Genomic DNA, 1,153,433 nt, shown 5'->3' on the forward strand with positions numbered 1-1,153,433 from the left:
GCTATAAAGTCATAATAGAATAAAAGAACTTTACATTGAGAAAAGGAGAATCTTCTCAATTTTGGCTATTTACTAAAGTGTATGTATGGCACTGTTGGGCACGTGACATGTCCCAGGAATAAGTATGTGTGACACTGGAACATGATAGGTGTCCTAGGAATACCTGATGATTTCTACTGAGTTGGGTCAAGAACATTCCCAACCACAAAGTGGACTAGTCTCACTGGCATACTCATCCTCAATATAGTCCTGAAAGCTGGGACTTGGAAGGCCCCTTTCAACTGGGGATTTCTCATCTGTTACAAGATCACTCTTGAATTTTAAAAGAAGTATGTGGCTGGTGTAGCTCAGTGGATTGAGCGTAGGCCTGCGAACCCAACAACCGTGTTTTTATTCCCTATCAGGACACATTCCTGGCTTGCAGGCCAGTTCCCAGAAGGGGACGCACTAGAGGCAACCATACATTGATATTTCTCTCCCTCTTCCCTTCCCCTCTAACGATAAATAAAATCTTTAAAAAAAATTTTTAAAGAAGTAAACTATAAGCCCATATTTTTATGGCTTAGAAGCCATAAAATATGCTTGATGGAAAGCTATAGATGCTCATAAAAATTTCTTGGTCTTTATTCATTAGTTTCAGCTACTTGGTACTAAGCTGCTGTCAAGTTGGAAAGAGAACTATTTAATTGCACTTGTTTTACTGCTCATCATTTGATTGATGGAGAATGGGGGTAATGGCAAAAAAAATAAGCAAGAAGCAAGAACTGAGGGACTTCAAGTGTGCAACTGGGCCATTGATCCTCGGGAGTGGCTTTGTGTGTCTGTAAATGTAAACACACATAGGGTAGCCTTAAAATCATCACCTTCCCCAGAGGCTTCAGGCTGTTTCTTGGAAGACGAGGGGCCATATGTTTACTGCACAAATAAATAATGAGCCCAGGAAAAGCCCCTTTAAGAAGGACCTTGAGCAGAGGACTGAAAGACAAGACAGAGTCACCGGTGCAAGATTTGAGGGATTGACGATATTCCATTAATCCACCCAGCAGCCAGTGCAACTGCACATGTGAAGCAATCGGGTATGTTTAGTTGCACGTGCTGCAGAGCAACCTAATCTTTCCCAGGTGCCAGTTCACATGAGAAATTCAAGGGCGCACTGTTACACACAGTTCAGCACAGATGGAACTGACCCCCATGGTCAAAAATTAAAGTAGAAACAAATACCAAATAGGTAGAAGTTATAACTACTCCCCTAGAAGAAATAATTAGACGAAATGACATTTTTCATTCCTTTGACCTTAAACCAAGGTTGCAGCTTCATTGCGGTAATGGGAGAATTAAATACATGAAGGCCCGCACAAATCAAAATTATAATTTCACAAAATGTCCACCTACCTGGTAAGTTATATCCTTACTAACTGTTCTCTTGGCTCGGTGACTGGACAATTGTATTAGGAGTCTTTCCCTTCTTTGCCCAGTCCTTATGCTGTGACTGTAAACTCCATATGACAGAAAGAATTTGCCATTGACCAAAAACAAGCCACAAATGTACCAGGGAAGTAAAGAATCTTAACCGAACAAACCAAATTTATTTCTTTGAATGAAATTATGAACATTTTATTCAGTGTAAAGCATTTTATTAACTGTGTTTTCTTCTATGTCCAGACCAACAGAAGCTAAAAGGTAGTACAAAAAATAATAAATACCTGGCTGGTGTAGCTCAATGGATTGAGCACAGACCTGCGAACCAGAGTATCGCGGTTCAATTCCCAGTCAGGGCACATGCCTGGGTTGCAGGCCGATTCCCTGCAGGCCAGTTCCCAGCAGGGGCGCATGAAAGGCAACCATACATTGATGTTTCTCTCCCTCTCTCCTTCTCCTCTAAAGATAAATAAATAAAATCTTAAAAATAATAATAATAAATAAAATCTCCTTCCCAATACCTCCTCCTCTAGGCATTTTAAAATTCATAATCTCTCTGGCATTTATCATAGACTTATCATATGTTAAGTACTACACATTATACTCAATAGAGAAATTTCTTCTATTCCATAATTTTTGTAATAAAATCATATTTATACTCAGTTGAAAAAAGTATTACCTTCAAAACATAAAAAAATCATTCTGAGTAGACATAGAGAAGAAATTTAAAACTAAAAATGAGAACAATCAGAATAAAATCTTGTGTACAATTCTATAATATCCAACCGTACTGCAAAAAATATATATATATGCTACCGTCTACTTGGACTGCTTAAGACTGGCAGAATTAAAGCTCTAGATTGTCTGGGAAGGAAATTTCATTTCTATGGAAATGCCTTACAGATTATGTTGTAACCTAACCTACTAAAGTTTAAAACTTTAGCTTTTTTTAAATTTTTTAATTTATCTTTAGAGGGGAAGGGAAGGAGAGAAGGAGAGAAATATCAACGTATGGTTGCTTCTCATGAGTCCCCTGCTGGGAACTTGTCTGCAACCCAGGCATGTGCCCTGACTGGGAATCAAACTGCGATCATGTGGTTCCCGGGCCCACTCTCAATCCACTGAGCTATGCCAGCCAGGGCTATATTTTATTATATGTTATTATGTTATTATATATAGTATTACACATATAATATATAACAACTATATATGTTATTACAGTTGTCCCATTTCCCTTCATTCCCCTCCACCTTGCACACCCTCTCCCTCCCACATTCCCCCCGTTTAGTTCATGTCCATGTGTCTTAAGTTCTTTAGCTTTTACATTTCCCATACTATCCTTGCCCTCCCCTATTTTCTACCTACCGTCTATGCTACTTATTTCCTGTACCTTCTCCCCCCTTCTCCTCCTCCCACTCCCCTGTTGCTAACCCTACATGTGATCTCCATTTCTACAGTTCCACTCCTGATCTAGCTGTCCTCTTAGTTTGCTTTTGTTTTAGGTGTGGTTGTTAATAACTGTGAGTTTGCTGTCCTTTCACTGTTCATCTTTTTTTATCTTCTTTTTCTTAGATAAGTCCCTTTAACATTTCATATAATAAGGGCTTGGTGATGATGAACTCCTTCAACTTGACCTTATCTGAGAAGCACTTTATCTGTCCTTCCATTCTAAATGAAAGCTTTGCTGGGTAGAGCAATCTTGGATGTAGGTCTTTGGATTTCATGACTTGGAATACTTCTTTCCAGCCCCTTCTTGCCTGTAAGGTCTCTTTTGAGAAATCAGCTGACAGTCTGATGGGAACTCCTTTGTAGCTGACTGTCCCCTTATCTCTTGCTGCTTCTAGGATTCTCTCCTTCATTTTAATCTTGGCTAATGTAATTATGATGTGCCTTGGTGGGTTCCTTTTTGGGTCCAACTTCTTTGGTACTCTCTTAGCTTCCTGGACTTCCTGGAAGTCTATTTCCTTTGCCAGATTGGAGAAGTTATTTTTTATTATTTGTTTAGATAGGTTTTCTGCTTGTTGCTCTTCCTCTTCCCCTTCTGGTATCCCTATAATTCAGATGTTGGAACATTTAAAGATGTCCTGGAGGTTCCTAAGCCTCTCCTCATTTTTTGAATTCTTGTTTCTTCATTCTTTTCTATTTGATCATTTTTTTCTAACTTCTGGTCCACTCCATTGACTTGAGTCCCAGTTTTCTTCCCATCACTATTGGTTTCCTGTGCATTTCCCTTCATTTCACTTAGTGTAGCCTTCATTTTTTCATCTAATTTGTGACTAAAATCAACCAGTTCTGTGAGCATCCCGATCGCCAGTGTTTTGAACTGTGCATCTGATAGGTTGGCTATCTCTTGGTCACTTAGAAGTATTGGCTCTGCGGCTTTGATCTGTTCTTTTGTTTGAGCCATCTTTTTTTTTTTTTTTTTGGTTTGGTCACAACTATTGCGTTTGAGGGGCAGAACCTTAGGTGTTCACCAGGGCGGGGCAACCCAAGTTGCTGGGTTGTGACACTGTATTTGGGGGTGGGGTCAGAGAGGGTCATTGGTGCTTTGCTCCACTCTGTTGCACCTCAGTCCCTTCTGCTGCTTCCCCCAAGCAAACTGGGCCTTTCTGGTGCTGATTCCCATGTGGGTGGGCTCGTATGCATTCTAGGACCCTGTGGGTCTCTCCAAGGAACTCTCCTGTGAAGCTGGAAGTCTGTCCCTGCACCTCAACCCCCACAGGTATGTTCAATCAGTGTTTTGAGGCTTTATTTCCCAGCGCTAGGACCCTTGGTTCCGCCATCTGTCCCGCTCCCCAGTTATCTTCGTGCGAATGTGGGACCACTGCCTAGTCAGCCAGCCACCTTGCGCACGGTGCCCCGCTTCTCAATTGCCACCTCGCTGGATCTGCCCGTTGCCACCCCACGCCTGAGATCTGCCAGCCACCACCTGGGCACCTGGTGTCACCACTTCTTGTGCCACAACAACTCTCCACTCGTCCGCTGGACTCCACCCCGCCTACAGGTCTGGATGAATGTGTCTATTTTAACTCCTTGGTTGTTGGACTTCCATACAGTTCAATTTTCTTTCAGTTTTGGTTGTTACTTTGTTTCTGAATTGTTTTTGTCCTTATTTTGGTTGTTCGAGGAGGTACAGTATGTCTATCTACGCCTCCATCTTGGCTAGAAGTCTAAAACTTTAGCTTTAAAACTGCATGAGAATCCTAGTCTGTGTTTTCAAATGTTTTGACTCAATTTTCATAGAGACTTTAAAAAAACCTTGCTCTTGGTATAGTAAAACTTTATGCTACATTAAAAGGATTGGATCTTTCTATGCACACATACACTGCTAGTTTTTTTTAAATGTGTGAGCTAACACATTTTTTTGGCGTCGTATACAGGGAATTAAAAGTATACATAGAAAGGCTTTCACAATGCAGTAGTGCTTCAAAGGGCTGGTGCTGGACAGACTGAATGAGGAATATCTGGGAACTTTTTTTAAAAAATCCAAATTCTGGGTCCCACTCCCGGAAACTGAGTATAGGTGTGGCCTGCCCAGGAAGCTAACTTTTTTTTTAAAGTTCCTCATGGAACGCAGTCGGGTTTGAAACTATTTCCAGAAAGCACTATTGTTTTTTTTAAGGGCATGGCCATGTGGCAGGGGAGGGGCAGTTTGCGAACTTTAAAACTATAGAGAAGTAAACACACAAAGGTAACACCCATGTACCTATTACCTGGAACTGACATATTTGCTTCAAGTATTATTTTCATTAAAAGAAATCACGTATTCTGCTCTGACTGGTGTGGCTTAGTGGATTGAGCGCCGGCCTGTGAACCAAAGGGTCACTGGTTCAATTCCCAGTCTAAGACACATGCCTGGGCTGCAGGCTAGGTCCCCAGTTGGGGGCACGCAAGAGGCAACCACACATTAATTTTTCCCTCTCTTTCTCCCTTCTATCCCCTCTGTCTAAAGATGAATAAAATATATTTTTTTAAAAATCAGATATTTTGCCCTGGCTGGTATCGCTCAGTGGATTGAGTGCTGGCCTGTGAGCCGAAGGTCACTGGTTCATTTCCTGGTCAGGGCACATGCCTGGGTTGCAGGCCTGTCTCAGCTGGGGACGTGCAAGAGGCAACCAGTTCATGTATCTCTCACACATCAATGTTTCTCTCCCTCTCTTTCTCCCTCCCTTCCCATCTCTCTAAAAATAAATAAATAAATAAATATTTTTAAAAGATCAGGTATTAAAGCCATGATCAGTGTGGCTCAGCTGGTTGGGCATCGTCTCGAAAAGCAAAGGGTGGCTGGTTCGATTCCTAGTCAGGGTACATGCCTAGGTTGTGAGGATAGATCCTTGGTTGGGGCACATACAAGAGGCAACCAACCGATTGATGTTTCTCTCTCACATTGATGTTTCTCTCCCTCTCTTTCTTTCTTCTTTACCCTCTCTCTAAAAAATAAAGTTACAAAATGAAAAATAAAGTTAAAAAAGTCAGATATCACAATAAAGTCCCCATATTCCCTGTCCTCCGTCCCTCTCCCTTCTCTTGCTTCAGAAGCCACCACAGGTGTGATTCAGTGTGTACCCTTCAGGCACAGTTGGTAATTGTGCCAGCCTTACTGACAAATGAGCAATTCAGGCTGCCGCAGCAAGCAGAAACTGGGGGTTTCACAGGGAAAACTGGGAGTCATGTTTCCCCAGAGAAGGACTGGGAGGATCTTACTTAAAGAATTCCAAGAACACAGAAAAAAATTTGGTAAATTCAGGAACATCAATAATGTACTGCCTGTGTGAGCAAAACCACCATAGCATAATATTTTCTAGACAAAGGTGTCAAACAAAGTCTAAAGGAATTGATGGTGTTTCTCCAAAAGTGGTAATGAGGCCCTGGTTTGATTGTTATCCTCCTCCATGGATGTGAAATATAATGTTATGGCCTTCCATCATTTGTGGATCAAGATTTTTAGCCATCCAATTTTTCTCACCTACGGTTCAAGTGCCATATGCAAGAAAAGGATGGTTTCTGTGTCTGTCTAATTTTCTTTTTAGAAAAGGAAAGTAGTGAGCCTCAGCTTTTAACTAAGGAGCTTTGATTCTGCCTGAGGCAATTCCTCTAGCTTTATGCCTGCAATCCCAGCAGCCCAACTTTGCAATGTTCCCTGAACAACAAAAAAAAGACAAATGAAATAGCACGTTAAGCCATCTGTTCGAGTGGTGCATTTTGCCTCTGGTGTTTATAAACCCGCTTCAATAAAAGGCAAAAACAAAGCCCGTAGTTTAGCACAAAGCATGGCTGGGTGAGCAGCCCAAAGCAATTTCTATCTCAGAAAGAAACAACATAATTTATTTTACCCAAGATGTTTTGGTAATGTGTGATTTGCTCTAGAGCAACCAATGCAGTGTGCTTGGTATTACTGAGGTACCTCTCCTTTCTTCTTTTTAAAAAAAAAGATTGGAGAGGGAAGATGGCGTCGGAGTAAGAGGGAGCGGATTCTAGCTCCCGCACTCGTGGGTGAAAATCCTGGCAGATCTATAGAAAAGCAGCGCACTAATCCATCAGTTATCCAGCATTTGTGAAATTTGAAAGAACAGAGACTCTGTTGGACGCTGAAACACCAGAAAGCGGCAGGTCAGTGGGGCTTTGGGGTCCAAAGTAAAGACAAAGAAGCGGCGGGGGCTGGCGCCCCAGGCCAGGTGGCCCGGGTGCTGCATCTACAGCCGGGGTCCAGAACCATCGGTCTGAGACCAACACCAGAGAGGTCTACCACAGGTGCTTGGGCACCCAGCGGCTCCAGTGGCCACCAGCGTGGGCCAGCAGCTCCCCTTCATCCTGTATAAGCAAAACTGGATAACACCAGGCAGAGACCCGTTTGCTTGCCGGCTTGCATTTTTGGGGAGGGGTACAAAGACACAGAGCCCGGTTTAACTGCAGACTCTGGGATTGCAAGCCTGGGAGGAATCCAGAGACGCATTAGCCTCACGGGTTTGGTTGGGGACTGAGCAGGAATGAGAGACAGGATGTCCGGAAAGTTTTGTTTTGTTTTATTGAAAGTGGACTGAGGTGTTCTCCTGCCAAGGCAGATTGGCTTGTTTCCTATCCGACCTTGCAGGGAGCCAAGGGGAAAGTGGAGGCTTTTGGGGACTAGCCACACGAATGGGAAGCGCCCTGCCGGTTACTCCGGGTCCCAGAAGGTCTGTTGGAAGCGGAGGCCTCTGAGCCAACACCAGGGGACCGGGGAAGCCCGCTGCCGGTTGCGCCAGTCCCAGAAGGACGAGTTCGCGGGCACAGAGAGTCTGGAGAGGCGCCGCAGGACAAGGACGCTCCCTGACGGTTTCCTGCTTGCACCCATAGCTGGTCTCTGGCGCGCACTGGCGCAGGGTTCTTTGAGCCGGGGCTACTGGTCCTAGAAGCGCCAGACGGTTTCCCGCGCGAGCGGGGGCGCAGAGAACTCTAGGCTGACGCCACTAGGGTCGGGAAGTGCTAGGGCCGGCGCGGTCCCGGGAAGTGCGCGGACCCGGGAAGTGCCCGGGCCGGCACGGACCGGCGCGGACCCGGGAAGTGCCCGGGACCGGCGCGGACCCGTGCCCGGGCCGGCGCGGACCGGCGCGGACCCAGGAAGTGCCCGGGACCGGCGCGGACCGGCGGGGACCCGGGAAGTGCCCGGGCCCGGCGCGGTCCCGGGAGGCGCTGGTTGCACAGTCCCGGACAGCCCGGGAGTGTGCCCGGCAAGTGCGCAGGCACCCACACCCCAATCCGGAGGCCTGGCCAGTGCGCGCGGCGGGTGCACAGGCGCCCACACCCCAAGCTGGTAGCCCGGCTGATGCACGCACTTGCGCCGGCATCCCAGCACACAGGGAGATCCTGCTACAACCGGTTTGGCTAGTTTGAAGCCAACAAGAGACATTCCTTTTTCTGAGGCTGTGTTTGAGAGATTATTTTGGTGCTTTTTTTTTTACTTTATTTTATTTTTAGTCTTTCTTTTTTTATTTACCTTTCTCCCCTCTCCATTCCTTTTCTTTATCTTTTTGCTTTTTTAAAGTAATCTGTTATTTCTTTTAAACTTTATTACTGTTTCATCTTTCCATACTTTTGTCCTCTTTTCCCGGATTTTCTGTTTTATTTCTTTTTCTTTTCTTTCTAAACTTACTGCTATTTATTCCATTCCTCTACCATTTTTTTCTCTCTTCCTTTTATTTCTTCCCTAATCATTTCTTTTACCCACAAGAGTCACAATCAACTTGAAAATATAAAAAGACCAGAGCTGGACCCATAGAAGAGGCCTCCCAATAGTAGAATCAGAGAGACAAATTGCACATTGTTGTAGGAGAGAAGCCACAAGTTGCTGCATATTTGAGTAGGTGGAAGCAGAGAACAACAGGATAACCAAAAGAGGCTGCACCATTGAAATTCACAGGCATTCCACCACAAGTTCATACCATAAACCCAGGGTGTCAAAACAGATTAATCTAAGAAGCTGAGGCTAACAAGAAGAGTCTCACAAACAATGGGAAGACAAAGAAACAATCCCCAAATGAAAGGAAAGGAGGAAGCCTCAGAAAGAATGTTAGATGAAACAGAGGCAAGTCAACTATCAGATACTGAATTCAAAGCACTGGTGGTCAGGAAGTTCAAAGAACTCACAATCAGCTACCAGAAACTACAGGGAAGTTACAATGATCTCACTGTGAACTATATCAACATGAAAAAGGAAATGGAAATTATTAGCAAGGGCCAAGAGGAAATGAAGAATACAATTTCTGAATTAAAAAACACAGTGGAAAGCATTAAAAATAGGGTGGATGAAACAGAAGATCGGATTAGTGAATTGGAGGACAAAGTAGAAAGCATCTCACAGAAAGAACAGGAAAGGGAAAAGAGGCTCAGAAAGAATGAAGAGAGATTAAGAGAAATGCAAGACAATATGAAACGTAATAATATCCGAATAATAGGAATACCAGAAGGAGAAGAAGAAGAACAAGGGATAGAAAACATATTTGAAAGAGTAAAGAAAGAAAATTTCCCTAATTTGACAAAAGAAAAAGTCACACAAATCCAGGAATCTCACAGAGTCCCATTCAAGAGGAACCCAAAGAGGCCCACTTCAAGACACATCATCATTAAAATGGCAAACTTCCAAGACAAAGAGAGAATCTTAAAGGCAGCAAGGGAGAAAAAAGAAATAACATACAAGGGCATCCCAATAAGGTTAGCCACTGACTTCTCAATGGAAACACTCCAAGCAAGAAGAGATTGGCAAGAAATATTCCAAGTAATGAGAACCAGAGGCCTACAACCAAGGCTACTTTACCCAGCAAGGCTCTCAATCAAGATAGAAGGCCAAATAAAGAGCTTCCAAGACAAAAGAAGTCTAAAAGAATTTGCTGCCACCAAGTCAGTTCTACAAGAAATACTAAAAGGTCTGCTCTAAGGAAAGGAAGGAAAAGAGACAGACAGAGAGGAACACAGATACAAAAATGGCAATGAATAAGTACCTATCAATAATAACCTTAAATGTAAATGGATTAAATGCTCCAATCAAAAGACACAGAATAGCGTCATGGATAAGAAAGTATGATCCACACATATGCTGCCTACAAGAGACCCACCTCAGGACAAAAGACCATCACAGACTAAAAATCAAAGGCTGGAAACAAATTTTCCAAGCAAACGGACAAGAAAAAAAGCCGGGGTAGCAATTCTCATATCAGACAAAATAGACTTCAAAAAAAGAGCCATTAAGAGTGACCCAGAAGGTCACTTCATAATACTCAAGGGAAAAATCCACCAAGAAGACATTAACATCATAAATATATATGCACCCAACATAGGAGCACCAAAATATATAAGGAAAATCTTAGAGGAATTCAAGAAAGATATAGACAGCAACACAATTATAGTGGGGGATTTTAACACCCCACTATCAAAAATGGACAGATCTTCCAAACAAAATATCAACAAAGACATTGTGGCATTAAACAACACCCTTGATGAAATGGACCTAACTGATATATACAGAGCTCTTCACCCCAAAGAAGCTAAATACACATTCTTTTCAAATGCACATGGAACATTCTCAAAGATAGATCACATGATAGGGCACAAAACAAGCCTCAACAAATTCAAGAATATTGAAATCATACCAAGCATTTTCTCTGACCATAAGGGACTGAAACTGGAAACCAACCCCAAAGGAAAAAACCCAAAACACCCAAAATCATGGAGACTGAACAGTATGCTATTAAACAATGAATGGGTCAAGAATGAAATTAGGGAAGAAATCAAAAAGTTTCTGGAAACAAATGAAAATGATCTCACAACAACCCAAAACTTATGGGATACAGCCAAGGCAGTCCTGAGAGGGAAGTTTATAGCAATACAGGCCTACCTTAAGAAAACAGAAACATTTCAAACAAATGAACTTACTCTACGCCTGCAAGAACTCGAGGAACAACAACAAAAACAGCCCAAAGCAAGTAGAAGGAAGGAAATAACTAAGATCAGAGCAGAACTAAATGACATAGAGACTAAAAGTACAATTCTAAAGATCAATGAATCCAGGAGTTGGTTCTTTGAAAAAATAAACAAAATAGACAAGCCTTTAAGTAGGCTCATCAAGAAAAGAAGGGAACGGACACAAATAAACACAATCAGAAATGAAAGAGGAGAGATTACAACTGATACCACAGAAATAGAGAGGATTGTAAGAAATTACTATGAAGAACTGTATGCCAAGAAATTTGAGAACCTAGGGGAAATGGACACATTTCTAGAAAAATATAATCTCCCAAAACTCAATGAAAAAGAAGTAGAACACCTGAATGGACCAATAACAGCAAAAGAAATTGAAGCAGTAATCAAAAAACTCCCATCACACAAAAGCCCTGGACCAGATGGATTCACAGGAGAATTCTACAAAGCATTTAAGGAAGACCTAACCCCCATTCTTCACAGACTATTCCAAAAAATACAAAAGGATGGAAAACTCCCCTAACTCCTTTTATGAAGCCAGCATCATCCTAATTCCAAAACCAGATAGAGATACAACAAAGAAAGAAAACTACAGGCCAATATCGCTGATGAACATAGACGCTAAAATCCTCAACAAAATATTAGCAAATCGCATCCAACAATATATCCAAAAGATTATACACCCTGACCAAGTGGGATTCATCCCAGGGATGCAAGGATGGTTCAACATTCGCAAAACAGTAAATGTAATTCATCACATAAACAAAAGCAAAGACAAAAACCACATGATCATATCAATAGACGCAGAAAAAGCTTTCGATAAGGTACAACACCCATTTATGATAAAAACACTCAGCAAAATGGGAATAGAGGGAACATTCCTCAATATAATAAAGGCCATTTATGAGAAACCTACAGCCAATATCATACTCAATGGACAAAAACTAAAAGCTTTTCCACTAAGATCAGGAACAAGACAAGGATGTCCACTTTCACCACTCCTATTCAATATAGTATTAGAAGTTTTGGCCACAGCGATCAGGCAAGAAAAGGAAATAAAAGGCATCCAAATAGGAAAGGAGGAAACAAAATTGTCACTGTTTGCAGATGACATGATAGTGTACATGGAAAATCCTATAGACTCTACCCAAAAACTGCTCAAACTAATTAATGAGTTTGGCAAAACAGCAGGATACAAAGTCAATATCCAGAAATCAAAGGCATTTTTGTATACAAACAATGAATCAGCAGAAGCGGAAATCAAGGAAAAAATCCCATTCGATATAGCAAAAATAAAAATAAAATATCTGGGAATAAACCTAACCAAAGAGGTAAAAGACCTGTATGCAGAAAACTACACAGCACTGAAGAAAGAAATCAAGGAAGACACAAACAAATGGAAACATATACCTTGTTCATGGATTGGAAGAATTAACATCATCAAAATGTCCATACTACCCAAAGCAATATACAGATTCAATGCAATACCTATTAAAGTACCAATGGCGTATTTCACAGACATAGAACAAACACTTCAAAAATTTATATGGAATCATAAACGAGCCCGAATAGCAGCTGCTCTTTTGAGAAAGAAGAACAAAGTAGGAGGGATCACAATACCTGATATCAAACTGTATTACAAGGCCACTGTAATCAAAACAGCCTGGTACTGGCATAAAAACAGGCACATAGACCAATGGAACAGAACAGAGAGCCCAGAAATCAACCCAACCCGCTACAGTCAATTAATATTCGACAAAGGGGGCAGTAACATAAAATGGAGTAAAGATAGCCTCTTCAGCAAATGGTGTTGGGAGAACTGGACAGCTACGTGCAAAAAAATGAAACTTGAGCACCAACTTACACCATACACCAAAATAAATTCAAGGTGGATAAAAGACTTAAATATAAGCCATGACACCATTAAAGTCCTAGAGGAGAACATTGGCAAGAAAATCTCAGATATTCCACGCAGCAACATTTTTACGGATATGTGCCCTAGAGCAAGGAATATAAAGGAAAGAATAAACAAATGGGATCTCATCAAAATAAAAAGCTTCTGCATGGCTAAAGAAAACAGTATTAAATTAAAAAGACAACCAACTGTATGGGAAAACATATTTGCCAATGATACCTCAGACAAAGGTTTAATCTCCAAAATATACAAAGAACTTACACGACTCCACTCTAAGAAGACACCCAACCCAATTAAAAAATGGGAAAAGGACTTGAACAAACACTTCTCCAAGGAGGACATACAGAACATTCAGAGACACATGAAGAGATGCTCAATATCGTTAGCTATCAGAGAGATGCAAATTAAAACCACAATGAGATACCACTTTACACCAGTCAGGATGGCTATCATAAACAAAGCAACAAACAACAAATGTTGGAGAGGTTGTGGGGAAAAGGGGTCCTTAGTTCACTGTTGGTGGGATTGTAGACTGGTACAACCATTATGGAAAACAGTATGGAATTTTCTCAGAAAAATAAAAATTGACCTGCCTTTTGACCCAGCAATTCCACTGCTAGGATTATACCCCAAGAATCCTAAAACATCAATTTCAAAGAACCTATGCACCACAATGTTCATAGCAGCACAATTTACAATAGCCAAGAGTTGGAAGCAACCTAGGTGCCCATCAGTAAATGAATGGATCCAAAAATTGTGGTACATATACACCATGGAATTTTATGCAGCAGAGAGAAAGAAGGAGCTACTACCTTTTGCAACAACATGGATGGAACTGGAAAGCATTATGCTGAGTGAAATAGGCCAGGCATTGAAGGACAAATACCATATGATCTCACCTTTGACAGGAAGCTAAAGAATAAAACAAACAAGCAAACAGAATAAAAACAAAGATGCTGAAATAGAGAACAAGTGGGCAGCGACCAGAGGGGAGAGGGAAGGGAACTTGAGGGGAAAAAGGGGGAGGGATTTTGAGGAACAAGTATGAAAGACACAGAGTTGAGGACTGGGGGTGGGGGGGAATGGGAGGGAGGGGGGAGACCGGGCGGGGGGGGGAAGGGAAAAAAAAATGTACTTGAAAAGTAACTAAATAAAAAAAATAAAAAATAAAAAATAAAAAATAAAAAAAAAGATTGTATTTATTCAGTTTTTTAAAGATTTTATTTATTTATTTTTAGGGAGAGGGGAAGGGAAGGAGAAAGAGAGAGAAATATCAGTGTGTGACCGCCTCCCGCATGCCCCCCAGCAAGCAACCCAGGCACGTGCCCTGACTGCGAATCAAACCAGCAACCCTTCTGTTCGCAGGCTGTCACTCAACCCACTGAGCCACACCAGCCGGGGCTATTTATTCAGTGTTACAGAGAGGGGAAGGGAGGGAGAAGGACAGGGAGAGGAACAGCGATGGATTGTGTTGCCTCTCGTAGTGGAGCTGACCCCACAGCCCTGACTGGGAATCAAACCTGTGAACTTTCACTCTGCAGGACGATGCCCAGCTAACTGAGCCACACTGGTCAGGGTCTGAAGCACTTCTCCTTTTTGAAGAAAAGCAAAGAAAATGTGGAGGCATCCCAACTTTGGTGTTGGGTTTTTATGTCTAACTTTAGCATTGTTGCTGAAGTTAGCAGAATCTTCTGAAACATTGGCTTCACTAGTTTCCCCAAGTGATTCTTGGTAATGCTTGGAGGATGATTTGCATGGATGCTGGTTAGCTTTATTTTTCTGTTTGCTTTGGAAAATTGCTATGGAAATTTTTTTCTATTTATTCACTAAATGATATCACAAGATAGCATTATATTTTGTCTTTTCTATAAAATAAGACTACATGAAAAGACTGAATTATTTCGTTCTCAGCAAGCAGTAGGACAGGTCTAATCCTCATAACCCTGTGAGGTAGGTGAAATACCCTCATCTTATACATGAAAAAAATTTCAGCTTCAAGAGCTTAAATGGCTTTTCTGAGGTTGCTCAGCAGGGAGAGAGAAAAAGGAGAAATTGTTTTCTTTGTCTTAAAGTATCGGTCAAATAAATAAAGCAAACAGGAGGTAGCATTTAGAATGCACTCCATGACTGATGAACAGCACTGACCTCTGGGGCTCTGTGTCATTTGTGCAATCTGTCAGCATTTACTAACAGAATCTTTCACTTGCAGCATTGGGGACGAAAATATATGGTGTTATTTCTTTGAAGAGATCCTTGGCATTTTACAGTTGTGTGGACACTATTTGTTAATCGAATCTGCCCCCACAAGATAACTGCTACACACCCAGAGGAGAGAATATTGAGGATGTTTTTGTCCAGAAACAGGTTATACTATCCTTCAAAGAAAATAAAGGAAAAACAGCTTTAAATTCATACACGGTTATATGTCACATCTATTTCAATTTAAAAAGCTGAGCTGCAAGGATTAAGGTTATCATGAATAGATTATATTGGTGAATAGAACCAAGTGTTGCATTTAAAAATATGTAAACCATGTTTCTTCTGCTGTCTCAATTTACTACCGAAGCGGAAAATCTAATGAAATTGCATAAAACTGGAAATGCAGAAAATAAGGGCAACTTCGGCAGCTTTCATGGCCTCTAATAAATGTTGAGCTGTGTAATGCTGCAGGTTCCAGAGACAGCTCCACCCTCAGGAGTTTTTAAATCATTTTTTAACAATGAAAACCCATTTGAGAATTAAGGCCTGTCAGACAATTCTATTGTCTTTCTATGAAAAGGAACATTCTCACCTGGAACTGCAACCAAGGAAATTAATTTTGAAGCATCTCCTAGATCGTGTGGTTTCTCCGAGGTTTCTGCACCCTCTGTCTGTTCCTCTGCTGTGTTAATAAATCCCCATATCCACCATTTTGCTAACGCCCTTAGCCTCCTCCCCACCCGCCCCATTCGTAAGCGCCCCCCCTCCCGCCCTAGGAGAGAGAACACAGCGGGACCTAAATTAGTTCACGTGTTTCTGTAGGGATTCAAACCCAGACAGTTTGACTCCAGGGCCTCTCAGCATCACAGATCAAATTCTTTGTATCCCAGCTTTGGTCACTTAGGACCAGCCTGAATTATTTAGTCAGTAGATGTTTCCACCACACAGTAATTCGAGTTATGATCTGAATGTAAAAACCTGCCTGATAACAAAACAAGCACTTATTTTTATATACAGGGTCCGGCAGAAGTAACTCCTGCTTGAGTGTGGTTGGTAGGATAATAATATGGGTTTAATAATTTATAGCTCTAATTGGAACATTTCACCTAAAATGTCATATGGTATGCCTGGGTGCGATATTGCTGTTACAGAATTACATGTTTATGATTTTGTAATGAAAAAAGGGGCACTATTTGTGCCAGACCCTCTCTATATAGATATTAAAGCCTCCAAAAAGAGCAATTCCACTAGGTTTGCTTTGAGCTCCGTTAAGGGCCTCTTAGGAGGACCTTGCTACTTGGGGACAGCAGCTGTTTTGAGCGCTGACCTTTATAGCTACATCTTTAGAAACCAGCTGAGTTCTGACTGAAATGTATAGTTTGCCATGTATTAATGACGAGCAAAATTCTTAATGAGATGGTTTCTTGTATTGCATCAAAACAAGCCTAACTGATAGATCAGAGGAGGAGAAATGAAGCCTAGAGCTGGTAATAAATTACTTTACGCCCTTCTATTTAGCTATACCTTCAACCTGTCAGCTAATTTCTGGGTAAAAAATTAGAAAGCTGCCGTTATGTGACTAACTCTCAACTATGCCCATATTAACATTTTAGTAACTAGAAAGAGACACCGTTTTCTCATTAGCGTAAATCTACTTGATTGCACAGGCATTCTACCCTGCAAGAAAATACATTTCCACCCCATGGGGCTCAAAGCAATTTTCATTTGGAATGCAAATGTATGCAGCTCATAAACATCATTTTCCCCCTAAATTGGCTCTTCTGGGGGAAAATAAAGGCTGCTCACCACTAATATAGAGATTTTTAGAAGCTACAAGAGGTTCTAGTTTGGGCAGTAGTAGTTCTGATTAGCCAGTTAAAAATAAGCTCTGAGGAGCTAATGTATAGCATGGTGATTATAGTTAGTAATATGGTATTGTATACTTGAAAGTTGCTGATAGTAAACCTTAAACAGTCTGTCTCACCACACATACACACACACATCAATCATGTTAACTATGTGAGGTGATGGATGTGTTAACTATCTTGATTTTGCTAATCATTCTACAGTGTATATGCATATCAAATCATCACATTGTACACTTTATTTTTTAAGTTAATTAATTTATTTTTAGAGAGAGGGGAAGGGAAGGAGAAAGAGAGGGAGAAAAACATCAGTGTGTGGCTGCCTCTCATGTGCCCCCAACCAGGCACCTGGCCTGCAACCCAGGCCTGTGCCCTGACCAGGAATCCAACCAACAACCCTTTGGTTTGCAGGCTAACACTCGATCCACTGGTTCACACCAGCCAGGGAAGATTGTACAGTTTAAATATATGCAATTATATTTGCCCATTGTTCCACAATAAAGTTAAAAATGGGAACAATAACTGAAGAAGAGAAAAACAAGATAACTATGAGGGAGCCCCCACAGGCTGTGGGGAAGCCCTGTGGAGAGGATTTCTAAACCCTGGGCTGGCTCTTGAACTTCATATTCTGAGGCTGTGTCTGGTCAAAATGAGCTAGAATGAGAAAAATTGGAACAGCATAGTAAGATTTTAAAAAAACTGAATTCGTTCCATTTAAAAGACTGGCCTATGACATTATGTGCCTTTGGGTCTTTTGAAATTCAAACGTCTATCCCTTACATGGTATGATTCTATCTATGTGAAATGTCCAGAATAGACAAACTCATAGAGTCAGAAAGTAAATTAGTGGTTGCCGGGGAATGGGAACGGGGCAATGGGGAGTGACTGCTAATGGGTACAGTTCCTTTTTGGGGTAATAAAAGTGTTTTGGAACCAGATCATTTTGATGGTTGCAGAACATTGTGCAGGTACAATGCTACAAAACTGTGCACTTTAAAATGGTTAAAATGGCCCTGGCTAGTGTGGCTCAGAGGATTGAGTGCCAGGGTGTGTGAGGTGAAAGATCACCTGTCGATTTCTGCTCAGAGCACAGACCTGGGTTGCAGGCCAGGTCCCCAGTGGGGGGCTCACAAGAGGTAATTGATTGATGTATCTCTCATATACTGATGTTTCTCTTCCCTTCTTTCTCCCTCCTACCCCCTCTGTCTAAAAATAAGTAAAATCTAGGCCCTGGCTGGTGTAGCTCAGTGGATTGAGCACAGGCCTGTGAACTAGAGGATCGCAGTTCAATTCCCAGTCAGGGCACATGTCTGGGTTGCAGGCCAGTTCCCTGCAGGGGATGCATGAAAGGCAACCATACATTGATGTTTCTCTCCCTCTCTCCTTCCCCTCTAAAGATAGATAAATAAATAATTTTAAAAAAACAAATAAAAATAAGTAAAATCTTTTTTAAAAAAATCTGGTATTTTGCCCTGGTTGGTATGGCTTGGTGGATTGACTGCCAGTCTGTGAACCAAAGGGTTCAACCTGGAACTGAACTGGCAACCTTTCACTTTGTGGAAGAACACTCAACCCACTAAGCCACACCAGTCATGGTGGCATCCTTGTCTTGTTCTTGATTTTAGAGGAAAAGCTTTCAGTTTTTCACTATTGAGTATGATATTGGCCGAGGATCTGCCATATATGGACTTTGTTATGTTGAGGTACTTTCCTTCTATTCCTATGTTATTGGTTGGTTTAATCATAAATGAATGTTGTATCTTATCAAATGCTTTTTCTACATCTGTCGATAAGATTATATGATCTTTATCCTTTGTTTTGTTAATGTAGTATAGTACATTGACTGATATGTGTGTGTTGGAGAATCCTCCTGTCCCTGGAATGAACCCCACTTGATCAGGGTGTATTCTTTTTTTAATGCATTGTTGTATTCTATTTGCTAGTATTTTGTTTAGGATTTTTGCATCTGTATTCATCAGAGATATTGGTCTGTAGTTTTACTTTGTAATGTAATCCTTGCCTTGTTTTGATATCAGGGTTATGTTGGCCTCATAAAATGTGTTGGAAGTATTGCCTTTTCTGAGAAGGATAGGTATCAAATCTTCTTTGAATATTTGGTAGAATTCACTGATGAAGTCATCTGGTCCTAGATTTTTATTTTGGGGGACATTTTTGGTGGCCATTTCAATTTCCTCCCTGTTTCTTAGTCTGTTTAGATTGTCCAGTGCTTCATGATTTAGTCTAGGGAGGTTATGTATTTCTAGGAACTATCCATTTCTTTAGATTATTGAATTTGGTGGAATGTAGTCTTTCATAGTATTCTAGTATGATCTTTTGTATCTTTGTGATGTCTGTAGTAACTTCACTTCTTTCATTTCTGATTTTGTTTATATGAATCTTTTCTCTTTTTTCCTTAGTGAGTCTAGCCAGGTGGTTGTCAATTTTATTAATCTTTTCAAAGAACCAGCTCTTTGTCGCATTAATTCTTTTGTATAGTCTTATTGTTCTAGAGAACAATTCATTCAATTCTGCTATAATTTTTATTATTTCTTTTCTTCTGCTGACTTTAGGTCTTCTCTAGTTCCTGAAGATGTGATATTAGGTTGTTTACTTGAGGTTTCTCTTTTTAAAAAAAATATGTGTTTTTTTTTTAGAGAGAGGGGAAGGTAAGGAGAAAGAGAGGGAGAGAAACATCAATGTGAGTTTGCCTCTTGCATGCCCCCCACTGGGGACCTGGCTGGCAACCCAGGCGTGTGCTCTGACTGGGAATCAAACCAGGAACACTTTGGTTCGCAGGCTGTCACTCAGTCCACTGAGCCACACCATCCAGGACTACTTGAGAATTCTCTTGTTTTTTGAGGTAGGCCTGTTAATGATATAAACTTCCCTCTTGTTACTGCTTTTGCTGCATCCCAGAAGTTTTAATATATTGTATTGTCATTCTCATTTGTCTCTGTATATCTTTTGATCTCACCTTTTATTTCTTCTTTGACCCAGTCATTTTTTAGTAGTAGGTTTAATCTCCACATATTTGTGGGTTTCTTAACTTCCTTTTTGCAGTTAATTTCTAATTTCAAAGCATTGTGGTCAGAGAATATGCTTGGTATGACTTCAATCTTCTTGAATTTGCTGAGGCTAGTTTTGTGACCCAACATATGGTCTGTCCTTGCACTGGAAAAGAATGTATAATCTAATGTTCTGGGATGGAAGGCTCTGTAAATGTTAATTATGTCCATTTGGTCTAATGTGTCATTTAAGGCCAATATTTCTTAGTTGATTTTCTGTTTTGATGATCTATCCAAAGCTGTCAATAAAGTATTAAGGACGCCAATTATTACTGTGTTTTTGTCAGTTTCTCCCTTTAGTTCTGTTAGTGCTTGCTTTATATATTTCTGGCTTCCTGACTGGATGGGGAGAAATATATATCTATATATATCTATATCTATCTATATCTATCTATCTATCTATATATATATATATATATATATATAGAGAGAGAGAGAGAGAGAGAGAGAGAGAGAAGTGCTATGTTTTCTTGATGTGTCATCCCCTTTATCATTATAAAATGTCCCTTTTTGTCTCTTGTTACCTTTGCTATCTTGTGATCTATTTCGTTGGATATAAGTATGGCTACACCTTCTTTTCTGTGGATGCTATTTGCTTGGAGAATCATTTTCCACCCTTTCACTTTGGGTCTAACTTTGTCCTTGCAACTGAGGTGGGTCTCCTGAAGGCAGCACATGTTTCTTGATCCAGTAATCTTTTTTCTTGTGAATTCATTTGATCTCCATCCTCCTGTACAAACTCAGACCTTTCCTCCCTCCCCTTTTGGGGAGACCCCCAAAATACTGGCGTTTATGTATAAAAATTGTGTATTTATTCTTACATGTTTCAATTTCAGTTACCTTCAAAGTACTCTCCATTTGATGCAATACACCTATCAAGACATTTTACTGCTCAAAACAGTTTTAGAACTCATCAATTTTGTTACCTTTTAGTGCTTTTGCCATTTTTTGTTTCAGCTCTTCCACATTGGCAGAACATTCCCTTTGAGGACTTTTTTCACCCTGGGAAACAAAATTAAAAAGTCACTCAGGGCAAGATCGGGTAAATAGGGAGGGTAGGGCACAGGTTTCATGCCGGTTTTGGTCAAAAACTGCTGAACACGCAGTGTGTTGTGGGCAGGTGCACTCCTAAGTCACCCATCATGAAATGGGCAACAGCGTTGAAAGTGTCTTCAAAAAAATTCACTGAAGTCAAATGCAGCCTCTCACAACAACCCTAGCTAGACACTGATACAGATGGGTTCCTAGAACACACACCTAGCAGGGGAAGTGTGTATTACAAGGAGCCCACCCTCCAGAAAAGAATTCCATATTTTTGGGCGGTCCTCTCTAATATGTTTTGTTGCCACAAATTATCCCTGTTTATGCCGTAGGATTGTTGGTGATCTTAGTCATAGATTTGTGACATTTTGTTCTTTGTTTCAGGTAGAATAATCCTCTTGAGTATTTCCTACAATGGAGGTCTTCTAGTAACAAATTCCATCAGCTTCTGTGCGTCTGGAAAAGTATTTATTTCTCCTTCATATCTAAAGCATAACTTTGCTGGATATATTATTCTTGGCTGGTAATTTCTCTCTTTTGGTAGTTTTAATATTTGGTTCTGCCCTCTTCTGGCTTTAGAGTTTGTGCTGAAAAGTCCAATGATAACCTAATGGGCTTTCCTTCATAGGTAACTTTCTTCTTTCCCCATGTTGCCTTGAGAATCCTTTGTCTTTTTTTTTTTTTACAGTTTTAATACAACATATTTTGGAGAACACCTCTCTGGATTGAGGTAACTAGTTTTTTTGTTTACTTCTTAGCTCTAAGGATCTAATTCTTTCCATAGGTTTGGGAAGTTCTCATCCACTATTTGAATAGGCTCTTTTTTTCCTTCTCCCATTCTTCTTCTTCTAGTATGTATATTATTCTTATATTGCTGTTTTGATAGAGTCGGATAATTCTGGTAGAGCTCTTTCATTTTTTTTAATACTCAGGTCTCTCTCTTCTTCCCTCTATATCATTTCTAGATTTCTATCTTCTGTATCTCTGGCCCTTTCCTCCATTTTGTTTGTTCTATTTCCTATGCTCACTAGTTTACTCTTGATCTTTCTTGATCTCTCTTATTAAATTCTTCATCTCCAAAATTTCTGTTTGGTCCTTTTTTAAAGTTTCAGTCTCTTTCGTGAGATACTCATTTTTTTTGCTAAGTTGTTTTCTGAGTTTGCTAAATTGTCTGTGTTTTTTTGTATGTCATTATTTTCAGAACTACAGTCTTGAACTCTCTGCCATTTCATATTTCCATGTCTTTAAGTTTATTTTCCGGAGATATTTTACTTTCTTTCCAAGCTGCCTTGTTACCTTGGTTATTCATGTTATTTGATGGGTTTCTTTTCTGTCTAAGCATTAATGTATGGGTGGTACTTCTCTAGCAGATTAATATGAAGTGGTCTTGCCCTGACTGGTGTAGCTCAGTGGATTGAGTGCAGGCCGAGAACCAAAAGGTCGCCAGTTCAATTCCCAGTCAGGGCAAATGTCTGGGTTGCAGGCCAGTTCCCAGTCCGGGGTGCACAGAAGGCTACTACATATTGATATTTCTCTCCTTCTTTTCCTTTCTCTCTAAAAATGAGTAAAATTTTTAAATGGTCCTTCTATTCCTTTCCAGTAGGTGGCGCAGGATCATAAGTACTTGTTTCTGAATTTGGGTTTTTTTCGTTTATTTGTTTGTTTGTTTGTTTTCTGTGAGATCCCAGTGCTAACACACTATCTCTGGCTGCCTTCAGTGTAGCTGTGATGTGCTGGGGTTGGGAGGGGCCGAGGCAAACCGGCTTTTTGTTGTTTTGTTCTCCTGGTAATGGCAACCTTGGTCCTCCACAGGGTACCCCCTACTCCCTGATGCCAGGACCAGTCACAGAGAAAACCCCTCACTCAGGGAGAAATGCGATTCTATAGTGCTAATTCTGGGGCTCCCAGATACTGTGCTCTACAATCTGACACCAAGGGCAAAGGGAGGTACACTCTGGGAGGCTAGGGGTAGGCAACCAGCCTCCATGGCTTTGCTTCTCCATCTGAAATGTCAACCACCTGACAATGTATGGACAGTTGACAACAATGGCCGCACTCCCATGCTGTGTGTCCTTGCCCAGGTTTCTCAGCTCAGCCACAGCTTCTGCAGGACTGCCCACTGAGTCTCTTTGTTCCTCCCTGCTGAAGAGAGTGTCAGCCACAACCAGTTTCCTCCCTTCTCCGACAGAACCCTGCCTGTGGTGAGCTCCCCCAGCTGGGCTGGTGGGCTGTGTCCCTAACTTATATCAGCCCCTCTCCCTTTTCACCCCCCCCCCCCTTTTGCTCTACTTGCCCTCCTTCAGGCATTTTCCATGTATGGACCTCTAAGACGTATTTGTGTGTTGAGCAGGGAATCCTTTGTTGGGTTATAGCTGCTCAAGTTGTTGAAACTTCAAAGGGAGACCAAGGGGATCTCTCGTTGCCATTGTTCTTTCTCAGCTTTTAAAATGTTATATATTGTATTTCCTTTCTGATTTTAAATAACATTGCTTTCTGTCTTCATAACGTTTTGTTCTTTTTGAAGGCCCTCCCCCACAAAACCCACATCCATCTCATATGCACATGTGCACACACCCCCACGCCCACTCATCTCTCATACACAGGAATCAGAACTCAGGCTCACTGAATAAAAAGAAAGGTACAAGATCTCTTCCCTAGCGACCTCTGTGTGCTTTAGGGTGGCTCTTTTTATTTTAATTTTTTTATTGATTATGCTGTTACAGTTGTTCTATTCCCCCCTTCATTCCCCTCCACCCTACCCCCTGTCCCCATCATTACCCCCCTTTAGTTTATGACCATGTGTCTCAAGTCCTTTAGATTCTATATTTCCCATGCTATTCTTGCCCCCCCCATCTATTTTCTATCTACTGTCTATGCTACTTATTTTCTGTACCTTCTCCCCCCATCTCCTCCTCCCACTCCCCTGTTGCTAACCCTCCTTGAGATCTTCATTTCTATGTTTCCACTCCTGATCTAGCTGTCCTTTTAATTTGCTTTCGTTTTAGGTGTGGTTGTTAATAACTGTGAGTTTGCTGTCCTTTCACTGTTCATGTTTCTTTAACTTCTTTTTCTTAGATAAGTCCCTTTAACATTTCATATAATAAGGGCTTGGTGATGATGAACTCCTTGAATTTGATCTTATGTGAGAAGCACTTTATCTGTCCTTCCATTCTAAATGAAAGTTTTGCTGGATAGAGCAATCTTGGTTGTAGGTCTTTGGTTTTCATGACTTGGAATACCTCTTTCCAGCCCCTTCTTGCCTCTAAGGTCTCTTTTGAGAAATCTGCTGACAGTCTGATGGGGACTCCTTTGTAGGGGACTGTTCCCTTAGCTCTTGCTGCTTCTAGGATTCTCTCCTTCATTTTAATTTTGGCTAATGTAATGATGATGTGCCTTGGTGTGTTCCTTCTTGGATCCAACTTCTTTGGGGCTCTCTGAGCTTCCTGGATTTCCTGGAAGTCTATTTCCTTTGCCAGATTGGGGAAATTCTCCTTTATTATTTCTTCAAATAAGTTTTCCACTTGCTCTTTTTCATCCCCTTCTGGTACCCCTATAATTTGGATGTTGGAGCGTTTAAAGATGTCCTGGAGGTTCCTAAGCCTCTCCTCATTTCTTTGAATTCTTGCTTCCTGACTCTTTTCTGTTTGGCCATTATTTGCTTTCTTCTGGTCCACTCCATTGATTTGAGTCCCAGTTTCCTTTTCATTGCTATTGATGTCCTGTGTAATTCCATTCATTTCAATTAGTTTCGCCTTCATATATTTGTCTAATTTGTCGGTATAATCAACCAGTTCTGTGAGGATCCTGATGACCAGTGTTTTAAACTGTGCGTCTGAGAGTTTTGCTATTTCTTCATCGCTTAGATCTATGGGCTGTAGAGCTTTGAGATCTTGCGACATTTTTGGTCTGTTCTGGCCCTTTAAGCGTGAGAAGTGGTGCCTTAGACTCCCAGGTCGCTGGGTTGTGACGCTGTATGTGGGGGTGGGGTCAGAGCGGGGAAATGGTGGCGCCCTCTGCTGCCGCTTGCCGCGGGGACCTGCCGGCCCCGGTCCAACTGCCCACTCCCTCGCCTGTCTGCTCGTGCACAAATGGGCGACCACAGTCAACACGCAGCACTGCTTCCCCGCTGTCTCCTCCGCGGTCACTCACTAGGTCCAACCCTGCGCCTGGATTCCATGCGTCTGGATTCCGTGCCTGAGTCCATCTGACCGAGTCCTCCTGTACAACCCCTCACCAGCCGCTGGTTTCGCCCCTTACCGGTCAAGCTGAAGAATTTGTTGTTAACGGACTTCCGAAAAGTTCAATTTTCCGTGTTCTGGCTGTGTTTTCTGTTGCTAATATTTAGTTGTCTCTAAACTTGGTTGTGTGAGAAGGCACCGCACATCCACCTATGCCTCCATCTTGGCAGAAGTCCCATTTTAGGGTGGCTCTTTATCAGTAAAAAAAAGTGCTGCTGAACCTAAGTCCAATGACAGACTTCTCCAGAAACTTCAGACTCACAAAATTACCACAGATGTATTAAAAGATAGACCCAATGAGCTAATTTTGCTAATCAAGCTAATTTTCCCATTGGTTTTACCAAAGCCTTCAATTCCTTTAGTGTCACCTCCACAGAAGTCACAGAGGACAGCTTTGCGCCATTATTTCATCATTACCTCAAACGGAAGGAGTGGTTTTTAGTCTCTTGGGTGTTTAAAGATTGTCATCATTTGTTATGCAAAATAAAATAAAAATTTCATTTTTTACCTTAACATTTCATGAAGCTAAACTTTAGTTATTTTGTTCTATTGACATTTGTAGAAAGTTTTTTTAAGGATTTTATTTATTTATCTTTAGAGGGGAAGGGAAGGAGAGAGGGAGAGAAATATCAATGTATGGTTGCTTCTTGTGCATTCCCTGCTGGGAACTGGCCTGCAACCTAGGCATGTGCCCTGACTGGGAATTGAACTGCAATCTTTTGGTTCACAGGCCCATGCTCAATCCACTGAGCTACACTAGCCAGGGCAGAGAAAGTTGTTTGTTTGTTTGTTTGTTTGTTTGTTTGTTTGTTTGTTTGTTTTTTAAGTCTGTTGCTCAGAGTTAAGTGGCAGCAACCTGCAGAGAGGTACCCTGTCCATTTGATATATCCAGATTAATAGGGAGCTTCTCAACCCATGATGTTTTTTTTTCTCTGTCAGAAGAAAAAATATAAAAGGCATATGGGTATGCCAGATGGTGAAAAATAGGTTTACAGCACCAAAAATAGTGTTGTTTTTATTTAAACTTAGGCTAGTATTGAATGTCAGAAGACGTGAAACCCAGCTCTGAGTAACATTCTCCACATTTAGCATTAATCATGGCCTGTCTGGAGTTCCTACCAGCAAAGCAGGGTGGGTCCACCAGCGTGCCTGAGTGGGTTGTTGCAGGGCTGCCCACCCAGGATCCTGGAGGCCCAAGGAAGAACTGGTGGGGCTCACCGCCGTCACACTGGAAGTCCTCAGCCACATGCTCTCTGACTCACCCACTTTCCTTACTATTGGTTTCTGATGTCCAAGAATCCATAAGACTAGAACCTTGACCTCCAAGAAGTTCTAGACCTCTTCAGCATCAATGAAGGTAACAGCTATCTCCAAAAGTTTCATCAAAAACACTAGCAGCCAGTGTACCTCAGATTCTCCAACTTAAGGGAAACTAGCATCCAAGAGGGCTGGGCTCCTTACCAAGAATGTCCTTATCTACCTCCATCATCTTACTCTGAGTCTGTTGGCTTTTGCTGCAAAACAATCCAACACAAAGCGTAGCGCCTGTAAGGCAATAACTTTGGATTGAGGTCTCGGTTCTGCAGCCTGGCAATCTGGGTGAACTCTGCTGATGCACTTGGCTCACACCCGCGTCTGCAATATCTACTGCAGGGTTGGCTGGGGACAGCTGGTCTGGGATGGCCTGGGCTGGTCAGATCATGTTTCTTCCGCATTGTTTCACTTTCCCCAACAGGCTAACCTGGGTTTGTTCAGAGGGAGGTGGCTGGTTGCAGGAGAAAGCAAAAATGCCCACAGTTCTGGAGATAGGCCTGAACCAGGCACAGTGTTTGGTAGTTGACTGGTCAGAGCAAGGTCAGATATAAAGGCTATATCTCCTGATGGGAGGAGTTACTATACATTGAAATGGAGTGCCTGACTGCATAGAGATATGGTACAAGTACAGTTGACCCTTCAACAATATAGGAGATGGGGCCACCAACTGCATGCACAGTCAGAAACCAAGATTTTCATATGCAAATTGACCATTGAACAACTGGGGTTTGAACTTTGTGGGTCAGTTAAACTGTGGAAGTCAACTGAAAAAAATCCATGCATAAGTGGACCCGCACAGTTCAAGCCCATATTGTTCAAGGGCTAGTTGTATATGAAACATCTCTATCATGCAAAGCTAGGGCAAAAATAATCTTCAATCAAAAGAAGACTCTTCAGTACTATGACATTTCTGCTAAAAGTAACTACAACTTTGAAAAGCCCTTTATTTGCCTTGTATGAAAACTAATTGGAAACCATCTTGTGAATGGAAACCCTAACTTGGAGCTTGTTTCCATGCTTGCACTTGCCCCACCAGAGGTCATCACAGACCCAGCTTCGGCAGTGAGTTTGGGGGGCTGGGAGAGCAGGGCTCACGGCGTGCTCTGAAACACCACCACCACATATATGGGAGACCTCAATCCTTTTGTGGCTGATTCCCAATTTTATGATATCCAAGCCAACTGCTGGTCGGCTGCTCTCATAACGCATGTACCTCCTGCAAATTAGACCTCATCTTGATTTTCAAGTGCCTGATAGGAAGAATACATTTGGATGCAACATCAATTTCCATTACAATAAGAAATTTCAATGTCATCTGTCCACCAAAAAAAGAGCTACCGGATTCTTTAAGTGTAATTTCAACTGTTACACAATTTTAAACGGATGATTAAAAAAAAATGTCAGTTGTTTACCTGTGCTACCAAAATTTCTCCTTGATGGTGACTATGAAGTATTTGAAGTGCTCATTATTATGAAGTCTAGATCAGGAATTGCATGTGGCCTGTGCCAGCATAAAACCTCCTATAAAAAGCTATGTTGATGAAAGGAAACTGGTAGATTGGTTGAAGGCCACGGATCCCTCCTCATGCTAATTGGTATTCACTTAACAGTGTGTCCCTGCCCTTCATTCCTCCCATGGGGCTGGGGTCCGTTTCTCTAGTCCCCTACCCCCACGCCAGAGTCTGGGTTGGTCTTATGACCTGCTTTGACTGATGGAACAGAGTGGAAGTGACTTGGAACTCTCACAATTTGGTCAAGAAGCTTGAGGTTTTTTTGCCTTGATCCTCTTGGAAGGTTCTGGTTGCCATATAAGAAAGTCCTTCTAGTTTACCAGAACATGAGAAGCCAGGAAGGAGAGGAGGCCTGAGCAGTCCTAGTCCACAGCTAGACATGTGAATGAGGCCATCGTGGACCTTCCAGCCCAGCTGACTCTCTCTCTTCAGTGAGTCCAGTCAAAACCTGCAGAGGACCTGGCTGGTGTAGCTCAGTGGATTGAGCGCGGGCCTGCAAACCAAAAGATTGCGGTTCAATTCCCAGTCAGGGCACAGGCCTGGGTTGCAGGCCGGTTCCCAGCAGGGGACACACGAGAGGCAACCATACGTTGATATTTCTTGCCCTTTCTCCTTCCCTTCCTCTCTAAAGATAATAAATAAAATCTAAAAAAAAAAAAAAAACCCTGCAGAGGAGATGGCCAACCACTGCAATCATGACAAATCATAAGTTGTTGTTGTTTTGGGCCACTACACTTTGAGGTGAGTTGTTACACAGCAAAGGCTAACCAAAATGCAAGCTCACTTTTGTTTTCCCTGCAAAGAAAATTTTATTTTATATATCACTGCCCATGAATTTTTGCCATGAATTATTACATAAACGCTGCCTAGTGCCATTATCCAAGTGGCAGGACCATTTTATGTCTGCAGTTCACTTCTGTGTTTACAGAATTTTTATGATTTACATATATACATCTATCAGTGAAGGTTTAACATTGAGATGATCAGTTCATGTCAAAAATAAATCAATAATTTAGACATTCATAGCCTCTAAAGGAGATTTTCCAATGTGCTCACAGAAATGGTCACAGACAGAAAGATTTTCAGAAACAACTTCCCTATCCACTTCCTGCTGTAATTTCCGGGCCATTTTATTTTCCAGTGGCTTTCCTTTGCATGCAAGAAAGGCCCAGATGAGACAAATATTCTTGTTTGACTTGTTTGATGTCCTGAACTTTCCATAGTTCTTTATTTTTCTTCAACCTGTTCATTATAAATTTAGTTTGGCATTTCTGTTCCATCTCTTTGACTCTCCCATCATAGCATTAATTGTTCCTCAGCTCTCCCTGGTATTTGACAGGTTCATTTCAACCATTTTCAAATTCAAATTAATTATTCACTGTAAGCCTTTACCAGCTGTTTTACAGAATGCTTCCGTTCACCTGTCCATGGGAGAAATGCGCTTTTCAAAGAAATTTTTATGACACTTGGTTTTTTACAATCTGAACACCCTGCAATTGTTACAGACTAACACCACACCATGGCTGGGGCATATGGGCCTTGAACGGAAATAACACCTCTTGATAAACATGTTGAACCTCCTGGAGACCCACCACCCGAACACTGAGCTTGAAAGGAACATATGCTCAATTTCTCATTCAAAACCAAAGAGGGGGGGGAAATGGATGGAGATAGAGATGAAACAAAATTGGCCCGACCTTAGTAATTGTTGAAGCTGGGGATTTACTATCTACTCATCTATTTCTGTATATGTATGGCATTTTCATAGTAAAAAGTAAAAAAAAGAAGGAGGAATGGTAAGAATTCATTAGAAAAATGTATGTTCACACAGTCATGCACAGCTTAAAGATGGAAATATGTTCTGAGAAATTAGTCGTTAGGCAATTTCACCCAGTGAACATTATACGCGTACATGTAGATTTATAGCTTACTACTACTGTAATTGTGTGGTACACTTTTATGTGACTGGCAGCACAGTGGGTTTGTTTACACCAGTATTACCATAAACATGTGAATGTGTTGTTCTACCTTATGACCGCTAGATGTCAGTAGATGATAGCAGTTTTTTAGCTCCACTAAGATCTTAGGAGACACGTGGTGTCTTGGTTGACCGAAATGGCCTTAGGGGGTGCATAACTGTACTTGAAATTTAATACCTTTTCTAATAGTTTATATTTAATTTTCTTTACATGATTGCATAATATACAGAGTGAAATACATTTTTCCCCACCAGGCCCCATTTCCACTCTCCAAATATTCTCCAGTTCATCTTTAAATGTTATATAGATATTATATAAAATTTCTGGGTGTGTCACGGGATGAGTAAGGATGAAAAGCTGGGCCTCACCAAACATCCAAAATCCGCACTAAGGCAGTTTTGATGGACTCTAGGCGGGGCTCCAATAGGGCGGGAATCCCTGCCCCCAGCCCGGGCTGCAGGGGAACGAGAAGTCTCGCCACCCCAGCAGCTTGCTGGGCCCCCCTTTCTTTCCTCCCTTCAGCTACAGGCTTTGGTGACTACCGTGTCCAGACTCGCTTGCAAGGTCTTTTCGGGGCTCCGGTCTCCCCGTGTGGGGGAGGGGACTGGGAGGAGCCGAACTGGGGAAGCAGCTTGAATTAGGGCCGTTCCAAACCATCCAGGGAGAGGCCAGAAACTTCTTTTTTCACTAAAAGGGCTTCCTTAGATTCCTGCCTCCATCCTTGCAAGGGGGACAAGTAGCAAGCCCACCATGGTGGGACACACAGTCTCGGGGGTTTGAACTCCAGGGTTTCGGGAAGTGAAGAACCTCGGCCCCTCTGAGTCACACTCTCCAGCAGCGGACCCCAGCTTTATGGCACCAGGACCGGTTTTCCCACGAACGGGGTGGGGGAAGGTACGGGGAGACAGGAGGTGGAGCTCAGGCCTGGGGGGCCGGAAGCGGAGCACAAGCGTGCTGCACTCGCTCCCCGCCTACCTCCCCGCAGCCGAGACGGGAGGCGGAGCTTTTGCTCGCGGCCTGGTTCCAAAGAGGCCACTGCCCGGTACCGGTCTACGGCCCAGGGGCTGGGACCCCTGTTCTCCAAGACCCCGAAACCTCCGGACTCCCTGCATGGTCGAATTCAAGGCGGGGCACCGCAGAGCTGACCACGTGGTGGTGGTGGTGGCCAGCGAGGACCCCAGGGAGTGCCCCAGTCGGGTGGGGGAAGGGGGGCACGCCTTGGGCCCTGCGGTGATGGCCTCCCTTCTGTCGCCTACAACCGGAGTTTCAATCTTTTGGACCCTGTCCTCTCTCCCCCAAGATGGTGGGAATAACTGATACAGATGTCTCAGGCCTGAATGTACAAAGCCCTCTTCCCTTCCAAGAATGCCAAAAACCTGCGGAGGGATAGAGGAAGGCGGGAGGAAGGCAGGTGGGTGGGGGAGGGGGGAGGAGAGAGAAGAAAGGGAGGGAGGAAGAAGAATGAATTCCATTGGCTCGTTGCCGCCGCAGTGGAAGATGCTGACACCCTAGGTTCAGCCCCCTTCCCGCCCAGGGCTCCGGTTCCGCACGCGGCCTGCGCAGCCGCAAATGAGCACACAGAACACGCGGACTAGAACATAAACAAGGTTCTTTTATTACTTCCTTTTTCTTTTTTGCACAATCATTAATAAGTAAACTGCTGCAACGGGGAGAAAAACGAGCAAGCAAAATCCTATTATGCTCTCGGCGGCCGTTAGTTACATAAGAAGGAGAATCAAGTCTGGTTAGCGGTAAAGAATCTTTCCTATACCGTGCCCCACATCACAGCCCTTGAAAGCCTTGAATCAAAAGGAAAAGCGCAGAGTGGGACTGACTTCTGCCAGCAGCCCACTTACTGCTGCTGGAGCATGACTAGCACATGTCACAGAACTAGGCCTAGCTGAAAGCCACCAGGTCTACGCACTTCCTGGCCCATCCCCCCTCCACCCCCACTTTCCTGTTGGTATGGGCTCTAGGCAGCTTCCTTTGTACCACTCACCAAGGCTAGAGTTGCTGGTTCTGGGAGGAGAAACCCGTCCCAAAGTAAGGGGCCCCCAGCCCCCTTCCCCAGGAATTTAGGATTAGAATAGAGAAAGGAAAACAGTGTCTATGAAGAGCCAGAGACCGTTCTGTGTAACTGGGGGCGCTGTGGGAGTCTGTCAGCCTGAGGAAGCAGAGGAGGGGGGGAGAAGGGGGGGGAGGGAATACAGAGACTGCATAGAGAGGAGCCGGCCACAGGAAATCTGCCTCTGCGTGTGCTCCCTGAGGCCCGGTGCAGCATCCTCCTACTTTCCATAAAATAAAATGGTTTTCTGGTTCACCAGGCACCTATGACCTCTAACCACCTGAGGTTCGGTGAGATTGAAACTTCTGTTACATGTGCTGAGTAGAGTTCTAAATAATATGCCCTCAAATCAAAACTTTCTTATGTTACTTTCAAAAAATAGATTTTATTTTTTAGAGCAGTTTTAGGTTACCAGCAAAATTGGGAGGAAGGTACAAAGATTTCCCATATACCCTTACCCCTACACTTGCTCAGCCTGCCCCATTATCAAGATCCCCCACCAGAAGGGTACAGTACATTTGTTACAATTAATGAACGTACATTGACACATTGTTAATGCTCAGAATCCATAGATTATCTCAGGACCCACTCTTGTTGTAAATTCTCTGGTTTTGGACATGTCTCATACAGAGTAGTTTCACTGCCTTAAAAATCTTCTGTGCCACACATATTCATCCCTTCCTCTCCCTGCCTTCCATCAACCAGTGATCCTTTTACTTTTCCCTTAGTTTTGTCTTTTCCAGAGTGTAGTATAGCTGGAATCATACAGTATGTAGCCCTATCAGATTGATTCTTTCACTTAATTCATTTTACTTTTATGGTAAAAGTTTCCTCCTTGTGTTTTCTCAATCCTCTCTTTTAGTGTACACAGTACATAATACCCATTCAGTTGAAGCAATAAAGCTTATTGCAGGCCTCCAAATAAACAGTAATCAAATGTTTTTTTCTTTGGGAAAAGTGAAGCTAACATTTACTGAGTATTGAAAACTAGAAATCCCAGCATCTTTGTTTTTAGCCACAGTACAACCTGTCTAAATTGTTCTTCCAGAGCAGGGATGTAAAAAACCCGGGGAGGTGTGAATCTGAAAAAAACAAACTAAGCAAACAAGAAGAAAACAGAGCCCTGGCTGCTGTGGCTCAGTGGATTGAGCACCAGTTTGTGAACCAAAAGGTTCAGTCCCCAGTCAGGGCACACATTGATGTTTCCCTCTCTTGCTCTCTCTCTAAAAGTAAATAAATAAAATCTTTAAAACAGAAAGGACAGAGACAGAGCTGTGGATACGGAGAGCACTTTGATGGTTGCCGAGATGAGAAGGGGGTGTGGGGAAATGGGTGAAGAGGTGAGGGGATTAAGAAGCACAAATAGGTAGTTACAGAATAGCCACGGGGATGTAAAATGCAGTACAGGAAATGGAGTAGCCAAAGAACTTACATGCATGACCCATGGACATGAACAATGGTGTGGAGATTGCCTGAGGGAGTGGGGAGCACTGGGTAGAGGTGGGCAAAGGGGGGGAAATCAGGACAACTGTAACAGCATAATCCGTAAGATATATTAAAAAAAAAGAAAACTAGGGAGGTTGCTCAAAAGAGTGGCTGCTTCATCCAAGGATGGGCATGACCCCAAGGTCTGGCATCCATGGAACCATCCTGAAGGCTGCCTTCCCCCAGCTGCAGCCCCTCCACCCCATCCCAACAATGTGGCCCCATCTAAAGTAAGAAGAACCCAGCAATGCTCTGCATTGACCTGAAACCATGGGGGCCTGTTTCCAGAGCACCTGCAAAAACTCATCTCCCCCTTATTCCTCTGGAAGTCATGATCACTGTGCCACTGGCCTGTGTTTCCTTGATATAATTGCCACACTGTCTCTGCAGCATTCTCTTGTCAGCCAGAATAACAACAGTGAACAACAATAGCAGTTGACATGTATCACTAATTATATGTCAGGCACCTTGCTAAGCACTTTATATTTATTTAATCTTCCCAGCCTTGTGAGGTAGGTAATAGTCATATCCCCCCTTTTATTTTTTTTTAATTCTTATTATTTTTAATCCTCACTCAAAGATATGTCCATTGATTTTTAGAGAGAAAGGAAGGGGATGGAGAGAGAGAGACAGAGAGAGAGAAACATCAATCGTACACCTCCAGTACACTCCCTGACCAGAGATCAAACCCACAACTTTTGGGGGTATACTACAGCACTCCAATGAACTGAACGATCTAGCCAGGGCCATATCCCCCATTTTGTAATCGAACAAGCTGAGGCACAGAAATATTGTTAACTGTTCAATATCGCACAGCTTGAAAGTGGCCTAATGAAGATTTGGGGCCAGTCTAATTCTAGAGCTCAGCAATTAACAAGGACACTGTGATGGGGAAGATACCAGTTATATATTGCTGTGTGACAAATTACTCCATAACGAATGGCTTAAAACTGTGAACAGTCATCGCACACGCTTTCTGAGGGTCAGGAATCTGGTTGCCCTGGCTCAGGGGGTCTTGTGGGGACGGCCGCAATCAATCTGTTGGCAAGGGCTGCACTCTCCGGAGTCTTGGCCGGGCTTTCTGGATCTGCTTCTAAGCTCATTCACGCGGCTGTTTGCTGGAGGCCTCAGGTTTTTTTGTCACATGGCCTCTCCATAAGGCTACTCAGGACAAGGCTCCCCATGGTGTGAGTGGTAAGGTGGGGACAGAGAGAGTGAGAGAGATAGATATTAAGAGATAAGCCACTTTTCCTATTATGGCCCGGTCTCAGATTACTAGCATATCATCACTTCTGCCTTATTTTATTCTTTAAGTGCAGCCTGCACTCCAGCGGAGGGGATTACACAAAGGCATGCATACCAGGAAGAAGAGATCATTGAAAGCCATCTTGAAGGCTGGCTAGCATAAGTATAAAGAAAAGCTAAACCCAGAGAAATCTAAAACCTGCTCTTGAGGTGACAGCAAAAAGCTACCCAGCCCCAAGCAAATGTTGGGCATCACTCAACAAGCCCTTGCCTTTTCTCTTACACATTTCACCAGGCACTATGGAGGGATGCAGAGTCATCTAGAACATAACCTTTGTGAGGGACCAGGTCTCCATCTTAGATGCCATATGGCTGTCAGGCTTTCATGGATATTTTTAACTGACTGATGCTAAAGAAGTAAAAGATGCGCTTGCTGCTCTTAGAAAGTTAACCTAGTTTTTAAAAAACGTCTTTTTTTTGGGGGGGGGTGCTGAAACCTCGATGTGAACCATACAAAAATCTTGATTACATTTTATTTGGATACTTTTTGTGATAAAATATCCATAACATAAAACTTACCACTTTAACCATTTCAAGTGTACCATTTAGTGGCATTACGTCCACTCACATCATTGCACAGCCATCACCACTGTCTATCTGCAGAACTTTGTTATCATCCCGAAGTGAAAAACTGTACCCATTAAACACTAACTTCTCATTTCCCACTCCCCCAGCCCCTGGAAACCACCATTATACCTTCTTTACCAATCTGACTACTTTCAGGACCTGATACAAGTAGAAGGTTCACCCATGTTGTAGTCTGTGTCAAAATTTTCTTCTTTTTTTAAGGCTGGATAATATCCCATCGTGTCCGCAGCACATTTTGCTTATCCATCCATCCATCCATCCACGGACACTGGGATTGCTTCCACCCTTTGGCTATTGTGAACAAAGCTGCTATGAGCATAAGTGTGCAAATTTGTGTTTGACCCTTGCTTTCAACACTTTTGGGCATCTACCCAGAAGTGGAATTGCTGGATCATATGGTGATTTTTATGTTTAACTTGTTTTGAGGAACCAGCCTAGTTTTAACCATAATAAATGCTACCAGTTCTTGATTGCCTGTGCTCAGCCCTTTGCACATTTTACTTCCAACCATTTTGCGACGTGTTGGTTGGCTTGCCTAATGTTACACCACTAGTTGGGAGACAAAGTCAATACAGGCGGACCATTTAGCAAGGCAAATGGCTATGAGTCTCATTTAATAAAACACATTCAGTTCAAGAAAATTTAGGTCACAGAGTGCAGTTATCTATGGAAAGGTTCCTAAAATGCTCCGGCCCGCGGAGCAATCAACTGGGGCTCGACCACCTACCTAGAACAAATGAGTTGGGGGGACAAGAGGCGCGAAGAATGGCAGCAAGACAAAAGATTCTGATCAAGCTGCAAACTTTATTTTTCCGAACTGGGTATATATATATAGGGGGGGAGGGAGAGGAAGGAGATTAGGTTGCTTGCTATTGGCTAGCTTGAGACAAAGAAGGGCCCGCTTATTGATTACTTGGGTGCAACTGGTACTCGTGGACACCTCATGTGCCTGTAGCCGATTGGCTCGTGGAGCGCACAGGTTCCTGTAATCAATGCAATGTTTTTAGCTAGAAGCCAGGTGTAAGGTTCCCAACACTAAAAGGATATGGTGAACCAAATTTTGAGGATGTTCCATGATCAGGCATCTGGCAGGAAGCTAGGAGAATATTTGGCTGCAGAAGGGACAACCTTGCCTCAAACCCTGGGCGTCTGTGTGGTTTTCTCATCTGAGCTTGCTAGGAGTGCCATACAGGATTCCAGTTTGCCAGATGCTTTTTGAGTACCATCAACTCAAGAGGCAGAGCAGCCTATATGGAAGCCTCGATCATAGCAGAGCTTGTGCTTTCTCTGGGTCCCCTCGGATCTGGCCAGTTGCAGGTTGCTCAACAATTGGGTTGGAGCGGGCTGCTGGAGCGGGGTGTGTGTTGTCTCTAAAATTCAAAACAACACTAAACATTGTGCCTCTTTCTGGATGGTAGGTGTTACAAGGTGTTTCAACTTGTCTTTCACTTTAGAAGTGACATCCCACTGGCTCCCTAGAAACTTCCTCAGAGTGGTGGGAATTTCTAAAAGTGAACAGTGAATCTCATTTTGAACAAGTGATTAGAAGAAAGGCAAGCGACTGAAGGTGACACTGTATAGTAACAAGATAGGAAACTTCCTCGACAAGGGATATGAAGGAAACTGAAACAAGGTAGTTAAACAAGGCTTTGAGCAATTAACAGCCTGCTAATAAATCACAAGATCTTTTCTTCCCTAACCAAGGACACTTAGCAGCAAATGGTTTACTCCTCTCCTCCCCAACCAGAGAGTGAGTAACTTAAATCACCCTAGTCAGGGAGATAGATAACAGAGACCCAGTTGCTGCCATTAGTGCCAGCCAAACCACAGAACAGACAAAGTCAGGGGAATAAGTAACAAAAACCCAATTAGAGCTAGACAAACCCAAGTGAAAAGTAAAGCAGTGAAGTTGACCAGAGAATGATCCGAAAGTCCCCTACACTCATTCTGATGCATCAGGATATCAAAGTGTACAAATGGAAAGGTGATGAGTATTCTGTTGAGTTCCTCCCCTGAGATCTCCTCTAACACTCTTGCCTTAAAAAAAAAAAAAAAGATAAAATGCCTAACACAAAGGATGTCAGCACGCTCCCTCTTGAGCATGCCCACACCACCCCTTTCTTCAGGCAGGTACTTCTGCTCTCTTTCTCCTAAACTCTCAGGGTCCCCATGAGACTTGCAACCCGGGGAGCAGTAGGCAGCAGCAGCTTGTCTTGGGCTAGCCCCCTGAACCCGTCTGCAGGGCCCTCCTTTTAGCTCTGTAATTTGTTCTGTGAGTCTGTGCAGCCCAGTGTGGCTCACTTCTGTTACCATGACCTCCTTCCTAGGGTCTAAGCAGCCCCATCTAGGCTCACTTGTGCTGTTGTGATCTTGCTTCTTCTATCTTAAGCCTTTCCTTTGTTCCACTGTCCCTATCTTTGTTTTAAAAAGATTTTATTTATTTATGTTTAGAAAGAGGGGCGGGGAGGGAGAAAGAGAGGGAGAGAAACATCAATGTGTGGTTGCCTCTCGTGTGCCCCCAACTGGGGACCTGGCCTGCAACCCAGGCATGTGCCCTGACTGGGAATCGAACGAGCAACCCTTTGGTTCACAGGCTGGCACTCAATCCAGTGCCACACCAGCCAGGACTCACTGTCCCCAGCCTTAATAAATCAACTGGACTTACATTGTGAAATCTTTCCTGCACTAAGTCAAGAACTCACACATTCTAGACTGAACTGGGGCAGACCCACCTTGTTCCTAGTCCCTTTCCTGTGACAAAGGGAAAGAATGACATGCTGGCCAGAGTAAGGGCAGGGACACTGTGACACAAACAAGTAAATGATAAATGATTTACAGGTTGCTGTGTGAAGAGAGCAAAGAAAGTCATAGGTAAGAGGCTGGTAAGACAGAAGGGGAGAAGGAGAGAGAGGGCGGAAGCAGAAGAGGTGGCAGAACAGGACTTGGTGAGCTTTCGTATGTACGTTCTGTGTGACAGCAAATCCCGCCTGAGCATGTATGTCAAGGGTCTCCAAGACCCTTGTTTGAGAATTCACTGGGAGGGCCCACAAGACACAGAAAATAATTGTCCTCGTGGCTGTGATTCATTACAGCCAAAGGACACAAAGCTCAATTAGCAAGAAAAAAGACAGGTGGGGTGAGGTCCAGGGGAGACCAGGGACAAGCTTCCAAGAGTCTTCTCCCTGTATGGGAACATATATGATACACTTAATTCCCACATTAATGAGTTATAACAACACATATGAAATGTCACCAACCAGGGAAGCTTGTCAGAGACTCAGTGCCCAGGGTTTTTACTGAGGGCTGGTCACATACACACCCTCTGCCTGACACGTACCAAGTTCCAGACTCCCAGAAGGAAAGCAAGGTGTTCAGCTCAAACCATATTGTTTGCATAAGCAGTCAAGGCCCAGAGAGCCATCATTATCAGGGAAGGAATGCTGGGGACCCTCCTGAAATGCAGGTTCCCAGATGCCAGTCAAGGGCCAATCTTGGAAGCAGGGCTTTGTAAGGATAAGCAGCCAGGCCTGCTGTGCTAGGCCCTTTCTGCACAACGTGCACCCCACAGGACTGCTCACATAGATCCATGAGGGGCACTCACGAGGTGTCCATCGCAGTGCTGTTTGTGGTGGCAGGGACTCATGGGCAATCTGGGTGTCTGTCCTGGAAACATGGTTCAGTGGGGTGGAGACATACTTGGAATATCACACAGCAATTAGAAGAATAGTAACAGGAGTGGATCTGAAAAACTTAGTCCTTAGTGGGGAAAAAAGTAACAAAGAACACAACCATTAATGTAAATTCAAAATATATGTGTACAAGTGCCATTTATCTAACTATCAAAAGCAGGAAACCTGGCTGGTGTGGCTCAGTGGATTGAGTACCGGCCTGTGAATCAGGGGGTCGCAGGTTGGATTCCCAGTCAGGGCACAGGCCTGGGTTGCAGGCCAGTTCCCAGCAGGGGATGCAAGAGAGGTAACCACACGTTGATGTTCTTCTCCCTCTTTCTCCCTCCCTTCCATTCTCTCTAAATACAAATAAAATCTTAAAAAAAACAAACCAGCCAACCTAATCTGTTTTTAGAAGCCTGCATGCAAATTACCTTTGTAGAGCTGGTGAGTGACTCCAGTGAGGCAAGGGGCGGCACTGGTCATGTTCTCTTTCTTAAGCAGGGAGCTGGTTACACAGGTGTGTTCAGTTTGAGAAATTTTACACAGCTGTGCACTTATGACGTGTGCGTGTTTCTGCATGTGTGTTGGACGGCTATACAATTTACATTAAAACAAAAAATACATTCATGTAAAATAAGAATACCAATTTTGCTAGAGTATCTATAGGAAGGAAAAGACATACATTAAAATGATTGCCTATCAGGAAGAAAAGTGGGAGTGGGGAGCGGAGTTAAAATGAAGTGCACACGTGTGTGCACACACACACGATGGGCCTTTTGTGGATCAATGTTGTTTTTATGCCATAAACAGAGGAATATTAATTTGAAATAATATTTGACCCTCTGCACCTAAGGTTAGAAAGAAGAAAAGGAACGATGCAGAAATCTCTGCTTGTGGTCTCATCACTCAGAGGGACCCACTGTAGAATTTATTTCTTTACAATGTTTACTAGTCTGTATCCATCTACCCAATTTCCGGAGGCATTAGCGACCCCCACCCCCACATCCTCTCTCCAACCCAGGAGCTCTGGGGTTTATCTAGCAGGGCTGAGGTCCCAGAGGGCCCTCCAGCCTAGCTCCGGAACTGCAGAGCTGCTCCGGTCAACACTGCTCCTGCTGAGTGATTTAGTGAGAAGGAAACACACTCTCTAATCAAATCCTCCGGAAAGACTTAAAAGAGCTTTGCAAGTTCTCACACTTGAGCTGCATCCGAATCCCCTGGAGAGCTCATTAAAGCACAAAAGGTCTGGGCCCCACCCCCGGAGTTTCTGATTCAATAGGTCGAGGGTGAGGGGAGATTTTTGTATTTCTGACCATTTCCCAGGTGGTGCTGGTGGTGCTGGTGGTGGTGGTGGTGGTGGTGGTGCTGGTGGTGGTGGTGGTGGTGGTGGTGCTGCTGCTGCTGCTGCTGCACCTGGAAGCTCACCTTGCGAACACTGATGCCACAAAGGAGGAGGCAGAAAAGTATAGCTATTGGCCATTTCTGGTTAGCAAGCTTTCTTTCCCCAGGGCTACCTCAGGTTCCCAGAACAAACCTCAGCCCTGGCTGCTATCTCACCAGGTGGTGTGGCCTGAGAAATGGAGCTAATCCCACAGACAATGGAGATACGTGGGCTTGGAGGCCTGGATACTCAACATCTACAACCACCCCCACCCTCCATCCTGTACAAGGGATGAGGGTCTGCATTTCAGCTGACAACTTGGGCCATAGTCAAGCTCACCAGGGTAGTTCCAGGGAAACGTATGTGCATCCAAAAAGAAGGTTCCCAGCAAGGGAGGTTGAGAATGTCCTTTTCTATCTGGGACATTGCTACCCCCAATAATATTGAGGCACTCTTGGTAAGGGGGAACAGGAGAAGGGGACTAGTTAGGCACCTATACCACTTTTGCTAAGCTTCCCACAAAATAATTTGGTTTTCCAGGTTCCTTTTCTTAAAGCAGGAAGGCACTTAAAATGGGGAACATGGATATTTCTGGTATATGTAAACTTATGTTCGGTATTAAGGACTATGTCCTTTTTAAAATCTGTTTTTATTTATTTTTAGAGAGGGGGGAGGGACAAAGAGGGAGAGAAACATCTGTGGTATGTGAAAGAATCCACCTCTCTCAAGCCCCCGACTGGGAACCTGGCCCGCAACCAAGGCAGTGACAACCTTCTGGTTCACAGGCCAGTACTCAATCCACTGAGTCACAGCAGCCAGGGAAAAGTACATGTCCTATAAGTAAATATAGTGACGTTACTGAACTGAATGAGTGTTCCCCTGCCTGATACACAGCAAAGCCAAACACTGGATATCAATGTTTGCAACGGAGAAATTAAAGCGGTTTTATTTCCAGGGTGCCAAGCAAGGAGAAGCGAAGCGAAAGCTATCACTTAAAGCCCAAACGCCCTGATGGCTTTTGAAAGATTTTATTTATTTATCTTTAGAGGGGAAGGGAAGGAGAGAGGGAGAGAAACATCAATATATGGTTGCCTTTCGTGCATCCCCTGCTAAGAACTGGCCTGCAGGGAACCTGCCTGCAACCCAGGAATGTGCCCTGACTGGGAATCGAACCATGATTGTCTGGTTCGCAGGCCCACACTCAATCCACTGAGCTACACCAGCCAGGGCTCCCTGATGGCTCAAAACTCCTAAGAGTTTTAAAAGGCAAAAATTGAGGGTCAGGGGGAAAAGCACTGGCAGTGCAGGTTTGGATGGGAGAGCTTTGGAACTTAGTCATTTACAGTAAGTGGTTTCAGCACCAGATCTTCCTACACAATGGACCTTTCCGTTTCTGAAAGGGTTCCCGTGATCAAGTTCTGGTCATGACCCGGTCCTTTGGTTCCATAAGAAGGGCAAGACTTTGGTTTTGGGTGCAGCTGAAAGTCAAAGTTCTTTCCTTTGCACGTGCTTCTGCTGCATGACTTGTGGTTTTGGTCTCTAAAAGGCAACTCACTATCTTTTTAGGAACAGGATGGGACCATTTTGAGTTGGTTGAGTGGTTACAGTGGCACCCAGCCTACATATCAGTTAAGGGGACACTGGAAATTCCAAGACAGTGCTCATATTGGTGGTAGTGGTCTAGGAATCTATTCAGGCTGGCAGTCTTGGAGCCTGGAGTCCAGCCCTTCGGCTGTGCCAGACAGCCTGGCCACCTTCCCGGGGTGCTGCCACAGAGCAGGGCACCCCCGCTGCTTGCCAGGTTGCCCACCTGTACTCCTGCCTCTGCTCCCTTCCACTCACTCTAAGGGATGCTCCCCTCCCCTGCTCCTCCCTAGTCACCCGGCAGGACATCTTCAGTCAGCCTAGGCTTTCCCTGAAGCCTGGAATGAGGACTTGCCCAGAGCAGCTCAGTTTGGGTCCTGAAGAGCCCCTGGGGACAGCCTGACCTGTGTAGCTCAGTGGGTTGGGCACGTCCTGCAGACCAGAACATCACCAGTTGGATTCCCTGTCAGGACACAAGCCTGCGTTGCAGACCAGGTTCCCAGTTGCGGGTGTGTGAGAGGCAACCCATCCGTGTTTCTCTCTCTTTCTCTCCCCATTCTCCCCTCTCTCAAAGAAAATAAATATAATCTTTAAAATATAAAGTGTCCAATTTTCAACAAACTTATGAGAATGAAAAAAACCCAGTATTGTTACAGTTGCACATACCTGTGAATATACTAAAAATCATTGAATTGTATACTTTAAATGAATGAATTGCATGGTGTGTAAATTATGTCTTAACAAAGCTCTTTTTAAAAAGCCTGCCCTGGCTGGTATAGCTCAGTGGATTGAGCGCAGGCTGCAAACCAAAGGGTTGCCAGTTCAATTCCCAGTGAGGGCACATGCCTGGGTTGCAGGCCAGGCCCCCAGTGGGGGCCACATGAGAGGCAACCACACATTGACGTTTCTCTAACTCTCTTTCTCCTTCCCTTCCCCTCTCTCTAAAAATAAATAAATAAAATATTTTTAAAAATTCTTCATGACTTTATACTTTACACTGAATCTGATTTTAATAAATGTGCTCATTTAGAAAAATATTAATCAAGATTAAACCATTATTATGTGGTATAGCCACACAATGGAAAATTTAAATATTGATGTTGATAGTCTCTAAAATTTACTGAAATTTAAGTTGTCAATGGTTGGCTTAAAGAAATTATTTCTAAGGTCAAAACTAAATTCTCTCTTCCTGAAAAAACCCCACCTCAAATGGTACTATTCAGAGCCAGCCATTTGTAACATTCTGGTATAATTGTTTACTTTTTAAAAATGTCCTATATACATGTATACTTTACTTCGTAAAATATGTACTACTCTGTGACCTGTTTTTTCCTCCAGATTAAACATTATTTGTTCATCTAAAAAAAAGCCAAAAAGACTAAATTCTTTCCTCAAATATAAGATGATTGCGCAACATGTACAATTCCCAAAGGACTCTCAGCATAAAAAGAAATGAGACGTGAAACAGTTATGGTGAAATGTTAACACCTGACAAAGACCCACATAGCATAAGTCTTTTTTATATTAGTCTCTCTTAATATTTCATGATAAAAATTTAAAACAAAACAGTGCTACTACCTACCAATTAGAATGCCTAAAATTAAAAAGATGGACAATATCAAGTGCTAACAAGGATGTGGAGCAACTGGAAGTCTCATACACTGCTGGTTGGAATGCCAAATATTACAGCAACTTTGGGAACTGGTTTGGCACTTCCTTATCACTTTCAACATAGAATTACCATATGACTCAGCCATTTTACTCTTAGGTATTTACCCAAGAGACATGAAAACAGATGTCCACATGAAGACTTATACACAAATATTCATAAAAGCTTTATTTATAATAGCTCAAAAAATTAGACAGTGCAAATAAGTATATGGATAAACAAATATGGTATATTCACGTAATGGAATGCTACTCATTAATGAAAAGGAATGAATCAATTGACACATGCAACAACATAGATGAATCTCAAAAAAAACATGCTAGGCCCTGACCAGTGTGGCAAAGTTTGTTGGTGGTCATCCTGCAGAGTGAAAGATCGCCAGTTTGATTCCCGGTCAGGGCACGTGTCTGAGTTGCCTGTTTGGTCCTGGTCGAGACGTGCGATAGAGGCAACCAATCAATGTTTTTCTCTCATGTTCATGTTGCTCTCCTTCTCTTCCTTCTCCCTTCCCCTCTCTAAAAAGAAATAAAGTGTTTAAATAAAAAAAATAAAGATGTGATACACACACACAATATACGATGATATATTACTTGGCCATAACAAACAATGAAATCTTGTCATTTGCTATGACACAGATGGACCTAGCCCATATTATGCTATGTGAAACAAGTCAAACAGAGAAAGACAAATACCATATACTTTCACTTACATGTAGAATCTATTCAGTTGGCCAAAAATTTGTTTAGTTTTTTCTGTATGACATCTCTAGTAGTGCTTAGCTGTCTTTAATTTCATGTGAAACAATTTTGCTAGATTGTAGACAGCTGTCATATCAGCATGCATTTAAAAAATCAAAATTGGTGAATTTTGTGCAGCCATTTTAATATTGAAGATGGAAGAAGGTACGCAACATTTCAGTGTATTATGCTTTATTGTTCAAGAAAGGTAAAAATGTAACTGAAATGTAAAAAAACATTTGTCCAGTGTACGGAGAAGGTACTATAACTAATTGAAGTGTCAAAAGTTGTTTGCACCCTGGCTGGCTATATAGCTCAGATTGAGCGCAGGCCTGCGAACCAAAAGATCGTGTTCAATTCCCAGCCAGGGCACATGCCTGAGTTGCAGGCCAGTTCCCAGTGGGGCACGCATGAGAGGCAACCATACATTGATATTTCTCTTTACCTCCTTCCATTCCCCCATAAAGATAAATAAATAAAATATTTTTTTAAAAAGTTGTTTGTGAAGTCTCTTGGTACAATTAACATTTTGGCCAAACCATTCTTTGCTGTGGGGCTGTCTTATGCATTGGAAGATGTTTAGCAGCACCCGTGGCCTCTACCCACTAGAAGCCAAATAGCAGGAGATAGCCAACATACTCAGAGTATCCAAATCAATAACGATATTGCTGAAAATAAAAAGCATGTATTTTATTTTACAGAAAAGACTAAATGGACTTTTGGGCCAATCCAATAGAAAACAAAATAAACACCTGGCTGGTGTAGCTCAGTGGATTGAGCACAGGCCTGAGAACCAAAGGATTGCAGTTCGATTCCTAGTCAGGACACATGCCTGGGTTGCAGGCCAGTTCCCAGCAGGGGACGCACGAGAGGCAACCATACACTGATATTTCTCTCCCTCTCTCCTTCCCTTCCCCTCTAAAGATAAATAAAATCTTTTAAATAAATAAATAAATAAATAAATAAATAAATAAATAAATAAAATACCCAGAAAGCAACTCATAGACACAGAGAACAAACTGATGGTCACCAGATATCTGGAAAGGGAGAGGAAAAATGGGTAAAAAGGTGAAGGGGGTTAAGAAGTAAAAACTGCCAGTTTTACTTAAAATTCGTCATGGAGATGTAAAGTACAGCATAGGGAATATAGTCAGTAATATTGTAATAACTACGTACGGTGCCAGATGGTTACTAGACTTATGATCACTTTGTATGGTATATACATATCTAATTACTGTGTTGTACACCTGAAATTAATATAATATCGTATGTCAACTATAATTAAAAATAAATTTAGCCTTGGCTGATGTGGCTCAGTGGATTGAGCACCGGCCTGCTAACCAAAGGGTCACCAGTTCAATTTCCAGTCAGGGCACATGCCTGGGTTGCGGGCCAGGTCCCCAGTAAGGGGCACATGAGAGGAAACCACACATTGATGTTTCTTTCCCTCTCTTTCTCCCTCCCTTCCCCTTGTCTAAAAATAAATAAAATATTTTTTAAAATCTTAAAAACGTATCATAGTATACACTTAAAGTTGGTTAATTTGATTACATGTAAAGTATACTTTAATCAAATTCGTTTTTAAAAAAGAGTACAGATTTCATGGGAGGGGTCCGGGAAACTTGTATCAGAGCTATGCAATAACTTGCATTGGTTTGGGGGTAGGAAGGAGGGAAGAGACCTATGGCGTGGCTTTGGACAGAGGCTGCACTAAGGCCACAATTTAAATTTTATTTTTTCAAGGACAGCAAAAATACGGATCATGTGTACAGCCTGTGAGGATGAAGTCTGGTGCAAGAGAGGGAAAACATAAGAGAGACTAGGGACATCGTGAAAGGCCTCAGAGATGGCTTCAAGGGCACATCCTGGCAGCTCTGAATCAGGAAGGACCTAATAGGCCAGTGATTTTCAACTAGTGTGCTGTAAGAATTTGTAAAACGTTCAATACCTGACTATTGAATCAGGGACACTGACCTCTTTTCTCTTAGATCATGAAATAAAAAATGACAACAGCCAACACGACAGACATCAGATGTGAATGCCCTGTCTTGAACCATAGATATATAGGTCATATAACAGAGTTGCATCTTATTGATCAGGTTGCATAAGGTTGGGTCTGACTGATTAATACTTGGTACCAAAAATCCTTATATCCTTATAGGCACTTGATATTTTAGAAAGTCACTTTGGCCCTGACTGTCATGGCTCAGTGGGTTGGGTGCCATCCTGCAAATTGAAGGGTCCCTGGTTAGATTCCAGGTCTGGGTTGCAGGCTGGGTCCCCGGTTGGGGCCGTGCCAGAGGTGGCCAATTGATTTTTCTCTCTTGCTTCAATATTTGTCTCTCTCTCTCTCTTTCTCACTCTCTTTTCCTCTCTCTAAGAATAAATAAGTCATATTTTTAAGATGTTTAATTTATTTATCTTTAGAGGGGAAGGAAAGGAGAGAGGGAGAGAAATATCAATGTATGGTTGCCTCTCATGGGTCCCCTGCTGGGAACTGGCCTGCAGGGAAGTAGCCTGCAACCCAGGCATGTGCCCTGACTGGGAATGGAACCATGACCCTTTGGTTCACAGCCCGTGCTCAATCCACTGAGCTCCACCAGCCAGGGCTAAATCAAAAAAATTTTTAAATGATACATAAATAGTCACCTTGGAGCAAAAAAATATAGGTAATTACTATTATTCTTTGTAAATCAATCAAAATTATATCTCTTTTTATCAGATTGGCAAAATTATATTTTTCGGTGTGCTGCAGAATTTTAGTAATTAGTTTTTGTGTGCCATGAGATAGGAAAGGCTGAAAAATCACCACAATAGGCAGATGGAGACACAGGAGCTGAGAGTTTACCAGGCCTCACTGGAGAAGGAGCACCCATCACCTGCCCTGACTGTGCTGTGGGAGCCTAGGGCTGGGGGAGAAACACAAGGCTTTGAACCTGTTGTTAGGGGAAGCAGGGAGCTGTCTGGTTCAAGTCCAAGGATTGTTCAGACATAAAGCTGGAGTTCATTAATCTGTAATGAAGCCAGTCAGTGTGTTTATAGAGTGTACCCTAGCAACCAGGGAGCAAAGTGGAGGAACAATCATTTTTAATGCCAGTTCCTTCCCAGCCCCCTGGATCTCACTGCCTTCTCCCGCAAGGCAGGCAGGCGTTACGAAATCTCTAGATGGGCCTGTCTCCAGGGGGACAAGGCTGGTGTGCAGCTCCTGAGCCCTGGCCTGTGCCCTCTAGCCAGATGCCTGCGACTCGGGGGCCTCTCCTTGTGTGTGTCTCAGCTGCTGCTATGCACTTGGCCACCTCAGATCCCTGGCAAGGTCCTGGGTTAGGGTGAGAATTTGCTCTCTGACTTCTAGCTTCTAAGTCCTCTCTGCTCAAGGAGGAGAGTCGTCAGAAGTTCCTGGGAGTCAGCCTCCTCTGGACCCCTAAACTTTGTCTGCTCCCCACCTTGTCAGTCTGAGAATTGACTGAGAATTGCTCCCCACCTTAAATTCTGAGAATTTAAGCAAAAGCAGACCTCCTCTTTTCCTCTGAAGAAGGACTTCCCCACCCCTCCTTCCCCACCCCAAGCCAGGTGACTTTCAGCCAGACCTCAGGCACTTTCTCTGGTAATCCATCGTGTTACATCCTGCTCTGTTGGAGTTTTTCATTTTTAATTATCTTATGATTACAAAATTACATGCTTCTTGGAAGACAGTCAAACAAAGTGAAAATGTGCAGTACATTTTGTATTACACAATAATCTCTGTGCTTCCACCTTCTAGAAATAACCCCTGCTCATTCCAGTCTATATTCTGTATTTATTATGATAAATATATGAGGTCTGTCCAGAGCATATCCAGCCACATGCTATGAAAAATAGAGACATTTGCTCTGGCTGGTGTGGCTCAGTGGACTGAGTGCCAGCCTGCAAGTGTAAAGGTTGCCAGTGTGATTCCCAGGGCACACGCCTTGGTTGCAGGCCAGGTCCCCAGTTGGGGGCATGTGAGATGCAACCACACACTGATGTTTCTCCTCCCTTCCTTCCCCCCTCTCTTTGTCTCTCCCTTCTCCCTCTCTAAAAAAAACGAATAAATAAAATCTTTAAAAAAAGAAAAATAGAAGCATTTACTGAAAAAGGTACAAGATACAAGAATCATTGTACATAGGACAATGATACCTCAGTTCCCTTCAAAGTAAGCACTTCGGGACCTCACACAGTTCTCACAGTCACCATCAGCTGCCCCATTATATTTTCCTCAATCTCATTGACAGTCTGAAGTCTCTTCCCTTTCAAAGGTGATTTTAGTTTCAGGAAAAGCCAAAAGTCACAGGGCACCATATCTAGGCTGTACGGGGGCTGAGTCACCTGGGTGATTTGACGTTTTGTCACAAAACTTTGCACAAGATATGATTCGTGAGTAGGCACCTTTGCCACGATGAAGCTGCCAATCAGCAGTTGCCCATAACTGCAGCCTTCTAAATCCTTCAAATAGTTTCTGCAGAGGAATGTTCAAGCTCAATGCAAAATCGTATGCAGACTCGTTGCTCTCCTCACTCAGTCATTTTGAATGTGATGGTCACACAGTACACATGCTCATTCAGTGGTGTCTACTGCTCCCACTGACTAGTACAGTGAAGTCATCATTGTTCACACACGAGCATTCCAGTCCACTCTCCTTGGCTGCCAGGTCACATCAATATCATGCAAACGGCTCTTGTTATATTAATAATCACTGGACTTTCTCCGGACAAACTATGTATAGAACATTAAATTTTAAAATAACATTGTATAAAATATAAAAACTAAGAATTTTAAATTTTACAAAATTAAAAGTTAAAATTTACAATTTAAACCACTTTTAACCATATAGTTTAAGTATATCCAAACCGCGCAACCATCACTGCCATCTATTTCTAGAACTTTTTTATCTTCCCAAACTGCAGCTCTACCCCTTAAACACTGTCTCTGCGTTCCTCCCCCTAGCTCCTAGCAACTACTGTTCTGCTTTTGGTCTCTATGACACTGACTACTCTAGGGACCTCATATAAGCAGAATTATACAATATTTGTCCTTTCGTGTCTGGTTTATTTCACTGAATACAATGTCTTCAAGTTTCATCCGTGTTGTAGCATGTGTCAGAATTTTAATCCTTTTTCAGGCTGAGTGATATTCAATGGCATGGCTATACCACATGTCTATTTATTCAGCCAACAATGGAAATTTGGGTTGTTTCTACAAAAATGTATTCTTTTTTTAAAAGATTTTATTTATTTATTTTTAGAAAGAGGAGAAGGGAGGGAGAGAAACATCAGTGTGTGGTTGCCTCTCTTGCATCCCAAACTGGGGACCTGGCCCACAACCCAGGCATATGCCCTGACTGGGAATCGAACTGGTGACCCTTTGGTTCGCAGGCTGGTGCTCAATCCACTGAGCCATACTAGCCAGGGAAAGAATGTATTCTTTTTTTTTTTTTTTTTTTTTTAGGAGCGGTCTTTTTATTTGGATGGGAAAGAAAGATTGGGCTGGGTGAAGGGGTAGGGAAAAAGCTTGAGCCATCCATCCTTCCCTGCCTTGGCCCTTCCTGCTCAGCTTTCGTTGGCCTGGAGGTCATTCTGCAAAAGGAAAACCTTCCAATTCCAGTACCTAGCTATGAGTCCCATGAACCCCATCCTACCTTTCAGCACTTAGATGAACACAGACCCAAACACCTCTCTGTTTGCCTCCCTCAGACACACAGGCCCACAGATAGATGGGCAAAACGCTAGAACCCTGTCCCCCACCACCGCATCCTGTGTGGGGAAGAAGCACAGGTTCCCTGGCCGAGTCCCTCTCCCACTGCATGCATCCCTGTGAAGCATCTCTGTTTTTTTAAATATTTCATTTATTTACTTTTAGATAGAGGAGAAGGGAAGGAGAAAGAGTGGGAGAGAAACATCAATGTGTGGTTGCCTCTCATGTGTCCCCCTTTTTTTTTTCCTGATGTTATAATCTTCTTTTTTTTAACTTTTTTTTATTGATTATGCCATTACATTCGCTCTATTCCCCCTCCATTCCCCTCCACCCTGCATACCCCTCCCCCACCATTTCCCCCTTTAGTTCATGAACACGTGTCTCAAATTCTTTAGATTCTGTATTTCCCATACTATTCTTACCCTCCCCCCTATCTATTTTCTATCTACTGTCTATGCTACTTATTTTCTGTACCTTCTCCCTCCTTCCTCTCCTCCCACTCCCCTGTTGCTAACCCTCCATGAGATCTTCATTTCTATGGTTCTGCTCCTGATCTAGCTGTCCTCTTAGTTTGCTTTTGTTTTAGGTGTGGTTCTTAATAACTGTGAGTTTGCTGTCCTTTCACTGTTCATCTTTTTTATCTTCTTTTTCTTAGGTAAGTCCCTTTAACATTTCATATAATAAGGGCTTGGTGATGATGAACTCCTTGAATTTGGTCTTATCTGAGAAGCACTTTATCTGTCCTTCCATTCTAAATGAAAGTTTTGCTGGGTAGAGCAATCTTGGTTGTAGATCTTTGGTTTTCATGACTTGGAATACCTCTTTCCAGCCCCTTCTTGCCTGTAAGGTCTCTTTTGAGAAATCAGCTGACAGTCTGATGGGAACTCCTTTGTAGGTGACTGTCCCCTTAGCTCTTGCTGCCTCTAGGATTCTCTCCATTTTAATCTTGGCTAATGTAATTATGATGTGCCTTGGAGTGTTCCTTCTTGAGTCCAACTTCTTTGGGACACTCTGAGCTTCCTGGATTTCTTGGAAGTCTATTTCCTTTGCCATCTTGGGGAAATTCTCCTTTATTATTTGTTCAAATAAGTTTTCCACTGGTGGCTGTGCCTTTCCCCCCTTCTGGTACCCCTATAATTCGGATGTTGGAACGTTTAAAGATGTCCTGGAGGTTCCTAAGCTTCTCCTCATTTTTCTGAATTCTTATTTCTTCATTCCTTTCTGTTTGATCATTTTTTTCTTCCTTCTGGTCCACTCCCTTGATTTGAGTCCCAATTTTCTTTCCATTACTATTGGTATCCTTTGTATCACCATTCATTTCAATTAGTTTAGCTTCCATATGTTTCTCTAATTTGTGACTAAAATCAACCAGTTTTGTAAGGATCCTGATAACCAGTGTTTTGAACTGTGCATCTGAAAGACTGGCTATTTCTTCATCACTTAGGTCTATCGGTTCTGGGGCTCTGAGTTGTCCTAGAGCCATTTTTGGTCTATTCATGCTGTTAAGTGAGTGGAGCGAAGCCTTAGTTGTTTACCAGGACGGGGAGACCCAGGTCGCTGGTTTGTGACGCTGTGTGTGGGGGCGTGGTCAGAGAGGGAGCAATGGCGGTCCTCTCCGCTAGCCCAGCGCATCCAGTCACTCCACACACCTGGGGCTTGTTTATCCGATTGGAATTGTGCGAGCCTGCAGCCCCGCGCCGGCTTCCCTTCTCACAGGTTTCTCCGCAGGTAAATGCGCGCGACCGACCGACCCACCGCACCTCTTCCCTGTGCGCTCCGGCAGCCAGCTCGCTCGCGATCAGCGCCCTCGGTTGCCTGCGTGTACCGCCCACCGCCCCGGGAATTTTTTCTTGCTAACCTGCTCCGCTGCTGGCCTCGCTCCTCGTACCGGTCCAGCTGAGTATCTGGTTGTCCTTTGGACTCCGTATTGTCGATTTTCCGTGTGGCTTGGTTGTGACTGCTGTTAAAAATAGTTGTTCTTAGATTTGGTTGTGCACAGAGGCGAGGTGGTTCCTCCACCTACGTCTCCATCTTCATCATGTGTCCCCTTTTTGGGACCTGGCCTGCAACCCAGGCATGTGCCCTGACTGGGAATCGAACCAGCGACCCTTTGCTTCACAGGCCCATGCTCAATCCACTGAGCTACACGAGCCAGGTCTCTGTTTTTTTTTTTTTAAATTTAAAAAAAATTTTAATTTCTTTTTTAAATTTAATTATTTTTCCAGTACAGTTTTCTGTCTTTTACTCCCATCCCAGCCCACCCCTTTTAAAAATATTTTTTTTAAGGTTTTATTTATTTATCTTTAGAGGGGAAGGGAAGGAGAGAGGGAGAGAAATATCAATGTATGGTTGCCTCTCATGGGTCCCCTGCTGGGAACTGGCCTGCAACCCAAGCATGTGCCCTGACTGGGAATCAAACTGTGATCCTTTGGTTCTCAGGCCTGCATTCAATCCACTGAGCTACACCAGCCAGGGCTTTTAAAAATTATTTCATTCATTTTTAGAAAGAGGGGAAGAGAAGGAGGAAGAGAGGGAGAGAAACATCACTATGTGGTTGCATCTCACGTGGCCCCTACTGGGGACCTGGCCCACAACCCAGGCATGTGCCCTGACTGGGAATCAAACTGGAGACCCTTTGCTTCACAGGCCTGTGCTCAATCCACTGAGCTACACCAGCCAGGGCATCTCTGTTCTTTTCAATAATTCAGGATAAAGTCTCGTTTCAGTGCAGTGGGCTGGGTGGCCAGAGGGTGTTGGAATTAAAATCCCCACCCAGGTCCAGGAATGGCCACTGAGTCCTTATGGGTCGACTCTAGGAATCCTGGCCTAGTCACAGTGCAGATTTGGTGGCAGGGTCCCAGTGGCCATGAGGTTTGGGTGAGGCGTCAGCTGTCAGAGGGTCAGCAGCCCAAAGCTGGTGCAACTCAGCAGGTCATGGCCCTCCACAAGCTCTAGGTCCTCCTGCATCATGTGGTGGCTGCTTACCCCTGGTAGGGCCTCAGTTCTAGCAGCTGGTGGGCAAGCTGGGCACATCATACAGCAAACACACTCTCTGCCACACAGAACACAAGTGAGATGCCCCAGAGGCACAGGCTGGAGCTCAGGGGGATATTGGATAGAGTTGTAATGGAGTGCAGAGTGCTATTTTGGATCCCCAAAATAGCAGACCATCTTGCCCACAAACCTTGATTGGGGGAAGGGTCAGTGGATGATAAGGCACTTAAAATACTTTGCATAACAGTGGCAAGTTAATAGCTATGCTGCCATCCACGTAAAAGGTATAAAAGGGGTAAAAGGAGTAAAAGGAGTAAAGGAGTAAAAGGAGTAAAAGATGTACATGACTTTAAGAATGTATAGTGACTTGCCCTGACTGGTGTGACTCAGTGGATTGAGCACCAGCCTGCAAACCGAAGGATTGCTGGTTCAATTCCCAATCAGGGCACATGCCTGGGTTGCAGGCCAGGTCCCCAGTCGGGGGCATGTGACAGGCAACCATACATTAATGATTCTCTCCTTCTCTTTCTCCCTCTTGTCCCTTCTCAAAAAAAAAAAAAGGTAAATAAGTAAACCTTAAAAAAAAAGAAGCTATATTCATTCAGGACAGGTAGGAGGGCCTGGGACTGGGGAGTCTGGGTGGAGAGGACTTGGCGTGGCAGCGGCAAACCAGGGCAGAGTCAGCAAGGCAGCTCTGGCCAGTGGAACTGGCAGCTTCATATTCACGTGTGGTGAATAAAAATCAGGTGGATAAAAACCTTGTGAGTGAGTGAGCCCAGTCCCAGACCAGACCACGCAGCCCCGGGTTCCAGCACTAGGAAGATAAATCCACTTTACTTCTGACTGTAAAAACCAGTGAGGGTTGAGGTAGTGGAAGACACTCCCAGATTTTCACCGCTTAAGGGGCCCGCATGGACTTAGAACATATGCAAACCCACCTATTCTGGGTTTCACCACTAAGGCAACAGCTGGAAGGGTGCCAGTTTCATATGGAAAGTGGGTGAAGTGACTGGAAATGGGGCGAGTGCGGACTAACCTCCAGAAGCCAGGCAGTAGCATTGTCCCCTCTCTGAGTCTACTTCAACTACACATACAGAGCCACAAAGCGGTAAAATGGGTTGCCCTGCCCTGACAATTACTAAGGTTCTACTCCACACAATTTACAGGTATGTTTCCCACATAGGCCATACTGCTATGACAGAGAATCAAAGCAGCTCAGTCTAATACAGGAACAAACACAGGGAGGCTGCCAAATTGAGTAGACAAAGAAATATGGCCCAGCGGTTCGATTCCCAGTCAGGGCACATGCCTGGGTTGCAGGCTGGTTCCCTGCAGGCCAGTTCCCAGCAGGGGATGCGCAAAGGGCAACCATACATTGATGTTTCTCTCCCTCTCTCCTTCCCTTCCCCTCTAAAGATAAAGAAATAAAATCTTAAAAAAAAAAAGAAATATGGCCCAAATGAAAGAACAGAACAAAATCCCAGAGAAAAAACTAAATGATATGGAGATAACCAACTAATCAGATGCAAAGTTCAAAACACTGGTGACCAGGATGCTCAGAGAACTCACTGAATACAGCAAAAACAATGGAAGAGCCCTGGCTGGTGTGGCTCAGTGGATTGACTGCTGCCTGCCAGCCCAAGGGTCTCTGGGTCAATTCCCAGTCAGGACACACACCTGGCTCATGGGCCAGGTCCCCAGTAGCAGGTGTGTGAGAAGCAACCACACATTGATGTTTCTCTTCCTCTCTTTTCCACTCTCTAAAAATAAATAAATAAAATCTTAAAAAAAAAACAAAAGGAAGAAATGAAGGTTACACTAAGTGAAATAAAGGAAAAATGCACAATAAACCAACAGTGAAGGGAAGGAACCCTGGATTCAAATCAACGATTTGGAGCATAAAGAAGAGATAAACATTCAACTAGGAAAGAATGAAGAAACAAGAATTTTAAAAAATGAGGAGAGGCTTAGAAACCTCTGGGACATCTCCAAATGCGCCAATATCCAAATCATAGGGATGCCACAAGGAGAAAAGGAAGAGCAAGAAATTGAAAACTTATCCGAAAAAATAATGAAAGAAAACTTCACTAATTTGGTGAAGGAAATAGACATAGAAGTCCAGGAAGCACAGAGAGTCCCAAACAAGATGAACCCAAAGAGGACCACACCCACACACATCATAATTAAAATGCCAAAGGTTAAAGATAAAGAGAGAATCTTAAAGGCAGCAAGAGAAAAGCAGAGAGTTACCTACAAAGGCATTCCCATACGACTGTCATCTGATTTCTCAAAAGAAACCTTGCAGGTAAGAAGGGAGTAGCAAGAAGTACCTTATTCAAGTGATGAAAAGCAAGGCCCTACATCCCAGATGACTCTATCCAGCAAAGCTATCATTTAGAATGGAAGGGCAGATAAAATGCTTCCTAGATGAGGTCAAGTTAAAGGAGTTCATCATCACCAAGCTATTATTATATGAGTAATATAATAAGGGACTTATCTAAGAAACAGAAGATCAAAACCATGATCATTAAAAAGGCAACAAATTAACAACTATCAGTAACAGAATTTTTAAAAAATCTAAGGGAGCAACCAGGACAGGAAAAAAAATTATAGGCATGGAGATCATTTGGAGGGTTGTCAGCTGGGAGGGGGAAAGGAGAGAATGGGAAAAAAAATGTACATGGAATAAGAAGCATAAATGGTAGGTACAAAATAGACAGGGGGAGGTTAAGAATAGTATGGGAAATGGAGAAGCCAAAGAACTTACATGCACAACTCATGGACACAAACTAAGGGAGAAGGATTGCTGGAGAGAAGGGGGATACCAGGTGGAACGGGACAAAAGAGGGGAAATTGGGACAACTGTAATAGCATAATCAATAAAATATATTTTCAAAAACAAAATCCATTCAGTGGACATTGCCTGGAAGTGATAGTTTACTTTGTGTCAACTTGACTGGGTCACAGGTACCCAGATATGTGGTCAAATATTATTCTGGCTGTCTGTGAATATTTTTGGATGAGATTAATACTTGAACTGGTAGACTGAGTGAAGCAGATTTCCCCAAGGTGGGTGGGCCTCACTTAATCAGGTGAGTGTCCAAGTAGAACAGAAAGGCTGAGTAAGAGGGAGCCCCTCCTACCTGACTGACTTTGAACTGGGACATCGTTTTTTTCTTGTCTTGGGACATTGGCTCTTCCCGAGTCTACAGACTGCAGTCAGGTGGATGGGAACTACACCACTGACTCTCTGAGTCTGCAGCTTGCTGATTGAAGATCTTGGGACTTGTCAGCATTCAGAATTGCATGAAACGATTGCTTATAATTAATCTCTTCCTGTACATACACACATGTCGTCTTTGTTCTGTTTCTCTGCAGAACTCTGACTAGCACACTTGATAAATTAACTCCATTACTGGGTAAATACTGCCATGGGTCCCATGACTTCCAGCTCACTCTTAGGTAATATACAACTTTCTGTTCACAAATACAGCCTCTCTTCCATAATTAGAATATCTAGTCCAAAAACCATCTTCATAAAATGTCCCATCCCCCAGCTCAGGCTTGCTTCTGGTAGGAATCCTCCAGCAGTAAATAGGTATGGCTGGCTTCCGGTATATTTCTCCACTTCCCCTTCCCTCCCCCACCTCTAGGTATGGGTGGAGTGTGCAGTACAGGGAGGGGTGGTGTCTCTCTTGACCTGATTCTATCTCTGCTTCCGGTAGGTGTATAAAAATGATTCTCTCTCCTCTGGGAGTTTGCAAGGTTTCTTCAAAGATTCTCACTGCTGGGGGCATGGGCATGACCTTCCCAAGCCCTGGCCATTGGGAAGTACCCTTCAGCTTTTGTGTGTCTCCTCACCCTATCCCACTCCACACCTTTGAAGTCCTCTTGGGAAGTCTCTAAGAAAACCCCACTGAGGCTGTCTCCTTTGGGGGCTAAGGAAACACCCAGACAACCTTTCTCCCAACTCCAATGCACCAATCTCCCTGTCTTGGCCACTGTGATCATGACTTGGCTATTACTTGCCTTTTAGAAGTCCCAGGAGGGAGCGAACTCCAGACCGTAGTCTGCTTCAGCTTTCTCAGGTGTAGAGCTGACATGTTCCGTGGACCCTGACAGCTGCACGTCTCTCTACCCTGGGCATCTCTGTGGCTTGGTGGGGGCTGGGGAAACCCACGATAGCATTCTGATATGTGGTATGCAGACACCCCGAGGGCAACCCTTAATCACAATTGGGTTTGGCGCCAGTAAAAATGCTGTCCTCTTTCATTCCTCAGGCAAACAATTCTGAAGCACCTTTTATGGAGCTCCTCAGAAAGTCCCCTGTGACATCAGGCCCTAGTTACCTACAATAATAATAAGCTCTTTTTGGCATTCATTCCTTTCCTACTTTACTCTTCTCTGCCCCTCACTCCCGTTCTTTGGGATCATTCCACAAACTAAACTCTACAAGGAAGCCCTATTCTCAGGCTCTGCTTCGGGTGGGGCAGGGGGCAGTAAAAATTACAGGCTCATAGTCTTCTCATTAGGCTTTGGGTTGAATCACCTCCCCACGTACATTCTTCTTTATAGAACCTCTCAATTTTAGGAGGTTGGTGGCGTTTCAGACACCGAAACTGCCACCCTTTCCGTTCCAAAGCTCATCTATTTTTCCCTTCCCACTTTTGAAGCTTTCCTATACTTGAACCCCTCCCCCCTGCCCGAGTCACTGACCAGGTCCAGAAGCCACTGCTTTTATAAATCTGTATACGGTGACGTGCCAATTTGGCACCTCACTCTGAAAGTTCACATTTACTGTCATTTGGTGTCTCTGTAGAAGCTCCCATTTTCATATCCTGTTACACACTAATCAGAAAAAGGAACTCAGAGTTCCTTTTCCTGAAAACAGTGACATCTAGTTTTTTTCTTTTAGAAAAAATAGCATGATTTCCAGTTCGCCCACTGTCCAGGTTTCCAGGTTGCCCCTCCACCCCTCATCCCAGATCCTGTTCTGAGCTGGGCTACTAATGTCAGTCTGAAACTATGCCCACTCCTCACTGCTGGTGACACAGATGAGGTGCATTCCAGCTAAGACCTGACTGGTAGCAGTCGGGGATTGCCTCTGCCTAAACACTCTGCAGCTATAAATGCAGCCTGGTACTGTGTTTGTTTTAGCAGCCATGTCATCTGGCTTAGTCAGTAGCTCCCAATCCCTATTTCCAGCTTTAGCCTACTGGACATTTCCACTTGGATGCCTGTGGGCTCCTCAGCTTAACATGCCTGCAGTGGTTCATTAAGTCCTCCCGTGCAGGTCTGTCTCATGTACAGTACTATCTGTGACCTTCATGGATGGAGTCATCCAGTGTCCTGGGCAAGCCACTTCAGAGACTTTCCTAAGGGCTCTGGTCTCTCCTCCTCCTCTCCCCATCCCACCTCATCTATCCCCAGATCCTCTGTCTTCTACCCCTGAAACATTTCCCTACCCCACTGCCTGCTCTGACCTCTCATCTCTAATTATCTTTCTTCAAGTCAACTCAGAACTCATCTTGTGTTGGGTTCAGAAATATCTGTGGCCTTTTTAAAAAATATATTTTATTTATTTATCTTTAGAGAGGAAGGGAAGGAGAGAAGGAGAGAAATATCTATGTATGGTTGTGTCTCATGAGTCCCCTCCTGGGAACTGGCCTGCAACCTAGGCATGTGCCCTGACTGGGAATCGAACTGCGATCGCGTGGTTCTCAGGCCCGCACTCAATCCACTGATCTGTGGCCTTTTCATTGGCCATAGATAAGCAAGCTTTCGATTCATGAGCAAGTGATACAAGTCTTCACAAACCAGCCTCACAGCTTTCCTCAGTCTTAGCCTGTGCCTGCATTTGACGCCTTTCTGCAAGGTCAACATCTTGGATCCAGTGGGACTGTAGCTGGAAGCTCTAGGTCCCTCCTCACTTCCACCATCAAGTCCCTGAATCCCAGACTCTGGCAGTAGCTGGGTAAAGAGGTTCCCAGTTCTGTCATTACTTTCTGCTCTCATCACCTTATTTCTATACCAAGTCTGCTTTCTCAATGATGACTGCCTGCTATTAATTTTCAAAGCCTCAGGATCATGCTGACTGTATTTGAATAGCAGTCATCTGAGTACATACTGTCTTTTCCCCTGGGAGCATCGAGTGGTCAAAGCTCACTGGGGAGCCACACAAGCGGCTTTACATGCTCTGTTCTCAGCAGTTTAGCTTTGAAGTTTCGGGAACTCTGTGATCTTCCCCACCCATGACTTTGCAAGTACACCCATGGATTAACCTGGGGTACTTTCAAAGTACCTACTTGGGTCCATGGATCCACGGAGGCTGATGGGGAGGCTCAGCCTACTCTTGGAGTGGCCGAGGAGAGCCAGCAGATTCATTAGAGAATCTGCAAAGAACAACCAAATCCATGGGGTGGAAGCCAACCGGGCTGTGGGTAGACCTTCTTACCGTAAGACCTGTGAACCCCTAGGTGGGGAATTCCCAGAAATTATTGGTAAAATCTGATGATGGATATTCCCGTTTCTGGGGAGATGATCCACAACTCAGATTCTCAAAGGGTTCAGAAAAAGAGAGAGAACAGGGGGGCCTTACAGATCCACTATTTTGTTAGAATATATTTCTTCCTGATTATATAAGGAACCCATATTCAGTGTAAAATTGGAAAATAAGAAGAACACAAAGAGGGGTCTAAAACTGTGTTGGATTCCAGGGTCCAGAGATAACAACTGTGGCATTTTGGCGTGCATCCTCCCAACCCTTCCTTTGTGAAAGCAGAAGCACGAATTATCCCTCTAAATGTGGGCAAGATGCTCCCTTGTGACCTGCTTCTTTCTAATTAAGATATCATGGACATTTTCCCAGCTCATTAAATATCCTCCTAGAACTTTTTAATAACTTAAATGACTTCATAATATTCAAGCATTTGGGTGTCATTTATTTTACTTTGTTTTCTGGTTTTCTTTTGTTTTGTTGCTATTATAAATAACGTGATAAACATTTCTTACATTCATTTAAAAATATTTCTTTGTTTCCTTTTAATTCAATCCTTCTAGAAGTGGGATTTTTGAATGAACAGGCATCAATACTTTTGTTTAAGGGTTTTGATATTTTTTAAACATTTTATTTATTCATTTTTTAGAAAGAGGGGAAGAGAGGGACACAGAGAGGGAGAGAAACATCAATGTGTGGTTGCCTCTCACACGCCCCCTACTGGGGACCCGGCCTGCAACCCAGGCATGTGCCCTGACTAGGAATTGAAACAGCGACCCTCCGGGTCGCAGGTTGATGCTCAATCCACTAAGCCACACGGGCCAGGGCAAGGTTTTGATTTTTTTAAGTTTATTTAATTATTGTTCAAGTACAGTTTTCTGTTTTTTACTCCCATCCTAGCCCACCCCCCCCAGATATTTTTAAAATTATTTTATTGTTGTGCAATTACAGTTGTCTGTAGGGTTTTGATACTGACAAATTATTCTCCATAAAGATTTATTGCAATTTATTCTTCCACATCAGTTTGTGAGGTTACTTACTTCTTTGCATTTTCTTGTGGTCAGTAGCCTTTGTGTGCTATCTTTTTAGGGGAGTGGGAGGGGAATATTTGTAATTTGAGAAGGGAAATATTGCATCTCAGGTTTTAGTAGAGTCTCGTGTAGAAGCCAGTTCTGTTCTGTAGCTGTGTGGACTGCACAGTTTGTATTGATGGGAATTTTCTCCAGCATTTTGGCAACTTTCTGACACATGCTATTCAGTAGAAATAACACTGCTTTTATTTGCCTGTTTACGGGACCCATGCCAGCTTAATTTCTAGACAGCGATTAGGTAAGTCAATGACATTGAGTGGCAGTCAATAAATATTTGGTGGCTCTTTGAAAAGACTCCTTCCTCTCACCCTTCTCGTAAGTCAGAATTTCTATGTCCTGTGAAAGTTAAGAATTGTTGCTCATCCCAAAGCCCTCCCGGCATGCCCCAATTTTCTGGATAATTTGAGAGAAACTTAGCATTTCTAAATGAAAACCATTCGTAATTAACAAACATCTGCATGAAGGCATTTCTTATTTTACATAATGGATACGTTGGGGATTCCAGGAAGTTGTGTGTAACTACGATCCTATTTCTAATTTCTCTGGAGTTGTCCAAGGTCATTCTCTTTGTAAAGTGAATAATGACATTTGTTGCAAATCCATAGGTTTGGCTAGCAGGAGTGCTGAAAGTCACTTAGCTGATCAGCCTAATGTGTGAAGGACATTGTGCTAGGAGCTATGGAGGGAGATTGCTTTCAGTGTTTGGGTCTCAGTCCTGTCCCCTGGGGCTTTAGTTAGGAGTGTGGCAGAGTCCCTGCCAGGCTGGGTCTTCTACTGTCCTTCCTTCCTGCTGTTGTCACAACTGTCCCCACTCTCTTCTCGGCCTTTGGGTACCAGCAGCTGAGGAAAAGCAAATAAATGTGGACACTGAATCCAGAGGTCACCAGCCCAGAGAGCAGTGTGTCAAAACAGGCCAGCAATGTGAAAAGGCAGTTTTTGTTTAAATGAAAATGTGTTTGTGAAAGTGAAATCCTGCCCTTATCTGGCTAGAAGTTTCAACAGACGGGGAGCATGGCACAGGGACGAGCCACCCAGTCCTGAACCAGCACGGGACATTCCTTAGCATCCCCTCATCACCTTTGCTTTTCCGTTTCTTAATGCAATGTAGCAAAATCCAAGTTCCTCACATAACTCCATGGAAAGAAGCAAATGAGCAGCCAGGAGTCAGATACAAATGGGTGTGTCCACAAAAATGACATTTTGAAGTTTGTAGTTTGGAGCTTGTTATACTTTTTCCCGGAGAAAAGCAGAGCAACATTTAAAATGGTCGTTAGATTCCTAGGCTAGACCTCAAAGTTTTATGTAGTTCATATTATAACTAAACTACCCACCTTTTAGAATGAAAAATTAGCAGGAAACAAAATGTCACTTTGCAATAATATTTTTTTAAAACAAAGAAAAAGTAATTTAGAACTGAAAATAAAACTGTTTTATTCATCTGAAGAATTACTGCTTACAGAAAGCAGACTTAATAGAAAATAGGGAAGAAGCCATTAACTTTGGGAAAGATTCTAATAATTACTTCTGGGAACTCTCACAGGGTTTAAGACTTGAAGTCACTGGTTCTCTTTCTTGAATTTTACTTCACAATTTATGGCCTTTCTTTTTAAATACAATCACAGCACTAAAATTGCTCTGTTGTAACACCAGCTGTGATTGGGTGAGATTTGGGCTTGTTCATGGAACTAAAAGAGGGAATGATTTTCCCGAAGCTGCTATGCACTAGGTAGAGAGAAGCTGTAGGAGATGAAGGTAAAAAGTGAAAGAGAACATGAACGAAAAAAATTTTCTGAGGTGGAATTACTTTGTCCGGCATGGTGACAGATGGCAGTGAGGAGAACAAATGATGAGGGTAAAGAAAACTTGGGTCTGCCAGTGCTCTTGGCCTGCAGAATGGCCCCATGAATGCCTGAGAGCTTGTGTGCTGTGCCTAGAGTGTGTGGAAAGGGATGGAAGGCACCAAGAGTATCTAGCCATTTCCACATGAGACCTGCTTTAATACCAGTGTTTGAAATGGAGAGCATGCCCACTCTGCAGTGCCAGACTACCAGAGCTAATCTCCACAGATGCCCCCCTCCCTATAGGACTGGTATTCATGCTCTTGGGTCCTAGATGCCCCTGGGACTTGCTTTTGGCTAATAGAGTGCTGTGGCATGACAATGGGTGACTTCTGAGGCTAGGTCCTAAGAAGTCTTGCAGCTACTCCTTGAATCTCCTGGAATATATGCTCTAGGGGAAGCCAGCTGCTATGCTGGGTACAATGAGACTGCTGGGCTCTAAGGAAGCCCACATCTACTTTCCAGCCACTCAGCGCAGGTGCCAGACATGTGAGTGAAGGAGATACAGATAAATGCAGCCTTATCCACTGTCTCAGTGCAACCAAACTCAGAAACTCAAAGAACCGCATAGCTGAGCCTGTCATCATCCCCCAGAACTGCAGGTAATGAGAAATAAGTGATTGTTTTAAGTCACTAAGTTTGGGGGTGTCTCTTCCATACCAGTAGTAGACAACCGGGACCTAGATTAAACCCAGGACTCACTTTCCTGCAAAGCACACCAGCATCCAGTTCCAAACTACGTTGTACTCCCATGAGAATGTGTTGATCCATCCTTCAACCTGCTTAGCGCTAGGGAATGTTAAGAATCTCCCAGCATGCTCAGCTGTTAAACCTCCATTCATTTCTTTTTAAATCTTACTTGTGGGCCCTTAGCTAGGTTAGAAGTCTAGTGATTACAATTAAGGAAAAGAAATGAAGAAATAACGACCATGAACCTCTTTCTTAAATGAATAAAGGTAACATTAGATACTTGTAGCATTCTGGTGGGGCAGCCTTGGTGGAACCTGGGAAGTAACTCTGGGCCAATGATCCATCGCCGACTGGAAAAACAATTTCCTGTCTCTGCAGTGTAACTGCTATTAGTTTAAATCTTTTACACATTTCTCTAGGATCTCTTTCTAAGAACTGGGTCCTTCTGCAGACCTAGAGCAGTGTAGGTGTGCTTCAGAGACTGACTCAAGGAACTGATTTAAGAAAGGCCATCTGGGCACACTGGCTGAATTCCTTGCGCTGTGCAAATGACTTGAACAGAGCAGTCATTTTCTTGGCGAGTTTTCACTGGCTTGTTGTTGTGTGTTATGACGCAGCTGGTAGACTCATCATGGACTAATTACATAAATTAAGCCAGTCAGGACAACACAGTCATCAAGCTGACCGAGATCCTAGTTTCACCAATTCGTTACTGTGGAAAAAAACCCCCACCAAAACCCTCCCCCCAAAACAAAACATGTGATGATGTTAGAGAAGCTGATAACGATTTGTCCTGGGGGTCAGTGCCCTTTGCAAGGTAGAACCAGCAGGCTTTCCTTTCCTCCTTTTACCTGGAATGCGGTCACCAAGCTCAGATGGTGGTCAAAGATGTCTGCCTAATGAATGAATCTATGACTTAGAAGTCTTGAAACTGAGTGGCTCAGAGTCAGGTAACCCAGAGGGATACTAAAAATAGCTGGGCTGAAAACAGCCCCATTCATCCTGTAATTGAGTCACAGCCGAGCTAACTACACAGGGTATTCAATCAGGCTAGAAACGGGCAGAAATATATAGAATGTCATCAAGGACGTCTTGAGAAAGAAAAAGTATCCACATTTCCTGACTTTAGGGACACGATGTATATCAACAGGAAACATTTCTGATCTCGTACAGGTTTGATCCCAGAGGATAGAACAAATCTTTTTTGTTTTGGAGGGTCTTTGTTCAAAACCCTCTGCAGCATAAACCCTACTGTCAGTACTGCCAAGGGGCTTCACACAGAGGGACAAAGGTGCTTCGTGAGCCAGACTGTGGCAGAGGGTTTCTCTTGGGCTCCCAAAGGCCATGGCCGTGGTGAGGACATAAGCAGGCGGCCAGAGGAGCCGGCAGACAGCAGCATACTAGAAAGGGTTCACCTCCCTTCAGCCCTTGCCCAGCAGTGCCAGGCTACAGAACCAATGGCTGGGCCCTCGGGAGCAGTAATGGTGACAGTGATGGCAAGGAAGGCAGGAGCAGGACAAGAAGGGATCTGATGCCACCCCCACAGTCCCTAACTCGCACACAGTTCCCCTAAGGAAACTTGCCTTTCTCCCTGCTTCCCCAACCAACTGGTGCCTAGTTCCCTCAGACTGGAGGGCATAGAAGAAATATTCTTGCTACACACTGCGTATTTGTCACCCATCCCCAATTCAATACTGAACTCCTAACCCCCACTGTGATGGTCTTAGGAGACAGGGCCTTTGAGAGGTGATCAGGTCACAAATGGGGTTGGTGACTTTAAAAAAGGGACCCCAGAAAGTTCCCTAGCACCACCATCTTGTGAGAATGCAGCAAGTGGATGGTTGTCTATGGATCAGGAAGTGGGCTCTCACTGGACACCCAACTGTTGGTACCTTGATCTTGGACTTTGAGCCTCCAGAACTGTGAGAAACAAGTATGTGTTGTTTATAAGCTGCCCAGCCTGTGGTATTTTGTTCCAGCAGGCCCAGAAGGGCTAACACAGTCCTTCTGGTTGTCTTTGGGATGAGGTCAAGAAATAATACATGTAGTTTGTGATGGTTAATTACCAAGTCAGGAGCCCTGCCTGCTATTAAAATTAGGTTAATTGTAGAGCATAATTGTCCAACAAATCTCTGAGGGCAATGACAAAAGGAAAGTTCAGCATGTACATTGTTGACTACTTTGCATTTCTGGACACTATTAATTTTCCAGGATCCTCAGAAAACACTTCACTCAACATTTGTCAGAAAAGTTTACCAAGGAGGAAGGTGAAGATGATTTCAATAACCAGAAAGAAAGGGGAGGGAACCAGTACTGGGCCTTTGAAAGGAGTCTCTTGCCACCACAGAACAATAACAAAAGGATTGTAACTTTAAAGGTACATTTGAAGGCTCTGATATATTTTAATTGCCTCAGGTTCTCACAAATCATGATGTAAGAAACAGTGTTAAAGGAGAGGGTGTGCATAAAGAAAAAACAAAGTTACAAGTCAGAAATGCTGACTGATTTTATTTTTTTAACTTTTAATTTTTGAATAATGATAGATTCACAGGAAGTTGCATAACTACAGTACAAAATGAAGACCAGGAAACATACAATGCGCAGACCTTATTCAGATTTCGCCAGTTTTACATGGGCTCATTTGCATATTTGTGTGTGAGCAGTTCTACTCAATGTTATCACATGCATAGCTTTGTGTAACCACTACGATCAAGATAACGAACTCTGCCACTACCACAAGGCTCCCCCAGGTTATCTCTTTACGGCCATATCCAGTCACTTCACCTCCCCCATCCCTAATCCCTGGCAATACTGTACTGTTCTCCATCTCTAGAACTGTTATTCCACAAATGTTGAATACATGGAATCAAATGGTATGTATCCTTTTGAGATTGGCTTTTTCCCCCATTCAACAAAATCCCCTGAAGCTTCGTCCATGTTGTTATGTGTGTCACTATGTCTTACTCAGCTCAGGCTGCTATAACAAAATACTAAGGGCTGGGTGGTTTAAACAACAGACATTTAGTTCTCACAGTTCTAGAGTCTGGAAGTCCAAGATCAAGGTTCTGCTAGAATTGGTTCTTGGTGACAGCCATTTTACTGCCTTGAGTGGTCAGGGGAAACGAGAAACAAGGAGCTCCGGTGTCTCTTCCTTTTCTTAAGGACACTAATGCCATCATGAGGATCCCACCCTCATAACCACAGCTAAACCTGATCACCTCCCAAAGGCCCCACCTCCAAATACCATTTCATTGGGGATTAGGCTTTAACATAAGAGCTTTGGAGGGGACACAAACATTGAGTCCATAAGTATGATAGTTCATTTCTTTTTATTGTTGAGTCATATTCCATGGTATGGTTGTACCACAATTTAACCATCACCCACTGAAGTATATTTGAGCAGTTCTAAGTCCTTGGCTATTACAAATAAACTGCTATGAACATTTGTATAGAAGTTTCTGTGTGAAAATAAGTTTTCATTTGTCTGGGTTAAATGAGCACAAGAGCTGGGTCATATAATTAACTTTATTTTTATTTTTTTAAGAGTTTATTTATTTTTAGAGAGAGGGGAAGGGAGAGAGACAGAGATGGAGAGAAACACCAATGTGTGGTTGCCTCTCATGTGCCCCAGCCGGGGACTTGGCCTACAACCCAGGCACATGCCCTGACTGGGAATCGAACCAGTGAGTTTTTGGTTCACGGGACAGTGCTAAGCCCACTGAGCTACACCAGCCAGGACACTAAATCCATTTTTAGTTTTAAAGGGACCTGTCAAACTGTTTTCCAGAGTGGCTGCATCATTTTATGTTCCTACCAGCAAGGTATGAATGATCCAGTTTCTGTGCATGTTGTCCAGCATTTGGTATTACTACTATTTTTATTTTAACCATTCTGATAGGGCTGTGGTGATAATATAATTGTGGTTTTAATCTGCATTTCCCTGATGGCTAATCACATTGAACATCTTTTCATGTGCTTATTTGCCACCTGTATATCCTCTTCATTGAAATATCTGTTCATGTCTTTTGCCCATTTTCTAATTGGATTGTTTATTACTGTTGAGTTTTGAGAGTTCTTTATTTATTCTCGATATAAGTCCTTTGTCAAATATGTGGTTTGCAAATATTTCCCCCAGTCTTTAACTTGCCTTGTCATCTTTTTTAACTTTATTTTTTAATTATACTTGACCTGCAGCATTATATTACTTTCAGGTATATAACATGGTGACTTGAGATTTCTATACCTTATAAAGTGATCACCACAATAAATGTAGCACCCATCTGGCACCATACATAATTTTTATAATATTATTGACTAAATTCCCTGTGCTGTACTTTACATCCCTGTAGATGTTTTTATAACTGGCGATTTGAACTCCTTAATCTCTCTTTTCATATTCTGAACAGGGTCTTTGGCAGACTAAAGTTTAAAATTTTGATGTGGTCTCATTTAAAATTAAAAAAAAATAATAGTGATCTCCTGGCCTGCCTTACCCTGCATTGCATGCACATATTTCATCCATCTCTCTGTCCACCCAGCAGATGTTTATCCAGTACCTACTATGTTCCAGGTATAGTAGCTGGTACTAGTCATCTGAAAAGGAATAAAATACGGTTGCCTTCAAGTATTCACTCTAGTGGGGCCAGGGACACGGAGCACATGCCGTCCCTCAGAGTGTGGTACAGGAGGTAAAGCAGGCTGTGGGAGCCCACGGCTGAGCACCTCCTCCAGCCAGGAGAGGTGGGGAAGGCCGCTCCTTGCTTGTCTCTTTCACACAACTTCTGAGGGACTGCCAGTGATGGACCAGTTGACATCCTAGTATTATTCTAGCTACACAGGTCATACTGCATTGTGTAAAAATATATCCATACGTTCTTTTTTATCAAAATTACCACTGGTTCATTTTCTAGAATATTCTTCCCACATTTCGAAATGGCTAATATCAAAATAGTGGTCCTGTGAGATTAACAGACAATTCACCCCCAATGTGATCATTTTCAAAATAAAATGCCACCCGTCAGTTCAACAGGTGGTTTTCACTATGAAGTACAGGTACCAAGGAAAGGTGTAGCTGGGTCTTGTTGTATAACAGTCCTTGGTCCTAATATAGCAACGTTCATCTGAGAAGCTGAAAGGACTTGACTCACATGACAAGCTGCCTCATTTTGCATGACTCTAAGGAAGGCAAGATGAGATTTATTATGCAATGGCCTATATTCCAAGTAGAATATGATGTTCCCTACCTAGGTAACTAGAAAAGTATGTCCAGTGACACATTTGGGAGGAACCTAGAGATTTGTAAGTTAGAAGAGAGGATTGAACCGTTGGTTTAAGCCATAGTTCTCCTCCAAGAAATTTTTTAAAAATATATTTTATTGATTATGCCATTACAGTTGCTCTATTTCCCCCCTTCATTCCCCTCCACCCTGCACACCCCTCCCCAACCATTCCCCCTTTAGTTCATGAACACGTGTCTCAAGCTCTTTAGATACTATATTTCCCCTACTATTCTTGCCCTCCACCTAACTATTTTCTACCTACCATCTATGCAACTTATTTTCTGTACCTTCTCCCCCCTTTTCCTTCTCCCACTCCCCTGTTGCTAACCCTTCATGTGATCTCCATTTCTATGGTTCTGCTCCTGATCTAGCTGTCCTCTCAATTTGCTTTTGTTTTAGGTGTGGTTGTTGATAACTGTGAGTTTGCTGTCCTTTCACTGTTCATCTTTTTTATCTTCTTTTTCTTAGGTAAGTCCCTTTAACATTTCATATAATAAGGGCTTGGTGATGATGAACTTGAATTTGATCTTATCTGAGAAGCACTTTATCTGTCCTTCCATTTCCTCCAAGAATTTTTAAAAGCATAAGGTCTGATCTTGCTTATACAGGACTGACCGAATTATCATCACAACAAGTACTCAAGGCTCAAAGCCTGAGAATACTTTTTGTTATCATGTCTAAGCAGTAGCTCATCCTGTCATTTCCCTCTGGGTGGTGGCCCCCCATCCCTAATAATCTCTCTTCCTCCCTATCCTTACTGCAGTTTGGTCCGGGAACACTTGACATCCAGCTGCCCAGCAACCTCTCTCTGCACCAAATTGCCTTGTACACAGCTGCTATAAACTACATGTTTGTGCCCCACCCCCAAATTCATCTGCTGACGCCTACTCCGTGATGTGATGGCATTAGGAGGTGGGACCTCTGGGAGGCGATTCAGTCTTGAGGGTGATCCCTTATAAAACAGACATCAGAGAGCTCCCTTGCCTCTTCTGCCTTGTGAGGACACAGTGAGAAGGTGTTACCTATGAACCAGGAAGTAAGCCCTTGCTGGACATTGAATCTGCCAGCACCATGATGTTGCACTTTTAAGCTACAGAACTGTGAGAACTAAATGTCTATTGTTTATAAGCCACTCGGCCTATTCTGTTCTAGCAGCCTGAGCTAAGACAGCAAGAAAGTTATATTTATTTACCAAATTCAACATTTCCTCCTGTCATTCTGCTGCTTAGAAATCTTTAGTCGCTCTCCACTGCTGACAAAATAAAGTCCAAATGCTTCATTCTCAACCATCAGCCCTAATCTGCCTTTCCAACCTACTTTTTCATCTCCCACTTGTTTTCTAAACACACACTTAAACACCACAGTTTCAGATGGTCAGCTCCATGATGGGATGTCAGGGACTGGCATCATTCTCATTCACCACTGTATTCCATGCTTTGTGGGTTTTGTTGAATGGCCCATTGTCCCCTCCAGCCATTGTTTCCAAACTCACCATTTCCAAAGACTCCTAGGCTACTCCTATCCCTACATGCTCCCCACCCCTGCAAAGTTTCTACATACTAGGTATCTTCTCCCTCATCCCCACAACCAGAAAGAGCTTTTCTCCTCCTCTCTGATTATCTGAATCCCTTCTAGGTCTCCAGGTTTGATTCAAAGCATCCATAACTTTCAAGTACACCATGGTATCTACCTCCTTAGAAGAGTCCCTGCACTTTTGGTACCCCTCGTTTATTCACTCCACATTTACTAAGATGATCAAGACCCTGCAGTAGAGGAGCTCACAGCCCAGTTGGCATTTACCACCTATTATAGCCTCATGTTGGGTGGGTGATGTCGCAGGCCATGTTTTAAGCTTATTTGTATCCCTACCTGCAGGCCTTAGCATGATGTTCAATAAACATCTTTTTGCCCTGGCTGGTGTGGCTCAGTGGATTGAGCATTGGAGTGTGAACCAAAGGGTCTTGGGTTCGATTCTCAGTCAGGGCACATGCCTAGGTTGCAAGCCAATGATTCTCTTTCCCTGTCTTTTTCTTTCCCTTACCCTCTCTGTAAAAATAAATAAATAAAAATATTTAAAAAAATCTTTTGAATGACTAAAATGATACTTTGATTTGATTTGATATTTTCCCTTCTGTAGTTTTCTTCCTTCACCCAGTCAAAATCATTTTCTATCACCTACACCTGCTACTTACAGGATGGCGCTCATGATCTTAATTTTATCAATGAGGAAACGGAAGCACAAAATGGTAAAAATCACGTGTCTCAGACTGCAAATGAGTCATTATTGCTTCATTCAAAACTGAGGTTGAACAGTTTTGGAACCAAAGACAGTTCTGTTTCCATAGTGCTGGTATTTAGATACATTAGATGCAGAGTACAAATTGTGCCCCATGGCACATACATACAGACTTCATCAACACCACAAAGAGGAACATGTGTATGTTTAAAGTCATAGTTTGGCTTTGCAGAATGATTAATATTTTGGTATTCACCATCGAGTTGTATGAAAGGTAACACACGGTAGATTCAAAGACATTCCAGAGAGAAAAGAGTGGGTGGCAGTCAGTGAGCAGCAACATCTTTCCTTTCATAGAACAATTCTTGTGGAAGAAATGGCAGTGCTGCCTTTTTCTATTTTCAGCATAAAGTAACACTGAACTAATTGTTATTCAAGTGGAGGTGTAAAGCCACAAACCTTCATTTAATCTGCAAGTTTTGCAAAACAGCAAATAACATACAGTAGAGGATACAAATGGGTGGTCCGCTGGCATAATTTGAACTCCCATAAAGGGTTTCCTAATTTTTGAAGTTAATTTGGAACACATATAAAAGAATATTTATAACCTTTCTATGAGGTAAGGAGAATCAGGAAAAACAAGCCCGACATGTACTCATCAACCCAGCTTAACAAATAGAACAATCGCCATAGCCCTGAAGCCTTCATATACAACATGAAATAATCTGAATGAGCAGCCAACAGTTAAAAATCGTGACATTGAATACAGAAACCCGGCCTCTCTTTAAAAACCTGGCACGACTAGTTCTGTATTCCTATAGGGAAATAATGAGTTGGGTTGCCCCTCCAGTTCACCACATCCCATGTGTCTTTGTCTACATAGTTGTCTTTGTTCATCCACATGACCTGTCTGATCCCAAGGCATCTGAGTTCATAATCCCTGGCAAGTGTTTTCTTTTGGGCTTAGCTTTCTCTCCTTTGACACTGTTCAAGCTCTCCATTCCCAGTTCTCCTGCCTCTCCTTTGGGGAGGCTCTTTTCTGGATAGAGCAGGACCTTTAAAGAGGTACTAGGCTCCACGGACACGTGCATATGAGAAGGAAATGCCCTCTGTAGATGTGTACCCGCACATGAAACTGACCTGTGCACGATTGCATAGGATACAAGAGAGTTAGCGATGGTGTCCCTGATCTGGGTAGAGTTGCACCTGGCTTGGTGGTGTTTGTCTCATATCAGCCAGGGACAAAGTAACTCCTTGTTTATCCCAGGTTAGCTTTTGGTCTGTGCCCATGCCTGGTTCATGCCTTGGACACATGGATTTAAAAAAAAAGAGAGAAAGAGAGAGAGTGTTAGCAATGGGAATGGAAAAAGGGTTGCAGGAGCCCAGCAGGGAGAAACCGTGTTAGTTAGGATTCCCTAGAGGAACACAACTAATAGGATGCTTGTCTGTCTGTCTGTCTGTCTATCTATCTATCTATCTATCTATCTATCTATCTATCTATCTATCTGATTAATTTTAAGCTATTGGCTCATGTCATTTTGGGTACTGGTAAGTCTGAAATCTGAAGTATAGACTGACAAGTTAGAGAGACACAGGGAAGAGCTGATGCTACAGCTTGAGTCCAGAGGTCTTCTGCCAGCAGAAATCCTTCTTCCTCAGGGGACTTCAGTCTTTGTCTCTTAGCAGGCGTGTCCAAACTTTCAGCGACTCTGGGCTACACTGGAAGAAGAAGAGTTCTCTCAGGCCACACATTAAATACATTGTGACAGGTAATCAGAAACAAACTTCACAATGTTTTAAGTAGATTTATGCTTTTGTGTTGGGCCACATTCATAGCCATCCTGAGTAGTATGCAGCCCGTGGGCTGCAGGTTGGACACGCCTGTAAGGCCTGCATCTGGTTGGATGTGACCCCCCCCCACTATGGATGCTCTTCTGCTTTATTTAGTTTATTGACTGAAATATTAATCTCATCTGAAAAATACCTTCACACCATCTAATCGAGGTTTGACCAAATATTTGGGTAGCATGGCATAGCCAGGTTGACACTTTAAAATAAAAGATCACAGGCTGCATGAATGTGTGCATGGGTGTGCATGTGAAGGTTGAGGTGAGAATTTGAGAGAAAGACACACAGGGGAAGGACATTTTGTGTAAAGCGAACCTTGTGAACAAAGGAACAGAGGTGGGGCAATCTGAGTGTGTTTAGAGTAGAGCAATGCAGCAGAGGAGCAAAAATTGCCAGGATGTTGCTGGGGGTCCTGGCAGGGGGCAAGAGGGGTCGGGAATGGTGGGAGACAGGAGAAAATGTAATTGGAAAGCTCTATGGGAGCACAATCAGGAATCGCCTTGAATGCAATGGAAGGTTTTTGAACAAGGAAGCGGCACAACAAGATTGTTTTAAGAAGAAAACTCGCCCTTGCTGATGTGCTTCAGTGGGTTGGGCCCTGGACCTCAGAGGAGGTGAAGAAGCACAAGAAGGCAGTGCTCTCCTGCCTAAGTGAAGACAAGAACATCTGCATGAAGGAGGGCAAGCAGATCCTGGTAGGTGATGTGGGCCAGAGGGTGCACGACCCCTCTACCACCTTTGTCAAGACACTGGCAGACAAAGACTGCCATTATGCCCTCTATGACGCAAACTATGAGACCGAGGAGAGCAAGAAGGAGGACCTGGGTGTTTATCTTCTGGGTCTCTGAGTCTGCAATCCTTACAAGCAAATTGATCTATGCCAGCTCTAAGGATGCCATCAAGAAGAAGCTGATAGGGATCAAGCGTGAATTACAAGCAAACTGCTACGGGGTTAAGGACCGCTGCACTCTGGCAGAGAACCTGGAGGGCAAGCCTTTCTGAGACTCCTCCAGCCTCTTGCCTGGAGCATTTGGCAGCTGGAGACCTGCCTGTGGGGGTTGCAGGCTGCCTGCTTCCTGCCAGACAGCAGGGGCTGAGGGAATCCCAGCAGGGGGAGGGCAATCGCCTTACCCAGTTGCCAAACGCCTCCCAACCACTGGACCTTCCTCCTCCCTTCGCCCCTGATGGTTCTGGCCTTCTCCAGCCGCTTTTGATCTTCTGATTCCTCTTGGCTTGAAGCAGACCAAGTCCCCTCCAGGCACCTCAATTTGGGAGGGGCCTGTATTTTTTTAATGACACCCGAACTCCCCACCTGTTCCTCTGCTTTCCCTCTGCTGCCAGCTTCTAACCGCAATACTGACTCTGTGCTTGTCTGCTTAGTTCTGTGTAGAAATGGAATGTTGTGGAGATGACCCCTCCCCATGCCACCTGGTCGTGGTCACTTGTGAAAGCAGGACCAGTAAGGGAACTTCAATTAAAACACACACACACGCACACACACACACACACACACACACACACACAAATCTCACTTAAAAAATGCAGTAATCACCAAGAATAAAAATGTAAGTGTATGTGCCAGTGAAAAATCCTTTTTCTGAAAGTTATAAAATGTTTTCATAAATTTGCCGATCTAAAGAATGCTAATTGCTTACTTTTAGTTGTCACAAAAACCTGAAAATTCTAAGTACGTTGGGGAAAAGATATAGTTTTGTTAATAAAAGGTGTAAATTCTGGAATTGAAACAGGTTTGGTTATTTCTCGGTGAGTTAACAGGGCAAACTAGCCCTGGCTAGTGTGGCTCAATGGCTTGAATGCTGGCCTTGCAGACTCAGAAGTTGCTGGTTGATTCCCAGCTGAAGCACATGCCTGGGTTGAGGGCCAGGCCCCCAATTGGGGGAGTGTGAGAGGCAACCTGTTGATATTTCTCTCTCGCATATCAATGTTTCTCTCCCTTTCTCCCTCCTTTCCCCTTTCTCTAAAAATAAATAAAATATTTTTTTTAAAAAGGGGGCAAACTAAAGGGGACTAGGAAAGTTGCAGAGGGTCTGTGTAACTCAAAGAGGGTTCCCCCAAGTCAAAGAGGGTGTATGCACATTAAAGGATTATGTTAAGAGAAGGAGCAAAAAGAGAAGAAATTGAGGAAGTGGAAAAAAGGTGACAAAGGATACAGGAAAGAGATATACACATTACATACACATTACAGGAAGAAGGGACATTTGGAGTATGAAACTCAAGAAGGGAAAGGGAAATGGGCGAAAAAGAAATAAGAAAGAAAAAGAAAGGCACATAGATAGATGGCAAAGCAAAGTGATAATTTTAATGACAAATGAAAAAGCCAAAGGCTCCCTTTGATTTTCCAAGACCAATGGCTATTTCCCAACAAAAACCCCAGGTACAATAGACAGTGAGGAACAAATTAATTGATTTCTGATATACTTTCATTTGTAATTTTAATTGTTATCTTAAAATGTTGTTACAAATAAGCAAATTTCATTGTTAATTGCCTAGTAATAAGATCTACAATCATATTATTTAAAGTATTTTTTTGTCATTTAGAGACGGTCATTATTTTACTCTGATGCATTTGCAAAAATGTTACATCTCCTGACTTATTCTAAAGAATGAGTTTCTAAGAATTTTCAGGTTATACCTTTCAAATAGATGGGGATTTGTGAGCTCTAGGGAATGACTGAATATATAGAGATACTGGTGGATAATGGGGACAAACAGGAATTGATTATGGGGCTGAATGAACTGAGAATAATTATTGTTCTTGTGACTTCATTAAAAATACTGCTAATTTTTAAAAACTTGTTTGTTTTCTTAGAGCAAATTGTAAAAATATTGAAGCATTTATATTGTTCTCCCTACTTTATCCCTCCAGAATTTGAAGCTCTTAAGGAGTGAATATTATTATTTTCATGGCAATATGTTTATTTGCATGGATTCGATATGGAATCTGATTTCTTCCAGTTTCCAATTGTGGGTTTATTCACCAAGACTTTCACTGGAATATTATGTCTGAAGGAGACATGCTTAAACTCTGGATGTCAGCAAAAAGCTTTAAGGAATGAAGATTGAACTTGGAGCTGGTAACAGCTCCTTGGAGAAATAGCCTGATACCTTGCTTATTCAAATGGTTTACAGCAGTCTTTACAGGTAAGGAGTAAAGGTTGCTTTCCCGGGAGATGGCAAGGAAAGAACTTCAAGACATTTTGGGGACCTCTAGAATTTGAGTTTACCCAAACTTACAGATACTGCAGGTAAAGCATGATGGCAAATATCATGCTTGGCTTTTTTTTTTTTTGCCCTGAGAGGCTAATTAAAGCTCAATCTAAAAATTCCTTGTAACATTCCACCAAAGTATATTTAGGAAAGCCCGTGTGATTAATTGCTATTCTTGTTGTGTTCATGCAAATAATCAGGCCAAATTAAAACTGGACTGAATGCTGTAAATGAATTGGTCTTGATTTGGCTCTTTGATAAGAATGAGGGTGACTTGTAGGAGAAAAATTTTGTCTCAATAAAATATATAATGCACAATTATGGAAATAGACTCTCGGTTAGCTCATTGTAAAATTTTATTTTTCACTTGTGAACTAGACTGGATCTTGAATTTTTCTAATTCTCTAAAATGTTTCGGCTACAACTACCTAACTTCCATAGAAATGTAAGGAAAATTGACAGTGGGGATTTTTAACAGTAGGAAACTGTGGGAAATCGGAGCCCACCCCACCATTCTCTTGACATTGTTTCTCTAAGTGCAGACTCTGACTAATATGTAGCTTGTAGATGAACAGCGTGTTTGTGTAAGAATCCTAGGAAGTAACTTCAAAAGATACAGACATCAGATCTTCAGGCATTCCAGCTCCAGGGGATTTGCTGACATTCCACGGTGGTGCCAGGATGACCTGAAGCTGAGATGAGGTGAATCCGGCACGACTAAACCAGGATGATACACAGGGTACCAGCACCATCCTTATCAGCATGAACTGTTCTGGTCTGCTCGCAGAGAACTTTTCAACTCTTCCCTTAATCTCTTTGTTCTGTTCCCCTCTCTCTTCTTAAAAAACCCCTACGTCCACTGAGAGGGGGAGATGGACTTTGAGACAGGAGTCCCCCATCTTCCAGGAGAGGGGCTTTGAGACATGAGTTCCCCATCTTCCTGGTGGCTGGCACCTGAGAATAAGCCACTTTCCTTCACATCAGCACCGGCCTATCAAGTATTGGCTTTCCTTGCGGCAGGCAGCCAGACCTGCTTTTGGTTACAGTTTTACTTTTATCTTGGGTCTGTTTGGCTTTTAATGTTTTTTTTGTTGTTGTTATTTGTTCCCCCGACTTCATCTGTCCTTGGGTTTGGCTGGCACAAATGGCATTTACTGGGTGTCTGTTTTCTATTTTCCCAGACCAGAGATTTAAGCTATGTATTTATTCTCTGGTTAGGGAGGAGAGGAATAAACCATTTGCTCTTCAGTGTCCTTGGTTGAGGAAGATAAGGTCTTGTGATTCACTAGTTGGCTGTAAGTTGTCCAAATTGTTTGGCCGTGTTTAATTTTCTTGTCTTAGTTTCCTCATTCCACTTGCCCAGGTATTTTCCCAGCTTCTTACTATCCTATCACAATAACATTAGGATGGTCAACACGAAGGGAGAATTTGCAGAAGGTCCAGGGTTCTACTGAAATACACAATTTTGCATTTGTTACTAGACACCCCTGGGTTAGACAGTAGGATTCTGATTCCAATTACAATGTGTATTTTTCCCCACACCACCAAGAAATTCTCTGACACCAGCTAGATGTTCTGCCATTTAACCCAATTCTCACACTACCTGCTGATAGCATTGATTCCACAAGTTAAGGGCTCAGTCCCACAAGAGTACTCCCATCCCCCACTTCAGATACCAGCAGCAAATCCAGATTATCACCTGTGCTTCTGATCAATTAGCTGTAGATTGGAGGTTCCAAAGACCCCTACCTTTGGTTACATTAATTTGTTAGAGCAGCTCACAGAAGTCAGAGAAACATTTACTTACTAGATCACTGGTTTATTATAAAAGGATAAAACTTGTAAATAGCTAGATGGAAGCAATGCGTAGGGCAAGGTGTGGGGAAAGGGCACGAGCTTCCATGCCTTCTCTAGGAGCGCCAGTTTTGGGGTTTTTTATGGAGGCTTCATTACATAGGCTTGATTAACTCATTGCCCATTGATGACTGAAATCAATCTCCAGCCCCTCTTCCCTCCCTCCCCAGAGGCGGGGGTGGAGTGGTACTGAAAGTTGCAACTCTGATCACACAATTGGCTCCACTGGCAACCAGCCCCCATCCTGGAGTACTCTGCAAAAGTCAGTCATTAACATAACAAAAGACCGTTACCATTCTCTACACAGGAAATACCAAGGGTTTTAGGAGTTCTGTGTCGGGAACTCGTGGAAGACCAAATATATATATATATTTTTTAGTATGTATCACAAAATCACAGACAGTTATAGCAGATGTCTTTAAAAAATTAAAATTGAAACTTTGAAAAGCTTTTGCAGCTCAGGCCCAGCATGCAAATGTGGAATGTGGGGTGGGGGTGGGGTGGTGCAGAAAAGAGAAGAAAAGAAATATTGAAAAGGTTTAAAAACTTAAAAAATGATTAAACCTAATAAACCTTTGTAGTACACTGACACCAATAATCACTAAGTAGGTAGGTGTTGGGGAAAGAGCGAATTAGTTTGACAAAGCTTAGAGTATGTAATTCTAACACAGGACTGTACTTAGGTCTATCTGCGAGTTTATAGCCAAGCTTCACGTTCTACATCACTTGAGAGACAAACTGCTAAAAGTGCGCCTATTACCTAAGACGCAGCATGGAATCTTGAGGGCATGTGGACCCCCTTTGCTGTAATTCCAAGACTCCTTTCTTCTGTCCCAAGGCAAGGCAGCCTTCCTGCACACTCCCCCTCCCAACCCCTACCCGGACCTCGACCCAAGGCTTCCCTATTGTTTATTCTTTGTTCTATGCACCCATTTTGCACGAATGAAGGCAGAAATGCACTGGATTTTTCTGTCTGAAAAATATTCTCAAGTACTGTTAGTGGTAGAGAAGATGCTCTCCGATATTATTTTGATTCTAGTCTTGCCATTGTGTGTGGGAGGAAAGTAGATTCCAAGCCAGATCTGCTATTTAGGAGTATAATAATTTCCTGAAACATCCTTGGTTTTGTATATACGAGCTCTCACCCTTGGTTAATAAGGGTGTACAGCAATATCCTAGAGTCTAAGACTCCTTTTTTCTCTTTAGAACTTTTATCAGCCGTCATAACAATATTCTCCTAATTACTCTAAATTACCTGGAATTGGTAGGAAATCTGCTGTATCTGAAGCCCCAAACAAACAAACAAAAAACCCAAAAGGCTATTACACTTTCACACATGAAAGGAGACACAATAGGCAACTGCTTTTACTTCCACACCTATAATTAACCTCTGATTACAGGGAGTTCCGCCCTTCTTGAACTTTATTCCCCATCCACCCTAAAGAAGGGAAGTGTGGGTTAGTTGGACTCAGGAGGCCTTCCCACTGGGCCTTGCAGAGAAACTGGCTGGCTATCAGGAAGTTCACAAAAGGCTCCGAGATTTCTATCTTTTCGAATGCCTTTTACTACTGCTTTTCTTTTAGCTGCAAAATCATCTCGTTATCTTTCTGCATGGTTTTAGGTTACTCAGGCACATTATTTATTTGTACCACAATAATGTGATTTCAATCTATCTCAGTCGCAGACAGTGGTGATTAAATTTGCTTCAAGTCACCTCTGGAAGCAAAATAATAGATCTAGACCCCTTAGTATGCCCACATCACAGCTTGCAAAAGGTGGGCATTTGCATTATTCACCCATCATCAAACATCTATTGGGCATCTTTTGCCACACCTTGCACCATCCTGGGGTATAAATTTCCTCTCCTTTGTGGGCTTATACACAACTGCAGTATAACATGGTGTTATGGTGGCGACTTGAACGGTGGGTGCTGTGGGAGCCCAGTGCCAGAGCAACCTACTCTGCTGGGGGAGTTGGGATGATGGGGAGAAAAGTGGATACGTACATGTATCCACCGTGTACTAAGCTCTCACTCAAAGCACTTTCAAGAATGAGCCCTTAAATCCCAACCACCTTTTGAGGCAAAGACTGTTTTAATTCTCACTGTATAGATGATAAGAAAACAGGCATGGAGATGTCAAGTAAGTTGCTCCCAGTCCCATAGGAATCTGAACCGCCAGATCAAGGATCTGCAGTTTCCAGGCTCTTGTCCGCTCAGTTTGCCTTCAGGGATAGGGAATGGGGTGGGGGTGGGGATGGTGCAAACAGTGCAGTTATTTGCTTCAGTATGGGTGCTCAATTTAACAATGCCTGGAAATGTAAGAAAGGGAGCACGCTAAAAGTTTTCCCCATTTAAACTTTTCCTAACATTTTTTAGGTCACTTCAAATACAATTTGCAAATGACTGCCTGGGGATGATGCAAATGAATGCTTAGTGGAAAAGTAGTTTGGAGTGAAAATTGGTTTATTTGGCTACCTCAAGTGCGCACATTCTTTTTCAGAGTGAATGTGTTTGAAGACAAACCTTCCTGTCTTTCCCTGCTTCCTTTCTAACTTAATATCCCAATTATAACATATTGATTAACAAAACACTCATTTCTATAAGCAGGGGTTAGGTGAAAATAGGAAACTGCTGTGTAATTTAATTTTTTTAGGTACTCCCATGGCAGTACCCTGTACACGGGCTCTGCTAAAAAATAAAATAAAGGCCAGAACCAGGGTAGTCAGTACATCCCATTGTTGCTATGTGCTGTTTGAACTGTCAGAACAGCCTTTGAACCTGTTTACCCTGGTCTATGTGAAAAGGAAACTGAAGCAAAACCAAACAAAAATATCTCACCAACATTCCCTGAGAACCCATGAATCTCAGTTGAAAGGGACCTGAATGATCATTAAGCCTCGTGGTTCTCAAAGAGGTATTGTGGTAATCTGTGTATTACTTTTGGTTGTCACAATAACTGGCAAGGGCTACTGGCATTTAGTAGGCAGGGGCCAGGCATACTAGGTAGTCTACAATGCTGGACACTCACTCAAAAACTAGTTCCTCAGAATGAAGACTGTTTTATATATACACACGAAGTATTTTTGCCCACTTTTGATACACACGGACTTCTCCAGGAATGTAACTGCTGTGTTAACTGAAGGAAGATTGTACTGTTTTGTTTCAAACATTACCAAGAGCTCACCATTTTTGGAAGATAGTCACCAATGGTAACACTGCTTGTTCATGGTACTTGAGTTGTGAAAACATACTTTTTCAGTTTGCATTTATAACTACACTGGACAGGTGTCTATCAACAGTTGTTGCATGGCAACATTGACAAATTAAAATATATATTTTTATTATAACCATTCTGCTTTTATTCTACAGTTAGATCATGTTTTCTAAAATTGTGTGTTGTTAGGTTTAGGTTTTATTATCTGTGATTTGTTATTTCAGTATGGTTATTTAGGGTATTACAAAATATTGTCATAAAAAGGAGTTGGGTTTTAACAGGGTTACTTAGTCCAGCCGATATGAGGAAATTGAGACCCAAACCAGTTAAGCAACTTGCCCCAGTACACAAGTGTTATATTATCTCCCTCTTTTTAAAAACTCTATTTATTGAGTTGACAGAAATATCGCGCTGCTGTTCCACCTATTCATAGGAACAACACACAATTAGAACCCTGTTCATCAGTTGATTCTTCAATGTGTCTGAGGGGATTGAACCCACAACCTTCGAATATCCAGAGGATGCTCTAACCAACTAAGCTACCTTCCCCGGGGCTATCTCCCTATTTCTTTAGAATTATTTAAATTTTAAAAATCGGAAAGGGATAGTGGTATGTGGAAAATTATGTGATGACAACAAGCTATCTTAATTCTGGCAGCAGAAGGCACTTTGGGGGATGCTGGAGAACCCTGCACATTATCTGTCAGAAGAGAGGGGGAAAGCGTTTATAAGAACCACATTTGTGCGGCTGCTCGCTTCAAGTTAACACATTTTCTTCTATATGAAGGCCTGCGCATGAAAGCTGGAACCAGGGGTGGCGTGCTAGGAGGGGGCCACAAGGGGCTCCTCTGACAGCAGAAACGCAGTTCTTCCTATTCCGCACCCACTGCAGTGGCCTAAGTGTTACCCCGACCCCAGGCCGATAAAGCTGTAACACTTCCTTAGTCAAGTCCAGATTGCGCCACACACAAAACACCGCCAGCCCCCTAGGGGAACCGTTCTCGATCCCCAGGGTCCCTCGGCTTTGGGGGGAGGCAACACAGCACAGGTCACAGACCCTAGTCCAATGGGTGCCCCGCGGGAGGAAACCGGGGGCCTAGTGCAGTACTCGCACCCGCGCAGGGCAGGGGTCCCGGTTCAGCGCGTGATGGTGTTATTGTTTCCTAACCGCGGGAGGCGGGCGCGCGCGCAGGAGCGCGCTCGAGTCTGGGGGTGACACACAGGGGTCTGTGGTGTTTCCAGGCAGCGTCCCCGCTGCCTAGGCAACCGCCGTGCAAAGCGTGGGCTAGCAGTGCGCGGTGCCAGCTCCCCTCCACTCCCCCCCCCACTCCTAACCGGGCCACTATCCCGCTCTCCTTCCTCCTTCCCCTCTCTGCCCACTGCTCTCCCCGTTTTCCCCTTCTGCCCCCTGCATTCCGAGCACTCTTTCAGCCAGTTTACTGCTGCACAAAATGGCCACCGCGTCCGGCCAGAGCGGTCACGTGACTCGGCTTCGGGCCTCCTTTTGCCAAACTCGGATTTCGGGGAGCCTGGCCCCGGAACACCTAAGGCTGATTAGTTTTGAGAAATCTCACAGTGTCTCCAAGTTCGGAAACTGAGAGAAAGAAGAGAGAGGGCACGCGGTAGGAAAAAAGGAACAGCAAAAACCAGAAGTGTAGGGAAAAAAAGTGAAAGAAGCCTCAAACGAAATTTTAAGACCTCTGGAAAGGAGCAGAAAGCGGAACGACAAGTTCTCGCGAGATCTCGAGAACTCCCAGACTTTGGGTACTGTAGGGGGGGGCGGGGGGGACGAGTTCTCGCGAGGTCTCGTGAACTCCCAGACTTGTTATGGTAATAGCGGAGAACCGGGTAACAGAGGCCAAGAGAAATAGGGCGGTGTTTGGTGCTTTGAGATCTAGGGGAAGACAACGAACCAGAACGGGACTGACTAAGAGTTACCGCGAGATTAGGACGGAACAAGCGCGCAGTAGCTAGGCAGAAGTGCTGGGGGCTGGGGGAGCGGGGGTGTGAGAGGGAGGGCACACGTCCTACGTGCTGACGTAGCAGTCTTTCGAGTGAGTATATTAAGTCCGTGGCAGCGCCGTTTGCTCCAAAGCCGCAGTTCTCCCGTAAGAGGACCTTCGCGGTGAATCAAATCCTCGCTCAGCAGCGGAAGACTCCGAGTTCTCGGTACTCTTCAGGGATGAGTCATGTGGCGGTTGAAAATGCTCTCGGGCTGGACCAGCAGGTGAGCTGCAAGGAACCTGCTGGGTTCTACGAATCCTTTCCCTGACCTAACTTGGTTTATGGCGCAGCGGTGACTGGCACCCTTTTTCCCCGTTTCCCGGGGACCTCGGACTGGCGAGTGTCAGTGGCCCGGGGTTATGGAGGGGCGGGGAGGTGGCCGGAATGCCGGTTGTGACTTCGCCCGGGCCGAGTCCCCGGCTTGGCCCCGCGGTATTGTCCCCAGGACGAGCACAATGGCGGCTTTTGTGTGTGCGTGCGCAAGCGGGCTGAGGGGGAGGGGTGCGCGCGCTCTCGCGGAGAGGCGCACGCCCGAACCTCGACTGACTAGTGACCCAGGGGTGGCGTGGCGGGGGGGGGGGTTCGCGGTGTGTGAGTGGGGACTTTTTTAGCTTCTAGCATTTTAGTCCTCACACGCGACCCAAATTCTTGTAAGGCGGCGTTGAGGCGGGCGCGAGCGGGGGCGCGCGTCTGAGGTGGAACGCGGCCCTGGAATGTGGGAGGGGGCGGCGCGGGGGGCGGCCGGCTCTTGGGGTAATGGCGGCGGCCTTCTTTGTGTGGTGTTGGGTGTCTGGGCGGAAGTGCGGCGCGCTAGCGGGAGAGGTTGGATCAGCGGGTCCCGTGTCCGGGTGAGAGCCTGGAAAGGAGGATGGAATGGGCATCTTGTTCCTCCCCGGCGTCTTTCCGCGAGCCTTTTCTATCCTGCCGGGTTTCCGCGGGCCCGGCGCTGCGGCCCGGGAGGCCGCGTTTCCGGAGTGGAAAGTTTTGTGACGCAGAAGGTTCGGGGAGGCGGGGGGAGGGAGTAATGGGGCCGCTGCGGGCACCGTGGCGCTGGGAGATGGAGGTTTAGGACCCGGAGCGGCCCTTTCTTCCGTATTTCCTGCAGATAGTTAATGTATGACGATATAGCCGATGGCCACGCGGGATTTTGGGGGGGGGGCGGGGGTATTGAGTGTCCTTAACGGTTAGTGAGTGGCATTTGATCCTGGAATCGGCGAAAGAAAAAAAAAATACCCTGAATGTGCTTTGGAGAAAAATAAAAAGTTTTGTTCACTTGTTGCTGCCCGTGAAGTAATTTTTTAAAATAGGTCAAATTAAGGTGTCTTACTGGAATCCCCTCTTCTAAGGATGTGGGGGGGGGGAGTCCAGGAGCAGAGAATGTGAGTTGAAAGACGAAGAGTTATGGCTTTTGGTGGCAGAAAGTCTGCGTTCCTCAGCGACAGGGACAGTATGCCTCAGCTCTTCAATAGGATGTTTGGAGCCGTTAAGTAAACTACTTTACATGAATTTCAGAATAATCCTGAAATGAAACTTTGTGACACAAAGTACCGTGTGTAATATATTTTGGGGGATTTAGCGACTTTTTGGGAGCATTTTTCCCCATTAACGGAATCAATTACATTACATCTTCCAAATTGCTCATACGTCATATGTTGAATGGAGCAGAGAAAAAATTAACATTTTCATGTTGCCAAGGGTAAAATTAGTACAACTGGTACCAAGTACAAGCAGTTTTTCTTCTGTGCTTTTTTAAAAATATCAGTCTGTTGAGATAAGTATTACAGAAAGAAAGCCTGACAGTGTTTTTGCTAATGGAAGTTACAGAAATAAGGTACTAAAGCCTTATTTCATTTTCTTTAACACTTAACGTATGTTTCCAATTTTTAATGACCCCATTGATGCTTGCAATTTAGCAGTATCATCTTGACTTTTTAAGACCTGAGGTAAAGCCACACATCACTTTTGCAGACAGGTGGCAATAGTGTAACTTGGTTTTCTGTGGCCTTTAAGATATTTTTTTTCCTAGTATAATTTTTTTTAACCCCCTATTGTTTATAAGTAGTTCCTGGTTAGTCATAACAACAGAATGTGATGAAGATAGTAGGTCTTTTTTTTTTTTTTTTTAAGAATGTTACGGCTTTGAACTACTGGGATAAAGGGGTTAGGTAGAAACAGGCAGTAAAGGTAGTAAAATGTTAGTCTTTAAGGGCATTGAATGCCATTTGTGCTATTTATACCTAGTCTTTGAACTTACCTCAATGGGTGGATATATTAATTTTTTCCTAAGCATGTTTACCCTAATTAAAATTTGTGCCATATTTAGGGGAAAAGGAATTAAAAAATTTTGTTCTGGTGTAGGTTTAAAATAATTTCAAGTAGAAAGCATTGGAAACATTTGTCAAATGTGATTGGAGCTAAAATTAATACTTTTGTGCATTTGGCATTTTAAAATATTTCTTGACCTTTTCACTATTGAAAATGTTACAAGGAAAATTCATTTTGGATGTATTTTAGAACTTTAGTCTTAAAAGCACATTCTTGGTCACATTTGCGTTTAGAGTTTCACACCAGCCCCATGAGGTAGGATAGTGCTGATAACATGGTTAGCAAGCAGACTAATTTTAGTAATGTTTTACTCTACTGTCTACTAATTATTTAACACTCTTTTCCTAGTTTGCTGGCCTAGACCTGAACTCTTCAGACAGTCAGAGTGGAGGAAGTACAGCCAGCAGTAAGTAAAAACACTTTATGGACTTATTGAATGTTAGAGCTTTAATATTGTTTTATTGGCTTTATTTAAAATTTAAGAATTTCACCATGTCTGGTATGGCTCAGTGAATGGAGCCCTGGCCTGTGGACTGGAAAGTTACTGGTTCTATTCCCAGTCAGGCAGGACATGTGTCTGAGTTGTGAGCCAGGTCCCTAGTTGGGGGCATGCAAGAGTCCAACTGATCCATGGTTCTCTAAAAATAAGTAAAGCCTTTAAAATTTTTTATAAGAATTTCCCTTCTAATTTACACTGTATAAAGAATTATATAGAATTATGTATTAGTGATCAACCTAAAGCATTATAACCTTTTTGGTAGTAAAAGGACTGGTTCTCTTGAGTAAAAATGATTATTTAAAAAAACCTATACAACACACAAGTTAGAAGGGTTTATCTATTATGAATTGTGAGCCCAGCTTAGAGGTGGTGGGGTTGTGTTAGTGAATCTATCACAATTAAACTACTAAAGGGTACTTTCACTTTTAATCGCTACAGCTACTCCTTTTCTATGAAGAACATGAAACCATGATAGAACAAAGCTATATTGAATCTTGTGGTTAGGATTTTAAATGCTGTGTCACTGTACTGTTCTTTCGAAAAGAAGTTAGATATTCTAAAAGTACCCCCCCGCCCCCCAGGGTTTAAATTAAATTTTTTTTTAATTTTTAGAGAGGGGGGAAGGGAAGGAGAAAGTGAAACATTGATCAGTTGCCTCAGGCACAAGCCCTGACTGGGAATGGAACTGGTGACGACGATGCTCAACCAGATGCTCAACCAACTGAACCACCCTCTGGTCAGGGCCAGAGGGTTTTTTATTTATTTTTAGAGAGGGGAAAGGCGGGGAGAAAAAGAGGGAAACATCGGTTGGTTTTCTCTCATAGGCTAACCACTACTGCCCTACCTCCCTCCAATTTCCGTCACAACTGGGGCTTATACCCTGACCAGAAATCCAACTCTGGTACCTTTTGGTTTGCAGGACAATGCCCGATGCACTGATGCAAACCAATCGGGGCTAGTGTTTGTTTTAAACTTCACTATATTTTACCATACTTGTTAAGAATGTTAGGAATTGGGCCTCCTAATAGAGATCTTTATTCAATTCAACCCAGAAGGGAAAAAGAAGAGTTAAATCACAGACTTACTGATAATACAGTGAGTTAACTTTTCTTTTATGTGGTGGATATACCTTACTTAACTGTTAGGTTCCAGGTCAAATTTTTATTTGCCAAATTTCTCTCCCCCCCCCCCCAATGTTATCCTTGTAAAGCAATAACTTTTTAAAAATAAAAGGTTCATTTCCTCACCCCTGCATTTTAAAGTTACTCAGATTAGAAGGCTACAATTTAAATAAAAACTTGAGCCCTGGCTGGTGTAGGTCAGTGGATTGAGCACGGGCCTGGGAACCAAACTTACCAGGGTTTGATTCCCAGTCAGGGCACATGCCTGGGTTGCAGGCCAGTTCCCAGCAGGGGATGCACGGGAAGCAACCACACATTGATATTTCTCTCCCTTTCTCCCCCTTTCTCCTTCCCTTCCCTCTAAAGATAAATAAATAAAATCTTAAAAATTCTAAAAAACAAAGCAAAACTTGATTTTCCAGGACTGTTTTTTTTAAAAGGTTTTCTTTATCTTTAGAGGAGAAGGGAAGGAGAGAGGGAGAAATATCAGTGTATGGTTTCCTCTGGTGGGTCCCCTGACTGGGAATCGAACTCTGATTGTATGGTTCCCAGACCCGTGCTCAATCCACTGAGCTACACCAGCCAGGGCCAGGACCATTTTTTAATAGCTCAAGTGTTGGTAAGAATCTTTAACCTGACCTTTTGACATTTTATTTTTTAGAAGGACGCTATATTCCTCCTCACTTAAGGAACAGGGAAGCTACTAAAGGTAAGTCCTTTGGGCAATTTGTAGACCTAAATCTTGATGACTTTAGAGGTTAGGGAAAATGAGGCACCTTGGAAAGTTTGTAAACGATGGTGGCTTTCCTCTGCTTCTGTCAGCCAGTTCAAACATTAGGACTTCATCATTGGAAAAATCTCATCTGATGGCACATGGTGGAAAAATCTGCATCTCCTATGTTGTACACTTCTGAGGCCAAGGGAATGGTTTTACACAGTTCCACTAGTCTTTGTTTAATTTGTCTGTACTCATTTACAGCATTTTAATTTGAAAAAAGTGAGTGGATACCCCACTATGTAAACCAAACTGCATGGTGTAACAACCCAGTTATTTTCTGTCTTGCAGAGAAACCAAATGAAAATGGGGTTATTGCAGAAGAGTTAACAGTATATCTAGCATTGGGCACACTCCTAATAATTTGGGAGTGAATTTCTGGTTTCATTTACTTAAGTATATCATTTGAAAGGTTTTAACCAAAAAGTGTCACAACACCTGGTTTTTTTCCTATTTAGTTTGTAAAATGTGATAGGAAAACTAGTAGGTGGTCTGAAATTATGGGACAACTGTTTGGGTACAATATATTTCATAAAATGGGTGATCTTGATTTGAAGGAAAAGGAAAATGGTTTAAAAGGTCAGGAGGGGGAATACACTGGATATACAGAAGTAAGATTGAAAGGGTAGGGGAGAGGTCACAGGAACATGTGGTTTGCTTTCATTCTTTATCCATATGTAGTCTGTATTGGCTTTACCGTCCTTGGCAGTTACATGGATATAAACTCTATTAATAATTTCTATCACATCACTTGGTTATTATATCATTCTTAATAGTTACTACAAAATTTGTCCTTATGTGTGTTGTCAGTGTTCCTTAGAATTTACTAGCTGAAATTGGTAATTTATATTTAGTATATTTAGTGCTTTCCCCCATGTATATTTAGTGCTTTCCTTTTTCCCCTTTGTTGGCAGTGACAGAAGTCAAAGGGAGAGGCACTATCAAAAGGTTGTAGAGCTTGAAAGATCTTAGAACTCTAACTCAAACGTAATAGTAGAGGCAGGAGACTGAATGAAAGTAACTTAGCTTATAAACTGACTATTTAATAAAGTGTCACTGAAGCTAGTTATTAAACTCTATTTGTCTTTAAACCTTCTACCTATTTATACCTTTATCACCCTCTCTTCCTGATGCTTTATAGCTGTACCCTAGGAACCTGACCACATTGAGTAAGGGTGAGGATTTTCCTTTTTTCTAGGTATTGATTCCTGTCCGACAGTATGTATTTCATGTGAACCAAGCACCATTCTTTAATTTTTTACTAGGGAATTTGGCAAGTACTTACTGTATTAAAGTAATCTGATATTCAGTAATGTTTTAAATGGCTATCACCCCTAAGAAACATTAAAACAGTGGTAACTGGTTTCTAGTAAACTCACTCGACCTATAAAATGAATGGAAATGAAATTTTGATGGTCATAAATAGTACCATAGTTGTGTTACAAAGTTATTGACATTTTAGAGGTAGTATTCGTTCAGAACATTTTTAGATTGTCAGGTTTGGTTTAGTGTATAATATTTTCTAGTGGAGAGAATTAAAGATATAAAACATTTAAGTCCAGTTCTAAATACTGGTTTTTTTCTAGTGCCATGATAGGAATTATTTCCATTGTCTCTCCAGTCTACAGAGGTGAGGTAAAGTGGATGGAGGGCTTCCAGTTCAACATAAGGATTACCTTAATGTATTATCAATTTCTAATAATACATTAAAATGGGTTTGTGTTTTTATTTTAATTGAAGGATTCTATGATAAGGACAGTTCAGGTTGGAGTTCCAGTAAAGATAAGGATGCATATAGCAGTTTTGGACCTCGTAGTGATTCAAGAGGAAAGTCTAGTTTCTTCAGTGATCGTGGGTCAAGGGGAAGGTAAGTAATTTCTTATTGTTTTGCCTTATGTGTACAATATAGCAAGTTAGGAATTGATCTTTAATTTGGTAAAAGTCCTCATCTTCGTACTTGGATCATTAAGATTATTTTTTCTCCTTAATAGTCCACCCATTTAGATATTAAGCATTATGTCTTAGCTGTAAAACGTCTTTACTAAATTGAACTTTTTTACATAGAAGTTAGATGAGAGGAAGAACATGCCTTTTTCCATTTTGTACAAATAATAAACATTTTTGTATTAAATATAGTAAAAATCATATTCTAAGTTGAAGACTAAGTGGAAGGATGCAAATTCTGGGACCAGGAAATTTCCTGAGATTTTTAAACATGTTTTAACTTGAAACAGGTTGTTGTTGTTTTAAAAATACATGTTTTACATTTCTATAGTTTTATATACTATTTAGTAGTAAGTTTAGGGAATGGCCTAATTTGGTTGAGATTTTTGTGGATATTCTATATGATAATTTTTAAACACCTTATATTTTTGATTACACAAGTGTGGTGAACTGACCTCATGTGCCTAATAGCTGTGGTTAGTCCTGTGTGTCCTGATTTTTCGCAAACAGGCCTAAAACTCTAAAAACATCTTAATTCAGGTAAGGATTATTTTCTACCTTTCATAAAAAGTCTCACACCAGGTGAATTGTCCTTTAAATGACATCCTAGTATAACCGGGACAATTGATACTTGGTGTGCTATTTTCTCTTCCCTAACCACTAAATATATGTGGATGAAAACTACATATAAAGGTGTAAGTTTTATGTTGATTTCAAGTATACAAGATTTGATTCTTAATTTCAGCATGTATGAGGCCTGTTGTAGGCTTATATAATTTCACAGAAATAAAGGGTAGAGTTTAGGAAATAAAGTTATGTAACTGATACATACAGTCTGGTGAATTAAGAGAGCCTTATTTGTCAAATAAGGGTAAGCCAGAATTGGACTGTAGATATCCTTGAAGTTAGCCATAATGAATAATTGAACTTCTCTCCAGGCACTGTTCTAGGGGAGTGGTAGGAATATGATATTGGTTAAATGATAAGATTCTTAATAAATGCTTACGCTGTTTAGGTTTGATGATCGTGGACGGAGTGACTATGATGGCATTGGCGGCCGTGGTGACAGAAGTGGCTTTGGCAAGTATGAACGTGGTGGAAACAGTCGCTGGTGTGACAAATCAGATGAGGATGATTGGTCAAAACCCCTCCCACCAAGTGAACGCTTGGAACAGTAAGTTTCAGTAATTGTGATGCATTGCGACCTTACTAGCTACTATAACAAATAAACTTGCTAATGTTTTGATTTCAGGGAACTCTTTTCTGGAGGTAACACTGGGATTAATTTTGAGAAATATGATGATATTCCAGTTGAGGCAACAGGCAACAACTGTCCTCCACACATTGAAAGTGTAAGTATTTTTGCTTAATCTTTTAAGGCAGGGAAATGTAAGTTTTTCACAGCACCTTAGAATGAAATGGGGTTCCTGAAGGCATATATAGATAACTATTCCTGTCTTATTTTAACAAGTCTCTTAAATTACTTTAAAAACCAGCTTCATTGTTTGTGAAAGGTTATTTCTAGCAATTTGAAACCCTGTTGAATTTCTTGACAGTTCAGTGATGTTGAGATGGGAGAAATTATTATGGGAAATATTGAGCTTACTCGTTATACTCGCCCAACTCCAGTGCAAAAGCATGCTATTCCTATTATCAAAGAGAAAAGAGACTTGATGGCTTGTGCCCAAACAGGTAAGAGCACTTGATAAAAGTACCAAAGAATAGAGAATATTCTGTGACCCATAGGTACATGGCCAAGGGAAAGACCTCCATGGGTAAAGCAGTACCTACCATCTTCTGGAAATGGGGATAGTTACTGGCCTCTGAATTTAGTACGAGCTTTACTATGTGAGTTTGACCATTTTGAAAGAGGGTGGCCAGGTGTCCCCACTAAAATTATACCTCCCAAATCATTATGCCTTATGGAAGAGAATGAGAATGTCATCCTTTTAAGTGTTAGAAATTGACGTTGACACCACTTTCGAGGCAAAATTCCTGTTTAAAAAAAAACATAAATTTTATTTACTTTAAAAGTGAGGAGAAGGGAGGGAGAAAAACATTGATCAGTTGCCTCTCATACCCCAAGCCCAGGGACCTGGCCCACAATTGAGACTTGTTCCCTGACAGGGAATCCAACCAGCAACCTTTTGGTTTTCAGGCCAGTGCTCAGTCCATTGAGCCATACCAGCCAGGGCCCTGTTTTCTTTATAAACACAAATGCAGAGAAATGAATACTATATTATTGAGCTTGGCATACTTTTTTCTCTGAATTAACAAAAATTTTTATGGGTTACAGGGTCTCTGTTGCATCTACTTAGCCTGGTATAGTGGGAAGGGAAACTATAAATATGCAAATTGTTGAGCATGGCTATATTCCAATGAAGCTAGCTCTATCTACAAAAATAATCTGGGCCTTAGTTTGTTGACTCTTGTTACAAGCAGATCAAATAGCTTTTTTAAGCTTTTATTTATTTTTAGAGGGGAATTTATGGGAGAAAAAGGGAGAGAAACATTGATCTGGCTGCCTCGATGCACTGCAACCAGGGACTGAATGAACCTGCAGCCTTGGGCATGTGCCCTGACTTGGGAATCTGGTGATTCTTTGCTTTGTGGAAATGCCATCCAACGGAGTCACATTGGTCAGGGTTTTACTTGGTATTAACTTAGAAGGGAAAAAAGCAATAAGCAGGTTTTTCTGTGGTTGTATGAATATGTGTTCTCTTTAACAGGATCTGGGAAAACTGCGGCATTTCTTTTGCCCATCTTGAGTCAGATTTATTCGGATGGTCCAGGCGAGGCCTTGAGGGCCATGAAGGTAAATATTTCTTTATGAAATGAGAAGTTATGGTAAACCTTTTTAGGTAGATGTAGAGAGCTTTCTAAATAACACTAAGATGCACTCCACAGTGTATTTAACATAAAAACTATAAATTATTCAAGCATAATTTATAAATTACAGAAGGAAATTGATGTTGTAATGAATCCTTTTTTAAAAATTATTTTTAGAGAGGGGGGAAGGAAGGGAGAAAGAGGGAGAGACTCATCAATGTGGTTGACCCTTGCACGTGCCCCAGCACGGGACCTGGCCTCTGCAGCTTGGGTGTACCCTGACCAGGAATTTGCTCTGTGGGATGATGCCCAATGCACTGAGCCACGTCAGTCAAGGCTGTAAGTAATCTTAAATTTATTTACTTTATGAATTAATTTCTTAGGAAAATGGAAGGTACGGGCGCCGCAAACAATACCCAATTTCTTTGGTATTAGCACCAACTAGAGAATTGGCAGTACAGATCTATGAGGAAGCCAGGAAGGTAAGTATGCATTTCAGCTATTATTGCCTTTCTCATCGATTCTAATAAAGTTTTAGTGACCGTGTAAAAATTTTGGCCTTAAAGTTAATAAAATTTCTTTGCTTATAGTTTTCATACAGATCTAGAGTTCGTCCTTGTGTTGTTTATGGTGGTGCTGATATTGGTCAGCAGATTCGAGACTTAGAACGTGGATGCCACTTGTTAGTAGCTACTCCAGGACGTCTAGTGGATATGATGGAAAGAGGAAAGATTGGATTAGACTTTTGCAAGTATGTTAATTTTTAAAATTACTATTGGCCATTGGTTTTGTGGTGCTTTCCAGCATTGTCTAAAATTTAAAATTAAGTGGTTTGTCTTACAGCTTTCACAAAAAGTTTGTTCATTATGGTTTAATGTTGAAAAATCAGTGGCATTTTAGTAGAGGCTGAGAATGACCACACTTTGACAAGCATCCAAGTAGTAAATTTGGCCATACAACCTTGGATGATTTATTTAGTGGCAAAATCCTGCACTCATCTCATGTACATGTATCGTGTGATGTGAGGAATTATTAAACAACCTGATTAAATATATAATGGTATTTGTCAATACAGCTATATTAAAACTGAATTTTTTTCCTGACAGATACTTGGTGTTGGACGAAGCTGATCGGATGTTGGATATGGGGTTTGAACCTCAGATACGTAGAATAGTTGAACAAGATACAATGCCACCAAAGGGAGTTCGCCACACTATGATGTTTAGTGCTACTTTCCCTAAGGAAATACAGGTATTGTTTGTTTGATGCTGCAAACTAAACTAACTTAGGAATTTGTTTATTTCAGTAGATAGTAAAACTTATTTTTCTTTCAGATGCTTGCTCGTGATTTCTTAGATGAATATATCTTTTTGGCTGTTGGAAGAGTTGGCTCTACCTCTGAGAACATCACACAAAAAGTAGTTTGGGTGGAAGAGTCAGACAAACGATCATTTCTGCTTGACCTTCTAAATGCAACAGGTAAGACTAATTAGCTTTGCCCTGACTGGTGTAGCTCAGTGGATTGAGCGTGGGCCTGTGAAGCAAAGGGTCGCTGGTTCGATTCCCAGTCAGGGCACATGCCTGGGTTGCCGGCTGGGTCCCCAGTGGGGGCCACGTGAAAGGCAACTACACGTTGATGTTTCTCTCCCTCTCTTTCTCCTTCCTGACCCCTCTCTCTAAAAATAAATAAATATATATAAAAAAGACTAATTAGCTTCACTTGGGTGTCTTGGGTAATGAGAATCCATTTGAATCACGTTTTGTTGCTTCATTCTAAACGTTCTATGAAAATGGTCTTAAATATTGCCCTTATCTGCATGTTTACTAAGTGCAGAGAGAAGGTTCCTGCTAATGACACAAACCTTACAATTTTTCAAATTTAGGCAAGGATTCACTGACTTTAGTGTTTGTGGAGACCAAAAAGGGTGCAGATTCTCTGGAGGATTTCTTATACCATGAAGGATATGCTTGTACCAGTATCCATGGAGACCGATCTCAGAGAGATAGAGAAGAGGCCCTTCATCAGTTCCGCTCAGGAAAAAGCCCAATTCTGGTGGCTACAGCAGTATGTATAATATCTTGTTTTCATATTCAACTATTGGTTTTCTTTTAAGTAGTCTGGATGTAACAAAAGCTATTTTCCAGGTAGCAGCAAGAGGACTGGACATTTCAAATGTGAAACATGTTATCAATTTTGACTTGCCAAGCGATATTGAAGAATATGTACATCGCATTGGCCGTACAGGACGTGTAGGAAACCTTGGTAAGTGGTTACTTGATGTTCTGGTGGATTCCCCCCCCCCACACCCCCAGTGTGATGTGTGCATCAAAGAACTTTTCATGGTCCTAAATAATAACTTTGATTTCCAAGGAGTGGATTAGAATACAAACATTTCAGCAACAGAAGTGATAGAAAAGTCAGGTTTTGTTCAAGGGACTTTAAAGTTGGTTACATAGCAAATTGTAAATTTTTAAAAATGCTATTAATATTTTACTAAGGACAGGGCAAATACTATGCTACTTTATGGAAGACCTTAATTTACTTTTTGGAACTGTTTTAGGCCTTGCCACCTCATTCTTTAATGAGAGAAACATAAATATCACAAAGGATTTGTTGGATCTGCTTGTTGAAGCTAAACAAGAAGTACCATCTTGGTTAGAAAACATGGCTTATGAACACCACTACAAGGGTAGCAGTCGTGGACGATCTAAGAGGTGAGGGATACAGATTGTATATAATGAGGGGGGTGGGTGCTATATCCAAGGTTAACTTTTCAAGTATTAGTTTAACAAGCTTTAATAAAGGGTATTAGAAAGGGTGACACTAATAAGTTAGTGGCACATTTTTATGGCTCAGTCCTTTCAAATCAGTAATCAGGGTAGGGAAAATAGGGCTAGATAGGGAATTGATTGAATAGAAAATCAGAAATTGGTCACTGGAAAGTTTTTTTCTCTTTTGGCCATTTTTGTTCAGTGCAAATATTTTAAAGGTTTTCTTTATTTGAGAGGGGAAGGTGGAGAGGGAGAGAAATGTTGTGAGAGAGATCGGTTGTCTTATGCCCGCAACCCAGGCATGTGCTCTGACTGGGTATCGAACCAGCAAGCTTTTGCAGGCCAGCATTAACCACTGAGCCACACCTGCCAGGGCTAATATCAAATTTAAAACTTCAAAATAGATGTATAGCACTCAGGTAGAAATAAGAGATTCATAAACAGTAGCTTGATCTGTTGGGTATGGTGTTCCCACGTTGGGTACTGAAATATCAGTGTTGTGTGGTCAGTGGGAAGTTTTAGCAAGAATTTTGGGTTATTGAGTAGGATTTCATCTTCATGTGAACCATTGCACATTTTGTCCTTGTAGCAGTCGATTCAGCGGAGGATTTGGTGCCAGAGACTACCGTCAAAGTAGTGGTTCCAGCAGTTCCAGCTTCAGCAGCAGCCGTGCAAGCAGCAGCCGCAGCGGTGGCGGTGGCCATGGCGGCAGCAGGGGGTTTGGTGGAGGTAATGTTAATTTTTTAGTTTCATGGCTTTGGGGAAGGTTTTTTCCTTTTTAGTCATCATTTTCAAAGCATAGTTTATTTTTAAAATTTTTTTGGTAAAGATTTTATGTATCTTTAGAGGGGAAGGGAAAGAGAGAGAGGGAGAGAGTATTAATGTATGGTTGCCTCTTGTGGGTCCCCTGCTGGGAACTGGCCTGCAAGCCCAGGCATGTGCCCTGACTGGGAATCGAACCGAAATCCTCTGGTTCACAGGCCGGTCTGAGCTATATACCAGCCAGGGCATCAAAGCATAGTTTAAAACATTGGGGAAGGTAGGCCCTGTAGGTTGCTTTTTATAATTTTATATCAAAATACATGCAGAAAGGAAAGATTAAGTGGTTGACTTATGAGGTTGATTTAACTGATTTCTCTTGTTTAAATCTCTTATTAGGTGGCTACGGAGGCTTTTACAACAGTGATGGATATGGAGGAAATTACAACTCCCAGGGGGTCGACTGGTGGGGTAATTGAACCTACTTTGCCAAAGTAGGTCACCCTGCCAAACAAGCTAATATGGAAACCACATGTAACTTAGCCAGACTATACCTTGTGTAGCTTCAAGAACTCGCAGTACATTACCAGCTGTGATTCTCCACTGAAAATTTTTTTTTTAAAGGGAGCTCAAGGTCACATGAAGAGATGAAAGAAACAATTAGCAGCCCTGTTCAGAAGGTGGTTTGAAGACTTCATTGCTGTAGTTTGGATTAACTCCCCTCCCGCCAACCCCCATCCCAAACTGCATTTATAATTTTGTGACTGAGGATCATTTGTTTGTTAATGTACTGTGCCTTTAACTTTAGACAACTTTTTATTTTGATGTCCTGTTGGCTCAGTAATGCTCAAGATACCAATTGTTTTTGACAAAATAAATTTACTGAACTTGGGCTAAAATCAAACCTTGGCACACAGGTGTGATACAACTTAACAGGAATCATCGATTCATCCATAAATATTATAAGGAAAAAACTTATGCGGTAGCCTGCATTAGGGCTTTTTGGTACTTGCAGATTGGGGGAAAACAACAAACATCTTGAAGCATATTAATGGAATTAGTTTCTAATGTGGCAAACTGTATTAAGTTAAAGTTCTGATTTGCTCACTCTATCCTGGATAGGTATTTAGAACCTGATAGTCTTTAAACAAGCCATTCCAGTCATGATGAGGTGATGTATGAATACATGCATACATTCAAAGCACTGTTTTCAAAGTTAATGCAAGTAAATACAGCAATTCCTCTTTCAATGTTTAGGCAGATCATTAATTATGAGCTAGCCAAATGTGGGCATACTATTACAGGGAAAGTTTAAAGGTCTGATAACACGAAATAGGTTTTTAGGAGAATTCATCTACTTAGACTTTTTAAATGCCTGCCATAAGTGAAATTGAAATGGTAGAATGGCTGACCACAGCAATGACCAGCCCTCATTAGGGCCCTGGATGATTTTTGGTCTAATAACGCATGCTAGTGTTGATGTTTTTTGGTCAAGAAGGTATGAACAGGAAGAATTAATGCAGCAGGCTTTATTTTAAATGCCGATTCACATTACTCTGTTCAAGCTGCGTTGAGATGTTAAACTGGCTTACTATAGACTTTGTAAAAATGGCTCCAGAAGAGTAACAAACTGAAATCTTTGAGATCACACAGGTTGGAAATATGTACATAACTGCACAAGGTGTCAATTCTGCTATACAGTGCAGTTTCAGTCAGTTTTAGTTGCATAGGTTTCCATTGTATTTATAGTCTGTTATGCTAAATCTGGCCAAAGATGAGCATTGTCCACCACTAAAATGCCTCTGCCACTTTGAATTCTGTGCTAATTTTGTGGCCAGAATGCAGTGATCAAAACGCTCAATCTTTTTACAGTGGCATAGGGAGACGGCAAAAATTTCCTAAAGTGCAATAGATTTTCAAGTGTATTGTGCCTTGTTCAAAACTTTTATTAAGTAGGTGCACTTGACAGTATTGAGGTCATTTGTTATGGTGCTATTTCAATTAGTCTAGGTTTAGGCCCTTGTACATTTTGCCCATAACTTTTTACAAAATACTTCTTTTATTGCACATTCAGAGAATTTTATATATATGTCTTGTGTGCGTGTCCTTAAACTTCCAATCTTATTTTGTCTCTTGGAGATTGTTGAACGCAGCTTGTCTAGGAAGGGGGATGGGACTAGATTCTAAAATTTATTTGGGACCATGGGAGTGATAGTTGGGAAGAAAACTTTGCACACGACAGATTTCTAGATACTTTTTGCTGCTAGTTTTATGTAATATTTATTGAACATTTTGACAAATATTTATTTTTGTAAGCCTAAAAGTGATTCTTTGAAAGTTTAAAGAAACTTGACCAAAAGACAGTACAAAAACACTGGCACTTGAATGTTGAATGTCACCGTATGCGTGAAATTATATATTTCGGGGTAGTGTGAGCTTTTAATGTTAAGTCATATTAAACTCTTAAGTCAAATTAAGCAGACCCGGCATTGGCAGTATAGCCATAATTTTCTGATGTTAGTAAAAACAAAATTGGCGACTTGAAATTAAAACATGCCAAGGTTTTGATACACTTGTCTTAAGATATTAATGAAACACTTCAAAACACTGATACGAAGTGTCCAGATTCTCAGATGTTTGTTGCGTGAGTTTTGTTTAGTTGTGTGTTTTTTTTTTTCAGTGAATGTCTGGCACATTGCAATCCTCAAACATGTGGTTATCTTTGTTGTATTGGCATAATCAGTGACTTGTACATTCAGCAATAGCATTTGAGCAAGTTTTATCAGTAAGCAATATTTTCAGTTATAAAGTTTCAAAAATCATAAGAGTGGATTTAAACTTGCTGAATGTAAGGATTGAACCTCAAGTCACTGTAGCTTTAGTAATTGCTTATTGTATTAGTTTAGATGCTAGCACTGCATGTGCTGTGCATATTCTGATTTTATTAAAATAAAAAGTTGAACTGCACAGTCTCCTTTGTTGTTGTCAATTGTGGTTTATTATTAGCAGTGAAAATAAAGTTGTGCTCTTGCCTGAATTGAAAGATGTTATTTTTTTGGCTGCTGTTCAGTGCTAATTTTGACATGCCTCTTGGAGACAGAATTACTCTGGTACCGTAAGTGTTTGCAATATAGTGAAATAGATTTCTGTAATATGGAAATCTAAAACCTCCTTAATGAGGTACAGTGTGTATTACAAATAGGCTTGTGCTTTAAGCATCTTAAAGTAAGAATTGGAATCTTATTTGAAGCACTTGACATGAAGACTTGAAGTGGAAGGAATTGGGTAAAAGTAACCGGTGATGGTAAGGACTTAAAGTTCAAAAATGCATTTGGGTTAAGAGTGAGGTGGCATGGGGGAACCCCAAGTCCACTTTGTTTTTTGCTGACATCACATTGCTTCAGGCTGCCAATGAACTGGAGATGATGTGAGTCGTAACTAATAGAAGTGAACTGTATGAGACAAGGCCCGTTTCAGTTTAGGGGGACAAAAATGGTCATAAGTTGACAGTTTAATACGGTTCAACCTAATGAAAGCTTTCATTTTGCTTTGAGTTAAAGTTTGCAGGATGAGAACATGTACTGAGAATTTTCTGAGACCTGAGTAAAAATGTTTCCATCTTTGGCTAGATATCCTCATTCTAGTGCAGTTGCACACCACACTCAAACTTACAACAGCCCATCTCATTTACCTGCCATCAGTTAATTAGTGGCACGCAGGATGGTCACTGAACCTCCACTCCTGACTTAGTCACCTGTGGGGCCTGGTGGGTTATCTAATAGACTGGTGAACGTAGCAATGAATTCAGGTGTAATCCTTCCCCTCTTGGAACTGGGTGTTGCAACAGAAGTACATAGGAAATGATTCTAGGGCAACTCCTAATAAAATCTGTCTCTGGGGTTCACTCAGGAATCTGTTTTGCTTCTGCTTTTGTTATTCCTAAGTCCCTCCAGGAAATTCTGGTGCAAAGTTAGGTATGGAGTCCACTGTTCTGTACCTTTTATCAACTGTTCCGAAACTTCCAATTGCCATTAACATGTTCCAAGTTATAATAGATACTGCAACCACATTAATGGCATTCTATTAAGTGGCCCTTATGATGTACAAGTCTACCTGTGCTGCCGGGGTCCAGCCTCAGTAGGGTTCAGCGTCCCCGAAGGATGGATGGTGCAGGTGATGAATGGTGAGTCAGACACCCGATTGGACACGGGAGAACAGCCAGCCTCTGTGGGTCTGACCTAACGCATAGTTTGATTTAGGCTTTATTTTTATAGAGATTGTTGTATAACATTAAAGGAACAGGTGCATGGCGTGATCAGTTAAGCAGAAAAAAAACAATACAGAGGTAACCAGGAAAAGTACAAGAATTTCCATAGTTTCAATTACGTTAAAAGTTATTTTGACCAGCAGAGCCATTAATCAGACAATTTGAAATAGCTCTATGTGCAGTTTGAATGTCTTATTGTTTATTAAAGGTCTTAGAATTTGACATGGGGCAAAAGGGTACGCTAGACCGAGCAGAGATTAGGAAATTCATTATAAGGTCTGTGTGACGTGTAACTTAGCTATCTATCTTTCTGTCTAAAATGTTTCTTTATGTAATATGGACTGTAACTCCTTGGTAATTGTTTCTACATGCTTGTACTAGCTAACCAGCTTCTGTTTCTTTGCCTGTATACTTCTAATTAATATATATTCCTGTCCAAGGTAGAGGAGGGGCTGTTATTCCACCAACTTTTAGATATATTCAGGGGCTACTTCATTAGGGGGGACTTTGTTTTCTGGCCAAGAAATTATTTTGTATAACTTCTTTGGAATTACGCGGATCATTGGAACTGAAATGCAGGTGTCTAAAAATTCCACCACCTATTAATCACAAAGACAAACATGCAAGGGAGAGATAGGAAAGCCAGCCACAGTTGCCACTGCTGTGCAGATGCATCTCATTCGTCCGACTGTGTCAAGGGACGGCTGTTGGGCGGCTCCCGACACTGTGCAGCTTTTATTTGACTTACTTCCTATCCCTATTGCCTAGATATATCCTATACTATGTTAACTTTTGTGCATTTCACCGTTTCTCCTAATTAGAATGAGCTAAATTAACATTCAGAATAATTTTATATATTGTACTCAGAATATGCATTTACAGTAACTAGCGATGTGGAGAAAATAATTGCTTTAGTAGGTGAGGAAAGAGTAGGTTACAGTTGGAGTGTTCAGAATGATCTCAACTACTGTGAGAACACAAAAGACTAGGAGCAACTTTGCTAAAATAGTGACAATTCTTGCTTCTGGTTGAAATTTTGAAAAGAACCCTGGCTGGATGCTCAGTTAGAGTGCCATCCCGATATGCCAAGGTTGTGAATTTAATCCCTCTTGAGGGCACATGCAAGCATCAACCGGTGAGTGCATGAATGAGTGGAGCAACAAGTCAATGTTCCTCTCTCTCCCTCTCCCCCTTCCTCTCTCTAAAATCAATAAATGAAATGAAAAGCTAAAAGATATTCTGCTTCATATTTATATTGGACAAGTTTTATATAATTAGAATATATTTTCCAATAAAACTCAGGGTTTTTGATTTTTTAGTTTGAAATGATTATAGATTAACAAGAGGTTGTGACAATAGGACAGAGAGGTCCTGTGTGCTGCTCCCCCATTTCCCCCAGTGGTAACACCTGGCATAACTAGCACAACATCAAACCAGGAACTGGACATGATTGAAGGTCACAGACCTTATTCAGATTTCTCTAGTTTTTGTATGTACTTGTGTGTGTGTAGTTCTATGCAGTTTTATCAGGTGTTGATTTGAGTGGCCACCTCCACAGAACTGTTCCACTACCACCACCATCATCAAGATCTTCCTGATGCTCTCTCTATGGTCACACCTGCCCCTTTCTGCCTCCTGACCCTGTCACTAGTCCCTGGCAACCAACTATTCACCTATTTTCTCTCTCTAAAATGTCATTTCAAAATTGTTAACCAAATGGAATTGTGTAATATGTGACTTTTTGAGATTGGCTTTTTGTCATTCAGCATAATGTCCTTGAGAGCCATTTGAGTCGTTGCAGTTTGTTCCTTTTTAATTGCTGAGCAGTATGGATGTCCCATAGTTTGTTTATCCATTCAGCTTGAATGGACATTTGGCTTGTTTCCATTTTTTAAAAAGATTTTATTTCTTTTTAGAGAGAGGGGAAAGGAAGGAGAAAGAGGGGGAGAGAACTATCAATATGTGGTTGCCCCTCATGCACCCCTCACCAGGGACCTGGCCCGTAAACCAGGCATGTGCCTTGACTGGGAATTGAACTGGTGACCCTTTGGTTTGCAGGCCTGTGCTCAATCCACTGAGCCACACCAGCCAGGGTGAATTACACCAGTCAGGGTGTTTCCAGTTTTTGACTATTACAAATTAAAGCTGCTGTGAACAGTCCTGTATGGGTTTCTGTGTGGACATAAGTTTCCATTTTTCTGGCATAAATGTTCAGGATGCAATTGCTGGATCATATGGTAAGTGTATGTTTAGTTTAAGAACCCGTCAATACTATGATAGTTGCACAGTTCAGCAGATTGACTGCTGAAGAGATATGCCATTTGTCTGATGTGAGTGAAAAAAGAACCTGCCAAACTATTTATTTTCCAGAGTGACTGTACTATTTTACAGTCCCACCAGCAATGCATGAGACATCCAGTTTCTCTGCATCCTCATCAGCATTTGGTGTTGTATTTTATTTTGGCCTTTCTAATTGGCTTGAAATGACATCTCATTCTGCTCTTAATTTACATTTCCGTAATGACTAGTGATGTTAAACACCGTTTCTTGTGCTTATTTGCTATACTTACATTCTTTGGTAAAATATATGTTCTCATTGCTCATTTTAAAATTAATTGATTGCTTTTTACTGCTGAGTTCTTTATATATTCTAGGTACAAGTTTTGTCAGATGTGTGGTTTGCAAATATTTTCTCCCAGTTTATAAGATGCTTTTCATCTTCTTAACAGCCTTTTACAGAGCAAACATTTCATTTTTAAAAGTCTTTTAATTTTGATACAATTTAATTTATCAATATTTTGTTTTTCAGATTGTGCTTTTGATGTCATGCCTAAGAACTCTTCACCTAGCCCTACATCCTAAAATTTTCAATTTTTTCTAATAATTTTACATTTAAATCTACAATCCATTTTGAGTCCAGTTTTAAGGTGTGGTGAGGTTTAGGTTGAGGTTAACTTTGTAATCTATGATGTCCAATTGTTCTACCACCCTTTGTTGAAAAGTCTGTCCTTCCTCCATAGACTTGCTTTTGCAAGTTTGCCAAAAATCAGTGCATGATCCTTGTGTGAGTTTGTTTTGGGGCTCTCTTCTAGTCCATTGATCTGGGTCTATCCCTACACCAATACCACACGGTTTCAGTTATAGTAAGTTTTAAAATTGCATAGAGCAATTCCTCCTAATTTATTGTTTTTCCAAATTGTTTGAGCTATTCTAGTTTCTTTCCTTTTCCATATATATGTTAGAATAAGCTACAGGATATCTTGCAGGGATTTGTCTGATGGCAACTGTGCTGAACCTATAATGAATTTGGGGGAGAATAGACACCTTCACTATGTTGAGTCTAAAATGTATTTTTAAGTTGTGAACTCAGAATATCCAGCAAACGGGGAAGATTACCTGGTACTTCCTACATGGAACAGTCCTATTTACTCACCCTAGGATCCCAGTCCTCATTTGGAGTATGTCCATGGAGCAAGTGTCTCCTTGAAATGCCATATTTAGTGAAGGAAGTTCATTCAGGAATATATTACAGAGTTCAATTGCTAGTCATGGCAGCCTAGGTATTTCAGACCAACTTTCACTGCTGAAGACAACCATAAAAATACATGTAAATGCCATACGGGCATTTCTGTTCTGAGCCAGTAAACACCTTCTTGGAATGATTCCAGAGGTTTCTCAATAAGCCAAATAAATTAATAACTGCCTGTGTAGAAAATGCAATATTCAGCTAATCCCAAACTTGGGAGAAACCTTACACCTTTTTAGTTTCATCTTCTTAAAATTCATCATTTTTAGAGTACTTTGGAGTCTTACTTGAATATTAATTCTCAGCATGCACTGAACTCAATTACCATAATGTCCCAGAATTTCAATAATACTTAAAATTTTAATCTCAGTTTTCATCAAGGAACTGTGTCCTTGGACTGGACTGTGGTGACTTCCTGTACAGGTTTTTTAATTGGCACACACACCGGCAGGGCCTTCTCTTTCACAAGGGGCAGAGAAGCTAGAATGTGTAATCTGCATCGCCACTTCTTTTATGGATGTTGAAGAGGTACACAGCATTAACAGTATTCCTTGTAAGAGGGCCTGTGGGATAAATTTATCTTCAGTATCAGTGATACAAACAGGCTTTGCTTCTAAGGAGCATGCTTTTCTCTTATAAACACTAAAAACTATACATGTTTTTACTTTGACCCCTTCACAGGAATGAGGTCATAAAGACATTTATTAACAATAGCCCTGCTTGAATTTTTGTCTGCTCATTTTCTCTTTTCTAAGTATTTTCATTATCTTGCATGGACACCTGAAAGTTGCCTCCAACTTTTGGAATGAAATAAGGAATAGGTATATAAAATGAAACTTAAAGCTATTGTTTGCAGTATGCTGTTTTGGTTTATTACCAAACAAGTAGGAGTATCTCAAAATGAAATTGGATTTAGCAATGATAATGAAAAAGAAAGAAGGACAACACAGCAACCCAGGCAATCCTATTAATTTTTCTGCTTTGGAGTTGAGTGGAATTCAACTCTCAGGTTTTATCTACTGCTATAGGGGAGGTGCATTCATCTTCATGTCTGGTGGTGTTCCAGAAGCTCATCAAAACAGGATGTGGTTCCTACAATTGTGATCTTTACTAGGGTGAGCTTAAACAACGAATGAGATTTGTTTTGAATGGTAATGTCATAGGGTGGACACAGCTATAGGCTTATTATGTTTTAATGATCAGTCAGCCAAAATAAAGGTGTTTAGTACCAAAAGGTAAGTAAGTATATATTTTGGTAAGAGCTCTGTTTAAAACCCTAAATAAAGAGAGGAATGAACTAGCATCACTCCTGGCCTTATTGATGCTTTTTCTCCTCTTAAATGCCCAGTGAAGGAAGTATGAAGTGCTCCTGTTCAAGGCCCAGTCACTTTGTGCTTTTCTCAAGAGGTTAGCGCTGTGGCAGTCTCTCATCTATTAATGCATTATCTATATTTCCCTCTCCCCTGCATCATTCCCTTAATATCACCCATCTCAAAGCTCTCTATTGCCCCTTCCCAGCTTACTACACTTTCCTATGCCACCGTCCCCCACAAAACCTCAGGTGCGTTGTGTCCACTTTCCTTACCTCTTTTATTTTTATGCTACCCTAATCAACTTTTTTCTCCATCATTCCACTGAAGTGGCTCTTATTAAAAATATCACAGTCACCTGTCCTTTCTCGTCTTACTAGGCCTTTGAGCAGCACTTGATGCTGAACACTTCTTCTTTGACCCTTTTGTCACAAGGTTTCCAAGAGCTCACACTTACCTGCTTTTATTCCTCCTTCAGTCTCTCTTGCTGAGTCCTCTTCCTCCTCCCCAAGTCTTTACCATTTGGAGAGCCCCAGGGTCAGTCATCCACCAGCCTGTCTATCTCTTGTCTCTCCCTAAGTGCTGTCATCCATTTTCATGGCTTTGGGTATCACTTTTTTAAAAATATTTTATTTATTTATCTTTAGAGGGGAAAGGAAGGAGAGAGGGAGAGAAACATCAATGTATGGTTGCCTTTCATGCATCCCCTGCTGGGAACTGCCCTGCAGGGAACCAGCCTGCAACCCCGGTATGTGCCCTGACTGGGAATCGAACTGGGATTGTCTGGTTCGCAGGCCCGCGCTCAATCCACTGAGCTATACCAGCCAGGGCCTGGGTATCACTTTTTAATTAGTTAATCTTTAAGTTAGATAATGCATTCATTTATTTCAACAATCACTCCCTGGCTGGTGTGGCTCAGTGGGCTGAGCACTGGCCTGCGAACCAAAGGGTTGCCAGTTTGATTCCCAGTCAGGGCACATGCCTGGATTGTGGGCCAGGTCTCCGGTGGGGGCCACATAAGAGGCAACCATACATTGATGTTTCTCTCCCTCTCTTTCTCCCTCCCTTCACCTCTCTCAATAAATAAATAAATAAATAAAATATTAAAAAAAATAAAAGAGAACTGGAAAGGCCCTGGTTAGTGTGGCTTAGTTGGTTGGAGCATAGTCTTTAAACTGACACATCATTCACAGTTCAATTCCCAGTCATGGCACATACCTGGGTTGCAGGTTTGGCCCCTGGTTGAGAGGCAGCCATTTGATTTGTGTATTTCTCACACATTGATGTTTCTCACCCTCCCTTCCCTTCTCTCTAAAAAAAAGAGAGAGAACTGGAAATTTTCAATCAAAATACTCCCGTGTCTTAGGGAAGCACATAAAAAAAAAAAGGCTTGTGTTTGAATGATATACATTGCAAATTATATCAATTGCAATGAATAAAATTGTATTAGCAGTTTAAAAAATTGGGACGTAAAAGAACCTACAAGCTAGTGGGAAAGGGCAGATCCAATCATCCGTAATGCCATATAAACATTTTTCCATATATTTCCCATCATAAGATGTATTTGCATGACTGTTTTGCAAATATTACGGAATTTCTTGTTTTAAAACTTTTTTAAAAATTTAATTATTGTTCAAGTACAGTTTTCTGTCTTTTACTCCCATTCCAGCCAACCCCCCAGCTCTCCCCAGTTGTAAAACTCTTAACTATATATTTTTATTTTTACAGTTAAAAAAGACCACACACATACTCTTCCCAGGGATATGGAGAACATCCTTGAGTTCGCTTCACTTTAAGTTAGTTAAGCTTCTTAGATGTTTATAGTCATGCTTTCATCAAATTTTGGAAGTTTTCAGCCATTATTTCAAGTATTTTCTCTGCCTCTTTCTCTGTTTTCCTTCTGGAACTCCTCAGTGCATATGTTGTCTGCTTGATGGTACTCTACAAGGTCCCTCATGCTCTGTTCACTTTTCTTCAATTTGTTTTCTTTCTGTGTGCCAGACAAGATAAGGTCCATTTTTCTATCTTAAAGTTCTCTAATTCTTTTCTCTGCTTGTCCAAATCTGCCTTTGAATCCCTCTAGTAAAATTTTCATTTCTGTTAGTATTCTTTTCAGCTGAAGATTAAAAAAATTTTTTTCTATACCTTGATATTTCCATTTTGCTCATATATCATTTTTATTTTCTCCACATCTTCTTTTAGTTTTTTGAGCATGTTTAAGAGAATTATTTGACTTTTTCCAGCAAGTGTGCCATCTGATCTTTCTCAGGGATAATTTCTGTTTGTTTTTTACCTCCTTTGAATGGGCCATATGTTCATGTTTCTTGGTATGCCTTGTGCTTGTGTTGCTGTTGTTGTTGAAAACTGGACATTTGAATCAATAATGTAATAACTGGAAATCAGATTCTCCACCTCCCCAGGTTTGCTGATTTTTGGTTTGATGATTGCTGTAAGCTTTATCTGTGCCAGAGATCAGCTTGAGATACAAACTTAAGTTCTTCTGAGTACTTTTTAAAGCCTGAGCCTTCCCCTGGGTGTGTATAGTGACTTTATAAATTCAACATGTGTTGCTTTTGAATGTCCTAAATGCCTGGCTCTTAAAAAGGGGGAAAGAGAAAAATGAAGGCGGAAGGGGGCACTGAAAAAGAATGCTGGCCCTTTAAATTCTCTGCATTTAGCTTCAGCTAGAGTAGGAGGGACTTGCAATAGTAGGAGAGGAGTGCCTTAGTTCAAAGATCAAAACCAGGAATTTAACCCTTGTATGCTATTCACTAAACTATAAAACTAATTCAAATGCCATCAATTTTTTCACAAATGTTTTTCTGTTTCAGGATCCAGCTCAGGATTACACATTGCATTTAGTTGTTATGTCTCCTTAGTCTCCCTCAATCTGTGATAGTTATTCAGTTTTCTCTTTATCTTTCCTTGATACTCTTAAAGCGTACAGGTCATGTATTTGTGGGGTGTCTCTTGATTTGATTTTGTCTGATGTTTTCTCATGAGTAGATTGATGTTATGCATTTTTAGCAAGCATACTGCAGAAGTGACATTTTGCCCCTCTCATCATATTGGGGGTTACAGGATGTCCATGTGCTTAATTACTGGTAATGTTAACCCTGAAAATTACTATTTCCCCTCTGTTATTAATAAATATCTTAGAGAACATATTTTGAGACTATGTGCATATCCTGTTTCTCTTCAGTCTTTTGCTCACTGATTTTAGCATCCATTGATAGATGCTGCCTTGGACAGTTATTACGAAATTGTTTGTATTTTTCTCATTCCTTCTGTATTTATTAAAATTCTTCTGCAAGGAAGAGCTGTCCCTTCTCTTTATTTATTTATTTATTCAGTTATTTATTAATATTAGTATAAACTTCTGGCTAATTATTTTATTCCATGGGTTGTAATCCAATACTGTCATTATTTAGTTTGTTGCTCAAACTTTTCTAATTTTGATAATTGGAAGCTCCTTCAAGTTAGCTCTTCTTTCCTTTCAACATGTTCCTATCATTTTGTAAGAACTTCTTTTATTTTCCTTATGTGGATTACTTTGGGGAGACTATTGAAGAGACCATTTACAAAGGTATTGGCAGGATTATGGGAATTAACAGAGGATGTCGAGGTATACAGGAATAGCAACAGCAGGATTTTATTCATACTCATAGGTCCAAAGGTGGAAGAAATGATTATACTGGAGTGTGGGAAGGGCCCTTGCCATAAAAAGGAGCTGCTACTTCCTTGGGTTCAGGATGGCGCTACCCTCATGGCAGAGGGTTGGCTGAGAGGCCTTCAGCTGTCTTCTCAGCACCCTCCATCTTGAACTTGTATCATTAGGCAATGTGGTGGTTTCCTTGTGTTAGTTTCCTGGAAATTGAGCCTCTGTCCACCTTTCCACATAGCTGGGCAGGGAGCTGGTGTGACAAGGTGAGAGGTACTATTTCCTGTTGCATCTTTTTTTTTTAAACTCTGGTTAGTTTCCAGAGCCATCTTCCAATCATCAACATTCTGGACAATGCCCTGGAGTCTGAAGATTGTCAGTGCCAGGTGCGATGACGTTAGTTCCAGTATAGAAACTGCCCCCGGAAAGGGAGCGGCCTGCAACTTGTCAAACTGGGTGGGCAGGGTGTCATGAGGAGCAGGTAGCTCTAAAGATTTGGTGCTGCAAAGGAGGAGCCCTGGAAGTGGCTCAAGCTGAAGCTTCCAGGAGGTCAGTGTGGGTGCACTTGGAGTACAATTCTTACTGCCCCTCAGTCCTGGCCTGGGGCTGGGTGAGGTTTGAGACTTGAGCCTAAGCAAGTTAGAGGAAATAGAAGGTGCACCCTGATCTTTCCTGTGGATTTCTTCCTCCAGTTAAAAACTCTTTCTCAAAGAGACTATTCTCAGGATACGGCTTTAAGGACATAGCTTGGGCACCTACATGGCATGTTTTTCAGGGGTAACCCAGTAGGCTCAACTGGGGTGAGGATACCCTTGCTCCCTCATCCTTAGAGGCCTAGGAAGTTTCTTGGATCTCTTAAGAGTTCTCTTGACTCTTCCAGTGAGAACAGAGCTCCCTCATCCCTTACTGGTCTTGGAACTGTGTTCTGGAAAGCCAGAGGGCTATAGGGCAGGCAGGGGACAGAGGCCTTCCTGGTTTTTCCTTAGGGCAGAGTCCCTTGTAGCCACACTCTCATTAGCTTCTGAGAGTGAGAGGCTGAGGAGCTGGGTGACTCATCCTATTTCTGGGAAAGAAAGGATCAGAGGTTCCAATGGACTTATTTATGACTGAGATTTGGATGGGAAGATGATGCGAGAAACATACAAGTGTCTGACAAAATTTAGCAGTCTCAGACAGCAGCCCATGAGGAATCCATTAATTTTTCTACTTAACAATAAAAAAATCCTTCATTCCAAAGCCACAAATGAATTGACACCATCTGCTCATCTCCTGGCCAAAGACTACAATTCCAGGAAGCAAAAGAGGGGAGGTCTGTGTGGCTGACATGTGATGATAGTGGGTCATGAGCAGCTGTTTATTCTCAGTGACTACATTCACGTCAACTCATTTCAGGGATTTGCTGTTCTTTACATGGCAGAAAGGAAACTAACCCCCAATTCCTGTGTACTGCACTCTCTCTTTTGCATTTTGACTAACACATGGTGACCCTAGCTCAGTCCTCCCTAGGACTGAGGACTCGATGATAAGCCCAGGGACAAAGAAAAGCCAGGTCTCAACAGTGACCTACCTCCCAGAAAGCCTCTGCCTGGCAAGGCAAGAAAATAAACAGAATCAAGGAGCTACAGTTTCACTTGGTTAAACAAACAAACGAACAAACAAACAAATAAACAAACTCCTTTCTGTTCTCCAGAAGTGAGCTTCTCAGTAACAATTGTCTGCCTCTGCTCACATGAATAGCTTGTCACCTGGATTTGCAACAAAATCCTGGAGGTGGGGCTTTGATATGAATTCTAACCCTCTGATTTCAGCACATGCCTCACCATGTTGTAAAAGTGTGTGTGTGTGTGTGTGTGTGTGTGTGTGTGTGTGTGTGGCTGGGTGGGGGGCGACTATAATCACTTCTGGACAGGAAGTTATTTAGGGAGGAAAAAACTCCAATGAATTTGCTGTGAGTGCAACCATAGCCACACCTCAGCCTGAAAGGTCCTTCCGGAGAGATAAGGAACTGGACAACAAAAGTCACAGGTTGCCCAAGCCTCCAGAGGTGAAATTGAAACTTCGTGTTTATTTTAGTCTCTTGAAGCCATGGGGTTGAGGATTTAAATCACGGCTGTCCTACTCAGAATCAGAACTGCTGGATCAGGGTGGAAAATTGTGAAATCCCCTGTCCAATCACCATGCCCTTCTGTTTCCACCGGAGGACAAGACAGAGATAATACCCTAATAATGCATGAGTGTTACCCAGTGGCACCCACCAGATGCTTTTGACTAGATAATCTTAACTTCACAACATCTTTCTGGGGTGGGAAGCAGACACAATCTTTTTGTTTTTTAATTTTTATTTTCACTGATTAGAGTGGTCCTGGGAGGCTAAATATCAAATAGCAACTAAAAGTCAGTTAGGACTTGGCTTGGTATTGGCCCTCCCCCCATACCAGCCACTTCTTCCTAAACATCTTCAAGCACTCAGTTTCTGGGACCTTTCATTTTCACACCCAGGCTTCTGTGGTGAACACCTTGGCACTGCTCACATGTGTTGGCATGCCATTTCCACTATCCCCAACCTGGGGCTCTCTGTGGAAGGTGATCTAATCCAGGGCCACCCAACACCTATGAGTAGTCTCAGGCAATTCTCAACATGGTGAACAAGTAGGGTTTCTAGAACTTAGGGCAGAAATGCTCAGTTTGTCACACCTCTAGAGCATGTTACAAATACATATGTATGTCAAGGATGTGGAGAAGCTGGAACCCTCATATGTTGCTGGTGAGACTGTTAAATGGTGTAGCTGCTATGGAAAACAGTTTGGCTGTTCCTCAAAAAGGTAAACATAGCCGTAACTGGTGTGGCTCAGTTAGGCATTGTGCTGCTAAGCAAAAGGTCGCCAGTTCCATTCCTGGTCTGGGCACACACATACCTGTGTTGCAGGTTTGGCACGCAGTCAGGGCGTGTATGAGAAGCAACAGATCAATGTTTCTTTCCCTTTCCCCCTGCCTTGCCCTCTCTCTGAAATAAATAATAAATAAAAGATTTTTTTAAAAAGGTTAAACATAGAGTTATCATATGACTCAGCAATTCTACTCTTGGGTATTGTGGATGAAAAAGAGGCCATATACTAAACCTGACAAGCTCAGGACAGGTGTTACAAACTCAGAGACCTAAAGCAGTAATCACACAGGGTGGTCTGAAATTAAAACTTCCTAACTAAAAGCACATGTGTTGGGTAGTCACATCCTAGGCCAGTATCTTCCTCGACAAAGATCAGTCTTTACCTTAACTGAGCCTGTCTCTTGTCTTCTTGCATCTACAATAACACACCTTTGGAATGTTAGAGTAATGTCCTTTCTCCAGACCCTTCAGGGCATAATCTTCCACCAGAGGAAAAGACCACAGAACTCATCATTGTTATCTTGTCCAAATACTATCTCTATGTGCTGTAAATGTTAGTCGTTAACTCTCCTGTATCTACCAATGTAAAAGAAGTATGTACCTTTTCATTTTACTCTTTATCCAATCTCAGAGATTTCTCCACTTTGCTTTCTTCCACCTTTCTAATCTACCACCAATAAATTTCATTGATGTAACTCTCTTTACACCTCTTCTTTTCTTTTTTGTTTTTTAAATTTTATTGATTATGCCATGACAGTTATTCTATCTCCCCCTTCATTCCCCTCCACTCTGCGCCCCCCTCCCCCACCATTCCCCCCTTTAGTTTATGACCACGTGTCTCAAGTTCTTTAGATTCTATATTTCCCATACTATTCTTGCCCTCCCCCTATCTATTTTCTACCTACCGTCCATGCTACTTATTTTTTGTACCTTCTCCCTCCTTCTCCTCCTCCCACTCCCCTGTTGCTAACTCTCCATGAGATCTTCATTTCTATGGTTCGCTCCTGATCTAGCTGTCCTCTTAGTTTGCTTTTGTTTTAGGTGTGGTTTTTAATAACTGTGAGTTTGCTGTCATTTTACTATGCATACTTTTAATCTTCTTTTTCTTAGTTAAGTCTCTTTAACATTTCATATAATAAGGGCTTGGTGATGATGAACTCCTTGAATTTGATCTTATCTGAGAAGCACTTTATCTGCCCTTCCATTCTAAATGAAAGCTTTGCTGGATAGAGCAATCTTGGTTGTAGGTCTTTGGATTTCATGACTTGGAATACCTCTTTCCAGCCCCTTCTTGCCTGGAAGGTGTCTTTTGAGAGAAATCAGCTGACAGTCTGATGGGAACTCCTTTGTAGGTGACTGTCCCCTTAGCTCTTGCTGCTTCTAGGATTCTGCCCTTCATTTTAATCTTGGCTAATGTAATGATGATGTGCCTTGGTGGGTTCCTCCTTGGGTCCAACTTCTTTGGGACTCTCTGAGCTTCCTGGATTTCCTGGAAGTCTATTTCCTTTGCCATATTGGGGAAGTTCTTTATTATTTGTTCAGATAAGTCTTCCACTTGCTCTTCCTCTTCCCCTTCTGGTATCCCTATAATTCAGATGTTGGGACATTTAAAGATGTCCTGGAGGTTCCTAAGCCTCTCCTCATTTTTTTTGAATTCTTGTTTCTTCATCCTTTTCTGTTTGGTCATTTTTTTCTTCCTTCTGGTCCACTCCCTTGACTTGAGTCCCGGTTTCCTTTCCATCAGTATTGGTTTCCTGTGCATTTCCCTTCATTTCAATTAGTTTAGCCTTCATATGTTCCTCTAATTTGTGACTAAAATCAAGCAGTTCTGTGAGCATCCTGATCACCAGTGTTTTGAACTGTGCATCTGAAAGTTTGGCTATTTCTTGGTCGCTTAGAGTTATGGGCTCTGGAGCTTTGAGTTGTTCTTGAGACATTTTTGGTCAGTTCACGCATGTTACATATGATGAGTGGAGCCCTAGGTGTTCACCAGGGTGGGACTGCACAGGTTGCTGGGTTGTGACACTGTATGTGGGGGCCGGGGCAGAGCAGGGCAATAGCGGTCCCCTCTGCTGCTTCCCACCGCAGGGGCCTGCGTGGTCTGTCTCACTGCTGGGTCCTTCGCTTGTTTATCTGTGTGGGAACCTGTGACCGCGGTCAGCCTGCCGCCTTGCGCCCTCACTGGGTCCGCCGGTCGCAACCCCATGCCTGGGATTCACCGACCGCCATCTGAGCGCCTGGGTTGGTCTGGCCGAGTTTTCCTGTGCAACCCCGCTCTGCCGGTTGCTGGCTCCGCCCCTCTTATTGGTCTGGCTGAAGGGTTAGTTCTTGTCGGACTTTCTCGTATAGTTCAATTTTCTGTGTTTTGGTTGCATTCTTTGTTACTAAAATTTTGTTGTGTTTAAACTTGGTTGTGCGAGAAGGCACAATGTTTCCCCCTATGCCTCCATCTTGGTGGAAGTCTCTATACCTCTTCTTTTCATTGTAATATATAAACTAAACAGTAAAACTGCCATTCTCTGGAGCATTTTCTCAATCCTTTGATATTTTGCTTCTCGGCAATTGTCATCAACCAGTATGGCTTAAATAAACTCATAAAAATTCTCAACAGGTTTGGATGTTTCTTATGTGTAATCTATATACCCAAAAGAAGTGAGAACATATGTCCACACAAAAACTTGTATATGAATTTTCATACAAGCATTATTCATAACAGCGAAACAATGGAAAGAGCCCAAATATCCACCAATTCATGAATGGATAAACAAAATGTGATTTATCTGTACAATGTACAATGGAATGTTATTCAGCAATATAAAGAAATGAAGCACTGACACATGCTACAGAATGGATGAACCTTGAAAACATTCTGTTGAGTGAAGAAGCCAGACACACAAGACCACATAGTATATGGTTCTACGTGTATGACATGTCCAGAATAGGCAAATCCATAGAGACAGAAAGTGGATTAATGGTTGCCAGGGGCTAGAGATGGGGAGAACGGAGAGCGACTGCTAATGGGCATGGAATTTCCATTTGGGGTCATGAAAATGTTCTAACATTAGCTAGTGGTAGTGGTTGAAAAACTCTATGAATATATTAAAAACTATGGACTTGTAGTTTTAAAGGTGAATTTTATGGCATATGAACTATATCTTAGTTATCAAAAATACAAATGCCTTGGCCCCCTCTCAGAGATATTGGTTTAGCAAGTCTGAGATGGGACCTGGCACCTGCCTTTTTGGTAAAATGCCTTTAAAGTTAGGGATATCAGTTTTGTACCCGAGAAGCTCAGTCACCCTGGGGAAGCACAAGAGTCTCTTAGGGGACAATTCTGGGTCAAACAGTGTGGTCCTAGAAGAGAGTACATACTATACTTGGGAGAGAGGACAACATGAGTCAAGGCAGCCGGGGCAGGTAAACTGAGCTGACTCCTGGAGGATGGATGGGATTACACAGACAGAAGAGACACATTCCAGGCAGGAGAAAGGGCCTGGCCAAGACTCGGAGAGTGGGAATGAGCATGGCATGTGCCGAGAGCGGTTTGGGCTGTGTTCTACTGACTTAAAAGGTGAAATTGGGGGAGTTGGGGAAGACAGGTTTGGAGGAGTGGGCTAGGGTCCTCCCTAAATGCCAGGATGCATTGTGGCAGGAGATGTGGAGCCAAACACAATTACATTCATGTGAAGAGAGCAGAGTTTTTGGAGAAATAGACAGATATTTATGTAAAAGTGTATTGTAAACAAGCACTGGCAGTGAAAGGCTGACAGAGCATCTCAGGCAGAAACTCTGAGAACTGAAATGGTGTAATTGCAGAACCAGCTCAAAATGGTCCCATACTGCTTAACAAGATACTGAGTTGCTTTTCAGAGACAACAGACCAAAAGCACCAGTCACGCAGCACAATCCTGCATGTAGGAGAGAACTTGGACCTCCAGCTGCACCCAGACCAAAACCTCACCCCCCGCCCCACTCACCCACCAAAGGCCTAGGACATAACCAGAAATTGAACACCAGAACTGTTTCAGAAGCAGAGGGTCCATTGTCCAGAAAGATTCTTTCATGATGTTCCTTACCATTATTGACCAAGCTCCAAAGTCCCTCAGTTAAAACCTGCCCACCAGTGCTTCTGTGTTCCCTTATACCCTAGACCACGGAGATCAGGCTCTTGAGCCTTAGCTTGTCATTAGCCAATCTTTATATATTGCAACTCTCGGTGTTTAGTGGTTGGGTCTGTTAGTGCTCTACAAGTGCTGGGTGGATGAACTTTCTGCTCTGTACCAATGGTGAAGGTCTGGACCAGTGACTTGATGAGGGACAGGAGAGGAAAACTCAAACTCCGAGTTTAAAAAGGAAATTGGCATGAAATTAGCTAATGGAAAATGAAAGAAAGAGAAGAATCAGAGAGGAGCCTACATGATCGCAGACTCAAAAGGAGGAAATATGGCTGCTTCCAGAGTAACACCAGGACCTGGTGTAAATCTCAGCTGTACCGCTTTTGGTTGTGTCATTTGAGTTCTCTGTGGCTGGTTTGTTTGTTTGTTTACCTCTCTGTGCTTTAATCTTCCCAACACTGAAATTCAAATAACAGTAGTAGCTCTCCCATAGGTTGTCATGATGGGTAACTCAGAATATTCGTGTGAAACAAAGGGAGCACTAAAGAATTGAAGAGTGGAAAAGAGGTTTGTTTTCTCTCTTGCATTTCTATAGGCCACCTTCTCTCAGGAAAGCCTGAGGTGCCATTTGCTTGGAAATAGGGAGGAGTTTTCCATATTTCTGGAGTGAATTAAAAATCAATCCTGAGTAAAATAAACAAATGAGACTACATCAAACTGAAAAGTTTCTGCGCAGCAAAGAAAAGCACCAACAAAACGAAAAGGCAACCTACTGAATGAGAGAAGATATTTGTAAATGTCAATGCAAGAAATATCAAAATCTGTAAGAATTTTTTAGTTTATTTGAGCCAGATGGATGACAATAACCGGGGAGCAAAATCCCTAGGGATTGACAAAATGCTACAGAAAATTGCAGTTTTACCACTTATTTAATACATCAGAATCAAGGCGGAAGACCAAAGAGGGTTACATGAAATCCATTGGTGATAGATTATGGGAAGGTAGTAGAAAGTAAAGTGAGCAAACCTCTGGGGTTGAATAAAAGATTAAAGGATAGACACATACTTCTTTTACACAGGTGGGTACAGGATAGTTAATGGCCTGTGGTTGAGGGGTCTGGAAAAAAATTACTTTGCTATTCCAGAGGCATATTATCAGGTGTGTTATCTCAGATGCAAAAGGACAATAAATAGGCTCAGTTAAGGTGAAGATCGACCTTCGTTAGGGAAAGAAATACCTCCCCAGGACATGACTACCTGCTTTAAACTAGTTAGGAAGTTTTACTTTCAGACCGTCCTACCTGATTACTTTAGTCTCTGAGTTTGTAATGTCACCACAGAGGCCTCCCCAGAGTTTGTCAGCTTTAGCAGGTGGCCCTTTTTTCATCCACACAAATCATATATCCGATAGGGGCCTAATATCCAAAATATTCAAAGAACTCATACAATTAAATAGCAAAAAACAAAAACAAAAATAAAGGATTTGATTAAAACATACACAAAATATCTGAATAGACATTTTTGGTAAACATACAGATGGTTAACAGGTTCATGAAAAAATGCTTAACATCACTAACCTTTAGGAACATGTAAATCAAAACCACAGTGAGATAACTATCAACTAACACCCGTTAGAGTGGCTATTATCAATAACACATGAAATAACAAGTGTTGGTGAGGATGCAGAAACAAGGGAACTATTGTGCACTGTTGGTGAGAAGGTAAATTGGTGCAGCCACTATGGAAAACAGTATGAAGGTTCCTAAATTTTTTTAAATAAAATTATTTTTTTCAGCAATTCCACTTCTGGTTATTTATCTGAAGACAATGAAAACACTAATTTAAAAAGATATATGCAGTCTTTGCCAAGCAGGAAATCATGGTTTCCTGCTTCAACAATGCTTGAACAGAACCTGGCGCTCTACCCCCATCCCAGTCAGCCAGCCGGACCCATCCTGCCACCTCCTCACAGTGACCTCAGACCATCCCAAGGTCCCTGCTACCACTCCAGCACCTTGAAGCTGCCTGTCCTCAGCCACCCATCTTGACGACCGTGTCCACCTCACAGGTGCACCAGAACTCTGCCACCAGGACTCAAAGGCCACCATCAACTGCCAGATCAACCTGGAGCTCTACACTTCCTATGTCTACTTGTCTATGTCTTGCTACTTTTGAAACCAGAAAACACACTGGCATTCATGCTGCCTGTCACATGCCAAACCCAATAAACAGAGACAGAGATTGAATCTTTATGGATACTTTATTCAGATAGCTGTTGGTCTGAGAAGACAGTGGGTCTGCACTCAAAAAAAAAAAAATCTTACATTTTCTTTTCAGGCCAGACTTTTATAACAGAGAACAAAGTGTGGTGAAGGTTTTTTGAAGTTCAGAGAAAATTAGATTAAAAAAACTGCAGTATTCTTGCCCCAGGCAGTTAGGTGCTCCCAGGGAAGGGAAGTTATCTGTCCCTCCCTGGAACACAACGGCCCACACGTCTCCACTTGTCCCCAGGCAGTGATCTTTAGCAGTGTTCTAGGAGGTTGGCTGTCTCTCCAAGGAGCCTGGATGGGCCTTATCTGTAGTTTCTGAAACAAAAGCTTTAACATATGCATTTTTACCAGGCTTATAACTATTTGCCTTAGACTAAAATTTTCCAACGTTTGAGTCCCCTATCACTTTGACAGCAGAGATGTGGCTTTGAAGAACTGTGCCAAATATTTTCTTCACCAATCTCATGAGGAGAGGGAACATGCTGAGAAACTGATGAAGCTGCAGAATCAATGAGGTCACCAAATCTTCCTTCAGGCTATCAAGATACCTGACGCTGACTGGGAGAATGGGCTGAATGCAATGGAGTGTGCATTACATTTGGAAAAAAAGTGTGGATCAGTCACTACTGGACTTACATAAACTGGCCACTGAAAAAAATGACCCTCATTTTTTTGGGGGGGTCGTCAGTTTGATTCCCAGTTAGGACACATTTCTGGGTTGTGGGCCAGGTCCCCAGTAGGGGGCGCATGAAAAACAACCACACATTGATATTTGTGTGACTTCATTGAGCTCAGTACCTGGATGAGCAGGTGAAATCAATCAAGAGTTGGGTGACCAGGTAACCAGCCTGTGCAGGTTGGGGGCCCCTGAATGTGGCACGGCAGAGGACCTCTTTGACGGCAGAGGATCTCTTTGACAAGCACGCTCTGGGAGACAGTACAGAGAGCTCAACCTTAGGCTGCCTTCCCATGACCATGGGAGCTGGGGTGAGACTTCCCTCATCACCAAAGCAGTGTGTGCTTGTTGGAGTTACCTTTACCTTTCCTATAACTTGTACCAAATCACCCACTTATATCCTTCATTTGTACCATTCCTTCAAATAAAATAATTTGGTACTCTCCAAAATATATGCACCCTTACATTTATTGCAGCATTATTCACAATACCCAAGATATGGAAGCAGCCTAGGTATCCACTGACAGATGACTGGATAAAAAGTGACATCTACATGCACAGATACACAATGGAATATTTTCAGCCATAAAAAGTGAAATTTTGCCATTTTTGCAACAACATGGATGGACCCAGAGGACATTATGCTAAGTGAAATAAGGCAGATGTAGAAAGACAAATGCCATGTGGTCTCACATGTGGAATCTAAAAAAAAAGGGTGTGGGGGAAAAATCAACAAAACTCCCTATAAAACCAAGTTCCCAGTCCTGGCTGCTGTGGCTCGGTAGATTGAGGGCCAGCTTGTGAACCAAAAGGTTGCCGATTTGATTCCCAGTCAGAACATATTTCTGGGTTGTGGGCCAGGTCCCCAGATGGGGACACATGAGAGGCAACCACACACTGATGTTTCTCTCCCTCTCTTTCTCCCTCCCTTACACTATCTAAAAATAAATAAATAAAATCTTAAATTAAAAAAAAACCAAGTTCATAAATACAGAGAATTGGATTGGTGGTTGCCAGAGGCAGAGGGGGCGGGTGAGAGAAATGCTTGAAGGGCATTAGAAGGTACAAACTTTCAGTTATAAAGTAAATAAATCCTTCCGTGTAATGTACAGCATGGAGACTGTAGTTAATAATACTGTATTGTATATTTGAAGGTTGCTAAGAAAGCAACTCTTAAAAGTTCCCACGAGGAGAAAAAAGATTTGCAAATATGTATGGTGATGGATGTTAACTAGACTTATTGAAGCAATTATTTCATAATGTGTACAAATATTGAATATCTGAAACTAATATAATGTTATATGTCAATTATACTTCAATAATAATAATAATAATAATGAATCCTAGAGAATTCAGATCACAATAGTTCATCCATGATGGAGAGATGATACTCCTTCCATCAACATTGGTCAGACTGTGCCCCAGCTGATGTGGCTCAGTGGACTGAGTGCTGACCTGTGAACCAAAGGGTCACTGGTTTGATTACCAGTCAGGGCACATGCCTGGATTACAGGCCAGGTTTCCTGGTGCATGGCACTGGGGCACACAAAAGGTAACCACACATTGATGTTTTTTCCCCTCTCTTTCTCCCTTTCTTCCCCTCTCTCTAAAAATAAATAAATAAAATCTTAAAAAAACAAAAGAAAACGTTGTTCAGACTGCAACTCTTGTTGCCTTAGAATACATATGACCTTCAGGAAGTAAAAATCGCAATGTTTGCCCTTCCACCCTAGATGGAGGCAGAGCCAGAAGGGGCATAGCAGTGGGTCCTAAGGTTACTTTTCTGGCCATAGGGCCAAAGAAAGGGTGGAAAGTTGGAGAGGTTGAAAAGAAAGGCCTTTGGTTCAATTCACATTTGGGACCCTGAGAGGAGTGTGTGTCACACTACCTCCCCTACCCCCCACGTACTGCAGGCCCATATGGGGATGTCTTCAAGGCACAGCATGTTGCCATAGAGGGGATAGGAGTGTGCCATCCAAGATTGTCCTCCAGTGATTCATGGCCTGGACAGAAAGTTCTTTTCTGGCTGGATTTAGGCCAAGAGGAGCGAGTCAGGTTATAGGTAGAAGTTTACAAGTAAACATCTATTGAGCCCCTAGAAAGTTCTGCCTGGGAATTATACTGAGAGTGGTACACAGGTGAACTACAGTTTAAACTCAAAAAATGATCCTTTAAGCCGAGCTTGCTGAGTTCACTGATGAATAGGGTGGTGAGACATGTACATTAAGGAAGACTAGGTAAGAAGCCTGGGAGTGCCACCAGCCAAACAGTAGATATAGGACAGAGTCAAAGAACAGACCAGAAGTGTAGCAGGAAACCAGAAAAGTGCAACGTCAGAGAAGTGGCGGGGGTGGGGAGAGGCCAGAGCTTCAATACTGATGTTCAGTTCCATAAGTGCTTGGTGCATGCCCCCTGCACTGGGGGGCCAAGTTAAGCTATTCGCTGAGGAAAGAGCTGTGTTCTTTGTTTGCCTCTGAGCACTGTGCTCTCCTCACCTTTCAGGGTGGGGGAGCTGAACTCTCCAGGCCTTGAATGTCCTCTTTTCTGAGGGAACTGGAACACTTCTGTCAGATCCCAGGCTGACAGGAAAGCAGGTCCCAATTCTGGAGGCCACCCAGGACCTTACTGGTAGAGTCCCTGTTGAGGTCACATCTGTCTTAGGTGGGACAGGTGAGTCAGGACCTTCAATAGCCCAGGGGAGCACTCCCTGTCAGCAGAGATCTTGAGTCCTGGCTACTGGCCAGAAAGCATGGGAGCAACTCAGCAGCTCAGTTCCCTTCCACTTCTCTGGCAACCTGGGCAGGGTGGCCCAATCCAGGTGTCAGCGTAGCAGAGGCCGTGAGAGTGCCCAAGGGCTGTGGGCAGGTCACTTGCATGGCCAGGCTTGCTTGGTCCAGATCCTTGAACTGGGCCAGGAGGGTGTGCCAGGCAATTAACCGAGGATGGCAGGGTGGCAGTAGCTGTGTACACAACCCCTGATTTCCACATGACTTGCCGCTTCTTGTTCTTCCTGTCTGGGGCAATTTTAGTTTTTTGTTTGGTTGTTACTTGCAGTAACACTGGGACTGAAAAGGAAATTAAAAAGAAATAACCCTCTATTTGGACTCAGCAAGACATTTGGGGATGGATTTTCAAGTCCCCGGTTAAGAAAGGAATAATGGAGACCCCACTTCCTGAGGCTCTTCAATACTATGCGAATTACAGAAATGACAAATGTTTTTCATGTGATATATTCACCTCTGTGACACAATGTAGATATGGAACTGTGTCATTTACCAAGCTTTTAGACTTTTTTAAAAATGATTTGAAATTCCTGTGTTTCCTGTTAGTTTTTGTGTGTTAAAGTTGTTTGCTCAAATTGTCAAAGTAGACAATTCATTCTGGCATTCAAAGCTGCTGTAATGTGCTCCTAGAATGGCAAAAGTCAATCTTCTCCCCCAGTATCCAGTGATGTAAACTCCAAGCTTGTTCATTTTTTGTCCATCCATTCATCCATCCATCCATCCATCCATCCATCCATCCATCCATCCATCTATCCATCCATCCAGTAACCAGTTTTTGAGCATAAAACTTGTATCAATATATTGCTTGAAGTTGGGATGCACAGATGAGGAATATAGGGAAGGAAGGGAAAAATAGAAATAAATTTACCATTCTGTGTCAAAGTGTTATGCTAGATGCTGCAGATACTGTTGGTGGCCCACTGGTATCTCCTGAGCCCCCCCTGAGCCCACGTGCTGCTGTGGTAGCCAGGTTACTCTCAGCCTAAGCACCTTGCTCAGGGGAGGGCGCAGCTGGAATGGGAGTGGTGGTGGTTACTAATAGAGGATGGAGAAATGCCCCATTCCCTTGATCCTCCTGTGGGCCAGTTTTGAGGATGTTCTTCTAGTCTGTCAGGTGATCTCCAGAGAGATTGAACCCCATTGCCCACAGTGGTGATCAGCTCATAACTCATCCTTTATTGGCTTCCCTCTTTTTGGCTCACTTTCCCTAGTCTTTCACTTGTGGTTTCTGGGGTCACCTCTCAAATAATCCACCTGCACCCAAAATCCTTGTCTCAGGTGTTAAAGACAGAATTGCAGGCCCGAAATGATGTCACTTGCGCTAAAAGCCTATGGTACCAAACCTATATAAAGTTTTCTTCTTTTATTTTCATTAATTTTGGAGAGAGAGAGAGAGGGAGAGAGAGAGAGAGGGAGAGAGAGAGAGGGAGAGAGAGAGAGAGGGAGAGAGAGAGAGGGAGAGAGAGAGAGGGAGAGAGAGAGAGAGATTGATTTGTTGTTCTACTTATTTATGCATTCATTGGTTGTTTCTTGTAAGTACCCTGACCAGGGATCAAACCTGCAACCTTGTATCATGGCATCACTCTAACCAACTGAACTACCCAACTAGGGCCTTGAAATGACAACTTTTAAACAAACATTTAGAAAGCTTTCACAAACATAAGAACAAAACCACATTTCCACCCTAATGTTGTGAAGGAAAGAAATGGATAAATCAGCAATCAGTTGATCAATTATTCCCCCAGTAAATATTTATGTGCCACTTATTGGGAGTCAGGTTGCTAGTCAGCACAAGGAATTGGCAGTGTGTCCTTCTGACAGGGAAGAATGTGAGCCCCCTTGCAAGTGGAACTTTGTCTGAAAATGAGACATTAGCACGGATACAAGGCAGAAGTTTGACAGAGGGAAGTGGCAGGAAGTCTGGCCTTGCCCTTTTCTACTTTCTTCCCATCCTGCCTCTCCCTCTCTCCCTCCCTTCTTTCCTTTAAAGAAATGTATTTTATTCTCTTCAAATACTCACAAGGGCAGAGCTAATCTTGTTCTTTTGTTTGTATTCATTTCTCTGAACAAGTAATACACACACCTTCTGTGTTCTTGAAACAGAACAGTCTTCCTTCTTCCTCTGTCCTACAGTCATGCAGTCCCCTCCCCAAAGGCAACCTCTGGGACCAGTTTCTTGTGTGTCTTCTTTGTTAAAAAATATTTTTTTAATTTTATTTATTTATTTTTTTAGAGAGGAGGGAAGGGAGGGAGAAAGAGAGGGACACATGTGCGAAAGATTGGTTGCCTCTTGTATGCCCCAACCTGGGGTCCTGGTCTGCAACCCAAGCATGTACCCTGACTGGAAATTGAACTGGCCACCTTTCATTTCACAAGCTGGCATTCAATCCACTGAGCCACATCAGTCAGGGCTCATGTGCATCTTCCAGAAATATTTTATGCATTTACCAACATATCTGATTATATCTATCTATCTATATAGATATATACATTATTTTACATATATATCACTATATAAGTAGTAGCATTCTATACACAAATGAAACCTAACATTTTTAGCCAAAAAAAAAATTCCTGGAGCTCTTTCTGTATCAGTGTATTGGGAGTGGCCTCATTCTGGGGGCCAAACCATCAGGTATTTGGTTAGCCTACTGTTGATAGATATTTAGGTTGCAGACAGTCTTTTGCTGTTATAAACAATACTGTAGAGTATATTGTTGTTTAGAAATTATCTTGCACACAACTGAGTATACCTGTAAGATAAATCCTTAAAAAGGTGGAGTTGCTGTATCAAACAGATGAGCAACTTTAATTTTGTAGATATTGCCAATTTGCCCTCCATAAAGGTTATATCTATTTACATGACGACTAGCAATAAATTAGTGCACCAGTTTCTCCACACCCTTTTAAATACAGCATATTAGTTTTCTATGACTATGTAGTAGATTACCACAAACTCAGTGGCTTAAAACAACACCCAGTAATTAGCTCACAGTTCTGCAGGTCAGAAGTCTGACATGGTGTGGCTGGATTCTCTGCTCAGGGCAACACAAGGTTAAAAGGAAGGTGGCAGCTGGGCTGAGTTCTAATCTGGAGGCTCTGGTGAAATATCTGCTTTCAAGCTTGTTTCTGTTGTCAGTGGAATTCAGTTCCTTATGGTTGTAAGTCCAAGGTCTGCCTCTCCTAGATGGCTGTTCGCTGGAAGCTGCTGTGAGCTCCTAGAGGCTGCTCATACTCTTCGCCACTGGGCCCTCTCTATCTTCCTGTGAACAGCATTGAATCAAATATTTCTCGTGCTATGCATTTTTGAGTTCCCTATCTGTGGTCTCTAGACCTAGATCTAAAGGGCTTGTGCGATTAGGTCACGACCACCCAGATCATCTTAAGATCACCTGATGTGGGAACTTAAATTACATCTGCAAAATCCCCTCACAGCAAAACCTAGATTATTAAAAAAGAATTATTGATTTTAAAGCAAGACAGAGAGGAAAGGAGAGAGAGAGACACACACACAGAGAGAAATATTGGTTTGTTGTTCCCCTTATTTATGCATATTGGTTGGCTCTTCTATGTACCCTGACCACAGATTGAACTGGCAACCTGAGCATATCAAGATGACACTCCAACCAACTGAGCTACACACCATGGCAGCAACACCTTGATTAGGAGAGGGAGGGAGGGATGGAGGGAGGAAGACAGAGAGACAGAGAGAGACAGAGAGAGAGAGAGATTGATTTGTTCCATTTATTTATGCATTCATTGGTGGACTATCATATGTGCCCTGACCAGGGATTTAATCCACAACCTTGGTGTATCAGGACTATGCTCTAACCAACTGAGCTACCTGGCCAGAGCTCAACTTTTTATCTTTTTAATTCAATAACTGAAAATGGAATTTATTGGATATTTCTCTTACAGTGCAGCAAATTTTTTCATATGAGGTCTGTCCAGAAGGTATCCAGCCATGTAATATGAAAATAGAGACATTTACTGAAGATATGAGATGCAAGAAACATTGTACATAAGAAAATGCCACCAAAGCCCCCTTCAAAGTAGGCACCTTGGGACTTCACACAGTTCTTCCAATCGCTATCAGCTACCCTGTCATGTTTTCCTGAATCTCACTGATGGTCTGAAATCTCTTTGCTTTCAAAGGTGATTTTAATTATGGGAAAAGCCAGAAGTTGCGGGCACCAAATTAGGGGGGCTGAGTCACCTGCGTGATTTGATGTTTCTCCAAAAAACTTTGCATGAGATGTGATGCATGAGCAGGTGGATTATTATAATGAAGCTGTCAATCACCGGCTGCCCATAGCTGCAGCCTTCTGAATCATCTGAATAGTTTCATGCAAAACTTGATGCAGATTCATTGATCTACTGTGTCAAACTCATTTTCATCAGGAACCACATCAACCTCGTGGTTGTCTTCAAAGGGCCAAAGGTAATTTTAGGACTACACAGATGTAATTAATTACTCCTTAACTAGAGGCAAGGAACTTGGCACTGCCCCTGGGTAGAAACAAGGTGCCAGGCTGGATAAAACAAGGTGGAGGGCTGGATTTGGCCCTCCGGCCTTGTATTTACCACTTGTGCTCTACTCCCTCAGTCATTTTGAATGTGGCAACCACACAGTACATGTGCTCACTCAACAGCAACTACTGCTCCCACTGAGTAGTACAGTGAAGTTGTCATTGTCCATGCACGCGTATTCCAGTTCACTCTCGTTGGCTGCCAGGTCACATCAATATCGCAGAAACCGTTCTTGTTATATTAACAATAGCTGGACTTTTTCTGGACAGACCTCTATATATTTAAGATCCATTTGCATTTCTTTGGATTGTGTGTGTGTGTGTGTGTGCGTGTGTGTGTGTGTGAATGATACCTGCTTATATCCTTTGTCCTTTTTTCTACTGGATTCTTGGTCTTTCTCTTTCTTTTTTAAATGCAAAAGGATGCTGGTAAGCTACAAGCAGCCTCCATGGGGCTTCTTCTTTATATTCTTCGTTATAGAACTTTTTTCCAGCTAGTCTTCGAATGGTTCTTCAGGTTGACTGTTATATGATTTAGTTGTAACTTTGATGTGATCATGGGAGGAGGTGAACACAGCATTTATCCAGTCTGCCATCTTTTTTAAAAATATATTTTATTAAGTATGCTATTACAGTTGTCCCATTTCCCTCCTTCATTCCCCTCCACCCTGCATACCCTCCCGCCCACATTCCCCCCTTTAGTTTATGTCCATGTATCACAAGTTCTTTAGATTCTATATTTCCCATACTATTCTTGCCCTCCCCCTATTTTCTCCCTACCGTCAATGCTACTTACTCTCTGTACCTTTCCCCCCTCTCTCCTCCTCCCACTCCCCTGTTGCTAACCCTCCATGTGATCTTCATTTCTGTGACTCTGCTCCTGATCTAGTTGTTTGCTTAGTTTGTTTTTGTTTTTGTTTTAGGTGTGGTTGTTAATAAATGTGAGTTTGCTGTCATTTTACTGTGCATACTTTTAATCTTCTTTTTCTTAGATAAGTCCCTTTAACATTTCATATAATAAGGGCTTGGTGATGATGAACTTCTTTAACTTGACCTTATCTCAGAAGTGCTTTATCTGTCCTTCCATTCTAAATGAAAGCTTTGCTGGATAGAGCAATCTTGGTTGTAGGTCTTTGGATTTCATGACTTGGAATACTTCTTGCCAGTTCATTCTAGTGTGCACTTTCTTTTGGGAAATCAGCTGACAGTCTTATATGAAGTCTCCTGTAGGGAACTAACTTCTTTTCTCTTCCTGCTTTTAAGATTCTCTCTTTATCTTTAACCTTTGGCATTTGAATTATGATGTGTCTTGGAGTGGGCCTTTTGTTTGGGACTCTCTGTGCTTCCTGGACTTGCATGTCTATTTCCTTCACCAAATTAGGAAAGTTTTCTTTCACTATTTTTTTTTTCAAATAGACTTCCTATTTCTTGCTTTTTCTCTTCTCTTTCAGGTACCACTACGATGCAAATGTTGGACCTCTTGAAGTTGTTCCAGAGTCTGCTTTACTATCCTCATTTTCTTAGATTCTTTTTATATATTTTTAATTAATTAATTAATTATTTTAAAGAGAGAGAGGATAAGAAGGAGAAAGAGTGGGAGAGAAACATCAATGTGTGGTTGCATCTCATGTGTTCCCTAGTGGGGACCTGGCCTGCAACCCAGGCATGTGCCCTGACTGGGAATTGAATCAGCGACCCTTTGCTTCACAGGCCTGTGTTCAATTCACTGAACTACACCAGCCAGGGCAGATTCTTTTTTCTTCTTGTTGGTCTGATTGGTTGTTTTCTTCCTTATGTTCCTAATCATTGATTTGATTCTTGCTTCATCCACTCCACTTTTGTTTCCCTGTGAGTTATTCTTTATTTCAATTAGTGTATCCTTTGTTTGTAAGTGGATCTTTTTTATGCTGTTGAGGTCCTCACCAAGTTCCTTGAGCATCGTTATAACTAGTGTTTTGAATTCTGCATTTGATAGATTGCTTATCTCCATTTTGTTTATCTCTTTTTCTGGAGTTTTGGTCCGTCCTTTTATTTGGGTCACATTTGGGTCTTTGTCTCCTTGTTCTGGCAGCCTCCCTGTGTTTGTTTCTATGCATTAGGTACAGCTGCTTTGACTCCATGTCTTAGTAGTGTGGCTTAATATAGTAGGTGTCCTGTAGGGTCCAGTAGCACAGCCTCCCCTATCACCCAAGCTGGGTACTCGAGGTGCCCCCTCTTGTGGACTGAGCACTTCCTCTTCTTGTAGTTGAGCCTTGGTTGCTGTTGGCAGATCAATGGGTTGGATTTACCCAGGTCAGTCAGCTGCAAGGACTGGCTGTAACCACTGACCACCAACCTCCACCCTCCATGGAGGATCACTGTGCAGGGGCAGGGTGGTGGTGCTCCAATGTGGTCTGTAGCTGTCCACTGGGTGCATGGGCCCTGGGGTTTCCTGGGTGGTGCAGGCCAAGGTCAGCCCCACCTGTGTTTTACTCAGGGCCACCCTGCCTCAGCTATAAAGCAATCTGAGATGGCTTCTACTAGTGCTGGGCTTGGAGATTCCCAGGTGAAGCCAAGTTATGAATCTAGGCTGGCTGCTGCTAGTGCCAGGTCTGGGACTCACTGAGACTAGCTGTTGCTTATTTGAGAGGATTTAGGAAGTTGTGAAGCATGAGCCAAGACCAGCCATTCTTATGGAAAAGCGGTTTGGGTGGTCCTGTAAGTTTGGTAGGGTCTCTGACGATCTCCAAGGTGGGTCAAACAGTGGTAGTCAGCTTGATGGAGTCTCAGATATGGCACCAGTTTGCCGGCTCTGTGAGCGTCAGTTTAGAAAAGGGACAATGTCCTCTGTTAGCCTTAATGGCAGGTACTTGAGTTCCTCCCTTTATGCCACTGGTACCTTTCAAGCTGCTACCCTAGTGCAGGAGCTCAGAGGGAGTGAGTCTGAGTAGGTGATACTGTGTGTGGGTTCTTTAAGAGAAACTGTTTGGGGCTCCAGAGGTTTCTTCTAGCAACTCAAACCCGGCTGGTTTTTGCTGCCAGAAGTTGTGGTGACTTATCTTCCTGGCACTGGAACCCTTGGCTGGGAGGCCTGGTGTGGGGCTGGGACTCCTCGCTCCCAAGATGTCCCTCCTGAAATTTTTTTAAAAATATGGACTGCTTCACGAATTTGTGTATCATCATTGCACAGGGGCCATGTTAATCTTCTCTGTATTGTTCCAATTTTAGTATATGTGCTGCCGAAGTGAGCACCCTCCTGAATTTTTATCCACCACACGTGGGTGTGAAACCAGCCTGCTCTGTGTCTGTGGTCCTCCTACCAGTCTGGATGGATGTGGTTGTCAGACATCCATTCAACTCGATTTCTGACACTCGCTTCTGAGTGGTGGTTGTTTTATATTTTAGTTGTAATTTTGATGTGATTGAGCGAAGAGGCAAGCCATGTCTGCCTATGCCATCATCCGAACTGGAAGTCTGTTCTTTCTTGCCTCCTTAATGAGTGTGAAGTGAGTAAGCCAAGGGTAGATTCAGAGGCTTGTCAATGTCATCAGAACCCAGTCCTTTCCTTTTTTTCTACTCTGCTATCCTGTATCCTGTTTTCATATTCGGTTTTGCTCCAAATAGTCACAAAACGGTTTACGTGGCTTCAGGAGTCACATTTTCATACCACATCATTCAAGAAGAAGAATAAATTTTTTCCTTCATGCTCTTCTCATTTGTTTTGATTGGGAAAGAGGGATGGGTAATTCCTTTCCCAAAGCTCCAAGTGGACTTCCCTTTATATTTCTTAAACCAGAAGTAGGTCACATGAGATTCCAGATGCAAGGAAGGTTGGGAAGCAACTGTGTGGCATTTTCACCCTCCATAATAGAGAAGGAAGTTGGAAATGTGTAGCCAACCAGTGGCATATGCCTGTTAGGGTATTTTTTTCTGCCATTGGCAGAAGACTCAACTTGAAATGGCTTAAACAATAATGAAATTTGTCATCTCATATAAAAATAAGTCCAGAGCTAGGGAATTCCAAGGTTGGTTGATTCAGTGATAAAATGATATCAGCAAAGATCCAAGCCCTTTTCATCTTTCTGCTGTGTTGGCCTCAATTGTTGGCCTTGGTTCTCTGGCTTGTGTCCTCATGGTCACAAAAGGGCTGCAGTAGCTGCAAAGATCACAGCACAATGATTGAATTGCAGAGAGAATGTCCTGTCTTCCTGTCCTTTTCTTTTTTTAAAACGTTTTATTTATTTATTTTTAGAGAGAGGGGAAGGGAAAGAGAAAAAGAGAGAGAGAAACATTAATATATGGTTGCCTCCCATGCGCCCCTAACTGGGGACCTGGCCTGCAACCCAGGCCTGTGCTCTGACTGGGAATCAAATCAGTGATATTTTGTTTTGTAGGTCTGTACTCAGTCTACTGAGCCACACCAGCCAGGGCTTTTGCCCTTTTCTTAAAAATGAGAACTTTCTTAGAAACTTCATAGCAGATTATTCTCAGGTCTCATTTTTCAGTATTGTATCACCTTTTTATTTAAAAAATTTTAAAAATATTTTATTTGTGTATATTTAGAGAGAGGGGAAGGGAGGGAGAAAGAGAGGGAGAGAAACACCAATGTGTGGTTGCCTCTCGCACACCCACTACCGGGGACCTGGCCCACAACCCAGGCATGTGCCCTATATTGGGAATTGAACAAGAGACTTTTCAGTTCGCAGACCAGCACTCAATCCACTGAGCCACACCAGCCAGCGGATGCATCACCTGTTTATTTGTAAACCATTCACCACCATAGGGAATAAATTACCATCATTGACTTACCAGGATTCTCCTTCTTGGGGACAGAGAGAAGTCCCAACACTTCCTGATGTAAATAAAAATCATCTATAGTTAAGTGAAATGAAATTGGAGTTGTGTTAACAAGGGAGAAGGGGGAATGGCTACTGAGAAGGCAGCAGATAATGTCTGCCACACTTTTTTTTCCCTGAAGTTGGTAATTGCCTTGATTTTTTAATTCACTTTTTAAATTTCATGAATATTGATTAAGGCTTTACAAAATCTGAGGAACTATTCTAGGTATTGGGTATTTCTCTTAAACAAGAAAAATTTAGTCCTTCACTGTATGGACTTTACAAGAAGATCATGCAGGTTGGGAACATTGATTGGTGGGTAATTACCTAAACTAGCAATTGTCTCCTGCAATTTTCATGTGGGTTTACATGTACTTGTTTGAATAACTCAACTTGCTCAGCAATTATTTATTTTTCTTTAAAACTTCAAGCACTTCTTGACCTTTCTAAGAGTAATTTGTTTGAATTCTTAAGAGAGGTTTTACAGTTTCAATGGTCAATTACCGGATAATCAACAAAACAAACTCACTTTCCTAGAAGTGAAAGGATAAATACTCTTGTTTTTTCATGATGAACACCTTTAGATATATTCCACCATTCCTGATTTGGAGATGTTTCTTTTCACTACTGTTCTAATTGAGAAATAATAGAAAGAGGAGTTCACACTATGATATAGAAAAGATTCCATGCTTTTAAAAAGATTCCACTTTTTTTCAGACTATCCTACTTAAGGCTCTTTATTTCCCCTTGCTGGAATTAGAATAATGAACAGATGCTGTCCAGATTTGCTTATACAGCAATTGTTTCTTGCAATTTCCTCTCCAGGAGCTAAAACATGTCAGAAGTTTTTCTTTCTTCTAAACTCTGCTACAACTTTGTAAGTTTTGTTTCTCCAAAGCCAGTATTTATATAGGGTTGGGCAAAAGTCTATTTATATCTGTGAGAACATAAAACACAGAGTCTACCCTTTTATTTTTCATACAAACAACTGTAAACCTACTTTTTTTGCACCCTGTATTTTGAGTAGATGTGCCAGTAGTCTTACCAGCATGTCCCTTATGGCTCATAATAATAAAAACATTTATTTAATCAGTCAGTTAACTTCCGCACTAGAATGTAAAGTCCAAAAACTCTCATATTAACTATAGTGTTTTCATGAAATATTTTAGTAATGATAGGAACAATCTTTTGTTTGAATTTAGATAAATCTACCAAAGATATAAAGTTTCACCCACTACTATTGGTTAAGTGTTTCAAGGCTTTGGAACAAAACTTTCCCACAATTGTACTTTTTCATGGTGCTGATGAAAAATGTAGGTTTTAACTATATGAAAATTCATGTTGCCCTGACTGGGTAGCTCAGTTGGTTGGAGTGTTGTTCTGATAGGCCAAGGTTGTGGGTTCTGTCTGTGGTCAGGGCACATACAAGAAGCAACCAATGAATCTGTAAATAAGTGGAACAACAAATCAATGTTTCTCTCTTGCTCTCCCTTCCTTTCTTTCTCTGAAATCAATACATAATTTTTTTGAAAAAGAATTTATCTTTAATATACTCTGAAGTCATGGCCATGTTAGATAAAGAGATGATCTATTCTGTCCCAAAGAGAACTGTTTTACTATAAAATTATCTTTCATTTTAATAGAGTAATTTCATGAAAATTTTCTTCACAGACATAATAGAAGCTGCAGAACTGGTAGGGGACTGATGACTCTTTGGTCATGTTTTTGAAGTCAGACTTCCCACTATGAAAACATTTATGCCACTTTTTCATGGAGAACAAATGGTATAAGGTCAACTTTGTAAAAATACTTGTTCTCATTTGTACTCATATTGAGACTAAAAGTAAAAATTTCATTTAAATGTTTAATCAAACTCTTCAAACACTCTGAAACTGTTGACAAAGTTAGCCCAACTGATTCAGGCACACACCATCATGGAGGCCATGGAACATTCCACAAGCATCCAAGCCTTCAGGTGGTAAGGGGTGGCTCAGTGTTTCCCAGACTCCCATTGGACTTTGCCCCTCTGCACTCCTGCTCTTGATGCTGGGTTTTCTCTCTCAGGTCCAGTCCTGCTCTTACCCTTTGAGATCCTCGAATGATCTTGGCTACCTGAGACTTGGTACTCACCGTGCTTGGCCTTGCCTTCAACTCTCTCTGCTCCACCTGTGTGTTATAAATGTCCTTCTCTGGCCTGGCCCCAGGAAGCCCCCCCCCAGCACTGGACTGCCTGGGTACTTCTCTCTAGGGCAGAGACATGTCCCATGTTACAGGAACAGGAATGAGGTAGCTGTCAGGCTCCAAGGCCTGCCCTTGGGAGTGTGCACCATCATCCCCTTGCACTCAAATGCTTTTGTTGAAGAGAAGTTTGACATCCACTCCTGGCCACTGAGCATCGTACAGAGACATCTGTTGGACTTCCTGATGGACCTGCTGCATGCATCCCAGTCACACAACAGGATCTGACACACCTCTCTACTTGCCTCTGACAGACCTCCATGTGTCCTGTTTACCAAAGAGTCTTCCCACCTCTGCAGGCCACCCTGTATGTGATTTGCATTGCAGGCTGTAGGTTTACATAATGATAGCCTTCACTGAGTGCTTTCTGTGTGCCAGGTACTGCACTAAGTATGCTACATGGATTATCACTTTAAGCCTAGTTACAACTTGGAGAGATAGATACTATGTTCAGCCCATTTCACACATGAGACAACAGAAGTTTCCAGAGTTTCTGTCACTAGGCAAAAGTCACCACAGCTTTCCATTTCCTGTTGCACAGCCAGACTGAATGGATGACTTGTGGCCCCACTCTTACTCATAATCCAGGCAGCAGGTAACCTGTAAATTTGCCACCCTCTGTTCAGAATATACTGTTCCTTGGTCACTAGAGTTTTCATCCCTACTGCCTCTGTGCCCCACCATAATGTCAATTGCTGGTTAATATCTAGCAACACTTCTTCTTGTGCCAATAAGACAGTCTCTGTCAGATTTAGGGAAAGAAAATAGGATATCGTACAATGTGGAGGAAAGAGGGATAGATGGCATGGGCCAACAGACACTGGACTCCAAAGGAGACAAGCAGAGAAAACAGCCTAAGATTCCCTCCCCTACATCCCACTGCTTCAGCAATCCCTCATGAAAATGTGGAGTTCACTTTCTTGGCCCTTGCAAGCTCACAGGCTTCCTTAGCCCCATGGAATTGCACCATCACTGATCCCTATCCAGGCACTGAACAGCATCTTTTAGTACTCCCTGCCTTGCGTGGCTCATCAAGAGCCTGCTCCAGCCCTGGCTGGTGTAGCTCAGTGGATTGAGTGTGGGCCTGCGAACCATATGACTGCGGTTCGATTTCCAGTCAGGGCATATGCCTGGGTTGCTGGCCAGTTCCCAGCAGGGGACGCATGAGAGGCAACCAGACATTGATATTTCTCTCCCTTTCTCCTTCCCTTTCCCTCCCCTCTAAAGATAAATAAAATCTTTAGAACAATTTTTTTAAAAAGAGCCTGCCCCAGGCCTTGACCAGGTAGCTTGATTGGTTGGAGTATCGTCCTGGTGCACTGGGTTTGCAGGTTCCACCCCCAGTCAGCAAGAATCAATCAGTGAGTGCATCAATGGCTGGAATAGCAAACTGATGTTCATCTCTCTCTCATCAATGAATTTTTAAAAATTGTTATTAAAAGCCTGCCCCATTCCTTACTGTATTAGTTTCCTATCTCTGCTGTAACAGATTACCACAAGTTAGTGACTTAAAACACCACTGTATCATCTGCAGACATCAGGATATTTGCTGTATTCCTTCAGGAGGCTCTAGGTTAGAATGCATTTCCTTGCCTTTCTAGCTACAAGTTGCCTGCATTCTTTGGCTCCTTGGACCCTCCTTCTATCTTCAAAGCCTTCAACATAGTATCTTCTGATTTCTGTCTCTGTCTCTTTCTATCTCTGTCTCTCTCTCTTTTCCCTGCCTTCCCCTCTCTCTCTCTCTGACCTTGGCTTCCATCACATCACCTTATCTAATTCTCACCCTCCTGGCTTCCTCTTAGGACTGTTATGATCACATGGGGCCAGATGGAAAATCCTCAGATATCCTCACCATGATATACTTAACTTAATCGCATCTGCAAAGTTTCTTTTGCTGCATAAAATGACACATTCACTGGTTCCAGGGATTACCATACCTCCAACCCCAAAGACCCTACCGCTAGAGATGGAAAGCAGGAGAATACAGGCAGGAGATCCTGGGTTGCAGCAGTGACCCTGGCTAGCTCTAGTTAATATGGACTGTGGGAAGAGGAGATGGGCCAAAGGAAACCTGACTTCCTTCTCAGAAAAAGGTAAAGGTCTTTTCTCATACAAATTTGGAATATTCCCAACTCAGCTGTTCCCTGCCTAGCTGCCCAGGTGAGAGACAACAGAGGGATGGGTGCTGCCCTTAAAATCATGTCATCTTACCCCCCCAACACCAAGAATAAATGGCCAGGAAGGAAGGCGATGGCATCACTTCCACGCATATGCACACCTCTGTCCTGTCCATTTCCTGTCCCCTGGCTTTGCCCCGGGGGGGGGATTTTTTATCTCTACTTATAACCTAGAGACTTGCCTGATGATCTTATTTTCCCATTCTTAACACCAATGGTTGGTTGTTCAAGCAGGCCAACCCTTGGCTCATTCTACTTCAATAGAAATCTGTACACCACTCTCGATCTTCTGGATATCAACCACTGTACCTCAAGGAGGTGGATATTGCTCAGGAAAAAGGATCTGGAAATATTTACCTCAGTCCTCTTATTCTCCCCAGCCTCTTGCCCCAGGCCTTCTGATCAGAATGTGCTGCACACACAGTCTTGCCTCAACAGAATATGGGTCACTGTGAACTTGACTTTATGAATAATTGTGAGGTGATGTTTGGTTTTTTTTTTTCAGTTCTGAGATCTCAAAAATGCTTAATGTTTTAGTCCATTTAGATATAATTCGTGAAAATTCTAAAATTTAAGGAAAAATGATGATTTGTAATGGCAAGCAAATAGAATGTTTAAAGTCATGGCTGCCCCCAGAATAGCAGAACATATGATCAACATGTGGAAGACATCTGCATGAATGGTGTGGCCACAATAGATACTAGAGAAGTGAGGGTTTTTTGGTCCTAAGAACACCAAACCAAAGTCCTCATAATTATATAGCAAGTTGATATTCCAAGGGATTTTTTAAAAAAATCCTTTTCACTGTAAAGTGGAACAAACAGCAAAACAAGTGCATGACTTAATGAATTATTCTAAGCCAAACATCCTTGTAATCACCACTCAGGTCAAGAAATAGAGCTTTGCCAGCTAGCCTAGAAACCCCTCATGTTTTCTATCCAAATTACAGCTCCATCCATCCCTGAGAAGTAACCATGATGTAAACTTTGATGCTAACTACAACATATAGTTTTGTCAACCAATTGTACACCCCTATATTCTATGATTTAGCTTGTCCTTTAAAATTTTTTATTTAGTTCTGACTGGTATGGCTCAGTTGGTTGGGCATCATCCCATAAATCCTGGTTTGATTCCTGGTTGGGGCACATGCCTGGGTTGCAGGTTCAATCCCTGGTCAGGGCACAACCAATCAATGTTTCGGTCTTCCGCTGATGTTTCTCTCCCTCTCCTTCTCACTCCTTTCCATTCTCTCTAAAAAGAAATAAAATATCTTTAAAAAATAAAAACTTTTACTTAAATGTCTTCTAAATCACTTTTAATCTATTTCCCCCTTCCACCGCCTTCTTTTTCTTACAATTTATCTGTTGAGGGACCTGACCCATTTTGTACTGTAGGGTTTCCCACAGTTTGGGTGTTCCCCATTCACACTCATGGCGCTGTTTGCCATGCTCCTCTGTCCTCCATCAGAGGAGATTTGTGCTGTGAAAAGGAGGAATGGTGAATGTGACTACCTCATCGGCTCATCCATGGTGTTTTCCAAGAAATCTTGTGAATGGGGGTGGTGATGTGGAGTCCTCCATGGCTGTCTGTGGTGGTGCCTGCTTCCTCAGCCTGGTCAACTGGGCTCCCAGGAAGCCCGGCTTCCCTCATGGAACTCCTTCCATCCCAGGGTCAGGGGACTTTGAACACAGCTGTAGTCTCCTGGCTTCATTTCAAGCTCTGACTGGTTTCAGTGAGGTGGTAGAGGAATAGCCAGTCCCTCCCCAGAAAAAATGCTGTAGAGCCTGCCTGGAATGGGGCCTGTCTTCCTGCTAGAAATAGCATTGCAGCAGATAAAATAATCTCTGCCCGTTGGTAATGCCCCTGGCAAGTTGCTTCAAAAGTAAGCCTGGTCCTGGCTGGGTGACTCAATTGGTTGGAGCAGTGTTGAGTACACTAAAAGGCTGCAGCTGTGATCCCTGCTCAACGCACATACATAAGTTATGGGTTCGATCCCTGGCTGGGGCACATATGAGAGGAGACAACCAATTGATGTTTCTCTGCCATATCGATGTCTATCTCCTTCTGTTTGTCCCTCTACCTCTCTCTCTAAAATCAATAAACATATCCTTGGGTGAGGATTAAAAAAATGAAATAGACTTTTAAAAAAGTGTCCTGTGAAGCACAAGCGATTGCCTAAAAGTATTCTTTGTGAAAGCTTCTTATTGCTCTGTCCTGGCTTGGCCCACAACATGGCCTGAGCTGTTGCAGGTGGCAAAGGAAGCTACTAATCCTTGTGCCATATACCACAAGAACATGCAGAACCTACATGGTAGATATTGCATGGGGACCTCCGTGTGGGGTCCAGTGGTCAGTACCTGCATAGCCCTGAGCCCTGAGCTATGCCCTTCTAGAGACAGCCACCCACATGACTAACACTATTCAGGCCCCAGGGAAATACTTAGGTTTAGTGCTTAGCCTGTGTTGTGAAAACCAAAGGCAACTATTTATGGATGCCATGAAGGTGTGTGGGCTGTGCCTCCTCTGCTCTTGAAGTTGGCCACTGCTTCTGAGGGCGGCAGGATTTGAGCTGCAGGAGGTTTAAGTGAAAGAAAAGACAAATTAACTTGTCAAAACCTTCCTTCCAGATAGCATGAATGTAAGAGATTTACACAGACCCAAGTACACTTCCCACAGATGCTGGGTGTCCGTATTCTTGCTTCTCTGTGTTCCATATTGTGGTTCCAGAGGTATCACATGGTGGCTAAGGAACACTATGAGACAGTAAACAAATCATATTGCTCTGACATTACACATGCATGTATGATATATATACATACACATACTCATAACATACAGAAACAGGGTATTGGTTCTCCATAATGGAACCCAGACGGACATTGACCACTAATAATGTAAAAAGGTATGTATTTATAAAAACATTTAAACAAGATTTAATTAAAATTTCAAATTAATATTATCTCAGCATTACTTAAATCACAAGCACTTTAAATTCTGATGCTACACAGTTAAAATAATTAGACTTGATATGGGACCCTGCAAATGTGGAGGCTTGGCCAGACCTTGTCCTTGAGCTCCATGCTGTAAGGCAGCTCAGAGCAATGTCCCAGCAAGCCCTTGCTAATTGCAAACTGCTTGCTTTAAAGCTCAAAGCCAGAGTCACCCTCCTTTGCGAATGCTGCTGTTTCTGCCTTCTATTTCAATTATAATTATGAATGTGGATTACTTTATTAATTACAATCCTAAAAACCTTCAAATGTTTGTGACAGCCCAGAGTAGTATGACATCAGGATTTCTTCTCCTTTTACTTTTTGGTTGCTTCAAATTTCTCCCCTTTTCTAAACTTTCAAATTTTCCAATTACTTTTTTATAATATGATAAAAAAGATAAAGAGAAAAGCCAACAAACTTCTGTTCTTGAGCAGGATATAACTCTTCTTGATCAGGAATGTGATTCCTGCAAACCTTAATAGACTTCTAAAAAAGATTTTATTTATTTATTTTTTAGACATAGAGGAAGGGAGGGAGAAAGAGAGGGAGAGAAACACCAATGCGTGGTTTCCTCTCACGTGCCCCTCACTGGGGACCCGGCCCATAACCCAGGCATGTGCCCTGACTGGGAATAGAACCAGTGATCCTTTGGTTCACAGGCGGGTGCTCAATCCACTGAGACACACCAGCCATGGCCTTAATAGATTTTTGAAACATTTTATTTATTATTTTTAGAGAGAGGGGAAGTGGGGGAGAATGAGAGGGGGAGAAACATTGACTGATTGCCTCTCATACACAGTCTGGCTGGGGACCAAACCCGGAACCGAGGCATGTGCCCTGCCTGGGGATCAAACTGGCAACTTTTCACTTTGCAGGTAGACACCCTACCAACTGAGCCACACCAGTCAGGGCTAAACTCCCCCAGATTTTAAGAGAATCAGTTTAGCTGTTCGGTGACTATTGACTTAGCACCGACTATATGCCAGGCACCATTCTGGGACCTGGGGATACAGCAGCAAAGTTTTCACTTTGTGAAACAAAACATCTAAAGCTCTTTTCTAAGAAATCCACAGAGAACTGTAGGAAGAAGCCAAGTGGATGATGGTTGGGCAATGAGGAGAGGCAGAAACAGGAGGTCAGCCTAACCCTAAACTGATTTGGGATTCATTTATTTTGTCTCCTAAGACACCTAAGTTTCGACCTATGAAGTGATTTCAGTATTTTTATACACAAACTTATGCAACAAACCCTATTTTATTTTATTTTTAAAAGATTTTATTTATTTGTTTTTAGAGACGAAGGGAAGGAGAGAAATATCAATGTATGGTTGCCTCTCATGAGTCCCCTACTGGGAATTGGCCTGTAACCCAGGCATGTGCCCTGACTGGGAATGAACCACGATCCTCTGGTTCGCAGACCCGCACTCAATCCATTGAGCTATGCCAGCCAGGGCCAACAAACCCTATTTTAAATGGGTATTTAGTAATGCTCGCTTCGGCAGCACATATACTAAATGGGTATTTAGTAATTATTACAATGAAATGGAGTCATTTTACAAGATGACTTTTTGTGACATACAAATACTTATGTTTAAAGATACATTTAAAAATTCTCAGTGAGAATGATGAATAATTGCAATCAGCCTTATTCATGGAGTCATAGACTGGAAGACCAGCAGTCACCTCTTGAGGTGAGAAGCCCTCTGTAGATTTTGCAATGGTCAGTGATTTCAGCTTATTGCTCAAAAGAATAGCAGAGAAGGTTTTATAATCCCCATAGTGGGGGCGGGGTGAGGGTGTTATAAGACACACCCTGATGAAGTTGGAACTTGCCAGCTGCTGAAAGGAGCAGGCAGGGTGGAGACACTCAGCTAACCAGAAGAACAAAGTTCAGTCCAGACCTCCTGCCCCTTCCTGCTCAGCTGCCAAGCCCCTAGCTTGGGTGTTCAAAACTTGAATATTTGACCCTGGCTGGTATGGTTCAGTGGGTTGAGCCCTGGCCTTCGAACTGAAGGGTTCCTGGTTCGATTCCTGGTCAGGACACAAGCCTGGGTGGCAGGCCAGGTCCCCAGTAGGGGATGTGTGACAGGCAACCACACACTGATGTTTCTCTCCCTCTCTTTCTCCTACCCTTCCCTCTGTCTAAAAATAAATAAATAAAATCTTTAAAAAACTTGGATATTTTGTAAATTAGCCCCAAATTGAAGAGAGGGTGGAAAATGGTATCCCCCAATCAGGCTGGGCTTAGGAACTATAGAAGGAGGAACTCCCCTCTCTCCTTACCTGGTGGTTGGAAAGAAACAGGGAAGGCCTCTGTGAAGGGCTTCTTGCTTCCTACCTGTAGGATTTGGGTGGGATGTGGCTGAACCAGCACAATTATTTTCCTCGTTGATACTTCACTTTATCTCTGATGGAAATTTCTACAATAGGACTACTGTTTCCTCACGTTTGTAGAACTGGAGAAAAGCTTGCCAAATTTACCTTTGCCAAAGTTCTGGATGATTACTTGCTTCTTAAATTGGTTTTGATCTGATCAGCTTCTCACAGCTAGTATCATCCTTAGATCTGGGGTGCCTGCCCTGTGCCCCACATTTCAGAGAGCTCCACAGGTCACAAAAACACGTTTATTAACACACAGGCACCGCCTGGCTGAGGATCAGCATTGTCACAGCCTGGATGTGACCTTGAACTTCCACTCCCATTAATGATGAGATGTTTAGACATCCTGTGTCCTTCAAACTAAAGGTAATCATGGCCAAAAGCTGTGGAAATTTGTGGGTTGTGCTGCTGAAGACACCACAGGCGAAGAGCATTTCAGAGTGTGAGGAGGAGGTTTTGCAGGCCTGCAGTGATTGGTAAGAGAAAAGACATCACAGAATTTGTCCAAGTGTTTCTCTCGGAACACATGAATGTAAGTACTGCTTATACAATTCTGAAGGTACTCATGAACTAAAATGATTTTTCACAACATGGCAGGTGAGGAACATCAGGTGAGGTTACCCTTGGTAACCACTGCAATTTAATTTTAATATGGGGGGCAAAAACCAGAATTTATTTATAAAAAATTGTGTATTTATTCTTACATATTTAAACTTCAGTCACTTTCAAAGTACTCTCCATTTGATGTAATACACCTATTGAGACTTTTTTGCACTGCTCAGAACAGTTTTTGAACTTGTTGATTTTGATGCCTGTTAGTTCTGCAATTTTTTTCTTTCACTTCTTCCACATAAGCAAAATGTTTCACTTTGAGGACTTTTTCATCTCCATGGAGGGAAACAACAACAAAAAAAGTTGCTTGGGGTGAGATCAAGTGAATAGGGAGGGTGGGGCATGGGGGTCATGCTTTTTTTTGGTCAAAAACTGCGGAACACCTAGCACAGTGTGGGCAGGTGTGCTCATGAATCACCCTTCATAATATGGGCAAATTTATTGAAAGAGCTTCAAAAAAATTCACTGAAGCTGAATGCAGCCTCTCACAACAATGTCAGCTGGTACACTGATACGGGTGGGAACCTAGTGGGGAAAGCCTGTACTACAAGGGGCCCACCCTCCAGAAGATAATTCCAGTTTTTCTTTGGTCCCCCTTATACACAATTTTGAATATTTAGGAGAAAACTATTTTTGATCCCTGGCTGGTGTGGCTTGGTCGAGTGAGCGCTGGCCTGAGAACCAAAGGATTGCCAGTTCAATTCCCAGTTGGGTCACATGCCTGGGTTGTAGGCCAGGTCTCCAGTAGGGGTGTGTGAGAGGCAACCACACATTGATGTTTCTCTCCCTCTCTTTCTCACTCCCTTCCTCTCTCTCTAAAAAATGAATAAATAAGTCTTTAAAAAATATTTTTGAAACATATGAAGATGTTCAAATATTTTGATTTTTACCACCTACTTCAATTTAAAAATGTGATGTAAATATATTGAAAATGAGTTCAAGTAACCAAAGGGGAGGTGGGAGGGGCTAATGGTGGGGTGGAGGGAAGGGTCTTCAGGAACATCTATAAAGGACATATGGATAAAACCAAGGTGGGGGGTGGGATCAGGAGTTGGAGGTGGGGATGGCTGGGGTGGGGGGAGTGTTTGGGGGAAATGGAGACAATTGTCCTTGAACAACAATAAAAAAAGTTAGAAAAAAAACAGCATAAAAAAAAGAAACATGTATATAAAGGACACATGGACAAAGCCAAATGGAGTAGGTTCGAGGGTGGGAGGCAGGGATGCATGGGGCGGGCAGCGGGGCATGGTGTGTATGGGGAGGAAATGAAGACAGCTGTACTTGGACAACAATAAAAAAAGAAAGAGCCCTGGCTGGTGTGGCTCAGTGGATTGAGCTCGGGCCTGTGAAGCAGGGGGTTGCCGGTTCAATTCCCGGTCAGAGTACATGCCTGGGTCCCCAGAGGGGGACACATGAGAGGCAACCACACATTGATGTTTCTTTCCCACTCTTTCTCCTTTACTTCTCCTCTCTCTAAAAATAAATAAATAAATGAATATATTTTAAAAAAGAAAGAAAAAAATAAAAATTGTCCAATTGTAATGCAATTACATCTTGTGAGATAATAGGAAAAAAATATATAGATCTCTTTCCCCAGTACCTGGTACAGAGCTTTCAAAATACTTGTTAATTCCTAAGTGATAAGAGCACTGGGATTATCTTTTGTTCTAATATTTCTTTGACTTTGATATTCTTGTCCTGGACAGTTTTGGGTGGCCAGATTTTGCAAATTAAAATACAAAAGCCAAGTTAAATTTAAATTTCAAATAAACAATGAATATAGTTTTTTAGATTGAACACGTTCCTTGAAATATACTTTAAAAACCTATGTAGTGTTTATCTGAAATGTAAAAAAATTTTTTAAATACTCACCTGAGGACATATTTATTGATTTTAGAGAGAGGGAAAGGAGGGGGAGAGAGAGAAAGGGAGAGAAACATCAATTGACTGGCTCTTGTATGTGCCCCAACCTGAAATTAAACCCAAAACTCAGGCATTTGCCCTGACCAGGAATTGAACCCCCAACCCTTTGAGTCACAGGACAATGCTCCAACCAACCGAGCCACACTGGCCAGGGCTGAAATTTAAATTTAACAAGTAGTCATCTTCTACTTTATCTTGCAACTCTACCTGAGTTCTTCAAATTTAAGGAGGAGACTTCCTCACAACCACTTTAATCTGAATTTCTACTGTAATTCGACTTTGTGTAAACTGTAAGCATTTTTTAAGCTTTCCTTATTGTGAAGTAAAAAAAAAAGAAAGAGAAGAAAGAAACATGCCTAAAACTTACACTTGTGATTTAAGAAATGTTTATAAAGTAAACATCCATGTCAACAGCACCTAAATCAACAACTAGGACATCAGCCCCACCTTCAAAGTTTCCAGGTGTCCTTGCAATGATAGTTCTCACCTGTCCTTAAGAAATAATCCTTAAAATAAAAGAAAAAAGAAAGAAAAGGAAAAGAAATAACTCCTCTATTGACTTTTATTGTAATAATTTCCTTGCTTTTCTTTATATTTTGACCACTCATGTGTGCATTCTAAAACAATATGGTCAGCTTTCCTTGTGTTTGAACTTTAGAGAAATCCATTAGAGTATGCATTGGTGGGGGTGGGTTAGGGACTAAATATTCTATGTTGTGGTATGTAGCTCTAGTTTGTTCCTTCTTGCTGTTGTATGGTATCCCATGGTATGAGTATTACACTATTTATTTATTTATTTATTTATTTATTTATTTATTTATTCAGCTGTTAATGTACAGTTGAGATATTTCCAGTTTGGAGCACTTATACACTTGTTAAAATTTAAGCCAGAAAGTGGTGCCATTTCTATGTACATGAGAGATTATATAGTTCCATCCCTTTTTGCTTATTTTTTAATTTTAATTATTTTTAAATGATTTTACTTATTTATTTTTAGAGAGGGGGAGAAGGAGAAAGACAGAGAGAAACATTGATGTGTGGGACATACATGATCTGTGGCCTCTCACGTGCCCCCAACTGGGCTGGGGATCGGAGTTCAAACCCCCCACATTAGGTATGTGCCCTGGCAGGAAACCGAACCCACAACCCTTCTGTTATGGGATGAAGCTCCAACTGAGCCAGATCACCCAGGGCCACCCTCTCTTGCTTCTTATTCTTAAATTTAGTATCATAGGCTTTTAGTTTGTGGATTTGGGGGGTTCCCATGCCTAGGAAAAGGGAATATGAAGTAGCTACCCTCTATATTCTTGATCTTTTTATCTTGCCAGTTTTGTGGTTGTTCTATCAGCTCAACTGGGTCCACCTATAATTATGGGGTCTGTGTGCAGAAAAGAAGACTTAAAAAGGAGGTAAAAACAAAATTTATCTGACCTAGATAAATTTTTTTCCAAGTGAAATACCTGTTATTAGGTCAGTTGTGACATTTTCCTGGAGAAAGAAGAGACTGAATTTAGGAAAAGAGTTATAAAGCCTAACATGCAAGACAATGTAAGAGTTTGTCTCAATATCTATCTACTCTTTTTGCATAAGAAGCAAACTTTTGGTAATACCAGCCTGTCCTTGAAGGTGCTCTTCCAAAAGTAAAGGAAGATAAAAGTTTTAGAAAGAAACATGGTGATTTAAAAAAATATTTTGGTTGGAAAAGCTTTTAACACAAATTCCCAAACCCAGAATCCACAAAGCAAAAAATGAGTAATTTAATGAGTAACATAAAATGTCTGTGCAAACAAATATACCATAACTAAATACAAAAGATAAGTACTGACCAAAAAGAATATCTTTGAAATACACGTGCAGGCTATAAGCCAATTTCTTGACTATACAAAGAGATCTAATCAATAAGAACTAATACCTGTAATCCAACAGAAGATGGGCAAAGGTCAGGAACAGGTAACTCACAGAAAAAGAAATATAAATGGCCAATTAGCATGTGCTAAGATGCTCAGTGTAATTCCTAATTAAAGAAATGAAGACTTCTGGCTAAGATGGAGGCGTAGGTGGAAACACTGTGACTCCCTGCACAACCAAGTTTAAAGACAACAAAGTTTTAGTAACAAAAATGCAACCAAAACACAGAAAATCAAACTATATGGAAGTCCAACAACAACAAACCATTCAGCCAGACTGATAAGAGGGCCGGAGTCAGCAGCTGGAGGAGAGAGGTTGCGCAGGAAAACTCGGCCAGACCGACCCAAGCGTGCGGGGCGGCAGTTGGCAGATCCCAGGGTGGGGTTGCGACAAGCACACCCGTTGAGGGCGTAAGGTGGCTGGCTGACTGCAGTCACACATTTGCGTGCAGATAAACCAGGCGATGGAGAGAGCAGTGAGATGGACCGCACAGGCCCCTGCAGCAGGAAGCAGCAGAGGGGACTGCTATTGCCCCACCCTGACCCCGCCCCCACATACAGCGTCACAACCCAGCGACTGAGTTGCCCTACCCTGGTGAACACCTAGGGCTCTGCCCCTCCTGCGTAACAGGCGTGAACAGACGAAAACATTATGGCTCAAGGAGAACTCAAAGCCCCAGAGCCCATAACTCTAAGTGACCAAGAAATAGCCAACTTATCAGATGCACAGTTCAAAACACTGGTGATCAGGATGCTCATGGAACTGGTTGATTTTAGTCACAAATTAGAGGAACAAAATGAAGGCTAAACTAAGTGAAATGAAGGGAAGTGCATAGGAAGGGAAGTGCATAGGAAACCAATAGTGATGGAAAGGAAACTGGGACTCAAGTCAAGGGAGTGGACCAAAAGGAAGAAAAAAATGACCAAACAGAAAAGGATGAAGAAACAATAATTCCAAACAATGAGCAGAGGCTTAGGAACCTCCAGGACATCTTTAAATGTTCCAACATTTGAATTATAGGGGTACCTGAAGGGGAAGAGGAACAGTCATGAGTGGAAACCTTATTTGAACAAATAATAAAGAAGAACTTCCCCATTCTGGCAAAGGAAATAGATTTCCAGGAAATCCAGGAAGCTGAGAGAGTCCCAAACAAGTTGGACCCAAGAAGGAACACACCAAGGCACATCATAATTACATTAGCCAAGATTAGAATGAAGAGAGAATCCTAGAAGCAGCAAGAGATAAGGGGACAGTCACCTACAAAGGAGTTCCCATCAGACTGTCAGCGGATTTCTCAGAAGAGACCTTACAGGCAAGAAGGGGCTGGAAAGAACTATTCCAAGTCATGAAATCCAAAGACCTACAACCAAGATTGTTCTATCCAGCAAAACTTTCATTTAGAATGGAAGGGCAGATAAAGTGCTTCTCAGATAAGATCAAATTCAAGGAGTTCATCATCACCAAGCCCTTATTATATGAAATGTTAAAGGGACTTACCTAAGAAAAAGAAGTTAAAGAAACATGAACAGTGAAAGGACAACAAACTCACAGTTATTAACAACCACACCTAAAACACAAGCAAACTAAGAGGACAGCTAGATCAGGAGCAGAACCATAGAAATGAAGATCACATGGAGGGTTAGCAACAGGGGAGTGGGAAGAGGAGAAGGGGGAGAAGGTACAGAGAATAAGTAGCATAGATGGTAGGTAGAAAATAGATAGGGGGAGGGCAAGAACAGTATGGGAAATGTAGAAGTTAAAGAACTTATTACACATGGACATAAACTAAAGGGGGGAAAGGTGGGGGAGGGGATGTGCAGTGTGGAGGGGAATGAAGGTGGGAAATAGGACAACTGTAATGGCATAATCAAAATATATTTTAAGAAAAAAATGAAAATTGAAATAATATTATCCTACCTGATGATCAAAGGTTTAAGTTATGACCAGGATATAGTAGAAATAGAAATTCTCATAGTCTCTTTGTATGTGTGTAAATTGGCAACTCTTTCAGGAGACAATCCTACAAAACCTAGCAATTTGGTAGTATCTAGCACAGTTTGAAAATGCATAAACTTTTGATCCAGCAATTCTAGTTCAAGGAATTTATCCATGGATATACTGAAATAGCAGGTAAAGATAAATGTGAAAGAATGTTTCTTGTCATGTTGCTCATATTGTTCAATGATAAATGTTGGTTAAGTAGTTTGCACTCCATTGTTACCGTGCTACATGCAATAGATCTATGGGTACTGATGAAGAAAGATCTCCGTGGTAGCCATTAAAGATGTTCCCGAATGTTCTGCCTCTCTTCTCTCTCCCCACACAGGGTAGAACTGCACTTTTCCACCCACTTTGAAGATAGGTGGTTATGTGGCTTGTGGCCAATGAGATTTGAGCAGACATGACATATGTCCCTTTTGGGTGAATACATGAAGTGCTAGTGCATGATATTCTCTTCTCTCTGCCCCAGTGATTGGGGACACGAGTGTTGTGATGGGGCCTGGGTGTCCAAGTGACAATGATGAGTGTAACCCTCTTATCTACCTGGGTTGGACATGTAGATGGAGTGGGAAAGAAATGTTAGAACCCCTGAGATTGTGAATGCTTTTCATTACTTCAACTTATTCTAGCTTATCATGACTAATACAATCTCCAAGAAAACTGTTAAATGAAAAAAATCTAAGTGCAAAAAGAGTGATCTCATTTGTGAGCATGTGTGTTTATATGCTCAAGAACTTTCTGGAAGAATTCATGAGACACTTAATATGGCTTACAACAAAGGTGTTGAAAGAAGGAAGAGATGGAGAAGGCAGTTTCTGCTTTTCACATTATATCCTGTGCTCTTGGATTTACAAAACCATAACCATGGTAAATTTAAATTTAAAACTAGCTAACGTTGTCACAAATTTTTTTTCTAAGAATGTTCATGGCATCTTTATTCATAGTAGCCCCAAACTGGAAATAGCCCAGATGTCTATGGGGGAACAAATAAACAAATTCTGGTAGACTCATACAATGGAATACTTACTATGTAACAATGAGAATCAATAAACCACACTAAATGTAACAACATGGATTCTTATACAGATAGGACGTTGAGCAAAAGAGGCACACAAAAGAATATGTACATTTTAACTGGCTTCATGGGGGCTTCTGGAGTAAGGGCCACATGGATATGTTCAGTTTGTGGGAATTCATGGATCTGTGTCTTCTCATATGTGTACTTTTCCATATACAGGTTACAGCTCAATAAAAAGTTCTAAGCTACCCTGGCTGGTGTGACTCAGTGGATAGAATGCTGGCCTGCAAACCAAAAGGTCTCTGGTTCAACTTTCTGTCAGGGCACAAGCCTGATTGTGGACCAGGCCCCCATTTGGGGATGTGTAAGAGGCAACCAATCGATGTCTCTCACACACATCGATGTTTTGCTCCCTCTCTGAAAACAAACAAACAAATAAACGAAATACTAAAAAAAAAGTTCCAAGCCCAATCTAGTTAATATAAAGAATTAACAAATGGAAGGTGGTGGCCTGGTTTGTATGGCTCAGTTGGTTGGGCGTCATCCCACAGACTGAAGGGTCTATGATTCAATTCCCAGTCCGGACACATGCCTGGGTTGTGGGCCAGGTCTTTGGTTGGGGACATGCAAGAGGCAACTGATCAATATTTCATTCCCTCTCTCCCTCCCTTCCCCTTCTTGCTAAAAATAAATAAATAAAATCTAAAACAAACAAACAGCAAAAAAAACCAAAAACCAAATAGAAGCAGCACTTGGCCTGGTGGTGCTGGCAACACAGGGCAGATCTGGGGCAGCCTGTGCTGGCTGGTGGTGCCCTGTTGGCAGTGACTCTGAGTGCAGGCCTGAGCACATACATGCACTTGAAGCTTGAACTCACTCAGTCCAGTGCCCTCACATGAGCCCTGGAATAAAACTGAGCAGGCTACACTCCCTTACCAGGCATGACCTCAGCATCAGCCTCTTCTCGGCGCATTTAAAATCTGTGCATGGACATCCACAAGAACCCTGGGTGGTGACCAGAGCTTCCCATCTGTAACAGGGCATCCTTGGCAACCAGGGCAGGAGCCTGGTTCTGTTGCAGGACAGATGCAGAAACACAAGCTAGAACAGGAGCTGCCACCCTCTTGGTGATACTTAATTAGCTTCCTGTGAGACACTTCATTTTGTTTTTAACACCAAAAACAATCTAATTTCAGCAATTTTACTGAACACAGAGTCAAATGGGAAAAAAAATCAATTCCTATGTAGTGTAGTTTCAGGGATGCCACGAGGTTAAAACTACTTTCATAATAACATCAAGATGTTGTTTGCTGTTTTCACTGTCATTCTCTTGCTAGCACACAGTGGTGTTTTCCAAGGGCTCTGCCTGTTTGCTGACACAAAAATGGAAGGGAGAAGCACTTGGAGGAAGAAGGTCTCATCTAGTAAGTCATACATGAGAGATTTACAAAAACAATGCCAGTCTGGCTACTTGTTTTTTTTTTTGCTTTGGAAAAGAGAGCTATTTTTCATAAAAGTATATGATTTATGTCCATATGTAATGAGTTTCTTATCTTGTTTTAAATGAATTAACAAATACATACTTTAAAATTTTCTCAGTTTTAAATTCTAATGCAATAACTTCTTTTTTATGTATTTACTTATTTATTTATTTATCTTTAGAGGGGAAGGAGAGGGGGAGAGAAACATCAATGTATGGTTGCCTCTAGTGTGTCCCCTGCTGGGAACTGGCCTGCAGGGAACTGGCTTGCAACCCAGGCATGTGCCCTGACTGGGAATTGAACCGTGATCCTCTGGTTCGCAGGCCTGCACTCAATCCACTGAGCTATACCAGCCAGGGCCCTAATGCAATAAATTCTTGATAGCAGTAACCCACTTAAACAAAAGGTCTTTGGGATCCTCAATAATATTTAAGAGTATAAAGAGGCTGTGAGATCAAACATTTGTGAACTGCTGCTAGCTCTATAGTTTTTTTATTTTCATTTTATTTATTATTTATTTATTATTATTATTTTTTTACTTTTTATTTTTAGAGAGAGCGGGAGAGAGATAAAGAGGGAGGGAAACATCAATGTGTGGTCGCCTCTTATGTGCCCCGACCTGGCCTGCAACCTAGGCATGTGCCCTGCCTGGGAATTGAACTGGCGACCCTTTTGGTTGCAGGCTGGCACTCAGTCCACTGAGTCACGCCAGCCAGGGCTCCTTACCATTTATTTGTTGAAAAAACCAAGTCATTTGTCCTGTAGATTTTCTCATTTGAGGATTAAATGAGCTAATATGTGTGTGGTGCTTAGAATATATTAGGTACCTCATATTTATTATTTGCTTTTTATTTATCTACTTATTTATTTTCATTTTATAATGACTTTAGATTTACAGAAAATAGAGTTGCAAAGCTAGTTCATAGCTCCCTTGTACCCCTCTCCAAGCTTCCCCCAATGTTAGCATCTTGCATCATGTACATGGTACATATGTCAAAATGAAGGAACCAATGTTAGTCTGTTACTATTAACTAAACTGCAGATTTCCCCAGTTTCTCTACTAATGTCATTATTAGTTCCAGGATCCAATTTAAGATAACACATTCTGTTGAATACATACCATATTTTAAACTCTTCAGTTTTAAGTAATTGTCCTCTTATGCTTTTAAAATATAGGCACTATGGTGAATGCATGTCATTACCCCAGCCCTGCATTTAGGAATTGTGATATATAAAGCTGACATATGGTAAGTACAGAACTGGGTGAATGTTCACAAATAGCATCCAGAACAAGAAGCAGAACAAGAGCATTTCCCAAAAGCTCCTTCAAACCCTAGTTTAGGTACAACGTCCCCACAGAGAACCACCATCCTGCCTTCTAACAGCATAGAAGAATTTTTATTGTTTTTGTACTTTATGTAAAAACAGTCTGTGAGATTTGATAAAGACTAACTGGAACTTTAAGTCAAGAGGGTCTATGGGAAGAGCTGGGACTTATGGGAGGACTTCTTGTGTTCCGTGTGATCCCGAGAACCCTACAGGAAGAACTCTATGTTTATAATAAAACTCTATGGTTCTGACTTCCCTTTCCCTTATATAAATACCCCTCCATCTTTGTATGCAGGCCAGAGAATGCCGGTGGCTTGTCAAGTCTGCATGCACTGGGTTGCAACCCTTTCTTTTTTCCGAATAAATCCTTTCCTGTGACAAAACACCTAGTAGATATTATTTTTCAGTAGATAGAATCATTCCTTTGTTGCATGCACTTGTAGTTCATTCATTCTCATTGCTATATAGTAGGTGTCAGCAAACCATTTTTGCATAGGGCCAGAGAGTAAATATTTTAGGCTTGTGGGCCATATGGTTTCTGTCATAACTATTCAACTATGCTGTTTCAGCATGAAAGTGGCCATAGACAATACATAAACAAGTGAGCTTTTTTAAAAAGATTTTATTTATTTATTTTTAGAGAGAGGGGAACAGTGAGAGAAAGGGAGGGAGAGAAACATCGGCATGTGGTTGCGTGTCATGTGGCCCCCACTAGGGATCTGGCCTGCAACTCAGACATGTGCCCTGATGGGGAATTGAACTGGCGACCCTTTGGTTTGCAGCCCATGCTCAATTCACTGAGCTACACCAGCCTGGGCCACAAAGTAGCTTTATTTACAGAAAAAAGCAGCAAGTTAGTCTTGCCTATAATCCATAGATTGCAGTTCTCTGCCTGTAGTATTCCATTGTGTGAATACCCACAATTTATTAATTCATTCTCCTGCTGATGTGCATTTGATTAGTTTTCAGTTTGGGGCTGTTATAAATGGTGCTATTCTGAACATTCTAGTACATGAATTTCCCTTAGGTGTATACCCAGGAGTGGAATAGATACTGCAAAACAGTTTCCAACACGATTGTACCAATTTACACTCCCAGCAACAATGTATGAGATTTTCCAGCTATTTCATATCCTCAGCAACACTCGGTATTGTGTTTTCTTTTGAGCCATTCTGATGAGTATAAAATGGTGTCTCATTATGGCTTTTCAATTTGTAATTCCCTGAAAATTAGTGAAACAGCTTGACTTTATGTGGGCTTTTGTGAAGTGTGTATTCAAATCTTTGATCCCCATACACATATGACCAATGGGTGCCTGCTATTTCTCTTACTTTTTCACTTTACATTATTTTATATGAACATTTTCGTGTTTTTACATGATCCATGTAATGTCATTAATGTTTTGCTCAGTCATCACTCATGTTGTTGTATATCATCTTGTTTTCATAATTCACTACTATCAATAGCTTGAATGTTTTTGTACATTGAAGGGGGAGGTCCCCTGGGTTATATTCCCCAGAATAAAATGATTGTGCCAAAGAGTATGTATGCTTTTATAGGTCTTCTTATACAGCAACATGCACTAAAAATAATTGTATATTTTGTACATGTTTTCAATGTCTAAAAAATAAAGTGTTGACTCTTTTGATTAGAAGGTACAAAAATTGAACTCAAAACAGTTTAAGCCTCAAAGAAAATTTCTGGGGGGAAGGAGGAAAGGAGAGTTATTTAATGAGTACTGAGTTTCAGTTTGGGATGATAAAATTCTGGAGAAGAAAAGTGGGGATGGTTGTACAACAATGTGAGCTGACTTAAATGTCACTGAATCGCACTCTTAAAGGGATTAAAATGGAAATTTTTATGTTGTATATATCTTACCACAATTTTTAAAATGGGGGAATTTCTTGGCTCTAGCAGCTGAATCTCTCACTTCAGTCAGTTCTGGCTGTATCCAGGAGTCCATGCAATATCATTAGGACTCTGGCCTTCTCACTCCCATGTCTTACTTCTTTCCTTTGTGTGGGCTTCAGTCTCAGGGAGACTCCCTCCATATGACAAGTGATATAGTCACTAGTGTTACTAGATTTATGTCCTCCTTAATCCTCAAAGTCCTGGAGATTTTACTATGAGTCTCTCCCCAGTGTCCATATCAGTGTTTGGAAAAGGCTCTGATTGGTGGGTTTGGATCACATGCCCACTCTAGGACAATCGCTATCTTCTGGGGGATGAATTTCTCAGGCCATATGAATCCTCTCGTTATCACAGAACCAGGGCAACCACAGTTTTACCAGAATGGAGAAGGGGAAGTTCCCCAAAGAAAGAGATGACTTCTGTTACCCTTCTGGTAACAGAAGAAACGGGGCCAGGGGAAAACAACAGATGTCTCCTACATATGGTCTGAATTTCCTCTGTAACTCAAGCACGACCAAAGAGAGCATTTAAATGTTTCAAAAACATTCTTATGATATTGGTATTTTGTTTTTATTTTTTAAACATTGTAATGCCTTGTGGCTTGACCATTTGGTGGATGGCATTTCTGCCTTTCTGTGAATACCAAACCTAGTAAATTGAATAAACAAATTAATGTGTGTTAAACTCATGAAAGAATGAGTCTTTGTGATGCAATATAGGATCATCATTTTTTGTATGTTGTTTGTGGATGGTATGATCTTTGTGCACTTAAAAAGAGACTGTCTTAACTTGTTCCATATTTATTCCACATGTCTGTTACATTCATTGCTGCTTATGAAATTGTATTCTGGCCCTGGAACCTGGTGATCCTCCCCCACCCCGTCCCTTTTGATTACATGAGTTATTCAATCATATAGTACTCTCTAATTTATTTTTGTCTTTCATTTCCCAAAGTGGAATTTTGAGAATTTCAATTGAAATATTTGTTTCTATTTCTTCTGGCCTTTTTTGTCCATTTTCTGGACTTTGTTGCAATGGTTTTCATAACACCTACATTCACTTTTGAAAATTTTTTTCATAATTTATTATACATTTGGCTATCATGTAATGACCTTATTTCTTTCCTTTTTTAAAAAAATATTTCATTTCTTTATTTTTAGGCAGAGGGGAATGGCTAGAGAAAAAGAGGGAGAGAAACATCAGTGTGTGGTTCCCTCTTGTGCGCTTCCCACTGTGGACCTGGCCTGCAACCCAGGAATGTGCCCTGACTGGGAATTTACCTGAGGTTGTTTGGTTCGCAGACCTGAGCTCAATCCACTGAGCCACACCAGCCAGGGCCTTATTCATTTCCTATACTGCCTTTTGCTATGATATCTGCTCTATCTGCTTCTAAACTAGTAATCCCAACTTCTCTTCTGTTCACATAAGCATATCCTCTAACACTGCTACTCTGTTGATTTTCTTTTGTTTGTGTATCTCTTGTAGCAACAAATCATTAGATTTTGTCCTTTCAACAATAAGGGAGTTGCCTTCTTTTTATAGGATAGTTGAGCCTGTTTATATTTAATACTTTAATTGATGAAATTGTACAATATTCTATTCCCTTTTAAATTTATTTTCATTTTTATTTGTTCTCTGCCTGTCAATTTATGGAGCTTATGTTGGGGTACTTAAACTATTCTTTTCCTTTAGAATTATATAAGAAGATAACCTTACCGTATTTGTTTTTCTAACATTTCCAGTGTATTAGGTTTTTACACAACTGTCTAATTTAATATTTATTCCTATTATTAACCTAGGACACACTGAATTGTCATGTAGCACTGTTAAAAGTATAGCTTTAAAAACTTTATTCTCTCTGCTGTCTGCCCTCCCACCTCCAAATCATTTATCCTTGGTAGATATTCTTATTAAAATTCAACTTGTAGCCCTGACTAGTGTGACTCAGTGGTAGAGTGCTGTCCTGCGAATCAAGGGGTCACTGATTCAATTCCCAGTGTAGGGCAAATAAATGCCTGGGTTGTGGGCCAGGTCCCCAGTGAGGGGTGAGAGAGAGGCAGCCATACATTGATGTTTCTCTCCCTGCCCCTCTCTAAAATGTAAAATAAATTAAATCTTTTTTATTTTTATTTTTATTTTTTAAAATTGATTATGCTGTTACAGTTGTTCTATTCCCCCTTTCATTCCCCTCCACCCTACCCCCCATCCCCACCATTACCCCCCCTTTAGTTTATGACCATGTGTCTCAAGTCCTTTAGATTCTATATTTCCCATGCTATTCTTGCCCCCTCATCTATTTTCTATCTACTGTCTATGCTACTTATTTTCTGTACCTTCTCCCCCCTTCTCCTCCTCTCACTCCCCTGTTGCTAACCCTCCTTGAGATCTTCATTTCTATGTTTCTACTCCTGATCTAGCTGTCCTTTTAGTTTGCTTTCGTTTTAGGTGTGGTTGTTATTAACTGTGAGTTTGTTGTCCTTTCACTGTTCATGTTTCTTTAACTTCTTTTTCTTAGATAAGTCCCTTTAACATTTCATATAATAAGGGCTTGGTGATGATGAACTCCTTGAATTTGATCTTATCTGAGAAGCACTTTATCTGTCCTTCCATTTTAAATGAAAGTTTTGCTGGATAGAGCAATCTTGGTTGTAGGTCTTTGGTTTTCATGACTTGGAATACCTCTTTCCAGCCCCTTCTTGCCTGTAAGGTCTCTTTTGAGAAATCCGCTGACAGTCTGATGGGGACTCCTTTGTAGGTGACTGTCCCCTTAGCTCTTGCTGCTTCTAGGATTCTCTCCTTCATTTTAATTTTGGCTAATGTACTTATGATGTGCCTTGGTGTGTTCCTTCTTGGGTCCAACTTCTTTGGTACTCTCTGAGCTTCCTGGATTTCCTGGAAGTCTATTTCCTTTGCCAGCTTGGGGAAATTCTCCTTTATTATTTGTGCAAATAAGTTTTCCACTGGTGGCTGTACCTTTCCCCCTTCTGGTACCCCTATAATTCAGATGTTGGAGCGTTTAAAGATGTCCTGGAGGTTCCTAAGACTCTCCTCATTTCTTTGAATTCTTGCTTCTTGACTCTTTTCTGTTTGGCCATTATTTGCTTTCTTCTGGTCCACTCCATTGATTTGAGTCCCAGTTTCCTTTTCATCGCTATTGGTTTCCTGTGCAATTCCATTCATTTCAATTAGTTTCGCCTTCATATGTTTCTCTAATTTGTGGCTATAATCAACCAGTTCTGTGAGGATCCTGATGACCAGTGTTTTAAACTGTGCGTCTGAGAGTTTTGCTATTTCTTCATCGCTTAGATCTATGGGCTCAGGGACTTTGAGAACTTGCGACATTTTTGGTCTGTTCTGGCCCTTTAAGTGTGAGAAGCGGGGCCTTGGACTCCCAGGTCGCTGGGTTTTGACGCTGTGTGTGGGGGCGTGGTCAGAGCGGGGAAATGGCGGCGCCCTCTACTGCCGCTAGCCGCGGGGACGCCGGCCCCGGTCCAACCGCCCACTCCCTCGCGTGTCTGCTCGCACACAAATAGGCGACCACAATCAACACGCAGCACCGCTTCCCCGCTGTCTCCTCCGCAGTCGCTCACCTGGTGGCTTGCTCGGTCGCTCACTAGGTCCAACCCTGCGTCTGGATTCGCGCGTCTGGATTCCGCGCCTGAGTCCGGCTGACCGAGTCCTCCTGTGCAACCCCTCACCAGCCGCTGGTTTCACCCCTTACCGGTCAGGCTGAAGAATTTGTTGTTAACGGACTTCTGAAAAGTTCAATTTTCCGTGTTCTGGCTGTGTTTTCTGTTGCTAATATTTAGTTGTCCCTAAACTTGGTTGTGTGAGAAGGCACGGCACATCCACCTATACCTCCATCTTGGCGGAAGTCCCAATAAATTAAATCTTTAAAAAATAAAATAAAATTCAACTTGTAGTGAGACATAATTGTATTTCTCAGCATTTATTGATTAATTTTATGTTTTCTCATCAAACGTGTCATTTAGTGATATTACAATGTATCAGTCTCCCATTCACACCTTGCTGTTTGCAGCTCTCTGTTGTCTCTAAATTTTTCCTTTGGGATCCATGCAGAGCTGTGTGCCTGTGCCCCAACATTGTGGGCATTTGTAGCATGACATTTATGTACATTTGTTTTGACATCATGACCTCCATCTATGTTGAGGACTATATTAAGAAGTAGCTCTATTTAATTGTTTACTGTATTTATTAGAGATTATGTAGAGATGGTTTTGAAAGGCTTTATTTCAAAAATTTTTAGAGCTTATGTTTTTATTTTTATTGCATTTTTGTATTACCATGTATTGTCCTTTATGCCCCCTCCTCTCTGCAATCACTATACTGTTGTCCTTGTCCATGGGTCCTTTTTCCTTTTGGCTCCATCTCTCCACTAAAGCTTTTTAAAAATATATTTCAGTGCCTATATGTATGTATGTGGGCCTAGGGGAGAAAATTTTCCTTGGTAACAGTGGAATTGTGGAATTGACTGCATTTCTATTTTTGATTGGGCTCCTGGCAAAAAGTGTCAAATTTGAAAACAGTATGCAAACTTATGTCATGAATTTTAGGCATTAACCTCAGCTTTGTGTTATTTTTCCTGTCTTGTTTTCCTTCCCATCCAATTTCTTCACTTTTCTTAGAAAAAAATTGATGACAAAAACTCTTGTTGTAGATACCCAATGTATTTGTGTGTGTTGTATGCTACTCGAATGCCTTTTGGAATGAGAAACATTTCAAATAAAAACAAATAATAATGCTCTTATGTATATATTTTCAATCTACTCAATGGATATTTCTGGACAGATTGGCTGAGCATCTTAAAATTTATAGCTCATCACCTGTGGACACTCACTGTACTAGAATTATGTAAGGTGGCAGCTGTGTTTGATAATTTGTGTAGGTGAAATAATACTCTTCAATGTTTATGATAATATTTAGTGTGGTTCTGTTGTTTCCACAAAAACCTTACATCCAAGAAAGCACAGAGAACTAATTTCTGATACGATATCCATAAAATGATCTTACATGGCCTTTAGTATCTATTTGATTAAGGATTTTCAATGGTCAATTTAATGTCCACCCTAGTGTTTGAAAAATAATGCTGCTTTGCTGCACTTTCATCCAAGTTGGTGGCTCAAGTTGATTGGAGCTTCTGGTCCATTTTCACTAAAAATCCAAGCCTCTCGGTTGAGGCTTTGCCAATAGTATTGGGTCAATCACACATTCTACTTCCTTATTGTGGATAAAAGTGTAGAAGGAGAAAAATTTATTACTTTAAGAGCTGTTGCTTACCACACAGCAACCACCCATCTCCATTCTTAACAAAACCCTGATTTTTGTTTGGGCAACCATGTGCCCATCCTCAGGGGTAAGAAGGTTTGGGCTCAGCTTTTAATAGCTGTCTTTTCTCCCCATCTCTAGAGACTTGCTTTCCCATTTCTTTTTACAGTTAAAAGTAGTCACATTGAGACAGGATAGTAAGAGGGTAGGAAAATCCTCTGGCAATGGAGTAGGGAAACTGAGGCACACAGCTGAACACAATGGCCAATCAATTTACAGCCAGGTGCAGATTTTCACTAGGGAGACTGCCCAGCAGGGGGCAAAACTGGGACAACAAGGACCTCAGCCCTAGGGTAACCTTTCCTTCTGCGGCCTTTCTTCCCTGGAGATAACATCCAGGTTTCACTAGTTTTTAGCCCCAGGTCCAGAAAAGCTGCAAAACCAGTAATGTGACATCAGGGTCAGTTTAAATGACTAACATGACCCCCTGCCCTGTCACTGACCAATCAGCGGAGACCACAACCCTGAAAGGGCACACTTGGAGAACTGATGAATATTCTACTGAAACCCTTCCCCTCAGACCTCCTCTATGATTCCTACCTGCAAGAAAGAGAGAAAAGCCTCCAGACAAAGGACTCAGACCACCCTCCCCATTCTTTTCCCTTCTTCACCCCCCACTTTTTCTCCCACAGGAATATATCTCCTAAGTTCTAAGGGAATGAGCAGCTGGCAGGTTGTCCCAGGCTGATCCCCTGAACCTGTCCCCAAATTCCCTTTCTGCCTGACTTGCCACTGAGCTAAGGCAGCCCAGCCTAGTATCTCCTGTTGCTTTTTCTATACTAGGCCCTCCCTTGTTTCACTGTTCCCAGCTTTAATAAATGGATCCTCATAGTCACCTGGATTTGTGGTGTGAAACTTTCTTACACAGTCAAGAACCCACACACTACAGCTGTCCCTAGGCAGACCCAGTCAGGGACAGGCCCCTGTCTGGTAACAATGCGACCCATCAGTACCAGTAAGGTTCAAGGAGAAGTTTGCTGGCAGGCTTCTGAAAACATTTTTCTCTTGCTTGTAAAAAACAGATGAGGAGATGGTGGTGGCTTCCTTGTATGCACCCCCTGCTTCTTTCCTTTTAAATGTGAACAAAGTTAGTGTCTACCTTCTTGCAGAAGCCTGAAGATAAGGAGCCCACATGCAATGCTGGTGGAATGGAATGTGGGAAATCACCAGTGTCTTCAGTGATGTTATCTGCCAAACCAACCCTGAGCCCATCTACCTCAGACCAGTTATTAAGTAAACAGTGAATGTCTTTATGTTTTAAGATTGTGGTTCTTAAAGTATGTTACAGAGATCTCTGGGCATACCTGAGACCCTTTAAGAGGTCCCATGAGGACAGAACAATTTGCATAATACTGAGACAAATGTTATTTGCTCGGTTCATCCTTATCCTCTCATGAGCATACAGTGAAAATTTCCAGAGGCTACATAGTGTTTGATATCACAGCAGACTGAGGGGAGAAGCAGATAGGGAATCCAGCTGTCTTTTATTAAGTCAGACGAGAAAAAGGTTTGGAGAAAATGTTAGAGTGTTATTCTCACCCATTGTTTTCGTTTTGGAAAGCAGAGCTATTTTCATAAAAATGTAGTATTTATGTTAACATGTAATGGGCTTATTATTTTTAAATGAATTGATAAATACAAATGTTTAAGACTTCTCAGCTCTAATTTTTAATACAATAAATATTCATAGATATAGTCCACACAAAGGCTTTAATTTTTAAGAATGTAAAGGAATCCTGAAACCAAAAAAGTTTGAGAACTGCTGATATAAGGCATTATTAGGTGCATTTTTCTATTAAGTTGCTGCAGAAACGGTTAATTTCTGAGAAGCATTCCTGAGTGATAACGGAATTCTTGAGGGAGAACTGGCTTTGTTTAGAAAAGAAACTGATGGGCCATTGTGATTGAACAAAGACAGCTGGGCTGGGACCACCCGGGAATGAATCAGACAAAGGGACTGCCAGTCTTCTCACCAAAAGAACGAGAATTTAGGGTATTTGGGGTGCGTTTGCGAGGGAAAGGAACAAAGGGGAGGCAGAAGTTCCGCAAAATGGCTGGAGATGGAGCTGAGATGGGCAGCGGAAGGATCCCTGGTAGGAAAATGAGGGTGAAATGAGAAGAATGGCAGAGGGGCTAGCTGCTATTTTGTGTTAACACTCCTCTGTGGTCTTCTGGGAGCTAGTATCCCATTGCTGCCTCCAAATCTTCAGAAATATCGGCTGCATATTCACAGCAGTGTGGGTGAGTGGTGTTCGGGGGAAGTCCAGGAAAAGAAGCTTTATTACATGTTTGAGTTGACACAGAGTGGAGAGAAAACAAAAGGTGAAATGTGGGTTACAGAGAATTCCGAGCTAGCCGGAAATCATAACCGGAAGTCATTAGGTAAAACATAAGGTTCTCTTGTCCCACCCCACTCTCCGAGTGCTTTTCCGTAGATACTGGAAAAAAGACACAGGATTTCTCACCGCAAGGAAATTTGAAACCATTGTATCAGAATTTGAAAGAGCTCCATTACTGAAGCTGGCGTCTGCATTAGCGATGCACCGTCAGCTATTTTCCAGAGGGCTTGGCATTTAATGGCTGAAAAGTGTCAGTCTCTCTTTTCTAGGTGCCAGGAGACTGGAATCCTGTAGCTCCTTACCTCCTAGTGAGGACTTAAAAGGCACGTACAGGTTGCGGGGTGGTGGGATCATTTTGGAGGCATTCGCATATTTTCCAAATATGCAATCTCTGCATTTTACACCAGAGATTTATTTCGTTTTCTTTACACTGCTTACCTAAAAGACAGGCACTTTTAATGTTCACTTAGTTTACAAGGAAAAATGTTTCTCTTTCCAGCATGCTTTCACTCAGGTATATGACGAATCTGTACTTATTTAATATGTTTTTAAAAGTCTAATTAGGAGTTAGTAAGCCCTCGGAAACTTTGCAGCGATCTGTGGTTATGACATCATCGTTGTTAATTACTCCTTTGCAAAAATCTGCTTGAATGAAGAAGAGGTGGGTGTGTCTAGTGGGTATTTAAGGTGATGATTAAAATACATTAATGATGGTTTTCACTTCTCAAGCATGGTACATCTTAAGATCTTTAAAAGTGATTTCACAGGCTTTAATTAGCCCTTCATAATTCTACGAATAAGAAGTAAAACAGCCCCAGTTTATGAAAGAGGGAAGTGAAACAGATAAGAAGCCTGTTTGGGGAAAAGATTTTCGTAGACTGAAGCCGCTACCCTACAGCTCAATAATGAACTTAAACCTTCTCCTTTGCTTCAACCAAGAATTGACACTCACATGCTTTAACTGAGGAGCACAAATTTGTTCATACATTGACATGCTAGGCACCCAAATCGGAACAGCACATTTTGGGTACCATAAGAAATTAGTGCTTATTATAAGCCACCTCCTAAGGTTATCTAAACAAACCAAGGAGAGAGGAAAGAGAGAGAGAAGAAAAAAGGAACAGTAAATCAAATGAGTCATAAAACTCAAGACATTCTGATTCTCAGTTTCATCTTCACTTTAACCATTTTGAGTTCTGGATTATGTATAAACCTGTTCTAGACTTAAAAAAGGAATAGAGAATTGCTAATTAGTTCGCCCTTTATAGGTTATTTATTTATTTTTTAAAAGATCTGGTTCTTTTTCCTTTTATTTATTTATATTTTTCTGATTTTATTTACTTATCTTTAGAGGGGAAGGGGAAGCAGAGAGGGAAATATCAATGTATGGTTGCCTCTCATGTGTCCCCCTGCTGGGAACTGGCCTGCAAGCCAGGCATGTGCCCTGACTGGGAATTGAATCACCGTTGTTTGGTTCCCAGGCCCGTGCTCAATCCACTGAGCTACGCCAGCCAGGGCTCTTTATAGGTTATTTTTATTTTCAAATGAAGGAGATGTAGAAAAGTTGATAGGAGTGCATGACAATAAATGCAGAAAAAATTTGATAATTTTCATCCCACTGAATTTACTTACCTATATACCTGGAAGTGGCCAAATGAAGGGTATACTTTAAAAAAGTCATAATAAAACATTCGTAAACACACAGGAAAGTACAGAGACCCCATATATTCATCATCCACTCCAGTTATCAACTTTCTGCTATTTTTGTTTAAATTCTCTTCTGCCACTTGTTTTGTGAAAGTATTTTAAGCAAATCCCAGACATCACATCACTTCACAATAAATATTTCTGTATTTTTCCCTACTGGATAAGAACCTCAAACATAGAACCATAATACCATTATCGCACTCAACTAAAAGCCAATTCTGTATATTATTTCATAATCAATCTGTATGTCATTCCCACTGATTGTTTAAAAACTGTCCAAAAATTGAATCGATTGATATTTCTTAAGTCTTTTACTTAACAGCTGTCCCTTCTTCCCCCTCCTCCTGCATTCCATTCCTGTGTTGGAAAAACTGGATCATTTGCCCTGGAGAACTTTCTGTAGCCTATCTGTTTAACTGATTGTATCTCTGTTTTATTTTTTTAAACTTACCTCTCCACCCTTCATCTTTTCTTAAACAGTAGGTAGATCTGCATGCCTGATTAGCTTCCAGTTCTTTTTCTTTTGGGGCCCAGAATACACCAGTGGTAGGGCTCTGTACTTTCTATAACTTCCATGAGGAGTTGCCTAATGTCTGCTTTTGCCATTTGGAGGACATGTTAGGAACGATCAGTAGGATTTGTGATTTCAGTGCAACACAGTGATTTCCTCATTCTGTCACTTCTGCACTTATTAGCTGTGATTCTTTAATAAAGAAAGCCTTTCTCTCATCACCTAGTATGAGAGATTGGTTATACTGAAATACGGTCTTTTAAGTAAAGGCAAGATAAATGCTTGATTCTTTCCCTTTAGTTATCACCTTTCAGAATAATGCCCCAGTTACCTCCAGAGTCTATTGATAAAGTTTTTTTTATTACTGTTAAGTTTTTGACAATTTTTAAAAATTGTTGTTCAGTTACAGTTGTCCAGCCTCTTCCCTCACTGCATTTCCCTGCTCCATCCCCCCAACTCCCACAGTCAATCCCCCACTCTGCCCCCCAGCCTGTGGTCTTTGTCCTTGGGTCCTTTATACTTGTTCCTTGACTTGATCCTTCCCCTTCTTTCTCCCTTATCCCCCTCCCTACTCCCCTTTGGTTTCTGTCAGCTTTTTCTTTATTTCCATGTCTCTGGTTCTATTTTGCTCATTTGTTTTGTTGATTAGGTTCCACTTAAAGGTGAGATCATATGGTATGTCTTTCACCGCCTGGTTTATTTCACTCAGCATAATGCTCTCCGGTTCCATCCATGCTGTTGAGAAGGGTAAGGGTTCCTTCCTTCTGCTGTGTAGTATTCCACTGTGTAAATGTACCACAATTTTTTGTACATGTAAATGTACCATTCATTTACTGATGAGCACTTAGGTTGCTTCCAGCACTTGGCTGTTGTAAATTGTGCTGCTGTGAACATTGGGCTGCATAGGTTCTTTAGAATCGGTGTTTCAGAATTCTTAGGGTATAATCCCAGCAGTGGAATTGCTGAGTCAAAAGGCAGTTCCATCTTTAGTTTTCTGAGGAAATTCATACTGTTTTTCATAGTGGCTGCACCAGTCTGCATTCCCAGCAACAGTGTACCCTTTTCTCCACAACCTGGCCAGAACTTGTTTGTTGATTTGTTAAGGATGGCCATTCTGACCAGTGTTAACTGGTATCTCATTGTGGTTTTCATTTGCATCTCTCTGATGACTAGTGATGCTGAGCATCCTTTCATATGTCTATGGACCCTCTGTATGTCCTCACTGGAGAAGAGTCTGTTCAGGTCCTTTGCTCATTTTTTAATTGGATTGTTTGTCCTCCTGGAGTGGAGTCATATGAGTTCTTTATATATTTTGGACATCAAACCCTTATCACTGGCAAATTTGTTTTCCCATATGGTTGGTTCCCTTTTCATTTTGTTGTTTTCTTTAGCCATGCAGAAGCTTTTTATTTTGATGAAGTCCCATTTGTTTATTCTTTCCTTTATGTCTGTTGCCCTAGGGGATGTATCGGTGAAAATATTGCTGCATGGAATATCTGAAATTTTCCTATGTTCCCCTCCAGGATGTTCATGGTGTCATACTTTTATGTAAATCTTTTATCCATCTTCAGTTTATTGTGGTGTATGGTGTAAGTTGGTGGTCAAGTTTCATTTTTTCTTTTTGCATGTACTTGTCCAGATCTCCCAATACCATTTATTGAAGAGGCTATTTTTACTCCATTTTATGTTCCTGACCCCTTTGTCAAATATTAACTTTGTCAAATATATTTCTTAAAGATTTTATTTATTTTTAGAGAGAGGGGCAGAGAGGGAGGGAAACATCAATGTGTGGTTGCCATTCATGCACACCCTACTGGGGACCTGGTCCACAACCCAGGTATGTGCCCCGACTGCAATCGAACTAGCAACCTTTTGCTTCAGAGTCAGGTATGCAGTCCACTGAGCCACACCAGCCAGGGCCCCTTTGTCAAATATTAACTGACCATATTGACATGGGTTTATTTCTGGGCTTTCTATTGTGTTCTGTGCTGATGAAGTTTTAAAAAATATCATTATAGACTCATGGCTCAAACAAATAAACATTTATTTTACTTGCTGTTTCAATTCATTAGAGTCTCTTCTTTTAATTTATTTTAATTTCCCCCCATGCTCCCTCCTCCTCGTGCTTTTGCCTCTCATTACAGTCACTATTCTTGTTGATGCTTGTCCCACCTTTGGCCAGTGAAATAACTTAACCTTCCTGCCACCCAACTATCTTTGATGGCTTGACTTCTCAAATAATATGATGTTCCAAGACCTTGAATTTTGCCTGCCCCAGAGCCAGAAGCAGGCTTTTCTTCAAGGAGGTCTGTTTTTTTGTTTTTGTTTTTGTTTTTGTTTTTAAATTGAGAAATGAAAAGGGACCTACTTTGGATGCAATCTAAAAATAATTCAAATGAGGTTCCAAGGAGGTATATCTTCGGGTAGTGGGCAATTTGTAGAGTGAAATTGCAGGAAAAGATCCTGGGCCAGCTCTTCATGTACAAATGAGCAAAAAGGTTATCAGCTACCATCAGAACTACGTGGCTGGGTCAAGAGGGTACTGGGGGACCCTCCCCAGGGTGTGATCTTTGGTAACTCAGGCCCTCGCCCAAGCATCCCTTACAGTCGGACACGCTGCGGCTCCAGGTGCGTGACTAAGGTTTCCGCACGGACTCGCTCTGGGACTTTCCCGCCCCGGACCCGCCCGGCCGAGCTGGTGAGAATGGTGCGCCGGGGCGGGGGGAGCGGGAGGAGGCTGCAAGCTGGGAGCTGGGAGCTGGGAGCTGGGAGCCGGGAGCCGCCCAGCCCCGGCTTCGGGGCCTCAGCGCCCCCTGGCGGCCACGCCTGGTGAGGTGGAGCTCAGCGGCCTCCGCCCTCCGGGGGAGGCTGGGCTTTTTGGATGCAGGCAGAAGCTGCTGAGGTTTCGCAAGGACATAACCTTAAGGGGAAAAAACCACTGTGTCACCCGGGGCTGCCAACCAGGCCGGGCTGGCCTGAAACGTCCAGACTCGTGACTGGCTGCGGACTGCCCCTCCATTACCGCAGTGGCACGCCCTGTGCCCCTGGGGGACTGAATGGGGCCGGAGCCACACTGTAGTTGGGGGACGTCACTTCACCAGTGCAAAACGGAATGTAGGCACTGTTTTCTCTACCCCTCCCCTCTTCCCCTTTCTAGAAAGGAGGTTCCTGAGTCCAAGCTGATCTAACCAGGCCCCATGGAGCTGGGTTTCAGTTGGAAGGTTGGAAGTGAAACAACGGGAAGTAGGATGGTTTGTTAACAGAGAACAAAGGAGTTAGGTGCTTTAGACACAGGATGGGTGCAGTTGAGTTTGTTTAGAAGTGCCTGATGAGAAGAGGAGTGGCAGTCTCTGCCTTCTTTTTCTCACGCAGGCAAGGGGAGTGGCCTCAGGGATGGGATCCTTTGTGTCCCTGTCTTGCCAAGGTCCCAGAAAAACCCAGGGACTGGGTAGGAGGAGGACTGGGCCCTAGCTCCACCTCCATCTGTCATCTTGAGCACTTAACCTTTGTGGGCCTCAGTTTTTCTTTCTTGAAGAATCATGGTCTGCCCTACATGGTGGAATGTATTGCAAATAGAAAGTAGGGGTGCCTGTCCTGAGACCACCCAGTAAATCACAGAAAAAGGTGGGGCCAGGGGCCAAGGGTGTCCCCCATCCCAGTCCTCTTTCTATAGTTCCTGCCACATTCTCACATGGACTTCATTAGCAGACGTCGTGCATCACAGCCTTTTTGCAGAACATATGCTCGCCCCTAATGTTTGTGGGACCTGGAGCAAGAGAACACATGGGCCCACATACCATATGTTCAAGTATTTAAAAGTTATAAATCAAAGTAACAAGCTATTAGATAAAATATGTTCCAGCCTATTACCTTGTCAGAAACACCTCAATAATGATCTGGAAGGCCAAGTTCAAGTTTAAGTTCTTTGTATTGGCACTTCTTTACCAATTCTGAATTACAACATGGTGGCAAAGAGAGTGACCCCAGATCAGTGGGATGCTCTCTCTTCACAGCCTGGGACCATCGCTCACCATGAAGGTCCTCTCCCACACATGTCCTCAGGTGCAAACAGCTGCCCCCTTATGGGGCTACTTCTCCAAGTGTGCACAGTGGTGGCTGACACAGCCTACCCTCAGGAGGATGGACTAAATAAAGTGGGTTCAGAATTTGTCAGGTGGGGAATTCTGAGGTCCCAGGTACCCAGAAAGTGGTTTTGAGTAGGTGTGTCCATCAGCCCCATGACTCCTCCTGTATCTCCCTCTGCCTTGCCCAATGGGAGGATTTGGGTCAAGTACAGAAGCATCCAAACACTATCACTGGAAAGACTGATGCCTGTAAGGGAAGGAGGGTGCTGGGAAGGGGCTCATTTCTTAGAAAAGGTAACATGTGTGCTGAGCCTGCCAGGAAGGGTGGGCTTTCAGCAGGGGGAGAAGTGGGGTAAGAAAGGAGCAAAAGCCCGGGAACCTGCCATTCAGGGTTGGAGTGTCTGTCAGTTGTGACCACAGTACAGAAAGGTGAAAGGTGAATCTGTGTCCTCTGAATAACAGGCAAAGCCTCCATTATTGCTGTCCCACATAGGGTGGAACCAACAGCTAAAGAGCTGGTGAGGGGCAGCCTCACCCATCAAAGCAGGACAAGACTCTTTTTTTAAAAAAAATATTTTATTTATTTATTTTTAGAGAGAGGGGAAGGGAAGGAGAAAGAGTGGGAGAGAAACATCAATGTGTGGTTGCCTCTCCTGAGTCCCCTGCTGGGAACTGGCCTGCAACCCAGGCATGTACCCTGACTGGGAATCGAACCACAATCATGTGGTTCGCAGGCCCGCACTCAATCCACTGAGCTACGCCAGCCAGGGCTTAGGACAAGACTCTTGAGCCTATCCCAGCCAGGGCAGCTGTGCACTGGGTAAAAGTCCCTGTACCCCTCCACACACCATGCAACCTTGGTCATCAGGGCTTATTACCAATTCCAGCCAGGGAAGCTTAGCTACTCTGAGCTTTCAGAAGGAACTCTGGGTGGGCCCTGATTTGCTGAAAGAGATGATCCAGAAAAGAAACTTTCTTTAGGTATCATTGCATCTGCTTTGTTTTGCCTGGTAGCCAGGGTTGCTGCAGAATGAACAGCCCTCATCACCTCTGGGAGTAGCCCTCCACCAAGGGCAGGAGTTGGTGGATAAACACCTTGGCTCCCTACCCTGCAGTTGAGATAGAATCTGAGATATGTGCTCTATACCATTGCCTGTAGTTTGCCACAGATGAAACAGCACTTGCCCACAGCACACACAGGCTTGATAGCACCACTGTTTTCTACTTTCCCCACTCCACTGCCGGTGTTTTCCGTAATCACTTCCCAAATCAAGGGCTTCCATTTGTATCCATGTCTCAGGATCTGCTGCTGGGAGAATCCGAACTAAGCATTAAGGACATTTCATGTTGCAGTTGGGACTAATTCCTCATCTGTAAATAAAGGTATGGAAGGAAATGATCGCGGCATTTGCCTCATTTGTCTCATATCAGATGAACTGGGGCACCTGGCTTTGTTCCACTTGGTGTCAGAGTGAACCTGCCCGTGCCCTCTGCCCCTGCGGAATGGTCTTGTCTCCGTGGGATGTGTGCAAGCAGGAGGAGTAAGGAGCCGAGAAATAGAACTCTGGTTTAATATCCAAGTCTCTTCTGAGAGCCCCCCATAGGAAGCTGCTGAACATCTGAACTCTTGAAGGGAAGGAGGAATGCTGCCTTTTCCTTTCATTAGAGGCTCCTTGCTGAGACCCTGACGACTGCTCCCCCACCCCCAATGCAGCAGCCATTACAAAGAAATGCCAGGGCTTCCTACCACCCTCTCTGTGGAGGGAAGCTTTTCTAGAAGGCCACCTGCATAGGCAAAGTGTTGCATCGTAGGCCCCCTTTATTTCACATGCTCCTTTAGCACAGCCTGATATGGGAAACTTTGAAAAACCTCTGTTCAACCTTTATTTGCCCAGGCCCCAGGCGCCCTAGAGAGAATGATGGGGCCGTCTGGGAGGGCGGGTGGCCGGATAGTGAGGACTGGAACTGGCACCCCCACTGATAGAACAATTATCACATTCTGTTTCTGTATCCCACGTTTGTAACGTAGACAGAAAGACCCCCTAATCTATATATTCTCCAAGAATCCTTTGTTCGGGGCTCAGAATTTGGAAATGACTCCTCTGGGCCCATGCACGTTAAACAATAAACCTCGTACTCCAGAATCCCTCGGTGTCTGGTTGCTTCGTTTTCCTATAACAAGCCCTCTTTCCCTTTTCTGCCCCTTCTTATCAGCAGACAAATGCATTGTGACGGAGAGACAGCAGGGTGCAAACTGCCCTGACAGCCCACGAATGGCTGGGGGCAGGGCTAGCTAGATCTTTGGATAAAAGGGTCTTGTCTGAAGTTTCTCTTGGGGTCATGCCAGTCAACTACATTTTCTGTGAAAACCTCTCCCCCTTGGGGACAAGTTTGATTCCTAGGCTGCCTGTCCTCTGAGTTGGAGTCACCTGGTGGATGAGGTCCTTCCTGTCTCCCCTGAGAGTCTCCGTTCCTTACTTTCCAGTCAGGAGAAATGTCTGATTTCACAAGCCGAGAAGGTCTTCCTCAGAAAGATCCTTGACTCAGAGCAACAGGCCAACTATCCTGGAGAAGACTGAATGCAAGGTGGACACCAAGAGCCACAGACAAGTGTAGGTGTAAACAGGCTGCTCATACAGTCATGTTTCAGCCTCTGGCCTGCTGCTGGGGTAGTGAGGAGAGGTTTTGTTGGGCCAAGGTTCAGGATGAAGACTGCAGAGGATGCCTTTGACACCAAAGCCAGCTTGGCGAGGACAGCCAGGATGGTAGGTTGCCACGGACACCTGGCAGTTTGGTCCTAGCAAAGCATATGGCCAGACCCTACAGCCAGGCCTAGTGGATGTGCTGGGGCCACAAAAATGTGGGGACATCCGAACTGCAGTCACACCTCTCTGAGCAGACGCCCCTCCCCCCAACCACTCCCCTAAACCAGGGCTTCCTGAAAAAAGAAGTCTGGACTCTCAGCACCCACACCCCTACCCCAGACCTCTGGAATCAGCAACTGCATTTGCATAAGATTCCCATGCATAGGAATCTTATGCAAATGCAGTTGCTGATTCCAGAGGTCTGGGGTAGGGGTGTGGGTGCTGAGAGTCCAGACTTCTTTTTTTTTTTTTTTTTTGAGAGAGTCCAGACTTCTAATCCGCCCCCCATGTTACTGCTGCTGCTGTTTGCTGGGCCACACATTTTGCAGCAAGGGCCTCACCGAGTCCTGATGGATTTGAGAAATCCTAGCCAGCTTCTGAAAATGGCCCACGGACCTGCTGCCTTGGGTAGTGGCCAGCACATACTCAACCCTCAAACTGGGTCTCTAGCCTGATTGTTGTGAAGGGCCTTCTCCCTAGTGTGTTTTTGGATCATCCACCATCAGTCACTCCAGAGAAAGGAAAATCAGCAGCACGCATTTTGGGAAAACATGATTATTTTTAAGCTCTCCTGGCTTTTCCCCACCTCTCCAAGTTATATAACATGTTCTTGTTGCAAATGCTGATAATGTTCTTTGGGTGGCAGGAAGCCAATTTCTGGCTGCATATTGCTTGGGGCTGGGGTTGGGGTCAGGACAGGAGGTGGGGTCTGTAGAGGGTTTAAGGAGAGAAAGGGGCCAGGCAGATGGAGAGGCCAAGGCCTAGAGGTAAAGCCGATTGGTGTGTCAGCAAAATCTGCCACAGGCTTTAGTGATTCGAAAGGCAGACACATTCTTTCATCGCTGGTAATCCTCATCTGATACAGGATTTTCCTGCCATTAAATCTGGAGAAAGGAAAAAAGCTCTCAAACCTGCACAAGCAACTATACTTCCTTGATCCCAGTTCACCACCACCCACACCTTTCTTCTCTGTTGGAGGATTTTTAGCATCTGTGGCTGCCTGACTTGGGAGATGGATGGATGGGCTGGAGGAGCCCAAGGGTGCCTCAGAGGAGGAAGAGCAGGACCAGGCAGGACCCCCAGAACGGTAAGGGACATTTGGGGACTATTCACTAAGGCTTTTCTGCAGAGGGTTCCCCTCTGTCCATTTTCTTACTGGATTGTCAGTGAGTCCATCTGAGTGGCTGTTGTCAGGGTATTTTAGCCTGAAGAAGGGTTTCTGAACAGATCCAAGCTCTCAGTTTGCAGGGAGCTTCTGATTGGTTGTTGTTACTGGTTTTCCTTAGCCCAACACCAAGATCATGGAGAGAAATGAGTGTGAAGAAGAGGGAGAAAGCAGGGCAGTCAAGGAAGTGTGGAGGTGTGAAGAGGTGTCTGAGTGTCCTGGTTCTCTAGGGACCACTTCTGGGCACCTGATGACCTGTGCTCTTTCCCCTCAGGTAGGGGTCCCACATCTGGGTGGTTGTAAGCCATCAGGTTCATGAGAAGTCACGGGATGCTGGTCCTGCTGCTGCCTGGTGAGTTTTGAGGCCTGCTCCTTCTGTCCCCCAGCAGTCAGTTGCCAGTAGGTGCAGGGGTTGGGAAGCTCATAGAAGATGCATGCAAACCCAAGGAGCATGGTCTTCAACTGGCTTCCATGATAGCTATGTACCTGGACACCAGTTCACATTAGATTTCATTGAATGTGTGATTGTGGGGGAGGGGATGGAGAATGAGAGACAAACATTAGGTGGTGCGTTTTTTTGTTCATTTAAAAACAAAACTCCCGAGCCAAATATATGAAATAACTTTTTGGTGATTTGCTTATTCTAATTGCAATTATGAATTCATTGATGTAGTCACCAAAAACTACACCGGCTTTCTGATCACATTATTTTGAGCTCATTTAAGTTAAAAAAATCCCTTAAAGAAACCATCTTCCTAAAGGCTTCTTAAAGGCCTTCCTAGAATGAAAACTATCATATTGGGACTGTGTGATTATGGATGTGGAAAATTTTTTCCAAGTTTGTGCCCTGTTGTTTCATGGGTTTTAACAGAATCAGAAGACTCATCACAATTTTTTCTACTCCTCTATAGCTCTAGGTGCTCAAATCTAAGACAGCCCAAAGAAAAAATTCCTTGTTAAATTCTGCAGGAAATAATTCTAAACAAAGACTGTTTTCTGACCCTAATATTTGAGATTATAACTACCCATGTAATAGCAGTGCTGGCAGAGAAAATTTTTAGCAGATAATTCTAAAGTGGTAATAGAATTTTCTTACTCTTTTTTAAAATTTATTTATTTATTTTTAGAGAGGGAAGGGAGAGAGGCAGAGACACATCAATGTGTGGTTACCTCTCAAACACCCCTTATTGGGGACCTATACTACAAGCCAGGCATGTGCCCTGACTAAAAATTGAACCAGGGACCCTTTGGTTCACAGGTTGGTACTCAATCCACTGAGCTACACCAGCCAGGGTAAATTTTCTTACTTTTTATTCTACCTTTTCTAAAAGCAGAACTCACTCAATTCAGTCAACAGGTACACACTGTACTTTCAATACACTCCAGGGAAATTATGAGAGATGATTGCATAGACTTTGTCCTTGAGAAACTTACACTCTTTTATGGGAGACCCAAGAAATAAATAAGGAAAAAATTGGAACAAGGCACAGGGAACATTATGATAAATAGGACATGACTGCCTACCTCGAGGAGCCTGCAAAAGACAGAGGTTGACATTTATATAATTACAAACAGCCAGCTCCTGGCCATTCCCCCTACCTAGAAAGGATGTGAGGTGATTGAATCATTGGTACAGAATGTTTACTTCGAAGAGCCAATTTTATTTTAAATGTGCACCAAAAGCTCTCTGGTTCCTCACAGAACGCGGACAGTATTCACAGCCTGTGTGCTGCAAAACAGGAACTGTCCCTGCTGCAGGAAACCGAAATATATCTAGACTTCTTGTGACAAGTTGGAGAGCTTAGCGGTGACATCATTTGCTAACAATAGATGCACTTAAAATTAATGACCATCTCCACATCCCCTGGCACTTCGTTTAAAACACACTCAGCAGCACAGACAATATTGCTTTGACTACAAGTCACAAGGATTACAGACGCTATGTTCCCAAGCAGCAGGCAGAGATAGAACCCTACCTCCTCAACTAGAGAAAAACAATTAAATGAGCCTGACAAAATGGATCAGAAGTGGCTCACAGCAGGGTAAATCTGGGGCAAAACGGAAACAGCCGTTCTTTGGAAACAAGGATCTCCTAGAAGGGCTGCGACTCTCATCCCTTTCCAATTTTCCATCCTGTTGGGAGGGGGCATCCTGCTTCTCACAGCATAATATCCCAGTTCCTTAACTTGCTTTACAGAGTCCTTCACTATCGGCTTGCTCTAAACCAGGGGTGTCAAACTCATTTTCACCAGGGGCCACATCAGTCTTTTGATTGCCTTCAAAGGGCCAAATGTAATTTTAGGACTAAATGTAAACGTAACTACTCCTTAACTAGGGGCAAGGAGTTCGGTGCTGCTGCCAAGTACAAACAAGGTGCCAGGCAGGATAAAACAAGATGGAGAACCAGATTTGGCCTGCTGGCCTTGTGTTTGCCACCTGTGCTCTAAACCATGAGTCTTTAAAGAGGGCCAGGGTTTGTATTTTATTCATCCTGTAGTTTCTAAATTCTAAGACATAGTAGGTACTTAGTAAGGGTTTGTTTGTGGAATGGGTGAAGCCACCCAAATTAGAACTATTACAATATCAAATAAAGGTCTTGCATATATATCCCAGATGCAAAACCTTTATGTGATATTGTAATAGTATATACATACACACCCATATATTTTAAAATCCTTATAACTCAACAAGTCAAATAACCCAATTTTTAAAACCAGGCAAACAAATATGAATAGCTACTTCATCAAAACAGATATACAAATGGCTAATAAGCATATGAAAAGATGTTCAACATCATTAGGCATCAGATAAATGCAAATGTAAACCACAATAAGATGCCACTTTGCACCCACTAGGATGACTAAAGTAAAAGGACAGACAATAATAAGTGTTGACGAGGATGTGGAGCAATTGGAATTCTTACACACTGCTGGTGGGGATGCAAGATAGTCTGGCTACTTCAGAAAACAATTTGGCAGTTTCTTCTAAAGCAGAGGTATCAAACTCATTTTCACTGGGGGCCACATCAGCCTCATGGTTGCTTTGAAATGGCCAAAAGTTGAATGTAATTTCAACTCCTTAAAAGTTAAGGAGTAGTTACATTTATACAGTCCTAAAATTATTTCAGCCCTTTAAAGGCAACCGCAAGGCTGATGTGGCCCTTGGTGAAAATGAGTTTGACACCCCTGTGAATCTAAAGTTCTACATCTATTTACCATTTGACCTAGAAATCCCACTCCTAGATAAATGAGAAATGAAAACGCATGTCCACAAAAAGACTTGCACACCAGTCCTTATGTCAGCTTTAGTCACGATAGGTAAACATTGAAAGCAACCCAAATGCCCATCAACAGGTGAACTGAATACACAAATTCAGGTACATTCATACAATTGAATGCTACTCAGTAATAAAAAGAAATGATCAACGGATATTTAGAGCAACATAGCTGAACCTCACGAACATAATGTTGACTAAAATAACTACTTGATTTTACTTATGTGAAGCTCTAGAACAGGCAAAACTAATTTATAGCTCAGAAAACAGGTTGTTGGTTGCCTGGAGTCAAGGATTAGGAGGGGACCGCTGTTAAAGGGCCTTGAGGAAACTTTCTGGGTGGTAGAAATGTTATAAATCATGATTACTGTGTTGGTTACATGGGTGAATACATTTGTTGTACTTACTGAACTATACACTTCAAATGGGCAGATTTTACTGTAAGTTAACTATACCTCAATCAACTTGATTTAAGAGGAAAAAGGAAAGCTGTAGGGAGAGCGCAGCTGCCCCTTGGGGAGAAAAAAATCCCTCATTACTGAGAGTCAGACACTGTGGAGTGTCGGGCAGTATGCGTGTGAGATTCATTGATGTTACTGCATAAATCATGGCTCCTTCCTTTTGACTGCTGTGTAGTATTCCCTCATATGGTTATACTCGTTTGTTTATTCCTTCCCCTATTGCTGAACATTTGTTTCCAGTTTGGGGCAATATGAAAATATATTCCCCAAGGCCTTTCTGGGGCCTTGTGCTCTACTCCTTAGATGGGACAGCTCTCTACCTCAAGATCCACAGAGCCTGTGAGGGCCATCAACAGACTACCCTTCTTGAGACAGACTGACTTTTCCATCCCCCATGATTCACGTTAGCCAGCAAAGCTAGAACATGAATCCATGATGCCTTTTTTCCTGTCACAAAATGTGTCAGAAGCAAGTTCTAGGGTCACCATAAGGTTGGAGGCCATGTGATGGTCTCCCCCACTGAATTTCTATATCCTTTCCGCAGCCTGTTCTGTTTTGAAAATCCAGCACTGGGTCTTGGCCTGAGGAGCAATTGGGATAGAGTTTGCTAAAAGTGGGAAGGGAATGACTTCTGGAGCCAAAGTGGCTGAAGAGATTTTGCTGAACCCAGAAAATTGACCATATTTTCTCTTGTTATTTTGGTTTCATGCAGCACAAGTTCTTTGAAAACAATGAGAATGAAGAAACTTCAAACTCAATCTGTGGTTGGAAACTCCATGAGTAACTGTTTTAGCAAACCTCAAGGGGGAAAAAGCACATATTAGAAGAGCTAAGGGCCTCCAAAGGAGAAATTTCTCAGCTGGTCTGCATTGAGACATCAGTCTGTGGAGCATGTGAGCCCAGCTACCATGGCCTCTCTGCAGGTCAAAGGCTGGTCTGTACACCAACCAGACCACAGACACAAGGACCTGTTTCTGCTGTTTGCTCAGATTCAGGAACACCTTGTAGTATTTCTTGTTTTAAGTATATTTTATTGATTATGTCATTATAGCTGTTTTCTTTTTTTCCCTCTCCTTTATTCCCCTCTGACCTGCATCCCCCCTCCTACCAGCATTTCTCCCACCTTAGTTCATGTCCATGGGTCGTACATATAAGTTCTTTGGCTTCTCCATTTCCCATACTATTTTTAACCTTCCCCTGTCTATTTGGTACCTACCTACTATGCTTCTTATTCCCCGTACATTTTCCCCCATTCCCCCCTATTCCCCTCCCCACTGATAACCCTCCATATAATCTCCATTTCTATGATTCTATTCCTGTTCTAGTTGTTTACTTAGTTTGTTTTTATTTTTGTTTTTTTTAGGTTCAGTTGTTGATAGTTAAGAGTTTGATGTCATTTTGCCGTTCATAGTTTTGATCTTCTTCTTCTCAGATAAGTCTATTTAACATTTCATATAATAAGGGATTGATAATGATGAACTCTTTTAACTTGACCTTATCTGGGAAGCACTTTCTCTGCCCTTCCATTCTAAATGATAGCTTTCCTGAATAGAGCAATCTTGGATGTAGGTTCTTGCCATTCATGACTTTGAGTACTTCTTTCCAGCCCCTTCTTGCCTGTAAGGTCTCATTTGAGAAATCAGCTCACAGTCTTATGGGAAATCCTTTGTAGGTAACTGTCTCTTTTTCTCTTGCTGCTTTTAAGAATCTTTTCTTATCTTTAGCCCTGGCTGGTGTCGCTCAGTGGATTGAGCGCCAGCCTGCAAACCGAAGGGTCACTGGTTTGATCCCTAGTCATGGCACATGCCTGGGTTGCAGGCCAGGTCCCTAGTAGGGGGTATGCGAGAAGCAACCACACATTGATGTTTCTGTCCCTCTCTTTCTCCCTCCTTTTTCCTCTCTGTAAAAATAAATACATAAATAAAATCTTTAACCAAAAAAAGATTCTCTCCTTATCTTTAATCTTGGGTAATGTAATTGTGATGTGCCTTGGTGTGTGCTTCCTTGGGTCCAACTTCTTTGGGACTCTCTGAGCTTCCTGGACTTCCTGGAAGTCTATTTCCTTTGCCAGATTGGGGAAGTTCTTCATTAATTTCTCAAATAAGTTTTTGATTTCTTGCTCTTCCTCTTCTCCTTCTGGCACCCCTATAATTCAGATGTTGGAACATTTAAAGATGTCTTGGAGGTTCCTAAACCTCTCCTCATTTTTTTGAGTTCTTGTTTTTTTATTTTGTTCTGGTTGAATGTTTCTTTCTTCCTTCTGCTCCCAATCGTTGATTTGAGTCCTGATTTCCTTCCCTTCACTGTTGGTTCCCCACATATTTTTCTTTATTCCACTTTGCATAGCCTTTACTTCTTCCTCTATTTTGCGACCATACTCAAGCATTTCTGTGAGCATCCTACCAGTGTTTTGAACTGTGCATCTGATAGGTTGGTTATCTTGTCATTGCTTCGTTGTATTTTTGCAGTTTTGATCTGTTCTTTCATTTGGGCCATATTTCTTTGTCTCAGCAGACCTATTTTGTTGGCCCAATGGAGCCTTAGGTATTCACTAGGGCGGGGCAACCCATGTTTCTGTGTTGTGGTGCCGTATGTGCGGAAGGGGTCTGAGAGGGAACAATGCCACTTGCTTGGCTCTCAGCCGGCTTTCAGTCACTTCTCCCACTATCCACAAGCAAATTGGGCCCTTCCAGTGCTAATTCCTGGGTGGATGAGTTTGTGTACATTCTAGGACCATGTGGGTCTCTCCAACGAGCTCTTGTGAGGCTGGAAGTTCGAGGCTCTATTTTCCCATGCTGGAACTCTAGGTTGCACAATCTGTCACAGTCCCCAGTGGTTCTTCCTGGTTTATCCACACACAAATGTTGGACTGCCAGCTGATGCCGCGCCTGCCTAGTCCTCCAGCTGCAGCTTTGCTATGCATCCTCTCCACCCCAGCTGCCAGTCTCTGCCCCTCCTTCCCAGTCTGAATGATGTTTCTTCTTTAACTCCTTGGTTGCTGGACTTCCATACAGTTCAATTTTCTGGCAGTTTTGTTTTTTTTTTTGTTTTCAGATTTGTTGTTGTCCTTCTTTTGGTTGTGCAAGGAGGTAAAGTGTATTTATGTACACCTCCATATTGGCCAGAAGTCTATTTCTTTTTTTAAAAAGCATTTTATTTATTTATTTTTAGAGAGAGGGGAAGGGAAGGGAGAAAGAGAGGGAAAAATACTTTGATGTGTTAGAGAAATATCGATTGGTTGCCTCTTGAACACCCCCAACTGGGGATCTGGCCCACAACCCAGGCCTGTGCCTTGACTGGGAATCAAACCAGTGATCTTTCAGTTTGTAGCTTGACACTCAATCCACTGAACTACATGTGCAAAGGCAACATTTCTTTTATTGAAGTAAAATTCACAAAAGATAAAATTAACCATTTTAAAGTGTGCCATTCAGAAGCATTTAGTACATTCAACAATGTTGTGCAACCATCACCCTTATCTAGTTCCAAGGCACTTTCATCACCCTGAAAGGAAACTCTGTACCTATTAAGCCATCATGCCTCAGTCTTCTCTAATCTATTAATCTATTTTCTGTCTCTATGCATTTGCCTCTTCTGGACATTTCATATAAAATGGAATCATGTGATGTATGGCCTTGTGTGTCTGGCCGCTTTCACATAGAATAATGCTTTTTAGGTTCGTCCACGTAGCATGTGCCAGTACTTTGTTCCTTTTTGTGGCAGAATACTATTCCACTATGTGGATGCACCACCTTTTGTTTATCCATTCATCTGTAAATGGATATTTGTCATTTTCATTTTTTGGCTATTGCAAATAGTGCAGCTATAAACATTTGTATAGAAGTATTTGTTAGAACATCTGCTTTCAATTCCTTTGGGTACATATATCAGAGTGGAACTGCTGGGGCATATACCGATTCCATGTTACACTTTGTAACATTTTATACAACACAGATGAGTCTCATTTTTATGAAGTTGACCCACTAAGACCCCCTTTTTTCATTAGGGCTGTATGTTGGAATCACCTAAATAGCTTAACAGGACCAATACCCAGTTCCACTGCTGAAGATTCTGATGTAATTGGTCAGGTGTATATCTTGGGCGTTGTAGTTGTGAGTTACTCAAGTGGCCCCAGCCAGTGTGGCTCAGTTGGTAGAGTGTCGTCTACTCTACCAACTCACAAATGGTCAAATGGTCACCGGTTCAATTCCCAGTCGAGGCATGTGCAAGAGGCAACTGATTGGTGTTTCCCTCTTACACTGATGTTTGTCTCCCTCTGTTTCTCGCTCCTTTCCCCTCTCTCTAAAATTTTTTGAAAAACTTCCTCAAGTGGTTCTTCCTCATAGTTTGCAACTCTCATAGCAAACTATTCTAGACTCCTCCTTGCAGTCTACTTCTAGTAATAACCAATATTCTTATATTTGGTATCTTGCTTTCTACAATGGGGCAGATTTCCACATGGTCTTTGAGGGACCAGTCCCTTGGTGAGATTTTTTTTAATATTAAATTTTATTTAGTTACTTTTCAAGTACATTTTTTTTTATCTATTTCTCCCATCCCACCCCACCCCCCTCGCCTGGTCTCCCCCCTCCCTCCCATTCCCCACCCCCCCAGTCCTCATCTCTGTGTCTTTCATACTTGTTCCTCAACCTTGGTGAGATTTAATGCTGTGACAACGGTGGCTCATGGAGCCTATTCTTAGCTTTGCTCAATGCTTTCACAGCTGTTTCAAGTATCCCAGCTCATCTGTTCCTCATAATTGCCCACCTGTTATAGATAAGGAAACTGAGATGCAGGAAGGTTGTTTGAGATGAAAAACAAAAATGAAAGCAGTCTGAAAGAGCAGGGATGAAAGGCAGTGTCGTGGGAGTTTGTGAGAGAGCTAGAGTGAGAGGCCACAGCCTCAGGACAAATGTTTCTAGACTGAATGCTCTGGAAAAAGTCCCACGTGTGAATCCTGGAGCTATGACAGAGGCTGGCTGAGCTGTGGCCAGTCCTGCTGAGTTTCTCATCTCCCCTCCATACCTCAGACTGGGAATAAAAGCACTGAATAGCCTTTTCAGATTTTCACATGGATCCTTTCCAAAAATACCCGTATGAGAACAGGAATTGCTAAGAACTGCCAATGTTTGACCTTCTCTTCTCACAAACTGATCTTTATTTTAATTTGGTAAATGTTTTTCTGGCCAAAGTATTCCCATGGAACTCAGCTCTGGACAGCCAAGATTTGTTTTTGGAATGATCACTGCTGCTTCCAGGAGAAGCCACTTTTCATTTGGATTTGGAAAAATTAGGGATGGCTTAAACAATTTGGAATTCACTTTCTTCTATTTCTTGGCAACGAATGGTAAGGAGCTTCCTTTTAGTTGAGGGGCACTGCCTGGTTTCGAATTTTAGTTTTCTCTTTCAAGGTAAAGAGTTCACCAAGTTCCTCAGGGAAAGGGGGAGGGAGGAGGTAATGGATTATCTTACAGTGTTGGTAATGTCTCTCACTCCAGAGATTAAGGGAAATTTCCTTACTCAGGATGTTGTTCAGGAATGTAGTTGCAAACCATAGAACTCACTATATATAGGTCGTTCAGGCTGAGAAGGGGTTTATTTAGGCATGTTAGTTGTTCCCAGTCTTACTGCTTGGAGACCCACTGCCTGGAACAATGCCTAAACCAGGTAGTGGCACGGCTGTAGCAAAGAACATGCGACCACCACCACTGGCGACACACCTGGCAGCTCATGGAAATCATGCTGGGTGCCGGGTGTCAGAAATTCCATCATGGCAGCCTGAAAGCCAGGTGCCTGTGCCATCATACTGGCCAGAAAATGGTTACTGCCTAACACCTACATCTGAATCCAAGTCTCACTGGCTGTATGTGATCCACAAAGCTAGGTTATGTGCTTGGGCCCTAGCTGCAAGGGCAATTGGGAAATTTTATGGTTTCAACTTGGAGGAGGCAGGATTTACAAGGTAGGAAATTCCCTAAGTATAGAAAGAATACTTAAAAGGTTCTGGGGAGCCAGAAACCGTGTCAAATGTCCACTACTATCAGACATGGTTTTGTAACAAGGAACAGAAATCTACTTGTCCACACAGATGGTTTGAGTGGGTTTCTGAAATGAAAACAGGGAAATGTCACAGAAACAGCTATAGCAGGGCATTACAGAACTGGCTAGCAGCTTCCCACACTCCCTGATCTCCAGCTTTGTCTTTCTCACATTGGTTCTAATCTCTCAGCACACCAACTTCCTCACCTTTTCCTTACCTTGTGTAACACAGGAGCCCCAAACCAGGGACCTGCTTAAGTGTTCATGATATTACAGAAAAAAAAACCACTTGGAAGAATAGCATTATGTGGACATGCCGTTTATTACTCACACTACAGGAGAGTTCATTGATGGCAGCAGGCTTGTGTGAGAGAGACCACACCTCTTCCAGTCTGAGGCTTGTTATACAGGGTCCCAGACAAATGAGGCACGTGTCCTACATGTGACTCTAAACTGTATTACCTCTGTGTACATGCAGAAGGAAAAGGTCCAGAAGCAGTCACAGGAGCAGAAACTGCTCCCCAAAGGAGGTAAGGAGGGAGTTACAATCCATTCCCAAAACAATATACATTCCTTCTGGCCAAGGGGAGGGGAAGGGCCATGTCCATTGACCCTACACCTTGATTGCTGCTTCCCTATAGCTTTGACCTGCACATGGCTTTCATACAAATTCCAGCCCTGAAGCCATACAGGTTGGTTCTCACATGATTTCACTGTCCGTTCCGTGTTCATAGGGAAGGAATGAATCTGACCCTGCTTGGGCCAAAAGTTCACCCTTGGCCCAAATAGCTGTGGCTGGGAGGAGGTGGTAGAGACACATGGAGGTCTGGGTGAGGTGTTTTTTTCTTAGAGGTGATGGTTTGGCAACAGCTACTGTTAGACCATGGAAAAATGAGAGCCAGAAGGTCCCGCAAAGGTCAGGAAGTGCAGGCCCTTCAGTTCACAGTCAAAGAAGTGGAACCTCAGAATGGTTAGGTATATGGGATGGGGGGTACTACAGTATACTGGAAAGACAAAAAACAAAGGTTGGTGTTGATTAACCATCCTGAACCTCAGTTTCCTCTTTTGTGAGAAGAGAATGCTACCTTGCAGGATTATCATCTTAAATGAAATAATGTATGTAGCAAGGTTAGCCCTGAGCAAACACTAATTAAAAGTTGGTTGTTATCAGAGCAAATGAAACCCATAAAAAATTTTAAACATTTAAAAAATTTACCTTTAGAGGGGAAGGGAAGGAGAGAGGGAGAGAAACATCAATGTATGGTTGCCTCTTGTGAGTCCCCTGCTGGAAACTGGCCTGCAACCCAGGCATGTACCCTGACTGGGAATCGAACCACGATCCTTTGGTTTGTAGGCCCGTGCTCAATCCACTGAGCTACACCAGCCAGGGCTGAAACCCATAAAATTTAATTTGAGTAGCATTGTACAGATCATATACCCAGATAACATGCCTAAACCATGTCCTGTAGATATTTGCTATCTTTTACACTGGCGTCCATCTGTAGGCCTTGTTCACTGGAACTCCCAGTTCCATTGTCAGCAACCTTGTTCTAGGACTGCATAGAAATGCTTTTGCACAGTATGTATTCTTTTGTGTTAAGTTTCTTTGCTCAACATAACTTTTTTGTTTGTTCCTTTTTGTTGCTGAGTAGTATTCTGATATATAAGTAAATTGTAATTTGCTTCTGTATTATACTGTTGGCTAATTTCCAGTTATAATCTATCATGAATAAGCTACTATGAACATTCTTGTACAGTCTTTATGCAAATTTTTTTCATTTCCCTTGGGTAAATACTTACTAGTAGAATTGTTGAGTCATAGGGAAGGCATATGTTTAGATTTAATAGACACTGCCAAAGTTTTCCAAAGTTATTGAATTATTTTCCACTCCCACCAACAATGTAAGAGAATCCAGTTGTTCTGTATTCTCACCAACATTTGGAGTTGTCAGTCTTTCAAATTTTAGTTATTCTACTAGGTGTGCAGGGAAATCTCACTGTAGCTTTAAGTGTACTTCCCTAATGGCTAGTGATGTTGAACACCTTTCCATGTGCTTAATGGCTACTTAATATGTTCTTTTGCAGTGTTCAAGTCTTTTATCCATTTTTATTTAGTTGTCTTTCATTATTCATTTTAGATGTTTTTCTATTCTGTACACAAGCCACATATAAAGTACTCCTTTCCTTAATGGTGTCTTTTTTTTTCTTAAACAGCTTTATTGAGCCTTGGCTGGCGTGGCTCAGTTGCTTGGGCATTGCCCAGCAAAACAAAGGGTTTCAGGTTTGGTTCCCAGTCAGGGAGCATGAGAGAGGCAACTGATTCATTTTTCTGTTACATCAATGTTTCTCTCCCTCTCTCTCTTCCTCCCTTCACCCCTCTCTCTCTAAAAAGAAAACAGGTTTATTGAGGTATAATTTGACATATAACAAACTGAAAACCGAACACATTTAAAACGAACCCTCATGAAACCATCATTCAACATACACAAAGTCAAGATAATAAACATACTCATCGCTCCCAAAATTCATGCCCGTTTATAATCCCTCCGTCCTGCCCTACCCTGCCTCTCCAACCCTCCCCAGGCAACCACCAATCTGTTACTATAGACTAATTTTCAGCCTCTAGAATTTTATGTAAATGGAATCATATACTATGTACTTTTCTTCATCTGGTTTCTTTCACTCAGCAGAATTGTCTTGAGCTTCACCCATTTTGCACATATCAATAGTTCATTCCTTTTTATCATTGAGTAATAGTCCATTGTATGGATACTCATAATTTGTTTACCCATTCAGCTCTTGATGGGTGTTTGTGTTGTTTCCAATTTTGGCTTATTATGAATAAAGCTGCTGTGAAAATTCGTGCCAAGTGTTTTATATGAACATATGCTTTTATTTCCCTAGGAGTAAATGGATGGATCACAAGGTAGGTATATGTTTAACTTTTAAAGAAACTGCTGCGTTGTTTCCAAGAGGCTGTACCATTTTATATTCCCAACAGCAGCGCAGTAAGAAAGTCCCAGTTGTTCCATATGCTAATACTTGGTATGGTCGATCTTTCTAATTTTAATAGATGGCTATTTTAGTTTGCATTTCCCTAATAACTAATGATGTTGGCCAACTTTTCATGTGTTTATTTAGTTTTTGTATATCTTTTTTTGTAAAGTGTTTCTTCAAACATTTTGCCTATTTATTAATTGGGTTATCTATTATGTTACTATAGAATTGGTTTTAAAATATTTATTAAATTTATTGGAGTAACTATGGTTAATTAGATTATACGAGTTTCAAGTGTACAATTCTGTAATGTCATCTGTATATTGCATTGTGTTGTATTCTCACCACCCAAAGTCAAGTTTCCTTCTGTCACCATCATTATTGTTTGGAGAGTTTTATACACACACACACACACACACACACACACACAATCCTACACATCTGTGTTTTTTAAGTATATTTTATTGATTATGCTACTATAGTTGTCCCATTTTTTCTCCCCTTTATTCCCCTCTGCTCTGCACCCTGCCTTCCACATCATTTCCCCAACTTAGTTCCTATCCATGGGTCATACATATAAGTTCTTTGGCTTCTCATTTCCTATACTATTCCTAACCTCTCCTTGTCTGTTTTGTGCCTACCATTTATGCTTCTTATTTCTTGTACCTTTTCCTCCATTTTTCCCTCTCTCCCTCCCCACTGATAACCCTCCGTGTGATCTCATTTTCTGTGATTCTGTTCCTGTTTACCTGTGTGGTTTACATTGATTTTATTTTATACTGCTTCATGAATAATGTAAGATCCTTATAACAGTACAGTTCAGTTTACCTCCCTTCTCATTCTTTATGTTATTATAATGTTTTTCATTTACATATATTATAAACTCCACAATACATTATTATTTTTGCTTTAAACAGTAACTTGCCTATTAAAGCAATTAAGGTGAGAAGATGAGTCTTTTATTTAGTGACATATTTGCCATTTCCATTACTTTTCATTCCTTCCTATAGATCTGATTTTCATCTAATATCATTTTCTTTCAGGCTAAAGAATGTCTTAATTTCTTGTACAGGAGATCTGCTAGAGATGAATTTTCTTAAATTTTGTTAACCTGAAAGTATTTCTATTTTGTTTCAGTTGTGAAGATATTTTCATTGGCTATAAAATTCTAGGTTTGGCTTTTCTTTCAGCACTTTAAAAGATATACCAGTAATTCTATTTTCTTATGGCCTCCGTTGTTTCTGATAAGAAGTCATCATTTTTATTCTTGTTACTCTATGTAATGTGTCTTTTTTTGGATGTTTAAAAAGTTTTTCTCATTATGTTGTTTTCAGTAGTTTGACTATAATGTGCCTAGGGTGTGTGTGTATGTGATATTAGTTTGGGTTTGCTGAGCTTGTTTTAAATTCCATTTTGGAAATTGTCTTCAATTATTTTTCTGCCATGTTCTCTCTTCTCTCCTATGGGACTCCAAATATATGCATGTAAATCTAATTGCTTGATATTATCCCACAGGTCATTAAAGCCCTGATCATATTTTTTTCCAATCTGTTTTCTCTCTGTGCTTCATTTTGGGTAATTTCTATTGCCCTCTCTTCAAGTTCATTAATCTTTTCCTCTGCTGTATCTAATCTGCTGGGGTTTTTTTTATTCAATGATTTTTTAAAAAAACATTTCAGATATTCTATTATTTCAGTACTAAGAACTGGGTTCATTTTTAGGGTTTCCATAGCTCTTCTAAAATTCAAATTCTCATGTCTTCACCCATTATATGTATTTTCCCCCATAAATTCCTTGATATATTTATAATAAATCCTTTTTTTGATAATTTCAACATCTGGACTGTCTCTGGGTTTGCTCCTGTTAACTATTTTTCCCCTTTTGATAAGTGTCATGTTCTACTGCTTCACATATCTAATATTATTTGACTGTATACTGAATATCATAGGTGGTAGTTATGGAAACTCTAGATTCTCTTCTCTTCTTTTGAAGAGTATTGAATTTTGTTCTGGCATTCAGTTAAATTACTGGCAAATCACTTTGATGTTTAGAGGCTTGGTTTTAGGATTTGTTAGGATAGGCCTAATTTAGTTTTACCCTTTGTCCTGGGAAAAGGTCTTTACTCCAAAGATGTGACTCTCTCAGGTTTCAGTGGAAAGCTCCAGGTATTTGTACAAGCTCTTTTAACTGTGTGGACCTTGAACTCTTAATCTTTCTCCCATTACTAGGAAATTACTGAAATCTCTGTTCAGCTCTTTTAGCCTTCAGTTCTTGGCTCCTTGGAGTCACTGCACACATATGATATGCACTTTAGGACTCCTCTTTTCCATGTTCTCCCTCCTCAATTTCCAGCCATTGCAGCAGCTGAATACTCTGACCTTTAACTTGTCAGTCCAATAGGACTTGCTTTCTCTGTTTGAGCTCTATTCCCTGTGTACAGTGTGGACTTGAAAATGCCAAGAGAAAACACTAGTTAAATGTGCCTCTCACCTAGTTTGCTAAGGGTTGTATCTGCTCTGATTGCCTGTTTAGGTTGCTTTCCAGTGCCTGCAAAATTAAAAAATATATATCCCCCCCAGAGTTTACACTAGCTATGGGCAGGAATATTAGTCCAATACAAACTACTCGGTCATTTATTGCAAGCAGAACTCACCCAAACATGTTATTATTTTAAAAAAATTTGTTTTAGTGCCCTTGTCTCTGGGTTATTAGACAGGTAGTTAGTCTTCATATTAGGTAAGCCAATACTGGAGTTTGGTTGTCTGTTCTGAGAATTTACTTGATTTTACTAAATAGCACTGACAGGCATAGTTCAGTTGGTTGGATGTCGTTCTGTGAAGCAACGTGTTGCCAGTTTGATTCTCCATCAGGGTACATGCCTGGGTTGCAGATTCCATCCTCGGTTGAGGTGTGTGCAAGAGGCAACCAATGATGTTTCTTTCTTGCACTGATGTTTCTCTCCCTCCATTTCTCCCTCCCTCTCCCATCTCTAAAAATAAATAAATAAGTAAATAAAATCTTTAAAAAAATTTCACTAAATAATAAAAAAATTAATTATTCACAATGGCTATCAAAGTTTCAGAGGCTGAAAACAGATCTGTAATACTGACAGCATCTTGAGTGTTTAAAGATTAAAATAAACTTTAATTTACTTTCTGAAATAGGCATTACATTGACATGATTCAAGCTTTAAAATGTAAAAAGGATATACAATAAAAAACTTCACTCTTGCATGTCAAAAAAAATGGCAGCTACATTTTTGATCTCTTACATTATACAAGCAAATTGGTTTTATCCTGTATGTCATAATCCTTCAAATTCTTCAACGAAGAATTGTTTTTTTTAAAAAAATAAATGACATCCTCTGTCAGAAATCATTAGAGAGGAAGGCATCAATTTCATTTAATTCTGTAAACATTTACTGAACCATACAGTGTACCTGGAACAATGTTAGCTATTGTGGAGTAGAAACATGAGTCATATGGTTGAGAGTGTACTTCTGTTAATTAGAAAGGAGAAGAGAGTAGAATTAAGGACTATTTGTAAAGAAACCTGATGCTTTCTACTTGACCCGGTTGGAAGAGCTGATAGAAAAAGTTCCACATATGTCCAACTGACACCCCGACTTAAGGTTATATTCTTGGCTGTGTCTCTCAAACTGGTATTTCTCTAGGTCAGCAGCTGCCCCGCTTATAGCCAAGCTCAGCACAGGGTCAAAGAACCTTGCTGTAAACTTGGTGTCTAGTTCACAGTTCTTAGGGACAGGGAAAAGCTAAGTCAAGCCTCTGCAACAAGAATATGGAACTAACTACAATTTACAACTGACAGGTTGCTCAAAGGGCTTAGTGTTCTCCCTGCCATGTCTGAAAGGGCTGAATCCTCTTCTCAAGCAGCTGAAAAAACATGGAGTGTGCACAACCGATGTACTTAAAAGACACTGGAAGTTCACCAAACATACAGAGATGGCAGCAAACACAGTTTGCACATTCCTGTGTGGCTACACCTTTAGATTTCCAAAGGGCTTGAATAGACAAGGCAGGGTCATGTGTACACCATGAGAGGGGAATGGAATGGTAGGCCAGTAGTGATAGCTGGGAATTTGGGAATACTGCTGAGGAGGTTCAGATCACATGCACTCTACCTGTGACCTGCACCTGCCCAGAAAATAAAAAGTGTGCATCTTTCAGGTTGCTTCTTTCATTGGAACTCAAGATGGGGCTTGGGACCTCTGCCTTCCACAGGGAAGCAGACCATGTTAATTTGCTTTGCTGCAGGTGGCAAGCCTACTTGGAGGGCTTTTGAAGTCTTTATCTGATCCTCTATTCAAATGATCAGAAAGAAATTAATTTATAAGCACCATTCTTTCCCATGATGATGCAGAGAGCAAGGGCTGGTGAATGGAAATTAACTGCACAGTATCTAAAATCATTCTTTTGAGGTGTGAAAGATCATTGATAGTTTATTTAGTATGCTGTCTTTATGGCTTAATTTTAGTGACTGTTAAAGCAAAAAGATTGATAGGCTTTTTCATTTCTAACCTCCTGTTCCCTAATTGCCCCTTTTTCATGAGGCTTAATTTACTCAATGGGGGTTTCCAGGAATTGAATTCTTATGGTGGGAGGGACTATTACAGCACCACCCATAGAAATATATTGCAAGCCACATATATTTATATTTCCAAGTAGCCTCATTAAAAAGATAAAAAGAAACAGTTGGCATTAATTTTAATATTTTAGTTAATCAACTATATCTAAAATATCATTTAAACATGTAATCAGCCCTGGCTGGTGTAGTTCAGTTGATTGAGCATGGGCCTGTGAAGCAAAGGGTTGCCAGTTCAATTCCTAGTCAGGGCATACGCCTGGGTTGTGGGGCCAGGTCCCCAGTAGGGGGTACATGAGAGGCAACCACACATTGATGTTTCTCTCCCACTTTCTCCTTCTCTTCCCCTTCTCTAAAAAAAATAAATAAAATATTAAAATATGTAATCAATATAAAAATGGATGAGATATTTTTTCTTGGTACTAAGTCTTTAAGATATGGTCTATATTTTTTACTTACAGTGCATCTCAATTTGGGTTAGCCACATTTTAAGTACTTGAGGTCTGCACTCAGAGAGCTGCGCTCACTGAGTGTAGACCTAGGGTGTGGGCCACAGTGATGCCTTTGAGGACCCCTACACATGCAGACAACACACCATGTAGGTCAAATTCTAGGGGAGCACAAATGATGATATAGGCAGGGAGGGGAGATTAGAACGGGGTCAGGTGCTGGGATTCCAGCTGCATTTTGCTGATTAAGATAACTGGGACGTATGGGTGTGGGGAATCCTATGTAAGGTCTAGGAAGCCGAAAGAGACCATTTGGAAGATGCTGCTATGCAGAAGGTATGAGAACTTGGTGGAGGGCTGCATCCTGCCATGCGGACAGGTAGAATTTTACCTTCAATGACCCTGTGGTTGATAGTCACTCCTTGTTTTGTTTTTTCTCCCACTTCCTAAACCACGCCCAAGTGGTGATCCTCAGCCTACCCAGCGCCTGGGCGGAGAGGGCCTGCAAGAGCACCTGCCCGGAGGCCTGCTCCTGCAGCAGCCTGGAGCGTGGCTGCTCAGTGCGCTGCGACCGAGCTGGCCTCCTGCGGGTGCCAGCTGAGTTCCCGTGCGAGGCAGCCTCCATTGACCTGGACCGGAACGGCCTGCGCTTCCTGGGCGAACGGGCCTTTGGCACGCTGCCATCGTTATGCCGCCTGTCGCTAAGCCACAACAATCTGTCCTTCATCACTCCCGGCGCCTTCAAGGGCCTGCCTCGTCTGGCAGAGTTGCGCCTGGCACACAACGGCGAACTACGCTACCTGCATGCACGCACCTTCACCTCGCTGGGCCACCTGCGCCGCCTGGACCTGACAGCCTGCCGCCTCTTTAGTGTGCCCGAGCGCCTTCTGGCTGAGCTTCCTGCCCTGCGAGAGCTCACCGCCTTTGACAACCTGTTCCGCAGAGTGCCGGGTGCACTGCGTGGCCTGACCAACCTGACGCACGTGCACCTGGAGCGCAGCCGCATCGAAGCAGTGGCCTCCAGCTCCCTGCAGGGCTTGAGGCACCTGCACTCACTGAGCCTGCAGGCCAACCGAGTTCGCATGGTGCACGCCGGTGCCTTCCGTGACTGTGGTGCCCTGGAGTACCTACTGCTTAACGACAACTTGCTAGCCGAGCTGCCTGCTGATGCCTTCCGTGGCCTGCACCGCCTGCACACTCTCAACTTGGGTGGAAACTTCCTGGGCCATGTGGCACGCACATGGTTTGCCAACCTGGCTGAGCTCGAGCTACTCTACTTGGATCGCAACAGCATTGCCTTTGTGGAGGAGGGTGCCTTCCAGAACCTCTCGGGCCTCCTTGCTCTACACCTAAATGGCAACCACCTCACCATGCTCTCCTGGGCCGCCTTCCAGCCTGGCTTTTTCCTGGGCCGCCTCTTTCTTTTCCGCAACCCGTGGCGCTGTGACTGCAGCCTGGAGTGGCTGCGAGACTGGATGGAGAGCTTTGGGCAGGTCACCGATGTGCCTTGTGCCTCTCCAGGCTCTGTGGCCGGCCTGGATCTCAGCCAGGTGGCCTTTGGACACTCCTCCGATGGCCTCTGTATGGACCCTGAGGATCTGAACCTCACTGCATCCAGCCCAGGCCCATCTTCAGAGCCAGTGGCTACTACTGTGAGCAGGTTCAGCAGTCTTCTTTCTAAGCTGCTGGCTCCAATGATCCCAGTGGAGGAGTTGACCAATACCACCACAGGGCCAGCCAATGCCTCTCTGTCTGATATCCTTCCCTCAGCTGGGGTGGGAAGCTCAGGCCATAACACCTTATTTCTTTTTGGCTCTAGTCTCCTGCTCAGTGTGGCCCAGCACGTGGTGTTTATCCTACAGACATGCTGACCCTGCCACACTGGGGTGGCCCAAACTGCCTTGGCCAGTGGGGGATAATATACTTAACTGGGCTTGAAGGTGTTTATGGTCAGGGAAGGGGGGGACAGGATGGGAACAGGATGTGAAATTCAGCGGAAGGTGGAAGGAACAGTTTGCCTCCAGAGATGGCCCTAGGAAGAGGACAATCCTGGGAAATGTCATGCAGGGGTGGGAGTGGGGTATGGATGTCTGCTTATGTCACATGGGCATCAATTGGAAAAGAGCAGCAAGAATGGACATGGACCCTCCTACCAGAAGGCTAGGAATTAGAAGCTCCTAGGGCCTCAGGGCTCCACCTCCATCCCTCCTCCCACCCCCCACATCTCCCAGGAAACAGGGACTGCAATGTCTGAATTAGAGTCAGTCTATTGGCTAAGGATTAAGAACTGTGCTAATTCTCTTGATGGGGCAACTCATAAGATCCAATCCCTTTATTTTCTACCACAATCCTCTTCCCCCTGGGCTTGAGGACACTAAGGTCCAGGAATTGGACAGGACAGGAGAGAAGGGGGATGGGAGAGGGACTTAGACCTAAGGGTGGTGGCATTTCCTGGAGTCTAAGATATGTCAGGGGATTGTTAAAATAAAGACCCATTTCATTTACTCCACAATTATTCCCAGAGGTGACTTTAGGCAGAAAGGAACTTTAGGGAGGGTAGGGGAAAAAAGAGGGAGAAATATCTAGACAAATTGTAAAATCCTAGTACTAAAAAAAAAGTTAACAGGTTTTTCTACTACAGGACTTTTCAGAGTCTTTCAATATGCAAACATGCACTGTGAATTTCTGAAGAGGCCACAAAATCTTTTCTTAGTGTTTTGTGTGAAGAGTGTCCAGAAGACACAGAAATGCTATATTAGCAGGACAGGGAGTCTCCAGCTTGGATGATCCTATTAGCTGTGGAAATTATTATGGGCTGCACACTTTGGGGGCTGACTCACTGCCAAGAAGAAAGGAGGCAGCAAGTAGCTGAAGAGGGAGGCTGAGATATTTCACAGGGAGGGAGTTGGCCAACTGTCAGAGCGAAGACTGTATGTCTGCTAAACACTTGTTCAAGCTGTTCTCCATACATGGGTAGTGATGACTGCATTAGTCAACATTCTGGAAATCCCTAATTTTTGTGTCCTGAGTTCCTCTCTGTGTATTTGGAGGGGTGGGTTTTCTTGTTCTTTTTCTTTTTTTAACTTTAAAGAAGTTTTTGCTAAGGTATTACCCAGATAAATGAGAAGATACTGATATTTTACAAAGGGAAACACCTATTAAAAATTTATATAATTATACAACAAATGGATGCTCAAAAACACATAAACAAATGTGAATATACCCTACTAAAGTATGTATGTACATATATACATTTATATATTTTTTTGAGTTCTGTAAATATGCTAGTCCAAGGAACAGGAAGTGTCATAAGAACTGCATAAAGAAACTCAAGGTGCATTTCTTTCATCCAACTTTTCCTTAAGAAAACTTTAAAAAATTACTATAGACATGACTTCTGTGTACTCCCTAACTTCATTTTATGCCAGCGGAAAATATATTTCCTACTGTTGTTATAAAAGGTGTTGGGTTTTCAAGGCCCACCCAGATTCAAGGTGCATCGAGTTGTCAGTTCTTCCTGGTGACAATACTTCTTGCGTGTCTCTAGGTAATATTATGTATTAGAAATGTTGCAGAAAGGACCACCGAGAGCAGGTGTGTTCAAATAGGTTGTGACTATTAGTGGTCATTAACTCAATATGCGTATTTACAAAAAGGAGATGGAATGTAAAAGTCATAGAGCATCACTTGTAATATTATAGGATTACACATTGTTTTGTGAAACTTTTTATTTAATTTGTCTGTATTTGTTCATTCAGATTATATATGTATGTGTCTGGATTTCTTAATACAATCTATATTTTATTGTGGGTTAGCATTAAAAAGTTTGAAAGTCACTAATCTGGAACATGCATGATTTTTTAAAAAAACTTTTTATTTTGAAAAATCTCTAACCTACAGAAAAGATTCAAGAAGAGTAGAATAAACAATTTGGCCATTCACCTTGGTTTTCTAGATGTTAACATTTTACTATTATATTTGCTTTTTCTTGCTCTCCATATCATTATTATTTCATACTGACAGTTTGAGGTTGTTGTAAACATCACTACCCTTCACCCCTAAATACCTCAGGATGTATTTCCTAAGAACAAGGCCATTCTCTTATTCACAATATCATTATTTCAAAATCAGGAACTTTCTCATCAATATGATACTATTATTTGAACTATACTTTATATGGAAACTTCAACAGTATTCTAAATGATCTTTTACGCAGTCATTCTTTTTCCTGTGGGTGGAAAAATGAGGTTCCTAGGGCACAGCTTGTGTTCATTTGATCACAGTGCTTCAACATTCTAAATCCCTCAATTGATTTTTATGTTTCAAAATGAATTCATGCTCCGAATGTCTTACTTTTCAAATATGAGACCCAAATGAGGTCAGAAATGTTTGTTCAAACTGTTTGCTGTGGCCATGGTAACTGAGTGAGAATCATGAGAATTGTGGAGACCAGATCTCTTGGTAACCATGGAAGCCCGCAGCAGACATGCAGCCTGAGTTACTGAGGAACAGGATGCCACCTTGGGAGGAATGTTCTTCTTTTCATTTGGAGCCGGTTCCTGAGAGCCAACCTCAAAATGCTGCTCCGGTTCTGCCTGGGTGGTTAGATGGCTAGCTTTTTAAGGGACATTTGTTTGGATGAATGTTTTTGAACAAGTATCAACACTGAAATAGCCTCTGGGGAGACAGATTTTTATAAAGCTACCCACCCTAGTAGAATTCTGGAAACGTGGGAGTTAACTGTTAAACACATCCAGAGTTGCCTGGAATGAGTTCCCAGTGAATTGTGGCCATTATGGGCTCACTCATGAGAGAAGAGTTCCCAGTTTTGAGTTCATTAAGTTTTTTACCCCATCATTGGCTAACTAGCACCTTAGTGAATAATAGTAAGGAAATAGTAAAGCTCTATGGATTCTGCTAAGCAAAACTACCTGTCAGGATGGACCATGTTTTGCTGTGGTAACAAACAACCCTCAATCTTCAGTGACTTACTGAGGGATATTTCTTGCTTATGGGTCATGTCCAACGTGGGCTTATTATGGGGGGCTCTGGTCATTGGGTCCAGACTGATGAAGGAGCTGCCATTTTAGGACATTGTTATTCTACCATGGGCTCTAGGGTTTGCTGCAATGGAGAAGGAAACCTTGGCAGATCCATGCATTACTGTTAAATTCTTCCACCCAGATGTGACACATATTGCTTGTCACATTTGATTGGCCAAAAATATCACATGGCCACACAGCTTCGCCAAGGCAGGGAAGTGCGGTCTTCCCATGTGCTCAGAAGGAGAGGAGAAGTGGGAATACTGATGAACACTAGCAACTCTCCAAAGCACCAGTGGCTACAGGCAGCTCACCTGATGATGGAAAGAAGCCTGGACTTCTCAGAACTGTCAGAAGAAATGGGAGCTTGAGGAGGAAATCTGCTGAGCAGGCCACTAGTCACAGTCTTTCTTTCCTTCCATCACCCTAACTAGGTTTTGAATGCAGCATATACTTGAGCCAATGGGAATGCCACAGCCTCGCTGGATTGGTTCCTTCAAGGAAGGGGAGAGAAAATGTAGAGACAAAAGATTCATATTTTCCCCTTAAAAAATTGTTTTCCACACAAGGCTCAAATCCCCAGAAGCTTGATCTTTGAGAAATTCCCTGTCATAAAGCCCCCTGGCTGTTTCTAAAAGGTCTGTCTGCTTGCTATGATTTCACAAGGATAGTCAACAGCCTTCTTGTCCACCTACCGCTTTGTCAGGCCATCACAATGCTGCCCTCTAGAGGACACTGTCTGCTGGGCACAGCTGTCCTTGGCTGTTGGTCCCCTCTGATGTTTTCACCTCAACTTCCAGAGAGGGGACCCTATTCTCCCTTTTGATCCTCTGGCCCAAGGACAGCTTAGGCCTGCCCTGCCCCTCAGCCCATCACAATACAGAAGAGCACACCAGCTGAGAAGTGAAGGAGAGTTTTCCAAAGGGTAAAGCTGCCCCTCTGACTACTGCTGAATGTGGCTGTTGGCACAACCTCCAGACCCCAACCCTAATAAAGGCCCCTGTGGCTGGGCTGGTTTAACTCCTTCCCCAAGCACAAGCACTGGGAATGCCCAGGCCTCCCTTGTGTTTCTGAGAGCAAACCCCCAGGGAGGACTTTTTCCTGTTCCCCAGTCTCAGGCCTACCTCTCCAGCCCCACAGGGAACAGACCTGGTCTTTCCCTCTGTAGCATCCCCCATATGATATCACATACAAGCCCATACTGGGATCCATTAGAGCCAAAAGGGCCACTCTGCCTGCCTGCTTGCCAGTCCCTTCTTCACCCTGACTCACAGTGCCTGAAAACTGCTGCTCAGAGCTCCAAAAGAACAAACACTGGTTCTGGGGACACCAGGTAGCCAACAGTTACGTAGTCAACTATGTTTCTCCAAAAAGCTCCAACATCTGGGGAATTGGGAGCTGCAGCTCTGATCAAAGATATAGTAATTCCCTCTCCTTTTTAAGTGTTACATGTATGATCAATGTTCTGTTCTGTTTTTACCTGGAAAGTTATTCCCTTTTTCTGTTATCAGACAGGACACTTTACTTCCCCTTCTGAGACTGTGTTCAGGTTTCCCCTCCAAGAGTGAAGAGTGTACACCGTGTTTCTATTTGCACCAGGTCCAGTGACTTCACAGAGCAGAGGACAGTCTTTCCTGGATGTCCACTCAAGTCTCCACCCCAAAGGGCAGGAAGATACAAAATAAGTTTTCAGATTCCAGAAGTTTGAGAGGTTCAGCTCCATCCTATTCTCTCTGTTAGCCAGGGAGTATCTCTGTACCTACAGGCCAAGTGCACCCTGACTGGTGTGGCTCAGTGGATTGAGTGCCAGCCTGTGAACCAAGGGGTTGTTGGTTCAATTCCCAGTCAGGGCACATGTCTGGGTTGTGGGCTAGGTCCCCAGTAGGGGGCATGCAAGAGGCGACCCATGGTTGTATTTCTTGCATATCGATGTTTCTCTCCCTCTCTCCGTCCCTTCTGTCTCTAAAATAAATAAGCTCTTTAAAAAAGTAAAGAAAGGCCATGGGAGACAGGAGTCATACCATCATACTGGGGAAGTAGTATTTTTATGTTTTAAGCAGCAATCAGCTAGATCTCTGCTCCTCACCCTGTACTCACACACAGAGGCTGGACTGATTTGAGGACTCCTGACTAGCCCCTCGTCTCACTTTGACATCCGTCTCCCTGTGGTCTGGGATGCAAGGCTGGACTGGAACATGGCCCCCACCACAGTGTGCCTGGCCAACTTCAGCTGCTGAATGAATGTTACTCATATTCCTTCTATTTGTGTTCCAGGCAGAGAAAATTTAGAAGCACTCAGACAAACATTTGCAATTTTCGGAGGAGTTTCCTTGAAATGTTGCTGACTTTTACAACTGTGATGCTGACAGGAGAAAAAGAGAGCCTTTGTTCATAGCCAGACTGAAGGAAACACCAAGCTGCAGGGAGGCCTGTGGGGGGCTTACCTCTGTGGTTCCCAGCTGCTTAGCAGCAGTTTTCTCTGGGCCTATATGACCCTGTGGTTGAGGCCATATCATGGCTTACTCATGACCCATTAGTGGGTCATGGCATTGGGGGTGGCATCTAATATTGAAAAATAACAGTGATTTCCTGATGGCTGTGACTTGGTTGGCTGGGTGTTGTCCTGCAAAGCAAAAGGTCACTGTTTTCATTTCTCAGGGTACAATGCCTGGGTTGCAGGCCATGTCCCTGGTAGAGGTGCATGCAAGAGGCAACTGATAGATGTTTCTGAAGTTTCTCTCTGGCATTGATGTTCCTCTCCCTTCCCTCTCTCTAAACGTAAATAAATAAAATCTTTAAAAAATATCAGTGACGAAGTAGACAGGAGGAACATCAGCATGCATCACAGTGAGTAAAAAAATTATTAAACTTTTGCTTTAGTTATATATGTGTGTGTGTAGTGAATCACAATATAAAAATATCTCTCACTGTGGTTCACAGTCATGAATGTTTAAAAGCTAGTGTCAGATCATTTTGATGCTTTCTTTTTTTTTTTTTTTCAAAAGAATATAGCCCTGGCTGGTATAGCTCAGTGGATTGAGCGCAGGCCTGTGAACCAAAGGATCGCTGTTCGATTCCCAGTCAGGGCACATGCCTGGGTTGCAGGCCAGGTCCCAGAAAGGGACACATGTGAAGCAACCACACATTGATATTTCTCTCCCTCTCTCCTTCCCTTCCCCTCTAAAGATAAGTAAATAAAATCTTAAAAAAAAAGAATGTGAGGTTGAAAGTCAAGTGCAGGGCTGCATTTCATTTGTTGATTATTCTTCTCCCAGCCAATTAATTTTCTGGCACCATCGCTTGCCTTATTTATACCCTGTTAAGGACCTAGTTAGATCAAAAGAAGCAAGATTGGACATTTTGAAGAGCAGCTGGGCAATTAAGGGTAAGAGGTGTGGTGTTCTTTGAGCTGCCTGAGGAGGCGGGGTGAAATGCTGTGTGCAGCCCAGGTGGCTAATGAGTGCACTGCTCCTGCAGAGGCTCGCAGAGCAGTAATGGCTGTTTCATGTAATAAGTTAATAACTAACAGTGAGAATGTCTTTGAACAATCCTCTTGGTGTCTCACAGTGATATCTATTATTAATTGTATCCAATAACATGAAGAAAAACCCCAGCAAGGGTAAATGATGACAGACATTGTGCCCTGCTCCCAACATTATATGTAACTGTTATTCTAAAATTTTCCTAATTTTATTCCAATATACTTGTTTCTCCATAATCCAGATTGTTACCATTATTGACAAACTATTATGTGCCAGGGAGTCAATGCCTAACCATCTGATTTCCCATTTAGACATTGATATCTCCATTTAACAGATGTAGAACCTGGGACTTAGAGAATTAAGTGACTTCCTAAAGATCTACAGCTATTAACTGGCAAAATTAGCATTTGAATCCAGGTCTCTAAGCTCCAGACTCAGAGTAAACTTCCCTGTGAAGTGAAGCTTCTCACCTCTGTGAACTTTTCTTTTCTGGAGCTAAGAGTTAAATTTCACAGGAAAGGTTGAAAGTTTCTATCATAATCTTAGCAAGTTATTTGTAGCCATAGACAAGCTAATTTTACAATTTCTACAGAAAGGCACGGGCCCTAGAATAGCTAAACTAAACTTGACACATAAGAGTAAAGTGGGAGGAGTCACTCTATATGATATTTAAGTCTAACTATATAGCTATAGTAGAGATAGAAACACGGGAAGAGATCAATGGACAAAATGGAGAACATGGAAACAGATCCACATAGATAGGCTCAGCCAATTTTTGACAAAAGTGCAAAAGCATGTTAGTGAAGGATAGGGTTTTCTTTTTTCTATTTTTATTCATTTAATTAAATTTATTGGAGTGACACTGGTTAATAAAATTGTTAGTTAGGATGGCTAGCAAACCAAAGCAGGAAGGAGGAGGGAGACACATCTCACCCACTAACTCAGCAGTCCCGAACCTAGTCCAATAAAATTGTTGCGTGTTCCAAATATCACAAGAAACACCATGCTAACACAGGATGAGGGGAGCCCTTGATGTTCTGTATGTATTGTTCCCACTATCTGGGAAAGAAAGCCTTTGAGACTGTGTACTCATCCCAAGGCCTGAAAGGGGGCAGAAGAGGAGGTCCTCAGTGCCCGAAGAAGAAGCCCACAAAACAACTTTGGTTAATTGCCTGCCTCTGGTCACTATCTGTTTTATGGGAGAGTCCCTGATGCTTACAGAAAGAGCCCATAAATAACTTTGGGTAACTGCCCCAACTCTAATTAACTGATTCCTGTCCCATGTCTGTTTTACAACAAAATGAATGAATGGGGTCTGGAGCAAGATAAGGGTTCGGGCTAACAGACCGCCACACATATCTACGTTTGGGTAGTCACGTCCTTCCGGGGAAGCTGGTACCACATTTACCCACCAATCAATATGTAAATCCCATCCCATCAACTATATAAATCCTCAGGACAAAGGACCTGGTGCTCTTGCCCCCTTACCTTATCCTGCCCTGAACCTATGCCTTTCAAGCCCCGCTCCCCTCCTTAGCTAGACTCATTCTCTTCCATGAGAACGTATCACTAATAAACACTGCTTTCATGCTTATTAGCCAGAAAGTCTATTAGCAAGTCTATTGACTTTATGATCTGTAATTTTTTATTGTGTTGGCAAGAAGAACCAAGTTTCTCCTATAACAAAACTTTATACGTTTTGACACCGGGAAATACCAGCATTTCTGCTGCCTGTCACATACCAAAGCCAATAAGCAGAGACAGGAATTGAATGTGTGTGGGTGCTTTATTCAGATGGTCAGAGATCTGAGAAGATGGCAGGTTCAGACCCTAATGGATTGTCTTACATTTTCTTCTAAGCCAGCGTCTTTACAACAGAGAGGGAACTTTGGCAATGGGTTTTGAAATTCAGAGAAAAGTAGATTAAAAACTGCAGTATTCTTGCCTTGGGCAGTTACCTGTTCCTACGGACATGAGGTCAGTCATCTGTCTCTCCCAGGAACACAATGGCCCAGATGCCTCCACTTGTTCCCCAGGCGGTAATCTTTAGAGGTGCAGCAGGAGGGTCAGGAGGTCAGCTATCTCTCTTGGGAATGGTGGGCTTTATCTGTAGTTTGTGAAACAATAGCTTTAACATAAGGATTACTTACTAGGCTTATAACTATGTATCTTAAACCAAACTTTTCCAACTCTTAAATCCCCTATTAGTTTCACGTGTAAACTTGTTAACACATTATCTGTATACTGTATTGTGTGTTTGCCACCCCAAGTCAAATCTTTTTCCATCACCCTTTATCTTCCCTTTACCCCCTTCTACTTTTTCTCACCCTGTTTTCTCTCTGGTAATCACCATACTGTTGTATTATTATTATTTTTGCTTAATCCCTTCACCTTTTTTTTACCCAGGCTTCCAACCTCCTCCCCACTGATAGCTGTCGGGCAGTACCTATGAGTCTGTTTCTATTTTTTGTTAGTTTATTTTGTTCATTAGATTCCACATATACGTGAAATCCTAGCCTTTACAACAAATGGTGCTGAAGCAATTGGAGATCCATGGGCAAACAAAAACAAAAACAAAAAGAACACTGTCCATTATGCAAAACATATAGAAAGTTCCCCCTGAGGGTTTGAAACAGTTCTGTCTCAAGCTGAGATGTGGCATTGTGTGTTTCTCTGCCATGTTCTTTGGCCTTGTAAACTAGCGTCCTCTGGTCTCTAGATGGATGAACCCACCACAGTACTTCACTAATTTCAGGTTACAGCCAACCAAGAACGACTTGTGCTTTCTGGTTTCCCTGGCATGGGGTTGACATCACAGGGCTTACTCATTGTGATTAATACAGAGATTGCAGGCACGGCCTTCTGGAAAGACAAAACTGTATTACTTGTCTCACCCTAACACTGAGTGCTGAAGCTTCCATTTCTGCATTGGGAAAATGCTTTTTACCTCAAAGAGCTATTATGAGAAATAAAGAGTAGAAATAGCTGTGCAGCACTTGGTGCCAGCTAAAGAAATGCGAATCACCAGTTGAATCTCAAGTAGGACTGGGCTCAGCTATAACATAAACCCTCAAATACCAGTGGCTTAAATAAAGCAGAAGTTTATTTTTTGCTCATAATAAATTCCCCAGGAAAAAAAAGTTACAGGGATGAAAAATAAGAGTGTTCCCTCAATCCTTCTGAGTTCTTAGCTGAGATCCCTGTAACAAAAGACTGATTAACAAGAGAAAAAAAAAACCAGCGGTGTAATAACATGTATACTTCCTGTATACATGGGAGAGACCTAGGGAAAAGTCACTCCCTGAAGTGGCCTAACTAGTTTAAATACCATCTTCATCTAAAGACAAAGAAGAGGGAGGTGAGGAAGGAAGGCCAGTTCTGGGAGTAAACCAGGAAAAGCACAGTAAATATGGGTAAGGTCCTTGTGCAGATTTAAGTCCACACCTTCTGTATTGATAAGATTCTCTTGTGATTTAGAGCTAGTCTCCTCTTCCTGGTACACAGAGGTTGACACCCTTACAAAAGATTACTTTTACAAATGTAAATATCCCTCACAAAAGGGTAGCTTATGTTTTCAGAGCTTCTCCTTTGACTGCTGTTTCTCAAAATATTTAGCTCAAAATAATTCTTATGGCAAAGAGGTGGATTTTGGGGTGGCATAGTCTGTTACCCTTCACAATCTTGAGCATGTGTGGCAGCTCTGTTCCACAAAATTCTTAAGACTCAGATTCCTCCTGTATTATTGCTCCATTGTGTGTGCTTTTTATTCTCACTGCCATCTCAGGATCCAAGAGGGCTGCCAGAACACCAGTGTTGACATAGGAACATGTAAATCTATAGGAAATTTTCATAATAATTTATTTGATCCAAGTAGGGGAAGTACTTGGAACTGAGATCTTAATAGACTGAGAAAAATGTTTCCAAGAAATGAGAGTTTGTAGCTTTTTAAAATATACTTGGAATTCTTTTTTTTTTTGTACTTGGAATTCTTGCTGGTGGAAATAGTGTTCTTCCATGGAGTCACGAGAAAAGCTTTTCGGGGACACATGGGTAAAAGGATGATGTATACTGCTAAGACTTATTGGAACAAAAACAAGACACTGCCCTCAGGTACCTGGTGTCTCATCCACAACCAGATGGCTTAGCTTCATCTTGCTATCTTGCTACAGTCCAGTCTCTGGGGCCGCAAGCCTGCCTGTGCCTTCACCAAGCTCAGAAGGACCAGAACTTCTCTATGTCTCATTTCCCCATCTGCATGTCCACTGCCAAGGCTGCACTTGAGCCCACACTTGGGCCCTTGCTGCTGCCAGGCCTGCACAGCTGCTACAGAGAAAGGGCCCATGAATGAATGGGCAAACAAATGAATGAAACTTTGTTAAGCTTTGGTTATTTCTCCTTGGGTTTAGGAAGGGGTAAGCTTTCTTTCAAACTAACCCATCTCTTTCCTGGCTCCTTGTGTGCTTGTGCTTGGCTCTCCCCGCTACTGATCCCTCTTCTGGATCTTCTGGGGGTTTCATGTTCCGTATACTATCTGATCCTTGTCTGAGGCTAGATACTTCCCCTTTACGGTCTCCATCTTAGTTTCTACTGCCTCATAGTAGAAGGACATTCCCCTTGTGCCATCTTGGCTTCTACTGGGCATGTACCTAGCAAAGGAATTTCCCCTATACTGGTTCTCCCTCCCCTCCAGTAATCTGTGGGAAGGGGTTGGTTGTCCCCTAGGGAGACTGGAAAGGCAGTTCTTCCTGCTTGCTCCTGCCCAGTTGAAAATTAAGTCCCCTTGCAGAGGATGCGACTGTCCCCTGGAGACCCTGTGAATGCTGCAACTTCCTAGTGAATTCGGTTTATTGTATGATTCAGCTCCTTCGTTTTTTAGGCTTAATGTCTGAGTCCATTTGCTCCCTTCCATTATTTATACTAACCAGCTACCTGCCTAACAGAATTAAGGAGGGAGCATAAGGAAGTTTACATAAAAGTGGGAGAAAGAAAAGCAGGGATTGGATTGCAGGATAGTTAACAAGATTCTGTATACTTTTAAGGGTGGTCATGCTTTAGAAGGAGTCTGAAAAGAGGTATTTCAAAAGAATGTTTACCTAGATACACAGAAACAAAGAACAGGGCTTGCTTAAGGCAAAAATAAACCTTTCAGTAAAGGAGTTATATGCCTGAGGTGAGACTGCATACGATGACTTGCCCAGTTAGGAATTTATGATCAAATCACCCTCAGAGGTTACTTTCCATGGAACTCCCTTTTTTTTTGTCCACACCAGCCAACTCTAAGGAAAAACATACTCCTGCATCTCCTGTACTTAGTCCTTCACTTCTGATCATCAAATGTGTTGTTGTTTTTCATGCACCAGGCAATTCTGTGACACTAGCTGTGTGTTCAACAATTTAACTCTGTTCTGACATTGCATGGAGGTAGGATCTTTACAGGTTAAGGCCTCAGTCCTAGAACACTACTCATGCCCACCCTCTACCCCTCCAGATGCCAGTCACAAGTCCAGGATGTCACTTGTACTTGTGACAGACTGGATATAAATCAGAAGTTTCCAAGATCTCTCCTTGATTACTTTGCTAAAGTGGCTCACAGGACTCAGTAGAACAGTTTACTTAATAGATCACTAGTTTATTACAAGGGATATTAAAGAACACAAATGAACAGCCAGACGAGATACACAGGGAGAGGTCTGGGAGTGTCCTAAGCACATCAATTTCTATCTTCACACAGCTTGGGATGTGTCATCTCCACAATATGTGAATGGGTTCATCAACCAGGAAGCTCTTGGAACCTTCTCCTGTTGGGATTTTATGGAGATGTGATTGGTTAAGTCATTGACCACTGGTGATTAATTCAACTTCCAACTGCTTTTAGAAGGTTGGGGATGGGGCTGAAATTTCCAACCCTCTGATCACGATGTTGGTTCCTCTGGCAACCAGCCCTGTTCTGAGGCTATTAGAGACTTTTCCCCAAATCACCACATTGACACACTCAGGTATACCTAAAAGAGACTTGTTGTGAATAACAAAAGACACCTTCATTGCTCTTGTTAGGATGGGCAGGGCAGGAGAAAATGGTGGCTGAACTACAACCCGGAAAAGATGGCTGACATCAAACCAGAGAGCTAAAAGGGAGGGCTTTATCTGCCTAGCAACCTGAGCCTGAGAAGAACCGCCAATGATATATTACCGCTTTGTTTAAAGGGGACCAGTCCCCAGCGCCCACGAAGAGAGCCAACCAAAATAAAACCCTGCCATATTCCCTGCTTGGGTGTGACTTCCCGGCCCCACTCTGTGGGCTAGAGAACCTTGTCTGGGTGCGCAAACACCAATAAAGCTCAATACTGCCTAACTTTGTGGCTGATTGGCATTTCTTCCTTGGCAGAGCCTAAGAAAACCTTTCACTTATTACTTAGGAAATTCTTACACTTGTAGGAACTCTATACCAGAAACAGGACTAGACCAAGAGAGACACTACAACTTGGCTGGCACCCTAAGACACTATAGGCCTGTTCAGTAAATTCCACCAGTAACCAGTGGGAAGGTTGTGCTATTTGTCAACAGACTTTGATCAAAGCAACAAAAATGTGCACAGGTGTGCTTTCACATCAAGCCAATCTTCTCAAGAGTCACATCTAGCCTAAAAGTGGAGCTCCTCTCTCCCCACCTCCCCTCACTCTCCCCAGAGAAAACTCATCCCATTTCCAAATCTTGTAAATGATTTAGAAAAAGGTTTAATGAGAGATTAAATGAAGACAGCCTTAGAACACTCCAGCTGGGCTCCGGGCTGTGCCAGTCAGGCCCCAGGCCCTGAGGATGCTTGCCAGGCCTTGGCATGATCACTGTGAAGTCAAGGGGCCCATCCTTGCCCACCCTTAGGACTCTGCTCCCTCCTCTGATGTGGCTTCTCTGTGTGCCAGGTGCTGCCAGTCTGTTTTCAGCCTGGCCTCTCCCCACCCTGCCCAGGTGTCTGCAGGGAAGGGCTGCTCCCTCAGCCACCACTTCCCCCTCCTACTGCCCCTCCAGTTCCATTGTTACCATAGGCAGTTAACTAGTTATTACTAAGAAGGGGCACAAAGGGAATTAGACAGTGAGCTTAATAAACTGGGGAGTATAAGCCTGCTTGCTTAGCCAGGAAGCTACAGTATTTACAGACTCATTCACACAGCAGGGGACTGCTGCCGAGGAGACTTAATCTTAGGTATATAGGAAATCTCCCCAGGAGCACTGTTCACCCTCCAGTACCAGACTGTTCAGGGGCTGAGGGGGAGGTGCTTCACCATAGTCAGTCTAACTAGGGAGTGGTGCCCTCATAAGCCCATGAAAGCTTGGGAAGTTGATTGGTTATTTTGAAAAAACTCCTGGACATAATTCCAGGGGGAACAAAGAAGAGCTCTCTCTCTTCCATGGTGACCCACACTCATCCCATGTGTTTGTGAGTTCTCTCTCTCTCTCGCTCTGGAACACAAGTAGCCATGTGGGTCTAACAGCCATGTGAGCCCACAGCAGAGTAGAGTGCATGAGCTCTAAAGCACTAAGCTTTAAAATATGAAACAGAAACTCTGGACATGGGCCTTTGTTTTGGCCTTGCTGAAGACATAGTTGGACTTTTTCCATGGCAGGATGGAGGAAGATAAGAAACTGGAAACCCAAGGGCAGCCTTCCTCCATAAACCTTGCCACACCACAATGTCCTGTGCATGGGTCCGTAAATTGCTTTTCTTGTGATCCTGTGGAAGAGCCTGCTTTCCATCACCAACACCATCTATACTTTCAAAGGGTACTGTCCAGTTATTTTGTAGAATCACCCTCTCAATTTTGTTACCAGACTAAATGGGTATGTTTGCCTGCGCTCATCAAGCTCCAGTAAGACACAAACAGGAACTTGTAGTTATCAATGTAAGAAACTTCCCAACCTGTAAGAATTCTTATGAGTTCATTAGAGCCAAACTGATGATAATTGTTGGGAAGCAAAAGAAAAAAATATTAAAGATTTTATTTATTTATCTTTAGAGGGGAAGGGATGGAGAGAGGGAGAGAAACATCAATGTATGGTTGCCTCTAGTGTGCCCCCTGCTGGGAATTGGCCTGCAACCCAGGCATGTGCCCTGACTGAGAATCAAACCGTGATCTTTTGGTTTGTAGGCCTGCGCTCAATTCACTGAGCTACCCCAGCCAAGGTGGAAGCAAAATCTTGATGGGTTGAAAAAATTCTCCAGAGAATGGCAGTTTTGCACCTTATTTTATATATTACAATCAAAGGAGGAGGTGCAACAGGGTTACATGAAACCCATTGCTGATAGAGAAGGTGGGAGAAAGCAAAGAGGGGAAATCTCTGGGATTGGATAAAAAGTAAAAGGAATAGATACATACTATTTTTACATTTGTGGGTATAAAATAATTAGCATTTAACAATTATCACTATAACAATAGCAATGAAGGGTTTTGTGGTCTTTACTCTGGTGCAGTAAAGGAACCTGAAAAATAGGAAATTACCCTGACATTGCAAAGGAAAGTTATCCTAGACACAAAAAGACAATAGGCGCAGTTAAGGTAAAGACTGACCTTTGTTAGGGAAAAACACTGCCCTAGGACAGGACTACCCTTCATGAACTGCCTTTAGTCAGGAAGTTTTCATTTCAGACCATCCCATATGGTTACTTTAGTTCTCTAAGTTTGTAAGGCCACCATGCAGGCCTCCCCTGATGTTGTTGGGTTTAGTAGGTAGCCCCTTTTTCATCCACACAGCAAAGGAAGTAAGGGTTGCTTAGTTAAGGAAGTGTCCTGTGCCCGAAGTCACAGGTGAGCTAATATTGAGAAACCTGGCTCCCCGATGACTTCTGAGGGGTAGGTTATATAGTGGAAAATCATGAGTCATAGTGACTAAGGGAGTTAGGGTTGTGGCCAGGGTCATAGTCTCTACCTAGTGGCCCTCACTATTCTAGGGGTAGGTGATCAGCGCATCTGGTCCTGATGTCGGCCATGGTGTCATTTTGTCTGCCTTCACCTCTTTTCTGTGCCAGCAGCTGAAACACCACTGAGGCCTAGATGTTATCTCTAGTTTGACTGAATCTCTGTCTTTGTGATCAACAGACCTGAGGCTATGTTCCTGAAATTATTTGATGCTGTTCAGAACTGATTGTCCCAAGGGCTTAGTGACTAAGGAAGGTCACATTCAAGGGAGGAGGAGGCAGGTGAGTCAGAGTGCTGGATGAGGCCAGTTTGAATCAAAAAGAAAGAAAAGAAAAAAGTCAAATTAAAGAAATGAAGTTTATATGAGGTTATAATTTGTTATTTTCTCGTAATTATATTGAACTTATGTATCTTTGGCAAGAATGCCACAGAAATGGTGCTATCCCCTTCTCTTATATCCTATAAGGAAACGCTTGATGACAATATGTCTTATCACTGGTGATGTTAACATTAATTACTTTGTTAAGGTGGTATATGCCATATCTTCCTATTGTAATGATACTACTATTCCCCTCATAATTGATAAGTATCTTTGTAGAGAGATACTTTGACTTTCTGCAAATATCTTATTTCTCACCAAACTTTCACCCATCAGCATTAGCATTATCGATGCTTTGTCTGTAACAATTATTATTATAGTTTTTGTGAAATGGTGATTTTCTATTTCTAGCATTGCTTTTATATTTATTAATTGAAATTCTGCTATAAGGAAGAGCTATCCCTTCTCCTTTACTTATTATTTATTCAGTGATTTATGTTTACCATATTGACTCAAACAGAGAGCATTTAATATATTTATGACCTAAGTATAAATTTGTTGCCCTGGCTGGTGTGGCTCGGTGAATTGAGTGCTGGCCTGTCAAAGGGTCGCTGGTTTGATTCCCAGTCAGGGCACATGCCTGGGTTGCAGGCCAGGTCCCCAGTGGGGGGTATGAAAGAGATAATCAATCAGATATTAACATTTCTCTCTCTCCCCCTTCCCCTCTTCTTAAAACAAACAAACAAACAAACAAACAAACAAACAATCTTTTAGAAGAAAGTTGTTAACTAGGCACTTGAAAAAGTGAATATTTGGTCAACTTCACTAGCTATCAGAAAAATGCAAATTAAAACTACATTGGGATAACACTATACATCCATTAGAATGTCTAAAATAAAAAATAGTGGCAACACATAATGCTGGTGAAGATGCAGAGAAACTGGATCTCTCCCACATTGCTGTTGGGACTGTAAAGTGGTACAGTGACTCTGGAAAAACAGTTTGGCAGTTTCTTATAAACTAATCTTGCAACTTCCATATGATCTAGTAACCAAACCCCTGGACATTTATTCCACATAAAAAAAAAAAACTTGATGTTCACACAAACCTGTGGATGAATGTTCATAGCAGTAAGAGCCAAAAACTGGAAATAGTCCAGATGTCCTTTAATGGGCAACTGGTGAAAAGAAACTGTGGTATATCTACACCACAGAATACTACTCGGCAATAAAAAGGAATGAAGTGATACACACAATGAAGAGACCGAAATTCTGCCATCCTGAAGCTGCTTTTTTGGGGCATTGATTTTAAGGCGTTTATTAAGAAACAAAAGACTCAGAAAGAACCTTTGACCCTCCCCTGCTTTCTTGCCCAAGAGATTCAGACAGAGAAACTTGCTTCAAGAAGGAGATCTTAGGATGTCAACTTAGCTTGATCTGTATTAACTATGGTAAACAACAGGGCTTCAGGCAGATGCCCTAGCTAGATACCCTTGTGTCCCATAGTTTCTGAGTGGCCTAGCAAGAATTTCCCTGACATGTGTGTTCTGCTCTTCCTCAACTATGTGTAAATCACCCATTCTCACTTCTGAAGCCCCAAAACCCCATTCCCCCTTTCTCCTTTGTCCAAAAATGTCACATATACCCAATGTTGCCTCATTGTCTTTGGAGTTTTGGTGCTATGTGAATTCTCCATGTGCATGTATTCAGCTGATTTTCTCCTGTTAACCTGTCTCTATTAATTTGGTTATTATCCCAGCTTGAAGAACTTAGAAGCTGGGAGGAAAAGTACTGATATTTTTTTTTGGCTCCCACAAGAACAACTTGGATGAATCTCTAGGGAATTATGCAGAGTAAAAAAAGCTAACCCCAAAAGTTTATATAGTATATAATTCCATTTATATACAATTTTTGAAATCATACAATTTTGGAAATTCAGACAAATGAATGGTTGCCGGGGGTTGGGGTGGTTGGGGGGTGAGAGAGAAGCAGTGGGTATGGTATACAAGGGCATCCGGAGGGATTGCTGTGGTGATATGACTGTTTTATATTGATTGTGTTGCATATGCAAACCTGTGTTACAGGCTGTTGAAGGGGCTCCAGTTCCTGATGACCCTATAAATGAATGATGTCCACAATGTCCTGTCCTCAGCAGCTTTGCTCTGTTCCTATAGATGTACAACTATGAGTTCTGTTATGTAGTTAATCCGTCTAATATTTAGTCTTCCTCTTTTCCAAAGAATCCTGCCTTCTCATGATATGCCCAAAACAGGACAGTTTTAGTTTTGTCATCTTTGCCTCCAGCAATGTTTCAGGTTTAATTTGCTCTAGGACCCACTTCTTCAACTTTCTAGTGGTCCAGGGTATCTGTAGAGCTCTTCACCAAGAGCATCCAGTCATACCTTGATACTCGTAAGCTTCAGAACTCATCAAACCCTGTAGTCATTCCATTTGGATGAGAAAAAAATATTTCACACTCAGTGCTAGCTTGGGACTCATTGCATTTGCTAAACCTGTATGAGTCATGATGCCAAGCCACAAGAGAAAATGCTTCATCACTGGTCTCTTGCTGGCCACTTGGCGCCCCTCTCTTGCAGTGAAACAGAGGTCAATGTGTCAGTCTCATGGTAGTTCACAAACAGTGCAGAATCGTCACATATACATCATTACCATCTTGTATGCTTGTGCATTTTAAGTGCTAATAATGGGTCACATAAAGGTTCAGAGTGATACCACTAAGCCTAAAAGACAGTTAATAAGAACCATGATCAAAAGGAAAAAAGAGGTCAGAGCTAAGTATGAGAGTAGTGTAGGTGTGACTGATATTGCTTTGATGTTCAAGATACTGAGAACAACAATCTGGACGGTAGTCAGAAATAAGGAAGTGATTAAAGCAGCAAGTATTGCCAAAGGTGTAAAGTCTGTGAGTAAGCAACATTGACAGACATTGGAAGAAGTTGAAAAATTGCTTTACATCTGGATTAATCAAAAACAGTTAGCGGGTGACAGCATTTCTGAGGCAATAATTTGTGAGAAAGCTAGGCAATCCCATGCTGGTCTGTTAAAAGACAAGCCTGGAACAAATGGTGAGAGCACTGAAGCGTTTAAAGCTAGTCAGGGATGGTTCAATGAATTTAGAAAGAGAACTGACATTCCTAGTGTGGTGAGGCATGGAGAGGCAGCCAGTGCCAACAAAAAAGCTGTGGAAAACTACGTCACCGAGTTTAGTGAGTACATAGAGGCTAAGGATTTTGTCCCTTCACGAGTGTTTAACTGTGACAAGACTTCTTTGTTTTAGAAGAAAATGCCTAACAGAACTTATATTAACTCAAGAGGAGAAGACTTTGCCAGGGTACAAACTGATGAAGGGTAGGCTAACTCTGTTGTTGTGTGGGAATGCTAGAGGGAATTTAAAACTTAAGCCTCTACTGGTGCATCACAGTGAAAACCCATGAGTTTTCGAGAGAAGGAATGTGATAGAAAACAAGTTAAGTGTGATGTGGAAGGCCAATACTAAACTTGGGTGACAAGGTAGTTCTTTATAGAGTGGATGAATGAAGTTTTGGCCCCAGTGTGAGACAATATTTGTGGGACAATAAACTGCCTCTGAAGGCTTTGTTAATTTTGGACCATGCTCCTGCTCACCCTCCAGGCCTGGAAGACAAATTACTGGAGTTCAGTTTCATAGGCGTGAAGTCCTTGCCCCCTAACACAACTCTTCTGCTCCAGTCCATTGGCCAGCAGGTCATTTACAACTTCGAAAAACTCAATACAAAGGTCCTTTTCCAGAGGTGTTTTGAAGTAACCTTGGATAGATAGTTGATGCTCAGAGAGTTCTGGAAGGACCATTATGACTAAGTGAGACTTGGTGTGAAGTCTCTTACAAGATCATGAACTCTGCCTGGAAGAAATTGTGGCCAGAAGCTGTAATTCCAAGGGACTTTGAAAGCTTTGTGGATGATCCTGGTAGCTCACTAGTGGAGCATACTGTGTCTCTGAGCAAGTCCATGGGCCTGGAGGTCAATGCTGAAGATGTTGAAGAGTTAGTGGAGGAGCAGAGAGCAGAGCTCAGCCCTGAGGAGCTGCAGGAACTTCAAAAGGAGCAGCAACGGAGAGTGGCTGAGGACATTTCTTCAGGTGAGGAGGAGGGACGGGAGGAAGTGTGTACTGCACTGATAAAAGAAATTTGCAGTAAGTGGGTTGAAGTTCAAAACTTTGCGCAAAAGTATCACCCAAACAAAGCTCCAACAAGCCGAAATGTGGACCTGTGTAATGAACAATGTCATACTTTAGAAACATTTTGAAACATAGACAGAAACAAGTTTCTCTTAATAGGTTTTTAGTGAAACGGTCTAAGTCTGAATCTCCAACAGTGTTCAGTGAAACCAAGAGACAGAAAACAGAAGAAACATCTGAGAAGTCGCTTGAGATTGTCTTGGAAGAGGATTCTTCCTCCAAAAATTAACCTCTCTCTTCCTCCTCCCTACCTCTCCATTATGCCAGGAACTCCTCTCAGTACAGGTAAAGTGAAGTTAAATTTTATTTTATTTTTATGTAATTAATTGCTTTTTATCCATTTGTGTTTAGTTGTAAGGTTCTGTGTACAAAACAACCTCATTACTTAATATTAGCCCAGTAAAATGTAAAAGTTCTAGGGAACTTTCACAAATTATTTCTAATTACATTATTTCTTATGGGAAAAATTTGTTCAATATGTGTTGGTTTTGGCACTTGTCATGAATTAACCAGTAGTACCAAGGTACTACTGCATTTCAAATGAAACATGTTTTCTATTCATCTTCTTCCCAAACCTACACATGTGATAAATTTATAGAACTAAACAAGCACACAAATTAGTACAGGCATGAGTACAATGTAAATGAGAATGGTGGATTGTATCAATGTCAGTATCCTGGCAGTGATATTATACTATAGTTTTGCAAAAGTTCACCATTGAGGGGGAACTGGACAAAGTGTATAAGAAATCTGACTGTATTATCTCTGAAAACTTCATGTGAATTGACAATTACCTCAATAAACTTTCTAATGAAAAGAAAGTGAACATTAAGGCATCAAGGAGGTAACAAGTGCAGGAAGCAGCTACTGCCCTCAGGCCGAGGGAGCAAAGGGAAGATGATGGAATTATTAGCACTTAGAAACTTGGAGGAGTGGTCCTCTAGTTGAACCCAAAGTCCAACACATGACAAGGAGACAGGGAGAAAGCCCAAATCTGCTTCCCAGAACAAGACTCGAAGCACAAGAATAAGGTGAGGAAGGGCTATACATATTCATTAATTCCAATTTAGGGGAATTGGAACTAAACCATCTAAGAACTTGAGAGAGGGCAGCAGGAAGGAACAAAGTAATTTCAATTTAACCACTTGATCAGTCCTATATGTGTCTATATTTGGTCTGGACATTGGCTCTTCCTTGTTGATGAAACTCTCAATTTTTCATGGGTCCTGAATGGCAAACGGAGGCACCTCTATTATTTGAGTTCCATGAATCTTGGTTCCGCTGTGCCCTCAGAGTCAACTTGGGGTCACTTGGCTGCTAACTGTGCCTGCTCAAGCCTCTGAAACCAGTTTGATCCAGTTTGGTCTGTTGGCCTCTCTCTTTTTAAAGATTTTATTATTTTTAGAGAGGGGAAGGGACGGAGAAAGAGAGAGAAACATCAATGTGTGGTTGATTCTCATGTGCCCCCAACTAGAGACCTGCAACCCAGGGGTGTGCTCTGACTGGGAATCGAATCAGTGACCCTTTGGTTTGCAGTCTGGTGCTCAATCCACTGAGTCACACCAGCCAGGGCAAGTCTGGTTGTCTCTTGAGAGCTAAGAGGCCTGTTATTATCTTCTGAAAGACACTGAAAACACTAGAGAGAAAAAAAAACATGGGGGTAAAATGTAGACTTCTAAGGAGGGGCCACCAAACTGCTGACAGAAGGGGGCACAATGAAATTGGTTCTGCAAGTGTTGGAGAAGCTGCAAATTGCACTTAGCTGCTGTTACAAGAAAGCAGTGCTGCCGTCCTGCTGCAGAAGCATTCTAGGGTGCTGCTCACAGGATCAGGAAGCAAACAGGTCTGAGCACCTCCTTCGTTCTCCAGCCTGACTGGCTCCCTATAGCACCCTCTGTTGGCAGAGCCTAACAGGGAGCAGTTGTAAAAACCAAAGTGGTTTGTGGAGCATCAGGCCCCAGGTCACAAAGAGAGGAGGGTGGGTTTGTTGCTAAGAGGCAATAACTTAAGAACTGTCATAGTACCCAAAGGTAATACATCTCCTTCTATTAAAAAATACACAGAAAAGATGTGTAACTTAATTTATTAACAAATCCTCAGGCAACCACCACCCAGATCTAGAAACCTACATCTCCTTAGAGCTCCTCCCAACCTCTTCTCCTTCCTTTCCCCTCGAGAGGTAAGCCCTAGCTAGCATGGCTTTTTATGGTAATGGCTTCCTAGCTTTCTGTGAACTTTGAAAAAAATCTATGATTTTACAGAGATGGAGGAAGGGAGAGAGAGAAAGGTGGGTGGGGGGAATGGGAGAGAGAAACATTGATGTGTTGTTCCACTGATTTATGTGTTCATTGGTTGATTTTTGTATGTGCCCTGACAGGGGATTGAACCTGCAACCTTGGTGTATCAGGAAGATGCTCTAAACAACTGAGCTACCTGGCCAGGGCCTAGCTTTTCTTTATAGCATGCATCTTTGGATACTATGATTGTGCTTGTTTTTGAAGTTTACATAAATGAAATCATACTGAAGGTGTTCCTTTGTGTCTGGCTTCTTGTATTCAACATTTTTTGGAGATTTATCCATGTTGTTTTGTGTAGCTATAGTTTGCTCATTGCCCTTGGTATATAGTATTCCATTGTATGAATATACAGGTATCCCTGCTTTTGGAAAGTTTGTGTTAGCACCACTTAGCTTTTATGAAAGAACTACATTAGTACCCATTTTTACTAGTCAAAATAAATCTGTAGAGGATTTCCACTTTTACAAAAACAGGAAAAGTGACAATAGCATTCACTGTCCTCATAGAGGCAGTACACACCCTGAATATCAAGAGTGGCTCCTTCCCCAGAAACTTGACTCAGTATTTCAGCATTGAGCACTGTAGTTTTGACCTGTGTCTGTGAACATTTGTTCTTTACCTTGATTTATTTTGTGTATTTCTTAGCCAGATGTGTCCTAAAGTAGTTGCTCCTTCATTTGATAATGCTGATCTATTTGTCAATTTATATTTCCTTCCTTGGGGTCTAAAATCCCCATTTGTTCCCCACCCTAACCAGCACTTGCTATCATTACCTGACACCACCAGTATGTTGAGTGTATGGTGGTATCTTAAAATTTTAGTGTACAGTTCCCTGATGACTAATGAGCTTGAGAATATTTTCATGTGTTTACTGGGTAACTGGATACCCAGTTTTGTGAAGTTGCCTGTTCAAGTCTCACACATTTTTCCACTGGGCTGTCCTTCTTCCCGATTTGTCAGAAACTGGTCCTTTGACATATGTCTTTTGAAATGTTTTTCTCCCATTCTGTAGGTTGCTTTTTCGGCTTCTTAATTATATCTTTTGATAGCCTTAGCTCATTCTTAAGATCCTAAATTTAATAGTTTTATCAATCTCTTTCTTGGACTTCTGCCAAGATGGAGGCATAGGTGGATGTGCCGTGCCTTCTCACACAACCAAGTTTAGAGACATTAAATATTAGCAACAGAAAACACAGCCAGAACACGGAAAATTGAACTTTTCGGAAGTCCGTTAACAACAAATTCTTCAGCCTGACCGGTAAGGGGCGAAACCAGCGGCTGGTGAAGTGGGGTTGCACAGGAAAACTCAGTCAGACGGACTCAGGCGCGGAATCCAGACGTGCGGAATCCAGGTGCAGGGTTGGACCTAGTGAGCGACCGAGCGAGCGACCAGGTGAGCTACCGCGGGGGAGACAGTGGGGGAGCGGTGCTGCGTGTTGACTGTGGTCACGCATTTGTGCGCGGGCAGACAGGCAAGGGAGTGGGCGGTTGGACCGGGGCCCAGCGGGTCCCGAGGCAAGCGGCAGTGGAGGGCACTGCCATTTTCCTGCTCTGACCCCACCTCCACATGCAGCGTCATAACCCAGCGACTCTGAGTGGCCCGGCCCAGGTGAACCACCTAAGGCGCTGATCCTCACCCAGCTGTGAGAAACAGCAGAGGGGGTCGCCATTTCCCCAGTCTGACCATGCCCCCACATACAGCGTCACAACCCAGAGACCTGGGAGTCCAAGGCCCCGCTTCTCACACTTAAAGGGCCAAAACAGACCAAAAATGTCTCGAGAAGATCTCAAAGCCCCAGAGCCCATAGACCTAAGCAATGAAGAAATAGCAAAACTCTCAGATGCACAGTTTAAAACACTGGTCATCAGGATCCTCACAGAACTGGTTGATTATAGCCACAAATTAGAGAAACATATGAAGGCGAAACTAATTGAAATGAATAGAATTGCACAGGAAACCAATAGTGATGAAAAGGAAACTGGGACTCAAATCAATGGAGTGGACCAGAAGAAAGCAAATAATGGCCAAACAGAAAAGAGTCAGGAAGCAAGAACTCAAAGAAATGAGGAGAGTCTTAGGAACCTCCAGGACATCTTTAAACGCTCCAATATCCGAATTATAGGGGTACCAGAAGGGGGAAAGGAACAGCCACCAGTGGAAAACTTATTTGCACAAATAATAAAGGAGAATTTCCCCAATCTGGCAAAGGAAATAGACTTCCAGGAAATCCAGGAAGCTCAGAGAGTACCAAAGAAGTTGGACCCAAGAAGGAACACACCGAGGCACATCATAATTACATTAGCCAAAATTAAAATGAAGGAGAGAATCCTAGAAGCAGCAAGAGCTAAGGGGACAGTCACCTACAAAGGAGTCCCCATCAGACTGTCAGAGATTTCTCAAAAGAGACCTTCCAGGCAAGAAGGGGCTGGAAAGAGGTATTCCAAGTCATGAAATCCAAAGACCTCCAACCAAGATTGCTCTATCCAGCAAAACTTTCATTTAGAATGGAAGGACAGATAAGATGCTTCTCAGATAAGACCAAATTCAAGGAGTTCATCATCACCAAGCCCTTATTATATGAAATGTTAAAGGGACTTATCTAAGAAAAAGAAGTTAAAGAAACATGAACAGTGAAAGGACAACAAACTCACAGTTATTAACAACCACACCTAAAACGAAAGCAAACTAAAAGGACAGCTAGATCAGGAGTGGAAACATAGAAATGAAGATCTCAAGGAGGGTTAGCAACAGGGGAGTGGGAGGAGGAGAAGGGGGGAGAAGGTACAGAAAATAAGTAGCATAGACAGTAGGTAGAAAGTAGAAGGGGGGCAAGAATAGCATGGGAAATATAGAATCTAAAGGACTTGAGACACGTGGTCATAAACTAAAGGGGGGGTAATGGTGTGGATGGGGGGTAGGGTGGAGGGGAATGAAGGGGGGAATAGAACAACTGTAACAGCATAATCAATAAAAAAATTTAAAAACAATCTCTTTCTTTATGGTTTGTACTTTATGTGTTCTGTTTAAATCATCTTTTCCTACATTACATCATGAAGATAGTTTCAAATACTATTTTGCAGAAGCTTTTTTGTTTTGTCTTTCAAATTTAGATCTATATTTTGTCTGGAGTTGATTTGTGTATGATGTAAAGTAGAAATTCAGATTTATTTTTTCCTCATGGTGCCAGGTGGGTAGTAGACTAATTGGGGAGATGACTTTGTAAATCATATATAAATGTCTAACCACTATGCTGTACACCTGAAACAAATATAATATATATTTTTGTGTTTTTGTTTTGTTTTGAATATAAAATTATACTGAATGTCAACTGTAATTGACACAAATAGCAGACATAAAAAATGTGGCTCAGTTGGTTGGGCATTGTACTGCAAGGTGAAAGAAAGGTTGCTGGTTTGATTCCTGGTCAGGGCACATACCTGGGTTGCAGGTTTGGTACTCGGTCAGGACATGTGCAAGAGGCAACTGATGTTTCTCCTTTTCTTTCTCCTTCCCTTCCCCCCGTCTCTAAAAAAGATTTATTTTTTCTTATGTGGTTATCCAAAATTCTCACACTATTTATTGAAAATACCATCTCCAGAGGGGAGGGAGGGTTAGGGAACTGGGTGAAAAAGGTGAAGGGATTAGGAAGTGCAAATTCATAGTAATGAAATAGTGACAGGATGTGAAGTACAGTATAGGGAATATAGTCAATAATATTGTAATAACCATGTATGGTGCCAGGTGGGTTCTTGAAATATCAGAGAGACGACTTTGTAAAGCTTATGATTATCTACCCACTATGTTGTACACCTAAAGCTAATACAAAATAATACTGGGTTCGCCAAAAAGTTAGTTTGTTCTTTTTTCCCATAAGATGGTGCTAGTAGTGCTTAGTTGTCTTTAACTTTATTTGGAACAATTTTGTTTGAATGTATTGTGACAACTGTCATATCAGCATGCATTAAAAAAAACTTATCAAAATTGGTGAACTTTTGTGTAGGCATTTTAATGTTTTCTAGGAAAGATTTTATTTGTTTATTTTTAGAGAGAGGGGAAGAGACAGAGAAAGAGAGGGAGAATATCATCAATGTGCGAGAGATACATCATCAGTTGCCTCTTGCATGCAACCAATCGGGGGCCTGGCCTGCAACCCAGGCATGTGTCCTGACTGGGAGTTGAACCAGTGACGTTTTGGTCTGCAGGCTGGCACTCAATCCACTGAGCCATACCAGCCAGGGCCATTTTAATACTTAAGATGGAAGAAAATAAGCGCCATTTTGGCATATTATTCTTTATTATTTCAAGAATGGTAAAATTAAAGTGAAATGCAAAAAGAGAAGGTGCTGTGACTGACTGAATGTGTCAAAAATGGTTTGCGAAGTTTTGTGCTAGAGATTTCTCGCTGGATGATGCTGCGTGGTAAGGTAGAACAGTTGAAGCTGACAGCGATCAAATCAAGACATTAATTGAGAATAATCAACGTTATACCACTGGGAGATAGCGACATACTCAAATATCCAAGTCCATAAAGTTATTGGTGAAAATGGAAAATCTGTCTTTCATTTTATGGAAAAAAACATATGGACTTTTTGACCAACCCAATATTAAATGTAAACTGTAATTGAACAATAGAAAAAGAAAACAAACAAAGAAAAAAAAACTGGGAAAAAAAGAAAGAAAAGACCATTTTTTCCCACTACTGTTCACTGCTCTACCAGTGTCTGAATGTGCTGGGACTTTTATTTCATTGGTTTAAATATCTATCCTTGTGCCAACATTACACTAGTTTATGTACTGTTGCTTCTGTAATGTCTTAAAAGCTGTTAGAGGAACTTCTCACATCTTGCTCTTCTTCCAGATTGCCTTGACGATTCTATGTCCTTGAAATTTCCACGTAGATTTAAAAATTAGTCTGTCAATTTCCACAAAGAAAACAAAACAAACAAAACCTGTTGGAATTTTGAATTAGATTGCATTGAATCTGTAGACCAGTTTGGGGAGAATTGATATCTTTCTAATATTGTACCTTCTATCTGAAACTATTATGTATTTCTTTATTTAGGTCTTCTTTCAAGGTCTTCTTTATTTAGGTCTTTTTCAATAATGTTTTATAAACTATAAACTACATAGGAGTCTTGCATGTCTTTTTTAGATTTATTCCTAGGTGTTTGATATTGTTGAAATCTTGTATATCTGTAGTAATTTTTTTCTGCTTGTCTATCATTATGAGGGAGGTAAGTTAAAATAGCCCACTATTATATGAATTTGTTTGTTACTCCTTGAAGTTCTGTGAATTATTTTCTTTACTTCGAGGCTAGATTATTAGATGACTACTGATATAGAATTGTTATATCTTCCTTTGAAAGTATAACCTTTGAACCTTTTTATCATGCATGAGATGATCTCTAGTAATGCTTCTTGCTTTAAAGTCTATTTTATCTAAAGTGTTTTCATAACATATGAGGGGTGACCACCAAAAAACTAGTATTTGTAAAAAATTGTATATTTATTCTTACATGTGTAAACTTCAGTCACCTTCAAAGTACTCTCCATTGGATGCAGTGCACCTATCAAGACGTTTCTTCCACTGCTCAACACAGTTTTTGAACTCATTGATTTTGATGCCTTTTAGTGCTTCTGCCATTTTTTTGTTTCACTTCCACATCGGCAAAATGTTTCCCTCTGAGGACTTTTTTCGTCAGGGAAACAAAAAAGGCACTCAGGGTGAGATCGGGTGAATAGGGAGAGTGGGGCATAAGGGTCATGTCATTTTTGGTCAAAAACTGCTGAACAGTCAGAGCTGTGTGGGCAGGTACACTCCTAAATCACCCATCACGAAATGGGCAAACGTGTTGAAAGAGTTTTCAAAAACATTCACTGAAGCTGAATGCAGCCTCTCCAACAATGCCAGCTGGTACACTGATACAGATGGGTTCCTAGAACACTCACCTAGTGGAGGAAGTCTGTACCACAGGGGTCACACTTCCAGAAGATAATTGTTTTTTTATGGGTCCCCCCTTGTATCTTTACTGTTCTTTTAGTTTAAACCCTTTTCTATCTTATGCTTACAATGTGTCTCATAACTCTAGAGGCTAAAATTTTATCAAGTACAGCCTGACCTATTTTTCTTTTAATTGGAGCATTTAGTATATTTGCATTTAATAAAATAAAAAATATATACTCATATTTGGGTTTACATTTACTTTTTTACTAAGGGCCTTCAATTTGTACCTCCCGTTCTGTACTATTTATTTTCTTTCTTGCCTTCTTTTGGATTGATTTAGTATATTTTATTATTCCACCTCCTATTAGCTTAGCAGTTATATGCTTTTATATTTTTCTTTTAGTGGTTACTCTAAACTTACATCCTTGACTTACAAAACTCTAACATTAATTAATACTAATGCCCCTTTGACATGTTAGACTGTAGGACATATTAACTTTGTTCACGGTCTTCCCAATTTAGATGTCAGAGTTAAAATCTGTTTTTAAGTCTATGTAGATTTAAACCCTAAAAAGATATTATTGTAATTTTTTTATACAGATGTATCCACCTATTTACCTATTCTTTCTCATGTGCCTAGTGTCCTTCGTGGTTTGTCAGACATCGTGTCTGCTAATGTATTTGTAGAAAACATTTGAGGCCTAGGGTGCTATCTTCCACCAGAGATAAATGACATTTTCTTCTGTGACACATCTGGGCACAAGTAATCTAAGATCACCTCAGTGAAATGTCAGGGCTTCAGAAAGTTTGAGGCAGAGCAGTGGTTTACCCTTACCCATAGGAGGCAAACTTTCAGAGTCCCCACTGAAAGGGAGGGAAGTTCACTAGTCCTTCTTCACCCCACCCTCAGACGTACTCTGACTCCAGTCCCTTCTCCCCACCCCTTAAGAAGCCATCATAAGTGTGGCTCACTCATGATGTGTGCTCCCTCTTGGCCTCCTCCTTTGGAATGGGCAATTGTCTCCAGAACATAAGTGGCCTTAAATGCTCACTCCTTTGGGTATTAGTTTTCTCCCAGATCTTGGTTCTATAATTTTTCACTGTCTTGTTAATTTACTTCCATCTCTAAACTCGTGTTTTTCATATTTCAATCAGCTATTTCAGTAGTCTTAGGTACAAATTTCATAGTCTGCTATTACTGGAATGTTCAGTCCCTTATTACGACTTTCATTTTTAATTTTTCTGATTATTTGTGTTTTAAGAAATGCCTTTCAGCTGTTATCTTCTGTGAATTGCCTGTTCATATCTTTGCTCATATTTTTCCTTGTAAAAGCAATTTTTCTTTCTTTATTTTTTGTTTATAGACTTTATTTATTTATTTTTAGAGACAGGGGAAGGGGAGAAGAAACAGAGGGAGAGAAACATCAGTGTGTGGTTGCCTCTCATGTGCCCCCTACTGGGGAGCTGACCCTCAACCCAGGCATGTGCCCTGACCGGGAATTGAACCAGCGACCTTTCAGTTTACAGGCCGGTGCTCAATGCACTGGGCCACACCAGCCAGGACTAAAAGCGATTTTTAAAAGTTCTTTATGAAGCATGGATTCTGATTCTTCATCAGTTTTATGTACCACTAGCATCTGTTGCTTATCTTTTCAGTTAGTTAATGGTGTCTTCTGTACACAGAATTTTTCAGTTTTTATGTAAATTAATGCAACCTAATCAATTGTTTTCTCTCATAGTTTATACATTTTGGGTTTTGTTTAAGAAATTCTTCCTTACCCTGAGGTCACAAAATATATACATATGTAAATATATTTTAATGTATATTTGAATAAAACATATTTATAAACACACACATATTTATAATATTTTACAGTGTAAAGATTTACCTTTCATAGTTAGATGTTTTAGTCATCAAAATTTTTATTTTTTATGTATGTTGAAGTAGGGAATGTAATTGAAAAATTTTATATGAATAATTTAGTAGGATAGTCCATGATTTCAGCACTGCACTGAAGATTTCCATTGTGTTCCTTGGGTCTATATGTCTCTCCTAGCACACTGCCTTTATTACTTGAACAGAGCTCTCTAATATAATTTATTTCTGGTTTGACAGCTCTCCCCTTAAGATATTTATTGTTTTTGACCCAGTACAACTCTGCCACTGTAGTTGGTTTAGATGAATGAACTGGGTAGCTCAGTGACCTGGAGCTGACAGCTTGAGTTCTCGAGCAGAAATCCAAAGCACTTATTTAGGGGAATAAATTTTTCTGACTGAATTTCATGACTCGTTATGAGGTGTCCTTTGACTCCATGCTGCCTTTTTTCCCCCTCTTTGCCACTATAGGATCCTCCCAGTCCAGGTCTGTCTATCTGAGAAGGCTGTTGTCACAGGGAGGTGGGAGGCTCTCAGGCTGTGGAGGAATCAGGGCTTAATGGCGGCAGCCAGGCCCAGTCACAGGGCCAATCCAGACTTGGAGGGCTGTTGGCTTTGGCTTGGGGTGCTCCCAGCCTTCAGCCACTGCCATGGCATATCTTCTAGTTTGGCCCCATCAGAGAATCATCTGCAGAGAATACTTGGCATTGATTCACTTTAAAAACTCTCTAAGTAGATTCCATCTACCTTAGCTTCACTTCAGCAATGATAGCTGTAATCATTATACATGTAATCATGTATATATTAATGCAAATCGTGTTCCATTAAAATGCTCTGGAATTACTAGGAGTGTCTGTGTTAGGCACATACATATTCATTTTCTATTATTTAATTTTTATATTGACCTCTTTGTCTGAAAGTAATTGTGGTGTATCATGTCTTAACTGTCTTAGCTTTAGAACAGATTCAAATCTGGAAGGACCACACCCCCCATTTATTCTTTTTTTCCCTAGTATTTCCTTTAATTCAAATAAAAATAAAAAACACTGTTTATCCTTCTAGATGAACATTCATTTTGTAAAGTTTCAAAAATTGTCTAGATTTTGACTTGGTATTGTATTAATTAGACAAACACATTGATTTGGAAAAAATGATACTATAAAAATTTTTAAAGATTTTATTTATCTTTAGTGGGGAAGGGAAGGAGAGAGGGACAGAAACATCAATGTATGGTTGCCTCTCATGAATTCCCTGCTGGGAACTGGCCTACAACTCAGGCATGTGCCCTGACTGGGAATTGAACCTCGATCCCTTGGTTCACAGGCCCACGCTCAATCCACTGAGCTACACCAGCCAGGGCTTATGCTATAAAATTTTTTATTTCTTCCATTCAAAAACATTTCTCTCTGCTTATTCAAGTCTTTTATATTCTCAGTGCAGCTTTATCTTATTTTCTTCCATATAAATCCCCTGGATTTTGTTGGCTTCAAAAAACTTGCTGCAATTGAGAATAGCATCTTTTTTACCATTAAAATTGTGCAACTTTATTGCCAATACCTAAAAATGCTATTGAATTTTGAGTTTTTTAATCTGCCCTTTATTAACTTAAATGGATGTTCAGTTGTTCTCTTCGTATTTTAAGGTGTACAATGGTATTATCAACAATATGGGCAATTTTGTCTTTTTCAACATTTGTACTTTGATCTGTTTCTGGGCAGTGCTTTACAGTGAATATGGAATGATAATGGAGGGAGGGCATGTTAAATAAGTCATTGAGCAGTGTGCTCACTATGACCTCCTCACTGCACTGAAAAATACAAATACACACACACACACACACACACACACACACACAGGGGTAGGCCACGTAGTTTACAAATAATACAATAATTAATAAATAAATAATACAAGCATAAACTCTGTGTTTTGTGTACTCACAAGTGTAAACCTACTTTTGCCCAGCCCTGTGTGTGTATTGGCCTGACAGAGACAGAGTATTTATAACAGTTGAGTGGCATAATTTGGTTGAATATCTACTTTTTGTTTGTCCATATTTTCTAATCATTCTTGAAGGTCATGCATTATTTAGGTAATTCAAGTTAATGGCAATTTTAACACATTTTGTGTCCCTATTAGGTGAATTATGTTGGCTGTGGGTTGAAATAGCTATTTTTTATCTGCTAAGGATATCTTCTATCTTTTAAAAAAGAGTTATTATTTGTTTTTAAATTAGAACTCATGTTGAATTTTGTGAAATGTTTCTTTTTGGCTGCTGAAAGATGATCAGATACATGGTTTCTCTTTTTTGTAATGGAAATATTTTTTATTTATGATAAAATGCACAGATCTTAGGTGTTCAGTTTGATGTGTTTTCACATATTATGTACACCTTATAACTACCACCCCAAACAAGAAACAGAACATTTCCACCACCCCAGAAAGTTTGAGGATATTTTGTGGTGAGGTGTTGTGCTTTGTGCACAGTCTGGGTTTACCCATCTTCAGCCTCAGTTTAACATCTCGAGGGCTTGGAGGCCCCAACAGGCTGTCCCTTCTGAAGTTGTCCATCAGACCAGGCTGGTAGCAGAAGGGAGCTGGATTCTCTGCACACAAGTGGCTAGGGCAAGGCAGAGCTAAAGCTGTTTTCTGGGACAGGAAGAGGGCAATGGCAGCAGTAGTGATACTTTTAGTGGTCCAGCCTAAGAATGCATCTGTGGCAAAACTGTTTCTGGGTACCACACTATGAAAGGTTAAGATGGGGAGGATCATGGAAAGCAGATATCGTGGGTGCAGGATTCCCCAACACTGCCAAAACCATGGGATTTTGGGTGCAGGCCCCATGTCTTGTGCTCATTCCTTGATAAAATCAGGTGCCACCTATTGGAACATTTTCTCGTGGAGCACCCTTGCCTTTGGCTGGGTTGCTAGTTTGCACTACTACATTGTTCTTAGGGAGCTTGCTACCTTAGGATACTCAAGGTTACTACCCTCTATGCTGCGCCAATCTTATTGCAGTCTTTTTGCAGATTCCCAGTCTCTGCAGCAGCAGTTCATGGAATGATACCCGGTGTTATTTATTCAGCCTATCAGATGACAGTAAATTGGGAAAATTACAGAAATACATGTTTCTGTTCCTTTCTACCAGCTTAATATTGGCATGCAGGGTGTGTTTTCAATGCCATGAAGTGTGGAAAATAAGCTTCATAGTAGATTATGCTTTTGGTGCTCTCTCCATTGAGGGTAAGAAGTCTGCAGGAAGATGACTTGGGGTTCCATGAATCAAAAGGCCAGGGGCTCAATTTCTTATGTCTGAATATAGACTCTACTATATATTCTTGGTGGCATGAAGTTTACTTGGGTCAAGCAATTAATTACTCCTAGTGTATGTTTCCTTAATATGGGTCTTTTTTGTGTGAGCTGTGAGCACTTTCGGGTTGGGCTATTTTGGGGGGTGTGCGTGTCTGGACACATGCTAGTGTGGGTGTCTAAAACCACCATGGTTCTTTGCTTGGGCAGGGCCTAGGGCAAGGACAGAGAAGGGAGGGTGTAAAGTAGGTCATTAAGGCATGCGAGGGGCTGCATCTCAGACTCCAGGAAACCACCCAAGCAAACCACCCAAGCAAGGCTTCCTCCTGAGGCTTTCTCTGCAGTGTCAAACAAGCAGCATGTTTTCCCTCTTTAAAAAAAAAACAACACCTGAAGCTATTTTAAATCTACATTCAAATGCAAGCAACTGAACTTGAACAGCTCTTGTGCCACAGTCTGCACAAGCCTCCTGGAGGTGGAGACTGCCAGGGTGGACCCTGGGAACTTAAAAGCTGTTCCAGACCTTTATGGGAGGGAAAGGAACTCTCTCTCCCTCTAGTCCTTGTGTGGTTTGTCCCCAACCTGTTTGGCCTGCAATCTGAGGAGACAACTGCCTTTTCATGTTTTATACATTTTATTCGTACATTTCTCCAACTTTGAAATGACAAAAGCCCAATTCTATGGTTTCCCATTACACAGCATCCTACAAGTATGTATATGCTACAAAGAATACTATGAAGATTCTCTTCCTCCCCTGTCACATAAGAGATAACTGATTAGGGTTCCATCGACTTGTACTGTCTGGCAGTGCACCAGTGTTCTGGTAGTTCTGGCGACAGGGCAAAGGGATCAGGGTGGGAGGGCATGTGCTAAGGCATGTAAATAGATACACACAGAGAGAAAGAAAAGTGGGACATTTACAGAGAATCCAAACCTTTCCGATCCCTTCACCTCCTGGGTGTTGGAGGACACCTCCTGCACAAACGCTCTTGCACACTAAGGCTTTGCTGTACCCTGCAAATACTTACAATTGGATACGGTGAAATATACAACAACCATTAACATCGCTCTCTTTTTATCACTGAGACAATACTTCAAAACCTTTTATAAAAAGGCAATTATACATACAGAAAAAAGAACACGTTGGCAAAACTTTATGCAAAACAACCCCAGTACTGAGTTTGAATGGCGACGCACCTGCATTGCTATTAAACGTGATACTCTGAGCACGTGAGGCTCATGTGGCCTTTGCTTCAGTCACCCTGCCTGCTGCCCCTGCAGCCTCCAATCTGCCTGCATGGGTGCCATTCCAGGACACAGGTGAGCTGCAAATCAATTCCTCTAATTCCTGGTCTCTTCAAAATGGGAAAAACAATAGGTGGGATGACTCACTGTGGAGGAATGCCTATTTCTACTCTCAAACAGACCTCCTTCTAAGAGATTGCACATTCTGTGTGTCCTGAGAGGTCTGGTCACACCTCCAGACCTCTCTTGGTGAGAACACTGACACACTCCCTACATCATGTGCCAGAGAGGCTGGAACTAACACATGTGTGGCAGCAAAGTTCTGAGTTTCTGAGCACACACAGATATGGAGTTGTGCTTGGGGCCAGAAACGAGGTCTCTTGTGTGGTGACAAACATCTCTTTCCATTTTCTTTTGCTCGGTCCATTTGCACAGGTTCAAGAGAGTTGATGGAGGGGGTCAGGTGAGAGGTGGTGGGAGCTCTGGTTTTTCAACGCCCCCCCCCCCCCCCCCCCCCCCGCCACGTAGAAGCGAAGACTTGGCAGTGCCTCTCCTAGAGATGGTGAGGCCCTCCTCCTCCTCCTCTTTCTGTGATCTGGGTCTGCCGGCCTTCTGCAGACCAAGAGTGGTGGAGAAAAGACCAGATAAAAGGGATGTGGACTGGTGAGCATACTATTCTCCGTCTGTTCTACTTTCTGTTCATGTTACAGCTAAACTTCTCTCACTAAGCTGGAAGACCTGAGCCTTCCAGTTGCTCCAAGTTTAAAGTGAACTGATTAACTGAGTGTGAGCAAAGCCAATCAAGCATCAAACCTTCTGGGCATAGTCCAGTAACCGAAGACACCACATGGAGAGGAAGATCTTACTTCTAAAGGGGTAACAAGAGGAAAAGTTCTATCAAATAAGATGATTCACAATGAAAGCTTGTAGCCCTTATGTAAGCTGCAGTGAGAAGCAAAATATCTTTCAATGAGGAGAATTAATTAAGAGGCACAGAACAAGAGAAAAGCATTCAGGGACCTTTAACCTATAACATTCTGTAATCAGCCTCAGTATCATAAGCCCTTGTAAAGAGGATGGAATTAGGAGGCTGTGCTCAGTTCTGGAAAAACAAACCCTTCCCCAGCTCCCCAATGCACACACACACATACACAGACCAGCTTAATAGGACACAAGGAGGAGGAGGAATGAGGACATTAGGGGCTTGTTTTGGAATGCCGATTGCAAGGTGCCTTCTCCTCCTGCCAAGGAGACAGAGTGGGAGGCATTATAATTAAGAATTTTTTAATCAAGATTTTTCTTGCTAGCCATAGCAACATGTTTCTCTGCCCCAAGTTAAGAGATGGACCTAAATGAAGAAAAGGACATCACATTAATGGAATACAACAGATTGCTTGGGGCCACCTGTCTGTAAGGGGCAGTGTCCACTCTGAGCATCTCCCCCATTCATTTTCCCCAATGGTGGCTTAACTGGCTCTACTTTTTTAAGGGATAAACTCAAACCCTTAATGAACTACAAGTGATTTAAAAACAAAACCAACCCACTCTTCTCTGTGGTAATGAGATCAAAGGCTTTACAAACACAATTGCTGCACTGAGCCTCAGCCCGGCTGGTTGGCTCCAGCAGTGCGAGATGGAACTGGACCTGGGCAGGGGGAACACTTGCTGCCTCCTTTGTGCAGTGATGCTTTTGCACCATCTTTAGATCCCCTGCCACCAATAGAATGGGTTCAGGAAAGAAGCCTTCTGATGCGAATAGCAAGAAGTAGGTCATCCATTTCTCTTCTTCTCTGAGCAAATATTTTAAACCAACTCACCTGACAGGAGATACAATTAATTGCATTTTAAAGGGTTGCCATACTAACTTGACACCGGGAGACTTCCAGATGAACTGAGTGACATTTTCCTTTTTAGTGTTAAAATTGAATACATTGCATGTGCAAAGTAATTACTGCTTTCTGATTTAAAAATCAGGGTATTTCTTCTTTTTAACAAATAATTCAGTGCATTAAAAAGACCTTCTTTTTGCTGTGGGTACAGGGGCTGGGATAGGACTGAGAACCCCCAGAATGTGGCTGATTTGACCAGTGATAAAATCTAATAACGTTATAATTTCCTCTGGTATTCAAAAGAAAAAAAGATGGTTTAGCTGACGAAGCAATAAAGCAGCTTTTTAGCAATTTTCTCTGATTACTTAGTGGACAACTGTAATGTAGTGGCAGGAGCAATGTACTGAAATTACCCTGAATTCAGATATTTAAGTGTTTCCTGCTAGATCTGCTTTAGAGAAGACGTGTATTAGTGGAATGGATAGGTGATCTCTGAGAAGTCAGATAGAATGAGTTCTGGATGAAAGAATTCTGCCATTTACACAATGGCAGGAACAATGCCTACCTGTATACTTCCCCAAGGATGCATAAAGCGATTAGAAGAGAGGACTAGCACTATCATGCTTTTTCCGTTTTGGGACCACAGATATTTAAATTGGCATTGCTTTTGTCTTTCTTTGCTTGATCCACATTTATCAATGTGGTGGGAGGCTTAAGTCAGGCATTGTCAGCATCTCTGGAGATTTGGCCTAAAAGGGCAAGTGGGAGCATGGAGGTTTCTGCCAGAGGGAGTTTCTCTTCCCCATGTGTTAGTTGTATTCTTCTTTGTGCTTCATTGATAAAGAGGTAGAGTGGGCCCTTTCACACTGAGAAGAGCCTGGATTGTGGTCAGTACCATCATGGGAATGACTTGACATCAGGTAGATTCAAATCAATCCTAACACAGCCCTAAACAACTCTCCGGGTTTCTCTCTCCACCCAGGATGTCTCTGGCATGGTGGTGTGGTCACCCTGCTATGGAGCACCAACAGAAGCAGTTCACTTGACATCTTGTTGCTAAGTTGCAGATTCATCTGGTCACTGACAAAGGACAACATCAGAGAAAAAAAATCAGCATCATTTAATAAGAGTAGGTGGGGAGTGATGACACTGTAAAAGGAATATGCAAATGTCTTTTCTGTGTGGTCCTTTAAGAGGGGCTTTTCAGCTCAGAACATACCCCGCAAATCTTGCCAAGGCACAAAGCAATGAGGCCATCTAACTGACAAGAAGCAAACATGATGGTATTTTTTTCAAGAATCACAGGTTAATAGAACCACTTCACACACCCTGACACTTTAGTGGAAAACCTTCCACTGACCTCCGGCAAGAGTCGGAAAACTCGCAGCCTGAATCCACTATACTGGAAGGATGTGGCCTCATGTAAGGGTGATGAGATGGTTAATGCTTGTAAAGCAACAAGGAAAGATGATTCTCCTGTGCCAAGGGATATAGCAAGAGGAAGGAAAAACCACAGATGGCCTCTCGTACATTGGTGGCCCTTGGGTGCACTGCGTGTGCTCTGGGAGCCAGGCATGGTTTGAGTTGTGCTCTGGCGGAGTATTTTGTTGTCCTGCCAACTGGTAGTCACTCCTGGGCCTTTGATGGTTCAATGAGCATCTAATGAATAATAAAATCTCAAAGATTATCAGCTTGTATATCTGAACAAATCTATAATGAAATGAAGGACCCAAAGGCATTTAATTATTGAACACATAAAAGGAAGTATATTTAAAAAAATTGGTCAAACTGTCCTGTTAGTTATCATTTTAAAGGAATTTACAGGGCTGTTATAGATTATTCTTTTGGAATAATTCAGTTTATAGCAAATGCCTAAACTGGTTTCTTCATTGCACAGTATATTCTCTTAAAATGGGTGCTTTAAAACAATTACATACATATTAAAAATCCTCATTTCTTTGCTTAATTAAAACATTAATACTCTCAGACAACACAGATTTGAAATGGTGAAACCAGCAATTCCCCCTCCCACCTTACAACAAATTAAATTGAGACAAAATTACAAACACATTTCACTATATGATTATTATTAATAAAAATCAGTTTTGTCTTTTTATAAAGTTGCCCAAAATGCAAGGGATGTGCATAGGTTTTACAACTTAGTCATAATAGCATTTTATTCTTATTCCCCTGGGTGTGCCCCGTGAACGGAATGTACTTGGCTGTAGATTACAGATCGTTTTGTCCAACACAGACACACCAACAGCATAAACGCTCGCGACTGTCCACATGCATTAAGAGTCAAGACCCAACTTCAAATCTCTAAAAGGTTTACAGGGTGCTTCAAAGAGACAGTATCACATTATCTGGATGTTACATAAAGGACTTAAAAAAAATACTATTCTAAAAAAAAGAAAGAGAAAAAAGGCCTTTAAAAATTTATGACTGTTTTGTAATCACTAGACTGATTATTTCAAATAAATAAAGGAAAGAAAGATATTCCAATCCATAAAGTCAGACTCTAAAAAGAATGTAGTGTTCCACCCCCAGTCAAGGTAACAGAATCATTGTTTATTATTATTAAAATAGATTATAGAAAGCAGCATCTATTTTGTGCAGTTTTTAGGGGCCTTGGAAATAAAAAGGCTATGATTTCCAAAAATATAACATTCCAAAGGATTGAATAATACATACATTTAAAGATACATTTTATTAAAGTTTAGGAGAACTGATTAAAAAAGATACTGTCTCTTTAAATTAGTGTGTAATTGTTTTTCTCCTCTTACCTATTCGGACATGACAATAATTATAAATGTAGGTCACACTACAACTAGGTAGTCTCTAGGGACCACGACCTGCTGATACAAGGCCGATAACAAAGAGGCGTTTCCATGTATGAGGTGGCTCCCAGTTATGTGTCAGATATCTGGGGACGGGCCTAATAGACCCAGGAGACTGGGACCCACTGAGGGGCTGTGCACACGAGCTCGACAGCTTCCTCCAGATGTCTGATTGTCTCATCAATTTCATTGTTGATAATTGTGAGATCGAAGTAGTGTGCATATGTTCTCTGTAGGATATCAGACTCCTTCTGCAGGCGCTGAAGAGATTCATCCTAAATGGTGATGGGATGGAGGCAGGGGTGGGCATGGGAGAAGGGAAAAGCAAAGAGAAGAGAGAAGTTAGCTGGATTCTTCCCCTTTTCACATTTCTATTCATCTCACTGTCAGAAACAGTCAAGGCCAGATCGTGACACGTCATATCTGGGCACAAGGCCGAGTCTGCTTTGTGACAGAGAAGATGATGGTCCCCAGGATGGCAGGGTTACAGAACTACTGCTTGCAACCCAGACTTCTCACCATGCAACAAGGGTCTCCATGCCAAACCAGACAGACCAGAGAAAATACACACTCTTCAGCAAACACACTGCCCCATGGGGACTAGCTGTCCTGTCCCAGGATCAGTAGGTGATCGACTAGCACAGTTCTGATCTCTTTCGTCTAAGCCAGGCTCAACTCATCCCCAGCCATTCTCCTGGTCAGTGGGAGGGCTTGGGTGATGCAGTCAGAACCCTGCCTCTGCCTTCCCTTGGTCCTCTGACTCACTTTCACAAGGCCCTAGAGCCCTCCTGCATTTGCACCAAGAAGCCCCTGACTCTGGAAAACAAATTAAGTTGTGTTTTTCTCTTTTCTACTTAGAGGCTCAACATGTTCCAGAAATTCAATTACATATAATGGCACTCACTCAATGGCAGTGGGTGCCAGAGGCAAAAGCTTTTTGGATGTTACAAATAATGGATGAAATCAGGCCATTACCCAGATACAACAGCAACTGGCATCTGATGAATCCCCTCAAATTGGTCTGTATTGGAAATGCCCAAATGTCACTGTTCATAAGTATTTAACTCTCTTATGGAAAACATTCTAAAGTAAAAGAAGCCATTGGTGGCTTCTACGGGGTTTTGCAACAGTAAAGAACTTTCCCTCAACTCCCAGGGCTAGCTACAGCTTTTGAGAACTTTCAGCAGGGTGAGCTCATAGAATAAGGAAATTCAGGGTCCCTAGTTTGTCATGCAAGTCTCACTTTAGCCTCAGGATGGCAGTTCTTTCAAGATGACGGTCTCTTAAAAGTCAGCAGAAAGTCTGCCACTGCATCTTCATGGTTCAGATCATGTTATGCTGAATGTTCAATGGGCATGTTCAAAACTGAAACCAGGGAACTTGGTAAGTCAAGTTAATTGTACCCTTCTCTCCCAACACTAGGTAGTGAGCTGTTGGGCTGAGTTTTAAAATATACACAGATACAATTAAATACCTGGTTATTAGATTCGGATCTCTTTCCCCACCTAGATCGTAAACTTGTCTTGTGTGTCCTGTGCTGTGGCCAGCACTTGGCATTGTGCCTTGTACACAGTAAGTGCTAAATAAAGGTTATTGAAAGAACAAGCACTTTGCTGACTAGCACTGGCCATAATAGGATATGATGTGTGTTAGGTCTATAATCAAGACACAGAGCAGTTGTACCAGGAAACAGGGGCCTATGATAACATAGATGGAATTCCAGAAAAATTAAAACATGTGGTGCTTTCAGGAACTTGGGAGCCATGCTAGCTTAGGACTCCTTCTCTTCTCTAAGGCCCATCTTTTATTTGTAAGAGACCCTTCCTGATGTGCCTGTAGGTGCAACTCCCTGGAAAGGGGATCCAAAGCGACACTTGATTGATTCCATCATGGCACCACAGTGGGAATGGACACATGCCAGGGAAGTTGGGGACTCCATCTTTTCTATGGGGACACTCTGAAATGAGAGTGTCCTACCTGTGTTGTTATCTCCTACTGGAATTTCAAAGCAGGACACGGCATGCTTTAGATGTTTGGTGTTAAGCACTACAGTGTTGATAAGACCTCAGTGAATCACCTCCTCAGGTCATATTAACACACTGTCTGCTTGCACTGAAAAAGCATAGTATTTTCACTGTGGCTTTACTTTAACAAAAATATAATGCAGCAGCTGCATTTTAGGAAACATGCATTCACCCAAGTATGACTGCTTCCTACCAGTATGAGAAGGAATATCTCCTACATATTACTCTCTGGGATAGGGGACCCTATTGGAATATAAAGTCCTGGGCTTCAAAAACCACTAGGAGAGTTTATGATTTGCTCAGAAAGCTGGGCTGATAAAAACACTGAACAAAATTTACACCTGAGAGCATCAAATGTTTAAGGTAGTTCTCCTTATAAAAAAAATACAGCTCCCTCTTAAGGATCTTACAGGATGAAGCTATGTTTGTCAGTTTCTTCCTTGACAACAGCTTATCCGCAGGCTTGACTTACATGTGAGTAGGATTTAATTCAGTGAAAACAAAATGCCTTCATTTTAACAGCAAAAGCAAGGATTTGTGGGAACAAAATGTCTACATTCTAAGTCTATGAGAGTAATCAAGGCTATATATCATCACCTCCTAGCTGGTACTTACAGGCAATTTTCTGCACCATTTTGGCAGCTATGGAAAATTAGTAAAAGGGCAGGAAAACAGGCAAAAAACAAAAACAAAAACAAAGCAAAGATGATAATTAAAGAAAAATACATAGCAACCAAAGGATAAGACCTAACCACAATGTGGAGTTTCAAACATGTTTATGTATTAAATGAGATAAAAAAGTAACATTCACAAAGAAATACCCCTTTTGCAAATGAAATGACAAAAAATGAAATGTACATGAAATGAAAATTTACAAGCCTTGATTTGACTGTCATAAGCTTGGCAGTTAGGCCTGGGTTTACTCAACAGAGTTAAGAGCCTTCTGGTGGTTTCTTGACCTTGTAGAAGTAATGGTCTTCGGGATAACTTTGTGTAGAACTCCTCTTAAGAATAACCCCAAAACTACCTTCTTATCTGCCCAGCAACAGGAGGCCTTTTAAGTCGGCCTGGTAGGAGATGGGTGCAGTCAACTCTTGTAGCCACCATCTTTGTGGCAGCTGTGGACTTGAGTTGGCCTGATAGGGGGCGGAGGTCATTTCTAGGTTTGGAAGTCTCCAGGGGCATGGGTTCCACTCCAGAGGCTGTCTTGGGGAACCTGGACAGCCCTGTCAAGGCCATGAATTCCTTATAGCTGTCTTCAGGCAAAGCAATCCTTGGCCCAAAGCTGGGCTTGGGGCTGTAGCTTTGCTTTCTTGGCACAGTCCCTGTCAGGAGGAGTGGGCTGGCAGCCCTGGAGGGAGGGAGCTGCCTGGAAAGCCTCTGCCCTGGAGGGATGAGCAGTTCTAAACTTTTTAAAAGTAGACATTGATTAGGCCACAGGGTGACTGTACTGGGAACTAAGGCTTGAATTTGCCTAATGACTCTGATCTTAGAAGAACCACACTTGTCTATATGGCCTAATTCCTAACACTGAAAGAGGACCTCAAACTCTGGAAATATTAATGGCCAGCATGAAGAACAAAGCAGAGCTTCAGTTAGTCATCTGAATAACATGAGGCTTGGGTCTTGAATGTATAACACAACTGGATCCTTACTATGAGTGGGTATGCTAATTTGGGGAAAACACTGATCAATTCTTACCTCATTCAAACCTGGAGTAATAGTTGGAGCGGCAATAAAAACAACAAAGGGAGCAAATTCGGCAGTTCTCAGGACCTTCAGTGCCTGTGTAAAAAAACAAAAAACAATTGACACTTAGAAAAAATAAGTAATACAACTTTCAAACAAGTCGACAAAAAATTTACACAGCTGAAAAAGCCCTTGACTCAAATTTTTGGCAAGGTATTAAATTTACCAAGTTTATAAATAACACATGACTTCCCATTCTTCCAAAGGATAGACAATAGCCATCAGCAAATAAAAGGTGACAAACTGGACATTTTTCTTATGCATCTCATGAATCAATATGACTTAATTTTTCTTCAGAAAAGTTAACACTGATTATGTTGGTTTAATGTTCACTTAAACCTGGTTATTAATTGTAGCCTAAATTTTAATTTATACGAAGTGCATTTTGGGGTAGATTGGGACCAGCAGGCTGGCTTCACCACCGATCTAGAGCACGCTTCACATTTCAAATTTCAAATCGCTTGACAAGGATTAGCAAATACTGCCACTGTCACTGTGAGGCTGTGTTCATAGCTTATGAGGTGCCCCCATGAAAGGCCCCTGTGGGGCTCAGGGTGGGGGGAGGGAGACCCTCTCTAAAGCTGGAGTCTAGAGCCACTAAAGAAGTTTTGGGGCCATGGGCAATTCATAGGCCCATGAGAGAATACTACATTCAAGGGAGCGGGACTTCTGAAGCCTCTTTCAGCTCCTTTCCCAGGCAAGAAAAACCTCTAAATATGTGAGCAACGAGTTAGCAGGGACATAGTGCAAAGCAGACAGCTGATGGTGTAGCGAGCAGTTGATTCTGGTAAGGGTGACTGCTTCAGCTCCTCATGAGTACACAGCACTCCTAGAAGTTACAAAATCCCCTCTATTGGACAAAAACATGTATGGGCACACAATTCTGATGTAACCGACATGTAATTTATTTGTATGTATCAGGGGTAAATATCTTGCTGTCCTTTATACAATAATTTTTTTTAAATTTTATTTATTTATCTTTAGAAGGGAAGGGAAGGGAAGAAGGAGAGAAATATCAATGTATGGTTGCTTCTGGTGCATCTCCTGCTGGGATCTGGCCTGCAACCCAGGCATGTGCCCTGACGGGGAATCGAACGGCGATCTTTTGGTTTGCAGGCCTGTGCTCAATCCACTGAGCTACACCAGCTAGGCTTTATACAAGAATTTAACATGTCTATTCCACAGTTTGCTTTCTAAATGGCCTTTCAATTGTTTGTTTTGGCATATACCTTTCCTCCTTTTGGGGGGGGTGCTGGTTTACTGTAGTAGCAATTAGACCTGTTTCTCTGCCTCGAGTTTTCCTACGTTCCAATCCATGCTAATCCCTGCCACCAAAATGATCTTTTGGAAACACAAATCCCAATGTATCATTTCTCCACTTCAAACCCTTTGACTGCTCCCTCTTTTCCTTGGGGTAAAAATGTATGGTCCTTAAGGTTAACATCGGGTCCCTCCCTTGATAGCTGATCCATGCTTACCTGTCAGCCTCTCTCTGCCCCTCCATGGACTGGCGTTGCTGAACTACTTTCACTTCAAGAAAGGGCCAAATTTTCTCTGGCTTCCTAGCCTTTTTCTTAGGACTCCTTCTGCCTGGACCTTCCATCCCTTTGTCCCTGTCCCTACACTCCCTTCTGCTTGGCTGAGTGTTTACTGAACAGAGTACTGATTTTCTTTTGTCTACAAAGTCCTTTGTGTGCTCTAAGCTGAGGTCAGGCACCCTTTTCATGTGCTCTTGATGCACCCACACCGATGCACCTGTAGTACCCATCACGCCAAAAATGCAGTGCCTGGATTTTCAGGGGCTGCGTCTTCTTTAGTTATCTCCCTCGTGCCCCAAATGGCACTTGCTGTAAACAGTCTGTATGATAAGATGAAAATGTAACACAGTATATATAATTTTCACAAAATCTATCTTGCCTTTCAAGGCAGGTTCGACTAGAGGGCACTAGACTTTCAGGGCTTAAGGGACTCTCTTGGCCTCCATGAATACACAGGCACATAAGAGGCAAATTGGATAGCAAAGGGTTTGACTTTCTTTTTTAGTGCAAGTTCACTTTCACTAGAATTATGTTTCTGAATTTTAGTTACACAGTGTCTCCTTGTGGGTTAAAGGAACCCGGTACATTGTTTTACCTGTCCACCAAAGTATTTTAATTGTGAGTCACAGGCTCAGACTCCCAATGAGAGAAAGCTCTTCAAGCTTGCATATGTTCATGTTGGAAAGAGGTAATTGGCAAGTTATTTGCCAGTCCTTTCATGAATAAAGACTTTAGCAAGGAACAAACTGTATATGAAAAAGTCCATATATAGCTCAATCAAACAGGGGTCTTCATTTAGAAATGGCCTTTTCCCCTCTGTCCTTCCTATGCTTATAAATCAGGGGAGACTATAAGTCAGTTGAAACATAAGATTTCATTACTGCACACCCACCCATAGCTAGCCTTTGGGCAAATAAGACGGGAAAAAATTCCTAATGCAGAATTCCTACCCTCGCTTCCATCCCTGAAGCTACTCCAAGTGCCAAATGGAAATCCACACAGCCTGGATGCTGAATGGAACTCAGTGATGAAATTGGGAAGGACACCCTAGGTGTGAAATGGTCTTTTCTCTGCTCAGTGACCCCACCTTTGATAGCCACCCAATTCTTTGAATATTTTAACTTCTAGCCTGCTGCCTACCATATTACAACACCAGAAAGCATACTACTCAGAAAACATTAGCTCCCTGCAGATTACCCTTCTCTTCACACTACATGCACCTCCTTTGTGTTTATTCATAAAGACAAAGGTCATTCTGCACTTCCTGCATGAAACTGTCAATGAAGAGTGTACTTGTCATACTGTCAAATGCCTCTTGTGCCTAAGAATCAGGTTATAGCCTTTCAGCAATCAATTCCAAGGAAAGAACTAGCATACTTCTATTAGATGAGAATTATGGGACCAAGGACATCCCCCCTTTTTGTCCTGGTTGCCAGGAAGTTCAGAGTTAAATTTCAAGTTTATCACAGTAATTACCGTAGCTTCTGTGGTTAGCATATCTGCTTCCCCCTCCTTTTAATGGCTTTAATTTTCTATTTCTAGCTTCTATTATCATGTTTTTCCAAAAATTATAAGATTCCTTGAATCCCAACTGAGATTTTCTTGTCTAGTTGCCCTTATATCTTCAGTAGACTACACTTTTCCTCAATTGTTCTTGAAGGCCTCTGTCCCCATTCTTTGCTTAACTTAGGGGTCTCAAGTGGGTGTCATTTTTTGCAGTCTCAGCTTGCCTGAGGTTCAGGAGCACTGCAGGGACAGGAAATGAAATTGCTTCACAAGGGTTTCCTTCCCCCAGGCCTTTAATGAGTGACTTTAAGATGACCTCTAATTCCCTTTCCTTTCTGACTTTAGATGAGACATAAATCTGCTAATTTTTATAGGCAAATATCTCTTTTCTGAATTCCTGAGGGGAGAGTCTAGAAAGATCTTAGAAAATACATTGTATTGAAACAGCCCAAGTAACATAAATTCAACATTTAAAGCTAATTCTTTAGTTTTCTTTTGGGGAGATAAATTGATTATATGGCTCATCTATGGTCAGTAATTAATCTCAGATTACCATGTTCAAGGAATAAAAACCCATTTGACCTACTATCTAAGATGCAGATATCTTTTAAGATTTATGTGGCTTGTAAACTTAAAAAGTACATAAGAGCAGACACCTTAGTCATTTTGTAAAAAATTCTAAGGGTTTAAGGAAGAGCACAGTGAGCCCAGAAAGAATCTTTAGAGCCAGCTGACTTCACAGTCCCTGGTTGAGAATCTGGCTCTTGTTTTGAAGTATAGATTCCTAATAAGACTGCAGCTGCACCTTGATGACAACCTTTTCCTTTCTGGGCAAAGCAAAACCCTGAACATTCGGCTACTCATAGCTTTTTAACATGGCAAATGGATAAATCAGAATAAAATTTAATTTTAAAACCATCACAGTAAGTTTTGATTACAAACTGCAGCTATTACAGTTTCAGCTTTAGGGACATAGATCATTTTCTAAGCCAGGGGTCTATTTCCATAAAAACTAAGTTCCATAGTATTCCTTAGGTTTGACTGTCTTCTAGACTTTTTGAAGTAGAAAAAAACCCCCCAAGATTAAAATTGTACCACTACACACAAGGTGGATCAGCTTAAGGATCCTCAGGGTTAACCCTTTTAGGATAACACAATGGAAGAAGGCTAGAATCAGTTGTAAAAAAAAAAAACAAACAAACAAACCAAATCTAAAACTGTTCAAGTTCAAATCTCATTTTCATTTGGCTGTAAAACCTTGGTCAAGTCATAATTATGTTAAGCCTTGGTTTTCTCATCTACAAAAGTAGATGCTGATATCACTATCTTAGGGGTTATATGGGTAAGGTAAGGAGTACTAATGCTTGGTAAAATATAGAGCACTACTGGAACACAATCTATTATTATTTTAAGAGAAGCCAGGTTACAATTTTTTTTTTGGTTTAATGTCTTTATCACAATCCTCCAGGTTTAAAGTTGGGCCACAGTGTCTTATCACACAGTATTATTAGATATGTGTTAAATTTGGCCTGAACTGTCTAAAATGAGTTAAGATGGCACAGAATATGAGACCTGAACTAAATGAGCTGAACATCAGTGTTAGGTGTCAGCACTGATAGAAGTGAGAAGGTTTTTTAAAAAATGCCACATGGCATTTCTCTTGTTATGGATAGTTTGTGATGTACATGGAGGAAGGAATTTCATCCTTACCAGCTTGCCTTCCGAGTTGTATTTTTAGCTCTTGACACAATGATTGGGGTATAGTAAGTGCTTAACATAAGCTGGTTGAATCAAACTGTCCATGAGATACAGGAGAGGAGGTAACCTAGCAGGCTGGGTGGGGCAGGGAAGGGCATGGAGAAAAATGTCCTAAGGAGAGAGCCTCTCTGGAGCAACAAGGCTCTGCCTGACAGCAAGTTGGTCATGGCTACGGGCATCCTGGTGTTAGGATGCAGACCTTGCCAAGCTTGGGGGAGAGTGGACTGAAGGCAGAGAAGTCCCAGGGCAAAGTCCAGGAGGTGAGACACTGTGGGCATCTGCGGCTGCCATTAGACATGACAGTCAGTGTGAAAGCAGGACTGGGCAGAAGTGTAGACTAGGCACATGTGGCGGACAGCCTGGGACCAGTTTCTTCAACCACACCAATGAGAGGAACAGAACCTGAGCAACCCCTGTCCTCAGGGCCAGAAGCCTGAGAGGCTCAGGCAGGGAACAGGGTGCCTATGTCCTGTCCTCAGGGGTAGGTGGCCCTGACAGATCATGGTTCTCAGAGGTGGAAACACGGGAAGCAGGAAAGAAGAATGCAGTGAGCTCATCCAGCAGTCAGGGGGAGCAGGGAATGTGCCCAGCCCGGGATGATGGGTGCTCTGGTGCCCAGTGCCACATGTAAAAGTGACTGCTGTGGATGTCTTGATAAGGCCGAGAAAAGTGTCTCCAGCTCAGCAGTGCAGAGCAATGCATGACTGTGCAAGGGCAAGGGCACAAGGAGAGCTGGACACTAGGAGTGGAGTGGCGGCAGCAGCAGCAGCAGCAGCAGTGGTGGCGGCAGCAGTGGCAGCAGCAGGTAGGGCAGAAGCCCTGGAAAGTGGACTTAGGTAAATGCAGAGGGGTCTGAGGAGCCCTGCAGCCAGCATACTGCTAGAGACATTACTACCAGCAGAAAACGACGTTCAGGTGAAGACCAGTGTGGAACCCAAGGAGAGGATGTCGAAGACCAGGACCAGGATTGAGACTTTGCCTCTAGCCACCCCTGGCCAGAAGATTTTTCCAATCCCTAGTAAGGAGGGATTAGTAGTTAAACAGAAATCAGTCTGCATTATACATCATATATTTAGTTATATATAGGTCCAAGATAATTGTTAAGTAAACTGTATAGTGTTCACCCTATTGGTGCTTTCCTCCCAGCCCCTTAATCAGATTCCAAGTTCAAGAAGCCCATTAGGTGCTATGAAATGGAAATGGGTGAACCCATCGGCCATGATGTTAGGGTCTTGCCACTGAGTAACTGAGCTGTCAGGCCTCAGGTCACACAGACCCTGACTGCCTGACTGCAGGTTCCATCCTCCATTTGGGGATGGCTAGGGGACTAAGTCTCATATGGTGGCCCTTGAACAAGAATCTCTTCCTTGCCTGGGATAGCCAGGTAGCCCTCCTGATGAAACAGAGCCTGCTGAAGGGCTGCTGGTCTACCAATTCAACAGGTGGCATACTGATTGTATTGATAAGTGATAAGGGATTTTTGGTACAAATGGGTCTTTAGAAATGGCAGCCCAAGAGTCATTGGACACACACAAGCCTCTCCTGCAGCCTGCCCTGATGTTTCCAACACCCAAATCCTTGCTACTGGGCTTTAAGTCCCACTTCCACTTGGTTTGTCCTCAGAGAGGAAAATATACCTTATCTGCATTTTTGAAGTAAGGCCTTTGGCTTTTTCCTTTGCAAGTTTAATAATTTCTATTGCTTCTGGTGTAGGACTTATCTACAAATCATCTAATCACCTCTGCATCTGGCTCCGAGTCCTCTCCCAGTTCTTCATATCGTTCCTAGTTTTAGCTCAGGGTCAGGCACTGTCAGTAAAGAGATGACACAGGCTGACCATCACCATGGGGCTCCATTTGGGCTCCACTGGACACTCCAGGGCTTACTCACACTGCTTTCATAAAGCTAGTGCTATGTTTCAGACTCAGGCCCCAGGGTCAGTGTTTCTTACTGGGGATTAACATTAGATGTTGGCAGAGGCTCTGATGGTTCAGCATGAGCTGTACTGAAATAGAAAGGTGGCTGTTGGGATAAGAAAGTGCCAGAGTCTCACCCTTAGTCATATTATTGTAGGATCTCTGGCAGGCACAGACACAATCCAGTACATTATAATGAATCTCATAAGAGAATAGTCTCTGATTCTTAAACACTTGGTATGTGCCCTGAGTGTAACAATTGGTTTGTAGCCTAGACTGTTAACCATGATGCCTTCATTACTGATACTTTCCTGGAGTTTATTCAGTTATTAAGCAACCCATGAGGTCCTGATGGCATTTTTAATTTCAGAACCTGAGCTTAGCATGCAGGCAGAATGATGGGAAGTTGAGTGTGGCCAGACATTACCTGAGGCTCCACGTCCAGTATTGCAATGAGCCCCTGCTCGTGGATCTTCCGGATGGTCTCCAGTTTTGTCCCATACATTGCATCCTCGTGGCTGCCATACTCCAAGTACTCATTATTAGAGATGTCTTGCATCATTTGGTCATGAGATACAAAGTAATAATTCTTTCCGTTTTCTTCGTCTTTCTTTGGAGGTCTGGTTGTATCTGCAAAGTCACATGTCAAGAGAAGTTTAAAAGGCTGAGCTTATGAGCTTATGTTTCCAATGGACCTACTGAAACCCAATCTCTTCTTAAAAGCTGTGAATTCCATAGTATATGCCTCATGCCCTGTTCTTACTCCTAGTAACTTTGTCGAAGTCACATTTATCTGTGTGGTATCAGACCACAGTAGCTGGTTAGTTGTTTAGTTTGGCAAAACTTTCAGTGTTTAGATAAGATCTATTTCATTCCTATCATGGGTCACCACATAAGAAAGACATAAATGACCCCAAATTAAGTTAACTCACTGTGTGTCTTAATGCACTTAGGCAGAAGGAAAAAAAGAATTAAAAAAATGGAAAAGTACATATGGTTATTTAAATTTAAAATAATTGAAATCACATTGATTAAAATTTCAGTTCCTCAGTCTCACTAGCCATATTTCCAGAGTTCAATAGCTGCATGTAGGTAATGGCTGCTATACTAAACAGTGCAGATACTGAACACTATTACTATCAAAGAAAGTTCTATTGAGTACTGCTCATCTGCAGTATCTTGCAAAAGGAGAATGTTAGAATACAGAAAAAGGTATACCATATTGAAAACACAATGACCTTTGCCAGATGCAGCTATAATAGTCAAGAAAGACCTTAACCAAGAGTTGACAAACTGGCATGCTGTCTGTTTTTGTAAATAAAGTTTCTTTGGAACACAGCCATGCCCATTTGTTTACATATTGTCCATGGCTAATACCATGCTACAAGTTGAGTAGCTGTGACAGAGACTATATGGTTCTCAAACCCTCAAACATTAACTTTCTTTACAAGAAAGGTTTGCTGATCCCTTACCTAACTGAGTATAGACTAAAATATATGCCCACAAGTCCTAGTTCCATGGCATACTAAAAAGACCAGTATACTGAAAAACACAGTTTAGAAAATTTTTCTTAGGCAAGCCAGGAACATTGGTTTTGTTTTCCAATCCCCTACCTCTTTTCTTTTCCCTCTCTCTTTCTTTACTCCCTTCTCTTTCTCCTCTTTCTTTTCTCTCTACTCCCCCCCTTTATTGCAATTTCTATTTTTTCCTTCTTGCTTCTTTCATTTCCTGAGTGGCAAGAACAAATTTATGCTACTCTTTGCTGTGTGGATGGGTCCAAACCCATAGGGAATTACCCCTCTCCTGCCCTGACTAGACTATTAGAACTGCCATGTGCTCATGGACATTAAAATGTGGATTTAAAAAAAAGTACCATTTTTCCAGATACGTGAAAAGCTGAATAAATGGCATATACTATGTGAATGCTGTACTACCTTTAGTCATTTTGGAAGGTAAACATATGGTATGCATACATCTGGCATCAAATATTTTAGAGAGCAGACATGACTGAGTTAGCAACATTACACTTTAAAACTGAGCTAGTTAACTGGCCATTTAACAACATGAAAGTTCAATTGTTCCATGATTGAGAAAAAACTAAATGTTGGCTAAGCTTGCTGTATTCATGATCTAGTCATAAGGAGAAGTAAAAGAATATTTGAAAGTGTTTATATTAGAAATATAATATTAGAAAACCCCAGTGGTCCCAGTTGAAACAATACTTGATGGATTTCTTTTGTGTGTAAATCAGACAGTGTTCTGGGATGAAGGTGGTCTAATGAAGCCTCATGGCTCTCTGGGGTGCAAGGGAAAACAGTAAGTGGTGTTGCCATGGCTTCAGGGAGGCATGAAAGCCCTATGGGATACAGCCACTCTTCGCATTTTTCTCCTGCTGCTTTTAAAACACATTGTCCTTTAGTTCTTGCCATGAACAAAGCTCTAACTGCTAGAAAGCTTTTGGGATTCCAATTTTAAACTTTGGAGTAATAACAGTAAAATTATAGTGGTAAGATGGCTACTATTTATCTAGTATCTACTAATTGCTTCACATGATCTAAAATGTTCTTTATATCTCTAGAATTACTTCATTTTATAATCGAGGAAACAAAGCAGGGGTGTCCAAGCAGCCCAGGAAGGCTGTGAATGGGGCCCAATACAAAATTGTAAATTTACTCAAAACATTATGAGATTTTTTTGTGTGATTATATGTTGCAATGTATTTAATGTGTGGCCCAAGACAACTCTTTTTCTTCCAGTGTGGCACAGAGATGCCAAAAGGTTGGACACCCCTGAAAGAGGGCAAGAGGTTAAAGATAAGACATAGAAAACTAGGGGAATTAAAATATTATGCATTTAAAGTTCTTTATCATAAACAACTGGTAGCACGTTGACTGGGTTTTGAAAGTGATAAGAGTCAACAATTTAGTTACTGAGTAAGAAAAATGTTGTGTTGAACAAAATGATACTATCATTAAAACATATTTTTCTGAAGAATAATTGATCTGAGTCATCAACAACAAATAAATACACACACTACACATACACTAAGAGAAGTCTGGTAGGGTATAAAACAAAGTATCTATAGAACTATTATTAGGGGAATGGGGCTGGGGTTATTAACTCCTTTTCTCTTTGTTCTTTTTTGAATCTTCCAAATTTCTTATAGTAAACAGTTAGTACTAATGTAATCAGAAAAATATACAAATTACAATAGTAAACAAGTACTAGAAAAAATATACTTAAAAGAGAGTCACTGCTTACGTGGAATAGGGTATGCAAACCGATCTGGGTGCTTTGTGATGAGGGTGTTTTTTATGTGTCTTCTCCCAACACCATGTGCACCTATATCATTTTTTAAAAAGGAAGTTAAAAGTGACAGTTAATATTCACAAAATGTTTTGAAGATGACAATAAGAGAGCCATGTGTTTATACAATCAGACTTACCTAATAAGACTAGTGTTTTCCTTTTAAACGCTGGCAGTTTTACTACTTCTTCATATGTAACAAGATCTAATTGATCAAACACTAAAATACAAAGATTTAGAACAAAGGTAAATTTGCAGAAAGAATAGCTCATGTATGTAAATTATATTTTTACTGGCAAAACTAAAGTAATAATAAAACCATGTCTTAAAAATATGAATCCAACTTATAGTATATTTAAGTCATAATCTTTTGGTAGAAAATTTCATTTTTAAGCCCATGAAAATGCACTTTAGAAGCAGGGGCATCTAGAGCTATGCTGAGCACATGCATGGGAGTCCAATTCTAAAAGATACTACATATCTTTTCATGCAGTATCCGACAAATCATATGAATTCATTCAAAACCACATGCTGTTCATATTTTGCAATCCCAAGAAATCAGCAATACTAAAAAGGAAAAAGTCTGCAGACAGTGACTGACATGAATATAGCATGAATGCAACTGAAGTTAACCAAGAAAGAGGTCAGCTAGATTATTTCTAGAAATGGCTGTGGGATGCATGGACAGCTGGTCTTTAACTTCACGATTCTTTCTTTTAACAGAGTTACTGAAAGCAGCATGGTAGATTCTTTCAAAGTCAAGTTTTGTAACTATGATTTCACAAGTTTTTTCAAATGAGCATCTCAGAAGTTTTATTGTAACCCAGCTATCCATTCGATGGAAAGTCTTGGGAATGTAAGTAGAATAACATGCGTCTCTGGGCCCCAGACTTTGTTGGCCTGTGTGTAGTAAATCAGGATGAACAGAATGGAAAGAAGCATGGAGCAGAATGTGAGCTTGAAAACCTTTGCAAAAGGGAGTTCTCTAATAATTACAGACTGAGAAGAAATACTTTAAAATATTTTTGGAAATCTGCCTCTTAACAAAACTATTATAAAAACCTTCCCAAGAGGATAACCATTCCTGTTGAAGTTTAAGGCAGTCCAATTCTCAAACACATTTGAGCTGTCTCACAAGAAGGTTAAAATCATGCATCGATGTTTTTTGTAATATTTTTTATTTTTGCATGGTCATACCCAGATGTTTTCAGGCACACTAAAATTTCTTTTTAAAAAATATGGAATACACTATGGATTTCAGAGGAGTTGAAAGAAATTCAATCAAATCGATTCCCTGGTGTAATAAAGAAATCTGGGATGTTTCAGTCAATCATTAAGAGAAGCTTCTACTCTCTGAAACAACAATATGGCCAAATGCTTTTGACTATCTGCTCAGTCCTTAACATTTGTGATCTTCCCAGTAGCAAAGAACCTTACAATGCAAAATACGATACTCTGGAATGCAACAGATCAGAAACAAAAAAACAAACAAAAGTATCATTCCCAAAATAATAAAAAAATACAATATGTTAAAATAAGGGTTAGTGCATGTTAATGGGTATTTATGCATTTGTTTTCTCTTGATAACTTGATTCCATAAAGGTGGACTAAAAACTCTTTAAAGCATATTCTCTAGGAACAGCTAAAAACCAAGAAATGCTTTCTGTGTTTAGAATGGCACACTTACAAAATCTAACTGAACGTGAAGTTCTCTGCATAGCAGAGCTAGCTAGTCATGCTATAGTGGTAATGGAGTGATGAAGGTTCAAAAAATAAAATCAAGAATGCTTATGACATTGCTTTTTCTACCTATTGCTGAGTGATATTTCCATCAACATGTGCTTATGAAAGCGGTGCATCAACAAGCTGATAGATTTTAATATGTAAAAATAATCAAACATCTCACAAAAGAGCAAGATGATAATGATAGAAGCTTTCTGAATGGTATACACACCCATTTCCCTCTACAGAGCCCTAACTCCAATTCTACTGAGATAAGACTTTTGTCATTAAAAAAAAACACACACACACATTAAGAATGAGTTAGCTATTAACCATCAATACCACAAACAAATGAACAGATATGTTACACATCAATATCTTAAACATAAACAAGTAGCATGAAGAGGTTACTCTGGTCTAAATAAAATCAACACATGGTTATAGGATTGAGAAACAATAAAAAAGAATATTGAAAAATAAGACATACAAGGAATATAAGAACACTTAAAGACTGGACTTTCAAAGGTTTTAAGATGTTCACTGATTAAAAAAAAAGATTTAATGAATGAAAGGAAACCGTCAAAAACAAAGAGGCATAGTCACTCAACAGGTTACTTACATGCACAGAGGCCATTGGGAATAAGACAGCATGAAAAATGTACAGGGGTCATTGAAATATGGCTTTTAATATATTAGTAAAATAAAAGTATAATATGCACAAAAGAAAGTTTACCATGCAGTATTCTAAACATGAGGCAAATAAATCACATTAAGAAACAAATCCATTTAATAAAAATTCAACAATACCCTTATATAAAAGCCAGTAGGTTCTATAAACTAGCATATGCATAGAAATTTTGTCTGGGAATAGTTATAAGAAAACATCTTCAGGGATTGTAGATATGGAAGCCTCTTGGTTTTCACTTTGTACCTTCCTGTACTGTTTATAATTTCTAATCACATGTGCCTATTACTTTTATTGTTTAAAAAGAGAAACGTCCACAGGGCAGTAAGATTATGGGCCAGTTTTTGTTGTTTTTAGAGTAGTCCATATTCAAGAAAAAAGAGTTATAGCTTTTTAAAGACAATAGTACTAATTTGTGACATTAAGCATAATTTAAACACACCTATAAAGTTCCTCTATGCTCATATGGATCTATGTAAATAGAGTATCACAGGATATTTAAATACCTCTGCTCAGGGCTGTACCATTGAAAAAATGAATTAATGAATATATTTTCAAAGTTTACATTAGTAACTTGATCTTAAACTAATTTTGGAAGTCCCAGGGCTGGGGAATCTCAATGCATCAAGAGTATAGTTCTTCTAGGAGCATGACAATACTTTCCCCATCAAATTAATGTGGCTAAAATCTTTTATGCACTGCAGAAAATGTGTTTGCTGTAAACACAATACACACCATAATCAAATCTATTCCCAAGGCTTCAGAAATACTCTCTGGCATAGTTGGCTCATATTATCTTGATTTTCTGGTAAGCTACTCAATATTTATGGCGCTTTGAAATTATTTAGGTAACCACTTTCTTTTTTAGTAATAATGCCATTACAGTTGTCCCATTCCGTCCTTCATTCCCCTCCACCCTGCACACCCCCTCCCACCCCATCCCCCCTTTAGTTCATGTCCATGTGTCACAAGTTCTTTAGCTTCTACATTTCCCATACTATTCTTGCCCTCCCCCTGTCTATTTTCTATGCTACTTATTCTCTGTACCTTCTCCCCCCTTCTCCTCCTCCCACTTCCTATTGCTAACCTTCCATGTGATCTCCATTTCTATGGTTCCACTCCTGATCTAGCTGTCTGCTTAGTTTCCTTTTGTTTTAGGTGTGGTTGTTAATTACTGTGAGTTTGCTGTCCTTTAACTGTTCATCTTTTTTATCTTCTTTCTCTTATATAAGTCCCTTTAACATTTCATATAATAGGGGCTTGGTGATGATGAACTCCTTGAATTTGATCTTATCTGAGAAGCACTTTATCTGCCCTTCCCTTCTAAATGAAAGCTTTGCTGGGTAGATCAATCTTGGCTGTAGGTCTTTGGATTTCATGACTTGGAACACCTCTTTCCAGCCCCTTCTTGCCTGCAAGGTCTCTTCTGAGAACTCAGCTGATAGTCTGATGGGAACTCCTTTGTAGGTGACTGTCCCCTTATCTCTTGCTGCTTCTAGGATTCTCTTCTTCATTTTCATCTTGGCTAATGTAATGATGATGTGCCTTGGTGTGTTCCTTCTTGGGTCCAACTTCTTTGGGACCCTCTGAGCTTCCTGGATTTCCTGGAAGTCTATTTCCTTTGCCAGATTGGGGAAATTCTCCTTTATTATTTGTTCAAATAAGTTTTCCACTGGTGGCTGTTCCTTTCCCCCTTCTGGTACCCCTATTAATTCGGGTGTTGGAATGTTTAAAGATGTCCTGGAGGTTCCTAAGTCTCTCATTTTTTTTGAATTCTTGTTTCTTCATTCTTTTCTGTTTGGTTGTTTCTTTCTTTCTTCTGGTCCACTCCATTGATCTCAGTCCCAGTTTTCTTTTCATCACTATTGGTTCCCTGTGCATTTTGCTTCATTTCAATTAGTTTAGCCTTCATATGTTCCTCTAATTTTGACTAAAATCAACCAGTTCTGTGAGCATTCTGATCACCAGTATTTTGAAGTGTGCATCCCATAGGTTGGCTATCTGTTGTTTAGAAGTATTGGCTCTGGGGCTTTGAGCTGTTGTTCTGCTTGAGCCATTATGTTTTGGTCTGTTCACACCTGTTACATATGAGGGGCAGAGGCTTAGGTGTTCACCAGGGCAGGTCAACCCAGGACTGGGGGCAGGGTCAGAGAGGGAGCAATGGCATTTGTTCTGCTCTCTCTCAGATTTTGGTCCCCTCTGCCGCTTCCCACAAGCAAATTGGGCCCTTCTGGCACTGGTTCCCAGGTGGGTGGGCTTGTGTACGTTCTAGGACCCTGTGGGTCTTTCCAGTGAGGCTGGGAGCCTCTCCTGGCACCTCAACCCCTGAAAGTTTTTCCAATCAGTGCTTTATTTCCCGGTGCTGGGGCTCTGGGTTTGCAGTCTGTCTCTGTCCATTTTTTGCCTGGTGTATCTGCACATGAATGTGTGTCCACAGTCAGCCAGCCGCCTTGTGAGCCTTACTGGGTTTGCTCTTTTCATCCCTGCGCCCACTCAGGTCTGCTAACCACTGCCTTTTCCTGCCAGGACCCCTCTCCACTGGCTGCTGACTCCGCCCCTCTTACCAGTCTGGATGAATGGTTCGTTGTTGTCGGACTTCAGTACAGTTCAATTTTCTGTTTGTTTTGGTTATGTTTTTGTTTCTAAATCTTTGTTGTCCTTAAATTTGGTTGTGCGAGGAGGTACAGTTTTCCACCTATGCTTCCATCTTGCCTGGAAGTCTGGTAACCACTTTCCAGTTGAATCTTTTCATAAATAAGCCTTTAACATTGATTCCTTGTCTCAGTTTTGCAAAGCTAGAAGTATCTTCAAATATAGTACAAATCTTCAATTAGAAAAGACATTGCACACACTGGTAACACTGGGTTGAGTGCACACTCAAATGCCTGCAGTGACCAGGAAGCTAATGTGTTGAAATGAGTGGGCCTGCTGCAGGAATGGAGTAGTGGGGACAGTGCATCCTAGAGTGTCTAGAGAATGAGTGTCTGATTCAAAAGGGGCATCAACAGCCTGAAGTCATTCAAAAAGAAAGTGGTCCTTGTGTTATCATATCCTCTGTTCTTTCAGTGGTAGGCAGACAGCCAGCATTTTATGTAAAATATCTGATTTTCAAATGTGATTAACTATTATTTTAAACACTGTATGTATATGGGGAAAACAAAACTTATCTATGGTTCACATTCAGCTCAGACTACCACTTTATAATGTGAGATGTAGGCCACACAGTTTGAAGAGAAGTCTGATTTAACTAGACACATGCAATTTCCTGGAGAAATGGAAATAATTAATTCTAGTATTATCATTGTCATCAGTTCTATATATTGACAAAGTTCCCATCCTTCATTTTTACTACAACATAAACAACTTCCTTCAGAATGATGGTAAGGTTTGAATCTTGCCATCAATATATGATGAATTCTCAAATATTTGAAGAAGAAAATAAAACATATGGGTCTTATTTTAATTTACTGAGAACTATGAGAAGATCTCCCACTGTATTTTACAAACAACTTCTGAAAAAGGCAAAAAAATCCTTCTGAAATATAATTTGATTTTTGATCCATGAGCCCATTTGGCTACTTTTTGGTATGAAAGAACATGGTATTTCAAAGTTCTCAAAGTATCCACCAGGTGGAGGTCACCTGGTGAGTATTTGTCTCTCTCCTTTAGAGCATTCTTTATATAGGTAGTGCTGCATATTAGGAAGAACTTTCATCATAGCTAAAAGCAGAACAGCTGATAAAATACTTGACTTCCCTTTATGACTTCATCTCTTGTCAAGATAATCACTAAGCAACTGGATCTTCTGGACTTAATGAACAAAATAGAAGAGTTGGCTGCTAAAGTGGAAGAAACCTGAAGAGATGGTGACAGAAAGGCCTTGCCAGGCAGCAAGCACACTTGAGAAAGTTCAGGAAAGTATACATCTTCTCTCCACCAGAAAAACTAATAGGAGAACTCATGATAGATAATTTTGTGGTGAAGGGAACCCTAACAATGACATTCTGACTAGACAATTACAAATATGCCTAAATACAAGTTCTACAAAGAAATTTGAGTGGCTTTGCAAGGACCCTATAAGAAGCTCAGACTGTCTATCAAAGGGCATGGAAGGAGCATCTCATTCCCAGTGACGAATAACGACATATAAGAGGAAACTGCAAGCATGATAAAGAAAGGCTCTGAGATCCAGAAGACCACTACTTAGAAATGCTGAAGATAACAAAAAAGTGGTAGTGGAGGATCCTTCCCAATTTCTTAGTTCTAAGTTTACAAGAGCTTGGATAGGTCCAAGAGCTTGGATGATTTTAGATAAGACATATACTGTCCAAAGAGCAAAGGCAATTTTATTCTATCCCTAGGAGGCTTTTGCCTTCTTTATCAATGATCGTACCCTTCAAACTTGATAGGCAATGTTTACCAGAGCTAAAGCCTGAGATAAGGGACAGCAAATAAGTACCTGGCTTTATTAAATGATATTCATTTGTCAGGCCCACTGATGAAAGAATGTGGCATCCACTGAATTTTAGAATTAGAAAAGACATCCTTGACTGATTAAGATGATTCAAGATTCCCTTGTTTTGAGGCCCACGGGAGCCCAGGGATTTTCGAAAGTAGCAGTTACTCAGGTGTGCTAATTCCTCATCCTATCTCAGGTTGCCTATTAAGCTTGCAGGTGTGTTTTCAGGACCACTGATGAATCAGGAGAACAGATGGAAGATCAGTGATGCCCCAGGGTGTCAAAGCATGGAAAAAGGGGAAAGGGCAAAATTTTTAAGTGAACAATTCAATGGATTCTTTGTCAGAATTTAGAGGTTCTAGTTTTTTCAATCAATTGGCTTTGTACTTTTCCTCAGAGCTTAATTAAAGACTATTGGCAACTGAATACTCATGTCTATGTGCTCTCTATTAGTATAGTACAAAGCTAATGAAGAATTGACAAACTTCACCAGCTATTTCTTTGGTTTTCTAGGTTTAAATTAATTTTAATGCCATTTATCTGTCCATGTCATTTAAAGTTATATATCTATATCTATCTCTATATCTATCTCTATATCTATCTATCTATCTAAATAAAATGTTGACACATCATGTGAGACTGTTAGAAGTTGATGAAAATAAAGGTGACTCTGGACCCTTGGCAAAAACCACTGCCATTTTGTGTTACGTTACATAACATTCTGCTAATACTACAGTGAATTCCTTCAAATAGTAATACTTGAGCATTTAAATTAATAGTTGCTAAATCATATTTAATTAATCTGCTTTACTTCTGGCCAATCATTCCGATTCCCAGTCAGGGCACATGCCTGGGTTGCAGGCTAGTTCCCAGCAGGTAACGCATGAGAGGCAACCATACACTGATATTTCTTTTCCTCTCTCCTTCCCTTCCCCTCTCTCTGAAAATAAATAAATACAATATTAAAAAAAAGAGATAGCCAACCTATCAGATGCACAGTTCAAAATACTGGTGATCAGGATGCTCTCAGACCTGGTTGATTTTAGTCACAAATTAGATGAAAAAATGAAGGCTACACTAAGTGAAATGAAGCAAAATGCACAGAGAACCAATAGTGATGAAAAGAAAACTGGGACTGAGATCAATGGAGTGGACCAGAAGAAAGAAAGAAACAACCAAACAGAAAAGAATGAAGAAACAAGAATTCAAAAAAAGGAGGAGAGGCTTAGGAACCTTCAGGACATCTTTAAACGTTCCAACATCCGAATTATAGGGGTACCAGAAGGGGAAGAGGAAGAGCAACAAGTGAAAAAGTTATCTGAACAAATAATAAAGGAGAACTTCCCCAATCTGGCAAAGGAAATAGACTTCCAGGAAATCCAGGAAGCTCAGAGAGTCCCAAAGAAGGTGGACCCAAGGACGAACACACTGAGCCACATCATAATTACATTAGCCAAGATTAAAATGGAGGAGAGAATTCTAGAAGCAGCAAGAGGTAAGGAGCCAGTCAGCTACAAAGGAGTTCCCATCAGACTGTCAGTGGATTTCTCAAAAGAGACCTTACAGGCAAAAAGGGGCTGGAAAGAAGTATTCCAAGTCATGAAATCCAAAGACCTCCAACCAAGATTGCTCTATCCAGCAAGGCTTTCTTTTGAATGGAAGGGCAGATAAAGTGTTTCTCAGATAAGATCAAGTTCAAGGAGTTTATCATCACCAAGCCCTTATATGAAATGTTGAAGGGACTTGTCTAAGAAAAAGAAGATAGAAAATATGAACAGTTAAAGGACAGCAAACTCACAGTAATTAACAACCACACCTAAAACAAAAGGAAACTAAGCAGACAGCTAGATCAGGAGTGGAACCATAGAAATGGAGATCACATGGAAGGTTAGCAATAGGAAGTGGGAGGAGGAGAAGGGGGGAGAAGGTACAGAGAATAAGTAGCATAGAAAATAGACAGGGGGAGGGCAAGAATAGTATGGGAAATGTAGAAGCTAAAGATCTTGTGACACATGCATGTGAACTAAAGGGGGGAATGGGGTGGGAGGGGGTGTGCAGGGTGGAGGGGAATGAGGGGGGGGAATGGGGCAAGTGTAACAGCATAATCAATAAAATAAATTTTTTAAAAATCTGCTTTAAATATTTCTTCCATTTATAAAACAAACAAAGAAACCACCTTGGCTGGTGTGGCTCAGTGGATTAAATGCCGGCCTGCAAACCATAAGGTTGCTGGTTTGATTCCCAGTCTAGGGCACATGCCTGGGTTGTGGGCCAAGTTCCCAGTAGGGGGTGTGTGAGAGGCAACCACACATTGATGTTTCTTTCCCTCTCTTTCTGTCTCCCTTCCCCTCTCTCTAAAAATAAATAAATGAAATCTTAAAAAAAAGCAATTATCATATTAGTGCTCTATAGTGGTACAAATCAGAAATGATACAATTTATTGGAAGTAAAATGTGGCCACTTAACATTTATTCCACATTACATAGTACTTCCAAATGTTTACTTTTATTCTCTGAATAAGGAATGAACCACTCAGAGTTTCTAAATATTTTTTTCCTAATGAATGCTAATAACATACATTATAACATTCTACAGAGGCAAATGCATTTTTTATTTGTCAGAAACATTATACTGTCAAATTGGGTATGCATAATTGCATTCACTTGATTTTTTGCCACATGTTTGATTTATGGAGTTATTTCTGAAACCTTGGGAACTAATCTAATGCCAGTGTTGGGACTTCACTTCCTCAGGAAAAGTTTCTGAAAAAGGAGTCATATTAAGAAGTTATGGAAAACACATAAATACCACTCTACATATCACCATGCATTTTCTTTAACTTAAATTACATCCCGTAAGTCTTCTGGGAATTCTGCAGTGATAGATCATGCTTTTTTGGTGTTCATTTCAGTTTTTGGCAAACAAGTGAGTGTTTTGTGTTATGTGTATGCAAACTTCCATACAGATAAACATAGCATAAAAGGAAGGTCAAGATAATGCTTTGGTCTTTTAGGAGCCAAGGAAATATCATGAGAGAAGACTAGTCACAGAAACTGACTAAACCAAATTAGTTTCCAATGTCATTTGTGCTTTTTCAGACCAGTCACTGAACCATGTGCAGCACAGCTCTCTGTTAAGAGTGCACCTTTGCCCTTTGAAATGTGTCCTAGGGCCAAGTCCAAGGGCCAGAGAGGAGCCAAGAGCAACGGTGTTTGCTCAAGACAAATCTCAGCAAGGAGGCAAGAATCCTGGTAACTCAGCAAACTCAAGCTCTCATTTCTCCAGGGACAACTTAATGTCCTGGGTTCTTTTTGTCCCAGAGAATACTATTTCCAAATAGCATTTTCTTCCTACAAGTACAGCTCTGTAAAGTATCTGGCAAATGAACAACATAACTGATGGTAGGGGTTTCGTAATGTTTTTGCAAAATGATGAAGATCTCATATGGTGGAATTTTTGGATAGCAAAATCTGAAGACTGAATTGAGGTATGACATATGTTTCGGTCTTTGAGATGTGTCACTGGCCTCAATAACAGTCATACTTTCCCCTACCTGCATTGTGCTTTGCCAAATATTTGTCTTTGTACTGCTTCTTTTTCTTGCCAAACCAAGTACAGCTGGCTTGCTGCTCCTGTTTGGTCTTCTCCATGGCGATGCAAGCTACTCGCCTAGCACACAAAGAAAGAAAGAAAGAGAAAAGAAACTAATGTATAGTTTTATGTTGGTAAAAGGGGAAAATAACCATTTTGAAGAGTTTACATCAACCTGCATGAACATACCCCTCACAAATTTTTCAAGTCATTCAGATAAAGGTTGTTCCTTGGGTTTCACAATAATTTCCTAGAAATGGTTTAAAAACACAGGCTTATAATAAAATGACATTGTGTTCTTTGGGCATATACTAAATGATAACACAGATGAGGAGCCTAAACATATGACCGTGACATATAGTGGAAAGGTCTGGTTTGATTATCATTTAATTAGCTTTTATTGATTTAAGTTAGGTGCTTTTCTGGGAAGTTTACTTGTATTAACTCATTTAGTCTTTTGAAACACATAAAATTGCATCACCACTTTACAGGTGAGGGGATCAAAGGACTGAGAAGTTAAGTAATTTGCCCCAACTCACACAGCTAATAAGTGGGAGAAGGAGGACAGTCTGGCATCAGAGCCCATGCTCTTAGCCAGTACTTTACTGGTAAGTTCTTTAACCTCTTAGAGCCTTTTGGATGGATTAGAACAAAAAGTGCTAACAATGTCCCTAGCACGGTGGCAGGCATAGTAGATGCTTAATAAATGGCACTATTACTACATGGAAATTCTAATCTAAGATATAAAAAATGCTAACATTAAATCCACAGTTAGAATTACAATTAGGAAATTATAATTTTGTTCTACATCATAATATTCACCACCTGTAACATATGCACAAATGTTATTTATAAGTTGCTCTCTAAGCAAGTAATTGTTTGATATTTCCATATCACACAAGTAACAGGCAAGTAATGAAATAACTGTGTTTTGAGTATGCGTTTACTGATTATTAATGAGATTGAACACCTTCTCATGTTTATTGGCATTCCTCTTTCATAAAGTGCCTGTTCAAGTCTTTTAACCATTCTCCTATCCAGTTGTCTGTCTTTTTGATTTATAACAATTCTTTACACCTTTTTGTTAGTTATACATGTTGCAGATGTTTTCTACTTTGTGGCTTCCCTGCTTTATCCTTTTTATAGTATCTTTTTGATTAATATAACATTTGTTTTGATCTAGTCACTTTGGCAATCTTTTCTTTTATGGGAAGTATTTTTCATATCTTGTGTAAGAAATCTTCCTTTGTATCTGAAGATATACTCCAACATTACCTTCTCAAGAGTTTCCAGTTTTTTCTCTCACACTTTAGTTTTTAATACACTAGAACTTGATGATTTTTACACTGATTTCTGTGTATGGTGTGAAGTTAGGGATTGTCTGTCTTGTCCACATCCCCCCCACCAGGGATACCCAATTGTCCCAGCATGAATTATGGAAAAGTCTACCCATTCCTCGCTAGTGACTATTTTAATGTGTGGGAGTGTTTTAGGGTTCTCTTCAATTGATCTTTTGAGCATCTCTATACCTATACCTTATTAACTTAATTACTATGTCTCCTTTTCCCCTCTTTGCCCCCCTCCAGCTTTATAAGTTTTGGTGTCAGGTGGAGTATGATCTCCCTCCATAGTCTTCTAGAAGAGCATCTTGGCTCTTCCTGATCTTGGGAATTTCCATGAAAACTTTAAAATTAGCCTATCAATTTAAAAAATGGTTGGGACTGCACTGAATCATTCTGGGAGGAATAGACATCTTTATAATACTGAGTCTTCTAGTACATGAATACAATATGTCTCTCCACTTATTTAGGTCTTCTTTAATGTCTCAATAAATTTTAAACCTTACCCTGTAAATGTTTTGAACATCTGTGTTATATTTGTTTCTGGGTTGTTCATTTAAAAGAAGAGTTTTATAAATGTATTTAAAAATTTTGTAATATCAAAAAATTCGAACATACATTAAAAGTAGAGAATAGTATAATGAACCTCAAGTACCTAAAGTCCAGCTTCAACACTTACTAATTCATGGATTATTTTGTTTAATTTACAACTTACCCACCCTAGATTGTTTTGAAACAAATCTAAGTTTCTATTATTTCCTCCTTAATTATTTTAAATTCCCTTTAAATCTATAGGGTCCCCCTCTTCGTTTTTCCTTCTTGCAATTTATTTGTTGCAGAAACTGGTTGTTTGTCTTATAGTTTCCAATTCTAGATTTTTCTGATTTAATCTCTGTGGTGTCTTCCGTAAATCCCTCTGTGTTTTTCCCTTTCCTGCAAATAGGTAATTAGATCAAGAGGCCTGATCAAATTTAAGTTCCATATTTTTTACAAGAATACTTTATAGTATTATGGGTTTACAGGTGGTGTTATGTATGGTATGTTAAAAATTTTTGTTTTCTGTTTGTTGTTGGTAAATAGGAATATACTTGATTTTTGTATATTGATTTTCTATCAGTCATCTTGTTAAACTCTCATATTGTCTGTTTATCTATTGATTCCTTGGACTCTCTACACAAAGATCATATCACCTGCAATTTTTTTTCGTTTCCAATAATGTTTGCTGTAGGTTTACTGTGAATGCTCTCAATCAGGTTGAGGAAGTTCACTTTAATTCAGTTTGTGAGAGCTTTAATCATGAGTGGGTGTTGAATCTTATCAAATGCTTTCCCTGCACCTATTGATAAAATCAGGCAGATTTTCTTTTTAGTTCATTAATATGGAGGATTGGGTAATTAATATGACTGGTTTTCAACCAGCCATGCATTTCCAGTTCAAACTCCATTGGGTCAAATGGTATTGTCCTTTTTATATATTTCTGGATTCAATTTGTGAATTAGGAAGTGCTGGCATCATGAGATGAGTTGGAAAATGTTCTCTTTTGTTTTCTTGAGGAGAATGTCCTTCATGTTTCTTACTTTCTCTTATTCACTGAGGGTTTTTTTTGAAATTTATTTCTTTATTTTAGGTTAGGAGAAAGACATTTATTGGGAAATACTGTGAAATCTTAGCAACACATCAAAGTCAACCCCCATATATTGCCAAAGTGGAATACAGAGGAGGCTGATGAAGACTTTGCTTTGAGGATTCTTCCAGTTATAAGCCAATGTGTGCTGGTAGTCATAGCTATAGCTTCTGTGAGGCATAGAATCTCTGGGAACATAAACAGGACTGAGGAATTTTTGACTAGTTAAAACAAAATTCTGACCTTGTGAAGTTTATATTATAGTATACAGAATATCTTATAATACATACGTTTAAGCTTAAAAATGAAAACAAAAAGTTCCCACTAACAGTTTGTGGTGTGGCCATACATGGTGTAGTGATAGGGGAATAAAAGGGGTTTCTACCAGCCACTTGGGATCTGAATGTTATTTCTTTAGCTCAGGGAGCTAAAAGAGCAGGGAAACTGTTTAGGATTTAGGTCAACCAGGAGGGAAATTTGAAACAAGTTTAACATGTTATTGTTGAGGCAAGGGAAGAGATGACAGATTCAGGGACTCAAAACATATCAAAGGCATAGAATGATGAGCCTTGCCAAGCAAGATTAAATTTATTGAGGATAAATAAGGTAAGCATTTGAGTCCAAAAATTGATTTCTCATCTATAGGGTGTGAAAAATGTAAGGTGGTAGAACATATTTGAACAAAGCTTTTGGGTCTGGTTGATAGTATTGTTTCAATTTTTTCTTGTTAGTATTGCATGCCCACTGACATCTTAAGACCAGTTCAATTTTCCAGCAAGAGATTTTGCTGTTTCCCCTCAGCCGGAATGCCTTCTTGTACCACCACAGTCCTACTTAGGTCTTAAGGCACATACTACCCAGTGGGCCTCTTCCTCATCATCACAGTTAGAATCCCTTTCTTCTACAGGTTTTGTAGCTTATAGAGTTCAGGTTTTTTTTTTTGCAATGAACTGAATGTCTTTAACGTGTATAATTTCATCAATTTGGACATATCCTATGAAAACATCATTACAATCAAAAGAACAAACACATTTTCATCACTCCAGGAATTTCCTTATGGCCCTCTGTAATCTCCCTCCCTCCTACAGAGCCCCAGGCAATCTCTCACTATAGATTAGTTCTGCAATTTTTGTATAAATGGAATCATATAGTTTGTTCTCTTTTTTGCCTGAAAATTCAGCGTAGTGATTTTGAGTTTCATCCATATTGTTTTACATACCAAAAATTTCATTCTTTTTAATAGCTCAACAGCATCCCATTGTATGAGTATGTCATCATTTGTTTATCCATTTAGCCATTGATGAAAACTTAAAAAAATTTAAGCCTTTCTAACAGGTATGTGGCCACTGAGTTTTGCTGCTGCATTTTTTTTCTTGGAAGTTCCTTTAAGTTCTTTTTAAAATCTGCTATGTCATTAAAAATTTTCCTGTTCTCTGAAGATAGTTTTCAAACTTATTACTGATCGTTAAAAACCTCCTAAAAACCACAGTTGTTTAAAAACTTTTGTCTCCTCCTGGCTGGTGTAGCTCAGTGGATTGAGCGCGGACCTGCAAACCAGACAATCGCGGTTCGATTCCCAGTCAGGGCACATACCCAGGTTGCAGGCTGGTTCCCTGCAGGCCAATTCCCAGCAGGGGATGCATGAAAGGCAACCATACATTGATGTTTCTCTCCCTCTCTCCTTCCCTTCCCCTCTAAAGATAAATAAATAAAATTAAAAAAAAAACTTTTGTCTCCTAATTCTAATATATGAAGTGAGCTTGGGTTTATTTCTACTGTCATTTCAGTTGGATCTCTGTCAGGTTTCACTTGTTTCCTTATGTGCCTGGTTATTTTGACTTGCTGGTCACTGCCCTTGAAAAAGTTTATATAGGGGATTCGGAGGAGCTCTAAGATGAGGCCTAAGATAAAAGTGTTTTTGTGAGACTATCTTTTTGTTCCTAACAGCCAGTTAAAACTTTTGGGCACCACTCTGCCTGGTTTCAGGATTGTAACTGCCCCCTATGGCTAAGGCAGAGTGAGTGACCTTCAGACCATAAGCCACTAAGGAGACAAAGCTTATCTCCCTGGCAGGAGCGCACCGCTTCTGCTCCTTTTTCCATAACTGGCCCCCAATGCTTGATCAGTTAGCCAATGATGGGTAAGATTCCCCAAGGGGGGAACCACCTAAGACAGGCATGATCACGTGGAGGCCCCAGGGAAGGACTTGTGGGGTTATGGAGAAAGGGGGTGATGGACCCTTGCCCCTGGCTGTGATGAAGCCTGAGTCCTCAGTCTGTCTTCAGAAATCTCTGAGAATTCCTTGGCTATCTGATTCCTCTGCCTGACTTAAGCCTGAAAACAATGACAGAGGGTGGTACAGCCCTGTGCTGAGAATGGTGGGCTCCCCGAGTGATTGGGCCTGAGAAAGGATATGTGAAATCCTGTGAAGCCTGCTTTGCTAAGAATGCTCTTAGTTAAATGATAAAGGTCTAGGCAGCAAATGAGTTTGTTTTCCCAAAGTCTTGTAGCCCTTTAGCTAATAGACCCTGACTCAGAAGAAGCCCTAATAGTTCTTTGTATGCTATCTACTGTTTGATCCTTACTGCCTGAAAATGATTAATAAGTTGTACCTGAACTCCTGTGCAAAAAGCCAAATAAAAGCCTGCCTAGGGAAGGGTCAGTACGCTCTCCCCTTGAGAGGGTGGCCAGGCCGTTCTGAGGCACTCCCCCCTCAAGGGGGTAGCTGTGCAATCCCTTTTCCTCCACAGGAGTTGGTAGTCTGTGTGAATTTGTCTTGATTTTCTATCCATAATGCCGTGGGTACTGCAGGCCAGTGCACATATCATGAAACTATTGGGAAATCTCAAATCAAGTGCGTGGCTATAGTTTCCCTGACTGTCCCAAGATACCTGCCCCTGGGTGGACTGGTGGCCACAATTTTTGTTCTTCTTTTACTCCTGTCTTTTGCTTTGCTCATTAACAAAGCAGGCTTCTCTACAGTCCCCTGCTGTTGAAAGGCAAGTAGAGGCATGCTTACCTGCTTGCTCTGAACCCGGGGCATAGCCTTTTGCAGTCCTAACATTGTGGAAAGGGTCTCCTAACAGATTCTCTTACTTGTATGGGCTTTGGGTCTTAACCTTGGTCCTCTGGCAGAGAAGTTTTACAGTAATTGAAATGCTCTCCTGGCTAAACGGTAATTGGTACTTGAACTTTTATTGCTCTGATTAATGGCTTTCATAGAAAAATTGGTCATTGAGTTCCCCAATACCTTTTCAGCTACTCAGTGCTTTTAAGGTAATTTTCAAAAGTGTATCTTCTCCAGCACTTTTCATTTTATTCAGCAGGAGAATTGATTCAAATAACCTAGTTCTCCACTATAGGAAAGAGGAAACAAACTTGCTTTTTCCGCTGCCATTTCTCAGGATTGCTCCAGAGGATTTGGAGTTCCATAGTATTGAAACATGATTTATACAAATGATCTGACTAGGCAGAAGAGGTGTGGAATCTACATAATTATTTTCAGTAAATGCTCATAATACAGCAACATTCAAAAATACATTTTCTAAAACATAGATATCAGTAATACTATAATAACATTATCAGCATCATCAAAATGACTCTTCCTGCAAATGCTTAGACTGTTTCTTGAAGATCAGATTGAAAGACAATCCCAAGTGGAAGGCTGCTATGTCCTCTAGCTGGGCTTACAAATCCTTGTGAAAAATGATGGCAGCTGAAGTTCTTATCAGCTCTTACATTCTAAATTTAAGACTACTTTTGGGAAACAGGGGATAACTGAAAGAGGCAATCAAACCAAAGTAATTAACTGAGAAATCCCTTTAATTAGTGAGAAAAAACACGTTAAAAAGGAGTTATAAATATCTATGAGCTCGACGCCTCTCAATTCTTTTAGGTAGGTTCAAGTATTTTGGGAGAAACTGGTACAATGCCTAATGGTTATTTTTTGTCACATGAAACAAAACTCAGACATAAAGTCATCTCTTTTGCACTAGATTTATGATAGACTGTCAAAAGACCAACAAAGGTAAAACTATCAACACTGTTCAAAAAAATAGTTCCATCCTGGCTGGTGTAGCTTAGTGGATTGAGCTCGGGCCTGTGAAGCAAGGGTCACCAGTTCGATTCCCAGTCACAGCACATGCTTGGGTTGCAGGCCAGGTCCCCAGTAGGGGACACATGAGAGGCAACCACACACTGATGTTTCCCTCCCACCCTTTCTCCTTCCCTTCCCCTCTCTCTAAAAATAAGTAAATAAAATCTTTAAAAAATAGTTTAATGAAGCAAACCGTAACAATAATAGTAGAAACAGATTTACCAAAATACACAGTAATCTGTGACTCCTCTCAGTTAAAACTAGTGTCTAAAAACTGTCTTTCACCTGCTTTCAAAGGTCAAACTTTCTAACAGACATACATTTAAAGACCTGGTAAGGTAAAGAACAAAGCATCTGATTACCTTTTTCTTCCATCAGTGAAATACATTTTATCTTAAAATAACATGAGTGATGCTTAATCAGGGCATTTGAGTTTTTTGCTGGTGGTGGAGTGGAATAGGGTGGGTGGTAAGAGCATGCAGAGGGGCATGGAGAGAAACATTTAAAAAATTCGATTCTAGCCTTGGCCAACATGGCTCAGTTGCTTGGGTGTCATCCCACAAACCGAAAGGTTGCAGGTTTGATTCCCAGTCAGCATACGTGCATAGGTTGTGGGCTTGGTCCCCAGCTGGGGCATGTATGAGAGGAAATCTATTAATGTTTCCCTCTCACAATGATGTTTCTCTCCTATCCCTCCCCCCCTCAAAAATAAATCAGTAAGCATGTCCTTGGGTAAGGATAAAAAAATGCATTTCTAACAGGATTGAAACAGCATATAGTAGTGGTGGAATCTGCCATGATGTGACAGGGACCTGAGGCTAGTTATTCAAGCTTTCTCTAGACCCTCCTCTGTCCTGCTATGTAAAACAAAGATCTTACTGTATAAGTAGGAACTCACTAGATGCTGAGGATTTAGAATTCCTTGATGACTAACTTGAATTTTGTTTGGCTAGTAAAGCAAGGAATAGATTAAACAGGTTTTATACACCATAAAACAATAATATAAAGTTAGAAAATGGATGGGTGGGGTTTCATTTTTATTATAAAACAAAACAACAAAAACATACCATTCCTGAAGTTCAGGAGAAGGAATGAGACCAGCAGTTCCATTTTTGGAGTTTTCCAGTTTACCCTGCCACCAATTGTGATCATCCTTACTAATAATCTGGATAATGTCACCAACTCTGAATCGAATGCCAGCTTCTTTGCAGGGGATGAGATCGTCCTTGGCTGGATCATATTCAAATTGTGCTCTTACATAGATCTATAAAACAGGAGTTTGTAAGAAAGGATGCCATGGTGATGTGAAAGAAAACAGTGCTAACCTAATAACTACACACCAGCACTTACAATACAAACAGGACATTAGATGGTGAAAACAAAAATGATGCATGGAAATACAACAAACAAAACCACTGGAAACAATGTATTACTTTTGATGTGTACAGGTTTAAATCTTTGTTGTTTTTATTTGTAGGGAACATTTAAGATACTTGTTTTTGGATTTTACTGTAACAGAATAGGCCTATAATTATAGAGATGTATGCTTACCATTGTAAAATCTGCATATGTTTAGTTGATGTTATGGATAAGATGTCATGAATAAGTGGCAGCCTCTAAGCCATAAACACAAGCATTCAGGGTAGAGTTTAACCCTAAAGCACTAAATGGTACAAAATTAGCAAGAACACTGTGTTGGTATCGTGCTGTAACATGCCTACACAACTGGTTGAGTGTCTACACACTGCTGATAAACTTAAATGTGATTCAAACAATTTTTAAAAACATTTAAAAATAGTTTTATTTTTTAAAAAAGAATTAGGCTTTATATTGATATTTTGCTCTTTGTAGAGAAGAAAAATAAATGTGAATCCCAGCTTTGCCAATGTAATGCTTGAAATCAGCACAGAGTTCAAGGCTTTAAGTTTTATGATATATAAATATAATTAGTAAATATTATAAAATAAAACAGATTAGCATATAGGGGGTTATCATATGGTAGCATTTTATGAATTACTATATTTCTAAACGTTTTAAAATAAGGTGGTAGGTATAAAATGCTGTATTACTTATGCAGTCAATACCAAATGGTGGGCAAATCCTATCAGGGCTAATTTATACAAATTTTAACTCTAAATTGGATTATTTTTAATACCACATTTCATGAAAAAGCCCACAAAAATTCTATCTCTGAAAATTAAATTTGAATATTAATGTTTAAGTCACTGTAAAACCAACCTGAAGGCTTTGGGACTGCTGTGTAATTATTCTATTTAAGTTTCTCTTCAGGAATCCAGCCTATAAAATTAACAAGTCTCTGCATTTGAACCTAAAATCCATACTTTGAAGGAGCTGGCACATTGACAGTTACTTGCCAGTGTTAGGCAGCACTTAACTTTTCATGTTTGAGTTAACAGAGGCATACAAGGATGTAAAGCCAGAATATTTACGTTCTTATTTTTCACTGTAAATGCAAATTAAGAAGCCTTCAAATCTCAAAAAATTATTGCTGAAAAACATTCACCAGCATGTACATTTTAGTTATTAGAATTCTAAGAATTTTGTATGCTTTCAAATTTTTTCCACCCCAGAGGCAGGCCCTTAAGACCCCCAAAAGGCTGAATTCTTAAACATTGACATAATTATCAGGTTGAAATTACAATAACCATCACAGCTACAAAGATGTAGGGAAAAATCTTTATAGAGAATTAGTCATGTTTAATGTGTTAAAATGAAATGGTACAAGCTTTCAATGCTCAAATGTTATGGTCCAAAATGCAGACATTATGGGATGGAAAGGGTTAATAAAGGATTGGCTATTAGCAGCTCAGTTTAGAGAAGTTTCTATAGAGGATATCTATTCACCTGTCGTCCTTTTGGTTGGGTAGTTGATGGCAAGTCCTGTAGAATAAAGCCAACCCAGGAGAAAAATTTTCATTTACTTGTCAAGAGTACAAGGTAATTTGTGTGTTCTGTTACAATATGGTTAAAAAATGAGCTAGATTTAAGTTGTAAAGAGATAATATACATCATTCTATTTCTCAGAAATGTTGAGTTATAAAAAAAATCAAACCCAGGCCATTTAGCAGCAAGCTGAAGAAAGCAGGTAAGTTTAAGCAGAGAGAAAATGTGTTCTTGAGAAACAACTCAGCATCTTCAACACAAAAGCCACTGTGAGTGAAACAGCCCTATTAAAAAAAAACCAAACCAAAAAGAGCTGTTGCCCTTTTCAACTTAGTCACTACAACCTTTTAGATTTTGAAAAATTTGATGGCTATATGGATTTTTGCCATCTTAGAAGTATTAAATGTTAACTCTTATAAATGAATTCCTTTATGGCCTATTTTGAAGTTGAAAATAAAAGTCATAGGAAATTTTCTTCCATAATTTCACTTACTGATATCATTCCATTTGAGATGATCACTAAATTATTTAAAATTGTACCTGATAGAAAACGTTGATCTATTTTCAAAGGGCAAATTAATAGTTAGAAAAAAGTGATACTGCTGCATTATTAGAACTCTCAATAATTTTAACAGCAATACCAGCAACTTAGAGAAGATTGTTACCCCCAACTATTACATACTTGCACCTGTAAGTGCTTCCATTTGTTTAAATAAACTAAAAACAATTCTTTTTATATTTCAAAATAGATAGTTCTGAAAAAATACAATTCCAAATTTAAGTAAAAATATAAAGTACTTTGTGTTAAAGATGTGATAATAGCGTGGCTTAAGTGCAGTTTGAAGCCAATTCCTTTTGCTTTTCATATCCAGGCAAGGCTTATAATTCACAAAAATATGTGCACGTACCACAAAAACAGAGGGCACACCAATTCGTAAACTTAGATAGCGGAAACTAATACATGTTGCTGATATCACCCAGAAAAGACAACTACCAAAGCCCAAGACCCAAATCCTGCTCTGTAAACTCTGTACATTTATGTATCTTTCTCAAAATAAAAAAGATATTTAGAAACTTCCAAAATTTTCATTTACATCCTTTGCATAAGTTTGAGCAAAGTCATAAATACTTGTGGGGTGACATAGAAATATTTTGAGAATGACCAAAGCAGTCTTGAACTACATGTCTTTACATGTAACTAATGGACGGGATTTTATTGAGAAGAAAATGCTGAAAACAGATTTTCCAGGAGTAAACTGCATTGTAGCTGTAGTAGCCTTGTATATTGGCAGAAGACAATATTTCCACTGAACACATGTAACTAGAACACTCATGGCAGGTGGCACCAACAAAATTGTCACACTTTGTCGTGTGAAGCTCGAGTTCTTACCGAAACAGAATTGTTAGTGCTGCTATGACCATTAGCTGGGGACTGTCTGGAAGTGGAGGGGGAATCTCTCTGAAATAAGACACAAGGTTCATTAACACAGAACACTAGCACAGAAACAGAGATATTCACATCAACAGTTACAACCACAATCCGACAACCATTTCCTTTGAGGTGTTAGCTGCACAGGTGCCATACTGACTTATTTGCATGTTTTTAGAGAAAGTAAGAAAAAAAAGGTTGCCATTTAAAGATTCACATATTGTAAGTGATGACCGTGTCATTCATTACCAATTTCTTTCCTATCTCCAACATCCTCTAACCTTTGCTTTCTTTAAATGAGACCCAGAAGAGGGACTTGATATTAAAATCTTATCTAATGCTGTAAAGTGACAAGTATTACTATAAAATCATTGTGTTGAAGACCCCAATCGCCTAATTTTTATAAAACAATAGGTTTAAAAAGTATTTAGTAATTTTCAGGTACCTCAATGTAAAAAATTACTGAATGACTTCATTTGAAGTGAAACTAACCTAAAAAAAGAAAAGACTTCTCATACTGTAATCACCTTGGGATCAGTCTAAGACAAATATTACAAATAAGGGTAAAAAACAGATATACACTGGAGAAGAAACATTTATTCTTCAGATCATTTTAGCAGATTGATTAAAACAACAATCTTGAGCCTCTCAGAGCTTTACTCTTCTGGCAAAGATCCCAGGAGCCAAAGCCTTAGTACTTCAACTGCACTCTCCGTAATATTTGACACAATCAAAATCCTTTCCAGGCTCCATTCCCTTACTGTCCAAATCAATTATAATGATAAGACCAAGGAGAAGAAGAAAGTAGGTGTTTTAAAATTTTTGATTTAATAGAGTTCTTTGAAACCTTTGAAATATTTATGCCTGCTTGAAAGACATGTTCCCTTCCCCCCACACCTGAAGATTTAAAGAAAACTTGTGGAACTCATTAGCCTTTTAAATAATGGGATCCCTCAGATGAGCCTTCTCAAATGTTAGTGAGCAGACTGATCTCTGGGTACCACTGCAAGAGACTCCAGTCAGTAGGACCAGGGGGATGCTGATGCAGGTGGCCAGAGAGCATTCCTTTGAGAAGTACTGCCCCAACTGGGAAAAGTACAATCACAGACTTAAATTCTGCCAGAGCACAGGAGGTCAAACAGGTTGGACTGGGGCTGGGAGGGGAGTATCATTTTTCATACTGTTCAGAGGTAAAGAAGGCAAGGGGGGAGCTTTTCTTATTCAACAACATAGAATGTACATGTTTAGTACTGTTTCCACCCTCAAACTAGGTCAACTACTTAAAACTCAAGAGAAACATAATTAATAACTAACAGTATTTTCTGGTTACTTAGTACCCCCACCCTGGCAAAAGACAAAAATCAATCATGTTTACTAAATTTCTTCAATGATGAGAAATGGTATGAGGACCATCTGGGATTTTAGAGTATTAACATGCTTTACATAAAATATATGTGTGATAGTCTCTCTTTCCCAGAAAGGTTTGTGTTCTAGGCAACAAATTTCAAAACTACAAATTCTGGAGAAGAAACAGTTCCCTATTTCCTTTTACAACCAAATATTATTTGAAGTTCCATAAAAAGCCACCAAGAGGAGCTCAAGACCTGATATAAACAGAAACCCCAATTGTCATGGCTCTAAAAATGTACTTAACAAAACTATAAATTCTTATACATCTCTTTAATAAGTTTAGAAAAACACAGAAAGCCTGATTTTTCTTGTGAGATTCATAACATTGCTAGAGAATGAAAGAAGCATTACAATTTCTCCTCCAACTTCTAAGTACAAATTCCATTTCTAGATGAGTTCCAATAAGTTACCTGTCAGTCTTAAAAATTAAGTATAGGAAATGTGTATTTCATAATGATGTACACATATGTGGAAGATGTACATGAAAGAACAGGCTCCAAAAAATAATACTCCAGCTAACTGCAGTGACTGAAGGATGATACCATTTATGCCAGTTTGTATTTCCAAATATAAAAAGAATAGTTCCTTGAATCTCATTTAATAACCAACATAAAGCTGAATAATATAGATTGAAAAAGTGACAGTTTATATAAGATAAGCCTATATTGTAAGAAAGAAACTGATGTTGTATTGCTCTACAGAACTCATTTATAAATCATGTAATGTTCCAAGTTTAAACAACTTCACAAAATATTGCAAAAGCCTATATTCCTCTCATAATGTCAGCTATCAATTCCTCACAGACTTAACATCTATCTAGAGACATGTCACAATTATTTAAATGACTCTATCTTGACAGAAATAGATTGCTTCTCAGATTCTTAGAAAGAAGAACTATGTGATTTCTCAATAAGGGAAGTGAATGTACTTCCTGGAAATGTTATTGCAATTATAACCTTAATTTTTTCCCCTCAGAGACTGTACTTGTTCTTTATTAAGGCTTATGTCATTAACTGTAGCTTCTCTATATTTTGCTTCAATGCCAGCCTGCAGAAAGTTAAAGTGCTAAGGAGGTCCCCACAGAAGTAGGGCTGAGTAGGTGGATAGGACCTACTCTGTTCCGTTATCTTTGTTGTAAAATTGGTGTGCAGTGATCAACAGCACAGGCAGAAACAATTTCCCAGAAAGCCAAAACATTCAGCCATGAGCAGACAGTTAGTTAAGAACCCAGAGGACACAGAATGTTTTGTTAAAGCTATTACCTCACAGGATGATGACTGAGTGCGGTAACTTGGCACGATCTTGAAGGTGATGCTCCCCCGCATTTCTCGCTGGAGATAGAAAAGACAGCTTTCTTAACCAACAAATGTTGCACAAAAACCATGTAAAAAGCCATCAAAAGGTGTGAGGGCAATTAATGTAAACCCAGGTGAGAGCACCTGAGTCTAACAGGAAACCAAGTTATCATGCAGAGACTGCTCACTGTAACAGTTAAATTGTTCCTGGGAGAAGCCCTGCAAAGTCAAGGCTGACTGCCTTGTTCATATAGCAGTGATATAACAGACCTCTGACATGTACCTTTTTATAGACATGAATACAAAAAACTCTAAGTGACACATCTTTCAAAAGTGAATAGAAATTGACCTAGACAATAGAAGTAAGTAATTACATAAAAATATATTTGGTAGGCTACATTATGATGGTATACTACATAAAATTTACTTTTTGTTTCATGATTTGATCCTGTTTTTAACAATAGTAAGTCTTATGTGATCATTTCACACTTAATAGATATTCATAACAGGAGGATGCTATGTTGTGGTGGGAGGATCTGGGACCAGAAGTCCAAAGTATTTCCCTTTGCTTGCCAGAGCCTGTCATTCTGCCCACTGTCCCCCTCCACCCCTAAAATCCAAAGCCTAATATGAACACAGATTTTGGATATGTATGGTCTAATGGCCCAGTCTACTATAACTTTCCTCCCCTCTCTATTGTATAGAAACCCAATACAGCTGGCTATGACTCAGCTAGACAGGAAAGAGGTTTCTGACATTGCTGATGTCAGCAGAGTTGAGGTCAGTGAGAAACTAGTTGAAAGGTATGCATGGCTAGAAAGGTTTTCTTTTCTTTTTTTAAAAAAAGTAGTTGGCTCTGGCTGGTGTAGCTCAGTGGATTGAGCGCGGGCCTGTGAACCAGACAATCGCGGTTTGATTCCCAGTCAGGGCACATGCCTGGGTTGCAGACCAGTTCCCTGTAGGCCAGTTCCCAGCAGGGGACGCATGAAAGGCAACCATACATTGATGTTTCTTTCCCTCTCTCCTTCCCTTCCCCTCTAAAGATAAATAAATATTTTTTTAAAAAGTAGTATATTTTCTACTTAAAGGTTTAAAAAATTTTAAAAATTTTATTTACTTATTTTTAGAGAGAGGGGAAGGGGGAAAGAGAGGGAGAGAAACATCAATGTATGGTTGCCTCTTGCATACCCCCTACTTGGGACCTAGCCTGCAACCCAGGCATGTGTGTGCCCTGACTGGGAATTGAGCTGGTGACCCTTTGGTTCATTCAATCCACTGAGACTTAGCACCTAGGGCAAGGGGGGGGTTTTCTTTAAACATCTGCTTGATTAAAAAAATGGCAGATAAAGCATGAAAGGAGAGTGTTAAAGTCCACACTGCTAAAGATGGTCAAAATGTTTCCAAACTCTGTTGCATGTAAATATTTTCCTTGTCAGTGTTGATGAATGTTGTTTAAGTGCAAGTCCACATACATGGTAGTATCAGAGATAGTCTGATTGCAAAACAATACCCCTTATTAGTGCTTTAAAAAGAAAGCTAACAAACTGAAAGTCAACCTTAGACAAAGAAAAAGAAACTTCCATCTACTCACAAGCATTTTTTGCAGCTGTTCTACTGTTTGGTTAGCCACACTGATGCCATTGATCTCTCGAATTTCATCACCGACATGAAGTGTACCTAAATTACACAAAATTATAAACATGAAATGATAGATACTTTTATAGTAATAAACTCCAAAGCCAGAAATGTAAGTAATTAAAAAAAACTAAGCTAGGACTTCCGCCAAGATGGAGGTTTAGGTGGATGTGCTGTGCCTTCTCACACAACCAAGTTTAGGGACAACTAAATATTAGCATCAGAAAACACAACCAGAACACGGAAAACTGAACTTTTTGGAAGTCCGCTAACAACAAATTCTTCAGCCCGACCGGTAAGGGGCGAAACCGGCGTCGGGTGAGGAGTTACAAAGGAGGGCTTGGTCGGACCCGGCGCGGAATCCAGACAGCGAATCCAGTCGCACGGGTTCCAAACCCAGGATTGGACCTAGTGAGCGACCGAGCAACCCACCGGGTGAACGACTGCAGAGGAGACAGTGGGGAGGCGGTGCAGCATGTTGACTGTGGATGCCTAATTGCGCACGAGTGAGGGAGTGAGCGGTTGGACCAGCGGCGGCCGCGGCGACGACAGACGGTGGCCGCTGCGACAATAGAGGGCACCGCCATTTCCCCGCTCTGACCACGCCCCCACATACAGCGTCACAACCCAGCGACCTGGGACTCCAAGGCACCGCTTCTCCCACTTAAAGGGCCAGAACAGACCAAAAATGTTGCAGGGAGAACTCAAAGCCCCACAGATAAATCTAAGTGACGAAGAAATAGCAAAACTCTCAGATGCACAGTTTAAAACACTGGTCATCAGCTTCCTCACAGATCTGGTGGATTATAGCCACAAATTAGAGAAACATATGAAGGATAAATTAAGGGAAATGAATGGAATTCCACAGGAAACCCATAGAGATGAAAAGGAAACTGGGACTCAAATCAATGGAGTGGACCAGAAGAAACCAAATAATGGACAAACAGAAAAGAGTCAAGGAGCAAGAATTCAAAGAAATGAGGAGAGTCTTAGGAACCTCCAGGACATCTTTAAACGCTCCAATATCCGAATTATAGGGGTACCAGAAGGGGGGAAAGACTCAACCACCAGTGGAAAAACTATTTGAACAAATAATAAAAGAAAATTTCCCCAATCTGGCAAAGGAAATAGACTTCCAAGAAATCCAAGAAGCCCAGAGAGTACCAAAAAAGTTGGACTCAAGAAGAAACACACCAAGGCATATCATAATTACATTAGCCAAAATTAAAATGAAGGAGAGAATTCTGGAAGCAGCAAGAGCTAAGGGGACAATCACCTACAAAGGAGTCCCCATCAGGCTGTCAGCAGATTTCTCAAAAGAGACCTTACAGGCAAGAAGGGGCTGGAAAGAAATATTCCAAGTCATGAAATCTAAAGACCTACAACCAAGATTGCTCTACCCAGCAAAACTTTCATTTAGAACGGAAGGACAGATAAGGTGCTTCTCAGATAAGACCAAATTCAAGGAGTTCATCATCACCAAGCCCTTATTATATGAAATGTTAAAGGGACTTATCTAAGAAAAAGAAGTTAAAGAAACATGAACAGTGAAAGGACAACAAACTCACAGTTATTAACAACCACAACTAAAACGAAAGCAAACTAAAAGGACAGCTAGATCAGGAGTGGAAACATAGAAATGAAGATCTCAAGGAGGGTTAGCAACAGGGGAGTGGGAGGAGGAGATGGGGGGAGAAGGTACAGAAAACAAGTAGCATAGACAGTAGATAGAAAATAGATGGGTGGGGGCAAGAATAGTATGGGAAATATAGAACCTAAAGGACTTGAGACACATGGACATAAACTAAAGGGGGGTAATGGTGGGGTTGGGGGGGCAGGGTGGAGGGGAATGAAGGGGGGAATAGAACAACTGTAACAGCATAATCAATTCAAAAAAATAAATAAATTAAAAAAAAACTAAGCTAAATATTGAAGGCCAATATTTCAGAAACAGGTAGTTTGGCTCATGTAGTAAACTCTAAAACAGATATATCTACTATGGAAGACACAGTTTTGAAAGATGGTTGTGGAAATCTGCTAATCTTTCTAAGAGAGGCAGTGTGTATAGTGGTTTAAAAGTACAGCTTCTATCAGAGGTGTCGAACTCATTTTCACCCAGGGCCACATCAGCCTTGTGGTTGCCTTCAGAGGGCTGAAATAATTTCAGGACTGTATAAATGTAACTACTCCTTAGCTGTTAAGGAGTTGAAGTTATATTTGGCCTTTTGAAGGCAACCATGAGGCTGATGTGGTCCCAGGTGAAAATGAGTTTGACACCCCTGCTCTAGATCCAGTCTGTCTGGGTACAAATCCCAGCTTCATCACTTAGTGGCTTTAAGATCTTGGGTAAGTTACTGAAACTCTCCATGTCTCAGTTTTCACATTTATAAAGTGAAGATGAAAACAGTATCTATCTTATAGGACTGTTGTGAGAATTAAATGAGTTTAATACACTTAGAATGGTTCATAGCACGTAGTAAGTACCATTCAAGTGTTTCCTGCTATTATCTACCAAAAATGATACAAAGGCTCTTGATTTTCAAAGAACTGTGATATAATACCTATGTAACACTAAACTTAGACATACGGCAACCTTTTAAAATAATTTGGGGGGCATTTTAGCATCATGTAATACTTTAAGTAGAAAAAGTGAAAAAGAACCAATGCATAAAAATAATGTTACATAGAATTTTGCCTCCTTATTTATAAACTGTACACATTTACATACTGGCTTATGAAAAGCTCAGTGTCTTTTGTAGGCATATCCTAAAATGCATATAAATAAAATCAGATGCCTGGGATTTGCTTCAAAATAATCTAGGAGAGTGGGCAGTTGGGCAAATAGAGATAAAACCAGTGTGACCATGAATTAACAATAATCCTAGCTGGGTTATGGGAATGTGGGTAATCAATGTACTAATCTTTTCACTGCTTGAACTCATTGCACTGTTCTCTCTACTCATGTTTGGAAAATTAACATAAGACCCCAAAACTATGGGGACTTTTGCTTCCAATATGGCTGATTGGTCATTCAAAGAATTTCTCACAACTATATCCTGCCTAGGACACAACTCTTGAAGTGTTACTGGTCTCACAAAGGGAGTGCAAACCCCTAAGAACACTTTTCCTACTTCCATCCCTATTCTCCCCTTTACACAAAAGAACCCTACGTACTTGATCCAAAGTGGTGGCAAACCAAGGGTAGAATAAAACAGTGGGAAGGGTGAAGGCTATAGTAGCAAAGTCTGCTAGCTGGATTCTGACTGTTGGGCTAAGTTAGAAAAGCTGAGGCTGGGATTCTGTAGAAGGCCAAGACCCAGATCAGTGGCACTCTATGGCAACTGGTACAAGAAGGAACAAACCCTCGCTGGAGGAATACATATCCAGTTTAGGCCCACAGGACTTTCCTCAGTTAGACAAGCAATGAGCTCAACAGCCAAAGATCACCAAACATACAATAAGGAAAAATACTATGGGAGTCATAAGAAACAGGAAAAACAGATTTAGATCTTCAAGGAAGATACATATTGGAATGGTCAGATGCAGAATATAAAAGAGCTATGTGTTAAATATTAGAACAAAATGAAAGGACTGAGTTGCAAGAATGAGCATGCAAAAAGAGATTATCAGGTGTGAACAGACAGATGTGAAAATAAAAATAAGAACAAATGTTTAGTACTTCCAGAAGAGAAAAATATAACTGATGGTATAAGCCAATATGGCCAAAGAGGGAGTTTCAGGGAACTGGAAGATATAACTAGATAAATTTATCTAGACTGCACATCAGAGAAATAACAAAATAAGGAAAATAGGAAGGAAGAAATAAAAAATAGAAAAAAGATATTAAGAAACATGGAGGGGATGTTTAACATACTTCTACCTGGAGTTTCAAAAAAGAGAACAGAGAAAATGAAAATTCTTTTTCTTCTGCAATATTTGAAGAAATAATGGTTGCAAGTTTTTTGTTTTGTAAAAAAGATTTTCTTCATTTATTTTTAGAGAGAAGGGAAGGAGAAAGAAAGGGAGAAAAATATCAGTGTGTGTTTGCTTCTCACACACCCCCTACTAGGGACCTGGACTGCAACCCAGGCAAATGCCCTGACTAGGAATCGAAACGGCAACCCTTTGGTTCACAGCCCGTGCTTAATCCACTGAGCTATGCCAACCAGGGGGTTGCAATTTTTCTTTTTGTTTAAAAGACTTTATTTTTTTAGTTTTAGATTTCTCAATATCATACAGTGGATGCCAGAACATAACAGAATGGTCATCAACCTAAATTTATGCTCTCAGAAAATTTAATCTTCAATACTGAGGCTGAAATAAAATATTTAGAGATAAACACCACTTAAGAGTGTTTGTCAACAAGAGACTAACAGTAAAGCAACTTCTGAGGATGTACTTTAGGAAAAAGGAAAATCCTTCCCAAAGGATGGTTGGAAATAAAAGGATGAAAGAACACATGCTACCAAAAACTAAACTAAAGCTGGAATAACAATATTAATATTACATAAAATAAATTTTAAGTAGAAAGTATTATTAAGGATAATGCTTACCAGTTACTTCTATACACCTAATAAATATGTAAATATACAAAGCTAAAATAAAAAGATCTATAGGTAGAAGTGAAAGAATTCTACTATGATAATGACATACTTAAACAATTATTGATAGGTCAAACAGACAAAAAATTAGTCAAGATATAGAAGATTTGAACAAAAAAATTAACCCCAAGCCTATCGTTATATGAGAATTGTTCATACAATAAAAGAATAAACATTTTCTTAAGTGCACATGGGCCATTTACAAAGTGATTAAAGTGCTATGCTGTATTTTACATTCCCATAACTATTTTGTGGCTACCAATTCGTACCTCTTAATCCCTTCACCTTTTTTACCTAGCCTCTCAACCCTCCTCCCCTCTGGCAACTGTTAGTCTGATCTTACCATTCAATTTTATATTGTCATTTATCAAACTCTAATTTCCTAATTTCTAAATAGTATGTCTCAACAACTCTCCAAGAATGGTGACATAGAAACCACATTTTTGGACCACAGTGTAATAAAGTTAGAAGTAAGTCATAAAAAGATATATAGCAAATCTTAAATGTTTGTAAAAAAAATTCTAAGTGACTTATGGGTCAATGAAAAATATCACAGTAGAAATTTAAAAATACTTAGAATTTAATTACGATAAAAATGCTTAATATCAAAACTGGTGGGATACAGATAAAATAATACTTAGGTAGAGTTTAGTCTTAAATGCATACATTAGAAATGAAGAAAGACTGATAAATGAACTGTCTAATTTGAAAAGGTAGATAAAACCAATAGAAAGAAGAAAGAAGAAAATGTATTTTGCTACATACAATGTGAACCTCTGATTTTCTGCACATTATACATGGGATTATTATACCCATGGTATGTAATCATTATACCCATGTATAATGTGCATCCTTATTTTTCTCTCAGAAATTTGAACAAGAAAGTGTGCATTATACATTGCAAACATTAAGTCATAAAACAATGAAATAGAAATTAAACATACAGAAAAAAAAGGAACTTCTGGCCAAGATGTAGATGTAGGTAGACACACTTCACTTCCTCACACAGACCAAAGAAGGACAACAAATTTAAAAACAAAAAATAAACAGAACTGCCAGAAAATCAAACTGTATAGATGTCTGACAACCAAGGAGTTAAAGAAGAAACATTCATTCAGACTGGTAGGAGGGGTGGAGACAGGCAGCTGGGGCAGAGAGGAGGCATGTCAAGGTAGCAGCTGGAAGACTGGGTGTCCCACATTCACCTGAAGATAAACCAGAGGGAAAACTGGGGAGCAAGACAGACTGCACAACCCAGGGTTCCAGCACATGGAAATAAAGCCTCAAAATCTCTGGCTGCAAAATCCTGAGGGGGTTGCAATGGCAGGAGAAACTCCCAGCCTCACAGGAGAGTCTGCTGGAGGGGCCTACAGGGTCCTAGAATATACACAAGCTCACACACCTGGGAATCAGCACCAGCAGGGCCCAATTGGCTTGTGTGTAGTGGGGGGGAGTGATTGAAAGCAGGGGAAGAGCCAAGGAAGCAGCATTGTTCTTTCTCTGACCCCTCCCCCACATAGAGCGCCATAACTCTATGAAGTGGGTTGCCCCACTTTGGTGAATACCTAAGGCTCCACCCCTTATAGTCTAACAGGTGTGATGAGACAAAGAAATATGGCTCAAATGAAAGAACACATCAAAACTCTAGAAAAAGAACTAAGTGACAAGTAGATAGCCAACCTATCAGATACAGAATTCAAAACATTGGTAATCAGGATGCTCACAGAAATGACTGAGTACAGACAGAAAATAAAGGAAGAAGTGAAGGCTACACAAAATGAAATAAAGAAAAATATACAGGGAACCAACAGTGAAGGGGAGAAAACCAGGATTCAAATCAGTGATTTGTAATAGAAGGAAGAAATAAACATTTGACTGGAACAGAAAGAAGAAACAGGGACTTCCGCCAAGATGGAGGCATAGGTGAAAGTACTGTACCTTCTCGCACAACCAATTTTAAAAACAACAAAGTTTTAGCAACAAAAACGCAGCCAAACCACAGAAAATTGAACTATACGGAAGTCTGACAACAACTAACCCTTCAGCCAAACCGGTAATAGGGGCAGAGCCAGCAGCAGGGTGGGGTCGGCCAGGAAAGATCCAACGGACCGACCCGGGCATTCGACCCAGGCACGCAGGCAGCTGTGGGTGGATCCCAGGTGTGGAGTAGTGGGCAGACCCACTGAGGGCGCAAGGTGGTGGACTCACTGAGGGATGACTGCAGTCACACATTCGTGTGCAGATAAACTGGTGAAGGAGCAAGTGGTGAGACAGACCGTGCAGGCCCAGTGGCAGGAAGTGGCAGAGGGGACCGCCATTGTCCCTCTTTGACACATCCCCACATAAGCGTCACAAACCAGAGACCTGGGTGACCCTGCCCTGGTGAACACTTCAGGCTCTGCTCCTCATACATAACAGGCACGAACAGATCAAAACATGCCTCAAGAACAACTCAGAGCCCCAGAGCCGATAAATCTAAGTGATGAAGAAATAGCCAAACTTTCAGATGCACAGTTCAAAACACTGGTGATCAGGATACTCACAGAACTGGTTAATTTTAGTCACAAATTAGAGGAACATATGAAGGCTAAACTAATTGAAATGAATGGAAATGCACAGGAAACCCATAGTAATGGAAAGGAAACTGGGTCTCAAATCAAAGGAGTGGACCAGAAAGGGGAAAAAAATGACCAAACAAAAGAGGATGAAGAAACAAGAATTCAAAACAATGAGGAGAGGCTTAGAAACCTCTAGAACATCTTTAAACATTCCAACATCCGAATTATAGGGGTACCGGAAGGGGAAGAGGAACAGCCACGAGTGGAAAACTCATTTGAACAAATAATAAAGGAGAATTTCCCCAATCTGGCAAAGGAAATAGACTTCCAGGAAATCCAGGAAGCTCAGAGAGTCCCAAAGAAGTTGGACCAAGAAGGAACACACCAAGGCACATCATAATTATATTAGCCAAGATTAAAATGAAGGAGAGAATCTTAGAAGCAGCAAGAGATAAGGGGACAGTCACCTACAAAGGAGTTCCCATCAGACTGTCAGCTGAGTTCTCAAAAGAGACCTTACAAGCAAGAAGGAGCTGGAAAGAGGTATTCCATGTCATGAAATCCAAAGACCTACATCCAAGATTGCTCTATCCAGCAAAGTTTTCATTTAGAATGAAAGGGCAGATAAAGTGCTTCTCAGATAAGATCAAATTCAAGGAGTTCATCATCACCAAGCCCTTATTACATGAAATGTTAAAGGGACTTACCTAAGAAAAAGAAGTTAAAGAAACATGAACAATTAAAGGACAGGAAACTCACAGTAATTAACAATCACACCTAAAACAAAAGCAAACTAAGCTGACAGGTAGATCAGGAGTGGAACCATAGAAATGGAGATCACATGGAAGGTTAGCAATAGGAAGTGGGAGGAGAAGGGGGGAGAAGGTACAGAGAATAAGTAGCATAGAAAATAGACAGGGGGAGGGCAAGAATAGTATGGGAAATGTAGAAGCTAAAGAACTTGTGACACATGGACATGAACTAAAGGGGGGAATGGGGTGGGAGGGGGTGTGCAGGGTGGAGGGGAATGAAGGGGGAAATGGGGCAAGTGTAATGGCATAATCAATAAAATATATTTAAAGAAAAAGAAGAAACGAGGATTAGAAAAAATGAGGAGAGGCTGAGGAACCTCTGGGACAACTTTAAACATTCCAATATCCAAATCATAAGGGTGCCAGGAGAAGAGGAAGGAAAAGAAATTAAAAACCTATTTGAAAAAATAATAAAGGGGACTTCCGCCAAGATGGAGGCATAGGTGGATAAGCCATGCCTTCTCACACAACCAAGTTTAGAGACAACTTAATATTAGCAACAGAAAACACAGCCAGAACACAGAAAACTGAACTTTTTGGAAGTCTGTTAACAACAAATTCTTCAGCCTGACCGGTAAGGGGCGAAACCAGCAGCTGGTGGAGCAGGGTTGCACAGGAAAACTTGGTCAGACGGACTCAGGCGGGCGGAATCCAGGCGCAGGATTGGACCTAGTGAGCGACCGAGCGAGCGAGTGACCGCGAGGGAAACAGCGAGGGAGCAGGGCTGTGGGTTGACTGTGGTCGTGCATTTGTGCGTGGATAGACAAGCGAGGGAGTGGGCGATTGGACCAGGACCCAGCCGGTCCCCGCGGCAAGCAGCAGGGAGGGCGCCGCCATTTCCCTGCTCAGACCCCACCTCCACATACAGCGTCATAACCCAGAAACTCTGAGTGGCCCGGCCCGGGTGAACCACCTAAGCCTCTGCTCCTCACCCAGCTGCACGTAACAGCAGAGGGTGCGGCCATTTCCCCGCTCTGACCACGCCCCCACATACAGCATCACTACCCAGCAACCTGGGAGTCCAAGGCTCCGCTTCTCATACTTAAAGGGCACAAACAGACCAAAAATGGCTCAAGAGGATCTCAAAGCCCCAGAGCCTATAAATCTAAGTGATGAAATAGCAAAACTCTCAGATGCACAGTTTAAAACACTGGTGATCAGGATCCTCACAGAACTGGTTGATTATAGCCACAAATTAGACAAATATATGAAGGCGAAACTAATTGAAATGAATGGAATTGCACAGGACACCAATAGCAATGAAAAGGAAACTGGGACTCAAATCGATGGAGTGGACCAGAAGAAAGCAAATAATGGCCAAACAGAAAAGAGTCAAGAAGCAAGAATTCAAAGAAATGAGGAGAGTCTTGGGAACCTCCAGGACATCTTTAAACGCTCCAACATCTGAATTATAGGGGTACCAGAAGGGGGAAAGGAAAAGCCACCAGTGGAAAACTTATTTGAACAAATAATAAAGGAGAATTTCCCCAATCTGGCAAAGGAAATAGACTTCCAGGAAATCCAGGGAGCTCAGAGAGTCCCAAAGAAGTTGGACCCAAGAAGGAACACACCAAGGCACATCATAATTATATTAGCCAAGATTAAAATGAAGGAGAGAATCCTAGAAGCAGCAAGAGATAAGGGGACAGTCACCTACAAAAGAGTCCCCATCAGACTGTCAGCAGATTTCTCAAAAGAGACCTTACAGGCAAGAAGGGGCTGGAAAGAGGTATTCTAAGTCATGAAATCCAAAGACCTACATCCAAGATTGCTCTATCCAGCAAAGTTTTCATTTAGAATGGAAGGGCAGATAAAGTGCTTCTCAGATAAGATCAAATTCAAGGAGTTCATCATCACCAAGCCCTTATTATATGAAATGTTAAAGGGACTTATCTAAGAAAAAGAAGTTAAAGAAACATGAACAGTGAAAGGACAACAAACTCACAGTTACTAACAACCACACCTAAAACAAAAGCAAACTAAAAGGACAGCTAGATCAGGTGTGGAAACATAGAAATGAAGATCAAGGAGGGTTAGCAACAGGGGAGTGGGAGGAGGAGAAGGGGGGAGAAGGTACAGAAAATAAGTAGCATAGACAGTAGATAGAAAATAGATGGGGGGGCAAGAATAGCATGGGAAATATAGAATCTAAAGAACTTGAGACACATGGACATAAACTAAAGGGGGGTAATGGTGGGGATGGGGGGTAGGGTGGAGGGGAATGAAGGGGGGAATAGAACAACTGTAACAGCATAATCAATAAAATAATTAAAAATAAATAAAAATAAATAGATTTTCTAGTTCAGAAAAAAAAGAAAAAGAAAAAATAATAAAGGAAAACTTCCCTAATATGATGAAGGAAATAGACATGCCAAGCCCAGGAAGCTCAGAGAATCCCAAAGAGGAACACAAGAAGACACATCATAATTAAATTACCCAAGATTAAAAATGAGAAAATCTTAAAAGCAGCAAGAGAAAAGGGGAGAGTTACCTACATAGGAGCTCCCATAAGACTATCAGCTGATTTCTCAAAAGAAACCTTACAGGCAAGGCCTGGGTTCGTGTGGCTCAGTGGATTGAGTGCCAGCTTGTGAACCAAAGGGTTGCCAGTTGGATTCCCAGTCGGGGCACATGTCCAAGTTGTGGGCCTGGTCCCCAGTGGTGGGTGCATGAGAGGCAACCACACATTGATGTTTCTCTTCCTCTCTTCCTCCCTTCCCTGCTATCTAAATATAAATAAAGAAACCTTTAAAATAAAATAAAATAATTAAAAAATTAAACCTTACAGCTAAGAAGGGGCTGGAAAGAAGCATTTATTTATTTATTTATTTATTTATTTATTTATTTATTTGGAAAGAAGTATTTAAAGTCAGGAAAAGCAAGGACCTACATCCAAGATTACTCTATCCAGCAAAGCTATCATTTAGAATGGAAAGGCAGATAAAGTGCTCCCCAGGTAAGGTCAAGTTAAAAGAGTTCATTATCACCAAACCCTTATTATATGCAATATTAAAGGGACTTATCTAAGAAAAAGAAGAAGTTCAAAACTATGAACTTATATTACTTCCAGTAAAATTACAACAAACTCACATTTATCAACAACTGAACCTAAAAAGCAAAAACAAAAATGAACTAAGCAAACAATTGAAACAGGGAAATAATTACAAAAACAGAGATCGTGTAGAGGGTTATCAGTGGGGAGGGGCTCAGAGAGAGTGGGGGAAATGGTACAGGGAATAAGAAGTATAAATGGTAGGCACAAAATAGACAGGGAGGTGTTAAGAATAGTATAGGAAATGGAGACGCCAAAGAACTTACATGTATGAGCCATGGACATGAACTAAGGGCAGAGAATGTTGGAGGGAGGGGTGGTGCAGGGTGGAGGGAGGTAAAGGGAAGAAAAAAAATAGGACAACTCTAACAGTATAGTCAGTAAAATGTACTTTAAAAAAGAAACAATTAACAGATGTTAAAGTGTGTGTTTGACTAAACCTCTGGAAGAGGTGATTAAGAGAAAAAGGACACAGAACAAGTAAGGCATATTAGGAATGAACAAGGGGACAATCACAGAGATGACAGAAAATAAAAAGTTATGAAGGAACTTATTGAAATAATTTTTAAAATTTTAAGATTTTTAAGGAAAATGTAATTAACCAAAACCCAGAAAGAATACAGAAAGCCTGAATAGCCTTATGGATATTAAAGAAATTGAAGTAGTTGTAAAAAGAAAAAGCTTTCCTAAATACCAAACAAAAACAAAACACTAGGCTCTGATAGTTTTATAGGCAAGGTCTATTAGAGTTTCCAGGTATAAATCACTCCAATGTTATACAAACTCTTTCAGAGAACTTCATGAAGAAAAAGGGCTATCTAAGTCATTCTAGGAAGCTAAAGTAACTTCAACACTAAAATGAGACAGAAAAACACAAGAAAAAAATTAACTACAGGCCAGTCTCAATCATAATTGCAAACATAAAGTCCTAAACAAAATGTTAGCACACAGAGTTTAATAGTACGTATAAAAGATAATCTACAATGACTAAGCTGGGTTTATCTAAGAAATGCAAGGGAATCTAATCATGAGGAAATCTTTAAAAGTCACTCACCACACTAACAGATATAAGGAAAAAAACCAAATGATCATCTCAACAGATGCAGAAACAGCACTTGATAAATTCGATACCCAATCATAAATAAAATGTTCAGCAACTAAGAATAAAAGGGAACTTTTTCAGCCCTAAAAAAATGTTATCTACTAAAAAATGTACAGTAAATGTTAGTCTTCATGGGGAAACCTTGGAAAGCTACCTTTTAAAAACAAGAATAGGACAAGGATGCCACTATGCCACTTCTATAAGACAGGAGATCCTAGCCAGTGCAGTCATAAAAGAAAAAGAGATTAAAGAAATAATGATATTGTGGCTTTTCTGAGGTCACAGCAAATAATTAAAAATAATAAACAAAAAATTCATACTGGGATTGAAAACCAAACGTCCTCCTGTGTGAATGCTGTCTGCTCCCTACCTATAAAGATTCCCCTGAAGGCAGCAGTAGTGACACAGCAGATGACCATGTATCAACGGTCATCTCTAGAGAGGACAGGGAGGCACTTAAATGCTTATGGTGTTACTTCTTGCTCTCTGAGGTGAAGAAAATAAGGTGTTAAGTACAAAAATAGCCTAATATCAAAGAAAGGAAGTCTAATTTTGGACAAGAGAATAATTTTTGGATCACGCTCTAAGTACTAGTACATATAACTCAGCCCTTTCACAGAGAAGCCCACCCGAAGGTTAATGAAAATTCCACTTCTTCAACAAAATCATTTTTGTCTACTTCAGTCCTTAGTGAATTCCCTCCTCAGAATGACTGTACTTTACTGTAGTAGGTATTAAAAACTTAATCAAAGATTTGAGATATCTTATTTTACCACTAAATTAAATATTTTTTCAATTATAGTTGCCATTCAATATTATTTTGCATTAGTTTCAGGTGTATAGCACAATAGTTAGACAATCTCATACTTTACAAAATTGTCCCTCTGATATTTCAAGTGCCCACCTGGCACCATACATGGTTATTACAACATTATTGACTATATTCCCTATGCTGTACTTTATATCCTGTCACTATTTTGTGACTACAAATTTGTAACTCAATCCCTTCACCTTTTTCATGCAGCCCCCCTCGCCAACTCCTCTCCCTTCTGGCAACCATCAGTTTGATCTTACCATTGAATTTTTATGTTGTTATTTATGAAACTCTAATTTCTTAATTTATAAATAGTACATGTCATTTCTGAATGAAGAGAACAATTCTTGAACTGTGATTTAACTTTCAAAATATGTATCTTACATCCCAGAATAGATGTCTTCCATATATCCTACGGCCCAACAGAATACTTTGCTTTATCTTTCATGGTCCTGACTTATCTAATAAGTCAGGACTAAACAGTGGTTCACAGATGCTCCAGCAACAGAACTGTAACACACCCTCCCTCCATTATCTATAGGCCGGAGCATGTGCAGATGAATAAGAAGAAATGGAGGCCAACAAAGATTAAAACCAAAAGAAACTTGAACGGATCACTTATATGGACCATATATTTAACAGATCTTTTATATAGCTTATAAAAACACTTTCTTCACTAGGCTACAGGAAAAAAAGTTAATGAAGGAAAGAAAAGATCATATGTGAAACTTACCTTGCCTGTGAATCATGCCCCCATGCATAATTCTTGCAACAATACAATGATTTAGCTCATTCATTTTTAAAGTGATTCCCTGTAAAAAGTAAAAATAGAATTACTATGAGATGGCACTTCTTTTTAATTTTTTAATCCTTACCCCTAAATAAGTTTATTCATTTTATTTATTTATATATTAAAAAAAGATTTTATTTATTTATCTTTAGAGGGGAAGGGAAGGAGATAGGGAGAGAAGCATCAATGTATGGTTGCCTTTCGTGTGTCCCCTGCTGGGAACTGGTCTGCAATCCAGGCATGTGCCCTGACTGGGAATCGAACCGCGATTGTCTGGCTTGCAGGCCCGCGTTCAATCCACTGAGCTACACCAGCCAGGGCTATTTATTTGTTTATTTTAAAAGATTTTATTTATTTATCTTTAGAGGAGAAGAGAAGGATAGAGGGAGAGAAATATCAATGTATGGTTGCCTCTCGTGAGTCCCCCGCTGGGAACCGGCCTGCAACTGAGGCATGTGCCTTGACTGGGAATAGAACCATGATCCTTTGGTTTGCAGGCCCATGCTCAATCCACTGAGCTACACCAGTCAGGGCAAGTTTATTCATTTTATAGAGAGAGAGGAAGGGACAGGGAAAGAGAGAGACGAACATCAATTGGTTACCTTCCATATGCACCCTGATCGGGGATTAAACCGACAACCCAGGTATGTGCCCTGACCAGGGATTGAACCTCCAACCTTTTGGTGTACAGGACAGTGCTCCAACCAAGCAAGCCATCCACTGAGGACTGGCACTTGTTTTTATATTTTTGGCTTTGCTGCAATTTTAATTATAAAAGGTAGGAAAACATTAAAGAAAATATTGATAATAGGGGAGAAAACCATCCATTATCCCACTGTGCCATGACAAAATTATTTTTGGTATTTTGATTACTATAATAATAGTATACATACATTTTATATAGTGTTTTTTAATCTTGTAATTGCATTTCCCAGGTTGTTTTATTTTTCATGTTTTTAATCATTTAAAAATTTTAATTGATGTATGAGTATAATTGGCATATAGTTATTTAAAGTGTACAAGTATATCTATATGTGTGAAAACATCACCACAATCAGGAGAGTGAATATATCCACTCCCACAAAAAGTTTCCTCATGCCTGCTGGTAATCTTCTCGCATCCCTCTATGTTCTGCCCCCTCATCCCCAAGCAACTAACTGATATAGGCTTTAGCTGGCATATAAATAAACTCATATGGTATGTACTCTTTTAAAAAATATTGAATGGATAAAATGCTCATTTTATTATTTAGTTTAAATTTAATTAATTTATTTTTAATTGATTTATTGGGGTAACATTGGTTAACAAAAACCATACAGATTTTAAATGCACAACTCAACAAAATATCATCTGCATACTGTGCCCATCATCAAAGCAAAGTTTTGTCGCATTTTTTTTCACTCACAATGTCAGATGCAACCCTTGTTGCACGTATCAATAGTCTATTATTTTTGCTGAGTATTCCATTGTATGGATATATCATTTTGTTTATCCATTCACCCACTGAATTGTTTCTAGCATTTGGCTATTATAAACAAAGCTGTATTCCTGTGTTAGTCTCCACTTCGTTATGACGTCATTGTCATTGTCATTGTTTTCTTCTTCATTTTAGATATGGAGTTGTTTAGAATTTTTGTGTCTATATTCAACAGAGTTCCTGGTCTGTAGTTTTTTAGTAATGCCTTTATCTGGTTAGGGGGGTATCAGGGCAATGCCAACCTGATGATGACAATGATGATACTAGTAACAAAAACTAAGTTGGAAGAATTCCTTCCTTTTCAATGGTTTGGGAAGTTTGTGTAGAACTGGTGTTATTTCTTTTCTACTTATTTTTAATTTTTATTTCTTAAATTATATTTTATTGATTATGCTATTGCAGTTGTCTCAATTTTTCCCCCTTTGGCCCCTTCCATCCAGCACCCTCCCTCCCTCAGTCAATCCCTATACCACTGTTCATGTCCATGGGTCATGTGTGTGAGTTCTTTGGCTATTCTATTTCCTGTACTGTACTTTACATCCCCATGTCTATTCTGTAACTACCTATTTGTACTTCTTTATCCCCTCACCTCTTCGCCCATTCCCCTACACCCCCTCCCATCTAGCAACCAACTAAATTCTCTCTGTATCCATGATTCTGTCTCTGTTCTTCTGGCTTGCTTAGTTTGTTTTTTTAGATTCAATTGTTGATCATGTATTTTTTGCTATTTCATTTTTCATATTTTTTATCTTCTTTTTCTTAAATGAGTCCCTTTAACATGTCATACAATAATGGTTTGCTGATGGTGAAGTTCTTTAGTTTTTTCTTGTCTGGGAAGCATTTTACCTGCCCTTTGATTGTAAATGATAGCTTTGCTGGGGAGAGCAATCTTGGCTGTAGGTCCCTGCTTTTCATGACTTTGAATATTTCTTGCCAATCCCTTCTACCTGCAAAATTTCTTTTGAGAAATCAGCTGACAGTCTTATGGGAACTCCTTTGTAGGCAATTATCTGTTTTTCTTTTGCTGCTTTTAAGATTCTCTCTTTAACTTTTGGCATTTTAATTATGATGTGCGTTGGAGTGAGCCTCTTTGCATCCATCTTGTTTGGGACTTTTCTGTGCTTCCTGGACTTGAATGTCTATTTCCTTCACCAAATTAGGGAAGTTTTCTTTCATTATTTTTTCAACTAGACTTCCAATTTCTTGCTCTTTCTCTTCTCCTTCTGGTACTCCTATGATGTGACTATTGGACCTCTTGAAGTTGTCTCAGAGGCTGCTTACACTCTCCTCATTTTTTTGGATTCTTTTTTCTTCTTATTGTTCTGATGGGTTTTTTGCTTCATTATGTTCCAAATCATTGATTTGATTCTCGGCTTCATCCACTCTACTGTTGCTTCCCTGTACATTGTTCTTTATTTCAGTTAGTTTATCATTGTTTTCTGACTGGATCTTTTTTATGCTGCAGAAGTCCTCACCTTGAGCATCCTTATAACCAGTGTTTTGAACTCTGCATCTGATAGATTGCTTATCTCCATTTTGTTTAGTTCTTTTTAGGGAGTTTTAATCTGTTCTTTCATTTGGGCCATGTTTCTTTGTCTCCTTGTTTTGGCAGCCTCCTTGTGTTTGTTTCTATATATTAGGTAGAGCTGCTTTGATTCCCTATCTTTGTAGTGTGGCCTAATATAATAGTAGGTGTTGTGTAGGGTCCAGAGGCACAGCCTCCCCTATCACCCATGCTGGGTACGGAAGGTGCACCTTTCGTGTGGGCTGAGTACACCCTCCTCTTGTAGTTGAGACTTGGGTGCTGTTGTCAGGTCAATGGGAGGGATTTACGCAGGCCAGTCAGCTGCAAGATTTGGCTGTGACCACTGACGTCCACCTTCCATGGAAGATGAACTGTGCAGGGGCAGGGTGGTGGTGCTCCAAAGTGGTCTACATCTGTCTACTGGGTGCACAGGTTCTGGGGTTTCCCAGGTGGTATAGACCAAGGTCGGCTCCCACTTACGTTTTGCCTGGGGCCACTTGCCTGAGCTATGAAGCAGTCTGAGATGGCTGCTACTTGTGCTGGGCTTGGAGATTCCCAGGTCAAGCCAAGCTGTGAATCTAGGCTGGCTGCTGTTAGTCCAGGCCTGGGGCCACTTAGCTGTTGCTTGTTTCAGAGGACTTAGGAAGTTGTGAAGCATGAGCCAAGACCAGCCATTCATTTGGAAAAGTCATGGTTAACAGCTTGGGTGGGCCTGCTAATTGGGTGGGATGGAGTCTCAGGGAATCTCCAGGGCAGGGTAAACAGTGTTAGCCAGGTTGATGAAGTCTCAGATATGGCACCCAACCTGCTGGCTCTGTGGCTCCATGGTAGGAGGGCTCAGAAAAGTGACAATGGCCTCTGCCCATCTTTTTGTCTGGGAGAAAGCTGTCCACCAGCTGCCACCTTGATGCCAGACACTACAATTCCTCACTTTATGCCACTGGTGCCTTTCAAGTAGCTCCCCAGGTGCTAGAGCTCAGAGAGAGTGCATCTGAGTAAGTCCATGTGTGGGTGGGTTCTTTAAGGTAAACTGCTTGGGACTCCAGAAGTTTTTTTCCATCGACTCAATCCCTGCTGGTTTTTGCAACTAGAAGTTATGAGGTCTTATCTTCTTGGCAATGGAACCCAGGGCTGGGGATCCTAGTGTGGTGTTGGGACTACTCGTCCCCAAGATAGCTCTCCCAAATTTTTATCCACCAATTGTGGGTGTGGGACCAGCCTGTTCTGTATCTCCACCCCTCCTACCAGTCTGAATGATGTGGTTTCTTTTTTTTTTCTTTCTTATTTTTTATTAAATTTATTTATTTTTTTTGAATTGATTATGCTGTTACAGTTGTTCTATTCCCCCCTCCATTCCCCTCCACCCTGCCCCCCCAACCCCACCATTACCCCCCTTTAGTTTATGTCCATGTGTCTCAAGTCCTTTAGGTTCTATATTTCCCAAACTATTCTCGCCCCCCCCATCTATTTTCTATCTACTGTCTATGCTACTTGTTTTCTGTACCTTCTCCCCCCATCTCCTCCTCCCACTCCCCTGTTGCTAACCCTCCTTGAGATCTTCATTTCTATGTTTCCACTCCTGCTCTAGCTGTCCTTTTAGTTTGCTTTTGTTTTAGGTGTGGTTGTTAATAACTGTGAGTTTGTTGTCCTTTCACTGTTCATGTTTCTTTAATTTCTTTTTCTTAGATAAGTCCCTTTAACATTTCATATAATAAGGGCTTGGTGATGATGAACTCCTTGAATTTGGTCTTATCTGAGAAGCACCTTATCTGTCCTTCCGTTCTAAATGAAAGTTTTGCTGGGTAGAGCAATCTTGGTTGTAGGTCTTTAGATTTCATGACTTGGAATATTTCTTTCCAGCCCCTTCTTGCCTGTAAGGTCTCTTTTGAGAAATCTGCTGACAGCCTGATGGGGACTCCTTTGTAGGTGATTGTCCCCTTAGCTCTTGCTGCTTCCAGGATTCTTTCCTTCATTTTAATTTTGGCTAATGTAATTATGATATGCCTTGGTGTGTTTCTTCTTGAGTCCAACTTTTTTGGTACTCTCTGGGCTTCTTGGATTTCTTGGAAGTCTATTTCCTTTGCCAGATTGGGGAAATTTTCTTTTATTATTTGTTCAAATAGTTTTTCCACTGGTGGTTGAGTCTTTCCCCCTTCTGGTACCCCTATAATTCGGATATTGGAGCGTTTAAAGATGTCCTGGAGGTTCCTAAGACTCTCCTCATTTCTTTGAATTCTTGCTCCTTGACTCTTTTCTGTTTGTCCATTATTTGCTTTCTTCTGGTCCACTGCATTGATTTGAGTCCCAGTTTCCTTTTCATCTCTATGGGATTCCTGTGGAATTCCATTCATTTCCCTTAATTTAGCCTCCATATGTTTCTCTAATTTGTGGCTGTAATCCACCAGATCTGTGAGAAAGGTGATGACCAGTGTTTTAAACTGTGCGTCTGAGAGTTTTGCTATTTCTTCGTCATTTAGATTTATCTCTGGGGCTTTGAGTTCTGCCTGCGACACTTTTGGTCTGTTCTGGCCCTTTAAGTGGGAGAAGCGGCGCCTTGGAGTCCCAGGTCGCTGGGTTGTGACGCTGTATGTGGGGGCGTGGTCAGAGCGGGAAATGGCGCGCCACCGCCGCCGGGCTGTCCAACCGCTCACTCCCTCACTCGCGTGCAACCAGGCAACCACAGTCAACTCGCTGCCACCGCCTCCCCACTGTGTCCTCTGTAGTCGCTCCCCTGGTGGGCTGCTCGGTGGCTCACTAGGTCCAATCCTGGGTTTGGAACCCGCGCGACTGGATTCGCGCGTCTGGATTCCGCGCCGGGTCCGACCAAGCCCTCCTTTGTAACTCCTCACCCGACGCCGGTTTCGCCCCTTACCGGTCGGGCTGAAGAATTTGTTGTTAGCGGACTTCCGAAAAGTTCAGTTTTCCGTGTTCTGGTTGTGTTTTCTGATGCTAATATTTAGTTGTCCCTAAACTTGGTTGTGTGAGGAGGCAGGCACATCCAGCTAAACCTCCATCTTGGCGGAAGTCCTGATGATGTGGTTTCTTTAATTACTTAGTTGTCAGACTTCCATTCAACTCAATTTGTGACAGTTCTGAGTGATGGCTGTTGTATATTTTAGTTATAATTTTAAGTGGTTATGTGAGGAGGAGAGTCGAGTTTACCTATGCTGCCATCTTGACCAGAAGTCCCTGGTGTTATCTCTTTAAACAATCTTGGCCTGGAGTTTTCTCTGAGGCACTGTTTTAAACTACAAATTTAACTTTTAAATAGTGTAGGGCAACTGTTTACTCCTTCTTAAGTGAGTTTTGGTAGTTTCTGTCTTCCAAGGAATCTATCCATTTTATCTAAGCTGTTGAATTTACTAACATGAAGTTATCATATTTTCTTATTATCCTTTTAATATCTGTAGAATTTGTAATAATGTTGCTTCTCAAATGTATGATATTCTTAATTAGTCTTTTTTCCCACTGATCAGCCTGATCTTCTCAAAGAAAAGGTCATTGATTTTTCTCTATTTAAAAAAATATTTTATTGATTATACTATTACAGTTGTCCCAATTTCCCCCCCTTTGCCCCCCTCTTCCTGGTACCCCCGTTCCCTCCAGCAATCCCTATCCCCTTAGTTCATGTCCATGGCTCATACACATAAGTTCTCTGACATCACATTTCCTATACTGTTCTTAACAACTCCCTGTCTATTTTATACCTACCAATTTATGCTTCTTAATCCCTGCACCTTTCCCCCATACTCTGCCTTCCCCCTCCCAGCTGATAAGCCTCCCAAGTGATCTCTATAGATATGATACTGTTCCTGTTCTGCTTCTTTGCTTTGTTTTTTTAGATTCAGTTGTTGATAGTTGTGAATTTGTTGCCATTTTATTTTTCAAAGTTTTGATCTTCTTTTTCTTATATAAGTCACCTTAACATTTCAAATAATAATGGCTTGGTGATGATGAACTCCTTTAGCTTTACCTTGTCGAGGAAGCACTTTATCTGCCCTTTAATTCTACATGATAGCTTTGCTGGATAGAGTAATCTAGGTTGTAGGTCCTTGCTTTTCACCACTTTGAATAATTCTTGCCAGTCCCTTCTTGCCTGCAAGGTCTCTTTTGAGAAATCAGCTGATAGTCTTATGAGAACTCCTTTGTAGATAACTTCTTTTCTCTTGCAGCTTTTAAGATTCTCTCTTTATCTTTAACATTTGGCATTTTAATTATGATGTGTCTTGGTGTGGTACTCTTTGGGCTCAACGTTATTTTCCCTTTTTTTTTTATTGTTGTTCAAGTGCAGTTGTCTCCATCCCCCCCTGCCACTCCCTCCCGCCCTACCCATCCCCACCTCCCACCTCAATTCTACATGGCTTTGGCCTGTCCATCTGTCCTTTAGACATGTTCCTTGATGACCCTTCTCCGTTTTTCCCATTATACCCCTCCCCCATCTGGATTAATTTATTTTTATTCTACTTTCTCTTCTGTGTTGTCATATTAGCTACAATTCTGTTTTGTTTTATTAGTAATTGCTTTACGGTTTATAGCATACATTTTTAACTTACCACCATCTACCTTCAAGTGACATTATACCATGTCACTAATAGTATAATAGCCTTATAACAATGTACTTCTGGGACTTCTGGCCAAGATGGAGGCATAGGTGGAAACACTGTACCTCATCACACAACCAAATTTAAGAACCACAAAGATTTAGAAACAAAAACACAACCAAAACAGACAGAAAATTGAACTGTACTGAAGTTCATTGATAACAATGAACCATTCATCTAGACTGGTAAGAGGGGTAGAGTTGGTGGCCAGCAAGAGAGGGGTCCTGGCAGGAAAAAGCGGTGGTTCCCAGACCGACCCAGGTGCTCAGGTGGTGGCTGGCAGATCCCAGGTGCAGTGTGGCAATGGGCAGACCCAGTAAGGGCGCGGAGTGGCTGGATGACCACAATCACACATTTACGCGCAGATTAACAAGGTGAAAAAACGGACAGTGAGGCCGCGCAACACAGGGCCCCAGCATTGGGAAATAAAGCCTAAAAGCACCAATTGAAAAAAATTTCAGGGGTTGAGGTGCTGGGAGAGGCTCCCAACCTCACAGAAGAGTTCGTTGGAGAGACCCACAGGGTCCTAGAATGTACACAAGCCCACCCACCTGGGAACTAGCACCAGAAGGGCCCAAGTTGCTTGTGGGAAGCGGCAGAGGGGACAGAAATCTGAGAGTGAGCAGAACAAACACCATTGCCCCTCTCTGACCCTGCCCCCAGTCATAACCCAGTGACTGGGTTGACCTTAGGTGAACACCTAAGCTTTTGCCCCTCACACATAACAGGCGTGAACAGACCAAAACATTATGGCTCAAGTAGAACAACAGCTCAAAGCTCCAGAACCAATACTTCTAAACGGCAAAGAGATAGCCAACCTATCAGACGCACAGTTCAAAACACTAGTGATCAGGATGCTCACAGAACTGGTTGATTTTAGTTGCCAATTAGATGAAAAAATGAAGGCTACACTAAGTGAAATGAAGCAAAATGCAAAGGGAACCAATAGTGATGGAAAGGAAACTGGGACTCAGATCAATGGAGTGGACCAGAAGAAAGAAAGAAACAACCAAACGGAAAAGAATGAAGAAACAAGAATTCAAAAAAATGAGGAGAGGCTTAGGAACCTCCAGGACATCTTTAAACATTCCAACATCCAAATTATAGGGGTGCCAGAAGGGAAAGAGGAAGAGCAACAAGTGGAAAACTTACTCAAAGAAATAATAAAGGAGAACTTCACCAATCTAACAAAGAAAATAGACTTCCAGGAAGTCCAGGAAACCCAGAGAGTCCCAAAGAAGTTGGACCCAAGAAGGAACACTCCAAGGCACATCATAATTACATTAGCCAAAGTTAAAATGAAGGAGAGAATCCTAGAAGCAGCAAGAGATAAGGGGACAGTCAGCTACAAAGGAGTTCCCATCAGACTGTCAGCAGATTTCTCAAAAGAGACCTTACAGGCAAGAAGGGGCTGGAAAGAAGTATTCCAAGTCATGAAATCCAAAGACCTCCAACCAAGATTGCTCTACCCAGCAAAGCTTTCATTTAGAATGGAAGGGCAAATAAAGTGCTTCTCAGATAAGATCAAATTCAAGGAGTTCATCATCACCAAGCCTTTCTTACATGAAATGTTAAAGGGACTTACCTAAGAAAAAGAAGATAAAAAAGATGAACAGTGAAAGGACAGCAAACTCACAGTTATTAACAACCACACCTAAAACAAAAGCAAACGAAGCAGACAGCTAGATCAGGAGTGGAACCATAGGAATGGATATCACATGGAGAGTTAGCAACAGGGGAGTGGGAGGAGGAGAAGGGGGAAAAAGGTACAGAGAATAAGTAGCATAGATGGTAGATAGAAAATAGACAGGGAGAGGGCAAGAATAGTATGGAAACATAGAAGCTAAAGATCTTGTGACACATGGACATGAACTAAAGGGGGGAATGTGGGGAGGGGGTGTGCAGGGTGGAGGGGAATGAAGGGGGGGAATGGGAGAACTGTAATGGCATAATTAGTAAAAAATATTTTCAAACAATGTACTTCCACTTCATTCCTCTTGACCTTTGTGCTACTGTTGTTATACATTTTACTTTTATGTTATAAACCCCCAAACACATTGCTATCATTTTTATCTAACTGCCAATTATCTTGTTTCTAAAAGATTTTATTTATTTTTAGGGCAATGGGAAGGGAGGGAGAAAGTGAGAGAGAGAAACATTGATTGGCTGTGTCTTATACCTACCCCAAATGAAAACTGAACCCACAACCCAGGCATGTTCTCTGACTGGGAATCAAACTGGCAACCTTTTGATTTGACGGATGATGCACAATCAACTGATCTACATTTGCTAGGGCTGCCAATTATCTTTAAAAAAGATTTTGTTTATTTACTTCTAGAGAGACGGGAAGGGATGGAGAACGGGAAACATCAATGTGTAGTTGCCTCTTGCATGCCCTCAACTGGGAACCTGGCCTGCAATCCAGGCATGTGCCCTGATTGGGAATCGAACTGGTGACCCTTTGCTTCATAGGTCAGCACTCAATCCACTGAGCCACACCAGCCAGGGCTGCCAATTACCTCTTAAAGAAACTTAAATGATAAGGATGTCCTTTAACATTCCTTATGCTATAGGTCTAATGAATTCTTTTGGTATGTCTGACAATGTTTTTATTTTACCTTTTGAAAGATACCTTTGCTGGATTTAGAATTGTAAATTGAGAGTTTTGTTTTAAACTTTCAGTACTTTAAAGATATTGCTCTTATTTGTACTGTTTCTGATAAGGAATCTAATTTTATCCTCTTCTTTGTTTCTCTGAATGTAACATGCCTCTCTTTTTTTTAACAACCACTTAGTGTTTTTAAGATCTTTTAATCATGGGTTCTAAGCAATTTGATTATGATGCAACTTGGTATTTTTTTCTTCATCTTCGTGCTTCATTGTGGTTGTTGCAACTGCAGTTTTATAGTTTTCATCAATGAGAATATTCCAATGGCTGGAATATTTTCAGCCATTATTTCTTTAAATATTTTTCCATCAATTAACATGCTTGCAGTTGTCTCACAGCTCAGTGATACTTTTAGTTTTGAAAATCCTTTTTCTAAAAATTTTTATTTTTCAATTAAAGTTTATATTCATTATTTTGTATTAGTTTCAGGTGATTAGACAATCATATACTTTACAAAGTGTTTCCCCCAATATTTCTAGTACCCACCTAATATCATGCAGAGTTATTACATTATTGACTATTAAAATTATTTTTTCTCTTTATTTTATTCAAAGTCATGAAAAGCAAGGACCTACATCCAAGATTACTCTATTCAGCAAAGCTTTCATTTAGAATGGAAGGGCAAATAAAGCACTTCTCAGATAAGATCAAATTCAAGGAGTTCATCATCACCAAGCCCTTATATGAAATGTTAAAGGGACTTATCTAAGAAAAAGAAGATAAAAAAGATGAACAGTGAAAGGACAGCAAACTCACAGTTATTAACAACCACACCTAAAACAAAAGCAAACTAAGAGGACAGCTAGATCAGGAGTGAACCATAGAAATGAAGATCACATGGAGGGTTAGCAACAGGGGAGTGGGAGGAGGAGAAGGTACAGAGAATAAGTAGCATGGATGGTGGGGAGAAAATAGACAGGGGGAGGGCAAGAATAGTATGAGAAATGTAGAAGCTAAAGAACTTATGACACATGGACATGAACTAAAGGGGGGGAATGTGGGTGGGAGGGGGTGTATAGGGTAGAGAGGAATGAAGGGGGGAATAGGACAACTGTAATGGCATAATCAATAAAATATATTATTAAAAATAAAATTAATTTTTTGTCTTTATTTTACATAATTATTTTGCTGTCTTTGAATTCACTAATCTATCCTTTGGAAATGTCTAATCTGCCATTAATGCAATAGTGCATTTTTCTGCAAATTCAAATATCTTTGTGAGTTCTATGTCAGTTTTGACCAATTATTCTCCATATTATAGGTCACATTTTCCTGTCTCTTAACATGCCTTGTAATCCTTGATTAGATGCTAGATATTGTAAATTTTACCTTGTTGCATGCTAGGTATTTTTTTTATTCCTATAAATATTCTTAAGCTTTTCTTCTGGGATATAGTTCAGTTACTTAAAATTAGTTTGATCCTTTGGGTCTTCCTTTCATTCTTTGTTAGGCAGGTCTGGAGTAATTTCCCATCTCTATTCCTCATTACTGAGGATAGACCTTCCTGAGCACTGTACAAAATGCCCCACATATTGGCTTTTCCAGTCTGGTGGTTGGGCATGGCAGTCAGTGTTGGGCAATGTTGTCTCTAATCCTTTTGGAAGGTGTTTCCTTAGCTCTGGGTAGTTTCCTCTCAAAAATGTGCTGATTATTATCCAGAATACTTGAGGATGACTCTATAGATCTCTGGGGTTCTCCCTCTGTGCAGCTCTCTTTCCTTCAGAACTCTCTCCTATGAACTTTAGGTGCCTTGGTCTCCCCAGACTTTCAGTTCTGTCTCCTCAGTTCAGAGAGTCTGCTTGCTTTGCATCAATTATACCTCCTTGTGCTGTGACCTGGAAACTCTCTCAAGTCAGTAAGATTAGGCAATCAAAGGATTCATCTTGTTTGCTTCCTGTCTCTTAGGGATTATTGTTCTTTATTGCCTGATGTTCAATATCTTGAGAACTGTTATTTTAGGTGAGAGGGTAAGTCTGGTCCCTGTTAATCCATTTTGGCTCAGAAGTATAAGCTCCACATATGTGATGCCATAATACTATTCTATGGAATAGATTACTTTTGGTTTTCTAATTAGTCACCATTATAAGACAAGCTTTCATAAATGTATTTTTGCACTACACAGTTGATTCTAAGAATCACACAGGGGCCTTTTAAATAATACTGATTTTTAAACTCACTCTTTGGGTTTAGAGTCAGGAAGTCTGGAATGGAGCCCAGAAATCTACATTTTTAATAAGTGCCCTTGTAAATGCCCTTGAAAACTGACCTTGTATTTGAGATGATTAAGGGTAGGGGGACTCTGTCTTATCTTCCTCACTGCAGAATAACATTCTGTTAGAAAACTTAATAAAATATTTGAGATTTTATAATCTGGACTGTCTTAATTCTACAAAATATAACTTTGCATGGCTCCTATTTAGTAGTTCTTAAAAGTGGCAGGCATATTTCATTTCCCACTTATACTTTCAGTCAGCATGTATCATTATTGAGGGAGGTATTCTTGGAAAATGTTGTAAATTAATATGTAAGGTAAATCTAATTTCATAAGGGAAATGATAATATGATGGGGGTTCCATCCTTGAAATTACTAACTCAATGAATTCATCCAGCTAACATTACTGTGAACTTTCATGTGGCAGATACTCTGCTAGGTACAGTAGTAAATGAGACAGACAGGTCTATCATGGCTAGGGTAAGTTCACCTGAAACCAAATGAAGTTCACATTCATTATTTTGTCTGCCCCAAACATTTCTCTGCAGAGAGGAATTGACTCAATGTTCTCACTGTTCCCAAATTCTAGGGAAAGAACTGGCCTAGCTTAGGCTGGGTACCTATTCCTGAACCTGTCTCAGCTTGGGGTAAATTCCTTGCCTTTCCTTGTTTACGTAAGTCTTTCCCCTATTGTCTAAGCTAGTTCAAGTTTGGTCTTTATCACCTGCAACTAAGGGAGTCCCAATCAATAAAGAAGTAATCACAAGTGCAATGTTACAAATGGGAAAACAAGGGTGTAATGGGAGTATATCATCCTTGGAGAGTAAACCTAGTATAGTTGGACGAATTGCAGAAATTCAAAAAAAGCAAAGAGATCATATGGGTATATGTTGTGTAGTAATATAATGCTTTTAATAAGACAACTAAGCAGGCAAACGAAGCTATATTAAATGTAGAGAAGCAGGCAAATGAAGCTATATTAAATGTAGTTCTCTATATTAATATAGAGAACTATATTATTGAAGATACACATTTTCCATAAAATAATTCCAATTTTTATGGCAAGCAGTCAACAAGAGAAGCAATACACACACCTTTTCTAGGATCATAGAACACAGAAGAGAGAGGGGCTTCTATAAGGAGATTTTTAGGGGAGATTCAAGATGATTTTATTTTTTCTGAAAGAAGTAACTCGGGGATGCACTTTTATACTTTTACTCAGTCTATGTTTCTACATAGTCAACTTTCACATAAAAGACCAAGCAACTGTCACTGGGTTGCTTTAGAGCATAATGATCATAAGACATTTCTGGGCCACCTTCTTGTGGTCAATTTAATCTTCCTGTCTGCTTTGCTTGGCTCATCACCCCTTCATCCTGCCTCTCTGACACAGCCTTTTCTCTTCTATAGCTGAATCCCAACTGTTCTTATTAAACAACCTGTGCTAAACTGCATATCTGCTTGCTCAATGTAGGCAACCCTGTGGAAAGTGACCTCTGGAAAGGGCCCATGTCTTATCTGCCACTATGCCAGTAGCATCTAGTATAATTATTTGCACATAGTAGGCACTTAACAAACATATGCTAAATGAATGAATGAATATGTAAAGTAAATGAATGGAATATTGGACTTTCAAGGCTGGGTGGGATCTTGGGGGTCATTTAGTCAAGTATGCTTTTGGCAATACTGTTAAACAAAATATGAACAAATTAAGGTCAACTGACATAAAATGATTTGTCCAAGTTCCCCTAAAGGTGTTACTGTCCAAGCTCTAAAGCCAATGTGTTGCTTGGAGAGCAACAGAAGGGGTGAGGTTATTTGCATGTCCCCTGCCTGCTGTAAGTGCTGGGACAATACAGTACAACTGGCAAAGAACAGTAAATGAGAATTACAACCCGAAATGTCTACAGTTGAGGGCTGTCTAGAAATTGCAGTCACAGAATCACTCTCTGTAACTCTTCCTTTAATTTGCAGAGCAACGGGGCAACTTTCTTAAGTAGGTAGTTTGTTTTTCTATATACATCCTGATATCCCTTTTCTATGCTCTAAGAAAAAGATATGAATGCAATAAATTTGAACTTTTCCCTGCAGATATGATTCCTCCCCAAAACTTGGAACTTTCCCAATATTCCATCTCAGTAGGTAGCATCATTGTCTATCCAGTTGTGAAAACCTAAGTTTAGGGTCACCCTTAATACTTGCTTCTCCATTGTCAATCCATTATCGACGTCTATCGATTTTACTCTTTCGTTAAATCTTTTTACTTTGTTCCATTTGATATCCATCCTTGTAGTTCACAGTTCCATCATCTCCCTCCATACTCACTCTTATTTCCTTCTAATCCATTCTCCAGACAGATTTCTCAAATAAAAATCTGCTCTTATCTCCTTGCTTAAAACTCTTCAATAGCTTTCTCATGTTTTTTATGGTAAAGAATAAAATACATAACGTCTTTCAACATTTGTGTGGTCCTGTTCCTGCCACTCACCTTGTTTTCTACAGTCCAGTCATGGTTCCTTCTTTCCATTCTGAAACTATGCTAAGAGCCTTTTTACTTTCACATTTCTGTGCATGCTCCTTGGTTGGCCTGGATGGTTTCTGCTCTGCCCTACATACCCTGGGCCTTTTTTGATCTGTCCAATCTGTGTTAATTCTATGCGAATGAGGTAAGAGTTGGCATTGACTCTATTTCAGTGCTATTCCTAAGCACTGAGAAAATTAATTCATATTAAATAAGTATATGTGAATGGAATTCCTTCCATGGATGGAATTCCTTGGAAGCAAGTAACTGCATGGTCCATTTTACTTTAGCAACATCACTGAATTCTTCGAATGTCTTCCTAATTAGTCTTTTAAAAAATTTATTTAAGGTAAAAGACCTGGAAATGTGAGACTTATAAAAGCATAATTTTAACAATGTTATTATACATTTACTTTTCCTTTTTTAAAAGTATGTATATTTATTTATTTTTAAAATATATATTTTATTGATTGTGCTGTAATAGTTGTCCCATTTTTTTCTCCCCTTTATTCCCTTCCATCCTGTACCACCCACTCCCTCCAGCATTCCCTGCCCTTGGTTCATGTCCATGGGTTGTACATATAAGTTCCTTGGCTTCTCCATTTCCCATACTACTCTTAACAACACCCTGTCTATTTTGTACCTAACATTTATGCTTCTTATTCCCTGTACCTTTTCCCTCATTTACCCCCCTTCACGTTCCCCAGTGATAACCCTCCATGTGATCCTGTTCCTGTTCTAGTTGCTTAGTTTTTTTTTTTTAGGTTCAGTTGTTGATGGTCATGATTTTGTTGTCATTTTGCTGTTCATATTTTTGATCATCTTCTTTTTCTTAGATAAGTCCCTTTAACATTTCATATCATAAGGGCTTGGTGATGATGAACTCCTTTAACTTAACATTATACGGGAAGCACTTTATCAGCCCTTCCATTCTAAATGATAGCTTTGCTGGATAGAGTAATCTTGGATGTGGGTCCTTGCCTTTCATGACTTGGAATACTTCCTTCCAGCCCCTTCTTGCCTGTAAGGTTTCTTTTGAGAAATCAGGTGACAGTCTGATGGGAACTCCTTTGTAGGTGACTGTCCCCTTATCTCTTGCTGCTTCTAGAATTCTCTCCTTCATACAAATCTTGGCTAATGTAATTATGATGTGCCTTGGTGTGTTCCTTCTTGGGTCCAACTTCTTTGGGACTCTCTGAACTTCCTGGACTTCATAGAAGTATATTTCCTTTGCCAGATTGGGGAAGTTCTCCATTATTTGTTCAAATAAGTTTTCAATTTCTTGCTCTTCCTCTTCTCCTTCTGGCACCCCTATGATTTGGATATTGGAATATTTAATGTTGTCCTGGGGATTCCTAAGCCTCTAATTTTTTGAGTTCTTGTTTCTTCATTGTGTTCTGTTTGAATCTTTATTTCTTCTTTCTGTTCCAAATCACTGATTTGAGTCCCAGTTTCCTTCTTGTTACTATTGGTTCCCTGTATATTTTCCTTTATCTCACTTTGCATAGCCTTTACTTCTTTCTCTATTTTGCAAACATACTCAACTATTTCTGTGAGCATCCTAATTAGCAGTGTTTTGAACTGTGCATCTGATAGGTTGGCTATCTCTTCATTGCTTAGTTCTATTTTTGAAGCTTTGATCTGTTCTTTCATTTGGGCCATATTTTTTTTTGTCTTGATGCACCTGTTACTATCAAGGGGCAGAGTCTTAGGTATACACCAGGACAGGGCAAGCCATGTTACTGCACTCTGGTAGTGGATGTGGGAGAGGGGTCAGAGAGGGAACAATGTTGCTTGCTTGGCTCTGGGATGGCTTTCAATCACTTTGTTTGCTCCCCAAAAGCAAATTGGGCCTTTCTGGTGCTGATTCCCAGGTGGGTGGTTTTGTGTATGTTCTAGAACCCTGTGGGTCTCTCCAACACACTTTCCTGTGAGGCTTGGAGTTTCTTCTGCTGCCACAACCCCCATAGGTTTTTATAGCCAGAGGTGTTTGAGGCTTTGTTTTCCTATGCTGGAACCCTGGGCTACATTGTCTGTCTCGCTCCCCAGTTGCTCCTCCCAATTTATCTGCACGCAAATGTGGGACTGCCCTGGTCCTCTAGCCACTGCCTTGCTGCATGTCCTCTCTGCCCCTCCTATCAGTCTGGATGAATGTTTCTTTAACTCCTTGGTTGTCAGATTTCCATACAGGTCAATTTTCTGGCAGTTCTGGTTATTTTTTGTTTTAAAATTTGTTGTCCTTCTTTTGGTTGTACAAGCTGGCAATGTATATCTACCTATGCCTCCATTGTGGACAGAAGTCCTTAAAGCATGGATATTAAAAAAAATTTTATTTATTGACTTTAGCGTGAGAAAGGGGGAGAGAGAGAAACATCGATTTGTTGTTTCACTTATTTATGTATTTGTTGGTTGATTCTGATCAGGGACTGAACCTGCAACCTTGGTGTATTGGGATGATACTCCAACCAACTGAATTACCCCACTCACTTTTTCAAAACCAATACCAGTATTTCAAAATGTCTCCCCCAGTTTTTGTTGCCCTAGATGTTTTCACACTCTGGGGTAATGTACCAGTATATATTCTTCCGGGTTTTTTCCTTTTATTTTTGGTAAAGCTGAAGAGCAATTCCTTTTTTAAAAAAGATTTTTATTTTTATTTATTTTTAGAGAGAAGGTACGGGGGGAAGAAAAGAGGAAGAGACCATGGATGTGAGAGAGAAATATCAATTTGTTGCATCTTGTACATGTCCTGACCTGGGACTGAACCCACAACCCAGGCATATGCCCTGACTGGGAGTTGAACCAATAGCCTTTAGCTATGCTGGACAGTGCCCAACCAACTGAGCCACACCAGTCAGGGCTGAAGAGCAATTCTGAAAGAAGAGGTGGGAAGGAGAATCAATATGCCTTAGGCATGATGTCATCACAACAATTCTGGGCAGCAGTGGGGGATGCCTGTGGTATGAGGCATCCGGAAACTGTGGTAATGAGGATCTGGAAACTGATTTCTTTAAAACTATTCATGCCCTCCTTCTGTCCCCACCTACTAGTAGTATAGGTTGAAGTTAGCTGCTCTAACTCATGCTGTCATTTTATGAGAATATAGAAAATTTTGTTTCCCTACTTACCATTGGTTCATCTGTGTTCTTTTGGAACTGAACCAGCCGGACTCTGGTCACATTCTCCATATCCATGTCTCCATTAGCGCTCTCTGGAGAATCACCATTTAAATAGGGAGAAGTGGGAGGAGGTGTGACCCTCAATGCTTCATCACTGTAAACTTCATGTGCCACTACATCGTGAGTCTGAAGTAAGGCCTGGTATTTTATGAAGAAAGTGCAATATTAATAGTAGCACTATTCCAGCAGAAATCTATTCTATAAACATACATAAAATTATTCTTTGACTCTTAAAGGTATATCTCATCTACAGAGGACTCATAGCCCATTATACCTAGATACAACTATACCCTGGTTTCTTTATGACAAATAATCATGATAAATTAAAAAATGAACAAATAAATGAATGAGTAAATCAATGAATGCATGTATTTGTTGATTACCTGGGTTAGAGGTACTGCCTGTTGCTATAAGAAAGCACCAACTAACTTGTTCAAATAAAGGCTGACGTAATGCAATTTCAAATAATTTAGCAGAAAGAATCATCTGTAAATAGAGATGGCAAATTTGTGCTGGGACTTAAAATGGAAACAAATGAAAAAAATAAACAGTGCAATAATTGGTGTGCTGAGCAAGTATCTTTCATTGATGGTATTAACAATAACTGTTATATAACCCAAAGCATACAGATAATTTATAACATATGGCTTAGTAAAATAAATAAAAAACACATGTGTACCTGAAAATTTTTTCCAAAATATCACATGATACAGAGCTCAAAATCTAATCCTACCTGATATTTTTATTCATTTCTACTTTTTGGAGCACCTGACTAAATGAAACATAAGTTAACAATTATCATTATGATTTTCTTTTGCAAAGCCTGTTAACAAAGAAAAAGTGATTTCTTTGTATTGATATCTGCATATGTCATCTTGTTTTCCTAAAAGTGAATATTCTTCTACATACTGTGCTTTTGATGCCATCACAAAAAAGTTTTTAATAAGCATGAATATTTTAACATTTCTACTTCAAAGAGAATTTTACAGCTGACTATCGGTATGTTTGGAGCTTTATACCAATTATATTTTCTTGTGTGCTAACTATAAATACAGTTCTGTTTTAATTTGTGATCTGTATAATAATGTAATATCTCGTGATAACGAAATGCAATTAAAATCACTTTAAAAATATTACTCTTAGCATCTCAAATTAAGTTATTGAGTTAAAAGGCTTATCAAAGTTATGATTTGGCTATTTTAATTTTAAGCCATGTATATGAGGCAAAAATAAGATAACAATGCAGTGAAATTAACAATGCAGTGATTTGTTATTAATAGAGCATGTACTTGAAGCCATATATGCATTTGGGTTTCTAATGGAAATGGCAAATATTTCCAAGATTTCAGAGGGCTGGTTGAAACTGGGGTCTGGGTGAGGGGCTCCACAACGGCCCTGGGGATCTTGGCTTTCTGACCACTGCCTGACTACACCCTGCGCTGGTACCCTGAGCCCAAGTGTGGGTAAATGCCCATTTTTCTAATTATGGCCATTTAAGAGACTAAGGGCAGAAAGCAAAAATCAGTAACAGACAAACTGAAAAACTTCATCTGCTTAAATTAACTGTATCAATTATAGATGTTTTCCATAATTAGTAAGTTTTATTGTATTTTGTTTTATTTTTTTATCCTCACTCAAGGACATGCTTATTGATTTTAGAGGGAGGGGAAGGGTGGGAGAGAAAGAGGAAGAGCAACATTAACTGGTTGCCTCTTGTACGTGTAACTGAAGTTACAACCTAGGCATGTGCCCTGACCAGGAATTGAACCCATGACCTCTTGGTTTATAGGACAATGCTTCAATCAACTGAGCCACACCAGCCAGGGCTACAGTTAGTGAATTTTTAAAAACATGCTTTGTTGACTGGAGGATATGGTCCTCATACAGAGTCAGGTAAACAGAGAACCAAGCTTTTATCAGGTTATGATGCCAGTCACACAGGTTGGAGAAAGTGTTTACACTGCTTTTTGTCAATTATTTCCATTTATCCTTTTAAATATATAAGCAAACACTTGTATTTTAATGTACTACTTGTAAGGAAGGATAAAGTCACAATCACAAAATGTTGCCCAAATTGAAGTTTAAAAGAAAAATGCTTAAATAGGTCATCATATAAAGACATACTTGATATTAACCACAATTTGCCACTGTAAAAGATTGCTACCACAAAATAAAACTTAATGCAAACCTCCAACGTATATGTAAACAGAAAACATGGGGCCTCTTAACAGATTGTTTTTATTTTTTAAAAATTAAAAAAATTATTTTAGAGAGAGGGGAAGGGAGGGAATAAAGAGAGGAACATTGGTTGCCTTCTGCAAGCACCCCAATAGGGGCAAGAGCAAAGAGCTCACAACCCAGGTATGTGCTCTGACTGTGAACTGAACCAGCAACTTTTTTGTTTGCAGTATGATGCTCAACCAATTGAACCATGCTGGCCAGGGCAACAGATTGTTTTTAAAAAGCCATTAAGAGTATGCCAACAAAAACCCCATCGGGGGCTTAAAAAAATCTTACCTGAGAATATGTTTTTATTGATTTTAGAGTGAAAAGAAGAGAGGGAGAGAGAGAAACATCAATGTAAGAGAGAAACATTGATCAGTTGCTTCTCATATGTGCCCTGACTGGGGATCGAATCAGCAACCTGGGTATGTGCCCTGAGTAGGAATCGAACTGGCAACCTTTTGGTATATGAGACAATGCTTGGAATGTAATTACCAACTGAGCCTCCTAGCCAGGGCAGGAAAATCAAAGTTTGAATATTTTTCTTCAAATATGTAATGAGGGATGACTGAGCAATTGTTACTAAGCTGAAATAGCTGTTATTTTTTAAAAATTTTATTTATTTACCTTTAGAGGGGAAGGGAAGGAGAGAGGGAGAGAAACATCAATGTATGGTTGCCTTTCTTGCGCCCCCTGCTGGGAACTGGCCCCTTCTGGGAACTGGCCTGCAATCCAGGCATGTGCCCTGACTGGGATTCGAACCGCGATCTTTTGGTTCACAGGCCCACACTCAATCCACTGAGCCACACCAGCCAGGGTGAAATAGCTGTTATTTTTAATTATGTAAGAATTATGTAATAGGAAAGAAATACTTTCATTTTTTGTACTGTTAAAATACAGACAAAACAACTAGCAACTTCAGATGAGTAAAAAAATCTGACTAGTTTCAAATGAATGGAAAAATACTAATTTCAGGGTCAAAAATTAGTGTCTCTGGCTTCTTTTATTTTTAGTCATCACCCGAGGATATGTTTATTGATTTTAGAGAGGAAGGTAGAGAAAGAGAGAGGGTGAGATACAGAATAGGAGAGAGAAAGAAAGAGACATCAATGTGAGAAACATCAATCAGTTGCTTCTGGCAAGCACCCTGACCAGAGATCAAATCAGCAATCTTGTGGTGTACTAGACAATGTCCCAACTAACTGAGCCATCTGGCCAAGGCTCCTCTGGCTTCTTAATTACAAATCATAAAATTTATCTCTTAATGAAAATTTAATGACAACCTAACGTTATTTTAACCATTTTGTTTTTTTGGAAAGCATGATACAAATTTGCTTTTAAAAACTTCTGTTTTAGATCTGATATCTTAAAGACAAAAAATAAAGTATTAACTTTAATAATATTTGTCTTTATCTTTACTGTTTTATATTTTACAATTGCAAAAAACAAAAGATCTCTTCTTTTTAAAAAAATCAGCCTTTCAAATGGAATAACTGAAAAAGGGACTAGTGTGATAATATTTTTCAAGACCTTTAGAGTACAGATTTTAAATAATCTTTTAAATTTACACTTATTCTTCCTTGAATTACTGTAAATATTTACAAGTGTCTGCATTTGTAAGTGTCAGGTAAGTCAATGTGAAATCTCCATATTTCAATGATCAGAAAACAAAGGAAAAGCCAGATAATTGAACATATAACTGTGAAATTAAATATATAATTTATATTTAGAATAACTAAGAATAACTCCCAAACCTTGGCATAATAACAACATATTATAGGCATTAAAATATTTCCCTTTAGCTTTTAATATTTCTTCAAAATATTAAGATTTTGAAACCATGATTTTACAATGTTTATATGATTAAAATTTTCTGCAATTTTTAAATATCATTTTTTTATTTTTCAATTACAGTGGGCATACATTATTATATCAGTTTCAGGTATACACATTACACAATTTACTAAGTGATCATCCCTATAAATCTAGTACCCATCGGACATCATGCATAGTTAGTAGAATATTTTTGACTATATCCCCTATGTTGTACTTTACATCCCTATGATTATTCTGTAACAATTTACTTATATTTCTTAATCCCTTTACCTTTTTCACCTATCCCCCAAACTCCCTTCCATCTGGCAACCATCAAAATGTCAACCCACTTTTAAGAGCATGGATTTTTGAGCCAGGAAGATCTGTATTTTGAACTACATGAAGGCCGCTTACTATGTGAGTGACCTCAAGCAAGCCCCTTTACCTTTCAAGGACACGATTTCCTCTGTGAAGTGTAAAAGGGATTAATCACACCACCTCACATCCCATCTATCAGCAAGTCCTGTCATAGTCAACCATCTGTGATGCAGAATCTCAAGCTGTCAATTTTCTACCAGCCCCATCTTTCTCCAAGCCTCTACCACTTCTCATAGCAGCCTCTGAATTGGCTTTCTTCTTTTAACTCTTATCCCCCTATAGTCCATTCTCTACACATCAGGTCCAGCAACCTCTAAAGCACAGATCTGATAATATTTTCCTGCTTGCAATCACTCAGTGACATCCTACAGGAATCGAGAAAATCCAGACTCCCTAACATGGCCTGGAAGGACCTATCTTCTAGCTCTTCTTGTACCACTTGCTTTATTTTTCACTATGTCCCAGCCACAATGGCCTTTCTTCTGTCCTTTGACCCTACAAAGCTCCTTCCTGCCTCTGGGCCTTTGCTTTTGTTCTTCCTCAGGCTTGCCCATTCAGAAGGCTGGTTCTTTCACATAACAAGTCTTAGTTCACGTGTTAACTGCTCATAAGGGCTTTCCCCTGACTATCTAAAATAGCTCCCACTTTACTATCATCTCTACCTTATTATCCTTTTTTCATAGTTATTATCATTGTATGAAATTATCTTGGTAGTTTTCCTGCTTACTACTATCTGTCTCGCCCACCTATCTATCCTCACAACCACCCCCAATGGAATGGAAGTTCCATGAGGGCAGGGACCTTATTTGTCCTATGCACCACTATCTTTGGTGCCTAGTGTGGTACCTGGCACACGGTAGGCAATTACATATTTGATAAATGAATGAAATATTTTTTAAGCATCTAGCTATTCAAAAATTATAAGAACTATTTATTACTTCTGAAAATGTGTACTAATAGCAACACACACATTAACTTCTCTCTGACTTCAGAAAATCAAAATAATCAAGGCTTTGAAGGTAGGTAAGTTGTGAGACATGGAGGTATCTGAGTGTTAATGATTTTGAAAAGAACCTTAACTTAGCCTTAAAAAGGCTCTTATTTGGGTATATGTTAATTTCTTTATTTAGCTTACGTCAAATCTGAAAGATTTACAGGTCTCAAATGGCCATATATCATTCTTTGACTTGAGCTGAAGTCATTTAGCAATTTATAGAATGACACATCTATCAGAAATGTTCAGGTTTGTATCTACAGAAAACACACTGAACACAACAGTTGAGGCGAGGCTAATCTATCTGCAAATGGGCAAGTTCCTAACTTATTCAGTTTTTGAAAAAGATTATATTTATTTATCTTTAGAGGGGAAGAGAAGGAAAGAGGGAGAGAAATATCAATGTATGGTTGCCTCTCGTGCATTCCCTGCTGGGAATTGGCCTGCAACCCAGGCATGTGCCCCAACTGGGAATCAAACCATGATCCTTTGGTTCACAGGCCCGCACTCAATCCACTGAGCTATACCAGCCAGGGCCTATTCAGTTTTACTGAGAACATACTATATATTGTACATATGATAAGACACTATGGAGTAACTAATAATGTTCATTAGCTAACATTTATTAGGCATCAAGCATGTATCAGGCATGTGCTAAGCATGGTAGATATACCATCTACTTAATTCTTCTTCTAACTTCATAAAGGTGGCTCAGAGAGTGAGAGTTCAGAGTTGAGGGTGGCAAGGCTGGAGTTCAATCCCAGATCCATCTGAACCCACAGCTTTAACCACTTTTACACTATATAAGGCATGATGGCTAAAGGGGAATTAATTACAATATGGGGAAACATGGCTTATACATATGAAACAATCAGGGAACAAGATAATATTACATAAGGATAATTAACTCCTGACATTGTGATTTATCAAACTTGAGGAGACTAGTAAGGCAAGAAGTTTCTTCATTTTCTTGGTCTGTGCAACAGGTAAAAACAACTATAAAATACCATCATAAATTCTGACTCATGTGGCTCAGTAAATTGAGCACTGGCCTGTGAACTGAAAGGTTGCCGGTTCGATTCCCAGTCAGGGCACAACATGCCTGGGTTGTGGGCCAGGTCCCCAGTTTGGGATGCATGAGGCAACCACACAGTGATGTTTCTCTCCCTCTCTTTCTCATTCCCTTCTCCTCTCTCTAAAAACAAATAAATAAAGTCTTTAAAAAATAAATTCAATGAGAACTATCAAGCTGAGGTGACACATGCCCATTCACTGGGGATGGGACCTGCTTCAGTAGGTCAGCATGTATTAGAATGTTCTGCAGGTGAATACAAACAGGTACAGTCAGAACCTGGTTTCCCGTAATTCACTTGAGAGTGCTGCTACCATATGGAATCAAGTCAAATATTCTCAAGGATTATACTTGATTTCAGCCTTTCATATTTGGGTGGGAGAGTTAGGGTGAATATGGTTATTGTTTCTTCTTAGGTGGTCACTTTGAGGAAAAATTCTACTTTAAGGAAAAATTCTACTTCAATGCCTAGGTAAATGTTTTAACACACTGTATCACACAGTACAATATACGTCAAAATTCACAGTCACTGATATGACACATTTACACTGTTACTGTTATTTTTTAAAATTTCACCTCATAGTAGTAAAGAGAACATACCTTTTAAGTCAGATTTTCTCCCAAAGGGCAGTCACTTGGATTTTCCATTTTCCACACATATTCCATATATACTGATGTGTCTAATGTTTTATTTTATTTTTGTTAATTTAAATTATTTTATTGTTGTTCAATTACAGTTGTCTGTATTTTCTTCCCCCCCCACCTCTCTCCAACCCCGCCTCCCTCCTTTGCTTCCACCCTCCCCCTTGGTTTTGTCCATGGGTCCTTTATAGTGGTTCCTGAAAACCCTTCTCCCCACTGTCCCCTCCCCGCTCCCTTCTGGCTATTGTTAGATTGTTCTTAATTTCAATGTCTCTGTCTATATTTTGTTTGCTTTTTTCTTTTGTTGATTATGTTCCAGTTAAAGGTGACATCATATGGTATTTTTCCCTCACTGCCTGGCTTATTTCACTTAGCATAATGCTCTCCAGTTCCATCCATGCTATTGCAAAGGAGCTCCTTCTTTCTGCTGCGTAGAATTCTACTGTGTAAATATACCATAGTCTTTTGAACCTGATGTGTCAAATGTTTTAAAAATGTTATATTTAATATAAATTCCCATCTGTAATTATGCTTTTGAATTGCAGTTAGGTAGACAACTTATGAACCTTCTTCTACAGAAAAGTATCTCATCTATTTTGTTAGCCATTTAGCTTTGTAATAATTGACTAAATACAGGTGCTATCCATTTAAATAGTAGAAATGAAGAAAAGTATAAGAGTTCTGCATTGTGAAGAGATGTAATTACTGTAATATATCACCTATGTTCAGAGAATTTTTTATTAGTGAGAACTGTCTCCAGTTTGGGCTCTCTGTGGTTTAGGTAACATAAACAGTTCTAATGACTTAAGTACTACCCTGTAGGAAGCAAATCCCTTGTCTGATGGCCACATGGTATTTGAAGAGCCACCTCAAAAACAGCATCTACAACTGTGACACAAGTAAACAAAAGAATCTTAATGCATTTGGTATTAATTTGTAGTATAATTTTAAGTCTGATATATGAATAAAAATGTTTGATGAAGATGGTTATTTTATGAGGATTATAAAATACTTTTTTAAAGGTAAAGGGGAATAAGACATACAAACTTCTAGTTATAAAATAAATAAGCCACAGGGATGTAGTGTACAGCACAGGGAATATGTCAATAATATCGTGATGACTTTGCATGGTGACAGATGGTTACTAGACATTGTGGTGATCACTTTATAAGGTATATAAATGTTGAATCATTATGATGTATATCAGAAACTAATGTAATATTGAATGCTAACTATACTTTAATAAAAATAAAAATATTAAAAACTTCTTTTGAAAGAAAGTTTTTAGTTCTGTGGAAGTTTGTTACTTACCATGAAATGAGGTTGTGTTAAAATACGCTTTAGTTCCTTTGCATCATTATTCTCAGGGTAACATGAAATTTCTTCCAATACCTAAAAAATAAGGAATAAGCAAGATATGGCCCTGGCTGGTGTAGCTCAGTGGATTGAGCACAGGCCTGTGAACCAGAGGATTGTGGTTCGATTCCCAGTCAGGGCATATGCCTGGGTTGCAGGCCAGTTCCCAGCAGGGGACGCATGAGAGGCAACCATACATTGATATTTCTCTCCCTCTCTCCTTCCCTTCCCCTCTAAAGATAAATAAATAAAACCTTAAAAAAATAAAAAAATAAGCAAGATATGTAATAGTACAGAGAGGATGCAAAATTTTAAAAATACAGAAGTCTTTTAAATTAAAAAATTATGGATTTTTGACAGAAAAAATAATTATTTTGGAAAAAACAATATTTTATTCAAAGGTTATTAATATGTAAAAGAACTACATTGATGACAATAACAATAAAAATTGTTATAATAGTCCTTGCCTACATTATCCAATGATAACTCAAAAGGTTATTGAAAAATACAAAATAGTAAGTGTACAACATATTTATTACAAGTGTAACTTAATTAACTTAATGGTAAATTATCTCCGCAAACTTTTTTCCAAACTCACCAAACTCACCAAAAGGAATCTGTAATAAAAGTTAATAACAGTTTTATTTTACATTAACAAAATTGTCAATTCCTTTTAGAATGATTAAAATGACATAGGTTCAAATAAAAACAAATTAAAGAAGAAAAACACGAGTAATTTTCTTTGCAGCCTTTGCAGAATCAATGTTATTCTCCACATTCATCTTCTCACTTACACAGAACCACTGCTCTGCCAATGGTTCCTAGGATTAATTGCCAAGGCATCCAAGAAAATAATAATAAAAAAACACATTTCTCTTTTCACTGAAATTTTCTTCACTAATTAGTTGTTAACATTTTCTCTATACAGGTAAAAACGATTGTTTTCAAATGAAATTGTTCTCCAAAAGCTATCCCTTAACACCAAGATGGAGTTTACACATTTAAAATCTAATCACGTGACATGAGTCTTGGGTAAACTTCTGTTGTCTTTCAGAGTAAACAAACCACTATGATTAACTGTAGATGGCTGGACTTACAGAGTGGTTATACAAATTGCATTCAATTCCAAAAGTTGAACCAGTCAAGGATTACTGCAGCAGGACTAGATGCCAGAGGCACAAAAGCCATCCATTTAGTAGGAACCTCTCATCTCCCATTGAAGAATCTTAATACCATGGCAGGAAGGAATGTTTCAAGGTCACTCAGGCTAAGCCTTAGGTTTCCAGTATACCTAAGTGCTACTCAACCAATTCAGGAAACAGATGGACAAATAGAAACTACAGGGTTTCTTTCTTATCTAAATGCACTCTCTCTGCTTCCCTACCACTCTCACAATGTATAATTTTAAACACAGAGGTGTGGTCTCCTAAGTAAGAGAGGACTTCTCCTGGCTGGGGCCCTGACCAGAGGTGGGCAGGCCTTGAAACCCCCTGTCCTAGGTCTTGTTTCTCAATGAATATACGGTATTTTACAGTATATGTCTTGGGTTTAAAATCTTCCAGGGAAGAAATGATATCTTTCATATTCTTTTTCTAAAAAGATTTTTAAAATTTATTTTTAGAGAGAGGGGAAGAGAGGAAGAAAGAGAGGGAGAGAAACATCGATGTGAGAGAAACATTGATAGGTTGTCTCCAGGGATGGAGCTGCAACCACAGCAGGTGCCCTGACTGGAATTCAGCAACCTTTTGCTTTGTGGAATGACACCCAACCAACTGAGCCACAATGGTCAGGGTTCTTTCATATTCTTTCACTTAGTAATCTCACTTCATAAGAAACAATCTTTTTCAAGGAGAAATGTTTATTTGCATGAAGACTTTTATAACATCAAAAAGTGAAAAAAAAATCCCACTAGGTATCTAACAATGGAGGAATTGCTAATTCACTATAATTTAGTAATAACAGAAAAATTAGGCCATCATTAGAACTTATATTTTGTGTATAAGGACCAAGTGGAAACATGGAAAAATGCTCATTATATAATGTTAGGTTAAAAAAAAGATACATTTTGATTGTAACTATATAAAAATTTATATGAAAATGAATAGTGACTGGAAAGTTTGGAAAAGAAAAATTCGTCCACAATCCCATTACCCTAACATAGTATTTTTCATTTTCATTTTATTTTCCAAGCTTTCTGCAATTTTATATTTCTATATTTAAAAAGTTTTAAAGTCTGTGGCAGATACACATCAACTGACAATTTACAGAAATGAGTTATCTCTGAACTTAGATGCTACAGATATTTAATTAACTTTCAAACATTACCACCTTAAGAAAGCAACTCAAATTTTCAGAGCATGTGTGTTTTCACCAAGTACAATAAAATAATCTTTTTTAAAAAGAAAAGCAAAATTAATATATTAACGTGTTCAAGTTTACATAGCAGAACCAGAACCAGAAATCTAGGCAATGTTGCTCTGTGATTTTTTTTCTTTTCTGTATGTAAATGCTAAGTTATAAACTTAGAAATGCTAAATCTGAGTATAATGGTTCAACTATGACTTCAAGGAAACTGCTTCCTGTGCAGTAGAAATGTTTTCAACAAAGGCAGCAATTATGCACCCAGATGTGTTTATAAAATATGTCACTTACCTCTTTGGCTCTCTGTACTGCATCACTTGGAGGATTCCTGATTTGTGGTGAGGACTTTGTGTTGATTTTGTCATACAGCTAAAAGCAAAGAAGAAAATCCAGTCAACATTTATCATTCTTTGCTAAAAATCAGAGCTTCATATTTATTATTTCACTAAACAATATTTTCCTCTCAAAAAGGCAGGCTGATGATTTCGGTGGGATCTTCTTGTTAATCATTTCTTGATCATTCAAGGAAACTTGATGAAATCTGAGCCATATGCATACCTTTTTAAAAAATCACCTTTAAAGAGATGGCCCAAAATTCTGTCAAAGTGGCAATTGCCTTGTTATTTTAAATTCATCAATATTTCAGTAATCACAGTACTTTTTCCTCTGATAGAAGCAACATTTAGTAAGATGAATACAGAGTAACTTGAAAGAATGCTTTCTGGCCAAGATGCGACTGAAGGAATTTTCACAGAAATCTGCATCTTGGGAAAGGGCAAACCCAACTCCTTCTAGGAAGGAATGTTCTCACAAAAGGTTTGTGCTTATTTTACTAGAGATGTTCATTAACAGTATCAGTGCTGGTGCCCTTACACAGGAAATCAAGGACATAACCTTTTTCCCTTTTGAATTTGAAAGTCACAGAATGTGAGAAGACATTGAAAGAATCTAAATATATTTTTAAAACCCCACAAATTTAAATGATCCAAAATTTTAAGTTTCTTAAGAAAATTACTTCATTAGAGAAAAATCTCTGTAGTGTAGAAATACAGTTAAAATATTAATTTCTACCTCAGTCGAACTGTCTCATTCAATAATCTGGTTTGAAAAATGACAAGTTAAAAATGATCTTGGCTGGTCTGCCACTTCTATTCCCTAACTTTTCTAAAATACGTGGTAGTTTTGAGGCAGTTAATTTTTGTCCTTTTTTAACTCCCCTACTATGCACAACCATGCTAGTGGAGAGGTTCTTCCTGATCCACCCCCCAGTAAGGATCAGTAAGTTAAAAAAACACATTTGAAATATATAAAGCTTACAAAATAGACATAGTCATCACCTGACATGTCATAATATTGATAATCGAACAAAATTAAAAAGTACATGAACAATACAAAGATTTAAAAAACTCTGGAATGCTACTGTTTGGGAAAAAAAACTTAAGAGGCTTTACAGGTTGATGGCACTATCACCTTATAATGCCTAATTCTACCATGAAAAGTTTTGTCTTATTTTTAAATATATTTTATTGATTATGCCATTACAGTTGGCATAATTCCCCTTCATTCCTCTCCACCCTGCATGCCCCCTCCCCCATTCCCCCACTTTATGTCCCTGTGTCACAAGTTCTTTAGATTCTATATTTCTCATACTATTCTTGCCCCCCTGTCTATTTTGTACCTACCATCTATGCTACTTATTCTCTGTCCCTTCTCCCCCTTCTCCCCCTTCCACTCCCCTGTTGCTAACCCTCCATGTGATCTCCATTTCTATGGTTCTACTCCTGATCTAGCTATCCTCTTAGATTGCTTTTGTTTTAGTGTGGTTGTTAATAACTGTGAGTTTGTTGTCCTTTCACTGTTCATATTTCTTTAACTTCTTTTTCTTAGATAAGTCCCTTTAACATTTCATGTAATAAGGGCTTGGTGATGATGAACTCCTTGAATTTGATCTTATCTGAGAAGCACTTTATTTGTCCTTCCATTCTAAATGAAAGTTTTGCTGGATAGAGCAATCTTGGTTGTAGGTCTTTGGATTTCAGGACTTGGAATACCTCTTTCCAGCCCCTTCTTGCCTGTAAGGTCTTTTTTGAGAAATCAGCTGACAGTCTGATGGGAACTCCTTTGTAGCTGACTGTCCCCTTATCTTGCTGCTTCTAGGATTCTTTCCTTCATTCTAATCTTGGCTAATGTAATTATGATGTGCCTTGGTGTGTTCCTTCTTGGGTCCAACTTCTTTGGAACTCTCTGAACTTCCTGGATTTCCTGGAAGTCTATTGCCTTTGCCAGAATGGGAAGTTCTCCTTTATTATTTGTTCAAATAAGTTTTCCACTTGTTGCTCTTCCTCTCCCCCTTCAGGTACCCCTATAACTCGGATGTTGGAGCATTTAAAGATGTCCTGGAGGTTCCTGAGCCTCTCCTCATTTTTTTGTATTCATGTTTCTTCATTCTTTTCTGTTTGGTTGTTTCTTCCTTCTGGTCCACTCTATTGATTTGAGTCCCTGTTTTCTTCCCATCAGTATTGGTTCCCTGTGCATTTCCCTTCATTTCACTTTGTTTAGCCTTCATTTGTTCCTCTAATTTGTGACTAAAATCAACCAGTTCTGGGAGCATCCTGATCACCAGTGTTTTGAACTGTGCATTTGATAGGTTGGCTATCTCTTGGTTGCTTAGAAGTATTGGCTCTGGGGCTTTGAGTTCTTCTTGAGCCATTATGTTTTGGTCTGTTCACACCTGTTATGTATGAGGGGCGGAGCCTTAGGTGTTCACCAGGGCAGGGCCACACAGGTCCCTGGGTTGTGACACTGTATGTGGGGGCGGGGTCAGAGAGGGGCAATGGCTTTCATTCTGCTCTCTCTTGGATTTCGATCCCCTCTGCTGCTTCCCGCAAGCAAACCAACCCCCCTTGTGCCAACTCCTGGGTGTGTGGGCCTGTGTACCCTCCGGGACCCTGTGGGTCTCTCCAACAAACTCTCTGTGAGCCTGGGAGCTTCTCCTGGCACCTCAACCCCCGAAAGTTTTTCCAACTGGTGCTTTTAGGCTTTAATTCCCGTCATTGTGGCCCTGGTTTCACACTCTCACTGCCCCCTCCTTTGCCTGGTTTATCTGCATGCGAATGTGTGACTGTGGTCAGCCTGCCGCCTTGAGCCCTCACTGAGTCTGCCCATTGCCACACTGCGCCTGGGATCTGCCAACCCCCGCCTGTGTGCCTGGGTCAGTCTGGCCACTTTTTCCTGCGCAACCCTGCTCCGCCAGCCGCTGACTCCACCCCTCTTGCTGGTCTGGCTGAATGGTTCATTGTTGTCGGACTTCCACACAGTTCAATTTTCTGTCTGTTTTGGTTGCATTTTTGTTACCAAAACTTTGTTGTCTTTAAACTTGGTTGTGCGAGGAGGCACTATGTTTCCACCTACGCATCCATCTTGGCCAAAAGTAAGTTTTGTCTTCTTGACCAAGGGATATTACCAGTCCTATTCTCAGATTTTTCAGCTATGATTAGTATTAGTTTCTACTTACACATTTAATAAATGCACAGTAGCTTTTACTCACAAAGCAACAAAAATTCCACAAGTCTAAGAATTCCTCTCACTGTCACTGGAGACATTTTATTTTTGGCTTGATCTTACTATGCCAAGTATGGTTCCCTAGGTCTTATGTCAGTGTGATTTCTTGAGGACTCATAGAATAATCAGCTGGAGTGGTTATTGAACATGCAGATTTCTGGGCCACACTCCAGACCTATTGAATAAGAATTTGAAGGAAGGGGGGTCTAGAAGTTTGTGCTTTAATAAACTTCTTAGGTATTTATAACTTATGCCCATTGTTAAATTCTGAGAGTAAGAGTAACAGAATAATAGCAATGACAACTGTTACTTGTTTGAGCACTTTAGATGCTAGTTACTAAAGTTCTTGAGAGTACAGGGCTGGAGCTCTCAAGATAGGCACTGGACAGAGTGGATAGTGTTCATGCGGATAAGAACAGATGATAAATCTCAACTGCCTGCTCATGAACAAAAAAGGCAAGTAAGTACCCAGGCTAGAAGGGGCAGAAAAGGAGCTCATATCACTATCAGTAGGAAGAAGTGACCGCTTGTCTGTCCATCCGTCTGTCCACCCATCCATCCAATATTAAGGTCCTACTATGCACTAGCCAGTGGGGTTCTATTTACTAGGGTTACAAGGATTAAAAAGATGAAAATTCTTGCCCTCAAAGGACTCACAAATTTCAAAGACGATGGCCCAGAAATGTATGACAGTTTGATCCCTTTGAGGACCTAAGAGTAATCTGGTCTCCAGCAATATCATCTGGAAGGAATTTGTGAGCAGCCCCAAGTTGGTGACTATCTGCATGTTAATGCATAACATGCCAACCTTCAATTTTCCCCCACCCTGCTCCATTTCTATTACTATATTTTTGCCTAGGGGACTCAAAATATTTTAGGGATAACCATAACAAATGTAAAGCATTTGAGAAATGTGTCAAAGCAAATAAAAAGTAATCAATGGAGGTACTTTCAATGCAATGTAACATTCAACTGTTTAAAACAGTAGTGAGAAATATGCAGCTTCTTCACTTCTCATTCTTATGGGCCATGTTTACAAAATTCAGAATTCAAAGTTCAAATTCATGTAAAGTTGGGTCAAGGTGTGGAGGCAGGTGAGAGACGGTTGGGTTCTGAGAACAAAGGAAAGCAGTAGCTTCTCTTTCTCAGCACCTTTTATTCCCTCCCTGAGTCCATGAAGTATAAAGAATATACAGAATAATGTGATTTGGGACTTTGCCTGTTTTTGGACTTTCAGCTAAAGCCTTGATTCCTAAGGTTGATAGGAATCAAGTAGCACCAAGTGGGCTAGAAAGCTGCCACATCATCCCTCTAGGGCTTGCTGAAAAGTGCCCAAAATGGTCCTTCCACACTCACCCCAGGACCCCATTCTGCCTACAGAGGCAGAAGCCTGGAATCTGTAGGAGTTACAGGATGAGGAGATGAAGTATTTGATTTTCCCCTTCTTGATGGGGAAGAAAGGAGAGGGAGTTGCCCTCTTCCCCATGAAAGTAAAGGACAGTGGATACTCCAAAAGAACTATGCTCAGAAACTGGAGGTGCTAGCAAGGAGAACTCATTATCTCATTCTCTGAAGGAATGTTTGCTGAGTTGCAGCAACTTATAAGGCCTGTCTTGGTGCATGAGGAGGGAGCCCTGTGTAAGAGAGAATTCTTGGGGCATTTGGTGGTGTTTGGGGTCCCAAGTGAAAAGAGACTGCTGACTGCCTTCTTCCTGGCTGGAGTCTGCCTCAGGGACAGCCTCTGAGGATAAGGTGGCCAACACTTGTATGCTGGGGCAAGAATGTGTGTTTCCCATGAGTCGAATTCCTGTCTCAGAAAGTAATCTGGCTGGAGACATCTTGATGGATCCTTGCCTAAGAGGGCTGTCTACACAGAACAAGTGGACCCAGATGTAGCTGTGGACTAACCCCTGGGGGCAGAAGCAACCAAGGGCAGAGCCAAGATTTGGATGCCTGCCACACCAAGGGCATTAGCAACCAAGAGGGTAAAGACTGTATGAAGGACAAGATTATAGAACAAGCTGTTAAAGTGCTTTTTTCCTCTTTTTTCTGTGACCAGACTCTTGAATCCTTTGACATCCCATAATGGCACCTAGCATGGGGCTGAGTACACAATACATGTTTAATACATGTTTCTTCAAAAACTGAGTATTTGAACTCTGGTGCATAGGAACTGTAAATAGATATTTTTTAAAAATTTCAAGTAACAAAATAAGCAGTGGGAATACTTATTTCTTAGCTTGTTTCTTTAGGAACCACACATTATTTATCATTCCAATAGTTAAAATATTTCCTTCAAAATTAAGAAATTCTATTCGGACCATATTTAATTCTTTTCTTTATTTGTATGTTTCAAGGATGACTTACTGCATAAACTTGTTCAAGGCAGAAAAGATCTTATATATTAAGATATTTTGATTTGACTCTTCAAATATAATAATATTTATATTATGTATTAATATGTTATATTAATATATATATATATATATATAAGATATATTAAGATCTTATGATTTGACTCTTCCATTTTAAGGAGAAAGCTGAGGTCCAGTGAGGTTTAGTGACAAGTTCAGGGTTCTGCAGCCAGAGTAGCAGGGACTAAACCAAGGCCGCCTGATGTGCTGCCCTTTCTTTCATACCAGATTTCCTTAGCTTATATTATAATTCAGTAATACATAAAGTCTCGTGCTTTCAGTGAGACACCTTCACCAAATATCTGGGGAAAGAACTTCAGAAAATATCACTTATAGACTGTAGGAAAAAATACACTAAATATAATTTAAAAGACATTAGCCAATCAACTACAAGTCTTGCCCTATTAAAGAATGTTAGAATCCTAATTCTTTCCTGGCCAGATAGTAAATATTTCAGACACCATTTGAACTCTGTTACAACCACTCAACGCTGCCATGTAGGCAAAGGCAGCCATTGACAATACACAAATGAATAGGCATGGTTGTGTTACAATAAAACTTTACTTATAAGAGAGGTAGCTGGCTAGATTTAGTCTGAGAGCTGTAGTTGACTGCTCTAGAAGCTTAAGTTCAAGGTGGATTGAAATGACAGAACATAATCCTTTTGCTATTTGCTTTCCTGAAATGTGAAGATATCAAATGTATTTGTAAAGCTGAGGTATAGAAGGTGAGGTAGAGGGAGAAAGGGAAGAATGTTAATAAATATCCCTAGAGAGAAAACAAGAATGAATCTATTAGCTTGTTTTCTCTTTCTAATAAAATTAGTTACCTAACCTCAGCACTTTTTATTAAAAAAAAACCCCAGCAAAATGAGGAAATGTAAACAGCTGCAAGGGAAACAGACTGTTTCACAGTGTCTGTGCACAGATAGGCCGGCTTCCTGCCAGTTTCTGTTGCTGGGTCAGATATGACCACACATAAGCTACGTGGACATGCGTTATCTGTCTGCCTTAAGGAGTACAAGAACAGTTCCTTTTGGGATGGGTTATTTTGAACAAAGCAGAATAAAGTTGGTGGTAATATTAAATTCAAATCTTCTGAAACTTGTACTTTCAAACAGAAAGAAGAAGGCATCAGTTAATATGTCACTTTTTATTTACATTCAAAACATTAAATCATTTCATTTTTTAACATACTCAATTACATCTCAGTTTCATCTGATTTCTAGTCCTCAATTAGAAGCTTTTTTTTTTTGCTCATAGTTATATGTAGCATTTAGCAAGGTCGACATATTTAAAATGGAATGGTTGGCAGAGAACCTATAAAATTACTGTCACTGGGTTATGTTCACTAAGTTTTTGGCCTATAGAAAACTAAATCTAAGGACCAGACTGTATATTAGTTGAGAAAGATTATAGCTTTTGCAACCATATTGTGGATATGGACCAAATAATGAATGAATTTGTAGAGTTGCAGGGAACATTGAAGTTCATTAGCAACTGCCATCTGAGCACTTAACTTCAAAGATACTGAAGAACCTTCTTGCTGGGGAAGAAAGAAAGTTTTCAAGAGTCAAATATTTAGCTGTGGAGTATGTAATAGCAGTGTTCACAAGTTTACATTGTACAATAATGGGAATTGAAATGACTTGCTGTGGAAACACAGACTATCTCATTAAGAACTTTCTTTACATTTTCTTTGAAGAATCTGGTGATTAAGAACAAAATTTCAAGGCACATCTTTTCAGTGAACTCAGCAGATCAGCCATCAATATCCAATAGTATTTTTTAAAAAAATTTTTGAAATCTGGCAAAATGTTATGAAAAGGAGATTCAATACTAAAATATAAGGAACTGGTGGTAGAACTGATTTTCAGAAGTTAGAGATCAGAGAAAAATCTTCTGAGATATAAAAATCTATTTTTCTCCTGCTCAAGTTTATATATAAACTTTTTCTCTTGGTTAAAAATATGAAAATGCCCTTTCAAAGATCTTTGGCATCATTAAATGTGACATAGTCCAAACTAGGAAAAGAGCAGTATATTTAACAGTGGTCTAAAGACAGCGTGATGGGAAACTAAGTTTAAAAGAAACACACTACAAAACTTAAAATTGTGTTTTCAAACATTGGAGGATCCACAATAAAATTTTGGGAGGAACTTATATAACCTGTCCATCTTATGAATCTAAACATGATTATGCATCATTGGGATATTATGACTTACAAAAAGAATTTAAAACTACCTAGGGCATTTTTCTTTTATGGGGTAAAAAAATGTCTATGCTATCAGCACTAAAAATTGTTTTTGCTAAAAATATATATTCTCTGAAATATCTTTTTTTGATTCATGAGCAGTGCTTGATTTATTAGGAATAAAAAGCCAGTTCTCATATACAAAAGAAGCTGATTTTTGTTTTTGAGTATCCAAATTAAATAAAATGTAAAGCATAGAATACATGAACTGTTTTTCCTGGAAGCACGTGAGTGAATGAATATTTGATAACAGAGATCTCAAATGCACATCAGGCAGCCATGGGATAGTTGGACTCCCCAGGCCTGCTTGTCATAGCATGGGACCAAGCAGACACTGACTGTGGTGCCAGTGCAGGTCTGCTTTTGGACACAAGAGTGAGTCACTGCTAAAACCCAGGGGTGCGGGATGTTCAGAAAACTCACTTGCACGTCAGAATACAAACTACATTTGGCTGCAAAATAAACCTTGCCCCAGGACCACTGTAGCTAAATTGTGATGGAGAGTTCTAAAACTTGGGGTGACTGATGAACATCTGCAGGACAATTGCATGTAAATGTGGTGACTGGTCAGTGCCCAGACCTAGGTGACACAGCTTTCCCTCCTATGTCTACAGTAGCCATGTGCACCCCTGAACAGAAAAGGTAGAACAAGATGCCACACCTCCTCATCCTGAGCCCAAACACCTAGAGCACTGGGAGAGGACCAGGACTCTGCCCACAGCCAAGCTGCACGGTGCTGGACATGGTCCTCTCATCCTGCCATGGGAGGCAGGCTCGTTGAAAGTCACCCAAAGCATTTCCCTGGAGAGTACTGGGCTCTGTCCTCAGTGATCAAAGTGTCTAGGCTCATTCACTGGCACAGGTCAGGACATGAACATTTAAGATGTATGGGTTGCCAGTTACCTTGTAGGGAGGTGGCTAAAAAACAGTGGCTCCCATGTTCAGAGAGGTTTACTGAGCTATTAGAAGCACGTAGTCATTGAACAGGACTGGATAGGAGACAATTCAGGTCTAGAGAAAATGGGGGTAACCAGCATGAGCTCCCACCTGGGACTTCCACATGCTCTGAAGCATGGCCAGTGTGTTTGCTGGTGCTTGTGCTTTGACATTTCTCTGGTCAAAAGCTCCGGGCATTTCCCTGGGATCACTTATAACAAGTGATGTCCAGGAACCTTTGGATAGAGGCAGGGGGTCTCGGGGAGTGCTTTGGGGCTGTCAATGCTGCCCCCTCAAGCATAACCGGATATTTCCACAGTGGTCACCTCAAAGTACCAGCCTCAGGGTCACTTAAACCTGGCTGTGACAGGCAGAACCAAGTGAGTGTTATGGAGGCCACAGAAACCACACTCAGGGATGCCCTACAAAATCAAATGGCTATATTATAGCACTTTAAATAATTTACAAAAAAGATATAAGAATCATATTTACCAGGACACATGTGTTAAGTAAGGGCATCATTTCTCATCAGTGTACATATGTACAGGGCAGTTACAGTGGCTCCTATTCCCTGCTTTTACCCACATTGTCCATATACGCACACAGGTACATGCCCATATATGTGTTGTCCATATACATGCTGGTGCCAGGATGCATACTCGCAGCTTGAGGACTTTGGCCATGAGGCCATTCTCTTCCATGAAGATGTTGCTCAGTGTAGTGCATCATCATCCCAGGCCTCTTGGTCCTAGTCATCTCTATCCATCCTCCGTAGTTACCACAGGTCTAAAATGCCCTCATCTGGACCCAAGTTTCTACTGTCGTGTAAGCTAAGCACTGCTAGTGCTTACCCTCCTTCTTCATGAAGTAAATTTGAGCTTCTAAACACAGGGCTATGGCTGGCTGGGACCTCCCAGAGACTGAGAGGGACAGGCCCTGCAGAGGCAGGTTCAGGCTGGGGCTGAAGGGGTGGACTGGCTTGGCTCCCAAGGAGACATTACTCCCAAAGTGGAATAATTGAGTGGAGAGCAGCACGGAGAAGCCTGTGAAGGGCAGGCCCTTCTTGGGGTCTATGGTGAGGCTGGGCTCCCTTTCACTCCCCAGGTCCCCTTGCCACACCATGTTTCTGCCTCAGCACTGCTCACACACTCAGCAGACAACTCTGGTGGGCAAACTGCCCCATGGAGGGTAAGGCTGGCCTGTGGCTGCCCCCTCCCTATCGGCTTCTGGGCTCCAAATCAGTGCACTTTGGCTCTGAGAGGTCATGGGCAAAGTCCCACTGGGGCTTAATGCCAGACAGCCTGCTTCCACACAACTGGATAGATGATTTAAAGTAATATCCCTGGTGGCAGGCCTGGCCCCTTGTGGGCTTTGGTCTTTGTGTGGATAAAGGTTTCGCCTACCTGCGGGTGATCGTCTGGCAGACAACAGTTCCACTGGTGCTTCTGGGTGGCACCATCTGGTCTCTGGACAGAGCAGCAGGGAGTCAGGCCTGCTCTGTGTGTGGCAGGCTGTCCCCTGCTCCAGGGGCCAGCTGAGGGGACCCCTGCCCCTTTGCCTTGGTGTGTACATGCTGGGCTGAAGGTCCAGGGCTGGGCCCACTACCTTTGAGCACAGTGGTTGTAGCCTGGGCACACTCCCCAGCCTGGTGTGGTGGGACTCCGTCCTTGAATTTCTGAACTGCTCATGGAGTCCTTAGCCTTTTTGGCCAAAAACCTGCTGATCTCCAGCTTGATGTTGTTGTCACTGTCCACGAAACTGCTGTCATCAAACTGAGAGCCAGGGCTGGTGGGTGAGCAGTGAAGGTGGTGGGTCTCTGCCTCACTGTAGAACATATGCCCTTCACAGGCTGTTTGCCCAGACAGGAAGGCAGAGGCACATCTGCAAGTGCAGTGCTGCCTGACTTTCTTTCCTCTGTCCAACTGCAGAAGATGCTGGAAGGTTTCCTTAGTGAGTCCTCCCTGCTGTCTCTTTTGGATTTTGAGAGGCAGGTTTAAAAAAAAAATTGTTTATGCTATTACAGTACTCACTTTTTCTCCCATTTCCCATGTCCATCCAGCCCCATGGATTGGCAGTTTTTCAAGTGTGGGCTTCTGTCCTCCCACCCTTTCTGGAAGCCACCCTGCTGACCCGGGGTCTATGTCTTGGTGGCTGATGTCAGGTGAACCTGATACTCTTCCTGCATACAGGCTGGTGTCTGTTTTTGAGCTTCTACTTGAACTGCAACAAGTCCTTCATGGCAGTGTCCAGGTCCTTGTCATTGTCCAGCAAGCTGCTTTTGTCCTTGGAACTCTCCCTGTTCACCTCCACCACCTTCCTGTGTTCTGGTGGAACACAGGAAGGTGGTGGACCCTGTACTCAGGGTCATATGCTCATCACCCAGCCTGACTGTCCTGCAGGGGACAGGCTGTCCCCTTGCCTACCCTCTCTCCCAGGGACCTTGCTGGCTTTTTCTTGGTCAGACTGCTTTTCCCTGGCCAAGATCAGGGTCTGGGGCTCCTTCATCACCTCTCTCATTTTCTTGGTCATGGCCCACCACACGGCACTGTTGCCTTTTCTGTTTTCTTTTTGCAGCTCAGTGTTTTAGATACAGAGGCTTTGGGGCCATCAGCCTATCTGTTGAGGCCAGATGATGGCAGTGGCTCTCTACAGACTGCAGACAGGTGTCTGTTCTAGCCAGCAAACTCCGTGACTGTACATTCAGCACCCAAAACATCTGAATCTCCTGCTGTACACTGTTGTCACTGTCCATAGAGCTGCTGTCACTGTTTGAGTGAGAAGGCACATTTAGGGGACAAGGGAGTGGGCTGGCAGACAGGGGTCTGTCACTGCCCTCCCCAGGAGCCGACAGGATCATTTTGGGTATGTCCAGGATCGCTTCAGCACACATCGACTTGGTGATGTGTCTGCCCGATGTAAGCACTGGTCCATAAACTTGCTCTTGGCTGTCGTGTTTCCTGGGGGTGCAAAGGCTTTGGTTTCCTTTGGTAGCTTGGAGGGAGTCAGGGTTAAGGCCACGTGGGCCAAGGTCCACCAACTTTGAGGTCACTGGCTTCTATTTGCCTAGCATTTTCCTATGGGTTTTGGACAAGGCATACTCTGTGGCATGGCTCATGCTGTGGACAGGAGGATCAGTCTGCTCCTTCCCCAGCTGGGTTTTCTGCACTGGTCCCTGCTTGTCTCCTTTCTTTTCTTCAGCTGGTTGGCCTCCTTGATGCCACTGGCACTGCTGGAGTTGGATGCCTTGTGTACCGGGGCCATGTTCTTGATTCCGTGTCTCCTGGGGCCCCGGTTTCTCTTGACCCCACCCTTACTCTAGGTTTTTGCAGTACAGCAGTCAGTGGCTGGCCTGGGGGCTGCCAGCTTCATGCCACCCAAACTGTCTGGCTCAGTGGTGACTTTACACCTGAGGCCTCTGGGCTGTGTAGTCACCTTAGCCAACCTGGGATGTTTCTAGAAGATAAACTCCTCACAAAATTCCACGAAATTCTGTCAGTGTACCTGGATGACCAGCTCTTCACTGGATCAGAGTGCCAGTTCAGCCAATTTGTCATTAGGTCTGGTTTATTATCTGCAGGCATGTCACATTTTGGGGTCTCATATTGTCTTTTTTTCACTCAGAAACTGCTCTACTTCTACCTGGATGCTCTGCTCAAAAGGAGTCCTTGCTGCTTATGCTGACCCAGGAGGCAGAGCCTGGGGCCTTGCTCACTCCCACATGGCTTCTAGGGACACCTCCTGAGCCAGGTGCAAGTTTTGGGGGACACAGAGTAGTCAGGGGCTGCTCCGAGAAGGCTCTGGCTTGCACTGACTGTTCCCATCAATGGCTCTGGCTGGGGGACTCTGCTTTTGGCCTTCAGGTATACTCGTGGATGGCTTCCTCAATGTCTCAGCCCACAGACTTGTCACTGTTTGAATCTAGCACCCAGAGGCCAAAGTCTGCAGCTTCTTTCTCCCTCATGGGTTCAAAATCAGCAGCAAGACCACAGGCAACCAAGGTGGGGCTGGCGGCCAGCTGGGTGTCAACTCCTCTGGCCTCTGTGCAGGGTGCCCTCCTGGCTCCTGCCCCAGGAGGCCCAGTTGCTCACAGGCCTGCTGATGATTATCTGCACCCTGGCCCACACTGCTGCACTCTCTGTGCCCTCTGGCTCTGAGAAGCAGCTGAGAAACCTATAGCATACTGGCAGTTCAAACGCCTTCCATGTAGACTGGAAAGCAACCGGAGGGGCATTCATGAGGAACATTCTAGCAAGAGGGAGGCATGAAGAGGCCAGTATTTGCCAGCCTGCTAGCTTCACATCCTCAAAAAGCTGTCCAGGTACCAATGAGATAAAGGCCGCACATGTTTCCCTATCAGGGGTATCCAACCCGCAGCCCATGGGCCACATGTGACCCAGGATGGCTATGAATGAGGCCTAACGGAACACCGTAAATTTACTTAAAACCTTTTTTTTTTCGATCATCGGTTTTCATTAATGTTTGTGTATTTAACGTGTGGCCTAAAACAACCCTTCATTTTCTAGTGTGGCCCAGAGACACCACAAGGTTGGACACCCCTGTATGTTAAAGAGCAAAAGGACTTGGACCCCAGGTGGGTGACTGCAATGTCATGGGATGGTTCATTCTTAACAGAGCAGTGAGCTCCCAGTTTCTGTGTCTTCCTCAGCAGAACTGGACTAGTCCTGGGAACACTGATGACCAGCTGGCAAACAGCTTCCACCCCAAAGGTCAGGGGTCACCATTCAGTGTGGGTTGTGACAGAGATTGAAACTCTTCAAGTCCAGGTTCAGAGTTTTGATATGTTGGCATGCTGTGTACATGAGGTCTTTACTGCCCCACCTACACTCTGTGATATCCTTTGCCTACTTTTTAAATAGACTTTATACTCTACCGACCCCATGCCTCACCACCACCGCCTCCCGAAGTGCCAGACTAACCACCTTGTGTCCTGGGGTAGGAGCCACATGTGGAGGCAGGGGTCCAGGGGCAGTGGGGTCCTAGCACCCCACCCCTTGGGGGCACATGGAGAAGGCTGGGGTTGCCTTCTCCCCACTGCTGCTCCTCACCCCCTATAAAATTTCTAAAAATCATTTTAACTTAAAAAAACTGAAGAAGCACTCAGATTAGTCATGCAGATGACTCTCCATCTGGATGGAGATAATGTACTCTATTTATTTTAAGAGTGTACTTCCATTTTATTTGCACATTATTTTTCGCAATTTGTACTGTGTGTTAACTTTTCCTTTACAAGTTGAGAAAACAATGCAAATAGCTAAAATTTATAAATCTTAAACTAAGCTTGTTTCTCACATTAAAAAAAAAGGCATCGCATCCACATATCTAATGACCATAATAAATTAGCAGGAGTCTCACTCTGGAATTTGGATTTTCCCTGGAGAAAAGTTTGGGGCTGCTACCAATACTATGGCCTAGTTTATATTGAGCAACTTGAATTAGAAATGGATATCTAATGTACTGTATATTATATTTGGTGGACAATAAGAATGATGCTGGAAGCCCTTGAGTTAGATGTCCTGAGAAAGCTTTAACTGAAGAGTATAGCAATGAAATGCTAGCTTAAATCAAGTTTTAGAAAATCATGATGGAGTATATATCCTTACTTGAAGTCTTTGTAAAAAGGGGCCCAGCTGGCTTAACTAAATCCATTATGAGTTTTCTTCTGAGAGCAAATAGCAAATTTAAAAATCAGTATATCTGGGTCAATTGAAGATTTCCTGAAACACTTTGGATCCTGACACTGAAAGTACGCCTAAGGGGGCTGTTGTTTGGCTTAGCTTTTATTTGTCTATAGAGACTTGCTTTTATTTCAATCCCATTAGAACACTGCACTTACAATGATTTATTTACTTATTTATTTATATTATATAATATTTTAAAAAATTTTTATTTAGTTATTTTTCAAGTACAGTTTTATTTTTGATTCTAAGAAGTCAAGACTTGATTGACTTTCTAGTTCAATCTAAAATGACTACCTTTTTAGTGGACTAACAGTGTAAGCCACTGGGGCAGATTCTGGCCAGTTTGCAGCTCTTTCTGAGAAACTCAAGCACTGGCCACAGATGACCTAACTTGACTGTTCTCTGGGAATTTTTCAGCTGGCAAATAACTCTAAGATCAAGTCCTGTAAGAAACAACTCATAATCCCTATTCTTGAGCAAGCAAAAGAAAGCATGAGGGAAAACAAGCCTATGTAGATATATAAAGACTGTACTTTTCTTTTAATTAAACCTTCTGAAATAGGGCACTTTTAAATACCAGATTTAAAAGTTTGCCCAACTGTGAGACATTTCACTATGACGTAAATTTCTTTTCTATTAAAAACACAAATATATTGTTTAAAAGGGTTAAAACCTCATTTCCTAATGAACTCTACATATTGAAGCATATACAATAATAGTTAAATGGTATTTACACTAAGTGAACATCTTATTAGTAATTTCCTGTTTTAAAAGGAAACATTTATATCAGGTGTTACATAGTACTTTATTTAATTGCTTATGCAATATAGTAATTCTTGACTTAAGATATGCCCTTTATTTTGCATAGGTGAACACCAAGCATTTGTACAAGTAGCTATAGCAAAAATGAATTTCTGTTGTGGAAAAGTTAAAAGAGAACAAAACAAAGACAGTCTGACAGAAGTGGTTTTATAAGATAATGTTTGAAGGGCCACAAAGAGAAGGAGCAACTCTGTTCCTGGATTGTGGACGTTGCAACCCATTGAATGTTCTTCAACTGAGCATATTACATTCCATTCGGCAAGAGGGGGGAACCCTCCTTTCCTTGAGAACAGCATGAAGAAGAATCAGTGCTTGTTGCACTTTCAAGTCTTTCTGAACATTCCTTTGCCTTCTGGTAAAGTTTACTGTGGTGTCATAAAAGGGAATGATACTCAATGGGAAATACTGGTACTGGGGACAAGCTGATTCATTATTCTTGATATTTTAGAGTAAATTCCAATCCTTGTTTTAAGAATTAATTCATCTAAACAAATCAGGGAAGTAGAGCAGGGGTGTTAAATTCATTTTCTCCAGGGGCCACATCAGCCTCGAAGTTGCCTTCAAAGGGCCGAATTTAACTTTAGGACTGTATAAATGTAACTACTCCTTAACTGTTAAGTGAGAGCTCAGCACTGTTGCAAGGCAGAAACAAAGTGCTGGGCAGATAAAACAAGGTGGAGGGCAGATTTGGCCCACAGGCCTTGTGTTTGCCACTCGTGAAGTAGACGGACTCCTGTTATTAATAATACTTTTAGTGAAATTCATACATTCCTTTTACAAAGATGTATAATGTGGGAGCTCACTTGAAGCCCAGAAAGAGCTAAGGCTAAATTCCCTACTATTCCCTACTACCAGATAGCTTTATTTTGAGAATCTTTTTCCTATTATAAATTATCTACCATAAAACATTGATATTGGATAAATGGATAAACAAAATGTGGTATATACATACAATGAAATATTTTTCAGCCTTTAAGAGTAAGGAAATTCTGATACATGTTATAACATGTATGAACCTTTAGCACATTATGCTAGGTGAAATAAGCCAGACACAAAAGTATAAATGTGGTATGATTCCACTTACACTATGAGGTCCCTACAGTAGTCAGATTCATTGAGACAGGAAGTAGAATGGTGGCTTCCAGAGGCTGGGAGATAAGGAAATACTGAGTTGTGGTTTAATGGGTGTAAAGTTTTAGTTGGGGAAGCTGAAAAAAGTTTAGAGATGTGATGGTTGCCCAACAATAGGAATGTACTTAATGCCACTGAATTGCACGGTTAAATGCAATTCAGTATATATCCTTACTTGAAGTCTTTGTAAAAAGGGGCCCAGCTAGCTTAACTAAATCCATTATGAGTTTTCTGGGTAAATGATTTAAAGGGTAAATTTTATGTTATGTGTATTTTACAACAGTAAAAAGATGAAAAATTAGTATCATGGCAAAAATTTGCAAAAACCTGTGATCTTTGGGAAATGACAAATACGTATTTGCAATTAGTTTTTTTTCTTATAACATCAATGTATGGTTGCCTCTAGCACACCCCATACTGGGGATATGGCCCGCAACCCAGGCATGTGCCCTGACTGGAAATCAAACCTGTGATGCTTTGGTTCACAGGCCTGCACTTAATCCACTGAGCTACACCAGCCAGGACACAAATATGTATTTGGATGAAGAATAAATAAACTAAAAAATGAACTAAAACATTTTATTCTGAGAAGATACCACCCAAAGATACTCTCTTATTAAAAAAGTACATAAACTTATGTAATTCATACTTTTTTAAACAAAAAAAGACAATTTGGGCTTCTTTCACAAGGTACAACTACACATTAGTAGTTTATTAAAAACAGTTCTTGGGAAAGGAAAACAAATTTAGCATTTTAATGTCAGTTAACAGTAAAACATTAGCCACAAAGCTAAATACCAAGATGGAGAAATCAATGCAATGATCCTAATACCCCTGTCTGGTTTGGCTCAGTGGATTGAGCATGGGCCTGAGAACAGTTAGAGCATATGCCTGGGTTGCAGTCCAGGTCCCTGGTAGGGGATGCGTGAGACGCAACCACACATTGATGTTTCTCTCCCTCTCTTTCTCCCTCCCTTCCCCTCTCTCTAAAAATAAATAAAGAAAATTTGTAAAAGAATGTACTGGGATGACCTCTTCAGTGAGCTTTGTTGGCATTTCAGGGGGCAAGCAGCTGGGCTATTCTGGATTTGTGTTAGGACACAGGGACAATGCCAGGAGACACTAGAATGATGTTGCAGTGGGAGCATGGATTAATTATAAATGACATGGGGTCCACAGTACACTGTAACCCACAGCACATGGAAGAAACTTCTAACAGTGCTTTACCTTAAAAAAGTACAAAAATGGTAAGGTAGGTGTTTTTAAATAAAAAGAAAATATAATACTTTTCATTTTTCACTTTTAAAAGTTTTACTGTGATATCATTTATATATTGTACAATTTACCCACTGTAAGTCTGTAAGTGTACAGTTTGATGATTTCTGATAAATTCATACAGTTGTACAGCCATCATCTCAATCCAGTTTTAGGACATTTTAGACATTCCCCCAAATTCCCTTGTGTTGTATCTAAGAACTCTTTTCCTACCCCAAGGAAATGAAGATTTACTACGATATTTTAAGTTTCACAGTTTTAAACCTACAATGGATCTTTGACCCATCTTGTTGAAATTTTTATGTATGCTGTGAGGTAAGGCACTAAGTTCATTTCTTTGCATACAGATACTTAATTGCTCCAGCACCATGTTAAAAAAAAAACAACCCATACTATTCCTTCCTCATTGAAATGCCTTGGCACCTTTGTTGAAAATCAGTTGACCACAAATATGACAGTTTATTTCTGAACTCTATTCTGTCCCATTGACCTTTATGTCTATCATTACACCAATACCACACTCTTTTCATTACTGTAGCTTTATAGTAAGCTTTGGAATCAGTGCTCCAACTTTCTTTTTTCAAAACTGTTTTCTTATTTCCATATAAATTTTAGGACCAGCTTGTCAAACTCTACAAAAAGAAAAACTCTTCAGGGATGTCGACGAGAATTGCATTGACTCTGTACATCAATATGGGGAAAACTACCATTTTAATAATACTGTGCCCCCCAATCCAACAATATGATCTAGCTCTCCATTTATTTAGATCTTTACTTTCAACAACATTCATAAAAATTTTTAGTTATATTTTATTGATCATGTTATTACAGTTGTCTCAATTTTCCCTCTTATGTCCCCTTTCCACCTAGTGTCCCCTACTCCCTCAGGAAACCCCCACACCATTGTTCATGTGCATGGGTCACATGTATACGTTCTTTGGCTATTCCATTTGCTATACTGTACTTTACATACCATGGCTATTCTATAACTACCTATTTGTACTTCTTAATCCCCTACCTCTTCGCGCATTCAACAATATCTACCTCCCATCTGGCAACCAACAAAATGCTTTCTGTATCCATGATTCTGTCTCTGTTCTTGTTTGCTTAGTTTATTTTCTACATTTAACTCTTGATATTTATTATTTGCCATTATATTGTTCATAGTTTTGATCTTCTTTTTCTTAAATACATCTCTTTAACATTTCATATGATTTGGATGATGAAGTCCTTTAGCTTTTTCTTGTCTGGGAAGCTTTTTACCTGCCCTTTGATTCTAAATGATAGCTCTGCTGGGGACAGCAATCTTGGCTGTAGGTCCCTGCTTTTCATGACTTTGAATATTTCTTGCCAATCCCTTCTACCTGCAAAATTTCTTTTGAGAAATCAGCTGACAGTCTTATGGGAACTCCTCTGTAGAGGCAATTACCTGTTTTTCTTTTGCTGCTTTTAAAATTCTCTCTTTAACTTTTGGCATTTTAATTATGATGTGCGTTGGAGTGAGCCTCTTTGCATCCATCTTGTTTGGGACTTTTCTGTGCTTCCTGGACTTGAATGTCTATTTCCTTCACCAAATTAGGGAAGTTTTCTTTCATTATTTTTTCAAATAGATTTCCAATTTCTTGTTCTTTCTCTTCTCCTTCTGGTACTCCTATGATGTGACTATTGGACCTCTTGAAGTTGTCTCAGAGGCTGCTTACACTCTCCTCATTTTTTTGGATCCTTTTTTCTTCTTATTGTTCTGATGGGTTGTTTTTTGCTTCATTATGTTCCAAATCATTGATTTGATTCTTGGCTTCATCCACTCTACTGTTGCTTCCCTGTACATTGTTCTTTATTTCAATTAGTTTATCATTTGTTTCTGACTGGATCTTTTTTATGCTGCAGAAGTCCTCACCTTGAGCATCCTTATAACCAGTGTTTTGAACTCTGCATCTGATAGATTGTTTATCTCCATTTTGTTTAGTTCTTTTTAGGGAGTTTTAATCTGTTCTTTCATTTGGGCCATGTTTCTTTGTCTCCTTGTTTTGGCAGCCTCCTTGTGTTTGTTTCTATATATTAGGTAGAGTTGCTTTGATTCCCTGTCTTTGTAGTGTGGCCTAATATAGTAGGTGTTGTGTAGGATCCAGAGGCACAGCCTCCCCTATCACCCATGCTGGGTACGGAAGGTGCACCTTTCGTGTGGGCTGAGTACACCCTCCTCTTGTAGTTGAGACTTGGGTGCTATTGGCAGATCAATGGGAGGGATTTACCCAGGCCAGTCAGCTGCAAGATTTGGCTATGACCACTGACGTCTACCTTCCATGGAAGATGAACTGTGCAGGGGCAGGGTGGTGGTGCTCCATCGTGGCCTACAGCTGTCCATTGGGTGCATGGGCTTTGGGGTTTCCTGGGTAGTACAGGCCAAGATCAGCTCCAACCTGTTTTTTGCCTAGAGCCACCTTGCCCGAGGTATAAAGCAATCTGCAATGGGTACTACTTGTGTTGGGCTTGGAGATTCCCAGGTAAAGTCAAGTTGTGAATGTAGGCTGGCTGCTGCTAATGCTGGGCCTGAGGCTTACTGAGGCTAGCTATTGCTTGTTTGAGAGTATTTAGGAAGTTGTGAAGCATGAGCCAAGACCAGCCATTCATATAGAAAAGCAGCTTGGGTGGGTACATAAGTTGGGTGAGGCAGAGTCTCTGGGTATCTCCAAGGTGGGTCAAAAAGTGTTAGCCAGGTTAATGGAGTCTCAGATATGGCACCAGAGCTTGCTGGTTCTGTGGGAGGGTTTAGAAAAGGGGCAATGTCCTCTGCTCGCCTTAATGGCAGGTACTTTAGTTCCTCCCTTTATGCCGCTGGTGCCTTTCAAGCTGCTATCCCAGTGCTGGAGCTCAGAGGGAATGAGTCTGAGTAGGTGAGTCTACGTGGGTGTTCTTTAAGAGGAACTGCTTGGGGCTCCAGAAGTTTCTTCCACCAACTCAATCTCTGCTGGTTTTTGCAGCTATAAGTTGTGGGAGCTTATCTTCCTGTCACTGGAACCCTGGGCTGGGGGGCTTGGTGTAGGTCTGGGACTCCTGCTCCAGAGATATCCCTCCCAAATTGTTACCCACCACAAGTGGGTGTGGGACCAGCCCATTCCATGTTTGTGCCACTCCTACAAGTCTGGATGGATGTGGTTTCTTTAATTCCACAGTTGTCAGACTTCCATTCAATCAATTTCTGCCAGCACTGATTGATGGTTATTTGCTGAGTGATTTTGTAATTATAAATAATTACAAAATTATTTATAATTTTGATGTCGTTGTGTGAAGAGGTGAGCCATGTCTGCCTATGCCACCATCTTGACTGAATGTCCAACATTCATTGATTTTAGTGTACATGTCCTATACTGTTTTGTGCAATCCACTAAGCATTTTTACTTTTATTTTCACATGATTCATTGCTTATCTATAAAAGTAGTTAATTTTTGTATATTGATCCTGTGTCCTGTAATCTTGCTAAAGCTGCCTATTAGTTCTAGATTATTTTGTAGATTCCTTAGGATTTTTTATATACAAGAATATATCTTTGCAAGAAGATAGTTTTATTTCTTCTTTGTTTTTTTGTTTTTAATATTATTTATTCACTTTTGGGGAGAAGGGAATGAAAGGAGAAAGAGAGGGGAACATCCATGTGAGAGAGAAACATCAATTGGCTGCCTCCCTCACATGCCCTATCCGGGAACCAAACTACAACCCAGGCATGTGACTTGACCAGAATTGCACCAGTGACCTGCTTTGTGGGATGCTGCCCAACCAACTGAGTCACAGTGGACAGGGCTTGAATTTCTTTTTCTTGCTTTACTACACTGGTCAGAACCTAAATGTTGAATAGAAGTATTAGGAGTGGACAGTCCTCGTTTTGTTTCTGCTTGTATTAGTTATACATTATTTCTTCACATGTGACCATTTACGGTAGTAGCTTTTGGGGGGCTAAGTCTATTGATATCTACATTTAAAATGGAGAAATATTACTTTGAAAATCCTCACCACATGACATTTCTAGTTCTTTATTACAGGAATTTTGTTTTATGTGATACTTTTCTACTGACAATACTTTGATACATTGATGGAAACAGATATGGGAATTTTTGCCCATCCATTTAGTAACAGTAGAGTGAGAGACCCCAAGACCCAAAGTGAGCAGCAGTGTACTTCAGTCTCCAGCCCCAGGAGGCAAGTAGCACAAGAGCCCCACCAGTGGCCCACTACCCAGTTGGTTTCATATTTGCCAAAATTAATTCTTAAGACTAAATGGGTCCCCAAGAAAGTACCAGTAGCTCAGCCTTTGAAGGTACTCAGATAGTCCAGACATTTAAGCACGAATTGACAGGAGTATAAATTCATGGGAAGCTTTGTTTTGGAACTTCCTGCCTGGTAATCTATTTAAACTTCCAAACTTAACAGTGTATCAAGTTATTTCTCAGACCCCAAATTGCACAAAAACATGAAATTACTGTAGAATTTTCTTTAGGAAATTTCCAAGTCCTAAAAATATGCTGTTCCCAAACATGACTACTAATTTAAAATCATCTCAAAAAAGCAAAGTAGTAAATCCAGAGTTGTAGTTTTCCAGCGTTAACTCCAGATAGAAAAACTCTCTAATTCTCCCTAAACAGTAAAAAATTATAATAAAAATGTCAGTAATACAAAATATTGATGATACCAGACACCAATTTATTTCTAATGCAATATTTACAAAGATTGATCTATCATAAAAATCTACTTATAAATTAATATAAAACTGCTAAATTAAGTTGCTGCTGCTGTTAGTTTTTGCTTTATTAATCTAATCACAGACTACATTTTTAGAAAACATAATTTTAGAACTTCCCACAGAAATAACCTTACATTGGTAGGGTATCATATTTACTATGAAAACAGCAGTTTGTAATAAATGCTAACAGCTGCTCAGAGGTATGACAGATGGTGGGTGAATGTTTAAAATTCAGTTGTCGGAGCTTGGCAGGGAGATAAATGTCATTTAAGAATGTTTTATAACACTGTTGACTTAGAAAATAAACATTTATTCTGTAATAGGGACATTTCCACAAGAAATTGAGAAGACTGAGAATCAGCACCAAATAACATTTGCAAAATACCTTTCACGTAAAAAAAAAAAAAAACCCTCTGGGTTTTTCAGTCTATCCAAAAAACATCCATCATCTGACAACTCAATGTATCACATACAAGTTCCAACCCAAAACTGATTCGACAAATCATTAAAAGACACAACTAGCGGGCCTGCGAAGCAGACAATCGCGGTTCGATTCCCAGTCAGGGCACATGCCAGGGTTGCAGGCAGGTTCCCTGCAGGCCAGTTCCCAGCAGGGGATGCACGAAAGGCAACCATACATTGATGTTTCTCTCCCTCTCTCCTTCCCTTCCCCTCTAAAGATAAATAAATAAATAAATAAATAAATAAATAAATAAATAAAAGACACAACTATACTTTAACGCCAATTCTCAAGAAAGCCTAATTAATGAATGATAGGGTAACATGTCATTATTTTATATTAGCTTTGTGCAATGTGTACTCACACTCGAAGAATCAATTCCAGGCAAAATCAGTTTTCCTTGCTGTACTGGGCTAAATACTGTCCCCTCAAACTTCGTATCTACCCATAATCTCAGAATGTGATCTTATCTGGCAACATGGTCTTTGTAAATGTAATTAACTAAGATGAAGTCATATTGAATTAAGGTGGGTCCTAAATCCAATGACTGGTATACTTTTAAAAAGGCTATGTGAAGACAAGAGTCTCATGAATACAGAGGAAAACTCCATGAGAAGATGGAGACACAAATTGGAGTGATGCACTTACAAGCCCAGGAATGCTGAGGATTGTAGGCGACTCTAGAAGCTGAAAGTGGCTAGAAAAGATTCTTCCCTGGGGCCTTGGGAGGGAGCATAGCCCTGCTGGCATCTTGACTTGGGACTTCCAGCCTCCAGAATGTGAGGGAATAATTTCTGTTATTTTAAGCCACCCAGTTTATGGTACTTTGTTACGGCAGCTTTAGCAAACTAATACACATGCCAAATTGTACTGTACTAAAATTGATCTGTATATTTCATATACAGACCATCTCTGCACCAGTGCTTTTAATTTCTGAAAGTAGACAAACAAGAACAAGCTGGGCCAAGCTCAGCTTCTCCTCAAGCCTCTTTATTTCTTTCTACAAAATGAGGGGCAGCATGTGTGTGCCAGGAGGAACTGGTTTGGTAGGAAATATTTAGAGTTTCTGAACCTATTTCTAACTACAGATTACATTAGATGTGTTTTACTAGAATTCAAATCAGAAAGTTTCTTCCCTTCAGTGGAACCACAGTATTTCTTCTTTTGTTTTCCTGTAAATTCTTTCAATATGACAGTTGTTTTGTTTCCTGTAAACAAGTGCTAATAATGTTTCTTTGAATTCTGAGCTTGTTACTGTTTTAAACACATGACTAGAAAAAATAAAATACTTGATGATTTTGTCTTCTGTAGAAACTTAATTCTGTTTCTTGCCAGCTTAAAACTTATGGCTTTGCCCTGGCTGCTGGCTCAATTGGTTGGAACATCGATCTGTAAACCAAAAGGTTGAAAGTTGATTCCCAGTCAGGGCACATACCTAGGTTGGGGGTTTGATCTCTGGTCTAGATATGTACGGGAGACCGATCAATGTTTCTCTGTCTCTGTCTCTCTCCTCCCTCCCCTCTCTCTAAAAATCACTAAACACATCCTTGGGTGAGGATTTAAAAAGTTATGGCCTCAAATTTAGCTATTTAGAGTGTTACTGAATCAATAGGAATTATTTAAATATAATAAAGATATTTAATATTAATTTATTAAATATCTTTAGTATATTTAAAGTGGCCATAGTCCACAAAACTATGCCACTAGGTGTCACTACTTAGAATCCTTAAAAAGGAACCAATACTGATTTTACAAAACAAAACAATCCAAGTTCAAGTATGGGATATGGAGCATTAGAAGGAAGAATAATGAATGGTCAAAGTTTGAAAAGCTTCTTCTCAACAGTTGGTCATACCAAGTTCCTTTTTGGGGGGCATACCACAGTATTTAAGTATTAAATAATATCTTAATGGTTAGATTTCTTTATGTGGCAACCATTTGAATACTTCACTGATTATATTATTAAAATGTAGACTCTTAGCTTTGAAATAAGAGCTTAGTGAACTGTATTTAAGGGATAAAGATCATGAGGGCACATTCTCATGATGGTCTATGTCATTCATGATGATTAAGCTTTCACTGAAGGACAGCTCAGTTTGCATCTTCAGAACCAAATGCATGTAAGCACTGCTCAGGGCCAGCCTTAGAGTCAGTCATTTCATGAGGTGACTGGGGTTCACATGTAGTACTTGTCTGCCAAATTCTGCAGATATGGCATGTTTTTGCTGAGCAGAGGTCATTTTCAGCACACCAGCTCCTTTTCAAATCGAGGTGCATTGATAAGGCAGATGCTGATACTACAGACACACCTTTAAGTTTATAATTTATAAGCACCCAAAAGAAGTTGAAGTATGTTTTTTCCTACTAAAATCTGAGTCTCTTCTGAAGTTGTAAGAATGTCTACCCAAGAATGTAGCAGTTACCCAAAATAAATGTTTTTCGTAAGGTCTGAGAAGTTAGCATTGGGCAATAACTGGTGTCCTGGCTAAGCTCCAAAGTTCAGTCTGTTCCTAACTTTCTGCTCCTCCTTGTAAAAACTAGCAATGTTCTTGCATTTCCCCTGAAGTCTCAAGCTTGGGGTGCTAATATACCTTGTTATATTAGTGAGAAAAGTACAACTTTGAAAACTGATTTGAGCTTCTCTGAGCCTTTAATTGACAAAAAGTCCTTGATCTAAAGGTCAGTAAATCTGCCCTGGCTTGTGTGAATCAGTGGATTGAGCACTGGTCTGCAAAACCAAAGGGTCGCTGGTTTGATTCCCAGTTGGGGCACAATCTTTGGTTGTGAGCCAAGTTGTGCCCCCAGTAGGGGGTGCCTGAGAGGCAACTAGACATTGATGTTTCTTTCCTTCTCTTTCTCCTTCCCTTCCCCTCTCTCTAAGAATAAATAAATAAAATATAAAAAAATAAAGGTCAGTAAATCTCAGTAAAGACCTCACCACTGACTACACTGAAATAAACTAAATCTTCACACTCTGTTGCAGCTTCTTTCATATATCTTACATACTAGTTCTAGTAAAGGATAAGACTTCTATGGGAAATTCACAATTGTGAAATCTTTTTGCATAATATGAAGCAATGATGGGGAATAACATATATTTAAAGAGCCAACAAGTAGAGGTCAGACAATAATTTAAATAACACACATAATAATGATGACCGTGATGATGACAGTGGTGGTGATGGTGGTACTGGAGAAAGAGGAAAAGGAAGAGGAGGAGGAGGGGGAGGGGGAGGGGGGAGGAGGAGGATTGGAACTGGGAGTGAGTCACAAAATAGAATGAATTTTAGGGATTTTGGTGCCCAAGGAAAGTAATAGTTATTTGAAATGGACTTAATCTGAAATGTCCCCAAGTCACTGGAGATAAATACACTAAAGAGAAGAACCATTTCCTTATCTTCCTGGGCACGTTTTTCACTTTATTGAGATATAATTGACCAATAATGTTGTAACATATTTAAAGATCACAACATGGTGATTTGATAAATGTTTACATAGTGAAAAGATTACCACAATTAAATTAATTAACACATCCATCACCTCACACATTTATCTTTTCTTGTGAGAACACTTAAGTTCTACTCTCTTAGCAAATTTCAATTACACAATACAATGTTATCAACTACAGTCACCATGTTACACATTAGATCCTCAGACCTTATTTATCTTATAACTGAAAGTCTGTACCCTTTTATTAACCTCTCTCCATTTTCCCCACCCCCAGCCAGGGGCAACCATCATTCTGTTTTGTTTCCATGAGTTCAATTTTTTTTTTTTAAGATTCCACATATAAGTGATACCATGTGATATTGGTCTTTTTCTGTCTGGCTTATTTCACTAACCACATTTTAAAACTATGTTTCTCAGCTTTGTTGAAGCTAGGTAGGCATGCAACTAGTACTTCCCAATGAAATATGGGCAAGAGTGATACAGCCCTTTCCAACCTCGACCCTGAAAATTTTTTCATTTTCTTTTAGCTGGTGGCTGGATGCAAAGGATACAGTGGAAGATTCCAAAGTGCTGGGGGAGGGCAGGACCACACAGTGGAGAAAACCTGGATTCCTAAATGACTATGTGCAAGAAGAGCCCTCCCAATCTACTTGTTTTAGGCTGTGATGTAAGTAAGAAATAAAATATTAAAAAGCCAAACTAATTTTTAAAATTTGGTAATTAATTTGATTTGATCACATTTATGGAAAGAAGTCACTGTTAGACTTCCGCCAAGATGGAGAAGTAGGTGGAGGGTCCACCTCGCCTCTGTGCACAACCAAATCTAAGAACAACTATTTTTAACAGCAGTCACAACCAAGCCACACGGAAAATCAACAATACGGAGTCCAAAGGACAACTAGATACTCGGCTGGACCCGTACGAGGAGCGAGGCCAGAAGCAGAGCAGGTTAGCAAGAAAAAATTCCCGGGGCGGTGCGCGGGGCGCGCAGGCAACCGGGGGCTGATCGCCAGCGAGCTGGCTGCCGGAGCGCACAGGGAATAGGCGCGGTGGGTCGCTCAGTCGCGCGCATTTACGTGCGGAGAAACCAGTGAGAAGGGAAACCCGCGCGGTGCAGCAGGCTCGCAAAATTAGGATCGGATAAGCAAGCCCGAGGCGTTTGAGTGTCTGGATGCGCTGGGCTAGCGGAGAGGAACGCCATTGCTCCCTCTCTGACCCCGCCCCCACACACAGCGTCACAAACCAGCGACCTGGGTCGCCCCGTTCAGGTAAACAACTAAGGCTTCGCTCCGTTCACTAAACAGCACGAATAAACCAAAAATGGCTCTAGAACAACTCAGAGCCCCAGAACCGATAGACCTAAGTGATGAAGAAATAGCCAGTCTTTCAGATGCACAGTTCAAAACACTGGTTATAAAGATCCTTACAGAACTGGTGGATTTTAGTCACAAATGAGAGAAACATATGGAAGCTAAATTAATTGAAATGAATGCTGATACAAAAGATACCAATAGTGATGGAAAGAAAATTGGGACTCAAATCAAGGGAGAACACCAGACAGAAGAAAAAGATGATCAAGCAGAAAGGAATGAAGAAATAAGAATTCAGAAAAATGAGGAGAGGCTTGGGAAACTCCAGGACATCTTTAAACGTTCCAACATCCGAATTATAGGGGTACCAGAAGGGGGAAAGGCACAACCACCAGTTGAAAAATTATTTGAACAAATAATAAAGGAGAATTTCCCCAATCTGGCAAAGGAAATAGACTTCCGAGAGATCCAGGAAGCTCGGAGAGTCCCGAGGAAGTTGGACCTGGGAAGGAACACACCAAGGCACATCATAATTACATTAGCCAAGATTAAAATGAAGGAGAGAATCCTAGAAGCAGCAAGAGCTAAGGGGACAGTCACCTACAAAGGAGTTCCCATCAGACTGTCAGCTGATTTCTCAAAAGAGACCTTACAGGCAAGAAGGGGCTGGACAGAGGTATTCCAAGTCATGAAAACCAAAGATCTACAACCAAGATTGCTCTACCCAGCAAAACTTTCATTTAGAATGGAAGGACAGATAAAGTGCTTCTCAGATAAGGTCAAATTCAAGGAGTTCATCATCACCAAGCCCTTACTATATGAAATGTTAAAGGGACTTACCTAAGAAAAAGAAGATAAAAAAGATGAACAGTGAAAGGACAGCAAACTCACAGTTATTAAGAACCACACCTAAAACAAAAGCAAACTAAGAGGATAGCTAGATCAGGAGCAGAACCATAGAAATGAAGATCACAGGGAGGGTTAGCAACAGGGGAGTGGGAGGAGGGGAAGGGGGGAGAAGGTACAGAAAATAAGTAGTATAGACAGTAGATAGAAAATAGATAGGGGGGGAGGGTAAGAATAGTAGGGGAAATACAGGATCTAAAGAATTTGAGACACATGTTCATGAACTAAAGGGGGAAATGGTGGGGGAGGGGTATGCAGGGTGGAGGGGAAGGGAGGGGGGAATAGAGCAAATGTAATGGCATAATCAATAAAAAAAAAAAGAAGTCACTGTTAGATACCTATGATTACATGTAGTATGAAGTTGAAACATAATGCAACACTCTTAGCTTGGCTTTCCCCAAACTAGTCCTCATCATTTTGACAGGATTGTTAATTAAAGTTCTATGTCTAAATTAATTTTAGAAATAGTCTTTTTTTAGTTTTGTACTATGCTCTTTATTTTTTAATTACTTTTCAGTTACAGTTGTCCTGCCATTCTCCCCATTGCTCTCCCCTGCCCCGGCCCCCACAATCAATCCCCAGACTTTAATCACATTTCTTTGCTATAGGATATCTCAGAGGTGTTAATATACTAACATCCATTGTAAACCTGTACAAAGGGAATAAAGAATGTAGCATTTCCCAAACTTAATTAGCCAATAAGTTTAAGATATGCTCCCTCTCATGGCAACACTCATTACTGTCTCCCAAAGCAATGTTCTATAGAATATATTCTAAAACATTTTGCTTTAGCTGACTTTGCCTCATATGGTGGATCAGAGTTGGCACCAAAAGTTCTAGGCACCCCACAGCAAATGTTGTTCTCTTATTAAGGGAAGGTTTTTCTTATAAAAATGAAACCCTAATACATACTAGTATACTAACATGTACTAAGAACGTTTTCACTGCTAGTGAAGCAAGTTCTCTAAGAAAGGCATTTTACTAAAATGGGACTGACATGAAGACAGATGTGAACTGCCAGCTTCTGATTTTCTTTGTATCTCAATCTGCTGTTAATGGAGCCTGTTGTATTTAATAATGAAGTATATTATTATGTTTTAAGGAGAAGAAATTGAATCTATGAAAATTGGCCATATTAAATATGAAATGTGTGATATAGTCCATTATACAGTATCTCATTTGCTTTTCTCTCTCTTATACTCATGCTTGAGGTGCAATGTTTTAAAACAATGTTTAAAGCAATAAAAACTAATCATAGCTAATATCCATGGATTCTTCTAACAGAAATACACACACACACAATTTTTTTCACTGTGACTTGTTAGGCTATATTGCATTGTGCTTTATATGATACAGAACTTTATTTTACTTACAAATCTGTGATGGGTGATTTCCCACATTTCTCACATACTTAAAGCAACTGAAAAAGGACTGTTATGGTGAACATCAAGAAATTAATGTAAAGCAAAATGATATGCTAAATATTTATCCCCAAAAATAATAAAAAGAGAGACTTACATCTAGTAGTGTGTGAAGATGCTGATCCTGGAAAACACTGTGTAGAAAATCTAAGTCCTTTTCACTGCAGTCTGTAAGTGCGTGAATTTCTTCCAGGCTGTCCAGCACCTGTGAGACTGCTCCTAAGGGGAACACACAGAAAACAAATAGCCAGTAAAGAAGGTCAATGTCAGACCTACCTTTGTAATTTAAATCTTGCATTTCAGAACAATGGGCTAACAAACAGAACTTAAAGGCTAGTGTCTTTAGTGGAGGGCAGACTTAAATGGAATTTCATATCTTTAAAAATGGAATATTCTCAGTTTTAACAATGTCATGTGTGCTCTTAATTTTTTCAAAGCAAATTGGGGCTTGTCTTACTCTAATTAAGTAAATTCATCAACTATAATTGAGCTACTAGATAAGATCCCAGTGTAGCAAGTTATACATCAGATGAATATGGGTCTCACGACCCCATTATGTTTTGCAGTGTTACAGAAATAACACAGGTGAACCTTTCATATAGGTGCATTCCATGAAGAACTGTAGATTTATAGACATTTACAGCTGACCATAAAGCCAGCTATAGAACTGAGGGACAAACACCTTCAACTGGCAGCTCCTGCAGTGTAAAATAGGCCTCTTTGGATTTTTAAGGCTCAAACTTAACAAAAACCCCAATCCATCCTATTTCTTTCCTCCACATACAAAGTCAAGAGAACCAAGTTGTTCTCAGTCTGTTGGGCCCTTTTATTCAGAAGATAACGACAAAGGATAAAGTACACTGATTAACACTTCTGAATACCATATTAAATACTAGGGCAAATCATTTTTGCAGGGCAAAGCGAATAATAGTGTGATCACTCTCTTTAAATTTCCTCTTAGAAGCAAGGAATCCTGACAGCTATCAGCAGGGAAAGATCTGTACTGAGTAGTAACAAAGTCACTTACACAGCCTTAAAGAAATGACTAGCCTATTGTACTCTACAGACAACACCTACATACATACTTCAGAGAAAGAAAAGAACCTTGAGAGGAAAGGCTTCAGAATATTAGTGTCCATAATGTTGGGTAAATTTTAAGAAGTGCCTTGTTGTCTTGGATCAGTAGTTTTCAGACTGTGGCGATTTTGCCACCCAGGTGGACATTTCACAATGGCTGGAGTCATTTTTGTCACAACTGTGGTGGTGGGTGGTAGGGAAACAGGTTGTGCTACCGTGATCTAGTGGGTAGAGGCCTGGGATGCTATGAAATATCCTACAATGTCCAGGACAGTCCCCTTCGACCTGAAAGAATTATGTAGCCCCAAATATCAATAGTGCTGAGGTTGATAAACCTTGCTTTATTTAGATCAGGGGTCCCCAACCCCCAGGCTGTGGACCCATACTGGAACTGGGCTGCATAGCAGGTGAGCTGCAGGGAGCTAGAGATGCTTTGCTTGCACCTGCGCAAGCAAACCCTCCCCCTGGTCTGCAGAAAAATTGTCTTCCAAGAAACTGGTCCCTGGTGCCAAAAAAGGTTGGGGTCTGCTGCTCTGGATAAAGATACAAATCTTGAATCTTTCTGTTCTGGAACTCTATGCTGTTTCTAATTACTTCTTGTCTTGGACTTTATCCATTTGCATGCACTTATTGGTAACAATGTAAATGGTTACCACTTTTCCAGAAAGCAATCTGGTAACACAGAACAAAGATCCTTAAAAATGCTCATGCACTTTGATCCAATAATTACATTTATAAAAATCTACCTTAAGGACAAACAGGAAATACAAAAAAATGTTTATGTATATGGATACTTACCATACAAAATAGAAAAAATCTAATAATTAGAGAATGATTACATAAATTATAGAATACTCATAAATGGACTATGTGGCCAAATGAAAATTACTTTTAAAGAATTTTAAAAACAGAGAAATCCTCATAACACAGAATTCAAGAAAGCAGAATACAAAACCACAGAAACTGTATATTCCCTGATTGAAAAAAAAATACAAACTCAGAAAAAAACAATGAAATACAGCAAAAGGGTAACAGTATTTTTATATTCCTAGTTATACTTCATTCTCTTCCTGTTCATACACTCCAAGTTTTCTATACTAGAAAAAAGTTGCTATATAAGCAACTGCTTTTTTGTAGTACTATTTAATTACATTAAGCATGTAAGGCTTAAGCCATAAATCAAGTGATTATCCAGGTGAAAACCTAATTATTATTTTCACTTAGTTATTTTAGTGAAATATTACCCAATTTTTATTTTTGCCAGCATTGCTTATGCTGATACATAATCTAGGTGGAAGTTTATTAATACTATAGGGTTAAAATAGTATCTAGCCAATACTAAGCCAGCAAGTGTAACTGCTGGGAAGCAATTTTGGCTGTAAAGTGCCAAAGCTCTGTGCAATTCTTGTCCCACCAACACACAGCATGGATTACCCTACGTGTGCACTTGTTCACTCTTCTTTTCTGTGCTGTGAGGTCCTTAAGGCAGGTCTACATTTGACTCATTTTATAACACCTACAAGGTATCCATTGAATTAATGTAGTACTAAAGAAACATCACAATAGCAGCTCCCAATTCTTGAGTATTTATTATGTGCCAGGCACATCTTCAAGAAAATGCAGTAAGGTAGATAGATATATTTACCCAACCTCTCTAAATAGGGAACTCAGGTTCAGAGAGGCCAAGGAAGGTCACAGCTAGAATCGGTGGAGCCAGGACTCAGCTCTGGTTTGTCTTGCTCCTTGTCTAAGTCTGTGCCCTACCTGAGCTACTACACTAATTGGCCCCAGCAGGAAAATCGGGGGAACCTTCAACCCAAAGCTATGTGTGGTTTATGCATAGGGAGGTTAAAAAAAACCTTGAACCCTATTGGGTCAGACAATAACCCAAACCTTTATTGAACTGCTACTGCTTTTTGTCAGATGCTAGGCAGGAGCTTCAGAGAAAACAGGTGTAATTCCTGGCCTCAAGAAAGGACTCTCAGGCTACTGTGTGAAGTAGTCACCCCATATTATACCCTGAAGTAAATGGGCACAGAAATGGGCTGCTTGAGGGGGAAGCCTAAGAGAGGAGTTGGGTGAGCAAGAGGAATTCAAAACCTCCACCTAGAGTCTAATCTGCTTTTAGGGGCCCAGTGGATGCTTTGCTGGAAAGCATAAGGGCATCTGTTAGCCTGTTTCCAGTAGACAAGACCCACTAGGTCAACAAATCTATTTAACAACCTTAAATCTGCTTCCTTTTCTGAACTGATTTTAGTCTTGTCTTGTACCCTAATGTGAAACTTTGTGAATTTTCAATCATGAAAGGAAGCATCTTTATAGCTATATTCAAGTTGCCTATTTCAAACTCTGAAAAGTACCCCTAATTTTAAGTTTTTGTAATTTGGTAGAAAAATTCATTTGCATTCCACTTCTCCACTGTTGTTTCAAATTAAATAGACACTATTTTTAGTCTAACCTCAAAATCTTTCATCACTCTTGGTCATCTTAATACCTTCCATGGATACCTTTTGCAATTCTGTTATTTCTTTCTTTCGATATAACCAGCAGAACCACAGATACATTTTTAGTCTGGCAGATGTATATAACTGATATCTGTAGTTGAATACCAAGCCCATCTAAAACTCCTATAATTTTTAAATTCATTATAAAACATAAATGTACACAAACATTTTGGCGGCTTTTCCACTGTTATTTGTTTAAAACTGAGGCAGTAGTAATAATACAACACAACATACGCAAGCTCTAAAGCTGCTACTAAGTATTTATTTTGTTGATCAATACTGTCAAATCTGAAAAAACTATTCACTTTTCTTAAAAACTGAAAAGGATGTTTTTATATCAGACCTCTGTATAAACTTGTAACTACCCTGAAAAAGTGAATAAATAAACAGAACATGAGTCCACCTCTCTAACTAATGGCAGGACTGTAGGTATCCTATCCACATCTGTATTCCTGGCTGTACTTGCAGACTGTGTTGTACAAAAAGACACAACAAAATGTATTCAATTAAAATTATTTTTTTCTGAGCAAATTCTGAAGACTTGAAAATAGGTATCATAGCAAAATTACAGAAAACAGTTAATTTTAAAAACTCACAGACACAGACAACACTATGGTGATTACCAGAGGCAAAGGGGGTGGGGGAGGTAGAAGAGGGCAAAAGGGGGATAAATGGTGATGGAAGGAGACTTGCCTTGGGGTGGGGAACACACAATACAGGATACAGGTGATGTATTGTAGAATTATACACGTGAAACCTATGTAATTGTGTTAACCAATGTTGCCCCAATACAACCAATAAAAATTAAAAAGAAAAGAAAATTATTTTAATACTTACATTTGTATGATAGTTCATAATTTCCAAAGTGCTTTTATACTCATTAGTTATGTGATTCCACAATAACCCTGTCCTTTAGGCAAATATTTTTACATTTGAAAAATCTGCTTACTAGGGTATAATTAAGTTAATATTCCCCAATTTACATGTATACTTTCATCACTCCAAAAAAAAATTGCCCTCTTGTCCTTTGCAGCCAATTTCTCCCTCCTAACCCTCTGACAATACCTTTTATTCTCACTATACAGAGCAAATTCTGGTTATCAAGTAAGTTATAAGCAACAGTGAATCCCATAATGGAAATTACAGTTTGGATTTCAGCATCTGTGTTATATCCGATTCAAAATATGAAAACTCACACATAGTGACAAATGATTTAGATTCTTTTTTTTCAAAGATTTTATTCATTTATCTTTAGATGGGAAGGGAAGGAGAGAGGGAAAAAAACATCAAAGGACGGTTGCCTCTCCTGTGTCCCCTGCTGGGAACTGGCCCGCAACCCAGGCATGTGCCCTGACTGGGAATTGAACCACAATCCTTTGGTTCTCAGGCCTGCGCTCAATCCACTGAGCTATACCAACCAGGGCTTTTTTTTTTTTAGATTCTTTATGTATACAATTTAGTAGAGATGCCTCAAAATTTATTGGTTAAAAGAAGCAAACTCTGCAAATGTGTTCTGTTGGAGCATAGATACTAAAATTCTAATGGCATTATGCTTCTTAGAATAGTCTATGTTTCTAAATAGCAACATCACTGGGTACAAATTTGTTAAAGTATTTTATGAAAAATTTTTTTTGGTTTTGATATGGCCATATATTTTTTAAATTAAATTTATTGGGGTGACATTGGCTAATAAGATCCTATAGGTTTCAAGTGTAGATTTCTATGATACATGATCTGTATATTGCCTCATGTGCCCACCACCCAAAGTAGGATCATATTCCATCACTACATATTTGACCCCCTTTACCCTTTACTACCTCCACCCCTTCCCTCTGGTAACCACCAAACTGCTGTCTGTGTCTATGAGTTTCACTGTCAAAGTATTTTAAATAGCATTCTCCTGGTTGTTAAGTGTCTATCCATATAAAGCTTTACAACTAAGGAAAAGCCCTACTTGATATCTCCAAGATGCCTTCATTCCCAAATGCCAATAGGTCTGTTGATTTTTTTTAAAGGAGAGGGGTGCTAAATCTGGAGAAACAAAAAGCAGTTACAAATGGCAAGAGTATTACATTTCAATAGCCATTAGCTTGTACGTGGTAGGCAGCCTGTAAAATGGTCCTCAAGATCCTGGCCTCTTGGTATTAATTCTCTTGTATGAGCAATTTCATCCCTGGAGTGTGGGCTGGACTTATTAACTCATTTTTAATGAACAGAATAGGACAGAAGTGATAGGATATAACTTCCAAGAATAGGTTTTAAATACTGTGGCTTCTGTCTTTCTCTCTCTCTTTCTTACTTTTATCCTCCTCTAATCATTCATGCTGAAGGAAGCAAGCTTCCATGTTGTGAGCAGCCCTATGGAGAGAGAGGCCCAACAGCCAGTGAGGAACTGAAGCCCGTCAATAACCTTATGAGTGAGCTTGGAAGAGGATTTCCCCTACAGATGGCTCTTCACATGAGATTGCAGCTCTGGACAAGTTTGACTACAATCTCATGAGAGATCATGAGCCAGAGGCACTCAGCTAAACCATGCCCAGATTCCTGATCCATAGAAACCATAAGATAATAAATGCTGCTTTGCTGTTATTCATTACATAACAACAAATAACAAACACACTCACTGAGATTTTTATACAGTCACGCACCACTTAACAACGTTTAGGTCAATGACGGACCACATATACAATGGTGGCATGTGCTGCTAGTCATATAAAAGTGTACCACATACAATTAACAGTAGTAGGCTATACCACCTAGGTTTGTGTAAGTGTACTCTATGATGTTTGCATAGTGAAGAAACTGCTTTATGACACATTTCTCAGAATGTATCCCAATTGTTAAGTGGTGCATGACTGTGTTAAATCACAGTCATGTGATTAATATAACAAAATGTGACAATGAATTTGATTACAGGATTCCAGATTTTCTAATTTATCTTTGTCTATTATATACCTTCTTTTCAGTAAGCACAACATTAAGGTAAAGGTTTATTCTTTTGTTTTAATTGAAATTATTATTGACATAATAGATTTATATGCAGTTTTAAGAAATAATAGAGATCCCTTGTATATACTCTGCTCAGTTTTCCCACTGGTAACATTTTATAAAACTACAGTATAATAATACCAGAACTGACATTGACATAGTCCACCTATCTTACTTGGTTTACCTGAGCTTTATTTTTATTCATTTTGTGTGTGTGTATGCATGTGTGCAATTTATTTCATGCCTTTTACTTTAATATTCTCCCATACTCAATTATATCCCTTTGTAATTAAAATATAGCCATTATATTATTCATATTCTTTCATGTTCTTTCTGATGGTAAAAGTTGTTAAGAGACATGAATAGATATAAATTCAGTATTTTATTTCATAGTGCCATATTAATAAACTGAAAATAGAGTCAGTAACAAAAAGTAATAAAAAGAACTTACAGATTATGTAACTGTCAAAAGGAAAATTCACTTACCCTGAGTTTTCTCGAAAGCAAACTATAAAGTAAAATGTTACCCTTCTTCCAAAATTAATGTATTTGTGCTTGAAATTCAGATGTGAAATAGTAAGTGCAATTAAAATTTTAACACTGACTCTTTCCTTTCATGAAAGAAGTGAGAAGTTAATATTTGTATAACAATGCCTCCAGAAATCAATATATCCAAGCTTTTATTTTATGATCAGGCAGTGTTAAAATTCACAATTAAATATCTACACACAAACAGCCAAGGAAAAAGTCAAGCTGATTATGAACCATGCAAAGCCAAATACTTTTGCATAAAAGATAAACCTTAGAGGAAAACAAAGGGATACCTACTTTCTGCTGCTAGAAGTCCTAGGAGGAAGGCAGCATATGGACAAACAACAAACAGTATGATTTTAGAGCAAGCAGGTTATCAAGCCACAATCGGGCCCAGTAGATGAGCCACAAGAAGCATGGTCCCCCAGCTGAGTCCAAAGTGAGCCCCTGTGTTCCATAAGCACATTCACTGGGACTGTTTACGCTTTCAATTATCAAAATACTGGGTGCTGATTTTGACTTTTTTGAAGTAAAATATGAGAACAGATCATTCGTACTTTGGATTATTAGTAACAAAGCAACAATATATTGCTTATCATAAGATTAAACTAAACATGTTCTAGTGAATGTATTAACAAATTTTGATAATCAAAATAGAAAAGAATTTCTTGTTTAGAAATTTTTTTACAATGTAAACCGCATACCTAAACATGTAGAATCTGGTTTAGATGACAAATTGGGAAGTTGTTTCCTTTTAAATGTTTTTAAATTGTGATTTTAAATAGAATTTTTTGGGGGGGCAAAATAGAATTATCAAGCTTTTAATTTTGTCAAACAAGTCATTAAAAACCCTAATTATGTATAATTTATTATTACTTCATAGAAAGAACAGAAAAGGCATTGTGTAAAGGTGAAAAACAGTCATCTCAAGGAAGGGCAGTTGGTGACCTTACACTCACTGTTCTTTCTCTCAAACTCCTCCTTTCCTGCCCTTTACCTCTGCTCTACAAACACATGCTCTATGATCATTTTTCTCTTTCTACCATGAGCTTGGAAGAACTTTTAGGTACTCTGTGTTTTGTACTGTAAAACAAACCCCTGAAAATTTAAACAGAAAGACAGTGGAAAGGATAACATTGGGAACTTAAAATAAATGATATAGAATTTAAGGATTATAATTAAACAGAGATGAATTTAGGTTTGAAAATTAATGAAAATGTTAAAAATAAAATAGATGAAAAAATATAAGTGAGTTACTTTATGTAAGTGTACAGCTCTTATGGGAATCCAAGATAGTTTTTGGTTAACCAAGCATACAACCATTGCTTGCAGAAAAGAAAACTTGCTGGTGGATAGTTATTAATAAATAATGCTGATAAAATAGTACAATGCCTCCCTTTAAATGACTTGGTCTTAAAAATTAATTTTAGAAACATGTTTCTGATAGTTATGGTAAAGTTAAGAAGACATTAGAATTTTTTCAAATTTCTTCTTTGTTTCTGACTTTTTTTTTTGGCAAAGCAAATGATCTTTTATTGGAATCAAAGATGAAGTGATGCCAGGGCTACTGTCCTCTTGGCTGGGCTAGAAGCTCCAGGCCTGTGTGCTCAGCCCTTTCTTTGACTTCTAAGAATATAAAAATTTATTCTTCATTTAGGGTAATTGACCAGACAAAAATAGTGCATAGTAATTCTTCTATCTTTTACTTGTAGCATCTGGACAGTGCTATTTAAAAATATTTTAAAGATAGACATTTAGCACATCAAATGAAGATATAGACTGCTTACAAGATCATTAAAATCCAGAAATTAAGGAAAAAAAGACAAAAAAAAAGACATAGGGTGTGACTTCAGGAAAGGGAAGAAGAAATGCAAAATTGTGAACAACTAATTCAAGTGAGGGCTTACAGACTAAGTGCAGGACAGTGTAACAAATTTCTACTTTTGTTTAAAAAGGAAGTTCTGTAATCAGAAACTATTTCAACCACATCACTTAGAGACTATACCAAAAAGCACAAAAATGGGCAATAAAAGGTATTTAATATAAAAATAAGCTTGTCTATAACTAAAGACAATCACTTTCCCTAAAATAAAAACCCAACTTTTCACAGAAAGGAAAGAAGAGCTCATTATACTCTTATTAGGGAGAGGTGCATACTAAGGGGAAACATTAATGGTCACGTCTGTGAGGTCATTACAAGGACCACACTGCTGTGTAGGCCCATTTCTAAAGATGAAAATGGCATTAGAGATTTGGATCTAAAATCTCTGAATATATCTCAAGTGTGTGACTATGTCATATAGTCACAGTATATCATAAAACCATTACTGGATCTACTCCCTGGAGATAGGTTCAATTGTAATCTGAGTGTGAGGAGAAAAGAAAGAGGTTGTGAGCTAGGGAACAACAACAGAAAGCTACAGGCGATAGGAACAAAAAGACTGACAGGAAACAATAGGGAGCACTGGGGAACATATGTATAAATGCAACTAGGGCCTTGCCTTTTGTGCGTAGGGCTCTGGGCAATTACCAAGTTGAACCAGAGGAAAACAGCAAGGCCTTCTCCTCAGAATCTCTTCTCTAAGATTCCCATCTCTGAATGTTTTGGAAATCACCTTCACTCAAAAGAGGAAGGCTCACATCCCAATTGGTAAAAGTCAAAATGAGGAACTACAGGGTGGGGAAAAAGTAGGTTTAGAGTTGTTTGCATGGAAAATAATACAATAATTAATAAATAATAATACAAGAATAAACTCTGTGTTTTGTGTACTCACAACTGTAAACCTACTTTTTCCCTACCTGTGTATAGCTGCTGGAATGGGAAACTTGATCTTGTTATCTTGTATAAGGTATAAACATGTAAGCATATATGTGCACATACATACTGGTATATAAACAGAGGAAGGAAGAAGCACGAATACTGACCAATGCTCTTCGTTTGAATAGGAAAGAAGCATTAGCACATCCATTCTTTCTATATTGCTAATTGTGAAGGACAAACAACTCATGTTTCAGGAAGGGCTGTAGGCCTTCATTCCAGTGATAAAATATGAATATTGAATGAGCCACTTTAAGAGTACAAAAATCAAATCAGCAGTGCAAAGTCAACCACATTGCAAATACTGAGGGACTTTAATGAAAGAAGAAAAGCTGAGGGCAGAGGGCATATGATGCAGGAATTAAATTAATAAAGGAACATATAAATAAAATTAAAAAACTGTAACACACATGCACTTACATATACATATATATGGATCCTCTGGAGTTTTAATAAATGATACTTGAGAATACCTCACTTGTAAGATCAAAATCTGAGCATTTTATAATATAATTTTGTGAACACTGGTGGTTTTTTTTTTTTTTTCCAGAAATACCTATATACGTTTCATTGAAATAGGTAACTCTTCTTCTGTGTTCTTCTCCAAGTTACAGACTTTACAAAAAGAGAAGAAGCTGTAAATTGTTTCAAGAGATAACTCACAAGACAACTTTACATTTAAATATCTAAATAAAAGCAGTGCTGTCCCAGGGTCTGATCTGCTATGGCTGACATGGGGAAAACCTTACATCAGAACTTTTCCCTGAGGTAGAAGGTAATCAGAAAAATCCAAAAATATCGACTACAATGTTTGATTGGATGAAGCGCAATGTTGGGTCTGAAGTGGGGGAAGGGGAAGAATTATTTCTGAGGTAAAAAGAAAAAAGTGGAATGATGCTTTTGGAGCAGTAGGGAAGAGCAACTCTGGTATTAAAATTAAAAGGAATCAGACACATGTGGATGGGATTTGGTTGCTGACAAACTTCCTTAGAATCCCTTGGAGGATCTGACTGCATTCACGGAAAAAAAAGTTTATTTAGAATAGAAGAGAAAAGATGTATACATGAAATGATTCACCCTGGTGAATGGATGAATGATCCAATTACCTGAGGAGGTAGGGTCTTCGGAGAAATCTGGCAACTCTTCAGGAGGATCCCCGTAGAATGAGTTGAATTTGTGACTTGACACAGCTGCTAGTACTGCACCCTAAAGCAAAGAGATAAAAAATCTATTAAAACAAATACATAAATATAAAAGTTAGTTAACAAATGGTTATTTAAGGATTATTCAGAAAGTAAAATACACAAAAGATGACAGCTAGAAAAGGAGTAGCTTTTCTTTTCTAATCTTCCTCATCCAAGGATATATTTATTGATTTTGGAGACAGAGGAAGGGAGGAGAGGAGTGGGGAGGGAGAGAGAGAGAGAGAGAGACAGAAACATCAGTGTGAGAGAGAAACAGATTAGTTGCCTCCTGTATGTGCCCCAATTACGAATGGAACCCACAACCTGGGTATGTGCTCTGACCAGGAATTGAACCCACAAACTTTTGGCACATAGAATGATTCTCCAACCAACTGAGCCACCTGGCCAGGGTGAAAAGGGGTAGCTTTTAAATAATTTTCGATTCCTTCAAATCGATCACATATGCAAATACCAGAATAACACTGTTGGTGATTTCAAAAGTATATACCATTTACATCTTGAACTCAAACATGCACTACAACTGGAATATTCTGCAGTCTCTATAAAATGCTACTTCAGAAGAATATCTAATGAAATGGAGAGATACTTGTGATGAATTAGATAAAAAAAGCTTTTAAAACAATCTATAGTATGATCTCAGTTTTGGAAAAAAACCAGGTTAATATAAATATAGGAGACTGAACATATATCAAAATGTTATTAGTAATAATTATGGGAAGTAGGAATGAGTCATTTTTCTTTTTTCCTCTTTCCTTTCATTGTTAACAATGACTATGTATTATTCTTGTATATTATTTTTCAATCAGGTCACAAAGAAGAATCAACTACCATGTGACTCTTAAATTACACATAGCCTCTCCTGATTCCTAGTTGAGAATCACCGTCATGTTGAGTGTATGACATCCCTTAGGACAGTTGGGTGGAAAATTGGCTGGGAATTACTGTTTCAATAACAAGCAAACCTGTAAAGGATATTTTGTGAAAGTGTTAAATACTGCAGGTATGTTCCTTGGCTCTATAATTTCTGGCCACATAGGCTACTTGAGTCAATCATTTAACTTCTTTGGGTTTTCTCCTTTGTAAAGTGAGGATATTAAAACTGGCATAACTTACCTTATAGGATTTGTTAAAAGTCATAATGTATATGAAAGTGTTTGCAAATTGTAAAGTATTTTGCAAATGTAAATCATTCCTAACCCTACTAATATGTAGCTAGAACATGAGCACAAATTTTTGCTGGTCTAGGCAAGAAAGGCTCATTTAGGTAACCTAAGCATCAATTCACTTAAGTTGTCTTAAGTCTAAATTTTAAATATTAAACTCTTAGATTTTTTTTCTGAAAAGAAAGACAAATCTCTTATGTGTGTAGGCATTTAATACATATATGAAAACACTAATAGTAATACATTTCTGCAAGATTCTTTTCTTGGTGGGGAGGAATCATGTTAGGGTTTCCTTCCACAAACAGAAATTGAAAAAGAGACAGACTGCAGAAAGAGGAGAAGAACAACAAAAACCCACAAAAAAGACGAAAAACCAAAACAGAAAAGTGATCCTGATGATACCATTCCAGGCAACTTTTAGATGTCCCAAACTCTAGGGATAATGCAAGAGAAGTTCTTGTGCAGAATTCTATGGTTGGCTACCATGATGAAAATGCTGAGTTCTTCTTCTACAATAGAAGATTATTTCACTTTACATATTATCTATGTTCCCTAAAAGCTGGGTGGGGATGGAATTTTTATAAATCAAATCATGTTTCCCACACCCTGAAACTAAAATTTTAGAGATGCTTTATTTTTATTTCCTAATGAAGTTCAATTGAGTTTCTTAATATGTTAGTTTTATATTTCAAGGCATGTTTTAGCTACCACTGAAGTCAAAGATCTAGAAGTACTTATACTATTAAGAAAGCACTATTTGAAACCTGGAATTTACCTGTAAGGTAAATTCTTTTGAAACGGTAGCAGCAAGTTCTTAATTTATCTGTCTTATGACGAGTGGTTTTGTTTGTTTACTTGTCTCAACTTAGTGACTGCACTTGTGGTTCAAATTTTCAGCACAAAGCTATTAGTAAAACTGCAAAAATGGTTCTGAAACATTTTATGGATTTATAGAATTTTATTAGAGTTTGAGAGTCAACCTTAGAGATGATTCATTTTAAGAGACTCATTTTACAGATGAGGAGACTGAGGTTCACAGCGGCTTAGCAACTTGTTAAGGTTGATGCCATTTTTATGATAGAATCAAGAATAGACAGAATTGATGCCCTCTAACTACTATTCCCAGTTCAAGGGTTTTTTGCTATATCAGGGGTCAACAATCTTTTTCTGTAAAGAACTAGACAATAAATTTTTTAGGGTTGAAGGCCATATGGTTTTTGTTGCGACTATTCAATTCTGCCATTAGAGTGTGAAAGCAGCCATAGACAATACACACATGAATATACATGCTGTGTTTCAATACAACTTTATACGTAAAAATAGGTGGTAGATCAGACTTGGTCCCCAGTTCAAAGTTTGCTAACCCCTGTACTATATACTATTGCTATTACAGAGCTCAGATCTTATACAAGTAGCTCGTAAAACTGCCTGCATCATTAAATACTTGATAAAAAGTTTTCTATCTAATTTAGTAGGCATAATTTAGTATGTTTTGAGAGTAAAACATATCAACTTTGATTAAAGAAGAATATTCACAATGTGTTAAGATAACTAATATTAAAGATGCAACTTTAATAATGCAACTTTAAAGATGCAACTTTTCTACTAAGCAAATTAACCTAGAAAGGAGAAGATAGATTTTAAACTCAAAGAAAAAGAGAACTACAAATAATTAATTCTGGACATAATCAAAATTATAATTCACATGTCAAATATTAAAATGGAATGCTCCCAGCTAAATGATTCTGTGTCTCATTTAAGGAAGTGGAAAACAAGGAAATAGTTAACTCAGACTTCTGCTAAGTTAAACTACTAAATGTATGGAAGGAGACAACAAAGTTAGAAAGTAAGGAACATGAGAGTTGAATACAGATGTATAGCTGACTTGAAGACAACAGCAAAAACCAATATGTACTATGTTTTTGGTGCCCCATAACTGAGCTCAGAACCATGAAGTCTGATAGGCATAAGGCCAAGAACATTTTAACAAGTTTAAATACACAACACGAATACAAATTGTTGAATAACTAGCTTTATACCCAAGTATCAAGGTAACACCCAGTCACAGTGCAATATACTGAGGGAGGAAACCCATCACAGGGACATACAAATATGTGTGTGACACAGAATTCAAGAGAGGGTCATCTTATTAGGATGCAGAACATTGAACTCAAAGCATTAAACTTGGAGAGGGTGAGGCCGAACAGAGATGACAAAAAGGCTGGAAAATCTTTCCAAGGTAGAAATGTTAAAGGATTTCAGTTGATTAAATTTAAGAGTTAGGTCCTAAATGATGAGGCAAGATCACCGATTATAACAGAACCTCCAATCGCTCTCCTTATAGTCTTAGCCAAAGTTATCATTCAGTATAGTCAGCATAGCCTACATACATATGATACTCAAACATATGCTAAACACATGTCTAAAACCTGGAATTTTATAACATTAAATAGGGATATATGACTAAAGAAGGCTATGCTATCTCTGAAGGAAAAAAATGAGACTCATAAGCGTAGTGAATATGACTATATTGAAGAGCAATTATATGGCATCGATATCTTAGGAACTCTTTTGATCTGTGCAAAGTACTTTATGAAGATTGTCTTTTGATTTACATAACTCTTAAAGTCACATTGCCTAACTTAGGATGTAATAATTCTACATTTCAGAATCACAAATTAATAGAACTGCTTAGTAAAAGCAATATAAAATCAAGATCAAAGATTTAATTATTTATGAAACTCCTCATACTAGAATAGTTTTCAGTTTTTAGAATCAAAGGTGCATTTTAGACACTACATTTACTGCTGAGTAGCTGGCACCCACAAATGCTATGCTGACCTACTGCCTCTACACAAGCCCACACTACAGGGGACTGTATGTAAATGTTGCCTTTCATGAGGGCACAAAGGTCCTTGATAAATCCTTAAGTTAGCTCTTGTTGGATTAATAGAAAGGGGAAGAATGCTAAAAGGCAGCGACTAGAGCTTGCTGGTAGATTTCTCGAAAGGTGCTACATACATGTAAACATTACTCTTAGAGGTGTCAAGACTCCAGATAGCAGTGCTGGGCAATAAGACTTCGTGCAAAGATAGAAATGTTCTATATCTGGGCTGTCCAATACAGTAGCCATCAGTCACATGTGGTTTCGGGCACTTGAAATGTGGCTACTGCAACTGAGAAACCAAATTCAGGATTTTATTTAATATTAATAAATTAAAATTAGAATTTAAGAACCTACATGTGTCTAGTGGCTACTGCATTGGATAGAGCAGCTCTATGAAGTATTGGAAAACAGCATTCCTAAACAAATTGTTTTTAGTCCTGCAAAGTTCACTAGCCTGAGACCAACTGGTAAGTCAGAGATGCATGCAGGCTATACTTCTGCAATTTGCAAAATCAATATGAAAAAATTTGAGACAGTTATCAGAATCATCCTTCATTTTCTGTATATACAAGGAATAAATAATTTTATCCCCTAAATTGAATCACATGGACTCAACTCACCATGTCCTGAACTGACTGTAATAAACTTACCCAAATACAGAATCTTGCTGCTCCTTATACAGAATTTTCTTTCACATACTTCACTGTAGGGAAATTTGCTTTCTAAATATAGAGATGATTCATGAAGCAAAAGGGATAATTTCTAGAATAGATTTCTTCCTGAACCTCTTTCCTAGGTAGACAAATTCAGATACTCAGACACCTGGTAGTCCCCTTTCCCACCTTTCCACCACCCTTTGCCTCTTGCTCAGCAAGTCCTTCAAGTAGGTGACAGCTAGGGTTAGAGTACAGGTGTGCCTCCTTAAGAGTAACACAAAGCACAGATTTTCTACATGGCCTAGATTGCAGTGTGTCCCATGGATCCTAATATACAGTTTGAGAAAATAGGATCCTTATTATATCTAGTCATATGCTCAGGCCTATGTAGTTTATTAAAGGAAGTATGCAGGGGTGTCCAACCTGTGGCCTCTGGGCTACATGTAGACCAGGATGGCTGTGAATGCAGCCCAGGATGGCTATGAATATGGCCCAACACAAAATCATAAATTTACTTAAAACCTTCTTTTTGCTCATCAGTTTTCATTAGTGTTTGTGTATTTTAGGTGTAGCCCAAGACAACCCTTCTTCTAGTGTGTCCCAGAGACACCAAAAGGTTGGACACCCTTGTAGGATTTTAAAAATTGAACTATTAAAATTCTATAAAAGGGCAAAAACCCAAACCCCGAGACCAACATATGAAATGTCTGGTTACCAAAATGGAGAAAAGAAATTTGCCATCATCATTCACAGATGTAAAGTAAAATAGTGAAATAAAAGAGAATAAAAACAAGTGTATGATAATAATTCAAATCACATGCAGGGATCCATAAACTTCTTAAAAATCTAGTTTGAGACATAGTCTGAAAATGATATTATACTTTCTACTTATCCAAATAATTTTCTCATTAGGGATTTGTTGTCTTCAGTAGCCTGTTGTTCATGTTAAAATGAAAGTACAAATATGGAAAGGAACAATTTTTGATTGTAGAGGGAACGTTGATACTATTATAAGCAATAATGAGTAACTGTCTTGAAATTTCAGCAAAGTAAAATGAGTAATGTTTTCTACTCTGGCATGAAAGAGTTTCACAAAACTTTCTTAATGAGAAAAAGGTTCAACAAGGAAAACAATAGACCCATTATCAATAATACCTGTTTGGGTATAAGCCTTTGGAGGGCAGGTTATTTATAGAGATCAAAAATCTTAAATACATGTATATGCTTTAATGCCAACAATTCCAGTAAGAACATTTACCCTAAAAATAAAATCAGAGCTATACAAAGATCTATTTATTTAAAAATTATTTATTTATTTTTAGAGAGATGAGAAGGGAAGGAGAATGACGGAGAGAAACACCAATGTGTGGTTGCCTCTTGTGGGCCCCACACTGGGGACCTGGCTTGCAACCTAGGCATGTGCCCTGACTGGGAATCAAACCGGTGACACTTTGGTTTGAAGGCCCGTGCTGAATCCAGTGAGCTACACCAGCTTGGGCTACACAAAAATGTATTAATGAAAATAGCCAATGCAATAGCATTTATGGCCATGAAAAACTGGAAGCAATCTCCATGTCTGACTGCTGGTTAATTAAATTGTGATATATGTATATGATGGATTTTTGTAGAACCATTACAGCTTGTGCTTTAGAGTAATAACTCTCAATAAGGTGAACATATCAGAATCACCCATAGAGTTTTTCCAATAAACACATACCCCTACAACCTGCATGCCTGGGGCTGAGGGAGGAGGTGGCGGTCTCTCGAATGAGTTGAGTGGTGCAGTGAGCCACTGTTTCTATGGGAATGTAGTAACTCACATCCCTCAATTGTGCCCAAGTGAAAGCTAGTATTTAAGAATATTTTGTTACATGGTATCAAAAGTGGGTTATGTGAAATTCACATGACATAAAAGTAACCATGTTAAAGTGTACAATTCAGTGATATTTAGTAGATTCACACAATGTGCGGCCACCATTTGTGTAGTTCCAAAACATCCTCATCCCCTGCCCCTCCAATCTCTATATCAATTAAGCAGTCACTACCTAGTACCAGGAAACCACCAATTTGCTTTCTCTCTCTATGGATTTACAGATATAAATACTTATTATAGCTACTGTAAATAAATGGAGTTATCCAATATATGGCCTTTTATGTCTTTTATTGCATGTGGCTATACAATTGCCCCAGTACCATTTGTTGAAAAGACTATTCCTTCCCTAATAAACTGCTTTGGCACTTTTATTTAAAATCTACTGACCATAAATATAACAGTTTATCCCTGTACTCTTAATTCTGTCCCATAATGTACATATCTAGTTTTATACTGTAAAAGTGCCACGGTGTCCTGATAACTACAGTAAATGTTGAAATAGGAAAGTATGAGTCTCCTGACTTTGTTCTTTTTTACAGATTGTTTTCACTATTCTGGGTCCTTTGCATTTCCATGTAAATTTTAGGATCTGTTTGTCAATTTCTGCTAAAACTTTGAGAGAGATTTTGTTGACTCTATAGATCAATTTGGGAAGAAGTGTCATCTTAACAATATTGAGTCTCTCAATCCACAAACATTAAGTATTTCTCCATTTATTTAGATCTTCTTTTAATTTAAAAAAATTTTTTTTATTGATTATGCTGTTACAGTTGTTCTATTCCCCCTTTCATTCCCCTCCACCCTACCCCCCCATCCCCACCATTACCCCTCCTTTAGTTTATGGCCATGTGTCTCAAGTCCTTTAGATTCTATATTTCCCATGCTATTCTTGCCCCCCCTTCTATTTTCTATCTACTGTCTATGCTACTTATTTTCTGTACCTTCTCCCCCATTCTCCTCCTCCCACTCCCCTGTTGCTAACCCTCCTTGAGATCTTCATTTCTATGTTTCCACTCCTGATCTAGCTGTCCTTTTAGTTTGCTTTTGTTTTAGGTGTGGTTGTTAATAACTGTGAGTTTGTTGTCCTTTCACTGTTCATGTTTCTTTAACTTCTTTTTCTTAGATAAGTCCCTTTAACATTTCATATAATAAGGGCTTGGTGATGATGAACTCCTTGAATTTGATCTTATCTGAGAAGCACCTTATCTGTCCTTCCATTCTAAATGAAAGTTTTGCTGGAATAGAGCAATCTTGGTTGTAGGTCTTTAGATTTCATGACTTGGAATACCTCTTTCCAGCCCCTTCTTGCCTGTCAGGTCTCTTTTGAGAAATCTGCTGACAGTCTGATGGGGACTCCTTTGTAGGTGACTGTCCCCTTAGCTCTTGCTGCTTCTAGGATTCTCTCCTTCATTTTAATTTTGGCTAATGTAATTATGATGTGCCTTGGTGTGTTCCTTCTTGGGTCCAACTTCTTTGGTACTCTCTGAGCTTCCTGGATTTCCTGGAAGTCTATTTCCTTTGCCAGATTGGGGAAATTCTCCTTTATTATTTGCTCAAATAAGTTTTCCACTGGTGGCTTTTCCTTTTCCCCTTCTGGTACCCCTATAATTCAGATGTTGGAGCGTTTAAAGATGTCCTGGAGGTTCCTAAGACTCTTCTCATTTCTTTGAATTCTTGCTTCTTGACTCTTTTCTGTTTGGCCATTATTTGCTTTCTTCTGGTCCACTCCATTGATTTGAGTCCCAGTTTCCTTTTCATTGCTATTGGTGTCCTGTGCAATTCCATTCATTTCAATTAGTTTCGCCTTCATATATTTGTCTAATTTGTGGCTATAATTTAGATCTTCTTTAATTTCTCTTAGCAATGCTAGTTTACAAGACTTATGCTTCTTTTGTTAAATTTGTTTTTTTTAAATCCACACTCAGGGATATTTTACCTTTTTATCTTTGCTTTTAGAGAGAGAGGAAGGGAGAGAGAAAAACATTGATCCAAGAAACATCATACTGGAGTACGGACCCAGAGTGGGGATTATATGCGCCTAGATCAGGGATCAAACCCACAACCCAGGCATGTGCCCTGACCAGGAATTGAACCTGCAACCTTTTGGTTTATGGGAAGATGCTCCAACCAACTGAGCCTCAACAGCCAGGATGTTATATTTATTCTTAAGAATTTCATTCTTTTTGATGCTATTGTGAATAGAATTGTTTCTTAGTTTCATTTGAAGATTATTCATTGCTCATATACAGAAATACAATTCAAATTTGTATACTGATTTTGTATCCTGTGACCTTGCTAAAACTTGTTATTTCTAATAGTTCTTTAGAGATTCCTTAGGATTGTCTACATACAGAACCATGTTATCTATAAACAAAGACAATTTTACTTTCTTTCCCATCTTGATGCCTTTTATTTTGTTTTCTTACTTAATTGTACTAGAGGATTGAGTATTTGTATTTTTATTAAGCACTTAGGTGACAGTGATGCTGCTGATCAGGGGAATAACACTTGAAGAGCCACTGCTCTAAAGAATATAGTTGGAGAGGTTGTGGGGAAAAGGGGACCTTAGTTCACTGTTGGTGGGATTGCAGACTGGTACAACCATTATGGAAAACAGTATGGAATTTTCTCAGAAAAATAAAAATTGACCTGCCTTTTGACCCAGCAATTCCACTGCTAGGATTATACCCTAAGAACCCTGAAACATCAATCCAAAAGAACCTATGCATCCCAATGTTCATAGCAGCACAATTTACAACAGCCAAGTGTTGGAAGCAACCTAGGTGCCCATCAGTAAATGAATGGATCAAAAAATTGTGGTACATATACACAATGGAATTCTATGCTGCAGAGAGAAAGAAGGAGCTACCACCCTTTGCAACAACATGGATGGAACTGGAAAGCATTATGCTGAGTGAAATAAGCCAGGTGTTGAAAGACAAATACCATATGATCTCACCTTTAACAGGAAGCTAAACAACAAAACAAACAAGCAAGCAAAATAAAAACAAAGACACTGAAATAGAGAACAAGGGGACAGTTACCAGAGGGGAGAGGGGAGGGAACTTAAGGGGAAAAAAGGGGGAGGGATTTAGAGGAACAAGTATAAAGGACACAGGGATAATAACTAAGGGGGGTGGAAGTGGGAGGGAGGTGGGGAGCATGGGGTGGGGTGGGCTGGGATGCGAGAAATAGAAAACTGTACTTGAAAAATAACTAAATACAATTTTAAAAAAGATTAAAAAAAGAATATATATCACAGAAAGGATATGATACTAGAGGAAAGTAATGGAAAAGAAGTGAGTATGATAATATATCACATATATAAGATCCTCTCTTTCTAGATACTGTGAAGGAAAATGATTGAAATGATCAGAAATGTCTAAGTGTAATTACTCTGGAAGAAATACAAAAATGGGATTATCCAATTAAAGTTTTTGTGTTTTATATACATAAAAACCTTTAAAAACCTTAAAATGTTACTGTCAGTGACTGGAAAGAAGTTAAAATGGTATGGACTGTCCATTAAGGGATTACAGTTATATATAAAGTACCACATCAAAGGTATTAACATGAAAATCACAATAAAACAATAACAAAAATAATGTTAAAAGCAAATAATATCTATGGAACACTTATAACTACTTAGTACTATTCTAACTGCTATAATGTATTAATTCATTAAAACCTTACAACAACCATATAAGTTAGTTATTATCATCCCCATTTTACAGATAAGGAAATTGAGGCACAGAGAATTTAAATAACGTGCTCAAGTTTACACAGATTGTTAAGTGTCAGAGCCAGGATTCACTTAAGGCAATGTAGCTCCAGATCCCACTCTTTTACTATAATGCTATATTTCTTCTTTTTCTTCTGGCCGCCAAAAATAAAAATTTCCTACCTCTGACTAAGAACAAAAGTAATTTTCTATTGCTTTCTGTGAACTTCCCTTTTAATCACTTCAAAGGGAGTCATACAAATTCCCTTGTTGCCCACCATTCAAAAAGGTTAAAAACAGTGCCTGGGTGGAAGGATGGTATGTAACTGTTCACGTCTGAAAATAACTTGTGTGGTGGGCTCTGGAAGCCAGGGAAATTGCAATCTCTATTCTAGAAACTTGCAGAAAAGGCAGAATAAGAATTACTTCCTTGAGGAGGTTAGGTGTAGCATGCTATAAGCAGAGTGGCTGAATCACTCAAAAGGATACAGCTGTAGCAGAAGCTGAAAAACTCATAAGTCTGCTGATGTCCCTAATTCCAGGTTGTTTCATGGGTCATGAAACTCTAAATATTACAGCAAAGGGATGTGGTAAATTCACATGACCCCTTTCTGCTGTGACAGCTTGGCCCTGTCCAAGTAAATCTTAGTCACCACTTTGGCTAGGTTAGGCCCAAGTCTGATTTTGTGGCAGAAGAAATACTGCACATATTTCTTGTGATTGGGGCAAATCTGAGCCATATGGTAAAAGGCCTGTACTTAGCAATGAAAAGTTCCACCCCAGAGTAATGTCATACAGGCCAAAGCGGCATTATAATTAAGAAGACTTTAAGGAAGAATTGAGAAAGTAGCATAATTCACCTTTCTTGGAGAGGGGAGGAGAACTAACTTCAAAAACAGCTGACCAAAATTCACTTTGGATAATACGATATTTTTCTTTTGTAGGCTATACTGGTTCAGGTGTATATCAAGGCATACAAATGAAAAGTCTTGGGAAACTTGTTTGGGCACCATCTTAATAATTAGTTTTGCCAAGGACTTGTAAAACAAAGAAATAGGAGCTAGTTCGAACCTCTGCTGCAAAAACAACTGGCAGAAAGCCTTAACTAGGAATAACCATCCTCAGCAATGACATGAGAAAATTTCCCTTGCTCCACAGCAGTGCTATCCAGGAAAATTTTTTGCAATGATGGAAATGCCCTGTATCTACACTGTCCAATACGGTAGCCACTGGTCACTGAGCACTTGAAATGTGCTAGTGTGACTGAGGAACTGACCTTTTCATTTTAAGTATTTGATTATGCTATTACAGTTGTCCCATTTTTCTCCCCTTTAACTGCCTCCACCTGGTACCCCCATTCCCTATAGCATCCCCCCAACCTTAGTTCATGTTCATGGGTCATACATGTAAGTTCTTTGGCTTCTCCATTTCCTATACTATTCTTTTTTATTTTTTAATTAGGAAATATTTTATTGTACAAAATTTACATTTGTTGCACATGATAAAAACCATAGCAACAACTAGCTTTTGCTAATTCATTTTTTTCTGTGAAAAGTAAAGATTATTTTCTGATATGGTAGATAATACTGCTTTTTATACAGTTAACAGTTTTGAGGACACAATTGTCTTAGGACATAAGGTGTAAACTAAAAACAGATAAAAAAAAGTGCAGGGGGAAGACCACTACCGAAGAGTAATCTCCAAAAACTTGGCATTTTCCATGGCAAGGCAGATGCTGTGGGGTCATCACACTGTAGATGTGGTTTGATTATCTGAAGCCATTCATTAAGATACTCAACAAGACCTAATGAATCTGGGATATTGTCTCTTTCTGAAACAAATTTCAGCAGAACCACCATTGGGATTTCTTTAGAACAGCCTTCATCATAGAGTGTTTTTGTGATACCTCCACCAGGAGCATGGATACAAAACTCAGAATCACTTATTTCAGGAATGCATGGGCAATTTTCCATTCCTTCCCAATTAAGGCTCTTTATTTTATTTTGAACACTTTTTTGCATGGAAGGTGTAAGTAGGTATCTGAAAGGTGTACTGCGAAGCTGTAGATCATTATGATGATATGAATGATTGCTTGCGAGAACAATAACTTTGGCACAGTTGCTACTTTTCACCCAGGAAAGCAGTTTTTCACAGAATGCCTTTGACTTATACTTAATAAAAATGGATCTTAACTGAAGAGCCACTAGCTTCTTTGAAGGCAATGAATATTCTTCAGCATTTATACTGAGTTCTATTGAATTTTCTTCTGATGTTGCATATGGATTGTTTCCAACCATCGGCACAAGACAATCGGTATAGAAGTAACCAATCTTAGACATATTCAGTGTAGAAATAATTAGATTTATTGCAAGCTGGCCAGCATTTCCAACGGATACTGCTGGCATCAAGAGGGTGAAACCCGCAAAACTGAAGACTGATTCTTGGGAACAAAGCAGGGAACAAACATGGTCACACTGAAGTGGGGAAAAGGAGGTAAGCCCTGGTCTGGCAGGAACGAGGTGAGAAAAACAAAAATCGCAAGTTCCAGCAGTGTGTGAGACCTCGAATCCCCCTATACTATTCTTAGCCTTCTCTTGTCTACTTTGTACCTACCCATTATACTTCTTATTCCTTGTACCTTTTCCTTCATTCTTCCCCTTCCCCCTCCCAGCTGATAACCTTCCATGAGATCTCAATTTCTCTGATTCTGTTCCTGTTCTGGTTGTCTGTTTAGTTTGTTTTTGTTTTTGTTTTAGGTTCACTTGTTGATAGTTGTGAGTCTGTTGTCATTTTACTATTCATAGCTTTCATCTTCTTTTTCTTAGATAAGTCCTTTTAACATGGTATGTAATAAAAGCTTGGTGATGTTGAACGCCTTTAAACTTCACCTTATCTGGAAAGCACTTTATCGGCCCTTATATTCTAAATGATAGCTTCGCTGGATAGAGTACTCTTGGATGTAAGTCCTTGCTTTTCACAACTTTGAATTCTTCTCACCCGCCCCTTCTTGCCTGCAAGGTTTCTTTTGAGAGATCAGCTGATAGTCTTATGGGAACTACTTTGTAGGTAACTCTCTTCTTTTCTCTTGCTGCTTTTAAGATTCTCTCTTTATCTTTAATCTTTGGCATTTTAATTATAATGTGTCTTGGTGTGGCCTTCTTTGTGTCCAACTTGTTTGGGACTCTGAGCTTCCTAGACTTTTATGTCTATTTCTTTCCCCAGACTGGAGAAGTTTTCTTTCATTATTTTTCCTTTTCTTTTTTTTTTTTAATTTTATTTAGTTATTTTTCAAGTACAGTTTTTTAAAAATTTTATTTAGTTATTTTTCAAGTACAGTTTTTTGTCTATTTTTCCCATCCCAGCTTCCCCCCGCCCCTTGCTCCCCACCTCCCTCCCATTTCCACCCCCCTTAGTTCTCGTCCCTGTGTCCTTCCTATTTGTTCCTCCAAATCCCTCCCCCTTTTTCCCCTTAACTTCCCTTCCTTCTCCCCTCTGGTCACTATCCCCTTATTCTCTATTTCAGTGTCTTTGTTTTTTTTTCTGCTTGCTTGTTTGTTTTGTTGTTTAGCTTCCTGTTAAAGGTGAGATCATATGGTATTTGTCTTTCAGCACCTGGCCTATTTCACTCAGCATAATGCTTTCCAGTTCCATCCATGTTGTTGCAAAAGGTAGTAGCTCCTTCTTTCTCTCTGCAGCATAGAATTCCATTGTGTATATGTACCACCATTTTTGGATCCATTCATTTACTGATGGGCACCTAGGTTGCTTCCAACTCTTGGCTATTGTAAATTGTGCTGCTATGAACATTGTGGTGCATAGGTTCTTTGATATTGATGTTTTAGGATTCTTAGGATATAATCCCAGCAGTGGAATTGCTGGGTCAAAAGGCAGGTCGATTTTTATTTTTCTGAGAAAATTCCATACTGTTTCTTTCATTATTTTTTCAAATAAGTTTTCAATTTCTTGCTCTTGTTCTTCTCCTTCTGGCACCCCTATGATTCAAATGTTGGAATGTTTAAAGTTGTCCCAGAGGTTCCTGAGCCTCTCCTTATTTTTTTGCATTCTTCTTTCTTCATTCTGTTCTGGTTGGATGTTTATTTCATCCTTTTGTTTCAAATAATGGATTTGAGTCCCAGTTTCCTTCCCTTCACTGTTGTTTCTCTGTACAGTTTCCTTTATTTCACTTTGTATAGCCTTCACTTCTTCCTTTATTTTGCAGCCATACTCAATCATTTCTCTGAGCATCCTGATTACCAGTATTTTCAATTCTGCATTTGATAGGTTAGCTATCTCTTCATCGCTTAGTTCTTTTTCTAGAGTTTTGATGTGTTCTTTCACTTGAGCCATATCTCTTGGTCTTGGCACAGACTGTTATATTGTAAGGGGTGCAGCCTTAGGTACTTGCCAGGGTGGGGCAACCCCCTTTGCACTGTTTGGTGCTGTATGTGGGAGAGTGGTTAGAGGGAGAAATGCTGCTTGCTTGACTCTCACCCTGCTTTCAGTCACTTTTCCCACTTCCCACAAGTGAATGGCATCCTTCCAGGTGTTGCCCTGGTGCTGATTCTTCGGTGAGTGGGCTTGTGTACATTCTAGGATGCTGTGGGCCCCTCCAATGGACTCTCCTGAGAGACTAGCAGTTTCGTCCATTGCCTCAACCCATAAAGGGGTTTACAGCCAGAGGTTCTGAGGTTTATTTTCTAGGCACTGAAACCCTGGGTTTTGTAGTCTGTCTCACTCCCCAGTTGTTCCTTCCAGTTTTTATCTGCATGTGAATGTGGGACCTCCATTTCTGCCAACTACCACCTTGCTGAGTGTCCTCTTTGCTCTGGCGTCCCATCTCTGCCCCTCCTAACAGTCTGGATGAATGTTTCTTTTTTAACTCCTTGGTTGTTGGACTTCATAGAGTTTATTTTTTTTTTTGGCAGTTCTGGTCGGTTTTTGCTTTCAAATTGGTTGTTATCCTTCTTTTGGTTGTGCAAGGAGGCAAAGCATATCTACTTACACATCTATCTTGGCTGCAAGTCTGACCTTTTAAGTTTATTTCTTTTTATCTTCACCCAAGGACACCCCTCCATTGCTTTTAGAGAGAAAGAGAGAGAGAGAGATATCAATGTGAGAGACAAACATTGACTGGCTGCCTCCCACATGTGCCTGGACCAGGGATTGAACCTGTAACCCAGCTATGTGTCTTGGTGGGAATCAAACCTACAGTCTTTCAGTGTACAGGATGACACCCAAACCAACTGAGCCACACTGGCCAGGGCTAATTTTATTTAATTTTAATTAATTTAAATTTATATCACTACATGTGGCTTGTAGCTATCATGTTGGACAGTTAGTTCAGCTCCATAGGATAATATTGTGACACACATAGTTTCCCCAAAATTCATATGTTCTCATAAATCTAGAGTGGTATACAATCATTTAGATATTTCACAACTTGATAATATTATTGCAACTTATGACAGATATGAAAATACTTTCAAAGAAAAGTTTTAGAGTTGGCAAGAAGTCACATGACTAAGGACTACTACTAATCAACCATTTAGAAGACACAGTTAATTTTTTTACAGTAGTCAAAAGCAATTCAAACGTAAGTTAGTTTTAAGACCGTAATATAATAGTTTCCCCTGTTGGAGGGAGGGGGAAATGCATTCCATATAATTTTTTCTCAGTGCTGAAAAGACTCCATTATTTTATGTTGGGTCTTTTAAAAAACCTTTTAAAGTTAAGTGGGCTTCCCCATATGGGGCTGCAATTACCAAAATTTGTTTTTTGGTTGGGTAGAGGATAAAGAGAGTGGTAAAAGTGGAAAGGTACCTAAGAAGAATAAAAAAAACGTGGGAAAAGTAATCAAAATATTTTCTAGTAGACCAAGGTAGTGGGGATTTTTACTGCTTTGCGATGGCTATTCAATCCTAGTTCCAATTCTAATTCAGTGTTGTTTCCATTGAACTAAACTCTCTCTCTTTTAAATCCTCACTTATGGATATGTTTATTGATGACAGAGAGAGAGTGGGAGAGAGAGAAGAGAAACAGTGACTGGTTGACTCCTGTATGCACCCCAACTGGGGATTGAGCCTGAGACCTAGGTATGTGTCCTCACTGGAATGGAACCCACAACTTCTTTGATATACAGGATGATGCTCCAATCAAGTGAGCCACCTGGCCAGGACTAAACCCACATGTTTTTGATCAAAATATTTGAGAAAACAATCATAGATAATAATAATAAATTGCTGTTTTTAAAGTAATTTGATGTCTGCTATAAAAATTTTAAATAATACAAATTTAACATATGATGAATCTTCCATTTATTATAACATTGTTTAGATTCATACTTACATATTACCTTACATGATTAAAAAACTAAAATCTAGTCTCAGCTGGTGTAGCTCAGTGGATTGAGCATGGGCCTGTGAACCAAAGGATCGCAGTTCCATTCCCAGACAGGGCACATACCTGGGTTGCAGGCCAGTTCCCAGCAGGGGACGCATGAGAGGCAACCATACACTGCTATTTCTCTCCCTCTCTCCTTTCCTTTCCCTCTAAAGATAAATAAATAAAATCTTTAAAAAAATCTTATTGAAATGGTGGTAATTTTGGGGAGCGAGAATTTAGCTATAAGAAAAACAATAGTTAACACTAGGATATATTCATGGGCCCTGAAACAGAATAAAAACATCATCATCAACTGTATCTGTGTGGCTTTTTGATGATTTCTTTAATTTACCTTTAGTTTCCTCCTTGCATTGAATTTCCTCAGCTGCTCTACTGTTTCTGGAAGATGAATCTTGTAAGCATAACGATCTCTTTCCTATAAAAGAAGAAAGACAATAAATACTCATAACTGTTCTAAAAGTGAAGAAGGTTAGTCTATAACAAATGATAAAGTCAAAATTATTAAATGTGAAACCTAGATTGAATTTTGGCAGGCTGGAGGTTTTATTCCACGATACTAATAAACATTCTTAAATGAGTCATAAGAAGGTCAAAACTATTAGAAAAATAATATTTTATTTTCAGCAATAATAAAGGGCTGAAATAATGGGGCATGTAATTTTCAGACATATGGCTAATTAATTAATCATATGATAATTAAGGTATGAAGTTACCGTTGATATGATCTTGTCAGGTAAAATGAGCATCTGAAAAATTCACAACTGATTCAGCAGTCTGAGTTGCTAAGAATAAATGGATTTAAAAAAAATCACAGCACCTTCAAACTAGAACAAATTTCAAGGCCATCTAATTCAAACATTTCCCCATGTGGGATCCTCTTCAATCCTGGATGGATGATCATCCTCTTTGACCTTGTCCAATAGTGGATCATTACTTTATGGCAGCCCATTACAAGTTTAAGAAAGTGAAAAAGTTCTTACTCATCTTGGACCCAAATTTGGCTTGCTTGGGCTAGCTCTATCTTCTGGGGCATCACAGAACAAACACTACCTATTGCATATAATACCCCTTCAGTAGTTAAGAATGGATTTCCACTAAATCCATTCTTCTCTGTGATAATATCTCCAGTAGTCTCAACTATTCCTTATGTATATTTCAATGTACTTGCCATTCTTTTCATCCCCCCATTTTGGTTCTACTCTAATTTCTCAATGTATCTTAAAGATTTATAGGCTATAAGTACTCATTTTAGAAATATTTCTTGAGAGCCTGCTATGTGCCAGGCATTGTTCTATGTACTTGGGATATACCAGTAAACAAAATCAACAAAGATTCAGGCCTGCATGTAGCTCATATTTTGGTGGGAGAAGATAAGAAAATTCAAAAAATATAAATTATAGAGTATGTTAAAAGTGCTATGGAATAAAGTAAAAAGTAAAGTATAGTAAGAGGCAGTGGGAACACTGCAACTTAAAATAGGGGGGTCAAAGTGGGCCCAATTGAGAAGGTGACATCCAAAAGAGATGAGAGAGTGGTCTAGGTAGAGAGATCAATGCAGAGGCCCAAAGGAGAGAGTATGGCTGGAATTTTCAAGAACTAGTAAGGAGACCCATATGTGGAGTAAATAGTAGATCAGATGCGAGAGGTGACAAGGCTTGGGTAGGACACAAAGGACCTATGGCTTTTATTCTAAGAGGGAGAGGGAGCCACTAGAGGGTTTTGAGCTGGAGTGACATCATCTAACAACTTTAAAGGGACACTCTGTTTGTTCTGTTGAGAATAGATTGGAAGAGCCTGAGGGTTAAAAAAAAAGCAGGAGGGAGGTCAGGTAAGAGGCTATTGCAGTAATCCAGGGGAGAGATGGTGGTGGATGAAATCAGATGGAAAAAATAGAAAGGGTAAAAAGGTCAACTCTGAATATATTGTTTTATTTTCTCCCAGAACTTTTACTACAGTATAATTAGTGTAAATGAAATTATACACTATGTACTCATTATTGTCCAGCTTCTTTCACTCAGCATAAAGATTTTGCACTTCATCCATACTGTTATGTGTATCAATAATTCATTCCTTTTTATTGCTGAGTGGTATTCCATTTTAAGGATACCCCATAATTCGTTTATCCATTCACCTGTTGAAGGACCCTGGGTTTTTTCTAATTTTTGTCTATCACAGATAAAGTTGCTATGAACACTAATGTACAAGTCTTTGTATGGACATACATTTCATTTTTCTTAGGTAAATATTTATGAGCAGAATGGCTGGATTATATTTATTTATAAGAGTATGTTTAACTTTTTGAGAAACTGTCAAACTGTTTTGCAAAGAGGCTATACCATTTTACATCTCCATAGCAGTTTATCAGTTCCAGTTGTTCTACATTGTCACCAACACTTGGTGCTGTTAGTCTTTTTCATTTTAGCTATTCCGATACATGTATGCACAGATGTCTCATTGTGGCATTAATATGTATTTCCCTAATGACTAAGGATGTTCAGCAACTTTACATGTGCATATTTGTCATTCATATATCTTCTTTGTTGAAGTGTCAGTTCAAATCTTGTCCCATGTTGAACTGGGTTTTCTTATTATTGAGTTTTAAGAATTCTTTATATATTCTGGATATAAGTCCTTTATCAAATATATATTTGGAAATATTTACTCTCAGTTTGTGGCTTGTCTCTTCATTCTTTTACAGTGTCTTTCCAAGAAAAGAAGTTCTTAGTTCTGAATATATTTTGAAGCTAGAACAGGATTTTCTAACAGATTGGATGTGGGGTGTGGGAGAGACAGGAGTCATGGACTCCAAGGTTTTCACCAAGGTTTTCAACTAGAAGTAACTGGAAGTCTGCCACCCACTGAGGTGGGAAAGGCTGCAGATAAAATAGATTTTGGGGAGAGGGTGAGATGGAGAAGAGATCAGGACTTCAGTTTTGGATATGTTATGCTTGAGATACATAAAGCTCAAGTGGAGATTCAGGTAGGTGCTTGGACAAATAAGCCTGAAGATCAGAATAGGTCTGGGCTGGAAATAAAATATTTTGGGGGGGGTCATAAACATTTAGAAGGGATTAAGTATTAAATTAGTACTTAACTATATCCCAAGCACTGAATTTGGGACTTTCACAGGCATTATCCCATTTCTTTAAAAGAACTATATAAGATAGTAGAGATAATGCTATACATTAGTTATTTCAAAAGTTGTGGCTCAAACTGGACATAATTGTCTCATCACAGCTAGCATTTACTGAGGATGTACTGTGTGTCAGGCTGTTCTAGAGCTTTACATGTTTATATTATTCATTTCTCACAAATGAGGTATGTATCATTATTAATCTATTACCTACTTAAAAAAATGAGATGCATTATACCAGATGAAGATTAACTAGTATAAAGTGAAGTGAGCCTCTTACTTTCCTTGATCTGTATACTATATAATCCTTGTAAATTAAGTTCAAGATAGTATTATTATTATTACTATTATTTTGTAACTAAAACTCTTGTTTGCATATGAGCCATTTCTAAATTCAAATGTTTTGGTATTACCTACTTACAAAATTTATTTTTGAATTTAAATGTAGAATTTTACAGTTAGCCCTGTCAAAATTTCACCTTATTATCTGAAAATTCCTAAAAAATAAATAAAAGTACTTCAAAATTTATTTATGTATTAATGACTAACTGGAATTCCACAGGAGAGAAAAATTATATTTTTCTTTAGTACACATACAACACTCATTGCTAAAATGATTACAAGTTTCATCTCTGCTAGATTCTATGTGCTAATAAACATCTTGGAAATAATTTTTCATTATCTTCAGGGACTTAACCTTCTTCCCCTGCACTGAGCAAAGCAGGTTCACCAAAACAGAAAACATAAAAATTTATCAAATAATTATCTAGCAGAGAGAAGGATAAAATTACCATTTTAGAACAAGCAATGGAATATTTTAATGGATTGTGGTTACTGATTATGGATGATAAATTTGACTTGTGTAATACATGGTGATGTTTAATTAACACAAAGTGTACCTCTGAATTCTGTGAGCTGTCTAGCAAGTAATCAAGTCCAAAGATAGGGGGTCATGAAAATCTTCAATTTGCAGCTAAGTGGGATAAAAGTTGTGGGTTACCTATTACTTTTGGGGACTTACTACTTGCAAATGGCAACTAAAATGAGAGGCAGCCTCGGTGGGACTGATCTCTTAACCTGTGGAGTCTACAATAACTCCAGGTAGTGTCAGAATTTAATTGAAATGCAGGACACCCTGCTGGTGTCAAGAGAAGTGCTTGGTGTGGGAAAAAACCCACACACATGTGGTGTCAGAAGTGTTGTGAGTGAAGTAGTAGTGTAAGAACAAAGGACAAACACACACAAGCATTTCCTAAACAGTTACATATCATATAATACTGTTCATATACTAATTAGAAAGGACAAAAATTACAGTGATGGACAAGGGATCAGTAGCTACCAGGGATTAGAGCTGGGAGGAGGATGTGATTATTAAGGAATAGTATGAAGGGTGACAGAACAGTTCTATAACTTGATTATGGTGATGGTTTTATAATTCCATACATGTGATAAAATTTCATAGAAACACACGCACACACAGGAATCTATACAAAAACTGGTGAAATTCAAATAAGTTCTGTGGTTTAGTTAATAGTAGTGTTCCAATGTCAATTTCCTACTTTTGATAATTGTGTTATGGTTATACAAGATGGAAATTTCCCCATTGGGGGGAAATAGTGAAGAACACATGGGAGCTCTATACTATGTTTTGCTACTTTTTTTGTGAGTCTAAAATTATTTCAAAATAAAAAGTTTAAAATACATTATTTCCACTCTACATGTTTGATTCTCCTATGGGCTTCCTAATTCTATATAACTCCAATTACTCACTGAGCCTCATCAATTTTCCTTAAAATTTCTGTCTGAGTATCGCTTTCCCACTCCCACTTTTACTCCTTGGTCTAGGCCTCCATCATGTCTTGATTGGACAGCCATAATGTCTATAGGATCTCTTTGCTTCTACTGCTGTCTGATTCTTAACAGGCAACCCATCTTCACACAGTGTCCAGAGGAATTATATGACCATGCTGCTTGTACTGTATCATCACTCAAAAGGTAGCAGCAGCTTTTTACTCTCTACACTCTAATATCCAAAGTACTTAATTTGGTGTTCTAGACTATATAATCTTCCCTCAAAGCAAAATTTCCAGTATACTACTGCTACAATCCTTTAAATAGCTGACATTTGTACAGTAGCGACCCCCCTCATCTGTGGTTTCATTTATCTGTGATCAACTGGAAAAATTAAATGGAAAATTCCAGAAATAAAAAATTAATTCATAAGTGTTAACTTGTGCATTGTTCATTGTAGCATGATGACATCTCATGCTGTCCCACTCTATCCTACCCTGGATATGAATCATCCCTTTGTCTAGTTTATCTATGCTATATATGCTTCCTGCCTATCAGTCACTCAGTAGCCATCTTAGTTATCAGATTGACTGTTCTATTTTATTATTAGTTATTATTGTTAATCTCTTATTGTGCCTAATTTATAAATTAAATTTTATCATAGGTATGTATGTATGTATAGGAAAAAAAACCTTGTATGTCTAGAGTTTGGTACTATCCATGGTTTCAGGCATCCACTGGAGGTATTGGAACACATCCCCCTAGGATAAGGGGGAACTACTGTATTACACCAGATTGCTCCTTGCCCCTATCCCTGCATGCCATGAATACTTTGTAGGGCTTTGCCTGCGCTCCCATGTACTTCCCACCTGCAGCACATGACCCCCTTCAGTACCATGAACACTTGAAGCTCCAGTCTACAGTGATCTCTCACACTCCTCATTAGTCTTCCTGAGCCTATACTTCTGTACTCTTGTATGGTGCTTCCCATGTGTGATTCTTTGAGGTTACCTACCTTTGTTATATTAGTAGCATTTGAAAATTGACTTCAGAGCCTGACTATGCCTCTCTCTAATAGACTGGAAAGTTTAGTACACAACATATGGTAAACTCTGTTTCTAGTGAATACCTACCTACCTTTTCTGCTCATCATTCACGAAAGTGACATGGAGAGAGTGATAAGGACACAGTCAAAAATATGTTTGTTTATACAATTATGCATAGGAACTTCCGGCCAAGATGGAGGTGTAGGTACATACATGTTGCCTCCCTGCTCAACCAAAAGAAGGACAACAAATTGAAAAACAAAAAATAATCAGAACTGTCAGAGAATCAAACTGTTTGGAAGTCTGACAATCAAGAAGTTAAAGAAGAAACATTCATCCCGACCACGAGGAGGGGCAGAGACTAGGAGTGGCAGAGATGGGCAGCTGGAGTGGAGAGGACTCACAGCAAGGCGGTGGCTGGTGGACTGGGCCAGGTGGTAGCTGGCAGATGGGGTGGTTCCACAATTATGTGAGGATAAACTGGGAGGAACAACTGGGGAGTGAGACAGACCGTGGAACCAGGGTTCCAGTGTGGGGAAATAAAGCCTCAAAACCTCTGACTGAAAAAAACTGTGGGGACTATGGCAGTGGAAGAAACTCCCAGCCTCACAGAAGAGTTCACTGGAGAGACCCACAGGGTCCTATAATGTACACAAGCCCACCCACCCAGGAATAAGCACCAGAAGAGCCCAATTTGTTTGTGGGTAGTGGGGCAAGTGACTGAAAGCCAGCCAAGAGCCTAACAAGAGGCACTGTTCCCTCTCAAACTCCTCCCCCACGTTCAGTGCCACAGTGCAGCTACGTGGGTTGCCCTACCCTGGTGAATGCCTGAGGCTATGTCCCTTAATATGGAACAAAGTGCAATAGACAAAAAAATATGGTCCAAATGAAAAAACAGATCAAAGCTCCAAAAATAGAACTAAGCAATGAAGAGATAGCCAACCTATCAGATGCACATTTCAAAACAGTGCTAATCAGGATGCACACAGAAATGTTTGAGTATGGTTGCAAAATAGAGGAAGAAAAGTGAGGCTATGCAAAGTGAAATAAAGGAAGATGTACAGGGAACCAAGAGTGATGGGAAGGAAACCGGGACTCAAATCGATGATTTGAAACAAAAGAAAGAAAGAAATATCCAACTAAAACAGAATGAACAAGCAGCACAGCCCCTTGGGCCCCAATTTACTAAACTCAGCAGGGCAGAGAAAATAAAGACAGGCAAAACAAAATGCTATGTTCTCTCCTGCAAAGATATTTTAACATTCGTTTCTTTTTTTAAAATTTTTCCTTGTTTATTATAAAGAAAAAAGAGAAATGTTTTTCTAAAAGAATTAATGTAATATTTTCTTACATTTTAAGTGAATAGATTTTTTAAATTTTTTATTGATTGTGCTGTTACAGTTGTTCTATTCCCCCCTTCAGTCCCCTCCACCCTACCCCCCCATCCCCACCATTACCCCCCCCTTTAGTTTATGACCATGTGTCTCAAGTCCTTTAGATTCTATATTTCCCATGCTATTCTTGCCCCCCATCTATTTTCTATCTACTGTCTATGCTACTTATTTTCTGTACCTTCTCCCCCCTTCTCCTCCTCCCACTCCCCTGTTGCTAACCCTCCTTGAGATCTTCATTTCTATGTTTCCACTCCTGATCTAGCTGTCCTTTTAGTTTGCTTTTGTTTTAGGTGTGGTTGTTAATAACTGTGAGTTTGTTGTCCTTTCACTGTTCATGTTTCTTTAACTTCTTTTTCTTTGATAAGTCCCTTTAATATTTCCTATAATAAGGGCTTGGTGATGATGAACTCCTTGAATTTGATCTTATCTGAGAAGCACCTTATCTGTCCTTCCATTCTAAATGAAAGTTTTGCTGGAATAGAGCAATCTTGGTTGTAGGTCTTTGGATTTCATGACTTGGAATACCTCTTTCCAGCCCCTTCTTGCCTGGAAGGTCTCTTTTGAGAAATCTGCTGACAGTCTGATGGGGACTCCTTTGTAGGTGACTGTCCCCTTAGCTCTTGCTGCTTCTAGGATTCTCTCCTTCATTTTAATTTTGGCTAATGTAATTATGATGTGCCTTGGTGTGTTCCTTCTTGGGTCCAACTTCTTTGGTACTCTCTGAGCTTCCTGGATTTCCTGGAAGTCTATTTCTTTTGCCAGATTGGGGAAATTCTCCTTTATTATTTGTTCAAATAAGTTTTCCACTGGTGGCTGTGCCTTTCCCCCCTTCTGGTACCCCTATAATTCGGATGTTGAAGCGTTTAAAGATGTCCTGGAGGTTCCTAAGACTCTCCTCATTTCTTTGAATTCTTGCTTCTTGACTCTTTTCTGTTTGGCCATTATTTGCTTTCTTCTGGTCCACTCCATTGATTTGAGTCCCAGTTTCCTTTTTCATTGCTATTGGTGTCCTGTGCAATTCCATTCATTTCAATTAGTTTCGCCTTCATATATTTGTCTAATTTGTCGGTATAATCAACCAGTTCTGTGAGGATCCTGATGACCAGTGTTTTAAACTGTGCGTCTGAGAGTTTTGCTATTTCTTCATCGCTTAGATCTATGGGCTCTGGGGCTTTGAGATCTTGCGACATTTTTGGTCTGTTCTGGCCCTTTAAGTGTGAGAAGCAGGGCCTTGGACTCCCAGGTTGCTGGGTTGTGATGCTGTATGTGGGGGCGTGGTTAGAGCCGGGAAATGGCGACCCCCTCTGCTGTTTCTCACAGGTGGGTGAGGATTAGCGTCTTAGGTGGTTCACCTGGGCCAGGCCACTCAGAGTTGCTGGGTTATGACGCTGTATGTGGAGGTGGGGTCAGAGCAGGGAAATGGTGGTGCCCTCCACTGCCACTTGCCGCGGGGACCCGCAGGGCCCTGGTCCAACCGCTCACTCCCTCCCCTGTCCGCCTGCGCACAAATGCGCGACCACAGTCAACACGCAACACCGCTCCCCCGCTGTCTCCCCCGCGGTCGCTCGCCTGGTGGCTCGCTCAGTCGCTCACTAGGTCCAACCCTGTGCCTGGATTCTGCGCCTGAGTCTGGCTGACCGAGACCTGTGCAATCCCGCTTCACCAGTCGCTGGTTTTGCCCCTTACTGGTCAGGCTTAAGAATTTGTTGTTAATGGACTTCCGAAAAGTTCAATTTTCTGTGTTCTGGCTGTGTTTTCTGTTGCTAATATTTAGTTGTCTATAAACTTGGTTGTGTGAGAAGGCATCACATCCACCTATGCCTCCATCTTGGCGGAAGTCCTCTTTTTTTTTTTAATTTTATTTAGTTATTTTTCAAGTACAGTTTTTTGTCTATTTCTCCCATCCCAGCCTCCCTACCTCCCTCCCATTTCCACCCCCCTTAGTTCTCGTCCCTGTGTCCTTCCTATTTGTTCCTCCAAATCCCTCCCCCCTTTTCCCCTTAAATTCCCTTCCCTCTCACCTCTGGTCACTGTCCCCTTGTTCTCTATTTTAACATTCGTTTCTTATCCTTCAAGTTTGGGCATAACATGGCACTAGGTTTTATAATCCAGTTTATTTCAAATTTCATATATTGCTCTCCCGTTTTCTTACTCCACACTACCTTCTTTCTCCTCCTTCATATATTTGTTTTAAATTCTATTTTCTCTCTTGCTATGACTTGTTTCTATTCTGCACTCTTACTATTGCTCCCCCCTCCAGCTTCTCAAAAGCATTTGTGACTGTCATTAATTATCTCACATTCCTTCTCCTATTCTTAAAATACCCTTATTCTCTCTCCACCTATATCACTCTTTAGTCTTAGGTAGTGGAAAAGGTGGTTGTTGTTATACTTCTTCAATCTTATTTCTAGATAGTGACTATTTTTGTATTTCAAATTTCTAATTTCACTATTCCCCTCTCCTACTCCATTTTGCCTTCTTCTTGCCCTTCCCTTAATTCATTTTAAATGTTATTTCTTCCCTGTTTTATCTAGGTTTTCATCCCACAATCTTAGTATTTCTTCTCCCTCTATTCTTTCAAAATAACTTCTCTTTCCTCTAGACATCTCTCAAGCTCTTCTTTCTTTCCCTCTGTCCTATTATTACCATTCCATCTATGTAAATCTTAGCTCATTGGCTGTTGGTATCTCTGTGGTGATTTTTCTGCAATTAGGGCCATACTATTTTTTTTATCAATATATATTTTTTGTTGTGGTTGTCTATTTTCTCTCACTAGATATATACAAATATATAAATTTTCATTAAATTTTGGTCTTAAGAAGCAGAAAGCCTGAATATACTGATAACAGCTAATGAAATTGAAGCAGTAATTAAAAAAAAACAACCTCCAAGCACACAAAAGCCCTGGACTGGACAGCTTCACAGGATAATTTCACAAAATATTTAGGAAACAGCTAAACCATACTCTGCTAAAACTGGTCAAAAAAATCCAAAAAGAGAGAAGACTTCCAAACTCTTTTTATGAGGCCAGCACCATCTAATCCAAAAAGTAGATAATGACACAACAAAGAAAGAAAACTACAGGCCAATTATCGCTGATGAACATAGATGTAAAAATCCTCAACAAAATATTGGCAAACTGCATCCAGCAATACATTGAAATGATCACACATCATGATCAAGTGGGATTCATCCCAGGGATTCAAAGTTGGTACAATATTCACAAATCAATAAATGTAATACATCACATTAACAAAAGGAAAAAGAAAAATCACATGATCATTATCAACAGATATGGAAAAAGCATTTGATAAAGTACAGCACACACTTATGATAAAAACACTCAGCAAAGTGGGAGTAGAGGGAGCATTCCTCAACATAATAGAGGCAATATATGGGAAATCTATAGCCAACATCATACTCAATGGGAAAATACTAAAAGCTTTCCCCCTTAGATCAGGCACAAGGCAAGTATGTCTGCTTTCACCACTTCTATTCATCATAGCATTGGAAGTTGTAGCACAGACATCAAATAAGAAAAGGAAATAAAAGGCATAGGAATTGGAAACTAGGAAGTAAAACTTTCATTGTTTGCAGATGACATGACAGTGTACATAGAAAACCCTATAGACTCCACCAAAAAACTACTTGACCTAATAAGTGAATTTGGCAAAATGGTGGGATACAAAGTCAATATTCAGAAATTGGAGGCATTTTTGTACACCAAAAAGAAATTCAGAAACACAAATCAGGCTTATTTCCGCCAAGATGGAGGCATAGGTGGATAAACCATACCTTCTCACACAACCAAGTTTAGAGACAACTAAATATTAGCAACAGAAAACACAGTCAGAACACAGAAAACTGAACTTTTTGGAAGTCTGTTAACAACAAATTCTTCAGCCTGACCGTTCATTAAGAGGGGTGAAACCAGCAGCTGGTGGAGCGGGGTTGCACAGGAAAACTCGGTCAGATGGACTCAGGCGGGCGGAATCCAGGCGCAGGGTTGGACCTAGTGAGCGACCGAGCGACTGCGAGGGAAACAGTGAGGGAGCAGGGCTGCGGGTTGACTGTGGTCGTGCATTTGTGCGTGGATAGACAAGCGAGGGAGTGGGTGATAGGACCGGGACCCAGCCGGTCCCCGTGGCAAGCAAGCGGCAGGGAGGGCACTGCCATTTCCCTTCTCTGACCCCACCTCCACATGCAGCGTCATAACCCAGCGACTCTGAGTGGCCCGGTCCAGGTGAACTACCTAAACTTCTGCTCCTCACCCAGCTGTATGAAACAGCAGAGGGGGCCGCCATTTCCCCACTCTGACCATGCCCCCACATACAGCATCACAACCCAGCAACCTGGAAGTCCAAGGCTCCGCTCCTCACACTTAAAAGGTGCGAACAGACCAAAAATGCCTCAAGAAGATCTCAAAGCCCCAGAGCCTATAAATCTAAGCGATGAAGAAATAGCAAAACTCTCAGACGCACAGTTTAAAACACTGGTCATCAGGATCCTCACAGAACTGGTTGATTATACCGACAAATTAGACAAATATATGAAGGCAAAACTAATTGAAATGAATGGAATTGCACAGGACACCAATAGCAATGAAAAGGAAACTGGGACTCAAATCAATGGAGTGGACCAGAAGAAAGCAAATAATGGCCAAACAGAAAAGAGTCAAGAAGCAAGAATTCAAAGAAATGAGGAGAGTCTTAGGAACCTCCAGGACATCTTTAAACGCTTCAACATCCGAATTATAGGGGTACCAGAAGGGGGAAAGGCACAGCCACCAGTGGAAAACTTATTTGAACAAATAATAAAGGAGAATTTCCCCAATCTGGCAAAAGAAATAGACTTCCAGGAAATCCAGGAAGCTCAGAGAGTACCAAAGAAGTTGGACCCAAGAAGGAACACACCAAGGCACATCATAATTACATTAGCCAAAATTAAAATGAAGGAGAGAATCCTAGAAGCAGCAAGAGCTAAGGGGACAGTCACCTACAAAGGAGTCCCCATCAGACTGTCAGCAGATTTCTCAAAAGAGACCTTCCAGGCAAGAAGGGGCTGGAAAGAGGTATTCCAAGTCATGAAATCTAAAGACCTACAACCAAGATTGCTCTATTCCAGCAAAACTTTCATTTAGAATGGAAGGACAGATAAGGTGCTTCTCAGATAAGATCAAATTCAAGGAGTTCATCATCACCAAGCCCTTATTATAGGAAATGTTAAAGGGACTTATTCAAAGAAAAAGAAGTTAAAGAAACATGAACAGTGAAAGGACAACAAACTCACAGTTATTAACAACCACACCTAAAACAAAAGCAAACTAAAAGGACAGCTAGATCAGGAGCAGAACCATAGAAATGAAGATCTCAAGGAGGGTTAGCAACAGGGGAGTGGGAGGAGGAGAAGGGGGGAGAAGGTACAGAAAATAAGTAGCATAGACAGTAGATAAAAAGTAGATGGGGGGGCAAGAATAGCATGGGAAATATAGAATCTAAAGGACTTGAGACACATGGTCATAAACTAAAGGGGGGATAATGGTGGGGATGGGGGGTAGGGTGGAGGGGACTGAAGGGGGGAATAGAACAACTGTAACAGCATAATCAATTAACAAAATTAAAAAAAAAGAAACACAAATCAGTAAAAAAACAATCCCATTTGCTATAGCAACAAGAAAAATAAAGTACGTAGGAATAAACCTACCTAGGAGGTAAAAGACCTGTACTCAGAAAACTTCACAACACTGAAGAAAGAAATTAAGGAAGACACAAACAAATGGAAGTGCATACTATGTTTAGGGATTAGAAGAATTAACATTATTAAAAGGTTTATACTACCCAAAGCAATTGATACATTCAACACAATCCCTATCAAAATACCAATGACATATTTCAAAGATATAGAACAAAGATTTCAAATATCTACACAGAATAATAAATGACCCTGAACAGCCACAGCAATTTTGAGAACAAAGAACAAGGTAGGAGGGATCACAATACCTGATATCAAACTATATTATAAGGCCATGGTAATCAAAACAGTTTGGTATTGGCATAAGAACAGACACATAGATCAATGGAAAAGAATAGAGAGCCCAGAAATAAACCCATGTCTCTATGGTCAATTAATATTCAACAAAGTGGGTAGCAGCATAAAATGGAGTAAAACTTGCCTCTTCAACAAACGATGTTGTTAGATCTGGACAGCTATGTGTAAAAAAATGAAATTTGAGTACCAGTTTATACCACACACACAAAACAATTCAAGATGGATAAAGGATTTAAATATAAGTTGTAACACCATAAAAATCCTAGAGGACCACATATGCAGGACAATGTCTTATTTCATGCAGCAATATTTTCACTGATATGTCCCTCAGAGCAAGAGGCATAAAGAAAAGAATAAACAAACGGGGCTTCAATAAAATAAAAAGCTTCTGTATGGCTAAAGAAAACATCAGCAAAATGAAAACAGAACCAACTGTATGGGAAATATATATTTGCAAATGGTATCTTGGACAAGGATCTGATCTCCAAAAGACATAACAAACTCACATTACTCCACTCTAGGAAGACAAACAACCCAATTAAAAAATGAGCAAAGGCCCTGGCTGGTGTAGCTCAGTGGATTGAGTGCAGGCCTGTGAACCACACGATCGCAGTTCGCGGTTCGATTCCCAGTCAGGGCACATGCCTGGGTTGCAGGCCAGTTCCCAGCAGGGGACTCAAGAGAGGCAACCACACATTGATGTTTCTCTCCTTCTCTCCTTCCCTTCCTCTCTAAAATAAATAAATAAAATCTTTAAAAAAATGAGCAAAGGACCTGAACAGGAACTTCTCCAAGGAGGACATATAGAGTGTCCAGAGACATATGAAAGGATGCTCAGCCTCACTAGCCATCAGAGAGATGCAAATTAAAACCACAATGAGACACCACTTCACACCAGTCAGAATGCCCGTCATAACCAAATCAACAAACAAGTGCTGGAGAGGCTGTGGGAAAAAGGGAACCCTAGTGCACTATTGGTGGGAATGCAGACTGGTGCAGCCACTGGGGAAAACAGAATGGAATTTTCTCAGAAAACTAAAAATGGAACTGCCTTTTGACTTGGCAATTCCACTGCTGGGATTATACCCTAAGAATCCTGAAAAACCAATTCAAAAGAACCCATGCACCTGAATGTTCATAGCAGCCTAATTCACAATAGCCAAGTATTGGAAGCAACTTAAGTGCCTATCAGTATATGAGTGGATCAAAAAATTATGGTATAGAGACTTCCGGCCAAGATGGAGGTGTAGGTAGACACACTGTGCCTCCCTGAACAACGAAAATAAGGCCAACAACAATTTAGAAACAAAATAACAACCAAAACTGAGAGAAAATTGAAGTCTGACTGTATGGAAGTCTGACAACCAAGGAGTTAAAATACACACATTCATCCAGACCGGTAGGTGGGGCGGAGTTGGGTGAAGGAGCTGAGGGGGGTCGTGGCACAGGAAGCAGTGACACTGGGCATGCAAGGCACCTCAGTTATGCAAGACGGCACCGGGCAGACCCTGGGTGCCCAGGCAGAGGCTGGCAGATCCCGGGCATGGGGTGGCAATGGGCAGACCCAGCGAGGCAGCAGTGGAGAAGTGGGGCACCATGCTCAAGGTGGCTGGCTGATGGGGCAGTGGTCCCACATTCACACGCAAAAAACTGGGGAGTGGGACAGATCGTGCAACCCAGGGTACTAGCACCTGGAAATAAAGCCTCAAAACACTGCTTGAACATACCTGTGGGCGTTGAGGTGCAGGGAGAGACTTCCAGCCTCACAAGAGAGTTCGTTGGAGAGACTCACAGGGTTCTAGAATGCACACAAGCCCACCCACACAGGAATCAGCACCAGAAAGGCCCAGTTTGCTTGGGAGAAGCGGCGGAAGGGACTGAGGTGCAACAGAGAGTGGAGCAAAGCACCGCTGACCCTCTCTGACCCCGCCCCCACATACAGCGTCACAACCCAGCAACATGGGTTGCCCTGCCCTGGTGAACAGCTAAGGCTCTGACCCTCATACACAATAGTTGTGACCAGACCAAAAAAAAAAAAAAAAGATGGCTCAAACAAAAGAACAGATCAAAGCCGCAGAGCCATTACTTCTAAGTGACCAAGAGATAGCCAACCTATCAGATGCACAGTTCAAAACACTGGTGATCAGGTTGCTCATAAAACTTGTTGATTTTAGTGACAAATTAGATGAAAAAAAAATGAAGGCTACACTAAGTGAAATGAAGGGAAATGCACAGGGAACCAACAGTGATGGGAAAAAAACTGGGACTCAAATCAATGGAGTGGACCAGAAGTAAGAAAGAAACATTCAACCAGAACAGAATGAAAAAAGAAGAATTCAAAAAAATGAGGAGAGGCTTAGGATCCTCCAGGACATCTTTAAACGTTCCAACATCCGAATTATAGGGGTACCAGAAGAGGAAGAGGAAGAGCAACAAGTGGAAAACTTATTTGAACAAATAATAAAGGAGAACTTCCCCAATCTGGCAAAGGCCATTAATAGACTTCCAGGAAGTCCAGGAAGCTCACAGAGTCCCAAAGAAGGTGGACCCAAACAGGAACACACCAAGGCACATCATAATTACATTAGCCAAGATTAAAGAAAGGAGAGAATCCTAGAAGCAGCAAAAGATAAGGAGACAGTCAGCTACAAAGGAGTTCCCATCAGACTGTCAGCTGATTTCTCAACAGAGACCTTGCAGGCAAAAAGGGGCTGGAAAGAAGTATTCCAAGTCATGAAAGAAAAGGACCTACATCCAAGATTGCTCTACCCAGCAAAGCTTTCATTTAGAATGGAAGGGCAGATAAAGTGCTTCTCAGATAAGATCAAATTCAAGGAGTTCATCATCACCAAGCCCTTATTACATGAAATGTTAAAGGGACTTACCTAAGAAAAAGAAGATAAAAAAGATGAAGAGTGAAAGGACAGCAAACTCACAGTTATTAACAACCACACTTAAAATAAAAACAAACTAAGGAAACAACTAGAATAGGAACAGAACCACAGAAATGAAGATCACATGGAGGGTTAGCAACAGGGCAGTGGGCGGAAGGTACAGAGAATAAGTAGCATAGATGGTAGGCAGAAAACAGATGGGGGGCAGGCAAGAATAGTATGGGAAATGTAAAAGCGAAAGAACTTGTGACACATGGACATGAACTAAAGGGGGGGAGTGTGGGTGGAAGAGGGTGTGCAGGGTGGAGGGGAATGAAGGGGGGATATGGGACACTGTAATAGCATAATCAATAAAATATATTTTAAAATTATGGTGTATTTACACAATGGAATACCATGCTTCAGAAAGAAAGAAGGAGCTTCTACCCTTCAATACAGCGTGGATGGATCTGGAGAGCATTATGGTAAGTGAAATAAGCCAGGCAGCAAAAGACAAATACCATATGATCTCACCTATAAGTGGAACATAATCAACAAGACAAACAAGATGTGACATATAACCAGAGGCATTAAAATAAAGAACAAACTGACAAAAACCGGAATGCATGGGGAGAGGATAACCAGGTGGAAAAGGGGAAGGGTCATCAAGGGACATGTATAAAGGACCCATGGACAAATTCAAAGGGAGGTAGGATTGAGGGAGGGAGGAAGGTGGGGATGTGTGGAGCTGCGGGGAGTAGTGGGGGGAAAATGGAAAGAAGTTAGACCCAAGGAAGCACACACCAAGGTACATCATAATTACATTACATGAGATTAAAGATAAGGGCAGAATCTTAAAAGCAGCGAGAGAAAAGGAGACAGTTACCTACAAAGGAATTCCCATAAGACTGTCAGCTGATCTCAAAAGAAACTTTGCAGGCAAGAAGGGGCTGGAAAGAAGTATTTGAAGTCATGAAAGTCAAGGACCTACAGCCTAGATTACTCTATCTGGCAAAGCTATCATTTGGAATGGAAGGGCAGATAAAGTGCTTCCCAGACAAGGTAAAGTTAAAGGAGTCATCATCACCAAGCCCTTATATGAAATGTTAAAGGGACTTATCTAAGAAATAGAAGAACAAAATTATGAACAGCAAAATGACCACAAACTCACAACTATCAACAATTGAACCTAAACAACAAAAACAAAAACTAAGCAAACATCCAGAACAAGAACAGAGTCAGAGAAATGGACATCATATGGAGGGTTATCAGTGGGGAGGGGGAAGGAGAGAAGGGGGGAAAGTACAGGGAATAAGAAGCAAAATTGGTAGGTACAAAATAGACAGGGGCAGGTTAAGAACAGTATGGGAAATAGAGAAGCCAAAGAACTTATATATATAATCCATGGACATGAACTAAGGGGAAGAATAATGCTGGAGGGTGGGGTGGGGGTACAGGATAGAGAGGGGATAAAGGGGAGAAAAAATTGGGACAACTGTAATAGCATAATGAATAAAATATACTTAAAAAAGCTACAAAACCACTGCACACTGGTCCAAATGGCCATCATTAACAAATCAACAAACAACAAGTGCTGGTGAGGTTGTGGAGAAAATGGTACCCTAATACAATGATGGTGGGAATGTAGACTGGTGCATACACTGTGGAAAACAATGGAATTTCCTCAGAAAACAAAATGGAACTGCTTTTTGACCTGGCAATTCCACTGTTGGGATTATACCCTAAGAATTCTGAAACACCTATTCAAAAGAACCTGTGCACCCATAGTTTCATAGCAGTATTATTTACAATAGCCGAGTGCTGAAAACAGCCTAAGTGCCCATCAGTAAGTGAGTTGATCAAAAAACTGCAGTGCATTTACACAATGGAATACTATGCAGCAGAAAGGAACTCCTACCTTTCATGACAGCATGGATGGAACCGGACAGTATAATGCTAAGTGAAATAAGCCAGGCAGTGAAAGACAGGTACCATATGATCTCACCTATAAGTGGAACCTAATCAACAAAACAAACAAAGGAGCAAAAAGAACCAAAGATGTGGAAATAAAGAACAAACTGACAGTAACTAGAGGGGAGAAGGGGGGGACGATTGGGGGAAGAAGGGTAGAGTCAAATCAAGGAACATGTACAAAGGACCCATGGACAAGGACAATGGGGTGGGGATTGTCTTCGAGAGCAGGGGTTGAATGGGGCAGGTGAGAGCAATGGAGTGAAAAATGGAGACAACTGTAACTGAACAACAATACAAAAAATAAAATGGTTAAAAATGGTAAAACGAACAAACAAACAAACAAACAAACAAAAAACAACCCTAGTTCCACCATTGACAACTGTGATGTGGTGCAAGATTCTTAACTTCTCTGAGCCTTAGTGTTCCCAAGTGTAAAGGAAGAATTACTTGGAATTATTGAACTGTGTCACATCTTCATCAAATACTACTGTTTCAATGAATTCCCAAGTTGTAATTTTCCTTAATACTTATTGGCAAGATGGAAGATAAAAAGAATTTTTGAAATGCCTTTTCCCTAAGACAAGAAATCCACATTTAGTATCTATTCAAATAAAAATAATGCTATAAAGCCCAGTCATACCCAAAATAAATATAATTAATTTATGATATCACAGTATTATTTCAGTTATTCATGCTGCATATCTTTGGAACATGTGTTGGTAGAGTACAAACAGGCCTTCCTCTCTGACATACTCTGTCTCAATCTGCTTTTGTACTCTGATAGCTGAATGTCACTTGAATGGTATACCTTTGACTTGGATGTTTTTACAGAGGATGAGCAGAAACAGCAAACCAGATGAACAAAACTGTAATGAAAAATGCTCAGAAAAATGATAAGGTGGAATGGGTCACCTTAGAGAGCAGTACATGGCTGTCACTGGAAGTATTGAAACAAAGTTTAGGAGGGTACCTATGAGCTTATGTACCTTAAGCCAGGGGTGATTCAGTGCTTCATAGACAGTGATCCTTTCAGCTGGATCCAGCATCAGCATGCGACGCACTAGGTCTTTGGCACTTTCAGAGATATGGCTCCACTGCCTTGGATTCATCTGAAGAGGTAGAAAGGAAAATGACAGTTATTTTCACTGAAAAGTAACATTCACTATTATTTAATATTCCTATACTGCTTCAATGTCATTGAAATTCTCAGAGAAAATAATAGAAATCTAATTCTAAAGGCTTGTTTTCTAAGAAAGAAGACAAATATAATTCTTTTGTTTTAGTTTCTCATTATGAGATTTTGTATCACTTAAGTATTCCTTACATATATTCTTATTGTTATATGTTATAATACTTTTACTAATGGAAAAATAGAATGTTTATGATTACAGTTTCTACCTCAAAAGGACTAGAATACTTTGACCTAAAAAATAAAAATAAACTTTAAAAATAAAAAATTTTAAAGAAGTATTTTTATATTTTGGTTGTAATTGGGATCAGCAGTAATTTTAAATCTATAACAAGTTATTAATAGGATATTTTGGTCACTGTATATCAATTTCAGTCTTTAGGGAAAAATATGCTGTTACCATAGATGTTATGAAATAACCAGTTCACTTGTATACTGCCCTCAGTAAAATTACTTTTGTCCTGTTTTTAGAGACAACTAAGCCACAAAGTAAACTAATTAAAGTCAAACAAAAAAAATTGAGCTGTTCAAAAGACTCAGGATTTATGAGAAGGGCTGTGGGTCTGTGAGGAAAAAAGCTGAAAGCTCCTGGAAAAGGGGCAAATCTGAGACCAGAAACCAGAAAAAAATGCAAAGGAATGTTTTGGGTTTGGGGTTGGGAAGGCAAGTAGGTCAGGGGAATAGAGATGGAGGAGGAGGATCTCATTCTCTATTTAATATCAGGAAGCTGACTGATCAGTAAGCTTCAGTGAGCTGCCTGATCCCAGGAACTTTAAGCAATGCTATGACTTTAACTTTCAAAGGGAGAAAGATGGATAATAAAGCCCATAACAATTTAAAATCAAATGAAATCACAACTTGCATTACAGTATATATGAAGCATTACAATTTGGTCAGCATTAGCCACTCCGCTTTGGCTAATGTGAGGCTTTGTACTTGTAGATGGGGAGTGAAAAATGTCTCCAGGTTAGGGAGGGGCTAGTGCTTAAAATTGGAGGATGTTCCATTTTCTTTTTCTAACAGGCAGAATTCCAAACGATAGTCACTTCTGCTTGTCAGAGCCCATTACAACAAATGCCATGAGGTTGTTAAAATATTGTCATCCTACTGAAATTGTGATCAACTGACCAGTTTGAAATAAGGAGGTGAGTGATTAAAGGGGAGTTAGATAGCCTTGTTCCCTGCTCCCCATACTAGAGCTGTTGTACTCTTGAAATTCTGAATGATTAGTTCTTGGGGAAGGGTTTGAGAAATCCTCTGACAGGGGTGGTAATATTTCTGGAGTATAGGTTGAGAAGTATACTTCCCATCCTTTTTTTTAAATTAAAATTAAAATTTAATTTTATTGTTGTATTGGGGAGCCAGATCTACGGTTTCCTCTTCCTTTGGCTCAAAAGAGTAGCTAAAACTATTTTGGGAGGTTGACTATATAAGGGGGGAACTAAACAAGGCTATAAAACAGTCACTTATTTATTGGGGGGGGTGGACTGGGATGGGAGTAAAAGACAGAAAACTGTTCTTGAACAATAATTAAATTAAAAAATAAAAATACAGTAAAGTAAAAGAAAACAAACAAACAAACAAACAAACAAACAAACAAAACAGTCACTTATTTAAATACAAAAGCCAGGCAGCTTAGACTTCTGCTGTGTAGATACCAACTGGCTACCTGTAGTAATGATAGAAGATGATAGTGTCCTTTATTAAAAAAAAAGTTAATTGAACAGGCTTATAGATACAAACTGAGGGGTGCCAGATGAGAGGGAGGTTAGGGGGCTGGGTGAAGAAGGTGAAGAAATTAAGAAATAAAAATTTGTAGAGCAGAGGGAGGGGAGGGGAGTAATGGGGAAAAGCAGGGGAAGGGACTATGTAGTGAAGCAGGCATCCGAGGGCCCCCTCAAGGGCATCCTGGGCTATACCGAGGACCAGGTTGTCTCCTGCGACTTTAACAGTGACACCCACTCCTCCACCTTCGATGCTGGGGCTGGCATTGTACTCAATGACCACTTTGTCAAGCTCATTTCCTGGTATGACAATGAATTTGGCTACAGCAACAGGGTGGTGGACCTTGTGGTCCACATGGCCTCCAAGGAGTAAGAGCCCCATGGACCACCAGCCCCAGCGACAGGAAGAGACCCTCAGCTACTGGGGAGTCCTTGCCCCAAATTGATCCCCCAACACACTGAGAATCCTGACCTCCAGTTTCCATCCTAGATCCCCTGAAGAGGGGAAAGGCTTAGGGAGCCCTGCCTTGTCATGTACCATCAATAAAGTTCATTGCACCCCCATCCCCCAAGAAAAAAGAGGATGCATGGGTATGGAAAATGGGGGGGATTGACACTGGGGGTGGGGGACGGGGGAGAGATGACTGTAACTGAACAACAATAAAAAAAACTGGTGGTTACAAAGTGGTCACGGGGATGTAAAATACAATGTAGGGAATATAGTTGATAGTATTCTAATAATTACGTATGGTGCCAGGTTGGTACTAGATTTATTGGGGGTGGGGAATCACTCCATAAATTATATAACCACCTAACCACTATGCTACATACTTGAAACTAATGTAAAATAATGCTGAATGTCAACCATAATTGAAAAAAAGTTAACTGAAATTAAATGTTAGAACATATTCCAGTTAAATAGTGTTTTCTCACATCCACTTTAAAAGAACAAGTAAGCTAGCAAATGAGGATAAAAAGTTAAACTAAAATAATTTAAGACCAGTAGTAGTTTATAAACTGTGACAACTGAAATGTACTACATTTAAAAGATACAGAAAATTTCTTCTCAATACCCATTGAGATCTAGGACTTTGTTAACAGTTCTTCTGTTAAGTACCCCCAAGGTGATAAAAGGATATTTTTGAGATCTGCTTAAAAAAACCTGGTAGTACGTGGAATATGGATAAAACAAGATGGGCTGCATGTTGCTAAGTATTGAAGCTAGGGGTTCATTATATTGTTTATCTCTACTGTTTTTATTTGTTTGAAATTTTTAATAAAAAAGTGTAAACATTAAGGACTGACGGAATCACAGCATACTATACTTAAAAAAATAAGATCCACCAGGTTCATCACTGATGATAGAGATGGATCTATACTTCAAACTGAGCTGCTGAAAACCTGGAGCTTTTGTGAGAAAAGCCATGAATAAAAGCAAGAGGTGAGGTTAGCCAAGTAAGAGCATGAACAAATTATTAACCTAAAGCTTTAAACCTTCAGGTACAGAAATTATGATATAGCTGCCACCATCCATCTGACTTACTATAATAAGAACAGGAAATTTTGAAATAATTTGACTTTTGTACATGTGTGAACAGTCCAAGTTTTTTTCCCAGAGAAACAAAAATAACTATTCAATGCCTTAAATATAGACAAAATCAAATACCAGAAGCAGTTGGAATGAAGCACACTGCCTTGGAAACAAGGAAGTTAGCAAATGAACAAACACAAAGGAAGAATTCTATTATTAGCAAATGCTTATAACTCAAAAAGGCAGGTGGGAGATTTTATTATATGGTACCTACGTCATAAGTCACTGTGAGGATAAAGTGAGTTAAATATAAGTATTTAGAACAGTTCATGGCACAAAGTAAGTACTACGTACAAGTTAGCTATCCTTGTTGCTAGTATTATTATTATTATGCTGATGCATTACTAATTGTGCTTATTTTCATGTTAGTATCTGTGATTTCACTTGGCAAAGTTCAACCACAAAGCCACAGTGTGCATTCCTGATAGCCATTCACAATTTCCAGGGATTGAAGGGGGATGATTACTTACAAGCAGTTTCGTGAGACACTGAGTTACCTTGAAAGACTGATTTTATTTCCCAGTGGTCAACTGACTCTAAGAGAAGCAGAAAAACCTATACTTAAAACATCTCTCTCTGTTAACAGAGTTTTGGCATATATCTTAACCCAAATAAAAGACAAACCTGTATGCCTTTATAAGCTGATGGTCTATAGGCAAAAAAAAAAAAAAGTATAAACCAGTCTTAACTACAGAAGCTTCAGTTTTGGCTTAAAAGAATAAGGCTGTTACTCTAAAATTATTTTGCCTTTCTTTTCTTTTTTCCAAGTGCGATATAAAATCCTAACATTACTGAAGAATTGAAAAGAAAATTTTAGGGACCTCATAGTTTTAGAGTCTAGTGTTATATAAATCCATGTGTTTGGTTTTATGTTGCTAGGCATGGCTGAAAATGAAACAGTAGTTCTGTTGAGTAGCAAGTACAGGTTTCAGTAAGAATGGGAGGAAAAAGAACTTCACCAACATCAGCCGCCCTGATCTAATACGCAGATATACTCCCCCATGTTTCCCATACACAGCATCATCCTATTCTGTCAGCCATATGTGGTGGGACGTGGCTAAACAGTTTAAGAGCTGGGGTAGTGAGGTCAACCTTAAGTTTGCTGATTTCCAAGAACTCCTTAGGTCTTTTTGGTATCACTATTCATAAAGTCAGTAATGACTTTTTACTTTTAAATAATGCAAGTAATAATACACTAATAAGAAGTTTGTAAATTGTACATGTGGTTTCCAATCCATATTAGCCAATGAAAAATATGAGTAAGTCACACCAAGATGGCTCCAAATTATATTATGGACTATAGTTGTGATATTGGCATTTAGTTGTTTATTCTGGAATGTAAATGGCAAATTTTTCAGCTGTGCTGGCTGACTACATAAAATACAATAAAGTGTGATAAAGCAAAAACAAATAAAGGTTGATAGACACTGAATATAAAATAATTACTCAAATTACCTGGATGAAATTTCCATTTTAACTTTATAAACTAAACCAAATGTTTAAAAAATTAAGACTGCTTTAAAAAATTACACAAAGAAGTTCACTTTCCAGATTAGCCTAAATAAATGAGTTTGGCCACCAGACAGTTAATAATACTTTTATTTTTTTAATTTAATCTTTATTATATTTTTCCATTACCATTTATCCCCCTTATACCTCCTCCCCCTGCAATCACCACACTATTGTCCATGTCCACGAGCCCTTTTTCCTTTTCCCTCAATCCCTACACCCCCTTATCCTCCCCCCACTATCTGTCATCTGTTCTCCATCTATGAATCTGTCTCTGTTTTGCTTGTTAGTTCAGTTTGTCCATCAGATTCCATATATGAGTGAAATCATATGGTGTTTGTCTTTCTCTGACTGGCTTATTTCACTTAGCATAATGTTCTCCAGGTTCATTCATATGTTGCAAAGGGTAAAATTTTCTTCTTTTTTATGACTGAGTAGAATTCTATTGTGTAAATATGCTAACACATACTTTTATATCTGGGTTCATGTCTGCCAAAAAAGAAACTTACTCAGGGTAAAATAAAAAGTCAAATTCTATCACAATGAATTCTAAGGATCATCCCAGTTTTTTCCCCTGAACTACAATTTTATTTGAAATCAGTAGGGCACTAACCAAACAATTTCTTTAACCTAGCTAAATGAGCAGTGTTTCTAGAATACATATTTGTGGATAAAGAATTCAATTTGTAGTAGATGCGGTTTGTGAATCTGAGGGCCCAGGACTCTTAAAAGAGTTGACTTGCACATGGGGGAAAGAGGGACATCTATTTGGTCTCTGGTTTTTACACTGTATGAAAGAGAACTAGGATCCCTGTTTTCTAGCCTAAACACAGAGATGGGATCTAAACAGGGCAGAGAGACTTTAGCTGTAGCACAGAGAAAAGGAAAAGGGAGGGGCAAGGTAATGGTTTTAAAGCCAGTCCCCTTTCTTCTACTTAGATGGCTGTTTAGCAGATAGTGACTCAGAAATTTACTTGTGGCCTATGTTGCCCACCAAGGCTAGTGGGTAAATGATGTAAGCAAAAAACTTTTCTGTGACTTGGTAAGTATGTGACAATCAATAAGCAATCCAAAGACAGTTACTTGAAAACACATTTTTCAGAATAATTTCATCTCAATGAAAAAAGTAAAACATTCATAATATATTACCTTATATTTTCCTTTAATAATGCCTTCAAACAATCGTTCCTTGGTTCCATAAAAAGGCAAACAACCACTTAGCAGGATAAAAAGGATCACACCACAACCCCAGACATCTACGGGTTTTCCATAAGGCTCTCTTTTGACAACTTCTGGGGCCATAAAATGAGGTGTTCCAACACGTCCTACATTTAGAACAACATCAAGGAAAAAACATTTACATTAAATGAGCTTGTTTCCCCATTTAAAAACTGAAAATAATACAACCATAACAGTCTGAATGAAAAGTTTAACAATATGAATATTCCCTCACTACCTCTGCCCCCTCCATAAAATCAGGTTTGCAGAAGGAAATGAATTATTTATCTAATCACTTCTAATATTAGTACTTCCTATTGAACTCAGTAGTACACAGCAAGTGTTTCTTGTTTCATGAGGCTGTTTAAATTTTCTAATTTTCACAAGTTAAAAAGTAAAAATAATATAGAACAGAGGCAATTGGAAGAGTCAGCAAGCAGAGTGTGGCTGCCTAGCAAAGAGCTGGGAAGGCCTGGCCTGGGCAGGGGCAGGGGCAGGGAGGGGATGGATGGCACAGGAGTGAGGAAACAATTTTTGGAGAAAAAGATTATTTTTAATTGCTGAATGGAAATTCTCAAATTAAAACTAATGCTGAGAACTTTAGAGTATGAACTTGAATCTGAAATCCTGTTTAGATTTTAGGTGTTGATTATAGCAATTAGTAATGATTGGTAATATTTTGTTGCAAGATTTTTAAAGTTTCCCTCTAATGTTAAATTTGAAGAGAACGAACACAAATACATGACATAAACCACAATCAGAAACTCTTCTATTCAATACTTTTTGACCTTCATTTTTTGGTTATGTATTTCTTTTATTGAAAACCCACACAAGTTTAGGTGTGTGAATAATAATTCCATGAATCATAATTGTACAAATGTAAATTTTTTTTCACAATGAACATTTGTAACCTGCACCAAGACCAAGAAACAGATCATTTTTCCTTTTTTTAATTGTTGTTGAATTACAGTTGTCCCCATTATCCCATTACTCTCCTCTGCCCTACCCACTCCCACCTCCCATATTAAATTCTACTCCCACCCCTGTTATCTTTGACCATGAGTCCTTTGCACATGTTCCTTGATGAACCTTCCCCTTCTTCCCCCCATAACCCCCCTCTACCTTCCCCTCTGGTCATTGTCAGTTTGTTTCTATTTCTATGTCTCTGGTTCTATTTTGCTCCCTTGTTTGTTTTGTTGATTTGGCTCCATTTATAGGTGAGATCATATGGTATTTGTCTTTTACCAAACGGCTTATTTCACTTAGCATAATGCTCTCCAGTTGCATCCATGCTGCTGCAAAGGGTAGGAGCTCCTTCTTTCTTTATGCTGCGTAGTATTCCATTGTGTAAATGTACCACAATTTTTTTATCTACTCATTTACTGATGGGCACTTAGGATGCTTCCAACACTTGGCTATTGTAAATTGTGCTATGAACATTGGGGAGCACAGTTTCTTTTGAATAGGTGTTTCAGGATTCTTAGGATATATTCTTAGTATATAATACCAGCAGTGGAATTGTTGGGCCAAAAAGCAGTTCCATTTTTAGTTTTCCGAGGAAATTCCATACTGTTTCCGACAGTGGCTGCACCAGTCTGCATTCCCACTAACACTGAGCTAGGGTTCCCTTTTCTCCACAACCTCACCACAATTTGTTGTTTGTTGATTTGGTTACAATGGCCATTATGACCAGTGTGAAGTGGTAGCTCATGGTGGTTTTAATTTGAATCTCTTTGATGGCTAGTGATGCTGAGCATTCTTTCATATGCCTCTGGGTCCTTCGTATGTCCTCCTTGGAGAAGAGTTTGTTGATTCATTGCCTATTTTTTAACTGGATTGTTTGTCCTCCAGGTGTGAAGTTGTGTGGGTTCTTTATATATTTGGGGGATCAAGTCGTTGTCTGAGGTATCATTTGCAAATATATTTTCCTATACAGTTGGTTTCTTTTCCATTTTGCCGATATTTTCTTTAGCTGTGCAGAAACTTTTTAATTTGATGAAGTCCTATTTGTTATTTTTTCCTTTATGTCACCTGCTCTAGGGGATATATCGGTGAAAATACTGCTGCATGGAATATCTCAGATTTTCATTTCTATGTTCTCCTCTAAAACTTTTATGGTGTTACAACTTACATTTAAGTCCTTTACCCATCTTGAGTTTATTGTTGTGTATGGTGTAAGTTGGTAGTCAAGTTTCACTGTTTTGCTTGTAGCTGTCCAGATCTACCAACACCATTTGTTGAAAAGACTAATTTTAATCCATTTTATGCAGCTGCCCCTTTGTCAAATATTAACTGACCATAGAGACATGGGTTTACTTCTGGGGTCTCTATTCTGTTCCATTAATCTATTCGTCTGTTCTTATCCCAGTACCAGATTATTTTGATTACTGTGGCCTTATAATATAGTTTGATGTCAGGTGTTGTTTTTAAAAATATATTTTACTGATTATGCTATTACATTTGTCCCATTCCCTCCTTCATTCCCCTCCACCCTGCACCCACCTCCCACCCATATTTCCCCCTTTAGTTCATGTCCATGTGTCCTAAGTTCTTTAGCTTCTACATTTCCCATACTATTCTTGCCCCCGTCTATTTTCTATGCTACTTATTCTCTGTACCTTCTCCCCGCTTCTCCTCCTCCCACTCCCCTGTTGCTAACCCTCCATGTGATCTCCATTTCTATGGTTCCATTCCTGATCTAGCTATCCTCTTAGTTTGCTTTTGTTTTAGATGTGGTTGTTAATAACTATGAGTTTGCTGTCCTTTAACTGTTCATATTTTTATCTTCTTTTTCTTAGATAAGTCCCTTTAACATTTCATATAATAAGGGCTTGGTGATGATGAACTCTTTGAATTTGATCTTATCTGAGAAGCACTTTACCTGTTCTTCCATTCTAAATGAAAGCTTTGCTGGATAGAGCAATCTTGGTTGTAGGTCTTTGGTTTCCATGACTTGGAATACCTCTTTCCAGCCCCTTCTTGCCTGTAAGGTCTCTTTTGAGAAATCAGCTGACAGTCTGATGGGAACTCCTTTGTAGGTGACTGTCCCCTTAGCTCTTGCTGCTTCTAGAATTCTCTCCTTCATTTTAATCTTGGCTAATGTAATTATGATGTGTCTTAGTGTGTTCCTCCTTGAGCCCACCTTCTTTGGGACTCTGTGAGCTTCCTGGACTTCCTGGAAGTCTATTTCCTTTGCCAGATGGAGCAAGTTCTCCTTTATTATTTGGTCAAATAAGTTCCACTTGTTGCTCTTCCTCTTCCCCTTCTGGTACCCCTATAATTTGGATGTTGGAATGTTTAAAGATGTCCTGGAGGTTCCTGAGCCTCTCCTCATTTTTTTGTTGAATTCTTGTTTCTTCATTCTTTTCTGTTTGGTTGTTTCTTTCTTCCTTCTGGTCCACTCCATTGATTTGAGTCCCTGTTTCCTTCCCATCACTATTGGTTCCCTGTGCATTTCCCTTCATTTCACTTAGTGTAGCCTTCATTATCTAATTTGTGACCAAAATCAACCAGTTCTGAGAGCATCCTGATCACCAGTGCTTTGAACTGTGCATCTGATAGGTTGACTATCTTTTGGTTGCTTAGATGTATTTGCTGTGGGGCTTTGATCTGTTCTTCCATTTGGGCCATTTTTTTTTATCTTGTCACACCTGTTGTGTAGCAAGGCTTAGGTGTTCATCAGGGCAGGGCAACCCAGTCACTGGGTTGTGACGCTGTATGTGGGGGCGGGGTCAGAGAAGGAACAATGGCACTTGCTCGGCTCTCTTGGATTTCAGTCCCTTCTGGTACCTCCCACAAGCAAATTAGGCCCTTCTGGTGCTGGTTCCTGGGTGGGTGGGCTTGTGTACATTCTAGGACCCTGTGGTTCTCTCCGACAAACTCTCCTGGGAGGCTGGGAGTCTCTCCCTGCACGTCAACCCCCACAAGTGTTTTCAATTGGTGCCTTTAGGCTTTATTTTTCTGGTGCTGGGGCCCTGGGTTGCACAGTCTGTCTCGCTGCCTGTTTTCACCTAGTTTATCTGTGCATGAATGTGTCACTGTGGTCAGCCAGCCACCTTGCGCGCCTCACTTAGTCTGCTTGTTGCCACCCTGCACCCGGAGTCTTCCGGCCGCCACCTGCATCCCTCGGGTATGCCAACCATCACCTGCATGCCCGGGTCTGCTAGCCACCACTTTTCCCTGCCAAGACCCCTCTCTGCTGGCCGCTGACTCCACCTCTCTTACTAGTCTGGATAAATGGCTGATGCACTTCCATACAGTTCAATTTTCTGTCAGTTTCTGGGTGCTTTTTTGTTTCTAAATTTTTGTTGTCCTTAATTTTGGTTGTGCGAGGAGGCACAGTGTGTCTGTCTATGCCTCCATCTTGGGTGGCAGTCCTGATGTCAGGTATTGTAATTCCTCCTACTTTGTTCCTCTTTCTCAAAATTGCTGTGGCTAGTCAGGGTCATTTATGGCTCTATATAGATTTTTTAAATGTTTGCTCTATACCTGTGAAATATGTCATTGATATTTTAATAGGGATTGTGTTGAATCTATAAATTGCTTTGGGTAGTATGGTCATTTTGATGATGTTAATTCTTCCAATCCATGAACGTGGTATATATTCCCATTTATTTGTGTCTTCCCTAATTTCTTTCTTCAGTGTTGTGAAGTTTTCTGAGTATAGTTTTCTTTTACCTCCTTGGTTAGGTTTATTCCTAGGTACTTATATATTTTTTGTTGCTATAGCAAATGGGATTTCCCCCAATTTCTGTTTCTGATATCTTTGTTAGTGTACCAAAATGAGTTCGATTTCTGAATATTGACTTTGTATCCTGTTGTTTTGCCAAATTCACTTATTAGGTTGAGTAGTTTCTTGGTGGAGCCTATAGGGTTTTCTATATGCATTGTCATCTGCAAATAATGACAGTTTTACTTCCCCTTTCCAATGTGGATGCTTTTTATTTCCTTTTCTTGTTTGATCTCTGTGGCTAGAACTTCCAATACTGTGTTGAATAGAAGTGGTGAAAGCAGATATCCTTGTATTGGTCCAGATCTTAGTGGGAAAGCTTTTGTTTTTTGCCCATTGTGTATGATGTTGGCAGTGTGTTTTTCATGTACGGCCTTTATTATGTTGAGATATGCTCCTTCTACTCCCACTTTGCTGAGTCTTTTTATAATGAATGGGTTATGTACCTTATCAAATGCTTTTTCTGTATCTATTGATATGATCATGTGATTTTTGTCTTTCCTTTTGTTAATGTGATGTATTACATTTATTGATTTGTGAATATTGTACCATGTTGGCATCCTGGGGATGAATCCTACTTGATCATGGTGTGTGACCATTTTAATGTATTGCTGGATATGGTTTGCCGATATCTTGTTGAGGATTTTAGTATCTATGTTCGTAAGCAATAGTGGCCTGTAGTTTTCTTTCTTTGCTGTGTTTTTATCTGGTTTTGTGATTAGGATGATGCTGGTCTCATAAAAGGAGTTTGGGAGTCTTCCCTCTTTTTGAATTTTTTGGAATAGTTTGTTTGAGAAGGATAGAGATTAGCTGCTCTTTAAATATTTTGTAAAGTTCTCTTGTGAAACTGTCCAATCCAGGGCTTTTGTGTGTTGGAAGTTTTTTGATTATTCCTTCAATTTCACCAGCTGTTATTGGTTTGTTTAGGCTTTCTGCTTCTTGTTGATTCAGTTTTGGAAGATTACATATTTCTAAAAATTTGTCCATTTCACCCAGGCTTTAAAATTTCTTGGCATAAATTTGTTCATAGTAATTTCTTATAATCCTTTGTATTTCTGTGGTATTAGCTGTAATTTCTCCTCTTTAATTTCTGATTTTATTTGGGTTTTCTCCCTTTTTTTCTTGATAAGTCTGGTGTAAGGCTTGTCAATTTTATCCTTTCAAAGAACCACCTCCTGGATTTATTGATCCTTTGAATTGTTCTTTTAGTCTCTATGTCATTTAATTCTGCTCTGCTCTTCAATATCTCCTTCCTTCTACTTGCTGTGAACTTTGTTTGTTTTTGTTTCTCCAATTCTTGTAGGTGTAGGGTTAGGCTGTTTATTTGAAATGTTTCTATGTTTTTTAGGTAGGCCTGTATGACTATGAATTTTTTCTCAGGATTGTCTTTTTGCTGTGTCCCATATGTTTTGGACTGTTGTATGTCATTTGCACTTGTTTCCAGAAACTTTAGATTTTTTTCTTGATCTCATTATTCACCCATTCATAGTTTAATAGCACATTATTCAGTCTCCATCAGTGTGAATATTTCTGAGGTTTTTCCTTGAGGTTGGTTTCTAGTTTCAAGCCCTTGTCATCCAAGAAAATGGTTGATATGACTTCACTTTTCTTAAATTTATTGAGGCTTGTTTTATGTCCTATTATGTGGTCTACCTTTGAAAATGTTCCATGTGCATTTGAAAAGACTGGTCATTTTGCTTCTTCGGGATAAAAGGTTCTATATATATCAGTTAAGTCCATTAGATGTAATGTATCATTCAGTTCCACAGTATCCCTGTTGATATTGTTTTGAAAGATCTATCCATTGTTGACAGTGAGGTGTTAAAATCCCCTACAATAATTGTGTTTCTTACTATATGTTTCTTGAAGTCCTCCAAGATTATCCTTATATATTTGGGTACTCGTATGTTGGGCAATATTTATATCTTCCTGATAGATTCTTCCCTTGAGTATTATAAAATGTCTTGCTCTGTCTCTTTTTATGGCCTTTGTTTTGAAGTCTATTTTGTCAGACATAAGTATTGCTACCTCGACTGATTTTCAGTTTGCTTTTATTATTTTTCCCAACTCTTCTCTTTCAGTATGTGTAGGTCTTTTGTTCTGAGGTGGGTCTCTTGTAGGCAGCATATGTGTGGGTTATGTTTTCTTATCCATTCAGCTACCCTATATCTTTTGATTGGAGCACTTAATCCATTTACATTTAAGGTTATTTTTGATAGGTACTTATTATTTGCCATCTTACCCCTTTATACCTGTGTTCCTCTTTCATTCACCCTTTTTCTTCATCTCCTTAAAGCAGTCCCTTAAGCATATCTTGCAGTGCTGGTTTGGTGGACGTGTATTATTTTAACTTTTTTTCTGGGAAATTCCTTATTTCACCTTCCATTTTAATTGAGAGCCTTGCTGAATAGAGTAGTCTTGGTTTCAGGTCTTTGTTTTTCATTACTTGGAATATTCTTTGCCATTCTCATCTGGCTTGTAATGTTTCTGTTGAGAAAGTCAGCTGCTAGCTTATTGGGGCTCCCTTGTATGTTTCTCCCTTGCTGCCTTTAAGATTTTATCTTTGTATGTTTCTCCCTTACTGCCTTTAAGATTTTATCTTTGCCTTGGAATTTTGCCATTTTAATTACCATATGTCTTGAAGTGGCCCTCTTTGGGTTCCTCTTGATTGGAACTGTTTGTGCTTCCTGGGCTGTGTGACTTTTTGTCTCAGAAAATTAGGAAAGTTTTCCATCATTCCTTTTTCAAACAAGTTTTCTACTTTTTGTTCCTCTTCTTCTCCTTTTGGTATCCCTATTATAGGGACATTATTCTGTTTCATATTGTCCTGCAATTCCTTTAACCCTTCTTCATCTTTTTTGAGTCTTTTCTATTTTCTTGCTCTTTCTGGGAGTTTTTTCTACTCTGTCCTCCACTTCACTGATTCAATCTTCTACTTCATCTATTCTGCTTTTGATTCCTTCTACTGTGTTCTTCAATTCCAAAATTGTATTCTTCATTTCCTCCTGGCTGTTGTTGATAGTTTCTATGTTCTTTTTCACAGAGATAATTTGCAGTAAGTTCCTCATAGCTTCCCTGTAGTTTTTGGTAATTCTCACTGAGCTCATTGAACTTTGTTATAATGACTGTTTTGAACTCAATATCTAATAGTTTACTTGCCTCTATTTCATTTAGCACTCTTTCTGAGGCTTCCTCCTTTCCTTTCAAATGGGGGTTGTTGTTTTGTTTTTCCATTATTTGTGAGACTCTCCTTGTTAGCCTCTGCTTGTTAAATTGATGTGTTCTGACTCCCTGACTTTGTGGTGTGAACTTCTATGGTAGGAGACCTGGGAGATTCAGAGGTGCAGTCTCCTTGATCTCCTGAACTTGATGCTCTTGGGATTCCATTTATGCCATTTATGTTGGTTCTCTGTATGTAATTGGGTTTTGATTGTTTTTGGGTCATTCTTCAGTGGTTCCTTCATGCTAGTGGTTGACTGAGGGTCACTCCTCCCACCACATCTTATATGCTGTTGTTCAGGTGCCACCAAAAAACCCCCCAAAAAGCCCAGGAAACAAACCCACACCTGCAAATATAACTCCCCCACATCCCACTATCAACAGCAAATGAATCAGTATAAATAAGGATGTAAATAAATTAAGACTATTATAAGAAAGGAGAGTGAATATGAGATGACCTACTTATAGAAGAATGATTTTGAGAGAGTAGAGGGAGGCGTACTAATAAAAGTTCTGAGAGCAATGTGAAGAAAGTAAAATTTACATCATAAATAAAAAGAGGAATGAAGAAAGCAGAATGGAGCAAGAGAAGGGAAGAATTTAGTACTAGGTTTAAAGAGAAATTAAAGTGAGAGAAAGAAAAAGGAAGGAAAAAATAAATAAATAAATAAAAAAGATATAGGAGCTCCAGCCAAGATGGAGGTGTAGGTAGAAACCTTTCGCTTCTTTGCACAACCGAAAGGAAGATAATGACCAGTCTAAAAATCAGTACATAATCAAAAGTGCCAGAAAATCAGACTGCATGGAACTCTGACAATCAAAAATTAAAGAAAAAATCAACCAGAACAACCAGACTGGTAAGGTGGTGGACAACGCATGAGGGGCTGACTTGAGGGGAAAACTGAGACTCAGAGCTGACTGTAGGCTACAGTTGGGCATGCTGAGGTGGGAGTTTCTCCAAGTTTTGCATGAGAGTTGAGAAGTTCACTAGAGACCAGTAGGTGAGGTACACTGTTCCCTCTCTGGTGCCTCCTCCACAGGCAGTGCCTAAGCACAGCAAAGAGGGTTGCTCTGCCTGGGTGAATATCTAAGGCCACACCCCCTTATAACCTATCAGCTTTGCCAGGACAAAGAAATATGGCCAAAATGAAAGAACACAGCAAAACCTCAGAACTAAGTGATAAGGAGATTGTCAAACTATCTGATGGAGAATTTAAAGCCCCTGGTAATCAAAATGCTCACAGAAATGATTCAGCTTGGTTGAAAGATGAAAGAACAAATGAAAGATACCCAAAATTAAATAAAGCAAAATATTCAGGGAACCATCACTGACAGGAAGAAAACCAGGATTCAAAGCAATGATTTGGAACAAAAAAAAGAAATAAACATCCAACTGGATCAGAATGAAGAAATGAGAATCCAAAAAAATGAAGAGAGGCTGAGGATTTTCTGGGACAACCTGAAATGTTCCAATAGCCGCATTATAGGGGTGTCAGAAGGAGAAGTACAACAGCAAGAAATTGAAAACTTATTTGAAAAAATGATGGAGGAAAACTTCCCCAATCTGGCAAAGGAAACAGACTTCCAGGAAGTCCAGGAAACCCAGAGAGTCCCAAAGAAGTTGGACCCAAGAAGGAACACACCAAGGCACATCATCATTACATTAGCCAAGATTAAAATGAAAGAGAGAATTCTAGAAGCAGCAAGAGATAAGGGGACAGTCACCTACAAAGGAGTGCCCATCAGACTGTCAGCGAATTTCTCAAAAGAGGCATTACAGGCAAGAAGGGGCTGGAAAGAATATTCCAAGTCATGAAAACCAAAGACCTACAACCAAGATTGGTCTATCCAGCAAAGTTTTCATTCAGAATACAAGGACAGATAAAGTGCTTCTCAGATAAGATCAAATTCAAGGAGTTCATCATCGCCAAGCCCTTACTATATCAAATGTTAAAGAGACCTACCCAAGAAAAAGATAGAAATATGAACAGTAAAATGACAACAAACTCACAACTACCAAAAATAAACCTAAAAAAAAAAACAATGAAAACAAAAAACTAAGGAAACTACCAGAACAGGAACAGAATCAGAGAAATGGACATCACACAGAGGGAGTTCAGTGGGGAGGGGGAAGGGAGGAATAAGGGGGTAAGGTACAAGGAAGAAGCATAATTAGCAGGCATAACATAGATGGGGAGAAATAAAAATGGTATAGAAAAGAGAGAACTCAAAGAACTTATATGTATAACCCATGGACATCAACTTAGGAGGGGAAAATGCTGGAGGGTTGGGGGGAAGGGTGGACAGGGGATAAAGGAGAAAATTGGGAAAACTCTAATAACATAATCAATAAAAAATACTTTAAAAAAGAAAGATATAGGAGTCAAATTGGAGAGAAAGATCCACCACAGCACTATCAATACTATGAGTGAAAATTAATATAGGAGGGATGGGAATTAGAGTGAAAAAAAGAAAGAAGAGCTTAAGAGATGTCTAGAGGAATGGAAAGTGGTTTTGAAATGTTAAGGGGAGAAGGAATATTAAGAGTGAGGAACAAAAACTGGGCTAAGACAGGAAAAAATTAAAATTTGAAATGAAACAAAAAAGAAAAAAGAAGAATAAAGAAAATAAAAGGGCAGGATGAAAGAAAAAAAGAAGAAAGAAAAACAACAAAAAAAAAGAGGCTAAGACAGGGCAGAATTAAAAGCTTGAGATGAGAAAAAGAATAAGAGAGGGGACCAGTAAAATTTGAGATTTGAAATACAAAATTAGTGGAGATCTAGAGATAAAACTGAAAAATGAAACAACTACTACCCTATCCACAACCAATGAGAAAAGATTGCTAAATGTGGAGAGAGAATTCAGGTAGTTTAAGAGTGGGGAAAAAGGATGTGAGATGACCATTGAGAAGAAAACTGGTTTTGTAAGTTTGGATGGGGAGAAATAGTAAGAGTGCGGAATGAAAACAAGTTGTAGCAAGAGAGAAAACAAAATTTAAAATGAAAATAATGAGAAGGTAAAATGGGATGGGGGGGCAAAATGTGTGAATTGAACTAAACTATAGTATAAAATCTAGTGACTTAATATGCACAAACTTAATCGATAAGAAATGCATGTTAAAAAGCTACTAAAAGAAAATATTGGAAGTCATAGAGAAGACCATGGTTGGTTTTGTCTTGGTAGCCTCCAGTATTTACCACTACTTTTTCTTTCTGTATCTACCTCTGGTGATGTTAGATGTTGACTCCATCTGACCTTAGGCAGCCTGCTCTGAGACTGCCAGGGATCTATAATGCCTGTGGATGACTCCTTTGGTTGTTAATCTGGTCTTTCTGCACTCGGTAGTCAGGCTTAAGCACTACAGAGCTAGGACAGAGTCCCTCTTGGGGTTGGGGTTATTATTTCCCCTCAGACTCCTGTCGCTCAGAAGGGAGTAATCTGCCTGAGCAGGTTGGCTGCTGCCATGTGGGTGATGACTCAGCACCGGGATCCCGGCATCTACTCTCTGTTTTCTCTTTAAAGCTTCTGTCCCCAGCCACTCTTCATGTGCCTCCAGCACACTGTGCCCCTGCCTTTGCCAGAGCCCAGGGTAGGTGGCTGCAAGTGAAAATTTTTGTGTTGGTCCTTTAAATGGCTCTTTGTGTCTCCAGCCGACTTTCTCAGGAAGAGAGCAACCTTGCAGTTTTTTTGATGCTGATCATTATTGTGTACTTTTTGGGCCTCTAAGCTGGAGATCCCAGCTTAGGGTTAAGACTCCACAATCCTCAGGGGGATCCAACATGTTGCTTAATTATCCCTCTTCTGTTGCTGTGGGCGCCCAGTCCACTCCTCTCTAGTCTCTACTGCATTCTTATCAGTCAGGTTGTGCTGAAGCTTGTTCTTCTGTCTGTCCGAAATTATATGGCTTCTCTCTCAGTATTGTTCAGTTGTTTTTTCCAGGTGATTTTCCCACAATTTAGATAATTCCAGATTGGTCCAGGGAGGAATTTAGTGTGATGTCCATTCACTCCTCCACCATCTTGTGCCCACCCTCCAACCTTCATTTTCTTTAGAGTTTTTTTTTCCCTATCAAAATAGGCTTTTAGGAAGAAATCTGATACTAGTTGTTTGCATACTGGTAACCGTCTTCAACTCAGTATTCCAAAGGAAGTCTTCTTCTACTGTAGAAAGGTTTGTACCCTATAGCAAATTATTGTGGGAGGGGGCACTGCCCAGCAGTTTTGGCAGCTCTTCTAGCTGTATACAGGCCCAGCCCCCTCTCTTTCTCTCTCTCCTCTTCTTCTCTCTCTTTCTCCATGGAGAGTCCCAGATTATTTTTACTTTGAACACTGCATAATACTGTGATTAAGACCTTAGAGATATTTAAATCCAGCTAGAGAGAATGTATCACAAAGTTGTATTTAGTAACTGTCAAACTTGGTTTGGATGGAGACTGACAAAGCAAGTCTTTGTGTGCTGGGGATATTCCTGGCTGCAGATCATTATGGTTCCTCTACCTCCCACACAATAGAAGAGATTAAGTTCAGGGTTTAGAGAGTGAAAATATTTTCATTTAAAAGTTACAGAAGATCAGTGAAAACTCCACTGGTTAGAAGAAAATATTTTTATTTCGCATTTTGCTTCCTCAAGTAACATAAAGAAGCTGAAGTGATGAGACCTAAGCCTCCTACTTTGTTAATAACAGCCTGGGACAAGGTGTGGCCATTGGAGATTCACCCTGTTCTGATGGACAGGAGTTGGCATGAGAAAGGTAGGGTAGGACAAGAGATCAGGGAACTTGCTGGTAAGTTTGAATAATGCTTTGAAACTCAACTTACTTCCTACCACTTCCCAAATAAGAAAGGTGCAAGTGACTCAAAATGGGGGCCTCATTTTGGGATTAGTCAGAGCCACTATGGCCAGCCCCAGTCGTCCAGAGGAGCTTCTCTACATTTATCTGGGTGAAGACTACCCTGATGTGGAGAATTAGTGTTCATCCTTAAGGAAGATGCATGTATTTTGGTTCAAGAATTTGCTTAGATGATAGATGACAATGGTAGAAGGAATATATAGGAATGATCTCTTTTATTTTGTGCACATCAGTAGAATGTACAAGTATTGGAATTAACCTTTACTGACCACCCCAAACTGCTTCTTTGTGATCTCTGTGAGCTTTTCCTTTTTTGTGGCCACTTGATTTTTATGACTTTGACCACAAAATTCTAAGAAGAGGAAGCCAGTCATCAAATCAAATTAAATGTCACTGTATTATGACATACATCAGATAAACTTAAATATTTAAATGCTATGTTTTCTGATAATATAATAAGAATTTATTACCCAGAACTTCAGGGAGGGAATTGTTTTGAATAGCTACAGTTTCAATACTGTAGAACTTGAATCTTTATGCACCCAAACCTTTTTACTTTAACAGTTTTGGATGGCTATCTTCTTTCAATTTCCTGACTTCTTTTACACAAGATGTTGCACATAATTTAACCTTTTCTTGATGACTCAGAATTGTCATTGTGGATATCAATTAAAGAGCAATGGTATAGAACAGGAAATCCTCTCAGGAACTTCAGCTGTATGCAAGGGTTGATCAGTATTAAAATGCTGCTGTGCTTTCCAAGTTATGGTATCTGATCAATGTCTTTTTTTTTTGTTTGGCTTTCATTTCTATTCTCTCACTAGGCTCACTCCAGCTTCGGCTTCTAATTTGTTGCATAAAATTTGCTGTTACCTGCAAACTAATGAGCAACCAGAATCTTTCATTTAATAACAACTTAAGTGCCTACTAGGTCCTAGACACCACGGTAGGTGCTATGGACATACAGAGGGATAAGCCATGATCTTGCTGGACCCTCACAAAGCTTAGTCTTTGATATGATTATAAATCTCTGCATCAAATGCTACATGGAGGTATGTACCTCAGATAGTTATAGTAATTTGGAAGAGAAGCAGTAGGTTACCTAACTTGGGATGGTGAAGCTCAGCCTGCTCTTAAGATATTTGTTAGCTTAGGCTTCAAGAAGAGTAAAAGCTATCTAGATCAGGAGTATCAAACTCATTTTTACCAGGGGCCACATTAGCCTTGCGGTTGCTTTCAAAGGGCCAAATGTAATTTTAGGACTGTATAAATGTAACTACTCCTTAACTGGGGGCAAGGAGGTTGGTTGGCACTGTTGGGTAGAAACAAGGTGCCAGGCTGGATAAAACAAGGTGGAGCGCCGGATTTGGCCCACAGGCCTTGTGTTTGCCGCCTGTGATCTAGACAGATAAAATCACAAAGGGTATTCAAACCAGGGGGTAGAGAGGTGTAAGGTATAAAGGAACACAAATCCAGACAACTTTCTGTAAAATGAGAGTATGCCAGCCTCACAGTGTCTTTAAATGCTCACTTGAGAGAATAAATAATCTGCAGGTTTTAAAGGCAGGAAGAGTCTTGCTGCTACTATAATGATTTTCTACGTTCTTAGATATCTTCTGGATAAGTTTTCCAAATAGCTGAGTTTTAGACAGGAGCAATGTAAATACAGGGGTGGACAAAAGTAGGTTTATAGTTGTGAGTATGTGAAACAGAGAGTTTCTTCTTGTATTATTTATTTATTATTGTATTATTTATTTGTGCAACTGTAAGCCTACTTACCTACCCTGTAAATGTAAATGGTTTTTATTGTACAGAACATATAAGGGAGGGAATTTCTTTCCATTTAGAGGACTGACTAATCAAAGATTCAAACTGACAGGAAAATAGCATTTTGTTAAATATCAGCAAATTAGCTGATAAATACTAACAAAATTTTCAATAGTAACTTAAACAACAGGAAAGCTTTTTATAAAAAAATCATTTATCCCTCTCTGCATATATCATGTTTTTAAAGACACTGTAATAATTAAAGTAATTATTTCAAGACTGTAAGGAAAAGTATGTTAAGAAATGACAAAACTTTGTTCATCAGAAAGTGTTTTAATTCTACAAACACTGATAAAAATAAATTTTGCATGACACACACATTTTTGGTTCAAAATCAGCTCTGAAAATATGTAATTAAGGGAAAAGGCTCATGGACTTTTGGAAAATAGATTAACATGTAGAAAATGTCCAGGTAAATTTAATGGATCTGTTTTTTCCACTCAATTGAGATACACACTAAAATATGAAGCCCATGCCATTCTGAATACTAACCGGATGCTGATCCAGATCAATAGAAACAAAATCATTATATGTAACCACTATATAACAGATAAGAGCAATCAGTTTCATTTCATTTTATCCCATCAACCTTAGGGGTGTATTTATCAGAAATTACTTGTTACGTAGTCTTAACACAAGGGTGATCTGTACAAATACTGAATTTGAATGTTAGTTTAACAGCAATTATTTGTTTAAAAACAACAATTAAGACTTGTAGTTGATTGCAAGGTTAATTTGGACCAGCAGCATCATGTGGTTGTCCACAAAGCTAATACAGCTTGGGGAGTCTGAGAGAAATTTAATACCCACAGCAAAAGAAGTGATAGCTCCAAGCTACTGTGTGCCAGACTGTACCTGTAATTGTATTCAGTTCTAGCTCCATACTTTGTGCATAGTGAGGAAATGCTGAAGCAGTTTACATGAGGCATGGCAAGATTAAGCTAGGGAAGTTAACTTGGACAAGACTTCAGGGAAAATGATAGCTATCTTCAAACATCTGAATGGCTATCACATGGAAGGATTAAAACTGTTCAGCCTGGCTCCAAAAGTCAGAATTAGGATCACTGGGTAGAAGTTATAGGAAAACAGACTTTCTATTCAATGTAAGAATGAATGTTTCAATACTTAAAAAAAAGGTTCTAATACTTAAAAAGCTTTCCAAAAATGGAATAAATTGTCCTGGGACATAGTAAATTCTTTGCCATCTGAAGAATTCAGTTGGAGCTCAACGTTTTGCTGGGAATTTTTGAGAGAATTCAATCATTAGTTATAAGACTAGAGAAGTTAAGGCGTCTTCGAATCCCAAGATTCAATGACTTTATGATTAAACTATGCTTTACCGCCTGTTCCTTTGGTAAGTCTTCTGATCATGAATGAAAAGTTCTGAATTAGGAAAAGAAATCAGTTTTTAAAATTATATTCAACTTGCAGTTTCTCATATCATTGGAAATGATTAGCTGGAAGAAAATGTAAAACAGAAAGAAAATTTAAACCTAATTTAATTTAAAGGGCAATGTGGTGAAATAATGATTTAAAGACTATAACTATGACTCATGGCTCATTTTTCAGTTGATGGTCTGTGTTACTACTGCTGTGCTGCTTTAGGACTAGTTAATGAAATGAAATAGCCTGTGTAACATTATTATTTTGATATTTATCATTTATCAGGTATTTGAATTTAATACAAGCAATCTTGAAAGATGACAGGTTTTAAAAAGTCCTTCCACATTTTTCCTCTTTGTGAAGGCTGGCAGAATTTGGAGATAGAAAAGAGAAGGAAATGACTAGAAAACTGTTAGTCTGTAAAATAGAGAACTAAGTAATTTGCAAAACTAAGGAAGATAACTAAAAATAGAGCAGCATTCTGAGCTGGAGTCTATTCAGAGGAATAAACAAAAAAACCCAAATATTTGAATCTGTAACGAGCATCCACCTCTGTACACTAGTGAAGAAAGTCTCTATTTTAACTTTTCTTCATTCTCTGACCTGGAATTTTCCAGTTATGTTTTTTGCTTTGGCTAATAATAAAATCAGTCTGCATTCACATCTGCTTGCTCTTTCGAAATACACAGATTATGGCTTGAGCAGTTCTCTGACAAATGGAATGAGTAAAACAGTACGAAATTAAAAACTAGCTATAGGTATAAGCCTGAAAGTAGATAATCCATACAATTTTGATTTGATGTCATTTGGTCAGTTCAACTTTAAAAGTCACTGCTTCAAATATTTCTGTCTGTAGGGTCTTTTCTCTGTTAAGTGCTGAGGATACAAATAATAAAAGGACAGTCTATTCTTAAGGGACTAAAATTCTAGTTGTGACTATAGAGTTATTAAATTCAAAACTATATGATGGTACTTTTGGGGCAGGGTAGGGTTGGGTGGAATGGTATGAAACAGTGAAGACAGGCTAATATTTACTTTGAAAGTTTTACCAGCCTAAAAGTGACCAGGTTTTGAAGAATATTTTTAAAAAAGTGTTCTTACCTCCAGCTACAAGTCCAGACTCCCCTAATTGAATAGCTACCCCAAAGCCCCCGAGTTTAACAGGTGCCGAGTTTTCCTTTGAGGCGAGGAGAACACAGTGGGGCTGGAAAGAAAGACAAACAAACAAACAAAAAACAAACAAAAAAACAAACAAAAAATAAGGATTAATTTAAGAGGAACAATTCAATTTGCACGAAACCAAATAACAAGACAATAGAGTAATACACTAAAAACTTCTGGAATTATTTTGGATGCTTGCATTATTTTTCCTATTCTCACTTTTGGCTTTCTCCAAAAACTTATCTGTTCTATCTAATATTTTTCAGGAATTATTTGCTTCCAATATTGGGCTATGGTGCTAAGAAGTATACTCAGGATTCTAATCACTATGTTGTAGTCCTGAAACTAATATAATATTGTATGGCATCAATATTTAAACATAAATTTAAAAAAGAATTACTCAGGAAGCATGGGTGCTCAAGAAAATATATTTTCTGCTTTTTTCATGCAATGTTTTCTTCCTTTGAGTGACAGTCTATATTTGTTTAAGGAATAATATATTTTACACCTTGTGCTAAAATGTTTCTTGAAACCTCTGACTTTACCTACATTTTATCTTGGCCCTTAGGGGATGCTGATGCCCCTTTTTGGTCCACCCTCCCAGCCTCTTTGTTTTCTTTATTCATTTTACCTCTAAATAAGAAGGGTCAGATTAAATGACTCTCCTTGAGCCCTGCTCCTAGGGAATTCACTGCCCTCCCTGAGCATGCCTTTTCTCTGAACCTGAGCTTCCTCTGTGAGAATGGGAGGTAAGAACCAGAAAGGGGAAAGGAGATACTTGGCCTGCCGCTAGCCAAGAAATTGGAAAAATATCTATATATTTTTTCAACATAAATTCCTTGAGTTTGATAATGTTACTGTGGTCATTAAAATAATTTCTTATTTTTAGGAAGTATATAAGTCGATAGACAAAGTGCTAGATGAAGAGAGACTGAGAAGAATAAAACAAATGTAGAAAAATGTTGACATATGTGCAATCTGAGCAAAAGGTGTCGGTAGTTATTTGTACTGTCCTTTGAATTTTCTGTAAGTCTAAAATTATGTAGAAGCAACCCCGTTTTATTTTAAAGTCACCTAAATTTTAAATCATTTTTTATTAATGTTCAAATACAGTTGTCTCCATTTTCCCACCACCATTTTCCCCTGCTCCACCTACCTTCACCTCCCACCCTCAATCCTACCCCTATTTGGTTTTTTTTTAAATATATTTTTTAAGATTTTATTTATTTATCTTTAGAGAGGAAGGGAAGGAGAGAGGGAGAGAAACATCAATGTATGGTTGCCTTTCATGCATCCCCTGCTAGGAACTGGCCTTCAGGGAACCGGCCTGCAACCCTGGTATGTGCCCTGACTGGGAATCGAACTGCGATTGTCTGGTTCGCAGGCCCGCGCTCAATCCACTGAGCTACACTAGCCAGGGCTCCCCTATTTGGTTTGTCCATGTCAAAGACTACTTGTGGTTATCCTTTCAATTTGTTACATAGTAAGATCAATTTGTTTCAATTAGATTTTGACCTAATTTGATATTTAAAACATTTTAAAAATATTTTATTTATTTATTTTTAGAGAGAAGGGAAGGGAAGGAGAAAGAGAGGGAGAGAAACATCAATGTGTGGTTGCCTCTCATGTGCCCCCTACTGGGGACCTGGCCTGCAACCTGGGCATGTGCCCTGACTGGGAATCGAACTGGTGACCCTTTGGTTTCCAGCCCACACTCAATCCACTGAGCTACACCAGCCACGGCTGATATTTTAATTATATGAAATATGTATATAGTTCCCAAGTGAAAACTGTAAATAAATGCCATTCAGAGAGTTCTAGCTTTTGGCCCCTCTCCTTATTCCCAACCTCTCTCTTCTCATTGGTAACTATTGGTATTAATTTTTGGCTTATCCTTCTCTTTTTTTGAAAATAGGGAAATACATATAAATATTGAACGTTTTCATATAACAGCATGTCCAATAGATGATTCCATAGCAGTACTTAGGAATTTTCAGGGAGGTTTGTTTGTTTTGTTTTTCATTAAAGAGAGACATTTGTGTGCTGATGGGGAAGATCTGCAGAGACGAAATATATTTCTAGGAAAGAGAGGGGGATGGGATGAGATGCACAAGTGGGGTTGGGGGTTGGTCCTGGTGACAGCGAAGAAGGCAGGGTACAGGAGCACCTGTAGATGCAAACAGATGTACATGTAGGAAGTAGGAAGATGAGGAAGTTCTCTTCTGAGTACTTCTATTTTCCATTTGCTTTGAAATAAAACTGATCATCAGGTGGGAGTTGGGAAGGGACAGGATCATTGGCAATTTGAGAACAGTGAAAGTATGAAAAAGTATTTTCAAAAAATAGGTGCATGAATTGACTAAGGTGGTTGTTTTCAAACCACAGCATCAGAATCACATAGATTTACTGCCCTCTACCCCAGAGTTTCTTATTCATAAGGTCTGGGATGAAGCAAAAAAAAAAATGTGCATTTTTAACAAGTTCCTGAGTGATGTTGATGCTAGTGGTCTGGGAACCATACTTTGAGAACCACCAGACTAAGGAAATAGACAAGACTGCTGGCAGCACATGGACACATTTGAGATTTGTGGTCATGAATTTTAAGTGAGAGCAATCAGCACAATTGTGTGTTTGAAACTAGTTCCTCATTTTACCTGGCAGGTTTCAGGCCTGGAGTAGGCGGTGAGCTGAATTTAACCAGGGTTAGGATTTAGACAAAGAGAGGACAGTGATGTCAGTTAATAGATGGTAGCAAACAAGCATATCCATTTATTTCTTCTTTTTTACTTTCATATTTACACAAATAAAAAACTAAGATAACAACAAAGGAGGAAAGGGCGGGTGAAGGGGAAGAGGATAAATAGGAATGAGCTAAGAACATACAGACAGACAGGATGAAAAGTAGAAAGTTCAGAATGAAAAGGAAAAAGCTCATATAAAGGAAGGACTAGAAAAAGACTATATTCAAATCTGGTCACAGTAGGACAAAGAAACTAAAGATTTAAAAAACAGTATTTTGAAAAAGGGATGGCTTAGGCATGGAAAAATACCTAACATAATATAGAAGAAAATATTTATATTCAATTTTATGAATGCTAATAGATAAGCATCTATTTAGTCATAAAAATTCTATCAGGATGTTTAATATATTTGCACACTCATGTTTATCCCAGCATTATTCACAATAGCCAAGAGGTGGAAGCAACCCAAATATCCACTGACAGGTGAATGGATAATGAAAATGTGGATATACAATGTAACCTCAAAAGAAGGATATTCTGTTATACGCTACAACATAAGTGAACCTTGGCAATACTATGCTAAATGAAATAAGCTAGGCAAAAACAAATATTGTATGATTTTATTCAACTTATACAAAGTAGTCAAAATCAAAGCAAGTAGAAAGGTGGGTGCCAGGGTGGGAGGGGAAATTAGTACTTAGTGGGTATAGAGAGCTTTAGCTTTACAAGATGAAAAAGTTCTAGAAATCTGTTGCACAACAATATAAACATACTTAACACTATTGAACTGTAAATTGAAGAGTCATTAAGATGGTAAAATTAATGCTATGTTTTCTTAAAACATATACACACAAATTTTTTCCTTTATTTTTATTGTTTACACTATTACGGATGTCACTATGTCCCCCATTGCCTACCTTACTCCCCCACCCTTGCCCCACTTCCCTCTGACCATCACCACACTTTTGTCTTGGTGGATTGTGCATATATGTTCTTTTTTTCTCATTTCTTATTGATTTTCAAGTACAGTTGTCTCCATTTCCCCCTCACCCCAGCCATCCCCACTTCCCACCTTGATCCCCCTTTGATTTTGTCCAAGTGTCCTTTATACATATTCCTGAAAACCCTTCCCTCTTTCCCCCCTATTATCCCTTCCCACCTACCCTCTGGTTACTGTCAGTTTGTTAGCATATGTTCTTTAGCCAATTCCTTCACCTTTCATCCAGTCCCAGTCTCCCCCTTCCTCCTGACAGCTGTCAGTCTATTCCATGTATCCATACCTCTGTTTCTACTTTGTCAGTTTATTTTGTTTATTAGATTTCACATATAAGTGAGATCATATGGTATTTGTCTTTTACTGATTGGCTTATTTTACTTTGTTTAATAATCTCCAGGTCCATGCTGTTGCAAAAGTTAAGATTTCTTCCCCTCCTTTTTTTTAACAGCCATCTAGTACACTATTGTGAAAATGTACCAGAGCTATTTTTTATCCACTCAACTACTGATGAGTACTTGGGCTGTTTCCTGGTTTTGGCTATTGTAAATAACTCTGCTATGAACATAGGGGTGCGTGTATTCATTTCAATTCCTGTTCCGGGATTCTTAGGATATATTCCCAGAAGTAGAATCACTAGGTCAAAAGGCAGTTCCATTTTTAAGTTTTTGAGGAAACTTCATATTGTTTTTCACAGTGGTTATATCAGTATGCATTCCCACCAAGAGTGTACTAGGGTTCCCTTTCTCAACATCCTCACCAGCACTTGTTGTTTGGGTGATATCTCAATGAGGTTTTAATTTGCATTTCTATGATGATTACTGATGTTGAACATTTTTTCATATGTCTATTGGCCATTTGTATGTCCTCTTTGAAGAAATGTCTATTCAGGTCCTTTGACTATTTTTTAAATTGGATTGTTTTTTTTTGGTGTTGGGTTTTGTAAGTTCTTTATAAATTTTGGAAATTAACCCCTTATCAAATATATGATTAGCAAATATGTTGATCATTCAGTGGGTTACCCTTTCATTTTGTTGATGGTTTCTTTTGGTGTACAGAAGCTTTCTAATTTGATGTAGTCCCTTATGCTTATTTTTTCCTTTGTTCCCCTTGCCCTAGGAGATATATCAGCAAAATGTACACACAAAATTCTTGCCAGTGTAATATAGTAATCAAACCAGGTCAATGCAGTAGTCATCTTCTTTCTCAGAGATTCTGGGGGTAGAAGGTTTAAAAGCTACAAAATATTTTATTCTAGCAATTTATAAAAATATTCTGTCCCATGTGTCATATTTATAACTAACTAAAAGCTCTGAAGAATATGATGTTCAGAAAAATGTATGTATCCAGAAATGATCAGAATGTTAGGTAAAGCTCAATGAGTTAAATATTATTAAGTTTTAAACAAAGCTGTAGAGAAACTATTATGGGGGGGAAAGTAACTTTCTTCATTTTAAATGACAACAAAAAAAGTGACATTAACATGCTGGGCCAGCAATTACATAAATGGACAGATAGTAGTTAAATATCAGATTTGGACCAATATAAAAACTGTAGAATTCCTTCAACTTACTTGGGTGAGTTTATCATGGTGATGAATCAGGGAGAGTACCATTACAAATCTCATTTTATGTGAATAACTAAATTTCTAAAACAAATCTAGAAAGAAACAAATTCAATGATTGTGTTTTAAAAGTCCATACAGCACACAGACACAGAAGTCTGAGTCAATTCATGCTCTACTTGTTCGCAGTAGTTCATTAACAAATCTGGTCAAATAAGGATCTTTTTACCACACTTTATGGCTTCCTGGTTATCTATAAAATAAAGTCCAAATTCTGGACATTATAAAAAAAAAAAGAAAAATTGTTCCCCAAGAACAAGCAACTCTTGTAAACAACAATTTAAATTTCATAGAATTATCAAAAATTTATCTCAATATTGCCACAGCTTAGAACATGCTCTTATGAGCTGTAATAACAGTTGTATCATAATAAAAATCATAATAAATTTAAAAATTATTTGAAATCTTGAATTAGAAAGTGACTAGTATTTAACTATATAGATTAAACATTACTTTGCTAAAATTATACATTTTTAGGATATAAAATGCATTAACAGAAAATCAATTTCTAAAAATTATGTGATCTAATATAAAATTAATGAAGTGCTATATTTATTGTATCACATAATAGTATGATACCACAGATATTATTTTGTGATGTGTAACTTTATGTTTTTACTTATGTATCTTTATCCCACTGTTATGCTTTATAAATAAAATATTTTAAAGAAAAAATGTATATAGCATGTTCTGTATCATTTCTTAGCAAAAAAGAGAAAATGCATATTTCTGCTTAGAATTTATAAAGCTTCTTTATTTTTAGGCATAAGGGAAAACTTTCCACAATTATCAAGGTAAAAAAGTATTCATATAAAAGATTAGTGTCCTAAAGTTAAGTGTTCACTGAGTTTATAGAGAAAGTTGTTACATAGTGGTAGGGCTTTTTAATATTTCACATGAAGTCTGAGGGTTGTCATACTGAAAAAAGAAAGAAAAGAGGAAAAAAACTATCGCCACATGCAAATGTTAAAAAAGAAAGACCTAACCAACTACACCACAGACCAGATGGAGGAAACTAGCTGACATGCCAAGAAGAGTCTGTGTGTCTAGGGAAGCTTGGGGTTCGGTGCTGTTTACTTCAAGGGAGCCTGAACTGTGAGTATTCCTTGGTTTTAACTACATAAATGATCCTTTATTTTAGTTGAAATTTGATAGAGCTGAATATTAAAAGTGAAACCTGCTTTGTGGTGACACTTTGTTTTTAGAAACTTGAATAAACTGCTTGAATAATGCTTCTGCCTTGACTTGACCTGCCTTCTTAGTTACTTGAAGTACTTTAGGACACTGGAAGTATTTAAGCTCCTACTCCTGTTATTGTCACATTGTGTGTACTATATTTTGTATATTGCCATAAAGACTTGCAGATCTACTTGAACAAGTTAAATGTTATTTTCATATGCAACAGATTTTATTTCCAGTGTATTAAAAATGATATTTAACTTATTACCTTTTTAAAGTTATCCTGTCTCCCTAGTTTTAATGACTGTATTTCCTTTATTATACTATTACTACTTCATGGTAATTACCAGATTTATTAAATTTTATATTTGTACCATAGGTATTTTTAAAAATATTTTATTTCTTTATTATTAGAGAGAGGGGAAGGGAGGGAGATAGAGAGGGAGAGAAACTTCAGTGTGTGGTTGCCTCTCACACACCCCTCACTGGGGACCTGGCCTACAATCCAGGGATGTGCCCTGACTGGAAATCAAACTGGCGACCCTTTACGTCATAGTCCAGCTCTCAATCCACTGAGCCACACCAGCCAGGGCTGTACCATAGTTTTTTGATCCACTCATTTACTGATGGGCACTTCGGTTGCTCCCAGTACTTGGCTATTGTAAATTGTGCTGCTATGAACATTGGGGTACACAGGTTCTTTTGGATTGGTGTTTCAGGGTTCTTAGGATATAAATCCCAGCAGTGAAATTGCCAGGTCAAAAGGCAGTTCCATTTTTAGTTTTCTGAGGGGAAAATGAAGACAACTGTACTTGAACAACAATAAAACAAAGTTTAAAAAATTTTAAGTTTTGTGCTTCAAAAGTAAATAACGTGAATATTAGAGAAAAGCAAAAGCACAATACACTTTAGTTAATTCAACTAACCAAAATTTTAAAAAATGAGGCTTTAGACATAGTTAAGCTTATAATAAAAACCTAATGTACTACTAATGTATTATTAGTAGCATTATTTCCAGAGTAACATGCTTTCAATTTTCATTCTGTATACAGCAATCAATGCAGTTTTTAAAAACTGAATAATATATTTTACTTAACCCAACATATGAAAATATAATCATTTCAACCTGTAATACAAATAAAACTTTTTGACACATGGCCTGAATGATTCAGTCATTATCATGATTCAGTCTAACTATAAGTGGTGATAGGTTGCTACTGTTGCCCAACAAGTATGTCCTTTAAGATAGCAATGTGGTATTTGCACAAACATACCCAAATTGCATTTAAAAAGCTTTTGCTCATTGAGGACCACAGTGGGATCTGTTGGGTTCAAGAAGCTCCTACATGAACCAGTTGAAAAATACTGGCAAAGGTAGGATGGTGGTGGGTAACACTAACACAGCACTAACGCAGGGTTGCAATCTTCAGGATTTGCCAAGTAACAATACTACAAAATCATTTACCATCTCCCACCAGAAAACCATCGTGACTGCTTCAATATAGCATGAGTCATAAGTAATATCCACCAAGAAATTTGTCTAGTATGTGAAGACAGTGGTTCATTTCCTGTCTTCACTGGCAATTGTTAATAAATCAAATAAGTAGTTTTAAAAACATCAATAAATGCCCTTAAGAACACAGATAGTGGTTAAATACCAGATTTAACCCTATCAACACATTGTAAAGGAGGCAAAATGTAGCCATTACATTTAAAACAGAATTTAACTTGTTAATTTGTCAGTAAATGACTGAACACTAGCCATCTAATACATGGTTCTAAATGATGGCTACTATTACTATTTAAACAAATACATTGCTTTTGCCTTATTTACTTTAAGTTTGAAAATAAAGCAAACCCAGAAAGGCTTACTGGTGATCTTGTCTAACTAGTATTTATTATATTTGCAGGTTAGAGCTGAGGCAAGTGGTTTCAGGATATGTATTTTGTGCTAACAACTTTCTAGAAACATCTTGATTAAGGATATCAGGCCTAGAAGGAAGTTGGGAGATATGTTCTGGGGTAAGTGATGAACATTCTGATAAATGATTTATTAAACTTTTTGTAGTGGAACTTCGGTTCTCAAACTTAATTTGTTCTGGAAGGGCGTTTGAGCAGCTATTTGTTGGAAAGCTGAATCACACTCATACTCGTACATTCTCTCCTTTGTTTGTCCCCTAAGAGATGCATGATTGATGATACAGGTATCAGCATGAAAGGGCTGTCAGGTTGAGAGCTGAAGTTCTGTCCAACAACCAAGGCATTTTCTCCATGAACAAGCTGCTGGTCAAGAACTAAGCTGTTTGAGACAGGGCATGTTGGAGAACCAAGGTTTGACTGTACTTATTACTTGCTAAAATGGGTATAGCAACTAAAAAGATTAATATCTTTTCCAAAGAAGTCAAGCTAGATGGCATAATCTTAGAATTGCTGATGTGGATAATGTTAAAGGAATCATCTCAAAATACTGCTGACAGAACTCATCATTAATAAAGAATATGCCAATCATTTGTGATGAGGAGGAAAGAGGCTTGGGGAAAAGGATCGGAGGCTCTAAAAGCTAGATAGCTGAGTCCCAACTTGGTACTATCATTTAAGATCTGTGTGGTCATAGGTAAAGATCATAACCCCTTGATCTTTCATGAACTCTTTTGTAATAGTTACCTCACATGGTTATTATAAGGATTATGTATATGAAATATCACAACTGTGCTTAACACACTGCTTGGTAAACAGCAAATGCTAAATAAAAATTAGTTAATGGTTCAGCTGTGTAGCTAAAGGGTTCATTTCTGCATGTACATTAGAATTCTCTGAGGAGCTTTTAAAGGAAACCACTGCTTGGAGCCCATTCTAGACCAATTAAATCAGATTTGGGGATGAAGCCAAGCATCAGTGTCTTTATAAAGCCCTTAAGGGGACTCTAACATGTATCCAGGATCTTGAACCACTGAGAATCTCTTCCACAAAGTACCTAATTGGTAGCAGTCTGGACAATCTCTGCTGGTAAGACCCTTAGTACCTCCCATGATAGATGGCTTCATTCTTAAAACAAACAAACAAACAAACAAACAAACAGAAAACCATTTCTTTAAAAGAAAGCGACATCTGTTCTGCAATTTCTACTCATTGATTCTTGTTCTACTTTCTGAAGATACATATTTAAGGTGAAAAATCCTTTTCTCCACGTCCTTGTAAGTGTTCACATTTCCAGGGAAAGGTGCCCATTTCCTTCAACTCCCTTCAACTTTGCTCTTTCATGCAGGCAGATGCTGTGCTCCCTGGGCCTGTTATGTTAATTGCATGCTCCTGTAGGCACAACATGGTGTTAGGTTTAAAAGGAAGACAGTTAGGACCCTTTTCTCTACTCTCACCATGCAATGAGAGACTGCCACAGTTTACTAGTCATATACCATGTGGCAATGTGTGTCAGAATGAAAGAACGCCACATATGAGGGAAAGAGTCAAGGCAGAAAGCTAGGCAGAGGCCAGCAGTGAGCCCAGCTCAATCATGGCTATAACTACCATTAGGGAAATTGATGCTTATCTTTGAAAAATATGAGCTGTCATTTCTCTTCACCTCCATCTCTATTCCCATAAACTCCCTGAATTAAGATGATTTCATATTTCAGTTATTTATTTTAATATAATAAATAAAACAAACCTTGAACATATACCACAGACACAGAAAAGATTAGAACAGGATATTCCATAAGATTCTATTATATTTTTTGCTGCTTGATTTTAATACCATGGTGGTGCTACATACATAGTGTAGATATTCAAATGATCCAAAGTAGGATACAAATAAACTTTCTTATAATGTCTGAAAAAATCATTTATTATTTATGCTTAAGAGTGAAAGTAATTTATTAAACTAGCAAATAACTCAATGTTTGGCATTCTACTGTAGGAAAAATCTGAAGACCTTATAAAAGCTACACATGAAGAACATGTCATTTGGTAACTTCACTTTTTGATCACTACAGAAGAAAAGTCACACCATAACAATGACAACTACTTCAGTCAGCAGATGGCCTTGCTCCTCCCAGGGAGCGTGCTTTGTAACTAACCACAGCGACCAAGTGCCACACAACTCAGCAACACCAAATTCTACTGCCTGCCCCATGGATGAAAAATTACTGTCTCGTGTGTTAACTGCATTCTACTCTGTTATTTTCATTATGGGACTGTTTGGAAACATAATTGCCCTCTATGTATTTCTGGGTATCCATCGTAAAAGAAATTCCATTCAGATTTACCTCCTTAATGTAGCCATTGCAGATCTCTTACTTATCTTCTGCCTCCCTTTCCGAATAATGTATCACATTAACGAAAACAAGTGGACACTAGGTGTGATTCTTTGCAAGGTTGTGGGAACACTATTTTATATGAACATGTACATTAGCATTATCTTGCTTGGATTCATCAGTTTGGATCGCTACATAAAAATTAATCGGTCTATACAACAACGAAAGGCAATAACAACCAAACAAAGTATTTATGTTTGCTGTACAGTATGGACAGTAGCTCTTACTGGATTTTTAATTATGATCATTTTAACCCTTAAGAAAGGAGGTCACAATTCCACAATGTGTTTCCATTATAGAGATAAGCTTAATGCAAAAGGAGAAGCAATTTTTAACTTAGTTCTTGTGGTGATGTTCTGGCTAATTTTCCTACTAATAATCCTTTCATATATTAAGATTGGCAAGAATCTAATGAGGATTTCTAAAAGAAGGTCAAAATTTCCTAATTCTGGCAAATATGCCACTACAGCCCGGAATTCCTTTATCGTGCTTATCATTTTTACTATATGTTTTGTTCCCTATCACGCCTTCCGATTTGTCTATATTTCTTTACAGCTAAATGTGCCATCTTGTTATTGGAAGGAAATCATTCACAAAACCAATGAGATTATGCTGGTTTTCTCATCTTTCAATAGCTGCTTAGATCCAGTCATGTATTTCCTGATGTCTAGTAATATCCGAAAAATAATGTGCCAACTTCTTTCTAGAAGATTTCAAGGGGAATCAAGCAGGAGTGAAAGCACTTCAGAATTTAAACCAGGATACCCCCTTCATGATATGTCTACTGTAGCTAAAATTCAAACTAATTCCTAAAGCATTTGAGGTAAACATATTAAAAAGCTTCAATTTCTTGAAGAACTAAATATTATGAAACAAAAACTCAAGCATTTACAAGGGTCGGTTCTTCTCGAAGCTCCTTTCTTATTTGTGATATTGAAAGGCTTACACTGATCACTAGATTTTAAATCTGTATGTAAATCTTAAAAATATACTGTTAAGCTAACACTCAATGTAGATTATAAAATTAAGTTAAATTTATGGCTTTAACAGAATAATTAAATGAAATGTCAGTTTCTCAAGTCACTAAAGTAGTTACTCAAAACTAAGTACCTAATTCTAATTTCAAGTGTGTTTCAAATAAGTTAAATGATGGGAGGGCTGATTTAAAATGTCAGAAAATATATGTTGATTATCACTTCAAAAGCTTGTAAATTTGCCACTGTATTCATTGATGCCTAAACCTGTATAACAGATGAAATGATAATAAACTTATAATAAAAAATGAAATCACTGCTTAGATAAAATGGGAAGAATTTAAATATTGTGCAGTAAAATCAAACAGATAAGCTAAGAATTCCATAGTCTAGCAACAGGACTTAAAACTAAGCCATCTTGAACCACACTTGGACAAAGTAAAATTGAAAATATGCACACCCTATACAACTTATAGAACCTCAAACACATATAGAACAACACATATGTAATGATGCTCAGTGAACATCTGATGTTCATAATGATGTTCATAATAGTAAACAATTGGAAAGAACCTAAGTGAGTATGCATCACCAATGAATGGCAAACTAACCTGTGGCTTATTCACAAAATAGAGTACTGCATAGCACTTAAATGAAATGAATTACACCTGCATGCATGAACGGAATCCTCAAAAACAATGCTGAATTAAAAAACAAACTGCAAAAGAGTATGTAATGTATGAAAGCAGTTAAGTAAAATACAAAAATACATGAAACAGTACCATTTTCTTTATGGTTCTATATTTACACAATAAAAATAAAAAAACATGCATGGTAATATATACAACATGCACACCAACTAAAAATAAACGGTTATATCTGGAGAGATTTGAAGCAAACATAGTAAAATGTTAATGTCTGTTAAAACTGTGTGGTAGTATATGGGTATTTGCTATATTATTTTTGGTATATTCTGAGTGATATAGTTCATAATAATAAAGAACACTGTAGATCAGAATTAAAAAGAGCAAATTCTGAAATTTTTATGAATGTTCAAAAATAACTAAAGAGTAAGATCTAAGAGAAAGAAATGTTATTCATCACTGATTCCCCAGAGTTTAATTAGTGCCTTGCCTGGAATACATATCGATACATATTTGTTGAATAATTGAGTGAATGAGTGAATAAATGAATGAATGGAAGGATGAATGAGACAGGAAGGGGGGAAGAGGTGCTTAACAGAATAGTATAAGAGGGTATATTTTGGGTTTTTTTTTTACCTAGTCCTGGTCATAGCTGCAGAGAACATCATACAGCTGTAATAAGGAGATGTCATTAAGGCAACCATTCTCAAAAGTTTGGCTGACATTTGTTCTTTGGTCAAACACAGAATCAGAATGCCATTGACTGAATATGTAAAAGCCTGTTCTTTTTTTAAAGTATATTTAATTTTTGTTTTTTATATTTTACTTATTTATTTTTTAGAGAGAGGGGAAGGGAAGGAGAAATAGTGGGAGAGAAACATCAATGTGTGGTTGCCTCTCATGTGTCCCTTACTGGGGACCTGGCCCGTAACCCAGGCATGTGCCCTGACTGGGAATCGAACTGGTGACCCTTTGCTTCACAGGCCCATGCTCAATCCACTGAGCTACACTAGCCAGGGCTAAAGTATATTTAATTGATTATGCTATTACAGTTGTCCTAATTGTTTCTTCTCTTTATTCCCCCTCCACACTGTACCACCCTACCCTTCAGCATTTCCCCCCCAGTTCATATCCATGGGTTGTACATATAAGTTCTTTGGCTTCTCTATTTCCTATACTATTCTTAACCTCTCCCTATTTTGTACCTACCAATTATGCTTCTTATTCTTTGTACCTTCTCCCCACATTCTCCCTCCTCCCCCTCCCCACTGAAAACCCTCCATGTGATCTCCATTTCTGATTCTGTTCCTGTTCTAGTTGTTTGCTTACTTTGTTTTTATTTTTTTTTAGGTTTGGTTGTTGATAGCTGTGAGTATGTTGTCATTTTACTGTTCATAGTTTTGATCTTCTATTTCTTAGATAAGTCCCTTTAACATTTCATATTGTAAAGGCTTGATGGTGATGAACTCCTTTAACTTGACCTTATCTGGGAAGCACTTTATCTGCCCTTCCATTCTAAATGATAGCTTTGCTGGATACAATATTCTTGGATGTAGGTCCTTGCCTTTCATGACTTCAAATACTTCTTTCCAGCCCCTTCTTGCCTGCAAGGTTTCTTTTGAGAAATCAGCTAATAGTCTTATAGGCACTTCTTCGTAGATAACTGTCTCCTTTCCTCTTGCTGTTTTTAAGATTCTCTCCTTAAATGTAACCTTGGGTAACTTAATGATGATGTACCTTGGTGTGTTCCTCTTTGGGTCCAATTTCTTTGGGACTCTCTGAGTTTCTGGGACTTCCTGGAAGTTTATTTCCTTCACCAGATTGGGGAAGTTTTCCTTCATTATTTGTTCAATTTCTTTCCTTTCACTGTTGGTCCCCTGTATATTTTGCTTAATTTCACTTTGTGTAGCCTTCATTTGCTCCTTCATTTTGACACTGAGCTCAGTTAGTTCTGTGAGCATCCTGATTACCAGTGTTTTGAACTCTGCATCAGATAGGTTGTCTATCTTCTTGTCGCTTAGCTCTTTTTCTGGAGTTTTGATCTGTTCTTTCATTTGGGCCATATTTCTTTGTCTTGGTGCACCTGTTAAGTTGTTAGGGGGCAGGGCCTTAGGTATTCACTAGGGTGGGGCAATCCTCTTTGCTGTCTGTGGGAGAGGGGTCTGAGAAGGAACAATGCCACGTGCTCTGTTTCTAGTCCCACTTCCCAATGAACTCTCCTGTGAGACTGGGAGTTTCTCCCACTTTTGCAACCCCCACAGTATTTATAGCTAGAAGTTTTGGGTCTTTAGTTTCCCAGTAAGTCAGCCCTTCCTTACTTGCTCTGCCTGCTGCTTTGCTGCAGGTCTTCTCCACCTGCCAGGCTGCCCGTCTCCCTCTGCCCTTCTTCCCAGTCTGGATGAAGGTTTCTTTAACTACTTAGTTGTCAGAGATTGGTATTCTGGAAGTTCTGACTGTCAGTTGTTTTTAAATTGGTTGTTATTCTTCTTTTGGTTGTGCAAGGAACCGGAGCATTTCTACCTATGCCTCCATCTTGGCTGGAAAAGTAAAAGACTGTTCTGACAAACTCCAAGGAACCATTCATAAGTTTGTGTCACAGTATATGAGAATAAGTTATAGTCAGAACACTTCTTGGTAGACCACTAGCTGAGAAATCAATATTGAAGAGTATGAAAAAAAAGTATGAAGAATTTTGTTAGGGCTAAATTTATTTTCATGAGATTTGGCTTGTATATAATTAGTGCTCAGCTCTATTTTAATAAGTGCACAAAATTGGTTGAAAAAAGAATTGGTCGATGCAGAATTATATTTAAAAAACAAAATAAAAATTTGCAGAAAAATTAGAGGCTCAGAAAAAGTAATAAAATTTTTATTAACTGCCTTTCTTTGACAAGGTTAACACCATTTATCTGAAATTCAGCATTTCTTTTAGATAATTTTAAATATTGCTTTTCCCTCATGTTCTCAAAATTAATTTATTTTACATTGCTAGTAAATATTTTATACTTCTACATGTATCTCTTATAAACACAGAATTTGAGTGGTTACATTATACCATTTATTATTATTAGTTTTATGAAATATTAAAAGAAACAAATAGACTTATAGTTCTTGAAGCTGTCCCAAAATTTTATTAAGTGAGATGTCCTCTATAAAGCCCTATACAATGGCACTCATTAAAAAATTAAAAAGTATACTGAGTTAAATCTTGCTATAACATTTGTGGTAAGATAAATTTTGATGAAAGTCAATGTGTCTGTTTACCAATAGAAATTTCACTAATAACATGCCTTACAGTAACTTGAATCCTGAGAATGTTTCTAAATTAAAAAAAAACATACTATTGACTTAGCAAATTTAATTTTTTATTAAGCTTTAGTGTGTGCAAGTAGGAAACATTGTCCCTACTTCCTCTAACCCAAGGTTTAGTTCTAGAAGCATACAGAAAAAGGAAATTCAGAAGTAATGTATCCTCACCTTACAAAAAATCTCCAGAAAAAGTTTCAAGATAACATCTCACATACGCAAAACCAAACACGGAAAAAGTTAATTGCCTGACTGCTAGAGAGAGACCTAAATGCTGAATATTGCTGTTAGTTTTAAAAATTATTCTGGGAAGAGCTGGGTTTGATGATGGTTAAATTTCTAATATCAGGTCACTGGAAAAAGAAAATTCTGTTCTAGTACAGAAGGTATTATTTTCAACTTCTTTTCAGTACTATAAAAATAGAACTAATAATTACAACTCTTTGAAGCAAAGCCTTACTGAAAGTTATCCACAAGAGAAAAACAGCATGAAATTGAGTTCTCAACAGGCAACCTGGATTTTGCAGAAATGTGTTAATGGGCTAATTATTTTTTAGCCTTTTGAAATATAAATGGAAATTCATTTTACCAGATATTAAAATCTATTCTTATCCTTTAATAAGGAGAACGCTGTGGCACAGATGCAAAGATACACCTATCAGTGGAAGAGAATACACCTCTCTAAGCAGACCTTCAATGATACACAAGAAGATTATATGACAAATTAATGGCTCTAAAAGGATAGGAGCAGGAATAAATCTGAGGGAAAGCTAAGATTCTGTTAGTTATGATGTGCTAGAATCTTGCAAAGTGAGGTTAAGTGAATTTTTAAAAGGTTTCCTGAACGACTCTGATATACCCTCCTCCCTTAGAGAGAATCACCACAAATAAAGGAGACACCACAAAAATCATTGGGGAAGGAAGGGATGGAGTAATAAATAGTGCTGTTCTTATTTAAAATTAAAAAAATTATAGCCTCACCTAGTTTTTCACACACACACAAATTATAAGTGGATCAAAGAGTTAAATGTAAATGATGAAATCATTAAAAGATTTAAAAATATGTAAGTGACTAGCTCATTTGTGGATGGGAAAGAAATTTCTATCGATAAGATAATAGAAATGACCATAGGGAAAAATGCATAGATTTGACAAAAAAAAAAGTAGATTTTTCGGGGGTCAAAAATCATAAGAATAAAAGCAAAGTACAAGGTGGGAAAAATATTCACAACAGATATGACATTGATGGAGAGCTTTTAATGTCAGGCACAAACAGATACCATGAACTTGTAAAGAAACTTGTATTTTTGATAAGAAAGCACTGGAAACCCAGAATATAATCTGGATTACATCAACTCAGATGAGACAGAAATAGCCTCACATTGGATGAAGCAGTGTCTTTTTTTCATAGCTACATGGCCCAGTTGAGAACACAGTCCTGTAAGTGGCTGCTGAAGTGCCTCTGTTCAGTCTGGTCTGGTGGTGGTAACAGAAGACTCAGAACTGGAAGGGAAGTGCTGGCTAGGTTTGTCCTAAACTTCTACTTTGCTTCTCACTTCCCCTCTTCAAGTTCACATGTGAGGAAATGGGAAGAGAAGTAAAATATATTTATGTACCCTTTACTGTGCAAGGTGCTTGACATGCATTATTATTAGTGAATCTTCATTGCTTTGTGATGCATATATATCTCAACAGTATTTTACAAGAGGAGATGCAAATTGGTAGACTTTTATTTCATAGAGATTGTCTCTGCTAAGACAGTGCTTTTTCATTTTCATTTCATTCTGCCCAAGCACAATGGTAATTGCTGAGAGGTCTTTTGTTTTTTTAAACATAAATTGGCATTAATATGTATTGGGGGCAAAATATCCTGCTTATCACTCATCAAGACTGTGTGATGTCAAATAACCAAAATCTTAAAGATTAGTTATCTGGTTATTAACATTTGTACAGTCTGTGAAAGCTCTGCCTGAAATATGAATGATAATCCAATACAAACAGATACAGCCCTGGCTGGTGTAGCTCAGTGAACTGAGTGTGGGCCTGCAAACCAAAGGTTTGCCAGTTCGATTCCCAGTCAGGGCACATGCCTGGGTTGTGGGCTAGGTCCTCAGTACGGGGCACATGAGAGGCAATCACACATTGGTGTTTCCCTCTCTTTCTTCTTCCTTTCCCTTTAAAAATAAATAAATATTTTTTAAAAGAATACAGGTTGAACAGAAGAAAAAAAATCAAATCAGAGCATCTCACCCTTACTAATTTTGCTTCTGGCCCAGGAAATGCATAAGGAACTATCGTAAGATGAGCTTTGAAAAAGGTTTCTAATTATGCTTTGGATACAGGTGTTAATGATGCAAGTTATTTCAGGAGGAAAAATAAACTGCTGCAGTTATACTACTATTTGGTAATTCCATATATAATCTTTTTTATGAAACATTTCAATATATAAAAAAAACAGAACTTAACAGGCAGCTAAACACTTATTATGCAAAGTGCACAGTTGTTAATGTTGTGGCTTCTTCGCTTAACTGTTCTCTTGTATCCACAAAATCCAGTAAATTTAGAGATACTAAAGGTGATCTCAAGGTAGCCTCATTCCTGAACTTAGTGTATGTCATTCTGACATATAATTTTACAGTTTTATAATATATGTATGCATAACACTACACACTGGTTTTTGTTTTAAAAATTTACACAAACAGTATCTTATTATTACATTGTTTTGTAAACTTTTTTCACTCAAATTAGTTTATGTTGGCATGTATAGTTCTCATTCATTTTCATTGATGCACAGAGGTATTTTCATGCAAAATGTTTTGTTGTGCAAATAAACAACACTTCAATTCACCATTTCCCTTAACAATGGGTTCTTAGGTGGTTTCCACTTTTTTTCTATTAGAAACCATGCTCAAGTGAAGTCTCTTGTACACCCTGTGCACATGTGTGTAATTTCCCTATGGTTGACATGTAGAAGTAGAAATGCTTGGCTGTACAGGCATGCACATCTTCAGTTTATCTTAGTTGTGACAAACTGCTCTCCAAAATAATTTCATTAGTTTATATACCTATTTCACCACTAGCAAGATATAAGTTCCTCTTTACCCACATCCTCAGTAATACTTGGTTCTCTCAGATTTACTAACTTTTGCCAGTGTGGTAGGTGTGAAATGGCATCTCCCTGTGGTTTTAATTTGTATTTCTATAACTGCAAGTGAAATTGAGCATCATTACGTTTTTTTTTTGTCTATTCAGACTTTTTCTTGGGTGAATGTACCTGTTCATATCTACACCTCTCTCCCCTTGCTTACCTTTTATTCTTTTCTTTCTTTCGAATTGTTCAAGTAATCTCTATATATTCTGGAAACCAATCTTTTGTTGTTTATGTGGGTTGCAAATAACTTTTACCAATATGGGACTTATTATTTACTTTGCTTATGGTATCTTTGGCCAGACATTTTCTGGCAAAGTAAGACATTTTCTAATCAATAAATCTAGATAAACCCTGGCCCTTTGATACAGATATAACCCTTCAAGGATGACGCTAAAGGAACTGCACATGAAATTATCTTATAATTAAGACAGTTTGGCATTTCAGTCATAAATAGTACATAGGAATCCGAATGAAGTATTCCCTAAGAACACAGAAGTAGAAATGTTTTCTCAGTTAAACTACAAAATTAAAACATCTGAGTACAGATATGCAAATGATTTTAAAGCATAGAAAATCTCCTACACCAGGAGTCGACTTGCTAAGTGTATGAACATATTTAAAGGAAGAATTGGCTGTACAGCAGGGGGCAAAATTGAGGAAAGATTAGAAGAAAAAGGGAGGATTAGGAAGATGTTGGCATTGCCCACTCCAACACAGTCCAGGGGAAGAGTCGTGAGCAATAGACTAAGAGTGTTATCATCCCTTTGGTAAGGCCACGGCAAGCATTGTAGTGGGGCTGATCTACTAGGTCTTCTTAGCCCAGTGACATTAAACATTATTTAATAACGAACTGAAAGGCAGCATAACGTAAAGGTTAAGAGGGTGGTTGTTGCAGTTGGACCAGAGTTCAGTCTCTGGTTTTACCACTTGCTATGTAACCTTACTATGCAATCTTTCCTCTAATGAGAAAAATGGCATAATAGGAGTATGTAATTCATATTGTTGTTATGAGGACTAAATGAATTAGTAAATGTACTTGGCCTGTAGAAAACAGTCAATATATGTAATCCAAATACTCAAATGCCAAGGGAAAGGTAGGGGAAATACATAAAATGGGACTGCCAGATGAAGGTAAACAACAGAACTAGGAAAATATGCAGTGCATGCTGACCTGGATCAAATGAGGTGGGGGGAAGAACTGTATTTTTTGGACTGTAAGATTCATTCCCCCCAAATTTGGGAGGAAAGGGGGGTGCATCTTGTAGTCTGAATGTAGCTTACCTGGCTCACTCTGTGTGTGTGTGTGTGTGTGTGTGTGTGTGTGTAGGGGGGTAGTAGTGGGGGGTCACAGGTTATTAAATATTTTACCACATTTTTTGCTTCAAAATTTTCCCCCTATTTTCCTCTTCTAAAACCTAGGTGCATCTTATAGTCCTAAAAATATGGTAATTTACAAAGGGTAATTTAACTTTAGCTTTTGTTAATAACAGTAATGTCCAGGCCAGGAATGGAGCAGACCCCTTTTATTTTGTGTTGGTCAGAACCATATTCTGAAACTTGAGCAAGTAGAAGATGGGAATGAGGGCACCTTAGAGGATGACAGATGAATGACAGTTGAAAGAATGGGATTATTTAGCCTTAAAGCAAAAGACTAAAGGGAAGCTATTAGAGCAAAAATGTGTGTGTGTCTGTGTAGCCTCAGAGAGCAAGCATAAAGAGGATCAGTGAAAGATGGGAGTTGCAGCATGTTTCACCAGATTGTGAGATGGTTTTCTAATTATTACAGATCTTAAATAGAGTAGAAAGCCAGTGAATTATTTGCTAATAGAAGTGTTTCAATATAGTTTGGATCCCCAGCAGGCCTGGAAGGTAGCAGAGCATTTCAAGTATTTAATAAGGTTTGGATGAGATGTTCTTTAGATTCCTTGAACAGAAGTTTTGTATTTTACAGAATATTCAATGCCTTAATAATGAGTGGCTACCAGAAACCACCTGTGATGATGTGACAATGCAGTAGTGCACTCAGGGCTACTCAAGTGTGTGCAGCTTAAGGGAGGAGGTCATATGTTCAGTGGTCCCCAAGCATTTTCCCTGAATCTTCTTTTGCAGCAAATTTGCCAATGTCCCCTGCTGCTCAGCACAGAGTAAGCATTCATAAGTGTTTATTGCTTGAGAGCTTGTTTAAACTATATATAAAATAAGTTGATTGGTTCTGGGAGCTTTATGATTTTTATTTTAGGCATTCAAGTTTCTTTGCTTTCTTACTGACTCCTGGCTTTGTTCTGTGTAATCAGAGTGGTTGAACAGGTTAGCATATTGTATCCTGAAGTGGGGTCAAGACACCTCCCCTGTAGACTTGGCTCAATAGCACGAACTCAGGTGGAAATGGTAATCATCCCGATGTGCTATATTTTGCACTTTTTATGCAATGGCAAACTTCTGGACCAAAAGATCTTAATGCCTTCCATTAGTACTGCTGGCCATGTTAGTACAGGTGTTTTCCTGTTACAATTTCTTCTCCACATTTCTTGTTTCTTTTCCTGTTCCATTACTTGCCAGGACTTTTCTAGTACCCCCTAATACCCTGCACCTCCACTGTTTCCTTTCTGGTACTCAGCAACACCTCTTTCTCTTCCCCAATTTATCTCTATTTTCCTACTTTCTCTTTTAATTGCCTTTCTCACAACTTAGTGCCCTCCTCTTTTGTGTGTCCCCTGATCTGTCAGAAGCAGAAATGCTTCATATCTGTAGAAATTCAGTTTGTACTCAAAACAAAAAACACTGTTTCCTCTATATTGAAGACAACTTTCAGCTGGTTGCAAAGGGAACTGATGAGGTTTGCATGCATGCTCATATTCAGTTCCCCTTTGTGGCCAGTGAGACTTGAAAAACACTGGGACATACAGGGTCAGCTCTTGTGGGGACTGATTAGACAGCTCCAAATATATGTGGCAAGTAGTGAGAAAAGTCAGCTTAGTAAGTAAATGTGAGTTTCATGCTCTGATAGTTTGCATTTTTGATCCTGAAAATAGCAAAACCTTGAAAACTGAGTACATCCTAGCATGGTGGGGAGATAAACTATAAGGGGCAAGCAAGAATGGTCATCTTTCTACATTAAAGTGCCCCCATCTGTGGGGGATATGTGCCAAGACCCCAGTGCATGTTTGAAACCTTGGATAGGACCCTATATATATTATATTTTTTCCTAAACATATGTACCTATGATAAAATTTAATTTATAAGTTAGGCACAGTAAGGGATTAACAATAATAAAATACAATAATTATGAGAACATATCATATTAAAGTCATGTAAATATGGTCTCTCTCCCTCTCTGATTGTCTATACATTGTCTATACATCATCTCTACATTGTCCATATTTCCTGCCTGTTAGCCATGGCAAGAAATATAGACATGGCTAACAGGCAGGAAATACAGACAATGTAGAGACAGTGGACAAAGAGGTGATTCATGGCCTGGAAGATGGTGAGAGATTTCGTTGTGCTACTCAGAAAAGCATGTAAATTGCAAAGAGAGGGAGAGGCTATTTACAGAGCATAAAAAGCACAAAGGAAACAGTATGGATTCATGATACTTTCAGTATACATTTTAATATAAGAAACAATGAAAATAATTTGACAGGTCCAAGACCAAAGTAGGACATGGTGGGTGTCCCTTTGCAAGTACATTTAACTTTTCTTTTTGGAATATTACCCAAGAAATGATGGACTCTGAGGTATACATACTATATTAATCCTCCCCCACAAAGAGCCAAATGCACTGCACTTTAAGAAAAAATAAATAAAAAGCTAGTTAGAATGTTACAATTGCAAAAACATTAAAAAGTGGCAGATTAAAGTGATAGATTAACATTCTATGTAGCTTCTCCCATCCACAGGTGATGTCTTTGCCCACCTCTTGAATCTGGGCAGGTGCTGTGACTTGTTTTGATCAATAAAATGTGGTGGATGTATTATATCAGAACAAGACCTTAACAGGCCTTACAGCTTTCAGTTTTGCCCTCTTGGAACCCCGAGACCATCATGTTGTAAATAAACCCAGGGTGAAAGATGACATGGAGAGAGACGCTTGGTCTGCACAACCACCCCAGCTGAGGCTCCAGACATGTGAGTGAGGGCACCTCAGCTGAGCTGCCAAGTAACTAAGAAGCTACACGAATGACTCCAGGTGAGACTGACAGAGTAAGTGCTCAGCTGAGCGTAGAACGAACTGCAGAACTGACAATGAACAGATGGTTGTTGTCATAAGCCACCAAGTCTGGAGGTGGTTTGGTACGCAATAGATAAATTAGGCATATAAAATATAAATGGAAAGTATGTGTGCCATTGATTTCTAAAAAGGTACAGCAAACTTACTAATTTTGTTAACAAAAAAGACAATGCTTGGAATTATTTTACTTGAAAGCTCCCCCTCCCTTCTCCCTGTGTATGTATCTGAGAGGAAGAGATATCTTTCAAACTACTGCAGGGTGGGGAGTGGCAGGGTTTTGAATTTAGCAATAAACCATGTGTTCTCATAGATAAAAACAAACATATAACTCCTCCTGATGGAGATCAGGAGGCAACTGGTTAGAGACTGAAGTTGAAGCAACCTGTATAGTTTTTCAGGCTGAGAGGAGGAAATGACTATAGTGGAAGATGCAGGTGACTTCTCCTATATTTTCTTCATTAGGTGAAATGTGTTTTTGAATTACACTGATTAATAGTCATGACATTTTTTATTACCAGACTTTTAGTATTATTTGAATTTTAAAATTATGTCTATTAGTTGCTATGATTAAAAAAAGTTAAAGGGAAAGTAAAAATATGACAGAAGCTTGGAGTATCATATACTCCGATGTCAGACTTTCTTTTTACCACTAGAATAATTATAGTTGTGAAGATTTTACAAAGGTGACTCTTGTGATAATCACCAGTACAAAGCAAAACAAAAAATCCTCAAAGGACACATCCTATTAGAGGCAGATGAATGGCACTGGGTTTTCGTTTTAAGGACAGAAGCCCAATGTTCATACAATTACCTTTATTCTATAACATTGAAAGTGTTTTTCAGCTATTAAAATAAAGAAGTTTATAATTTTGTTAAAGCTTTAAAAAACTAAACTTTTTTTATCCCCTTCCCCCAAAACTAAACTTTTAAATTATTTTTTCTTTATTTTATTGATTATGCCATTACATTTGTTCTATTCCGCCCCCCTGTTCCCCTCCACCCTGCACACCCCTCCCCCACCATTCCCCCCTTTAGTTTATGACCATGTGTCTCAAGTTCTTTAGATTCTATATTTCCCATACTATTCTTACCCTCCCCCCTATCTATTTTCTATCTACTGTCTATGCTACTTATTTTCTGTACCTTCTCCCCCCTTCTCCTCCCACTCCCCTGTTGCTAACCCTCCGTGTGGTCTTCATTTCTATTGTTCACTCCTGATCTAGCTGTTCTGTTAATTTGCTTTTGTTTTAGGTGTGGTTGTTAATAACTTTTAAATTGTTTTAAGTTTCTGGTTGGAAAATAGTACAATGCAGGCAACTCAACGCTTCAGCCTTTAATACCAAAAGAGGTGTAACCAGGACTGGTAATACATTGCCCTCTGCTGGACAAAGCACCACCAAAGCAATGAGTCTTCCAGACTTTTTCTTTCTTTTTTTTTAGAGGCAGTGTTTTTATTTTAAAATATTTTATTTATTTATTTTTAGAGAGAGGGGGGAAGGAAAGGAAAAAGAGAGGTAAAGAAATATCAATGTGTGGTTGCCTCTTGCACACTCCCTCCTGTGGACCTGGCCCTCAACCCAGGCAAGTGCTCTGATTGGGAATTGAACCAGTGACCCTTTGGTTTGCAACCTGCACTCAATCCACTGAGCTACAACAGTCAGAGCCAGACTTTTTCTGGGTTAAAATTTAACTGTGGTTTCTTTCTAATTTTCTCTACCAGATATTTCTGGAGATATGGAACTCCAGAGAACTTATATTTCCTTGATTCAAAACTTTATTTGCAGATTTCTTAAAACAATACACTTTAGGATGATTTTTCATGGAGGAAAGGGAAGAAGAGACAACACAGCAATATTACAAACTATGCCATGGATAGTGCAATTTCAGAAATAGCTAAAACACCAAGGTTTGCTTAGATGCCTTAAAATGACTACCTCAAGTCTACTATATCTCCATCCATCAAAAGATCACCAAGATGCAACCACTAACTTGGATGGAGCTGATTTAGGCAAGGATCATCAGTGAGTGCTAAAATCCATTGGGTGAAAGGGAAACAATATATTCGGTCTCAAAATATGGTCCTCAGATTACTTATAAATTACAAAGAGGAAAAAAAGTACATTTACAATGGGGAGTTGAAAAAAATTAATAAATTTGCAGATTTAAAACTACAAACAAATATGTAAGTATGATACATTTTTGGTCACTGGGGATACCTGGTCATATTAATCCAAAACAATAAACCAGATTCTGGTAGCAGTAAGAATATGGGCTCTGAAATCAGACTACTTGGGTTCAAATCTAGGCCCTACAATACACCAGATCTATTACTATAGGCAAGTTATTTATCTTCCATGAACTTAAATCTCCTTATCCAGAAACTAGTAGTAACAATAGTATCTATCTCAAAGATAGTTTAAGTTAAATGAATTTATATAAAAACACTTCAGTGTCTGTCATGTTGTATTATTATCATTCTAAATTTTCTAAAAGTAATCATAAGGAAAGCTTGTTACTTCAATATCTAGGGCTCTTAAGAAGGGAAAATGAATATGGACACTAATAGGTACAGGTAAGACTTTATGCACCAAACTTCCTCATCTTCCTTTTCCATTTTTCTCTCTTTTTTCACCTTCAATAAGGACAGAAAGTGACATGGAACAGGTGACTTAACCTCAAAACAATTTTATTTAGAAATGCAAAAGGAGTGGTTGCTAATATAATAAAATAACCGATATGTATAATACAGGTTGTCTTTTAAATTCTCTAAACCTCATTGCAATTCAAGTAATTGTTTTGCAGCATATAGGTGTATATGGTTGTACCTCTGGTGATATGATGGCCTAAATTGCTTTTAGAATTCTATCATCAAATGCTTCATTTTCAGAACACTTTATTTACTTTTGGCTTTTCAAAGAATGTATATATACATATAAAAAGAATGGTAGGCTCTGAAGCATAATAGGAACCAAACTTGACCGATTCAAAGGTGGTTGAAATTCAAAATTTGTCTGTCCTCAAAAATTTTTTTTGCCTCGCCTAATCCAATGTTAAAGTTTCCCCTCTTCCCTAAGCATGCTAATTTCCCCTGTGCTTTCCAACTGCTACCTCTGAGGTCATTCTAATTCTTAGGACTGCCACCGACACTGGTAGTGTTTCTGTGGTTTGCATTTCTGGAAGACAATGTCTATCCACTAAATTCAAGCCTGTATTGAAAAGACAAAAGACAAAGGTGAAGTAGGGTGGAATATTGATTAGCTGGCCCATTTAAGTTTTGTCATTAAACCTGTCTTACAAAGCTAATAATTTTTCTGTGCTATCATAAATTTCCAAACTCTGGGCTGTAATTTCTGTTGTTTTTAATAGTTCTTTAGGGAAATACTCCCATGCTTTACTGAGAAACAAGCTCTTAGGTAAGCAGAGGTTCTTCTTCACACCCTGAGTGAGGGCAGACAGTCATGATTATAGCTGCTTGTAGTAGGTGGTGAGGGCCCGAGAGCAGTGCAACTGGAGATAGGGCTGTGGCCAGACACCACATCCTGAAGAGAGCAGGGGGCTCAGCAAACCTTGAACAAGCCACGGCTTTGAGTAATGGGTCTGTGCTTCACTCCTAAAGATAACCACTGGCTTGGGTGTGTATTGAACTGGATAAAGGAAGGCTTCTACTGCAATCCCTACTTTCAGAGAAATAATCATCTTTTGAATATGATGCAGTAATGTGGACTACATATGGCATGTCTCCTCTTCCTGCACACCAGCCTCTCAATGTCCTGAGCTCCTGAATGGTCAGAGAGAGTACTGAAAAGCCTACCTGTGGCCAGTCTAGATAGTAGTTTGGATGGCCTAAAATAACTGTCTAGTTGAAGCACAAAGGTTCAGTTATAACTGAGTTGTGCTGTGTCCTCTGGGTTGTGGATCTGAGGGAAATAATTAAGGAACTCTAATCCTAACCCCCATAATACATGTGAGTCAGGAGAGCTCTTATGCACCCCTGCTGTATATAGCTCACCATGGATTGTCAAAAATAAATGATCACAGGACTATCCTTTGAATCTATCTTATTGCGCCACTCCAAATGAGTTCTGGAGTCAGAGTAAAAAACACAGCTGACACACACACACAAATATCTCAAAAGCAGGCAATTTAGCATAAGGCAGGACTTATATTTTGCCTCATCTAATCCAATGTTAAAGTTTCTTTTCTTCCCTAAGCCTGCTAATTTTCCATGCGCTTTCCAACTGCTATCTCTGAGGTCATTCCAATTCTTAGAGCCACTACGGACACTGGTACCACTCTAACACCTCAAGGAATAAATGATAAGGGGCAGAGCAGAACACTTAAGAGGTCAGTATTTGGCAGATAATACACAAAGTAATTAGAAATGTTATGCAAGAGCATTGGGACTTGTGTAACAAAAGCAGAACTTTGAAGAGGATATGGATGGGAAAAATGCATGAGAAACAAAGAAAATTACTGGTGACCTGAATGTAAAAAGTTCAAGGGGCTACTTGTACAGAGAACTTGCAGTTCTTGAAGTTTTTGTCTGATGAGTTATACTTTGTTAATCTAGTATTCTCTGATATTTATGCTTTTCTGCCAATTGCAGTATTTCCAAGTATCTTAGATAAATATACAAATTACCTCATATTTCAATTAGGGAACTCTTAAGTCACCTACATCATAAAGAATTTATACTGATATTGCTGGGATAAAAATTAGCTTAATGAAGCCCAAAATTTTTAAAGACAGAAAAAATTTAGGGGTTTGATTTCTTTCATAGTCAATTCTGCTACTTGAGAACCTAGAACAGGAAACTCTGTCTGAATGAAGTGAAAACAGTTTAAAACTTGGCCCCAGTTCACTTACTCGACGTATCATAAGCGACTCTTATTGACCCTAGAAAAACCAGTAATTTCTGGTTTCTGAGGCAGCAAGTGAGGTTGAAAAAAAAAAAAGACATGTGCTTCAAAGTTAATTTACTAGTGTGTTACCCTGGGTATGCTATTTAACCTCTTCGAGACCCAATTTCCTCATGTGTAAAATGGAACTACCACCACCCATTGCTAGGGTTCTTCCACGCCCTGCGCAGTGCCAGCACAGAATCGTTGCTCATCATTTCTCTTCTTTCTCCTTCCAGCTCCTTTGGCCTTTCAGAACCACTTTGATGCACTTTTATTTTCCATTTTCCAGCTCACAGAGAGCACTTAATGTCTGTGCTACACATCACATATTAATACGAATTCTTGGCTTCAAACTTCCAGAGACCCTAAATTAGCTTGTGGCTAATATACTGGGACCACCACATGCCACTAGAAAGTTAGGAACTTTAATAAATATTTGTTAAATAAATGGCACTGTTTAAGAAAAATAGAAAGCACTAAAAATCATAGAGGAAAAAATGGCAAAAGTACACCTATTGAGATATTCTTGTTTCATAAATTATCAGTTCTCTGACCATTGTCAAGCAGTACTTCTGAGTCTTCCTCAGTTCAATGGTTGACTGACATCTGTGGTAGCCAGCTTCCAAGATGGCTCCCAATAATCATCACCTTCTGAGATTTACCCTTTCCACACTAGTTTTGTGTGACCAACAGAATACTGCAAAAGTGACAGATGGCTATGTGACCTTGGGCAACAGACGTGAACTTTTTGAGGTTCAGTTTTCCTCACCTTTATTTTTTTTATCTTCACTTAAGGATATTTTTTCATTGCTTTGAGAGAAACACTGATGTAAGAGAGAAAAATCATTGGTTGCCTTTTCATGTGCGCTGACAGGGGAATGAACCTGTGACCTTTTGGTCTATGGACCAATGCTCCAATCAACTGAGCCTCACTGGCCAGAGCAGTTTTCCTCACCATTAAAATGAAGATTAAATAAGACATGCATGTAAAAGCACACAGCAGGAGGTCTGACATATAACATGCTCTCATTAAATGTGGCCAATACTGGTGGTGGTGGTCTTGTATGACATTTGGTCCTGTCCAAAATGTTCACAGAAACATTTGGTCTACACCAAACCCATCTACCTAATCCCACATGCCATGACCAGCTAGGCTACTAAGGCTAGAAGGGTTATTATTGGCAGTACAGCCCCGACACAGTTATTGGACCAATAATAGTGTTTTTATAAATTATATTTTATTGATTATGCTATTATGGTTGTCTCATTTTTTTTTCCCCTTTGCACCTCTCTGCCAGACATCTGCCCTTCCCTCCAGCAATTACCCCCTTAGTTCATGTCCATTGGCTGTACATATAAATTCTTTGGCTTCTCCATTTCCTATACTTTTTTAAATAAAAATTTTATTCATTCATTCATTTTTTATACAGAGGGGAAAGGAGGGAAAAAGAGAGGAAGGGAAACATCAACGTGTGGCTGGCTCTCATGCTCCCCGCACTGAGGATCCAGCCTGCAACCCAGATATGTGCCCCAATTGGAAATTGAATCAGCAATGCCCAGGTTCACAGGCCAGCACTCAATCCACTGAGCCACACCAGCCAAGGCTCCTATATTATTCTTAACACACCCCTGTCTATTTTGTACCTACCAATTATGCTTCTTAATCCCTGTGCCTTTTCTACCATTCTCCCCACTCCCTCTCCCCATTAATATCCCTTTATGTGATCTCCATTTCTGTGACTCTGTGTCTGTTTTAGTTGTTTGCTTAGTTTTTTTTAGATTCAGTTGTTGATAGGTGTGAGTTTGTTCCTAGTTTTGATATTCTATTTCTTAGATAAGTCCCTTTAACATTTCATATTGTAAGGGTCGGTGGTGATGAACTCCTTTAACTTGACCTTATCTGGGAAGTACTTTATCTGCCCTTCTATTCTAAATGATAGCTTTGCTGGTTAGAGTCATCTTGGATGTAGGTCTTTGCTTTCCATGAGTTGGAATACTTCTTTCCAGCCCCTTCTTACCTGCAAGGTTTCTTCTGAGAAATCAGCTCATAGTCTTATGGGAACTCCTTTGTAGGTAACTCTCTTCTTTTCTCTTTCTGCCTTTAAGATTCTCTCTTTATCTTAATGTTTGGGATTTTATTTATTTATTTATTTTTGTTTTGTTTTTTTTTAATTTTAATTTTATTTTAACTTTTTTATTGATTATGCCATTACATTTGTTCTATTTCCCCTCCACCCTACACACCTCTCCCCCACCATTCTCCCCCCTTTAGTTCATGAACACATGTCTCAAGTTCTTTAGATTCTATATTTCCCCTACTATTCTTGCCCTCCCCTTATCTATTTTCTATCTACTGTCTATGCTACTTATTTTCTGTACCTTCTCCCCCTTTCCCCTTCTCCCACTCCCCTGTTGCTAACCCTCCATGTGATCTTCATTTTTATGGTTCACTCCTGATCTAGCTGGCCTCTTAATTTGCTTTTGCTTTAGGTGTGGTTGTTAATAACTGTGAGTTTGCTATCCTTTCACTGTTCATCTTTTTTATCTTCTTTTTCTTAGGTAGGTCTCTTTAACATTTGATATAATAAGGGCTTGGCGATGATGAACTCCTTGAATTTGATCTTATCTGAGAAGCACTTTATCTGTCCTTGTATTCTGAATGAAAACTTTGCTGGATAGACCAATCTTGGTTGTAGGTCTTTGGTTTTCATGACTTGGAATACCTCTTTCCAGCCCCTTCTTGCCTATAATGTCTCTTTTGAGAAATTCGCTGACAGTCTGATGGGCACTCCTTTGTAGGTGACTGTCCCCTTATCTCTTGCTGCTTCTAGAATTCTCTCTTTCATTTTAATCTAATGTAATGATGATGTGCCTTGGTGTGTTCCTTCTTGGGTCCAACTTCTTTGGGACCCTCTGAGCTTCCTGGATTTCCTGGAAGTCTATTGCCTTTGCCAGATTGGGGAAATTCTCCTTTATTATTTGTTCAAATAAGTGTTCCACTTGTGGGTGTTCCTCTTCCCCTTCTGGTACCCCTATAATTTGGATGTTGGAACGTTTAGAGATGTCCTGGAGGTTCCTAAGCCTCTCCTCACTTTTTTGAATTCTTGTTTCTACATTCTTTTCTGTTTGGTCATTTTTTTTCCTCTTTCTGGTCCATTCCTTTGATTTGAGTCCCAGTTTCCTTTCCATTACTATTGGCTTCCTGTGTATTTCCATTCATTTCAATTAGTTTAGCCTTCATATATTCCTCTAATTTGTGACTATAATCAACTAGTTCTGTGAGCATCCTGATCACCAGTGTTTAGAACTGTGCATCTGAAAGTTTGGCAATTTCTTGATCACTTAGATTTATCGGCTCTGGGGCTCTGAGTTGTTCTTGAGCCATGTTTTGATCTGTTTGTGCCTGTTACATATGAGGAGAGGTACCTTGGTGTTTACCGGGGCGAGGTCACACAGGTCACAGGTTTGTGACACTGTATGTGGGGGCAGGGTCAGAGAAGGAGCAATGGTGGTCCTCTCCGCTCGCCCAGTCCGCCTCGCTGCTCGCCTCCACCTGCTTATCCGAGCGCAAATGTGCGAGTCTGCCTCCCTGCACCAGTCGCTGGGGCCTGCGAGATCTGTCCCAATGCTCGCCTCTTCACTGGTTTATCTGTGTGCAAATGCGCGACCAACTGCAGACAGCCAGCAGCGCCTCTTCCCTGGGTTCCACCCGTAGCTAGCACGAACCTGGGATCCGCGCCCCAGCTGCCTGTGCACTGCCAGGATCTTTTTTGCCCTATTGGCTCCACTGCTGGTTTCGCCCCTCTCACCGGTTTAGCTGAGTGGTCCATTGTTTCCGGACTCCATATTTGATTTTCTGTGTGGTTTGGTTATGTTTATTGTTGTTAAAACTTTGTTGTTTTTAGATTTGGTTGTGCGAGGACGAAAAGTGTTCCCACCTACGCCTCCATCTTGGCGGAAGTACCGTCTGGAATTTTAATTATGATGTTTCTTGGTGTGGCCCTCTTTGTGTTCAATTGTTTGGGACTGTCTGAACTTCCTGAACTTGTATGTCTATTTCTTTCACCAAATTGGGGAAGTTTTCTTTCATTATTTTTCATACAAGTTTTCAATTTCATCTTCTTCCTTCTGGCACCTCTATGATACAAATGTTGGTATGTTTAAAGTTGTCCCAGGGGTTCATAAGCCTCTCTTCATTTTCTTCGAATTCTTGTTTCTTCTTTCTGTTCCAGGTGACTGTTTTTTCTTCCTTTTGTTCCAAATTGTTGATTTGAATCCCAGCTTCCCTTCACTGTTGGTTCCCTTTATATTTTTCTTTATCTCACTTTGTATAGTCTTCAGTTATTCCTTTATTTTGTGGCCATACCAAATCCTTTCTCTGAGCATCCTGATCACCAGTGTTTTGAAGTCTGCATCTGATAAGTTGGCTATCTCCATGTCACTTAGTTCTTCCTCTGGAGTTTTGTTCTATTTCATTTGGCGCATATTTATTTGTCTCCTCAATTTGGCAGCCTCCCTCTGTTTCTGTGTATTAAGTAGAGCTACTTTGACTCCCTGTGTTGCCATACCTGTTACATTGTAAACATATTTGCCTTACATATTTGCCAAGGCGGGGCAACCTGCTTCAAAGCTTTGAGGTGCTATACATGGGGGAGGGGTCAGAGAGAGAACAATGCTGCTTGCTCAGTTCTTGCCATTTCCAGTCACTTCCCCAACTTCTCATGAGTAACTGGCTCCCTTCTAGTTGCTGCTCTGGTGCTCATTCCCTGAGTGGGTGGGTTTGTGTACATTCTAGGACTCTGTGGACCCTGTAGATGGACTGTCCTGAGAGACAGGCAGTTTATTCTCCTGTCCCAATCCCCACTGGTTTTTACAGCCAGAGGTTATGAGGGTTTATTTTCCTGGCACAAGAACCCTGGACTGTGCAGTCTGGTCTGGGGCTGGGATCACTCACTCCCCAGTTGTTCCTCCTGGTTTTTATCTGCCACATGTGAATGAGAGGCTTCCCATTCCACCAGCTGCCACTGCTACTCCCTGGCTGCCACCACCTTGCTGCACCACACTGTGTCCTCTACATCCTGGCTGCCTGACCCTACCCCTCCTTTCCATCTGTATGAATGTTTCTTCTTTAAATCCTTGTTTGTTGGACTTCCATACAGTTCAATTTTCTGGCAATTATGATTTTTTTTTGCTTTTAGATTGGTTGTTATTCTCCTTATAGTTGTGTAAGGAGGTGAAGGGTGTCTACCTATGCCTCCATCTTGGCCAAAACCTCCTGATGGTATTTTTAATGTGTTAATCCTGTAAACCAAAAGTATAAATAAATGTTATAGGTTGTTTGAACCCAGGGACATTTCTTAAGTGTAGATGTTTCTGACAGGACCAATTTTCTGCTAATTAGTAGTGGTGGTGGTGGTGATCAAAGCTGCAGTAGCAGGAATTGGATGTGAAATGTAAAGGAAAGAATAGAATCAAAGCTAATTCATAGGTTTTTAGTTCAAATAACCAAAGAAGTAGTGGTATTTTTTACTGAGTTTGGGGACAATGGAAGAAAAGTTGTGGAGAATGAGGACATTCTTTTTTGGATCAAAGGAACTTAAGCCTCAAAGAGATGACATTAAGATTGTCTTCCAATCATTTATGAACAGCATTCCATTCTTTCTTCTCTAAATAACTTCAAAATGTTTTTTGTTCTAAGTAATTCCTTTGTGGAACATAAAAAATTGTCGAAGTAATAATGACATGAATTCCAGAGGTCAAATTACTCTGCCATCGATGGCCATGTAATTCTGGATAAGTCACTATTTTTAATTAAATCATATTGCAGAGATGAACAGCAGCAAACAAAATCCAGACACTAAGGTGGTTCCACCTGATTTAGAGAGAAATATTAACAAACATTAGGGAAGATTTATACAATCAACATGAAATAGGGTAAGCATCGGGGGTTGAGAAATGGCAAAGTACTATTAATTTTAAATGGAGACTTACTGATAAAGTACTCAGACTTGATGACATTAGATTTCTGTTCCCATTCCCAGACTCCCAGTGGTTTAACTTCCCAAGAAAGGGGTAGTGTGTGACTCAGGTCTAGCTCCCTAGCTGTACACATTTAGCTTTCATTTAGTTACTGGTTAAACAATTTTATACATAAAATTGGTTTAGAAATTTCTTATATCATAATGTAACTATTTATTTAATCTGAGGCACATTTGGTCTTCATATCTAGCACTTTCCAGAATCCCCAAATCCATTATGAAATGTTCCAAACTAACTTTAAATCTGAATGGAGGCAACACAAGGCAATTCAAACTAGAATGGGCTAGATCTTAGTAATCAAATTGGGACCAAAACTCCTGGGGTGCAACTTTGTGCTTAAAGTGTGCTGCACTGGGCCTCATTTCTTTTTCCTTAAAATAAAGGGTTTTTATTTTAAGGTGATCATGAAGTTCTATTCTAGTTCTATGATATTGGAATCTAGTAAGGTTCTGTAGGTAAGAAAACTTTGAGTTCTGCTTCTTTTTACTCCTGACAAAGACAAATTGTAAATAAGTCATCCACAGGAGACTTCTGCCAAGATGGAGGTATAGGTGGATGTGCTGTGCCTTCTCACACAACCAAGTTTAGGGACAACTAAATGTTAGCATCAGAAAACACAACCAGAACACGGAAAACTGAACTTTTTGGAAGTCCGCTAACAACAAATTCTTCAGCCTGACCGGTAAGGGGCGAAACCGGCGTCTGGTGAGGAGTTGCAAAGGAGGGCTCGATTGGACCCGGGCGTGGAATCCAGACGCGCGAATCCAGACGCACGGGTTCCAAACGCAGGATTGGACCGAGCAACCCACCGGGTGAGCGACTGCAGAGGAGACAGTGGGGAGGCGGTGCAGCGTGTTGACTGCGGTTGCCTAATTGCGCGCGAGCGAGGGAGCGGGCGGTTGGACCGGCCGCGGGCGATAGAGGGCCCTGGTGATAGAGGGCGCCGCCATTTCCCTGCTCTGACCACGCCCCCACATACAGCGTCACAACCCAGCGACCTGGGACTCCAAGGCGCCGCTTCTCACATTTAAAGGGCCAGAACAGACCAAAAATGTCGCAGGAAGACCTCAAAGCCCCAGAGATAAATCTAAGCGACGAAGAAATAGCAAAACTCTCAGATGCACAGTTTAAAACACTGGTCATCAGCTTCCTCACAGATCTGGTGGATTATAGCCACAAATTAGAGAAACATATGAAGGCTAAATTAAGGGGAAATGAATGGAATTCCACAGGAAACCCATAGAGATGAAAAGGAAACTGGGACTCAAATCAATGGAGTGGACCAGAAGAAAGCAAATAATGGCCAAAGAGAAAAGAGTCAAGGAGCAAGAATTCAAAGAAATGAGGAGAGTCTTAGGAACCTCCAGGATATCTTTAAACACTCCAATATCCGAATTATAGGGGTACCAGAAGGGGGAAAGACACAACCACCAGTGGAAAAATTATTTGAACAAATAATAAAAGAAAATTTCCCCAATCTGGCAAAGGAAATAGACTTCCAAGAAATCCAAGAAGCCCAGAGAGTACCAAAAAAGTTGGACTCAAGAAGAAACACACCAAGGCATATCATAATTACATTAGCCAAAATTAAAATGAAGGAGAGAATCCTAGAAGCAGCAAGAGCTAAGGGGACAATCACCTACAAAGGAGTCCCCATCAGACTGTCAGCAGATTTCTCAAAAGAGACCTTACAGGCAAGAAGGGGCTGGAAAGAAATATTCCAAGTCATGAAATCTAAAGACCTACAACCAAGATTGCTCTATCCAGCAAAACTTTCATTTAGAATGGAAGGACAGATAAGGTGCTTCTCAGATAAGACCAAATTCAAGGAGTTCATCATCACCAAGCCCTTATTATATGAAATGTTAAAGGGACTTATCTAAGAAAAAGAAGTTAAAGAAACATGAACAGTGAAAGAACAACAAGCTCACAGTTATTAACAACCACACCTAAAACGAAAGCAAACTAAAAGAACAGCTAGATCAGGAGTGGAAATATAGAAATGAAGATCTCAAGGAGGGTTAGCAACAGGGGAGTGGGAGGAGGAGATGGGGGGAGAAGGTACAGAAAATAAGTAGCATAGACAGTAGATAGAAAATAGATGGGGGGGCAAGAATAGCATGGGAAATATAGAACCTAAAGGACTTGAGACACATGGACATAAACTAAAGGGGGGTAATGGTGGGGATGGGGGGCAGGGTGGAGGGGAATGAAGGGGGGAATAGAACAACTGTAACAGCATAATCAATTTAAATAAATAAATAAAAAAAAGAAAATGGAAAGTTAAAAAAAAAAGTCATCCACAGATAATTTTACAGATGAGTTTGTAACAATATTTTATTCGGTCAGTATGGAGTGGTTCCCTCTACCACTGTGTTGTATAAAACTAACTAGCCATGGGAATTAAACCTACGAACTTCAATCAAACATGCTAATAAAGCTAACTGAAATGTAACTGGGTCATAAAGGTCATAAAATAATCACATGGAAGTCCAGTATATATATGGTCCACCAACTTCCTCCCACTGCAGAAATAGAGAAATAAGGGTTTTGTGTGTGTGTGTGTGTGTGTGTATGTGGGTGTGTGTGGGTGGAGACAGTTGCTACATTTACTACAGATATTGAATTTCTAAAATACTGTTTAATTTCCTTTTTTCTTTTCACCTCTGTCGTTGGTGTCATGTATGAACCTGTTCACAATGATAAAAATGAAGGATACTGAGGGAGTGATGATCAGAGAATTTTAAGTGTGAAGTGTTTTAGCATCACATCACTGTCCTGAAAAACGGAGCCTTGACTGGCATAAACTACTTGTACAGGTAAGACTGATCATTTGCTTTTACCTTAAAAGATAACTGTGTAGAAATTCTAACAGAACTAAATTGTTTAAATGTTGAAAAGAAATCAGGAAAGGCAGTCAGCATATTATGTAGATCATTATTAGTAACTGAAGTTAGAGTTGTAGAGCTTTTTCCAGTTGTCAAATTAGCAGAGACACAGTGTGTGCGTGACCCAAGACAGACATTCTACTGAGGGGAATGCAGACTTGTAGACATTTTCTGGAGAGCAATTCTGCATATATAATAGGATATTTTAATTTTATTTCTTAAGCATTATAGTATTTTCCAAATTTTAGAAAATAATTATCCAACAGTTTTATAATCCAAGTTTATTTTTAAAGGAGAGGTATATAGTAAATACAAGTTTGATATTTGGGAAGCTAAAGATGTGAACTAGTTGTCATTCATTATGTTGAAGTTCTACAGAGTCTCATTGTCATCTGTCTGATAATGCTAGACTCTATGAAGGTCTTCTTCTTCTTCTTTTTTTTTTTTTACCTCCCTTCTGTTCTGAAACATTTGCTAGTGTGAAATGGAGGGGGTTAGTATTGTTCTTTAATATCATCATAAAGGGAAGCTCCATTCCTTATGGAAAGTAAAAACTACTTTTATCAGATAAGTTTTTCTTAAGAAATAAACTGGTTTATTTTACTTTCCAGTTGACTGATTTGTTACAGTTTAGGTTATACTGTATATTTACAACTGGATATACACTAACTTTGAAGCACACTGACTATTTTCTAAATAAAAATAGCAAAGAAAATAAAATGACAAAGATATCAGTAGACATTACTAAAGGTTGCAGTATTTGAACGTATAGACACTGCAAAGCCCTCAAGCTTTTAAGTCTTTAGGTGGGTGTTATTTGGTTTAAAAAATATTTCAAAATTATAATAGGCATTTTTTAAAATATACTTTTTCTGTAATCCAAGAGGTAAAAAGACAGCTATGATTCTGAGAGGGATAGAGAGTAGAGTCCTAAGGGGCTGGGGGCATATAATAACCTCAGAAAGCAGTATATGATAAAGATTTTGTGTTTATCAAAAGAGAGACTATGATAATAGAAATAAGAATGAGAATCCACACTACAGATTATAAAAGAGTAAAGAATGTGGAACCTAGAAAATTATGGTGAAAAACATAGTATGGCACATTCTGAATAGAGCTCGTGATTCTTATTTGACCAGAATCCAGTAACTTTTATTATTCCTACTTGAAAGAAATGAGGACATGAGAAAAATAAGAATGAAAAGCAGTTTGTATATGACTCTTCAACACTTTATACATACCCTTTGGAGAAATATTTAAAAATACGACATAAAAAAGCAAAAAAGCATACCTGCATTTATGCTGTGACTAAAATAGCTTCTAAAAAACAACATACACTCTGAAAAATCAAGATAGTCAATTACACACAAAGACACATGAGGGCACTCTAACCAACAAGCACAGCAACTATAGTTTAAACATAGAATTTTAAACTTTTTATTCAAGCATGATAGTTTAGCATTAAATATTTGAAATAAGAAACTACTGATGACTGTTGGCAAAGACCCTTGGATTTTGGTGTTTATCCTTGGTTACTACACTTTCCTTCTGTTCAATTCAGGATCCTGCCTGAGTATTTGTTTATGTGAAATTAAGTTTACTTCTGAAATATGAAAAGAGACTCTTCTAATTGTGTTAGATTATGGAGAAGTGCTTTGCCCTAGCTATGAAAAAAATTTTTTTTTGAAAAAATATTTATGTACAATTAAGGTGATAGTTAAAAATCAGTATTCTCTCTATTAATGTGGCCACAAAATGCTTTTGCACCACTCTCCTTTGGCCAGTATGTATTGCTTGCATTGTGTTACATTTTTTAAAATTACCTTTCTAGGCAAAAAAAAAAAAACCTAACTATTCTGTACAAATTGCTTTACGATCTAATATAAAAATTATAAATTCCTCTAGTATAAAATGATAAAACTCAGGCATTTAACTATTTGTACCAAATTTTATTTTTTTAGACAAAGGTACTTTAAACAACAATCAACTTTTTGTTTTTATTTCAACTGGACAATTTTGATCATAAAAGGTGAGATGGCATCTGTACTTTGCTTTTCCATCTAATACATTTATGTTACTATTGTATACAATGCTTAAAAATACTCAGCTTAAATACCATGTATAACTTTAATATTAAATATCTGCAATTCTGTTCTAGCTCCTGTGACATAATGCAAGAAAATCTGATATCAATGAGTAACAACTCAACATGTATTCAACCATCCATGATCTCTTCCATGGGTTTACCAGTCCTTTATATCTTCCTTTGTATCATTGGTCTCTTTGGAAATTCTCTTGCTCAATGGGTATTTTTAGCAAAAATAGGTAAGAAAACATCAACTCACATCTACCTAACACATCTTGTGACTGCAAACTTACTTGTGTGCAGTGCTATGCCTTTCATGGGTATCTATTTCCTCAAAGGCTTTCAATGGGAATATCAATCAATACAATGCAGGCTGGTCAATTTTTTTGGAACTCTATCCATGCATGTATGTATGTTTGTCAGCCTCTTAATTTTAAGTTGGATTGCAATAAGCCGCTATGCCACCTTAATGAAAAAGGATTCCATACAAGAGACCACATCATGCTATGAGAAAGTATTTTATGGCAAGTTACTGAAAAGATTCCGCCAGCCCAACTTTGCAAAAAAACTATGCGTTTACATATGGGGAGTTGTACTAGGCTTAATTGTTCCAGTTATCATATACTACTCAGCTGTGGAGGCTACAGAAGGAGAAGAGATCATGTGCTATAACCGGAATGTGGAATTAGGAGCCACGATCTCTCAGATTGCAGGCCTCATTGGAACCACATTTACTGGATTTTCATTTTTAGTTGTACTGACGTCATACTACTCTTTTGTCAGTCATCTGAAAAAAATAAGAACCTGTACATCCATTATGGAGAAAGATTTGACTTACAGTTCTGTGAGGAAGCATCTTTTGGTCATCCAGATTCTACTAATAGTTTGTTTCCTCCCATTTAGCATTTTTAAACCCATTTTTTATGTTGTACACCAAAGAGATAACTGTAGGCAACTGAATTATTTAATTGAGATAAAAAACATCCTCACCTGTCTTGCATCAGCCAGAAGTAGCACAGACCCCATTATATTTCTTTTTTTAGATAAAACATTTAAGAAGACAATATGTAATCTCTTTAAAAAATCTGATTCAACACATATACAATCCTGTGGTTGACCTCTGAATGGAAAAAACCACCAAATATAAAAGTGTCCATATGACTCTACTGGGGACACTAAACTACAAGATCAACAGGTCACAGCTCGGCTGATAATAGGAACCAAGAAATCCTCTTTGGTTTAAAAAATAAATAATCACAAACTCACTTTACAGTTCCACTTATAATGAAGGTTGAGATGGAAGAGACTGAACAGAGGCAAAAGTCAAGCATACTGAAAGGATCCCACTGCACATGAAGCTAAGAGACAATATTCTATTTAAATTCAATTGTGGATGCTTCTATTCAGAATACAGTATTTTGTGACTGTAGGATAAAGAAGCAAATGGTATATGACTTTTCTACTTTCTAGTAGTTAGAATACAAGGGTCAACCTATGAATACTGTTTTGTTGGTAACTTTAAGAGTGAGTAAAACAAAAAAGTGAATATGAAATTTCTTCAATTAAGTCCTGTCTAAATGTATGACTGATACAAAGTAAGAATCCATGGTTTTATAAATGCAGTTATTTATTTGGTATAATCTAGCTAATGTTACTAGGAGAAGAAATAGTCATTGATTCTGGTATTTATTAAGCAGATGTTATTTATAAATATGCTTAAATATTTGGATTAGGCTTTGTCAAATAAAAAGTTAATACAATGTCATTATACACGAATCTCCATTACATTTAGTATATTTTCCTATGCATTTAATATGATGTTATTAATGACAAATAGTTCTTGGCATGTAGGTATGTTTGATTTATTTTTGTGAAATAAATGAATGAATGATAAAACAGTATGATAGCATCACTGCTGAGAGACTGGTCTCTGGAGCTGGAGTCCCTGGGTTCAATCCTAGCTCGACCTCTTATTTAGCTGGACAGTCATAGGCAACTTACCCTCTTTAAGTGTTAATTTCTTCATTTGTGGAACAGAAAAACACTACATAATTCATAGGTACTATTATTAAATCAGATGATGTTATTGTTATGAATAGCTACCATTTACTAAGCAATTGCTATGTGTCAGGCATTCTTTTTCTATGCTTTATATGTATTATTTAAATCATCACAACCTTAAAGTATGTCAATTTAATGATGAAAAACTGAAGCCCAAAATTTCTCCAATATCTAAGTAAATATTTAAATAGTAAGCATTTCTCAATGGTTATTTCTTTCTTCCATATAATCCTGTCAGACAAATGATGATGACTGTATTCTGTATCATATGCATTATAATTATTATTTTTAAAAAATTATGTTTTTTATCTTCCTGAAGAGATCATAAATACCTTTAGAGCTATAGTCTGTTTTTTATTTCTACTCCCATGGTACTTGCATTCTCTGCTCAGATAAGAACCACAAAAAAGAAAGTTGGATAAATACTAACCATAACTTGTTACTTAGAAATTGTTTAAGGATTCCTTTATCCTCTATACGGTCATTTTTTCAGTGCTCAAAAGAAGTTTCAAGTAAGTTCATATAGCACTTCCAAGCCTTTAAACTCAAGCATATTTTGTTTCTGAATAAAAAATGCAGAAACAATTCACTGTACAGATTCCCTAAGGGCCATGTGATCAATATCACTAGAGGTTTTCCCAACATGTCTGCACAACTTTAATTTTAAAAGAATAGAAAATGAACAGTAAGTGTTTTTCCCCTTTTTGATTTCAGTGTTCAATTGAGAGAAGAAAATGTTCAGAGAAAAGTCTGAAAAAAACACATGCTAACTTTAAATATTTACAGTGTACATTTATTTTTTTATAGTAGCAATCTGCTATCTGGCTGATTGACTTGCACAGATGAAGGCAAACCTGGGAACTCCAGGTGACTTCCTGCGTGCTGGCTGTAAACAGAGGTGTCCAAGCTAGTAACCTCACAGACATGAGAAACACAGAACAGCTCAAAGTTGACCAGGGGAGTCCCCTAAGACATGTAGCTTTTCCGCGGGTATACCAGTAGTTTTATTCTTATACAAGTTATAAAATAAAAATCATTATTTTAAAAAGTCATTCTTTACATTGCTACTACTTTAAATAGAATGTAAAAGATATTGCCAAAATAGAGTTTCCTGCATTTAAAAAAGGCAGAAATAGAGTTACACAATTTCTCTGTGAGTTGCTCATTCTGACAGAAAACTCCTGCTTAATTCTCTGCACTGAGTTCATTAAATTCATGTTTATCATTACACCACACAAGCTTTCTTGAACAGGTAATTGAAAATCCTGTTGAATTTTATGTGTGATTGAAGAACTGGCTATTTAATGTCATGGCAAATATTTTATATAGAATATCACTTTCTAAATTTACCTTAAATTTAAAGCATGGGTTTCAGGAAAACAGTACTTTTAATGTGCCTACGAGTTATAGCCAAACACTTTAAAAAACACTGAATTTTGATACAGGGCAACAAGAGTATATCTTAAAACAGGCCATGAGAAATGTTCATTCCCCTATTATCCTTTACATAGACACACCTCTCACCAAGGCAAGCTTTCAAACTATCAATCAGGAGCACAAACCATTAAGATTAGACAAGCAAAATTAAGAATAGACTACTCGACCTGCAAGTCAGTTTCTATTCCCTGGGTAGAAGAGAAGGATGTCCACCCTGCTCTGATTTGGTGAGGACTCCCACAGCCTATTCCTGGCCCTGCCATGTGCAGGGTGGTGATGTTATTGTATGGACAAATGTGGGAAAATAAGCTGAAAGGAAATCTTGCTTGGCAAACCACAAAGGGAGCACAGAGGGACACTGGTCATATGCCAAGCATTTCAATTGTGCAGCATAATGCCATAGACCTTCCTCAGCCTACTCCAAAATTCAAACTGAATTGATATCAGAGGGAAGAGTTACTATATCTAGAAAGGTTATACATATGATAGAAAAATAGGTTTTAGCTACATCATACATGCTTGCTGCTCCTGGTTCAGAAGAGGCAGAGCAGTGAAAGGATTCACATCTCATTAGCAAAAACCAAAACAAAACAAAAACAGTCATTCTTTTCTTTTGAAATCATGGAGTTGATTTTTTTTGAAAGGTGGAGTGTGAGAGGAGAAGCACAACAGTTAGAAATACAATGTAATTTTAAGATGATCTTATAATTCATGAGGTTTTTCAAAGCACATTAAAACCCCATGAGAGCTGAATGAAATGCAGATTATGTTCAACAATGTTCCAAAAGTAATGCAGAAGCTTAAGCAGTATGCTTTCTATAATAAAGAACAAAATAAGTCAGTTTTTATTTTAATGAAAATTACAATTTCTTTATAGAACATGAAGGATTTTTGGGAGCTGTAGTAAGGGATGGAAAAGAAATATCAGCAACCAAGAGCAATAGAGGAAGAAATACTGTAAGAAATCCACAATGCTATGGCAACCAGTATACGATGAACACCCATTTATAATAAAAGTTTGCCCAAAGCAGGTGAAAAGAGAACTGAAACCAGAAGGGGACCAAAGGGCAGCCAGACGTGTTCATGGGTTAGCAAGGAAAACCATTTAAGGGAAGTGCACATAGAAATGCTGGGTGGAGGCTTCTGTCTGCATCTGTGTAACTTTTTTTTTTGCCCGTTCTGAGAACTAAAAACTGACACCTCAAACCTCCTGCACATAGGCCCCACTCAGATAAGAAAGTGATAGTAGTAACAGCAGACTGCAATCAGAGAAGCTGCTGAACTTCAACTTCAGTTATTAAAATTGTGTGTCAGTAGGTCAGAGAACCACAGAAAGGTGTGAAGATTGCTTGCTCCCTATACCCAGGATGCACTGTGAGGCTGTTTCCAGGAGTTTGGAGAGGCTAGAGAACTCCACCAACACTCAGTGCTTAACAGAGCCAATGCAAGCAGGCAAGGAGCCAGGAGTTGCATTTACCTTGACAGCTGTACCATTTCTTTCTAAAGTACTTTCAATTCAGGGGTGAGAGGAAGCAAAGAGAAAAACTGAAACATAATCAAAGTTTTCATATCCTCTATAAGAAGAGGAATAAAAGGAAGAAGGTGACAGAAGAAAAAGGAATTTTCATGTGTCTGTTAATATATGCCTGTAGGGAGGCAAAGCATGAGAAAGATAACATTACATTATGACTGGGTCTTAACCAGGGGTGATTTTTGTGTCCCAGGGTACATTTGACAATGTCTGGAGACTTTTTTTCCCACATCTACCTCATTATTTTCAATGGATACATAATCATTATTTTTCCACATATGAAATTATTGTTTCTTCTCCTTTATTCTTGTTCAAGTACAGCTGTCTTTATTTCTCCCCCTACACTCCCATCTACCATAGCCACCCCCACCTCCTGCCTTTGACCCTAGCTCCCTGTTGTCTTTGTCCATGAGTCCTTTATACATGTTCCTTGATGACCCTTCCCCCCTTTTCCCCATTATCCCTTCCCACTTCCCTTCTGGTTACTGTTGGTTTGTTCTTTATTTCAATGTCTCTGGTTATATTTTGCTTGCTTGTTTGTTTTGTTGATTAAGGAGATTCTACTTATAGGTGAGGTTCCACTTATAGGTGAGATCATATGGTATTTGTCTTTTACCACCTGGCTTATTTCACTTAGCATAATGTCCTCTAGCTCCATCCATGCTGTCATTGGAGGAAAGGCTATCGGCATCTGGTGGGTAGAGAGAGGCTAGGTAGAGGCAAAAATACATAGAACAGACTCACTCCTACAATAAAGTACCCAAGTCCAAGTGTCACTAGGGTGGCTTGTGGGAGACTCTGTACTATGATAACATGCTTCCCTAAATTTCAAAGGCTTATACAATTCATTTCCCCCAATTTTCATGGGGAACTGCTTCTCCAAATCAATCCATTTCCACTACAAGTCATGTGGCATCATAAACTCAATTTTAACCTGATACAACAAAAATTTTTACTCAGTTATGATGATTTCAAAAAGAAATGCCTACCATGTAAAGACAAAAAGCATTATTTTTTAAAGAGATTTTATTTATTTATTTTTAGAGAGGGGAAGGGAGGAAGAAAGAAAGGGAGAGAAACATCAGTGAGTGGTTTCCTCTTGTGCATCCCCCACTAGGGACCTGGCCCACAACCCAGGCATGTACCCTGACCAGGAATTGAACCAGTGATTTTTTGCTTCACAGGCTGGCACTCAATCCACTGAGCCACACCAGCCAGGGCAAGATAAAAAGCATTATTAATCAATATAATGCTGGAGCCTTTGGAAAGCCTAGTGCTTTTGGATCAATGCCAAGAATTATGAGAAAGAGGGGAAGGGGAAAGGGAGAGGGGTACAGGGAAATGGAGAGGGGAGGAAAGGGGGTGGGGGGAAAATGGAGAGAGGGAAAAGAAAAGAGGAAGAAACTGAGAATATTCTTGGCTAGATGCAACAGGTGATTAAATAATCTGAAAATTTTTAAAAGGAATGAAACATTGCTCTTCTATTTTCTTTACTAAGTATAAAGAAAAACTTCATAAAAGTTTATTGATGCACAACTCAAAATCTAATGAAATCTACATACATTCAAGTCATTGGCTATATATATTTTCTTCACATTGATTATGTGAAGAAAAGCTAAAACACTGCTTTATTAGCAAAAATATTAACAACACATCAAGTGAAATTTTAAATTACTAGCCAGATGAAATACAATGTTAGTAAAGTTTTATAATGACTACTATGGGACCTGGTCTGGTAGCTCAGATGGTTAGAGTGCTATCCCAATATGCCAATGTTGGGGGTTTGATCCCAGGTCAGGGCACATACAAAAATCAAACAATGAATGCATAAATAAGTGGAGCAACTAACTGATGTTTCTTTCTCTCTCTCTCTCCCTTCTCCTTCTCTCTAAAATCAGTAAGTATAAAAATATAATAACCAGTATGTTGAAAAACCCCTATAAAAATTTCCTTAATAAAACTACTTTGGGTTCCTGTTGATACAACCTTCAAAATATATCTGGAATCTAGTTTTTTTGCCACCTCTATTGCTTCCACTGTGGTCCAACTCTTGTTTCCTTGCTTCCACCCTTGGGCCCTTTTTCAATGTATTATCAGCAAATCAATGTATACTTCACCCTTGAACAACACAGTTTTGAACTATGCAGGTCCATTTATATGTGGATTTTTTTTTCAGTAAATACAGTCAGCCCTTCTGTATCTACAGGTTTTGCATCTGGGGATCCAACCAACTGTGGATCAAAAATAGTATTTTGTTATTCCCCACTGGGGTTTCCCAATTGTGTCTCGAAAAATCTCTTTTCAGTCCATGTTTGGTTGACTCCGTGGATGCAATGGACTGACTTTGGAGTCAAGTTATACTTGGATTTTTTACTGTGCTGGGGAGTGGGTAGGGTCAGTTATGCTCCTGCTTTAGTGCCTTTGCATTGGGTTTTCCTTTTAGCCAAAACACCCTTCCTTCCTTATCAGTTAGCCCACTCTCTCTGCTTCTTCAAGTCCTTACTCAGATGTCATCTCAATGCAGCTTGATTTAATCACCCTATTTAAAATGGCAACTCCTCATCTTGCAGTCCCTATTCCTTTGACTGATGCTACTTTATTTTTTTTCTGTAGCCCTTTTTGTCTTCTAACCTACTATACAGTACACTTATTTATGTTCATTGATTAGCGTCTGTCTCCCTGAACTAGAAAGTCAGCTCATGTGGGCAATGATTTTTGTCTGTTTTGTTCACTCTGTAGCTCTGGTTTCTAGAATAGTGCCTGACACACAGTAGACACTCAATACATATTTTCTGGATGAATGTCTTAAGAAAAATACACCCAAACTGAAAATTACCAAGGAGCATAATGTGAATATCCCATTTACCCATGCAAAATGTGTAAATTTGGGGAACTAAAATATAAAGAATGCCATTAATATATGTGCTCTATGGTGAGTCTGCTTGCCAACTGAATAATGGTGCCTTTCCTGGTGGTTTCTTCTTACTTGTTTGTAGTTTGAGAATTACTTTACTCTTCCCTTCTTGAGCATGATTTTGGGTTCTTCCTCAAAATTATTTGGCATGTGCCTTAGAGATAAAGTAATTTAATAAAATTTACTGTTAATCTTGAGTCTTTGCACACACTGTTTCTTTTGCTGGAAATGTCCTTTTGTCTCCACATAACTACCCCATGACTCAAGACCAGGTTCAAAAGTGACCTCCTCCATGATATTTCTCTGACTTTGTCTTTTAATGATATTTCCTACCTTCTACCTTGGACAGTAATTATTTGTCTTGCATGTTTGTGAAGATGGCCACAAACAAGTTTTCCTATCTTTGTGCATATATGCAGTTCCAGCAACCAAAACGTGCAGTCTATTTTTCTTCCTCTTGAATCTAGTCTTGTGACCTTTGACTAACAGAATGCAGAGGACATGGCACAGTGTCAATTTTGTGCTGAGGCTTTAAGAGGCCTGGCAACTTCCATTTTTGCTCTTTTGTGAAGGGAGGGAGAAAGTGGGGGGGGGGAGAAAGAGATATATATAGAGAGATAGATGCAATGGATGAGAGACTATGAAGCAGGCCTAGCCAGTTCCTAGCTGTTCTAGTCACTTCAGTTGAGATGCCAGAAAAGTGAGAGAAGCCCTAATGGATACTAGCCATGCCACCTCAGCCAACAGCCTGAGAAACAGAATTGAGCTGCATCAATCTCTGTCCAAAGTGTGAAATTGTGAGCAAATAAATGATAGTTGCTGTTTGAAGTCACTAAGTTTAGCTTTGTGTTGACCCATAGCAATAATATACTGCCTCATATCTCTTTACTGAGACCACAATAGCTTCAGGGCTCCAAGCATGAAGTAGGCATCCAAACATTGGGATGAATCAATCAGAAGGTAAATGAGAAGGTGAAATGAAATATAACTACTTTGGGATTTTATTTGGTTTTGGACTGTCATGATACCAAATACCAGGGTGAATCAAAAGCTGACTATATTATTGAAAGTATTACAATAAAGTATGTTGTCAATCATTATTTATTATATGATGTTGATATAATTAGCTTTGAAGAATAGAACTCAAAACCTAAGAATCTGTTTTTCCCATTTAAATTTTCAAATGGTCATTTCTGTCTTGTATATATTTTATATATAAACAAGGAGATTTTTTAGTTTGTAAATATCTACTTTCTTGTATTGATTAAATGCAAAAGAATAAATAGGGCATGCTACAACCACTTACGAGTTTGACCCCTTTATCTTCCCATGCTTTTTATTCTCTTTGTTTATGTAACTGAAGAATACTGTTTAAATAAAAGTACCATGTATCCAGTAGGTTTCTCAGTATTGACTATGGATAATAACAGTATCATTTCCTAGCACATTTGAAAAGCATGAATAAGCTATTTTGCAACTAATTTTACAGTAATGTGTATTTTGCAAATTTCTCCAATGATTTTTCATTTGCTATTATAACATGCCACTGGATTGTTTTGGAATTGTGCATGCTTTTCCTCAGCTTTTAACCATAAGAATTTCAATTAAAATTTCCCAAACATTGCAAATTTAACTCTACTTGATTTTGTTTTCTTTTTTTAAGAACAGAATTTATTTATTTATTTTTAGGGAGAAGGGAAGGGAGGGATAAAGAGATGGAGGGAAACATCAATGTGAGAAACATCAACTGGCTGCCACTCACATGTGCCCCATACTGGGGACCAAATTTGCAACCCAGGCTTGTGCCCTGAGCAGAAATTGAACTGGTGACCTTTCACTCTGTGGGATGACACCTAACCAAATGAGCCATGCCAGTCAGGGCTTTACTTGATTTTCTTAAAATACATTTAAAAAGCCAAGCCTTTGATAATATGTCTTGAGGGAAGGAGAGCATTGTGTCTGTGGATGGTGTGCATTAGACAGAGAGGCTAGAGACAAAATATCAGAGCACTGAAAATGAACAACAGGGCCAAAGAGACCTCAGAGGCTCTTAGTGATTCAAGGCCTTAGAAGAAGTTGGAAATCAAGAGGAAGACCCACTGGTCTCCTTCCTTTCATGTCTCTATGTTTTGCCTGACACTGTTAGAGCCAGGGACTGACAGTTCTCATGAACTTGTTACTGGCATCAAATAGGCAGAAAGACTGAATAATGGTAATACTCATGTTCCTAAGGGTACATACCATATTACATCTATAATGATTTCAGACTATTTTTAAAAATGTGCAAAGAAAAGAAAATACTGACTATTTAACACTGCAATACTACAAAATTACAGGTGTATGATGTTTTTACTATATAAACCAATTCTCATTCCCCTCCCCCAATTAACTTAGCATAGGATATTGTTTGTTTTCTGTATGTTGGATTTTTTATTCTTCTGTCATACACACATGAAAGACGAATAACAGAGTTTTAGAATGCATGTACATTTTAACAAAAATAAGGAAACTGAAATTGTAAAAAGTGCTGTTTTAAGAATTAGTACAGTGACTCTACAAACATAAAGCAGTTAAATAAGAATATTAAAGAAAAAGCTGATTATTATCATTATTAGTTAGTTACCCTTCACAAATATTAAAGTTAGTGATAAAAGTGACTTACCTTCACATCCCTGTGAATTATGTTATTATCATGACAATAGCGTAGAGCTTCCAGTATCTGTCTCATATAATGACTGTAGAAAAACAAAAGAAATATAAAACTGTAAAAAAAACTTATTTTTCAAACTTATTATACAGTTGCCCCTAGTTTGTAACTCCCCCCCTTCGTATTTGCTTCCCATGGACACTTTCCATTTAAGTAGACAAGACTTATGGAATGTGAGACTTAATAATGAAACCTTGGGGGATCATAAATTTATGAGGTTCATGAAGAAATTATGTGTTCTATATTTTCTAAGATCTCTAAGTCAAAAGAATTTCACATAGTTCATAAGTAAAATAGCTTCCAAACAAAAAATTCAAGCTTAAAGCATTAAAAAAACATGCCAACTATTCTCTGACACTCAGTGAATACTACTTAGTTACATTAGATTGCTATTAAGTGAACAGTGCTTAGAGGTACATTGAGGATCCTGACTAAAGTGTTGGGAGTCTTTTACCTGCCAGCAGACACTGGCTCTCTTGCCTTATTTCAACTTAGCTATAAGGACAAATTTAACAGGAAAGGAGAAAAGTCGTATGGCTACAATTTTTTTGCAACATAATCAAGTTTTAGTTGGGGCATCTGTGAACAAATCAGAGTTTGTATTGGGCCCAAGTCCTAGGAAGTCAGATTCTTCACATTGCCAACTGGGGTCAGCTAAGGCCCCCCATCGGCTGCAGGAGTAGTTAGCATTTTGAAGAACAGTCCTTAAAAAGTGGTAACAGGGTCTACTAGCAACAGGGTGTGAAAAGAGTACTTTATTCAGTATTCCTTTGGAACTTACTTTGACTTCCCTCCATTCTAAAGTTCTTCTGAATTCTTGCTATTCTTTGGCTTTTTCATCTTCCTCTGTATTTTATTTCTTTCATATCTTTCTCATTTTTCCTATTATACCTCTTTCTTTCTTATTTTCCCCTTTTCCTTCCCCAACCAGACATGATATAGAAGTGCAATATACTCAACATTATTTATTGCATAGTATTTACTGAATTTTGTTTTATCTTTTCAGATCTTATATTTCCTACATTTTAAAATAAAAAGAATTCAATAGTACTAAAAAATGACCTGTTGTGTGTGCTTGTGACTCAACACAAAAAATTTCCTCACTCCTGCTTTAAATTAAAACACTTTTCCATCAAGTTCCCTCTTTGGTTGCTATGATCTAAACCAAACTCATATGGATGTCCCTCTAATTAGCACATGCATTATTTCAAGTATTACAGTTGACCAGAGGTTCCATTTTTACAAAGAAAGGAAAAGAAACAAATCCGGACTGTTCCTATACTTATTGCCTCTTCACAATTGGGCTTTCAGCAGAGAGCTAGGAACATGAAGTTAGTCCTTAGATGTTCCATTTTTCTTGCTTTGTAAATGCACAGATAAGGGGTTGTGGACACATATTCTGCCTGGGCCAGTGCAGCCTGTGATTAAGTTTCTATTTGAGTTAAGAATTGTTAGTAGTGTAGTTCTTTCCTAGTTCAAATCAGGTTTTGGAAGACCTGTGACCACGCTGCCCACTGCCCCCCACCCCCTCCGCCCCAGAAAAGGCAGAAGTCACAAATGTGAGAGTGCTCTGTAAACTCTAAACCATGCTGCACAGGTATAAGTTGTTATTATTACAATATCATCATTATTGTTAAATTTAATCAAGGATTTAGGAATAGCCTATTTGTGTACTGAGGTGTGAACAATGGAGTAGTGAGTAAGTTTAAATTAGGTAACATGGATAGACACAGATTATACTATACTATAGACTACTTTGGATAAATGGTACTAAGATAGCCACATATCTTTAGCTTAAAGAAAATTCCTCTCTCAAAGTCTTATTTGAAAAAACTCACTAAATAAGCATTTAAAAAATCTTAGTATCAGCGTATTCAATTATCTGACCCAAATATCATATATATCAGAATCTCTGGGGTGTATATGTGGGGGGTAGAATTGTTTTCTTCCCAGATATTACATGTTTAAAGTGAGCTTTCTCCACACTTCCAGTTATGACCCGGGGAGGCACTGCATGTGAACAGTGTACAGATAAGCAAAATAGAGAACTGAAATCCACCCACATGTTCCAGAGAGTTCCTGAGTAAACTTGAATCAAAGAGCTCCAAATCATGAAGTGTCATGGTGGCCTATACTTTCAGAGAAAAATCAGCAATTTATGTTTTTTTCCATCTTCCTTTAAGGGCCAGGAATGATGAGAACTCTGAAGAAGGAAAGAGCTGGCCAGCAATCTGCTCATGTCCTTTGGAAGGAGGCATTTTCAGGGGTGGTAGGGTGGTGGAAAAAAAAGAAGGGAGGTGACTGAGTCTACCTTCCTTGTGAACTGTGAGTAGAAAGATTAATGTTCTTTACTAGGCAGAAGAGAACTTACCTCTGAAATGCCCTTAAAGATTATCTGGGGTAAAGAGAACCTAGGTTCTTTGAGTCATGAATGGCTTTCCAGAAGATGTCATATAAGCTATATAGATCTCTGGGTATACAATGGAGAGATTTCTTATTGAAATGTTCCCCTCTGTGTGTATAATCCCACAAACCTCATGCAAAGGCCTCATCTATTCTGGGCCAGGCATGCATTTCTGATGTAGGAGGGAAAGATGTGGGAAGGAATGACGCAGGAAGCTGCTCTTGAAGGCTCAGACCTTTTTCTGGTTCAGCTGAGCCTTTTGATTGCTTGTATCTTGCAGTTATTTGTAAAGCTTGGTATTGAGTAAGAAGATCTCTGATTTGTGAGACTATGATTTCATAATTTGATCCTGTACGTTAGCTGACTCTACAACTCATCAACCCTGAAAGAACAGAGGTAATCACTAATTGGGTGGTAAGGACTGAACAGAGTTTTATTTTAGCCATGCTCTGTTGCTCCTCTTCAAGCTCAGTCAGTTGGAGAAAAACAACATTATCAATTTCATTACTTGGTGTCTCAGAGTCTTCCTGCAGTTGGTCTCACTAGAATACTGATGTAAGCTGAATTTCCCAACAATGAATCACAGAATCAGAGAGGAAGGAAGGTTAAAAGTCATCTGGTTTAACACTCTAACCAAAAGGAAGGATTTATGTGCCCTTGTTACATGGTCTTTGATTCTGTGAAATACGGAACATACATAAGCACTTTCTGAAGCTGCCCCACCTCTTCTGTCATTTTTAGGAAGGGATTTTAATAAATTATGTCAAACCTTTCTTTTTGCAGTGTCACATGTTGGTCCCAATGTTACTCTTTTCTGGTCTGTTCTGAGAAATTCCTTTAATAAAATCATCACTTCAACAGCAAATATAGGTAGATTTTAAAACCAACAAGCTTTCATCAGATGTATATAAACACCTACTTTTTCTATAAATCTTGAGATTGGGAGATACCAAAATCATTTCACATATAACATCATCTCTACATGCAACTATTCCCCCCATCTTGACACCCAGCCCAGTGGAAGTGACAAACTTGAACTTAAGGAAAAGGAATATGGGTGAGTCAGAAAAGAGTAAAAGTGGGGCTGGTTTAACATCAAACTTGCCAAGCATATATGCCAGGGACCCCAGTGTTATTGTGCTTCAAAAAGGAAAAGGTGATCTTCTTCCACCAAGCTTCACTATTTTATAAAACCAACATTCAGAATTTTTAGTTTTCCCATTTGATGCTGCTGTTGAAAGTACAAAAGGCAAATTACTTCAACTTCTTGAAGAAATAAATATAAACAATGATATACAAAGGTCTGAGAGTTTCATGTAGTTGGATAAAGTGGTTACCACTATTGCCATAAGAAAAATTAAGATTCCATTGACTATTTTTGGTATTAAAAATGCTTTTTAGGGACTTCTGGCCAAGATGGAGGTGTAGGTAGATACACTGTGCCTCCTTGCACAACCAAAGGATAACAACAATTTAAATACAAAAAACAACCACAACTGATAGAAAACCAAACTGTATGGAAGTCTGACAACCAAGGAATTAAGGAAGACACAATCATCCAGACCAGTAGGAGGGGTGCAGACATGCAGCTGGGCAGAGAAAACTCTCGGTAAGGTGGTGGTTGGAAGACCCAGGGAAGTGGCAGATTGTGGAATGGGGCAGGCAAGGCTGCAGTAGGCAGACCAGTAGGGCAGAGGATTGCTGACTGGGTGGTTCTACACTTATGTGCAGATACAGTGGAGAAATAACTGGGGAGTGGGACAGACTTCAACCCAGGGCCCCAGTGCAGGGAAATAAAGCCTCAAACCACTCATTGAAAACAGCTGTGGGGGTTGAGGTCCTGGGAGAGTCTCTGAGCCTCACAGGAGAATTCATTAAAGAGACATACAGGGTCCTAGAATGTACACAAACTCACCCACATGGGAACCAGCATTAGAATGGACCAATTTGCTTGTGAGAAGTGGGGAAGTGACTAAAATCTGGCAGAGCACAGAGCAAGCACCATCGTTCCCTCTTGGACCTCTCCCCTGCATACGGTGTCACAACACAGCTACGTGGGTTGCCCCACCCTGGTAAACACCTAAGGATCCACACCTCAGTACATAACAGGCGCATCAAAACAAACAAAAAAAAATGGGCCAAACGAAAGCTCCAGAAAAAAAACAACTAAACGACGAAAAGATACCCAACCTATCAGATGCATAGTTCAAAGCACTGGTGATCAAGATGCTCACAGAATTGGTTGAATTTGGTCGCAAATTAGATGAAAAAATGAAGGCTATACTAAGTGAAAATAAAGGAAAATGTACAGGGAACCAATAGTGATGGGATGAGAACTGGGACTCAAATCAACAGTATGGACTAGTAGGAAGAAAGAAAAATCCAACAAGAAATGAATGAAGAAACAAGAATTCAAAAAAAATGAGGAGAGGCTAAGGAACCTCTAGGATATCTTTAAATACTCCAACATCCGAATTATAGGGGTACCAGAAGGGGAAGAGGAACGCCCACGAGTGGAACACTTATTTGAACAAATAATAAAGGAGAACTTCCCCAATCTGGCAAAGGAAATAGACTTCCAGGAAGTCCAGGAAGCTGAGAGAGTCCCAAAGACAGTAGACCCAAGGAGGAACACACTGAACCACATTATTACAATACCCAAGATTAAAATGAAGGAGAGAATTTTAGAAGCAGCAAGAGATAAGGGAACAGTCACCTACAAAGGAGTGCCCATAAGACTATCAGCTGATTTCTCAAAAGAGACCTTGCAGGCCAGAAAGGGCTGGAAAGAAGTATTCCAAGCCATGAAAGGCAAGGACCTACATCCAAGATTGCTCTATCCAGCAAATCTTTCATTTAGAATGGAAGGGCAGACAAAGTGCTTCTCAGATAAGGTCAAGTTAAAGTTGACCTTAAGTTAAGGTCAAGTCGAGTTCATCATCACCAAGCGCTTATTATATGAAATGTTAAAGGGACTTATCTAAGAAAAAGATAAAAAACATGTACAGTAAAATGATGGCAAACTCACAATTAACAACAACCACAACTAAAACAAAAACAAATGAAGCAAACAACTAGAACAGGAACAGAAACACAGAAATGGACATACATGGAGGGTTATCGACAGGGGAGTGGAAGGGGGAGAGAGGGAGAAAAGGTACAGAGAATAAGTAGTATAGATGGTAGGTAGAAAATAGACAGGGGGAGGGTAAGAATAGTATGGGAAATGTAGAAGCCAAAGAACTTATAAGTATGACCCATGGACATGAACTAAAGGGGGAAAATGTGGGTGGGAGGGGGTGTGCAAGGTGGAGGGGAGTGGAGGGGGAAAATGGGACAACTGTAATAGCATAATCAACAAAATATATTTAAAAATAAAAATGCTTTTTAATTCTGAAGCACAATAAATGATACAAATTTAAAATTATGATAAGAACTGCAAACAATAGAAAGATGGGATTAAAAAACCATAGAATGAGCTTGAATGAACATGCCACAAAAGAAAAGAGGATATTTAGCCTCAGGTCTACCGTGAATACATCAGGAGTTTAAAGAAGCAATCATAGTTTATGTGAACTTTCACTTGTTTTTTTTCCTATCTCCAATAGTACAAAATAGCAGCCTCAAATTGAGTATATTCTTTATCTTGTGATACAGTTATGGCTGCTCCAGTTTCTGGGACTGGGGTCTGGGGCCCTTCCTCCTCAGGTAGGAGAAGGCAGGGCAAAGAATTTGAATGAAGTCAAGCCACTCTGAACTCAAAGCTGCATTAGGTAGTCTTCTAAGTTGTTTCCAGGTGTATCTGTCCACGATGCCATACTTATAAAAAGAATAATAGGAGGGAGGAAATTAAAGTCATTTAATGGTAGCCCTTTCTTAAATGGCAGCAAATTTTAATAAATCCTAATGGATTTCAACCCTTCAACATATTATGGTTGGTGAATGAGGAGATATGCTGTATCCTAGTAATTTATGTACAACATGTATTAAGAAGGCAACCAGTTGAAGCAGGTATTTATGATATGATTGTCACCAAAGCATAAAGCTTATTACTCTAAATCTATAAGCAAGTAGCCCAGTACATGGCTCCTGTGATTTTTCATGGGTATTCCTTATTTTGAGCTATACTTCTATACAACAACTCCTCCACTTAGGACAATGGTCACCATTTGACTAGGAGATCACACACTGGCCTGAGGCAAATATATTCAGCAGAAGAACTGATTTCTGTTCCTTCTATTGTTCTGTGTTTTTCCTCAGATTAACTGGTCACATAGCAAGTTGCTATCACTAAAAGGTGAACCAAAGAACTAATGAGGCAATTATCTGCCAAAAGACAAAAATCAAACACACAAAAAGTCCAAGTTAAATTCTATATGGTTCCTAAGCTATCAAATCCCCCCTTGTATAAAAGTCATGAGGTGGACAGGGAACTGGGTGAAAGAGGTGAAGAGACTAAGAAGCACAAATTGGCAGTCACAAAATAGTCATGGGGAAGTACATAAAGCACAGGAAATATAGTCACTAATACTTTAGTAACTGTGTATGGTGCCAGTTGGGGTACTGGAAATATTGAGGGGAACACTATGTAAAGTATGATTGTTTAACCACTAAACTGTATACATGAAACTAATACAAAATAAAATTGAAAGAAAAAAGTCATCAGGAATGGGAAAAATAACAATATTGATGCAAAACTGTAAACTCATATTAATAGATAAATTCATTGTTCAGTATTTTGCCTGTGCAGTTACTATTTGGTTCCACTAATACACATGAAAACAGATATGCTCCTTGTAGGAAAGAGTGGCAGCATACCCATCATCAGTTTAAAGAATAGGCTACTTTGTGTGGGTTTTTTGTTTTGCTTTCTCATTTCTTTATTTTACATTCACCTTGACCTCTTGGGGAGTTGATACAAATTACATACCTGGCTACAGCTTCACTGTATACAAAACCAGCATCAGCTCTTTTTACGATTTCAAAACATAGATCTGCTCCATCCATACTGCAGAGAAATATGAAAAAGAGTATAAGAAAAGAGGAAATTTCAGGGTGAAAACAATGAAAGTGAATACATTGTAACAAAGTTATTAACTGATTTACAACTAATGATTTTAATGAATTAGTTAAACCCTTTTTCCCTTTCAATGAAAATTAGACAGAAATTATAAAGGACATTATAACCACTTTAACACTGAGAATCTACAGGAAAAGAAACAGGAAGAATAAGTACATGGTATCATCAAATAACTTAAGGTATGGAAAATTTACTAAAAATTTTCTTTAGGCTATCATAGCAAGAAGTCTCAGAAACGGACAATGCTGGGATTATGGGCATAATTTTGAATCAAATTCTGAAGTTATCATGATCTAATCGAGTAACATTCTAAGAATACAACAAGAATTCTAAAACATTTAGCCATAGTTTTATCACCACTAAATGAGAATTCCAGCTACATACTGTGGAAGAAAAAAAATAATTCACTAATCTACAATTTATTTATTTATTTATTTTCCAATTTTTAGTATATTTTATTGATTATGGTGTTACAGTTGTGCCAATTTTTCCCTTTCTCCCCCTCAACCTGGTAACCCCCTTCCCTCCAGCAGTCCCCCATCTTAGTTCATGTCTATTGGTCCTGCATTTAAGTTCTTTGTTTTCTTCCTTTCCTGTACAATATTTAACATCCCCCTGTCTATTTTGTTCCTACCAATTATGCTTCTTGATCCCTGCACCATCTTCCCCTTTCTCCCAGTTCCTCCTTTGTAAGTAATTAACTTCTTATCTCTTGCTGCTGGTAAGATTATCTCTATCATTAACCTCTGGCATTTTAATTATGATATGTCTTGGTGTGGTCCTCTTTGGGTCCAACTTGATTAGGATTCTCTGTGCTTCCAGGATTTGTATGTCTATTTCCTTCTCCAACTTAGGGAAGTTTGATTATTTTTTCAAATAGATTTCCAATTTCTTGCTCTTTCTCTTCTTCTGGCACTCTCATGATGCGAACGTTGGATTTCTTGAAGTTGTCCCAAAGGCTACTTATATTAACCTCATTTTTTGGATTCTTTTTCTTTCTTTTTTTAAAAAAAATATATTTTATTTATTATGCCATTACAGTTGCCCCATTTTCCCCCCTTCATTCCCCTCCACCCTGCATACCCCTTCCCCTCACATCCCTCCCCTTTAGTTCATGTCCATGTGTCACAAGTTCTTTAGCTTCTACATTTCCCATACTATTTTTGCCCTCCCCTGTCTATTTTCTACCTACTATCTATGCTACTTACTCTCTGTACCTTTTCACCCTCTCTCCTCCTCCCACTCCCCTGTTGCTAACCCTCCATGTGATCTCCATTTCTATGGTTCCACTCCTGATCTAGCTATCCTCTTAGATTGCTTTTGTTTTAGGTGTGGTTGTTAATAACTACGAGTTTGCTGTCCTTTCACAGTTCATATTTTTTATCTTCTTTTTCTTAGGTAAGTCCCTTTAACGTTTCATATAATAAGGGCTTGGTGATGATGAACTCCTTGAATTTGACCTTATACGAGAAGGGCTTTATCTGCCCTTCCATTCTAAATGAAAGCTTCGCTGATAGAGCAATCTTGGATGTAGGTCCTTGCGTTTCCTGACTCGGAATACTTCTTTCCAGCCCCTTCTTGCCTGCAAGGTCTTTTTTGAGAAATCAGCTGACAGTCTGATGGGAACTCCTTTGTAGCTGACTGTCCCCTTATTTCTTGCTGCTTCTAGGATTCTCTCCTTCATTCTAATCTTGGCTAATGTAATGATGATGTGCCTTGGTGTGTTCCTTCTTGGGTCCAACTTCTTTGGATCTCTTTGAGCTTCCTAGATTTCCTGGAAGTCGATTTCCTTTACCAGATTGAGGAAGTTCTCCTTTATTATTTGTTCAAATAAGGTTTCCAGTCATGACTGTTCCTCTTCCCCTTCTGGTACCCCTATAATTCGGATGTTGGAGCGTTTAAAGATGTCCTAGAGGTTCCTAAGCCTCTCCTCATTTTTTGTATTCTTGTTTCTCCATTCTTTTCTGTTTGGTTGTTTCTTTGTTCCTTCTGGTCCACTCCATTGATTTGAATCCCAGATGTGTTTCCATCACTATTGGTTCCCTGTGTGTTTTGCTTCATTTCACTTAGTGTAGCCTTCATTTTTTCATCTAATTTGGGACTAAAATCAACCAGTTCTGACAGCATCCTGATCACCAGTGCTTTGAACTGTGCATCTGATAGGTTGGCTATCTCTTGGTTGCTTAGAAGTATTGGCTCTGGGGCTTTGATCCGTTCTTCTGCTTGAGCCATAATGTTTTGGTCTGTTTGTGCCTGTTATATGTGAGGGGCAGAGGCTTAAGTGTGCACCAGGGCAGGGCAACCCAGTTGCCGGGTTGTGATGCTGTATGTGGGGGTGTGGTCAGACATGGAGTATGGTGTTTGTTCCACTCTCTCTCAGATTTCGGTCCCATCTGCCACTTCCCACAAACTAATTGGGTCCTTCTGGTGCTGGTTCCCAGGTAGGCGGACTTGTGTACGTTCTAGGATCCCATGGGTCTCTCCAACAAAAGCTCCTGTGAGGCTGGGAGCCTCTCCTGGCACCTCAACCCCCAAAAGTTTTTCCAATCGGTGCTTTTAGGCTTTATTTCCTGTAGCTGGGGTCCTGGGTTGCGTGGTCTGTCTCATTGCCCATTTTTTGCCTGGTTTATCTGCAGGCGAATGTGTGTCCACTGTCAGCCAGCCATCTTGTGAGCTTTACTGGGTTTGCTCGTTTTGTCCCCATGCCCACCTGGGTCGCTAAGCACTGCCTTTTCCCCCCCAGGACCCCTCTCCACTTGACGCTGACTCCCCCCCTCTTACTGGTCTGGATGAATGGTTCATTGTTGTTGGACTTCAATACAGTTCAATTTTCTGTCTGTTTTGGTTATGTTTTTGTTTCTAAATCTTTGTTGTTCTTAAATTTGGTCATGTGAGGAGGTACCATATTTCCACCTACACCTCCATCTTGGCCGGAAGTACAATTTATTTTTGTTTGTAGTTCTATTACCAAAGTTAATCGCTAAAAATATATTCTAACAGTGATGTGTTGGTGACACACTGTCTCTTATCTTGCCCCCAAACTTAAAATGATTCTCTTTCTCTTACCAGATTAGTAAGGCCTCTTGTCTTGGCCACACCTTGTTTCTTCTACTTACCCTAACGACTTTTCAAGAATACCTCACTCTCTAGGCACAGGAGTCTTATCACTACTCCCTGAACATACCATTTTCTTTCTTCTTTTAATTTTTAGTCACATGCTTCTGCATATATTACTTTTCATATTCAAAACCTACCTCAATTCAATCCCACCTTCCTCTAAAAGTCCCCCAAATGATTAACAGACACATTTAGTCCCTCTTTTGCTTAAATTCTCTAACCCCCGCAAGCTCATATCATAACATTTAGCACTTACACACAAACACATTTATGTGTATACATGGATTTTTTGCCAGATCATTACATATATTGATGCAATTATTCAAATATTAATAGTTAGCATTTTCATACTTTAAGGCTTATAAAGTGTTTTGAAATTCAGTATCTCATTCATTCATTTATTCAGTATCTCAGGCTCCAATGTATCTTCTTCAGGTACTACGCTGAGGAAATAGAGACTTCTAGAAGGAAAAGTAAGGGGACTAACTATTCATTACTATAACTAATAATTACTAAATAGGTATTATAATCATTACTAATATTACTATTCATCAATGATCATGGGAAGCACTTCTTTGTTATAGCTCCCTTCATTCTTATAATTATCCCATGAAGTCAGCATCCTTCTCATTATCAAATAATTTGTCTAAGTGAGTAGAAAAATATGTGACAGGGACAGGATTCAAATGCCTGTCTATGTTTAACGCTCTTTCCATTATCTAGATGTACACCTGCTGGGTGTGCGAGGACTAAATGCACATATAAGGGGGACCCCCAAAACAGAATGATCTTCTGGAGTGAGGGCCCTTTATAGTACAGGCTTCCCCTGCTATATAAGTGTTCTAGGAACCCATCTGTATCAGTGTATCAGCTGGCATTATTGTGAGAGGCTGAGTTCAGTTTCAGAAAAAATTTTTGAAGACTCTTAATGAGTTTGTCCATGTCATGATGGGTGATTTTATGAACATACCTGCCCATATGGAGCTGAGTGTTCAGCAGTTTTTGACCAAAAATGGCATGACCCCTAAATCCACCCTCCCTATTCACCCAATCCCATCCTGAGCAACCTTTTAATTATTTTCCCAGGTGGCAAAAGTCCTGAAAGGAAAACATCTGGCCAATATGGAAGAGGTAAAAAAAAAATGGCAGAAGTACTAAAAGTCATCCAGATCAAGGAGTTCAAAAACTGTTTTGAACAGTGGAAAAACGTCTCACTAGGTGTATTGCATCAAATGGACAGTACTTTGAAGGTGACTGAAATTTAAACATGCAGGAATCAATTTATAATTTCTATAAATATATTCTCTTTTTGTGGGACCCCTTCGTATTCAAGCTCAACAGTTCAAACAACAGCATAAAGTCCTAAAAAACTAGTATTTTCTTTTTTTAAAATTCTTTTTATTGTATTTTTCCATTACCATTTAAACCCCTTTTCTCCCCTTCTCCTCTGCAATCACCACACTGTAGCCCATGTCCATGAGTTCTTTTTTCTTTTTGCATTGTCACTCCACCTCCTTACCTCCCTACCCTTTTGCTGTCATTCTGCTCTCTATCTATGAGTCTGTCATTATTTTGCTTGCTAGTTCAATTTGTTCATTAGATTCCACATATAAATAAAATAATATGGTATTTGTCTTTCTCTGACTGGCTTATTTCTCTCAGGATAATGTTCTCCAAGTTCATCTATGCTGTTGCAAATGGTAAAATTTTCTTCTTTTTTACAGCCAAGTAATATTCCATTGTGAAATGTCCCATAGTTGTTTTATCCACTCATATATATATATATATATATATATATATATATATATATATACTTTAATTTTACTTTATTGATTATGCCATTACATTTGTTCTATTTACCTCCTTCATTCCCCTCTACCCTACACACCCCTCCCCCACCATTCCCCTTTAGTTTATGACCACCTGTCTCAAGTTCTTTAGATTCTATATTTCCCATACTATTCTTGTCCTCCCCCTATTTTCTACCTACCGTCTATGCTACTTATTTTCTGTACCTTCTCCCCCCTTCTCCTCCTCCCACTCCTTTGTTGCTAACCCTCCATGAGATCTTCATTTCTATGGTTCTGCTCCTGATCTAGCTGTCTGCTTAGTTTGCTTTTGTTTTAGGTGTGGTTGTTAATAACTGTGAGTTTGCTGTTCATTCACTGTTCATCTTTTTTATCTTCTTTTTCTTAAGTAAGTCCCTTTAACATTTCATATAATAAGGGCTTGGTGATGATGAACTCCTTGAATTTGATCTTATCTGAGAAGCACTTTATCTGTCCTTCCATTCTAAATGAAAGCTTTGCTGGTTAGAGCAATCTTGGTTGTAGGTCTTTGGATTTCATGATTTGGAATACTTTCCACCCCTTCTGCCTGTAAGGTATCTTTTGAGAAATCAGCTAACAGTCTGATGGGAACTCCTTTGTAGGTGACTGTCCCCTTATCTCTTGCTGCTTCTAGGATTCTCTCCTTCATTTTAATTTTGGCTAATGTAATGATGATGTGCCTTGGTGTGTTCCTTCTTGGGTCCAACTTCTTTGGGACTCTCTGAGCTTCCTGGATTTCCTGGAACTCTATTGGCTTTGCCAGATGGGGGAAGTTCTCTTTTATTATTTGTTCAAATAAATTTTCCACTCGTGGGTGTTCCTCTTCCCCTTCTAGTACCCCTATAATTCGGATGTTGGAGCATTTAAAGATGTCCTGAAGGTTCCTAAGCCTCTCATCATTTTTTCGAATTCTTGTTTCTTCATCCTTTTCTATTTGGTCATTTTTTTCTTCCTTCTGGTCCACTCCCTTGATTTGAGTCCTAGTTTCTTTTCCATCAGTATTGGTTTCCTGTGCATTTCCCTTCATTTCAATTAGTTTAGCCTTCATCTGTTCCTCTAATTTGTGACTAAAATCAACCAGTTCTGTGAGCATCCTGATCACCAGTGTTTTGAACTGTGCATCTGAAAGTTTGGCTATTTCTTGGTTGCTTAGAGTTATGGGCTCTGGGGCTTTGCGCTCTTCTTGAGACATAGTTTGGTCTGTTCATGCCCATTAAGTATGAGGAGGGGAGCCTTAGATGTTCACCAGGGCGGGACCGCCCCGGTTGCTAGGTTGTGACACTGTATGTGGGGGTGGGGTCAAAGAGGGACAATAGTGGTCCCCTCTGCTGCTTCCTGCTGCTGGGACCTGTGTGGTTTGTCTCAATGTTGGCTCCTTTGCTGGTTTATCTGCGCAAATGTGTGACTCTAGCAATATATACTGCCACTACCGATCATCAAAGTGTCCTTTCTTCTATCTTGCCTCCATTAGAATGACTATTATTTTTAATTTTTGCCAATTAGGAGGGGAAAAAGTCATTCACAATTGCTTTAATTTGTATTTCCTTGATTACTAGAGAGGCTGAATATTTTTAATTTCTTGTATTGTGGAGAGAAAAGATACTATTTTTAAAGCTGGCTTCATTTTAAGCTGGCTGGTTGATCTATGAGGACTAAGCACACCTTACTCTGAGAAAATTATAGTTTTGTTTAGGTGTTTTCCTTTTTAATTGTGAAATGTGAGAGTAAGCACTATTCAACATAGATGAGCGAGAACTTAGGCAAAGGAGAGAGTTAAACTAATTGCATCTGTCCTGAGAACTAGAGGAAGGCTTATGGAGGGATATAAAAGAGGGAAACAGAGTCTTTAGGGTAGGAGAAGGTAGTAATAAGGTGGTGAGAGGCCATCCTATGGAGGAAACCAGTCACTGAGAAATAACTGGAAATTATTTACTGTACTGTGCTATAATTATTGGCATGGATCAATACAATTTTTGTGGTCATATTTGAAATGTTAGTACTTGAAATGACAATCCCTAAACATGCACATACACACATCAAAAACATAAATGAAAGTAATCTATAGTTACAGTGGAAAGGAATCTTAAACCAAAATAACTGCCAACCTAAAATTCCATTTTCACCAAATAATCGTTAAAAATTAAGGTAAGAAAATTCTTTCAGATAAGAAACAAAAACAAAAACAAAAAAGAACCCCCAAAACAAGAGAATTTGCCACCAGTATACCTATTCCTAAAGGAAATACAAAAGAGTATTCCTCAGAAAGAGAAAAATGAAGCCAAATAAAAATTCAGAGATCATGAAAAACATAAAATGTGGTAAATATGCAGAGTCACACATCATTTGACTATGGGAATACGCATGAGAAATATGTTGTTAGGCAATTTCATCATCGTATGAACATCCTAGAGTGCACATACACAAATCTAGATAGTACAGCCTACTACACACCTAGGCTATAGGTATACTATTGTGACTGTAGATGAGTCTAAATGAACAATGATTGTAGAAAACCATTTTCTCACTCCCTTTCTACTGTGAGAGACTATAAAACAGTAACTATTCTGAGACAGAGAGAAGACTGATTTTAAATAAAAATACTTGACAACAATAACATAAGTCAGGAGGTATACTGAAAGTTCTAGGACAACCACTAAATTCTGCAACTTTTTTTAAATGTCAGGGGCCTTTTGTACTCTGAAAGATTACTGAGAGCCCCAAAGAGATTGTGTTTCTGTGGGGTTTATCTATCTATATTTGCTCACAATGGCAGATACAAGTTTCCCAAAATTCTAATTTTCACTTGAAAATTTGAATTTCATCACTGGCAACAACTACTGTGAGTTGTTTCCCTTGAAGCAGCAGGCTCACTTTGCTCAGTTTTGAATAAATGTCTGTCATGTACCCAAATTAGCATATCTGTTAGTTTGTCTGGTTAGTCACTCTTTCAAGTAAAAATGATGTTACAAACACACACACACACACACACACACACACACACACACACACACACACTTCACCTTATAACTTAAGAAACCGCTTAAGTGCTTTTTGGAGGCCCCAAAACATTTAAAGGACTATAATCACTCAGAGTATGTTTCCTAATCATAATATAGTTATGTTAGAAATAAATTAAAAATAACTAGAAAATCTCTAAATGCTTACAAATGGAGAAATGCATGCTAAATAACCTATGACTCAAGGAAAAATTATATTAAAAATTAGAAAATACTTCTAACAACGATAATGAAAACAATACGTACTAAAACTCATGCAAGACTGAGGCATTACATTTCCCGATTGGGGTGATGCCATTATTAGACCAGCGAATATAGAACTGGCTGAAAGGAGGGATTGGGGCATAAATCCAATCTAAATCTCCCAGTACAAGAAAGTTATTCTCACACACACTCTTCAGGGTTGGAGAAACTTTTCTTGAATTAGGCAATCCACCATTGATAGAAAACCAGATCAATAAAATCTCTCTGGAAGGCAATTTTATAGTGCTTGACAAAACACTAGAACTTAAAAAATGCATGTCTTCTGACCTAATAATTTCATTGCAAGGGAAATAATCAAGGCTATTTGCTAAGTTTTAATGACCAGGATTAATCATAACTATTAATAATATGGAAAAGTCAGAAACAACCTAGATGTCCAACATAGGAGAATAGTTAAACAAATTGTGGTAAACCCAGAGTAGAATATTATGCTGCCATTAAAATGATGCTATAGAAGTATATTTATTGATATAGAAAGATATTCACAATATATCAGGATCTATAAACATATAATCTGCATATACATGTGTATGCAGATACATTAGTTTTTGAATATTATACTAGAGTGTTAAAGAGTGGGTGGGTAGGATTGTATTTGTTTTTTTTTACTTCTACTTTTAAAACATGAATAGGTACTCCCACTTCTGTTGTACTAAAAACAGTTCTAAGTGTTAAACATAATTTAAAAAGTCCCTTTTGAATACAGTTAAACAGTATTTACAAGGCAGTGTACATCCATAAATTTGTTTTAAAACTTTAAATTACTGAAATAACAGAAATATTTCAAGTATTGATGTCAAATATTAAAAAAATAAGAAAAGCTAAAGTTAGTGAGTTTCAATCACGAGAACAAAAAATTAAAAAAACACCAAATTAAATCAGATAAAGATAGAAGGACCTAATAACGAACAAAGATTAATGAAGAAAAAATAACACAGATCAAGAGAAAATTAAAAAATAGGTTCTTTGAAAAGATTAATAAAATAGATCCAGAAAATCCCCATTTGGAAGTTGAACAATATGCTTTTATTATACAGGTCTCAGAATAAATCATTAGAAAATATTTTAAACTGAATAACAAAAATAAAAACATCGAAACTTATAAAATGCAGTTAAAGTACTATCTAAAGGGAAACTTTCTGTTCTACATGTATATATTGGAAAAGAAAGGCCCAAAATTTAGGAACTAGCATCCATTCTCTGTAAGTTATATAAAGATCATCAAATTAAACTCAAACAAATTGGAAGAAAATAATGACAGAAATTAATGAAATGGAAAAAAAAAACAGATATAAGAAAGATAAAGAAAGCTAAAAGTTCCCTGTGAAATGACGGATCTCTGACAAGGTTGATTTAAAAAAAAGAGAGAAGACACATATAGAAGCCATTATCAGGAATGAAAAAGAAAGCATTTCATATCCCGCAGACTTTTGAAAGATGGTACTGAAACTCTATGTCACAAATTTGAAATGGACAAATTCCTCCCAAAATAAAACTCATAAAAAGGAACACAAAAAGAACTAGAAACCTGAATAATTCCTTACTGATTAAAGGAATTGAATCAGTAATTAAAAACCTTCTGGCATAGAAAACTTTAGGCCTAGTTGGAATTTCCGACAAGTGCTATTGAACATTTTGAGAAGAACTAAAATGAAAAAAAAGCAGGAACAGTCTCCTATTCAATTTATGAAGCTAGCTTAATCTAGATACAAAAACACATTAAGGACAGCATGAGAAAATTAAAGAACAATCTCACTAATGAACATAGATGAAAGTAACCCAAACAAAACATTACCAAACCAAAACAGCAATATATAAAATTACATCAGGATAAAGTTGTGTTCACCAGAGAAATGTAAAACTGTTTTCACATTTGGAATTCAATTAATAATATTTTGAACACTGACATACAAAAATGTCCACTCCAACAACTCATATTCAAAATATTATGGAGGTCCCAGACAGTACAATAAGGGCAAGATAAAGAAATAAAATGTGTAAAAACTGAAAACAAATGAACTGTCATTATTTACAGATGGTGTAACTGAATATATATAATGTCTAAAACAATTTAAGGTAAAATTAAAATTAATCAGAATTTAGAAAGTTCATTGTTATAAATCAAATAAAAAATTTAAAGAATATTTTTTAAGGATGCAGAAATAAGTATCATAGAAAGATGTATAGGATCTTTATGGAAAAAAGTATGATATTTACTAAATTAAGATAAGATAAATTAAATAAGGAAAATAAGTGGAGAGAAAATTATCCTGGTCACAGACTAGAAGACTCCATTTTGACAAGAGCCAATCTTTTCCAAATTGAAGCATAAACTCAATGGAATTCTAATAAAAATACCTACAGGTTTTGTGGAAAATGTCAAGGAGAATCTAAAATGCACATGGAATTGCAAAAGGACAAGAATATCCAAGATATTTTGGGAGAATAATAAAGTGGGGAGATTTGCTCCACTTGATTTCAAAATTTCATAACATAAAGCATAGTAATTAAGACTATGCCACTGACACTAGGGCAGACAAACAGGACAGTAGAACATAACAGAGAACCTAGAAACAGAACTATATATATATAGATGCTTGATTGATGACAAATAGATGACCGCAGAGTACTGGGCAAAGATGTTCTCTTCAAATAAACATACAAGGTCTGTGTGAAAAAAGTTCAGCCATTGTTAACATAACAAGAATGGTTTACGTGATGCTGATATACCCTGGCAGCCAAGGAGAGTGGACAGGAATGTGCATGTGTGATCAATGACAATGTCACTGTACTAGTCAGTGGGGACAGAAGACTCCACTGAGTGAGCATGTGTACTGTGTGGCTGTCGCATTCAAAATGACTGAGCCAGTAGAGCAATGAATCTGCATCAATTTTGTGTTAAGCTTGAATATCCATCCGTCTGTGGGAACTATTTGGATGATTCAAAAGACCACAGCTACGGGCAACTAACTGGTGATTGGCAGCTTCATCACAACAACACACCTTCTCATGCATCATGTGTGGTGCAGAATTTTTTGGTAAAACATCAGATCACCCAGGTGACTCGGCCCCACTTACAGCCCAGATTTGGCACCTTATGACTTCTGGTTTTTCCCAAAACTAAAATCACCTTTGAAAGGTAAGAGATTTCAGACTGTCAATGAGGTTGAGGAAAATACAATGGGGCAGTTGATGGTGACTTGGAGAACTGTGTGAGGCCTACTTTGAAGGGGACTGAGGTGTCAGTGTCCTATGTACAATATCTCTTGTATCACATATCTTATTCAATAAATGTCTGAATTTTTCATATTACATGGATGTGTATTTATTTATTTTTATGTATTTACTTATTTCTTTCTGTATGTATGTATTTATTTATCTTCTGGATAGACCTTGTATGTTTATGTGGACCAGGAGATATATATCTGAATGCTCATAGCAGCATTGTTCACCATGGCCACCAAGGGTCAACAATCCAAATGTCTATCAGTAACAGAATAGATTAAAGTATTGGTATAGTCATACAACAGAATAGTACAGAGCCATGAAAAAAATTACAGCTACACAAAAGAATTTGGCTGATACCTAAAGATAAACACTGAGTGCAGGAAGCAACACAGCAAAATACAAATTGTCTTATTTCCTTCATATATAGTTCAAAAACAGTAATAATCTTATTTTGTTGTCATGAATAATTAAAGCTAGCATTTTTGAGTGCTTACTATGTAACAGGTATTTACATGCATTAGTTCACTGAATGGTTACAATCTATGAGGTAGGTATTATTACCAACCCTATTTTACATATGAGAAAACTTAGAAACAGCAAAGGTTAAGTAACTTGCCCAAGAGATCACATAGCTATTTAGTGGCAGAGCCAAGATTCAAACTCAGGCAGTGTGATTTCAGAATCCATGAATTGTTCCCCTCAAAATGCTCAGGTTACAGAGAGGGAAACTTCTAACTTTAGCTCAAGGATCTGAAGAGATTACAGCTAAGTAAACAAAATTATATTATAAGAAGGGCTCTGTATAACAAATCAATTTTCATGCCTGTTTATAGGGGGCTCCATGCTCCAGAACAAAGTAGGGGAATCTTTGGTGCAAAGCTTCCATCTCTATCACCCCAGGTGATACATGAGAATACTGTATTATTGATATGGTTTAAATGAGTTCTCTGTAGTTAATATTTGCCAGTAAATGCTTTAATCCTTGCATATTGCTTGTGGTACTGTCTTGAAGTATTCTCAAATGTCCGATAACCACCACCTTTTCCCAATGTTCTATTTATGCTTCTGCTAGGGATGTCCTCTGTTCACTTTTCTATCTGTCTCTCTCCCACACTGATGTTGATGTCCTTCACCAACTTTGTAAAAGCTTGCCTGCCTGTTCCAGCTCCCGACTGTTTCCCCCACTGACCTCTTAGAGCCCTATTAATCTGTGCCTCTCTATGGTCATTTAGACCTACACTACCAGTTATTATTATTTATGTCATGATTGGCACCTGTCTGGTTTGTACAATTTCACTATAAACAACTTGAGGGCATAAAAAGGTCTTTTATCATCAGCATGATATCCTACATATTGATGAATATTTATGAATATTTACTGGTGGTAAATTCATTTTTGTGAGGAGGAGTGATTAGAATAGCATATGTTGGAGTTTCAATGGAAAGAAAGAGTACATCTTTGAATAATCAGTCTTCATGCAGTAAGCAACTTCTCAGGTGGGGGACAGTGAGAATAGGAGATGATGAGCAAAACAGAGTGAGAGAATGTGGAAGTGGTCGGGCTATAGGTAGTTAAGAGGAAAGCAGCATCTTAGGGCATTTCTTCTGACAAGCAAACAACAGTAAGGTTTGGAGCACTACGAAATATGTCAACATGTTAGGTGGACTTGGAGTAGATTGTAGGAATATTTAAGGGGGTATAATTTGAGCTAAACTCTCCACTCCTACCTATACTATAAACAGGATACAATCAAACCCTTTCAGTATAAACTTGGACAGGTACCGGAGAAGGTACTTGTATAGGATTGTGAACTACGATATGTAAATAGATGGAAATCTTCATCTTTACAATGGGGAAAGGGGGTGTTCACTGTAACAGGAATTGTTTAATAAAGGAATTCTGATATACTGTCAAATATATTAAAATGGCAAGATCTTACGAGCGTAATCAATGTTGTTTGACAATGGTGCCTCCTAGTGGATGAGGAGACTGCAGCTACAAGAGATAGCAAATGATCCTAGGTTAGGAAATCGGATGTTTATGTTAACATGCTCCTCTGTATGGTTTTCTAAAATTCCCCCCAAAGAAAGGAAGATAGTTGACAGTAATAACTACTAGCCTTCAGTGTTCTCATTAAACCTTATAGCTAAACACACTCACCTCCCCAACCTCCAACATTCACACACACACACACACACACACACACACACACACACTCTCTCTCTCTCTCTCTCTCTCTCTCACTCTCTCTCTGTCTGTCTCTCTCTCTTATTATTCCTTTAATTAAGGTTCTGAAGGAAAAAATGAGGGGAAAGGGCTTCCAGATATAAATCACAATGAGTCACATCACAGAATTTTAGAACTGTAAGTTCAATTAAAAGAGTTGCTGTAGCTCAGTAACTAATTAATGGCAGTTGGGACTAGAATCTCAGCTTCTTGAGTCTCAGACCCCTGTTTAACTCCATGCTTTCTGTTCGCTTTTTTTTGAAGAAGAATGGTACACTCTTCCTTTACCATAATATGGACTTAGGTGGGTTGATGAAAGGATAGTGATATTCTACTTTTTCAAAGGGCTTTAAAAAAGTTACTGAAAATTTTCACAAGGGAATTGCACCTGCACTTTCCTTCCCTTTGGACCAGGAGACAGACAGGATTTCACGGGGCTAGGAAGGGAAGCTTCTAAGCTACCAAGTCTCTGTTCTCAGCATGAGATCTAGATGGGCAGGTAGTGGTCATCTAAGACACTGGTTACTAAATGGCCCCAGCTATGTTTGCACAGCGTGAAGTGTCCAAATACCTGAGTCCTTGAACTTTTTTTCTCTTTGCTACACTACTCTCCCAATCTTTTCACTTCATTAATTCTAAAAACAATTGTGCAAATACTTTACATGCAATTCTTTGTCTATGGGATGTACTAGTTCAGCTAGTTGAAGCACATTTATTTGCTAAGTTTTAAGTTTCTTAGACTTCTGGTCTAGTCCCACTTACTTTTCTTTGCAGATGAGAGCCAGGACAGTACCTCTGCCACTCAAAACCAAATCAATTATAATCATTGCATCATTTTTCTTTCTATCCTGCATAAGTTCTCATAACTTTGGTGTGGGTCAGTATCTATGATTCTTCCTAAGTCTCTCTAGCTCTTCTTTTTGCCTCTTTACTCTAGAAATACAGTTCTCCCTCATGCTCCTAAATGCCTTTTTTTTCCCATGCAGAGGCAGGTTCCTCGGTGCACTACCTGCCCCAAATACCAGCAAAGCCTCTGGCCCACAGGAGGGAGCCCACCTTCAAACAATGTAGATATGAAAACCTCAACATACTCCTTCTAGCCATTTGTTTAATTCAAAGTTCAGGGTCATTCTTTGACAATTATACTTTTGGAATGTCCTCTGTTTATCTGTTTCTCACAACACCAAAAAAATTGTACATAATCATGCCAGACCCTGATGTGGTCTTATAGATGAGGAAGATGGGCCAGTTTGGAAAAATGATCTCATCCTAAGCAAACACACCAGTGATTAAAAAATAATCACATAGTTAATTATTGATTTTCTGTTTTCATTTTACTGCCATTTGCACTCTGAAATCAAACTAGTTGGTATAATTCTTACTTCTGGGTAAGTTCCTCCTATCATAAAAAAGTTAGTGTCGGTATTTATAAAATTCTAGATGTATAGGTAGAAACAAAAACAGAGGTATTATAGCACAAAGGTCTGCCCAAGATTTGTCTCAATTTAGCAAGAAAAAAGGAACCATTATTCTGCTCTCGAGAAGATTCCATATGTATAAATTGTTTCCAAGTTTCAAACACAACAAAGAAAAATATAGGAGTTCTTGAATGGCTACATAACATCATAGCTAATGTGCAAAGGGCAAGAAAATTCTGTATGTAGAGAAATGGAAGTCAGCAGTTAACCAGACAAATCTTTTGAGTATTATAGGAAGACACATAACCCTCATAGACTATGATTTTCACATTAGTCTTTCCTCTTGGATAAGATACTGAAGGTTCCTGCTAAATGAAGATATGTTAATAGCTAAAAGCAAAGATTTACTGAGGATTTAACTATATACCAGGTGTTATTTTAAGTGTTTTACACATAATAAATTATTTAATACCTGTAACAACACAAGCAGACAGCTACTATTTTGCAGATGAGAAAATTGAGGCTTAAGACAAATGTTATATAACTTGTCCAAGGCCATAGGGTTAGAAAGTAGTGGAGATGGGATTTGAACCTAAGCAATCTGGCTCCAGCATCCCAAACTCTTAATCCTGAGGCTCTACTGTAGAGCCTCTAATCCTGAGGCTCTACAATAAATAGAATTTATGACAATGATAATTTCCTCTAAGGGAGGAAGTGAATGGGGACAGGGATACAAGCCAGACCTTTCTGAATAAACTCTATTCACAATCCAAAAACAGAATTGAATTGAATCAAGAGGAAAAAAAGAGGCAATTCTTAAAATTAGAAATGATTGCTGCATTCACCCCAGTGAGGGACATTTTTTCAGTAAACTTGTTTTAATTTTGGAAAATATTTATGAATAAATAGTTTTACACTGAAAAACAAATGATGAAGGTATCTAAATAAGATTGGTAGAATCCTGGTTGTGATATTATACTAGTTTTGCAAAGTGTTAATGGTGGGAGAAACTGGGCAAAAGTCTTAAAGGATCTCTCTATATTACTTCATTTAGCTGCATGTGAACTTACAGTTACCTCAATAAGAACTTTAACTGAAAAAAAAAAACAGGTAATAAACAGACCTAATTCTATATCAAGCTTGTGGCATAACCACAAAGAAAAGAATTACTTAAATGAAGAGAGTATGTTAATGTGACAAAGATCCCTGATTTTTAGAGAAAAAATGTACAAACATAAAATTTAAAGAGTTAAGGTCATGAACTTTCATATATGTTATCCTCCTCCAGATATTAACAAATACAACTCACAGGCTGATCTTTTATGTATACATCAACAGAATACCCACTGCTCACGCTTCACCTAATTTTGAAGCAAATCCCAAACATCAATTATCACTTAATGCTTAAATACTTCACTAGTTATCTCCAGAAGGTAAGGACTCTTTCTGTACAATAACTGCAAGAAAATTACATATTAACAACTAATAATTCCTCATTATTTAACAAATGTCTCACAAATAAACATTTGTGATTGTTATTTTAACAGGAAATAATGGTGTGAACTCATGTTTTCATTTTTGTATGTACTTTTTTGATTAAAGACAAATTTTTATTTCAGAATAATTTTAGGCTTACATTAAAAACTACAAAGATAGCATAGAAAGAGTCCTGTATCTCCCTTACCCAACTTTCCCTAATGTTAACATCTTAGGTAACTATAGTGCATTTGTCAAAATTAAAAGAGTAACACTGGCTTGTTACTATTAATTGAACTCTTGACTGTATTTGAATTTCACCAGTTTGTTAACTAATGTGTTTTCTTTGTTCTGGGATCCCATGAAGGATATTGCATTGCATTTTATCAAGTCTCCTTAGTTTTCTCTGGTCTGTGACAATTTCTCAGTCTTTCCTTGTTTTTCATGACCTTGACAGTATTTTGTAGAATATCCATCAATTTAGATCTGTCTGAAGGTTTTTTTTTTTCATTTTTACATGAGGGTTGTGGGTTCTGGGGGAAGGATACATAGAGGTGAAGTGCTTTTCTCAACACATTACCCCAGGGGACACATGATATCCACATGATTTGCCTATCACTGGTGATGTTAAATTGATTCCTTGGTTAAGGGAGAGTCAGCCATGTTTTTTCACTGTAAAGTTACTATGTTCCCCTTTCCACCCCCTGTTCCTTGAAAGCAAGCCACCAAATTCAGCCCACACTTGAGGTGGGAAGAGGATTATCTCTATCTCCTGGAGGGGGGGGATATCTACATACATTATTTGGAATTCTGTAAGAAGATTTATTTCTGTTCTCCCATTTAAAATTTTATTCAATAATTTATTTATATCACTTTGGAGTCATTTATTTTATACTTTGGGTTATAATCCAATACTATGTTATTTATTTTGTTGCCCAAATTGTTCCAGGTTTGGCCATTGGGAGCTCTTTCAGGTTGATTTCTGTGGCCCTTTGATTTTGAGCACTCCCTTACTTTCCAATACTATAAAGTGCTCGAGGCTCATTTTGTATGTTCTCTGCCCCATTCTTAGAATTAACCATTTCTCCAAGGACCCTAACTCCTTCTATCATAGAATAATATTTAGAAATGAAGATCTGGGTATAAGTATGCTGGTTACTACTGAGGTGTCACAGCTTCTAGGCCCTCTCAGTGGACAGAGCCAGGAAATACGTGTGTATACTAACCCATGCACATGTATCTATATTTATTTCTATATCTATATGTATGTATAAATACATATATGCACATATATGTATATACACACAAAGATATATGCACACACGTGTATATACACAAACTAAATGAGATAATATTGCCATTTCCAACTCTAGCACCATAGGGTTCAGTCTAACCTCCACTCTTGCTTATTAGCAACTTCTTTCTCTGACTGGATTTGTTTTTCAGTTTATTGTTTATTATCTTAATTGTTTATTCTATTACAATTGTCCCAATTTTTTCTCTTTTGCCCCAGTCCACCCTTCTTGCTCACAGTCAACCCCCTCTCCATTGTCCATATTCATGTGTTATTCATACATCTTCTTTGACTAGTCTCTTCTCCTTCCTTCCACCATTCCGCCACCTTCTTGCCCTACTACAGGTATCAGTCTGTTCCATGTTTCCATGCTTCTGGTACTACTTTTCTTTCTTTTAAAAAATATTATTCTATTGTTCAATTATAGTTGTCTGCATTTCCCCCCACCACTCCTTTTCTTTTTAAAAAAATTATTTATTTTTAGACAGAGGGGAAGGGGGGAAGAAAGAGGGAGAGAAATATCAATGTGTGGTTGCTTGTTACATGTTCCCACTGGGGGCCTGGCCTGCAACCCAGGCATGTGCCTTGACTGGGAATCAAACTGGTGACCCTTTGGTTTGTAGGCCAGCGCTCGATCCACTGAGCCACACCAGCCACAGAAGTGGTTCTATTTTTCTTGTTAGTTTACTTTTTCCATTGATTCTTCTTATAGGTGAGATCATATGGTATTTGTCTTTCACTGACTGGCTTATTCACTTAGCATAATAGTCTGCAGTTTTATCATGCTGTTGCAAATGGTAGGAGCTCCTTCTTTCTTTCTAATGCATAGTATTCCATTGTGTAAATGCACCACAGTTTTTTTATCCATTTATTTACTGATGGACACTCAGGCAGTTTCCAGCACTTGGCTATTGTAAATAGCACTGCTATGCACATAGGGGTTCATAGGTTCTTCTGGATTGCTGTTTCAGGATTCTTAGGGTACAATCCCAGCAGTGGTACTGCTGGGTCATAAGGCAGTTCCATTTTCATTTTTTTAAACTGGATTTTAAACTTCTGCATATTTAAAAAATAAATACACACAAAGGCCCAAACCATAAACAATGTTAAACAGGCAAATTTGGGGAAAATATTTGCAATACATGAAGAAAGTAAATATCCTTAGTAAATAAAGAATTCTTTAAAAATAGACAAAAAAACTAAAGAAAACAAATAAAAATGAAATGGGTGACTATACCTTAGAAGTATCTAACTGTACTAGTAACAAAAAAATGCAAATAAGACCTAAATATCATTTTGACTTATCTAAATGTAAACATGGATGTTCTTACCTACCATTGGTTTGAATATAAATTGATACAAATATAAATTGGTACAATCTTTATGGAAAGTAACATGACACTATGTAAAGAAATGTTAACTATATTGCTAGATTTCTGCTATGTGACATCTCCCATTGAACAACAACAAAAATAGATAAAACATTTCCTGAAGGCTTCAAAGTACTTAAATTGTCAGTAATGTGGGCTGAACTCTGTGAGAGAATGGAAACTCAAGAGAGGTAAGGCCAAGAATCAGAGTCCCTTTTACCCTGGGGACATTTGCTTATACAGAAGATCTCTAAGGGAAAACAAGTCACAATTCAGGGAATCTGACAAACTACACTCCAAACTTGACCTAGGACCCTAAAGAGCTAGGAATGAACTGGCAGCAATCAGCCCCTTCATATATGTACAATCTGTTTTTATCTCTGAGTGCCCTAAAAATCTAAGTATTGAACCTTAACTAAGAGAGTCTCAAACTGCTAGTGCCTAAAGGTGCCTAGTAGAAGCAAATAAATCCTCTCTGGAGGAAGGAAATATCATTCTAGGCCATTAATTTTTGAAGTAACTTCCAGCACACAGTCAAAATGAATCAGGTACATGAAGGGGTAGGAGGTCTGGAGCAAGAACCAGTAAAAATGACACACACACACATAAAACAATACCACAGGGACTTCATATGCTGATATTATCCAACACAGATTATTAAATATGAAGCCTACTATGTCCCAAAACATAAAATATGAGTATGAATTTTTCAAGAAAATAAAAATAAAAATATAGATTTTAAAATAAAAAAACGTGCATAATACAGAAAAGAAAGTAGAAGATATATAGAATACCAAATGTATACCTATACCTGTACTTAATTGGATCACAAAGGAGATGAAAGGGGTAGAGGCAACATAAGGATTGAGGATTTTCCTAACTATGAATAATATTAATACACTGATTCAAGAAACATAAAGAACCTAAGGCAGGATTAATACAGATATATACACACATGCGACCCATCACAGAGAAAACAAGAGATGAAGAAAATATTGTATTTAATAACCTGAGAAATAAAGGCAGATTACCCTCAGAGAAGAGACAGACTGCTAGATGAATTCTCAGTATCAATGGAAGCTGGAACACAGTAGAATGATATCTATTGGAAAGAAAATCCCAATCTAGAATTCTGTTCTCAGTGAATATCCTTCAAGATTGAATGGGATGTAAGGAAATTCTGAAACTAACAAAAAAGGATGGTTTGCACCCAGCAGACTGACACAAGGAAACCGAATCCAGATAAAACCTTACAGATATTCTCTAGGAGCTAGAGATTTGTTCTCTAACAAAGAAAGGACAAGTGTGAGGGTATATCTAAATGAATAAGAATAATAGTGATGTAAAAACATGTAACTTATCATTTATACACAAAAATGTAATTTAAATATATAAAAACAATAGCTTACAAGTAAAGGGAGGCATTACATGAAATTTATGTCATTCTACATAAATTCTACAGTGCTTGTACTATTCAGGAAGATAATGATATTAATATTAAAATATGATGAATTAGGGAATCATACTGTTATTTCTGGGGTATACATTATGATGACAGAAAAGAGTGCTTAAACCTCCAAAATAATAGAGGAAAATGGAAGGACAAAAATATTCAATTGATACAGGTAAATCAGGAAAGGCAAGAAAAAAATATGCAATAGGTGGTAAAAATAGAAAGCACATATGAAGACCACAGATGTAAATCAAACTATCCCAAGATCTATAATGATTAAATGTAAATGGACTAAATGCTGCAATTAAAAGACAAAGGTTGATAGTCTAGAATAAAAAACAACTTAACTATATGTCTTTAACAAGAGACACATCTAAAAGAGATACAAAAAGATTAAAATTAAAAGGAAGTGGAGGAAACCCAGAAAATTAAACCCAAAATAGAAGAGTGGAAATAACAAGCAGAAATTACTGAAATGGAAAATAAACTCACAATAAAAAAAAGAAGCTAAAAGTCATTGTTTAGAAGGTTGACAAAACTGGCAAATGTCTGGGAAGGCTAAGAAAGAAAAAGTAAATGTATAAATTACCAGTATCAAGAATAAAAAAGATCCTGCAGGAATACTATGAACTACTTTATGCCAAAATTGTTTAATGCACTCATTCCTAGCAAAATATAGTTCACCAGAGTTACACAGTAATAAATGGAAAACCTGAATAACCCTATAAATATTTAAGGAATTGAATCAGAAATTATAACCTTTCTCACAAGAAAGACTGGCCTATATGGATTTATGGGTGAGTTCTCCCAGTCATATAAAGGGAACAAAATAAAACCCAGAGAACACTCCCCAATTCACTTTATAAGACTAGCATAATCTAGCTATGAAAACCTGATAGGGGCAGTATATATGAAAATTATAGTACAACCTTCTCTTAAATATAGGTATAAAAAGTCTAAACAAAATATAAACAAATTAATTATTATCAATATATAAAAAGGATTATTAAGAATTATACAACATTGTCAAGTTTGGTTAACCAAAGAATCAGTTAAACTTATTGCATTAACAAATAAAAGAATATCACATGATCACTCCAACATACACAGAAAAAAAGCATTTGATAACAATTCATCCATTCATGCTTAGCAAGCTCCAAGATTGGAAATAAGCTAAGAAAACTGTTATTGCCATTGTTCTGGATGTTAATCCATTGCAGTAAAGGCTAGAAAAAGAAATAAAACGTAAAAAGAATTGAAAAGCAATAAACAAAATCCTCCTCACACACAGATGATATGATATGATCAGGTATGCAGAAAATCCAAACAATTCTACAGATAAATTATTGGGACTGCCAAAGCTTGATGAATAGAAAAGGAATATAAAGTCAACACAAGAGAGGGAAAGAGCAGAGAAAGAGAGAGAGAAGGATCTATCTTTAAAGCAAATACCTAAGAATAAATCTAATGAAGAATATATATAATCTCTGTGGGAAAAATCATAAAATATTATTGCAGGAAATCAAAGACCTAAATAAATGGGAAGATACACGCCACATTCAATGGAATTGGAAGACTCAATATGGTAAACATGTCAATTATTCTCAGGTTGCTAAGATCTGATACAATACTCAAGGCAAAATCCCAACAGGTTGTTTTTGGTGTGTGTGTATGAAAACTGACAATCTGATTCTAAAATGTATATGGAAAATGCAGAGACGAGTACATCCCTCAAGATATGTCTGCAGAAGAACAAGGTAGAAGGCCCTGCTCTACCGGTTTTCAAGACGTGTTATAAAGCTCTAGTAAAAAAGACAGTGTGCTCTTGGCACAATGCCAGGAAAATAGGCCAATGGACCAGGACAGAGCCTAGAAACAATCACACATATGTAGATGCTTGATTTATGGCAAAAGGGGTACCAGAGAGCAGTCTTTTCAGTAATTTTGGTGAGACTATTGAATATCCACATGGAAAGAAATAAAATTGAACTGTTACCTCACAGTGAACACCAAATCAATTCTAGCTGGATGAGAACCACAGGAGGCTAATCTTTATAATCTCAGAGCAGTAAATTATTTCTGAAGACACAAAAAGACTTACCATAAAATAAAAGACTGATAAGTTAAACTATATTAAAGTTATGAAGTTCTGTTAATCAAGAGATACCATTACAAGAATGAAGAGCTAGGTCATTAAGTGGCAATTAAGAAACAGTAATCAGGAAAATCCACAATGAGATTCTACCACACACCAATTAGCAAAAATAAAAAATTCTGACAATGCCAAGTATTAGCAAGGATGTGCAGCAAAGGAAATATGCAATCATGAGAAGAAAAGGAAGGTGCTGTTAATAACTTATAACAGTCCTTTTAAGCAGGGGCAGTGCCAGGAAAACTAGGACTTGGATCACTTTAGAGAGGCATATATCATAGGTAAGGGGTCAGTTTATATGTCTACTTTAGAAAATAGCTTGGTATTATCTGGGAAAAGTGAAGTTGTACATATTCTAAAATCAGTTCCGCTCCTAGGCCTATACTCTGCATGAATGTGTACTTACATGTACCAGAATATGTGTAAACGATTGCTTACAAAAGCAGTGCTTTAAACAGCCAAATCTGGAAACAACTCAAATACCTATTAATATTAAAATGAATAACCTGTGAATGTTCACTGCAATACTACACATGGATAAAATGAAAGAGCACGAAGCAACCTGAATCAATCTCATAGACCAAAAGAGTATATACTGTATGATTCCATTTAAATAAGATTTAAAAGACAGGCAACACTAAATTATATTGTTCAGGGATACCTACTTGGATGGTATAGATAGATATAAAAGCAAGAAGTGAAGTCTAGATTAAAATTAATTCTAAGAGGACTTCCACCAAGATGGAGGCGTAGGTGGAAGCACTTTGCTTCCTCGCACAACCAAATCTAAAAACAACAAATTTTTAACAACAATAAACGCAACCAAACCACAGAAAATCGAACAATACAGAGTCCGAAAGCAGTGAACCGCTCAGCTAAACTGGTGAGAGGGGCGAAGCCAGCAGCGGAACCAGTCGGGCAAAAAAGATCCCCAGACCCGGGTAGCGCGAAGGCAGCTGAGGGCACAGATCCCAGGCACGGGGTAGCTACGAGCGGACCCAGGGTAGGTGCGGCGTGGCTGGCTGTCTGCTGTTGTGCATTTGCGTGAAGATAAACCAGTGAAAACACCAGCATTGAGACAGACCACGCAGGCCCCGGCACAGGGTGGTGGCCTCACACATTTGCACTCAGATAAACAGGTGGGGGCGAGCAGTAAGGTGGACCAGGCCAGCGGAGAGGACCGCCATTGCTCCCCCTTTGACCCTGCCCCCATGTACAGCATCACAAACCAGCGACCTGAGTGGCCCCGCCCTGAGTGAACACCTAAGGCGCCTCTCCTCATACACAACAGGCACAAACAGATCAAAACATGGCTCAAGAACAACTCAGAGCCCCAGAGCCGATAAATCTAAGTGATGAAGAAATAGCCAAACTTTCAGATGCATAGTTCAAAACACTGGTGATCAGGATGCTCACAGAACTGGCTGATTTTAGTCACAAATTAGAGGAACATATGAAGGCTAAACTAATTGAAGTGAATGGAAATGCACAGGATACCAATAGTGATGGAAAGGAAATTGGGACTCAGATCAAAGGAGTGGACCAGAAGGAAGGAAAAAATGACCAAACAGAAAAATACGAAAAAACAAGAATTCAAAAAAATGAGGAGAGGCTTAGGAACCTCCAGGACATCTTTAAATGCTCCAACATCCAAATTATAGGGGTACCAGAAGGGGAAGAGGAACAGTCATGACTGGAAACCTTATTTGAACAAATAATAAAAGAGAACTTCCCCATTCTGGCAAAGGAAATAGACTTCCAGGAAATCCAGGAAGCTCAGAGAGTTCCAAAGAAGTTGGACCCAAGAAGAAACACACCAAGGCACATCATCATTACATTAGCCAAGATTAAAATGAAGGAGAGAATCCTAGAAGCAGCAAGAGATAAGGGGACAGTCACCTACAAAGGAGTTCCCATCAGATTGTCGCCTGATTTCTCAAAAGAGACCTTACAGGCAAGAAGGGGCTGGAAAGAAGTATTCTAAGTCATGAAAGCCAAGGACCTACAACCAAGATTGATCTATCCAGCAAAACTTTCATTTAGAATGGAAGGGCAGATAAAGTGCTTCTCAGATAAGATCAAATTTGAGCAGTTCATCATCACCAAGCCCTTACTATATGAAATGTTAAAGGGACTTATCTAAGAAAAAGAAGTTTAAAAAACATGAACAGTGAAAGGACAGCAAACTCACAATTATCAACAACCACACCTAAAACAAAAGAAAATTAACAGAACAGCTAGATCAGGAGTGAACCATAGAAATGAAGATCACATGGAGGGTTAGCAACAGGGGAGTGGGAGAAGGAGAAGAGGGGAGAAGATACAGAAAATAAGTAGCATAGACAGTAGATAGAAAATAGATAGGGGGGAGGGTAAGAATGGTAGGGGAAATATAGAATCTAAAGAACTTGAGACAGGTGTTCATGAACTAAAGGGGGGAATGATGGAGGAGGGGTGTGCAGGGTGGAGGGGAATGAAAGGGGGAAATAGAACAAATGTAATGGCATAATCAATAAAATAAAAAAATATTTTAAAAATTAATTCTAAGAGAGATAGGGGGTTGTGATCAGAAAGAGGATTGTGGCCCTGGCTGGCGTGGCTCAAAGGATTGAGCACCAGCCTGCAAAAGGTTCAGTTCCTGGTCAGGGCACATGCCTGGGTTGGAGGCCAGGTCCTCAGTTGGGGACGTGAGAGAGGCAGCCAGCTGATGTATATCTTTTATGCATTCACTGATGTTTCTCTCCCTCTCTTTCTTATTCCCTTTCCCTCTCTCTAAAAGTAAGTAAAATCTTTAAAAAAGTGGGGGGATACAAAGGCTGTTGAGGTTCTGGCAGTTTTTTAATTTCTTGACCTTGGCTGTAGTTACATGCTTGTTCACTTTACAATAATTCCTTAAACTGTATAGTTCTGTGTATGCATTTTTTCTAAATGTAATATAGCCTATAAAAAGATTAATTCTGAGTTGGAAGATGGCAACGGAGTAGGAGGGAGCAGATTTCCCCCCTATGCACAGGAGAAAACCTGGCCAATCTACGGAGGAACTAAGCAAACAGCCAACATATATGTACCCCAGTACCCCAGTACCCCAGCATATATGAAAATAAGAGACCAGAAATTGTAGCTGACAGTGAAAAACCAGAAGGTAAGGAGATGGCTACAGGACAATAAGGTCCCATGGACCAGCACAGAGATGCGGCTGTAGCCTCTGGCCTGGCGCCTGATGCTGAGTCTACCACAGACTCTTTGGGAGCCTTGGGCCTGCCACAGAGCCCTTGGGAGAGAACCAGGTCAACTGCTCCCTCCTTCCCTGGCCAAGCAGGGTTTCAGCAGCACCAGGAGAGACCTGGTTGCTTGAATTTGCAGAGAGGGGAATAAGGACAAAGAGGCAAACACACAAGGGCCGTGATCAACCGTGGAGTCTGTGGTTGCTGGCTTGGGAAAGTTGAGAGCCCCACAGTGACCTGCACTGACCCTGATAGCCATGGGTCTGGCTGGAGAATTGAGATGTACTGAGCAGTGAGCTTGAGTAGGAGGAATTTCTCAAAAAGAAAAACTGTTCGGGGAATTCTCCTGTGACAGCCGCTTGGCCTACTCCCTACCCAGCCAGGCAACAGCAATCCCGAGGTTCCTTGGAAGGCCCTGTGTTCCCCCACAGTACTGGGAAAGGTTCACGCCCAAACCTGTGGACCGAGGCAGCCTGGCCGGGTGTGCGTGCCCACACTCCAGCCCACAGTGATGACCCCCTGGGAAAGAGTGCTCTGAAGAAGACCTGGATCCCGTGCATGGGGCTCTGGGGAAATGCTCCAGACTAGTTCTTGGGAGAGTGCTCGCAAGACTAGCTGAGTATACAATGTGAAGGGAGAAAGACCACAACAATTGCCCCTCAGCCTGCTGCAGCCATCAAGACCAGAAAAACCTGTTTGGCCAGTTTGAAACCAACAAGAGGTGTTTTTCTTTTTGTTTTTTTAAAGTAATCTTTTATTTTTTAATTTTTTATTATTGTTTTATCTTTCAATACCTTTTACCTCTCTTTCTCTCTTTCCTGTTTTATTCTTCCTTCCTTTCTTTCCGATTTTATCTCTTCTTCCTCACTTCTGCCTTTTTTTAAATGCCCACAAGTGAGACAAAAAATTAGGAACTGTGAAAGGACTATAGTTGGAACCAAAGAGGGAGCATCCCAACAGTTGAGACAGTGAGACAAATTTCACTTTGGTATTGCAGAGATACTACAACCTACTGCATATTTGTATTAGTATTATTTTCATCATTCTTACAACTTTTATTTTAATAGTATTTTTGTACACCTCTTCTTTCTGTATAGTCTTCTGAGCTTGGCTTGTTATATTGTATCATTTGACAGACTTCCCCTGTTCTCTCTTCCACAGTGTACTGCTAATTTACTATCCTTCCCGTCATTTGTGTTCCTTTAGCACACTACTCAAAGTTCTACACCCCCCATTCATGTTATCCAGATCACATAGATTCTGTCATATCATTGTTGCTCTAATATTATTGTAAATAATAGCTGTTCCATATAATTGCAAATACTTCACAACACCCCTCCCGGATCTTAGCCCACTTCACAGTTTCCTGAACTCTATTACTGTAGTGGTTAACTCTATTCTCTCACATACTACACCTATTTACTATTCTTTACTCTCACCTTACCTCAGAATCTGACCTCCCTCCACCTCACTTCTTTCTAGATCCAACTCACAAGCCTTCCCTCCCCAATGAGAGTCTTATCTTCGGTCCATACTTTCTAAAAAGTGGCTAGTTGGGTGGAAGATCACCATTAACACTATACATAGCCAAGGGATCTCCTATCTCTTCTCTACCAGCTGCTACTATAAATATAATAGTACTCTATGATATTTAGAATATCATTTTGCCTTCCCCTCCAACTGATCACAAAAAAAAAAAAAAAAACGAGTAGGAGGAAGTGGTGAACACCAGGATACCCACTGGAAGAAGAAACCCAACAACAAAGGAATCATCAACAGATGACAACAGAAGAAGGTGAAGGAGGGAGTGGAAACCACACAAACCTCAACCCAAGACCTATCTGCAAATACAACTAAAGAGTAGAGAAACTACCCAGGGAAAACAACTGAACAAGAGCAAAAGAGAATCCTCAAAACCCTGTACATGCAGAAAAACTAGCTTCAACACAACCTGCCCTCACCAGCACAGCAAACTACAAGAGGTGGTGGACAGAGTAACCATAAGTTAACCAGCTGATGGGAAGGACCCACAAAAGACAGACCCAAACACAACCAAAACTCAAAGACAAAAACAGAGTAAACTTAAAGGACAGACCAAGACCAGTGAGTTGGGAGATTAAGGAGACTACACCACTGAATGTCACAGGTGTTCTACCACAGAAGTTCACACCATAAACTCAGGAAGCCACAGCAAATCAATTTAAGAAGCTGAAGCTAACAAGAGTATCACAAGCGATTGGAAGACAAAGAAACAACCTCCGAATGAAAGGAAAGTAGGAAGACTCAGAAAGAATGCTAGATGAAATAGAGGCAAGTTAGCTATCAGATATTGAATTCAAAGCACTGGTTATCAGGAAGTTCAAAGAGCTCACAATGAGTTACCAGAAACTACAGGGGAGCCACAATGAACTCACTGCAAAATATATCAACATGGAAAAGGAAGTAGAACCATCAGCAAGGGCCAGGAGGAAATGAAGAATACAATATTTGAACTGAAGAACACAGTGGAAGAAATCAAAAGCAGGATTGATGAAGCAGAAGATTGGATCAGTGAGCTAGAGGACAAAGTAGAAAAAAACTACCAGAAAGAGGAAGAAAAGGAAAAGAGGTGCAGAAAGAATGAAGACGGATTAAAAGAAATGCAAGACAATATGAAATGTAATAATATACGAATAATAGGGATACCAAAGGGAGAAGAAAAAGAGCTAGGGATAGAAAACCTATTTGACAAAGTAACGATGGAAGACTTCCCTAATTTTTTTTTATGTTTTATTTTATTTTTTTTACTTTTAATTAATTTTATTTAGTTATTTTTCGAGTACAGTTTTTTGTCTATTTCTCCCATCCCAGCCTCCCTCACCCCTTGCTCCCCACCTCCCTCCCATTTCCACCCCCCTTAGTTCTCGTCCCTGTGTCCTTCCTACTTGTTTCTCCAAATCACTCCCCATTTTTCCCCTTAACTTCCCTTCCTACTCCCCTCTGGTCACTGTCCCCTTGTTCTCTATTTCAGTGGAAGACTTCCCTAATTTGATGAGAGAGAAAGTCATATAAATCCAGGAAACATAGAGAGCCCCAATCAAGAGGAACCCAAAGAGGCCCAATTCAAGACACATCATCATTAAAATGGCAAAATTCCAAGACAAAGAATCTTAAAGGCAGCAAGGGAGAAAAAAGAAGTAACATACAAGGGAGCCCCGATAAGGTTGGCTATTGACTTCTCAATGGAAACGCTCCAAGCAAGAAGAGAATGGCAAGAAATATTTCAAGTAATGAGAACCAGAGGCCTGCAACCAAGGCTACTTTACCCAGCAAGGCTCTCAATCAAGATATAAGGCCAAATAAAGAGCTCTCAAGACAAAAGAAGTCTAAAAGAATACACCTCCACCAAACCAGCTCTGCAAAAGATGCTAAAGGGACTGCTCTAAGGAAAGGAAGGAAAAGAGAGAGAGAGACAGAGAGAGAGAGAGAGAGAGAGAGAGAGAGAGAGGAACACAGGTATGAAAATGACAATGATTAAGTACCTATCAATAATCACCTTAAACGTAAATGGATTAAAGGCTACAATCAAAAGACACAGATAGCAGAATGGATAAGAAAGCATGACCCACACATATGCTGCCTACAAGAGACTCACCTCAGGACAAAAGACCTACACAGACTAAAAGTGAAAAGCTGAAACACATTTTCCAAGCAAACGAACAGGAAAAAAAAAAAAGGCGGGGGTAGCAATACTCATATCAGACAAAATAGTCTTCAAAAAAAGGTCCATAAAGAGAGACCCAGAAGGTCACTTCATAATACTCAAGGGAAGAATCCACCAAGAAGACATAAGCATTGTAAATATATATGCACCCAACACAGGAGCACCAAAATATATAAAGAATATCTTAGAGGACTTCAAGAAAGATATTGACAGGAACACAATTATAGTTGGGGATTTTAATACCCCATTATCAAAAATGGACAGATCTTTCAAACAAAATATCAACAAAGATATTGTGGCATTGAACAACACCCTAGATGAAATGGACTTAACTAATATATATAGAGCCATTCATTCCAAAGAAGCTAAATACATATTCTTTTCAAATGACCATGGAACCTTTTTTCTTTGATAAAATATTTTATTGATTATGCCATGACCGTTGTTCCATTTCCCCTTCATTCCCCTCCACACTGCACAACCCCTCCATCACATCTCCCCCCTTTAGTTTATGTCCATATGTCACAAGTTCCTAAGATTCTATATGTCCCATACTATTCTTGCCCTTCCCCCTGTCTATTTTTTACCAACCATCTATGCTACTTATTCTCTGTACCTTCTCCCCCCTTCTCCTCCTCACACTCCCCTGTTGCTAACCCTCCATGTGATCTTCATTTCTATGGTTCTGCTCCTGATCTAGCTGTCCTCTTAGTTTGCTTGTGTTTTAGGTGTGATTGTTAATAACTGTGAGTTTGTTGTCCTTTCATTGTTCATGTTTTTTAAACTTCTTTTTCTTAGGTAAGTCCCTTTAACATTTCATATAATAAGAGCTTGGTGATGATGAACTCCTTGCATTTGACCTTATCAGAGAAGCACTTTATCTGCCCTTCCATTCTAAATGAAAGCTTTGCTGGTCAGAGCAATCTTGGATGGAGGTCTTTGGATTTCATGCCTTGGAATACTTCTTTCCACCCCTTCTTGCCTGTAAGGTCTCTTTTGAGAAATCCACTGACAGTCTGATGGGAAGTTCTTTGTAGGTGACTGTCCCCTTATCTCTTGCTGCTTTTAGGATTCTGTCCTTCATTTTAATTTTGGCTAATGTAATGATGATGTGGCTCAGTGTGTTTTTCCTTGGGTCCAACTTCTTTGGGACTCTCTGAGCTTCCTGGATTTCCTGGAAGTCTATTTCCTTTGCCAGATTGGAAAAGTTTTCCTTCATGATTTGTTCAAATAAGTTTTCCACTTGTTGCTCTTCCTCCTCCCCTTCTGGTACCTTTATAATTCAGATGTTGGAATGTTTAATGATGTCCTGAAGGTTCCTAAGCTCTTCTCATTTTTTTGCATTCTTTCTTCATCCTTTTTTGTTTGGTCATTTTTTTCTTCCTTCTGGTCCACTCCCTTGATTTGAGTCCCAGTTTCCTTCCCATCACTATTGGTTTCCTGTGCATTTCCCTTCATTTCACTTAGTTTAGTCTTCATTTGTTCATCTAATTTGTGAATAAAATAAACCAGTTCTGTGGGCATCCTGATCACCAGTGTTTTGAACTGTGCATCTGATAGGTTGGCTATCTCTTGGTTGCTTAGAAGTATTGGGTCTGGGGCTTTAACCTGTTCTTCTTCTTTAGCCATAATGTTTTGGTCTGTTAGGGCCTGTTACATATGAGGGGTAGAGGCTTAGGTGATCACCAGGGTGGGGGGACCTAGTCACTGGGTTGTGATGCTGTATGTGGGGGCGGGGTCAGAGAGGGGCAATGGTGCTTGTTCCATGCTTTCTCTCAGATTTCGGTCCTCTATGTTGCTTCCCCGAAGCAAATTGGGCCCTTCTGTTTCTAGTTCCCACATGTGTGGGCTTGTGCACCTTCCAGGACCCTGTGGGTCTTTATAAGGAACTCTCTGACAGACTGGGAGCCTCTACCGGCACCTCTACCCCCGAAAGTTTTTCCAATTGGTTCTTTTAGGCTTTAATTCTCGGTGCTGGGGTCCTGGGTTGTGTGGTCTGTCTCACTGCTTGTTTTTTTGCCTGGTTTATCTGTGTGCGAATGTGTGACTGTGGTCAGCCTGCTGCATTGCACCCTCACTGGGTCTGCCCATTGCCACCCCATACCTAGGATCTGCCAACCGCTGCCTGGGTGCCTGAGTCGGTCCTGCCACAACCCATCTCCACTGGCTGCTGACTCCGCCCCTCTTACCGGTCTGGATGAATGGCTCATTGTTGTCGGACTTCGGTACAGTTCAATTTTCTGTTTGTTTTGGTTGCGTTTTTGTTATTAAAACTTTGTTGTCTTTAAACTTGGTTGTGCGAAGAGGCACAGTGTTTCCATCTACACGTCCATCTTCACAGGAAGTGCACATGGAACATTTTCAAAAATAAACCACATGATAGGACACAAAACAAGCCTCGAAAAATTCAAGAAAATTGAAATCATACCAAACATTTTCTCCGATCACAAGGGACTGAAACTGGAAACCAGCCCCAGTGGAAAATACCCAAAACACTCAAAATCATGGAGATTGAATAGCATGCTATTAAACAACGAATGGGTCAAAAATGAAATTAGGGAAAAAAATCAAAAAGTTTCTTGAAACAAATGAAAATGAACTCACAATAACCCAAATCTTATGGGACACAGCAAAAGCAGTCCTGAGAGGAAAGTTCATAGCAATACAGGCCTACGTAAAAAAGACAGAAACATTTCAAACAAACAACCTAACCCTACACCTGCAAGAACTCGAGGAACAACAACAAAGACAGCCCAGAGCAAGCAGAAGGAAGGAAATAACCAAGATCAAAGAAGAATTAAATTACATAGAGACTAAAAGCACAATTATAAGGACCAATGAATCCAGGAGCTGGGTTTTTTAAAAGATAAACAAAATCGACAAGCCTTTAAGTAGGCTCATCAAGAAAAGAAGAGAGACGACACAAACACAATCAGAAATGAAAGAGGAGAGATTACAATTGACACCACAGAAATAGAAGGGATTGTAAGAAATTACTATGAAGAACTTTATGCCAAGAAATTTGAAAACCTAGGTGACATGGACAAATTTCTAGAAAAATATATTCTTCCAAAACTCATCGAAGAAGAAGCAGAAAGCCTGAACACACCAATAACAGCAGATGAAATTGAAGGAGTAATCAAAAAACTCCTGTCACACAAAAACCCTGGACCAGATGGTTTCACAGGAGAATTCTACATAGCATTTAAGGAAGAGCTAACCCCTATTCTTCACAGACTATTCCAAAAAATCCAAAATGATGGAAGACTCCCAAACTCTTTCTATGAAGCCAGCATCTTGCTAATCCCAAAGCCAGATAAAGACACAACAAAGAAAGAAAACCTCAGGCCAACATCACTGATGAACATAGATGCTAAAATCCTCAACAAAATATTGGCAAACCGCAACCAACAATACATAATAAAGGCCACATATGAGAGACCTACAGCCAACATCATACTCAATGAGTAAAAACTAAAATCTTTTCCACTAAGATCAGGAATAAGACAAGGTTGTCCACTTTCACCATTTCTATTCAATATAGTATTGGAAGTTTTAGCCACAGTGATCAGACAAGAAAGGGAAATAAAAGGCATCCAAATCGGAAAGGAGGAAACAAAACTGTCATTGTTTGCAGATGACATGATAGTGTACATGGAAAATCCCATAGACTGTACCCTAAAGATACTCGGCCTAACGAATGAATTTGGGAGAACAGCAGGACACAAAGTCAATATGCAGAAATAAAAGGCATTTTTGTATACCAACAATGAAACAGCAGAAACAGAAATCAAGAGAAAAATCCCATTTGATACAGCAAAAAGAAAAATAAAATACCTGGGAAGAAACCTAACCAAGGAGGTAAAAAACCTGTTTGCAGAAAACTACACAACACTGAAGAAAGAAATCAAGGAGGACACAAACAAATGGAAACATATACTGTGTTCATGAATTGGAAGAATTAACATCATCAAAATGTCCATACTACCCAAAGTAATTTACAGATTCAATGCAATGTCTATTAAAGTACCAGTGGCATATTTCACAGACATAGAACAAACACTTCAAAAATTTATATGGAACCATAAATGACCCTGAACAGTAGTTGCAATTTTGAGAAAGAGGAACAAAGTAGGAGGGATCACAATACCTGATACCAAACTGTATTACAAGGCCACTGTAATCAAAACAGCCTGGTACTGGCATAAAAACAGGCACATAGACCAATGGAACAGAAGAGAGAGTCCAGAAATAAACCCAAGTCTCTATGGTCTATTAATATTCGACAAAGTGGGCAGCAACATAAAATGGAGTAAAAATCACCTCTTCAACAAATGGTGTTGGGAGAATTGGACAGCTACGTGCAAAAAAGTGAAGTTCGAGCACCAACTTACACCATACACCAAAATAAACTCAAGGTGGATAAAAGACTTAAATATAAGCCATGACACCATAAAAGTCCTAGAGGAGAACACTGGAAGGAAAATCTCAGATATTTCACGCTGCCATATTTCTACTGATGCGTTCCCTAGAGTAAAGGACATAAAGGAAAGAATAAGCAAATGGGATCTCATCAAAATTAAAAGCTTCTGCATGGCTAAAAGAACACTATTACAATAAAGGAGAACCAACTATATGGGAAAACATATTTGCCAATGATACCTCAGACAAAGGTTTAATCTCTAAAATATACGAAGATCTTACATGACACCAGTCTAAGAAGACAAGCAATCGAATTAAAAAGTGGGCAAAGGACTTGAACAGACACTTCTCCAGTGTCAAGGATGTCACACAGAGGACCCAGAGTCACCTGAAAAGATGCCCAATATCAGCTATCAGAGAGATGCAAATTAAAATCACAATCAGATACCACTTTTTACCAGTCAGAATGGCCATCATAAAGAAAGCAACAAACAACAAGTGCTGGAGCGGTTGTGGAGGAAAGGGGACCCTAGTTCACTGCTGGTGGGATTGCAGACTGATACAACTATGGAAAACAGTATGGAATTTTCTCAGAAAACTAAAATGGATCTGCCTTTTGACCCAGCAATTCCCCTGCCAGGATTATATCCTAAGAATCCTGAAACACCAATCCAAAAGAACTTACGCACCCCAATGTTCATAGCAGCACAATTTACAATAGCCAAGTCTTGGAAGCAACCTAGGTGCCCATCAGTAAATGAGTGGATCCAAAAACTATGGTACATTTATACAATAGAATTCTATGCAGCAGAAAGAAAGAAGGAGCTCCTACCATTTGCACAGCATGAATGGAACTGGAAAGCATTATGCTGAATGAAATAAGCCAGGCAGTGAGAGACAAATACCATATGATCTCACCCTCAATAGGAACTTAAACAACAAAACAAACAAGCAAGCAAAATATAAGCAACAACACTGAAATAGAGAACAGGCTGACAGTGTCCAGAGGGGAGAGGGGAGGGAATTTCAGGGGAAAAGAGGAAGAAGGGTTTACAGGACCAACTATAAAGGCCACATGGACAAAAACTAAGAGGGTTGGAAATGTGAGGGAGGTGGGGAGCACTGGGGGGTGAGTTGGGATGGGAGTAAAGGACAGAAAACTGTACTTGAACAATAACTAAACTAAATATATTAGGGACATCTGCCAAGATGGAGACATAGGTGGAGACACCATGCTTTCTTCCACAACCAAGTTGAGAGACAACAAAATATTAGCAACAGAAAGCACAGCCAGAACACAGAAAATGGAACTTTTCGGAAGTCTAATAACAACAAATTCTTCAGCCTGACTGGTAAGAGGGGCGAAGCCCGCAGCGGGCAGAGCAGGATTGCACAGGAAAACTTGGTCAGACAGACTCAGGCGCACGGATCCCAGGCGTGGGGATGCAACGGGATGATCCAGTGAGGGACTCAGTGAGTGACACAGTGAGCGACCGCTGTACCCAGCGAGGGTGCAGGGCGGCAGATTGACTGTGATCCCGCATTTGTGCACAGATAGACCAACGAGATAGTGGGCGGTGAGACGAGGGGACCAAGCGGGCCCCACTTGCGAGAAGCAGCAGAGGGGGCCGCCATTTCCCTGCTCTGACCCGGCCCCCACATACAGCGTCACAACCCAGCGACCTGGGTGACCCTGCCCTGGTAAACACCTAATGCTCCACTCCTCATAATTAACAGGTGGGAACAGAACAAAAATGGCTCAAGAAGATCTTCAAAGCCCCAGAACCCATAAATCTAAGCGACGAAGAAATAGCAAAACTTTCAGATGCACAGTTCAAAACATTGGTGATCAGGATGCTCAGAGAAATGGTTGATTATAGTCACAAATTAGAGGAACACATGAAGGCTAAACTAATTGAAATGAAGGGAATTGCACAGGAAATCAATAGTGATGAAGAGGAAACTGGGACTCAAATCAAGGGAGTGAACCAGAAGGAAGAAAATAATGGCCAAACAGGAAAATATGAAGAAACAAAAATTCAGAAAAATGAGGAGAGACTTAGGAACGTCCAGGACATCTTTAAACGCTCCAACATCCCAATTATAGGGGTACCAGAAGGGGAAGAGGAACAGCCACCAGTGGAAAACTTACTTGAACAAATAATAAAGAAGAATTTCCCTAATCTGGCAAAGGAAATAGATTCCCAGGAAATCCAGGATGCTCAGAGAGTACCAAAGAAGTTAGACCAAAAAAAAAAAAAAACACCAAGGCACATCATCATTACATTAGCCAAGATTAAAATGAAGGAGAGAATCCTAGAAGCAGCAAGAGATAAGGGGACAGTCACCTACAAAGGAGTTCCCATCAGACTGTCAGCTGATTTCTCAAAAGAGACCCTACAGGCAAGAAGGGACTGTAAAGAGGTATTCCAAGTCATGAAATCCAAAGACCTACATCCAAGATTACTCTATCCAGCAAAACTTTCATTTAGAATGGAAGGACAGATAAAGTTCTTCTCAGATAAGATCAAATTCAAGGAGTTCATCATCATCAAGCCCTTATTATATGAAATGTTAAACGGACTTACCTAAGAAAAAGAAGATAAAAAAACACGAACAGTGAAAGGACAGCAAACTCACAGTTATTAAGAACCACACCTAAAACAAAAAGCAAACTAAGAGGACAGCTAGATCAGGAGCCGAAGCATAGAAATGAAGATCACATGGAGAGTTAGCAACAGGGGAGTGGGAGAAGGAGAAGAGGGGAGAAGGTACAGAAAATAAGTAGCATAGATGGTAGGTAGAAAATAGACAGGGGGAGGGCAAGAATAGTATGGGAAATGCAGAATCTAAAGAACTTGAGACAGGTGGTCATAAACTAAAGGGGGTGAATGGTGGGGGAGGGGGTGTTCAGTATGGAGGGGAATGAAGGGGGAATAGAACAACTGTAATGGCATAATTAATAAAACATATTTAAAAAATGAAAAAAATAAAATATCACAAAATAAATAAATAAACATTAATTCTCTGTGTGTGATACAGATATTTATATGTATTCATATATTCTTTTATCTGTTAACTCTACTTCTAAAAGCTTATTTTGAGGACATAAAGCAATCAGGAGTGTGAATAAGTCATTATGTATATGAATATTGTTAATCAGAATATTATTTCTAATAGGGAAAACCAGAAAAGTGTAAATATCCAATTAACATGCCCCAACAGGGAAATTATTAAATTCAATATGACACATGCATATAGTTTAGATATTATAATGTTGACATTACAATATTTGTACCTAAAAGTATTTAATGGCATAGCAAAATGCTTAAAATTATGAAGTGAAAAGAACCAAGAAATAATATTGCACATATAAAATGTTCTCAATTTAGTGTGGTTTTGTGATAACGAGTGTAAGTAGAAGAAAATGCTCTGAAATGTTCACTGTGATTAACTTTAGCAATGCCATTATTTTTGTGACTATAATTTTCCATAATTTGTAAGTTTGTATAAAGTATGTGTAATGTGCATTATAAATGTTGTCGACACTAAAAACTGCTTATATGTTTTATTTTTACATTAACAACTTCTTTTTTTTAAAATTTTAACTTATTTATTTTTTGAATTGATTATGCTGTTACAGTTGTTCTATTCCCCCCTTCATTCCCCTCCACCCTGCCCCCCCAACCCCACCATTACCCCCCTTTAGTTTATGTCCATGTGTCTCAAGTCCTTTAGGTTCTATATTTCCCATACTATTCTTGCCCCCACCCATCTATTTTCTATCTACTGTCTATGCTACTTGTTTTCTGTACCTTCTCCCCCCATCTCCTCCTCCCACTCCCCTGTTGCTAACCCTCCTTGAGATCTTCATTTCTATGTTTCCACTCCTGATCTAGCTGTCCCTTTAGTTTGCTTTCGTTTTAGGTGTGGTTGTTAATAACTGTGAGTTTGTTGTCCTTTCACTGTTCATGTTTCTTTAACTTCTTTTTCTTAGATAAGTCCCTTTAACATTTCATATAATAAGGGCTTGGTGATGATGAACTCCTTGAATTTGGTCTTATCTGAGAAGCACCTTATCTGTCCTTCCGTTCTAAATGAAAGTTTTGCTGGGTAGAGCAATCTTGGTTGTAGGTCTTTAGATTTCATGACTTGGAATATTTCTTTCCAGCCCCTTCTTGCCTGTAAGGTCTCTTTTGAGAAATCTGCTGACAGCCTGATGGGGACTCCTTTGTAGGTGATTGTCCCCTTACCTTTGCTGCTTCCAGGATTCTCTCCTTCATTTTAATTTTGGCTAATGTAATTATGATATGCCTTGGTGTGTTTCTTCTTGAGTCCAACTTTTTTGGTACTCTCTGGGCTTCTTGGATTTCCTGGAAGTCTATTTCCTTTGCCAGATTGGGGAAATTTTCTTTTATTATTTGTTCAAATAGTTTTTCCACTGGTGGTTGTGTCTTTCTCCCTTCTGGTACCCCTATAATTTGGATATTGGAGCATTTAAAGATGTCCTGGAGGTTCCTAAGCTTCTCCTCATTTTTCTGAATTCTTATTTCTTCATTCCTTTCTGCTTGATCATTTTTTTCTTCCTTCTGGTCCACTTCATTGATTTGAGTCCCAGTTTCCTTTTCATCTCTATGGGTTTCCTGTGGAATTCCATTCATTTCCCTTAATTTATCCTTCATATGTTTCTCTAATTTGTGGCTATAATCCACCAGATCTGTGAGGAAGCTGATGACCAGTGTTTTAAACTGTGCGTCTGAGAGTTTTGCTATTTCTTCGTCACTTAGATTTATCACTGGGGCTTTGAGTTCTCCCTGCGACATTTTTGGTCTGTTCTGGCCCTTTAAGTGGGAGAAGGGGTGCCTTGGAGTCCCAGGTCTCTGGGTTGTGACGCTGTATGTGGGGGCGTGGTCAGAGCGGGGAAATGGCGCCGCCGCCGGTCCAACCGCTCACTCCCTCACTCGCGCGCAATTAGGCAACCACAGTCAACTCGCTGCCACCGCCTCCCCACTGTCTCCTCTGTAGTCGCTCACCCGGTGGGTTGTTCGGTCGCTCACTAGGTCCAATCCTGGGTTTGGAACCCGTGCGACTGGATTCGCGCGTCTGGATTCCGCGCCCGGGTCCGACCGAGCCCTCCTTTGTAACTCCTCACCCGACGCCCGTTTCGCCCCTTACCGGTCGGGCTGAAGAATTTGTTGTTAGCGGACTTCCGAAAAGTTCAGTTTTCCGTGTTCTGGTTGTGTTTTCTGATGCTAATATTTAGTTGTCCCTAAACTTGGTTGTGTGAGGAGGCACGGCATATCCACCTAAACCTCCATCTTGGCAGAAGTCCCATTAACAACTTCTTTAAAATCACAGTTAACTGCATTTTCTCCCTATTTTCTGAGTATATGAATTTATTCAAAATTACATTAGTAGTAGATCAGCTTTCATATATAAAAAATGACCAGAGTGACAACTTCAAATATATTCCTAAGATAGGAGGCATCAGAATGTAGTTTGTTCTCAAATGTAGCATTCAAAGCTTAAAATTTTTTCTATACTGTAACACCTCAATCTAGGATTTCTTTTCTTCAAAAATTGAGACAGCTATAAATTTTTAAGTGGATGTCAAAATGATGCAGTAATTATAGTTAAAAGTTAAAAAACTCAAACTCTGCAATTATTTTTATAGCTAATTACATTTTACCTAATGATTTAGGAGTTCATTCAAAATCCTTCTTCTATTTATCTTTATTTTAGTTTGTGGAGAAAAAAGTTAGCATAGCAGGCCTAAACTACTATCTTTTGAAAAGCTTGAAAGCCCTTCTTTCAAGGTTGGCTCTTGATTAGCATCTGGGAATTTGAATAATTTTCTCCCTTCCCAAGTGAAAAGAGTGGCTTGCTGTGTCTAACCCATTTGTACAAACAATATCATTTATCCTCAACATCTGCTTTCTTTCTGGGAGTCTGGAATTTGGTATGCGCCAGGCAGAGAGAGTCCACGTGTCTACATGACAAGGTCCCAATAAAAACCCTGGGTGTTGAGGTTGAGGAAACCTCTAATGAGGTTTCCTAGTTGGCAACATTTCACATGTGTTGTCACACTGGTTGCTGGCCAGAAAACCCTTGGAGCTTGTGCCTGGTTGTCCTTAAAACTTTAATCCATGCAGCTTTTTCCTTTTGCTGATTTTTCTTTACATCCTTTAGGTGTAATAAATTGTAGCTGTGACTATGACTCTCTACTGAGTCCTCTGAGTCCTCTTAGTGAATCATCAAAGCCAGGGGTGATCTTGGGGACTCTGGATACACAGTTCTTAAAACTAAAATGCAACTAACATTTAATATAGTGGTAAAGCTAGTCAAGAGAAATGTTTAGTTTTAAAATGTTTATAATGACACATAAGTTTTTTCTTTCTACTAATATTTATCAAAGGCCTACAGAGGCACCCAGCTAGGTCCCTTCGTATCTCCTATCTTACTGAATTACCTAGAGTATCGAGTTTCTAATGTTTACTAGGATCAAACAGTATTTCCCAACTATTTCTTATTACCCAGCAGTCTAGCATGCATTCAATAAATATGTGCTGAGTGAACAAACAGCAATTTATATCACTACGCATAAAAACAAAAAATCAAAATAGAACACACTAGCTATAAAAATAAGTATATATCAACTGCCAGCCAAGATGGAGGTATACATAGACACACTGTGCCTCATCGTACAACCTAAAGGACAACAACAAATTTAAAAACAAAAAACAACCAGAACTGACAGAAAATTGAACTGTATGGAAGTCTGACAACCAAGGAGTTAAAGACAAAATGCTCATCCAAACTGATAATTGCAGAGTTGAGGGGCGGAGACAGGAAACCAGGTGGTGAGGACTCAGGACAAGGCAGTGGCTGGTAGATCAGGTGAGGCAGTGGTTTGTGTACTGGGCGGTCCCATATTTGCATGCAGATAAACTGGGAGGAACAACTAGGTAGCGGGACAGATCGTATAACCCAGGGTTTCAGTGACAGGAAGTAAAGCCTCAAAGCCTCTGATTGAAAACACCTTATAGGGGTTGAGGTGGCAGGAGAAACTCCCAGCCTTATACAAGAGTTCATTAGAGAAACCCACAGGGTCCTAAGACAAACACAAAACCACCCACCTGAGAATCAGTACCAGAAGGGCCCAATTTGCTTGTGGGTAGCAGGGTAAGTGACTGAAAAGTGGCAGACAGCAAAGCAAGTGGCACTGTTTCCTCTTGGATCCTGCCCCCACATACATTGGCACAATGCAGCCATATGAGTTGCCCCACCCTGGTGAGCACCTAAGGCTCCACTCCTTAGTATGTAATAGGTGTGCTGAGACAAAAAAAATGGCCCAAATGAAAGAACAGGTCAAAGCTACAGAAAAAATACAACTAAGTGATGAAGAGATAGCCAACCTATCAGATGCACAGTTCAAAACACTGGTTATCAAGATGCTCCAGGAACTCACTGGGCACTTCAACAGCATAAAAACCACCCAGGCAGCAATGAAGGTTTCATTACGTGAAATAAAGAGAAATCTACAGGGAACCAGCAGTGACAGGAAGGAAACCAGGACTCAAATCAACAGTGTGAAGCAGAAGGAAGAAAGAAACATTCAATCAGAACAGAATGAAGAAACAATTCAAAGAAATGAGAGGCTTAGGAACCTCCAGGATATCTTTAAACATTCCAACATCCAAATCTAGGGGTGCCAGAAGGAGAAGAGGAAGAGCAAGAAATTGAAAACTTATTTGAGAACATCATGAAGAACTTCCCCAATCTGGCAAAGGATCTAGACATGCAAATCTAGGAAGCCCAGAGAGACCCAAAGAAGTTGGACAAAAGGAGGAACATACCAAGGCACATCATAATTACATTACCCAAGGTTAAAGATAAGGAGAGAATCTTAAAAGCAGCAAGAGAAAAGGAGACAGTTAACCTACAAAGGAGCTCCCATAAGACTATCAGCTGATTTCTCAAAAGAAACCTTACAGGCAAGAAAGGGCTGGAAAGAAGTATTCCAAGTCATGAAAGGCAAGGACCTGCATCCAAGATTGTTCTATCCAGCAAAGCTTTCATTTAGAATGAAAGGGCAGATAAAGTGCTTCTCAAATAAAGTCAAGTTAAAGCAGTTCATCATCATCAAGCCCTTATTTTATGACATGGTAAAGGGACTTTTCTAAGGAACAGAAGAAGATCAAAGCTATGAACAGTAAAATGACAACAAACTCACAACTGTCAACAACTGAACCTAAAAAAAAAGAAAACAAACTAAGCAAATAACTAGAACAGGAACAGAACCACAGAAATGGAGATCACATGGAGGGTTATCAACAAGAGGAGTGGGAGAGAGCAGGAAAAGGTACAGAGAATAAGTAGCATAGATGGTAGGTAGAAAATAGACAGGGGGAGGGTAAGAATAGTATAGGAAATGGAGAAGCCAAAGAACTTATATGTAGGACCCATGGACATGAACTAAAAGTGGGGAATACAGGTGTCAGGGGTTGTGCAGGGCGGAGGGGAATAAAGAGGGGAAAATGGAACAACTGTAATAGCATAATCAATAACATATATTAAAAATAAGTACATATCTTCATATAAATTAAAATGTTACTCTATATTTTTCTTACTTGATATGAAAAAATATTTTCCTCTATGTGGTAGGTTTGTTGGTAAGCAGTAATCAATTCTACTTTATCAGTAAAAATGACTTCCACAAATACTCCCAACCCCAAGCATATACACGAAACAAGATCAAAAAAATAATAAAATAAAAAACGTAAAATAACTTCCGTCTATTTATCTCCATTGTGAGCTAAAAAATACGAACTGTGCTAATACTATTTTGAGAGTTTTCACATCAGATATGTTATAAATGCATATATAATTACTGTAAAATTCTCCCCATGGTATATGTAATCATTCTATAATAAGGTAATTAAAATTCTTTGGCCAGCCAATTTAGGTTTTACATCTTAACTCAAGTATCAGCACTTCTAAAGACAAGTTCACATGTGTTATTTAGAAATAAACATTTAATTGGGTGTGTGTGTGTGACAGCACAGCCCTATCTTCAAAAATTGAACCTACATTTTTAAATGTTTCAGCAACTTGCTATAGACAAGTCCAAATTTAAGTGTAATCCCAAGGCAAGCATATGTAAATTTCCAACAGTGAGTGTTGGGGAAAATGATAACATAATTTCTAAATAGTATTATCCCCACTTTAAAGGTCAATCACCTCTTGACCTCCTGCTATGGGACTCACAATTGTGTAAACTGAATATTTAGGGGTGGGTACTGGTTACATGTTTGTTTAATAGGCACTACTCAGCATTATCCAATGCTAAATTTTGAAATCTGATGCTGTAATCTTTTCTAGCCCTAAAATTCTGGTTCTGTGAGTCTCTGTATTTGGGTATATTTTAAACTGATAAATCATATGGGTATATAATGGGAAATGGGTATCAACTTGTTCTAAGAATTTTCTAACGTAATAAGCAACGAATAATTTCATGACTTCAGTTTAGGAAAAATAAGGGAGAGCTGCTTATAGTCAGTCTAGCAAAGACAGATATGGATACCATATTAAGAAACTTGCTGATAACTGAAATATATTGTTTGGTTTAGCCTTTTTTTCCCATCAAATACATCAGAGCTGTTTCTAAGTAGCCAACAAATTAGCAAAGTCACCTGACCTTATTTCATTTGTTTCCCCTTTCCTTGTCCACTCTGTACTGGTGTCATGTCATAAAACTGTAGAAAGGATCCAGAGTATGCATAACTGGTCAATGAGTTCCTGAATACTGGGGGTAATTCTATCCTACTGCCACAAATACGGAATTAATTATGAAGTAGTTAATCTACATGCAGCTAGGTAAGCAATTTCTTGCCTAGCCAGTAGGTGGAGGTACACACAAACTTACTGATTTGCTCTTTCATCCATATAACCTTAAATCTTACAGTAATCCATAGCTTTAATTTGTCTGTTTATTTTAAACCCAGAAGTTCAAAAAGAATTTTAAAAACTGGGGTGAATTTATTAAAAAATCATGATACAAAAATTTTATATTTGTTTCTGACCCTTTTGAGAAATAACAAAGTAATTTTAACTGCGAATTTATAGTCTATTTCCAGATCCCCAGAGTTAATAACACAATTCTAAATTTAGAAATATAGGCTTTAGGACTTCCGCCAAGATGGAGGCATAGCTGGAGACGCTGTGCTTCCTCACACAACCAAGTTTAGAGACAACTAAATAATAGCAACAGAAAACACAGCCAGAACACAGAAAATTGAACTTTTCAGAAGTCTGATAACAACAAATTCTTCAGCCTGACCGGTAAGAGGGGCGAAACCAGCAGCTGGCAGAGCGGGGTTGCACAGGAAAACTCGGTCAGACGGACTCAGGCGCATGGAATCCAGGCACAGGGTTGGACCTGGTGGGCAACTCAGCAAGCAATTGCGGGGAAACAGCGAGGGAGCAGGGCTGCGGGTTGACTGTGGTCGCGCATTCATGTGTGGATAGACAAGCGAGGGAGTGGGCGATTAGACGAGAGCCAGCAGCCCCAGCAGCAAGCGGAGGTGGAGAGCGCCGCCATTTCCCTGCTCTAACCCCGCCTCCATATACGGCGTCATAATCCAGCGACCTAAGTGGCCCTGCCTCAGTGAACAACCTAAGGCTCTGCTCTTCACCCAGCTGCGAGAAACAGCAGAGGGGGCTGCCATTTCCGGCTCTGACCCCGCCTCCACATACAGAGTCACAACCCAGCTCCGCTCCTCAGACTTAACAGGCGCAAACAGACGAAAAATGGCTCAAGAAGATCTCAAAGCCCCAGAGCCTATAAATCTAAGCGATGAAGAAATAGCAAAACTCTCAGATGCACAGTTTAAAACACTGGTGATCAGGATCCTCACAGAACTGGTTGATTATACCGACAAATTAGACAAACATATGAAGGCGAAACTAATTGAAATGAATGGAATTGCACAGGACACCAATAGCGATGAAAAGGAAACTGGGTCTCAAATCAATGGAGTGGACCAGAAGAAAGCAAATAATGGCCAAACAGAAAAGAGTCAAGAAGCAAGAATTCAAAAAAAATGAGGAGAGGCTTAGGAACCTCCAGGACATCTTTAAACGTTCCAACATCCGAATTATAGGGGTACCAGGAGGGGGAAAGGAACAGCCACCAATGGGAAACTTATTTGAACAAATAATAAAGGAGAATTTCCCCATTCTGGCAAAGGAAATAGACTTCCAAGAAATCCAGGAAGCTCAGAGAGTCCCAAAGAAGTTGGACCCAAGGAAAAACACACTGAGCCACATCATCATTACATTAGCCAAGATTAAAATGAAGGAGAGAATCCTAGAAGCAGCAAGGGCTAAGGGGACAGTCACCTACAAAGGAGTCCCCATCACACTGTCAGTGGATTTCTCAAAAGAGACCTTACAGGCAAGAAGGGGCTGGAAAGAGGTATTCCAAGTCATGAAAACCAAAGACCTACAACCAAAATTGCTCTATCTAGCAAAACTTTCATTTAGAATGGAAGGACAGATAAAGTGCTTCTCAGATAAGATTAAATTCAAGGAGTTCATCATCACCAAGCCCTTATTATATGAAATGTTAAAGGGACTTATCTAAGAAAAAGAAGTTTAAAAAAACATGAACAGTGAAAGGACAGCAAACTCACAGTTATTAACAACCACACCTAAAACAAAAGCAAACTAAAAGGACAGCTAGATCAGGAGTGGAAACATAGAAATGAAGATCTCAAGAAGGGTTAGCAACAGGGGAGAGGGAGGAGGAGAAGGGGGGAGAAGGTACAGAAAATAAGTAGCATAGACAGTAGATAGAAAATAGATGGGGGGGCAAGAATAGTATGGGAAATATAGAATCTAAAGAACTTGAGACACATAGTCATAAACTAAAGGGGGGGTAATGGTGGGGACAGGGGGGTAGGGTGGAGGGGAATGAAGGGGGGAATAGAACAACTGTAACAGCATAATCATAAAAAAGTAAAAAAAAAGAAATATAGGCTTTAAAATTCATGTTCAATCAAGGAAAACTGAACATCAATTGAATATATGAATTAAGACATTATTATTGATTTTGCTTGGTATGATATAAATATTATGGTCATTTTTTAAAGTCCTTAACTGTCAGAAATACAAACAGGGGAATTTATAGTTGAAATGACACTGTTTTAGAAATCTCCATGATAAAAAAGACAACAGTAATGAATAGGTAGGAAAAGAATGAAAAAATGTTGATAATGGTTGAAGCAGAGTGACAGGTACACTGAAGTGGATTATAGTATTCTCTTTTTATTTAAAATTCCCCAAAAACGTTAAAAAATTTCAAATAGAAATGCATGGTCTAGTGATATGGATTAACACTGGAATTAGGTGACTAAGTAAACATGCAATTTTAATGAGGTCTCACCTCAATACATAGCCATTGATAAATTACTTCAATTACAACTGAATCATACAAAATGAGCTATATAAAATCTAATACAGATTCAACACCGAGGAACTAAAACTAACCTGTGCAATCTACTGAAAACAATACTTTCTGCTCTAGAGCACTTTACCATTTTATAAAAAGTAAATTCACATACTTTTCTCATCTAGTTCTCATAATATTATGAAGGTTTTAAAGGTAAAAAAAACTGAAGCTCAAGACTTACAGTCAAGATGGTGACATAGGCAGACATGGCTCGCCTCTTCACACAACCATATGAAAATTACAAATAAAATACAGAACCACCATCAGTCAGGACTGTTGGAAATTGAGGTGAATGAAAGTCTGACAACTACAGAGTTAAAAGAAACCACATCCATCCAGACTGGTAGGAGGGGTGTAGATGCAGAATGGGCTGGTCCCTCACCCATGTGTGGTGGATAAAAATTTAGGAGGGAGGATATCTCAGGAAGGAGGAATCCAAGCCCCACCCCAAGGCCCCGAGCCCAGGGTTCCAGTGCCAGAAAGATAAGTCCTCAAAACTTCTGGGTGCAAAAACCAGCGGGGATTGAGTTGGTGGAAGAAACTTCTGGAGCCCCAAGCAGTTCCTCTTAAAGAACCCCCACACAGACTTACCTACTCAAACTTACTCCCTCTGAGCTCTAGGACGGGAGTAACAGCTTGAAAGGTACCATTGGTATAAAGGGAGGAACTGCAATGTTTGGCCTCATGGGAAGCAGAGGCTATTATCTCTTTTCTAAACCCTCCCCCCACAGAGCCAGCAAGCTCTGGTGCCATATCTGAGATTCCATCAACCTGGCTAACCCTGTTTGACCCGCCTTGGAGATACCCAGAGACTCTGCCCCACCCAACTTCTAGGCCCACACAAGCTGATTTTCCATATAAATGGCAAGTCTTGGCTCTTGCTTCACATACTCTCAAATACTCTCAAATAAGCAACCTAAATACTCTCAAATAAGCAACCACTGGCCTAAGTGAGCCCCAGGCCCAGCACTAGCAGCAGCCAGAATAGATTCACAGCTAGACCTCACCTGCAAATCTCAAAGTCCAGCACAAGTAGCAGCCATCTCAGATTGCTTTATGACTCAGGTATGGTGGCCCTGGGCAAAACACAGTTTGGGGCTGACACTGGCTTGCATTGCCCAGGATACACTAGGGCCAGTGCACCCAGTGGACAGCTACAGACTACGTTGGAGCACCGCCACTCTATCCCTGCACAGCTGATTCTCCATGCATGGGGGAGGTTGGTGGTAAGGAGTCACAGCCAATCTTTGCCTGGCCTGGGTAAATCTCTTCCACTGATCTACCAACAGCAACCAAGGCTCAACTACAAGAGGAAGGTGTACTTAGCCCACACGGGCACACCTCAAGCACCCAGCTTGAGCAATAGGGGAGGCTGTGCTCCCTGGACCCTACAGAACACCTACTACATTAGGCTACACTAGCAACACGGAGTCAAAAAAGCTCTACCTAATACACAGAAATGAACACAAGGAGGCTGCCAAAACAAGGAAACAAAGAAACATGGCTCAAGTGAAAGAACAGATCAAAACTCCAGAAAAACAACTAAACAAAATGGAGATAAGCAATCTATCAGATACAGAGTTCAAAGCATTGGTTATAAGGATGCTTGAGGAACTTAGTGAGGACCTCAACAGCATAAAACAGACCCAGTCAGAAATGAAGGATACACTAATTGAAAAAAAAAAAAAGAACAATTTACAGGGAAACGATAGTAGAGTAGATGAAGCCACGACACAAAGCAATGATTTGGAAGGAAGCAAAAAACAACCAATCAGAACAGGAAGAAAAAAAGAATTAAAAAAATGAAGATAGTGTAAGCACCCTGTGGGACAAATGAAAGCATTCTAACATTTGAACGAAGGGATGCCAGAAGGAGAACAGAAGAATCTGGAATTTGGAATTTGAAAAAATAATGAATGAGGTGGAAATGGGAGGGAGGTAGGGAGCACTGGGGGGGGGTGGTGGGCTGGGATGGGAGTAAAAAACAGAAAACTGTACTTGAACAATAATTAAATAAATTAAAAAAATAATGAACGAAAACTTTCCTAATTTGGTTAAGGAAATAGATATGCAAGTCCAGGAAGCACAGAGTCCTGAACAAGATGGATGCAAAGAAGCCCACTCCAAGACACATCATAATTAAAATGCCAAAGGTTAAAGATGAGAGAATCTTAAAAGCAGCAAGAGAAATTGAGACAGTTACCTACAAGATAGTTCCCATAAGTCTGTCAGCTGAATTCTCAAAAGAAACTTTGCAAGCTACAGGGATTGGCAAGAAATATTTAAAGTCATGAAAAGCCAGCTACAGCCAAGATTGCTCTGTTCAACAAAGCTATCATTTAGAACCAAAGGGCAGATAAAGAGCTTCCCAGAGAAGAAAAAAACAAAACAAAACTAAGAGTTCATTATCACCAAACCATTATATATTAAATGTTAAAGAGACTCATTTAAGAAAAAGATCAAAACTATGAACAATAAAATGGCAAAAATATATATCTATCAACAATTGAATCTAAAAACAAACTAAGGAAACAAGAACAGAGAGAGAGTCGTGGATACTGAGAGTGTTTTGATGGTTACTAGATGGGAGGAGGGTGCGTGGGAATGGGTGAAGAGGTGAGGGGATTAAGAAGTACAAATAGGTTGTTATAGAATAGCCATGGGGATGTAAAGTGCAGTATAGAAAATGGAGCAGCCACAGGACTTATATGCATGACCCATGGACCTGAATAATGAGGGGAGGATTGCCTGAGGGAATGGTGGGGGTACTGGGTAGAGGGGGTAAAGGGGGAAAATCAGAACAACTGTGATAGCATAATCAATAAAATATCATTTTAAAAAAGAACACTGAGGCTCAGGGAAGCTAAAAAGACTTGGCCAAAGTCATAATTAGTACAAGTGACATGACTGGGATACTAAACCAAGCTTTATGAAATCAAAAACCATTTTCTCTCTACTGTACTTAGATCCTTTTGAAACACAGAAACAGGGTACAATTTAAGCAAAATTTAAAATTTTGTTTTCTATGTTCACTACTTTATAGTATGTGATAAATTTTTTTTTTAGTTTTCTCAGTGAATAAAAATTTGGACCAAAACATATTTCTTGAATAAAGAATAATACTTAATCAGAAAAAGTAATTAAAATTATAGTATCTTAAAATTGGAAGGGATGTTAGAGACCCTCTCTAGGTCAAACCAGCTTCAGCTTGAGTATATCTAATGAGAATTTTGTCCTCTGTGAGACAGCCCATTTCATATATGCAGTTAGTCTAACCATTAGAGGCCTTCTTCGCTTAGAGGTAAAATCTACCTGCCATTTGTTGATTGTAGTTACAAACCCTGATCCTACACTGAACAAACATATAATCTTCTTACAGATGACAATCTTTTAAATAACTGAAGACATCCATTTTGTTCTACCATGGGCTTCTGCTGTAAGGACTCTCTTAGCAGAAAAAAAAAACCAATAGATTTTTGGATAACTAAAGCCTCCCAACATTTTCAATAGCTCTTCCATGCCACTGCTCTTCAAACTGGGACTACAGTATCTCTGGGTGTACCCAAGGTCCTTCCAAGGGATTATGATAATTTTAAGGCAATCAATTTCCATATTTTTATTTGCCACAATCTGATCTATCTGAAAACAAGTCTGTGATTTGCTGATTTTCCTTTTTACATCTCCATTCGCAGGAAAGCATTGCAAATGACAAACCACTCGCCTATCCTGAGAAGTTCCTAGCTTCAAAGGGACAACTGGAGAATGTAAATCTCTCAAGGGAAGAAGAGAACCTTAACAATAAAACAGAACACTTGGGAAAGAAAGGAAGAACCATCGTACTTCATCCAGACAATACATTCATGGCAAAGCCTGATCTATTTTAGAATTAGAAGGAGGAATAGAGCAAACAGGGAAAAGCATTCATGGACATAGGCAACAGTATGGTGATTGCAGGGGGGGAAGTGGGTAATAAAGGGTTAAATGGTAATGGAAAAAATACAGTAAGAAAGAAATGAATAGTAACATGAGTGTCACAGGGATGTCTATTAACACTTTAATTTTATTTGAAAATTAAAGTCAAATTTTTTTTTTCTGACCGAAAGTGAGTCTTATTTGGCTCACTGGTTTGACAATGATGACTAGTTTTGCCATTCAGGTAACAGAGTAGACATAAAATGAATGAGATAAAGATGCATCTCTACAGTTTTGAAGAAAATATATTAAAAAATATGAGATACTGAAAATTACAAGCTCACAATAAAAGGGTTTTTAAAAAAGATTTTATTCATTTATTTTTAGAGGGGAAGGGAAGGAGAGAGGGAGAGAAATATCGTTGTATGGTTGCCTCTCATGTGTCCCCCATTAGGGACCTGGCCTGCAACCCAGGCATGTTGTGCCCTGACTAGGAATCGAACCGCGAATCGTCTGCTTCGCAGGCCCACACTCAATCCACTGAGCTACACCAACCAGGGCACAATAAAAGTTTTTACATGTCAACTTAAAAATATGTGAGAAGGTACATTGTTTCAAAATTTTTTTAGTAAGTTTGCCAGCAAAGATTTTGAAGGCTATGACCCTATGACAGAATTTCTAGGCTCTTTCCCACTTTGGTTATACCTTTCTGGATGCATGACAGTGTCCTGCTTACTATGAACATGCCAGGAGGAAGAGTAGTACACAATACAGTGGGAGTGTGGCTTGGTTCTGAATACTATGTACTTATAATTAGTGTAGCCAAAGGTTCCTTCCATTTAGGGCTTTTAAAGCTCTGTTGCAACAACTAACCACAACATTTACATCTTTTTCACCCAAGAAGCTGCAAGTAAATTCACAGTGTACTTGCACTTACATATTTGAATGAGTAAATTCATATCAATTGGTCTTAAACTTCATCTTAATTTCAGCTCCTTTGCTGCAAGCTTGTAAAATATTTAAAAATTTTCATCTGGATATTCTGTGCATTAGTTACCCTTCTGTGGGAGTAGCTTTTGACACAGTTCCCAGTAATCACCACCTCCTGGTATTCACACCCTTGTGTAATTCCTTCCTCTTTTGTGTGGTCTGGATTTAATGACTTATTTCTAACTAATAGAATATGGTAGAAGTGCTGAGATTAGGTTACAAGATTGCCTTCACTCTTGTTCTACTCTTGCCCTCTTTAATTGTTCACACTGATGAAGCCAGCTGCCATGTTGTGAGCTACTCCAAGGAGGGACCTAGGTACAAGGAACCTACAGTAGCCTCAGGCTAATAGCTCATGAGGAACTAAGGTCTTCAGCCCAATAGCCTGCTGCCAACAACAACGTGAGTGAGTTTAGAAGCAGATACATCCCCAGTGGAGCCTTAAAATGACTTCAGCCCTGGACGAATACTTGATTACCTTGTGAGAAACCCTAATCAAAGCCACTGATTAAAATTTGAACAGAATAGGTTGGCATCCCATAAAGGATACAATCTCTGGACACAATCATCTAACCAGCTATAAAATTACCCAGTTGTCCTATCCTTAGCTCACATTTCTCCATTGTACTGACAATAACTCTGTGGGAAATACGTCAAGTAGCATATTGAAATCAAGATACACTATTATCTATTGAATTTCCTTTATAAGCCAATATGGTGATTATATCAAAAGAGGAATTTAAGTCTATTATTACTTGTTTTTAGTTGCTAGAGAGGCTTGCTACATGGTGGCCTCTACTGCCATCCCACCCCTCTTCATATAGACTTCTATGATCAGAATTTTCAATTTTGAGGCCTCCTATCTCTTGGAGCTCTTTCTTTTTACAGCTTCTTCTCTGAAGTATGCTAAAAAAAAGTGAGGGTAACTAAATATGAGTAACTTTTGCTTCCTCAGCCACTGTGAACTTTAAAGATGAGACAACCCTTTTATTCTTATTATTTTAGGTTCTTGTCCTAGATTAGTTCACAACTATTGTTAAAATTTAAAAGAAAGCATTAGTGTTATTCAAAACCAATGTTGCTTATAATTTTAACCCTTAAGAAAATAAAATGTACACTCACAATTCAAAAACCATGTAAAGCATTCCATCTGAGCTATATGTTTCCAATAACTCTACAATGTGGGGATGTTTCAGCATATGACAGATACTGGCTTCCCGCTTTAGATCTGCAAAACAAACACACAACATGCTTTGTTAGGTAGGAACAAAAGACAATCAGAGTGAATGATGAATGAATGGATATGATCTATGGTAACATGAAGATTTCTCTAACTAAAGAGATGAAATCCCCCATTTAAGCTAAGGCTACCTTTTAACCTGTAAAATCTTTGACACTATAACTTTTCCATGTTTTCTGTCACCTTAAATCTATATACATTATAGAGTATATAGAGCACTTATTAATAAAAAATGTAAATAGCACAAATACTTTCCTCAAACTTTTACAATCGAGTTTTGAAATTTATAATTTTCTTAATCTAATAAGTAACTCAACTGCTAATTTATAACTCTGCTGCTTTGTAGTTTATCCCTTTTTCTTAGTTTCCCCTAAACTGAATAATAATATATTCTTAGTCTAAAATCTAGCATTTTTAGACACACAACAGGGAAATTACATGGAACAGGGGGCAAAAAAAGAGTATGGTTTAAATAGAAAAGATACTACTCCCAGCATCAAAGTCAGAAGGTTGTTTTTACATTTATAAAATATGTTGAATAGGGGGTGTTCAAGATGGCGGTGGACTAGGACAGAGCAGATACCAGTTCCTAGTACAAAAGAGAGGGAGACCTGTCCGATTGGAGGAGGTGAGACCAGCAAGTCAGCAGTTGCCAAGCATATATGAAAATAAGAGACCAGAAACCTCATCGGTCATGGAGGAACCATACCGTAGGGAGACAGCAGCGGTACAGTAGTCTCTGGGACGGAGCAGAGGGAAACAGCCGGTGCAGGGTAGGGGAACCAGCGCCCAGTGGCGAGAGCCCAAGGGCACTTTGGACTGCGTGCAGCGCACAGTCGGCTCCCTCCCTGGGATTTTTTCACCAGGCAGGCCAAGTGGCCCAGGCAAAGAGGTGTGGAAGAAATTTCAGCCTGCGCGCAATTTGGGGAACTGGTTGCTCCACACACAGTGTATCTGGGAGAGTGCCTGGGAGCTCCTAGGCCGGCGTTCAGCACCCAGAAAGCTCCCTCCCTAGGATTTTTGGGCCAGGGACCTGCCAAGTGGCCCAAACAGAGGGGAGCAGAAGTGATTTCAGTCTGTGCATAGTTCGGAGGTCCAGCGGCTGGTGGGAACTGTGTCCGGGAGAGTGCCTAATGGAGCCTGGGACAGCGTTCAGCGCCCAGACGGCTCCCTCCCTGGGATTTTTCTGCCAGGCAGGCCGAGTGGCCCAGGCAGAGGTGTGGAAGAAACTTCAGCCTGCGCGCAAGTTGGGGAACTAGTTGCTCCAAGCGCAGTGTGTCTAGGCAAGTGCCTGGGAGCTCCTAGGCCGGCATTCAGCGCTCAGAAAGCTCCCTCCCTAGGATTTTTGGGCCCGGACCTGCCAAGAGACCCAACCAGAGGGGAGCAGAGGAGATTTCAGCCTGCACACAGCTCTGGGTTGAGCGCCCAGCGTGGTGCTGTTCCATCCCTAGGTTTTTTTTTTTTTTTTTGGCAGAGGTTGGCCAGGGGACCCAGACAAACACAGGAGCAGAAGGAATACACACCATGCAGCTTGCTGTGATGTGCGCACAGAGTTTCTGGGTCGGCACCCCGTCCTCAGATTGGCTCCCAGCTTCCAGTCCACCCCCCTCAAACTATCTGGAAGCCCGGGGCGCTGAGGGGTCCTGGGAAAAGAGCTGAGACCCTCAACCCCCTCCCTTTCTGGCCAAGCAAGGTGGGGTGCCAGGAGAGACTTGTTTGATAGAGTTTGCTGAGAGGGTGCGGAGGACAAAGGGCCCCAACCAAGGACTCTGTGGTTGCCAGCCCAGGAGAACTCAGAGGTGCAGCCTGGGGCTCTGAATCCAGTAGACACGGCAGCCTGGTCTGCTTCACACCCAGCTTGGCAGCAAGCCCAGGATTGGGCAGAGGGTCTGGGGCTTCCCAACTGAACGGGGACAGGCCTGTGCTCAATCCCGAGGGAACCAGGCAACTAGGCCAGTGCAGGTGCCTGCAAACACAGCAAACCAGCCTATGGCACTAACCCCTGGGAGGGGAGCGCTGCAAGAAAGTCCTAGTTCCCCATTGTAGGGAGCTGGGGGAGAGGCGCCAAGTGTCTGGATCCTGAGAGGGGCGGGCTGAAAAAAATCACCACAATCGACCCTCAGCCAACTGCAACCAGAAAAACCGGTTTGGCTAGTTTGAAGCCAACAAGTGACATTTCCTTTTCTGAGGTTGTTTATGAGAGATTATTTTTCTTTGTGCATTTTTTGTTTTTTGTTTCTTGGGTTTTTTTTTTACTTTACTTTATTGTATTTTTATTCTTTCTTTTTTTTTTACTTTTCTTTCTTCTCCATTCCTTTTCTTTATCTTTTTGCTTTTTTAAAGTAATCTGTTATTTCTTTTAAATTTTACTACTGTTTCATCTTTCCATACTTTTGTCCTCTTTTCCCGGATTTTCTGTTTTATTTCTTTTTCTTTTCTTTCTAAACTTATTGCTCTTTCTTCCATTCCCCTACCATTTTTTTCTTTCTTCCTTTTATTTCTTTCCTTGTCATTTCTTTCTTTTACCCAAAAGAGTCACAATCAACTTGAAAATATGAAAAGACCAGAGCTAGACACATAGAAGAGGCCTCCAAATAGTAGAGTCAGAGACAAATTGCACATTGCTGTAAGAGAGAAGCCAAAAGTTGCTGCATATTTGAGTAGGTGGAAGCAGAGAACAACAGGATAACCAAAAGACACTGTACCACTGAAATTCACAGGCATTCCACCACAAAAGTTCACACCATAAACCCAGGGTGTCAAAACAGATTAATCTAAGAAGCTGAGGCTAACAAGAAGAATCTCACAAACAATGGGAAGACAAAGAAACAATCCCCAAATGAAAGGAAAGGAGGCATCCTCAGAAAGAATGTTAGATGAAATAGAGGCAAGTCAATTATCAGATTCTGAATTCAAAGCACTGGTTATCAGGAAGTTCAAAGAGCTCACAATCAGCTACCAGAAACTACAGGGGAGCTACAATGATCTCACTTCGAACTATATCAACATGAAAAAGGAAATGGAAATTATTAGCAAGGGCCAAGAGGAAATAAAGAATACAATTTCTGAATTAAAAAAGACAGTGGAAAGCATTAAAAATAGGGTAGATGAAACAGAAGATAGGATTAGTGAATTAGAGGACAAAGTAGAAAGCATCTCCCAGAAAGAACAGGAAAGGGAAAAGAGGCTCAGAAAGAATGAAGAGGCATTAAGAGAAATGCAAGACAATATGAAACGTAATAATATCCGAATAATAGGAATACCAGAAGGAGAAGAAGAAGAACAAGGGATAGAAAACATATTTGAAAGAGTAATGAGAGAAAATTTCCCTAATTTGATAAAAGAAAAAGTCACACAAATCCAGGAATCACAGAGAGTCCCACTCAAGAGGAACCCAAGGAGGCCCACTTCAAGACACATCATCATTAAAATGGCAAAATTCCAAGACGAAGAAAGAATCTTAAAGGCAGCAAGGGAGAAAAAAGAAATAACATACAAGGGAGTCCCAATAAGGTTAGCCACTGACTTCTCAATGGAAACACTACAAGCCAGAAGAGAATGACAAGAAATGTTCCAAGTAATGAGAACCAGAGGCCCGCAAACAAGGTTACTTTATCCAGCAAGGCTCTCAATGAAGATAGAAGGCCAAATAAAGAGCTTCCAAGAAAAAAGAAGTCTAAAAGAATTTGCTGCCACCAAGCCAGCTCTACAGAATACTAAAAGGTCTGCTTTAAGGAAAGGAAGGAAAAGAGACAGACAGAGAGGAACACAGGCACAAAAATGGCAATGAATAAGTAGCTATCAATAATAACCTTAAATGTAAATGGATTAAATGCTCCAATCAAAAGACACAGAATAGCTGCATGGATAAGAAAGCATGATCCACACATATGCTGCCTACAAGAGACCCACCTCAGGACAAAAGACCATCACAGACTAAAAGTGAAAGACTGGAAACAAATTTTCCAAGCAAATGGACAAGAAAAAAATGCTGCGGTAGCAATTCTCATATCAGACAAAATAGACTTCAAAAAAAGAGCCATAAAGAGTGACCAAGAAAGTCACTTCATAATACTCAAGGGAAGAATCCACCAAGAAGACAATAACATCATAAATATATATGCACCCAATCTAGGAGCACCAAAATATATAAAGAAAATCTTAGAGGAATTCAAGAAAGATATAGACAGCAACACAATTTTAGTGGGGGATTTTAACACCCCACTATCAAAAATGGACAGATCTTCCAAACAAAATATCAACAAAGACATTGTGGCATTAAACAACACCCTTGATGAAATGGACCTAACTGATATATACAGAGCTCTTCACCCCAAAGAAGCTAAATACACATTCTTTTCAAATGCACATGGAACATTCTCCAAGATAGACCACATGATAGGACACAAAACAAGCCTCAACAAATTCAAGAACATTGAAATCATACCAAGCATTTTCTCTGACCACAAGGGACTGAAACTGGAAACCAACCCCAAAGGAAAAAACCCAAAGCACTCAAAATTGTGGAGACTGAATGGTATGCTATTAAACAATGAATGGGTCAAGAATGAAATTAGGGAAGAAATCAAAAAGTTTCTGGAAACAAATGAAAATGATCTCACAACAACCCAAAACTTATGGGACACAGCCAAGGCAGTCCTGAGAGGGAAGTTTATAGCAATATAGGCCTACCTAAAGAAGATAGAAACATTTCAAACAAACAACCTTACTCTACGCCTGCAAGAACTCGAGGAACAACAACAAAAACAGCCCAAAGCAAGTAGAAGGAAGGAAATAACTAAGATCAGAGCAGAACTAAATGACATAGAGACTAAAAGCACAATTCTAAGGATCAATGAATCCAGGAGTTGGCTCTTTGAAAACATAAACAAAATAGACAAGCCTTTAAGTAGGCTCATCAAGAAAAGAAGGGAACAGACACAAATAAACACAATCAGAAATGAAAGAGGAAAGATTACAACTGATACCACAGAAATAGAAAGGATTGTAAGAAATTACTATGAAGAACTGTATGCCAAGAAATTTGAGAACCTAGGGGAAATGGACACATTTCTAGAAAAATATAATCTCCCAAAACTCAATGAAAAAGAAGTAGAACACCTGAATAGACCAATAACAGCAAAAGAAATTGAAGCAGTAATCAAAAAACTCCCATCACACAAAAGCCCCAGACCAGATGGGTTCACAGGAGAATTCTACAAAGCATTTAAGGAAGAGCTAACCCCCATTCTTCACAGACTATTCCAAAAAATCCAAAAGGATGGAAAACTCCCAAACTCCTTTTATGAAGCCAGCATCATCTTAATTCCAAAACCAGATAGAGATACAAAAAAGAAAGAAAACTTCAGGCCAATATCACTGATGAACATAGACGCTAAAATCCTCAACAAAATATTTGCAAATCGCATCCAACAATATATCCAAAAGATTATACACCATGACCAAGTGGGATTCATCCCAGAGATGCAAGGATGGTTCAACATTCACAAATCAGTAAATGTAATTTATCACATAAACAAAAGCAAAGACAAAAATCACATGATCATATCAATAGATGCGGAAAAAGCTTTTGATAAGGTACAACACCCATTTATGATAAAAACACTCAGCAAAGTGGGAATAGAGGGAGCATTCCTCAATATAATAAAGGCCATTTATGAGAGACCTACAGCCAATATCATACTCAATGGGAAAAAACTAAAAGCTTTTCCACTAAGATCAGGAACAAGACAAGGATGTCCACTTTCACCACTTCTATTCAATATAGTATTAGAAGTTTTGGCCACAGCGAACAGGCAGGAAAAGGAAATAAAAGGCATCCAAATAGGAAAGGAGGAAGCAAAACTGTCACTGTTTGCAGATGACATGATGGTGTACATGGAAAATCCTATAGACTCTACCCAAAAACTGCTCAAACTAATTAATGAGTTTGGCAAAACAGCTGGTTACAAAGTCAATATCCAGAAATCAGGCATTTTTGTATACCAACAGTGAAGCAGCAGAAGCAGAAATAAAGAAAAAATCCCATTTGATATAGCAAAAAGAAAAATAAAATATCTGGGAATAAACCTAACTAAGGAGGTAAAAAACCTGTATGCAGAAAACTACACAGCACTGAAGAAAGAAATCAGGGAAGACACAAACAAATGGAAACATATACCGTGTTCATGGATTGGAAGAATTAACATCATCAAAATGTCCATACTACCCAAAGCAATATACAGATTCAATGCAATACCCATTAAAGTACCAATGGCATATTTCACAGACATAGAACAAACACTTCAAAAATTTATATGGAATTATAAACGAGCCCGAATAGCAGCTGCTCTTTTGAGAAAGAAGAACAAAGTAGGAGGGATCACAATACCTGATATCAAACTGTATTACAAAGCCACTGTAATCAAAACAGCCTGGTACTGGCATAAAAACAGGCACATAGCCTCATGGAACAGAACAGAGAGCCCAGAAATCAACCCAACTCTCTACAGTCAATTAATATTTGACAAAGGGGGCAGTAACATAAAATGGAGTAAAGATAGCCTCTTCAGCAAATGGTGTTGGGAGAACTGGACAGCTACGTGCAAAAAAGTGAAGTTCGAGCACCAACTTACACCATACAGAAAAATAAATTCAAGGTGGATAAAAGACTTAAATATAAGCCGTGACACCATTAAAGTCCTAGAGGAGAACACTGGCAAGAAAATCTCAGATATTCCAAGCAGCAACATTTTTACTGATGTCCCCTAGAGCAAGGAATATAAAGGAAAGAATAAACAAATGGGATCTCATCAAAATAAAAAGTTTCTGCATGGCTAAAGAAAACAGTATTAAATTAAAAAGACAACCAACTGAATGGGAAAACATATTTGCCAATGATACCTCAGACAAAGGTTTAATCTCCAAAATATACAAAGAACTTACACGACTCTCCTCTAGGAAGACATTTAACCCAATTAAAAAATGGGAAAAGGACTTGAACAGACACTTCTCCAAAGAGGACATACAGAATATCCAGAGACACATGAAGAGAAGCTCAATGTCATTAGCTATCAGAGAGATGCAAATTAAAACCACAATGAGATACCAGTTTACACCAGTTAGGATGGCTATAATAAAGAAAGCAACAAACAACAAATGTTGGAGAGGTTGTGGGGAAAAGGGGACCTTAGTTCACTCTTGGTGGGATTGCAGACTGGTACAACCATTATGGAAAACAGTATGGAATTTTCTCAGAAAAATAAAAATCGACCTGCGTTTTGACCCAGCAATTCCACTGCTAGGATTTTACCCCAAGAATCCTAAAACATCAATGTCAAAGAACCTATGCAAAGAACCTATGCAAAGAACCTATGCAAAGAACCTATGCACAATGTCATAGCACAATTTACAATAGCCAAGAGTTGGAAGCAACCTAGGTGCCCATCAGTAAATGAATGGATCCAAAAATTGTGGTACATATACACAATGGAGTTCTATGCTGCAGAGAGAAAGAAGGAGCTACTACCTTTTGCAACAACATGGATGGAACTGGAAAGCATTATGCTGAGTGAAATAGGCCAGGTGCTGAAAGACAAACACCATATGATCTCACCTTTAACAGGAAGCTAAACAACAAAATAAACAAGCAAGCAGAAAAAAAACCAAAACAAAGACACTGAAATAGAGAACAAGGGGATAGTGACCAGAGGGGAGAAGGAAGGGAAGTTAAGGGGAAAAAGGGGGAGGGATTTGGAGGAACAAATAGGAAGGACACAGGGACGAGAACTAAGGGGGGTGGAAAAGGGAGGGAGGTGGGGAAGGCTGGGATGGGAAAAATAGACAAAAATGTGTACTTGAAAAATAACTAAATAAAACTAAAAAAAAATTGTGGTACATATACACAATGGAATTCTATGCAGCAGAGAAAGAAGGAGCTACTACCCTTTGCAACAACATGGATGGAACTGGAAAGCATTATGCTGAGTGAAATAGGCCAGGCATTGAAGGACAAATACCATATGATCTTATCTTTTACAGGAAGCTAAACAATAAAACAAACAAGCAAGCAGAATAAAAACAAAGACACTGAAATGGAGAACAAGGGGGCAGCGACCAGAGGGGAGAGAGAAGGGAATTTAAGGGGAAAAACGGGGAGGGATTTTGAGGAACAAGTATGAAAGACACAGGGATGAGGACTGGGGGAAGGAAATGGGAGGGAGGGGGGGGAGACAGGGTGGGGGGGGCTGGGATGGGAGAAATAGACAAAAATGTACTTGAAAAATAACTAAATAAAAATTAAAAAAATATATAGGTTGAATAATTCAGAACACTATCTAAAGTGTTATTTTGAAGAACAAATTCCAATAATGTAGGTAAGACCTGTGTGTAAGTTCTAAAATGCTATTTAGAAAATAAAACTGTTAATATCGCCACTGTCATCATCATCATATGCAGACAATTTGCCATGTCTACATGGAACAAGATAATTAGAGCCCTCCTGTGTTAATAGTGCTGGAGTTCTTCCCTGGCTGGTGTGGCTCAGTGGATTGAGTGCCAGCCTGTGACACAAAAGGCTGCTAGTTCAATTCCCAGTCAGGGCACATGCCTGGGTTGCAGGCCAGGTCCCCATTTGGGGGAGTGTGAGAAGAAACCACACTCTGATGTTTCTCTTCCTTTCTTCCTCCCTTCCCCTCTCTCTAAAAACAAATACATATAATATTTTAATAAAGCACTGGGTTTTTACCTGTTTGAATGAATAAAATCCAATACGACACTTTTACATTTGGAAATAGAGGGAGAGAGGTAAGGAGAACAACGGCTAAGTATACATTGCCCAAAGCAAAAGAGAACATTATCTCCCCTCTGATTTAATATTAATTTAACTTAGTCTTGCTAACAGAGCCATGGCTGCTGAGGGAAGGACTTACATAAGGGTAGACAGAATAAAGAAAGCAAATCAGTAAATTAGCCAAAAGAGAAGCCACCAGCAAAGGAATAATCAATAACACAATGTTAAGAAAGGGAATAGAAGGAATTAAGGCATGAGTAGTTGGAGAAGGCAGAGAAAAGGCTGTTAACAGTCAGCCAAGAAAGACCATTAGCATTCTGGGCAAGATGAAGTAATGTGGAGATGTCAGGTTTGAGGTCAGTATGCAGGAGACAATTATGTAATAAGTTAAAATTTATCATGTCCCTCACTGGGCTAAGTACTTAATATAGTCATTGTCATATACTGTCCCAACAACCCTGTGAAGTATGTATTTTTACAGATGAGGAAATGGGCTTAGAAATGTGCTCAAGATCACATAGTATCACAAGTGGTAGGTTTCAGCCCAGGCCTCTCCAACACTCCATGATGCTGGGTTTAGACATGATCAGATCAGAAGAATCTAGCAGTAGGAAAGAATAGAGTCAAAAAAGTTCTGATTGTCTGTTTTTTGCAGTTGTTTTAAAGGGAATACTCAGTGTTTGTAAGTGGCAGTGATGAAAAGCCCACAGGATATAGAGTTGGGAAACTTGGTGCTGGCCCTAACTCTGTCACTGCTACATGACAACCAATGGCTAACCTCTACAAATACCTTTCTTACTGCGAATGAAACGGGGAAGGCGGTCGGTGATGTAGGGCCTGCAGAGTCTATTACATTAACTTCAGAGGGCAGTGGTAAGATTCAAATGAGAAAATGGATGTGAAAGGACTTGTGTGGAGTGTAGCACTATGGGGCTGAGGGGTAAGGTGGCTCAGTGTTCACTGTAAAGGAAGAGATTGGAGGTACTTGAAAGATGGCCTCCATCTCCTAAGTGGTTGGAAAGGTCCTGCAGAGGAGGAGAGGTGTCACTCAGGTGTGGCTTTTGTGCTGGGAAGTCATAATTACAAGGAAGGCTTCTGACGAGTGTCCTGGAGGGCCATGTTGAAGCCAGACAACACAAACCAGATGCCTGCAGTTTTTCTCTCTTCAAAAATGTGCTATCTCTTGATGCAATTAAAAGCTTAGGAGATTTATTGCTTATTTTTATGTTTGTCTCTAGCTTTTCATTTTATTGGAAGCCACCCTTTTAATACCTTCTATTTTCACCCACTTTCTCTTTCCATTTTGGTAGAAAAGCTGATTTTAACTCAGTGCTATGATACTGGAGTCAAGAAGTAACAGAGATTTAGTGTTTGCCACTGAAAACTGGTCTTTCCTCCTGTTAACAGTTTGTCTTTTTATTTTGCCCCATTCATGTAATTACACTGTGTTTCGGCCTCCACACTCACCATTTGTCATATGCCACATTTGTTATACTAAATACTAAAAGGCTGAAAGTAGACATGAGTGCACTAAAGAACCCTCCATTAGAACTTGCACATTACTTCTTGGTATGTGGTTGAACATGCTCCTGGTCTAGTCACTATCACCTACCCACCTTCGAAATGAAGAAAGAATTGCTGGGGACCCTGCCTTCAAAGACTAAAAACATTTAAATGTCATCAAATCTGACATTTCAGCAACTAAAATCAGGACACTAATTAAACAGCATAGAATTAACAATATAAAATATATTTGAAATTATAAGCACAATAATGCAAATATTGGCTTATACCTAGGGTAACTGTGGCACCATTTTCCATAATTTAAATATTATGAAAATACTTAATGGGTATATTAAAATCCAAAATAGAAAAATCATAGGTTAAAAAATACAAATGTATGATATGTGTGTTCTAACTATAGATTCCAAGGATATTAAACTCAAAATGTTTGTTTTAGATTATGACTCACTTTATTGCAATGCTTCTTTTATTGTGGTAGACTGGAACTAAACCCGTAGTATCTCCGAAGTATGCCTGTACTTGCCTACAAATCAGTTCATAAGTCAAAGTAGAAAGAAATCAGAAAGTAGGTGCTGATTTGAAATAGAGATTATGTGACTGCTTAGAGATACTAGCACAGAATGTTCCTGTGAGTGACCTGATCTAGAGTTATCATTGCTGTTTGGAAGTGCTGCTTTGTCTACATTTAACTGGTAACACTTCATTTTTTTTCTTGTACCTTTCTACTTTCTAATTTCTAAGGGAAATTTTAAAAGATTTAAAAATAATCTACTTCTATGTGTAATAACCTTATACAACATTAAGTACATGTCTATATTTTACCAATTTATTTCCCTTTAAAAGGAGCACTAGTAGTATAGAAAGTAATATTTAATTTTCTAACCAAAACTGGAGAAACAAACAAATTAAATCAACTTCCTACCACACTTACTACTTTTCCTATTTCCATTACTACTAGTTTCTTAAGACAGTGGGGCCTAAAATTTTTTTAGAAGAATTTTCCTAGAAAATACTTACTTATTCATTTCATTAACTAGTTGTTCTTGTGACAGAATTCTGAGTGATATCTTTTAAAATTTGGATGTTACTTTTAGAGTGCCACAATTTTGCAACAAGTTAATTTGACCATGGGTCAAAAATAATTTGGGTATTTACAAATATGACAAGGAATAACTTCTGACTTCTGACATTGGCACTGGATTAGCAATCTCTACCTCAGTATATGCATATAAAAGTCCAAAATTTAAGTGAGCTTGCCCAGAACCATTCAATAAGGATTTATTTTGTTTTTATTTTTAAAATAGTTTATTGATTATGCTGTTACACTTGTCCCATTTTTTCCTCCCTTTTATTCCCCTCTGCCCTGTACCCCCCTCACCATCATTCCCCCACCATAGTTCATGTCCACGGGTCATATAAATTCTTCAGCTTCTCCATTTCCCATATGCTTGTTAACCTCTCCCTGTCCATTTTCAACCTAATATATATGTTTCTTATTACCTGTGACTTTTCTCTCATTATCCCCCCTACCACTCCCATTCATAACCCTCCATGTGATCTCTATTTCTGTGAATGTGCTCCTGTTCTAGTTGTTTGCTTAATTCGTTTTGTTTTTGTTTTTAAGTTTGGTTGTTGATAGTTGTGAGTCTGTTGTCATTTTACTGTTCATAGTTTTGATCATCCTCTTTTTCTTAGATAAGTCCCTTTAACATTTCATATAATAAGGGCTTGGTGATGATGAAATCCTTTAACTTGACTTAATTTGAGAAGCATTTTAACTGCCCTTCCATTCCAAATGATAGCTTTGCTAGATAGAGTAATCTTGAATGCAAGTCCTTGCTCCATGTCACTTTTAATACTTTTTTCCAGCCCCTTCTTGCCTGCAAGGTTTCAAGAGATCAGCTGATAGTCTTATGGGCACTCCTTTGTAGGTAACTGTCTTCTTTTCTCTTGCTGCTCTTAAGATTCTCTCCTTATCTTTAATCTTGGATAATGTAATTATGATGTGCCTTAGTATGTTCCTCCTTGGGTCCAACTTCTTTAGAAGTTGAGTTTCCTGGACTTACTGGAAGTCTATTTCCTTTGCCAGATTAGGGAAGTTCTTTTTCATTACGTTTTCAAATAAAGGTTCAATTTCTTGCTCTTCCTCTTCTTCTGGCACCCCTATGATTCAGATGTTGGAACATTTAAAGTTGTCCCGGAGGTTCCTAAGCCTCTCCTTTATTATTATTATTATTTTTTTGAATTCTTGTTTCTTCATTTTGTTCTGATTGAATGTTTCTTTCTTCCTTCTGCTCCAAATTGTTTATTTGAGTCCTGGTTTCCTTCCCTTTACTTTGATTCCCTGTATAATTTCCTTTACTTCACTTTGCATAGCCTCACTTCTTCCTTTATTGTGCGACCATACTCAACCATTTCTGTGATCATCCTGATCACCAGTGTTTTAAACTTTTCATATGATAGGTTGGCTATCTCTTCATTTTAAACTTTTCATTTGATAGGTTGGCTAGTTCTTCTGGGCCTTTGATCTGTTCTTTCATTTGGGCCATATTTCTTTGTGTCGGGGCACATTTTATGTTGTAAGGGGTGGAGCCTTAGGTATGAGTTATGGTGTAGCATGTGGGGGAAGGTTCAGAGAGGAAATAATGCCACTTGCTCAGTGTCACCCTGCTTTCAGTCACTTCCCCTGCTATCCACAAGCAAATTGGGTACTTCTGGTGCTGATTCCCGGGTGGGTGGGTTAGTGTACTTTCTAGGGCCCTGTGGGCCTCTCCAATTGACTCTTCTGTGAGACTGGAGTTTCTCCTGCTGCCAAGACACCCATAAATTTTTACAGCCAGAAGTTTTGAGTTTTTAGTTCCCCCTCTGAAACCCTGGGTTTTATGGTGTGTCTTGTTCCCCAGTTTTTCTTTTCCGCTTATCAGCACGTGAATGGGGACTGACTGGTCCTCTCCACCTCAGCTGCCTGTCTCTGCTCCTCCTACCAGTCTGGATGAATCTTTCTTCAGCTCTTTGGTTGTCAAACTTCCATGAAGTTTGAATTTCTGACAGTTCTGGATTTTTTTTGGTTATTAAATTGGTTGTTATCTTTCTTTTAGTTGAGTGAGGAAGTGAAGCTTTTCTACTTATGCCTCCATCTTGGCCACCATATGATATTTTAAAAAAGGAATCTTAGCAGAGCCTTGCAAGGATTATATAGGGTGAGGCAAAAGTAGGTTTACAGTTGTGAATACACAAAACAGTTTATTCTTGCATTATTATTTATTAATTATTGTGTTATTTCTCCATATGAAGTGTAAAACTACTTTCGCCCTACCCTGTAGTAGCAAAGTCAAATTCTGTTGTTGAGTTCCACCTTTATCTAATAATTAATTTAAAGACTAAAGATCCCAGCTGCCTTCGGCGATCATACAGATCAGGTTGACTTTTAATGAGGCTATCTTCCTATAAATTGGGAAAGTTGACCTTCTCAACAAGTGGATGACGAGAGGCCCAGTCAGGCCCACACACCAATCTGGGTTAACTGCAAACTCTGTTTCTCTGATCTTTTACATATTTCACTACTACCCTATATGTTTTATTATCTTTTTTCACATACAAAGAAATCCAAGCAACTTCTAATTTCTTTTAATTCTTGTCCATTAAAAAAAACCTATGACCGGAAACTCTTATTTTTCAGATTAATAAAGAAGGGAAGCAAATATCATAGGATATCACCTATAAGTGGAACCCAATCAAGAAAACAAAAAAGCAAGCAAAGTAGAACCAGAGACGTTGAAATAAAAAACAAACTCACACTAACCAGAGAGGAGGGGGGAGGGTAATAATAAGGGGGAAAGAAGAGGAAGGGTCATCAAGGAACATATATAAATGACCCACAGACCAGCCAAAGGTGGGAAGGGGTGAGGGTGAAAGGTGGGGGCAGGTGGAGAAAAAACAAATATAAAACAAAAATTTTGACTTTGGAAATAAATAATTCTTTTATTTTTTTAAATATATTTTATTGATTATGCTATTACAGTTGTCCCATTTTCCCCTCTTCACTCCCCTCCACCCTGCACACCCCCTCCCACACACATTCCCCCCTTCAGTTCATGTCTATGTGTCATACCTACAAGTTCTTTAGCTTCTACATTTCCTATACTATTCTTGCCCCCCCCCCCCGTCTATTTTCAACCTACTGTCTATGCTACTTATTCTCTGTACCTTTTCACCCTCTTTCTTCCTCCCATTCCTCTGTTGCTAACCCTCCATGTGATCTCCATTTCTGTGGTTCTGTTCCTGTTCTAGTTGTTGGCTTAGTTTGTTTTTGTTTTCATTTTAGGTGTGGTTGTTAATGATTGTGAGTTTGCTGTCATTTTACTATAACTGTTTTTTGTCTTCTTTTTCTTAGATAAGTCAATTTAACATTTCATATAGTATGGGTTTGGTGATGATGAACTCCTTTAACTTGACCTTATCTGAGAAGCACTTTATCTGCCCTTTCATTCTAAATGAAAGCTTTGCTGGATAGAGCAATCTTGGATGTAGGTCTTTGGATTTCATGATTTGGAATACTTCTTTCCGGCTCCTTCTTGCCTGGAAGGTCTCTTTTGAGAAATCAGCTAACAGTCTGATGGGCACTCCTTTGTAGGTGACCGTCCCCTTATCTCTTGCTGCTTCTAGAATTCTCTCCTTCATTTTAATCTTGGCTAATGTAATTATGATGTGCTCTGTCGGATTTCAGTCCCTTCTACCACTTCCCCCAAGCAAACTGGGCCCTTCTGTTGCTGATTCCCATGTGGGCAGGCTTGTATACGTTATAGGACCCTGTGCGTTTCTTACATGAACTCTGCTGTGAGGCTGGGAGTCTCTCCCAGCTCCTCAACCACCACAGATGTTTTCAATCAGTCTTTGAGGCTTTATTTCTCTATGCTGGAGCCCTGGGTTGTGCGGTCTGTCTTGCTCCCCAGTTTTGCCTGATTTATCTGCACGTGAATGTGGGACCACCTGGTCCACCAGCAGCCTTGTGCACTGTGCTCCTCCACAATCTGCTCCCTTGCTGGGTCCACCCACTGCCACCCTGTGCAACTGGGGTCTGCCAGCCACCACTTTTTTTGCCGCGACCCCTCTTCTGGAAATATAACTCATCGTCAAAATAAAATGAAGGAAGCAGCATATTACTAATTGAGAATGTTTGATGGAAACATTTTTCTTAAATAGGGAAAAGTATTAGTTTGAAATCAATCTTAACTGTCTTAAGCATTTACAGATTAATGGTTTTTTTAAAGATTTTATTTATTTATTTTTATAGAGAGGGGAAGGGAAGGAGAGAGAGAGGGAGAGAAATATCAATGTGTGGTTGCCTCTTGCACACCCCCTACTGGAGACCTGACCCAAAACCCAGGCATGTGCCCTGACTAGGAATCAAGCCAGCAACCCTTTGGTTTGCAGCCCGCACTCAATCCACTGAGCTACACCAGCCAGGGCCTGGGGTTTTAGAAATATATTGCCCCCAAATTTTCAGTTGTGATTAAGTGTAACAATGTATTAAAGCAGCCCATCCAATTGGATACCAAATTCAAACTAAATGCAACATTACATTTATAAACAAGTATTACCTGGAAAATATAATAAAGCCAATTTACTGTGAGAACTACTTGTCTTCCGTTTCTCTCTTCATTAAGATGGATTAGGTAAATAATTATCTAAAGTACTATTTTAAAAACTCCAGGACATTCTTAATTGATACTGAAGTACTATAAATTACAGGTGACCAATACAATAATCTTTAATACTATTTATCTTCTGAGGTATTAAAATGTCCTCAAAGAAGAACATTTGCTTAAAAGGCCCTTGTGGATAAGGCCAATATTAAGTTTAAAAAAAATCAAATCACTTGTCTTTTCGAAGATATATCTCCGAGTCTTCTACTCAAGCTGTTACTGAGCCATGAATTCAGTGAAAACGTATTTTGGACTCAACTAATAACATAGAAAGATGTTGATTATATGGATAAAAGCAAAAGGCAGAGGTGGCTGAAATCCACACCAAGTAAAATTCCAGCATTAGAGTTTTTCTCAAATATATGAATGATCATTAAAGTATTTTGAACATGATAAAAATAGAAATACAATGCTATAAACATCTAGAAGGTATGAATCCTCTGTTGCTTTTCATTTTTGGAAATGCAAACCAAAAAAGCTTTACAATTATTTTTTGAGGTATCTCCATACTGCTTTCCACAGTGGCAGCACCAATCTGCATTCCCACCAACAGTGCAAAAGGGTTCCCCTTTCCCTTCCCTGTCCTAGCCAGAACTTCTTTGTTGATTTATTGATGGCAGCCATTCTGACAGGTGTGAGGTGATAATCTCATTGTGGTTTTAATTTACATTTCTCTGATGATTAGTGGTGTTGAATATCTTTTCTTATGTCTATTGGCCATCCACATGTCTTCTTTGGAGAAGTGTTTATTTGGCTACTTTGCTCATTTTTTAATTGGGTTGTTTGTTTTTGTTTGGCATTGAGTTCTATAAGTTCTTCACAAATTTTGGATATCAGCCCCTTATCAGATATATTGGCAAATATGTTCTCCCATACCATGAGTTGTCTTTCTATTTTATTGATGGTCTCCTTTGCTGTGCAAAAACTTTTTAGTTTGATGTAGTCTCATTTTATTTTTTCTGTTTCCCTTGCCTGGGGAGATATATCTGATCAAATACTGCTATGAACAATAAACTCGTGTGAGATATTGCTTCGTAAGTTTTCTTCTATGATTTTTTTCATTTCAGGTCTAGTTTAAGTCTTTAATCCATTTTGAATGTATTCTTTTGTGCAGTGTAAGAAGGTGGTCTAATTTCATTTTTCTGTACCTATGTGTCCAATTTTCCCAACACCATTTATTGAATAAACTATCTTTAACCCATTGTATGTGTTTGCTTTCTCTGTTGAATATTTATTGAATATAAACATGTGGATTTATTTGTGAGTTTTCTATTCTGTTCCATTAATCTATGTGTCTGTTTTTATGTCAGTACCATGCTATTCTGATTACCATGGACTTATAGTATAGTTTGATATTAGGTAGTATGATTCCTCCAACTTTGTTCTTTTGACCCAGCAATCCCATTTCTGGGATTATATCCAAAGGAACACAAAACACTAATTCAAAGGAACATAAGCATCCCTATGTTCACTGCAGCATTATTTACAATCACCAAGATATGGAAGCAGCCCAAGTGACCATCAGTAGATGAAGGGAGAAAACAACTATGGGACATTTACACAGTGGAATACTACCCAGCCATAAAAAACAAGAAAGTTTTACTCTTTGGGACAGTATAGATGGACCTGGAGAACATTATGCTAAGTGAAATAAGTCAGTCAGAGAAAGGCAAATACCAACAAACCGAACTAATAAGCTACATGGATACAGACTCATAGATAGAGAGTAGGATGAAAAGCTAAGGGTGTGGGGCAGGGTAGGGGGTGGAGGGATTGAGCAAAAGAAAAAAAGAACTCATGGACATGGACAATAATGTGGTGATTGTGGGGGGAGGGGAGTATAAGGAGACTAAATCGGAATGGGAAAATATAATAAAAAATTATTTGAGAAAAAAAGCTTTACAAAAAAAAGAAAAAAGACAAAGATGGGGCATTTTACTATTATTAAAACCAGACATCTATTTCAAAATGGTATCCCTAACTTTGTAAAAGAAAATTAGAGAAATACTAGTTTATACCTCAATTACTTTTCAATATTAAAGTCTTAAAAACATGTTAGAAGCATGAAGAAACTTTGTGGCATGATAGAGAATATATGTGTGTATGTTATTTTACACTTTCCTAATTATCCTACTATAATTATATCATTTTTATTTATTTATTGATAGCCAAGGATACCGGCCAGGATAAGCTTCCTTACTACCCACTTCCCCTCCATACCTCTTTCCTCCAGAATGGGGCCAGCCCAGGAAATACTACCAATAGGACCAAAAGTCTCCCCAGAAATAAATTTGTAGTCTGTTTTAACATGTAAATAAATGAAAGACTAAGGCCAAGATTCTCTATGACATAGTGAAATAATTATCAAAGTTTTAAAAAATAATATGGGTTTCACCATCCAGCAGTTGAACTTTTTGTCAACAAATCTCACAAATATAGTAAGAAACAAATTTATAGTAAAAGGTAAGTGCCAATGTGTGACACATTTTGAAAAGAATCAATAAAAATAAGCTAACTGTTTTGGTAAATTACAACTTGAAATCAGGGATTATGGTTAACTCTGCAGATTCATACATACCTCAACCACCAAATTATCTCTGTATTTTATTTTGGTGGTCTACTCCCCAAATCCCAATTTATATGGAAAGCTGCAAATGGCTAACAGCAATATGAATTTAAATAGCTTGCCTTTTAATCTTAATTAAAAAAAAACTGATCAAGAAGCCTCAAGGAGTTGTAATAGAATTTTTTCTTATTCCAATGTGGAATCACTGATGGGCGTTGAGAGTGGCAGGGAGGATACTTTTTTTTACACAGTGAAACTCTAGAAAAAAGGACAAACATAGGGCATTCTGAAAAGGCCATATTTCTCCTTGTTTCAATATAATTTTAAGTTTAAATATACTGCTTTACCCTTAGAATAAACTGTTTTCCTTTAACCTTTTTTTTATAAAACCAAGAGGCAGTATATTTAAGTATCTGAAAATGTGGCAGTTATCTAGATCAGCAATTTTTAACTTATTTGGTGCCAGAAACCATTTTTATAAATCTGCAAAAGTGACAGATGCTCTGCCTCAAAAGATTTTACAGTAAAATTTAAGGGAAGCACAAAAGCCCCAGACACTGATGTAGATAATTATGTCCAAGGATTAAGCTCATGACAGATAATCATCCAACCCATCTCGAGTCCACAAGAGTACGACTGAGTTGAGACTAGAAAGCCAGAAAAATTAGTGTCTCCTTATATATGCTAATAATGAGCATATTTTGAGGATAACTATTAGACAAACTACTTACCCACTCACAAGTATATCCCCATATCATTTCATCTCTACCCCAAACCTAGCACTTTACTGTATGAAATGAATGCAACCACCATCAAGTGTGTTTTTCTTTTTTTTGTAAAATTACAGAAAGTTCCCTTGGGGTCATTTCATGTGATCAAATATCCTGTTTCCCATTTCCATATCAAAACAATATAAATTGGTTACTTATTAGAGCTTAATATTTATACACATAAAGTAAATATATTTTACATTTATGCCAAGGGTTTTCCCTATTTGTTGTAGGGAGAATGCCAGAAAATCTATTTCCTTACTCTTATACACATAAAGTAAATATATTTTACATTTATGCTAAGGGTTTTCCCTATTTGTTGTAGGGAGAATGCCAGAAAATCTATTTCCTTACTCTTTTTTTTTTTTTTTTTTTTTTTTTTAAATATTTTATTTATTTAATTTATTTATCTTTAGAGGGGAAGGGAAGGAGAGAGGGAGAGAAACATCAATGTATGGTTGCCTTTCATGTGTCCCCTGCTGGGAACTGGCCTGCAGGGAACTGGCCTGCAACCCAGGCATGTGCCCTGACTGGGAATCGAACTGCGATTGTCTGGTTCGCAGGCCTGCTCTCAATCCACTGAGCTACACCAGCCAGGGCTATTTCCTTACTCTTTAAAGACTTCACATTTCTAATCAACTTGCTTTCTTTCTTAATTTTTTTCTCAGTAGCTCTTTTGTCATGTCATCAAACTTAGAGTGGGTAAAACATAAGTTTACATTCGAGATAGAAGCAGATACTTCTAGCATCTGACTCACACAGAGTTGAGTGCAATCCCAGCAAGGCAGGATGTTCAGAGTCAGTGGAAAGAAGCAGAAGGAAGTCAGACAGGGCCTTAACCCCTCTTCACTTAAGAATCCTTTGTTGTTCAGTAGAAACGAAAGGTCTAATTCTTGTCTCATTATTATGGGAAATAAAGACAATCAATAATTTTTTATTGATTATGCTGTTACAGTTGTTCTATTCCCCCTTTATTCCCCTCCACCCTACCCCCATCCCCACCATCACCCCCCCTTTAGTTTATGACCATGTGTCTCAAGTCCTTTAGATTCTATATTTCCCATGCTATTCTTGTCCCCCCCATCTATTTTCTATCTACTGTCTATGCTACTTATTTTCTGTACCTTCTCCCCCCTTCTCCTCCTCCCTCTCCCCTGTTGCTAACCCTCCTTGAGATCTTCATTTCTATGTTTCCACTCCTGATCTAGCTGTCCTTTTAGTTTGCTTTCGTTTTAGGTGTGGTTGTTAATAACTGTGAGTTTGTTGTCCTTTCACTGTTCATGTTTCTTTAACTTCTTTTTCTTTGATAAGTCCCTTTAATATTTCCTATAATAAGGGCTTGGTGATGATGAACTCCTTGAATTTGGTCTTATCTGAGAAGCACCTTATCTGTCCTTCCATTCTAAATGAAAGTTTTGCTGGATAGAGCAATCTTGGTTGTAGGTCTTTAGATTTCATGACTTGGAATACCTCTTTCCAGCCCCTTCTTGCCTGTAAGGTCTCTTTTGAGAAATCCGCTGACAGTCTGATGGGGACTCCTTTGTAGGTGACTGTCCCCTTAGCTCTTGCTGCTTCTAGGATTCTCTCCTTCATTTTAATCTTGGCTAATGTAATTACGATGTGCCTTGGTGTGTTCCTTCTTGGGTCCAACTTCTTTGGGACTCTCTGAGCTTCCTGGATTTCCTGGAAGTCTATTTCCTTTGCCAGATTGGGGAAATTCTCCTTTATTATTTGTTCAAATAAGTTTTCCACTGGTGGCTGTGCCTTTCCCCCTTCTGGTACCCCTATAATTCGGATGTTGGAGCGTTTAAAGATGTCCTGGAGGTTCCTAAGACTCTCCTCATTTCTTTGAATTCTTGCTTCTTCACTCTTTTCTGTTTGGCCATTATTTGCTTTCTTCTGGTCCACTCCATTGATTTGAGACCCAGTTTCCTTTTCATTGCTATTGGTGTCCTGTGCAATTCCATTCATTTCAATTAGTTTCGCCTTCATATATTTGTCTAATTTGTCGGTATAATCAACCAGTTCTGTGAGGATCCTGATCACCAATGTTTTAAACTGTGCGTCTGTGAGTTTTGCTATTTCTTCATCGCTTAGATTTATTGGCTCTGGGGCTCTGAGATCCTCCTGCGCCATTCTTGGTCTGTTCGGGCCCTTTAAGTGTGAGAAGCGGCGCCTTGGATTCCCAGGTCGCTGGGTTGTGATGCTGCATGTGGGGGCGTGGCCAGAGCGGGGAAATGGCGACCCCCTCTGCCGCTTCTCACAGCTGGGTGCGGAGGAGCAGTGCCTTAGGTGGTTCACCTGGGCCGGGCCGCTCAGAGTCGCTGGGTTATGACGCTGTATGTGGAGGTGGGGTCAGAGCAGGGAAATGGCGGTGCCCTCCACTGCCGCTTGCCTTGGGGACCTGCCGGCCCGGTCCAACCGCCCACTCCCTTGCCTGTCCACCCTCGCACAAATGCGCGACCTCAGTCAACACGCAGCCCAGGCCCGGCTGTCTCCCCCGCGGTCGCTCGCCTGGTTGCTCGCTGGGTCGCTCACTAGGTCTGACCCTGCGCCTGGATTCCGCCGGCCTGAGTGTGTCTGGCCGAGTCCTCCTGTGCAACCCTGCTCCGCCAGCCACTGGTTTCGCCCCTTACCGGTCAGGCTGAAGAATTTGTTGTTAACGGACTTCCGAAAAGTTCAATTTTCTGTGTTCTGGCTGTGTTTTCTGTTGCTAATATTTAGTTTTCTCTAATCTTGGTTGTGTGAGAAGGCACGGCACATCCACCTATGCCTCCATCTTGGCGGAAGTCCGACAATCAATAATTTATTTAGCTAATTCCAGATAATGTTTTTTATTTTATATAAGTGACTTTTCTAGAATGGGTACCAACTCAGGGTACCTTCCAGTTGTACCAGTTGGAAGTTACATATCCATGAACCTGTCCTGGGTCCCAGGCACACTATTTCCACAGATTTTGCACTTATCCTTTCAAATGCTAACACTCTTCTTTGGGGATGCACTTAGAGTGTAACATCTAGAGCAACAGACTTGGAGTAAAAAAAAAAACAAACACCTTTAAATCTTGTCTCCTTTACTCAGTAGCTGTATAACCTTAGAACACCAATTCTCTCATCTATAAAATCTAGAGGAAGAGAATAGGTCCCACACCAGGTTGTAGTCTGCCCTAGATGATTAATAAAATAGATGAAAGTGCCTGCCATGGCGCATGACACAGAGCATGAGTACAAGTTTTGCTTCCTTTCCCTCTGACCATTTTTGGTGGACATAAATTTTTCCTACCTTTACCAAATGTCAAGCCAACCAAGATTGATGACAAGAAGCTGTCAATGTGAATATTCAATTATTAAGCCACACTGCTATCTAGTTCTAAAACTACTTTTACCTTGTAGTTTTTCATCTACAATTCTTGGAGAAATCATGCAACATAGTTCAAAAAGAACTGAATCTGAAGTTGACCATGAAATTATTTGGAAAAAAAGTAAAAATCAGGTGCAGCTAAAGTGCCCAATAATAAGGACACTAGTTAAAAAAGGTAAAACAGATTCCACACAGCTGCATGGATGTGGCCTACTGACTACCAGCATCATCATTCTTCTGGACAGCCCTTGCAATCATCCACAGACCAACTACTACTTCTCTTCTACTTCCTATATGCAGCTGCCAAAACCTGTCGAAGTCTATTTCTGCAACACCTGTCAAAACAATCTGCCCCTTACTGCTCTTACTCTAGATTCAGCCCTCATGAATTCTTGTCTGATCACAGAGAAGATCTTTTGATGGGAACCTTTGCTTCCATTTCCTTCTTTTCATTCTACTCATTAAATTGTCATCATAGTTTTTTCTCTAAAATAGATATTACCATATTACTCCAAAAACCTTTGTGCTCTTCATTTCATACACCATGATGTATATATAATCCCTCAGCTTGGTTTTGAAAACTTTCCAAAGCTGTCATTTTAAGTCAAATAACTGGTGCCCACATGGCTATTTGGCAATATTAATGAAAACAGAACCTAGTTTTCCTGCTTCTTACTCAAGTAGTTTAGATTTTATTTTCCTTTTATTTGGGTGTCACACATATTATTCTTTCCTAGCTTCTTCCATCATCCTCCATGACCCTCATCCTGAACTACTTGCAGTTTCTGCACCACCCCCATTCTCTCTTTGCCCCTTTATGCTGCTCCCTCTATTTGATTATGTGTCCTTTCTTCTCTGCTGCTAAATACCAACTCATTCATTAAAATCACGCTCACAGTTTGCTTCAAAGTTGTACTTAACATTTTCCCTGCAGCTGAGGTAGGCCTACCTTGCTGCAATTTAACAACACTGTATACAGGCCTCAATATCTCAGCAATTACCGAACTGTAAGACTGCTGGTGATTTACATTTCTGCCAACTCTGTTGAAGGCATCACCAAACACCCAGAACTCATTTGACCAACATCTATTATATCTTCTTTCTCATATCAAAGTATATATATCACTAATCAGAGAGTACTAGAAATGGCAGGGACACTAATAGAACCATTATCACACACTCCTCTCTATCGTCACATTCTACTCATAAAGGAATTGAGGCTGTAAGAATGCAAGAGACATGTGCAAAGCCATACAGCTAGTCCACAGCACTAGAAAATAAATCCAGGTCTCTGATTCCCATCTAGCAGTCTTTCTGTTAACCCATACCCTATTGAAAGAGGAATCTAAAAATGTCCAATATTTGAGGCAATCTGCATCTATACTGACTGAAAATTTTTCAGAGAATGACAAAAAATGCCACCTACTTGGGGATATTTGAGTGTTAACATTGTACTGTAGTATATTGCTATGACTGAAAATAAAACACTTCAAGGTACTCCCATTACTGAATGTACTACTTTTAAACAAAAGTAATATATGCCTAACATTTCTATGTTACTGCATGGTACATGCACTCTATTATTTAATATCATAAATTACATAATTATGATTTAAAGTTTCATATCCATTTAAACTATTTCTTAAATCCTTTATATATGTGGATCTTGTCTTTGGTTAATTATTCACAAATAATTTTATAAGGTTAAATCATCACAATGCCAACAGAAGCAGGTTTATGAAAAGAGCATATCTAATTTACTCCCACTAGAGGACACTAAAGATCATATAGCTATTTGGACAAATCATATCACCAAGATATCTGATCACAGACAATAATATTATTGGCTTCGATAATATAATACACAGATGAGATGGTTATTTGTCTTTGACATGTCTAGCAATAACCACAAGTTAACATTTTCTGAGTATTTACTATGAGTAAGGCTCAGAAATGAGCCTTACCACACTTAAATGTGTCCACTCATTCAACCCTCATTACAACACTCACAGTTGGATGATACTCATTTTACATATGAGGAAGCTGAGGCAGAGAGCAGTTCCTAACTATAATTACTCAGGCAACACCAGGAATCAATGATAAGCTAGCTTTGTAAGAAGTTCAAAACCAGTCATGGCACTCCTCTTTTTTCAAGAACTATTATTTTAAATATTACAAATTATAAAGCTTCCTACAAGCATAACAAAGCTGATGTGATGTGCTGGGGCTGCAAAAACATATTTAGTTGGTACCGTTACCACCAACAAAAGGAAGTAATTTTGGGCCATTCCATTTATTCCTTAAACTTTATTAGGTAACTTAGTGTCTCTTCTCCCTATAATATTAAAAGAAAAAAACCCTTTTATTAAAATAAGAAAAATTTAAAAAGTATTATCTAACCTGTGGTAAGACATTCTATGATAAGGTCTTGGATACTGTGAACTAAATATGAGGCTTTGTCCCATAGACTGATGGTTATCCTACTTTAACATAAGCACTCATTTTAGACTATCCCAACTTACATATTGTTTGATCCACTGGTAATGGAGTACTAAAAACCACAATTAAAACTGTTTTCTCTTGTTTTATTTCTTGGTAATTACAATGTTCAAACAGACCACTGGAAATAACTCCCTTTTAAAGTTCTCAATTTTGCCCATTTTTATTCTCTTCTCCTTTTTAAAAATATGGCGTGGGTTTCATTAATGTCTTAGTTGTGATGCCTGCTGAGAGAAAATGCTGACTTTGTGAGCATGGAATCAATTTTCTCAACTAAAAAAGGTTTTTGTGAGGCTACTTCTTGCATAGTATTTATTTTCTCAGAAACCTTCACTGCAGGAAGTCTTTTAATCACTGTGGTAGGTGCCAGATTACCAAATCTACATTTACGTAATTAAATCAAATGAAACTACTTGAAACATGTTCCTTCACTGCTTTCAGCCATTTAACCTTACTGTAACCTCCAATGCATGAGGAAGTATAAAAACACACTCTGAAGCGAATGAACATATAGTGAGTGCAAAAAGATTAGGAAACTGAAAGGGCAGGTGGGGGAAGGGGAGGGACAAGGAAAAAAGAGTGTCAAATGCAGAGTTTAGGAGCAAATAGGTTAACAGGTCCATAGCAGAAGAGCTGTGAGAAGCCAAACGATACCATGAATTAGCTTCAGGAACTACTGGAAGATAGGTTAAAAAAAAAGTCAAATGCAGAACCCTGAGATACAGTGATGACAGTGAGGGGAGATAGGAAGACAGAGAAGTCCACTGCTGTTGACCAAAAACAAAGTGCCATAGATGAGCTACTTTCAAAATCTGGGCCCATACTCCCCCATGGCCATGACAAAAGTCTTCAAGGGAAAGTTCGGCACCTTATGAGGTGGGACTGTTAAAGAACTAAAGAAATATGACCCATGGACATGAACTGATGGGGGGCATTGCTGGAGGTAAGGGGTCCCAGGTGGAGGCTGGGAAAGAGGGGAAAATTGGGACAACTGTAATAGCATAATCAATAAAATATGCTTAAAAAAGAAATAAGGAAATAAGGAACATTGAAAAAGAGAATAGAGAGGTGAAGGGCAGAATAGATATCTGGTACAAGAAAAATGGTTAGAGAAATACAAGGAAGAAAGGGAGTACTGAGCTTTCAAAAGGACAGTATAATTACAGTAATCCAGACTATATGGTACATTATAACTTTAGGTACTGAAATTAATAGGGAAAATCTAGAAAGAGCATACATTCATATTGCATACTTCTCTGCCACACATTTTATGATCAGGTACATAAATGTTTTATATGTTGGGATGTGTTCACTAGGATGCTTACAAATACTAAAATGACATTAAATGATAAAATAGTAAGTGCCAAAAACCCTTCTACTCAGTGTTTTCTAAAAGTAGATGGGTACAAACAAAAATAAGTATTACTGGATCAGGTACTATATGTTAGGGAGAGGTATATATTTTAAAACATTTTAAAATTCTCTAAGTTTCTTGAGGGTCAAGACTATATATTACACATCTGTTTACTCCAAAATGCCACACACTACACTTGAGAGATGACACTTATATAGTAGACATAATGTTCACTAGATAAGAATTTTGAGGAATGTGAACCCAGTGGAATATACAGAAACAAGAACAATCTGTGTATTTCATTATGGAGTGTGCTCTAGAATATATATATATTAAAAAAGATGGAGAATAGTGCATTGAATATGCCACTTTTTATGCAAGAAAGAGGGAAGCGTATGCGTGTGTATGTTTATACACACATAAATGTTTTACATAAAGCAAAATTAAATCAAATTAAAAAACGCAATACCAAAAAATAAAAACAAAATGAAACAAGTAACCTAACAATATAGCAAGTTGGTGGCTACACCACAAAGGAAAAAAATTTGAGTAATTTAAAAAAATTTTAAAACCTTTATTTTGAAATAATTTTGGGCTCAGAAAACTACTGACTGTTTTGCTTTTACAAAAACTAGCCACCACTCTTTCAGTCATGTAATTCTGCTCTCATGGTACCTTGTCATTCTTAAAAAAATGTTTCAAAGCAGAGTTGCAATAAAATTGGTGGCCAATGAGAAGGTTTCCAACCACCCAATGTCTTTTTAGATTTCCAGTCAGGTGCAAACAAAGATACTATCAAACCTCCCCATAAGTGTTGCTTAAAAGATGCCTGGCTTGACCTATGAAGTAAATAGCTGTGAAAATGCAACCTAAGAAAGACTGCCATACAACACCTGGAAGTGGGTCCCCAAAGTATTGCATCCTAGACTCCCACTTCTGAAGCTGATGACATAATAGTCACAGCTGCCCATCAACTTCTTTTGAAAGCAGCATAGCATGGTGATGCAGAACAAGAGAGCCTTGGGAGTTTGACAGAACTTGAGTTTGAATCTTGACTCTGCCATTTACTTGACTGATACTTCAGCATAATAAAATTACTTAGCCTCTTGTAAACTTCAAGTCCTTCATCCATAAAATGGGCATAGTATGGTAGCTGAATAATAAGATTGGAATGAGAACCAATATACCTGTTAGCAAGGTATCTCACACCACTAAAATGCTAAATAAATTTTAGCTATTATTGGTATATTACTGTATTATTATTCTTTTTTAAATTTATTTAGTTGTTGTTCAAGTACAGTTTTCTGTCTTTTACCCCCATCCCAGCCCACCCCCCAGTGCTCCTCACCTCCCTCCCATTTCCACCCCCCTTAGTTGTTGTCCATGTGTCCTTTATACTTGTTCCTGTAAGTCCTTCCCCTTTTCCCCTGAAATTTCTCCCCCTCTCCCCTCTGGTCCCTGTCAGCCTGTTCTCTATTTCAGTGTCTTTGGTTATATTTTGCTTGCTTGTTTGTTTTTCTGTTTAGGTTCCTGTTAAAGGTGAGATCATATGGTATTTGTCTTTCACTGCCTGTATTATTAATCCTTAACACTGTAGAACTCTTATTTTTCTATTTCAACCTCACCATCTTCTATTCTTAACCACATTGGAAATGCAGCAATACTCTTCAAACCAGAGCATCAGTAAAAACAAGCTAAGTTCTCCCATTATATTTAACAAAATTTTGTAATATTCTGTCCCTTCCTGAAAATGAAGTCATACAATTCTTTAAAGTCACATAAAAATCAAGATAACGAATTCTGCTCCAAACCATGAAAGTTTAATTGGAACAGAACTTTCTTTTCCCACTAAACTGGAAAACTGAAAAAATATTTTAGTCATTGGGCCAAAACGCAGTGAAGGACTATAATTCCTATAGAAACAGAAATGAATAAAGCAAATGCCTGATGCTAGGCCTGACTTCTTCCTGGAAGGAGTTTCCAATTTCCAGCACAAGGAAGGGAAACAAAGCAGAGCATGGCAGTGTCACTGAGTTGAGGAGATGGATGACAGTATAAGGAGGATGAAAAGATGGAATACTCAGGGCAGAGTACTAGAGAAAAGGGAGCTAGGTATATAAAAACTCCAAAAATCTGCACAAAGAACACTGTTGGTATTTAACTTAACAATAATTTCTTGGAGAGAGATTAGGGGGTAGAGGGATCAAACAAAAAGGAAAAAGGACTGACTCATGGACATGGAAAACAGTGTGGTGATCACAGAGGGGAGAAGGGTATAAGGGAGTTAGATGGTAATGGAAAAAATACAATAAAAAATTAAAAATAAAGAAATAAATATGAGTGAGATCTTTCAAAAATAATAATTTCTTTGTGTATAGACTGAAACTCCATGATGCTGGACAAAGACAGCAGGAAGACAGTAAAGTTCTAACCAGTCAGAGTAGAGATACCTAGTTGAATACTACAGAAAATTAGAAAGATCACATCTAAGTACTGGAGCTAAATAAAGCCCCAGAATAAAGGCTACTCTAGATCAGGGCTAATAAAGGAAGGAGCAAATTGTAAAACATAACCAAAAAGAAAGCTAATCAATACAAACAGACCCATAAATTACAGATGTAAAGCCATTAAAAAGCAGGAACTTCAAAATAGCTTAGGAATATGCTCAAGGATTTAAAAGAAAGCAAGGACACAATGAGAATAGAAGAAATAAAGAACAAAAAGGGGCTTTTAGAGTTGAAAAATACTTTATCTTAAATGAAAAGTTCACTGGATGAACTAAACAGAAGATTGGCCAATGAATGAAAAAAAACTTAATGAATCTGAAGACATAGAAACAGAAATTTCCCAAGTATAAAGCACATTTTTTCAAGAGAGAATAAAGATTAAACTTAGAATACAGAAGCTCCACGACATTTAGGACGATCTTAAGGGGTCTCATGTGTGCAATTGGAACTCCCAAAGAAGAGTAGAGGCAGGTGGAGATAGAAAAATAGCCTGAAGAAATAATGTCCAAAATTTCCCCATATGTTATATAAACTATAAGCCAACAGACACAAGCTCAAAGAATCCTAAGCAGATTAAAATACAAAAAAAAGTAATGAAAGCACATCATCAATAGACTGTATAAAATCGGTGATAAAGTTTTAAAAGGAGGCAGAGAAAGAAAACACTGCATTAAGGAAAAGCAAAGATAAAATGTCAGTGCATAATAATAATGTGGTCCACTCATCAAGATAGCGTAACAGTACTAAATGTATATGCACCTAATAACAAAACATATGAAAGACAGAATGATAGAAGTGCATGAAGAAATGAATAAATTATATAGCCCCAAATTGAAAACAAACCGTATTTCTATTAACAGAAAAGTAGATTTAACAAATCATGGTATGTCCATGCAATGGAAAGTTAGCAATAAAAAAGAACTACTGCTAAACACAATGGACATGGGGATGAATCTTAAAACCTTTATGGTAAATGAAAGGAGCCATACATAAAGGTACAGAATATATAATTTCACTTATATGAAATTCTAGAACCTGACACTAATGAGTAGCAACAGAAAGCAGATCAGTTTGAGTCAGGGAGAGGGCAGAATAACCACAAAGGAGCACAGTGGAATTTTTTTTGATAATGAAAATGTTCTTTATTTGTGGTGCTGATTACATGGATGTATATATTGAATAAAGCTCATTAAACTGTAAACTTAAGATAGGTGCATTATATTCTATGTTAGTAAATTATATCTCAATTTAATTAATTAAAAATGTATGTATCTAATTTTGAAAAAATGTTTCAGACTTTATTTTCCAAAATTAGCCATAGCAATATTTCTGATACCACATGCTCTTCTAGGACCATGGTATTCTCCATCAAGACATGGTGTATTTCCTCTTCTCTTGAGTCCTGATCATTGAGGATGATATGACTTCAACTTGGTTCTCTTTCCCCACCTCTCTAACACTCACGCTTGGAATTCACCTGCCATGCTCTGAGGGTGCCTCTCAACATAGAGAGGCCATGTGAAGTGTGGCCAAGAGTCCCAGGTAAGGTTTCTTAGTCAACGGCCAGCATCAACTGCCAGACATGCAAGTAAGTGAGCTTGAAGATGATTCCAGCCCCTAGCCCTTGAGTATTTCAGCTCGTGCCCCAGACATCATAGAATAGAGAAACTCTATTCCTGCTGTGCCACATCCAAACTGATGAGCTCCAGGAATTTGTGAGCATATTAAATAGTTGTTAAATAGTTGTTTTATGCCACTAAGTTTTGGAGTAATTTGTTATGCACCACAGTACCTAGAACACCATGCAGTAAAGCAAACTGTTCTGATCAAAACGGGCTATTAGCCCAAAATAAAAATGCATTCTTGATTTTGTTTCTTTGTGCTATAATGGCATTTCTTATCATATTGTAACTTTCAACTTCTTGTATTTTACTTTATTTTTAAGCATTTACCATGTATGAAAGTTCAAGTTTGCTTAAAAGTCAAGTATCTTTCACAAGATCAAATTTGAATCCAAGTCTTCCTGAAATAAGTCCCTTGTTCTTACTCATGGCACTATAGTTCCTTTTAGAGTAGTGTCATTACAGCTATTGTGACTGATGTCTAGACTGACCAGTTAGATTATTTTTGTTGTATCTTTGAAATCCTTCTTCCCTGTCCAGCTCCACGGTATTTTTTCTTGCCATTACTTTTAGAGCTCTTGATTCCTTCATCTACCACATGTACTGTGTGTAATACCTACCACTCTGGTACAATCTACCCATACAATTCTCATCTCCTAAAATGTATACTAATTAGTATTATTGAGGGAAATTGTATCAGTATGTTAATTAGTACTACTACAAACTTCTTGCATCCAGACTCAGCTGGGCCTTGACACAGCCTAACACTTTCTCCTCACATCTACTTTTCATTCCTCTAAAGTGCTATTACAAACTCTCATTTCTACTCTGTACCATCACACTATTCTCAGCGGGTGGCTCTGCTTCCTACTTCACAAAGAAAATCAGGCCATCAGCAGAGGGACATTCTTTACTTCCTACTTCTGCCTGTAAGACCCAACACTATCTGTACCCTGGAATACAGTGTGTCAGCGGGAGATACCCACCTCCCATCTGTAAGTTAGACCCATCTCCCACCTGCTGCCTATCAAACACTTCACTTCATCAGTACATTCTTTTCCTTTCTACCAGCTCTTTCCCCCCAGCATAAAAAGATGCTGAAATCCCTCCCATGTTAAACCCTGCTTCTATTCCACAGGCCTCTCCACCTACCACTGTCTCTCCTCTTCCCAGTCTGGCCTTTTGTAAATTATTCCGTTTCCTTTCCTCACTACCCATGCCTTCCTCAGCCTACTACAATCTGGCTTCTATCCCCACTGCAACACCGAGCCTGCTCTGGCCAAGATTCCCACTGATTTCCATGTTGCCAAATCCCATGGATAATAGTTATTTCCTCATGTGGCATCTTTATAGCATTTGAAACGGTCAATAGAAAATCTTCTCTCAGTTTTTTTGACAGCATTATCTAAAGATAATTTTCCTACTTCTCATTCCCTGGCCTAGTTCCTTTTTCTCAGCCCACATTTTCTTTAAAGGAAAGTGTTCCCCAAGATCCCATCATTGCCTATGTTTTATTTTCATTATGGTCTTTTAATATCTTGAAGCAATTGTATGTATTTCTGGGATTTCATCTGTTACCTACATGATGATTCTCAAATCTTTTCTCTTTTGCTCTAACCTTGATCCTAAGTTTTAGACTAAAATATCTAACTGCCTACTGCATCAACATTTACCTTGCAAAGGTTACTCAGACTCAACATGTACAAAACTCATTTATTTTCCCTGACTAACCTATTATCTGATAGTGTCTATTTGAATAAAATAAATAACACTCATGTCCAACTATTCACATGAGTCAAAAATGTGGGCATGTCCTAGAATTTTCCTCTCCTTTAAGCCTTATACCACCAAGTCCTGTTGATTGAAGCTCCTTATTATTTCTTCTATTTAGACCCTCTTTTCCATCCAGCACTACTGCCAAAGTGTTAATTCACACACCTATCTCTTACTGGACCACTGCAACTTCCTAGGAGGTTCTCTCTCCTTATCTAGCCTCCTCCACAATAATCTCCAGATCTCAAGATCTTTAATCACATCTGCAAAGTACCTTTTGAACATAAGGTAACATATATTCACAGGTTCTGGGCTTGGGATAGGAACATCTTTTGGGGGTGGGGGAGCATTATTCAACCTTCCACACACTGTAACAATAATCACTTTTACATGCATACCTTCCTAACTACATTGTGATCTCCTTTAGGGTAGGTTCAGTTGTGTCTTCTTGATATCTGAGACATAGTAAGAAATTAATAAAGGTCTGTTAAATAAATCTAACAAGAGTTCATTTGTGGAGGAAGAAATAATGCTGCTGGTAATCTGGGCCTAGATAACAAACACCAGAAAATCAAACATAAGAATTTCAATTCAATTCTAACGCAACAGGGAGAACCATTTAAAATTATACGTTCCCAAGATTTGTAAAAATGATTAAAGTAATAATTAAGGAAGATAAAGTGACAATAGTAAGCATAATAAATTAGAGGTCAGGAGAGTCTAGAGATTAACCAATAATAAGATTCCTGCAGTACCTGGGGAATAGGAAGATTAGGGCTGATTGAAGCATTGGTAAGTAGCAGTGGGAAAGAGATCCTTAAAAATCTTTTATTATTAAAAATAAGATAAATTAGTAGCACTACTCCACAATGTGTCTATTAGCATTTATAAGACATATATACAAGTGATCCATTTGATCACACCATATTCCTCATATTGTACTTTAAACTCATTTATTACCAGAGAAACATTCCAGCTTTGACTTTGACATACAGAGTAATAATGCTTTCACCAAAACTCATTTGGACATTCAATATTATTCTATAAAATCTATTTAGGAAACATGTGAAATCCAAATATCAGTGGGAACGTATATGTAACATGGACCAATCCAATATTCTAAACCAAATCATTGGCCTATTCTATGTAAGTGGATGATTTTTTTAGGTAGAATTTGCTTTAAAAATTTAATTTTGCTGAAGTGATGAAAATCAATACTAAAAATGTTACTTTGAAATAACCTATAATATTTAGTTACTAATCACTTAAAGGAATGAGGAATAGGTGGGAAAAAAATAAAAGCATTGCCAAGTATTACAGACAGAGTTGCTTGATACAGTGGCTCATCAAAACTATATTCACTGTCACACACACCATCCCCATGCCAGTTATCAATCTATTGTCTCTCAGCTCCAAATCCACCCTTTCCATGCTTTTCCTACTACAATGGATCTGTAAAATAATTGTAAAACCTTTAGCTATAATCCACTTAGTATTTAACAATCTCAAACTCCCCTTGGGTAGAACAAGAATACAATAGGATAGTAGTATTGTTCCTCACTTAGTCTCCTTCAAGAGACCAACCCATTTTCAAATGGAAGGAGGAGAGAAGCTAATCATATTAAAAAGATACAAGGTTAGGTTTCCAAAGCTTGGTAGAAAAGAAATCATTGGATGAACAAATTATTAAGGTGAGGATACAGGAAAAACTTAGTAACATTTTATTCACATATTAGAAGTGTTAAAAATACATATACATTATAGAGACAAACTGGCAAAGCTTCTCAGAAAGCCTGTAAATGAATAATTTGGAACCATTTCTCAAACAGTAGTCTTAAAATTTCCTGGTAGTTGTTTCTTAAGAGTAAACAAAATAGATAAAATCTAACTACTGATGGGGAGGAAATAAAAACAAGCCAACATAGGGGCAAATACCAGAGACAATGTAAGGTCAGTTCAAATAGATTAGGGTATTCTTCCCAAAGCATTTCATAAGTACTTCTTATGTTGTAACTTTAGATGCATTTTGCACCAAGTGACTTTTGTCATTATTCCTCAGTATTCGGTAAACATAACAAAACAAGTTTCATCTATGTTCTGAGTTGCTCTCCCTCTACACTATTTATTATCAAAGATGAGGATCTTCTGCCTGGACTAGTAGATTTAAAGGTATATTGCTTTATTCCTATCTACATCCACTCTAACATTTAGCATTCTACATAGAATAGGTATCTAATAAGCCTTTTCCTGCAAAATAAATATGTAAAGAACTTCTATGAACAAATCAGACCCTACTAGGCAAAATGTAAATATCTAAATAATCTAGATAAATGTTTACTCTGACAACAAGAGCTGATGATATAAAACTGGTCCACTTTCTTTCCCTTGGGACAACATATACCTATTCCTTGTACATAAATCCTAAACATACAGCTTGATAAATTTTCAGTGAATTCACCGACATAACCAGCACTGAGACCAAGAAATAGAACACTGCCAGCATCTCAGAAGCCCCTACAGTGCTTCCTCCCAGTCACTGCTTCCTCTCCTAGAGGTAACCACTACTTTGATTTCAAACATTATTGATTGGTTACATTGTTTTAGTACTTAAAAAAAATGGAATCATAGGTTAAACAGTATTTTATGCCCAGCTTCTTTGACTCATCATGATCAGGTTTGTGAAAACAAATTTCTTCTGTATATGCCACAAACTACATAATGTCTTAAAATTACTTTTAATTATCCATTTGCTACAGGTTGATAAATTCCATTAATTTTGCTGAAAGCAAAGCAAGAATCAACCTGCTTTGAAAAAGTATGTGTTACCTGGTCTTTGAGAATCACTTACTTTCTCAACACAATGCCAATTTTCAAACTGTCCCTCTGTTTGGCATCCTGGAGGGTTTTGCACATATTGCAATACATCTTACAACACATCACAGTAAGATTCTGGATGGGTGAGAGGAAGACCAATTGTGCAGTGAGAGAAGAGAAAATTGTGAAAGGGAATATGAAAAAGGAGGGACTCTGTGTCCACTACAGGCATTTTCTTGACCATATCAACTTTAGAAAGAATGCATATAGAAGTTAGGAATTTGGAAATTGGTTCTCTTAAAACCAGCCATGTCTAATATTGCTTAGAAGTCTTTGTGAACACATAGGAGCACCTGTGCCCAGCACAAAGCATGTCTAGACTGAAAACTCAAATGTTAGTTTTGTTCCCACCCCTTTCCTTTGTTACCATCAACTTGATTTAGACTTCTATTCACTTGTAGGTGATATAATATATCATTTTAAGCCTACAACTTTCATACTATCCCAAAGATATTTTAAATTTCAGGGAGGCAGACTTGCTCTTATGTCTCTTTGAATCCCCTTATTATTACTAAGCATGAACTTTGTTAACAGGTATTCAGTATGCTAAATTTTTGTTAACATTAAGAACTATTCCTTGCCAAAGAAAACCAGGTACAGTAATATTCATGTGTAAATTAGGGATAAAAGAATTAGATACTGAATATAAATGACTCTTCAAAGCCCTCACATAGGAAAATATTGAATTTTAGCAGAGCCCTACAAGTCCAGAAACAATGAAAGTCAAGAAATTCCCACACCTTTTGTGGTCCAGAAAAGAGCTTACAGCAAGGAAACACCTTCCCCAGATAATGGTAAGAGACTCACACATGTCCACCCCCACCCACCAGGTGTGCCTATGAAAAGCCAGGTAGACCCTCTACATTCCTATTCTTTGCCTCTTAAGTGATTAAACTGCTGTTCCCAACTGATGAGTCAGAACAAGATGCTTGTTAACCAGACTTTGGTTAAATTTCTCTACTTCTAGTTCTTCCCACTCCTTAAGCAGGCATACCTCATTTTATTGTGCTTTCCTTTGTTGCATTCTCAGATACTGTGTTTTTTACAAATTGAAGGTTTGTGACAACCTTGCACTGAGCAATTTTTTTTTCAACAGCATTTGCTTACTTCATGTCTCTGTGTTACATTTTGGTAATTCTCACAATATTTCAAACTTTCTCATTATTATATTTATTATGGTGACCTGTGATCTTTGACATTACAATTGTAATTGTTTCAGTGTACCATGAACCACATTCACATAAGACAGTGAACTTAATTCTGACTGCTATATGGACTATCCATTCACTCATCTCTCTCCTTCTCTTTAGGCCTCCTTATTCCCTGAGACACAACAATATTGAAATTAGGCCAATTAAAAACCCTACAATGTCCTATACTTGTTCAAGAGAAAGTCTCAAGTCTCTCACTTTAAACCAAAAGCCAGAAATGCTTAAGCTTAGTGAGAAAGGCATGTCAAAAGCTGATACAGGCAGAATGCTAGGTCTCTGGCACCAGTTAGCCATGTTTGCATGCAAAAGACAAGTTCTTGAGGGAATTCAACATGCTACTCCAGTGAACACATTAATAATAAACAAGAAAGTGAAAGAGCCTTACTACCATAACATTCCCTTAAACCAAAGCCTAATCCAGAGCAATGTCCTAACTTTCCTCAATTCTATGAAGGCTGAGAAAGGTGAGAAAGTGGCAGAAGAAAAGTTGGAAGCTAGCAGAGGTTGGTTCATGAGGTTTAAGGTAAGAAGCTGTCTCTATAACATAAAAGTGGGAGGTGAGGTAGCAAGTGCTGATGGAGAAGCTGAAGCAGGCTGTCCAGAAGATGTAGCTAAGGTAATTAATGAAAGTAGCTGCAATAAACAACAGAATTTCAATGTAGGCAAAATAACCTTATGTTAGAAGATGACATTTAAGATATTCATAGCTAGGAGGAGAAGTCAATGCCTGGCTTCGCAGTTTCAAAGGATAAGCTGTCTCTCTTGGTAAGGGATAATGCAGGTAGTGACTTTAACTTAAAGGCGATGCTCATTTACCATCTGAAAATCCTAAGACCCTTAAGAATGGTAAGAAATCAACTCTGTCTGTTCTCTGTAAATGGAACAACAGCCTAGATGACAGCACATCTCTTTACAACATGGTTTCCTGAATATATTATGCTCACTGTTGAGAACTACTGCTCAGAGAGATTTCCTTTCAAAATATTACTGTTCATTGACAATGCACCAGGTCACCCAAGAGCCCTGATGGAGATGCACTCCAAGGTTAACATTTTTATGCCTGATAATATAACATTCATTTTGAACTCCATGGGTCGAGTAATTTTGACATTCAAGTCATGGTATTTAAGAAATATATTTTGTAAAGCTATAGCTACCATAGATAGTGATTCCTCTGATGGATCTGTGCACAGTAAATTGAAGACCTTCCAGAAAGAATTCACCATTCTAGATGCCACTAAGAAAATTTGTGATTCAAGACTTCTGGCCAAGATAGAGGCATAGGTAGATATGCTTTGCTTCCTCACACAACCAAAAGAAAGATAACAAGCAATTTAAAAATTAAAAACAAAAAAGAACCAGAACTGCAAGAAAATCAAACAGAATGGAAGTCTGACAACCAAGGGGTTAAAGAAGAATCATTCACCCAGACTGGTAGGAGGGGTAGAGATGGGAAGCTGGGGTGGTGAGGACTCACAGCAAGGTGGCAGCTGCAGGGCCAGGATGTACCACATTCTCATGCACATAAACTGGGAAGAACAACTGGGAAGCAAGAGAGACCATGCAACCTAGTATTCCAGCATGGAAAAATAAAGCCTCAAAAACTCTGGTTGTAAAAACCTGTGGGGGTTGCGGGGGCAGGAAAAACTCCCAGTCGCACAGGAGATTCTACTGGAGGGGCCTAGGAGATCCTAGAATGTACACAAGCCCACTCACCTTGGAATCAGCACCTGAAGGAGCATAATCCATTTGTAGTGACTGGATCCAAGTGAGGGAAGTGACTGAAAGTGGGGCAAAAGTTAAGCAAGTAGCATTGTTTCCTCTCTGACTCCTCCCCAACATACAGTGCCAGTGTCATGAAGTGGGTTGCTCCACCCTGGCAAATATCTAAGGCTCTGCCCCTTACAATATAACAGATGCACTGAGACAAAGAAATATGGCCCAAATTAAAGATCAAAACTCCAGACAAACAACTAAGTGTTGAGGAGATAGCCAACCTATCAAATGCAGAGTTCAAAACACTGGTAATCAGGATGCTCACAGAAATGGTTGATTCTGGTCACAAGATAAAGAACTGAAGGCTATACAAAGTGAAATTTAAAAAAATATAGGGAATCAACAGTGAAGGAAAGGAAGCTGGGACTCAAATCAATGATTTGGAACAAAAGAAAGAAATAAACATTCAATCAGAACAGAATGAAGAAATAAAAATTAAAAAAAAATGAGGAGAGGCTGAGGAATCTTTGGGACAACTTTAAATTTTCCAACATCCAAATCATAGGAGTACCAGAAGGAGAAGTGGAAGAGCAAGAAATTGAAGTTATTTGAAAAAATAATAAAGAAAAATGTCCCCAATCTGGCAAAGGATCTAGACATGGAAGTCCAGGAAGCTCAGTGTCTCAAAGAAGTTGGACCCAAGAAGGAACACACCAAGGTGCATCATAATTATATTACCCAAGATTAAAGATAAGGAGAGAATCTTAAAAGCAGCAAGAGAAATGGAGACAGCTACCTACAAAGAAGTGTCCATGAGACTATCAACTGATCTCTCAAAAGAAACCTAGCAGGCAAGAAGGGGCTGCAAAGGAGTGTTCAAAGTCATGAAAGGCAAGGACCTACATCCAAGATTATTTTATCTAGCAAAGCAATCACTGAGAATGGAGGAGCAGATAAAGTGCTTCCCAGATAAGGCCAAGTTAAAGGAGTTGATCATCACCCAGCCCTCATTATATAAAATATTAAAGGGACTTATCCAAGAAAACGATATAAACTATGAACAGTAAAATGACAACAAACTTACAACTATCAACAACTGAACCTAAAAAACAAAAACATACTAAGCAAACAACTAAAACAGGAGCAGAATCACAGAAATGGAGATCACATAGAGGTTATCAGCAGGGAGGGGGAAGGGAGAGTGGTGGGGGAAGGTACAGAGATTAAAAAGCATAACTGGTACAAAATAGACAGGGGGCCCAGGTTAAGAATAATATAGGAAATGGAGAAGCCAAAGAACTTGTATGTATGCCCCATGAACATGAACTAAGGGTGGGGGAATGGTGGAGGGAGGAGCAGTGCAATGCAGAGGGTGATAAAGGGGAGGGAAAAAATGGGACAACTGCAATAGCATAATCAATAAAATATACTTTAAATAAAGAACATTTGTCATTCAGAGTAATATCAACAGTGATTGAAGATTGGAAGAAGTTAATTTCAACCCTCATGAATGACTCTGAGAAGTTCAAAATTTCAGTGGAGGAAGTAATTGCAGATGTGGTGGACATAGAAAGAGAACTTGAATTCGAAGTGGAGGCTGAAGATGTGACTGAATTTCTGTGATCTCATGATGAAACTTGAACAGATAAGGAGTTGCTTCATATGGATGAGCAAAGGAAGTGGTTTCCTGAGATGGAATCTACTCCTGGTGAAGATGCTGTGGAGACTGTTGAAATGACAACAAAGGATTGAGAGCATTACATAAACTTAGTTGATAAAACAGTAGTAGGGTTTGAGAAGATTGACTCCAATTTTGAAAGATGTCCTACTGTGAGTAAAATGCTATCAGACAACATTACATGCTACAGAGGAATTGAAGGGAAGAGTCAATCGATGCAGCAAACTTTGTTGTCATTTTAAGAAATTGCCACAGCTACCCCAACCTTCAGCGACCACCACCCTGATCAGTGAGCAGCCATCAACATCTAGGCCAGAGTCTACCATCAGAAAGATTATGACTCTCTGAAGGCTCAGGTGACAGGTAGCATTTTTCAGCACTAATGTATTAAAAATATTTTTATCTTCACCCGAGGACATTTTTTCATTGTTTTTAGGGAGAGAGAAAGGGACAGAGAAAGGGAGAGAGAGAGAAACATCACTGTGAGAGATAAGCACTGATTGGTATGCGCCCTGACTGGGAATGCAAACACTCCAACCAACTGAGCCATACCAGCCAGGGCACTGACATATTTTTAATTAAAGTATGTACATTGCTTATTTTAGACATAATGCTACTGCACATGTAACAGACTATGGTATAGTGTGAACATAACTTTTTCATGCACCAGGAAACAAAAAAATTTGTGACTCATATTATTGTGATAACTTGCTTTATTGTAGTGGCCTGGAACCAAACCAGCAATATCTCTGAGGTATGCCTGTACTCAGTTCTTTCTAGCCTTGCTTATTCCTCCTGGTTTAAAAAACCCGTCTTGCCTAACCCTTGAGATACTTGTAGATCTTACTGTGAGAGTATTCTCTCCATTAAAATAGACCCTACTCCTACTGCAATATTCTCTTTTGACTCCTTGAAATAATTACTTCAGTCTCTCCTTACAAAGTCAGAATTTGTTTGTTACACATTATATGTGTAATGCAAATTTCTTTCAGAATAACATTACTCACTAAAGATTTATTTCTTAGAATATTTCCAAGACCATTCATATAGATGGTTTAATGGTAACTTCATCCAAGAACTGCCTCTCATGTACTTTTTCAGACTTAATTTTAATTAGTAACTATACTCCAAAATTCTTGTGATCTAGTATACAGATTAAGTTTCCCACCTATTATCACTCATATACCAAGGGCTTATGATTCCACCAAACCACCAAAATCTCTGCCATCATCTATTTTCTATTTTTACACTTCTGGAGGAATTTTCCAAATCACAATTTTAAAGCTAGCAAAATGTGGATTTGAAAGAAAGTATATAGGTTTTTATATAGGAAAAGAGAACAGAAAAAAAGAATGAAAAATGAAGCAAAAATTAGTCCATACAGTGAAGGAGAGGAACACTTCGAAAAAAATCCAAGCTGCTTATTTCAGAGTAAAAAATGAGCAACCTCTCATTTCACATTTTCCAAACTGTTACATTTCCTGAATATGATATTAAGATGAAACTGCATATGTAAGATAAAGAGCTTTGATGATAGCTTTAGTATATAAACATGAGAGCCATATCTAAATGATATCAGATGGGACATCCAGATTAAGAGATGTTTAAGAATAAAATGTTGATATTATAGATTATGACCAATATACTATATGTGATATCAAGCTGCATTTATACCTAGAATTAAATAATTACGAATCATTTTAGCTTAACAAATAGTCATATACTTTCAGGAGTAGGTAATGTGGACTTATGTCTTCTCTGCATTTTTCTAAAGGCAAAAAAAAAAGATAAAAAATTAGGGTTTTCTTTTTCTACACAGTAGCTCTTACAAATAGTTACTATAAATTGCCTCACTCAGCTTTGGAGATTCATTAGCAGATACTCAGAAAGTAACTGTCAACAGGATTTGGTTAGTAATACAATTATAAACTTTACAAAAATAAAACTGGTATCTTATTTTAAATATAGTTGTCCAGAAATGCTTGGCACAACACAGCAAAATGATATAATCATTAGAAACAAATGCATTTGTTTCTCAAGTTTGCTTTTCAGCCTCAAAGCTTCAATATAGTCACAAAAAGAGCCACCAGGGGAAAACAGGCAGATGTACCATCAAGGCAGTTTGCTGAAACAGCACTCTTAATTTATTGCCTAAGATATATCAAAATACATGATTTTCTATATAAAATATTTGCTTTAAAAATAAAAATTAAAAACCTAACGGGAAAACCCCCTGTAGGAACATATATTATCCAGTGAGCCATTTTGTAATTAAATGGCTACTATGGTCAAGAACTATGATTTTTTAGATTAACAAATAGCCCATATACTTTCAGAAGTGGGTAATGTGGATTTAAGTCTTCTCTGGATTTTTTAAAGGCAAAAAAAAAAATTAAGAAGAAAGAAATTATGTTCCCCCTTCCCCCGCACATAGTTGATCATTATGATAGTCTAGTTACTGTAAATTGCCTCAGCTTTAGAGATTTATTAGAGGGTGTTTTGCTGAAAATTATTCTACTACATGAAAGTTTATTTCTAATAGTTTTTTTCAAACTATTCCCTGAAATACAAAATTCTTTCTGTTTTCACCAAAGAACCACTATTAATGAATATAATTTTTAAAATATTAGATAAGTTTAAGGAGTCCATCAGCCATAAACATCCATGAATAATACCTGTAATCAGAATGGTTATCTAATAACTTAAAAACAACAGTAATTAATATTGCATGTGTATATGACATGGCACATAAAGGATAATTCCCTAATGTTTGAAACAGTGGGTCTTATCATTTCAAATATTTAATTTTTAGAATATAATATGATATATTAAATAGATGATCAGAGCTTAACAACACATGATCAACTTGTTCAGGAAAATGAAACAGAGTGTAAGCTTTAACATCTTGTAATTTCTTGGATTATTTCCAGACATTTCAACTGTAAACCATAGTGGAACAAATGGTGACAATAAAAAAATGTAACTCCAAATAATAGGTTTTGGCAATGCTTTCAGCATGCAAAAGGAGGAGATATAGATTTATTAGCTAGACCAGTAATTATTCCACAAAATGAACATAAATTTCCTATATAAATTAAGTCTATTAAATATTCATATTTCCTGAGGAAAACAACTGACAGTTTTTGATTATGCTATCAGTTACATTAATCAGAGTTCTGCCTATACAGAACAATTCGGATTATTTGAAAACCAAAACCTGAAGCTAAAATGTTTTTGCCTATATGCCCCAATTTTTGTGGGTTATATATCCATTCTTTGGATGAGTGTATAGATCATGAGGAATCTAAAAAATAGTTTTATTTAAAAATAATTGTACCTTAACAGGAAGTACAAAAATAGCACAGAGAGGTTCTCTGTACCCTTAATTCAGTTTCCCCCAGTAGTAACATCTTACATAACTAACTGTAGTACATTATTAAAACCAGGAACTTGACATTGGTACAGTTGACAGACCTTATTCAGATTTCACCAATTTTACATCTACTTGTGTATGTGTACAGCTATTCAATTTTATCACCATGTGTAAATTCATGTAGTCACTACCACAGCAGAGATATAGAAATGTATTTTTTAAAAATCACACAGTAGACCTTTAGAAATACTTTTTTAAAACACAGCATAATTCCCTTGAGATTCAACCAAGTAGCTGCATATATCAAGTTTTTTTGTGTGTTTTTTTCCCTGAGTAGCATTCCATGGTATGGATGTGCCACAATTTGTTTAACCAATAACTCTTTATAAGACATTGTAGTTCTTCCTGTATTTTACCTATTTCAAATAGAAACTCTATGTCTTGGCCACCATGAGTAATGCTGCAATGAATGTAGGGGTGCGTATATCTTTGCAAATAAATGTTTTCAAGTAGATACCCAGAAGAGGGATTGCTGGGTCACATGGTAACTCTAGTCTTAATTTTTGAGGAATCACCATACAGTTTTCCAGAGTAGCTGTACCAGTGGAGACAACCAGAGCGTCCTTCCATAGACAAGTCAATAAAGATGTGGTACATATATACTACGCAATACTACTCAGCCATAAGAAAAGATGAAATACTGCCATTTGTGACAATATAGATGGACCTTGAGAATATTACGTTAAGCAAAATACGTCAGTCAGAAAAGCTAAGACCCAAATGACCCATATGATTTCACTCATAGGTGGGATATAAAACTGAGATTCACAGACACAGACAATAGTATGGTAGTTACCAGAGAAAAGGGGGGGAGGAAGAGTAGTAAATGCTAAAGGGGGCCAAATATATGGTGATGGAAGATGATTTGACTTTGGGTGGTGGGCACACATTGCAATATACAGATCATGTATCATAGAAATGTTCACTTGAAACCGATAGGATCTTGTTAAGCAATGTCACCCCCCAATAATTTAGTTAAAAAACACAAAAATAAAATTAGAAAGTAGAAATTCTATGAAAACTTGATTACAAGTCTTAGTGTGAATATAGGTTTTTCTTACTCTGGGATGCACATTTCCCTAAAGTAAAATTGCTAGATTAAATGGCAAGTATATACTTAGTTTTTTAAAGAAACTGCCAAATTATTTTCCAGAGTGACCCTACCAATTTATATTCCCACCAACAGTGTGTGAAAGATCCAGTTTTTCTCATATCCATACTAGAATATATTATCATTTTTAGTTGTAGCCATTCCAAAGTTGTGTAGCAATATCTTGCTGTGGTTTAAATTTCTATTTCCTAATACATAATGATGTTGAACATTTTCATGTGCTTGGTGAGAACTTGTATAACCCTTTTTAAGAAAAATGTACATGTCTTTTACCCACTGTCTAATTGGATGGTTTCTTTTTCTTCTTTTTACTGTTGAAATTTTTTTCATCTACAGATTGTACATTTGGTATCATGTCAAGAATTCTATCTCCGAGACTGTGACCGACGCTGAAACACCAGACGGTGGCAGAGTCAGCTACTGGAGCTGGGTCTCACTCGGCCCCTGTGCTGCCACGAGAGCAACAGGCCTGGGAGCCGGGGAGTCAGGTACGGAAGCCTGGCACTCCAAGCCCCTGTGATGGTCCTGGGAGACAGAGGAGTCAGGAACCGGAGCGGGGACATTCTCGGCCCTTGTGCCGATGCCACAGCTACCGGCCTGGGCAACGGAAGGGTCAGTTACAGGAGCTGGGACACCAAAGGCCCCTGTGACGCCGCCATAGAGACAGGCCTGAGCCCTGAAGAGCCAGCTACAGGAGCCGGGACGTTCACAGATCCTGTGCCGCTGCCATAGCGACGGGACTGGAGGTCGGGGAGTCAGGCACAGAAGCCGGGACTCTCCAAACCCCTGTGACGCAGCAGAGGAGCCAGCTACGGGAGCCAGGAAGTTCTCAGATCCAGTGCCGCTGCCTAGCGTTGGGACTGGATGCCGGGGAGTCAGGTACGGAAGCCGGGACACTCCAAACCCCTGAGACAGCCCTGGGTGGCAGAGGAGCCCTCTACGGGAACTGGGACATTCTCAGCCCCTGAGCTGCTGCCATAGCGACGGGACTGGACACTGGGGAATCAGGTACGGGAGTTGGGACATTCTAAGCCTCTGTGCCACTGCCATAGAGACAGGACTAGATGCTGGGGAGTCAGGTACGGAAACCGGGACACTCCAAACCCCTGTGACGGCCCTGGGCGGCAGAGAGAGCCAGATACGGGAGCTGGGACATTCCCAGTATCTGTGCCGCTTCCGTAGTAACGGGCCTGGGTGCTTGAGGAGGCGGCTACTAGAGCCGGGACATTCAGCAGTGGTAGGCGACCAATGTAGGGACCAGCGCGAGGACCAGCATGAGTGTAGGTGGAGACTAAGAACATCAAGAAACTTCAAGGAGTCTGCACCACTGAACTTCACAAGGATCATACCACAGAAGTTTACACCATAAAACCAGGGTTTCAGAACAGATCAATTTTGGAAGCAGAGACTAACAAGAAGAGTCTCAAACAATGGGAAGACAAAGAAACAATCCCCAAATGAAAGAAAAAGCAGAAACTTCAGAAAGAATGTTAGATGAAATAGAGGCTGATCAACTATCAGACAGTGAATTCAAAGCACTGGTTATTACCAAGTTCAAAGAGCTCACAGTGAACTACCAGAAACTACAGGGGAACTACAATGATCTCTCTACAAACTACAGCAACATCAAAAAGGAAATGGAAACTATCAGCAAGAGACAAGAGGAAATGAAGAACACAATTTCCGAATTGAAGTACACAGTAGAAAGTTTCCAAAGTAGGATAGATGAAGCAGAGGATAGGATTAGTGAGTTGGAGGACAAGGTAGAAAGCATCTCACAGAAAGAGCAAGAAAATGAAAAGAGGCTCAGAAAGAATGAAGAGGGATTAAGAGAAATGCAAGACAATATGAAACGTAATAATATCCGAATAATAGGAATACCAGAAGAAGAAGAAGAAGAACAAGGGATAGAAAACGTATTTCAACAAGTAATGAGAGAAAATTTTCCTAATTTGATAAGAGAAAAAGTCTCACAAATCCAGGAATCACAGAGAGTCCCAACCAAGAGGAACCCAAGGAGGCCCACTTCAAGACACATCATCATCAAAATGGCAAAATTCCAAGACAAAGAGAGAATCTTAAAGGCAGCAAGGGAGAAAAAAGAAATAACATACAAAGGAGCCCCAATAAGGTTATCTACTGACTTCTCAATGGAAACACTTCAAGCAAGAAGAGAATGGCATGAAATATTTCAAGTAATGAGAAACAGAGGCCTACAACCAAGGCTACTTTACCCAGCAAGGCTCTCAATCAAGATAGATGGCCAAATAAAGAGCTTCCAAGACAGAAGAAGCAAAAAAGAATACGCCTCCACCAAATCAGCTCTACAAGAAACACTAAAAGGACTTCTTTAAGGGAAGGAAGAATAAGAGGGAGCCAGAGAGGAACACAGGTAGAAAAATGGCAATGAATAAGTACCTATCAATAATAACCTTAAACGTAAATGGATTAAATTCTCCAATCAAAAGACACAGAATAGCTCAATGGATAAGAAAGCATGACCCACACATATGCTGCCTACAAGAGACTCACCTCAGGACAAAAGACCATCACAGACTAAAAGTGAAAGGCTGGAAACAAGTTTTCCAAGCAAACGGACTAGAAAAAAAAATGGGGCAGCAATTCTCATATCAGACAAAATAGACTTAAAAAAAAAAAAGGCTATAAAGAGAGACCCAGAAGGTCACTTCATTTTACTCAAGGGAAGAATCCACCATGAAGACATTAACATTGTAAACATATATGCACCAAACATAGGGGCACCCAAATATATCAAGAAAATCTTAGAGGACTTCAAGAAAGATATTGATAGCAACACAATTATAGTAGGGGATTTTAACACCCCACTATCAAAAATGGACAGATCTTCCAAACAAATTATCAACAAAGATATTGTGGCATTAAACAACACCCTAGATGAAATGGACTTAACTGATATATATAGAGCCTTTCATCCCAAAGAAGCTAATACACATTCTTTTCAAATGCACATGGAACATTTTCAAAGATAGACCACATGATAGGACACAAAACGAGCCTCAAAAATTCAAGAAAATTGAAATCATACCAAGCATCTTCTCTGACCACAAGGGACTGAAATTAGAAACCGACCCCAAAGAAAAAAACCCAAAGCACCCAAAATCATGGAGACTGAATGGTATGCTATTAAAGAACGAAAGGGTCAAGAATGAAATTAGGGAAGAAATCAAAACATTTCTGGAAACAAATGAAAATGATCTCACAAAAACCCAAAACTTATGGGACACAGGGAAGGCAGTCCTGAGAGGGAAGTTTATAGCAATACAGGCCTACCTAAAAAAAATAGAAACATTTCAAACAAACAACCTAACCCTACGCCTGCAAGAACTCGAGGAACAACAACAAAGACAGCCCAGAGCAAGCAGAAGGAAGGAAATAACCAAGATTAGAGCAGAATTAAATGACATAGAAACTAAAAGCACAATTTTAAGGATCAATGAATCCAGGAGTTGGTTCTTTGAGAAGATAAACAAAATAGACAAGCCTTTAAGTAGGCTCATCAAGAAGAGAGAGGATACAAATAAACACAATCAGAAATGACAAAGGAGAGATTACAACTGACACCACAGAAATAGAAGGGATTGTTAGAAATTACTATGAAGAACTGTATGCCAAGAAATTTGAAAACCTAGGGGAAATGGACACATTTCTAGAAAAATACAATCTTCCAAAACTCAGCGAAAAAGAAGCAGAAAATCTAAATACACCAATAACAGCAAAAGAAATTGAAGCAGTAATAAAAAAACTCCCATCACACAAAAGCCGTGGACCAGATGGTTTCACAGGAGAATTCTACAAAGCATTTAAGGAAGAGCTAACCCCTATTCTCCACAGACTATTTCAAAAAATCCAGAAGGATGGAAAACTCCCAAATTCTTTTTATGAAGCCAGCATCATCTTAATTCCAAAACCAGATAGAGACACAACATAGAAAGAAAACTTCAGGCTGATATCGCTGATGAACATAGATGCTAAAATCCTCAACAAAATATTGGCAAATATTTTGCATCCAACAATATATCAAAAAGATCATACACCATGGTCAAGTGGGATTCATGCCAGGGATGAAAGGATGGTTCAATATTCGCAAATCAGTAAATGTAATACATCACATAAATAAAAGCAAAGACAAAAATCACATGATTATATCAATAGATGCGGAAAAAGCTTTTGATAAGGTACAACACCCATTTATGATAAAAACACTCAGCAAAGTGGGAATACAGGGAGCATTTCTCAAAATACTAAAGGACATATATGAGAGACCTACAGTCAATATCATACTAAATGGGAAAAAACTAAAAGCTTTTCCACTAAAATCAGGAAGAAGACAAGGTTGTCCACTTTCACCACTTCTATTCAATATAGTATTGGAAGTTTTAGCCACAGCGATCAGGCAAGAAAAGGAAATAAAAGGCATCCAAATAGGAAAGGAGGAAGCAAAACTGTCACTGTTTGCAGATGACATGATAGTGTACATGGAAAATCCTATAGATTCTACCCAAAAACTGCTCAAACTAATTAATGAGTTTGGCAAAACAGCTGGTTACAAAGTCAATATCCAGAAATCAAAGGCATTTTTGTATACCAACAGTGAATCAGCAGAAGCAGAAATAAAGAAAAAAATTCCATTTGATATAGCAAAAAGAAAAATAAAATATCTGGGAATAAACCTAACTAAGGAGGTAAAAAACCTGTATGCAGAAAACTACACAGCCCTGAAGAACGAAATCAAGGAAGACACAAACAAATGGAAATATATACCTTGTTCATGGATTGGAAGAATGAACATCATCAAAATGTCCATACTACCCAAAGCAATATACAGATTCAATGCAATACCTATTAAAGTACCAATGGCATATTTCACAGACATAGAACAAACACTTCAAAAATTTATATGGAACCATAAACGAGCCCGAATAGCAGCTTCTTTTTTGAGAAAGAAGAACAAAGTAGGGGGGATCATAATACCTGATATCAAACTGTATTACAAGGCCACTGTAATCAAAACAGCCTGGTACTGGCATAAAAACAGGCACATAGACCAATGGAACAGAACAGAGAGCCCAGAAATCAACCCAACTCTCTACAGTCAATTAATATTTGACAAAGGGGGCAGTAACATAAAATGGAGTAAAGATAGCCTCTTCAGCAAATGGTGTTGGGAGAACTGGACAGCTACGTGCAAAAAAATGAAACTTGAGCACCAACTTACACCATACACAAAAATAAATTCAAGGTGGATAAAAGACTTAAATATAAGCCATGACGTCATTAAAGTCCTAGAGGAGAACATTGGCAAGAAAATCTCAGATATTTCACGCAGCAACTTCTTTACTGATATGTCCCCTAGAGCAAGGAATGTAAAGGAAAGAATAAACAAATGGGATCTCATCAAAATAAAATGCTTCTGCATGGCTAAAGAAAACAGTATGAAATTAGCAAGACAACCAACTGTATGGGAAAACATATTTGCCAATGATAGCTCAGACAAAGGTTTAATCTCCAAAATATACAAAGAACTTACATGACTCCACTCTAAGAAGACAACCAACCCAATTAAAAAATGGGAAAAGGACTTGAGCAAACACTTCTCCAAGGAGGACATACAGAATATTCAGAGACACATGAAGAGATGCTCAATATCGTTAGCTATCTGAGAGATGCAAATTAAAACCACAATGAGATACCACTTTACACTGGTCAGAATGGCTATCATAAACAAAGCAACAAACAACAAATGTTGGAGAGGTTGTGGGGAAAAGGGGTCCTTAGTTCACTGTTGGTGGGATTGCAGACTGGTACAACCATTATGGAAAACAATATGGAATTTTCTCAGAAAAATAAAAATCGACCTGCCTTTTGACCCAGCAATTCCACTGCTTGGATTATATCCTAAGAATCCTAAAACATCAATATCAAAGAACCTATGCACCACAATGTCATAGCAGCACAATTTACAATAGCCAAGAGTTGGAAGCAACCTAGGTGCCCATCAGTAAATGAATGGATCCAAAAATTGTGGTACATATACACAATGGAATTCTATGCTGCAGAGAGAAAGAAGGAGCTACTACCTTTTGCAACAACATGGATGGAACTGGAAAGAATTATGCTGAGTGAAATAGGCCAGGTGCTGAAAGACAAATACCATATGATCTCACCTTTAACAGGAAGCTAAACAACAAAACAAACAAGCAAGCAGAAAAAAAACCAAAGACACTGAAATAGAGAATAAGGGGATAGTGACCAGAGGGGGAGAAGGAAGGGAAGTTAAGGGGGAAAAAGGGGGAGGGATTTGGAGGAACAAATAGGAAGGACACAGGGATGAGAACTAAGGGGGTGGAAAAGGGAGGGAGGTGGGGAGCAAGGGGCGGGGGGAGGCTGGGATGGGAAAAATAGACAAAAAACTTTACTTGAAAAATAACTAAATAAAATTTTTAAAAAAGGGGGAAGGGGAACATAATCAGTAATATTGTGATAAGTTTGCACAGTGACAGATGATTACTAGACTTGCGTGATCACATTATAAGGTATAAAAAAGTCAAATCACTACATTGTACACCTGAAACTAATATATCCAATGTAAGATTGTATACCAACTATAGTTAAATAAAACATTTTAAAATAAAAAAAAAAGAATTCTATCTCCTAGGTCTCGATGACTTTCTGGTATGTTTTCTTTTAAAAGTTATGTAGCTTATTATTTTACATTTAATTCTACACTCCACTTTAAATTAATATGTATCATAAGACATGAGGTTTAAATTGAGGTTCAATTTTCGGCTTATGGATGTCTAATTGCTCTAACACCATTCCTTATAAGAACATGATCATTTCTTCACTTAATTGGGTTTGAAGCTTTGTCGAAAATCAGTTGGCTGTACTTACGTGGGTGGGGTTACTTCTGGGCAATCAAATCTGTTTCATTGATCTACGTGTTTAACCCTCTGCCAGTACCACACTGTATTACTATAAGTAAGTCAGTCTTAAATGGGGTAGAATGATTCCTCCCACTTTATTACAGTTTTTTGAAATTATTTTAGCTATTCTTGTTCTACCATGTTTCCACATACATTTTAGGATAAGACTTCTATATCCACAAATCATCCTAAGATTTAAATGGAAATGACACAAACCTACATAAAAATTTGGGGAGAAATGATATCTTTACTATGTTGAGATTTCCAATTCATGAACAAAGTATATCTCTTTATTTATTTATAACTTTGAGTTTTTTTAATCAGAGTTTTGAACATTTTACCATAACACTTTTACAGGTCTCATGTGATTTAAGCTTAAGAACTGACTTGATTTTGGGCAACTGCAAATCATGTTGTATTTTTTAAAAAATTTTTAAAATTTATTTAATTATTTTTCAAGTACAGTTTTCTTTTGTCAATTTCTCCCATCCCAACCCCCCCCCCGCCCCGTCTCCCCACCTCCCTCCCATACCACCCCCCCCCCCACAAACCTCATCCCTGTGTCTTTCATACTTGTTCTTCAAAATCCCTCCCTGTTTTTCCCCTTAAATTCCCTTCCCTCTCCCCCCTGGTCGCTGCCCACTTGTTCTCTATTTTAGTGTCTTTGTTTAATTGTGGCTTCCAGGTGTTCTTTGCTAGTATATAGAGAAAGAATTAATTTTGTTATGTTCCTCTCGTATCATTGATGAATTTACTTATTAGATCTAGGAGTTTTTAAGATCCTTGGGGTTTTGTACATAGACTTTCATATCATCTGCAAATAGAGTTTCATTCCTTTTTCTTGAGCAATGTGGCTGTGGTTTATTATTTTTTCTTTTCTACAACACATCATCTGTATTGCATTACTGTGTATTCACTATCTCAATTCTCAGTCCATCACCATTTGCCTCCCTACACTCTCCTCCACTTTCCTCCAGGAATCGCCACACTGTCATCTGTGTTCATGAGCTTTTTCTTTTTCTCTCAATACCTCCAACACCCCACCCTTGATGGCTATCAGCTTGCTCTCTATTTGTGAGTCTGTCATTATTTTGCATTTTAGTTCATTTTGTTCCTTACATTCAACATAAGAGTGAAATTACATGGTACTTGTCTTTCTCTGACTGGCTTATTTTACATAGCATAATGTTCTCCAGGTCTATCCCTACTGTTGCAAATGATAAGATTCTCTTCTTTTTATGGCCAGGTAGTATTCCATTGTGTAAATGTACCACTGCTTTTTGAATCCACTCATCTACTGATGGACATTTGCACTGCTTCCAAATCTTGCCTATTGTAAATAATGCTGCAATGAACATAGGGGTGCATATATTCTTTCAAATTAGTGTTTCAGGTTTCTTTGGATAAATTCCCACAAGTGGCATCACTGGGCCATAAGGCAGTTCCATTTTTAATTTTTTGAGAACCCTCCATAATGCTTTACAAAGTGGCCGAACCTATACACATCCCCTCCAACAGTGCATGAGGATTCCCTTTTCTCTACATCCTCACCAACACTTTTTGATGGTTGATTTATTGATGGTAGCCATTCTAATAGGTGTGAGGTGATATTTCATTGTGCTTAATTGACATTTCTCTGATGATTAGTGATGCTGAGCATCTATTCATATGGCTATTGGCGATCTATATGTTCTCTTGAGAAATGTTTATTCAGGTCTTTTGCCAATCTTATGACATTAGATTGTTTGGTTTCTTTTTTCTGGTGTTGAGTTTTAAAAGTTCTTTATAAGTTATGGATATTAACCCCTTATTAGACATATCTACAAATATGTTCATCCATTCAGTGGGTTGTCTTTTCATTTTGTTGATGATTTCCTTTGTTTTTCAAAAACCTTTTAGTTTGATGCAGTCCCATTTATCTCTCCTCTCCCCTCCCCTCCCCTCCCCTCCTTCCCTAGCCTGAGAAAATATGTCAGAAGAAATATTGCTCTGAGAAATATCTAAGATTTTACTGCCTATGTTTTCTTCTAGAATTTATATAGTTTTGAGTCTAATATTTAAGTCTTTAATCCATTTCAAGTTTATTGTTGTACATGGTATAACAAGGTGGTCTAGTTTCCTTTTTTGTACATAAATGTCCATTATTCCCAACACCATTTACTGACTAGACTACCTTTAGCCCATTGTATGTTTTTTCCTTGTTTATCAAATATTAATTGAGTATAAAGACACGGGTTTATTTCTGGGCACTCCATTCAGTTTCATTGATGTGTATGTCTGTTTTCATGCCACTACCATGCTGTTTTGATTACTCTAGCCTTGTAGCACAGTTTAATATCAGGTAGTGTGATTCCTCCAACCTTGTTCTTTCTCAAGATCACTGTTACTCTTTCAAGTCTTTTGTGATTACATATAAATTTTTGGAATATTTGTTGTAGGTCTGTGAGATATGCCATTGGTATCTTGATAGGAATTGTATTGAATCTATATACTGATTTAGGTATTATGGGCATTATAATGATAACTCTCCCTATCCATGAACATGATATATGCTTCCACTTATCTGTATCTTCAGCTGTTTCTTTCTTCAATGTCTTAATTTTCTGAGTACAGGTCATTTACATTCGTGGCTAAATTTATTCCTAGGCATTGTTTTTGAAGCAATTGTGAATGAAATTATTTTCTTAGTTTCCCTTTCTGATAGTTCATTATTGGTGTATAAAATTGCAACTACTTCTGGATATTTATTTTCTTTCATGCTAATTTACTGAATTCATTTATGAGTTCTAGTAGCTTTTTGTTATCATCTTTAGAGTACTCCATATACAGTACCATGGCATCTGCAAATAATGAGTTTTACTGCTCCTTTCCAATTTAGCTGCCTTTTATTTCTATTTCTAGTCTGATTGCTGTGGCTTGGACTTCCAGTACTATGTTGAATGAGACTGGTGAAAGCAGTCATCCTGTCTTGTTCCTGATCTTAAGTAAGATATTTTTACATTGCGTATGATGTTGGTTGTGGGTTTGTTATATATAGCCTTTATTATGTTCCGGTGTGTTCCTTCTATTCTCACTTTGCTGAGTTTTTATCACAAATGGGCGCAGGATTTTATCAAATGCTCTTTCAGCATCTATTGATATATTCATGTAGTTTTTATCCTTCATTTTGCTTATGTGGTGTAGCATGATAATTGATTTGCAGATATTATATATGTTGCATTTCTGGAATAAATCCCACTTGATCATGGTGTATGATCATTTTGATGTATTGGTGGATCCAGTTAGGTAATATTTTATTGAGGATTTTGGCATCCATGTTCATCGTGGATATTGGCCTCCAATTTCTTTCTTTGTAGTGTTTTTATCTGGTTTTTGAATTAAGATAATTCTGGCTCCCAAAATGAGCTTGGAAATCTTCCCACCTCTTTAAGTTTTTGGAATAGTTTGGGAAATAAAGGTGTTAGTTCTTTCAATATTTGGTAAAATTCACTTGTGAAGCCATCCGGTCCAGGACTTTTGTTTGTTGGGAGTTTTTTTTAAACTGTTTCAATTTCACTAGTTGTAATATGTCTATTCAGATTCTTTCTGATTCAGTTTTGGAGGACAGTATGTTTCTAGGAATTTATTCATTTTGTCCAGATTGTCCAATTTATTTGGCATACAGTTGTTTGTAATATTTTCATACAGTCTTTTCTATTTCCTTCATGTCAGTTGTTCTCTTTCATTTCTGATTTTATTCATTTAGGTTCATTTTCTTTTTTTTTCTTGGTGAACCTGGTTAAAAGTTTGTCAATCTTGTTTATTGTTTCAAAGAATCGGCTCTTGTATTCATTGATCATTTGTATTTTTTTTACTCTATTTTGTTTATTTCTGCTCTGATCTTTATTATTTTTTACCTTCCACTCAGTCTAGGCATTTTTTGTTATTCTTTTTCAAGTTCCTTTAAGTATAAAGTTAGATTGTTTATTTGAGCTTTTTCTTGTTTCTTGAGATAGCCCCATTATGCTATGAATTTCCCTCTTAGGACTGCTTTCAATGTGTCCCACAGACTTCAGGTTGTTGTGTTCTCATTTTCATTTGTCTCCAGGTTTCTTTTGGTTTATTCCTTGGTCTCACTGTTAACTCATTCAATGTTTAGTAACATGTTATTTAGCTTCTATGTGTGTTCTTCTGTATTTTTCTTATGATTGATTTCTAGTTTCATACCATTATGGTCAGAAAAGATGCTTGATATGATTTCAATCTTCTTAAATTTGAGACTTATTTTATGTCCTCACATATGGTCTATCCAATAAAAGGTTTTATGTGTACTGGAAAAAATGTATAATGTGCTGCTTTGGTATGAAATACTCTGAAGATATCAAATAATCCATCTGATGTAGTGTGTCATTTAAGGCTGCCACTTCCTTATTGATTTTCTGTCTGAAAGATCTATCCATTGATGCCAATAAAGTGTTAAAATCCCCTACTATGATCCACATTTGCTTTGTATATTTAGCTGCTCCTATGTTGGGTTTGTGTACTATGGTATGTTTATAAGTGTTATGTCCTCTTCTTGTATTGCTCCCTTTATCACTAGGTACTGGCCTTCTTTGTCTCTTATTATAGCCTTTATTTTAAAGTTCATTTTGTCAGATATATGTATTTCTACCCCAGTATTTTTTTCATTATCATTTGTATAAAATTCTTCTACACCTTTTTACATTTTTAGTCTGTGTGCATCTTTCACTCTGAGATTGGTCTCTTGTAAACAGGATATACATGATTCTAGTTTTCTTATCCATTTGGGTATTCTGTCTTTTGATTGGAGTATTTAAGCCATTTACATTAAAAGTGATTATTATTTTAAAAATATTTTTATTTATTTTTATAGACAGAGAGGGAGAGAGAAAGAGAGGGAGTGAAACATCAGTGTGTGGTTGCCTCTTGTGCATCCCCTACTGGGGACCTGGCCTGCAACCCAGGCATGTGCCCTGACTGGGAATTGAACAAGTGACCTTTTGGTTTTCAGGCTTGCACTCAATCTACTGAACTATACCAGCCAGGGCTAAAAGTGATTATTGATAGATACATAATAACTCCATTTTATTCTTCTTTAAAAAGGTTTTATTTACTTATTTTTTAGAGAGAGGGAAAGGAGGGAGAAAGAGAGGGAGAGAAACATAGACATGAAAGATAAACATCAATTGGTTGCCTCTCCTTACCCCCAAATGGGTCATTGGCCCACCATCCAAGCATGTGGCCCAACCAGGAATTGAATCAGCAACCACTTGGTTCACAGGCCAGCATTCAATCCACTGAGCCACATGAACCTGGGTGCCATTTTATTCTTCTGTGTTCTCCTGTATTTTTCCTTTCTTCTTAAAGCAGACCCTTTAAAATTTCTTGTAAGACTGGTTTGGTGGTAAGAAACTTTTTTAGCTTTTTCTTGTCTTGAAGCTTTTTATTTCTCCTTCAATTTTAAATAATAGCCTTGGTGGGTAAAGTAGTTTTGGTTGTAGGCCAATCCCCTATTGTTTGATATGAAATAGTTTCATATCTTTCAAGTCCATATGCTTGTATTATTTGTTCCTGACATATTCAGATGGCTTCCAGCACTAGGCTGCATAAAAACGGTAAGAGTGTACATACTTACGCTGTTGCCATTGTGAGGGGAAAAACATTCTGAATAAGTTTTTTTGTGAAATATCTAAGGTTTATGTCTAAAATCATTGTCTTTATTTTTTGCATGTAGAAGTCCAGTTGTACCAGAACTATGTGTTGAATAGTCTTTTCTTTCTCCACTGGATTGCCTTTGCCAGTTTGTTAAAGATCAGTTGACTTTATTTGTGTGGTTCTATTTCTGGGCTCTCTTTTCTTTTTTAAAAAGTATATTTAATTGATTATGCTATTACAGTTGTCCCAATTTTCTGCCTTTATACCCCTCCAGCCTGCACCACCCCACTCACTCTCCAGCACTCCCCCCACCACAGTTCATGTCCATGGGTTGTACATATAAGTTCTCTGGCTTCTCCACTTTCTATACTATTCTTAACTTCTCTGTGACTATTATATGCCTACCTATTCTGCTTCTTATTCCCTGTACCTTTTCCCCATACTGACCCCCTCTCCCTTCCCACTGATAACCCTCCATGTGCTCTCCATTTCTGTGATTCTGTTCCAGTTCTAGTTGTTTCTTTAGTTTTTGTTTTTTAGGTTCAGTTGTTGGTTTGTGGTCACTTTACTGTTCATAGTTTTTGATCTTCTATTTCTTAGATAAGTCCTTTTAACATTTCATAAAATAAGGGCTTGATGGCGGTGAACTCTTTTAATTTGACCTTATCTGGAAAGAAGTTCATCTGTCTTTCCATTCTAAATGATAGTTTTGCTGAATAGAGCAATCTTGGATGCAGGTCCTTGCCTTTCATGACTTGGAATACTTCTTTCCAGCCCTTTCTTGCTTGCAAGGTTTCTTTTGATAAATCAGCTGATAGCCTTATGGGAATTCCTTTGCAGATAACTTTCTACTTCCTCTCGCTGCTTTTAAGATTCCCACCTTATCTTTAAACTTACGTAAGTTAATTATATGTGTCGTGGTGTGTTCCTCCTTGGGTCCAATTTCTTTGGGACTATCTGCACTTCCTGGAAGTCTATTTCCTTTGCAAGATTGAGGAAGTTTTCCTTCATTATTTGTTGAAATAAGTGTTCAATATCTTGCTGTTCTCCTTCTCCTTCCAGCATTCCCATGATTTGGATGTTGGAACGTTTAAAGTTGTCCCAGAGGCTCCTAAGTGTTTCTTCATTTTTTTTTTTGCATTCTTGTTTCTTAATGCTGTTCCAGTTAGATGCTTACATTTCCCTTTTGTTCCAAATCGTTGATCTGAGTGCCAGTGTCCTTCCCTTCACTGTTGGTTCCCTGTATATTTTGCTTTATTTCACTTTATGTTGCCTTCATTTCTTCCTTCTTTTTGCAACCAAGCTCAATGAATTCTGTGAGCATTTTGAACTCTGCATCAAATAGTTTGGCAATCTCCTCATCATTTAGATCTTTTTCTGCAGTTTTGATCTGTTCTTTCATTTGGGCCATATTTCTTGTCTTGGTGTACCTGTTACATGTAAGGGGCAGAGCCTTAGGTATTGACCAGAGCAGGGCAACCCTCTTGGCTGCTTTGAGGCACTGTCTGTGGGGAGGGGTCAGAGAGGGAACAATTCTGCTTGCTCTGCTCTTGTACCACTTTCCATCACTTCCCTCACTTTCCACAAGTGTTTTGTGCCCTTTAGGTGCTGATTTGCAGGTGGGTGGGTTTATGCTCATCTTAGGACCCTGTGGGTCTCTCCCATGTACTCTCCTATGAGGCTGGGAGTTTCTCCCGCCACCACAATCCCCACAGATCTTTTCCTCAAACTGTGGTTTTAAGTCCTTAGTTGCCTGCACTGAAACCCAGGGTTTCATGGTCTGTCTTGCTCCCCTGCTTTCCCTCAGATTTGTCTGTGTGTGAATGTGGGATTGTCTGTGCAATCTGACAGCCACCACCTTGTCCACTCTGTCCTCTCCACCCCATTGCCCATCTTATTCTCTCCTTTTTTTTTGATTCTTGTTTTTTCATCCTAAATTGTTGACTATTTATTTCTTCCTTATGTTCCAAATAGTTGATTTGAATCCCGGCTTCCTTCCTTTCAATGTAGACTCACTGTAAATTTTTCTTTATTTTACTTAGTGAAGCCTTCATTTCTTACTCCATGTGTTTCCATACTCATCTCTGAGCATCCTTATCACCAGTGTGTTGAACTCTGCATTTGATAAGATGGCTATCTTTGTTTTGCTTAGTTGTTTTTCTGGAGTTTTGATATGTTCTTTCATTTGGGCCATATTTCTCTGTCTATTCAACTTGGCACCCTCCCTGTGTTTGTTTCTGTGTATTGGGGTAGAAGTTTGTTTTGACTCTGTTTTTGGTCCACCTGTTACACTGTAAGGGGCAGAACCTTAGGCATTCACTGGGGTTCACTGCTTTGTGGTACAGTATGTGGTAGAGGGGTCAAGAGCAAACAATGATACTTGCTCAGCCCTGCCCTGTTTTCATCCACGTCCCTCCACTTCTCGTATGTGGCTGGAGTTCTTCTAGCTGCTGCCTTGGTGCTGAATTCCAGAGTGGGTGAGTATGCATATGTTTTAGGTCCATGCAGATCCCTTTAATGGACTCTTCTGAGAGACCAGCAGTTTCTTCCAGTGCCGAATGCCCCTGACCTGGTTTTTGCTGGCAGAAGTTATGAGGCTTTCTTTCCCTGGCACTGGAACCCTGGGATGCATGGTGTGGCTTGGGGCTGGGGTGGCTTGCTCCCCAGGTATCCCTCCCAGTTCTTATCCACCATATGTGAATACTAGGCACTGAAGCCACTGCTTCAGTGCCACCACCACATTGCATCCTCTCAGCACTGGCTCCATGTCTCGGGTCCTCCTACTGATTTGGATGAATATTTCTTCTTTAAATCCTTGGTTGTCCAACTTTCAGACAGTACAATTTTCTGGCTCTTCTGGTTCTATTTTGTTTTGAGGTTAGTTGTGATCTTTCTTATGGCTGTGTGAGAATGTGATGTGTGTCTACCTATGCCTCCATCTTGTCTGGAAGGCTCCTAAACTTTACTTTACATCCCCATGGCTATCCTGTAACTATCTATTTCTACTTCTTCATCCCCTCACCTCTTCAGTCATTCCCCCAAGCCCCCTCCCATGTGGCAACCATCAAAATGCTCTCCATACCCATGATTCTGTCTCTTGTTCTTCTTGTTTGTTTAGTTTGTTTTTCAGATTCAATTATTGACAGTTCTATGTTTATTGCCATTTTATTATTCATATTTTTATCTCTTTCCTTTTCTAAAATAAGACCCCTACACATTTCATACAATAATGGTTTGGAGAAGATGAACTGCTGTAGTATTTTTTTTCTTTCTTGTCTGGGAAGCTCTTTGAATCTAAATGATGACTTTGTTGGGTACAGCAATATTGGATGTAGGTAACTGCCTTTCATGTCTTTGATTGTTTCTTGCCAATCCCTTATGGCTTGCAAAGTTTCTTTTGAGAAATCAGATGACAGCCTTATGGGAACTCTCTTGTAGGTAATTATCTCCTTTCCTTTTGCTGCTTTTAAGATTCTGTCTTCCTCATCGAACCCAATTAAAAAATGGGAAAAGGACTTGAACAGACACTTCTCTAAAGAGGACATACAGAATATCCAGAGACACATGAAGAGATGCTCAATATCGTTAGCTATCTGAGAGATGCAAATTAAAACCACAATGAGATACCACTTTACACCAGTCAGGATGGCTATAATAGACAAAGCAACAAACAACAAATGTTGGAGAGGGTGTGGGGGGAAAAGGGGACCTTAGTTCACTGTTGGTGGGATTGTAGACTGGTACAACCATTATGGAAAACAGTATGGAATTTTCTCAGAAAAATAAAAATTGACCTGCCTTTTGACCCAGCAATTCCACTGCTAGGATTATACCCCAAGAATCCTAAAACATCAATTTCAAAGAACCTATGCACCACAATGTTCATAGCAGCACAATTTACAATAGCCAAGAGTTGGAAGCAACCTAGGTGCCCATCAGTAAATGAATGGATCCAAAAATTGTGGTACATATACACCATGGAATTTTATGCAGCAGAGAGAAAGAAGGAGCTACTACCTTTTGCAACAACATGGATGGAACTGGAAAGCATTATGCTGAGTGAAATAGGCCAGGCATTGAAGGACAAATACCATATGATCTCATCTTTGACAGGAAGCTAAAGAATAAAACAAACAAGCAAACAGAATAAAAACAAAGACGCTGAAATAGAGAACAAGTGGGCAGTGACCAGAGGGGAGAGGGAAAAGAACTTAAGGGGAAAAAGGGGGAGGGATTTTGAGGAACAAGTATGAAAGACACAGAGATGAGGACTGGGGGGGGGATGGGAGGGAGGGGGGAGACCGGGCAGGGGGGGGAAGAGAAAAAAAAATGTACTTGAAAAGTAACTAAATAAAATTTAATATTTAAAAAAAAAAGATTCTGTCTTCCTGGCTGGTGTAGCTCAGTGGATTGAGCATGGGTCTGCGAACCAGACAATCGCAGTTCGAATCCCAGTCAGGGCGCATACCAGGGTTGCAGGCCAGTTCCCTGCAGGCCAGTTCCCAGCAGGGGACGCACAAAAGGCAACCATACATTGATGTTTCTCTCCCTCTCTCCTTCCCTTCCCCTCTAAAGATAAATAAATAAAAATTTAAAAAAAGATTCTGTCTTGATCTATCACCTCTGACATTTTAATTATGATGCATCTTAGTGTGGGCCCTTTTTTACCCATCTTGCTTGGGACTCACTGTGCTTCCTAGACTTGCATTCCTATTTCTATCACCAAATTAGGGAAGTTTCCTTCATTGTTTTTCTTTTTTAAATTTAATTGTTGTTCCAAGTACAGTTTTCTGTCTTTAACCCCCATCCCAGCCCACCCCTTCCAGTGATCCACACCTACCTCCGTTTTCCACCCCCCCCCCCTTAGTTGTTCTCCATGTGTCCTTTATACTATTTCCTGTAAATCCTTCCCTTTTTCCCCTGAAATTCCCTCCCCTCTCATATCTGGTCACTGTCCACCTGATCTCTATTTCAGTGTCTTTGCTTATATTTTGCTTGCTTGTTTGTTTTGTTGTTTACCTTCCTGTTAAAGGTGAGATCATATGGTATTTGTCTTTCACTGCCTGGCTTATTTCACTCAGCATAATGCTTTCCACTTCCATCCATGCTGTTGCAAAGGGTAGGAGCTCCCTCTTTCTTTCTGCTGCACAGAATTCCATTGTGTAAATGTACCATAGTTCTTTGATCCATTCATTTACTCATGGGCACTGAGGTTGCTTCCAGCACTTGGCTGTTGTAAATTGTGCTGCTATGAAAATTGGAGTGCATAGGTTCTTTTAGATTGGTGTTTCAGGGTTCTTAGGATATAATCCTAGGAGTAGAACTGCTGGGTCAAAAGGTAGGTCCATTTTTTGTTTTCTGAGAAAATTCCACACTGTTGTCCCTATTTGTTGTACCAGTCTGCAATCCCACCAAAAGTGAACTAAGGTCGCCTTTTTCTCCACAACTTCTCAAACATTTGTTTGTTGCTTTGTTTATGATGGCCATTCTCACCAGTGTGAAGTGGAATTTAATTGTGGTTTTAATTTCCATCTCTCTAATAGCTAGTGATATTGAGCATATTTTCATGTGTCTTTTGGACCTTCTGTATGTCCTCCTTGGAGAAATGACTGGTCAAGTCCTTTCCCCACTTTTTAATTGGATTGCTCCTCTTCTTAGACTGGAGTCGTGTAAGTTCTTTTTATATTTTGGAGATTAAGCCCTCGTCTGAAAGATCATTGGCAAATATGTTTTCTTATGTAGTTGGTTTTCTTTTTTATTTTAATACTGTTTTCTTTAGCCATTCGAAACCTTCTAATTTTGATGAGATGCCATTTGTTTATTCTTTCTTTTATGTCCCTTGCTCTAGGGCACATATTAATAAAAATGTTGCTGAGTGAAATATCTGCGATTTTCCTGCCAATGTTCTCCTCTAGGACTTTTATGGTGTCATGGCTTATATTTAAGTCTCTTTTTATCCACCTTGAATTTATTTTGGTGTATGGTGTAAGTTGGTGCTCGAACTTCAATTTTTTGCACTTAGCTGTCCAGTTCTCCCAACACCGTTGGTTGAAGAGGCTATTGTTACTCCATTTTATGTTGCTGCCCACTTTGTCGAATATTAATTGACCGTAAAGACTTGGGTTTATTTCTGGGCTCTCTGTTCTGTTCCATTGGTCTATGTGCCTGATTTTATGCCAGGACCAGTCTGTTTTGATTACAGTGGCCTTGTAATACAGTTTGGTATCAGGTATTGTGATCCCTCCTACTTTGTTCTTCTTTCTCAAAATTGCAGCTGCTATTTGGGGTCATTTATGGTTCCATAAAAATTTTTGAAGTGTTTGTTCTGTGTCTGTGAAGTATGTCATTGGTACTTTAATAGGTGTTGCATTGACTCTGTATATTGCTTTGGGTAGTATGGACATTTTGATGATGTAAATTCTTCCAATCCATGAACATGGTATATGTTTCCATTTGTTTGTGTCTTCCTTGATTTCTTTCTTCAGTGTTGTATAGTTTTCTGTAAACAGGTTTTTTACGTCCTTGGTTAGGTTTATTCATAGGTATTTTATTTTTCTTTTTGCTATATTGAATGGGATTTTTCTCTTGATTTCTGCTTCTGTTTCATTGTTGATATACAAAAATGCCTTTGATTTCTGCATATTGATTTTGTATCCCACTGTTTTGCCAAATCCATTTATTAGGTCGAGCACTTTTTGGGTAGAGTCTGTAGGTTTTTCCATGTACACTATCATGTCATCTGCAAACAATGACAGTTTTGTTTTCTCCTTTCCAGTTTGGATGCCTTTTATTTCCCTTTCTTGTTTGATCACTGTGGCTAAAACTTCCAATACTATATTGAACAGAAGTGGTGAAAGTGGACAACCTTGTCTTGTTCCTGATCTTAATGGAAAAGCTTTTAGTTCTTTCCCATTGAGTATGATGTTGGCTGTAGGTCTCTCATATATGGCCTTTATTATATTGAGGAATGCTCCCTCTAGTCCCACTTTGCTGAGTATTTTTTATCATAAATGGGTGCTGTACCTTATAAAATGCTTTTTCCACATCTATTGATATAATCATGTGGTTTTTGTCATTGCTTTTGTTTATGTGATGTATTACATTTACTGATTTGCGAATATTGAACCATCCTTGAATCCCTGGGATGAATCCCACTTGATCATGGTGTATGACCTTTTTAATGTATTGTTGGATGTGGTTTGCCAATATTTTGTTGAGGATTTTAGTGTCTATATTCATCAGCGATATTGGCCTGAATTTTTCTTTCTTTGTTGTATCTTTATCTGGTTTTCAGATTAGGGTGATGCTGCCTTCATAAAAAGAGTTTGGGAGTCTTCCATCATTTCGGATATTTCTGAATATTCTGTGAAGAACAGGGGTTAGCTCTTCCTTAAATGCTTTGTAGAATTCTCCTATGAAACCATTTGATACAGGTCTTTTTTGTGTCGGGAGTTTTTTGATTACTGCTTCAATTTCATCTGCTGCTATTGGTGTGTTCAGGCTTTCTGCTTCTTATTCATTGAGTTTTGGGAGATTATATTTTTCTAGAAAATTTTCCATTTCATCTAAGTTTTCAAGCTTCTTGGCATACAGTTCTTCACAGTAATTTCTTACAATCCTTTGTATTTCTGTGGTGTCAGTTGTAATCTCTCCTCTTTCATTTCTGATTGTGTTTATTTGGGTCCTCCCCCTTTTCTTGATGAGCCTACTTAAAGGCTTGTCTATTTTGTTTATCTTTTCAAAGAACCAACTCCTGGATTCATTGATCCCTTATAATTGTGCTTTTAGTCTCTATGTCATTTAATTCTGCTCTGATCTTGGTTATTTTCTTCCTTCTACTTGCTCTGGGCTGTCTTTATTGTTGTTCCTCAAGTTCTTGTAGGCGTAGGGTTAGGTTGTTTGTTTGAAATGTTTCTACCTTTTTTTAGGTAGGCCTGTATTGCCATGAACTTCCCTCTCAGGACTGCCTTCGCTGTGTCTCATAAGTTTTGGGTTGTCATGAGTTCTTTTTCATTTGTTTCCAGACACGTTTGATTTTTTCCCTAATTTCATTCTTGACCCATTCATTGTTTAATAGCATGCTATTCAATCTCCATGATTTTGAGTGTTTTGTGTGTTTTCCATCGGGGCTGGTTTCCAGTTTCAGTCCCTTGTGATCAAAGAAAATGCTTGGTATGATTTCAATTTTCTTGAATTTGTTGAGGCTTGTTTTGCATCCTATCATGTGATCTATCTTTGAAAATGCTCCATGCGCATTTGAAAAAAAATGTGTATTTAGCTTCTTGGGTATTGAAGGGCTCTCTATATAGCAGTTAAGTCCATTTCATCTAGGGTGTTGTTCAGGTCAACGATATCTTTGTTGATATTTTGTTTGGAAGATCTGTCCATTTTTGACAGTGGGGTCTTAAAATCCCCAATTATAATTGTGTTGCTGTCAATATCTTTTGAAGTCCTCTAAGATTTTCTCTATATATTTGGGTGCTCTTATGTTGGGTGCATATATATTTACAATGTTTATGTCTCCTTGGTGGATTCTTCCCTTGAGTATTATGAAGTGACCTTCTGGGTCTCTTTTTATGGCCCTTTTTTTGAAGACTATTTTGTCTGATACGAGTATTGCTACCCCCACCTTTTTTTCCCTGGCCGTTTGCTTGGAAAATTTGTTTTCATCCCCTCACTTTTAGTCTATCTAGGTCTTTTGTCCTGAGGTGGGTCTCTTGTAGGCAACATATGTGTGGGTCATGCTTTCTTATCCATTGAGCTATTCTGTGTCTTTTGATTGGAGCATTTAATACATTTATGTTTGAGGTTATTATTGGTAGGTAGTTGTTCATTGTCACTTTTATACCTGTGTTTCTCTTTGTCTCTCTCTCTCCTTCCTTCCCTTCCTTAAAGCAGACCTTTTAGTATTTCTTGCAAAGCTGGTTTGGTGGAGGTGTATTCTTTTAGACTTCTTTGTCTTGGAAGGTCTTTATTTGGCTTTCTATCTTGATTGAGAGCCTTGCTGGGTAAAGTAACCTTGGTTGCAGGCCTCTGGTTCTCATTACTTGGAATATTTCTTGCCATTCTCTTCTTGCTTGGAGCGTTTCCATTGAGAAGGCAGCAGCTAACCTTATTGGGGCTCCCTCATATGTTACTTTTTTCTCCCTTGCTGCCTTTCACATTCTCTCTTTGTCTTGGAATTTTGCCATTTTAATGATGATGTGTCTTGAAGTGGGCCTCTTTGTATTCCTATTGATTGGGACACTCCGTGTTTGCTGTATTTGTATGACTTTTTCTTTCATCAAATTAGGGAAGTTTTCCATCATTACTTTTTCAAATGGATTTTTTTATTCCTTGCTCTTCTTTTTCTGATATCCTTAATGTTTGAATATTATTACATTTCATATTGTCCTACATTTTTCTTAGTCCCTCTTCATTCTTTCTGAGCCTCTTTTCCGTTTCTTGCTCTTTCTGGGAGTTTTTTTCCTACTGTGTCCTCGAACTTGCTGATCTGATCTGCTTCATCGATCCTACTTTTGATTCCTTCCACTGTGTTCTTCAGTTTAGAAATTGTATTCATTTCCTCTTGGCCCTTGCTGAATGTTTCTATTTCCTTTTTCATTTTCATATATTTTGCTGTGAGTTCATTGTAATTCCCCTAGTCTCTGGTAGCTTATTGTGAGCTCTTGGAACTTCCTGATAACTAGTGCTTTGAATTCAATATCTGATAGTTGACTGGCCTCTATTTAATCTAGTATTCTTTCTGAGGCTTCCTCCTTTTCCTTCATTTGGGGATTGTTTCTTTGTCTTCCCATTGTTTGTGAGACTCTTCTTGTTAGCTTCAGCTTCTGAAATTGATTAGTTGTGGCTTCCTGGGTTTATGGTGTGAACTTTTGTGGTATAATACCTGTGAAATCCAGTGGTGTAGTCTCCTTGATCTTCCCAGCTCACTGCTCTTGGGCTGTCTTACATCGACTCTGAGTTTGTCTTTGGGTTTTTGTTGTTTTGGGGTTTTTCTTTTGTGGGTCCTTCCCACCTCTTTCATTGTTTTTCAAGTAGATTTCCAATTTCTTGCTCTTCATCTCTCCTTCCAGCACCCCTATGATGCGGGTGGTGGAATGCTTAAATTTGTCTCGCAGGCTGCTTACACTATCCCCGTTCTTCATTCATTTCCAATTGTTCTTTCTTCTTTTTCTTCTGATTAGTTGTTTTTTCCTTCCTTGTATTCCAAATCATTGATTTGATTCTTGGCTTCATCTACTCTACCATTGTTTCCCCGTGAAGTGTTCCTTATTTTTATTAGTGTGTCCTTTGTCTCTGCTTGGGTCTTTTTTTTTATGCTGTTGAGGTCCTATGTTTCTTGAGCATCTTTATAACCATTATTTTGAACTCTGCATCTGATCGATTGCTTATCTACATTTCATTTAACACTTTTTCTGCAGTTTTGATCTATTCTTTCATTTGGGCCATGTTTCTTTGTGTCCTCATTTGGAGTCTCCCCATGTTTGCTTTTATGTATTAGATAGAGTTGCTTTGACTACTTGTCTTGGTAGCGTGGTCTAATGTAGTAGGTGTCCTGTAGGGTCCAGTGACACAGCCTCCTCTATCACCAAAGCTGGTTATTTGAGGTATGCCCTTTTTGCGGGCTGAGTACATCCTCCTTCTCTGGTAGTTGAGCCTTGATTTTTGTTGGCAGGTCAGTGGGAGAGATTTATGCAGGCCTGTGAGCTACAAGGACTGGCTGTGACAACCAACCACTAACCTCTACTGTCCACTGAGGATGAGCTGGGCAGGAGCAGGGTGGTGGTGCTCCAAGATGGTCTATAGCTGTCCACTGGCTGTGCAGGTTCTGGGGTTTCCTGGATGTTGCAGTCCACGTCAGCCAGCATTTGTGTTCCTCCTGGGAACTTCTACCATGAGCTACAAAGCAATCTGCAGATGGATGTTATCTGTGCTGACCTTGGAGGTTCCCAGGCAAAGCCTGTGATCCAAAGGTGGCTACTGCTAGTGCCAAGCCTTGCTTGGGCCACTTAGCCAGAGGTACAGGGACTGAGTGCTAGCTTAGGCTGGTTGTTGCTTGTTTGAGAGGTTTTAGGAAGATGTGAAGCTTGAGCTGAACCAGCCATTCATATGGAAAAGCAGTTTGGGTTGTTTGTAATTTGGGTCTGGCACACTCAGGTATTCCCTAGGGCAGAGAAAAACCAAAGGAGCTAGACTGATTGAGTGCTAGAGATGTCCCCTGCCTGCTGGGTCTGTGGGCTGGGGGCTCAGTAAAGGAGGCCTCTGCTCACCTTTGTGTCTGAGAGAAAGCTGTCCCCCAGCTCTCTGTTTGATGCCAGACACTTCTGTTCCTCTGCATATTCCACTGGTGACTTCCAAGCTACTATCCCGGTGCTGAAGCTCAGAGGTAGTGAATCTGAATAAGTCAATGTGCAGGTACTTTAAGAGGCACTGTTAGACTTCAGTATTTCCTTTCATGAACTCAGTCGGCACAGGTTTTTACAACCAGAAATTATGGGGGCTTATCTTCCTTGCACTGGATTTTTGGGCTGAGGGGCTTGTCGTGGAACTGGAACCTCTCCTCCCACGCTTTTATCCACCACATGTGAGTTTTGTATCAGCCTGTTCCATGTTTCCATGTCTCCTACCAGTCTGGATGGATGCAGCTTCTTTAGTTTTGTAGTTGTTTTCCTTCCATTCAACTCCATTTTTGAGAGTTTTGAGTGATGGTTGTTCTGCAGGTTAGTGTAATTTTGATATGGTTGTGTGAGGAGGGGACCCATGTTTACTTACACCTCTTTGCTGACTGCTGACCAGAAGTAGAAACCAAAGTTTTAAATTTTGATGAAGTCCAATTTATCTATTTTTCTTTCGTTTTTGTGCTTTAGTTTTTATATTTACAAAACCATTGCCTCATCCAAGATCATAATTTATTTACGTTTTCCTCTAAATGTTTTTTAGTTTAACTCTTACACTTAGATCTTTTATCAACTTTCAGTTGAATTTATATATGATACACAGTAGTGGACCACCTTCATGCTTTTGTCTAGTTGTCCTAGTACTGCACAATTGGAGAAAACTGAAGATACTAATTGGACAAAACTGAAGATACTTTTGTCCACAATTGGAAAAAACTGAAGGAGATTCTTTCTCCTTCAAATCATCTCGATACTACTGTTGAAAACCATTCGACTGTGAATGTATGGTTTATTAGTGGACTGTTAATTCAATTCAATTAAGCTATATGTCTTATGCCAGTACCACACTAAATGTATCAATGTAGCTCTACAGGAAATTTTGAAATCAGGAAATGTGGGTCCTCCAACTTTGTTCTCCCCCCCCCCCAAAACTGTTATGGCTATTTGGGGTTTTTTCCTTTTCTATGTGAATTTTATGATCAGTATGTATAGATCAACTTAGGGGGTATTGTCACCTTACTATTAAGTCTTTTGATTGATGAACATGGGAGCTCTTTCCATCTATTTACTATATTCTTCACTTGTTTCAATAGTAGTTTATACTTTTTTTTCAGTTTACAAATATTGTACTTCCATGGTTAAATATACTCTTCAGTATTTTATTCTTTTCAATGGTGTCTGTTAAATGAACTTTCTTCTTAATACCATTTTCAGACTTTTCACTGATAGTATATAGAAATACAACTAGAGATCTGAGGAGGAACACAGCAAATAGCCAACAGTGACCCAGCATATAGGAAAATAGGAGTCCAGAAATTGTAGTGGACACTGAAAGACAAGATGGTAAGGAGACGGCTGCAGGTCAATAAGGTCCAAGGGAACAGTGAAGAAGCCGCAGGCCAAGGCTGCGGCAAACACTTTGGAAGCCGAGGACTGGCAGCGAGGTCCTTGAGAGAGAGCAGGGTAATCAGCTCCCCCCTACCCGGCTGGGCGCAGTTTAAAATATGCCCATGAGACCTGTTTGCTTCAAGTGTCAGAGAGAGGAATGGGCACGAGGAAGCAAACTAGGGGGCCTTGATCACCTATGGAGTCTGTGGTCGCCAGCTTGGGAGAACTGAGAGTGACCCTTGTGTTCCTCTGTAGCACTGGGAAAGGTTCACGCCCAAGCCTGCAGGACCAGGGAAGCCTGGCCCAGCGCGCGCGCCTGCACCCCAGCCCACGACAGTGACTTCTAGAGAAAGACGGCTCTAAAGAGGACTCCCAGAGAAAGATGGCTCTCAGTGGGACGCTGGGGAGAAGCGCCAGTCCAGATCTCGGGAGAGTGCTCGTGAGACCGGCTGAGTACACCAAGAAGAAAGAAAGGCCACACCAATCACCCCTCAGCCTTCTGCAGCCAGTGAGACCAGAAAAAATGATGTCGCCAGCTAGAAACAAACAAGAGGGTTTTTTTAAAAATAATCTTTCCTTTTTTTAACTTTATTATTGTTTTATCTTTCAATACTTTTACCCTCTCTCTGCTTTCTTGTTTTATTTCTTCTTCCTTTCTTTCCAAACTTATTACTTTTTCCTCCCTCCTGCTACCTTTTTTTGTTTTTGTTTTTTCTTTTTTCTTTCTCCCACAAGTGAGACAAAAAACTTGGAACTGGGAAAGGACCAGAGTTGGACCCAAAGAGAGGGCATACCAACAGTAGAGACAGAGAGACAAATTTCACGTTGCTATAGGAGAAAAACTACAAGTTACTGCATATTGGATTGTTTTTTCATTATATTTTCATTATTCTTACATCTTTTATTTTAATAGTATCTTTGTATTCCTCCTCTTTCTGTATAGGCTTCTTTGCCTTGGCTGGATATATTGTATCACTTGATAGGTTTCTCCTGTCTTCTCATTCACACCGTATTGCTAATTTACTGTCCTTTATTTCCCTTTGCCCAGTTAGCACACTATTGAAGGTCCAATACTCCCTAATCTTGGTGTCTCATTGATTCTGTCATGATTGTTGCTCTAATATTATTGCAAATAATAGCTGTTACATACTACTGTAAATACTACACAACACTCCCCACCCCAGATCTTAGCCCACTCCATTGTTGCCTGAACAATAATACTGTAGTGGTTAACTCTATTCTCTCCATACTACACCTATTTACAATCTTTTATTCTCACCTTACCTCAGAATCTGACCTCCCTCAACCTCACTGCTTTCTAGGTCCAACTCACAAACCTTCCCTCTCCAACAAGAGCCTTATCTTCTTTACATCCTTTCTAAAAAGTGGTTAGTTGGGTTGAAGATTACGGTTATCACTATACATAGGGAAAGGATCTCCTATATCTTCTCTACCAGCTGCTACTGTAAATATAATAGAATACTCTCCTGCTGTCATAAACCATTTTGCCTTCCCCTCCAGCTGATCACACACACACACACACACACACACACACACACACACACACAAAGAGTAGGTCAAAGCGGTGAACACCAGGATACCCACTGGAAGAGAGACTCAACAACAAAGGAACCACGAACAGATAACAACAGAAGAAGGTGAAGGAGGGAGTAGAAACCACACAAACCTCAACCTAAGATCTATTTGGAATACAACTAAACAGTGGAGAAACTACCCAGGGCAAACAACTGAAGAAGAGCAAAAGAGAATCCTCAAAACCTTGTACACGCAGAAGAACTAGCTTCAACAAACCTATTCTCACCAGAACAACAAATTAAAATGGGTAGTGGAAAAAGGGACCATCAGTTCACCAGCTCGTGTGGAGGTCCAACAAAAGAAAGACCCCAAAACAACATAAACCCAAAGACAAACTCAGAGCCAACATAATGGACAGCCCAAGACCAGTGAGCTGGGAAGATCAAGGACACTAAACAACTGAATGTCACAGGTATTATACCACAGAAGTTCACACCATAAACATAGGAAGCGACAACAAATCAATTTAAGAGACCCAGAAGGTCACTTCATAATACTCAAGGGAAGAATCCACCAAGAAGACATAAACATTGTAAATATATATGCACCCAACATAGGAGCACCCAAATATATAGAGAAAATCTTAGAGGAGTTCAAAAGATATTGACAGCAACACAATTATAGTTGTGGATTTTAACACCCCACTGTCAAAAATGGACAGATCTTCCAAACAAAATATCAACAAAGATATCGTTGACCTGAACAACACCCTAGATGAAATGGACTTAACTGCTATATATAGAGACCTTAATTCCAAAGAAGCTATACACACATTTTTTTTCAAATGCGCATGGAGCATTCTCAAAGATAGACCACATGATAGAATGCAAAACAAGCCTCAACAAATTCAAGAAAATTAAAATCATACCAAGCATTTTCTTTTTTTAAATTGATTATGCCATTACATTTGCTCTGCCCCCCATTCCCCTCCACCCTGCATACCCCTCCCCCACCATTTCCCCCTTTAGTTCATGAACACATGTCTCAAAAATTCTTTAGATTCTGTATTTCCCCTACTATTCTTACCCTCCCCCCTATCTATTTTCTATCTACTGTCTATACTACTTATTTTCTGTACCTTCTCCCCCCTTCTCCTCCTCCCACGCCCCTGTTGCTAACCCTCCATGAGATCTTCATTTCTATGCTTCTGCTCCTGATCTAGCTGTCCTCTTAGTTTGCTTTTGTTTTAGGTGTGGTTGTTACTAACTGTGAGTTTGCTGTCCTTTCACTGTTCATCTTTTTTATCTTCTTTTTCTTAGGTAAGTCCCTTTAACATTTCATATAATAAGGGCTTGGTGATGATGAACTCCTTGAATTTGGTCTTATCTGAGAAGCACTTTATCTGTCCTGCCATTCTAAATGAAAACTTTGCTGGGTAGAGCAATCTTGGTTGTAGGTCTTTGGTTTTCATGACTTGGAATACCTCTTTCCAGCCCCTTCTTGCCTGTAAGGTCTCTTTTGAGAAATCAGCTGACAGTCTGATGGGAACTCCTTTGTAGGTGACTGTCCCCTTATCTCTTGCTGCTTCTAGGATTCTCTCCTTCATTTTAATCTTGGCTAATGTAATGATGATGTGCCTTGGTGTGTTCCCTTCTTGGGTCCAACTTCTTTGGGACTCTCTGAGCTTCCTGGATTTCCTGGAAGTCTATTTCCTTTGCCAGATTGGGGAAATTTTCCTTTATTATTTGTTCAAATAAGTTTTCCACTGGTGGCTGTGCCTTTTCCCCCTTCTGGTACCCCTATAATTCGGATGTTGGAACATTTAAAGATGTCCTGGAGGTTCCTAAGCTTCTCCTCATTTTTCTGAATTCTTATTTCTTCATTCTTTTCTGTTTGATCATTGTTTTCTTCCTTGTGGTCCACTCCCTTGATTTGAGTCCCAATTTTCTTTCCATTACTATTGGTTTCCTGTGCATTGCCATTCATTTCAATTAGTTTAGCTTCCATATGTTTCTCTAATTTGAGACTGAAATCAACCAGTTCTGTAAGGATCCTGATAACCAGTGTTTTGAACTGTGCATCTGAAAGACTGGCTATTTCTTCATTGCTTAGATCTATCGGTTCTGGGGCTCTGAGTTGTCCTAGAGCCATTTTTGGTCTATTCGTGCTGTTAAGTAAGCGGAGCGAAGCCTTAGTTGTTTACCAGGACCAGGCGACCCAGGTCGCTGGTTTGTGATGCTGTGTGTGGGGGCGTGGTCAGAGAGGGAGCAATGGCGGTCCTCTCCACTAGCCCAGCCCGTCCAGTCATACCACTCGCCACGGGCTTGTGTATCTGATCGGAACTGTGCGAGCCTGCTGCCCCGCGCAGGCTTCCCTTCTCACTGGTTTCTCCGCAGGCAGCTGCGCGCGACCGACCGAGACAGCCTGCTGCACCTCTTCCCTGTGCGCTCCCGTAGCTAGCTCGCAGCGCCTTCGGCTGCTCGCGCACCGTGCACCACCCGGGGATTTTTTCTTGCTAACCTGCTCCGCTGCTGGTTTCGCTTCTCTTACCGGTTTAGCTGAGCATTTAGTTGTCCTCTGGACTCCGTATTGTCGATTTTCCGTGTGGCTTGGTTGTGATTGTTGTTAAAAATAGTTGTTCTTAGATTTGGTTGTGCACAGAGGCAAGGTGGTTCCTCCACCTACGTCTCCATCTTGGCGGAAGTCCCAAGCATTTTCTTTGATCACAAGGGACTGAAACTGGAAACCAGCCCCGATGGAAAACACACAAAACACTCAAAATCATGGAGATTGAATAGCATGCTATTAAACAATGAATGGGTCAAGAATGAAATTAGGGAAAAAATCAAAACGTGTCTGGAAACAAATGAAAAAGAACTCATGACAACCCAAAACTTATGAGACACAGCGAAGGCAGTCCTGAGAGGGAAGTTCATGGCAATACAGGCCTACCTAAAAAAGGTAGAAACATTTCAAACAAACAACCTAACCCTACGCCTACAAGAACTTGAGGAACAACAATAAAGACAGCCCAGAGCAAGTAGAAGGAAGAAAATAACCAAGATCAGAGCAGAATTAAATGACATAGAGACTAAAAGCACAATTATAAGGATCAATGAATCCAGGAGTTGGTTCTTTGAAAAGATAAACAAAATAGACAAGCCTTTAAGTAGGCTCATCAAGAAAAGGGGAGGACCCAAATAAACACAATCAGAAATGAAAGAGGAGAGATTACAACTGACACCACAGAAATACAAAGGATTGTAAGAAATTACTGTGAAGAACTGTATGCCAAGAAGCTTGAAAACTTAGATGAAATGGAAAATTTTCTAGAAAAATATAATCTCCCAAAACTCAATGAATAAGAAGCAGAAAGCCTGAACACACCAATAGCAGCAGATGAAATTGAAGCAGTAATCAAAAAACTCCCGACACAAAAAAGACCTGTATCAAATGGTTTCATAGGAGAATTCTACAAAGCATTTAAGGAAGAGCTAACCCCTGTTCTTCACAGAATATTCAGAAATATCCGAAATGATGGAAGACTCCCAAACTCTTTTTATGAAGCCAGCATCACTCTAATCCGAAAACCAGATAGAGATACAACAAAGAAAGAAAACTTCAGGCCAATATCGCTGATGAATATAGACACTAAAATCCTCAACAAATATTGGCAAACCGCATCCAGCAATATATAAAAAAGGTCATACACCATGATCAAGTGGGATTCATCCCAGGGATTCAAAGATGGTTCAATATTCGCAAATCAGTAAATGTAATACATCACATAAACAAAAGCAATGACAAAAACCACATGATTATATCAATAGATGGGGAAAAAGCTTTTGAGAAGGTACAACACCCATTTATGATAAAAACACTCAGCAAAGTGGGACTAGAGGGAGCATTCCTCAATATAATAAAGGCCATATATGAGAGACCTACAGCCAACATCATAGTCAATGGGCAAAAACTAATATCTTGTCTACGAAGATCAAGAACAAGACAAGGTTGTCCACTTTCACTACTTCTGTTCAATATAGTATTGGAAGTTTTAGCCACAGTGATCAAACAAGAAAGGGAAATAAAAGGCATCCAAACTGGAAAGGAGAAAACAAAACTGTCATTGTTTGCAGATGACATGATAGTGTACATGGAAAAACCTACAGACTGTACCCCAAAAATGCTCGACCCAATAAATAGATTTGGCAAAACAGTGGGATACAAAGTCAATATGCAGAAATCAAAGGCATTTTTGTATACCAACAATGAAACAGCAGAAGCAGAAATCAAGAGAAAAATCCCACTCAATATAGCAAAAAGAAAAATAAAATACCTATGAATAAACCTAACCAAGGACGTAAAAAACCTGTTTACAGAAAACTATACAACACTGAAGAAAGAAATCAAGGAAGACACAAACAAATGGAAACATATACCATGTTCATGGATTGGAAGAATTTACATCATCAAAATGTCCATACTACCCAAAGCAATATACAGAGTCAATGCAATACCTATTAAAGTACCAATGACATACTTCACAGACACAGAACAAACACTTCAAAAATTTTTATGGAACCATAAATGACCCCAAATAGCAGCTGCAATTTTGAGAAAGAAGAACAAAGTAGGAGGGATCACAATACCTGATACCAAAACTGTATTACAAGGCCACTGTAATCAAAACAGACTGGTCCTGGCATAAAATCAGGCACATAGACCAATGGAACAGAACAGAGAGCCCAGAAATAAACCCAAGTCTTTACGGTCAATTAATATTCGACAAAGTGGGCAGCAACATAAAATGGAGTAACAATAGCCTCTTCAACCAACGGTGTTGGGAGAACTGGACAGCTAAGTGCAAAAAATTGAAGTTCGAGCACCAACTTACACCATACACCAAAATAAATTCAAGGTGGATAAAAGACTTAAATATAAGCCATGACACCATAAAAGTCCTAGAGGAGAACATTGGCAGGAAAATCGCAGATATTTCACTCAGCAACATTTTTATTAATATGTGCCCTAGAGCAAGGGACATAAAAGAAAGAATAAACAAATGGCATCTCATCAAAATTAGAAGGTTTCGAATGGCTAAAGAAAACAGTATTAAAATAAAAAGAAAACCAACTACATAAGAAAACATATTTGCCAATGATCTTTCAGACGAGGGCTTAATCTCCAAAATATAAAAAGAACTTACACGACTCCAGTCTAAGAAGAGGAGCAATCCAATTAAAAAGTGGGGAAAGGACTTGACCAGTCATTTCTCCAAGGAGGACATACAGAAGGTCCAAAGACACATGAAAATATGCTCAATATCACTAGCTATTAGAGAGATGGAAATTAAAACCACAATTAAATTCCACTTCACACTGGTGAGAATGGCCATCATAAACAAAGCAACAAACAAATGTTTGAGAAGTTGTGGAGAAAAGGCGACCTTAGTTCACTTTTGGTGGGATTGCAGACTGGTACAACAAATAGGGACAACAGTGTGGAATTTTCTCAGAAAACAAAAAATGGACCTACCTTTTGACCCAGCAGTTCTACTCCTAGGATTATATCCTAAGAACCCTGAAACACCAATCTAAAAGAACCTATGCACTCCAATTTTCATAGCAGCACAATTTACAACAGCCAAGTGCTGGAAGCAACCTCAGTGCCCATGAGTAAATGAATGGATCAAAGAACTATGGTACATTTACACAATGGAATTCTGTGCAGCAGAAAGAAAGAGGGAGCTCCTACCCTTTGCAACAGCATGGATGGAAGTGGAAAGCATTATGCTGAGTGAAATAAGCCAGGCAGTGAAAGACAAATACCATGTGATCTCTCCTTTAACAGAAAGCTAAACAACAAACAAAGAAGCAAGCAAAATATAACCAAAGACACTGAAATAGAGAATAGGTGGACTATGACCAGAGGGGAGAGGTGAAGGAATTTCAGGGGAAAAGGGGAAGGACTTACAGGAACAAGTATAAAGGACACATGGAGAACAACTAAGGGGGGTGTAAATGGTAGGGAGGGGGGAGCACCAGGGGGTTAGAATGGGATGGGAGTGAAAAACAGAAAATGTACTTGAACAACAATCATATAAAAAATTCACACACACAAAAAAGAAATACAATTTATTTCTGTATAATGTCCATGTATCTGCTAAACACATTTGTTAGAACAAATAGTCTGTTGCAGTTGATTCCTTCCTTTCCAGTCTGAATGCTTTTTATTTCTTTTTCTTGAGTAATTTTCAGGACTAAAATTTCTAGTACAATGTTGAATAAATGTGCCAAGAGCACACGTCCAGAAAACATTCATCTTACATTATTAAATATGAAGTTAGCTATTGTTTTTTTTGATTTTTTAAAAAATCAGGTGGAAGAAGTTCCTTTCTCCTCAGACTTTGTGTTTTTATTATGAAAGAGTATTGGGTGTTGTTAAATGCTTTTTTTTTTATCTCTGGAGATGATCATGTGATTTTTGTCCATTATTCTACTAATAAGGTATAGTACATTGCTTGAATATTTTAAATGTTGAACCCAGCATGCATTTCTAGGATAAATCCAACTTACTCATGTCATACAATACTTAAAATACCTTTAACAGATATAATTAACATACCATACAATTTTCTCACAAAAGGCATAATTTAATGAATTTAAGTATATTCAGTCATGCAATCATCACCACATTTAATTGCCTCAAAAAAATCCAATGTCAATTAGAAGACAATCTCCATCCCACCTTTTTCCAGGCCCTGGTAGCCATTCATCTACTTTCTTCTGGTACTATTGATTTCCCTATTCTAGATACTTCAGGTGAACAGAATATATATTATGGGATCTCTTGTGACTACCTTATTTCACATTGCATAATGTATTCCAAGGTTCATCCATTTTGTAGCTTATATCAGTATTCCATTTCGTTTAATGGCTAAGTAAATATTCCAGTGTATAGATATACCACATTTTGTCTAATCATTCAGCAGCTGATAGACATTTTAGGTTCCACCTTTTAGCTATTATGAATAATGCTGCTATTAATATTCATATATAAGGTTTCATGTGGACATATATTTTATTTCTCTTGGGTAGAGGCCAAAGGGTAAAACTGTTGGGTCATATGATAACTGTCTTTTCATTATTGAGGAACTATAAAACATTTTATATGTTGTTGGATTCAGTGTGCTAGCATTTTCTTGAGGACAGGGCTGTTTGTATTAATAGATATTGCTTTGTAGTTTTCTTCTGGTGTCTTTGTCTAGTTTTGGTAAGAGGATAATGCTGGGCTTACAAAGTAAGTTTAGAAGTGTTACGTCTAATTTTTTCAAAAAAATTTGTGAAGGAATGATGTTAATTTTCTAAATGTGTAGTACAAGTCCCCGGTGAAGTGCCTGGGTGTAAACCAGGGGTGTCCAGCATTTTGACATCTCTGGATCACACCAGAAGAATAAGAGTTGTCTTGGGCCACACATTAAATACATTGTGACATACAATCACACAAAAAAAATCTCAATGTTCTTTTAAAAAAGATTCTATTTATTTATTTTTAGAGAGAGGGGAAAAGAGGGAGAAAGAGGAGAGAAACATCAATGTGTAGTTGACTCTTGCACACTTCCTACTGGGGACCTGGCCCGCAATCCAGGCACGTGCCCTGACTGGGAATTTAATGGGTGACCCTTTGGTTAGCAGGCCTGTACTCAATCCACTGAGCTACATACATCAGTCAGGAAAATCACATAATATTTTAAGTAAGTTTATGAATTCGTGTTGGGATGCATTCTTAGCCATCCTGGGATGCATGTAGCCCATGGGCTGCAGGTTGGACATCCCTGGTCTAAAATTTTCTTTATGAAAAGTTTAGATTACATGTTTAGTCTCTTTTCTTGTTTAAGGTCCATACAGATATTCTATTTATTTTTGAGTCAGTTTTGGCAGTTTGCTTGTTACTAGGAATTAGTCTATTTCATCTAGATGGTAATATTCTCTTAGTTTTGTAATATCAGTAGTAATGTCCTGTTTAATTCCTAATTTACTAATAAAAATAATCTCTTTTTATACTAATGAGTCTAGATAAAGGGTACTTAATTTTTTATCTTTTTAAAGAACTGTCTTTTAGCCTCATTGATTTTCTCTATTTTTAAATTCTTTATTTCTTCTCTAATTTTTATTATAGCCTTCTTTCTGCCTGCTTGGGGTTTAGAGTTCTCTTCCAGTTTTTTAAAGTCAAAGGTTAGGTTACTAATTTGAGATCTCCCCCCCCCTTTTTTGTTAGTTCATGTCTTTAAATAACTCATATACAATTTCCTTATCTTCTGGTTTGTTGAAGCAATAGCTCAGACAACATTTGCCACAATAATATCTGTCAAACTGGCCATAAAAATTTCAGTACCACATTCATTGCAGGGCACTGCCAAAGAAGGCAACTGATTCTCCCATTCTTATCCACTTTGTATTATTTCAGGACAGCCAGCACAATCTTCTATCTCATGCTTATTTTTCTTGGGAGTGATGTAAGACTTCTTCCTTAGCACCAACCATGAAGTCTCAGCACAAGACAAAGAGTGGACTCCTTTTCAGTGTTGTAGTCAAACAAAGTACATCCATTTTCCAGTTGCTAATCAGCAAATAACAGTCTTTGCGGATCAGGAAGAGTTCCTTTTATATCCTGGATCTTGGTCTTTACATGTTGTACTGTATCTGAAGGTTCAACCTTGACAGTGCCAATCTTCCTCATAAGGGTTTTCACAAAAATTTACATCTTGATGGGGATTCCACCACAGATGGTAGATCAGAAAGTGAGATCTTTCTTCTTTTTTTGTTAGGCATTTACAATAATATATTTCCCCCAATCACTGCTTTTCCTACATCCCATAAATTTTGGTATATTGTGTTGTTGTTTTCATTCACCTCAAATTATCTGCTAATTTCCCTTGCAATTTCTTGTTTGATTCACTGGCTATTAGTAGGGTGTGGTTTAATGGAGATCACATTTGTGATCTCTCCAAATTTCTTTCTGTCCTTGGTTTCTAATTTACTTCCTTTGTGGTTAGAGATGATACTTTGTAAGATTTTAATTGTTTCTTTTCTATTTTTATTATTTTTATTGATTATGCCATTATATTTGTTCTATTCCCCCCCTCCGTTCCCCTCCAACCTGCACACCCCTCCCCCACCATCCCCCCTCTAGTTCATGAACACATGTCTCAAGTTCTCTAGATTCTATATTTCCCCTACTATTCTTACCCTCCCCCTATCTATTTTCTATCTACTGTCTATGCTACTTATTTTCTGTACCTTCTCCCCCCTTCTCCTTCTCCCACTCCCCTGTTGCTAATCCTCCACGTGATCTTCATTTCTATGGTTCACCCCTGATCTAGCTGTTCTCTTAATTTGCTTTTGTTTTAGGTGTGGTTCTTAATAACTGTGAGTTTGCTGTCCTTTCACTCTTCATGTTTCTTTAACTTCTTTGTCTTAGATAAGTCCCTTTAACATTTCATATAATAAGGGCTTGGTGATGATGAACTCCTTGAATTTGATCTTATCTGAGAAGCACTTTATCTGTCCTGCCATTCTAAATGAAAACTTTGCTGGGTAGAGCAATCTTGGTTGTAGGTCTTTGGTTTTCATGACTTGGAATACCTCTTTCCAGCCCCTTCTTGCCTGTAAGGTCTCTTTTGAGAAATCAGCTGACAGTCTGATGGGAACTCCTTTGTAGGTGACTGTCCCCTTATCTCTTGCTGCTTCTAGGATTCTCTCCTTCATTTTAATCTTGGCTAATGTAATGATGATGTGCCTTGGTGTGTTTCTTCTTGGGTCCAACTTCTTTGGGACTCTCTGGGCTTCCTGGATTTCCTGGAAGTCTATTTCCTCTGCCAGAACGAGGAAGTTCTCTTTTATTATTTGTTCAAATAAGGTTTCCACTCGTGACTGTTCCTCTTCCCCTTCTGTACCCTTATAATTAGAATGTTGGAATGTTTCAAGATGTCCTGGAGGTTCCTAAGCCTCACCTCATTTTTTGAATTCTTGTGTCTTCATTCTTTTTTGTTTGGTCATTTTTTCCTTCCTTCTGGTCTACTCCCTTGATTTGAGTCCCAGTTTCCTTTCCATTACTATTGGTTTCCTGTGCATTGCCATTCATTTCAATTAGTTTAGCCTTCATATGTTCCTCTAATTTGTGACTAAAATCAACCAGTTCTGTGAGCATCCTGATCACTAGTGTTTTGAACTGTGCATCTGAAAGTTTGGCTATTTCTTCATTGCTTAGATTTATTGGCTCTGGGGCTCTGAGTTGTTCTTGAGCCATGTTTTTATCTGTTTGTGCCTGTTACTTGTGAGGAGCGGAGCCTTAGTTGTTTACCTGGGTGGGGCCACCCAGGTCGCTGGTTTGTGATGCTGTATATGGGGGTGGGGTCAGAGAGGGAGCAATGGTGGTCCTCTGCGCTCACCTGGTCCGCCTCACTGCTCACCCCCGCCTGTTTATTTGGGCGCAAATGTGCGAGCCCACCACCCTGCGCCCGGGCCTGCGTGGTCTGTCTCCATGTACGTGTCTTCACTGGTTTATCTTCACGCAAATGAGCGACCGCAGACAGCCAGGCGCGCTGCGCCTTCCCTGTGTCCGCCCATAGCTACCCCGCACCTGGGATCCACACCCTCGGTTGCCTCTGCACCACCCAGCTGGGGGTATCGTTTCTGCCCCACCCGTTCTGCTGCCGGCTTCGCCCCTCTCACCGGTTTAGCTGATCGGTTCGCTATTTTCAGACTCCGTATTGTTCAATTTTCTGTAGTTTGGTTGCATTTATTATTGTTAAAACTGTGTTGTTTTTAGATTTGGTTGTTCGAGGAAGCAAAGTGTTTCCACCTACGCCTCCATCTTGGCACAAGTCCTGTCTTTTATATTTACATATGCAATTACCTTTACTAGTACTCTTTATTCCTTCTTATAGTTTTAATTATATCTAGTGTTTTCTTCTGAGCCCAAAGGACTACTTTTACTGTTTCTTATAGGGCTGGTTTGCTAGTGAGTAATATTCTGTTTTGTTTATCTGGGAATGTCTTAATTTATCCTTCATTTTCAGGTATAGTTTTGCTGGATATAGAATTCTTGGTAGGCAAATTTTGTTTTCTGACCTGTGTGGTTTCTGATGAGAAATCTGGTTAATCTTATTGAGGATCCTTTGTGTATGATGAATTGCTTCTCTCTTGTTCTTTTCAACTCTTCTTGTGTGTTGCTTTTGACAGTTTATTATGTATCTTTGGGTTTATCTTATTTGAACTTTGTTGAGCTTCTTGTATATGTAGATTTATGTTCTTCATCAGATTTGGGAAATTTTGGGCCATCACTTCTTCAAATATTCTTTCTATCCCTCTCTCCCTTTGAGACTCCAATTATATACATTCTTGGTATGCTTGATAGTATCCCTGAGGTCTCTGAGGCCCTGTTAATTTCTTCAATCTCTTTTCTCCCTGTTCTTCAAATAATCTTTTTTTCTTAAATTACAATATACATTTAATATTATTTTGTATTTGTTTCAGGTGTACAGTATAGTGGTTAGACAATCATATACTTTACAATGTGCTTCCCCAATATTTCAAGTACCCACCTGGTACTGTACATATTTATATTTACTACAATATCATTGACTATATTCCCTATGCTGTACTTTCTTTTTAAAGATTTTATTTATTTATCTGTAGAGGGGAAGGGAAGGACACAGGGAGAGAAACATCAATGTATGGCTGCCTCTTGTGTGTCCCCTGCTGGGAACTAGCCTGCAACCCAGGCATGTGCCATGACTGGGAATCAAACTCTGATCCTTTGGTTCACAAGCCCACACTCAATCCACTGAGCTATGCCAGCCAGGGCTCTATGCTGTACTTTTGTGACTCTTTTGTGATTACCAATTTCTATTGCTTAATAAACCAACTTTTTCACTCAGCATCCAAACCCCCTTTGGCAACCATCAGTCTAACCTCTGTATCTATGAGTCTGTTTATATTTTTTTGTTTATGTTGTCCTTTAGATTGCACATATAAGTGAAATCATATGGTATTTGTCTTTCTTTGACTCATTTTACTTAGTATAGTGCTCTCTAGGTCCACCCATACTGTCGCAAATTGTAAAGTTTCATTCTCTTTTGTGTCTGAGTAATATTCCATTGTATATATGTACCCCACCTTTTTTATCTACCAGTCTGTGGATGAGCATTTTGGGTTGCTTCCATTTCTTGGCTATTGCAAATAACACTGCAGTAAATATCTATGGCTGTATACGTTCTTTCAAATTAGTGTTTTGAGTTTCTTTCAATATATATACCTAGAAGTGGAATTTCTGGGTCATAAGGCAGTTACATTTTTAATTTTTTGACAACCCTCTATACTGCTTTCTGCAGTGGCTCTACCAATCTGCATTCCCATGAACAGTGCACGTGGGTTCCCTTTTCTCCACATCCTTGCCAACACTTGTTGTTTGTTGATTTATTGATAATAGCCATTCTGACAGATGGGAGGTCATATTTCATTGTGGTTTTAATTTGCATTTGTCTCTGATGAATGATCATTTCATATGTCTATTGGCTATCTGTATGTCATTTTTGGAGAAGTATTATGTCCTCTGCCCAGTTTTTAATTGGATTGATTTTTTTTGGTGTTGAGTCATGTAAATTCTTTATAAGTTTTGGATATTAACCCCTCATTGAAAGTACCATTGGGCAATATTTCCTCCCATTGAGTAGCATGTCTTTTTATTTTGTTAATGGTTTCCTTTGTTGTGTAAAAACTTTTTAGTTTGATACAGCCCCATATGTTTTTGTTTATTTTCCTTGCCTGCGGAGGTATGTAATAAAAAAATATTGCTAAAAGAAATTTCAGAGACAAACTAAGTAAACTTAATGGACTTATCTTCAAGAATGCTAATGCTTTTTGGTTTCTACTCAAATTTGCTATTGAGCCCCTCCAGTGAATTTAAATTTTGGTATTGCCATTTTTAACTCAAGTCTAGATCTTCTATTTCATTCTCTTCTTAAAAATAAAGTCTATATTGATAGTGTCTATTTGGTGGAATATCATTCTCATACTTTCCCTTTAGTTTTTTTACACATGGTTTCCTTCATTTCTTTTTTAAAAATATTTTATGTATTTTATTATATAGAGGGGAAGGGAGGGAGAAAGAGAGGGAGAGAAACATCAATGTGTGTCCTATGTTGCCTCTCGTGTGTCCTGTACTGGAGATCTGGTCCGTAACCCAGACATGTGCCCTGACCAGGAATCAAACTGGTAACCCTATGGTTCACAGGCTGGAGGGCAATCCACTGAGCCACACCAAGCAGGGCATGGTTTCCTTTATTCCTTTTTTAACACATTTGAAACAGCTGATTTAAACTCTCTGCCCAATAAGTATAACATCTGGGTTTGCACAGGGACAGTTTCTATTGATTGCTTTTTTTTTAAATTAATGAGCCATAGTTTCTTGTTTCTTTGCATGTCTCATAACTTTCTGTGGAAAATTATACATTTTAAATAATATTTCACCTCTGGAAATCAGAACTTCATCTTCTCCATGGTTCACCTTTCCTGTTGTTGTTTATTTGTTTAGTGAGTTTTTGGAACTAATTCTGTAAAGTCTGTATTCTTTGCTGTATGTAGCCACTAACTAAGTCTCAGCTTGGTTAGCTTAGTTTTTGTTCACAGGCTCTGTATATGTGCTGGAACACACCTTCAACAGTCAGGGATGTAGCAACTCTGCCTTAGCACTCAATTTCTGCTTTTACAGTCTGAAAGTCAGCTAGAGTTGAGAGCTTAAGTCCTTTTCAAATCTTTCTTACGCTTGTATAAAACCCTATACATGTGCATGGCCCTATTGGTTCCGGTGAAGATGCTGTAGCTCAGAGCCCCTACAGACATCTCACTAAACAGCTTTTATTTGTGAGCTTTTATGTTAGTTTTCTGTTTGCCCCAACTGTTATCTTCTGCCTCAATCCTTCCAAGTGGGGTCTTCCAGACAGGTGAAATAATGACAATTCCTTAGGCAGGAGGCTTTGAAGAAGTTCCATCTATGTTCTGCCTTCTCTGGTGGCAGTCAGGCTACTGTTTTTTGTTTGTTTGTTTTTTTTTTTTTTTACTCTGATTGTGAACTGTTGTCAAGGGTACTGTGGAACCTGTGAGAGTTGAATGGGGAATTGGGCAGGTGAAAATGCCAGTAGCTGGTTTTTTTTTTTTTAAATCAAGAATCAGATGTTTTCTTTGAATAAATTATTCCTGGATAGGTGCAAGCTTTGTGTGAATTTCCAGAGTTATAAAAAAGTTGATTATGACAGTTTTTGCCAGTTTTACCCTTGCTTTTGTTGAGATGAGAATTGTTGAAGGTCCTTACTCCTCCAATTTTGCTGTGATCAACTACTGTTTGGAACTTTTACAATGAAATATTCCTGGAGACTAAGCAAACTGGAACTCCATTTATATTTTTTCTAGTAGACAACTTAATATTATATTCCAAAATAAAACCCACCATTTTTTAACTTTTAAAACTGAACCGTAAAGAACTGAGTCCCTTCAAGATCTCAGAACTGTGTCAATTCAGGATCCAACTCTATATAGCTTATCTTTCTTATAGAAATTTGCCTGAATTAACTTTGCTACTTATTTTTATTTTTTATTTTTTAAAATATTTTATTTATTTATCTTTAGAGGAGAAGGGAAGGAAAGAGGGAGAGAAATATCAATGTATGGTTGCCTTTCACATGTACCCTATTGAGAACTGGCCTGCAACCCAGGCATGTGCCCTGACTGGGAATCGAACCGTGATCAACTTTGATACTTATTTTTAAAACAAAAGAGTCAAATTACATTAGTAGCTGAGAAGAGTAAGAAATAAAATGCATATTCATTAAAAGTTTAAGATAATAATCAAGAAATTTAATTAATGGAGGCAGTGTATGTAAATATAAAAATATCCTCCAATCAGAAGCAATATCTTAATATGAAAGAAGATGTTCTGAACCATTTAGGAAAAATATGCCTTTGTAAGAATCTAATAAAATTTGTGGAATCTCTTCCTAGGAAAATTAACATATACATAATTCTGCTTACAATTTAAGGGGTTCTTAAATATTCTGCAGCCTGTGCATTAAAAACTCCTACTGAAGGAGAAAAAGTATGATTTTAATGGGGAAATAGAGACCAGATATTCAAATAATTATAATATTACATCTTCAATGGAGTAATGAGTTTAAAATATTAAAAACGTAAACGGCCAACTAATATACATATTTCATTTCATTTCATTTATTTATTTTTAGAGGGGAAGGGAAGGAGAGAGGGAGAGAAATATCAATGTATGGTTGCCTTTTGTGCATCCCCTGCTGGGAACTGGCCTGCACCCCAGGCATGTGCCCTGACTGGGAATTGAATTGCGGTTGTTTGGTTTGCAGGCCCACGCTCAATCCACTGAGCTACACTAGCCAGGGCTACACATTTCATTTTAAAAGCTAATTTGTACATTATATGTAGTATTACATATGCTTTCTCCTTAAAAATGTTAGAAACAATAGCTGGAGACTGTTAAACTGTAAATCTCTTAAGAGTAGACACTCCTTCTATTTGTCTTTGTATTATAAAGACCTATCGAAATAAATAGCACACCGTAGTTCCCAGGTTAACCTTTACAAAACGTAGTTTTCTCAATCATGTATTTGAATACAAATGCATTAAGAAAGCAGGAAGAATAATGTAGAGGCAATGACAAAGATCAAATAAACCACAAAGAAATAAATAAAATAGGAAAGAAAAGAATAAAGAATAACATGTTAAATTATCTGTTGCCTGTGAGACAGGATTAATTAGGAGAGAATGTCATGGTAAATGTAGATACTTTTAGATATTCTTATTTGAACTTATTTAAACTTTTTGTTGTGTTAAATTTCACTTGAAAATGTTTCTTCCTAGTATAGCATCTCCTATCTTTAGGCGGGAATGAGGTCATTTTTGGACTCTAACAATTTGCAAATTGACTGCAAAGGCAAAGGGGATAAACTGTTTTGCTGTAGTGGTGGAAAAAGAGTTTAAAGAAGTAGGGAGTGGGGGGACACTGTTCAAAGAGGGGTAAATAATAAAATAGTTTATTACTTATTATATATAATGTATCTTATAATAAAATGTGTTCAAATTAGAATTAAGTAAACTAATGTGAAAATGAATAATAGATGGTATGGGAACTCCACTGCAAAAAAAAAAAGTGGTCAGGGAATGGAACAGAACGGAGACCCCAGAAATCAACCCAACTCTCTACAGTCAATTAATATTGGACAAAGGGGGAAGTAACATCAAATGGAGTAAAGATAGCCTCTTTAACAAATGGTGTTGGGAGAACTGGACAGCTACGTGCAAAAAAATGAAACTTGAGCACAGACTTACACAATACACCAAAATAAATTCAAGGTGGATAAAAGACTTAAATATAAGCCATGACACTATTAAGGTCCTAGAGGAGAACATTGGCAAGAAAATCTCAGATATTTCACGCAGCAACATTTTTACTGATATGTCCCCTAGAGCAAGGAATATAAAGGAAAGAATAAACAAATGGAATCTCATCAAAACAAAAAGCTCCTGTGTGGCTAAAGAAAACAGTATTAAATTAAAAAGACAACCAACTGTATGGGAAAACATATTTGCCAATGATACCTCAGACAAAAGTTTAATCTCCAAACTATACAAAGAACTTACACCACTCCACTCTAAGAAGACACCCAACCCAATTAAAAAATGGGAAAAAGACTTGAACAAACACTTCTCCAAGGAGGACATACAGAACATTCAGAGACACATGAAGAGATGCTCAATATCGTTAGCTATCAGAGAGATGCAAATTAAAACCACAATGAGATACCACTTTACACCAGTCAGGATGGCTATCATAAACAAAGCAACAAACAACAAATGTTGGAGAGGTTGTGGGGAAAAGGGGGTCCTTAGTCCACTGTTGGTGGGATTGCAGACTGGTACAACCATTATGGAAAACAGTATGGAATTTTCTCAGAAAAATAAAAAATCGACCTGCCTTTTGACCCAGCAATTCCACTGCTGGGATTATATCCTAAGAATCCTAAAACATCAATATCAAAGAACCTATGCACCACAATGTTCATAGCAGCACAATTTACAATAGCCAAGAGTTGGAAGCAACCTAGGTGCCCATCAGTAAATGAATGGATCCAAAAATTGTGGTACATATACACAATGGAATTCTATGCTGCAGAGAGAAAGAAGGAGCTACTACCTTTTGCAACAACATGGATGGAACTGGAAAGCATTATTCTGAGTGAAATAGGTTAGGGGTTGAAAGACAAATACCATATGATCTCATCTTTAACAGGAAGCTAAACAACAAAACAAACAAGCAAGCAGGAAAAAAAAACAAAGACACTGAAATAGAGAACAAGGGGATAGTGACCAGAGGGGAGAAGGAAGGGAAGTTAAGGGGAAAAAGGGGGAGGGATTTGGAGGAACAAATAGGAAGGACACAGGGACGAGAACTAAGGGGGGTGGAAATGGGAGGGAGATGGGGAGCAAGGGGCGGGGGAGGCTGGGATGGGAAAAATAGACAAAAAACTGGACTTGAAAAATAACTAAATAAAATTTTAAAAAATAAAAAAAATTTAGGTAACATAATTTAGTTGTAAAGCCTGATTAGAAGTAAATTTTAAATTATGCTAAATTTATAAAATAATTTGTATTAGAAAGTAATAGCCAATTTTAAAGTATGAAACCATAATAAATAAAACCTCTAAATCTTACCATAAGATTTGAAAGATTAAAGCACTAAAAATTTCAGTTAGTGATTTTTTTATTAGTAACAACCTCCAGGAATCTTTTATAATCAATATATGGATAATAATATTTTGAAGGTTTGCAAAAGCACTGATATTTCAAAATAAGGATCCCCAAAAATATCTGCAGGAACATGTTAACTTGGAGCTTATATTGTGTGGACTTCTACTTTCCAAAGTAGCATAAGTGGATAAAATATAAATAGGCCACTCTGCCTTAGGTTTTCCAATTTAAACTGTCAGCTGCATTGCTTTTGGGATTAGAAAGGAAAGGACTAAAGAAGGATACATCTTCTACTGGACTGTGAAAAAGTCTAAAGTTAGAAGACAGGATAATTAGAAAAATATAATAATTGTGCCATATAAAGTATGAGCATATGTGAATTTCAGCTACATGAAACTATGGCTTAAAACTGTAAAAAATAAATCACTTTAAATGATTACATACTATTTATGAATATACATACATGAATATGATCACCCATATCAATGCCTTAAAATGTTAAGTCCTGCAGTCCTAACAGTATTGATCTTTCCAATTTTAACATATATACCATATGTGACTTAAGCCCAACATTGTATGAGTCTCTTAATTCTATTAATCATATTTCTAAAGGTAGTAAGTTACAAACTTGAAGAAAATTCCTGAGTCTCTTCTGATCTGCAATTATCATGTCTTTGTCATTATTTATGCTCCCTCCCTTCTTATCCCATGTTGTATACCACAGGACTCAAAATTAGACACTAAAAAAATATGTTCTGATTTCACTTTCATCCTAATCAAAACACATAGGACTATAAGCAATCCTAGATGACTTTATAACTCTGTAAATCACTCTAGCTATCTTTCGAATACTATGTTCTAGAATTCTAACTGACTAGACTAGAGTTTAAACTATCTCCACCCACTTCCCACTACATTATAACTTCTGTTTCTCCACCCCCAAATGAAGGTTAGGTTGATAAATGGATTTTGGAGATGAAATAAAGCCAGACATCAAATAACTTACTTGAAATCCATCTCTTACCTTCTGTACTTAACCCTGGACTTGATGTGAACTTGGCTACATCAACAATTTTTACAGCAAATTGTTGCCCAGTTTCTCTGTTGATACATCGTCGTACAACACTGAAGGGACCCCTAGAAAAAAAAGCAAAATTTAATTCATTGATTTTACTAAATTCCTATTTCTCTCCAACATCTCACTGATATTTCATCATTTACTATAGCCATAGTTTTCAAAATCAAATTTATGTATTATAATTTTGAACACATTTTTCTATAATTCATGAGGTAAGTAACTGATCATTTAAAGTTATTAATCCAGAAAAAGAAAAAATTTGCATTTCAAAATTACTTTTTAAAATTCTAAATAGCATTCTTATGTTCAAGGAAAAATAATTATTGTAATTATTCTATATATATTATCAACATCTTAAACAAAATAAGAAATTATCACTGGCAATATACATAAATTACATTTTAAACCAGAAACTTGAGTCACTCTTGACCCCTTCCTTTCATCTTATCTATCACCTTCCTAATCTTCAGTAACCAGTCCTATTGAATTTATCCCAAATATCTCTTAATCCTATCCACTTCTCTCCATGACTCATACCCTAGTCTAAACTAATACCATTTTCTACCAGAACTACCTAAAATATTTCCTATTCATACTTGCAGTGATGTTTTAAAAATGAAAATCTGGTATTATATTTCTGCTTAAAATCCCAGAGAGAGGGGGTATGTGCAATACATATTATTTAGTTAGGAACCCAAATACATAAATAATTAAGTAAAATAAGAAAAGAAAATACACTCTAATAAAACCTGGGCAAAACACGTGAACAGGCACTTCACAAAGTGAAAGCCTCACATGATTGGGTCTCCAATAACATCACCTGAGGTCAAAGAGAAAACCTTCATACTTCTCAAACTTCATTTTGGAACTGTTCTAAGCTGCCATGGGGAAGAAAATAATTTCTACTCTCAGAGTGTCACTGGTCCAGTCATTTGCTCACTTAGTCCTCTCCTCAATCTAAATTGGTGGCTCTCAAAACTGGGATGATTGATGAAATACCAATGCCCAGGCATTAAAACACACACACACACACACACACACACACACACACACACACACACACACACAATTTCCTGTGATTGATAGTTATCAAATAAGTAACTAATCTAAAGATAATCAAAAGATAGATTTCTACATTCTTGAATCAACTATTGAATAATACCAAATCCAATAGCAATATACTATAGTTTATTCAAAGGCTAGAATAGTTTCAGTCAGTAAATACACATACATATATGTATATTTTTCCCCTCCTCAGGAAAAAGAAACAGAAAAACACAAAACATCCTCATTGGCTTTATAGGCAAAAACAATATACCTGGAAGCATATGGTCAATCAGGAGATAGAGAAAGGTTCTTCATTTATCTAGGATATTTGTGATTCTGCTTGCCTTAAAGTATAAGTTTATCTTTTTTTCTTTCAATTAGAACACAAGCAAAAGAATACAGTATAACTCAGACTTAAGCATTTCTTTGAGATCATATGAATTAGTTGAGTTCACCATGACATCATCAGGACATTGATTACACTACAGCAGCAAATCTCTCTCTTGAAACAACCTAACAAAGCTAAACTGGAAAAAAAGTAAAGCAATGGTAATAATATACCTTTCAGAACTCTATAGAAATAGAACTCTATAGAACTCTATAGAAACTAGAAGCCCTCCTTAATAGTTTTGAGTGATTTTCCATAATCACTCAAAACTCTTCAAAGATTTTCCTTTGTGAGAAGACAATATAACAAAGTGAGACAGGACTTCCACAAATGTTTTCATTCTCAATCTGGATGTTTTACTTGTGATCACTTATCCTGACAACACCAAGCAATTTTAGGAAAAGCTTAATGTAATTGGTTTCTGTCCACACATAAACCCCAGGACTCATTCTATATATTTGTGTAGTGTGCTTCAATTTACTACATCTTTTTGGAAATTTACCGAGATTTGTATGTGGGATTATTCATGGTCAATGGGTCAATTTTTTACTTTTTCCCATTTGAACAAAGATGAGGAAGAAAGCCTAGCTTGTCCTCCCATTTTTTTAGCAACAGTAGAATGAAGAAAGCTAGTTCTAGAGAAGGGAGAGGAAACAAAACCCCAAACAAACAGAAATGTATTTATATATGTGGATAAATATCAAATCAAATTAATTCTTTAGGCTAATTTTATAATATGAGGCAAAAAATGATTTTATCTATGAATTACTGATGACCTGCAGAGAGATCACAATTACAGCATTTCCAAGGGTATTCTGTACCTCAAGGACATCCAGGGGATTAGCATAATTACACCAAATTTAATACATTAAAAGACACTGAAATACACTTTAAACTTTTTTGTGATTCAGTCCATCAACCAGAAACTGATAAACATTTAAATGAGTATATAATACCTATAATTTTAGCAGGATTTCATTACACTTATTTGATAGGTTAAAGAGAGGCTGACTGTGAGAAAATCTGGTTTGGTTTACCATGTTAAAAGGGGTGAGGGTACAATAAAGTATATATAAAACATGTACTGTATTAACTTATTAATTATACTTGAATGACGGTTTAAGAAATGGCAAAAATTCAGAAGGCCTAGATTTCACTCTGGCCTAAAATATTTTTTGATGCTTGAAATATCATGCTTAAATTTTTTGACTAACATATAGTTAATTCTTGAGTATTTATGTAAGCTATCATGATAAACTACTATGTTTCTCATATTTCCACTAATTCTGGCCAGGATATTATTCATAATGGAATAAGATAATTTAGGGTTTATTCAACTCTTTAAGAATACTGAATATTGATTGGGATTATGGCCCAAGGTTCTGCCTGAGGCAGGTGACTGCAGAAATCTATATTTTTAAGTAAAGGGTCAATTAAACCAAGATACATTACAAGTCAATATTGCTATAAAGTCCCACATGTTTTGAAAAGAAAGCAGCTGTGACTCTATGCAGACATGGAATAATCTCTAGTTTTCATTTATGTGAAGAAAGGTTAAGTCTAGTAAATGAACAATTCTGATAACAAAAGTAAATACATCAATAAAGCTGACTAGAATTAAAGGAAATTATGCTAAAATATAGTATGTTGGTTTCTAGGATAACAGGATAGATTTGGCACAATGCATCTAACTTACTTTCCTCCCAAACACCACTAAAATGAGACCAAGGGGGTTAAAAATTTTTTTTGAAGGACTGAGGGAACAAGAGAAGACAAGAGTAATAATCAAATCTTGGAAGCAAGAAAGCAGATGCAGTAATGGTAACAGGCTTAGCATATTTGGGAAATCTGAATTGCAAAGAGAAATTAAAGAAAGTTCAGAACCAAACCCATTTATACTGCAGAATACTAAGAAGCATTTAAATTGGTAGTGCCAGATTACTCTGGGACTGGAAGGACAGGGTGATGCTGAAATAACAAGGTTTGCATGAAATCTGTTAGAGAAGCAGTTAGAGTCCTAGAAGCCCTCCTTAACACATGCCACTGGATAAATGCTCCAACCTCATTCTCACAAAAGTCCATTCTCTAGAGAGGGTGAAACTTTAGGTCTTAGAACTGGGGACACAGGCAGCTGAGAAAGTGGGTACTATATAGCAAGCAAGGGGATTATGTGCTCACACACAAACTGAATGCAGACAGCTCCAACTCTTCTTCCCATAATAGGAGAGACATTAGAACCTAGATCTTTACCCTTCGGACAGGAGAGGAAAGATTTTCTACTAAATATCTGACCAGCCCACTAGGAAAGATCTAAAGATAATGACACCAAAATGTTCAAACCAGCCAACCAAATCATCCCCCCTTAAACCCAAAGTCAACAAGTTCTGCCAGTAAGTTCAGAGCTCTCAATCTTCTTTCAGTCCCTCTGCTGCAGCTTCCCAACCCTAGCAATTACTGAATTTGGGCTGGATATTTGTGGAAGGAATCCTGTGCCTTGCAGGATGCATAACAGGATCCCCAGCTTTTACGTAAGATGCCAGTAACATCCTCTCAACCAGTTTTTAAAAATTTATTTAATTATTGCTCAAGTACAGTTTTCTTAATTATTGCTCAAGTACAGTTTTCTGTTTTTTTTATAATTAATTTTATTTAGTTATTTTTCAAGTACAGTTTTTTATTTTTCCCATCCCAGCCTCCCCCGCCCCTTGCTCCCCACCTCCCTCCCATTTCCACCCCCCTTAGATCTCGTCCCTGTGTCCTTCCTATTTGTTCCTCCAAATCCCTCCCCTTTTTTCCCCTTAACTTCCCTTCCTTCTCCCCTCTGGTCACTATCCCCTAGTTCTCTATTTCAGTGTCTTTGTTTTTTTTTTCTGCTTGTTTGTTTGTTTTGTTGTTTAGCTTCCTGTTAAAGGTGAGATCATATGGTATTTGTCTTTCAGCACCTGGCCTATTTCACTCAGCATAATGCTTTCCAGTTCCATCCATGTTGTTGCAAATGGTAGTAGCTCCTTCTTTCTCTCTGCAGCATAGAATTCCATTGTGTATATGTACCACCATTTTTGGATCCATTCATTTACTGATGGGCACCTAGGTTGCTTCCAACTCTTGGCTATTGTAAATTGTGCTGCTATGACATTGTGGTGCATAGGTTCTTTGAAATTGATGTTTTAGGATTCTTAGGATATAATCCCAGCAGTGGAATTGCTGGGTCAATAGGCAGGTCGATTTTTATTTTTCTGAGAAAATTCCATACTGTTTTCCATAATGGTTGTACCAGTCTGCACTCCCACCAACAGTGGACTAAGGACCCCTTCTCCCCACAACCTCTCCAACATTTGTTGTTTGTTGCTTTGTTTATGATAGCCATCCTGACTGGTGTAAAGTGGTATCTCATTGTGGTTTTAATTTGCATCTCTCTGATAGCTAACGATATTGAGCATCTCTTCATGTGTCTCTGAATATTCTGTATGTCCTCCTTGGAGAAGTGTTTGTTCAAGTCCTTTTCCCATTTTCTAATTGGGTTGGGTATCTTCTTAGAGTGGAGTGGTGTAAGTTCTTTGTATATTTTGGAGATTAAACCTTTGTCTGAGGTATCATTGGCAAATATGTTTTCCCATACAGTTGGTTGTCTTTTTAATTTAATACTGTTTTCTTTAGCCACACAGGAGCTTTTTATTTTGATGAGATCCCATTTGTTTATTCTTTCCTTTACATTCCTTGCTCTAGGGGACATATCAGTAAAGAAGTTGCTGCGTGAAAAATCTGAGATTTTCTTGCCAATGTTCTCCTCTAGGACTTTAAATGTGTCATGACTTACATTTAAGTCTTTTATCCACCTTGAATTTATTTTGGTGTATTGTGTAAGTCTGTGCTCAAGTTTCATTTTTTTGCACGTAGCTGTCCAGTTCTCCCAACACTATTTGTTGAAGAGGCTATCTTTACTCCATTTGATGTTACTGCCCCCTTTGTCGAATATTAATTGACTGTAGAGAGTTGGGTTGATTTCTGGGTTCTCTATTCTGTTCCATTGGTGTATGTGCCTGTTTTTATGCCAGTACCAGGCTCTTTTGATTACAGTGGCCTTGTAATACAGTTTGATATCAGGTATTGTGATCCCCCCTACTTTGTTCTTCTTTCTCAAAAGAGCAGCTGCTATTCGGGCTCGTTTATGGTTCCATATAAATTTTTGAAGTGTTTGTTCTATGTCTGTGAAATATGCCATTGGTACTTTAATAGGTATTGCATTGAATCTGTATATTGCTCTGGGTAGTATGGACATTTTGATGATGTTAATTCTTCCAATCCATGAACAAGGTATATGTTTCCATTTGTTTGTGTCTTCCTTGATTTCATTCTTCAGTGCTGTGTAGTTTTCTGCATACAGGTTTTTTACCTCCTTAGTTAGGTTTATTCCCAGGTATTTTATTTTTCTTTTTGCTATATCAAATGGGATTTTTTCTTTACTTCTGCTTCTGCTGATTCACTGTTGGTATACAAAAATGCCTTTGATTTCTGGATATTGACTTTGTCACCAGCTATTTTGCCAAACTCACTAATTAGTTCGAGCAGTTTTTGGGTAGAGTCTATAGGATTTTCCATGTACACTATCATGTCATCTGCAAACAGTGACAGTTTTGTTTCCTCTTTTCTGATTTGGATGCCTTTTATTTCCCTTTCTTGTCTGATCACTGTGGCTAAAACTTCCAATACTATATTGAATAGAAGTGGTGAAGTGGACAACCTTGTCTTGTTCCTGATCTTACTGGACAAGGTTTTAGTTTTTGCCCATTGAGTATGATGTTGGCTGTAGGTCTCTTATATATGGCCTTTATTATATTGAGGAATGCTCCCTCTATTCCCACTTTACTAAGTGTTTTTATCATAAATGGGCGTTGTACCTTCTCAAAAGCTTTTCCACCATCTATTGATATGATCATGTGGTTTTTGTCTTTGCTTTTGTTTATATGATGTATTACATTTACTGATTTGCGAATATTGAACCATCCTTGCATCCCTGGGATGAATCCCACTTGGTCATTGTGAGTGATCTTTTTAATGTATTGCTGGATGCGGTTTGCCAATATTTTGTTGAGGATTTTAGCATCTATGTTCATGAGTGATCTTGGCCTGAAGTTTTCTTTCTTTGTTGTGTCTCTATCTGGTTTTGGAATTAAGATGATGCTGGCTTCATAAAAGGAGTTTGGGAGTCTTCCATCATTTTGGGTTTTTTTTGGAATAGTCTGTGAAAATAGGGGTTAGCTCTTCCTTAAATGCTTCGTAGAATTCTCCTATGAAACCACTGGTACAGGTCTTTTTTGTGTCAGGAGTTTTTTTATTACTGCTTCAATTTCATCTGCTGTTATTGGTGTATTCAAGCTTTCTGCTTTTATTCATTGAGTTTTGGAAGATTATATTTTTCTAGAAAATTTTCCATTTCGTCTAAGTTTTCAAGCTTCTTGGCATACAGTTTTTCATAGTAATTTCTTACAATACTTTGTATTTCTGTGATGTCAGTTGTAATCTCTCCTCTTTCATTTCTGATTGTGTTTATTTGGGCCCTCTCCTTTTCTTGATGAGCCTGCTTAAAGGCTTGTCTGTTTTGTTTATCTTTTAAAAAAACCAGCTCCTGGATTCATTGGTCCTTATAATTGTGCTTTTAGTCTCTATGTCATTCAGTTCTGCTTTGATGTTGGTTATTTCCTTCCTTCTGCTTGCTCTGGGCTATCTTTGTTGTTGTTACTCAAGTTCTTGCAGGCGTAGGGTTAGGTTGTTTGTTTGAAATGTTTCTATCTTCTTTAGGTAGGCCTGTATTGCTATGAACTTCCCTCTCAGGACTGCCTTCGCTGTGTCCCATAAGTTTTGGGTTGTTGTGAGTTCACTTAAATTTGTTTCCAGAAACTTTTTGATTTCTTGCCTAATTTCATTCTTGACCCATTTGTTAATAGCATGCTATTCAAGCTCCATAATTTTGAATGTTTTGAGTCTTTTCTCTTGGGGTTGGTTTCCAGTTTCAGTCCCTTGTGGTCAGAGAAAATGCTCAGGATGATCTCAATTTTCTTGAATTTGTTGAGGCTCCTTTTGTGTCCTATCATGTGGTCTATCTTCGAAAATGTTCCATGCGCATTTGAAAAGAATGTGTATTTAGCTTCTTTGGGATGAAGAGTTCTATATATATCAGTTAAGTCCATTTCATCTAGGGTGTTGTTCAGTTCCATATCTTTGTTGATATTTTGTTTGGAAGATCTGTCCATTTTTGACAGTGGGGTATTAAAATCCCCTAGTATAATTGTGTTGCTGTCAACATCTTTCTTGAAGTCCTCTAAGATTTTCTCTCTATATTTGGATGCTCCTGTGTTGGGTGCATATATATTTACAATGTTTATGTCTTCTTGGTGGATCCTTCCCTTGAGTATTATCAAGTGACCTTCTGGGTCTCTTGTTATGGCACTTTTTTGAAGTCTGTTTTGTCTGATGTGAGTATTGCTACCCTGGCTTTTTTTTTTCCCTGGCAGTTTGCTTGGAAAATTTCTTTCCAGCCCCTCACTTTTACTCTGTATATATTTTTTGTCCTGAGGTGGGTCTTTTGTAGGCAGCAAATGTGTGGATCATGGTTTCTTATCCATTCAGATATTCTATGTCTTTTGATTGGAGCATTTAATCCATTTACTTTTAAGGGTATTATTGATAGGTACTTGTTCATTGTCATTTTTATACCTGTGTTTCTCTTTGTCTCTCTCTTTTCCTTCCTTTCCTTAAAGCAGACCTTTTAGTATTTCTTGCAGAGCTGGTTTGGTGGAGGTGTATTCTTTTAGACTTCTTTTGTCTTGGAAGCTCTTTATTTGGCCTTCTATCTTGATTGAGAGCCTTGCTGGATAAAGTAACCTTGTTTGCGGGCCTCTGGTTTTCATTACTTGGAACATTTCTTGTCATTCTCTTCTTGCTTGAAGTATTTCCGTTGAGAAATTAGTTGCTAACCTTATTGGGGCTCCCTTTTAGGTTACTTCCTGTTTCTCCCTTGCTGCCTTTAAGATTCTCTCTTTATCTTGGAATTTTGCCATTTAATGATGATGTGTCTTGAAGTGGTTCTCTTTGGTTCCTCTTGATTGGGACTCTGTGTTTCTTGGATTTGTGCGACTTTTTCTCTCATCAAATTAGGGAAGTTTTCCATCATTACCTTTTCAAATACATTTTCTATCCCTTGCTCTTCTTCTCCTTCTGGTATCCCTATTATTAGGATATTATTATATTTCATATTGTCTTGCATTTTTCTTAATCCCTCTTCATTCTTTCTGAGCCTCTTTTCCTTTTCTTGCTCTTTCTGGATGTTTTTTTTCTACTTTGCCCTCCAACTAGCTGATCCGATATTCTGCTTCATTGATCCTGCTTTTGATTTTTTCCACTGTGTTCTTCAGCTCTGAGTTTGTATTCTTCATTTTCTCTTGGCCCTTGCTGATAGTTTCTATTTCCTTTTTCATGTTGATATAGTTTGCAGTGAGTTCATTGTGGCTCTCCTGTAGTTTCCGGTAGCTCATTGTGAGCTCTCTGAACTTCCTGATAACCAGTGCTTTGAATTCAGTATCTGATAGCTGACTTGCCTCTATTTCATCTAGCATTCCTTCTGAGGCTTCCTCCTTTCCTTTTGTTGGGGGTTGTTTCTTGGTCTTCCCATTGTTTGTGAGACTCTTCTTGTTAGCTTCAGCTTCTTAAATTGATTTCTTGTGGCTTCTTGGATTTATGGTGTGCACTTCTGTCATATAATACCTGTGAGATTCAGTGGTTTAGTCTCCTTGATCTCTCTAGATCGCTGGTATTGGGCTGTCCTTATTATTGGCTCTGAGTTTGTCTTTGGGTTTTTGTTGTTGCTGAGCCTTTTTTTGTGGGTCCTTCCCACCAGCTGGTGAACTGATGGTCCCCTCTGTCCCCTACCCATTTTAATTTGCTGTGCTGGTGAGGGTAGGTTGCATTGAAGCTAGTTCTTCTGCATATACAGGGTTTTGAAGATTCTTTTTTGCTCTTGTTCAGTTGTTTGTCCTGGGAAGTTTCTCTGCTGTTTAGTTGTATTTCCAGGTAGGTGGTGGGTGGAGGTTTGTGTGGTTTCTACTCCCTCTTTCACTTTCCTCTGTTCTTTTCTGTTGGTGGTTCCTTTGTTGTTGGTTTCCTCTTTCTTTGGGTATCATGTTCTTTTCTGCTTCCACCCATTCTTTTTTTTTTGTGATTGGTTGGAGGGGAAGGCAAAATGGTTTATGACAGCAGGAGAGTATTCTATTGTATTTACAGTAGCAGCCAGTAGAGCAGAGATAGGCATTCCCCCAACTATACAGAGGGACAACCGTAATCTTCAACCAACCTAGGCAGTTTTCAGAAAGGGTGGAAGGATAATAAGGCTCTTGTTGGGGAGGGAAGGTTTGTGAGTTGGATCTAGAAAGCAGTGAGTTTGAGGGAGGTCAGATTCTGAGGTAAGGTGAGAATAAAGGATGATAAATAGGTCTAGTGTGAGAGAGAATAGAGTTAACCAATATAGTATTATAGTTCAGGCAACAATGTAGTGGGCTAAGATCTGGGCGGGGGTGTTTTGTAGTATTTACAACAGCATGCAACGACTAATATTTACAATAATATTAGAGGAACAATCATGACAGAACCTATGATATACTAAGATTAAGGAGCATTGGACTTTCAATAGTTTGCTAACTGGGTAAGGGGAAGTAAAGGACAGTAAATTAGCAATACACTATGATTGAGGGGACAGGGGAAACCTATTAAGTGATACAATATATCTAGCCAAGGCAAAGAACACTATACAGAAAGAGGAGGAATACAAAGATACCATTAAAATAAAATATGTAAGAATAATGAAAAAATACAAATATGCAGTAACTTGTAGTTTTTCTGCTATAGCAAAGTGAATTTTGTCTCTCTGTCTCTACTGTTGGGATGCCCCCTCTCTGAGTCCAACTCTGGTCTTTTCACCGTTCCAAGTCTTTTGTCTCACTTGGGGCAGGGGTTGGGGGGGTGAAAAGAAAGAAAAAAAGGCAGCAGAAGGGAGGAAAAAGTGGTAGGTTTGGAAAGAAAGGAAGAAAGAATAAAACAAGAAAGAAGAAGAGAGAGGGTAAAAGTACTGAAAGATAAAACAATAATAGCGTTAAAAAATAAAAGATTATTTTAAAAAAATCTCTTGTTGGTTTCCAGCTGGTCAAGCCTTTTCTTCTGGTCACTCTAGCTGCAGCAGTCTGAGGGTCGATTAGTGCTGCCTTTCTCCCTTCTCAGTGAACTTAGCCGGTCTCATGATTGCTCTCCCAAGATCCTCTACTCAGCGCCCCACTGAGAGTACACTTTCCCCAGGATTCACCATCCTGGCCTGGGGTGTGGACGTGTGTTCTTGGCCAGGCTTCTCTGGTCCCCACAGCTTGGGTGCGAACCTTTCCCAGTACTATGTGGGAACGCAAGGGTGACTCTCAATTCTCCCAAGGCGGCAACCACAGACTCCATGTGGGATCAGTGCTCTCTGATTTGCTTCTTCCTACTGACTCCTCTCTCTGACACTCCAAGAAACAGATCTCTCTTGGCATTTTTCAAACTACGCCCGGCTGGGTAGGGAGGGAGTTGGTGACTGGCACTCTCCCAATGGCTTTGCAGCCAGCACTCAGCTCCCAGAGTCCGCAGCAGACCCAGCAGACCAGGCCCAGGCCCAGTGCAATGGGGGACGGAAGGGTGACTGTCAATTCTCCCAAGCTGGTGACCTCAGACTCCACATGTGATCAAAGCTCTCTGTTTTGCTTCTTCATACCCACTCCTCTCCCTGATACTCCAAGCAAACAGATCTCTCTTGTAGTTTTTCAAGCTGTGCCCGGCTGGGTAGAGAGGGAGCTGGTGAATGGCTCTCTCCCAAGGTCCTTGCTGCCAGCCCTCAGCTCCCAGAGACTGAGGCGCTCCCAGACACTGAGGTGGACCAGCCTGGGCCCTGGTGTGGCCTGGCCCCGCGGAGGGTCTGCAGCCTCTGCGCCATTACCTTGGACCTTATTGACCTGCAACTGTTTCTCCTCACCATATGGTCATTCAGAGTCTGCTCCAATTTCTGGAGTCCTACCTTCCTATAGGCTGGGTCCCACTGGCTGTCTACTGTGCTCGGCCCTTCTGCAGATCAGCCCGGTCTTTCTCCGGTGCATGGAGGGGAAGCAAAATCCTTTGTCCTACTCCACTGCCATCTTCCTAAGAACTTTCAACCACTTTTAACAACCAAAAAATGTCTACAGACATTGTCAAATGTCTACAGGAAGGGGTGGGGGGAGAACTGCCCTAGATCAAGAACTATAGCTCTATTCCTAATCATAAGCAAACCACCAAACTTCCAAGACATCTGGAGAGGAGTCTCTAATTTGGAAGAAGAGATCAAAACAAATAGAAAGAGCAACTGAGAGGAAACTGACTAAACAAGAAGAAAACTTCAAACTACCATTATTATCTTCAGAAAGATAGCTATGGAAAAACCCCCAGAACTTTCAGAAAACAAAAAAGAGCTCTTGAAAATTAACACATGGACTTCCAGTTAAGATGGCAGCATAGGTAAATAGAGTTTGACTTCTTGCACAATCACATAAAAATTACAACTAAAATATAAAACAACTATCACCCACAACCATCAAAAATTGAGTTGAATGGAAGTCTGACAACTATGGAATTAAAGGAACCACATCCATCCAGACTGGTAGGAGGGGTAGAGATGTGGAACAGTCTGGTCCCACATCCATGTGTGGTGGATAAATATTTGAGAGGAATATTTTGGGAGTGAGGAGTCCCAGCCCCACACTGGGTCCACAAACCCAGGATTCTACTGCCAGGAAGGTAAGTCCCCACACCTTCTGGCTGCAAAAACCAGTGGGGATTGAGTTGGTGGAAAAAACTTCTGGAGTCCCAAGCAGTTCCTCTTTTTTTTTTAAAAAAGATTTTATCTATTTATCTTTAGAGGGGAAGGGAAAGAGATAGGGAGAGAAATATCAATGTATGGTTGCTTCTTGTGTGTTCCCTGCTGGGAACTGGCCTGCAACCCAGGCATGTGCCCTGACTGGGAATCAAACCGTGATACTCTGGTTTGCAGGCCTGTACTCAATCCACTGAGCTACACCAGCCAGGTACCAAGCAGCTCCTCTTAAAGAACCAACACACAAGAGTTACTTAGACTCACTTCCTCTGAACTACAGCATGGGGATAGCAACTTCAAAGGCACCAGTGATGTACAGAGAGAAAATGCATTGTCTTACACGGGCCATTGCCCCTTTCCTGAACCCTCTCCCCACAGAGCCAGCAGGCTGGTGGTATATCAGAGACTCCATCAACCTGGCTAACACTGTTTGGCCCATTCTGGAGATCCCCAAAGACTCTGTCCTACCCAACTTATGGGTCCACACAAGCTGCTTTTCCATGTTAATGGCTGGTCTTGGCTCATGCTTCACAACTTCCCAAATCCTCTCAAACAAGCAACAGCCAGCCTCAGTGAACCCTCAATCCCTGTATTTCTTGCTAAGTGGCCACAGGTCCAGGACTAACAGCAATCAGCCTAGATTCACAGCTTAGCATAGTCTGCAAATCTCCAAGTCAAGCATAAGTAGCAGCCATCTGCAGATTGCTTTATAGTTCAGGCAGGATGGTCCTGGGCAACACACAGGTAGGATATGACCTTGGTCTGCACCACTCAGGAAACCCCAGTGGAGGGCCTCCACACCCACTGGAAAGCTACAGACCATGTTGGAGCACCACTACCATGTCATCTCATAGCTGATATTCCATGCAGGGTGGAGGTTGTTGGTAACTGGTCACAGCTAATCCTCAAAGCTGCCTGGCCCAGGTAAATCCTTCCCATTGACCTAACAATAGCAATCAAATCTCAAATACAAGAGGGGTGTATACTCAGCCCACATGAAGGGTGCAACTCAAGTATTCAGTATTCAGGGTTACAGGGGAGGCTGTGCCACTGACCCTATAGAACACCTACTACATTAGGCCACACTACTAAGACAAGGAGTCAAAGCAGCTATCTAATACATAAAAGCAAACGTGAGGAGGCTCCAAAATGAGGAGACAAAGAAACATGGATCAAATGAAAGAACAAATCAAAACTGTAGAAAAAGAGCTAAATGAAATGTAGATAAGCAATCGATCAGATGCAGAGTTCAAAACACTGGTTATAAAGATGCTCAAGGAACTTAGGACCTCAACAACATAAAAAAGATTCAAGCAGAAACAAAAGATACACTAATTAAAATAAGGAACAATTTACAGGGAGACAACAGTAGAGTACATGAAACCAAAAATCAAATCAATGATTTGGAATATAAGGAAGGAAAAAACAACCAATAGAAACAAAAAGAAGAAAAACAATCCCCCTCCAAAAATGAGGATAGTGTAAGCAGCCTCACCTTCAAGTGTTCTAACATTTGCATCATAGGGGGGCCAGGAGAAGAGAAAGAGCAAGAAATTGGAAATGTATTCCAAAAACAATGAAAAAAAACTTCCCTAATTTGGTGAAGGAAATAGACATGCAAGTCCAGGAAGCACAGAGAGTCCCAAACAAGATGGATGCAAAGAGGCCCACACCAAGATGCACCATAATTAAAATGTTAAAGAAAAGCAGCAAAAGAAAACAAGTTAGTTACCTATAGGGGAGTTTCCATTAGATTGTCAGCTGATGTTTCAAAAGAAACTTTTTAGGCTAGAAGGGAGTGTGGCAGGAAATATTCAGTCATCAGAAACAAGGACCTACAGCCAATATTTCTCTATACAGCAAAACTATCCTTTAAAATTGAAGGGCAGATAAAGAACTTCCCAGACAAGAAAAAACCTAAAGAAGTTCATTATCATCAAACCATTATTATATGAAATGTTAGATGGACTTGCTTAAGAAAAAGAAAAAAATTATGAAGAATAAATGGCAATAAATACATATTTATCAATAACTGAATCTAAAAAAAAAACTAAACAAACAAGAAGAACAGAGACAGAATCATGGATACAGAGAGTGCTTGCCAGAGGGAGAGAGGTATGGGGAAATGGGTGAAGAGGCGAGGGGATTAAGAAGTACAAATAGGTAGTTCAGAACAACCATGTAGATGTAAAGTATGATATAGGAAATGGAGTACTAGGGGTGTCCAATCCTTTGGCATCTCTGGGCCGCACTGGAAGAAGCGGAGTTGTCTTGGGTCACACACTAAATACACAAACACTAATGAAAAGTGATGAGCAAAAAAAGGTTTTAAGTAAATTTATGATTTTGTGTTGGGCCACCTTCATAACCATTCTTGACCACATGAGTGGATAACCTTACAGCTAGGGAACCTAAGCATGACCTATGAACAGTGGAGTGGGGATTACCTCAGGGAGTGGGGGCTGCTGGGTTAAGAGGGCAAATATAGAGAAATTGGGATAACTGTAATAGCATAATCAAGAAAATATAATTAGGCCCTGGCTGGTGTGGTTCAGTGGATTGAGTGGCAACCTGTAAACCAAAGGGCCGCTGGTTGGATTCCCAGTCAGTGGCACATGCCAGGGTGCGGGCCAGGTCCCTAGATGGGGATGCATGAGAGGTAACCACATATTGATATTTCTCTCCCTCTCCTTCTCCCTCCCTTCCCCTTTCTCTAAAAATAAATAAGTAAAATCTTTAAAAAAGAAAGTAAAATGTAATTAAAAATAGATACATAGACAGAAAACGAGTGTCAAAAAAATTAAGCTCATGAAGAAATTTAAAACTCAATAGAGCACTGGCCAGTGTGGCTCAGTTGGTTGGAGTGACATCCCATAGACTGATACGTTTCAGGTTTGATTCCTGGTCAGGGCACATACCTAGGTTGCAGGTTTGATCCCTGGTTGGGACAAGTACGAGAGGCAACCAATCGACGTTTCTCTCTCACATTGATATCTCTGTCTCTCTCTGTCTCCTCCTTCTCCTCTTCCTCCTCTCTCTTCCCCCCCCACTTCTCCCTCTAAAAACAATGAAAAAATATCCCTGGGTGAGGATTTAAAATTAAAAAAAAAAACGTCAATAGAAGTGCTGACAGATAAAGTTGAAGAAATTTCCCAGAAAGCAGAGCAAAAAGAACAAAGCAAATGAAGGGAGCAAATTCAAAGGAATAATCTAACAAAATTTTCAAGAACTTAAATCATGAGTTGCCTGAATTAAAAGGACCCACCAATAACTCAGCAAAATAGGTTACAGACCCATCTCCACACATGCCACTGTGAAATTTAAGAATACTTGGGCCAGTAGTGTTTCAAATTTCCAGAAGTGGAGGTAAAGGTACTCTGGGAGGGGAAGATAATTTAGTTCACACACAGTACATCGGGGACCAGAATGGCATCTGATCTCTCATGGCAATGCTAGAAGTAAGAAGACAACAGAGTAATACCTTCAAAATTGTGAAGGAAAATTATTTCTAACCTTTAATTCTACATCCAGCAGAAAAATCCATAATCATAAAGATCTTTTTAGATATTAAAGGGCTCAAATTATTTGCAGTGCATAGTTTCTGAAGAAATTATTGTAGGACGTGTTTGCCGAGGCAAGAGAGTACACCTGTAAATAGGATGCCAAGGTGTAGTAAAATAGGAAATCCAACACAGAAGACACATAAAGAGAATTCCAGGAGTACAAGGGAAGGAGACCTCTAGCTGACATTTCACAGTTTCCCACCACCATTGTATGCCTTTTTAACTTAAAAATAGAAGGACCAGGTGAACCAGGGCCAGGTTCTTCCGTTTTGCTTTTGCTGACCAGGGGCTGATCAGATTCTGCTCTTCTCTGCAGTCTGGATCAGCAGAGGACTCTCATTTCATTCCATAGAAATGTTATCCTGTTCCTGAGAGCAGGAGGCAAGTGTCAGTGAGTGGAAAAGCAGAAAATGCAAAACAGCCCATGCCCTGACTGCATTCCTGCTGGACATTCAATACCCAGCCCTGCACTACAGCACCAACGTCTTGCCTGTGAAGAACCCAGTGTCCTGGGATTTACTTGGGACCTTGCCAACTGACTTCTCAGCAGGGTCTCCTATATGCTGTCAGGAGATCTGAAGCAAGACTGTTAACAAGAGTTTCTAGTCAGCTTCCCTTCTGAATCTTTATACAATAGTGGTAATATTGCCCTTTCCTTACAACAGCTAAGTTTGTGCTTGCTACTAAGTTTTTAAAGACTAAAACAATGTACTGTTTAGGAGTACATACATAGGTGGTAAAGCTGTAAAAAAAAACAAAACCCTAAACCAAGAACAAAAGAAATGATTAATACAATAGCCAGGGCAGTGGTTGAGGGGGGAATGATTGGGAGGGGGCACACAAAGGGCTTTAAAAGGTACTAGTAATATTCTGTTCTTAATGTGGATGATGGATTCGTGAGTTCTCATTTTATTATTACTTTTCAGAATAAATACAACACACTTTATACACCCATCCAATACATATATTTCCCAGTTAAAAACAATGTTTTTAATGACTGAGTGGTACATCCCTAAGATGATGCTAAGCAAAGGAGGTCCTAATTTTTTACATATCTGTATAAAATATTTTAAATGACTTGATAAATATAAATGAAAAATGTGTGCATCTCTAACATAATAAAGTTAATATGAATTATGCTAATTGTAATTTTACACTTAACTGAACTAAATTTAACATAATACTTTGAGATGCTTTACATAAACTTTGGAGTGACATCTATAATATAAAGTTATCACTCTAGAAGAGGTTTATAAACAAAACACATTATGTCTCAGGAAATCTTTGATAAATGGAGTGAGATTCCTGTCCACATTACAGTCCTAGGAACGTCATTATACTTATAAATTGTGCGATGTACACAAGAGATGTAGAAAAACTGTGAGCAAGAACAAGCAATTAACAAAAGGAAAGAAAAGGGGAGGGTACTGAAGACCAAAACCAAATTCTCTCTCTCTCTTTCTCTCTCTCTCTCTCTCTCTCTCTCTCTCTCACACACACACACACACACACACACACACACACACACAGTTGATAATATAGCCACTCTTCATTATTTGTATTAAGTATTTGTGAATTCACTTACTCTCTAAAATTTATTTGTAACCCAAAATCCATACTCATGGCATTTTCCTGGTCATTGGCAGATATGTGCATAGCAGTGAAAAATTTGAGTCACCCAACATACCATTACCAGCTAAAGTTGAACAAGGTGAAACTGCCTCTTTGTTTCAGCTCTCCAAGTATAAACAAGCGTCCTTTTTTGCCATCTATTTAAGTGCATTTTTCACATTTTGTTCATGATTTCACTGTTTAAAATGGCCCCAAAATGTAGTGCTGAAGTGCTGTCTAGTATTCCTAAATGCAAGAAGGGTGTGATGTGCCTCAGGGAAAATATACATGTTAGATAAGTGTCATTCAGGCAGGAATTAAAGGGTCATTGTCTGTAAGTTCAATGTTAGTGAGTCATCATATGTAAAACAAGATGTCTTTAAACAGAAACACACATAAAACAGGTTATATATTGATCGTTGAAGAAAAGTGAACAGAGGCTCACAGGAACCTAATCCTGTATTTCCCTCAGGAACAATGTTTCAGTATTCACTCATTCAGTGTTTGTAGCAACTTTATAGAACATAATGCACATGAACACTGACTGTGTGTGCTGAGTATAAACACACATATAGGCACATATAGGTGTATTTATATAAAATAATATACATGATACATAACATTACATGTATTTATATTGAATATAGAAAACTCAATGAGTGTTTAGTATGTACTAGGCCCTCAATAAATATGTGGTGAATGATGTATCAAAAACAATAAACTAGCAATGAACAAGGTATTGATAAATTTGTCCTATTCCATCACTCTCTATAGAGTATAAAATTTTGAGAAATTATGGCACTTACAGATAGTTTTCTACCTACTTACTAAATCTGTATCTTCCTACTACTTTCTGTATAGTTCTGATGTTAGGAAACAAGGGAAATAGATGGTGAGTAGGTGAAAATGAAAAATATAATGGTGGTAATGACAATATTAGCTGTGAAAGAATAAAATCTTGAAAACTATACTCTAGACACATAAATATATATCAAAATGATAGTGCTGAAGATACAATGGTCTTTTCCTCTTATTTCATCAACACTTAGATTAGCCATTGCCTCTGAAGGAGAGTTTATGCAAGACAATCAATAAACCCTTTCCTTTTGTTCCTGTTGCTTTGTGGTAATGATAGGAAGACAGAGATGTTCTGACACTTTTTTCTTTTTAATACTTCTGGTACCCACTCTACCTCCAACACACACACACACACACACACACACACACACATACACACACACACGCTGGGTACTTTAGGTACAGTGATGAAACCAAAGAAAAAGTTTAGCTAATCATAGTTACTGCTAAAGAAATAAACATGAAGTAGAAAATTATTAAAATCAAAGTCTTAGACACTGTTGCCTAAATGTTAAGGACTAAAAACCTGACAAAGGAGTGGGCCTACAAACCAAAGGGTTGCTGGTTCGATTTCCAGTCAGGGCACATGCCTGGGTTGTGGGCTAAGTCCCCAGTAGGGGGCACATGAGAGGCAACCACACGTTGATCTTTCCCTTTCTCCTTCCATTCCCCTCTCTCTAAAAATAAATAAATAAAATAAAAACGAGTTTTAAAAAAGGAAAGAAAGCCTAACAAAGAAATTAAGCTCACCCTGGCTGGCGTAGCTCAGTGGATTGAGCGCGGGCCTGCGAACCAGAGTATCACGGTTCAATTCCCAGTCAGGGCACATGCCTGGGTTGCAGGCCAGTTGCCGGCAGGGGATGCATGAGAGGCAACCACACATTGATGTTTCTCTCCCACTCTTTCTCCTTCCCTTCCCATCTCTCGAAAGATAAATAAAGAAAATATTTTTTTAAAAAAGAAATTAAGCTCAATACAATTCAGATAGTTCCTAGAAAATATAAAGGAGAAGTTAATTTGAAAAAGTTGGCATGGGTCTTCGATAAGGTTAACAGAACGAATCTGGCTCAACTTTCAAAGCTGAGAACTTCATAGAGTTTCAAGACTAGCATTTACTAATTCAGTCCTTGTATTAGTATAATTAGTACCTTTGTCAAATCTTGATAGTTCAATGAACAGTTTAGTAGATGCCATTTTAGATTTTATGTAGCACATCATCCTCTTGTTTGAATCTACATGTTCACCATTCACTACTTTTATGAATAATTGCAGAGCATACGTAACAGTCTTTGCTTATCCAAAAGTTCTGGAAAATTTGATTGATTGAATGTATGTGAGTGTGTGTGCATGTGTTTTAAGGGCTGGGGTTAATTACAGTCAAAGTACAGACTCTAGGTCTTTGTTAGTTCATATACGATGAAGTATCTATCAAGTAGCAAAAAGGAGAGAAAGGATTTTTTAACAGATAAGAAAAGGAAGAAGAGTAGACATAGGAGGAAAGAAATGAAAATATGAAGAATTGTAACATAAACACATTCCAAATTAAGAACTCTGAGTTGGTGGTACACATTTAGACTTTTTTTAGCTAAATATATAAAGAACTCCCACAAATACTAGAACACTGACATTAAAAATTCTACTGATATTTACCCTATGCATTTACCTCATTTTCCCCAATGGGAAAAGATAAAAAATACAAAGAACAAAGCAAAAAAGATTAATGAAGCATTAGCACCCTCAGGAAATTCTCAATCTAATAGATTGCTGTTGATATATATATAATTTTAATATAATATTATAGAACAAAGTATTGAAATAGTATAACACTAAGAGTTTATCATCTGTTGATAAGAAGGTGGTTAGAGAACGCCACTATGAAACAGAGGTACCTAGGAGGGCTTAGAAAGATGAATAAGAATTTTTCAGAATAATAAGGGAAAGGGGGATTCCAGAAATAAGTGGTAGTATGTGCAACACAGAGCTAAGTCAAAGCATGGTGTATGCTGGATACTACAAACTGTTTGGTATTACTGGCATGAAACACTGCAAAGTGAGAAATAGGAAAAGTAGCTGGAGGAGAAGGGGACCAGAGATCACTGTGACAGAAGAGTGCAGGATAGGTTGAGAAGTTGGTGGGGGCCAAAGAGAACATTATTACATTAGCCCAAACAAGGGATGATAAAGACCTAAACCAATACAGTTGAGGCAACTAAGAGGTACTTAAATAAAAAAACTGTCAAGACAGCAGAGTAAATGATTAGCTAGGGGGAGGTTAGAAGGTGAGTCAAAAGAAATGACTTACAGATTTACAATATACAGCGAGATTAGATAAAAGTATAAAGTTCAAGGAAAGGGGTCAATATGTAGATGATAAAGACAATATAAACTACCAATTACAAGGCATGTGCCAAGCACTCTTCTAGGAACTTCATATGCATTCTCTCATTATTTGTCATAATTTATTATAATAACTAATATACTATTAGCCCTCATTTTATGGATTAGGAACTCAGGCTAAGCAGGTTGCCTACAGCCGAACAGTATTAAATGGTAGAATCAGGACTGGAGTGTAGACATACTTAACTCTAAAATCTAAGTTCTCAGTTTCTGTACTCCCTAGGAAGCATGAGTGAACAGGAGGTAACTGAAGCTATTTATATGAATGACAGGACAGAAGACAGAGCCCCCCAAAACATGAACAATAACCCCAATGCAGACACAAATCAAGTGCTTAGCAAGGTCTGCCCTAGACATGAACACAGAGGTACCCCCCATTCTTCAAAAGACCTGGATAAGAGAAGCATGATTTTCATTTTTAAATAAAAAGCTTCACAGTCACATTATGTCATTTTCTAAATGTGGGACTATATAACAGAAATTGGCCCAATGAAAATATTCAGTAGTGAAACAGTTTTTTAGAAACTCACTTCTGACCTTTTCTAGTAGTTTTCATGAACTTAATTATTCATAACTAGTACTAACATTATCACAATTGTCAAATTCTGTTGAGCATAATCTAGTCTTTAGAAATTGAAACTAATAATAATGAAGTCTGGCAGAATGCAATTACATTGTAAATCATATTTATAATAAGAATGTGCTATTAATGTCAATAACATAGATTGTTTTCCAAATGCCACAGTATCTTATAATAGCATTGTTGCCTGCCATTAATTACAGCTCTGCATCTAAGAGGAGGAGAGGAAATTAATATTTGAGCTCAGAACTTCCTAGGCTCATTAACAGATTTTTTTCAATAATACTTTTGTAGAGTACTGTTAATCTCTTCCTATTCAGAACCATGTTTTATGGATCTCCCTAACAAGTTAGACCTACTTCTGAATTAAATAAAATTAAATTATCTGGTTTAAATTAAACAAGTTAATGAAAGAACTTTCTAAGCCAGCAATATTCCTTTCTCTATTATTAATTTTAGTTGCATCAGGACTATGCAAAATTTATATTGTAGCACAGAAACAAAAATGTAATTAGCTAACACTAAATCAAGATTTCTCAAATTGACACCTTGTGCAGTCATTAAAGAGTAAAAGTTTCTCTATCAAGTAAATTTGAGAAACAACATATGAAATACCTACCCCCCACCTCTACTCAATATTCACATTGCATATGAGCAGCCAAGTCTTGCATTTTGGAAATGACTATCTCTCTCCTTCACCACACTCCACCCCTATCACCCATGAAGCACATACTAATATGTAGTGTTCCCTGAAAATACTTTGAACATGATAATCTAAATTTTAATGCTTATAATAATAAACAATACAAATAGAAATTATGAGGTTATAATCGCTATGAATCACTCAGATTTCAAACAACTTTTTTTTCTGAAGCAAATATTCTCCCTCAAGACATGGCACATAAATTGTTGTTTAACTTTTTACAGAAAATGGGGGTGGTGGTGATTCAATTGTTTGCTTAGTGAAGGATGGAAAAGATTTATCTATGCAATTTAAATGTCTATTCATTAATACTCCCAAAAGTAATTTACTTTTTTGCAATGGTTAATATAAGTGTATTCAGCAGGCAATAATGCAACCTCTGGTCTTTTAACAATAACAACAACAAAAAACCCTCAGTTAACAAAAAGGCAAAGCATACAAAGGAAATAAATATTTACACCCAATTAGTTCACTGCAGGGCAGCAGAAAATAGGTTTTGAATCATGACTGCAGTAATCAGTTTCTAGGTCTAAAGAAGTAAAGTAGATGATCTGGAAATTAATTGCTTTAGGGGAAAAACCAGAAAACAAGAGTATAAAATAAGTGGGTATAACTGTTTAGGCAAGATAGTAAAACTGGGTATTCAAACATGGGGAATTTTTCACATTTAGGGAAAAAAAAACAAGGTCCCTGTATGTTATAGAATGTATGCAAGTTAGTAATGCTCACTTTTAACCAGTTTCCCAAGGATGGATCAACCTTTTAGTGCTCATGTAAGGACATACAATAGAGATTGGAAAACAAGAAGAGAAAGGGTCATGATATTCCTCAACATGTCTAAAACTGAACTCCTGATCTCCCCTCTTCCTATGTCAGTTGAAGGTCAACTCCATATTTCCTTCAGTTGATTAGTCAGTAACTTTGGCACCATTCTAGATCCCTTTCTTTCACATTCCAATTACAATTCGTTGGGAAATGCTCTTGGCTTTACTTTGTTGAGATCTATTCATTTGTTTCAAGAAAATTTGTAAACCATTGTTTGAACAACCATATGACAGCTGAATTAAAATACTCATGAGATCAATTCCAATATCTGATTCTACACAGTATCGGCCTCAGCTGAGTATCTTCTCACTCAAATTGTGGTTTTCCTGGTGCTTGGTATAATGAGTGATTTTCAGTTGTATTCTGGATATCCTGGTTATTATTGGGAGAAGCCTGATTGTAGGATCTTCTATTTTAGCAGGTAATTGCCTGGTTTAGGTTATAAGTTCTAGACTACTTTAGTGAGCTTTAGTTCCAGTGGCAGTTTAGTCCATTTCATTCTTCTGTTGTGGCTGGGGACTCCCAGTCAATCCTTGCTCATGCCATCTGCAAGGACAAAAGGTACTTCCTAGGGTCACTTGCTATCCCTGGGCAACTGGGAGGGAGAGGGGATCAGAAGCTACTGGTCCTGGGTCTCCTTCTGCCATGGGGTGGTACACATGGAAACACACTGCTGCTGCTGCCACAGATGCCATCACCACCACTGTTTACAGATTAGACCACCCATCAGGGTCTGTTGTGGAGCACAGGCTGGTATAGCCTGACCTTTGTTCTTTTTGCTGCTGCTGGAAGACCAGACAACTGGGTCCTGGGTTGGGGCATGGAAGCTGAAATGGTCAGGGCTTTACTGCTGCTGGCAGATCAGACTATCTGTCATTGCCCCAGCTGTGGAGCTAGGGATAGGATGGCCAGGGGCTTCGCTGCTCCTGTTGGGATTGTAGGCAGTCCAGACTGCACACCAGGCCACAGGTGTAGAGCCCAACTAGATCTCTGTTGGGCTTCCCCTTTCCTGGTCTTTTGGCAAGAGAGAGCAGGTGTTTTTTGTTTTGTATGGCCTTTGGTGGTTCTAGTAGTAGGTGTCTCTGGCACCTAAGGCCAGGAGTAAATGGAAGAGAAAGAAAACCCAGTGAACTCACCATAGTTCCTCAAGTGCTGAGGTTTCTAGCCTTCTTTCCAATTTTCAGAGCCCTTTCACCAATGTCAGTTGAATAATCTCCAGGGCATTTAGTTGTAGTTATAGGGGAGGGACAGGGAAAAAGTGAGTTCTAGAAATGGAAGCCTGTGCATTTTCAACCTTTTTTATTCTGGCCAACGTTAGGAGTTCATTCTATTCAAAATTAGGGGACAAGCTACAGTTCTTTTATGTCTGATATATCCAATTAAACATAGTAGTCATTAAACTCATTAGGCCCATAAATAGTTTTCCGTAATTCCTACCTCAGAATTTTAGAGTCTCAAACAAGTAATGTTTCTCAACGTTTTGGGATTTGAAGAATACCAAACTAGTCAAAGTATACTAGAATAGGGACACCTTTCTGTTGCCCCACACGCATGCACACACACATGCATGTACATACACCTACACACACTCACCAACTTTTACAGGCTTCCTGAATCTAAAAGAAGATCGAAGACACTACAGTCTATTTAGTATATTTCAGTCACGGCACACTGGTTGGTAAATGGTGTTTAAATAACAATCTCACTATTTGGTCTTACATATTACATGAAGTAAAGAAAGTTAGAGGGAACAGTAATCTACATAAATAAGGTTATGCATAACTGAAGGTCAGCTTTTAACAAAGGACCTATTGGTTTACTAATTTTTTTTGAAGGCAGGGATTTTGTCTATCCATCCTCTATCTCTGTTGTGTAGAACTATGCCTGACATTATGCTAGTAAAGCCTCAGTAAATGCTTTCCGGATGGACAATGAACAGATAAATCCACTTTTAGTAAGAGATGAAAGATTTATATGATCTGAAAAGAAACCAGAGTATTTTTTGGATGTCCAAACATGAATTTTGTCTTTGTATATCTCTTTAATCTCTTGGGGGAGATTTTCATGTATCTAACAGAAATAAAAATTTAAATTTTTTTAATCATTTTTTATTGTTGTTGAAGTACAGTTGTCTCCATTTTCCTGCCACTACTTTCCCCCACCCCACCCCCAAAATTTCATTTGTCAATGTCAATTACTGAAAGGTAGACAAAAGTTTAAAAAATTGTAACATGTAATTATTTTTCTGAACACTTCTCCAAAAATAAATTCTTTGTTTGAGAGATGCCAATTAAAAACCTTTCTAATGCTACCATAATTAAAACTCAAAAAGCAAACTTTTAAACTTTTTTTTAAATAGCAGACTTTTCTACTTTTAATATGTACTAACATTTGTTCTGAAATACTTGGTTTTAATGATTTAAAGCAGGCCTCGTAAACTGGAGGCATTTTACAAAAATAGTATTTTGCAATGGCAGAGAACCAAACATAGCTGCTAAAATTCGGAAAGGTTTTCAATCTAAAAGTTCATAAAATCAGATGTAACAATGGTTGGCTCAAAATTAATTCAACCTTTATTTGAATATTTAAACAGTTTCCTAAAACAAATTTCAGTTTGTATAATCTGGCAAGATTGAATATAAGCTTCAATCATTATAACAGTTTTACCACCACAAGCTATAACTACATGGAAATAAACTACTTTATCCATATGATCACTTTTTTCAGTGAAATTACAAGTAAATAAACTCAAGACTCAGAAGACAAATTTCACAGTTCCTAATTAATGCTGGATTGAAAACTAACAATTTTAAGCACAAACTTAAATCAGTAGTAAACAGACATAGGTTGAGATAAAATTAGAAACATTTAGCCAATAACTATTCATCAATTCATAAAAAGTAGATACATGCCCTTTAACCACATCCTTTACTTTTTTATTGTTGTTCAGGTACAGTTGTCTCGATTTTGTCCCAAATTCCTTTACTTTTCAGCATCCAGTAGGAAAAAGAACTGAAGAATGAATGAAGCATGAACAGTATCTAGCATGCATACAAAACAGATGGGTTGAAATCATATACGAGAACAAAGATATTTTAACACATGAATTTTTTAGGCAGCTCTAGTGAGTGGCCACTAAAATTTTTAAAGGAAAAATATTATCCTACTGACCAAAAATACTTGGACATTAATATTTCATATTGAACTTACAACTTCCTTTTGGCATGGCCAAGCAAACTGAAGTACCTACACCCCCAGCTGTAAATATTCCTTACATATGAAAAAGCCCCTTTAGGAGAAGGCACACTAACCCTTGACAGATTTTAACTTTTCCTCTTTGAATCAAAGCCATCATAGCATAAACAGAGCACAGGCTTGAGAGTTCAAAAGACTTGGGGCTGAGTCCTGGATCTGTCCATTACTAATTATGACAACATTTGGGCAGTTATTAGATTTCTCTGGGCCCAGTTCATTTAAACTATGAAACAGAGATGACAGTTACTTCAAAGCTTGGGAGGAGAAAACAGAAGGCACGAAGGGCTGAGGCTGGCACAGATGCACAAGAGGAGACTTCTTCAGAGGGTGATCTGTTTTGGACAAGTACCTCTTTGCTACTCCCCTAAAAATATAAACTGTCTCCCATACTATTAGGGTACTATTTCACTGTAAAAACTAAGAAACAGGAAAGAACCAGGGAGAGTTCTGTTTCCAATAATAGTGAAATAGGTATCCTGGACCAACCTTCCCACTGAAAAACAAAAAATCTGGACACACACATACCTCATCCTCTTGAAAGTATAAAAATCTTATAAAGTAGTCAATTTTTTCCAGCTAAAGACTAGCAGAACAAGGGGAGTCAGAGTAGGAAGCTCAGCCATACACAGCTACTTTTGCCTACAGGGCAATTCTCCACCCCTGGGAAACAGCTGCCTAATAGGATGGAAAGGGTCTCATAGGAAATAGGTGAGTTAAGACAAGGTTTGCAATCTACCTAAAAAACCAATCCCCACTTTGTTCTGTTTTCTTCTGAAATGTTATGTGGTTAGAGTGGAGGTGAACCAAAAGCAAACCTGGCCTTGCATGGACTTGGAGCCTGGCTCCCTTGCATCTGGTCATCCATAGACTCTCAACTAATTCAGTTGAATTAGGTGCTGTCCTGGCTATAAGCTCTGCCCCACAAATCTAGAAGGCAAATCCTGTCTTCAAAAAGATAGTCATTTTAGTATGAGGAAGAACTGAGTAAGACACAAAAGAAAAAGACCAAGGCATGTTTTATTGAAACAAAAAAAATACAATACTCATAATTCAAAGCTCAAAGGATGGATTTCAGAGAAACTGAGAACTGAAGAAATATGTAAAGAGGAATACAGGTCAGAGGAAATTATCTAGAATATAGCATGGAGAAAAACAAAAATAAAACATAAAAGACAAGGTAAGAGGCTTAGATGAAATAATGAAAAGATCTGATGTATGTTAACTGGGGTCCCAGAAGGAGAGGAGAGAGGATGAACTAGAATCAATATTTGAGGAAATGGCTGGGAAGTTTTCATAGAATGCTTTTCTAGAATTTTCATCACACATGGGTCTGCCTACAAATTCAAGATTTCTAGTGAATCTCAGCAGGATAAATAAAAAGAAATTATACTTAGATATATCATAGAAAAGACAAAAAGAAAAATCTTCAAATAACCAGAGCTAAAAAAAAAGGGCAGATTATCTTCAGGGAAGAGAGAGTTTGACAGCTGACAATAGAAACCAGAAGACAATGGAATAATGATGTATTCAATGAGATGAAATAAAGTACCATTGAAACAATTCTACACCCAGGGCCTTTAATAATAAAAGCAAACTAAAGACAAACACAAACTGAGAGAGTGTGTCAAAGGAGATTCACACTAAATGAATTTCCAAGGGATACTATAAGCAGGAGAAAAATAGCTCAGATAGGTCTGAAAGGCAGCAAAAAAATGGAGAGCAAAGTAAGATATAAATATGTAGGTAAATCTATATAAATACTGATCATGTAAAACAACAATAATAAAATCCTCTGGGATTACAAATATAGAGAGTTAAAAATGTATGACAAACATTAACATATAAATAAAGAAGGGATAAAGTTGACATGCCCTAAGATCCTTGCATTGCCTGAGATAAGGGTAATGAAACTTAGTATTACACTTTTAAGTGCATAACATATGTTCCTGTTTTAAGGGTAACCATTAAAAAATTTGAGACACAGTGTCTAAATTCTAAACTAAGTGGGGGAGGAAATGGAGTGATAAAATAATTACATAACAAAGAGAGAAAATTAAAAATTAAATAGAACAGGCAGGACAAGCAAAATACAAAATGAGAGATTTAAATTAAAACATATTACTATTGCATGCCAGGAGCAGTAAAAATATACAAATAACAATCAGTAAGTAAATTACAAAGTGTATTAAAAGAGGATAAGTCTATAGAAAAAAATAATAATTTTAAGGATTTGGAACTACTAAGGTGGGTTTGGGACACGTTTTAATATTAAACAGGGTAGTTAGGGTGGGCCTATTAGGAAGGTTTTCTCTGAGCAGATTCCTTCTCTCTCTATAGCTGACCTAAAAGCATATACCTCTAGCCACAGCTCTGGAGCTACCACTGTGGGGACCATTATTTTCAATGTATTATATTTTTCCCACAATTTCATTTTGGGATTTCTTTGAGGGCTTCTTTTTTTTTAAATATTTTATTTATTTTTCGAGAGAGGGAAAGGGAAGGAGAAAGAGTGGGAGAGAAATATCAATGCATGGCTGCCCCTCATGTGTCCCCCGCTGGGAACTGGCCTGCAACCCAGGCATGTGCCCTGACTGGGAATCGAACCGCGATACTCTGGTTCACAGGCCCGCGCTCAATCCACTGAGCTACGTCAGCCAGGGCTTGAGGGCTTCTTTTGAAAAAAATTTTTTACGTTCTTTTTTAATTGTTGTTCAAGTACTTTTGCCTCCATTTTCCCACCACCACTTTCCCCTGACCCACCCACTCCCACCTCCCACCATGGCTCCTTTATACATGTTCCTTGACGACCATTCCCATTCTTTCCCTTGTTATACCCCTCCCCTAGCCCCTCTGGTTACTGTCAGTTTGTTCTTTATTTCAATGTCTCTGGTTATATTTTGCTTGCTTGTTTGTTTTGTTGATTAGGGTCTACCGATGGAACTGGAAAGCATTATGCGAAGTGAAATAAGCCAGGCAGTGAAAGACAAATACCATGTGAGTGCTTCTGAAAGTTTCTTCATCCTGGACTGGCCCTGATGATCACAAGAGTAGCATTGCTACTATTTACTGGATATCTACTGTTTGTCAAACATTCTACTAGGTGCTTTGCAAAAGGTCTCATGCTATTTTCTCAATAGCTCCAGAAGACACTGTTATTCCCATTTTATAAACAAAAGCATTAACTTTAAAATCTTACCCAGTGGCCCGCACAGTTAACACATTGCTAAGCTGGAATTCTAACAAAAAATCTACCTGCCTGTAAGGTTTATGAGCTTTCTACTCTCTATGCTGTATCTTGTGCCAACCATTATCACTAGGGATAAGAAAAAATGAATTTAGAAGGTAAAGACTTAGCAAATGATCAATAGGTGCAATTAGACACATTAGACAGTCAATGAGCATTTGACTGACTGAAGATCCACAGAGGAAATTTTATGAAAGCTACAAGTAACGCCCAGAGAACTTGGTTTACAGACTAGACTGTGAAGCCAGCCTAGTAACTTTTAACAGGTACACCTGTCACTGTTGTGGTCTTCCTCTCACCTTACTTTAGTTTTTAATGGTTCTTTCCTTTCTTCTTGTTACCCTGAGCATGTCCAAGAAGTATTAGTTTTTCTTAACGTGTAGGCAATACTCTGTTTTCCTATCTCATGCCCTTTCTCTAAATTGAAATGTCTTGATTTTGCTTCTTGTATTGTATGCTGGGTGATTTTCTCCAAACAAAATTTTTACATATAGGAAAGAGAAAAGTTGAACTAACTTCTCCAGGCATGGTGATTTTGAGAAATTCTTATACAATGCCTAGTTCTGTCAAGCCAGCCATACTACATCCAAAGAAAAGAGATCTACCTGTCATTATACATAGATTACCCTGCAGGCCTACAATCAGACTACTACTGAACTGAGTCTTTTTTGTTTTAGGGGGAAAAGTGGTATTAGGGGAAGAAGCATGTTCTCTAATAGAAGAAAATAAGAATAAAGGCAATTGGCTATATTATTTATTGTTGCATAACAAATTATTACACATTTAGCAGCTTAAAATAATACCCACATGTCATATCAGTTTCTGCAGGTCAGGAATCCAAATGGCTCAGCCAAATTCTCTGCCTAGGGTTTCACATGCTGAAATCAAGGTGTCAGTAGGGCTGGGCTCTTATCTAGAGGCTCTGGGGAAGAATCCACTTCCAAGCTCCTTCAGGTTTTTGACAGACTGCAGTTCCTTGTGATTGTAGGACTAAAGGTCCACTACCTTCCTAGTCATTAGCTAGGCTCATAGCTCCCAGAGCCCACTTGAATTCCTTGCCAGGAAGCCCCTTCCATCTTCAAGCCAGCAATGGAGAAAGAGTCTCTCCTGCATCAAATCTCTCTCACAATCAGAATCTCTTTCTTTAGGAAATTGCCTTTAAATCAGACGTCTTTACTTAAATACATTTATTTATTATTACCATTTCCACCAATAGAAAACAGTATCACAGTACACTTGTCATAAATAGATGGTGACCTTAAAAAATAAATATAACTAAAACGAAAACACTATAAAATTCTCGATATGTACTGTTGCCTTCCTTCCAATGTCATGAGCTTAAAGACTACTCTCACTGGGAGGAAAAAGGAGGTTATATTAGTTGTTAATGTTATGATAAAACCAAGCTTTTTTTGTGTATTATGTTGATAATGCTATTATAGTTTTCCTAATTTTTTTCCTCCCCTTTATCTTATCTCTGCTCTGCACTACCCCCCATTCTCCAATATTCCCTCCTCCCTTCTAACTTCATGTCCATGGGTTACACATATAAGTTCTTTGGCTTCTCTGCTTCCTAAATTATTCCTAACCTCCTTGCCCTGTATATTTTATGCCTATCAACTACACTTGTTCCCTGTATCTTCCCCCCTCTCCAATTCTTTGCCTCCCCCTCCCCACTGATAAGCCTCCATGTGATCTCCAATTCTGTGATTTTCTTCCTGTTCTAGTTTGCTTAGTTTTTGCTTTCTTAGGTTCAGTTCTTGATAGTTATGAGTTTGTTGTAATTTTACTGTTCATAGTTTTGATCTATTTCCTAGATAAGTCCCTTTAACATTTCATATAATAAGGGCTTGGTGATGATGAACTCCTTAAATTTGACCTTATCTGGGAAGCACTTTATCTGCCCTTCCATTCTAAATGACAGCTTTGCTGGATAGAGTCATCTTGGATATAGGTCCTTGTCTCTCATGACTTCAAATACTTCTTTCCAGCCCCTTCTTGCCTGCAAGGTTTCTTTTGAGAAATCAGCTGATGGTCTTATAGGAACTCTTTTGTAGGTGACTATCTCCTTTTTCTTGCTGCTTTTAAGATTCTCTCTTTATCTTTAATCTTGGATAACTTAATTATGATGTCTTGATGTGTTCCTCCTTGGGTCCAATTTCTTTGGGACTCTCTGGGCTTCCTGGATTTCCCAGAAGTCTATCTCTTTCGCCAGATTGGAAAAATTTTCCTGAATGATTTTGTCAAATAAGTTTTTAATTTCTTGCTCTTCCTCTTCTCCTTCTGGCACCACTATGATTCATATGTTGGAGTACTTAAAGTTGTCCCATAGGTTCCTAAGACTCTCCTCATTTTTCTGAATTCTTGTTTCTTCATTCTGTTATGGCTGGATGTTTATTGCTTCCTGTTGTTTTAAATGGTTGATTTGAGTCTGGTTTCCTTCCTTTCACTGTTGGTTCCCTATATATTTTGCTTTATTTCACTTTGGGCAGCCTTCATTTTTTCATTTTGTGAGTGAGCTCAATCAATTCTGTGAGCAACTGGATTACCAGTGTTTTGAACTCTGCATCAGATAGGTTGTCTATCTCATTGTCACTTAGCTCTTTTTCTGGAGTTTTGATCTATTCTTTCTTTTGGGCCATATTTCTTTGTCTCAGTGCACATATTTGTTATGTTTTAAGGAGGCAGAGCCTTAAGTATTCACCAAGGTGTGGCAATCCTCTTTGCTGCACTATGCTGCTGTCTGTGGGGGAGGGGTCAGAGAATGCCTCTTACTCGCTCCACTCTAGCCCCACTTTCCAATGAACTCTCCTGTGAGACTGGGAGTTTCTCCAACCATCACAATCTCCAATGTATTTTACAGCTAGAGGTTTTGAGTCTCGTTTCCCATTCAGCCAGCCCCACCTCATCCTCATGGTCTGCTGCTTTGCCATGCATTCTCTCTGCTTGGCTGCCCATCTCTGCCCCTCCTACCAGTCTGGATGAATGTTTTTTGAAGTCCTTGGTTGTCAGAGTTCCATGCAGTTTAATTTTCTTGCAACTCTGGTTGTTTATTGTTTTTAAATTGGTTGTTATCCTTCTTTTGGTTGTGTGAGAAAGCGAAGTGTTTCTTCCTATGCCTCCATCTTGGCTGGAAATCTGAAATTGAGCTTTGACTTTTTCAAAGTTATTAGAATAATCAAAAAGCCTGAAAGAAGACTATAGAGAACTCTTTCTGATCATACTTTTACATAATGACTTGTTGGGGTACCACCTGAAACTATACAGTTTATCAAAACACCTGTCACACACTTTAGGAAATATTACTTTAAGCCATGGTTAGAAATTTGAACTGAAATTGAAGTGGTAAAGGGTTTCCCTGAAGGATTTTGAATACTTTGTCATAGTAAAACTCAGTTAAGAACCAACAAAAAGAAAAAAAGACCATAATCAGACTAAACATAAAAAGAATGTGGTTAATCAATTGTCTTGAATTCAGATCTCTCCCTCTCTCTCCCTCTCTCTCTCTCTCTCTCACACACACACACACACACACCCCTTGGAGCTACCAAAGGCAGAATAACCCACATACATCTATCTCTGTGTTGCTGCCATTTCTATTCTCCGAGAAAGCAATAGTACTCTATCTCGCTCAGACTGCCTTCCTTTATGAATTCTTAAAAGAGAAATTATTGTGTACCTAATAGAACTGGACAAGAAGATCACTTAGATCAGGGTTCAGCAAACTACATGGCACAGAGCAAATCCAGACTGCCACCTATTTCAGTAAATATAGCTTTTTTAGAATACAAGCACATGCATTCATTCCCATATTGTCTATGAGGATTTTTTTTTTTTTTTGCTATAACGGTAGAACTAAGTGGCTGTTATGGACACTGTATGACCTGCAAAGACTAAAAGATTTACTCTCTGGCACTTCACAGAAGAAGGTTGTTCAATCTTCATTTAGATATTCCCAAGTGTTGATCTCAATCACATAACATGTTCAGAGTGGAGGTTTCATTATGCTAAATGACTAGGTTTCTTACCTCTTCAATTTTGTTACAGGTAAATTCAGCATGTTGATTTTACTTAAAATAAGGAATTGTACTTGTCAATGAAATGATACTGCATTGCCAAGATTATCAGAGTCTAGATCTTAAGAAATGCCACTATCTATGCTCCTCTAGCTTTTATGGTACTGGTCTTTAAAAAACTTTATTTTTACCCCTGGGTAGTGTGGCTCTGTGGACTGAATGCCAGCCTGCACGAAGTGAAGGATCACTGATTCAATTCCCAGTCAGGGAACATGCCCGGGTTGTGGCTGGGTTCCCAGTTGGGGGCATGCAAGAGACAACTAATTGGTGTATCTCTTGCACATTGATGTTTCTCTCCTTCTCTTTCTTCTTCCCTTCCCCCTCTTTAAAAATACATAAATAAAATCTAAAAAAAAACACCCCAATCTTTATTTTTTTAAAGTTTTGGATTTTCAGAAAAATTACCAAGATAACACATAGAGTTCCTATATATCTTGCACCCAATTCCACTATCATTAACATCTGCATTACAATGGTACATTTGTTACAGTTAATAGACAAATACTGACATTTCAGCATTAACTAAAATCCATTCTTTATTCACATTTCCTTAGTTTTTAACCTAAATGTCTTTTTTCTGTTCCAGGATACCACATGATGTTTAGTCAGTTTTCCTTAATGCTCTTCTTGGCTGTGACAGTTTCTCAGACTAACCTTGTTTTTGATGACCTCCACAGAGTTTTTTGAAGATCGTGTGTGTGTGTTTGTTTGTTTATTTATTTGTTTAAAGACTTTATTTATTTATCTTTAGAGGGGAAGGGCAGGAGAGAGGGAGAGAAATATCAATGTATGGTTGCCTCTCATGAGTCCCCAGCTGGGAACTGGCCTGCAACCAAGGCATGTGCCCTGACTGGGAATCGAACCACAGTCCTCTAGTTTGCAGGCCTGTACTCAATCCACTGAGCTACACGAGCCAGGGCTATTTATTTATTTTTATAGAGAGGGGGAGGGAAGGAGGAAAGAGAGGGAGAGAAATATTGATTTAAATGAAAAACATCAATCGGTTCCCTTCCACACACTCCCCAAACAGGGACCTGGCCCACAATCTAGGCATATGCCCTAACTGAGAACCGAACCCTCAGCCCTTTGGTTAGCAGGACAATGCCCAACCAACCCATTGAGCCATACCAGTCAGGGCAATGACCTTGACAGTTTTGAAGAGTATTGTTCAGGTGATTTATAGAATTTTCTTGAATGAAATTTATCTGATGTTTTTCCCATGATTGGGCTGGATTTATGTGTTTTGGGGTAGAAATAACACAGAGGTAAAGGACCATTTTCATCACGTCATAACAAAGATATATACTCTCAACATGACTTATCAGTGCGGATGTTGACCTTGGTATAGTGTTTATCAGGTTTCTTCAATGTAAAGGTATTTACTTTCATACTGTAGTCTTTGGAAGTAAGTTGCTATGTTCAGTCCACATGTACTATCCATTTCTTAGTTATTAGATTTTAATAAGTGACTTTTTAGAACAAGTGACTTACTTGAATGAATATTCATGTAAAAATAAAAATAAGTATTTAATAGCTAAAATTTTCTACTTGCCACACAAACTGCATTTACATATGTGGACAAAATTAACACCATGAGTATCTTTAATTTTTCCCATTCCTAGTGCTTTGGCAATTCTTTCAAAGATTCATTGTTTCTGAAGGTATGTCACAGAGTGAAGAAATCTTATAATTTCCAAATCAAATAAGTAAAAATCTCCACAAGTATTTCCTAAGGAAAAAACTAACAAAATGTGAAGATTAGATCTTAATAGAAATTGACTTAATTCTCATAAAAATTGTGACTGACTGTGGACTACTTTTCCTATTTAGCACTTTTACTCTCCTTGGTACAAAGTAGGTGAGCTATCACCATCTCACAACCCAACAGATACTTCCCTTCCCCTGCACAACAAAGTGAATTCGGATACATTTTTGTGAAGAAAACAACTAAAAATTATTGGTTGGGTTAGACCTGGTTGGCACTCTTCTTTAGGGCTATGACAATCAGGCCTGAATAAAAAGCTCAGTAGCTCCCAATCTCCCTAGTAGCCAGGAACTAGCTGCTGAAGCACAATCATTACTAAAGTGAACTCAGTGAGTGGAAGAAATTTTTGCTAATCCTTAAAAGGCCAGAGCTAAAGCTGGTCCTGAGCTAAAGTAAGGGATTGAAGAAAGTTGGCCTTTGTCATTGACTCTCTTCCCATTCCAGATCCCCTCTCCTCACCTGGTACTGGCCAGTGACCCTCTCTTCCTCTGTGTTAGCTACTAGTAATCACAGACATTACAAGCAGCCTACAGAGGAACTCCAGAAGGAACACTCTTAGTGGCAGCTGCTCTGCCACTAAGGAAGAGTTCATAAAAGACTCTGTAGGCCAGTCACCTCCCCAAGAGAAGATGGGTATTTGCAGACCAAACCAGGGCAGAGACCAGAATCCACAGGACTCAAGGCCAGGCAGATTTTCTGATGACAACAAAAGTTGTTACCCAAAAGCGAAGAAAGTTCAAATCCACTTTATGGCACTAATCTAGAACACGCTGGCTGAGGTCATGGGCTCATTCCTTATTTCTTTCCATATGAACATATGAGCAAATACTTCATAGTTGAAGAGTAAAAGAAGTAAAAAGCTTACAGAAAAGTACTTTTGTGAGAAGCAATGACAGACAGAAAGACTGAAAAAACGCCATTTGAATACTACCTAAATGAAGAAATGTTTTTGACCTTGACCCAACTCTGACCTCACTCCAAAAATAGCCTGAGAAGAAACTGCAAAGTTGATGCTGACCTTGTTTTCTTCATTGGGAAAAAATAAGAATCCAATTATGTTGCCTAGAAAGACATTTATACCACTTAACATTAAGTGCACCAAACAAAAGGATAATACTGAAATAAAAGGTGTAAAATGCACAGTAAGAACCAAGACTTTAAAACAGTACATCTGGTATACAATTCATGTAGGGCTGTAGGCAATTAGGGTTTCCTCAAACAACTTTCACAGAGCCAGCTGTAATAGAGAAGTGAGTGCCACTGCTCAGTCGTACTTTTACTTTAGCTGTAAGTTAGTAAATGACACTTAAAGTGCTGAACAACGGAGGTTATTAGCTGACAAAATGATGGACCACAATCCTTTCTACGGAACACATCAAAAAAGACATTACTATTCCATTTGTGAAAAAATTCTGGTATTTCCACAGTACACAAATGCAGAGTTATTGTTCTTAATGAGATTGTAGTTTGTTACTTCCATATCAGAGAATGTATTTTTGAGCTTCATTTATACTTCTGATTTACCACAAATGATTAGTTTATCTGTAATACAAACAATCCAAAGTACTATATAGCTGCTGCTTTCATTTCTTGAACAGATAAAATGGATCTCAATACAAATTAAGGAAATCACATTAGGCTAAAAATGTACTGAAGATAATACATGATTGATCAAAACTAATAATTCTTTTTGAAAGACATCACTCAGCTTAAACCGTAACTCTAACACACAAAATATATGAGTGATCAAAAAATAAAGATGGCTGTGGTGACCAGCGGAATTAGCAAAGGCTACTACTTGAATCACTGCTTGAGACATTCTCAGCTTTGCCATAATGTTGCTTTTCACAAAACAGAGACAGCAGAAATGGTAACAGATGTTTACTGGGTTACATTAGTACTTAATTCAAATATGCAATGCTTACTGTTTTCCAGTCTTAATAAAACATTAAATATCCCTGGCTGGTGTAGCTCAGTTGATTGAGCCTGGGCCTCCGAACCAAAGCATCGCGGTTCAATTCCCATGCCTGGGTTGAGGGCCAGTTCCCAGCAGGGGATGCATGAGAGGCAACCATACATTGATATTTCTCTCCCTCTCTCCTTCCCTTCCCCTCTAAAAGATAAATAAATAAAATATTTAAAAAAACATTAAACAAACTATCAACCACAGTGCACAATGCTGAAGCTATTAGAGTAACTATGTTTTATTTTTTGCTTTATCTAAAATCTCATAGAGATTCTTACCCTAAGTCAGGAAGTCATTGCTAAGCAAGAGAATAGTTTTAATACATGTTCATTAAAAAGTGAAATTCTGTACTTATATCATTGTATAGAATAGAACTGATCAGAAACAATGTACAGTTGAAAACCATCATACTAATTCTTTTTGGTTTTCCAGTGAGTTTTCTTTACTAAAGAAAAGATTTCTTTAGTAAAGAAAAGTAAATTAGTTTAACGTACTAAAACATTATGGCCTTCTTGTCCTGTTCAGAAATTAGTTCCTTCAGAGCACTGATTTTCAACTTTTTTCATCTCATGGCACACCATAAACTAATTATTAAAATTGTGTAGCACACCACAAATATATTCTTTGCCAATGTGAAGAAATAGGTATAGTTTTGACTCATTCACACTCAAAAGCTATTGTTGTGTTGGAAATGAAAATCTAAGGGGAAAAGAGGTCAGTGCCCCTGACTAAATAGTTAGGTATTGCACATTTTAAAAATTCTTGTGGCACTCTAGTTGAAAAGCTCTGCTTTAGAGCATTTGAAAACCATTTTAGCCTTATTCCTCCTCTTCCTCCTCATATACAAACAATCCAACATCTTGGTTTACAAATAGTAAACCAAGAACCTCCTCATATACAAACAGTAAACATCTTGGTTTACTCCAATCCTCAGCCATGCTACTCTCATTATCAGACACATTACTACAGGGGCACCTTCACTCCTAATCACTTAATGAGCTACACTCTACTTCTGCTTACAGTCTTTGATTCTAGAGTTATAGAGATGTTTTAAAGAAAGCAGTGTTAACAGTGATGTGAAGGGGTGGGGGAGAAGTTGGTGGAGAGGAGTGCTAGGGAAACAAGAATGCATGTGAAATGAAGCATAATAATCAGGAAGGCATAATAATGCTTCCTCTCAAAAACTATATTGGTTAATACAGCGCTAAAGACAAAATAAAGTGTTATAATTCCAGTACAAAAGAAAATTTACAATGGTAGAGCTATAATCAATAGAATTTGATATTTAAAACAGCCCCGTTTTAGAATTTACAAAAAGATACAATTAATCCCAATAAAAATACTTTCAGGAAAATAAATTTGGAAACAGAAAAAACTCAAATGTTTTAACTATGGTACAAAAAATTGATCAAGAAATTAAGCTGTAGAGGAACCATTTGGGCTGAGAAATACTCTCTCAACATAAAATTAATTAATACTGGTTTAAGACTTATTAAAATATTTGTATTTACATCCAAGTAGTCAAAAGTTTCCACAGGGCAAAGGTCCTGCAGTTATCAAAGAAACATAAAAGGGTTACCCTTTCACATGTCACATTTACCATAGTCTTTCAACAGGAACAACATCAACAACAATATTATTGGTATTACATGTATGAGCATTCACTATGTGCCACTCATTTTCCTAAGACTTTCTGGTATTATTAACTAATTCTCATAACTACTCTAGAAGAGAGGCAGCATCTTTATTCCCATTTTACAGATGAGGAAACTGAGATATATAGCTCTAGAGCTAGTAACTGGTTCAATCAGAATTCAAATCCAAAAATTCCAGATCTAGAGCCCATGACTTTCTTAATCACTATGTTATTCCTGCCTCACACTAAAATCAGACAAACACCCAATGTTCCCTGTTGAAGTTACCCAATCTTTAACCCCTATATAAAAGCAAAATCTCACTTGTTGTATTTACAGGAAATTTTGCAGACTTCAGTTGCCTTATGTGTTTTATTTACCATCTGTAGTACTTGGATTTTCATCCTAAGTAGTATGTACTTATATGAGAAAAAATCTGTATATTGTAGAAAGCATCTCTCAAAGTTTAGTTTAGAAACAACTTTCAAGCTTACAAAAGTGAAGTTAACATTGTATATTGAAGTAAATGCTGTAAAGTTTCTTTCTGCTGAATGATTACACTATTAGGTGACACTAAAAACATCTAAAATATTTATTCTGGAGTAATCCTATAAATACATGGCAATGACAATTTTACCAAGTATATTGCAGGCAAATAAATTAGTAGAGGCAAACACAGAGTCATACTCTTTTAAAATCTGACACTAGAGGCAAAAGTCAAGATAATATGGGTCTCTAGTTCTGGCTTTGCAACTGAAGAATTATACATTTTTGAGTCACAGTCAGTCTGTGCCTGTTTCCTGATTTTTTTAAATTTTATTTTTGAGTAAATTAGTCTTTATTTAACATAATTAACCATTTTTCATAACATCATTCCACATTTCTAAATTGCATCTGAGATTTTTGTATTGTTGTTCAAGTACAGTTGTCTCCATTTTCCCCTCACCGCTCCTCCCACCCCAGCCATCCCTACCTCCCCCCCTTGATCCTACCCCGCTTTGGTTTTGTCCATGAGTCCTCTACAGATCTTCCTGAAACCCTCCCCCCTTTTCCCTCATTATTCCCTCCCACCTCCTCTCTGGTTACTATTAGTTTGTTCTTAATTTCAGTGCCTCTGGTTATATTGTGCTTGCTTGTTTGTTTTGTTGATTAGGTTCCATTTATAGGTGAGATCATATGGTATCTGTCTTTCATCACCTGGATTACTTCACTTAGCATAATGCTTTCCAGTTCTATCCATGCTGTCACAAAGGCTAGGAGTTCCTTCTTTCTTTCTGCTGCATAGTATTCTGTTGTGTAAATGTACCATAGCTTTTTGACTTCATCAAAATAAAAAGCTTCTGTTTCCTCATTTTTAATAGAGGTTGTTAAAAGTAGATAAATACTTCCATTCTGCCAAGCTCTAAATTCTGACTTTAGGAGAAAAAAAATCCCTCTCTGTTTCATCTACCACGACAGGACAATCATCTTCTTTGACTGAAGATTGGAACATGGGTGTTCTAGTTCTAAATTCATCACTGTTAGTTCTAAATCTCTGGTGCTTTCCTCAGGCAGGGGAATTAGATTGGTCCCAAATCTCTTTTTGTGGGGACAAGTCTCTTCATTTAACCAAAGACTGAAGATTAACAATCAGGAGTGAGGGGGAGAATATTCATAAGACACAGCATTTCCAGAGTGAAGGAAAGGTTTTTTTCCTGAAGGAAGCTACCAGATTCTAGTCCCATTATCAAATAGACATAATGAGCAAGAGAAAAACCTATAGTAGTAACTTGTGATCACCAGAAAGACCAAAGTCCAGAGGGAGAGGGTCTGCTAATAAATATTAGACACATGTCTATGCTTCCTTTGTATGAAATACTCATTACCTTAAAAGGATACTATAGCCCTGGCTAGTGTGGCTCAGTGGATTGAGCATTGGGCTGCGAACTGAAAGGTCATTGATTCAATTCTCAGTCAGGGCACATGCCTGGGTTGAAGACTGAGTTCCCAGTTGGGGTTGTACGAGAGGCAACCCATCTGTGTTTTCTCTCATATATTGATGTTTTTCTCCCTTTCTTTCTCCCTCCCTTTCCCCCTCTGTAAAAGTAAATAAATTTTAAAAAACCTTTATAAATGGATATTATAGGTGTAGAATACTTCTGACTAACAAAGGCTTATTCAGTAGTTACCTAATGATTTCAACTCTGACCAATCGGATCAAAATTTAATATCTATTCAAAAGATTTAGTAATCCAGATCTGAGATACTAGGCTCTTAAGAAATCATTTAATCATTTAGCCATTCCTTACCATGAGTTTCTCTCCCTTCCTACAATATCTGCATTGAGTAATGACTACTGTAATTTAGCACAAAGGTGTCCTGGTATAAAATGCTGTAAAATATAACCAACTTCAGTCACGACAAAAAAATCACTCACCAAAAAGGTTACATCTTAGATATAGCCGGTGATACAACATTGTGAGTATAATTAAAGCTACTTTATCATACACTTAAAATGGTGCACATGACAAATTTAATGTCATACACATTTATCAGAATTTTAAATAATAAGAAATGGGAAGGAACAAAACATACATCTCACAATGTACTTTCATTAGGCATGAGCATATGTTTTTAAAAATTAATGAGTACAGGTTTTAAGTGAAATAAGTACATTATGATGCTTGAGTTGTAAAGGACTGACTTCTTTTTACATCCAATATTATTTCATATTAGTTTCAGCATAGTAGTTAAGACAATTATATAATTTACAAAATGATTCCCAATGGTTCAGAGAAAGATGGCGGCAGAGTAGGATAAAGGATTCCACTTCCCTCCCACGCACAGGAGAAAAACGTGGCTGATCTGCGGAGCACAGCAAATAGCCAACAGGGACTCAGCATATAGGTAAATAGGACTCCAGAAATTAGAGCGGACACTGAATGACCAGACAGTGAGGAGACGGCTGCAGGTCAATAAGGTCTGAGGGAACAGCGCAGAGGCTGCAGGCCGAGGCTGCAGCCTCTGTCAGGCCGCACCAGGGCCCAGGCCAGGCATGCCCTGGACTGTTTGGGAGCCAAGGGCTGGCAGCAAGGTCCTTGGAAGAGAACCGGGTCATCAGCTCCCTCCCTACCCGGCTGGGCGCAGTTTGAAAAACGCAAGGAGAGATCTGCCTGCTTAAAGTGTCGGAGAGAGGAAGGAGCACGAGGAAGCAAATGAGGGGATTTTGAATACCCGTGGAGTCTGTGGTCGCCAGCTTGGGGGAATTGAGAGTTGCCCTTGCATTACCCTATAGCACTGGGAAAGGTTCGTGCCCAAGCCTGCAGGACCAGGGAAGCCTGGCTGGGAGTGCATGCCGGCACCCCAGCCCAGGACTGTGAATCCTAGGGAAAGTCTGCTCTCAGTGGGGCACTGGGGAGAGGTGCCTGCCAGTCTGGATCTTGGGATAGCACTCCTGAGGCCCGCTGAGTTCACTGAGAAGGAAGAAAGGCCACACCAATTGCCCCTCAGATTGCTGCAGCTACTGTGACCAGAAAAAACGGTTTGACCAGCTGGAAACCAACAAGAGATTTTAGTTTCTTTGCTTTGTTTTAAATAATCTTTTTAAACTTTATTATTGTTTTATCTTTCAATACTTTTACCCTCTCTCCTCTTCTTTCTTGTTTTATTCCTTCCTTTCTTTCCAAACCTACCACTTTTTCCTCCCTTCTGCTGCCTTTTTCTTCTTTCTTTTCACCCCTCCAACCCTTGCCCCAAGTGAGACAAAAGATTTGGACTGGTGAAAAGACCAGAGTTGGACTCAAAGAGGAGGCATCCCAACAGTAGAGACAGAGAGACAAAATTCACTTTGCTATAGCAGAAAAACTACAAGTTACTGCATATTTGTAATTTTTCATTATTCTTACATCTTTTATTTTAATGGTATCTTTGTATTCCTCCTCTTTCTGTATAGTCTTCTTTGCCTTGGCTGGATATATTGTATCACTTGATAGGTTTCCCCTGTCCCCTCGATCATAGTGTATTGCTAATTTACTGTCCTTTACTTCCCCTTGACCAGTTAGCACACTATTGAAGGTCCAATACTTCCTACTCTTGGTATATCATAGGTTCTGTCATATTATTGTTGCTCTAATATTATTGTAAATAATAGCTGTTACATACGATTGTAAATACTACACAACACCCCCCCCAGACCTTAGCCCACTACATTATTGCCTGAACTATAATACTGTAGTGGTTAACTCTATTCTCTCTCACACTACACCTATTTACCATCCTTCATTCTCACCTTACCTCAGAATCTGACCTCCCTCAACCTCACTGCTTTCTAGATCCAACTCACAAACCTTCCCTCCCCAACAAGATCCTTATCTTCTTTCCATCCTTTGTAAAAAGTGGCTAGTTGGGTTGAAGATTATGGTTATCACTATACATAGCCAAAGGATCTCCTACCTCTGCTTTACCGGCTGCTACTATAAATATAATAGACTACTCTCCTGCTGTCATAAACCATTTTGCCTTCCCCTCCAACCGATCACAAAAAAAAACACAAACAAACAGTAGGTGGAAGCGGTGAACACCAGGATACCCATTGGAAGAGGAAACCCAACAACAAAGGAACCACCAACAAATAACAACAGAAGAAGGTGAAGGAGGGAATAGAAACCACATAAACCTCCACCCAACACCTACCTGGAAATACAACTAAACAGCAGAGAAACTTCCCAGGACAAACAACTGAACAAGAGCAAAAAAGAATCTTCAAAACCCTGTATATGCAGAAGAACTAGCTTCAATGCAACCTACCCTCACCAGCACAGCAAATTAAAATGGGTAGGGGACAGAGGGACCATCAGTTCACCAGCTGGTGGGAAGGACCCACAAAAAAAAGGCTCAGCAACAACAAAAACCCAAAGACAAACTCAGAGCCAATAATAAGGACAGCCCAATACCAGCGATCTAGAGAGATCAAGGAGACTAAACCACTGAATCTCACAGGTATTATATGACAGAAGTGCACACCATAAATCCAAGAAGCCACAAGAAATCAATTTAAGAAGCTGAAGCTAACAAGAAGAGTCTCACAAACAATGGGAAGACCAAGAAACAACCCCCAACAAAAGGAAAGGAGGAAGCCTCAGAAGGAATGCTAGATGAAATAGAGGCAAGTCAGCTATCAGATACTGAATTCAAAGCACTGGTTATCAGGAAGTTCAGAGAGCTCACAATGAGCTACCGGAAACTACAGGAGAGCCACAATGAACTCACTGCAAACTATATCAACATGAAAAAGGAAATAGAAACTATCAGCAAGGGCCAAGAGAAAATGAAGAATACAAACTCAGAGCTGAAGAACACAGTGGAAAAAATCAAAAGCAGGATCAATGAAGCAGAATATCGGATCAGCTAGTTGGAGGGCAAAGTAGAAAAAAAACATCCAGAAAGAGCAAGAAAAGGAAAAGAGGCTCAGAAAGAATGAAGAGGGATTAAGAAAAATGCAAGACAATATGAAATATAATAATATCCTAATAATAGGGATACCAGAAGGAGAAGAAGAGCAAGGGATAGAAAATGTATTTGAAAAGGTAATGATGGAAAACTTCCCCTAATTTGATGAGAGAAAAAGTCGCACAAATCCAAGAAACACAGAGTCCCAATCAAGAGGAACCAAAGAGAACCACTTCAAGACACATCATCATTAAATGGCAAAATTCCAAGATAAAGAGAGAATCTTAAAGGCAGCAAGGGAGAAACAGGAAGTAACCTAAAAGGGAGCCCCAATAAGGTTAGCAACTAATTTCTCAACGGAAATACTTCAAGCAAGAAGAGAATGACAAGAAATGTTCCAAGTAATGAAAACCAGAGGCCCGCAAACAAGGTTACTTTATCCAGCAAGGCTCTCAATCAAGATAGAAGGCCAAATAAAGAGCTTCCAAGACAAAAGAAGTCTAAAAGAATACACCTCCACCAAACCAGCTCTGCAAGAAATATAGCAATACTTATATCGGACAAAATAGTCTTCAAAAAAAGGACCATAAAAGAGACCCAGAAGGTCACTTGATACTACTCAAGGGAAGAATCCACCAAGAAGACATAAACATTGTAAATATATATGCACCCAACATAGGAGCATCCAAATATACAGAGGAAATCTTAGAGGATTTCAAGAAAGATGTTGACAGCAACACAATTATAGTAGGGGATTTTAACACCCCACTGTTAAAAATGGGCAGATCTTCCAAACGAAATATCAACAAAGACATTGTGATACTGAACAACACCCTAGATGAAGTGGACTTAACCGATATATATAGAACCCTTCAACCCAAAGAAGGTAAATACACAGTTTTTTGAAATACACATGAAACATTTTCGAAGATAGACCACATAAAAGGACACAAAACGAGCCACAACAAATTCAAGAAAATTGAAATCATACAAGCATTTTCTCCAATTACAAGGGACTAAAACTGGAAACCAACCCCAAGAGAAAAGACTCAAAACATTCAAAATCAAGGAGATTGAATGGCATGCCATTAAACAATGAATGGGTCAAGAATGAAATTAGAGAAAAAAATCGAAAGTTCCTGGAAACAAATGAAAATGACCTCACAACAACCCAAAACTTATGGGACACAGTGAAGGCAGTCCTGAGAGGGAAGTTTATAGCAATACAGGTGTACCTAAGAGAGAAACATTTCAAATAAACAACCTAATCCTATGCCAACAAGACTTGAGGAACAACAACAAAGACAGCCCAGAGGAAGTAGAAGAAAGGAAGTAACCAATATCAGAACACAATTAAATGACATAGAGACTAAAAGCACAACTCTAAGGATCAATGAATCCAGGAGCTGGTTCTTTGAAAAGATAAACAAAATAGACAAGCCTTTAAGCAGGCTCCTTAAAAAAAAAGAGACAGAACCCAAAGGATCACAATCAGAAATGAACAAAGAGAGATTACAACTGACACCACAGAAATACAAGAAATTACTATGAAGAACTGTATGCCAAGAAATTAGAAATCCGAGGTGAAATGGACAAATTTGTAGAAAAATATAATCTTCCAAAACTCAATGAAGTAGAAGCAGAAAGCCAGAAAAGACCAATAACACCAAATGAAATTTAAGCAGTAATCAAATATCTCCCAAAGCACAAAAGCCCTGGACCAGATGGTTTCACAGGAGAATTCTACAAAGCATTTAAGGAAGAGCTAACCCCTATACTTCACAGGCTATTCCAAAAAATCCAAAAAGATGGAAGAATCCCAAACTCTCTTTATAAAGGCAGCATCACCCTAAACCCCAAACCAGATATAGATACAACAAAGAAAGAAAACTTCAGGCCAATATTGCTGACGAATATAGACACTAAAATCCTCAAGATATTGCAAACCCCATCCAACAATACATTAAAAAGATCATTCACAATGACCAAGTGGGATTCATCCCAGGGATGCAAGGATGGTTCAATATTTGCAAATCAGTAAATGTAATACATCATATAAACAAAAGCCAAGAAAAAAACCACATGATCATATCAATAAACCATTGATATGTTTTATATCCAATATGGATATAACCCATATATCCAATATGGATCAATAACCATTGATATGGTTATTTCCAATAAATGTGGAAAAAGCTTTTGATAAAGTACAACAACCATTTATGATAAAAACACTCAGCAAAGTGGGAATAGAGGGAGCATTCCTCAATATAATAAAAGCCATATATGAGAGACCTACAGCCAACATCATATTCAACGGGCAAAAACTAAAATCTTTTCCACTAATATCAGGAACAAGACAAGGTTGTTCACTTTCACCACTTATATTCAATATAGTATTGGATGTTTTAGCCACAGTGATCAGACAAGAAAAGGAAATAAAAGGACACCAAATCGGAAAGGAGGAAAGAAAACTATCACTGTTTGCAGATGACATGATAGTGTACATGGAAAATCCTATAGACTGTACCCAAAACTGCTCAGCCTAATAAATGAATTTGGAAAAAACAGTGGAATACAAAGGCAATATGCAGATATCAAAGGCATTTGTGTATACCAACAATGAAATATCAGAAACAGAAATCAAGAAAAAAATCCATTTGATATAGCAAAAAGAAAAATAAAATATCGGAGAATAAACCTAACTAAGGAGGTAAAGGACCTGTATGCAGAAAAATACACAACACTGAAGAAAGAAATCAAGGAAGACACAAACAAATGGAAACATATACCTTGTTCATAGATTGGAAGAATTAACATCATCAAAATATCCATACTACCCAAAGCAATATTCAGATTCAATGCAATACCTATTAAATTACAAATGGCATATTTCACATAGAACAAACAATTCAAACATTTTTATGGAACCATAAATGACCCAGAATAGCAGCTGCACTTTTGAGAAATAAGAACAAAGTAGGAGGGATCACAATACCTGATATCAAATTGTATTACAAGGCCACTGTAATCAAAACAGCCTGGTACTGGCATGAAAACAGGCACAGAGACCAATGGAACAGAACAGAGAGCCCAGAAATCAACCCAACTCTCTACAGTCAATTAATATTTGACAAAAGGGGGCAGTAACATAAAATGGAGTAAAGATAGCCTCTTCAACTAATGGTGTTGGGAGAACTGGACAGCTACGTGAAAAAAAATGAAACTTGAGCACCAACTTACACCACACACCAAAATAAATTCAAGGCGGATAAAAGACTTAAATATAAGTCATGATGCCATTAAAGTCCTAGAGGAGAACATCAGCAAGAAAATCTCAGATATTTCATGCAGCAACATTTTTACTGATATGTCCCCTAGAGCAAGGTATATAAAGGAAAGAATAAACAAAAGGGATCTCATCAAAAGAAAAAGCTTCTGCTTAGCTAAAGAAAACAGTATTCAAATAAAATGATAACCAACTATATGGGAAAACATGTTTGCCAATGATACCTCAGACAAGGGTTTAATCTCCAAATTATAGAAAAAACTTACATGACTCCACTTTCAGAAGACAAGCAACCCAATTAGAAAGTGGGCAAAGGCCCTGGCTGGTGTAGCTCAGTGGACTGAGCGCGGGCCTGCGAACCAGACAATCGCGGTTCATTTTCCAGTCAGGGCACATGCCTGGGTTGCAGACCAGTTCCCAGCAGGGGAAACACAAAAGGCAACCATACATTGATGTTTCTCTCCCTCTCTCCTTCCCTTCCCCTCTAAAGATAAATAAAATATTAAAAAAAAGAAAGTGGGCAAAGGACTTGACCAGTCATTTCTCCAAGGAGGATCCAAGAAGGACATACAGAAGATCCAGAGACACATGAAACAACAGCTCAATATCAGCTATCTGAGAGATGCAAATCCAAACCAGAACGAGATACCACTTTACACCAGCCAGAATGGCCATCATAAACAAAGCAACAAACAACAAGTGTTGGAGAGGTTGTGGAGAAGAGGGGACCCTAATCCATTGTTGGTGGGATTGCAGACTGGCACAACCACTGTGGAAAACAGTATGGAATTTTCTAAAAACACTAAAAATGGACCTGCCTTTTGAGCCACTAATTCCACTGCTGGGAGTATATCCTAAGAACCCTAAAACACCAATCCCCAAAAACTTATGCACCCCAATGTTCATAGCAGCACAATTACAGTAGTCAAGAGCTGGAAACAACCTAGGTGCCCATCAGTAAATGAATGGATCAAAAAATTATGGTATATATACACAATGGAATTCTATGCAGCAGAAAGAAAGGAGGAGCTCCTATCCTTTGCAACAGCATGGATATAAATGGAAAACATTATTCTGAGTGAAATAAGCCAGGAGTTGAAAGACAAATACTATATGATCTCACCTTTAACAGGAAGCTAAACAACAAAACAAACAAGCAAGCAAAATATAACCAAAGACACTGAAATCGAGAACAGGGCAACAGCGACCAGAGGGGAGAGGGGAGGGAATTTCAGGGGAAAAAGGGGAAGGATTTACAGGAACTAGTGAAAAGGACACATGGAGAAAAACTAAGGGGGGTGGAAATGGAAGGGAGGTGGGGAGCACTGGGGGGGGATGGGCTGGGATGGGAGTAAAAGACAAAAAATTGTACTTGAACAATAATTAAATTTAAAAAATGATTCCCTTGATAATTCTAGCACCCCCCACACCATACAATTATTACAATATGACTGACTGTATTTCTATGCTGTAGTTTACATCCCAGTGACTACTCTGCAATTACCAATCAGTACTTCTTAATCTCTTCACCTTTTTCACGCTGTACCCGAAACCCCCTCCTATCTTGCAACCATCAGTTTGTTCTCTATATCTACAAGTCTATCTCTGTTTTATTTGCTCACTTACTTCATTCATTAGATTCCACATGTAAGTGAAATCATATGGTATTTGTTTTCCTTTTTAAAAAGACTTTATTTATTTATTTATATAGAGAGGAGAAGGGTGGGAGAAAGAGAAACATTAATGTGTAGTTGCCTCACATGTGCCCCTTACTGGGAACCTGGTCTGTAACCCAGGCATGTGTTCTAGACTACAGGGAATTGAACTGGCAACCCTTTGGTTCACATACTGGTGCTCAATCCAGTGAGCCATGCCAGCCTGGATGGTAATTTTCTTTTTCTGACTGACTTATTTCACTTAGCATAATATCCTCTAGGGCCATCCATGTTTTTGCAAATGGTCAGATTTTATTCTTTTTTTAAAGGATTTTATTTACTTATCTTTAGAGGGGAAGGGAAGGAGAGAGGGAGAGAAATATCAATGTATGGTTGTCTTTTGTGCATCCCCTGCTGGGAACTGGCCTGCAACCCAGGCATGTACCCTGACTGGGAATTGAACTGAGATCCTTTGGTTCACAGGCCCACACTCAAGGAATATTACATTGTATATATGTACCACTACCTTTTTATCCACTTGTCTTACTGGTGGGCACTTGGGTGCTTCCATATCTTGGCTATTGTAAATAATGCTGCAGTGAACATAGGGGTGCCTATAACTTTTCAAATTGGTGTTTTGGGTTTCTTCAGATATATATATCCAAAAGTGGAATTGCATGTCCTCTTTGGAGAAGTGTCCATCAGGAAGGACCAACGTTTTTATTAATAGCACTAATTACATCAATCACACAAAGGCAAAAGGCTCCTGAGAATCAGGAAGTACCGCATATTTGGAGTATAAGAACCGCCCCCTCCCCCCGCAATTTGGGAGGAATAATGTTTGTTAATGCTGCTGTTGAGTTCTGTTTACATTTACATTGGTGAAATTTTATGTTATTTATGTTATTAAATATTTTACCACTTTTTTTGCTTCAAAAAACTTTCCCCTATTTTCCTCTTCTAAACCCTAGGTGCATCTTATGAGTTGAAAAATACGGGTAAAATGCCTATAGGTACAGGTGGAATTTCTTTTTTTTTTTTTTCAAGGGCGGAAATGACAGATGGCAGAATTTCAGAGTTTTATTAACACAAATACAATGTGCACACAATCTGTCTATTCGTTTTCCTCACTGTGCAGCCTGGCATTGGTATTGGTGACTCTGATGGCCAACTGGTCTGCTCTTTCCACAATGGCTTTGCAGTTCTTTGAGGAGACGTTGTGAGCAATCTCAGCATGGTAAGATTTGTTGCACATTAGAACACTTCAAGCTCTTATGGACCAGGAACTTATGAAAACCACTGGGCAGCATGTGCTTTGTTTTCTTGTTGCTCCCATAACCGATGTTGGGCATCAATATCTGGCCCTTGAATCTTCTGTGCACCCTATTGTCAATGCCTCTGGGTTTCTGCCAGTTCCACTTAATTTTGACATAATGATCCAACTGGTGCTGAATGAACTTCTTGGTCCTCTTTTTGACAATCCTGGGTTTCACGAGGGGTCTGAGGGCTGCCATGGTGCCAAGTAAGAGATGGCTGCCACCTCTGTAGGCAGCGCCAAGGAAGAGAGAGTACAGGTGGAATTATACATGTTACATGCTACATTTCTGAGAACTTAAGTTATATGTGAGTTACATCTAAATGAATTTGAGGGCAAAACTGATAAAACTCAGCTTGAAAAGGTGATTTTTCTACAGTGAAGATCTTTTCTCCCAAAGCAAGCAAGTGCCCAAGAAGTACCTAAAATTCTGGCTTCTGTACATGATTTTATTAAAGGCAGGCTGATCTAGAATAAAAAAATGTCAGATGTAGAGATGACTCCAGAATCTAGTGATAATAACCCACTTGATCCAGTCCTTCATTTCATAGATGAAGACTCTAGGTCTGCAGAAGAGACAATCACCACCTCCCAGATACCTCAAAAGACACACTCAAGGACACACAGACACAGGAGGTGCTGATGACAGCTAAAACCTGAACTCTGGAACTCAAAGTGCAGCACTGTTCATTCACTTCATACTCTTCTCCATTTCTTTTCCTTCCAAACAATCATCATGGATCAAGAATACCAAATACATTTTTAATTAATATGAAACACATGGTTGCTCATATTTTTCATATTCCTATCACATTTCCCAAGGTATGTTCTGAAGCTCACTATTCCTGAATCATACTCTACTACTAAAAGTTTCTATAAGTAAATTTAGGATAATGCTATAATATCCCTATCTTTAAAAATTTAAATGTATATTAGCAAATCTAAGGTTCTAAAAGGTCCTATGGAAAAGAGACTTGTTAGATTTCATTAAGACTAAGCCTCCCCTAAATTTCTTGGCACACAATCTTAAAAAAAAAAAGGAACCAATATTCTTTGAGGCAAATTTTGGGAAAAGCTATCCTATAGCCTCATTAAAGACCTGGAGTATACATGTATATATAGAACTGAATTCAACTCAGGACCCATCAAATAAACTTTCAACAAAAAGCACTGCTAACAAATAACTATACGATGGATTCTTAGGGGAAAATGTATTACAATGTATGAATACAATAGACCCTACATAGAAAAAGAGTAAATTCTGACAAATCATTTTTTCAACATTTGACAGAGTTTAAGGTAATTTAAAGATAAAAAGCAAAACACAGGTTCTGATATAAAATATGTTTATTACAGAAGCTCAAAGAACAAGATTGTGACACACTGTAAGTAGACTACACACATACTACGGCTACTCCAAAGAACAAATATTCTTTTTTTTGCAATTTATTTTTTTATTTAATTATTTTTCAACCACAGTATTCTGTCTTTTACTCCCATTCCAGCCCCCTCATGCTCCCCACCTCCCTCCCATTTCCACCCCCCTCATTATTGTCCATGTATACTTTATACTAGTTCCTGTAAATCCTTCCCCTTTTTCCCCTGAAATTCCCTCCCCTCTCCCCTGTGGACGCTGTCCCCGTTCTCTATTTCAGTGTCGTTGTTTTTATTTTGCTTGCTTGTTTGTTTTGTTGTTTAGCTTCCTGTTAAAGGTGAGATCATATGGTATTTGTCTTTCAACACCTGGCTTATTTCACTCAGCATAATGCTTTCCAGTTCCATCCAAGCTGTTGCAAAGAGTAGGAGCTCCTTCTTTCTTTCTGCTGTATAGAATTCCACTGTGTATATATACCATAATTTTTTGATCCATTCATTTACTGATGGGCACCTAGTTGCTTCCAGCTCTTGGCTATTGTAAATTGTGCTGCTATGAATATTGGGGTGCATAGGTTCTTTGGGATTGGTGTTTTAGGATTCTTAGGATATAGTCCCAGCAATGGAATTGCTGGGTCATAAGGCAGGTCCATTTTTAGTTCCAAAGAACAAATATTCTTAATATGGATGTTCTCCCTATGGTTTTGGGGAACAGTGTTTATGTTAAAGTGATAATATAGATTTGGTGGCAACCTGAAGTGATTATATAGATTTCCTACTAACCTGAAGGCAGCAGGGTTTGATGAGCTATACTAAATAATTGGGATAGCAATTTGTTAACTTTAGTAGTATCAAGCATGGAATTTTGGGAATTTGACATAAAATGTACAATTGGCTGTTGAACAAATGTAGGTTTGAACTGCCTGTGTCCACTGATACACAGACTATTTTCAATGAATACTGTGAATGGACTTCTCTTCTTTATGATTTCACTAATCTTTTTTCTCTAGATTATTTTATTGTATAAAAACAGTATAAATACATAGAACATACAAAATATGTGTTTACTGACTGACTGTGTTATCAGTTTTCCAGTCAACAGCAGGCCATTAGGAGTTAAGTTTTGGGTGAGTCCAAGTTATATGCCAATTTTTTAAAATCCAAAACACTAATTCAAAAGAACATAAGCACCCTTATGTTCACTGCAGTGTTATTTACAATCACCAAGATATGGAAGCAGCCCAAGTGTCCATCAGTAGTTGAGTGGCTAGAACAACTACAGGACATTTACACAATGGAATACTATTCAGCCATAAAATGTAAAATTTTACCCTTTGCAACAGCATGGATGGACCTGGATAATATTATTCTGTGTGGAATAAGCCAGTCAGAGACAGACAAATACCATATGATTTCACTCATATGGGGAATCTAATGAACAAACTGAACTAACAAGCAAAACAGAGATAAACCTGTAGATAGAGAGCAGGTTGACAGCTATGGGTAGGAGTGGTTAGGGAATGGAAGAATTGAGCAAAAAGGAAAAAGGACTCAGGGATATGGACAACAGTATGGTGACTGTGGGGGGAGGGGAATATAAGGGGATAAATGGTAATGGGAAAATTACAGTAAAAATGTTTACTGAAAGAAAAAGGATTTTTTAAAGAATTATTTTTAGAGAGAAGGCGAAAGAGAGGAACATTGATGTGCTAGAGAAACATCGACTGGTTGCCTCTCATGTACACTCAACTGGGACCTGGCCCACAATCCAGGCATGTGCCCTGACCAGGATTTTAACTGGGACCTTTTGGTTTGCGAGATAGTGCTCAACCCACTGAGTCACACCACTCAGGGCTATATGCCAATTTTTCACTCCATGGGAGTTGATGCCCCAATGCCTGCATTATGCAGGGGTCAACTGTAATTATATACATCTTTTTTTTTGTTCAAACAAAAAATTCTTTAATCAGGAAATCTGATTAAGTTCAGTATTAACTCAAGCTCTCAAAACCCTTTTGGGGAAAGCCAAGAGCTGCATCAGAGAAAAGCAGGCAGCTGTTGACAATTCTTTGGTGGAAAAGGAAGTTGCATACTTATACAAACTGCCCCAGTGATTATCAAGTCCAAGTTTTGGTTTTCAAAAATAGGTTTCAAGATTGGCCAAAGAAACCATACACACAACCCCAACAGTACAAAAATTTAATAATGACATTTAAGAATATAGGAAAAACCTTGGTGTGTTCCTTCTTGGGTCCAACTTCTTTGGGACTCTCTGAGCATCATAATTACATTAGCCAAAATTAAAATGGAGAGAATCCTAGAAGCAGCAAGAGCTAAGGGGACAGTCACCTACAAAGGAGTTCCCATCAGACTGTCAGCTGATTTCTCAAAAGAGACCTTACAGGCAAGAAGGGGCTGGAAAGAGGTATTCCAAGTCCTGAAATCCAAAGACCTACAACCAAGATTGCTCTATCCAGCAAAACTTTCATTTAGAATGGAAGGACAGATAAAGTGCTTCTCAGATAAGATCAAATTCAAGGAGTTCATCATCACCAAGCCCTTATTATATGAAATGTTAAAGGGACTTATCTAAGAAAAAGAAGTTAAAGAAACATGAACAGTGAAAGGACAACAAACTCACAGTTATTAACAACCACACCTAAAACAAAAGCAAACTAAAAGGACAGCTAGATCAGGAGTGGAAACATAGAAATGAAGATCTCAAGGAGGGTTAGCAACAGGGGAGTGGGAGGAGGAGAAGGGGGGAGAAGGTATAGAAAATAAGTAGCATAGACAGTAGATAGAAAATAGATGGGGGGGCAAGAATAGTATAGGAAATATAGAATCTAAAGAACTTGAGACACATGGTCATAAACTAAAGGGGGGTAATGGTGGGGACAGGGGTAGGGTAGAGGGGAATGAAGGGGGGAATAGAACAACTGTAACAGCATAATCAATAAAAAAATTTTAAAAAGAGGGGAAAAAAAGAATATAGGAAAAACCAACTATGACAATACATTCAAGTTAAAAGACACCTTTCAATCCTAGAAAACTAAAATGGGGAGAACTCATAAATAGTAACACACATAAAACAAGGGCTACTAGTACATGAAACAACCCTAGACATTTTACCATTGACTACGGTGTAAAATGACAGCTTAGGACACTATTAACATGTAGCTTTTCTTCTGGTTATTAGTCAATGTGTATAAAATTAGGTTAAATTTTTTCTACTCAATTACCATCATTTCTCCCTTTTACCCTTTTCCTGATTTTCTCTAGCAACCTTTTTCCTTTGGTTTGACCAGCTGGACTCAAAAGGTTTAGAACCTAAAGTAAGTATTAACTCTTATTGGAACAACACTTGAGAAATGCAATTCTAGAAAAGCCAAATTGTAACTGAAGTGGTCTGACAAAGTTAGGCAGCCATTCTCAATGTGACAATGTGCCAGAGTAATCACTAGGTAAATAACTTCTCTTATGGCTAGATCACATAACCCAGCATGATACTGGTATGCTCCCTGGTGAGGTACTGCAAAGCCATATGCACAATCACCCACCCATGTAAGTCTTCAATAAATACAAAACATCATTTAAAACCATGTTAATAACTAAAAATATTGCATTTTATTGGCCTGTTTTTCACCTTGAACTGGCTTGGAGTATTGTTCATAATACAGAAGACACCAATAGTTAATTAGTTGCCATTCTAAGCTCCTTAGATTTCAGTACTTCCCACTCTTCAAGCCTCAGAACCTTTTTGGCAGTAATACTGGTATTCTTCATTAGCATTGCTGCTGTCATGAGACCAACACCCCCAGGGACTGAATTAATGTAACCAGCTTTCTTCTAGACTCCTTCAAAATCCACATCTCCAACCATCTTGGGCTTGGCAGTGATGGGACTTTGAAATCTGCTCCTACCTTGACCCTATGTGCTGTAATCAGATTTGAAATGCCTGCAGTAGAAACCACAATATCTGCAAGAACTGTATGTTTGTTTTGTCAGCTGCTTTTTGAGAGTGTATTGATGAGATATTGTAATAGTGGCATCACCTCCAGGATGTTCATGCACCCCCATCTGTGTCTAGTATCACTGTAACATTTTTTGACCTTCCAGCTAGAACCACATTATTCTCTAGGGTTGGAATGCCAGTTTGCTTAATTATTTTTCACTCAACCCATGAGGTAGTGAAATGAAACATTTCATTGGTAGGTGAAATTTCATTTCATGTGGTAGTAATATGGGATACTAGCCCATATAAATTCTCCTCACATTGATTTCATGAAAGCCATCAACATCCTTGTCTGGAGAAACAGCACTGCAGTTCCTTTTCTCATGTACTCTGTACTCTGTACTTCCTGTACTCTGGAAGAGACAGCTGAACAAGGAAGTCATCTTCAGTATCATTATCATTTAGTTTACTAATCAAATTCAATAGTTCTTCCTCTGAAATTGAAGCCAGATTCACAAATGTCACACTTTTGATTCTCATATCTGCAGTGACCCTGGTTTTACTGAGGGCATAGGAATAACTTGCAGGATTCTAACCAACCAGAACCATGCTCAGGTGTGGCCGTTGGCTACTTGCTCCCGCTCACTCTTCCACTTTCTGCTGCACTTCTTACCTTATCTGCTGGTCAAGTTTCCCTCAAAAAATGACAACTTCATTTGAAGTGCTGATAGGTGGGGGGACAATGGAAGAGGTGGCAGTTCTGTGTAAGCCTGAGCAGCCAGGTGGCCAATGTGGACACAAGAGAAGCAGCAGCCATGAGAATGCCGTGGTCTGTGTTGGACTACATATACCTTATATAATTATAAATGTTCCGTCTAGTCAAACTAACTACAATGGCAAAATATAGGGTATTAGTTATAAATATTTCCAGACCTTCATCAGTTGTACACTAGATAGCAGGAGGAATAAAAAAAAAACACTCCCACTCTTAAACATACCCACCTACATACTTCTTCGAGAGCATCTATCAATGCTAATTAAACTTTGCCAGGAGATTTAGAAAATATTCTGGATTTCTGAAGGAACTGAAAGTCACATGACCAGTGAGGGAACCCTGCAATCTTTTTTTTAAATAAAATATTTATTTTATAAATATATTTTATTGATTATGCTATTACAGTTGTCCCATTTCCCACCCCTTTCCTCCCCTCCACCCTGTGCACCCCCTTCCACCCACATTACTCACTTTAGTTCGTGTCCATGGGTCATATATATAAGTCCTTTGGCTTCTACATTTTCTATACTACTCTGAACCTCACTCTGTCTATCTTCTACCTACCATTTATGCTACTTATTCTCTGTAACTTTTCCCCCTCTGTCCCCACCCACTCCCCCTCTGATAACCCTCCATGTGATCTCCATTTGTGTGATTCTGTTCTAGTTGTTTGCTTAGTTTGTTTTTGTTTTAGGTTTGGTTTTTAGTAACTGTGAGTTTGTTGTCATTTTACTGTACATGTTTTTAATTTTTTTCTTAGGTAAGTTCCTTTAAGATTTCATGTAATAAGGGCTTGATGATGGTGAACTTCTTTAACTTGACCTTATCTGAGAAGCACTTTATCTGCCCTTGCATTCTAAATGATAGATTTGTTGGATAGAATATTCTTGGATGTAGGTCCTTGCCTTTCATGACTTCAAATACCTCTTTTCCAGCCCCTTCTTGCCTGAAAGGTTTCTTCTGAAAAAGCAGCTGATAGCTTTATTGGCACTCCTTTGTAGGTAACTATCTCCTTTTCTCTTGCTGCTTTTAAGTTTCTCTCCTTATCTTTAATTTTGGATAACGTAATTATGATGTGTCTTGGTGTGTTCCTCCTTAGGTCCAACTTCTTTGGGACTCTCTGAGCTTCCTGGACTTCCTGGAAGTCTATTTCCTTTGCCAGATTGGGGAAGTTCTCCTTCATGATTTATTCAAATAAGTTTTCAATTTCTTGCTCTTCCTCTTTCCTTTCTGGTACCCCTATGATTCGGATGTTGGAATGTTTAAAGATGTCCTGGAAGTTCCTAAGCCTCTCCTCATTTTTTTGAATTCTTGTTTCTTCATTCTGTTCTGGTTGAATGCTTATTTTTTCCTTCTGGTCCACACTGATTATTTGAGTCCTGGTTTCCTTCTTGTTACTGTTGGTTCCCTGTACATTTTCCTTTAATTCATTTTTCATAGCCTTCATTTTTTCCTCTAATTTGCAACCATAGTCAACCAATTCTGTGAGCATCCTAATTACCAGGTTTTTTTTTAAAATAACTGTACATCTGATAGGTTGGCTATCTCTTTGTCACTTAGTTGTAGTTTTTCTATAGCTTTGATCTGATTTTTCATTTGGGCCATTGTTTTTTGTCTCGGTGCACCAGTTACATAGTAAGGAGTGGAGCCTCAGGTGTTCAACAGGGCAGGGCAACCCACGTTGCTGCGCTGTGATGCTGTATGTGGGGAAGGGTTTTGAGAGGGAACAATGCCATTTGTTCTGCTCTCTGCCAGTTTTCAGTCACTTCCTCAGTTACCCACAATCAAATTGGCCCCTTCTGGTGCTGATTCCTGGGTGGGTGGGATTGTGTACATTCTAGGACCCTGTTGGTCTCACCTGTGAGGCTGGGAGTGTCTCCTGCTGTTTCATCAACCTCTACAGGTGTTCTCAATCATAGGTTGGAGGCTTTATTTCCGTGTGCTGGAATCCTGCGTTGCATGGTCTGTCTCACTCCCCAGTTGTTCCTCCTGGTTTATCTGCACGGGAATGTGGGACTGCCCATATCAAAATCCGCCACCTCACCTGGTCCGCCAGCCACCTCCTTGCCAGCCCCGGTCCTCCAGCAGCTGCCTTGCCCTAAGTCCTCTCCACCCAGCTGCCTGCCTCTGCCCCTCCTATAGGTCTGGATGAATGTTTCTTCTTTAACTCCTTTGTTGTTGGACTTTCATACAGTTAGACTTTCTGTCAGTTCTGGTTGTTTTTTGCTTTTAAATTTGTTTTTGTCCTTCTTGGAACAAGCACAGTGTGTCTACCTACACCTCCATCTTGGATGGAAGTCACAAAATTGGAACCCTGCATCTTGAACCGAGTACTATGGGCAGCATTATCACACATGCTTTGTCTCTTTAGCCCTCCTCTACTCTATGCTCCACACCCAGAGCTGGCAATCCCAAATGGAACAGACTGAAGTCATTGACTACATGGAACCAAGTGGAAATAATTCAAATGCCCAAGCATGTATATAAAAATATCAGTCAAATAATACTTGATTCTAATTTTTCTATTTTACTTTTTTCAAATTCTGTTTTAAAACCTAAAAATCCAAGGCCATGCTCAAATGTTTATCACATATGTAACTGGCTCTATTTATTCTTTAGATCTGTACAGGCATCTGTCAGAGATATTGTGGGTTCAGTTCTAGACCACCACAATAAAGGGACTATAGCAATAGAGTGACAATTTTTTTGGTTTCCCAGTACATATAAAAATCATGTTTACATTATGCTGTAGTCTATTACGAGTGCTACAGCATTATGCCTAAAACAATATACGTATCTTAATTTAAAATACTTACTGCTAAAAAATGTTACCCATCACCTTAGCCTTCAGAGATTCATGATCTTTCTGTTGGTAGTCTTGCCTAGATGTTGATGGCTGCTGACTGATCGGGGTGGTGGTTGCTGAAGGTTGGGGTGGCTGTGGCAATTTCTTAAAATAACAAATTTGCTGCATCAATTGACTCTTCCCTTCAATTTCTCTGCAGCATTAAATGCTATTTGATGGCATTTTACCCACAGTAGAAATTCTTTCAAATTGGAGTCAATGTTCTCAAACCCTACTACTGCCTTATCAGCTGTTTATGTAATACTCTAAATCCTTTTTTTGTCATTTCAATGGTCTCCACAGCATCTTCACCAGGAGTAGATTCCATCTCAGGAAACCACTTCCTTTGCTCATCCATATGAAGCAACTTCTTACCTGTTCAAGTTTCATTGTCAGATCAAAGCAATTCAGTCACTTCTTCATGCTTCCCTTCTAATTCAAATTCTCTTGCTATTTCTACCACCTCTGCAGTTACTTTCTCCATTATTCTTGAATCCCTCAAAGTCATTCATGAGGGTTGAAATCAACTTCTAAATTCCAATAAATGTTGATATTTTGACTCTACCGATAAATCACAAATGTTCTTAGTGGCATCTAGAATGAATATTTTTCAGAAGTTCTTCAATTTCTTTTGCTCAGATATAGCTTTATAAAATGCATTTTTAAAATAATATAAAATTACTCCTTAATCCATGGGCTGGAAAATGGATTTTATGTTAGCAGGCACAAAAACAACATTAATCTCAATGTATGTTTCCATCAAAGCTCTTCTCAATGAACAGTAATATTTTGAAAAGAAATCTCTTTTTCTGAGCAGGTCTTGACAATGGACTTAAAATATTCAGTAAACTGTGTTGTAAACAGATGTGCTGTCATCCAGGCTTTGTTTTTCCATTCACACAGGGATGGGCAAAAGTAGGTTTACAGTTGTGAGTGACATTGAGTTAATAAATCTATTGTAATGATCATAACCTGCATGTCTTTTTCCATATGAACAACTGTAAATCTACTTTTGCCCACCACTGTAGAGCACAGGCAGAGTCAATTTAGCATCATTCTTAAGGGCCTGAGACTTTAAGATAGTAAATGAGCATTACTTTCCAACTTAAAGTCACTGTCTGCATTAGCACCTAACAAGAGAGTCAGCTGGTCCTTTGACATTGCAAAGCCAGGCATTGACTTCTCCTAGCTATGAAAACCCTAGATTGCATCTCTTTCCAATATAAGGCTATTTCACCTACATTGAGATTCTGTTGTTTATTGTATCCTATTAACCTTCATTAATATCTTAGATCTTCTGAATAACCTACTTCAAGTTCTTTTTTTAAAAACTGTTGTTCAAAAACAGTTGTCTCCACTTCTCCCCCATCACTCTACCCCACCCTAGGCATCCCTATCGCCATCCTATCTTTGATCCTACCCGCCTTGGGCTTTGTCCATGTGTCCTTTACACATGTTCCTCAACAACCCTTCTTCCTTTCACCCTTATTATCCCCCCCACCTTGCCTCTGGTTACTGTCACTTTGTTCTTAATTTCAATGTATCTGGTTCTATTTTGCTCGCTTGTTTTGTTGATTAGGTTACACTTATAGATGATATTGTATGGTATTTCTCTTTCATTGCCTGGCTTATTTCACTTAGCATAAGGCTGTCCAGATCCATCCAAGTTGTCACAAAGGGTAGGAACTCCTTCTTTCATTCTGCTGCACAATATTCCACCATGTAAATGTACCAGTTTTTGATCCATTAATTTACTGATGGGCACTTAGGCTGCTTCCAGCACTTGGCTATTGTAAATTGTGCTGCTATGAACATTGGGATGCATAGGTTCTTTTGAATCAGTGTTTCAGGATTCTTAGGGAATAGTCACAGCAGTGGAACTCCGGGTCAAAGGGCAGTTCCACTTTTAGTTTTCTGAGGAAATTCCATACTGTTTTCCACAGTGGCTGTACCAGTCTGCATCCCCACCACAGTGTACTAGGGTTCCCTTTTCTCCATGACCTCACCAGCACTTTTTGTTGATTTGTTTATGACAGCCATTCTGACCAGTGTGAAGTGGTATGTGGTTTTAATTTGCATCTCTCTAATGGCTAGTGATACTGAGCTTCCTTTCATATATCTCTGGGCCCTCTGTATGTCCTCCTTGGAGAAGTGTTTGTTCAGGTCCTTTGCCCATTTTTTAATTGGATTTCTGTCTTCCTGGAGTGGAGCTGTGTGAGTTCTTTATATTTTGGAGATCAAACCTCATCTTGCATTTTTATGTTATAGAAAAAGCTTCTTTCCTTAAACCTAATGAAGCAGCCTCTGCTAGATTCAAACTTTTCTTCTGCCACTTCCTCAGCCTTCATAGAATTGAATAGAGTTAGGACCTGAATTAGGCTTAGGCTTAAAGAAATGTTGTGGTAATAAACTGTTTCACTTTCTTAACATCCAAGTGTCCAGTGGACTAACACTTTGAATTTCATTCAGTAACTTTTTCTTTGTATTCAAACATGGCTAACCATTTGGTGTGGGAGGCCTAGCGTTCTGCCTGTGTTGGCTTTCGACATACCTTACCCACTAAGCATTTCTAGCTTTTGATTTAAAGTGAGAGACTTGTGACTTTTTCTTTCACTTGAAAATGTATAGGCCATTAGAGGGTTATTAATTAACTTAATGTCTACATTGTTGTACCTCACAGAATAAGGCCTGTAGAGAGGGAAATATGGAGAAACAGGTGATCAGTGGAGTAGTTAGAACACACAGGTTTATCGATTAAGTTCACCATCTTGTATGTGTCTGGTTCATGGCACTCTAGAACAATTACACAACAGTAACATTAAAGATCACTGATCACAGATTACAACAAATGTAATTATAATGAAAAGGTCTGAAATAAGGTAACTGTAAGGATCTTCTGAGTAAATCACCAAATAATAAAAAAATGTACTAAACTTTTGAGCTCAGCAAATATAATTTTCTTTTTAAAAAATTATTTTAATTGTCATTCGAGTATAGATTTCTGACTTTTGCTCCCATCCCAGTCCACCCCCCAACCTTCCCTACCTCCCTCCCATTTCCACACCCCCCCCCGTTTCCACCCCCACTTGTTTTTGTCCATATGTCCTTTATACTTGTTCCTGTGAACCCTTCCCCTTTTCCCCTGAAGTTTCCTCCCCTCTCTCCTCTGGTCACTGTCAGCCTGTTCTCTATTTCAGTGTCGTGTCTTTGGTTATATTGTGCTTGCTTCTTTGTTTTGTTGTTTAGGTTCCTGTTAAAGGTGAGATCATATGGTATTTGTCTTTTACCGCCTGGATTATTTCACTTAGCATAATGCTTTCCAGTTCCATCCACACTGTTGCAAAGGATAGGTGTTCTTTCTTTCTTTCTGCTGCATAGAATTCCATTGTGTGAATGTACCCTAGTTTTTTGCGAATATAATTTTAAATATCAAACAGAAAAATATGCACATAAAATGGCCTTACCTTACTGAAATTAAAAATCATAGTTCACTGTCTTTCTTTACAGGCAAATTTCAGAATAGCTCTTATGGGAATTCAATTAGGTGCTCATAGAGGGAGATCATGGAAAATTTGGAAGCAATAGAAAATGCAGAATTATAATTGCAGTGACTAGAGCTAGTGCCATTTGTTGTAAGCACCAGTTGTTAGTTACCACACTAAATAAATTTGACATTTTTTTAAAAAGTGCTACAAAAGGCGTTTACCTTTATTTATTTATCTGTATGTAATTTCATTTATGATTACTCAGGAAGAAATCAATTATTGTGTTAACAGTATTAAGAACATGAAGATGTATTTCCCATCTTAAAAACATTCATTAACATTCAGATTAATATAAAAAATTAACAATCAGACCTCTTGAAACAAACAGAAATATCTGTTGAATTTAAGATTTGTAAGTACTTTCAATAGGAAACTTGCTTTTATTTCATGGAGCTACCACTCTTTAAACATTCTCAAATAATGAGAGTGGTTATACATCTGTTGAATATGTAAAAATATGCAAGCTGCTTTACTGAATCCCAGGAATAACAACTTGTAGGAACTAATATAATAAGGCAAGCACATACAAGGGGGGACCTCCCACAAAAACCAGAATTATCTTCTGGAGGGCAGACCCCTAGTAAAACAGGCTTTACCTGCTAGGTGAGTGTTCTAGGAACCCATCTGTATCTGTGTACTAGATGGCATTATTGTGAGAGGATGTCTTCGGCTGCAGTGAATTTTTTTGAAGATTCTTTCAATATGTTTGCCCATTTCACAATGGGTGGTTTACAAGCACACCTGCCCATACGGAGCTGATGTTCAGCAGTTTTGGACCAAAAAACAGTATGACCTCTCTGCTCCATCCTCCCTATCCACCAGATTTGCCCCAAACAACTTTTTTTGTGTGTGTCCCTGGATGAAAAAAGGCCTCAAAGGGAAACATTTTGCTGATGTGGAAGAGGTGAAACAGAAACAGCAGAAGCACTAAAAAGGCATCAAAATCGAGTTCAAAAACTGTTTTGAGCAATGGAAAAAATGTCTTGCTAGGTGTATTGAATCAAATGGAGAGTACTTTGAAGGTGAGTGAAGTTTAAATACGTGAGAATAAATACCAATTTTTTATTTAAAAATTTTGAGGGTTTCTTTGGTCCCCCTTCATATACTCGGTTTATACATCTTTATAATTAGTTTTGATAGCTAGTTTGTCCTTTGCTTTGTGGTTTTCAGACTTACTCATTCACCCCCAATTTAATAGGTTTATTATTACTATTACTGTAAGTAAGCTCTACACAACTGTGAAAATTGGTTCTTTCTTAGGTCTAACTCGTAATGCTAGAGCCATCTCTTATCGGTTGCACAACCCTATCTGAGAGAGATCAAGGCACTTTTTTTTGTCATTTCTCAACACTATGAAAAAGGGAAGAAGACAGTATTACCTCTACTTTAAAGATAAAAATGGAAGTATAGAGAGTACAAAGACAACTTCTAGTAATGTCCTAGTTTCTTGAATTTGGTGCTGGATATAGGAATATATTCAGTTTGTAAAAGTTCATTAAGCTATATACACTAATAATTTGTATAGTCTTCTGTATGTTATGTTATACTTCACTAAAAAATTAAAAAAAAATAAAAACTAGCCCTGGCTGGTGTAGCTCAGTGGATTGAGCGCGGGCCTGCGAATCACACGATCGTGGTTCGATTCCTAGTCAGGGCACATGCCTGGGTTGCAGGCCAGTTCCCAGCAGGGGACTCACAGGAGGCAACCATACACTGATATTTCTCTCCTTTTCTTCCTCTCTAAAGATAAATAAATAAAATCTTAAAAAAATAAAACCTAGAGATTCAGATTTCAAAACATACAGTAACTTGCCTAAAGTGGCAGAGGCAGGCCCCAAAGCAGGCCATGTCACTCCTGGTAGTATTCAGTGCTCTACATCCAATTGCCCTTGTTCCCTTGTTGCTTTCACTGTTAATCATTTCCTTCCACTCTATCTCTTATTTCTCCTTTGGTCATCGACAAATAAAATATTCTACCTCATGATCAGACTATACCTGAAATATCACACTTAATAAACTTTCTCCTTCATAGAGCTACCACTAGCTATAAAGTCAACTTAATCTTACATACATGCAGTAATATGTATCCCTGCAACCACCAAGGCTCATCCTAGTTAGGAGACCCAAATTCATTTCACTAATCCATAACCATTCTTTGGTAGTCTGACTGCAACCCTTATAAATAATTACTGCATTGTGTACAATTATAGTTGTAACTATATCTCATTATCTGTTTAACTGTTTAAGTCAATCTTTATATTTTCTTTGAATATGCTAACAATTGAAAATTGGGAGTGGGGAAACTCAGGGTATTCCCCACATCTTTTAAATTCTCTGAAATAATGGGAAAACATCAGTAGAACAATTCTGCAGAAACCAGATTTGGTCACATAAATATTTCTTTCCAATCATCTCTCAATACCATCTAGACACATTATAAATCCATCTGTACTAACCACAATCATCTTTAAAAGATTAGGTCCTCATCTTCCCCCAGTGTATTCATACAAACTGTTCCCTCTGACTGGAACACCTTCCCATTTGTCTAGCCCCTCTCTATTAATCAAGACAGCTCAAGTATCCAAGAATTGTTTTTAATTCCCCTCAGATCAAGTTAAGCATTCTCTCCTTAGTGCTCACGAAACACAGGACTGCTATATACCAGTAGAAAGAACAATGAATCAAGAGTCACAAAACTCACTGATAAAACATTAAAGTATCTTGTGGAGTCTTAAAGATATTTTTACTTAGATGCTAGATCATTACCCCAATTCTCACTCTAAGTAGGCTGGGTTCTCTTTCTATTTCTATATTTTGTCATAGAAACCCTTTGGCTTTCCTTCACAGCACTCACAATTATATTTTAAACAATTATTTGTAAAATTATGTAACATCTCTAGAGTTCAGAAGAAGCTGGAACATAGTAACTGCTCAATACATTTTGTTGAATGAGTGTTTCCAAGACGTTCCATACCATTTTGGTTCACTTGATATGCCATTTTGGTTCACTTGATAGCCCATTTTGGTTTACTGCTTCAAAAACAATGTTCTGAATTAGTATGCAAAAGCTGCTTCACATATGCAATTTATGGTTACAGACATTATGGAACAATAACAAGTATGGCAAACTGAGAGTGAAATAATTGAATTATTTATGTTTACTTTCCCAGTTTTTAATTTTGTCCAGTTTTATTGAAAAATAATTGACATGCATCATGGTATAAGTTTCAGGCATACAGCATTATGGTTTGACTGACATATATTGTGAATACTTCCCCTATTAAATGAGTTCCCAAATGGCAGGGACTATGTACAATTATAGCAAGGTGGCTGAACGGTTTAGAGGGTAAGAGTCAAACTTAGGCTCCCAGTTTACCTGTCAAGAGCTTGGTAACAATTAACAGGTCGCTTACACTCTGTTTCTTTACATATCTATAAAATAAAGATAATACCACTTAACTCCTGGGATTGTTGTATATTTTCCCTAGCTTTATTGAGATATAATTGATAAATAAAAATTGTACACGTTAAAGGTATACAATGTGATTTCACACATACAGTGTGAAACAATTATCACAGTAAAATTACCAAACCAATTAAGATTTCCACCCACTCACATTATTAACCATTACCTTCTTTTTGTGGGGAGAGCATTTATGATCTACTCTGTAAGCAAATTTCAAGAATGCAATGCAGCATTGTTAACTATAGCCATCATGCTGTACATTAAATCCACAGACCTTATTCATTCTGCACAACTGAAAATTTGTACCTTTTGAGCAACATCTCATTTATTCCACCCTTGGGAACTACCATTCTAATCTCTGCTTGTATGAGTTTGACTATTTTTAGATTCCACATATATGTGAGATCATGCAGTATTTGTTTTTCTGTGCCTGGATTACTTCACATAGCATCATGTCCTTCAGGTTAATATCTGGGGTCTGTTCATGAAAGTATTTTTCATGTACTATGAAAAATAGAGACATTTATTGAAGAAGATACAAGAAACATTGTACACAGAAGAATGGCACCTTGAGACCTCACCCAATTGTCATCAGCTGCTCCTTCATATTTTTCTGCTTCACATTAATAGTCTGAAATTGCTTCACTTTCAAAGATGACTTTAGTTTTAGGAAAAGCTGGAAGACACAGGGCACCAAATCTGAGTTGTAGGGGGGCTGAGTCACCTGGATGATTTGATGTTTCAACAAAAACCTCTGCATGAAATGTGATGTATGAGTGGGTGTGTTGTCATGATGAAGCTGCCAATCACTGTTGCCCATAGCTGTGGTCCTCTGAATCATCCAAATAGTTTCCATAGAGGAATATTCAAGCTTAATGCAAAATTTGAGGCAGATTTGTTGTTTTCTTGCTCTGTCATTTTGAATGTGACAGCTACACAGCACACATGCTCACTCAAGGGAGTCTACCACCCCCACCGACTAGTACAGTGAAGTCATCACTGCTCACATGTGGGCATTCCAGTCCACACTCCCTGGCTTCCAGGTTACATCGATGCCATGCAAACTATTCTCATCATATTAATTATGGTTGGACTTCTTCAGACAGACCTCATACAAACAGAATTTTCTTTTTTAATGGGTTGAACAAAATTACATTATGTGTGTGTGTGCATGTGCGATCACAGACCACATTTTCTTTATCCGTTCATCCACTAATGGTCATTTCGGTTGTCTACACATGTTGGCTACAATGAATAATGTTGCAATGGACATGGAAATGCAGCTACCTCATTGAGATACTGATTCATTTTCTTTGGATATAAACCAGAAGTGGAATTGCTGGACTATATGGTAGTTCCACTTTTAATTTATTGAGAAACCTCCATACTATTTTCCAAAATGGCTGTACCAATTTGCATTCTTACCAACAGTGTACAAAAGTTCCCCTTTCTTCACATCCTTGCCAACACTTGTATTATTCTTGGTGACAACCATATTACAGGTGTGTTATCTCATTGTGCATTTGATGTGCACTCTCTAATGATTGGTGATGCTGAGTGATGCTATGAACATCTCTCTTACAACTGCTTTTGCTGTTTCCAACAAGTTTTAGTATGCTGTGTTTCCATTTTCATTAGTCTCACAATATTTTTTGATTTCTTCTTTGACCCATCAGTTGTTCAGGAGTGTGCCATTCAATTTCCATGTTTGTGAATTTCCTCCTATTACTGATTTCAAGTTTTATACTATTGTGGTTGGTATGATTTAAATACAATCTTAACTTCTAAAGTTTAAGACTTGCTCTGTGGCTTAACATGATTTATCCTGGAGAATGTTCCATGTCTACTTAAAAGGAATGTGTATTTTACTGCTGTTGGATGGAATATTCTGTATATATCTGTTAGGTCCATCTGGTCTACAATATTATTCAAGTCCTGGATAATCCTCTGTTTGGATATTCCATCCATTATTTGAAGTAGGATACTAAAATACCCTACTATTATTGTGTTGCTATCTATTTCTCCCTTTGGTTCTGTTAATGTTTGCATTATATATTTAGGTGCACTAATGTAAGGTGCATATATGTTTATAATTATATATCACCCTAATGGATTTAAACTTTTATTATTACATAATGTCCAACTTTGCTTTTGTGACAGTTTTTGACTTAAAGTCTATTTTGTCTTATATAAGTATAGCCACTCCTACTCTCTTTTGTTTATAATTTCACGGAATATATGTTTACACCAATACAGTATTAGAATATTCTGAATTTGAGTACCTATATACTTACTTTCACCAGAGAGTTTTCATATGTTATCTTTTTGCTAATTAGTGTCCTTTCATTTCAACTTAAAAATTCTTTTATCATGTCTTGTAAGGCAGGTCTAATGGTGATGAATTCCGTCAGCTTTTGTTTGTCTTGGAAAGTCTGGGAAAGCTTTTATTTCTCCTTTATTTGTGAAGTACAGCTTCACAAATTATTTTTGTTAAATCTATCAAACCTTTTTTGTTGAAGTAACATTAGTGATTAACATAAGTTCCAGGTATACAACAGTATAATTCAGTATCTGTATACACTATAGCTGCTCACCATCAAAAGTGTAGACTGATCGCCTTTAAGATATATCTGACACCCTTTACTCATTTTATCCCCTCCCTACCTCCCTTTCTCTCTGGTAACCACCAACTTGTCCATATCAATGAGTTTGTTTTTGCTTTAATTTTTCATTTCTTTCTTATATTCCACATGAGTGAAATCATATGGTATTTGTCCTTTTCCACATGACATTTCACTTAGCATAATATTCTCATGGTCCATTCATGTCATTGCAAATGGCAATATTTCATCATTTTTATGAGTGAATAGTATTCTATACATATGTGTGTGTGTATCTCAAATATTCTTTATCCATTCATTCACTGATGGACACAGAGGTTTTTTCCATATCTTGGCTATTGTAAATAATGCTATAATGAACATGGAGTACATATATCATTTTGAACTACAGCTTCCATAGTTCTTCAGTTCTAACTTTTAGTCAAAGGTGTACTTCACAAATGAAGGAGAAATAAAAGCTTTCCCAGACTTTCCAAGACAAACAAAAGCTGAGGGAATTCATCACCATTAGACCTGCCTTACAGGCTTTTAGTTTTTGTTGTTGTTGTTCTTTTAGAGAGGGAAAGGGAGGGAGAAAAAGAGAGAGACAAACATCAATGTGTGGCTGCCTCTTGCGTGCCCCTCACTGGGGACTTGGCCTGCAACCCAGGCATGTGTCCTGACTGGGAATCAAACTGGTGACCCTTTGGTTTGCAGGCTGGCACTCAATCCACTGAGCCATACCAGCCAGTGTGGAAAGTTCTTTAAAGATCTTACTCATGTGGCAGGCACCATTTTGTTCCTCCCCCATCTTTCATACTGCCTAGAACACAGATGGAACGACTCAGAAGCTACCTTGTAACCCTAAGCATAAAATAAGTATGGCTGAGAAGAAAGCCAGAAGGCACCTACATCCCTAATGATATCTTGGAGATACCATACCAGCCCTGGAATGCTTAACTTTGGAGTTCTCATTTCATGAGTGAAAAATAAGCTCAAATTTAGGCCACTATTCTTTGGGTTTTCTGTTTCATGTAGCAAAATTCAATTCCTTAACTGATACACATAGAATCCTATAAACCACTGGAGAATTAACTAAATTTATGTTAGTAAAAAGGAGAATCTATAAAAATCTGTATCAGGTACCTTAGGTTTACTTAGCCAGAGTGCCATGTATTTGTCATCCATATCCCCCATGTCCACTTTAGGCATGGCTAATCGATCAGGGCATTTGCTTCCAGTAAGTTGAAAGCATACCTACAAAACTGTTTCAACTCCAAGTTTCACTTGATTTACTGACCTGACACTCAATGTAGAATTATTTTCCTTTTTAACAACCCCAGTTTATCCCAGTTCTAGAGTTCTAGGATTTTAAGACAAAATTATAGATCTTACAGTGGAGAAAAAGTGTCAAAATTTCTACACCTGTCAAGTAACTCAGATCAAATTCTATAATCTAATTCTACAACTCCAGACTAGTCATATTTTCTTTAAAAACTTGTTCCTTCATTTGTGAGATGAAAATCCATAATAAAACACTACTTACCTCATGGTTGATACTAAGATCACATACAAAATGAGTGTGAAAAAAGTGAACTTTAAATACTATGAACATGTAAACTATTAATGTCTTTAACATGTAATTTATTCTTCACAACTATCATAATTTGCTATTAGAAATACTCAATATCTGAATTTAAATTCATTTCTAGAACATGGCTGTATTGTCTTATGTAGTGGCATAGAGAATTATACTAAGAAAGAGTTAATTTTTGTGATTTTATACCAAAAAAATAATGGACTGCGGTGTCCAAAAAAATCAGGGGTATATTCCAAACATTTCCAAAGCTTTAATTTCACTAGGCAGAAATAACACTAGCATTCATGGGAGAATTCAGTTTGTATCCTATTGGGTAAATCTTTCTAAGAGAAAAAAGAAAAAGTAGTTTCATTATGGGGGAGGGGAAGTTTATCACACATATGTAATTTTTTAACTCAAAGGAAAGAAATCTCTTTAGCTCTACAGAATAAAATTTACAGAAAGACTAAAATAACTAGGCAGGCTTAATTAAATCAGCAAATATTTGATAGTCTACTAAATATGATGACCTGTCACTATTAAAATAGTGAATATCATACAACCCCTACCCTCAATGAGAGCTGTGAAGATCTTGAGCTTGAGATCTATGTCTTGGTACCCAGGATAAAAATGTAATTGAAGTTTCAATGTTTAGAGAAGTTTTAGTATTATACAAAATATTAAAATCTCACTATCGGTAGTCTTTAAAACAGGATCCACATACATACTCCCAGCTGAAGTTCATTAAAGTTTTCCAGTTCTTACTTCAATTTCCTTTCCAAGACTTTGAAACCACTTAGAACCTCTTGGAAAACCTAGAAATGGAACTCATAGAAGCTTGGAAACTGAATAGACTTCACAAGGCAAACACTAATAATGTGGAAAAAATTACAAAGACATCTTTAAAGTCAAGCTTGCAAAGATCAGTTTTGGAGTACTTTACACACTGAATATAAAAATATAACACAGTTCCCAACTATAGAAAATAAAAGGTCTATATGTGAATCACACAATTGATTATTATCCAAGTGCTACAAATTAATGTGTCTAAATGTTAAAGGACCTTAGTTTGTAGATTTTAAAAATGTATTCTAGCCCTGACTGGTGTGGCTCAGTGGGTTGGGTGCTGGCCTGTGAACTGAAAGGTGACTGGTTCGATTCCCAATCAGTGCACATCCCTGGGTTGTGGACCATGTGAGAGGCAGCCAATCAATGTTTCTTTGTCTTTCCCCCTTCATTCCCCTCTCTCTAAAAATAGTAAATAAAATATTGAAAAAAGTTATTCTCATTTTTAAAGTATTGTTGGTGTACAATATTATGTTAGTTTCAGGTGTATAACATAGTGATCACAATACATTTATTAACCACCTATCAGCATGTAAGGTTACATTATTAACTATGTTTCCTGTGTTATATATTATATCCTGTGGCTTATTTATTTTCTAACTGGAAGTTTGACCCTTTTATTCCCCTTCATGTTTTTCACCCATCTTCTACGCTCCTCCCCTCTGGCAACCATCAATTTGTTCTCTGATCTATGAGTTTGCTTCTGTTTTGTTTGTTCTTTTTTTTAAGGTTCTGTATATAAGTGAAATCATATGGTATTTGTCTTTCTCTGACTGACATATTTCACTCAGCATAATACCCTATAGGTCCATTCATGTTATTGCAAATGGCAAGACTGCACTCCTTTTTATGGCTGAGTAATATTCCATTGTATGTATATGTGTGTGTATACATAAACATTACATTTTTAGCCATTCATCTATCAATGGACACCTAGGTTGCTTTTATATATTGGGAATTATAAATAATGCTGCAATTAATTAGTGTTTTCACTTTCTTTGGATAAATACCCAGAAGTGGAACTGCTTGGTCATATGATAGTCCTATTTGTTTTTTTCAGGAACCTCCATATTGTTTTCCATAGTGGTTTCACTAATTTACAATCTCACCAACAGTGTAACCTTTTTCTTCATATCCTAAAGTACCTTAGTTTTGAGTGAACAAATAAGGACATGCAAGCAGAGTTAGGAAATTTCAAGTTAAAAACCAAAACATTCTGGCTAGATAAGAAGATGAAAGCATCTTTCAAAAACATAGCTCCCTGTCATAGATAAAATTATATATCCTGTTTTAATAAAATTAGATATATCTTGTTGTATCATCCATCCTCCTACTTGGTTAATGTAGATAAAAGTTCAGAAACTTTCTAAAAGGCACTCTACATAACAAGTATGTTGTACTGTAGCATACCTTTGACACTGGGCATCTACACCCATAATCAGAAGACAGGACCACCTGAGATGATTTAGAGAATCATACAAGCAAAAACTGAAGACTTAGGATACATTGTATGTTATTCTGTACAAGTTATCTGCACACACCTACTTAATGAACTACTAGACTTTGCTAAACAGGAAATAGCACCTTCTGAGAAAAGGTGGTGGAGAAATAAAAGTTGCCCCAAAATACTGTGTGATCCTCAAGATCAGCCACATGGAAGAGAAATCAGAGCACTACTGACTGAATGTTTATGTCCTACTAATTCCCAGTGTGGTATTTAGAGATGAAGCTTTGAGGGATGATTAGGTCTTGAGGGTGGGGCCCTCATGAATAGGATTACTGCCCTTATAAAAGAAAAAGCCCTCTCTCCCCATCTGTCATGTGACAACACAATGAGAAGATGACTACAGGAAGCAGGCCCTCACTAGACAGCAAATCTGTCAGTACCTTGATCTTGGACTTCTTAGTCTTCAGAACTGTGAGAAGTAAATGTTTGTTTTTTAAGTCACCCAGTTTATGGTATTTTTGTTAAGGCAGTCCAAACAGACTATGATAGAGGGCAAATTCTTCACCACAAGCATATCCCAAATCAGGTTTTTATAATTCCCTCCTTTGCCCCTCGATTTCTGACTAGGCAGCATTCACCTTTTTCCAGGCCTGCTGAGTCCATATGTTGTATTTTTTCTTGTACAAATGTTAAATTCCTAACCTAATACTCAAATGTTTTATATTTCTGACGTCTTTATCTGCTAACTAAGCAAATAAAACTCAGTATGACACATCTGTACTTTACTAAGACAAAAATGCACTTCAATATTCTAGACATTAAAAAAAAGAAATATTCTAGACATGTCCTAGATAGACATGCAATGAAATGTCAAAACTTAATGTATCAAGTTGAAGAATCACCTTGGACTCAAATGTGGTAGTAGTTGAGATCAAGGCACTTTACACTTCTCAGTAAATCATAAGACTTTTTATTTTAATATATCAGGCACAGCAGGCTCAGTAGATGTTGAATTAAAAGCTTAACAACACTCTTTTTGAGACTTACACAAAACAGTGATATATTTCTAATTAGTTTAAGCCATGCCTCTGAAGGCATTGCAAACAAAATAAAATCTACCCAAACCATCAATCCATTACAAATGCCACTTTTCCTCAGCTAATTCCAGGTAAAGAAATATAAGTTTAGTCCTGGCTGGTATCGTTCAGTGGATTTGGGTGCTGGCCTGCAAACCAAAGGGTCACTTGTTTGATTCCTAGTCAGGACACATGCCTGGGATGAGGGGCAGGTGGGCACATGAAAGGCAACCAAACGTTGATATTTCTGTACCTCTCTTTCTCCTTTCCTTCCCCTCCCTAAAAAGAAAATAATAATAAATTAAAAAAATTTAAAGATATATAAGTCTAAAGAAAAAAAAAACCCAGGCAGTAACAACATCAATCTATTGTCATAGTTATCAGAGAAATGTCAATACTTCTCAAATTCACAAAAGCATCACAACCTTCAACATATCTCTTTATTTCACTTTTCTATTCTGGAATGAAAAATAAGATAAACTATAGCTCTGACACAAAGATTCCAATTAGCCATCTGCCAATAGATCATAGAGCTATTTGAAGTTTTAGACTACACAGTATCTACAGGTAGCTGCAGATGGCCTGAAAAACTAGAGGTGACTTGTATGTGCTCCACTATGTATGCAAGCAAGAACCCCAACAACCTAAAACTGGGAGAGGGAGAGGACTTACAATTGGTACTTTCCAAAACAAGGGAAGAAAACAGCCTTAAGAGATTAAGACCCTCTAACTGAAACAAATCTCTCATGTTGGTTGGTTGTTGGTTTGCTTGAATGCAGTGCTGATGAATCACTCTGAAGTGAGTAACTTATAATAATACAAATAAATGTTAACACTAAATACAACAACCCTGACCCTGTGGCTCTGTTGGTTAGAGTAATGTCCCAATATACCAAGGTTGCAGGTTCAATCCCCCCCAGTCAGGGCACACAGAAGCAACCAATGGATGCATAAATTAGTGGAACAACAAATTGATATATTTCTCTCTCTCCTCTCTCAAGATCAATTAGAATAGATTAAATAGAACCTATCAACACCAAACAATATTTTTTCAGACTTTATTTATTTTTATGTATTTTTAAACATTTTTTATTGCTTATAGTATTACAGATGTCCCAATTTCCCCGCTTGCCCCTATACTCCCAGCCCACCCCCATTCCCACAGTCAATCCCCACACCTTTATTCATGTCCATGGGTCATGCATGTATATTCTTTGAAAAAGCCCTTCACCTTATTTCAACCAGTTCCCACACAACATTCTGAAAGTAAAATTCATACAGTGGTCATCACCAAACAATATTTTGAAAGTAAAATCCATACATTGATCTGGATTTAAAGAGAAAACATGTTACAATGTAAAACCAGCATAAATATCACTGTGTAATAAAAATTTCCATTAGTAATATTTGCTTCACAGTAGTATCTTAATATTAATCCCATACTTTCCACAGAAGACTTGGAAGCTATTCATAGCCTTATACAGTATCAGACTAAGTATTTCACTAATTGACCTAATGCTGAACTGACCTATGGCCCAGAAAAAAACAATAATTGCAGTGAGAGGTCAATTTCAGAGAAAGGCTTACATGAAATACACCATAAATCAAATGACTGAGATAGTATCATAAGAATTTCCCAGCATAAACTCATAAAATAATTGGGGGTAAATTGTACTTGCAAGTTTGACAGTATCTGTAGAACTTTGCTTAATTCTTCCCTTGGTGGCATATCCTTTATTAATAAACTACTTATTAACTGTTCATGTTTATTAAGCTGCTAAATAAACTACTTTACCTCACTAGTATCCAAACAGAGAGCCTAGCTGCCCCTTCAAAGCAATATTTGGGGCAGGGCCTAGATTCTAAAAAGGGGTTCCTTGAAAAATAGTCACTTCTTGTTAACTCTGTTCTTACCCTATTTTTCTCTTCCAGTTCTCTTTTTTCCTTAGCATGTGTACGTATAAAATCCCACTCTATTTTCTACCTGCCTTGCCCTAACTCCCCAAGGACGATAATGACCTTCCACTCCCAAGACTAGACTAATTGTTAAGAAATAGAAATGACACTTTTGATCAATAGCCTTTAAGAAAGCACTTGCTATACTGGAAGAACATGACACATTATTCAAGGATGGAAAATCTATTTAGATCCTTACTTCATACTGAAAAACAAATTCAAATGAATCAGGGTTAAATTTAAGACATCAAAACAAATAGACAAAAGTAGGTGAATTTCCACATGACTCCCAGGAAGGGAATGACTTTCTAAGCATCAAAATAATTACAGAAATAGTAAAGGGAAGGACTGATAAATTTTGACTACGATAGAAGCTTTCTCCTAATTAACCTCCATTTAACCAGTTTCACATTGTCCCATTCCCCAGCTCCTGTGTAGAAACCTAATGAATGCCCCTAGCATGCTGATTGCTCAGTGATAGCAGTCTACTGTGTAGTACACCTGCCCACGAGCCCTATATATTAAGTTGCCTACTTACCAAGATGTTTATTCCCAAATCTGTTTTTTTATGCCAGTTGTGTACCTGTTACTGTAATTCCTAATTATAGGTTAAATCAGTTGAATGAGAATGCAAACAAAAAGGAAATGGCTAGAAAGACTGGATAAAGATGATGCTGAATTAAATGTGGGTGACTGGGGAGCATGGGGTGGGGGAGGCTGGGATGGGAGAAATAGACAAAAAACTGTACTTGAAAAATAACTAAATAAAAATTTAAAATATAAAATTACAAAAATAAAAAATAAATAAATAAATAAATGTGGGTGACAAACCTGCAAAAGACTGGGAAGGTCTGTAAAATACCTGGAAGGATTCTTCATTGATTACAGCTCACTAAAGTCTCACTCCACTTTAAAGAAAACAAAACTAAAAATCACTGATGATGCATTTTGGATGACATATAAAAATTAGCATATTTATAACCAATTAAGACTCATTCAAAGAAAAGATCAGTCCAATATAAAAGGATTAGTTACTTGATATATATTCTGAAGTTTAATGTTGAAGATACATAGGTAAACTTTTTAAAGATACCCCTTCCTGTTAAACAGACCAGCTATGAGTCTAATCACACCAAATACAGAGGCTTTTCCTGTATGATTTTTAGTTTCCACATATACACTCATCAGGAAAATAAAAAAGTTAACTTGCAAAATATTTGAAAGACAATAGGCTAATATGTTTGATATGTAAAGTTTACATAAATTTGCAAGAAAAAAGACTAGGCAATAACAAAAATAGGAAAACTGCCCAAATGGCCAATTTATAGAAGGAATATAAAAAATTAAACATGAGCAAAATGAATAGTTCCACTGGTTATTAAAAAGACACAAAGTAGTTCAATGAGATGACATTTTTTGCCTATCAAGTCATGTTCAATGTTGCTAAATGCACAGTGCAACAGATGGGAATACCATTTTCTGCTGAAAGAAGACATTAGTAGAACCTTTGGAGAGAGCTATCTGGCAACCTATGTCAAGAGACTTAAACATGTCTATATTCTTTGACCAGGCAATCCTATTTCTAGGACACCATACTTAGAAAATAATCTGAAATCGGGAGAAAACTTTGGCAGTAAGATACTCCTTAAAGTGTTATTTATAATATTTTAAAATTTGTAAGAAAATCTTTATTTGACATAAATTTTGATGTCAGGCACTGAAGATGAAATAGTAATAAGCAAACAGTCCCAACTCTCTTTGAGTTTTTGAGCATGTTGGGAAAAGGAGATAAATGAATCAAGTAATTTCTTATGCCCAACAATTGGGGCACTACCAAATAACTTATGAGACATCCAAATGATATGATACACGGCCATCAAGGACATGAGGAAGTATTTACTTATACTAAATGAAAAGCTGTCAAACTACAAAAGGGTATAAAATAAATAGAAAATCTAAGGGGGGCAGGACTTCTCATGGTAGAGTGAGGTAAGGATCCTACGTGAGGTAAAAATCCTTAAAAAAGGCAGTGAAACTCTCAGATTCTTTCTCCTCAGCCAGAGGATTGGGCAACTGCCTTTTCTCCACACAGAAGACTTAAATTACTCTCTGGAGTGGTTGAAGCAGAGTCCCTCAACTTAAGAACACTAGCCATAACTGAGAAAAGAAATAGGATGGGATGCCTTACTAAAAACAAGGAGCAAGTAAAATTCTGTATAGCCGAAGGTGAAAGACAACTCTTTCCTCTAACATGAAAGATTGGTACCAAGACGAAGAAACAGGAAGAGAAAATTAGAGAAAACAGATAATATAGGAAAAAGAAAATAATTATAACTCCACTTTCCTCTCTTTTTCTTTGAGGACACTAAATAAAGCATCCAAGAAACAAAGTCAATCAGGGGGAAAAAACCAATCTTAGAAATGAATTACAGAACTGGAAAATAAGTTGAGGGGAACTCCTATAAAATAAAACAAGATGAGAAACCGTGAAAAATGAGAGAAAACATAAAACTGGGAGGTGGAAATCCAAGCAATATGAGCTAAAAAAAAGACAGGAACAAATTATCAAAGAATATAAGATAAATTTCAAGAACTAAATATAACAAGTCTTCAAACAGAAAGGCCCACTGAGTGGCCAATAGAGTGAATAAAAAAGGATCTACACCAAAGTATATTATTATGAAATTTGAGAATCTCAGTGATAAAGAACAAGTCTAAAAAAGCTGGCAAGGAGAAAATGGGAAAAAAAGGTCACGAAAGAAAGATTAGCAACTTTAGAAAGAACAATGTAGCAGTGCCTTCAAAACCCTGACAGCAAATTATTTCCAATCTAGAATTCTATATCCTACTACCTATATAAATTGTATTGTGTCTACATAAACTAAACCAAAAGGCATAATAAAGACATTTCCTACATGACATAGTCAGTTTCCTATTGTTGTTGTACAAAAAAAAAATAGCACAAACTTAGTAGCTTTTGAGGGCTCATTTTTCTTCTCTCATGGTTCTGGAGGTTGGATGTCTAAAATGAAGGTGTTGCCTATGTTCTTTCTGCAGGCACCAGGGAAGAATCTTTTCCAGGTTCTAGACGCCACCTGCATTCTTTGGCTCATGCCCCTTTCTTCATCTTAAAAGTGTATTATTCGAACCTTGGGTTGGTTCTGTAGTTATGTCTCCTTTTACTGACTGATCCTTCTGTCTTCCTTTTGTTAGGACCTGAGTCATTACACTGGGCCCACCTGGATAATCCAGAATAGCCTCCTTACCTCCAAATCCTTAATTTAATGACATCTGCAAAGACTCATTTACCACGTAAGGTAATGTATTCACAGGTTCTGGGAAATAGGACATGGATATCTTATTCAGCATACTGCACATAGTCTCAAAATTTACTTCCCATTCAATCTTTCTCCAGAAGCTACTGGAGAATATGCTCTACTAAAACCAGAGAGTAAACTAATGTTAGCATAAAGTCAGAACAAGGTGAACTTAGACTCAGGGAAAGCCATGAAAGAGTTCCAGATTCAATTAGGTATCTTTTTTAATATAAAGAGTTTAGTGGACAGAAAACTATGAAAACACGGCAGTATTTTATCAAGTTCATAGAGCTTAAGCAGAAAATTACATCAAGAGGCAAAGTTCTGCCAAGTATTGTAGCAGTGAGGATGGAGGCTGCAGACTATTGTGAGTGGAAAGAAGTTAATGTATAAAATGAATCCAAGGGCCTGGAGAAGTCCATTTCCTTATTAAGAGTCACCAACACAACAGCTATAAATAGGGCTCAATGTGCCATGGTGTCACAAATAAGAATCTCTTCCAAAACCTCAATCAGGTAAGACAGAAGCCCCCAAAGCTGCTTGACATAATTGTTTCCTTAGTAGATAAATATTTTTTAACTTGGGGAATATTTAGAAATTAACTACAGAAATGGAAACAGAAAAAAAAGGCTGCTAAACCTGGAAGGGTAGGATAGCTTCATAAAGGAAGATCTATTTGAGCTGTGCTTTCAGGTAAGTAGGACACATGCACATACTAATGTTGGAGAGGATAGAGGGTAGGCTAACAGACTAGCATCTGCTAAGGCACAAAAAGCACTGTAAATAGCTCTATTGGGCTAGCAACAAAGTGGGAGTGGAGGATGGATTGCAAGAAACCCAAATATCATAAAAAGAGGAAAACAATATAACATAGAAGTGGACTACCTGTGGAGCAATACAACCTATATTAGAAAGGCTCTGCCCTTTCCAGCTATGCAAATCTCTAAAACTCAGTAAATCACCAATTAACTTATTTGTAAAATTTGAGAATAACAGTACGTACCTCATGGGTTTGTTGAGAATTAAATAAAAATAATTTTGCAGTCACCCAGTGGAACATTCAGAAGGCAACAAAGAGTAAAATTACTCAAAAGTAACATTTCTCCGAAGCATAATCCCACAATCTGTCTTCTATTCTCTCTGCAATTTTTACACTGTGGTTCCCTGTCTGCCCTTTTTTGGGTTGCAGATTGAGAAACTCAGTTCCTCTAAATCATTACTGTCCAACAGAAGTTGGTGATGAGAATGTTCTAAGTCTGTACCATCCAGTTTGTAGCCACTAGCCACATGTAACTATTGACTACTTGAAATGTGGCTGATGCAATGATGAAGTGAATTCTTAAAAATAACATCTTCATTGAAATGTAGTTCACATATAATAAAGTTCATTCTTTTAAAGTATACAATTCAGCGTATTTTTAGTACAGTCATAAATATGTCTTGACCAGTAAGCACTATTCAATTTGAGAACATTAAAAAAAATCTCCGAAAGAAACTCCATACCCATTAGCAGTCATTTGCCATCCTCTCCCCCAGCCCCTGACAACCACTAAACTGGTCTGTCTCAACATATATACCCATTCTGAACATTTCATATAAATGGAATCATATGATATGTGCTCTTGTGTCTGGCTTCTTTCACTTAGTCTAATGCTTTTGAGGTTCATCCTCGTGATACAATTCATCAGTACCTCATTTCTTTTACGGCCAAATACTACTCCATTGTATACAATATAACCTCCACGTTTGTTTTGCCATTCATCAGTCAATAGTCATCTGGGTGGTTCCCCTGTCTTGGCTATTGTGAATAAAGATGCTGAGAACAATCATGTACAAGTTTTTGTGTGAACGTATGTTTTTCAATTCTCTTGGGTATATATCTAGGAGTAGAATTGCTGGGTTGTATGGAAAGTATAACTTTTGAGGAACTGGGAGAGTGTTTTTCCACAGTGCCCACACCATTTTACATTCTGACCAGCAATATATGAGAGATCCAATTTCTCCATATCCTTGTCAACACTTGTTATTGTCTATCTTTTTTTTTTATTATATCCATCCTGGTGCATATGAAGTGGCATCTCATTGTAATTTTGATTTGCATTTCCCTAATGACTAACAGTATGAAGCAACTTTAATATGTTTATTGGCCATCTGTAAATCTTATTTGACAAATATACAATGAACTTTACATTTTATTTAATTTTGAAGAATGTTAAGTAGCCACAAGTAGCTAGTGGCTACAGTATTAGGCAGATAGCAGGATTCAGCATATGGTCCCCTAAACTTTGCGCAAGGTCAGGTGGGAATGGCTAGGTAATTGAAGGTCAAGCACAGCTTCATAACTCATCCCAGATGCCCCAGATGGAACCAGGTGTGAGGCAGCAAGGAGAGAGGAAAGGGCAATTGAAACAATACCACGAAGGAGGAGACACTTGGCACAGAGCCTGGCACTATGGAAGCTCTCAGAACTCACTCTTACTTCCGGCCAAGATGGAGGCATAGGTGGAAACACTGTACCTCCTCGGACAACCAAAATTGAGGATAATAAAGATCTAGAAACAAAAACACAACCAGAACAGAAAGAAAATTGAACTGTACGGAAGTCCAACAACCATTCATCCAGACTGTTAAGAGGGGTAGAGTTGGAGGCTGGTGAAGAGGGGTCGCGGCAGAAAAGGTGGTGGCTGGCATACCCCGGGCGCCGGGAGGAAAGGAGGAGACACAGTGAGGCACGCAAGGCTGCTGGCTGACTGAGGTCACACATTTGAGCGCAGATAAACTAGGCAAAAACAGGCAGCGACAAAGACCCCACAACCCAGGGCTCCAGCGACAGGGAGTGAGGCCTAAAAGCACTGATTGAAAACACTTGTGGGGGTTGAGGTGCCCAGAGAAACCACTCAGCCTCACAGGAAGTTTGTTGGAGTGACCCACAGAGTCCTAGAGCATGGGCAGGCCGCCCACCTGGGAGCTGGCACCAGAGGGGCACAGTTGGCTTGTGGGAAGTGGCAGAAGGGACTGAAATATGAGGGGAGCAAGCGCCATTGTTCCCTCTCTGACCCCTGCCCCCACATACAGCATCGCAACCCAGTGACTGGGTTGCCCCACCCTGGTGAACACCTAAGGCTCTGCCCTTCATACTTAATAGGCACGACCAGACCAAAAAATTATGTCTCAAATGGAAGAACAAGTCAAAGCCCCAGAGCCAATACTTTTAAGTGACCAAGAGATAGCCAATCTATCAGATGCACAGTTCGAAACACTGGTGATCAGGATGCTCACAGAACTGGTTGATTTTAGTCACAAATTAGAGGAACAAATGAAGGTTAACTAATTGAAATGAAGGGAAATGCACAGAGAAACAATAGAGATTAAAAGAAAACTGGGACTCAAATCCAGGGAGTGGACCAGAAGGAAGAAACAACTAAACAGAAAAGAATGAAGAAACAAGAATTCAAAAAAATGAGGAGAGGCTGAGGAACCTCCAGGACATCTTTAAACATTCCAACATCCGAATTATAGGGGTACCAGAAGAGAAAGAGGAAGAGGAAGTGGAAAACTTATTTGAACAAATCATGAAGGAGAACTTCCCCAATCTGGCAAAGGCAATAGACTTCCAGGAAGTCCAGGAAGCTCAGAGAGTTCCCAAAGAAGTTGGACCCAAGAAGGAACACACCAAGGCACATCATCATTACATTAGCTAAGATTAAAATGAAGGAGAGAATCCTAGAAGCAGCAAGAGATAAGGGGCAAGTCAGCTACAAAGTAGTTCCCATCAGACTGTCAGCTGATTTCTCAAAAGAGACCTTGTAGGTAAGGGGCTGGAAAGAATTATTCTAAGTCATGAAAGACAAGGACCTACATCCAAGATTGCTCTACCCAGCAAAGCTTTCATTTAGAAGGGAAGGACAGATAAAGTGCTTCTCAGATAAGGTCAAGTTTAAAGAGTTCATCATCACCAAGCCCTTATTATATGAAATGTTACAGAGATTTATCTAAGAAAAAGATAAAAAATATGAACAGTGAAAGGACAGCAAACTCAGTTATTAACAACCACACCTAAAACAAAAGCAACCTAAGTGGACAGCTAGATCAGGAGTGGAACCATAGAAATGGAGATCACATGGAGGGTTAGCAACAGGGGAGTGGAAGGAGGAGAAGGGGGGAGAAGGTACAGAGAATAAGTAGCATAGACAGTGGGGAGAAAACAGAGAGGGGAAGGGCAAGAGTAGTGTGGGAAATGTAGAAGCTAAAGAACTTATGACACATGTACATGAACTAAAGGGGGGCAATGTGGGTGGAAGGGGGTATACAGGGTAGAGGGGAATGAAGGGGGGAATAGGACAACTGTAATGGCATAATCAATAAAATATATTATTAAAAAACTTACTCTTGATGATGAAAGCAACTCATATTTATTAAGCACTTGCAACATGCCAGGAACTGTGCTTCATACCCACTGTCTCATTTAATCCTTATAACAATCCTATTAGGTAGATTCTACTGTCTGCATTTTACAAATGAGGGAGCAGTTTTAGATACATCAGGTAAGCAAGTATTAGTAATTTTACTCATTATAAAATCTCCATTTCATTTTAACCTTAGAAACTTCTCTTCATCTAGTTTAATTATAGCAATGATTTTATAGTCTGGGTTCCACCATTATGTTCAGCATATACTGTATGATTCTGTATCTATTAACCTATCTCAAAGGGACATGAGAATTAGATGGTTTTTGAAGCAGCAAAATATTAGCACTAAATGAAAATATGGACTCATTTGTGCATTATGGGCCAGACTTTATCATTACTAATATGTTTAGCTACTTCCTCTCTGAACTGGTCTGACAACTTTGTAATAAGCAATGCCTATGTGCTAGATGCTGTCCTAGATGTAGAGGTCAGCAATAACTATGACAGCCATGAATTCTGACTTAAGGAAGCTTAAAATATATATTAAATATTATACACACACATGTACACACACATATACATACACACACACAGTTTTAAAAGTACACAAGCTCCAATAAATTTGTGTTATATGGAGGCATTGTTGCAGTGTCTATTTCCTAATGAACCTTATCCCTGCAGCATAAGTACCCTTAAATGACACTCTGTGCTTATAAAGAAATTCTGAGTATGAACACCATAGCCTTTAAAATGGTTCAAAATCCACACATTTGCAGAACTTGTCTACAGCAGTTCCTTTTAGGGAAGCAGTACCCAGCTCCCAAGCATGGCCAGCTGTCAAGGAGCAAGGGGTATTAAAGCCCACCTTTAGCTCTGTGGGGCTGTCCCAGACTCCTGTGCACACAGGGAAGGACAGCATGGCAAGAGTTACCAGAGCATTTCTTTTCTCTTGACTAAAGTATAGCATGATCTCCATTTTTCATCACTACCCACCTCTGACCCTTATTTCAGGTAGATAAAATGGAAGTGATGAGATTGATCAGGTGATTCATATGGGTAGCTATTGTGTTGACTGGGAAAATAGGCTGCAAACATTGCTCTCTTTTATAGAGTTCATATTTTATTCATCACTATAAATAACAATTTAATTTTAACAACACTGAATTTCCACACTATATTGTACAAACATTAAAGCTCAAATTCTCCTATAGATGGGCTACTTTTGGCAACAGACCTAAGTAGCCACACTCTGAGGGCTGGCCTTTGCCTAAAACTCATTGTACCTTGCCTCTGCAATGAGTAAGCAAGGCAAAAGGTATGAATTAAGTTGACTGAAAAAGTTTAAATGAAAGATCTAATGCAATCATTTCCAGCTTCAAGCTCACTATTTCCTGTGTCTTACCCAGAATCCCCTGCCAAAGTATTCAACTAGAATTTACTGAAAGAAATCATGGACCAAACAAACTCACCAGTAATATAGCTCAGTATCATCTGGCCAAGTCATGTTTCTTAAAAACATCAGTAATGTACAACCCTGGAATCACAGCTGCAAAAACAACACTTCTGCCTCATCTTGCTACTAGAACTAATGGGGACTGTGAAAAATCTCCATTAGTTCTAGTAGGAAGAATCCATTTTCCCCCAAAAGCTATTACACTTCCTTCAGTGGTGTGGGTAGAGAGAGATTCCAAGTGCATCAATAAGGACAAGGTCAAAATTCAGTTCTTGTATTTTATATGACACTGATCACCAATCACCTTGACTGAAAGTCAATTACAAAAGAATATCAAGAGTATATTATAATAATCCACTTAAGGGTACAAACAGCCACTCTTGATTATAGGAACGCCAACAAAAACCCATCCAGTAAACATTCTAAGATTACCCACAATATTTGGTATCTATGTACTCACAAACTCTGTTGTGAAGAACAGTGGCTACTGCATTCCAGGCCAAGGATAAAAATTTTCCAGATGAAACAGCACTATTTCAATGGTTTAAAGTACACCAAACAGCTCACATGAATTCCTAAGCTGGCAGTCCCAACGCGGGCTTTCTCTTGAGGAAGTAAAATGGCTGTAATTAAGTTATATTACTCTGGAATACAGAAAAATTAAGGGCATATCAGTGCAGAATTAGTGAGGAAATGTCAAAGAATTGTTAAATAGTCTATCACTACTACTAAACACAGGGAAAGAGTAGTATATTATTTTCATTCACTCCAGTAACTGAGTAATAGTTTGATATCAAGGAGAAAAATGGGTCTGTAGAAAACAGCACCAAGGCTTCAACTCAAGGCAGGGATCAGAAAACTTTTTGCAAAAAATATGAAACAACAAACTTTTTGTGTAAAGGGCCAGAAAGTAAATACTTTAGGCTTTGTGGGCCATATGGTCCTCTGCTGCAACTAATTAACGCTGCCCCTGAGGTGAGGAGCCACAGGCAATATTTAAATGAAGGAGTGGCTGCATTCCCAAAATGCTTTATTTACAAAAACAGACAGTGGAATGATTTGGTGGATGGGCTACACTTCACTAAGCCCTGGTCTACAGTTCTAAGTTCGTTGTTCTCTAACTTTAGTGTGCCCCAGAATCCTTTGGAGAGCTATTAAAATAGAAATACCTTGGCCATACCCTCAAAGCTTTTGATCTGTAGGAGTGGGGTGGCGCCCCAAGAAAGTGTGTTTCTAACAAGTTCCTAGGTGATGTTGCTGGTTAGGACAAAGTCTATACTTTGAGATCCACTGCTGTAGACCTTACTACTAAACAAAAAGGTCAATGTTTTAAGTAGCTGCCAAATTTTGGCAACAAAAATTTGTTACCTGTAGTAAGTTCCAAACTTCAAAGCTCAAAGAAAATGAAATAAGTTAAAGAGAAGCAGAGGGAACCATACTAGTTGGGGTTTTTTCTCTGCTTTGACTTCAGTGTAAACATTGTCCCATCAGTAAAATACACGTAATTCATGCAAATCTCTTTATTCACCTAACATTGTCACTGAATAATGTTCACAGAACATCGTCACCTAACATGTTCTAAGTCCATGTCCTAAGTCCATGTTGAGAAGTATTAAGCTCTAGAAATCAAACAAGAAAATAAAATCAGTTTTAAATGCAGAGGTAAATGATTCTTGCACAATCGAAGAAAATTCAACAAAGCCCATTTTTAATTAGAAGCACCTCATTCTGATAAAAATCAAAATAGTAATATATATAAGGCAGTTTAAGACTTTTGAAGAATTGTGATTTTATGCTAATAAAAATACAATGGGATAGATAATATAGCCTTTACTATCCTTCTTTCATAGGATGAAGAAACTAAGGAAAACAAACTAGATAATGATTAGTCACAATTATTTTAAAAATTTCCTTAAAATACTATTTTTCCTAGTAAGTTTTAAACTATTTATAAACTACAACTTATACATAACTTTTCAGGACTGTGTCTATGAATATATCTTCATGGGGAAAAATATTCTAAGATCTTTAAGTCCATATTCACATTCATGGACCTAATTCTGAAGCCACTCAGGCAAGTCTAACTAAGAAGCCTGAACTGGAATCAGATCATAATTTAAAGCACATTCGACCTCTACTGCAAGTGGGTCACAGATATGGAAGTGTGGTGATCCCTTTCAGCAGTGCAATAGAAACTGAATAATGGGAGAAATACTACTGATGGTGATAACCCAAAAAGTAGAGCACCAAGCCTAGATGCTGCCACTTCCAATTTCCAGGCTCTTTTTGTAAAGATGATAATGAAGGTGTATTCATTTGAATAGATATTTACACAAATCATTTTCACATCAATTATGAGAGAAATGTTTTCAAAAAGAAGGCAAGAAGCATAACTTTCAATAAACATGGTCTAGAGAGGCTTTTCCATTCTTATTACCATGCTTTTAAAAGTACTACATATGTTGATTATAACATGAGATTACTCTAAACTGTGCTCTGAAGAATATTTAAAAATTTATGTGAAATATATGCCCTGGTTGGTGTGGCTCAGTGGATTGAGCACTGGCCTGCAAACCAAAGGTTCACAGGTTTGATTCCAAGTCAGGACACATGCCTGGGTTGTGGGCCAGATCCCCAGTAGGGGGCATGCAAGAGAAAACCAGTTGATGTTTTCTCCTTGTCTTCCGCCCTTCCCCTCGCTCTGAAAATAACTTTTTTTAAAAAGAAGAAATTTATATGAAATATAATTAAAGTCCTCAATGAAAACACCCTTGTTTGTTTTATGTCTCTATTTTACAACTGACTAACTTAAAATTTATTCATTAAAATGATAATTTCAAATTCGATGCCATATATTATTGTTAGAACAACAGCCCAGTTAAGATGATATATTAAGCCTAAGAAGATAAGTAAAACTTTTATATTAATAAAGGCTAACTGTTTTGCTTTGTAACTAATGAATGGCTCAGATATGTCTAACCTAAATAGTACAATATAAACAATACTTTCTGAGGATTATCTTAGAAAAAGCCAACCTAGTTGCACAGGAAAACTCAGTCAGATGGACTCAGGCACGCAGATCCCAGGCATGGGGTTGCAACGGGCAGACCCAATGAGCGACCCAGTGAGTGACCAATGGACCCAGCGAGGGCGCAGGGTGGCGGGGTGACTGTGGTCGTGCATTTGTGCGCCATGTAGACCAGCGAGGGAGTGGGGGGTGAGATGGGACTGAGCAGGCCGCAGCAGTGGGAGGCAGCAGATGCGGCGGCCATTTCCCCACTCTGATCCCGCCCCCACATACAGCATCAAAACCCAGCGACCTGGGCAACCCCGCCCTGGTGAACACCTAAGGCTCCGCTCCTCATACTTAACGGGTGAGAACAGATCAAAAATGGCTCAAGAAGATCTCAAAGCCCCAGAGCCCATAACTCTAAGCAACGAAGAAATAGCAAAACTTTCAGTTGCATAGTTCAAAACACTGGTGATCAGGATGCTCACAGAACTGGTGGATTTTAGTCACAAATTAGAGGAACATATGAAGGCTAAACTAATTGAAATGAAGGGAATTGCACAGGAAACCAATAGTAATGGAAAGGAAACTGGGACTCAAATCAAAGGAGTGGACCACAAGGAGGAAAAAAAAAATGACCAAACAGAAAAGACTGTAGAAACAAGAATTCAAAAAAGCGAGGAGAGGCTTAGGAACCTCCAGGACATCTTTAAACATTCCAACATCCGAATTATAGGGGTACCAGAAGGGGAAGAGGAACACCCACAAGTGGAACACTTATTTGAACAAATAATAAAGGAGAATTTCCCCAATCTGGCAAAGGAAATAGACTTCCAGGAAATCCAGGAAGCTCAGAGGGTCCCAAAGAAGTTGGACCCAAGAAGGAACACACCAAGGCACATCATCATTACATTAGCCAAGATTAAAATGAAGGAGAGAATCCTAGAGGCAGCAAGAGATAAGGGGACAGTCACCTACAAAGGAGTTCCCATCAGACTGTCAGCTGATTTCTCAAAAGAGACCTTACAGGCAAGAAGGGGCTGGAAAGAGGTATTCCAAGTCATGAAATCCAAAGACCTACAACCAAGATTGCTCTACCCAGCAAAGCTTTCATTTAGAAGGGAAGGACAGATAAAGTGCTTCTCAGATAAGATCAAACTCAAGCAGTTCATCATCACCAAGCCCTTATTATATGAAATGTTAAAGGGACTTATCTAAGAAAAAGAAGCTAAAAAAGATGAACAGTGAAAGGACAGCAAACTCACAGTTATGAACAACCACACTTAAAACAAAAGCAAACTAAAAGGACAGCTAGATCAGGAGCGGAAACATAGAAATGAAGATCTCATGGAGGGTTAGCAACAGGGGAGTGGGGGGGAGGAGAAGAGGGGAGAAGGTACAGAAAAGAAGTAGCACAGACGGTAGGTAGAAAATAGACCGGGGGAGGGCAAGAATAGTATGGGAAATACAGAATCTAAAGAACTTGAGACACGTGGTCATAAACTAAAGGGGGGGGGATGGTGGGGGTGGGGGGTGCAGGGTGAAGGGGAATGAAGGGGGCAAATAGAACAAGTGTAATGGCATAATCAATACAATTTAAAAAATAAAAAAAAAAGAGAAAGCCAACCTAGGAAGTGTTTTCATTGAATTAAGTGGTGAAATAGATTTCACCATGATCGCTTTTCCACCACATTGGCAATGTAACATAATCTAGCAGACGAAATGCTGTTCTGTAAATTTATGTAATTTAGATTCAGTGCACAATCCTATCACAGACTACAACTTTAGGAAATTTCCACCTCTTTTTGCTCAGTGTGAAGATATGGACATAATAAAATTTGGGGCAGTTACATAAAACTATTTTAATATTCATAAATCCTGTATATGGCTATTTCCTAAATATATATTGAGATTTCCCTTGTTTCAATTCTGATTCTCACATTATGAAGAACTGATTCATCCATTACATGCCCAAATTCAAAGACAAAAGCTATGATACAAAATCCTTGTTTTAACATTATTAAAATTTAGAACAGTCTTGCAAACAAGTTATGAAATCTATACGCTCAAAGAATACTCTTTTCTTAGAATTCTGGTCAATATGTCGGCATCAGTAAACATGGTACTTGCCTCCTCTAACAACCACATTAAACTTACAACTAAACATCACAACAACCATATTCAGAACCATCTGAAATCTGACTGAACAGAAGTCCTACGACTAGGAAATTAAAGAAAAAACTACATCCAGACTTGTAGGAAGGATGGAGACACAAATCAGGCTGGTCTCACACCCTTATGTGATGGATAAAAATTGGGAGAGATATCTCAGCTACAGAGTGCCCTGCTCCTCAGGAGCAGGGAGAGACCCACACCAGGCCTCCTAGGGTTCCAGTGCCAGGAAGAGAAGTCCCCATACCTTCTGGCAGTAAATACCAGTGAGAACTGAGGCTGAAGGAGTTGGAGAACTTCTGGAGTCCTAGACCTCCTCTTAAAAGGCCCTTGCACGGACTTACTCAAACTTACTCCCTCTGAGCTCCAGCACCAGGGCAGCAGCTTAAAGGGTGCCAGAGATACAAACTGTCCAAACTGTCCAGCATCAGAGCAATAGCTGGAAAGGCAGCTTTCTCCCACACAGAGGTGCTGGCAGAGGCCATCGTTCCTTCATGAGTTCTCTCTGCACAGGGCCAGAAGGTGGGTGCTACATCTGACACTCCAACCTGGCTCACGCTATTTGGCCCTGCCCCACCCAACTTTCAGGCCCACCCAAGCCAGTTTCAGTAGCTTTTCCATATAAATGGCCTTCCTTGGCTCGTGCTTCAAATTTTCATAAAATCTCTCAAATAAGTAACATCTGGTCTCAGTGTACTCAACAGCTCTTGTTCAGAGACCCCAGGCCAGCCTTGGTTTACTGCCTGAATTTGACTGGGCACTTCCAGGTCAGCACAAGTAGCAGCCATCTGCATATCACTTTTTATCTCAGGGTGGGTGGTCCTGGGCAAAATACAGGTGCTAGCTGACCTTGGTCTGCCACCTCCTGGGAGGCCCCAGAACCAGCACACTCAGTGGATAGTTACATTCCAAGTCAAAGCATTACCACCCAACCACCTCCACAAGTGACACATTCAAGAGGCAGACTCAGCAGCCAACAGAGCCCCACTGAAGTAAGTCTTGTTTGGTGGGGTAGGCCCATGTACAGTTGATCCTCCATGGTAGTTTGAGGTGGGAAGTCAATGGCTGTAGCCCATCCTTGCAGCTGATCAGCCTGGGGGTAATTCTCTCCCACTGACATGCCAACAGCAATAAAGGCTTGACTATAAGAGGAGGTTGTACACACACACATAAGGGGTATGCACTGAGTGCCTCGCTTGGGTGACTGGGGAGGTTGTGCTGCTGGACCCCACAGGACACATACCACATTTGGCTATTCTATCAAGCTGGGAGACATAGCAGCTCTACCAAATATATAGTAACAAAGAGAGGTAGCCCAAATGAGGAGACAGAGAAATGTGTCCCAAATGAAAGAACAGAACAAAACTCCAGAAAAAGAACTAAACAAAATGGAGGCAAGGAATCTACTAGATGCAGATTTAAAACACTGGCTGTAAGGATGGTTGATGAACTTTGTGAGAACCTGAACAGCATATAAAAGGACCAGTCACAAATAAAGGATACAGTAACCGAAATGAAGAATAATTTACAGGGAATCAACAGTAAAGTAGATGAAGTCAAGAATCAAATCAGTGATTTGGAATATAAGGAAGCAAAAAATACCCAATCACAACAGCAAGAAGAAAAAAGAATCCCCCCAAATGAGGATTGTGTAAAAAGCTTCTGGGACAACTTCAAGTATACCAACATTCCCATCATGGGGGTACCAGAAGAAGTGAGAACAGAAAACTGGAAACCTATTTGAAAAAATAATAACAAAACATTTCCCTAACTTGGTGAAGGAAATAGACATACAAGTCCAGGAAATGTAGTGAGTCCCAAGCAAGATGAACCCAAAGAGGCCCACACCAAGACAGATAATGAAAATACCAAAGGTTAAAGACAAAGAAAGAATGTTAAAAGCAGTAAGAGAAAAGCAGTTAGTTACTTACAAGGGAACTCCCATAAGACTGTCAACTGATTTCTGAAAAGTAACTTTGCAGGCCTGAAGGGAATGGCAAGAAACATTCAGTGTGATGAAAAGCAAGAACCTACAAACAAGATTACCATATTCAGCAAAGTTATAATTTAGAACCAAAGGACAGATAAAGATCTTGCCACACAAGAAAAAGCTAAAGGAGTTTCAAAACCACCAAATCAGTATTATATGAAGTGATAAAAGGTCTTCTTAAAAAAAAAGATAAAAAAATACAAACAATAAAATGAAAATAAATACCTATTTATCAAACAATTGTATCAAAAATTAAAAACAAACAAACAAGCAGAACAGAAATAGACTCACAGATAAAGAGAACATTATCATGGTTGCCAGATGGGAGAGGGGGTTGGAGGTTTGATGAAAAAGGTGAAGAGATTAAGAAGTACAAATTGATTGTTATAGAATAATCATGAGGATGTAAAGTTAAGCATAGAGAATATAGTCAATAATATTGTATAATTATGTATATTGTCAAATGGGTTTGAGATTTATCAAAGCAATCACAGTAAGATACTAAAATAATGTCTAATCACTGGGGTGTATACCTGAAACTAATATAATAATGTATGTCAACTGTAATTGAAAAATAAAAATAACTTTAAAATGGGGGGGAAAACCCTTGGCTGGTATGGCTCAGTAGATTGAGCATTAACCTGCAAACCGAAATGTCACCAATTCAATTCGCACTCCAGGCAAATTCCTGGGTTGTGGGCCAGGTCCTCAGATTGAGGCGTGCAAGAGACAACAGATCTATGCTTCTCTCCCTCTCTTTCACCTTCCCTTCCCTTTTCTCTAAAAATAAATAAATAAAACCTTAAAAAAAACTTTTTTAAAAATGGGAGGAAAAAAGAAATAGCCCTGATCTGTGTAGCTCAGTTGATTAGGCATCAAAAGCAAAGGATCACCAGTTCAATTCCCATTCAGGGCACATGCCTGGGTTGTAGGTTTGGTCCCAGTCTGTGCATGTAGGAGAGGCAACCAATCAATGTTTCTCTCTCACAGCAATGTTTCTCTACTTCTCTTTCTCCCTCCCTTCTTCTCTCTCTCAAATCAATAAAATCATAATAAATAAGTAGAATTACAGAGCTCTGGCCAAGATGGAGTTATAGGTAGATATGCTTCACCTCCTCATATAACCAAAAGATGTAAACAACCAATTTAAAAACAAAAACAACCAGAACTGCCAGAAAATTGAACTGTATTAAAGCCTGACAACCAAGGAGTTAAAATAGAAACATTCAGACTGGTAGGAGGGGAGGAGATGAGCAGCCAGAGTGCATAGCAAGGTGGCAGCAGGTTGACCAGATGGTCACACATTCGCAAGTGGATAAACCGGGAGGAACAACTGGGAAGTGAGACAGACTGAGCAGCCCAGGTTTCCAGTGTGGGCAAAATAAAGCCTCAGAACCTCTGGCTGCAAAAACTTTTCCTCAGTTTTCTCATCTGTAAAATGCAGAGGGGTGATTGCCTCAAAGGGAAGGGTTGTGGCCAAGGTTAAATTAGGAAAATATAAAAAATTGAATACCCTGTTCAACATACAATGAGCACTTACACCACAGAAATTGAGAACCAAAAAGAAAAAGAAAACAAAGAATTCCTAAAGTTGTCCCTGAAAACTTTAACCTTACACTTATATTATTTGAATTGCTTATATATATTACCTATGTCACTAAAGCTAACAACAGGAGCTGTAAACCTAATTTTTTAAAAAAAAATAAGGTTTATTAATTAAAAATATATAAACATTTTAGCTTTATTTTTTCTAAGAGAAACTACATTGTTTTTATAGACTAAATATGAGAATTAAAATTTCATGTTTTTATATCTAATAATATATAATAAATGTTTCACTTAGTAACATCTTTTGTATTTTTTAATAAAATTGTTTTAATTAAATTTATGTCCATGTAGTTTTTTTTAACTTTTTTAAATTGATGTTTGAATACAGTTGTCTCCATTTTCCCACCACCACTTTCCCTCACCCTACCCATGCCCACTTCCCACCCTCAATCTCAACCCCCTTTTTTAGCTTTTTAAAGATTTTAAAATTTTCTCTACCTGTATTCCTCTACTCCTTTTTCTAAATAAGGAAACAGACCTAAAAGATTAAATGAGTTACCCAATAAGACCAACAAATCATTTAAGCCTCACATCCTCTGCAAAGATTTCCCCAACTTCCTTCTACTAGGTGGCCATAGTCTATGGATTGCTCACTTAACATACTCCTTCCATAACTATGGAATGCTTACCTTATGTCAGTTTAGTTATGTTGAGGATATTAGGTGAGCAAGTCAGATATGGCCCTGGCCTTAATAGGACTTAAGGTCTAGTTAGATTAGATATGAACTATTTGTCAGCTTCTACTTTTGACAGAGATTCTTGAGACTAAATAACTCAAGTATTCAGTGGATACCATTATTAACAATTAAAATAACAACCTTTAGACATTTTATATAGATAATTTTATTCAATCCCCACAACACCCCCTCCCAAGGAATCATCCTGATTTTACAGATAAAGAAACCAAGGCTCAGAGAGGTTAACTAAGTTGCCCAGGGCCACACAGCTAGAAATAAATGCATAAAGGAACAAATAAATGTCAACATCACTAACAATTTCATGCATGGGGTAGAAAAGAGTGTTCATTTCACTGCATCTTTTATGTAATAGAGCCTGTGTTTAAGCACTGAGAAAGTGCACATTTGGAAACTGTTGAAACTTATCTACATAGCTGCCAAAAGCAATTTGAGTATCTCAGAGACATTCTAGAAATGATAAATACTTATGCTGCACTTTACTATCACTAACCCATGCAAACAACTTATGAAGGAACTATCATTCCTTGTAGAAATAATGAGAAAATGGCCACGTTGTGCCCAAAAGTTACCAGATCACATTGTAGGGGGTGGGCTTAAAAGCTACAAAACAATTTTGATCCTTATGTTTGGAGGAAAGTACATACATACCAAGGGCAAGCAGAAAGGCCAAAAATCTATGAAGTTTTCTAAAAACATGATTTAGATGCTATAAAACAGCAGTGGTATAATGGTAATCTGCATATCATAGCAGGGCTAGAGACCTCTGAAACTGAGTAACAAATAAAACATTAAAGCTGCATTTGGTTAAATGGTAATACTTTCATTATATATTAAAACACACAAAAATACTCTAAATTCAGGGTTAAAGTTAAAAGCCTGACACAGACTCAACATGGTATATTTTTATATCATTTAATTATACCAAAAGAGGGGGGACAATCATCATTCCAATCTGTAAATGATTCAGATATTCAAAACAATGCAACAAAGCAAAAAAAAAGTCTATTAAAAATTTAAAAGATTGAAAAAAACAATATGCAACAGACCAGTAAGGGAACACAAGATGCTGAAGTGAAATAACATGCACTTAGATACAAAAATTCTTATTGAGAATGGATGTGGAAAACTAAAAAAAGCCAATGAATAAATTTAGTTGGGGGGAGGGAAGGAGTGTACTACACTTATCCTACTGGGACCAAAAACCTTGAGGCAAAGAAGAATTCTGTTCCCCATAGAGGAAGGATTAAATAAAATAACAAGGTCTGACAAATATCAAGAACTTAAAGAATCTAAAATGTTCTTTTTCACTTCATTTAAGGTTTCCATGTACTTGAAAGTTATGCACCAAGCTCTGAAATCATAAAGACCTAACCTTAGGAAAACCAAATCGTTTTACCTAACAGCCAGGCATCACAATCTGCAAAACACAATTATACTGAAAAAATAATATACTCCTTTTTTACCCTAAATATGTTGGTGTTGAAAAAGATTCAGAGAGATATAGTATATTACCAACATCCACAGAAATGAAACCAGATCTTTGCTTTTCAGTCACACCATGAACGGAATATTAAACATTACATTTATTCTGATAGACATTTTAAAAGTCTCTCTGTTACAGACAAGCCTTTTCTTGGTCCTCAGTCAGAGTGTGCTGGCATTTTACATTATTACTGATCCTTACCTCTTTGAAACTCTGTGATGCCAAGCTATCCTGATTCTTCTAACACTGTGAGTTATACTCCAAACTACAATCCCCAACTCAGTCAATCCCCATTAATTCACTTATAGTTTCACTTCCACACAGATGATTTCCAAATCTTCACTGTCATTCCAGATCTCTCATTCAAACTCCAATGAGGTATTTCCAGGAATGTCCACTTAGAAATAGGCTTTGCTCAATTCAAAGTTAAAGTATCAATCCACACCATGGAATACTGGGCAGCAGTTTAAGAGGAAACAGTTAGGTAGGTACCTGTATGGATAACGAATGGTCATCAAATATACTAGTTTTCAATTGAAAATGAATATTTTAGTATAGTGTACCAATATGATCCCATTCTGTTTTTTTAATGAAAAACATTACAAAGGTATACAAGAACTGGACAGTGGTTACCTCTAGAGAATGGGGTTATAGATGGCTGGAGAATGGAGAGAGACTTGCCATTTACCTTTGTATCATATATATTTTTAAGTAATTGTTATAATGTATTTCATAAAAACTAGTTAATTAATAAAGAGAAAGTAATAGAAAGAGTCAAATAGCTTTAGAAATGAAATTTTCCTGGTATAGGAAGTCAAAGAGAGACTCTTCCTATACTGAGTAGAGCTCTTTGACCAATCATACTACAGTACCATAATGGCCATCAGGGTAATTACATTTTGCTCAGCTGAAAGATGGGATACCAAGAGACTGGGTAGACCCAGGAGAGAAAGAATGGAAAGCAGGTCTCATAGCACCTTGAACCCTGTAGCATAAATCCAGAGCCACAGCTGGCAGTTTTAGAGTCTGTACTGTTAGTGGCAACTAAAAAAAAAAACCCAAATGTGAGAGCTACATACCTCATCAGCTTGTTGGCTGGGGTCAGGTATCTGCTCTGCAGCAATAATTCAGACACTTGATTATTTAGGTGAACAGTGCTGGCCAACAGCTGAGATACTCACAACTCAACAGTTGTGGTTTGGTGCACAGTTTTCAGGACCAGAGGGAACAATTTCAGTGTTTTTATAACAGGATATAGGAATAACTACCCTGTGGGAACCACCCCACCCCACTACCAACCAACACCTATCTCTGATACCTCATTACTTCTGGTTTGGCAATTAGGAGTAATTAAACAACCATTCTATCTCTTGGGGCAGGAGAACTGGAAAGACAAACTTGGATTATAAAAGGGGTAGAAAACATTCCAAAGCAAATTATATTTTGGATGGATGACCAAGATTCTATATTTCCATTGCTAAAGAATGCATAGACTTACTAGTTTTGTGACAAATGTTGATATTTCATTAAAGAGAAAGATCAAAAGAAAAACAAAATTGATGAAACAATGAACAGTAGTATGGAACCTCTGCTGAAGAGGTATAAGAAATTTAACTAGAAAGTTGAATAATTAAAATTTGCAGTAAGTAAACTCTGAAGACATGTCCCTCACTTTAAGGAAACCCAATGCAGCATGAACTAAATGGATTTTAGAACCAGTTAGAATTCCATGTGATCTTGGGTAAGCTACTCACACATCTCTGAATCTCGAGGGTTTTTTTTCTTTCCATAAAATGGGAAGAAGTAGAAGAGATAATACACGTAAAACACCTGACATGTGAAGGCATACATGTCAATTCCTCTTATGAAGTAGGCATTAAGTTATAAAGACTTCTTTTCTTTTTAAATTTTATTCATTTATGTTTTTAGAGAGCGGGGAAGGTAGGGAGAAAGAGAGAGAAACATCAATGACTATCGCACTTCACCAACTGAAGACCTAGCCTGCAACCCAGGCTGTGCCCTGACTGGAAGTTGACCCAGCAACCTTTCAGTTCTCAGGCTGATGTTCAATCCACTAAGCCATACCAGCCAAAACAGATGATTTTCTTTGAAACAATCTTATATCAAAGTCCCTTTGAACAGTGCTTCTGCCACACTTAAAATGTGAAAACATTTACAAAAGTGCACTAACTCAAGAACAAGTTCAAAAAGTAAGGTATACCTGCACCTTTAATCTATTCAGTAGAGCTACAACAAGAGATGGCAAGAGAATGTTTAATTTAAAGAAAATATCCAGGGACACAATTTAAGGAACATCAGAGATAGTTTGCCAGGTGAAACTGTTGCAGATACAAGGGGAAACTGGTGGGGAGTGAACTGCACATGTCAAGAATATCGAAGCATGTCACATTCATGGAAGGTAAGGGAGTCACAGTAAGTATTTATTGAAGAAAACATGCAAACCACACTTCCAGAAAGTCCAAGTCCTAAAGCAGTCTGTAAAATGTGGACATGACGAAACTCAGAGTAAGGTTGTGCCAATGCAGAAAAGCAACTGAGTAGAGATCAGTTCCATCTAAAATAGCCCCAGAATCAAACTCCATCACCATGGTGAATACTGCTTACTGACTCCCAATAAGGCCTGCTGTGTGTAGGAATCCACACCCTATGTTTAACAGTTATTTCCTCTGTGGAACTTCAGTTTAACCTCCACAGCTTGGATCCTTCTGGGCCACTAGCAGGTTAGTTGGAGATTGTGTTTCTTTTACTTTGTCACATGACAGTCACTTGATCAAGCACTTCCTTATGGAATAGCTACTCATTTATAGACAATTCCTAGTTCCTTCAGGCTCACGCGTGACATCTTCCTAATATTAAAAACTAGTTTACGTATAATGTCTAAATAAAATTTCTAGGAGAGATGTTCCAACATAACATAATATTCTCCCCCCCAACACAGTAATACTAGCAAACCAAATCAGTGGGCCAATTGATATATGTGAAAGTCAAAGTAATTAGTAAAAATAGTAAAGCTGATTTTTCCTCTATGTTAAATTACACATTTACACATTATTAATCCAGTATTTAAATAAAGGCTGCATTTAACTCAATTTTCTGGTAAAGAGCATTATTGGAATCACAAATACAGGCTTTAAAGTATATAAGCCACTTAACCACACTCCCAAGTGAGTGCATGTACAAACACAATCTATTTTAAATTGATATATTTCTTATTATTAAATTGAGTCATCCTAGTGGATAGCCATCATCAACTGTTATTGAAGCAATTCTTGTTCTGTGTTGTTCCAAACATCAGACAATCACCATGCTATCATTTGATGAGTGTCATGAAACAGTGTGAATCTTAAAAACACTCAAGAAATCAAAGCCAAAAACAGGCTGAAACAAAATTCTTACTCAACATACTCAGAAATACAGCATAGAGAAAATAAAATCCATGTTTTGCTCTTTCACTTTCAATATCTCCACCAAAAATGTTCATTCTATTTTTAAAAAACTGAAAGTCTCTGAAAAGCCAGTCCCAAAATACTATATACACAAACCAGTGACTCTCAATTGTAGCTGCATATTAGAATCATTTAGAGAGCACTAAAAAATTATCAATGACCAGAACCCATTCCCAGAGATTCTGATTTTACTGTTCTGACACAGGGGCATGACAACTGATCTGTCTAAAAAGCTCCCTGGGCAATTCTAATATGTAGTCAGGTGGAGAACCACTACTTTAAACTAATACAGCCTTTTGGGATGATAATTTCTCTGAAGTTGATAAATAGGCATTTTGCCTTTTAATGAGATTTTTATTAAAACTACTCAATTCATTCTATAGGTAATGAATGACTGTTACATTGCAGAACCTGTGTTCAGTAAGAAAGAGATGTACAAGATATGTCCCCTGCCCTCAAGAAGCTCCCTATTAAATAGGCAGAGAGACTCATAAATAAGTAACTATAATTAAATATGATAAAGTGTTCCTGAAGTAGAAGCAAATATAGAATGCTCACAAATACAGCATGCCTTATATGTCATCCTTGAGCCCAAGTCATGCTACAGCATTCCAATTTCACTATGTGTCCTACCGAAGCAGGAACGCCAGGAGTTACAGGTTACTGAATACCCAGGCAAGTACTCAGCCTACACAAAGTGAAAACAGTGTGCATTTTGCTATTCTCTTTCACAGAAACTGTTCTACTATGAAGGTGGTCATTCCTATGTTTTAATTTGGATGAATCATAAAATTTCCTTCATGTCATATTATTGATTGTACACTTACCTATAACACTAAATTTGCAAAAGATACAGTAAATGATTGTGACAAAAATTAGCCAATAACCTATATTTGTATAATACCTTTCCTTTCCAATAATTGCTATATTTGCTAAAACAAAGTTTGGAGGACTATGGTAAGGTGCCATCAAGGCTTGAAAAATGTTGTGTAGAAAAATGTTATGAAAACAACAGGCATTCAAGGGAGCTTTCTGTAAGAATTCAAAAAATAAGAAACATAGGAAAAGAGTTTAACATTTTTAAAAAAGAGATAGCATTCTTTCTATATTCATAAGGATTCAGGTACATGATTCCTTTGAAGATAATAGATGAGAGTAATGAGGTAGGGGAAGGACTGGTCAGCTGATCTTGAAAAATGAAATCTATATATATGACATACAGACATGGACAACAATATGGTGGTAGCTGGAGGGAAAGGGGGGTTGGTGGGAGGTGAAAGTGGGCAAATGGGGATAAATTCAGATGGAAAGCCACTTGACTTTGGGTGCATGATGCATTATGCAGATGTTGTTTTATTGAGTTGCATACTCGAAACCTGTATGGCTTTATTAACCCCATGGGGTGGCAATGTCACCCCAACAAATTCAATAATAAAATAAAGTACCTTAGCAAAAATTTAAACCTATTAAGACCCAGGGGTTAAAACAAACTTGTGATACTAATTTGGTGTTAAGAGAAAATCACAATTCCAGGGAACCTGGATAAAAACCAACAAAAATCTTTCAGTACAAATGAACATCTTCAAGGCCTTCTGCTTAAATCCAAAGTTGAACAAATTCTAAGTTAAAATGTATGCTGTCAAGGTCCCTGCAAGAAAATCTCAAGTGAATTTCAATTTCCAGATCAATATATGCTGAGACAATTTACCAGAGAAACCTTCAACCTTTATACAGGGCAAGGAACACCATCATTACATTCTTTATCACGAAGGCCATCTTGAACTCATTATTTCATGGAGTGACATAAATGACACTGACCAAGTCATATTTTGTAGAATATAAATGAGAGTTCACATTCACAGCAGTTAAGATGGCCATAGAGTACCTATCACCTCAAAATTAGCTTGCTCTCCCTGGTTATGCAGCTGTGAATCAACAGAAGAGATTAATTTAGTCCTATCAGGTGTTTTCTGACAATATTCTATCAATTATAAATCAGCAGAATGTTTGCTGTGCTAATATGAAGCTGATCACTTCTTTTAGATATCCAAAGAGCAATATCGTAACTCTTCCAGAGTTATGGAATGAACATGAATTCAATGATGGCTATATCCCATCTTCACTATATAATTAACATTTTAATCTCACAGTTCCAAATCATGACATTGCTGGCTCATTTAAATCAAATATAACTAAGACATAACAAACGACTTCACCCACATGCACACACACACAATCATCTGTGGGCTTTGAGGAAACACCTAATCACCTTTACTGGGTGTGAAGAATAAACAAATCAAGGGGATTTAAAAAAGTAAATTTGCCTCTCTAGAATTGTGCTATTCACAAATGGCTATGGAGCACTTTAGATGTGGCTAGTCCAACGGAGGAAGTGAATTTTAAATCTTATTTAGTTTTAATAAATTTAAATTTAAATTTAGAAAGAGATACTTGATTCCATTACTGGAAAACTTTTAGGTATGCTTGCAAAAACTTGGGTATGTGAACCTACTGTTGCAAATGCAAATTTTATGAAACCTAAATACAGATCAGGTATTTCCTATAAAAATTTAGCTTAGTGTCAGAATTTACATGTATTGTTGGTATAAAATACACATTGGATTTCAAAGACTAAGTATGACAGAAAGGCTGTAAAACATCTCATTAATATTTCTACACTGATCACATGTTGAAATGATAACAGTTTGAATTTGTGAGGTTAAATATTTTATTAAAATTAATTGCACCTATCTGTTTTTACTCTTTTAAGTGTGGCTATTAGAAAATTTACATATGTAAAATTACATATATGGCTTGCATTCTTTGTCTTTTAGACAGTGCTGCTCTAGAGCACTTCCACAATCACTTCAACAAGGGCACATTTGGATATCCTTCTTCTACTAGACAGGCTGGTCATGTAACAAACAATAGGGGCAAGGAGTAACATGTCATCTTATTAATTCAGTCTGAGGAAAGTGTGTAGCAAGGTCTACCCACAATCACCAGGTGAGGCAACAGTTATACCTCAACATGGGAGGGGAAAAAATGAGTTATCAGCACTTAAACAAATTGAAATCCAGCACTGCAGACAACTTAAAAGAGAAAGAGCCAACTGCTCTAAGGTCTTGGTTTCATTTCCCAACTTAGGATCTTAAAATAGACAATGAAGCACCACTTCCAAAAAGAGGTAAAATGTTTCAATGGTAGTTCTCTAGCAATCCATAAATAATCTAAAATTGCTCTTAAATCTCATCTCCTAAACTTAAAAAGCCACACTGAACTGAGAAATCAACTTCAGATTGCCAGCATTTCCCTCACAAGCAAATCAGCAGGATTGTGCACTTGGAATACTGTTTGACAAGAATGAAAAGGAAACTATTCAAAACAGATTTAAGGAATGGACAATCAGATGAGGAACTGCAGATTTAATTCTCAATCGGCACTGTGATTAATGTGGTTGTCTGCTTTTCCCTAGTGTAATTGTACAAGACAGATGAAAGGATGAGCATTTGGGCTGTCAGTTCTATATTCTAGACTAGCCCAGTGACTCAAAGCAGACGGTTCTACCATACTAACCACCATCCCAACAACAGTCGAGGGAAGCCTCGAACACTGATTTTAGTCATTGCATAACAAGGTATTAAAAATTCCGATCCCGCAACTCATTGCACGTTTGTCTACACCAGGTGAAGAATTTGCTGAAACTGAACGCACCCCGTCTTAAATGACCCCCTCCAATACGGCAATTGGGTGAACACAAAGGCATCTATCTAATAACCTGCACAATAGACACACACCCCACAATTAAAAAACCCTGGACGTTCTTTCTCTTTCTTTCCACACCAGCAAAGGAAATACAAGCTGCTCTTTTTGTTAATGGTCTACAGTACACACAAGGTAACAATAGCCCCAGCTGTTGGGAAGCAACTATAAAATCGGTTCGGCCACGTCCCTGTACAACCGTCAGATAAAATGCAGACAGCAGATTTCAGCCGGCCCCACGCCTCATGGGATAGCTGTTCTCAGCTCGTTGGCCTCCACCGATCGCCAGGAACCCCTCAGAACCCCACCCGACAGGAGGTCCAGGTATACGTCTATAAATACTCCGGGGTGAGGAAGATGAAGGCGGGGGCGGGGGTGGAGGGCAGGGGTCAGGCCCCGAGCGGGTATGGGTGTGGGAGGACCCGGACAACACTGAAATGCATTTTCCCACACTCCCGCTCCCTCGCGTGGAGACTCACTTGCCGATCACCTCGCACAGCTCGTACACATCCTCGAACAGCACGTCGTCGTCGGCCATGGTCCAGAGGGGACAGCGGCCGCAGCGTGGAGGACTCTGAAAACGGGGGTGGGGGCGCTAAAGAGCTCGGTGCCCGCTCCCTTGCTTGCCTTCTCCCCTCAGGACCTGCGAGCCCTCGGTGCTGAGGACGCTCGAGTGGGGCTGCAAGGCCCAGAAACTGCGGCGCCTTCCTCTGAGGGCGGCCGCCCCGGCGCAGGCGGCGGGGCCGGGGCACAGGAGTGAGGGCGGCCCGGGCCGGCGCCGCCGGCCCGCCCGCTCCTCGAGCTACTCGGGCCGAGCTGCCCGGCGTGCGGTTCCCCTGGGACCGCGCGCGTCGCCGCGCTCTCCGCACGTCAGCCCAAGGGGGCCGCGAGGCCACGACCGCTCCCTCTGCAAGGCTGGCTCTGGCGCGGCGCCGGGCAGCTCGGGCTACAGGGGGGGCCGCTGCAAGACCCTGGAGGGAGGAACGCCGCTGAGGGAGGTGGCGGCGGCAGATCGGCGCTGGGGACGAGGAGGCGGCGGCAGAGACGCTCCCTCCTCCTTCTCCTCCTCCCGCCGCCGCCACCGCCCGCCTGGGAGTGGGAGGAGGCTTCGCAGGACTGGTTCTCTGTGCAGGCGGGAGCCGCGGCCGAGGCCTTCAGCTCCTCCTCCTCTGCCAGAGCCCTGACCAGCTCCCCAGTCTCGCGCACCCGCCTCGCGCACACACGCACCACCTCCTGCCTCAGCCGCGCGGCCTCCTGACTCACAGGCCCCGCCCACTCCAGCCGGCCGAGAGGCCAGCGGCACTGGAATGGCAACGGGGCTGAGCAGCGCATGCGTGCGCCGCGGGACACGTCACGGCGAACGGGAGGGAGAAGGGGATTTTGAAGGGGTGGGGAGTGGCCCGCGGGCAGGACAGCGCGGGCTGCATCTGTGTAGGTGGGGGTTGGTTGGGGTCGTCATATTCTCGACCAAACCGCGGAAGGGGCCGAGACCAAATGTCCACGACCGAACGCACATTTTCGGCTATCTGCATCGAGAGGCGTGGAACCCCGGCCGCTCCCCACCCACTTCTTTTGTAACCGCAGGAAGCCTTTAGCAGTTTTTCGTGGGAGAGTCCTAATGAATGGGAAAGCTAGAAGAAAGGTAGAGAGGTTGTTACTCCAGACGGTGCTAGGCGACAGATGCTTTTAGTGCCACTGCCATTCTTTACTGAAAATGAACACTGGGGAAAGGGGGGTCATCCGCATACAAATGAAGGACCAAACAAAAACTGTCCAGGAAGGTGTGCAACAGCAAATGACAATTTATAAAGACCAGTTCTCCCGCATTCTGCCCAAACTCAAATTATCCAGCCCCTGCCCCTACTACAAACAACCTAGAGAGAGATCAGGAAGGCAGGGACACACAGAGACTTTAAGCCCCTTTGTAAATTCCCCTGCCCGCCAAGGCCACAGGACCTACTCTGCTCTGCTCCCTATAAGTGTTACACAATTCAGCATAAAAATACAGCTAGAAAGAGTATGCACAGGGTCAGCCAAGGAGTGAGGTTCTGGGTGATGTCACTGTACTAGGTTGTATTCAACAGGAAAAATTTTGAGCATGTGCGGAATGAGCCAATGCCATCAGACAGGTATATGCCTCAGTTGAGGACCAATAAAAAAAAGTCTGTTTCTCTCCACAGCAGAAGTGCCCAATTAGTTCATAAGTAAGCTTCTAGAAATCATCTGGTAAAATTCTCAGTGTGGTCATTTAAAAAGAAAGATAATATTTACCAAAGTGTAAGGAGTGGGTGGAGACCCACGGCCTATTTTCTATTCAGAAAAGTTTTGTGCAAACCCTTGGCCACGCCCTCAAGAGGCTGAGAGATTTGCCAGTGTTAAGGATTTGAGTGCTAAACCTTTTAAAAATGCAAATCGGAGGGAAAATATAATTTTATGAGAAGGTTGTCCTCCTTTCCCAAAGAGCTTGTGCATTCACTGGAGAAGGGGGCTCTAGAGCCCATTGCATCCATTGAGGGTCCCACAGTTCTAAGTCACTCACCCCAAGTTAGCATGTCTGCCTGGTGCCTAATGAATAAGGCATCATTCCATTCTGCCCCGAAGTGCACAGTGACCCTCACAATTCACCTTGTTACCTTCACTTCCTCTCCCCTGCTCCAGTCTGAGCTTTGTCAAGGTTTGTCAACTTCATTTTGGAGTTACTTTCCACAGAGGCTATGTTCAGAGGTAGAAATGGACAATTTTAAAAGAAAGTGGAGTTGAATAAAAAGGACAACTGCAAAGATAGGTTTGCACCCCACTCTTGGAATCACCACCTGGAAAGAGCCTTACAGATCAGCTAGTCCAAATCAGTCATTTACAGATGTGGAGAATGTGGTGGTTGCTCTCCCAAGAGCCATTCTACCCCTTCCACCATGAGGTAGCGACTCTGGGTTTAGGGTGTGATTGTAACCATCTCACCTGTAGAGGTGTGCCCTGATTAATTAACTAATAAATGCAGCCCCCTTGCCACAATAGTTGACCTAACAATCACCTTCTTGCATTTCTTGGTCACTGGCCTTGAGTGGTTCAAGGTCTTCCAATCAGCACAAAACTCAGGATTTTCCTCCTTTGAATGGAAAATCTTTCTCCCCATTTCCTCAACCCCCAGCCATAGCACTGACCTTGAATAAAAAGGTGTATACAGCCTCAATTGCTGTCATTAGACATCTTGCAGCCTCAAGGGTAGTCAGACCTAAGATGAAGGTGGAACCGAGGAGCAGCAGGGTGGAGATATCTTCAATGACATTATCAATCCCTTGTTTAGCTGACTTTCTACACTTTCCCATCATATGAGGAAATAAATTTCCTTATTGCTTAAGCCATTTAAAGTTGCATTTTCTGTTATTTTCGAAGAAAGCATCCTAGAAATTGTACCACAGATGAGGAAATAAGTTCAGAAATGACTATATGTTCATGGTCACATATTTAGCTGAATATCTTAATCTGAACCTACATCTCCCAGCTCCCAGTGTGGTATTAAGTCATAAAGAAGTTATCCCAATACCTATCCCTCCGAACTTCTACCATGCATTGTGACTAGAGGTGACCTCTCTCTTCTTCTACAATTAAAATGACCAAAACTTTTAAATGAAGATAATTATTCTCTGGATTTCTTTCAAAAATGTAATACTCTTCTATAAATAAGCACAGGAATAAATGATAAGGTGTCAATAATTCAGTTCTGTTTGAGTTTCCATGAAGAAAATGTTAAAGTAACTGGGTGCATCAGTTAAATTTTTTCAGATGTAAACAAACAAACAAGCAAGCAGGAAAAAAAAAAAAAAACAAAGACACTGAAATAGAGAACAAGGGGATAGTGACCAGAGGGGAGAAGGAAGGGAAGTTAAGGGGAAAAAGGGGGAGGGATTTGGAGGAACAAATAGGAAGGACACAGGGACGAGAACTAAGGGGGGTGGAAATGGGAGGGAGGTGGGGAGAAAGGGTGGGGGAGGCTGGGATGGGAGAAATAGACAAAAAACTGTACTTGAAAAATAACTAAATAAAATTAATTAAAATTTTTTTCAGATGTTAATAACTGAATACTCAATAACAGTGGTTTAAACAAATTAGGAGGTTTATCTTTTGTATAGAGCAAGGAGTCTGGAGGTAGATGGTTACTAACATTGGATCAGCTACTCATCAATGTCTTCTGTGACCTAGGTTCTTTCTTTCCACTCTGCTGTACTTGATATGTTATCTTCTCATTCTCAGGCTTGTTGCTTCTTCACCTTGAGATGGTTGTCACAATTTCCAGCATCAAACTACATTCAAAGGCAAGAATCAGGAAGACAAGACAGGCAAGGCTGTTTTGCTTCCTCCATCATCTCTTATTAGGGAAAGAAAATATCCTTTTCCATCTCGCTGCCAGAACAGAGTCACATGGCAACCCTCACCTGCAAGGGAAGCTGGGAACATGGGTAGCTAACTTTTCCTGCTTCTTCTTTGAAGATGGGCAAGGGAGAAGCAGGTGGAGAATGGGCTTGGACAGCCAAATCAACAGTATTTCCAATACTAGGAAAATTATCAATGAAATAATTCTATATCTTTATCATAATGTAAATGTACCTTGAGTATATAATTGATAGTCCTTTTAAAAATTTAGAACCATCTAAAACACACAAGAATGGGGTTTATGCTAAACAAATTTGATTCTCAGGTGTCAGTGAAAATCTTCAGTGACTTTGAAATATTGGACTGCCTTATAATTGCATTAGAGATTCTCAGGTTGTTGGGCTCTCATTTAGTTTCAAAATGACACAGATATAAAAGAGGAAAATGCACTTTAGAGAAATATTAGCATGAATACAGTACAGAGGTTAGCCTGGAAGGTTAATTTAGGCAATTCAGGTTTGAGCCTCATCCTGTAGCTATGATTGTTTAAGCATGTAAGTTATTGCTGAATCACTAAATAAAATTAAGAATGACACTGTCTTAAAATGGAACAAAGTTATTCCTGTTGGTATAAGCAGGGTGCTCTAAGCTGAAATGAAAGACACCATTAATCACTCCAGAAAAAGTCACAGATACTAGATTTATACTCTAGTATCATGTTGCAAATCATTTATTTTATATTCATTCAGTTAATATCTATGATAGCTACTGAGGCTGCACCTACAAATAAGGCAGGCATGGTCTCTGTCCTTTCCAAGTTTTTAAAAACTTTTATTAAATTTATTGGGGTGACACAGACTAATAAAATTAGACAGATTTCAAGTATACAATTCTATGATGCATCATCTGTATATTGTATTGTGTGTTCACCACCACCCAACGTGGAATCTCCTTCTGTCGCCATATGTTTGACCACTTTTACCCATTTTTACCTCCTCCATCCCCTTTTTCCTCTGGTAAGCACCATACTGTTCTCTGTGTCTAAGAGGGTTTTTTTTATTGTTGTTCAATTACAATTATCCCCATTTTTTCCCATTACTCTCCCCCTGCCCTAACCATGCCCACCTCCCACATTCAATCCTCCCCCCGCATTGTCTCTGCCCAAGGGTTCTTTATACATGTTTCTTGACTACTCTTCCCCTTCTACCCCCCTTCCCTTATCCCCCTCCCCCACCCCTCTGGTCATTGTCAGTTTCTTCTTTATTTCTATGTCTCTGGTTCTTTTTTGCTCGCTTGTCTGTTTTGTTGCTTAGGTTCCAGTTAAAGGTGAGATTATATGGTATTTGTCTTTCACCACCTGGCTTATTTCACTTAGCATAATGCTCTCCAGTTCCATCCATGGTATGCGAAGTGTAGGAGCTCCTTCTTTCTTTCTGTTTTGTAGTACTCCATTGTGTAAATGTACCACAATTTCTTATCCACTCATTTACTGATGGGCACTTAGGTTGCTTCCAGCTCTTGGCTGTTCTAAATTGTGCTGCTATGAACATTGGGGTGCATAGGTTTCTTTGAATTAGTGTTTCAGGATTCTTAGGGTATAATCTCAGCAGTGGAATTGTCAGGTTAAAAGGCAGTTCCATTTTTAGTTTTCTGAGGAAATTCCATACTGTTTTCCAACAGTGTCTGCACCAGTCTGCAACAAATCAACAAACAATAAGTGCTGGTGAGGTTGCGGAGGCAAGGGAACCCTGTGTCTATGAGTTTTTAAAAGCAAAAGTAAATTAATAAGACTATATCAAACTAAATAACTTCTGCACAGCAAAATAAACCATCAACAAGACGAAGAGGCAACCAATCATTTCAAAGAGTTCACCTATTAAAAGACTGTAGATTTCAGTGACACCAGTCTTATTTGTAGATTAAGATCCACAAAGTTCCATCATGGACAGAGTCCTACTTTTAAGTAACTCTCCCCTTTGCACTTGGTGCGCACTCTTCTCTCCCTTAGTTATTTTTAAAGTGCAGACAACTGTACTAAAAATGAACTCTCTTAAAAGGTTTGAGCTGACACTGTAGGTGCTCCACCCAAATTCCCTCCAATCCCTCTTATTTTTTCTGTGGGCCCCTTCCCCAGCTTCAGTATGCTTTTGCTTCCAAAGTCCATGCCTGTGATTTCAGAGGACTTCCCAAAAGCTATTGGAATCATCTGGCTGTTAATTCAGAAATGCAAAAGCCCAGTTCCCTTCCCCAGAGGACTGGTGACAACTCAGAGGTAATCACTTACAGCCTGAGTTTCTCTGTGGGATCAGGCTGCAGCTACCCTCCTCAGGACTTTGCCTAGTTTCCTCCCCTTCCATTTCCTACTTGTCTCATTCCCAACAGGTTTCTCCTGGGTGTACTTCCTTAATAAATCATTTGCTCATGATCAGGACCTGCTTTGGTGACTGTAACCTAAGACGATGGTGACTCTCAAAGTGACAGCCACATCTATATCACCTGGGAGTATATGAAAAAATGTTAAAACTATTGATTCCTGGGCCTTACCCAAGACTTACTGAATCTGAATCTTCTGGAGCATGTTGCAGGGATCTTTATTTTTATAAACTCCTTAAGTGAGTCTTGTACACCTAAAAATTAAGAACCACTTCCTCAACACTAGCCACTGAATAACCTTACTGAAAAAAAAGTAGCCAGGGCTGACTTCATCACTAAAGTGCAGAAACCATAACAAACGCAATAGAACACTTCAAGCAACAGAGGAGGGTCTAAACACAAATATGTTTCCTTCTATAAACCTCTGTCTAAAGATTCGTTTTACCCTTCTTCATTTAATATCAATAAACAAGTCACTAGAACTTATGTCTGACAGAAACAAAATTGCCTTTGGATAGAGCACAGTGCCTGTATACACTGGATGGGTAACTCAAAAGTTAATCAAAAGATATCCATTCATTGAGACACTTAAGATATCAAGTACTCATTGGCATCTTAGAGACTCAACATTGGACTATGTGCTAATGGGAACTTCAATAGTCAGGATTCTTTTGGTAGCAAGTGACAGAAAACTCAAACCAGCTTAAACAATAGAGACTCTTTGGCTCACGTAACTGAAAAGTTGAAGATCCACTTTCTCCCACCTTCATTATTGTGCATTCTGTGGTACTGGCATCATCCTTAGGTTCTTCTGCAAAGTGCCCCTCCCCCGACCTCAGTGCTCTCCCCTTAAAGTAGCAAAACAATTGCCGCGGTTTCAGACTTAACCTTCTTGTATATCAACATCCAGGGAAAGAGGAGTCTTATCCAGTAGGTCTTGCTCAGTTCTAAGATTCACTCACTCTCTCTCTCATTGTCTTTGTATTAAGGCACATGACCATCCATGAACCAATCACTGTACTTAGGTACTGAGAGTTGCTGAATAATGTAACCAATCAGGTCCCACCATCAAGCGGCATGGGAATCAATCTCCTGACTAAGAACAGAGAGGTAGGAAAAGCACTCAAAAGAAAAGCAGGACAATTTTGGCAGGAGAAAGACAAAATGAATGGTGGGAAAGGTCCCTGTTTCCCTAGTCACCCAAATACAGGCACTGGCTTTTTCTCAGCACTCTACTTTCTCCGTGTTTCACTAGTCATCAGATCTTGCCAATTTTCTTTCAAAATTTATTTCAGTTTCTCCCTTTATCTTCCACTTCTTCAGTCTTTGCTTCCAATCCACTGCCCCATTAACCCATACTTAGAAGTTGCCTCACTTTACTCATTGAGCTCCTGCCTTTAATTGCTTTTCCCACACTGCTCACCATGGAGAGGCACGATTCAGGTCCATAAAAGAGAATTCTTCGCATCTATAACAATGTCTGGTGTGTAGTAGGTATTCAAAAGGCATTTATTGAATGATTAATGAATGAATAAATGAATGAATAGCTTCATAACCCTTATCACTTCCTGGAATTCTCTTTTATTTGTTTTACTTATAGACTTTCTCTTCAACCCTTGAACCTAGAAAGTGTCCGGAACATAGTAAGTACACTCTATATGTTTGTTAAATAAACAAATGATTATAGGTTTCTTGAGTTGGATTAGAGAGTCAATCATAATTAGGAAGAGATTGAAGTGCCAACAGAAACAGCTAAAGTGCTTGGATTCTTGGGAAGAAACAGCATAACAGAAGAAATAGAATTTTCACAGCAGAGGGGAAAGTCAACAGTATCAGAGCTGAATAAGTATCAAAAGTACGGACAGAAAAAAAAGCATTAAATTTATTTCTACCAATTGAAAGTAGTTCTACTAGGTATCTTTTGTGTAGAAAAAAACAAATTAAAGTTTCACAGTATTTGGAAATTTTCCTTCTCTCTTAGCTATGAGAGATTTTGAAGGTAGAGTGAGAAATGAAATTGGTACTTCCTCCTTAATGTCCTTTTCTGTATTTCCCGGTGCTTTCTTTTTTTAAAATTTTAATTGTTGTTCAAGTACAGTTCTCTGTCTTTTACTCCCATCCCAGCCCACTTCTGGTGCTTTCTTTATAGGCTGCCACTAAACTATTGCACTTGATGGTAAAAATGCACAGTCAGCTGCAATGTATCTAGTGGTTGACTTATATTGAGCCAAGTTCTGGCTCAGTTGCAAAGAGTCATGTAAGTCACCCAGGCCTCAATAGAAAGAATTATAATTTACTATGTTAAGTGTGCTGTGGGAAAGGTCAAGTAATTAATAAGTCACCAATATGAAATACAAGCCTATCAACACTGGTAGGTTTAATCATTTACCCTCCACAGGGCATGGATGAAGCAGATCCTGAGGGTCTTTTCTGGCAGCATGAACATGAAAATGTTTTTTATTTTTTAAGTATATTTTATTGATTATGGTATTATAGTTGTCCTATGTTTCTCCCCTTTATTCCCCTCTACCCTAAACCACCCCTCCTACCAGCATTCCTCCACCTTAGGTCATATCCATGGACCATACATATAAATTCTTTGGCTTCTCCATTTCCTATACTATTCTTAACCTCCCCCTGTCTATCTTCTACCTACCATTTATGCTTCTTATTCCCTGAACTCTTCCCCCCACTCTTTCCCCTCTCCTCCCTGCTGATAACACTCCATGTGATTTATATTTCTGTGACTCTGTTCCTGTTCTAGTTGTTTGCTTAGTTTGTTTTTTCTAGGTTCTATTATTGATAGTTGTGAGTTTGTTGTCATTTTACTGTTAATAGTTTTGATCTTCTCTTTCTTAGATAAGACTCTTTAACATTTCATATAATAAGGGCTTGGTAAAGATGAACTCCTTTAACTTGACCTTACCTGGGAAGCACTTTATCTGCCCTTCTATTCTAGATGAAAGCTTTGCTGGATAGAGTTATCTTGGATGTAGGTCCTTGCCTTTCATAACTTTGAATACTTCTTTCCAGCCCCTTCTTGCCTATAAAGTTTCTTTTGAGAAATCAGCTGATAGTCTTATGGGAACTCCTTTGTAGGTAACTGTCTCCTTTTCTCTTGCTGCTTCTAGGATTCTTTCCTTAATTTTAATCTTGGGTAATGTAATTATGATGTGCCTTGGAGTGGTCCCCCTTAGGTCCAACTTCTTTGGGACTCTGAGCTTCTTGGACTTCTTGGAAGTCTATTTTCTTTTCCAGATTAGGGAAGTTCTCCTTCATTGTGCTTTCAAATAAGTTTTCAATTTCTCACTATTGTTGTTCTCCTTCTGGCACCCTTATGATTCCAATGTTAGAATGTTTAAAGTTATCTCTGAGGTTCCTAAGCCTCTCCTCATTTCTTTGGATTCTTGTTTCTTCATTCTGTTCTGGCTGAATGTTTCTTTTTTCCTTCTGATCCAAACCATTGATTTGAGTCCTGGCTTCCTTCCCATCACTGTTGGTTCCCTGTACATTTTTGCTTATTTTACTTTGCATAGCCTTCATTTTTTTCCTCTATTTTGTGACCATACTCAGCCATTTCTGTGAGCATCCTGATTACCAGTGTTTTGAACTCTGCATCTGATAGGTTGGCTATCACTTCATCTCTTACTTGTTTTTCTGGAATTTTGATCTGTTCTTTCATTTGGGCCATATTTCTTCATCTGGGTGCACCTGTTATGTTGTAAGGGATGGAGCCTTCAGTATTTGCCAGGGTGTACCAACCCACTTTGGTGCATTGTGGTGCCATATGTTGGGGAGGGGTCAGAGAGAGAACAGTGCTGCTTGTTAGGCTCTTGTCTGGCTTTTAGTCACTTCTTTCACTACCCACAAGCAAACTGGGACCTTTTGGTGCTGATTTCCAGGTGGGTGGGTTTGCATACATTCTAGGGCCCTGTGGATCTCTTTGACAAACACACATGTGAGGCTGGGACTTTTTCCTGCTGTCATAACCCCCACAGGTTTTTATAGCCAGAGGTTTTGAGGCTTTCTTTTCCAATGCAGGAAACTTGGGTTTCACGGTGTGTCTCTATCTCTAGTTGTTTCTCCAAGTTTATCCATATGCAAAAATGGGACCACTAGCTGCCACCTTACCTGCCTGGTTCACCAACTGCCACCTTGCTGCACATCCTCTCTGCCTCAGCTGCCCATCTCTGCCCCTCTTACAAGTCTGGATGAATGTTTGTTCTTTAATTCCTTGGAAGTTCCTTGTTTGTACTTCCGTAAAGTTTGACTTTTCTGGCAGTGCTAGTTGTTGTTTTTCTTTGTTTTTAACTTTGTTGTTCTTCTTTTGATAGTGTGAGGAGGCAAAGTGTATCTACATATACCTCCAAGGTACTAGAATGTACACAAACCCACCCACCTGGCAATTAGCACCAGAATGGCCCAATTTGATTGTAGGTAGCCAGGGAAGTGACTGAAAACTGTCAGAGATTAGAGCAAATGGCACTGTTCCCTCTTCGACCCCTCCCCCACATACATCACCATAACCCAGCCACATGGGTCACCTCACCTTGGTGAACACCTAAGGCTCTGCCTCTTACTACATAACAGGAATGCCAAGACAAAAAATGTCCCAAGTGAAAGAACAGATCAAAGCTCCAGAAAAAATACAACTAAGCAACAAAGAGATAGCCAACCTATCAGATACAGAGTTCAAAACACTGATAATCAGGATGCTCACAGAAATGGCTGAGTATGGTCACAAAATAGAGGAAAAAATGAAGGCTATGCAAAGTAAAATAAGCAAAAATGTACAGGGAACCAACAGTGATGGGAAGGAAGCCAGGACTCAAATCAATGGTTTGGATCAGAAGGAAAAAAGAAACATTCAGCCAGAACAGAATGAAGAAACAAGAATTCAAAGAAATGAGGAGAGGCTTAGGAACCTCAGGGATAACTTTAAACATTCCAACATTGGAATCATAAGGGTGCCAGAAGGAGAACAACAACAGTGAAAAATTGAAAACTTATTTGAAAGCACAATGAAGGAGAACTTCCCCAATCTGGCAAGGAAAATAGACTTCCAAGAAGTCCAGGAAGCTCAGAGTCCCAAAGAAGTTGGACCTAAGGGGGACCACTCCAAGGCACATCATAATTACATTACCCAAGATTAAAGATAAGGAGAAACTTAAAAACAGCATGTTCTCCAGGAGCGGGGGCAGAGGGAGGGAGAAAAGGTGCAGAGAATAAGCAGCATAAGTGGTAGGTAGAAAATAGGTAGGGGGATGTTAAGAATAGTACGGGAAATGTAGAAGCCAAAGAACTTACATGTACGACTCATGGACCTGAACTAGAGGGGGAGAATGCAGATGTGAGTGGGTGTATAGAGCAGAGGGGAATAAAGGGGGGGGGAATGGGACAACTGTACTAGCATAATAAATAACATATATTTTTTAAAAACTCCCAGTTATAAAACAAATAAGCCATGGAGATGCAGTATACAGTGTAAGAAATATAGCAAAATATATTGTAATAACTTTGCATGGTGACAGATGGTTACTAGACTTAGAGTGGTGATCACATCATCATGTTGAGTTGCTGTGTTTTACACTTGAAACTAATATACTATTGTATGCCAACTGTATTTAATAAAAGTGTTTAAAATTGGGCAAAAGGCTTGAATAGACATAGCTCCAGAGAAGATGTACGGGTGGCCAAAAAGCATATGAAAGGGTGCTCAACCTCAATGATCATTAGGGAAATGCAAATCAAAACCACAATAAGATATCATCTCACACTCATTGGGATGGCTACTATGAGAAACAAAAAACAGAATAAGCGTTGGTGAGGATATGGAGAAATTGGACCACTTGTACACTCTTAGTGCAAATGGAAATTGGTGCAGTTGCTGTAGAAAAGAGTAGGGCAGTTCCTAAAAAATAAAAATAAGAACAGAACTACCATAAGATCCAACAATACTGCTTCTGGATATATGAAGTCTGTCTAGAAAAAGTCCAGCCATTGTTAATATAACAACAGTTTGTGCAACATTGACATAACCTGGCAGCCAAGGACAGTGAACCAGAATGCACATGTGTGAACAATGATGACTTCACTGCACTAGTTGGTGGGGGCAGTAGACATTGTTGAGTGAGCGTGTGTACTGTTTGGCCATCACATTCAAAATGACTGAGCAGGTAGAGCAATGAATCTGCATCAAATTTTGAATCTGAATATTCTTCCATGGAAACTATTCGGATGATTCAGGTGGGCAGCTTCATCAAGATAATACACCCACTCATGTATCACATCTAGTGCAGCATTTTTTTCACGAAACATCAAATCACTCAGGTGACTCAGCACCTCTTCAGCCCAGATTTGGTACCCGCTGACTTCTGGCTTTTCCCAAAACTAAAATCACCTTTGAAATGGAAGACATTTCAGAAAATTGATGAGACTCAGGAAAATACAACGGAACAGCTGATGGCAATTAGGAGAACTGTGTGAGGTCCCAAGGTGCCTACTTTGAAGGGGACTAAGGTGTCACTGTCCTATGTACAATGTTTCTTGTATCTTGTATCTGCTTCAGTAAATGTCTCTATTTTTCATATTACATGGCTGCATACCTTCTGGACAGACCTCACATATGTAAAAGAATTGAAATTAGAGTATCAAAGATATTTGTAAACCCATATTTATAACAGTATTATTCACAAAAACAAAAAGTGCAGAAAGCAACCCAAATGTTCATCCACAGATGAATGGATAAACAAAATGTGGTATATATACACACAATAGAATGTTATTTAGCCTTTGAAAAGAAGGGTATTCTGCCACATGTTACAATGTGGACGGACCTTGATGATATCATGCTAAATGAAATAAGCTAGTTACAAAAAGGCAAATGCTGTATGATTTTAGAAATATGAGCTATGAAGAGTAAACTCATAGAAACAATAAACAATGGTGGTTGCCAAAGCCAGGGTGGGGGGGATGGAAATTTAGTGTTTAATGGGTGTAGAGTTTCAGTTTTGTGAGATGAATAAATTCTCAACCGGAGGTTGATTTTACAACAATGTGCATATAGTTAACATTGTATACTTAAAATGGTAAATATTTTATATGTATTTTGCAAAAATTGCAAGTTAAAAATTTAAATGTATAATTAAAACATTTATCTCCTTTAATATTTTAAACAACTGTAAGAGCTTTTTATTGTGGTCATTTTATAGAACAAACTCAGTTTGGAAGGGCAGAATGGAAACTAGCATGTAAGTTACTAGGATAAAGTTTTTGGTTTCATCCATAGATTTCTTTTAGCGTAAATATGGTAACTGGTGGGTGTGAGATAGATAGCACTTTTTTCAAGGGAAAGGAGAAAAAAGGGTTACAGATGCCCTTGCTGGAGGATCCTGGGGGCTGGAGGACCCTGGAAACTGGAGGATCCTAGGGCATTGGGGTGTGGGGGAAAGCTATGACCTATTGAAACATTTGAAGAACTTCTGAGTGAAGCTAGTTTAAGTTTAAAAAGTGCTCTATGCTAAAACCGTCAAGCAGACCAAGGCTGATACCATTATGAGGACTGTACTCTAGGCCAAAAGAGAAATACAGGTAGCATTGGTGAGAATGGCTGGGGGGTGGGCTAAAGTGCTGCCTGCTTAAATGTAAAGAAACAGGGACAAGACTTTGGTCAACTGAAGAAATGTAGCCCTGCCATAAGCACAAAAACAACTAGGCAACACTGAGAGGGTAGACCTAGCTAACAGTTGCACAACTAAATTATTGCTTCATTCCTAGGAGGCCTAAAAGTCTCTAGACATTCTTTATAACCATGAACTTGAGAATATAAAAAGGACTGGAAAAAAAAATCTGGGCATCTTGATAATGTAGCTTCTCTACCCAATGTGATGCTTTGGATTAGAAGAAAAACCTGAGCGAACTCTATCTCCCCTTAGCCTGTGAACTATTTTCCTTACAGTTATTTTTTCTGAAAGCAATGTCACAAATGTTAAAAAGAACTCTAAGAATCCTTGATTCTAGAATAAAAGTTTTAAATTGACAAGGAATATCATTAGAATGGGTTTATCACATACAAGATCACATAGACTACTTGGGATAGTAAGTTGAGGCTCTGATGCCTAACCAAAAGATGCCTATTTCCATATGAATGGTACAATCAAGACAACTAAATTAGTAGTAGGCTTGTGGAAAGACCCTCTAAACTCGAACATTTAGAATTCACCCTCTAAACTTGAATGTTTAGAATTCACAGAATTCTAACACATTAAGGGCTCATTTTTAAAACCTGGGGTTATTTGAAGTTATAAGACCTACCATTAAAAGCCATTACTATTAATATACACACAAATAATTGTACTACTATAATCTTTTCTATAGTAGAATTTTGACTGAGAGGAATAAACAATGCAGTTAGTCTCTAACCTGAAATTTTTTGAATCATGAATCCATATCCTTTGTGATCCTAGAGGTAGGACAAATGCTTAGGAGGGAGGTGGGGAGAGACTTCGGTTAAGTCATCATTTATGTCTGGAACACAGAGGCAGTTTTATTGTACCTCACCAGGCATTTGTGGGAAGTATTGCCTCCTCTGGGAGACAGGCACTGAAACAGTGCTGGAGGAAACAGTTGCAGGAGAATGATGGAAGGCATCATAGTTCTCAGAAATGAAGGGACAGAACACATTTTGGCAAGGAAAAGTGGCCTTCTTTAGCAAGTTCCTATACAACTGGGTTTTAACGTTAATTTTCTTTCCCAATTTCATTTTAACTTCTGCTTGAATTCAAAGAAACAAGCCCAATTGAAAAGTAATTTTACCATTAGTCATTCACCCATTCTTTCTTTCTTTGAGTGCCCGTTAAGTGTCTGGCACAGTGCTCGACTCAGCACAGGAGGCACCAGGGGAACAAAACCAAGGAGGACAACATCAGGAAAGGGTTCCAAGAGATGGATATAGAATTGCAAATGAAGGTGAGTGCCTTCAGGGAAATCACTGATGTGTGTGAAGTGGGAATTTAACATACATTGGGAGTCTAGTGGGGCAGGTCAGTTAAAGCTGCCCCAAAAGGGTTTTTGATTAGGCCAAGGGTTGGGTTGGGGGTAGAAATGTCCAGACAGAAAAATAGCTCCTGCAAAGGCCTTGTGGATTTTAGAGATTGAAAGAAGGCCTGTGTGACAGGAAAAGAGTAAATGAAGGGGAAAGTGACCCCAGATGGGTTTGGGGCCATGGTAAAGATTTAGGTTCCTTTGGGAATAACTGATGGATTTTAAACAGGGATTTGCCATAATCAGGTTTGCATGTTCAAAAGATCACTTCAGCTACAGTTTGGAGAATGTGAAGCAATTCACAGCAATTACAGGATGGAAGCAAGAATGGACTTATGCTGCAGTTTAGTAGAGAGATGATAATAGATTGTATCAGGGCAATGTGCTGGATTTTCTCTATTTGCCCCTCCAAGTTTACTCTCCACCTTCTCTATCTTGTTTTATGCCCTGAGAAGCTGAACTATATGAACTACACAAACAAGATCCCATGCCCTCTGGCTTTTGGTTCACTTTGACCAATGGGGGGCCCCTGTAGGAGACTGGAAATTAGGAGGAGAATGAAATGAAGGTATTTATTTCCCCAATTCCTTCCTTCCTGCAGTGCCCCTGGCTGGCTGTGTCCCTCATCAGAAGTTCATACTACTCTCAAATATACCTTCTGTACCTGACTCTCTTTCCAGGTAAGTTCTCTGGCCCCTCATCTCTTCAGGCTTACAGGTTGTGATAGCTTTGCTCTCACAAGGGTTTCTCCATTTTCTGTTTCATGTAGTTTCTCTATTTTCTACTCCATGTGGGCTCTATGCAATCAACCCTTTGTAAATCATTCCTCTTCCAATTATCCTAACTTGAATGTGTCACATGTTTCTTGTCAGTACCCTCACCAACATAGGTGGTAGCAGGTTATGTAGGAAAATGAACAGATTAGAGATATATTTAGGAGGTTAAGTTAGCAGGATTGGTGATTATAGAAAGCATTATTTACAGACAAAAATATATCAATAGTACTTTTATTTTTCCCATTAACAAAATAGGTGCCAGGGACTTTGCTAAAAAGTATATTTGTGTCCATTGTCATTTATGGGAATTAGGGTTTGCACGAGCAGCAGGATTCCAACAGTGAAAGGGATACAACAGTGATGGAAAAGTAATGTTTAGTAATTCCACTTCTGCCTTGCCTTTTTCTTCTTCTGAATTTATCTGTTTCCTCCATCCATAAGTCTGTTGTTGACTATCTTAATAGGAAAGCTAGTCATATAACTCCAGATCCAAACTCTAGGAAAGGACTGTCCAATTATCCTACCCATTTTTCTAACACATGTTACCTATAGCAAACCCTGGGCTTTGCTTCTAAAGCCTTTCAAATCATAGGGAAATTCAAACAAACCTAGTGAAATGTCATTTGTTATCTGTGCAACTCATAAATGTCCGGTGTTAGTCCTGCTTATAGTGGAATTCCACCTAAACTGTGCTAGAGTGGTAAATAAAACTTCTTCAGTTTTTAAGTTCTTCCTGAAGAAGATGCCACAATCTTCTTTGGGGAGTGAAAATGCCTAATGATGTTACAGTCTATACCCCTTCTTGATATCTGTGAGGTTTAAGACTAGCTCACTATTATACTATGAATAAAAGATTTTCACTTACTTGAAAAGTTGATCTTTCCAGAATTATCTGCCCCATTTCCTTGAATTGACTTTTCACTTCTGTAGTAATTTCCTATTGCTGCTATAATACATTACTATAAACTTAGTTACTGAAAACAATATACTTTTTTTCTTCTTACAGTTCTAGGTTCAGAAGTCTTTAAATGAGTTGTCAAGAGAGTGTTCCTTCTGGAAACTTTAAGGGAGAATCTCTTCCTTTGCATTTCAAAGTTCTAGAAGCCACTTGCCTCCTTTGGCTCATGGTCCATCATTCATTTTTAAAGTTAGCATCTTAGCATCTCCCTTTCTGTCTTCTCTCTTCTCTCTCTCCTCTCTCTCTCTTCCTCCCTCCCTCCATCTTCTCTCTCTTTCTCCCTCCTCTCTCTCTACCTTCTTCCCTCCTCTGTTTCTCTCTCTCCCTCCTCTTTCTCTCTGTCTTCCCTCTCTTCTTCCATCATCACATTGCCTTCTGTGTCTTTGACCCTTTTGCCTTTGTTTTATAAGGATTCTTGTGTTTACATTGGTCCCACCAATGTAGTCTTATCTCAAAATCCTTAATCACATCTGTAAAGTACCTTTTGCTAAGCTAGGCAACCTGTTGGCAAGTTCCTGGGATTAAGATAATGGTCATCTTTGGGAGGCCATCATTCATCCCTTCACAGCTTCATTCTTATTGAGCCATCCAAATACACCTCCTCTTTCCCAGTTTCACCTATTTGTTCCTATTGCCTGAGTGTTCTGTTACTACCTGTCTGCATATCAAAATCTTCCTCCCATTCACTAGTAATCGAATGAATATTTTCTTGGAGATACAGTGATGAACAAAACACTGCTAATATGTCTGCTCCCTCTGGAACCTACCCCCTATGCTTACACTCCGAGGGAGGGAAGCCCCAAGGAGAAGAGTTAATATTTCATTTTTACTAACTGTTTGGAGCTGTGTTAAAAACACACATTCTGGCCCTGGCTAGTGTAGCTCAGTGGGTTGAGCATGGGCCTGTGAACCAAAAGGTCTCTGGTTCGATTTTCAGTCAGGGCACATGTCTGTCTCTCCCTCTCTTTCTCCTTTCCTTCTCCTGTGTTTATAAATAAATAAAATTAAAAAAACACACATTCTATTTTTATGTTCTCATTACCCAGATCATTTCTCACCATTTCACCCCCAAAAAACATTTTCAGTGTTCCTGTGGCTTTGTATCCTCTCCATGTCCTTAATTTTTGAATGCGGTATGAAATATACTTCTCTAGAAATGTTACAAGAAATAATCAAAGAGAGATTAATAACAATATTATTAGTAATATCTTCACATCATAGAGGTGGCACGAGGAAGGAATATTTCTGCCTGATTTTCTTTATACTTCATATGCTTACTAAATGTTGCACAATGAACATGTACTTTTCTAACTAAATAAAAGTACAAGATAAAAAGGCAAAATATTCCCAGTTTCCAGGTCTTAAAAAATTCAAATTCATAATAACAATTTGATTTTTGCATAGACCCAGAAAACAAACCTGCTTCTTAAATTAAGCAATTGCTTATACTTTAGCCTGACTATGCAATTTCTGGGGCCCAGGGTAAAATGAAAAAAATAGGTTCCTTGTTTTAAAATTATTAAGAATCCCAAGACAGCAAAAAGAGCAGAACATTACATGAAGTGTGTGCCCCCTTCTAAGCACAGGGTCATATGCTATTGCATAGGTTGTAGGCCCACAAAGCCAGCAGAGCTCTGGTTGTCATTATTGTCTCACATAGATACAATGGTCTTTTCATCACATTAGGAAAAATATGAGAATTAGCATCTACAAATTTGGGTGATGAGAAACAAGCTTTATGTGTGGTAATAACTACCTTTGCCACTTTTTTTTTGTTTTTTCTTTTTTCAACTGACAAATTTGAGTCTTGCCATTGAATTAGTGGTTCACACAGGGCCCCCCAACCTACTGAAGTTCCTTCCTGATTCTATGTTTAAATTACTTTCAATAATTAATTTAAATCCTTCAGTAAAATGGAAATAATTGAATTCTTCTAACTTCTGATCCAGTGAGGTATCAAATGAACTCCATGCTTAGGGAACCTCAGGAAAAATAGGCTCTGAAAATGCAAATCTTCCCCCAGTTCTTCAGCCCCTAGAAGCCATTCTTTTGATACCCTCACTGTCTCAATCCCTGTCTGTGCTTCCATAGCAACCTGCACAACCATCTATCATAGTTTATCCTATATTGTGATAAATTATACTTTGGTATGTTCTTCCCACCAGGCTATGGATAGACACAGGGATGTCCTGCCCAATCCCAGTTCAAGGAAGGACTTGTGGCCTAGCTGTATGAAGTGTAGTTGGCTCTTTCAGGGTGTGCTTCCACCAGATAGCACCCTGGCCCTTGGTCGTGCCTCTCCCTTGGTAGCTCACAGTCAGTGATTCAACAAAGTGAGGACATTGAGTCCCAGCCAATTCAGCCAGATTCAGGACCACTCTGATGGACAATTCTTGCTCCAGAGCTCCCTGCTGGGTTGGGGAAGACACTATCAGACTTGTACTGCAGTTCAACTTCTCTCTCTGCCCAATCTTGCTGCTCCCTGTCCCCCCCCATTTCCTGCAAAGTATTGATCAATAAAATTTTCATGTATCTCAAACTCCATCTCAATGTATGCTTTTGGAGAAGCCAATCTACCACACAGACTATGCCATTGTATTTATGAATCATAGCACCTTGCCACAGTATATATCCAATGCATTCTGGCTACACTCAACAGTTTACTATGGAGTTAAAAAATACGGTACTATTCTTGGTTTTCTCTCTCTCTTTCACAGAGAACCATAGGATGAAAATCATTGTGAAGCTTTTTAACGTTAAACATACCACCAATAAAAAATATAATAAAGTGGTGCTGCAATATCTTTAAACAGATTATTTAAGCAATGTAATCTTCATGTGTTATCTGTATAATTTTTTAACATGATAGCATCAGCATTTTAGTAAAGTACCAGACTTTGCCAGTTTCTTTATAGACTATAAAAGTGGTACCTTTACTGAAGCCTTGGGAAAATGTTTATTTGTTGACAGAAATAAAGGCAATCCCCAAAGTGCTTTTTAATATGAAGAATGCAGTATAAATTTTTAGTTATAGGGTTTCCTTATAATATACTTTTATTTTTGAACAAAAAGCTTTAAAAGAGAAATTAGTTTGGGGGAACTGAAGGAATCATTGAAGACAAGAAATAAATGGCTAGCAATGTCAACTGGCTACATTTATAGCTGCTAAATCAGTTTCCACTGCAATTAGAATTGGAAATTAAATTGGAAGAAAAATAAAAAGAAAACCAAACAAGTGCCAAATAACATGCCTCCTACTACCACCCCACTGTAGATCCCCACTCCTCTTGCCAATCCAAAGTTACCTATCCAATAATCTAACATCATGCCAAGTACTGCAGCTTTGATTTACAATTCATAGACACTACATTAATTGAAATGCAATGGGTTTAGCAGCTTAAAAGATGCCAGAACTGAGGGAGTGGGGTGTTCAAGTGCAGAATGATGAGAAGAGGCAAATTGGGGTAAGACAGTGTGTGATAACACAAGAGAACATGTTATGGAAGTTGTTTATATAAAAAAACCAAGTTTACTACTTTGTAAAATAGTATCCATGCCATCATGGAAGGTTTCTTAAAACTTAATGTTACATTTTTCAAATTCCCTGCAGGTGTTTATTCAAAACAATGTTTCGGTCAAAAATATAGAGACAACCTGGCTGGTGTAGCTCAGTGGATTGAGCACGGGCCTGCGAATCAGACAATCGCGGTTCGATTCCCAGTCAGGGCACATGCCTGGGTTGCAGACCAGTTCCCTGCAGGCCAATTCCCAGCAGGGGACGCATGAAAGGCAATCATACATTGATGTTTCTCTCCCTCTCTCCTTCCCTTCCCCGCTAAAGATAAATAAATAAAAATCTTTAAAAAATATAGAGACAGTAAAAAGATAAGTGGGTAGGAGGAGGGTAGAAGGAAAGAATGAACAGATGGAGCACAGGAGATGTTCAGGGTGGTGAAATTGTTCTGTGTGATATTACAGTGCTAGATACATGACATTATTCATTTGGCAAAACTTATAGAATGTACAACACCAAGCATAAACCCTAATATAAACCATGAATTTTTGTAAATAATAAGGTATCAATGTTGGTTTGGCAATTGTAACAAATGTGCCACACCAATGCCAGATGTTAATAACAGGGAAAACTCAGATAGGGAGAGGGTGGGAGAGGAAATATATAAGAATTCTTTGTACTTTATGCTCAATTTTCCTTTAAACCTACAAGTTTACTAAACATTAACATTTATTATAATTCCCCCCCATCCTTGAGAGATAAGTTTGAAAATCCCTAGCAGATGCCTGATACTGTACATAGTACTGAATTCTATATATGCTATGTTTTTTCTATATATCCATATCTATGATAAAATTTAATTTATGAATAGACACAGTAAGAAGTTAACAAAAATAACTAATAATAAAATAGACAGTTATAGCAATGTCCTGTAATAAAAGTTATGTGAATGTGGTGTCTCTGGTCCCTGAGACAGTTAGTAAGTGACTACTAGGCAGAGAGCCTCTACACTGTGTAGATGCAGGACAAAGGGAAGATCCACATCTTAGGTAAGACTGAGCAGGGCAGGAGAGAGCAGAGCAGAGCAGAGCAGGAGAGAGTTCACTGTGCTACTTAGAACAGTGCACAACTTAAAATTTACAAATTGTTTATTTCTGTAATTTTCCATTTAGTATTTTTGGACCATGGTTAACCATACATAACTGAAATTGTGGGAATTGAAACCATGGATAAGCAGGAGGGAGACTACTGTAATTTTTTAAAAAGATCCCTGTCTATGATAATGACTGCAAAAATTGAGATAAACAGGTTTTATTTTTGTTTGCCAAGAAGGGTTTACAGGAACAAGTATAAAGGACACATAAGACAAAAATTAAGGGGGGTGGAAATGGGAGGGAGGTGGGAGCACTGGGGGGGCAGTGAGCTGGGATGGCGGAATAGAAGTAAAAGACAGAAAACTGTACTTGAACAACAATTAAAATAAATAAATTAAAAAAAGAAATCCTTTTACATATTTCTGCTGGTAGCAGCCTCCCTCTTCCCATCCCAGTAAGTGGGTAAATGACTCAAGCTGGACCATTTTTCTTTGGCCACAGGAATTAGTGCAGAATGTATGAGTCAAAGCCAGACCCCTCAGAGACATTCCCTGGAAGAGAGCTCTCTTTACATGTTTAGTCAGTTACAGCCACAGGCTGCGACACCTAAAGACTGTCTCAAAGAATGAAACAGAGAAAAGCAGAAGTAATGGACAAGAGGAAAGTGTCCAAAGTCCCTGAATTTAGTTACCTAAGGCCAGTTTACCTGTGTTCTTTGTTTGGTCTCATGACCCAGAACAAGCCCTTTTATACTCGAGCTTGCTTCTGTCCACTATAATCAAAGAAAGCCCAAATCTTTGATTTTCCCATCTTGAGCAAGTACCCACTTGTTGGGGGCTTACTATGTGCCAGGTTCTTGGCTACATAATATCTTATATGATTTTCAAAGGGAATTAATGAGGTAGCTACATTGTATATGTGATGAAATGGGGGGCTCCCAGAAATTAGGAAACTTGCTCGACATTGCATACTAATAAGAGGTAGGATTTGAACCCAAGTCTCACTCGATCCAAAGCCCCAGCTCATAAGCAGTATGCAAAGTGTTTATAACATACCTTTCTTGTCACCGAAGCACAACTTGTTCTACCCTGGGCCATGCCTATTAGGATCATTTTTGAAACCAGAAACTTTGTTTTCAATCTGGACTCAAACTTCTGCCCTAATACTATTAGGTTAAACCACATGAGTTTCCTGATATTTGACTATGACCTTTAGGAATCACATGTTCATACAGTTCAACCTAATAGCCATGTGGCTTTATGGGCATTAACTAACCTTTTAAGAGCCTCAGTTTCCTAGCCTATTAAGTGGTGATGTAGCCTAAGCAGACCCTGAGGTAAACATTTGGTCAACAGGCTGGCAGATGAGGATTTAGGTGCAATTATTTTGTTTGGGAGGATTTTATAGGAAGCCCAATGAAGGAATGGGGAAAGTGGGATAAGGAAAGGAGAAAGTAAGGGTGCATGATGAGCAGGTCACTGCACAAGGCAAGGATTCAATCCTGTTGGGGAGATTCTGAGAGACCATGTAGAACATATCTAGAAAATGTTGAGAGAGCCAAGGAAGTTGGGGTATTTATCTGTTAACTCCTGTCACTCACTGCATGAGGGTCATTTCCTGGCACTTATAGCCCACACTTCAGGCAGGTCTAGTAGGCTCCTGCACCCAGAGGCTATGCAGGAGACCTCTGGGATGGGCCATGGGGTAGGAATAGGGTATGGACAGTGACTCCTGCAGGTAGTGTTACCACCCACTTGGTGGAATTTCTAGTAAGGAGGAAATATATGTAACATATAGTTGTCAAAATAGTCAACCAATTTAGTTAAGGGTAAGGGCCAGATTAAATTAAGTGACTCTATGATGTCTCATAGATTTGGAAAGTCAGGTGTTTGATTTCTAGGTATTTACCTTCCTGAATAAGCATAACTGTGTTGTAAATATCTAGCCTCCCCATAATTTGACACACATAGGATCACAGTGAACATGTTTTGGAATTGGCTACTTTCTTTTTACTATATCTTAGACTTTTTCTCTGTCATCCTATATGGATGTACCTAATTCTTTCTAATGCCTTCATGCTTTGCACAGCACTTCATTGTGTGGATTTACTGTACAACTTATTTAACCTTCAGGATGTTGATGGATAGTTAACTTTTTATCTAGTGTTTCACTATTACAAAGAGAGCTGCAGTGGACATCTTATGTGCATATTTCTATATCCTTACACAAGTATGTTTGTAAGATAAATTCCTGCTAGTGTAGGTGTTGAGTCCCAAAGTATGTACCTTTAAAATGTTGATAAATATTGACAAATTGGTCTCTGGGAAGCCTGCTCTTATTTACACACTCACTAACAGAGTGCAAATTGCTATCTCCTCCCACTCTTGGACATACTGTTTAGTTTTTTAGATGCTGTTTTGGGAGTTGAATACATTTGGAAACAATTTCAAAACTGTGTCATGAGCTTTTGCTTCCTTTAAATTATAATAATAATAATAATGGATGGAATAGATCATTTGTTGATTCATTTGACCAATATGCTTTAGGAGATGCCCATGAGAGCACTGTGCAAAGGGCTGGGGATTAGAGGTCAGCAATGACATGGATAAGGATTTACAAATGCAGTTAAAGTCACTACCTCAGTGGAAAACTCCAGTGACAAAAGGGAGGTTAGCAGTTGCTAATGGTGCCCTGACCAGATTCCCTTTGCTCTTACTACTTCCAAGCATACAGGCCTGAAGGTATTCTCTGGCCTCCAGAGTCCACTTTGCCATTCATGCAGCAGGCCAGAAGTGCTGAGAAATTAATGCTCATTTGGGAGTATTGCTCAGCCAATAAATGACAGGAATTGATGTCTAAGCACTGTAGCTCCCTGGCCTCTTGGGTGAAATAACTATGAGGTGTATGTGCTCAATTGGCTTCCAGTGGACCCAAGTTCAAGTTTCCCACAGTGAAAATAGGCAGCTTTGTTGGCTCTTTTCCCTTTCCTGTCCCAGCTCTCCACCCTGCTTACTGGGTGTCTCAACCATGTTCCAAAGAAACTACTTATATTCCAGTCTCAGGGTTTGCTTTTGGGGGAACCCAAATTAAGGCCTGTACATGACCTACATTTTACTTTGATGAATTGCCCTGTAATAAGAATTACCCCTATACGTACCTTTCATAATCTCTGCAATTTACAGTCTAGGAAACAAGGGTCTGCAGAGTTGAGTCTTAAGACTTGATTTTGAAAATATCTCTCAAATTCACAGAGTTCATAATAAACAGTGGAAAATTTAGTCTCAAATGACTGGAGAAAACTTTTCAAAACACTCACAATGCTATTTATTCTTTCATAGTTCCAAATCTTCCTCTGAGGCATAGAGGTTGTTGTTCTTATTTGAATGCTGTTTTTTCTCTCTCTAACATCCTGGATGTGACAGATGCCTGCACCCTTTGTCCTCTGGGATTTTAAATATGTGACAATTAGCACACATGGCCTCCTGTTTTAAATCCTTACAGCTCTCTATGGCCCTTTTTTTTTCTAATTTTGCCAAAACAATGTGAATGCAAATATTTAGGGTTCATTTGGATTTTCCAAACTTAAACCCATCAAATAAGCAGTCATTGACCAAACTGAAAAGATTTCTTTGTCCTCAGTGGATTGATTAAACATAGAATTCTTTAAAGCTAGTTGTGTCCTATAAACTGTGAGGCTACAATACATTGAGTTAATTTATTTCAACAAAACTTTGCAGGTCCCATTATAGGTCTTGACTCGTAGTGCAGTGGCACCTTCTGCAGCAAAATAATTTCATCTTAAAACTGGAATGCAAGTTAGAGTTTTTCTTTCAGATTTTAATTAATTAAATTTCCACCCCCTGAGGGTTGTGAGGGAGAGGAAGGGACAAAAATAAAGGACACATTTCAGAAATTGAATTCTTCAGAAAGTGTGGGTGGAAAGGGTGTATACAATTTCAGGGGCATGCTGAGACCTTGAACCCCTGTTGTCATAGCACCTACAAGAATATTTTTTATTTTCAAACGAAAAATACGAAGAAATACCTTTTCATGGAAATGCTGGAAGAGCATACTTTGGACTAGATAGTCCACCCAATATGGCTGAAAACTACCAATGGTCCAAGAGGGTCCACTGGGTGGGTATTTTTGGTACGAAATGAGAAGGCAGGGTTATGAGAAAAGCATAGGTATACTAGAACAATTAACTTCTTGCTGGATACTCTCTGGTGTCAGCCTAGGTACGAAGGACAGAATCCATGTAGATATAAATCTTATAGTTTCTTGGTTCTGAAATGAGGCAATTACACCTTAAAGGACAGAGCAAATAGGAGAAAGGAAAGCATCCTGTCTGATCTCTGAGCCTGCTCCTTTTCCTACTGTTACAGATTCTCCCCCATTTGGGCCTCTCTCCTGACACTAAATACCACCAGACAGCCTCAGAAGAGAGGGGCTCAAAGAGACTGCTCTAGAGAAGTTGTGTGTAAATCCTGGATGCCTTTAATGTAGATGCTGTCCAGAAGTCTCAAGCTTTATGTTGAAGGTTTGAAGATAAACTTGGCTTTCTTGGCATTAGACAAACCCCAGGCAGGACACGATGACTGATATTTAAATTTCTTCTCTATCCCATGTTCTGCTAGTGAATCAGTGACAACCTACACACCTGATTCAGCTCCCAAGAATTGTAGTTGCTTTTGGAAAACAAATGAGTATTACTATGTTCTGGTTAAAACCATAAAGATATCAAGGAAATCTTAAGTTTCAAGATAGTAAACTGAATCTACTTTGCCTGCCTGGCATGAAACAAACATAGTAACTTCTTTCATGTCAGTGATTTTCTCATATTTCCAGACTTGGTTCTATCAGACTTCTTACAGTGCTTCATCATTCATTTACATTCTAAATGTCCTTTCTGTGCCTCATACTTCTCTTAGTGGCTTCTATTTACTATTGTTTTTCTTTTTATTCCCCAGGAAGAAGTACTTAATTTCCTAACTGTTAGCTCCTCTAAATAATAATTTCTTTCTGAGTTTTTATGTAACTTTTTAAAATCCAACAACCATAAGTTTTCCCATATTATGTGACATTTCAGGATACCCAAACTCCAAAGCATTGTTCACTCTATGACATATTAACAAAGACTTACAGCAAAAAGAATATATAGTTGTAGTAAGTGCTATCTTAGCTATCATATATATAGGTATATATATTTAAAATAAAAATATGGTTTTGGATCCATATTATTCAGTATTTTCAAGCTCTTTCCCAAATCTCTTACCAAGGAATGAATTAAGCCCATTTGATGTTTTAAATGCCATTTTCTTCACTGTGAATTTATAGGTGGTATTATTTTTCTTTGCTATTATATTTGGATTTCATAAACAGTGATGTAAATTTAAATATTCACTCCTTAAGCAAAAATTATAGAAATAACTCCATGTCCCTTACCTAATAAATATTTCTACATGCAAATATTTTCCATGTCTCTTGATCCTTTTATTCCCTTTCTCTTTGTATCATTTTATTACAGTAGACCACTTAGCTCATATAACATATATTCATATTCATATAGTTCAAAAGTCAAATAGATACATGAGTCTATACAGTGAAAAGTTTGTAATCAATTATTTTTTGTAGTCAATCCTCATTCTCAGTTGCCCTGCCTGAAGTTGGATCATGTTACCAGTTTTCATGTATGTGTATATTTCCAGAGATATTCTATGCATGTACAAGTTACATACACACAAGCATATACATTACATATACATATACCTATATTCCCTCCTCCCTCTTTTATAGAAATGGTGACATACTATGCATACCCTTCTGCATCTTACTTTTTCAATTAACAAAATAGCAAAATAATCTTCATCTTTATTCATAAAGAGCCCCCTTATTCTTTTTATGTCTGCATGGCATTGCATTGCATGAATGTGTTATGGTTTCTTGAACTAGCCCCATATAAATAAGCAATTGGGGCACTTGAACAGTGCAGAAAAACCTAACTTGGTATGTATTTCATTCTTTCCATGAACAAATATATCTGTAGGATACATTCTTAGAAGTGAAACTTCAAAGTTCAAGGTATGTGCTTTTGTAATTTTGGTAGGTGTGTTCACATTGTCCTCCACAAAGTTAGTCCAATGTGCTGGTCTTATATTCTCTTTTGAGCACCACCATTGTATTTGAGTCACACTTGCACATTTGTCTGCTTTCTACTCACCTGCCACACCCAGAGACTCTTTTATATCAGTAAGGCTAGTCTTTTTTGTCAACCACACACCACACAAAGTGTTGTGTTGTTATTCTGAATAAAAATTTGAAAAGGAAAAGGAAATTGGAATCAAAAGACTTGGTTGCAAGTCTTGGCTATACTTCTTACATGCTTTGTGATATTGTACAAGTTGCCTAGTTAGTCTGAGTCTAGTTTTTCTCATCAAAAAATTTGGATCTTAAATGTCTTGTGAAAATGAAAAGAAACACTGCCTAAGAAGCACTGGTATTATCCTGGAACACAGTAGGCATCCTGTATGTAGTTGATGGTTCTTTACTTTCTTTGTCCCATTTGTATTTTGGTTTTTATTTTGTTTAAAGGGACATAAGGTTTCTGAGAGTGAAATTGTAAACTATGTGGAAATGTTTTGTAAATGATATTTGGTAAGCAGAATTCTAAGATGACCCTCAATGGTTCGTACCCTTATATAATCTCCTCCACTTGAATGTGGGAGGGAGCTAGGCATATGATAGGATGCCATTCCTATGGTTATGTTATATGGTACAATTGAATTTAAGAAAGGAGATTATGCTCAGTAAAGCTTATCTAATCTAGTGAGCCCTTTAGAAGCAAAGAGTTTTCCCTGCCTAGAGTCACAGAAGAGCTTCCTCTCACAGGGACTCTCACTTGCTGACCCAGAAGAAGTAAACATTCATGTGAACTGCCTATGGGAGCCATATGGCAAGGAACTAGGAGCACCCTCCAGAAGCTAACAGTCCTCAGCTAACAGCAAGCAGGAAAATGGTATCTAAGTCCTACAGCCCCAAGGAACGGAATTCTGCCAACAACCAGTGAGCCTGGGAGAGCACCTTGGGTCCCAGATAACAAACCTTTGTTGTCACCCTGGTGAGAACCTGAGCAGAAAATCCAGGCACATTGAGCACAGACTCTAACCTACAGAATTGTGAGATAACAAATATGTGTTATTCTATGCCACTAAGTTTGTGGTAATTTGTTATGCATACTACAAAACAGTTACACTATATGAGTACTATGCCCTGTGAAATAAACCAATGATAAGATTGTTTAGACACCATGGAAAAGAAAAACATGTATTTGCTCTCTTTTAGCACTACATTACCATCATTTAATTTGTGTTCCAATTGATTCAATGCTTACCTTCTTTCTAGCAGCCAATTTCCCTAAACAGAATAATGTACATGGCACCCTAATATCCGTTTTACATTTTTAAGGTCTTGCACTCATTAAATGCCCACTGTTTCCTTCTAGAAAAACATTTTTTTCCTTTTTAAAATTTTATTGTTGTTCAAGTACAGTTGTCTGCCTTATCCCCTCACCTCTCCCCCTACCCCAGCCTTTCCCACCTCCCTCCCCTGATTCCACCCCACATTGGTTTTTTCCATGTGTCCTTTATACTTGTTCCTGAAAATCCTTCCCCATTTTCTCTGTATTATTCCCTCCCACCTACCCTCTGGTTACTGTCAGTTTGTTCTTAATTTCAATGTCTCTGGTTCTATTTTTCTTGCTTGTTTGTTTTATCGATTAGTTTCCTATTAAAGGTGAGATCATATGGTATTTGTCTTTCACCGCCTGGCTTATTTCACTTAGCATAATGCTTTCTAGTTACATCCATGCTGTCACAAAGGCTAGGCACTCCTTCTTTCTTTCTGCTGCATAGCATTCCATTGTGTATATGTACCATAGTTTTTGGATCCATTCATTTACTGATGGGCACCTAAGTTGCTTCCAGCACTTGACTATTGTAAATTGTGCTGCTATGAACATTGGGGTGCATAGGTTCTTTGGGATTGGTGTTTTAGGGTTCTTAGGATATAGTCCCAGCAATGGAATTGCTGGGTCATAAGGCAGATCCATTTTTAGTTTTCTTAGAAAATTCCATACTGTTTTTTATAGTGATTGTACCAGTCTGCAATCCATCCCACCAACAGTGCACTAGAGTTCCCTTTTCTCCACATCCTCTCCAACATTTGTTGTTTGTTGCTTTGTTTATGATGGCTATTCTGATTGGTGTGAAGTGGTATCTCAATGTAGTTTTAATTTGCATCTCTCTGTTGGCTAATGATGCTGAGCATCTTTTCACATGTCTCTGGACCCTTTGTATGTCCTCCTTGGAGAAGCATCTGTTCAAGTCCTTTGCCAATTTTTAGTTGTTTTTTTTTGTGTGTGTGTGTGTTCCTGGAGTGGAGTTGTGTAAGTTCTTTATATACTTTGGAGATCAAACTCTTGTCCAAGGTATCATTGGAAAATATGTTTTTCTGTACGGTTGGCTTTCTTTTCATTTTAATGCTGTTTTCTTTACCTGTTCAGAAGCTTTTTATTTTGATGAGATCCATTTGTTTTTTCTTTCCTTTATGTCACTTGCTCTATGGGACGTATCAGCGAAAATATTGCTATGTGGAATATCTGAGATTTTTCTGCCTATGTTCTCCTCTAGGACTTTTATGGTGTCATGACTTATATTTAAGTCTTTTATCCACCTTAAGAAAACATTTGAAAGTTTTTCTTACAAGAAGATTTGATTAGTTTGTGAGTAACTTACCTGTATTATGTTTTGAATGACAAAAATCTGACTTTATAAGCCCTGACATGAGTTTTGGTAAGTTTCATTCTGTTACTCAGAAACAGTAGAGATGATCCTCTCTTAGTCAAAGATTAGACTTAGTATTTCTTGTTCTGATTTCGTTATTGTTTTTTAGTATTCATCCCTTTTGCATGTATTTAGTGCATTTTCTATCTCTTAGAAAGATAATCGTTCCTTCTAAGCAAGATGAGCAGTTAGTAGTGAGTTTCCTAAGGAGAAAGCCATTAGGTAACTTGACTTTAACTGATTCAGTGGTGTCCATGAGAACAAAATTTGAATCAGGGGAGCATGTAGAAGCTTCATTCGAAAGTTTATGAGGGCTATAAGAACAGATATTATGTGGTAACAATTATCTGAGAAATAAACTGATATATCCTATAAGTGTTTAAAGTGTGCTGGCTAAGACTTCTTAAATTTTTGTATTGCCTTAGTCCAGTTTTTTAAAGCCCTGAAAATGAAAACAATTATCATTCATTAAAACATTTAATAATAACAATATAATGATCAGCTATAGCTTGTATAATTCTGAAATTTGATGAGTTTTTAAGGACAAGATTTTCTTGAAATTTTGTATTTACAATTTTGTATTCTGATTCCACATGGTGTAACATGGGATCTTATACACCGAACTATTTGAATGACAAAAATAATTTGGTGTACATGTGTCCATGGATAACATGTCTTTCATATAGAGTTGAATAGGGAGAATCAAATTTGTAGATAATACTTTTACTCTTGGTTGTTAACTTGATGGATATTAACTGATGGGGATCTTTTGATATAGTGTTAATAATGCTTATATTTATTATTTTTTATTCTAAAGCCATTGCTAGTTTAAAATTTTATTTTTGATGACTTAACTTTCCTAAGTAAGGGAGTGAGAGTGTCAGCACACAGGCAACCTGCTAGTAAGGTGGTATATTAGTGTCAAGTTAAAACACTTCAGCTGTTTCCTACACACCTCACTTTCCCCTTGGAGCTCAGGGATTATGCAGTTAATCCTCCTAGCATCATTTACATTTGATTAAGCACAGGTAGAGGAATCTTCATTTCATAAATAAGACTCTCACACATAAAGAAGCTAATGATTTGTTGACAAGCCAGCCACAAAACTGGGTTGGCAGCCCTCCTGGCTGTCCTTCTGGCCCAGAATTCTTTGTTATGCACCATCATACTTCTGTTTTTATAGTCATAGTCTCAGTGAAACTATTTTTCATAGTAAACCATATGCTTGTTTTTGAGATAAAAATGGAGAACTAGACAAAACAGGTCTTTTATCATAGTGGTTTTTTTTACCATGTTCAAGTAGTCATTGATCAATGTTTGTATTTACAAAATCATTTCTGTTTAGTACTTTGGCCCCACTTTTGTCCCTCTATATGAATATATTAGAAATAAATGAAGTGGTCTATCACATTTTTATTTTTTGACAAATGCATTTAGAATGCTGTTATAATATACAATGTTAAGGTGAGGGACTAACATGGGATCATCCTCCTGATGGCATTAACATAGCTATATACCAAGGAGAATATTTGTTATTTCATGGAAGTGAGCTTCCTTTGTAAACATGTAAGTAAGTCTGCTAAGCCACTGAAAGTTTTTGTACAACATGATTATAAAACAAGTACCAGAATTTAGGGTAACATCAAAAAACCTTAGGACTACATCGTACAATCTGAGTAGCCCCACTGTGCCATAAAATTTAAAATGGAGGGAAGTATTTGCAAGCCCCACTTTGAAGATATCAAGCACGAGAATTTCACTCAGGCTGCTTCCCCTCTCTCCAGCAGGCTTCATCACCACTGGATTCGCAAACAACAGCAGGTAATTTTAGCAGAATGTGTCTCATCCAAAAGAAAAAGAACCAACAGATGACAAAATGCAATAATTAAACAATAAACAACAAATAATATGGCACCAATTCTATAAAAATATTTGAAAATTGTAACTGAATTTGGAAAAATGCAAATTAACTTTGCCAGAAAAAAATGATGCAAAATATAGAAAATTCATAGCTGTTTGATGTTGTCAGGAAATAGAATACTCTTATAATTCAACATGTTGATTAATAGAGACAGCATGATATTACATGAAGATTCTTATGCAATTACTGGTCAGAAGATCAACACTGCTTCTAGCATAGCTGTGTGACTTTTGTTCATTCATTTGACCTGTCTGAATTAGGTTTTTTTCCCCTCTAAAATGGGGTGGTGGTGGGAGTAATACATATTCTCTCTATCTTGCAAGGTTATCACAAGGAAAAAATGTGACTGTAAAGTGTAAAATGTTTTGTCAATACCATACATGGGGGTCAAGTTGTAAATTGTTAGGCTAGAATAAACTGCATATGACATGAAAGCAAAGCTATATTTAAATACATCTTTGTTAAAACTAGGGTGTATCTTTAAGGAATCTCATTCCACAAACCTGTGGGTGCAAGAAATTATCTTTACATTTTTCTAAAACGTCACTTCAGTTGTTTTGGAGTTTCCCTTCCCTAAAGGCTGTTATTTGTCTGGGAACTTAATCAGGGTCAAGGTACTCTGTGTGTGTGTTTGTGTGTGTAAGTGTACATTTGATCCTCTGAGATTGGTATATACTCAGAAATACAAGAGCCCTGGCCACGTGGCACCCATTCTTCTCTCAAGTCTTGCCTCCTCTCCAAGAGCATTCCTGAGAAGTAGGACTCAAGTCTCCATGCTCTAGGGACCTATCAACCAACAACTTACTTCTGCTAGCCTGGAGAAATTTTTTCTAGTTTGAAGAAAATTATTTTTCTGACATGTTTCTTCAAGAAACTGTATATAGATCTATGGATCTTCTTCTTCAAAAGACTTAGGCTTTTAGAAAACAAAAACTAGAAAGACATGCATCCTATTTAATATTTTTGCCCCACCACATACCTCCCTGAAGCACAGAGCTGGTGATCTGATTAAAGGTGGATATGAGAGTGGAAGGAAAAATTTCAGATTACTATTGCAAAATATCTATAGTCACTTATTCAATCAACACATGGTTATTGAGCATGTACTATATACTAGGCCCCATGCTATGCCCTTGTGATACAGGGTATATTTTGTTCATCTGCCACAAACAAGATAGGTACAATTCCTATTCAGGTGCTTACATTCTAGAGGAGAAAAACATTAAAATATGAGTTAAATAAGTAATTATATAATTGCACTTGTGTTAAGTGCTATAAAGGATATGCAGAAAATGTTAAGAGCAGGTATAAATGGGAACTGATCTCATCTGGGATCAGGGAAGGTTTTTTTTTGAGGAAACCATTGAAGCTGGCATCTGAAGAATGCATAGCAATCTGTTTGGGGTGCAGAGGAACATTAAGGTAGAGAAAGAGTATTATACATATGGAAGGGTAATGGCTCATTCAGCCAGGTTGATATCACCTACTGTGATGCAGATATGCAGAGAAATATAACATTATTTTCTGTGATAGAACTCAGCTTTATGGTACAGAACTGTCTAGTGAAAACACATAATTCATTCCATCCCTTTTCTAGTATGCTCATTCCAATTAGTTATTTTTCTCCAAATTCAATGATCATTATTTATCATTATCCAGTTCAAAAGTGTATCAGTTATCATTATTTGCCACTATGCAACATCACTCTTAATATTATTGAATTCCTGTACAACTATGTGTGAGTTTCTAACCCTCCCAGTCCCTAGATTTTGGGCTCAATGACTAGTGTGTGTGTGTGTGTGTGTGTGTGTGTGTGTGTGTGTGTGTGTGTGTAATACTGAGCACTCATGTGGAAACTTGTGTGTTAACTTTCCCTTTCTTTATGAAATTCAGAATGGATGGAAAGGAGGCAAGAGAGCATAGGAGACCAGATAGGAGGTAATGCAGCAGTCCAAAGGAAACAATGATGATGGTCGGACCAGAGGGAAGCAATGATGATGAAAAAGTAAATGAACTTCAGATGAATAGTAGAGGGAGAATAAATAAAACTCAGTGGTTGATTGGATATGTATATGGTGGGAGGAGGACATTTAGGGAGAGGACAGTTACTTCTAGGGTTTCAGGATAGTTGGTGTTACTACTTACTGAAGTATGGAACATTTGAGAAAGAAAACTGCAGAGGATTTTCTTGTGGGAGCAGGTATTATAAAAATGGCTTCCTTCTGGCAAGGATTGGCAACCTTTGAATTGAAGCCTAGCAATTACTTGAAGAGACTGCCTGTTGGGTTGGTTTGACTCAAGAACAGATTCTGAGAAATTTTAAAAAATATTTTATTTATTTATTTTTAGAAAGGGGGAAGGGAGGGGGAAAGAGGGAGAGAAACATCAGTATGTGGTTGCCTCCCATATGCCCCCTACTGGGGACTTGGCCTGCAACCCAGGCATGTGCCCTGACTGGGAATTGAACTGGCAACCCTTTGGTTTGTAGGCTGGTACTCAATCCACTGAGCCACACCAACCAGGGCAGGTCCTGAGAATTTTCTGATGATACAGCTGCCTCCTCAACATGTCCACTTGGGGGTAATTGGCATCTCACACTTAACACATCCTAAATGGAGCTTCTGGTCTTCCTTCTAAACTGGCTCCTCCTACAATATTCTTCAGCACAAGAAATGATAACTTTGTCCTTCTAGTTACTCTGGCTAAACCTCTGGAGTCATCCTTAATTCTATTTTATACCTCACATATGTAATCAAACAGCAAATCCTATTGTTTCTACTTTAAATATATCCAGAGTCCAACCATTTCTTTCCAACTCCACTGCTACTCCATTTGTCCCAAGGCATTATCATTTTATCATTTTTCTACTGGATTTTTGCAGTAGCCTGTCACTGACTTCCCTGCTTCCACTCAAGCTCCTCTATGGTCTATAATCCACAGAGCAGTTTATTAAAATAAGCCAGATCATGTCACTATTCTGATCAAAATCCTCCAATGGCTCCTCACTCTTATTAAAATTGAAAAGTCCTCATAGTGGCCTACAAGGTCCTAATGTTCTGACGTTAGCTACCTCTCTGACCTCATGCCCTACCACTCTGAATGTTCCTCAAATATAATAAGCACATTTCCTTCTCAGGGTCTTTGCAAATTCTACTATTTCTGCCTGGCATGCCTTTTTCTTTATGTATGCATGGCTTACTTCCTTACCTACTACTCAAATAACACCTTAGTAGTGAGGCCTTCTTTGATACCCTATTTAAAATTGCAGCCCTGTTCCCACAGTCTATCCCCCTCCTCTGCTTAATTTTCCCTACAGCATTATAACCATTTAATATATAACATACTTTACTATTTTATTATCTATTTTCCTCTCCATACTCCACCCACCAGGAGGCACATTCAGTGAAAACAGAGATTTTTTTCCTCCCTTGCTATGTCACTATGACTTCTGTGCCTCACTTGTTGCTTGACACATAGGAGGGGCTTCAGTGGTCTTTCCTTATAACTAGTGCAGCTGCATCTCAGGTTTGGTTTATATTTGGAGCAATAATCATACTTGTCTATCTGGGAGGTCTCAGGGATTTGGAGGAGTTCCAGGGTTTAAATCCTTTGGCTCCTCTGTAACATTCTCATTCCAGTGACCAAGATTTGAATCTTTTCCAATTAAGGCATTAATTTTAACTCAAGGAATCCAGTGTAGCATAGAAACCAAATAGTGTTGTTCAGCCAGGATCATAGCTGCATTCATCTGGGCTCACAAAAGCCTTCTCATTTGGATTTCACTAGACTCAGAACTCCAGTATGTTGGGTCAGTTATGACTTAAAATCAGTATTGGAAGATTTTATTTATTTCTTTTTATTTTTTTAAATTTATTTCTTTTTAAATATGTAATATTTATTATATTTTTCCCATTACCATTTAGTCCCCTTATACCCCCCTCCCCAGCAATTTCCACCCTGTTGTCCATGTCCATGAGTCCTTTTTCTTATTTGCTCAATCCCTCCATACCCTAACCTCCCCCACTAGCTGTCATCTGCTTCCCATCTATGAGTCTATCTCTATTTTGCCTGTTAATTCAGTTTTCTTCATCAAATTCCACATATGAGTGAAATCATATGGTATTTGTCTTTCTCTGACTGACTTATTTCACTTAGCATAATGTTCTCCAAGTCCAAGTGGAAGATTTTATGAATGTTTTTCATCTAAGTTCTTTTCCTATCTAACAACTGTTCATGAAAATAGTACTTGTTTTTGTTTAGGGATAGCAGCAGCCAAAAGTGAAATTGTATTGTGTCAGTGGGTCCTCTGCAAAGCCAACATGGAGATGGAGTTAGGAATGGAACAGGTTTATTGGGAGTAAAACTTATAAAAGTTAAAAAGAGGTAAAACAGGATTAGGCAGTGAAAGCCTGCAGATTGAGATGCAGATCTAGCAAAGTCTTACCAATTCAACCACGAATTCTAAAGAAAGGTTGCTGTTAGAGAAGCCTCACTTTGGGCAGAAATGGCCAGTCCCTGGATTTCTGCCATGCTCAGTCATCAACTGGGGTTGCCTGAGAAAACCTTGGCCTCAGCTGCATAGCTGAGGTGGATCCTGAGGGTGTTACAAGTGGAGGCCGCCAGCTGGTTGAGCTCCTTGGTCCTGAATGGCAATTTCTCTCTTGAAGGGTGATCTGAGCAGCATACTTCTAGGACTGACACATATGGAAATATTACTTCAACTACCCCCTGGATATCCAGGTTGTCCATGTTGGGTTGGGGAGGGACAAACAAGGAAGGTGGGCATCTGGGGGATGTCAGCCTGACTTCAATTGGCTAAGAAGTGGTTGGTAGCAAGATTTCTTTTCTTCTTTTTCCCCCCTGTGGTTGGAGGAGACAAGAACCAATAACCAGCTGGCCTTTGTGAATTTGCTTGAGATAACTGCCTCAAAATAGAAGCTTTTGAACATTAACCAAAGCCTTATTTTTTAGGACAGATAGGGTAATCCAGGGCTACAGAGTAGCACCAATCCTGTTTATATAGTTTAAAATACCTCTCACAACTAATACAAATCAAATGCTTTAAAATTTAAAATCATTCCCACTAGCTCACACTTCCAACAACAAACTAACACTAGCAGTTATTACATCATCTTAAAAAACCACTCTTGAAATCAATTAAACTCATTACACCTGAATAATCATTACCAATGATGTATAATTTAAATAGTCTCTGCAAGGCAATTTATTTATGACTGTCAGGCCTACTGACAACTTTCCAAAGCATCACTCAGTAGAGTCTAATAAAGCTTAACTATTGAAGCCATTCAGTATTGCCCTGAGACACACTGCTACAGATAGGAAGAATAGCCTATGAAAATTAAGTACCTTGCTTTTCCCTATCTTCCTCTAGGTGGGCAGTCTAGAAGGAATTGTTTCTTTCTTGATATTTTTTTATTTAAGCCACCAGATGAAACCAACTCATTCAGATACACTTACATTTGGCTACCAAGTCCTGCAAATCCTCCTCCTTGATAAGCCCCCATTTGGAGATCCTTGAGACACTTGACTATATCTTAACCAGTTGTTTTGCCACCACTACATGGGCTACCATTTTCCCATCCTGGGACTGGGGGGACCTTATTACCATCCATACTACCATTGCTCTGCATTTTTTTCAAGATCTATTGTATACAACTTTACTCCTGTTTAGTTGTGTTTGATAGCAAGTGATGGAAATCTACTCACTCTAGCTTGAAGTGAAGTAGGTTTGATTATAGCATTAAATGCTATATTCTAATGGGCACTTGAGGATAAGAACTGTATCATGGCCAGGCCATGCAGGAATTGAAACTGGGATGTCGGGCACTGTAAGTCATCCTGCTAACTCTTGTGGAGTCACAGAACAATTTCTTTTCTTGTCAGGGTTGTAGGTTCTTATCTCTTGTTGGCTTTTTCATACTTTCAGAACTTCAACTCATGTATGGTGTTGGCTTGCCATGGCACTGCCTCCTTACCTATCTTCTGATTGATTTTATTTCCCAGATTCAGCCTCTCAGTGTTCCAATTTGTGAATTAAGTTTCATCGTGTTCTAGTTGTGAATTCCAAGGAAAAAGTAAAATGTAAACTCCTGAGAAAAAGTTGACCTCAGCTCCCAAGCTGAAGCAGATCCTGTACTAGGAGAGAGCCACCATAACACTTTGATGGTGGAAAATAAAGCAGGTTTTCTAAGAAGAGACTGTGGGTGGCAAGGTAATGATTGACATGCCAACTGAAAGTTGGGATTCAGTTTCTGGCATCTTGGTAAACAGTTAAGAAGAAGTATAATAATTTGTATAAATATTTAAAGTAGTCTTATTATCAGGAGGTAGTATAGCATGATGATTAAGAACATATTTCCTGGAGTCAGAATTATAATTGATGCGACCTTGAATATATTATTTAACTCTTCTTTATCTCAGTTTGCTCACCAGTAGAATGGAGATGATGGTACCCATCTTACAGTGTTGTTGTTAGTTAATATATGTGAAATACTTAGAATAGTGCCTGGCTTGTATTAAGTGATAAATGATCATTGGTTACAATGTTTTTGACTACATTCTTCTTAGAGTTCCTGAGTAGCAGTATAAACTTTATTCATATTTTATTATTTAAATTTATACAAAATAAACATTATTTGTGTTATTGGTATCAACTGGTTAGCAAATGGTTGGTTTGGTAGACAAGTAGGTTCAGTTTCATGGGTATTTGGGCTACCTGCATTATTGTTTAGCACAGTGAAGTATTTAATATTTTAGTCATATAATTACTGACTTTGTTATATTTGCTAGTTAATATTTTTTAAAATTAACACACTTAAATGAAGAAAAATCTTAAATACATCTTTTAAAAAGAGTAAATACTTTATCATTACAATCAATAAATACCCCATGTCACTTGCCTTAAATAGATAATAACCATAGATATAAATATAATGAAAATAGCACCAGTTTACTAAAATCTTACTAGATAACAATTGCCTGCTCAGAGCTTGACGTTGACTTTCTGGGGCGGGGGGGGGAGATCAACAAATGTTAGAGGGTGTTAAAGACTAGCCCTAAATTGAAATGTTTTAGTGATGTAATCAGAGGATTAAAAAGTATTGTACAGGGAATAATGCTCTCACTATGTGGCTTAATGTTATTTAATAGAGGCTGTGAGAGCTGCCAAAACTATTTCTGAAATTATCTCTACTACCTGCAGTAGTACAAGTTCCATACAATGAGAACTTACTGTTCCGGAAGGACTAAAAACCTCTAAGCAGGGAGAAGGCTAGGAACAATGCTTTACTCTTTTTTTACTTTATTTTCTCTATGAGAAAATTATACCTTGAGGAAAGTAGGGGGTATGAAGTTCAAGTCTTTTTCCAAGCACTTACTAGTCTTATTGTTTTTTGTTTCCTCACCTGCAATGTGTACGTGTGGAGGGGATAATAGTATCTAACTTGCAGAGCTATTATGAAGATTAAATATGACCACACATGAGGAGTGCTTAGCACAGGTCTTGACTATTAGTAAGCCCTAATAATATATATTTTGCATTACGAATTGGATCTTGCATATACTGACTTGATTCTTACTATTAATAGCAATTCTCTCTTCATATGAATTTACCTCATTTTAGCATAGAATCCATAAATATGTATATTCCATATTTTCTTTTACCAGTCTTTTGCTGGGGGACATTCAGGTTGTTTTGTGCCTGTGCATGTGTGTGTGTTTATTTTATAACTGAGGGGATTGAGAATGAAAGAAGTTAAGGCAGCCTGAGCATATAAAAGTCACACCATATTCTGTGCCTCTATGTTCTGAAACATTGTTAACAGCAGCTTCATCTTATCAATGGTGATACCTTACCTACATATACCAGAAATATCACTGTCCCTAGGTGTCATATCCCAGAATTGGAGTTAAGGTGGTTTGATTCACATGCAAAGGGGAAAGGGTATTGCTTAAGGTAATATATAAAAAAGCCCCTGCCTGTGGAAAGGGCATAAGTGTGTGGGGTGGAAATAAAAGAGGGTAGCAGAGGTTTCACAGGGTTGGGATAGACTGGAAGTCTATCTAGGGTGGTAGTGGGGGTTGGGAAGACAACACCAAGACTCACTAGAAGAGAAGGGAAGAGGCAGGAAATCTTTGCAGACTTGCTCTGCCCATATCTCAATTTTGCATTACGTTTTGTCACCTCTTCATGGTATAGAAGAAATAGCAAATCAGTGCCTGTCTAACACAATGTTGCATCTTTCAAATGCTCAATAAATATTTACTGAGTGAATGAAAAAATTTACATTCCTGATTACCTAAGACTTAGGAAATCTTGAGCCAGGCACCTAGGCATGGCAGGAATGCCAACTGGGAGTGAAGGCACAATTTGACTTGGCCCCATACAAACAAACCAAGTTATACTAGTGGGGAAAGGCAACTAGTGAACTTTCTGGTGGCCACATGGAGTCAAACGCAATTCATAGTGTTGTTTCGGGGGCTAGCAGAGAAAAAAATCTTGAAAGAACTATTATAAGACTTTACATATCCTTTGTAAAGGATCATAAAAACAGGATATCTTGCCCAACTTTATGATCCTATTACAAAAAAGCCATTAGCAAATCTAAGAAAAGATACTGACTACACATCTCTTTGTCCAAGTCAGTTTACAGAATATATTGAATTGGATTATATGGCCCTAAGAGTAAAACCTATTAGTTATTTTTAGCAGAGTTAGAGCAAGTCTAAATAAGTATAAGGCTGTCTGCCTTGGGTTTCTCTTTATGGTAGCAATATCATCCCTTTACATCCTTGACATGCTTTGAACATTCAATAACTTTGAGTATAGGTAGCTTGCATTCCATGTCAAATAGTTGTGAGCTCTGTTTATTTATTTATAGTTGGTATATAATGTTATATTAGTTTCAGGTATATAACATAGTGACTCAACATACATATACCTTACAAAATGATTATCACAATGTCTAGTAACCATCTGTCACTGTCATTGTTTTTATATTATTGACTATATCCACTATGCTGTACATTATAAATATGGAATGATTCACAAACTTGCATGTCATTCTTGTTCAGAGGCCATGCTAGTCTCTGTATTGTGCACTGAATACTTTTAGAGCACTAGCTCTGATGATTTGAAGTGGTTCAAATCAAATGTAAGCTATGCAATTTGAATTCTGGTTGTGCCTCATTTTAGCTATATGTATTAGTTAGGATTTTACTGAAATAATGCTGTATAAGAAATGACTATCAAATCTTCCTTACTTTTCTCTCTCGCAAGCCAGTGGATTTAATGGGCCTCTGTAGGGCTCAGCTGGGATCAGTTGGGCTTGGTTGTAGTTTGGGTTTTGGTCTGTTCCACATGCATCTCCTCTTTTTGGAAAAGCTACTCAAGGTTTTCTCCCTCATGGTGGATAGCATAAGCGCAAGGGAGAAAGTCAAACTACACAAATACATTTAAAACCTTTACTTGTGTCATGACAGCTAACATTTCATTGGCCAAAGCATATGCTAAGGGAATGGGGAAGAATACTTCTTTCATGAGGAGAGGACAAGGCAAGAAAGGAAAAACTATGAACAAATAATGCAGTTGAACACACCGTAGAACCTTGTTTAAGATGCTAAGCCTCTTTGTGCCTTAGTTCTCACTATGTGAAAAATGGGCATCATAATGTTATCTACTTCATGGAGTTGTTTGAAGATTTAAATGAGTTAATATGTACAAAATAGTTGGAATACTGCTTGGCTCATAGTAAGCACTTAACAAATATTTATTATTCATACTTCAGCTATTTTCTAAGCAGGTAAAGCCAAAAATTTTTTATTTCTAGGAACCCAAATTCCAACAATTTTGACATAGTTATAATGTTTATCCTTATGGGCACATTAGTACATATTCAGTAAGATGATAAAGCTGAAGTAAAAAAAAAAAACAAACTTTGGTTAACCAGAACTCAACTAGCCTAGTGGTAAGAATATTAGATTGTTAGAATTACAGGGGACTTTGGAGATCTTCTCACTTTTGAAAGAATATGGGATTAGAGTCTAAAGGTAAAAGTTAAAATTAAGTCTCTGCCACTTGGGCATGTCCCTGAACCTAATTTAAAACAGACAAGTATATGAAATTGGGATAATGAAGTCATTCCTATGATCAAGTCAGATAATATAAAAATATTGCATTGAAAAAAGGGCAAGTTTCAGCCAAGATGGAGGTATAGGTAGAAGCCCTTCACTTCCTCACATAACCAAAAAGAGGATAACAATGAATCTAAAAATAATAAACAACCAGAAGTGCCAGAAAAATCAAACTACATGGAACTCTGATACCATGGAGTTAATGAAACATCCACCAGACCAGTAGGAGGGATGAAGATGGGCAGCTGGGCAGGCAGAGATGACTGTTGGCAAGGTGGCAGACAATGCAGGTGAAGCAGGACTGGTTGAATGGGAAACTAAAGACTCAAGATAGCTGTAAACTACCACTGGGGTTGTCACAGTGTGAGAAACTTCCAGTCTCACAGGACAGAGTTTGTTGGAAAGTGTGGCTAGAGCTGAGCAAGTGAGCTGCACTAATCCCTCTCTGACGCCTCCCCCACAGACAGTGCCACAACACAGCAAATAGGGTTGCCTTGCCCAGGTGAACATCTAAGGACCTGCTGTGCTATAACATAACAGGTGTGCCGAGACAAAGAAATATGGCCAAATGAAAGAACAGATCAAAACTTCAGAAAAAGAGCTAAGTGATGAGGAGATAGCCAACTTATCAGATGCAGAGTTCAAAACACTGGTAATCAGGATGCTCACAGAACTGATTGACTGGGCCACAAAATGAAGGAAAAAACGAGGGCTACCCAAAGTGAAATAAAACAAAATATACAGGGAACCAACTGGGAAAAAAATTGGGACTCAAATCAGTGATCTGGAACAAAAGGAAGAAATAAACATCCAACCATAACAGGATGAAGAAACAAGAATTCAGAAAACTGATGAGAGACTTAGGAACCTCTGGGGCAACTTTAAATGTTCTAATATCCAAATCATAGGAGTGCCAGAAGGAGAAGAATAAGAGCAAGAAGTTGAAAACTTATTTGAACAAATAATGAAGGAAAGTTTCCCCAATTTGGTGAAGGAAATAGACTTCCAGGAAGTCCAGGAAGCTTAGAGAGTCCCAAAGAAATTGGACCCAAAATAGAACATACCAAGGCACATCATCATTAAGTTACCCAAGATTAAAGATAAAGAGAGGATCTTAAAAGCAGCAAGAGGAAAGGAGACAGTTACCTACAAAGGAGTGCTCATAAGACTATCAGCTGATTTGTCAAAAGAAACCTTGCAGGTAAGAAGGGGCTGGAAGTAAGTATTTGAAGTCATGAAAAACAAGGACCTACATCTAAGATTACTCTATCCAGCAAAGCTATCATTTAGAATGCAAGGGCAGATAAAGTGCTTCCCAGGTAAGGTCAAGTTAAAGGAGTTCATTGTCATCAAACCCTTATTGTATGAAATGTTATAGGGACTTATCTAAGAAATAAAAGAAGATAAAAAACTATGAACAGGAAAATGACAACAAGCTCACAACTATCAACAATTGAACCTAAAAAAATGAAAACAAAAACTAAACAAACAACTAAAGAACAGAATCAGAGTAATAATATCACATGGAAGGTTATCAGTGGGGAGGGGTGGGGACGAATCGGGAGGGGGAAGGTACAGGAAATAAGAAGCATAATTGGTAGGCAGAAAATAGTCAGGGAGAGGTTACTAGAGGGTTGGGGAGGTACAGGGTGTAGGGGGGATAAAGGGGAGAAATTGGGAAAACTGTAAGAGCATAATCAATAAAATATACTTAAGGGAAATGTAAAGGGCTATACAAACAGGATTACTAATAATCCATTCCTTCATTTTATAGACTTACGTTGCATGAGTTTATCTAACTCAGTGTAGCAGCCAAGACTAGAATACTGTCTATTAACTCAAGGTGTTTTCACTTACACTTGAACAGATTTCTTTTACCATTACTCTTTTGGGGAAAAGATAAAAGACAAAAGACAAAATAGGTTTATATCATAAAACAGTGTAATAAAAATTCAAAAATTACCTTTCAGTTTATGTCTTAAGGTCAGTGAATGTTTAATCCAATTTACTTTATTGTTTTTTTCTCTGTAGAACCACAGTGAGAATGTGTAGTGTTATTTATAATAATAACTCTAAGTTAAAGGAAAACCCAGAATTATCTAAGGCAGTACTATTACTATTCTTATAAAAGCAAGAATGTAAACTAATATATTTTAAATGATGTTAAGAATTACAGATGAAATAAAAATTTCTAGTTAATCACCATATTACATGTATCCTAATATACATCCTGCAGTGTTTATCATTCATCAAGGTTTTAATAGATTTATAAAATGTGAGGGTTTTGGTATTGAGAATCTCTGTTAGAAAAAGTGAGTTATTGCCTGGAGTGTGACCATGAGAGGTAGCTTGATTCAGTAAAATATAACTGTTGGGATCAGAGAATTAGGTTCAAATTCCAGCTTTGCTACTGAGTAGCTGTGTAGTTTGGGGCACATTACTTAACTTCTCTGTACCCTGCTGAATCATGTCAAAGACTGTGAGAGAATATAAGCTCCTTTTGGGCAGGGACTTTGCTTTGTTCATTATTGTATCCTCAGTGTTTGGAACAATGATTGGCAGAGTAAGCATTAGTGATAACCTGTTGAGTGTCCAGCACAGCACCCAACAAATAGTGGGTGTCAATACAAAGTAGCCACTTTTACCATCATTAAGAGAAAATAATGTTTATAGGGAAATTATATGATCTCTCCTTCTAGCCAACCAGTGGGGACAGGGATCAAACCCAGGGTAGACTATCTGGAACTCAAGGAAAGATAGACATAGAGTCAAAGGCACTTAAAACACTACAACCAGGGGCAGAGCTGGAATAGACAACCAAAGAGCTAATGTGAATGGAACACAACTCCAAATGACTGGGCAGAAAATGAAAAATTCCAGCATGAAATTCAGTGCCTGGCCTTTAGTATTTAACAAGTATTTAATGGATGAATGAATGACTGACTGAGTCTTTTAACTTGAGGCCACCATGGAACCTGTTACTTTGGAAGAGGAATAAGACACAGGGCCTAAAAATGTCTTTTGAGCTAGTTCTGACAACTTGTAACAAAAAAGGGGAGGTGGCCTTTTAAAAGACCATTGAAAGAGGAGTAGGAGGTCAATTTATAGACTGTGTTAATAGGACACAGTATATAATATGGTGAAGAATCACATGAAAGTATGATGGGCCTTGGGGAGAGGCCAAATTGATCACTGAGAGAAGTAGCCTTGACCTTAGTTTAGAAGAACCACTGTGATGTTCTGAGGATAGGATTAACATGACTAATGAGAATAAAAGGGGAAAAAACAAGTAGTGATTAACTTATGAAAGTTGCTCAAGAACAAAGAAGTGTTCGATTTATTTTCAACAATACTGCTAATACTGTTCAATGCGTGAAAGAAGTCTCTTCAACAAATTTTGCTGGACAACTGGGTAACCACATGCGAAAGAATGGAGCTGGATCCTAACCTTACATCATATACAAAAATTAAGTCAAAATGAATCAAAAACCTAATGTAATGAGTTGAACAATAAAACTCTTAGACTAAAACATTAGGGAGAAGCTTAATGACATTGGATTTCACAATGGTTTCTTAAATACAACACAAGTGGCAAAAGGAAAAAATAGGTGTTTGATTTCATCAAAGTTAAAAATATTTGCACATCAAAGGACATTATCAAAAGAGTAAAAAGCTAACCTAAAGAATAGGAGAAAATATTTTTAAATCATATATCTGATAGATATTTAATATCTAGTATATATTAAAAACTCCTAGAACTCAACAACAAAAAGATAAACAGTCTAAGTTAAAATGGGCAAAAGACTTGGGTAAACATTTCTTCAGATAAGATATACAAATGACCAATAGGCACATAAAAATGTTCTCAACATCATTAGTCACTAGAGAAATGCAAAACAAAACCACAATGGGATACCATTTTATACCTATTAGGATGGTTATTTGGAAAAAAAAAAAGAAAACTGATGGGTGTTAGTGAGGATGTGGAGAAATTAGAACCCTACTGTACATTGCTGGTGGGAATGTAAAATACTGCGGTTGCTGTGGAAAGCAGTTTTGTCTTTTTTTTTTTTCAGAAAGTTAAACCTAGAATTACCATATGACCCTGCAATTCCACTCCTGGGTATTTACCGAGAAGAACTGCAACTAAGGACTCAAACAGGTACTTGCATGTCAGTATTCATAATTGTATTATTCACAATAGCCAAAGAGTAGAAACAATCCAAGTGTTAATCAACAGATGAATGAAAAAATAAAATGGGTACATTATTCAGCCATAAAAAGGAAGTTCTGATACAGGATACAACATGGATAAATCTTGAAAACTTTATGCTAAGTGAAATAAGCCAGATGCAAAAGCATAAATGTACATTTCCACTTTTATGAAATATCTAAAATAGGCAAATACAGAGACCAGAAGTAAATTAGTAGTAACCTGGAAGGAGGAGGAGGAGGAGGAAGGAGTTGTTAGTGGTTACAGAATTTCTGGTGAAATGATGAAAAGGGTTTTAGAAATAGGTAGTCATGATAGGTGCACAACATTGTGAATATGATTGTCACTAAATTGAACACTTAAAATTGCAAATTTTGTAACAGACATCTATATTTACCACAATAATAAAAATAAAATAGAGAAGTGATGCTCTCACCTGGGGTCACTGTGGTAGACTGAATAATGCCTCCATAAGATGTCCTTTGTACAATATATTATTTGGCAAAAAGGGTCTTTGCAGATGGATTAAGTTTACAGATTTTAGCATAAGGAGATGGACTATTCTGTATTATCTGGGTCAGCCCAATGTAATCACATGGAACCTTAAAGGTGATAGAGGACACCAAGGTTGTTCCCAGCACTTGGCTATTGTAAATTGTGCTGCTATGAACATTGGGCTGAATACGTTCTTTTGAACCGGTGTTTCAGGATTCTTAGGGTATAATTCCAGCAGTGGAATTGCTGGTCAAATGGCAGTTCCATTTTTAGTTTTTTGAGGAAATTCCACACTGTTTTTCACAGTCGCTCCACCAGTCTGCATTCCCATCAACAGTGTACTAGGGTTCCTTTTTCTCCACAACTTCACCAGCATTGTTGTTTGTTGATTTGTTTGTGATGGTTATTTTGACCAGTGTGAGGTGGTATCTCATTGTGGTTTTTATTTGCAGCTTTCTGATGGCTAATGATATTGAGCATCCTTTCATATGCCTGTGGGCCCTCTCTGTATGTCCTCTTTGGAGAAATGTCTGTTCAAGTCCTTTGTCCATTTTTCAATTGGGTTGCTTGTCTTCTTAGAGTGGAGTCATGTGAGTTCTTTACATATTTTGGAGATCAAACCCTTGTCTGAGGTATCATTGGGAAATATATTTTCCTATACAGTTGGTTTCCATTTAATTCTGCTGATATTTTCTTTAGCCATGCAGAAACTATTTATTTTGATGAATTTGTTTATTCTTTCCTTTATTTCCCTTGTGCTAAGGGACATATTGGTGAAAATATTGCTGCCAGGAATATCTGAGATTTTGCTACCTATGTTCTCCTCTAGGACTTTTATGCTTCATGACTTATGTTTAAGTCCTTCATCCATATTCAGTTTATTTTTGTGTATGGTGTAAGTCAGTGGTCAAGTTTCACTTTTTTTGCATGTACTTGTCCAGATCTCCAAACACTATTTGTTGAAGAGGATATTTTTACTCCATTTTATGCTTCTGCATCCTTAGTTAAATATTAATTGACCATAGAGACTTGGGTTTATTTCTGAGCTCTCTATTCTGTTCCACTGATCTATGTGCGCATCAGTAAATGAGTGGATCAAAAAACTGTGGTACATTCACACAATGGAATACTACACAGCAGAAAGAAAGAAGAAGCTCCTACCCTTCATGACAGCATGCATGGAACTGGAGAACATCATGCTAAGTTCAGTAAGTCAGGTGGTAAAAGACAAATACCATATGATCTCACCTATAAGTAGAACCTAATCAACAAAACAAGCAAGCAAAATAGAACCAGAGACAGTGAAATGAAGAACAAACTGACAGTAACCAGAGGGGAGGTGGGAGGGGATAACAGGTGAAAGAAGGGTAAGGATAGTTAAGGAACAACCCATGGACAAGGCAAAGGGGGGAAGGGTTGAGGGTGGGAGGTGGGTGGTGGGTGGGATAGGGGAGAGTGGTGGTCAGAAAATGGAGACAACTCTATTAGAACACCAAAAAATGTTAAAAAATAAAACAACACACTCATTCAATTAAAAAAAAGTGGAAGAGAAATGCAGAAGTGTAGGTTAAAGAGATGCTATGGAAGAAGAGGAGAAGTTCAAGCTGTGCCAGCAACTTGAACCATTGATTGTTGATGGCTTTGAAGATAGTAAAAGGGGGCTGTGAACTAAGGAAATCAGGAAACCTCTGGAAGCTGGAAATAGCCCTCAGCTGACATATAGCAAGGAAATGAGATCTCAGTCCTATAACCATAAGAAACAGAATTCTGCTAGCATTTTGAATAAACAAAGAGAGATTCTCCTTTACAGCCTGCAGAAAAGGACACAGACCTATAGACATTGATTTTATATAGCTTATGTAATCAATAGCCTGTTGAGACCTGTAGTGGACTTACAGAACTGTAAAATAATAAATTTGTTTTTTTCAAACAAGCAAGCAAAATATAACCAGAGACATAGAAACCAAGAACAATCTGACAGTAGCCATAGGGGAGGTGGGAGGGGATAAGGGGGGAAGAGGGGAAGGGTTTTCAGGAACAACTGTAAAGGACAAATGGACAAAACCAAGAGGGGGTGGAAGCAAGGGAGGTAGGTGGGGATGGCTGGGATGGGGGGAGTAGTGGGGAGTAAATGCAGACAACTGTAGTTGAACAACAATAAAATAATTAAAACAATAAAAATAATAAATTTGTTTTTTTTAATAGTCACCTCCACTGTGGAGGTGGCTATTACTCTGTGATTGGAAGATAGCCAAGGTCCAGATGAGGGGTTCTGCTGAGTAGTCAGAAAACAGAGAGCACAAAAACCCATCAAAAATGTCATAGCACACCCTGGCTTATATGGCTCAGTGGGCTGAGCACCAGTCTGTGAACCAAAAAGTCACCAGTTCAATTCCCAGTAAGGTCACATGCCTGGGTTGCAGGCCAGGTTCCCAGTAGGGGACATGGGCGAGGAAACTGGTTGGTGTTTCTCTCACACATCGAAGTTTCTCTCTCTTTTTCATTCTTCTCTTCCCCCGTCTCTAAAAGTAAATAAATATTTTTTAAAGTGTTGTAGCCGATTGTTTTCCCCAAAATGGCTACAACAGCATCTCCCATCCCATGTGCTCTTCTGCAAGGAGAACTTGCCATTCTCTCATCAAGAAGCGCCTACCTTTTACTCTTTGCCAGCCTTTGTAACTTGCTTGTAACCAATGGAATGCAATGAAAGTAATGTTGCATGATGCTGAAGCTACTTCAAAAGAGAGTGTGTAACTTCTCTTTGGTTCCCTTGAAACACTCATTTTCCTTATGCTACTTCTCAGGACATTGCTTCTTGGGACCCACGCTCCGTGCTGGGAGGAAGTCTAAACCATACAAAGAGGCCACACGTAGATGTTACAGTTGATAGTCTCACCTGAACCCAGCCTTGGAGTCATACCCACCTGGGTGCCCAACAGGTGAGTGAAGAAATCTCCAGATAATTCTAACCTACAGTTATTTGAATCACCTCCAGCTGAATCTGAATCTGTGTCTTCCCAAGTTGCAGCACATAGGCCATCCCTCTCAGGCACTTTCCAAATTCTTGACCCACAGAATCTGTGAATGTTAAGTGATTGTTTCTTATACAACTGAATTTGAAGTGTTTTGTTACAGGGCAATGGGTAAACAGAGTAAGTATAAAAAGGAAGAAACAGAATTTAATAACACTAACGGGGAGGCAAGGGAGTGAAGAGGCACAGACCATTCCACTCTCTTGAGCGCTAGGATAATAGTGGTCCTCATTACTCATGAAATGCAGATTGCCAGGGATGGTGAAAAATCAAGGAAAGAGTGAAGTGTGATAATTTCTCTAAGGAGCAGCATCAAAATGAGGGATCCCTTTTGTTTTAAGCTTGGGATGGAGCTCCTGATAGCCACTGAAGACTAAGAGGAACACCGCTGTAATTCTCAAAAGTATTGAATTTTCAATTTATGGAGCCAGGTTGACCCTGAGTAAGGGTTGACCAGCCAACAGGAATTATTGTCAGCTGGCGAAAGTAGAATACAGATCTGTTTATTGAAGTGCCAATGAAGAACGAATTCCAACATACTGAATTTTTATGAAAAACCGTTAAATAATGAAAACTACCACTGGTGCTTTATGTAGCCTTTTCCAAATGACCTGAATTATGACTGCTCAATAAATACAAAGCTGAAAACATTATGAGATTAAAGAATTATGTCCAGAACCAAGCCATCCTCAGAGGACTCAACAAAAATGCTCTCATAGAAAGTAGTGTTAGTGTTCCATAAACATTACTGTACCAAGAAAGCAAGCACTGATGCTGATTAAAATAGCAGAGCCTCTAGATGAAACAGTGATTCATCACAATTAGTGCCTATAATCTTGACTATAAGAAAAATAAAGGGAAAATGGATTATAGGTAACAGTGAGGTTTAACAAAAGACTCCTCAAAAGGAACCTTGTAAAAAGCAGGCTTGTTTTGTTTTTGTTTTTTAGGGTTTTTTTAATTAGTAAAGAACTCAACAGGTGGTCACACCTATTTTCTTTAGAATTCTCCATCATCCACATCAGGATTCATTGGAATTGCATAATTAAAAAGCACCATAAGACCATTTGACCAAAGCAGTGTACTAGGCCAACTTGTATTCTGAACTATGCAGCTGTACTACAATAAATAAATACATTAATTGGCCTCTAAGCCCCACCCTGTGGTTTCTGCTCTTTTTCATTCTGGACTTCAGACCTTTAGGGAGGTTATTCACATATACGATGTTAAGTTACTCCTTTTTCAACAACTACTTAACTGATTGTTACATCTGTATCTCCCAGTTCTTTCTCCTCATCCACTCTTCAGTTCTACCCTTACACTTAGATATTTTCCTCAGGTTTTACAAAGGGGGGGGGAGATGGAGGGGGAGAGGGAGAAGGAGAGGGAGGGAGAAAGGGAGGGGAGGGGAGGGGAAGAGGGAGAGGGACTAGACCCCTTACCTAAAGAGATTAGAATGAATTTTAAGTGGGAATGGTCATCAAAGCTTTTCATTTTAATCTAATTTGCTTTGAAAATCTTTTTTTCAGTAGTAGCATTTGAGTACATACCAGTCAGCTACTCTGGATTAGTGGGATTAGCTTTTAAAAGAAAACTTTAAAAGTCAGTGTTAGACAACATGGATGTTTTCTTGCAGACTGGGGGAGAGAAAGAAAAAGTCTCTCTGTATTAACACAAGAGGTTTGGAGTTGGTCACTACTTTTCAAATTGGACCAAAAGAGCACTAGGGATTCCGTGACCTCCCTGCAGAGCTGCCAGTGGATGAGGGGGTACCCAGCAGGTAAAGCGTCCCTGACTCTTGTCCCTCACAGTGTCAACAAAAGTGACTCCATTTCCGTTTGTTTTTTTGCATAATGTAAGATTTTATTAGTAAAATGGTTTCTGAATTTATTTTTTGGGGTAACCTTCAGACTATCTGATCACTAAGACCTCCTCTGGTTCTTATATTCTGTGGTTCTGTTGAGTCATTGAAAAGAAGCTGCAGGCTCAGGACTATAAGCAAATATTTTAAATATATCTTCATAATGTATCTACATACTTTGGATGACTTAAGACAGCAAGTGCAAAGGAAACTTGATTGTATTGTGTTGTGCAGCTTTGCTGATGCTCTTGATTTGCAAGGGCAATAGTGCTCCTGCTTCACTACAATACTTTAGCAAAATAAAAAGTGTGCACATTTCATAATCTCCTGTGTCTCTTAGGGCATCTTTTGGTTTTGAATAGCTAGACCTCAAAGACTTAACAATAAGTGTGCCAGAAGATGTTGGTGCCTACATTTATTCATACTTCCACCTTTCCACCTGTCTGCAGCTTTTTGGCATAAGCACCTGTAATTTTCTGCCCAAGGGCTTTCTCTGGCCTCAGAGGAGCATGCTTGGTCTATGTACAAGGAAGGGTGGAAGTGCTAGGGAATTGATGTTCCTAGGATTAGCCCTCATATAACAAAGGACAGGAGTTGGTGTAGAAATACTCCAGCTTCATCATACTTTGTTTGAAACAATTATGAGGCATGTTCTATAGTCACCCAGAGGTCCCCAGTAGGGTTACATTCTAATTGCCCCCAGAAGTAACTTCATTAACCTACCCTGCATTGTCTCACTCCCTTCCCTATCTCTACTACTAGTTCTTCTTGGTATCACCTTCAAAAAAAACTATTTTCAAATAAGTTACTTGCATTTGTATCCTTTACAGGGTCTGCTTGTAGGGGAAAATGAAGTGCATCAGTCAGGGTCCAGTCAAGAGACAGGGTAACAGGAGAGAGAATCCCCACCAGTTATTTTTAACAGGAGAATTTAACATAAAAATTGTTAAGTAGATATAAAATTAACTTCATGTCTGTATTAGTTACTTGAGACTGCCATAACAAATACCACAAACTGAGTGGCTTATTTTTTTAAAATATATTTTATTGATTATGCCATTACAGTTCTATTTCCCCCCTTCATTCCCCTCCACCCTGCACACCCTCTCCCTCCACTCCCCCCTTTAGTTTATGACCACGTGTCTCAAGTTCTTTAGATTCTATGTTTCCCACACTATTCTTGCCCCCCATCTATTTTCTACCTACTGTGTATGCTATTTATTTTCTGTACCTCCTCCCCCCTTCTCCTTCTCCCATTCCCCTGTTGCTAACCCTCCATGTGATCTTCATTTCTATGGTTCTGCTCCTGATCTAGCTGTCCTCTTAGTTTGTTTTTGTTTTAGGTGTGGTTCTTAATAACTGAGAGTTTGCTGTCTTGTCACTGTTCATCTTTTTTATCTTCTTTTTCTTAGGTAAGTCCCTTTAACATTTCATATAATAAGGGCTTGATGATGATGAACTCCTTATTGTTTTAACAGTTTTGGAGGTCAGAAGTCTGAAATCAAGGTGTCAGAGGGGTAGACTCTTTTATGAGGCTTGGGAGGGAGAATCCATTGTATGCCTCTACCTAAGCTTCTGGTAATCTCAGGCTTTCCTTGGCCTATAGATGGTGTTCTCCCTGTGTATTCACATTGTCTTCTCTCTGTACATATGTATTCTTGTCTGTGTCATAATTTTCCTTTTTGATAAAGACACCAATCATATTGAATTAAGGCTCATTCTAATGACCTCATCTTAATTTGATCATCTTCAAAGACCTTATTTCCAAGTAAGGCCACATTCACAGGTACTGGGGGTTAGGATGTCAATGTCCTTTTTTGGGGGGCGGGACAATTTAATCTATAACAGTACCTAAAGGGGGGAAAAGAGATGTCTAAGGTATCATGGAGATAACAACTTTAGGACACAGCTACTACCCCTAGCCCTGAGGGAGCAAAGAGAAGAGGTTAGAATGGTTAAAACTTAGAAACCTGAGAGACTGCATGAAGCCAGAACACAGATACTTGTGGAAGAAATACCAGTTGGCTGGCACTGGTTGTCATTGTGCTGAAACTAGAGGCTTCATGGGGCTTGGACTCAAACATCTGAGGAAGAAATGCTGGTAGGCAGGTGCTGGTGCTTCTGGGGCAGGGGCATGATTAGACTGGTTCTGCACATGTTGTAAAAACTACAAATTGGATTCATCTACTGCTACAGAAATGAACTGCCACAGCTGAGATTAGGAAAAGAGGTTGGGGTAAGTCTCGTAAGAGCAGGAAGTAGACAGGAAACCCAAGAAGCAAACAGAAAGTAAATAAAAAGGAGCATGTCCCTTCTTCCTCCTCCAGCCTTGCATCTCTCTCTAGTACTCTGTATGGGCAAAGCCTATAAGCAAATAGCTGACAAGCAGAAATGTTATTTGTGGAATTGCAGTTCCAGCATCATAAAGCAAAGTATAGAAGGTTGGATTTGGAGCTGAGAGAGAATAGCTTAATCACTGGCACACCAAAATTAGACAACCAGGCAACTCAAAAAATATGACTTTTATCCAAGGAAAGGAAAGATTAGGCCTAAGAACATGAACAAGGCTGCTTGATTAATGGCATTTAATAAAGCAAGTATCTGAGTGGGAAAGAAACACCTATGTAGAGGTGGAACTATTAAGTAATGTGATTGAACTTTTAACAACATACTAGAACTTCAGCATACAAATGAGAACAGTTCTCTTCAAAATAGTTTCATGAAAATTTTTCAACCCATTCTTTCAATACAAGCATGGCTCGAAGAATCCTTGGAACTCCTCTTTGAGAGCCTGTGGACTGCACTTTGATTTAATCCATGTTGCTAATACTTTGTCTTTTGAGGATGAATGAACTTTTTGGAAACAACTTAATGTCATCTCAAGCTAACCCTAGTGAATAAAAGTCACATGATCAGGTTCAATTCTACTTTTTTTCTTTTTGACAGGTTGGGGAGATATGTCAAAATCAAGGTATAATTTCTGTCTTAAACAGTACCTGGCAGATGGTCTCTGAGGCTATACTTCTCAACCTGTCAGTAAAATGAGCACAGAAAAGTTGAAGGCTCACAATTAGAAAGAAAATCAAAACCAACAGTTTGTCATTTGCCAACTCTGTTTAGAATTTCACTTAATTATAAGGGTGATTCACATGTTTGAAAAATAAAATTTATGATCTACAGGTGCTTTGCTCTCAGTTACAAAAAAATCTGCCAATGTGATAAAGGAGATCATTTGAAGCTTCCTTCATGAAATGGAGGGCTTGGGTGACTCAAACTGGTCAGGTTTGAGCCTAGCAGAAAACAGCAGCCATCCACTGAGTAGTTGGAAATTTTAATGAGATAGTCAGAACACTTTTTCTTGCTCATCTTCTTTCCTGTTAGTATATATCTTATATTCAGCAGAGACTGGAAATCTTCCAGAAAACTATTTGCAAGAGATTAGAGAGAAAATTGATAACATCTCATTGAAGTCAAAGACACCAGAAGAACCCTGGTCATAGTGCATGCTAGTGATTATAGTTTTCCATGTTCTTCATTGATTTAGGATATCATAAAACCAAGCTATAGAAGTGGGGTAAGATTCCACCTTAGTACATCAGAGCTGCTTAAAATTAGTATCTTTTTGGCATTGGAAATCGGATGGAGAACAATGAACATTAATGCACTTGAATGCTCAGACAAGAAAGCAAACAATTCTCAGGGGAAAGTAAAGACAACCAAAATCTGTTTTTTGGTAAGAATTGGGTCAGACTAGGTCTCTCTTAATTTTGGGGATGAGTAAACAGAAACAACTTACATAGAAATCTCTGAAAATACACAGCAGAGGAAGAAAAAAGTCACCCTGAAGACTAGGAGAATTCCAACTGTGAATTGATTTACTTATGAAACCAATAGAAACTTATACCCTTAAGGGTATAAGATGTAGCTTCTGTGAAACAGGAGCAGAAAGCCTTAGGGAAAGTAGTAGCAGCAATGAGGACACCTGTAGAAGAATAACAGGAAAAGTGTTTGAGATAAAGCAAAAACAAACAAAAGAAACTCTAAGAAAACTAGAAATGCAATAGGGAAATAAAAAATTCTTTCTGAGGACAGAAAAGAGAAGAATTGACACTAAAAAACTGAACTGGTAATGTAGGAAACAAACTCAAAATTTTTACTCAGCATGTAGAAAACAAGTAGAAAATGGTGAATAGACATGGGTAAGGAGAAATTAACAAACTTAAAAATTATTGATACACCAGAGAAAGAGATCCATATGACTATAATACAAACAATAATCAGAGATAATTGAAGAAACTGTTTATGAGTTGGTAAAAGACCTGATTTGTGCAGGCTGAAAGCCCAGAATCCTCCAGGTACAAAAATAAAAAGAAATTCTTATGTAGACATATTTTGAATCATAAGGATATATATATGTATACACACACACACACACACACACACACTATATATATATATATATATATATATATATATATATATATATATAGAGAGAGAGAGAGAGAGAGAGAGAGAGAGAGATATTTAGTCATTAAATTAGTTTATTTCTAAAGGAAAGAAAAATGAGGCTAACTTTAGTGTTTTTAACTAAAGGCTGCATGACTACAGAGCAATATTAAAATATTTGGAGAGAAAAATATTTGGTTTAAATAGTCAATATTTACTTATGAATGAAGGCAACAGGAAGACATGAGCATTATACACTCAGAAAATATGCCATCCATGTTATTTTTTGAAAAAATAATCTGAAGATCTAGTACACCCATGTAAACATTTACTATATGTATTGCAAATTTTTATAATGTTTATATTTTCTAAAACACTGAGATAAGCACAAAAATGCATAGAATATATCTTTAAAGGAACGGGACACCAAAGAATGGCATAAAAAGCAATGAAACATCAGTTATAACAATGAACAAATTGTTTAAACTTCTTATTAAACTAGAAATACCTTCTGATTAGATTAGAAACCTTTATTCAAAGAAACCAGAAACACTAATTTGAAATAATATATACACCCCTATGTTCATTTCAACTTTATTTACAATTGCCAAGATTTGAAAGTAGCCCAAGTGTCCATCAGTAGATGAGTGGATTAAACAGCTATGGTGCATTGGGATACTACTCAGCTGTAAAAAAGGAGAAACTTTTACCCTTCAAAAGTATGGATGGACCTTGGAGAACACTACACTAAGTGAAATAATTCAGTCACAGAAAGACAAATACTGTATGATTTCACTCATTTGTGAAATCTAATGAACAAACTGAACTAACAAGCAAAATAGAGACAGACTCACAGAGCATGCTGACATCTCTGATGGTTGTTGGTGCTAGGGGAGAGTGGAGGGATTGAGCAAAAAAGGAAAAGAAAGAAAGAACTCATGGACACAGATAAGAGTGTGGTGATTGCAGGAGGGAGGGGATGTGGGTGGAAGTGGAAGAGGGTGTAGGGGGCATAAATGGTGTGGGAAAAATAAAATAAAAAATAAATTAATTAAAAAATACCATATGATCTCACCTTTAACAGGATCCTCATCAACAAAACAAACAAACAAGCAAAATATAACCAAAGACACTGAAACTGAGAACAGGCTGAAGAAGGGAGAGGGGAGGGAATTTCAGGGGAAAAGGGTGAAGGGTTTGTAGGAACAAGTATAAAGGACACATGGACAATAATGGGGGGGCGGTAAAAATGGGAGGGAGGTGGGGAGCACTGGAGTGTTGGGCTGGGGTGGGGGGAAAGGCAGAAAACTGTACTTGAACAGCAATAAAAAAAAAGAAAAACATTTAATACATTTAAACTCTTAGAATTTAAAGTTATTCTATTAAATTACTGTTGCTTTAGAGAATAAATAATGTTATAATATATGGATTAAGAACAGCATATTATGGAATATAGCTATAGGTATACTCAGAGGCAAATTTATAACTTTATATGATTTTTTAAAGATTTTATTTATTTATCTTTAGAGGGGAAGGAGAGAGGGAGAGAAACATCAATATATGGTTTCATCTCGTGCATCCCCTGCTGGGAACTGGCCTGCAGGAAACTGGCCTGCAACCCAGGCATGTGCCCTGACTGGGAATCGAACCGTGATCCTCTGGTTCGCAGGCCTGTGCTCAATCCACTGAGCCACACCAGCCAGGTATAACTTTATATGTTTTTTATTATTAAAAAGACACAATGAAAGTAAGTGAACAATCAACTCAATAATTTGGGTGTTTCTGCTAGTGTAAATCTTCTGGCCTCCATACATCTCACTCAAGCCTTCTCAGAGGAGGAATGTTATTACTTGATTGGTGAGTGTGGGAGAAGAAATTGAGCATACTTCCCTAGTCCTTCATAGGTTCTCTCCTGTGGAGACACCCTGATCCAGGATGCATATATTTTGCACTAGTCACTGCCCCTATGATGGAGACCTGCTGGTGTCCATTTAGGGCCTAAGTCTGTCTAATTCAGTCTATTGGGCTGTAGTTCTGAAGAGAGTTTCTTAAGTCAGCTTTATGAGTAATAAAGTAGACATATTCATTTTCATCTATTTCCCATACCTCATTTCTGAGTTTGTCTTGGAAGAGAAAGGTGGGCCCACTAACAGCCTAACAAAATTAAGGGAAAAAGTGGATTTGGAAATTCCAGATCATTTGGGGGGGGCATAATAAATAAATAATGAAATAGTAAAACCTCTGGAAAATCATACCATTCATTCACTGAATATTTGTTGAATACCTGCTTTGTACTAGGCACTGTATCTGAGTTGGGGATAAAATGGTGAACATGATAGACACAGTTCTTGTTCTTATATAGCTTACAGTCTGGTGAAGGAATATGTACAAGTAAATAGTCAATACATACAATATAGTGTAAGTCCTATGCTGTGAGCAAGCCATTTTTGAGGAAATGAAAGAAGCTTAGTATTCCTGGAGCACAGAATTGGAAGGGTTGACTGATTAGAGATGATTTGGGAAGAGTTTAGCAGGGCCTAATCATGCAGAACCTTTTAAGTCCAAGGAACCTGAAATTTATCCCAAGTGCAATGGAGATCCATTAAAAGGTTTCAAGCAGTGGGTGCTTAGAATTATATTTTGATTTGGGGAAATTATTTTGGTTATAATATGGAGGATGGTTTGAAGAGGGCAAAACTGGGGTGGCAGTAATCTATTTGGGAGTATATCTCCCAAATTCATTCACCTTTTCCCATCCCCACTGGCAATTCCCCAAATCAGTTTGTTGTAGGAAATTGACAGGAGGGACTGAAAAATGTGGGTGGATTTGGGAGGTGCAGAAGAGACAGAAATTATAAGTTTTGTCATTGATCAAATGCAGGGAGTAAGGGAGAGAAAAGTCACAGATGATGCCAAGCTTTCTGGGTTAAAAATTGAGTAAATGATGGTCCTTATTACTAAGTCAGGGGACACAGGAGGAGCAAGATTAAAGGAGAGCATCACCAATTTAGTTTTGGTTGTGTAGAGTTTGAGAGAACTGTGTGGCCTCCAAGTAGAAATGTTATCTAGGCAAATGCGGGTTTGAAGCTTAGCAGAGAGGTCTGAGTTGCAGCCCAATATTTGAGAATTGTTAGTACATAGAACTGGCAATCAAAGCTATGGACATACCTTCAGGGGAGAACCCTGAGACTATGTAAACAGTGAAAATAGGACTTGCTATTCTAGCACGATGCATGATTTCAAGGAACGTGCATTGCACTCAGCTGTCCTGTCTTTAGTTTTCTTCCATCTGGAAGTAGAACAATCCCTTTAGCCACATTTGGGGTGAGGTTTATAATAGTGACACTTCTGAGGAGTCCAGACAGGTTGTCTTGTGAAATGTCCTGCAATCTAGATTTGTTCAATTGTTTCCTTATGGTTAAATTCAGGGTATACATTTTTGACATGACTTGTTACTGTGTCTTGCTCAGTGCATCCTATTAGGACACACACTGGGTCACATGTCCCCTTTATTCATTGTGCTACATTTGAGCCCCTGGTTGAGATATATTCACCGGATTTCTCCATTGTACCTGTTCTTTTTTCAATTATCCGTAGAATGTAATCTGTGTTGTAAAAATGGAGACCGTTTCTTTTTTTTTTTTTACATATGTAATTCCAGATTTGGTTAACTTTATTTTTTTTAAAATTTTTTATTGATTATGCTGTTACAGTTGTTCTATTCCCCCCTTCATTCCCCTCCACCCTACCCCCCATCCCCACCATTACCCCCCTTTAGTTTATGACCATGTGTCTCAATTCCTTTAGATTCTATATTTCCCATGCTATTCTTGCCCCCCTATTTTCTATCCACTGTCTATGCTACTTATTTTCTGTACCTTCTCCCCCCTTCTCCTCCTCCCACTCCCCTCTTGCTAACCCTCCTTGAGATCTTCATTTCTATGTTTCCACTCCTGATCTAGCTGTCCTTTTAGTTTGCTTTTGTTTTAGGTGTGGTTGTTAATAACTGTGAGTTTGTTGTCCTTTCACTGTTCATGTTTCTTTAACTTCTTTCTCTTAGATAAGTCCCTTTAACATTTCATATAATAAGGGCTTGGTGATGATGAACTCCTTGAATTTGATCTTAGCTGAGAAGCACCTTATCTGTCCTTCCATTCTAAATGAAAGTTTTGCTGGATAGAGCAATCTTGGTTGTAGGTCTTTGGATTTCATGACTTGGAATACCTCTTTTCAGCCCCTTCTTGCCTGTAAGGTCTCTTTTGAGAAATCCGCTGACAGTCTGATGGGGACTCCTTTGTAGGTGACTGTCCCCTTAGCTCTTGCTGCTTCTAGGATTCTCTCCTTCATTTTAATTTTGGCTAATGTAATTATGATGTGCCTTGGTGTGTTCCTTCTTGGGTCCAACTTCTTTGGGACTCTCTGAGCTTCCTGGATTTCCTGGAAATCTATTTCCTTTGCCAGATTGGGGAAATTCTCCTTTATTATTTGTTCAAATAAGTTTTCCACTGGTGGCTGTGCCTTTCCCCCTTCTGGTACCCCTATCATTCGGATGTTGGAGCGTTTCAAGATGTCCTGGGGGTTCCTAAGACTCTCCTCATTTCTTTGAATTCTTGCTTCTTGACTCTTTTCTGTTTGGCCATTATTTGCTTTCTTCTGGTCCACTCCATTGATTTGAGTCCCAGTTTCCTTTTCATTGCTATTGGTGTCCTGTGCAATTCCATTCATTTCAATTAGTTTTGCCTTCATATATTTGTCTAATTTGTGGCTATAATCAACCAGTTCTGTGAGGATCCTGATGACCAGTGTTTTAAACTGTGCGTTTAAGAGTTTTGCTATTTCTTCATCACTTAGATCTATAGGTTCTGGGGCTTTGAGATCTTGCGACATTTTTGGTCTGTTCTGGCCCTTTAAGTGTGAGGAGTGGAGCCTTGGACTCCCAGGTTGCTGGGTTGTGATGCTGTATGTAGGGGCGTGGTCAGAGCGGGGAAATGGCTGCGCCCTCCACTGCCACTTGCCGCGGGGACCCACCGGGCCCTGGTCCAACCGCCCACTCCCTCGCCTGTCCACTCGCACACAAATGCGCGACCACAGTCAACACGCAGCACCGCTCCCCTGCTGTCTCCCCCGCGGTCGCTCGCCTGGTGGCTCACTCCGTCGCTCACTAGGTCCAACCCTGCGCCTGGATTCCGCGAGTCTGAATTCCGCGCCTGAGTACCGCTGACCGAGACCTCCTGTGCAATCCCGCTTCACCAGCTGCTGGTTTCGCCCCTTACCAGTCAGGCTGAAGAATTTGCTGTTAACAGACTTCCGAAAAGTTCAATTTTCCGTGTTGTGGCTGTGTTTTCTGTTGCTAATATTTAGTTGTCTCTAAACTTGGTTGTGTGAGAAGGCATGGCACATCCACCTATGCCTCCATCTTGGCGGAAGTAAAATGGAGACCGTTTCAATGTCCTGTTCCCCCAAAACTTTTCACTAATGACCGAATAAATTATTACAATTGTGATTATAAATAATCAGATTACAATGATTATTTTTCTGTTTATTAGCTGCCATTCTTCTAAAAAAAAAGGTTTCTCCTTCCTCTCATTATAGACTCATGGGTACTTTTTAAAAAGTTCAATGTTGTTGAGAATTGCTGTCTGGTTTCAGGAGTTGTAACTGCCCTCCATGGCTAAGACTGAGTGAGTGACCTCCGCACTGTGAGCCACTAAGGAGACAAAGCTTGTCTCTGGTAGCAAACACTGCTTCTGCTTCATCCCCCTACCCCTAATGCTTGGTCAGTTAGTCAGAGACAGGTACAACCGCTCAGAGGGGCACAACCTAAGCCAGACAGGATCACTTGGGAGGCCATCATGGAAGGACTCCGGGGGCTGCAACAAAGAGGGAGTGATAGACCTTCACCCCCCTGGCTATTCTGACATAGCCCAAGTCCCCATGTCCTCTGGGAGAAGTGCTTCCTGGCTCTAATCCACTTAAGCCTGAAAACTTGTGATGGGGGACGTGGTGCAGCCTCTTGCCAGCTAGAGCGGGATCCAGGGTGATCGGGCATAAGAAAGAATTCCTAAAGTCCTGTGAAGCCTGCTTTGTTGAGTGCTTTCGTTTATATGATAAGGGTCCAAGCAGGAAATGAGTATGTCTCCCAAAGTTTCTGCAATCTTTTTCCTGACAAGCATTGACTCAGATTAAGCCCTCAGATTTCTATGAAATGTTATCTACTCTTTGATCCTTGCCACCTGTATTCCTGTGTATTACAACCCAGTAAAAGCCATTGAGGAAGGGGCTCTTGGCCTTTCTCCTCTGAGAGATTGGCCACCTCTCCTCCCCAAGCAGATCATGTCTTGGTAGTGTTACTTTCATCTGTGGTGGATGGGGGGATTTGCTGGCAAAGTTGCCCCCACACAATGTGTTATAATTAATTATCATTATCATTCATTTTGATGTTCAGATTGGACTGAATTTGGCCACCCTGGCCATTTTTCCTTGAGAAGAGATACAGGTAGAAGTCAAACAAATACAATGACTTGTACAGTGAGGAAGGGGAACCCTTTAGATGCATTCCAATACCATCATGCCAAGGGGCTTGGGAGCACCCTTTCTTTCTGTCCCTCAAACCAGCGAAGGCTGTAGCTCTCATACATTCCTGCTCACAAAGATTGCCTGCAACTCCCCTTCTCCAAGGTAATTAGGCCTTGCCTCTAGTCCTGGCCTTGGCCCAGTCACCTAAGATAATACCTTGTCTTTTCCTCACATGATACCATTACTGATGATGCTCTAGTCTAATCTCAAATTTCATCGCTTCTGCCTGTTACCAGACAGATTCTGCTTAGAAAACAAAAAGGAAGTATCTATACCATTAAGATATTGGTACATATGCTGTAACAGAGAAATTTAAATGAATAGTGGCTTAAACAAGATGGAAATTTATTTCTTTTTAATATAAAAATCTGGGTAGATGGTTCAAGACTGGTATGTTAGCTCCACAATCATCATGATTCAGGTACCTTGTATCCTGTTTGTTTCTCTTCCACCTTTATTTTTTATCTTAATAGTTCATTTTTATGGTATTTTGCCCATTACCATTTATCCTCCCTTTACCCTCTTCTACCTCCAGCCCTACCTCCATAATCACCTCTCTTCTACTTTTAATTTATTGCTTCCAAATTATGTCTGAGATGTTTCCTCCAGCTCCCACCATTATGCTAATACTGTAGTCAATAGGAATGAAATCAAGTGCAAGGTCTCTGCTCTATAAGGGCACAATCTGGAAGTTGAACATACTACTTCTATTCATATTCCATTAGCTAGAACTGGATCATCTGTCATGCCTAGCTGCATGAAAGGCTGGATAATATATTCTGGACCATCATGTGCCATTGCTGTTACAGTGCAAATCAAGGAGAATGGATTTAGAGTGGCATTAAAGGACTTAGTCACAGCATCTTAACAGAAAATTGGCACAGCAATCATTTTAATCATGTAAAAATCAGTGTCAGTTTTTAGGTGAGTTCCATACATTTCTGTTTAAGTCCATATTAAGGAGATGCAAGAAGAAAAGTGTCAGATGGCATCAGCATGCTTCTGACTTGTTGTATTTCCTACCTTTAGGTACTGGGTGTGCTCCTGATGTCCAATAAAGGATCTGTTTTGGGAGAATTAGAATAAACACACCTGAGGATAGAATATCCACCAATACATAGTATCCCAACTTTAGAGGTGTTTGATCACATTTTTTTTAGGACTTTACAGCAGTTTTGGTTTCACAGACAGAAATTGCTGAGTCCCAGTGCAGACGACCAAAGGCTATCTTGCTGTAAATCTTTTTTTCTTTTTTTTTTTGCTGGAAAAATAGATGGGTGGGAGCCTAATTAGTATACACTGAGAGTGACTCACAATCAGTTAAAAACCTTTTCTTCTCTTTGGGACACACCCGCCTAATATTCAGGCTGATTAGGCATGAGCACATTGCTCTAAGCAAAATGATTGGTCAGCCCACTCCTTCCCTTCCTGATTGCCCATCTTCTTTACAACTATCAAAAAACTCACTTCTTTTCTATTCTCTATTTCTATCTTTTCCACCTTCCATTTCTTGTAGCTCTTTGGTTTACTGGAGAGCATTAGAGTGGGAGTTGGTCACTGAAACAATGAAGATAAGTTCCTACATGAAAAAAAATCAAGTCTCAAGACAGTTCTCGGGATTGATGGTATTACTAGGAATAAATATCACCTGCCCACCCCCTACTGCCAGAGGCTTTGTTCAGCATTACATCATCCCTGCCAGGAAAGGAGCAGTTGTGAACTACTGAAAGGCAATTGGGTGAAGAGAATCTATGTTGTTTTTCAGTAAATATCTGTGAAAGTCAAGGAATTTACAGATTAAAGTTCTTTGCACAAATTAAATTCAATAGAAAATTAACATCAGTAAAGATGTTATTCAGAGCACTATATTCTAGAATAGCAAACTCTTATCATAAACATTAATCATGAAATTACTCAACTCAACTAAAAAAAAAAAGAATCCAGAATGAATATATCAAAATACCCACGTCTAAGAAAAGGAATCCTCCAAATAAAGACAAAGAACTAGTCAGTGAAATAATTGCCCTAAGTTTCAAAAAACACTATAGTGACCTCTTATATCCTTGCACTATTGTGCACTTAAAAAAATGTAACCCTCAAAATCAGATTTTAGGGGCTAAGTGTTGTGCCTAAATAGTAAAGAAATGAACAACAATCTGCGTAAATTTGTAATGGTCTAGTGAGCTAGCAGACAAAAGAAAAGCTGACTCACAGTCTGGTTCCAACAACACAGGGCAAGTATGTGCCAGATCCAACTGTACATTTGTGCTATTTTGATATCTGATTGGGTATGTGGTCAATAGGAGATAACTCTATTTTCTTAGTAGAAAGAAAGGAAGCATGGGCATACATCCTTTTTAGTTATTTTTCAGGTAACCCATATTTGGTTTATGGAACCCACATTTGGAGTTGGACATTGTGTTAGGCTGTGGGGATAGATTAAAGCCCATCAGGACCTTTCAGTCCAGTGAAGGGAGATGAACATATAATCAAATGTAATCACATTATAAATATTGGGCCAGTAGTTCTCAACTTTAGTATGCATAAGAAACACCTGAAGAGGTTGATTAAAATGCATGCCAAGTGAAATAAGTCAGATGGAAAAAGACAAAATTCACATGGTTTCACTTGTATGTGAGATGTGAAGCAAAAAGTAACAAATACATTAACAAAATAAACAAAAATAAACTCATAGATACAGATAACAGAGTTGTGGTTACCACACGGGAAAGAGGGAAAGAGGGTTGGGGGAGGGCAAAGTGGGTAAAGGGGGTCAAATATATGGTAACAGAAGGAAATGAGACTTAAGGTGGGGACCATTTAATAGAGTACACAGATATAAAATTATAATCTGTATACATGATAATTATATAATGTTATTAACCAATGTTATCTCAATAATTTTAATAAAAACACCTGCCAACATGGAAACACGTGCAGAAAATGATTGGTACATGAAAACATTTTCTGTTTTATTTGAAAGTGATTGTTGAACTGAGTTTAAAAAAATAAGTAGATATTTATTTGCCAGGTAAAAAAGGAGAAGTACATAGAATTAAGAAACAGACTTCACTGTGTTTGGGGCTCAATGTGTGACAGATTAGGATGTAGAAAGGAGAGTGGACCACATTATGAAGGGTCCTAAGTGCCACATTGAGGAGTTGAAATTTCATTCTGTAAGCAATGGAGTACTACTGAGAGTTTTAAGTAAGGGAATAAACCATGCAGGTATTTGACAAAGGACATTCCAGTAAGAGGAAATAGCAAAGGTAAATACCTTGAAGTTGGAGTGTTTTTGGCCTGTTCATGAATAAGCAAGGAGGCCATCATGGCTGGAATATGAAGGGGATAGTACTAGGTGATGATGTCAGAAAAGTAAGCAGGGGCTGGATTGTGTGGGGCCTTCGTGACCATAGTAAAGAACAGTGGATTTTATGTTAAACCCATTGAGCATGGATATGGAATGCCATAACTTAGGTTTTAAAGTGTCACTTTGGCTACCATGTATATTGAAAGTGGGCAAGAGTGGCAGCAAAAAGTAGAAGACTACATTAGGGGTCCAGGGGTAACTTTCTCTTCGCTTGGATCAGGGTAATGTTGACAAATTCATATGTTCATGTATCTACTACCACAGTCGTGATATTGGACACTTCCATTTTTCTAAAAATTGTTTCGTGCTGTCAAGCCCAAAGCTTTGGCAACCACTAACCTTTTTTCTGTCCCTGTAGTTTTGTGTTTCCCAGAGTCACATAAATGGAATCATACAATATGTAGCCTTTTGGATACAGCTTCTTTCATTAAGAAAAATGCATTTGACATTCATCCCTGGTATTGTATGAAGGATATTTGTGTTGTTTCCACTTTGGGATGATTACGAATAAAGCTACTATAAACAGTGTGTATGAGTTTTAGTATGAACATAAGTTTTCATTTTGGGGGGCTAAATATCGGAGTGTGATTGGTGCAATTGGTAAGTGTATGATTAACTTTGTAAGAAACTGCCAAACTGCTATCAAGGGTGGACCATTTTGCATTCTTGTCAGCAACACATGAGAATTGCAGTTGCTCTACAACCTTTTTAGCATTTGGTATTGTCAATATATTGTATTTTAGCCATTCTGGTGGGTGTGGAGTGATGGTATCTCATTGTGGCTTTAATTTTTTAACATTATTTTTATTGTTGACACTATTGCTGATGTTCCCCTTTCCCTTCCACTTTGCCCACCTCAACCCAGCCCTCACTCCACTTCCTTTTGGCCATCACCACACTGTTGTCTGTGTCTATGGCTTATGCATGTATAATCTTTAGCTAATCCCTTCACTTTATTTCATTCAGTCCCCCTTCCCCTCCCCTCTGACAGTCATCAGTCTTCTCCATGTATCCATGCCTCTGTTTCTATTTTGTTCATCAGTACATTTTATTAGATTCCACATATAAGTGGGATCATATAGAATTTGTCTTTCTCTGGCTGTTTTATTTCATTTAGCATAATAATCTCCAGGTCTCCAAACACATTATTGTAGTTTTAATCTGCATTTTCCTAATTACTAAGTTTGTTAAGCAAAGTAGAGCCAAAAGGATTTACTAATGGAATAGATGTAGGATGTAAAAGAGTAAGGAGTTAAAGGTAATTTCAAGATCTTTAGCCTGAGCAAAATGACAGTGGAAAGAGGTACAGAAAATTTAGAAACAGTAATGTGACATGATTTCAGTGACTCAGGAAAAGCTTAGAAATAGTTATTAGGAAAGAGAAAGTGGTTATTGTTATTGGACGAAGGAAAAGTGATAGCACACTCTGCTACTCCATATTCCCACCAGGAATTGCAAAATAAAACTTACTCAGAGCAAATAGAACTGAACATGATTAAAGAACTTTTCCGGGTGGTGTGTGGGTGGAAAATGAAAGGTGTCACCCTCAAGGAAAGGCATGTCAGTCTGGGAAAAGCAGGCTCCTGTTAACATCTCAGGGATATGATTCACTGTGAAAGCCTGAAACCTGTTTTATAGCTTGGGTAGGTGGTGGCTGGGGCAGAGCCGTTTTTTTACTGACACAAAGAACAGAGAGAAGTTGATGGATTGAATAATGAAACCTGGTACCTGGGCATAACGGACCATGATGTCATCTTGGATAAGCAAATATAAAAAAAGAATTAAACTGGCCCATACCAAGAAGAATCACAGGAAAGCTGACAAAGTAAGGGGGCCTGCCAGAAACACTATATCCTGGGTTCTCCACCTGGCTTCTCAGCAGGATCCAGGATAATTATCCATGTGTAGATTGTCAATCATCTCTGGCTCAGATAAAGGTGAGGGTGACTTAAGGAACAATAGAGATTACCTGGGATCTTCCTGACTCTGGTGCCATAGTGACAGGATCCCATCAAAGAAGATAGAGATAATCTTTCCACGGTATTTCTGGGGTTCTCAATGGCTCAATTTCTAATTCTACCTCAGCTTCTTTATCAATTACCTTTCTTTGACTTTCTACCTTAATTTTTATTTATTGTGCTTAACATAAAAGTAGCTTTGTTGTTTTGATTTTTATTTTGTGAAAATTTCAAACAACTTAGAAAAATGTACTAAAGAAAGTAAAAATTTTCTGAAGTTTCGCCACCCTGGAACCTCATCATTAATGTTTTGGGACCCTAGCCCTGGCTAGTGTGGCTCAGTGGTTGAGTGTCAGACTGCCAACCAAATGGTCACTGGTTCTATTCCCAGTCAGGGCATATGCCTGGGTTGTGGGACAGGTTCCCCAGTAGGGGACATGTGAGAGGCAACCACACATTAATGTTTCTCTCCTTCTCTTTCTCCCTCCCTTCTTCTCTCTCTAAAAATCAATCAATCAATCAACCAATCTTAAAAAATTTAATGTTTTGGGAAGCTATCCTTTCATGTTTATGTATGCATATTCACAGCTGTATATTTACTTAAATGAGATAATATCATATATCTTGGTTTCTTTAAATGATGGAAAACTTGAAAAAATTATTTTTGCTTATTTTTTTGTGACAGCCTCCCACATCTACCTGACACTCCTGGTATCCAATACAAAAAATTTTGTGTTTATTCTTTCAGACATTTCTCCATTATCATATAATTTTACACACATGTGTGCACATACACAGAATTAAGAACTGTTTAATAAAAACACAATTTTTGGTAATGTACTTCTTTCAATATTTCTTTTCCCACTGTATTTGCATCATTCTTTTCTATGGCTGCCTAATGTCTCTTCTTCAATTGATTAACATAAAATTTGCTTCCCTTTTTTACACTACAACTATTGCAGTAGTAAATATCTCTGTATATATTCCTTACATACTGGATATTTGTTTATCATACTGGTGTTTTTATTTCTATGTGTTAGAGTCCAAGAAATAGGATTTATGAATTGAAAAATATGTATAATTACAGTTTTAATAAATATTACCAAATTGCTTTACAAATTAACTGTTTATGATGTCCTTTTACTGTACTTTTCTCATTTTTATTGAGGTATAATTGACAAATATATAATTATATATATTAAGGCTTATGACTTGATGTTTTGATTTATGTATCTATTATGGAATAATCACTGCAATGAAGCTAATTAATATATCCATCACCTTTTACAGTTAGCTATTTTTTTTTGTGGTGAGAATGCTTAAGATCTATCCTCTTGCCAAATTTCAAGTATACGATACAGCACTGTTAACTATATTCACATTGCTATACTTTAGAACTTATTTATCTTGCATAACGGAAACTTTATACCCTCTGACCAACATCTTCCCTTTTCCCTCCCCTACCCAGCTCCTGGCAACTTTCTTTCTAATCTCTGCATCCATGAGTTTGGCCATTTTGGATTCCATAAGTGAGTTCATGCACTTTTATCTTTTTATGTCTGGCTTATTTCACTTAGCACAGTGTCCTCCATATTCATCTATGTTGTAGCAAATGTCAAGATTTCCTTCTCGGATGCTGGGAAGATGGCGACGGGGATGCTGGGAAGATGGTGACGGAGTAAGATGGAGCAAGATGGACCTGATACTAGCTCCTGTACTCAGGGGTGAAAATCCTGGCAGATCTATAGAGAAACAGCACAATAAACCATCGGTTACCCAGCATTTATGAAATTAAAAGACCAGAGATTGTGACCGACGCTGAAACACCAGACGGCGGCAGAGTCAGCTACTGGAGCTGGGTCTCACTCAGCCCCTGTGCTGCCACCAGAGCAACAGGCCTGGGAGCTGGGGAGTCAGGTACGGAAGCCGGACACTCCAAGCCCCTGTGACGGTCCTGGGAGACAGAGGAGTCAGGAACTGGAGCGGGGACACCCTCGTGCCGATGCCATAGCTACCGGCCTGGGCAACGGAAAGGTCAGTTGATGGAGCTGGGACACCAAAGGCCCCTGTGACGCCGCCATAGAGACAGGCCTGGACCCTGAGGAGCCAGCTACGGGAGCCAGGACGCTCCCAGGTCCTGTGCCACTGCCATAGCAACGGGACCAGACGCCAGGGTGGCAGGTACGGAAGCCGGGACTCTCCAAACCCCTGTGACGCAGCAGAGGAGCCAGCTACGGGAGCCTGGAAGCTCTCAAATCCTGTGCCTCTGCCATAGCCACAGGACTGGACACCAGGGAGTCGGGTACAGAAGCCAGGACTCTCCAAACCCCTGTGACCCAGCAGAGAAGCCAGCTACGGGAGCCGGGAAGCTCTCAAATCCTGTGACGCTGCCATAGCGACGGGACTGGACGCCAGGGAGTCAGGTACAGAAGCCGGGACACTCCAAATCCCTGAGACAGCCCTGGGTGGCAGAGGATCCCTCTACGGGAACTGGGACTGTCTCAGCCCCTGTTCTGCTGCCATAGCGACGGGACTGGACACTGGGGAATCAGGTACGGGAGTTGGGACTTTCTAAGGCTCTGTGCCACTGCCATAGAGACAGGACTAGATGCCGGGGAGTCAGGTATGGAAACCGGGACACTCCAAGCCCCTGTGACGGCCCTGGGCGGCAGAGAGAGCCAGATACGGGAGCCGGGACATTCCCAGCCTCTGTGCCACTGCCGTAGTAACGGGCCTGGGTGCTTGAGGAGGCGGCTACTAGAGCCGGGACATTCAGCAGTGGTAGGCGACCAACGCAGAGACCAGTGCGAGGACCAGCGTGAGTGTAGGTGGAGACTAAGAACATCAAGAAACTTTAAGGAGTCTGCACCACTGAACTTCACAAGGATCATACCACAGAAGTTTACACCATAAAACCAGTGTTTCAGAACAGATCAATTTTGGAAGCAGAGACTAACAAGAAGAGTCTCAAACAATGGGAAGACAAAGAAACAATCCCCAAATGAAAGAAAAAGCAGAAACTTCAGAAAGAATGTTACATGAAATAGATGCTGATCAACTATCAGACAGTGAATTCAAAGCACTGATTATTACGAAGTTCAAAGAGCTCAAAGAGCTCACAGTGAGCTACCAGAAACTACAGGGAAATTATAATGATCTCTCTGCAAACTACAGCAACATCAAAAAGGAAATGGACACTATCAGCAAGAGACAAGAGGAAATGAAGAATACAATTTCTGAATTGAAGTACACAGTAGAAAGTTTCCAAAGTAGGATAGATGAAGCGGAGGATAGGATTAGTGAGTTGGAGGACAAGGTAAAAAGCATCTCACAGAAAGAGCAAGAAAATGAAAAGAGGCTCAGAAAGAATGAAGAGGGATTAAGAGAAATGCAAGACAATATGAAACGTAATAATATCCGAATAATAGGAATACCAGAAGGAGAAGAAGAAGAACAAGGGATAGAAAACGTATTTGAACGAGTAATGAGAGAAAATTTTCCTAATTTGATAAGAGAAAAAGTCTCACAAATCCAGGAATCACAGAGAGTCCCAACCAAGAGGAACCCAAGGAGGCCCACTTCAAGACACATCATCATCAAAATGGCAAAATTCCAAGACAAAGAGAGAATCTTAAAGGCAGCAAGGGAGAAAAAAGAAGTAACATACAAGGGAGCCCCAATAAGGTTAGCTACCGACTTCTCAATGGAAACACTTCAAGCAAGAATAGAATGGCAAGAAATATTCCAAGTAATGAGAACCAGAGGCCTACAACCAAGGCTACTTTACCCAGCAAGGCTCTCAATCAAGATAGATGGCCAAATAAAGAGCTTCCAAGACAAAAGAAGTCTAAAAGAATATGCCTCCACCAAACCAGCTCTACAAGAAATACTAAAAGGACTGCTTTAAGGGAAGGAAGAATAAGAGGGAGACAGAGAGGAACACAGGTAAAAAAATGGCAATGAATAAGTACCTATCAATAATAACCTTAAACGTAAATGGATTAAATTCTCCAATCAAAAGACACAGAATAGCTCAATGGATAAGAAAGCATGATCCACACATATGCTGCCTACAAGAGACTCACCTCAAGACAAAAGACCATCACAGACTAAAAGTGAAAGGCTGGAAACAAGTTTTCCAAGCAAACGGACAAGAAAAAAAAGCTGGGGTAGCAATTCTCATATCAGACAAAATAGACTTAAAAAAAAAGGCTATAAAGAGAGACCCAGAAGGTCACTTCATAATACTCAAGGGAAGAATACCACCAAGAAGACATTAACATTGTAAACATATATGCACCAAACATAGGGGCACCCAAATATATCAAGAAAATCTTAGAGGACTTCAAGAAAGATATTGACAGCAACACAATTATAGTAGGGGATTTGAACACCCCACTATCAAAAATGGACAGATCTTCCAAACAAATTATCAACAAAGATATTGCGGCATTAAACAACACCCTAGATGAAATGGACTTCACTGATATATATAGAGCCCTTCATCCCAAAGAAGCTAAATACACATTCTTTTCAAATGCACATGGAACATTTTCAAAGATAGACCACATGATAGGACACAAAACGAGCCTCAACAAATTCAAGAAAATTGAAATCATACCAAGCATCTTCTCTGACCACAAGGGACTGAAATTAGAAACCGACCCCAAAGAAAAAAACCCAAAGCACCCAAAAACATGGAGACTGAATGGTATGCTATTAAACAACGAATGGGTCAAGAATGAAATTAGGGAAGAAATCAAAACATTTCTGGAAACAAATTAAATGATCTCACAACAACCCAAAACTTATGGGACACAGGGAAGGCAGTCCTGAGAGGGAAGTTTATAGCAATACAGGCCTACCTAAAGAAAATAGAAACATTTCAAACAAACAACCTAACCCCTACGCCTGCAAGAACTCGAGGAACAACAACAAAGACAGCCCAGAGCAAGCAGAAGGAAGGAAATAACCAAGATTAGAGCAGAATTAAATGACATAGAAACTAAAAGCACAATTTTAAGGATCAATGAATCCAGGAGTTGGTTCTTTGAGAAGATAAACAAAATAGACAAGCCTTTAAGTAGGCTCATTAAGAAAAGAAGAGAGAGGACACAAATAAACACAATCAGAAATGAAAAAGGAGAGATTACAACTGATACCACAGAAATAGAAGGGATTATAAGAAATTACTATGAAGAACTGTATGCCAAGAAATCTGAAAACCTAGGGGAAATGGACATATTTCTAGGAAAATACAATCTTCCAAAACTCAGTGAAAAAGAAGCAGAAAATCTAAATACACCAATAACAGCAAAATAAATTGAAGCAGTAATCAAAAAACTCCCATCACACAAAAGCCCTGGACCAGATGGTTTCACAGGAGAATTCTACAAAGCATTTAAAGAAGAGCTAACCCCTATTCTCCACAGACTATTTCAAAAAATCCAGGATGGAAAACTCCCAAGTTCTTTTTATGAAGCCAACATCATCTTAATTCCAAAACCAGATAGACACACAACAGAGAAAGAAAACTTCAGGCCAATATCGCTGATGAACATAGATGCTAAAATCTTCAACAAAATATTGGCAAATCGCATCCAACAATATATCAAAAAGTTCATACACCATGATCAAGTAGGATTCATCCCAGGGATGCAAGGATGGTTCAATATTCGCACATCAGTAAATGTAATACATCACATAAACAAAAACAAAGACAAAAATCACATGATCATATCAATAGATGCGGAAAAAGCTTTCGATAAGGTACAACACCCATTTATGATAAAAACACTCAGCAAAGTGGGAATACAGGGAGCATTTCTCAAAATAATAAAGGCCATTTATGAGAGACCTACAGCCAATATCATACTCAATGGGAAAAAACTAAAACCTTTTCCACTAAGATCAGGAACAAGACAAGGTTGTCCACTTTCACCACTTCTATTCAATATAGTATTGGAAGTTTTAGCCACAGCGATCAGGCAAGAAAAGGAAATAAAAGGCATCCAAATAGGAAAGGAGGAAGCAAAACTGTCACTGTTTGCAGATGACATGTTAGTGTACATGGAAAATCCTATAAACTCTACCCAAAAACTGCTCAAACTAATTAATGAGTTTGGCAAAACAGCTGGTTACAAAGTCAATATCCAGAAATCAAAGGCATTTTTGTATACCAACAGTGAATCAGCAGAAGCAGAAATAAAGAGAAAAATCCCATTTGATATAGCAAAAAGAAAAACAAAATATCTGGGAATAAACCTAACTAAGGAGGTAAAAAACCTGTATGCAGAAAACTACACAGCCCTGAAGAACAAAATTAAGGAAGACACAAACAAATGGAAACATATACCTTGTTCATGGATTGGAAGAATTAACATCATCAAAATGTCCATACTACCCAAAGCAATATACAGATTCAATGCAATACCTATTAAAGTACCAATGGCATATTTCACAGACATAGAACAACCACTTCAAAAATTTATATGGAACCATAAACGAGCCTGGATAGCAGCTGCTCTTTTGAGAAAGAAGAACAAAGTAGGGGGGATCACAATACCTGATATCAAACTGTATTACAAGGCCACTGTAATCAAAAGAGCCTGGTACTGGCATAAAAACAGGCACATAGACCAATGGAACAGAATAGAGAGCCCAGAAATCAACCCAACTCTCTACAGTCAATTAATATTCGACAAAGGGGGCAGTAACATAAAATGGAGTAAAGATAGCCTCTTCAACAAATGGTGTTGGGAGAACTGGACAGCTACATGCAAAAAAATGAAACTTGAGCACAGACTTACACCATACACCAAAATAAATTCAAGGTGGATAAAAGACTTAAATGTAAGTCATAACACCATTAAAGTCCTAGAGGAGAACATTGGCAAGAAAATCTCAGATATTTCACGCAGCAACTTCTTGACTGATTTGTCCCCTAGAGTAAGGAATGTAAAGGAAAGAATAAACAAATGGGATCTCATCAAAATAAAAAGCTTCTGCATGGCTAAAGAAAACAGTATTAAATTAGCAAGACAACTAACTGTATGGGAAAACATATTTGCCAATGATACCTCAGATAAAGGTTTAATCTCTAAAATATACAAAGAACTTACACGACTCCACTCTAAGAAGACACCCAACCCAATTAGGAAAGGGGAAAAGGACTTGAACAAACACTTCTCCAAGGAGGACATACAGAACATTCAGAGACACATGAAGAGATGCTCAATATCATTAGCTATCAGAGAGATGCAAGTTAAAACCACAATGAGATACCACTTTATACCAGTCAGGATGGCTATCATAAACAAAGCAACAAACAACAAATGTTGGAGGGGTTGTGGGGAAAAGGGGTCCTTAGTTCACTGTTGGTGGGATTGCAGACTGGTACAACCATTATGGAAAACAGTATGGAATTTCCTCAGAAAAATAAAAAATCGACCTGCCTTTTGACCCAGCAATTTCACTGCTGGGATTATATCCTAAGAATCCTAAAACATCAATATCAAAGAACCTATGCACCACAATGTTCATAGCAGCACAATTTACAATAGCCAAGAGTTGGAAGCAACCTAGGTGCCCATCAGTAAATGAATGGATCCAAAAATTGTGGTACATATACACAATGGAATTCTATGCTGCAGAGAGAAAGAAGGAGCTACTACCCTTTGCAACAACATGGATGGAACTGGAAAGCCTTATGCTGAGTGAAATAAGCCAGGGGTTGAAAGACAAATACCATATGATCTCACCTTTAACAGGAAGCTAAACAACAAAACAAACAAGCAAGCAAAAAAAAAACCCCAAAAAACAAAAAACAAAGACACTGAAATAGAGAACAAGGGGATAGTGACCAGAGGGGAGAAGGAAGGGAAGTGAAGGGGAAAATGGGGGAGGGATTTGGAGGAACAAATAGGAAGGACACAGGGCCGAGAACTAAGGGGGGTGGAAATGGGAGGGAGGCTGGGATGGGAAAAATAGACAAAAAACTGTACTTGAAAAATAACTAAATAAAATTTAAAAAAAAATATTTCCTTCTCTTTTAAGGCTAAATAATATTTCATTATATATATAATGAAATATATATATATATATATATATACACACACACACACACACACACACTTTATTCATTCATCTATCAGTGGGCATTAGTGTGTTTCTATAACTTAGCTACCGTGAACGCTGCAGTGAACATGGGAGTGCAGTTACCTCTTCAAAAAGCTAACTTCAGAGGGAAGGGAATTTAAGGGGAAAAAGGGGGAGGGATTTTGAGGAACAAGTATGAAAGACACAGGGATGAGGACTGGGGGGGAATGGGAGTGAGGGGGGAGACAGGGCAGGGGGGCTGGGATGGGAGAAATAGATAAAAAATGTACTTGAAAAATAACTAAATAAAATTTATTAAAAATTAAAAAAAAGCTGACTTCATTTCCTCTGGATATATACCTAGAAGTAAGATTGCTGGATCATACAGTAGTTCTATTTTTAACTTTCTGGCGAATGTCCATATAGTTTTTCTTAATGACTATACCAATTTACACTCCTACCAATTACATACAAGCATTCTCTTCTCTCCACAATCTTGCCAAAACTTATCTTTGTTGTTTTGATAATAGCCAGTCTAACAAGTTTGAGGTGATGTTTCACTATGGTTTTGTTTTGTATTTGAGTAATGATTAAAGACCCTGAACACCTTTTCATGCACGTTGATCTTTTGTATGTCTTATTTTGAGAAATGTTTAGCTAGAATCTTTGCCTATATTTTAATTGGATTATTTATTTATTTTGCTATCGAGTTGTATGAGTTCCTTATATGTTTTCAATATTAGGCTTGGAAATATTTTATCATATGCACACTACCTTTCTTTTTCTTTAATTTTTTCCCACATTTTATTTATTGTTATTCAAATGAAGTTGTCTCCATCCCTCCCACAACTCCCCACCACAACCTCCACCCTTGCCAACTCAACTTCCTACCTTTGGTCCTACCCCTTCTTTCATTTTGTCCATGTGTCCTTTACACATATTCCTGAAAACCGTTCTTTCTCTTTCCCCCATTATCCCCTCCCACCTCCACTCTGGTTACTGTCAGTTTGTTCTTAAGTTCAATATCTCTAGTTATATTTTGTTTGCTTGTTTGTTTTGTTGATTAAGTTTCACTAATAGTGAAGATCATATGGTATTTGTCTCTCACTGCCTGGCTTATTGCACTTATTATAATGCTCTCCAGATCCATCCATGCTGTCACAAAGGGTAGGAGCTTCTTTTTTCTTTCTGCTGCATAGTATTCCATTGTGTAAATGTACCATAGTTCTGGATACATTCATTTCCTGAGAGGCACCTAGGTTGCTTTCACCACATGGCTATTGTAAATTGTGCTGCTATGAACATTAGGCTGCATAGGTTCTTTTGAATTGATGTCACAGGGTTTTTAGGGTATAATCCCAGAAGTGGAATTGCTAAGTCAAAAGGCAGCTCCATTTTTAGTCTCTGAGGAAATTCCACACTGTTTTCCACAGTGGCTGCACCAGTCTGCATTCTGACCAACAGTGCACTAGGGTTCCCTTTTTCCCACAGCCTCTCCAGCACTTGTTTGTTGATTTGGTTATGACGGGCATTCTGACTGGTGTAAAGTGGTATCTCATTGTGGTTTTAATGTGCATCTCTCTGATGGCTAGTGATGCTGAGCGTCTTTTCCTATGTATCTGGGACCTCTGTATGTCCTCCTTGGAGAAGCATCTGTTCAAGTCCTTTGACCATTTTTAAAAGATTTTATTTATTTATCTTTATAGGGAAAGGGAAGGGGAGAGGGAGAGAAATATCAATGTATGGTTGCCTCTCATATGTCCCCTTTTGGGAACGGGCTTGCAACCCAGGTATGTGCCCTGACTGGGAATCAAACTGTGATCCTTTGATTTGCAGGCCTGTGCTCAGTCCACTGAGCTACACAAGCCAGGGCCCTTTGCCCATTTTTAAATTGCAAAAAAAAAAAATTCACTTATTAGGCCAAGTAGTTTTTTTTTTGTGGAGTCTATAGAATTTTCTATGACAGTTTTGCTTAATCAAGTGGGGTTAATTCCAAGGGTGCAAGAATGGTAATATTCACAAATCAATAAATGTAAAACATCACAAAAGGAAAAGGAAAGACAACAATCACATAATCATATAAATCGATGCAGAAAAAGCATTTGATAAGGTGTGTAGCACCCATTTATAACAAAAACACTCAGCAAAGTGAAAATAGAGGGAGCATATGTCAACATAATAAAGGCCATATATGGGAAACCTACAGCCAATATCATGCTGAATGGGAAATAACTAAAACCTTTCCTACTAAGATCTGGAACAAGACAAGGATGTCTGCTTTCATCACTTTCATTCGACATAGAATTGGAAGTCCTAGCTACAGCAATCAGAGAAGAAAAATAAATAAAAGACATCCAAATTGGAAAGGAGGAAAAAAATGTACAATGCCTTTCAACTCTGATGATTGTTTTCTTTGCTCTATATAGCTTTTTAGTTCAATTCAATTCTACTTGTATATTTTTGCTTTTGTTAGCTATATTTTTTTCTGTTATATTCAAAAAGTCATAGCCAAGACCAGTGTCAAGAAGCTTTCTCGCATTGGACAGCTACGTGCAAAAAAAAAAAATGAAACTTGAGCACAGACTTACACCATACACCAAAATAAATTCAAGGTGGATAAAAACTTAAATATAAGCCTTGAAACCATTAAAGTCCTAGAGGAGAACATTGGCAGGAAAATCTCAGATATTTCACGCAGCAACATTTTTACTGATATGTCCCCTAGAGCAAGGAATATAAAGGAAAGAATAAACAAATGGGATCTCATCAAAATAAAAAGCATCTGCATTGCTAAAGAAAACAGTATTAAATTAAAAAGACAACCAACTGTATGGGAAAACATATTTGCCAATGATACCTCAGACAAGGGTTTAATTTCCAAAATATACAAAGAACTTACATGACTCCACTCTAAGAAGACAACTAACCCAATTAAAAAGTGGGAAAAGTACTTGAACAGACACTTCTCCAAGGAGGACATATAGAAGATCCAGAGACACATGAAGAAATGCTCAATATCATTAGCTATCAGAGAGATGCAAATTAAAACCATAATGAGATACCACTTTATACCAGTGTCAGGATGGCTATCATAAACAAAGCAACAAACAACAAATGTTGGAGAGGTTGTGGGGGGAAGGGGTCCTTAGTTCACTGTGGGTGGGATTGCAGACTGGTACAACCATTATGGAAAACAGTATGGAATTTTCTCAGAAAAATAAAAATCGACCTGCCTTTTGACCCAGCAATTCCACTGTCAGGATTATATCCTAAGAATCCTAAAACATCAATTTCAAAGAACCTATGCACCAGAATGTTCATAGCAGCACAATTTACAATAGCCAAGAGTTGGAAGCAACCTAGGTGTCCATTAGTAAATGAATGGATCAAAAAATGGTGGTACATATACACAATGGAATTCTATGCAGCAGAAAGAAAGAAGGAGCTCCTACCCATTGCAACAGCTTGAATGGAACTGGAAAGCATTATGCTGAGTGAAATAAGCCAGGCATTGAAGGACAAATACCATATGATCTCACCTTTAACAGGAAGCTAAACAACAAAACAAACAAGCAAATAGAATAAAAACAAAGACACTGAAATAGAGAACAAGGGGACAGTGACCAGAGGGGAGAGGGGAGGGGATTTATGGGGAAAAAAGGGAAGGGATTTAGAGGAACAAGTATAAAGGACACAGGGACAATAACTAAGGGAGGTGGAAATGGGAGGGAGGTGGGGAGCACGGGGCAGGGTGGGCTGGGATGGGAGAAATAGACAGAAAACTGTACTTGAAAAATAACTAAAAAAAATTTTTTTTAAAAAGAAGCTTTCTCCCAAGGTTCTTCCTAATATTTTATGGTTTCAGGTCTTGTGCTTAATTGTTTAAACTATTTTGAGTCCATCTTTGTATATGGTGTGAGATAAGTGTATAATTTTGTTATTCATGTGGACATTAAGTTTTCCCAACACCATTTATTGAAAACATTATGTTTTCTTCATTGTGCATACGTGGCACACTTGTTGAAAATCATTTCATGATAGACATATTGATTGATTTTTGAGGTATTTTCCCAATTGGTCTGTATGTCCTTTTTTATGCCAGTACCATACTGTTTTGATTACTCTAATTTTGAATATATTACAAAACCAGGAGGTATAATGCCTCTAGCTTTGTTCTTTCTCAAGAAGGCTTTGATTAGTGGTCTTTTGTGGTTCCATATTAACTTTAGGTTTTTTTTCCTCATTTCTGTAAAAGATATAATTGAGATTTTAAAAATTTATTTTCTTGATTATGCTATTACAGTTGTCCCATTTTTTCCACCTTTATTCCCCTTCACCCTGTACCTCCCTCCTACTATCAATCCCCCACCTTAGTTTATGTCCATCTGTCATACATATAAGTTCTTTGGCTTTTCCATTTCCTATACTATACTTAACCTCCCCCTGTCTATTTTGTACCTGGAATTTATACTTCTTATTTTCTGTATCTTTTCCCCCATTCTCTCTCCTCTCCCTCCCCACTGATAACCCTCCATGTGATCTCTATTTCTGTGAATCTCCTTCTGTTCTAGATATTTACTTAGCTTGTTTGTGTGCTTTTTTTAAAGTTTGGTTGTTGATAGTTGTGAGTTTGCTGTATTTTACTGTTTGCATTTTTGATCTGCTTTTCTCAGATAAGTCCCTTTAGCCTTTCATATAATAAGGGTTTGGTGATGATGAACTCCTTTAACTTGATCCTATCTGGGAAGCACTTTATCTGCCTTTGCATTCTAAATGATAGCTTTGCAGGATAGAGTAGTCTTGTATGTAGGTCCTTGCCTTTCATCATTTTAAATACTTCTTTTCAGCCCCTTCTTGCCTCTGAGGTTTCTTTTGAGAGATCAGCTGATAGTCTTATGGGAACTCCCTTGTAGGTAACTCTCCTTTCCTCTTGCTGCTTTTTTTTTTTAAAGATTTTATTTATTTATCTTTAGAGGGGAAAGGAAGGAGAGAGGGAGAGAACTGGCCTGCAATCCAGGCATGTGCCCTGACTGGGAATCGAACCGTGGTTGCTTGGTTCCCAGGCCCGCGCTCAATCCACTGAGCCACACCAGCCAGGGCTCCTCTTGCTGCTTTTAAGATTCTCTCCTTCTCTTTAATCTCAGGTAATGTAATTATGATGTGCCTTGGTGTGTACTTCCCTGGGTCCAACTTCTTTAGGACTTTGTGAGCTTTCCAGATTTCCTGGAAGTCTATTTCCTTTGCCAGAGTGGGAAATTTCTCTTTCATTATTTTTTCAAATAGGTTTTCAATTTCTTGCTCTTCCTCTTCTCCTCTGGCACCCCTATGATCCAGATGTTGGAATGTTTGAAGTTATCCCAGAGGTTCTTGAGCCTCTCATAATTTTTTAAAATTCTTGTTTCTTCATTCTGTTCTGGTTGAATGTTTATTTTTTTTCTACTCCAAATCATTGATTTGAGTCCCAGTTTCCTTCTCTTCACTCTTGGTTCCCTTTATTTAACTTTTCATAACTTTCACTTTTTCCTCTATTTTTGACCATACTCAACCATTTCTGTGAACATCCTGATTACCAGTGTTTTGAACTGTGCATCTGATAGGTTGGCTATCTCTTTGTCACTTAGTTGTATTTTTTTCTGGACCTTTGATCTGTTCTTTCATTCAGGTCATATTTCTTTGTCTGAGTGCACCTGTTATATTGTAAGGGGTGGAGTCATAGATATTTGCCAGGGCCGGGCAACTCATATTGCTGTGTTGTGATGCTGTATGTAGGAGATGGGTCAGAGAGGAAATAATGCCTCTTGCTCAGTTCTTAGCTGGCTTTCAGTCACTTCCTCCACTACCCACAAGCAAATTGGGCCCTTCTGATGCTTATTCCCAGGTGGGTGGTTTTGTGTATGTTCTAGGACCCTATGAGTCTCTCCAACAAATTCTTCTGTGAGGCTGGGAGTTTTTCCTGCTGCCTCAACCCCCACAGGATTTTTTAAGTCAGAGGTTTTGAGGCTTTATTTCCCTACTCTGAAACCCTGGGTCGTGTGGTCTTTTTCACTCCCCAATTGTCCCTCTCAGTTCTTACACATGCAAATGTGAGACCACTGGGTCCACCAGCCACCACCTTGGTGTGAATCTTCACGCCAGCTGCCTGTCTCCATCCCTCTTCCCAGTCTGAATGAATGTTTCTTCTCTAATTACTTGGTTGTCAGACTTCCATACAGTTGGATTTTCTGGCAGCTATGGTTATTTTTTTGTTTTTAAATATGTTGTTGTTCATCTTTTGGTTGTGTGAGGAAACAAAATGTATCTATCTATGCTTCCATCTTGGCCAGAAGTCCACAATGATATTTTTAAGGATTGCATTAAATCTGTAAATCATTTTGAGTAGTATGGACATTTTAACAATATTAATTCTTTCAATTCATTAAACATAGAATTCTTTTCCAGTTATCTGGGTCTTTTCAAATGTCCTTCATCAGTTCTTACCATATTCAATGTACAAGTCTTGCACCTTTTTGTCTAAGTTTATACCTAAGTATTTATTCTTTTTATTGCTATTGTGAATTAAATTGTTTATGATAGTTTATTGTTGGCATATAGAAACACAACTGAATTTTGTATATTGATTTGTATTCTATAACTTTACTGATTTTTATTAATTCTAACAATATTTTTGTGGAATATTTAGGGTTTTGTACCTGTGTTCCTCTCTGCCTCTGTCTTTTCCTTCCTTTCTTTAAAGCAGTCCTTTTAGTATTTTTGTAGGGCTGGTTTGGTGGAGGCATATTCTTTTAGACTTCTTTTGTCTTGGAAGCTCTTTACTTGGCCTTCTATTTTGATTGAGAGCCTTGCTGGGTAAAGTAGCCTTGGTTGCAGGCCTCTGGTTCTCATTACTTGGAATATTTCTTGCTATTCTCTTCTTGCTTGGAGCGTTTCCATTGAGAAGTCAGCAACTAACCTTACTGAGGCTTCCTTATATGTTACTTCCTTTTTCTCCCTTGCTGCCTTTAAGATTCTCTCTTTGTCTGGGAATTTTGCCATTTTAATGATGATGTGTCTTTTTCTTTTAATTTATTTAGTTATTTTTCAAGTACAGTTTTTTTTGTCAATTTCTCCCATCCCAGCCCCCCCACCCAGTCTCCCCAACTCCCTCCCATTCCCCCCCCCAGTCCTCATCCCTGTGTCTTTCATACTTGTTCTTCAAAATCCCTCCCCGTTTTTCCCCTTCAATTCCCTTCCCTCTCCTCTCTGGTCACTGCCCACTTGTTCTCTATTTTAGTGTCTTTGTTTTTATTCTATTTGCTTGTTTGTTTTGTTATTTAGCTTCCTGTTAAAGGTGAGATCATATGGTATTTGTCCTTCAATGCCTGGCCTATTTCACTCAGCATAATGCTTTCCAGTTCCATTCCTGTTCTTGCAAAGGGTAGTAGCTCCTTCTTTCTCTCTGCTGCATAGAATTCCATGGTGTATATGTACCACCATTTTTGGATCCATTCATTTACTTTCGAGCACCTAGGTTGCTTCCAACTCTTGGCTATTGTAAATTGTGCTGCTTTGAACATTGTGGTGCATAGGTTCTTTGAAATTGATGTTTTAGGGTTCTTAGGATATAATCCCAGCAGTGGAATTGCTGGGTCAAAAGGCAGGTCGATTTTTATTTTTCTGAGAAAATTCCATACTGTTTTCCATAATGGTTGTACCAGTCTACAATCCCACCCACAGTGAACTAAGGACCCCTTTCCCCCACAACCTCTCCAACATTTGTTGTTTGTTGCTTTGTTTATGATAGCCATCCTGACTGGTGTAAAGTGGTATCTCATTGTGGTTTTAATTTGCATCTCTCTGATAGCTAATGATATTGAGCATTTCTTCATGTGTCTCTGGATATTCTGTATGTCCTCTTTGGAGAAGTGTCTGTTCAAGTCCTTTTCCCATTTTTTAATTGGGTTAGATGTCTTCCTAGAGTGGAGTCATGTAAGTTCTTTGTATATTTTGGAGATTAAACCTTTGTCTGAGGTATCATTGGCAAATATGTTTTCCCATACAGTTGGTTGTCTTTTTAATTTAATACTGTTTTCTTTAGCCATGTAGACGCTTTTTATTTTGATGAGATCCCATTTGTTTATTCTTTCCTTTATATTCCTTGCTCTAGGGGACATATCAGTAAAAATGTTGCTGCGTGAAATATCTGAGATTTTCCTGCCAATGTTCTCCTCTAGGACTTTAATGGTGTCACGGCTTATATTTAAGTCTTTTATCCGCCTTGAATTTATTTTGGTGTATGGTGTAAGTTGGTGCTCAAGTTTCATTTTTTTGCACGTAGCTGTCCAGTTCTCCCAACACCATTTGTTGAAGAGGCTATCTTTACTCCATTTGATGTTACTGCCCCCTTTGTCAAATATTAATTGACTGTAGAGAGTTGGGTTGGTATCTGGGCTCTCTCTTCTGTTCCATTGGTCTATGTGCCTGTTTTTATGCCAGTACCAGGCTGTTTTGATTACAGTGGCTTTGTAATACAGTTTGATATCAGGTATTGTGATCCCTCCTACTTTGTTCTTCTTTCTCAAAAGAGCAGTTGCCATTTGGGCTCGTTTATGATTCCATATAAATTTTTGAAGTGTTTGTTCTATGTCTGTGAAATATGCCACTGGTACTTTAATGGGTATTGCATTGAATCTGTATATTGCTTTGGGTAGTATGGACATTTTGATGATGTTAATTCTTCCAATCCATGAACACGGTATATGTTTCCATTTGTTTGTGTCTTCCCTGATTTCTTTCTTCAGTGCTGTGTAGTTTTCTGTATACAGGTCTTTTACCTCCTTGGTTAGGTTTATTCCCAGATATTTTGTTTTTCTTTTTGCTATATCAAATGGGATTTTTTCCTGATTTCTACTTCTGATGTTTCATTGTTGGCATACAAAAATGCCTTTGAATATTGACTTTATATCACGCTGTATTGCCAAATTCACTTATTAGGTGGAGCAGTTTTTTTGTGGAGTCTATAGGGTTTTCATGTACACTATCATGTCACCTGCAAACAATGACAGTTTTGTTTCCTCTTTACCAATTTGGATGCCTTTTATTTCTTTTTCTTGTCTGATTGTTGTGGCTAAGACTTCCAATGCTATGTTGAATAGAAGTGGGGAAAGGGCACAACCTTGTCTTATTCCTCATCTTAGTGGGAGAGGTTTTAGTTTCTGTCCATTGAGTATGATGTTGGCTGTAGTTTTCTCGTATGTGGCCTTTATTATGTTGAGGAATGCTCTCTCTATTTCCTCTTTGCTAAGTTTTTTTATCATAAATGAGTGCTGTGCCTTATCAAATGCTTTTTCTGCATCTATTAATATGATCATGTGATTTTTGTCTTTGCTTTTGTTTATGTGATGTACTACACTTATCGATTTGCAAATATTGTACTAACCTTGCATCCCTGGATGAATCCCACTCGGTCATGGTGTAGTATCTTTTTAATGTGTTGCTGAATGCAGTTTGCCAATATTTTGTTGAGGATTTTAGTGTCTATGTTCATCAGCAATATTGGCCTGAAGTTTTCTTTCTTGTGTCTTTATCTGGTATACACATTTTTTTGTATTTTGTTTTCTGACTTGAAAATGTCCTAAAATATTTTTCCAAATCACTGCATTGTGTTTATAGTTAACATTTCAATGGCCATGTAATAGTCTCCCAAGTTGATATAACATCATTTATTTACTCATGTTTCCTGTTTTTGAACATTTGGTTGTTTCTAATAAAAAAAAATATATATATTTGTCAACAGAAAATTTTTGATTCAAGCATTTTTCTTCTCTCAGATTATTTCCTTAAAATTAATTCCCTCAAATGGTCATGTTTGTCAAAAGAAAGAAACATAAGATAACTGTAATTGAACAACAATAAAACAATTTAAAAAAGACAAAGAAACATCTTCTGACTCTTAATATGAGGGGCCACATTTCTTTCCAATATCCAGTGGGCACTGCTTTATTCTCACTCCACCATAGAGGAGTAGATGTGTGACAGTTTTACCCCAGTTTTGCTGCACATGTTTTTATTGCCCTTACAAAAATTTTGCTACTATAATAGCAAAAAGTAATAACTCAAGATTATTTTATTTTATTATTTTTATGTGGTTAGGAACTGAAATGACTTTAAATTTCACTTCTATATTTAGGATGATAAGCACTTTCTCATATCTTTATTTCCTAATGTTAATTACCTCTTTATATCTCTTGGTCATTTGGTATATTTGATTTTTGAACAAAAATAACATTGCCCTTACCTCGACCTATTCCAATCAAATTTTCTGTATCTTTCAATGCATAGGAGAAATTTGTATCACAAATATAGATGTAAACCCTGATAAAATTAATGAAAAAGAATGCTTTTTGTTTTTTACCTTCTACATGGGGTGGCTGCTCACAGCAAAAGCAGTTTTTATTTTTAAAAATTTCCTCTTGCAGTTTAGTGCCTGTATATAAATGAGAGTTTTTTTCACTGTTTTCCTTGATGAAAAGACAGATTTCCCCTATCAAAAGTGTCTTTCAAGAATAATGTGAATGTCTCTAGCTTTTGTTTTATTTCTCAAATTAAATGGCTAATTTTAACATCTATGATCATTTAGAAAGTTGTATGCCTTCTAGCAATGCCTTATACAAAAATGTTCCTCTCAAATGTCCTTTGATTTGCCATCAACTCCAACTAATTGATCTTTTTGTATCCTTGCTCTTTGTATCTCCCTACCTGGTGACCCTTCTTCACCCTGATGTTGGAACTGTCAACCTACAGTCTGCATTGTGAGGGATATATTGATGATTAACCACAAGCAATTTACCCAAGTAGTTTCACGTTTCAATAGACTGTGTTAGTGGAGATTATCTGGTATTTCCCCTATAAGAGAAATGAATGTGCACAGAGTCTACTTAGCCCTATATTGTGATTTCACATAAATAGTATTCTACCATTTTTAGGGCTAAGTCAATACATAATTATACCATCAAGCAAAATATTTTTTTCTGTAAAGACAGATAGAAAATATTTTAGGCCCTGCTGGCACATAAGATTTTTGTTGCGTGTTTCCTCTTCTTCTTTCTCTTCCCCCAGTCTCTGCCCTCTTCCTTTTTCTTTCTTCTTTCTCCTCTTCCTCCTCCTCCTTCTTCTTCTTTCATCATAATTTTCTACACTCTTTCTTGGGTCTAGGTTGCAGTTAGAATTTTGATTTGACATGTGATCTGTAGTTGGCCATCCATTACCTAGAAGAATTCAGAAAAAATCCAGATGGTTATTTTCTTATTTGTGAGGGAAATGATGCATGAATAGGATTAGTTAGCTAGCTTTTTTCTTCTTAAATGATGATAAGAAGCATATTCATGATAGTGAGGATGAGCCCATCTGAATGATTACTATCATTTCTTAACACACCTATTTTTGAGTAGTTGGTGGTATTATCTTAAAAAAAGAACTTTTTTTTTGCATTGATTGTGGGAAGATAAAATGTCTTAGTAAAAGTAATAAAATCAGTACAATAACTAGAAAGGAAGAAATTAAAGAAAAAGAAATAGAAAACAAAAGGAAGGAAATAAATAGAGAGAAAGAAAGAAAGAAAGAAAGAAAGAAAGAAAGAAAGAAAGAAAGAAAGAAAGAAAGAAAGAAAGAAAGAAAGAAAAGAAGGAAAACAAAGCTTCCAGATAATATTTGGAGCTTACGTTTTTTTTCTGCACTTCACCAGGAACTTCTTGTGAAGAGAACAAAAATGATTACATTTTCTGATGGTGCATTGGGAAACTGGCAGTGATGATTATGAGAATGTGTTTAGAATTGAATTAAAACAGTACTGAAAGAACTTTATACCAACACATTTTTTTCTACTTTGGTTTCTATTTATAGTAGAAATTCTATTATAGAGTGTTAATAAGTTGTGCTTTCACATTTATCAAAAGGACTTATGCACAACTATGCACATAATGATCTTTTTGGCATTGGAATTTTACCTTATATTTTTCATCTAGTAAGTCTCATAATAGTTTCTCCATTAATTTTTCTTTTCTACTTTATTTCAATTCCTTTTTTAAAATTTTTTATTGATTATGTTGTTACAGTTGTTCTATTCCCCCCTTCATTCCCCTCCACCCTACCCCCTGTCCCCACTATTTCCCTTCTTTAGTTTATGACCATGTGTCTCAAGTTCTTTAGATTCTATATTTCCCATGCTATTCTTGCCCTCCCATCTATTTTCTATCTACTGTCTATGCTACTTATTTTCTGTACCTTCTCCTCCTCCCACTCCCCTCTTGCTAACCCTACATGAGATCTTCATTTCTATGTTTCCACTCCTGATCTAGCTGTCCTTTTAGTTTGCTTTTGTTTTAGGTGTGGTTGTTAATAACTATGAGTTTGTTGTCCTTTCACTGTTCTTGTTTCTTTAACTTCTTTTTCTTAGATAAGTCCCTTTAACATTTCATATAATAAGGGCTTGGTGATGATGAACTCCTTGAATTTGATCTTAGCTGAGAAGCACTTTAGCTGTCCTTCCATTCTAAATGAAAGTTTTGCTGGATAGAGCAATCTTGGTTGTAGGTCTTTAGATTTCATGACTTGGAATACCTCTTTCCAGCCCCTTCTTGCCTGTAAGGTCTCTTTTGAGAAATCTGCTGACAGTCTGATGGGGACTCCTTTGTAGGTGACTGTCCCCTTAGCTCTTGCTGCTTCTAGAATTCTCTCCTTCATTTTAATCTTGGCTAATGTAATGATAATGTGCCTTGGTGTGTTCCTTCTTGGGTCCAACTTCTTTGGGACTCTCTGAGCTTCCTGGATTTCCTGGAAGTCTATTTCCTTTGCCAGATTGGGGAAATTCTCCTTTATTATTTGTTCAAATAATTTTTCCACTGGTGGCTGTGCCTTTCCCCCTTCTGGTACCCCTATAATTCAGATGTTGGACCATTTAAAGATGTCCTGGAGGTTCCTAAGACTCTCCTCATTTCTTTGAATTCTTGCTTCTTGACTCTTTTCTGTTTGGCCACTATTTGCTTTCTTCTGGTCTACTCCATTGATTTGAGTCCCAGTTTCCTTTTCATCGCTATTGGTTTCCTGTGCAATTCCATTCATTTCAATTAGTTTTGCCTTCATATATTTGTCTAATTTGTGGCTATAATCAACCAGTTCTGTGAGGATCCTGATGACCAGTGTTTTAAACTGTGCGTCTGAGAGTTTTGCTATTTCTTCATCACTTAGATTTATAGGCTCTGGGGCTTTGAGATCTTCTTGAGCCATTTTTAGTCTGTTCTGGCCCTTTAAGTGTGAGGAGTGGAGCCTTGGACTCCCAGGTTGCTGGGTTGTGATGCTGTATGTGGGGGCGAGGTCAGAGTGGGGAAATGGCAGCACCCTCTGCTGTTTCCAGCTGCTGGGTAGGAGCAGAGCCTTAGGTGGTTTACCAGGGAGGGGCCACTCAGTGTCGCTGGGTTATGATGCTGTAATGTGGAGATGGGGTCAGAGCGGGGAAATGGCAGCGCCCTCCCTGCCACTTGCTGTGGGGACCCGCTGGGTCCCAGTCCAATCGCCCACTACCTCGCTTATCTATCCGTGCACAAATGCGTGACCACAGTCAACCCGCAGCCCTGCTCACTTGCTTTTTCCCTGCGGTTGTTCGCTTGGTCACTCGCTCGGTTGCTCACTAGGTCCAACCTTGCGCCTTGATTCCGCGCGCCTGAGTCCGTCTGAGTTTTCCTGTGCAACCCGGCTCCACCAGCTGCTGGTTTCGCCCCTTACCGGTCAGACTGAAGAATTTGTTGTTAACAGACTTCCAAAAAGCTCAATTTTCTGTGTTCTGGCTATGTTTTCTGTTGCTAATATTTAGTTGTCTCTAAACTTGGTTGTGTGAGAAGGCATGGATATCCACCTATGCCTCCATCTTGGCGGAAGTCCTATTTCAATTTCTTAAAGTAACTTCTTACACAGTCTGTATTAATCTGCTTAGGCTGCCAAAACAGAATACTATATAGGTTGGGTGATGTAAACAGTGAAATTCATGTTCTCACAGTTCTGGAGACTTTCCGGTTTAAGATTAAGGTGGCTTCTGGTGAGGCATCTCTCTGTGACTTGCAGATGTCCACCTTCTCCCTATGTCCTTACATAGCCTTTTCTCTGTGTGGATGTAGAGAGAGAGAGGGAGCTCTGATGTCTTTTGCTCTTCTTATAAGGTGACAGTCTTTTTGAATTAGAGATCTACACTATTACCTCACTTAAGTTCTATTACCTCCTTATAGGCCCTATCTCCAAATAGTGACATTGGGAGTTAAGGCTTCAACATATGAATCTTTTTGGTGGGGAGAGTACTATTAAAGTCCATGACACAGTCAAAATAGATATTACAAATTTCATTATTAAATCCCTTGGTCCCTCACTCAGAATCTGTTTACCTCATTCTATAATCAGTTCTAAAAAAGTTATTTCATATTTAAGCTCATACGAAGTTTATAAAATAAAATTAGAATAAAGAAGAGGAGGTTATATAGAGAGATATACTGACTGACCACAGGCTCGAGAATACATTGGACATGAGACTACCTGTTATCAGGAGATAACATAAAAATATTCAAACATCAATTAGTACAATAGTTTGGAACTATGGAGTGCAGAGACAATGAACTGTACAGAATTTGGAAGAACCTGAGGGCATCACTCATTAGCAATCCATGGAAATGAATGCCCATAATGACAAAGTCAATAAGAAAAAGTTCTTTGTTTAAGAAGGAGGAAAGAATGTAACATATTTTAGACAGATAGTGTATGATAAACAATTATGATTGCAAATTTCTGGAGCAGTCTTGGTCCATCTTTAGTGTCTTTTCATCCTGGGAAGCAAGGTTCAAGGCCCACACTAGCACAATGTCTTATGTGTCTATTTTCCCCCTCTTCTCTCCTCACACCTTCCCAGAAAAATCTTGCTTCAGTCTAGCTCCTAAAATGTTTCTCTCTTCATTTTTTCACTTAAACTTTTGTTCTGTATAATAGAGGCTCTCTATTCTCCTAGGCCCTAGGGTATTAAGCTTTTGGAAACCAAAACCAGGAAACTTGTATATTATGTAGCTTATAGTCCAGTCCTCCCTACACTATTTGTAGGTAAGGAACTTAAAACTGACTCTGAACTTGAATGAGATGGGTGATAAGGGGGACAAACCCAGGAAAACTAAGAACAAACACATTGGTTCCCAGACTTTTCATAACAACTCTTTGAGGTAGATACTGTTATCATCCTCATCTTCCAGAGCAGGAAACAGACTCAGAGAAGTTAAGTTGCACAAGGTCAAATGTTAGTGAATGATGAGGTGGCAGAGCCAGGATTCAAACTCAGTTTTGTCAGCTCCTATGCCTACTGTCTCCATCCACCCCCACTATGTATCCTCAGTAGCAAAAGAACAGTTTTGTAGCTGATGTGATGAATCTTGATGAAATTAACTTTTCATTAATTTGTTTACCTAACAAGTAATAGGGTCATTTGGAATCCTATTTTGTGAGAGCTCATATTTTCCAGCAGCAAACCTGGGCTGTGAAAGTGACTTTCCTGAGAAATGTGTCTTGGCAACTAGAGCCGATGTCAAAGCTGTCAAAAACTAATGTCAACTTCAGAGAGAAAGAAGGAGCTACTACCTTTTGCAACAACATGGATGGAACTGGAAAGCATTATGCTGAGTGAAACAGGCCAGGTGCTGAAAGACAAATACCATATGATCTCACCTTTAACAGGAAGCTAAACAACAAAACAAACAAGCAAGCAGAAAAAAAAACCAAAGACACTGAAATAGAGAACAAGGGGACAGTGACCAGAGGGGAGAAGGAAGGGAAGTTAAGGGGAAAAAGGGGGAGGGATTTGGAGGAACAAATAAGAAGGACACAGGGGTGAGAACTAAGGGGGGTGGAAATGGGAGGGAGGTGGGGAGCAAGGGGTGGGGGAGGCTTGGATGGGAGAAATAGACAAAAAAATCTGTACTTGAAAAATAACTAAATAAAATTAAAAAAAAACTAATGTCAAGAGTGCTTATAAGATTATCAGATGATTTCTCAAATGAAACCTTGCAGGCAAGAAGGGAATGGAAAGAAGTATTCGCAGTCATGAAAGGCAAGGACCTACATTCAAGATTACGCAATTCAGAAAAGCTATTATTTAGAATGGAAAAGCAGATAAAGTGCTTCCCAGATAAGGTCAAGTTAACAGAGTTCATCATCACCAAGACTTTATTATATGAAATGTTAAAGGGACTTATCTAAGAAATAGAAGATCAAAAACCATGAACAAGTAAAATGATAACAAACTCCTAACTATCAACAACTGAACCTAAAAAAAAAATGAACTAAGCAGACAGTACAACAGGAACAGAATCACAGAAGTGGAGATCATATGGAGGGTTATCATGGGGAGGGAGGGAGAATGGGGGAAGAGGCACAGGGTATAAGAAGCATAAATAGCAGGTACAAAATAGGCAGGGGGAGGTTAAAAATAGTACAGGAAATGGAGAAGCCAAAGAACTTGTATGTCTAACCCATGGACCTGAACTAAGGGCAGGGAAAATGCTGCTAGAAGGTGGTATACAGGGTATAGGGGAATAAAGGGGCAAAAAAATGGGACAACTTAAAAATCATAATCAATAAAACATACCTAAGAAAACAATGTCAAAACCAACATAAAAAAGCTAACGTAAAAACATGCAGACCATCTGGCTCAAATTATTGGGACTGTTTGGGAGTTAAATAACATATAGATACACCAAGGATACCTCCTAATTGTACAGCTTCAGGGGTGGTATTTAATTTAATTTTCTTTTTTTTTTTTACAGATTTTATTTATTTATTTTTAGAGAGATGGAAAGAAAGGGAGAAACAGATGGAAAGAAACATCAACTGGCTGCCTCTCACATGACCCCAACCAGGGACCTGGCCTGCAAACCAGGCATGTACCCTGACTGGGAAAAGAACCATGACCTTACAGATTACTGGCCAGTACTCAGTCCACTGAGCCACTCAAGCCAGGGCATAATTTCATTTTCTAAAGACAACAATAAGCAGCATGTGGAATTAGAAATTAACTGATATACTTGGAATTACACAAACAGCAGTAAAGGCAGAAAACATTAAGCAAACACATAAAAATCTCTCGTCAGCATTATTTTTACTTAACTCAATTTTTATGGTTGAGTTTTGCAGAGTTGTTTTTCTTTCCTTCTAGTGTCAGTGGTATTTTACATGTGATGCTGTTGGTCTGAGTCCAAGATTCAAGAGCTGGAAGTTTCACCCTGCTAAATAGTTTAGGCTGGTTTCATTAAGCAGGCAGAGGCTTCATCAATGGCAACACCTCTCAGTTACATGTCAATAAATAAATGTTATGGTAGGAAACAGATACAGAAAATGAGTCATCAACTTTCTGTCTCCTCCTTAGGAAAGTTGTATTAGTCATACAATGGAACACATTTTACCCCCTTCTTTTTACCTTTATATAAGTCCTTTTATTTTGAGTTTCCAAGGCTATTACAAGCTCAGTTGTAGGTATCAAGTAACTTGGACGGTGAGCTCCAAAAGAACTGGAAGTGACCACCACCTACAAAGACAGTATGAAACAGAAAACAAGCTGCCACATGGCTAGTTGGTGGATTCAGAGACCACTCTTTCTGAGAATTTGGATTTTGGAATGCTTTGTAAGGTGAAGTAATCACACGAACAACCAGCTGTTGCAATTAAAGTCTTTTAATAGTTTCCACTTTTGCAGTTGTGGAAAAACATGCAAGATAAAGGTGAGTTTGGTCTGGGGGCCTAATTAAAGCAGGGCTCTAAAGAATTGAAACTGGGGCTGTGCTTGGTAGGTGTCCATCCCACACCTAAGGCAGGAAGATGGTGGTTGCAAAGAAGATGACAAAGTTGCTGGAGTTGATCAACTCTAGGCTCTAACTTGTTAGGAAAAATGCAAGTATGTGCTGGGGTACAAGCAGACTCAGAAGATGATCAGACAAGGCAAAGTCAAACTAGTCATTCTTTTTTTTTATAAAGATTATATTTATTTATCTTTAGAGGGGAAGGGAAGGAGAGAGGGAGAGAAACATCAGTGTATGGTTGCCTTTCGTGCATCCCCTGCTGGGAACTGGCCTGCAGGGAACCTGCCTGCAACCCTGGCATGTGCCCTGACTGGGAATCGAACCGCGATTAAACTAGTCATTCTTGCTAACAACTTTCCAGCTCTAAAAAAATCTGAAATAGATACTATGCCATGTTGGCCAAGACTGGTGTCCATCACTACTGTGGCAACAATATTGAATTGGGCACAGTGTGTGGAAAATACTACAGAGTGTCCACACTGGCTTTTATTGATCCAAATGATTCTGATATCATTAGAAGCATGCCAGAACAGATTGGTGAAAAGTAAATTGTGCAAAAATTTCTCTAATAAAACTGGCCAGAGCTTGGTTTGAAAACTAAAAAAAATTTAAAAAAAAGCAATTGAAACCCATTATATTTTAGAGAAGAGTTGATTATCCTGACTACTTCTCAATTTAACAGCTTAATTTGGCTTATTCTTAAACCTGGAAATAATGGATGGTACCTCACAGTAGACTATTGCAACCATCATTCCATGGTCCCATTCACTGAGACCTCCATACCAAATATTTTTGAAATTACTTATTGTAGCCAATCAGCAACTGGTAAATACTTTGAAGTCATAGATTTACAACTTCTTTTTTTAAATATTTTATTTATTTATTTATCTTTAGAGGGGAAGGAGAGAAACATCAATGTATGGTTGCCTTTCGTGCATCCCCTGCTGGGAACTGGCCTGCAGGGAACTGGTCTGCAACCCAGGAATATGCCCTGACTGGGAACTGAACTGCGATCCTCTGGTTCACAGGCCTGTACTCAATCCACTGAGCTACACCAGCCAGGGCTTTGACGTCATAGATTTAGATAATATGTTTTGTGTCTATTGTAAAGCCTCTCAATCACAGTCTGCCTTCTCCTCTGAAGGGACTGTATTCACTTTTACCAGGCTATCCATGGCATATCTCAACAATCCAACAGTAGCACAAAATCTTGCCCCCCAAATCTTAACATGTTCCTTTCTCTATGAGCACACATATGACATCAAACTGATGAAATCCTCCTCTGAGGAGTTTATTTTGACACACTTATTTGTGATATACAAACACTTACAGATGAGCTCACACAAAGGGATTGGGCCATTGCTACATCAGTTAAATTCCTGACATTGTCAAGAAACAGCTATCAACTTTCTCAGCACTCAGATCATTTAAACAAACCCAGCATATTTTAGTTTTTTTTTTGTTCTGGTGGCAATATATTCCTCACTTATGAATTTTACTTAAGACCATTTATGCTGTTACATATTAACATACTTTGAATCGGTTACCTACAACAAAAGGCTCCAGAATCTGTACAAATTGCAGGAAAACAGGCATTACTGTTAATGCCCTCCAGATACTCCATCTCTGTAGATGCTTTAGCGATCTCCTCTCATGCCTCCTGGTATCTCTGACCCCCAATGCCTTCATGAATTGCCAATGCCTTCATGTAGGAAACTGCCCTCCTTATCTACAGGCTTTATACCACTAGAGGGAAAAGTACTGGCTGCATACTGGGCCCTTTTGAAGATGAAAGTTCTCAAAGGCTCTTGAGCATGTGGCCCTCCTTACTCAGCTGACCATTATACCCTGGGTCATGAAAGCAGCATCTTGCAAGCTCAGCATGGCCACTGAGGTTTCCTTCATACCAGATGGAGCCAAACCATCTGGGTCTTCTGGTGTATCCCATCTGCAGGAGGTAGTGGCCTTTCCTGTTCTCAGTTCCTTGGCAGAAGCTATGGTACTGGAGTTCACCTATCTCCAACACTCTGTTGGCTACCTGTGAAGCCCTTTGGGATTAACTGAATAAACAATAATCAGAGTTTATACACTTTATGTACGGTATTGTCACCATTACACATAATAAAGCTTGTGGGAAAATTGCTGCTTTTTATTCTTTAGCTAGATCTTACCTGATCAAGGATGGGACTTCAGCAGAATTGGCTGACTTTCAAGCAATCCTATTAGCAATGGATGCCCTGGTCAGCAATTGGTCCCATGTTCACATTTTACACACTCATAGGCTAACACCAATGGTCTCGTTGTCTGGCTCAGACAGTGGCAACAACAATTCATTGTCCAAGGTTCTTTATACACAGCTCTTCACCCCAAAGAGGGCAACAATTTATTGCCTTCTTTGGGGTAAATAACCCTGGGAAGGCCTTGCATCAAACATGTATAAGTGAATTTCATGCTTGACTCTGCACATACTAAAGCCATAATACAAGCCTTCACCAAGACATTCCTTATCCACTGCAGAATTCTAGGTATTGATAATGAACAAGACACTATAATGGCCAACTTACAGAAGTTCATTCAATGAAGTGAAACATGGCATGCTTCAGTCATTGGTCAAACATCAAGGGTAAATATAATAAAGAGTCTGACTCAATTTTTAATATGAGACTGCTGGCAGTTTTCAAGCTCACCATTTCCTCTACCTCTTCTAGTGCACATCTGGGCAAAGTCAATTACAAAACCTGGACATTTGCTCCTTTGGTGCTGGTGGGAAGATCAAAGTATGTAAACCCTGGTGCATTTGGGAACCCTCATGCCGGCTGTGGTCCAGAATGACATATTTTAGTTCTGTTTGTGTTCCAGTAATAACAATTAGTTGTGTAATCACCCTTGAGTAACAGGGAGTGCTGGAAAATGTAGTTTTATGTTTCTTAGTAACAAGTCTATACTATGAGGGAAAACAAAAATTTTAGTGTACAACTAACCATTTTTGCCACAAAGACATAATCTAACCTACAGATGCCTGAGAACCTGAAAGGAATGTGGCCTTACCTTGGCATTGGAGACAGCATGAATATAACAGCCTGGTGTTCAGCTTATAGAAAAACCATTTTTACGGTCCAGTTCTTGGAAACAGGTGTTTCAGGTATTGTAGCTTAATCTTTGCTTTCCCTTGACACCTCTGTTCTTGTTACTTCTTCTTCCCTTTCCACTTCTCTTCTTTCACATTCATAAATAAAGGCCAAAGTGGCAAAGGATGATAAGGTGGGAAGAGAGGGGCATGGATCAATCTTACTTGGCCATATTAACAGGGGTATGGGCAAGGAGAGGAGCCCCAACTCATTTTCCCCTCTCTATATTGCAAACCTTAACCCAAATTCCAGTGAGCTCTGTATGTGATAGTTTTGGTTTTTGTTCATGAGGTCTTAGGCTTCTCAGCTATTTTAATTCCAAGCAATTAATTTTGAACTTAATTTGGGTACAAATATGCATCCTATTGAGAAAAGAACTCAAACAAATATTTATTTTTATTTGGCTCTCCTATATTGACTCATTTAGCTCCCACAATCTCCCTTCTATTTCTCCATTTCCCTAGAGTTAAATATATATATATATATATATATATATATATATATATATATATATATATATATTACAATAGTCTAAGCAACTTGATGATGCCAGATCATCCTTATGTTAGGGCATCTTTTAGATATTATTCAAATAATTATTTCTACTCTGTTCATGCTTATGTACTGAATTTTAACAGTGCTCCATTAATCAAATATCAATAATGGGCTAATAAAATAATAAGCTGGGGTTGAGTGAGGGGAATCAGTGAGTCACAGGTCTTTCATGCTTTCCCTTGGCATATAGATTTAACATCACATCTGATCTAAATGCATACAATAGTTAAGCTTACCATGTGCTGTTTTTATCATTATTTTTTTAAAGTCTGTTCAGACACATCTTTCTGGGACTCTTTCCCTTTAACACACTTTAAATGATTGGAAATCAGATTTTCTCACTGACTGTCTTTTGTCCCAAATGATAAATGATGGCTTCTGTCTACTCTTCTTTCTGGTTCTAAATGGTGTTCAAAATAAGCTGGCTCTTTGTATTGCATTTTTTGCTGCTATCAGGGGATTTAATGTAGGATGTGAGCTGAGCTATGGCAACTACAGTGATTGGATAAATGGCTCCTTCAGAGAGCACAAATCATGGTGGGGCTTTTTTTGGTTCTTCCCCAAATAGCTGCAGTTCTTCTTTGGGGATTTAAAATGTTCATATATTTCCAAGTAAGAAAAGGAATTAAAAAATTCTTGGCAATTTATGATTTGGCAAATGAACCTTACTTCATTACACTGGATGTGTGACTTTGGAAAAACTTTTAACCTTTCTAAGCTTCGATTTATTTGTAAAATGAGGACATTGATGCTGCATAAATTTTAAGGTCTCTTCCACTTATGAAATTCCATATTTGGGGTCTTAATTCTATATTTGTGATCTTAAATTCTATATTTAGAGCTCTAAATTGTTTGAGTCAGATTGTCTTTAATAACATTTTTCTTTATCTTCAAGTAGGAAATCCAAGAGAGGGATGGTATTCTTTTTTATTCTATGTTCACAAGTAAATAATAACATTCCCCCATGTTTAAAGTGCCTAATGCTGAACTCACTATGTCCTCCCCAAACTACCTTCTTCCCCAGCCGTCCCTGCCTTGGGTAACAGCACCACACCCACCCAGTTTCCAAATTTAGGAACATTCAAGTTATTCCCACCTTATTTGTTACCTCCTTCCGTGTTTCTTAACCTTGCCTCTTGCAGCTCTCAGCCTTTTCATTTCTGGAACAGGCTCCTTGGAGGCAAGGCCCAACTTGCTGCCCAGTCTGGTCATGGAATGCAGAAATTCTTCGTGGAAAAATGCTTGAATTTAATCAGTCAGTGTAAGTTCCCATCCCAGTGCTCACCCTTTGCTACTAGCTCTATGATTTGGCTTAGGCTGATGGGAGAGCTTGGCTTCTACAGTGTAGGACAGACTGAGTTCTATATATGAGGTGTGGCACTACAACTTGCTAGCTTATGATTTTTCTAAGTCATAGTATCTTTTCTGAAAAATGCTCATAATACTAGTACCCAGATCTTGGGGACATAATGTATGTGAAGTGCTTAGCCCAGTGCCTTGATGCGCCATAAGTGCTCAATAACTGTTCATGAATGTTAGCAATTATCACTATTTTTACAATAGGAGGCTCATTAGCAGCCTTAGCTTTTGTGTGCAGCATGGCCTATAATAAAACATTGCTGCCCAAAACTGTCTCTTGGTTGGGCCAGGTATTAACTATGAATGCCTTTGTCACCATGATGCCTTAGCTAACCTCTACCACCTTTCACTGCTTCTCATGGTTCTGGTGAATTAATTGGCTTTGATTCTTTTCTTTTAAATCTCCTCTTACTTGGCTGAGTGGTGGTTACTGGAGAATGTATGAATTGTTTTGATGTGGTGCCACCTCCCACTTACTATGAGAATCGTCTGTCATACCCTGTGCATAGGATCTGCACCCCTGAGCTGTTAAGGACTGTTTTCTCTGGCCTACAACAATAGTTATAACTTTGCTAGCTGGGCCTTGCCCATTAAGGGCCCATTTTCCTCAGGCCCTCTTCTGCCTGGCCCTAGCTTCTTTCCTTCCTCCCTCTGGATGTTGCTGAATGGCAGCTGGATTTTTCCTAAGATGGTTGCAACAAAAGAATTCCCATTCCACAGGCTTTTCTACAATGGCATCCATCACTCCCTATTCAGGAGGTGGTCAAATTCCCCTCTTTTTGAATGTGGGCCAGCTTCAGTGCATTGTTTAATAATTAACATTAAGATTCTTATTAATTAATATTATTCATTATTGTTAGAATGTCTCTAATCAGTCAGGAATCTGACTTAGGCTTTTTTGCATGGTGTTAGGAGAGCAAAAATAGGAGCTGCAAGGTCCTTTGAGGTCTAGGCTCTGTAACTCACAGAGTGTCACTTCCACCACATTTTATTGGTTGAATCTATCATCTGTCTATCTATCTATCTATCTATCTATCTATCTATCTATCTATCTATCTATCATCTATCTATGTTAATAATTAATAGAATATGACAGAAATGATGTCATATTGCTTCTGAGGTAAGTCAGAAAGGGCTATGTAGCTTCTGCCTTGGTGTCCTAGAGTTGTAGCTTACTAGTCATTTCCTCTTAGGGCACCCACTCTCAGAACCTAGTCACCATGATGTGAGAAATGCAAGCCATATGGAAAATCCATGTGTAAGTGTTCCAGTCAATAGTCTTTGCTTAGCCTGTCCTTTGGCTGTCAGACCAGGCACTAGCTGTGTAAATGAGGAGAGCACTTGGAAGAGGATTGTGCAGCCTCAGCCATTTGAGTCACTTTCAGATGTTCAAGTAATCATCCTTGATATTGTGGAGCAGACAAAAGATATCCCCTTGTTCCCTGTCTGAATATCCAAGTCATAGTATCCATGTGCATAATAAAGCAATACTTGTTTTATGCCATGTCACCTGCTCTTGTCTGAAGCCATCAAGTTCAGGTGTGTGAACCCTGTGAGCATCAACAGGATCCATTTATTTTCATCTGCACTAACTTTGTCTTTATTCAGGTCTCCACTCTCACGCACTGGAATCTGTACCACAGTTTCACACCCACTCTTTTTGTTACTAGCTTATCACCATCCAATTCACTTCCACCACATTCACTTCCAGTGGTCTCTTTAGACCACTTCCAGGGTAATTTCTCTAGAGAAAAAAAATCCAGTCACATCATTCTGAAAGTGCTGTATGTAACCTTCTCATTCCCCATGTTTCTAAACTCAGCAAACAAGGTCCTTCATAACCTGATTTTGATCAAATGCTCCAACCTCATCTACCTGCCACATTCTTACTGGAATTCTACATTTCTGTCACCCAGGGTTCTCACCATTCCCTAAATACCATTCTTTAAACATGATGTATTCTTGCACACTGCAATATTGCACTTGTTCTTTTTTTGTTTTTAACAGAATTTCCTCAGCTTTTTTCTCTTTCCTTCCCTCCCCCTCTTTTTCTTTCTCTCCCTCCATCTTCCATACTTCCCTCCCTCTTTCCTTTTCTTCTTTCCCAGTTAATGTCTAAGTCTTAGTTTTCTGTTGTTGTGTAACAAACCACTCCAAAAATTACTGGTTGAAAACAACAACAATTTATTATTTTTCACAAACCCATAAGTTAACTGGGTGATCTCACCTGCAATCATTCAAGCAGTCAGCTGGCAGCTCAGCTGGGGCTGGGAAGTCTAAGGTGGCCTTGCTTATATATCTGGGGTTTGGGCATTGCCTCTTGGTGGTCTAGTGTAGTTTTTTTTAACACGGTGGGAGGAGTATTCAGAAAAATCAAAGGTGGGAGTTTTAAGACTGCTTGAGGTCTAAGCTCTAGAACTCACATAATGTCACTTCCACCACATTCCATTGGCGGAAGCAAAGTCCAGATTAAAAGGATGAGCAAACAGACTACATTTTAATGGGAGGACCTGAAAAATCTTGTGGCTATATTTATTATAGCTTACATATCCTTCAAAGTCAAGTTCATGTGCAAGCATTTTCTATTCTGTCATTAATTCATCCTTTAATTCACTCATCCATTCTTCCATTTACTAAGAAAAAGTATCACCTTGTATGAGCCAGAAACTGAGCACTGAGAACACAGGCAAACTCCTCATGGTCCAGCACCTTTTGTCTCTACTTCTTTATAATATATATCTCATTATGTTGTAATTTTTGTTTACACATATAATTTTCCTAGTAGACAGTAAGGTCCTGGAGGGGAGAAATTGTGTCTCATCTCACTTTTGGTATAAATGACAAAGTGTTATTTTAAAGTTAATAATATATATTTTTATTGTTTCCTATTGTTCTTGGAGTGATAGCGTGTTCCTCTGTGAAGGAAGAGACTGCTTTTTTATTTAGGGAAAATGGCTCATTACTTTGATAATTCTTTTGTTTATGTAAAGCCTGAGTTCCCACACAGTTCATAGAAAAGTTAAAGGCAAAGTGAAACCTGAACATGCCTCTCTGCCTATCAGCTCCTCTGTTAGTGCTTACCATGTCAGGAAGGAAAGGAAAACCACTGAGTTTAGCCTTAGGGGAAAACTATGCAGGTTTCTCTACCAGAAAACAGTGATCAAGGCTCTTTATTTTATGGATTTATAATTATATTTCCTTTAGTCATTAACAATACCTTTAACAACATTTAGAAATGTTGTTAATAAGGTGATCCAACAATTGGGTTTCATAGAATTTTTTTCTTTCCTATCCTGGGAAAATGTGGAGGAATACTTATTAGTTTACACAACCATACAATTATTTTACTGGTTGAATGGGTTATTTGTTCCTTTATTGAACAGAAATGAGAAAAAAGAAGGTATCATGTTAAAGGATATAAAATATAAGAGTGTGTTTTGAATTTTGCCTTTTAGGATGCTTTACCTTTTTCACGCCATTTTCTTAAAAGGTTTCATTTATTTATCTTTAGAGGGGAAGGGAAGAAGAGAGGGAGAGAAACATCAATGTATGGTTGCCTTTTGTGTGTCCCCTGCTGGGAACTGGCCTGCAGGGAACCAGCCCGCAACCCAGGCATGTGCCCTGACTGGGAATCGAACCACGCTTGTCTGGTTCGCAGGCCCGCGCTCAATCCACTGAGCTACACCAGCCAGGGTTCATGCCATTTTTTTTTGCTTATAAAAATACATGGCCCATTTTATATAATTTACAAATATATATACACACAAGTATGTCTATATACTCATATACTCATGTGTATGCATACACATATACACATATTATTACCTGGATTAAATAGTTTAAAGATTTATAGGTTTTTTAGATAAAATTGAGATTCTAGTAACTAAAAAGCTGATGTACTTATATTTTCTTTTTTTCCTGCATGTGTGTGTGTGTGTGTATATATATATATTTTTAATCTTTAAAACATATTTTAACCACTTTTTTATTAATGTTCAAATACAGTTGTATTCATTTCCTGCCACCACTTTTCCCCACCACACCCACGCCCACATCCCATCCTCAATCCTACATTCTTTTAGCTTTGTCCATGGGTCCTTTATACATGTTCTTTGATGATCCTTTTGCTTTTTTACCCCATTATTTCATTCCCCTTTCCCCTCTGGTTACTGTCAGTTTGTTCTTAATTTCAATGTCTCTGGTTCTATTTTGCTTGTCTGTTTGTTTAGTTGATTAGGTTCCACTTATAGGTGAGATCATATGGTATTTGTCTTTCACCTCCTGGCTTACTTCACTTAGCATAATTCTCTCCAGATCCATCCATGCTGTTGCAAAGGGTAGGAGTTCCTTCATTCTTTCTGCTGTGTAGTATTCTATTGTGTAAATGTACCATAGTTTTTTCATCCACTCATTTACTCATGGGCACTTAGGTTTCTTCTGGCACTTGGCCATTGTAAATTGTGCTGCTATGAACATTGGGGTGCATAGCTTCTTTCGGATTGGTGTTTCAGGATACACAGGGTATAATTCCAGTGGTGAAATTGCTGAGTCAAAAAGCAGTTCCATATTTAGTTTTTTTGAGGAAACTTTATACTGTTTTCCATAGTGGCTGCACCAGTTTGCATCCCCACCACGGTGTACAAGGTTTCCCTTTTCTCTACAACATTTCCAACATTTGTTGTTTGTTGATTTGTTTAGGATGGCCACTCTGACCAGTGTGATGTGATATCTCACTGTGGTTTCAGTTTGCATCTCTCTGATGGCCAGTGATACTGAGCATTCTTTCATATGACTCTGGGTCCTCTGTATGTCCTCCTCAGAGAAGTGTCTGTTCAAGCCCTTTTCCCATTTTTTTAAAGATTTTATTTATTTATCTTTTAGAGGGGAAGGGAAGGAGAGAGGGAGAGAAACATCGATGTATGGTTGCCTTTCATGCGTCCCCTGCTGGGAACTGGCCTGCAGGGAACCGGCCTGCAACCCCAGTATGTGCCCTGACTGGGAATCGAACCGCGATTGTCTGGTTCGCAGGCCCATGCTCAATCCACTGAGCTACACCAGCCAGAGCTCCCTTTTCCCATTTTTTAATTGGATTGTTTGTCTTCCTGGAATGAAATTGTGTGAGATTTTTATATATTTTGGAGATCAAAGCATTTTCTGAGATATCATTGGCAAATATATTTTCCCATACAATTGGTTCCCTGTTCATTTTGCTACTGTTTTCTTTAGATGTACAGAAGATTTTTATTTTGATGAGGTCCCATTTGTTTATTCTTTCCTTTATGTCCCTTTCTCTAAGGGACATATCAGTGAAAATATTACTGCATGGAATATATGAGATTTTCCTATGTTCTCTTTTAGGACTTTTATGGTGTCAGAACTTATATTGAAGTCTTTTATCCACTTTGAATTTATTTTTATGTATGGTGTAAGTTGGTAGTCAAGTTTCATTTTTTTGTACATAGCTGTCCAGGTCTCCCAACACCATTTGTTGAAGAGGCTATTTTTAATCCATTTTATGCCTATGCCCCCTTTATCAAATATTAATTGACCATAGAGACTTGGGTTTATTTGGGGTCTCTCTATTCTGTTCCACTGATCTATGTGCCTGTTTTTATGCCAGTACCAGGCTGTTTTGATTACAGTGGCTTTGTAATACAGTTTGATATCAGGTATTGTGATCCCTCCTACTTTGTTCTTCTTTCTCAAAATTGCAGCTGCTATTCAGGGTCGTTTATGGTTCCATATAAATTTTTGAAGTGTTTGTTCTAAGTCTGTGAAATATGCCATTGGTACTTTAATAGGTATTGCATTGAATCTGTAAATTGCTTTGGGTAGTATGGACATTTTGATGATGTTAATTCTTCTAATCCACGAACATGGTAAACGCTTCCATTTATTTGTGTCTCCCTTAATTTCTATTTTCAGCTTTGTGTAGTTTTCTGAGTACAGGTTTTTCACATCCTTCATTAGATTTATTCTTAGGTACTTTATATTTGTCTTTGCCATAGCAAATGGGATTTTTTTGCTGATTTGTGTCTCTGATATTTTACAGTTGGCATACAAAAATACCTTGTTGATTGCTCCCATGTCTTTTTTATGCTGATATAGTTTGCAGTAAGTTCCTCATAGTTTCACTGTAGTTTTCGGTAATTCGCACTGAACTCATTGAGCTTCCTTATAACCATTGTTTTGAACTCAATATCTAATAGTTAACTTGCCTCTATTTCATTTATCATTCTTTCTGAGGATTCCTGCTTTCCTTTTGATTGGAGGTTGTTTCTTTGTCTTTGCATTGTTTGTGAGACTCTTCTTACTTGCTTCTGCTTGTTAAATTGATCTGTCTTGATAACCCGACTTTGTGGTGTAAACTGCTATGGTAGGAGGTCTGTGAGATTCGGTGGTGCAGTCTTCCTGATCTCATGAACTTGATGCTCTTGGGATGTCCTATATGCCTTTTATGCTGGTTTTCGGATGTAATTTGGTTTTGTTTTTGTTAGGTCTTTCTCTCCAGCTGTTTGACTGAGGGTCACTCTGCCCACCATGACTTGTATGTGTTGTGCAGGTGCTTCTGGAAGAAAACCACAAAGACTAGGAAACAAACCCACACACACAAAAATACCCCCCCCACAATCTCACTATCAACAGTAAATGAACCAGTATTAATGGTGTAAGGAGATTAAGACTATTATAAGAAAGGAGAGGGGACATAAGATGACCTACTGAATAAAAGTGATTTGGGGAGGGTAGAGTGAGAAGCACTGATAAGAGTTGGGAGTTGGAGCAATGTGAAGAGAGAAGGTAAAATTTACCTCATAAATAAACAAGGGAATGAAGAATGTGGAATGGAGTATGAGAAGAGAAGTGTATAGTATTAGGTTTAAACAGAAATTAAAATAACATAACATAAAAAATAACATAAAATAAAATAAAGTGAGAGAGAAAGAAAAAGGAAGGAAAAAAGTAAATAATTAATAAAAATATAGGAGCCAAATTGCAGAGAAAGATGCACCACAGTACTATCAACCACAAATGAGCTAAAGTTAATATAGGTGGTATGGGATTAAGAGGAAAAAAAGAAACAAAGAAAAGTCCAAAAGATGTTTAAAGGACTGGGAAGTGATTTTGAAATGATAGAGGGAGAGGGAATACTAAGAGTGAGGAACAAATACTAGACTAAGTGAGGGGAAAATTAAAATTTTGGATATAAGTTAAAAAAAAGCAAAGAAGGAGAATAAAGAAAAATAAGAGGTCAGGATGAGAGAGAAATAGAAGAAAGACACAAAAGAAAAAGACAGGATAAGATGACAAAATTAAAATTTGAGACAAAAAAAGTAGGAGAGGAGACTGATAAAATTTAATATTTGAAATACAGAATTAGTGAGGCTCTAGAAGTAAAATTGAAAAAACAATGCAACAACAACTACCCTACCGACAACCAACTAGCAAAGATTGTTAAAGGTGGAGAGAGAATGTGGGTATTTTAACAGCAGGGAAAAAGGGTGTGAGATGACCCTCGACCAGAAAATTGGTTTTGTGTGTCTGGATAGGGGAAAGATAGTAAGAGTGCAGAATGAAAACAAGTTGTAGCTAGACATAAAACAAAAATTGAAATGAAAATAATATGAGGAGGGAGGAAGGTAAAATGGGCTAAGAGGAGGGAGGGGCAAAATATGTGAATTGAAATATAGTATAAATCTAGGACAATATGTACAAACTTGCTGGACAAGAAATGAAGGTTAAAAGTTATGCAGGAAAGAAAATATCACTAATTATGGAGAAGACCTCAGTGGATTTCATCTCTGTAGCCTCTTGTATTTACCACTGTTTTTTTCTTTCTGAATATGTCTCTGGTGATGTCAGATGTTGACCCTGTCTGACCTTAGGCAGCCTGTTTGATACTTCCAGTGATCTCTCCCTGGCTGTCTCCTTCAGTTGTTAATCTGGTCATTCTGCACTCAGAGGTCAAGTTTAAGCACTGTAGGGTGGAGCAGAATTCCTCCTTGGGTGGGGGATGTTGTTTCCCTTGGACTGTTGCTGTTTGGAGGGGAGTGGTCTTCCTGAGCAGGATGGTTTCTGTATGGGTGTTGGCTCAGCACCAGGACCCGGCTTCTCTCTCAGTTTTCTCCAAGACCTCCATCCCCAGTTTCTCCTCAAGTGTCTCTAGTTCACTTTGCCCCACCTTTACCAGTGATCTACTGTTTCTGACTGTCTTCTTTGGTTGTTAATCTGGTCTCTCTGCACTCAGCAGTTATGCTTAAGCACCACGGGGCCAGGACAGATACCCTCCTAGGATTGGGGCTATTGTTTCCCCTCAGGCTGCTGTGCTTGGAGGGGAATGGTCTGCCTGAACACACTGGCTGCTGCTGTCTGGGGGATGACTTAGCATCAGGATCCTGGTGGCTACTCTCTTGAGTTCTCTCCCCCAAACCTCAGTCCTTAGTCTCTCTTCTGGCATCACGAGCCTTTTCCACCCCTGCCTTTGCTAGAGCCCATGGTAAGTGGCTGCAAATGAGAATTTGTTTGTTGGCCCTTTAGATGGCTCTCTGTGTCTCCAGCTGTCCATCTCTGGCAGAGAGCAACCCTACCACTTTTCACTGCTGTTTGCTATCTGTGTACTTTTTGGGCTCTGGTGCTCTAAGCTGGGAATCTCAGCTTTAGGTTTAAACCCCATTCTTCCGAGGGAGATCCAACCAGCCACTCAATTATCCCTCCAGTGCTGCTGCCTACAGGCCCCCATGCAGCTCTCTTGAGTCTCTACTGCACTCCTTACTAGACAGGCTGTGCTAAATCTTGTTTTTCTGTCTGTCTGAAGTTATATGGCTACTCTCTGGTTATTGCTCAGTTGTTTGTCTTGGGTAATTTCCCATAACTGAGTTGTAATTCCAGATTGGCCCTGGGAGGAGGTCAGTGTGACTTCCATTCATACCTCTACCATCTTTTCCTATCTCTAGAATTCCTTTGAAATCCATCTGCTACTAGGAACCAAAAACCAGCCCATAGGAAAATGTCACACTGAGGTCCTCAGCACCCATGATATCAACCACTAGGCTTATGAGCAGATGAACCTTCAGAAGACGGAAGATGCAGCCTTCAAGTCTTCCAGCTGAGGCTCAAGATTACAGAGGAGAGACAAGACATCCCCATCTGAATTTCATGAAACTAGGTTGAAGGCAGCTGCCAGAGAGCCCCAGCCCAACTCTTACTCCATTGCATATATATTTTCACTTACCATTATCACAAGTACTTTTCCATCTCATCAAATGTTCTTTGAGGACAAAAATTCCAGTAATGTATCATAATTTACTGAAATATTTTCCCACTGTTGAGTAGTTACTGTTAATAATGTTTGAATGTATTTTCATGCACATAAATTTGGGGGGTTTAATACTTTTGGGATATATTGCCTAATGGCTAACTAGTGGGTCAGAGAGCATGAACATATACAGGCTTTTTGCCCTATTATCACCATATTGTCTTTTAGAAAAGTTGTAACAACACACAATCTTTCAAATACTACAGGATAGTCAATTTCTGTGCTCCTCCTTTTCCTGTATTTTATTAAAAATCACTTGAATCAACTGAGAGTGAAAATGGCATGCTGTTTTCTTATTGAATTTAATGAAGTGACATTGGTTAATACAATTATATAAGTTTCAGGTGTACAATTCTTTTCTTTCACATTTTTTATTACTGTTCAAGTACAGTTGTCTCCATTCCCCCCCCCCACTACCCTCCACCCCAACCATCCCCACCATCAATCCCCCCCTTTGTTTTGACCTTGTGTCTTTTACAGATATTCCTGAAAAGCCTTCCCCATTTCTCCCATTATCCCCTCCTACCTCCCTTCTGGTTACTGTAAGCTTGTTCTCAATTTCAATGTCTCTGGCTCTGTTTTGCTTGCTTGTTTGTTTAGTTGATTATGTTCCACTTATATGTGAAATTATATGGTTTGTTTTTCAGGTATACAATTCTATAATACATCATATATATTGTATTTGGTATTCACCACCTCAAATCAAGTCCCCTGCTGTCACCATTTAGCCCCCCTATATTCTCTTCTTTTTTAAATTTATTTTTTAAATTGTTGTTCAAGTACAGTTTTCTGTCTTTTACTCCCATCCTCGCCCACCCCCCAGTGCTTCCCACCTCCGTCCCATTTCCACTCCCCCCCCCAGTTTTTGTCCATGTGTCTTTTATACTTGTTCCTGTAAACCCTTCTTCCCCTTTTACCCTGAAATTCCCTCCCCTCTCCCCTCTGGTTTCTGTCAGCCTGTTCTGTATTTCAGTGTCTTTGGTTATATTTTGCTTGTTTGATTGTTTTCTTGTTTAGGTTCCTGTTAAAGGTGAGATCATGTGGTCTTTGTCTTTCACCACCTGGCTTAGCATAATGCTTTCCAGTTTCATCCATTCTGTTGCAAATGGTAGGAGCTCCTTCTTTCTTTCTGCTGTATAGAATTCCTTTGTGTAAATGTACCACAGTTTTTGGATCCATTCATTTACTGATGGGCACCTAGGTTGCTTCCAACTCTTGGCTATTGTAAATTGTGCTGCTATGAACATTGTGGTGCATAGGTTCTTTTGGATTGGTGTTTCAGGGTTCTTAGGGTATTATCCTAGCAGTGGAATTGCCAGGTCAAAAGGCAAATCCATTTTTAGTTTTCTGAGAAAATTCCATAGTGTTTTCCATAGTGGTTGTCCCAGTCTGCAATCCCACCAACAGTGCACTAGACTTCTCTTTTCTCCACAACCTCTCCAACACTTGTTGTTTTTTGCTTTGTTTGTGATGGCCATTCTGACTGGTGTGACGTGGTATCTCACTGTGGTTTTAATTTGCATCTCTCTCATAGCTAGTGATATTGAGCATCTTTCCATGTGTCTCTAGATCCTCTGTATGTCTTCCTTGGAGAAGTATCTGTTCAAGTCCTTTGCCCACTTTTTAGTTGGGTTGCTTGTCTTCTTAGAGTGGAGTCATAGTAATTTCTTTATATATTTTGGAGATCAAACCCTTGTCTGAGGTATCATTGGCAAAAATATTTTCCCATATGGTTGTTTCTCTTTATCTTAATAGTTTTTTTAGCCATGCAGAAGCTTAACAATATGGAAGGCTTTACAAATTTGCATGTCATCCTTGTGCAGGGGCTGTGCTAATCTTCTCTGTACCACTCCAATTTTAGTATATGTGCTGCTGAAGCAAGCACCCTATACTCTCTTTTATGTGTCCCCCACACCCCTCCCCCCTAGTAATTACCACACTCTGGTCTGTGTCTATTGTTTTTTGGTTCAATCTTTTTACCTTTTTCATCTCATCCACAACCCCCCTCTCTATAGCTGTCAGTCTGTTCTCTATCTATGAGTCTGTTTCTTTTTTGTTTGTTAGTTTATTTTGTTCATTATATTTCACATGTTACTGAGATCATATGGAATTTTCTTTCCCTGACTGGCTTATCTCACTTAGTGTAATGTTCTCCAGGCCCACTCATGCTATTGCAAAGAGTAAAATTTTCCTTTTTTTATGGTCTAGTAGTTTTCCATTGTGTAAATGTATCATAGCTTTTAATCCATTCATCTACTGATGGACATTTGGGCTGATTCCATGTCTTGGTTATTGTGAATAATGTTGCAATAAACATCGGAGTGCATATATTGTTTTGAATTAGTGTTTTGAGTTTTTTCAGATACATTCCCAGAGGTGGAATCACTGGGTCATAAGGCTGTTACATTTTCAATTTTTTGAGGTAACTAGATACTACTTTCCACAGTGGTTGCACTAATGTGCATTCCCACCAACAGTGCACAAGGAAATCATCAATAAAGATTTTTCACTGAGACTTCTGGCCAAAATGGAGGCATAGGTAGACACATAGTGCCTCCTTGCATAACCAAAATAAGAACAACAAAAATTTAGAAACAAAATAACAATCAGTACTAACAGAAAATTGAACTGTATGGAAGTCTAACAACCAAGGAGTTAAAGAAAAAACATTCATCTAGACTGTTAGGAGGGGAGGAGTCGGGCAGCTGGGCAGAGAGGGGTCCTGGTAAAAAAAAGCATTGGCTGGTGGACCCGGTGGGGTGGTGGGTTGTGGAGAGGCTTGGTGCCCAAGGTGGCTTGCAGAACTGGGCAGTCCCACATTCATATGCAGATAAACCAGGTGAAACTGGAGAGTGAGACAGACTGCACAACCTGGGGCTCCAGTAAAGCCTCAAAACACCAATTAAAAATCCCTGTGGGGGGTGAGGTGCGGGGAGAGACTCCCAGCCTCACAGGAGAGTTTGTTGGAGAGACCCACAGGGGCTTAAAATGTACACAAGCCCAGCCACCAAAGAATCAGCACCAGATGAACCCAATTTGCTTGGCGGAAGTGGGGGAAGTGACTTAAATCTGGCAGAGTGAAGCTAGCACCATTGTTCCCTCTCGGACACCTCCCCCACATACAGCACCACAATGCAGCAACTGGGTTGCCCCACTCTGGTGAACACCTAAGGCTACACCTGTCACTACGTAACAAGTGTGTCAAGACAAAAAAAAATGGCCCACACTAAAGAACAGATCAAAGCTCCTGAAGAAATATAGCTAAGTGATGAAGAGATAGCTAACCCATCAGATGCACAGTTCAAAGCACTGGTGATCAGGATGCTCACAGAATTGGTTGAATTTGGTCACAAATTAGATAAAAATGGAGGCTATGCTAAGTGAAATAAAGGAAAATGCACAGGGAATCAATAGTGATGGGAAGGAAACTGGGACTCAAATCAAGGGAGTGGACCAGAAGGAAGGAAGAAAGAACCAAACAGAAAAGAATTAAGAAACAAGAATTCAAAAAAATGAGGAGAAACTCCAGGACATCTTTAAATGTTCCAACATCCGAATCATAGGGATACCAGAAGGGGAAGAGGAAGAGCAACAAGTGGAAAACTTATTTGAACAAGTAATAAAGGAGAACTTTCCCAATCTGGCAAAGGAAATAGACTTCCAGGAAGTCCAGGAAGCTCACAGAGTCCCAAAGAAGGTGGACCCAAGAAGGAACACACCAAGGCACATCATTATATTAGCCAAGATAAAAAATGAAGGAGAGAATCCTAGAAGCAGCAAGAGATAAGGAGACAGTTACCTACAAAGTACTTCCCATAAGACTGTCAGCTGACTTCTCAAAAGAAACCTTGCAGTCTAGAAGGGGCTGGAAAGAAGCATTTGAAATCATGAAAGGTAAGGACCTACATCCAACACTGCTCTACCCAGCAAAGCTTTCATTTAGAATAGAAGGGCAGATAAAGTGCTTCTCAGATAAGGTAAAATTCAGGGAGTTCATCATCACCAAGCCCTTATTTTATGAAATGTTAAAGGGACTTATCGAAGAAAAAGAAGATAAAAAAATATGAACAGTGAAAGGACAGCAAACTCACAGTTACTAACAACCACACCTGAAACAAAAGCAAACTAAGTGGACAGCTAGATCAGGAGTGGAACCATAGAAGTGGAGATCACATAAAGGGTTACCAACAGGGGAGTGGGAGGAGAAGAGAGGAGGAAAAAGTACAGGGAATAAGTAACATAGATGGCAGGAAGAAAATAGACAGGGGAAGGGCAAGAATAGTATGGGAAATGTAAGAGCTAAAGAACTTAAGACACATGGACATGAACCAAAGGCAGGGAATGTGGGTGAGAGAGGGTGTGCTGAGTGGAGGGGAATGAAGGGGGAAATGGGACAACTATAACAGCATAATTAATAAAATACATTTAAAAGAAAAAGACAATCCACTGAATGGGAGAAACCATAAAAAAGGACAACCATCAATAAAGACAATGCACTGAATGGGAGAAAATATTTGGCAATGATACATCTGATAAGCAGTTAATATCATAAATTCATAAAGACCTTATAAAACTCAACACCAAACCTTCCTCCAAACGATTGAAAAATGGGCTAAGGGCATGAATAGATACTCCTCCAAAGAAGATATATAGATGGCTAGTAGACATATGAAAAGATGCTCAATATCACTACTCATCAGAAAAATACGAATGAAAATCGCAGTAAGACATCACCTCACACCTGTCAGAATGGCTATCATCAATAAATCCACAAACAAGAAGTGTTGGAATGTTGTTGTTCTTAATATGTTACTTTTTTGTGTTGATATTGCTTTTCTTTCAATAAATTGTGGGCTTCATCTTTAGATCCTTATAACCAGAGAGGTGCAGTACATCTATGTCCTTGGATGCTGAGAGTTCATATTATCATTTCCTGATCTAGAACTTGACACGTTTTCATTGAATGTGAAGTTCACGTATATCTCCACAGCAACCTCTCTGAGCTCCCCAAGAGGAATCTACTCGCACAAAGCAAATGGTGTTCATTCACTGAAGATTTTTCAGGGGAGGCAGAGAAGAGAGTTGACATTACACACCTCACTGCAAATAACTTGAAATATTTTTGGAATGTTTTACTTACCTCCAAGTCCTCTCTTTTTGCTTTCTGTTGCCCCAATATCCAGGATCTTTCTTTAGTTCTTCCTTACATATGTCACTTGCTCTCACTAATTTTTGCCACTCCTTGAATGTCCCTTAAATATCTCAGCCACTTACTGACCCTAATTTGTTAACCAGCCATGCCCTTTGAGGCTGTCACTCCCCTAGCCACCCACAAAAGACTTATCAACATATTTTCCCATTAGCAGGCAGTGATTCTTATGTAGCAGTTGTTAAGAGAACAACACTTTCTTCACATTGTTTAAAAAGCATTATGTAAAAATTTTGGTAAAGGTGGAAGTGATATATTCCTTAGAGTAGGTTTCCAATTTTTTCTTGGGATAGGACATACCTTCAGGATCAGCATTTGTAAGGGAGTAAGGGAAACAATTGGCTAGAGAGAGGAATAGGACTGCAATGTAATCACAGCAGAGGCCTCAGCTGACCCTGTTGTGAGGCAAACTTTGAAACTGACATGATTCTTCAGAGTTGTACCAAATTGAGGCATGGGGATTGGATCGTTGTACCCCACATCCATGAACCAGTCCTTGGACGTGGCTGCCCTTAAGGAAATGGGAACGACTTTGGGCAGTTCCTGTCCACTGAGGGCAAATCCTAGGAAAGGACTCAGCTGGAATGTGTAACAACCAGTACTCTTGGCAATGAATGCCTTGCTCTAAAATCGGATATGGGTGATTTTCTCAGGGAATTTATTATTTTCAAGATATGCTTGCATTGAAAATATTTTGATTATAGAGTATGCTTAAAAAAAGCTGGAGGTGTGTTTGGGGATGTAAAATCCCATTGAAGTCTTCAGAATTGTACAGAGGTTAAGTCAGAACACTGATTCTGGCCATTTTATCTGTGTAGCCTTATGCAAATCAGTTACTCTGTTTTTCCATCTGTAAAATGGTATAAATAACACCTTTCCTCTTAAGGGATACATAAAAGAATTTAAATAGAGGAGTTGGAAGATAGCAGCATCGTAGGTGGAAGCTAAACCTACTTGCTGGTACACCCAACTGGAACTCCTGGCCGATCTTCTGAAGAACAGAGTGAATGGAAAATGGAATCCCAGCTTATATAAAGGTTGGAGGCCAAAATTGTAGAGGACGTTGAAAAACAGACAGCAAGGAGATTGTGTTGGGACAGTAAGATCCCTGGGAGCAGTGCAGGGACCAAGGCTACCGTGGGCCCCTGGACTGATACCTGGCTCCGGGGTCAGCAGCTGTAGCAGGAGCTTTAGAGGAGAGCCAGATCAGCAATTGGAACTCTGCATCTCCCTCCCCTACCAGAGCAGGAAAAGTAGTCCTGCACAAGGAGAGACCTAGATGCTTGAAGTCACTGAGAGGAATAAAGATGCAGTGGGAAATGCATTATGCTAAGTGAAATAAGCCAGGCAGTGAAAGACAAATACCATATAACCTCACCTATAAGTGGAACCTAATCAACAAAACAAACAAGCAAGCAAAATATAACCAGAGACATGGAAATAAAGACCCGAAAGTTATCAGAGAGGATGGGGGGAGAGAGGTAATGAGGGAATGGCCATCAAGGAACATATGTAAGGGACACATGGACAAAGCCAAAGGGGGTAATTTCAAGGATGGGAGGCAGGGATGGCTGGGGTGTTGGGGTGTGGTGTGATAAAAATGGAGACAACTGTACTTGAAAAACAATAAAAGAATTTAAATAAAATAACTAATGTTAGATATTTAGCACTGTATCTCCTGGTGCTTTGTAGATGCTCCATATGTGTTACTTTCCCTTTTTTCTTCTTCCTCATTCTCTGCCATTTCTCTCAAGAAGTTTCCTTTTGACAACATGGAGTCTGAATACACTTAATATTCTTGAGAAAGCTTTGGAAACTTAGAAACCTGGGTTGTAAAATTTGGAGCTTGGAACATTTGATCTTTAAGTTTAGTCCCAGTGTTCTTAATATTTGTTCTTATATGCTGAGATTAAATGCATTTGAGCACACCATTCAAATAATTTTTATCTCATTAGTATTCCCACTATCATAACCTTAGCCTTAATGAAGTATATTGGCTATCTTGGTGCTTTGAGTATTCAGATGTTTCTAGTAATTAGAAGAATTATATGAAGAAAGTGTTTGGGAAGTTTCAGGACCAATGGCACCAAATGATAAATTTTTTTTTGCCAGATTCTTGTGAAGGAAGCACTGATCCTGTATCTTTAAAATTAGAATTCCTATTGCATGATAAAAACAAGCGAGAACAATTTAATATTTTATACACATTAGTTTTTATTTCCCTAACTAGATTGTAGGGTTTAGTTGGCAGAAAGAATGTCTCCTATTTTTCACAGGGCCAAATTCTTATTGATCGATTAATACTAAAACTCGTGTGACTAATCATCACCATTAGATATCACATGCACACATACACACACACTTTGATCACTCACCATTATAGCAGCTGATTCAACTAGATGCTGCTGTGTGTATTGATGGACCCTAAAGATGGTCTAAAAATCTGTTGTATACTGTGGACTACAAATATTTTTTAATTAGCTTGGGCTGATCTAAACAATATCACAGACAGGTGGGTTTAAACAATAGAAATTTATTTGCTCACAGTTCTGGAGGTGAAGTTCGAGATCAAGTTTGCAGCAAGATTAGTTTCTGGTGAGGGCCCCTTTTCCTGCTTTACAGATGAAGTTTCTTCACTGCATTCTCAGGGAGTGGGGAAGAAAAAGAGAGAGTAAGGGAAGGAGGGTGTGAGGAAAAGGAAAAAGAGTGAAGGAGGGAGGAAGGGAAAGAGGGAGAAGAGAGAGAGGAAGGAGAGAAGGGAAGGAGAGAGGAAGAGAGAGAAATAGATATATCTTTGATATCTATTCTCTTCTTATAAGAATACCAGTCCTATTGGATTAGGGTCTCACTTTTATGAGTTCATTTAACCTAATTACCTCCTTAGAGGCCCTATCTTTAAATAGAATCACACTGGGGGTTAGGGCTTCAATATATAAACTTTGGAGGGGGTCATTAATAATCTGATCTCTAAATTTGATTTTGGCTCTTGTGTAATTATCCAAGTACCAGATGATCAGCTGGGCAAATCACTCACTGCTATAATTTATTAGCTATTTAAGAGTTAACTATACATAACTTTATATGAACAAAGTGATGCTGATTTGTTATTGATGCTGTGAGAGACCTACAGACTGAGGGCCTGTTAAATTTGGTTATACTCAGTTGGAGATTTCCTTTCAATAGTTACCTGTGGGGCATTTAAATATTCATCTTTTGGTTTCTATTTTCTGTTCAAATTTATTTTGTTTTAAACTTTTTTCTGAGCACTGATTTACTATGTTATGACTTCTTTTCAGAGATGAAGCATTTCTGTGTCATTTAGGTTGAAAGGTTGCTGTCTGAAGCTGTTTTATATGAATTTCGCCTCCTCTTTCAGAATAAACAAGTTTTATTTATTTATTTTTCAAGGTAACTGTTTCTTAGAAAAACGATTCCCTACAGGTTTTTGATGGCTCTAATACATCTATAAACAAGGCCATTTCCCTAGAACTGCCATTGTTACTTAAGAGAATTGTTTTACTTGTCTCCATCCAAACCTGTATTTGAAAATAATTGGTTTTGTTTTACCTATTCAAATATCACTTTAAGCTGTGTTTACCCATTTCCATGCCCCTTGGAAATTTGATGGTAGGTATTCATAGCTGTGTGAAACTATTCATTCTGAGCTTTATTTCGTATTTTCTATTTGTTTGCATTGGGCTGGGTGGCAGAGCAAAGAAGGAAAATGTCTTTACTTAATTTGCTTTCTGCAAATCTAGGAGCCTTTCACAAGCCTTAGTCTGATTCCACCTGAGCAAATGACTCTTAAGAATCCATGCCCATCATATATTCAGTTATGTTACTGATTGCTTTCTATCTGGAACAGAATGGAACCACAGCTGCTCAAAGCACAGTCCATTCTATGTGGTTGCTGAACTATTCACTACCAGTTAATAATATATTAAAAATTGGGTACTTCCGCCAAGATGGAGGCATAGGTGGATGTGCCGTGCCTTCTCACACAACCAAGATTAGAGAAAACTAAATATTAGCAACAGAAAACATAGCCAGAACACGGAAAATTGAACTTTTCGGAAGTCCGTTAACAACAAATTCTTCAGCCTGACCAGTAAGGGGCGAAACCAGCAACTGGCGGAGCAGGGTTGCACAGGAAAACTCGGTCAGATTCGCGGAATCCAGGCGCAGGGTTGGACCTAGTGAGCGACCGAGCAAGCGATCAGGCGAGCGACTGCGGAGGGAGACAGCAGGGCAGCGGGGCTGCGTGTTGACTGAGGTCGCGCATTTGTGCGAGGGTGGACAGGCGAGGGAGTGGGCAGTTGGACCAGGCCGGCAGGTCCCCACGGCAAGCGGCAGTGGAGGGCCCCGCCATTTCCCTGCTCTGACCCCACCTCCACATACCCCAGCGACTCTGAGTGGCCCGGCCCTGGTGAACCACCTAAGGCACTGCTCCTCCGCACCCAGCTGTGAGAAGCGGCAGAGGGGGTCGCCATTTCCCCACTCTGGCCACGCCCCAACATACAGCGTCACAACCCAGCGACCTGGGAATCCCAGGCGCCCGTTCTCACACTTAAAGGGCCCGAACAGACCAAGAATGGCGCAGGAGGATCTCAGAGCCCCAGAGCCAATAGATCTAAGTGATGAAGAAATAGCAAAACTCACAGACGCACAGTTTAAAACACTGGTGATCAGGATCCTCACAGAACTGGTTGATTATACTGACAAATTAGACAAATATATGAAGGCGAAACTAATTGAAATGAATGGAATTGCACAGGACACCAATAGCAATGAAAAGGAAACTGGGTCTCAAATCAATGGAGTGGACCAGAAGAAAGCAAATAATGGCCAAACAGAAAAGAGTGAAGAAGCAAGAATTCAAAGAAATGAGGAGAGTCTTAGGAACCTCCAGGACATCTTGAAATGCTCCAACATCCGAATGATAGTGGTACCAGAAGGGGGAAAGGCACAGCCACCAGTGGAAAACTTATTTGAAGAAATAATAGAGGAGAATTTCCCCAATCTGGCAAAGGAAATAGACTTCCAGGAAATCCAGGAAGCTCAGAGAGTCCCAAAGAAGTTGGACCCAAGAAGGAACACACCAAGGCACATCATCATTACATTAGCCAAAATTAAAATGAAGGAGAGAATCCTAGAAGCAGCAAGAGCTAAGGGGACAGTCACCTATAAAGGAGTTACCATCAGACTGTCAGCTGATTTCTCAAAAGAGACCTTACAGGCAAGAAGGGGCTGGAAAGAGGTATTCCAAGTCATGAAATCTAAAGACCTACATCCAAGATTGCTCTATCCAGCAAAACTTTCATTTAAAATGGAAGGACAGATAAAGTGCTTCTCAGATAAGATCAAATTCAAGGAGTTCATCATCACCAAGCCCTTATTATATGAAATGTTAAAGGGACTTATCTAAGAAAAAGAAGTTAAAGAAACATGAACAGTGAAAGGACAACAAACTCACAGTTATTAACAACCACACCTAAAACAAAAGCAAACTAAAAGGACAGCTAGATCAGGAGTGGAAACATAGAAATGAAGATCTCAAGGAGGGTTAGCAACAGGGGAGTGGGAGGAGGAGAAGGGGGGAGAAGGTACAGAAAATAAGTAGCATAGACAGTAGATAGAAAATAGATGGGGGGGCAAGAATAGCATGGGAAATATAGAATCTAAAGGACTTGAGACACATGGTCATAAACTAAAGGGGGGGTAATGGTGGGGATGAGGGGTAGGGTGGAGGGGAATGAAGGGGGAATAGAACAACTGTAACAGCATAATCAATAAAAAATTTAAAAAATTGGGAGTAAGCATTTAAAAACTGTCATAACAATTTGACATTGCAAACATCCGAGTGCATATTCACTGAACTCCTCTTCTTGAACAGGCTATAGACTTCTATGGATCAGTACAGTAGCCACTAGCTGCATGTGGCTAATTAACATTTGAAATGTGGCCAGTCTGAATTGAGATACCTGTAAATGTAAATTACACACTGGATTTCAAAGGCTTAGTGCAAGAAAAAGAATATAAAATATCTCTTTAATAATGTTTTTATATGTTACAATCATATTATTTTGCATATATTTGGTTAAACATAATATATTGCAAAATTAAGAAAATTTACTTTCTTTTTAAATAGACTTTATTTTTAGAGCAGTTTTAGGTTCATAGCAAAATCAAGCAGAAAGTACAGAAAGTTCCCACACAATCCCTGCTCCCCCACATGCATAGTTTCCACCATTATCAACATCCCCTCACCAGAATGGCACATTTGTTACAATTGCTGAATGTATATTGATTAATACATCATTGTCACCCCAAGTCCATAGTTTACACTAGGGTTCACTCTTAGCGTTGTATATTATATGGGTCTGGGCAAATATATAATATGTATCTATTATTATAATATCATACAGAAAATTTCACTGCCTTAAAAGTCTTGTGTTTTACCTACTTGCACCTCCCTCCTTCCCTCTTAACCCATGGCAAATGATCTTTTTACCATCTCCATTGTTTTTTCTTTTTAGAAATGTCATATAGTTAGAATTACATAGTACTTAAATTTTTCTGATTGGCTTTTTTAAATTAATAATATGCATTTAAGTTTCTTTCAAGTCTTTTCCTGCTTGATAGCTCATTTCTTTTTAGTGGTGAGTAATATTGCATTGTCTGGTATGCCACAATTTATTTATCCACTCACCCATTGAAGGACATCTTGGTCACTTTTAAGTTTTGGCAATTTTGAATAAGCTGCTATAAACATCCATGTGTAGGTTTTTGTGTGCATGTGAGTTTTCAGCTCTTTTGGGTAAATACCAAGCAGCAAAATTCCTGTATTGTATGGTAACAGTATATTTGGTTTTGTAAAAGTCACCAAGCTGTTTTCCAAAATGGCCATATAATTTTGCATTCCCACGATCAATGAATGAGAGTTCCTATAGCTCATATTCTCACCGGCATTTAGTGTTAGTGTTCTGGAGTTCGTCCATTATAATACGTGTGCGGTAGTATCTCACAGTTGTTTTAATTTGCATTTACCTAATGACATATGATGTGGAATATCTTTTCATATGCTTATTGGCCACCTGTGTATATTCTTTGGTGAACTGTTTACTTTACTATTCAGCCCATTTATTAAATCAGTTTTTTCTTATTGGTAAAAGTTTTTTTGTTTATTTTAGATAGTAGTCCTTTATTAACTATATCTCTTGCCAATATTTTCTCCAAGTCTGTGGCTTGTCTTGTTATTCCCTTCACAGTATCTTTTGCAGAGCAGAAGTTTTTATTTAAATTTTAACAAAACAGCTTATCAATCATTTTCACGGACAGTACATTTGGTGTTGTATCTAAAAATGTCATCGCCATGCCCATGGTCATCCAGATTTGCTCCTAGGTCATCTTCTAGGAGTTTATAGTTTTGCACTTAACAGTTAGGTCTATGAAGTATTTTAAGTTAATTTTTGTGAAGGATGTGAGGTTTCTATCTAAATTCATTTTTTTACATATGGATGTCCAGTTGTTCCAGCACCATTTGTTGAAAAAAAATGTCCTTTATCCATAGTATTGCCTTTGCTCTTTTGCCAAAGATTAGTTGTCTATATTCACTTGGGTCTATTTCTGTGCTTCTCATTTTGTTCCATTGATCTATTTACCTATTCTATTGTCAACACCACACTGCTTTATTACTGTAACTTATAGTAAATCTTATAGTTGGATAGCAGCAGTCCTCAAACTTCGTTTTTATAGTTTAATGTTTTGTTGGCTATTCTGGGTTTTTTGCCTCTCCACATAAACCGTAGAGTCAATTTGTCAATATCCACCAACTAATTTGCTGAGATTTTGATTGGGATTGCATCAAATCTGTAGGTCAATTTGGGAAGAACTGCCATCTTAACAATATTGAGTCTTTTTCTTTTTACTTTTCTAAAATGTGGCTACTAGAAAATTAAATATTACACATGTGGCTTTCATTGTACTTTTATTGAATTGGGTGGTTAGAGACCACTTCAAGTGTTGTTTATATGAGTATGTAGTTTAAGAACCACTGCTTTCTACACTCTTGTGCAACAACCTTGTCTTGTAAAGTAAAGCAAGGACCAGGCACTTCAGGTAGTTTTTCATGTTCCTGAATATTATTTACTTTAAATAACTGCTAGAGTCAATGGCACCTTCTCAGGATTTGTCTAAAAGTCACAGATCACAGCTGGATTAGTACACTCCATTGGTCTCTTTTGCATAAATTGGGTGTTACCCTAAAGGACATCCTTTGTGTGTGTGTGTGTAAACCAAAAGCATCCCTCTCCCCACCTCTCACTAAATCACCACTTACCCCTCATTATAAATACTTCTCTATTTTCTGAATTCATCTTGTGTGACCAGTTCATCATCATAACTGAGTTCATCATACTGATGGGCAAATCCCTCTACTCCCCTCAAAACTGAGCTCCCGTGTTGTTTCCTTTGTGAAATTGCTCCACCCCTGCCCTGAGCTAGAGCTTCTTTTATATGATTTCCCACAATACCTTCTTTTTTTCTACCTCTAAACGTGTACCAGATTGCATTGTAAATGTTGCCCAGTAGGCTTTCCTCACTTGGACTCTAGAGCTCAGGAGGTTTGCTTCATTAATCTTTGTAATGATGGTATATAGTCAATTGAAAGCATAATGTAACTCTTTCAAATATTCCTCAGATTGAAACTGCAATGGGTTTTTAAAAGTCAGCCACATATTCTGAATAACCAGTATCAATTATCCAATCAACAAATATTTTTTGCTATGTCTTTTGCAAAGTGTTGTTCTTGGTACTTTAGTGGGGATATGTTCCCTCCTTTTTAAAGCAGCTTGAGCAGTTATCATTTTATGTCACTCTGCTTTCAAATCCCCTTTTTATGTACAGAAAAATCAGTGAGTCTTGGTCATATGAAATGTCTACTAGGAAAACTTTGAATGTCTGATCTACATTTTTTTAGCCTTCTTTTCAGGTAAGACATGTGCACATGATTGGAACTCAACATCTCAGACACACTCAATTCCACACTGGACTGGGAATAGTGATTCAAAGAAATAGGCACTACGGGAAACCCTTGGCTTCCTAGAGAGCAGTATAGGTGGTAAGTCCACAGTATCTGACACTTGGAGCTGGTAACAGCAGAATCCTTTTTGGTCTGTGGAGGAATTTAGGGTATTGGTTTGAGCCAGATTCTCCAGACCTCCAGGCATTTCTGTGAGTAACTCAATATCCTTTTGATAAATTCCTTTTCTATTGAAATCAGTTAGAATTGGTATTGTTGCTGACAACTAAGTATACTGACTGACTCAGGATAATAAGAAACAAATACAAGAAAAGTGAAGTAACAGTTCAACATCCCAGTATAGAAAATGTCACACTAGCTAGAGATTCACTGCAAAACAAATAACACAGGAAATATGCTATTATTGAAGAGGTAATAGTCTCAGCAGGTTGCAGCAATAACCTGAAAGGCTTCTTCAGAGGAGGTGGCCTTGCCTCAGGCTTGGAAAATGGGCTGGGCACATACATAGACTAACTGCTGTGGGAAATTTGAAAGAAATAAAAGATGTGCTCTCAATCATGAAGCAGATTAGAACCTGAAAGATTTAAGAAAAAATCAAAGAAAAAGCCATAAATCTGGGGACTTTTCAGATTTGGCAAATAAAAATAAGGATGCCCAGTTAAGTTTGAATTTCAGATAAGGCATACATTTTAAGTATATGTCCCAAATATAGATTTTATAATTGTTATAATTTTATATAGTTAGGTATTCATAATTTTGTCATTTTAAAAAGCATAAATGTATACTTACATTTATCTGACAACCCTACCTGAAAGGGTATAGAGAACCTGACCACCCTGGTTGGTTTGGCTCAGTGGATTCAGTGATGGCCTGCAAACCAAAGGGTTGGTGGTTCAATTCCCAGTCAGGGCACATGCCTGGGTTGCAGGCCAGGTCCCCAGTAGGGGTGTGTGAGAGGCAACCATACATTGATGTTTTTCTCCCTCTCTTTCTTCCTCCCTTCCCCTCTTTAAAAATAAAGAAATAAAATCTTTAACAAAAAGAACCTGACCAGAAGAGCTGGAATTACCATGTGAAGTTTTCTAAGAACAATGGGCTTTAAGCTCAGCTTTAAAGAAAGTTGAGATACGGAGGAAAGATGACGAGAAAAAAAAAAGAAACTCATTAATTAAATCTCTACTATTTTCTGGTTGCTCTGCTAGGTACTTTAATATATGTTAACTTATTCCAAACTCAGAACAATACTATGAGAATAGTTAAGATAAGGCAGTAACCCAAGTGTCTGTTGATGAATAAATAGATAAATAGATAAAGTGTAGTATATATGTATAATGGAATGTTTTTCTAAATAATATTTTATTGATTATACTCTTACAGTTGTCCCAGTTTTTTCCCCTTTGCACTCCTCCATGCATCCCCCACCCCCCACTCTCCCAGGCAATTCTCACACCATTGTTCATGTCCATGAGTCATGCATGTGTGTTCTTTGGCTACTCCATTTCCTATACTGTACTTTACATCCCATGGCTATTTTGTAACTACCTGCTTGTACTTCTTAATCCCCCCACCTTATTCGCCCACCCCAATCCCCACACATCTGGCAACCATCAAAATGTTCTCTGTATTTGATTCTCTTTCTGTTCTGCTTGTTAGATTTAATTGTTGATAAATATGTATTTGTTGCCATTTTATTGTCCATATTTTTTATCTTCTTAAAGAAGACCCTTCAGCATTCATATAATGCTGATTTTGTGGTGATGAACTCCTTTAACTTTTTCTTGTATGGGAAGCTCTTTATCTGTCCTTTGATACTAAATGAGAGTTCTGCTGGATAGAGTAGTCTTGGTTATAGGCCATTGCTTTTCATTACTTTGAATATTTCTTGCCAATTCCTTCTAGCCTGCCAACTTTCTTTTGAGAAATCAGATGACAGTCTTATGGGGGCTCCCTTGTAAGTAATAACTGCTTTTCAGCAAGATTATATCTTTGTTTTTAACCTTTTGCATTTTAATTATGATAATAATTAAAATTTTCTCTGTGTCTCTGTGTGGGCCTCTTTGGGTTTATCTTGTTTGGGACGATCTGCACTTCCTAGACTTGTATGTCTATTTTCTTCACCAAATTAAGGAATTTTTTGATATTATTTTTTTCAAACAGTTTCCAATTTCTTGCTCTTTCTCTTCTCCTCCCAGTACCCCCATGATGCAAATATTGGACTGCTTAAAGTTGTCCCAGGGCCTCCTTACACTATTCTCATTTTTTTGGATTCTTTTTTCTCCTTGCTGTTCTGACTGGGTGTTTTGTTTTTTTTGTTTTTTTTTTTTTTTTTTGCTTCCTTATATTCTAAATCACTGAGTTCATTCTTGGCTTCATCCACTCTACTGTTGATTCCCTGTAAACTGTTCTTTATTTCAATTAGTGTATCCTTGATTGTTGGCTGGCTCTCTTTTTATGGATTACATGCACTTTTTTATGCTGTTGAAGTTCTTACTAAGTTCACTGTGAACTTAGTGTTTTAAATTCTGCATCTAGTAGCTTGCTTGTCTCTATTTTGTTTAGTTCTTTTTCTCAAGTTTTGATATGTTCTTTCATTTGGGCCATGTTTCTTTGTCTCCTCATTTTGCCAGTTTCCCTGTGTTTGTTTCTATGTTTTAAGTAGGACTGATACATCTCCCAGGCTTGGTAGAATGACTTGATGTAGTAGTGTCCAGTATGGTCTAGTAGCACAAACTCCTTTATTACGTAAGCTGGGTAGTTGAGGTGTCCCAAATTGTGTGGGCAATGTACACCTTCCTATTGTTTCAGCCATGATTGCTGTTTCCACATTCAAGATCAGTCACAACCTGTGTTCTGTCTGGGGTCACACAGCATAAGCTACAAAGCAATCTGTAGATGGCTGGTACTTGTGCTGGGTTTGGAGGTGCCCAGGCAAGGCCAAGCTGTGAACCAAGGCCAGCATCAGACCTGGAGCAAATTAGCCAAAGGTGTAGGGCTTGCTGAAGCCAGATGCTGCTTGCTTGAGAGAATTTAGGAAAATCTGAACCATGAGCCAAGTCAAGTCATTCATGTGGAAAAGCTACTGGGAACAGCTTAGGTGGGTCCATAAGTTGGTTGGGATGGAGTCTCAGGGGATCTCCAGGGTGGGAGAAACAGTGTGATCCAAGTTGATGGAGTCTTAGCTATGGTGCTGACCTGCTGGTTCTGTGGGAAGAGGGCTCAGAAAAAGAATAGTAGCATCTTCCAGCACTTCTGTCTGGGAGAAAGTTCCCCCCCGGCTCTTGCCCTGATACCACACACTGATGTTTCTCCCCATATGCCACTGGTGCCTTTCAAGCTGCTATACCAGTGCTGCAGCTCAGAGGAAATGAGTCTGAGTAAGTCTGTGCATGGGCCCTTTAACAGGATCTGCCAGGGAGTTCAGAAGTTTCTGTCTGCCACAGCCTCAGTCCCCACTGTGGAAGGGGATTTTCTCACAGCCAGAAGTTATGGGAACATATCTTCCGGCATTGGAACCCTTGTCTGAGGGCTCTGATGTGGGACTGGTACCCTTGGCTACTGAGATAGATCTGATTTTTATCTACCACATGTGGGTGTGGGACCAGCCTATTCCGTGTCTTCGCTCCTTGAACCAGTTTTAATGCAGTTTCTTTTTTTAATTCTGTAGTGGTAGGACTTCCATTTAATTCAATTTCTGATGGTTCTAAGTGATGGCTGTTCTGTAGTTTAGTTGTAATTATGATGTGGTTGTTCAAGGAGGTGAACAATGTTGCCTACACCACCATCTTGACTGGAAGTGTATCATAGAATATTATTCAGTCTTAAAGCAGGAAATCTTGCCTTGGATGAACATGGGTGGACCTGGAGGATATTATCCTAAATTAAATAAATGAGACACAGAAAGACAAATACTGCTTGATCACATTTACATATGGGATCTAAAGTCAAACTCATAGAAGAGAGAGTATAATGGTGGTTGCCAGAGGCTATGGGAAATGGGGATATATTAGTCAAAGAATACAGACTTTCAGTTATAGATAGGTTTGGGGGATCTAATATACAGCATAGTGACTATAGTTAATAACATTGTATTGCATATACAACTTGTTACAAAGGTAATCGTAAGTGCTCTCACCACAAAAAGGCATCTATGAGAGGTGATGGACATGTTAATTAGGTTCATTGTGATAATCATTTCACAATGTACATATATCAAAATACCATGCATATCTTACATATATAAACTTTTATTTGTCACTCATATGTCTGTAAACCTAGGAAAAAAACAATACCGTGAGGTAGGTATAATTAACCTCTCCCTTTTTTTCCTTAATCCATTGACTTCAGAGAGAGAGAGAGGAAGGAGAGAGAGAGGAGAGAGAGAGAAAGAGAGAGAGAGAGAATAAAATATTGATCTGTTGCCTCCTACATGTGCCCTGACTGGGGATAGAACCCACAATGTATGTGCCCTGACTGGGAATCAAACTCACAACCTTTCTGGTATACAGGTTGACATTCTAACTAACTGAGCCACCTGGCCAGGGCTAAACTCTACTTTTTAAATATGCAAGTGAAGAAATTAAAACTTGGAAGTTCTATAACTTTTCTAAAGTTTGACAGCTACTGAAGGGAAGAAGCTCATTTCATACCTGGGCTATAAGGGGGCTTCCCCAAACCATCAGCAGGTGAGAGTACTTGTGTGAAGGACAGCCACCAGCTTTTCTTGTATACAATGAGGGTTAGTCTTACACATTGGGTACATAATGTGTTTGGGTTTGATTTGGTGTGCAAGAATAAATAGGTTAGTTATCCTGGACATAAGGTGTAGAATAGTATCAGATAAATAAGTGGGAAGAATGTAGAGACAGGGGAATAGATTTTTTCAGATTAATTTCCACTTGAATTGATGTGGGCTTGGTTTGGGTGGGAATTTGGAAAGAGTAGGGAAGGGATATGCATAGCTGAAAATTTTTAATCCTGATAAGGGGAAGCCTAACAAGAGAAATCAGGTGCAAGATCAATGAGCTTACTTTTAAATATTTTATTTGTAGAGTGTTGCAGGACAAATGAATTACAATAATGAGCAACATGGCCCAGAGAAAGTCTGGGAGACATCAGTTATTAGGTAGAGATTGAAGGTATATGAGAGGATCATACATTGGAGGAAGAATGAAAAGATGAAAGACAGAAAGACCAAGGTCCAGACCAAGCTCCTCATTGGGGGAGGAGGAGGTGGAAGCAAGTGGATAGAGAGCAAAGAAAAGAGGTTAAAGGGCAGGGCAGGGAAGTTAGGGAAACAAGCCAGTAGCCAGTGGAGTAAAGAGGATCAGGGCCAACTGGCTTATCTGGGGGTTCAACTTATGACTGGGCTTCATTTGTCTTTGTAAGCCAACCAATCACAGGTAGTGTCCATTCTGGTTCTATGGAAATTCAAATTCCTATTCTATGGTGTGGCATTGATTTAATTAAAGGACTAATATTTCAAAGATTTGTAGTATCGGTCTAGAGCTCTACCCCAAAATATAAGCTAAAAACATGAGCTTCAGTGTGTGCTTGTTTTAAAATAAGGTGACATAATAATCCAGTTTCAGAGTTTTTACAATTGTTCTATGCCTTTACAATTACACAGTGTGCTGTGTACTCTGACTTGCATGCTATGCCTTAAATGACTTTTCAGTCATGGTCTTTTTTCATTGCACTGGATTCTAAAGTTACCATCTATTTCAGTCACTGCCTTTATGGTTATCTTTAGAGAAAATTAAACAAGTAACCATTTAGTTGCCATAAGCAGATGGAAATGATATGAAATTGCATTTTTTTCCTGGCAATCTCTACACCAAGTTTTCACATTAATCATCTAAATATTTCAATTTAATGCTTTTTATTAGATCCTGTTGTCTCATGACTTGTATGTTCAAAACTCCAGATGTGGAATTTGTCCCTCAATATACCACTTAACAAGGATGTTGCTCTACATTGCCAAATCTTAAAGGCTGTGGGCAACTATGACTTAGAGATTTAGTGTATTTGAAAACTGCCTTCTTAATAGGAAAATATACTACATTCTTTGGTTGAACATTTGAAATGTACTAAACATTGTGTTTGTGCAGTAAAACCTAATTTAACATCATGGCAGACAGCAAAGCTCAAGGACACATATTAGGTCTATAGCTTTTAAACCAGAATGGTATGGAGCATCCACATGCCTATGTATGTTTTTAGTCATTTAGAAGTGCACTCCATTTCTCTTCTCTGGAATTGCTGCCAGGAGGGGGACCAGATGGATGTTTTAGCACTATCTAGGCTAATGCAATTTAGGAAGTTACTTCCTGAGCTGTAATTAGGTGTTTCCCTTACCTGTTGAGCTTGTACCAATGGAAAGCTTGACCATGATTCCAGGCCAGAGCAAAAGCTTGACTTGAAAATTCTAGCTCACTAGGGAAGTGAGTTCCCTTTTTGAGGTGTTTGTCCTTATACCAAATTTCTGGGTTTTTTCGAAGTTTCTGTTTTAAGAGCAGAGTCATTTTCTGCTCCGCACAGAGGCCCTCCTTGCTTCTCTCTTTTTCAGCCCATGGTAGTGTTTGGGAAGCTTCTGTAAAAGGCCCTTGGGGGAAGCTCTAGATATGTGACTGCAGCAATTTAGATTGGAAGATAACTAGGGGACCTAAATCCTAGTTTCAATATCTTTCTTTGGGTATGTCTATTGAATGTGGCAGCCATGACCATTCATGAAAGATTTGGTAAGTTGATTCAACATAGTTCACTGCCTGGAAGAGAGATACCTTTCTCTCCTCTGGCAGGGTATCCTGGTATGTTGGTTCATGCAGGTCTGATATCCCATACCTTGGGGAGGAGGTTCTCCATGGCAAAGTTAATCCCATGCTGTCCTGAACCCAGTACTATGTGGGTCTTCCTCCTTTAGGTGGTAGACCCTTAACCATCTTGAATAATCCAAGAATCCCTGTGTCTCAGTTTGAGTTTCCCTTGAAACTGACCCTGAGACAAGAATTTAAGGCCAAATAGTTTGTTTGGGAAGTTATCTAGGAAATACCAGTGGAAGAGAGGGCAACTGATAGAGGAAAGAGGAGCCAATTTATAAAGCTGCAGTATCAAGAAAAGCCAGTTTATAAAGGACAGTATCAAGGTTACTACTGTGGGCAACAGGGTTTCAGTTCTACTGGGGGCCTCTGGTACACAGTGTGAAAAATGCCTCAGAGTTGCCTCAGCAAGTAAGCTGGGGTATTTTTCCTTCAACTTCCATCCATAATCTACCGAGGGATGACCCCAGGGTCATTAGCTCCCAGCATATGCTTTACTTTTCTTCATGATAAATACCAAAGCAGAGAGATACCTGCTGTTTGCTTATATTTTAAAAAATGGCCAATGATACCTCAGACAAGGGTTTAATCTCCAAAATATACAAAGAACTTACACAACTCCACTCTAAGAAGACAACTAACCCAATTAAAAAATGGGAAAAGCACTTGAACAGACACTTATCCAAGGAGGACATACAGAGGATCCAGAGACACATAAAAAGATGCTCAATATCGCTAGCTATCAGAGAGATGCAAATTAAAACCACAATGAGATACCACTTTACACCAGTCAGGATGGCTATCATAAACAAAGCAACAAACAACAAATGTTGGAGAGGTTGTAGGGAAAAGGGGTCCCTAGTTCACTGTTAGTGGGAATGCAGACTGGTACAACCATTATGGAAAACAGTATGGAATTTTCTCAGAAAAATAAAAATGAACCTGCCTTATGACCCAGCAATTCCATTTCTGGGACTGTATCCTAAGAACCCTAAAACACCAATCCAAAAGAAACTATGCACCCCAATGTTCATAGCAGCACAATTTACAATAGCCAAGAGCTGGAAGCAGACTAGTTGCCCATCAGTAAATCAATGAATCAAAAAATTATGGTACATATACACTATGGAATTTTATTCAGCAGAAAGAAAGAAGGAGCTCCTACCCTTTACAACAGCTTGGATGTAACTGGAAAGCATTATGCTGAGTGAAATAAGCTAGGCAGTGAAAGACAAATACCATATGATCTCACCTTTAACAGGAAGGTAAACAACAAAACAAACAAGCAAGCAAAATACAAACAATGACACTGAAATTGAGAACAGGCTGACAGCGACCAGAGGGGAGAGGGCAGGGAATTTCAGGGGAAAGAGGGGAAGGATTTGCAGGAACTAGTATAAAGGACATATGGACAACAACTAAGGGGGATGAAATGGGAGGGAAGTGGGGGGCATGGGGGGGCTGGGATGGGAGTAAAAGACAGAATGCTGTAGTTGAAAAATAATTAAATTAAGAAAAATGAACTTAAGAAAAGCAGTGCCTGTCCTGATCTTTGGTTGCTTTTACTCATTTACCTTTGGGGGAAGAAAGTAGTGTAACATTAAGTTATGGTGTCTAAGTTCTCTGGATTGATAGGTGACCCTAAGAGCAGTTTCTTCTGACATGAGCTGTAACTACCTTCTCTATAGGTATTTTTCTAATTTCTCCATAATTCTTAGTTTATCTTTCACATGGTTCCCAAATACGTCCTTCCTAGAATGCTGCTCTTTCTCTAAGCCTATCTCCTTACCCTACTTCTCTTTTTTTTGCTTTTCTCATACTTTAAAAAAATTTTACTTAGTTATTTTTCAATTAGTTTTTTGTCTATATCTCCCATCCCAGCCCCCACACCCCGTGCTCCCCATCTCCCTCCCATTTCCACCCCCCTTAATTCTCATCCCTGTGTCCTTCCTATTTGTCCCTCCAAATCCCTCCCCCTTTTTCCCCTTAACTTCCCTTCCTTCTCCCCTCTGGTCGCTGTCCCCTTGTTCTCTATTTCAGTGTCTTTGTTTTTTTTTCTGCTTGCCGTTGTTTGTTTTTGTTGTTTAGCTTCCTGTTAAAGGTCAGGGAGATCAGGTATGGTATTTGTCTTTCAACACCTGACCTATTTCACTCAGCATAATGCTTTCCGGTTCAATCCATGTTGTTGCAAAGGGTAGTGGCTCCTTCTTTTCTCTCTGCTGCATAGAATTCCATTGTGTATATGTGCCACAATTTTTGGATCCATTCATTTACTGATGGGCACCTAGGTTGCTTCCAACTCTTGGCTGTTGTAAATTGTGCTGCTATGAACATTGTGGTGCATAGGTTCTTTGATATTGATGTTTTAGGATTCTTAGGATATAATCCCGCAGGGGCTGGGTCAAAAGGCAGGTCGATTTTTATTTTTCTAGAGAAAATTCCATATTGTTTTTCATAATGGTTATAACAGTCTCCAATCCTACCACCAGTGAACTAAGGACCCTTTTCCCCACACCTCTCCAACATTTTTGTTTGTTGCTTCGTTTATGTTAGCCATCCCTCTGGTGTAAAGTGGTATCTCATTGTGGTTTTACTTTCATCTCTCTGGCTAGCGTTGAGCATCTTTATGTGTCTCTGGTATTCTGTTGTCCTCCTTGGAGAAGTGTCTGTTCAAGTCCTTTTCCCATTTTTTATTGGGTTGGTTGTCTTCTGTGGGTCGTGTAAGTTCTTTGTGTATTTTGGAGATTAAACCTTTGTCTGAGGTATCATTGGCAAATATGTTTTCCCATACAGTTGGTTGTCTTGATAATTTAATACTGTTTTCTTTAGCCATGCAGAAGCTTTTTATTTTGATGAGACCCCATTTGTTTATTCTTTCCTTTATATTCCTTGCTCTAGGGGACATATCAGAAAAAATGTTTCTGCGTGAAATATCTGAGATTTTCCTGCCAATGTTCTCCTCTAGGACTTTAATGGTTTCAAGGCTTATATTTAAGTCTTTTATCCACCTCAAATTTATTTTGGTGTATGGTGTAAGTCTGTGCTCAAGTTTCATTTTTTTGCATGTTGCTGTCCAGTTCTCCCAACACTATTTGTTGAAGAGGCTATCTTTACTCCATTTTATGTTGCTGCCCCCTTTGTTGAATGTTAATTGACTGTAGAGAGTTGGGTTTATTTCTGGGCTCTCTGTTCTGTTCTATTGGTCTATGTGCCTGTTTTTATGCCAGTACCAGGCTGTTTTGATTAAAGTGGCCTTGTAATACAATTTGATATCAGGTATTGTGATTCCTTCTACTTTGTTCTTCTTTCTCAAAATAGCAGCTGCTATTTGGGTTATTTATTTTTGATTTTTAATAAATTTCATACCCATTCAAATCTTAGATTTAGAATATTGTTGGCTTAGTGATAAGGAGAGAGAGAAATTGACATCATTTGGTGGACCAAAAGGAAGAACTTTAGATAATGTTCTGAATGTAAGGATTGTTTTCCATTGGAGTTCACGAATCATTAGAACTTAAACAATCCTTCTAAAATAAATCTGCCTTCGTTTTATTTTTTGGTCATTTCTATTTATTTTGAGAGCATTCAAGGAAAATGCTGATTGTTATGCCTTGGAGTCTTTTCTCTTTGCTATTTTTCCCAATCAACAGTTATTGAGGACTTACTGAATGCTAAGGCACTGACTAGTGAACAAATAATTAGCAAAACAGACATGGGCATTGCTCCCACGGACTTGTGATGAAAGAGATTGACATAGTTCAAATAATTACTCAGATTTAAAAAATACCAACTCTGAAAATACCTAGAAAGGAAATTACAGGAAACTCTGAGTCCTGTTCTAGTCTAGAGGGTGGCTCATAAAATTTTATGGGGGATGGAGACATTTGAGTTGATTTGGATTTGTGGGGGCAAAGTGCCAATGAGGCAAATGGGATTGGAGTGATCATGGACATATCAGAAAAGAATGGCACACTGGCAGGGCTCGGCTTGACTCTGGAATGGGGAGGAGAGAAGAAAATGGGTTTAAAGAGACTGACAAGAGCCAGATCCTGTGAGTCTGGTTGGCCATGGGAAGGCATTGTATTTTTTTCTTTTTAAGTATATATTTTATAATTTTTAAATTACAGTTGATGTATAATACAGGGGTGGACAAAAGTAGATTTACAGTTGTTTGTGTGGAAAAAGACATGCAGGTTATGATTATTACAATAGCTTTATTAACTCCAAAAATATCACAATGGCGCCGTGCACTTAGGTACTATCTCGAAAGTGCTCAAATTTGTCAGCCTTCATTATGTACACATTCTTGCAGTCTACTTGCTATACTCAAGCACAGTTTGGTACAGAGTTCTTTATTGTTATCAATAAACCTACTTTTGCCCATCCTTAAATTATACTTGTTTCAGGTGTACACCCCAGTGATTAGACATTTATATACCTTATGAAGCAATCATCACCTCAATAAATCTAGCACTCATCTGGCACCAAATATAGTTAGTACAATATTATTAACTATATTCCTTATGCTTTTTTTTAAATGAGAAATATTTGAAAAGTTTTAAGCAGGCAGATATAATTAGATATTAATTTTGAGAAAGTTCTTTTGGCTCTGGAATGGAGAACAGATTGAAGGGGCAAAGAATGGAAGCTAGTAGAGCAGTTACGGTAGACCAGGTGAGAAAGGATGGAAGCTTGGTTTGGGGAATGGCTATATAAGTAAAGAGAAGGGACTATATCTCCAGAAAAATTTAAGAAGTAAAGCTAGCAGCACTGAGTGATGGATTGGCTACAGAGACTGACTTGTGACTTCTGACTTTAAGCAATAAAGCCACACACACATGAGAGCCACACACATGTTGATGAGCATTCTAGACATTGCCTGCAACATGAGAGGTGGTAAAGGGTGATCAGGCAGTTTGTGAGACCACTAGGATGGGTGTGAAGAGAATCCTAGGCATTTGCTCTACAGTCTTTGTAAACCACTAAACTTGTTTAGACCTGAATTTTGTCATCTTCAAAATAAATGAGTTGTATCAGATAATCTCCATCATGAGTTGCATATAGCTGTTTATTGTGCATATAGTTTCTATATTAACAATTAACATTTGTAGACACTTTAACTGTGTGTGTGTATGTCAAGGGGTGCATTCATACTAATGATCACATAGATTTTCATAACAATTTTGTGAACTTTTAAGGTTTTTCTCCCCAATGGCCAGATGAAGAAAATGTGTGTCAGGGAGATTAGGTTTGTGTAAGGTTACTGATTGTTGACAAAATTAGGTCTTAAGTCTCCTAATTCCTTGTCTGACTCCTTTATATTAAGTCTCTCTGCCTTCTAGTGTATATTTATATGCCCTTGTGTTCTTTTTAATTTCGTACTGTTTCATTATCTATTTTTTGATTTATGCTGTTTTATTTTTATTGAATTTGTTGGGGTGACATTAGTTAATAAAATTATATAACTTTCAGGGGTACAATTCTATAATACATCATCTCTATATTGTATTGTGGATTGACTGCCCCAAGCCAAGTCTCCTTCCATCATGTAGGGAGGCAGAGCAAAGCAGTGCAACTTACTTTAGGCAACTCTGATATTTGGTTTGAAACTACACACTTATCTGAAGCTTGAGATTTTTTTGGCAATTATTCTGGCCACTCCTGACCCAATTACCAGAATAATTAATAATTTGGGCAAATTTGAAGTGTTTATATAGGGAAAGTGTAGGCAGACACAGAGAACGTGAAAGACTGGCCTGATTATGAAAAAGTCTATTATTATAGTATTTTTCGACTTTTGCTTCCAACCCAGGTTATTATTTTACAAGTGAATTTGTTTCTCAAACAATCTTACAAATGGTGGTAAGATTTAAAGTTGCTCATTTTTGGAACCCTACTTGATACATTTTTGTATATCAAAAGAGGTTCAGTTCAATAGAAAAACCTAAGCCAGCCCTAGCTGGTATCGCTCAGTGGGTTGAGTGCTGGCATGCAAACCATAAGGTTGCTGGTTTGGTTCCCAATCTAGGGCACATGCCTGGGTTGTGGGCTGGGTCCCTGGTAGGGGGGTGCAAGAGGCAACCACACATGGATGTTTCTCTCCCTCGCTTTCTCCTTCCCATTCTAAAAAATAAATAAAATATTCAAGAAAAAAAGAAAAGCAATATTAAAAAAAGGTTATTCTAATAGATCTCTAATGTTAGTAAATCTCTCTTTGGTGAGTTCTCAGGCTATGTGATAAAAACAAAATAAATTCAGTGTCTTGGGTAAAGCATATTTGGGTGCAAACTTCCATCTATACTGATCTTATTTTAATTTTCCAAATGTGCCAGGTTGTTTCCCAGTTCAGAAAGTTTGCACACACCTTCTCCTTGCCTGGAATAGCTTGTATTCTACTCTGATGGACTAATATCCACTTAAACTAGGGATGATAACTTGAATAGTAATCATGCAGGAAGGCTTTTGCTCAGTCCTTTGTCTAAAGTAGCTTCCTCTTTTTGATCTTCTAACCCTTGTTATTTTTTCTTAGTACACATTACAATTTGTAATTACATTTTTACTTTCATGTTTATTTCTTTGTCATTTGCCTTTTCTGTAATATCCAAGCTTCTTTTCTTAATTGTTGTTCAGTTATAGTTGTCCTCATCCCCCTCCATTGCTTGCAAGCTTCTTGAGGATATAAATCATATGTTTCATGCAAAGTAATGAGTGAATTGGTGTTTTTTTTTTTTTTGTGTGTGTGTGTGTGTGTGTTTGGGAAAGTGCCACAAAGCACCTAAGCAGGCTGTCCTATCTCAAATCATGCTGCTGGGGTTAGGTCCCAGAGCTATTTCTGCTTTTCAGAGCATTTCTCTTGTCTCAATCACTCTATACCCTCAAAGCAATTTTTAGACAGGGTCTCATGGTGGTGACAGTAGACTGGGAATGCTGGAGGAGGAGGTTACTTTCATAGGTCAAGATCATCCTGGAATTGACTTACTATCTGAACTCTTGTCTCAGAGAATTGTTGAAGATGGAATTGGAAGAAAGACAGGAAAGAAGCTGGTGTAATGACAGATAGTCCTGAATTGCTTTTCTTTCTTTCTAGAGTACTAGGGAATTTAGGTGGATATATGTTGTTCAGAATAATGAATACATTTTCCAGCCTCTCTTGTAGCAAGGTACGGCCATGTATCCATATTCTGGCCAATGAGATGTAAATGGAAGCATTATGTACTTTTATTCATGTCTTTATTTAGCTGTTTCCCACAATCCAGTAGCTGCCACCTTGGCTCATGAAGACAAGGAGAGATCCTCAGGATGGCGGAGCAGTGAGTTGGAAGGAATTTGCATTGCTGACAACTTCATGAGCAGAGCTGTCATATTATACTTGGTCTGCATATTTCTAGGCTTTTATAGGAGAACAAAATAAAGTTCTACCTATTTGAAGTTAAGTGTTTTATTTATACATTTTTTGTTCATTTGTGGCAATTTTCTGTTCATCTTAATGGGTACAAAATTATGTCTGGTGTTTGATTATATGAGAGTGGTCCCCCGAAAAATCAGAGAAACAAAGGAAAAGAATACTAATGGTAGGACAGAGAAAGCATCAGTAACCATGGTCTCTATGATATAGTATTCCTTAACATTTTTTAAAGGTTCATTTTTAATAAGGGTAAGTTATAGTAATGAAAATGATATCTTGATGTGAAATTTCTTCAACCCTTAGTTCAGGCTCTGCTTTCTTGACTGTTACAAAGGAGAGGGAGTATTGTTCCACTCCTAGAAGACTTTCTGATTTCACCAACTACTATTGTTATACCTTAAAGCACAGATTGATTCCTTTATTACTGTGAGAAAGTTCACCTGCCAGATTATACTGATTTCCTGAAGTCATTTTGGACACCAGAAAGGTCATATTGTTTTTTGCTCAAGATATGTTTTTCCTCCTATATCACTTTCTTAATTTTCTTTTTCCAGCTTTTGTTTTGTGATAAATGACTTCTCACAAGATATTTGGAGCAATAAAACTTAACCTTTGTACAATCCTTTCATCTCTAGAGTCTTTTACAATTGGTATGGAAGTCAGAAAATTTCCCACAAAGTCCAATGGTGCTACAAGTATGGGGAGAAGTTTTGAGTTCATACATTATTAGATACAATTTTAAGAATAGCCAAAAAGCATTCTTAATATTTTAGTTGTGCAAAATGCTGTGCTTGGTATTAATGTAAAGAATTCTGGGTACTGAAGGGTCTTGTCTAGTAGGATGTCTCATATGGATATGCCTGTGAGCATTGGGCATAGAAGGTGGCATCTCAATTATGAGATCTCTCGTTCTAATCCTTTCCATTCATTCTCCCTCCCTTTATGCATCCTTACCGTTTTTTAACCCCATCTTTACAAATAGCTTTTAAATCTTTGACTTATAGGGATGCTTTTTCTCATGGTCTTAGGTTGGGTTTCCCTAGAAGCAGACCCTGAGAGGACTTGGGGTCAAGTAGTGTATTTCAGAAATAATCAAATTAGAACTATTAGGTAAAGAAAGAAAGAGGGACAAGAAAAGAAAAAATGAGCAGGTTATGGGTGTGGGCCACTGAGATTCAGTCCCACTGAAGACCTCTGGGAGACAGTGAAGAACATGATTCTGAGTTATCCCATCTTAGGGGTAAGGGGGGCTAAATTATTTGTTATGAATAAAGTTAAATGGTTAAATCAGTTTGAGGACAACTGATGCTGTTTATTTGCCTTGTGGAACTATTTGATTTACCAAATTATGTGCATGTACAAATAATAAAAAATAAACTATAGAGATTACTCTTTCTATTTGCCTGTGTCAGATAGATAATCTGATAATTTTATCATTTTAACAGAGGGCCTTTTTCTATTCCATTTTATTAATATTTATTATTATTTTTAATTTGACTATGAAGCTCAAGGGTTACTTTAGTGTACCCATTGAGTATGTAGCATTATGCTAGGTACTGAGAGATGAGAGGTATTTGGAAGTTAAAGAGACTTTAGTTCCAGCCTTCTAGAATTTATAATAGAGCAGGGAGAAAAGTTATATGTTAGAAGTGACAGATTATACAATTTCTACAATTTATTATAAATTAATTTTAAATTTATATACAAGCCAGTGTAAACAGTGTAATGTGGGAATTACACTGTAGCATACATGATTATGCTAAAGGAATGATAAAGAAAGAGAATATCACTGTAGAGCAAGTGCAGGAGAAGGTGAATTTAGTGCTTGACCTGAAGGATTAGGCTTATAGAAAAGAAAGAGGCAGGGGAGTATAGAAAAGTGAAGTGGTATGACCAAAATCATGCTGGTTTTCCACTACAGTGTTAAGTTTCAGGGGAAGACTGGTGAAATTGATTAGTTGGAAAGAAGTGATGAAGGGCTAGCTGGCTAGCCTTAAGTGATGGGGAATCTTGACAATGAGTCAGAGGTCTTGGAACTGGATTCATTTTAGAAGTTAGAGAAGAGACAGGTGCAAAAGATTTTTTATTTACCTAATTAATATGATATTGTTTATTTTTAGTTGAGGTATAATTTACATAAAATAATTTAGTCAGTTTTTAGGTGCACAGTTTGATAACTTTCTACCTAGGTAACCATTACCCAGATAAAGATATGGGACATTTCCATCACCGAAGAAAGGCCCTTTACATGACTTCCCAGTGAAAAATTACCTTGCCCTCACTGCTTAACCACTATTAAGAGGTGTTGTTGAACTATTTTTGAACTTCATATAAATTAAATCATACGATGTGTGTTGTTTTATAACTGGCTTCTTTCATTCAACTTAATATTTTGAGATAAGTAGCTTCTTTCTTTTTATTGCTGACTAATATTCCATTGAATGAACATGCACCAATTTCTTTATCCATTCTCTTGTTAATGGAAATGTGGGTTGTTTCCAGTTGTGGGCTATTATGAACAAAATATCTTGCACATCTATTTTGGTAGATACATGCACTTGCTTGTTTAGGAGGGGGGCCATTGGGCCAAAAAGTCAATATCTATATAGCTTTAGAAGTTACTACCAAATAGTTATGCAAAATGGTTGTTATCAATTTATACTCAAACCAGCAATGAGAGATGCATTTCTCTATAACTTTGTCAATACTTGCTATTGTTAATCTTTTCAATTTTTTGCCATTCTGGTTTGTATACAGTGAAAAAAATTTTAAGACAAATATTAATTATAGACTAAGTAAAGGATTGATTAGGTTGAGGAGGAGACCAGACATGTGACCAGTTACAAAGCTGTTGTCCCAATGCCAATGGGAGGACTCAACAGCCTAGTCTGAGAGAATATAGGAGTTGTGGGGAGGAAGAGTTTAAGCTGAAGGACTCAACAGAGCTTAGTAGAAGCTACAGCTCTGTTCTTAGAATGTCTTCTATCTGGAATGATCTTTCAGCATTTAAGTCACTTGCTATTAACCGTAGCCAGAAGAGTGGGTCGCTTTTAATTAATATTCTTAAGACAGGTTTTATTGTACTGTGGAAACTGTAATTATTTGAAAAAATTTATTAGGAGATCTTGGAAAAGGTTTTAGGAATGAAAGGGTTTCTCATTTGTTAAATGAATTGCCACATGAGGATTTTTAATGGACTTTTCTGTTTGTTCCATACCTTGAGGACCTGGTATTAGGATTTCTTCTTCCATCCCTACCTTTTCCTAACCCTTCTCCTTCCTTCTTTCTTTTCATTAATCCCTTAGTGAGTAAACATTAGCTGAGGGCCTGCTCTGTGCAAGACCCTGGCTGGGTGCCATGGTGGATCCGAAAATGAATTTTGCACGTTCCAGTCTTGCAAGAGTTTCAGTGCATTCAGTAAAAGGATTTGACAAATATACAAAAAATATAATATTAGGCTAGGCCATGTAAATTCCCATTGTTCTATGTCTGTAGACCCTGTCTCCACTCCCTCTTACAACTCTTCAGTGAAAAGAATGGATATTTAGGTTTGAAATAGAGGGTGAAGTGGGTATCAGAGAAAGTTTATTCTTTAGGTGGCACCTAGGTTAAAGAAAGGATGGGTAATATTTCAATAGCAGAGATAAAGGAAGGGTAGAGTGATGATGATGATGATGATGATAATGATAAACAGCCTGAGTAAAGGTGTGGAGAGGCAAAATTTAGTGCATAATGAAGGAATTACAAATAGTAGAATATTGCCAGAACATAGGGTGTGTAGAGAGTAGCAGTAGTAATATATTAGGAAGGAGGGCAGGACATAGCCAGAGCAACAGCCAGATTGCAAATTTTGTTTATTTGTTGGGCAGCAAGAAATCACTGAAGGTTTTTGGTGAGACCAACATATTTAGAGTTGCCTTTTGTAAAGATTACTCTTGTAGTGATTGACTGTAAAACTGAAGGCATGACTGTTTTGGGAGGCTGTTATAATAGTCTAGGAAAGACTACATCTGGCCACAATGGAGGCATAGGTAGATCCGCTTTGCCTCCTGCACAACCAAAAGAAAGACAACAACAAATTAAAAAACAAACAAACAAACAAACAAAAAACAATCACAAGTGCCAGAACACAAAATTGAACTATATGGAAGTCTGACAACCAAGGAGTTAAAGAAGAAATATTCAGTCTGACTGACTAGAAGGGGCAGAGACAGGCAGCTGGGGTGGAGAGGATGTGCAGCAAGGTGGCGGCTGGAGGACTGGGTGGGTGAGGTGGCAGCTGGCAGACCAGGTGGTCCCACATTCACATGTGGATAAACTGGAGAAACAACTGGGGAGCAAGACAGATTCATTGCATGAATCCAGGGTTCCAGCATGGGGAAATAAAATCCCAAAGCCTCTGGCTGTAAAAACTTGTGGGAATTGCAGCAGGAGAAACTACAAGCCTCACAGGAGTGTTTGTTGGAGAGACCCACAGGGTCCTAGAACATACACAAATCCACCTACCTAGGAATCAGCACCAGAAGTGTCCAATTTCCTTGTGGGTAGCAGAGGAAGTGAGTAAAAGCTGGCCAAGAGCCAAGCAAGCAGCAGTGTTACCTTTTGGACTCCTCCCCCATATACAGTGCCACAAAGCAGTGCTGTGGGTTGCCCCACTCTGGTGAATTTCTAAGGCTCCATCCCTTAGAACATAATAGGCACACTGAGACCAAAAATATGGCCCAAATGAAAGAGCAGATCAAATCTCCAAAAATGGAACTGAGCAATGAAGAGATGGCCAACCTATTAGATGCAGAGTTCAAAACACTGGTAATCAGGATGCTCATAGAAATGGTTGAGGATGGACGTAAAATAGAAAAAGAAGTAAAGGCTATGCAAAGTGAAATAAAGAAAAACATGGAATCAACAGTGATGGGAAGGAAACCAGGACTCAAATCAATGACTTGAAGTAGAAGGAAGAAATAAACACTCAACCAGAACAGAATGAAGAAACAAGAATTCCAAAAAATGAGGAGATGTTTAGGAACCCCAGGGACAACTTTAAATGTGCCAATTTCTGAATCATAGGGGTGCCAGGAGAAGAGGAAGAGCAAGAAATTGAAAACTTATTTGAAAAAATAATGGAGAACTTCCCCAATCAGGCAAAGAAAATAGACTTCCAGGAAGTCCAGAAAGCTCAGAGAGTCCCAATAAAGTTGTACCCAAGGAAGCACACACCAAGGCACATCACAATTACATTATCCAAGATTAAAGATAAGGAGAGAACCTTAAAAGCAGCAAGAGGAAAGGAGAGAGCTACCTACAAAGGAGTTCCCATTGGGCTAAGAGGTGATTTCTCAAAAGAAACCTTGTAGGCAAGAAGGGGCTGGAAAGTATTTGAAATCATGAAAGGCAAGGACCTACATCCAATATTACTTGATCCAGCAAAGTTATCATTTAGAATGGAAGGGCAGATAAAGTTCTTCCCAGATAAGGTCAAGTTAAAGGATTTCATCATCACCAAGCCCTTATATGAAATGTTAAAGAAACTTATCTAGGAAAAAGAAGATGATCAAAACTATGAGCAGTAAAATGACAACAAACTTACAACTATCAACAACTGTACCTAAGAACAAAAACAAATTAAGTAAACAACTAGAACAGGAACAGAATCACAGAAATGGAGATCACATGGAGGATTATCAGTGGGGAGGGTGAGGAGGGAGAATGGGGCAAAAGGTATAGGGAATAAGAAGGATAAATGGTAGGTACAAAGTAGACAGGGTGAGGTTAAGAATAGTATGGGAAATGATAAACTCCTTTAACTTGACCTTATCTGGAAGCACTTTATTGGCCCTTCCATTGTAAATGATAGCTTTGCTGGATAGAGTGATCTTGGATGTAGTTTCTTGCCTTTCATGACTTCAAATACTTCTTTCCAGATTCTTCTTGACTGCAAGGTTTCTTTTGAGAGATCAGCTGATAGTCTAATGGGCACCCCTTTATAGGTAATTCTCTCCTTTTCCCTTGTTTTAGGATTGTCTCTTTGTCTTTCATCACCAAACAATTGTTATATGAAACATTAAAGGGACTTATGTAAGAAAAAGAAGATAAAAAATATGAACAGTAAAATGACAACAAACACACAACTATGAACACATGAACCTAAAAGAATAAAAACCAACAAAAACCAAAACTAAGCCAACAACCAGAACAGGAACAGAATCAGAGAAATGGACATTACATGAAGGGATTTCAGTGGGGAGGGGGAAGAGGGGAATGGGGGGAAGGTACAGGGAAGAAAAGCACAATTAGTAGGCATAAAATAGATGGGGAGAGATAAAAATGGTATAAGAAACAGAGGACTCAAAGAGCTTATATGTACAACCCATGGACATGAACTAAGTGGGGGAATACTGCAGGGTTGGGGGGGCAGGGTGGAGGGGAAATAAAGGGGGGGAATTGGAAAAACTGTAATAGCATAATCAATAAAAATACTTAAGAAAATAATAGTATAGGAAATGAAGAAGCCAAAGAACTTATATGTATGACTCATGGATATGAAATAAGGTGGGGGGTGTCAGTGGAAGGGGGGTACAGTGTGTAAGGGAATAAAGGAGAGAAAAATTGGGACAACTGTAATAGCATAATTAATAAAATATATTTTAAAAATAGTCCAGGTAAGAATTTATGAGGGCATGTGTTAGGTTGGCTGAGATAGAAAGGAGATAGGTAATACGAGAAGTAACTAGGGAAAAAAGAAGGTTCAGATAGAAAAAAAGAGGGAAAGGGAAGGCAAACATAAGCAATCACTTTCTTTTTTCATGATGCTGTAGTTTGAAAGTGAGTAAAACTTTGCATGAGGTACATGTGGGTGTTGATCAGGAGTACATTCCTGTTAGTATAAGGTAGCTGGGCTGTGGGTCAGAAACAGAGAGTGTAGTATTTTGCTGTACTCAATATGGAATTGTTTAAGAAACAAGACTACCAAAGCTAAAGACCCCATTCCTTGGCCCCACACTTTCCTGCTGCTGTTTCATTTCATGCTTGCCTTTCACGGTCAGACTTGTAGAAAGAGTTGTGCATTCTAAATGCCATCATTTCTTCACTTCCCAGGCACTTGGCTCCCTCTCATCTGACATTCACCATCTTCATTGGAATGAAATAGTGCTCATTAAGTTACTAGTGCCTTCCATGTTGCTTGAGTTAGTGAATATTTTCCTGACCTTGTTACCTGAAGTCTCAGCTGTATTCAACAACAATGGCTACTCCCCCTACTTGGAAAGGCTCCTCTCTTGGATTCCATGACCATACTTCTTCTAGTTTTCCTTTGATATCTGTGGCGACTCCTGTTCAGTCTTATTTTATAGCTCATTCCCTTCTACTAAGCCCCTACATGTTGGAGATTGTAGGCCTTCTTTGCTTCTATTTTATGCTCATTCCCTAAGTGATTCCATTAGGTACTCATAACTTCTATCTTGATCTATATATAAATGACGTCTAAATGCCTATCTCTAGCCTAAATACCTCTCTGCTGAGCAGCAGACGTATAAATCCAACTGAATACTTGGCACATCCACTTGAATGTCTCAAAAGCAGGCCAGATCTGGCACTGCAAAACAAAAGTTATGATATCTTCTTCCTAAAAGTATTCCTCTTTATCATAAGTAGCACCACCCAGCCATTAATTTATGTATTCCAGAAACTGGAGAAACAGTGTTGACCAGTCCTTCCATCTTAATTCCCCATATCAAATCCATTCATTTCTTGTTGATTTTGCTTTCTAAACTATTTCTCAACCCCATTCATTTCTTCACCCTAGTCCAAGCTACCAAAACTCCCATATTGGCTACTATCATGAACTCAACCAGAATCTAAACCCACTCTGTCCTACACTTCAATACATCTTTTTAGGAACCAGTGTGAAATTTTTATGCTTAAGTAGGATCATGATATTCTCTTCTTAAAGATGCCAATGGTTTTTCATTGCTCATAGAATGAAGATCAAAGTTCATATGGCCTTGAAGGCCCTACAAGGCTGGCCATTACTGTCCTCTTCAGCTTTACCCCTCCCCAACTTTTCTTCCTTTTCCTTATATTCCAGCCAACTTTTCTTGGCCCCCCCGACTCCCTACACCCCCTCCTCCAATGAGACTTTTGCGTCTGAAGATTACCCAGAACAATCCCATCACCCTTCCTCCTCTACCCAGTTGACTTCCACTCATGGTTTGAATCTCAAATTAAATGCCACTTGCTCATGGAAGACTTCCTTAATGCCCTAATTTAGATGCTACCAGAGCTGCCTTGTTACAGGTTCTTATAGCACTGAGTACCTTTCCTTGAGAGCACTTTGCACAGCTTATAATGACTCATCTAGCACTATGATTCTCTGATTAAGGTTCATATACCTCACTAGACTGTAAATTCTATGAGGGCAGGAACAGTGTCAATTTTTGCTCACCCTTATGTTGCCAGAGTACTTAGTAGTGTCTGGAGCTCAATAGATGTCCAATTTATATGTTTTGTACAAATACATTGAACAAATGATTTGAACAAAACTATAATATAATTTGTTTAATGGGGGGTATTGAAGAAGCCTAGGTGCACATAGTGGCTTTCCCGTCAGCATTGCCAGCTAAGCAAGGTAAAGAAATATTCTAGAGGTTGAACATTGGTGATCCTGGGATATATATATATATATATATATATATATATATATATATATATATATCTCCTGTTAGAGATGTTTATTTTGGCTTGCACACATTTTTGAGAAGAACTTGAACTGTGCCGTAACTGGTATGGCTCAGTTGGTTTCATGTCATCCCACAAAGTGAAGGCTTGCTAGTTTGATTCCCATTAAGAGCACATGCCTACATTGTAGGTTTGGTCCCCAGTTGGGATTCATGCGAGAGGCAACCTATCTACGTTTCTCTCTTACATCAATGTTTCTCTCCCTCTATTTCTTCCCCCTTTCCCCTCTGAAGAATAAATAAATGAATATTTATAAAAGCTTGAACTTGAACTATATATAAATATTTCAAAATATATTGTCCTGGCTGGTGTAGCTCAGTGGATTGAGCGTGGGCTGTGAACCAAAGGGTCACAGGTTTGAGTCCCAGTCAGGGCACATGCCTGGGTTGCAGGCCAGGTCTCGAGTGGGGGCCACATAAGAGGCAACCACACATTGATGTTTCTTTCCCTCTCTTCCTCCCTTCCCCTCTTTCTAAAAGTAAATAAATAAAAAAATATATACAGATTTCTTGTAAAAATCTGAATTTTTTGGTTTTTCTTTTTTAAGGAAGCTCTGACCTCACTGGGCTCACATTTGTTTTTGTTTTTGTTTTTGTATCAATAATCAACTGGAATTGGGTAGGGGCTGCTTCATTTCGATGGGGCATTAAGATCTCAATTCACCATTGTTACCACCTAGTCCCTCACTTATTTTATTCCTTGCCTGGCTCATAGAGGCATATACTCATACTTCATTGAGTCTACCATTCTTGGTCTAAGCTTCCTTTGTTAGAAATGGTTGGACCCAACTAATTGGGTAGCCTGATAAAATCCATGAATTATTGCCAGGAAAAGCCACACTATCAATTTCTTTTCCTCATTTTTAGGAGGTTATCTTAAGAATGTATAATTCTCATCTAGCACTTTCATTTTAGAGATGAAAGAGCTGAGGGCCAGAGTTAGTAATAAGTTGCTTAGTCTCTGAAGGATAGTTCTTTGTTTCCTGTCTGGTGTACTTAGAGATATCAACAAAAATATTTAGGGAAATACGTTTTTTTCTTTTTAAAATTGATGTTTGAGTACAGTTGTCTCTATTTTCCAACCACCACTTTCTTCTGCCCTACCCCAAACCCACCTCCCACCCCACTCTTGGGTCCGTCCATGGGAAATATATTTTTAGAATAAATTTGCCACTTAAATTTTAATCTCAAATATAGAAAAAACGAATTTAAACACAGTAACTGATCTTCTCAGTCTCAGGTTAATTTCATTCATTTTTTAATTAAATTGTTTGTGAAACTGTCAGTTGTGTAGATTTGGTAGTATAGTAGTAGTAATAGTAACCACACCCAGTGTGTGAAAAAGTGAATTAAAAATACTGAGCTAATCATTTTCTCTTATAAAAGCTGCTGATTTCTTTTTGTTTGTTGGTTGGTTTTTCAGCCTGTGAATTTTGATTCTGGTTTTATTTTTACCTTTAAAAAATTAAGAACAATCTGATAATAACCAAAGGGGAGGTGGGAGGGGGTGATGGGGGGAGAGAGGGTAAGGATTTCAGGAACATGTATAAAGGACACATGGACAAAACTAAGGGGGGTTGGAATCAAAGGAGGGAGGTAGGGATGGCTGGGGTGGGGGTAGTAGTGGGGGCAAATGCAGACAACTGGACTTGAACAACAATAAAATAAAAAAAGAAAGAAAAAATTGTGGTGAAATACACATACACAGTGATAAAATTTATCACTGTAACTATAACCATTTTAAAGTAAACAATTCAGTGGCATTAAATGCATTCATAATTCTGTGCAAGTATCACTCCTACCTAGTTTCAGAAATTTTATCATTCCAAATAGAAATCTGGTATCTGTGAAGTAGTAACTCCCCATTCCAACCTACCCTCAGTCATTGGCAACTACTAATCTGCCTTCTGTCTATGGATTTGCCTGTTCTAGACATTTCATATAAATATAATCATATAATACATGACATTTTGTGATTGGCTTCTTACATTTAGCATAATGTTTTCAAGGTTTACCCATGCTATAGCATGTATCAGTACTTTATTAAGTTTTATAGGTAAATAATTTTCCATTGTATGGATATACCACATTTTGTTTATCCATTTATCCATTGATAGATATTTGGGTTGTTTCCACCTTTTGGCTGCTGTAAGCAAGATTGTTGTAAATGTTGATGTACAAGTTTATTTATTCCATTTTTTAAGGTTTACATTTCAGGACCCATTTATCATTTCTGAAAGGCTGCTTGCCTATTGTGAATAAAGTTTAAAAAAGGAGTTGGAAGGGCAAATGTTTGTCAATTACAGTTGACTTCTCTTCTGACTCTCTGGATCTGGCTTGGAATTGCAATTATACATAGGTGGGCAAAGTAGGTTCACAATTGTTTGTATGGAAAAAGGTAAATAATACAAATAAAAATTATAACAATTAATAAACAAATAATAATACAACTCACAACTTACAGAAGTGAACCTACTTTTCCCTCCCAGTATTATAAAATTGTACACTTGAAACCTACATAATTTTATTACCTAATATCACCTCAGTAAATTCAATAAATTTTTCTTAAAAAGTGGCTACTAAAAAATTTAAAAAAGAAATTAGCATCAGTTGAGAAACAATGCCCAGTAATGGAACAAAAGGACATAATTATTTCTCAGATTTTCTTTGCTCTAATTCATAGTTATTTTGGGAGGTGCCACACGTAGCTTTGGGGAAGACAAGGAGGAATATAAACAATACAGCAAAGTCTGAATAAGATTGGTGAGTTGTATCAACATGAGTTTTCTTTATTTTTATTTTTATATTTTATTTTATTTTATTTTTTTTAATTTTAATTAGTTATTTTTCAAATACAGTTTTTGGTCTATTTTTCCTATCCCAGCCTCCCCCGCCCCTTGCTCCCCACCTCCTTCCCATTTCCACCCACCTTAGTTCTCGTCCCTGTGTCCTTCCTATTTGTTCCTCCAAATCCCTCCCCATTTTTCCCCTTAATTTCCCTTCCTTCTCCCCTCTGGTCACTATCCCCTTGTTCTCTATTTCAGTGTCTTTGTTTTTTTTTCTGCTTGCTTGTTTGTTTTGTTGTTTAGCTTCCTGTTAAAGGTGAGATCATATGGTATTTGTCTTTCAGCACCTGGCCTATTTCACTCAGCATAATGCTTTCCAGTTAAATCCATGTTGTTGCAAAAGGTAGTAGCTCCTTCTTTCTCTCTGCAGCATAGAATTCCATTGTGTATATGTACCACAATTTTTTGATCCATTCATTTACTGATGGGCACCTAGGTTGCTTCCAACTCTTGGCTATTGTAAATTGTGCTTCTATGAACATTGTGGTGCATAGGTTCTTTGATATTGATGTTTTAGGATTCTTAGGATATAATCCCAGCAGTGGAATTGCTGGGTCAAAAGGCAGGTCGATTTTTATTTTTCTGAGAAAGTTCCATACTGTTTTCCATAATGGTTGTACCAGTTTTCAATCCCACCAACAGTGAACTAAGGACCCCTTTTCCCCACAACCTCTCCAACATTTGTTGTTTGTTGCTTTGTTTATGATAGCCATCCTGACTGGTGTAAAGTGGTATCTCATTGTGGTTTTAATTTGCATCTCTCTGATAGCTAACGATATTGAGCATCTCTTCATGTGTCTCTGGGTATTCTGTATGTCCTCCTTGGAGAAGTGTTTGTTCAAGTCCTTTTCCCATTTTCTAATTGGGTTGGGTGTCTTCTTAGAGTGGAGTCGTGTAAGTTCTTTGTATATTTTGGAGATTAAACCTTTGTCTGAGGTATCATTGGCAAATATGTTTTCCCATACAGTTGGTTGTCTTGCTAATTTAATACTGTTTTCTTTAGCCATGCAGAAGCTTTTTATTTTGATGAGATCCCATTTGTTTATTCTTTCCTTTACATTCCTTGCTCTAGGGGACATATCAGTAAAGAAGTTGCTGCGTGAAATATCTGAGATTTTCTTGCCAGTGTTCTCCTCTAGGATTTTAATGGTGTCACGACTTACATTTAAGTCTTTTATCCACCTTGAATTTATTTTGGTGTATGGTGTAAGTCTGTGCTCAAGTTTCATTTTTTTGCATGTAGCTGTCCAGTTCTCCCAACACCATTTGTTGAAGAGGTTATCTTTACTCCATTTTATGTTACTGCCCCCTTTGTCAAATATTAATTGACTGTAGAGAGTTGGGTTGATTTCTGGGCTCTCTGTTCTGTTCCATTGGTCTATGTGCCTGTTTTTATGCCAGTACCAGGCTGTTTTGATTACAGTGGCCTTGTAATACAGTTTGATATCAGGTATTATGATCCCTCCTACTTTGTTCTTCCTTCTCAAAAGAGCAACTGCTATTTGGGCTCGTTTATGGTACCATATAAATTTTCGAAGTGTTTGTTCTATGTCTGTGAAATATGCCATTGGTACTTTAATAGGTATTGCATTGAATCTGTATATTGCTTTAGGTAGTATGGACATTTTGATGATGTTAATTCTTCCAATCCATGAACAAGGTATATGTTTCCATTTGTTTGTGTCTTCCTTGATTTCGTTCTTCAGGGCTGTGTAGTTTTCTGCATACAGGTTTTTTACCTCCTTGGTTAGGTTTATTCCCAGATATTTTATTTTTCTTTTGCTATATCAAATGGGATTTTTCTCTTTATTTCTGCTTCTGCTGATTCACTGTTGGTATACAAAAATGCCTTTGATTTCTGGATATTGACTTTATAACCAGCTGTTTTGCCAAACTCATCAATTAGTTTGAGGAGTTTTTGGGTAGAGTCTATAGGATTTTCCATGTACACTATCATATCATCTGCAAACAGTGACAGTTTTGTTTCCTCCTTTCCTATTTGGATGCCTTTTATTTCCTTTCCTTGCCTGATCGCTGTGGCTAAAACTTCTAATACTATATTGAATAGAAGTGGTGAAAGTGGACAACCTTGTCTTGTTCCTGATTTTAGTGGAAAAGCTTTTAGTTTTTTTCCCATTGAGTATGATATTGGCTGTAGGTCTCTCATATATGGCCTTTATTATTTTGAGAAATGCTCCCTGTATTCCCACTTTGCTGAGTGTTTTTATCATAAATGGGTGTTGTACCTTATCAAAAGCTTTTTCCACATCTATTGATATGATCATGTGATTTTTATCTTTGCTTTTGTTTATGTGATGTATTACATTTACTGATTTGCGAATATTGAACCATCCTTGCATACCTGGGATGAATCCCACTTGATCATGGTGTATGATCTTTTGCATATATTGTTGGATGCGATTTGCCAATATTTTGTTGAGGATTTTAGCATCTATGTTCATCAGCGATATTGGCCTGCAGTTTTCTTTCTTTGTTGTGTGTCTATCTGGTTTTGGAATTAAGTTGATGCTGGCTTCATAAAAAGAATTTGGGAGTTTTCCATCCTTCTGGATTTTTTGGAATAGTCTGTGGAGAATAGGGGTTAGCCTCTTCCTTAAATGCTTTGTAGAATTCTCCTGTGAAACCATCTTGTCCGGGGCTTTTGTGTGATGGGAGTTTTTTGATTACTGCTTCAATTTCTTTTGCTGTTATTGGTGTATTTAGATTTTCTGCTTCTTTTTCACTGAGTTTTTGAAGATTGTATTTTCCTAGAAATATGTCCATTTCCCCTAGGTTTTCAGATTTCTTGGCATACAGTTCTTCATAGTAATTTCTTATAATCCCTTCTATTTCTGTGGTATCAGTTGTAATCTCTTCCCTTTCATTTCTGATTGTGTTTATTTGTGTCCTCTCTCTTCTTTTCTTGATGAGCCTACTTAAAGGCTTGTCTATTTTGTTTATCTTCTCAAAGAACCAACTCCTGGATTCATTGATCCTTAAAATTGTGCTTTTAGTTTCTATGTCATTTAATTCTGCTCTAATCTTGGTTATTTCCTTCCTTCTGCTTGCTCTGGACTGTCTTTGTCATTGTTCCTCGAGTTCTTGCAGGCGTAGGGTTAGGTTGTTTGTTTGAAATGTTTCTATTTTCTTTAGGTAGGCCTGTATTGCTATAAACTTCCCTCTCAGGACTGCCTTGGTTGTATCCCATAAGTTTTGGGTTGTTGTGAGATCATTTTCATTTGTTTCCAGAAACGTTTTGATTTCTTGCCTAATTTCATTCTTGACCCATTCGTTGTTTAATAGCATACCATTCAGTCTCCATGTTTTTGGGTGCTTTGGGTTTTTTTCTTTGGGGTCAGTTTCTAATTTCAGTCCTTTGTGGTCAGAGAAGATGCTTGGTATGATTTCAATTTTCTTGAATTTGTTGAGGCTCATTTTGTGTCCTATCATGTGGTCTATCTTTGAAAATGTTCCATGTGCATTTGAAAAGAATGTGTATTTAGCTTCTTTGGGATGAAGGGCTCTATATATATCAGTTAAGCCCATTTCATCTAGGGTGTTGTTTAATGCCACAATATCTTTGTTGATAATTTGTTTGGAAGATCTGTCCATTTTTGATAGTGGGGTGTTCAAATCCCCTACTATAATTGTGTTGCTGTCAATATCTTTCTTGAAGTCCTCTAAGATTTTCTTGATATATTTGGGTGCCCCTATGTTTGGTGCATATATGTTTACAATGTTAATGTCTTCTTGGTGGGATTCTTCCCTTGAGTATTATGAAGTGACCTTCTGGGTCTCTCTTTATAGCCTTTTTTTTGAAGTCTATTTTGTCTGATATGAGAATTGCTACCCCAGCTTTTTTTTCTTGTCCGTTTGCTTGAAAACTTGTTTCCAGCCTTTCACTTTTAGTCTGTGATGGTCTTTTGTCCTGAGGTGGGTCTCTTGTAGGCAGCATATGTGTGGGTCATACTTTTTTGTCTTCTTATCACAGAAGACATATTCTGTGTCTTTTGATTGGAGCATTTAATCCATTTACATTTAAGGTTATTATTGATAGGTACTTATTCATTGCCATTTTTGTACCTGTGTTCCTCTCTGTCTCCCTCTTATCCTTCCTTCCCTTAAAGCAGTCCTTTTTAGTATTTCTTGTAGAGCTGGTTTGGTGGAGGCATATTCTTTTAGACTTCTTTTGTCTTGGAAGCTCTTTATTTGGCCATCTGTCTTGATTGAGAGCCTTGCTGGGTAAAGTAGCCTTGGTTGTAGGCCTCTGGTTCTCATTACTTGGAATATTTCTTGCCATTCTATTCTTGCTTGAAGTGTTTCCTTTGAGAAGTCAGTAGCTAACCTTATTGGGGCACCCTTGTATGTTATTTTTTTCTCCCTTGCTGCCTTTAAGATTCTCTCTTTGTCTTGAAATTTTGCCATTTTGATGATGATGTGTCTTGAAGTGGGCCTCCTTGGGTTCCTCTTGGTTGGGACTCCCTGTGATTCCTGGATTTGTGAGACTTTTTCTCTTATCAAATTAGATAAATTTTCTCTCATTACTCGTTCAAATACGTTTTCTATCCCTTGTTCTTCTTCTTCTCCTTCTGGTATTCCTATTATTCGGATATTATTACGTTTCATATTGTCTTTCATTTCTCTTAATCCCTCTTTATTCTTTCTGAGCCTCTTTTCATTTTCTGCTCTTTCTGTGAGATGCTTTCTACCTTGTCCTCCAACTCACTAATGCTATCCTCTGGTTTATCTATCCTACTTTGGAAACTTTCTACTGTGTACTTCAATTCGGAAATTGTGTTCTTCATTTCCTCTTGTCTCTTGCTGTTAGTTTCCATTTCCTTTTTGATGTTGCTGTACTTTGCAGAGAGATCATTATAGTTCCCCTGTAGTTTCTGGTAGTTCACTGTGAGTTCTTTGAACTTCATAATAACCAGTTCTTTGAATTCACTGTCTGATAGTTGATCAGCCTCTATTTCATCTAATATTCTTTCTGAAGTTTCTGCTTTTTCTTTCATTTGGGGATTGTTTCTTTGTCTTCCCATTGTTTGAGACTCTTCTTGTTAGTCTCTGCTTCTAAAATTGATCTGTTATGAAACCCTGGTTTTATGGTGTAAACTTCTGTGGTATGATCCTTGTGAAGTTCAGTGGTGCAGACTCCTTGAAGTTTCTTGATGTTCTTCGTCTCCACCTACACTCACGCTGGTCCCTGCGTTGGTCACCTACCACTGCTGAATGTCCCGGGTCTAGTAGCCGCCTCTTCAAGCACCCAGGCCCGTTACTATGGCAGCAGCACAGAGGCTGGGAATGTCCTGGCTCCCGTATCTGGCTCTCTCTGCCACCCAGGGCCATCACAGGGGTTTGGAGTGTCCCGGTTTCTGTACCTGACTCCCCGGCATCTAGTCCTGTCTCTATGGCAGTGGCACAGAGGCTTAGAATGTCCCAACTCCCGTACCTGATTCCCCAGTGTCCAGTCCCGTCGCTATGGCAGCAGCACAGGGGTTGAGAACGTCCCAGTTCCCGTAGAGGGCTTCTCTGCCACCCAGGGCTGTCTCAGGGGTTTGGAGTGTCCCGGCTTTTGTACCTGCCTCCCTGGCGTCCAGTCCCGTCGCTATGGCAGCGGCACAGGATCTCAACATGAGTTTTCTGATTGTAATATTCTGCCATTGTTTTGCAAGATGTTACCACTGGAGGAATCAGGGACCTCTCTGTATTATTTCTTACAGATGCATTTGAACCTACAATTATCTCAAAATTAAAAAGTTTAATTAAAAAATTTAAAAAGAAAAGATTCTCAACATTACTAATTATCAGAGAAATACAAAGTAAAACCACAATGAGATATTACCTCACATTGGTAAGAATAGCTGCCATCGATAAATCAACAAACATCAAGTGCTGATGAGGATGTGGAGAAGGGGAACCTCCGTGCACTGTTGATGGGGAAGCAGACTGGTGCAGCCATTGTGGAAAACAGTTCAGAGGATCCTCATACTTTAAAAAAGGAACTGCCTCATGACCCATTGATTCCATCTCTGGGTACATATCTGAAGAAACCCAAAACACTAATTTGAAATTATATATGCACCCTTATGTTCATTACAGCATTATTTGCAATCTGTAAAATATGGAAGCAGCCCAAGTGTCCATCAATAGATGAATGTACACAAATGTTGTGGTACATGTATACAATGAAATATTACTCAATCATAGAAAAGAATGAAATCTTACCACTTGTGACAGCGTGGATGGGCTTATAGAGTTCTATGCTAAGTGAAATAAGTCAGAGAAAGAAAGATACCATATGATTTCACTTATATGTGGAATCTAAGGGACAATATAAATGAACAAACAAAACAGAAACAGACTCTTAGATACAGAGAACAGACTAAAGGTTGCCAGAGAGGAGGGGGTTGGGGGTACTGGGTAAAAAAGGTGAAGGCGTTGAGAAGTAAAGATTGGTAGTCACAGAATAGTCATGGGGATGTAATGTACAACATAGGAAATACACTCAGTAGTGTTGTAATGACAATGTGTGGTGTCAGTTGGGTACTGGAAGTGATGAGGCAAACACTTTGTAAAGTAGGTGATTGGCCACTGTACTGTAGACTTGAAACTAATACAAATTAATATTGAATGTAAACTATAATTTAAATACTTTTTAAAATTGTTTTAAAAAGTAAAAAAATATATTATATATACATATGTAAAAGCCTGTATCCTTGGTGTAGCTAATAGGGAAGTTCAAACATATGCGCGCATATAAGGTAACTCTTATGACCATCTTACATTCTCCCAATCCAGGTTTTAACCCATCTATTGCCATGACAACCAGATTCATAAATGTGTAATTTGATAACACCTCAGTTCAGCTCACTGAATACCTGGATTTCTGATCCAGGATCTTTTTGATGCTACAATATGGGCTACCATCAAGACTTTTACATGGGTAGAGCTGGAAAAGAAATTCAACATCCCATGGGGGTGGCCCCTGACCAATGGTAGATGGGATTTGATGAGTTTATTTTTTGTCCTCCATATAGACAATTATGAGGTACAATCATTTAGCCTCTCAGAAGATCTCAGTAAGAGTGAGCTTCAGAAGCCCACAACAGTGGCCAACTTGACAATGCCCCCTGGGGAAGGCCCTGTTTTACTTTTCTCAATCTCCCATTCCTGTTCCCTGAGATCACTTCCCAAAATAAACTACCTGCATTCAAGTCCTGGTTTCATGATCTGCTCTCTGGATTGTGGAACTTATCTCACCAATATGCAACCCACATGGAATGCCGCAACTTCCATCATTCCAAGAAATGCTAGGCCTAGGAGAGCAGGACTTCCTCACATCCACATCTTCTGAGCAGTCATCAAGGAGGCACATTCTTCTGCCATATGGCCTTTGTGATGGTTTTAAAACATTGCCACAAATTACTTGATGCTTTTCCTATCTACAGGTGGGATTTGCCATTCTTCTTTTTAAATCTGGGAATATTCAAAGATTTATGACCATGTAAGCAATAGAATATGGCAGAAGTAATACAATGTAATTTCAAGGCTGGGTCATGAAAGCCCATGCAGTATGATACCTCACTCTTCGACCTTGAACTGCTGTGTAGAAAATCTGACTATCCAGAGGCCACCATGATGAAGAGGTCATGTGTAGGTGCCCTGGTCCCCAGTCCCAGCTGAGTCTATTCTTCCAGAAAGACATGTGAGTAACGCTGTCTCTGATATCCAAACCAACTCATCCAACTGGCTGAATACCAACAACTGGCCTTAGCTGACACTACATGAAATGTAAGAATCACCCAGGCAAGCCATATCCAAATTCTCACAAAGTTAAGCAATATAAAAATATGGTTTCTGTTTTAAGCCACTAAGTTTTGGAGTCATTTTTCAGCAGTAATAAATAGTGGAAATGCCCTGGAAATGCAGGTCAAGTCTGTGTAAGGAATGGCACTGCTACTGTTGAAATTAGGGAACAAAGCAGTTTCCCACAGAAAAGACTTTTCAGCAGTTCAGGACTTACTTAACTTTAATTTGATATTATCTCTTAAGTCTACTCCATGTTTCTTGTCCTGTCCATGTGATTAAATATTGATACCCCTAAACTTGTCTCATTCTTTGTTTAAGCAAAACTCTAAGCATTGGACCCTAATATCAAAGTGGCATCTGTCTTTGTCCCAGCCCTCTTAGATGTTTATGTCTATCCAAAGATGTTTGAAATGATCTATCTGTTGTAGGAAAAAAGCCATTATACTGCCACTTGGATAATGTTTAATGCATTACAATTTCAGTATGCATGCAAGGGGAGGAAAAAAGAAGACCATCATGAGATGAAAATGCAATAATTGAGAACTAGGAGGGATTCTGAGACATAAAATGGTTATTATTGTCTTTTATGCTTCTGTTTGTTGCATTTAGTAATAAAAATATCTGTATAATGCCTTACATTTCAAAGAGTACTTTTATATACATTAGCTCATTCTACAAACCTTCCATGTGTGATCTTACCTACACTCATGTCATCAAGGTATATTTTGTATCTCCATGGAGAAAATTCCAAAATCATGCAAATAAATCTATCTCAGTTTCAATCTCTCTCTCTCCCTCCCACCATCCCTCTCTCTTTGTCCTTAGTAGTTTTACCTGCCTCCTAGACTCTTCCACAAAAGTATTCCAAGGGTACCTCAAATTTATTACTTCAATATCCAGCCTGTTTTCTCCACAATTCCCTCCACCACACACACACACACACACACACACACACACACACACACACACACACCATCTCTTCTATATTTGTTTCCATCTTAGGGGTGCCATTTTTTCCTAGTTTAGAAAGTCTGAAGTTATCTTTTCCTCTTTTCAAAGCCAATTATTTGCTAGGTCTTGTGAGTTCTATCTCCATAATATCTCTCAGATTTCTACTCTCCTTTCTCTTTCCTCAGATGCTACCATAAATTTAGGCCCTTATCTCCCATGTAGATCAGAGCCTGAAAACTATGACAGCTGTGGGCATATCCAGCCCACTACCTGTATTTGTAAATAAAGTCTTATTGGAACATACCTATGGTCATTTATTTAAATATTGTCTGTGGATGATTTTACACTACAGCAGCAGAGTTGATTAGTTGCAACAGAGGCCACATGGCTCACAAAGCCTAAAGTATGGTCCTTTCCTGTGAAAGTTTGCCAGTCCCTGTCATAAATAGCCTTCTACTGAATACATCTGAAAGAGAAGAGACACTCCTCGACTTTTACTGCTCAGAGGTATTTTTTGTCACCAAGCAGAATATGCTAACAATTCTGTCTTCACAGTACATACTGTATGCCTTGTATGCAATCAGATATTATATTATTGATTTATCACAGTTTCTGTTATTTAAACTGACATTTTGTGGATGAGCTTCATCTCCAGATGCTTTGTTAATTGAGCATATACCTATAATCTACACAGTAGATCAGAAGTTCCTCAAGACTAAGTGTAGACTCCCAGCTGAATGTGCACAGCTAGAGTTGGAAGAACTCAACAACTTGTGTTATACCCTATGATTTCCCCATTGTTGTTGGGTTTCCATTATTGACTTTGCATTCCATGACATTCTGAATCTTTTTAGGACATACTCTTATGACAATTAAATTTGGGGTCATGTAGTAAATAAAAATAGCAAATTTTACTTCTGCCCATTTTTACTCTAAAAGGCAACATTGTCAGTTTCTATGTGGTTCCAATACAATGTTGAAAATAGAAATTATTTCTGTATTTGTTTTCCATTGCTATATGAATTATCACAAACTTGGTGGCTTAAAAAGCACATGTTTATTATCTCACAGTCCTGTAGTGTAGAGTCTGGGCACAATGTGACTGGATTCTCTGCTCAGATCTTGCCAGGCTGACATGAAATTGCCTGCCAGATTTGTAGTTCTCTTCTAAGGCTTGCAGTCTGCTCCCAAGTTCACTGGAAGTTGGCAGAATTCCTTTCCTTGCAGTTGTCAGTTAGACTGAGGTTCCTTTTTTCTACTAGCTGTGAGCTAGAAACCATTCATTCTGGGTTCTGAGAGGCTGCCCAAATTTCCTTGCCATGTGGCCCCCAAGGGCAGTTAATGTGGACATTTGCCTTCTTCTAAGCCAATCAATGTGTGCCTACATTCTCTCTTGTGAATATTCAGTGAAAACTCTGCTTCTAAAGGGCTTGTGTGATTAGATCAAGTCCACCCAGATAAATCCTAAGGTCAACTGACTGGATACTTTAATCATATGTACAAAATTCCTTCACAACACCTACATTACTATTTGAGTGAATAACTAGTAGAAGGTGTGTGCACACCATAGATCTAAAATCTTGGGGGACCATCTTTGAATTCTGCCAATGCAATTTCTTTTCAATAATGCTAAACCCTAGTTGAACTAACTGCTGAATGATTTGAACTATGTTTTATACAGCTCATTCACTGTTAGTGATTTGGAGACAGTCAAATTATGAGGAAACTGTAGAAGTTTTCAAAATATTTTCCGAGTCTCTCTTTTAAATGAGTTGAGTTTAAAGAGGTGATCATTGTTTTGTTTTTGTTTTGTCTTGCAGTCACCAGATATCCATAGCACTAACTTTTCAAACATCCTTTTATGAGCTACTTCTAAATAAACCCAAGTCTCTACAGTCAATTAATATTTGATAAAGGGGGCAGAAACATAAAATGGAGTAAAAATAGCCTCTTCAACAAATGGTGTTGGGAGAACTGGATAGCTGCATACAAAAAAATGAAACTCAAGCACCAACTTATACCATACAACAAAATAAATTCAAGGTGGATACATACTTAAGTATAAGCTGTGACATGATTAAATTCCTAAAGGAGAACATTTGCAGGAAAATCTCAGATGTTTCGTGCAGCAACATTTTTACTGATATGTCCCCTAGAGCAAGGGACATAGAGGAAAGAATAAACAAATGGGATCTCATCAAAATTAAAAGCTTCTGCATGCCTAAAGAAAAATAGTATTAAGATAAAAAAGAGAAGCAAGTATATGGGAAAACATATTTGCCAGTGATACCTCAGACAAAGGTTTAATCTCCAAAATATACAAAGAACTTACATGACTCCACTCTAAGAAGACAAGCAACCCAATTAAAAAGTGAGCAAAGGACTTGAACAGACACTTTTCCAAGGAGGACATACAGAAGATCCAGAGACACATGAAAAGATGCTCAATATCATTAGCTATTGCAACCACATGGACATTCTGATATTATTATCAGAGAGATGCAAATTAAAACCACAGTGAGATACCACTTCACACCAGTCAGAATGGCCATCATAAACAAAACAACAAATAACTGTTAGAGAGGTTGTGGGGAAAAGGGGACCCTAGTTCATTGTTGGTGGGATTGGAGACTGGTACAACCATTATGGAAAACAGTATGGAATTTTCTCAGAAAAATAAAAATCGACCTGCCTTTTGACCCAGCAATTCCACTGCAAGGATTATAGCCTAAGAACTCTGAAACACCAATCCAAAAGAATTTATGAACCCGAATGTTCATAGCAGCACAATTTATAATAGTCAAGAGCTAGAAGCAACTTAGGTACCCATCGGTAAATGAGTGGATCCAAAAACTATGGTACATTTACACTATTGAATTCTATGCAGCAGAAAGAAAGAAGGAGCTACTACCCTTTGCAACAGCATGGATGGAACTGGAAAGCATTATGGTGAGTGAAATAGCCCAGGTGTTGAAAGACAAATACCATATGATCTCACCTTTAACAGGAACCTAAACAACAAAACAAACAAGCAAGCAAAATATAACCAAAGGCACTGAAATACAGAACAGGCTGACAGGGACCATAGGGGAGAGGGGAGGGAATTTCAGGGGAAAAGGGGAAGGATTCACAGGAACAAGTATAAAGGACACATGGACAAAACTAACAGGGGTGGAAATGGGAGGGAGGTGGAGAACACTTGGGGGTGGGCTGGGATGGGAGTAAAATACAGGAAACTGTACTCAAACAACAATTTAATTAAAAAAAACAGAACATTGGCAAGAAAATCTCAGATATTTCACGCAGCAACTTCTTTATTGATATGTCCCCTAGAGCAAGGAATGTAAAGGAAAGAATAAACAAATGGGATCTCATCAAAATAAAAAGCTTCTGCATGGCTAAAGAAAACAGTATTAAATTAAAAAGACAACCAACTGTATGGGAAAACATATTTGCCAGTGATACCTCAGACAAAGGTTTAATCTACAAAATATACAAAGAACTTACACAACTCCACTCTAAGAAGACACCCAACCCAATTAGAAAATGGGAAAAGGACTTGAACAAACACTTCTCCAAGGAGGACATACAGAACATTCAGAGACACATGAAGAGATGCTCAATATCGTTAGCTATCAGAGAGATGCAAATTAAAACCACAATGAGATACCACTTTACACCAGTCAGGATGGCTATCATAAACAAAGCAACAAACAACAAATGTTGGAGAGGTTGTGGGGAAAAGGGGTCCTTAGTTCACTGTTGGTGGGATTGAAGACTGATACAACCATTATGGAAAACAGTATGGAATTTTCTCAGAAAAATAAAAATCGACCTGCCTTTTGACCCAGCAATTCCACTGCTGGGATTATATCCTAAGAATCCTAAAACATTAATATCAAAGAGCCTATGCACCAGAATGTTCATAGAAGCACAATTTACAATAGCCAAGAGTTGGAAGCAACCTAGGTGCCCATCAGTAAATGAATGGATCAAAAAATTGTGGTACATATACACAATGGAATTCTATGCTGCAGAGAGAAAGAAGGAGCTAATACCTTTTGCAACAATATGGATAGAACTGAAAAGCATTATGCTGAGTGAAATAGGCCAGGTGCTGAAAGACAAATACCATATGATCTCACCTTTAACAGGAAGCTAAACAACAAAACAAACAAGCAAGCAGAAAAAAAAAAAACAAAGACACTGAAATAGAGAACAAGGAGATAGTGACCAGAGGGGAGAAGGAAGGGAAGTTAAGGGGAAAAAGGGGGAGGGATTTGGAGGAACAAATAGGAAGGACACAGGGACGAGAACTAAGGGGGGGTGGAAATGCGAGGGAGGTGGGGAGCAAGGGGCGGGGAGGCTGGGATGGGAAAAATAGACAAAAAAACTGTACTTGAAAAATAAGTAAATAAAATTTAAAAGTAAATTTGAAAAAAAAAGAGGACCCAGATAAACAAAATCAGATATGCCTATCATTTTATGTGACCTTCACAGACTCATATTTTGTGCACATTTTACATATGAAATTATGTTTCCTTCCTGATCAGTCTAAACCTACACTGTACAATATTGTAGCCAATAGCTCTAAGTACGGATTTCAAATGAACAGAATGTAAAATTTAAAAATAATTAATTAATTAATTAAAAATATTAGAAAATAATAAGAATGAGTGAGATCTTGAAAATTCTGGCTTTAAAACATAGTATGAAAATATAATTGAAATACCTTAATACTCCCACCAAAATAAACAATTTAATCAACTGAAAACACATAATTCAAAACAAAACTAAGTGTAAGAATTTGATACGTTATTGAAGTGAAATGTTAAGTTCTTTGAAATGTTATTAAATAAACACAATATTTTTCAATATATATTTTATAACTAGAATATTATAAGTAATAGTTGGAGTAAACTAACAGGAAAAACTGGTAAATGAATTGGAAAAAATATACCATTTGATTTGTACTTTTCTCATGCTATACAGGACTACCTTGGAAATATTGTGGATTTGGTTCTAGATTACTACAATAAAGTAAAAATTTTGTTTCCCCCCCCCAAAAAAAAACAAAGTGGCAAGGATACAATAGCTTTATGATAGGAAAAAATTTCTCTCAATATTTTCCATGCTATTTAGTTTCATCTTTAGCCCTTTAGTTTGTTTTTTTTTTTTTACTATTTTGAAGATATTTAATGGAATGGAAAAATGAAAAAATAAAAAGTGCCTGGAAAATTAATAAACTTTTTCCTGGCTGTAAATTTTTAATAATTCCTTATACAGGAAACATAGTTTAATTTCATTAGTTTCTTTTTCTGTAGTTTTCTTTAATTGGCTAAATGTAAGGCCAACACTTTTCTTATTTTTTAACTTTGGTTTGAAATATTGAAGTCTCTCATGATTTCTCCCTTGTTATCTCTGTTATAAGGTATTTTATTGTGCAAATCACCATGTAATTACCTAAAATGTGTTTTTCAAATTTGATGTAATGTATAGACTTCTTTTAAAGGAGAAATATGCTTGCAGACTCCAGTTTTGTCTCATTAAATCTATTATAATATTACTTAATATTACACAGACATAAAAGTAAAAATATATTCCTTATGCTGATCACCTTTATTCAACTATAAAACTGAAAGGGGTCAATAAATTTCAAATGATCAATATTAATTTAATATGATAGATTACATTGCTTTGCTATAAACTAAATCACCATGGTTGAGTTTAATAGTAGAAAGATGTGGCATTAGGTAGAATTCTATTTTAATCCTTTTCTGTTTTTTTCACTTCTACATAGAGAATGTCTGTTTACATAATAAAGTCATACAAAAATAATTTAAAAGCTCATGGCTTTACTTGCTACTTCAAGATAATCAGACCATGTGTGTAAATAAAACTGTTTCAGTAAGCCATCATCAAATGCCAATATTAATTGAGCATAATGATACCTATGTCAAACTTTTTCCTAAGTAGAGGGCACTGCAAATACATAGATGCTAAGATGGTAGCCTGCTTAGGGAGGGGCTCAGGAGACAGCAAGAAGGCCGGTGAAGCACAACAGTAATGGAGGTGAAAAGTGGTAGGAAATCAAGCTAGAGAGTAAATTAGGGGTTTGCCATTTAGGACATACAGGTTACAGTGAAAACTCTGAATTTTTTTCTGAGCAATATGAGAAAGGATTAGGAGGTTTTAGGTAAAGGAAAGGCATAATCTGACTTACATTTTTTAAAAGATTTTATTTATCTTTAGAGGGGAAGGGAAGGAGAGAGGAAGAGAAATATCAATGTATGGTTGCCTCTTGTGTGTCCCCTGCTGGGAACTGGCCTGCAACCTAGGCATGTGCCCTGACTGGGAATCAACCATGGTTGCTTGATTCCCAGGCCCGTGCTCAATCCAATAAGCTACACCAGCCAGGGCCTGACTTACGTTTTTAAAGGCTCACTGTGGCTACTGTTTAGAGAGGGTAACAGTGAAAGCAGAGAGGTCATCAGTTTGTCTGGCTGTGGTTACCAGAGAAGAGGAGTGGGGGATGGGTGAAAAGGTGAAGGAAAATAAGAAGTACAAATGTCCAGTTGTAAAATAAGCAAGCCGTGGACATGTAGTGTACAGCACAGGGAACATAGTCAATAATATTATAATAATTTTGCATGGTGACAGATGGTTACTAGACTTAGTGTGGTGATCACATTATAAGGTATATAATTGCTGAAGCACTATGTTGTATAACTGAAACTAATATACAATAGTATTCCAAGTATACTTTAGATTCTTCTTTGAAATAAAAAATAAAAGTTACTTTAAAAAGGCGGAGAGATCAGCAATGAAGCAATATTCCAGGCAAAATATTTTAGAGGCTTGAATCAGGTAGCAGTGATAAAAGTAATTAGAACTGTTTGGTTTTAGGATGTACTCTGGAAATAGAGCTAACATAATTTGGTGATAGATTGGATGTGGTGTATGACAGAGTGGAGTTAGGATTGTGCTGGATGAAACATGCTGTCACTGAGGTGGTAAATATTGAGGGAGGAGCTGCTTTTGGTGGGAATGAGAATCAGAGGTTCAGCTTTAAACATGATATATCTTTGATGTCTATTGGACATTCAATATTTGAACAAATATACATAAGAAGCTTAGAACAGTACCCGGTATTTAGGAAACATTGAGTCCAGTTAGCTATTATTAATTTATCCAAGTAGAGGTATCAAATAGTCAGTTGAATCTGTGACTCTAGAGTTCTAGAGAAAATTCTGGTTAAAAAGCTACTGGATTGGAAGAAACCACTTAGCTCAAGCCCACCAGCAAGGCAGGAGCCATTGTGCCTTACCTAGACAATAATGCAGGGCTTCCCAGTGCCGACTAACGAGGTTTACAGAAGTGTGTAATGATTCTCCGTGTGTGTTCTTGTTTGGTATTCCCTTGAGTTCCTTTTTGCAACTCCCAGCTTTGACCCCAAACAACTGTCTGTTAGGCCCTATTAACTCTCCATATGATATTTTGTTTCAACTTTACCTGAAGATATGCTCAGTTTATTTGATCTTGGATGTAGACCATCTGTTATACATTGGTTCTCAGGGTTCCCATACCTTCCCAAGGTCATGAATTGTAATTTTGTTTAGCAAGGAGCCTAGAGCCAGATGCTTTTTTGCTGGCCTAGCATAGGTGCTAAACTTGTGGTGCTGGCTCCAACACCTGTCTTGGGCTTCTCTGGGAGTGCCAACACTCTCACATCCATTTCACTACTGCTTCAAGAATGTTTGTGATTTCTCAACTCTCACCCTTCCTCTACCCTTTCCAAATATTCACATCTCTGCAGAAGTCATTATCATACTGAAAATAATAATAGTTAACATCATTGAGTACTAAACATGTGTCAAGTACTTTATAAGTTATCTCAGATCTTCACAACTAACCCACAAAATAAGAACTATCATTACTTTTTTTAAGGACATGGATACTTACTCTCAGAGATTAACAAACTTGCCCAGGTTCACACAGATGAAAATGGCAGAGCTAAGATTCAGAGCCAGCTCTGTATGATTGGGAAGGCATTGTGTTACATTGCCTTCCTCAAGGAATTTTGAAGAGAATTTTCTCCAATCTAGACCCAAGGACATTTGTTGGGCCTTGGATAGCCTGTATGCACTGATACAGTGTACAGTTCTATCATCCTGACCATTTAGTGACTTAGTATTCTTTTTTTAGCCAATAACTATTAAGAATCTAAGTAATAATGATTTGCAGAAAGAGTGAGTGATCTAGACACTGTACATATAGTGCCCTCTCTATCATGCCTACCAAAACCAGCCTATAAAGATAAACTTGGTGGACACACAAGGTATTGTGTAGGGCATAAGCAAATAACTAGAAATTCATTAATGAGAAACAATAAAGTTAAATCTTTCATACCACACAGAAGTATAAACTGCAGGTCAATAAAAGACCTATAAATAAATCAACAAACAAATATGTATTTATAAGAAAATATAGAACGATAACTTTCTAATCTGAGTAGAGAAAACTTTGTTAAATAAGACTTAAAAAGCATTAACAAGAGAAAAATTATTTGACTACAAGCAAGTTAGAAACTTTTATGTGGCAAAAGACAGCATAAACAATTTTAAAGGACAATCAAGAAACTAGGGGAACATATTTGAAATAAATATAACAGTCAAATATTAATAACTAGTATGAAGAACTCTTTCAAATTAATCAGAAAAAAACAACCCAATAGGAAAAAATGGGCAAAAGGTGTTTTAATGACCATTTAACAGAAGATGAAATACTAAAAAAAACCAATAAGTGTAAAAATATGTTAATCCTCGCCAATAATCAGAAGAGATTAATTTTTATGAGATATAATTTTTCAACCATAAGATTGCCAAAGTTAAAGTTAGAGAACATCAAATATTGACTAGGCAGTGAGAAAACAGGTATTCTTATCTTCTGGGCAGCACTCCACCAGGATCTGTTGAAATTGACAAGGCACTCTGCATATAGTATGCGTACACTCTGATATAACAGTTCCACTTAGAAAAATAACTGTGGCCCATTTGCTACAGGGTGGGGGAGAGAGACTTCCACCAAGATGGAGGCATAGGTGGAAACACCGAGCTTTCTCACACAACCAAGTATAGAGACAACAAAATATTAGCAATAGAAAACATAACCAGAACACAGAAAATTGAACTTTTCGGAAGTCTGATAACAATGAATGCTTCAGCCTGACCAGTAAGAGGGGCAAAATCAGCAGCTGGCAGAGCGGGGTTGCACAGGAAAACTCGGTCAGACAGACTCAGGTGGATGTATCCCAGGCATGGGGTTGCAACAGGCAGACCCAGTGAGCAACCTAGTGAGCGCGACCCAGTGAGTGACCTACGGATCCTGCGAGGGCGTGGGGCGGCAGGTTGACTGTGGTGGCGCATTCCTGGGCAGATAGACCAGCGAGGGAGTGGGCAGTGAGACGGGACCGAGCGAGCCCCAGCAATGAGAGGCAGCAGAGAGGGCCGCCATTTCCCAACCCTGACCCCGCCCCCACATACAGCGTCACAACACAGTGACCTGAGGGACCCTGCCCAGGTGAACACCTCAGGCTCCGCTCCTAACCCAGCGGGAGGAAGCAGGAGAGGGGGACGCCATTTCCCCACTCTGACCCTGCCACCACATACAGCATCAAAACCCAGCGACCCCACCCTGGTGGCCCCGCCCCACCCCTAAGGCTCCACTCCTCATACTTAACAGGCTCGAACAGACCAAAAACGGCTCAAGAAGATCTCAAAGCCCCAGAGCCCATAACTCTAAGCAACGAAGAAATAGCAAAATTTTCAGATGCACAGTTCAAAACACTGGTGATCAGGATGCTCACAGAATTGATTTTAGTCACAAATTAGAGGAACATATGAAGGCCAAACTAACTGAAATTAAGGGAATTGCACAGGAAACCGATAGTGATGAAAAGAAAACTGGGACTCAAATCAAGGGAGTGAACCAGAAGGAAGGAAAAAATGACCAAACAGAAAAATATGAAGAAACAAGAATTCAAAAAAATGAGGAGAGGCTTAGGAACATCTTTAAATGCTCCAACATCCAAATTATAGGGGTACCAGAAGGGGGAAAGAAACAGCCACCAGTGGAAAACTTATTTGAACAAATAATAAAGGAGAATTTCCCCAATCTGGCAAAGGCAATGGACTTCCAGGAAATCCAGGAAGCTCAGAGAGTCCCAAAAAAGTTGGACCCAAGAAGGAACACACCAAGGCACATCATCATTATATTAGCCAAGATTAAAATGAAGGAGAGAATTCTAGAAGCAGTAAGAGATAAGAGGACAGTCACCTACAAAGGAGTTCCCATCAGACTGTCAGCTGATTTCTCAAAAGAGACCTTACAGGCAAGAAGGGGCTGGAAAGAAGTATTCCAAGTCATGAAATCCAAAGACCTACAACCAAGATTGCTCTACCCAGCAAAACTTTCATTTAGAATGGAAGGACAGATAAGGTGCTTCTCAGATAAAATCAAATTCAAGGAGTTCATCATCACCAAGCCCCTATTATATGAAATGTTAAAGGGACTTAACTAAGAAAAAGAAGATAAAAAATGTGAACAGTGAAAGGACAGGAAACTCACAGTTATTAACAACCACACCTAAAACAAAAGCAAACTAAAAGGACAGCTAGATCAGGAGCAGAACCATAGAAATGAAGATCTCATGTAGGGTGAGCAAGAGGGGAGTGGGAGGAGGAGAAGGGGGGAGAAGGTACAGAAAAGAAGTAGCATAGACGGTAGGTAGAAAATAGATAGGGGGAGGGCAAGAATAGTATGGGAAATATAGAATCCAAAGAACTTGAGACACATGTTCATAAACTAAAGGGGGGAATGGTAGGGGTGGGGGGTGCAGGGAGGAGGAAAATGAAGGGGGGAATAGAACAACTCTAATGGGATAATCAATAAAATAAAAATTTAGAAAAAAGAAAAATAACTGTACATATGCATGAGAATACATGGACTAGGGTGCAACATTGTTTGTAATATCAAAAAAATAACCAAGATTTATCACAATATATTGTATACCTACAACTAACATAACTGATACAGGTTGCATACCAACTATACTTTAATTAAAAATTATTTAAATATTTAAAAACAAAAAGCCCAGGTGCTCATCATTAAATATACCACATCAATAAAAAAATGATATATACACATGATGGAATGCTAGACAACAGTTAAGATATGTTTATATCCAGAGAGAGTGTTAGCAGAGCAATGTTTAATTAAAAAGTTTCACAAAAATTAACTAAAAATGAATTATAGACATGAATGTAAAACATAAAATATATATGTATATGTATATTTTACATTTTATATGTAAATATATATTTACACATATTTTACATATACACATCCACACATATATATCTTTAAATGTTTTAATTGTCTGGAAATTTGTGTACCAAATGTATAACAGCAGCTACATCTCAGTGTATAGATTATGGCAAAGGGAGTGAAGCACAAAATTTAAGGGAGTATTAAAATACTCAAATATTAAGATAAATAATATTTTAGTACAATAGTTTCTTAAAATCAAAATTAATATGCAATGCGCAATGAAGTAAATATTAGTATTTTAAATACAGAGAGGATCAGTATTACTGATTTTTCCTTTTTTAAAAAAGATTTTTATTTATATATGTTTAGAGAGGGGAAGGGAGGGAGAAAGAGAGATAGAGAAACATCAATGTGTGGTTGCCTCTCGTGTGGCCCCCACTAGGGACCTGGCCAGCAACCCAGGCATGTGCCCTGACTGGGACTCAAACCTGTGACCCTTTGGTTCGCAGCCCACACTTAATCCACTGAACTACACCAGCTAGGGCTTGATTTTTCCTTTTGCTGCTGGCTCCACTATGACTTGGTACAGCAGTTTCTGATCCTGTCTGTATTTAAAATTTGGGTATTTTGTTCATCCAAATATTGCTTTCTTGCACTAGTTTTTATTAAAAAATAACTACATTAAGATATTATGCATGTTTATCACTGAGTTCTCTGGTGCCCTTAAATTTTGCACCCAAGACAAATGCTTTATTTGCTTCACTCCAGTTTTGGCCTTTTTAGAAACACAGAAATGGGACTGAAAAAGGAGCAGTAAGTCAAAATAACTTTATTTGTAGTGCCCTAACTCTTAGAAGATTATGCTTGTGTTACTTGAGTAATTTTAAGTATATAAATAGAAGAACAATAAAAATAATCAAATGTGTCAAAATGTTACCAGTGTTCATTTCAGGTTAAGGAGTTGGGGTGATGGTTCTTTACATCACTGTACTTTCTGGTACCACAGTGGACTTAAGTGCATCACCAGATCTCCCCTTTAGGACACAACACTTGTCCTCCCATCTGCTGGGTGTGCTGGCTGCTGATAGCTCATAGCCGATTCCCTCTCTATGACTTGCTTTCTGATGAAGGGACCATACTCATCCAATGCTACTCCCCTTCCCTCAGGACAGCCCTTATCAACCACTAGTGAATATATATGAATACGACTTCCCATAGTTTGTTCCATTTTTCTTCATCTGAGAGATCTCAGAAGGCTAGCCCCACTCCAGAATTGGCTGTGTCTTTAGGTGAAGCCTCTGTTACTACATTGCAGTTCAGCTTCTTCTTCCACCTAACCCTGCTTTCCTAACTCCTTCACAGGTGGTGTTTCTGGGCAGCATCCAATAAACCTCCTGTATACAAATCTCCTTCTCAGAGTCTGGTTTTGGAGAAACCAACCAAAACAGGGATTTTATAAATTTCACCAAATTTAAAAAAAACAAGGAAATTAATGCCCACCAAACATAGTGATTGGAATTTTCTACATTGCAAGTAAAGATCATCAGAAAGATTTTAGATGGTGATAAGACTAAACAAGAGGCCAATGGTAATATATCTCATTTAGCAAGTGTTAGGATGAAAACAGGGTTAAATAAAGACAAGAACTGCTATCCATGGTTGTTACTACAGAAGACAGCTGCAGATCCCATTTAACATGACTTAGAATAAAGGTCCCGGTGAGTTTACTGTTTGCAGGAGGGCAACTGTCATTTCCCCGCAATTATAGGAAAGGAGTTGGAAAGGGGTCAGCATTGCTCCAGTCAATTTGAGAGACCGATTATCTTTTTTGCAGGAACAGCTGCCAATGTTAATTTTCAGTTAAATTAAATAGCTTGACTCAGTTGACCATCTGTCAAAGAGAATCTCACAACTATTAAGAGGATGTAATACAAATCAAACCATGATACGACATATTCTATGTATACTAAAAAGATTTTCAAGTACCAGCCCACATATTTGAAGTGATACTTGATACCAATTCCAATATAACCAAAAGATGTGAAGTTCATTACCATTAGCTTTACTCATAACATTACCATTATGTACTTTGATAAAATACCTTTGATTCAAGGATCTCTAAGAGCTTTACAGGCCTTAACTCAGTAGACTTTATATACCCCTGTGAAATTATCATAATCTTAATTTAAGGGTGTGTAATTATGAGGTGGGGAGGTGAAGTGTCTTGTTGCATGGCTCAGTAACATGTCAAAAGCTCAAGACAGAAATGATCTAAGACTTAGGAAAGAATCACTAGGTCTGAGAGAAAGAAGTGTTTAAACATGAATTCAGAATTTATTCCATCTCACTGATTTTATACCCTTTCTCTCAGAAACATGGAGTTATTTCTCTCTGCTGTGTAGAATGGAATTAGCACTGAGTTCATTAGCACTGAGAATGGAATTCTACACAGCGGAGAGAAAGAAGGAGCTTATATCCTTTGTGATAGCATGGATGGAACAGAAGAGCATTATGCTAAGTGAAATAAGCCAGGTGGTGAGGGACAGATACCATATGATCTCACCTTTAACTGGAACATAATCAACAGAAGAAAAAAGCAAACAAAATATAACCAGAGTCATTGAAATTAAAAACAATCTAACAATAGCCAGAGGAGAAGGGGGAGGGGACAGTGAGAAGAAGAGTATTTTTTCTTTTTCTCATAGTTTCTTTTTTTATCAATAATTTTATTTAGTTATTTTTCAAGTACAGTTTTTTGCCTGTTTCTCCCATCTCAGCCCCCCCACCCCGTGCTCCCCACCTCCCTCCCATTTCCACCCCCCCCCAGTTCTCATCCCTGTGTCCTTCATATTTGCTTCTCCAAATCCCTCCCCTTTTTCCCCCTTAAATTACCTTCCCTCTCCCCTCTGGTCACTGTCCCTTTGTTCTCTATTTCAGTATCTTTGTTCTTATCCTGCTTGCTTCTTTGTTTTCTTCTTTAGCTTCCTGTTCAAGGTGAGATCATATGGTATTTGTCTTTCAACCCCTGGCCTATTTCACTCAGCATAATGCTTTTCAGTTATATCCATGTTGTTGCAAAGGGTAGTAGCTCCTTCTTTCTCTCTGCTGCATAGAATTCCATTGTGCATATGTACCAGAATTTTTTGATCCATTCATTTACTGACGGGCACCTTGGTTGCTTCCAACTCTTGGCTATTGTAAATTGTGCTGCTATGAACATTGTGGTGCATAGGTTCTTTGATATTGATGTTTTAGGATTCTTAGGATATAATCCTAGCAGTGGAATTGCTGGGTCAAAACGCAGGTCGATTTTTATTTTTCTGAGAAAATTCCATACTGTTTTCCGTAATGGTTGTACCAGTCTGCAATCCCACCAACAGTGAACTAAGGTCCCCTTTTCCCCACAACCTCTCCAACATTTGTTGTTTGTTGCTTTCTTTATTATAGCCATCCTAACTGGTGTAAACTGGTATCTCATTGTGGTTTTAATTTGCATCTCTCTGATAGCTAATGATATTGAGCTTCTCTTCATGTGTCTCTGGATATTCTGTATGTCTTCTTTGGAGAAGTGTCTGTTCAAGTCCTTTCCCCATTTTTTAATTTGGTTAAATGTCTTCCTAGAGGAGAGTCGTGTAAGTTCTTTGTATATTTTGGAGATTACACCTTTGTCTGAGGTATCATTGGCAAATATGTTTTCCCATTCAGTTGGTTGTCTTTTTAATTTAATACTGTTTTCTTTAGCCATGCAGAAGCTTTTTATTTTCATGAGATCCCATTTGTTTATTCTTTCCTTTATATTCCTTGCTCTAGGGGACATCGGTAAAAATGTTGCTGCTTGGAATATCTGAGATTTTCTTGCCAATGTTCTCCTCTAGGACTTTAATGGCGTCACGGCTTATATTTAAGTCTTTTATCCACCTTGAATTTATTTTTGTGTATGGTGTAAGTTGGTGCTCAAGTTTCATTTTTTTGCACGTAGCTGTCCAGTTCTCCCAACACCATTTGCTGAAGAGGCTATCTTTACTCCATTTTATGTTACTGCCCCCTTTGTCAAATATTAATTGACTGTAGAGAGTTGGGTTGATTTCTGGGCTCTCTGTTCTGTTCCATGGGGCTATGTGCCTGTTTTTATGCCAGTACCAGGCTGTTTTGATTACAGTGGCTTTGTAATACAGTTTGATATCAGGTATTGTGATCCCTCCTACTTTGTTCTTTCTCAAAAGAGCAGCTGCTATTCGGGCTCGTTTATAATTCCATATAAATTTTTGAAGTGTTTGTTCTATGTCTGTGAAATATGCCATTGGTACTTTAATGGGTATTGCATTGAATCTGTATATTGCTTTGGGTAGTATGGACATTTTTTTTTTATTTTTTTTATTTAGTTACTTTTCAAGTACATTTTTTTTCCCTTCCCCCCCCCCCCGCCCGGTCTCCCCCCTCCCTCCCATTCCCCCCCACCCCCAGTCCTCAACTCTGTGTCTTTCATACTTGTTCCTCAAAATCCCTCCCCCTTTTTCCCCTCAAGTTCCCTTCCCTCTCCCCTCTGGTCGCTGCCCACTTGTTCTCTATTTCAGCATCTTTGTTTTTATTCTGTTTGCTTGTTTGTTTTATTCTTTAGCTTCCTGTCAAAGGTGAGATCATATGGTATTTGTCCTTCAATGCCTGGCCTATTTCACTCAGCATAATGCTTTCCAGTTCCATCCATGTTGTTGCAAAAGGTAGTAGCTCCTTCTTTCTCTCTGCTGCATAAAATTCCATGGTGTATATGTACCACAATTTTTGGATCCATTCATTTACTGATGGGCACCTAGGTTGCTTCCAACTCTTGGCTATTGTAAATTGTGCTGCTATGAACATTGTGGTGCATAGGTTCTTTGAAATTGATGTTTTAGGATTCTTGGGGTATAATCCTAGCAGTGGAATTGCTGGGTCAAAAGGCAGGTCAATTTTTATTTTTCTGAGAAAATTCCATACTGTTTTCCATAATGGTTGTACCAGTCTACAATCCCACCAACAGTGAACTAAGGACCCCTTTTCCCCACAACCTCTCCAACATTTGTTGTTTGTTGCTTTGTTTATGATAGCCATCCTGACTGGTGTAAAGTGGTATCTCATTGTGGTTTTAATTTGCATCTCTCTGATAGCTAACGATATTGAGCATCTCTTCATGTGTCTCTGAATGTTCTGTATGTCCTCCTTGGAGAAGTGTTTGTTCAAGTCCTTTTCCCATTTTTTAATTGGGTTGGGTGTCTTCTTAGAGTGGAGTCGTGTAAGTTCTTTGTATATTTTGGAGATTAAACCTTTGTCTGAGGTATCATTGGCAAATATGTTTTCCCATACAGTTGGTTGTCTTTTTAATTTAATACTGTTTTCTTTAGCCATGCAGAAGCTTTTTATTTTGATGAGATCCCATTTGTTTATTCTTTCCTTTATATTCCTTGCTCTAGGGCACATATCCGTAAAAATGTTGCTGCGTGGAATATCTGAGATTTTCTTGCCAATGTTCTCCTCTAGGACTTTAATGGTGTCATGGCTTATATTTAAGTCTTTTATCCACCTTGAATTTATTTTGGTGTATGGTGTAAGTTGGTGCTCAAGTTTCATTTTTTTGCACGTAGCTGTCCAGTTCTCCCAACACCATTTGCTGAAGAGGCTATCTTTACTCCATTTTATGTTACTGCCCCCTTTGTCGAATATTAATTGACTGTAGAGGGTTGGGTTGATTTCTGGGCTCTCTGTTCTGTTCCATTGGTCTATGTGCCTGTTTTTATGCCAGTACCAGGTTGTTTTGATTACAGTGGCCTTGTAATACAGTTTGATATCAGGTATTGTGATCCCTCCTACTTTGTTCTTCTTTCTCAAAAGAGAAACCTACAGCCAATATCATACTCAATGGACAAAAACTAAAAGCTTTTCCACTAAGATCAGGAACAAGACAAGGATATCCACTTTCACCACTCCTATTCAATATAGTATTAGAAGTTTTGGCCACAGCGATCAGGCAAGAAAAGGAAATAAAAGGCATCCAAATAGGAAAGGAGGAAACAAAATTGTCACTGTTTGCAGATGACATGATAGTGTACATGGAAAATCCTATAGACTCTACCCAAAAAACTGCTCAAACTAATTAATGAGTTTGGCAAAACAGCAGGATACAAAGTCAATATCCAGAAATCAAAGGCATTTTTGTATACCAACAATGAATCAGCAGAAGCAGAAATCAAGGGAAAAAATCCCATTCGATATAGCAAAAAGAAAAATAAAATATCTGGGAATAAACCTAACCAAAGAGGTAAAAGACCTGTATGCAGAAAACTACACAGCACTGAAGAAAGAAATCAAGGAAGACACAAACAAATGGAAACATATACCTTGTTCATGGATTGGAAGAATTAACATCATCAAAATGTCCATACTACCCAAAGCAATATACAGATTCAATGCAATACCTATTAAAGTACCAATGGCGTATTTCACAGACATAGAACAAACACTTCAAAAATTTATATGGAATCATAAACGAGCCCGAATAGTATGGACATTTTGATGATGTTAATTCTTCGAATCCATGAACAAGGTATATGTTTCCATTTGTTTGTGTCTTCCCTGATTTCTTTCTTCAGTGCTGTGTAGTTTTCTGCATACAGGTCTTTTACCTCTTTGGTTAGGTTTATTCCCAGATATTTTATTTTTCTTTTTGCTATATTGAATGGGATTTTTTCCCTTGATTTCTGTTTCTGCTGATTCATTGTTCGTATACAACAATGCCTTTGATTTCTGGATATTGACTTTGTGTCCTGCTGTTTTGCCAAATTCATTAATTAGTTTGAGCAGTTTTTGAGTAGAGTCTATAGGATTTTCCATGTACACTATCATGTCATCTGCAAACAGTGACAGTTTTGTTTCCTCCTTTCCTATTTGGATGCCTTTTATTTCCTTTTCCTGACTGATGGCTGTGGCCAAAACTTCTAATACTATATTGAATAGAAGTGGTGAAAGTGGACATCCTTGTCTTGTTCCTGATCTTAGTGGAAAAGCTTTTAGTTTTTTCCTATTGAGTATGATATTGGCTGTAGGTCTCTCATAAATGGCCTTTATTATATTGAGGAATGCTCCCTCTATTCCCACTTTGCTGAGTGTTTTTATCATAAATGGGTGGTGTACCTTATCAAAAGCTTTTTCCACATCTATTGATATGATCATGTGATTTTTGTCTTTGCTTTTGTTTATGTGATAAATTACATTTATTGATTTGCGAATGTTGAACCATCCTTGCATCTCTGGGATGAATCCCACTTGGTCATGGTGTATAATCTTTTGGATATATTGTTGGATGCAATTTGCAAATATTTTGTTGAGGATTTTAGCGTCTATGTTCATCAGTGATATTGGCCTGATGTTTTCTTTCTTTGTTGTATCTCTATCTGGTTTTGGAATTAGGATGATGCTGGCTTCATAAAAGGAGTTTGGGAGTTTTCCATCCTTTTGGATTTTTTGGAATAGTCTATGAAGAATGGGGGTTAGCTCTTCCTTAAATGCTTTGTAGAATTCTCCTGTGAACCCATCTGCTCTGGGGCTTTTGTGTGATGGGAGTTTTTTGATTACTGCTTCAATTTCTTTTGCTGTTATTGGTCTATTCAGGTGTTCTACTTCTTTTTCATTGAGTTTTGGGAGATTATATTTTTCTAGAAATGTGTCCATTTCCCCTAGGTTCTCAAATTTCTTGGCATACAGTTCTTCATAGTAATTTCTTACAATCCTTTCTATTTCTGTGGTATCAGTTGTAATCTCTCCTCTTTCATTTCTGATTGTGTTTATTTGTGTCTGTTCCCTTCTTTTCTTGATGAGCCTACTTAAAGGCTTGTCTATTTTGTTTATCTTTTAAAAGAACCAACTCCTGGATTCATTGATCCTTGGAATTGTGCTTTTAGTCTATGTCATTTAGTTCTGCTCTGATTTTAGTTATTTCCTTCCGTCTACTTGCTTTGGGCTGTTTTTGTTGTTGTTCCTCGAGTTCTTGCAGGCGTAGAGTAAGGTTGTTTGTTTGAAATGTTTCTATCTTCTTTATGTAGGCCTGTATTGCTATAAACTTCCCTCTCAGGACTGCCTTGGCTGTGTCCCATAAGTTTTGGGATGTTGTGAGGACATTTTCATTTGTTTCCAGAAACTTTTTGATTTCTTCCCTATTTCATTCTTGACCCATTCATTGTTTAATAGCATACCATTCAGTCTCCACAATTTTGAGTGCTTTGGGTTTTTTCCTTTGGGGTTGGTTTCCAGTTTCAGTCCCTTGTGGTCAGAGAAAATGCTTGGTATGATTTCAATATTCGTGAATTTGTTGAGGCTTGTTTTGTGTCCTATCATGTGGTCTATCTTGGAGAATGTTCCATGTGCATTTGAAAAGAATGTGTATTTAGCTTCTTTGGGGTGAAGAGCTCTGTATATATCAGTTAGGTCCATTTCATCAAGGGTGTTGTTTAATGCCACAATGTCTTTGTTGATATTTTGTTTGGAAGATCTGTCCATTTTTGATAGTGGGGTGTTAAAATCCCCCACTAAAATTGTGTTGCTGTCTATATCTTTCTTGAATTCCTCTAAGATTTTCTTTATATATTTTGGTGCTCCTAGGTTGGGTACATATATATTTATGATGTTAATGTCTTCTTGGTGGATTCTTCCCTTGAGTATTATGAAGTGACCTTCTTGGTCACTCTTTATGGCTCTTTTTTTTGAAGTCTATTTTGTCTAATATGAGAATTGCTACTGCAGCATTTTTTTCTTGTCCATTTGCTTGGAAAATTTGTTTCCAGTCTTTCACTTTTAGTCTGTGATGGTCTTTTGTCCTGAGGTGGGTCTCTTGTAGGCAGCATATGTGTGGGTCATGCTTTCTTATCCATGCAGCTATTCTGTGTCTTTTGATTGGAGCATTTAATCCATTTACATTTAAGGTTATTATTCATAGCTACTTATTCATTGCCATTTTTGTGCCTGTGTTCCTCTCTGTCTGTCTCTTTTCCTTCCTTTCCTTAAAGCAGACCTTTTAGTATTTCTTGTAGAGCTGGCTTGGTGGTAGCAAATTCTTTTAGACTTCTTTTGTCTTGGAAGCTCTTTATTTGGCCTTCTATCTTGATTGAGAGCCTTGCTGGGTAAAGTGGCCTTGGTTGTAGGCCTCTGGTTCTCATTACTTGGAATATTTCTTGTCATTCTCTTCTTGCTTGGAGTGTTTCCATTGAGAAGTCAGTGGCTAACCTTATTGGGACTCCCTTGTATGTTATTTTTTTTTCTCCCTTGCTGCCTTTAAGATTCTCTCTTTGTCTTGAAATTTTGCCATTTTAATGATGATGTGTCTTGAAGTGGGCCTCCTTGGGTTCTTCTTGATTGGGACTCCCTGTGATTCCTGGATTTGTGTGATTTTTTTCTCTCATCAAATTAGGGAAGTTTTCTCTCATTACTCTTTCAAATATGTTTTCTATCCCTTGTTCTTCTTCTTCTCCTTCTGGTATTCCAATTATTTGGATATTATTAGGTTTCATACTGTCTTGCCTTTCTCTTAATCCCTCTTCATTCTTTCCGGTTGTCTTTTTTCTTTCCTGCTCTTTTTTGCAAGATGCTTTCTACTTTGTCCTCCAATTCACTAATCCTATCTTCTGTTTCTTTACTTCTATTTTTAATACTTTCAATTGTGTTCTTCAATGCAGAAATTGTATTCTTCATTTCCTCTTGGCCCTTGCTAATAGTTTCCATTTCCTTTTTCATGTTGATATAGTTTGTGGCGAGATCATTGTAGCTCCCGTGTAGTTTCTGGTAGCTCATTGTGAGCTCTTTGAACTTCCTGATTACCAGTGCTTTGAATTCAATATCCGATAGTTGACTTGCCTCTGTTTCATCTAACATTCTTTGTGAGGGTTCCTCCTTTCCTTTCATTTGGGGATTGTTTCTTTGTCTTCCCATTGTTTGTGAGACTCTTCTTGTTAGCCCCAGCTTCTGAGATTGATCTGTTTTGAATTCCTGGGTTTACGGTGTGAACTTTTGTGGTGGAATGCCTGTGAATTTCACTGGTGCAGTCTCTTTTGGTTATCCTGTCATTCTCTGCTTCCACCTACTCAAATATGCAGCAAGTTGTGGCTTCTTTCCTGCTGCAAAGTGCCATTTGTCTCTCTGTCTCTACTGTTGGGAGGACTCTTCTATGGGTCCAGCTCTGGCCTTTTTGTACTTTCAAGTTGTTTGTGTCTCTTGTGGGTAAAAAAAAAGAAAACACAAGGAAAGAAATAAAAGGAACAAAAAAGGAAGGTAGGGGGATGGAGGAAAGAGTGATAAGTTTAGAAAGAAAGGAAGAAGAAATAAAGCAGAAAATTTGAAAAAAAAGGACGAAAGTATCGAAAGATAAAACAGTAATAAAATTTAAAAGAAATAACAGATTACTTTAAAAAAGCAAAAAGATAAAGAAAAGGAAAAGAAAAAGAATAAAAATAAAATAAAGTAAACAAAATTTTAAAAAAAGAAAGAGAAACAAAACAAAACAAAACAAAAAAAAGAAGGAAACGTTGCTTGTTGGTTTCAAACTGGCCAAACCGGTTTTTCTGTTGGTGCCTCTCCAGAACTCCCTACAATGGGGAACTAGGATTTCCTCTCAGAGCTCTTTTCCCAGGGGTTACTGCTGTGGGTTGGGTTGCAGGGTGTGCGCAGGTGCTTGTGTCTGCCAAGTTGCCTGGTTCCCAGTTCATGGAGCGCAGAGCACAGACCTGCCCCCATTCTGTGGGGAAGCTCCAGTCCCTCTGCCCGACCTTGGGTTCTCTGCCAGATTGGATGTGGTGCTGACTTGGCAGTTGTGTCTATTGCATTCAGAACCCCACACTGTACTTATCAGATCTCTGGGGCTGACAAGCACAGAGTCCTCAGCACCCTCTCTGTAAACTCTAGCAAAAAAGTCTCTCCTGGCACCCAACCTTGCTTGGCCAGAAAAAGAGAGATTTGAGGATCTCAGCTCTTTCCCCAGGACCCGTCGGCAGGCCCCTGGCTTCCAGATAGTCTGAGGGAGATGAACTGAAAGCTGGGAGCCTATCTGAGGGCTGGGCGCCGGCAAAACGCTGTGCGCTCCCACCTCAAGGTGTGCTGCAGGTTGTGTACTGATTCCCCCGGACTGTGCGCCTTCTGCTCCTGTGTTTGTTTGGGTCCCCTGGCAGGCCCTGCGGAGAAATCCTAGGGAGGGAGCATCGCGGGGGGAAGTTGGCCCAAGCCCTCCCGGCAATCGCCCAGATACACTGCTAGCGGGTGCTCGCCCCCTAACCATGCACCAGCCGAAAGCTCTTCAGCTCCTTTCTTTGTTCTGTGAGGCCGCAGCCTCCAGACGAATCCAAAATATGGGTTTGCACGGGTCACTGGTCCAGCATGCTCTGGTCCCCGCACTGTGCACCCCCGGATTCCCAGCTGTTCCTCTCTTTGCTCCATCCCTGAGACTCTACTCTATTGCTGCTGACTCCCTACTGTCTGGTTCCTCTGTGACCGTGGAGATTTCTGGTCCCTTATTTTCATATATGTTGGGCAACTGCTGGCTTGCTGGCTTCTCCTCCGCCCACAGGTTTCTCTCCCTTGTGTACAAGGAACTGGAATCTGCTCTTTCCTACTCCGTCACCATCTTGCCTCCTCCTGGAAGAAGAGTTTTCAGGAACTAGTATAAAGGACACATGGACAAAACCAAGGGGGATAGTGTAAGCAAGGGAAAGGGGTGGGTTTTGAGGGGACAGGGAGGAGTGGTGGGGAGAAAATACACACAACTGTAATTGAACAATAAAATAATTTAAATTAAAAAAAGACAAAAAAGAAACATGCAGTTATTTTACTGGAGTTTCTTTAAAATAGATGTGGATATTAGAGGGAAAAGAAGGTAGGCAGAAAAGTCATAGAGGAAGATTCCCTTCCTGGAATCTTTACTCTTCTGGAAACAAAATATAGATAAAACCCATTTTACGTGGCTTCATGCCAATGGGAGGGCATGTGCGTCCAAGCCTGGGCCAGAGGATCTCTTCCACCTGGTCATAGTTCATTCAGGAATGGGCAAATGTAATTGATAAGGTAAATTGACATCCCCTCTGTGACTTTCCTGCCAAAACAATGGGGTGAGGGAGGTGCTCTCCCTACTGGAGCTGCCTAGTTGGTAAGACATGCATTTGGGAGCAGTAGTGGGTCAGTCATTAAGCCTCTAACATGGAAAGAGCCTGTCAAAAGACATGGAAAAGGAGATAGAGTAAACCTGGTGAACCCTTTTTGTCCATGTGCCTTCAGGATGTTCTACTTCTGAACTTATTAGAGATTTTAAAAAGATGATAGATGGATGGGTAGATGAGTGGATAGATAGATAGATAGATACACATATACATACCTATATACATACATAGACAATAAATAGATAAAGGGGTCAACAGCCCACCAAAGTGGCATAAAGATTACTTGACACTGAAAACATCTGAACAAACAGCAGCCATAGAAAGAAATCTTATCTGAACTTAAACAGAAACTTCTGGAAATACAGCTGCCGATAATCCACCCTTCAGGGGTATTTCCTTGAAGACTATACTTTAGCACCTGAAAGGTGTGAATTCGGCTACAATAAATTCCTTTACTGAGGAACTTCCAGCTAGGAAGGAGACTGTTCATTAGCACTGAGATGTAAAAGAGCAATAGAACTTTTCAAAATATTACATATTTTTTGTGAATACCCCCAAAACACTCTCTTTTGTTAAACTGGCATATAAACCCTTACCCATGGTTGTTCAGCAAATCAACTCTTCTTAAGTGTTCCCACATGCATATGCAAAAAACTTTTCTCTTGTGAATATATCTGTTGCCAGCTACTCAAATATAAGTTAGTAGGGGAAATGTTTTCCTCCCAACAGTAGATAAATAGTGAGCAATATTTTTATATATTCCACATATACATAACTTAAGCTACCCTGAATTTTGCTTCAATCTCTCATAACTAATAACAGTGGATAAGCTGCGTTAGTAGCCTATGAAGTGTCCCCTTGGATTAGAGTGAAGGTAAGCACTGAGTTTCTTTCTCCTCACAACTTTCCTTCCTTCCTCTAGCAGCCAGTTCTATCACACCACTTAAATTCCTGGTAACAATTATATTGCTCACTGAGACAGTTCAACATTCGCTCACAGTTTTTAAGAGAAAAAAAATGAAGATTTTTTACATTTATATACATTTTCCCTCATCAAAGTCTCCCTAATGCTTGTTCAGCATAGATATTATAGCAGGAGAGAGAGAGAGAGACAGACAGACAAAGACAGAGGCAAGTAGGTTGGAAGCATTATAAGATACGGGGAACAGGAGAATAGAAATAAAAGCTGGTCATAGTAAAGTGGTCCCTTCAGAAAGCAAGCATGGGAAGAAGCATACCAAAAGTCCCAAGAGGGTGTTCTAGTGCCACATTCCTAACACTAGGATAACAGAAAGTTTAGTTAATTTTTTTAATGTAGTCAGTCATCTTGTTTCAAAAAAAATGGATGCATTCACAAATCAAAGGATTTAGAAACCAAAAGATCACTAAATCAAATAAATGTCATTGTCTTTGGCTATGTAAGTAGCAAAGACAACATTTTGTAACATTTATTTTGCTTCTAAATATGTGGGAAAATCAGATTAGTACTGTAGACTGCTGGCTCACATTTAATTAACAAAGCATAATTAATAATAATTAATTTAACTCATTTAACACATTAATGAGTTAAAACACAACATCACTTTGTATGGAACCACATTTACCCTGAATAAACAAAACAATTTTGAGGAAAAATAAACAAAGCTGAAGCCATCACATTTCTTGATCTCAAACTGTATGACAAAGCTATAGTAATTAATACAGTATGATACTACCATAAAAACAGATACATAGAGCAAAGGAACAAAACAGAAAGCTCAGAAATAAAAGCATGCCTGTGTGGTCCATTAATTTATGATAAAAGAGCCAAGGGTACACATAAATGGGGAAAAGATAGTCTCTTCAATAATGGTGTAGGGAAAACTGGATAGACACATAAAAAAATGAAACTGGACCCCTATCTTAATCCATACACACAAACACACACACACAAAAACACCTCAAAGTGGTTGAAAGACTTGAATGTAAGACCTAAAAACATAAAATTAATAGGAAAAAACATATGGGGTAATCTCCTCATCTCCTCAATATCAATCTTGGCAATGATATTTTGGATTTCACACCAAAAGGAAAAGAAAAAAAGCAAAAATAAACAAGTAGGACTATGTAAAACTAAAAAGCTCTACACAGAAAAAAGAAACCATCAACTAAAATTTAAAAAGTGGCATACAGAATGGGAGAAAATTTTGCAAGCCACATATTCAATAAGGGGTTATTATTCAAAATATAAAAGGAACTCATACAACTCAATGAAAAAAAGAAAAGAAATAACACACCTTAAAAATGAGCGAAGAACGTATAGCTATTTTTTTTTTAAAAACCCAACATTCAAATGGCCATCAGATTCATGAAAATGTGCTCAACAACACTAATCATCAAGGAAGTGCTGATCAAAACCAGAGTAAGATATTACCTCACACCTGTTGCGGTGACTACTATCAAAATGACAAAAAATAACAAATGCTGGGAACAACCCAAGTGTCCATTGATGCATTGATAGATTAATGGACAAAGAAATATTGTCATTTGGCAGGTCAGTGGAAGGGATTTATCCAGGTCAGTCACCTGTAAGGATTAGGTGTAACCACTATCATCAACCTTTGCCCTCCATGGAGAATCAGCTGTTCAGGGACAGGGTGGTAGTGTTCTGACTTGGACTGCAGATCTCCACTGGGTGTGCAGGCCTTGGGGTTTCCCAGGTGGCACAGGCCAAAGTAGTCCCTACCTGTGTTTTGCCTGGGACCACCCTGCCTGAGCTATAAAGCAATCTGAGATGGCTGTCACTTGTTTTGGGCTTCCAGATTCCCAGGCGAATCCAAGCTGTGAATCGAGGCTTCCTGCTGCTACTGCAGTGCCTGGGGCCACTTAGCAAGTGGCATGAGGGCTTCTGGCTCACTGAGGCTGGCTGCTGCTTGTTTGAAAGGATTTAGGAAGTTGTGAAACATGAGCTAAGACCAGCCATTCATATGGAAAAGCCACTGCTAACAGATGTAAGTTGGGTAGGATGGAGCCTCAGCGGATCTCCAGGGCAGGGCAAACAGTGTTAGCCAGGTTTATGGAGTCTTAGATATGACACCTACCTGCTAAGTTTGTGGTTCTATGGGGGGGGAGGGTTCAGAAAAGAGACAATGGCCTCTGCCCACCTTTCTGTCTGGGTGAAAGCTGTCTGCCACCTGCTGTCTTGATGCCAGACACTTTAGTTCCTCCCTGTATGCCACTGGTGACTTTCATACTGTTACCCTGGTGCCAGAGGTCAGAGGGAGGGAGTTTGAGTAAGTCTGTGTGTGGGTTCTTTAAGTAAAGGGACTCTAGAAGTTTCCTCCACTGACTCAATCCTTGCCAGTTTTTGTAGGCAGATGTTACAGGGAGCTATTTTCCTTGCCCTGGAACCCTGGTCTGGGGGGCCTGGTGTAGAACTAGGACTCCTTGCTCCTGAGATATATCTCCCACATTTTTATCTATCACACATGGATGTGGGAACAGCCCTTACTGCATTTCTTCTCCCTCCTACCAGTCTGGATGAATGTGGTTTCTTTATTTCTGTAGTTGTCAGACTTCTATTCACCTTGATTTATGACAGTCCTAAGTGATGGTTGTTCTATAATTTAGCTGTAATTTTGATGTTGTTGTGTGAGGACAAGAGCCATGTTTACCTATGCTACCATCTTGACTGACAGTTTTCTCATCTACCAGAGGTTTGTATATTCAACCCACATGAAGGGTACACCTCAAGTACCTAGTTTGGGTGATAGGGGAGGCTGGGCCACTGGACTCCACAGGACACTTATTACATTAGGCCATGTTACCCACACAGGGTATCACAGCAGTTCTACCTAATACATAGAAACAAACACAGGGAGGCTGCTAAAATGAGGAGACAAAGAAACATAACCCAAAATGAAAGAACAGATCAAAATTCCAAAAAAAGAGCTAAACAAAAGGGAGATAAGCAATCTATCAGGTGCAGAGTTCAAGGAACGTACTGAGGACCTCAACAGCATAAAAAAGATCCACTCAGAAACAAAGGATACACTAATTGAAATAAAGAACATTTTATAGGGAAACAACAGTGGAGTGGATGAAGCTGAGAATCAAATCAATGGTTTGCAACATTAGGAAGCAAAAAACAACCCATCGGAACAATAATAAGAAAGAAGAATCCAAAAGATTGAGGATAGTGTATGCAACCTCTGGGTCAATGGCAAGCATTCCAATATCCACATCATAGGGGTGCCAGAGGAAGAAGAGAAAGAGCAAGAAATTGGAAATGTATTTGAAAAAATAGTGAAGGAAACTTCCCTAATTTGGTAAAAGAAATAGACATGCAAGTCCAGGAAGCACAGAGGGTCCCAAACAAGCTGAATACAAAAAGGTCCACTCCAAGACACATAATTAAAATGTCAAAGATTAAAAATAAAGAAGGGCTCTTAAAAGCAAGAGAAGAAAAGTTAGTTACCTAGAGGGGAGTTCCCATGAAACTGTCAGCTGATTTTTCAAAAGATACTTTGCAAGCTAGTATTGATTGGCAAGAAATATTAAAAAAAAAAACAGAACCTACAGCTAAGATTGCTCTACCCAGCAAAGCTATCATGTAGAATCAAAAGGCAGATAAAGAGCTTCCCAGACAAGAAAAAAACTAAGAGTGCATCGTCACCAAACCATTACTATATGTAATGTTAAAGGGACTTATTTAAGAAAAAGAAAATCCAAACTATGACCAATAAAATGACAATAAATACATATCTTTAATAGGAAGACATCAATTTTATATATATATATATATATATATATATATATATATATATATATATAGACACATATATTCTTTATTACTTGGAGATTTAAAGGGTAAATGCCTATATATATTATATATATATATATATTATGTATATATAATTGATGTCTTCCTATTAAAGAATTGGAACCAATATAAAAATTCAGTAACAGGGGGATGTACAAAATATAATAAATCCATTGAATGGAAAACAGATTACCATTGAAAATTATGATTTTAAAATAGTTGAGACAAATTCATGATACACATACTTTTTTAAAGTGTGATTAAAAAGTCAGTCTCCTTATAAAATATGCATATAAAGAAGGGAAGACTGGTAGGATTATTAATAGTGTGTCTTCCTTCTTCCATATTTTTATGCATTTTCATATACTCTACAATGGGTTTATTACAAATAAAGGCAGAAAAATTATATAAATGCCTTTATATAAAAATTATCATAGCCTCTTTGATAAACTAAACAGAATAAAATGAAGACTGGGCAGCAAAAGTGATTTAGAAGTTAAGTGCATTGGCATTTAGGGAAAGAGTAAAAACCCTAACAGGAAAAAAAAAAAAAAGGAGAGTGAATATGAATCTGGAAAAAGTGACTACATTATAGCTCTGGTCCTTTTGCAATTTTTTTCTGGGTATCCTACTTTGAAATCAGAGGAAAAAGCCCTGACTGGTGTGGCTCAGTGAATTGACGAGGGTCCCACAAAATAAAGGTTCCTGGTTATATTCTCAGTCAGGGCGGGCACATGCCTGAGTTGTGGGCCAGGTCCCTACTTGAGGGAGTTTGAGAGGCAACTGGTTGATGTTTCTTTCCCTCTCTTCTCCCTCTGTCCAAGAATAAATAAAAAAAATCTTTTTAAAAGAAAAACAATAAAAATAAATAAATACATATCTATCCACAATTGAATCTAAAAAAAAAAACAAAACCCAAACTAAGCAAATAAAAGGAACAGAGACAGAATCATGGATATGAAGAGCATTTTGATGGTTGCCAGATGGGAGGTGGGAAGGGGGAATGAGTGAAGAGGTGAGGCAATTAAGAAGTACAAATAGTTACAGAATAACCATGGGGATGTAAAGTATAGTGTAGGAAATGGAGTAGCCCAAGAACTTATACACATGACCCATGGACATGAACAATGATCATGGGTCATGTGTATGGATTTTTTGAGGTGTGAAGGGTATAGTGTAGAGGGGGATGAAGAGGGAAAATTGGGACAACTGTTATAGCATATTAATAAGATATAATTCAAAAAGAAATTCTGTCATTTGCAACAACATAGATAAACTGGAGGGCATTATGCTAAGCAAAATAAGCCAGAAAGAGAAAGATAAATAGTTCATAGTATCATTTATATTTAGAATCTTTCTTTAAAAAGTCAAGCTAAAAAAAAGAAACACTAGAAAACTGGTATCCAAGGGCAGAGGCCAGGAGAAATATGGAGCAACTGGTAAAAAGAGTACAAACTTTCAGTTTAAGTAATCTGAGGAACAAATGTATAAGATGCTGACTATAGCTGATAACACTGTATTATATAATTAAAATTTTCTAAGAAAGTAGAACTTAAATATTCTTACCAAAAAAAGATAAATGGGTGAGGTGATAGATGTGTTAATTAATTCAATAGGGCAATCTTTAATAATGTATACATATATCAAAACATCACTGTAAACTTTAAATATCTTATAATTTTATGTCAATTATACCACAGTAAAGCTGGAAAGAAGAACAACACCACTTAACACCCTCAAACCCTTTCACAGGGTGGCCTGCTTTGTGCCAATAAGGCCCATAGTTTAGTGTTCAACAAGTGAATATCAAGGAATGCTCTAAATTTGGGGTTGTAAAAAATGCATGGATTCATGGAACAGATTGACAGATCTCAGATGGGAGGCAGGTGGGGGAGGACTGAAAGAAATTAGCCAAAGAACATATATGCATATATGAATGGCTCAAGGACACAGACAACAATGTGGTGAAGGCAGAGTGAGGGGAATGGAGGCTGGGTAGAGGCGGGTACAGAGGGAGGGAAATTAGGGACATCTGTAATTGTGTCAATAAGCCATTATTATATGAAATGTTAAAGAGATCTAAGAAAAAGAATATCAAAACTATGAACATTAAAATGAAGGCAAATTCGCAACTATCAACAACTGAATCTAAAAAAACAAACTAAGCAAACAAGTAGAACAAGAACAGAATCATAGATATGGAAATCAACTGGAGGATTATCTGTTGGGAGGGGGAAGGGAAGAATGGGGGAAAGGTGCAGGGATTAAGAAGTACAAATTGATAGGTACAGAATAGACAGGGGCAGGTTAAGAACAGTATAGGAAATGGAGAAACCAAAGAACTTATATGCACAACCCATGGACATGAACTAAAGGGGAGGATTTCTGGAGAGAATGGGGGTACTGGGTGGAGGGGGGGAAGGGGGAAAAATCGGGACAACTGTAATAGCATAATCAATAAAGTATAATTACTTTAAAAAAAGAATAAATAAATAAAATTTCAATAAATGTTGTTTAACCCTACCAGGGTGGCTCAGTTTGTTGGCTCATCATCTCAGTAAACCTCAAAGGTTGTGGTCCAATCCCCAGTCAGGACACATACCTAGGTTGAGCGTTTGATCCCTACTCAAGGATTGTACTGGAGATAGCCCATTGATGTTTTTCTCTCACATCCATGTTTTTCTCCCTCTTTCTCTCTTCCTCACTCTCTCAAATCAATAAACATTTCCTTGGGTGAGAATTAAAACAAATTGTGTGCCACAACCTTGGAAATCCATAAAAGTAAAGACATTTTTATTGTCACTATGTTTCATTGTAATTGAGTTTAACACCTATTGGTTATGTATTATGAGGCAGCTTTTGCTGCATTATACTGCAGTAAGAAATAACCTGAAAATCTGAGTGGCTTACAACAACAAAGGGTATTTCTCACTCCACATTTTATATCTGTAATGGATTGGCTCTAGCTCTCTGTTTTCATCTGAGGAACCAAGATCTAAGACAGTGGACAAAGAGTAAGAGCTGGCAAATGCACTTAAAGCTTTAAATATAGCAAATACTCATATTTTATTGACCAACACAAGTCACACAGTCCAGCCTGACAACAGGATGGGGAAATACAGTCATCCTCAGGGAACCAAGGCCAGTTTACCTGAAATAGGTGAGGCTATATAATTCCTTTATAGGAAAATCAGGATTGAATAACTGGGAACAATGATGTAGTCATCCATGGTAAACAGAAATGGAGTACATTTAGCAGACATTCCTAATATCCCCACTCAACTATATTATGCACAATAATATGGTAAAAGGAATACCATCCCTCTAGAGCAAAAGGAAACTGGAATTGGAGAAAAGGAGGAGGAGGAGGAAGGAGGAGAGGAAGGGGAAGAAAACTAGAGGGAGAGGAAGAGGAGAGGGGATAAGGCGGAGACTATGACTAGAAATAATATGCATTGAGAACTTTCATGGTCCAGTTACACTGTGATAAGTTCTCTGTAAACAGTTTCTCTGTGAAATAGAAAAAAATAAACCTTCCCTGACAAGGCCTGAAGAACTTTGATCACAACTTTTCTCCCAATCTTAAGTACAGTTTATACTGTAGTTATTTTCCCTTCATACATCCTAAAGTAATAAAGCCATTAGAAACTCTAAAAGGTCATCTGTTAAACCTTTAAATCTTTTCTTTGGTTAAGAGAACAATTGAACAATTCAATACATTCTTCCCTATTTTTCCAAAGAAAAAGAATATGCATACTTTTAAATAATTCTAGGGGTAGGATGACAAATGCTTCCATATTTCAACATTGTATCATCAATAAATTATTTCTTACATAAACCCAAATATCTTACACTCACATAAGCCAATCATCAAAAATTCCCACCAGCATTGTTATAAGTACTCAGATTATAGCCACCAAGTATCTAAAGCCACACTTATATCTTTCGAGACCAGCATGATGTTCCTAAAAGAGAAATCTGACCGTGTGATTTTTTTCTCTTTCTTTCTTTTTTAAAAATATATTTTATTAATTATGCCATTACAGTTGTTCTATTTCCCCCTTCATTGCCCTCCACCCTGCACACCCACTCCCCCACCGTTCCCCCCTTTAGTTTATGACCACGTGTCTCAAGTTCTTTGGATTCTATATTTCCCATACTATTCTTGCCCTCCCCCTATCTATTTTCTACCTACCATCTATGCTACTTATGTTCTATACCTTCTCCCCCATTCTCCTTCTCCCACTCCCCTGTTGCTAACACTCCATGTGATCTCCATTTCTATGGTTCTGCTCCTGATCTAGCTGTCCTCTTAGTTTGCTTTTGTTTTAGGTGTGGTTCTTAATAACTGTGAGTTTGCTGTCCTTTCACTGTTCATCTTTTTTATCTTCTTTTTCTTAGGTAATTCCCTTTAACATTTCATATAATAAGGGCTTGGTGATGATGAACTTCTTGAATTTGATCTGAAGGACAGATAAAGTGCTTCTCTGAGTTGTTCTTGAGCCATGATTTTATCTGTTCGCACAGGTTTGTACGAGGAGCAGAGCCTTAGTTGTTCACCAGGGCGGGGCCACCCAGGTCACTGGTTTATGACTGTATGTGGGGGTGGGGTCAGAGAGGGACAATGGCGGTTCCCTCTGCCACTTCCTGCTGCTGGGGCCTGCGAGATCCGTCTCACTGCTAGCTCCTTCACTGGTTTATCTGCATGCGAATGTGTGACCGTGATCAGCCCTCATTGGGTCCACCGCCTTGCACCCTCAGTGGGTCCACTCACTTCTCCACACCTGGGATCCGCCCACAGCTGCTGGTGCACCTGGGTCGCGAATCCAGGTTGGTAGGGTGGATCTTTCCTGCCGGAACCCACTCTGCTGCTGGCTCTGCCTTTCTTACCGGTTTGGCCGAAGGTTTCGTTGTTGTCAGACTTCTGTGTAGTTCAATTTTCTGTGGTTTGGCTGTGTTTTTGTTGCTAAAATTTTGTCGTTTTTAAACTTAGTTGTGTGAGAAGGCACAGTGTTTCCACCTACGCTCCATCTTGGCGGAACTCTCTGATTTTGCTTCTTAAAACCAATCAGCAACTTCTGGTGCTTAAATTGGATAAATACCTGGTTATTTAGTAAACTCTGCAAGACCACCTGCCACCAAAATTCAAGCTCTTTGAGAAGTGACTCTTGAATCTTGTTCACAACTGTAGCAAGAATACCTAGAACACTGCCTGACACATTGCAGATGCTCAGTAAATACTTGCTGAATAAATGAGTGAGTGAATGAATGAATAAATATAAGGCCCTTCCATGACCCAACTTCATCTCATGCCCTTTAGTAAAACTGAAATACCAGGATTTTCCTATGCAAAGTCATGTGTGGTTTTGCTTTATGTTAGATTTCTTGTCCATATCACTGTTACTTCTTTTCTTGACCTGGCTACTCCAGTGCATTCTTCAGGACCTAGTTCAAGCTATCTACTCCTTCAGTAAACCTTTCCTGAAACTTTAGGATAGGTCAAGTTCCCATTTCCTGTCCCTGCAGAGTGCTGTGACTGCTATGCTAAAAATATATTCTTAGACCTGTAAATAGGTAAGAATGTTTGTGCTTTCCAAATAAGAGGCTACCTTCCTTAGATTTTTATATTATTTAATTAGTTTACAATATAGTAATTAAATGGCATAAGTTTGGTTGTCATTCTTTAATCATTCCCTTAAATAATACTGTGTCTCATTCAGGTGTATGAATCCTGTGTCCTGAATCTTGCTCATGATTCCACTGAAACATGTATCATACTCTGGACACAGTAAGTACCCAAGCAGTTCTTGGAATGGTTAGGATTCTGTTAGAAACTAATGTAACAACATGAAGAGAGTCCTTACCTAATGTGAAAACAAAGTTGCAAAAGCATAGCCTACAAATAGTTACTAGCCCTCCTGACCCATTTACCACCATTCTAGGTGTATTATGTCCTCACGTCTGGCATCAGAAGGCTAAAGCAAGACCTAACCAATGCGGCAGACTGTAGTTTAATTTTTGTTGCATTCACTATATATTTAGAGTATACTCATTATGTTCTAAGCACTGACATATTTATTCTTCTTTATTTTTACCTTACTTACTTTTCCTTATATTGTTTTCATGGTTTGTATAACACACATGTTTCTTGACAGCAGAAATGGATTGTTTAAGTATCCATGGGCCCTTTATTCACAGGTTGGGTAGCTGTTTAGAGTTCAGAGGTGACAAGGGATGGCCAGATGGATGAAGTTACAGAAAGGGATTTATAAACAGGAGATAGATCTGTTGAATCAAATTAACTAAAAGAGGCCAGATTCATTTAATCATCTTTATAGATGGCTATTAGATTACTGAAAAAAGAATGAAGCTTATAAAGTTATCTATTTAAAGCCTAGCAAGAGATGTAAGATGATCATTGGAGACTTTTTCTGACCAAATGCAGCATGAAACCTGGCATGAAATTGGAAGTGACATACTTCCATTAATCAGATATGGAAGAAACTGATTGAGCTGAGACAAACAAAAGGACCTAACCCTGTCCAAACAAGCAAAGGGACAACTGTAAGCTTTCTTCTGTGGAGTGGAACTTCCTCTGTCATATCTCACAGGGGAGCTATTTCTATTGTCTTGACATGCCTTTTCAATATATAAGGGCACTTGAAATTCACATGGAACTTTCTGCAAATAGGAAATATAACAATTAGACTCTTAAATTCAGACTGTGAAGTCTGACAATATTTTGGGGTTAGAAAGCTTCTCTTGACTCAGATTATTTTAGACTATTTAAATGATAAGTTCTTTTTGGTATGTTTGATGAGTTATTTACCAATATCCTGAAGGCTCCAATACAGATTGAAGCCAGAAGGGCACATAGACCACACAGGGAAAGGAAGGGTGATTTTCTTCGCAAGACAATACAGGCACCCCAAATTTAGCACCAATGTCCACATGTGCAAAAATGATTATGGCTCTGAGAGTTCTGCAGAGCTTCTCAGAGACCTCCTTCTATTCTTCATATATGATTTGAAAAAATTCTTTTTGACTTTTTCTGGAAAAACCTTATTGGAGAGTAATTTATGGAAAAGAAGTCACAGATGAACCTTGATACTGTTTCCAGTTAATGAGAAAAACTGTATTTAACTTTTTCTCTTGGGTACAGTAGAAATGGGATTTAAAAATGGGATCTTATTCAATAATTATTGGACACAGAGTTCCTTAACTTGACAAAGAAATTTATCTTTCAGCTAAGATCAAAACCAGGCAGTTTCAGTTCAGTTACTTCCCTACTTAATAGTGGATGTCAGAGAAAGTTCATATACAACCTTTTCTACTGAAAATACTATGTCAACATTCAGCTGTAACTAGCATGCTCCATATTATTAATTAACTATGCATGCAGTTTTAGTACTGTCTTTTTATAGTTATGGGATGATTTCATATCAACTAAACTGACTAACTAGGCTCCTTTATTTTCCTATAAACTGAGGCACAGAGAGGCAAAATGATTTCCCAAAGGGAAGTCAGAGTATTGAGCTATTATAATCAACTCACATTCAGTAGCAAGTTGTGAGTGACTTCCATCCAATATCTTCTTATGTAACGATGCAGCTCCATTCATTCCCAGGAAAAATAATATGCAAAAATTCAGTCCCATGACAATAGAAAGTTAATAATACATATTCCCACTGGGATGTTATAAAAGATAAATGAGATAATATATGTGAAATGCCTCAAACTTCTTAGATGAAAAGCACTAGATGAATTCACTTAAAAAATACAGCTTTCTTTTGGTCTATTTGCCTAAAATAAAGTGACTCCTTTTGACTATAAACTCCAGGAATATATTTCTCAGTTGACATTTCTGCCACTTAGTCATTCATTATCAACAATTTTATGTGGGTCTTCTGAATATGCACCATTATGGCTTCATTATTTTCTATGACTAATAAGTTGCTTTTTCCATAACAGTGCCATTTACTGAAAGCAGTTTTTGACCCTGTTCATTTCTAATTGTCTCAAGTTAACAGCTCAGATGCCTAAATAAATACTTGGTGTCAACACTCAAATCATGGAGATAGTCTTCTTTCTTGTTTCCACCATGTATGGGAATTATTTAAACACCTATCTTATGATACCTGTCAGGATTATAAACTACTAAAAGGTAGAGGTTGAGACTTACCATCTTATCTCTTGCAGCACCCCATGATGAATTTGAAAGTGTACTGAGACCTCGCAGAACTATAAGTGTACCAAGAACTTCCCCTGAACTTCAGGCAGCTTTGCCCTTTACCTTGGCAACCACAGAAAGAAAACAAGGTCTATCAGAGTTCCCCATTGAGGATGAAACTGATTTCCTCTAGCAGCACAGAGACCTTCAGTCACACCTGGAACACCAAGATACCCTTTGGGTTTTTATCATTTTAGCTATAAAGGTCCTGTTTTATTCTTGGCTCCCCCAGAAGTCAATCTTGAGGACAGGACTTCAAGTACCAGTCTTTTATTTGGGAGGTGATCCAAGAAGCACCAGTAGGGGAAAAAGAGGTGAGATGAGAAGAGAAGGCAGCCAGTAAGAGAAGTGTTAGTGAGCTGGTTACTGTTGTGGGTGAATGGAGCTCAATCTTGCTACTTGCTAGGGAACTCTGGGAGACAGGATGGAACATACCTCAGAGTTTTTCCTGCCAAGGGGCTAGGAAGATGAGGTATTTGTCCATCAACTCTCATTAGTCATTGTGCAGGGCTGCTGGGGAAATTACCTCACTGGTATTTTTGACGTGCCCCTGGTACAGAGCAGGCAGGTACCAGTGGCCAAAGAATACCCACAGGCAAAACTCTTAGTGCTTACATTTAAACAGACAAGCCAGTATAGTCACCCAGAAATGCATAAAGAGGAACAGCCTGACAAGCCATCTATCTCCTCACTCTGCACAAGGGCTCCATTGGCCATCATTCCTTAGAACCCCAGCAGTCTAAAACAGGAGTATCATAGGGATAGTTTTCCCTCTCTATTCTCTCTCCCACTGTGACCACTTTTTCATCCAGGGACATGTTATTTGGGAAAAACTTCCCATTCTAGTATGTTGAGGGAATACAAAATTCAAAATGCTCAGACAAATCCCAGAGGCTGAGGCCTAGGAATACTTTTACCTCAGATTTCATTGGTGCTCCCAGTAGAGTTATCTTTTCTCTCCCTTCCTCATCCTCACCTCATTCATTCTTTCAGGCATGAAGAAATAAAAGTAGACCTCTCACAAAGTTTACATACCATTATACATTAAGTATGAATTATCATATTTAAAAACTAGAAGTAATACAGCTTTGTTTTTATTTCATAATTTATTCTGAAGAAAGTATCTTAACTGATTTCTGCTCTAGAAGCTTTCAAATAGCCCTTGGCTACCAGCACAAAAATTATAACCTATCTGGGTTAAATGTCAGCAGCTAAAATTAAAATCTTATATAAGTTCAGACTATTTCCACTGAACTAACTCAGCAAATTCTTGTGGTGAGAGATCACTAAACCTGTTTGAAGAAATACCCCAACAGAGCTTGGGGCAGAACAAAAAGGAAGAAAATGTAGTTATGGTCCTCTTTTATCTTCATTCCTGGACATTCTCACCTGTATGCCCCAGCTGTCCCAGAAAATGTTTTGGGGAGTGCCATAGTAGAGAAAAGTTAACTGGGGAAGAGGGATTAATGGTCAGAAACTGAATCAAAGTGGCAAATGGTGTAATTGCTTTTCCTTCACATCAAGCCCTATTACATGGACAAGCAGAAAACAGCCTTTAGAGTCTATCAAGCTATCCATCAACTTAGTGATGGCATCAGCCTGGTATTCTGGAGAGATCAATGAAGGGGAAGCTAAGAGGCCTGAATTCTCCCCTAGCCCTATACAAATTGGGGAGGCATTATGAACTTTTGACTCAGAAATGAGCCTGAAGCTTCGAGGTGCTAGTATATTGTCACTTACTTGCTTTGTGACCTTGAGGAGGGACTAGATTCATGAAGCCTCAGTGTCCTATCAGGAAAATGGTAAAAAGTAACACTTATATCACATCGTTTGTTAAAGTACCTTACACATGTTGGTCAGAGAGTAGGTGCTCAGTAGTTGCCTTCTTCCCTTTTATGAGGACCAGCATAATCAAGTATAAAGAGCTCATCTTCAGAGGCAGAGAGTTGGGCTCAAATCCCAATGGCACCACTCACCTTGGGGCTGCTGATCAACTTCTGTCTATCATCATCCTAAGATAATTTGATAGCTTATGTTTTCCCTTCAGCCCCACCTTGATATCTCAAATTTGTACAAATAAATTCAGTTATATTACATGTTTATTAAACAAATAATAGGCTAACCATTCTGATAAAGTGGGGAAATATATCCATAAATCCAACCTTACTGGTTGTCCCTTATTCATCCCTTATTCTCTCCCTTATTCATCCTGGGTGAGCCTGCAGCTCCTGGGGCCAGAGTTAACATAGCAACTGTCCAAAACAAAAAGATATTTGGTGAGAGAGAAACTTAAAAAAGATTTTTGGAGGATTTTATTTGGTAATATGCTTTGCCATTTTTTCTTTAGTAGTCTCAAGGAAATTTCAGTAAAAACAAAATTGATTTTTACAGATTTTTTGAGTCATGTTTTGTGGGGTTTTTTGCATAAGATATCATGCTGTGATGGCTCCAGGACCTGCTTTATGAACATGCAACTTGTATAGTCCCACAGGGCTTCACTTTTAAAAAGAGCCTCAGGACTTGGTTTAATGTCTGCTATTGCCATCTTCAAATCCTAAATAATTTTATCTTTAAACTTATGTTTTATAAACAAAGTCAAAAAAAGTAATAGCATGTGTGTGAGCTGAGGAGATACATGCAATATGTATGTCCACTGTTTCCTGCCATGTCATTCATGTATAGTTTTTCTGATGCTTCCTGAGCATAAAATTCAATTGGGCCCATGATGCATAGGAGTCCAGTGAGACTGAAAGCAAATATAAAATAAATTTGTGATGTCTATGGCTGAGTAAGTGGGGTTGCTGATAGTACCAAGAGGCCAAGTTTCCCATACAAATCAGAACTTGCTCTGGATACAAAGAAAGCAACATATTCAAAGAAACAGGAATGACCAAAGAGCCCTGTCATATCCTTTTGTATTCACGTCACTTATCTGTATTAGCCAACCACTCTCAGAGAAAATGATAACTTAGAAGGAAAGGAAATGATAGAGCAACACTTTTCCTTTTTTTTAGACCTTCTTTACTCATTGGTAAGCCAGTGGTAGAAAGTATTGGTAGAATGTATGTTCTTTAAGAAATTAAATGACAATAGTTGAGTTGCTATTGTACAGCATTTCTGCCATTTTGATAGAAAATGAAATACATATATATGTACAAAGTACAAAATACAGACTGGGTAATTTGATGATTCTACATATGAGTTAAATGTCCTTATATTTGTATTTAAAACTATCAATTGCATTTAAAATTGTGCAGTATAAAGGTAAATGGTAAAATTTATGCTGGTAATTTAAATGTTTATTTTTTATTTAGAGCCACATTAAATAGCAGATAAAAAACACCATGAAAGTAAAAAGAGAGACAATGGAAGAAAGGGAAAACCTTTGTACTTTAGTACCTTTAGCAGCTCTTTCCTCTTGCTTTTTGAATAAAGGACCCTGTATTTTCTTTCTTTTTTTTGAGTTGTATTTTCTTTTTTATTATTAATTAATTTTATTCAGTTATTTTTCAAGTACAGTTTTTTTGTCTATTTCTCCCATCCCAGCCTTCCCCACCCCTTGCTCCCCACCTCCCTCCCATTTCCACCCCCCTTAGTTCTCGTCCCTGCGTCCTTCCTATTTGTTACTCCAAATCCCTCCCCCTTTTTCCCCTTAACTTCCCTTCCTTCTCCCCTCTGGTCACTATCCCCTTGTTCTCTATCTCAGTGTCTTTGTTTTTTTTTTCTGCTTGCTTATTTGTTTTGTTGTTTAGCTTCCTGTTAAAAGTAAGATCATATGGTATTTGTCTTTCAGCACCTGGCCTATTTCAGTCAGCATAATGCTTTCCAGTTCCATCCATGTTGTTGCAAAAGGTAGTAGCTCCTTCTTTCTCTCTGCAGCATAGAATTCCATTGTGTATATATACCACAATTTTTTTAAAATTTTTATTTCGTTATTTTTCCAGTACAGTTTTTTGTCTATTTTTCCCATCCCAGCCTCCCCCGCCCCTTGCTCCCCACCTCCCTCCCATTTCCACCCCCCTTAGTTCTCATCCCTGTGTCCTTCCTATTTGTTCCTCCAAATCCCTCCCCCCTTTTCCCCCCTTAACTTCCCTTCCCTCTCCCCTCTGGTCACTGTCCCCTTGTTCTCTATTTCAGTGTCTTTGTTTTTCTTTTTTCTGCTTGCTTATTTGTTTTGTTGTTTAGCTTCCTGTTAAAGGTGAGATCATATGGTATTTGTCTTTCAGCACCTGGCCTATTTCACTCAGCATAATGCTTTCCAGTTCCATCCATGTTGTTGCAAAAGGTATTAGCTCCTTCTTTCTCTCTGCTGCATAGAATTCCATTGTGTATATATACCACAATTTTTTGATCCATTCATTTACTGATGGGCACCTAGGTTGCTTCCAACTCTTGGCTATTGTAAATTGTGCTGCTATGAACATTGTGGTGCATAGGTTCTTTGATATTGATGTTTTAGGATTCTTAGGATATAATCCTAGCAGTGGAATTGCTGGAGGACCCTGTATTTTCATTGTGCACTGGGCCTCACAAATTATATAGCTGACTGGACCTTATGATGAGGGCTAGAAAACCCAGATTTATCAGGTTTGTATTTACATAAAATAACATGTGTGTTCATTACACTTTCTTTCATCAAAGAAAAATTGATATTCAGATATCCTAATTTGTTCTGCCATTACCTCTCCTGTCATCATATCCCTGATTAACCAGTGCAAAAATGCTGTCAAAACAGAGAGGAATACTAAACTAAGACATTTCTGAAACAGGTGCTGGTAATTAATCCCCTCTCTCCTTATATTGGTAGGTTTGAAATTCAGTTTCTTTCTTTTTTCCTTTCTTTCTTTCTTTCTTTCTTTCTTTCTTTCTTTCTTTCTTTCTTTCTTTCTTTCTTTCTTTCTTTCTTTCTCTCTCTCTCTCTCTCTCTCTCTCTCTCTCTTTCTTTCTTTCTTTCTTTCTTTCTTTCTTTCTTTCTTTCTTTCTTTCTTTCTTTCTTTCTTTCTTTCTTTCTTTCTTTCTTTCTTCGATGTAAAAGAGAAACATAGATTGGCTGCTTTTTGTGCATGCCCTGGAAGTAGAAATGTGCCCTGACTGGGAATCGAACTGTCAACCTTTCGCCCAACCAAATGAGCTATATTGGTCAGGGCTCACCTGTCAGCAGTTGTTCCTCTGAAATACCCAGCTTAGACTGCACTTTCAAGTTAAAGAGGGTAAAATAAAAAAGTAAAACATGAAAAAAATTATAGAAGTGGCTGAATCCATGGACGAAAGAGAGCCAAGGAAAAGAAAATGTCACCAGCATGAATTTGAGATAGTGAAAGGTAAAAGTGATTTCCAAGAGTACAGTGTCCAACCATTTTCTCTTACATATTGTCAAGTTCTCAAAAAACTCCCAGGGAAACTTGCTATCAAGCAAAGTAGATTATCAAATTCAATGCAGTAAGGAAGAACACCATCTTGAGAGTTTTAGTAGTGTCTCATAAGTAAATTGCAGAGCATAGTTGAAGAGTTTCAGTGCTTCAGATGGGTGATTTTAAGGTGGATTTTGCAAGGTGGGAAACTGGTTGAGATGGGGCCAAGTTTATGGTATAATAGCTTTGGATTGGTGAACACAGCAAAAAATGGTTTTGAACAAATCTTTATGATTAAGCCCTTCATCTTTGTAAGTAAGCTACTTTAGTTAGTTAACAGCTATAGCTTGTAGGAACTATTATTTTCTCGAGCATGTAACTTATTTTTTGCTTGTTCTTGGTATTTTACGACATGGGGACAAGAAAGTATGCTCAGTTCCAGCACTGTTAAACAGAGGAACAGAAACTTATGATATAAACTCAAACTGTTTGTTTCAGCTTTTAACACGAAAAAGCCAAGGCAGGGAGGGGTTGAGTAACTAGTGCTACATTCTATAGGCAGTTGGTAACAGAGCTGAGTTTGATCTCAGAGTCTCTGATTACAAGTTCACACACTCAGATACCCTCAATTTACTGGAATGACCTTACTTTCTCTTAAAATGCAAAACTTACAATATAATCACATGACAGAAAATTTGTAAAAAGAAAATAATATTACAAATTTTATCACCATAATATCAATTGCCTCTGCTATTTCCTTCCAGAAGAAAAATTTTTTGGAATGCAGTGATTTTCCTTCCAAAGAAAAATTCTTTGTATGCAGTGATTTTCAAAAATTCCATTATTCACTTGCTTTTGCTCTACAGATTTTTTTCTCTAATGCCTCCTTGAGCTAGATGAGTGCTCTTTCCTGGTTCCCTTTGTGGTTCTCACTATTTCTCATCAGGCAAGAGCCTTTGTTGAGATAGCTCCATGCATCTCCAAGGAGGTTGGGGCCACAGGGATTCTGCTACAACTATCTAGTCTGAAAGAGCAGCTTTAACAGGCACAGGCCCCAGAAAACAGCTTTTCCCACCAGCCTAGCTTATGCAGCCCCTAAATCTCCAGGCAACTGACCAATGACACCAAAGTAATATCACCTGGCTCTCAAAGTCACCCTTCATACTCCTCTTTATCTTCTCTCTCTGCTTTTGCCCTTCCATTCCCTATCCCTTGCTCTTTGCAAGAGGTTTGCTAAGCCTTTCCATATACAATATTTCACTTCTTTGGTGGCCCTCGTTTAACTAATCATCAAGCCCTTTGTGAGAATCACAATCACAATCACAATCATATTCTACCTGGCATCCTATAACTGGTAATTCATTCTCAATAACCTCATTTTCAGTAAAGGGGCTCTTGAAAAGTTGTAAGACAAATCACTACCAACTTAATCATATTTAATATACACTTGAGGACTTAACAGAGAAATCTTACTGTGAGAAAAGTTATGTATCAAGTAATTGCTTAAATTTCTTTTTCCAAATTGAGATTTTTCCTCATTGAGATCAGGTTATCTGGCACTGCATTTGAGTAAACATTACATAAGACACCCTTCTGAAATCTAAGATGCATCCCTAAAATAAAAATGCATCTCAGTGTCCAAAATAATATACAATAATACAAGTCAGCAATACTCTGTTCCATATAATAACACGTCTATGAAAGTAGCCCTAACATTTCAGTAGCCAGAGCAAGATATGAAATGTAGAGCATATGTTGACAGATGTAAAACTCATACATCTAAAACAGTTTTGGAACTGTTCTCCAAAGAAAGGCACCAGTCCTCATGAATGGTATATTTCACTCCAGATCTATTACAAACAATGCAAACTGGCATCATCTGACACTCTAATTGGCCCCATTTTGTTGCTCAGCAAATGGCCTATGTTTCTCTTCATGCTAGTTATTTCTCATTATTTTATTCAGAGCACTACACAGCACAAGGCTCATTATACAGATAAGGTGCCTTCATTGGCCAGAACTTCTCTGTACCACCAGCTACTTATTCACATGTGCTCTATACCCATTGCCCAATCATTCTTGTCTTGCCTTTGAGAAGCAGATTACTGAATAAGGTTGTGGACTCCAACTGTATGGAGGCTGGGGGTACAATTGTAAAAGATATTAAAATGACAACTGACCCTAAAAATGCTAGAATCAACTATTCATCTCTTTCTTAATTTCACTATTCATCTTGAATTCTGTTTGTCAATGAGGCTATTAGAACTTAGACCTGAATCACAACTGAACAAGTTGAAAACTTTCTTGTCAAAATTACCTCACCTGCACTGAGCCTGTCCCTGAGGGATGCCCCCTCCCCCGCACCCATGATAACAACCTCCAGGAAAATAAATGGGGTCCAGCCAAAGAAGTTAATACTGAATATGTCAGCTGAGGTTTCACTTAACCACTTGCAAGAAATCAGAACTTCTTGTGGACAGAAGCCACTTACTAATCCTTGAAGCTTAAGTATTTAGTTAGGGCTGTAACTATTAGGTACTCAATACTTACACAGCTCTTAAATAGCTCAAATATCACTTCCTTAGCAAGCCTGTCTCATAGCCCCCAGGAGAAAGCAGGTAGTCCTATTATATAATCACATACCCTTTACACATTTCATTCAAAAACTGCTTGCAATTATGCATGTGTATTTACTTAATTAATATCTGCATTTCCATCACTAGACTCTACACTCTGCTCACGCATAGATCAGGCTTAGAAGCACTGAATATATACAGTATATCACCTGTGTATTATATGTGTCTTGACCATCTGTAAATTTTCTTTGCAAAAGTCTGTATTCAGGTTCTTTGTCAATTTTCAAATTGGATTGCTTTTTTTTTTTGCATTGAGTTGTATGAGTTCTTTATACATTTTGGATATTAACCCCTTATCAGATGTATCAGATGTAGATATGTTCTTCCATTCAGTGGGCTGTGTGTTCATTTTGTTGATGGTTTCCTTTGCTCTTCAAAACTTTTGAGGATTCAGGCTTTAAGAGTGTTACACAGCATAAACAGATGCAGTATAGCTTGTTTCATTTTTTTCTTCCCCCTAGATTCCTGACTGAGACTGAGCTTGAAGCTGCCAGGCTAGGGACACACCCCTCAAGGCTCATGTCAGCACTCTGGAAGAGTTTACATTAGTAATCGAGATCAAGGAACTTCTGTTTAAGAAAAGGTTTGCATAGATCAAATTTCCCTGGCTCATAAATAAAGAGCCCTAGCAGGGCCCACATCCTTATCTGGGAGAAATCAGAGTCAGTGAGCAGTCCATGTGTCCTTTAACAATGCCCACACCCCTAGATCTCTAGTGGAGGGGAAATCCTATTCCTTATCATGACAGATAAATAACCATTCTCCACTCTTTAGACCCAAGAGGAGAGTTGGTACTGGTCATGCTTGGTAATGTTTATTATTATATCTGTTTGACAATGTCTGAGGACCAACCAATGGGTGGAAATGGGAAGAGCAAGATCAGTGTAGGCTCAGAAGTCAATTTCAAGGCTCCTAGTGAGAAGATAAATTCATCTTATTCTATGTGAACCCACATGTGAAATTCATATTTCTATACAAAAGAAGGATGGTTTAGTTCCTTAAAAAGGAATCTCTAAGGCAGGGTTATCAAACTCATTTTCACTGGAGGCCACATGAGCCTCATGGTTGCCTCCATAGTGGCCAAATGTAATTTCAACTCCTTAAGTGTTAAGGAGTAGTTCAGTAAGTGAATATGTTGGAAAAGGGCTGCTTGGCTTCATGTTAGGAATGAGGACCTGCAAATGCATATTCTTTTTACCATGTCTCTTCATCCCTCCACTTTCCTTGACCCTTGAGAAACAGCAACACACTTTGTGCAACTCCTAAGATCAAAGTATGGAAGTCTAGATTGGACAACAGTGGCTTAAAGAAGTAAGAAGTTACTTTTCCTCTGTTATCAAGAAGTCTGGAAGTGGCTAAACACTGGTGTTTAAGCAACCTTGGCCCTTTTCCATTTCTGCTATGCTTACTCTATTGACTTGTTGCCTTATGTTTGCAGAGGAACTGCAGCATCTCTTAGTGTCACATTTGACTTCAAGGCAGAAAGAAAGTAGAAAGGGAATTTTTTTTTTATCCTCTGAGGCTTTGTCTATTTGGGGGGAAGAGGGGAAGTGATATATTACCAGAAAACTAGCAAGGGCCGGATATTTACCCTAGAGGAGAAACCAGAGGCCTGGTGTCAGTGACCAGTACAGGCATCCTTTAGATATCATTAGCTAGAAATAGGTCACAGGCCCATCATAGACCAATACTGACCATAGGGCGTGAGAGGACCACTTAGTCCAATAATGATTTATTTACTAGGCTAAGGAAGGAGACTTTTCTGTTTGAAATGACAAAATCTCTGCCTGTTTCTTGAAGAAATCAGGGCTTTATAAGCATGGAAGAAGAAATTGGAGAAGTCAGTAGGATGGACAATTGGATAGACAAAAAACTATGTCTCTCAGAGCCAATGGGCCAGGAAACCTGAATGTGAGTTCTAACTTGGCAACTTAACTTATTCTGAAACATTGGATGAGCCATTTGACATGGCCTGGCTGCAGAGACCTCATGTATAAATTGAGGAAAGTAGACAATTTGAGTGCCAAGTTTTCTCCTAGCTCTTTTGTTCAGAGGTTTTGTGAAATTTTAATAACTTCCTGAATGTTTATGACTAAACCAAGACTGGTTTGTAATAGAAGCATGCATTAATTGTGCTGTTCTAGATCTAAGAACTGGCTGCTTGTATTTTCAAGCAGTAAATTATGTGCCGTGGATTTCAAAAAATTCTACCTTTTTTTAACCTTTGACACAAAATCAGCTTTGCATTCTATCTTCCTTCCACATAGTCACATTTGAGTAGTACAGCTTTCTTCTATGTAACTTTTATTTAGTTTTTGTTAACAGAAAAATCAACCTTCCTATTGGTATAGAGTTCCTTCTAAGAAACAGGATATTATTACCAGCCTTCTGATTGATTATACAATATTAAAATTAAGTAGCTATCTTTTTAAATATATAAGTGTAATTGGTGTTTGGCTGTATCATGCATACAGTTTTCACCAGTTGCTAACAAAAGTAAAGACTGAAGGTTCCAACTGGGTTATGTACCTATAGTTAGCACAGTACCTGGATTTTGTTAATTACTCAGTGAGTGTTTTTTGAATCAATGAATTATGATAAGAAGCATAAATGAGCCAGAGTAGACTAGGGTAGAATTAATTCTTCAGAGTTAGATTTTCTTTTTTTTTAATTATTTATTTATTTATCTTTAGAGAGGAAGGGAAGGAGAGAAGGAGAGAAACATCAATGTGTGGTTGCCTCTCGTGAGTCCCCTGCTGGGAAATTGCCTGCAACCCAGGCATGTGCCCTGATTGGGAATTGAACCACGATCATGTGGTTTGCAGGCCCGTGCTCAATCCACTGAGCTATGCCAGCCAGGGCCAGAGTTAGATTTTAATAGTTTTAATATCCTTGATGTTATTAAGGAATACATTGGAAAAGAGCATGCTTAAAACAATTGATTGCTAGCTTATATTATTTGTACATTAGTCAATGTACAAAAGGAAGTCAGAAATGGTGAGGCATGCCAATTCATTCAGGGACTGTTAATTGAATGCCCTTTAGGTGCCAAGCACTTTTCTCAGCAGTTCAACACAATAATGAAGGAGAGAGATAGCAGTGCCTGCTTTCATGGAGTTTGCATTCCAGTGAAGGGGACAAACAATAAGCAATTCAGCAAAAAATTATTTCAAGTAGTGATGAGTGTTACAAAGAAAATGAAACAGAATAATGTGATAGTGAGTGGGTGGGTGAGTAGCATTAGACAGGGTAGTCATGGAAGGGTTCTCTGAGGAGTTGACATTTGAGCTGAGATCAGAATGGAACTAACTATGTGAACATCTGGGGGAACAGTGTTCCAGGCAGAGGGAACAATAAGAGCAGATGCCTTTAGGTAGTAATGAAGATAGTATATTTGAAAATGAGTAAGAAAGCCAGTGTGGCTCAAGTGTAGTCATGAAATGGGGGACAGTTGGAAACAAATCATTGGGAGATGTAGCCAAGGGTCAACCTGTATAAAACCTTGTGGAACAAAGGTATTATTCTAACAGCAGTGAAACCTATTTAGGATTTTAAGTGGGGAAAAGACATGATCTGTTTCAAACTGTTTTTAAGATCTATCTACTGAGTAGAGAATGGATTAGAGGGGTCTAAACCAAAAACAAAGACATCAGTTTAAGAGCTATTGCAGTAGTTCAGGTGGGAGTAAATAATGCCTTATGAGCAGAGAGATGGGGAAAAGTGAACAGATTTGAGATCTATTTTAGAAGCACAGTGATTGCACTTGCTAATGGATTGTATATCAGGGTTAATGATGGAAGAGAAGGAGTTAAGGATGGCCTCTAGATTTTTGTCTAAAGTGACTAGAAGGAAGGGGTAACTTTTTCTCATAATGGAAAGACAGGAGTGGAGAGAGGGTATCGTAGCTGGCAGTCAGAAGTCCTGATTTTGAAATGTTAGATCTGTGCTGCCTCACAACTACCTACATTTTAAAAGTCTACTTTGAAGCAGGGCCTTTATAAAGGAGTCCTCTTAGGAATGCAATGGTTAAAGATAGAAGAAAAAGGAGTAATTCTTAACAAACCCTTAATAATAGACTGTCCATAATGCTGTGCCTTCTGCTGCCTCACTTCTTAAGTCTTCCAATATAATCTCCCTGATCGAGAAAATAATTGAGGAGACTTCCACCAAGATGGAGGCATAGGTGGGAACACTTTGCATCCTCACACAATGAAATCTAAAAACAATAAAGTTTTAACAATAATAAATGCAACCAAACCATACAGAAAATTGAATACGGAGTCCAAAAATAATGAACCACTCAGCTAAACCAGTGTGAGGGGCGAAGCCAGCAGCGGAGTGGGTTGGGCAAAAAGGATCCCCCAACCCAGGCAGTGCACAGGCAGCTGAGAGCGCAGATCCCAGGTGTGGGCTAGCTATGGCAGAACCCAGGGAAAAGGCGAGGCTGGCTGTCTATGGCTGGTCGCACATTTGCATGCAGATAAACCAGTGAAGAGGCGTGTTGAGACAGAGCACACAGGCCCCAGCAGCCGGCACAGGGCTGCGGGCTCGCACATTTGCACTTGGATAAGCAGGCAGGGGCGAGCAGTGAGGCGGACTGGAAGAGTGAAGAGGACTGCCATTGCTCCCGCTCTAACCCGGCCCCCACATACAGCATCACAACCCAGCGACCTGAGTGGCCCTGCCCTGGTAAACACCTAACACTCCACTCCTCATAATTAACAGGCGGGAACAGAACAAAAATGGCTCAAGAAGATCTCAAAGCCCCAGAACCCATAAATCTAAGTGACGAAGAAATAGCAAAACTTTCAGATGCACAGTTCAAAACACTGGTGGTCAGGATGCTCAGAGAACTGGTTGATTATGGTCACAAATTAGAGGAACATATGAAGGCTAAACTAATTGAAATGAATGGAATTGCACAGGACACCAATAGTAATGGAAAGGAAATTGGGACTCAAATCAAGGGAGCAGACCAGAAGGAAGGAAAAAAATGACCAAACAGAAAAGGGTGAAGAAACACAAATTCAAAAAAATGAGGAGAGGCTTAGGAACCTCCAGGACATCTTTAAACGTTCCAACATCCGAATTATAGGGGTACCAGAAAGGGAAGAGGAACAGCCACGAGTGGAAACCTTATTTGAAAAAATAATAAAAGAGAACTTCTCCATTCTGGCAAAGGAAATAGACTTCCAGGAAATCCAGGAAGCTCAGAGAGTCCCAAAGAAGTTGGCCCAAGAAGAAACACACCAAGGCACATCATCATTACATTAGCCAAGATTAAAATGAAGGAGAGAATCCTAGAAGCAGCAAGAGCTAAGGGGACAGTCACCTAGAAAGGAGTTCCCATCAGACTGTCAGCTGATTTCTCAAAAGAGACCTTACAGGCAAGAAGGGGCTGGAAAAAAGTATTCCAAGTCATGAAAACCAAAGACCTACAACCAAGATTGCTCTATCCAGCAAAGCTTTCATTTAGAATGGAAGGACAGATAAAGTGCTTCTCAGATAAGATCAAATTCAAGGAGTTCATCATCACCAAGCCCTTATTTTATGAAATGTTAAAGGGACTTACCTAAGAAAAAGAAGATAAAAAAGATGAACAGTGAAAGGACAGCAAACTCACAGTTATTAACAACCACACCTAAAATGAAAGCAAATTAAGAGGACCGCTAAACCAGGAGCAAACCATAGAAATGAAGATCACATGGAGGGTTAGCAACAGGGGAGTGGGAGAAGGAGAATGGGGGAGAAGATACAGAAAATAAGTAGCATAGACAGTAGATAGAAAATAGGGGGAAGGGTAAGAATAGTAGGGGAAATATAGAATCTAAAGAACTTGAGACGTGTTCATGAACTAAAGGGGGGAATGGTGGGGAAGGGGTGTGCAGGGTGGAGGGGAATGGAAGGGGGGAAATAGAACAAATGTAATGGCATAATCAATAAAATAAAAAAAGAATAAAAAAAGAAAAGAATTGAGACCACACATGTTTAAGATCTTCAGTATGGGCTTCTCTAATCCCCTCTTCACCTTTCTGATCAGTTCAAGTGCTTACATCTGCCGAAAGTCTAAGCCAATAGAGGCATCCTTGGAGAGTAGTGAATTGTGCGAAAGTCTGTCAGGATTAACGAAAAGAACTGTCCTCAAATAACATGAGATAATACCAGAATGATGCAGGGAAGAAACGAAAATGCCTAGGGTTTATGTCTTCACTTTAATAAAGTAGAAATCTGTTTTAAGAGAGGGAGGAAGATAGTGATGGAGTAGGACGGAACGTACTCCAGCTCCCCGTACACGTGGGTGAAAAACCTGGCCGAGCTACTGAGAAACAGCGTAATTAAGTAATAGATCCACAGCATTTATGAAGTTGGGAGAGCAGCGATTGTGACGGACGTTGAGGTTCCGGTCAGCAGCAGGTTAGTGGCGCATAGGGAAGTTGAGTGGAGACAGGAGCGGTGGCGGGCCGGCGCTTGCAGCCAGGCAGCCCTGGTGCTACAGCCGCTGCAGCGGGGTTGTGACCAGTGCGGGAGGCGTCCCTCTCGGGGGCGGGGATACCAAGCGGCCCGGTAGGCGACCAGCACTGGTCAGCAGTGTTCTCCGCTCCCCGTCTGGGCACCGCCAGGCAGAGGCCTGTATGACTGAGTTTACACGGAGAGCAGAGAGGAACAAAAACTAAGGGCCGTGTTCATCTGCAGACTCTGTGGTTGCCAGCCCAGAAGAATTGAGAGGACTCTGTGGTTGCCAGCCCAGAAGAATTGAGAGGACTCTGTGGTTGCCAGCCCTGGAGAATTAAGAGATGCATTGTTGCCACCCGTCTGGCTGGAGATTGGGCTGGGTGGAGAGGCAGGCTGTGTAGGGAGGCTTTTTTATTATCATTATATCCGTTTTGAAAGTTGACTGAGGTGCCCTCCTGCAATGGCTTGGCTTGCTTATCACCCAGCTTGGCATCGAGGAAGTATTGTGCCAGACAGCAAGGGAATCAGGTAGACTGGCGGGAGAGTGGGCGCCCGCATCCCAGTCTAGTAGCCTGGCTGGCGCACGCTGGCAACACAGCCAACAGAGATGTCCTGCCCCGACCAGAAAAACCGGTCTGGACAGTTTAAAACCAACAAGGGAAGTTTTTTTTGTTTTGTTTTGTTTTGTTTTGTTTTGTTTTGTTTTGTGGGGTTTTTTTTTTGGCAATCTCATTTATTTTGAATTTTATTATTGCTTTATCTTTCAATACTTTGATCCTCTTCTTTCCTTTTTCCTGCTTTAGTCCTTCCCTTCTCAAACATATCACTTTTTCCTTCCTTCTCTTGCCTTTTTTGTGCTGTTTTCTTTTATTTGTTTGTTGCAGCATACTTGTATTATTTTTCTTTCATTATTCTCACTTCTCTTATGTTCTAACAGTATCTTTGTATTCCTCCACTTTCTGTATAGGCTTCTTAGTCTTGGCGGGTTATATTGTATTATCTGACAGGTCTCCTCTGTTCTTTCCTCCACAATGTATTTCTAATTTTTTATACCTTATGCCTCTTGTTTTCCTTTAGCGCACTACCTGAAGCTCTACACTCCCTATTTAGACTGATCTCATAGAGTTGGTCACAGGATTGTTGCTCTAATAATACTGTAAATAATAGCTGATCTATATAACTGTAAACACTTCACAAATAATCTCCCAAATCTTAGCCCGCTTTACAAGTTCCTTAATTCTATTACTGGAGTAATTAACTCTATTTGCTCACACAATACACCTATCTACTATTCCTTACTCTCAACTTACCTCGAAATCTGATCATCTGCAACCTCACTGCTTCTAGCCTCAACTCACAAGCCTTCCATCCCCAACAGGAAGTTCATCTTTTGTCTATTCTTCCCTAAAAGTAGCAAGTTGGGTTGAAGATTATGGCTAACATTATATATAGCCTAAAGATCGTCTATCTCTTCCCTACCGGATGTGATTGCAACTATTATAAAATACTCTTCTGCTGTCATAAACCATTTTGCCTCCCCCTCAAATTGATTACACACATACGAAAAAAGGAGTAGGTGGAAATGAAGAACAGCAGGATACCCGCAGGAGCCTGCACCACTGAAATTCACAGGTATTCTACCACAGAATTTCACACCATAAACCCAGGGAGTCAGAACAGACCAATTTTAGAAGCTGAGGCTAACAAGAAGAGTCTCAAAAACAATGGGAAGACAAAGAAACAATCCTCAAATGAAAGAAAAGGAGGAGACCTCAGAAAGAATGTTAGATGAAATAGAGGCAAGTCAACTATCAGATAGTGAATTCAAAGCACTGGTTATCAGGAAGTTCAAAGAGCTCACAATGAGCTACCAGAACTACAGGGGAGCTACAACGGTCTCACCACAAACTATATCAACATGAAAAAGGAAATAGAAACTATCAGCAAGGGACAAGAGGAAATGAAGAATACAACTTCTGAATTGAAGAACACAATAGAAAGTTTTAAAAATAGAATCAATGAAGCAGAACATAGGATCAGTGAGTTGGTGGACAAAGTAGAAATCATTTCACAGAATAAGCAAGAAAAAGAAAAGAGGCTCAGAAAGAATGAAGAGGGATTAAGAGAAATGCAAGACAATATGAAATGTAATAATATCTGAATAATAGGAATACCAGAAGGAGAAGAAGAAGAACAAGGGATAGAAAATGTATTTGAAAGAGTAATGAGAGAAAATTTCCCTAATTTGATGAGAGAAAAAGTCACACAAATTCAGGAAACACAGAGAGTCCCAATCAAGTGGAACATAAGGAGGCCCATATCAAGACACATTATCATTAAAATGGTAAAATTCCAAGACGAAGAGAGAACCTTAAAGGCAGCAAGGGAGAAAAAAGAAGTAACATACAAGGGAGCCCCAATAAGGTTAGCTACTGACTTCTCAATGGAAACACTTTAAGCAAGAAGAGAATGGCAAGAAATATTCCATGTAATGAGAACTAGAGGCCTACAACCAAGGCTACTTTACCCAGCAAGGCTCTCAATCAAGATAAATGGCCAAATAAAGAGCTTCCAAGAGAAAAGGCATCTAAAACATTATGCCTCCACCAAACCAGCCTTGCAAGAAATACTAAAAGGACTGCTTTAAGGAAAGGAAGGAAAAGAGAGAGACAGAGAAGAACACAGGTACAAAAATGGCAATGAATAAGCACCTATCAATAATAACCTTAAATGTAAATGGATTAAATGCTCCAACCAAAAGACCTGGAATAGCTGAATGGATAAGAGAGCATGACCCACCTCAGGGGAAAAGACCATCACAGAGTAAAAGTCAGGAGCTGGAAACAAATTTTTCAAGCAAACGGACAACAAAAAAAAGCTGGGGTAGCAATTCTCATATCAGACAAAATAGACTTCAAAAAGACGGCCATAAAGAGAGACCCAGAAGGTCACTTCATAATACTCAAGGGAAGAATCCACCAAGAAGACATTAACATCGTAAATATATATGCACCAAACATAGGAGCACCCAAATATATCAAGAAAATCTTAGAGGACTTCAAGAAAGATATTGACAGCAACACAATTATAGTAGGGGATTTTAACACCCCACTATCAAAAATGGACAGATCTTCCAAACAAAATATCAACAAAGATATTGCAGCATTAAACAACACCCTAGATGAAATGGGCTTAACTGATATAAACAGAGCCCTTCACCCCAAGAAGTCAAATACACATTCTTTTCAAATGCACATGGAATATTCTCAAAAATAGACCACATGATAGGACACAAAACGAGCCTCGACAAATTCAAGAAAATTGAAATCATACCAAGCATTTTCTCTGACCACAATAGGACTGAAATTGGAAACCAACCCCAAAGAAAAAAATGCAAAACATTCAAAATCATGGAGACTGAACTGTATCCTATTAAACAATGAATGGGTCAAGAATGAAATTAGGGAAGAAATCAAAAAGTTCCTGGAAATAAATGAAAATGATCTCACAACAACCCAAAATTTATGGGACACAGGGAAGGCAGTCCTGAGAGGGAAGTTTATAGCAATACAGGCCTACCTACACAAGATAGAAACATTTCAAACAAACAACCTAACTCTACACCTGCAAGAACTCAAGGAACAACAACAAAGACAGTCCAGAGCAAGTAGAAGGAAGGAAATAACCAAGATCAGAGCAGAACTAAATGACATAGAAACTAGAAGCACGATTCTAAGGATCAATGAATGCAGGAGTTGGTTCTTTGAAAAGATAAACAAAATAGACAAGCCTTTAAGTAGGCTCATCAAGAAAAGAAGAGAGAGGACACAAATAAACACAATCAGAAATGAAAGGGAAAAGATTACAACTGATACCACAGAAATAGAAGGGAATGTAAGAAATTACTATGAAGAACTGTATGCCAAGAAATTTGAGAACCTAGGGGAAATGGACAAATTTCTAGAAAAATATAATCTTCTAAAACTCAATGAAAAAGAAGCAGAAAACCTGAATAGACCAGTAACAGCAAAAGAAATTAAAACAGTAATCAAAAAACTCCCATCACACAAGAGCCCTGTACCAGATGGTTTCACAGGAGAATTCTAAAAAGCATTTAAGGAAGAGCTAACCCCTATTCTTCACAGACTACTCCAAAATATCCAAAAGGATAGAAAACTGCCAAACTCTTTTTATGAAGCCAGCATCATCCTAATTCTAAAACCAGATACAGACACAACAAAGAAAGAAAACTTCAGGCCAATATCACTGATGAACATAGACACTAAAATCCTCAACAAAATATTGGCAAATCACATCCAACAATATATCAGAAAGTTCATACACCAAGACCAAGTGGGATTCATCCCAGGTATGCAAGGATGGTTCAATATTCGCAAATCAGCAAATGTAATACATCACGTAAACACAAGCAAAGACAAAAACCACACGATCATGTCAATAAATGTGGAAAAAGGTTTTGATAAGGTAAAACACCCATTTATGATAAAAACACTCAGCAAAGTGGGAATACAGGGAGCATTCCTCAGTATAGTAAAGGCCATATATGAAAGACCTACAGCCAACATCATACTCGATGGGCAAAAACTAAAAGCTTTCCACTAAGATCAGGAACAAGACAAGGATGTCCACTTTCACCAATTCTATCCAAAACAGTATTGGAAGATTTAGCCACAGCAATCAGGCAGGAAAAAGAAATAAAAGGCATCCAAATCAGAAAGGGGGAAACAAAACTGTCAGTTTGCAGATGACATGATAGTGTACATGGAAAATCCTATAGACTCTACCCAAAAACTGCTCAAACTAATTAATGAATTTGGCAAAACAGCAGGATACAAAGTCAATATCCAGAAATCAAAGGCATTTTTGTATACAAACAATGAATCAGCAGAAGCAGAAATCAAGGAAAAAATCCCATTTGATATAGCAAAAAGAAAAATAAAATATCTGGGAATAAACCTAACCAAAGAGGTAAAAGACCCTTATGCAGAAAACTACACAGCACTGAAGAAAGAAATCAGGGAAGACACAAACAAATGGAAACATATACCGTGTTCATGGATTGGAAGAATTAACATCATCAAAATGTCCATACTACCCAAAGCAATATACAGATTCAATGCAATACCTGTTAAAGTACCAATGGCGTATTTCACAGACATAGAAAAAACACTTCAAAAATTTATATGGAATCATAAACGAGCCCCAATAGCAGCTGCTGTTTTGAGAAAGAAGAACAAAGTAGGAGGGATCACAACACCTGATATCAAATTGTATTACAAAGCCACTGTAATCAAAAGAGCCTGGTACTGGCATAAAAACAGGCACATAGACCAATGGAACTGAGCAGAGAGCCCAGAAATCAACCCAACCCTCTACAGTCAATTAATATTTGACAAAGGGGGCAGTAACATAAAATGGAGTAAAGATAGCCTGTTCAACAAATGGTGTTGGGAGAACTGGACAGCTATGTGCAAAAAAATGAAACTTGAGCACAAACTTACACCATATACCAAAATAAATTCAAGGTGGATAAAAGACTTAAATATAAGCTGTGAAACCATTCAAGTTCTAGAGGAGAACATTGGCAGGAAAATCTCAGATATTTCACACAGCAGCATATTTACCGATATGTCCCCTAGAGCAAGAAATATAAAGGAAAGAATAAACAAATGGGATCTCATCAAAATAAAAAGCTTCTGCATGGCTAAAGAAAACAGTATTAAATTAGCAAGACAACCAACTGTATGGGAAAACATATTTGCCAATGATACCTCAGGCAAAGGTTTAATCTCCAAAATATACAAAGAACTTACATGACTCCACTCTAAGAAGGCAACCAACCCAATTAAAAAAATGGGAAAAGGACTTGAACAGACACTTCTCCAAGGAGGACATACAGAACATCCAGAGTCACATGAAGAGATGCTCAATATCGTTAGCTATCAGAGAGATGCAAATTAAAACCACAATGAGATACCACTTTACACCAGTCAGGATGGCTATAATAGACAAAGCAACAAACAACAAATGTTGAAGAGGGTGTGGGGAAAAGGGGACCTTAGTTCACTGTTGGTAGGATTGCAGACTGGTACAATCATTATGGAAAACAGTATGGAATTTTCTTAGAAAAATAAAAATCGACCTGCCTTTTGACCCAGCAATTCCACTGCTGGGATTATATCCTAAGAATCCTAAAACATCAATATCAAAGAACCTATGCACCAGAATGTTCATAGAAGCACAATTTACAATAGCCAAGAGTTGGAAGCAACCTAGGTGCCCATCAGTAAATGTATGGATCAAAAAATTGTGGTACATATACACAATGGAATTCTATGCATCAGAGAGAAAGAAGGAGCTACTACCTTTTGCAACAACATGGATGGAACTGGAAAGCATTATGCTGAGTGAAATAGGCCAGGTGCTAAAAGACAAATACCATATGATCTCACCTTTAACAGGAAGCTAAACAACAAAACAAATAAGCAAGCAGAATAAAAACAAAGACACTGAAATAGAGAACAAGGGGACAGTGACCAGAGGGGAGAGGGAAGGGAATTTAAGGGGAAAAAGGGGGAGGGATTTGGAGGAACAAGTATGGAGGAGACAAGGATAAGAACTAAGGGAGGTGGAAATGGGAGGGAGGTGGGGAGCATGGGGTGGGGTGGGCTGGGATGGGAGAAATAGACAGAAAACTATACTTGAAAAATAAGTAAATAAAAATTTTAAAAAAGGAAGAAATATGTTTTAAAATTTTTTACTTCATGAAGCTGTTCAGATAAAATACACAAATTTATAATCATAAATCAAACAGAAAAAACTACATATCTCTAAACTTGGGATCTCAGTTTTATATTATTGATGTGAATCGAAAGTGTGAGTACTATAATCTGCCAGATTTGAGATTTCTCAGCCTCCCCAAAGTGTCTTGAGGTGGTGTTAAGGCAAGATGAATTTGATATTGATTTACCTATGATATTTTACTTCTAGGAAAATATGATGTTTTTCTTAGAATCTTTTCATGTCTGGTTATGTTGCTAAGGATTCTATGATGGCCTACTTCATTCAGGCAAGTGGATTGCTTTTCTCACCCTCCCCAAGACCAAGTTATGGCTTAATATACCCTTGAGTATACCTGTCTTCTGGGTGACTCACTTGGGCACTTAGATCTCGTTTCTTATTTCCCCTGTCACCAGGTGAAGGGTTGTAGAATGGGTGGATAATCAGACTAGCAGGCACTTGACTTTGACAGGCAGGCCTATAGAGATTTTTAAAGTTTCTCTGAAGTTTCATCTTAATGTGACATACAGGTTTTATGTATATTAGTATTTTTTTAAATTGTGCATGGCGATTCAGTAAAATGTCATGAAGTGGATTTAATGTCATTGACCAAGATATTAAATAGTAAAATAAGATAAATAGTATAAAATATCAGTGTGTATTATTCATAGTAAATGTACATATTGTTTCATAGAACTTCATTTGGGTTATGATGTATAATGTATTTTTAAATCCAGGTTGTGGTTAAAAAGAAAGTATGAGTAAACACTGCCCTAGAGACTGGCCTCTGTGGTTGGAAGACTCATAGAAAAGAATCTGAGCTCCATAATGATCAGCTTCCAGACCATAGGAAGTTTCACAGTATTTTGGGGCCTCAGATTACTCTTCTGTAAATTTGGGAATAAAGATAGATCCTGCCTCAAAAAGTTATGTTTGTTGAGAGGATTAAAGCCTTACTATAATGCCTGACACATATACAATAAGTGTGTGATAAATAACAGCTATTATAATTATCTATAAAAATTGGTTATTGATTTGGGGTGTGTGTGTGTGTGTAAGGAAATTAGCAATGAGTCAAATGGGCCTGTTATCAGTGTAGAAAATGGGTATGGTCTCAATGAGTTCTCTTTAGCCTCAATATTCACTAATGGTCTTTTATCTAGAATGACGTCTGATATCTTAGTTTGAAGCACTTGTTTCAAAATCAAGGCTATGTCAATAGGTACACAGTTTTTAAGATTTTCAGAATAGCATAAATTATACTTTGAACTCCAGTTTCCTTTCCTAAAAAAATAGGATTAGGAGTAGTAGAAGCAGTGATTGGATAGAGTTACACCCTCCCCAAAGCCTCCTGATATGGGAAGCACAGGGCTGTGCCTCTCTTACTCCCTGTAGGGTCTCTGAATTTGTCAGCCTTCTGCCTCCAGGAATTAATTTCTTTCCTCCAGGCTGTTGCTTCTATTAAACTCATCCACAATAAGCTGCTCTGGGGTTGCTTAACATTCTTATTAAGAATTTATTAGGGTTAAGTTTTTAAACATATTTTATTTATTTATTTTTAGAGAGAGGGAATGGGAAGGAGAAAGAGTGGGAGAGAAACCTCAATGTGTGGTTGCCTCTCATGTGTGTCCTACTGGAGACCTGGCCTGCAACCCTGGCATGTGCCCTGACTGGGAATTGAACTGGCAAACCTTTGCTTCACAGGCCTGTGCTCAATCCACTGAGATACACCAGCCAGGGCTAGGGTTAATTTTTATTATTATGGTTATGTTTATTTTTTAAGCAGTGAATTTATAGAAATTCACACTTTGTAAGTGTACAATTTAGTGATTTTTGAATGAACAATTCAATGATTCTTGAATTTACAGAGTTAACTATCAACACAACCTAGTTTTAGAACATTTCCATCACTCCCAAAAGACCCTTTATACACATTTATAATATTTTAATTCCCAGCCCCAGGAAATCATTAATCTATTTTTTGTCATTATAGATTTACTTTTCTGGACATTTAGTCTCAATAAAATCATGCCATGTGTGGTATTCTGGGTCTGGCTTCTTTTTTTTTAATATTCAATTTTATTTAGTTACTTTTCAAGTACATTTTTTATCTATTTCTCCCATCCCCCCCCCCCCCCCCCACCCGGTCTCCCCCCTCCCTCCCATTCCCCCCCCAGTCCTCATCTCTGTGTCTTTCATACTTGTTCCTCAAAATCCCTCCCCCTTTTTCCCCTTAAGTTCCCTTCCCTCTCCCCTCTGGTCGCTGCCCACTTGTTCTCTATTTCAGTGTCTTTGTTTTTGTTCTGTTTGCTTGTTTGTTTTATTCTTTAGCTTCCTGTCAAAGTTGAGATCATACGGTATTTGTCCTTCAATGCCTGGCCTATTTCACTCAGCATAATGCTTTCCAGTTCCATCCATGTTGTTGCAAAAGGTAGTAGCTCCTTCTTTCTCTCTGCTGCATAGAATTCCATTGTGTATATGTACCACAAGTTTTTGATCCATTCGTTTACTGATGGGCACCTAGGTTGCTTCCAACTCTTGGCTATTGTCAATTGTGCTGCTATGAACATTGTGGTGCATAGGTTCTTTGAAATTGATGTTTTAGGATTCTTGGGGTATAATCCTAGCAGTGGAATTGCTGGGTCAAAAGGCAGGTCGATTTTTATTTTTCTGAGAAAATTCCATACTGTTTTCCATAATGATTGTACCAGTCTGCAATCCCACCAACAGTGAACTAAGGTCCCCTTTTCCCCCACACCCTCTCCAACATTTGTTGTTTGTTGCTTTGTCTATTATAGCCATCCTGACTGGTGTAAAGTGGTATCTCATTGTGGTTTTAATTTGCATCTCCCTGATAGCTAATGATATTGAGCATCTCTTCATGTGTCTCTGGATATTCTGTATGTCCTCTTTAGAGAAGTGTCTGTTCAAGTCCTTTTCCCATTTTTTTAATTGGGTTGGTTGCCTTCTTAGAGTGGAGTCGTGTAAGTTCTTTGTATATTTTGGAGATTAAACCTTTGCCTGAGGAATCATTGGCAAATATGTTTTCCCATACAGTTGGTTGTCTTGCTAATTTAATACTGTTTTCTTTAGCCATGCAGAAGCTTTTTATTTTGATGAGATCCCATTTGTTTATTCTTTCCTTTATATTTCTTGCTCTAGGGGACATATCGGTAAATATGCTGCTGTGTGAAATATCTGAGATTTTCCTGCCAATGTTCTCCTCTAGGACTTGAATGGTTTCACAGCTTATATTTAAGTCTTTTATCCACCTTGAATTTATTTTGGTATATGGTTTAAGTTTGTGCTCAAGTTTCATTTTTTTGCACATAGCTGTCCAGTTCTACCAACACCATTTGCTGAAGAGGCTATCTTTACTCCATTTTATGTTACTGCCCCCTTTGTCAAATATTAATTGACTGTGGAGAGTTGGGTTGATTTCTGGGCTCTCTGTTCTGTTCCATTGGTCTATGTGCCTGTTTTTATGCCAGTACCAGGCTCTTTTGATTACAGTGGCTTTGTAATACAATTTGATATCAGGTGTTGTGATCCCTCCTACTTTGTTCTTCTTTCTCAAAACAGCAGCTGCTATTGGGGCTCGTTTATGATTCCATATAAATTTTTGAAGTGTTTTTTCTATGTCTGTGAAATACGCCATTGGTACTTTAACAGGTATTGCATTGAATCTGTATATTGCTTTGGGTAGTATGGACATTTTGATGATGTTAATTCTTCCAATCCATGAACACGGTATATGTTTCCATTTGTTTGTGTCTTCCCTGATTTCTTTCTTCAGTGCTGTGTAGTTTTCTGCATAAGGGTCTTTTACCTCTTTGGTTAGGTTTATTCCCAGATATTTTATTTTTCTTTTTGCTATATCAAATGGGATTTTTCCTTGATTTCTGCTTCTGCTGATTCATTGTTTGTATACAAAAATGCCTTTGATTTCTGGATATTGACTTTGTATCCTGCTGTTTTGCCAAATTCATTAATTAGTTCGAGCAGTTTTTGGGTAGAGTCTATAGGATTTTCCATGTACACTCTCATGTCATCTGCAAACAGTGACAGTTTTGTTTCCTCCTTTCCTATTTGGATGCCTTTTATTTCCTTTTCCTGCCTGATCACTGTGGCCTAAACTTCTAATACTATATTGAATAGAAGTGGTGAAAGTGGACATCCTTGTCTTGTTCCTGATCTTAGTGGAAAAGCTTTTAGTTTTTGCCCATTGAGTATGATATTGGCTGTAGGTCTCTCATAAATGGCCTTTATTATATTGAGGAATGTTCCCTCTCCCCATTTTGCTGAGTGTTTTTATCATAAATGGGTATTGTACCTTATCGAAAGCTTTTCCTGCATCTATTGATATGATCATGTGGTTTTTGTCTTTGCTTTTGTTTATGTGATGAATTACATTTACTGTTTTAAGAATGATGAACCATCCTTGCATCCCTGGGATGAATCCCACTTGGTCATGGTGTATAATCTTTTGGATATATTGTTGGATGCAATTTGCCAATATTTTGTTGAGGATTTTAGCATCTATGTTCATCAGTGATATTGGCCTGAAGTTTTCTTTCTTTGTTGTGTGTATATCTGGTTTTGGAATTAAGATGATTCTGGCTTCATTAAAAGAATTTGGGAGTTTTCCATCCTTCTGGATTTTTTGGAATAGTCTGTGAAGGATAAGGGTTAGCTCTTCCTTAAATGCTTTGTAGAATTCTCCTGTGAATCCATCTGGTCCGGGGCTTTTGTGTGATGGGAGTTTTTTGATTACTGCTTCAATTTCTTTTGCTGTTATTGATCTATTCAGGGGTTCTACTTCTTTTTCATTGAGTTTTGGGAGATTATATTTTTCTAGAAATGTGTCCATTTCCCCTAGGTTCTCAAATTTCTTGGCATACAGTTCTTCATAGTAATTTCTTACATTCCCTTCTATTTCTGTGGTATCAGTTGTAATCTCTCCTCTTTCATTTCTGATTATGTTTATTTGTGTCCGTTCCCTTCTTTTCTTGATGAGCCTACTTAAGGGCTTGTCTATTTTGTTTATTTTTTCAAAGAACCAACTCCTGCATTCATTGATCTTTAGAATTGTACTTTTAGTCTCTATGTCATTTAGTTCTGCTCTGATCTTTGTTATTTCCTTCCTTCTACTTGCTTTGGGCTGTTTTTGTTGTTGTTCCTTGAGTTCTTGCAGGCCTAGAGTAAGGTCATTTGTTTGAAATGTTTTTGTTTTTTTTTAGGTAGGCCTGTATTGCTATAAACTTCCCTCTCAGGACTGCCTTGGCTGTATCCCATAAGTTTTTGGTTGTTGTGAGATCATTTTCATTTGTTTCCAGAAACTTTTAGATTTCTCCCCTAATTTCATTCTTGACCCATTCATTGTTTAATAGCATACCATTCAGTCTCCATGATTTTGGGTGTTTAGGGTTTTTTCCTTTGGGGTTGGTTTCCAGTTTCAGTCCCTTATGGTCAGAGAAAATGCTTGGTATGATTTCAATATTCTTGAATTTGTTGAGGCTTGTTTTGTGCCCTATCATGTGGTCTATCTTGGAGAATGTTCCATGTGCATTTGAAAAGAATGTGTATTTAGCTTCTTTGGGGTGACGAGCTCTGTATATATCAGTTAGGTCCATTTCATCAAGGGTGTTGTTTAACGCCGCAATGTCTTTGTTGATATTTTGTTTGGAAGATCTGTGCATTTTTGATAGTGGGGTGTTAAAATCCCCCACTATAATTGTGTTGCTGTCTATATCTTTCTTGAAGTCCTCTAAGATTTTCCTTATATATTTTGGTGCTCCTATGTTGGGTGCATATATATTTATGATGTTAATGTCTTCTCGGTGGATCCTTCCCTTGAGTATTATGAAGTGACCTTCTGGGTCACTCTTTATGGCTCTTTTTTTGAAGTCTATTTTGTCTGATATGAGAATTGCTACCCCAGCTTTTTTTTCTTGTCCATTTGCTTGGAAAATTTGTTTCCATCCTTTCACTTTTAGTCTGTGATGGTCTTTTGTCCTGAGGTGGGTCTCTTGTAGGCAGCATATGTGTGGGTCATACTTTCTTATCCATTGGGCTATTCTGTGTCTTTTGATTGGAGCATTTAATCCATTTACATTTAAGGTTATTATTGATAGGTACTTATTCATTGCCATTTTTGTGCCTGTGTTCCTCTTTGTCTGTCTCTTTTCCTTCCTTTCCTTAAAGCAGACCTTTTAGTATTTCTTGTAGAGCTGGCTTGGTGGCAGCAAATTCTTTTAGACTTCTTTTGTCTTGGAATCTCTTTATTTGGCCTTCTATCTTGATTGAGAGCCTTGCTGGGTAAAGTAGCCTTGGTTGTAGGCCTCTGTTTCTCATTACTTGGAATATTTCTTGCCAATCTCTTCTTGCTTGGAGTGTTTCCATTGAGAAGTCAGTGGCTAACCTTATTGGGACGCCCTTGTATGTTATTTCTTTTTTCTCCCTTGCTGCCTTTAAGATTCTCTCTTTGTCTTGGAATTTTGCCATTTTAATGATGATGTGTCTTGACGTGGGCCTCTTTGGGTTCCTCTTGAATGGGACTCTGTGTGATTCCTGGATTTGTGTGACTTTTCCTTTTGTCAAATTCTCTCATTACTCTTTCAAATATGTTTTCTATCCCTTGTTCTTCTTCTTCTCCTTCTGGTATTCCTATTATTCGGATATTATTCCGTTTCATATTGTCTTGCATTTCTCTTAATCTCTCTTCATTCTTTCTGAGCCTCTTTTCCCTTTCCTGTTCTTTCTGGGAGATTCTTTCTACTTTGTCCTCTAATTCACTAATCTGATCTTCTGTTTCATCTACCCTATTTTTAATGCTTTCCACTGTGTTTTTTAATTCAGAAATTGTATTCTTCATTTCCTCTTGGCCCTTGCTAATAGTTTCCATTTCCTTTTTCATGTTGATATAGTTCACAGTGAGATCATTGTAGCTTCCCTGTAGTTTCTGGTAGCTGATTGTGAGCTCTTTGAACTTCCTGATAACCAGTGCTTTGTATTCACTATCTGATAGTTGACTTGCCTCTATTTCATCTAACATTCTTTCTGAGGATTCCTCCTTTCCTTTCATTTGGGGATTGTTTGTTTGTCTTTCCATTGTTTGTGAGACTCTTCTTGTTAGCCTCAGCTTCTTAGATTAATCTGTTTTGACACCCTGGGTTTATGGTATGAACTTTTGTGGTGGAATGCCTGTGAGTTTCACTGGTGCAGTCTCTTTTGGTTATCCTGTTGTTCTCTGCTGCCACCTACTCAAATATGCAGCAACTTTTGGCTTCTCTCCTACAACAATGTGCAATTTGTCTCTTTGACTCTACTATTGGGAGGCCTCTTCTATGGGTCCAGCTCTGGTCTTTTCATATTTTCAAGTTGATTGTGACTCTCCGTATGTCGGTGGGAGTTTCTCGCCTCCTCCTCTTTCTCGCCGGTGCCTAGCACCTGGAGGGGTAATCACAGAAGGGCTGGAGAGGCGGCGGCGGGGACAAGAGCAGCAGCTGCTGCAGCCGCCTCTGGCCGAGGTGCAGTGCCTCCTGGGTCTGGCTTCTTTAACTTAGCATAATGTTTCTGAAGTTCAGCCATGTTGTAGCATGTATATGTATTTCATTCCATTTTGTTGACTGATAGGTTTCTACTGTATGGATATGCATTTATTTCTCCATTTTTAGTTGGTAGATATTATATTGTTCCTATCTTTTGGCTGTTATAAACAATAGTGATATGAACATTCATGTGCAAGTTTATGTATGAGTGTATGCATTTATTTCTCTTGGATAGATAACTAGGAGTGGGACCAGTGGGTTATATGCTGAAATTATATTCAAATTTTTAAAGAAAGTGTTATACTGTCTTTCAAATTAGTTGCATCATTTTACATTCCCACCAACACACTCTGAAGATGTAGTTTCTGTACATTCTTGCCAATACTTGCTACTGTTATTTTTTTAAAATTATAGCCATTCTAGTGGGTGTATAGTGGTAGTTCACTGTAGTTATAATTTGAATTCTATTAATAAATAATAATAATGAGCATTTGTATGTATTTATTAGTTCTTTATATAGTTTCTTTCCTGAAATGTTTATTCAAATCTTTTATCAAAATTTTAACTAGGTTGTGTTTTTATTGTTGTGTTCTAAGAGTTCTTTATGTATTCTATATACAAATGTCAGATATATAATTTGCAAATACTTTCTCTCACTCTGTGGTTTGCCTTCTAATTTTCTTAAAGGTGACTTTTGAAGAGCAAAGTTTTAATTAATTAATTATTTTTTATGTTGATAGCTAGTCTTTAATAATGCTACTGCAGACTCCAAACAATCATCATCCATGGGGGTACATGACATTTTGATTCAATTCCTTTGCTTGAAAAATAACTCATTAAATATTTTTCAAAAAAGTAAAGTAGCTCTACTACTTTTTCTTATTAATATATGTTTATTATAAAATTTAGATAAAACAACCAAATGATATAAAAAAGAAAGTGAATATCTGGAGAAACTTAACCATCTAAAGTGGATCATTGGAACTTCTGCCAAGATGGAGGCATAGGTGGAAACATTGTGCCTTCTTCCACAACCATGTTTAAAAACAACAAAGTTTTAGCAACAAGGATGCAGCCAAACCACAGAAAATTGAACTATACTGAAGTTCGACAACAACGAACCACTAAGTCAGACCCATAAATCAGGCAAAGGAGCTAGCAGTGAGACAGATCACACAGGCCCCAGCAGTGGGAAGCAGCAGAGGGGACCACTATTGTCCCTCTCTGACCCTGCCCCCACATACAGAGTCGCAACCCAGCGACCTCGGTGGCCCCGCCCTGGTGAACATCTAAGGCTCCTTTCCTCATATGTAACAGGTGCTAACAGATCAAAACATGGCTCAAGAAGAACTCAGAGTCCTAGAGCCAATAAATCTAAGCAAACAAGAAATTACCAACCTATCAGATGCACAGTTCAAAACACTAGTGATGAGGATGCTCACAGAACTGCTTGATTTTAGCCACAAATTAGAGGAACATATGAAGGCTAAACTAATTGAAATGAATGGAAATACACAGGAAACCAATAGTGATGGAAAGAAAACTGGGACTCAAATCAAGGAAGTGGACCAGAAGGAAGAATAAAATGACCAAACAGAAAAGGGTGAAGAAACAAAAATTCAAAAAAATGAGGAGAGGCTTAAGGAACCTCCAGGACATCTTTAAATGTTCCAACATCTGAATTATAGGGGTACCAGAAGGGGAAGAGAAAGAGCAAGTGGAAAACTTATTTGAACAAATAATAAAAGAGAATAGACTTCCAGGAAATCCAGGAAGCTCAGAGAGTCCCAAAGAAGTTGGACCCAAGAAGAAACACACCAAGGAACATCATCATTACATTAGCCAAGATTAAAATGAAAGAGAGAATCCTAGAAGCTGCAAGAGATAAGGGGATAGTCACCTAGAAAGGAGTTCCCATCAGACTGTCAGCAGATTTCTCAAAAGAGACCTTACAGGCAAGAAGGGGCTGGAAAGAGGTATTCCAAGTCATGAAATCCAAAAACCTACAACCGAGATTGCTCTATCCAGCAAAACTTTCATTTAGAATGGAAGGACAGATAAGGTGCTTCTCAGATAAGATCAAATTCAAGGAGTTCATCATCACCAAGCCCTTATTATATGAAATGTTAGAGGGACTTACCTAAGAAAAAGAAGTTAAAGAAACATGAATAGTGAAAGGACAACAAACTCACAGTTATTAACAACCACACCTAAAAGGAAAGCAAACTAAAAGGACAGCTAGATCAGGAGTGGAAACATAGAAATGAAGATCTCAAGGAGGGTTAGCAACAGGGGAGTGGGAGGAGGAGAGGGGGGAGGAGGTACAGAAAATAAGTAGCATAGACAGTAGATAGAAAATAGATGGGGGGGCAAGAATAGCATGGGAAATATAGAATCTAAAGGACTTGAGACACATGGTCATAAACTAAAGGGGGGATAATGGGGAGATGGGGGTAGGGTGGAGGGGAATGAAGGGGGGAATAGAACAACTGTAACAGCATAATCAATAAAAAAATTTAAAATAAAAAAAAACAGGCTTATAAAGTAACTTGCTAGAAGTCACATTGCTGGTTAGTGACTCAGCTGGGGTTTACACACCAGTGATGCTATAACAGACATGGTACTTATTTATCTTTTAACTGGAATAATACTTTATACTTTTAAAATGCCCTTTTTTGTTTGTAGTAATATTTTTGTCTTAAAGTCTATTTTGTCACTATTATAGTGACTTTATCTGTCTTATACTTGCCATTTGCATGGTGTATTTTCTCATACTTTTACTTTAGACTTATTTGTACCTTTGAATCTGTAAGTGTGTCTTTTGTACATAGCATATAGTTGTTGGATCTTGTTCACCTTTTGATTTGAGTATTTATTCCTCTTACTTTTTCAGTGGAATTTTTAATTGAAATAATTGTAAATTCTCATGCAGGTCAAAGAAACAATACAGAGTGGTCCCTGGTACACTTGGTTTAGTTTTTTCCAATGCTAATATTTTGTAAAACCACAGTTACAGCCTGAATATTGACATTGATATAATTCATAGCTCTTATTCAAGTTTCCCTAGCTGTATTTGTACTCATTTGTGTTGTGTGTATGATGGGGTGTGGAGGGCAGTGAGTTTACTAATTTCTATACAATTTTATCACCCACATATGTTAATGTATCCAATACCACTGTACCAAACAGTTCCAGCACCAGAATAATCCCTCTGTTGCACATTTGTAACCACTCTTCCCTGACAAAGCCACCTTTGCTCCTCACTAACTCTTGGCAGCCACTAATCTGACCACTATTTCTAAAATTTTCTTATTTAGAAATGTTATATAAATGGAATAATTCATTATGGAACCCTTTGGTATGATTATTAGCTGAAAAAATGGAACACTTCATAAATTTGCATATCATCTTTGCATATGACCCATGCTAATCTCTGTATCATGCCATTTTTGTGTATGTGCTGCCAAAGTATGAACAATTAATATTTTTAACATAGGTATTGATGTAGTTGTATTATATCTCCTAATTTTTTGTTTGCTATGTCTCATGTCTTTTTATTCCTCTATTCCTTCTTTACTACCTTTTTTGTGGTAAATACTTCTAGTATACTATTTTAATTTTTTTGTATTTGCCTTTTAGTTTTTCAATGAGTTTTATTTGTTCTTCAGAAGGAATTATAGTATATTTTAACTAAAAACACTCTACTTCAGATAATACTAACTTAATTCTAGTAGAATAGAGAAACTTTGCTCTATCCCCTCTGATTCCTTTGTGATATTATTGTCATTTATATTAAATTATATGTTGTAATCCCAAATATAGTTTTAAAATTATTTGCTTATGCAATTTTACTTTAAATAAGAGAAGAAAATAGAAAAAACTATTTTTATACTATCTCCTTTAACTACATAATTACCTTTACTCATATTCTTTATTTCTTTGTGTGTGTGTTTTTAAAGATTTTATTTATTTATCTTTAGAGGGTAAGGGAAGGAGAGAGGAAGAGAAATATCAATGTATGGTTGCCTCTCATGCATCCCCTGCTGGGAACTGGCCTGCAACCCAGGCATGTGCCCTGACTGGGAATCGAACCTTGATCCTTTGGTTCACAGGCCCATGCTCAATCCACTGAGCTACACCAGCCAGGGCTCTTTATGTTTTTTTAAACTACTGTCTAGCACCATTTCTTTTCAGCCTGAAGAACTTCCTTTAGGATTCTTTGTAAGGCAGGTCATGTTTACCTGGTAATGTCTTAATTTTGCTTTCATTTTTAAAGTATTGTTTTCCAGACATGGATCTTTGGTTGGTGTTACTTTTTATGTCCCTATTTTGAAGATGTCATCCTATTGCTTTCTGGACCTCCACCATTTCTGATGATAAATAAGCAGTTTAACTGTCAAGTCCCCTTTTCCATTGTATGTGATGAATTGTTTTTCTTTTGCTACTTTTAAGATTTCATTTGCCTTTCAACAATTTGACTACGATGTACCTCAGTGTAGATATATATTTTTTCTTACTTCAAGTATGTAGAGATTTTTGGATGTGTAGATTGAAGTTTTCGACCAATTTGGGGAAATTTTTTGGTCATTATTTCTTCAAATATTCTTTTCTCCCCTTTCCCTCTCTCTTCTGCCTCTCAAATTCCAAGCATTAATATGTTGGTGGAGGAGTTCTAGCAAAGATAGAGGTGTAGGTAGAAATGCTTCACTTCCTTGCACAACCAAAGGAAGGATAAAAACCAATTTAAAAACAATAAACAACCAGGGTTGCCAGAATATCAAACTGCATGGAACCCCAACAATCAAGAAGTTAAAGAAACATTTATCCAGACCAATAGAAGGTTCAGAGACTGGCAGCCCAGCAGGTGAAGGTTCCACAGCAAGTTTGTGGACCATGTGGGTGAGGTGGGGCTGACTTACATGAAAACCAGACTCAAAACCTATAGCTGTAAAATACTGTGTGGGTCATGAAGGCTGGAGAAACTCCCAGCCTCATAGTCTCACAGGAGAGTTCATTGGGAAGGAGATAGAGTGGAGTGAGCCAGCTTCATTGTTCCCTCTCTAACCCCCCCACCACTGTCAGCACCACAACACAACAAAGAAGGTTGCCCTGCCCTGATAAATATCTAAGCCTCTACTCCCTTGTGACATAACAAGTGTGTGGAGACAAAGAAATATAATCCAGATGAAAGAGCAGATCAAAACTTCAGAAAAAGAGCTAAGCAACGAGGAGATAGATGATCTATGTGATGCAAAGTTCAAAACACTAGTAATTAGGATAGTCATAACATTGATTAAGCTCTATCACAAAATGAAGGAAGAGATGAAGGTTACACAAAGTGAAATAAGCAATATATACAGGGAACCAACAGTGAAGAGAAGAAAATCGGGACTCAAATAAAAAATTTGGAACAAAGCAAGAAATAAAGAAACAGAAAAAAATAGAGAAACAAGAATTCTAGAAAATGAGGAGAGGCTTAGGAATCTCTGGGACAACTGTAAGCACTTCAACATATGAATCATAGGGCTGGGAGAAGTACAAGAGGAAAAGCAAGAAACTGAAAACTTACGTGAACAAATAATGAAGAACATCTCCAATCTGGAGAAGGAAATAGACATACAAGTCCAGGAAGCTCAGATAGTCCCAAAAAAGTTGGACCCAAGGAGAAACACACTAAGACATGACATCATTAAGTTACACAAGATTAAACATAAAAAGAGAATCTTAAAAGCAGCAAGAGGAAAGGGGAGAGTTATCTACAAAGGAGTTCCCTTAAGACTATCAGCTGATTTCTCAAAAGAAACCTTAGGCAAGCAGGGGCTGGAAAAAGTATTCAAAATCATAAAAGGCAAGAACCAATATCCAAGATTACTCTATCCAGCAAAGCTATTATTTATAATGGAAGTGAAAATAAAGTGCTTCCAAGATAAGGTCAAGTTAATGGAGTTCCTCATTACTAAGCCCTTATTATATGAAATGTTAAAGGGACTTATCTAAGAAATAGAAGATGAAGATAAAAAACTATAAAATACAAAATAACCATAAACTCATAGCCACCAACAAGTGAACCTAAAAAACAAAAAGTAAGCAAACAACTACAACAGAAACAGAATACAGAAATGGAGATCACGTGGAGGGTTATCAGTGGGGAAGAGGAGCGGGAGAATGGGAGAATAGGTACAGGGAATAAGAAGCATAATTGGTAGGCATAAAATAGACAAGGGAAGATTGGGAAATAGATAAGTCAAAAAACTTATATGGATGAGCCATGGGCATGAATTAAGGGGGGAATGCTAAAATGTGGGGGTGCAGGGCACAAGAGGGTAAAAGGGAAAAAAATTGGGACATTTGTAATAGTTTATTCAATAAAATATACTTAAAAATATGTCGGTACATTTAATGGTGTCTCATAGAGCTCTCAGGGTCTGCTAATATGTTCATTATGTTTCCTTTCTGTCCTTTGCACAATTTCATTTTTTTAAATGAACAGCATTATTTTTATTTCTTTTACAATATTTTAATTCATGAATTATTATTTTATTTTATTTTTTATAATTTTATTTAGTTATTTTTCAAGTACAGTTTTTTGTCTATTTCTCCCATCCCAGCCTCCCCCGCCCCTTGCTCCCCACCTCCCTCCCATTTCCACCCCCCCCTTAGTTCTCGTCCCTGTGTCCTTCCTATTTGTTCCTCCAAATCCCTCCCCCTTTTTCCCCTTAACTTCCCTTCCCTCTCCCCTCTGGTCACTATCCCCTTGTTCTCTATTTCAGTGTCTTTGTTTTTTTTTTCTGCTTGCTTGTTTGTTTTGTTGTTTAGCTTCCTGTTAAAGGTGAGATCATATGGTATTTGTCTTTTAGCACCTGGCCTATTTCACTCAGCATAATGCTTTCCAGTTCCATCCATGTTGTTGCAAAAGGTAGTAGCTCCTTCTTTCTCTCTGCAGCATAGAATTCCATTGTGTATATGTACCACAATTTTTGGATCCATTCATTTACTGATGGGCACCTAGGTTGCTTCCAACTCTTGGCTATTGTAAATTGTGCTGCTATGAACATTGTGGTGCATAGGTTCTTTGATATTGATGTTTTAGGATACTTAGGATATATTCCCAGCAGTGGAATTGCTGGGTCAAAAGGCAGGTCGATTTTTATTTTTCTGAGAAAATTCCATACTGTTTTCCATAATGGTTGTACCAGTCTGCACTCCCACCAACAGTGAAGTAAGGACCCCTTTTCCCCACAACCTCTCCAATATTTGTTGTTTGTTGCTTTGTTTATGATAGCCATCCTGACTGGTGTAAAGTGGTATCTCACTGTGGTTTTAATTTGCATCTCTCTGATAGCTAATGATATTGAGCATCTCTTCATGTGTCTCTGAATGTTCTGTATGTCCTCCTTGGAGAAGTGTTTGTTCAAGTCCTTTTCCCATTTTTTAATTGGGTTGGGTGTCTTCTTAGAGTGGAGTCATGTAAGTTCTTTGTATATTTTGGAGATTAAACCTTTGTCTGAGGTATCATAGGCAAATATGTTTTCCCATACAGTTGGTTGTCTTGCTAATTTAATACTGTTTTCTTTAGCCATGCAGAAGCTTTTTATTTTGATGAGATCCCATTTGTTTATTCTTTCCTTTATATTCCTTGCTCGAGGGCACATATCGGTAAAAATGTTGCTATTTGAAATATCTGAGATTTTCTTGCCAATGTTCTCCTCTAGGGCTTTAATGGTATCACAGCTTATGTTTAAGTCTTTTAGCCATCTTGAATTTATTTTTGTGTATGGTGTAAGTTTGTGCTCAAGTTTCATTTTTTTGCACATAGCTGCCCAGTTCTCCCAACACCATTTGTTAAAGAGGCTATCTTTACTCCATTTTATGTTACTGCCCACTGTGTGAAATATTAATTGACTGTAGAGAGTTAGGTTGATTTCTGGGCTCTCTGTTCTGTACCAGTGGTCTATGTGCCTGTTTTTACGCCAGTACCAGGCTCTTTTGATTACAGTGGCCTTGTAATACAGTTTGGTACAAGGTGTTGTGATCCCTCCTACTTTGTTCTTTTTTCTCAAAAGAGCAGCTGCTAATTGGGCTCATTTATGGTTCCATATAAATTTTTGAAGTGTTTGTTTATGTCTGTGAAATATACCATTGGTACTTTAATAGGTATTGCATTGAATCTGTATATTGCTTTGGGTAGTATGGACATTTTGATGATGTTAATTCTTCCAATCCATGAACAAGGTATATGTTTCCATTTGTTCGTGCCTTCCCTGATTTCTTTCTTTAGTGCTGTGTGCTTTTCTGCATACAGGTCTTTTGCCTCCTTAGTTAGGTTTATTCCCAGATATTTTATTTTTCTTTTTGCTATATCAAATGGGACTTTTTTCTTGATTTCTGCTTCTGCTGATTCATTGTTAGTATACAAAAATGCCTTTGATATCTGGATATTGACTTTGTATCCTGCTGTTTTGCCAAATTCATTAATTAATTTGACCAGTTTTTTGGTAGAGTGTATAGGATTTTCCATATACACTATTATGTCATCTGCAGACAGTGACAGTTTTGTTTCCTCCTTTCTTATTTGGATGTCTTTTATTTTTTTTTTCCTGCCTGATTTTAGTATTTGAGGATTTTAGCATGTATGTTCATCAGTGATATAGGCCTGAAGTTTTCTTTCTTTGTTGTGTCTCTATTTGGTTATGGAATTAGGATGATGCTGGTTTCATAAAAAGAGTTTGGCAGTTTTCTATCCTTTTGGATATTTTGGAATAGTCGGTGAAGAATAGGGGTTAGCTCTTCCTTAAATGCTTTGTAGAATTCTCCTGTGAACCCATCTGGTCCAGGGCTTTTGTGTGATGGGAGTTTTTTGAAAGCTGCTTCAATTTCTTTTGCTGTTATTGGTGTATTTAGATTTTCTACTTCTTTTTCACTGAGTTTTGGAAGATTGTATTTTTCTAGAAATGTGTCCATTTCCCCTAGGTTTTCAAATTTCTTGGCATACAGTTCTTCATAGTAATTTCTTACAATCCCTTCTATTTCTGTGGTATCAGTTGTAATCTCTCCTCTTTCATTTCTGATTGTGTTTACTTGTGTCCTCTCTCTTCTTTTCTTGATGAGCCTACTAAAGGCTTGTCTATGTTGTTCATCTTTCCAAAGAACCAACTCCTGGATTCATTGATCCTTAGAATTGTGCTTTTAGTTTCTATGTCATTTCATTCTGCTCTAATCTTGGTTAATCTTTCCTTCCTTCTGCTTGCTCTGGGCTGTCTTCGTTGTTTTTCCTTGAGTTCTTCCAGGCGTAGGTTTAGGTTGTTTGTTTCAAATGTTTCTCTCTTCTTTAGGTAAGCCCGTACTGCTATAAACTTCCCTCTCAGGACTGCCTTCACTGTGTCCCATAAGTTTTGGGTTGTTGTGAGATCATTTTTATTTATTTCCAGAAATGTTTTGATTTCTTTCCTAATTTCATTCTTGACCCATTTGTTGTTTAATAGCATACCATTCAGTCTCCATGATTTTGGGTGCTTTGGGTTTTTTTCTTTGGGTTGGTTTCCAGTTTCAGTCCATTGTGGTCAGAGAAGATGCTTGGTATGATTTCAATATTCTTAAATTTGTTGAGGCTCGTTTTGTGTCCTATCATGTGGTCTATCTTTGAAAATTTTCCATGTGCATTTGAAAAGAATGTGTATTTAGCTTCTTTGGGATGGAGGGCTCTGTATATATCAGTTGCGTCCATTTCATCTAGGGTGTTGTTTAATGCCACAATATCTTTGTTGATAATTTATTTGGAAGATCTGTCCATTTTTGATAGTGACGTGTGAAAATCCCCTATTATAATTGTGTTGCTGTCAATATCTTTCTTGACGTCCTCTAAGATTTTCTTGATATATTTGGGTGCCCTATGTTTGGTGCATATATGTTTACAATGTTAATGTCTTCTTGGTGGATTCTTCCCTTGAGTATAATAAAGTGACCTTCTGGATCTCTCTTTATGGCTTTTTTTTTGAAGTCTATTTTATCTCATATGAGAATTGCTACCCCAGTTTTTTTTCTTGTCCATTTGCTTGGAAAATTTGTTTCCATCCTTTCATTTTTAGTCAGTGATGGTCTTTTGTCCTGAGGTGGGTCTCTTGTAGGCAGCATATGTGAGTGTCATGTTTTTTTATCCGTTGAGCTATTCTGTGTCTTTGGATTGGAGAATTTAATCCATTTACGTTTAAGGTTATTATTGATAGGTACTTATTCATTGCCATTTTTGTACCTGTGTTCCTCTTTGTCTCCCTCTTTTTCTTCCTTTCCTTACAGGGGTCCTTTTAGTATTTCTTGTAGAGATGGTTTGGTGGAGGAGTATTCTTTTAGGGGTCTTTTGTCTTGGAAGCTCTTTATTTGGCTTTCTATCTTGATTGAGAGCCTTGCTGGGTAAAGTAGCCTTGGTTGTAGGCCTCTGGTTCTCATTACTTGGAATATTTCTTGCATTTTCTTCTTGCTTAAAGTGTTTCCATTGAGAAGTCAGTAGCTAATCTTGTTGGGGCTCATTTTATGTTATTTCTTTTTTCTCCCTTGCTGCCTTTAAGATTCTCTCTTTCTCTTGGAATTTTGCCATTTTGATGATGCAGTGTCTTGAAGTGGGCCTCCTTGGGTTCCTCTTGATTGGGAGTCTCTGTGATTCCTGGATTTGTGTGACTTTTTCTCTTATCAAATTAGGGAAATTTTCTCTCATTACTCATTCGAATACGTTTTCTATCCCTTGTTCTTCTTCTTCTCCTTCTGGTATTCCTATTATTCGAATATTATTGCATTTCACATTGTCTTGCATTTCTCTTAATCCCTCTTCATTCTTTCTGAGCCTCTTTTCATTTTCTTGCTTTTTCTGTGAGATGCTTCTACCTTGTCCTACAACTCACTAATCCTATCCTGCGCTTCATTCTTTTGTAACTTTCTACTGTGTTCTTTAATTCAGAAATTGTATTCTCACCCCTGGCTGGTGTAGCTCAGTGGATTGAGTGCGGGCCTGCGAACCAGACAATCGCGGATCGATTCCCAGTCAGGGCACATGCCAGGGTTGCAGGCAGGTTCCCTGCAGGCCAGTTCCCAGCAGGGGACGCACGAAAGGCAACCATACATTGATGTTTCTCTCCCTCTCTCCTTCCCTTCCCCTCTAAAGATAAATAAATAAAATCTTTAAAAAAAAAGAAATTGTATTCTACATTTCCTCTGTCCCTTGCTGATATTTTCTATTTCCTTTTTTATGTTGATGTAATTTTCAGAGAGATCATTGTAGTTCCCCTGTAGTTTCTGGTAGTTCACTGTGAGCTCTTTGAACTTCATAATAACCAGTGTTTTGAATTCACTATCTGATAGTTGATTAGCCTCTATTTTATCTAACATTCTTTCTGAAGTTTCTGCTTTTTCTTTCATTTGGCGATTGTTTCTTTGTCTTCCCATTGTTTGTGACTCTTCTTCTTGTCTCAGCTTCTAAAATTGATCTGTTCTGAAACCCTGGGTTTATGGTGTGAACTTCTGTGGTATGATACCTGTGAAGGTCAGTGGTGCAGACTCCTTCAAGTTTCTTAATGTTCTCTGTTTCCACCTACCCTCACGCTGGTCCTGGTGCTGGTCCCTGAGTTTGTCGCCAACTACTGCTGAATGTCCCGACTCTAGTAGCCAACTCCTCTAGCACCCAGGCCCGTTACTATGGCAGTGGCACAGGGGCCAAGAATGTCCTGGCTCTCGTGGCTAACTCCTTTGGCACCCAGGCCCGTCACAGGGGTTTGGAGTGTCTGGCTCTGGTAGCTGACTCCTTGGCACCCAGGTCCATCTCTGTGGCAGTGGCACAGGGGCCTCTAGTGTTCCGACTCCTGCAGCTGACTCCTCGGTGCCCAGACCTGTCGCTATGGCAGCGGCACTGGGGCTGAGAATCTCCCGGCTCCCCTAGCTGACTCTGACACCACCCCTGACTGTCACAGGGGTTTGGGGTGTCCCGGCTTCCGTACCTGACTCCCCTGCTGTACAGGCCCGTCGCTATGGCAGCGGTACAGGGGCTGAGAATGTCCTGGCTCCGTAGCTGACTCCTCTGCCTCCCAGCACCATCACAGGGGTTTGGAGTGTCCCGGCTCCTGTGCCTGACTCTCCGGCTCCCAGGCCTGTTGCTCTGGTGGCAGCACAGGGGCCGCGGGTGTCCCAGCTCCAGTAGCTGACTCTGCCTCTGTCTGGTGTTTCAGCGTTGCTCACAATCTCTGGTCTTTTAATTTCATAAATGCTGGGTAACCGATGGTTTATTGTGCTGTTTCTCTATAGGTCTGCCAGGATTTTCACCCATGAGTACAGGAGCTAGAAGCAGCTCTGTCCTACTCAGTCGCCATCTTCCCAGCATCTCTGGATTTATTGGAATAGTCTGTGAAGAATAGGGGTTAGCTCTTCCTTAAGTGCTTTGTAGAATTCTCCTGTGAACCCATCTGGTCCAGGGCTTTTGTGTGATGGGAGTTTTTTGAAAGCTGCTTCAATTTCTTTTGCTCTTATTGATGTGTTCAGATTTTCTGCTTCTTTTTCACTGAGTTTTGGAAGATTATATTTTTCTAGAAATGTGTCCATTTCCCCTAGGTTTTCACTTTTGTTGGCGTATAGATCTTCATAGTAATTTCTTACATTCCCTTCTATTTCTGTGGTATCAGTTGTAATCTTTCCTCTTTCATTTCTGATTGTGTTTATTTGTGTCCTCTCTCTTCTTTTCTTGATGAGCCTACTTAAAGGCTTGTCTATTTTGTTTATCTTTTCAAAGAACCAACTCCTGGGTTCATTGATCCTTAGAATTGTGCTTTTAGTTTCTATGTCATTTCATTCTGCTCTAATCTTGGTTATTTCCTTCCTTCTGCTTGCTCTGGGCTGTCTTTGTTGTTGTTCTTTGAGTTCTTGCAGGTGTAGGGTTAGTTTGTTTGTTTGAAATGTTTCTATCTTGTTTAGGTAGGCCTGTATTGCTATAAACTTCCCTCTCCGGACTGCCTTCCCTGTGTCCCACAAGTTTTGGGTCATTGTGAGTTTGTTTTCATTTGTTTCCAGAATATTTTTATTTCTTCCCCAATTTTATTTTTGACCTATTCATTGTTTACTAGAATACTATTCAGTCTCCATGATTTTGGGTGCTTTGTGTTTTTTCCTTTGGGGTTGGTTTCCAGTTTCAGTCCCTTGTGCTCAGAGAAGATGCTTGGTATGATTTCAATTTTCTTGAATTTTTTGAGGCTCGTTTTGTGTCCTATTATGTGGTCTACTTTTGAGAATGTTCCATGTGCATTTGAAAAGAATGTGTATTTAGCTTCTTTGGGATGAAGGGTTCTATATATATCAGTTAAGTCCATTTACCGTAGGGTGTTGTTTAATGCCACAATATCTTTGTTGAGATTTTGTTGGGAAGAGCTGCCCTTTTTTGACAGTGGGGTGTTAAAATCCCCTACTATAATTGTGTTGCTGTCAATATCTTTCTTGAAGTCCTCTAAGATTTTCTTGATATATTTGGGTGCTTCTGTGTTTGGTGCATGTATATCTATGATGTCAATGTCTTCTTGGTGAATTCTTCCCTTGAGTATTATGAAGTGACCTTCTGGGTCTCTCTTTATGTCCCTCCTTTTGAAGTCTGTTTTGTCTGATATAAGAATTGCTACCCCAGCTTTTTTTTGTTGTCCATTTGCTCGGTAAATTTGTTTCCATCCTTTCATTTTTAGTCAGTGATGGTCTTTTGTCTTGAGGTGGGTCTCTTGTAGGCAGCATATGTGAGTGTCATGCTTTCTTATCCATGGAGCTATTCTGTGTCTTTTGATTGGAGAATTTAATCCATTTACATTTAAGGCTATTATTGATAGGTACTTATTCATTGCCATTTTTGTACCTGTGTTCTTCTCTGTCTCTCTCTTTTCCTTCCTTTCCTTACAGCAGTTTTTTTTGTATTTCTTGTAGGACTTGTTTGGTGTTGGCATATTTTTTTAGACTTCTTTTGTCTTGGAAGCTCTTTATTTGGCTTTCTATCTTGATTGAGAGCCTTGCTGGGTAAAGTAGCCTTGGTTGTAGGCCTCTGGTTCTCATTACTTGGAATATTTCTTGCCATTCTCTTCTTGCTTAGAGTGCTTCCATTGAGAAGTCAGTAGCTAACCTTATTGGGGCTCCCTTGTATGTTACTTCTTTTTTCTCCCTTGTTGCCTTTAAGATTCTCTCTGTGTCTTGGAGTTTTGCCATTTTGATGATGATGTGTCTCGAAGTGGGCCTCCTTGGGTTCCTCTTGATTTGGATTCTCTGTGATTCCTGGATTTGTGTGACTTTTTCTGTCATCAAATTAGGAAAATTTTCTCTCATTACTCTTTCAAATATGTTTTCTATCCCTTGTTCTTCTTCTTCTCCTTCTGGTATCCCTATTATTCAGATATTATTACATTTCATATTGTCTTGTATTTCTCTTAATCCCTCTTCATTCTTTCTAAGTTTCTTTTCATTTTCCTGCTCTTTCTGTGAGATGCTTTCTACTTTGTCCTCCAGCTCCCTAATCCGATCCCCTGCCTCATCTCTTATGTGTTTGAAACTTTCTACTGTGTTCTTCAATTTGGAAATCGTACTCTTTATTTTCTCTTGTCCCTTGCTGATAGTTTCTATTGCCTGTTTTATGTTGATATCGTTTGCAGAGCGATGATTGTAGTTCCCCTGTAGTTTCTGGTAGCTCATTGTGAGCTCCTTGTACTTCGTAATAACCAGTGCTTTGAATTCACTATCTGATATTTGATTAGCGTCTATTTCATCTAACATTCTTTCTGAAGTTTCTGCTTTTTCTTTCATTTGGGAATTGTTTCTTTGTCTTCCCATTGTTTGTGACATTCTTCTTGTTAGCCTTATCTTCTCAAATTGATCTGTTCCGACTCTTTGGGTTTATGTTGTGAACCTCTGTGGTATAATACCTGTGAATTTCAGTGGTGTAGAATCCTTCAGGTATCTTGATGTTTTCCATTTCCACCTACTCCCTTTATCATGTATGTGTAATCAGTTGTAGGAGGAGGCAAAATGGTTTATGACAGCAGAAGAGGTTTTTATGATATTTACATTCACAGCCGGTAGAGAGGAGATAGGCAATCTTTAAGCTATATATAGTGTTAACCATATTCTTCAGCCCAACTTGCCACTTTTACAAGAGAATGGAGAAAAGATAAGCATCTTGTTGGGGAGGGAAGGCTCCTGAGTTGTAACTAGAAAGTAGTGAGGTTGCAGATGGTCAGATTTTGAGGTAATCTGTGTGTAAGGATTGTAAATAGGTGTAGTGTGTGAGCAAATAGAGTTAATCACTACAGTGATAGAATTCAGGGACCTGTACAATGGGCTAAGATCCGGGAGATGTGTTGTGAAGTATTTACTGTTGAATAGATCAGCTATTATTTACACTAATATTAGAGCAGCACTCATATAACAAATTCTGTGATCTGTCTGAGTAGGGGGTATAGAGCTTTAGGTAGTGTGCTAAAGGAAAGCAAGTGGCGTGGAGTTTAGAGGATTAACAAAGCACTGTGGAGGAAAGGAGAGTGGGAGCCTGTCTAATAATACAATATAACTACTCAAGACTGAGAAGCCTATACAGAAAGAGGAGGAATACAGAGATATTATTAAAATATAAAAGAAGTGAGAATAATGAAGAAAATATGCAACATCTCGTGGCTTTTCTGCTATAGGAAGGTGAAATTTGTCTCTCTGTCTTTACTGTTGAGATGCTCCCTCTTTAGGTCCCATTCTGGTCCTTTCACTGTTCCTAGTTGTTTGTGTCTTTTGTGGGTAAAAGGGAACAAAGCAACAAACAAACAATCAAATAAAAAGGTAGGAGAAGGGAGGCGAAAGCGATGAGTTTAAGAGTAAAGGAAGAAGGACTGAAACACGGAAAAAGAAAAGAGAGGAACAAAGTATAGAAAGATAAAGCAGTGATAAAATTTAAAAAATATATAAGATTACTAAACAAGTGCACAAAAAAGTTACTAAAAAAAGGAAAAAAAAGAAAGAGAAACCAAAAAAAGAAACAAACAGCAGCAACAATAACTAAAATAATAATAATAATAGAGAAACCCTTTCCTTGTTGTATTCAGACTGTCCAGACTGGTTTTTCTGGTTGCAGCAGGATCTCTCTTTGGGCTGGGATGCCGGCACAAGTTCATGCACCAGCCAGGCTACCAGATTGGGGTGTGGGCATCTGCACCCTCGCCAAGCTGCTTGGGTCCCACGGATTCTGGTAGGGTCCTTCCCAGTCCTGTGGTGGGACTCAACTGCTTCTGCGCTTGTGCACACTGGCCAGTTGAAACCGGCAAGGTCCTTCCCAGTCCTGTGTTGGGGGCTCAGAGGCTTCTGTGCCTGTGTGCACCCGCCAAGCTGTCTGGGATCCGAGAAACCAGCAAGGTGCCTCCCAGCCCTGTGTTGGGGGGGACCCAGAACCCTCCGCACCTGCATGTGCCCACCAGACGGTCTGGGACCCACAAAACCGGCAGGGTGCTCGCCAGTCCTGTGGCAGCAACACAGAAGCCTCCATGCATGGTGCTTCCCAGTCCTGTGGCGAGTCCCCAAATGCCTCCGCTTTCCCCCTGGCTCGCTGCAAGGTTGGATGGGAAGCAAGCCAAGCTGTCCTGGCAGGAGAACACCTCAGTCCACTTTCAAAAAAACACAAAAGTTTCCAGTCAGCCTGCCTCTCAGTCCAGCCCATTCCCCAGCGAGACCAGTGAGGCCAATGCGTCTCTCAGTTCTCCCAGGCTTGTGACCACAGAGTCTGCAGTTGAATATGGCCCTCTGTCTTTGTAACCCTCCCTGATAATGCAAGCTGACAAGTAGACAGGTCTCTGCCTGGTGTTGTCCAGTTTTGCTTATATGGGGAGCGGGGGAGCTGCTGGCCTGCACTGGTGGCCACTGGGGCAGCTGGGTGCTCAGTGTCTTGTGGCAGACACCTCTGGTGTTGGTCACAGAACGATGGCTCTGGTCCCTGGCTGTAGAGGCAGCACCGGGGCCACCTGGCCAGGGGCGCCACCCCCCGCTGCCGCTTTACTCCAGTCCCCAAGACCCCACTGACCTGCCGCTTTCTGGTGTTTCAGTGTCAGTCACAATCTCTGTTCTTTTAATTTCACAAATGCTGGATAACTGATGGATTAGTGTGCTGCTTCTCTATAGATCTGCCAGGATTTTCACCCATGAGCCCAGGAGCTAGAATCTGCTCTGTCCTACTCCATCACCATCTTCCCAGCCTCAACCCGGACAATTCCTATTGTTTTAATCTTCAAGGTTGGTAATTCTTTTTTCTGCCAGCTTAAATCTGTTGTTGAGACCCTTTAGTGAAATTTTCATTTCAATTGTCCTTTTTACCTCTAGAATTTCAAAATGATCTTTTAAAAATAATTTCTATATTGTTATTGATAGTCTCTATTTGATGAGTCATTGTTGCCACATTTTTAAAAATTCTTTAAACATGGTTTCTTTGACATCTCTGAACACATTTGTAATACCTGCTTCAAAGTTTTATCTGGTAAATCCATCCCCTGGCATCTGTCAGACACTGTTTCTGTTGCCTGCTTTTTTCCCCTTGTGCATGGGTTTTACTATCTTGTTTTTGTTTTTTTCATGTCTCACAACTTTTTGTTGAAAACTGGACATTTTCGATAATATAATGTAGGAACTCTGGATTTTGATTTTTCTCTTCTTTGAGTTTGTTGCTGCTTTTTTGTTTCTTATTCATTTATTTAGTAACTTGCCTAGACTAACTATATTGTCTGTCTCCTCAGTGCTATACAACTGCTAATGTCTTACTCATTTTTTAAAATAATTTTTTATTATGGTATAATTATAATATAAAATTACAGCCTCTGGAACTTCAGCTGCTATCTGTGAGAGCCCATCGAGCCCTCTCATGGCTCTACACTTCCTTTCGGTCTTGATGTGACTTCTACTGTAAGTCCTTGGTTACAAGGCTTCTCTGCAGCTAGTGTTCAGTTGGTTATTCAGAATGATTTTTCTATAATTTAGTTGTAACTTCTGTTTGGTCCTGGAAGGAAGTAAGTGTATTTTCAACCAAATCCACCACCATCTTGGAGCCTTCTTTATTGAGAACAACTTTAATAACATAAGCAATAAAATAAACTAATAAAATAAAATAAATAAAGACTTAAATATAGGTCTTGATACTCTTAAAATCCTAGAAGAAAGCCCGGATAATAAAATCTCAGGCATTTCTTGTGGCAACATTTTTTATGATATATTTCCTTGGTCAAGGGAAACAACAGAAAAATAAACAAATGGGACTATATCATACTTAAAAGTTTACGTACAGCTAAGGAAATCATCAACAAAATGAAAAGAAAATCCACTTAATTCAATAACATATTTGCCAATACATCTGATAAAGGGTTAATATCCAAAATTTATAAAGAGTTATAAAACTCAACACCAAAAACGAAGAAAAAATTCAATTAAAAAAATGAGCAAAGGACCTGAATAGACACTTCTCCAAAGAGGACATACAGATTGCCAATCAATATATGAAAAGATGCTCAATGTCACTAATTATCAGATAAATGCAAATTAAAACCACTATGAGATATCACCTCACACCATTCAGAATGACTGCCATCAATAAATTGACATGTAACAAGTGTTGGTAAGAATGTGGAGAAAGGGGAACCCTCATGCACTTTTGGTGGGAATGCGAATTGGTGCAGTCACTGTGGAAAGCAGTATGGAGTTACTTAAAAAAATTAAAAATAGTACTGCTTTATGAGCCAGCAATTCCACTCCTGGGAATTTATCTGAAGAAATCTGAAACACTGATTAAAAAGAATATATGTACCCCTATATTAATTGTAGCATTATATGGCATAGCCAAGATATGGAATCAGACTAAGTATCTATCAATAGGCGAGTGGATAAAACAGCTATGGTACATTTACACAATGGAATACTACTTTGCTGTAAAAAAGAAAATAATTTACCCTTTGCGACAGCTTGGATGGACCTAGAGAACATTATGCTATATGAAATAAGCCAGGCAGAGAAGGACAATTACCATTTGATTTCACTCATGTGGAATCTAATGAATGAACTGAGCTAACAAGCAAAATAGAGACAGACTCATAGATAGATGGCAGGCTGACAGTTCTGGAGGTGGGAGTTGGAGGGACTGAGAAAAAAATGAAAGAGCTCATGGACATGGACAACAGTGTGGAAATTGCAGGCAGGAGGGGTGGGTAGAGGTGAAAAAGGATATAAGAGGGAAAAATGGTAATGGAAAAATACAATTTAAATAAACAAACAAAAAACCCAAAGCAACAAAAATAAAAAACTGAAGCTATTAGAAATATAAAATTATCCCTGGCTGCTATGGCTCAGTAGATTGAGTGCTGGCCTGAGGAACAATGGGTCACTGATTCAATTCCCAGTCAGGACACGTGCCTGCTTGCAGGCCAGGTCCTCAATAGGGAGCATGTGAGGGGCAACCATGCACTGATGTTTCTCTCCCTCTTTTTCTCTCTCCCTTCCCCCCCATCTAAAAATAAATAAGTTAAATATTTTAAAATAAAAATGTCATAAAAATTTTTTTTAAATCTTTTTTTAAAAGATTTTATTTATTTATCTTTAGAGGGGAAGGGGGGAAGGAGAGAGGGAGAGAATCATCAATGTATGGTTGCCTAGTGCATCCCCTGCTGGGAACTGGCCTGCAGGGAACCGGCCTGCAACCCAGGCATGTGCCCTGACTGGGAATTGAACCGCGATTGTATGGTTCTCAGGCCCGCACTCAATCCACTGAGCTACACCAGCCCATAAAAATTTTTAATATTAGTTTAGATAACATTAGTGAGCTACTGTTCCTGGATGAATGTGAAACATTGCAAGCACAGAAAGTAAAGCTGTGAAGGGTTTGTAAACATGTAAATATGTAAATATGGTACCATGGCACAGCTATGGTACATTTACATAATGTACCATAAAGGGCTATACCATAAAATAAGATTATATTAGTTTCAGGTGTACAACATGATTCAATATTTGTATGTATTGTGAAGTGATCACCACAATAAATTTAGTGAATATCCATCGAAATATATAATTACAAAAACCTTTTTTTTCCTGTGATGATAGCTTCTAAGATTTATTCTCCTAGATACTTTCAAATATGCAGTACAGTATTATTCACTACAGTCACCATGTTGTACATTACATCCCCATGACTTATTTACTTTTTAACTGGAAGTTTGTACCTTTGACCTCCTTTACCCATTTTGCCCACCACCATCCCTTGCTTCTGGCAACCACCAATCCTTTCTCTATATATATGAGCTCAGGTTTTTTATTTCACATATAAATTAGATCATACAATATTTGTATTTCTGACTTATTTCATTTAATGTAATACTCTCAAGTTCCATCCACAATGTCACAAATAGATTTCTTTCTTTTTATGGCTAAATATTTTATATATATTTATATATACACATATACATATTAAACACCTTTATCTATTCATCCATCAATTGACACTTAGGTTGTTTCCCTATTTTGGCTATTGTAAATAATGCTGAAATGGAAATGGAGGTACATATATCTTTTCAAATTAGTGGGGTCTTTTTTGATAAATAACCTCCTCAAATTAAAAAAAATAATTTTCAATATTATTGTTAAGACTGGCTTTCTGGGCTCATTTCTTAGTATAGCTTAATGATTTACCAAATATTGGTCAGAGGTTGTGTTTAAACACCTTGAGCCAGTAAGGCTTATACCTTTTTTAAATGGATATGTGTGTTTGTGAAGTGATATTTAAAGTTCAGAAAGTTTATAAACCCTTCACAGCTTTACTTTCTGTGCTTGCAATGTTTCACATTCATCCAGGAACAGTAGCTCACTAATGTTGTCTCGTCTCAACTGAGTGTTAAGTACAGCCCTGTGTACACATACAGCATTGCAGACCTCTGGGGATATGTAGAAACTTATCAAGGCTGACTTTGGCTGTCTTGATCTCTGAATCTCACTGATTAATGTGTTATCTTTCTTCTGGTATGCCCAACCAGTATGGTAACCTCAGATTAGCTTCAATTTTGGTCTTCTTTTATTATTTTCCACCAAGATTGTTATTATTTTCAATAGACCCCGGGGCATAGGTTTTTCCATGCTTACTCTAAATCATGTCAGCCCCTTTATCAGTAGAGTTGCTGGTGCTCATGGCCTGCCTTGCTCTGGTAGAACTACCTGTACCTTGAAGCTGGGGTTTGGGTATAGAATAAACTCAGGCAAAAACAGTGAATTCTCCATGTTCTTACCAAGATTCAATAGTTTTTCTTGAAAAAATGCTTATCAGTGTGTTTTTGCTTTTGGTTAATCTTCAGTTGCCAGAAATGGTTGTTGGACAATTTTTCCAGTGTTACTGTAGCATTTTGTGAAGAGGATTTCTGAGCTCCTCATTCTGTTGTCCTGGAAGTCTTGCCCCAGTAATTTCCTGCTGTTCGTGTTCATCATAGGCAATAGTGAAATTGGAACATATCCAGAGTCCAGGCACACCACAAAGATACTGTGGATCCAGTTTCAGACCACTGTAATAGGGCAAATATCACAATAAAGTGAGTCACACAAATGTTTTGGTTTGCCAATGCATATAAAAGTAATGTTTATATTATTCTATACTGTATTCGATTATGTATCACATATCCAATATCATGATGTCTAAACAATCCTACACACTTTAACTTAAAATACTTTGTTGATTAAAATGTGCTAACTCTCATCTGAGTCCTCAGTGTGGCTCTTTTTGCTGGTGGACAGTCTTGCCTAGATGTTGATGGCTGCTGACTGATCAGGGTGGTGGTTGCTGAAGGCTGCCGTGGCTGTGGCAATTTTTTAAAATAAGACAGCATTGAAGTTTGTTGCATTGATTGATTCTTTCTTTCATGAATGGTATTTTGGTAGCACACAATGCTGTTTTATAACATTTTACCCAGAGCTGAACATTTTTCAAGATTGGAGTCAACCCTCTCAAACCCCATCACTGCTTTATCAAGTGAGTTTATGCAATAGTCTAAATCCTTCGTTGTCATTTCAACAATCTTCATAGCATCATCACCAGGAGTAGTTTCTGTATGAAGAAACTACTTTCTTTGATCCTTCATGAGAAGCAACTCCCCATTCATTAAAGTTTTATGATATTGCAGCAATTTAGTCACATTTTCAAGCTCCAGTTCTAATTCTAGTTCTCTTGCTATTTCCACCACATCTGCAATTACTCCCTCTACAACTTGGCTGTTTGGTACAAGAAACCTACCTTTTGGCCTATCTCTGATTTCGACATGCCTTCTTCATTTAGCTTAATTATTTCTAGCTTTTGATTTAAAGTGAAAGACTTATGACTCTTCTTTCATTTTGTAGGGTATTAATTGGCCTAACTTTAATATTGTTGTGTCTCAGGGAATAGGGAGACCCAAGGAAGGAGAGAGATGGGAAAATACCCAGTCAGTAGAGCAGTTAAAAGTACATTAACAATATTGATTAAATTTGTTCTCTTATATGATGACCATCATTCACAGTGCCAAAAACAATTGCAATAGGAACATTGAAGATCACTGATCACACATTAGCAATTATGAGAAGATTTGAAATATCGTGAGAACTACCAAATGTGACATAGATACATAAAGTGAGCAAATGCAGTTGGAAAATGGTGTTGATACACTTGCTTGATGCAGGGTTGCCACAAACCTTCAATTTGTAAAACTAAAACAAAAATAAGAACCCTAATGCAGTATCTGCAAAGTGCAATAAAGTGAAGTGCAATAAAATGACGTACTGGTATGTCTATTGTGTCTGCATGTCTTGGGTGGGTCAAGGGTGGGGTAAGTTCCATTAATATATCTCCTTAATAACTTATTGACTTTCAAAAGGAGGCTTACAGAAAGACTGAGCATCTGTATTCAGAAGATGAGCCCAGAAATTTGCTACTCCATGTGGCAGTGAATAAAAGGCCGGTGTGGATGGGGCCTCCACACATGCATTTGTGGAACAGTCTTCAAGATGGAGACTTGAGGAGAAGGGATTGATGGCTCCTGCAGTATTGCAGGGTTTCAACTGTGTTTGCCATAAAGAACTCCTCTCCACACAAAGCTTCTTGGAGTACCAGAACTGCTACATGTAAATGAAGCTCTTTGACAGGTATTTTCATTTAATCAATGATTCTTACATGGAATAAATGAAGTTATTTTCCCCCTAACAGTCTTAATTCATAGGTTATAATGTTAATGAAAGCTGTTTTTTTCTGATGTTCCTTCTACTTTTATGTACTGCCTTTTGCTTATTTTCCTAGTTATCTGTGCAATAACACTGTGTCTAAATTAGTCTAAAGGCATCTTTGTAAATTTAAAAGGAACATTTAAAAGCCATAATCCCCACAATGTGTGTCTTATGAATGAGGGTGAGTATTTAACCAATTGGTATGCAGGAGCCATATGCAGATTACAGAACAAATGCCTGAAGGAAGCAGCATCTCTCATAACCCCATTTTGAAAAAGCAGATCTGTTTTTATTTCATCTTTCTCAGTTTTAGCTGGTGTTTTAAAGAGAGATGTGATTTTGCAGCTTTGGGAAACGCTTGTCTATTTCGAGCATTTGTCAGAACCATGAACTGGAAGAATTCAAGAAGAGTGCTCCAGTACGCTGTTCTAAAAAATATTGTAGAAGCAGACAGTCTTTAGTTTTAACAGCCAAACTCTGTGCCTTTTGTGAGCAAATGTCATACTAAAACACAGCATATAGCTTAGAGGATGGCTTCAGAAGACAAATGGAAGGGGAGGTCCAGGCAGCAATAACTTAGTGCTTTAGTTATCTTTAATAGAAATGGAGCCTCTAGCAGAGCCTAATATATAATGTATCATAAAACATATGTCTGTCAGTCTCCCAGGTATGATAAATAGGAAAAATACAGACGTCAAAGGGAAGCTATGGCAGGTCTTGCAGAGGGACTCAAATTACTTGGCTTGCTGTGAGTGGGTTGAAGGCTGTGGAGGAGGAATGATGTAATGTATATATTTAGTGTTTCTAAGAAGTGACTGCAGCCCTGTTCTGGTGGGTGTTGGGAGAGGGAATAGGAAAGTGAAGGACTTTATTTACAGATATGCATGTGAAAAATTAAGTTTGGTGCACATTGTACAGATGATTAAGCCATTACTTACTTACTTACTTACTTACTTACTTACTTACTTACTTAATTACTTGAAGGATATGTAGCAGGAAAGAGATGGGACACATCTAGCTGATGGCATTTCACAGAATGCCTACCACCTTTGCATCTTACTGTTACCCTTTCTTCCTGGTGAAAGAGTGGCCCAGGAAACCCTAGTAAAGATGGCTGTCTCTGTCCCCATGCTCAAGAGCCTCAGTTATACTCTTTCACAAGGTGCCCTCACCCACCACCTGACTTTCCTGCTCTCCCAGCATATTCTGCCCTCAGCTAGATCCTGACTGTAGATTTTTGTCATTTCCCATTACTGAGCTTACTTCTTTGACTGCTAGTTCCACCTATGAGCTGAAAGACCTTGGGTGTAACCTCCATGACTCTGTTTTTTAATCTGTGAAATGGGAAGAAAATTTGAGTCTCTTTGGGACTCAAACACAGGTATGTTGACTTCAACATTAAAAAGGGTGCTCTATGGCTATAGGATCCCTACACTCAAAATGTCACCTTGGCTGTGTTTTCCTAAAGTATGCCATGCCTCTCCCTAGAAGCCTACTGAAATAGTTTCCCACATCAAGTTCTTTCAAAATAGATTGACGTGGATCCATTCATTCCATTTATGCCTAGAATTCTCTATGCTTCTGGCTATTTCTATCATTCTGTCTCTCCTGTGTCTTAGCATACAGGTGAGCATGTGCTCAAGCATACACATGTGAACATAAACGTGCATATACCCACTCAAACTCATATGGCACCACAGAGCATTGAAAGAGTGGTTCTTTTTGTGTTATGATTTGAAGTTGTACTGAGACCAGAGTCTTTGCATTAAAATATAAGGAAAACAGCCCTTTATCTGACTTTAACAGTGTCATTCTTCTGATTTATAATGACTCTGCCATACATGCTCTGCTAAGAACTACTAAATTATCTCCTCATACTTGATGTACATGGGCTGTTGTCAAGGAGGGAAATGGGGACTTAAGTCTAACCTGCCTCATGTGCCAATGTTTCTCAGGATCAGCTGAGTATACACAGCTGTGTCTGATTTTATGATGTTGCTATCACTTAATATTTAAGCATATTTACAATTGCCCAGTTTCTCAATGATTTAAAAACCACCTTTGGGACCTAAGCCCTCATTTCCTCCTTTTGCTTTGTCTTCTAATGTTGCCTATAATGATCTTTGGTAGAATAACTTTAACTTTGGATCATGAGCCAGTGTAAGGAATACATTTTATACCTCAATCAAATATATACATGCATATATACAAATACATAAGTGAAACAAGGCTTTTCTAAAAGTATACTAAACCTTCCTATATGCCAGGTAAAATGCATTTTGATCTATTCTATTCTGTTTTATCTCTTTTAAAATGATGCTCTCAACTGACTATGGCAAAATTATTTACCAAACCCATTTCCTTTTCTGTGCACACAGCTAGTCTACATTTTCAAGCATCTCTCATGATTTGATATGACCAAGGCACTGAATATAGCTAATGCGGTCAGGAATGATGTGTGCCTCTTTCAGTTATGATCCCATGTGGGTTCCACTAAGCTTTTTCCTCAATCCACTGGCTTGATGCAGACAAATATGACAATCATGGAAGCTGCAGGTTTAAGATGGCACTGAGTCTGAGTACCACCTCCTGTGTCTCTGGTTAAAACACCTATTTCAATTTTTATATGAGGAATATAAGCCACTATTGTTTTGAATCACTATACATTTTGGGTTAGTTTAGCACAGTAGCCAGCATTATTCTAATTAATATAGCTCCCATAAACTCATCAGTTGCCTCTGTTTTCAGCAACTACATCTATCACTGTTTTTAATTTAAAATTTTCTGAAGATAGATGTTCGACAGCACCCAACAGCTTTTTTTTAAATTTTATTTAGTTATTTTTCAAGTACAGTTTTTTTGTCTATTTCTCCCATCCCAGCCTCTCCCGCCCCTTGCTCCTCACCTCCCTCCCATTTCCACCCCCCTTAGTTCTCATTCCTGTGTCCTTCCTATTTGTTCCTCCAAGTCCCTCCCCCTTTTTCCCCTTAACTTCCCTTCTCTCTGCCCTCTGGTCGCTGTCCCCTTGTTCTCTATTTCGGTGTCTTTGTTTTTTTTTTTCTGCTTGCTTGTTTGTTTTGTTGTTTAGCTTCCTGTTAAAGGTGAGATCATATGGTATTTGTCTTTCAGCACCTGGCCTATTTCACTCAGCACAATGCTTTCCAGTTCCATCCATGTTGTTGCAAAGGGTAGTAGCTCCTTCTTTCTCTCTGCTGCATAGAATTCCATTGTGTATAAATCCCATTTGATATAGCAAAAAGAAAAATAAAATATCTGGGAATAAACCTAACTAAGGAAGTAAAAAACCTGTATGCAGAAAACTACACAGCCCTGAAGAAAAAAAATCAAAGAAGACACAAACAAATGGAAACATATACCTTGTTCATGGATTGGAAGAATTAACATCATCAAAATGTCCATACTACCCAAAGCAATATACACATTCAATGCAATACCTACTAAAGTACCAATGGCATATTGCACAGACATAGAACAAACACTTCAAAACTTTATATGGAACCATAAATGATCCCGAATAGCAGCTGCACTTTTGAGAAAGAAGAACAAAGTAGGAGGGATCACAATACCTGATATCAAACTGTATTACAAGGCCAACAGCTTTTTTTGATTCCCCTGAACCTATCAGACCCACAAGCAGGACTTTGTAATTGAAGAAACCAAAGCACAAGAAACTCCTAAACAGATTGTTGGATGCAGTTTTCATAATATGTTTATGATGAACATTTGGGCCCACATTTGCAGGTCATTGGTACTTAGCCCAATTGTATTGTGCTCAGAGCACTGTGTTTCTAAAGATGGCAATTGTAGGTGGTGATAGTGAGAGATTTAACTGATTATTATGGGGATTTCTTACTATAGAATTTTGAATGAAGAAAAATTTCCTGCCTGGGATGTAGAATGAGCAAAAAGGCTTCATTAAGGATGGCTAAAACATAGCCTGTTCTTTTCCCTACTTACCTTTTATTTATAAGACCATTGAGGTTTTATGGCCCTGGATTATTGTTCTTAAACTTTGGATAAACTCACAGAATAAAATTAGCCCGAACAAGGGACAGGCATCTTGGCCAGCTATAGATTCTTTCATCCCTGGGGAAAATAAGAGAAAAATACACAAGCTTGTAATTCTTCAACTTCCTCCCTGTAGCTCTTCAGCCCTCTCTCTCCCTGTCTCCTTTCCTACAATTGAAACTGAAAAAGCCTCATATTGCAGAAAACTCTTTGCTGAGATTTTTCTTACACAGTCCTAACTTGAGAAGAGTGGCTTATTTCCTTCTGCCATGAAGGATACTAATAATACCTGATCTTTGTAAGGTCTAAAACTTCTAATGTGCAGCCAGTGTTGAGAACCACCCAGGAGTCTGCAGCCAGATCAGTGCCTCTCGAACTCTTTGTACATATCAATCACCAGGGGATTTTGTTAAAATACAGGTTCTGTTTTACTAAGTTGAGGCTTGGCCTGAGATTCTACAATTTTAAAATGCTCCTTGGTGATGTTTTTGCTACCGGTCCTTGGACCACACTTGGGGAGCAAATAACCAGGTGACCTGGTCAGATTACTCTTTACCATTAACACTGCAGGCTTTAATCTGTCAGAATAAGGGGAGTCAGGGATCATTTTCTGCCTCTTATATTCATCAGGTGATCTAACTTTATTTCACAAGGCATGCACTGTGAGGATTAACAACCATTTCCAGACAAGGTAGGCTGCTTTTGCCAGACTCTGACAGACACTGACTTTTAATTGCTGGGTACTACGGTTACATGGTGGTAATTTTGAGATTCTTTGTTTAGCTGGAATTCATTTTTTAACACAATCACCCCTAAACATTTCTAAAATTTTCCCTTTGAAAATTTCTCTCTCTGTCAAATAACATTTTACACTGAATATTTTATACCATACTTTCATTGAAGAAATCATATAATATTGGCAGTGGAAGGGATCTTAAAACACAGCTCACCTACTGCCCCGCATTTGAAAAGACTGAGAAAACTGCAGACTCATTTCTAGTGTTGAAATAAAATCTTCAAAATGTTAAAAGCGTGATTCTCATACAAATATAGAATGAACATGTATCAAAGATTTTATTCATCTAGTGAATTAATGAGGGAACCAGCAAGATGGTGAGGCTGCTTCAAAGGACAGATGTGGAAGAGACTTCCACCAAGATGGAGGCATAGGTGGATGTGCAGTGCCTTCTCACACAACCAAGTTTAGAGAGAACTAAATATTAGCAACAGAAAACATAGCCAGAACACGGAAAATTGAACTTTTCGGAAGTCTGTTAACAACAAATTCTTCAGCCTGACCGGTAAGGGGCGAAACCAGCAGCTGGTGAACTGGGGTTGCACAGGAAAACTTGGTCAGACGGACTCAGGCGCACGGAATCCAGACACGTGGAATCCAGGCGCAGGGTTGGACCTAGTGAGCGACCGAGCGAGCGACCAACCAGGCGAGCGACCGCGGGGGAGAGAGCGGGAGACCGGGGCTACTTGTTGACTATGGTCGTGCATTTGTGCGCGGGTGGACAGGCAAGGGAGTGGGTGGTTGGACCGGGGCCCGGCAGGTCCCCGCAGCAAGCGGCAGGGAGAGCACTGCCATTTCCCTGCTCTGACCCCACCTCCACATAAAGTGTCATAACCCAGCGACTCTGAGTGGCCCGGCCCAGGTGAACCAAGGTGGTGCTGGGTGAGGCGCTGCTCCTCACCCAGCGGTGAGAAACAGCAGAGGGGGGTGCCATTTCCCCGCTCTGACCACGCCCCCACATACAGCCTCACAACCCAGGGACCTGGGAGTCCAAGGCGCCGTTTCTCACATTTAAAGGGCGCAAACAGACCAAAAATGGCTCAAGAAGATCTCAAAGCCCCAGAACCTATAGATCTAAGAGATGAAGAAATAGTAAAACTCTCAGACGCACAGTTTAAAACACTGGTGATCAGGATCCTCACAGAACTGGTTGATTATAGCCACAAATTAGACAAATATATGAAGGCGAAACTAATTGAAATGAATGGAATTGCACAGGACACCAATAGCAATGAAAAGGAAACTGGGACTCAAATCAATGGAGTGGACCAGAAGAAAGCAAATAATGGCCAAACAGAAAAGAGTCAAGAAGCAAGAATTCAAAGAAATGAGGAGAGTCTTAGGAACCTCCAGGACATCTTTAAACACTCCAACATCCGAATTATAGGGGTACCAGAAGGGGGAAAGGCACAGCCACCAGTGGAAAACTTATTTGAACAAATAATAAAGGAGAATTTCCCCAATCTGGCAAAGGAAATAGACTTCCAGGAAATCCAGGAAGCTCAGAGAGTACCAAAGAAGTTGGACCCAAGAAGGAACACACCAAGGCACATCATAATTACATTAGCCAAAATTAAAATGAAGGAGAGAATCCTAGAAGCAGCAAGAGCTAAGGGGACAGTCACCTACAAAGGAGTCCCCATCAGACTGTCAGCGGATTTCTCAAAAGAGACCTTACAGGCAAGAAGGGGCTGGAAAGAGGTATTCCAAGTCATGAAATCTAAAGACCTACAACCAAGATTGCTCTATCCAGCAAAACTTTCATTTAGAATGGAAGGACAGATAAGGTGCTTCTCAGATAAGATCAAATTCAAGGAGTTCATCATCACCAAGCCCCTATTATATGAAATGTTAGAGGGACTTATCTAAGAAAAAAGAAGTTAAAGAAACATGAACAGTGAAAGGACAACAAACTCACAGTTATTAACAACCACACCTAAAACAAAAGCAAACTAAAAGGACAGCTAGATCAGGAGTGGAAACATAGAAATGAAGATCTCAAGGAGGGTTAGCAACAGGGGAGTGGGAGGAGGAGATGGGGGGAGAAGTTACAGAAAATAAGTAGCATAGACAGTAGATAGAAAATAGATGGGGGGGGCAAGAATAGCATGGGAAATATAGAATCTAAAGGACTTGAGACACATGGTCATAAACTAAAGGGGGGATAATGGTGGGGATGGGGGGTAGGGTGGAGGGGAATGAAAGGGGGAATAGAACAACTGTAACAGCATATCAATAAAAAAATTTTAAAACAAGGACAAATGTGTGTACACACACACACACACACACACACATATATATAGTCAGTCAATAATATGTTGAAATTAACTTGCTAATAGAGACAATACTGATAAATGTCTTATGGGACCATAAACAGTAACCTGTGGGGTCACCTTTCCTACTGGAAAAAATATACAAATTAGTATCTAATGTTGCAGTCTTACAACCCCAATCAGACAGAAAATAGCAAAGCCACACCCAAGTGCATTCCCTTGTACAATGAAATAATTTTTGGCGAGCATGGTTAAAATGACATTGAAAGGGTATGCAGTGACTTCCCTGCTTTAGTTCCAAGTTTTAAATAATTTTTTCTTTTTTAAGCATTTTTAATTTAATTATTGTACAAGTACAGTTATCTGTCTTTTACTACCATCCCAGCCCACCCCCCCAGGGCTCCCCACGTTCCTCCCATTTTACCCCACTTAGTTTTTGTTAATGTGTCCTTTATACATGTTCCTGTGAATCCTTCCCCTTTTGCCCCTGAAATTCCCTCCCCTCTCTCCTCTGGTCCCTGTCAGCCTGTTCTGTATTTCAGTGTCTTTGGTTATATTTTGCTTGCTTCTTTGTTTTGTTGTTTAGGTTCCTGTTAAAGGTGAGATCATATGGTATTTGTCTTTCACTACCTGGCTTATTTCACTCAGCATAATGCTTTCCAGTTCCATCTATGCTGTTGCAAAGGGTAGTAGCTTCTTCTTTCTTTCCGTTGCATAGAATTCCATTGTGAATATGTACCATAGTTTTTGGATTCATTCATTTACTGATGGGCACTTAGGTTGCTTCCAACTCTTGGCTATTGTAAATTGTGTTGCTATGAACATTGGGGTGTGTAGGTTCTTTTGGATTGGTGTTTCAGGGTTCTTAGGAATAAGCACAATCAGAAATGAAAGAGGAGAGAGTACAACCGACACCACAGAAATAGAAGGGATTGTAAGAAATTACTGTAAAGAACTGTATGCCAAGACATTTGAAAACCTAGGTGAAATGGACAAATTTCTAGAAAAATGTAATCTTCCAAAACTCAACGAAGAAGAAGCAGAAATCCTGAACAGACCAATAACAGCAGATGAAATTGAAGCAATAATCAAAAAACTCCCATCACACAAATGCCCTGGACTAGATGGTTTCACAGAATTCTACAAAGCATTTAAGGAAGAGCTAACCCTTATTCTTCACAGACTATTCCAAAAAAATCCAAAAGGATGGAATACTTCCAAACTCTTTTTATGGATAATTTTCCTTAATGTTAGACGGAAACTGAATAAACACCAGGATCCCAGCACAATTTTAAACATCCCCGTTCTTGGCAGATCAACAATGACAACACTTTTGTCAGCTGTTTTTCAGTTTTCTCTACCAAGACAATGATGTCAGAAAACAGTTACATGTGTGACACATTCCCTAGGCTTTCCTAGTGTTATAGGGGGTCTTTAACACCACCACTTTCTCTCGATCTAGAGAAAGTATATATATATATGCCCTGGTATTATTATAGGGAATTATACATGTTCACAGATATTCTTTTTCTTTAAGAAACTTCTTAAACTTTGCTGCTTAATCTATTATTAATAAAAATAAGATTCTTTATAGCTCACATGGAAACTGATCTCAACATAATATGGCATGACATTGCTTAAGGAACACTGATTATGAGAGCAAAGCTCCCATATGTCTTACAAAATCCCATACTGCCTTGATTAAATTTGTTTTTGTTTCTCTGTATCTTGCATTACTTTGAGCTGTGGAATCTCAAACACCATGTATTTGGACTAAAAGCAAGAAGTACTGGTACAAAGGGAGTTTGGAACACATTTAATGATCCTTAACCATTTACACATCAAAAATTACAGTCCAGCGGTCACTAGTGACATAGGATGAGCTTCTAGTTCTTTGAATGGTGTCTGTCAAGACTATATCTCCACTACAAAAAAGGGTGAGGATGAATTTTTAAAATCCTCTGGATCACATGTCTCAGTGGATTTCCTCTGCTAAGAGTCAGACTCACAGTAGCTTTAGGGTTATTAAGGTTGAGCAGCCTTTTCCTGGACATGTCCTGAAACTCAGGAAGTCCTTCATTGGCCATGTCTGTACTATGCAACCTTGTCCCCCTGGCCATGGCTGATGGTGAGGTAGAAACCCAACCCCATAGGCGTAGGTGGGTCTCTCTCTGTCGTGGAAATTTGGTTCTTAGAACAGAGAAAGATAGCACTGGAGAGGTGTTGGCACCAAGTCCCTGCTGATCACAGCTCTTTGGGGTGAAACTTGGTGAATGACTTCTTCCCCTGAGGACTCTAGAAGTGTTCTAGGTCTGCCTCATCTGGCCAGCTAACAATTCATTGGATTCTGTAAAATAAGTACTTTTTAAATTAAATTTCACTATACCTTTTCTTGTTGGTTTTGTCAAAGTTGGTTTGGATTGTTTAAAAGTGAGAACATTTTAACTAATGGAAACCTCCTCAAAATAATGAAGTAGATGGAGACTGACTGGCTCTAGTGAAGGGACTTTTAGTGAAGGGACTTAGCTCTGTCACTCATTGGTATGACTGTGAATAAGCTATGTAAATTATTTGAACCTTTATTTCCTCTACCATAAAAAAGGGGTGGACTATAAGAGTCTTAAGGTACTGAGGCAGTTTTAACAAGTGGTTCCAATACTCTTTGACATCCTTTATTGAGAGGTGGGGTCCATGTTCCTTTCCTTGAATTTGGTAGACTTTTGACTGCTTCAACCAATAGAGAAAGCATGGCAAGAGTAATGCTGTGCAACTTCTGATGCTGGGTCCTAAAAAGCAATGCAGCATCTTTCTTATTTTCTAAGATGCTTGTGTTGGAGCTACAAGTCCCTACGTAAGAAGTTTGGCTACACTATGGAGGCCAAAGTCCTTACTCCATCACTTACTGTGATGAAGTGCAAGCTGAATCCAGGGGCCATGTGTAAGTGTTATAGTGGAATCTCAGATGAGCTTTTTTCAGACAGCCAGTATCAATTGTCAACCATACGAATGGCTATCTTGGATGTCTGGCCCAATCTAGTTTTCAGATGACTGCAACTATAGCTGACATCTGCTTGCAACCACATGACAGACCCCAAGTGACACAAATTCTCCTTCTAAATTTCTGTGGGCTTAACATAATTATTGTTTTATGCAATAAATTCTGGAGTTGTTACTCTACAGCCATAGTAATGGAAAGTGTCCCCTCTGGCCATGACATTCGTTCATTCTCTCCCTTTATTCTTCTATCTGTTCATCCAATTCTTTTTATTTTATTTTATTTATTTATTTTTTGAGAGAGGGGAGGGGAAGAAGAAAGAGTGGGAGAGAAATATCAATGTATGGTTGCCTCTTGTGAGTCCCCTGCTGGGAACTGGCCTGCAACCCAGGCATGTGCCCTGACTGGGAATCGAACCACAATACTCTGGTTTGCAGGCCTGCGCTCAATCCACTGAGCTATGCCATCCAGGGCTGTCCATCCAATTCTTTCATCCAGCCAGCATTTTTAAAGATCTGACTCTCAACAGAACTGGGGCCTCAAAGATAAATCGGTCACTGCCCATGGCCTTGCAAAGCTTTTAGAGCATATGGGAAAGGGAGAATCAGCATGCATAAAACTGGGCCAAACCACAGAAACATTTTAAAAGAGTGGCAAGAATGCAGGGCAGCAAGTTTGTAAACTCTGCTTTAGGAACAGTTAAATCTGATTGCTGGTCCTCGCTCTTGTGAGTTGATATCCTAATGGAGGATATAGTCAATAAAGGAATAAACAAACTGAGAAAACACATTGGCAATGAGGAAAATGGGGTGGAGTGGGTGAGCCTGGGGCATGGGAAGCCAATTATAAGGCTGAAGTAAAGTACAAGTGAGAGAGGAAGGGGAAGAGGACTGGGGTAAGAAAGAATGGAGGGAAGGCTGGCAGGACAGCCAAACAGCAGTGGATGTTAGACTGGGTTTGGCAATCAACTGGAGAGGGTGGCCGGGTTGGTTGGTCCACATTATTCCTGTGCTGTTCCACCTCTTGGTAGGAGGGCATTTGCCCATCCAAGGGGCCATTCTTGGAGTCTCCTAACTAACTTCCATATCAGAACTTGTCTTTGGGAAAGATTCTGACAAAGTTATTCACAAGAAGTTGCCAGGTATCAAAATAATATTTATTGTGGTGTTTTTTCCCCATGAGGCATCAGTTGTATAACATTTAAACTAAAGAAATGAAGCCTTAAGGGTTAGAATATCTGGGATTGACAAAAGGGGTGTTGTATATGACTCAAATCAGCCTGAGCCAAAAAGGAGTGAATGCAGCAGAGTTACACGAGAGGCATCCAAAATCCCTTCCTCTTCTTTCTCTGGGTTTCTGTGCTTCGTCTCCCTGCTTCTCCCTGTGACTCTGCAGCATTCTTCTGTGTTTCATGTTAGATGGCCTTTTCTGCATCTCTGAGCACATGGGCCAAACATGGCAGCCCCAAATGGTATCTTTGCCCTTAAGTTTGTATCACCTTATGTCCATCACCCATAGTTAACTACTGAACCAGTTGAGTCCAATTTTCAAGTTTTGGTGAAGAGACTGTAGCCCAGCTTAGAGTTAAGTCTCTGCTAGTACTTTAAGTTGTGGGCACGCTTGGTCAATCAGGAAAAGGTTACCTGGGCAAGTCTTCTCTGAGCAGAGCCCTGAATGGGAAGGGGATATTAGTCACTTCTATTACATTAGAGGTGAGCTTTTAGGTGGAAGGCACCCCAGATGCAGATTCTATCTGATATCTGCTATCTGCTATCTGCTATCTGATATCTCATAAGGTTGAATTTGTGCTCAATAACCTTTCTGGAGACTACTGGCAGCTATTGCTAGAAACATCCTTCCCTTAGCTACACTGTTCTAAAAGGAGATGAAAAAGATCAGTGACATCTGGTGGTTTGCTTTTATTCTTTTAAGTCTCAGATGACTGTAGTTGTCTGTTAATTAGCCTCCAGGAAAGCCCTCCTTTACTTTGATTCTTGTGGTAGACCCATGAGCATTTAAGCCTACACATGGTTGCACCTCCACTACAATTTTGCTTGTCCTGTTTTCTTAGAAGTTAAGGTAGATGCATCCATTGTTAATTCAGTTGCTTCAATAAAGAAGAGAGTGGTGTTTCTGAGAAAAATTATGCCCACTCAAATCTCAGAGAAGGTCAAGGCACTAGCTTGCATTGAGCTTCTATCTTATGCCTGGCATTATGCCAGGAATACTTCTGCCAGCCACTTTATTAATCTCATATCAATGATGTGATGCTCAGCAGAGAGAATCCCATGTAGTGGGTGAGTTTGTAACCTCACAGTTTCTTATCTAGATCTTAACCTTTTTTTTTTTCTGTACATGGAATCAGTAAGTATGAAGTTCAGGCACAGGGTTGTTGGATCCATTTCTAAAAAAGCAAATAGCACAACTGTATTACAAAAAATCCACCGCTAGAATACTTTGGTACTTCTAAAAAGAGATGATTTCCATGTATGAAGGGTTTTGTATGAGAAGTATTTTGTGAAGCGTAAGGGACCAGAAGGGAAACCTCAAATGGAAGGTTTGAACTTAAGTTTTCTTCTGAAGAGCTCTACATTTTAGTATGCTGCCTCTTGGAATGGAAGAATTCCTTTCACTGGCTTCAAACAGCATCTTGCACAGTAGTATGCTCTTTCTCAGGTTGACTAAACATTGTTCAGTTGCTGAAATGGAATTCCTAGTAACATTAGAAACTTCCAGGATTAATCCCTAGTTTCCTACACTGGTGAGCCTGCCAGGAGAAAGGTGAGTAGGAAGTATTGATGTTGGTATTTAATCCAAAGGGTGTAAATGATTGGCATACCTGCAGCCATAAGAATAGATTGCTGAACTTTATTGACCACATCAGCAACACAAGGCATCTTATTTGGTTTTCACAATGATTCTAAAATATAAGTGGCATTATTCCAGCTTTAGAAAGAAGAGAGATCTAGATTCAGAAGTTAAGTAGTGACTTGCTCTGGGGAAGTATGGTAGTGCAGAGTTTAAGGCACATAGATTCAAATCCTGGCTTATGCCTTCTTATGTGTGGGATCTTACCTTTAGGTTTCTCATTACATTTTATAATGCAAAAAATGGTTATGGTGAAATTCACATATTTCATAGTGCTTAGGTGAGGATGAAATAAAATCCTGTATGTTTGGCTCCTGCTCTGACTGCCCCATAAGGCCACCAGTTCACAAGTGGCAGGTCTTGGACTTGAACCCAAAGCTGTTGAAATCACAGGTTGCAACATTCTACACTACTTGCTATAGGTTTATTTTGATTCCAAAATGAAGATAGACTGATGTGAATAAAAAATTTGGGGATTTAGAGTCAGCTCCTAAGTTTGGCTAATGGGTTATAGTTCCTCCCCCCCATACACCCCCACACATATATTTATCTGAGAATATTTCTGTATAGATTTAAGGAAAATTCTGTTAGAATGGGGCAAAAGAAATTATACCATGATGTGGAATGTATACTTATTGATAGATATTAGTTCCGGTAGGCAATCCTTTTGTTCTTATTGTTTTCCTTCATGAATCAATGTTACTGGTATATAATTTACATATAACAAAATGCATTCATTTTACATTTGATAAACTTTGATAAATGTATACATTTGTGAAACCACCAGTATAACTAAGCTACAAAGCATTTTCATCATCCCTGAAAGTTTTTTCACACCTTTTTGTAGTCAATCCCCTCACTCCCATCCCTAGGTAACCGCTGATCTGCTTTCTGTCAATATACAATCTGCCTGTTCTAGAATTTTATATAAATGAAATCATACAATTTTTACCCTTTTGTTTCTGATTTATTTTGTTTGACACGGTGTCTGAGATTCATCTATGTTATTCTGTGTAGGACTAGTTAACCATTCTTCTGGCTGTGTTGTATACCTGTATATATATATGCCCACATATTTACCCGTTCATCCTGACAGACAATCAATCTTTCAACAAAAGTTAGGGCCAGAGACAACCATTTTAGTCATTGGCAACTGGGACCCCCTCCCTGGGTCCTGGGCTTTAGAGGACCTCCCTTTGACCCTACTCCAGACACATCCTTCCCCATCCGCATTTCATGAGATGAAATGGCTGTGGGATCAAGAGGATATGACTATCTAGAACCCTTGCCTACATACATAGAGCCAGACAATCCCCTGCCCAAATGTCTCTGAATCTGCTGCCAGGGCCTGCATCAGCCTATCCCCTGGATCAATCCTCCTATGGTAGACAGTTGATATAGACTAAAAGTTTGTGACCACCCCAAATTCATATGTTGAAACTTAATCCTCAATGTATTTAGAGGTGGAGACTTTGGGAGGTAATTAGGTCGTGAAAGTTCTACCATCATTAATGGGTTTAGTGTCTTATAAAAGGGGCCCCAGATAGCTCCTTTGTCTCTTCTGCTATATGAGGACACAGTAAAAGGATGGTCCTCTATGAACCAGGAAGCAGGCTCTCACCAGGCACCAAAACTGTCAATGCCTTGATTTTGGACTTTTTAGCTTCCTAAACCATGAGAAATAAATTGGTGTTGTTGATAAGCCATCCAGTCTGCAGTATTATTTTAAAGTTACCCAAATGGACAATAGTGCTATAGCTTCAAGCCTGAGAAGTGGCTGTCTTCAGGGGGAGAGGGGTTGTGAGGGGTAGAGGGTATAGGGAAAATGCAGAAATCTTGGATGTGCAGGTTGAGCTGTCCATGTTTATGCATGCAAGTCTCCTCATTAGAAGGGAAGAGGGGGTGTAGTGCAGGCTGGAGGCCTTTATTTGTAGTTATTCCCCAGCCCACAAATGATAGGGGTGGGAATGTGGCCATAGGAGCAGAAACAGAAGGCAGGAAGAAATTCTTAAGAAGAAATAAAAATTGTAAAGACACAGAAAACCAATTTTAAGGGTCACAGAATAGAGAGTTTAGTATTAGAAATGATTTTAGATTTCATGTTCTCACATTCTTTAACTTCATAAATGAGAAGACTAAGGTTAAGTGACTTCTCCAAGGTCACACAGCTAAGTTAATGGAAGATTCAAGATAAGAAGTGATATTTTCTAATTCTGAGCCAGAGCTCTTTTAATAACGTAAATAGAAGAATGGTGGTCTTTAAACTCTTTCATTTGCATATCCTCTAAATTATTTTTGTTAAACTGTGAGCCCCCTTCATATATTTAAAGTTAACTCTTTAAATATTTAAATCTAACTTAAATAATTGCAAAGAATTTGATTTCCAATGTATTACAGTATTACAAATATTGTAATGTACATCACACTTAGAAGTGGAATCTGAGCCCTGGTCCCAGCCTGCCCTGTGTGGGTCAATGAGAGCAAATCCAGTGACTCACCTCTGCCATGCTAACTCCTCGATGGCTCTCCCCTTACACAAGCTCACACCTGGCTTGACAGGGTGGTGGCAGTGGCACTGGCAGGGGACTCTGACTCCTGAGATGTAGATATGTTCTCTGTGAAAGACCCTGTGTGGAAGATGGGGGTGTCAGAACCACAGCCAGGGACCGCTGGGAAGCTGAGGACCAGGATGAGGACATCACAGATAACTGGGATGATGATGATGATGAAAAAGAGGAAGTAGAAGTAAAACCAGAAGTAAAAATTTAGAAAAGAAAAAAATAGGGACTTCCGCCAAGATGGAGGTGTAGGTGGAAACACCTTGCGTCCGCGCACAACCAAATCTAAGAACAACAAATTTTTAACAACAATAAACATAACCAAGCCACACAGAAAATCGACAATACGGAGTCCGAAAACAATGAAATGCTCAGCTAAACTGGTAAGAGGGGCAAAGCCAGCAGCGGAGCGGGATAACCAAAAAGATCCCCGACCGGGTGGTGCACAAGCAGCTGAAGGTGCGAATCACAGGTGCGGGCTAGCTATGGGCACACACAGGGAAGAGGCGTGGCTGTCTGTCTGCAGTCAGTCGAGCATTTGCATACAGATAAACCAGTGAAGAGGCGAGCATTGAGACCGCACGGCGAGGGAGAGAAGGCTCGCACAATTCCGCTCAGATAAACAGGCCGGGGTGAGTGGTGGAACAGACTGGGCTAGTGGAGAGGACCGCCATTGCTCCCTCTCTGACCCTGCCCCCACATACAGTGTCACAAACCAGCCACCTGGGTGGCCCCGCCCTGGGAAACAACTAAGGCTCTGCTCCTCATACTTAATGGTGCGAACAGACCAAAAATGGCTCAAGAACAACTCAGAGCCCCAGAGCCGATAAATCTAAGTGATGAAGAAATAGCCAAACTTTCAGATGCACAGTTCAAAACACTGGTTATCAGGATCCTCACAGAACTGGTTGATTTTAGTCACAAATTAGAGAAACATATGAAAGCTAAACTAATTGAAATGAATGGTAATGCACAGGAAACCAATAGTAATGAAAAGAAAACTGGGACTCAAATCAAGGGAATAGACCAGAAGGAAGGAAAAAATGACCAAACAGAAAAGAATGAAGAAACAAGAATTCAAAAAAAATGAGGAGAGGCTTAGGAACCTCCAGGACATCTTTAAATGCTCCAACATCCGAATTATAGGGGTACCAGAAGGGGAAGAGGAACAGTCACGAGTGGACACCTTATTTGAACAAATAATAAAAGAGAACTTCCCCGTTCTGGCAGAGGAAATAGACTTCCAGGAAATCCAGGAAGCTCAGAGAGTCCCAAAAAAGTTGGACCCAAGAAGGAACACACCAAGGCACATCATCATTATATTAGCCAAGATTAAAATGAAAGAGAGAATCCTAGAAGCAGCAAGAGCTAAGGGGACAGTCACCTACAAAGGAGTTCCCATCATACTGTCAGCAGATTTCTCAAAAGAGACCTAAAGGGGCTGGAAAGAAGTATTCCAAGTCATGAAAACCAAAGACCTATGACCAAGACTGATCTATCCAGCAAAGCTTTCATTTAGAATGGAAGGACAGATAAAGTGCTTCTCAGATAAGATGAAATTCAAGGAGTTCATCATCACCAAGCCCCTATTATATGAAATGTTAAAGGGACTTATCTAAGACAAAGAAGTTAAAGAAACATGAACAGTGAAAGGACAGCAAACTCACAGTTATTAAGAACCACACCTAAAGCAAAAGCAAATTAAGAGAACAGCTAGATCAGGGGTGAACCATAGAAATGAAGATCACATGGAGGATTAGCAACAGGGGAGTGGGAGAAGGAGAAGGGGGGAGAAGGTACAGAAAATAAGTAGCATAGACAGTAGATAGAAAATAGATAGGGGGAGGGTAAGAAGAGTAGGGGAAATACAGAATCTAAAGAACTTGAGACACGTGTTCATGAACTAAAGGGGGGAATGGTGGGGGAGGGGGTGTGCAGGGTGGAGGGGAACAGAAGGGGGAAATAGAACAAATGTAATGGTATAATCAATAAACAATGTTAAAAAAAGAAAAAATAGCAGAGAAGATAAAAGAGAAAGAATGGCAACAGAAGAAAAGTCGAGAAGTAATTAAAAAGCGGTTAGATGAACCTAAAGAAACTAAAGTGCTAATGCCAGAAAAACAATTAGCAGATAACTGAGGGTAAAGAAATTATAGGAAGAATCAGACCTCACATTAGCAAAAGAAACTTTTTATGGAGTAGATGCTATGAACCCATCTTCAAGAGATGACTACACAGAGTTTAGAAAGTTACTAAAAGATAAAATTACACAATATGAAAAGTCACTATATTATGCCAGGTTTTTGGAAGCCTTCATTTGAGATGTATGTATTTCATTGGAAATTGATGACTTGAAAAAGATTACCAATTCATTGACTGTGCTTTGTAGTGAGAAACAGAAGCAAGAAAAGCCAAGCAAAGCCAAAAACAAGAAGAAAGGTGTGGTTCCTGGAGGGGGATTAAAGGCCATTATGAAAGACAATCTGACAGATTATGGTGTTTATGATGGAGGATATGTATAAGACTATGAAGATTTCATGTGACATTTTATCTCCTCTAGTGTCTTCTTTCTGTTGCCCACAATCCCTTCAACTTGTAGCACAACTTCTTTTCCTTTCAGTTCTGCCAAATGCTACAATCAGAAGTGCAGTATCTTTTGTGCTGGTTATTTAACCCGTTGATGCTTAGGTGCTAATGTGCAAATGAGGAAACTTGGATCTTGCTGCCAAGGGGTTAAAATTGGGAACTTCTGAATCATAGTTTAAAAAACAAACAAACAAAAAGCTAATAATGTTGTCATTGTTGCTATCTGATTCTATAGCAGCAGTCACTAAATTGGAAACAAGTGTTGCAACACGACAAAAAATTGTGTACTATTGACCAGCACCATTCAGTAATATAGCCTTAACCATACCTCCTTGACTACTTCATAATTTATCAAGAAAAGCAGTTTGCAACAAGGTTGTGTGGTGTGAACTTAGTATTAAGATTGCTTTGTCTTAAAATTGAGCATGAGGATATTAAACCTACATTGTGAAGAAGATTGCTTATCTCAGAATTAAGATATGGCAGCTGAAAAGCACTAGTTTGGTATTCAAAAGTTAAATGACCAAAAAACCCGAGGCTTTGAAGCCAAAGAAGGTAAACCTCTCCATTTTTGCATTGCAAGTTGTGGAATCTCTTGAATGCAGACTATCTAGTTTATCAGACTATTCTACTGATGAAGTGCTTTGGATGGGAGAGGGAAACCCTGCCTGTTTTATTTGCATGATTTGAATGTCTGAGAAACAAATTTTTGTTCTCCTAGGCTGCAGTGGAACAACTTTAAACAGGGTTTTGGCATTTCCTTGCCTTTATAAAATATGCTTAGCAAGATGCACCAGTTAACTACAGTTTGGTAAATTGTTATGTTAACAATTATGACATCTGCAATGTTTTATAAAGCAAATAATTTAATAAAAACACTATTGTGAGGACTAAAAACAGGTGGAATCTAAATACCATAGCCATTTGATACCCATTAACATGTATTTTAAAAACACACGAACAAGCTATTCCTTAATAAAAAGAAATTTTACACCATTCCCTTTTCTTTTTGAACTTGAATTTTCTTTCTATCCTAGTATACTTTATACTTGAAAGATTTTTTATTACTCTATTATAATTTCCTGCACATATGCTAACACTCACATATTGAAACTATACATTGCCATTTTCTGTGTCCTTTCATTCATTTATTAAATAAGTATTTATTAGATTTCCAGCCAAGATGGAGGTGTAGGTAAACACACTGTGCCTCCTCGCACAACCAGAATAAGGACAACAACAATTTAGAAACAAAATAACAACCAGAACTGACAGAAAATTGAACTGTATGGAAGTCAGACAGCCAATGAGTTGGAATAGACACATTCATCCAGACCAGTAGGCAAGGCAGAGTTGGGCGTCTGAGCAGAGAGGGGTTGCGGCACAAGAAGTGGTGACACTGGGTGCACAAGGCAGCTGCGGTGCACAAGATGGCAGTGGGTGGACCCTGTTTGTGCAGGGGGCCACTGGCAGACTCCAGTGTGAGGTGGCAACCAGCAGACCCAGAGAGGTGGCGACTGTGAAGTGAGATACTGTGCACAAGACTGCTCGCTGACCTGGTGGTGGTCCTACATTCACGCACAGATAAACCAGGCGAAACTGGGGAGCAAGAGAGACTGCACAACCCAGGTTTGAGTGGTGGGAAATAAAGCCTCAAAACACCAACTAAGAACACATGTGGGAATTGAGGTGCAGGGAGAGACTCCCAGCCTCACAGGAGAGTTTGTTGGAGAGACTCACAGGATTCTAGAATATACACAAGCCACCCACATGAGAATCTGCACCAGAAAGTCCCAGTTAGGTTGGGGGAATCAGTGGAAGGGACTGAGGTCTAAGTGAGAGTGGAGTGAGCACCATTGTTTCCTCTTGGACCCTGCCCCCACATACAACATCACAACCCAGCAACTGGGTTGCTCCGCCCTGGTGAACACCTAAGGCTTCGCCCCTCACATGTAACAGGCATGACCAGACCAAAAAATAATGGCTCAAACAGAAGAATAGATCAAAGCCACAGAGCCAATACTTCTAAGTGACCAAGAGATAGCCAACCTATCAGATGCACAGTTCAAAGCACTGGTGATCAGGACACTCACAGAATTGGTTGAATTTGGTCGCAAATTAGATGAAAAAGTGAAGGCTATGCTAAGTGAAATGAAATAAAATGCACAGGGAACCAATAGTGATGGGAAGAAAACTGGGACTCAAATCATTGGAGTGGACAAGAGAGAAGAAAGAAACAACTAAACAGAAAAGAATGAAGAAACAGAAATTCAAAAAAAAATGAGGAGAGGCTTAGGAACCTCCAGGACATTTTTAAACATCCCAACATCTGAATTATAGGGGTCCCAGAAGGGGAAGAGGAAGAGCAACAAGTGGAAAACTTTTTTGAACAAATAATAAAGGAGAACTTCCCCGTTCTGGCAGAGGAAATAGACTTCCAGGAAGTCCAGGAAGCTCACAGAGTCCCAAAGAAGGTGGACCCAAGGAGGAACACACCAAGGCACATCATCATTACATTACCCAAGATAAAAATGAAGGAGAGAATCCTAGAAGCAGCAAGAGATAAGGAGATAGTTTTCTACAGAGGACTTCCCATCAGACTGTCAGCTGATTTCTCAAAAGAGACCTTACGGGCAAAAAGGGGCTGGAAAGAGGTGTTCCAACTCATGAAAGGCAAGGACCTACATCCAAGATTGCTCTACCTAGCAAAACTTTCATTTAGAATGGAAGGGCAGATAAAGTGCTTCTCAGATAAGATCAAATTCAAGGAGTTCATCATCACGAAGCCCTTATTACATAAAATGTTAAATGGACTTATCTAAGAAAAAGAAGATAAAAAACATGTACAGTAAAATGACAGCAAATTCACAATTATTAAAAACGACTCCTAAAACAAAAACAAAAACAAACTAAGCCAACAACTAGAACAGGCACAGAACCACAGAAATGGAGATCACATGGAGTGCTAGCAACAGGGGAGTGGGAGGAGGAGAAGTGGGGAGAAGGTACAGAGAATAAGTAGCATAGACGGTGGGGAGAAAATAGAGGGGGAGGGCATGAATAGTATGGGAAATGTAGAAGCTAAAGACTTGTGATACATGAACATGAACTAAAGTGGGGGAATGTGGGTGGGAGAGGGTGTGCTGGGTGGAGGGGAATGAAGGGGGGAAATGGGACAACTGTAATAGCATAATCAATAAAAGATATTAAAAATAAGTATTTATTGAATGCTTATTATTTGCCAGATATTGTCCTAGGTGCTATTCTAGTAAACAAAACAGACGAAAATTCCTAACCTTATGGAACTTATTTTATGGTGAAAAAGATATGTCATATACAGAAAAAATAAGTAAAATATATTTAATTTTAGGTATTAAACAGTGCTAAGAATGGAAAAGGAAGGAAAAGAAAGTCTTTAGTGTTAGGTGAGAGGTTTATGATTTTGATAGGGTGGCCACCCTGAAAAAGTGACTCCTGTGAATGATTTGAAGTAAGAAAAGGATCCAGTCATTTGAATATGAGGAAAAGAGCATGTTAGACAGAAGGAGTAGTTGGTGCAAATACCCTGAGGCAGAATGAGCCCATCATGTTTGGAGAAGGCCAAGAAGGCCAGCATGGCTGGAGCCAGGAAATGGAGAGAGGAGCCCCCAGAGATGAACTCAGAGGTCTTGACTAGTAAGATTATCTAGGGCCTTGTAGGATATTTTAAGGACTTTTTTTTTTCAAATCCTTTTGTACCCTTTTTTTGAAATTTTATTTATTTATCTTTAGAGGCGAAGGGAAGGAGAGAGCCAGAGAAACATCAGTGTATGGTTGCCTTTCATGCGTCCCCTGCTGGGAATTGGCCTGCAGGGAACTGGCCTGCAACCCAGGAATGTGCCCTGACTGGGAATTGAACCGCGATTGTCTGGTTCGCAGGCCCGCGCTCAATCCACTGAGCTACACCAGCCAGGAGGACTTTTTCATCTTTGATTAATTATGGAGGGTTTTGAGAAAAAAATATGTTGCCTGACTTAAGATTTCACAAAATCTTTCTGGCTGCTTTGTTGAAAATCAACAGCAAAGGAGTAAAGACCAAAGTAGGGAAAGCTGTTAGGCTGGATGCTAGATAGCTTTCATTTGTTCTTCAGATATACTCTCCATCATTCTCCACTGTGCTCTGTACCCTGGAGGCTGACCTTTATGGATTGTATTGGTGGGTTGCTTGCTCTCTGGTTTCCAGTAAATTTAGCTAATGGAAACCAGTTGGAGATGAGAGGGAGGGAGGAGAATGAGATCAAGGCATTTATTTTATTTATTTTTCTGGTTCTCTCCCTGTTGAGTTACTACAGGTCAGCTATGTCCCTCTACCTAGGGCCACAACTCCCATCACATAGTAGTGTTCCCTTATAGCTACTCTTTGGGATCCTGGTAATTGTTCTCTTCTGTTGCTTTTTTAGGCCTAGAAGTGGACATGACATCTCCTTTATGTGAGTCCCTGATTTTTCATCATCCCTTAACCATGGCCACAACTTTGGAAGTATTACAGAAGCAGCCAATGGTATTCTGGAATAGCTGTGGGGTTTAATTGCCTGCCATCAAGAAGTGTGACTACCAAGACAATAGTTTGGTGAGAAAGGAAAGGGGTTGTTTATTTAAAAGTTACACAGATTTAGGGGGTCTTTCAAGATGGCGATGGAGTAGGATGGAGCAGATTCCAGTTCCTTGTACACAAGAGAGAGAATCCTGTCCCATCGGTGGAGGAGAAGCAAGGCAGCCAGCAGTTGCTCAGCGTATATGAAAGTAAGGGACCAGAAATCTTCACGGTCATGGAGGAACCAGACAGCAGTGGTACAGTACAGTCTCGGGGACAGAGCAAAGACAGGAACAGCAGGGAATTCGGGGGGTGCACAGTCTGGGGACTAGTGCTCGGTGTGCGGTACGCCGTATGCCTTGACAGGCATCCATAGCCACTTGGTAGGGGCACAGCATTCTGGACCAGTTCCCAGTGCATCTCCCTATTTTGGATTTGTCGGGAGGCTGGGGCCTGCTGAAAGGACCAAAACAAAGACAGGAGCAGAAGGGTTTTCAGCCGGGGCACAGTTCGGGGACCAGTGTATGCTGCGCAGCATGCCTTGACGTGTGCCCAGCATTTCTAGGTTGGCGCCCAGCCTTCAGATCAGCCACCAGCTTCCGGTTCATCTCCCTCAGACTATTTGGGAGCCTTGGGCCTGCTGAGGGGTCCTTGGGAAAGAGCTGAGATGCTCAACTCCCTCTCTTTCTGGCCAAGCAAGGTTGGGTGCCAGGAGAGACATGTTTGCTAGAGTTTACAGAGAGGGTGCTGAGGACAAAGGGCCCCAACCAAGGACTCTGAGGTCGCCAGCCCCGAGATCTGATAGGCACAGTGTGGGGCTCTGACTCCAATAGACACAACTGCCTGGTCTGCTCCAAACCCAGCCTGGCAGCAAACCTGAGGTTGGGCAGAGAGCCTGGAGTTCCCCCACAGAATGGGGGCAGGTCTGTTCTCAATCCAGTGGGAACCAGGCAGCGTGGCCGGCGCAGGTGCCTGCAGGCCCTGCAACCCAACCCATGGTGGTAACCCCTGGGAAAAAAGCGCTGTGAGGAAGTCCTAGATCCCCATTGTAGGGAGCTGGGGAGAAGGGCCCATGGTCTGGTTCCTGAGAGAGGGCTTGCAGAAAAATCACAATAATCGACCCTCAGCCAACTGCAGCCCGCAAAACTGGTTTGGCTAGTGTGAAACCAACAAGCGATGTCTCTCTCTTTCTTTCTTTCTTTCTTTCTTTCTTTCTTTCTTTCTTTCTTTCTTTCTTTCTTTCTTTCTTTCTTTCCTATAATCTTTTTTCTTTTTATTCTTTTCTTTTTTTCCTTTCCATTCCTTTTTCTTTTTTAAGTAATCTGTTATTTTAAATTTTATTATTGTTTTATCTTTCAATACTTTTGTCCTCTTTTTTGTATTTTCTGTTTTATTCCTTCTTCCTTTCTTTCCTAACTTATCACTATTTCCTCCATTCCCCTGTCTTTTTTTCTTTCTTTCCTTTTCTTTTCTTTCTTTTACCCACGAGAGACACAAACAACTTGAAAATACAAAAAGACCAGAGCTGGACTCATAGAAGAGGCTCCCCAACAGTAGAGTCAGAGGGACAAATTTCACTTTGCTGTAGGAGAGAAGCTACAAGTTGCTGCATATTTGAGTAGGTGGAAGCAGAGAATGACAGGATAACCAAAAGAGACTGCACCACTGAATTTCACAGGCATTCCACCAAAGAAGTTCACACCACAAACCCAGGGAGTTGGAACAAATCAATCTAAGAAGCTGAGGCTAACAAGAAGAGTCTCACAAACAATGGGAAGACAAAGAAACAATCCCCAAATGAAAGGAAAGGAGAAAGCCTCAGAAAGAATGTTAGATTAAACAGAGGCAAGTCAACTATCAGATACTGAATTCAAAGCACTGGTTATCAGAAAGTTCAAAGAGCTCACAATGAGCTACCAGAAACTACAGGGGAGCTACAATGATCTCACTGCAAACTATATCAACATGAAAAAGAAATGGAAACTATTAGCAAGGGCCAAGAGGAAATGAAGAATACAATTTCTGAATTGAAGAACACAGTTGAAAGTATTAAAAATAGAGCTAATGAGACAGAAGATAGGATTAGTGAGTTGGAGGACAAAGTAGAAAGCATCTTGCAGAAAGAGCAGGAAAGGGAAAAGAGGCTCAGAAAGAATGAAGAGAGATTAAGAGAAATGCAAGACAATATGAACATCTACCATGTTCATGGATTGGAAGAATTAACATCATCAAAATGTCCATGCTACTCAAAGCAATTTATAGATTCAATGCAATACCTATTAAAGAACCAATGGCATATTTCACAGACCTAGAACAAACACTTCAAAATTTTATATGGAACCATAAACGAGCCCGAATAGCAGCTGCTATTTTGAGAAAGAAGAACAGAATAGGAGGAATCACAATACCTGATATCAAACTGTATTACAAGGCCACTGTAATCAAAACAGCATGGTACTGGTATAAAAACAGGTGCATAGACCAATGGAACAGAACAGAGAGCCCAGAAATAAACCCAACTCTCTACAGCCAATTAATATTTGACAGAGGGGGCAGTAACATCAAATGGAATAAAGATACCCTCTTCAACAAATGGTGTTGGGAGAACTGGACAGCTACATGCAAAAAAATGAAACTTGAGCACCAACTTACACCATATACCAAAATAAATTTAAGGTGGATAAAAGACTTAAATATGAGCCATGAAACCATTAAAATCCTAGAGGAGAACATTGGCAAGAAAATGTCAGATATTCCATGAGGCAACTTTTCTACTGATACGTCCCCTAGAGCAAGGCACATAAAGGAAGGAATAAAAAAATGGGATCTCATCTAAATAAAACGCTTCTGCATGGCTAAAGAAAATAGTATTAAAATAAAAAGGCAACCAACTGTATGGGAAAACATATTTGCCAATGATACCTCAGACAAGGGTTTAATCTCCAAAATACACAAAGAACTTACACAACTCCACTCTAAGAAGACAAATAACCCAATTAAAAAATGGGAAAAGGACATGAACAGACAATTCTCCAAGTAGGACATACAAGGGTCATCGAGAAACACATGAAAAGATGCTCAATATTGCTAGCTATCAGAGAGATGCAAATTAAAACCACAGTGAGATACCACTTTACACTGTTCAGGATGGCTATCATAAACAAAGCAACAAACAACAAATGTTGGAGAGCTTGTGGGGAAAAGGGGTCCCTAGTTCCCTGTTGGTGGGAATGCAGACTGGTACAACCATTATGGAAAACAGGATGGAATTTTCTAAAAAAACTGAAAATGGACCTGCCCTTTCATCCAGCAATTCCACTGCTGGGATTATATCTTAAGAATCCTAAAAGACCAATCCAAAAGAACCTATGCATCCCAATGTTCATAGCAGCACAATTTACAATAGCCAAGAGTTGGAAGCAACCTAGGTGCCCGTCAATAAAGGAGTGGGTAAAAAATTGTTGTACACTGCTAGGATTATATCCTAAGAATCCTAAAACATCAATTTCAAAGAACCTATGCACCACAATGTTCATAGGAGCACAATTTACAATAGCCAAGAGTTGGAAGCAACCTAAGTGCCCATCAGTAAATGAGTGGATCAAAAAATTGTGGTACATATACAAAATGGAATTCTATGCAGCAGAGAGAAAGAAGGAGCTACTACCATTTGCAACAACGTGGATGGAAATGGAAAGCATTATGCTGAGTGAAATAGGCCAGGTGTTGAAAGAAAAATACCATATGATCTCACCTTTAACAGGAAGCTAAACAACAAAACAAACAAGCAAGCAGAAAAAAACAAGGACACTGAAATAGAGAACAAGGGGACAGTGACCAGAGGGGAGAGGGAAGGGAATTTAAGGGGCAAAAGGGGGAGGGATTTGGAGGAACAAATAGGAAGGACACAGGGACGAGAACTAATGGGGGTGGAAATGGGAGGGAGGTGGGGAGCAAGAGGCAGGGGAGGCTGGGATGGGAGAAATAGACAAAAAACTGTACTTGAAAAATAACTAAATAAAATTAAAAAATAATAAAACACACTTAATAAAAAATTTTGGTACAATACACAGTGGAATTCTATGTAACAGAAAGAAAGAAGGAGCTCCTACCCTTTGCAACAGCTTGGATGGAACTGGAAAGCATTATGCTGAGTGGAATAAGCCAGGTGGTGAAAGACAGATACAATAGGATTTCACCTTTAACAGGAAGCTAAATAACAAAACAAACAAGCAAGCAAAATGAAGACAACGACACTGAAATGGAGAACAGGGGGACAGCGACCGGAGCGGAGAGGGGAGGGAATTTCCAGGGGAAAAGGGAAAGGATTTACAGGAACTAGTATAAAGGACACATGGACAACAACTAAGAGGGGTGGAAAGGTAAGGGTGGTGGGGGGTATGGGGGGGGCAGCCTGGGATGGGAGGTAAAGACAGAGTAGTGTAGTTGAAAAATAATAAAAAAAATAAATTAGGAGATGCTGGGAAGATGGCGACGGAGTAAGATGGAGCGGATGCTAGCTCCTGTACTCATGGGTGAAAATCCTGGCAGATCTATGGAGAAACAGCACAATAAACCATCGGTTACCCAGCAGTTATGAAATTAAAATACCAGAGATTGTGACCGACGCTGAAACACCAGACGGCGGCAGAGTCAGCTACCGGAGCTGGGTCTCACGCGGCCCCTGTACTGCCGCCAGAGCAACAGGCCTGGGAGCCGGGGCCTCAGGTACGGAAGCCGGACACTCAAGCCCCTGTGACGGTCCTGGGAGACAGAGGAGTCAGGAACCAGAGCGGGGACACCCTTGTGCCGATGCCATAGCTACTAGCCTGGGCAACGGAAGGGTCAGTTGCAGGAGCTGGGACACCAAAGGCCCCTGTGACGCCGCCATAGAGACAGGCCTGGACCCTGAGGAGCCAGCTACGGGAGCCGGGAAGCTCTCAAATCCTGTGTCGCTGCCATAGCGACGAGACTGAACGCCAGGGAGCCAGGTACCGGACTCTCCAAACCCCTGTGACGCAGCTGAGGAGCCAGCTACGGGAGCCGGGAAGCTCTCAAATCCTGGGCCGCTGCCATAGCGACGGGACTGGACGTCGGGGAGTCAGGTACGGAAGCTGGGACTCTCCAAGCCCCTGTGACGCAGCTGAGGAGCCAGCTACAGCCCGGAAGCTCTCAAATCCTGTGCTGCTGCCATAGCGACGGGACTGGACGCCGGGGAGTCAGGTACGGAAGCCAGGACTCTCCAAACCCCTGTGACGCAGCTGAGGAGCCAGCTACAGGAGCCGGGAAGCTCTCAAATCCTGTGCCGCTGCCATAGCGACGGGATTGGACGTCGGGGAGTCAGGTACGGAAGCCGGGACACTCCAAACCCCTGAGACAGCCCGGGGGTTTCAGAGGATCCCTCTACTGGAACTGGGAGGGTCACAACCCCTGTGCTGCTGCCATAGCAAGGGGATTGGACACTGGGGAATCAGGTACGGGAGTTGGGACTTTCTAAGCCTCTGTGCCACTGCCATAGAGACAGGACTAGACGCCGGGTAGTCAGGTACGGAAACCGGGACACTCAAGCCCCTGTGACGGCCCTGGGCGGCAGAGAGAGCCAGATACGGGAGCCAGGACATTCCCAGCCTCTGTGCCACTGCCCTAGTAACGGGCCTGGGTAGCTTGAGGAGGCGGCTACTAGAGCCGGGACATTCAGCAGTGGTAGGCGACCAATGCAAAGACCAGTGCGAGGACCAGCGTGAGTGTAGGTGGAGACGAAGAACATCAAGAAACTTCAAGGAGTCTGTACCACTGAACTTCACAAGGATCATACCACAGAAGTTTACACCATAAAACCAGTGTTTCAGAACAGATCAATTTTGGAAGCAGAGACTAACAAGAAGAGTCTCAAACAATGGGAAGACAAAGAAACAATCCCCAAATGAAAGAAAAAGCAGAAACTTCAGAAAGAATGTTAGATGAAATAGACGCTGATCAACTATCAGACAGTGAATTCAAAGCACTGGTTATTACGAAGTTCAAAGAGCTCAAAGAGCTCACAGTGAGCTACCAGAAACTACAGGGAAATTATAATGATCTCTCTGCAAACTACAGCAACATCAAAAAGGAAATGGAAACCATCAGCAAGAGACAAGAGGAAATGAAGAATACAATTTCCGAATTGAAGTACACAGTAGAAAGTTTCCAAAGTAGGATAGATGAAGCGGAGGATAGGATTAGTAAGTTGGAGGACAGGGTAGAAAGCATTTCACAGAAAGAGCAAGAAAATGAAAAGAGGCTCAGAAAGAATGAAGAGGGATTAAGAGAAATGCAAGACAATATGAAATGTAATAATATCCGAATAATAGGAATACCAGAAGGAGAAGAAGAAGAACAAGGGATAGAAAACGTATTTGAACGAGTAATGAGAGAAAATTTTCCTAATTTGATAAGAGAAAAAGTCTCACAAATCCAGGAATCACAGAGAGTCCCAATCAAGAGGAACCCAAGGAGGCCCACTTCAAGATGCATCATCATCAAAATGGCAAAATTCCAAGGCAAAGAGAGAATCTTAAAGGCAGCAAGGGAGAAAAAAGAAATAACATACAAGGGAACCCCAATAAGGTTAGCTACCGACTTCTCAATGGAAACACTTCAAGCAAGAAGAGAATGGCAAGAAATATTTCAAGTAATGAGAACCAGAGGCCTACAACCAAGGCTACTTTACCCAGCAAGGCTCTCAATCAAGATAGAAGGCCAAATAAAGAGCTTCCAAGACAAAAGAAGTCTAAAAGAATATGCCTCCACCAAACCAGCTCTACAAGAAATACTAAAAGGACTGCTTTAAGGGAAGGAAGGATAAGAGGGAGACAGAGAGGAACACAGGTAGAAAAATGGCAATGAATAAGTACCTATCAATAATAACCTTAAACGTAAATGGATTAAATTCTCCAATCAAAAGACACAGAATAGCTCAATGGATAAGAACGCATGACCCACACATATGCTGCCTACAAGAGACTCACCTCAGGACAAAAGACCATCACAGACTAAAAGTGAAAGGCTGGAAACAAGTTTTCCAAGCAAACGGACAAGAAAAAAAGCTGGGGTAGCAATTCTCATATCAGACAAAATAGACTTCAAAAAAAAGGCTGTAAAGAGAGACCCAGAAGGTCATTTCATTATACTCAAGGGAAGAATCCACCAAGAAGACATTAACATTGTAAACATATATGCACCAAACATAGGGGCACCCAAATATATCAGAAAATCTTAGAGGACTTCAAGAAACATATTGACAGCAACACAATCATAGTAGGGGATTTGAACACCCCACTATCAAAAATGGACAGATCTTCCAAACAAATTATCAAAAAAGATATTGTGGCATTAAACAACACCCTAGAAGAAATGGACTTAACTGATATATATAGAGCCCTTCATCCTAAAGAAGCTAAATACACATTCTTTTCAAATGTACATGGAACATTCTCAAAGATAGACCACATGATAGGACACAAAAGGAGCCTCAACAAATTCAAGAAAATTGAAATCATACCAAGCATCTTCTCTGACCACAAGGCACTGAAATTAGAAACCAACCCCAAAGAAAAAAACCCAAAGCACCCAAAAACATGGAGACTGAATGGTATGCTATTAAACAATGAATGGGTCAAGAATGAAATTAGGGAAGAAATCAAAACATTTCTGGAAACAAATGAAAATGATCGCACAACAACCCAAAACTTATGGGACACAGCGAAGGCAGTCCTGAGAGGGAAGTTTATAGCAATACAGGCCTACCTAAAGAATATAGAAACATCTCAAACAAACAATCTAACCCTACGCCTGCAAGAACTTGAGGAACAACAACAAAGACAGCCCAGAGCAAGCAGAAGGAAGGAAATAACCAAGATTAGAGCAGAATTAAATGACATAGAAACTAAAAGTACAATTTTAAGGATCAATGAATCCAGGAGTTGATTCTTTGAGAAGATAAACAAAATAGACAAACCTTTAAGTAGGCTCATCAAGAAAAGAAAGAGAGGACACAAATAAACACAATCAGAAATGAAAAAGGGAGAGATTACAACTGATACCACAGAAATAGAAGAGATTGTAAGAAATTACTATGAAGAACTGTGTGCCAAGAAATTTGAAAAACCTAGGGGAAATGGACACATTTCTAGAAAAAATACAATCTTCCAAAACTCAGTGAAAAAGAAGCAGAAAATCTAAATTCACCAATAACAGCAAAAGAAATTGAAGCAGTAATCAAAAAACTCCCATCACACAAAAGCCTCGGACCAGATGGTTTCACAGGAGAATTCTACAAAGCATTTAAGGAAGAGCTAACCCCTATTCTCCACAGACTATTTCAAAAAATTCAGAAGAATGGAAAACTTCCAAATTCTTTTTATGAAGCCAGCATCATCTTAATTCCAAAACCAGATAGAGACACAACAAAGAAAGAAAACTTCAGGCCAATATCGCTGATGAACATAGATGCTAAAATCCTCAACAAAATATTGGCAAATCGCATCCAACAACATATCAAAAAGATCATACACCATGATCAAGTAGGATTCATCCCAGGAATGCAAGGATGGTTCAATATTCGCAAATCAGTAAATGTAATACATCATATAAACAAAAGCAAAGACAAAAATCACATGATCATATCAATAGATGCAGAAAAAGCTTTCGATAAGGTACAACACCCATTTATGATAAAAACACTCAGCAAAGTGGGAATACAGGGAGCATTTCTCAAAATAATAAAGGCCATATATGAGAGACCTACAGCCAATATCATACTCAACGGGAAAAAACTAAAAGCTTTTCCACTAAGATCAGGAACAAGACAAGGTTGTCCACTTTCACCACTTCTATGCAATATAGTATTGGAAGTTTTAGCCACAGAGATCAGGCAAGAAAAGGAAATAAAAGGCATCCAAATAGGAAAGGAGGAAACAAAACTGTCACTGTTTGCAGATGACATGTTAGTGTACATGGAAAATCCTATAGACTCTACCCAAAAACTCCGCAAACTAATTGATGAGTTTGGCAAAACAGCTGGTTATAAAGTCAATATCCAGAAATCAAAGGCATTTTTGTATACCAACAGTGAATCAGCAGAAGCAGAAATAAAGAGAAAAATCCCATTTGATATAGCAAAAAGAAAAATAAAATATCTGGGAATAAACCTAACCAAGGAGGTAAAAAACCTATATGCAGAAAACTACACAGCCCTGAAGAACGAAATCAAGGAAGACACAAACAAATGGAAACATATACCTTGTTCATGGATTGGAAGAATTAACATTATCAAAATGTCCATACTACCCAAAGCAATATACAGATTCAATGCAATACCTATTAAAGTACCAATGGCATATTTCACAGACATAGAACAATCACTTCGAAAATTTATATGGAACCATAAACGAGCTCGAATAGCAGCTGCTCTTTTGAGAAAGAGGAACAAAGTAGGGGGGATCACAATACCTGATATCAAACTGTATTACAAGGCCACTGTAATCAAAACAGCCTGGTACTGGCATAAAAACAGGCACATAGACCAATGGAACAGAACAGAGAACCCAGAAATCAACCCAACTCTCTACAGTCAATTAATATTCGACAAAGGGGGGCAGTAACATAAAATGGAGTAAAGATAGCCTCTTCAACAAATGGTGTTGGGAGAACTGGACAGCTACATGCAAAAAAATGAAACTTGAGCACAGACTTACACCATACACCAAAATAAATTCAAGGTGGATAAAAGACTTAAATGTAAGTCATAACACCATTAAAGTCCTAGAGGAGAACATTGGCAAGAAAATCTCAGATATTTCACGCAGCAACTTCTTTACTGATATGTCCCCTAGAGCAAGGAATGTAAAGGAAAGAATAAACAAATGGGATCTCATCAAAATAAAAAGCTTCTGCATGGCTAAAGAAAACAGTATTAAATTAGCAAGACAACCAACTGTATGGGAAAACATATTTGCCAATGATACCTCAGAGAAAGGTTTAATCTCTAAAATATACAAAGAACTTACACGACTCCACTCTAAGAAGACACCCAACCCAATTAGAAAATGGGAAAAGGACTTGAACAAACACTTCTCCAAGGAGGACATACAGAACATTCAGAGACACATGAAGAGATGCTCAATATCATTAGCTATCAGAGAGATGCAAATTAAAACCACAATGAGATACCACTTTACACCAGTCAGGATGGCTATCATAAACAAAGCAACAAACAACAAATGTTGGAGGGGGTTGTGGGGAAACGGGGTCCTTAGTTCACTGTTGGTGGGAGTGCAGACTGGTACAACCATTATGGAAAACAGTATGGATTTTTCTCAGAAAAATAAAAATCGACCTGCCTTTTGACCCAGCAATTCCACTGCTAGGATTATATCCTAAGAATCCTAAAACATCAATATCAAAGAACCTATGCACCACAATGTTCATAGCAGCACAATTTACAATAGCCAAGAGTTGGAAGCAACCTAGGTGCCCATCAGTAAATGAATGGATCCAAAAATTGTGGTACATATACACAATGGAATTCTATGCTGCAGAGAGAAAGAAGGAGCTACTACCCTTTGCAACAACATGGATGGAACTGGAAAGCATTATGCTGAGTGAAATAGGCCAGGTGCTGAAAGACAAATACCATATGATCTCACCTTTAACAGGAAGCTAAACAACAAAACAAACAAGTAAGCAGAAAAAAAACCCCCCAAAAAACAAAGACACTGAAATAGAGAACAAGGGGATAGTGACCAGAGGGGAGAAGGAAGGGAAGTTAAGGGGAAAAAGGGGGAGGGATTTGGAGGAACAAATAGGAAGGACACAGGGACGAGAACTAAGGGGGGGAGGAAATGGGGGGGGGGGTGGGGAGCAGGGGGCAGGGGGCTGGGATGGGAGAAATAGACAAAAAAACTGTACTTGAAAAATAACTAAATAAAATTAAAATAAATAAATAAATAAATAAATAAATAATAAAAAAATAAATTAAAAAAAAGAAAAAGTATGTATAGTGCCAGATGGGTACTAAACTTATGGGGGAGGTGAATTCTTAAGTTATGTAAATGTATTCCTGTAACCACTATTCTGTATACCTGAAACTAGTTTTGAAAGTCAACTGTAAGTTAAAAACAAATAAATTTAAAAAATTATGGCACATATACACAATGGAATTCTGTGCAGCACAGAGAAAGAAGGAGCTACTCCCCTTGGCAACAGCATGGATGGAACTGGAAATCATTATGCTGAGTGAAATAAGCCAAGTGTTGAAAGACAAATACCATATGATCTCACCTTTAACAGGAAGCTAAAAAGAAAAACAAACAAGCGAGCAAAACAAAAACAAAGACACTGAAATAGAAAACAGGGGGACAGTGACCAGCGGGGAGAGGGGAGGGAATTTAAGGGGATAAAGGTGAGGAATTTAGAGGAACAAGTATAAAATACACAGGGACAATAACTAAGGGGGGTGGAAATGGGAGGGACGTGGGGAGCACGGGGCGTGGTGGGCTGGGATGGGAGAAATAGACAGAAAACTGTACTTGAAAATTAATTAAATTAAAAAAAAGAGTAAAAAAATAAGTTACACAGATTTAGAATAATGGCAGGTTTCTGCCACTATATCCTGTTCCCTTTAAAAAAACCTGATAATAAATTGTCCTACCTCCTTCTGCCAAGCCAAGCCAGACCAAGTTTCAGAATTTTGCACTCAAAGTATCATCTTTTAGAAATGCAGAATTCTGAGGCTCAGCATTCCTGGTCAAAGCTCCAAGCATTGATACATGCACCAGCCCACGGTGCCCACAGTGTCATGGATGAGACATGAGACAAATTCTCACGGACTATCAAGTCCTGTGGAGGAAAAGGGACTGCACAGCTACTCCTTCAAATGGGGAGTGCCTCAGAGTGGCTTGGCCACTCTCTCAAGGTGAGAGCACACTGACCCTTTTCTAGACAGGCTTTTATTTGTTTTAAATTTGCACAGGAATACAGGTAAAATTTATTAATCATTGTCAGGCAGTAAGGATCAAACAGTAGATAGCATACAAAGAACTCTGAGGGCCTATTCTGAGTCAGGGTCTGTTAGCTAAAGGGCTACAAAAGTTTGGGAAACAAATTCAATTCCTGCTCAGACCTTTATCATTTAACTAAGAGCATTCTTAGCAAAGCAGGTTTCACAGGATTTCGCATATCCTTTCTCAGACCTGATCACTCAGGGAGGCCGCCTTTTCCAGCACTGGGCTGCACCAACCTTTGTCATTGTTTCAGGCTTAAGTCAGGCAGAGGCAGATAGCCAAGGAATTCTTGGAAACTCCTTGCAGACTCAGGGGAGTCAGGCTTCATCAAAGCTGAGGGGCAAGGGTCCATCACTCCCTTTCTCCATAGCCCCCATTCCTTCCCTGGGGCCTCCACATGATCACACATGTCTTAGGTCATTCCCCCCTTAGGGAGTCTTACCCGTCATTGACTAATTGATCAAGTATTGGAGGCCATCTATGAAAAAAGGAGCAGAAGTGGCACTCCTGCCAGGGAGATAAGCTTTGTCTCCTTAGTAGCTTATGGTCGTTCATTCAGCCTTAGCCATGGGAAGGTTACAACTCCTGAAACAAGGCAGGGTGGTTCCCAACAAAGTATTTCTCATGTGTCTGTATGCTTGGTTAGGCAGATCCCTGCAGCCCTACCAGTTCTGTTGCTATCTTCTTTAGGCACACCTCCCAATCTCATGGTGGCCTCCAGTTACTCAGCCCACTCTAGTTTAAATGCTCAGCTCAGAACTTCTTGCATGATCTAACATCAGGCCCTTCTTATGTGCATTCGTGTCCACCATTTTTCCCAGCTCCCCAGTATCTTTGACCCTCTTTTGGTTGCCATCTTTAATCAAGGCAAGAATTCCCAGTGACATACATCAACGGGCATCCAGGGTGGGCATTCAGGGCGGGCATCTGTCACACCCTCCCCTCGAAGCTCAGGCAAGTGTTACATGATATCCTCCCTGGCTTCATGAGTCACTCTACTAGTACATGTTCTCACGGTCCCATACACAGTTTTTCATCTTGCACAGACCTTCCCATTAGGAAGGGACTGGCTGTTAATATGCTTTTGTTATGTAATGTGCCTCAAATGCTGCACTTTTCACTCTGTGGGCACACCTCCCTGCTCCTCTCCTGCCTAAAGGCAGGATTGTGGGGGTTGCTCCGGTACTTTCAGGGGACCCATGCTCTCTACCCTGTTACTCAGTATAGTTCCATATTTAAACTCTCATAAGTTACTTCTTTTGTGTGCCATCAATTTCCTGTTGGGGCCCTGGTTGTTTTAGTTATTTATTGTTGTGTGAAAAACTATGCCAAAGTGAATGGCCTAAAACAATGACAATCGTTTATTTGCCTGTGATTTTATAATTTAGGCAAAGTTTGGCAAGTACAGCTCATCTTCACCCCATGTGGCATTGGCTAGTGTAGCTGGGGCTGGAGAAATCACTTCCAAGATGGCTTACTCATATGGCTAGCAAGTTAGTGCTACCTGTTGTTAAGGAGCTCAGCTGGGGCTGTGGGCCAGGGGCTTTGATTTCTTTCTGAGTGGGTTATTAGGTCTTACACAGAGCATGGAGGCTGGGTTCCAAGAGGTTGGAAGCACAAGCTGCCATTCCTCTTACAGCCTAGATCCAGAACTGGCTCAGAACCACTTCTTTTATATGCAATTAGCTAATGTAGTCAGAGGCCAGTACAAGATTCAAGGGGGTAGAAAGGAGCACAATGAATTTATGGCCATCTTTAGTTCAACATGCCAACTGAGACAGGAGGTTGTTGCCATAATCTGGGTAAGAGATGATGACAGCTTGGTGAACTGAGAAGTGTCAGATCCTGGTTATAGTTTGAAGAGAGCTGACAGGGCTTGCTGATTGGATGTGAGGTATGAGAGAAGGAGGAAGGTTGTGTTAATCTGTGTCTTCTCAAAAGCAGATGACTAGATGGAATTGAACATGTGAGCATTTTATTAGCATTATTTCCTATATGAAATAAAATAGGGAGGGAGCCAATGAAAGCTGGGTGAGCCATCAGACCGTGAGGGATATCTGACCCTGGGCAAAAGACAGAAGGAGAAAAGGTTGTGTGGAAGAGTCCAAGGCCACTGTGTCATTTAAGGAAGTTTTGACAAACCCATTGGAGAGTTCTTGAGCCAAACTTGCCAACAAAGAAATTTTGTGTCTCTCAGGAATGGGTCTTCCTTAGTATCACTGGCCACACTCAATTACTGGTGTGGAGCAGTCTATGGAAAAAGTGGCCTTCATGCAAATGTGTTGATGAATTTCAAACACAACATTTGGAGCTCTCAGTCAATTACACACCCTGTATAAGTGTTCTGTGAAGCACATTGCCATTCATGGCTCTCTCAGGGCTCAAGTACAACTTTAAGGTTTTTGACCTGAGTAGCTAAATATATGAAAGTGCCTAACTGAGCTGTGAAAGCCTGTAGGAAGGGCTGGTTTGAGGAGGACTATCAGAAGTATGATTTTGGGCATGTTAAGTTTGATATACCTATTACACATCCTATTAGAAGAATCAAAGAAGCAAATGGATAAACATGCCTAGATTTAGGGGGAGGTGTTTATGTTGTAGATAATAAATTAGGGATAGTGAGACTCTGTTTAAAAAATCTCTTATCAATGAAGTTATCACTACTCTATTATTGGAACCAAATTGATCAAAATGACATAAATGTATATGAAATTTTGGTAAATAAAATGTAAGTTATTAAACATAAAAGTAAAATTCTGTTGGAAATGTATCTCTTTATAAGATATATCTGTGGATGAATATTACTTATGGTTAGAAAGAGACAGAGTTCAGCATCAACTGTATTCCCATTTCTCATAGTTATTGATTTAAGTGTCAAGAAATCTTGCTCACATAAGTATGCAGATCAGAGTGGAGTTTTATTATAGTAACATTGCTTGGTTCTTTAAACACCTTCTGCATCATATAATTAAGATCCTGCAGTAAGCTATTATTAAAAATTATTTTTAATATCAGCTGACAACTCCAATGGGTCTTCCTATAATTTGGTGAAAACAAAGAGTTGGACATCACCTGACTTGGAACAAGATTTGTTATTCAATGACTAAAGTTATGTGTTTTGTGAGCACCACCCCTAAATTTGAAATCATTCCTTGGTTTGATGCCTAAGAAATTTTTACTGCCTGTGGCAGTGTACCAATGGGAGATTCTGGAAGGATGAGAGATGAAAAATTGCATAAAGGAAGGTGGAAAATGTGGGTCTGCATCATATCCTTAGGCAGATTTGAGGGAAAAGAAGCTCTGAAAATTGAGTCCCTTGAAATCACCTTGCATGCAGTGTGAGAAGTCTTTTCATTTTAATTTGCACAGTGTGAAGCAGAGTGATTTGGAATGTCCTCAAACAAGGTGCTGGGGTTTACTTAGAAAATTATTGGAGCAACACTCCAAGGTATATTGACATAGGGACACTTTGGGGAGCTAATTTGAGAGGGCCTGACATAGGGCAAGCTCTATCCCTCAGCCTGGAGAAGTGATTCTGCTTTTCTGGTGTCTCAGGCCCTCTGAGGCTACAATTTCTGAAATGGAATTTGATCCATCATCTATGATTTGATCTCAAACCTTTTTAATCTTGTTTCTGCCTCAGTGGCAGTATTGTATAGTGGTTAGGGACACAGCTCTAGAGGATACTGCTTAGGATTGAATAAAAGCTGGAAAATAAAAGCTCAGGGTTAGTCTAGAGACAGAATGAGGTTGGGGGATTGGAGAAAACAATCTGATGTTGGTGCTAAAAAAGTGGCCCACTGTGGAAGACAGGAGAGCTTTTAGGAATCCATGGAATGAATTAGGCTACTTCAAGCCAGTTTCAAAAATTGAGGCTGGACATATGGGATGGGGAGGACTTTGAGTTTGGAATCAGCCCTGAAGGGTTCTGAGAGGAGAAAGGATAGTTAGGATGGGTGATGGAGAAATTACTTAATCTCAGGAACTGTGGCTCCTTAGGACAGTCCTTCCCAACCCCTTGGGTGCCATAAAGTCTCCCCATAGTAAATGTGGCTAAGCAGCCTGCTATGGGGCCATGCCAACCCATTACTCCATTTTTGGTGTTGTGCTGAGATCATTGCATATATTCCTCATTGTTTGTATGACCTTTGGAAAACTACATTCTTAGCCTCCATTTCCTTATTTCTAAAATGGGAACAAAGATATTTACTTTTGTTGCTTTTTAAAAATATTTTAATGGCTATTTCATTATTCTGCTGCTTTTTTTAACATTGTAAAAAAATCAAAGGTGAATGTGCTTTCTTTTTTTTTTTCTTTCTTTTTTTTTTTTAATTTAGTTACTTTTCAAGTACATTTTTTTTCCCCTTCCCCCCCCCTCCCGGTCTCCCCCCTCCCTCCCATTCCCCCCCATCCCCAGTCCTCAACTCTGTGTCTTTCATACTTGTTCCTCAAAATCCCTCCCCTTTTTTCCCCTTAAGTTTCCCTTCCCTCTCCCCTCTGGTCGCTGCCCACTTGTTCTCTATTTCAGCGTCTTTGTTTTTATCTCTGTTTGCTTGTTTGTTTTATTCTTTAGCTTCCTGTTCAAAGGGTGAGATCATATGGTATTTGTCCTTCAATGCCTGGCCTATTTCACTCAGCATAATGCTTTCCAGTTCCATCCATGTTGTTGCAAAAGGTAGTAGCTCCTTCTTCTCTCTGCTGCATAAAATTCCATGGTGTATATGTACCACAATTTTTGGATCCATTCATTTACTGATGGGCACCTGAGGTTGCTTCCAACTCTTGGCTATTGTAAATTGTGTTGCTATGAACATTGTGGTGCATAGGTTCTTTTGAAATTGATGTTTTAGGATTCTTGGGGTATAATCCTAGCAGTGGAATTGCTAGGTCAAAAGGCAGGTCAAATTTTATTTTTCTGAGAAAATTCCATACTGTTTTCCATAATGGTTGTACCAGTCTACAATCCCACCAACAGTGAACCAAGGACCCCTTCTCCCACAACCTCTCCAACATTTGTTGTTTGTTGCTTTGTTTATGATAGCCATCCTGACTGGTGTAAAGTGGTATCTCATTGTGGTTTTAATTTGCATCTCTCTGATAGCTAACGATATTGAGCATCTCTTCATGTGTCTCTGAATGTTCTGTATGTCCTCCTTGGAGAAGTGTTTGTTCAAGTCCTTTTCCCATTTTTTAATTGGGTTGGGTGTCTTCTTAGAGTGGAGTCGTGTAAGTTCTTTGTATATTTTGGAGATTAAACCTTTGTCTGAGGTATCATAGGCAAATATGTTTTCCCATACAGTTGGTTGTCTTTTAATTTAATACTGTTTTCTTTTAGTCATGCAGAAGCTTTTTATTTTGATGAGATCCCATTTGTTTATTCTTTCCTTTATATTCCTTGCTCTAGGGGACATATCAGTAAAAATGTTGCTGCGTGGAATATCTGAGATTTTCTTGCCAATGTTCTCCTCTAGGACTTTAATGGTGTCATGGCTTACATTTAAGTCTTTTATCCACCTTGAATTTATTTTGGTGTATGGTGTAAGTTGGTGCTCAAGTTTCATTTTTTTGCACGTAGCTGTCCAGTTCTCCCAACACCATTTGCTGAAGAGGCTATCTTTACTCCATTTTTATGTTACTGCCCCCTTTTGCTTGAATATTAATTGACTGTAGAGGGTTGGGTTGATTTCTGGGCTCTCTGTTCTGGTTCCATTGGTCTATGTGCCTGTTTTTATGCCACTACCAGGCTGTTTTGATTACAGTGGCCTTGTAAGGCAGTTTGATATCAGGTATTGTGATCCCCTCCTACTTTGTTCTTCTTTCTCAAAAGAGCAGCTGCTATTCGGGCTCGTTTATGATTCCATATAAATTTTTGAAGTGTTTGTTCTATGTCTGTGAAATACGCCATTGGTACTTTAATAGGTATTGCATTGAATCTGTATATTGCTTTGGGTAGTATGGACATTTTGATGATGTTAATTCTTCCAATCCATGAACAAGGTATATGTTTCCATTTGTTTGTGTCTTCCTTGATTTCGTTCTTCAGTGCTGTGTAGTTTTCTGCATACAGGTCTTTTACCTCTTTGGTTAGGTTTATTCCCCAGATATTTTATTTTTCTTTTTGCTATATCGAATGGTATTTTTTCCTTGATTTCTGCTTCTGCTGATTCATTGTTTGTATACAAAAATGCCTTTGATTTCTGGATATTGACTTTGTATCCTGCTGTTTTGCCAAACTCATTAATTAGTTCGAGCAGTTTTTGGGTAGAGTCTATAGGATTTTCCATGTACACTAACATGTCATCTGCAAACAGTGATAATTTTGTTTCCTCCTTTCCTATTTGGATGCCTTTTATTTCCTTTTCTTGCCTGATCGCTGTGTAAAACTTCTAATACTATATTGAATAGGAGTGGTGAAAGTGGACATCCTTGTCTTGTTCCTGATCTTAGTGGAAAAGCTTTTAGTTTTTGTCCATTGAGTATGATATTGGCTGTAGGTTTCTCATAAATGGCCTTTATTATATTGAGGAATGTTCCCTCTATTCCCATTTTGCTGAGTGTTTTTATCATAAATGGGTGTTGTACCTTATCGAAAGCTTTTTCTGCGTCTATTGATATGATCATGTGGTTTTTGTCTTTGCTTTTGTTTATGTGATGAATTACATTTACTGTTTTGCGAATGTTGAACCATCCTTGCATCCCTGGGATGAATTCCACTTGGTCAGGGTGTATAATCTTTTGGATATATTGTTGGATGCGATTTGCTAATATTTTGTTGAGGATTTTAGCGTCTATGTTCATCAGCGATATTGGCCTGTAGTTTTCTTTCTTTGTTGTATCTCTATCTGGTTTTGGAATTAGGATGATGCTGGCTTCAAAAAGGAGTTAGGGAGTTTTCCATCCTTTTGTATTTTTTGGAATAGTCTGTGAAGAATGGGGGTTAGGTCTTCCTTAAATGCTTTGTAGAATTCTCCTGTGAATCCATCTGGTCCAGGGCTTTTGTGTGATGGGAGTTTTTTGATTACTGCTTCAATTTCTTTTGCTGTTATTGGTCTATTATCTACTTCTTTTTCATTGAGTTTTGGGAGATTATATTTTTCTAGAAATGTGTCCATTTCCCCTAGGTTCTCAAATTTCTTGGCATACAGTTCTTCATAGTAATTTCTTACAATCCTCTCTATTTCTGTGGTATCAGTTATAATCTCTCCTCTTTCATTTCTGATTCTGTTTATTTGTGTCCGTTCCCTTCTTTTCTTGATGAGCCTACTTAAAGGCTTGTCTATTTTGTTTATTTTTTCAAAGAACCAACTCCTGGATTCATTGATCTTTAGAATTGTACTTTTTAGTCTCTATGTCATTTAGTTCTGCTCTGATCTTAGTTATTTCCTTCCTTCTACTTGCTTTGGGCTGTTTTTGTTGTTGTTCCTCGAGTTCTTGCAGGCGTAGAGTAAGTTCATTTGTTTGAAATGTTTCTGCTTTCTTAAGGTAGGCCTGTATTGCTATAAACTTCCCTCTCAGGACTGCCTTGGCTGTATCCCATAAGTTTTGGGTTGTTGTGAGATCATTTTCATTTGTTTCCAGACACTTTTGATTTCTTCCCTAATTTCATTCTTGACCCATTCATTGTTTAATAGCATACTGTTCAGTCTCCATGATTTTGGGTGTTTTGGGTTTTTTCCTTTGGGGTTGGTTTCCAGTTTCAGTCCCTTATGGTCAGAGAAAATGCTTGGTATGATTTCAATATTCTTGAATTTGTTGAGGCTTGTTTTGTGCCCTATCATGTGATCTATCTTTGAGAATGTCCCATGTGCATTTGAAAAGAATGTGTATTTAGCTTCTTTGGGGTGAAGAGCTCTGTATATATCAGTTAGGTCCATTTCATCAAGGGTGTTGTTTAATGCCACAATGTCTTTGTTGATATTTTGTTTGGAAGATCTGTCCATTTTTGATAGTGGGGTGTTAAAATCCCCCACTATAATTGTGTTGCTGTCTATATCTTTCTTGAATTCCCTCTAAGATTTTCCTTATATATTTTGGTGCTTCTATGTTGGGTGCATATATATTTATGATGTTAATGTCTTCTTGGTGGATTCTTCCCTTGAGTATTATGAAGTGACCTTCTGGGTCACTCTTAATGGCTCTTTTTTGAAGTCTATTTTGTCTGATATGAGAATTGCTACTCAGCTTTTTTTCTTGTCCGTTTGCTTGGAAAATTTGTTTCCAGCCTTTGATTTTTAGTCTGTGATGGTCTTTTGTCCTGAGGTGGGTCTCTTGTAGGCAGCATATGTGTGGATCATACTTTCTTATCCATGACGCTATTCTGTGTCTTTTGATTGGAGCATTTAATCCATTTACATTTAAGGTTATTATTGATAGGTAATTATTCATTGCCATTTTTTGTATCTGTGTTCCTCTCTGTCTGTCTCTTTCCTTCCTTTCCTTAGAGCAGACCTTTTAGTATTTCTTGTAGAGCTGGCTTGGTGGCAGCAAATTCTTTTAGACTTCTTTTGTCTTGGAAGCTCTTTATTTGGCCTTCTATCTTGATTGAGAGCCTTTGCTGGGTAAAAGTAGCCTTGGTTGTAGGCCTCTGGTTCTCATTACTTGGAATATTTCTTGCCAATCTCTTCTTGCTTGGAGTGTTTCCATTGAGAAATCAGTGGCTAACCTTATTGGGATGCCCTTGTATGTTATTTCTTTTTTCTCCCTTGCTGCCTTTAAGATTCTCTCTTTGTCTTGGAAGTTTGCCATTTTAATGATGATGTGTCTTGAAGTGGGCCTCTTTGGGTTCCTCTTGAATGGGACTCTGTGAGATTCCTGGATTTGTGTGACTTTTTCTTTTTGTCAAATTAGGGAAATTTTCTCTCTTTACTCTTTCAAATATGTTTTTCTATCCCTTGTTCTTCTTCTTCTCCTTCTGGTATTCCTATTATTCGGATATTATTACGTTTCATATTGTCTTGCATTTCTCTTAATCTCTCTTCATTCTTTCTGAGCCTCTTTTTTCCCTTTCCTGTTCTTTCTGTGAGATGCTTTCTACTTTGTCCTCCAATTCACTAATCCGATCTTCTGTTTCATCCACCCTATTTTTAATGCTTTCCACTGTGTTTTTTAATTCAGAAATTGTATTCTTCATTTCCTCTTGGCCCTTGCTAATAATTTCCATTTCCTTTTTCATGTTGATATAGTTCACAGTGAGATCATTGTAACTTCCCTGTAGTTTCTGGTAGCTGATTGTGAGCTCTTTGAACTTCCTGACCACCAGTGCTTTGAATTCAGTATCTGATAGTTGACTTGCCTCTGTTTCATCTAACATTCTTTCTGAGGATTCCTCCTTTCCTTTCATTTGGGGATTGTTTCTTTGTCTTCCCATTGTTTGTGAGACTCTTCTTGTTAGCCTCAGCTTCTTAGATTAATCTGTTTTGACACCCTGGGTTTATGGTATGAACTTTTGTGGTGGAATGCCTGTGAGTTTCACTGGTGCAGCCTCTTTTGGTTATCCTGTTGTTCTCTGCTTCCACCTACTCAAATATGCAGCAACTTGTGGCTTCTCTCCTACAACAATGTGCAATTTGTCTCTCTGATTCTACTATTGGGAGGCCTCTTCTATGGGTCCAGCTCTGGTCTTTTTATATTTTCAAGTTGATTGTGACTCTTGTGGGTAAAAGAAATGATAAGGAAAGAAATAAAAGGAAGAGAGAAAAAATGGTAGGGGAATGGAATAAATAGCAGTAAGTTTAGAAAGAAAAGAAAAAGAAATAAAACAGAAAATCCGGGAAAAGAGGACAAAAGTATGGAAAGATGAAACAGTAATAAAGTTTAAAAGAAATAACAGATTACTTTAAAAAAGCAAAAGATAAAGAAAAGGAATGGAGAGGGAGAAGGGGTAAATAAAAAAAGAAAGAATAAAAATAAAATAAAGTAAAAAAAAAAAAAAAGCACCAAAATAATCTCTCAAACACAGCCTCAGAAAAAGGAATGTCTCTTGTTGGCTTCAAACTAGCCAAACCGGTTGTAGCAGGATCTCCCTGTGTGCTGGGATGCCGGCGCAAGTGCGCGCATCAGCCGGGCTACCAGCTGGGGTGTGGGCGCCTGTGCACCCGCCGCGCGCACTGGCCAGGCTACCGGATTGGGGTGTGGGTGCCTGCGCACTTGCAGGGCGCACTCCGGGCTGTCCGGGACTGTGCAACCAGCGCCTCCCGGGACCGCGCCGGCCCGGGCACTTCCCGGGTCCGCGCACTTCCCGGGTCCGCGCCGGTCCGCGCCGGCCCCGGGCACTTCCCGGGTCTGCGCCGGTCCGCGCCGGCCCGGGCACTTCCCGGGTCCGCGCACTTCCCGGGACCGGCCGGCCCGAGCACTTCCCGACCCTAGTGGCGTCAGCCTAGAGTTCTCTGCGCCCCCGCTCGCGCGGGAAACCGTCTGGCGCTTCTAGGACCAGTAGCCCCGGCTCAAAGAACCCTGCGCCAGTGCGCGCCAGAGTCCAGCTATGGGTGCAAGCAGGAAACCGTCAGGGAGCGTCCTTGTCCTACGGCGTCTCTCCGAACTCTCTGTGCCCGCGAACTCGTCCTTCTGGGACTGGCGCAACCGGCAGCGGGCTTCCCGGTCCCCTGGTGTTGGCTCAGAGGCCTCCGCTTCCAACAGACCTTCTGGGACCCGGAGTAACCGCCAGGGCGCTTCCCATTCGTGTGGCTAGTCCCCAAAAGCCTCCACTTTCCCCTTGGCTCCCTGCAAGGTCGGATAGGAAACAAGCCAATCTGCCTTGGCAGGAGAACACCTCAGTCCACTTTCAATAAAACAAAACAAAACTTTCCGGACATCTGTCTCTCATTCCTGCTCAGTCCCCAACCAAACCCGTGAGGCTAATGCGCCTCTGGATTCCTCCCAGGCTTGCAAACCCAGAGTCTGCAGTTGAACCGGGCCCTGTGTGTTTGTACCCCTCCCCAAAAATGCAAGCCGGCAAGCAAATGGGTCTCTGCCTGGTGTTATCCAGTTTTGCTTATACAGGATGAAGGGGAGCTTCTGGCCCACGCTGGTGGCCACTGAGCCGCTGGGTGCCCAAGCTCCTGTGGTAGACCTCTCTGGTGTTGGTCTCAGACCGATGGTTCTGGACCCCGGCTGTAGATGCAGCACCCGGGCCACCTGGCCTGGGGCGCCAGCCCCGCCGCTTCTTTGTCTTTACTCTGGACCCCAAAGCCCCACTGACCTGCCGTTTTCTGGTGTTTCAGCGTCCAACAGAGTCTCTGTTCTTTCAATTTCACAAATGCTGGATAACTGATGGATTAGTGCGCTGCTTTTCTATAGATCTACCAGGATTTTCACCCACGAGTGCGGGAGCTAGAATCCGCTCCCTCTTACTCCGACGCCATCTTCCCTCTCTCTGAATGTGCTTTCTTAATCATGATGCCCATAAAATTCAATTCAGTATTAGTGAGGACCGCCTGTGTTCCAGACACCATGGGATGGGTGTGGGGAGTAGTTAGATGCAGAAGGCCATGTGAGAACAGAAACTGCCTTGAGTGAAAGCCAGGAACTTATAAAACTGATAAGGGAGGATGAAACAAAGGTGTTGGATTCACTGGTAAGGTAATCTGGAGCTACAGAGGGAAGCAGTAATAAATTTCAATTGAGGAGACCCAGGGACATATTCATGGAGAGGCAAAAGTTTGCCTTGGGTCTTGAAGGCCTAGTGGGAGTTTATTATGCAGAGAAGTGTGACAAAGGCATTCCAGGCTGAGGCATATGCAACATGCTAATCCAGAGACATGGAAATGTTTGAACCACCATTTTAACCACTAGGCCATGGAGGTAGTAGGTAGACATGAAAATGTTTGGAATGTGCAGAGGACTGCAGATATTTCAGTTAATTTAGGTTAGACTTTTCATTTTTGCTATTTAAAAGATTATTGCCATGAGCAATCATACACATATGTCTTTATACATTTCTCCAAGTATTTTCCGAACATAAATATCTGATATGAGATTAATGGATCAGAAATCCCTTTTCAGGCTTTGAATTTATAATACTATATTACCCTCCAAAAAGCTTGTGCCATCATCTCTTGTATAAAAGAGTTGGCTTTATCACACCTTTCCCTGAATCTACCCTGACTTTTTATGCCAATACAGCAAGATAACAATTTCTGAAATGGAATTTGATCCATCATCTATGATTTGATCTCAAACCTTTTTAATCTTGTTTCTGCCTCAGTGGCAGTATTGTATAGTGGTTAGGGGCACAGCTCTAGAGGATACTGCTTAGGATTGAATCTTGGATCTGACACTTCACAGATAGTTTGAGCATTCCTCCAAAGGTCACTGGGACTCTACACACCTCAGTTTCCTTATCTTTGGATGAAGTGGTCCTATGAAATATCTTGGAAGCTCATTTTTATTTTAAATTTTTTAAATGATGATCACACATTGTAATATTTATTTAATAAATTCTTATAATCAAAGACAGATCCAAAGAGCGATCACACAGCTAACACCAACAACTGGAAAATTGAGACATATTTCACTTTGCTATTCTATAGAACTTGCATTTTATTGTTTATTTCTATTAATATTTTTCATTATTTTTATTTATTTTCTTTTATTATTACTTTTTATTTCTCTTCTTTCTGTTTAGTTTTCTTCATTTTGTTTGTTTGTTTAATTGCATTGTTTGACTGGTTTTCTTTGTTATCCCTTTCACATACCATTTTAATTTTTCTTCTTTCACTTCACTTGTATACCAATAACACACTACTCTTGGTCTTTTACTTTCTATTCTTTTTATTCAGATCATATATTTCTTGTCATATTATTGTTGCTTCAGTATTGTAAATAATTATTGTTCCATATTATTGTAAATACTACACAGCCCCCCCCCCCCAGTCTCAGCCCACTTCACTATCTTCCTGAGCTTTAACACTATTGTGGTTAACTCTATTCTCTCACACACTATGCTTAGCTTCTATCCATTACTCTCATGATGTCTCACCATTTAACCTTGCACAAGCACTCATTTTCTGGACTCAGCTTACATTTATTCTCCCATTTAATAAGAGTTTATCTCTTGTTCACCTTTTATAAAAAGTGGCTACTTGGGTGGAATATAACAGTTATTGCTGTACTTCTCCAGGGGGTCTCCTATCTGTTCTCTACTTGTTGGTACTTTAAATATTCTCATGGAATACTTTCCCGCTCTCTTAATCCATTTTGCCTTTGCTCTGCCACTGATCACATACAAGATAAGGGGGGAGATGTGAGTACCAGTAGCCCACTGGAGGAGAGAAACCACCAACATAGGAACCACCAATAGGTAAAACCAAAGAACAACAAGAGAGCCCACACAAACAGAAGAAAGGGCAACCCTAGAACATACAGACAAGGAGATCAAAGAAACTACATCACTGAACTCCACTGAACTCCTACATAGAAGTTCACTATACAAAGACATCTAGCAAAGCAGAGCATCAGGAAGTGCAGAAACAAGCAAAAAAAGTCACCTAAAATAGGGAGACAAAGAAAAAATCTTCAGTCAAAAGAAATGAAGACTCTCCCCCAAAATAATTAAATGAAATGAAGGTAAGCAAACTAACATATAGAATTTAAAAGAATGGTTATAAGAATGCTCAAGGAACTCACAGTCAACTACAAGGAAATGAGTGTGAACTACAACAATATGAAAAAGGAAATAGAAACTATAAACAAGAACGGGAAATAAATGAAGAATACAATTTCTGAAATAAAAAAACACACTAGAAGGAATTACTAGTAGGCTGGATGAGACAGAGGACTGAATTAGTGAGCTGGTAGACAAAGTAGAAAGAAACACCCAGGTATTGCAGCTGTATGAAAAAAGACTAAAAAAAATGTGAAGATAGCTCATGGGAACTGCAAGGCAACATGAAACACAACATTTGCATCATAAGGATACCAGAAGGAGAAGAAAAGGAGCAAGGGATAGAAACCCTGTTTGAAAAAAATAATGACAGAAAACTTCCTTAACCTGTAGAGGGGAAAAACCATGCAAATTCAGGAAGCACAGAGGGTTTCAATCAAGATGAACCCAAAGAGGCCTACTCCAAGACAACATAATTAAAGTGCAAAATTTTAAAGACAAAGAGACAATCTTGAAAGCAGCAAGGGAGAAAACAGAAGTAACATACAAGGGGGGTACAATAAGGCTAACAGCTGATTTCTCAACAGACATACTTCAGGCCAGGAGATAATGGCAAAAAATATTCCAAGTAATGAAAAGCAAATTCCTGCAAAAAAGACTACTCTACCTAGTGACGCTCTCAATTAAAATAGAAAGTGAAATAAGAAGTTCCCTAGACAAAAGAAGGGTTAAAGAATACATCTCTACCAAACCATCACTGCAAGATATGCTAAAGGGACTGCAATAAGAAGAAGAAGGAAAAGATGGAGAGAGAGAGGAACACAGGTACAAAGAGGAAAAATGGCAGTGAATAAGTACCTATCAATAATAACCTTAAATGTAAATGGATTAACTGCTTCAATAAAAAGATATAAGGTAGCTGGATAAATAAGAAAACATGACCCACACATATGCTGCCTACAAGAGACCCACCTCAGAAAAAAAAGACCTACACATACTGAAAGTCGAGGGTTAAAAAATATTCCAAGTAAATGGACAGAAAAAAGAAAAGCCAGCATAGCCATATTTATATCAGACAAAATAGACTTCAAAACAAAAGCCATAAAAAGAGGCACTGAAGGGCACTTTGAAATACTCAAAGAAAGAATCAATCAAGAAGACATGAACATTGTAAACATATATGCACCCAACCTAAGAGCACCCAAATATATAAGTAAAATCTGGGAGGACTTCAAGAAAGATATAGATAGCAACAAAATTATACCAAGGGATTTTAATACCCCACTGTCAAAAATGGATAGATTTCTAAACAAAATATCAACAAGATATTGTGGCATTGAACAATGCCCTGGATCAAATGGACTTAGATATATATAGAACCTTTCATCCCAAAGAAGCAAAGTACACATTCTTTTCAAATGCACATGGAATATTTTAAAAGACAGACTGCATGACCGAACACAAAACAAGCTACAACACATTCAAGAAAATTGAAATCATATCAAACATTTTCTCAGACCACAGGGGACTGAAACAAGAAACCATTCTCAAGGGAAAAAACTCAAACACTTTCAAATTCATGTAGATTTAATAGCATGCTATTAAACAATGAATGGGTTTTTAATGAGAGCAAGGAAAAAGTAAAAAAGTTTGTGTAAACAAATGAAAATGAATGCACAACAGTCTAAAACTTATGGGACACAGCAAAGGTGGTCCTGAGTGGGAAGTTCATAGTCATAGAGGCCTAACTAAAAAAGATAGAAACATTTCAAATAAACAACCTAACCCCACCTCTACAAGAAGTGGAGGAACAACAATAAATAAATCCCAGAGCAAGTAGAAGGAAAGAAATAACCAAGATCAGAGCAGAATTAAATGACATATAGACTAAAACAAAAATTTTAAAAAATCAACAAATTCAGGAGCTTGTTCTTTGGAAAGATAAACAAAAGTGACAAGCCTCTAAGCAGACTCACCAAAAAAAAAAAAGAGGACCCAAAGAAACAAAATCGGTAATGAAAGAGGAGAGATTACAATTGATACCAGAGAGATACAAAAGAATTGTAAGAAATTACTGTGAATAACTGTATGTCAAGAAATTTGAAACCAGGTGAAATAGACAAATTTCTAGAAAAATATAATCTCCCAAAAGTGAATGAAGAAGAAGCAGAAAGCTTGAACAGACCAATAACAGCTGATAAAATTTAAGTGGTAATCACAGAACTCCTGGAACACAAAAGCCCTGTACCAGTGGTTTCACAGGAGAAATTTACAAAACTTTTAAGGAAGAGCTAACCCCTATCCTTCTCAGACTATTCCAAAAAATCGAAGAGTAGGGAAGACTTGCAACTCTTTATATGAAGCCAGCATCATACTAATTCCAAAACCATATAAAGACACAACAAAGAAAGAAAACTTCAGGCCAATATTGCTGATGTTCATCTGTTCATCAGTGATATTGGCAAACCACATCCAGCAACACATAAAAAGATCATATGTCATGATAGAATGTGATTTATCCCAGGGATGCAAGGATAGTTCAATATTTGCAAATCTGTAATTGTAATACACCACATAAACAAAGGAAAGACAAAATCACATGATCATGTCAACAGAAGTGAAAAAAGGATTTGATAGGGTACAGCACCCATTTATGATAAAAAACACTCAGCAAAGTGGGAGTAGAAAGAGCATTCCACAACATGAGAAAGGCCATATACTAGAAACCTACAGCCAACATCATACTCAAAGGGCAAAAACTAAAAGCTTTCCCACTAAGATCACAAAGAAGATAAGGTTGTCCACTTTCACCACTTCTATTCAAATACTATTAGAAGTACTAGCCTCAGCAATCAGATAGGAAAGGGAAATGAAAGGCATCCAAACTGGGAAGTAAGAAGTAAAACTGTCACTGTTTGCAGATATGATAGTGCACATAGAAAAGCCTATAGACTCCACCCACACACTATGCGACCTATTAGGCGAATTTCACAAAACAGCATGGTTCAAAGTCAATTTTCAGAAATTAAAGGTCTTTTTATGCACCAACAATGAAAGATCAGGATCAAAAATCTGGAAAAAAATTCCATTTGCTATACCAACTAGAAAAATATGGTATCTAGGAATAAACTCTACCCAGAGGTGAAAGACCTATACTTAAAAAACTACACAACACTGAAGAAAGAAATTAAGGAAGATACAAATAAATGGAATAATATACATGTTCTAGGATCGCAGAAATTAACATCATCAAAATTTCCATTCTACCCAAAGCACTTTATAGATTCAACTCAATCTTACTAAAATACCAATGATGTATTTCCCAAATATAGAACAAACATTTCAAAAATGTGTATAGAACATAAATGACCCCGAATAGCCATGACACTTTTGAGAAAGAAGAACAAAGTAGGAGGGATCACAATACCTGATATAAAACTATATTATAAGGCCATTGTAATCAAAATAGTCTGGTACTGGCATAAAAACAGACATATAGACCAATGGAACAGAATAGAGAGTCCAGATATAAACCCAAGACTCTGTGGGTCAAGTAATATTTGACAAAATGGACAGTAGCATAGAATACAGTAAAAATAGCCTCTTCAACGAATGGTGTTGGGAGATCTGGACAGGTACGTGCAAAAAGATGAAACTCGATTGCCAACGTACACAGTATAAAAAAATTAATTCAAGGTGGATAAAAGACTTAAATGTAAGTGGTGACACCATCAAAGTCCTGGAAGAGAACATGGGCAGGAAAATCTGAGATATTCCACACAGCAGTGTTTTCAGTGATATGTCCCATGGAGCAAGGGATGTAAAGGAAAGAATAAACAAATGGCATCTCATCAAAATAAAAAGCTTCTGCACAGCTAAAGAAAACAACATTAAAATGTTGTTAAACATTAAAAGAGAACCAACCATATGGGAAAATATATTTGTTAATGATACCTCGGACAAAGGTTTGATCTCCAAAATATGTAAACAACTCACATGACCTCATGCCAGGAAGACAAAGAACCCATTTAAAAAATAGACAAAGGTCCTGAACAGACACTTCTCCAATGAGGACATACAATGGTCCCAGAGACATGTGAAAGGATGCTCAGCATCACTAGTCATTAGAGGGACGCAAAACCACAAGACAGCACTGCACACTAGTAAGAATGGCCATCATAACCAAATCAACAAACAATTGCTAGTGATGTTGTGGAGAAAAGGGAACCCTAGTGCACTGTTGGTGGGAATGCAGATTGGTGCAGACACTGTGGAGAAAAGTATGGAATTTCCTCAAAAAATTGAAAATGGAACTGCCTTTTGACCCACCAATACCAATGTTGGGATTATACCCTAAGGATCCTGAAACACCAAATTCAAAATAACCTATGCACCCAATGTTCACAGCAGCACAATTTACAATAGCCAAGTTATGGCAGCAACCTAAGTGCCCATTAGTAAATAAGTGGATCAAAAACTGTGGTACATTTACACAATGGAATACTACACGAAAGAAGGAAAGAAGGAGCTCCTACTGTTCATGCCAGCATGGATGGAACTGGAGAGTATTATGCTAGGTGAAATAACCCAAGCAGTGAAAGACAAATACAATATGATCTCATGTATAAGTGGAACCTAATCAACAAAAGAAACAAGAAAGCGAAATATAAGCAGAGACATTGAAATAAAGAACAAATTGTCAGTAACCAGAGGGGAGTGGGGAGAAGAGTAATAGGAGAAGGGCCATCAAGGAACGTGTGTAAAGGACACATGGACAAACCCAAAGGAGTTTAGGTTGAAGGGTAGGAGGTAGGGATGATTGGGGCAGTGGGGCATGGTGGGCTGAAAATGGAAACAACTGTACTGGAATAACTAAATTTAAAAAATTATATTAAATGTGGGTGGTTTGTTGTGACCAGTCTCTTTGGAAGGCCAGTGGCTGTCATTAGGACAATAAATCTGAGAAAGCAGGGTTCGCAGCCTGGGGAGAGGTGCTAAAAGGTGGGGAGGCAATATTTGGACAGCTGAGATGCTGGTAGTGACAGAAGGGAAGGAGTCAAGTATAAGAGAGAGGGGTGGGTAAAGGTGGTTAAGAAACACAAACTTCCAGTTATAAGGTGAATACGTTCTGGAGATGTAATGTACAGCACAGTGTCTATGGCTCGTAAGTACTGTACTATATATTTGATAGTTGCTAAAAGGGTAGACCTTAAAAGTTCTCATTGCAGGAAAAAATTGTGACAGTGAGGTGATAAAAGTTAATTTATGGTGGTGATCATTTCAATATATGTGTGTGTGTATTCATTATGTTTTACACCCCAAACTTATACAATGTTATATATCAATTCTATCTCAATTAAATGAAAAAATATAGAACCAAGCTTAAGAAACATATAATATTTACATAATTTTTAATTTTAAAATAACTATAAGTTGAAAAAAGAAAGAGCAGAGAAGTTTTGGAGAGGGAGACTCAATGGGGGCTGGTGAGAGCATGGAGCGGTGTGAATGTTTTTGAGGTTCTTTTTCCAGGATGCCTGAGATTGCCCTGTGCTCACTTTTCTTCTAGTCTGGGGTTTGCTGCAGTCCTTTTTAATACCAACTCTGCTTGCGTGGACAATGTTGGGCTTGTTCAGCATGCCAGGCAGAGCTGACTTTTATTTCTAGTTCACTGCACCACTGATTTCATCCCAGCCTAAAAAATGTTCTTTTAATAGCAAATGCCATTTTGATGAGACTCTCTTTCTTGTCCTCCCCTTTTCTCTCCCATCATTCTTCTTTAAAAAAAATTTAAAACATTTTATTTATTTATTTTTTAGAGCATGGGGAGTGGAGGGAGAAAGAGGGAGAGAAACATCAGTTGTTTGCCTCTCCCACACCCCAACCCAGGACCTGGCCTGCAGCCTAGACATGTGCCCTGGCTGGGAATTGAACTGGTGATCTTTTGCATTTGGGAATGATTCCCCAAACACCCAGCCAAGTTGTGAGGGCAGTCCTGCCACTCTTCTTAACTCTTATTACTGTGTTGCATGGTATATGCAATAGGTTAACCCTGTGGCAGGTGCCATGAGAGACATAAAGGATACAGCATGGATCTCAGTCTTTAAGAGACATGAAAGACAACATTTAATTCCCCCATTGCTTCTTTACTCAGAGGACTTTGAAAACCACTGCCTGACAAGAGGAGAGGAGACCTCTGGTTGTTGAGTATTTCCTCTTATGTCCAGATAGTGTCCTAAACACTGTGCACACTTTTAAAAATTTAATCCTCTCAACAACTATTGATTGTGTTTAGGTATTACTACTTCATCTTATAGATGAGAAAACTGTGGCTCAGAGAGTTTTTGTGACTAGAGCAAGGCCATAAAAATAGAGATATGAAGATGACTCCGTTTGACTGGCATTTGACCCTGCTCTGCCTTCCTTATCTTTGTATTAATTGGCCAAGGGACCATGGAAACCCATGTTCCTTCCTCTCCTAATATTTTGAGGACATCATTTATAATTATTCTCAAAGGGAGGTAAGGGTTATGGAAGTGAAGTGATGAGCAGAGTTCTTCGATAGCTTCCAATAAGCTGTTGCCTCTGAATGTAGTTGGCTCATTCTCCCGAGTCTCCTTGGACTGGTGAAAGTTCAGGAAGAGTTGGGAGTGGCAGTGTACTTTCTTGAGAGGCTTCCTGTCAGACTCCTTAGGGCCACACTGATAATCTGACTGGATTACCTGTGGCATGAAGAGAGCCAGACCTGGTTCAGATCAGTGTCCCTCTAGCTTTCTGTGGAAGACCCTGAAAGCTATGCTGCTGTGGCAGCACTGACTTCCGACCTCAGGGATTTTACAATGATCAGAAATAAGGTGATTATAAAAATTAGACAACTTTCAGGGTTTCATAGTTGAGGGGAGGTTAGCAACCAGGTTTTGGGCCTGCTTAGTTTTATCCACGATGTGGCTTCTTTCAGGTTTCCATTGATTAGCCCTTTTGAGAGAACTGGAAGTTCAGTTACTCCACCACAGCCAGAGTTGTCTCCCAAGACAGTGTGGGAGGCCCCTGTTGCTAGGAGTCCTGAGGTGGTGGCTGCTGTGAGAACTGTGGGTTGCCTCAGCCACACTTAGCTCAGGACTCTGGGGCTTCAGAGAGCCCTGGTCTGACAACTTGATACCTCAGGAAGTTACATGTTTTTGGTTGAGGGAAAGGTGGACATTCCCCTGGCTCTCAGCTGTCTAGGGGCTGACAGAGATTTTTAAGGCCACACATTTGTTGGGTTCCTCCCTGAGGGAAGTTCCAGGAAGCTCTCCTGGCAGAATGGGTATGAAGCTTCTCCAGAGGAGTCCATTAGATCACATCCACACCTTATGCTTGTATGTATCTCATTAAGTTGAAATGATCCTCGCTGAGATTAAAAAAGATCACTAGAGGCACATAGGGGAGACTGCCCCTAGCACCCAACATGGTGCCTCTTGCACATGACATGCTTTGTCAATGGTGACCTATTTGTTGAACTGAGATGACTACCTACAGGAACTCAGGTTCTTTCCACCTACTGAAATTGCTTACGTGCTCATAATTGCAAGATGGCTAATCTGTTCCTATACCTCATGTCCTCTTTATAGGCAATAATAAAGAGAAATGCAGAGATAAAAACATGACCTTTTCTGAGTAAACAAGGATTTCCAGAAATCTCTGCAGATCACTGTTAAAAGGTTTTCTCTAAGCAGCAAGGGAGTCTGGGAAGGTATATGCTTTCCTCAGGGCTTGTCCTTGTAAACAAAATCAGGGTGCTTTTAACTAATATGGGTGTGTATTAGTATTCTTTTTTAAATTATATTTTATTATATAAAATTATATATTATTATACTATTATAGTTGTCCAAATGTTTCCCCGTTTACCCCCCTCCACCCAGCATTCCTCTTTCCCTCAGGTAATCCCCACACCATTGTTTATGTCCATGGGTCATACACATAAGTTCTTTGGCTACTTCATTTCATATACTGTACTTTACATCTCTATGGCTATTCCGTAACTACCTATTTGTATTTCTTAATTGCCTCACCTCTTCACCCATTTTCCCACAGTCCCCTCCCATCTGTTAACCATGAAAATGCTCTCCATATCCATGATTCTGTCTCTGTTCTTCTTTGCTTAGTTTGTTTTTTTAGATTCAATTGTTGATAGATACGTATTTATTGCCATTTAATTGGTCATAGTTTTGGTCTTTTTCTTAAACAGATCCCTTTAACATTTCATAAAATAATAGTTTGGTGATGATGAACTCCTTTATTCTTTTCTTGTCTGTGAAGCTCTTTATTTTTCTTTTGATTCTAAATGATAGGTTTACTGGGTAGAGCAATTTTGGCTGTGGTTCTCTGATTTTCATGACTTTGAATATTTCTTGCTAATCCCTTCTAGCCTGCAAAGTTTCTTTTGAGAAATCAGCTGACAGTCTTATTGGAACCCCCATATAGATATTTAACTTCTTTTCTCTTGCTGCTTTAAAGCGTCTTTCTTTATCTTTAACCTTTGGCATTTTAATTATGATGTGCCCTGGAGGGGGCCCCTTGGAGGGGTCCTTTTTGCAACCATCTTTTTTGGGTCTCTGTGCTTCCTGGACTTGCATGTCTATTTCCTTCACCAAATTAGTGCAGCTTTCTTACATTATTTTTTCAAATAGATTTCTACTTTCTTGCTCTTTCTCCTCCCCTTCTGGCACCCCTATGGTGTGAATGTTAGACACCTTGTAGTTGTTCCAGAGGCTGCTTACACTACCCTCATTCTTTTGGATTCTTTTCTCTTCTTGTTGTTTTGATTGGTTGTTATTTGCTTCCTTGTTCCAAATCATTGAATTGATTCTTGGCTTCACCCACTCTACTGTTATTTCCCTGTAAATTGTTCTTTATATCTTCATTTCTGCTGGATCTTTTTAATGCTGTTGAGGTCCTCACTAAATTTCTTGAGCATCCTTATAACCAGTGTTTTAAACTCTGCATCTAATAGATTGCTTATCTCCATTTTGTTTAGTTCTTTTTCTGGAGTTTTGATCTGTTCTTTCATTTGGGCCATGTTTCTCTTTCTCCTCACATTGGCAGCCTCTCTGTGTTTTTGTCTATATTAGGTAGAACTGCTATAACTCACTGTCTTGGTAGTGTGGCCTAATCTAGTAGATGTGTTTTTTTAGGGTCCAGTGGCCCAACCTACAGTATTACCCAACCTGAGTACTTGAGGTTTGTCCTTTGTGTGAGATGAGTACACCCTCCTCTTATATCTGAGCCTTGATTGCTGTTGACAGGTCAATGGGAAGGATTTACTCAGGCCAATCAGCTTCAAGGACTGGTTTTGATAATGAACCTCTGCCCTTGATGGAGGATCAGTTGTGCAGAAGCAGGGTGGCAGTGCTCTGAAATGGTCTGTAGCTGTCCAGTGGGTGCATAGGCCCTGGTGTTTCCTGGGTGGAATAGGCCAAGGTTTGCCCCTACCTATATTCTGTCTGGGACCACTCTGCCTGAGCTATAAAGCAATCTGTGGTGGCTGCTACTTGTGATGGGCTTGGAGATTCCCAGGTGAAGCTAAGCTGTAAATCTATGCTGATTGCAGCTAGTGCTGGGCCTGGGACCACTTAACAAAAGATATGGAGGCTAGTGGCTCACTGAGGCTGGCTGTTGCTTGTCTGAGAGGATTTATAAAGTTGTGAAGCATGAGCCCAGAGCCGCCATTCATATAAAAAAGTCATTGTTAATAGCTTGAGTGGGTATGTAAGTTGGGCATAACAGAGTTTCGGGGCATCTCCAGGGTAGGGGAAACAGTGTTAGCCAGGTTGATGGTGTTTCAGATATGGCACCTGCCTGCTGGCTCTGTGTCTCTGTGGCAGATTGTTGAGAAAAGGGACAATGGCCTCTTCCTGCCTTTCTGTCTGGGAGAAAGCTGTCCCCAAGCTCTTGCCTTAATGCCAGACATTTCAGTTTCTCCCTGTATGCTACTGGTGCCTTTCAAGTTGCAACCCTGGTGCTGAAGCTCAGAAGGAGGGAGTCTGAGTAAGTCTGTGTGTGGGTTTTTCAAGATGAACTGCTTGGGACTCCAGAAGTTTTTTCCCACTGACTCAATTACTGCTTCTTTTTACAGCCAGAATTGGTGGGAACTTATATTTCTGGCACTGGAACCCTGAGCTGGGGGACCTGGTATGGGGCTGCAGCTCCTTCCTCCAGAGATATTCCTCCTGAATTTTTGTCCACCACATGTGGTTGTGGGACACGTCTCCGCTCCTCCTACCAGACTGTATGGATGTGTTTTCTTTAATTCTGTAGTTGTCTAACTTCCATTCAACTCAATTTCTAATGGTTCTGAGAGATGATTGTTCTATATTTAAGTTGTAATTTTGATATGGTTGTGTGATGAGGTGATCTATGTTTACCTGTGCTACCACCTTAACTGGAAGTCCTGGAAGTGTATTAGTTTTCTAGAGCTGCTGTAATATAGTATGACAAATCAGATCACTTAAACAACAGAAATTTGTTGCCCCACAGTTCTTGGGGGCAGAAGTTTGCAATCAAGGTGTTGACAGGGCAGATTCCTTCTGAGGGCTGTGAGAGTAGGATCTGTGCTATGCCTCTCTCATATATTCTGGTGGTTAATTGACAGTCTTTGGCATTCCTTGGATTGATCCTTGGCATCATCTTGATATCTAGCTTCATCTTCACATGGAATTCTTCCTATGTGTGTATTTCAGTGTTCAACTTCCCTCTTTATATGAGGACATAGTCATATCGGATTAGGTGAAATGTTTCTACATTAATGACCTCATGTTAACTTGATCATCTGCAAAGACTCTACTTTCAAATAAGGACAATTCACAGGTATGGAGGGGTTAGAATTTCAACATTTGGGGAGGGAGACACAATCCAACCTATACTAAGTAGTTTAAAATATGTCCTTCAGGTTGGGGGGAAAATGTGAAAGCATTAAGCAATACAAACTGGTAGTTATAGATTAGTCACAGAGATGTAGATTACAGCGTGGGGAATATGTAATCAATAATATTCTTATAAAGGCAGTCATGCTTTGCCAACCTACTACCATCAGAGTTCCTTGTAATGTGATTAATTGCTTTCTATCAGAAAAAGGAGTTCTGGTGAAGATGGAGGTGTAGACAGATATGCTTCACTTTCTTGTACAACCAATTTAAAAAGAAAAAACAACCAGAGCTGCCAGAAAATCAAACTGTATGGAAGTCCGACAACCAAGAAGTTAAAGAAAAAACATTTATCCATATTGGTGCACCAAGACAAAGAAATATGGCCCAAATGAAAGAACAGATAAAAACTCCAGAAAAAAAAAACTAAGTAATGAGGAGATAGACAACCTATCAGATGCAGAGTTCAAAATACTCTGTATCTGATAAGATGCTCATAGAAATGATTGAGTATGGTGACAAGATAAAGGAAGAAGTGGAGGCTATACAAAGTGAAATAAAGACAAATATACAGGGAAACAAGACTGAAGGGAAGAAAACTGGGACTCAAACCAACATTGTGGAAGAAAAGGGAGAAATAAATATTCAACCAGAACAGAATGAAGAATCAAGAATTCAAAACAAATGAAGAGAGGCTTAGGGACCTCTGGGACAACTTTCAACATTCCAACATCTGAATCATAGAGGTGCCAGAAGGAGAAGAGGAAGGGCAAGATATTGAAAACTTATTTGAACAAATAATGATGGAGAACTTGCATAATCTGGTGAAGGAAATAGACATACAAGTACAGGAAGCTCAGAGAGTCCCAAAGAATTTGGACCCAAGGAGGAACACACCAAGACACATCATCATTAAGTTACCCAAGATTAAAGATGAGAAGAGAATCTTTTTTTTTCCTTTTTTAAAAATATATTTTATTGATTATGTTATTACACTTGTCCCATTTCCCCCCTTCATTCCCCTCCACCCTGCACACCTCCCACCTACATCCCTCCCTCTTTAGTTCATTTCTATGTGTCATGTTGGGAACCACCCTGCCTGGTTTCAGAAGCTGTAACCCCCTCGCCCATGGCTAAGGCTGAGTGAGAGAACTTTGGACCAGAAGCCACTAAGGAGACAAAGCTTATCTCCCTGGCAGGAGTGCCACTTCTGCTCATTTTTCTTCACTCTGTCTGGCCCCCAATGCTTGATCAGTTAACCAATGACGGGTAAGACCCCTCAAGGGAGGGGTGACCTAAGACAGGCACAATTATGTGGAGGCCCTCAGGGAAGGTATTGGGGGGCTATGAGAAAAGGAGGTGATGGACCTTCACCCCTTGGCTTTGACATAGCCTGAGTCTGCATTCTGTCTTCGAAAAGTCTCCTAATTCCTTGGCTGCCTTACTTCCCCTGCCTGACTTAAGCCTGAAACAATGACAGAGGGTGGTGCACCCTTGTGTTGTAAAGGGCAGGTTCCCTGGACGATTAGTCCTAAGAAAGAATATGTAAAATCCTGTGAAGCCTGCTTTGTTTAGAATGCTCTCATTTAAATAATAAGGGTCCAAGTAAGAAGTTTGTTCCTCGGAGGTTTATGGCTCTTTAGCTATCTGACCCTGACTCAGAATAAGCCCTCATAGTTCTTTGAATGCTATCTATTGTTTGATCCTTACCTGTATTCTTGTGCAAACAAACCCAATAAAAGCCCATTGAGTAAAAGGCTCTTGGTCCTTCTCCTTTGTGAGATTGGCCATCTTTCCTCCCCAAGCAGATCATGTATTGGTAGACTTATTCTCATCTGGGGTGGCCAGTAGGCCCTGCGAGCAGAGCTCCTCCACAGTGTCATAAGTTCTTTAGCTTCTACATTCCCCATACTATTCTTGCTTTCCCCCTGTCTATTTTCTACCTACAATCTATGCTCCTTATTCTCTGTACCTTTTCTCCCTCTTTCCTCCTCCTACTCCCCTGTTGCTAACCCTCCATGTGATCTCCATTTCTGTTATTCTGTTCCTGTTCTAGTTGATTGCTTAGTTTGCTTTTGTTTTAGGTGTGGTTGTTAATAACTGTGAGTTTGCTGTCCTTTCACTGTTCATCTTTTTTATCTTCTTTTTCTTAGGTAAGTCCCCTTAACATTTCATGAAATAAGGGCTTGGTGATGATGAACTCCTTGAATTTGATCTTATCTGAGAAGCACCTTATCTGTCCTTCCATTCTAAATGAAAGTTTTGCTGGATAGAGCAATCTTCGTTGTAGGTCTTTAGATTTCATGACTTGGAATACTTCTTTCCCAGCCCCTTCTTGCCTGTAAGGTCTCTTTTGAGAAATCCGCTGACAGTCTGATGGGGACTCCTTTGTAGGTGACTGTCCCCTTAGCTCTTGCTGCTTCTAGGATTCTCTCCTTCATTTTAATTTTGGCTAATGTAATGATGATGTGCCTTCATGTGTTCCTTCTTGGGTCCAACTTCTTTGGTACTCTCTGAGCTTCCTGGATTTCCTGGAAGTCTATTTCCTTTGCCAAATTGCGGAAGTTCTCTTTTATTATTTGTTCAAATAAGTTTTTCACTTGTTGGTCTTCCCTTTCCCCTTCCGGTACCCCTATAATTCGGATGTTGGAATGTTTAAAGATGTCCTGGAGGTTCATAAGCCTCTCCTCATTTTTTTGAATTTTTCTTTCTTCATTCTTTTCTGTTTAGTTGTTTCTTTCTTCTCTCTTGTCCACTCCATTGATTTGAGTCCCAGTTTTCTTTCCATCACTATTCCATTCCCTGTGCATTTTCCTTTATTTCACTTAGCATAGCCTTCACTTTTTCATCTAATTTGCAACCAAATTCAACCAATTCTGTGAGTGTCCTGATCACCAGTGCTTTGAACTGTGCATCTGATGGGTTGGCTATCTCTTGATCCCTTAGTTGTGTTTGCTGTAGAGCTTTGATATCTTTTTCCATGTGGGCCATTTTTTTTTGTCTTGTCTTGCCTGTTGCATGTGAGGGGCAGAGCCTTAGGTGTTCATCATGGCGGGGCAACCCAGTTGCTAGGTTGTGATGCTGTTTGTGGGGCCAGGGTTGGAGAGGGAATGATGGCACTTGCTTTATTCTCTGTTGGACCTCAGTCCCTTCCACTGCTTACCCCAACCAAACTGGGCCTTTCTGGTGCTGATTCCCATGTGGGTGGACTTGTGTACATTGTGGGACCCTGTGGGTCTCTCCAACGAACTCTTCTGTGAGGCTGGGAATCTCTCCCTGTGCCTCAACCCCCACATATGTTCTCAATTGGTGTTTTGAGGCTTTATTTCCCCAGTGCTGGGATCCTGAGTTGTTCAGTCTGTCTTGTTCCCCAGTTTTGCCTAGTTTATCTGTGTGGGAATGTGGTACCACTCAGTACACCAGCCATCTTGCACATCATGCTGCACCGTGCCCCTCCAAAATTTGCTGCCTGGTTGGGTCTGTCCTCTGCCACCCCAGGCCCAAGGTCTGCCAGTTGCCACCTGCACACCCAGGGTTCGCCCATCTTGTGTCCCTGGAGTTGTCAGCTGCTGCCTTGTGTGCTTGGGGTCCACAAGCCACCCCTTTTTTTTGCTGTGAACCCACTCCCTCAGCTGCCCGACACTGCCCCCCACCAGTCTGGATGAATGTGTCCGTTTTAACTCCTTCTTTGTCGGACTTCTGTACAGTTCAATTTTTTGTCAGTTCTGATTTTTTTTTGTTTCTAAATTTTTGTTATCCTTATTTTGGTTATGGGAAGAAGAACAGTACGTCTACCTACACCTCCATCTTGACCAGAAGTCTGAGAAGAGAATCTTAAAAGCATCAAGAGAAAAGAAGACAGTAATCTACAAAGGAATTCCCGTTAGACTAGCAGCTGATTTCTCAAAAGAAACTTTATAAGCAGGAAGGGGCTGAAAAGAAATATTTAAGGTCATGAAAGGCAAGGACCTACATCCAAGATTACTCCATCTAGCCAAGTTATCATTTAGAATGGGAGGGCAAATAAAGTGATTCCCAGATAAATTCAAGTTAAAGGAATTCACCACCAGCCACATATTATATGAAATGTTAAAGGGACTTAGGTAAGAAAAAAAAGATCAAAACTATAAAGAGTAGAATGACAACCAACTCACAAGTATTAATAACTGAGCCTGAAACAAAAACAAAAACAAACTAAGCAAACAACTAGAACAGGAACAGAATAACAGAAATAGAGATCACATGGCTGATTGTCAATGGGGAGGGGGAGGGGTGAGTGGGGAAAAAGATACAGGGAATAAGAAGCATTAATGGTAGGCACAAAACAGACAAGGAGAGGTTAAGAATAGTGTAGGAAATGGAGAAGCCAAAGAACTTATATGTACAACCTATGGACATGAACTAAGGAGGTGGGAATACTGGAGGGGAGGCAGGTACAGGGTGGAGGGGAGTAAAGGGGAGAAAAAATGAGACAACTGTAATAGCATAATCAATAAAATATACTTAAAATAATATTGTGACAGCTATGTATGGGCCTAGGTGGGTATGTGATACAGCAGAATGACCACTCTTTAAAGTACATGGTTTTCTAACCACTTTGTTTTACATGTGTATACTAATACAGAATAATATTGAATATAAACTGAAGTTGAAAAATAAAAATAAATAAATTTAAAACATGCAGCCTCCAAATTCTTCAACATTCCTGTCTTCAAGATGTGAGGTCTTGCCCTTCTCCTTGAATCTAATTGCTCAAGATTATATCTACTAATAGAATATGATGGAAGTGACTTCCAAGTCTAGGTCACAGAAAACATTACAGCTCCTGCTTGGCTCTCTTGAGATACTCTGGAAGAAACTAGTCACCATGTTAGATGTCTGACCATTCTGACATAACCATCCTGGAGGGGCTGCATGTAGGTGCCCTAGTCTTCAGCCCTAGCTGAGCTCCTGACCAACATCTGGTAATAAAACCTACCCTGTACATGTGCCATCTTGGACATTCAGCTCATTTGAGCTTTCAGATGAGTGCAATCTCAGCTGGAATCTGCAAACACATGAGCAACTTCGGGCAAGCACTGTTTAGACAAACCCTTCCTGAGGTCCTGAGTCACAAAATCAAATTGTTATTAAGCTACTACATTTGGTAAATTGTTGCACAACAGTTGAAAATTAGAATAATCAGCAAGAATAAAATGGGTATTGGTCAGCCAATAATAGCAGTGGGGGCTCTAAGACTCAGGGAAAATTATCATCAGGAGGATGGTTTCAATAAAGCCCTTCATCAAATATTTTGTGGTTTCCAGGTTTCCACTGAGGGTTGGAGTCCCTCCATTCTGAAACACTGAGTTGAGGAAAAACCTACATTTAAGTGCCTAAAAAACAATAGTATCTTGTAAATGTTCAAATAATCATTTTCATAGGAGAAATTGTATCAGAGATTATCACTGTTAACTGCTGTAATGGAAGCAGTGATACCTGGCTTGCCCTATCATCAACAAGCTGCTTTGTCTAAACTGGGGTTAAGTTGCCATTAGACAACACAGTGCTTGCTTGTATAACTCTTGTTCACCAAGAAGCAGATACCTCCCCTCTCCCATTTTATAGAAAAAAGCCGTACATGTTTCTGGAAGACCCTGAATTCCATATCATAGTTTTAAGCTTCTTAGCTTGTTTTGGGGCTCCCAGAGCCAGACTTTACCTCTCAAATGATGGGTGAAAAGAGGTGTTTGTGTTGTAATAGAATTTTCTGAACTTGCTGGAGATTGTTCTATGCTCAACAGCAATCCAGTGTGTGTCTGTGCTGCTTCTGATGTCCAAGTACCACTGTATTTTTGTGCATAAGGCTCTGATCCTCTGTGTGCTTTACCAGATCTTAGGACTCATCAGTTCTTTTTTAAAAATACTTTTGATTTTTTGTTGTTTAAGTACAGTTTTCTGTGTTTTTCTCCCACCCCTCCCCACCACCTCAGCCTTCCCCACCTCCCTCCCCTGTTTCCACCCCCCTTGTTATTGTCCATGTGTCCTTTATAGTTGTTCCTGTAAACCCTTCCCCCTTTTCCCACAGTATCCCCTCCCCTCTCTTTTCTGGCTATTGTCAGCTTGCTCCCAATTATCTCTTCTTTATATTGTACCTAAGATTAATCCTTGCTTTGCTCAACCTTTACTCTGTTTCCCTTGTTTTCTTCATATTGTATTTAACTTCATGTTTTTATCAATCTCTCCAATAGCAGTTGCCAAGCAACTTCCTTTCCCTTCTACAGGTTCTTCCTAAAATTCCATCTGTTTCATCAAGCCCTTTTCTCAGCTGCACAACTGATCTTCAGTTTTTGCTTCCACTGTGTTGATACTATAAATTATAAACCAAAGGGATGCTACATGGAGCAGGATGCAGAGTGAGTGGGGTACAGGCTCTGGAGTCAGAGAAGTCTGGGCTCAAATTCTGGCTCCACAACATGTTAACTGTAGGTCATTGATCATGTTATTTAATTTTCTGTACCTCAGTTTCCTCATCTATAAAAAACATATAGCAAATTATATTTTCCAAAGAGGGTAGGTCAGAAAAGGTGATGCAGCTTCTATTGTGCTTGCTGAAACACTCAAACTGGAGCCGCAAGCTGCTGTGTAAGCTGACTGCCCAGAAGACCCACGTTGTGAGAAAGCCTGAATGAGTTCATGTGAGAAACCACAATGAGATGCTCTGAAAGTTCTTCCAATCCTCACTATGTGCAAATTTGTATTGGTGAGTCTCCTTACTTGCCAAAATTTATTATAAGACAAAATTGATTTCATAGCATTTTTGTCATCATTCGGGGACATGCACATAGTGGCATATAAATTGAGTAACCTAATGCACATGTTTCTAAATGAGGTTGAACAAAGTGATGCTCTGCCTTCTTTTTCAGCTCTCATACTGTATACAAGCATCATTTTTGCTATTTAGTGCCATGTATTTTTTTCGTTTTTGTGCATTTTGTTGGTAATTTCTTTGTTTAAAATGGCCCCCAGGTATAATGCTAAAGTGCTATCTAATGTTCCTAAGAGGAAGAAAGCTGTGATGTGCCTTACAGAGAAAATATGTGTCTTAGATAAGTTTCATTCAGGTATGAGTTACAGTGCTGTTATTGGCTGTGAGTTTAATGTTAATGGACAAATAATATATGTTAAAAGGGGAAGGGTTTATAGGAACAAGTATAAAGGACACATGGACAAAAACTAAGAAGGGTGGAAATGGGAGGGAGGTGGGGAGCACTGGGGTGTGAGCTGGGATGGGAGTAAAAGACAGAAAACTGTACTTGGACAACAATTAATATAAATTAAAAATAATATATGTTAAATAAAGTTCCTTTATACAGAAACACATACTGCCATTATACTGCCATTAATATCCTGAATCCTCTGTCTTAGCTTTTATTGTATAGAAATGCAAGTGATTATACTGAAAAGAAATTTTAAAGATCACCCGGGTTAATCCCTGTATTTTCAGGTGTGAAATCAGAGTCCAAAAGAAGGGAAATTGTATCACACAAAAAGTTGATGGCAGAGTTTAAATTAGATATAAGCCTCTATCTCTGTGCTGAATAGAAAATTCCTGTAACTGTTTTCTTGTATGTGTCAATTATTGATGTGTCTTAGTAATTGTAAAAGCAAAGCATGATATGATTCAAATACACAGAGAGGCCTTGAATTTTAACTCATTTTTTAGTCCTAGAATCACAGATGAGATGATCTTTTATTATTGGTTTTCACAAAGGAGAGTTGTTTGGAGGGATGGGAATTGTTCCCTGGGATATATACCTCAGTAGATACCAATGTTATTATAGGTTTTTGATTAAGAACCTAAATGAGGACTTGTTCCCTGTGTGGTAGCTTGTTGTACATGATGACAGACCATGGCATCAGCTGCTGGAAGGGTGAGCATGTGAAGGAGGTGATCATGCCCGTAGCCGTGGCTTTTAAAACTCTTCATTTCATACCCTTGTTGGTGTAGCTCAGTGGACTGAGCATGGGCTGTGAACCAAAGGGTTGCCAGTTCAATTGCTAGTTAGGGCACATGCCTGGGTTGTGGGCCAGGTCCCAGTGGGGACCATGTGGGAGGCAATCACACATTGATGTTTCTCTCCCTTTCTCCCTCTTTTCCCCACCCTCTAAAAATGAATAAGTAAAATCTTTTAAAAAATAATGAGAGATGACTCTTAAAAAGAAACTTCATTTCAGATCCTATTGACAGTAACTGGACTTTGACATTAGTTCCTATTGTATACTAGAAAAGAGACACTTCTATGGTGGGTCAGTTACTGACTTTTTGCTCTTTATTTTCTGGGTAATAAACTGTCATTCTGGATGACACAAAAGAAAGTCAAGAAAAATCTATAAATACTTGTGCTTGTGGGCTCTTGGTCAGGTTGATGAACAGTAACAGGGAGATATCAATGACTTCGGCTGCTAAGCAGAGTAGGAGAGATGTCAGTGGGACCCACAGTCTAGAGTTAAGAAATTCCAAGTTCCACAAAGAGAACCAGAATCTTGGGGTCAGCAGAGGTGAGGGTTCATCCTTGTGAATTCTTTGCAAAGTATCTGTTCCTTTAACAGCACTTTGGCCTATAAATGTATATCATGCTATATTTACTAATGAGTCTTTTCTCTTTGTACAACTGGCATAATCTATCATGTTGAGAAGAAAATTTTAAAACAGTATAATTTTGAAATAATGAAATTCCATTTTGGATACACTTAAAAAGTACTAAAGCCAAATGTAAAATCAAACCAGTAAGTTGGCCCCGTACCTTTTCAATCTCTGATGACTTACAATGATCTTCTGAAGGGCTTTAGGACAGTCTTTGATGGTTCTTTGTTTGCTTTTGGCCACACAGTCATGGGGGACACATACAGATCAGCGGCTACTTTTATTACCAGACAGGGGCCTGGCCCTGAGTGGGTCTGCTTAGGGCCAGCTGTAGTGTGTGGCTCTTGACTTGGTATAGGAAAGATTTCACAGCACAAGTCCCGGTGACTATGAGGGCATGTTTATTAAAGCTGGGGAGAGTGAAATAAGGAAGGACTTAGCAAAGAAGAAGCAACAGGAGAGCCAGGGCTGGGCTGCCTTAGCCCACTGGGAAGTAAGAGAAAAGGTGCTTTGGGGACAAACTCAGGGGATTAGCCTGGGACAAGCTGTCATCTGCCCATTGCCTTAGAGCTTAGGAGACGAGTGCCTGAGAAGAAAGCAGGGGAAGAAGGGAAAGGAAATGGCAAGGGGCTGCTTCCCAGAGCATTCTTTGTCTCGAAGATTTTCTCTCTCTCTTGCAGGTAAGAATGTTAGGGGAGGTCTCAGAGGAAGATGTCAGCAGAATATTCATCATTTCCCTAGGTGTGTCCTTTTAGGGTTATCTTAACTGATTGGTCAGTGCCAGGGAGACTTTAGTTATTACAGTTGGTTCTGGCATCTTGCCCACTGGTTTTGCTGCTTTTCTAAGCCTGGAGCTGAAATAAAACTGAGGCCTAGATGTTATCTTCAGGAAGGAAAAGTTACCTTGGGGGTGAGGAATTTATTTTCCTGGTTTGCCCCCTGTGGGGCACTGTGGCCTTCCACCCTGTGACCATCTACACTTGGCTGTAAATTGGTCTGCCATTGTGTTCAGCTATCTGTCTCAGTATCTCTATTCCAGTTGCCAAGGAATTTTCTTAGCTTCTCACTATCCTGTTTCACTTTCACCCCTGTGCCAGGAACTTTCTTTTTTCCTTCTATGTCCTGAGTGCTATTGTAAGCCAGAACTTAAATTTGCTTCCTAACAATTAATGAAAAATAGATGACATTTTTTCTGATCATTTACATGGTGATGTTACAGTTTGAGTTTCAGAGAGTAAAGTCCCTTTTAAAAGGAGGACTTCCACGTCTGTAAGCCATCACACAGTATATCTGGAGTAAAAGGATTAAATCATTACTAGTTAATTAATAATTCAACAGATATTTATTTTGTAACTCTTATAGAAGGAGTGTATCCACTAGAAGACCAGTTGATCTCCTCTTGGACACATAGATAATGACATGTCACCCAGATTAATAGTAGTCCTCTTCCAAGTGTCCAAGACAGAAGCTTCCATGTCTCACTGGGTCCTGAGGGAAAGTAGATACCAGCTATGCAGATAGATGTACCAACACTCTTAACCTCAATGACATCCAATAGTGATTCCTACACCCTAAACCCTTGTCTGAATCCATGCCTAATAAGCAAACTGTTAACTATAATTTGCTTCCCATGTAGATTTCTTCTAAGGAGAGAATTCAGTGGTACAAGTGTACTGCCCCACCTGTAGACAGATATTTCTTTGGAAATTAGTAATTTTGCATTTTTATTTTGTATATTAATTTCACTGAAGGATGTGGTTAATGGGAACCTGTCCCAGAGAGACAAATCCACAAACCTGTCCTGGAGAAGTCATTGTATAGTTTGGATAAGACGAACAGGGGTGAGGTGAGGGAAATTGTTAAGATCAAACTCTTGGAGTGTTGATATGCATGGAAAAAGGATCCAGTAGTGTTAGGCAAGAAGCTCAGCAAATGCTTGATGTGTGTGTGTGTGTGTGTGTGTGTGTGTGTGTGTGTGTGTGTGTGTGTAGGGGGCAGACTAGAGGCTTACCTTTGTAAGCCCCACCTCAGAGCTTTTCAAAGCATAGTCTTGACCTACTAAATAAAAATCTCTGGGGGTAGGACCACAGTATCTATGTTTTTACCAAGCTCACAGGTGATTCTGATGCTCACTCAAGTTTGAGAACCACTGCCTTGGTCCATGTTATCTTTATACAACTCTTTCTCCCTCCAGGTTAGTGACAGAAGCAATGAGTGAAAAAATAACATTATGCATATAAATCTAGTACAACATGTTAAACTTCCTGTCATTTCTGTAGCTAAGAGAAGCAGAGCTCCCCAAGAAATGAATTTCCCATAACTCACCTCCAGTCACAAAATAAACCTGTTTTCTAAACATTTTAGCACCTTAGTTCAAACATCCATTAGGTAATTAAATAATTTGAAGGAAAAACTATTGGGGTGAAGAAGGACAAACTATAAATGTGAGGTTTAAAAGGCATCCCAATACTTTATTCTCAAAACAGATTATGTTCTTAAACAATTGTTATTTGAAAAGCATTTACTTTGTAAAATACTGTACTTTTTGCATTAAAGTCTACCTAGAAAATGTTGAGTGGGGAACATTCTCTTTCTTTCTACCTTTTCACTCTGGTCCCTGATGACTCAGACTCCTTACTGATACAGCTTGTGGCACAAACTTATCTTTCTCTCATCAAAACTGACCTATGTTGAATTTCATTCTCACTCATTACTCAACCAGTTGTCTCTCTGGAAAGCAACCCAACTAACTTATGCATGGCAAAATGTTGCTAAAAGATAATAAAGTGTCTTTGAGGACCCTCGAAGGCCTACTTTGTCAAAATAGGAGAAATGTATTTCTAATGGTGAAGTCTAAGGTATAGGAAGAAGGATGGAACAAAATATTTGGGCCAGCAGATATTCCTAAGATTCCTAAAATTGTACCATGGAGTAAACTATTCTTGACTTTAAGAACAGTTTTGTTCAAAGCTGAGGTTTGAAGGGATAGGATAAAAATATTGAATAGAAACAAAGACTAAAAGCCAAGTATAATATATGATAAAACCCTCATTTTCCAAAGAACATATGCAGAACTCATTAAAATGTAAAAAAACCACTCAGAGACTATCACCGCTAGCAGCATATTAAGATGAGACTAGAAATTCAAGGAGGGGATTGAAGGAAACAGTAAGTTTCCTCACTAGATTTAAGGAAATATAAGTGCTTGGCCCTTATTAGATTTAAGGAAACAGTAAGTATTTTTGCCAGCCCTTCCAGTATTTTCTTGGGATGGAATAGAGTACTGTCATGCAGCTCTTAGGAGAAATTTATGTGCCTCCCTTGGAATTTAAGGGTTCTCAGGATCAAAGACACTGATGCCCACTTATCACTTGGAAAAGTCTGAAGGGGAAGGCTGACTGGAGCAGTCTCAAGAACTGTACAGGGTAGGGAAAGCAGAAAAAGCTGTACTCCTACCATTTAGTGGGCCAGAATGCAGTTTCTGGGGGCCAACAGGACTGTGGGCAAGATAGCTGGTGTCACCTTTTAGGAACCCTGCACAAGAGGATGGCTTGTTGGGGCAAGGGGAATCTACAAGTACGAGGGTCCAGGATTTATTCCAGATAGGAAAGCTGAGGGTGTAAAGAACCAATCAGCCAAAGTATGCATCACCAGAGCCCAGAGGTCCCTGTGGACTATCTGAAGATTTAAAAAATCTCATTCCCCTTGCATTTGCAGCCTGTTTAGAAGAGCCAGCACTTTGGTGGCTGCCATGACAGTCATGTTCTAATAGCATCATTGACATGAGACATTGCTGCTTTTCTATAATCTCTCTAACCCAGAGAAGCAAGCAAGCAGAAGTGTGCAAGAAGTAGGAACATACTAGCTGGGTTCAGTCTGAGAAGAGTAGAATTGCTATATGAAAAAAATATAAGAGATTTGTTATAGGGATTAGATATTACACAATGTGGGACCTGATGGAGAAACCTAGGTGGGACTGTTGCCTCTGTGTCAGGTATTGGGACCAGTATCTCTATAGGTCTGCCAGGCTGGATTTTCAGGAATGGAAGCTGGATGTGAAGTGGAAAAGGACATATTTGAACACATGAGGACAAAATAAAACTCAATGGCAAGAATGACCTATGGGATAAGATTACACTCTCTGCTACAGAGGTACACATATGCCTAGCCCAGGACCTAGAGAAGTGGAAGGAAGAGATCCAGTGGGAGCTGAAGGAGCTGCAGAGCTTGGGGCTGCCCACACTGACAAGGGGAACCAATAAGTCAGCAGCAATGCTTATGAGTTGCTGCAGTACCTGGTTCCCTTTACCTTCAGAGCATTAAAATGGTTGCTCCTTTACTTTCCTCTTGTGCATATTTCTCTTATGCTCTACCTTGACTCAGATCCATACAAGGAAGGGAATTCCAGGGAATGTAGTTCCAGCTTAGCTAAGAGGCCACACAATAATAGAGAGGGTGGAAAGAATTGTTATGACTTTTTGTCCAACTTTCTCTGAGTTAGGGGGAGGGAAGAAAAGTTTGAACTGAGTATGACATAAGACATTGACTTAGAATGGATTTTTAAATACCAAATAGGGCTTGTTCTTTAAGTGGCCTAAAACTAAGGAGATCTGTTTAAGATGTTTTTAAGAGGCAGGGAAACTAATTTGATGTAACAAAGTTGAAGGCAATAGTGAAGAAATATACAGCTATTTCCTGTTTATACCCAGTCAGGTTTAGCCTGTTTAGTAAGCCAGTTCCACAGGCATTTAACTTGTATAAGTTCAACTATATACATTGCTACATTCTTTTATGTTAGTCAATCTATCTCATAATTTAAAATACTTAAAATTCTATTTTGCATTTACTCTTTATTAAATATTATCCACCACCGTATACTTTATGTGAACATGTAGAAATTTGTATTACTATATAGGGTTTCAACTATATGAAGGGGAACCCCTGCCAAAATCCAGAATTATCTTTTGGAAGGCAGGCCCTTTGCAGTACAGGTTTCCCCGGCTAGGTAAGTGTTCTAGGAACCCATCTGTAACAATGTCCAGCTAGGGTTGTTGTGAGATGTTGCATTTGACTTCAGTGAATGTTATTTGAAGACTCTTTCAACACATTTGCCCATTTCATGATGGGTGATTTACGAGTGCACTTGCCCACACTGAGCTGAGTGTTCAGCGATTTTGAACAAAAACAGCATGACCCCATGCCCCACCATCTGTATTCACACTGTCTCACCCTGAGTGACTTTTTTTGTTTCCCCAGGTGAAAAAAGTGCTCAAAGAAAAACATTTTGTTGATGTGGAAGAGGTGAAACAAACAAACAAAAGACAGAAACACTAAAAGGCATCAAAATTGATGAACTCAAAAACTGTTTTGAGCAGTGGAAAAAATGTCTTAATAGGTGTATTCTATTCAATGGAGAGTACTTTGAAGGTGACTAAAGTTTAAACATGTAAGAATAAATATATAATTCTTTAATAAATAAATTCCATTTTGGGGGTCCTTATATATATATAATTACCTATAGCCCTTACCAGTGTTGCTCAGTGGGTTGAGCATCAGTCCAGCAAACTAAAGATTGCCAGTTTGATTCCCAGTCAGGGCACATACCTGGGCTGTGGGCTAGGTCCCCATTTGGGGGCATTTGAGAGGCAATCAATCAATGTTTCTCTCCCTCCTTTTCTCTCTCCCTTCCCCTTTCTCTAAAAATAAATAAATAAAATCTTTTAAAAAATTACTTATACTGTTCATTGTGGACAATTTAAAGTGCTTTTCAATGGTTATTTTCACAATATGAGATTTTGCCTTATGTGCTGATTGCAGAAGCTAACACTCTATGTAAGATGAAGGTGTGGCTCTTCTGTACTCCAGGGGCAAAGGTGGGTAGGATGAAGAAAGGATGTGGTTTTAAATGCATTGATGTGCCTAGTACATCTAGTTCATCTGGTCTCTTTTAAAAAAGTACATTTTCACTGTCTAAAACAATAACATGTTAGATAATAAAGTTACCATAATTACTTAATTACTCTCATTTTAGAAGAACAAATCTAGTCCCTGGAGAGGTGAAGTAATGTGTGCCGAATCACATGGTGTCTTGGTGGCAGGTCCAAAACTAGAACCCACCAGTCCCACGTCAAAATCGACTTTCCTTCCATCTCTCATGCTGCTTTTCATCTTGTGAGTCCCTCTAGCAGCTACTGTGAGCCTGACACAGTTTAAAGATATCTAGGGACTGAGGATCCCCAAAACTTAGACCTAAGCCATTGCCTTTGGTTCATTTTAGGTCAGACAGGAATGTCGAACTGTTTCCAGGAATGACAAGGGCTCTTCTGTTTCTGAGCTGGTTTCTTCTTCAATACAGAATTCCCAGGGGGAATTGGATATTTTTTCCTCCCATTTGTCTCCTGGGCAGCAGCCCGAACTTCTTCCTTGGACTCATATAATGCCCACTGCCCTGCTGTGGTCCAGGTCCTGGGGCTGAGGCTTATTTGATGATCATAGCCAAGACTGTGGCTGTGGGCAAATCATTCCTGAGGCTGTAATCCCAGCCATGTATGGTCTCTTTAAAACATGGTTAGGCAAGAATTCTGATCTCAATGGTCTGAGCTCACTTTTGGAATCAGCTTTCCCCAACCCTCCCCTGGGATTTCATTCTCAGTACTTGCCTCTGTAAAGGGTTGTAGTCCCTTAAGAGTTCTTTCTGAACAAGAATGATCATGTTCATCCACCCCTCCCTGGCCCATTTGATTCCAGGGAGAGAACACTTATAACTTTTCAGTCCCTTTGGGACTTCTGATACTGAATGCCCTTCTTCCCCCATCAGATGTTTGTCTTGATTTTGTAGCTTTTCCTTCTAGAGTTTCAAAGGAGGTAAAATGAAGCCTTCCTGTGACATTTGGAAACCCCACTGCTCAGACCTTTTCCTGTACCTCATTGGTAAAGGAAGTGAGAGCTCCTGATATCCCCAGATTTCTTCATCTTCATTTTAGACAACCACAGAAAATCCAGGACTCTACTTTATTTGTTTACACTTGCTGCTAGTGCTGCTAGCCCTCACCACTGCAAGGGCTTCTGCATGTCCCAGCTGGAAGAATTCATTTGCATCCTTTCCTTTCCCTTAAGACAACACAAAGAATGAGGAAGCCCATACAAACAGCAGCAATGTCTTTGAGTAGGGGATTTTTTCTATTTCAAATCAGTTTTGCATTTTTTCTATTAAGTTGTTTTTGGGAGCTGACCACATTGAGGCCTCTTAAATAACCCATTAATTGTAATGGGCTAAAGATCTCTCTCATAGAACCCACATCTGATTCATGCCTTCTGCTTTTTCCTACGTATCCTTGATGCTGTGATGATGCTGCCACTGGCCTATAAATCTTCTCACTCACACTGAAGCAGGGAATAAAAGTACAGTATGTGCCAGGCCTCAGGAACCATGGGATAAAAGGAGGCAGGCAGACATCGAGCTAAAAACGAGTAGATAGTGTGTTCTACCACGGTATTTCCCAGGGGTTTTCCATGTGTGTGTGTGAGAAAAACTACTGCAAAGTCTGGAAAAGCCACCATCCTTGAATTCTCTTCCTTTTGTGTTCTGTAGTGTTCTTGAGGGCTTGGGAAGAGACTAGTGATGATGCTGAATCTATTTTAAAAAATATATGTTTTATGGTGCTTTAATAAGGGTATTAGGGGAATTCAGAAAATGGAGGCTTAGTCTTTGATCCCAACATCATAACAATGCTTAGACATCAGTTTAATGAAATAATTGGAAGAAAAAATCTTTTCCTGCCTGTAGATGGGCAAGTCCTGAAAAAATGATTAGGAAATGTCAGTCTTCAGAGAGCTTTTCCTTCTTTTTCTTGGACAGGCCTTTCAGGCTAAGGGTATTCACAATGTGTCAAATCCCTGGGTTGGAATTGGGTACTGAAGATACAGTATGGAGTAAGACAGACATATTAAGGAGACCTGAAGACATAAAGAAGATTAATGAGGAAAGATGTGATAATTCTAGGCCCTTCTAGACTGGGTCCTTCAGCATATATATTAAAATGTGCACAGATTTATTAGCCTTATATAGATTCTTATGCTTCTATGTCCAAAAAGGTAGGTATTTTTTTTAGATTTTATTGATTTATCTTTAGAGGGGAAGGGAAGGAGAGAGGGAGAGAAACATCAATGTATGGTTGCCTTTTGTGCCTCCCCTGCTGGGAACTGGCCTGCAGGGAACTGGCCTGCAACCAAGGTATGTGCCCTGACTGGGAATCGAATCACGATTGTCTGGTTTGCAGGCCCAAGCTCAATCCAAGGTAGGTATTTTTAACCACAAATTGATATTTCATATTTTCTACCTTTAGGCCAGTGATTCTCAAAGTGTGGTCCAACAACATCATCAGCAAGTTTCCAAGAATTTATAAGAAATGCAGATTAGGGTCCCACCCCAGACCTACTAAATAAGAAACTTGGGATGAGGCCCAACACTGGATTTCAACTAGCCCTCCATGGGATTCTGAGTTTGAGAACCACTGCTTTCAGAGAATTTGTGCTCACTGGTTCCGGTGTTATTGTCCTTTTCTTTCCTTCAAATAGAAGCCATTGTGGGCAAATAAAAAACAAGTGGAATACTCCATCCAAGAACACAGTGCAATTACTGCCTGTGTTCACTTGCTAAGATCACCCTGGTCTCTTCCAACATATGGTTGTGAGAAGTGTTTGGTATAGAAAAAAAGGAACTGGGGGCACAGTGACCTAAGAGATTTTTAATAACTCCAATTCTGGTAACTTTTTTTTCTATGAAAGACTTACCTTTCCTTTGGCTTTGGGTAATTTCTTTCACAGTAAAAAAATAATTTGAGTTGCAAGGGGGCTTCATACTGGTTCAGATGAAAGAGATATCAGGAATGGATTGTCTTATAAAATGTAATGCTGTCTTGAATTGAATATTAAGGTAATCATCTATTTTCTTTGAAGTTAAGGTTATGGAAGATCTTGAATCAAAATGATTCAATGAGGCAGAAAGACTGAAAATTCTTTTTAGTGATTTACTTGGTAACATTGAGTAAGTTCCTTGCTGTCTGCCTTATCTACTTGCCCTAGTTCCTTTAACAACAGACCTGTACAGACTATGTTTGGTATTAATGGTGGTTCATAGATTTAACATCTCTTAAACATGATATTTTTGGTGTGAATGATTCCTACATATATTGGGAAGATGAGAGCTTTAATATCATGGAAAGGGGGTCTTGGATGACATTCAGACCAAGGAGAGAGAATTTCCCATTGTGCCAATGGGTGAACACTGGAGCCATGCCAACTGTCTGCCTAATTAGATCCATTAATCTCTGTTGCCAAGTTAACCAATGTACAACTTTGCCCAGGTAACTACAGGGAGTAAATCGATAAACATCTGTTGAGGATCAACTGGGTGTGGAAGATGCTGATAGTTTAAGGTCTAGGAAGAAAAGAGATATGTTCTTTGCTTTTAAGGAACTTAAACTCAGAACGAATACAGCTTTTGGAGAAAAACCTAACAGAGTGATCAAGTATAAGCATTATCAACATTGCTAAAATGTAAATTGAAGCATGTCATTCCTCTGTGCAAAAATTCTCCTAGGATTCCCATGTTACATGGCATAAATGCTCCATCTCATTAGGCTCTTTATGTCGCAGTCCTCTATGACCCTTCTGATGGCATTATCGTGCTACTTGGCTTTCATTAACTTGATGGTTGTGGAACTTTCCAGGCACAATCCCAACTTTTTACTTTTGGACTTCATGTTCTCTCTGCCTAGAATGCTTTCCCACTCATGCCTGCCCTTTCTGCACCCCACTTCAGCCTTAGCATTGGTGACTATTTTTTTACATTCCTTAGTATTGGTCACCATTTAATATCTTTTATACATTTTTATATATTTTATTTATTATTTTTATCTCCCAGTAGACTACAAAGTCCATGAAGGCAGGATTTCTTGTTCGTTTAATTCAGATAAAATTAAGACCCAAATTTATGTGTCATGCTTTAAATTGTATTTTAGGATTAAGTACATTCTAGGACATGATCTCCAGTCCTAAAACATGTATATTTCTCTTTGCTTTATTAAATATCATTATACCAGAAGCTCATCCATTCATTTTTAATTTTTTAAGCAATTATTTATTTACTGAGTACCTACTATGTGCCAGATACTCACCTAACTGCTAGGAATACAGAAACAAACAGACAAAAGAAAATCCTTCACTTTCATGGAGTTGTACCCAAGGGGGAGGCAGATAATTACCAAGACAAATATCTACTATGCTGGGAGGTGATGAGTACTATGGAAGAAAAAATAAAACTGATTTTGGGGCATGCATCAGGGCTGTTATTTTTGATAAGAGTAATCAGGGAAGGCCTAATGATTAGGTGATTTGGGGCAGAGCTCTGAAAGAGTTGAGTGAATGAGCTATGTGCCTATCTGAAGAAGAGCTTTCTAGACAGGGGAATAGCATTTGCAAAGATGATGCCTGGCATGTTTGAGGAATAGTAAGGAGGTGAATGTGACTGAGGCAGAATAAGCATAGGAGAGAATGGTGTGACACGATATTTGGGAGGGGGGAGGTCATTTAGGATCTTAAAAGCTATTGTAAGGACTCTGGCTTTTCCTCTGAATGAGATGAGATGACATTGGAAGACTGAACAGAAAGTTGACATGAACTGACTTGTATTTTTAAAATATTATGCTGCCTGCTTAGAGAACACACTAAGTTGGTGTATGGGTGAATATAAAAAGAACACCTAGGAGACTCTCAGTATTCCAAGGAAGAGATGATGGTGGCTTGGACTAGGGTGGTAGCATTGAATATGGGTAGAAGTAGCTGGATCTCCATACATTTCAAAGGTATAAGTAGCAGTACTTGCTGACCAATAAATGTGTAGTATGAGAGAACAAGATGAATCAAGGACAAGACCAAGGTCTTGGCTTCAATCTCTGGTAGTACAGAGTTGCTATTTGCTAAGAAGGAAATACTGGGAATGCAAACACCCACAATTGTCATGTCATCTTTGCCACACTTGCCTCCAATTGTCAACCTGTATGTTAGAAAACATACAAAGCAGTTAACAAGCCTCTAGAGGCAAGACGACTACTACCTTTTAAACACCCAATTAATGGGCACTGTTTAGATAGAGTAATCTTTCCCAGAGATGTCCATATCCTTATCCCCAGAACCTGTGGATATTTTACCTTACATGGCAAAAGGAACTGTGCAGATATGATTGAGTTAAGACTATTTTTGGATGTTTCAAATATTTATTTTGGGTAATGAAAGTTTTTATTGTTATGAACCCTGGTTACAAGTCATGTGACCAAGAATGACCAAAAAAGATCGAAGAGTATGTAAAAAAAAAAAAAACCCTATAGAACTTTACAAATATCCTAGTAAGGTAGGTATTCTAGTTATGATATTAGATATGATATTTATTAGTTATGATATTAGATATGATATTAGTTATGATATCTAGATATGATATTTGCTTAGTGTTCTGGAAAATTTCATCTGTTTATTTTTTTCCTGGAGATTATCTTGTAACATAATCCCAAGGGAACATGTAAGAGGGGGGCAAGAGAATCAAAGTCACGGAAGGAGATGCAATGATAGGAGCAGAGGTTGGCGTTATGGGGTCATTAACCAGGAAAAGTAAGTAGACTCTTGAATCAACAGGAAATTAATACAAGGGCTTACTATCTATGACATGTATGCTAAGCCTTACAAACACTACTCTAAGCAGTTATTATTACTTTTCCTTTTAAAAATAGTAAAAATGAGGTTCAGAGTAATTATGAGTAGTAAGGCTATCTTTGGTCACATAATAAGTAAACGGCAAGGCCAGGTTTTGAATCAAAGTCTTTTCTATCCTTAAATTGGAATTTGAAAATAATATGTATGTTAATATGGCCAGTTTCTCTGTCCCAGCACTCCCAATATCTTCTCTCATAGCCACTATTAGCTGTTCTGTGTGGAGTTCTCTAATCTTCTGCGGCATGACAGAAACAGAGGTCACCAGGCTGGGACCCCACCAAGGATCCTTCTTCAAGTCTTCTCACATTCTCCTTTCATATCTCTCAGAGTCACTTCTGTGAAAATGAGAGCAAACAGATGTCTCTGCAGTGTGAATTTCCTAAGGTCATAAGGCCTCCTCAGGCTGAGGCCAGGCATTCTGGTCTTGTAGGGGAAAGGGTCAATTTTTGATCCTCTGCATCAATCATATAGTAGCATGAATGAATTTTGGTTTTTTCCCCAAAAGAGTTAATTAAATTAATTAACTAATTAATCAATTAATTTTATTGGGGAGTGCAAGTTATCAGAAGACTTCGAAAATGCTTGGGGTTCCAAAATAATTTATGTTGAAAGAATGAGAGAGAGCCTAAAAGAGAAAAGAATGGGTCTGTCTTAGCATAGGGTCCTTGGGTGTTTTGTTTGAGAGGTAGAAACCCTGAAAGCTTTGGTGCGGAAGTCGAGGACGCGACAGGGAAGGGAAGACAGGCAGCAACAGGTGTGCTGCCAAGCCACTTACCACGTGAGTGATTGGAACTCTTAGAGACAGTGGGAGGATATACATCAGTTTGATCCTACTTGAGGGGTGAGGCAGCTGGGGTCTTTACCCTCCAATTCCAGTCTGCAGTTGGTTGAGAACTGCCTCTGTGATGCTAACTGCCTAGCACTTCCAGCCTGCCGATGCTCAGGAGAAACATATTCTCTATGTCAGAAAAAAATACCAAACCAACCAACCAGCCAACCAACCAACCAACCAACCAACCAACCAACCAACCAACCAGCCAAACAAACAAACAAAAAACTTAGGCAGAAGTCACAGGTGTTTGCAGCAAGAAGCTTTTGGCAGCGATGGGAATCAGAGGAGATATGGGTGGGGCTGACAGCAGCCAATACAGAACCAGAGTCCCAAGGGCCATTTCAGATACAACATTTCTTCCTTTACGATGCTATTTTTAGTTTGGTCCTGATGGTCCTCAAATGACCCAGTCCATAATAAATGTCTTTACAGGCAGTATCTTAGTCTGTTCAGGCTGTTTTAACAAAATTAACATTAACTGGGTGACTTAGAAACAACAGACTTTTATTGCTCACAGCTGGAGGCTAAGAAGTCCAAGATCAAGGCTCCAACAGATTTGATGTTTGGTGAGAACTCACTTACTCACAGATGGTGCTTTCTCTCTGTGTCCTGTTGATGGAAGGGGTGAGAGAGTTCTATGGGGCCTCTTCTATAACGACACTAATCTAATCACTTCCCAAAGGCTCCACCTGCTAATATCATCACTTTGGGTATTAGATTTTTAACATACACATTTTAGGGGGACAAGAGCATCCAAACTTAGCAGGCAGTATCATATATGAGGTGATAATTAAAGTGAGTAAGTGCCCCGTGGCAGAGGTTGGATCCTCATTCCAGGCATGCCTATCACTCATTACTGAGAACTATTTCCTGTGGACCAGGCATGTGCATCCTTCAAAAACATTTTAAACTTGTTCTTGAACCTGGCTTTCTGAGTGGAGACATTTCCTATTGCTGCCTCAGCTTAGCCCATAGTTTGCAGGTAATATATTTCAGTAACATTTAGAAGAACTTACTGCACAGCTTGTTCTACACACAAAAGCCAAATGTTAATGCAGTGTTTTACTAACTGTGCTAAAATCAGCTAGCCAGCTGGTGAATTACCCAGAGGGCCTTTACTGTTAAGACTCACATGGGGTTTTGTAGCCCGCCTGAATGTCATTTATGTAAAATCTCAGTAATGATGTCAGGTGGTTGATCTTCAGCTTCATGGCTGGACTGGGCAGATTAGATATTTGCACAAGGATTTTCATTAACCCTTGACATACCCCCTTTCTCTAATCCTGCCAGGTGAATGTGCTTGCCATGTGGATGGCCCAGGGCACAGCAGAGCCATACCAGGTGCCAGCCAGGAAGCGTTCCTGTTCAGTGGGTTCATCATTAGCAGAAAAAGTCACAGATGTAGAGTGAAAGTGAAAGGCTCAAATTTGCCAGTCAGTATGTCTGGCTCCTGGTTAGAACGCAGAATAGTGCCAGGTGTGATGCCAATGTGTCTGTCAGCACCATGGAATCAGACTCTGTCTGGTTGACTTAAACATTGAACTGGGGCTCTGGATTTAGGTTTTGGCCTCAAGGTTATTTTCTGACATGGTTTGCCCTGTGGATACTTTCTGCAAGCCATTTTATTTTCTCAGAACTCTGGTTTGCATATTGGTGAAACATACAGAAAGTATATTTTACTTTTTCACCTCTGTTGGTACTGGACTACATGTTTATTCATATATTCATTCATTCAATATTCTTTGAGTGCCCACTGTCCTAGACGCTGGAAACGTAGCTTGCAATTCAAAGAATCTTGGCTAATATTCCTAGTAATACCTTGACCCTTCCTTCATTGGAGGAAATTGGAGGTTGTGCTTTTAGTGACTCCATTAGCAGTGGCTGAATCAGCAAACAGTTTGATCCTATTGCCCGTTTGTAGTCTTTGCAAAGAATGCAAATTCACTATTGCTCCCTTGAGGAATTAGGGATTCCTTATCTCTGGAAAGGTAAAATCTTATACTAGATATCATGACAGTTCTTGTTTCTTTTTATTCTTTATCACAATTAATACCCAGAGTTTTATTTACTAGTTAAAACATTATTCTTACAATGACAAATCTCACCTATAATCTCAAACTGGTCTGTCTAAGAAGCTCACTGACCTGCTTTGAGGAATTTTCACTTTCTGGTTCATTTTCTTTGCTGGCTTCCAGAGCTTGCTACCAAAGGGAGTGAACACAAATGGATTGTAAATAAGAGGGAAACCTAAACATGCATCCTGATAGGTTGAATGGGTGTAAGCCTAATACAGAGAAAATCAAGATACATTACATGGAACACACTCCTTTGCATTTGGAAGCTGCCTAATTTCATACTCACTTGTCTTAATAGTAGAATGTTTGGTGATTTTATTCTTCCCCAAAGAGGGGAAGAATTTAAATAATGCATTTTGTTTTGGTATTCATGTCATCATAAAGAAAACCTTTTCCATTATTTGTTTTCCTTCTCCACCTCTAACTCACATTTCTCCATCTTTGATTTGGAAATTTTTTGCTTATTCAAGAAACAAATATGGAGAAAAAAACAATCCTTGTGGGTTGTGGTTAGGGAAGGTTGAGGCTGTGGAAGACAGCAGAAAGAGAAGTCTGGGTGCCTATTCTCTCTGTGGGGAAGAAGCCAGTCAGATTGTACTGTCATGAGGGGTTATATCTGACTCCATGTTATTGAAGGAGTAGGGATGTGTCATCACAAGAAATATTATTATTGTTATTACTATTCATACAATTAATGGAGTTACCAGGAGAGGTCAGAGAAAACTGCTACAGTACCTGTCAGACAACTGTGTGTGCGTGTGTGTGTGTGAGAGAGAGAGAGAGAGAGAAAGAGAGATAACTTATTTTTATATTGGTAAAGTAGATAGATAATCTGTAACTGATAAACATAATAGAGAAATATAGCTGAAAATAAGAGTAAATGAAATAAAATACCTAGGTAAAAGTTAAGTATTGTTTTGCACATTGATATCTATTATTGCTGTTCTATAGACTAGTCTTCCTTTGTAACAGTAACCAGCCAACCTACAGCATTACTCAGGAAAATTACTAGCCATCTTTAAAAAATTAATTAATCTCTGCTGCGACTCATCATGGAGTATCTTCTTAAACTTGTCCAAGTTAGAAACATCCTAATCACAAGGCAATACTTGCAGATCACAAAGTTCAATTAAGGAGTCAAAGTTGACATCAGTCTTATTCAGGTGTCTCTGTTTTCACTGGGAGGCCCTCATGGGTATCTTGTCATACCTTAGTTTTGCCTGCTCTAGAGACTGACTACTTCTCTCATGGAGAAGAAGCTCTAATGAGCAACTCAGTATGTATTACCCACATCCCGCTCAGCATATACAGGGTGAGCAAAAGTAGGTTTACAGTTGTGAGTACACAAAACACAGATTTTATTCTGTATTATTATTTATTATTGTGTTATTTCCCATATGAACAACTATAAACCCATTTTTGCCCCACCCTGTATTTTATCAGGCAATTCAAAACATCTTCCAAATATGATGAAAATACATTCAATTATTTCCATATGTTATAGCAACACACAGCAGCATGATTTTATTTATCTAGATGAAAAACTTTAAAAATATTTTACTTATTTTTAGAGAGAGGGGAAGGGAAGGAGAAAGAGAGGGAGAGAAACATCAGTGTGTGGTTGTCTCTCACGCATCCCCCACTGGGGACCTAGCCCGCAACCCAGGCATGTGCCCTGACTTGGAATCAAACTGGAGACACTTTGGTTTGCAGGCTGGTGCTCAATTCACTCAGCTACGCCAGCCAAGCGCAGGATGCACACTTTTGATTTTTACCCTATGCTTTGTGTGTTCACAGCTTTCCAATGGCTGCTTACAGCTGAAACTGAAAGACAGATTGAGGAGTATTTCTGCAGTTCAGCATTCAGAGAAATGCTAAGATCTTCTCAATAAGCCCTAAGACCCAGTTGTCAGGATACTTCCAGAAGTCATATTAATTGGCAGTGTCTTTGAAATTTTGTCCATTAGAATTTGGGTTGTCTTTAAAATATGCTCTGCAGTTGGGAACCCATTCTTTGCACCTTGGCTGTGGGATGCAAAAGTGAAGAGGGTAAGATATTGCTTCATTTCTAAATATCTTGGAGTAAAAAATGTGGTTATGATATGTGGGCAATTAAATTTCTAGTAGGGGTGGTAGTGAGGTATAGAAGTAGACAATCATACCCAATTCTCTTTCATTTAGAAATTGTGGTAGGAAAACTCAGTGAGATATTGAATTATGCTTTGTTTTCACTATACTTTTGCCTCCTGGGGTCCCAGATTTGCTAGCCAGATCATTTCTTCTGCCTTGGGGAGATTTATGTCATAGCAGTCAGTGCCCCACTGTGCTCTACTTCCCTTTCTGGCTTTTCTCCACAAAAACCACAGTGTGGAGTATAAGGGATTGGGGAGAGGGTTTTGTTTTCTTCCACTACCAATTACAAAAAAATTCTAACATATGGCGAAACTGAAAGAATTTTACAGTGAATAACCACTAGACACCATCTAGATTTTACTATTAACTTTCTACTATGCTTGCTTTATCATATGTATCTATCCTTCTATCTACTCAGATACGTGCATTTTTTAAGCAGATACTATAGAGCAAAAAGAAAAAAGGGAACTTGTCGAAGACTGAAAAAGGGAGGATGGTTAGAGGCTTCATGGGTAATGGAGGGCCTGGCTAGGAGGTGTGCAGGGGAAGTAGTTTTCCAGTCACTGAGATGCCCAGGTGGGACACAAACATGGCAAATCTGCATCTCAGGAGCTATAGTGATTCCAACATTGGTTATAGTGATCATATATTGAAGACAATTGGGATTTTGCATCAAATCTCTGGAGGCATTTGAACAACACCTTTTAAGAACTAGGGAGAGAGAAATCCCTGACACTGAGATAGTATTTTTTCTAGTCTGGTGGAAATGGGAACTCAGTATTAAATGTAATTTTATTTCTGAATGTACTTTTATTTGCACACCTGGGTTTGTAGAGTCAAATTCACTCATATTATAAATCTAGAGCTGATTTTGAACAATTATATTTTACAAGGAAAAAAGAGTCTTGAAGGTATTTTCCTCACCTCTCTGGTAAACAGTGGTTCGAACATCTTAAGAAGCAAAGGGAGGGTCTTTGGGATAGTTGCCTGCTTTGGCTTGCTTAATTCAGACCTACAATCACTTAAATTCAGTTTCCAGTTTAGTGTTCCCTTTTAACCACAGTAATTTTTTCATTATATACCTGCAATCTCCCACTTAAGAGGGGACTGGAGGTAAATTCAAAAAACCAATGACAGTCCATGATTAGTTTCCACTGGGTAACAGATGTCAAATTAAATATTCTCCCTTCACAAAGAGTAGGAAATGATATCAATTTTTATTCTTTTGTCCCACTCTCCTGTTTAGGAAGAACTATTCAAATAAACTGTCCCTTTAGAATAAAGCATTTTAGACCCCATTTTTCCCTAACCCTCAAATACATGTTTGACTGTAAGATGTGAGATGGAGACTCTATGGACTAATGGATGTTTTTGCATCCAGGGAAGCTATTTGAATCATATTGTTACAAAGCTTGAGGAGATAAAGTCTTCAATGGCTCAGCTAAGCATCTATGGTCTATGTTCTGTAATGAATCACACAGTGCAGGGGGGGGGGCTCATGTTTTAGCTCAAGTTTCTGGATTTCAATCTGTGCTTACTTACTGTCCCCTTTCCCAGATGCTGTTTTTCCATAAAAGGATAGTGTCAGCTTAAGAAGCAGCTCCACTGTTGGCCTGTGGGGAAATGATTAGCTGTGTATGAGTAAATTTTTGAGCACTTAGATAAGGAAGGGTGGGGCAAGGAAATTCAGACAGGGACAGGAACATCAAGGCTAGAACAAGTTGACTGCTACCCTAGATGTGATCCTGTGTAGGCTGTGGGTATGGGGGCAACCCCTCAAACCATGAAGCATCCCCTGCTCTATGAGGTTTGAGTTTTAGGATAGAGTCAATAAGCAAGAATTGTACACTGCCTGACAAATACAGAAGCATGTTAAAATAAAGAGAGATTAGTCAGGCATAGGTATTTTGAAACAAATATGATTGGCAGAGAATTTAGAAAGTACTCTCTTTGAAGTTTTCTTCTAATCTGGCCATGTCTTTATATTCACCACTAGTTGACAAAATGCCCACAATAGTGCCTGGCACATCACAATACCTCAATAAATGTTTGAGTGAATAGATGGACCAATACTCAAACAAAGCCAAGATACCTAAAACCTCTCCCTAGTTATCTCATATTTTGGTCCTTTTTTGTTTGGCTAGACTTTAAAAAATGCCCAGAGAATTATGCTTTGTTTAGACCATATTTCTTTGGATATTTTAGGCAAAAGTCAGGTTAACACACCACATACATGCAGGCTTCTACTTGGTGTGTCAACTAGAATGTGGCAAGGAAATCTTTCTAGTGCTTCAGGCCCAGGAAATATTACTGAATGCTCTGGAACCCTGGGTGGGGGAAGAGGGATTTTAAATACCTAGAGGCCCCTTGTCATGTGAGTGGTTGATTTAGTGTTACTTGAATTATCAAGGTGTAGTGTGGCCAATTTATTGAGGCTCCTAATGGCATATGGTAGACAAGTGGAGGTGGAGAAATGGAGTAGGATGGAATGAAGGACCATGGCATTTTAAAACATTTTTGATTGACATAAATTATTATTGACTAAAAATTAATGTGCTAGCTATATTTGCCATAAATTCTTGGAAGGGGTAAGAAAGGGTCTGTTTTGTTGGTCACATGATCTGTCATGGTCACTGAGCACCTACTAAGGCATACAGAGAAGAACATGAGTTGTAATCACACCTCATGTCCCAAGAGCAGCCCTCAACCAATAACTGATGAATATTGGTATAATGCTCCTACCTTCTTTACCTTCTTTACCACAGAAGCTGTGTTCTACAGTATCCCCAGAGGTCCCCAGGGGGATTAAGTTGCAGTTGTTCACAGGGTTAACCTTCTTGGTAACACATTTTTCATTTGCTTTCTTCCCTTTCTGTTTCATATCTTTCTCCCTATTGGTGTTTCCTGGGATCACTTCCCAAATGAACCGCTTGCATGTAAATCCTTGTCTCAAGGTTTGCACATAAGAATATATAAAGTAAATATGTTTTTCCAATCATTAAAAAAATAAAAATCAGTGTTAGAGATCTCATGTGAGTATCTAAAGAATTATCTCATTATTTTTTGCATTTTACAATATAGATATAACCTATATTTTATTAACCATTTCCCTATTTATGGGAATTTAGTTTTCTTTTACCAGGGATTTTTTTTTTTTTTTGCTTCTCATAGTAATGAAACAATGAACTTCTTTAAGACTCCGTTTGTTTTGTGTCTGTGACAATACGAGTACCAAAAATTAAAAAAAAAAGATGCTTAAGAAATCCTTCAGTACAGGGAGACAAACACTCCAATTAAAAAAATGGGCAAAGGACCTAAATAGACACTTCCCCAAGGAGGACATACAGAGGGCCCAGAGACATATGGAGGATGCTCAGCATCATTAACCACCAGAGAGATGCAAATTAAAACCACAGTGAGATACCACTTCACATTGGTCAGAGTGGCCATCATAACCAAATCAATAAATAACAAGTGCTAGTGAAGTTGTGGAGAAAAAGGAACCTTAGTATATAGTTGGGGGGAACGCAGACTGGTACAGTCACTGTGGAAAACAATATGGAATTTCCTCAGAAAACTAAAGATGGAACTGCCTTTTTACCCAGCAGTTCCACTGTGGGGATTATACACTAAGAATTCTGTAACATAAATTCAAAAGAGGTATGCACCCCAAATTCACAGCAGCACAATTTATAATAGCCAAGTACCAAAAACAACCTAAGTGCCCATCAGAAAATGAGTGGGTCAAAAAGCTGTGTATCCTACATGATAGGATACAAAACGATCCTCAACAAATTCAAGAAAATTTAAATCATACCAAGCATTTTCTCTGTCCACAAGGGACTGAAACTAGAAACCAACCCCAAGGGAATAAACCCCAAACACACAAAATCATGGAGATTGAATAACATACTATTACAATGAACAGGTCAATAAGGAAGTTAAGAAAGAAGTCAAAAAGTTTCTGGAAACAAATAAAAATGAACTCGAAACAACCCAAAACTTATGGGACACAGCAAAACAGTCTGAAGAGGAAAGTTCATAGCAATATAGGCCTACCTAAAAAGATAGAAACATTTCAAAACAAAAACCCAACCTAACCCTATGCCTGCAAGAACTCAAGTAACAACAACAAAGACAGCTCAGAGCAAGTAGAAGGAAGGAAATAACCAAGATCAGAGCAGAATTAAATGACATAGAAACTAAAAGCACAATTCTAAGGATCAGTGAATCCAGGAGTTGGTTCTTTGAGAAGATAAACAAAATAGACAAGCCTTTAAGTAGGCTCATCAAGAAAAGAAGAGAGAGGACCCAAATAAACACAATAAAAAATGAAAGAGGAGAGATTACAACTGACACCACAGAAATACAAATGATTGTAAGAAACTACTATGAAGAACTGAATGCCAAGAAATTTGAAAACCTAGGTGAAATGGACAAATATCTAGAAAAACATAATTTTCCAAAACTCAATGAAGAAAAAGCACAAAGCCTTAACAGACCAATAACAGTAGATGAAATTGAAGCAGTAATCAAAAAACTCCCATCACACAAAAGCCCTGGACCAGATGGTTTCACAGGAGAATTCTACAAAGCATTTAAGGAAGAGCTAACCCCTATTTTCACAGACTATTCCAAAAAAACCCCCAAAATCATGGAAGACTCCCAAACTCCTTTTATGAAGCCAGCATCATCTTAATTCCAAAACCAGATAGAGACACAACAAAGAAAGCAAACTTCAGGCCAATATCGCTGATGGACATAGATGCTAAAATCCTCAACAAAATATTGGTGAATAGCATCCAACTATACATTGCAAAGATCATACACCATGACCAAGTGGGATTCATCCCAGGGATGCAAGGATGGTTCAATATTCGCAAATCAGTAGATGTAATACATCACATAAACAAAAGCAAAGACAAAAATCACATGATCATATCAATAGATGTGGAAAAAGCATTTGATAAGATACAGCACCCATTTATGATAAAAACACTCAGCAAAGTGGGAATAGAGGGAGCATTCCTCAACATAATAAAGGCCATATATGAGAGACCTATAGCCATCATACTCAATGGGAAAAAACTAAAATCTTTTCCACTAAGATCAGGAACAAGACAAGGTTGTCCACTTTCACCACTTCTATTCAATATAGTATTGGAAGTCTTACTAACCACAGCAATCAGACAAGAAAAAGAAATAAAAGGCATCCAAATAGGAAAGGAGGAAACAAAACTGTCACTGTTTGCAGATGACATGATAGTGTACATGGGAAAACCTATAGACTCCACCAAAAAATTGCTCAACGTAATAAATGAATTTGGCAAAACAGCAGGATGCAAAGTCAATATTCAGATATCAAACGCATTTTTGTATACCAATAATGAAACAGCACAGGCAGAAATCAAGAAAAAATCATATTCAATACAGCAAAAAGAAAAAATAAAATACTTAGAAATAAACCTAACCAAGAAGGTAAAAGACCTGTACATAGAAAATTACACAACACTGAAGAAAGAAATCTATGAAGACACAAACAGATGGAAACGTATACCATGTTCATAGATTGGAATAATTAACATCATCAAAATGTCCATACTACCCAAAGCAATTTATAGATTCAATGTAATACCTATTAAAGTACCAATGTTATATTTCACAGACATAGAATGAATATTTCAAAAATTCATATGGAACCATAAATGACCCTGAATAGCAGCTGCAATTTTGAGAAAGAAGAACAAAGTAGGAGGGATCACAATACTTGGTACCAAACTGTATTACAAGGCCACTGTAATCAAAACAGCCTGGTACTGGCATAAAAACAGGCACATAGACCAATGGAACAGAACAGAGAGCCCAGAAATCAACCCAAGTCTGTATGGTCAATTACTATTTGACAAAGGGGGCAGCAACATAAAATGGAGTAAAAACACCCTCTTCAACAAATGGTATTGGGAGAACTGGACAGCTACATGTACAAAAATGAAATTCAGGCATCAACTTACACCATACACATAAATTGAAGATGGATAAAAGACTTAAATATAAGGTGTGACACCATCAAAGTCCTAGAGGAGAATATTCACAGGAAAATCTCAGATATTTCATGCAGCAACATCTTTACTTATATGTCCCCCAGAGCAAGGGACATACAGAAAAGAATAAACAAATGGGATCTCATCAAAATAAAAAGCTTCCGCATGCCTAAAGAAAACAGTATTAAAATAAAAAGAAAACCAACTATTTGGGAAAACATATTTGCCAATGATACCTCAGACAAAGGTTTAATCTCCCAAATATACAAAGAACTTACATGACTCCACTCTAAGAAAACCAACCCAATTAAAAAGTGGGTAAAGGACTTGAACAGACACTTCTCCAAGGAAGACATACAGGGGATCCAGACACACATGAAAAGATGCTCAATATCACTAGCTATCAGAGAGATGCAAATTAAAACCAGAGTGAGATACCACTTCACACTAGTCAGAATGGCCATCATAAACAAAGCAACACATAACAAATGTCGGAGAGGTTGTGGAGAAAAGGGGTCCTTAGTTCACTGTTGGTGGGATTGCACACTTGTACAACCATAATGGAAAACAGTATGAAATTGTCTCAGAGAACTAAAAATGGATCTGCCTTTTGACCCAGCAATTCCACTGCTAGGATTATATCCTAAGAACCCTGAAACACCAATCCAAAAGAACTTATGAACCCCAATGTTCATAGCAGCACAATTTACAATAATCAAGTGCTGGAAGCATCTGAGGTGCCCATCAGTAAATGAATGGATCCAAAAACTATGGTACATTTACACAATGGAATTCTATGCAGCAGAAAGAAAGAAGGAGCTCCTACCCTTTGTGACAGCATGGATGAAACTGGAAAGCATTATGCTGAGTGAAATAAGCTAGGTAGTGAAAGACAAATCTGATATGATCTCACCTTTAACAGGAAGCTAAACAACAAAACAAAGAAGCAAGCAGAATATAACCAAAGACACTGAAATAGAGAGCAGGCTGACAGGGACCAGAGGGGAGAGGGTAGGGAATTTCAGGGGAAAAGGGGAAGAAGGGTTTACAGGAACAAGTATAAAGGACACATGGACAAAAACTAAGGGGGGTGGAAATGCGATGGAGTTGGGGAGCACTGAGGGAGTGAGTTTGGATGGGAGTAAAAGACAGAAAACTGTACTTGAACAACACGTAAAAGAAGTAAATTATATAAAAAAGGAAGAATACTGAGAAAAAAAGCTGTTACACAATGGAATAGTATGCAGCAGAGAGAAAGAAGGAGCTCCTATCCTTTGCTTCAGCATGGATGGATCTGGAGAACATTATGCTGAGTGAAATAAGCCAGGCAATGAAAGACAAATACCATATGATCTCACCTATAAGTGGAATCTAATCAACATAACAAAGAAGTAAGCAAAATATAACCAGAGGCATTGAAATAAAGAACAAATCAGCAGTATCTAGAGGGTAGGGGAAGTGGGAAGGGTTTTCAGGAACATGTATAAAGGACACATGGACAAAGTCAAAGAGGTGTAAGATCAAGGGTGAGAGGTGGGGATGGCTGGGGTGGATGGGAGTGGAGGGAGGAAAATGGAGATAATTGTATTTGAACAACAATAAAAAATCCTTCTAGAAGATTATGGTGATGAATTTTAGAACAACATGTGCTTAAGGATTAGAAATGGTTATGGGGTTAGTAGGTACATTAGCTGGGGGTAAACAGTAGTGTCTATGTTACTCCACTGGGTTCCATCAAAAGAATCCTATATTCATTAGGTGCCTGCAGGTCCCAAATTCAGATTCTGAAGGAAAGCCAAAGGTCAACCAATAATTACTTTGTGAATCTAGGGAAGCCAAAGGGAGTGGGATAGAGATTAGAAAACCTACAACCAGGATGACCATTTAACTTTTGGCAGAGCCAGTGAGTATGAGGTTATGTGGGCTTCCCTGTCCCATATATGAGGTTCTCTATTGTTGAAAAACTTTGAATTTAAAAATATTAGTTTTGGAGTCAGGTTTTAGTTCTTGATCAATTAGTTAACTGGAAGGCCCTCAAGTGCTCATGTGGCACTGTCTTCTCAGTTTTACATATGTGGAAACTATTGGGCAGAGCAATTAATGTGATTGCCTAGGGTCATACAGTGGCATGATAGGTTATATGAAGTTGGGGGCATTTATTATCAGAAACGTGCCTAGGTTATCTTGAAAGGCATGTTGTTTATATATGGGAAAATGCCAAATATAACATCATATAAGCTGGAAAGTGGAGTTATCTTCCTTGGAGAAGAAGCCACCACAGTGAAATACCCTGGGTATTTTAGATACCATAGGTCTTCCTAGAAGCAAGAGGTTAGACCAGATCAGTTCATTGACAGATATTTCTTGAACATCTGCTACAGGTAGATAATGCAGAGGAGGTTACTCATAGTCTCTGCCCTCCCAAAGCTTATCGTCTACTTGGTAGTACAAGGTGTTGTTACCAACGTCATTGTTCAGAAGGCTACAAGCTGGGCCAACTTACCCATTAGGCACAATAGGCACAGTGCCTGTTGCCCATGATACTTTTACAGGCCCATGAAAATGTTTTAATTTCTTTTAAAATAAGAAGGAAAGCCCTGACCAGCGTGGCTCAGTTGGTTGGGCATCATCCTATAAAGCAAAAGGTCACTGCTTCAATTCCCAGTCAGGGCACAAGCCTGGGTTATAGGTTTGGTCCCAGGATGGGGCACATATGGAAAGCAACCAGTTGATATTTCTCACATTGATGTTTCCCTCTCTCTTTCTCCCTCTCTTCCCCTCTCTCTAAGAATAAATAAATTATTTCAGTGTCTTTGGTTATATTTTGCCTGCTTGTTTTGTTGTTTAGCTTCCTGTTAAAGATGAGATCATATGGTATTTGTCTTTCACTGCCTGGCTTATTTCACTCAACATAATGTTTTTCAGTTCCATCCATGCTGTTGCAAAGGGTAGGAGCTCCTTCTCTCTTTCTGCTGCATAGAATTCCATTGTGTAAATGTATCATAGTTTTTGGATTCATTCGTTTACTGATGGGCACCTAGGCAAAGAAAGGGAAGGATTCACAGGAACAAGTATAAAGGACATATGGACAAAAACTAAGGGGGGTGGAAATGGGAGGAAGGTGGGAAGCACTGGGGGGTGGGCTGGGATGGCAGTAAAAGACAGAAAACTGTACTTGAACAATAATTAAATTAAAAAATGCTTAAAAATAAATAAATAAAATAAATAATAAAATAAAATCAGCAGGAAAAATAAACTTTTATGTGGAGGAATATATTTGAATATCTAATATTTCTATATTCATCTTTATAATAACAAACTTATAAAATATGGTTTTAATATTTCTATATGGAGAAAAGGAACAATGAAGGCAAAAGTGTCCAGGGCCACAGACATCAAAATGTGTCCCAGGATCCACCATATTCTCACTTGAGGAATACCGAGTGAAAATTAGTGTATTAGTTTGCTGAGGCTACCATAACAAATGCTACAAACCAGGTCACTTAAACAGTAGAAATTTATGGTCTCACAGTTTTGGAGGCTAGAAATCTAAGATCAAAATGTCAGCTGGTGTAGTTCTTTCTGAGGGCCATGAGGGAAGCATCTGCTGCCATCATCTCTTCTTGGCTTATAAATGTATGTCTTCTTCCTGTGTCTTCACATCATCTTCCCTCTACATGTGTCTCTTTTTTTTCACACTCTATTCTTTTTATAAGGGTACCGGTCATATTGGATTAGGACCCACTCTAATGATCTCATCTTAAATAATTATATCTGCAACTACCCTGTTTTCAAATAAGGTAACATTCTAAGGTACTAGAGATTAAGACCTCTACACATGAATTCAGGGGGATCCATCACATCAGGAATTGCCTGCAGTGGGGATAGAGATCAGAGCAGGAGGGAGGGTAGAGGGCCTGGGAACTAGAGAACAGAAAACTTGGGACTTGGGCTACTCTCAAAGGATGGGATGAGGCAAGATGTCAAATGTGCAGAAAGAGGTGAGGAAAAAACTGCATGAACAAAGGGTTGCAGGTGGCAATGCTGAGCCCGAGCTTGGAGGACACAGAGGAGGCTAATTTGTCACATGTTAGGGGAGTAGCAAAGGGAAGGTTGGAAAGGGAGATGTAGGTTTTGTTGTGGAAAGCCTTGATCACAGGTTAAGCAAGAACACTGATAATGCTATGATTTCTCAGACTTTCAGTTTACTGCTTCTCTTCCCTCTTTTGTCTACCTAACCTAAGTAGCTCGGGAAGATTTAAGAACCTAAAGAATTATTGTTGTTTTAACAGTTGTTGATTTGTCATACAAATTTTCTCATTTTTTCTTGATTTTTGGGCAACACCTAAGGGAGACAACTGTATTCTCTATATCCATCTACTTGTTACATTTTGGGGAGAAAATACTTGAATGTATTGGAAATGATTGAGGTTCCAAAAGCTGTAAAACCTGCAAATGATTGAGGTTGAAAAAAGAGAGTTGCCCTACTACTAATAACTTCGAAGTAGTAATTAATTCACGTGTGTTGTTACTTATTTCCTGTTGGGGGCTGGGATAAGCCTGAAACAGGCTGATACAATCCGACCTGAAGGTTGCGCCTGAATAACAGGATGCTGCGGTTAGGAGCCATAGAACTCCCCCTCCTGGACATGCGGGTGGCACACCAATCAGTGCCTTGATCACGCGCCCGCCATGCACCCCCGGCCAATCGCAGGCTAGAGCACGCTTTGAAGCCACCTATCCACTGCACTTCCTCCACTGCCCTCCTCTATATAACTCCCTCCATTTTGAAATAAATTTGCAGCTTGATCAGAATCCTTTGTCTTGCTGCCATTCTTCGCGCCTCCTGTCCCATCCCCCTTCATCCATTACAGGTATATCGGCGGACCCCGTTGACTGCCTCGCGGGCCGAGGCAACTGGCACCCAACGTGCGGCCCCGCTGATCGCCTGTGCGGACCGCTGTCCCCTTCGATCGCAGCGTTTTCGCCCGGCTCACCGCGACTACTCGGCCGCGCGCTGGCATTCCCTGAGGACCCCCGTTCCCCGACAGCGGCATTTCAAAGGTAAGACCCAGCCATGGGACAGGCATGCTCACAACATGATTTGTTCGTTGCTCAATTAAAAGAGTCTCTCAAGGTGCGCAAGATAAGAGTTCATAAAAAAGATTTGAATTCCTTTTTCACTTTCGTTTTTAAAATCTGCCCATGGTTTCCTCAGGAGGGTAGCATTGACTCCCGCGTCTGGCGCCGTGTAGGCGACTGTCTAAATGACTATTATAAGGTTTTTGGCCCCGAGACTATCCCTATAACTGCCTTTAACTATTATAACCTCATAACAGACATCCTTAAAAACCACAATAATTCCCCTGACATACAGCGCCTTTGCAAAGAAGGGCAAGAAATTCTCCGCAGTCACTCCCCGGCCCCCTCCAAAGCCCCCTCAGTCCACGGCCTTCCCGACGTTCGTGCTGACTCACTTTCGCGACCTCCCTCACGAGCGCCTTCAAACTGTCCTTCTGTCTCCATCCGAATAGATACAGACCCTCAAGTCCCTTCTCTGTACCCTCCCCTTCAGGAGTTCTATTCCTCTGCTCCACCCCCCAATTCCCAGGACCCCGGCGACCAGTTAGACCCCTCTGAATGGGCAGAATTAGAGCACGAGGCCGCTCGCTAGCTACAATAATCCTGACTGGCCACCGCTCGTGGCGGCAGTCCTTCCGCCATTCAAACCGCCTCCTTATAGTACCTCTCATGCACCCGCCGCCGCCATTTTGCCTTCAGCGCATGGCGCGTCCGCCATTTCACCCGCGGCGTGCAAGGCACCCCCATGCCTCTAGCTGTCTCCACCAACATATCAGCCCTAAATATCACCGAACAAAACTGCACCCTCAGCATACCCTTTAGAGTTCAGCCTATGCTCTTTTACTCCTCCGCTTGTATCTATAAAAGTTCACAAAATAATTCTTTTGATATTTCTGTTGGTTTTGCCAGCTTTACCAATTGTAGCCACACGCTTAATTACAGCACATCCCTCTGCCCTGGCCCAGGGCGAGCATTCGTGTGTGGTAATAATCTAGCTTTCACCGCCTTGCCCGCCAATTGGACAGGGCTATGTGCCCTAGCTGCCTTATTACCTGACATAGACATCATCCCAGGAGATGAATCTGTCCCCGTTCCTGCTTTTGACCACTTCGCAGGACGACACAAAAGAGCCTTAGCTGTTATTCCCCTGCTTGTTGGTCTAGGAGTCTCTGGAGCAGTAGCTACCGGAACTACAGGATTAGGAGTCGCAATTCACTCTTATACAAAACTTTCCAAACAACTTGTAGATGATGTGCAAGCCTTATCAAATACTATTACTGACATTCAAGACCAATTAGATTCCCTAGCAGAAGTAGTCCTACAGAATAGACGAGGTCTAGACTTACTCACAGTAGAGCAGGGAGGTATCTGTTTAGCTTTACAGGAACGATGCTGCTTTTATGCCAACAAGTCAGGCATCGTCCAGGACAAGATCAAGACCCTTCAAGAAGACCTGGAAAAACAGCGAAAAGCTCTGACTAAGAGCCCTTTCCTTACAGCCTTCAACGGACTGCTCCCCTTTCTTCTCCCTCTCCTCAGGCCTTTAATAGCTATCATTCTTTTCCTGACCTTTGCTCCCTGGGTTCTCAGGCGCACCACAAACCTCATCCGAGACCAACTTAACTCCCTTCTTGGCAAGCCTATCCAGATACATTATCACCAGCTAGAAATGAATGAACCTGGCGCTGACTCGCAGCGTTTTCTCCAAGAATGTCCCCGCGCATAAACTCCCTTTAACACCCCCACCTCCTACGAGAACAGTATAACTCTTGGCATTATACTTTACATATCAATTGTAATGGATACCGCTAGGTGCAGAGCAAAGCATCGCAAGGAGAAGCTACCCCCGAAGGTAGCCCTGCCATGTCTCCTGAGAGGCAAGTCGGCTTGCATAGAGGTCAGCGCCCCAACCCTCTCCTCCGAAAAGGGTGCTTCAGAGCTCGGGACGAGCTCAGGAGGAGCCAGACCTCTGCCTCCCCTAGCCGGTTAATGTCCACTCCTCACCTTAAAAATAAAAATAAGGGAGGAGATGTTGGGGGCTGGGATAAGCCTGAAACAGGCTGATACAATCCGACCTGAAGGTTGCGCCTGAATAACAGGACGCTGCGGTTAGGAGCCATAGAACTCCCCCCTCCTGGACATGCGGGTGGCACACCAATCAGTGCCTTGATCACGCGCCCGCCATGCACCCCCGGCCAATCGCAGGCTAGAGCACACTTTGAAGCCACCTATCCACTGCACTTCCTCCACTGCCCTCCTCTATATAACTCCCTCCATTTTGAAATAAAATTTGCAGCTTGATCAGAATCCTTTGTCTTGCTGCCATTCTTCGCGCCTCCTGTCCCATCCCCCTTCATCCATTACAGGTATATCGGCGGACCCCGTTGACTGCCTTGCGGGCCGAGGCAATTTCCTCTTTAAAAGACATGGTGATTTGATATTGATGTTTTAGGATTCTTAGGATATAATCCCAAACATCAATATCAAAGAACCTATGCACCACAATGTTCATAGCAGCACAATTTACAATAGCCAAGAGTTGGAAGCAACCTAGGTGCCCATCAGTAAATGAATGGATCCAAAAATTGTGGTACATATACACAATGGAATTCTATGCTGCAGAGAGAAAGAAGGAGCTACTACCTTTTGCAACAACATGGATGGAACTGGAAAGCATTATGCTGAGTGAAATAGGCCAGGTGTTGAAAGACAAATACCATATGATCTCACCTTTAACAGGAAGCTAAACAAGAAAACAAACAAGCAAGCAGAAAAGAAAACCAAAGACACTGAAATAGAGAACAAGGGGATAGTGACCAGAGGGGAGAAGGAAGGGAAGTTAAGGGGAAAAAGGGGGAGGGATTTGGAGGAACAAATAGGAAGGACACAGGGATGAGAACTAAGGGGGGTGGAAAAGGGAGGGAGGTGGGGAGCAAGGGGCGGGGGAGGCTGGGATGCGAAAAATAGACAAAAAACTGTACTTGAAAAATAACTAAATAAAATTAATTAAAATAAAAAAAAACAGATATCTAGTCACCACCCCCCCCCCAAAAAAAAGAGGACATGGTGAAAAGGGAATAGAAACCTTAGTTTGTCTCAGCTTTCAAACAAAACTCAGTATTTTTGGAAAAAACATCTGGGGTTAATGTGGTTGCTAAAACTGTTACTTCACACACACCAGTTTCATTTGCTCTTTCATGATGAAAATTTTCCTCTTACAGTTGCCCAGATCCACATACCTATTTTTCAGGATCTGATGTAGCATGGTCACTGTTTGTGCTTATATTATCTGAAAACCAGTTTAAGCAGATTTCCAGAGTCTTTAAAAATAGGCCAGATTTACAGGAACTAGTATGAGGGACACATGGACAAAAACTAGGGGGGGTGGAAATGGGTGGGAGGTGGGGAGCATGGGGGGGTGGGCTGGGATGGGAGTAAAAAACAGAAAACTGTCCTTGAGCAACAATTAAATAAATTAATTTAAATATAGGCCAGTCCCTGGCTGGTGTAGCTCAGTGGATTGAGCGCGGGCCTGGGAACCAAGCAACCACGGTTCGATTCCCAGTCAGGGCACATGCCTGGGTTGCAGGCCAGTTCTCTCCCTCTCTCCTTCCTTTCCCCTCTAAAGATAAATAAATAAAATCTTTAAATATAGGCCAGATTTGGTAAAGCTTACAAGCAACAAGTTAGTTTTTTGAAAAATTTTAGCTTTCTCTTTCTACTTTTACTCCCTTACATATCTCAGGATTTTAGTTGAGTTAAAATTCTGAATTTCCTGTTTTTTAAGAAAAATAGATTCAAATGGACTGTCTGATTTCAATTTTTCAACTACAAAAATCCTGTCTTTTGTATTGTTCCAATGTCCAGAAAATCTGTCAATGTAAATAATGTTCAAACTTGTAAGAATTTTTATGAGTTTATTTGAGCCAAACTGACAATTGCTGGGAAGCACCATCTCAAAGGATTAATAAAATTCACCAGAGAAAACCCCTGTGACGGCCCTGGGTGGCAGAGGAGCCAGCTACAGGAGCGAAACATTCTTAGCCCCTGTGCCACTGCCATAGCAACTGAACTGGGGAGTGAGGTACGGGAGCTGGGACACTCCAAACCCCTGTGATGGCCCTGGGCAGCAGAGGAGCCTGCTACAGGAGCCGGGACATTCCCAGCCCCTGTGCCACTGCCGTAGTAACAAGCCTGGGTGCTTGAGGAGGCAGCTACTAGAGCTAGGATATTCAGCAGTGGTAGGTGACCAACGCAGGGACCAGCGCAAGGACCAGCATGAGAGTAGGTGGCCACGAAGAACATCAAGAAACTTCAAAGAGTCTGCACCACTGAACTTCACAAGGATCATACCAAGAAGTTCACACCATAAAACCAGGCTTTCAGAACAGATCAATTTTAGAAGCAGAGCCTAACAAGAAGAGTCTCAAACAATGGGAAGACAAAGAAACAATCCCCAAATGAAAGAAAAAGCAGAAACTTCAGAAAGAATGTTAGATGAAATAGAGGCTGATCAACTATCAGACAGTGAATTCAAAGCACTGGTTATTATGAAGTTCAAAGAGCTCACAGTGAACTACCAGAAACTACAGGGGAACTACAATGGTCTCTCTGCAAACTACAGCAACATGAAAAAGGAAATGGAAATTATCAGCAAGGGACAAGAGGAAATGAAGAATACAATTTCTGAATTGAAGAACACAATAGAAAGTTTCAAAAGTAGGATAGATGAAGAGGAGGATAGGATTAGTGAGTTGGAGGACAAGGTAGAAAGCATCTCACAGAAAGAGCAAGAAAATGAAAAGAGGCTCAGAAAGAATGAAGAGGAATTAAGAGAAATGCAAGACAATATGAAACGTAATAATATCGGAATAATAGGAATACCAGAAGAAGAAGAATGTTGAGGTCCAAAACAGATGTTGAAAAGGGACAATCCCAAACAAGCCCCGGATAAAGTTAGGCTGACCAGGAGCAGGGAAATTTTTACTTCCTAAAAGGGCTAACCACCAATTTCCCTAATAAGCCAATGGCAATCAGCTGTTTAGAGCTGGCCACTAGCTAACAGCTGCATCTGCTCCTGTTCAAAGCTTGCTTGCATACCCCTATATAAGGACATAGCTGTAAGCGCCAGGGCACGGCTTTCATCTGTAGCTCTCCTGAGCATAGTGTCCTCGGACACTCAGAGAACTCGCCCCTGCGCAGGTAAAACTTGGCCAATAAAGTAACACCTTGAAAATTCTGAAAGTCTCCGAACCTCTCTTTCTCATGACAGCAGATGCAACATTTTGGAGGCCCCAGCGAGATTTCCCTCGGGTAGTTTCGGGTCGGAGATGAGTAGGACGGCTCGAGCTGAGTAAGTAAATGTGAGGATCCTTTTTCGGTTTCTGAGCTCTGGAGCAAGGCAGCCTGAGGTGGTAAGCGGACGTGCCGGTAGTCCACCCAGGAATCCCAGGGTCGGGATGCCGCCCTCAGAATCTGGTTTCAGTTCTGAGAAAGTGTGACCGGTCAAGTCAGGTTTTGTTTCCCTCTACGCTGTGCTGTGCCGCGAACTAGAGTTAGGCTTTATGTCAAGAGACTGTGTATTGTATGTGTTGTTGTTTGCCTTTGTTTCTACCCTTGTTACCATTCTCGTTTCCGAGCTCCCTGAGGTTTTTTTGGCGTGCACAAATGGGTCAACGAGAAACCGTGCCTGGCTCTCCGCTAGATTGCTTGCTGAACAACTTCTCGGACTTTCAGAGATGAGCGAGGGGATATGGTGGGCCACTGCCAGACCCTGAGATCCTCCGGAACTTGAATGGCCGACGTTTGATGTTGGTTGGCCTACCGAGGGCACTTTTGATTTGCCTGTCCTCTTCGCTGTTCGAGCCACTGTCTACCAAGTCCCCCACCCCGATCAATTTGTGTATATTGATGTCTGGGTAGATATTGCCACAGAGCGCCCAGGTTATATTAGACAATGTATACAGGGAAATCGGAGGGGGAGGAGAGCCATCTGCCTGGCTGCAGGAAATGGCCAGCGAGGAGGGAACCGAGGGCCTTGTCAAGATCCGGCCACAAAACAGCCGCTGGCCAGACCTCGACTTTACCCAGTCCTGCCCGGCAGCCCGATGACCCCTTAGACCCAGGTAATGCACCTCCGCCATATCATTGCAGGGAGAAGCCAGACTCAACGAGGCAGGACAGTAGTGAGCCCAACAGTCCCCCCGCACACACGAGGGGGAGCACAATATGGCGGAGGAGGAGGAATAGCGCCGGCGGGAACGGCCGCCATTTTACCTCCACAGGAAGGCACCATTTTGCCCCTCGGGGAAGTGCAACCAGGGCCCAATGCGCTGCCCAGGCACCACCCCAGTTGATATATGTCCCTTTTTCTACTAGTGATCTTTATAATTGGAAACATCAGAATTCACCCTTCTCTGAAAAACCCCAGGGTTTAATCCCTCCTCAAGACCATCTTTCGGACCCATCAACCCACCTGGGATGATTGTCAACAGATTTTGCAGACCCTTTTCACATCAGAAGAAAGGGAGAGAATTAATCGAGAGGTGGCAAAAGCCGTAATGGGGGAGGAGGGAGACACGGCCACAGGGAGAAGAGAAATGGAAGACATCCTTCCCTCACAACCCCCAGCCTGGGACCCCAACACTGCAGGGGGAAGGGATGCGCTACTCCAGTATCGCAGGGGTCTACGTAGGGGGCCGAAGGCAGCCAACTAATTTTAGTAAAGTTAGTGAGGTTATTCTGGGGAGGGAAGAATCCCCAGCGGCTTTCCTCAAGAGGCTAATGGAGGCCTATAGGATATATATTCCTTTAGAGCCTGAAGCAGAGGAAAATAGGAGACTTGTTAACATCGCCTTTGTGACTCAGGCAGCTTCAGACATTAGGAAGAAACTTCAGAAGATAGAAGGATTTGAGGGAGAGAATAGGAGTAAGTTATTAGAAATAGCACAGAAAGTATACATAAACAGGGAGGATCTGGAGGTAGGTAGAGCTAAAGAGGTTGCTAGGATCCTGCTTGCCGCCCAGAAGACCCCCGAGAACAAGAACAGAGGAGGACAGCCAAGGGGCCGTAACAGGGGGCCATGAATAGGCAAAGACCAATGTGCCTACTGCAAGGAGAGAGGACACTGGAAGAGGGACTGTCCAAAGAAGAGAGTGAACGGCCATAAGCAGGGACAGGCTCCTGAGGTCCTGCTCCAAACCTTAGACTGACGGGGCCAGGGCTCCATTCCTGCTGGCTCCCAGGAACCCATGGTCACCCTAACGGTAGAAGGTAAGCCAATAGACTTCCTGGTTGACATGGGAGCCACCTTCTCGGTCCTCAAACAACCCCAAGGACAAATTCAAAAGATGACTACCAAAATAGTTGGGGCAACGGGCAAAGCGGAGGCCTACCCATGGGCTACAGTAAGGGTAACTAACTTAGGCCAAGGCACCATTACCCACTCCTTCCTTGTCATTCCTGACTGCCCCTACCCATTGCTAGGAAGGGATTTATTGCAGAAGCTCCAGGCCACCATCACCTTCAGATGTGAAGAAAGCCCCTCAAAGAGCAAGGAGGAGGAGAAGGAGGTCAGCCTGGAAATAACTGTCCCACTGTCTGAAGAATACCTACTTGCCACCGTCCAAGGAGGTAAGGGGGAAAAGGTGGGGGTTTCGGATGCCTTAATCGCCAGAGTACCTGGAGTCTGGGCAGAAACTAATCAACCAGGATTGGCCGCCCACCAACCACCAGTCCTGGTACAGTTACTGAGCACCGCCAGCCCAGTCAGGATCAGGCAGTATCCAGTCCCGGCTCGCGCTAGACAAGGTATTGCGCGCCACCTGTGCCACCTGCTGGAGGCGGGCATACTCCGGGAGTGTCAATCAACCTGGAATACCCCATTGCTCCCTGTCCAGAAACCAGGGACCCAGGACTACTGCCCCCGGGCAGGACTTGCGAGAAGTTAATGCATGGGTAGAGACAATCCACCCTACGGTGCCTAACCCGTATACCCCGCTTAGCTCTCTGCCCCCAACCCATACCTATTACTCAGTTTTGGACTTAAAGGATGCCTTTTTCTGCGTCCCACTGGCACCCCAAAGTCAAGAGATCTTTGTTTTCGAGTGGAACAATCCAGAGAATGGATTGGTGGGGCAGTTCACATGGACGAGGTTACCACAAGGGTTCAAGAACTCCCCCACCATCTTCAATGAGGCACTAAGCAAAGACTTGCAGGCTTTTTGCTTGGCCCATCCATCTATAATATTGTTGCAATATGTGCACTACCTCCTCATAGCTGCTGAAGGTGACAAGGAGTGCGAGGCAGCGACTATAGACTTGCTACAAGACCTCGAGCGGATGGGATACCGAGTTTCTGCCAGGAAAGCCCAAATTGTGACACAAACTGTAAGTTATTTGGGGTATAACCTGCAAGGGGGGCAGAGAACCCTATCCTCTCATTAAATCCAGGAAGTCCTGCAGATCCCTGAGCCTACTACCAAGAGGCAAGTGCGGGAATTCCTGGGCGCAGTAGGATACTGCAGGTTATGGATTCTAGGCTTTTCAGAGCTGGCCAGACCACTACATGAACTGACTAGAGGGAAGGAAGAACAGTTTATATGGACGGACAAGGAGAAACAGGTGTTCCAAGCCCTCAAGGAGGCACTGGTAGCTGCCCCTGCTCTAGCCCTGCCAGACATGGCCAAGCCTTTCCAGTTATTCGTAGCTGAGAAGAGGGGAGTTGCCTTAGAAGTACTCAGTCAAGAGCTGGGACCATGGAAGAGGCCAGTGGCCTATGGCCTTAAACCCAGCCACCCTACTGCCAGTACCTGATTCTACCTTGGTCCATAGCTGCAAACAGATATTGGACACAGTGGTTGGCTCTCACCCAGATCTAAGAGACCAGGCATATGAAAGGGCTGACCTGACCCTGTATACGGACAGCAGCGGTTTTATTAAGGATGGACAGCGGTGTGCAGGGGCCGCAGTGACCACAGAAGATAAGGTCCTGTGGCAAAAAAGATTACCAGCCGGAACCTCTGCACAGAGGGCCGAGTTGATTGGACTAACTAAGGCCTTGCAGATGGCAGAGGGAAGGGTAGCTAACATCTACACTGACAGCTGCTATGCATTCGCCACTGCCCACATCCATGGGGCCATTTACAAAGAGAGAGGCCTTTTAACAGCAGGAGGAAAAGACATTAAGAATCGTGGTGAGATTCTTGCCCTTTTGGACGCCATTTGGTTGCCCACCAAAGTTGCCATCATACATTGTAAAGGACACCAGAAAGGGGATTCCCCTATTATAAAAGGCAACAATTTAGCAGACTCAGCTGCTAGGGAGGCGGCTACCCAGGGACAGGGAAGCCTCCTCCCCTTACTACCTCAACCAGCACTGCCTCCAGATCCTAGGTACACCCCAGAGGAATTGTAAGAAGGGATGAAGCTTAAGGGGCAGAAAAATCAGCAGGGGTGGATAGAACTTCCTGATACTAGGCTTTATCTACCCCAGGGGATAGTCAGAGAAATAGTCCAAGATTTGTATACCAGCACTCACCTTGGGCAAAAGAAGTTAGAACAACTTATTAAGAAATATTATATAGGTCCCAACATCAGAGACATTATCCATTCCATAGTCTCTAGGTGTGGCATTTGTGCAAGAGTGAACGCACAGAACAAAAGGCTACCTCCCCTCGTGAGATACAGAGGAAAAACACCAGGAGAGCTATGGGAAATAGACTTTACTGAAATGACCTCAGGAAAATCAGGATATAAATATCTGTTAGTACTAATAGACACTTTCTCAGGCTGGGCAGAAGCTTTCCCAACTAAAGGGGAGACGGCCTCCATAGTTTGCAAAATCCTGGTAAGGGAAATAGTGCCAAGATACGGTATCCCAGTAGCCCTGGGATCAGACGATGGCCCAGCATTCATCTCAAAGGTCTCACAAGAGTTAGCCACCAGGTTAGGAATTTCATGGAAGCTGCACTGCATATATAGACCCCAGAGCTCAGGCCAGGTAGAAAGAATGAATAGGACTCTCAAAGAAACTTTAATAAAATTAAGATTGGAGACTGGCGAGAACTGGGTAGAGCTACACCCCTTCGCCCTGTTTAGAGTAAGATGTACCCAATACCTGGATAAGTGGACACCTTATGAAATCATGTTTGGCCAGCCTGTTCCCCTTATTCCTCGTCTTGCTAGAGAGGAGATCGAAGTGTCTAACCATAACTTCCTCAAGTCCCTGCAGGCGCTGCAACAAATTTGGGCCGAGGTGAGAAGACTGCGAGGCCAATCAGCACCAACATCAGCGGCCGGCACGCAGAAACCTGAGCCACCTGATCCTGGACAGTGGGTGTGGATTCTTAACCACAGGTCGGAGAACTTAGAGCCATGGTGGATTGGACCCTTCCAGGTACTGTTAAGCACCCCCATTGCTGTTCGCGTGGCTGAGAAACCATACTGGAAGACCCAGGTGAGACGTCCAGAGAATGGTGTGCCAAGAGGAACCCAGACGAACCCTTTAGGACTACTGTTTCTCGGTTGGGTGTCAGGCTATAGGGGCAGTGAAGGACATAAGGGACCACTCGGAGGAGAAACTGTGATGGCCTTAGGAAAAGGCCCTGCTTGTGATGCATCTCAGAAGAACAAGAACTTATACTACTCAGGAGCATATGGATGTCCAGAACCACCCACCAAATGGACAAGGGACTGTGGAGGGGCTAGTGACTATTATTGTAAAAGCTGGGGTTGTGAAACAATAGTCTCAAGGGGACATTGGACCCCAGGGGGAGGAATTGAAAGACCTCCCCTTGGCTGACAATGCTAATATCCGCTATAGCAGGTCCCTTGTTACTGTTTATATTAATACTAACTCTAGGACCCTTACTTCTTAACAAACTCCTTGCATTTATTAAAGCTAATGGTTTTGTCCCAACCTTATACAATCCTACCCACAGATGAGGAATCAAGGGTTTGATCCACGACCAAAAGAAATGGGGGAATGTTGAGGTCCAAAACAGATGTTGAAAAGGGACAATCCCAAACGAGCCCCGGATAAAGTTAGGCTGACCAAGAACTACAGTTAGGCTGACCAGGAGCAGGGAAATTTTTACTTCCTAAAAGGGCTAACCGCCAATTTCCCTAATAAGCCAATGGCAATCAGCTGTTTAGAGCTGGCCACTAGCTAACAGCTGCATCTGCTCCTGTTCAAAGCTTGCTTGCATACCCCTATATAAGGACATAGCTGTAAGCGCCAGGGCGCGGCTCTCATCTGTAGCTCTCCTGAGCATAGTGTCCTCGGACACTCAGAGAGCTTGCCCCTGCGCAGGTAAAACTTGGCCAATAAAGTAACACCTTGAAAATTCTGAAAGTCTCCGAACCTCTGTTTCTCGTGACGGCGGATGCAACAAAGAACAAGAGATAGAAAACGTATTTGAACGAGTAATGAGAGAAAATTTCCCTAATTTGATGAGAGAAAAAGTCTCACAAATCCAGGAATCACAGAGAGTCCCAATTAAGAGGAACTCAAGGAGGACCACTTCAAGACACATCATCATAAAAATGGCAAAATTCCAAGACAAAGAGAGACTCTTAAAGGCAGCAAGGGAGAAAAAAGAAATAACATACAATGGAGCCCCAATAAGGTTAGCTACTGACTTCTCAATGGAAACACTACAAGCAAGAAGAGAATGGCAAGAAATATTCCAAGTAATGAGAACCAGAGGCCTACAACCAAGGCTACTTTACCCAGCAAGTTTCTCAATCAAGATAGATGGCCAAATAAAGAGCTTCCAAGACAAAAGAAGCCTAAAAGAATATGCCTCCACCAAACCAGCTCTACAAGAAATACTAAAAGGACTGCTTTAAGGGAAAGAAGAATAAGAGGGAGACAGAGAGGTACACAGGTACAAAAATGGCAATGAATAAGCACCTATCAATAATAACCTTAAACATAAATGGATTAAATGCTCCAATCAAAAGACAAAGAATAAAAAAAAAGACACAGAATAGCTCAATGGATAAGAAAGCATGACCCACACATATGCTGCCTACAAGAGACCCACCTCAGGACAAAAGACCATCACGGACTAAAAGTGAAAGGCTGGAAACAAGTTTTCCAAGCAAATGGACAAGAAAAAAAAGCTGGGGTAGCAATTCTTATATCAGACAAAATAGACTTCAAAAAAAAGGCCATAAAGAGAGACCCAGAAGGTCACTTCATTATACTCAAGGGAAGAATACACCAAGAAGACATTAACATTGTAAACATATATGCACCAAACATAGGGGCACCCAAATATATCAAGAAAATCTTAGAAGACTTCCAGAAAGATATTGACAGCAACAAAATTATAGTGGGGGATTTTATCACCCCACTATCAAAAATGGACAGATCTTCCAAACAAATTATCAACAAAGATATAGTGGCATTAAACAACACCCTAGATGAAATGGACTTAACTGATATATACAGAGCCCTTCATCCCAAAGAAGCTAAGTACACATTCTTTTCAAATGCACATGGAACATTTTCAAAGATAGACCACATGACGGGACACAAAACGAGCCTCAAAAAACTCAAGAAAATTGAAATCATACAAAGCATTTTCTCTGACCACAAGGGACTGAAATTGGAAACCAACCCCACAGGAAAAAAAAAACGAAAGCACCAAAAATCATGGAGACTGAATGGTATGCTATTAAACAATGAATGGGTCAAGAATGAAATTAGGGAAGAAATCAAAACGTTTCTAGAAACAAATGAAAATGATCTCACAACAACCCAAAACTTATGGGATATAGCCAAGGCAGTCCTGAGAAGGAAGTTTATAGCAATACAGGCCTACCTAAAGAAGACAGAAACATTTCAAACAAATAACCTAACCCTACACCTGCAAGAACTCGAGAAACAACAACAAAAGCGACCAGAGGGGAGAGGGAAGGGAACTTAAGGGGAAAAAAGGGGAGGGATTTTGAGGAACAAGTATGAAAGACACAGAGATGAGGACTTTGGGGGGGGGAATGGGAGGGAGAGGGGAGACCGGGCGGGGGGGTGGGGTGGGATGGGAGAAATAGATAAAAAAAAATGTACTTGAAAAGTAACTAAATAAAATTAAAAAAAAAGGACAGCCCAGAGCAAGCAGAAGGAAGGAAATAACCACGATTAGAGCAGAATAAAATGACATAGAAACTAAAAGCACAATTTTAAGGATCAATGAATCCAGGAGTTGGTTCTTTGAGAAGATAAACAAAATAGACAAGCCTTTAAGTAGGCTCATCAAGAAAAGAAGGGAGAGGACACAAATAAATACAATCATAAATGAAAGAGGAGAGATTACAACTGATACCACAGAACTAGAAGGGATTATAAGAAATTACTATGAAGAACTGTATGCCAAGAAATTTGAGAACATAGGGGAAATGGACATATTTCTAAAAAAATACAATCTTCCAAAACTCAGTGAAAAAGAAGCAGAAAATCTAAATACACCATTAACAGCAAAAGAAATTGAAGCAGTAATCAAAAAACTCCCATCACACAAAAGCCGTGGACCAGATGGTTTCACAGGAGAATTCTACAAAGCATTTAAGGAAGAGCTAACCCCTACTCTCCACAGACTATTCCAAAAAATCCAGAAGGATGGAAACTCCCAAATTCTTTTTATGAAGTCAGCATCATCTTAATTCCAAAACCAGATAGAGACACAACAAAGAAATAAAACTTCAGGCCAATATCACTGATGAACATGGATGCTAAAATCCTCAACAAAATATTGGCAAATCGCATCCAACAATATATCAAAAAGATCATACACCATGATCAAATAGGATTCATCCCAGGGATGCAAGGATGGTTCAATATTCGCAAATCAGTAAATGTAATACATCACATAAACAAAAGCAAAGACAAAAACCACATGGTCATATCAATAGACGCAGAAAAAGCTGTTGATGAGGTACAACACCCATTTATGATAAAAAACACTCAGCAAAGTGGGAATACAGGGAGCATTTCTCAAAATAATAAAGGCCATATATGAGAGACCTACAGCCAATATCCTACTCAATGGGAAAAAACTAAAAGCTTTTCCACTAAGATCAGGAATAAGACAAGGATGTCCACTTTCACCACTTCTATTCAATATAGTATTGGAAGTTTTAGCCACAGCAATCAGGGAAAAAAAGGAAATAAAAGGCATCCAAATAGGAAAGGAGGAAGCAAAACTGTCACTGTTTGCAGATGACATGATAGTGTACATGGAAAATCCTATAGACTCTACCCTAAAACTGCTCGAACAAATTAATGAGTTTGGCAAAACAGCTGGTTACAAAGTCAATATCCAGAAATCAAAGGCATTTTTGTATACCAACAGTGAATCAGCAGAAGCAGAAATCAAGGAAAAAAATCCCATTCGATATAGCAAAAAGAAAAATAAAATATCTGGGAATAAACCTGACTAAGGAGGTAAAAAACCTGTATGCAGAAAACTGCACAGCCCTGAAGAAAGAAATCAAGGAAGACACAAAGAAATGGAAACATATACCTTGTTCATGGATTGGAAGAATTAACATCATCAAAATGTCCATACTACCCAAAGCAATTTACAGATTCAATGCAATACCTATTAAAGTACCAATGGCATATTTCACAGACATAGAACAAACACTTCGAAAATTTATGTGGAACCATAAATGACCCAGAATAGCAGCTGCTCTTTTGAGAAAGAACAAAGAAGGAGGGATCACAATACCTGATATCAAACTGTATTACAAGGCCACTGTAATGAAAACATCCTGGTACTGGCATAAAAACAGGCACATAGACCAATGGAACAGAACAGGGAGCCCAGAAATCAACCCAACTCTCTACAGTCAATTAATATGCGACAAAGGGGGCAGTAACATAAAATGAAGTAAAGATAGCCTCTTCAACAAATGGTGTTGGGAGAACTGGACAGCTACGTGAAAAAAAATGAAACTTGAGCACAGACTTACACCATACACCAAAATAAATTCAAGGTGGATAAAAGACTTAAATATAAGCCGTGACACCATTAAAGTCCTAGAGGAGAACCTTGGCAAGAAAATCTCAGATATTTCACACAGCAACTTCTTTACTGATATGTCCCCTAGAGCAAGCAATATAAAGGAAAGAATAAACAAATGGGATCTCATCAAAATAAAAAGCTTCTGCATGGGTAAAGAAAACAGTATTAAATTAGCAAGACAACCAACTGTATGGGAAAACATATTTGCCAATGATACCTCAGACAAAGGTTTAATCTACAAAATATACAAAGAACTTACACGACTCCACTCTAGGAAGACATCTAACCCAGTTAAAAAATGGGAAAAGGACTTGAACAAACACTTCTCTAAGAGGATATACAGAATATCCAGAGACACATAAAGAGATGCTCAATATTGTTAGCTATCAGAGAGATGCAAATTAAAACCACAATGAGATACCACTTTACACCAGTCAGGATGGCTATAATAGACAAAGCAACAAACAACAAATGTTGGAGAGGGTGTGGGGAAAAGGGGACCTTAGTTCACTGTTGGTGGGATTGCAGACTGGTACAAACCATTATGGAAAACAGTATGGAATTTTCTCAGAAAAATAAAAATTGACCTGCCTTTTGACCCAGCAATTCCACTGCTAGGATTATACCCCAAGAATCCTAAAACATCAATTTCAAAGAACCTATGCACCAGAATGTTCATAGCAGCACAATTTACAATAGCCAAGAGTTGGAAGCAACCTAGGTGCCCATCAGTAAAGGAATGGATCAAAAAATTGTGGTACATATACACAATGGAATTCTATGCAGCAGAGAGAAAGAAGGAGCTACTACCTTTTGCAACAACATGGATGGAACTGGAAAGCATTTTGCTGAGTGAAATAGGCCAGGTGCTGAAAGACCAATACCATATGATCTCACCTTTAACAGGAAGCTAAACAACAAAACAAACAAGCAAGCAGAAAAAAACCAAAGACACTGAAATAGAGAACAAGGGGATAGTGACCAGAGGGGAGAAGGAAGGGAAGTTAAGGGGAAAAAGGGGGAGGGATTTGGAGGAACAAGTAGGAAGGACACAGGGCCGATAACTTAGGGTGTTGGAAATTGGACGGAGGTGGGGAGCAAGGGGCAGGGGAGGCTGGGATGGGAAAAATACACAAAAAACAGTACTTGAAAAATAACTAAATAAAATAAAAAAACTGTATTTGAAAAATAACTAAATAAAATTAAAAAACAAACAAACAAACAAAAACAAACAAACAAAAGATCAAAGTAGGAGGGATCACAATACCTGATATCAAACTGTATTACAAGGCCACTGTAATGAAAACATCCTGGTACTGGCATAAAAACAGGCACATAGACCAATGGAATAGAACGGAGAGTCCAGAAATCAACCCAACTCTCTACAGTCAATTAATATTTGACAAAGGGGGCAGTAACATAAAATGGAGTAAAGATAGCCTCTTCAACAAATGGTGCTGGGAGAACTGGACAGCTACGTGAAAAAAAAATGAAACTTGAGCACAGACTTACACCATACACCAAAATTAATTCAAGGTGGATAAAAGACTTAAATGTAAGTCATGACGCCATTAAAGTCCTAGAGGAGAACCTTGGCAAGAAAATCTCAGATATTCCAGGCAGCAACATTTTTACCGATATGTCCCCTAGAGCAAGGACTATAAAGGAAAGAATAAACAAATGGGATCTCATCAAAATAAAAAGCTTCTGCGTGGCTAAAGAAAACAGTATTAAATTAAAAAGACAACCAACTGTATGGGAAAACATATTTGCCTATGATACCTCAGACAAAGGTTAAATCTACAAAATATACAAAGAACTTACACGACTCCACTCTAAGAAGACACCCAACCCAATTAAAAAATGGGAAAAGGACTTGAACAAACACTTCTCCAAAGAGGACATACAGAACATTCAGAGACACATGAAGAGATGCTCAATATCCTTAGCTATCAGAGAGATGCAAATTAAAACCACAATGAGATACCACTTTACACCAGTCAGGATGGCTATCATAAACAAAGCAACAAACAACAAATGTTGGAGAGGGTGTGGGGAAAAGGGGTCCTTAGTCCACTGTTGTGGGATTGCAGACTGGTACAACCATTATGGAAAACAGTATGGAATTTTCTCAGAAAAATAAAAATCGACCTGCCTTTTGACCCAGCAATTCCACTCCTGGGATTATATCCTAAGAATCCTAAAACATCAATTTCAAAGAACCTATGGACCACAACGTTCATAGCAGCACAATTTACAATAGCCAAGAGTTGGAAGCAACCTAGGTGCCCATCAGTAAATGAATGGATCAAAAATTGTGGTACATATACACAATGGAATTCTATGCTGCAGAGAGAAAGAAAGAGCTACTACCTTTTGCAACAACATGGATAGAACTGGAAAGCATTATGCTGAGTGAAATAGGCCAGGTGCTGAAAGACCAATACCATATGATCTCACCTTTAACAGGAAGCTAAACAACAAAACAAACAAGGAAGCAGAAAAAAAAACCAAAGACACTGAAATAGAGAACAAGGGGACAGTGACTAGAGGGGAGAAGGAAGGGAAATTAAGGGGAAAAAGGGGGAGGGATTTGGAGGAACAAGTAGGAAGGACACAGGGCCGATAACTTAGGGTGTTGGAAATTGGACGGAGGTGGGGAGCAAGGGGCAGGGGAGGCTGGGATGGGAAAAATAGACAAGAATCTGTGCTTGAAAAATAACTAAATAAAAGAAAAGAAAATAAGTAGCATAGACAGTCGATAGAAAATAGATGGGGGGGCAAGAATAGCATGGGAAATATAGAATCTAAAGGACTTGAGACACATGGTCATAAACGAAAGGGGGGGGTAATGGTGGGGACGAGGGGTTAGGGTGGAGGGGAATGAAGGGGGAATAGAACAACTGTAACAGCATAATCAATAAAAAAAGATAATTTAACTTCAAAAAAACAATATAATTAATTAAAAAAATAAAAATAAATAAAATTCGCCAGAGAGTGGCAGTTATGCATTTATTTTATACATTACAATCAAAGGAGGAGGTGTAAGGGAGTTACATGAAATGCACTGGTGATAGGTACATTAGGGAGGCATGAGAACCCAAAGCAGAGAAACCTCTGGTTTTATTTTTATTTTTTTAAATTTATTTATTTTAATTGTTGTTCAAGTACAGTTTTCTGTCTTTTACTCCCATCCCAGTTCATCCCTCCCAGTGTTCCCCACCTCCCTCCCATTTCCACCCCCCTTAGTTTTTGTCCTGTGTCCCTTATACTTGTTTCTGTAAACCCTTCCTCTTTTCCTCTGAAATTCCCTCCCCTCTCCCCTCTGGTTCCTGTACGCCTGTTCTCTATTTCAGTGTCTGTGGTTATATTTTGCTTGGTTATTTGTTTTATTGTTTAGGTTCCTGTTAAAGGTGAGATTGTTGTCTCTTTTATTTTTTTTGCATCTATGACAACGTACCTTTGGAATATCAAACTAATTTCCTCCCTCCACCACACCTCAAATCAAAAACCACTACAGTGCAGCTGAGACCACAAATCCCTTAACTGTTATCATTTTCATGTTAATTGTTGACTGTTAACCATTCTATACCCACCAGGGAAACCTCTGGTTTTAGATAAAATGTAAAACAAATAGAAACATGCCTCCTTTACATTTTGGGTATAGGATGGTTAACAGTCAACAATTAACTTGATAATGATAACAATGGGGGTTTGTGGTCTCAGCTTCACTGTAGTGGTTGTGATTTGAGGTGTGGTTGGGGAAGAAATTAGTTTGATATTCCAAAGCTATGTTGTCATAGATGCAAAAAGAAAAAAGACAATAGGCTGAGTTAAGGTAAACATTTACCTTTGTTAGTGAATAATACCTTTTAGGACATGACTACCTGCCATGAACTGCCTTTAGTTAGAAAGTCTTTATTTCAGACCATCCTGTATGGCCACTTTTGGTCTCTGAGTTTATAAGGCTTCCCATGATCTTGTCAGGTTTAGTACATGGCCCCTATTTTCATCAACAGTTCTTAATTCTGTATTTTTTGTACCCAGCAAACCAGTTTGTGGTACTGATTGAACTTTCTCATATGTTGACTAGAGCACTCTAATTATTTAACCTGTGACTTCTCTGACACCTCTCCAATGGTGACATTAGACTGAGTTGCTTCTGAATGGGCAACAAGCACATTTCCATGGCAATGTATCTCTTCTGGTCAATTGGAATGGAAGTTCTTTAGTTCTGCCAGCAGTGATTCTGAGACTTGGTATGCCACAGAATGAATCATCCAAGTATTTGTTAGAAATGCTCACTCCCAGACCCCACCCTTAAGCATTGTGACTTCAGGAAGTTTGGGGATTAACCTGCATTTCTAACCATCTTTCCAGGTGATGACCATTCAGGTGGCCCATAATCTTTTTTTCAGAAAGACCGTGTATAGCAACTAGATATGACTGAAGTTATGCCCCATTGAGATTGATGATCTACATCCCTATTGGGTCAAGGCTCAGGATTGCTTCCTTCTTGAAGTTGCCAAAGAAAAAATGCATTCTGCCTTTTGAGGGATCTTTATATGTAAGTGTCTGCCACACATATGTTTTGTGTTTACTCTTCACTTTTTCTGGGTCAGATTCCTCAGCTCCAAAAGCAAGGTCGTCTGTTAGTAATTCTCCACTTCAATTGTCAAATGACCTACCAAGGACATGGGATTGAAATTAACATATGTATTCTGAGAGGTTCACAGTTTCCTTTTGCCTGAGACTTCTTGGAGAGCTTATTATATTTTATGTATGGGGAGGGGAGGTAAATTGAGGCACTTTGAAAAGACCAGCACATCATCTGCATGAGAAAGCAACTACTGGGGGCTGGACTAGAAGAATATTCAGGAATTCAAAGATTCAGAACCTTAGATATTTTTAAGGGATGAGGATCAAGCATGTTGGCTTATGAGATTGGAAAGAATAAATTCTTCATTGAAAATATTCACTGGTATCTTTCCAGTGTGTACCATCCACCTAGGCATCTGGGTGTTTTCTTTTTTGGTTACTTTGTAAACTTCTAGAGGGGATGCAAATAGCTAACCATGTGGGAAGGGAAGTGAGATTAATATATGGTTGTTGTGTGAGCAAGACTTAGGTGTCTTACTAACTTAGAGCAAGCAGTAAGAGAAGTTTCTCAGCCCCTGCCATAATGAAAAGCTTATTTCAGCAATATCAGATAGAGGAATATCTATTGATTAATGAGTTTGTTAACCCCTCAGCTTCTCAAAGGATATCCTAGGTGATACTTTCTTCTGTTTAACAATTTCCAATAAATTCAACTGTATTAATTCAACATGCATATATTGAAGCATTGGCCCTATCTTGGGTATTGTGCTAGTTGCTATCTGAACTAGAGATAAAAAGTAATCTTTTATTAAAAGTGTGTGAGCCCCACTTTTTCCTAAATGAACTGGCTGAATAAGGTTTCACATGAAATATACCAAATAGTACTATTTGGAACCTAAAACCCATACAGGATAGTGATGGACTAGGACATCATTTTTAGTTCCTAGTGAAGAGAGAGAATAACTGATTCTACTTTCCATTTTTCTGAAGAGGAATTATCCTTCAGGCCCTCAAACATTTTTATTAAAGTACTCTCAATCTTGACTCTCTTCCAGGCTGAATAATAAGTTCATATGTCTTTAATTTACCCCTTTTGATCTGAGTTTTAAACTTTTCCAACGCTTACTTTTTTGACACAAGTAAAGTTTGCTGTAAACTGAGGCAATGTTTTGCATTGAAAAGACATTGCTACTTGGAAATGACTTTAACAGCAACAAAATGCAAGTGGATAGTCTGGAGAAAAAGAGATGGTGCCAGATAGATTTAGGTTCAAATCTCATCTTGGCCAATTATTAGTTATTTGAAATGGCATGTTTCTTAATAGCTAGGCCTGAGTTTCTTCTACTGTGAGAGGGGCTAGCTCCTTGAGGAGGTTGTGTAATGATTAAAGGAGCCTCTCGATGTAAAGCGCCTACATAGAAATGCCAGTTTCCTGTTTCAGCTTTCCTGCTACCCAAAATAAGAACATTTAAAGATGGAAATGCATGAAGGGAAGGCTGTATGTCAAGAAGAGAAGATGAGCCCTGGCTGGTGTAGCTCAGTGGATTGTGCACGGGCCTGAGAACCAAACAACCGAGGCTCGATTCCCAGTCAGGGCATATGCCTGGGTTGCAGGCCAGTTCCCAACAGGAGATGCATGAGAGGCAACCATACATTGATGTTTCTCTCCCTCTCTCCTTCCCTTCCCCTCTAAAGATAAATAAATAAAATCTTTAAAAAAAAAGAAGAGAAGATGAAAGATTTTCAGTCTTAAATGACCTTGACCTTTGGTTATTTATGGATTTTTCTCTTGGTTTTGAGAAGATTTCCAATTAGGCTTCTAAAATGTATGGGCCATTAGAACTAGAAGCAAAGCCAGTCTCTTCGCTATTTTATTCTATTGTTCTGTCCACTTACTATCCAGCCTTCCTAAATTCTTTTTTTGAAAAAATATTGGGGACATTTTAAAGCTATAATGGATAATTATGCAATAATTCTTATTTAGGACTGTGTCTAAAAATCACCTCAGAGCTTTTTGAAACTATACATTCTGGTTCCAGCTCAGACTTAGTAAATCTCATATTCTGGGTATGGGGACTTGGCATGGGAAAGTTTTCCATTAAATCCCAATAATGATCACTGCTTTTTAGCAGCATGAACAAATTCGAGCATGCATCAGTATCACCTAAGCAGAGGTGTCAAACTTAGTTTCACCAGTGGCCACATCAGCCTCGCAATTGCCTTCAAAGGGCCAAAATAATTTTAGGACTGTATAAATGTAACTACTCCTTAGCTGTTAAGGAGTAGAAATTACACTTGGCCCTTTGAAGGTGACTGCGAGGCTTATGTGGCCTCCAGTGAAAATGATTCTGACACCCATGACCTAAAGGGATTGGCTCTACCTCTTTTCCATCTCATCCACAGGCTCTAAATCCGTAGGTCAGGTGTAGAGCCTGAGAATTTGCATTTCTAGCAAGGTGGTGCTGATGCTACAGGTCTGGGGATCATCTTTTTTTTTCCTTTTCTTTTTAAAAAATTTTTTTATTGATTATGCTGTTACAGTTGTTCTATTCCCCCCTTCATTCCCCTCCACCCTACCCCCTCGTCCCCACCATTACCCCCCCTTTAGTTAATGACCATGTGTCTCAAGTCCTTTAGATTCTATATTTCCCATGCTATTCTTGCCCCCCCCCATCTATTTTCTATCTACTGTCTATGCTACTTATTTTCTGTACCTTCTCCCCCCTTCTCCTTCTCCCACTCCCCTGTTGCTAACCCTCCTTGAGATCTTCATTTCTATGTTTCCACTCCTGATCTAGCTGTCCTCTTAGTTTGCTTTTGTTTTAGGTGTGGTTGTTAATAACTGTGAGTTTGCTGTCCTTTCACTGTTCATGTTTCTTTATCTTCTTTTTCTTAGTTAAATCCCTTTAACATTTCATATAATAGGGGCTTGGTGATGATGAACTCCTTGAATTTGATCTTATCTGAGAAGCGCTTTATCTGTCCTTCCATTCTAAATGAAAACTTTGCTGGATTGAGCAATCTTGGTTGTAGGTCTTTGGATTTCATGACTTGGAATACCTCTTTCCAGCCCCTTCTTGCCTGTAAGGTCTCTTTTGAGAAATCTGCTGACAGTCTGATGGGAACTCCTTTGTAGGTGACTGTCCCCTTATCTCTTGCTACTTCTAGGATTCTCTCCTTCATTTGAATCTTGGCTAATGTAATGATGATGTGCCTTGGTGTGTTCCTTCTTGGGTCCAACTTCTTTGGGACTCTCTGAGCTTCCTGGATTTCCTGGAAGTCTATTTCCCTTTGCCAGATTGGGGAAGTGCTCCTTTATTATTTGTTCAAATAAGTTTTCCACTGGTGGCTGTGCCTTTCCCCCTTCTGGTACCCCTATAATTCGGATGTTGGAGCTTTTAAAGATGTCCTGGAGGTTCCTAAGACTCTCCTCATTTCTTTGAATTCTTGCTTCTTGACTCTTCTGTTTGGCCATTATTTGCTTTCTTCTGGTCCACTCCATTGATTTGAGTCCCAGTTTCCTTTTCATTGCTATCGGTGTCCTGTGCAATTCCATTCATTTCAATTAGTTTCACCTTCATATATTTGTCTAATTTGTGGCTATAATCAACCAGTTCTGTGAGGATCCTGATCACCAGTGTTTTAAACTGTGCGTCTGAGAGTTTTGCTATTTCTTCATCACTTAGATTTATAGGCTCTGGGGCTTTGAGATCTTTTTGAGCCATTTTTGGTCTGTTTGCGCCCTTTAAGTGTGAGGAGTGACGCCTTGGACTCCCAGGTTGCTGGGTTGTGACGTGGTATGTGGGGGCGTGGTCAGAGCGGGGAAATGGCGACCCCCTCTGCCGCTTCTCACAGCTGGGTGCGGAGTAGCAGTGCCTTAGGTGGTTCAGCTGGGCCGGGCCACTCAGAGTCGCTGGGTTATGAAGCTGTATGTGGAGGTGGGGTCAGAGCAGGGAAATGGCAGCGCCCTCTCTGCTGCTATCCGCGGGGACCCACTGGGTTTGGGTCCAATCGCCCACTCCCTCGCTTGTCTATCCGCCCACAAATGCGCGTGACCACAGTCAACCCGCAGCCCTGCTCCCTCGCTGCCCCCCCTCCCCCCGCCCCCCCCCCCCCCGTCGCTCGCTTCGTCGCTCGCTGGGTTGCTCACTAGGTCCAGCCCTGCGCCTGGATTCCACGTACCTGAGTCCGTCTGACCGAGTTTTCCTGTGCAACTCCGCTCCACCAGCTGCTGGTTTTGCCCCTTATCGGTCAGGCTAAAGAATTTGTTGTTAACAGACTTCCGAAAAGTTCAATTTTCTGTGTTCTGGCTGTGTTTTCTGTTGCTAATATTTAGTTGTCTCTAAACTTGGTTGTGTGAGAAGGCACGGCATATCCACCTATGCCTCCATCTTGGCGGAAGTCCTGGGGATCACCCTTTTTATTTTTTTAACTTTTATATGGTTGTTCCTAGATTAATTAATTTTTTAATTTTAATTGTTGTTCAAGTACAGTTTTCTGCCTTTACCTCCATCCCAGCCTAACCCCCATCCCTCTCCCTCTCCTTCACATTTCCATCCCCCCCTTGTTATTGTCCATGTGTCCTTTATATTTGTTCCTGCAAACCCTTCCCCTTTTCCCTGACATTTCCTCCCCTCTCTCCTCTGGTCACTGTCACCCTGTTCTCAATTTCAGTGTCTTTGGTTATGTTTTGCTTGTTTGTTTGTTTTGTTGATTAGGTTCCTGTTATAGGTGAGATCATATGGTATTTGTCTTTCACAGCCTGGCTTGGGGATCACCCTTTTTAAACCACTGATTTAAGGCTTCCTGTTGCAGTCAGTGGGAGCTCAATTAGAACTTCAGCAGTCCTAAACCATTATCATGCTTTTTATCCCAAAAAGGGTAAAGCCCAGGAAAGAAGATACAAATAAATGAAGACTTAAGCCTTTTAAGTCAAGTGAAAGAAAACAATTGTCAAAAGCTGTGGGTGGTAAGGTTAAGAGTTAAAAATTATGGTCTTCAATAATGTGCATATTTTTGTTATTTTATGAGACTGAGTCCAGTGGTCTGCAGAGAAACTGGACTTTGCACCTTATTTATGAGGGTGGGCTGTACAAAATGGTTTAGTCACCTCTGTAAAGTTGGGAAGCTTCTTGGAGCTTCTGTTCCTAACCTTCTGATTGGCTGCAGGGAGGAGGCACAAAATTTGACATAAATCACAGGCCCAGTTGCCCTCTTATGGTGGCGGTGTGGGATGAGGTACCCCCTATGACCTGTGCATGGTGTTTTAAAAACAACGAAAAAAACACTTTATTTTTTAGAGCAGTTTTAGGTTCACAGCAAAACTGAGGGGAAGATACAGAGATTACCTCTATACCCCTGCCCCAACACATGCATAATCTTCCCCACCACAGAGGTATATTTGTTATAATTAATGAACCTACATTGACATGTCATCAGCCAGAGTCCATGGTTTACATTAGGGTTTGTTCTTGGTTTTGTACATTTCTTTGGGTTTTAACAAATGTAAAATGACATGTACCCAATGTTTTAGTATCATACAGAATATTTTTGCCATTCCCCAAATCTTTTGTACTTTGCCTATTCATCCTTCTGTGATGATTTTTAAAGTATTTTTATTGATTATGCTATTAGTTTTCCCAATTTTCCCCTTTATCCCCCCTCCACCCTGGTCCCCCAACCCTCCATCATTTCCCCTCCCCTTAGTTCATGTTCATGGGTTGTATATATAAGTTCTTTGAGTCATCTGTTTCCTATACCATTTTTATATCTCCCCATCTATTTTCTGCCTACTAATTGCGTTTCTTCTTCCCTGTACCTTTTCCCCCAATTCCTCTCTTCCCCCTCCCCACTGAACTCCCTCTGTGTGATGTCCATTTCTCTGATTCTGTTCTTGTTCTTCTGTTTTTTCACTTGGTTTTTATTTTCGTCGTTTTTCTTTGAGGTTCATTTGTTGATAGCTGTGAGGGTTTTTTTTTTTTGTCATTTTATGGTTTAAATTTTTTATCTTCTTTTTCTTAGATAAGTCCCTTTAACATTTCATATAATAAGGGCTTGGTGATGATGAACTCCTTTAACTTTGCCTTATCTGGGAAGCACTTTATCTGCCCTTCCATTCTAAATGATAGCTTTGCTGGATCAAGTAATATTGGATGTAGGTCCTTGCCTTTCATGATTTCAAATACTTTCCAGCCCCTTCTTGCCTACAAGGTTTCTTTTGAGAAATCACCTCTTAGCCCAATGGGAACTCCTTTGTAGGTAACTGTCTCCTTTCCTCTTGCTGCTTTTAGGATTTTCTCTTTGTCTTTAATTTTGGGTAACTTAATTATGATGTGCCTTGGTGTGTTCCTCCTTGGGTCCAACTTCTTTGGGTCTCTCTGGGCTTCCTGGACTTCTTGGAAGTCTATTTTCTTTGCCAGATTGGGGAAGTTTTCCTTCATTATTTGTTCAAATAAGTTTTCAATTTTTGCTGCTGCTCTTCTCCTTCTGGTACCTCTATGATTTAGATATTGGAACATTTCAGGTTTTCCCAGACAATCCTCAGTCTCTCTTCACTTCTTTGGGTTCTTGTTTCTTTGTTCTGATTCAGAAATGTTTATTTCTTCCTTTTGTTCCAAATTGTTGCTTTGAACCCTGGTTTCCTTCTTGTCACTGTTGGTTTCCTAAATGTTTTGTTTTATTTCATTTTGGGTATCTTTCATTTGTTCTTTCATTTTTCAACCAAGCTCAGTCAGGTCTGTGAGCATTTTGATTACCAGGGCTTTAAATTCTCCATCAGAGAGGTTGGCAATCTCCTCATCATTTAGTTCTCTTTCTGAGGTTTTTCTGTGTTCTTTCATTTGGGCCATATTTCTTTGTTTTGGCACAGCTGATAGGTTGTAAGGGGGAGGGGCTTTAGGTATTCACTCAGTCAGGGCAACCATCTTTGGTGCACTGCCTGTGGGGGAGGGTCCAGAGAGGGAACAATGCAGCTTGCCTGCTTGTCTCTAGTGCACTTTCCAACAGACTCTGGCCTGGAAGAGTGGAAGTATCTCCCAGCACAGCAACCTCAGCTGTAGAACACAGTCAACTCTGAGTCTCAATTTTTCCCTTACATCAGTTCCTCCTGGGCAGCTCTGCTGAGCTCAGTGGTCAGCTCTGCCCCTTAGCCACCTTGCTGCAGTTTTTCTGAGGCCCGTCAAGTATGCCTTACCAGTCTGGTTGTTCTGGTTGATTTTTTTCTTTAATTCCTTGGTTGTCAGAGTTCCATGCAGTTTGATTTTCTGGTAATTTTGGTTGTTTCTTGATTTTAGATTGGTTGTTATCCTCCTTTTGATTGTGCGAGGAAGTGGAGGGTTTCTACCTATGCCTCCATCTTGGCCAGAACTTCCCCCTGTGAAGTTTTTAAGAGTAAAAATGAGACTTTCATAGCACAGAAAACAAAAATGATGATTTTTTTCTGCCTTCAAAATAAAAGCATAAAAAAGTATACAAAGCAGTATTTTGAACTATGAGAGGTAAAACAGTGAAGCAATGAATAGTTTTATTTTCTCATGTTTTAATCATATCTCTATGGACATTCACAACTTGAGCATTCCAGCATCAGTCAAATGGAAATGTGACACCCAGGGTTGGGTTAGGCTTCTTTGTGTAAAAGATTACCTTACTCTTGGGAAAGATCTTCAAAAAATTCCTAAAAATATAGATTTTAATTGGGTTTGAAAAATAAAGCCATAATTTGCACATTGATGATGAAAGTGAACCTATGTTTTCAGAACACATTTAAAGAAGTGGATGAAATTTTGAGTGCCATAAAAAGAAAGTATGAAAGAATTTGGGGGCTAGTATTCTACTATCTCACAAGAAATAGGTATTTTAAGGACTTACAGAGTCTGAGAATTATATAGCTTGGTCAATTTGATTATATAAAAATGAAGATAACTAGGAATGGAGTGAAATTTTTCCTTCCAGCATATGGGACTTCCTTTTGGTCATCTCCTCATACCACTACTTTCAATGGGCTACCTTCCTGACCTACTCAAACTTCTTGAACTGGCTGTTATGTGCAGGTGTGGGGCAGATACCAGGAACCATACTGAGTTCTCCTCACCACATATTTGTTAATTGCTATTGTCAATTTTAGGTACAGTCTTCAGATGCCTCTTATGGGTTATAGGCTATGACTACTGTGTCCCTAGGAAATTGTGTTCATGTGAGTGAAAGAGGGTAGTAATGAAGGGTGATCTTGAGGTGAAGTTTAGTTATAAATAGAAATGTATTTTTCTGTGGAACCACCATAAATTTAAATTAAAATTCCTCAGGAAAGCAAACAAACACAAACTTTCCTCAGGGCTCCTCATCACAACAGTTAGGATTAGCCTCAGCTGCATGTAACAGAATACCTAAAATAAGAGCATAAAAAATCACAGTGAAACAATAAAAGTTCAAGGTCTATTACTTTTTTATATAGAAGGCAGTTGTATGAAGTTATCAGGAGTTATGGGCTCCTGCCTCCTAGATGTTCAGCTACTATGCTCAGCAGGTGGTTCTTATCAAGATGGCTACTCAAGCTCCAGCCATCACATCCACCTTTTAGCTGGCAGAAAAGTGGAATGGTGAAAGAACCGCATGTTCTTTTCTTATTAGAACCAATCCTGGAAGTTTCCCAGGACTCTTCAGCTTACACCACATTGGCTGAAGCTGCATCAGTGAGGCTGAGAAGTGTTGTGTTTATTCTAGATGGCCCTGCACCCAGCTAAAATGGAGCATTCTGTTGCTAAGAAAGAAGAGGAGAATGGATATCAAGAAATAATTAACAGTTTTTGTCACACACTGCTTGTCTTTTATTAAGGGCAAAGCAAACAAACTTCCAGCAGAGGTGGTCTTATATTATAAGTTTTCTGTGTTTCAAAAGAAGTAAAACTCTGTTCTCTTTTATTGTCTCTCTCCAGATTCTCTCCAAGTCACCTCTCCTTTTCTGCCCCCTTTCCCAGGGCCCTGACATCAGGGAGCAACTGTGGCCACAGACTACTCTATAGGACTTATCAGGAAAAACTGTGACAGTCTTTCTAGAAAATTACTTAAGTGTCTTTCATGGTTATCTCCATCATTCATTGTCTTAGAGCATTTTTACAACTCTGTAAGTTGTTGAAAACTGATATTAATGCAAATTATTTTTCACACAGATGCAAATTAGTTGTGTCTGGTTGAATGCAATTGATTTTTGACTCATTTTATATGTATTTTTAATTTCCTTTCAGCATTCCTTATCTGCCTACATAAGTGTGGTATTTATTGGCTCCCTCATAAATCCATGAGTTAAATAAAATCTTTGATATATGTTCATTTTTTGTGTATAGAGCCATGTTTATACCTTCTTAAAAATTATCCTATAAAAGATACTTGGGCCTAGTTCTATATCTGGTGTTTTGGTATACACTGATGTTCTTAATATTCCTCACCACCAAATCTATTTCTTAGGTGTCTTTCATGCACTCTGTCATACTTTTAGGAAACAACTTAAAAGGTAACATCAATAGTAATAATAATGGCAACATCATTTACTGGGTGCTAATTAGCCAGACAGCATGCATACCTGACCCATTTAACCTTCCTCACCCCACCATGCTGAAATGAATATTATTATACCTATTTTACAAGTGTGAAAACTGAGATTTGGAGAGATTACAGATCCTTCCCAAATTCCACCTAACAAGGGGGATTTAGCTAACAAGTGGCAAACAAGTGGCAAAGACTGGATCTGAGCTCAGGTGCAACTTCAAGCCAGTATTTATTCCTCAGTGTTTGGGGCTCAAAGAGTTAATGGTCTGAAGTGGCCACTGTGTTGTCCTTTTCAGGGACATGTGTGTATTAACAGAAAATTTAGAGACCCAAACTTTAACACAAAGGGATCAATCCATAAGTGGGATTTCAGAATTTTTGATGCTGTTGATGCTGAGATACTTCCTCAGGGGACAATTTCAATCATTAGGTAGTAGTAAAACTAACTTTGCTCAGGAAGCAATGACTACTGGGGGAGGGCCCTGGGAGCTAGAAACTTGACTTCCAGTCCGAACTCTCCTACTGACTAACTATGGGGCATATAAAAATAGGGTTAGGAAAGTCTTCATTGTTTGCTACTCATATCACAGATGAAGAAACTGAAGGCTAAAGACCCATCTCTGACTTTCAGGACATCTGCTTGCTAAAACAGCATGTGGAATGGAAAGGATTCAGATAGCAGTAATGAGGACGCAAGGAGACACAGTCAAAACAATGGATAATGTCCGTGATTTGGATTTACAAGACCGAGGTCTGAGGGCTGACTCTGCTGTGTGTTGTTACATATGTTATTTTGGCTCTTTTTGCCCTAGGGGTCTCATCATTAAAATCAGAGATATATGATTTATAGAATCTTCTTAGCCCTAAAAATCTTTGACTCTCTGAAGTGAATGCATTTCACAGTTTATTACAGTTAGTTAACTATAAATTTTATTACCTGTGAAGAAAAGCTAAATATTTCTATTGTACTTAGAGTTTTCATATAACTACCCTATCTAATTCTTTTAACAATTTTTGAAGCTGGTCAGGATGTTCCAATTTTAGAGATAAAGAGACTAAGGCCAAGAGGGGTTCAGTAATCTTCTCAAATGCTATGTTTGATTCCAGGATCCCTACAGGTTGATTTATGGAGAGAGGAGCTCCTGAACACTTTGGTAAGTCAGAGAGCTTGCAGCCTTAGGGAAGTGCCAAGACCTCAGCACTATAATGACAGTTAATCATCCTTTCTAAATGTGGTTTTAGTAACTTACAAGTCAAAACATTTGAAAGAAATATTGGAAACAATTCTCTAGCTGGGAAGGTAATAGGTGGCTTCATCTTGAATATTGACATTAATAAATTCCATCTTGCAAATGTGTTGGAGGATTAAAAATGTTAATGCATCAAAAAATCTAGGATCCTGCTAGACACACATTGGACATACCCAAAGATTAGCTGACATTACTATTAACATTATTGTTGTTTTGTTGTAAGTACTACTATTCAGTCATCTTGAAAAGTTATAGAACAGACCCAGGGAGGGGAGAATGACATATTATTACTGAATGGACCCCCCTTTGTGCTCCAGGGGTCCCACCCATACTAGGTTCACCTTGCCCACCACCAGGGAAAGGCGTCTCTCAATGCCAGAGATTGGTGAAAAGGAAAGGGATTATTTATTTAAAAAGTTATTCAGACTTAGAGTAATGACTTAATGTCTTCATTAAAAATCCTAAAGTCCTTTAGAATGCCCACAAACACTCAGCCCTTCCTTCTCCCATTTGCCCAGTCCAGGGTACCATATCTCAGAAAAAGAAGTAGAAGCCAGTGGTTCAGGCAGCCCCTCAGTTCTTGCACCATCAGCTGTGTCACCTCTGCATTCTCCAGTTAATCCAAAACCATGTAGCACCTTCTCATAGCCCACCAGCAAAAATCCTTTCACCCCTTCTCTTCCAGGCAAAGTCTCTCCTGCTTCTTAAGCCATGTGGCAAAAAGGGCTCGCCCTAAAGCTGTAGGATCCCAACTTTTGCCAAAGCCTCATGTTCCAAAAAGAAAACATGGCTGCCATGCCTGGGTTTAAATCCCAGTGCCAATCTTCCTCTGCAGCTCCATTTCTGACTCCTCCCACAATCAGTTACACTTGCTAGTATTCTCATATTCTTCCAGTTTTACTGGGCTGCCATAGGAAGTCCAGGCAGGTGTGACCCCATGGCATGGAGCCAATTATCTGCAAGCTTTTATGAAGGTGCTATATCCAGAGGGAGTTGCCTCCTAGTTACATCATGTGTTGAAGTCACTCCCATCCCCCTGGCTCAAAGCATGGCCACAGCTATTTAATATATCTGTGAAACGAGTTAAAGGTTATAGATATGTTAAATGACAGTTGTAAAGGTTATCTGTGAGACTGTTGCTATTCAAAACAGCTCTCAGTGGCCCTGCTCCATGAGTCCTATCCCCCAGCTCAAACTTGTGGGGTTAAGGACATCATATATATATTTCTAATATTTTCTGGACACCTTGAGTTCTGGACCCAAATTAAAAATCCCCAATTGCCACCCCACACCTTGGCTTCACCTTGTTGCAGAAAGAGATCTGTTCATGAGACCTATCAATAATTGTCTGCCTTTGCCAATAGGCATTCAGTTCCAGCATTCTGTATCAATATAAAAGCCCTTGGAATATAACTCACTTATCTCTAATTTAAAATCAAGTAAACTTTCTCTGAAGGAAAACAATCACCTAATAGCATAGAGAAAACACAATCCTTGACTTGGGAAAGAGGCTCATCTGTCTCTTTAATTTAAGCTGTTGAATTTGATGGGGTGTTTTCAGCCTGCAAAACTTCACAGAAACATAGAGATTTTAAAAAACTTCCTTCCTTCCTTCCTTCCTTTTTTTTAGCATGAAACTAATGCATCCACATGGTAAATATTTCAAATCAAACATAACTTTTATAAAATGAAAATTGCTGCATAGACTATTTTTTTTGTACTCCCACTCCACCCTTCAGAAGTAACCTTGTTAGTCATTTTTGGAATCCTTCTAAGTATTTTTGGTGAACATATAGGTATACTTATACCTATATATCCTTTGAAAAAAACTCTAATAAGATCATATAATTCTGTACCTTTCTTTCCCCTTAATAATGTGTCATAGAAATTATTCTATAACAGTACATCTTTACACACTTTGTTCTTTTAATTTTTTTAATTTTAATTTTAATTTTTAATTTCAGGGAGAGGGCAAGGGAGGGAGAAAGAGAGGGGGAGAAACATCAACTGCTTGCTTTCCATGTGTGCCCCAGGCTGCCACTGAAGCAGCAACCTAGGCATGTATCCTGACAGGGCATTGAACCAGGGGCCTTTCACTTTGTGGAACAATGCCCAGCCAAGTGAGCCACAGCTCCCAGGGCTACTTTATTCCTTTTTAAAATGGCATAGTATTCTAGGTATGAATGCACCATAATTTATTTAATCTGTCCCTTACTGGTTGCTACTTAGGTTATCTGCCCTTTTTCTGCTATTTCAAATCACACAATAAACGGCCCTGTAATGTATTTGCATAGTTGTGGGAGTATCACTAGGAGTGCATGTTGACTCATAATTGGGTGTCCAATAATTATTGGATGGGTTAGAGGCTTGAAGTTCCCAAAAGGACCAACTGTGAATATTTAACACAATGTTTATATGGTTTTTTTTTTTCAGAAAAAGGCAAGCCATTATTAATATAACAAGAAAAGTTTGTACAACATCGATGTAATGTGGCAGTCAAAGAAAGAATACTGAAATGTTCATGCATGAACAATGATGACTTCACTGATCTAGTCAATGGGGGTCGTAGATGCTGTTGAGTGAGCATGTGTACTTTGTTGCCTCGCATTCAAAATGACTGAGCAAATAGAGCAATGAATCTGCATCAAATTTTGAGTTACGTTTGAACATTCTTCTGAGGAAACTATTCAGAGGATCCAGAAGGTTGCAGCTATGGGCAACTGGTGATTGGCAGCTTCATCATGACAACATGCCTCATGCATCACATCTCATGGAGAGTTTTTTGGCAAAACATCAAATCACCCAGATGACTTGGACTTCCCATAGCCCAGATGTGGCACCCTGTAACTTCTGGCTTTTCCCAAAATTAAAATTACCTTTGACAAGGAAGAGATTTGAGACCATTGATGAGATTTTGGAAAATACGACAGGGCAGCTGATGGCTATTGGGAGAATTGTGTGAGGTCCCACAGTGCCTGTTTTGAATGGGACTGAGGTGTCATTGTCCTATGTACAATGTTTCTTCTATCTCGTATCTTCTTCAACAAATGTCTGTATTTTTCATATTACATGGCCAGATACCTTCTGAACAAACCTCATACCTTGACCAAATGTAGTGACTGATGGAGGGAAATTAAAGATTACTTTACTGCTCTTATTAACATGCAAATATTTATCAGGCTCTTTCCCAAATGGATTATCTCATTAAGCCAATATGGGTCATAACATTATAGTAAAACAAAAGAAAAGTTTTGAAATTGATCTTGTAAAGTCAAAAGTGCTATACCAGTCCTATTCTGATCAGCATTATGGTTCTGTTTACTAGGATATGCAATTGAAGTGGGGTTCACCAGGGCCCGAAAGCCAAGTCCTATCTGCTTTATTTCTGTCCCTCAAACTTTTTATCAATTATTTATTGAATACACTCAATTTTTTTCCATTATTGGCTCAGTTTCTTCCACACCCTTCTCTCCCATTACTTTCTTTCAACATGCCTTCACATTTAACAATAAGGAAGCCCTTACTATGTGCTAGGCATTGTGTTAAGAGCCTTAAGAATATTTTCTCATGTTTTGGTTTCAAGATGGCGGTGGGCTAGGACGGAGCAGATACCAGTTTCTAGTACAAAAGAGACAGAAACCTATCCCATCGGAGGAGGTGAGGCCAGCAAGCCAGCAGTTGCCAAGCATATATGAAAATAAGAGACCAGAAAACTCATTGGTCACGGAGGAACCAGATGAGTCACAATCAACTTGAAAATATGAAAAGACCAGAGCTGGACCCATAGAAGAGGCCTCCCAATAGTAGAGTCAGAGAGACAAATTGCACATTGTTGTAGGAGAGAAGCCACAAGTTGCTGCATATTTGAGTAGGTGGAAGCAGAGAACAACAGGATAACCAAAAGAGGCTGCACCATTGAAATTCACAGGCATTCCACCACAAAAGTTCATACCATAAACCCAGGGTGTCAAAACAGATTAATCTAAGAAGCTGAGGCTAACAAGAAGAGTCTCACAAACAATGGGAAGACAAAGAAACAACCCCCAAATGAAAGGAAAGGAGGAATCCTCAGAAAGAATGTTAGATGAAATAGAGGCAAGTCAACTATCAGATAGTGAATTCAAAGCACTGGTTATCAGGAAGTTCAAAGAGCTCACAATCAGCTACCAGAAACTACAGGGAAGCTACAATGATCTCACTGTGAACTATATCAACATGAAAAAGGAAATGGAAACTATTAGCAAGGGCCAAGAGGAAATGAAGAATACAATTTCTGAATTAAAAAACACAGTGGAAAGCATTAAAAAGAGGGTGGATGAAACAGAAGATCAGATTAGTGAATTAGAGGACAAAGTAGAAAGCATCTCACAGAAAGAACAGGAAAGGGAAAAGAGGCTCAGAAATAATGAAGAGGGATTAAGAGAAATGCAAGACAATATGAAACGGAATAATATCCGAATAATAGGAATACCAGAAGGAGAAGAAGAAGAACAAGGGATAGAAAACATATTTGAAAGAGTAATGAGAGAAAATTTCCCTAATTTGACAAAAGGAAAAGTCACACAAATCCAGGAATCACACAGAGTCCCATTCAAGAGGAACCCAAAGAGGCCCACTTCAAGACACATCATCATTAAAATGGCAAAATTCCAAGACAAAGAGAGAATCTTAAAGGCAGCAAGGGAGAAAAAAGAAATAACATACAAGGGCGTCCCAATAAGGTTAGCCACTGACTTCTCAATGGAAACACTCCAAGCAAGAAGAGATTGGCAAGAAATATTCCAAGTAATGAGAACCAGAGGCCTACAACCAAGGCCACTTTACCCAGCAAGGCTCTCAATCAAGATAGAAGGCCAAATAAAGAGCTTCCAAGACAAAAGAAGTCTAAAAGAATTTGCTGCCACCAAGCTAGCTCTACAAAAAATACTAAAAGGTCTGCTTTAAGGAAAGGAAGGAAAAGAGACACACAGAGAAGAACACAGGTACAAAAATGGCAATGAATAAGTACCTATCAATAATAACCTTAAATGTAAATGGATTAAATGCTCCAATCAAAAGACACAGAATAGCGTCATGGATAAGAAAGTATGACCCACACATATGCTGCCTACAAGAGACTCACCTCAGGACAAAAGACCATCAAAGACTAAAAGTGAAAGGATGGAAACAAATTTTCCAAGCAAACGGACAAGAAAAAAAAGCTGGGGTAGCAATTCTCATATCAGACAAAATAGACTTCAAAAAAAGAGCCATAAAGAGTGACCCAGAAGGTCACTTCATAATACTCAAGGGAAGAATCCACCAAGAAGACATTAACATCATAAACATATATGTACCCAACATAGGAGCACCAAAATATATAAGGAAAATCAGAGGAATTCAAGAAAGATATAGACAGCAACACAATTATAGTGGGGGATTTTAGCACCCCACTACCAAAAATGGACAGATCTTCCAAACAAAATATCAACAAAGACATTGCAGCATTAAACAACACCCTTGATGAAATGGACCTAACTGATATATACAGAGCTCTTCACCCCAAAGAAGCTAAATACACATTCTTTTCAAATGCACATGGAACATTCTCAAAGATAGACCACATGATAGGGCACAAAACAAGCCTAAACAAATTCAAGAATATTGAAATCATACCAAGCATTTTCTCTGACCATAAGGGACTGAAACTGGAAACCAACCCCAAAGGAAAAACCCAAAACACCCAAAATCATGGACACTGAACGGTATGCTATTAAACAATGAATGGGTCAAGAATGAAATTAGGGAAGAAATCAAAAAGTTTCTGGAAACAAATGAAAATGATCTCACAACAACCCAAAACTTATGGGATACAGCCAAGGCAGTCCTGAGAGGGAAGTTTATAGCAATACAGGCGTACCTAAAAAAAACAGAAACATTTCAAACAAATGACCTTACTCTATGCCTGCAAGAACTCAAGGAACAACAACAAAAACAGCCCAAAGCAAGTAGAAGGAAGGAAATAACTAAGATCAGAGCAGACTAAATGACATAGAGACTAAAAGGGCAATTCTAAAGATCAATGAATCCAGGAGTTGGTTCTTTGAAAACATAAACAAAATAGACAAGCCTTTAAGTAGGCTCATCAAGAAAAGAAGAGAGAGGACACAAATAAATACAATCAGAAATGAAAGAGGAGAGATTACAACTGATACCAGAGAAATAGAAAGGATTGTAAGAAATTACTATGAAGAACTGTATGCCAAGAAATTTGAGAAGCTAGGGGAAATGGACACATTTCTAGAAAAATATAATCTCCCAAAACTCAATGAAAAAAAAGTAGAACACCTGAATAGACCAATAACAGCAAAAGAAATTGAAGCAGTAATCAAAAAACTCCCATCACACAAAAGCCCCGGACCAGATGGATTCACAGGAGAATTCCATAAAGCATTTAAGGAAGAGCTAACCCCCATTCTTCACAGACTATTCCAAAAAATCCAAAAGGATGGAAAACTCCCAAACTCCTTTTATGAAGCCAGCATCATCCTAATTCCAAAACCAGATAGAGATACAACAAAGAAAGAAAACTTCAGGACAATATCGCTGATGAACATAGACGCTAAAATCCTCAACAAAATATTGGCAAATCGCATCCAACAATATATCCAAAAGATTATACACCATGACCAAGTGGTATTCATCCCAGGGATGCAAGGATGGTTCAACATTCGCAAAACAGTAAATGTAATTCATCACATAAACAAAAGCAAAGACAAAAACCACATGATCATATCAATAGACGCAGAAAAAGCTGTTGATGAGGTACAACACCCATTTATGATAAAAAACACTCAGCAAAGTGGGGATAGAGGGAACATTCCTCAATATAATAAAGTCCATTTATGAGAGACCTACAGCCATTATCATACTCAATGGGAAAAAACTAAAAGCTTTTCCACTAAGATCAGGAACAAGACAAGGATGTCCACTTTTACCACTTCTATTCAATATAGTATTAGAAGTTTTGGCCACAGCCATCAGGCAGGAAAAGGAAATAAAAGGCATCCAAATAGGAAAGGAGGAAACAAAACTGTCATTGTTTGCAGATGACATGATAGTGTACATGGAAAATCTTATAGACTCTACCCAAAAACTGCTCAAACTAATTAATGAATTTGCCAAAACAGCAGGATACAAAGTCAATATCCAGAAATCAAAGGCATTTTTGTATACAAACAATGAATCAGCAGAAGCAGAAATCAAGGAAAAATTCCCATTCGAAAAAAAAAAATTCCCATTCGATATAGCAAAAAGAAAAATAAAATATCGGAGAATAAACCTAACCCAAGAGGTAAAAGACCTGTATGCAGAAAACTACACAGCACTGAAGAAAGAAATCAGGGAAGACACAAACATATGGAAACATATACCTTGTTCCTGGATTGGAAGAATTAACATCATCAAAATGTCCATACTACCCAAAGCAATATACAGATTCAATGCAATACCTATTAAAGTACCAATGGCGTATTTCACAGACATAGAACAAACACTTCAAAAATTTATATGGAATCATAAACGAGCCCGAATAGCAGCTGCTCTTTTGAGAAAGAAGAACAAAGTAGGAGGGATCACAATACCTGATATCAAAGTGTATTACAAGGCCACTGTAATCAAAAGAGCCTGGTACTGGCATAAAAACAGGCACATAGACCAATGGAACAGAACAGAGAGCCCAGAAATCAACCCAACCCTCTACAGTCAATTAATATTCGACAAAGGGGGCATTGATATAAAATGTAGTAAAGATAGCCTCTTCAGCAAATGGTGTTGGGAGAACTGGACAGATACGTGCAAAAAAAATGAAACTTGAGCACAGACTTACACCATACACCAAAATAAATTCAAGGTGGATAAAAGACTTAAATGTAAGTTGTGACACCATTAAAGTCCTAGAGGAGAACATTGGCAAGAAAATCTCAGATATTCCACGCAGCAACATTTTTACAGATATGTCCCCTAGAGCAAGGAATATATAGGAAAGAATAAACAAATGGGATCTCATCAAAATAAAAAGCTTCTGCATGGCTAAAGAAAACAGTATTAAATTAAAAAGACAACCAACTGTATGGGAAAACATATTTGCCTATGATACCTCAGACAAAGGTTAAATCTACAAAATATACAAAGAACTTACACGACTCCACTCTAGGAAGACATCGAACCCAATTAAAAAATGGATAAAGGACTTGAACAGACACTTCTCTAAAGAGGATATACAGAACATTCAGAGACACATGAAGAGATGCTCAATATCCTTAGCTATCAGAGAGATGCAAATTAAAACCACAATGAGATACCACTTTGCACCAGTCAGGATGGCTATAATAGACAAAGCCAGAAACAACAAATGTTGGAGAGGGTGTGGGGAAAAGGGGACCTTAGTTCACTGTTGGTGGGATTGCAGACTGGTACAAACCATTATGGAAAACAGTATGGAATTTTCTCAGAAAAATAAAAATTGACCTGCCTTTTGACCCAGCAATTCCACTGCTAGGATTATACCCCAAGAATCCTAAAACATCAATTTCAAAGAACCTATGCACCAGAATGTTCATAGCAGCACAATTTACAATAGCCAAGAGTTGGAAGCAACCTAGGTGCCCATCAGTAAACGAATGGATCAAAAAATTGTGGTACATATACATAATGGAATTCTATGCAGCAGAGAGAAAGAAGGAGCTACTACCTTTTGCAACAACATGGATGGAACTGGAAAGCATTATGCTGAGTGAAATAGGCCAGGCATTGAAGGACAAATACCATATGATCTCACCTTTGACAGGAAGCTAAAGAATAAAACAAACAAGCAAACAGAATAAAAACAAAGACGCTGAAATAGAGAACAAGTGGGCAGTGACCAGAGGGTAGAGGGAAAGGAACTTAAGGGGAAAAAGGGGGAGGGATTTTGAGGAACAAGTATGAAAGACACAGAGATGAGGACTGGGGGGGGGAATGGGAGGGAGGGGGGAGACCAGGTGGGGGGTGTGGTAGGATGGGAGAAATAGATAAAATAAATGTACTTGAAAAGTAACTAAATAAAATTTAATATTAAAAAAGAATATTTTCTCATGTAATGTTCTCAACAGTTCTGTGAGATAGGTATCATACTCTTCTTTTTATAGGGTGAGAATAAGGAAACTGAGGATCATAGAGGTTAAGCAACATGCTCAAGATCATACATCCTGTATTTGGTGAGTTAGAATTGATACCTAGATCTAATGAAACTGAAAGGGTAGGCCTTTACTTCTATGTCAGCTGCCTACTAACTGGTCTCTGTTAAGACCCATTTCTCCCTCTCCAGGCCACTGCTAGATAAGATTCTATAAAATTTAACTTGAGTACAACACTTTTCTACCCCAAAGCCTACAAAGACCTACCTCTCAAAGACTTAATTTTCTCATTGAAATGGAAACATTAAACTTTGAACTTAGAACCATACTTAAATTTCTGGCAAAACTGTTTACATGTCTTTGCCCCTCTGTAGTTGCAGTAGAAAGAGTTTATGCAGGAGAGTCAGAACAAGATATTTATTTATTTATTTACTTATAATATTCATGCAAGGATACTTTCATTGATTTGAGAGAGAGAGAGAGAGAAGGAAACATTGATGTGGGAGAGAAACATTGACCGGTTGCCTCCTGTATTACTGTATGCACCCTGTCCAGGGATAAAACCTGAAACTTTTTTGGGTACTGGATGATGCTCCAATCAATTGGGCCACCTGGTCAGCCAAGGAAGAATGATATGTTTAGAGTCAGACTGACCTGAACTCCCATCCCTACTTTACTACTTAGCTGTGTATGACCTTGGGCAAGTGAGGTAACCTCTTTAAACCCCAATATCCTCAGCTGTAAAATGGAGATACACATATTATTTTGAAACCTCACAACACCACTGGTAATATAAAGGGCCAAGAAACTACTTGTATTACCTATAATTTGTACCTAGCTAAGTATTCTGCACTTAATGAATGATCAAGGACAGCTACTTGAATGAACGAATTGAATGAAAGTTTTATTAGGTAGACTTTGGCAAAGAACCAGCTTGAGAACTAGAGGATGATGTGTGTTTTTCTGCTAGAGGGACTGTGATGAGGAGAAAAATGTGTAAAATAGGGGAGCACCTGAGAAAATGTATGTTTTAACAGAAACTCTGTCAAAGATTGTGTCTGGCCCTCAGTAAGAGGCCAGAAATGTGAGAAAAAGCCATTGATATGTGAGGTCTCTCTGGAAAAAGTCCAACCATTGTTAATATAATGAGCATGGTTTGTGTGACATTGATGTGACTTGGTAGGTATGGAGAGTGAACTGGAATGCACATGCATAAACAATGATGATGTCACTGTAGTAGTCAGTGGGGTTGGTAGACACCATTGAGTGAGCATGTGTACTGTGTGGCCATCACATTCAAAATGACTGAGCCAGTAGAGCAATGAATCTACATTGAATTTTGCTTTAAGCTTGAACATTCCTCTTTGGAAACTATTTGTATGATTCAGAAGGCTTTCAGGGATGATGAAATTAATGCAGCACAAATAAAAGTGTGGCAGAAATGCTTCAAAGATGGTTGAGAATCTATTGAGTGATCCACTTTCTGGAAGGCCTGCTAAAAGCAGGACACCTGAAAATGTTGAATGTGTACAGGCTGCAATCAAGAAAGACCAGAGAACTGTGTGACATCCTGGGGTCCCTACTTTGCAGAGGACTGAAGTGTTATTGTCCAGTGTACAATGTTTCTTGTATTTTGTATCTTCTTCAATAAGTGTCTTTCTATTTTTCATATTACATGGCTGGATACCTTCCAGACAGACCTCATACTTAGATTCTCTTTTCCATTGATAGTACTTTCCATTGGATCAGTACAATTTGTTTGTACTGATCAGATGAATACAGTGAGATACAATTTACATTCTACAATTCCTAGGATGCAAAACATGCACAGCTAAAGTCTCAACATCACGGAGTATTTGAGTTTGACATTCTCAAGAAGAAATAGACTGTACTGTTTAGAGGATTTTGATTGATGTTCACTCTAAATTCTTTATGTTCTCTGAAGCCCCTTTTCGCTCACCTGGGAACATGGTTACAGTAGTTTTAGACTGACTATTTAAAAGTCACATGGCTAAAGATTTGATGCCTTATGATATTAAAGGGAAAAGAAAAACAAAATACCCTTGGAAAATACATTTCTACCAATGTAATATTGAAAATTGTTCCTTTTTTGTTATTTCACAGCTAGTTCAGTTGAATGTTTGCAAAAGCTTTAGTTTCTATAGATTGCCTTTTTAGATTTTTGACTGGAAATCACAGTGTAAAATGGAGTGAGCGATGACATGACTTAGGGAAATAAAGTGGAGTGGTAAAATAAAAAACAGTGATTAATAAAATATATAAGTATGTTTAAATTCAAATGGTATTTTAGAGATAAATAAATTTAAGCATATAAGGAATAAAACATATTTGTGCAAAAAGGCAAAAGCCCAAGGATAGTGAAGAAATAGATCAGTTAATTTAATACCCATTGGTGTAAATGTTTTGTTCTTTGCAAAACACAAAAGCATGATATGTTTTGTTCAATCTTGGAAGAAAACCAAATGACATTAGGGTGGTTCCCCTCAAGGTAGGACTTTAAGGCATCAAAGTAGTTGACCTATGACTTACTCCATAGGATAACAAGAACCTCCTACTGAGTGTGTGTGGAAATGGAAACAATGAAAGAGAATAGACCATTCCAAGAAGGTGATGGTAGAAATCTAGGTAGAATCAAGCAAAGGAAAAAAAAAGCAGGAGTTTTATTTTTTATAGATGTGTATAACATATTGATTGGGTTTGGGAGTTTTGAGTAGTAGCTGGGTAGTTCTGCAAATACAGTGTTTCTCTCATTTTGAAAAAAATTAAATGCTGGCTTGGGAGAGCACTCGCAGAAAGTACACACCAATCAACCCTCAGCCTGCTAAAGCCAGAAAAACCAGTTTGGCCAGTTTGAAACCAACAAGAGATGTTTTTTGTGTGTGGTTGTTTTTTAGTAATTTTTTTTTAGTAATCTTGTATTTTTTAATTTATTATCGTTTTATCTTTCAATACATTTTTCCTCTCTTTTCTTTATTCCTGTTTTATTCCTTCTTCCTTTCTTTCCAAACATTGCTTTTTCCTTCATTCTTGTGCCTTTTTTGTTTCTTTGTTTTCTTTTACCCACAAGGGACACAAACAACTTGGAACCGTGAAAAGACCAGAGTTGGACACAAAGAGGGGGCATCCCAACAGTAGAGAAAGAGAGACAAATTTCACTTTGCTATAGCAGAGAAGCCACAACTTGCTGCATATTTGTATTGTTATTATTTTTTCATTATTCTCACTTCTTTTATATTTTAATAGTATCTTTGTATTCCTCCTCTTTCTGTATAGGCTTCTTAGCTTTGGTTGATTATATTGTATTATTTGACAGGTTTCCCCTGTTCTTTCCTCCACAGTGTATTGCTTGTTTTCCTTTATGCCATTTGTTTTCCTTTACCACACTAAGCAAAATTCTATACTGCCTATTCATGTTATCCAGATCATATAGAGTCTGTCATATGATTGTTGCTCTAATATTATTGTAAATAATAGCTGTTCTATACAACTGTAAATACTTCACAACACATCTCCTGGAAGTTAGCCCACTTTACAGGTTCCTGAATTCTATTACTGTAGTGATTAACTCTATTTGCTCACACACTACCCCTATTTACTATTCTTTACTCTCACCTTACCTCAAAATCTGACAGCCCGTAACCTCACTGCTTTCTAGGTCCAACTCACAAGCCTTCCCTCCCCAACAAGAGACTTTCCTTTTGTCCATCTTTTCTTAAAAGTGGCAAATTGGGTTGAAGATTATGGTTAACACTCTATATAGCCTAAAGATTGCCTATTTCCTCTCTACCAGCTGTGACTGTAAATATCATAAAATACTCTCTTGCTGTCATAAACCGTTTTGCCTCCCCCTTCAACTGATCACAAAAAAGAGTAGGTGGAAGCAGAGAACATCAGGTTACTTGAAGGAGACTGCACCACTGAATTTCACAGGTATTCTACCACAGAAGTTCACACCATAAACCCAGGGAATCAGAACAGATCAATTTAAGAAACTGAAGCTAACAAGAAGAGTCTCACAAACAATGGGAAGACAAAGAAACAATCCCCAAATGAAAGGAAAGGAGGAAGCCTCAGAAAGAATGTTAGATGAAATAGAGGCAAGTCAACTATCAGATAGTGAATTCAAAGCACTGGTTATCAGGAAGTTCAAAGAGCTCACAATGAGCTACCAGAAACTGCGGGGGAGCTGCAATGAACTCCCTGGAAACTACATCAACATGAAAAAGGAAATAGACACTATCAACAAAGGCCAAGAGGAAATGAAGAATACAATTTCTGAACTGAAGAACACAGTAGAAGGAATCAAAAGCTGGATCGATGAAGCAGAAGATTGGATCAGCAAGTTGGTGGACAAAGTAGAAAAAAAAATCCAGAAAGAGCAAGAAAAAGAAAAGAGGCTCAGAAAGAATGAAGAGGGATTAAGAGAAATGCAAGACAATATGCAAAGTAATAATATCCGAATAATAAGGATACCGGAAGGGGAAGAAGAAGAACAAGGGATAGAAAAACTATTAGAAAAAGTAGTGAGGGAAAACTTCTCTAATGTTATGAGGGAAAAAGTCACACAAATTCAGAAATCACAGAGTGTCCCAATCAAGAGGAACACAAAGAGGCCCACTTCAAGACACATCATCATCAAAATGGCAAAATTCCAAGACAAATAATCTTAAAGGCAGCAAGGGAGAAATAGGAAGTAACATACAAGGGAGCCCCAATAAGGTTAGCTACTGACTTCTCAATGGAAACAATCCAAGCAAGAAGAGAATGGCAAGAAATATTCCAAGTAATGAGAACCAGATGCCTGCAACCAAGGGTACTTTACCTAGCAAGGCTCTCAATCAAGATAGAAGGCTAAATAAAGAGCTTCCAAGACAAAAGAAGTCTAAAAGAATACACCTCCACCAAATGAGCTCTGAAAGGAGTACTAAAAGGACTGCTTTAAGGAAAGGAAGAAAAAGAGAGAGACAATGAGAAGCACAGGTACAAAAATGGCAATGAATAAGTACCTATCAATAATAACCTTAAATGTAAATGAATTAAATGCTCCAATCAAAAGACATAGAATAGCTGAATGGATAAGAAAGCATGACCCACACATATGCTGCCTGCAAGAGACCCATCTCAAGACAAAAGACCAGCACAGACTAAAAGTGAAGGGCTGGAAACACATTTTCCAAGCAATTGGCCAGAAAAAAAAGCTGGGGTAGCAATACTCATATCAGACAAAATAGACTTCAAAAAAAGGGCCATAAAGAGAGACCCAGAAGGTCACTTCATAATACTCAAGGGAAGAAACCACCAAGGAGACATTAACATTGTAAATACATATGCACTCAACGTAGGAGCACCCATATATATCAAGAAAATCTTAGAGGACTTCAAGAAAGATATTGATATCAACACAATTATATTAGGGGCTTTTAACAACCCGCTGTCAAAAATTGACAGATCTTGGAAATGAAATATCAACAAAGATATTGTGGCAGTAAGCAATGCCTAGGTGAAATGGACTTAACTGATATATATAGAGCCCTTCATCCCAAAGAAACTAAATACACATTCTTTCAAATGCACATGGATCATTTTCAAAGTTAGACTACATGATAAGAGACAAAATGAGCCTCAACAAATTCAAGAAAATTGAAGTCATACCAAGCATTTTCTCTGACCACAAGAAACTGCAATGGGAAAGCAACCCCAAAGGAAAAACCCGAAATACACAAAATCATGGAGATTGAATGGCATGCTATTAAACAATGAATGGGTCAAGAATGAAACTGGGGAAGAATTCAAAAAGTTTCTGGAAACAAATGACGGTGAACTCACAACAACCCAAAACTTATGGGACACTGCAAAATGGTCTGAAGAGGAAAGTTCATAGCAATACAGGCCTACCTAAAGAAGATAGAAATATTTCAAAAAAAACAACCTAGTCCTACACTTACAATAACTCGAGGAACAACAACAAAGACAGCCCAGAGCAAGTAGAAGGAAGGAAATAACCAAGATCAGAGCAGAATTAAATGACATAGAGACTAAAAGCATAATTCTAAGGATCAATGAATCCAGTACCTGGTTTTTTGAAAAAAATAAAATTGACAAGCCATTAAGTAGGCTCATCAAGAAAAGAAGAGAGAGGACCCAAATAAACACAATAAAAAATGAAAGAGGAGAGATTACAACTGACACCACAGAAATACAAATGATTGTAAGAAATTACTATGAAGAACTGAATGCCAAGAAATTTGAAAACCTAGGTGAAATGGACAAATTTCTAGAAAAATATAATCTTCCAAATCTCAATGAGGAAGAAGCAGAAAGCCTGAACAGACCAATAACAACAGACGAAATTGAAGCAGTAATAAAAAGTCTCCCATCACACAAAAGCCCTGGACCAGATGGTTTCACAGGAGAATTCTACAAAACATTTCAGGAAGAGCTAACCCCTATTCTTCACAGACTATTCCAAAAAATCCGAAATCATGGAAGACTCCCAAACTCTTTTTATAAAGCCAGCATCATCTTAATTCAAAAACCAGATAGAGACACAACAAAGAAAGAAAACTTCAGGCCAATATCACTGATGAACATAGACACTAAAATCCTCAACAAAATATTGGCAAATCCATTCCAACAGTACATTAAAAAGATCGTACATCATGACCAAGTGGAATTCATCCCAGGGATGCAAGGATGGTTCAATATTCACAAATCAGTAGATGTAATACATCACATGAACAAAAGCAAAGACAAAAATCACACGATCGTATCAATAGATGTGGGAAAAGCATTTTATAAGGTACAGCACCTATTTATGATAAAAATACTCAGCAAAGTAAGAATAGAGGGAGCATTCCTCAATATAATAAAGGCCATATATGAGAGACCTACAGCCATCATACTCAATGGGCAAAAACTGAAATCTTTTCCACTAAGATCAGGAACAAGACCAGGTTGTTCACTTTCACCACTACTATTGAATATAGTAATGGAAGTTGTAGTGACAGTGATCAGACAAGAAAAGGAAATAAAAGGCATCCAAATCAGAAAGGAGGAAACAAAACTGTCACTGTTTGCAGATGACATGATAATGTACATGGAAAATCCTATAGACTCTACCCAAAAACTGCTCAAACTAATTAATGAATTTGGCAAAACAGTGGGAAACACAGTCAATATCCAGAAATCAAAGGCATTTTTGTATACCAACAATGAATAAGCAGAAGCAGAAATCAAGAAAAAATAGCATTCGATATAGCAAAAACAGAAATCTGGGAATAAACCTAACCAAGGAGGTAAAAGACTTGTATACAGAAAACTACATAACACAGAAGAAAGAAATCAAGGAAGACACAAACAAATGGAAACATATACTGTGTTCGTGGATTGGAAGAATTAACATCATCAAAATGTCCATACTACTCAAAGCAATTTACAGATTCAGTGCAATAGCTTTTAAAGTACCAATGGCATATTTCACAGACATAGAACAAACACTTCAAAAATTTATATGGAACCATAAGCAACCCCAAATTTCATCTGGAATTTTGAGAAGAAGAACAAAGTAGGAGGGATCACAATACCTGATACCAAAATGTATTCCAAGGCCACTGTAATCAAAACAGCCTGGTACTGGCATAAAAACAGGCACATAGACCAATGGAACAGAACAGAGAGCCCAGAAATCAACCCAACTCTCTACAGTCAATTAATATTCGACAAAGTGGGCAGTAACATAAAATGGAGTAAAAATATCCTCTTCAAGAAATGGTGTTGGGAGAACTGGACAGCTATGTGCAAAAAACATCAAACTTGAGCAACACCTTACACCATACACCGAAATAAATTCAAGGTGGATAAAAGACTTAAATATAAGCCATGACACCATTAAAGTCCTAGAGGAGAACATAGGCAGGAAAATCTCAGATATTTCATGCAGCAACATTTTTACTGATATGTTCCCTAGAGCAAGGGACATAAAGGAAAGAATAAACAAATGGGACCTCATCAAAATTAAAAGCTTCTTCATGCCTAAAGAAAATAGTATTAAGATAAAAAGAGAACCAACTCTTTGGGAAAACATATTTGCCAATGATACCTCAGACAAAGGTTTAATCTCCAAAATATAAAAAGAACTTACACGACTCCACTCTACGAAGACAAGCAACCCAATTTAAAAAGTGGGCCAAAGGACTTGAACAGACACTTCTCCCAGGAAGACATACAGAGGATCCAGAGACACATGAAGAGATGCTCAATATTGCTAGCTATGAGAGATACGCAAATTAAAACCACAATGAGATATCACTTTACACTAGCCAGAATGGCCATTATAAACAAAGCAACAGACAGCAAATTTTGGAGAGTTTGTGGGGTAAAGGGGATCCTAGTTTAGTGTTGGTGGCATTGAAAACTGGTACAACCATTATGGAAAACAGTATGGAATTTTCTAAAAAAAAACCCTAAAAATGAATATGCCTTTTGAACCAGCAATTTCACTGTTAGGAGTATGTCCTTAGAACCCTGAAACACCAATTCAAAAGAACCTATGCACACCAATGTTCATTGCAGCACAATTTACAATAGCCAATAGTTGGAGGCAACCTAGGTGCCTATCAGTAAATTAATGGATCAAAAAACTATGGTACATGTACAGGATGAAATTCTATGCTGCAGAAAGAAAGAAGGAGCTACTACCCTTTGCAACAGCATGGATGGAACTAGAAAGCATTATGCTAAGTGACATAAGCCTGTCGTTGAAAGACAAATACCATATGGTCTCACCATTAAGAGGAAGTGAAACAAGAAAACAAACAAGCAAGCAAAATATAACCAAAGACACTGAAATACAGCACAGGCTGACAGGACCGGAGGGGAGAGGGGAGAGAATTTCAGGGGAAAAGGGGAAGGATTCACAGGAACAAGTGTAAAGGACACATGGACAAAAAATAAGGCAGGGGAGAAATAGGAGGGGGGTGGGGAGCACTGGCAGGGTGGGCTAGGATGGCAGTAAAAGACAGAAAACTGTACTTGAACAATAAATAGGAAAAATTTTATAGTAAAAAAATGAATGTTGGAAATTTATATTTCCTGTACTTCTCTGTCTGTATGTAGTGGTTATCAACCTTAGTTGCACATTAGAATCACTTGGGGAAGTTTTTTTTTTATATAAAATAGGTTGCCTTACCACAAACCAGTGAAATCAGAATTTCTGGGATCTGGATCCTAGGAGTCCTTGTTTAATTTTTTTTAACTTTCTAAGTGTTCCTGATGCACAGTGAAGATTAACCATTGGCCCGGAAGTATTACTTTAAGTATAGTGCTTGTAAATTCAACTAGGACTTCAGTCAACAATCTACTTCTGGAATTTAAGGGTTCTTTCTTGATGGCCATAGAGACTTGGGACAGACTTTAGATTACAGCTGTATATGGGTTTTGGTGACTCCAGTAGGAATTCTGGTTCTACCACTTAACTATAGTGAGGCCATGAGCAAGTTGACTACTTATCTGACTCTCAGTTGTTGTACCTATAAATTTGATGTAACATCCATTTAACAGTCTTATTGAAATATTAAGTGATAGAATGTATATAATAATAATAATTATCTGCTACAAGTCAACATTTATTTACTCCTTGAACAGTTGGACTTTTCCTTAGTTTTTGCTCCACAAAAATCCAATAAGAATATTTAAGGCATTCATCAGATCTGCAAACACAAACCTGGAAGGTACAGTTGTTATAAGAGATGTTAGCATCAAAATTGAAAAGAAAGAAACATTTTGACTGGCCATAGAGATGGCCAATACTTGCAAGATAAATTCAGGGACTTGAACTAAACATTTAATGAAAAATTAATGTAGAGTCATGATTTACACTAGGACAGATATAAGAGCAGTTTCTGTGCAAAAGGTCTAAAAGTTTCACTGACAACAAATTTAATATGAGGAAACTTTGTAGTGTGACTTTTAAGAAAACTGAAATGGTTGGTGGTTGAATGAAGAGAAATGTAAGATGCAGCTCTAATGAGGCCGTAGACTTTCTGGGCCTTGCCTTGGATTGAATCTCATTTTTAAAAGCTCATTTATTTACCTGGCTGGTGTAGCTCAGTGGATTGAGCACAGGCCTGGGAACCAGACAATTGCGGTTCGATTCCCAGTCAGGGCACATACCGGGGTTGCAAGCCAGTTCCCTGTAGGCCAGTTCCCAGCAGGGGATGCACGAAGGCAACCATACATTGATGTTTCTCTCCCTCTCTCCTTCCCTTCCCCTCTAAAGATAAATAAATAAAATCTTTAAAAAAAAAAGCTCATTTATGTATAGAACAACATTTATTGGAAACATACTATGTTCTAGACTCTGGGTACACAACTTTCTTGCTCTTTCCAGCATAAATTCTATGGGTGTTGGGGGTGACAAGACAGTACACAAATAAGTTATATGAGATACTAGAAAGAAACAAAAGCTATGGAAAAATAGACAAGGAAAGGAGCAAAGCAGTGCTGTAAGTATAAGGGATTACTTGCTATTTTAAATTGTGTGGCAGGGGATGACTTCACTGACAAGGTGACATCTGGTCATATTTGGGGCCAGTAGAAAATAAGGTAGGAACAGAAACACATAAATGGAGATCACATGGAGGGTTATCAACAGGGGAGTAGGAGGAGGAGAGAAGGGAAAAAGGTACAGAGAATAAGCAGCACAGATGGTAGGTAGAAAATAGACAGGGGGAGGGTAAGAATAGTACAGGAAATGTAGAAGCCAAATAAATAACTTATATGTATGACCCATGGACATGAACTAAAAGGGGTCAATATGCAGGTGTGAGGGGAGTGAAGGGGGAAATGGGACAACTGTAATAGCATAATCAATAAAATATATAAAAATTAAAAAATAAAAAGAAATAATGTAACTGGGGAAGAGCACTCCAGGCAGAGGGAAACACAAATACAAAGACCTTGACAAGAAGTGTGCTTGTCTTATTCAAGAAAAATGAAACAAGCCCTAATTGGAATACTATGTTAAAGCTTAGGCCTAAAATTTACTCTTTTTAACTGAATATAAAAATAAAATATTTGGAAACAAAGCATGTAAAAATTACCAAAAAAATTTCAAGACAGTATCAATCACACATTATTCAAGTTTTCTTGGTATTTTGGCATATTCATTTCCTGCAAAAGTAACATAAAATAGCAAAGTTGAATTGAGATTTATTTTTAGGAGCTCTCCAAGGCTCCATTTTTAGTTCCCGTGACTCAATTCTTCATTTCTAGCATGTGGTATTCAAATCTGGGCCTCAGGATTCATTCAAACACTACAGGTAAAGTCTAGTGCTATAAGTGCAAGGTTGCTTTCATATAGTTGAAATCACATGTATGTCCTCTTACTTTCAGCTTTCATTACTATTGGCATTAAGCATTCTGTTATGTTTATTGACATTTATAATCTTCTGTGATTTTTATGCTTACTAATAACCCTTTATAAAATGTGGCATGTAAACTAGAGTGTTTCTAGAAGATGCTGAACTGAATGACAAAGACTCTGTCTATCATTTCATTCTAGGTTATAAATTTCAATGGTATGTTGTTACCAAAAATGGCTGAAACAATCACTCCTGGGCCACATGCCTTTTTGTAATGTGACTTTGCCCCTCCTACTCCCAAGAGGTAGAGTTGATTTTCCCTCCTTGAATTTTGGCTGACCTGTGACTTGCTTTGATTAATAGAATGTGGCAGAAGTGAAAATATAATTTCACAGATTAAGACTTAGAACATATTCCAGTTTCCAGCTGACTTTAGCCTTTTGAAAGATAATCACTACAAAATGAAACTCAAGATGTGTGACTGAATGATGAGAGACCAAGTGGAAGAGAAAACAAGTGCCCCCAACAGATAGCACAAAAGCTGCAGATATATAAATGGGTCTATCTTAGATCCTTCAGGTCCAGTGGAGTCACAAAGAACAATGATGAGCTGCTGTCTTGTTAACCTGTCCAAACACTGGACCCAGAGAATAGTGAGCAATAAAATGTTTGTTTTTAGCAACTAAACTTTGGGGTAGTTAGTTATACACTAATAGATAATTGATACATAATAAATGTGGAAATATGGATTTTTTATTGTACTTATTTAAACTACTGTCATAGGAAATTTGGAATAGACTTGTTCTTTGTTGCCCTGAAGAGCAGAACTAAAACCTGCCCCAGGGTGGAGGTCAGATGGAGGCAACTTTTTTAGCTAGATGAAAGAACCAATAATGAGTTCATGTCAATAATGAAATAAGTTATTTTGTCAGGTAGTTAGCTAATCTTCCCTGAGGGTATTCATAGCCTAGACAACTATTGATCATAGACACTATAATGAAGATGAATTATCGGGAGCTTAAACTGCATGATTTCTTTTTTATTTTAAGTGCATTTTATTATGATTATACTATTATGGTTGTCCCAATTTTCTCTCCTCTTTGTCCCCTCTCTGACCTGTAGTCTTCCACCCTCCAGCATTCTCCTGCACCTTAATTCATGTCCATGGGTTGTACATATAAGCTCTCTGGCTTCTCCACTTCCTATACTATTCTTAACCTCCCCCTGCCTGTTTCATGACTACCAATTATGCTTATTCCCTTTACTTATCCCCCCTCACTCTCCCCCTCACTCTCCCCCTCCCTCTCCCCACTGATAACTCTCCATGTGATCTCCATTTCTGTGATTCTGTTCCTGCTCTAGTTGTTTACTTAGTTTTACTTAGTTTTTGTTTTTTTGTGTGTTTTTTTAAGATTTTATTTATTTATCTTCAGGGCAGAAGGGAAGGAGAGAGGGAGAGAAATATCAATGTGTGGTTGCCTCTCATGCATCCCCTGCTGGGAACTGGCCTGCAACCCAGGCATGTGCCCTGACTGGGAATCAAACTGCGATCATCTGGTTCACAGGCCCGTGCTCAATCCACTGAGCTACACTAGCCAGGGCTTAGTTTTTGTTTTTTAGGCTAACTTGTTGACAGTTATGAGTTTTTTTTATTGTTCATAGGTTTTTTACTGTCTTCTATTTCTTAGATAAGTCCCTTTAATATTTCATATAATAAGGGCTTGGTGATGATGCACTCCTTTAACTTGACCTTGTCTGGGAAGCATTTTATCTGCCCTTCCATTCTAAATGATAGCTTTGCTGGATAGAGTAATCCTGGATGCAGGTCCTTGCCTTTCATGACTTTGACTACTTCTTTCTAGCCCATTCTTGCCTGTGAGGTTTCTTTTGAGAGATCAGCTGGTAGTCTTATGAGCACTCTTTTGTATGTACCTCTTTCCTTTCCTCTTGCTGCTTTTAAGATTCTCTCCTTATCTTTGATCTTGGGTAAGTTCATTATGATGTGCCTTGGTGTGTGCTTCTTAGAGTCCAATTTGTTTGGGACTCTCTGGGCTTCCTGGACTTCCTGGAAATCCATTTCCTATGTCAGATTGGAGTAGTTTTCCTTCATTATTTTTGTCAAATAAATTTTCAATTTCTTTCTCTCCCTCTTCTCCTTCTGGCACTGCTATGATTCAGATGTTGTAGCATTCAAAATTGTCCCAGAGGTTCCTAAGTCTCTCCTCATTTTTTTGAGTTCTTGTTTCTTCAGTCTGTTATAATTGGATGTTTATTTCTTCCTTTTGTTCCAAATCATTGTTTTGAGTCCCGGTTTTCTTCCCTTCACTATTCATTCCCTGTATATTTTTTTAATTTCACTTTGTGTAGCCTTCATTTCTTCCTTCATTTTGTGGCAGACCTGAATCAATTAAGTGAGCATCCTGATTACCAATGTTTTGAACTTTGCATCAGATAGGTTGTCTGTCTCCTTGTTGCTTAGCTGTTTTTCTGGAGTTTTGATCTGTTCTTTCATTTGGGCCATATTTCTTCATCTCGGCACACCAGTTTGGATGAATGTTTCTTCAACTGCTTGGCTGTTGGAGTTCCATGCAGTTTGCTTTTCTGGCAGTTCTGGTCATTTATTGTTTTTAAATTAGTTGTTATCCTTCTTTTATTTTTGTGAGGAAGTGAAGTATTTCTACCTATGCCTCCATCTTGGCCAGAACCCCACAGTATAAGATTTTAAAAATTCCTTCAAATATGACATTGATAGTGGATGATGGGGAAGGGACACTCTATGGAAGCTAGGATTTACAGTTAATCATTATCTCTAAAGGGCTACTCAGAGATGAGTATTCAGTCATTGGAATATATATGTGTTTTATCTTTCAGGTTCTTTTACTGTTTTTCCAAATAGAAGTCCAAATTTTTGTAGTCAGAAAATCCTGGTGCCATTTATTATCCTTTTATAATTTTACTCCTTTCTTCCTTGCTTTGCCTTCATGGCTACAGACCCTTTATAACACAGAGGGAAGAAAATGCTTAAACAGAAATTTGTAAGCTAGGTATCAAAGAGTCATAAGTCATAAGTATCTATAATGGCATGTTGGGGGGGGAATCTATGACTGTGGTTCAAATAGTCAAATGAAAAAATATAAACTCTAAAAAGATTTCCTTAGCTCCTACAGCCCTGGGAGCTTTGCTTCTGTAGCTCTGGGACATAAAAGAGAGAAAATAGATATTTCTCAATTATAATTAATGGAAGAGTATTACCCATACTTTGAACTTCCAAGACAATGGGCCTGTCCGTGAGGTTAGAAGAAGGCAGGTTATATTGAGAGTTGGTAGAAAAGTGGGATTTATAGTTTTCAGGCTGCAAATAGGTGGAGAGCACTGTTTTCATTGGAGCTATTTAGGTATGAACTTAATTATTTACTATATATGCTGGTTGAAGTTAATTGAACTTATAAGGCTATCCCAGGTATGGATGACTTGGTTCTCTTCCACACCTTTAGCACTTCTCTTTAATATCAGCTCTTCTCTTTCACAGTAAAATAAAAATAGCTTAAGCTTTTATTACATAAGTAACTATGGGATAAAAGTTAAGTTTGAGCCTCTGAGATGAAACAGACATAAAGTTCTCAATCAAAGTACAAGACCAAAATGCAACTTAAAAATTATATTTTTAAGAATAGGTTTCATTATCCTTGAAAGTCCACCTTTCTCAGTAGTGAATGGGAAGTATTGAAGGTGGGACTTCCTCCTTTAGGTAAAGTCTAGCAAAGGGCTCCTCTGCAGGATGACTCAGAGGGTATGACATGTGTTTTAGTTAGTTGGGTCCATAGTGACTGGGGCCTGACCCTCACCTGAGAAAGCTAGAGGTGTCTAAGGTGTTAGGGTAGAGGTAGCTATGCTGTCCTGTACAGAGCTTGATCAGGCAAGGAATGAGAAAGGGTGTCTTAAGAACCAGATAGATGCAGTTGGTTAGAGAACTAGCACGAGGTCCTCCAGGATTTTTTCTAACAGAGAGAGAGAGAGATTAGCACCAACTTGTATGTACACCCTAAAGTTAAAGAAAATTTCATTCAATTTAGTTATAAGCATGCATTTAAAATTTTTTTCATAATCATGTGTGTGAAGGAAGAGGAACTTCATGGATCAGTTTGAAGATTTACTCTTAGTAGGGACATTTTATAGGAACAAAGACTGGTTAGATAATTGTTGGTACAAAATACAATAACCAGCTAGTTTAAAATCACTAGACTCTTGACTTACAGTCTGCTTCCAGTCAACTGGGTGGTTGAGTAATTAGTTTCCTAGAGCCAGGACAATATTTCTGAGTATATTGGAAAATTGACTAAGTACTTTTTTCAGAAAGGGAATTGTGAATTACATCCTGTAAGATTCTGTCCCAGATCAGGTTTGAATTAATTTTTCTTTTATTTGAGATTCTTAGTGACTAAGGAAGTAATCACAATGATCATGGAATTCAGAGATATAGTTCCCTGAATGAGAAGTATAGAGTTGCCTGGTTACTAGACTTCCTGAGGACACTATGAAAGAAAGAGTCAATTTCAAACATCTGTCATGCCTATAAAGTAGAATGCAAGTTACTTAACTTAGATTTTTTACTCCTAACTGCTACCACCATCACTGTGGCATATAGTTTCCAAATATGGCCACCAGCAATTTCTCCCATCTCTACATATGTTGGCCCTGCTCACTGAGAGGGGGAGACTATATCTTTTCTCTTTGAAAGTAGGCTGGCCTTTTGACTCACTTTGACCAATAGAATGTATCAGAAATTGCTCTTAGGCTTTAAAGTGACTGGTATCTTGGACTTTTTATTTACAAGTCAGAAGTCAGGTAGTAAGTCTGAATATCCTGAGACTACCATGTTTTGAGGAAGCTCAAGTTAGCCATGTGGAGAGGTAATGAGGAGTGAGACACATCTTTGGCCAGACCCCTACTGTTTCAGTCATCCCAGCTAAGGTTCTGTCTTGAATGTTAAAGCCTCAGCAGATTCCACATGAAGCAAATATGTTCAGCTGAGCCCAGCCCAGATTGCACAATTATGAGCTATAATGTCATTGTTGTTTTAAGTTAGCAAGTTTTAGAGTTTTTTAATAAAGCAATAGATAACAAAAACAACTACCCTGGAGGGGTTGGAATTTGGCCAGGCATCTTTTCAGGGTTGGAGGAGTGGTGGTAGGGAAGAGAGGTGATGTGCAAGGTGGAGAAGTAGACCAAGGCCAACCTTCTACATCTTCCCTCTGCAAGATTAAATTACAAGGCTAAATCAAGTGTAGTTTTGCTTCCTGTCTTAGACAGAACATTCCAGTTTCTAAATTGAGATTCTTTGGGGGTGCAAAATGAGCACAGGACTGTGTTTTACCTAAGATCGAGCAGAAATTAATGGGTATTTTCATTCAAGGACAAAGAAAGTAGCTCTCATTGAATTAATATTAAAGGGGCAGTATGAGAATAAAATAATAGTAAAGTTGAACTTTCATTACTTCATGAATTATGCTTAATCAAAGTATAAGAATCACCTTGCATATGGACAGAAACTCAGCAACCTTCTTCTAAGGGGAAGCTTACTTTTTCCTGAGTCTAAGACACTGCCCCAGTTTCTTGGTAGCCCTGAGGTTCTCACTATGATTCTGGGTTCTGTGACTATTGCCCTTTTCGACCCTTCCACTTTGACGCCTAAAGGGAAAGGTCTCCCTTTCCTCAATTTTCTCAAAGCATCATCCATCCAAGGCAGTTGTGTGTAGCAGCCTTTTGATGGTATAAGCCACCACAGCAAAAACTTAAAATTGACATTATAAATATACACTGTTACAAGTGCAAAATTCCCAGTAGATCTTTTCTATCTTTGATGTTCTCCTAACTCTCTTCTCTGGTATCCAGCCCCTGGACACCAACCTTTCTATTAATTACTAAAGCAGAAGAGTTCAGCTTCTCTCTCCTACCTCAAACTACCTTTCATCCTGCTTTAATAGCCTCCTCCACAAAACTCATTAAAATACTCTGCTACACATGTGACCATACTTATCACCTTAGGCTCATGATAATCGCTAACATTTATTATTGTTCACCATGGACCAGGCTCATGTGTTAAACCATATGTATTTATTCCACATGTGGACATTCCAACAGTCACTTAGTCTCATTTTATGGATAAGGTGACTTGGGTGTAAAGAAGAAGTTAAGTAAACTGTTCAGATCACATAGTTAGGTAACTGAGTCAGGACTCAAACTCAGGGCATTCTGATACAGAGGCCAAAAGCTTAATCACGCTGAGAAAGATGGTGGAGGAGTGCATTGTAACCACACTGACCTCTTTCCAGGACCAATCTGGAATTACAACTGAATTGTGGAGAAATCACCTAGAACAAACAACTGAACAATAGCAAGAGAGAAGACTTATAACCTTAGTCAGACAGAAGAATCAGATTTAGCACTAACTGACTGGTAAGGAGTGTGGTGAAGACTCAAGAGAGCTGGCTGGGTGCCCACAGGTGGCAGTCCTGGAGGGATAAGTAAGTGCCAATTGGATCCTCCTGAGAAGAACGGGGTCTAAACTCTAAGCTGGGATCCCCAGCCTAGAGTACCATATCCCAAAAAGTACATAGATAACAACTGGTGGCAAAAAAAGTGGCAGGGTTGCTATCTGCCAGAGATGGATGCCTGGAGATGCAAAGAGCTATTTAAAAGGCCAGTGCATAAATTTTCATTTGTAGCCACTTACCCGGGGCTCCAGCAAAGGTGGAGTCAGAGTGGGCTAGAGATGCCTGAGGAGACACTTGGGGTAGAAACTTTGGGGAGAGAACTGAAAGAGCAGATGCTGGGATCCTGGTGCTCAGTCATCACCCACATGTCAGCAGCCATCCTGCACAGGCAGACCACTCCCTTCCAAGCAGCCGTGGCCTAAGGAGAAACAAAAGCTCCAACTTCAGCAGGAATTCTACCCCACCATATGGGGCTTAAGCTAAACTGCTGGTTAATATAGTCATGCAAACTGCTGGGTGACTATATTAACAACTGAAGGAGACAGCCACAGACAGTAGATCCCTAGCAGTCTTTGAGAATACTGCCTAAGGTCAGAAGGGGTCAACATCTGACATCACCAGAGGCAGATTCACAAAGAAAAAACAGTGGTAAATACTACAGGTTACTGAGAAGAAATTCACTGTGATTAGCAAAATTTTCCTTCCTGCATAGCTTTTTAACATTAATTTCTTGTCCAGCAAGTTTGTGCATTTTAAGTCACTAGAATTCATACTGTAGTTCATTTTTCTCCTTTCTTATAATAGTCTTAATCTCTTTACACCCTTATTAACATTGGTTCATTTGCTGTCGATAGTGGGATTGAGCAGGGGAGATATTTTTGTGGATGTGGGTTTGTTTCCTGGGTTTTTTGGTTTTGTTCTGGCAGCACCTAAACAACAGCACACAAGAGGAGGTGGGTGGAGAGACCTTCAGTCAACCAGCTAGAGGGAAGGACACAGGAAAAAATGACCCAACAATAATCAAAACCCAGTTACATCCAGAGAGCCAACACAAACAGCATAAAGGACATACCATGAGCATCAAGTTCAGGAGCTCAAGGAGACTGCATCACTGACTCTCACAGGTCTCCTGCTACAGAGTTTACAACACAAACTCAGGGAGTCAAAACAGATCAATTTAAGAAGCAGAGGCAAACAATAAGAGTCTCACAAACAGTGGGAAGACAAAGAAACTCCAAATGAATGGAAAGGAGGAATCCTTAGAAAGAGTGCTAAATAAAATGGATGCAAGTCAACTATCTGATATTGAGTACAAAACAATGGTTTTAAGAAAGCTCAATAAGGTCACTGAGAATTACCAAAAAATACAGGGAAACTATGAAGAAATTACTGCAAACTATATTGACATGAAAAGGGACATAGAAATTATCAACAAGAGCCAAGAAATGAAGAATACAATTTCTGAATTGAAGAACACAGTAGAAGGGAATAAAACCAGGCTAGATGAAGCAGGGGGTTGAATCACCAAGCTGAAGGATAAGGCAGAAAAAAAAAACTCCCAGAAAGGGCAAGAAAAAGAAAAAAAGACTAGAAAAGAATGAAGAGGGATTAATGAAGCGGGAACTGCAGGACAACGTGAAATGTAATAATACCCATATAATAAGGATACCAGAAGTAGAAGAAGAAGAGCAAGGGATAGAAAACCCGTTTGAAAATGTATTGATGGGAAACTTACCTAATTTGATGAGAGAAAAAGTCATGGATGTCCAGCAAGCAGAGAGGGTCCCAATTAAGAGGAACCCAAAGAGTCCCACTTCAAGACACTTTGTAACTAAAATGGCAAAATTCCAAGACAGAGAAAGAATCTTAAAGGTAACAAGGGAGAAACAGGAAGTAACTTATAAGGGAACCCTGATAAGGCTAGCAGCTTTCTCAACAGAAACACTATAAGCCAGAAGGGAATGGCAAGAAATACTCCAAGTAATGAAAAGCAAAGGCCTGCAACTAAGCCTACTCTATTCAGCAAGGCTCTTGATTAAAAAGTAGGGTGAAATAAGGAGTTTCCTAGACAAAAGAAGGCTGAAAGAATACACTTCCACCAAACCAGCTCTGCAAGAGATGCTAAAGGGGATGCTTTAAGAAGATAAAGAAAAAGAGTGAGAGAGGAACACAGGTACAAAGGGAGTAAAAGGGCAATGAATATGTACATATCAATAATAATCATTTTCAAAGATTTTGTTTATTTGCATTTAGAGAGAGGGGCAGGAGGGAGAAAGAGAGGGAAAGAAACATCAGTGTATGCTTGCCTCCCACATTCCCCCAAATAGAGATTTGGCCCACAACCCAGGCATGTGCCCTGACCAAGAATCAAATCAATGACCTTTTGGTTCACAAGCCAGTGCTCAACCCACTGAACCACATCAGCCAGGGCCAATAATAATCTTTAATGTAAATGGATTAAATGCTCCAATCAAGAGACAGAGAGTAGCTAAATGGACAAGAAAACATGACCTGCATATATGCTGCCTCCAAGAGACACACCTCAGAACAAAAGACCTACACAGACTGAAAGTGAAGGGTTGGAAAAGAATATCCCAAGCAAATGGACAGGAAAAAAGCCAGGGTAGCAATATTTACATTAGATAAAACAGACTTCAAAATAAAGACAATAAAAAGAGACACAGAAGGATACATCATAATAATCAAGGGAAGAATCCATAAAAAGACATAAACATTATAAACATATATGCACCCAACATAGGAGCATCCAAATATACAAGCAAAGTCTTTGAGGAGCTCAAGAAAGATATAGACAGCAACATACTTATACTAGGAGATTTTAAAACACCACTCTCAAAAATGGGTAAATATTCTAAACAAAATATCAACAAGGATATTGTGGCTTTGACAATGTCTTAGATCAAGTGGATTTAACACACACACACACACACACACACACACAACCTTTCACACCAAAGAAGCAAAATACCCATTCTTTTCAAATGCACCTGGGACATTTTCTGAGACAGACCACATAATAGGACAGAAAAGAAGTCTCAACAAATTCAAGAAAATTGAAATCATATCAAACATTTTCTCAGACCACAAGGGACTGAATCTAGAAACCAACCTGAAAGAAAAAACTAAAAAACCCTCAAGTTCATGGACATTGAATTACATGCTATTAAACACTGAATGGATTAATAATTAGATCAAGGAAGAAATAAAGAAAGTTACTGGAAATAAATGAAAATGAACTAACAAAAACCCAAAACTTATGGGACGCAGCAAAATGGTCTGGAGAGGGAAGTTCATAGTGATACAAGACTACCTAAAAAAGATAGAAACATTTCAAATAAACAACCTAACCCTACATCTACAAGAACTGGAGGAATAATAACAAACAAAGCCCAGAGTGAGTAGAAGGAAGGAAATAACCAAGATCAGAGCAGAATTAAATGACATAGAGACTAAAAAAATAATTCAAAGGATCAATAATCCAGGAGCTGGTTCTTTCAAAAGATAAACAAAACTGACAAGCCCTTAAGCAGACTCATTAAGAAAAAAAAGATAGGACTGAAATAAACAAAATCAGAAATGAAACAGATAAATTACATCTGATACCACAGAAACACAACGGACTGTAAGAAATTATTATGAAGAATTATATGCCAAGAAATTTGAAAACCAGGGTGAAATGGACAAATTTTTAGAAAATATAATCTTCTAAAATCGAGTGAAGAAGAAGCAGAAAGCCTGAACAGATGGATAATAGCTGACGATATTGAAGTAGCAATCAAAAAACTCTTTGCATACAAAAGCCCTGGATCAGATGGTTTCACAGGATAGTTTTACAAAACTTTTAAGGAAGAGCTAACCCCATCCTCCACAGACTGTTCCAAAATAATCCAAGATGAGGAAAGACTCAAAACTCTTTTTATGAAGCCAGCATTACCCAAATTCCAAAACCAGATAAAGACACAACAAAGAAATAATACTACCGGCCAATTTTGCTTGTGAACATAGATGCTAAAATCTTCAACAAAATATAGGCAAACCACATCCAGCAATACATTAAAAAGAACATACACCATGATCAAGTGGGATTCATCCCTGGGATGCAAGGATAGTACAATATTCGCAAATCAATAAATACAATGATCACATAAAACAAAAGACCAAAATTACATGATCATATCAACATGCACAGAAAAAACATTTGAAAAGGTACAGCTCCCATTTATAATAAAAACACTCAGCAAAATGAGAGTAGAGGGAGCATACCTCAACATGATAAAGGCCATATACTAGAAATCTATAGCCAACATCATACTCAATGGGAAAAAACTAAAAGCTTTCCCACTAAGATCAGGAACAAGGGAAAGATGTCTGTTTTCACCACTTCTAGTCAGCATAGTATTGGAAGTCCTAGCAACAGCAATCAGAAAAGAAAAAGAAATATAAGGCATCCAAATTGGAAAGGAGGAAGCAAAACTGTTATTATTTGCAGGTGGCATGATAGTGTATATAGAAAACCCTAGAGACTCCACCAAAAAACTACTCGACCTAATTATATTTGGCAAACAGTGGGATACAAAGACAATATTCAGAAATTGAAGGCATTTTTGTACACCAACAACGAAATAGCAGAAATAGAAATCAGGAAAAATGACATTTGACATAGAAACAAGAAAAAGAAGGCACCTAGCAGTAAACCTAACCAAGGAGATAAAAGACCTGTACTCACAAAACTACACAACACTGAAGAAAGAAATTAAAGAAGATACAAACAATGGAAGCATGTACCATGTTCATAAACTGGATAAATAAACATCAAAATTTCCATTTTACCCAAAGCACTTTATAGATTCAACTCAATACTTACTAAAATACCAATGATATATTTATAGATATAGAACAAACACCTCAAAACTTTATATGGAACCATAAATGAACCCAAATAGCCACAGCAATTTTGAGATGAAATATGAAGTAGGAGGGATCACAATACCTGACATGAAACTATATTGCAAGGTCACAGTAATCAAAACATCTGCTACTGGCATAAGAACAGACACAAGGATCAATGGAACAGAATAGAGAGCCCAGAAATAAACCCAAGTTTCTATGGTGAATTAATATTTGGCAAAAGGGGCAGAAGCATAAAATGGATTAAAAATAACCTCTTCAACAAATGGTGTTGGGAGATCCAGAGAACTACATGCAAAAAATGAAACTCGACAACCAACTTACGCCATACACAAAAATAAACTCAAGGTGGATAAAAGACTTAAATTTAAGTCATAACACTCTAAAAGTCCTAGAGGAGAACATATGCATGAAAATCTCAGATATTTCATGCAGCAATATTTTCACCAATATGTCCCCTAGAGCAAGGGACATAAAGGAAAGAATAAACAAATGGGACTTCATCAAAATAAACAGCTTGTTCACAGCTAAAGAAAGCATCAGCAAAATAAAAAGGGGACCAACCCTATGGGAAAATATTTGCCATGATACTTTGGACAAGGGTTGATCTCCAAAGTACATAAAGAACTCACATGACTCCACTCCAGGAAGACAAAAAACCCAATTAAAAAATTGGTAGAGAACCAGAGCAGACATTTCTCCAAGAAGGACAAGCAAAAAGCCCAGAGACATATGAAAAGATGCTCAGCATCACTAGCCATAAGAGTGATGCAAATTAAAACAATGAGATACCATCTCATACTGGTCAAGAATGGCCACCATAACTACCAACCCTAGTACACTGTTGGTGGGAATGCAGACTGGTGCAGCCATTGTGGAAAACAGTATGGGATTTCCTCAGAAAACTAAAAATGGAGCTGCCTTTTGACCTGACAACCCTACTCTTGGTATTATACCCTAAGAATCCTGAAACACCAATTCAAAATCACCTATGCACCCCGGTGTTCGTAGCAGCACAATTTATAATAGCCACATGTTGGAAACAGACTAAGTGCCCATCAGTAAATGATTGAATCAAAAAACTCTGGTGCACTTACACAATGGAATACTATGCAGTGCAGAGAAAGAAGGAGCTCCCACCCTTTTTGACAGCATGCATGGTTCTGGAGAGCATTATGCTAAGTGAAATAAGCCAGGTGATAAAAGACAAATACCATATGATCTCACCTATAAGTGAAACCTAATCAACAAGACAATTAAGCAAACAAAATATAGCCAGAGACATTGAAATAAAGAGCAAATTGACAGTAACCAGAGGTGAGGGGGGAGGGAATAATGGGGGCAAAAGCAGAAAGGTTGTCAAGGGACATGTATAAAGGACTCATGGATAAAGCCAAAGGGGGATGGGATTGAGGGTGGGATGTGGGGATGGCTGGGGTGAGGGGGATCTGGGGGTAATGGAGACAACTGTATTTAACAACAATAACAAAAAATGAAATTAAAAACTTAACTAGGACACTAGCATATCATTAAAATACCTATTTTATTTTATTTATTTATATTTAGAGGGGAAGGGAAGGAGAGAGGGAGAGAAACATCAATGTATGGTTGCCTTTCATGTGTCCCCTGCTGGGAACTGGCCTGCAGGGAACCGGCCTGCAACCCAGGCATGTGCTCTGACTGGGGATCAAACCACGATTGTCTGGTTCACAGGCCCGTGCTCAATCCACTGAGCTACACCAGCCAGGGCAATACCTCTTTATTTAAATGATGATAATTGCAGCTGGTAAGGTCTCATTCCTCAGTGGTCATTGCTGAAAAATATATGTACATTTATCCATCCCTTCTTTAGAACCAGTACCACAAGGGGCGTGGATCAATGTTTTCCCTTACCTTATTTTTATGTTTAATATAAAAACATTCATGGGCAGATGATATAAATTGTGGTGATTTCAGATATTATGAAATGACACTGGGAATATAATACCTCAGTCTTACCATGATCTGTTACCTCTACTCATGAGATACCTGGAGAAATAATATGCCCAGGAGAAAAACTGACAAACAGTGGCAAAGCAGCACTTTTTTTTTTTTTTGGTGAGCTATGGCTTTGTTTCCAAACCCCAACACTGAACTTTAGTAAACTACACTGTACTTTAGGGAGCTGGCTAGAGGCCTAGTGGGTTTTCTTCCAAACCAGAATCTTACTCTTCAAAGGGAAAATGGCATTCTAACTCTTACCTCCAGTACCAGAGGAAAGCAGGAAACTTCCCCTTCTGTGTTACTTAACACATATGTGCTGAATTTTATCTACCTGCTAGACAGTGGGGAAAGAGTTGAGCAACAAATGGATGTGAATCATGCTGTTTTGGAGCTTACAACCTGGTGAGGAGACAGACATTAAACAGATTAAGGCATCATGATAAGAATAAATTATACTGTGTGCTCTGATGAACAAGCAAAGAATCTAATTTAGATTGGATATAGAAGGAAAGGTTCATGGGTGGGTCACTCTGAGACTTTAGAGGAGACAAGGCACTAACCAGGTGAAGATTGGGATGAATTGTGTTCCAGGAAGAGGAAATAGTAAGTGTGAAGGCATGCAGTCAAGAAAGGGTTTAATGAATTGCAAACATTGGACCTTGGTAGGGAAAATGGAGCAAGTGGCACATCAGTGGTAGAGCTATGGGACATAGCTGTGGGTAGAGCTATAGGCCTTTAAGACTAATGACAAGTGTGAAGGTTATCCCCCTTTTTGATAATGAGATGCACCCTCTTCTCTCATTCTATATGGTCCCAGTGGCTAAGAAGTTGAGGATATTACACATGCTAGGCCAATCAGAGTATATAAGAAATGACCTAAGAAAAGTCGGGATTTATTTATTAAAAATTGTGTATTTATTCTTACATGTTTAAACTTCAGTCACCTTGAAAGTACTCTTCATTTGATGCAATACACCTCTTGACACATTTTTCCACTGCTCAAAACAGTTTTGGAACTCATTGATGTTGATGCCTTTTAGTGCTTCTGCTGTTTTTTGTTTCACCTGCTTCACATTGGCAAAACATTTCCCTTTGAGGACTTTTGTTATCTGGGAAAGGAAAAAAGTTGTTCAGGGTGAGACTGGGTGAACACAGAGGGTGGGGCATGGGGCTCATGACATTTTTTGGTCAAAAACTGCTAAACACTCAGTGCAGTGTGGGCAGGTGCACTCGTTAATCACCCATCATGAAATGGGCAACTGTGTTGTCTTCAAAAAAAGTTCACTGAAGTCAAATGTAGCCTCTCACAATGACACCAGCTGGATACTGATACATATGGGCTCCTAGAACAGTCACCTACCAAGGGAAGCGTGTACTACAAGGGGCTGCCTTCCAGATGATAATTCCGTGGGGTTTTTTTACTGCCACACCCTGTATGGCTTGAGGATTTCAATCTTAAGCAGTATGACCAACAATAAAAAATCATGAGGGCCAAGTCACTGTGACATCTTCACACAGAAGTGGTGTTTTATAAGTTTCTGACTGCATTTTCTAGAGCCACTGAATTTCTTGACCTTCCCAAGGCTTGATTTTTCAGCCTTCCATCAATTCTGCAAAGTCCTTTTGGTTGAAGTTAGCCAGGGATAATTTCTGTTGCTTGTGACTAAAGAACAGGCTGAACAGGGTAAAATCCAAAATTATTAATAATCAAAGATCAGGGAGTTCTGCCAAGATGGAGGCGTAGGTGGAAGCACTGTACCTCCTCCCACAACCAAGTTTAAAAACAACAAAGTTTTAGCAACAAAAACGCAGCCAAAACCACTGAAAACTGAACTTCCCAGAAGCCTGACAATAACGAACACTTCAGCCAAACTGGTAAGAGGGGCAGAGCCAGCAGCTGAGCGGGGGTCAGGCAGGAAAGATCCACCAGTTCGACCCAGGCGCGCAACCCAGGCGCACCTGCAGCTGTGGGTGGATCCCAGGTGTGGAGAAGTGGGCAGACCCACTGGGGGCACAAGGCGGTGTACTCACTGAGGGCTGACCACAGTCACACATTTGCGCGCAGATAAACCGGTGAAGGAGGGAACAGTGAGACGGACTGTGCGGGCCCCAGTGGCAGAAAGCAGCAGAGGGGACCGCCATTGTCCCTCTCTGACCCCGCCCCCACCTACAGTGTCATAAACCAGCAACCTCGGTGGCCCCGCCCTGGTGAACAACTAAGGCTCCGCTCCTCATACCTAACAGGCAAGAACAGATCAAAACATGGCTCAAGAAGAACTTAGAGCCCCAGAGCCAATAAATCTAAGCGATGAAGAAATAGCCAAACTTTCAGATGCACAGTTCAAAACACTGGTGATCAGGATGCTCACAGAACTGGTGGATTTTAGTCACAAATTAGAGGAACATTTGAAGGCTAAATTAATTGAAATGAATGGAAATGCACAGAAAACCAATAGTGATGGAAAGGAAACTGGGACTCAAATCAAAGGAGTGGGCCAGAAAGAGAAAAAAAATGACCAAACAGAAAAGAATGTAGAAACAAGAATTCAAAAAAGTGAGGAGAGGATTAGGAACCTCCAGGACATCTTTAAACGTTACAACATCAGAATTATAGGGGTGCCAGAAGGGGAAGAGGAACAGCCATGAGTGGAAAACTTACTTGAACAAATAATAAAGGAGAATTTCCCCAATCTGGCAAAGGCAATAGACTTCCAGGAAATCCAGGAAGCTCAGAGAGTCCCAAAGAAGTTGGACCCAAGAAGGAACACACCAAGGCACATCATCATTCCATTAGCCAAGATTAAAATGAAGGAGAGAATTCTAGAAGCAGCAAGAGATAAGGGGACAGTCAGCTACAAAGGAGTTCCCATGAGACTGACTTCTCAAAAGAGACTTTACAGGCAAGAAGGGGCTGGAAAGAAGTATTCCAAGTCATGAAATCCAAAGACCTACATCCAAGACTGATCTATCCAGCAAAGCTTTCATTTAGAATGGAAGGGCAGATAAAGTGATTCTCAGATAAGATCAAATTCAAGGAGTTCATCATCATCAAGCCCTTATTATATGAAATGTTAAAGGGACTTACCTAAGAAAAAGAAGATAAAAAAGATGAAGTGTGAAAGGACAGCAAACTCATAGTTATTAACAACCACACCTAACACAAAAGCAAACTAAGAGGATAGCTAGATCAGGAGCAGAACCATAGAAATGAAGATTACATGGAGGCTTAGCAACAGGGGAGTGGGAGAAGGAGAAGGGGGGAGAAGGTACAGAAAATAAGTAGCATAGATGGTAGGTAGAAAATAGATAGGGGAGGGCAAGAATAGTAGGGGAGATATAGAATCTAAAGAACTTGAGAGACATGGTCATACACTAAAGGGGGGAATGGTGGGGGAGGGGGTTTGCAGGATGGAGGGGAATGAAGGGGGGAATAGAACAACTGTAATGGCATAATCAATAAAATATATTTTAAAAAATAAAAAAAATAATCAAAGATCAGAAAGTCAGCAATATTGACCTTTAAAGCTCAGCACAGGCCATCATGATACAATTTATTTTAAAAAATCACTCTGGTCTCCCTGGTTCCTGTTTTGTGTCCTTTCTGCCTCCCACATAACCCACTGTAATTCCACCAGTTAGAAAATATGATCTATTGAGAGTCTTGCAATTTGATCCAGCAGATCGGTACTCATTTTTGTGGGCAGAGTGAAAACCCTTGATTTTGATACATCCTTCCAAAGGGAATAATGGGTAGAATGATATGGAGGCCTTGCTTGTCTTTTAAAGTCAGCAGAGGGTTGCTAGAGTGTTGTATCAATTGGCCAGCCCTCAGTTTATTCTTGCATACTTCTATTTTTCCTATGCCTGCTAGAAGGCAAATTTACCTTGTGATTCTTGGCTTCTCTAGGCTAGGTGGTCAGATTTCTACGTATCCAAAAAAAAAAAAATAACACAATAAATATCCATTACCAAAAGTAATCTGTGATTGATGATGGTACAGAAGAATTTGTGGTGGAAGAAGAAATTTCCCCTTCAGTAACATAATCCTATGAGAGAAAAATTCTCTGGGCTGAAATATGAGCTGTAGGCTTCATTGGTAAATCTGGAGAATAATACTAAATGGCTTTGGGCCATGGTCAGGAGAAAAGAAACCCACCTCATTCTTGTTGAAATTCCAGAAGGGAAATTGAATGAACAGAGAGAGGATTTGAGTGGCTTGTTGTCCCAGAAGTGTCCCCTTATTGAGGGTGCTCTGAATGTGTTGCTCAGCCTACATGTAGTTGCCCTCAGCTCACATCTGAGCCACGATCCAATTCCCTGTGGACAAAATAGGGACTTAGAAGTTCCTGCCCTGATGATGGTAAGTAGGGATGGAAAATTATGGTTTGGGTTGCTTTTCTTTTTAGGTATCTGAAGGACCATGAATTCTTAGAGCCTAACCATCACAGAGTCCATCTTGGTGTCCTTCAAGTGGCCTCTATTTTTTATATATGGCAGAAGGTGAAACTAAGCCATAAGTGTCCTCAAAAGGACATTTCAGACTTCTGGTCCAGATAAGATGATGTAGACACATTTCTTCCTGCTCCTCCTAGCACAGTACAATTACACACTATGGAAATAATAGGAAAAGAAACCAGAGGAGAAGTCTGAAAAGTGGTAAGAGAAAGATAAATGATTTAGAACCCCAGAACTGGAAGAAGAACACAGCTGCATGGCATCTTATATCTGTCCACCCAACAGAAGGTGACCAGGCCTAGTGTTTCCAGACCCATAACCTAGGAATAGAAGACAGCCCAGGCAGGCTTGTTCCTCTCCCAGATCAAATGGAAGTCTTTCTGACAACCCAGGCAAGCCCAACACCATCAATTAAGAGGGACTGATGGGGAGCACTGCTAACAGTAAATGGTCAGAAGACACAGTCTCCTCTTCTGTACAGCCTTCTTTCCTGAGAGAAATTGAGATGCGCCCCCTCTCCTGAGAGAACTTGAGAGATACTTAGGGGAGCAGCACTAGTAAGGCAGATCCCAGCACAAATGGCCCAGTAGACCAGGAAACCCCTTTGTCCCCTGGGCTTATGACCCCTCTCCATTAGTAAGAGGTACCTACGTACCTGGCCTAAGGACACCCTTTCTGCCCTCTCAGGTAACACACAAATGAAAAAAGAAAAATCTCTGCAGAAATCAAGCATACATTTCAAAGAAAAGTATATACAGATGATGAATAAGCACATGAAAAGACGTTCATATCATTAGTCATCAGGGAAATACATATTGAAACCACAATGAGATATCATCATACACCTATTGGTGTGGCTAAAATAGAAATAGTGATGACATGAAATGCTGGACAGTACACAGAGAAACTGAATGATTGATACTTTGGTGGGGGGTGCATAAAGTGATATAACCACTCTGGAAAACAGTTTGACAGTTTCTTAAAAAAATGAATATGCAACTACCATATGATCCAGCAATTGTACTCTTAGGTATTTATCACAGAAACATTAAAACTTATGTGTCACACAAAAACCTGTGCACAAATATTAACAGCCACTCTATGTGTAAGAGCCCTAAACTGGAAACAACCCAAATGTCTTTCAAATGGTGAATGGTGAAATAAATTATGATACATCCATACCATGGAGTACCAGTCACCATTAAATAGAAATGAACTGTTCATATACACAACAATTTGGATGGATCTCCAAAAAATCATGTGAAATAAGCCAACCTCAAGAGGTTCTATATTGTGTGATTCCATGTATACAACACTTTTTAATGACACAGTTTTAGAAGGGAGAACAGATTAATGGTTTTCAGGGGTGAGGGGTTTAGAAACTGCATGTGGGGAGAGTATTAGGAGTGTTTAGAAAAAGTAGGTGTGGTTGAAAAAGAGCATCAGGATACTTGTGATGGACTAGTCTGTATCTTCATTATGGTAGTGGTCACAGGAACTTATCCGTGGGATAAAATTGTATTAAAACTAAACACACACATGTGCAAGTGAGTACAAGTAAAATTGGGGAAATCTGAATAACATGGGTGGATTATCAATGTCACCACTGTAGTTGTGGAATTGTACTATGGTGTTATAATGTGTCACCACTGGGGAAAACCACATATATATATAGGTCACATAGATCTCTCTGTATTATTTCCTAAAACTGCATGTGAATATACACTTATCTCAATAAAGCATTCAATTAATTAAGAAGAGCATTTCAAAAACAAGGAGGTAGATGGTGGACACATACCTGGACCCTAGGAAACATAAGATGTTCAAGGGTGTGAGGGCCACTCTTCATTCCTAAAGAGGACAGTGACTGTGGTGTTTTCCTTGACAGAATGTGAGATGCAGGCAGCCATGCTTTCCTGATTTTGAAAAGAGTTAAGAACCTAATGCTTGTTATTTAAATTTAAATTTCAAAAATGAGGTAACCTGCTTTTGTTTGGGCCTGCCACTAAATGAGTCTGTAATTAGCAAAGTATTTTAAGGAGCACTAGGCATCTTAACTGTTAGTCATACTGGAGCCAGGATGTTTTATTTGTCCTTTTATAATAAGGTCCTTGACAGACACTTTTGTCTTCACTGGATGTGTGACATAAAATCCACAACCCCAAACACCATACAATTTAGAAGAAACACCTTCTAAGAAAGGATGTTTTGAATATAGCATCACATCATTGATAGATTTTAATTATATATGAACACTTAAGTTTACACCTTGTAGCCAGTTGTTACACTTGTGATTTTAGGTTTCTTTAACATATTTACTCAGTGTGGCAAATGTGACTTATTTTTTTAAAACACTGAGTATACAGGGAACTTCCCTCTCCAAGTCAAGACTGACTGCAGGAGACAGACAGAAATGATTGAACTTGCAAGGCTGGTGGAAATTGTCAAGAAGAGGTGATTAGGCAACAATTCAGGGGATTCCTAGTGCTCAGACCAGATTCCTTTTTGTGGCTAACACATTCCTCCAGCTGCTGGAGACATGGACTGCTGAAGGCTCACACATGACCCCTCCCTGGAAACCCTCAGAGAGCCTCAGAGAATTTTCTCACCCAAGGCTGGCCTCTCTCTCTGGTTTGGCCTGGGGTCAATGACTGGCTGAGTTCCCTGCCTAAATATGGTACAGTTCTAAGGGGCCATCCCAGCTCCCAAGAACACCATTTGGATTGGCTGTGTTTTCGGTTGCAACCACCTTGTCAGTATGTTTCACCCTCCTTAACCTTTATGAGTTTGTCTCCTGAGGTTTCTCCCTACTGAACATTCTATATGCAACTCTAGATTTCAGAGTTAACTTCCAGGAAACCCAATATAAGACAGTATATTTGATTGGGTTTCCAGAAACCAGAGCTTCAGGAGGACTTTGATGCATGTACTTTATTAGGGAGGTGACCCTAAGTGTCAAGGGTGAGGGAGCAGTAGGGTGAAATAGGAAAGGAAAAAAGCCAGTAAGAGGTGCATTATAGAGCTGGTGACTGCTGGGGGTATCTTGGGATCCATCCCTTGGAATATATGAGGAACATGTAGAATACAGTTCAGATTTGTCTCAACAAAAAAGGGGATGCTGGGGTATTTATTTGTATACTGCTGCTCCAAACCAGTTAATGGTTGTCTCTAGGCACACTAATCCCCATAACCATCTGGTTGTCCTGTGTACAGATTGAGTTATTTCTCAGGGTTTCTGAGTATACCTTACTACAGTATAAAATCAAAGAGGTACAGCAGGTATTTGGGATGGGGTGATTGGCAGCATGCAAAAACACTCTTCCACAGTTTAGCCAAAATCAGAGGTGGCTAAGGGTTTGTGGTGTGGGGAATCCAAGGTATCTGCTACTGAGGGGAAGAGCATCAGCCTTTTTATTTGATGAGTCAGAGGAGCTCCTATATTATGGTTGGGATGGATTTCCAGAGTGACCTATATCCTTTCACACTTGTGTATGTGTGCGTGTGTGTATGTGTGTGTGTGTGTGTGTGTGTCAAAACTTACAGTGGAAAGAAAGGATTCAAAAAAGTCAAAAGAACAATTAAAATGTCTTTTTGTGTACTTGCTTGCTTAGCTGGCTGAGCGGTCATTTTATTGGTCCCTCTTCTCTTCTGTTTCGAGCTAGGTGCGTAAAAAAATAGGTACTCATGTGAAGTCCTAAGATATCCAAACTGTGCTAAGATTTACTTACTTTCAGGTATTGAAAGAAAAGAAAATAATATTGGTTTCTGCAAAAAAATATACACAGGAGAAAGCCAGTCAGGAAGGCATCAATAGCTGATCTGTATTTACTCTAAAACATCAAAATGTGGTTCCCCACACCAGCATCATCAACATCACCTGGGAGCTTATTAGAAATGAAAATTCTGGAGCAACACCCAAGACCTGCTGAATTTGAAACTCTAGGGGTGAGGATTAGGGACTTCTCCCAGGGATTCTGATGTGAGCTAAAGTCTAACAAATATGTGCCCGATCCAGATCACTCATTTGTACCTGTGATTTCAGCAACCAAACAATAGATCTAATTCATAAAGTTTACTTCAGGTATACCAAGTTTAGAAAAGAAATGAAAACAAGCATTCTTTTACTAGTGCTGGTGTTGAGCAGGTATAATATGAAGACAAATTTTAAAATCATCTAGAAGATAACTTTTAGTCTTTTACCTCTATAGCCTGCTATTGTCTACTTCTTTTCTTCCCACACCACAGACACTGACTGATCATCTGTAATGTGCCAAATACTCTTATAGATGTTAGGAATATAGCAGGGAGTGAAATAGACAAACTTTCTGTCTTCATGGAGCTTGAATTCTAGTGTGAATGTGTGTGCACATGCATGTGTGCTGTGTGTGTGTCTGTGAGAGAAAGAGATGCTGGGGTGTGTGAGAAAGACACTGTTAAAAACTAAATTAATTGAATAGTATATTAGAAGGTGGTAAGTGCTATGTAGAAAAACAAAGCAGAAGAGGTGGTAGGGGAGGGGGTTGCAATTTTAAATAGTTTTCTTAGGAAGGTTTAGCTGAAGTAACATTGGAATCAAGTTTTGGAGGACACGAGAGAGTGAACACAGCTAAGGAGAATGAAAATTCCAAGGGGAAGGCTGTCAGGATTCAACAGATGTCCTGAGGTGGAAGTTTGCCTCTAGTGTTCAATATCTGTTCTAAACCTATGTAGAGAGAGAATGCTGTGTGATTAGAGCAATTTATTTGCAACTATCTACAATTGAATAGCAAAACCTTAGGAAATTTTGAAAGTGGAAGCATTTCCGTCTGTGTTTAAAATGATGATGGTAGCTATTATTGGGTCCATTTTATTTATAATATATTTATAAGTTTATATATACCTATATCTATATGTCTATTTGTGTGGCATGTATTCATAAAACGTACATATATTATAGAAATATAACTAAAGCTAGGCTGCAGTTTTAAAGAAGCAGGGAACCCTGAGTAGAAGATGGGACACATTTCTTCTGCTTACAAACCCTCAGTTTTACAAAATGTCATAGAGACTTCCTGTCAAGATGGTGGTATAGTTAAACATGGATCACCTTCTTGCATACCACATCAAAATTACAGCTAAACTATAGAACAAAAATCACAAAGAACCATCTTGAGTTGAATGGAAGTCTGACAACTACAGAATTAAAGAAACTGGCAGGAGGAGCACAGACATGTAACAGGCTGGTCCTATACCCATGTGTGGTGCATAAAAATCTGTGAGGGATATCTCAGGAGCAAGGGATCCCAGCCCCACACCAGGCCTTCCAATCCAGGGTTCCAGTAACAGGAAGTTATGTCCCCATAACTTCTGCTTATAAAATCTAGCAAGGATTGAGTGGGTAGAAGAAACTTCTGGAAACCCAAACAATTCCTCTTAAAGAACCCACACACAGACCTACTCAGACTTACTCCCTCTGAGCTCCAGCACCAGGGTAGCAGCTTGCAAGGCACCAGTGATATATGGAGAGGAACTGAAGTTTCTAGCATTAAGGTGAGAGCTGGGGGACAGCTTTCTCCCAGACAGAAAGGTAGGAAGAGGCCGTTGTTGTTATTCTGAACCCTCCCCCCAGAAACCACAGAACCACCAAGTGCATGCCATAAGTGAGACTCTGTCAACTTGGCTCAAGTGGTTGGTTCTGCCATGGTGATCCCCTGAGGCTCTGCCCCACCCAACTTACTGGCCCACTCAATCTGTTAACAGTGGCTTTTTCATGTGAATGGCTGGTATTGGCTCATGATTCACAACCTCCTAAATTCTCTCAAAGAAGCAACACTTCACCTCAGCAAGTCCCTACACCCTGTACTTCTTGCTAAGTGTCCCCAGGCCTGGCACTAGCAGCAACCAGCCTAAATTTACAGCTTGGCTTCACCTGGGAACCTCTAAGCCCAGCACAAGTAGCAGCCATCTTAGACTGCTTTATAGCTTAAGCAGGGTGGCCCTGAGCAAAACACAAGTCAGGGCTGACCTTGGCCTGAACCACCTGGAAAACCCCAGAGCCTATGAACCCAGTGGACAGCTATAGATCATGTCAGAGCATTGACACACTGTTCCTGCATAGCTGATCCTTTATGGAGGGTGGAGGTTGGTGGACAGTGGTCAAAGCCAGTCCTTGCAGCTGACTATCCTGGGTAAATCCTTTCCACTGGCCTGCCAAGAGCAATCAGTACTCAACTACTAGAGGAGAGGATACTCAGCCCACACAAAATATGGACTATAGTACCTAGCTTGGGTGACAGAGGAGGCTGGGACACTGGACCCTCCAAGATATCTACTATATTAGGCCACACTACCAAAACAAGGAGTCATAGCAGCTCTACCTAACACATAGAAACAAATATAGGGAGCTTCCAAAATGAGGAGACAAAGAAACATAGCTCAAATGAAGGAACAGATAAAAACTCCAGAAAAAGAGCAAAACAAAATGGAGATAAGCAATCTACCAGATGCACAGTTCAAAACACTGGTTATAAGGATGCTCAAGGAACTTAGTGAGTACCTCAACAGCATAAAAAAGATCCACCCTGGCTGGTGTAGCTCAGTGGATTGAGCATGGGCCTACAAACCAAAGGATCGCAGTTCTATTCCCAGTCAAGGCATATGCCTTGGTTGCAGGCCAGTTCCCAGCAGGGTATGCACGAGAAGCAACCATACATTGAGATTTCTCTCCCTCCCTTCCCCTCTAAAGATAAATAAATAAAATATTTTTTAAAAAGATGCAGGCAGAAATGAAGGATACACTAAATGAATATAGAACAATTTACAAGGAAACAACAGTAGAGTAGATAAAGCTGAGACTCAAACCAATGATTTGGAACACAAGGAAGCAATGAACAACTAATCAGAACAAGAAGAAAAAAGAATCCAAAAAAGAAAGGGGGGGATAGTGCAAGCAGCCTGTGGGACAACTTTAAGCATTACAACATTTACATCACAGGGATGCCTGAAGGAGAAGAAAAAGAGCAAGAAATTAGAAGTCTATTTGGAAAAATAATGAAAAAAAACTTCCCTAATTCAGTGAAGAAAATAGATGTGCAAGTCCAGAAGCACAGAGAGTTCCAAACAAGATGGATGCAAAGAGGCCCACTCCAAGATACATCATAATTAAATGACAAAGGTTAAAGATCAAGAGAGAATCTTAAAAGTCACAAAAGAAAAGCCGTTAGTTACCTGCAAGGTATTCCCAAAGGACTGTCAAATGATTTCTCAAAAGAAACTTTGCAGGTTAGATGAGATTGGCAAGACATACAAAGTCATGAAAAGCAGGGACCTAGAGCCAAGATTGCTCTACCCAAGGAAGCTATACTTTAGAATAGAAGGTCAGATAAATAGCTTCCCAGACAAGAAAACACTAAAGAGTTCATAATCACCAAATCATTATTATATGAAATGTTAGACACTTATTTAAAAAAAACAAAACTGTGAGCAATAAAATGGCAATAAAAACATATGTATCAACAATTGAATCTAAAAAAACAAACTAAGCAAACAAGAACAGAGACAGAATCACGGATATGGAAAGTGTTTTGATGATTGTCAAATGGGAGTGGTGTGTGGGGGAATGAGTGAAGAGGTGAAGGGATTAAGATGTACAAATAGATAGTTACAGAATAGTCATGGGGATGTAAAGTACAGTATAGGGAATGGAGTAGCCAAAGAACTTATAGCATGACCCATGGACATGCACAGTGGTGCGGGGATGGCCTGAGGGAGTAGGGGGCGCTGGGTAGAAGGGGACAAAGAGGGTAAAACTGGGACAACTGTATTAACATAGTCAATAAAATACAATTTTAAAAAATGTCATGGAGATTTCTGAACTCATGTTCAATGATGCAAGCTCTGAGACCAATAGAAGAAATTATAAATAGTGATTGTGGCTGGTTTGCCAGCATCGTACCAACATTTTCTTGCCTTTGTGGCTTTATTTATTTATTTATTTATTTATTTATTTATTTATTTATATTGAATTTGTTGAGATGGCATTGGTTAATAAAATTATATGTGTTTCATGTGTATAATTCTATAATATATTATCTGTATATTGCATTGTGTGTTCACCACCCCAAGTCACTTTTGTGGGTTTAATTGTGTGTGTCTTTAATTCACTTTCATCTAACTTTGGGCTTCACCATTTTCTTATCATGAGTACCTCCTTGGAAAAGTTATAATGCATTGCCTTAATTGCAATCCTTTTCTTTTGGTTAATGAAGAAAATTAGTACAGATCTCAGGGTGGATCATTCCACTGCAGCTAATAAATCAGGCTGTTCTCTACATCAAGGCAAATAGCAGTTGGGGCTGGAGAGCTGGACTGGTAATAACTACAGGAGAGTTTCAAGTGATTATGAAAGGAGCCTGCTGACGTGCAGTTTTGGACTTTCTCGTGTCAGCAATAAATGTCTTGATTCAGGTTAAACAAAAACTACCTCTGCTTGGATGTAGTATGCCTCAGCACACTCTTTCATAACAGTTTGCCAGAAATGATGATTTATTCAGTGGATTAAGCATAGGGGCTACTTTTATATTCAGCACTGGGAAGTATTTGGAAGGCAGACTCCTGTTTCAGCATAGTGGGCAGGGTTATTCTCTCCATACATTTCCAGATACCCCTTGGACTTGTGGTACTCTGTCAACAGGTTTACAGGAAATCTGTGACAATTAATTAATGTGTAGCTTACAACTACTGAGTTCTGGGTGTTTATTCAACACAATAAATGATGAGCAATTCAACACTGAGCAATGGCCATGAAGAATTTCCCATTTGAGAGGATATTGAAGAAAGCCTGTGTGTGGAGGTTTCAGAGCTGATTTGACTAAAAAGCAGGGTGAAATTAGACCTGCAGTTCTGAGTTTTTCAGGTATAAGAAACTTTATTTTTAAACATCTAAATATTTAGAGAAACTGCTGGTGGTGGCCATTAATTGAGAAAATATATAACAAATATGATCATTCAAAAGCATTACTTAATTTACTTAGGCTTTTAATTTTACTCATCACAACAGCATCTACAAATAATTTGAAAACAAAACAGTATCCCAAGTATGTATGAGGTATGTAATTTAACTAGTCCATAGATAAGTTAATAGTTTTCAACCAATTCTACTCCCACAGGCTAACTGTTGGAAATTTAGAATTGGATGGCTTTGCAGAGCGAACTCTTTTATACTTAATAGCCAACCCTATACTTCCATCCCCAACAACAGAGTTTGTTGAATCCTTTCACTGGCATTCTGGAGTTAGAGGGATAGGGTACAAAAAATATCCTTGAAACAACTGTAATAGTCTGTCCATTCATGGTAACAGGGAGAAACTAGAATCCAACTGAGATCATTGTGCAAATTTTTCAGCCTGGTGTCACCATGCCAGGTCCACATTGCATTGCTAGAGAGTCACCAAGCTTTGCTTAGGATGACTTCCTGCTGTTTCATCATTGCTGAAGATTTATTTAAGTTTTAAGGTCATTCTGTTACAGTGTCATCATTTATAGTATCCCATGAGGATCTTCTCTTGCTTGTGTTACCTATACATGGAAGAGAACAAATGTCTCAGTATGAATTTAATTCTGAAAGGACAACAAAATTGAAATAAAGGCTTCACTGACCCTGTTGGTAAGGCTTTATTTTATACGTAAAATCAAATCATTTGCAAACTTGAATTTCAAAACAAGAAATTCACTCTTTCTAAAGATGTCAGTGAAATGGGTTTGGAGTAACTCCAGTTACTTCTCTCTCTCAAAGCCACACCAGTGATGAGTATGGGTGTTTTATACATCCCAACATGAGAAGGACTCATGCAGACCTTTTAAAGTTAATTAAAAAGCCTTCCATGGGCTGCCAGATTTGGGCAGCAGCATTTCTCTGTAACCTTTTGTACCAGATTCAATACTTCTGACAGTCAGGGATGTTGCCAAATTTAAAATGAAGTGCTCAGAGTAAATTCAATAAGCTGTACAATTCAGTCAGCTTTCACAGTGACTCTTGTTTCTGGTTCAACAACAGCCAGAGGATTGATGGAGACTGAACTCCTTCCACTGAATACCTGCTTACTATCCTCTTTTCAATAACACCTCCCACACCCTGCCCACACACCTACAATACTTCCAATCATAGGAGAATGCTGACCAACATGTCATGGGTGCACTCTGACAAAAAGGTTCCCTGTTGTGTGCAGGCTGGGAAATATGACATACCAAATTTGTAATGCACAGTAGCATATCAAATCTTTTTAGCATTCTGCAGAAAACTAATTCACTTTGTTTAACACAGTGTGTTTCAGATATGTTGGACCATACTGCCTATTTTTTCTAATAACCTTTAACAGCCTCCCAAAGAGCTAAAAATATCTCACAAAAGACTGAGTCAGTGGTTCTGTAAAAATGAACCATTTGACATGTCTTGTAAAAGTCATGGTTTCCTGTGATCAGTGCAAAGTATATATCCCCAGCACAGCATACCAAGAGTGGGTCGAGGAGGGATATTTGGTGCGCATAAGTTTTGAGTTTCCCCCTTTTTTGGCAGGAGACTTGCTCTGGTTCATGGTAATGAAATATTCTGCCGGTTTGAAGAAGGATTTGGCCAGGTCACAGGACTAACCTCCTCATGCTCCCAAATATATCACCCTTGAATACCACCTGTATGTGTGGTTACAAAAGTTGTCTTTAGCAAACTACATCACCATCATCTGTCATCTGGCTACAATTTCTGCTCCCCCCAGTGTCATTTTGCTCCTTTGCCCACTGTGTATATAATAATAAGCAAGCATCATCCATGTACACTGGCATTGCAACTACATAAGGAAGATTAGACAATGGGTACACATGCTTGCTTAGTTCCTTATGAGGTTTAAGTGAAAATCAGGACTGTATCTGGCCAAGGTGGACTCTAGAACTAGTGCTCCATGGAGCACATTTTGACCTGTCATTACTGATTCCCAAACACCCATCTGGGTAAGTACAGTTTAAAGAACACTGAACACAATTAGAATTTTTTGGTAAGGGCAAAGTGAGGATCCCGGTAGGGAATAAATGGCACTCTCAGAGGAATTTAATGGAAGTGTTTAATAGAGAGCTTATTGAGGTGAGAGAGGGGTTGAGATAATCAAAGGAAATGGGAAGGCACCCCCAAAATAACAATTTCAGGAAACTGTTCTACTCTCAGACTTTTCACTTTAAAGGCAATTCATCATTTTTCATGAAAATAAAACTAAATGACAGAGTTTTAAATGACACATTCGAAAGCCACACCAAAGTCAGATAAAAATTTGTTTCTTGAAAGGAACCATGTCCAAGTACAAATTTGAAATTAAGCCTCTGGCTTATTATAGGTAAAGGAAAGAATAATTATAAATAATTAATCATAGGCATGTATAGGCCAGCTGTTGAGAACAGAGAAAACCTTGCAGAAGTTTAACTATGTACTATTTTTGACCTTCATTCAACTCCATCTTCATATTGGGCGATAGAAACAACAAAGGGGAAAAAGAATTTCACAAAGACTATCCTGAGCAGTATGGATATGTAGCACAAAGAATCATTACAAATTGGTGCACTGTATTTAATTGTAAGGTTAGAGGCAAGTAATGTGTTATTAATACTTAAAGTGTAAATATTTAAAATTTATTTATTTATAAATTAAAAAAAATCATGGACATTCCTTGTAATCTCATCTCTTCTAGAGTGAGAAAGAAGATGAGTAAAGGCAACTAATTTACACAAGGAATGCAGTGCCCATGTGATTAGAATTCTGTATGGGTCCAGGTGCATGAGTTTTTTAAATTAAATAACAGTGAAGCATAGTTTGTTAGCTATATAAAAATGTTGATTTTGAAATAAATATTAAACTAGTCCAAAATAAGTTTAATCAACTTTATTTGTACAAATTCATACATTTAGTTCAAGTGCTGGTCATTAATCTATTTTTGAGAAAGTTGATGTGAATCTTGACATTTTGCAGATTGAATGGGATCTACACTTCTTTTTTTAAAAGATTTTATTTATCTATTTTTAGAGGGGAAGGGAAGGAAGGAGGGAGAGAACCATCAATGTATAGTTGCCTCTCATGCATCCCCTGCCTAGAACTGGCCCTCAAACCAGGCTTGCGCCCTCACTGGGAATCGAACTGTGGTCCTTTGTTTCCCAGGACCACGCTCAATCCACTGAGCTACACCAGCCAGGACGGACCTACACTTCTTAAAAAGAGTTTAATTAAAGTATTTTCTGATTCATTTGTCACTTCTAGATCATTGTTCACTCCCTATCTTTTTTTAGGGTGTATTAGTGTCTCATTTTTACCTTGGAATTATCTGTTACCCTTTTGTGTACTCATTTATTAAACATTTATTAGCCCCTATGTCACAGTTTTCATACCCATTATTATGGGGGTAAATTAAATGTTCCATAAAGGACCCTTCAACACCCTGGCTGCTCCGTTCTTTGACCTCTTCATTTCAATGGCTTTCTCTCCCACTCTCCCTCAGCCACCCAATTCCATAGTCACAAGGACACCACTATCAGAAAACCACACAAACTGCACGTTTACTCATTCAATACCTCAGTCTATTTTTAATTTTCTGACTTTCCAGTTTACTGCTCAAATATGCCCTTAGTCTGTTGACTTTTCCACTTTCCCTCCTATATACCACCTTCCTCCTTTCTCACTGCACTGTTTATTCAGTATACAAAAGGTCTGTCTATAAAGTATCCAACCATGTAGTAATGGAAAATAGAAACATTTATTGAAGAAGATAAAAGATATAAGAATCATTGTACACAAGAAAATAATGCCTTTGTCCCCTTCAAAGCAGGCACCTTGGGAACTCACACTGTTTTCCCAGTGTCCCTTCCACTGTTCAAAACACTCTGCAAAATTCTTTGTTGCAGGGGTCACTCATTGCACACTCCTTTTCACTGGGGGCCACATCAGCCTTGTGGTTGCCTTCAAAGGGTCAAAATAATTTTAGGACTGTATAAATGTAACTACTCCTTAACTGTACTGTCAGCTACCCTGCTGTATTTTTCTAAATCTCATCAATGGACTGAACTCTCTTTCCTTTCAAAGGTGATTTTAGTTTGGAAAAAGTCAGAAATCATAGGATGTCAAATCTCGATTACACTGAAGTTTAGTCACCTGGATGATTTGATGTTTCACCAAAAAACTCTACAGGAGAAAGGATGTATAAGTGGGCACATTGACATGATGAAGTTGCTGATCAGAGTTGCCCATGCCTGTGGCCTTCTGAATCATCTAAATAGTTTTGGCAGAGGAATGTTCAAGCTTAACATAAAATCTGATGCAGATTCATTGCTCTATTCACTCAGTCATTTTGAATGCAATGGCCACACAGTACACATGCTCACTCAACAGCATCTATCTTCCCCACTAACTAGTACAGTGAAGTCATCATCGTTCACACTTGTGCATTCTTGTCTAATTTCCTTGGCTGCCAGGTTACATCAATGTTGTGTAAACCATTTTTGTTATATTAGAAATGGCTGGACATTTTCCAGACAGACCTGGTACATCTTCAAACTCCAGGGATTATGTATCTTATTAGGGGGGCATAGTTCATGTTCAACTTAAACAGTTCTTCTTGAAAATGGTGCTTAATAATCTTATAAAATCTTATAAATCTTATAAAACAGGTGCTTAATAATTCAGATACATTGTGAGGTTTTTTCAAAGAAAGCTATGAAAATTGAAGGTATAACTTAATGCATAAAAATGTGCAACTCTTCTGAAATTGCAATTTTATTTCTACACAATAGGTATATAATTTAAAAAGTCGATAAACTATACCAAATTCAATGAAATCTATGCAAAATAAATGCAGTCTTTTAAAAAGATTTTATTTATTTTTAAGGAGAGGGGAAGTAAAGAAAAAAGAGAGGGAGTGAAACATCAATGTGTGGCTGCCTCTCATACACCTTGCACTGGGGACCCAGCCCAACTGATAATCAAACCAGTGATCCCCTGGTTTATAGGCCGGTGCTCAATCCACTAAGCCATACCATCCAGAGTAATAAATGTAGTCTTAATGCCAATTTTCTCAGTCTGTTTGAATGTGAAAACTTGCACCTGACTAAACAGCCAAATATGCTTTCCCTCTTCCCTGTAGAACTTTTTGTATAGAGAAATACTTAATCTGTGGAATTAATTTGGATGGCTGGATTATATATATTTGCTGAAGAGATCTTCTGTGTGGCATATTTTGACTTATCTTTCTAGATTTTCAGTGAGGATACCCACATGAATAAATTAGCAGTTTTTGACAAGTTCCTTCATGTCTTATGCAATGGAACTTATTTGAAAATTTAATAGGATAAAATTCTCCTTACAAATGCTGTAGTGGAAGAAAGGCACAACTACCTTCTGTTTTTACTCAAAAAGAAAAATATATAACCACATGATTATTTAAATAAGTGCAGTTGAATTTGACAAAATCCAACATCCATTCATGATAAAAATTTCAACAAAATGGAAATAGAAGGAAACTTCCTCAGCCAGATAAAGAGGATGTAGAAACACCTTACAGCTAACATCATACTTAATGGTGCAAGACTGAATGCTGTCTTCTGAAGACTGGGAACAAAGGAAGTATTTCTTTCCATTTTAAGGAAAGTACTTATTCTCTTACCCTTCCTATTCAACATCATGCTTTAAGTCTTAGTGTAATAAATCAAGAAAAAGAATATAAGTCATCCAGATTAAAAAGGCAGAAGTAAAACTGTTATTAGAAGACTAGATAACTTAGCATGTAGAAAATGTTAAGCTACTCACAAAAACAACTTCAGTGAAGTCATAGAAAATATATATATATTATATATAACTATATATAACTTCTATTTACTAGTAATGAAATATCTGAAAAATAAAATTAAAAAAAAATCTCGGGAGATGCTGGGAAGATGGCGACGGAGTAAGATGGAGCTGATACTAGCTCCTGTACTCATGGGTGAAAATCCTGGCAGATCTATAGAGAAACAGCACAATAAACCATGGGTTACCCAGCATTTATGAAATTAAAAGACCAGAGATTGTGACCGACGCTGAAACACCAGACGGCGGCAGAGTCAGCTACGGGAGCTGGGTCTCACGTGGCCTCTGTGCTGCCGCCAGAGCAACAGGCCTGGGAGCCGGGGAGTCAGCTATGGAAGCCGGACACTCCAAGCCCCTGTGACGGTCCTGGGAGACAGAGGAGTCAGGAACCGGAGTGGGGACACCCTCGTGCCAATGCCATAGCTACCTGCCTGGGCAACGGAAGGGTCAGTTGCAGGAGCTGGGACACCAAAGGCCCCTGTGACGACGCCATAGAGACAGGCCTGGACCCTGAGGAGCCAGCTACGGGAGCCGGGATGTTCGCAGATCCTGTGCCACTGCCATAGCAACGGGACTGGACCCCGGGGAGTCAGGTACAGAAGCGGGGACTCTCCAAACCCCTGTGACCCAGCAGAGAAGCCAGCTACGGGAGCCGGGAAGCTCTCAAATCCTGTGCCACTGCCATAGCCACCGACTGGACCCCGGGGAGTCAGGTACGGAAGCCGGGACTCTCCAAACCCCTGTGACCCAGCAGAGAAGCCAGCTACGGGAGCCGGGAAGCTCTCAAATCCTGTGCCACTGCCATAGCCACGGACTGGATGCCGGGGAGTCAGGTACGGAAGCGGGGACTCTCCAAATCCCCGTGACAGCCCTGGGTGGCAGAGGATCCCTCTACGGGAACTGGGACGGTCTCAGCCCCTGTGCTGCTGCCATAGGGACGGGACTGGACACTGGAGAATCAGGTATGGGAGTTGGGACTTTCTAAGGCTCTGTGCCACTGCCATAGACACAGGACTAGAACCCGGGGAGTCAGGTACTAAAACCGGGACACTCCAAGCCCCTGTGACGGCCCTGGGCGGCAGAGAGAGCCAGATACGGGAGGCAGGACATTCCCAGCCTCTGTGCCACTGCCGTAGTAACGGGCCTGGGTGCTTGAGGGGGTGGCTACTAGAGCCGGGACATTCAGCAGTGGTAGGCGACCAACGCAGGGACCAGCGCGAGGACCAGCGTGAGTGTAGGTGGAGACGAAGAACATCAAGAAACTTCAAGGAGTCTGCACCACTGAACTTCACAAGGATCATACCACAGAAGTTTACACCATTAAACCAGGGTTTCAGAACAGATCAATTTTGGAAGCAGAGACTACCAAGAAGAGTCTCAAACAATGGGAAGACAAAGAAACAATCCCCAAATGAAAGAAAAAGCAGAAACTTCAGAAAGAATGTTAGATGAAATAGACGCTGATCAACTATCAGACAGTGAATTCAAAGCACTGCTTATTACGAAGTTCAAAGAGCTCACAGTGAACTACCAGAAACTACAGGGGAACTATAATGATCTCTCTGCAAACTACAGCAACATCAAAAAGGAAATGGAAACTATCAGCATGAGACAAGAGGAAATGAAAAATACAATTTCCGAATTGAAGTACACAGTAGAAAGTTTCCAAAGTAGGATAGATGAAGCAGAGGATAGGATTAGTGAGTTGGAGGACAAGGTAGAAAGCATCTCACAGAAAGAGCAAGAAAATGAAAAGAGGCTCAGAAAGAATGAAGAGGGATTAAGAGAAATGCAAGACAATATGAAACGTAATAATATCCGAATAATAGGAATACCAGAAGGAGAAGAAGAATAACAAGGGATAGAAAACGTATTTGAACGAGTAATGAGAGAAAATTTCCCTAATTTGACAAAAGGAAAAGTCACACAAATCCAGGAATCACAGAGAGTCCCAACCAAGAGGAACCCAAGGAGGCCCACTTCAAGACACATCATCATCAAAATGGCAAAGTTCCAAGACAAAGAGAGAATCTTAAAGGCGGCAAGGGAGAAAAAAATAACATACAAGGGAGCCCCAATAAGGTTAGCTTCTGACTTCTCAATGGAAACACTTCAAGCAAGAAGAGAATGGCAAGAAATATTTCAAGTAATGAGAACCAGAGGCCTACAACCAAGGCTACTTTACCCAGCAAGGCTCTCAATCAAGATAGATGGCCAAATAAAGAGCTTCCAAGACAAAACAAGTCTAAAAGAATATGCCTCCACCAAACCAGCTCCACAAGAAATACTAAAAGGACTGCTTTAAGGAAAGGAAGGAAAAGAGGGAGACAGAGAGGAACACGGGTACAAATATGGCAATGAATAAGTACCTATCAATAATAATCTTAAATGTAAATGTATTAAATGCCCCAATCAAAAGACACAGAATAGCTCAATGGATAAGAAAGCATGACCCACACATATGCTGCCTACAAGAGACTCACCTCAGGACAAAAGACCATCACAGACTAAAAGTGAAAGGCTGGAAACAAGTTTTCCAAGCAAACGGACAAGAAAAAAAGCTGGGGTAGCAATTCTCATATCAGACAAAATAGACTTCAAAAAAAAAGGCTAGAAAGAGAGACCCAGAAGGTCATTTCATTATACTCAAGGGAAGGATCCACCAAGAAGACATTAACATTGTAAACATATATGCACCAAACATAGGGGCACCCAAATATATCAAGAAAATCTTAGAGGACTTCAAGAAAGATATTGACAGCAACACAATCATAGTAGGGGATTTGAACACCCCACTATCAAAAATGGACAGATCTTCCAAACAAATTATCAACAAAGATATTGTGGCATTAAACAACACCCTAGATGAAATGGACTTAACTGATATATATATAGAGCCCTTCATCCCAAAGAAGCTAAATACACATTCTTTTCAAACGCACATGGAACATTTTCAAAGATAGACCACATGACAGGACACAAAACGAGCCTCAAAAAATTCAAGAAAATTGAAATCATACCAAGCATCTTCTCTGACCACAAGGGACTGAAATTAGAAACGAACCCCAAAGAAAAAACCCAAAGAACCCCAAAACATGGAGACTGAATGCTATGCTATTAAACAACGAATGGGTCAAGAATGAAATTAGGGAAGAAATCAAAACATTTCTGGAAACAAATGGAAATGATCTCACAACAACCCAAAACTTATGGGACACAGCAAAGGCAGTCCTGAGAGGGAAGTTTATAGCAATACAGGCCTACCTAAAGAAAATAGAAACATTTCAAACAAACAACCTAACCCTACGCCTGCAAGAACTCGAGGAACAAAAACAAAGACAGCCCACAGCAAGCAGAAGGAAGGAAATAACCAAGATTAGAGCAGAATGAAATGACATAGAAACTAAAAGCACAATTTTAAGGATCAATGAATCCAGGAGTTGGTTCTTTGAGAAGATAAACAAAATAGACAAACCTTTAAGTAGGCTCATCAAGAAAAGAAGAGAGAGGACACAAATAAACACAATCAGAAATGGAAAAGGAGAGATTACAACTGATACCACAGAAATAGAAGAGATTGTAAGAAATTACTATGAAGAACTGTATGCCAAGAAATTTGAAAACCAAGGGGAAATGGACACATTTTTAGAAAAATACAATCTTCCAAAACTCAGTGAAAAAGAAGCAGAAAATCTAAATACACCAATAATAGCAAAAGAAATTGAAGCAGTAATCAAAAAACTCCCATCACACAAAAGCCTCAGACCAGATGGTTTCACAGGAGAATTCTACAAAGCATTTAAGGAAGAGCTAACCCCTATTCTCCACAGACTATTTCAAAAAAGCCAGAAGGATGGAAAACTCCCAAATTCTTTTTATGAAGCCAGCATCATCCTAATTTCAAAACCAGATAGAGACACAACAAAGAAAGAAAACTTCAGGCCAATATCGCTGATGAACATAGATGCTAAAATCCTCAACAAAATATTGGCAAATCTCATCCAACAATATATCAAAAAGATCGTACACCATGATCAAGTAGGATTCATCCCAGGGATGTAAGGATGGTTCAATATTCGCAAATCAGTAAATGTAATACATCACATAAACAAAAGCAAAGACAAAAATCACATGATCATATCAATAGATGTGGAAAAAGCTTTCGATAAGGTACAACACCCATTTATGATAAAAACACTCAGCAAAGTGGGAATACAGGGAGCATTTCTCAAAATAATAAAGGCCATATATGAGAGACCTACAGCCAATATCATACTCAATGGGAAAAAACTAAGAGCTTTTCCACTAAGATCAGGAACGAGACAAGGTTGTCCACTTTCACCACTTCTATTCAATATAGTATTGGAAGTTTTAGCCACAGCGATCAGGCAAGAAAAGGAAATAAAAGGCATCCAAATAGGAAAGGAGGAAGCAAAACTGTCACTGTTTGCAGATGACATGATAGTGTACATGGAAAATCCTATAGACTCTACCCAAAAACTGCTCAAACTAATTAATGAGTTTGGCAAAACAGCTGGTTACAATGTCAATATCCAGAAATTAAAGGCATTTTTGTATACCAACAGTGAATCAGCAGAAGCAGGAATCAAGGAAGAAAATCCCATTTGATGTAGCAAAAAGAAAAATAAAATATCTGGGAATAAACCTAACTAAGGAGGTAAAAAACCTGTATGCAGAAAACTACACAGCCCTGAAGAATGAAATCAAGGAAGACACAAACAAATGGAAACATATACCTTGTTCATGGATTGGAAGAATTAACATCATCAAAATGTCCATACTACCCAAAGCAATATACAGATTCAATGCAATACCTATTAAAGTACCACTGGCATATTTCACAGACATAGAACAAACACTTCGAAAATTTATATGGAACCATAAACGAGCCCGAATAGCAGCTGCTCTTTTGAGAAAGAAGAACAAAGTAGGGGGGATCACAATACCTGATATCAAACTGTATTGCAAGGCCACTGTAATCAAAAGAGCCTGGTACTGGCATAAAAACAGGCACATAGACCAATGGAACAGAACAGAGAGCCCAGAAATCAACCCAACTCTCTACAGTCAATTAATATGTGACAAAGGGGGCAGTAACATAAAATGGAGTAAAGATAGCCTCTTCAACAAATGGTGTTGGGAGAACTGGACAGCTACATGCAAAAAAATGAAACTTGAGCACAGACTTACACCATACACCAAAATAAATTCAAGGTGGATAAAAGACTTAAATGTAAGTTGTGACACCATTAAAGTCCTCAGGAGAATATTGGCAAGAAAATCTCAGATATTTCATGCAGCAACTTCTTGACTGATATGTCCCCTAGAGTAAGGAATGTAAAGGAAAGAATAAACAAATGGGATCTCATCAAAATAAAAAGCTTCTGCATGGCTAAAGAAAACAGTATTAAATTAGCAAGACAACCAACTGTATGGGAAAACATATTTGCCAATGATACCTCAGACAAAGGTTTAATCTCTAAAATATAGAAAGAACTTACACGACTCCACTCTAAGAAGACACCCAACCCAATTAGAAAATGGGAAAAGGACTTGAACAAACACTTCTCCAAGGAGGACATACAGAACATTCAGAGACACATGAAGAGATGCTCAATATCATTAGCTATCAGAGAGATGCAAATTAAAACCACAATGAGATACCACTTTACACCAGTCAGGATGGCTATCATAAACAAAGCAACAAACAACAAATGTTGGAGGGGTTGTGGGGAAAAGGGGTCCTTAGTTCACTGTTGGTGGGAGTGCAGACTGGTACAACCATTATGGAAAACAGTATGGATTTTTCTCAGAAAAATAAAAATCGACCTGCCTTTTGACCCAGCAATTCCACTGCCTGGATTATATCCTAAGAATCCTAAAAGATCAATATCAAAGAACCTATGCACCACAATGTTCATAGCAGCACAATTTACAATAGCCAAGAGTTGGAAGCAACCTAGGTGCCCATCAGTAAATGAATGCATCCAAAAAATGTGGTACATATACACATTGGAATTCTATGCTGCAGAGAGAAAGAAGGAGCTACTACCATTTGCAACAACATGGATTGAACTGGAAAGCATTATGCTGAGTGAAATAGGCCAGGTGCTGAAAGACAAATACCATATGATCTCACCTTTAACAGGAAGCTAAACAGCAAAACAAACAAGCAAGCAGAAAAAAAAACAAAAAACAAAGACACTGAAATAGAGAACAAGGGGATAGTGACCAGAGGGGAGAAGGAAGGGAAGTGAAGGGGAAAAAGGGGGAGGGATTTGGAGGAACAAATAGGAAGGACACAGGGACGAGAACTAAGGGGGGTGGAAATGGGAGGGAGGCGGGGAGCAAGGGGTGGGGGAGGCTGGGATGGGAAAAATAGACAAAAAACTGTACTTGAAAAATAATTAAATAAAATTAAAAAAAAGATTTCTATAAAATACATGGATAAAAATTGGGATAAGGAAGCCTTATACAAAGAGGTATTTGCTTAGCCACCAGAATTGATGGCGGTCTCAAGAATCAGTCTGGTTCATTTGGCTTCCTTTGCTTTTTTACCTGAATTTGGAAACATAAGAAGCCTCTCCATTTGTTTCAACTGGGTGAGAGAGAAAGTGCTCAATTTATTTTCTAGGAAAATCTCTTGTGCTGTTAAAAAAAATCTCATTCACAATAGCAAAAGATACTTAAAAACAAATTTAACAAAAGACCAAGATTTTTACAGTGAGAACTCCATCACCGAAAGAAGTAAAAAGAATTTTAATAAATGAAAAGAAATTGTGTGTTTACGATTTGGAAGACTCAATGTTATTAAGATGGCAATTGTTTCTAAATTGACCTATGAATTTAATGCAATCTCTATCAAAATTCTAGCTTTCTTGCTGTTTTTTATTTTCTGTTTTTTTTCAGAAATCAACAAGTTGACCCTAAAATTTATACAAAAATGGAAGGGGCCAGAATAATCAAACACGTCTTAATAAAAAATGAAGTTGGAGAACTTATATTTCATGATTTCAAAACTTAGTATAAAGGTACAGTAAGCAAGACAGTGTGGTACTGATACAAGTACAGATATATTGATCAAAGGATGGTTTAGGGACAACTAAACCATAGATATCCACATGCAAAAGAATGAATTCAGGCTCTTATATAATGCACAGAAACTAATTTAAATGGATTATAGACCTAAATGCAAGAGCTAAAGCTACAAAACTTTTAAAGAAAACAAAAGTAAATCTTTATGACCTTAGGTTAGACTTTCTCAAAATAAAAACTTAGAAGACACCATTAAGAAGTATTCCAAGTCATGAAATCCAAAGACCTACAACCAAGATTGCTCTATCCAGCAAAGCTTTCATTTAGAATGAAAGGACAGATAAAGTGCTTCTCAGATAAGATCAAATTCAAGGAGTTCATCATCACCAAGCCCTTATTATATGAAATGTTAAAGGGACTTACCTAAGAAAAAGAAGATAAAAAATATGAAGTGTGAAAGGACAGCAAACTCACAGTTACTAAGAACCACACCTAAAACAAAAGCAAACTAAGAGGACAGCTAAATCAGGAGCAGAACCATAGAAATGAAGATCACATGGAGGGTTAGCAACAGGGGAGTGGGAGAAGGAGAAGGGGGGAGAAGGTACAGAAAATAAGTAGCATAGATGGTAGGTAGAAAATAGGGGGAAGGGCATGAATAGTATGGGAAATATAGAATCTAAAGAACTTGAGACACATGGTCATAAACTAAAGAGGGTAATGATGGGGGAGAGCGTGTGCAGGGTGGAGGGGAATGAAAGGGGTAAATAGAACAACTGTAATGGCATAATCAATAAACTATATTAAAAAAAGAAAATGAAAGAAGTGTTAGACTGGGAGAATATTTTCAAATCGCATAACTAATAAAGGATTCTAATCTAGAATATATGAAGTACTCTTGTAACTCCATAATAAATAACAAAACAATAATTAATTATAAAAAATAGCCAAATGAAAACTTGATCCAAATACACGTTTCTCCAAGGAAATTTCACAGATAGCCAATGAATACATGAAAAATTGCTTAATATCATTAGCCATCAGAGAAGCAACCCAAATGTCTATCAACTGCTGAATGTATAAGCTACATGTGGTGTGTCCATACAATAGAATACTATGGGACAAAAAAATGAATGAAATATCAATACATGTTCCAACATGACTGAACTTCAAAAATGTTATGCCAAGTGGAAAAAGCCAGTTGTGAAAGACCACATATTGTATGCTTCTATTTATATGAAATGTTCAGAAGAGGTAAATACATAGAGACAGATTAGTGGTTGACAGAGGATGGCTGTGGGTGGGCCAGGAAATGAGGAATGATTGTTAATTGGTATGGAGCTTCTTTTGGGGATAATGAAATGTTCCAGAATTAGATAGTAGTGATGGCTTTATAACTGTAAATTTACTAAAAGCTATTGAATTGTACTTGAAAATAAGTGAATTTTATGTTTTTAAAATTATATCTCAATAAGGCTGTTAAAAATAAAAATAGCATTTGAATAATGCCTTCATTACCAGGGCCATTTATGTAGCAAGTGAACTCAGTTTTTTTATACAGTAGATTAAACTCTAAAAACTCCCTATTTGTATACTGTTAGTCACTTGTTTTTGTGAGCAAATTAAGCAGTAGACTTTGTTTGTTGGTTATTTTTTTCCACTAAAAGCCTAGCAGGAATCTTTTCCAGGGTCAAATGAATTTCACTTGCTGTGTGATGGTTAAATGCTTAGTCTCTGTGATGTGAGGATCCTGCCTCCCTCACTTAGCTATGATAATTTGTGCCACAGTCACTTAAACTAATTCGGCTTCATCTTTAAAGTGGAGATACCAGTAGAAGTGACTTCATGTTTATTAAGAAGGATTAAGTAGGCTTTTTACTGTGCCTGATGGATAATAAATAAAATAAATGCAATCTACTCTATGGGCTAAGTGCTAGACACCCTAATATAAGCCAATATGCCACTTACTAGATATGAGATTTGTTCAAGTTCTTTAAGGCTGAAATGGAAGTAAGATCTTCTGGCTCTTTGCTTTGTTTTATTTCAGATTTCAACATGTGGTTTGGCTGCCTTATCTGGTCCTTTCTACCTCCTTTACTTGATTTTGAGCTTCCTGGACTATCTGTATGTATAAAAGTCCCAGTACCATCTGTTCATCTGTTTCAAGGTGGGTTTCCTTCAGAGTCACCACTCTGTACATGGGAATTGTTCCAAACACTTAGAGTTTCTGAATTGAAGGTAGAATGGCTTTGAGGATGGTCTTAGATCAATGGTGTATATGCAACAGGAAGAGTTTTTGCTTCCTTTTCACATTGTCTGTCAAATTTTACTTCTTAGCCAACTATGATTGGATTTTTCAGAGCTTCAATAGCAGACAGGAACTACATGTAGTTTAGGAGAAACTTACAGTTTGGTTATGAATAAAGTGGATAGCAAATGGAGCCAAGTGTCCTTTAAAAATAACAAAGTCAGAGGACAGGAGTAATGGTCTTATAAGTGATACCTCTGAGATGGATTCACAATGGAAAATACAGCAGGATAGCTGACAGTGATTCCAGTGAAACAGGGGTGTCGAACTCATTTTCACCAGAGGCCACATCAGCCTCGCAGTCGCCTTCAAAGGGCCAAATGTAATTCCAAGTACTTAAAACAGTTAAGGAGTAGTTACATTTATACAGTCCTAAAATTATTTTGACCCTTTGAAGGCAACCACAAGGCTGATGTGGCCCCCAGTGAAAATGAGTGTGCAATTTAGTGTGCAGTTTAGTTAATTAGCAGTTCATAGAGTAAAAGATCCTGTTCCAGCCACACAGACTCTCAGAACTTTATAAATATGTAACATTCATGTAGACTTCAAGTCAAAAGTACACACTGATATTGTGAAGAATTTCTGCTACTTGCACAACTTTGGAAAAGATTTGTTTTAAAAAAGCACCCCACACAGATGTTAATTAGCCTCTATTCTTTCCTGC

General features: G+C 39.2%; 6 protein-coding genes, 4 non-coding genes and 9 pseudogenes across 21 annotated transcripts; 9 read left to right on the forward strand and 10 right to left on the reverse strand.

Moving 5' to 3' along the window:
* Window positions 1-29,029: 29,029 nt before the first annotated feature.
* Window positions 29,030-29,587, reverse strand: LOC119064080 (probable ribosome biogenesis protein RLP24; annotated as a pseudogene).
* Window positions 29,588-70,773: 41,186 nt separating this feature from the next.
* LOC128628212 (cofilin-1-like) lies at window positions 70,774-73,664 on the forward strand (annotated as a pseudogene).
* Window positions 71,995-72,130, forward strand: LOC119064125 (small nucleolar RNA SNORA48). The gene has a single exon (XR_005085312.1). It is a non-coding gene; the product is annotated as a small nucleolar RNA SNORA48 (small nucleolar RNA).
* A 9,365-nt stretch (window positions 73,665-83,029) lies between the features above and the next one.
* On the forward strand, window positions 83,030-98,961 carry DDX3X (DEAD-box helicase 3 X-linked). 2 transcript variants are annotated; one of them, XM_037165388.2, is made up of 17 exons: window positions 83,030-83,186; window positions 85,637-85,694; window positions 87,570-87,617; window positions 89,424-89,550; window positions 90,643-90,801; window positions 90,880-90,979; window positions 91,184-91,319; window positions 92,357-92,442; window positions 92,840-92,938; window positions 93,047-93,207; window positions 93,563-93,707; window positions 93,791-93,935; window positions 94,340-94,521; window positions 94,602-94,719; window positions 95,018-95,171; window positions 95,818-95,957; window positions 96,387-98,961. In XM_037165388.2, the coding sequence occupies exons 1-17, from the start codon at window positions 83,142-83,144 to the stop codon at window positions 96,464-96,466; spliced, it is 1,983 nt and encodes a 660-aa protein (XP_037021283.1). In that variant the 5' UTR covers window positions 83,030-83,141; the 3' UTR covers window positions 96,467-98,961. The 2 variants fall into 2 exon arrangements, with proteins under 2 accessions (XP_037021283.1, XP_037021278.1); XM_037165383.2 differs by having other exon boundaries at window positions 83,031-83,186; window positions 95,821-95,957.
* Window positions 98,962-102,522: 3,561 nt separating this feature from the next.
* LOC119064132 (small nucleolar RNA SNORD77) lies at window positions 102,523-102,590 on the forward strand. Its single transcript, XR_005085314.1, has one exon. It is a non-coding gene; the product is annotated as a small nucleolar RNA SNORD77 (small nucleolar RNA).
* A 26,544-nt stretch (window positions 102,591-129,134) lies between these two features.
* LOC119064153 (U6 spliceosomal RNA) lies at window positions 129,135-129,241 on the reverse strand. The gene has a single exon (XR_005085324.1). It is a non-coding gene; the product is annotated as a U6 spliceosomal RNA (small nuclear RNA).
* Window positions 129,242-180,199: 50,958 nt separating this feature from the next.
* Window positions 180,200-190,515, forward strand: NYX (nyctalopin). Its single transcript, XM_037165665.2, has 2 exons — window positions 180,200-180,507; window positions 189,048-190,515. The coding sequence occupies exons 1-2, from the start codon at window positions 180,200-180,202 to the stop codon at window positions 190,501-190,503; spliced, it is 1,764 nt and encodes a 587-aa protein (XP_037021560.2). The 3' UTR covers window positions 190,504-190,515.
* Window positions 190,516-228,221: 37,706 nt separating this feature from the next.
* CASK (calcium/calmodulin dependent serine protein kinase) lies at window positions 228,222-718,482 on the reverse strand. Of its 9 annotated transcripts, XM_037165446.2 has the most exons (27): window positions 717,782-717,846; window positions 699,573-699,756; window positions 613,900-614,012; window positions 523,488-523,593; window positions 470,609-470,686; window positions 463,230-463,302; window positions 413,497-413,599; window positions 396,320-396,495; window positions 390,144-390,266; window positions 371,230-371,313; window positions 354,098-354,197; window positions 343,171-343,292; window positions 312,992-313,069; window positions 310,295-310,375; window positions 301,809-301,997; window positions 283,620-283,698; window positions 269,904-269,989; window positions 268,280-268,348; window positions 265,569-265,637; window positions 264,140-264,175; window positions 262,342-262,538; window positions 254,177-254,292; window positions 243,897-243,977; window positions 243,713-243,793; window positions 240,879-241,081; window positions 233,686-233,769; window positions 228,222-230,235 (listed from the first exon to the last, which is right to left on the reverse strand). In XM_037165446.2, exons 4-27 carry the CDS (start codon window positions 523,562-523,564, stop codon window positions 230,059-230,061), a joined length of 2,562 nt encoding a protein of 853 aa, XP_037021341.1. In that variant the 5' UTR covers window positions 523,565-523,593; window positions 613,900-614,012; window positions 699,573-699,756; window positions 717,782-717,846; the 3' UTR covers window positions 228,222-230,058. The 9 variants fall into 9 exon arrangements, with proteins under 9 accessions (XP_037021341.1, XP_037021293.1, XP_037021301.1 ...); XM_037165398.2 differs by lacking the exon at window positions 699,573-699,756 and having other exon boundaries at window positions 613,882-614,012; window positions 717,782-718,482; XM_037165406.2 differs by lacking the exon at window positions 699,573-699,756 and having other exon boundaries at window positions 717,782-718,481.
* On the reverse strand, window positions 366,143-366,963 carry LOC119063994 (proteasome assembly chaperone 2-like). The gene is given in 2 exon segments (XM_037165578.2): window positions 366,143-366,940; window positions 366,943-366,963. Coding segments are annotated over 2 exon segments (819 nt in total).
* GPR34 (G protein-coupled receptor 34) lies at window positions 419,896-426,351 on the forward strand. Of its 2 annotated transcripts, XM_037165460.2 has the most exons (4): window positions 419,896-420,010; window positions 422,005-422,116; window positions 422,277-422,425; window positions 424,008-426,351. In XM_037165460.2, the coding sequence occupies exon 4, from the start codon at window positions 424,105-424,107 to the stop codon at window positions 425,215-425,217; it is 1,113 nt and encodes a 370-aa protein (XP_037021355.1). In that variant the 5' UTR covers window positions 419,896-420,010; window positions 422,005-422,116; window positions 422,277-422,425; window positions 424,008-424,104; the 3' UTR covers window positions 425,218-426,351. The 2 variants fall into 2 exon arrangements, with proteins under 2 accessions (XP_037021355.1, XP_037021361.1); XM_037165466.2 differs by lacking the exon at window positions 422,277-422,425.
* Window positions 450,077-454,951, forward strand: GPR82 (G protein-coupled receptor 82). 2 transcript variants are annotated; one of them, XM_037165477.2, is made up of 3 exons: window positions 450,077-450,469; window positions 452,500-452,567; window positions 452,697-454,951. In XM_037165477.2, the coding sequence occupies exon 3, from the start codon at window positions 452,710-452,712 to the stop codon at window positions 453,739-453,741; it is 1,032 nt and encodes a 343-aa protein (XP_037021372.1). In that variant the 5' UTR covers window positions 450,077-450,469; window positions 452,500-452,567; window positions 452,697-452,709; the 3' UTR covers window positions 453,742-454,951. The 2 variants fall into 2 exon arrangements, with proteins under 2 accessions (XP_037021372.1, XP_037021379.1); XM_037165484.2 differs by lacking the exon at window positions 452,500-452,567.
* LOC128628223 (ubiquitin-40S ribosomal protein S27a-like) lies at window positions 603,145-603,807 on the reverse strand (annotated as a pseudogene).
* On the reverse strand, window positions 664,200-665,022 carry LOC119063917 (60S ribosomal protein L32-like; annotated as a pseudogene).
* On the reverse strand, window positions 669,003-670,630 carry LOC119063909 (bifunctional methylenetetrahydrofolate dehydrogenase/cyclohydrolase, mitochondrial-like; annotated as a pseudogene).
* Window positions 718,483-759,239: 40,757 nt separating the features above from the next.
* LOC119064120 (uncharacterized) lies at window positions 759,240-759,337 on the reverse strand (annotated as a pseudogene).
* Window positions 759,338-812,259: 52,922 nt separating this feature from the next.
* LOC119063628 (60S ribosomal protein L30-like) lies at window positions 812,260-812,788 on the forward strand (annotated as a pseudogene).
* A 15,585-nt stretch (window positions 812,789-828,373) lies between these two features.
* Window positions 828,374-828,480, reverse strand: LOC119064163 (U6 spliceosomal RNA). Its single transcript, XR_005085333.2, has one exon. It is a non-coding gene; the product is annotated as a U6 spliceosomal RNA (small nuclear RNA).
* Window positions 828,481-944,092: 115,612 nt separating this feature from the next.
* LOC119060115 (uncharacterized) lies at window positions 944,093-944,191 on the reverse strand (annotated as a pseudogene).
* Window positions 944,192-973,932: 29,741 nt separating this feature from the next.
* LOC119060114 (eukaryotic translation initiation factor 3 subunit J-like) lies at window positions 973,933-982,184 on the forward strand (annotated as a pseudogene).
* The last annotated feature ends 171,249 nt before the right edge of the window (window positions 982,185-1,153,433 follow it).

Source organism: Artibeus jamaicensis, unplaced genomic scaffold, assembly GCF_021234435.1.
Source record: "Artibeus jamaicensis isolate MK-2021 breed Jamaican fruit bat unplaced genomic scaffold, CSHL_Jam_final contig_60, whole genome shotgun sequence".
Classification (NCBI taxonomy): Eukaryota; Metazoa; Chordata; class Mammalia; order Chiroptera; family Phyllostomidae; genus Artibeus; species Artibeus jamaicensis.

Excerpts from the sequence above, each read along its gene's own strand:
- DDX3X (XM_037165388.2), top strand. The coding sequence starts at position 83,142 with ATGAGTCATGTGGCGGTTGAAAATGCTCTCGGGCTGGACCAGCAG. Across the intron at positions 89,551-90,642 it reads GATCGTGGGTCAAGGGGAAG|GTTTGATGATCGTGGACGGA; the intron begins GTAAGTAATTTC and ends TACGCTGTTTAG. Across the intron at positions 94,522-94,601 it reads CAATTCTGGTGGCTACAGCA|GTAGCAGCAAGAGGACTGGA; the intron begins GTATGTATAATA and ends GCTATTTTCCAG.
- NYX (XM_037165665.2), top strand. The coding sequence starts at position 180,200 with ATGCCTAAACCAGGTAGTGGCACGGCTGTAGCAAAGAACATGCGACCA. Across the intron at positions 180,508-189,047 it reads GAGGAGGCAGGATTTACAAG|TCACTCCTTGTTTTGTTTTT; the intron begins GTAGGAAATTCC and ends TGTGGTTGATAG.
- GPR34 (XM_037165460.2), top strand. The coding sequence starts at position 424,105 with ATGACAACTACTTCAGTCAGCAGATGGCCTTGCTCCTCCCAGGGAGCG.
- GPR82 (XM_037165477.2), top strand. The coding sequence starts at position 452,710 with ATGCAAGAAAATCTGATATCAATGAGTAACAACTCAACATGTATTCAA.
- CASK (XM_037165398.2), bottom strand. The coding sequence starts at position 717,840 with ATGGCCGACGACGACGTGCTGTTCGAGGATGTGTACGAGCTGTGCGAG. Across the intron at positions 523,594-613,881 it reads AGGTAAGAGATGGATTTCAA|ATCTAAAGCGGGAAGCCAGT; the intron begins GTAAGTTATTTG and ends TTTGTTTTGCAG. Across the intron at positions 269,990-283,619 it reads GGGCATGATTCACAGGCAAG|GTACACTTCATGTCGGTGAT; the intron begins GTAAGTTTCACA and ends TGTGTAATTTAG.